The sequence below is a fragment of the Amia ocellicauda genome, chromosome 9 (assembly GCF_036373705.1).
Source record: "Amia ocellicauda isolate fAmiCal2 chromosome 9, fAmiCal2.hap1, whole genome shotgun sequence".
In the NCBI taxonomy this organism is placed as follows: Eukaryota; Metazoa; Chordata; class Actinopteri; order Amiiformes; family Amiidae; genus Amia; species Amia ocellicauda.
Genome location: NC_089858.1, coordinates 30398909 through 31552341, shown reverse-complemented (window position 1 = coordinate 31552341; position 1153433 = coordinate 30398909). Strand labels below are relative to the sequence as shown.

The 1153433-nt window shown below is 37.1% G+C and overlaps 12 protein-coding genes across 23 annotated transcripts in view; 4 read left to right on the top strand and 8 right to left on the bottom strand.

Moving 5' to 3' along the window:
- gse1b (Gse1 coiled-coil protein b) overlaps nt 1-74397 on the bottom strand; it is a 298511-nt gene extending 224114 nt beyond the window's left edge. For all 6 annotated transcript variants that reach the window (XM_066714073.1, XM_066714074.1, XM_066714078.1 and 3 more), the window contains exon 1: nt 71549-74397. In XM_066714073.1, the coding sequence (XP_066570170.1) occupies nt 71549-73999 (2451 nt within the window). In that variant the 5' untranslated portion in view covers nt 74000-74397. The remainder of the gene's footprint in view (nt 1-71548) is intronic.
- A 25839-nt stretch (nt 74398-100236) lies between these two features.
- Nucleotides 100237-107959, top strand: LOC136759185 (CBY1-interacting BAR domain-containing protein 2-like). Of its 2 annotated transcripts, XM_066714072.1 has the most exons (9): nt 100237-100339; nt 102722-102956; nt 104277-104345; nt 104725-104826; nt 105302-105307; nt 105583-105687; nt 105992-106105; nt 106988-107128; nt 107384-107959. In XM_066714072.1, the coding sequence occupies exons 1-9, from the start codon at nt 100320-100322 to the stop codon at nt 107540-107542; spliced, it is 951 nt and encodes a 316-aa protein (XP_066570169.1). In that variant the 5' UTR covers nt 100237-100319; the 3' UTR covers nt 107543-107959. The 2 variants fall into 2 exon arrangements, with proteins under 2 accessions (XP_066570169.1, XP_066570168.1); XM_066714071.1 differs by lacking the exon at nt 105302-105307 and having other exon boundaries at nt 104725-104858; nt 107384-107511.
- Nucleotides 107960-108675: 716 nt separating this feature from the next.
- Nucleotides 108676-130688, bottom strand: LOC136759184 (meckelin). 2 transcript variants are annotated; one of them, XM_066714069.1, is made up of 28 exons: nt 129902-130688; nt 129534-129607; nt 127571-127655; nt 127286-127361; nt 126559-126625; nt 125763-125807; nt 125427-125492; nt 124488-124603; nt 123966-124062; nt 123677-123754; nt 123213-123278; nt 122984-123128; nt 122159-122270; nt 121777-121873; nt 120995-121051; nt 119421-119519; nt 118073-118171; nt 117350-117445; nt 116854-116938; nt 115748-115878; nt 114474-114614; nt 114190-114270; nt 113855-113971; nt 113101-113217; nt 111618-111722; nt 111418-111520; nt 110084-110229; nt 108676-108986 (listed from the first exon to the last, which is right to left on the bottom strand). In XM_066714069.1, exons 1-28 carry the CDS (start codon nt 130083-130085, stop codon nt 108906-108908), a joined length of 2766 nt encoding a protein of 921 aa, XP_066570166.1. In that variant the 5' UTR covers nt 130086-130688; the 3' UTR covers nt 108676-108905. The 2 variants fall into 2 exon arrangements, with proteins under 2 accessions (XP_066570166.1, XP_066570167.1); XM_066714070.1 differs by having other exon boundaries at nt 123966-124059.
- Nucleotides 130689-137784: 7096 nt separating this feature from the next.
- Nucleotides 137785-147146, bottom strand: LOC136759183 (protein phosphatase 1 regulatory subunit 3E). The gene has a single exon (XM_066714068.1). The coding sequence runs from the start codon at nt 146744-146746 to the stop codon at nt 145826-145828; it is 921 nt and encodes a 306-aa protein (XP_066570165.1). The 5' UTR covers nt 146747-147146; the 3' UTR covers nt 137785-145825.
- A 316-nt stretch (nt 147147-147462) lies between these two features.
- Nucleotides 147463-151891, top strand: LOC136759181 (uncharacterized). 2 transcript variants are annotated; one of them, XM_066714066.1, is made up of 3 exons: nt 147463-148503; nt 148849-149062; nt 149566-151891. In XM_066714066.1, the coding sequence occupies exons 2-3, from the start codon at nt 148862-148864 to the stop codon at nt 150565-150567; spliced, it is 1203 nt and encodes a 400-aa protein (XP_066570163.1). In that variant the 5' UTR covers nt 147463-148503; nt 148849-148861; the 3' UTR covers nt 150568-151891. The 2 variants fall into 2 exon arrangements, with proteins under 2 accessions (XP_066570163.1, XP_066570162.1); XM_066714065.1 differs by having other exon boundaries at nt 148774-149062.
- A 294-nt stretch (nt 151892-152185) lies between these two features.
- Nucleotides 152186-160941, bottom strand: atmin (ATM interactor). The gene is given in 5 exon segments (XM_066714064.1): nt 152186-154587; nt 154589-156331; nt 156440-156639; nt 157190-157315; nt 160573-160941. Coding segments are annotated over 5 exon segments (2337 nt in total). The 5' UTR covers nt 160807-160941; the 3' UTR covers nt 152186-154553.
- A 391-nt stretch (nt 160942-161332) lies between these two features.
- Nucleotides 161333-168625, bottom strand: cenpn (centromere protein N). The gene is made up of 11 exons (XM_066714067.1): nt 168457-168625; nt 168047-168224; nt 167885-167930; nt 166084-166143; nt 165439-165512; nt 163976-164149; nt 163596-163697; nt 163439-163496; nt 163118-163227; nt 162465-162588; nt 161333-162217 (listed from the first exon to the last, which is right to left on the bottom strand). The coding sequence occupies exons 2-11, from the start codon at nt 168215-168217 to the stop codon at nt 162096-162098; spliced, it is 1041 nt and encodes a 346-aa protein (XP_066570164.1). The 5' UTR covers nt 168218-168224; nt 168457-168625; the 3' UTR covers nt 161333-162095.
- A 660-nt stretch (nt 168626-169285) lies between these two features.
- Nucleotides 169286-176431, top strand: cmc2 (C-x(9)-C motif containing 2). Of its 4 annotated transcripts, none has more exons than XM_066714060.1 (6): nt 169286-169373; nt 169801-169870; nt 170793-170877; nt 171088-171158; nt 175243-175314; nt 175925-176431. In XM_066714060.1, the coding sequence occupies exons 3-6, from the start codon at nt 170841-170843 to the stop codon at nt 176009-176011; spliced, it is 267 nt and encodes an 88-aa protein (XP_066570157.1). In that variant the 5' UTR covers nt 169286-169373; nt 169801-169870; nt 170793-170840; the 3' UTR covers nt 176012-176431. The 4 variants fall into 4 exon arrangements, with proteins under 4 accessions (XP_066570157.1, XP_066570159.1, XP_066570158.1 ...); XM_066714061.1 differs by lacking the exon at nt 169286-169373 and adding an exon at nt 169380-169515; XM_066714062.1 differs by lacking the exon at nt 170793-170877 and having other exon boundaries at nt 171060-171158.
- Nucleotides 176432-207099: 30668 nt separating this feature from the next.
- Nucleotides 207100-301821, bottom strand: LOC136759178 (chromodomain Y-like protein 2). Its single transcript, XM_066714059.1, has 7 exons — nt 301660-301821; nt 257207-257744; nt 232324-232541; nt 218407-218579; nt 212735-212945; nt 211918-212061; nt 207100-211015 (listed from the first exon to the last, which is right to left on the bottom strand). Exons 1-7 carry the CDS (start codon nt 301681-301683, stop codon nt 210857-210859), a joined length of 1467 nt encoding a protein of 488 aa, XP_066570156.1. The 5' UTR covers nt 301684-301821; the 3' UTR covers nt 207100-210856.
- A 64605-nt stretch (nt 301822-366426) lies between these two features.
- On the bottom strand, nt 366427-369781 carry LOC136759177 (dynein light chain roadblock-type 2). Its single transcript, XM_066714058.1, has 4 exons — nt 369640-369781; nt 367638-367713; nt 367197-367364; nt 366427-366718 (listed from the first exon to the last, which is right to left on the bottom strand). The coding sequence occupies exons 1-4, from the start codon at nt 369640-369642 to the stop codon at nt 366675-366677; spliced, it is 291 nt and encodes a 96-aa protein (XP_066570155.1). The 5' UTR covers nt 369643-369781; the 3' UTR covers nt 366427-366674.
- A 2250-nt stretch (nt 369782-372031) lies between these two features.
- Nucleotides 372032-781718, top strand: wwox (WW domain containing oxidoreductase). Its single transcript, XM_066714056.1, has 9 exons — nt 372032-372280; nt 373058-373122; nt 373664-373721; nt 379926-380101; nt 407929-408035; nt 493691-493779; nt 507408-507593; nt 514429-514693; nt 779730-781718. Exons 1-9 carry the CDS (start codon nt 372174-372176, stop codon nt 779916-779918), a joined length of 1242 nt encoding a protein of 413 aa, XP_066570153.1. The 5' UTR covers nt 372032-372173; the 3' UTR covers nt 779919-781718.
- LOC136759176 (transcription factor Maf) lies at nt 770684-923496 on the bottom strand. The gene is made up of 3 exons (XM_066714057.1): nt 922125-923496; nt 905338-905406; nt 770684-781665 (listed from the first exon to the last, which is right to left on the bottom strand). The coding sequence occupies exons 1-2, from the start codon at nt 923084-923086 to the stop codon at nt 905379-905381; spliced, it is 990 nt and encodes a 329-aa protein (XP_066570154.1). The 5' UTR covers nt 923087-923496; the 3' UTR covers nt 770684-781665; nt 905338-905378.
- Between the last annotated feature and the right edge of the window lie 229937 nt (nt 923497-1153433).

The following is a 1153433-nucleotide window of genomic DNA, read 5'->3' as shown; positions in this document are numbered from 1 at the left end:
TGTGCTGTTATTACCAGGGAGTAGTTGGATAAGTTATTGTTTTATTGCATAAAATCAGGAGATGGTAAACCTGCCATTTTCTGAACTGGGTTATTAAAAAGAAAGAATTGTATTGTTTCTGTTTGGCTTGAAAATGAAAATGTTTTAGTATTTAAATGATTAGCCTAAAACTTTACTGTACTACAAGGACTACATCTACAGTCCTTAGTCCTACACTGCAATAATGCAGTGCAGGATTTACACTTATGTTCAATATTTTGGCAAGTATTTTAGAATGACATGCATGGAAGTGGGATATGTTGCTCCAATGAGAATATTTCATGCTATTTTAACAGTTTAGTTAAAAAGGTAGGCACCATTTTCACACAATCCTGTCTACTTTATCATTTAAAAACGGAGTATGATGGAAAATATTCAAACAGAAGACTTATGCAGCCAGGATTACACAAGCAGTGCGAGTTAATATCGGCAGGCATGTGCTTTAACCAGTTGCAGTGCAGTCCAACCTTTGGTTATTTTGCTATAAATCATAGCGGTAACTACGCTCTATGCTTATTTGTCCCAATTTAATGCACTTTAGCTGCACTTAAAAATTGCAGTTGCCTTTCATACGGATTGCCCCAAGGCCCATTAAATTCGCCGCCGACTCCAATCCCTCTTAAGCTTTACATTAGCCTTTTCCGCTCTACAGCAATAAATCAAGGCCTGCTTTGTCATGCAGAAACGGAGGAGCTGTCTTCTGAGCCGCTTACAGAGAACTTCGGAAATTGGAACTGCCACCTATCCTAAATGAAGCAGCAACGCAGGAGCCCTCAAGATTAGTGACAATGGGCTCGCTGAACGGCTGCTGATCTTGGCAATGGGATGCGGAGCGTTTCGCATCAGTGTTACTGTTTGGTTCCAGAGCGTTTTGGCAGGGCCTGAAAGTCATTACTTTTGCAATTACATCATCTGTTCACGGGAGCCTGCCCCGCACCGTACAATGAGTTCTGCACTCGTCAACTCCTCACCTTGGGGGAACGACGCTTAATCCTCCAACTGTCGCCATCGAGTTAGGCAACAAAGCCACTGGAGACTGATACAGTACATGCCGTGCACCTGCTGTGCCCTGCCATCTCCTGCTGGACAGTGCTACAATGTGACTCGTCTGCGTTCCCTTTGTGCACAGCTGTTAACTTAGCCCTCGGTGCTGTTAATGCTACCAAAAGGGCAGGAATGTCTCCCAATTAAATTAGCTGACAATAACTGTCTAGTAAGCTTGCATTTGTGTGCCGGACATATAGGCAAGTCATTTTCAAAAGTGGCTTTTTCATTAATCTGGGATCAGAAGGGACGGGTTAAATATCTGACACCGGACCAACATAATGCGTTTCGAATGGCTGTAGCCTAGCAACGCACAAGGAAAGCAACTGTCAGTGAGCAGCTGGCAAGAGCACGTTACTGCCCGGGTCCAAGCCATTGATTTATGAATGTGTAATCAATGATCGTATAATGAAAGCCACTGCTATCAATAATCAGCAAGTCTTTTGTCACCGTCTGGGTGTCCCTTGCTAATAAAATATCACAGCAGTTTTGTTGCTTTTCCACGGACAACAAAGCCTCTTTGGAAGCCGGCTATTGCAAAATGGCCAACTGCCCCATAATCACATGGAGAGCATTCAGTTAACGACACCTTTTTCATGTCAATAACACAGAAAAGGACTTGTAGTGGTAGGTTTAAAGAACACACCAGACGCCACCTTCTGGGCTCTGTATGGGCCGATTACACTGGGTGGTCTTGTTTGCTGTGAGCTAACAGGACATTCACAACAACTGAGACAAAGGGGGAACTGGAGGCTGAAAGGACGGCAGGATTACGGAGCAGACAGAATGAACTGCCTATCGACCCCCGAAAAACAAGAGTTCACCCGTCCTTTGTTACTTCTCGCACAACACCAGTTATGCGAGAAGAGTCAAGCACTTCCCTATGCTGAGTCCATTTGTCAAAGAGTTCCTTTCCGAATTCCTCCTTCTTCGGTTCTCTCAACTAAAATAGGAGACTGGTAATGTATAGCAGGGTGAGTAACATACCAGTACTTCTGCTCATTGGTGCAGACTAATACTTCACGACAGAACTGAATTCATTATCACCTTTAAAATAAAATAATTATACAATGAGAAAGCTGGTGGTTGTGCAATTCAATCAATTGGCACTTGAATACCACTGATCTATTCAGTTAGTCAATTTGATTATCAGCATCTGTAAACACTACAAACATTGATGAATAATCATATTAACAGGACTCCCTGTGAGTCAACTCTGAGCAAACTACCCATGGAATCCATTTAGTATGGAGATGGCCTACAAATTGAAACACAGGGCAAATACGATTATGCTGTCTCACTACATCACTTCCTCAACAGTCCAATGCCTACATAATCCATTTTGCTAACAACAAATCACAACGTTTATCTATCAGTGACTGACACGTTTTAGTGCTGTATTGCAATGATATGTTTATTCATTTCCCACAGGAAAAAACATCAGACAAAGATGCGGTCACTGGTGTCCCAACTAGCAAAAGGCAGTGGGTGTACAGGTTGCACCCTATAGTCCAAACAGTAAGGGTTTGGATCTTGTCGACCCATCTCTGTCCAGGGTTTCCCATGCAGTGGCACAATTTTCCTAGCTACTGCCGGGGCTAAGAGGGCTGTTGTCAGCCTAATTTTTTTTCATTTGTTGCACAACAGATCCTATAGTTCAAAAGCTGGTGAGAGCCCATGCTTTTATCAGATGGAGCTGCATTAGTCAACTCGACAATAGCTTGACTGGAGTTGTTGAATCTCAGAGCGAAAAGACAAAGATGGCAGCAAATTGTTTTGGAGGAATTGAGTTACCTGCCTGTATCCTTACCATGTTGAAGGCAGTGAGCTGACATCATACAAAATGGGCATTTCCAAACCAGAAGGGTAAAAGTACAGTAACAAATCATTATAAATATATAATATAAATATAAAAAATTACATACAATTACCTCTGTGCAACTCTAAAGGAAACAAATGATTTACAGTTGGTAATTAAGGTTATTCAAGGATAGTGCATATTGTGTAATAATGAAAAACATGCAGATGTTGGAATCTCACACATAATACACCACAGTCCTTAATGAAGTTGACTCTTCCGGGACTTTTAAGTTCAAAATTAACAGCATCTGAGAGCAGTGTATATATATATATATATATATATATATATATATATATATATATATATATATATATATATATATATATATATATTCTGAGTGTAAAATAGGCTTTCGGGAGGGCTTTAATGAGATTATTATTTTTATAACTCAACTACATATCTGCGAAAATTCACTGGTGATTGCCCACAACCTTACACCCTGATAGTCAGTCCAAAAAATCCCATTTTTAATCAAACCAGCCCAAAGAAAGGCTAGTTAAAGTCATTTTTTATTTCCCCAATGTGAGCAGTTATGAAAAAAAGACCGTGTTATATATATATATATATATATATATATATATATATATATATATATATATATGAAGTTTCATTTTCATATAATTTAGGGAATGTATTCCACTGATATCTGCATCACTGGCAGACAATACAAATGTCAGCATTTTAGAAAAATGTAGACAAATGATTTTCTTTCCTTTTTTTCCTATTTTCTTTTATAAAGCAAACACACAAATACAACAGTCCTCAGGCAAATTACAGCAATTAAATCATTTAAAATGAAACTGGAAAAAAATGTTTTTGTGATATCATGAAAATAACATACTTCATTTTCAAATTCCAGATGTACGCAGTATGATGTCTGGGTCTGAGTTTGATGTCCTGGCATTTTCCAGACCCAAGCCACTCATTCGCTGTTCCCAGGGAATATTATACAGATATATAGCATAGGAATGTGATATTCACATTTAGGCAGTTGAATTTGAAAGTCAGATTTTGACATTAGTTGTTCTCAAAGTAATCAGCACATCAGCTACTGTCTAAATACAGAATATCACCTAAGAATGGACCATCATGACTATTACCTTATCCTTTCATTATAATGAAGATAAAGCTAATGTAATATTCCCCAAAAAACCAAAAGACTGAAGCTTGTTCTCCATAAATAGAAACCTAAATAAATGAATAACAGGGAGAGCAAAATATAAAAGGTATGGTAGAGCAGCCTAACTGTTAATTCCCAAATGTCCACAAAAAGTGACGTTGCCCTTTTAGGTTGGAATTGGCAGATTTAGAACAGAAAAACACTAGACTACCATCTGTTCACTTTAATTAGTGAGTTATTAACACCTTTACCAAGAAAATGACATTTTCTTTTTGGTGTCAGTTGCGGTTATACTTTAATTGTCCATCGTTATCAGAGGGAGTTTCATTATAAGCCTGTGTTTTGAAAACTAGATATTTTTGGTCCATTTCTGTAAAGGTCCTTTATTGTTCACATATATTCTGAGGTAATGGGAAAGCAGCACAACTGCACACTCGATGCAAAGACATACACCTTGTGGGATGGATGGGAGTTTTCGATTGACAACATTTAAGAAAACTAAAACAAGATTGTGTAATTCTGTATTCTCAATTGTTTGCAGTGTTGCCACAAACTTATTTTGTTAGCCAGTAAACCCGGTTTATGTATAACAAGTCATGTAAAGTATCTGAGCCACATGTGGATAACATGCAAATAACACGTAAATGTTGGGCTTGTATTGATAAACAAATTCAGCAAATGCAGTTTCCAAGAAATCTCTTTGAGTAGCTATAAAAGGTGAGCTTGTATCGTCCCTGCTGTTAACACAAAGCGGAGGCCTGTTTGTTTATCAGCCAAGAGGGAGGCAGTAGGACTGACACCACTGTTTTAAGGATCAATAATTGTAAGGCAGATCGGCGGGCGACAGATGAGGGGTTGTTGGAGATGTGACAGGAGGCAGCCTCCCTTGTTAAGTGGCATAATAACAGGTGACGCTCATGTCTCTGTTTTTTATGCTAATACCGCCTGGCCTCCCTCAACCTACTGCAGCTGCATTAGTTGCCCACTTCCTTGACGGTTCCCATACTGGCTGTGTTACTGGGGTCATATTCTGTCTACCAGTGAGAGAGGGAGTGTGTGTGAGAGAGAGAGAGAGAGAGAGAAAGATGCACTCAGCTCTGGGGAATGAAAGAGAAAAGCCACAGTTGAAGGAGGACCTTTGACTTGCTGATGCCTGTATGAAAGGTTCAGTCACACTTGAAACATTTTAACAAAGCCAGCTAGCAGCAGCATTCTCCCCCATCATAGCAAGGGACTGTTTTTCTCACTCTTTGATGTTGCTGCAGACAAACAGCCCGTGCCACCTTCGACTAATTGGAAAACAAATTTGCTTGTAAATCATTTCATAATTTAAAAAAACACCAAAAAACAGAGCAGACTTCCTTCTTAAAGACAAGAAAGCAAGAAACAACACCACCTACATAGTGAGCAGAAAGGCCTTCGTAGCTTGGTTGGAAAGTGTGTGTTAACAGATTTCAATATCTTGGCATTAAAGCACAGTTATCCCCTGTTGTAAGATTATTTATAGCTGTGCTGCCTATTCGCAGGCATACGTACACAGGGGCACATCATTATTGTAATCCGTAGATTAAGCACACACCATCTGTACTCTGAGAATATAATACAGGATAATACCTGGGGCATACTTCCTCATTTATAATTTATAATATTATATACACAGTACAGAGCACAGATGCAATATTGGCGGCAATATAATGAGGACCCTAGGGCTAGGCAGCCAAATGTGTCAGTCTGAAAGTGCGGCATCGTTGCTGGTACCTGTAATCTTAATTTATATTTAATGTTGTCAGCACAGGTCACGCGCCTCCTCCACAAGTGACACAGACTGTGTTTGCCAGTAAGTTTTGTATTACAGAATCTCAAGGTGCTTTCCTTCTGTTTTCACATGAATATTGTTGTTTTTCCCCTCTTACTCCTCAGGACTTTCTGTGGAACAAACAAAAACTCAAAAAAAAAGCGGGTTCTCTCGTAAAATAACTAAACAAACATTGCATGTGTATTTCATTTTTCGAGTGTCGTGTTTAAAAGTTCATACTTCCAGTGAATTTCGCATCAAGATCTTGGAATTAGTCGTGCTGCATGAGGATTGTTCTACAGAGGGTTAATCACAACTTTAAGACTAACAATGAGAGAATAATTCAGAAGAAGAAAATTGTCTCCCGGCATCTCTGTTCGTGCCAACTAACTAACACGATTTCTGCAAAAACAACATACTAATGCAATCAGTGGTTTTGTTTTGTGCAAGTCTTGTGCTCGTGCCCGATCCCACACACACACACAAACACACACAGACACCCTGTAACGCCACAGTGCCCCACAAATTCCTCTTGCGTCTGATCTCATTGGATTTGTCTGGAGCGCAACTTGGAATCAACAATGCTTTGAGGATAATAATAGCAATCTACGGTACTGCTGGGCAATTGTACAGCAAAAGCATGATAAAACGCCGAACAGATCTGTTCTACACATAATATTCAGCTGCAGGCCCCTGTGGTGATCTTTTCATAAATCCAATAATGTAACGAAGTACGCTAGTGCTTCACTACCTGCCCTGCGTGCGAGGTGAATATTTGGTTTGGTTCTCCTGCTGCATCACCTGGGTGTATTCCTCCTTCCTTCCAGTAGAGGGCAATCAAATCAGACCCCAAAATCTACCTTTATATAGGCTTATAATATTAAAAAACATTGTACAGGACCGTTCCATTAGAAACCCTGTCGCTGAATTTCCACTAACATTTCTCATATCTTTACTATACTTTTTCCATGTTAAACAACCACACATTTCACAGTGTCTCACGGGATTCGGGATTCATTATTTATAGAAGAGTAAGGGATAAGATTTGAGCCTAGAAACAATGCAGGTATGCTGATGCAATTTCACAACACTAAGATACAGCCAGTTGAGCTACGGAAAAAGGGATTACGGAGGTTATGAGACCCTGCTGGATTCTTATAATCCATTTTGTCTTTCTAATCCTGTCACATCATTTCTGAACAAGAACGAACGAAGGAAAGAAAGAAAAAGAAACAAGTGAAAAAGACAGAAAGGCAAGGACACAACAGATTAGGCTGCGTCTCTCGCCCTCACAGTGCATCTGTTGTGCAAAGACAGTTCCGGACGAGCCAAGAGGAAGGGAAAGATGTCTCAGGATTTCTGGAGTTGATCGTTAAGCAATTACCAGAGCCGCAGAATGTCGTACACATACAGTGAGCTACTATCTGGCCCTGTCACCCAATCACTTACTGATTGAATGTAATTACACCTGGCAGAGGCTCTGACCCCACTGTTCCCTTCATGACCCACCTTCACTAAATATACTCCTTCAGTAAAGATGTGGTGAGGGATTCCCTACCCTAAGCAAATGGAAAACTGTCCCTATGTCATAGTAAACTAACCACAATGCATTAATCAAAATAAAAGATAAGCATTGATAAATAAAGGAAGGGGCTGCACAGAAAGAGAGACAATATCACTTGATTAATTGGTTGTGTTTACTCGTTTGGGGTTACTTTGAAACCCTAGTCTGTGGCCGGATCTAAACTGGAACCGGGAAAATTGATGCACTTTTAAACGTCAAGCCCGACACGTTTAATGTGTTCTCGTAAAGCAGCTCCTACCCCCCTCCCAATACATTACGGCTCATGGGAATCGCATATTGCTCTGACAGAAAGTGACAAGTGGTAAGAGAGAGAAGAAAAAAAAAATCCAGTGCGGAATAAAACTGCCATCCCATCTGTAAGGTAGTTTCACACACAGATGTCACACTGTCACGTCTGTCTCTTCACAGAGCGCTTGGCACCCTTCTCATTAGTCAGCATCAAATGTAAACTTTGCAGAGGGGTGCAAACAGGATGCGAGATGGGCCGACTCCGACTCCAGCAGGGAAGATAAATTCATAAACAGCTTGCAAAGAGGAGGGACGGCCCCTCGAAATTGAAACAGGCCTCATTTACCTGGCTGTGGAAGGCAATCCCCCCGCCTTCATACGAACGTATCGATATGATATTTAATTCCTTTGCTTTCTTGTCAAGCAGCCTCAGCCACAGAGATCCAGTTCCTCATAGCAATACATGACATTATTTCCCATCTCAAGGAAATAAATATCTTCAGCCTTTACACAAACAGGTGTGGAGGTCTACAAGCCGACTCTCCAGATTTTTTAACACGTGTGGACGAATATTTGGGGCTAATTATCTACTAAAAACCAAAGTATCAAATTGGGCCAACTGAGACATTTATTTATAATCTGTTATTAATTATGTAATTGACAGCAGATAACGACCCTGTCTTGCTGAACTTCACAACTCTGGTCTGAATATCTTCATATACACAGACACCAGCAGTACAGTGGATTGCATTAGTATTCACCTCCCAAGGATTTTGCCACATTTTGTTATGCTACAATCTGGAATGAGAATGGATTTAATTGGGATTCTCTTCCTTTGATTAACACCACATACACAACACCTTGAAGGTGCAAAATTTTTTATTATTGATTATTGATAATTAAATATATAAAAACTGAAATGTGTTAGTTCCATAAGTATTCACCCCCCTCAGTCAGTTCTAATCTTTTTGGATAAGTCTACCAGCTGGTTCCTGTAATGTTGGCCCATTCTTCTTGGCAAAATTGCTCAAGTTCTCTCAAGTTGTATGGCCACTGTTGGTTAACAGCAATCTCAAGTCCTGCCACAGATTCTCAATATTCAATATTTGGCTTCATTGCCCTCAATCCTGACAAGTTTCCCAGTCCCTGCCGGTCATCTTCTCAACTTCAATTTCAAGTTCAATTTTGGTCTCAACAGGATTTGATGGGATGGATTTTCAGCAATGTCTTTCTCTGGTCCACTCTTCCATATAGCCCAGCTTTTTGGAGAGCCCGGGTAATAGTTGACATGTGGACAGTTTCTCCCATCCTGGTCATGGAACACTGTAGCTCCTTCAGAGCTACTGAAGGCCTCTTGGTGGTTTCTCTCAACACCGACCTCCTTGCCCAATAATTGGTTTCGGTGGACGGCCTGCTCTAGGCAGAGTCATGGTTGTGCCATATTCTTTCCATTTTTTTTAATTATGGATTTAATTGTGCTGCAGGGGATGTTCAAACTTTGGGATAATTTTTTATTGTCCAACCCTGACTGCTGCTTTTACACAACTTTCTCTATGACTTGTTTTGAAAGCTCCTTGGTCTTCATGGTGTGGTTGTTTCCGTTTTTTATTTGTAGTTAATAAAAAAAAAAGATACCGGTAATCATTTATTTTCCATAATCAACCAGTGAAAATCCCAATTAAATTAATTTTAGATCCAGATTGTAACACTAAAAAATGTCCAAAGGTTCTTGGGGGGCGAATATAATCCAATGTATATAAGAACTTTCTGATCTTCACACTGTCTGTTTCTGATGCATTGCCTGGAGGGGAGGCATCCGTTAAGGCTAGACCTCAAATCATGGACCCCCAGAGAGTTATTATCTCTTATATCTCCTATAGGGTTTTTTGTTTTTCTCTCCTCTAAGCCTAATGGTTTATTTTTTTTTATTTTGTGACGCGCCCTGTGGCAACTTTGAGAAGGGCGCTATATAAAATACAAACGGATTGATTAATTGATTGATTGATATCCTCCTCAGGGTTACTCTACAAGATCAATTCAGAGAGTATGGTCCAAGGATAGGGTAAAAGAGTTGTTTAACTCAAGTACAAATACCCATTCTTCATTCTGGAAGGGTATTTTATGACATACATGGAAAAGGTCTTCATAAGTTTTGTTCCATGCACTATGAAAAAACATGGTTAAACCCTGCTTTAAAACAGCATGGATCAACATTTCTATGGACAGGACCAAACTGTTTACTCTATCTTAATTTCATGTATGTGTCATGCTTCACAAGAGGTTTAGCAGTTCTGCTCTACTATTTATGATTTGAAATGCTTACCTCAATGTTGTTTGCCTCTAGCTACCAAATAATGGGCTCACACAAAATGCAACTGACATCCTACCGGCTTGTACCCGCTCACACTGTGTAACTCACAACCTGATCCCAGTGCCTGCAGACTACCTACAGCTGTTTCTCATATACAGGCAGTGGAGCCAGGCCACAGCAAAGCTTCTTCCACTTACTTCACCATCTACACCTGTTAGCAATCTCTAACTGGCATGGATCCTTGTTCAATTTAAGGGACTATTGAAAAACACATAAAGTTACCGCATGGCCTGTTATAAGTTTAAGAGTTTGTGTGTGTGTGTGTGTGTGTGTGTGTGTGTTGCTTGGCTCAATGTATTCTGGGTCATAGGGATTTTGCTTTGAAAAACGTGTTTATGACTAATATATCCTGGATGATCTAACAATCTGACCATAAATCAGTCCCTATAAGTTCTTTAATGCATGGTTTAGAATATGTGTTTGGTATCATACTGCTTGCTTTCTCAGTGCTTCCCTGCTACTGTTATTTACTACTCAGAGGTAGACAAGGATATAGGCCACCAATTAGCTTTAGAGCATTGTTTCCAATGTATTTGTTTTCCCTTCTCCCTTCCTCATAAACAGATTTGGAAACTGTTTTCCTGGAATAGATAATGAGCCTCACAAATAGCAATAAACACACAAACACAGAGTATATATAGCTTAATAACAAAACATGCCAACTACTTTACCTTGACAACTTTGCTTTGAATTAACTTTCAAATATGAATTGGCTGAGCAGAAAATCAATGTACTTGGCAGAGTCATGTTTAAAGCTTGTTTGTGTTTATTCTTTACAATACATGCATGCACACATACCAGTGTATGTGTATAAGACAATTTGTTACAATATAATGTTGAATTCCACAATCAAGCTTTTAAAAGGGCTCAAATAAATTAATGCATATCAATTTAATATTAAATACCTTTGCTTACTTGTCGGGATACCTAAATAACGCAATTGTAAGCTTTTTTTCCTAAATTTACATTCTGGAGAGCACCATTAATCTACCTGAAAGTTCTGAAAGTGTCATTTAAAGCGATCTTATAGCTTCACATTTCCCTCAACTTCAGGTATAATAATAGTAATATTTTCCTTGGGTGGTTCCATCCGCACATGTTGACATCAAAATCATTTAGTCTCCAGGATACAAATTTTTGTCAAAAATGTAAAATCATATTCAATTAATTGAGGATCCTTACTTATAAGCAAGAGTTTTGAATATTATATTTATAGGTTTGTGACATCATTGAAAGAGTGAAAATATAAAAATGTACACATTGCGAGAAGAACAGATCAACGATGAACAGAGGAAGCTACTGAATGGATCCCAAAAGATTTAAAAAGACCTAGAAGAAAACAACGTACAAGATAGAAGGATGAAATAATAAACTTTGCAGCCGTGACATGGAAAAGAGAAACCAAAAATCAAAACAAGTGGCAACACCTTGGGGAAGCCTTCATCCAGCAGTGGATTTACATATATATATACATACACCACATATCATTATCAGTCTTCAGTCTCACCTCTATTCTCACTGGCAGCAGCTTAGAAGAGTGATTAAAACATTTAAATCAGCGAATCAATGTATGCAGTGGTTTCACAGTCTTTTCTATTGCCTTCTGTCATGTCCAGGCTGAATAGTGCTCTCTCCACGTGATTAAAATAATAAAACGCAGTTGACCTGAGCTGTGCACTTTTAATAATTGCAATGTGTAAATTAACAAATGATTTAGGTAAATGAGGGCTTGCTTTGGGACAGTCAACTTCTTAATGACTTTAAAACCTGCACGCTTATGGAGATATTAAATGCTTCATTGCGGTTTAATGCTAAATGTGACTTTCTGTCATTATTGCGGTTTCTGATTACACTACAGTAATGAACCAAGATTCAATTTTGAGATTTTAAGCAACTTTGTAATAACTGTCATATCCCTGCTCGGTAAGACCACTGGATGATGGAGTGGCTCAGTGATCGGGATGCTTTCCATTCAAAGCCTGGGTGAATAACATTATGTTTAACTGCAATTTTTGTCTCTGAATCAGCTTACGGCCATTGCGGTGGATAGTATCTCATACACAACACGGGAGCTGGAGCAAGAGGGCATCATTTAAAGCAGGGTCTGTCCCTCCAGTGATTTGTTTTTTCCAGATCTTTCTTACGGTTCGACTAGAATGCTTTGACTGTGAACTGCAGCACGATTTGTGTCCGCAAGATTGCCACAATACAGGCAGTGTAACGAAGAAGCAAAGGCCTTTTGCTGTCCTGCTGCATAGCTTAATCAAAAACATTATTTTTTTTTTATTTTAAACGATGATCATACATCCAGAGCCAAACCTCAACAGAGAGTGCTTCATAATATCTGACTTGGAGAAACAAAAAAAAGACATAAAACAATATGAAACAGACTAACTCCCAAGCGGCCGTAGAGCTGCACTAATAGTCCTGGCTCTGTGTGAACAGCATGATAATACAGTAAGTTCCTGCAAGAGCAAAGACAGAGAGCCGACCACACACTGTGCCTAATGCAAGCAGGCTCAGACACATCACCCTCCCAGAGACGCCGCTTAGCCAAACAATCCGGTCCAGCTATGCACAGATAGTGAGAGCGTGCCAGGAAAGTAAACTCAGACTGTCACCTTTCACGGTACCCCCTCACCTACCCCCTACCGGACCCCTGAGCTCGCCAGGAGGGGGTTTACATTGTGTATGCTTTTGGCTTAAGCATTCTCTGATCATTTGCAGTTGGAGGGCTGGCAAAACAAGATAAGTTTCCATATGGCTTAAAAAGAAGGAAAAATAATATATTTTGTGGCGTGACATCTTTAAAATGGCATTATTTTATCAGTGTTTTGGTTCCCATACAAAGGCTGGATGGTGTAAAAGCAATGCTGTAAGGCAAAAAATAACACAACAGTGTAAGGAGAAATCTCTTAAAAACCTGTTCCAGAAAGGAAAGGAAAAGATGCAGCAAAAGAATGCAAGTATAAAATACATTCAGTAGACAATTGAACTTATAAGGTTTGCTGTAATATAACTAGGCAAAATAATACATACAGTGAGGGAAAAAAGTATATGATCTGCAAAGAGGAGTGGGACAAAATCCCTCCTGAGATGTGTGCAAACCTGGTGGCCAACTACAAGAAACGTCTGACCTCTGTGATTGCCAACAAGGGTTTTGCCACCAAGTACTAAGTCGAAGGGGTCAAATACTTATTTCCCTCATTAACATGCAAATCGATGTATAACTTTTTTGAAATGCGTTTTTCTGGATTTTTTGGTTGTTATTCTGTCTCTCACTGATAAAAAACACCTACCATTAAAATTATAGACTGATCATTTCTTTGTCAGTGGGCAAACGTACAAAATCAGCAGGGGATCAAATACTTTTTTCCCTCACTGTAAATAGCTTATCTTCAAGGTTCTGTCTATTAGGGTAGACTTGATTATAGGTCAAGGGTTGCCCAAGCCATCATTCCCTGTGGGACCTGTGCAACTTTCACAGCCCTACTTCTCCTTCACTTGTGTCTGCACTGGGAAGCAAGGCTTTCACTGCTAATCACACTAATTACCAAATAATTTATTTAGTCCCGAATTTCCCCTTCCTTTAACACTGACAGCCATTTAGAAGACATAATCGGAGCCAGTTTATTCCAATGAATTTGAGCAGTTTCTTTTGTCCTGCCTGGATAATCTGCCAGTTGGCAGCAGAGTCCAGTAGGCTGTGTCAGGCTTCTGGCTTCGGTTTGATTAGCTCTGCACCTTGACTACAACTGTATGGAAACTGAGCTAGGGTCTTCACCTGGTAAGCACAGCATGCCTGGCCAAAACAGTATTCCCTTCAAGAGAGTGTTGGATTAATGGCAGTTCAGATTGTACATTCTGGCTGGTTATGGAACTGGAGCAGGCAGTTCTGTAACCAGAACAGAGGAGACTATGTGAGGACTTGATCCAAGTCTTCAAAATCATGAAAGGCATCGACCACATCAGACCAGAGGAGCTTTTCCAGATCAGCAGGGACACACGCACCCGGGGACACAAATGGAAATCGGGCTTCAGGGCTTTCGAGACGGAAAACAGGAGACACTCCTTCACACGGAGGGGCGTCACAGTCTGAACAAACTCCCCGGCGATGGGGTGCAAGCTGAACATTTGGGGACATTTAAAATCAGACTGGATAGGATCCTTGGATCACCAAACGAGCACGATGGCTCGAATGGCCTCCTCTCGTTTGTAAACTTTATGTTCTTAATTTGAAAGCAGAGCTAGAGAATTGCACGGGGGTGGAAATGATGGGTGTTTAAAAGGGATCTGTCAAACTAGAAGGGCTCATTTGTACTCAAACACGCAACAGTCACGGAGGCTCTTCCCTCCAGGCTGTGCAGCGCAACCCGCACACTCCCGCCGCGCAGCTGCCTGGGTTATCCACAGAGCTCTCACCGCAGAGAGAGAGAGAGAGAGGGTTGGTGTCGTGTTAATTGCTGTGTGCAGTGTCTGGGGCAGCACCTGTTGTGATGAGCTCTGACAGGGCTGCGCGCAGTGACGGCGGCGCTTTGTAATGCAAAAAACGACGGGCTGAAATCGCTCCTGCAAAATTGCAAAGTAGCCTTGTTCTCTCTCTCTCTCTCTACCAAATGCAAATGAAAGACTTATCTCGCCCGACCTTGCTGCCTCTGTGCGCCAAACACAGCTGCGGACACATGCAAATGACAGGCCGGCCGCGGACACGCACTGTGGGCAACCAGCCGCCATACACCGTGATGAACAACAGACAAACACCACCAATTGTTTATTTATTTATTTATTTATTTATTTATTTATTTATTTATTTCAAGATTTTATTCATACGGGTATAATTGGAAGACTTGAAATAAATCAAATCATTTGTTTAAACTCATTTTCTCCTTTCAAGCGTTTTGCACCAGGTAAATCAATAAGTAAATATCTGTCCCTGACTCAGTTTAGACCTTTGTGAAATACCTGTGTCACTCCTTAAATAGACTTGCAATTGTATTACCACTATTGCATATAATATACATATTTATATCTTTAAAAAGGTGAAAATCTATTCAAAGCATTACAAAAATGACCCTAGACCTTACAGTAGGTCCTATTCAGTGTTACCTATTTAGTAAATCAGTTGCAGAATTATATAAAAGTACATTTTGCAATGCAATATTATATTTCTCTCTGCAATGACCTGTGAGCTGGTCAGACTACCACCATCAATTTAGTTTTAATATACATACATTTTCATGAAGGAGGATGCGTGTGCACCCTTGATTTTCCCTGTTCACTCTGCCGGCTTCATTAAACAAGCAAGGACTTTTGAGTTAACTTAGCACTGACCGAAGCTTTGACAATTCAGCAGAGCATGAAGTCACAATACCCCAGGGGGAAAGGGTTAGGGAATTCAAAAAACAAAGCGCAAGTGAACACAAAATGTTAAACTAATGAAAAGAACCGAATAAAGCCACAGAACCTCAGACTTAAAATATGAAATTAGAAAAGAGGAATAAAAGAAATGAAAGCGAGAGAGCGAGAGCATGGTTGCACTTGAAACAAACTCCCTATTTACTCTGGAGAATTCTATTTTGCGGCAACAAGTAGGAACCAAAAAAGAAATGACATTATCTCTGTCACTGCGAGAGAGAGAGAGAGAGAGAGAGAGCAAAGAAAGCCATTCATCCTTCATTACCCCCTCTCCCAACAAAAGAGCCCAGCTCCCTAAAGGCAACACTGAGAACAAACCCAAGGCACACAACCACCTCTGTCACAAGACATCCATGCAGCCAGCACTGAGAAAAAAAAAGCAGAAAGAGAGGGAGAGACAGAAAGAGAGCAAAGAAAAAAAAACAGAATACACTATAGCCTCTGTCTCACCTGAAAAATCAAACTGACCGATTCAGCTCTATCCACTGGGTTCCCCTAGTACCACAGGCAATTAAAAACACACACCACACACACACACACACACACACACCTTTGGATCGTAATCAATAGAGGCGAGAGAGGGTGGGAGGGAGTGGGGGGCTGGAGAGGAGGCTGAAGTCTTACATGTGAGTCTCAAGGGGGTTTTCCTGCCAGGGCATCCACTGTGGGGCTTTTCTTTGAGTCAGAGGCAAATCAGGGATGGCAAGCCAAAGCTGACACAACAAAGAACGAGTGAAAACAAAAGAAACATATGGCTTGAGCGGCAAAAGCCTGTAAATTAAACATAAAGAGGAGATTAGATAATGAATGTGTATTCACATGCAGAGTTCTGCCTGAGGTGGGCTGTACCATTGCGAGGCACGGGGGGTGGGCGAGTGTTTCCAGCGCCACTTTTTCTTCTTTTAGTGGTGTGGACCTGAGGCTTCAAAAGAACCCAGGAAAAGCTTTGCCCGGGTCCTGTTTGGCTAAAAGAGGAGATTTTCGGCGGATAATGAAGAGCTCAGGGGTGTTCTCGATGAAAAGGAGGAATTGGTGACTGCCCCTCTGTAGAATGAGCCGTCCCATTTCAAATTCACCAGCTGCTGTGGGGCATATGCATAGCTGGATTCCTAATGCTTAATAGGATTATCATCTCCCACTTCTAACTGCAGCCGTCCTCTCTGACAGCTACTTGTAGGAGTGCTGATGCTAACTGGGTCTGTTTCGAAGTGTTAAAGCATATTTGTCAGAAAAGTCAAATAATTTCACAGCACTGAGGGATCTAATAGTGCAGGAACACACAGAAGCCAGAGTGTGATCATCACAAGGCATCAGAGATACTGATTTATTTGATATTTCTGTACACAAGACATCATTTGCGGTGTTTCCTTTCTTGTTGCTGTCGTCACACGGGGCGAGAATTAAAGTTGTGTGTGTGATGGATTCATGTACGAAAAAACTTTAAAGTTTTCCATGTGTCAGAGTTGCAAGCCTGTCACTCTGAAAAGCGTTCGCTGGTAAATAGGATATGCCACTAATAAAGCTCTGGAAGATCAATGGGAAATGTATGCAAAATCTGAAACATGCCGATGCGGTTTAGACCAGGTTGCAATCACTGCTCCCTGAATTGATGTGTGGTACTTGTTGATGTTGCTCCGTCTGCCAGGCTTCAGTTCTTTATGTTGGGGCTGTTTGTGGCTAAGGATGACTGCAGCATTCTTCTCTGGTTAGGGCATCCTTGGTAATGCAATACAGGATGCAATTTCTGTGATGGATACGGCTGCATTAAGCAAACATTTAACTCCAAATCTTGCTGAGAATTGCTGGATTTTGTTTGCTGGGGGAGGCAGTAAACAAAAATGAACACCCCTATTGGTCTGACAGTCAGCATGACGATCTTAATCTGTGACCATTTTACAGATGGTTTCACAGACCTTTCACCTTTCAGAGACCCGGATTAGCACCAGTCTTGCACTACTCCACCTACAAAAACATTGGGTAGTCCAGGAGTAGTGCTAATCTGGGTCTGCGAAACCAGTCCTCAGGGTCATTGATGTATAGCTCTTCATTTTGTAGGCAAAAAAAAGAAAGCATACAACCCCCCACCCTTCAAACAATATTGATGGTGCTTCAGTATGTGAACGTATGTGAATTTTTGACTGTTTAGCAGACGATAGCATTTCTAAAATATGTATAAGCCCTGCTCTGCAGAAGCAGTCGAACTGCAAGGTACTACAAAGAATCAGACGCATTTTTAATGATTTAACTTGATAATTTTGATTTTATGTAAGGACGATTCTCCTTTCTGTAGTAGTAAGACGGTGTTTAATAATCTACTATTTTTACAGAACCATATGAGATATCAGACTGAATTTCTTTAATGTACTTTCCCCCCCTTTCCATGCTTTTTCTGCACGTCCTTCAGCTAAAAAACTAACAGTTGTGCCAATCAATTTTGGCACTTATTTTTTTCCTCAGCACATGCTTTTGTCAGAGCACACAATGCGCGCTGACAGTTTTGGCAACACAAACAACTTCCGCGCAGATCAAGAGAATGTCCTCAAGCTCACCGTGAGACAACAACGCTCGACAAGATGCAGAAATATAAAACACTGCTCTCGAGTCTTTTGTGATATTACACAAAGCAAAAAAACTCCTTTCCCCCAGCAAAGCAGGAATCATCAAACCTTAATGCTGACAGCCAGCTGACAAGTTCAAAGACGAAGTGGGCAACATTTGCATTTCTCTTTCATCGCAAAACGTCCAGACCGATCTACTTGAAAATCAATCCGTTTCTTACTTGAATCAAGCAGAGATTACCATTGTGTGACAGTGCTTTTCTTTCATGAGGATTGAAATGCTGCTATCATACTCGAACCTGACGCACGCATCCAGAGCCCAGTGACAAGGCAGAGGCGGCCTAAAGTCCACCCAAGTGACATTTCACAGCTTTGACACTTCTTGTCATTTTCATTGCTCTGCATTAGATAGCTGGCCTTCAATCTTCAAGCTTTTTCAAAACCTGACACACCACAGCATTCCAGACATATTTGAACAATACAAAAAAAATTATAGATGCCATACAAATTATTTTTAATTATATATATTGATTGAGTAAAAGCAACAAGGGTGCTTCTTTAAAATTCAACACTTTTTCATGTTTGTATCCCAGGCACGGCTTGCAATATATATAGTGATCCACTGTACAGAGAATCAGAAAAAGACCCTGCCTTCTAAAATGTAATTTCCTGTTTAATGAAGTCAATTTTAAGATCTGAAACAAAGGAATCAGATAATATAAGCTTTGAAGTGTCTTGTAGTGTTTGGAAAAAGCTCCCATCATTCTTTCTGTCTAGAATTCAAGGAAGATTACACCAATATGTAATATGATAAATACATTGTAAGAACATGCAATTTCAATGACCATAACATTAAAACTATAATGGTAATATGTATTGGATATGTAACATATAAGGAAATCAGTTTGGAGTTGCATTATCTTAACTTTTGCAATGACTGACTGACAATGACACTGATAATATTTGACCTATAGGATCAATCTCTGCACCTACTTTACAATTGCATGACCTTTTTGTTAAAATTGATGAAAAATAATGGCTGTACCGCTTTGTACCTAAAGTCACACTTTCATTTCATTTGAACAGAATGCGGCCCGCTGTCACTATCTTTGCGTCACTCGATCCCTTTTCTTGTTCGCTTGCCGGGCCTCAACAGGTGAGCTCCTCAATGACACACATGAATTACAGCCCATCTCCAGTGAAACTGAAGCCTGTGGGCATCACCTTAATGGCAAAATATCAGGCAAACCAAATCGGACACAAAGGACGGTACTGTTTTGAAAGCAGTGGTTTCATGTGACACACACCCAGTGTGTATAAAGGGACCCATAATGATGCCAGATCATGCAGCTGCTTCATCCCAAATTGCTATCAGGTGTCCTTTTCGATAAAATTGTAGTTTCAATAGCTGGTGTCCGCTAAAGCATATTTTTCCTCTTTTATTGGTGGAAAAAAATATCAAAGAATAAATAGCTACATTTAGATCAAATAGGATACTGTGTTACGGATAAATGAAGCATAAAATTCACAGCTCCTCTCATACGGACAATTTTACATAAACAAAGATGCAATATTCTTCTCTGTTACGTCCTGAATGTCAATGAGGCTTATGTGGCTCAGAGTAACACTTTTACTTGTATATTTTTGGGACTGGAGAATGAACACCTCCACAGTGGCCCAGTGCTGAGACCCGGTCAGCAACTGGAGGACATGTTGGTCAGCCAATAGAAACCCTGCCCAACCCAAACCATGCATGACATTCTTGTTGACAACCTCACTGGGGAATTCCCAGTCACAGCCAACCAGATGGACAGTTTGGATTTGAACCACAAGTTTCCGCTTGGCAAAAGAAGATCATCTGTATCTAGGGTGACCCTGGCATAGGCACCAGGGATTAAGCAACAAAACAAACGCATGTTTTTTTCTGTTATCAGTACATTCAGTAATGTCACTTGTAAAATGATTGCCTCCATTATCAGCGATTCAATCCAAGTTATAAACAAGCTTTACTGGGATGTTACGAATGTTTTGACAAAGCCTTTACAGTTATGTAGTGGTGCGTATTACCCATTAGTGTCTAATAGTAGTTTACCCAACTACAACTGGAATTAATTTGAGAGAAGGCAATCAGTACTTGTGTTACTGTAAATTGCAAAGCCATAAACAGTATAAATACCCATCATCATAATAAAATGGTGGTAACCCTAAAATAACTTTCCTTGAATGCTTTGCTGCAATGTTTCCGGCAATAAGCACAGAGAAAAGATCAATCTAAGTACATACATAAGTAAGCAAATAAATAAATAAAACACTGTGGGGTGTCAGGAGACAGGCTTAAATACTTGTAATGTTGACTTAGGAAAAATGTGCTCGTTAGAAAAAGCCATGTACCCAAGCAGAAAAAGGTTGAGAAGAAAAACAAAAACGAGTCAGGATAAGGGATAATGCTTAACATGCACTGCTTAGCACCTGATCCCTTCATTTGCTGCAGAACGAATGAAAGCTATAGGATTCTTTGAAATAGTTTGGGGTATTAAATTCCCAAACCTTTAGCACCTGCTGTGTGCTGTTGGCAGGTGTGTGTAAAATAAGCTAGCCTCATTAACACAGAGTAATCTGTCACTGTCTCATTATTGGGCTTGAAGATGTAAATATTACTTCAAAGGAATTGGGAGGAGTTGTGGTTCAGGAGACGGAGAGATACTCTTTCTGGGATTGCTGTAATTGCTGTCCCAGCTGATACAGGGCACAACACAAGTCCAGTGTGTTTATCCCTGCAAGCATACCTTTATAATATTACCGCATTTGGGACAGATACCTCTGTAGAGTAGTCTCAGGGCATAGCAACACAGATATTTTTTTCTCTGTAAACAAATCTGTCAGATATTCAAAGGTACAATATGCCTCAAAGTATGCAGGCTGTGATACGATATTAAAATAATTACAATATAGGTGATGTTCCAAATGGTCTTCTTTGAATGAGAGGAAATTATAGTATTTTATAGTACTAGAAGAGGATAAAGAAATCAACACATTCCATCTACATTTGGTCATCTGTTTGAGAGTCAGTCAGTCCATTTAATTATCTTTACTAATTAACCTTTATTTGACATCATGCCTTGAATGTTATTACGGGTCCTGTCATACATGACAAGTAGCAAAACATATTGGGCTATGATTCTCCATGTACTCTCTTTCAGCTGTGGTGCGTGTTTCAGTTATTTCCTATCACTCTCGCTTTACTAAATGGATCATATAAAGCATGTCAATAATTTACTGGGTGCTTTCTATTTAAGTGAGAAAAAGATGAATAATTTGGATATACTGCAGCCAGATTCAGTTTCAGATTTTGAGATCAATTTTGCAGATTGTAAGAAAATAAGACATCATAGAGGAATAAACTAAAACATCTGTTTACAAATCCTCCTAAATTCGACTATTTTTCGGCTGTTAAACTGTCACTGACAACCTGATGACATGGTGAATATTACAGGAATATACTTGTTTTTATCATATAAAAAGTATGAAAATATATGTTTTTCATCACATTATACAACAATGCCATCTACTGCTAGCTTGATCAGGCGATAAAAGTGATAATATATGAACATATAAACAAAGGAACATCAGAAGAAACTCAAGACACCTTGTAGTTTTTTTAGTAGCTATACAACCCATCATTTTATCATGGCATATCTTGATAGAAGCCAAAAATGCTTCTTCCACACTCCCACATCTGTGTGTGTAAAGACGTGATTCATGTTTTTTTGTACCTAATCCTAATTAAATTGTTTGAGTGTGAATTAACCCTTGGGCTTAGCATTATCCATTCAGGTGTTTGAACAGTTTAATAAAGGTAAACCGCATAATCACCACTAATCAAGAATAGAGATTCATAGCCTTTAAAATGCCTAAAAAGCCTAAAACCTTTGTGGTATTGTGAACTAAATAGATCTTCTAAACACATACTCATAGTAGATATAATGCAACCATATTAATTTAATCATTAATCAGGTTTGACTGAAAGAAGTGTTCTTGCAAAAAGGGCTTCTGGCTCCCCCAGCCCACTATATCAACCCATAACCTCTGCACACCAGCCCTCAGTCAGAGCCGCGAAGCTGCCCCGCACCCTGGGGGCTGGAGCTAACAACCTACAGCAGCTGGAGGACAGCACAGCAGATTGAATTAAGATCCTCTTAACATCAGGCTGCAGGCAGACTTGGTCTTGCAATTCCAAGCTGCACGGTGCACTGATGCTCTTAATCTAATTAACAGCAGCGCTAAGTGGAAACCAACAAAATAAAAAAGGAAAGGAAATAAAAGAGGGGGAAAGCATGGTGTATTAACAAGCACAGTGGTCAAGAACCTCTGCAGGATCCGGTTCAGAGCATTTCTCTGAGAGATGCAGCTGCCTCGGCTAATTATCGTGAACAGAGCAAGTGTGTCTTTCCAGAAAAAACCTAACTGTTTTTCCAACCATCAAAAGTGTCATAAAACAGAACTCAGGATCAATAAATAAAGCAAAAGCAATACTTTGTGAAAATGGCGCCAAAGCTGCCAAGAAAGTACTAGTCCATTAGTTAATTGATTTTGTTTCTTTTTGTACACTTCATGCTGTAGATTTACCAATAAGCAGCAATACACAAATACCCCCAATGGCACGTCAAGACTATTGAATAAAGAGGGCCTTGGGGATGTTCCATTTTATTGTAATTTAAGCACTAGTGAGTTTTTCTTTTTTCTTCTTTGCAGAACATTTACTACGTGGAGGAAAAACTGTTCTGGGCACAGGGGGAAGTGAATCCTCTACAGGAAAAGCAAATAATCAACAGTCATCTATTTGTAGATTGCTATGCCTGCACTGTTCTGTGTCTGGAGTACAAGTCTGACACAGCAGTACAGCAAGGTCTTGTAGACTGAGGTTGCAGATTTTTGGAGTGATGGTAAAGTACAGAGAGGGTGGTGCATTACTGCTGTGTTGATTCTCATCTGATAAAGGACAAACTAAAAGTACCTGAGCTCTCAAAAAGGGCTTGTTTACGTAATTAGATGAATGATTGTAATTATCATTTTGTTGAAACTCAATGTTAGTCTATAAAAAAGAAAAACATTACATATAATACTACATGTGATCACCGACTCAATTCTGCTGCAATTAAGAACAGTCACTCAGAACAGTAATTAGCGTAATTATCAGATTTGAAACCCTTTACCTGAACCCCTGTGTTTCAACGTGCATTTGGTAGATGTTAAAAACAATACAGAAAATAACAATTGTCCAGTCAAGAGAAGTTATTTTTCTGTTAGCATTTTATTATTTTCATATTTGATTTTTAACATTGTGCACTTCATTATTCAAGCTATGAAAGCTTAAAAGGTAAGTTCCAAATATGCAATTCCTGGAGTTACACGAGAGCAATATGTGCCACATGTCTGGTACCCTGCAGAATCATATAAATGGCTGCAGCCAAGGTGTACCACAGAACCATGTTTCTCTATCCAAAACCCAAAAGGTAATAAACCCACATCTGTAAAATGACTCTATTGTATTGATTCCAGAGCTGTGACACATCATAATTCTTCTTCCAAAGCTGGTTTCGTCAATGTCTTTACAAAGACAGCAGCACTTATTCACAGTGCTAATGATCACATCGAAGACCATCGAGTGGGGGGCAAAGGCAGACGTGGACATGAGTGATACAAGCCAAGACACGCGGTGATAAATCTGAGAGCGGGCTTATTTCTGCTGGCTCATAAGATCCGATTGCTTACAGTTGACATCATCAGGTTTATCCACTAAAAAGAAAAAAGGAAGGGATAGCGCACGTCTCCTGGGATCCGGTGTAGCGGCAGGGGGGACGCCATTCTGAGATTATACTACCATTACAACCCACACATTAGGGAGAGGAAACCTGATTTGTGGGATATTGCACCACTCGCTGTGGAAAATGAAATTTTTGTGAGCGGGATTATCCAGCTTTATAAGAGAAAATCAATTTTCTGCCTTAGAAGGAAAAGCAATCCGCTGGCAGGACCGAGTTTTATATACTGTCACTGCTGTGCTTTGCCTTTGTGAGGGGGTGAGAAGAGCTCGACTTCAGCTTTTTGCACTGTCCTGGCCAATCGTTTACCCCTTATCTTTTCAGCGCAACACACTTTCATTCACACTGATCACCACCCCCAAGAAAGTAAAATAAATACACTTTGTTCATGCATGCATTTTCATGTATCCAAAACATAAAGCAGCAGGAACTGGAGGTAAACACATCATAACAATTTGGTGTCGTGCATTTTCCCTTCTTCATGAATCTTTTTGATGTTCCTCCTCCGTTAATTTTAAATTCAAGTATTTTACGCAATCGTCCATACGGTAATCAAAAACTGCAACTGCCTGAGAGGAAATCACATGTAGCCTGAACTACATGCATAGCCACATGTTCTAAGTGGTAAGATTATATTATCTTAGATGAAAGGATTTTGCATTGAAAAGATGCAGCAGTGTATGGCCTTTTACGGGAGAAGGTGACACGTACACACTAGGAAACACAGTAGGAAACTGCACAGCGGCCCAGCTCTCCGCATTACAGTCTCAAAGTCGCTTACCCATTAAACAGTGCACACTGATGTTCACACCTCTTCAAAGGAGGATTAAGTCATTCAGGAACAAGATGCTTTACAGAGGACTGCTGTTTATTATGGCAGGGCATTTTTAAATTACAGCACAGGACTGCAATCGAGCTCAGTTACATCTGTATTGTAGGATCGTGACACCTAGTTGGGATGTAGGCAGGGATTAGGAAACAGGCGCAGGGTCCGGAGCAGAAGTGATTATTAAACAGTGCTTGTGATCCCCTTTTCTAATCTAATGTAAATGTGAAATGAATCCCTCTCTAAACATGCAGCTAATGAAAGACACAAACACCAGACAAAAAGGAACCTGTGTAACACATCCAGTGCCAGATGTGTCCTTCAGCCTGAATTCAGCTGGTGTCCAATCTATGCTATGTTACTGTGGGCTTCAACCAGAAGCCCCCAGGAGGCGGTGCACAATTGTGTGAACGCTGCCAGAGCAGGGTGGGTATAAGACAGCTAGGGCTCCTTGGATCATCACACACCAGAGCCTCCCTGTGGCTTTTCCGGTGCCTGCAATTTCACACTGTTAGCAGTTCCGTCTGCAAAAAGTCTCCCAAAAGCCATAATAGCTGCAGGCATTCTGGTCTCCCACCCAAAAAAACAGGAAGGCTATGACAACACCCTTTTTAGGAGATGTAAGCTGTCTCAGCTCTCCTGCATACGCACGGGGGAGTATCACTGGGTTAAACTGCAGATTCCAAACTGGGTGAAAGGGAGGGAAAATGAGAAAGAAGAATAATGCAAACAAAGCAAGTCTTGAAACAGCTGATTCAAATGGCAGACAGCTCCAAGACTGTTGCTGGGAGCCAGGGGACAGGGATGCAAATGTGCCACGCTCTTAATGTGTCAGAGCGGCGTGTTAGGTCGCAGGAGAGCCTCTGTTTACTGAACGGAGGTTGTTTGCACAGCTGTTCTCATCACATCGGAGGTGGCGGTGGCAGCCAGTTAGGTTAGCATCCTTGACGTTCACAGCTTAGAAAACACTACAAGTGCACACAAATCTGCAGGAATGACTGTCAAGCCAGCTATACATTGAATACCAGTGGTGCGGCAAGCTTCACAAAGCAAACTCGCGAACCGTAATGAATAATTCAGAAGCCCGACCTAATTCCCACCTTGTTTATAAATTGTTTGGATTTATACGGCTTGATCATTCTTGCAGAGTAAAATGCTGAGTAAATCTAAGTAAGTACTCAAAGGCATATGGCACAGACTAACTAAGCACACAAACTTTCCTTCAAACTGAAATGTATGTCAAAACAAGCTTTCCTAGCTTCAATAGTAGCAATAATTGTCTTCAAAATAAAGATACGTCTTTAAAGTATACACCGATCAGCCATAACATTATGACCACTGACAGGTGAAGTGAATAACACTGATAATCTCGTTATCATGGCACCTGTCAGTGGGTGGGATATATTCAGCAAGTGAACATTTTGTCCTCAAAGTTGATGTGTTAGAAGCAGGAAAAATGGGCAGCGTAAGGATCTGAGCGACTTTGTCAAGGGCCAAATTGTGATGGCTAGACGACTGGGTCAGAGCATCTCCAAAACTGCAGCTCTTGTGGGGTGTTCCCGGTCTGCAGTGGTCAGTACCTGTCAAAAGTGATCCAAGGAAGGAAAAGCGGTGAACCGGCGACAGGATCATGGGTGGCCAAGGCTCACTGATGCACGTGGGGAGCGAAGGCTGGCCCGTGTGGTCCGATCCAACAGACGAGCTACTGTAGCTCAAATTGCTGAACACACAGTGCATCGCAGTTGCGTATGGGGCTGCGTAACCACAGGCCAGTCAGGGTGGCCATGCTGACCCCTGTCCACTGCCGAAAGCGCCTACAATGGGCACGTGAGCATCAGAACTGGACCACGGAGCAATGGAAGAAGGTGGCCTGGTCTGATGAATCACGAGATCAAGGTGTTGACTTGGCCTCCAAATTCCCCAGATCTCAATCCAATTGAGCATCTGTGGGAAGTACTGGACAAACAAGTCCAATCCATGGAGGCCCCACCTCGCAACTTACAGGACTTAAAGGATCTGCTGCTAACGTCTTGGTGCCAGATACCACAGCACACCTTCAGAGGTCTAGTGGAGTCCATGCCTCGACGGGTCAGGGCTGTTTTGGCGGCAAAAGGGGGACCTACACAATATTAGGCAGGTGGTCATAATGTTATGGCTGATCAGTATATCTTAGACATATAAAACAACAGTATTCTCCTGTCAGTAAATGTTGGGATTTAAGCTCCACTGCTGCAGAGACACAGTAATGGTTTGTTACGCACCGAGGTCTGAGTTTCGATTTCCGTTTAGCGAGTTCTGTCCAAGAGCGCTCGAGATGGGAGGGGAATAAAAGGTCACTCGCACAAGGACCCATCCCAAGCAGGCACACCGTCTCCACGGCAACCAGGCTGGTGTCAGGGGCGGCTGTCGGGAATGTGTGCGGGATAAATGGGCTGTGCCCCCTCACATTACGAAGAGTGGCGAGGGTCATCTTTTCAAGCAGGCAACGTCCTTAGCAAAAACATCCTTGCTGAAAAGGAGCTGACAAAGGCCACAACAGCCTCCGGTGGGAAATAAAACAGAGGTTACAATCAAACTGAAGGCAGAGCAGATTCGCAGAGTGTGATAAAGATGTAACCCCTGTGACATCCAACCTGCGCATCCCCCCTCTGAATAAAGGATGCACGGGGAGATGGAGAGGTTTAATGGCTTCGAAGGAATTGCAGCGCTTTGTTTCCCAGATCTCTTTCTCTACAGCTACACAAACCGTGTGCTCCCTGTGTCGATGAGCAGATCTCACCTAGAGATTGAGACTACCGTGTTTACAAGACAAAGGGAAATACTGAACCGCAATAGTGGTATATTTTAATTGGCAAGTACAGATTTGAATGTACCAGGAGAAATACAAAGATAAAGTTATGTAAAACATACATAATATTCCATGAGATAGTTTCAAACACATTCTAGAGATTCCAGATTCCAGATCAACAACTGGCCCTCAGCTCATTTCTCCTTCAATAGACCCCATAAGGAACCCAATGATCTTAAGTTAGGTTTACCTTATACTCCCACTTGGTGATCGCCAATTTATACATAACTCAAGATACTGACACCTGTGCTAATGTGACAAGACTCATTGTGTTATGGTGACATCGCTCCCCTAAACTTCAAAGAGTGATCCTTTGGCAGAATGCGATTGTAACTTGTATGGGCCCATGTGGATCAGGTGCTTGGAGGTGTTCAAGAGATGAAGAGTGTCAGGAAGTGAATCCTAATGATGTCTGACTGCCCACCCTACATTGATGAGGTGGAACATTCTCAGTAAATATGTGTGACTGGTTCTTTTCACAGCGAAAATAATTAGGAATTATAAATCGTACAATGTCTGAATTCTTTAGCTTCTAGTACTCTATAGAAGGTGTCCATGTGACCTCAAACCCTTCCCCCTGAAACAACCCTCTCTTCCTGCAGGTCAAGATGGGGTGGGGCAGCTTCTGAGAGTGAATGACAGATCCTTTGCTAGACTACTAGAAGAACGAAGGCAGCCTCAGATATCAGACACTGTTAGGCATTATGTTTCGCCAAGATGTTTACCGAGAGGCCACGATTAATTATCATAAGCAGGAACAGCAGTACTTCCATGTCGTCGAGGTTATGCATAAGTGGGCTTTGCTGGAGCTGCAGTCGCATTTCTCCTGTGCCGAGGGAGGCAGGCTTCCTGCTCTCGCTGGAGGTGTGCGAGACTCCTACACTTCCTTTCTGTCTCAGATCGCTCAAGCTGGCAATGTGATAATAGGATTAGACAAGGTGAGGCACACAGAGGGCCCAGATGACTCACCCACCGAGCCACCGCCGAGTCTGAATTAATAAACCGCCGACTTCACTCCTTAAGGTGGAATCTTGCGTTCGCCACAGACCCCGTGGATCTCCGTGAAGCAAGGGGGCTACCAGTGGCATAAGGGAAGAGCGAGGGAAGGTGTGGACATGAAAATCAACTTATCTAAAAGCTCCCACTTCATGTCCCCCTGACTCAACACTGGAATGTCTTTTCAATGACCCGGCACTGACATGCATACACTTGTGCAGCATAGACAAATAAAAATGATTTCCCCATTACTTTTTATGTAGAGCCAAGCTGCTTTCTTGATGTCCTGAAATGCTCACACTTTACATACAGAATGAAACCAGAAATGCGATAAAGTAAGCCATAATCCTGTCTGAAGCAGTTATTGTGTGAGCACTTTGGAGCAGTGGGAAGGATACGTTTTAAAACTGTCCACTCCATAGGTTTTATAGAATGTGCAAAATGATGCCCAGAAGCAAACGTCTCTATCAGTACATTGCAATTTAATACGGCTCTGTCTTTAGTCTTCTTCTGATTTGAGTTTAAGGTGAAGAGTTGCATATGTCTAAGACAGAGTAACTATTTCAGTTTCAAAAGCTTTTTACTTATTGAGAGCTGCATTTCTAGTATGAGAGATCAAACTACAAAAGTAAAAGCGCTCCTTGTTCAAACAAGAAAACATCGCAAACATTAAACACTGCGGAAGACATGGCAAACCGTAACCTCATGAAAACTTGGGTTGTGAAAACTCATCTGTTGGATCGCAGCCAAAAGCACCACGTGGTTTTGGCCAAAAGGACTCCTTAAGCATTCCAGTTCACATGCTGCCTTTTACCCCACATGGTTTCTGGGAAAGATGGTAGAGAAGCTGGCTGCTGATTTCGAGGAAGGTTCACTTTTGTTTAAGATAAATTCTCAGAACTGTTTGTTGTTCACTCTTTTATCATTTCTAAAATGATGGCAGAACAAATCTCAGATGCAACAAGTGGCCACAAAATTAGCATATATTTGTGGTGTACCATGATTGGATCTCAGCTGCTCATCTCTGATCTACACCTCAGCCTCAGACTACTATGCAAAAAGAGCAGGGGAGTGCGCTACAGTGGTGTAAGTGATGTAACCTTAGCACACTGATCTAACACAATGAGTTAGGCCCACTGGCCCATGTTCTCTGGGGAAATAACGCTTGGATTTCAATCAGAAAAAACTACAAGCTACACAGATGAAACTATCTCAGCTAGTTCACCTCAATAACATTCTTTGGGTGTAGCGGGCTTGTGACTGTGATGGTGGTTTCCATAGGTGAGGTCTGGCTAAATTCACTACATAACCTTTGGTCAAGTAATTAGCACCTTTAAGAATGGAAATGACAAACAAGGAAAGAGGAATTTTGTAGGCAATTAATGATGGGATTGGTGAGGGGGTGGGCAGAGAAAGAGCAGAGCTCAGAGACTATTCACGACAATACGGAATGCTAATGGCATATTTGCCTTCAACAGAGGCAAAAATCCTCCGACGAGCCCCTGAGACTCTATTTGTAAATTGTTAATTATACATTAACATGATTTGTCACACACTAATATGTGTGATGCCGAATTACAGCTTTCTTGTTGCAGACCACCTTAATTCAAAGGGCAGTACCTAATATCACATAATGGAGAGTACTAATAATACACAAACCTATTCTACTCTGTTTTCTTCATCTTCTTTTCATAACCGCAAGCAGGGACAAGGTGGGTGGAAAAAAATAACAGCATAACAGGATACAATGGGCTGCCTAATTATCAGAGGAGCTGTAAAGGATTGCTTGAGAGCCACATTACAGAAGGAATAAAGGGTCTCTGGTTTTCCATACCCAAGTTAATTAACCCCACACACACACCTTTCTCCTCCTCAATCTTGTCTCTTGGAATAAATGAGAAAGAAAGTAAGGAGAAGGGCGATTGTATCCCCCCACCTCTGAGATGCAATCGATGCAAATGTGTCTTGAAGAAAAGAAAATGCCCACGACAACAGGTTAATGGTGGGTATATTTGTGAGGGGAATGTTCTGCCACAGCTGATGTGAAAGGCACAAGGTGTGTTTGGGGACATTCTTACAGTCCCTCGAGCTTCCCCATGTGGACACATTGAGAGCAAGAGACACTGGGGCGGCACATAATGGAAGAGTGTTTCTTGTTTCCTGCAATCGGCAGTTAATCAGCTCAGCTCACCACTACACCCAGAGTGCTCCACACGGGAGGGATGTTGGCAGCTAACAGACACGAGTGTCCTCTGAACACAAAGAGCGTTCTCTTAAATCCTGAGGGAAGTGGGACGTTTTTAACTGACACACTACCACAACAGGGATGTTGACACTCTCAGTCTCAGATTTGCAGATAAATATTTGTATACATTTCAGTCCCAAGAAGTAGGAAAATGACACTTTCTTGCTTTTCAATTCCCTTGAAAAGTGGATGCTTATTATAAAGACTGTATTATGTTTTAAACAAATGTTTCAATTTGGGGTTTTAATCATGCCAAAGCCATTGCTATTTGTAGAATGACGCCTATGAATGGCACCTTTGTTTTTCTCTCTATTTTTTTGTATAGATTTTTAGGTTCAGGTCACTACAATGAAAATGGGTCTGATTGAGGCTATTAAGCTGACTGCTGGTTAAAACTTAAACCAGAAAGAAAGGGTGTGAAAATCCAGAAATTTATAAAGCAGTGCATCTTAATATTAGATTCAGCTCTCTCCAGAAACCCAAATGCAATGCCTCAGGTGGGAAGAATCTGGAACAAAAGAACATACAAAAAAATAACAAAAAGGTAGAAAAAAGAAAGCAAGAGAAAGAAAGGAAAAACACCAAGCGTTACCTTATCTCACACCTGATAAATAGCAGTGAGTTTTTATAAATATGCATTGCCATCACATTTTAAAAAATAACCCAGAGAAGGTAACAGATTACCTTTAAAAGAAATAACAACATAAGCAATTTAAATATAGAACCAAGATATTTTCCCATCAATTAAAGTGTTGAAACTGCATTTAGAAAAACAGACAAGAGCTCTCCGGGCCTGCTCCTGTTTTTTGCTGGCTAAGCACTGCCAGGCTCTCTGGAGGCCTGGGTTGAGCTGCGCATCTCTGGTACTTCATTTTCCACTGAGACCAATTACAAAAAAAAAAATTCCCCACTATTTCCCCGGGGGGTCCACAGTCACATTCTTACCTGATCAGCGATTTCCCCCAGCTTTCCATTTAAGAAGTACTGTCCCTTTTCTAACACTTTATTAAAAAAAAAACAGAAAAAAAAGAACTTTGTGCTATAATCTTGGGAAGCTGATTCCCCAAGAGACAGGCAAAGCAGGCATCTTTGAATTCTCTCGCAAGTCACATTTTTCCTTCCCATTTTTTTATTTTTTTGTAAAGTGCTAGTTAAAAAAAAATGCTGCCACAAGAGCACAGCTCTTTTTATCATCAGACCCAGATCATCATCTGTAGTGCATCCTGTGCAATACTATAGGTCAACCCAATTATATATATATATATATATTATTTTTTTCAAATGTACAAAACTGCATGCTGTTCTGTTAGTGTCAACAATTCTACCAATTGGAATTGTTTGCAAGGGGGACGAAAGGCCCTCAAATGGAGGAGAAAAAAAAACAAACTCTCCTACCAATCATATCTTCGCAGCTTTCACTGGACTGCTTTCAAAACTGTAATTTTGAGGAGAGAAAACTACCACACTTTCAAAGGGTCTACTTCCATTAGCTCTCACAAATGTCATCAATATAAACTTGTTTTTGTTTTTGGCTTGGCAACAAAAAAGAAAGAGAAAATGGATCTGCCACACATACTGTACCATGAAGTGTTTGGGATCGCCCAGCTGGTAATGATAGCAGAAGGTGGTTTCACAAAATGTAAATCATGGCCAACCACACGCAGTTTGTGTCAGACACAGGCCTGGCGCTTTCAGTTTTAGGGGGAAACTATGACTTCTGAGGCACAGATGTTGCAACGACTCCAGATTTCAAAACTGAAGATGTGAAATCCATGTGAAGTAATGCCAACCTGAGTTATGTAGAGCCTTGGGGTTAAAAAGCTTGTGGGCTCCCAAGTGGCCCCGCTGGTTAAGGCCCTCCACTCAGAGCAGGGTGGGCCCTGTAGACAGACACCACTGGCTTGCATCTGGGCTATGACATAGCTGAACGTGACCGGGAATCCCCTGGAGGGCGATGTGAAATTGGCCGAGCACAGTTGGGTGGGCTTCAGCCAAACCAGAGCTTCCTTTTCATGCAGTGCGACAGCAAGCCCTGTGGCTCACTGGGCGCCTGTGATCTCCGCAGTGCTATCATTGAGCGCTGCATCGGTCCTCCCTACAGCGATACAGCACGTCTGTTTGTGCTGCGAACTCGGTGTGAAAAAGAAGAGAATGTCTTCACAGCAAACGTTTGTGCGTCTCCGTGTCTCCCATGCTGGAACAAGAGTTGATTTGATTAACAATTGCCCTTTCCAAATTGGCAACGTATCGAATGAAAACTAATATTTGGCCAGGAAGAAGCATAGAAACTAACAGAAGAACTGAAGAACAAAAGTCACTTTAGTCACTAGATAAAATGGAGGGGTTATAATAAATATTTCAGAGATGGGATTGTGGCACAAAGCAATTGGCAAAGGCTCTTTATGTGAATTTCTAATTGATACAGTCAACATAACCCTTTAAATGTATGGCCAGCAGCATTTGTGTAACAAAGAACATCTGTTTCCATTATTGTGGAGTTTTATGTCTAAGGTTGAAGCGGCTCTTGTTGTGTTTGCTTTTGATAAATAAGTCAGGCTCGACTACAGTGGCCGGCTGTTTTCAGCTCCTGTAACAGACAATCTCACGTATAAGATTCAAATAACATCTTTTTAAAGAGACCTCTTTCAGTCACATTATCATCTAATAGATACTACATTAAACATAAATGATAAAATCTACCTATGGTGTAAAGCAAATAATTCAATAATCAATCCGAGCAAAGGAGAAACTGATTAATTTTTTTAAATGACATGTAAGATCCTGCCCCGGCCTGTGACTGGGCTCATTGTCTGCCTGGATTTTAGCAAAGTCAGCTTTACAAACAAACCTTAAACACAGGCTGCCAACACCCCAATCATTTATATGTTACTGAAGATTACTTCAAATGTAATGTGTTATTTTGCAGAAAGCAGAAAGGGCGGTGTGATCTAAAACATTTCCAACCACAGATAATTCAGTGTGTTGCATTTTGGGGGTTATGTGTATAATGTTGGAGGTGTCAGATACAAAATCTAATGAAGAGTTATGGGCTTTGAAGTCACTTTTAAATCACATTGCACTGTGCAAAACATAATTTCCCATACTATGTCTGCATAACAGCTCTTGCCGTGTGTGTATTTATTACACAGAGTAATACTTCTCATGCAGATATGGAACTGCAAATTACATCTGACCCAGCACGGCGTGATTTTGATGTGATCTTTCCCTATTTAACATTTCCTGGATATGTTGATTCAAGTCAGCTAATGAGGGTTCACAGTTCAATGAGATAATTAAACCAAGTCTTAATTGTTTTGTTTGTTTGATTTTTTTTTATGTTTCTGCTTGTTAAGCTTGAACTCACGGTAGCTGCTCTTTTAAATCCACATAGAGTGCTAGCACCACCTAATGGTAAATTGCAGGCCACGAGAAAATATTATTTTCAAAGGAAGGTATGTTCAGTCTTCTTTAACTGTAAAAGTAACATGCAAACTACATCAAGTGGCTACATTTAGCAGATTTCTAATGTGAACTGATATACTGTAGAAAGCAAATCAAATGCATTAAAGACACAGAAACAAACAATATTGCGGATTTCAAATTATGCCGACTAGATTTAGAAGTACAGGAAATCAGAAGACAGTATCTATAAACAAGATAATACACAACTCAGTGCAGTCTGATAGTGATAAAAGACCATGTCATCTGGAAATGCAGCATTTGAGCAATCCAGGCATAGTCATATACTAGATTCAATTAATTGGTTTTGGTATGATTCTATATGAGGACAGTGACTATTTTCATATGTGTGTACCGAAATGTAAGGCTACAAAAAGTCATATACTGAAACAAAAAAAAAGTCACAGTCTTATTTAAAATCTTAAATTAAATCAACTATTTTCATCTTGTGTATGATGCAAAAGTAAGCATAGGCAAAACAAATATTTATTTTGTGTTAAAAAAACAATTTAAAAAATATGTTTCAACACATTGCTGTTGCATTATAATAATTGCATTATTTGACATTATGACAAATGTATGACAGTTTGGTAGTAATTGCAATCATAAAAAAATCAATCATGTTTTGAGGTATTCTGTACATCAGGGTTGTGCAGATTTTACATTAGTTCATAACCTTTTAAAGTAGGGCTGGCCAACAATATTCCCACAGAGCCGCAATCCTGGCTTTACAGGTCTCTGTAAATCACCAATCACTGGAACCTTGAACACAGGGACATTTAGCCTAATTAAGACCCAATATGGACTCAATTAAGCAGTTAATGATCTGGATAAAATAAAACCCTGTTGGCCCTGTGGTTCTCCAAGACCAGGGTTGGCCACCCCTGAGCTAAATAGTAATGATAGAGTAAATAATTTAGTCAATTAATTAGTTAAATGGTATAGTATATTCTCCTGATTGGCTCAGTTATTAAAAGCCTCCAGTCAGAGAGCAGGTCAAGCTATATAGTCTAACACTGACCCCATTGGGTTGTGCTTCCTCAGCTTGTTAAACAGCGACCCCTGTAGCTTTCCGAGAGCCTGGGACCTTGCAATGGAGTGGGTGAGGAGATACTTGTTTGCACAGAGACGTTTGGAGATCTGGAACCAGCTACCCAGCCATTCACTCCAAACCTAGTGTCTGGGGTCCTGAGTTTGATTATTTATTAAAAAACAGAGGTCCCTAGGATTTCAAAATGGAAGGGATAACACATGTTGAATTTCATACAGAAACAAAGTACTTATAGCACTGGCACACGTTATGTAGTGACCACAAAAAAAAAAAAAAAAAAAAAAATATATATATATATATATATATATATATATATATATACACACACAATAATTGAAAACAAATATATTTGTTTTCAATTCTTGTTCATTCTAGTTTATCAAAATCAAATCCCCCTCGAAATAACCCAAATGCTCTTATTAGTTATTCAAGCAGTGGGGCCATCGTGTGGTACTATCCAGTACTACAAGCAATGTAAAGCGGGAATTACACAATGCATTGTAAGTAAAGAAGAGTTAATCAATTATCAATTAAGGCTCTATTCAGCCTTCATTCAAGAATGTGATTCAGATGTCTGTTTTTGTGGATAATATTCAAATGAAAAGTCTTGGAAACAACTCTACATGACATTCTACACTTACAGACATACAGAGCAGTGTACGCTGTCTTAAAAACTACAATCTGGGTATTATTAAACATGCACTTTGGTAAAAAAAAAAAAAGTCACTTTGAAAAAGGAACATAAGAATGGACAAAATATTGACTGCTATACAGCGTGGGCGAGGGGTCTATTTCAATTAAACATGTAATAAGAATATTGTTCTGTTCAGACTGCTACATTAACCAAAAGACAAGGGGTAGACAAAGTCTGTGACCAAATTATATCCCCATCTGTTTCTCATGGGTTTATAACTTTAATATAAATAGAGAAAGGTCTGTGGTATTCAGGCATTTTTCCTTTGACTATAACACATCAGAATGAAAGCCCCCCCCACCCCACCCCTTCCCACACTATATTAACACAGTGTCATAAACTATCCACCTATGCAATATGTGTGAATTAGCCATCAGTATAATATTCTCCACCCCCCCCCCCATTCCTGTGGGAATGAACCCTGGTGAGTCACAGCAGAGGCCTGTGGGCTGTGAGTCAGGGCTGCGGTTCTATGGTCAGTGTTGCTGAGCTCTCAGAGACCGAGTTCAAATCATTACTGCCAATTTATTCACTTAGTTTAACCTTCAGATATTTTATGTGGAACTAGGAGTCAGTCATCTCAGCCCAGCACTACAACTCTGTGCTTCTACAGGAGGGCTAAGGCAAAGCATGTGTCCTCCTGAACACAACTGGGCAAAAATGAACATCTGTAAACACCCAAAGCCCAGCTATTACACCAATCTGAGCATTAGGTGTACGTGGGACTGCTAACACTAGGCGCTTTTACACTGCCATTTCTGATCCGGTTCAAATGCATCAGTATGTTTGATCCAGATCGGTGGTGTCGTGTTTACACTGCCATTTGATCAGGATCATCTTCCAGCCGCCCCATGCGCACTAGCACGTAAGTCCAAATGTTTACAGTTTGTGTTTAAATGGAAAGCTTTAATCTGCAGTGTTTTCTATAAGTCATATTAACAGTTTATATTTGTGTACTTGCCTAGACTAATTTGGTTAATGAATAAACCTCTATTTATTAACTTATTACACATGCCCAGAAAAGCCTTAACAACATTTCTATCAACTATACATCTTTCTTAGAGGAGCATCTTCAATTACTTGAATTCTTAATAAAGTGGTACACGGCCAAGTAAACGTCTGAACCTACGCATTACTTTAACACATGGTTGCACATCAGCTTGTGGATTCAGACAAACTACCTTGATATGTAAAGCATTTCAAAACGCTTTAACAAAATAAGATGAAAAAATTTCCCGGCCTTCACCATAGAAACACAAAATAAAAACCTTGAAAGGTAATTTAAATTTCAAGAACAAACTGTCATTCTATCTCGTTACAAATTATTAAGTAAAACCAACGCACTTCGCAACCGAAGCATTTAAAATGAAAATACAATTATTATTATTTGTATGGGGTTGAATGCATTGAGAATAATTTTCTGGGAAAGCAGAATAAACCTAATATTTTGTCCTTTTCTCACTGCAGACAGCTTTCCGTGCCTATTTCTCCGTCACCTGTCAGCTACCCACTGAACTGAAATTTCTCAAATTGAATGTAATTTGTCAGTAAACGTGGTGGTTAAAGCGTATTACTTTTTCATGGCGCCAACAGAAACCAAAAACCCTTTCACGCTGAAACACAGAATATTTGTCATCATTACTACAATATTTTTTCCCCCTAAATTGCTGCTAAATGAAAAGCACACAGGAGAGAGCGCCAAGCTTTTACACATGCCAATAACTGGTAAAAGGAACTGGCAAAGAACTACATAAATGAATAAATTCTAAATAATGTCAAGCTTACACTTTACATGAATTATTCCCTTTGAGTTGTGTGTCTGACACTTAACCTCTGTTGTAACCTATGAACTACTTGGGATTATTGTGCAGGGCCTAGTTATGCTGTTGCACTTGGAGAAAAGGGTTAAAGCTGGCCTAACAGCCACAGCTCCTGGCAGACTTCTGACAAGGCATTAAAAATCGTGGTGCCGCCACTGTGCCCCAGCCCCCGTCAGGGTGTCACGGCACTGCTAATGAAATCAATGTGTGGCCTGCGCTGGGAGCAGCTGCTACTGCAGGGAGGGCCGGGGGGCTGCGGCGCACACCTTATCAGCCGGTCACATCACTGCCCCTGGGGAGGCCAGGAAATTTACACTGAGGCCCGACGGCTACTCAGAACGGGGAACTGGGTGTCTCTTTCATGCGGAGGAGGACAACAGGAAGTGATTGTGGAAGCAGGAAGCCGAGTTGTTTTTCTTGCCTGGGATGTCAAGATTAGAGATTGTATTCCGTACTGAGTTGGGTAGAGGCTGTGGATGTGAAATTATGTATTATTATTATTACTAAACATCCATCCATTTTCAATAACTGCTGAATTCAGTGATGTTCACGGTGAGCTGAAGTCAAGGCAATGGTTTACAGGGCCTAGAAGCCTGTGGTAAAAGCTTCCTCCATTTGTTTGTGCAGTTCTGCCATTGAGTCACAGTGTGAGAAGTAGACATGCAGTCGTACAGATTTATACAGATGTTTTGGATGACGTGTGTATGTTGTCATCATTTCTCCCCTGCTGGTATGAGGATTGTAGAGGTGACGCAAGTTGATTAATAGCTTGGGAGGGTTTTTGTTGTTGTTTAAAAAGGGTATACAAAAAAAGACTGTTACAAAGCCTTCATGTTCCTTTTAAGATGGAGAAGGACAATGATGGATATCATTGTATTACATATTCACCCTCAAGCCTCCAAAGTTTATTGGCGGGGGGGTCCTCATTAAACTAGACTGTTCTTCTGAAATGTACATTCACCGCTTTATTGCAGTGTAACACATAAGCACTTCTCTGGGACCTTTTCACACTATGGAGCTATTTGTGGCTCATTATTAATCTATTAATCTCCATATTTATCCAAGCAGCATAATGATCCTTCCAGGGAGCCCCTGTAAATGGTGAGGTGGGCTTACCCTCCGTCGAAGTACTTCGCAGATCAGCACGCAGGAAAGTAAACAGGCAGGTTCAATACATGAGGGGAAGTGCAGAGGGGACGAGGGCAATGGGTTCCAATCTGACCAGGCAGTGACATATGCAATTGTTTCCCAATAAATCATTTCAGTAACTTTAAACAATAAATGGAGACAGGGGGTGGTGCTGGGTTGGAAATCCGACACAGGGAAGAGATTGGCTTTGCAAGTGTGTGTGTGTGTGTGTGTGTGTGTGTGTGTGTGTGTGTGTGTGTCCTACCCCTCCCAACACTCCCTCGGGATGGCTGGAATTCCTGGACTTCCCATGGAGCTCTCCTGCTGAGTAAGAAAACAGCACCCAGCCACAACAAAGACACAGGCTGGCTGCTACATTGACAGCCTCCGGGCACAGTCAGAAAAGCTGCTGCTGGGAGTGTGTGTGTGTGTGTGGTTGTACAAACCGTGGGAGTGCGAGTGAAGTGCAGCATGTTTGTGCGTCTGTATGTGTGTGTGTGCGTGTGTGTGTGTGTATATATGTATTTTCTTTTTCTCAGCTCCTTCTTTAACCAGCGGTGGAGCCACATACAAATTAACAATATTGATGTTATAATGTGCAGAAAAACAAAAGGACATGGTACACCTTACTTGTTTTTTTTTTTTTTTGCACCTGCCAAAGAAATACAAACCTCTTTGAGACTGAGGGCACAGTGCATTGAAAGTCTTGTGTCCTTATCATAAGTCTAGGCTTTGAAAGCTGCCTGTTTTTCTACAGCCAACAGATTTATTGTCTGTCTGTTTTGCAGTCAATTGAAGCAAAGTACCAGTAAAAATCAAGCTGCATTACTTGTATTCTAGAATAAGCCCTGATGCATGTAGCAATTTCAGAGGAACATCTGTGGAAAAGCAGAGCTATTATCAGCCTATGAATTCACTCCTTGCGATTAGATTGAGCTCTTGACGCGTGCAACTACTCGAAAAATGTTCAAAGTTATACATTGAAATAAAACATTCATGTTTGTGTAAACAGAATACCTTAAAAGTAAACTTGTATTGATGGATTTTGTTTACAAGACCCAGTAGTGTCCTTTAAAAGATTTGAACATGGGTAGTCCCCTATCTTAAATGATATCCAGTCACCCCAACAGAATTCAGCCACAATAATCAGGGACAAAATGATGAAACATGACTGGATGTCACCACCTCTTGAGGTTCAACTAGAGCTGGAAATTTGAAGTTTCGAGGTCCTGACCTGACGTGCCAGCGGTTGACACTTTTATCTTTTGTGACGTGGAACCCGTGATTAAAGAAACACCATTAATCTCCGTTTCCATTGGGACTAATCCTAAAAATCTGCCAGGGTCAGCAGGGTCAAGACAGCCATGTCTAGGGCACGGGGAAGTCTGAGGCATGAGGGAAATTCGGTGGGGACTCATTCTTAACCCTCTCTCTCGTCCTGCTCCATTTGAGAACTGGGTGAATTACCCTCAACTGTGAATCGCCTCAAGCAGGGTTAAAAGCACCCAGAGAGTCAATTTTCACAGACAGAGGTCCAACACCAGCAGAGGAATACTGTAGGTGTCTTACAAAAAAGTTTCCCATTACTCCTTGTCCCAGACATACCTCACACATCACCCTGCTACCTAATCTTGGGTTTTCCAAGACTTAGCCTCTGTATTTCCCAAGCCATTACTCAAAAGAAATGTTTCCTGCGCTTGAGTTACACATACAAGATGAGTGAACAGGGGCTCTTTATATTTTATTGAGGAATTATCACCACTCTAAATGCAATTTATTTCATTTGAAAAAATAAATCACCTCAAAAATATTATCCCCATGGTCTCAGAACAGGACTGCAAAGAGACGCGCGGAAGAAAAGTTGAAAGTATGCAACAAACACCATACCACTCTTTCTTATTCGTTTGTGTTTGTAATTGTAATAAATGTTGACCAGCTCCTGATGTATCAAAAAAACATTTAAAATATAATTAAGTGGAAATCAATAGCTATAATCGATAAGAATTCTCAAATCTAAACAGCATAGCTAGTGTCTTGGACCGATATTCATCTGACAAGGGAAATGAGACAAATTTCAAACAGGCAAAATGAAGGAAGGTCAGCGACAAACAGGGCCACGGGCAAAAGGCCAGAGTTCTCACATCCAGGACCGTCCCAGCCAGACCCAACACAAACAATTCCACGTAAATATGATAAATTAGCAAGCGCACACACACAAACATAATGGAGTCCCTCGAGTATAAGGAAACACAATAAGCCCTTTAATTAGAAATGAAGATTGTTCCACTCTCAGGACTTAAGGACATGAACAGGTCGGCAAAGTCTCCCCAGCGACACATCCTGGAAAATGATCTGCCGGATGTGTCCTATAGCCTGGATCAAGCCTGCCTGCAATGTGAGCTATTGGTGGCTTATCATTATTATTATATGAAGTATTATCATTATTAGTTAATATTATTTCTTTCTGCGTTGTCAGACTTGTCAAATTCCAAACAGGGAGAAAAAGGAAGGAAGTAATTGAATAATCCAATAAAATAAATAAATAAATAAATAACACAGATACATTCCAGTGTATCACCCACATATCACTGGCGCATATCTGTCATCGCTTAGCAGACACATCTAAGCACAGCACCCACTGGTCCCATTGCAGGCTCTGGTGTAGTTTCCCAAGGGTTTTAATGTCCTTAAGGACTGCATACTTGACATCTACTGCTATGGTCGACTGCAAATGGCTTTATACTATTCTTTGTGAAAAGCTCCCAAAACCCTGGAGAGCTTGACCTAACGTGTTCATGCCACACAGAGCCCCCATGACAATGGCCCGCATACCCATTGCTCACCATACTGCAGAAAGTGCCTCATTTAACTTTCCTGAAATAGTGAGTGACAGTCCACCATGTTGACATAGAATATAGATTTCGTAAAATGAGACTTGTGCATTGCAGTTTAACCTTAGTTTTTTTTATATGTCCATTACAATTGTATCAATAGTAGAGTCAGTTTTGAAAACTATGGTCAACAAAGTTTTATTATAGCCCATCCGATTTGAGTTTTGCATGGCGTACACATACAGTCAATAACATGGTGTTTCTCCGAGGCTTCCTCCTGACTCTCATTGTATAAACGGCTGTTTGTGCTTCAGCTGTTCAGACGAGTCTATTAAGGGAGATGTTTAACTTAAATTAAATTGTTTAAAAAACGAAAAATGGTTATATAAACACTTCAGCGCATGACAGCATCATTTTTTGCTATTTATTTTTTAATTCCTCTCGGCGATGACACATTTGTTTTATAAATTGTCCCAGTAGACTGCAAAGGCAGGCACTCTCTAGCTGCACATAAAAGTGAAAAAATAAATATCACGTCCACGCTCGGGAGGAAAATCCACATTTCACAGGCAGAGAATTTGACAAGCTTCAGGAAGAGCGCACAACAAAAGGACATCGAATAACATGAGGGGATGCTTTGATAGTCAATTCGGAAAATAAGATTAGAGACGGCCAACAGCTTGATGAAAGTCTTGCTGGAAAAGCTCGCCAGCTGAAGATACTGTACTGTATTTGAACTGTGGAGGGCTTACATTTATCAAAAGCTTTCAGTTGCTCAAGAGGGTTGAAATTAAGAATTATCTGCCCTGCTACAGCTTAACCGTGACCTGAGCTCAATCCACATTTACCCCAATCCGGGGAAGTTAATAATACAGTTTCTGTAAAAATACTAGATTAAACTACCACAGTAAAAAATGTGATGTCAATAAAATGATCTACCATCTTAAATATGATATTTCTTAAATGCTGTAACTTACCTTCTGTACAATTTATATAACACACATACACTTGATTGATAGACACAGATTAGCACTAGTTGAATAAAATTTGGTAATCCAAGACTAGTACTAATCTGTGTAAGTGAAACTAGCCGATAGTTCAAAATTTGCTCATTTCAAGCTATACTGCATTTTACATATAATATGCAAGTAATAATTATAGCATTACAAGACATAATCCTAAATTATAGTCTGTATCTACAACATATCCCTCCCACTAGTGTCAAATCAATGCATTTATTGCTCACTTAATGTGGGCAGTATTTCACAAGCGATACATTTTCTACATAGCATGGTTGCAGTTTATTGGTATGGATTTACAGGTGGTGAAGTGTGTTTAGATTTTATTTTTAAAACTAGAAATTCAAATGTTCATGTTGAACGACTACTGCCCTCAATATGATTTCCTTGTCTTGGCAAAATGAGCATCTGTCAATATTTCGCTGTCAAGAGACTAAATAAACAATGCTTCCTTCCACCACAGAGCGCTGTTTATTTTCATACTGCAAACGGCTCCTTGCTGCAATTATCCCTGATGAAGGAGTCGTTAGGAAAAACAGGGAACCACATACCCCTGCATAGATTAGAAGTGATTTTCAGTGAGTGCCAGTTGAAAATAAATATATGCAACTAGCCCTGTTCCCCAAACAAATAAACCAGTGTTTGCCTGAAAAATAAACTGAAGAAACCCTTTAGTTATTGCAGCCCAGGGAATCAGACCAAAATCGTACAGTTCTGTCAAGACCCTGGAAGAGGTTACTGTAGCGTAACCATTGATTCAATTTAGAATCTGCGATTTATGTTTTTCTCTTATAGACTCGCACTTTGGATTATACAACTGTTGATCAGCTTGGCTCCCTACTATGACTCCTGTACCAACACAGCAGAGATGTGGGCAGATAACATGCATAATTTTGCTGCCAAGCCACCAGTTTCTTTACACACTGAGTCCACAGCCCAAACCGCCGAGCTCCAGCACACTAGCCAGGACTAACGCCGATCCCACTGATTGCTCTGTGAGCTCACAGCAGTCACTGTCACTGCAGTAAGCTGAGGAAACCCAGTCTAACTTTGAACCCAACCTATCCAGAAGTGCTGGGCCCATGGGAAAGCCTGGTCCAAGTCAGCCATGACATTTCCCAGATCCTAACCAGTGCTATCTGGATGTCTGTTCATATTTTAATGCAGCAAAGTCAAGCAATCATTCTCTTTTCACAAGCTCTGACTCTACATAAAATGTTCATATTTATTAAGAATGAATGTCAGGAACTCCAAAATGAATTATATAGCTGTACAGTATCTAATACAAATAAAATAAAACTTGCCTAAAATACATACCAGGTTTTAGAAAGACAGTGCTTTTAAGAGCTTGTTGTCAGATGAAGTATTTGTTATCATGTCACTGATGGATTCATCTTCCTTCTCTGTCAGCTGGGGTTACAGGCTAGTGTTTTTCACCCACAATACATTTCTATTTCTTAGCAGCGAGAAAAGGACACAGTGACATTTCTGCTCATAGTGCACTGGTCTGCATTCAACGGAAAGCCAAAGGGACCAAACCACAATTGCACACCTCTGTGCCAGAAATGACACCGATTCGCAAGCCTCACTTACACATAAAGGTAACAAACAATATTTTTTATCTTGGCACTTAGATGTCTGAAATCTCCTTTTTATTTAGCTATAAACCTCCCCACCACTCGCGTTTCCAGATGTGAGGTTTCTCCCCAGCCTCCCGTAGCTGTCAGGGTCTGATATCCCCCGGCTGACGATCTCCTTCGACACACAGATGGCCAAGGAATACATAAAATGATTTAGTCTGTTTATCTGGACTGCGAGTGGCCGACTGCTGCTCAGCTGGTGGTTTTGGAAGCCCCCTCTGGCCGTGACTTTCCTCGCATTCGAAATCACCACGCCACCCAAGTCAGATTGAAACCGCCGGTAGGGAAAACAGCACCAGCAGTATGTCCGGGTCATAGACAATCTCATTCTGTCGACACAAAAGCACATTTTATGGGCATTTTTTGCAGCAGCTTATCTTTTATACAGAATGTGATGCGATAGCTCTTTATTGTGTGCACACCACCTGCACTGTCACATTAACCATTACAGACTGCAACTGAATGGACTATTCCTCTAAATGTTAAGGTTCAGAGTAGATAAAGAAGTGTTATTGCCTAGAATGAAACTGGTGCTTACTTTCTCTATTAACAAGGAAAAGTCAGCTAGAATTTGTGTGTGGGCTCAAACTGAATGAAGAGTGTGAGTGAATCTTCAGTAGCATCTCAGTTAAGATCACTACATTCTCTCCTTGATCATTCACCTCCTTTTGATTATTTTTGACCAAAAAATACAAATAAACATGATTGTAAAGACAAGCAAAATGATAATAAATGTACGACACCTTTGTGAACGAACAATATTAACTAGCTTAACTACAACACTTGCATGTGTATCAATATAACATTACTAACTGTAAATCATAATACATTAAGATGTGTTCACCTCTGCAGTCAGTCATTAATTGACATTTTCATTTCACTGCCTAATTTGTATTTGTAGGTGTGTGGTTTCTGCCAAAAACGGCATTTATCTCCAAAGTTCTGAGTAATACACAAATAAAACAAATTGCTTACGTCCTGCATAATAATGCAAGTATAACTTTGATAGATGTTGTTTTTGCTGCTTATTTAATCCTGTAATTCTGTATCCCAAGCTGTGAAAAAAAGCCTCAAACTGAAGCAATGGTAACATTTTTGACTTTCTTTAATGCATTATAGCTTGTTAATCGGGCTTTAACCTATAGCCATTCATGTCTATCAGTAGGTTATTGGTACTTATTGATTGCTTTACAACATAGGATTTAATTAAAAAACAAACTAACTCGCTTGTATTATAATTATGGAAATAAATTAAACCACTGACTTAGCTGGGGACGTTATGCACAGTTTAAAGCAAACAATTTTAAAACTGTCTAGAATTCACACACAGACACACACAAAATAAACACACCAAATGGCATTGGACACTGAGGGAGGAGGCAGTGAAAAAGGGAAAAAAACAGAAAGGAAAGAAAACACACACACACATATATATACACACACACACACACACACACACACTCCAGCATCAAGGTCCCACTGAGCTACCGTTCAGGCGCCAGTGAATAAGACAGCGAGAAAAAACCCACAGAAATTCTCAACAGATGCGTGAAGCCCTTGTCAGCATTCCTGCAAGGTAACGCAAGGTCAGAAGCAAGCAGGAAGACAATATAAGGACTATTTGGGCTCCCCCTCCGCCAGATGTGTTTTAATAAGGCGGCTGCCCTCCAAGCTAATAAGGTCAGGCTCTGGCTCCAGTAAGACGAGCAAACAAGTAGACTCTTGGCAGGAATTCAGGTCTGACTTGGCACTCGCTACTTCCCAGCTTCCTGAAACCTTCCAGCCTCTAAAACAACCAGGGAAATCGGGCTACAGTCATCCCCCTACATCAGACTTTTATTAGACATTTCCCTTTTCTTCAGAAGAAAAAAAAAAAAAGAAAATAGAAATGAGAGAAAAGCTACAGAAATTGAACCTTGAACTCATGTCAGCTCTTCCTCCCACCCGAGCTGCGACTCCACTAGCAGGTTTACTAAAGCAGAGCGGTCAGCGTGTAGGGGACAGGAAAACGTCCAAACACTGTAACGCTGTTTGACATTTTGCAGGTAGACAATGTAATTTTAGGCTGGCATTATTTTTTTTGAAAACACAAACTGGCTGGAAATACTGATTTACCATAAATGGTGAGCTTCCAATTAAAAACAAACTGAATGTTCCTTTGCAAACTATTTGTTACTGAGTTTTGTTTTCCTTTTTATTTTTTTCTGATAAAATGCCAACATCTGATTTGAAGCAAAGTAGATTTTGTTTTCTCTAAAGGAATTAAACTACTAAAATAGGAAGAATGCCAGTTTCTAAAATTCAGAATAAGAATTAGAATGCACACTTATTTAAACTCTGACCAATCAGCGGACCTCAATTAATAATTTCAGAAAAGAAAATGTACCCTTTTACTAAGAAGCAATATCTGAGAATTTTCTGGAATTATATCCAAAGTTTTGTTGTTTTTTTTCCCAGTTTTCTTTAATCAGTTTTGTTTCCCAAAAAAGTTATGGCTGTTATAAATAATGTCTGACGCCAACTGTTAAACAAACTCGACAACAAAACGAACAAAAAAACTACTGAAAACAAGACATGTGAGTAAGCCTGGCTGACACATACGACATAGTACAGTGAAATTCAGGGTTCAGCTGATCGACAGATACGCTGGGTACAGGCAGTAAGACAACATAAAGTAGAGGGAGACACCAATGCATTTACAGACACAGTTTGTTTAGGAAAACACAACTATAAAACCAAATACAAAAAATCACTGACACATCACACATCGACCTCAACATTACGCCTGTCATAGCACACCATTGTCCCAGACTAATGGCATTGAAGTGTTAAGCTTTCAAACTATCAGGGCAATTTACAGATTAGCAGGAGGTGGGCGGCAGCCTGCGACTTCGGTTAAAAGCTTCCCAGGCAAGGTGATGGGGTTCCTGCAGTCTCGTCTTACATGCAACTACACTATAAAGTCCCATCAGAGCACACTGGCTTCAAATCATACTTTTTCAAAACATCCTTCCTGTGTCATACGAACCAGACCCGAGACATGTAAGTCATCATACACCAGAGTCTGTTTTAACTTCCAGTAAGTTGACTTTGTTTTGTGATGCAAACACTAAAAAAAAAAAAAAAAAAGTTTCAACACTGTTGTTTTCGGATGAGAAATGAGGGGAAAGGCTACCTATTTGGGAAACTGCAAAATGACTAAGAAAGCAGAACTACATTTGGGGGAGCTGGGTCACATAGCAAAGGTCTCTGGTGAGCATGGGTGTCCTGAGAAAGAAACAGTGGGAGGATGAGAAGCACAAACTTGGGCCAGCTGACAGAGGCCTGATGATCCGGGCAAGAAATAAATGTCAAGTTTTTACAGCACTTCAATCTGCGCGATGAAGAGGGAAAAAAAAAACGAAACGAAAAACGAAACACTATTCTCTTGGATGGATTGATTCCATATTGAAAAAGCGGAGAGGAAAATCGGCCAGCGTTCAATTTTTCGGCTCCTGCTATTCCAATACAAACCACTGGCAATCTGAAGCTTTTTCCCCCTGTATTACACAACTATCATGTTCTGTTTTACCTGCATCTTTCTACAACTTTTGTTTCCATTTCTTGATCAGTTCATCTCCAAAATAAAAAATGAAATGCTATTTTATTTCACTTGATTGTATTTCAAGAGTGGCCCCTTGAGGAATAACTAAATGTCCACCTCGGGGTATTTACATTCGGAGAGAGTGGACCGTTTAGGAAATCAGGAGTAGATGACAGTAATCTGATGCTGGAGACAACCATTTAATATAGTCAAAACACAGAAACCTTTTCCATTTAGTTTTCCAGTAAAACTTGCCTTGCTTCTGTTCTCTTTTGAACCACAGTCAGCAAAATACATTTGTGCTTAAGGACCAATTATCAGGTAAACATATCCATGTACTTTAAGCCTATCATGCTTGAAAGCTTATTAATCCTCTTTCAGACAAAGGCTCGAAAATTCGATTAACCTGGGATGTCAGCAGTGTGTACGCGTTCGTCTCTCTCAAGCAGATGTCCTATAAAGCTCTCGTAGAGGAAGGGTGTCTAATAAGAACGCTCTCCCACTCTGGGACGGCTCCCATCTGAAGCACTGCAGTATGTAGGTTCCCTGCCAAATTGCAGTGTGGTTTAGCAATTCTGAAAGCAGGCCAATTATGGGATTGCGCTGAGACCACCAAACACATTTCAGCTCCTTCCAAAAGCCAGACGTCCTTCTGTGACTCAAACAACAGGAGACATCAGAGTAGACCACTCTGCACTGCACAGACCTTGCAAGTCATGGCCTCCGAAGAGACTTCCCAAAACTCCCCCAAAATATTTTGAAGAAAACAGACATGAGAGATTGGGCTGAAAACAGGAATTAGTCGTTTTTAATTCTGCATGTGGTGACCTTAAGTTGAAAGACAAAGTAGCAGGATCCTGCAAAATCTTAACATCTTAATCCCAAACACATTTTCTAACAGGAGAAATAAAGTCAGAAAAGAAGAGACATTAAAAACATTGGCATTTAAAGAATAAGATTGAACAAAACACAGTCTTTCAATATAGTAGGAGACTTGGTCCAGAACTCCTGGGTGCCCCAATTCTGACTCCTTTTCTCCTGCAACTGAAATGGTATTTGCACATAATGAATCCTTTTAACAATGGAAATGAATAATTAAATCACAAAAAAAAAAACAGACTCAAAATCAAGTGTCTGTGGAGTAACGCTACACAGGATAAAAATTATTTATTTTCTCGACGCAGGTGGAAACAATTTACGTCAAGTTCCTCGCATGCAATATTTACTTTGAACGCTAATAAGAAATATGGATATGAGGTCATTGTTACAATTTACATCGTGCTACTTTCCTGGTTTTCCCAGCTCTAATTATTGCCATCCAGGGGAAGTCTGCCGGGCTTTCAAAACTCAAAGAAACATTTTATTGACATTACATGAGTGGTAACAAAGTTCCAGTTTCCACCGTTAAGCCAAATCTGCACAGGTCAGTTTATCTGTTGATTCATTCGGTGAAGTTGGTATTAGTCACAGAGCATGATTTCATTTATTGAATGAAACTCGTGTGTGTAGAAAAGGTCTGTGAGATAGAAAAGAGAAAGAAAAATGAGAGAGATCTTGTTTAAGTGTTGGAACTTTCACCTCCTGCTATTGATACAGACCACAGAGCACTGCTGAGGTCTCTAATCAGCAATCTCTTAGCCCTCATAATCTCTCTACTTCTATTTGCCTCCTTCCCCTCTCAAGGCGTGAGTTTTCTTGTGAATGGATCTGCCCAAACCTCCTAAAGTCAACCCCCTGTGAAAGAGCTGTGAGCTAGAGTTCTACACTACATCTATCACATCCTCTTACGTAATGTATAGTGTATTTAATATCAATTTGGTACCTTCAGTCCCCTTGTTCTTGCGCTTACTGGGTCTTTTCGATACCCACTAACCAACTTAATAATGTGGAGTGTTTTATTTCTTTATTTGGATAAAACGATCTTCCAAAGTGGCTTACCCAGTTATGCGTTTACCAGAGTATTCCGAGTAAATTGCTCAAGGGGACAATACCAGATATAAACCCATGACCCTCCGTTTCTACGTCCAGAGTCCTAACCACTGCTTAGAAGTATGACTGGAGGGGGTGGTTACACTGAGGTATGTCAAGATGAATTGCTAGGCATAGGCTCTGGGAAGATGTCAGTAGTAGGCTCAGTCTCCCACACAACTTCACAGATATGAAACATTGCATTTTACTCTGCGTTCAGAGAAAGAGAGCCCACAACAAGACACTATTGTTTGGGAAAACAGTCACTCCTGAATTATAGAGACAGCTCTCACCTCTAAAGATCATTCATCACTCTTTTTTTTTTTTTTTTTTTTTTTACCCATAAGCTATATATTACAAAGGCTTTTCCATGCTGTTCTTCCCAAATCCTATCATAATTCATCTAGGCCCTTCTTTTAATTCAATGTAACACAACACAAATATAAGACTGCCCTCAGTATGTAAGAGCAGACCATAAATCCATGGACAAGGGCAGCAGTGAATCTTGCGAGTCAGGCGAAATATTGGAGCTGAAATAGAAGCCACAGAATTAGACGCAGTCTTCAGTTTGATTTTGAATTATTTCCTGAAACTACAAGTATCGAAGCTTTACAGAAATACATCAAATAAATTAAAGCTCCAATGGATTGTGGTCTAGATTCGATGACATGTTTGGAGCACATCAATTAAAACCTTTCAAATGTGTCAAATCAAGTAATAAAATGTGATTTTCATCTGTTCTGTTTTGGATTACTGATCTTCAAGGATTGTTTTTTCATCTTAGATTTTTTCTCATGTCCCTTCAAACCCAACTGAATGTTATCTTGCTGCTTCTTTTACCATACATACAAACTTATTTTGAGTTTTGCAACTGGAGATTCATCATGTCTGCAAACTAAATCAGTCCATTACATAAACACTAGACAATCATACCAGAATGGAGGGACTTTGAAAATATGCAAGAAATATGAATATTTTTACCAAAAACCATGACGTACAGTGATACATCACTCCTTCAGACATTTCCTGGTGTTAAAGGAGTGGGAACAATTTAAAGGAGAGTCATTCATGCTTTTTAAGAATTCCTTGATTAGACCTCTTCAATCATTCTAATTTATGGCACAGGAAGAACAGCACTTTGGGTTTTCAGAAAACGGGGGAGAATAGTTCTAATCCAAATTATTGTTATTAAGAATATAAAGGGGACGGGATGAGTGTGACCACAACTTTCTATGAGGCAGATGTTGTTAGGTCAACTCTAATGACTTCCAATCTTCACAAACAGACTAAGTTCTGTCCATTGGTCCATTGCTGAGGTCTGTTTAACTGCTGCTTTGCCAAAACAATTGTTTCACATTGTTTGTGCGAGTCATGGATGTGTCTGTGTGTTTAGCACAGGAGAGGAAAAGACTGGAACTGAGGTGGTGGTGTGGGGAGGGGGGAGTAAGTAAGGGGGAGGGGGTGTTGGGGGGGTGGGAGAAAGGGAAGAGAGGGAGGGAGGGAGGGGATGAGGATAGGCGTCCAAAGTCACTGAACATTTTTTTGGCAGCCCCGCTCTCGGATTCTGGCCGCTAGCCCGGCTCTGAACCGAACTTAAACAAACTCCTGTTGCAGCCATCTGCTCGGCTTTAAAATAAATCAAACAATCTGTTGAGCCGTGGGTGATCAAGTTTCCATCTGCGCGGCCGCTCGCTCGCCTGCCTGGAGCCGTTACTTGCCTCCACCAGCCAAAAGGGGCCTGGCAACATGTGGCCTTGCTAATTCCTAAAGGAAAGAAACAGGACCCCTGGCTCCTAACTCAAACCAAGTGCTATTTTTACAGCGGCCCACAAAAAAACATTAAAAAAAAAAAAAAAGGTTTTTATTCTTAGTGGTCCATATAACTGCACGGTTTCAGGAGAAAATCAGTCTCAGTAGGAAACACAACCATAACATCAATGTGTTTCATTGTCATTCCTAGTATTTTCTGTGCCTCTTCTTTGTTTCGTTATTGCAGCATTATTGCTTCAGACAAGGCTATTTTGTTTTGTTTTTACCGTGATCACAACTCCTACTAGTTGAAAAGCAGCCTCATTCACTGTAGATATAACACACTTTGACAGTAAGATCTTCAGCTACTGCCGTAACATGACATCTCTCTAAAACTCACCCCATCTTCTCACTTTCCTGTGCATCAAGCATCTAATGTTCGATTTAGAAAAAGTACCACACATCTGCTTTGTGTATCCACATCACCAACACTTACACAAAATAAAAAACAAATTAAAACAAATAAAACATTGGGGCTCCCAAGCGGCTTAGCTGGTAAAAGCCTCAACTCAGAGGTTCTACAGTCCAGACAGTACTGGTTTCAATCTGGACTGTGTAATAGCAGACTGTGACAAGGAATCCCCACAGGGGCGGAGCGCAACTGGCCCAGCGTTTCCCGCTTTGGGTGGACTTGAGTTGGTCAGATTCTTAGGGTTGCTGCATTACAGAAACTCTTGTAGCTCACCGGGCGCCTGCGGACCTGCCGTGTTGTCAACGAGAGCGCTCTCTCTCTTCCGGGGCTGTAACAGCTGTGCCATTTGTGCAGAGGACTCTCAACGTGCAAATGAGCACATAGCTTGGCAGCTCACTCTTAGGAGGACACGCGTTAGCTGCCTACATCCCCCTTGGCTTAATTAGTACTGGGGTCATAGCGGTGAGCTGCGATGATGAAAAGTCTGGTCATTCCAAATTGGAAAGATATCAAAGGAAAAAGAATCATATTGTTTTATTAAAGAAGGAGGTTTCAAAGAGGCTAGATAACATTCTGTCGTTTGTCAGCTTGCATTTGTGTAGATGTGTACTCCATGATACTGTCTGTCTGCAAGCTTTCTGCTGGAGCATTGCCAGTTACACACTCTTGCATTAGGCCTACATCAGTGCGGAGAAAGGTGTTTCTCACAGACACAGACATTGTACCTAAGGAGGCACCATCAGGATAGAAGCAAACTGACAAACAATCTTCTGAAGGGACTGACTTACTTTAAAACTTTACTTCATAAATAAATCAACAAGACATGGAATAAGGAAATAAATGGCATGTAGATTAACTGAAAAAAATAAAAAAACAAGGAGATGTTCAACAATAAACTTGTTTGGGGTTTGTATTACTGGGAGGGCTTTAAATGTATTCAGCATTTCAGACTTTTTGCTAGGGATTTCACCACTGACAATAGAAATAATCAGAGGGAGTCTGGGTTCCTGCAATTGAATGTGAAAAAGTGTAATACACATGGTAGTACGAATGACGTGGAAGATGGATAGAAAGGTGGAGAGGGACAGAGAGATAACTGGAGTGAGAGAGAGCGGGGAGAGATTTAGGTTAGATGAAAGTGCACAAGCCTGTGGGCCACACATTCCTTCAATTACTGCTGACTTAACTTGAAATGTAACACTACATTGAACAAGTACATGCTACAGGAAGTGGACAAGTTCCTTCTGGGATAACAGGGGTTAAGACTTCCCTTGTAATGGTGCTAGTGCTAATAGGAACAATAATAACTACAACCTAATTGCATGTGAACATTTGTAAAGCCAAGCATTTGTCGTCAGTCAGTCCGCAGGCCTCACAGGTATTTACGCCTCTGTGCAAGTGCAACGATGTCAACACAGTTCACTCGTTCTCTCGGAAACTATTCTCCAGGTCCCATTTCAGTGTCCCTCTTCCTGTGGTTACAAATGTTACAGGGCTGATGTCAACCCTGTAGGCAGACTGCCACAAAAAAAATGCCTAGCTTACTCTGTGAGAATTTGTAGAAGAAAAAAAAAACACTTCTATTCCCGGATGGAAATTCTGAACACTTCTGTCTGCAGGCACTGTCCAATCTATTTATATTACACACTTGCTTAATCTTATAGCTGCTGTTATTTTCCTTTTGTTTTACAACACATAGTCATCATAACTGTGTCTGAATTTCAAAACTGAAAAATAAATTAATAATAAAAAATAATTACACTGAAGTATTACTCAGAGTTCTTGCATAAAGTAAATATTTCCATAGGCTGAGAACATGTCTAATGCTCAATTTAAATGGAGAAAATGGTTTTCAATTCTGTTAGTACAAGACTTTGCTGAATCTAAAGTCAATATGCTTTCTTTATATAGATGCCACCCTACATCGGATATTTAAGAGAATCTTCCATTAATTCAAGTTAAAAACACATCATTACACATCAAAAACATAATCATCATTAGCCATTATCATTTGAATACCAGTTCACAACATGCATACTGATGTTTAAAATAAATAAATGTTATGTGAACAGTAGGCCTACTTTTGATGATATGGTCAGAAGAGAGCCACATCTTCAGCTGCCAAGCTGACAACACTCGGGCAAAAACATGCAAACCAATGGCAAAACATGTTCTTGAAGGCTATGACAGCTGTTTGAATCAAAATTGTATGTGACGAAAATGAGGCGAGTAGGGAGTGGAAAAAAGGTGTTTGGGGTTTTGCTACGGATAATGAGACATAGAAAACCATTGGAGCAAAATGTGTGAACTTCAGCAAAAGCACATAGCAAGCTTTCATAGATGGTGGCAAACTGATCCCACTTCTTTAAATGAGCTGCAAGAGAAAGTTTTGCCCCTCAGTAGAAACGCAGACACCAAGGATGCGAAAAGCTATCCCAGCTGCAAAATGATACATTTATTTAAGTTCTCTACTGTGCATCTGTCACCATGCTTTCTTCAACCATATGACACTCCTATTAAACACGATTGGCTGAAATTCTACAGGGTAGAAGGAAAATAGAGGTGTGTCCAAAAGGGGGCAACACTTCTATGGTAAGCAGTAAACAGCTGTGGCCCCCTCATTACTAGGAACTAAAGTGCCTGTACGACCAAGCCTTTATTAATTTTAAAGTAGAACATGAGTTTGTGAAAATGTTAATTATTATTTTTTAAATAAATAATAGGCCTATATTTAGTATATTTTACATCACACAAACTAATGGGAGCAGATCAGTAATCTCATGCAAAGTTTAGCTGAAAAAAGTTATAGCAATCATTTACAAAGCTATTCTACAGCTCAAAACTTATAAAGGAACCTATATTTATTTGTATTGCCACTGTATTTATTTGTGTCCAGGTGAATTTTAACCGCTTTATCACTCTAATATCTGAAGCATGTAACTAACCATTCCAAAATATCTGTTCAAAATAACAATTCAACACATCAGCTAATGGCTTAAAATAAAATGTTGCCTTATTATGTAACACAGTTATCAAGGGGCTTCTACAGCTGATGATTTAATGGCTGAAATTGTCAATTGCTTTTTAACTTTCTCCATTTCCCACTTATAATGAGTGGAAGAGTTGAACAATATTCTGATTTATTGTGCTACTATCTCACATTCATTAATCGATATAATATGCATTATATGAATATTAGTGTGGTTAAAAAGTAAGTTAAACTCACTAACTAGCCTAATAAGTAAATAAGTAAAATGTCAAAACAATATTATTAAAATGGAAAATCAAAACAAAAATGGATTGTAATTGAACAAAATACACTGAAATAAAGCCACATCTGAAAGAACACTAGTGCAAATTGTTTTTTTCCAGCAAAGGTTTATCATTATGAATTGACAATTAAGAAGAAAAAAAAAAAAAGAACAACAACACTGCAGCCCACCATACTCAGGAACGTGCTGATCTCTCCACTTGCTTCCTTCATTGGAATGCTGACTTGATCCTCTCCATCATGTTATCAAGTTATTCAACAACTAATGAGATTTTGTAAACCAGGAAGTCTGCTGACAAGCCCTCATTAGATCATGAAATCATAAGCTGTTGTGGGACACACACACACACCAAAGCAAGAGAGTCCTGCTTCCCAGCTTCGATTCAGTTGCTCCGTGTGCTTTATTTTGCATAAGCTCAGTCAAAATCTTCAAATGTTTTGAATACAGAATCAAATCCAGAAAAGACCATGCTTAAGGTCAGGTTTAAATGTACTTTTATCAATTTTCAAAGAACTAATAAGCAGATGGTTTGATAGCTTTTTTGAGGGAGTTCAACTGGGTTCTGATTTCCAGCACTAGTAGTAAACACAAGGACATAAGAAAAGTAAACCACATAGAAAAAAATTAATTGACCCCGTGAACTGCTAATTACAAAAACGCAATTGGTTTTATTTATTGTGAAGCCATTTTCTACTGCTTATCAATAAAAATGCATTGAGCCCGTTTAGGATTGTATTTGGGGCAGTGGACAGGTCAAGGTTTTGATTTGGTTTAGCCTAAAAAGGCAGCAACTTGTTTTTTGCCATGACTGCCATTTCAGAGAGAATTAGCCCATGGACTGGTCAGCTAACAGCCTGCACGGCCACTGCTGCTCACAATCTGTTTTGTAAATACGTTTTTCTTTTCACAACTGTCACAGTTCAGCATGTACAGTTCGTGTCATCCGAGGCTATTAAAGTCTAGCACAGTGAGTGGCTGGATTAAGAAGAGAAGCGTCTCACTTTCAGGAAGACAAAGAGTCACGGTACTCTGAGGTACACAATCCATGCCAAAGCAAACAGAATGTGTTTTTTTCTTCCAATGTTCCAAATCTGTGAAATTCACAGGGATCCTTAAGATGACTTATTTATTTCCTCTTTCCAAAGCATGCATTTGCATCTTCAAACAATGATAAAGTATTGTATTTCTGGAAGGAGGGGGGGTGACTGCATCATCCTACTGCTATGTGGCCTGGTGCTATGATGAATAATCCGGGTATTTGTTTTATTTTATCAGAGCCTTATATTTAGCTGGCTCAGTTTATTTTTGGCCTATTTTCCTGCACTATTTTTAGAAAGCCCTGTTCATTGCATTGTCATAGCAAATAATCCCAGATGGGCACTAGAAGCAAACTGATGAGCACACACAAATGTCACCATATGGACACTTTTCACCTGTTCAGCTGTAGGAGAGTTTTTGGAGGTAAAACAAAACAAAGAAACAGAATAGCCAAGCCAAGCCAAGCCTAAGCCTAGCCTAGCTCTCCCTACCCTCACAAAGTCCTGCTGCTCAAGGGGGGGACGGGGACGATACCGCATTCAAAACAATGTAAAAACCCTCTATATGACCTATACTTATTATAATTTTTGTCCAATACAGATTGTACCGTCCTGAATTTGTTGGCACTGAATAAATTGAAGGACTCGTAATTTGTGTATTTTTGCCCAAACTCTAGATCACCTCGAGTACAGTCAAAAACTGTTATAAACACAGATCGAGCTTAACAACAAACTGTTTTGACCATAGTCTTTAAACTGCTGTGTAGCTGTCATTCCTACATGCATTCATTCTGCAATGGCGTTGTTTTTAAACGTTGCATTATGTAGTACATACCTCCATGGTGAATTAGGCCTATTTCCTATTTTTCATGAGTTTTACAAACTCCACAGGAATGATAATCAGACTCAGTAGAAAATACCCACCCACCCAGGCCGGGGTGGCACTGCTCTGAGCCAAAATGTGCCCCGATACTAAGGGACCCTTCTAAACACCCTGAAGGAGGGGAATACATGTTTTATTTATCATTCCTTCTCTCATTATGGTTTATTCTAACAACATTAAAAGCGCAGGATGTTTCTGGAGGGTTCTTTGTACTGGCACATGAAGGATTGCAAACCATTTTCTCCTCTTCTCTTTCCCTGCATGTGTTTACCACACACATTCCCTGGCCACAGAAGTGCACCACCACATATGCTAATGCTTCAACTCACCTTCGGGACATCCTCCACTTTACACTGCAGCAGATATAAATTTCTCTTTTTCACACTCCTTCCCTAATCCAATATATTTTCCACAACAATACTGGCTCGCGCTTTGGGTGATCTAACCAAACGCCAACAAAAACCATGAAGGCTTCCCTGAAAAAAAAAAAAAAAAAAAAAACGAATACAACAAAATGACTATTATCAGGTATTGCCCAGTACCATACGTGAAATTCTTGACAAAGGTCATGGTTTGCAAGGCAATTTTGTCTGGTGGGGGGAAAGTAAAATATTATAATCAGTACATTGTTTATTTGTTCCTAATGTCGTCTTTAACAAAACAGCAATAGCAAAAAGTATATTATCGAAGACATTGGTCCTAAGATAATGGATACAATGTATGGTACACAGGTATTGAAAGGAAGGGCAAATACTGTGGATTTGATTTTAAATGCCATAGAGTCATTTTGGGTTTTGTGCCAACTTACTTTTAAAAATTCTGCCTTTGGTGTAATCTCTCCTGAGCCTTATTGTGCCTTTAAAATCAGTTAAGTGTAGATTACAAAACTGAAATGGAACAAAAACAAAAGAAAATCGAGAGTCCAAATATCAACACTAAAAATAAGGACAAGTGTATCTCTCTCAAAGAGGACAAAAAAATACCAAAACAATAAAGCAAGATGGCTTGTGCCCCAGTGAGGGGGTGCGGTACATGAAATAAGCCAAGATAAGCAAGATGCCAGTCTGAGGAGGAGACAGAAAGCATGCTGGGAGGTAGGACTGGGCTGGTGATCTCATGGAATGTTTGGGTCATTTTTGTTGCAGTGGATCATTTTGGGAAATTTTTCTGCAATAAAGTCAGGAGGCTTCGACTAAACCCAAAACTTCAATGAACTCCAGATGACAGCAGTGTGACACGCAGAGGGACAATAAACCCAGTTGCTGCCAATGGGAAATCAGCTTCAGGTTTTGGATTTAGCATGAAGTGGGGGTGAAATCCTGAATGAATGTTTGGAAATACACTGAATCCTGATGCAACACCAATATCTCCAGTAAGGGATGTGAAGCCGTAGAGGGGGTATTACACACATATACACCGATCAGCCATAACATTATGACCACTGACAGGTGAAGTGAATACACTGATAATCTCGTTATCATGGCACCTGTCAGTGGGTGGGATATACACTCACCTAAAGGATTATTAGGAACACCTGTTCAATTTCTCATTAATGCAATTATCTAACCAACCAATCACATGGCAGTTGCTTCAATGCATTTAGGGGTGTGGTCCTGGTCAAGACAATCTCCTGAACTCCAAACTGAATGTCTGAATGGGAAAGAAAGGTGATTTAAGCAATTTTGAGCGTGGCATGGTTGTTGGTGCCAGACGGGCCGGTCTGAGTATTTCACAATCTGCTCAGTTACTGGGATTTTCACGCACAACCATTTCTAGGGTTTACAAAGAATGGTGTGAAAAGGGAAAAACATCCAGTATGCGGCAGTCCTGTGGGCGAAAATGCCTTGTTGATGCTAGAGGTCAGAGGAGAATGGGCCGACTGATTCAAGCTGATAGAAGAGCAACTTTGACTGAAATAACCACTCGTTACAACCGAGGTATGCAGCAAAGCATTTGTGAAGCCACAACACGTACAACCTTGAGGCGGATGGGCTACAACAGCAGAAGACCCCACCGGGTACCACTCATCTCCACTACAAATAGGAAAAAGAGGCTACAATTTGCACAAGCTCACCAAAATTGGACAGTTGAAGACTGGAAACATGTTGCCTGGTCTGATGAGTCTCGATTTCCGTCGAGACATTCAGATGGTAGAGTCAGAATTTGGCGTAAACAGAATGAGAACATGGATCCATCATGCCTTGTTACCACTGTGCAGGCTGGTGGTGGTGGTGTAATGGTGTGGGGGATCTTTTCTTGGCACACTTTAGGCCCCTTAGTGCCAATTGGGCATCGTTTAAATGCCACGGCCTACCTGAGCATTGTTTCTGACCATGTCCATCCCTTTATGACCACCATGTACCCATCCTCTGATGGCTACTTCCAGCAGGATAATGCACCATGTCACAAAGGTCGAATCATTTCAAATTGGTTTCTTGAACATGACAATGAGTTCACTGTACTAAACTGGCCCCCACAGTCACCAGATCTCAACCCAATAGAGCATCTTTGGGATGTGGTGGAACGGGAGCTTCGTGCCCTGGATGTGCATCCCACAAATCTCCATCAACTGCAAGATGCAATCCTATCAATATGGGCCAACATTTCTAAAGAATGCTTTCAGCACCTTGTTGAATCAATGCCACGTAGAATTAAGGCAGTTCTGAAGGCGAAAGGGGGTCAAACACAGTATTAGTATGGTGTTCCTAATAATCCTTTAGGTGAGTGTATTAGGCAGCAAGTGAACATTTTGTCCTCAAAGTTGATGCGTTAGAAGCATGAAAAATGGGCAAGCGTAAGGATCTGAGCGACTTTGACAAGGGCCAAATTGTGATGGCTAGACGACTGGGTCAGAGCATCTCCAAAACTGCAGCTCTTGTGGGGTGTTCCCGGTCTGCAGTGGTCAGTACCTATCAAAAGTGGTCCAAGGAAGGAAAAGCGGTGAACCGGCGACAGGGTCATGGGCGGCCAAGGCTCATTGATGCACGTGGGGAGCGAAGGCTGGCCCGTGTGGTCCGATCCAACAGACGAGCTACTGTAGCTCAAATTGCTGAAAACGTGAATGCTGGTTCTGATAGAAAGGTGTCAGAACACACAGTGCATCGCAGGGGACCTACACAATATTAGGCAGATGGTCATAATGTTATGTCTGATCGGTGTATAGGGTATACAAGACATTTCAAGACAGCATGGGTATAAACATTGATATCAACTTGCACAACTTGGAATATACATTCATGGGGAAAATGTCATTCCATGAAATGGGTGTGATACAATCCGTTTCTAGCAAATAATTCTGCTTCACTTCACCATCCGGGACCATACAGATCAATAGAATAAACTTAATTGTATCCGAGTAAAAATAAATAGAGTCCTGTACTTTTTAAATCATTTCAATCAAAAAACATGCAAACGTAATACATGAGTTAGTAAGGCCTGTGTATTTTAAATGTTTAATGTTTGTTTCTCTCCAAATAAAATACAATCATCAAACAATTTCCTATAAAATAATTTTGATTAAATCAGAAACCAAGATATTCATCATAATTGTTATGCTTGCTGATGCCTGGTTAACAATGTGCGACTATTCGGCTATTACAACTCCTCTTTGCTCTGTCAATGGTGTGGTCAGCTACCGCCATGGTCAAGTTCTGTTGAGGTGATGAAAGCAGATGTGTGGAGGACCTTCTCTGACACCTGTTCCCTGGCAAACCTCGATACCATCATCACATCAGTGTTTGAATCTCCACAGCTCTTTGAGGAAAAATAAAACAAACTCTTTGCTCTGAACGGAAACCATCTCTGTTTTTCTATCCTACCACAAAAACACACAGAGTTATTCTAAGCGGTCTTCTGAATTTCAAGCCTGTTTCAGAGAACTTCTCACCTCAATTCCTTTAAAAGAATGGGGACGGACCCGTATATCACTATGAGCAGCTCTTCAAAAGATAGAAAGTGTTGCTATCGCTACCTCTTATGCTGAATAAAAGACAAAATCCTCAAAGGTAAGACGCTATGTTTTTAGATTGCTTTTGTAGTTGTTCTCTACTGCAAAACTGAAAACGTAGAACAAATAAAAACACAATTATGCTTAGAATAAAATTGGAAGAAAATAAATGGTTTGTGGAAATATAACCCTGAGATAGTCTACAAATCTTTTGATTTACAGAGCAGTAAGCACTATGAACTATGATTACGGGATAAAACGATTAGTGAAGCATGGCCATCTTGGAATTCTCCCTCTGATTTGCATGGGAACTGAACTACCCTCCCAGAGCCAATCCCAAAGCACAGAGGGGAAAATGACCGGACAGAGAAAGAGAACAAAAGGGGATATATCCCACATTCAACCTAGATGGGCCATAACAGCAGGCATGTTATCACACAGCTCTCGGCAGGGAAGCACAAAAAAGCTTGCGTCATCTATTTCTTTATTGTTTTCCTCTCCATGAAAAGTGTGAGAGAGGAAAAATAAACAATGTTTTATAGCCGCCGCCCTGTCCAGTCATTAAAAGCCTTTTAGTCCGTGGTGCCAGACCTCTCAACAGGCCAAAAACAGGAATAAACACCTCACACTGTGAAACTCCTTTCTGGGCCTGCGTCTCTGACACGCTGGCCGTCTGTAAACAATATGTGTTCCATTTCCACTGGGTCCATTCATTCAGCCCTGCTCTGAATTAACAGTTTGTGTATAATAAAAGCAAAAAAAAACTGGGGGATGGGACGGGACAGAGACTTGGCCCCAGACCAAATTAGGAGAGCAGAGCTGTGTTTGTAGACCAGGAACCTCGCAGTGAGATGCTGCCAAGTCTCAAGCTCTGGATGAGAGACTCCTGCATTGGGTTCACTGGCCCATAGTTTTCTTCCCTCCCATTTCCAGCAAAAAGCAAAACCTACGTCTCCCTCAGTCAGTTCCTCGGGTCAATAGATCATTTTTTAATTCACTGGGAGGTTCACATGGATTCACAAGTTCCCCAAAATACAAGATGCACATACTTGTGTGTGCCTCTCAGCCCAAAATACCACAGGCGGCAAAACGATGCCAAGTGGGCCTACTGGAGAATCACACAGCCAAAAGGTTAAGTAGCTATTGCATTCTCTGGCTCCTCGCAAACAGAATCTACAGAAGCTTCAATAGGACATCCAGTTAATCCAAACACAAAACTAAAACGAAACATGTGTGCATTACTGTATGACTATTTTAAAAGAATTATGGCAAAAAATAAGTCTACATTTCATTTTCCACTGGTACAGTAGATTGTGGTTTTACTTGTCTCTCTACAGTTCTAACTCTGACTTGTGTAACATGCGCAGCTGTATAAATCCTTTTACGATTAACTAATCCTCCATTTACCCCGATTAAACAAGATATTTCCCCTGTAACTTGTCCTGAAATAAAATAATATGGTTTAATTCCTTCCTCAGTAAGTTTACTGTGGAACCGTAACTGTGGCAAGGAACCATGCACAACTCATGCTTTATAAATCTGATCCCTACTTCCCCATGCAAAATAGTATAATTTCAAAAAATAGTAGCATTAAGATTCGATACACAATTATGTCAAATCGAGTAGCTTCGTACCATTTGTGTCTGTGGGACTAATAATGGAGATGGAGTTTTTGTTGTGTTGTCAGTGCTAACTTGACCCTTGACCCTGCTATGACGTTTATTGTATGTTTGTTTGTTGCCATAGACAACAATGCACACACACAAAAAATAAAAAATATTCATTTAGATTGTTTCTTTGTTTCGTTTTAAATTATTTTATTTTTTATGCCCTCCCAATTTGGAATCACTGCCGATAACCTCAGGGCAAACAATGCCACTTGAATATTGTAAGAAGGACAATTGCAGCTACAACTGATAACATTTTTGACAGTCTGGACTGCAGGGCACAACCTCGGCTCAGAGCAAGGGCTTCAAATGGTGAATGGAAAGCGGGGCCCGTGACATGCCACCTGTCCGGCCGGCCCTGAAGTCGACACATACAGCTGACCACACGGAGATAAGGCCTGTGCAGAAATGTGTGAACCAGATGGTCTGCGGGAGAATGAAGTGCGAACCGCTTGTACACTAAAGACCTTTCACAGCCTCTGGCATTCTGAAGCACTTCTGTCTCAATCTCTAATATCTCCAAGCGGTGTCAGTTTCCCCACTGCCATTCAGCCCTCTTCAGCCGCAAGATTTAAACTTGGACCTCCCAGCCCCAAAATTCCAGAGGCGCTGAAATTGACACCGATTTGGGATATCCCTCTAAAAGTGGAAAATGGACTTGTCATAACTTGTGGCTCCGAATATCACATTAAATAAGATCCATTCACACTTTTCATTCAATAACTTTCTTCAAGTGTTACAGAAAGCCTTTTTTATTTTTATTTTCCTTTTTATTCTTTTGTGAGGTTCTCACTTTATTCATAAGACCTTAACATCAAGTACACAAGTTGAAGACTCAAAATACAGTATAATTACCAGGTAGACAGCTAAACAATTACTTCCATAAATCATACATATCCTGTGGTAAAACTTAGCCCCAGAGAGATTAGAGGTATCCATTCATTTTGTGGACATGCACATTTTCCTTTATTTGCAGTACGTTGATTGTGTTTTCACTGAACAGGTTTTCCTTTCACTGTTGCAAAGGCTGTTTAGGTTTAAAGTAAGATGCAAGTCTGAATTCCTACGCAAACAAAAGGGAGGTAACCCGAGTGAAAGCTCAGAAATACTAATGAATAGAAAGTTAATTCTTCTGATACTAACTGCCTAAGAAGACAAAGCAAAACAGGAGGTGTCTGTCAGCCAAGCAGTCTGGACATGTCCACCACTAAGCAATTATAACAGAGACAGCTGGCGTTGTGTGGGGGGAAAAAAATGAAAATGAGAAAATGAAAAAGCCTTAAGGCGATGAATATATCTTTCTGTGGGTATACCATGAATTTCCATTAGACCGAAGAGGCTCTCACAAGTACTACAAACCAGCTTTGTCTGTAAAGTATTTCCTTCATGTTAAATAGCCATGTAATGAAACGGTCAATTGCACTGAACATAATTTCATTAATGAAATGCGGCCTTGTGGTATTCATTTGTCTCCGAATCTCTTTACCTTACCTGGCGCAGACAAACGGCATTGCTCCAGGCTTGACAATATTAATAGATCATCATTAGTGGGCTTTGACAGTCATCGTTTCTTAACAAGGGAGGAGATGGGCTCCTGTACCCAATTACCTCAGTCACTCTGCAGCAGCAGCGCGAGAGCCAGAGGTAGATTAAAGTATTTATTTTACAGCTCCTTTTTCAGGTTATTCCTTTGCAGATAAATTATGCTGTGCTGCCATTAGATCGTGTGCAATGATCCACCATTAAACAATCATTAAAGTTTCTGAAGTCTCTTTTAAAAGTTATAAATAATAATAATACAATACTAGATATTGCACTCAAGATTGTTTCTCCTGTAATGTGAATACTTATTACTGATAATAATTCGATTTTAAATGCAATGATCCTTACAGTGAATAACTCTTCATAGACTATTCTTCTTTGCTTTAATATATACCCTTATTTTATATACCATTTATTTAAATGATGACCAGTAAATGATGGGCCAAGATTGACATCCATTAACCTGGAGTTCTATATAGCTGTACGTGTTCCACCAAATGAAAGGATGTTCGTTTTCTAACTTGGCGACCAGCTAAAAAACATCTTGGCAACCCTCAGATATTAAAATTGTACCATCTGTCTTAAATTTTCAATTGCAGCTCACAGTCAACCACACACTGTAAAGCAAATAAGCACCAGCCCACCCTGGAATTATATTTTGCTTAATTTACATGGCGAAGATAACTCAGGGCAGACACTCAGACCTCTGCAATTGTACCCCTACAGCATTTCATCACTTGATTAACTTAAGTTGACTGAATTCTTATAATTCTGCAGCGACACTAGGGAAATAGAGAAACCGATAATGAGAAGCTGAAGAAAAAGAACAAGGAGATACCAGTATAGCCTTAGAAATAAAATCACTGTAATAATTGTATCTAACAGCATTAGTGCAACGCCAAGTCCTTGAGCTACGAGCAAAGGCCTCCTACAGTTGGAGCCTAGCCAAAATATTTCCCAGAAGGAAGTGCAGCCCCCCTGTAGAAGGCAGTCACTGTGCCTGTTGGCAGCGCTGCCTGGGACCGTCTGTGCTGGGGCCCTGGTGTTACCGCACAGACAATGAGCGATGACCAAATCAGGAAGCACTTCCGCTTTCCCCGCTGACCTCTCATCTCCTCTTGCGACTTCTTCTCGTAAATGAGTCTGTGAGCACTGCCTTCGGAGCTCCCGTTTTGTTTTGCACCATTACTCTTATTATTTTCCTAATCAAACCCCTTGCCACGGCTAGATCTCTGAAAAGATTAATTTGTCTGAATTGCATTTGCGTTTACAGGCCATATGGTTGATGGATTCTTGATTTTATTTCAAACAAACAGGACACAAACAGCTCTGACGGCACACGCCCACATTTTCAACAACACAAATAAACAAAATAAATCTTGAGAACTACTTTACCAAAGCAAAAACATCAGCAATAGGACTAACCTTCAAATAAAGATGGGCTGTTGCTTTTGGAAGACATGAATTAAGGATTTCCTAGCAAAATCACAGCTACTTCAAGTTCAACAATAATAATGATTTGCTCAAAAAGGGCCTCTTGTTTTTAAACTGTTCCTGTCATTCAGACATTTGAATGAAAAAACTGTACTCCTATCTATTTTAATGGTAATTTCTGATTGTTTTTGAATTACTCCCATTGACTAAAAAGTGAAACAATTTAGCTAAACACCAAAAGCCGCCTTTTTGAAGCATACTGTTGGGATTTTGGCTGTGCCCCATATACATCAAACATCTTCATTAAAAGAGGATTTTATTTCACTGTGGCTTGACTCTGGCCAAAACATTCAAACATCAGCAAACTGAAAATGTGTCAAGTAACCCCAGTTTTCCTGTGAATGGTAAGTGCTGCCTTATTTGAACTACTCCAAGACGTAGTCATCTCCAGCTGACTCAAATACACATTACACAAGAGCAAGTATACCTAAACTAGTTATATTACACACACTGGGGCCTGAGCAAAAATCTGCACAATAAATAACAATAAGCAAATACAATACAGAGCAAATTTGATAACCATTACTTGGTTTCTCTCCTGGGAAAATCTGATTTTGCTCTTTCTTGTTAGGGGAGAAATTAGGAGGCATTTATAAAATGTATTTCTTTGTTTAGGTATAAAACACACCATTATAATCATAGCGTTAAAGAACTATGTGCAACACTAGTTTTTAAACCCTTTTGCAGGAAAAAGAACAGTGTGCCTCCTAATGTGGAACAATGTACCCATTTTCTAAAATGAATGGTGTTCAGTTGGAGTTAAGTACCCCATGTACACTAGCACTTGTTTCAATAGCACTCAGCGATCAGTAGGACATTCATCAGTGCAGGGGATTGTTTAATGGAGGGGCAACTTTTGCTTGTGAACAACTAGCTCTTCGAAAGAGATCTTGTATTAAGTAAGAATGCTTCTGCATCCCGATGCTCTTTGATACCAAACAACACTACTGATTGCACTCCGGTTTAGCAGCTTGCCCCCGATTTTCATCTCAAGGTTCAGCAGCAATCATTAACCCGCAAATTGAGTTCATCAGTCTGCCGTAAAGGTACAATTACTCTCTCTTTTAGATGTTCGAACCACCGCCCCTAAGGCCCAAGCACCTTAGCTTTAACCTGTCTAAGTGCATGTAAATTACTAGGGACATACCAACAGAGGCATTTCGACTGGGTCCGTTTTCTTCAGCATTAATGAGATAGTCTAGCTTTAACAAAATTGAACCATTTGAACCATTAAAATAATATTTTTATGTTGTGAATCAGAAGTATCTTCTCACGATTTCTAAATCTGAACCTCCTGAATCTGAATTGTATTCAAATGCTCAACATATTTATTTTATGATTGTGTGCTCCTTCAATTTCTCCATTCCAGGTTTGAGTTTTGTTTAGACCTGCTTTTTGGGTTTTACCTGCTTAACTATGAAATTGCTTTGTGTGTTGTAACAGGAATCCATACAGTGACATTACAGTGCAATCAGACAATGGTCTTCAAGGGCTTTTAAATTCAATCAAAGGACACCAGTGCACAGACGAGTTGGCGATAGCACAAAATGCTACCACCTTAAAGCAGGTGGACATATTTTAATACAGTTCTCTACTGAGTTGACTAATAGGGCGCTAGCTTGATTGCCCTTTGAAAATAGTTAATTACAATCAAGGCAGAGAGCAAATCTAAATCTAAACTCACCAACATGTAATTATGAATATGCTTTAGACGTGCTATACACTCACCTAAAGGATTATTAGGAACACCTGTTCAACTTCTCATTAATGCAATTATCTAACCAACCAATCACATGGCAGTTGCTTCAATGCATTTAGGGGTGTGGTCCTGGTCAAGACAATCTCCTGAACTCCAAACTGAATGTCTGAATGGGAAAGAAAGGTGATTTAAGCAATTTGGAGCGTGGCATGGTTGTTGGTGCCAGACGGGCCGGTCTGAGTATTTCACAATCTGCTCAGTTACTGGGAATTTCACGCACAACCATTTCTAGGGTTTACAAAGAATGGTGTGAAAAGGGAAAAACATCCAGTATGCGGCAGTCCTGTGGGCGAAAATGCCTTGTTGATGCTAGAGGTCAGAGGAGAATGGGCCGACTGATTCAAGCTGATAGGAGAGCAACTTTGACTGAAATAACCACTCGTTACAACCGAGGTATGCAGCAAAGCATTTGTGAAGCCACAACACGCACAACCTTGAGGCGGATGGGCTACAACAGCACAAGACCCCACCGGGTACCACTCATCTCCACTACAAATAGGAAAAAGAGGCTACAATTTGCACAAGCTCACCAAAATTGGACAGTTGAAGACTGGAAAAATGTTGCCTGGTCTGATGAGTCTCGATTTCCGTCGAGACATTCAGATGGTAGAGTCAGAATTTGGCGTAAACAGAATGAGAACATGGATCCATCATGCCTTGTTACCACTGTGCAGGCTGGTGGTGGTGGTGTAATGGTGTGGGGGATGTTTTCTTGGCACACTTTAGGCCCCTTAGTGCCAATTGGGCATCATTTAAATGCCACGGCCTACCTGAGCATTGTTTCTGACCATGTCCATCCCTTTATGACCACCATGTACCCATCCTCCGATGGCTACTTCCAGCAGGATAATGCACCATGTCACAAAGGTCGAATAATTTCAAATTGGTTTCTTGAAGATGACAATGACTTCACTGTACTAAACTGGCCCCCACAGTCACCAGATCTCAACCCAATAGAGCATCTTTGGGATGTGGTGGAACGGGAGCTTCGTGCCCTGTATGAAATCTCTACAAATTCACAAGCTCTCCACAAATCTCTATCAACTGCAAGATGCTATCCTATCAATATGGGCCAACATTTCTAAAGAATGCTTTCAGCACCTTGTTGAATCAATGCCACGTAGAATTAAGGCAGTTCTGAAGGCGAAAGGGGGTCAAACACAGTATTAGTATGGTGTTCCTAATAATCCTTTAGGTGAGTGTATATAAAGAGTCTTTAGTTTATTTTTAAGGACTTCTGGACACTGGTCATGTGTAAGATCTCATTTCATTCCCATCCTCCCATCTTAATTAGTGTTGGAAACAAACTAAAAGAGAGACACAGACACGCTTCAACTTATCACAATAGTCAACAATTTACTACCTGAATATGGTGCACCTATACCAGAGTCTTGGTTCAGTATATAAGCTGTATTACATTATTTCTAATAGGAAAACGAATATTGAAAGTTGAATCTAAAGAACACATGGGATAATATAAGTTGATCCAACAGTACCACACTGGTATCTGTACAAATAAAAGAATGCCCTGGAAATGTGAGCATCACGTCTCATTTATTCTATGAACTGAATGTCATGCTCCCACTGGACATCAGATTGATCATTTCTCTATGAATGGTCAAACAGAGCAATGAAAGCAAACTCTAAAAGGTAAATACTGTCATCGTAACTTGAGTCTCAATCCATATTGGTCAATAAAAGAGACTTATCAGATCAGGAATACAAATCAGGCTTCAGTTAATTATTATTATTATCATGATTATTAGTATTATCTATGTCATAAAAGCTTGTTTCATGTGATGCTAATTATGCTTGCTTACATGTGCCAGAATGTAATCCTTCACCTTGGAAATAGATGTGAAATGAATTGGAAAGGTCAGTGACTGCAATATTGAACTGCAGTCTCTGTGTGCTTTTATTCCTCTCTCTCTCTCATTTTCTCACTCACTCTCTCCCCTCTCCCCCTCCCCCAACCATTTTTTTTTTTTTTTTAACAGATAACAAATGTGCCAGGAAACAGAGGAAGCAGATGTGTGCCTTCTATTGACATGAAAGCGATGACAGGGGAGCTCTGGAGCTGATCACATGTCATTGGAAGACCGAGCACCTGTTTCCCAGTCCCTTAACATTTCCAGCACTATGAAGTCATCTGTTTGCTAAGGCCAAAATGGCTTAATCTCCAGTGCGCCGTCAGCCCAACACTGAACAACTACACTTCGAATCTTCTTTTTTTTTCTTTTTCTTTTTTAATTCATTGACAGTATGACAGAATTATTTTGTTTTGTTAAGACTGTTTCTATGTACCTTGTATTAATGATTTACAGTTTGAACTAACCAGAACATAAAACCCTTGGCCAAAGCTGGAACTTTAGTAGTGTGACTTGAATGACATCCACAGATGTTCAGACTTCTGTTTTATTGAGTTATGTTGGCAGAAGTCAAAGCATTAGGAGGACCCATGTAGGTTCTTTAAAGTGCTGCATATAAATTATGTCAGGATTAAAGGTGTCTACCTGCTGCTAACAGCATAACGTCAAGTCGGCGTGAAAAAAAAAAAAACATATGCAGTGTATGGTTTGTCATGTTTTCGACTAGGCCTGTCTTGGTCTTGAACCTGTGTCTTGGTACACTGAGAAAATAAATATCCACACATTTCCCAAAAAAACAATCAAGCAATTTAACACTCAAGCCAAGATTTTGGCATTTTAAATACACTTTCAGGCTCATTTGGATAGCATCTGTTTTCTGTAACCTGCAGTCTTTGCAAAAGTGGAAAAGGTTAATATCAAAGTCATTGATGACTTTCAGGACTTGTTTTATTTGTTGCACTCATGTTGCCTTTCCCTATCAGATTAATTCCTGTTTAATAAGATATTACACTACAATATGAATATATTTCTCCTTGCTCCTGGTTTATAATTGACTAACTCTCCTGTGCTCCATTTTGGTAAGCTTTCTACTGCAGCATATGACACTACACTGTTTCATAGAAGCCTTTCACAAGACTTTTGACAGCCCTTGGCTCAACAGCAAAAACTAAACACCATTGCCAGAAAAGCGCTGGAAACAGGGGGGAAAGGTGGACAACCATGGGTCAGTCCACAAAGCCAAAAGAAAACTTCTCAACCTACTTAACAGATTGTCAAAGAATAAATACAAACTAGTTTGCAACACACAGCAACAATAATAAACACAGTACTGATACTCAAAACATAGTGCTTTCCCTTTTTAAAAACAAAATCTCAATCAGAAATCACATGAAAGCATAAATATTTTGTATAGATGATTGTCTACAAGCTCTGGCTAACCCCTGCCGCTTTTCATTTACATTCTGCCGGGAAAGTATGCCAAACATCAACAACAAAAAAGAAAACGCACTTCGGCATCAATGCTCTCAACCCAAATCAGAACTGCTTATCGCTGGGGCGCACTTTCAAAGGTATTTGCCACGTTGCACTATCTTTGCACTATATTGGACCAAACAATAACAATGAAAATTGTATAATGAGTAGAAAAGTGAACTGGAGAAACATGGAACAAAGCCATCACTGAAGGCTTGTCAACAAACAAAAAGGCCAATGCAGTACAGCTTTCTATTTATGTTGGAAAAGACATTAACATATTAACATATATTTCTGTTGACTATGACAGCCAAATAAATACTACTAGTTATACATACACACACATATATACAAACATATTGATTTACACACACACGTATACATTTACAATTACTCAGCTACATGACAGGATGTGTGATTGTAGGTAGAGCGTGACTTACCTTGTGTTTACTGGGGGGCGAGGCGCTGTCCAATAAGCTGTTTTGCTTCATGTTCTGGCCAGCCAATACCATAGCCTTACATTCCACACAAGATCCAATGGTCAACTTTTTCCCATCATCCACAACCAGAGTGTTACTGACTCTGGGGGCGTACAAAAACACTGGCAGTCTGGCCACGTGAACCATTTTTAAACCCAGACAGCGCTTCTTCTCCTGTCTGCAGAAGAAACACACAAAGCTTTCACAGTTGTACTGCCTGGACCAGGGACTGCTAGTGGGCTGGCTGGCTCTGCTCTCATGCTGAACCCACTGGCCCAGGAGGTCGTGGTAACACAGCACACAGGTGGACACCAGGCCGGTGGAGTCGGCTGGCTTGGCCCGGGGAGCAGGCGGGTGAACAGTCAGGAAGGGGAAAAAGGGCTCTCTCTCCCCACAGCGGCCGGGGGGGTTCACGTTGAGCTGGAACTCCACTCCGGCCACCAGCTCTGCCCCACACAGGTAGCATACTGATGTGTGGCCCATTCGGGAGCTGGGGAGGCCCAGGCAGCTGGTCTGAGTGGTGGCCCCAGTCACCGTTTGGTGGTATCTCCCCAGGAAAGTGTTGACTGATGTGATGAGCTCCTCACTGAGGCACAACCTATATGCTGCCCACATATCCTCTAAAATGCTATAGCAGGTCAGACAGCAGTGCACCTTTCCATTCTTGACCCCTCTGGCATTGGGAGGGCAGGGGAGCAAATTAATGAAGGGGAAGTGCATGGTACTCTTGGGATTGCCCACTGCTTTGGTGCAGGCCACTTTCACGTCTTTGCAGCAATCCTGGCCACACAGAAAGCAGGCCTCCCGGGCGGGCTCGGGCTCGGGCACGGGCTCCTGGCTCTCAGCTGGGGGGGGCTCGTGACCTGAGACGCCAGCATTTAAAGGCACCACATACAGGCGCTGCAGAACCGGCACGCTGGCCAGCTCAAACCCTTGCCACTGCTGCATGAGGGAGGAATGACAACACGAACAGACTAGCGTGCACCCTCCCGGGCTGAGAGGCACGGCCCCGGGGGGTGGGCTGTGCAGCCACAGGAAAGGGAAAAAGGGCTCGTTTGAGGTTCTCTCCTGCTTCTGCACACACACTGTATACTGGTTACTTTGGGACAGTCTGGTGCCACATATGTAGCAGGCACACTCCTCCACAGCACTTGGGGGCTTTGTGATGACACTTCCAGGCTCCCTTTGCTGCCTGTTCAGGGCTAAAACACGCTCCCTGCTGCCACTGACATCAAACACCTCGGGGTCGTCGTCACTCGTTATGTTGATCTCATTGTCGTCGGAGTCCGAGTCCTCGCCAAAGTGGTTACTGTCGTTGCTGTGGTTTGACTTGCACGGATGGGTCCCACGCAGCATGTCTGAAGCCTCCCGCTCAGAAGCGCTCAGGGCTCGGACAGGTGACAGCCCGCCGACGGCATCGGCAACATCTGCGGCTTTATGACTTCTGTGTCGCAGGACTAGAGGATGCCTGGGATTACAGCTGCTGTCGGCAGAGTGTTGGCGCGGCTCCGCATGGTTGGCATTCTCCTCTGGTAGCCACTGCTTGTTGCGTATAATGATCCCGTTGTCTTGCACAGGTGTCTCGGCAGAAGGGGTGCCATAGCCCCGCTGCGGGAGAAACTCCTGGAACTGGGCCAGGGATTTGGATCTGTGATTGAGGATCTGCGCCGGACGCCTCGGCTGCAGAGCGGGATCCGATTTCGGCGCGTCCTGCGCGGAGTGGCCGCCCACAGTGTACCGGCCTCCCGGCGGGGCGTCCGGGCTGCTCTTCAGACTGGCCTCGCTTCGTTTCGCGGCGCCTTCTTTGGAAGTTTTACTGCTGGTGGGCATTCCCGAACACGCTTCTTTATTCGGGCCGGGTCTGCCCGCTAGATCCAGCTCCTGATCCGACAGGTTTTCATTGTCAGAAAGGGATGACAGGTCGGATTCAGGTGCGTCGAAATTCTGGCTACTCACGCTGATGCGCCTCTCCAGGTCGTAGGAGATGTTCCACTCCTGCGGGATCCGCCTGGAGTCGCACTGGTACGGCCGCTTCAGCCAGTACATGCGCTTCTCTATCGGGGTCCTGGACCTCTCGAAGGAGTTCCACTGCTCCCCCAGGAAACACTGGCAAACCGCGCACACCAGCACGCATCCCTCTGGGGTAACTTCGTCAGCCCCCGGCGCCGGCTCCTGGTGTTGCAGAAACGGGAAAAAGGGGTAGTTTTCCCTCTGATATTTAACCTGTAGTTTGACTTCTTTCCCGGTCGAAACCCCCCCTCCGCATATAAAACAATACATCACTCCGATGCCATTGCGCTCCGCTCTGCTGCCGTTGCCGGACAAGGCGCTCTCTTCCCCGGGTAGAACCGCAGCCATGAGTCGGTGCTTCCTGGACATCGGTGTCAGGTCCTTGTCTCGGGGGTCGTTCATGGTTTTATAAATATCCAAAGGAAATCCTCAGCCGATGTTTCATTCTAACTTAAATAACTGTATCTATAAGCGAAAACTCTGCAGGACGATATTGATATTATGTATCGCGTTTACTTACAATGACTACAGAATCCCATTGAGCCGAGATGCGGCGCTTCGCAGCAGCAGCAGTGTAGCCTGGCAGTTTAGGGATTTAACACACCAAAACCGTCCCAAAAACAGACTCGCAATGTAGAAAAGTGGCTTCTGTGTTGTATTTCGGATCATGTCCTCTTATTAGCGGTATCCCAGCTGCATTTCTGCCAGGAGAGATCGCATTTGAAGCGCAGTTCGCCTCTCCTGCAGCTAACTTTCCTGTGTTCTCCAAACTTTGGCTGTTAACTGGCTCACACTGTACACAGCGCCATCTCCAATTTACTGGATCCGTTTCAGGGACCCACAATGCAACTGTCCGTAGCCTGAAACAGCGCTGATCAGAAAGTCAGCAGGCTCTGCTCCAGCCGGGATCACAGTCCTCTCCTCACACTGCGAAATTATCACCAGCTGTTCCCTCGCCACGAAACGCTACGACACCCATACCCCCTCCAGCTTCGGTGTAGTTTATTTCTCATTCGGTTGACAACGTCTAGAACAGAATATCTGTAAGTACAGTGATTGAAAAAAGGTTAGTGTTTGAACTTTAAAAAGAAAAGAGTGCCTAATTAAACATTTCAATTCTTTCATGTATACTCCTTGTGTATGCATGCTATAAAACATACATCAGATCTTATGCATCTTCATTATTGTAAGTAAATACAAGTGTTCAGCATGAATAACTAAATCAGTTTCCCCTCACTTTTAGAAAGTGCAGTGGGAGAACCCCTATACTGACATCAAAGGCGTTGTAAAACCATTTGCAGAATGATGAACTGTGTTTTCAAAGGGAGCAGTGCTGTCTCTAACTAGTGGAGAAGAAAGCTGTGGACGTGCCAGAAAACACTTACCCCAAACGCCAGTGAGCAACAACTAGTACAAACAACAGCCATTCCCACGATGAAGTCATGCTTGAAACCTCAGTATCTAAAACCATCTGACGGGCCCACAGACAAGGAACATTAATTTTACAAAAACCTTGGACACTCTTTTACTCTGTTCCAGCAATCGGGATCAACAAAAAATCAAACCGTTACAATTTATTTCAGCATCTGTGACACCCCGACTTTTCAAAGGCTTTCACCATGAAATACCATACAAGTACTTCTATAGTAGAGACAGTGGTGGAGTCCATCTTTGCTTGAGCTTCCACTTCAGTATTAAAGTGTCCACATCAGTATTTCATTGGAATTGCAAGTGAGTAGATTAAAATAAGTTGCTTTAAAGACAACAAATGGATGTTCAGGCCTGTTTTAGTTGTATCTCAGGGTAATCTCCTTACCACCTGTATCTGTAACTGTAACTCTAGCTGTCTCTGTCTTTAATAAGTGTGAAGGCATGTCCCCACACAGGGACCACACAACATGGCTCATCATTAACTGCTTGCCACTGAGTGGGGACTGTGGTGTCTCCGCACTCTAGTTGACCAAGGAGGTCAGCAGTGACCGCAGCTGCCACTGTGTTTCATGGAATCACAATATGTGTACTGACCTCAAGACACAACATCCAATAATGAGGGGAACTGATATTACTAAAAATATACATGACGGTTTCTCACTCATAACTACATCATCCTTTCATTGGTATATGAATACAGAAGGAGGCTTACTGATTGACTGACTGACTGATACACTGTCTGACTGACTGACTGACACACTGGCTGACTGAGTGAGTTCTTGCTCTACTCTTGTAGAATGTGAGAATGTTAAAATCTCCAGTATTGCACTGAGACGTGATTTGCTACAAGCTTTAATTAGGAAGATGTGAGAGGATAGACAATTATGTTTGCCATGTACTACATTTTGAGGTAGAAATTAGGAAAAGAATGTACAAAATGAATACATTTTCTTCAGTTCTTTGGTCCATATAGTAGAGTTTGTCCTGCAGTTACCCACGTATAGCCCAGCAGATGCAAATGCACTCCTTTAAACTGATACGGAATTAGAACAGCTATGCAATACAACTCAAATGCTGTGTTTTTAGTGATTTCAACAAATTATCCTAGATATTGTATGTGGAGATTCTGTTCTGTTCACATACAATCCGACCCACATTCTACACAACCCAGAACATTGTATCAATTAAGTTGTCTCCAGTTGCTGTTGAATTTACACAAACCATCATAACTTGAAAAGCCAAAGTCATCTAAACACTTACTAAAGCAGTCTAGCTGGTGCCTTGCATTCAATTAGTACAGCGTGAAACAAGCTGACATCATGTGACTTGATGCTTTTGATCCTTTGGGTTTTATTTTTAGTGAAACAGAGGGATAAGGAGAACATTTTTCCATACTGCTATAGACTTAATGCACTTTTCCTTCTACATTTTGCGCTCTGACAGCTAAAGAGAATATAAGTACATTGCAAGCCGACATGAAGAGTGGTGAGTAGGGAATAATCCTTGCTTGTATAAAATATTAACATGGCGACTCATGGGCATAGGGATATTGGGAGGGGTTGAGGGGTCTAGCAGGCTTTATGATTCATATCCTGATAAGCATGTAATTCACAGCCTGTGATATTGCCAGGAGCAGATTGATATGAGAAAATGTCACAGGAAAGGAATTGACCCCTCCACGGGACCTCCTGGAAATAGCTGGTTAGCACAAACACTACTGAAACCATATGTTGAAGTCGCAGAACAATAACACACATAAACAGTTACGATTATAAGCTGCATACTGTATAATAAATAGCTTTCCTCCGAGTTAAATGCTGTTAAGGGCTGATTAGTATCTGCTCTGCAATAAATCTTAATGACACCAAAGTGACTCACAGCAATCCAGACCTGGCTTCATTAGTTACATTGTGCTCATATTTCACAGTTTTAGATTACTGCATAAAGTTTGTTTTAGTTAGAAGTTTAACTATTGTTCTGGGTTTTCTTCTTTAACCAAACTAAATGGTATGGACGTACTCTAACTCCAGGAGTGCCGATGGATTAGAATCAAATACAATTTAACACAGTTATAATCGCTACATGCTGGGTTGTGTAGCAAAGCGAGACTTTCAATGCAGTGTATGGTGGTTTTAATTTGCCACAGTACTTAAATGCAGTGTATCGTCAAAATGATCAAAGAATGAAGTCAGAATGGGTTAGAAAGTACACTATAAGTTACTTTAAATAAACCACATTATTATTTTTAATTATTAAGTTGCAAGAACACAGTAAAAGAAGTGGTCAGTTGTTGGTGTTGAAAGTATTCATGAACTTCAATTGAATCAATGTTATTCGGTCATTGATTTAGTTTAATAAATATTGTTTAAGCTATATTTATTAATGATATCTTTTCAGAGTTTGTTCAGCCTAGAGAAAACATTAAAAATCCCATCCCATTGATTGAACTCTGGGGCATGTATCAACTTTTAATAGTCACCCCATTGATCTATTTAACAAAATTGATTTTTTTCTTTTCTTTTTCATTAAAGTAATTAATACAACTGTGTCTTTATTTAACATTAACATCCCCTGATTTCACAGAGAAAACTGCAAAGTCCTTTATGCAACTTGCCCCAAAACATTGGTCATAACCAATTCAAGTCACTTTCAGGAAGCTTATAGCATGTGTACAGGTAGCTTTCCTTTTTTTCTTCCCCTAAAAGTTCAAAATCACAACCCACAACCATCTGGCAAGATATCTACTAAAGGAGAACGCTTTGAAGAAGTGAAGCCGCCCCACTCCAAAAGAGTCACACTCTACCCCTCTTGACTGCAGGACCCTGCAATGGGATACCTATGTTCGCTTTATGGAAATTAATTCTCTGCAGGGCGTTCGTTTTTTTCTTTCCACCAGAATGTTTTGAATTAAGTACAATGTGTTGGGAAGGTAAAATAGGAACTCCACGTTGGACAGGTCTGCTCAGCACTCAGAGCTGCTGATGAAAAAAACAGGGGCCTGTGCCAACGAATAATCCCGTATCTGAGAGCTGGATCTTGGAATGGCTTGTAAACCTTCAGCTCTGACTGGGTCTGTATCGGTGTTACCTGCGATAGCTGTAATCACAGACTTGGAGGGAGCCGACAGGATGTACAATGCAGGTCTTGTGTGAACAGCTGTGACGCATTAAAAAGATAACTTGTTCTGTGATGCTGCTCTTGTTCTTCACTGAAAAGTTTTTTTCCCCCTTTGCTGTCATGTAAACTCAGAGACTCACTGCCAATGAAAACTAATTTAACATGCTTCTCTTTAAGATAAGAAGAAAATGAGTTAAGTCTGTCTGTTGATGGTTTCTGAAGCATGCTTTTACTTACTAAACTTACTTACTGGAGGCTGTTTGTAAAGTCATTTTAATGTGTGTTATTTAATTACTTATATTCAGTGTAAAACACAGTCTACAGTGTTTCAAAACTACCTAGGGGATCATATCGCTTATTGTATTACATTTTAAATAGAATTTAAGCCATAATTTACATATTTATGATTTAAATTTAATAAAGTGAATAAGTCAGCCAAGCCAAACCATGGAGGGATTCGCCAGAGTTTACAGACAAATTCTGGGCCCCAACATGATCTTAATCTCTGTTATTTCTAATGTAAGAGATGTCTGATGAGTCAGAAGAACATTTCTACCATTCTCTGTTAATATAGACATCTATATTTAATTAAGCACACACACCCTGTTAGTTTGTTACATTCTCTCTTAATTTCTTGTAATTAATAAGTATTTAAAAAATAATTCCTGAGGGGATATCTTGCAGCTACATGTTAACAATAGCTGCAGATGCTTAGTATTATCTTACATGAATATCTTACATGAATCTTACTTATATGAAACAAAACATTAGTTTCTCATTTCAATCATAGGTAAAACAGCAAATTAAAAAAGTAGTTTATTGTTATTGTTCTCTCTGAATATTAAATCAAAATACATTGAATTTTGAATAGAAGGATCACTTATTTTCTTACTTGGGCTTCCAAACTAAAAGTCAGATTTTCTGTTAATTTCTTGCTTATAATAATGCACAAATTATGCAGATTATGCATGTTTATCTTTTGTTATGCAAATAAGCATTGTGCTCTTTATTACGCTCTGTATGGTGCATTTTCTCAAAAGATTATTTTGTGTAAAACTTTGAAATGGTGATACAGTTGGGCACCTTGTAGCTACTTTGAACTAGACTTCACTGCGTTGAATATGTTATCCAAATCTCAACTCATGCCAATTAAAAAAACTCCCAACAAATCATAACATATTATATTGAGTTGCCCAGTACTTTATGTGTTAGTTATAAATGTCAAATTAAAAAAATAAGCAAGGTAACTTGCAACTCATGACTGTGGTGTACTTTATTTAAGGGCTCTGTGGGGCACTACATTTAGAAATGAATAGTTGGTACAATCAAGCATTATTTATTTCAGAAAGAATGGGGGGAAATACATTTGGCAGGCTGTCCTTGACAGATCAATCCCATAGAGGCTATAACTACCATGTAAGACCCCTAAGGCAAATGTATGAAGTCAGATTGATCAAAACTGAAGCCAAGACTCAACCAAGGGATCTTAAAAGGCTTGCCCCCAAACTCTGACAGTGCGTGTATCCACACAATGATTAGGCCCCATCTGTGATGTATTAAATGACACTTCTTTTTCATCACAGGATCAAGAATATTCTCATCAAGATGTTGAGTGACCACAACATTCTTCAGAAATTGCTCGATGGGTACACACATTAGCGTCTGAGGCGATGTAACAGAAAGCTGATGTCTGCGGGACTAGTATCAAAGACACACAATAATGTGAACATTAAACACACATTGATATCCCCCAAAAAGGGAATAATAATAATAATAATAATAATAATAATAATAATAATAATAATTTCATCCTATATAGGAAAAGTATAAGCAACTATAGTTAAAGCTGCACTATATATAGGCCGCAACCTAAGTAATCTAATTATGCTGGCATACAATGTTTAAAACATATCTTTGGTATAATGCAAAGTAAACTGTGTATTCTTTTAAGATACATTTCCCCTGTAATTGATTGCTTAACCACAAGGTACTGAATAATGTGATCGGTTTCTTTTACGGTGCTCTGAAAAATTACTGGAACGATCCATTTGAAAAGCTCCCTTTATGTGCACAGGGGCAATTCAGTGTGAACAGCTGCAAAGGCACCATCCTCAGACTGCAGCTCACACCTCATGCTTAGCTTCTGACTCAGGGAGTGTGCTGGTAGTTCAGCGTCCCTGGCCTCCATGCTCAGCCCAGCTGTGCTCAACAGTGGAGTGCTGTTGCAGAGAAGCAGCTACAAATAGCTTCGTAGCAAATGTGTGTATCATGTGCCTGGCGTTTACAAGAATGTGCAGAAAAACAGATATCAACAAAACAATGGAGCTTTCCTATGGAATAAATGTCACAATTTAGACCCCGGGTGCCAAGCTTCGTGTTTGCACAGTGTATCCTGGATTTAGTTCCAGTCCAGCTACTTAATTGGTGTAATTAACACAATTAACTAAATTAATTGAATACTCCTTTCCAGGCTGCAAAACATTCTGTGAGTATGGTACTGTGTCCTGAGTCAACTACATATTTTAAATATTAATGTATACTGTAAATATATATATATATATATATATATATATATATATATATAAAGTAAATATATATTTAATCTCAAATTTGCCTAATTGAGAATAATAATGACATTAATCCAACTGAATTGAAAAACAGAACAAAACAGATTTAGTGGTGACACCAAGCTCTAAGGTATAAGACTGTATATGTAGAATGGTTATTAAAGCACACTTCTTCCCTAGTTAGGACATTGGTCTGTAATGTCAGCAGAAAGATGCACCCTTTTACAGCGGTGTGGTACATGTAGCCTCTCTGAAGCCCTTCATCCTAATATCTGGTGAAGATAGAAAAAGAATCCAACTCAGTAGTCCACCGACACCCTTCCCTACAGTCTGTGTAATCCTTCAGAGATCTCTGACACAAATGCAATCCAGACCTCGGCCTATTGAATATCTGAGATCTGACTCCAAGGTGTTATGGCTACAGGCCAACCGCAATGTATAATGTGTGTGGCTGGATTCCAGCTACCTCCAAAAGAGGTATCACAGAGCAACAAAGCACATTGGAAAATAATAAAGGTGTCAAATTTAATATGTCCTGGGTTTTTTTCCCCCAAGAAAATAAAGATAAATATATATAAATAAATAAATATTTGTTTTATGTATTCTTTAAAAAGTTTTGATGACCCTGAGGCATGGATTCTGTACCAGAGAACGCTGTTTCTGTGTATGTATTTATTTTAACTGCATGGCTATTACTGAAATTGCTAATTATGTTTTAATTCCCTCACAATGTGGAATCAGTCATTATTAATCAATTCAGTTCACTGACTCGGCTCTCGAACAAACATGGAAGAGATGTAAACACTGTAGTTTCAGAGCATAAAAAGCACAACTCGTAGCATTGCAGTTATAGCGGTGCAGCGAAGAATGATGCCGCTCTCACCGATAGCAATGCCGACTCTCTCAGCCCACAGGACTCTCTGTTTAACAGCAACTCAGTGGATCCCTGTCTGACTGCAAAATGGTCTCTTGGGGAACACAAATTCTGAATGGATTCTTTAACTGGTTGAGCTGTTTGGGAGCCCACCAATAAATATGGTTTAAATTGCACATAACGATGCCACAAAGAAATTACCCATTGTTCTCTGGACTGGGCTAGTTTTCACTGGAGATTAGATTAAACGAAACCCCATTATCTTCAGTAGGTGTGTTTTTGCTCATTTAACCATCTGTAGGAGCAGCTGAAGAACTGATTGTCCTAGGAGGCATGACGTGGAGCGACACTGTACTGATTTGTGCCCTGTCCCATTACTGTTAGTTTATAAAGCAACTGACGACTGCTTATTCATTCCAGCTGTTGAATGGAGACGTAAAACATTTCGGAAGGCGATATCAGAGAGGAGTGCATCAAGTTGAGCACATGTTTAATTTAAAACATTCCTGCTCTGTCCTGGAATGTAAAGAAGCAATTAGATTAAACAATGAGACAATCAAACAGTAGATCTTCTTCACAGTCCAGGGGTGGAGAGGGACGAGGTGGGGAGGGATTGTACCACCAAGGTTTTCTAGCAGATTCCACTCTTGCAAAGCTTTGATTAGTTTCCCGATGATTTACGTACTGTGTAGTTGATGCTGCTTTTCCTGTTAAGACTTGTGAATGGAATTAAATAACTGGAATGACTGTAATTGGAATCATTGTTGTTTAACAATGCAGCACCGTGGAAACCAGAGAGTTTTGTGGATTCGTTCCTTTGTTGAAGGGGAAATATGTAAATATGTTACATGGGTCAACAAAAAGAAGAAAACAAACTTTATTTGTCAAGGAAATGGATGCCTTTTGCCCTGTAAGGTAAAGGGTTGATGTAAAGAATGTACTAGCTTTGACAACATAAACAAAGCCCAGATGATGTTGTTGTTTTTTTTAATAGCTGTCAAATCCACAGATATCTTATCCATGAATCCTTCCAAATGATCCCTTTCCTGCACAGTGCTAATCAGAAACAGAATGTGCTGGATAATGATTCAATTATTAAGTATCCAAGACTTTTCATACCTATCAGTAGTCAGCCTAAAGCTTAAACCAAATTGTTCTGTGGATCCTAAAAGCTCTACAGGACTCATCAGACATTTCCCAACAAGGCCTATACAACATTGGGAACATTTCACAGTTTTGCTGTTTTATGTTCAGCGATCCGAATCTTAAGTGGTCTTTTAGTCTGTCCCACATAGACTAATCCACAGGGACACGTCAACATATAGATAACCCCAGTAGTATTACAATTGATAAAACCAATTATCTTAATTTTTCTACCAGAACGAGGATGAGCAATATATTTCGTGTTTGGGGTATTGGAGCAATGAATACAATGACCACATTTAAAGTTACCACTTGGGGGGTTTGGCAACCAGGTACTGCTGAGTTTGCTGTTACAGAGCTGAGAGCCTGGGAATACAGCCTGACCATTAGAAAAACGTCATGCTGCTTCATGTCCATGTCACCTTGATATCCCTGAAGAAGAAACCAAAATCTCAATCCTCTCCTCAAAGGTCGCCAGAGATGTCAGTGAAAAAGAGTAACAGCATCCAGACAGCTGGTAATTTGCAAATCATCTAAGAAAGTTCCCTTTGTCAGATTTATTTTTAAAAAACGCCAATAAAATAGGTCATCCCAACTAAGACTTCTAGTTAGAATCTATTGCACTGCTGCTTTGAAAGGTCTATGCCATGTTTTGTCTCATCTTCAGTAGTGAGTCACAAACAAGGTTTCATGATAGTATTCTTAACAACAACCATGTTTAAGGTGTTGAACAGGAATGACATGAACCTTTTCCTCAACTAATAATTGGAAGCGCTGTGTAACTTTCCCTCAAAGTTGACTTAAGATAACTGGATCTGTAGTGACGAGAGAGAATGTAATTATTTATCTTTGTGAATGCTTATTTTATGTTTAGCAGTTAAAGCTCTTAAGCCAATCCAAATAGACCACATAATTAGTACACTAAAGTGTAATCAAATACACTCATGTTTTCAAAGCACAGAAAGGTGTAGGACTCTGGGAATATTTTCATGGTGGCCTCATTGAGTTCTCATATTATGTTGAAATCTGGAAGTGCAGTTTCTATTTAGAAAAAGGGCCTTCCCTCCCCAAGTTTGTACTTACAGGACTAAAGACAAGTTAACCTTGAAGACGACGTCTTTTGGATCAGCCTCAAAGAGTGGAGCTCCACAAGCATAGTATAGCCGAACTGAGGAGCTGCTGTTTTGCCAGCGCAATGGTGCTCTTCTGATTTAAAAGGGCACATTCCTGCAGGGCTTCACCTTTGAGCTCAGGCAAGCTCAGAAAGAAGAATCCTGTCACACCAGGGATCTGGCTGTATGTTTCTTTTTTACACAAAACAGTTCAGCATTCTGAGAGGGGAAGAAAAAAAAAATCTCAAATCAAGTTCCTCATAAAAGGACTTAAGAAATAACGTGAATGGAATGTGCCTTTTTGAAGCTTTATGGGTCTCTTGAGGCCTGCTCAAATAAAGGCATTCTGGCGCAGAAATGGGAGACTTACAAATCAGTTTCCAGCCTCTCTCTTCCTGTGCCGACCTACTGGAGTCGGCTGTTATTGTTGGCAGGCCGCCCTCGGAAGAAATTTCCCTCCCTGAGTGGTGCTGGGGAAATACTGATGACATGACACCTTCTGAAAGGTCCTTGGAAAAGATGATCCAGGCCCAGGTTCTATACCTCGCAAGTACACAGCTTAACATCTGGCCCTTATCGCAGGTTATCATGTGTGAGATGTACTGTTTCCACACCAAAGCCCTTGTTTTCTACATCCACAGTAACTCGATACTCCCCTCCAGAGCTCAGCTATCGGTGTGTGTTTAATGTCACAATAGTCGACAGACATCATGGGCCAAATGCTTATTAATGTGCTAAACAAGAAAGGAAATGCTTCAATCACCCTGAAACTGGCACACTACACAGGACTAAAGCAGTGTATGAATCCCTTCATTCATAATCTTCTAAAGAAAAGCTGCATTACAGTCCGTAAACACATTTTCACTGGAGCTTTGAATACCATCCCGTGAGAGAATTATAACAGGCGATATGAAAAAAAAATGATATGTTTTCTGCATCTGCCTACCGCAAAAATGGTCTTATCTTTTTAAGCCTCCCCAAGGTACCAATAATAAAAACTGATTTAAGAAACATCTTTTTGAGGTTGTATGTTGATAGCGTGCGGTTTGTTAGATTTGAAATGGACCTCTTTTCCACAGCTACATACATTACAAAAAACAAACAATAATAAAAAAGATATAACGTATTTAAGTTTACTATAGTGTAACATATAGCAAGGTCTTTCAACTCTGGGGCAGTATTAATTCATTTAAAAATGGAAGCATTTAACTCTGATTAGCTAAGCAGGTGTTTTGGTAAACTGAGTAATTTAGAGACCATTTGTAACAAACACCTAAATACCCTGCAGGTCTTAATGACCAGAGTTCCCTTAATTGAATAAGTGACTTGCTTAATTGATCAATAACTACCATGTGTTACCAGTCTTTGGAAATTAGTGATTAAAGGTGACTTATAAAACTGTCTGGATTTGGATCCTCTAGGATCAGAGTATATATTATTAATGACTTGTATAGTATTGTTGCATACCACCACTTTCCATACAGCAGATTCCTGTTTATTATATACATATATACTGTTCTATTATCTGGCAACATTTGCTAATATAATGTATTGGTGCTTATCCTGAAATCAGAATATCTGGGAGACATTATTTTTTCCTTGACTGACTAGTAAACTACAAGTACCACCTCATCAGCCTGCCAGCCAGGAACTGATTTAAATCTTTCAAAGCTTTTAGTGGAAACAGCTGACAACTTGTCACCAGCAAAGTGAACGCAAGATATATTAATGTGTCTTGAAAACAGGCGAAAGGACTCCATTAGCGAGCTAAAATACAGGGACAAATGAAGGGCAAGACATCCCCAAAGGAGTCAAAACCACTAAACCCCTTTTATGGGGGAAGTTAATACGAGTCCTATTAGTGTTCACTTTGCCACCTACATCATATTTGAAATATTGAAAATGTCATTATTTTTACAGACATTGCGTATCAAACTGAAGTCTGTGATCATGTTCCATACTGATAGACAATACTGATAGACATATATACCTTCCCAACATGATGTTATGCATTGCGTATCACATCAGTACACACAACCTAGTGGATTGTGCTTTTTGTAATATTCTTTATGCATCCATTACTGTTTTATCTAGTTTTGGTATTAATGTAGTTCAATAAATTCTGATTAGTCCCTTTGGTATTGCACAATCAAATTCATGTTTTTAGTTGATGGTATGTTATTTACTTGACTGTATACACTCCATCTGTGTTTTTATTTTTATTTTCTCAGTTCTAATAAAATTCAGAGTAAAAAGGCACACTGCAGTTTACAGCATCCCACTGTTTTAGCTTCATATGTTTTCAATTGGGGATTCATATGATTTAAATTTGTGAACAGGGCCCTTAAGTGATAAAGGCAGCTGAAAGTTTTGAAAGTGCTCAGACTCACCCGGCACATTGGAGCAGAAATCATGGGCTCTTCTTGTGAGATACAGCACAGGAGCCCTCTGGGGTTGTTTTTTTCCTAAGGCCACAGCTTTCTAAAGTAAAATACGTCTGAACTGGTTTATTAATGTTGTTACCAACTAGCACAGTTGTTTGCCAATTAATCAATTCAGTCAGCCCAAGGAAGACCCAGTGACAACCATTCAAAAGTTTGTCAGGACTCACTCATCATATAAGGAGCATTTTACTAGGTTATCTTTCAAGTCGGAAGCACTGCCCAAGGTGGAGGGGTTTCTGTGCACTGCCGTAGGGACCCGATCGAAAATGTCACTCTATCAAAGCTGCCATTGGCCCCTGCGCACGTCACTCAAAACAGGTCCCTTCCCACTTCCTGTTCTATAAAATGTGATGTCTGCGCAGGTTCGTCCTCTTTTGTCATTTCGCTGGACCCGAGAACTTGAGCTTTCTGTGTCTGTGTGTTGCATTAGACTTTAAAAACTGCATATTTTGGCTGGCTGGCTTCACAAATAGTGTTGTTCACCACCGTTTTGTGTGTCTTATTAGTTGTATTTACAGTTAATTTCAATCTTGTCCATCCACACACCAGAGCTCCGACTGCACTTTTGGTTTCAGTTGTCTCCTTTACGCTTTCCCACCATTCCCCCTTCTCCCAGTGGTCCTGGAGAAGATCAGGAGAGAATGAATGACAGTTCTGCTGATAGCCCCACGGTGGCCACACAGATTCTGGTTCGCAGACCTGATCGCCCTCCTCCACGGAGAGCCTTGGCAGCTCCCAGTGAGAGCGGACTTGTTGTCCCAGGTGCAGGGCACGCTTTGGCACCCTAATCCGGGCCTCCTCCAGCTCTGGGCCTGGCCCCTGAGCGGGAGCGATTCATTGTCTGGGGTCTCTCAGACGTGGTAGTAGCCACTATTCTGCAGGCATCCTTTTTCGCAACCTATCTTTTCCTAGGCTGTGATGAGGGATGGAAGATACAAGGAATTAGGGAGAAGTTACTGATGCAACAGAGGGATCTGAAAACTAATGAAACACACATGCCAGTTCGAATGGTCTGCAAACTTTGAATTGCATGCTTGCTTGAATCTGGAGAGTAAGATCAGAATAACCAGTCTGTTCAAATTGGAGACGGGCAAGAGGAGAAACCTGCTTTAGCTTCCCGAAAGGTTGGATTTGAAATAATGGAATGATTGAATAAGGAACTGTTTGTTTTCATTATTATATCTTCCTTCAGTAGCCTTGGTCATTCCACTCTTAATTTAAACTGATATTTGTGTGATGTGGTTATAGCAACTCTTTCAAGTTGAGCTTTGTGTCGAGACTAACTTCTTTGAGCAAACTATTTCATTTTAATGATTTATACATTGTATATTGGAGAAGTTTCTTGTTTTCCTCTGAATAAAGTATGTAATAGGTTCCCCCCTACCCTTGAAACCCAACTAATTTTGGCGACTGGACGACTACACAATAAACGTGGAAAAAGCTTAACAAATCGTTTTCATTTTGTTCACCCTTTGATGTGATGGCTGCTGGCAGACGAACCAAATTCTGCTGTGTGAAGTGCTGAAATAATGGCTGTCAGGGGCTCTTTCTGGCTCTCGCTGGGAAGACCCTTAGTGCCTGGCAAGCGTCCAAAAGATGCCTCCCTGATAAACAGCTTGATGACTGTAAAAGCTCCACTGTGGATCAGTTGGCCATTAAAAGATTGAGCTTGTCACAGCCTGTATGCTTGCACGGCTCCACTATGACACACAGTGCTTTTAAACACACAATCCAACCTGCCGCAAATAATTATTTGTAACATTAAATACTACACTATCTGATATACCCATTAATAATCAAATACAATACTTTTGGGGTGGAATTAACTTTATATATTTGTATTACAACTTGTTTATAACTCATTTAAAAAGCTTCAAGATTAAAATAGTTATATTTCAGCACAGAATTATCAGTTTTGTATATTTTATTTTAACAGAAAGCTCATTTTGTTTGAACATATAGGATTTTACCACATTAAATAACATTAGAAAAAGGAAAAAGGAAAATATTACTCAAGAAACAGATTCCCTCTGGTCGCTCTCTCAAAAACCTACAGTAAATCCTATTGCCTATCTGTAACTTTTTTTAACTTGCATAAATGTCTCTGACAGGACTATGTTTTACAGTCTTCCCCAGGTTCAAAAGCCACATTGTACTTGTAAGGCAAAGTAATAGAAAAAAGAAAAGAAAACGAAAACAGCAGGATCACAATGGGGTATTTCCTTTCTTGTTTCGGTGATTTAAAGTGTAAATAGTTTTTTATCTTTTGAAAGATTTGATCTCATCCTGTCATATAACTTTAACTGGCAGCCCACCACTCCCCAAAGCTCCCAAAACCCCTCTCTACAGTGTCAGATGGGTGATGTAAATTTAATTCAAACCTACTTACCAGAGTTGTGATCAGATTGGACTTGGGTTGATCAGAACCAGCAGGTATTAATTGATGATTTTATTTTGTCATCCCTAGAAATATGAAATCACCAAAAGTTAAACAACTCGATTCAATGCTAGGAACCTCAAACTAGGGAGAGCTGTAGACAGACACAAGTATCTTCCCAAATGGGCACTGCCAAGCTATCTGCTGCCTTTCACACTGCCACTCCACAGCATTCAAAGACACAGTACAAGAAAGCCAATCGCGTGGAACATAAACATAAACATCAACCATTTTCTTTCAAACAACAGTAGTGTTAATCCCTCACATGTTCACTGTGCATTCATCTAATCTTGATTCACACACTTCAGTTAGCAGTCCCTCATGCTTTGTCACAGATCTTCAAAGAAAACAGGGATTAACTTGGGACCTTCTGGAGGAATGGCTGCAAATATATACATTTAGTAAGGCAGATACAGTATATGCAAAACAATATATAAAGAAGGCTTTATAACAGAAGTATTTCCAAGTCGCCACAGACAGACACAGCACAGTTCAGGTGAGAGGCAGCCATCTTGGTGTTTTCCTAGTTTCAGACCAGTCTTAGCATTCCTCATTTTGTTTTAACTTTGCCTTAATTGAAGTTAATCTTGTCTATAGTTTGCATTAATTGAAGTCAGTTCAGTTTAGCTGCTGAGTTGGTGAAAGTAAATAGGCTGTAGAAAGGTGATTTAGTCAAGGACTAGCAGGAATTATGTGAATTGGAGGCAGGTAGACAAAAGCTACTTAAAGCAGCTGTTGAGAAAGAGCTGCTCTGTTTCTCGGTCACAAAAGTTAAGCAGTTGACTAGGGAACAGGAACCAAGAGCCAGAAAAAACTATAACATTTAGAAGCATGTGGCCCCTACAGTGTCAGGTTTGCAGAATGATTGCCTTCCTGGATTAACTCATCCAAGAAGATTTAAACTGTGAATGTTGTCAGCATGTTGAAGTCCTAGAGATCAAAGTCTGTGATCTTGAGGCTTAGTTTGTTGATCTGTGCCATATTAGTGATATTGAAGAATTAGTCAATCAGCCCATGAGAGAGATGGTGTGCAGCCACAACCTAGGAGAGTTGAGACCTTAGAGCAGGACAGCGTAGAGAACTATATAGTTATAGTAGGTCATAACCACAGAAAAGGGTGCACACATCCCTTAGAGACACCCCAAGAGCTAGAAATGCCCAACAGGTTCCAACTGCTGGACACCGAGTTGGACAGCAACTGCTCAGAGGGTGATAGGGGCGCAGTTGAGCACCATGGTGCCGACTCCCCCCAGAACAGGGAGGCAGTTATAGTAGGAGACTCAATTCTTAGAGGCTTAGATCACACAGTGTGCTCTAGTGATAAGGAGTCCCGCATGGTATCTTGCCTGCCTGGTGCAGATCTCCCTAAACTAGTAGATGGGCTACTGGCCAAAGCCGGGGGGAATCCACTGGTCATGGTCCACATTGGACCAATGACATAGGAAAAGGTAGGGCAGAGGTTCTGCAAGACAAATGTAAAGAGTTAGGAAAGAAACTAAAGAGCAGAACCTCCATGATAGTTTTCTCAGAAATACGTATGGTACCATGTGCATGGCCAGGGAGACAGGCAGAGATTAGAAAGTTTAACACATGGTTGAAATCTTGGTGTAGGGAAGAGGGTTTTAGATGTATGGAGCATTGGTCTTTCTTCTGGGATAGATGGGACCTGCACAAACCAGACAGTCTACATCTAAACAGAAGGGGGGCTAATGTATTGGAGAGCGTATGCGCAGAGAAATTGAGAATCATTTAAACTAGGGACCAGGGGGCAGGGAGCTCTGACAATGGGAGATGTTCCACTAAGGAAATAAAACCAAGGGAAATTGCTAGTAGGAAAGTCCTGAAATGTTTGTACAAATGCCAGGAGTATAAGGAACAAGATGTTAGACCTAGGATCCACAGTGCTGGTGTGTGACTATGATGTTGTAGGGGTCACAGAAACATGGTTTACAGAAAATGATGGGGATGAATACAAGTAGAAAGGATACACACAGTTTAGGAGACACCGGCAAAATCGAAGAGGGGGTGGGGTAGCATTATATGTGAAAAACGACATTGAGGCAGAAGAACTCAAATTAGATCCCAGTAACGAAACAAAATCTTTGTGGGATAAACTTTTGAATAAAAGATCTGGATGATTAGTGGTAGGAGTGTGTTACAGACCTCCCAACTCCCAACAACAAAGATTATACAGTGTAATCAGGACTGCATGTAGCAAGGATGTGGTTGTTATAATGGGGGATTTCAATTTCCCAAACATAGACTGGGAAACCCAGTTGGGACTACAGAAGCAGAAATAGAAATGGTTGAGATGGTAAATGACTGCTTTCTAACTCAATTTGTCAGGGAACCAACCAGAGAGAGCGCATGTATTTGATCTTTGACTTGATCTTTTCAAATGACCAAGATAGAGTCAGAGGGACACTAGTTAGAGAACCAATGGCAAACTGTGATCACAATATGGTTAGCTTTGAGGCATACTATCAAATAACAAGGACCAAGTCTAAAACAATGATCTACAATTTTAGAAAAGCAAACCTTAAAGGTATGAGGTGACACTGAGAAGAGTTGGACTGGAACACACTGGATACAAAACACATTGGCCAAAATGGTTTAATAGAAGTATGCAAAAAAATATCAAGAGAAATAAAATGTTGTATAGCGCATACAAAACAGATAGAGATGAAAAAAAATACAAAGAATATGTTCAACTGCAAAGAGATCTTAAAAAAGGGATCAGGAAAGCAAAGAGGGAAATAGAAAGAAACATTGCTCTTGGAGCTAAAACTTATGCAAATAGCTTTTTTTGAATACTACAACAGCAAGAGGTCAATAAAGGAGGAAGTGAAACAGATAAAGGGCAAAAACTGAAGTATCTTGGAAAACAAACAATATGTGATAAATGTTCTAAATGAGTATTTCAGAGGTTTTTACAAAAGTAAAAACAGATAACATGCCACAGGTTAACAACCAGTCCAGTCAAACCCTAAGAGAGATCAGGATAAATGAGGAGGAGGTATTAAAGGGACTAGCAGAATTAAAAACAAACAAATCACCTGGGCCAGATGGTATATTTCCAACAGTACTTAAAGAAATGAGGGAAATTATTTATAGGCCGCTAACTCAAATATTCCAAATAACACTTAAAACAGGGGATGTGCCAACTGACTGGAAGACAGCAAATGTCATACCAATCCACAAGAAAGAGGACAAAACTGAGCCAGGAAATTACAGACAATTAGACAATTATAATGAGTCTCACCTGCATCACCTGTAAAATGTTGGAAACAATGAAAATAGGAGCATCATAATGAAAACCATATTCTTGGAGATAGTCAACATGGGTTTAGATGAGGCAGATCATGTTTTACTAATCTATTCTGTGAATATGCAACTGCAGCTGTAGATCACGTGAAAGCATATGATATACTTTTTTAGATTTTCAAAAAGCCTTTGATAAGGTTCCACACCAAAGACTGATCCTCAAATTGGAAGCTGTAGGCATTCAGGGTAATGTAAGTAGATGGATTTTGAACTGGTTGATGTATAGGAAACAGAGGGTGTCGATTAGAGGAGTCGCTTCTAACTGGAGTGAGGTTGTTAGTGGAGTTCCACAGGGATCAGTACTAGGGCCTTTGCTTTTTCTAATCTATATTCATGATCTGGACTCTGGGATAGTTTGCAAACTTGTCAAATTTGCAGATGATACTAAAATAGGTGGCTCAGCAGATACAATCTCGGCAGCACAGGTTATTCAAAGGGACTTAGATAATATTCAGTTGTGGACCAACACCTGGCAGATGAAATTCAATGTGGACAAGTGCAAGGTATTACATGCAGGTAACAACAATGTCCACTATAATTACACTATGGGAGGAATAGAACTAGATGAAGTAACGCATGAGAAAGACCTAGGAATCTACATGGACTCCTCACTTTCTCCATCCAAACAATGTGGGGAAGCAATAAAAAAGGCAAACAAAATGTTAACTGAACTTTTTCACCCTGGAACAGAGGAGACTACGTGGGGACTTGATCCAAGTCTTCAAAATCATGAAAGGCATTGACCACATCAAACCAGAGAAGCTTTTCCAGATCAGCAGGGATACACGCACCCGGGGACACACATGGAAATTGGGCTTCAAGGCTTTCGAGACAGAAAACAGGAGACACTTCTTTACAAAGAGAGGCGTCACAATCTGAACAAACTCCACAGCGATGTGGTAGAAGCAACAATTTGGGAACATTTAAAAATAGACTGGATAGGATTCTTGGATCACTTAGTTATTAATGGACACCAAACGAGCATGATGGGTCGAATGGCCTCTTCTCGATTGTAAGCTTTTTGATGTCCTTATGTTCTTTTGTAGCCAAACTTAGTAGAGGTTGTGTAGTCAGGAGTCGGTAACGAAGGTAATGAATTGTCTGTGTTCATATTTGACGTATGGCTCCTGCGTCAGTCAGTTAACAGATAAAGAGACAGATGAGTTGATTTCCTGTGAACTATGTGTAATTCATGAGTGCTTATGATATACAAAAGGAACAATGACCTTGAGGTCACTTTGACGCAGAACTGTACTTGGAAGAAAAGATTGATTTCAAAGAAATTGTGATCACAAGAACATGGACATACACTACTTTTTTTTTTAGTTCCAGGAAGAGATTTGAAATGCTTAAAAAAATAGTTTCATACATTTTTAAGGCCATGTTTTTAAAAATGAAACTGCTGGTTCCCAACTGCGTCCTTTCATAAGTCTCCAGCTGTTTTGAACAGGTGTTCGAGTGATTTGTCCTGGACATGTTTAACTAAACACCAAGGAGGCAATCCAAGATTCAGACCAAAAAAAATAGAATATATGCTCTTGCATTGGTTGTTCTTATTTAACAAAAAAACATTCGAAACTTCAGCCGCTGTTGAAAATCACACAACACTCCTGTTTGAGACGGGTCCGGTGACCCGGGGGAGAAGGGAAATAAGTACATGACATGGATTTATGAATGGAAACACGTTTCACCTCAGCTCTTGAAGAGCCTCCCTGAGATGAAGTCAATGAAAATCTAAGAGTTATGGGGCTCCAAGGCCAATTAGGAGTGTTTATTTTGTGCGTACGAACTTTGGGAAAGTTTCCGTCAGTATAATGTGGAAAGTGCTGTTATAAGATTTACAGGATCCTGCTTCACAAAATGCTCAATGAAATAATTTATAATAGGGTCGACTCCCTTTCTCTTCTTTTGCTTGTAATAACAACAGTCTTAGGTATGCACGGATTACCCATGACAACATTAGTCCTGATCCAATTAAACTCTTTGCACTGTGGCCCACAACTATTGAAACATTAGCTACACTCATCACTCTCCAGAAAGGTCCTGTTTTCTGGACAAACACTCTTGGATGAGAGCCAACAGGCAAACCATTTACAAGTACAGTGGAATTTACGGTCTCTAACAAAATAAATTATATCCAGTTTATGCCACATAGCCGACATATATGGACTGGAGCAGGCTTATTGAACAGAAAAGGCCCCATTAGTAATCCTCTGTTTCTATCCGAAGTCAAACATACAACTTTACTGAAACACAGAAGAAAAGATTGTGACTGCACAGTGAAATGATACAGACACTGTGTCAATTAGTGGTCTGGGATTTTCTGGAGGTATACATTTTCTGGACAGGACACTGTTCTCCCACACATAAGGCCTTGCATATACAAAATCCAGGCCTCCCTCCTCCACTATGTAGTAAAACAGTTACTCTGTCAGTATAGTTACAGCAGCTTAATTACACTCCAGTGGGGACTAGGTCAGTCTTTAAAAGCATATCAATACTGAACAAAAGCCCTCACACAGTCACAATCTTTGGACAAGCAACATATCCCTGAAGGACTCCACGATCCACACACAATAGGAGTTTCACACATAATCCTGTGGAATGCTTCACCCATGCATTTCTGTCACACTCTAAAGCTAAAACTGATTATCTTCCCATGCAAACAAATACATCAGATTTTTTGTAAAGCTCTTTTATATTCTTGCCCTTTGTTTTCTTTATGAAAGAGCAGATAACTGTGAAAAAAGTTAGCTGGTGATTGGGATTCTCCATTAATTATTATGATCTGAATTGTAATGAGGGGAGGCAAAACATGTTTTCCATATTTAGATTACATATTAATAATACTCATCACATGCTTTTTTAAGTAAACAAATTTAATTCCATCTCCTTCTTGTCTGTAGGATGTCATTGACTGTTTTTCTTGTGCTCTTAGAATAATTCATATCAAACTAGAATTGTCTTGGATTATTAATACAGCAATCCTTCATTATACAGCCAAGCTTGGGACAGACATTGTAATTATTGGCTTAATAAAAGGTTGAAATAGAGAGAAACATGTATACATTGGAGCAAAACCAATCAAAAGGTAAACTAGCAACGTGCATGGCATCACAGGGATAGGAAAATAACTTGTTGAAGTTGTATTTTAAACTTTATTCTGGAAAGGGACAAAGAAATATGATAGGAATACAAAACAAAAATAGGATAGGAAAAGAAACTACCAAGTGGGCACAGTTAGTTAGAAATAACGTTGCATTGACGTCAGAATCCAACATCAGATTTTGGTCATATAATGGTTGTATATGATAGTTGGATTGACATTAGAATAATGTCGTTGTTACAACGTCAAAATCTGACGTCATTCCAACTTTCACATACAGCCATTATATGACCACAATCTGACGTCAGATGCTGACATCTATACAACGTTATACAGAAGTCAATTGTAACACAAACAAGTCACTGACTTATAATATTCAACATTATTAAATGTCACCTGTATGAACTCTACATTTCTTCCTATAACTATATATGTTTACTATTTATATGTGCTCCGTCTTAATATATATATATATATATATATATATATATATATATATATTTATTTATTTATTTATTGCAATACCCCCCATAACCACAAAATATTAATGTTCGATACAACGTAAAAATCACAATTAAATTCCTGTCACTAATTTTAATAGTTCAGTTTTTTTATTTTGCACTTTTGTAGGTAATTTATCAAATTACTTACCTATTTTCCTTTTTTGCCTTCTGTGACTAGTTCAACCGTCTTGATAGACTTGAAACCGCCAAGTTCTGATTGGCTAATTTTCCAATAATAAACTGACAACTTAGCCAATCAGAAACAAGAAAAGTATTAGCAATTGGTAAATAATTATAACATTTAGGATGTTTAACTGTGAAATAATGTCAGAATTGTTTTTATTCCCCATAACACTATGCCTGATTGAACTGGCTTAGCTGTGCTGTCCTACAGTAATGCACGATGAGTGCGGGGGTGTCCTAAAAACACATAGACATCTCCAAGATTGTGTATGGGTTATTTAATCGAAGTATCGATTAAAATATAATCAATAAATTATGTCTAAGACAGACGTTGGTTATATTTTGGTTGCCAGACGTTGTGACTCAAATACAACCACTAAAAGACGTCACTATAACGTTGTGTGCCCAGTGGGTACAGGTATGCCATTCAGGTAAAATTAATTTAAAAAATTGATGTGTACATAATGCAATACCATTGGGTGTTCTAGAAACATCAATTAATGTATAAAAGCCACCCAGATCTACGTTCTCCTTTCCCTCTCTCTTTTAGACCCTGCATTTTTTAATTTTATGAAATACATCCCCTCTTTCACTCCTTCCAGCCTGTGTATACTGTACATTGTGCAGCAGCAAACACCCAGAGCAGTTTACAGCAGCGTCACAGAGGAGGCAAGCTGTCATGGTGGCTGGGATTTCACCCGACGGTGGGAGACGCTGGCACCAAAGCTAATTACGGTGATTGATTTATAGCTTGTCAGACTCGTCGTGGTGGGGAGCTGCCTGGCAATGTCCATGGTCAGCAACAAGGGGGCAAAGGTTTGAAAACGAACACTGCCGTGAGCAGTGAGCTTCCTTCCCTGGCCCAGGGCTGCACGGCCTTTGTAGACAGAAATAAATAACTTTTTTTTCCCTTAACCTGTGAAAAGCCCTCTTTCAGAAACCCTTTGCAGTTGTTACTATTGGCAAAGCTACGACAACCACAGCCTCTGCCTGAAGCCAACTCCTCAGTTCAGCAGAAGGCAGTGATTGTGATGGCTGACCTTTCCCTTCCAGTCGTGCTGGCTACAGCCGCTGTAATGACAGGCTCCAGGGGACTGGGAATTGTTTTTTGTGTTCACTTTCCAAGTAAAAATCCGCCCCCCCATGCACACACCCTCCTGCGCTCTTAACTGTAATAACAATAGGACAGTTATCGTGGGGATTGAACAGATTAATAATAATAAAAAAACGGAAAGCATCATAAAAGAGTCTTAAACTCCTGTGTCTAATAAAACAGTCTGCTAAAGCTGTGTGCATTCCTTTTGTGTTATTGCTGTTCATGTCAGTTGTCTGGTTTAAATATCTTAACTAGGGTTCTGGTGTAAAATCACCCCCTCAGTTTATTATGGACTGCTGTGATTTATTTTTGATGCTGGTACCTTGTTCTTCTCCCTGCATGGGAACTGGTCAAATTTAATAAACGTTATTAAAAGGACAGAAAGAGGCACTAGGGAAACCTTTTATTGAATGATTGAAATTTAAAGACAACTAAATGACAGTCTTATTACTCCTCTTGCTTCCAATCCTCATACAAATACCAGCCAGTGCCTTCAGTCTGGAAGCCGGACCAGTAAATCAGTCATATTAGGATGCAATTTTCCCAGACACTCCTCAACGATTAGAGACGCAATCCAATGCCGTTATCTGCGTCATTTTTAAACATTCGTAACACTTTTCATTTTAGTTTCCTGTTTTCTGTAGCTTAAATGCCCTCCTCCCCCAAGGATCAAGACTACCCTGCAGATTTCAGTCAACGCCATTGATCACCATTAAGACTCCCTTACTCCCTTTTGAAATAACAACCTTGGGGTTTCCTGAGAGAGAGAAATCACAAGAAAATACACATTTGTCTGTAAATCACCAATGACTTCAGTGTAGTGGAGAAGTCAGCTTGAAGTTTTAATAGTCTATGCGAAACTGAAGGCTTATCATACAGCGTTCCCTAACTAAGTCAATTCCCACAGCTGTCAGAGTCATGGTTCTCCAAATCTCAAACACAGAGTCCTCCATAAATACCTTCACTGCTGTTTCTGTGAGGTTTTTGGGAAACTTGTTGCTTTGTTCATATATTCTCACAAAATTATGAGAGAGCACCGCAGAGATTATTTATTTCAACTGGAGGTGAGCATCTAAAAAGAAGTAATATAATCTTGCGGTTGCTTTTGTTTTATACTACATTTGTAGGCTTAATAGACACTTAATTACCTCATTTGTCAATACTCAGACGAGATACAGAATTAGCCATTTTGTTCTGGGGAGTTTTTCTCCAGACAATTGAAAGGATCTTTGTCCTTCTTTTGCTCAACTTGGAAAGCTCTCAAAGCCGAGGTTAAAAGAGAAAGAAAGAAAAACTGTAGGCTGCTGTTTTCCTGCCAACACACTGTGAGGACTGACAGCTCGGAGGTGGACCTGATCTGTGGTGTTGAGTGAGGCCGTGTCAGCCCCGCGGTACAGGCCCCCTCAGACCCTGCCCGGTCTAGCGACAGCCTCACAGTCGGGGGTTATATCCTCACAGGGGGCAGATGGGAAAAACAGATGCTGGCGGTATGTGCTAAAGCTGTTAACCTTCTCTGGGTGAAGAGATACAGACAGAGGGAAAGAGAGAGAGAATGAGCAAGAGGGAAGTCATAGGCAATCAGAAAAGGAACTCATACATACAGTAGCAACTCTGCGATAAAACCAGCCCCGGTCAGGTTCTCAAAAGAGGCTCTGTGTCATATCACATGTATCACTTTTACAAGTGCCTTTCCCACGAACAGATGACATGTTGCCCATGTCAATGGCAACATTTATACATAGCCTCATATCTGGAATAGGAGGCTAATTCATTTTCTGCTTACTGGGACTTAGTAGGAAAACATTATATAACCTCCATATATTCCCCTCATCTTTCTGTCTGTGTCTGTAAGATTTTCTACTTAAAGTCTGTCACAATGAAGACTAAAGTCAAGTACAACAGAAATTGTTTCTGTCGGCAAATGACACACATGAATAACAATGCAGCAAAATAACAAAAATAAATGTTGACTACTGGGGGCTCCGGATTGGCTATAACTATCTCAGGGTGCAGGTTGGGCTCTGTAGATCAGACACTGGTTCTAATGTAAGTTATGTCTTTGCTGACTGTGAATGGGATTCCTCCAAGGGGGTAACTGCCAGCGTTGCTGAGCAAGTCAGCCCTGGTTTTCTCAGCTTCCTGCACTACCATGACCCCTGTGGTTTAACATGCACCTGTGAGCCCACAGAGACATCAGTCAGACCTGTATCTGACCTCCCTACAAAGCTCAAACACGTAGACTCAGTCTCAGAGTGAAAGCACATCAAAAGCTAGACTGCACATGCTGCTCACATGTAACCCAGGTAAGGTTGAACTGCTGACTTGAGGTTGTTAATAGGTTGTTAAATATTGGCAAATCAGCCATTCCTAGTTACTTTAAAAGTGAGTAAATAGTTAATCTTCATCTGTGATATTGCAGGTCTCTATCTGCTCTTCAGGTTCAGTAAAGTGAAGTAAAGGGAACTGATATCAAATCATTTTGGTGACCACAGGTAATTTTAATTTTGGTGCCAGGCCCAAAAATAGAAAACTATAATAAGCATATTTGCATTGATTCCATTAAAATATCTTAATGGGAAGAATACAGTGAGGTGATAAGGGCAGAAAAAAGAAACCAAGTGTCTCACAAACAGCAAAATTAAATTGCCATTGCAAAATTAAATGGAATGTTTGCATTCTCTGACAACAGACCTTACTGCATTTCAATGAACTTGCTTAGGCTCTGCCTATCACATTGTAGGGAGACTGAGTTTACACATTCGAGCTATTGCATCGTAGGGAGGTCAGTGTGTGTGTGTGTGCGTGCGTGTGTGTGCATGTTTGCCATTCTAGATTCCCTCCCTTGCACAAATACTGCCAATGAACATCCTTCTGTGGGATCCAGGCTTGGCTGGAACATTGTTGTGAAGGATTTGTGCCTGCAGTTCTGAGCATGCAAGCATTAAAAAACACATAACATTCAATACAATTACCCTGCCTCACAGCATTGAAGAAAACTTGATAAATATGATAACCTGCAGAATTTATTTCTTATTAAAAAGTTCCAACAACTGCAAGAATGACAAACTTTCTAGATCCTAAGCTGCTCCTAATTTACTCTTTTACCTGAGTATTGAGTCTGAAACAGTGAGCTCATTTTGCTGGCTTTACAAATATGAGAAAAGGACATATATATTTAAAGAGTTATTCGAAAAATGTTAACTGTATGAGTCTGCTGCCCTCTTGAGGTTCATAAAAGAAAACTAAACTTCAGTTGCAGCGGGGACAGTGTTTTAATTTCCATAGCAACAGCTGGCAGCATTACCTGTTGCAGGTGAGAAACAACAACACCGAACTGCTTGTGCCAGAGAAAACCACCTGTGTTGTAGATCCAAAAGAAGAAAACATGAATAGCATAATTTCCAGGTAAGTCATTCTTTTAATAGAGATTTTGTGCTTTATAACCCTATTAGACAAGTTTAGAAGAGACAGCACCCTATATATTTGTTTTGTGGGTATCTTTTAGATCTGTGCAGGGATTTTACACTGTAAACAGCTTGAGATGTAAAGCTCAGTTTCGGTCAAGGCCTTGTCTGAAATGACATGAATCCAGTCCAGAAACCACGCACAGGTTTATTTTCAGATTTTTATTTATTGTATCATTTGATCTATTTTAAATTAAGTAATGGTTGAACTTATACACAACTGAATACAAATAGATACATAAAACAGTTCTGAAAGGCAATAATATTGTAAAGCAAGTCATCATGTTTGGTGGATTAGTATTCCATTAGGTAGGAACTGAAGAAATACTCTGCTGTGATTAGCAGTTTTCCTTTGGATCTTATTTTGTTTCCTTGTCCATATTGAATCTGTTAAGAGGGCATAGACATGCAAGTAAGGTTCAAATGCAGTCGATTTGTGTTATTAGTTAGTTAGTTAGTTAGTGTTATATTTTCTTTAAAGCATGTCATTTTATCTACATCTGATCACCTGTAGAGATAATATTCCACGATGCAGATGGCTTGAGTTTATCCATCTACTGACCCTAATAGTGACAAAAATAATTTAAACTCCAGATAACTTATGAAAATACAATTATTCGGTGCTTTAAAAGTCACTGTATTTTTCCAGCTGCATTTCTTGAATCTTGAAGTCCTCCTCTAAACAGTAGATGCAAGGGCTGCTGGGACTTGTATAGACAAACACTGCGGCCACACCTTGTGTAGAAGGGCTTAGCTGTCCTGGTCTCAGTGACACTGCCTTGCTCTGTCCCATGAGAGACACACATAAGCAGCTTACATTTGGAACGTGGCCACCGTGATTGTGCTCCTATTTGATGTAAATTATCATCTGAAGGCGTTCAATTCTGGTTTTGCACCACAGTATTGCAAATGTATTATTTATTTATTATTGTGTCAATATTTTTCTAGATTGAAGTGTATATCTTGTCATACTGCTTCCCTTGTTTACACAGTCATGTCTGACATAAAGTCATAAATAAAGACATAAATAAACACAACAATGAGATTAGAAAGGCACTCAGTGACACCCTTTACGCAAACAAGCCAGCTGAGTAACATAGTAGTGAACAGTCAAATAAACTGTCTCGCTTGCTGGATAACCTATATTTCCCAGGAAACGAATTACTAAAGTGGTTTAACAAGATATTTTTATAGATATACTAATGGCATATTGCACAATAGACTGCATGTAACACCATAGTACAATTCATGTTTATATTCATATAAGTGTCACATCTAATGTCTTTTTGTTTTGATTTTTCTATTGAATTCACTGTAGTTTCCATGTTACACAAATTACCAGTTTTCATATAGTTCTTTTCAGGATTTACAGGCTCAAAATGAAATGATTTACATTAATCTGGACAAAGAATTCTTAAATTTAACTGTAGAAACTGTACTTTAATATTATATGTGTTTATTTATGGGCAGCCAAAATGTAACAATGCATGGTGTCTTTAACTAAAAATGTAATATTACATGTATTTAATATACTACTTGATTTCTTAGCAGACACCCTTATCCAGGGTGACTTACAATTGTTACAAGTTTTTACATTATTTTTTACATTTACCCATTCATACAGCTGGGTTTTTACTGGAGCAATCTAGGTAAAGTACCTTGCTCAAGGGTACAACAGCTGTGCCCACACCAGGGATTGAGCCCATGACCCTGTGCTCCAGAGTCCTAACCGCTACTCCACCCTACTGCCTATATTTCATATAGGCATGAAATAGACATTTCACTTAAATCTCGAACTCACAAATAAAATATTTAGCTTTGTAATAAATATTTAATTTACATCTTGGATTCACAGGTTACACATTTGAGTCCAAGTAAAACATTTATTTAAAAGCTAAATTGTTAGCAAAACCCAGATCTAGGATTTATTTAAATATTTAGTCAAACAGCAACTATTCATTTTTGTAAAATGTGGATGTGAAAATAGACTTACTTATTTTTTAAATCTGGAAAAACATAGCGGATTTTAGTTCAATCTGTGAAAAACAATATGTGTCGTTATTTGTTGCCGCATATTTACTGGGCTTATTGCACATTTACAGACAATATGGAACTTCTAAGCATAATTGGAAAATATATATATAGGTACATTGTTGGAACTGCTTTTCAGATTAGCAATTTGTACATTTCTGACTCAAAGTTTTAGAGAAACTGGTTCAAAATTAATTTCTTGTGAATGTACTTGTAAGCTCAGTCTTGGAACAGAATCATATGCTCTCTAATTATATTAGAGTTCAAACTCAGTGTAAAGTGACTTTTGCAGAGAAACACAGATAAAGATCATGGAGTCCACAGTGACCGATGCAGAGAAATACCTGGGCCAGTTCTGCACTGTGCTGGCGTCCTACACTCGCAAGACGGCCAAACTGAGGGACAAGGCTGACCTCCTGGTCAAGCAGCTCATAGACTTTGCCAACACAGAGAACCCAGAGCTCAGGACCTGTCTCAAGAGCTTCGCCGAAGACTTAGCCATGGTGCAGGACTACAGGCAAGCAGAGGTAGGAAATCACATTATGTAGAATTGACATATATAGTTTCATTTAACACACATTTATCTGAATACTAATTACAATTCCATAATACAGTTGAGATGAAGTTCAAAGTTTGTTAAAATGACTTATATAGACAATTTACTGCCTGCAATTAAAGTTGTTTTGCTTACAAATTATATGCGCTCAACAACAACCGACAACATTCAAAGGAAACATAAGAAACATAAGAAAGTTTAGGCCATTCGACCCATCGTGCTCGTTTGGTGTCCAGTATATTTTTAAATGTTCCCAAATTTTCAGCTTCAACCACATCGCTGGGTAGTTTGTTCAGATTGTGACAAGTCTCTGTGTGAAGAAGTGTCTCCTATTTTCCGTCTTGAATGTCTTGAAGCCCAATTTCCATGTGTGTCCCCGGGTGCGTGTGTCCCTGCTGATCTGGAAAAGCTCCTCTGGTTTGATGTGGTCGATGCCTTTCATGATTTTGAAGACTTGAATCAAGTCCTCACATAGTCTCCTCTGTTCCAGGGTGAAAAGGTTCAGTTCCCTCAGTCTCTCAGTAGGACATTCCCTTCAGACCTGGAATAAGTCTGGTTGCTCTCCTCTGAACTGCCTCTAGAGCAGCGATATCTTTCTTGAAGTGTGGAGCCCAGAACTGTACACAGTATCCAGATGAGCTCTAACTAGTGCATTGTACAGTCTGAACATCACTGCCCTTGTTCTCAATTCTACACTTTTGACAATATACCCTAACATTGTTTGCCTTTTTTATTGCTTCCCCACATTGCTTGGATGGAGAAAGTGAGGAGTCCACATAGACTCCTAGGTCTTTCTCATGCGTTACTTCTTCTAGTTCTATTCCTCCCATAGTGTAATTATAGTGGACATTGTTGTTATTCTTTCATTTAATTTATGGTAAAATGCATATTTAGTGTTATCATACAGTGTTTTGTGTTTAATAATAAACCATTTTCATTTTCAAAATATTTTTTTTACAAAAGGTGCATAGTCTTCTGTGTTTGTGTATATATGTTCTCGTTATAAATATAGTATAACGCAAAGAACTGTGAACAACTGACCATGTAGAACACACGCTATTGTGATGAAAAACACATTTAAAATGCTCAACTCTCATTACTGTACCTCAGTGCTAAATATAAACACGGCTGGGTTTCTCTCTCTCTCTCTCTCTCTCTCTCTCTCTCTCTCTCTCTCTCTCTCTCTCTCTCTCTCTCTCTCTCTCTCTCTCTCTCTCTCTCTCTCTCTCTCTCTCTCTCTCTCTCTCTCTCTCTCTCTCTCTCTCTCTCTCTCTCTCTCTCTCTCTCTCAGGTGGAACGGTTAGAAACCAGAGTGGTGGCTCCTCTGAAAGCTTACGGAGATATCATCAAGCACAAACGAGTAAGGCCCACACAGAATCATGGGAAAAGGAAGTGCTGTAATGAAACTATTACAAATTGGTATTTGAAGTTATGAATAAACAATGCAAGGTTGGCCCCAGATAAGAAGCAAGTACTTGCATGTCAATTGGCTTGACTGACCATTTTCAAACTCAGATCTGACAATCTTTTTTTTTTCCTGAATATTGGACAACTATCATATTGCTTTAGCCGTCCCAATCTTATATATTTTAACTGAAGCAAGGTATACTTGCCATCAGTTGTGTTTCATCCTCTGAAATGAACTACAATGTGACATAAAGCTATATATTTGTCCTTGTGGATTTTCCTTTGCTGACTTCCTGTTTATCATCTCATCTTCCACACGCTGGGATTGCTAGGCAGACCTGAAGAAGTTCAGCACCGATCGCAACCGTGAGATTAAAGAAGTGGAGAAGCTGGAGAAAATGAGACAGAAAAACCCCTCAGACAGACAGGGCATTGTATCCTTCCAAACAGACATCTCTCAGTCTCGGTCTGGATTGTCAACTACATATTCTAGTTCAGAAACTAAGCCTCCAAATTTCCAGCAGAGATACTCATTGTTATTTGAACTGTACAGATCTATGATGGATATTTTGAATCCAAAATGTATTGCATGAGCTGTGCAGTTAGGTTTACATTATATTAATAAACCAAAATGAACTCTTGTACCCATGTATATAGCTTCCCAATATACACGAATGTAGAATGACAGTAAATAAAGAACAGTAATTAGCAGTGTAGACACTAATTCGACTTGTTGAGTGTGTTCTGTCAATGTCTCATTAGTCCCATCATTTTTAAACTATAATTAGAATAGCATTCAAGACTACGGTTTTAAGGACAAAGAGGTGAATGAATGTGTTACTGTGACAACTAGAGCTTATTGCACTGATATCTTTTAATATGTTAATCTCCTTAACTGCTACACTTCAGTCCCAGGTACCTTCCACAAGCACAAACCTTACTGGTGCAAGGATGTTAAAGGCAGATATGTCTTTACTCTGAATCTGAAAAGCAATGCCAAAGAAAAGCTGCTCACTGGTTCTTTATTATTGAATGTATACAATACTGAACTTAATCATCAGCAAATACCAATCCTTCAGTTACATTAATACTACTACTACACAGGGGGACAAAACACATATCCCACTGTAAAGAAAATGCCTTGTTCTTCTGCTTGGCCTCCTTTTAATGTAGAGAATTTTGTTTAACAGGCAGAAACCAACGCCCAGAAAGCAGCTGCAGACGTCAACCGAAGTACACGACAGCTTGAAGAAATCATTAATGATTTCCAGAAACAAAAAATGGAAGACATCAAGGTACTGCTTCATAAGATACTAATTGAGCAAATTACTGTGTTCATAGTATAGGATAGACTATACAAATAAGTAAAAGCAAGTGTTTTTTTTGCAAGCTAACAACCTTTTCGCAATTGTCTTTGAAATGTGTACATAATTGAAATTATTTTGAAAACTAACATATTAAACAACAGCAGATCCGTATCATGGATTGGTCATTTGTAGTGCAGCATTGAAGTAAAAAATGAAATGTGAGCCGGGTTCTGTTTCATGCATTTACTGTGACGTGTTTTGGTAACTTCTTGGCCTGCGTGTTTTGTTTCAGAAAATCTTCACCGAGTTTATCATGGTGGAGATGCTTTTCCATTCAAAAGCCTTGGAGGTTTATTCCAATACTTTCCAAAACCTGGAAAATTTCGATATTGAGAAAGATCTGGAGGTAAGACAAAATCAATCATTGTCACAAAAGTTGGTGTATAGTATTTTGGTTGGGTCCTGCACTACTGAATGATGAATGTCTAATTACAGTTGTGCCTTATAAATCTCTTCTCTTCAGCAGTAAAATACAAATTAAGTGTTAAAAGGGGGGCAGTTTTTCAAGTTATAAGTGCAGTGATGCTTAATAGATGTTTTAAACATTTATCCACCAATATTTATTTTTATTCTACAAATTTCTTCTGCGTATTTTGAATTGTATTACTTTACAAACTGCAGGAACTTCTTACTTTCTTCTGGATTACTGGATTACTTGTGTAATTTGCATCTCATTATGTCATTGTAAATATATATATATATAATTTTAACAAAACTTTTAAAAAAAGTATGAAGGATATTGAAAGTAAAGCAATGAGATATTCAGCATAAACAAATTAATTAAACCTGAGGTAAGATTAGATGTGACAATGCCAAGTCATGTATGTTACTAGTCAGCACACAATATTTTACTTTATTTTTTCTAATTGTATACATTAGTAACTCATTCCGGTACTTTTAAGCACTGACTCACTGTATTTACAGTACATTATTCAGAATACTGAAGGAATTGAGAGACATGTTAACAGCATATGCGAGAGGTTTAAGGAAGAGCAGCTACTTTTGGTTGGATGACAAAATATTGGTTTTGTAAAGGATTTTAGTGGCAAAGGCATAAATATGCCACACTTACCACTTAAAGAGCACTCCGAATATTCCAACATCTTACATTGCAAATACTTAAAATTTGGAAAATACTTGTGCCATGTACATATATTGACTGTTAATGTTTGAATACCCCAGACATGGTAACACAGTTTTATTCAGGCAATATCAACCTTTTCATTAGATATACAGGTCAAGAGTCCAGATGTATGATGGGACAATGGATCCTCATGCTTTACAAACTGCCGGAATGTTGTCTACCATGCAGAGATACCCCAGCCCGACCCCATCCTCTATGAAACAGCTACCCAATTTATCCAGAAGGGTGAGTGATGCCTGAATGAATTCTGTACTAAGGTGCTGAGCCATACAAAACACTGTGTGGAACAGATAATAGATGTGTTGCAAGACATTCATTCAATTTTTAACAAGGAAGTAAAGTTGTGTGCCTCATCCCACCAGTTTAATAATCTTACTCAGTCAGCATTAGATGTATCGAGGCCCACTGCCATTCTCTCTGCTCTACATACATCCAGGATATATGCTTTAGTGCCACGAGCCCATTGCTGTGTTTCTACAGGCTCATCAAAGCAAACTGCGCAGGCAAAAGGAGATGGAGGAGGAGGAGGAGGAGGAGGAGGAAGAGGAGGAATCAGAAGAGGAGGACGATCTAGAGGATATAAGGAAGGCATATGATTATCAATATGCTAAAAACAGACGACAAAAGTTCATCAGTTGATAAAAGTCACACTGTGTCAGCAGAGTTCAAATAATCATTCTGGTTTACAGAGAGGATTTAGATTCAGATGGTGAAATAAGATTCTTTTAGTAAAAACACGTCTCTTGCTATAACTGCTTACGTTAACACTGCTTCATAGAAAAGGAATGCATGCATTCAATTGTACAGTGAATACATAAATTAAGCAATCCTGAAGGTATATTCATCAATTGTGAAACATAGTAGTCAATGGTAATGTGGATTATTTTCAATATCTTTTATTTTCTGAAAATATATTGCAAAGACACAAAAATAGATCAGTCAAATCAAAACGGCAATATGTGGCCTACCTCCTTCACGACCAGCACAAAAAAAAAGAAAAATGTACACTGAGTTCTAAACTATTTTAAAAGAAATAAAGGCTGCATTTATGTTAGATTCCTATTGATTTTCTTGGGTAAAACTCATACCTCTCACAATGAAGCTTTGGAAATGTCTGACTGTGTCAAAGGTTGATTAGGATGTCGATATTTAAAGGTGGGCTGATCCGCTGCGGGACGATGGGTTGCACAGAAACTGCATGTTCCAGAGAAGATGAAGCTTTTCAAAATGCTTCAGTATTGATTTTACATCTTCAGAGAGTGCGATATTATCTGCCAAGGACTGCTTTCACAGCAAGATTACAAGACATAAAGGGTATAAGATGCTGATATATCTCAACCCCATCGAAAATTACTAACTGTACAAGACCACTGTTCTGCTGCGCGGCTGAATTTGCAAACCGATTTTGGTGTTTAATGCCTGTTTATTTTCTATTTTGATAGCCTCTATTCTTTCAACTGTCTCTTTTAATCTGCAGGACCAATAATTTATTCTAACACCACTTCCTGTGTCTTATTACTACACATCAGAGGGTTTATATGTGACAAACAGCCGCACCATGTAAATACCATTCTAATCATCTGGATCATTTATCACATCTTTATAACAACATAATACCCGATATTATAACTACCTTCGAGGTAACAAATAAGAAGGAGCGAGTGTGGTTGTCAGAAGGCTAAGGTTCTTTCAGTAATCCAAGAAATATCTGCTCCCTTGATGACAATGATATAATATTAGCATTTAAAAGAAAGTAATGAATAACAAAGGCATTTTCATTGCATCTTCTGGTGTTTATTGATTTTTATAGACGAAAAATTAAAGTATGATTAAACAAATATTTTTTTAACAAAATAAAGATACACAAATATACAAATATAGGTATAAAAATGTAAACAAAATATTGACTCCTTATTAAGCTTCTAATTTTAACATCACTTTTCTTTGTGTTGAGCTGTGTACTGTTCAGATGTTATCTTTCAGCATGAGGAGTGAATCCAATTTAGATCAGAAAGCACTCATCCACTAGTGTCTTACTGGCAAGATTCCATCTGGAAATTAAATAACGAACCCACTGCAAACCCTGTGACAAGAAAGTACAAAACATCAGGCAAGCCTGGGCATGAGAACTGAGAACAAATTGAGAAAAACATAAAAACATCTTTATATACACACAATACAAGACACATACACCAAGCAGCCATAACATTATGACCACTGACAGGTGAAGTGAATAACACTGATAATCTCGTTATCATGGCACCTGTCAGTGGGTGGGATATATTAGGCAGCAAGTGAACATTTTGTCCTCAAAGTTGATGTGTTAGAAGCAGGAAAAATGGGCAAGCGTAAGGATCTGAGCGACTTTGACAAGGGCCAAATTGTGATGGCTAGACGACAGGGGTCAGGGCATCTCCAAAACTGCAGCTCTTGTGGGGTGTTCCCGGTCTGCAGTGGTCAGTACCTGTCAAATGTGGGCCAAGGAAAAGCGGTGAACCGGCGACAGGGTCATGGGCGGCCAAGGCTCATTGATGCACGTGGGGAGCGAAGGCTGGCCCGTGTGGTCCGATCCAACAGACGAGCTAATGTAGCTCAAATTGCTGAAAAAGTGAATGCTGGTTCTGATAGAAAGGTGTCAGAACACGCAGGCATCGCAGTTTGTTGCGTATGGAGCTGCGCAGCCGCAGACCGGTCAGGGTGCCCATGCTGACCCCTGTCCACTGCCGAAAGCGCCTACAATGGGCACGTGAGCATCAGAACTGGACCACGGAGCAATGGATGAAGGTGGCCTGGTCTGATGAATCACGAGATCAAGGCTTCCTAATTCCCCAGATCTCAATCCAATCTAGTATCTGTGGGATGTGCTGGACAAACAAGTCCGATCCATGGAGGCCCCACCTCACAACTTACAGGACTTAAAGGATCTGCTGCTAACGTCTTGGTGCCGGATACCACAGCACACCTTCAGAGGTCTAGTGGAGTCCATGCCTCGACGGGTCAGGGCTGTTTTGGTGGCAAAAGGGGGACCTACACAATATTAGGCAGGTGGTCATAATGTTATGACTGATCGGTGTATATTAAAAAACATGAAAAATTAAATATAGAACCCAATGGGAAATGTTAGGAGTATAGGCATATTCATGGCAAATGCCTCTTCAGAAATGATATATTAGGACTTACCTGTTGTATAACATATGTGAGGATTGCAGCCAATACTAAGTTCTGGGTCCCCAGGTTGATAATACAGAAAAGCAGTGTGTCAAAGAGCAGGAGAGTCATCTCTTTACTGTAGTACAGGACTTCACTGAAGACAGTGCCATCGTGATCTGAGAGAGAGAGAGAAAGAGAGAGAGAGAGAGAGAGAGAGAGAGAGAGAGAGAGAGAGAGAGAAGAGAAAGAGAGAGAGAGAGAGAGAGAGAGAGAGAGGAGAGAAAATCAGCAGTTATTACTACAAGGCCCTACTTAATGCAAGGGCTTACCAGGGCTAGAGCCCCAGGCCCGAGCCAGCAAAGGGGCCCATGCAGCTTGGGGAAAATGTGTTACGAAGTATTCTGTATCGATCTCGTCTTTGCTAGTGGTTGGATTTGCTCTTGTGTACGCAGCCCTGTGTCTGTGCCGCCTGCCAGCCTGCAATGCCTTGGGGGAGGGGCAGGGGCAGAGAGATGTAGATGTTTGATCTGGGCAGGATGATTTCCTACTGTGCAGGGTTAAAAAAATAATAAAAAAATCTATGATTGTGATTGGTGCATGGACCACGGAAGCGGGGGAGCCACTGGGCCTGGGCTACTATTGGCTATACATGGAAATTCATGGAGAAAAAATTCTAAAAAAAAGAATTAACGTATTAATGACAACAAGTGATAATATATATATCAGTACAATGCCTAACAATGATATACAGTATATGTTTGTTTAGTATATTTCACATTGCCTAATTATGCTCCTTGCGCTGTCACTGTGCTTAGTCCTTCCTTCAAGAAGTAAATTACCCAATCAGGCGTGTCATATATGTCCTGCCTCCAAAAGGCATGTAACCAATCAGAGCTTGTGACAGGTTAGAATTATTTTAAACACAAAACCGGGAAAATATAATACTGGAGTTTGGAATTTGCAAGCTGTAAGATCTTCATTGTGAAATGGAAGTAAGACAGTTTTATATATTTTATATGTTTACATTTTGCATTTAATAAATTCTGGCATTAACAACCGTACATATTGCATTTCCATCCTTTTTGTTTTTCCAATGTACACTTCTCAGCATTCATTTTGATCATTAACACTAACAGTAGGCTATAGGCTACAGTATAGATTCACTATAAAACATGATCAGGTGTCTTTGTTGGTAGGCTTACAGAAATGTTGTCTATGCTATGGGGGACGGGGGGTGCTTAGAAGGGGGGGTCTAGAAAAATGTCATAGCCCCGGGGCCAAATGTGGTTTAATGTGGGCCTGCTTACTACAACAGACAACCAAAAGGTGTTGACTACTGGAATAAGATAGTGTTCTATACTTACCATTGTAAAATATGCTCCTCTCAATAGGCTGCTGAAATTCATAGTTCATCACCCTCTCGAGCAACAGTTTGTCCTTCACTATGTAATCCATGTCTTTATGGACCTGAATATGAAACGAACAAACATGATCTCTGTCAGGAACAAATATGGAGTATAAGTGACAGCCATACTATTGCTCAGCTAGAACAGAATGCACTGACATGCTCAAAGAAGGAAGAGAGAAATCTGTTCATGGTGTGAAAGGCCTTCATGGTTTGCTCCTGCAGTCCCTCAGCACCAGCTCTTCGGTTCATTATTCCTGAAGCCTTTGAAAACAAGTTAATATAAAAAGCTGGTTAATATACACAGTGATCTATCAGGGCTGGGCAATTCCTTCCCAATTGACTTCAATAAAGTAACCGATGTAGAATGAAAAGCAGGTTCCTCAAGGACTACAACTACCCAGCCATATCTTAAACCACTTTGTTATGAACTAAAGAAACATGTGAACTGGAAGTGTTTTCTAAAACTCTTAATTTTAAGTACACTTGTGTTTTTGTATACAGCTTTTTTTTTACAGAAGAATGGCTGAAAGTGCCCAGTAGGCATTTGACAATATTAATGACATTTTATGGTGAAGCTACACAGACCTACCCACACGATACTGTCTCGGCACAAAGCTAGGCATGTAACACAGCAGTTCAAAGAGATAGCATTAACACAATTCAGTGCCTTCATGATTAAGGTTTGACCTCTGTCCTGAGAAATACGTCTGGGATGAACTGGTGAATGGGATGGATCGAATCGAATCATGTCTTTCAGGAATACAATGACAGATATCATTTCTGAGGTCACTCTTCAAGGTATCCTGATGGGATACAGTCTAAGATGCCTGCAGATTGTCAGTGTAAGATGATTGTTTTATCAGGCGTGTAAGAAATGCCTGTCATAACAGAGAGATCCACTCTGGCTTGCTAGAACTGCTTATTTGTATAACCTGATTCACAGTGGTCATGATAACCCAAGACCTCTCTTCAGTGCTGTAAATTGTCTGTTCCAGCCTGCTCAGAATTCTGACACTTCTATATAAGCTTCAGGAAAGACGTGATTATTTAATAGATTTTTTGGTTCTGGGTAAAATTACTGATATTAGATCTAACATTCTAGAGACTGAAACTAAAGACTAGGAAAAAAGATACCAATTTATTCACAAGGAATTCTAGTTACTTCATCTGGAGAGGCTACGGTGATGGCAAAAGTGAATCTCACCACTTACGCCCTCAAATCGCTACCTATGCCTTTGCTTCTTTAATATTTTCCAGCCATTTATACTTTTGTGACCAAAATGATATGTCTGTGGATACGGGTGTAACATACGCAGACTATTCCTGCACCACCACTGAAGAAAACGGCTTTGGATCAGGATATCATCAGCCATTATGGAAGCATCTCCAAGTTGTCTTTTTGTTTCTTTGCTATTGTTATTAAATGTGTGTTCAAGTCTCTTAGATGCAGCAGTACAGGTCCAATATTAAACTGTCTGCGATTCTTCAGCCATCATTCCTCATTCCTTCCTGCCTAGCTCTTAACAGTGCATTCATGTTTTTGACTCACTAAACACTATGCAGTTTAAAAGCAAAGCCAGTTCAGTGGTTGAAAGGAAAAGCGTGTTCTGTCCAAGATAGCACCAATGCACTGCTGTACCTCGGTGAGTGGCAGCATAATCCTGTCCAGTTGGTACCTGACTTTCTCTGTCAGGAGAAACTCAAAGGTCTGAATGTCAGAGTTTGCTTCCAAGCCCCGTAAAGCACAAAGGTTCTCCTAATGCAAACACAAAGAAGGAAAGGTTACCATTACTATTTTTTAATAGAAAATAATCATTAAATTAGAAAATAATAATCATTAAAAAAGGAAATATTACGAATAAGTAATATTTCATGTATCATTTCTCTCTTTCCAATAATGTGTATACCATTTGCCAACCATTTATATTAACTGCAGCTGTTCAGTGTAATGGAGCGATCGTTTTACTGTACTCCATGAACGATGCCAACTGAAATGACAGTGCTTAGCATTTGCCCAGAGTTCAAATCAAAAGGATTAGGGCAAATGTCAGGGTTAAAATGGGACATGCTAAAATTATTTCCAACAACCAAAAAAATCCTTAAGAATTATTATTATAATTGTACAATATCTATATCCATGCAAGCAACACCAACTCAACAGTAAGTAATCAAAATAGAACTTTGATCCAACGGCCAATTGCAATGTACAAATCTGCACCCTATTGTTGTTAATTTATTGTTAGAAGCCACTTTATACTATTTATAAACCAAATCCTGATAGAATACAACTTCGTAATTTGTGATTCGCGGGCGGGTCAAAGTATTGATTTGGTTTAGCTAGTAACGTCCTCGTAGTGCAAGTGTAAGAACTGAAATGTTTGCCAATTGCTTACCTCCTCTTTCCTCAAATTTGCACGTATGGCATCGATGCCAACATCAGCATGGCCATGCACTGAGCGACCATGGATGTAGAAGCCATAACAGCGATGCATGAGAATGAACACAGACACCTTGTGGAAACAGAAAATGTAGGATGAGGGAATAGGGTCCATGTAGCAAACAACATGAGTCCCTTTGTGGTATTTTAAGGGACTAACTTAGGTTGTACATTATATATTTTTTTATTTAAAGCATGAATACACTAGTTAAAAGTTGGTTAGTTTTTGATAATTCATGCATGCATTGGTTTTTAAAATGAGAAAGGGAGACAAATTGATAAAAATCTTACATTGCTCATTGCACAAAGGTCCACAAACTGACGGATTTTGTCTTCCAGAACGCGCTCATAGATAACGACAAAAAACAGGACCTAAAATATAAATGCATTCATGAAACATACATTGTCATCCAAAATCAACAACTATACAAAGGATATTCTGTTCTTGTTATTGCTGAAGCTTTTTTGCTCTTGTTTTTATTGAACCTAATCCCGCCTAATGCATTATTAAAGCAATCATGAGAAACCATCAAATGAGGCATTTTTTCCTACAAAAAAATTGAAAATAAAATTACTTGAACCAAGCCAACTGCCAGCCAGACCGATGCAGTGATCCCGTATCTGAGGATGGGGCTCCAGGGAGAAAGGTAATTGTCGACTCCGGGCTGCACGGCTAGATTCAGGTCTCGGGCTGCAATGTTCTCGACCCCAATAACCTGTGGTGATATGAGAGACCCAGAGGCAATAATTCCTTCCTCTTATGCTGTTAGACTCTTCAAATGTCATCATGATTTCGCACAACCTCTAGTATGATGATTTGCACACTGTAAAATCTGCTCTTCGTTGCTTTATCTTAGCCTTCAATTCTCCATCTCTGTTATATGTCTAATATATACAGACGGGTGACAAATTAAAGAAAAACCTGAATAAATGAGTAGAGGAACATAACGAATGCAGATTCCTCCAAACAGGTGTACTGCATGATACAATAAAGCAATTAGCATCCTATCATGCTCTGTGGCATGTACACAAATGCTGAGCAGGCCCAACTGACCTCAATTTTGGATCAAGATGGCAAGAGGAAAGGATCTAAGTGACTTTGAAAGAGGGGTAATTATTGGGGCACGAATGGCAGGAGCTTCAGTCACAAAGAACTCAACTGGCTAGTGACCTCGACAAGTGGGCGAGGGCATGTGTGGGACACCAAGAGAATGGCGCAGGCCTGACTGCTTGACCCCTACAGTGAGGGGGTCCGGAGTCTCTGTTATGCTGTGGGGGGCATCTCCTGACATGGTTTTGGTCCACTTGTCCCCTTAGAGGGAAGGGTCACTGTAATCATTACAAAGTTATTCCAGGATGACAATGTCCCCATCCACAGGGCACGCGGGCTCACTGAATGGTTTGATGAGTATGAAAATTATGTGTATCATAGGCAGTCACCAGATCTCAACCCAATTGAACACCTATAGGAGATTGTGGACCGACGTGTTAGATATAGCTCTCCACCACCATCATCAAAACCCCAAATGAGGGAATATCTTTTGGAAGAATGGTGTTCATCCCTCCAGTAGAGTCCAGAGACTCGTAGAATCTGTGCCAAGAGCATTGAATCTGTTCTGGTAGCTCGTGGTGCCCAACACCTTACTGAAATAATTAAATTAAATGAGAAAGACATCCATTGCTTCTTATCCCTCCAGGAATCAGCATATCAGGATATCAGAACCATTTGGACATAAGCAACATGTCTTATATATAACTGATATGCAAAATCACTTTCTAGAACAAGCAGCTCTTAAACAGTATTGAATCAGCTAGTTTTCAGAGGAGTTCATGGCCCTGTGTCTCTCACCTGAAGAATGAGCAGGACTGCAAAGAGCTGAAGCAAAGGGTTCAGTTTCCTCATCGTCTGGATCTCATTCCACTCGTTGGCCACAAAGAACATCCTCCACGCACTGACCGATGAGCCCTGACTCCGACCCCCTACAGGCAAGAGTTTGATGACATCCAGTTTAATCGGTTGATGAATTGAAGGAACAGAAATAATTACAGATAAAAGTAGAAGCAAAGTTCCAAAATATTGATTAATGTGTTCTGCTTTGCTATGTTTGTTTTAATGTTCCACCTGTCTGAAGTAAGCAGGCACTTACACGGAGCTACAGTTTTTTGCAGGGTTGTGTCAGGTTGGTGCTGTCTGTCTGATCTCACTGGGACAAACAGAGGCAGCATGGTAGACTGTATGATTCATCATCGCCCCTCTGCTCTTCAGCCTACAAACTGCCATCACCAGTACAGTGCTACCTCAGGTCACAGACTTGTCAGATTAGTTTAATCTTTACTTCCAGTTGTTCAGTTTTGAGGTATCCCATTGTCTTGCAATTAACTTTATAGCTGTACTGTATTTTGGGTATCATAACTTTTTTTTTTTTTACGGTATTCTATTTATTGCTAAAATACTATAATGTTAAAAATACAAAACATATTGGAATAATAACAGTAATGTTAATATTGTTAATAGTAATGATAATGGTATTTGTGGTGGTTATTATTAATAACACCAACAATAACAATAATATTGGGTCCTTTAATTTATTGGGTCCTTTATGCAGATCAGTTGGGATAGAGGCTCAGACTAAAAATAAATACAAATAAAGAAGACTAGACGCATGTTGTGTCTGTTTTTTAGTTTCAGATGATACTAGCAAAATAAATTCAAATTGACAGTTCCTTGTTGAATGTGAGTCACATTTCCAAAGGCAAAAAAACTGAATAAAACTTGCATATCTCAGTGTGTCTGAGATACACAACTGAAGGAAGATTTTCTATAAATAAATAAATAAATAAATAAATAAATAAATAAATAACTAAATAAATAGAGAATTTGTCTGGGACATGAATATTGTTAGATCAAGCAATATTGTATGTGCTCTTATGCACTACATTTTCAGCCTTTCAGACCTGTAGTATTCTTTGGTTTCTCCCAGTCAATGAAGAAGATGGAGATGGTCACCTGGACCACAAGAACATGAATCACCTGCAAAGCCTGGAAGAAAAACCCACAAAAATGACTGGGTAAACTGCCAAAGGGTATAGTAGAGAGCAATGTGAATACTATTGTCACAAAGGTACAAAAAACAACAGTTCTCAAAGGTTATATTAGGATTTAGGATCCTGATTATTTCCTATCTAAGGCTAAGTTACAAGAGACCATGGTTCAATAAATAAAATGTCAAGGTCAGTCAGCCCAGATTAGATCTAGTCAGAGCCCTGTCATTTATGTTTACGTCTATATGCTATGAAACGGAGCATTAACTGTACATGGTTATGTAAATAAGGACAAGCTATAGTTTTATATGTAATGGAAAACAGGACTGGCAGAGATCAGGTGAAACAGGTTTGAAAAACACTCATAGAGAGGATATCCTGGCCTTGAGCAAAATGGGGCTTATCATACCTTAAAGGCAAATGCCAAGTAGAGGTAGATTTTAAAGTCCATTTCCACTGTGCCGCCAGCAGAGGGCAGCGCGATATCAACAGTAGTGCGCTGGCCCTGCAAAACAGACAAGGGTGACAGCTACCATTACACACAGCCGATACTCCCAAGATCACGCTCGCTGGCCTAGCAGATGAATCCGATTTTCAACATTTACATATTCACACAAACATACACGGGATCGCTGTCAGAAGAAACACTATGATTCGACAAAACTCTGTGAAGGCCACCAGATTGTGGAAAACTCATCGTCTCTGACATCTGATGAAGAGGATGCTGCAGATAATTTTGGAAAACATCACATCAAGTGCAAAGGAGAAGCAACAGTTTATTTGAAGGAAATGCTGGTTCTGTGACGGAGGAATCACAGTTTTAATACAAACAGCACATGTCCTTTGCAGCTTGGTTACTTATCCTGCAATACCTGAACATTTTTGAGGTGAATATTCTTTGGCACTTTCCTATTTTTAGTTTTTATACAAACATGAATACATTGATTCGTATTAAACCGCTTATGTACAGGAAAGGGAAAGGGAAAAACACAACTTTGGAGGCAGTATCTAGTTTATTAGCCTTTTACACGTGCAAAGCCATTTACTATTAGATGCAACTAAAGTCTCAATGTCAGATGTATCCCTTGACGAAGCCTATAAATAAATAGAATCCCATCAATAAAGTGCAAACCTTGAATGCAATAAGCCAATATATGCCAGTGCCAAAGGTGACCAAGAAGAACGTGTTTCCCAGATTGCCAATCAGGAAGGCGATGAACTTGACAATGGTCTGTAAAAATAACAACAACAATAAAAGGACAGTTTGCTCATGAAGCTTTTTTGAAAGCCTTTGTTTTTCACATTCGTCACAGCAGACGCTGGCAGACATGTTTTCAATGTAGTCAATCAATTTCCACATAATACATTTTCTGGTCAATACTCTCTTAAAGTGCTTCAGAGAACACAGTGAAAGTTCATTAAAAGCCTGGCAAAGAAAGGTAATACTCGTCTATTATGAACATTGAGCCAAGGCCCTTTTAAGTATATTACAAAATAAAATTAAGAATGCATGTCGTTATTCCAGTTTCTGAATTTAGAGACTTTCCTAATTTCGGTTGCAGTTCTTATTGTACCTTTCACAAATATTTAGTTCATTGAAGCAAAGGCAGTTGCATGTGTGTTTTCTGAAGGCATGTGTGCTCTGATCTCGGCAAACAGATGAGAGGGGAGTTTAGTCTTTCAGGCCATGATGCATTACTGCTGCTTTATCACAGCGTTGCTCCTTGTGGCCCAGTGGAGGGGAGATTGCACAGCTCCTTGATGCAAATCTTAACCTGTGACATCAGATCAGTGGCTGCTGACTTGCACTGGTGCTCCAGCGCCAAAGGGCCGGGGTTCATTTAACAGTGAACAACATACTGAGGGAAGCATGTAATGCAGAAATGGTGCCCGTGGGAATCATTTAAATTGTGTATGTGGATCAAATATAATCAAATGATAATAATAAAATAAATAAAAAAAAGGGTTGTAAAAATGCATTTCGTCATCTTCCGTTTTTAAAATGCAAAATAATGCCTGAAAGGAACCTAACATGCATTCATGATGTTATGCAATTGAGCATACTTTCTTTGGGTTTTATTTTCACTCCAGTCACTGTATGTTCGTGGAAATCTTTCAAATGGGAGACAGACTGCAGCTAAATTTTATTCTATTAGTTCAGTCGCTTACCGTGCAATTTTACCATTCATTACATTATATTAACTGCTTTGGATTTGATAGCAATTTCTGCTGTACCTTTTCATTTTCAGCATACCAACAGCAAACCCAATTAATCATCTTAATTAAACCCGGCATACAGTACTTGTTATGTTGGCACTGCCTGAATCAATGCCCGCCATCTTATACCCGACTGACAAAGTAATTAAGAAGATAATTTGATCTATTAACCTTCACAGACTGATGGGAGTGAATTGAGCTCCAACAGAAAGTTTTGGGCGAACCGATCAGAGCTATAGTCTTTGCCAGCTGGCAGGACTCACAGATAAGGTAATGTACTGCTGTCCCGCCCTGCGACTCCAGCTGCTCGTCTCCAGCATGGCCAGCAACACCGACAGGGCCCCCAGCACCCCCATGGCAATCTGCAAAACACACTGGCACCTTCACATTGACAGTCCTGTCAATGCTCAAGGTAAGGTATCACTTAGAAATGGTGAAAGAGCCGGTCGGTGTCAGCTCACCTTTCCCTCATATATTTTTTACATAAATAAATGAAATATTAATCTAGTTTCCAATTGAGGGTGATAAAACTTTCAAGTACAACTGTATCTAATTGAAGGCCTTTGCAGAGCATCAGGAGTTATGGTGTGCTCCAATTTGAAGGTGTTTTTCCATAATTGTTTATGTTGGGAGAATAATGCTTTATGGTTATGTGGTTCTGCAAGCATGGAGGATTTCATGTCTGTGACACACACAGAAGATGAGGGTGAGAATAATCTCTAGCACAACATACTGTGTAAAAGTGAATCAGAAAAAGAATTCACACAATTTGGACATGTTTTGTTTTATAATTATGCTTTCCGCTCTTCAACATTTATATTTTAGAAGCTTACACACATTACAATTATCAAATATCTCGCCTTTAAAGATTTTCTTCTAAAACTGACACCTGTTACCTGCATATTGTTCTGGGTGCTAGACATGGAATTAATTCACTTAATGTATTAATTCTCAGATAATACATATCTATATGTATTTGTTTGTTTAAAAAGGTTTCAATGATCCCAAATCTAATACATACTCACATCGCTTTATAAAGTCAGATAAGGATATATATTTGTTTTACTGATATTCTGTTACATTAGCACAAACGGGGTGACAATTACTAAAGCTGATGGCCTCCTTGCGGGAATATATTTAATTTCCCAGGCCTTAACTTATTGTATTGATGCTATCACATCTTCAGTCGCTGAAGAAAATTGTTCTCAGATGTATTGGTTAATAGGTTTAAAACAAGTTTAGAGAATTAGAAATGTCAAAAGGTAAGTGTTTTATTTCAGGGATTTCTAAACTTTGCAGAATCACTTCCATTTGTTATTAAAGCCTGTCTCAATGATATCTTATTCACTGGAGTGAGCTGACATTATTGGCGACAAAGTTTATTAGCTTCCCTCAAGGCAGCTGAGGCTACCGAGAGAGAGAAACAGCTTCTGTCTCGCAACAAATAGCTTTGCGTTACAGTCCAGCTGCACACAAAACATGCATTGTCATGATGGTGCATTCAGCTTCAGGCCTGCATGAATTAAATATTTTTTTCATCTGACAGTACTGCCTTTGAAACAGTGGTGTCGCTAGGCCCTATTTAGGGGGGGCTTCAAAAATAACACGATTATGAAGTAGAAAACAATCCGTCACCTTCAATCTTCCTTAAACTCATACCTAAGCATAAGAATATCAAGCAGTCTCTGCTTTTGTGTACTTTAATCATATCTCCCAGATGGAAAAAAACTAAACTCAGGTCTGATTAAATATTGATCTAATTTAAGCCAAATACATTAGTGATTCTCATTTGTATTTCAACCACCATTCCCATATATAAAATAGCAAATGTACTTACTGTGGTATCTCTTTTCATGGTGGCTTCATTCATGCTGTAAGTCACAGCAAACAATATCTAAATAAAGAATAAACAGGGCATTAAAAAATGAAATGAAATTTTGTTATTACCTAATGCAGGTTGTACAAAACATACTTTCAGTACACCAGCACAAATATTAATAAAGAATTAAAGTAATTTCACCTTGAAGTATCACATTTCTTACCCTTAAATGTATGCCAATTAATTTTGACTGCATTCATTTACTTTGTACTGTACAGTCCACACATTTTCTCATTACTCAACATAAAGAATCTAGACTATGTAGTCCATCCTTCATTACAAACTCATGCACTCCCGTTTACAAATGTTTTTCCCAATAACAATTTAACATTATGAACAAATATTATTTTTATGTGAAATTACTTTGGGCACTGTCAATCTGTAGATGTGCAGATATATCAGTGCAGTGTTGTGACACTGTTAACAAATTACAAAATCTATGTTGTTAAATAATGTGCCAGGTGATACTGGTTGATTACACAATGAAGAATAGGTACTTATGATGTGTTTGTATTACAAAAAGTACAATTAAAATACTAATGTTCATATAACATGTATATAACATCCTCCAGTAGCAATGTCATTGAAAGTATAACTAAAATCTCTTACACTTCTGTAAAATGTATTACATGATATCTGACAGGAACAAATCACCATCATTTCTGAAATGTTGTCACAGTTACCCGCACTTTACTTAAGAAACCTGTAACAGATGTGACACTGACAAAGACTGAGTGTACCTGAGCTGGGGAAAGTGACGGGTCATTGACTTTGCTGTACTCTACAGTCAGCTGGAAAGGAGGCAAAGTACCTGGAGTGCCAGTTGGCATATTAATGCTGTTAGACAATGGAGAAAAGATAGACAGAAAAAAAGGATTAGAGCAGCCATGTAACCATTTAAAAAAACAAGTAGAATGGTAGAGAAATATCTGTTGAGAAAATATTGAGTGATTCATTTAATTCCATTAAACTGGCAAGTTTGTTCCAGATACCGTGAATTCCTTTTGATGTAATTGTTTCTTTGTAAAGAATAAAACTACCAACATCATGTTAGTCGATTCATGTTGTGGACATTAAAGCAAACGCCTTTTATGGAACATGTAACAAACAGAAACGCATTACCTCAGTGCCAGACTGCTGAGGTAGGTGACGTATTGTGGCTGGTCAGTCAGGCTGCCAGATCTTCCCGTCAGCCCATCAACCAAAAAGAACCGGCGCAGATCTCTGGAGAACCCTGTGAGTGTATTACAGATAGTCGAATATTAATATTAAACACATCTTGTCCATATAAGGCATATTTCTTGTTCAATTAGTTGTTAACGTGCATACATGCAAATAATGGCATACAGTGATGAATACTTAATTCATATGCAAAAAACAAAAACAATGCCATGCAGTTGTGTGTGTGTTACCTTGCGATGGAGTGGTGGATTGAAATTACCCTTAAGAGTGATTTATTTGGTTAAATCTGACACTGACACTTCTTAATTACACTATTAGCCAAGGCCACATCTATTAAAAAAAAACGAATATGATATCAATGAAATGGTGTTCAGTGCTACAGCTACCATACGTGCATTACTTTATATAATCAAATCTGAAGAGACAAAAAGGTTTGTAAAAAAAAAAAATGTTAGTGCCATAACTCAAATTGTCAAGTCAAGCTTTTAGTTAACAGATTGAAATTAAACACTCTAGAGTTTTATTTTGGAAAAAGCTACTTATAAGGACAGAACAAAGAGCAAGCCTACTTAAGCTGTATCATAGCAGCAGGACTGACGTGTTTTAATAAAGGCAGGTCGCTTGGTGAGGCATGGGTCTGGGAGCAGGTAATAAAGTATTGTCTTCATCTCTCCCTGGGCAGCAAATAAGCACCCTGTTCCAGAGTTAATAAAGGGAATAATATCTGCAATTCAAAACATATAAAAATATAATGCAGAAGCTAACCTGGGGTGTCTGTTTGCTGATTGAGGGTTCTGACAGGGACAGGCCACACCATTGCCTTCCCCTGACTGTCCTGGTACTGGAGAAAGAGCTCATAAAACACCGGCTCGGGAAAGCGCCTCAAGAGCTCCGTCACCTGCACTGAACACTGAAAGAACATTAAATAATTCAACCTGGAGGCTTTTTAACCATGGTATATATCCTTAAATCAGATTTTCCAATCAGCACTCACAGACTGCTGGTAAGTCGTGCCAAAAAGGTATGCGGCGTTCAGTCTTTTCTGAGTGTCTGGACACAGCTGAAAACATAAAAATTGATTTTTATTTAATGTTATAATACAGAGTTCCTGCTTTCCTTCTTTGCTTGTTTTCAGGTTTATATCACATAGGCCATGTCATTTATTTGTGGCTATTATTATAATGCAGAAATAGATACATTTGTTTGGCTACCTACAGAAGTGAATGGTTTCATTTCAGTTTGGACAAAACCTGATAAGCAATAATATCTACAAGTAATAATTATGATCATTATGGTCATAAAAAAAATATATTTTTGGCTTACGGGCTACTCAGCTGTGTATTTCACATTTTACAAATGCTATTTGGACATAACAAAACCATCACATTGCTGTCATCTTATAATACCATTGCAGACTGAGATCAGATCAGAAAATACTCATGGAAAAAAATTGTTTACCTGTAGAGTTCCACCTGTTACATCTTCCCAACCCAGAAAATGTCCACTGGCATCAAACTTCACAACCTTGAAATTAATCTAGAGAAATATAAAAAAAAAAGGCAATCAATATTATTCCCCTGCATAAACTGCCTTATGTTCTTTATGAAATATGTACCCAGAGCCTGTCAGGTCATAAATTGTAAAGATAAGAGCAAACTGATTTTAATTTAAAGCCATTAACTCTGATTCAATTTCCCTCACCTTCTCTGACTGTGTAGAATACAAATACAATCAAGACCATGCCAACCTTGGTATTCCTCTGGAAAGTTAGTCCTCTGGGGGCTGTCTGTCCCAGTGGCAGAGCTGCATCACTGCTATAAAACAGCTGGGGAAGGAAGGGACTGCTGCAAAGGCAAAGACATAAACACTTCATAAATACCACTGCTGCAATTGCCTTTTTTAACTCCCATAACAGGCACACAAAGTGGGTCGATAGCAGACTCCATCGTATACAATCATTTTGAGTTACTCTTCAGAATTAATGAATGTACCCTGTGGTACTCAGAAGTCATTAGTTCTCATTTGTTCTTGCAAGAGCTGAGCACATCCTGACCAGCCGATTGTGCATCACAGGCAGGCTTTTTTGTTCTTAAGAAATCAGCACACCACTGTAATAAATCATTCTTTCCATTTGAAGGAGTTATTTCATTTCTGGGTGTAGTAGTTAAGGGTGATTGTGAAATCAGAAGAATAAGCAGTGTGGTTTGAAGAGAGCTGTGAGACTATCGTAACAGGGATTCTCAATCTTTACATTAGTAATTGAACTTACAGAGGTGTAGTTTGGGATGCTTTTTTGTACAAATTGTATGCTTTAGAGTTCATTCCACCTGGGCTCAGTATAACCATGTTGGTTAGAAGCTGGCATGCAGTTTGATTGTTGTAAATCTGTAAAAGAAGTTGCAGCATATCTGAAGATCTGGGCAGAAATGCATGAGTTAACATAAAACCATTTAAATATTCATATACAGTCGTTGCAAATAGCCTGAGATCGCAATGTTTTATTTATTACGCTCCAAACTTCAAACTCCATTGCATTACCGGAACAAAACAAAGTTAAATATTATGCAATAAAAATTTAATTCTTCAAGTAATGCTAATGACAAATCAGTACTTTACAGGGCCATTTAGTACCTGAATACTTTGTCCACATCCCCCAGTATATGTGTGATAGGTTTGAGCTCTGGGGATTGGGCTACATAGGGATATTTGTCTGCTGACCCTGTTTTTCATGAAAACCAACTAATATTGAGACTTCCTGGGATCCTTCATGACAGCATATTGTGCTTGAGTCATCTTTCATTGATTTGTATACTTTAAAGATGGCCTTTTACTGTACAACTGACTCTGTGTCTGACCCATTTATAAATGACTTTGACTAGACAATTATTTTATATATCTCAGTACAAAATTGCTTTCATGTTTGAGTGAATACTGTTACCCCAAAGTGAAGGTAGAAGCATCACTGAATGTAGATATGGGAGAAATAATTTCAGCTGTAGGGAAATTCTAATTTCTAATTCTTAACACAGAATATCGTCTTAGTCCAAAACAATATTCACTAATGTTCCTGAATAAAAGCAACTTAAAAAAAACAGACTTCAATAACCTGAACATAAAAGCAAAATATTTGAAGTGCTTAGTCCGTGTCAGCATTTTGGTGACTCACTTATTCCTGAGATTATCACATCCTGCCATGTGTGACACTTACTGTGCAAGCGAGGAAGCCAGATTCCAGATACGACTGAAACCAAATTGAGTTTCTTGGTTCAGTGTCCTATAATCAAAATATAATGTTAGTGCAAAGCAGGTTCTGAATCATTGCATTGATACAGATGGGAATAAACATTGCTCTGTTGAATAAGCCTTTGAGAGGGTTTAATCATGATATATGATACATGATAGTTAAACCTGCTTGCATAGTCAAATTACACAAAATAAGCCCTCAATATATGCAGTATTGTTATAGTGGCATCTGTGGACTATAATTAAAAAATATAACAGACAAATTGATGTTTCAGAGTTAATTACAGAGAGAAACACTTACCGAGGAAGAAGAACTACTAGTATCACTGAAGCACAGTCCTCCTCTCTGAAAGAAATATCAGGTGTTTTCAAAATCCTTCAGCTGTTTTGTGCTTTAAGTACAAGCTGACATTTAAGCTCTCAAACCAAATGCACTTTAATGTGACATAAGCATCATTAAACGCCTTTTAGTGTGATATCCTACAAAACTTTACGATATAGTGTTTTATAGATGAGTACCTCAAAGGAGTAGTTAAGGAATTCTGGCAGTAAAAAGGATAATAAAAGCAGCTATGTTGTTGTATATTCTCAAGCCTGGATATGACGGTAAAGGTGGAGTCGTTGAACAGGGCTTTCTAAGAGCAATGTCCTGAATGGATTTAACATTCAGCACAGACTACCAGTTAAAATGGATTGAAAGATCAAACTCATAATGAAAGGGCTTCAAAATAATCTATTTTCTGCCATCACACAATGCATAAAATGGAATAGGAAGGCAGTGTTTACAAAATTGGATGGATTTGGAGGCTATGGAAAAAACATGCATATCTTAATGCAAAGTTGGTTGATAAATATATTGATTGCTATATTAATTGTACTTTTTTCGCTGTGTTTCTGATGTCCAGGAAGTTATGACACACGCTGGCTTCTGACAATCTATTATTTGGTGAGTTTTAATTATTAAAGTGTTTACAAATTACTTATACGATAGAATCAAACTGGCAAAATGACATACAACTTACATCTTTACTAATTACTACACATGAAGATGCATACAACCATTATCCCAGTGCTAGTTCCCCTTTAAACACTCTTACCAGCTGTGTTGGTAGACAAGAGCAGTTTCCAGTCACATAATAAAATGTTTCCTGACAAAGTACACATCTAGAAAAAAAAACATTTCATATAACTGTAAATTAACAAAATATTCACAAACATTAATGATAAGTCAAATTATTATTCCAAAATAGCTCAGTTAGCTTTGTAAGATATTTATAAAACCTTTTTAGATCTTCAGATTAATACAATTATAAATGTATCAGCACAGCAGTCTCATATACCCTGGGTGACCTGTTGCACTGAGAGACAGCTGTGTATTCTAGTTCTGTGTCTCAAGAGAAAGCACAAAAGGTAAACGTGAGAGAAAGATATTGTTTTGTCAGTGACAGAATAATAGTATGGGTGATAATATTTCAGATGAAGGGGTCAGCTTGATATTGTCCATGCTAATCTCACTCCACAGTATTATGCTGAGCAAACTTGTGGCGCTGTGGCTCCACCCATTGTTACAGCTACACCAATATCAATGTAATGCTTTAATATTTCATCACGCAATGGTAACCCAAGATTTTCTGCTTCAGTCGTCTTGGATGCCAATTACTGTTACTCCTTGGCTCTGCTGGAACAGTTAGAATTTCAGGTACATTGGGTTTTTATAATGTGGAAATGTAAATAATTAAATAGGGATAATTTCAAATGTTGTAAAGTTCATGAGCTTTGGAACGGTTCGTGTCAGCCAAGTAAGTAATCCAGTGAAGTACTTACGTGGCTCCAGACGGGTTTCCGACTGTGGTCTGGGGACAAGTCGTGCATGTAACTGTGAGATCTACCATATTTCCAACTGTAAGAGGAAAACAAGTTTCTGTCACACTTACTCCTATTTACATTATTGCCAGATTAATGAATATTATATTTTAATCAGGCACATTTCACAATGTCAAAATTATTAGATAAGTCAATTGTAGATACTGACTTTGAGCATAGAAAACACTGAAAAAAAAAATTATAATAATTAAAAAAAAATATATATATATATATATATATATTTACCCTGAATTTGTCCAGCTCCAGTACAAGCACAATTTTCATTTGTGCACTGCAGACATCTCCTTTGGTCAAGAGAAACTACCCCAGTCTGTCAATCAAAAGCCTTTTTAATGATATGTTATTTCCATTTTATTTGTGTATTGTATTCTTGTTGTCATTTTCCCCCAGTATGCTCAAGTTATGACAACACCAAAGTGCTGTACAATGTAAATTCAGCAATTGCTAATTGTGTTGCTGATTGTCTCAATATTGTTTAAAGGAACATGAAGTCATAATGAAACAGTATACAGCATTGGGTTTTAACCAAAAATGGAAATAATCAATTTCCTTGAACTTACAGATACAAAATCACAATGTAAATCACTGTTATGCATTATTGATGACTTTCTTGTTTTCATCCATCATTGCAATTTCAACTAAACCCTCTTAATTGATTTTAAGCTCAACAACTGTTTTAAATGCAGAGAAGATGTAATAATGGGCAGCGTATTCCTTCAGCATTGTCTCTATTCTTGTCATTATGCTATTATTTTTCTCCATTACGATACTGTTTCGGCAGAACAAATCAGAGGTTTCAATTATTATTTTCCCTTGTGTTAAGTTAGTGCTTGTATGTGAGCAGGGTGGATAATTCAGTTTGAGCACAAGCACAATGCGACTTATAAAACAATAGCCTGTTACATTTGCATCACTTTAACACTGAACAATTAAGCAGTGTAATACATTTGAGAAGTCTATCAGCTTGCTCTCTTCAATAACAGCTCAATTGTATCTGACACAGACAGCAATCATGACAGCAGATAAAGTGACAGAACAGTGATCATAAACATTGATTGTATAAACATCAGAGCATCATTTATGCCTATTGGGTTTTCCATAGCCAGGGTTGCCAACCATACATATGAGGCTTTATTGACATGACTGACTTAGTTGGACTATTTTTACTGACATGCCATATTTTTAACTGACACCCCTATTATGGTCTTAAAAAATTGTGAAAATAAAATCTGTATACACACCCTATGGTGCAGAGCTGCCCTGTTGGCTTTTGTATGGAAACTAGCTATTCCTGACTAGCTTTATAAAATGCATAATGCTTCATGCTGCTAGCATGGCTCCGCACATCCCTAACACCACCAGAAGCAATAGAAAATTACTTTTTGCACCACAAGCAGTATGCATTTCTACAGTTATTTTTATCCAAATATTGGGGGTTTGCTGTGTCCAGAGGGGCAATTGGTAAAGGTGTGTTATTGTTTGCCTGTGATCCAGTGCACTGTGAGTCTTTGTTTGGTCCAGTTGCACCCCAGGGGGGCTGACAGAGGTAAATCTTGGCAGAATGGGTGACCAATCTGGAAATCTGGATCAGATTCTGTTTTCCATTGCCGGACTGCACATTTTCCACTTATAATATATAATATAATATATATATTATTGCATTATACGTAAGTACATAATACATGCACACATACATAGCAAACGTTGTTCTAAATCCATAGATACCACATACATAGCAATAGCATTATAGCTGAATTATAAATGCCTACTTTGTCCTCAGATTGCTTAACACGTTTGATTGTCAGGAACATTGACCTATCTACGCTCTTCTTTAAACGTTTGTTGAAATAAAGTTCATAACTACGAGGAAAGTTAGAGGCAATCAGAAATTTAGCGATGAAGGAAGTAGTAGTAATGGGACATTTTTAAGGACAGTCAAACTTTTTTACAGATTTACGGACAAGATGAAATTAAGATAATTTTTGAATTTACGGACGGTTGGCAACTCTGTCCATAGCACAAATACATGCTTTGGATTATATGCCCCACTGTTCAGATTTTATCTCAATCTTCATATTTTATAAGCACAATTGTGTTTTATTTTACAATGATCAGTGGGATTTTTCTTGGATGGCAGCATCCAAAAAATGTTTCAAATTGTAAATAATGTTCCTCTTAATATACTCACACAATAAGAACACTTTACTATGGGTGAGCCAAGATCTGTCACATTGAAGCCAGGATTACAAATACACTGAAGACCTAAGATGGAAAAACAGAGACAGAACTGGTTGATGATATAAATAGAACAATTACTAAACTTTAAACTTTCTCAAATTATTTTAGACAGTAGAGTTTAATGCCTCCTGTTGCAAAAGAATACAAAATAAACTTCTGAACTGATTTAGCATTGTAATGTTATAACATGATAACAATTCACTTTTTTAAATATAAATTATAAAAATATATATCAATTGGAGAGACCCATTAAAAAAAGCAATTCTTAAATACATAATAGTGCATAGTACTATTAATGTATGTATATTTAAATCTTACCACTTTGACTTCTGTGTTGATTTCCCCCACAAACATTACATTGAAAAGATGCAGAGTTAAAGAATGCAGTCTGGTTACAACTTGTTGGTTGCACAAAAGGAAAATAGGTGCCAGTATTTTGGGAAACACAGTAGACAGGGAAAAAACTAATGAAAGCCAAATAGAAGAGACTTTTTGAAGCCATTGTAGAGCAGAGTATCCTAATGCATTGGTTTCCTAAGCAGCCAGTGGTCAAAGTCCATCAGCACTGTTAAGGGGGTGTATATCAAACAGTATCCATGGTTTCAGAATTGCAATAACCAATGCGGACAAGGCTGTTAGAAACATCAGTTACCAGTCCTGAAACAGCAAACATATGACCCACCAATGTCATGCAAAGGAAATATAAGATATGACAAAGTATCAGAGTGAAGAGGTTAGACTGACCAAATCATTCTATTACAAGTCCGTCAAGGAACCTTCTCAAGTACAGAAAAGTTCACACAGTGATGGATGACTATTATTTATAGAGACTGAAGAAGTCCAAACAACAATCAGAAGACAGAACTAGCTCTCCATGAAGCTGTCTAATAAGATGACTTTATCTGGTGCTCATAGGAACCCTAACAAAATCAGGAAAGCTAATCCTCTTGCCCCTATGCCACTTTCACAAACAAATCCAAAGTACGAAAACAACAAACACTAACATTTACAGTTACGATTACAAGAGACACTCCACAAACCAACTAGTATACACAGCCTCTCTGATGTATTCTCCCAGGTAGTCTCCTCTAAGACTGTTCTGATAGCCCAGCCTTTGTGTCATAATGAGACACACCGGAGTGCTTGTTTGGAAACTGGCCTCCATGCCAGTTGCCCCTGACATGGCAACCAGCAAACTGCTTACCAGGGTCCTAGTGCCCTACAGAGTCTATCTGAATCATACGCTGCATCACAAGGGCTTTGATTTAACTAAATGTATATGAAAAAACAAATCAACTAAAATGTAAACAATATTGGTAATCCTATAAGGGATCTTTGTCACCTCTTGGAAACTATCCATTTGCCGATTATCAAATTATTTGGAATTTTGTTAACTAAAGGCAGAACAATTATTTAATTCTGCTGATGGCCTAGGCCTTTGATATTTATTTGTCACATCGATTAAGAGATTTTGTTGCGTTCAGCTTCCTAATTTAATTGAACACTTAGAAACAATCAAAATATTACAGAGCTGAAGTCCAGGGTTGGCACTAAAAAAGTCTACCAATCCCTCAGGAACAGTCTCTTCAACAAAAGAGATAATCTAATGCTGATGCAATCTCAGCTTCTCAAAGGCACCTTAATGTCGCTGCTCATTACATGTCTGACATTGATAAAGAATGGCACATTATTAGCAGGGCTGCTAGCTTTCTTATCTTTTTCTGTGCCTTCTGAAATAATGAATGGCTTCTGATTAAATTAATACAATGTGAGTCACACCCACTATGTATAATCAACTGGGGTTATTTTCAAATGAGAATACAATACATCTACAGAAAACAATCCTTAGACACACTGGTGTATAACACAATACTCTGGTAAACCTGCATTGACAATGCAATCCTATTCAATCTTTTCTTGTTGATGGATTTACATGCATTTGATGTTCTTAAGTGGCCCATCTTCAATGTTTTACTAATTATTTCCCTGCTGCCACAAACTCCACATTTGTGGAGAGAAAGAGACAGATAAGGTCTAGTGCTTTTTCACAAAGATGTCAGAAAAGAACCCTGTTATTTCCTTAGAGGCAAACAGGCCTCCCTGATGGTTGGGTTGTTCAGGAGTAATGACAGTGCACTGTTTATTTGGTTAGCTGCCAGTTGCGAATGACCTAGATTAACATATCAGTCTTGATTTTCCTCAGGATACCTTAAAATGCTAAAAACTGCTGCCATTTCTAAAATCACGGTTATGTGTCTTTAGGTGTGACTATAGTGTAAGTAAGATACATACCACTCTTGAGATTAATGGTATCATATAAAGAACTTTGAAAAATGTTACATGCTAAATGTACCCAATAATGTCAATCTCAGACATGTATGTCCTCTCCGTGTCATAACATCCTGAATAGCAGAAAAACTACAGAGTCACCAGATTTGTCTTCCCCATGGCAACTTTTATCAAGTCAACCGTGTGTTAGCATTTCATGATCTTTCCCCTTGATAGTAATTATAGTTTCCATAGACAACGTTAAGTGTTACGGTGCCCACAGCTGTGAGAAAAACAGTGAAGACAGTGTTATCTGCTGGGGATATTGTCTGTGCAATAAGCAATCCAACATTCAAAAAAAGAGGAGAAAAAAAATGGCAATAGCAGCGATCACTGCTTTCCAACATTTACATCGCTTGATCTTGCCACTCGCCTGCACTGGTTTATTTGAATTGGTTAATAACGCAAGGTAAATAGTAACTTTCTTATTCCAGTACAATCTGCACAACGTATTTTGTTTTGTAATTTGCAATAGCAAGGCTAATATACAGTGAGGGAAAAAAGTATTTGATCCCCTGCTGATTTTGTACGTTTGCCCACTGACAAAGAAATGATCAGTCTATAATTTTAATGGTAGGTGTATTTTAACAGTGAGAGACAGAATAACAACAAAAAAATCCAGAAAAATGCATTTCAAAAAAGTTATAAATTGATTTGCATGTTAATGAGGGAAATAAGTATTTGACCCCTGCGACTTAGTACTTGGTGGCAAAACCCTTGTTGGCAATCACAGAGGTCAGACGTTTCTTGTAATTGGCCACCAGGTTTGCACACATCTCAGGAGGGATTTTGTCCCACTCCTCTTTGCAGATCCTCTCCAAGTCATTAAGGTTTCGAGTCTGACGTTTGGCAACTTGAACCTTCAGCTCCCTCCACAGATTTTCTATGGGATTAAGGTCTGGAGACTGGCTAGGCCACTCCAGGACCTTAATGTGCTTCTTCTTGAGCCACTCCTTTATTGCCTTGGCTGTGTGTTTTGGGTCATTGTCATGCTGGAATACCCATCCACGACCCATTTTCAATGCCCTGGCTGAGGGAAGGAGGTTCTCACCCAAGATTTGACGGTACATGGCCTCGTCCATTGTCCCTTTGTTGCGGTGCAGTTGGCCTGTCCCCTTAGCAGAAAAACACCCCCAAAGCATAATGTTTCCACCTCCATGTTTGACGGTGGGGATGGTGTTCTTGGGGTCATTCCTCCTCCTCCAAACACGGCGAGTTGAGTTGATGCCAAAGAGCTCGATTTTGGTCTCATCTGACCACAACACTTTCACCCAGTTCTCCTCTGAATCATTCAGATGTTGGCAAACTTCAGACGAGCCTGTACATGTGCTTTCTTGAGCAGGGGGACTTTGTGGGCTCTGCAGGATTTCAGACCTTCACGGCGTAGTGTGTTACCAATAGTTTTCTTGGTGACTATGGTCCCAGCTGCCTTGAGATCATTAACAAGATCCTCCCGTGTAGTTCTGGGCTGATTCCTCACCGTTCTCATGATTATTATTAGTTATTTTGTGTTTCTTCCATTTGCGAATAATCGCACCAACTGTTGTCACCTTCTCACCAAGCTGCTTGGCGATGGTCTTGTAGCCCATTCCAGCCTTGTGTAGGTCTACAATCTTGTCCCTGACATCCTTGGACAGCTCTTTGGTCTTGGCCATGGTGGAGAGTTTGGAATCTGATTGATTGATTGCTTCTGTGGACAGGTGTCTTTTATACAGGTAGAGTGTGCTCCTAATCTCAGCTCGTTACCTGTATAAAAGACACCTGGGAGCCAGAAATCTTGCTGATTGATAGGGGATCAAATACTTATTTCCCTCATTAACATGCAAATCAATTTATAACTTTTTTGAAATGCGTTTTTCTGGATTTTTTTGTTGTTATTCTGTCTCTCACTGTTAAAATACACCTACCATTAAAATTATAGACTGATCATTTCTTTGTCAGTGGGCAAACGTACAAAATCAGCAGGGGATCAAATACTTTTTTCCCTCACTGTAAACCTCAAAACAAGAAAGCAGGAGAGCAATACTGTGTCATAAATGCAATACTATAAAATGCGTATTGGCTGCATCAAACCCTATAATCTGTAACATTCCTAATGAAACTTGATTCTTCAAAGCCCCCAGAATCTGAGTTCAATTAAATAGCATAGTAAACTGTGCCAGGTGTTACATTTTTCTTTTCTTTTTTTTAACTGAATGCATATTTGCGGGGTTCCCTGAATGACTGACTCAGAGAAGAGGTTTTCCCTATAGTCCACAAATCAGCATTAGACAACTTTGACCAGGTATACCCAAGGGACAATCAGACACTTGACATTCCTTGGCACCATGTGTACTTGTTCTATCATCCTCAAACTCCCATTGGACCAGCACTCTCCTTCACTGCCCTCTGCTCCTCTCTGCTACACATAGAAACCCTTCTGTGACTTCCATTCACTGTTAAGTCTTGTCTTCTGTCCCGTCGCATTTCTAAGTATTCCCCTTTGTTATTGATTGCCTGTTTATGACCTCCACGTGTATCTCAATCAGCGATTCCAGGATTCTCCCTAACAGCCTGTTCGCTTGATCATTGACCCCCTGCTTGCCTTATGAACCACGACTTCTGGATTCTCCTGGACATTACTGTTTGCTGGCATTGACCCCAGCTAGTTCCTGACTATCTCTCACTCTGCACCTGGGTTCCCCTCCAAGGCAGTGCTATGTTATATATATAACACATTTTAAATACTGAAGATTTTGATACAATTATTGAGCAATAAATGAAACTCTTGCACTGTAACAATGGATGGTTTTAAATTTAAAGGAAATGTGTTTGGTTATGCGCTCATTTCAAATGTGTGGATAGAGAATTCCGTAAGCTAGGAACTGTAAGAAAATAAGAGTTGCATCGGTAATATTTTCGATTTAGATGAGCCAAGAGCTCTTCAGTAATGCTCAAGCTCACCTAACCAAAACGTTAGTTTATTTACAGAAACAACAAAAACAAGAAAAGTTTCAAAACATCCCTTCTGCCCTTCAGGGGACAGATTTTACACAGTGATTCAGAATATCTCACTCCATGGCTGTGTGCTGAAGAGAAGGCAGTCTAGGTATCTCCATGTTGTACTGTTCTCATTTTTTTAAATTAAGTGAATTAAGATTTGTTAACCAGAGAGTACTATACAGCCATTAACATAAACATATCTTTCTTTGTACAAGATTTTTCTTTGGTCTATATATATATATATATATATATATATATATATATATATATATATATACACACTCACCTAAAGGATTATTAGGAACACCTGTTCAATTTCTCATTAATGCAATTATCTAACCAACCAATCACATGGCAGTTGCTTCAATGCATTTAGGGGTGTGGTCCTGGTCAAGGCAATCTCCTGAACTCCAAACTGAATGTCTGAATGGGAAAGAAAGGTGATTTAAGCAATTTTGAGCGTGGCATGGTTGTTGGTGCCAGACGGGCCGGTCTGAGTATTTCACAATCTGCTCAGTTACTGGGATTTTCACGCACAACCAATTCTAGGGTTTACAAAGAATGGTGTGAAAAGAGAAAAACATCCAGTATGCGGCAGTCCTGTGGGCGAAAATGCCTTGTTGATGCTAGAGGTCAGAGGAGAATGGGCCGACTGATTCAAGCTGATAGAAGAACAATTTTGTCTGAAATAACCACTCGTTACAACCGAGGTATGCAGCAAAGCATTTGTGAAGCCACAACACGCACAACCTTGAGGCGGATGGGCTACAACAGCAGAAGACCCCACCGGGTACCACTCATCTCCACTACAAATAGGAAAAAGAGGCTACAATTTGCACAAGCTCACCAAAATTGGACAGTTGAAGACTGGAAAAATGTTGCCTGGTCTGATGAGTCTCGATTTCTGTTGAGACATTCAGATGGTAGAGTCAGAATTTGGCGTAAACAGAATGAGAACATGGATCCATCATGCCTTGTTACCACTGTGCAGGCTGGTGGTGGTGGTGTAATGGTGTGGGGGATGTTTTCTTGGCACACTTTAGGCCCCTTAGTGCCAATTGGGCATCGTTTAAATGCCACGGCCTACCTGAGCATTGTTTCTGACCATGTCCATCCCTTTATGACCACCATGTACCCATCCTCTGATGGCTACTTCCAGCAGGATAATGCACCATGTCACAAAGGTCGAATAATTTCAAATTGGTTTCTTGAACATGACAATGAGTTCACTGTACTAAACTGGCCCCCACAGTCACCAGATCTCAACCCAATAGAGCATCTTTGGGATGTGGTAGAACGGGAGCTTCGTGCCCTGGATGTGCATCCCACAAATCTCCATCAACTGCAAGATGCTATCCTATCAATATGGGCCAACATTTCTAAAGAATGCTTTCAGCACCTTGTTGAATCAATGCCACGTAGAATTAAGGCAGTTCTGAAGGCGAAAGGGGGTCAAACACAGTATTAGTATGGTGTTCCTAATAATCCTTTAGGTGATTGTATATATATGTGTGTGTGTGTGTGTATGTATGTATGTATGTATGTATGTATACATGCTGTATATATATATAGAAAGATATCCTTATTTCGTCTTCCAAGAATCCATAACAGCAAATTCTTCAGTGATAATATCTTGAAAACAGAAAAGACTTTAGGGGTTTTTATCTCATGCTTGAAGGTAAAGCAATACTCAGCCTCTCAAGGGAGAATGCTGACAGAATCAATCGATTAACAGGCTATTTTTACCTCCAGTCATTTACACTCTTTGACAGACACAGATGCACCAAGCAAATCCAGCCACTTCTTAGAGATTTATGTCACCAGGAATTCAGAGAATTACATTTTAGATTTTTACATTTAGGTTAAATTAATACAATGATATTAACTATTAGATTTTCACAACTCACAAACATTCTCTAACCTTGCATGCAACTATTAAGATAAAGACTAGCCTCTTCTATGTGAGGTCTACTGCATGGAAATGGCTTCAATCCCAGAGCTGGATGCAGTGAAACTGTACACCATTGATTAATTATTTCTAATATCCCAGTTGTCAGTGATACATTTAATGGATCATTAAGTTTGCGGTTGACGTCAGCTATGTTGTCAAAGGGGTGAGGATAGATAAAGGATAGGTGAGGATACACTGAAGGAGGTATTTAGAAGAACACTAAGCACATAAATGGCCGATGAAATACATGTCAGTTACGTACTCAATCATAAAAGATTTAATTTTGCTATTTTGACATCAGATGTGCAATCCAGTTAGCAAACTGCGGACACTTTGCATAGGAGTTGATATTATATATTTCTATTTAATGTCGACTGCTGAGGTGCAAAATATCCTTCACTAAAATTTGTATAGAAATTTCAATTATGTAATTGTTTAAGAACACATTCTACCATATAGAATTTTGAGTTTCATTGTTGTGGTACGAAATCCAGTAATTTGAACTTGAACAACAAATGCATGAGAAGAATGAGCTGAAATAAAAGCCTCTCCTGTGTGTTGCCGATGGGTGACTGGGAGACTGCCAGAGCACACAGTAAATGACAGAACCCCATGGTGTCAACACTAGTTTAAAATGTATTTCACATGGTGCAAAGGCACCTTTATTAATAGAAAGACAGGCTCTGGGTTTAGTTCTAATGAAGAGATGACACGAATCAAGATTATTCTGGACATTATTGTTTCAAAAGGTTCTCTTTCCATGGGGTTCATTAATCATTATGAACACTGAATTAGTGGAGAGATGTAATTAAATTGGTAATGTACTGCAGAATTAACAATAGATAATGTACACATTTCCATTGGTTCAATCACAAACACTTTTAATACATAAATATTTTATATATATATATATATATATATATATATATACATACACATAAATAAATAAATAAAATATACATTACAAATCCACCATAAAAATATTTTGTAACATATTGCACAGTGTGCATGCCAACAGCACAAAGACATTGCTTTACATTCAGACACCATGGGTAGACGCTGTGTTGCATTGCATGAAATACCACCAACAGGATAATTACAAATACTGACAAATCAGGTTTTTTAGGTTTGCATAGATAAAAACTACGATTACAACCTTATGTTATAATGCATTCAAATTACAAATGCATATTTTCACATAAAATAATGGAAAGTAAAAGTAACAATAAGATATGTGCAGGACTGCACTGGAGAAATTATATTAAAAAAAAAAAAAAAAACAGCTTCCCTTGTACACTATATTAACAAAAGTAAGGTGACGTGCCTCCCTCCACCAGTAATGGAATAAACCATCCCATATGTCACATGCACTGTGGAGGATGGGTTCTGTGAATAACTGCACTCCCATTTCTACATTGTAATTGTGGACAAGTGTATACTTTGAGTATTGATGGAAATGTCTGGTGAGGGTTTATACATCTACCAAAGAAAGTGGTGTGGTGTATTTTTTGTGGTGTGTTATATTGAAGAACACTATAGATGTTAGTCTAAAAAGGCATCAGTTAAATGACTTAATAATAGATGGTTACAAAGGACAAAGTTACAAAGACCATAGCTCAGAAAACATTTCTGACCTGTTCCAAGCGCTGACCTCAATCTAATAAAATATCCCTGGGAAAAACTTGACTTAAACAGGAAGAGACTACAGAGAACAAACTCTTGCTGCCCTACCAACTGTCCTGCAGTAGAACTGGCACCATATTTCTCTGGCCACCCATCAGATGAACTGCAGCAGGAATGGTCAAATGTGGGCCGTAACCCTGTCTATGGGATTGTATCTATTGGTAGAATACTATATGTCTAAGAAAGAAACGTTAATTCTGTTTGATAGAAAGCTGAGGAGAAATAGGGTCAAGTTAACATTGTTGTTTTTCTATGTCCCAGTGCCTTATTTTAAAATGCAAGACTCAGGTATTCAATCTCATCTGGCATGTCTGTCTTACACTGAGTTTGGGTGATCTTTGGTTATTTTCTGGTAGAGCAACAGCAAACTGGGTCCTGCAATCAGAAGATTTTACATTTATAAAACCAAAATGTGAAAGTGTAATTTTCTTATCAGACATATGATAAGAAACTTTATGATTATATTTCTCTGGACAATTCTTGAAATTTAAATTCTAAGTTGTTGTGCATGTACCTTGTAATACAGACTACATCAAGAACAAGAACAATCGAAGGGGTTTTACATAGAGCTATCTGATTTTAAAGAGAATAGACTGAGTTCCCATGTGTAATTTCCTGCTGGAGAGGTATGGATGCACAAATCAGTTTTGTAAAAACCACTCGACAAATGCCACAGAAATAGATAGGGTCAATATCAAGTACTAGTGTCTATATCAAATAATTCACCCCAATTCCACATGGCAACCTGTTCCTCATTCAAATATTAAAAAGCACAAGCTATGTCCTTCATGAGTCGTACTACAAAAACAGCAATGAGATGGATTGGTTACTGTTTACTAGAAAGAAAGAAAAAAGTATCTGGGATGTGGTTTTATGTTGGGTAATGGTGCGTGGTATTGTAATGCAAAGGTGGTAAGCTTGTTTACTTATTATTAAGCTTGTTTACTTGTTATTATTATTACTAATATAACAGTTGGGAAAGGAATTAATCGAAGCATGATTTGCTTCTACTGGTACGTCTCCGCTCCAGACCATTCATATTTGAAGGAGACTTTGGGAAAACATGAAAAACTAATTATTAAACCACCAGCATGCATCAATAATTTAACATAAGATGTAATCTAAAAACTTCAAAAGAGAGCCCACAAACCTGCAAAATGCTCAGGTATCTGCACACCAGCTGATGCAAAAGCTAAAGCAATGTAAGCCTGGGCAAAATACCAGCATCAATTGTGACTTGTCCTTTTCAGGCACCCGGGCCTGAGACAACTGACACCTGGCTACAACCAAAGCCACCAGTGAACGCCCCATTGCATGTGAAGTGTGTTGCTTGAGTTCCACCACTGAATCAACAGTGGCAGGGAGCTCACGAATTGTCTCGGGGGTTGAGTGGTTACCAACTAGTTCTGCTGCATACATCTGCAGGAGACTTGAGGTGGTTTGTAGTCTGGCTACCTATGCCCCCGCCATGCAAGATTTCAACATGTTGTGTTGGCTCTCCATGAAATCCATAAATTCTGTCTTCTGGTCCATCTGGGCCAAGATCACGGAGGCATCGCTGTGAGGATGGTGACAAGGAGGAGAACAGGAATGATCATGAGACTGGGAGTAGGAATGGCACTATGCGAATGTGCATTGTGGGGGGAGGGTGCACAGAGCCAACAGCGGATGTGCTGGTGGACAGGTGCAACAAGGGCGCTGAATCACGGTACGCCGAGGCAGCTGTAGCAGTGCTCCAACATCTGGCTGACGCAGGCTGTTGACCCCTAGCCCTTTCAAGCCTGTCATGCAGGGCCTTGTCCTTGAAGGATGTGAACAGGAGGAAGGGTTACGCAGAGCGTATTCTGTTGGCGCGGGCCCCAAGCACGTCATGCAGAACTCATGAGGATCCCACACTGGCAGCTTGGCAGGGCATCCCCCACAGCGATGGAATCCGACCAAGGTCACTGAAGATGAAAAGTTATTGGAGCTATCGACGTTGAGGGCCTCTATGGCCTTGAGCACCATGAAGTCAACCGAAGCAAATTTCGTCAAGAAACATTGAGATGTTCAGGTAATCTTGAGGAAACAAATCAAGTTTCACAACAAAACTTGACAAGAGAACAAATCTCGAGGAAACCCTTCAGTTCTTGGGAACCGGCAAGGATTTTGCAAGAACCATCAAGCACCCAGCTTGTTTCTCGACAAAAAGTCTCTATTCTCCAGACTTACTGTGTGTCACAGCTCGCAGGAGCCTATCGGCAGCTTTGTTATAAGGCTTCTCACTGTTCATAGGTCATGACCCATAATCCCTGGTTGAACTGTTTCAAAATTGAAAGATAACCCACGTTCATGACATTTCAGGGAAGACAGCTCACGACCTACATGCATGGCTAAATTGCATATTAAACAGCACCTTTAACAATTTTAATATGATATTGTCTGGAAAGAAAAGCTTTACCAGGGACGAGATGTGAAAACCAGTATGGATTGGGATATTTTTTAGCTGAATGTCTCGAGTAAATTCAAACAACATATGGAAACTCAGCAACAGTATTAGAAAAATAGTGGTTATGTGTTCTCTCTGTATTAATTATATAAATATGGTATACAGTACAGTACAGGTTTACAGTAAGAGGTAAATCAGATCTGATATAGGAAAAATATGAGATGTAATCATTACTTTTATTTATCCATGGTCCATTTCTTAGGGCTGTAAGATGTTTTATTTCAAATTTTAGTGACCACAAAGTCAAAATTTCAATAATAACTGCATTTATGTGTTCTGGGAAAATCCATATACAGCAACCAAAATCCATATTCAGTTTTCATTCTGGCTCCACCCTGAGAAGGACCAGGTGCTTGAAATAGCTGGTAAATCAGAAACATAACTGAGCTGTGTGACCAGTTCTACTGCTTAATTCTCACAGTTTACAGAGCAAATAGCAGGGTCCAAAATATATAGTATTAGCCGTATTGTACATTGTACATGCAATGATATAACTCATACTCACTTACTAATATCTGTTCCTGATTGGGCAGCAGGTTAAAATACTAGGTGACTGGAGTAAGGTTAACAGCACAGAATACCTGCAGAACTAGCCTAAATCTTACATGCATAGATATATGAAATGCATAACTTTACTATTACCAAAATCAATTAAATGGACAAACAAAATACCAGATTCCTTGTAATACTATTATTATTATTATTATTATTATTATTATTAATAGCAACAGCAAATACAACATATTAAAGCTTTATGTTATTATGTTATTAAATGTTATTAATTTTGGATCCTTTCATGATACCCATTTAAAAGAAGGTGTGAAGTCTAACACCATTAACCTGAAATACTTCATCATTCACTGAAAAGACAGGACACTGAGCTACAAACAGGGTGTAATGGACATTTTGTGCAGCATGGTACAGGATCTGGATAAATAACTGTTGAGCATTTGTGATGGGAATATATATATCAAATATAAAATGTGCACTGTAAAAAAATATATATAGATACATTGTCACTTCCAACAAGGGTTATCAGACCACATAAACACAGTCATTTTCATTTAGCGGTGCGAACATTAACAGGAAGGCAAATCAACCATGTTTGCTTTTCAGCTGCACCCCATCAAAACAAGTATGCTAAATGACATATTTTACCATACACTCATAAAGCAAAACCCATTTGTCATTACTATTCAAGAATTTACAAATATTTTGATTACAGTTGCTAAACAATTCCTATCGTGTTCCCTCTATTTTTCAGTTTTTCCTAATATAGTCTACAGAAACGTTAAGATATATAGTAGTAGCTGTACAGAAATTGCCCTTCAGTGATATCAGAATATTTTCTATTCTTTAAAATGTTAATGTGAAGTTAAAATGATTAATTTATTAATGCATCATGCTCTTTAATAATATGTATTAATCTACATCATCTAGAATGTATGTAAATCGTGTGTAAAAAATCTGTATTCATGTCTACATATAGCATATTCTTTTCTTTTTTTTCCCAGTAATGAGCTATGCCCAATTTTAATAAATTGGGTGTAAATAAAAAACAAAATGAATTGCCAGGAAGGCAATTCCATGTTTCATTGGAATAGTCTCTGTACTGAAGAAAGTATAGCTGAAACAAAATGTGTTGCAGGTGAAGGTTGAACTGCACTATGAAGCTCTTCTCTATCAAGTTTTCATGTTACATATCACTTATGTACAATTATAACTGCACCAATATGTATTGCACTAACAGTAACTTACAAATATAGACAGTCCTTTAATGCAGTGGTTCCCCATGCTGGTCCTGAGTACCCACTGTCTTTCTGTTTTTTTGTTCCAAACAAGCTCTCGCTTACTTAATTGAAACTTTAATTGAACTAGTAATTTGCTTAACTGAATTTAGTTCAACTTCCAAAATGTTGAAGAATTCAAGTGCCTTATATAATCTTATACTTAACTTGAAATCTCCAACAGATTATAATAATTGAAAAGCTAGGCATATTATTAGTTGAATTATTTGTTCCATTTAATATTTGAGATCTTGGATGGAACAAAAATCAGCAGGGTAGTGTGTCCCTAGGATCAAGGTTGAGAACCTATATGGTAGTTTATTTTAATGAGATATGAACACAGGAAAAGTATATTCTTGAAAACCAACAATGGGATTTTCACTCACATTAAACAACCACTTACTTTACAAATACAATGACATACGGTTTATCACATTTAAAACCACACAGCTTCCATAAATAAAAGTTTTCATTTGAGGAGCAATCTATTATTATTCACTGACCTTCATATAATATAAATACATTACCTTAAACATCTGTCATTTCATAGTTGCCAAAGTACTAGTGGAAGCCTCAAGGTGAAATGCAATAACATTCAAATCAATACTTTTCCTTTCAGATCAATATTGGTTGCACATATCATACCCATATTGTCATGAAAGACAACATTTTCAAACTGGTCATAACAGACTCAAATGCCTAATTAATTAGTCCAGCTTTCCTCTATATTGCTAATTTTACTCATCAATGTTTAATTCAACTGTATATATTTTGTCTTCACTAAGGCTCCCCACCCCCACATTTCTAGATGCTGTGTTGAAGACCAAAATGTAATGGTTTAAAAACTTTAGACAAATGCAACAATGACACCTTTCTGGTTGTTTTGGAAATATTGTTTAGCACACGATGTCACTTCCACTATTTAGCACTCCCTGATGGTCTTACTTTACTGTCTGCTGTTACTGTAGAAGTGACATCAAAAAAAGGGAAACAAGCAGCACAGCATCTAAAAACAATGAAACAGAGTAACAATAATGACATTTAATGATTTCTAGATGCAACTGTAAGATTTTTAATGACTAACTGTAGCTTTATCCCACAGATAGTCCTTATGTTCATTGATGTATTTATTTTACTGTTTAAAATCAAAACTATATCCCACAGATACATGTTTTCCAATCCTGGTCCACTGACTCATCTGGCTTTAATTCAAAACAAATCAATAGTTGATTAGAATAATTGATAATTATATTGTATACAGAATCTCAAAATTGACTTAATTCTGTATGGGCCAAATAACTTGACTAATTAGGGGATTTCTCAAATCTAGTACCTCCCACAGGGTTAGTGCTATTCTCTAATGCAAAATTTAGAGCTAGGGTTAGTTTTCAGGAATGTCTTAACAAGCAAACTATTCAATTAAAATTTAATTAACCTAGATCAAGACCTGAAAAAGGACACAAATATATATATATATATATATAGAAAACAATGAAGCTTGAGGACTAGGATGGAGAAACACTGATGTAGAGGATAGCTGCTTTGTGTGTTTCTTTTAATTTCCTGGGGTGTAGCCTACATATTGCTCTAAATCCTAACCCTTTGGTTTTCTTCACTGACCACTTAAGAAACAGGAGCTGACGCTGATCCCACTAATACAAAAAATGAGTCATGTATTTCTCTTGAGGACCAGCACACACTATCAGTTCTCACATAATCCTTCACAATATATAAAATACTCTCTCCCCTTCTTATGTACATATTGAAATTGTTTTGGGGATGCATTTCATTATGCTAATTATTTTGGTACAATCCTTGGCATACCTTAATCTGATTTATAGTTCTGTTTCCCAAAAAATATCCTAAGTATTAAAATATATAGGCTATATTTAAAAAGGAAGAAGCAAGCCTGCATGAGGTAGCTTATTTTGATAAAAATGATATCATTTTCTTACCAGTTCAAATATATATACGGTATATATACCTGTGGTGTCTCGATCGCATTTCAAATTGTAATATTTAGGTGGTATTTGATATATCCATGTGGCTACTCTGCACTCTAATGTATAAAATCTGCCACAAAGAAACTTGCAGTGAACAGGTCTTAAAATTATTTTCTTGTAGGTAAGGCATGGGTAATCAAATACTGGCCGTTCCAATTGATTAAAAGTGCAAGACATGAGAATAGATTGGAAGTATTTACTGCTCCTAAACTAAGGCATGTTCAAGAATACTGTGGTAGTAAATATGTATTTAACAACCACAAGGCCCAGTTAAACTAAAGTGTATGTATTTTGTAAAGGTAACACAGTAATTAAAGTATTCTGAAAAGATGTCTATGAAAAGGCAGACTTATGCATTTCACAGAAAGAGAAGTAATTCCTCTCATTTTTGCACTACCTTTCCCCCCACAATACCAACTAGTTACAGGTCCCAATATGTTTTTAGGTTTTGTTTTGTTTTTTCCCCTAAGCTTCCCTACTTTCAAATACAGGGGGTCCTTATATGGCGTTTTTATGAGTGGAGCTCAAAGATAATCCAGTGATTTGAAAGGAAATGCCTTCTTAAATTCAGAAATAACATTTTCTCTTCAATGTTCCCTTGATTTATAATAGTGATATAATATATAGCCTAAATATATATAACACAAATCAGAATTAATAAAAAAAGTGCTGCAAGTAGCTGAAAGCACAGTAAAATGTTGCTGTATTTTAAAGCAGTTGCACTATATTATAATAAAAAATATAAATACTTAGCAACACACATCTTCCTTTAAAATTAAATAAAAGAATACAAAAGGCATCCCCCAGAGCTGTTAACACTATCATGTAGCCGACACAATACTGTTAAAAACGGTGTATTGTGAGGTTATGCGGTTGGTACTGCACAGGGAAACACGACTGCATACAGTATTGTCCGATATCTCTAGGACCAGAGGAGGCAGAAAAGTATTGAGAAAACAGTGAGAAAACGTCATAACAAAGAAAGAGTTGGTTGTCAAATAAAGGAAACCATAACGCATGCTATATGAAGTGAATCCAGCCATTTTCCCACTCCTTTGGGGGCGAGATCTTAAACCTGTGGCTTCGCACCTTATAGTTAATGCCGTTATTGTTGTCCCAGTACTCCTGGCACCCCACGCAGTACTTCACGGCGAACTGCAGGGTGCCGCCGCTCTCCAGAAAGCTCGGCGGGATCAGTTTGAAGGAGAACTTGTCAGTCAACCCGTCACTGGAGTTGGGGACGTACGAGGCCGGCACGTCCGAGAAAGTGAGCCAGTTGTTCAGGCTGTACCTCAGAAACACCCTCTTCTCGAAAGCCACGTTCAAAACGCGCACGACGCCGCTCAAGCTGAACTCGTCCGTTTCCACGACCTCCAGCGACACTTTGGCCTGCCGGACGCGCTCCAGGAAGCCGGCCGTGTGGCCCGGACTGATGAACTGGGTTTCCATGAACACGGACTGGGTAGGCACTCTGGGGAACATGTCGAAATTGTTAAAATGGTTAGGCGTGCGTCCTTTCTTGAACTTGTCTAGGACATGCTGCGGGACCTCGGGCATGTCGGCGTTGCAGAAGTGCTTCACCGAGGTGAGCTCCAACCCGAGCGAGTCGGCGAATCTTACCTTCTTCTGGCTGGCCGGGCTGCGGTCCCTCCCCACCTCCAGCTTGGCTCTCTCGGACGGGGCTGGCAGGGACTTGGCTCTCCTGCGCAAAGTGGGACTCTGAGGGGGCTTGAAGACGGACTCCCTGCCTCTCGGTCTCTCCTCCACGACGTGGTTCTCCAGCGAGTCGCAGGAGCCGTCTTTATCCTCCTCCCCATCTTCTTTCCTCTGGCTCGCCGACGCCAAGCTCCCGAACAGCCCGGCCATGCAGCTGTAATTCCTGGGCATGCAGTTTCTCGGAGGCAACATGATCACGGCAGAGTGAGCCGTGGCGTTCTCCATAGAAAGGACCGACCTACTGAATTAGCCCAGTCGTCTCAACAGATGATGATGATGATGATGATGATGATGACGACGGTGATGAAGAAACAAGTAATAAATAGAGGCAAGGAGAAAGCCAGCCGGCCGGTTCCTGCTCTTAATGCATGTTGACGGGGGCTGTAGCCGTGTATGACACTGCGGATTTCTGAGCCAATGTTAGTTCAAGCCTTGGCAAATGCGGCTGACGCATCACGGAGCGATGGGGATACCGTAAATCAAACCTGCTCCTTCCGAGGAGCCGTGTGGTTGTGGGGATGCTTTTTTATGTAGGCACGACGAAAGTGCAAACGTGATCCGCTGGTCCTGCGGCGTGAGCCACGACCCTGTCCCAGTACAGCACATGTATGTGATGCAGTGCAGTTTAACCCCTTAGCACACTACACACGCAACCGTGTCACAGCTGCACCTGCAACAGATCTGAAACGACAATAGGTTAAAATGAATAGTTTGCAATATAGTTGCAACATAATATTCAGCTTGCTTTAGTGCACTGTCGAATATGTTGAGCACTGTGCAGAAGTGCAGTTAATTGCACTTAATTAATACTCACAATCACGTTTACTAGTCGACACAGATAGCATGCGCACACTTCACTATATTTTTAGTTACAAGGTATTTAGATTTAAACGGATTCCCTCCATTTCTCACCAGCCTATCATAGTCTGGAGGCTTGATCCCCGTTATCTCCCAGGCTAAGCCCATATCATATGGCTAATTTTACTTTCAGATCGTCTTGGCTTTCCTTGTGTTGTTGCATGGTGATTATGTTGATTTGGTAATCAAGTCACACTTCCCGTTTATCTGTCCTGCACTGCCCAGCTGACCTACACGGGGCCTACTTCTGTAATATTGCAATCATGCAAGGACATTTGCTTCAGCACTTCAATGAGCAGTCACTGCTCTTTCAAGCCAGTCGTGCTCGGTCATGTCTAAGGTTGCTTCCGAAACGAAATGTGTCAAAACACTTATAAAAATGATATTATCATGTGTCAGCTGCATCGAGGTTACAGTGTTTAAGGCCACTGCACATGTTTAACAAGTGACAACAAACAAGAGGAAGGAGTTAAGGTATGGAGGTCTATCCATGCCAAAATGAACCATAAATACAGAGACAATGATAAATACATACATAAGCCTACATACATATGCAGCGAAATAAATACACTAATAAATAGATACTTAAATAATAAATAAGGTTGAAATAAATGACTACATGGACATTTATTTATTTAAAAAGTAATAGTCGTGTATTTATTGATTGATTATTTTCTCAGTCTGTGTAGGCTATTCATTTTAAATGTTGGCATGTCAGGAACATATAATATAACCTGCATAGGAGAAAATACTATTATATATATATGCATATGTAGATCACAATATGAACGCTAAAAAAAAGACTCACAAATATAACTATTATTATTATTATTATTATTATTATTAGTTTCGCTACTACAACGTCACTTCCGGCCCCACGCTCGTCTCCCGCGGCGTGGTTGCTGTGGTAACGGACTTCCATCTAAACATCTGAGCGCCGCGCGAACAGCCGCATTAATATATAAAACAGCGACATTAATATATAAAATAGCCGCATTACTATATAAAACAGCCACATTCATTTTGTATCTCCATTCATCCGGCGTGCCTCTCAGATGAGCCGTGACGGGAGCGCAGGACGCGTGTGCGAGTGCGCCTGCGTGAACCAGCGCTGAGAGCTGCGGGTGAGTGTCCCTTTCTCGCTTCTCATGGGATTTAATGCAGCCTCAATGTGCACACTAACGCCTTTTACACACCTTCCGCCTAATCAGTATATCACTTGTGTGTATAGCGTTTCATTATCTGAAGTTTTCTTATTCGTCAGTTAAAAAAAAAAAGCGTCTGCAGTTCAACGGTTTGACTTTCATCAGACCAAACACTCATCCGCATCTCAGTGTTACCAGGGGAGCACCAACTTTGTGCTTTTCATTGTGTGTGTGTCTGTGACTTTGCAGCGATATAAAAACACATGGTGTGACGTGTTTTTATCACCGTCTCTGTGCTCCTTCGATACCACTGCACGAACATAGATGACAAGTGGCGATGGATCTCCCGAAGGACCTCGATTCGCATCCAGCTGAAACAGACGTGGGAACCCGGACAGAAGAGGATTCGGAATGGAACGCACCCGTCAGTCTGACACCCGACCGAAACGTGGCTGAAGCGCTTCTAGAGATGAGCGAGGAGGACAGCAGGAAAGACGGGGAACCCTACGAGCTTCACCCGCCAACCTGGGACGAAGCAGTGAGTCTATACCTTTGTGTCCAGTAGCCTACATTTTGTGTAAGATGCATGAAGGTATCAGGAAAGTGTAAATGCATATATAAAGTCAGTGTTGTGATTTAACTGATGTCAGTAGAAGTGCATTGTAAAATCGGACATATTGCATCTTATCGTGCAGAAGTATATTCATATTGAAATAATGGGATCTTCACTATGCTAATTTTGTTAGATAAAAACGGGGGAAAAAAAAGACTCCTCTATTTTCAAGGATTTAATGTATGGTACAGTGAGTTTACAAAACAATGTGTTGGAACTCCTGACTCATTTTACTGCAAGAGGGTAGCTGGAGGGGACAGCTGAGATTATGACAGTACAATAATCTTCCTAACGCATTTTAAAAAATAAATGTGCAATTAGAAACACATCTTTGTGAAACTCTGGTGGAACAAATCACATGGAGGCACCACATAGTTACCAATTTTGTAACGGTATAAAATTATTTATTGTGTTTTATATTTTGACAGATATGTGGCTGGGGGAGGTCTTCTCCATTTGACTGTTTATTTCAGGTTCATAAGAAAGGTAAGAAATCCAAGCAAGTAGATGCTGAGTACCACTGCCTGCTTTGCATCGACTCAGTGCAGTTTTCCCTGCCCAGTTGTGTCAACCAATCTCCAGACTCTCCCAAAATAGACTCCAGTTTGGTTGAAGACAATCTGGGTGAAAGCCTGCCCGCTCCTGTAATTCTCCAAAACAGACCTGCAAGCCATCCCGGTGTCACTTCCGCTCAAAACAAACAAAGCTACGCCATCAAAGATCATGACAAATATTATCTTCAGTCACAGTACAGACGAGACAAGAAGCCAGTCTTGTTTAGTGACAAACCCTCAGAAGATGCTAAGCTGCTTGTAGAAACACCACACAGACTGAACTACTTGCAGCTCAGGGCTGAGCACTGGCCACCGACAAAAGACAGTATCAGAGACAAAGCGCCAGCTATCAATAGCTTTGCGGTCTTACCACCTGTGACATCAGGAAATCAGAGAAATCCAAGGCACCCCTTCTCAGCAAAGAGAAGTGAGGTCCTGCTCATCTCCAGGATTGTGCCCAATGAAGACTCGCTTGACAAACCTGAAGCAGAGCCAAGTGGCATTGAAAAGGATCAGGACAGTGCACCTAAAACACAAAAGGACATTGATAATGTACAGGAGGATGTTTCGCTTACCTCTGTGCCTCCCGAACCTGCCATTTGGCATTGGCAGTCTCATTTCCTCCACAGAGATCATTTCCCGATGCCTTTCAAGAAAAGTTACAGCTCCTTAACGGCCATTGGGAATGTGCCATCTCGTGTAACGAACAATTCTGGGAGGAACTTTAAGCAGGATGATGTCAGTAAGAATGGCCTTAGCCAAAAGGTTTACATTGGACTGAAACCTAAACATATGATCCCCAGAGCAGACCCTGAGTTGCCTATACTGTTAGGAACCAGGGTTCCAATACCTGCATCTGCTCAAAGGCTTCTGTGAATATTCAGTTTTAACTAGCATTATTGTAGCCTGTCTAATCATAGGCCCTTTATAATTAATTAAATCAAGAGGATGGAGAGGATGTCACCAAATAAAATTTCAATTAATATGAATACTACCTATCAATGTTTATTGTTCCACTGAACTGTATTTAACATGCCTCATGTGAATTTTTCTTTTTTGGTGCTATAACTAAAAATAACTATTAATTAGAGAAAAATACACATTAAATCAATCTCCTTTTAATAGTAAAGGAATTGGAAAGCCATTTTGATCCTCTGTGGTCAATTTGTCATTTAAATTATTCTGAATATCTGCTATATCTCTTCTAATTAAAGAATATCTCCATATAGTTGCATAAATTCATATTTTTATTGTTTAAGTTTCAAATTGTGGCCTGAGTTTAATCAAAACCTACCAATTGAAAAGCTCTGATTTGCATGACTGCATATAGACTTACCAGTATGAGTTTCAGTTATTATTCCATCTGCAAGTACATGTAAAAGTATGAAAACCAATTCAGCAAGTGACTAATACAAACACTACTACTGCCAAATCAACATGAATCTATTTAAAGATACTTACTGTTCACAAGACACTTGGCTAATGCTGGCATTTTGCTTTTCTCTCCATTTATGGAAGAAACACAGAAATACAAAGTGGTATATAAAGTGTAATACCTATGACTAAACTCTTAAACCTAGGACTTTATGTAACTCTTAATCTTTTTGTAAATAGTATACTATTCAATTTAAATTGTAAAAACTCTGTAGATACTAATATAATATTTAAAAATAAAGGTGCAATAAAAACAATTAAATGTTTACATACATTTGTCATATACACTTTTTAATGTTATTTCCTAAAACTATAATACTAATATGGGAAACATATAGGCCTAATACATACATGTATAAGGATATAATTGTAGTTAATGGTTTAGTCATGATATAAAATTTAGCATAGTCTTCTGGCACTTTATTTTTTTAGACTGGGGAAAAATTATAAAATGGATCCTTAAAATACGGTTGCTACATTGACTATAGATTGGAGACTTAAGTATTTTTAAAACTTCTATCCAAAAAGGAATATCTTGCTCTTAAAATTATATAGACCTATAACTTCAAAAACATAAGCATTCTTAAAACGTTTTGTTTGTTAAATCCAGCAATTTTAATGTATGTTAATTATCATAGTTAAAAAAACAAATCTGTTACACATATAAACAATACAACTTGAAGAATAAGGACTACCTCATAAACAAGTTTTATCATATTTCTAAACCTTGAGTCCTTTTAAATGTACTACTGTTGTAATAAAATGAATTCAAATAAATACAAAAAGCTAAAGATGTATGAAGTTGTTTATAATTTTGTTGCTTTATCAGTTAGAACAATTTTGAAACATTTAACAAACTTTTAGGGTTCAAATACACATAAACACATTATATATGTACCTGTTTAAAGTTGGTCTCTCACACTTTTTCCAAGATAGAATTCTCCCATATGTGAAGACTGAATAACGAAGTTTACATCTTAGAATGTAATTTACTGTAATGCAGTAACATCTCCCTTTGAATCCTAAATAATACCAAGCATAGTAAAAACGAACACAAAAATTCTCAACAAAATGCATGGTTTTATTTTGTGCAACTACTGCATAGCTTTGACACTGGACATACATTAAGGGGTCAGAAATAAAAAATAAAATAAAAAAGGTACGAAACAAATCCAACATTGAGGCAATGTATATATAAAGTACTCAAAATCCATTTGAAAAACTGAATTGCAACTAAAGAAACTGATTTTGGCACAAAAAAAAAAAAAAGATAGCATGCATTTCTCTACAGAGGAAAAAGTACTATTAATCTACAAACATCCTTTCAGTTTCTGTACATTTTCTGTATAAGAACTACTGTAATTAAATAAAGGAATCAAAGCACAATGGAAGTGTCATTTTCAGGACTACAATACATTGCTCTTTGTTTATGTTGTGAATATACAGTCCGTATTTTTTTTGTTTGATGGTTTCCTTAGTTATATACATCTTATTTACACAGTGGAAACAATCTCGTTTCAGTTTCTTTTGGTTTAAGTACAAAAAAACAAAACAAAAAACACCACGGGGCTCCATGCGGTTAATGGCCACAGTACCAAACATTCTAGAACTGAGAAGTAACATTTGAACTGAAGATACTAATTATAACGATGCCGTAGTGGCACTAATGGAATCCTAACATTCAACATCTGTGAAACGTATTTCTAAACAAAATAGAATAAATGGAAAGCGTTATACATCAGTTCCATTTCTGTGATAAACCAGGTACAACAATGTAAATTTGTTAAAAAATAAACATTAACAGGCAAGTCATGTATCTTGCTATTAGTTTTGAACTTAAGTCACATCTTTTAACCCCCAAATACATTTAAAAACAAAACATGTAAACATAGTGTTATCAATTAAAGAAAGCAGCACAGTTCAAATGTTTGAAAAATAAAACACTTTATATAATATTACCACCACAAATAGTATCAACTTAAATCCTTGACTCATAAGGCACCCACAAAAATAATTCCACATGGTAAAATCCTTAAATGTAGACACATACCGTTCATTAAGACACTGCAACACCTTTCAATATCAGAAGTTCAGAAAATGATTTCAGACCATACTTTTGAAAAGGAACATTGCTTTAGAACATGTTAAAATTAGCTTGTTTGAGTCTATGGCCTATTGAGTAAGTGCATTTTTAGATAAATAACTATGCTAAGAAAATGAGCTCTAGTGTTTTCATGGCTTTATGTTACATTTCCTACAAAAATAGTGGTATGCTATCTTTTTATTGTTTTTATTTATTGAAGGAACATTTTTTCAAATTAGAGAAAACCATCTTTGGAATATGGTTAAGAAAAAAAAATGTGTAGCGTTAGAAATAAAGTGCAGATTCTCAATCTTAATAATGGACTTTGAAAAGCATGACATGCAGGTTTATGCAGAGGGATGCTCAATCTTTAGGACAGCCTATTTCAAATGTATTTTTCACATTCGGAAGCCTGCAATGTGCATACATGAAGATCAGAGTGGATTCGATGACAAGATCACAGCTGACACCAAGTCATCTCACTAAAATAACTCAGCAGACCAGATCATGCATTATTTCTATCCGGTTGAACTCATTAATAAACCACGCCAAGTACCGTTAATGTTTTCAAAACCCACCTGGGTAAATGGCAAAAAATGAAACGTAAACTTCAACAGAAATCATTTACTCAAGACATAACTTAGTATGCAAAAATCATGCAATTTCTCCCATACATGAAGAAAAAAAAACACATCCTATCTTTGGGCTGAGTGGCAACAGGATTAACAAGATAAAATGTGGCCAAACTAGGATGAAGATGCTCTACCAGGACTTTGCGATCTCCTTTGTTAAACTTTTAAGTTACAAAATACACCACAGTCACAGAGATCAGTCCCGGGAGGTATCAAGGTAAAGTTAGATGCTGCCAGATCAGGAGACAACATTTAAGAGTCAGATATGAGGGGTGATTTATCCCTGTAGATTTGAAATAATTGTTTCGGGTTCCAAGTTGTGGAATGTGAATTTAAATAAGAAAACACTATCTGGATCAGTACTGATCAGATTAAGGAGGTTACTTTTTCTAAATACATAAATAAGGGAGCAAAAAACATCCAATAGTCTAGATGTAGTAGGGGAGGAGGTCAAAGAAAGGAAATGCACTAAACTGTAATCTGTGTAATGCAAATACTGTAGAACATAGAAGATGATTATGATGATATTAATAACGTGATCAAAATGCTGTCACATCATCAAAAATACTTTAGCCCTTTGCTAACAGGTACCATTCTGGTTCTGTGCATTCATTACGAGCAATCGTTGAAATAACGGATTGTTAACTTAAGCTCTCCAGAAGATCACACCTTTTCGGTTGAGTCACAGCAACAGAGGTATACTATTAAAAGAGTCACCTGTTGGGTTTCTTATAGTGTTGAAAGAGAATAGAGCTCTTCACACGTCTGGGTTTCTACGGAGCTAAAATGGGACTCCATGGTATTCCAGGCCATATCAGCTGTAAGGAAGTCATCCATAACAGTTTGTGTCTCATTACTGGTTAAGAACAAGTTTCCCAGACTCTCAAAGGAGCTCGTCACGGTCTGGGTCTCTGTACTGTTGAGCTTCACCTGGCTGTCATGGGCACTGCACTGCAGTACAGGGTGAACTTCGGTCTGGGTTTCAGTATCAGAGGACTCGGTGCTCATAGAAAAACTAGCCTGTTTCAGGAAATTCCCCAGTGGTATGTGATTACTTGTGTCCAGCAGAAAATTGAGATCTGTTTGTGTCTGTGTGTCAAACATCTCAAGTCCTATATCATTTGACTGAGCCCTGCTGTTACTGTAATTTGGTGCCGGGTTGTCGAGGAACAAGAAATCGGTTTGAGTTTCAATGTCCAGCGACTCCAAAGCAGGCTCAGAGTTCAAAGTGCCCAGTTCGCTTTCCTCCGTCTGCGTCTGTATATGAGCAGCGTTGAGGAACTCTTCGAAATCAAAGTCAATTCCCGCGTTTTGTTCCTGGACAGACGCCAAGCCCGCTTCACAGCCGGCCGTGGCCTCCGACAAAGTACCGCGGTTGTCCAGAGGGTGACTTGCAATGCTATCCGATAGGATGTTTTCCAGATCGCTGAATAAGTTCATTGTCTGAGTCTGATTGTCTGCCATAGGGTTCTGCGGAAGCATATCGGTCTGAGGTCTGAAACACATGACACCTTCAGGCTTCTCATCGTAAAGGCTGGAAGCCCCCCTGGCGTTCAGGTGCTGGTCAACATCGTCTGTTCTTAAACCGTTCGTCTTTAACACGGTTTGTGTCGACACGTTGAAAGATGGCAAGGAATCGCTATCAAAAAGGTCTGCACACATTATAGCTTGGTCCATCTGCTCCCTGTCTGTAGCTGAGCTTAAACTGCCATTAGTTTGTGTTTCTCTGGTGACATTGTATGAAGGGAAGTACACCTGGCCTAGAGTGTCTGTCTGGGCACCAATGGAAGAAGTCATCTTAGACAGAGAGGAAAACGTCTGAGTCTCTACATTTACCGGTAGCAACACTTGAGCACTAACACTGATGTCTGTCTGGGAACAGGATGACACTGAGGACTCTGTGACTGAACAAGATGCCACTGGTGTCGACCCCTTGGCAAGGTAAGATATATCGGTCTGAATGTTGGTGGAAGTACTCTTCCCCCTATGGCCCATATCACTTAAAATGTTACGAGAAGAGGTCAGGGTTTCCAAATTCACTTGTACTCCAGTGCTAACCGGTTCTAAGCCCAACTGTGACATAGGCATTGTGTCTCTAAAGGTCAAAGTCTTGGTGTCCAGAGTTGGGAACACAGTTCCCATGGACTGGGACAGCAGATGAACCGTGTTCATTAGAGACCCCTGATTGTCAACGGTCAAAACAACCGGCTTGACCGAGTTATCACCGTGGGAAACGAGAATTGGCAAGTGGGCAAACTGCATCACAGGAACTTTCACCAAGGCCACCTTTGGCAAAAGGAGTTTTTGAATGTTTTTAGTCGGTTTATGGTTTGTACTGCTCAGGTTCGATTGACAGGGTCCGTCAGCTGACACAAATACATCGGACAGCTCTTTTTCCATATTAACAATCTGAAAAACCTGATCGTTGGGTCTTACTTTTGATGTGTCACTTAAGGAACATTGCATCTTTCTTTTTTTAACTGGAGGATATCTGCAATAGAGAGAAAAATGCAGATGAAGTATGCACCCTATGATACCCATGTACTCTTCAGCTTTTTACATTTATTTTAAAGGTAGTTAAATGCATGTTTGGAGGTACCTGTGCTCGGCAGGGATTTCATGTCCTGTCCTGTAAATATGGGACAGTAATGCTGCTCTACTGGCATAAGGGCAGCCACAGGTACAGCGGTAGGTCTTCCCACAGTCTTCAGAGTGCCGCCTCAGGTCCCACTCTGTACTGTAACAGTTACTGCATTTGACACATTTGTGTTTCTTTTCAGCGTGCATTTTCATAAAGTGCTACCAAAAGAGAGAAATTGATGCTTAGCAAGACTGAAGAAAAGCACACGGTCAAATGTGTTAATCATTAAGTAATACAAACATAATATAGTAATACAAAGCATAACATTATAATACACCTAGCCGGCAATATGTACCTCAAATTCAGACTTTTTGATGGATACATTTCTGGTGGTAGCAAACACTTGCCTGTACACTACAGACGGTTCCAGAGATATAAAGTACTGCAAGTCTCTTTCAAATGCAGTGGACAGTATTAACACAAACTGAAGACACAGGAAATTACATTCTAAATAATTTGTATATTTAAAACTCATTACATTGCATGTGTTATACATCAAAGTCCAAATCAGGAAGTATGTCCTTAAGAAGAATCCACATACTTTGGACTTACAAGATTCAGTCTGTCTCAATATGTCTATCCCCCTAACTGGGCAATGTGGAAATACAGAGGTGAGTTGGGTTGCACCAAAACTAAACAGGTTGCAAGTCAGCAACCCTGGATAAGGGCGTATGCTAATAAATAAGTAATAATAGTATGTGTTGTTACCTGTTTAACCAAAGAAAACTGTGAGAAAGGTCTGTTCGGTCCTCTTGGGCAACCTTCTATCGGACAGCAGTAAAGCTTTTGTGATCCTTTCATATCCTTCCTTACTGTTGGATTGATCAGGCCATCCTGAAACATAATACGTGCACAGGTGAGAAATGAGCAGAAAAAGGCACATCACATCAGGGTAGTTCAACTACACTAGTCATTACCTTGCAAGACTGAATTTTTATTACACATAACATGCATCTTCCGTAGTCTTAGTAAGACCTTCTCACTGCTAGCATTCTCTGGATAAAAGACATTTTGGAAATGTATCAAGTTTATAACCAGATTACACTACTTTTCTGATTATCTGTTCATTTATTAAGCTGCAGATTAAAATAACTGTGATAGTGATATTATTACTTTGACAAACACTGGAAGGCAATACTTTAATGTGCTCGCCCAGGGAACCTACATTGTGATTTTTTGCATGAGCACATTTAGTCTCTAGTGGCTGAATTTCAGGTCAAATGGATTTTGCAGGCAGGCAGCTACTGTAGAATAATAATGATGTTTAAATGATTGGCCCATTTTGTTTGTTTCAACAGCACCATTTGCTATTAATTTTAAAATAGTATGGTATTACACAGCAAATTACCCTATGTGAAACTTAATAAATCAAAAATCATATAAAAGAAACAACAATAATGCAGCAGTAGTGGGAAGAACGCTGCTGAAACCGATACCAGAGCTACTAATGGGGTTCAAAGAAATATACCACTATTCTTCCCTTCATTATCCTCAATCTGTTTCCATAACATACCATTTGTTTAAACCCTCCAAGCACAAATAACCTGTGAGGCAGCTTGCATAGCAGATTTGCTGGAACTTGTTGGAGGTATGATAATCACAGTTACTCCAACTTTGTTTCAAGCGAACTACTGAAAGAAAGATTCAATTGTTTTATGTGTGACTGTTTCGATGCCATTAAAATCTATTCTGACACATAATTTGGAAATGTAAGATGTGTAAAGTGTGAAGCTTGTCTCTAGAGAGCATGAATAAGCAAACTAATCTAAAAATCTAAATTCAGTGAGATGTGTTCCTGAAGACTGACAGTTTAAATATTCTCAAACTTTCTGCTTGCACAGCTTCACTCTGCTATATCCCAAACCTTTGCCAGGATGAATCACTCAATTTTCCTCTCCTCTCTCCTATACCCTGGAATATCTGGCCCTACTCTCACCTGGTTTTCATTTACCTCTGAAGTTTCCTTTCAGGTTTTCTCCCCTACAAGTGCTCCCCAAGTATCAGTGCCTGCAAACCTCACTCTCACTCTCTCCACCCACTCACTGCGTTCTGCTAACTTCTCTCACGGATTCTGGTAACATTTCTATGCTATTGATGCCGACAATATTGACAATCATAAAATGCCTTATTTTGTACTGAAATATGTGATAAATCAAAGTTCCTCAAGGCTTGGTATAAATGTGGAAGCTACTGTATCTTTCTGGGCTGTCTCTTTCCACCCCTCTTCCATAGGTTAGTCGTTCCTTCCATGAGTGTCCAAACGCTCTGATTAGGGTTACACAGTGTCTTACCTCCTTTAGACACATCTTAAAGACATACGTTTATATTACACCTCAAGACCACTGTGATCTTCTATTATTCCTTAGTAATATTTCAGTGTAATATACTTTTTATGTTGTGTACATGTACAACAATGTATGTTAGTTGTCTTGGATTGATGCGTCTCTTAAATTATTAATAATAAGGCTCCATGTTAAGTTACCTCTTTATCTGTGATCCTGCAGTTTTCAACGGAATACGGATAATGCAGTACTGACACCGTCAGAGGAGTTCAAGCTACAAAACTGCATCCACAGATCAGAGCTGCTGCATAAAGCACATCTGCACAGACACCGTTCTGCCCACCATTAAAAACTGAAATTACATCTCATTCAGCACTGATTAACAATACATAAACACAGTGAGGGGGAGGACAGAGCTGTGCATCCCTCTCTTCAATTGGATTGTATTTCTCTGGCTGCCAGATCTTCTAGCAGGCGTGAAAATGTCATGTCATTGTTTCCAGAGGTTGGAGTTCTTTACCCTTCACAGACCGCTGAACAAAGTCATTTTCTGCCACTCCTGATGTACCATGTATTTAAATGATCCATTAATTTACTACATTCTCCAGAAAGGGAGTTTGCATCCTTAATGTTTTCTGCAGTATGACGATACATTAAAGACTGAAACATTCCTTTATCAACTTGCCTTTTGTTCTAGTTACTCAGTGGTCACAGTATACAAGGACAAAGGGGAATTATTTCAGTACTGGACCACATTCATCTGTAGAAGCATTGAAAAACAAGAAGTCTGCCCACGGGGTTGTGGATAAGTCCAAGATTGTCTGTATCCGCTGTTAAAGGAATCATGGGCTATTTGTTGGTGAATATTTAAAACAAACACAATACAAAAACTTTAATTCTATATGAACACACTGCAGACACTTCTCTTGAATCTCCCAACTTGTGTCAAACGTAATTAAGCAGGTCCCCATGCAGAAAAAGCTAAATCACCTTATTTTTCTCTCCCTCTTGATCTGCATTATTGGTATCACCACAAATCAGAGGGAAGCAGCAAGCAATACCAGCATTACATAACTTTTGACATAACTCGAATAATGCACTACAGTTTGCCAGATGTTAAAAATAGATGTATGCCAATTACTGAAAAATAACTAAAGGTCAATGTAAAGCACAACAATAATAATACGTTTGGGGGTGAAATTGAGAAATACCATTAGTATTATGGGACAAAACACCATACTGTACCGACAGATACATGGATAATCTGAAAACAAACATTTGATTTATTCTGGTTCAGACATTATGGGGGGCGACAATATAACATGTTGGTGACAGTAAGCTACATGAATATGCTTTTCAGTACTGCTCATAACAAATGATGTAACAATGAGCAGGTTTTGTTTTAACTCCACACACAGCGTTTTTATGGAGTTTTGTGGTAGACAATGTCAAACCAGAACTTACTGTAGAAATGCGACAGGAATGTATGCATTTTAAACACTTAGTAAACTACAATGTAGCCTAATGATTTCTGTTGTTAAGAAACACTTTGAATAACGTCAGAGATGGGGATTGCGGGATCAGGTTAGGTATATATATATATATATATATATATATAGTCTCCGGTTAATTATGAATGTAAAACAAACACAAACAAGCAATCGATTATGGCACAATAAATACAACTATTCGATAACTTGCACGTGTAGACGATTTGCGGCAGTACGTAGACGATTTAAACGTTTCTTTTCAAAGCCTTGTCAATGAGCATAATGAAATAACGTTTGCAGTGCTTTAACCCACCGGTACCTGGATTCGGTGCGACTTGACGAGATGCATGTTGAGTGCAGGCGTGTTGGGCAGGATCTTGCCACATCCCTCCACGGTGCACAGGATATTCGTGCGCACCTCTTTGCTGAGCTCCGTGATGGAGGGCTTGATGATTTCCCGTGGTTGTGAGGACGGGTCCTCGCCGGGGCTGGAGGGGGTGTTTGTGCCGTGGCGTGGATGTGCTGCCCTGCTCCCTGGCGCAGAGGCGGCCATGTTTGTGTTGTCAGGCGAGCCGGCCCTCACAGCAACCGCGCAGCCCAGACGCGCACTTCCGGGTCCGCCCCTCCTTACGTCACGCCGTGCAGAGCCGCCTGCGGGCACAAGCCTGTAGCTTCCCGATTCAAATGTGAAAAGTGATTAGTTTAAAATCATAATAATCAATGCATCCATTTATTTACCGGCTATCACAAAGGCTTCCCATTCCAAGTTCTGTAGCAAAAATATAATTTCAAACTATCATAACATTGTCTAAGGATTAAATCTAAACATGCATGTATGGAGTACTGCTAACTAGTGTATTATTCTATATGCTCTGACTGTTTAACTCTTATTTGTACAGCAGCACTACATTTGTCACACAATACTTACTGTTACGTCTATGTAAATATTGTTTTTATGGTAACCCCTTGAAACGTTATGTATGCCACTTTCAATAAAGAAATCAGCTACATGATTTACAAATTACATTCAAATTGAATGTTTACTTTTTAATCCCTTCAAAGCAAGATCTGGCGAGAGATTTTAAGATGTAACAATTTATTAAGACAGGAATAAACAAAATACATACAAGTCACCTTGGATAGACATCTGCTAAATGCCTTGATATATTAAAAATAGTTAAATACATGAAAACTTGCAGTTTGATGTGATTTATTACTAACTACAAAGTCTTTATAAAACGTGATGTTTGTAAGATGACAATATTAAAATACTATTTATATACAGAAATATTTTCAAAAGCAAGGAACAACAGTGTGCAATTTAAAAACTGCATTACAAGCCTATAGATGTATATATTGGGTGCTATCAATGGACAACCCAGCTGAAACTGGAGTGTTATTGATCTTTGGTCAGTTAATGTTAAGGGATAAATTTAGTTGATATATTTAAATGTGAAGAGTCAACACAAGATGATTCAAAATATACAAAAATATACAAAGTATACAAGTCATTGCAGTGGAAGAGTAGCTTTCTATATTCCTTTACATCAGGGGTTTTCAAACCGGTCCTGGAGTACCCCCTGCGCTGCAGGTTTTTGTTTCAACTGAGGTCTTAATTGCTTAAGTGAATCCTTAATTGACCTAACAAAGCAATATACCATTCAATTAAGTAATTAAGATCTAGGTTGGAACAAAAACAAGCAGGGCAGGGGGTACTCCAGGACTGGTATAAAAACCCCTGCTTTACATTAAGATATACAAGTGCAAAACACTTTTTAGAAAGCAGTCATACTTTTTCTTACAGCTTTTCATTAGTCAAGCTAAGGTACAGTATTTACTACTTTAACGTTTGGGTCCAGGTGTATTAGAGGAGATTCCAGCCCCTTTATCTGTAATTACAAAGTAATTTCTTCCTTTTTGGGTAATGGATGAAAGCAGAGGTGTAACCGGAGCACTTGCAATCCCTACAAGTCAAAAAACAGTAAAAAAAAAAACAATGTTATTTTCAATAAAATATATGTGGTTAAAATAAGGATTTTTGTAAAGGGAAAATTATGCACTTGGATATTGCCCCCTTGTGGCAACAGTATGCACTAGACTGTGCTAATATAATCTGCAGGTGTGTGTGTGGTAGGTATAGTTTGTGAACATGAATGACATTATTAGCAATATAAAACACTCAAAACTAGGACAAGAGACATCAATCCATACCTGTAGCCACAGAGTATTTTAAGGACTCCAATAGACTGCTGCTGGAAAACTTGACCACTCCTTTAAAAGGTTCTTGCCTGTCACTCAATATTCCATTCTCAGTGTCTTTGAACTTTGTTTCCAGCTGAAAGAAAAGGAAAGAGAACGGAGGTTGTTCTGGGGCATTGCTATCTCCTTATTTAGAGTTTCACATGCAATATACTGTATTATGCTTGAAAATATAATTTACAAGACCTATTCCTTATATTTATTGAAGAATGTATACATATTATAATGGTTTCATTATTTTCTCCACTTTAGGTCAGTAGAGAACACTTGGGGGTTTAATATCTGGTTCCCCTAGAGAACTGTCCCCATGCCAGGGCAAGGCTTGACACACTTCCACATTCTAAGTGGGAAGAAAACAGAGTTTAGATAAACTCAGAGGGAAGTTTGGAAATGTTACATTTCACAACCAGCATCTTCAAGATGAAAACTCTTGTCTCATGATTAAGCTTAGTCGCATTTTTAGATCATACTGTTATAGATTACGTATCTTTAGACTGCATGGCTGACAGACCCAATACCTAGTTTTACAGTGCATTGTTATTGATCACATTTCATTGCAGTGCACAGAAGACAGACCATCTTTACTCGGGTGAAACACAACCGACCTTGTAAATAGCAGTTTCTAATTTTGGCAAAGGACCATCGCCAAATGCTTCTTTGGCCATCTGGAATACATTTTCCATGTCTTTTGCGTGTTCATTTTCAATGTTAGGATCTGAAATAGAGAAGAAAAGGGTTAGCACAAGCACACATTTAATCACATGAAAGCATAAGTCCAAACAGGGTATATTAAGCATCAGTGAATTCCACCACAGGATCACTTCTCAGGCAAAAAAAAATCACTGTGGCTTTAAAATTTTAGCTTTTAACGATCACCATTAAACCCAATGTCTCGAATGAACTTTTTCATCCATTTTAAACCATACCTTCTGATGGAAGGGGATTTCTTTCATGTAATGGCCTTGGCTGATTTGTTGGAAAAGCCTAGAAAATACATGTAAAATAATCAAAACAAGCACATATTTAAAATGGTTATTTATCACACGCTTAAAGTGCAGAGCTTTGCATAAAGGACCTGCCTACCTGTTTGTATTGTCTCATCACTAGATCTCTCAGAGAAGTCAAGTACCGCCCACTGAGGTGAATGTCCTTGAGAGAATCATACTTTGCAGCGAGAACTAATGCCTGTAAAATACAGAACACTTCAATACTATGCACAATACAACATACCTGAACATCTCAACTGGGAAGAGTTGAGTAACAAAACAAATGCTTTAGATTAAAAATTATACTGGATGGTAACAATACTGAACTATAGAATTTTGTAGAAGTGAATTGGTTTAACTCTTGCATGTTCAGCATCATAATTATATGAAAAAAGACAATACAGTACTGGCTTTATTATCATGATCACAGACAGAAAGGCAACCTGCCAATCACGGTCAAACCTCAGAAGAGATTACCTGATGCAATAATGGCTTGTGCTTCACATTCAGATTAGATATGAACACATAAGGTGTCTGAAGATAATGCACTACGTATGTTGGTTTGAAGTGGTTTGGCTTAGTAAAATTGTCGCCCCAGGCAATACGAATCCATACGGCCTCATCCTCGTGCTTCTTTATTTTGATTGAGACCTACAGGATAAAAATCGGATGCCTTCATTATTTATTCAAAGACATAAAGTGATATTGCTCATACAACAACCTTACAGACTGAAATTAAAATGCAGTTGTATTTTTAATCTATACACCGATCAGCCATAACATTATGACCACCTGCCTAATATTGTGGAGGTCCCAAAACAGCCCTGACCCGTTGAGGCATGGACTCCACTAGACCTCTGAAGGTGTGCTGTGGTATCTGGCACCAAGACGTTAGCAGCAGATCCTTTAAGTCCTGTAAGTTGCGAGGTGGGGTCTCCATGGATCGGACTTGTTTGTCCAGCACATCCCACAGATGCTCGATTGGATTGAGATCTGGGGAATTAGGAAGGCTTGAACTCGTGATTCATCAGACCAGGCCACCTTCTTCCATTGCTCCGTGGTCCAGTTCTGATGCTCACGTGCCCATTGTAGGCGCTTTCGGCAGTGGACAGGGGTCAGCATGGGCACCCTGACTGGTCTGCAGCTGCGCAGCTCCATACGCAACAAACTGCGATGCCTGCGTGTTCTGACACCTTTCTATCAGAACCAGCATTCACTTTTTCAGCAATTTGAGCTACAGTAGCTCGTCTGTTGGATCGGACCACACGGGCCAGCCTTCGCTCCCCACGTGCATCAATGAGCCTTGGCCGCCCATGACCCTGTCGCCGGTTCACCGCTTTTCCTTCCTTGGACCACTTTTGATAGGTACCGACCACTGCAGACCGGGAACACCCCACAAGAGCTGCAGTTTTGGAGATGCTCTGACCCAGTCGTCTAGCCATCACAATTTGGCCCTTGTCAAAGTCGCTCAGATCCTTACGCTTGCCCATTTTTCGTGCTTCTAATGCATCAACTTTGAGGACAAAATGTTTCCTTGCTGTCTAATATATCCAACCCACTGACAGGTGCCATGATAAGATGATCAGCGTTATTCATTCACCTGTCAGTGGTCATAATGTTTTGGCTGATCAGTGTATATTCTCCTACTAAGACATTTTCCCCCCTGATCAGTGTGGAGTATGGTGTATGGCTCATTTAAATACATGAAGGCACTGACAAGAAAATGTGAAAAGTTCCAGGGGGTCCAAGAGTTTCTATAGGTACAGTTTATCTATCGATCTATAGATGTACCAGGCCCCTGTGGCATATCATTCTGTCTGTAAGGGTTGTTTCAATGTATGAGTGGTGCAAACTCCAGAGATTCAAAGAAGCACGTGAAGCTTCGGTGTTCTTTTGTGATGTTAAAACAGATAATTAAAAAAATAAAATGTCATAATTACATGATCGATTAGGTCTTTCAGGTGTGCTTTGAACTGGTCCCTAAACTCCATCAAACAAGAACTCAAGGCTTCATCTGTGGGAATAGAAACACAAAACATACCACAAAGATATTAAGAGGCTGTAGATTGTAATACAATTTGTACATTGCCACAAGAAGCAATCTCATTGCAGTTATAAAATACACATTTCTAATAATGAGAATAACTCAGGAACAGTTACTATTTTAGTAAAAACTGATGTTTTTGTTTTTCTTTTTGGGAACAAAATTATCACATTCCACACAAAATTTGTATCAGCAAATTTCGAGGAATGTGTGTCATATATTTGTGTCATTCAACACCAGCTGAAGCAGGGACATCTGGTTGCCTGACCATATCCAATTTATTTCTACAGAATTGTCTGACTCAAAGAATAACCTTGTGTAGAAGAGGACTCTGGTAAACTTGACATAAGTTACATATAAGAATCAATGCAAAACAAATTCCACCAGGTTAATATTTCAATCAAAGTCGGGGCAGTGGTTCCGTTTGAGTGAGCATGGAATAGCCTAGAACCTGAAGAGATAATCAAAGGATTCACCTTAAGTGTCAACCAAAAAACTGCCTACGAAACAGTATGTCCCTGAAGACTTAATCATGATTTACCTTGAGGCTCACAGAGCTGAAACACCTGCCAGCTTCCTTGATTGGGATATTCAATGTGATCTGTAACACATGTAAAAAAAATTTTTTCAAAAACAGAATCCTTTATTAAATGCATCCAGTAAGATTCATTGTTATAGTACTTTCTAACTATGTTGTACTATCTAACTTTTCCAGCAATATTAGCTTCTAATTATATTTGACCAAGCAAATTGACTGGAAACGTGAAATAATAGCTTTGTTCACACGATAGTCTAATCAACACATTTGCATGCTGTCTAGTACCTCAGACTCCCATACAGTGGGGGAAAAAAGTATTTGATCCCCTGCTGATTTTGTATGTTTGCCCACTGACAAAGAAATGATCAGTCTATAATTTTAATGGTAGGTGTATTTTAGCAGTGAGAGACAGAATAACAACAACAAAAATCCAGAAAAACGCATTTCAAAAAAGTTATAAATTGATTTGCATGTTAATGAGGGAAATAAGTATTTGATCCCCTATCAATCAGCAAGATTTCTGGCTCCCAGGTGTCTTTTATACAGGTAACGAGCTGAGATTAGGAGCACTCTCTTAAAGGGGGTGCTCCTAATCTCAGCTCGTTACCTGTATAAAGACACCTGTCCACAGAAGCAATCAATCAATCAGATTCCAAACTCTCCACCATGGCCAAGACCAAAGAGCTGTCCAAGGATGTCAGGGACAAGATTGTAGACCTACACAAGGCTGGAATGGGCTACAAGACCATCGCCAAGCAGCTTGGTGAGAAGGTGACAACAGTTGGTGCGATTATTCGCAAATGGAAGAAACACAAAATAACTAATAATAATCATAAGAACGGTGAGGAATCAGCCCAGAACTACACGGGAGGATCTTGTTAATGATCTCAAGGCAGCTGGGACCATAGTCACCAAGAAAACAATTGGTAACACACTACGCCGTGAAGGACTGAAATCCTGCAGCGCCCGCAAGGTCCCCCTGCTCAAGAAAGCACATGTACAGGCCCATCTGAAGTTTGCCAGTGAACATCTGAATGATTCAGAGGAGAACTGGGTGAAAGTGTTGTGGTCAGATGAGACCAAAATCGAGCTCTTTGGCATCAACTCAACTCGCCGTGTTGTGAGGAGGAGGAATGACCCCAAGAACACCATCCCCACCGTCAAACATGGAGGTGGAAACATTATGCTTTGGGGTGTTTATCTGCTAAGGGGACAGGACAACTGCACCGCATCAAAGGGACGATGGACGGGGCCATGTACCATCAAATCTTGGGTGAGAACCTCCTTCCCTCAGCCAGGGCATTGAAAATGGGTCGTGGATGGGTATTCCAGCATGACAATGACCCAAAACACACAGCCAAGGCAACAAAGGAGTGGCTCAAGAAGAAGCACATTAAGGTCCTGGAGTGGCCTAGCCACTAACTATATAACAGAAAATACAGATGTTAAATGTTTTCCTATTTCAAAACGTATTGTGTGGTTTATACCCTGAAATGTAAGGTAAACATATGTAGGTCTATTGCTAGAGTTGTCACAAGTATAGTGACATTAATTTTACCTCTTTCCCAATATTAATACACAGTAGAACATTTATATCTAAACATGTGGTTTGGCATTAAAAATACCATGTGACAATTGTCCTGAAATTGGGTTTTCACAGGAGTGTACATTAAAAGTTAAAGCTTTATCTGAGTATATATTGAGTGAATGGCAACGTGCCTAATAATACAGAAACACGCAAACAAATAACCAAAAGCATCATTCTTAAACGTCATAAACTGATCAAACGCAGTACAGTACTTACAAATCATCTCCAGTTCTGTTACATGTTTCATTGTCATGCCATTTTCCTGAAAGAGAGAGAAAATAGTTTCTATAATAAGTGCAAAGCAAGAAACAGTGCAGTGTAAGAGCACCAGCTCGGCGCAGCAGCGGCAGCCCGGCGCGGCGACTCCGCAGCCCGTACCTCGCACAGGCGCAGCACGGTGTCGCACAGCGGCGCCCGGGCCTGGCTGAAGGGCAGACACTGCAGCTGGCGGGCCGAGAGAGCACCCCACTTATTGAGCACCGGCTTCAGCTTGGAAGCGGGGATCCTCCGCAAAATCCTCCGCAAAAGCTGTCCGGCTGACTCGTCCATCACCAGACTTTGAAAAGACAAATACAATGTGTATCGTAAGTCATCAGTATATATGGAGGTTGTACTTTACACTTTTAATGAATTCACCCCCAAACACACTAATCATCCTCCGTGTTGTAAACGCGTGTGTGCGTCGCACGTTTTACACTGTCTCGCATACAAATATAGTAATTATAAATAAAGCATTACGTATGTACACGAATAACAGTGCCCAATCAAGTGCAGTAGAGCTAACTCACCTTCTTCGGTTCAAACTAAACACGCATTACATACTAATAGTTACCAACAGCGGTTAAAAATATGAATGAAAACTTGATATCTTCGCTTTATAATGACAACTTATAAATCAAACCGTATCCATTAAAACCGGCTCAAACTAAGCGCCAACACAGATGGAACTCAAATGAGCCAATGAGTGACATTTAAAACACACTTCCGGGTCAAACCTCGATTTGGCTTCTGGGAAGTGTAGTCACAACCGGTCACATTTTATTTTAAAACAATTCTCTAGTCCACAGCTGGTATATCTTCGAGTTGCGTATTACTTGCACTTTAATAACATTAATTATTTATAGCGGTAATTAAAAGCTAGAGGGAGTGTGATGAAAAAAGAAAGGCTTCATTTGCAGTGTTTTTTAGCACACATTTCTAGTCTCAGCTTTGTCGCCGTCTGCTGGAAGGAGGGCCACACTGTTAATAAATTACACAATACTGAAGTACTACATTGTGATGTATATATTATATTTGTAACCTGTTGCAGAAGAACGTAAAGCTTTCCTCCCCGAAGGAAACATCATGTAGCCTAACATTTACAGAAAAGTAAATTAGACCTATCTATCTATCTATCTATCTATCTATCTATCTATCTATCTATCTATCTATCTATCTATCTATATTAAAAAATGTATATTAAAATACACAGGCAATAAACAATTGTAAAATTCAGTTGGATTAATTCAATTCAGTGTCGGTTGAGTAAGAACTTATATTCCATTACAACCAGAATCAGTGGAATTTACTTTATACTTGTATAAAGTGGTGATTATCTGATTGGTCTTCCATGAAACGGAAGCCGCAATGCCAGTGGCTAATCGGACTGTCAATCATCCGCGGTGTGCCCGCACTTCCGGCTTTGCGCACCGCAGTGCAGGGTGAAGTAAGTTACAGTGTTGCTAAAATGTTTACAGTCGACCTATTTACTAGTGCGACATGTGCAACGACATAGTTCCGCATTTACGGTTAACATTCAAAATGACCAGAATGTAAAATTGTAACTTTCAGTGCAACAACAGAGTGAGGTACTAGCATAATCATTTCTTAGCTGAAGTCACGTTTCGTCCTCTAGCGTTGACCTGTGCGTGGGGTATTGCTTTAAAAGACAGCTGGTCCTGACATTGCAAACGGATGATGGTCATTAATATTGTATTCTTGAACCAAAGTGCATACACGAGCAGGTTGTCCTTGACCTGAATGTCGTGCACACACACTGTTATGGTTGTCCCCAAAATGAGGTCTTCTAACGTTATTATTTGCACAGTTAAATATCAATATGAAATGCATGCATGTCGACACATTTCTTTCAGGTCCTGCAACAGAGCGGGTGGTTGTCAGTCAAAGATCAACTCAAATTGACAAACCTACACAAACAGAGCGGTAAGTCAGCTTGAATACACTTGACATGAATGATTATTCAACTGTATGTCGTGTTTGATTGTCTAATTCTGTTGCTGCGTGATGTGAATGCTTTGTATGACAATGATTGCATGCTTCAACAAAGTGAAAGGAAAATGATAATAATAATACAGGGATATTTTGTGATTGTCATGATTCACAGCAGTTGGCCACAACTTTTATAACTTGGATTGTGAGAAACTGTCTCTTGGAAGGAATGTGCTTTGCTTTAATTTTGACTTTGAAGATGAAAAAAAAAGGTACAGTTCTTGGTGGTATTCTTTCTTTCCATTCAGGAAACCCAACCGTAATTAAGTGCTCACTTGTAAAAGGTCTGTTATTGTACACATGCATAGAAAGTCAGATGGGGTTTTGTGCTTGCATACATTTAAAAATCCAGCATTGAGTTTGCAGTTTTCTGAGTGAGATTTCATGTCCACTGGTTTAGATCTTCTCCTCCTTCTCCTCCTCCTCGTTTTGAGCTTTCTAAAATGTAGGGAGCAGTGGTAGATATACGTTTCATATAGCATCATCATGTTGAGTCGAAACCTCCATTTCAGTTCTTTAGCTTATTACAATGTCAAATTCAAAGACTTGTAAGTGATTTACCAATAATAATTCTTATTTTTAAATGGATATAATCTGGTTTGAAGTGCCAGTGGATAAATGCAATTCTCAATCTTCACAACTAAATCAAAGTTTTGGAGACAGAAGTTTATTTCAGATATAACTGCTATCATACGAAATAACTGAAAAATATAGGACAGATATTAGTCAAGAAAGAAGTAATTTATTTAGACTACACAGTACGTATTGAAGATATAATTAGTCTATTTGCAAAAAGACTATTACTTGATGTTCTTCTCTTCTTTCGAAATGGATGTGATTCCTTTTCCCTTTACAGGTAGTTGCTGTAGATGGAACCAGGAATACATCCGTGATTATTATCAATATGAACTCTGATGATGCGATGTCATGGGGTGGTGCTAGTATCCTTTAGTGTAGGACTTGATCAAAATTAAAGAAAAGATGAGAAATACACTGATCATACTGTACTGTAAAGCTGCACTTAGTAACCTTGTATTAAATTATACATTGTGTTCATGATTGTTACTACAAATGTATTACATGCAAGGGGGTACTTGTTCTTCTTCTCTCTGCTACTGGACAGATCAAACCTTAACTCAGGATGCATTCAGACCTGTCTCCTCACTTGCACACAGAGGAATGCAATGTGCTGATTGCTCAGCTCAAGCAGTGCCACAAGGAGGTAAGAAAATACTGTTGATGACATGAAGATACACATTACTATTACTATTTAAAAAAACAACAACTATTAATTGATTTGGCTGATTCTTTTATCCTACACTACTTACAGTGGCTCTCAAATGTATTCACCCCCCTTGGACCTTTCCACATACCATTGTGTTACAACATGAAATCAGAATGGATTTAATCAGGAGTTTTTGCCACTGATCAACACAGAAAATGTCCATAATGTCAAAGCGAAAATATAATCTGCAAATTGTTCTAAATGAATTACAAATACAAAACAGAAAATTCTTGAATGCATAAGTAACCACCCCCTTTGCTATGACACACCTGATTGAGCTGTGGTGAAACCAATTGACTTTAGAAGTCACGTAATTAGTAGAGTCCACCTCTGTGCAATTAAGGTGTGTCGAATGAGTTCACAAATTACTAATACTAACATTTTGGTAATTTAAAGAGACATGTATAACCATCTTTGCAGGGCATCAGTCTACAGAAATTCAAATTGTCAGGAGATACATGGGAAACAAATATAAATTGTATATATCACTATCAGCCTGTATTGATCCACTGCTGGATGAAGGCCTCCCCAAGATGTTTCCACTTGCTTCAGTCTACAGCTTCTCTTTTCCATGTCACGCCTGCAAAGTGTATGATTTCATCTTCCATTTCTATGTGATTGTCTTCTAGCTATTTTTTCATCTCTTGGGATCCATTCTAAAGCTTCCTTTGTCCATCTTTGATCTGTTCTTCTCGCAGTCGGTCTGGCCCATTGCCATTTTAACATTTTCAGTCTTTCAATTATGTCACATATTTTGGTTTGTTCTTGAATCCATTTGTTTCTTTTTCTATCTCTTCTTGTTATTCCAAGCAGACATCTTTACATGCTCCTTTGTGTTCACAGTTTCTGTATAATTTTTGGGAGTAGATTTCACAGCCATAAATGAGCACTGGTAGTGTGAATTGATCAAATACTTTTCTCTTGAGGCAAGTGGATAGATTTCCTTTCCTTTCCTATCCTATCCGTTGATCTACTTATTTTTTTTTAGATTTAAAAAGCTGTTAAACATGTAATTTGTTTTACTCAGGTTCAAATTAGGTCTGTCAAATGATTTTTTTTTTTAATCACTATTAATCTAAAATCTTCACAAATTAATCGTGATTAATCACATATTTAATTGCATGTTACAATGACATAAAACATTTACATATATGAGTGTAATTCAAGCAGAATGGGTATAAAATAATCCCAATTGTCCAAAAAACGAAAACTGTCACAATAGATTGCCATAGTTTCAAGAGTTTTCTGCTTATTCATTATAAATGTATAGGTCAGTGTAGGTTTCAGAACAACTCCGTTAAATAATTAAGAAACAAATCACAGCATGGTCAAGTATTGTTTATGGTAAATTTAAATTACACAATTTCTTTATTATTAATTAATTTATTACATACATTATATATAAGGCTAATACATTAAATTTTTCTCATTTCCTATACTTATTTACCATTATTTATTTTTTGCTGGCTTCCATTGGAACTCATCTTTTCATTTTATAAAATGTCTTCCTATGGAGAAATGGGTTTCGCTTTACACGGTTTCAGCTTCATGGTCATTTTCAGGAACACAAAATATTAACATGTTATTATTTTTTAAATTACTCCCATGCTTTAATGCTGACAGCCCTTATATATGTTTCTTGGACAACTACAAATGTTATGCATTTACAGCTAAGTAGTGTGAAACTCAGGTTTGCCACCAGAGGGCGTCTTTTTGTTCTGAACATGAGGAAGTTATATGACAATACGAAAAAGGGACAGTTTGGACATATTTAACTATATTCAGCTTCAAATATTAATACAAACAATCTTTAAAACATAAAAAGGCGGATTTTGACTAATATGCCCATGAGTTGTAATGACAATAAAATACATCCTAGCTTTAAATCTGAGATGAGATGCCATTTAATATTCTATATCACAATGACTGATTATACATGGGTCACTGCAGTTTTTACAGCTAAAATGTGATTTTACTGTGACGTTTTGCACTGCCATATTCATCTGAAGTCAATGTTTGTTTAAGCACAATTCACATTCAGTATTGGAAGTCGAGCAGTGAATGCTGTAGGGTGAGATGGAATTGTCCCTCAGGTTTTATTCCTTGTAGTTAAAATCTAGTGTTAAGTAAGTTCATACAAAATTCAGTAACTGGCAGAAAATATCATAAATGTCATATATCATACATGTTCCAGCTGTATTAAACATGTATGGACTATTCAACCTGTTTTTATTTGCACCTTTGACATTTGATGTCATCCTCAAATGTCTGAACAGAATTTAGTCTGACTCTACAAGCTTTATGGCATACATACCTGGTTAGATTTGTTTATGAAGTTATAATTTGGAAAACATTTTACAGGTAATCCTTAGGCAAGTTGCTTATTGCACTCAATATTAATTCATATTCCTATTATAACAAATGCAAATGTTCAAACACAGAAATTAGAATAGACAGATCTGAGATGTTCCCATTTCCTGGATAGAGCTGCTGTCTGTTGTGCAGATGTCAAGACTTGTGGGTGAGGGCCCTGTCTAACTTGAATAAATCATTGACAGACAATGAACTAGGAACATATAAAGCCTTTAATGCTGCACACTAAATGACCTTTGATGTGGCACAGCTATTCTGTGCACCCGGGCTCTGTGGTGTGGCTGCTAACTTTCAAAACAAGAATAGATCAATTGTTAAGACTCGAATAAGAATCGGTTTGAAATTTCTGAAATTCTCAACTCTATTCATTGGTACAACCATTGTGCTATAAGGGTACACAGCACTAACACTTCCCCTAAATATGTGCACTGACAGACTATCTTCTCCTTTAGTCCATACAACAAACAGCAGAGCTAGAGCATAGTAAGGAGCTTGCATTGCATATCTGACGGATCACACTGCAGGATCACATTCAAATGGTAAATCACAGGGATTGCTGTTAATCGTAGAGACAAGGAAACCCTGGTAGACTTAAGCCAACCCCAGAAGCACTCAGCTAGTTGTGTGCAACAATGTGGGGAATCCCAATCACAGCTGGCTATGAGATTTCACTTTCACTGGTTGAAAAATACAACATAATAGAATACCCTATTATTTCCCTTCCTTTCTGTTCAATTTGGAATTGCCAGTTTTTTCAGGAGGGATGGGACAAAGCATGTGTCCTCCCAAACACACATGTGCTAAGCCATGTGGTATTTTTCACGTTGCAAGTTATGCAGCCCCACAGCCCAACTCCTACATCAGCCTGAAGAGTTTATGTAGCTGGCTCTGCTAACAATCTGAATCTGCAGGCACCTGGTAGCTAGAGGAAGTTGGTGGTGTGTGATGATCCGTGGTGACTGCTGCCCCCCCAATCCCACTGACACCTGCTCAGATACTCACAACCCCCAAGGAACTCTGCTTTAAAGCTGTCAATAGAATAGCTGGACCAATTAATCCTTAACCATACAAGTCAATGCAATCTCTTTCAAGGTGTGAGCATTTAGCAAATCATTGTCATCATCATGTAAAAAAAAAAACAGATAAACAATTAGTAGGAGAAAAACTTTGCAGGAGAAAATTGGCCAGTTTTTCATCACATTATTTTATATTGTACACAATAATTTGCCAGCAACGCTATTATTACTCCATTATCAGTGGGGAAAAAATGGCTAACCTATGTAGACCAAAGCGTGAGTTTGCACATGTGCAGAGGGGTGACTGTGTAGGTTTCATGACTTCACAGCTGTGTGTTTGTTTGTACATAATATCTTAAAAATATATATAAAGGAGTTTAAGGATATTTTTTTCACCTTTCTGAAAAATAAAACAATCACAAATCCCACAAAATCAATAGACAGACAGATTGGTTTACATGCTAGCAGTGTTTTGAGGAGAGCTCTTAAAGTGGCAAAACTGCCCCCAGCAATGAAAACCTGATTTGTTCTACCTCTCTTTTTACGAACACATTAGATGGCATGAGAACCACCTCTTAACAGAACACTCTGTTTTTCTCTATATAATTATAATTTCTTATTTTAATCAACAGCACAACGTCCTTAAGTTTTTTGGCACTTGTAATGATTTTGATCGGGCCATGCGCGGTTGCTTGAAGAAGGAGGTAAGGACAAATATTCTTATTTTATTGTGTCCTCTGAAGCGTTTGTTGTTTAGAGTCAGGATACCTTATGAGCAAGTAAAGATCGATCATGACTGTATAGACCGAGTTCTGACATAGTCTTATAGTAGATAAACTACATGTCATTGAGTACCTCAGCTGTTTTCTTTGACTTTTGTTTGGTGTAGTAGACACAAGAAAAATGTAGTTTAGTCTAGTTAACTTAAATTTAGTTTAGTTAAATGCGATTTTAAGATTAATTTAAGATGATTTGTAATCAGATAAGCTGAAACAAGACAACACAGAGATTTGATTCACATAGAGTCCTTGCTTTTTTGTTATATATTTACCTTTAATCTATAATATCACTATAATTGTCTTCAGGGAGTTATGATTAAGCTTAAGGCTAATAATAATCATCCACAGTGTTCTTGAAGTTGAATCCTTATTCACTTACTTAGTCCTCTTCTCATGAGTCTGCATAATATTTCCATTGATCTTTGATCCCTTCCAGCTAGATCCTGCTGAGCAAAACTATACAAAAAAGGAACATTTGGTATTTTAGATAAGTTCTCACTTACAATGCCGTTCCCTGTTTTGATCTTACTTCCAGTACCAAGAAAAGAGAACCAAGAGCAGAATACACGCACAAGAGATGCAACAAAAACTGAGCCATCCACCCAAACCTATAGAAAGCTAAAGTGTGACTTTCCTTGGGGCTGGTTCTGTCATCAATGGCAGAATTGTTAACATCGATCATAAAGACTCTTGACACACCGTGGAAGCACTGGGCAGTTGGCTGACAGCTGTGGTTGAAAGACTGATTTCTTGTGAAAAGCAGTGTTTAATATCAGGAACAAAACAAAAAAAAGAACACTGAGCATTTACTGAAGAAATGAGAGCAGGTGCCATTCTTTTTCTTGAAGGTCTTTTACTGACAGTTGTCTTTAACAACACAGTTTAAGAATATTTGAGAATTATGAAGTTTTGCTTTGAAAGAATGTACCTGAAGGAAGAAAGAACATGTGCTGTAGTTCTGGGAAACTTACATTTTGGGGGATATGTTTCTGTTCCTCTTCATTTAATTTGTTTGTAATAAAGTGATTGACAAAGTTATAAAGCTTCACTGTCTTTTGATTAATTTATAAATACCCAGGAATATTGATGAAACATTCTGTATAGTATTTGAAATGATCAGGTAACTGTGTCACATAAATCCAGTATGTGTAATGTGTAAATATTCAGTTGATTTAACTGTGTTTAGACAGTTTCTGCCAATATGTATGTATAAAGATATATAAAGTATGAAGTCCAAAAGTAGGAAAATAAATAAAGAAAAAAACTAAAAACTGTACTGGGTAAGAGCCAAGAACTTGCCAGGGGTTCTTTTCTTTTATCTCTGCCTGAACTTACGACTGACTGTTCTTCAAAAATACATTACAAACTAGGCATGTTAATCAAACCCCGATGTTGACATTCCTTTTTTGTCAGTTCTTTTTCTATATAAAATGTAGTGTAAAAACACAAATTTCCACAAATCCTGGTGTTTCAAGACATACGATAGATATATTGACATTGAATTGCACTCTTTAATTTTCATTTTGCTTTATATAAATCCTGCTGAGTTTCCTGTGTAAACATAGTTAAATTAAAAAAGAAAATCAACCCACCATCTAAAGGAGAAAGAAACCTTTTATAAAAGTACATTAACACTATTGCCTATTCACATGGGAAACACCCTCTCTATTATTTTTATTTTATTTTAATTTGCTGTCAAAGTTATAGTGTAAGAGTTAGTCCCAAGACCTTGACTACAGAGATTCATTTCACTTTTTGCTGTCAAATGTAATCAAAATGTCACATTACGTTGCACAGCCAGTTTAACTGCATTCCAGGGAGCATATTATAGGTAACCTATCTTTCTTTGCAATGACACCACTAGTGTTGCAACCTGATGAGCTCAAAACTAAGGAAGATGAATGTGGTCGGTGGGGAAATTTGAATTTCTACAATCACACACTGTCCATTATTTAAATATTCAAATTAGAATACATAAGGGACATTACATATTTTGTTCAAACTGAATAACAAATTACTATCAACTATCTTCTTGAATATGAATATGGACAATATCTCTCTTTCATACATGTATCGGCCTCATTAATCTGCATACAATGTCAAAATAAAAAATGTCATATACTGGAGTGCCCAGATTGATTTATTTACATATAAATTACCCCCATATATATATATATATATATATATATATATATATATATATATATATATATATATATATATATATAGCTGGAATAAAATTGAACATGCACTGAACAGAAGAGTTACAAAATAATTTGGGGAGTTTGTAATTTATTTATTTATGTTGCAATCCCTGATCAATTTAAAAAAGTGTACAATCAAGAGGAGGCCATCCGACCCATCATTCTCGTTTGGTGTCCGTTAATAACTAAGTGATCCAAGTTTCCTATCCAGTCTATTTTTAAATGTTCCCAGAGTTCGCTGTGGAGTTTAAGTGAGTCAATGCAAGCATAAAAAATATTAAATGTATACATTTTTTCATTACAGAAAAGCAAATTTGGTTAAACAACATTAAAGCTAAAGAAATACCACAACATTATCACACTATGTGTCCTATTACAGTGCAGACAAATAGCACTTGCCATATACAGCACAGTGCCGTCACTGTGACAAATTTCAAAGGCACTGAATATCCCATGGAGCACAGTCCCTCCTCCCAGACTGACCAATGCCCTTTTACCAATGAAAACTCTGAAAGGCCTACAGCTTTCCATGGCTGAGATGCAAGAAATTGTCCATGTGTCAACAATAGCTCAGGTACTCCACAAATCTGGTGATTTGTAGCCAGAAAAATCCTACAATATTCTGCGGTCCTATGAAACAAAAACTGAAATGTTTGGCCTAAATCAAAAACATTAAGTCTGGAATAACCCAGCACAGCACATCACCTAGGTAACACCATCCCTGCTGTGAAGCACAGCGGTGGCAGCATCATGTTACAGGGATGCTTTACATCGGCATGGACTGGGAAGCTTGTGTCGGTAGAGGGCAAAATGGATGAGCTAAATACAGGCAAACCCTTGAGAAAAACCAGCTTCAGTCTGCAAAAGACCTAAGACTGGGACTGTCACACACACAGATATAGAAATACTGGTGTGGCTTAAAAACAAGAAAGTTAATGTGAATCTGTAGCAAGACTTGAAGATTGCTGTCCACTAATAATCTGCATTTGAACAATTCTGCAAAGAAGACAATATTAGACAATCAAGATGTGCAAACCTTGTAGAGACTTACCCCAAAAGTAATTGCTTCCAAAGGTGTTTCTAACAAATATTGACTCGGGGTAAAAGAGTAAAAGTCTGTAGGTTTGCTTTGAACATTATCAGTGGGGTGGAGTTGGTTTCACTAGGTAGGTCCCAGGTCATGCTCCCCCGGGAGACAGAAGACAGCTGTTAAATGGTCACTTCTGGTGAATTTAAATGAATGCTGGACATGAATGGAGGGCAATGATTGACATGTTGGCTGGTATACACTCAAAACACTAAGATGAAGTGGCCCTCCTGGAAGCAGGTTTGACATCCTTGCTACAGAATTACTAATAACCTGAATTATAATCCAACCCAGCCTTACTGTAAGCAACCAATACCCCCCTCCACTACAAGCATGAGCACATGCACTTACTATGTGAGTGCACACACACACGCACACACACACACACATATGATACTGCATTCTAGAGGGCACACATTTCAAAAACTGAACAGTAGAGTTAACAGTCTTGCTTTTATGTCTGTAGTCATCTGACAAACATTTATCTCTACATGATCAAAAAAATATCAAGTTACAAAGGGAGGAAGGAGGATAGAAATATTGTGACAACAATTAAACAACAAACACTAAATATAAAATGAATCTGATTATATTAATTTTTAATTTTAAAGTAAGTGTGAAAATGGTGGCACAATATATACTGTTTAAGAATGATTAGTTTTATTTTTATTTTAAACACGGAGAATTACCTTTTACTCCTCTGTGAAAACAAGACAGACTCTGCTTGGTCCCTAACATCAACCATTGTATTCCACCAAACACCTACAAATCCCAGGTTGCCATTATTTTTTAAGATACCTTCTTTTAGACTCAATGGGTGAAATTGGGAGTAATACATAATTATTCAAATGTTCACTGAGCCCCCTGAATGGGAAGAGAGTAAACTCTTTATGGAGTGGATAAAATTACTTGACAAAACATGTTTCAGAATTATCAAAATGATTGGAAGGGACAATTCAATGGTCCTTTGATATGGTAGGGACGTATCAGGCTAGCTAAATGTACACTGGTGGATGAATACATATCAATCAAACAGGCAGCACTGTGGAGTAGTAGTTAGGGCTCTGGACTCATAGCTGGAAGCTTGTGGGTTCAAATCCTGCAAACTCTTCTCCACCTTCTCCCTCTTTGCCCCTCCTCCCTTGTCTTTTACTGCTGATGATTTTGCCTCCTTCTTCTCCTCCAAGATTACAGACCTCCACAAGCTCTTCAACAGTCCCCCCTCCTCACACCCAAGCCTCCCACCGACCAAGCTTCCTTTTCTTCATTCTCACCTCTATCGGACTCTGAAGTTTCCTCTCTCCTCCTACGTCACAAACCTACAACGTGTGCCCTGGACCCTCTCCCTTGTCGCCTCCTCCAAGCGACCGATCCTGATCTACTCCCCTTCATCTCCTCCCTCCTCAACTCCTCACTCCTCTCTGGCTGTTTCCCCTCTGCATTTAAGCTGCTGTGATCCCACTCCTCAAGAAACCTACCCTTGACCCCACCTCTCCTCAGACACTGCAATCCGGCTTCCGTACAGCTCACTCCACTGAGACGGCTCTCCCTACAGTCACTGACTCTCTCAGCTGTGCTCGGATGGCCTCCCTCTCCTCAGTCCTCATCCTCCTCGATCTCTCTGCAGCATTTGACACTGTCGATCACTCCACCCTCCTCTCCTGCTTCGCTGACCTTGGAATCTCTGGAACTGCTCTCACCTCATTCTCCTCCTACCTCAGCGACCGGACCTACCAAGTGACATGGTGAGGCTCCTCATCCACCGCCCACCCTCTCCTCACAGGCGTTCCCCAAGGCTCCGTCCTGGGCCCCCTCCTGTTCTCTCTCTACACTCGCTCCCTGGACCCCCTCATTGCATCCCATGGTCTCTCCTACCACTTCTACGCAGATGATGCCCAGATCTTCCTGTCTTTTCCTTCTTCTGACCCTCTCATCCTCTCGCATCTCTTCTTGTTTGTCTGCTATCTCCACCTGGATGCACTCACACCACCTCAATCTCAACCTCTCCAAATTGGATCTCCTCTTTTTTCCTGACTCTTCCTCACCTTCTGCTGATCTCTCCATCTCAATCCCCTTGGAATCCACCACACTCTCTCCTTCTTCTTCCGCTTAAAATCTAGGAGTCACCCTCGATCCTGACCTCTCCTACACCCAGCACATCACCACGCTGACACTCACCTGCCGATTCTTCCCGAGCAACATACGCCGAATCCATCCCTTCCTCACCGACTACTCGAATCAGCTGCTCGTCCAGTCACTGGTCCTCTCCCGCCTGGATACTGCAACTCCCTTCTGGCCGGCCTGCCTGCATCCACTACCCGCCGCTCCAGCTCATCCAGAACTCTGCGGCTCGTCTGGTTTTCTCTCTGCCCCGATTCATACACGCTACTCCACTGCTCTGACTCTCCACTGGCTCCCGACATTGACCCTCACCTACCGCTGTCTCAACCACACTGCACCAGGCTACCTTCAGACACTCGTCTCTCCATACATCCCCTCCAGACCACTGCGCTCTTCCAATGCCAGAAGACTAACTCTGCCTCCTCTCCACTCTCCTTCCTCCAGAGCCGCTGCTTCTCATCCCTGGCCCCCAAATGGTGGAATGGCCTTCCCACTGAAGTCAAAACTGTAGAGTCCTTGACCTCCTTACGGCGCTTACTCAATCTTTTCAGACAGAACTTGTAATATTAGTCCCTTACTCTCCTGTAAGGTAGCACTTTACAACATTTTATCATGCTTCTTGCATTACTAGTACTTGTATTATTAACTATTAAAAAATATTTTCCTTTTCATCTGTGCTGTATTGTTTGCACTTGTCATTAGGAAGCCAAATCTACCACGAACACTGAAATAAGGAAGGGGAAGCACCAGCCAAAATAATAATAAAAATAAAAGACGTGCAAGATTGTGATTGAGTATAAAAGAAGCAAAACACACAGTGACGCATAAAATACAATGGCTACTCTGACAGGGACACTAGGACATGTCGATGATACTGTTGAAAACTGGAGTTCACACACTCAACAGTTTGAGTTTTTTGTCCTGGCAAATGGAATAGAAGATGATAGGAAGGTAGAAACTAAGACTGAGGGAATTGTTCAGTTGTTACGGTCTCCCAGAACAACTTGTGAGTGACAACGAACCACAGTTTGTCTCTCAGGAATTTGATTTTTTTCTAAAGCTTAATGGCATTCATCATATAATATCTGCACCATACTACTGAGCCACCAATGGGTTAGCTGAGGCATTCTTTCAGACCATGAAGCAATCATTAAGGTCTGCACAGGGGCATTCTTTTATCCAAAACCGCCTAGGCATATTCTTATTGTCCTACCTAAATACACCTCATGCTACAACCCAAGCATCCCAAGATTTTCTAATGATGGGAAGAAAACTACTTATTTGCTGTGAAAAATGTAAGCAATACATGCTTAGCTACCTATGTGTCAATTTTATCACAACATAGAAACAATAGCTTTGATACACAATCAGGGGTGGAATTGCTGAGAATGAGTGAATTCCACTCAAATTATTTTTTGTTTTTAGGTATGTCAGATAGAGACATGTAGGTAGTTTTACGTGACCTGCGTTCTTTGGCTGCACGTCATTCTTCCCACCGCAAGGTGGTCATGTAGTCTGCTTAATTAAACAATTTATTGATTAATATATCTTCCTTTAATCGTCTCAATTAGTCATTCTATTAATGCACATTGATGCATTGATTAAGCAGCAACTGCTATGGAAATTTATTTAAAGGGACATGCATCCCTTAATTACTAATATGTCTTATTCAATATTATTTCTTAGAAGGTGTAAATTAATTCAAATGTTCCAATTTAATAGGAAGAACACATAATCTGTCAACAAGCGTGAAAACATAGTATTGATTCCCAAAACAAATTATATAAAATGCTCAATGCTGTAATATATATTACAAAGATAATATAATAATAATAATGCAAGGTTGTTCACAAGCAGCACAATAAGTTATCATGAAATAAAGCATCTCATGCATTACATTCTGCTATTAAATTTAAGCATCACCAGCTGGTTAACCCTGCTTTCTTTTAAAGATAGACGTTTGTTGGAAATCATTATTTTGGAAGGGAGTTTTCAGTCAATCGACTTTTTCGAATTAATTCACAATTTTGCTGGTTAAGCAGGGGGAGAGCACCTGTCTTCTGGGGTTTCTTCCTCTTTTTGAGAAGCCTCAGTTAGCCTTTGCAGTTGCTATAACATGCAGAATGATAAATGTGTATAAAGGTTGCGAGTTGCAAAATGCACAAATTTATTTAACCGCAGCTGTAGTCACTCGCCACACTCAGTTCCACCTCCCCTTGTCTCATTGGCTGCTGAGACTCACCTATTGGAAGAGAAGGGAACCAGGTGTTGGTGTCTTTTTTCTGGAGTGTAGTTGGCAGAGAAGGCAGAGAGTACAGCAAGTTGAAGAGAGGGCATTGGCTGTTTGATTGTACATGCATATGTCTTGTTCGCCAATACTTGTGCTCTGGATGATTTGAGTCTTTTTTTGTGTGGATTCTTTGATGGGATTTTGATTCTGGTGGATGCTTGTTTTTAATGCATATTTTAAATCTGGTAACTAATTTTAGCAGTTGTTTTTTGGGTCATTTTCTTTTTGTATTGTTTTGTGGAGGATGTATTACCCTGCTGAAGAAACAGTTTTTGGTTTGCCTGCATTGTTGCTTAGGGTTGAGATCGCAGTGAAGGAGCTGTACACTGGAGCTATAAGAGGGAGAGACTTTGCCTTGAGCCTTTGGGTCACTCTCTGTCTCTCAGCTGGCGCCCCCGCTATTGCAGAGGGACTGGAGGCGGGGAGACAGTCCCAGGAGCAGCTCTACCCCGACAGCGGTGAAGGCGGCTGCTTCACTCTGGGAGGAAAGGAAACCAGGTCCTAGTCCACAAGGACCATGGTTGGATGGTTGTGAACATTAGTGCTTTGGTTGGCATAATCCTGGACTTTTCTATTTATTATTTTTAAAATGTTTCCATTTGTGTGTATTCCATTTGGGGCTGGAAGTATTTTTGTGTATTGATCTGTATTTTTCTTTTTATAGCCTTTTATATAAATGGCTTTAGAAAATACAGCTACTGAAATAGATCCTCTTTATTCAAGTAGAATATTGTGAATAAAACTTGTTATTGATTCCACTATTTGTTAGCCAAAACCAGACATCAAGAGAACCTGTTAGAAGCAGGAGTGTTAATTGTTGAGGTCCTTTAAACTGCTAGGTGGTATAGAGGCTACAACTGTGACATTCATTCATAATAATAATTTAAATAATAATCAATAATAATTATAGGCATAATTAAAATACAAGATAAATAAATTTAAACCACTCAGCCTTCCTGGTTCCACATCTAAACAGTGATATGAATGCAGCACCTGGGACCTCAGCAGGGGTGCTATGGGATGGGAATGAGGTGAGCGGCGTTGTGGGAGAGAGCAGCTAGATGGAGAGACACGAACACAAAAATAACAGTGAGCAGTGCAGGCGAGAGGAGACAGCGGATAAATATAAAGGATAAGTATACATTGTAATTGTAATTGTATTCAAAAATAGTGTGATATATTGTAACAATTGAAAGAGAAGCTGTATATAGAAGCACATGGAAACATCTTGGAGAGGCCTTCATCCCTCGATGGATCGTTATAGAGTGATGGTGATATAGTTTTGCCTTAGAAATCAAAACAAACCAATCAGAGAGATAGCAAAAACATTAGGTATGGCCAAATCAACTATTTGGTACATTATTCAAAAGAAAGAATGCACTGGTGAGCTCAGTAACACCAAAAGGCCCGGAAGACCACGAAAAACAAGGTGGTGGATGACAGAAGAATTCTTTCCCTGGTGAAGAAAAACACAGATGAGAAGACCAGATTAGAGTTTGATGAAAAACGTCTAAAGAACCCTGTACAGCAGGGTTGGGGTCAATTCCACTAATTCAATTCCAATTCAATTCTTTATCCCTTTAAATTCCATCAAATCTATTCATTATCCAAAACACTTTCCTAAATTCCTTTTCAATTAAATTTATCTCAATTCCAAATTCAGATCAATTCTGCAAACTCAATTCCAATTCGAGATTTCTCACACACCAATTCCTAAATCCTTAACAGTTTCCTTCTTTGTTACCATCAATTAAGTTTTCAAAGTGATCAAACACCGGAGGCTTCTCTGACATTGTGAAAGTGTTTGTCCAAATCAGTAGGTAGTGGGTCCTCAGCCAGTCCACGTTCAATAACTAAATCAAGGTTCTCAGTTACAGTCCATGTCAAAAACACAAGCAATCCCTAAAAGAATTATATGTTAACACATAAAATCTCCACAATCCTTCTACCCAACAAACAAGGAGAGCGAGGTAGGTCCTTATATAGTATGTTTTAGAACAGTGGGTAATTGAAAATAATTGAGATGGTTCTTGTGATAAATCCTTCCCAACAAGAGGGCAGGACTAGGACACTGTCTTGTCTTGAGGTGGATGAGGAAAGTAATTGTCTGAGATTCAGATAATAGAAATACCTCAGTTGCTAGGAGGGCAGTTAAAATTGACCTGAGAAGCTGCTGAGAAGCATTTGCCTGCAATTTTAATAATAAAACATTGTAAACATTGTATTGTCTAAATCATTGAAGAATGTGATGAAAACACAATTATTACAAAATAAAATAGTTTAAGAACAGATAATACATCATTATAGAGGATTCATAATGGATTAAAAAGGGAAAAATGGTAAAATGATTAAAACAAGGCACATAAAAAGCATTTCCAAATCAAATTCTGAAGTATCAGATATTGACAATTACAAATTCAATTCCAACTTAAAATGTCTAAAATCCAATTCAATTCCAGTTCCAAAGACTGAAACATTCACAATTCCAATTCAATTCCAATTAGAAGAATCACAATTCCAATGAATGAATTTGAATTAAAATAATCATTAAGAAATCAAATTAGAATTGATCAATTCAAAAATGTATAAGATTTGAGTTGGAATTAGCCCATGAATTTCAATTTAAATTGAATTGACCCCAAGCCTGCTGTACAGTTCTGGAACAACATCCTATGGACAGATGAGACAAAGATCAAGTTGTACCAGAATGATGGAAAGAGAAGAGTATGGAGAAGGGAAGGAACTGCTCATGATCCGAAGCATACACCTCATCTGTGAAGCATGTTATGGCATGGGCATGTATAGCTGCCCAGGGAACTGGTTCCCTTGTATTTATTGATGACGTGCCTGCTAACAAAAGCAACAGGATGGATTCTGAAATGTGTTGGGCTTTATTATCTACTCAGATTCAGCAAAATGCTTAGAAACTCATTGGATGGCACTTCACAGTGCAGATGGACAATGACCTGAAGCATACTGTGAAAGCAACAAAATACTTTTTTAAGGTGAAGAAGTGGAATGTTCTGCAATGGTCAAGTCAATCACCTGACCTGAATCCTGCGTCTGTGTTTTGTGGCCGGTTAACTATCTGCTGCCAGACGTGGCCGTAAGTGTCCGTCACGCCCACTAAGGAAATACTTTGCTTTCAGAAGCGAGGTGTGAGCTTCACTTGTAGACAGACAGGGAAGAGATCAGATACATTGTGTCGGAAGATATAATCTCAAGTGCCGTGTGGGATCACGAATAAATTACAGTTTTATTAGCAGCATGGAGTGAAATGCACGTGCAGAAACGACTGCTTACAGTTAATATCCGAGTGCATTAAAAACGTGGATTACACAGGACCGGTGCAGTGCCATGACTAGTTAAAAATAAACTGAAGGATAATAATCGGATCGTAGCAGACGATTTTATTACTATTTTATGAACAGCTGGACGGTGTTTCAGGCTCTCGTTTAGTGAATGGTGTGCAGGACAATCCGCAGAGTTAATCAGTATGAAGGCGAACACGATTCAGTTAACGTGTGCCCATTTACAAGTTAAATTAATTAATAAATAAATACAGCAGATCTATCTGGGTTTCCCTCTTAAACATTAAGGACTGGTAAAATAAATGCGTCTATAAACGCCATGAGTGAAATGTGCACTTTAGTTAAATTAAACCTTGCTATATTGTATCTGGATGATTAATCGTGAAACGTGTGTATTTTGTTTAAACTGTAACTTGCCCTGGTTAAGGACGTCTGCTAAGTAAATTATCAATAATATGGCAAAAATTATTGTTTGCAAAACTGCAGAAAGAGTAATAAGTTAAGGGAGTCACGCTGTGCCATTTAAAATACATATATACTAGCACAAATGATGATGATAATAACAATAATAAATGTTCCATCCCTCCAGTAGAGTTCCAGAGGCTTCGAGAATCTGTGGCAAGAGCATTGAAGCTGTTCTGGTGGCTCTTGCTGCCCCAACACCTTACTGAGACACTATGCTGGCCTTTCCTTTATTTTTTCACCAGTCTGTATGTGTATGCATGATTGGACTAATGAGAATAGATAAAATAAAAAATAAATAGATCAGAAAATAAAGATCTGTTGACTGTGGAAATGTTTAAATGGTAATGGGTGGGACACACTGCAAGAAGAACAGATCACAAATGGACTAAAGAAGTTCAAATGAATTGTTCCCAAGAGAGGAAAAAGGACCAAGTAATGATATAGAAGAAATATGATGTAGATCAAAACTTTATCCAGTAGTAAATCACCAAAAGCTGAGGTTGATTTACATTGTATACATAATGTAAAATGATGGAGGTCTTGGGTTGTATAGTGTGGAAAGAGAGTTGGGAACTTGCACTATACACTTTCACAGAAGGAGAGAGCAGTTCAAATAAACTGTAGGATTCTTTTTTTCATGGTTACACAAGCCCAGTCACTGTGGTAGTGACTTTTAAAATATAAATATACCAAACGCCCAGCTCTTGTTTCAAGCACTAAGCTGAGTTTTCCTAAAATAACCAACTGGACAGTGAATCTGTTTACTGCCATAAGAAATCGCAGACAATCAAAACAAAGGCAAATACTTTATTGGTCAGGTCAGGCCAATCAGAGGACTTTACCAGGTTCAAGGTTCTCTTCCAGTCCAAAGTCAGTATCATCCATTGTATTCAGAAAGCCAGAAAATCCTTGAATTGATTAATTTTTCTCTCTTTCTCTTCTCTGGTTCCCACCACCATATCATTTCTCTTTTGGGATTCTAAGACAAATATAAAGGAAAATAAGCTTATTTTTATTTAGCCAACTTAATGACATGCCACTGGGGCTTCTGGGAAGATGATTCATAATCCTGGTGACAAAAAAAACATGAAACATACTGGCAGGCATGCAGCGATCTTACAGCACTCTACCACACATGGTGTTACAATTGAATTACTGAAGTTCTAGCTAGTCTATTCCTTTTGAAGAACACTACTATACCAGTTAATTAAATAATGTTGTGGCAACATTATAATTAAGTGAAAATGGAACAATACAATAAAATACAAATGTGTACAGATTAGGGAATATTATCACAACATTGTAAAATAACTTTATGAAATTACATTTATTAATCTACATTCCAGAGAAACAATATTGACAAATAACAAAATGGAGAGAATGACAAGTTTATGCAAGAACATTTAACAGAATATAGTGTATTCATACATAAAATGCGTGGGTGATACGGATTAAAATGCCAGACATGCATCTATGAAATGCGCAAACATTGTTACTGTGCAACAATCAGAAATATGAACAATTGTCTGAAAATCTGAAAACAACCAAACGACAGCCTCATACAGCATTGCCAGAATGTAATATGCTACTTGGGATTTCATCAATATAGATCAGCGCACTAGGAAAACCTGCCACCCAAATAGCATGTCACTAGGATCTGGATTATCCCATACTCCTAAAGGCCTGTTCACTTCAAAAAGGCCCGGCTGAGCTATAAGAGCCACAAGTCGAAGCCAGTTTGAAGAAGTGGTTGACCGGTCCCAGAACCCCCGTAATCAACACAGATCTGGAGAGACCAATCTATTTTTAATACTGTCATGTGAATTGACTATTGCAGGCATGACTCACGTCTGCTGTGGCCATTTCAGCTCTCTGCTTTTGAACTTTCACGTTGCACCATCTGAGTTCTCCCATAATTAAGGAGGAGCTTTGAGAAGACATGATAATTTCTTACCAGCAAAGTCCTCCTCTGCTGTAGCTGCTTTGCACTATTTACAGCCATTAGTTACATTCAGCTGGGGGTTTCATGACTCTGTCAAGTTCCACAGCAGAACAGACGAGAAGAATTTCTCAATAAGTAGAACAGTCTGGCGGTAAGTAAGGTATGCATTTGATTAAATTGTAATTAGATTTATAAACAAATTACACACTCTAAACTAATTGTAACATGTTCTCACTACACATGACTTCCCAACAACTAGACCCTTGGGCATCTTCAATGATTACTGTCCTTCAATCAGTGTGGTCCACCAGGGCTCTTTGGCTTCATTCTCCTGCAAGAACATTGTGTTTTCTGGAATGTTTCTTGATATAAGCCAAGCAACTGTGATCTGTCGATTTTTTTTTTTTTTTTTTTTTTTAATGTTATGAGTTTCAGGATTTTATTTTTAAATCCTAACAATGCATTTCCTTACTTTTGACACTTTAATTTCAACCATGTAACCCTGCCACTATGTAACCAAAATGCCTGCAATAAATAGTAATATCAATAATTAATCATAATAATTATAAAAACCACAATTGTTTTTATTATTTTTATTATTTATAAATGAAAGGGAGAATATAAAGGTGACAGACATGTCTTTCTTGAAAGAAAATATTCTACAGAAGCCTACTGCTGCCACACAGGAAAAAAAAACCCAACTAGATTCTGCCAGGAAAGAAATCCCAACAACAGGATGAAAAAGCCATAGCGGATTTAATTACATAAGTCAGGACACTCGACTTTACAAAAATTACAAATAATACTGGCGACATTTAGCAGGGGTTGGGAGGAAAACAAGTTCAGCCATATGGCACCAATGAAGCCTGGGCTTTTGTTTAATTTGTAATGCTATAGATGCATTTCATTTTCATCCAAATCATGACTTATCCAGAACCCACATTCTCTTTAGTGACTATTTTAGTGCATGATAAACACATTAATTCCACAGAAATTTTATAAGGGAGATCTTTAGTTATGTATGCTATTTGAAAGTCATCTATTGGTAATGTAAATTCTGTCAATATCTTTCCATACTGCTTTGCGTCATCTGCCATTGTTGCAGTTAGTGACTTGGTTTCATATCCATAAGAGCACTGGTAATGTGCATTGATCAAATACTTTACTCGTCAGGCAGATGGGTAGATTTCCTTTCAACAGCATGCTGTTTTTTCCCCAAATGCACTCCCATTTACACTTTTTTTTTTTTTTTATCTCTTCCATAATACTTCCATCCACGCTGATCTGTTGTCCAAGGTAGATATAACTTTTCACGTCTTTGAGTATCTGAAAATTCACTTTCGTTAGATTTAACAAAACTGTTAAACATGACTTTGCTTTCATTTTAAGTCGAGTTTTCTTTCATCTGAGAGTTCGTGAAATTGAATCTGCAGGTCTTCAGGGGTTTGCTAATATGATGTCATCAGCAAATCATAAGTTAAAATAAGCGGTTTATATAACTATAGTGTGAAAGAGTATATGTAGAGTGAAAGCAGCTATACACAGAAATATTAGCAATTTCAATGCACTTCTAATATACTATATATGTTTTTTAAACTTTTGTTTGAATTCTGTAAGATTACATATAAACTGAAGTAGTCCATATTACTAAGCAAACTAGACTAGCAAGTCAATTCGTAGGTGTAAATGTCTTTTTGAAGAATAACATAGCCACCAGGCATTCCTACTTGTACAGGAGTTTTTATTTAGCTATAAATAAAGTCTTTGTTAGGAGAGAGAGCCCTGTTGTTCAACTATTCATCATATCCATCAAAATAGTTTGGGGAAATATGACTGTACTTCCAGGAAGTTTTGATGCAACAGAATGTGCTCTATTATATGTAAAACATTAAAACACTACAAAGCTTGTTTTGTGTCATCAAGCGTTTTGTTTTTTTTGGTATGGTTTTGTTATTGGGTTACTTGTGAATATCTGTCACAGCTGAGGGGGTTCAGTGTGAACACACAACCACTACACCACCTCAATTGAGCAGCGAGAGGAACTCGCAACCCTCTTCAAATTCTCTCCCCAGGCAGGCTCGATCGGACCCCAAGACACAACAGCAGGAGGTTTAAGTAATTTTACTTAAACCGGTTTGGTTCGACACACAGAGCATGAAGGCTGTGCAAAACTGGCAAATAAACACAATCAGGGAAGATAGAAACAATAAATACACTAGATAAACTAATACTTTCATAAATTGGGGTACATAGAAATCTATTATGGTATTAATCACGCCACACACAGGAAAACAAGGTACTTATCCATGCAGGGCAGGTCTGTCTTTCCCCCACAGTCTCCAAAAGTCATGTCTCTGGTTCACTAACACTCCAGGTCCAATCCAGGTCCAATCCAGGTCCAATCCAGGTCCAATCCAGGTCCAATCCAGGTCCAATCCAGGTCCAATCCAGGTGCCCTACGTGTCCTCCCAAAGACACAGAGCTCCCTGCTTTTATAGGCAGGACAATAGAGTCAGGGGTACAGGTGACGTTAATTAAGGAGGTAATCTGGGGAAGTCCATGTGGGAATGCGTCCGGGAGGCATATAATTGACTAATAACTTAAATAAGCAATTAAGCAATTCAAAACAATCAAAGAAATTAAGAATAAAGGCAACCAAAACAAGGTTATTAATAAGTTAAAAGAGCAACAGTAAAATAAGATAATTTAGTACACACAATAATAATAGGCCAGTCACGTCCTGCTCGTGATATATTCTCAAGATTATTGGGTTGTATTTTAACTTTTAAAAAATTATATCTCAAAAGAATATTAATGAGTAACTTACTGTATGTGTCTTTCAGATCTGTACAATGCATTTGTTAGTTTTGGAAACAGAATCCAGAAACAGCTAACCGCCTTTTTCTGTTTGAATGCCCTTTTGGTTCCAGAGGAAGCCAAGAAAACCAAGCCAACAAGACAGATTGTTTTCATGCAGCCTCCAGCAACCCTAATATGTGTCTGATGTTCTTTATTATGGCGATAAAACAATGACAACTGTGCAGTTCATTGCGTACCGTCAACATTATCCCACCACAGATGTCAAAACACGTTTGTAGACATTGCAGCTGGTATGATTTGTGATGAGCACTGGAACTGCTGTTGTAGCAGGGAAAATTACTTGTTTTTGTCAAGTTAAATATAATTTGCCAGGCTTGTGTATTTACCAGAACAAATTTGAAATTGACAGTCCATAGGAAAGCCTTTATTGTAGCTCTATTGGAAAGTAAATGTAAATTAAATGTGCATATGCTTAACAATTTCTATACATAATTAAAAAGAATGAATCTACAGTATGCATGACTTTCTGTATGAGTAAACGATCTGCTGACATTTGCAAAGAAGTCAAAATATGTATGTATCACAAAAGATCCATTCACATTGTTTTCATCCATCTGTGCTATTAATCTGTATTGTGAGAAACATGGGAATCTAATCATTGCTCTCAGTAAATGTAACACCGTTTAACACGTACATTTTCTACAACTGAGAACTTAAACACGGTAGTTCATATTCAGTGGAAAAACGGCTTGAATACAACTGAGTTTTGCATCCAGTTGGAGGTGACCAGTGTATTTTTTTAACTTGAAGATCCGCCAGTAAACATTAAAAAGAAAATATGCAACAAACAGTGAATTTCAGTAGTGATAAAATAGGGCTGTTCTTTTGGGTCAATTATCTGTCCTTATAAATGCTCTTTTAATGTTTTTTAGGCCTGCTTTTGTCTCAAACTCTAAGCTGTTGAATTACTGCTTTCATAGTAAGTTTACAACCCCCATTACCTAATTTTAACTTAAATTTAACCTAAGTTTATTATAGGGGGCAAGGCATGTTAACTATAACTGCAAGATAAAAGGACTAAGAATGTAATTTTTAGAGTTTATTGCATTTGTAGAAATTTGGAAATTTAAACACAGCATTCTGTCTTCTTTTAAATGCAAGTATGTCAAATGAGATTTTTGTTTTCTACATGTATCCAGCCCTGGTCCCCTGCAGTACCAACAGGTAATTTTGAGTTTTTAATAATAAAAAAAACTCTTTCAATAGTTTAATGGAAAATATTTTTTGTGCCAATTTGTCTATGGAAGAGAGATGTGTAACTCTACCTACTGTCACCTTCTAAAACTATAAAGACAAAAGTATTGACATCCCTTATTGTTAACAATGTTATTCACTGTTATTCAAATATAATTAATTATTTAACAATCACATATTTCTGAAGTTCATTGACCATTCATAGCCCATATTGATTACTAGTAAAGAGCCCAGGTAAATGTTCAGAGTTAAAATAGAGGGTGCCGATACATAGTTCTGCAACTTAACAGGTATCTGAAGACATAAAGACATACAACTATAAGTGAATGTTTTTGCACCCCTCAACTGAATCATTGTAATTTGGGATTTCATTAATGTATTCCTTTCTTTTCATATATCAATTATATCCTTCCAGAATTTGTTGAACACTGAATCAGTTTCGAATACACTAATAAGGAATAAGGAAAGATTAATAAATGATACGCATACCTAGCATGAGGTGCCCATATCTGTGTACAGGCCATGGTCCGGAATATCTCCAACTCCTCCCTGAGAAACCTGGGAAAGCATTATCCCATTAAATTATTAAAGATAATCAGCTAAGGCTCCTGCAATAACAGTACAGTGAATTAACTTATTCTGCCAAAATTGTATTGGACACAAAAAGGCCCATATAAGATTTTTAGATATGAATTTATTTGTATAATGCTTCCGAATGTGATTATTAAAAAACAATCTGCACCAAAAACTGTTCTATTGAGCATTGTAAAACTGTAATGAACTCTTTCCCTGATCCTTTTTTGCTTTAAACAAAGGATCTCCATTCTCCATTGTGCAATTCACATTATCCTGATGGAAAAAAGTAAAAGGTAGAAAACTATTATCTACAACAATAAATATATACAGTGCTAGCTACTGTTACTAAAATGATAATGAAGCAATTATATTGTCCTTAAGAAACTATTATTTAAATAGGCTAGTTTGGATGCTACTTTACACACTGCTGTGAGCATTTTTGTAATTTTAGCACACTATTTCAATAGCTTATAGTGCTCCTGTTTATTACTTACTCAATTCCTTTATTCAGTTCACAACCCCTATTTATTTCTGACTGCTATGTAATGATAATGCTTGCATTGCTTATAGTGCTGGGAAAACCAAAAGCTGTAGTAATCTCTCTGGGCATTGTGCGTTTCCTTCTAATTACAGAAGCCTGGCCTCTCCTTGAGAAATTGTCCCCAAAGGCAGCAGAGAGAGTAACTGTACACAGTTTACTGAAGGTTACTCCTGCCAAACTCAATGACTCCTTGTCTCAAAATGCCACTGGGTTTCCAGGGTATTGATTGAATGTAAATGTGCTGCAAAAGGAGGACAAGAATACAGGACAGTGTGGTGAAAATAATCTAAATCCTGACCTATTGCTGTCCTGCTATCGATAGTCTATTTCAGTCAGTGTGCTTGTTTAATTGGGCATTTGTGTAGATGTGGCCTATGAACTTCCATGGACATTATTACGACTGGAGTGTAATCCTTAATGGCAGGTAAAAGAAAGAAAGCAGTAAATTTAACAAAGGGGGTATTGTCTTTATTTCACTCTTTATTTGTACCCTTCTCATTGACACTGCCTTTGCATTTTTCTGTAGTTTCTTATTCTTTGTCACTGACATTATTCACTTCAGACCCGGGCTGTAGAAAGGCTAACTGAAAGTGTGCAGGTGAAACCAAGTGTCACAAAAGCACAGATACTGTGATGTACTTCCCCATGTCATTTCCTCTCTCCCCTTTAGGAAAGTAAACACTGCAGCCCAAAAACAACGCCCACGATTTCTGTGCAGCACACACAATAGGACATAATGCAGGGGATGAAATAAAAAACCAACATAAGGCCTAATCAAACTCTCATTCAGCTATATTGCAATGTATTTCTTCATAAGCCCCCAGCTGGAAATAAATTAAAAGAGAAAAACTAGTTTATGTTCACAATAATGTAATCTATGTTAAAACTGTTTATTTCACTTGTTTTTAGAAAGCTATTACCTTTAGCACTGGGTTCTAAATATTATTCAGTCAGATGTAAGGAGAAATAAATTAAATTAAATAAGTTTCCTTCTATTCCTTTAAGCTCTTTAACAGGTAACGTTAGGAATTTTCACTTGGGAAGCCTATTATAAACTGTACACCGATCAGCCATAACATTATGACCACTGACAGGTGAAGTGAATAACACTGATAATCTCGTTATCATGGCACCTGTCAGTGGGTGGGATATATTAGGCAGCAAGTGAACATTTTGTCCACAAAGTTGATGTGTTAGAAGCAGGAAAAATGGGCAAGAGTAAGGATCTGAGCGACTTTGACAAGGGCCACATTTTGATGGCTAGACGACTGGGTCAGAGCATCTCCAAAACTGCAGCTCTTGTGGGGTGTTCCCGGTCTGCAGTGGTCAGTACCTGTCAAAAGTGGTCCAAGGAAGGAAAAGCGGTGAACCGGCGACAGGGTCATGGGCGGCCAAGGCTCATTGATGCACGTGGGGAGCGAAGGCTGGCCCGTGTGGTCTGATCCAACAGACGAGCTACTGTAGCTCAAATTGCTGAAAAAGTGAATGCTGGTTCTGATAGAAAGGTGTCAGAACACACAGTGCATCGCAGTTTGTTGCGTATGGGGCTGCGTAGCCGCAGACCAGTCAGGGTGCCCATGCTGACCCCTGTCCACTGCCAAAAGCGCCTACAATGGGCATGTGAGCATCAGAACTGGACCACGGAGCAATGGAAGAAGGTGGCCTGGTCTGATGAATCACGAGTTCAAGGTGTTGACTTCGCAACTTACAGGACTTAAAGGATCTGCTGCTAACGTCTTGGTGCCGGATACCACAGCACACCTTCAGAGGTCTAGTGGAGTCCATGCCTCGACAGGTCAGGGCTGTTTTGGTGGCAAAAGGGGGACCTACACAATATTAGGCAGGTGGTCATAATATTATGGCTGATTGTTGTATATATGTATATAAGGGAGAAAGAGTAAGAGATAAATAAATACATAAGTAATATTAATGACAATAATAGTAGTAGTAATAATATTGATTATAATAAAACAGTTAAAACTTGACAAAATGCAATACTTCAAGATGAATATAAATGTATTAATCTAAGAGCTGAAGCAAATTATGTTTACTTAAATAATGCTATGGTTTCTAATGTCACACATAAGTGAGTAGAAAACATTGTTTAATATGATGACAACAAATTAATAAAAATAAAACCTAAATATCTGCCTCAGAACCACTTAGACCACAATAAGACTAGGTTGCTAGGTTGCATATGTAGTCCTGGTTATATAAAAAAGAAAATAGCTCCCAAAGGGACTATGGGATATTGTTGGGATAAGCTGCCGATAAGTCTGTTTGCTGTGACTTAGATGAGACTTCCCCCCTTGACTCTACACATCTAGACAGCACACAGCTTCTCCCGTAGCCAGAAGGCCTATGCGCGACTTTGCAAATTTGCGAGCCATTTTCATTATTTTCTGTTTTTTTTTACTTGTGTCTCGTCAAGTCGATTTTCAAGTCGAAAATAGATCCCAAAGGGATTATGAGATACTGTGTATCCAAGCAAGACAATCGACAGAAGTTCAGTGATGTCACATTTAAGGTCAGCGGCCTGCAAGACAGAAAGAACATAATCAAGAGCAGGTCTGAGCTCAGCTGAGAACAAATATATAATCAAGAGAAGGGGCCTTGCAGAGGGCCTGAGCTCAGCTGAGACAAGGGTTTCAGCTAAGAGCAGGTGGCCTACAGAGGACCCCAGTTCAACTGGAACAAAAATGGTTATTATTTATTATTAGGCTATTTTACTTCCTCCTTCGGCGTGTCCAGGGTTACATTATATCCTTGTCCCTGACAGACATTTCATCGCAGTCACTCCTGGGTTTTCTTACTCAGCTGTAGCTTTGACTGTTTTATGCTGAAGCATTTTGTTTTTTACATTGGGTTAAGTCTTTTCTTTGCCTTTTATAATCAGCACCATGCATTAATGGCGAAAGAGGAAGTTCAGTCTGTGTGCTGTTTAGCTGAGTAGAGCCAAGGGGGAGGGCTCATAGGAGTTACAGCACACATTGGCCTATCGGCAGCTTTGTTATGAGTTTTCAATGTTCCCATTGCACGCAGCAATGTCACATAGTTCCTTTGGGAGCTATTTTTGACTCGAAAGATAACCTCCGTTATTGTAATAAAAATCTACCAATGTCATAATCTTACAATAGCATTTTCAATTTCACTTACAATTGTACTTTTTATTTTTTTAACAATAGCGGATACATTTGTAACCATTAATGCAAATGCAAAGTAATCACTAGCCAGATAAACAACAACAATAGTGGGTAAAAATGTAACCCCTATTGTAACCATTACAAGAGTTTGTTTAGGACCTCAGATTAATCCTTGCATTTTCATTTCTCTAGGCACAATGACGGCATCATTTTGAATTGTTCAATGTTTTTTTTATACACATTTCCTGTAAATGTGTTTGTTGCTGAATGTGAGTCACCATGGATAAGTAATCCACTCTGATACCGTAACACATCATGCTTTACATTCAATAACTTGAAAAGGGCAAGTAAGACAGCTGAAATAATTTAGTACTCTACACACAATGAAAGGGCAAATGTTTCATAAAAGTAATTCATCATTACCTTCTAACCCATTATTGTGTCACATTAAATCTACTGGCTGCAATAATGGAAAACATTGTTATTATAATCATTTCTGCATTATCATATTACTACTGTCAAATGGTTCAAGCTCATTTTTGACCAATTCCATGTTCTATATTATCAGAAACATTGATGTGGTTTTCAATAAATAATTGTTCCACTTTCTATTAAGAAGCCACCATACAATCAAATCATTGTTTCATTACCCAACTATTTAAACACACACATATATATAGTGTAGTATTTGACCTTGAGGATATTGTCAAGATTTGATTGAACTATTGATGCACACACACCAAAACATGCATGAGGCTGGGATTAGATTAAAACCTTGACCCCTCTGCTAATCACAATTCATTAAACCCGTAGTGATGGCAGCTTTTTTTGCTTGACTGAGGGTACTTAGTTCTAACTGAAAGATCCAAACAAAATGCATTGTGTTTGTAATTTGTGATTAATGGGTGGGTTGAAGTTTTGCTTTAATCTAATTTCAAAGCCCTTTGTTCTTCATTATAATTAAAGTAATTTCTGTTTATTCCAGGCATGTATTTCGAGTCATTACCATTTTGATAACCAAATCTTTTGCCAGTGAGTCACCTTCCTGAGGGTATTGAATACAATATAGTAAAGGCACAATTTATGCTGTTCTAGAGTATCATCTTGTCCACTTCCAGGTTTTACTTTAGAAAAGAAAAAACACTCTCCTCTTTCTCTAAGTACATGTGGTTTGCACTGGGAAATGAGAAAATAAACCCTTGACAAAATGACCATGTTGACTTATCCACAAATAGCATGTACTCTTTTGTGTTTTTATATATAAATAGTAGAAAGTGCCCTCTGACAATAAACTAATCTGCAAACAGGGGTGAAAAGTAACGAATTACAACTACTCTGTAATTGAGTAGCTTTTTCGTGTACTTGTACTTTTTTGAGTATTTTTCAAATCTGGTAATTTTACTTTTACTTAAGTATGTTTTGAGGTAAGTATTGTACTTCGCTACTTTTAAAAGCCACTCGTTATAGAGTACACATTTTGTAGGCTGTCACGGAAAAACAAATGTGGATAACAGACAGAAAGACCAATCAATGAAGGAGCAATACATTCAAATATCCAGCATCCCGCCCACAGCACTCAGCGGGCCAATCACAGTGTGTGTGTGATGTGACGGCTGGTCAGTCAATTAAAGATTGACATCTCCAGTGTTGGTCAGTAGGGTGGACATTTAATCCAAATCGAAGATCGATCGAAACCAGCGTTCCATTTCGATCATGGGATTTAAAGACGGGGTTATGATTTATTGATTTATTTGACTTCGCCTAACCAATAATATAATAATTAAGGTATCAGAAAAAACCAAACGACAGCGGACACTAAATATCTCTGCGTGTGTGCATTTATACAAGTCATATATTCATCTTATTGTCATTATTTATTTTATTTGCAGATTTCTGTGATCGGCTCAGCAAGTTTCTGTCTTTCCTGTGCAATTCAGTCTCATCTCGTTGCAAAGCCAGGTCTCTGGATCAGTGTTTGATCATTACCTGTTTGATGCTAATTATTTTATATTATAGGCACTGTAGTACTAGAGACAGCTCATTTTCAAAGCGCTTTCACATTGCATAATACTATATTTCAGTTTAATGCTACTTTTTTAACTAGTTTATTTTATAATTGTATATGTAACATGCAACATTGCAAAATTGTATATGTAACATGCAAATCAATTTATAACTTTTTTGAAATGCATTTTTCTGGATTTTTTTGTTCTTATTCTGTCTCTCACTGTTAAAATACACCTACCATTAAAATTATAGACTGATCATTTCTTTGTCAGTGGGCAAATGTACAAAATCAGCAGGGGATCCTCACTGTATATAGGCAGTCAAACCTATTCGTGCTATGTTTTCAGTGTGTTTTCCATATTCAAGGCCAATTTTATGTTTTACATGAGGTTATTTTAAAGAAAGTGTATTCAGGATTTTAGGATTCCTGTGCTTCTGTTTCTATGGGCATTCCTCTCACCATTATAGTCAATGGATATTCCGTTTTGTCATTCATTTTAGTCTGTCCCAAATATGGCCTCCTGTCCTGACCAGTGATGTTCCCCACAATAACCTAACAATAAAGTTATATCAACATTTCTTTGTGTTCTAGGTAAGTTGGCATTGTGACTTTATTTGTATTTATTTATTTAAATAATTTAAATATCAGCTACAGCCATTTTAAAAGTTTTTTTAAATTTGCTATTCACCTACCAGACACAGTTTTGATTTGGTTATGTGTCCAAAATTCTTTCATTCAATCTTCAGGTTTTAAAACTGTGCTTTACTGTGATTTGCAAGATCAGTGCTGGTTAGTATGTGATACGTTTCAAAGATGCCATTCTTTTAGTTGTTTTCCTCTTTCTACCTTTTTTGTTTGCATGGTTACTAGATCTGTTGATTATGTTATTTACTCCATTGAGAGACATTGATTTTCCTTTACATTCCCCATATACAATACAATGGTGAAGGGTGTATATTCATAAAACATGGTTTTATTTATATTTTTTATAATTGTAATACAAAAAGTCTTAGGAAGGACAATGTTATGCTATTAGCTGAGGTAACAAAATATTTGAATAAGCTAATTATTTTATTTTCTAAGAAGGATTTCAGTATATTAAACCAGATGGCAATGCAAAACAAATGTATATGACAACCTCCCGGATCATGGATCAGAATAAATCAAGATCTGCTTACTTGTCTAAGCAATACTATGCATAAAACAATTAGAATAAGTAAGAAATCAAGTATTTTTCACAGCAGTGATACAACCAATGCAAATAAAATGAGAACCTAATTCAATTTTAGCCTAATAATCCACCTATTAATTGTATTCAGTTAATTTAATACATTCTATATCTTTCCATGGTGAAAGGAACAGAGAGAATAGTTCACTAATACACCATACAATTGTAATATTCCTGCTAAACATTTGCTTAGCAACTGACACAAAAAATGATCACTCAGTCATGCATAAAATGACTACATAACACTTTACACTGAATTTGAAACCATCTCACTGGTGTGAAGATTGTTTAAAATTCTGCTTTACATATATATGTAAACTCCACAGAAGTGTAGGTTTAAAATGCTATACGACTTCCAGACAAACAGCTTCTACAAATGTAGAGCTAAGCTGACTAGTTTGGATGATTATAGTGATTACACAGGGTGTGATTGAATTAATCAGGTTTTGGGCCATTAAAAAGGTATGTTTCTAAATTATGCATTTCTATTCAGCGACTTTTAAACACATTCAGGTAAAACTGAATCAAGAATATTAAAGAAGATGCTTCAAAGTTATGGAGAATAGATGATAATGGGGAAACACTGACCTAGAGCAAGAAGAAGAAGAAAAAAAAAGGATAACAAACAGCATCATTTTGATACTGCTATTGAAACATTCAGTGACATTTGGGAAATATTTTATACATTCACTATTTCATTGTGTGAATAATTGTAAACTTAATAAGAAAAGACCTGAGCAATCTTAGTAAAGGGCCTGAGGTGCAGTGGAGATTTGGTTAACTAGTAAAACCTTTCCGGAAAAGTAGAACTACAAAACAAGTTATACACCTGAGAATTTGTATTAACTACAGTGAATAATAATGCAGCAATCTGGGACCCTTCAGGACTGCTGTTATGATAATTAGGGGGACAGCAATATTGTTGCTGTGTGTGTCTGTCCGTGTCTGTCCCCGCCCCCGATATTGAAGGGAATTGTGGCCACTCACGAGGGCTAAAGAGATACACTGGGGTGCCCTGGTCCCTGTGCAGTAGACAGCAGTGCAGCAGCCATGTCAGGGATGAGGGTGCTTAGAAGAGTAGTGCCAGAAAGCTGGGGGTAGCAATCTTACCTGATAGAGGACTGGGAGGTTGCTGTGGAATGATTGAGGGAGTGAGTGATATCCTCAGGCCGGTTTTATGCTTTTCTTTGCTGGCGTGGGCTTGGCCGACAGAGCCCTGAGGCTGTTGTTTCTATAAGAAATAAACTTGGTAGCCTTTTGCATCAGAAAATCTCTGTCGTTTTTATTATTTTTCTCCAGCGTACTGAGTGCAGCTCGCTACCGCCAACGCCACAACATAAAAATGACGTATTATTAGACCACCGCTCAGCCATTCCAATTAATTCCCAATTAAATGTCGGAAAGGGTGTTAATAAATGTCAGATCCAGTCTTTCAGTGCCCTAATGCTGCGATTGAAGTAATACAATTAAGCGAAGACTTTCAATTACAGTTACATTTTCCTCTTTACTGTTGCAGAACTTTGGCTCACCATCCCATATAATTAATTTCACTGATTTATCAGTCACAGCTGGCTTTTTAGGTTTAACTTTCTCCCTCTCCACATTTCAGACGAAAATGGGTGAGTGCACATCAGGATTATTTTACTAACTAAATAAATAAATGTACACTGCTAAACATGAGCACATAAGATTCACAAATCATTGAACAAACAATGTGCAGTCTCATATTCTCATACTTCAGGCAGCTCATTATTCAAAAAGACACAATACCCTTGTCACAAAAAACACCAGTTCTTCTTCTCCAGCTTCCCCGACAGATAAGAGGTTTTTTCCTGGAGACTCCATGTGGCTCAACCGGCAGAAATCTCCGCCCACGGGGCAGCGCACTATTGGCCAATCACCTCTGTGGTTTGGAAGGCTTGAGCTGGCCTTGGACACTTTGCCTTGTTGCACAACAGGAGCCCAGTAGCTGCTGCCAATGCCTGTGAGATCTGCCATGTTATCAGTAAAAGCTGCATGAGTTCTCCCCTCGATGCTACTGTTTTTGTGTTGTGCTATGTCAAAAAAGTTTGATTTACAATGATCCGCAATAACAACCGAGCAATACGGGCTTGGAGCACTACAAAGTCCACTTAACGCCTCACTGTAAGTTAAATATTTGATGATGCTGTCAGGTGGTCATACAGTGGTTGGGTTTTGCCATAATTCCCATGGTGCACTTCCCAAAAGTATGTCTCACAAGCAAAAGATACAAGGGTTGTGTCATGATTTCCTTCCATGGCAGTCTATAGGAAACGTACCTTCCTCCACCCCAATTAAATAAATGTAAATGTGAAATTCTCAAGTCACATTGCCAGTAGTGTGATCTTAAATCTATAAAGGCTGTGTGTGTCATGTGGGGAACAAATGAGGAGCAATCAAAAGGAAAATCAGGGAAATCCTAAGGGGATGTCACAGCGTAATCCTAAATGCTAAAATATGTTCAAAAGCATTAGAAGAAAGCTCAGTCCTTGATAATCATGCAAACTCTTTCACACCAGTTAAAATTTGTACAGAAATTAAGTGGGAGTAATAGGCTGTTCTCTCATCACCATTAAGGTAGACATTATACAAGACAGTTACAATCCAACACACATGTACTTCCACAAAGCAAACGGAGGCTTTGAAACCCGTGGAGGTACACCAATCTGTGAGCAAGCAGAGGCGAAGATCAAATAATAACATCCTGCAAATGAGGGTTTCTTTTTTAAATTAATTCCATAGTTTTATTCAAAGCAGCTTTCGTCACAAGGTATAAATACTGCATCTTTTTTTTTTCTTTTCTTTTTTTAACACACATGAAAAATACAACTTCTAAGGCACCCAGAAATGTGTTCATAGACTAGTTACAGGAGCATCAACTAACATACTGTACACACTTTGATTGAGACAGTGTTCATCACAGAGGGGAAAAAAAAGGTTGGTTTAAATATCACAAAAATATATACAACACTGTGATACAGGGTGCCTCTACCCTTAGATTATTAAATAAAAACCCTCCACAGAGGTACTTTATATCAGATATAACTTTTTACTCTTCGCGTTTTGTGTTTTTTGTTTCTTCCCCACACATTGCGATCCTAGATTACCGATGATTGACACCTTCATTAACAAACCAACAGGTCAGGAGTATGTACAGGTGAGCAGAATGAAAACTGACGTTCAGCCAACATAGACAGTGTTATGTAACACTCATGTTATTGGTATCAATTTTTTTTTTTTTTTGGTACTTTGCTTCATCTTTTTTTATAATAAGCCTTTACATATTTGGAAAAAGAAAAGAGTTAAGCTAAAAACTATTTCAAAATGGGAAAAAAAAAAAAAAATCAATGCACAACGTTTTCTGAATACGTTCCTCGAAAAATGCCAAAAAGTGACTTATAACTGCTTAGCCAATCTAAAAGAACAGCAGCAGAGGGACAAACAAGCTCTGCTCTTAGTGTCTACCCGTCTCCTGTCTACTCCAGATACTTTTTCACATCAGCATGCCAAAGGAAGTGTAACCAGGGGGAAAATTAAGGGAAAAAACTAAGAACAAACACAACGAAATACAGGGCCTATTATTCCTATTCAACTGTAAATTATTTTAAATGTATTGTATTTCATGAAATTAAAATCCTTGCTTGCGACATTCAGTCAAAGTGCTTGTCCAAAATGAAAAATAAAACATCCTTCACAAAATAATTAAGCTGTGAAAGCTGTTTGTAGAACTGGTGCTGCTATTGTTTACATATAGAGTTACATATAAGACACGCACTGTTCTTTATTGATTCAGACTAAGGCTGGGATCAAATCAAAACTTTGACGCTCCCACACAACTGCAACTCAGTGTGTAATGGCAGGATTTTGGTACGTACAAAAAAATAAAAAGTCTCTGACAAAAACCTGCAGCTGAGTACAGGTTTGGAATTAGCTATTAGCAGGTGGGTCAAACTTTTGATTTAATCCCAGCCCAAGTGTAACACAAACTGTTTACATGTTTTTCAACCTTCTGAAATTAGAGATGCACTTTGACACACACACATAGACTGCTTGAGTCAAATCTGAATTGAATTAATAATCTGAGACCTTGTGTTGATGAAGTGATCTATCAATTTAATCTCTTGTAAGCATTGTCGGGAAAAATTTATCACAACAAAATGAATCAGAAAGAATATGACTGGGCTTATTACAAAAAAAAAAGTCAGTTCAAAAGAAAGCGTGCCAATGTACTCAGAGACATGTCAGTCATAATATTTGCCAATACTAAAGCAAACTTTTTTTTCCTTTTTATTTCCTGAAAGTGAAAACTATTGGCACAGACACCAGCTTACATACTAATTGAAAATTAATTTTGAATCAAATAAAAAAATAAATTGTGCAAGGATTCTAACATTACTATGGCAATACAAAAATGTATATCCTGAAAATATAATGTTTTAACAGGCAACACATGTATCTACAACAAAAATATTTACATGCATAATTGCACAGGAATAAACAACCCACTATATATATATATATATATATATATATATATATATATAGTGTGTGTGTGTGTGTGTACATTTGCGAAGTTGCTGTTTACTTTTATTAAGATTATACAAAACCATTTACACAACTTAAAGAAAAGCTTGACTACCAACCGACAATATTATTATTAAATACTGTATTACCAATATAGGTACCCATACTAATATGTACAGCTATATTCTGAATCCATCAACATGCACTTCAATATTGTCTCCACCTAGGCTGCAATATGAGTTTAACAATACATGCAGCATACAAAATAAAAAAAGACAAGAAAAAGAAAAAAGTGCACTGAAAAAAGTAGGGAGTGAAACATTTACAAAAATACACCTTAAATGTCTAACAACTTATTGTAATAAAGTATTATTAAAATAAACTTTTTGTATACATTTAGAAAGTTCTTATAAGTTACGTATTGTTTTTGTATTTAATATATTCTATATTTTAGTTTACCATAAAGGCAACACGTACATTTCAAACACCTTAATCTGTGAGGTTATCCTCTAGAAGTGACTAAACATATCCTGAAGATATGTCAGTAGGGCATTCTGTATTTCCCTTAAAGGATAACAAACTGGACCATAACAAAAAATGAACAACAGTGATACTATTAAGTGTCCAAGGCTCTTGTTTCAGGACTATTTTGTACTTTTGAAAATAATTTTGGCTGATTTAAGTGGTTCAGGCAAATTCAGGCACTAGAAAGGATCTGGTGGTCATTTCTAAACAAGGGCCTTGAGGCTAAACAAGTGATTCCAAAAATGGTACTTAATTTTTTCTTCAAGTGTCAGTTTATCCATTGACTGTCATGTGAGTGTAAACTGGGGGGTCGACTGGTATTGATCCAAAACAGTTTCCTACATGGGATTGAATGATACTGAGTAAAAACTACAATAAAAATGAAACACCCACAAAAAACAACTTAGGAAATAAGTGTGAGAATGGCAGATCACTATTTAACAAGGTAATTACTGATGTAATGCTGATGAAAGAGAAAAACTACTATCAGATAATTTGTAATTCCGATTCCACTCTCTAGAATTCAAGTTTTTACACAAACCAGATCACAAAAAGGTACATTGTTACATAATAAATAACAACTGAAACCTCAAGCACTTCCAGTCAAAACTCCCAATGACGGTGTAGTCGGCTATGTGTAGTCATAGAATGTCAGCTCAACATGTTAGAAACGTCTAAGGCCATGTTTTTCTGATCAGTGAAGCTGAACACACATGTAAGGTGATGTCTGATACATTTTGAATTACAGCCTGTAACTGAACAGACTCAGATTAACAGCTTTGCTACTGGACTTCAAACTTTGACTTATCTGGACTGGACAATTATTCCTAATATATTCACATCACTCCTCTTGAATTAATTTTTAAATCCTGCAAACTGTTGCCCAAAAAAAAAATTAAGTTGGAAATACATTGACAAATCATATTATTTTGTTTAGGACAGGAATGTAACTGGTGGTAGAGAAGACTCACTGAAATTCAAAATTAAGGTTCGAACATTGCTGAAAAACTAAATAATAAACACATCTGGTTGTGTTGTTAAAAACAATTGTTGTTTTTAAGTAGAGTAACTTACTGCTCTGAAATTATCCAAAGTGGTGTGAAAGCCTCAATATTGTCTTTTTGCATATGTACAGATATTTGTGACAAAATTAATAAATACTTAAAATTTAAAATAAGGAAATACACTTTTTTCTCACCCTTTTCAATAATTAACCCTATGTTTTCTTGAATTTTTTGTGTGTAATTTCACTATTTCCAAATGATAATTTCTGTACTAGTTATGGAGTCAAAAAGGTCAGTTTTGCATGGGAGTTTGATTATACAGTTGTTGTTGAAAGAATTCACTGTATTCCTTGAAACAATGCTTTCTGGTAATTCATTTAAATAAATATATATTCTCTCATTAAACTACACTTGGGGATTAATGAGACATTTTCAGAGCCTGTGAAGAGAGAGAACGGTAAAGATTCCAGTTGACTGGACTGACTTAAGACAGGGGGTGTGTAAACAATTGAAGGTCTCTCCATCCATTTTTATTTAATGAATCACAGAACAACATGCTTTCAGATGAAAGGTGTGAATACTTTCAACTATAACCAGACAACATATAGTGATATATTCCAATTGATGACACTTCATGAGCAAAAAGTGTGAAGATACTGGTTTATTTTCCAGAACAAAAGGTGCATCAAAGACCCGGTTGAACAGAGAGACAGTCTGTAGCCTGCATTTCAACCCTCTTCTGCACCATCGTATACTGTTGTATGCTGGACACAATGACAAGTTTAAAATGTAGACACCTTCCCAAGTCTACAGACTACAAGCAGATGGTTCAACAGCAGTTCAGCCAATTCCCTTGTCTTTCCACAGTTATTCACACTGAAATCAGCCTGGTGAATGTGATCTTAATCATTTCTGTTTCCTTTTACAATTTCTCTTCATACCTAAAATGCACTTGTTTTCATTTTTGAATTGTAGGCAGCTTGTAATAATGCCAACAAGTATACAAGCTGAAATGTATTTGAACTAAATGTCCACGAATTCCACTCTAGTCCGGCCTCTTAAGTCAAAGGAGTCGGTTTAGGACTTAAATCTGTTGTTGTTTAAATGCGCAGTACTGTAATTTGAATGCCCCCAATTGCATAGATTCCACCTTTCAAGATACAGAAACCAGTTTGGATTCAGAATAAATTTTTTTTGTGGGGGGGGGGGATTCTTAACTGAGAGAAGCTCTTTCCACAATGATTTAGAGCAGATTAACAGGCACAATTAGAGCCATGTGCTCAGACTCCATGACCTAATGCCTCAGTCTCTAAAGTGCGACTGCATTATCACAGAGATTTTAAATGAATTACCTCGGGCCAATGAACGGTTTTCCAAGACAGTCATAAAAAGGTAACTCCGGAGAAATGTAATCCCTATCACTTCTGTAAAGATTTACCCTCCGTACATTTCCAGATGTTTCACACAAAAAGAAAACAAACAAGCTGGCGAATACCTCTGCTGTCCAGAAGCCAAATAGCAGAGTGTAAAATCCATCACTGTGCAGGTTTTTGGTTCAGCCTCTGACTTCATTATAAAACTCTTTCAATTATGAATGTTTCAAATAGGCAAAGATGCATCTGTGCCAAAATCCTGCAATGGAGTAGATTGGAAGAACTGGTGTCTGAATACCTTTGCACTAGAATTCATTATATGGACAGTTCATACCTGGCTTACAAAAAGTTTGTAATGAGAGGAATACTAAATAAAAAGAAAACTGTTCTTTTAAACTTTTTAACTGATGGACCCCTGTAAATATTGTAGGTGTAGTATACAATAATACATAGGGTTATTGACTGCACTTACACTGACAAATCTTCATTAAAACATGCTTTACTATTTCAGTAATTGGTGTGTGGGTAGGGTGAACTAGGCAGGTTTCTGTGTGTATCCATACAGATCTTCAAAAGGCATGTGTATTTTTGTAAGCTCAAGCTGATAAAAGCTTGCCCAATGCATTGTTTGTTGTTTTATTGGATTTTGTTGATAAAGTCTCATCTTTAAATCATTGCTCACTCATATTAAGGCTAAATGTAATTATTGGTCTGTTGCATAGTAGCTGATAATTACATTTTTTGTAGTCAGTATTGAATGATAGTCAATTCAAAACATCTTGTTCCGAAATATTCAGAAACTAATGGTTGTAAATATCCCCTGACAGTAAATGATTTGAAATCCAAACAAAATCACAGACAAATTAAGTTATATTTGTGTTAGTATGGGCATCAGACCAAAAACAGTTGAGTCAGACTCCAGCTACTACCACTCCCTTCATTTTAAGAACATGTTCAATTGAACGAATCAGGACTTGCATACAATACTGTATGTACTATTGGGATTTCTGCCCTGAAGACTGTTACGGGGTACCCATTTTACCCTACCCAGCCCTCCAACAGTGTTAGTCGGACATGATTGGAATGAATTGGCATGTTTGCTTCTTTAATTTTGCACAAAGCTCAACAATTATAGTTTAGGCCATTATTTTAACCTACTGCTGAGCGAAACCATAAAGAGTACTGCAAAACTCTTCACCATTTCCCAGGAGTGTAAACTCCCTGCAGCGATTTAGGGAATTTTGGGATTCTTTTTAGGTTTCTGTAGTCAGAATTCTTACCTAACAATCTACAGAGAACAAATGCTTTTTTGATTATTATTTGCTATGAAGGGTTAGGGTTAGGGTGCCAACTAAAGACACACAGATGCACATACGCAGGCACGCACACACGCACACTCACAAAAAAAGCTACACTCAGTCCGTAAAATGGTTACGACCACTTAAACTGAGAAGAATTTACTTTGATTGACAATGACATTTGCTGGGAAGGCTAAACAGATTCTTGAACCAGATGTGTCTCGAATGTGACCCCCCTCCACCTCTTCATTTGAAATCAGGGGTTTGTCAATAGCCCCAGTGTTGATAGACTCTTTTGTTTCCTAGCTTCTTATGACCCAAAAACTAGTAAGGAACCCATGGCCTTTCCTCATCTTTGACAGCTTCTGTGTGCTCAGACTGCTACTTTCACAATCCAGGATGCATGTTGTTCAAGCTGCTAAACGTAACCTGGTGGTTATAATCACTTAATAACTAAACCTTATTCCTCCCTTCCTCTTCTCACCTCCACTAACCTCAACGATTTACCTGTAACGTCCGTGACACAAGACATTTTTCATGTAAGATAAACAGAGAGCGCTGTAAACAGCCTTCAGATAAGTTATGATCCTGTTTCACAATCACAATAAAGGACAGATAAAGCTTTACAGGTTTGTAAATAGAGGGCTCCTGTGTGTGATCACATTTTTCATTGTCAGACAATGGAAGCCAAACAGTGACACTGGGATTAAAGCAAATTGTATGAGCCCTTGCCACCATTCAAAAAAATAAATAATATTAAAATAAATAATAATACCAGCAGTTTGGATAATATTTAAATTACAAACAAAAAAAAATATCAAGTGGGAAAGGAATTAGACTGAAGATTACTTAACCACAAATTTCTATCTTCTTCTTCTTCTTCGGCAGAAATCCAAAATATATAAAGGTCTCTCCTCAACACAACTCACTGGGACATTTAATTGCACCTGGAATCCTACTACCAGGTCTGCTGGATCATCTTGGTTTCCATCTCCCCCAACTCCTATACATACAGAGAGTGCTGTAGGTCCTCTAAAGTGTACAAAAACAGGTCAACACTACCATAAATAGTATATAAATAAATTATTCTTCAGATCTGAGGACAAGGCTCCAGTATGGTTTTGCTGTTAAATAATAGCGAGGAATGTTTCTGTAATAAGCAGATTAAGATGCCAGAAAAAAGCTTTGGTTTCCAAAAAACCTATGAAAAACACATAGTTTCTATGTGACAGAAAAAGAAAACACAGTAAATGTGAAGAATCAAAAATCATATTGTAACTTTAGAAAAAAAAATATATACATTTTTTTGTTGTAATTTATGGTTTACCTTGTCTTGATACATTTACAAATAAATAAAAAATATTTCATATTCTTCTAAAGGGCTCTTGTTTTCCAACGTTGTGTGCAGGTCTGTGGAATGCATCATCAGGACATTGCGATTGGTTGCAGTATCCGCGTATTCATCTGACCAAGGATACAGAAACAACATAATCCACAAAAGGGTTCTGTGGAAATATAATTAGAGTGAGGCCTCCTTATGATAACCAGTCAAAGGCCTCCCCAGTACAACTCCTGCATAGCCTGTGTCTGCCTCCTAGGCATGCAGCCGCTGAATGAGAGTGACTCGACAGCCGAAGATCTGATGAGGTCGGTCGATGGAGTATTGCCACAGTAATGCCCAACAGGCAGGAAGTCCCAGCATTCAGCAAGTAACTCTTCGTCGAGAGGGCGCTCAGACTTCATAGATTTTGTCCTGCAGGTAGCTGAAGAGTGAATCCAGTCCCTTGGAGGAACTCCACAGCTGTTTCAACATCTGGCACTCTTTCTCATTGACCTCCTCCAGCACTGACTTCAAGAAACTGCGTACCAGACATTTGGATTCTTCCAAAACCTTAGGAGGAGAAGAATAAGAGCGAGGGTAAATGATGATTTAATGGAAGAATAATGCTCATGTGTCAGATAGGTCAGAAAGCAAATCACTTTTCAAATCCATATGACGAGTAATAGACAATGACTGGTTCTACAGGAATAGTTGGTTAACATGCCAATGACGTGAAGTAAAAACAGAAAATAAACTATTATAAACAATGTATGTAGAATAGTAAAACTTTTCTTTTTATTTCACTGCCTACAGGCCACACTCTCAAAGCCTCATTGAAGGATTGCCGCCTGCTACATGGTTCCCAGAAGCCTGATCTGTAAAACTTGATTTTCCACTTAAAGAATTGTCAGCCAGGCCCCACATTTCCACCTTGATGTCACAAAGTATGCAAATACCTTAAAACAGATCAATGTGGTCTAAGCCAAATGGTAGGCATGCTTAATTAAAAATAAAAAAAATCGGTTGTGTCCTACCAAGATGCTGAAGTGGCAGGAGAAGAATGAAAAATATCCATTTATTGTCTTCTAATAAATCCCCAAGAAAATCCACTGACACAAAAATAAAGCATATTCTAACCTGAGGGGAAATTTATTACAGCTACGTTTGGCTCACCAAGTAGAATCCTTTGATAAAAGGTTTACACTCCTCAATTTGAATTTTACGTGGGTGTTCAATAACACCAACACTATTCACTCTAGTCGGAGTGAGTGAACGGCTTCAGTGTTAGTTCAAAATGCAGTCCTTTTTGGTACTCTGAATGCTGAAATAATGTCCTTGTCAATAAGACCAAATAAATGATGATGGTTACACAATTATAAAGGAAGACCTACTGTTTGGAAAAACTGACAATCCAAGAATTTCTTGGATCAAACAGGAAGTATTAATTTGAGGATTAACAAAAATAATCCTACCACCGCGCTGCAGGTAGCCATTTCTTTCACTCGAAGCATCACTTCTTGGCTAAAAGTTGTTGGCCAAAACACCTGGGAAACTAGTCCTCGACTGCAGGCTTCTTGTGCTGTGAGCTTCCTCCCACAGAAAAGCATTTCATTAGCCTGAAAATGGAAGAGGGTGTGGGGAGAGACACACATTGCAATGAGCAGAGCAATTCTGGATTCCAGTCTGCTGTAGCACCTGAACCCTTCATCTTTGAGGAACAGATTGCTTTTTCTTTGAACTGGCATGTGTCAGGTTCCATTAAAAACGCAAAAAGATAATCTTTCAAAATCGAGTAAGCATGAAAACGGAGGTCACCTTTTGTGTGCGCTGCCGCCAGACCTGATTGTGTGAGATCTTCTGCAACCCGTGTGACATTGAGGTGTAAGAGGTTTGCAACAGACATAAAAAGCAAGGCCTGATGAATTTTCATGGCACCGTCACTTCATCTTCTATTTTATCTGGCTGATGAATACCTTGAGAGCTACACTTAAGAATAATAGTTGTAATAATAATAACAATAATAATAAGTTACTTCACCTGTTGGCTGATGGAAGTCCTTTTATTTTGATTTATGGATGTATAGATTGGTCTTAAGGGGAATGAGACATCATTTTACACGTAAAGGACCAGAAACCAAATGAACTCTGTATAAACTATCAAGAGACCTTCACGGACAAGCTAGTGCTGCAAAAGTGTGCAAACAGTATTCCAGATCCAGGAATGTAAATATAACCAACCAAAAAAAAACACCTAGACATGCTATAACAATGTTCATTAATATGGACTTACCAGAGCTACTCCTAGTATTTGAGGAAAGGTATATGAAGAGCATCCAGCTGGGGTCAGTCTGATAGTAGCGTAGGGTGTCTGAAACCAGGCCTTCTCACTGGCCCACACTATATCACACAAAGGAAGGATGGATGCTCCGAGTCCAAGGGCAGGCCCATTGATTGCCACCACAATGGGCTTCTTGAACTGAATGAAAGCTTTCACAAAATCCCTGCAATCAGAGACAATCCACATATGCATTGGGTTTCTTCAGTAGTCAGATGTACAAATGAACTGCTCGATCACCCAGCATCCACTAGGCTAGCCTACTTTATACACAAATCATATATTATTATTAATTATTATTAATAATAGCTATGTCTTTTTATTAAAGGGTTTATTGCATCTTTGAGTCATGTTTTACTTGTTACCTATAGCTGGACTCTCAACACTTGTGTTTTCAGCCTCCTCTCCCACTATATCCCCCAAGGCTCTGTGGTGGTGTAGATTTACTAGATCTAATAAAACAGTAGTTCAGCTGCATTATCCTTGATTTCATGTTATCATACAAATTGTGCTCTCTATTAAAGTTCCTATTAGGCCTAATAATTGTGTGTGTATTTTTGTCCCTTACGTATTAAAAAAGGTGAAACTGCATCGAATCACTAAATGTATTAGATGTAAACGATAAGCGGTTTCAAATATCCTATCAATGAAAACAGCTTCTGAGGAGATTTAGTGCAAGGGGATGCAAATCAGGGAAGCGAATGGCACAATCTTCCAACACTAAATATTTAGATTTCTCTCCTAATTTCCAAACATTTGGGATTTGGAGAAGAAAACATAGGGAGACCCTTACATATACAGTGGCCTCCAAAGTTTATTAATGCCCTTGACTAATTGTAACATAACGATGATTTAACAGTAGGAATACAAGTGTGCAAACTATTTTTCTCAAATAAAGGAAAATATATAACAATTTAAATATTAACAACACTGCACTGAGCATCATCAGTTTAACAGTAATGGCGTAGATTAAAAGGTACTTGAAAAATGCAAAGTGTACCTTGGACAGCAAATTGAGGCAGATGGAGATCTTACAGAAGATATCAATAGAAGAGTCAAAAATGGGATGGAGTACATTTGGAAGAAACGGCAAGCTATTAAAAGGATATCTACACATTTGCCTGAAGAGGAAAGTATTGGATCAGTACATCTTAGCAGTACTGCTTTATGGCTCTGAAACCTGATCACTAAAGGTAGGGATTATACAGAAACTGGAGACAACACAAAGAGGCATTGAAAGATGCATGCTTGGAATAACAAGAGTGAAAAACAAATAAATTGAGTGAAAATGTTAAAATGGCAAAGAGACGGACACATTTAAAGAAGGAGAACAAAGATGGACAAAATGAGCTATAGAATGGATCCCAAGAGATGACCAGGTGTGACACAAGTAGATACATCTTAGGGAGACCTTCATCCAGCAGTGGATCAATAAAGGCTGATAATGATGAAGATGATGATGATATACACACACACACACATATATAAATAGTGTCCATAGACAGTCTATACTCCTTTAAAATGTTTAAACTTTTGTTGCCTTATAGCCTGGAATTCTTCTTTCTGCATTTATCTACACATCCTACCCCACAACTTCCAAAATTATATTATATCATATTATATTACATTAAAAATAAATATAAAAAAGGATAAATTCCCTCTGCTGGGTAGTGCAAGACTCAACCATGAGCACCAATGGGCTTTCAAAAGAATTCCAAGACAAAGTTGTTGAAAGGCACAGATCAGGGGATGGGTATATAAACACCGATCAGCCATAACATTATGACCACTGACAGGTGAAGTGAATAACACTGATAATCTCGTTATCATGGCACCTGTCAGTGGGTGGGATATATTAGACAGCAAGTGAACATTTTGTCCTCAAAGTTGATGTGTTAGAAGCAGGAAAAATGGGCAGCGTAAGGATCTGAGCGACTTTGACAAGGGCCAAATTGTGATGGCTAGACGACTGGGTCAGAGCATCTCCAAAACTGCAGCTCTTGTGGGGTGTTCCCGGTCTGCAGTGGTCAGTACCTATCAAAAGTGGTCCAAGGAAGGAAAGTGGACCACGGAGCAATGGAAGAAGGTGGCCTGGTCTGATGAATCACGAGTTCAAGGTGTTGACTTGGCCTCCAAATTCCCCAGATCTCAATCCAATCGAGCATGTCTGTCATTGCCTCGACGGGTCAGGGCTGTTTTGGTGGCAAAAGGGAGACCTACACAATATTAGGCAGGTGTTCATAATGTTATGGCTGATCGATGTATATTTTTTATCAAAGGCCTTCAATATCCCAGTGAAGACAATGGAGCAAAGTATAGAAAATACCTTGTGGAAAGCCTGCTGCCCTCTTCAAGAAAACTAAAACTGGGACGGTTCAGCGCCCAGTCAGAGTCCTGACCTAAATCTAACTGAAAATGTTTGGCATTGCTGTCCATCAACACTCCCCAAGGAACCTAACATAGCGCTTTTCCACCAATATGGTGCCGGTGCTGGAGCCAGAGCTGGTGCTCGGCCTGGGAACCAGCTAAACTTTTTGCGAACTGGCCTGCATTTCCACCGGTTGGGAACCGAACGGTTACGTCACTGGATGTGGGCGTTCCCAAGCACGGAATAGAAGTCGAGAAACACACGGCAGTAATAATCACCACTATGGCGGACTACGTCCTTAATTTGCAAGCTTTACTACTGTCTTTGAAACCCTATTTAACCATCAAAATTAAACTCATTCAGCGTCTTCACACAGCACAAATACATTGTAAAAAACAAAATAAAAACACGCAAGATGACATGTAGACAAGCAGAAACGAAAAATATAACTATATGAATATGCTAAGATAATTCAGCTTTTTAATTGTTTATAAGTTAAGTTATAAGTTTATAAACACAAAATAATGTGTGCTTTCCCCCTCATTCCTTCATTACAAGGATGTTAAGATGCTACATGGAATTCAAATGCTAGATTAATTTCACATTCATAATCACAATCATAAAATAAAGCCTATATAAAACATATTAAATTGAACACTATTTATCCTTCCCTTGTTCATAGGAAATTGTCCACAGGTGGAAACACTGAGGTTTATGCATTAAGGGATTTACACCGATTCGCTATGTCAGACACTTTTACTGTATTGAATAAAATACAAGTTGCCGCACACACAGTTCATTATGAATATACTTTGTATGAGTGGATACATTTTCATTCATTTTGTGGCGTATTTTTACTTTTATTCTTGTTTAAAAAACAATGACTATAGGCTAGCCTATTGATTATGGATGCGGCTGTTTTGGGGGTGTTTGCGGTTGTGGGCAGATCAATAACCTGTCGGAGATCTCAGGTGATGTTAATGGTTTGATGGGAAATTGTGCTTATTGATGAAGTCTGTGATGATGGTCCCCAATCATTGTTGCATTGTCCCTGTTGCCAGACACGCATTAATGCTCCTATGTGTTGAAAGTCACCCTGGATAAGAGCATCTGCTAACAAATACACAATAATAATAATCCATTGTCAGCACTGGTGGCGTGTGATCACAAAGCGCATCAGTGTAACAGCTCTTACTGTGTATTTGATCTTCTCTTACTGTAAAATATGTATGTTTTGTGTAATTCGCCCTGTGCTAAGAAAATTAATGTATTCATAAATTATTAATCATGCACAAACCAACCCAGGACACGTGATTCGTAGGGGCACTGGATTCGGCGTAACACCGCATTTCTGCCAGTGGCAGAAGAAACTGCCCGCAATGACCAGTTAATGACCAGTTCATTAACAAACAATATTTCTATCCAATCTATATCGTAGCATTAAGTGCTAACAGAGCTTGAACAGTTTTGTAGAGAAGAATGGTCTAATATTGCCATATCTAGGTGTGCAAAGTTGTACAGACCCATCCCAACAGACTCACAGCTGTAATTGCTACCAAAGGTGCTTCAACAAAGTATTAACTCGTGGAGACTTATCTAATTATGATTTCAGTTTTGTATTATATATATATATTAATTTAAATCCTTTAAACTGTGAGGCACTGACACAACAAAATGTGTAAAAGTTGTAGATTTTCTATAGGCACTGTATATACATAAATATAGCCAACGTAGTAGGTAATCTCCAGCAGCACCCATAATAGGATGTATATCAAGTAACAAAATAACACTGGGAAATATTTAGTTAATAACCTTTTTATTTCCAATAATATTTCTCCTCTTGCTTTGCTTGACATAATTCTACTCATGCTTCTGGTGCACATTCTATTCAGAAATCTTAATACAAATTAAGGCCTAATCCTAGGAAATAAATTCCTGTTTATCAATTTAATTCCATGTCCAAAATAACATTTTGTGTTGTCAAGCCTGGGGACTGGGGATCTACCATGATGAAATGGTAGAATAGAATACAAGAGAAACACTGATCTCAAATAACTTTAATTAAGAGAGGAGTAATCAATGTTTAAAACTATTAAGGCTTCTTTAATAGTAGGGTGAGAGCTGACAATGTGCTTTCTGTTTGTCTGGAACCTCAGCTGGTTTAGCAGCATGGGAATCTTTCATGAGGGAGGGGGTCCCTGACCTCAATGGAAAAAATAATACACAAAGTTGACGCAGAATGTCTTTTTTTAGTCAATACAATTAATATACAAACTCCCTTTCCCTGCTTTTGAAATGGATGGATTGTACTTGTTTCAATAAAAGGAAAATGTCAGATTTGATTACTAAGCAATTGCGCAATTGTGGTTTTCTGCTTACCCAGGCCTCTATCTAGCAGTATCTTACTCAGCACTGATAAGTGTGCTATCACACAGTACTCAGCATTACATGATATAAAAAATACATTATTATTATGTTGCTGCTCTATTGCATGGTACTTACTTTCAGTCAGAAACACAGCATAAGTTTGATTTTGAAAGCCGGATTGGATCTGTTGAGGCACTGTTTACTATATATTTCAACCAATCCTTTTGTAACCTAAAGTGTGGTGTTGATTTTTGTCTTGCAATTCCAAAGCTCATTTGAATGGCATAAATACCTAGAATACTGCCCTGCCAGAAATATCACTGAATTCAGTCCATGCAAATTAAATGCATATGAATGAAATGCTGTGCAAATATATACCATGCACATGAAAAAGAGCTGATAATGACCTATTTAACACCCAGTGGTTTAAACAAATGCTTGTTATTGAACTCATGTCATATGGATAGGAAGAGGAGGATTATTTTCTCCTAGTAAGAAGAAACATAGTTACCTGTGAAGTAAGAGCACATGTGCCAGAAATGTGCTTGTTATCCCTTTTTTTTCACATCTAACATTTTCCAGGTTTCAGTGCACACTGAACAGGTTGGGGTAATAACATAGGACAATAACATGCCAAATGTCAACAAGATCACAGGGATGTTTTCATTTGAGATGTGCCAGAAAACCTCAAACATGGCCTGTATCTGTTTTTTTTTACTGTGAAATAATATCCACTGAAAGGTATCTGGAAACCAAAATCACTGTCACCTTTCAGCATGGATCTTGAGGGGTTGAAAACCAACAGAAAGACCTTATTCACCCCCCGACCACCTACACAACAGCTTGTGATGTTACCAGGGGTCTGTAATTGAGGACCAGCAGGTTACCGTACCGTATGGCTTCTGCGATCCTCGTGCTCTCTTTCCTCCGGTCACTGGACAGCCTGCCAATGAGGTAAGAGTAATCCAAGCCGCTGCAGAACACACTGCCCACCGCACTGAGGAGCAGGAGCTTGCTGTCGTCAGCTGACGCATTACCCAGTGCCCGTCTCACTTCCTTCATGATCTACAAAAGCGAGAGCAAAAACTGGGTCAGAAACCAAAGGGCTTGGGGTAATTGTCTCTTCTCTGCTGCCAAGTGTGAGCAGAATGTTTCTCTCCTTGTAACTGCCATTAAGAACAAACAAACATATAATGTCAAGTTTTTAAAGATAATTACTGTAAGTTTTTGTCACTTTGCTGCCTGTACAATTTATAGTTGTCTTTTTCCCTCCCCTGTGACTGAATAAACTAGATTAATATGAATCAGTATTAAACTTTTTAAAAGACTGCAATAAAAGACAAGTTTTAGTTTCTTTTATTGCAAAACTTTTCTCATATCCCAGTGAGCAATCTGCCACACAACTTCAGCAGTGCATTGCCATTTATTTTATGCTAATCGATGACTGCTAACCATCACCCCAGACATATTCATGCTGCGTGCACGACTACATGTTGTTTTGCGTCTTTTGTTCAGTTCATTCTCTAACATTTAAAAATGGAGAGACCAGTCTATCAAACCTAACTCTGATGGTTTATCTGTATGTTTGATGAGTCTGGTGATACAAACCATACTAATAAATGTGCTTTTGTATGATCATATGTTCCATTTGATTCTTTAAAGAACAATCAATTCTTGTAAGTATACAATGCCTGCCATACATGTGTAGGCATGCCCGAACCACAGAAATTAGTAGGAGTGGTTTTCAAGTTTTAGGGGATTTCATTATGAAGTGCTCTTTGTAATATATCTTGTAGAAGCACAAAGGGATTGAGGTCAGTGGAATAAGCTGTCTGAGGCAGTATATCAGGATAATAACAGTAGCTACTCAGACATGCAAGGCCAGGTGTATTATTATGGGGGAATTAAGGTTGAAAGCACCACCCGCAATTCCTGACACTTTCATTGGCTTTGAACAGGCTTCACTGCTGTATTCAGAGCTTCTAAAATAATACAAACATCCCCTTCAAATCCGTTTCATCTATCTGCTTTGCATCAAAGGTTGAAACGATATGTGTTGCCAAATACACAACCACAATTACAATATCTATGATTTATGAGGTTAAACTTAGCCTGTTTATTGGTTTGGTTTAACTGCATGGAACACAGTTCAGAAAATCTGTACCAACTGAAAAGAGATCAGACGGTAGATAAGAACTGATGATAAAGCTAGAGGATTTGTAGGTAATCGGAGTTGTAGGTTTTAGTAGCAACTCTTACTTCATCAGACTAACAGTAAAGTGGTATCCCCTTTCACTGTCTATTGCTTGGTTTCCAGGACTGTCTGATCGGTATGATTAACATGACTAGTGTTGATTTACAGACACCATAATAATCTACCAGCTGCTAAACTCAGCAAAGAGAGAAACAGGAAGTGAACACTGAAAACAGCCAACATTAGACTATATAAAGGAAATGACTACAGTTTCAGAGACTCAAGATGGATTTGTATTGATGTTTTGGGAATGCTCTTGATTACTTTCTTGTTTTTTGAATATACAGTGTGCAAAGGCTGCACAATGATGAATAAATGATTGCCGATGGCTTAAGAATCTAATTTGGGCTCACTGCACCAAGAGCCGTGTCTGTTTCTTCCAGTACCCACACATCACATCAAACAACACTGTCCATGTGTTCCCCAGCATCCTATACTAATGAGTGGTTTAAAAGTTATTAATTGAAGCTAGGTTACCTTTTTTATATATAACCACATTAAGTATTTTGCCAATCCTGTAAATAAGAATAGACACATTCTCTCTCATAATGTTGAATTGTAGTGACAGTTAAACGCCCCTACCCTTGCCTTGTTATACAAGTAAGTAGCGAGAGGTCTTTTTGATCTTTTTGATGCCCAGTTATAGGAACCAAAAGACATGACTTATGCTTTTAATGAATGAATTGCAAAACCTTCTTTCCACACTTTACTTGTAAGTCCATTCACAGATCTCTGAACAGTGTTCAGGTCTATGTTAAATTGTACAGCTTCATTGGCTCACACTGGCACATAGTTTGTGCAATCACAAATACATTATGAACCAAAATGAAGACCCAATTTATTTGAATGCCCAATCAATAACCATAATGAAAAAGAAAGAAGCCAGAACACCACCGTGAAGGATTTCTGTGAGCAAAGGAAATTACCCAGTGGGTGCACCATTACCCATCACAGTGGGCTGAATCTCTCATACACCATCCTTACTACCGTGACAGCGATATCCAAAGGCCTGTAATCAACTGATAGAGGCAAATGCTTTGGAAAACAAATTGAAAACCATAACTCCTGGCAGTTGCCTATTTCTAACTCACTCGATTAAGTGTCCTAGGTGGGGTACAAGTTCAAGCTGGCTTCGGTTCTTCAAAACCCTGTTTGGTAGGTTTGTATCAAAGGAATAATGATCAGCTGTATTCTGTTCAACCGCATCCTGTTGTAGACATTGAAAGTTTGTGATAGCAATGCAGTTCCACAATAAGTACTGATGCTTGGTTTGTGCACCGCCGCTTATGATCTCTTCTGTAAAGCAGAATATCCCTGCAGACAGATAGAAGGAAGCTTATTCGTTTGCAGTCTCTACACTGTAGATCTTCAACAACTATGCTTGTGTCTATGCCAGGTGACTCTTCAATTCCCAGCTATTGCGGTTGGTTTTACAATTTCATTTGTGGTGCATGGGTTGTCGCCGAGGGGCTGATCAGATGATATTATAAGTGGGTTTGCATAGACACCAAGTCTAGGCTTGGCCTTCTCTGCTCCACTGCACAATGTATGTCATTTTCCAAGAATTTTAGTTCTGACATTGTCAGAGAATATATACGGCTCCCGATCCAAAAATATATGACCTTGACTGGTACCATCAATTTCCTGACCTCTATAGATCTGGCTTTGACCAGAGAAGGTTGTGCCGGGCCAGAGAGTGTTGGCTGTGGGTACTATCGAGAAAAATGTTTCTTCTATCCCTTGTTCCTTTCTGCAGTTCAAAGGAATGTTGATGTAACGTAAACCTGGGTACTTGTACTATATTATTTGTACCATGGTGCACACATAAGTACTATAATACACTTTAGCACAAGTCTGCCCAGAATGTTTATGCCCAGGTGTGTGTAATGGATAAAATCATGTCAATTCTCTAAGCCTGATTCCACTGACAGAGGGAAACACGTAAGAAAATAGAAGCCTATGTACTCTGATCGTTATTGCAAGATCTAATCCATATGTTATTAATTCAAGGATGATTGCAATCTTTCTTCATGTTTTACATTACAATGTCTATTTGACTTCTAAAATGATAGTGTTTGATGGACTGAATATTAAAGTATGGTGGAGTGCAGCGAATACTGTGAGTTGATAATGGAGGGGGCTGTGTTATAATACTGTGGAGGTGAACTCTACAGTGAGTAATGCTAAGTCTGCAGATATTCCAGAGGGTTTTGCACATAATTATACATTGAAGACTCTGTAATGAGGGCACCATATCTAGTATGAGTGTGACTCACTGATTGTATGGCTTAGAAATCAAATTTCCTGGTTGTGAGAAAAATGGGAAAGCAAGGATAAAGCCACAGGGACTTGATGGCCAAGAGAACCTGACAATTTCTATTGTAATTCATTGGGATTTTAGAATCCAAAGTGTTGCATCAAGGGCAAATAAAGCCTTGTAGGTTGATCGGATCAGTGAATTCCTCCAATTACAGAAAACGTCCCCTGTGTGATCTTCACTGACCACATATGAAACAAAGCACCAGCTAAATGCTGCTTTAGGTATATATAACATTTAAATGTGTACTTAATTAAAAAATGAGACGTTTGAGACTTGAATTTTCTGATTCAGTTTTCTGATGATGTTTTGACTTAAAAAGCCCTTTTACTCTGTTTGTTTTTCCAACTGGATTGTGAAAAGCTCCTCTCCAAAGGATCAATAATAATGCAGTTAGAAACCCATCATTAAAAAACAGATGGGCTCTGTCATTTCATAACTTGGATCTACTTAAATATTACATCCTGACTAATGTCTTGAAGATTGCATGGTTCTGCTTTTCCAATTCTGGAGGAGCACCTTTAACAAGGATGAGAAGAACTCATGTGAGGCTCACATGACTAGAGACCTTGTCAAATTCAGTAGTTTTTTGTGGGAAATAGATTAACACTGTCATGAAATCCAGGCTCCAGATGTCTGCTATACCTTTGGTATCATCTACAAAATATGCAGTGCATACTTGCCCAGATTTGGACACATGAAAAGACAGAAACTGCGGCTGGAGAACCGCACATTTGTTTTGCCAACAGATGGATGGAGAGGGGGAATTAGAGAAAGGAGTATGACCAGTATGGCAGTTCCATAAGAGGATGTAAACTCAATATGATGTGGTGCAATTTCTTATAAAAGATCAAAACCCAAAGAAGAACAATCTTATAGCAAATGTTATCAATTGATGTGAATGTGAAAGTGTTATACAAATAATAGTCAGCATCCCAGACAGCAATTTTGTGAAACTTAATGTGAAAATGAACAGGTACCCTGGTCTCCTGAAAGTGGTCCAGTACTTGTCATTAAACATGGTTTTCATGGTTTTCACACCTATGTCTTTGAGGCTGGTGAGATGCCACCATCACCGTATATGCTTTTGTGGCTCAAAGAAGGCAATGATATATACCCCATTATACATTTATCCCCTCTGCTTTCTTTCTTTTTATGCCCTCCCAATGTGTTAATCTTGACCTGGAACAAACATGAAAGAGATCAAAAGATCATTCTCAGAATTATTCATCAGTCTATCCACTTCTCTTCAAACTGCAAGTCCACAGCCCTAACCACAGATAGGGAGAAATAATGAAGCTCACCGATAAACCATGTTCCCTCTTAGCTTTTTAGGGACAGATACAAATCAAATATTGGCTGAAAAATGGTCAATGGAAGGTTTTTACACAGTTTAGTTATTGCGGTGTCTGTGCTATCTACCACTTATGCCATTGCTCGGTATGAATTTATTAATTCTGCAACATTATCATATGTTTGATAGACACTCTCTTCATTTTCAAATCACTGAATCAGATCCACCAGTCCCTTGCCATGCATCGCTATCAGAGAGTGTTGAAATTTTAAAAACCTGCACATCTGGAGGTCCTTTGACACTAGTGTTTGGTGAAATATACAGTTCCTTCTCCACAAAGTCTGCGTAAAAAGGGATGTATCTGTGATGATACTCAACAGCAGAATACTAAGTGCTCCATCATGTTATGCCTGGCTCAGGTGCAACTTTATGGGTAAAGGACAGCTTTCTTGTTAAATTGCTTCTGTCAGGTGGTCTTTAAAATGTAGTTTTCTGCTTGGGCAAGAATTAAAAGTTTTTTAATTGTTGCAACCAGCTTGTCTGCTTTCAGAAAATGCCTTGATCATGTAACTGGCATTATAAGAGACAAATCCAGTCACATGGATGGTTGAACTTCAAATGCGTTTAAACATTTCTCAATGCCCTGTGCCACTAATGTGTAATTCTGAGTGGAGATTAACCATCGGCTAAAATTGCTTCATTTCTGAGGTATTTGATAGTCCTTGGAGAACAAAATATGCAAAACATACTGATCTTTTGCATCTGTAGACTCATCAATAACTATAGATACAATGTCAAACATCTTTATCAGTTGTACACTTTTCAGCTTGTGCAAATCAGCAATTTGGGGTAGGTATTCCCTTTTACGTTGACCTGCTAAAGAAATTGCTTGATTTATTATGTTTGTTCAGAAATGAACATAGTTTGGGATCATCACATTTCTCCAGGGGAATATTAGCACTAACACATGCCTGTGCCAAATAGAAAATAAGATCTTGTCAGCATTCATACCTTTCTTTCCTCTTATGATTTTAATGGAGATCTCATAGCTGTAACTGCCTTTCGTTTTCTGTGATTTTCTGATGATAAATGTTGGTCTATTGTTAACTTTTGAATATAACCCAAAGATACATTGCAAGATAAATTATACCCATCCGTATACACCAGAACATGAGGTGTTGAGTGCATTCACTCTATGAAATGCTTTTTGATTTTGATGCCTTTGACTCCATGCCTCGGTATCTCAAAGTTTCTTTTTGTGCATCAATTTATTCAATTACCATTTATACTGACCACAATTAGTTTTAAATGTTCTCAATTGTTAAAACAATGTGCTGATTTCTTAATTATGAATTTGCAGTGACTGCAGGGATATCCAGGGGAAAGCAGTTAAATTGCAATTGAATAAAACAAGTCACATAAAACGCAGAGGCTTTTATATAACAAATCTAGTAGAAGGAAACCTAATCGGTTTATGACAACCATATCTTTGCATATGATTTCCGTATTAAGGCTAATGGTTATTATTACTTCCATGTTCATAATTTTGATGAAACTGGTGAATTTAATGCATCCACAAACTGCTTTCCATCAACTTACATACACAAAGTGTTCATGCTTGAGTATTGAATTATTGCTAACTGTAGAATAAACAATCAAAGTCCTGGATTACACTGTATTAAAAAAAAGATCACAAAACATGCTTAAAGTTGTTTTAAAAGTGATGGACTGGGGAAGGAAGTGCTGTTGGATTTAGAAACACCTTCATGACACTCGTGGTTGACAAAAGTAGATGCAGGTTTTCTAGAAAGCTGCATATGTTAATACCTTGCTTATCTAATTTACATATAATTATGTCAATTGGTTGCCTTTATCAAGTGTAGCTTACACAATCTGAGGTAACCGCTTCAATACAGACTAAAATAGAATTAGATTAATAATTTCCAGGAATGCTTTAACAGTGTTGTTCATGTGTTGCAAATGTGCTGACATTTGTATTGAAATGTGTTGCTAATTGTGAGAATACATTGTGAAACTTTGTAAACTATGTGTGAAGGAAGTTAGCAGTCACTGCAAGAGGTGCAGGCATTTCAACCTTACAGGGAATGCTGCTGATAACACGGTTATCTGGAAAGCCACAGGGGTTGCTGTTATGCTGCGAGTTTAGGAGGCCTCGGAGGACTTCAGATTTATCTAGTGCTAACTGTACAATACCCCATGGGAAATAATGCTTAGATAATTTCTACATTAAAGGACTTGTCCTGCATTTATAACCAGTTATCCCCCTATATTATTTAAGAGACTGACTTTCCACTGATTAGCACATTCCAATAATTCCATTATTTATGTAGAATCAAAGGGATATAAGCCAATTCAGACAATGCCATCCCAGCACTAGCCCATATATCAGTAGTTCTGAATAGTCAGTGTTTCACAAAACTAATTCTGGAAAGCAATGCTCGGGTTACAAATGGATCATCATATACCATATCTGGAATGTGCATTATGAGAGAAACAGACAAGCTATAAACCCAGATGACAGGAATCTGAAGCACAATGCAAAACATACCTGTATCCTTTGGGAAAATAAACGCAGTACTTTGGAACATGGTAAGTCACAATCAATTTTTCAAGCTAGAAACTGTATTCAATACTTCGGCGCAACTCAAATGTTTCTCTAAACTAAAAACAGCAATGTGGGAATTCTCCAGAATCTAACATTTGTTATAATCTAGCTGGTATGTGTACAGCAGCTGATTCATCACTGTGATGACTAAGTATAACTGCTTCTGTATCATTATACAGTGTTATAATATATCAGAGTGCTTGAAGACTGACTACAGTGTATTTTTACAGCATCCAGCAGATGATGTCACACTCCCAGCAGCCTTAGTGGCTGGTTCAAATCACTCGCCATTTTGGCAGGCAAGCTAATCGCGTTACTTGGAAGGCAGTATGACAAAGTTAATCTACAATGCTAGAAAGTTGTTGTGCACTGGGTCGTCACAACAGGCGGGGGCAAGGGAAAGGATATGTGAAAGGGAGATCTTTGTATACGCTAACTTCTAATACAATCAGATGGATTTCAGACATAAAACGAGCATAGAGTATAAGCCAAAAGACTGAGCAAGACCATGACCGGAATCCTACTAGGATGCATTGGCATTTGTGTAGTGATCATTTCATTTTGGGGTACTTTTTTTTTTTTTTTTACAATTGTCAAAACTCTTACATTGTATTGAAAGACTTTCCTCGATAATTTAATTTAAGGAGGTTTTCAGTGGCCACAAATCTTGTCATATTGAATACAATCGAATTCCAATTAAAAGGTTTTTGTTTGTGTGCTTATTTTATTTTTGTTGTGATGGTGTCTGTGTTACAATACAGATCTCAAGCATCATACTTAGTTAACAAATTCACTTTCACTCACTTTCACTGTTCACTCTTTTACTGTGACAACTTTTTGTGAAAGTCTACAGCAGCAAAATATCAGAAAGAAATTATAAATAACCCAAACGGGTAGAAGAATGTTGCCGCAGCAAGCACCTTTTTAAATATGTAACATCCATGTTGGGTGCATTATTAGGATCAGTGATACCGAGTCTCTGTAGCTTAGACATATATCTAATTATACCTGTCTGATCAAGGTGAACTGTGTAATCACACAGTCTGAAAATCAGCTAAATATTGTTGTTGTTTGTCAAATCCCACTGTATCGCAGCAAGCGGGTTGCCTGGCAAGATGGTGGTGTTTTGATCCGCGGTGCTTCGAGGTCATGTGACTGCAGGAGCTCTATAGGCACAGTAATGCATGATTTACTGTTTACCAATGAAAAGGAAAAAAAGTGATATGAAAATGGTTGGATAAACCTATTGAAGAAAAAACAAAATAACTTAGTGACAAATAACAAGTTTGACTGAGCTCTAATGTGAGAAAAGTATATTTTGATAAGCCTAGCAAACTCACTACAAGGCACATTCCAGAAAACACCACGGATGAGAGGGCCTGTCAAATGACGAATGGCTGAACTGGAAGATCTATCCAGTTATACAGCTCTGGAAAAAATTAAGTGACCACTGCAATTGCTTCTTAAATCAGCATCTCTACATGTATGGCAGCCATTCCATTCCATTCATATTTTTATTTGGAATTTGGGAGAAATGTTGTCAGTAGTTTATAGAATAAAACAAAAATGTTAATTTTATGCAAACACATACCTATAAATAGTAAAACCAGAGAAACTGATAATTTTGCAGTGGTCTCTTAATTTTTTCCAGAGATCAACCTCTAAAATAAAATGGTGACCATATATGGCACCAAACTGCTACTTTGGTCGATAGTTTATTCAGTTGCTTTGTGGGAGTTGTCTCAAGCATAATGATCAACAAAAGACTATGCACATGCATGAATGTTGTCTACTATTTAATAGAACCATTCCATACATTGGCTTGCCTTATTTACATATACAGAGTGAACTAGACGTTTATTACCATATAACTGTGTTTACCTGTATCAGTCAATCAAAGCTGTCCTGATAAAAAATATTTAATGCAAATGAGTGTAGTTATTGTAATAAACAATATATAACAGTTACAATGTGAAATTACTATTGTGTTTAGCCTCGGGGTTCAAGGCCTGCTTTTCATGAAACCAGTTTGTGAGGAACAGGCTCAGGTTCGTTAAATGTACGAGGGAAGATAAAACTTAGTAGTGTGGGGCCTAAAACAGATATGATAGCAATGAACAGCCAAAACTGGAGCTGATCTATAAGCAGTATCATGCCTAACATGAACTACTTTGAGGCACTCAGAGGGTAATATGAATCGTGTGAAATTATAACGGTTACCAGACATGCAAAAACAGTTACAATGGCCTCTATTTTGACATTTTGGCCTTTGGGGAGAGGACTTGGGTTAAATGTAATGGAAGAAAACAATTTCCACACTTAGTTATGACAGCAAAACACACTCTTTACACTGCTAATTACATCATATAGCCTAATATTCAATAGTTTAAAAAGCATTTCTATGTAACTTTGTGAAACCTAAAACAACCCTTATGAAAATTAGATTTTATATTGGACAACATGGCATTAGTTATATATTTTTATAAGATGTAATGCAAAATACATTTTAAAACCAACTAAATACATAATATATTCAATCATGTAGTAGTGCTGACCACAGGTAGAAAACATCTCAGACCATAAAACTGAATTTGAATGGTCAATATGCAAAGCAATACACTGAGCCAGGCTTGACAGCCCCAGAATGTGACAGAGCCGGAGGCTGAGCTCGAGACTTGCTCACGCCTTCAATAGTGCTCTTATATTGAGTGAGCACAGCTGGCCAATTTGACACTGACACCCACACACAAGCAGTTTTCAATCAAGTAAGTATGGAATAGGTTATATGTGCAGAAAAAAAGTATGCTCTCAAAAAGTCCAACTACATACAGGGGGCTGTCGGCAGCATTCTACAATAATATGTGCTATTCCTCGTGAATTCTGACAGAATAGCACATGAACAACACAGTAATTCATCATGCCTCTCATATGAGTCCTGATTAAAGTTATAATCAATTCCCCCCTCTGATGTCACAGTGAGTTTACAATCCATATGGATTTGAAATTCCTTTGTAACAACTGGTGTTGAACACTCACACAAATAATGTGTTCAGGAAGTCATAGTCTTCATGAACCAGTGACTGAGGAACAGGGTATATGAATTCATAATATGTTACATTTCTAATTAATTTGTTGATAATTTTTCATCAGTAATAGATGTATTTATAAATATGAATTTGCCTCTTGCACGTAACGATTTATTTTTAAGTCATACTTTACAGTAATGGGCACCAATTCTTCATGAATTGACATATGAATACAATAGGAATAACACATGAACACCTTATGCACGTCACCCGAGGATATTTTTTTCCACACGGTAACTGAGCAACAAGGTCTCTATTGCCTCTGTACAACGTATTCCAAATTGTGAAGAAAAAGAAGAGGTAAGCAGAAATGTGAACATTTGAAATCAGTTTTGTATGAACAAATCATGGACAGTTCATTAGAAAATACAGTGAATAGAGTCTGACAATAATAGTTTCTTCACATGATGTACACAGGGTAACATGAATACTACATTTCTTCATGAAGTTAACATATTAAGAAGAAAATCTAGTCATACACAGGTCAAATACTGTGAAAAGTGTCTTTTCATGGCTAACGGACAATAATAGCTTCTTCACATGACATACACATGATAAGCAGATAAGCAGTATGAATAAGCAATACTGTGATCAATACAAATGCACTTACTGTTGCATATGGATGCCGAGTACAATGGGCCATAATATCAGGGTGTTTGCACTGGTGTCAAAAGTAACCGAGAAACAACACCTTAGTATTCATATTATAGAGATCTAGATTTTTCTATAGCACTTTTATGACCTTGGTTTAACATCCTAATTGAAAAACTAGAACAAATATACACTTAGACATTTTGTTTCTTCATGAGAAATTAATAATAATGAACAACAGGCAACATTAAAAACACCAAACACATGTGTCTTGTGCACAAGGAATTCATAGTTAGGAGTGTAGGGGGGAAATTATAATCTTTTAAAACAATCACATACAAACATAACTTTACCAACTATTGATTGATTCCATGATACAGATATTACATGTAAAGCCTAGTAACAATTGCAAAGGAGCCCACCAGCATTGCTGTAGTACAAATCAGTTTGTTTACCTGAACCTTCAGGAAGAACATTGACACTCTCTACAATGGAGCGTCAGAGTGGATAGGAAGGTCTTCATGATGAATATGTTTCTCCAATTGAACATATAACATTTGATTCACATTTGATCTCAAGTCACCAGTCACTGCCCAGGTACACCTAAGTCACCACTCAAGTAAACATTGAATGTTAAGTATTCTTTTACACTTAATCAAAGGCTGAGATGGATGCTTCATTCATTGAGTTAATATACATGAAATGATCACACTAATTTCTTGATCATGTGCATCCACAACTATTGTTATTACAGACAGCTCCAGACAAAAGAGGTTCATACCCAATCACCAGAGAACAATGATCATTTGATTTCTGATCAGGGCTGGGCGATATGGTCAAAAATGTTATCACAATAAAAAAAAATCATATCAGTTGATATCGATAATTATCACAATAAATGTCAAATCATTATATCTTTCAAGTTTAAAGGCTGGTTTTTGCTCCTGAGTGAAAGTTGAAGAAACAAGATGGTTAATTGTGGTTTTAAACTATTCTTTATGGTCAGAACATGACAAACACTGGCCAAACAGTGGATCATTTCAGGTAGAACATTCAAAACAATTATAATGATACAATATTTTTTCAACATAAAAATATGCATGAGTAAAACTAAGTAAAATCCCTTTTCAGTCCTTTTCCCTCAACAAAATAAATATCTGCAGTCTGATGTATAACAGCCCCACAGACACAATCAGCATGAAGGTGAACATGATTTAGTTAACGTGTGTCCATTTACAAGTTAAATGAAACTTGTGTATTTTGTTTCAACTGTAACTTGCCCTGGTTAAGGGTGTGTGCTAAGTAAATTAAAAATAAGATGGCAAATAGTGTAGTTTGCAGTTACACATCTGTAGTAAGAGTAATACGTTAAGGGAGTCAAGTTGTGCCATTTAAAATACATATCTACTAGCACATATCTTGATGATAATTGCAATAATAACAATAATAATTAATAGCAAATATTTTATTGTTGCACATGGAAAAGTTTTCTTACATTAACGTAATGCGTGTCTGAATATAATGCTGTCTATACACGTTTAGCTCTTCTTAATATCTCTTAACAGAAAAGTGTATTTATTACAAGTCTCCAATCATGTAAAGCAGAAAGAATAAAATAGACACAAAAGTCCTTTCCACGTCAGGTTCTATCACTCGTAGTGTTGTTTTCGGTCTTTGTTTTTAAAACTAAACAAACCAAACCCACAGTCGCTCTGCTCCTGCACAAAAAATTAACTTTTGACACGGCCCGGTTTCACGGACAGCTCTGGCGTGGTGCTGACGGCATGGACACTTAAGCCAGTGGTCTGAGGCGCGAGTGTGTTTAGTGGCGTGTACCTCTCCACGTGCATATTGTCACTTCTCTGCACGTTGCTGCTGCGTCACAGAGGTGAATTGGACTGTTGTACCGAATTATCGACATTATCGAAAATTAATCTATATCGTTTTTGAGGGAAGAAATTACCTCGATAATTATTGATATCGATTTATCACCCAGCCCTATTTCTGATAGTACCAGAACTATCAGAAACTGAACTGAAATAGGTTTGAACAGGCTTTCATGAGATTACATCACATAATGTCCAAGATATGTGTAGAAAATGTAATTTCATTTTCCTAACAAGAGAAATAGGCAAATTCATGTTTACAAATACATCTATTCCTACAAAGCAAATGGAAAAAACAACAACTTCAGTTCATTAAAAAAATGTAAGGAGGAGAAAGTAAACATTTTGATATTAGAAAAAAATATGAATTTATACCCCATTGTAAAAATATACAGTAATGTGATCCATAACTCCTGCGGCACAGTGCATGCACACTTCTTTCCAATTGAGGGTGCCTACTTTCAAAGTTTACAATGGAAAATAGTAATAGTAATAATAATCATATTCTTATAATTTAAATCTTCAGTTCTCTTAATATCAAATATGGAAAAAAATAAACGGGTGCAAAAAAATACACAATATTTTCAAAAGAGACACATTAGCTGCTATAGTTATGACTCTTATATTCACGATATTCAGTTGGAAGAAGCCAACGGACGTTTGTTGTGAATGCATTCAGAAACTCTAGTACTGCTATATCCTTAATTAGATAAAGAAAGCTACATCTGCCTGACACCAAAGACAAAGTACCTTACCTCGGGGGTTAGTGCATTGTTGTCAGATGTTTGGCTTGATAGCAGTATGTGTGTGAAACCGTCTTCTTTCCTAACCACAATGTCCCTGAATCGACAGTTGCTTTCATTCTGCCGAACGTTGTATCTGAGTCTCTTGTCAAACACATAGCCTTTCTCTTCCACCAGTTTCCGTTTCATTGAACTGTGCAAATTAATTCCACCATTAGAAAGTGTGGACCCTGTTTGAGAGAAGAAGGAGGGGGGATAAGATTAATTCATGGCTGCTGTCATAAAGTATAGTGTGGTGCTTATGAACAGTTGGATTTTAACAGCCACGCATCCAACTCATCCATTAAAACGCCAACCTGATCACAAACTATAATGGATTTCAACTTTGTATAGAATTGTTACAGGTTCTCAAGGGATTAAGCACATTTTTTAACTACCCTCAATTATTCAGTTTCTTTTTAGCAGGAGGTGCTACAATTAATACAGTGCTTTGAGGAGTTTACAAATTCTAAAAATAAAAGCAGAATTAATTTAAAAACAGATTTGGCTGGGTTTCAAGAATCCACTGAAGACGGATGCAGCCTTTCAGGAAATCTTCAGAGCCACCATTACCATAATCCTCCTTAATCAAAACTAGCTATTCCTCCCACATTATCTATATATAGGTTCAATAAATCTCGCAGTATGGTTGTAGTTCGATTTCTAATGTTATAATAATAACATTATAACATTATAATCATAACACTGGTTGAGAATAATGTTTTAAATAATGGGAATTCCTTAAAATATATCCCAATTGTCCCCGACACACCTAGTAAAAAAATAAATACATACAATACCAAATAACAAGGGTAATTTACCACAAAAAAAAAAGCTATAACAGGTCTTGGTTTAAGTCAACCAAAATAATAAATGTACACGCCTACACTTGTGTGAAGACGTGTAATCAGTATGTTGGGTATTCCTCCAAAACCTGCTTAACCAATTGAGAAGACTAAACTTCCCTGACAATACAAAGAAATATAATGGCTGCTTGAGTTGTTTGTGCAGCTTTTAACAATCCTTCTTAAATGGTTTTCAAAAAATGGCATCATCATGTAACTCATTGACAACTGTAGGGCCTTGAGGACCATTACATGACTTCCTCGAGTCGCCGTTCCTTTTTGGCAAAGAAGCAGGAGCATTCTCCACATACTGTGTGTCATTTCATCAAGGCGTTCTGCTGCAGTGTGTGTCTGTTCCCAGTATGTTATCACCGTCTCCAGTTGATTCAGGCAGTGTATGCCCAGTTCTGGTCAACTATTACTTCTGTCTGCACTGCAATTATACTTGTGTTTTAAACAGGATAAATCAAGCATATTTTATTAGCTTTTGCAGATTTAGAATGACATACACACAATCTGAGCACACATTACTGTCGTTATCAACTTTATTTTTCAGCTCAAAGAAAAGAAAATACATAGGAGGTATATACATGATTCATTTAATGTAATTTTTGTTCTGCTGGTAATAAAACCAATAACCACAACAATATACATTTAAGATAAAGTATGTGCTATGCACTCATTTTGGCTTTGTTCATTTCACCTGATAAAACAGTTGAAAAGAGGTCATAAATATTTCAAAATTAAGCCCATAAAGCTGTAACTGTTATCAAGGCTGTAAAATACAGTTATTGTTCTGGAAGAAAAAACAACTCAGTAATGGATTCTTATAGAATGAGGAAACTTGTTTTGTATTCATTATTTAATCAGTGTACCTTATCATACATTGTCAAGAAAAGAAGGGCTGGAAGGGCATTCCTGCTTGGTGTATGATTGATTCAGGAAAGTTTGACACATACTATAGTATTACTTTGACCCCATAAATTAGATAAGATAATTAGTTTTCAATTCAGGAGGGATGATCTCCTTAAAGGAAAACAGTACACCAAATCACACACAATCTCTAGTATATAATCTACTTAATACAGTATATTTTTTAAACATATTTATTTACTTAAATAATTTAGCCAGACAAATGTATAGATGTAAAATGTGTGTATATCTAGGGGCTGTTTACTGATCTTAGCTTGATCTCTCTACTCTCAGATTTGTAGTGGAAAAATTAAATACGTGTGAAAGCGTGGGGGTGTGTCCATGGTGCTTGGATTGATATACACTCACCTAAAGGATTATTAGGAACACCATACTAATACTGTGTTTGACCCCCTTTCGCCTTCAGAACTGCCTTAATTCTACGTGGCATTGATTCAACAAGGTGTTGAAAGCATTCTTTAGAAATGTTGGCCCATATTGATAGGATAGCATCTTGCAGTTGATGGAGATTTGTGGGATGCACATCCAGGGCACGAAGCTCCCGTTCCACCACATCCCAAAGATGCTCTATTGGGTTGAGATCTGGTGACTGTGGGGGCCAGTTTAGTACAGTGAACTCATTGTCATGTTCAAGAAACCAATTTGAAATGATTCGACCTTTGTGACATGGTGCATTATCCTGCTGGAAGTAGCCATCAGAGGATGGGTACATGGTGGTCATAAAGGGATGGACATGGTCAGAAACAATGCTCAGGTAGGCCGTGGCATTTAAACGATGCCCAATTGGCACTAAGGGGCCTAAAGTGTGCCAAGAAAACATCCCCCACACCATTACACCACCACCACCAGCCTGCACAGTGGTAACAAGGCATGATGGATCCATGTTCTCATTCTGTTTACGCCAAATTCTGACTCTACCATCTGAATGTCTCAACAGAAATCGAGACTCATCAGACCAGGCAACATTTTTCCAGTCTTCAACTGTCCAATTTTGGTGAGCTTGTGCAAATTGTAGCCTCTTTTTCCTATTTGTAGTGGAGATGAGTGGTTCCCGGTGGGGTCTTCTGCTGTTGTAGCCCATCCGCCTCAAGGTTGTACGTGTTGTGGCTTCACAAATGCTTTGCTGCATACCTCGGTTGTAACGAGTGGTTATTTCAGTCAAAGTTGCTCTTCTATCAGCTTGAATCAGTCGGCCCATTCTCCTCTGACCTCTAGCATCAACAAGGCATTTTCGCCCACAGGACTGCCGCATACTGGATGTTTTTCCCTTTTCACACCATTCTTTGTAAACCCTAGAAATGGTTGTGCGTGAAAATCCCAGTAACTGAGCAGATTGTGAAATACTCAGACCGGCCCGTCTGGCACCAACAACCATGCCACGCTCAAAATTGCTTAAATCACCTTTCTTTCCCATTCAGACATTCAGTTTGGAGTTCAGGAGATTGTCTTGACCAGGACCACACCCCTACATGCATTGAAGCAACTGCCATGTGATTGGTTGGTTAGATAATTGCATTAATGAGAAATTGAACAGGTGTTCCTAATAATCCTTTAGGTGAGTGTATAGGTGGGGTCTAGGAAGTAAGTGTAGACGAAGCAGGGGTATGGTGAATGGAAGTAATTTATTTACTATCCACAGTGTACTGTGACTCAAAGCAAAGAGACAGACAAAAAACATAAACATAACATAAAACATAACTCTTCTTTGAGTCTAATCTTAACTGCGATACTGATTCCTCTCTAAACAGATACACAGTAACACCACACCACTCAACAGATTGTTACACAAGTTTTACTAATCTGCTTTACATATTAACATGGGGGACACAATTCTGGGGTTTCAAAGACCACATTTTGGTGAAGGTAATAAAGTTGTATTAATGAAGCATTTATGACTGTCTTTTGGACTTATATAATAGCACTTCAGCCCACCATTTTCCCACATAACACACATTTCAAATTATTTAAAACAAGAAACACTAAATAATACATTTAAAAAAGCTATATATACAGTAATATTATTCTAACCTTAGACCTTGATGTATTGGGAATTTATACACTGAAAAAGAGACTTTGCTAGGTCTAGCAAATCTTTCACTTCTATCAGTGTTTCATACCTAGGATTTAGGCAAAATCTACTAGACATTTGTGGTTTCTATCTATGTGCACTGTGCCTATGGTTTCCATAAATTCAGGACACATTAAGACAGGAATCAATGGCCCTATATTAAAAGTAATGAATGCATAAGGGTCATTCCATATTAAATAAATGGAAAATGAGTGTAAATTTTAGGCCTGAATGACCTCTCATTAATATGTATAATGCACCCTCACCAAACCTATGGTCATGATTTCCTCCCTGATCGGCATAAAAAGGTGTTTTTGGCATGATGCTATTGCTCTCATACGGAAGCGTATTCCTGCCACACGAAAAAAAAAATCACGTAATTACATGATAACTATCACGTTGTTAAGTGATAGGGAATTATTACGTTTTTACGTGTTAGGGAATTATTACGTTTTTACGTGTTAGGGAATTATCACATTTTTACGTGTTAGGGAATTATCACGTTTTTACGTGATAGGGAATTATTATGTTATTACGTGATAGGGAATTGTCACATAATAACAGACTGAACTAGAATACTGGAGACAAAGCAATGATGTCAGACGTTAGGGATTTTGTACGAAATTACTTTAGGTTGGGATTTAGCCCCAGGGAAATGTTACAGTATTTGGCTCATGTATACCATGTCATAATAAACATTAGGACACTCAGGTGTATCCGAAACAACGATTATTTTGCAAAATGTTTATCTTAAATTAAGCAACACGTACATTTATTGTGCAAAGGTTGACATTTTAAATTAAGTTTTTCAACAAAGCTGTTTTATAAACTAAATCCCATAATACTGCAATTTCACTATGGTAAAATACTGATTATACTAGACATTTCAAGGAATGGAGAATATATTCAGAAAATACACATATTAAGTTCAGCATGTGCATAGGCATGTTTTGTGCGTGTGTCTATGTATGTTTGTTTTACTCAAGATAATAATAATGTGTGAATGTTACAAATAAGCTTGGGGAGTCATATATACTGCGTGTATGTATGTTTCCACCCAGGCTAAAACGATAGTCTGACAATATAAATACTGTGCATTTGTTCAGGATAATTCATATTGAGTAGTTTCTATTTTTAAGTTATTAGATTATTACTGTTGACTCAATAGAATGTGAGATGTCCCAGATTCAATTTGATCGACATGCTCTATTTGTCCATGATCACATACATATTCCTGATCTTCAAATAGTAATGGTTGTAGGAGCCAATTTATGTATTAATAAACATTTATAATAATATGTTTTGTTTAACTTGTATTTCTGTATGTTACATTGAGTATACATAATTCAATTATTTTTCAATTGAAAACTTGATAATTAACGTAATTGATAATTGGGTGAGAAAGGGGAAGGAGTGAAATAGTTCAGGAAATTGGATGGGGCGGGGTATAGATGGTGTATTGTTGGGTCACAGACCAGTTTTAAACTACCTGTACCTTGTTTTGAAGAAAATGTGTAAATAAAGATGATGTAAATAATATCTGGATGCATGGACATTGATTAAAGCGAAATGGTGAGTTGCTATTTTCACATATATTTTTAAGATTGATTGTGTTTGTGATTTAAAATGTCATTGGATAAGTACTGAGTTAGTAGCAACCTATAATAAGTTCGTACAAAATCCTCAACGTCTGACATCATTGCTTTGTCTCTGGTATTTTAGTTCAGTCTGTTATTATTTGACAATTCCCTATCATGTAATAACGTAATAATTCCCTAACACGTAAAAACGTGATAATTCCCTAACAAGTAAAAACGTGATAATTCCCTATCACGTAAAAACTTGATAGTTATCACGTAATTACGTGATATATATATTTTTTTTTTGTTCGTGTGGCAACAATACGCTTCCGTACTCTCAGATAGGGTTACCTTACTATTATTTTTTATGCGAAAGCGAAGTGAAAAGTTATGATTGTGACCTTTGAGCCCATCCCTGTGAAACTGCATAATTGTGGATATTTTTCAGCTTTAAATTGTTTATATTTTGTTTTAATTTATATATTCTAGCCTGCACCCTTATCTATATCTCCTGCAACCTTCAATTTATGCCCACTAATGATTGACACACAATACAGAGTTGAATATTGTGTCACTGGTTTGTAAAAGGTCAACTCCATGCCAACTCATGCAAAGTTCTGCCTGACCACCACAGATCATACTGGCAGTTATAAGGTAGAACACAAATGTCTACTTATTTTGTTTCCAAAATATTTTCCCTTTAAAAAAAATATATATTATATATATCTGTCATTTACACTGTCTTGGTAACTGCACGGCATGGAAACAAAGAGCCAAGTTCCACATGCAAGTCCATTAAGCCAAGATAATGACAACAGAAGCACATCCTATAATTAATTTGTAACACTGTTACCTCAGGCAATGCAGGAATTAAAGAAAAGGCTGGCTCAGGGAGCATGCAGAACTTTATACAATGTTAGACTGTAACTTCTACTTTAAAAATCATAAAATACATAACCACATGGAAAATAAATATGTTTGCTTTACACTGGGAAGATGTTGTCTACATCTATCCAAACATGTCAGAGTTTTGAGCCCTCACCCACCCAGCTCTTTAATGGTCTAATTACATGATTAACTAGATTATTTGAACAGGTTTCCAAACATTGTGGGAACTTCGATTATCACATGTCTTACCTAAATTAACATTGGGAAGTCCAAAATAGTTTTACTCAACATTACAGTGAAACAAGGACTGCGACAACATCCTATTGCAGCTCCATAACTGTGCCAATTATTACAGCTCGGACAAAAACAGCTCATGCCAAATACAGCGCAGGGCCATCACCACTCATGAATATTAGTGTGCAGACAAAAACAGCCCTTGACATACAATGCGCCCACAATAGGTGTCTGTCCTATTAAGAGCATCCCAGTAACGGGTACCTACAGTGAGGGAAAAAAGTATTTGATCCCCTGCTGATTTTGTACGTTTGCCGACTGACAAAGAGACAGAATAACAACACAAAAATCCAGAAAAACGCATTTCAAAAAAGTTATAAATTGATTTGCATGTTAATGAGGGAAATAAGTATTTGACCCCTTCGACTTAGTACTTGGTGGCAAAATCCTTGTTGGCAATCACAGAGGTCAGACGTTTCTTGTAGTTGGCCACCAGGTTTGCACACATCTCAGGAGGGATTTTGTCCCACTCCTCTTTGCAGATCCTTTCCAAGTCATTAAGGTTTCGAGGCTGACGTTTGGCAACTCGAACCTTCAGCTCCCTCCACAGATTTTCTATGGGATTAAGGTCTGGAGACTGGCTAGGCCACTCCAGGACCTTAATGTGCTTCTTCTTGAGCCACACCTTTGTTGCCTTGGCTGTGTGTTTTGGGTCCTTGCGGGCGCTGCAGGATTTCAGTCCTTCACGGCGTAGTGTGTTACGAATTGTTTTCTTGGTGACTATGGTGGCAGCTGCCTTGAGATCATTAACAAGATCCTCCCGTGTAGTTCTGGGCTGATTCCTCACCGTTCTCATGATCACTGAAACTCCACGAGGTGAGATCTTGCATGGAGCCCCAGACCGAGGGAGACTGACAGTTATTTTGTGTTTCTTCCATTTGCGAATAATCGCACCAACTGTTGTCACCTTCTCACAAGCTGCTTGGCGATGGTCTTGTAGCCCATTCCAGCCTTGTGTAGGTCTACAATCTTGTCCCTGACATCCTTGGACAGCTCTTTGGTCTTGGCCATGGTGGAGAGTTTGGAATCTGATTGATTGATTGCTTCTGTGGACAGGTGTCTTTTATACAGGTAACGAGCTGAGATTAGGAGCACTCCCTTTAAATAAATTTATAACTTTTTGAAATGCGTTTTTCTGGATTTTTTGGTTGTTATTCTGTCTCTCACTGTTAAAATACACCTACCATTAAAATTATAGACTGATCATTTCTTTGTCAGTGGGCAAACGTACAAAATCAGCAGGGGATCAAATACTTTTCTCTCACTGTATGCCTGACAAGACCCAAGAACTTTATTTCTTTTTTATTGACTAATAATAATAATTATACAACTGAATATAGAAAAATTGCATTGGTACATTTATTCTGCAAATAAAAAGTATGCTACAACTACTTGCATTCAGATAACAGAAGTTGAATTTACATTAGCCGAGAAATTATTATTTCATTTTTATTTTTATAAGTGCACATTTGTTATTAATAATAGAAGTAACAGCAGAGCTCTTGGCAACTTGATTTTCCATTTCATTGTTATATATACATAATCAATGTGTCAATTATCGAAGAGATTATAAAAAGCAATAATTTTGCCTGTGGAGTCCTTTATTGAAACACTAAATGGAAAATATGCCTTTCTCAATGAAGAGAAAATTATAGCCTAAGGGTAATGTAATGTAAGCAAACGCTCACATCCTATTATTTTAACAATAACATTTTTACTGAACTTGACCCTACATTCCTAGTTGATGTTGACAGTGAGTTTCCTAGCAATGCTCCTCTGCTATTTTGTATGACAAGCAGGTCAAAAGCAACTACTGTTAAACAAGACAGACTGTGGCTAATATGACACAAGCTTGGCAGGAATGTATAATTATTATTACTATTAGTGGTAGTAATATTCAATAATTACGATTAAATAAAGTTGTTAGGTCTTAGCAGAGTTAATGTTCTGTGACTGGGATACTCTTTACAGGACAGATGCTGTTAATGTTGGTGCGGAGTTGGCACTGCGCTCTTATGTGGCATGTGCTGTTTTTGTGTGAGCTGTAATAGTAATTGCAGTTACGGCACTGTGCTGTTCTCTGGTATTGCGGTATGTGTTTCGCTGTAATGTCATGATACAATCCAAGACTAGTGCTAAACTGACTCTCTGAAACCAGCCCCGTTTAATTTCAGGTTTTATATATAGCATTCCAAAATAATAAAATGGGATGCCTAACATAAGACCTAACATACAAAAATTAAGATCCTATATTCCAATGTTTTGTTTCACATTCTGCAGCGCAGTTTTGGAAGCATTAGAGATATGCAAATTCAATCTCTGTGAAGTCAGACTCTTCAGTCCTGTTTTGTGATATGTGCCAAGTTACATCACTGATTCAGGTTTCCAGTCTTCTAATTCTAACAGACGACTGATAAGGTTTCTGCTGTCTACTTTCTAGGTGTTTTTCCCACTGTCCCTAACTCCCTTTTAAGCTATAATTAACATTGTTAATCTGTGTCTGTTTCTTAATTAAATCAATCACAGCAATCTGTTGACAAATACCCACAGTTTTCCTGTAATCAGGTGATACAGAATAATTAACTAGTCAGTCAGTATGCTGTCTCAATTCTTTGAGTGACAAGACGTGTTGACAAAAATCTAATTTGTTGTTTTTGTATTTTTAAAAACAAATGTACCCTCAACGAGTCTTTCTTTTAACTAGAAGAAGCAGCAACAGCACTCTGACAGACTGACTAGTTAATGACTTGCAGGCATGTAGCACTGTATTACCCAATTGCAGTATAAAGTTCCTTGTAATGGCAAGCAATTATTTATAAATGTGTGATTTGTCAGATCTGTATGATTTCACTGTGATATAGACACGGATTAACAGTGCTAAATGTTGATTGTAGGCAACCCTGTTTATATATTCCTGGACTAACAAGAGGTTTTCCATGATAAGATTCTATTTGGTAAAACAAAACAAAACAAAACACATTATTTAACAGTTTTCATTCATCCTCTCCCTCCAATATCTATAAACAGTAACTGTCAGAGGAAAACAGGAATAAATAATCATGCATGCCTTACTGAAACTCAATAATAATCTATTTTGTTTTATATAATTGCTATTTTATTATTTGCAAATGTATTTTTAACCAACAAGATAATATAATTGTAACAGGCATGCCATTACAACATTAACCTGTTGTAGAGTTGTAATGATGATGTAATTACATGGCTTTTAGAGATATGTTGAAATATTAAAATAACTAATCAAGAGACAATATTATAATCAAATGGGCTACCTAATGCAAAGCAAATAAAACATATATTTGACTGATGTATCATCGTCTTTGTCTTTATTATACCTTCTCTTACAGATTGACAAAATTGACGATTTATCTTTTAATATGTGTACAGTGAGGGAAAAAAGTATTTGATCCCCTGCTGATTTTGTACGTTTGCCCACTGATAAAGAAATGATCAGTCTATAATTTTAATGGTAGGTGTATTTTAACAGTGAGAGACAGAATAACAACAAAAAAATCCAGAAAAACGCATTTCAAAAAAGTTATCAATTGATTTGCATGTTAATGAGGGAAATAAGTATTTGACCCCTTCGACTTAGTACTTGGTGGCAAAACCCTTGTTGGCAATCACAGAGGTCAGACGTTTCTTGTAGTTGGCCACCAGGTTTGCACACATCTCAGGAGGGATTTTGTCCCACTCCTCTTTGCAGATCCTCTCCAAGTCATTAAGGTTTCGAGGCTGACGTTTGGCAACTCGAACCTTCAGCTCCCTCCACAGATTTTCTATGGGATTAAGGTCTGGAGACTGGCTAGGCCACTCCAGGACCTTAATGTGCTTCTTCTTGAGCCACACCTTTGTTGCCTTGGCTGTGTGTTTTGGGTCATTGTCATGCTGGAATACCCATCCACAACCCATTTTCAATGCCCTGGCTGAGGGAAGGAGGTTCTCACCCAAGATTTGACGGTACATGGCCCCATCCATCGTCCCTTTGATGCGCTGCAGTTGTCCTGTCCCCTTAGCAGAAAAACACCCCCAAAGCATAATGTTTCCACCTCCATGTTTGACGGTGGGGATGGTGTTCTTGGGGTCATAGCAGCATTCCTCCTCCTCCAAACACAGCGAGTTGAGTTGATGCCAAAGAGCTTGATTTTGGTCTCATCTGACCACAACACTTTCACCCAGTTCTCCTCTGAATCATTCAGATGTTCATTGGCAAACTTCAGACGGGCCTGTACATGTGCTTTCTTGAGCAGGGGGACCTTGCGGGCACTGCAGGATTTCAGTCCTTCACGGTGTAGTGTGTTACCAATTATTTTCTTGGTGACTATGGTCCCAGCTGCCTTGAGATCATTAACAAGATCCTCCCGTGTAGTTCTGGGCTGATTCCTCACCGTTCTCATGATCATTGAAACTCCACGAGGTGAGATCTTGCATGGAGCCCCAGACCGATGGAGACTGACAGTTATTTTGTGTTTCTTCCATTTGCGAATAATCGCACCAACTGTTGTCACCTTCTCACCAAGCTGCTTGGTGATGGTCTTGTAGCCCATTCCAGCCTTGTGTAGGTCTACAATCTTGTCCCTGACATCCTTGGACAGCTCTTTGGTCTTGGCCGTGTTGGAGAGTTTGGAATCTGATTGATTGATTGCTTCTGTGGACAGGTGTCTTTTATACAGGTAACGATCTGTATAAAAGACACCTGGGATCCAGAAATCTTGCTGATTGATAGGGGATCAAATACTTATTTCCCTCATTAACATGCAAATCAATTTATAACTTTTTTGAAATGCGTTTTTCTGGATTTTTTTGCTGTTATTCTGTCTCTTACTGTTAAAATACACCTACCATTAAAATTATAGACTGATCATTTCTTTGTCAGTGGGCAAACGTACAAAATCAGCAGGGGATCAAATACCTTTTTCCCTCATTGTACACATATTAAAAGATAAATAGTCAATTTTGTCAATCTGTAAGAGAAGGTATAATAAAGACAAAGACGATGATACATCAGTCAAATATATGTTTTATTTGCTTTGCATTAGGTAGCCCATTTGATTATAATATTGTCTCTTGATTAGTTATTTTAATATTTCAACATATCTCTAAAAGCCATGTAATTACATCTTCATTACAACTCTACAACTTTTTTCCCTCACTGTATGTATTGTTGTTTTAAAATACTAATACAAATAAATTAAAATAAACTATTCACAGCCAGTGTGGTTCCTTGGAAGTCAACCTGATCTTTCCTGTAGGTGTTATCTTTCAGATTAGTTCTGCTGTCAATCCACATGTCAACATGGCACTTGCAGTCTTGTTCAGATCTACCTACAGAGTCACAAGATTATTTTCAGAAGTAAAAACATACTGACAGAGTGACATCATCGCTGAAAGTAAAATTAGCCAAGAAAATATTTTTCTCATAGCATAAATAATGTTATGTATACAAAGAAATACTATATGCAAAACCTACTGCCATTTATACATACAGAAATTGAATTATTGCAATGTCATTTACTGAGATAACTATCGCATTTTATTATCCAATTGCCATTCAAACCTTGTATTACAATCTCAGAATTTGATTGTTGCATCCGACTGCAGTAGAATCTGATTGTTTCATGCAAATACAGGTCAACTCACAGATATATTCACATTAAATTATATTTAAATAATCTTAACTATCTATTTTTCATGTATGTGTACCAAACAAATAATGGGAAGACTTATGGAACAATTTTTTTCTGGTTTCTTCATTTTTTTAATGCGCATTAGAGTGCATTGTTTGAGCTGATTCTAAACTAAATTGGTACAATAAACTAATAGAAATGTGGTTTATTGTGTGTGTAATTACATGGTAATAACATTTAATGTGAAGTAACCCTGTTGTATAACAGTGTAATTCTGAAGAATCATAAATTCACTTTTGCCAGTGACATGACAGAGATACTAAGTCTGGAACAATATCACAGGGTGTCCAATTTGAACACAGACCATTACAGTCCATAACCTTGCATTAAGTTACAGCAGCTTCCATTTACAGCGCCTCCCCCTCACCGCAGCATCTATTACACTGTGGATGCAGTGATGTCGTTGAGGTCTTGGTCTCACGGGATATGCTCATGCCTGGTGGTATTCATACACAGTGACAACTGCTTCAGTGCAGGCAAATGCTAAAATTAGTAGACTAAATTTAGATCTATGCTGTTTTTGTGACTGATTCTTTTTAATAGATTATTCATCAGCATAATCAGTACTGTAATTTAAAACAAATTAGGCTCCAACCTTAGCATCTGTTACCACAACACAAATACCTAGAAAATTGTAGGGATCTGAAACCATTATCAGTCAATTTAATTCATGCCTATGCCATTGGCAATACAATTATTATTATTATTATTATTATTATTATTATTATTATTATTATTATTATGCCTTTCTCCATTGTGACATTAATGATGAATACCACAAACTGCTGCATACAATAGTTTAAATAGATATAAAATATAATACCACATAATTTCAACACCTAAACAGTACAATATAATAAGTGAGATGCAGGACTGGTGGTGGCGATTTATATTTTTGCAAAGCAGAGTAATTAATTGCAGAATCTAAGGTTTAGCTGAGGTGGTCAGAGATGGTGCATTCACATCATTCTTATGTAACAGGTTCCACCATGTTACAGAGTGATGGAGAGCAGTAGAGGCTTGGATGATATGCTTCGATTTAAGATTAGAGAGTCTAGGCTGAAGCCAAGGGTCAGATCAGAAAGACAAGTGATAGAATCGAAAGAAAATTAGATGAAGAGATCAGAAGAGGGAGTGGAAGAAAAAGGGATACATTAGCTACAGATTTAGAAAGGCCAGGTTTGATGGGATGTGAATGCATCGGGGAGGGTAGGAAGGGCAGTAGGATCTGAGAACCATTAACCTGGAACTGAAAAAGACTGAAAAAAATTGAGAAACCAGGGCACAAGTATACAGATCGAAAATATGCAGTTCTCGCTCTGATCCTTTGGGGGAATCCTTCAGAGGCAAGTTGAAGAGAGTGTCACACTATGAAATGTGGAAGTGTTGAATGAGGTAGGATATGAATCACACCAGTCTAGTGACTAAATTACAAAGGAAAAGGGAGAGGAAGATGTTGTGATTTGCTGTGTTGAAAGGTGATTAAAGATAGAGGAGGGTTAAACAGAATGGGTACCGCAAGTAGAGAATAAGTGATATGGAGAAAAACAGGCATTTCTCATACTATTTTTCAGTCCATGCAAGATCAAAATTAATTCACAAACTATATTAAACCTTTGATACTGCCAACAATATTCCTCCTAATTGGGAAGTATTTTGTAATTCATCAGAATGTAATTAGTTTATTGCTAAATTATTGTTAGGGTCCATTTAAGGAGATTGTTTGATTAATGACTGAATTACAATAAAAATAAAAATAAACATTGAAAAGCTAGGATAAAACGTATGGACCTATATGTTAAACTTGCTTAGTGTCAATGTTATTATTAAATATATTTAATAATTCCCCTTTACCTCCACCTGTATAAATTGAGGCTGTTTTCAGGTCAAAAGGGTTGCAACCCAATATTAGCCAGGCGTTTCTAATATTTTGTGCATATAGAGCAGGGGATAAAATTAACTTTTTTGGCCACTAGCCACTGTGTCTGGTAGAAGGAATAAATTTACCAGCCACTTCGTATTTTTACCAGCCAAAGCAAACATCACCAGAAATGCACGAGGGTGTGTAAATGTGTCATGAACATGTTAAAACATTTATTCAGGTAATTAATCAATCACAATAACAAAAGCTAATCCTACACCTGCATAGACTATTAGACAGGTGCGTATGAGGGAAAAGGATCTGGATAGAAAAAACATGCTCCCACACACTGTTTGTCTTTGACCAAAACACTGCATTCTATTGAATTAGAACACCTGGTAGTAGAGACAGTGTGCGGGAGCATCGTTTTCAAATTAATCAATCACATATGCAATAACATGGCAGCTAATGGGGATCTGTATAAACACACTAAACTAACACATGAGAAGGGGTGTTATATGGTGACACACTGTCACTCTTCATAATCCTCTTCCTCTTCAGTGCTACTCCCTTCTCTGGGTTTCTGCACGGTCATTAAAAGTCATTACATTTCAAAGTATTTTCTTAAGGCCCTTAAAAGTCATTAAAATGAATGTTGTCATTAAAAGTCACTGTTTATAAACTACAATGTAAAAGTCTGTTTCTCTCTGTCATCTGCTCTCGCAGCAGCGCATAACCTGACACCTGTCTGATAACCTGAGAGTGCCAGGGCTGAGAGAGCTCCTTTGGATTGGGTAAAAAATATATCATCTCTAGGGATGATGACCGACAGGAACGTCCTTTTCATTGGTCACTACTATGCCTATGTTCTGCAGTTGCGCAAACGCCAGCAAAAATGCAATGTAATCAAACCGCACATGGTTCTCTTCACGTCTCTGTCGCAAATCGTTTCCCCATACATGAATACTTCATAATTGATGAATACGTATCTAACACAACAACTTTGTTAAATAAATATCTATGTAAAAATGCATTATTAGAAGACGTATGGACATGGCATAATAACAGAAGACCTGTCAACTCTTGTATTATTATTGTTGCCGACATTATCATAACTTTTAATTGTCACAATTTCAAATTAACTATAAAGGTTGTGACTATTTGTTTATAAAGGCATATTTTGCATTTACATCTGTAACTGACTGACTAATATGTTTTTCTTTTTCAACTTTTATGCATTTTCATTCAATTGCCAGTTTAGCAATGTGAGCTGCCTTTACATTAGCGTCCTTGTGGCAATGTTTTCTGGTCACAACAGCGAAATACAAAATGTATAAGACCTATCTAGCTATACAACCTACTTGACTAAACGATTGACTTGTCCACGTTTCCAAATCACACTCAACACACAGACAGACAGACAGACAGACAGACAGACAGACACACAGACAGACAGACACACAGACACACAGACAGACACACAGACAGACAGACACACAGACAGACACACAGACAGACACACAGACAGACAGACAGACACACAGACAGACAGACAGACAGACACACAGACAGACAGACAGCCTGCCGTCTACGTACGGAGACACACCTGTGTGCTCGAGCTCGCACAGCGAATCAAATATAAATAGTAACAGCTGGCTGTTATGTAGTATGAATGTGTTTGTTGCTCCTCATTTTCTGTCATTGCTAGTTTTGCAGAAGGGTGTTTTGCTTTTAGGTGGGTTAACATATCAGCTGTAGATTCGTGGTAGTTTAATTGCACTGCACATATTATACACATATGTGCTTCTCTGTAAGGAAGCCATGGGGTGTGTTTGTAGCGCAGATTTCCACAGATATGCGCAGATCTGCAGAATTCCACTGATTGTGCGTATATGAACTTTGTCAATGCAACTATTATAATTCTAAAACACTTTGATCCAGGTCATAAAAAAGTCAGTAATTATGACTATGAAAAGTCATTAAAAGTAATTATCTTTCCACATCCTTAACCTGCAGGAACCTTGCTTCTACTTCATTGCTCTCCATTAAATATGTCCTCCTGGACCGAAGGCTGTCCAAATGCCAAATATTTTCAAAAAACATGATATTGCAGTTTGCCAAATCAACTAAGATACCAACACTACAACGTCAACAAATGAATTCGTATTTTGAAATATCGACCAATACACTAGGAGAAATAAAAATGAGTTGAGTTCCCATACACTTGTTGGCTACCCGCCAAAGTGGCTGGTAAGATTGACAGATTTACCCACCACTGGCTAAATCTACCCGCATTTGGCGGGTGGCGGGTGTTAATTTTATTCCCTGATATAGAGGCCTTAAAGAAAGTTCAGGAGAAAACAACCCTCATTTTAGGTCTTAAGGAAATTACTTCAGAAGATTGACTAAAATTCAGTCACATTAAATGTTATTTTTTTTAATTTAGCAGATTCCCTTATCCTGGGCAACTTATGTCACTTTATGTATTGTGTGTACTGTTACTATAAATGGGTTAATGGAAGACATTTTGAAACCCTAAAAGTCAGATAAACTATATTAATGTGGTTATCATGCAAACTGAAGATTAATAAAATGATGATATAATTACACACACATAATAAGTTGAATTCTCAAATCATGAATACTCAATATAGTGAATATATCATAAGTTGTCCAGTGGTATGGGGTTCCAGGACATTTGAAAAGATTTAGAGAAATTATGCAATATTTTGAGAAAAGAATTTCCAGTTAGACATACATTTCCAGATTACTAACATATTTAGCTCATATGGCACTTGGCCATCACTCCTACAGATCAATGTTTATATTTGGGTTATTTTGAGCCAAATAAACTAATCTTCAATGTTAAAAGAAATCAAATGTACACACATATTCATATGTGCATGAATACAAAAAAATACATTACTGCTTTTCACCCCAGTGATTCTCTAAAAAACAAACAAAATGTCTTCAATGTTTACAACCAGAATATCTCTATACAATAATTATTCACTTTCTCTGAAGCCTGTTTTAGTACAAACTGAAATTGTATTATTATGTATTAAAAGAAATTTCAATAATCCGAAATTATATAGGATATTAAGGATACATACATTAAGACAGTTGTAACATGCTGAGAGATCTCAAAAACTGAGGAAACATAGTTCTATATTAAGCATCTGAACTGGCATCCAAGAAAGCCATGTAATAAGGGTCTTAATCACTGGGTCTTCTGGCTCTTGCAAACCACTCTTACCACTCAAACCACCATTCTAATTATTGCCATCTTTAATGTAATATTCCACCTGGCCATAACTGACCCCCCGTTTCCTCTTTTCTGTTGTTTTTGCAATTACTTATTCCTTTTTACAATTTAGTTTTAATTACAATTTATAATTTATTTGAATTGGCTGGACATTAAATTAATAATTGGCTAATCATTTGTAATGTGACTTGAGGGAACACTGAATCTCTTTCATGTTTTCAACATCAGGGAAAATAATATTTACATGTAAGATTCAGTTTTGTTTTGGAAGTATGAATGCATTCTCTTTCAGTAATTAAGTAAATAAAAAAAAACCTCTTCAGATCACATCAGAAACAATGATATGCTCGGCGGGGAATTTGGTTTGCGAAGAATACTGAGAGTCCCTGTTCATTAGTGCAGATCAGTAAAAGGAAAAATTAAACCTCTAAACAGAGTATTGGCAAATCATGGGCACAAATTATCTGAGCAATTATATTAAAGTGTCAATGAGAAATATCCCCATAACATGATGCTGCCACCACAAGGCATGACATTTTATCTTCACTTATCTGTATAATATCGGTATAAATTACAAATATTTGAGAGTTTAATATTTAAACAAACAAACAAAAACAATACAAATTATTTTATGTACTTGGCATGTCTGTCCAGGATGCTAGGATCCCATGACAGGATCTTACAAGATCTTGTAGGATCCTCCAAAATCTTGTGCAAGATCCTATTGCAGGATCCTGTAGTATCCATCAGGATCTTAAACAGCCTACTGTCCCAAGATTACCATAGAATAGTGTGTTATTTTATTTTTAACATTGTATTGTAAACAGTATGCTTTATGAGAGCATTGGAAATAAAACAGCACCAACAAAAACAGTTATATAAATTGCTCATGTATGGAATAACCCTTATGACATATTATTATTGATATTATAACAGGTTTTTCATGGTTGACAGGAATTTCACAAATCTATGCCCTTACAGTGTTCTGGTTGCTTAATTGTATTAAATTGAATACACAGTCAATCAAACGTCTGCAAGTTTAATCAAATAAAACTTAAAGAGTGTGTCACATCTAGCATATCACATTTCATTAACCCTGAGTTCATTTGAAAAAGAAACTTAGAGATACTCTCCTTTTCAAAAGTGATATTCAAACCAAAAATTCGAAGAACTGTATTTTTATTTATTTACTCTAAAGATTAAACTGCAGCTGACATGAAAGCTGATAATGAAGATAAATAATGCCTATTCCTGAAATGCAATTTTTTATTAAGAAAATTACATACATATACATATGTATATATATATATATACACTCACCTAAAGGATTATTAGGAACACCTGTTCAATTTCTCATTAATGCAATTATCTAACCAACCAATCACATGGCAGTTGCTTCAATGCATTTAGGGGTGTGGTCCTGGTCAAGACAATCTCCTGAACTCCAAACTGAATGTCTGAATGGGAAAGAAAGGTGATTTAAGCAATTTTGAGCGTGGCATGGTTGTTGGTGCCAGACGGGCCGGTCTGAGTATTTCACAATCTGCTCAGTTACTGGGATTTTCACGCACAACCATTTCTAGGGTTTACAAAGAATGGTGTGAAAAGGAAAAAACATCCAGTATGCGGCAGTCCTGTGGGCGAAAATGCCTTGTTGATGCTAGAGGTCAGAGGAGAATGGGCCGACTGATTCAAGCTGATAGAAGAGCAACTTTGACTGAAATAACCACTCGTTACAACCGAGGTATGCAGCAAAGCATTTGTGAAGCCACAACACGTACAACCTTGAGGCGGATGGGCTACAACAGCAGAAGACCCCACCAGGTACCACTCATCTCCACTACAAATAGGAAAAAGAGGCTACAATTTGCACAAGCTCACCAAAATTGGACAGTTGAAGACTGGAAAAATGTTGCCTGGTCTGATGAGTCTCGATTTCTGTTGAGACATTCAGATGGTAGAGTCAGAATTTGGCGTAAACAGAATGAGAACATGGATCCATCATGCCTTGTTACCACTGTGCAGGCTGGTGGTGGTGGTGTAATGGTGTGGGGGATGTTTTCTTGGCACACTTTAGGCCCCTTAGTGCCAATTGGGCATCGTTTAAATGCCACGGCCTACCTGAGCATTGTTTCTGACCATGTCCATCCCTTTATGACCACCATGTACCCATCCTCTGATGGCTACTTCCAGCAGGATAATGCACCATGTCACAAAGGTCGAATCATTTCAAATTGGTTTCTTGAACATGACAATGAGTTCACTGTACTAAACTGGCCCCCACAGTCACCAGATCTCAACCCAATAGAGCATCTTTGGGATGTGGTGGAACGGGAGCTTCGTGCCCTGGATGTGCATCCCACAAATCTCCATCAACTGCAAGATCCTATCCTATCAATATGGGCCAACATTTCTAAAGAATGCTTTCAGCACCTTGTTGAATCAATGCCACGTAGAATTAAGGCAGTTCTGAAGGCGAAAGGGGGTCAAACACAGTATTAGTATGGTGTTCCTAATAATCCTTTAGGTGAGTGTATATATATGCAATTGTTGTTAGAGACATATAGTTGCCATTTAGGATAAAGACCAGGAAGCACAGTGGCTTTGCTTCAATGAAAATAAACACATTACTCTATTAAGTGAAGCTTATTACAGTCCCTAAAATGATTGGTTTATATGTACTCATGTCTTTGTAGAAGTGTACAAGTGTAGAATATTAGGTATTCCTTTTCAAAACTATAGTTGTAGTAACTTTTAATACGTAAAAGTATAACCTTCATTACAATCATGACTGCTGTAAATATACCAAAGGAGAGCTCTGTGGTGTTTTAGGATGTGATGCTTCAAAACACTTATCGGGGAGCAGAAAGGACTACATCTACAAGGGCATAGGATTGTTCTTCCCTGCGGTAGCTCAAGTATTAATTAGTGGTAGTGAGACCAAAACCTAGGGCCCGATTAAATTAAAAATGTTCATGCTGCAAATAGCAGCATTTGTGAAAATGGAATCACATTGCTAAACTATTGTGGTATTAATTCTAAAATGATTTGTGATACCAAACAAACTTGTTTGGCAAAATAATACATTAGGAGTGGTCACATTCTAGCAAAATAAAATCAAGAATATACTTGCAGAATAACAACCTTCAAATGTGCTCGAGCTACTGTTATTTTAGACATCTTTCAAGTTATCTAAAAGCCTCTCACGTTTGTGTGCCAAAATGTAAGACAACATGTTTGGCAAACTTAAAAAGTATTACATAGACATATCTGCACAGCACCATCAGTGAAGGTTTACATTACACATAACAAATGAGATGTTGTGCTCAACAAATTTAATCCTTAGTGCACTAATAGACCTGTACATTAATATTGCATGGCATTCTGTATTGTTTTTGCATCAATGTGTCAAGTTAATGTATTTTTTTTAATTTTTTTATTGTCTGTTCGTTTTAGTGATTTGTGTATTTAACTCATTCAGTTATTCTACTCTTGCTCGTTCATTGTATTCTTTATTTTTTTATTATGTTTTCCTTCTTTACATGTCTATCAGTTATACTTTTGTGAGAGTTGTAAGTGGTGCTGGCGGAAAAGTTAGAGCAGGGGTGTAGGAGTATGCTATGGAATAAATATAAAGCCGACTAAAGTATTATTTTTTATTTTAAAAAGCTTCTTATCATATAATCAAACCATGTTTCCAGACACAATGCAGTACATGTTGGCATTATTTTAAAATTATTACATGTAAAACAAAAGGTGTTCCTTTCAATTTAAAATGAAAGAAATGCAGACATACCAGTGAACAATCTGAGCTTACTCCACACGAGTACATCCACAAGAATGACAGTTTTAATTAGGCCACTGTATCTGCTTATGTTAGGTACATATTCTTGTATAAAAACATAAACATAGCAGCATTTCTCAAGTTAGGACTTGATTGTTGTGTTAAATCCAGGTGCTGCCACGCAATTAATTTAAACATACAGTGAGGGAAAAAAGTATTTGATCCCCTGCTGATTTTGTACGTTTGCCCACTGACAAAGAAATGATCAGTCTATCATTTTAATGGTAGGTGTATTTTAACAGTGAGAGACAGAATAACAACAAAAAAATCCAGAAAAACGCATTTCAAAAAAGTTATACATTGATTTGCATGTTAATGAGGGAAATAAGTATTTGACCCCTTCGACTTAGTACTTGGTGGCAAAACCCTTGTTGGCAATCACAGAGGTCAGACGTTTCTTGAAGTTGGCCACCAGGTTTGCTCACATCTCAGGAGGGATTTTGTCCCACTCCTCTTTGCAGATCCTCTCCAAGTCATTAAGGTTTCGAGGCTGACGTTTGGCAACTCGAACCTTCAGCTCCCTCCACAGATTTTCTACGGGATTAAGGTCTGGAGACTGGCTAGGCCACTCCAGGACCTTAATGTGCTTCTTCTTGAGCCACTCCTTTGTTGCCTTGGCTGTGTGTTTTGGGTCAGTGTCATGCTGGAATACCCATCCACAACCCATTTTCAATGCCTTGGCTGAGGGAAGGAGGTTCTCACCCAAGATTTGATGGTACATGGCCCCGTCCATCGTCCCTTTGATGCGGTGCAGTTGTCCTGTCCCCTTAGCAGAAAAACACCCCCAAAGCATAATGTTTCCACCTCCATGTTTGACGGTGGGGATGGTGTTCTTGGGGTCATTCCTCCTCCTCCAAACACGGCGAGTTGAGTTGATGCCAAAGAGCTCGATTATGGTCTCATCTGACCACAATACTTTCACCCAGTTCTCCTCTGAATCATTCAGATGTTCATTGGCAAACTTCAGACGGGCCTGTACATGTGCTTTCTTGAGAAGGGGGACCTTGCGGGCGTTGCAGGATTTCAGTCCTTCACGGCGTAGTGTGTTACCAATTGTTTTCTTGGTGACTATGGTCCCAGCTGCATTGAGATCATTAACAAGATCCTCCCGTGTAGTTCTGGGCTGATTCCTCACCGTTCAAATGATCATTGAAACTCCACGAGGTGAGATCTTGCATGGAGCCCCAGACCAAGGGAGACTGACAGTTATTTTGTGTTTCTTCCATTTGCGAATAATCGCACCAACTGTTGTCACCTTCTCACCAAGCTGCTTGGCGATGGTCTTATAGCCCATTCCAGCCTTGTGTAGGTCTACAATCTTGTCCCTGACATCCTTGGACAGCTCTTTGGTCTTGGCCATGGTGGAGAGTTTGGAATCTGATTGATTGATTGCTTCTGTGGACAGGTGTCTTTTATACAGGTAACGAGCTGAGATTAGGAGCACTGCCTTTAAGAGAGTGCTCCTAATCTCAGCTCATTACCTGTATAAAAGACACCTGGGAGCCAGAAATCTTGCTGGTTGATAGGGGATCAAATACTTATTTCCCTCATTAACATGCAAATCAATTTATAACGTTTTTGTTATTCTGTCTCTCACTGTTAAAATACACCTACCATTAAAATTATAGACTGATCATTTCTTTGTCAGTGGGCAAACTTACAAAATCATCAGGGGATCAAGTACTTTTTTCCCTCACTGTACATACTTAAAGTTTATCTCAAGGATTTCATGTTTATACTATTTTGGAAGCAGCGAATCACCAGTTTGTAATTGAAGTTCAGATATGTAAGGATAGATTGTCAATAATTATGTATTGATTAATTACCTCTATCTCTCTCTCACACACACACACATATATTATTATAACGTACGTTGGGGTTACAGCCACGGTGAGACTCAAACCTCGTTCTCCCATACCACAGTGCAGCGACCATTCTACAACACTAAAAGGTCCAGGCACCTAAGTGAGGCATCAGAATTGCTGCACTCCCACCCCCCCCAGTAGTTATGGTGCATCCTCGTGCTGTTCCTACATCTCCTAACCCTGAGATGGACCAATGCAGCCTTGGCATCCCGAAATGGACCCCCCCCAGACCCCAGGGGAGGTAAATTACCTAGGGGAAACACCTGACCTGCTGTTCCCTCCGTGACTGTCTTTCCTCCTCAAAATAGCAGGAAGCAACAGGCTGAGGTGAGGCAGGAGGAGAGTCCATGAGAGTGGAGAGCAGCGAATGAAAGTCAGGGTGAGTGAACGAGCACAAAAGGATCATGGTACTGAACTTGGGTTATTGTATTTGGACTTGGATTAAGTATTGTAGATTTGACTTGGTTACTGTTTGTAATGTTTGTGGTTATCAGTTGCATATGTAGAGAAGGACCTGTTTAGCGTTTAGTTTAGGCAAAAAGAGGAACTAGGGTTTTGTTTATGGTTCTATTTAGTTTTGCTTCACTAGTGCATTGTACATAAATAAATGCACACATATTTCACTATACCCTGCCGTCTGTTTCCTGAGCTGATGGTCAACCTCCCGCTGTGTCACTATATATATATATATATATATATATATACACACACACACACACACAAAATTATATATATACATATAAATGATCTAAATAAATAGGCTACAGGTGAAGGCAACTGATAAGAGAAATAAAGATAAAGATTTGCACAGACTCTATAACATTACTTATAAATGCGATTATAAAGTTGAAACAATAGTAACACAAAATGCATTCCTGCAATCAAGCAATGTAAATAAAATACAATATATATATTTTTTTTTATTTCAAATGAACACAACAGGAGAAAAATGTTGCACTGGGACCTGGCAGGTGTGCTCTCACAATCGCAGGCACAGTGTTCAACTGTGAGATTGACTTTCTTCCAGGGGGGACAAGGACATTAAAATATCAAACTGCTTGAAAATGAGATTGGAAATTTCAACTCAGGCAGAAAAAGTGCAAGACCAATTGCTTACGATGAACAATACCATGGACACTGTCAAAAGCTGAAACCTTTCCATCTGCTATGCTTCATGTCAGCTGTTGGAAGAAATATTCTAAGGGCTTTAGAAAAAATAATAAAATGTGTATATCTATATCTATCAATCTATTAACTTCACAGAGCATACTTACTTGTATTCCAAGTTATTAAAAATAAAATTTCAAACAGAATTATATATAATTGTGTGTGTGTGTGTGGGTGTATTTTTCTGATTATATTACACATTGTTCCCAACTGAGAAATTGGAGAATTGACATTCTAAAATGACTATTCACTCACCAACTGCTGAAGCCTTCATTAGCAATATAAAATACTGGTAATACAAAAAGGATTTACACTTCATACATGAGTCATAATACAGATGGACCCTGCCTTAGCAAGCACTGTAATTCATATTACTGAAAATACAGGCACATAAAAAAAGATAGTGTTCTTGTGTTTACCCAGGAACATTTTTTAAACATTTTCACTTAATTTAGATGAGTGTTTCAAAGAGTCTAAACCAAAAACAGGAATTAAATCAATCAAATAAGACTTTCAATAACAAACAAAATACAAATCTTACCTATTTCGTTCATGATTGGTGTCTCGCTGACTTCCAAGTCTTCTAGTATTTCATCTTCTCCGTCGTTTGTAATTTTGTGCGGTCTGGCTGTATTTCCATAATGTAAAGAATCAGTATCCCCATTTTGTATTCCATTGTGTGATTTCCTGATTGGCATAATCTGTAATCCGCTGGGTGTTGTCCTGTATGTCACAGTCTTGGTTGCTCTGTCACCTGTCTGTTTTCCACCGTACCCTCGTTTTTGCTTTTGGGAGCCTGTGGTGTTAGTCCTTTTCTTTTTGCGGGGTTCCCCTCTGCCCCTCACTGCCTCGCCAGACACCCCTCGACTGAAGAACCTCGGGGCCCCGCTCTGTTTGCCTGCTTTGGAGCGTTTGTCCTTGTGAATGTGGAGTCCGTTAAACTCGTCAATAAACTCCTCACAGTGCAGTAGGTGGTGCTCCGGTTCCCAAGTGTCCTCATTGCTGCCATAGCCCTTCCATCGGATCAGATATTCCCATTTCCCCTTTTTGTTCTTTCTTTTATCTACTATTCTTTCCACCTGAGAAGAAGAAGGGAATGCAAAAGGTAAACTCAGTGCATTGTAGTACTGGTTCTGTAACAGCTCAATTCAAGGGCCAGTACAGTGTCAATAGGCATCATTATGAATGACAATAAAAAGAATTGCTGTTCTTTTAATTAACTTATTGATTTTATTCCTCCCATTCTTTAAAATAAGTTAAGCGAATATATGTTTCCCACATATAATTTTTAAATAAATAAAAATATTAACTTTTCCAACTAAAGAAATTATTAAGATTATTAAAGAGACTTGGAAGACCTAGTTAAAATTATCTTATAAAATATATATTTTTAACATGTTGTAAGTATTGGAAGTGGAAGAGGATGAAGAAAAAAAAGAAGAAAACAAATTTATGCTGCTGATCAGTCATGAGTAAACTGTTGTGATAAAAGCTCTGCATTAGAACACAGAAACCTGTAATTGAAGAGTTATCTACCCACAGTAAAAAACTATACAATAAAACAATAAGAGCTTCCAAAGGGTTGTATGTGAATCCCGCCAGCACAAACAACAATCAGTGCCAATTGTGACAGTTTTTAAGTGCTATGTTTACCAACCCGATCCTCTCAGGAAGATTACTCAAATATTAAAACATCTTCTCAAAGACCACAAAATTCTTTCATTCATTACTCCCAAGTACACTCGCATTCCATGAACAGAATAACAGCCACCTATCTGAGAAAAGAAAAAGTGCTTTTGTTTGTCATTACAGTCTCCAAAATGTCACAAAGTGTCCAAGCTCAGAAATGTCAGTTCTTTATTTCAAAGTCCTTGAAAAAAGATGCTGCAGATACCGAGGAAATAGGGATTGGCGATATGACCTAAAAATTAATATCTCAATATTTTTAGAATGTTTGGGCGATACACGATATATAGCTCGATATTTCTTGTTTTTCTCCAAACAAGCTAGAAAATAAGACCAAAGACATTATAATTCAAACAAGTCTTTCTTTAATCATTAAATATGCAAAACTAACAAATACCACTTGCCAGGCTGTCATGGTAAATATGATTTTTGTTTTACCTGCCTTTAAATGAATACATTAAATAAAAATAACAATGCACAAAATAACAAATACTTGCTGTCAAACTACATTTTAACGAAAAAGCACGGAATACACACTCAAGGCAGCAGAATAGACTTCATGAAGCCCACAGAAAATGTAAAAGTGTGTGTGTAAAAGGGAAAAAAGTATTTGATCCCCTGCTGATTTTGTATGTTTGCTCACTGACAAAGAAATGATCAGTATATAATTTTAATGGTAGGTGTTTTTTAACAGTGAGAGACAGAATAACAACAAAAAAATCCAGAAAAACGCATTTCAAAAAAGTTATACATTGATTTGCATGTTAATGAGGGAAATAAGTATTTGACCCCTTCGACTTAGTACTTGGTGGCAAAACCCTTGTTGGCAATCACAGAGGGCAGACGTTTCTTGTAGTTGGCCACCAGGTTTGTACACATCTCAGGAGGGATTTTGTCCCACTCCTCTTTGCAGATCCTCTCCAAGTCATTAAGGTTTCGAGGCTGACGTTTGGCAACTCGAACCTTCAGCTCCCTCCACAGATTTTCTATGGGATTAAGGTCTGGAGACTGGCTAGGCCACTCCAGGACCTTAATGTGCTTCTTCTTGAGCCACTCCTTTGTTGCCTTGGCTGTGTGTTTTGGGTCATTGTCATGCTGGAATACCCATCCACGACCCATTTTCAATGCCCTGGCTGAGGGAAGTAGGTTCTCACCCAAGATTTGACGGTACATGGCCCCGTCCATCGTCCCTTTGATGCGGTGCAGTTGTCCTGTCCCCTTAGCAGAAAAACACCCCCAAAGCATAATGTTTCCACCTCCATGTTTGATGGTGGGGATGGTGTTCTTGGAGTCATTCCTCCTTCTCCAAACACGGCGAGTTGAGTTGATGCCAAAGAGCTCGATTTTGGTCTCATCTGGCCACAACACTTTCACCCAGTTCTCCTCTGAATCATTCAGATGTTGGCAAACTTCAGACGGGCCTGTACATGTGCTTTCTTGAGCAGGGGGACCTTGCAGGCGATGCAGGATTTCAGTCCTTTACGGCGTAGTGTGTTACCAATTGTTTTCTTGGTGACTATGGTCCCAGCTGCCTTGAGATCATTAACAAGATCCTCCCGTGTAGTTCTGGGCTGATTCCTCACCGTTCTCATGATCATTGAAACTCCACGAGGTGAGATCTTGCATGGAGCCCCAGACTGAGGGAGACTGACAGTTATTTTGTGTTTCTTCCATTTGCGAATAATCGCACCAACTGTTGTCACCTTCTCACCAAGCTGCTTGGCGATGGTCTTGTAGCCCATTCCAGCCTTGTGTAGGTCTACAATCTTGTCCCTGACATCCTTGGACAGCTCTTTGGTCTTGGCCGTGTTGGAGAGTTTGGAATCTGATTGATTGATTGCTTCTGTGGACAGGTGTCTTTTATACAGGTAACGAGCTGAGATTAGGAGCACTCCCTTTAAGAGAGTGCTCCTAATCTCAGCTCGTTACCTGTATAAAAGACACCTGGGAGCCAGAAATCTTCCTGATTGATAGGGGATCAAATACTTATTTCCCTCATTAACATGCAAATCAATTTATAACTTTTTTGAAATGCGTTTTTCTGGATTTTTTTGCTGTTATTCTGTCTCTCACTGTTAAAATACACCTACCATTAAAATTATAGACTGATAATTTCTTTGTCAGTGGGCAAACGTACAAAATCAGCAGGGGATCAAATACTTTTTTCCTTCACTGTATATATATATATATATATAAGGACACTGGCACTGTTACAGAGAGGAAACAAAAGGTAAAACAGATGGAGGGAGGTTTGTGTGCTGGGCCACATTTGTGATTTTGAATTGATGAAACTCAGGTGAAAGCAACGTGAGCGAGCTACGAAGTCGCATAACTGATTGCCCAACATGGAAGACTTTTCACTGAAGGCGATTTTATAAAGGACTGCATTTGCAGAATAGTCAACACAATATGCCCAGAAAACAAACAGGAGTTTCTGGATGTCAGCTTGTCAAGGAACACAATATCTTGGAGGGGGGAGGATTTGACAAGTAAGAGAGGAACAGCTGTCTGAAAGAAAATGTTCTTTAGATTTTTAATCAGTTGGTTGTGATGAATGCATGGACACTGTGCAACAGTTAATTTTTCATACATGGTGTTGATGATGACTTCTGCGTCACCAAAGAGCTCCTTGATGTTGACAAAAAGGGGATCTGACCAGTTTGAAGCAGTATCTCTCATGCTTTAGAAGCTTGATTTTACGTGGGAGAAGTTATACAGTGTAACAACGGATAGCGCCATAGCAAAGTATGAGAAACCAGTGGCTATTACATTGCTTTTCACCAAGAAGTACTGTGTGTAAAAGTGATTAAATTGGAAAGTGTAATGAAGTGTGGTTGTGAAAATAATCAGTTTTATTAGGTTGAAAGCATTTACAGGCTAAAAGGGAAAAAGTCCATAATTTCAGGAATCATTCCAGGTGAAGCCACTAGTATGTTTTAAAGACGGAAGGTGGAAAGATCACCGAAACAATGACAAAATTCGTGTCGATTATATCATCCCTCATTTCAGAGTTCAGATATGGGTTCGAAGACTTTTCAGTGTTTGTCAAAGACATTCAAATACTCTCATGCCTCCATGTCCTTCCATACCCTTGATTGCACCTACCACTGGTACAGATGAAGAAGTGACAATGCACATAAACTCCTAGATCTTTGTTTTTGTGGTTCTGATTGATTCTTTTAGTTCTATATAACCTATTTGATATATACAGAAGTTGTACCCTATGATGTTTAAATGTATAAATAGAAAGTGTCTTTTGACAAATAATTAAAACCATGGAGTCGTAATACTGATCACTAAGGACTTCACTCCGGTCAAGTCACTGATTTTCTAACCATTATTCCACATATTTACAGTACTTTGTAGCTTCACTGACCTTGCTCAGAAAAATCAAATCAGTTGGAAAGCTATGTTGTACTTCGTCTAAACCCATGTTGACTGTCTCTAAGAAGTGCACTTACACTGAGATCATCTTCTGATTTTTCTGTTCTATTTTCCCACCATAATTTCACATGCAATTCAGGTAAGGCTGATTGGTCTGTAATTCCCTGGTTCAGTCTTATCCTCTTTCATATGAATAGATGTGATATTTGCAATGCTCCTATCAGCAGGCACAGGCCATGTTTTGAGAGTAAATCGGAACTGTTGAGTTTGTGGTCTATGAATAGCTCCCCACATGTATTTTAGTACATCTGATAAGATACCATCTGGCACAGGTGATATTTTTATTTGAGTTCTTCAATTCCCTTTAATACATCAACCTCTTTTATGCTGCAATCACTTAAAAACGATGTAAAATAATAATTTTGAACATTTACCACACCACCTATTTAATCTTCTTTCATTAAGCAATTTCTGTCTTTTGACTGATTTTATTTTCTTCCTTCCTTTATGGATGTTTTGCTACATATTTGTTTCTCTTCTACTTTTTGGATTTTCTCCTTGTAATTTTCTTCATATATTTTTGTATCTATTAAACTATTTAAGCCAGCTTTATTGGACCTTGTTTTGCTTATTTTTGCAATGCAATGCTCTAATATGTGTTCTGTAACTATCCATATTCTAGTCTCAGACTACCTCCCCTACACTCTCTCAGACATTCACATACATGCTTTGGATACTGGATGCTGCAGTATGAAACATTTGATTATAACTGTATACTTAAACAAGAAATCTGCAATTGTTGTCTACACTAGAAATTACTGGCAAAGCTTCTTGTTGTGACAAAACAAAATTTGAACTTGTAGTCTAAATATAAATATTGCAGCCACACTCCACAAAATACACGGCATATTATAATTAGTTCTTTAGAATAGATTAAACTGAGAAACAAACTAAAATAGATATGAAAAAAAAAAACATGTTTCAGGATAATAAATATATGTTGTTGATTGTTTTGTATGCTTCATAAAATCAGGAAGAAAAAACAACCTTGCTCACAATGCAATCTTCGCAAGCCTGAAACCTCATCCTTTATTAGGCAATAATATGAATAAAAAAGGATTTGGCCTGAGCCTAGAGAATTAAAAAAATACAAAGAATGTGGTTGAAAGGTCTGGATTTCCTGTTATCATAAAAACTCAAAATAAAAATAAATATATATTTAAAATAAAAATTGTTAACATGATTTCCTTCCGATTTGCATCCTCATACCTTTCTTGAAATGTGGTAGACCGTTTTACGAATTAATTCAGACAGGAGACGAGTTGGAAAACCGCTCAGTAAAGGAATATGTAGAAACAGATTATTTGATGACAAACAGAATGGAGTAAACATATTATACAAATTTATAATAATAAGTGAAAAAAAAACAGTTGGGGCTCCTACTTGGCTCAACCAGTAAAGCCTCTGCTTTGAGCCCTAAACAAATTATGTATGCTGTTGAAATGTATTGGGGATATGTGTGTGTTTAATTCTTTCTTGTTTAATACTTGTTTAAAACATAAAGAATAATATGTTTTAAACTGAATACAGTGTTACAGAATAAATCATTCTCTAACAGAGAATAGGGATTTCCTGAAGAAGCAGGACCCTTTCTGATAAAGATGTGGAATCACTGATGTGATTCGAATGTGGACTAGATTACAGTTGCTTGAATTTCAACACGGGCATGGCTGCATTTGGCTGGAGTTGAGATGCCCTGGGTTTCCTTGTCTTGTTGCACAACAGTGACTCCTGAGGCTTATCAGACACCTATTTGCCCGACATTTTATCAGTGAAAGCTGCATTAATCCCCCATAAAATGCTATACTAACTGTGGCCTCGCTGAGCTTACAGTTTATGTTGCAGAAGACACACATCCTGCCTTCATCAATCCCATGGTAGAAAAAGGCAAGCAGCAGTGGTCAATTAGAGATTCCAAATGGGAGAGATTATAGAAGAAAAAATAATATGATTGACTCCAAATATAAAAACAAAAACAAAACAATAATTAGAGCCCTGCTAACTTGTCCTGTGATGCTGTTCAGTTCAGATGTTTAGTCATCTTGTCAGAAATAGCTGAAATTCAGGGATTGATAACAATGAACAAACAATGAACAAGGGCCTCTTGTCAATCCTAACTCTTATTTCCTTTCCTAAATTCATCAGCATATAGATCAAATGCAACTTGATACAATCTGTTATTTTGCATTATTAAAGAAGGAGAGGTAAATTAACATTTTATAAATGGTTTGTTGCAAGGGCCATATGCATATTCGGAAGGAATAGGAAAAATAATACAGACATAATAGATCATTTGGCATTAATCTCAATTAGCATATGTTCAACTGAACATAGAAGTTAAGAAAATATTGAACTTACACAAAACAAAATAAACCAGACGATCTGGTACTCCCCAAGAAACCAAAACTGCGACATACGTAAATTCAGAGATATCTAAATTAACCATAAACGTGCAGTACCGCAACTTAATGCCTGGTCTAGACCCCCTGCTTCACGGAAGAATACATGCTTTCTATAGAGCTAAAGAATACTTCCCATACAGTACTCATACAGTATCTTCATGCATTTTGCATAGTTCAATTTCCGTATGCATTTATTATTATTTTATACTATTTGTATTATTAAGGGTGATTTGCACAAAACAGTGAAGACAGGTGCACGGCAGCAAAGCCACACAAATAAATGCAGAAGAATGCACATTTATAATCTTGTAGCGACCACCCTACTGTGTTGGTTATTTAATTAACAAGAAGATATACTAGAAGATAAGTGGTGAATTCTTAGTTTTTTCTCCCTCTCCAGGTTTTTGACCTTCCAGAAGCTGGCCATAACTAGCAGGCAATAAAATACATTACATTAAATTGTTTATGTCTTTTAAATCCACAGTTTAGGGGAGTGCAGAAAGCCTGCTAAATATCCATCATTTTACAGACGGAACATGCTCACACAATGGAGAGTTTCAACCTTGTGTCTGGAATGTGTCAATCTCCCCAAACATTCAACAAGCGAAGGTGATGTGAAATCATAAATCCACTGACGGCTACCTGGTTAACACCCAATCAGCACTCATCTAACTTCCCTAAAAAAAACTGATGCACAACTTTGAAAGTTCCACAGGTTCTCAGCTCCACAGGTGCACAGATTCAATTGATCCAACAGGCTTGGAACAGGATCTGAAGAGAAATTTGCTGAATTTGTTCTCGATCGAACCTCAGCTTCCAACATCACTCTTCCATCGTGTGCTGCACTCTGTATCTCCACAAAAATCCCAAGAAATCAAATCACTCTGGAAGCTGCTATGAATCATTCTTATCCAGAAATGAAGTCCAATATCATGGTGTCGCAAATTGTAATCTTTACGACAATATTTTTCGTCATTAGGACGCATTGTGTTCTTCCCGGTTCTTCCACACGTGTCGGATGCGGCAAGAAATGAGCATCAGAAACACAGACGGACATGGAGGAGATAACCAACCAACCAAAATAACCAACATAACCAAGAGATACTGTAATGCGCAAGCGCACACGGTCCGGCTCGCTCTCGTCGCCGGGCTGAACTCGATGTGCAGGCACCCCCACCCCCGCTAATTTAGACTGATATAATTTGTATGAAATTAATAATAACGTTTGTTTGCATTTTAATAAATTGGAAAGCAATGCAAACACATGCAGAAAGTATCGTTTTCTTTTTATTAAGATGGTGAAGTGGTTCAACAGTTGTATTATTATTACTATTATAACTATTTTGTATTAACAACGTGCTGTACTTGTACGTAGAATCGAGACACGACAGTCAGAGGAGAAATGTTAAATGCGCCACTATAAACCCGGCTGTGCTAAATCTTCCTGAATCTGTACCTTTACAGCTCATGTGTTGCTTGATTACTATTACTTGTGTTATTGTTGTTATGTGACAGTAAATCATGCTGTGTATGTATATTTGTGCTCTGAGTAAGATAAGTCGAAACGCGTAAGCATTATGATGTTCACTTTTTCTCTAATAAATAATTTTTGAGACCTCGGTGAATGTGTATATATACACATATACACACGTATATTATACACATAACAACATAACACACATAATAGTAATCACACACCACTTGCCCTGTAATGTGTTGCATTCTGCATATATTTACCATGACAGCCTGCATGTAGTATTTGTTAGTTTTGCTTATTGAAGGATTAACAAAATATTTGTAGTTTGAATGTCTTTGGTCTTATTTTGTGGCTTGATTGTATAAAAACAAGAAATATCGAGATATATATCGTGTATCGCCCAAACTCCTAAAAATATCGAGATATTATTTTTAAGTCATATCGCCCAGCCCTACTACACACAATTTTTTTTTCATGTCTGTGACTCAAATTAATTAACTGACTTAAATTTGTATTTTCTTCCCACTTATCTACATGCCATACTCTACTCTAAAAATTGTTTAGGCTGTATGCTTCGGGTTGTTATCATGCTGAAAGGTGATCTTTTGTCACCAAAATATTACAGAAATTTGTAGAAAAACTAAAAGGTGTGGACTATCTATAGGCACTGTATAAACTGTTGACATGCAATAATAATGATCAATATGTTTTTTTGTAGGTGGCTAACATGCAGTACCATGCATTAGTCTAAGCAGAGCAGACGAGTGACATGATCAAGTGATAAATATGTTAGAATGAACTGTGATCAAACTGATCGCTGCAGATTGGTGAATGTTTCTTCTGTTTGTATGTGGATTGGTTTATTATTATTATTATTATTTTTATTTCTTGGCAGACGCAGGGCGACTTACAACATAAGGGCAAAAATACCGAGAAGTACAAGGCATCAATCACTACAAATTCAACTTAGCTAAAACATAGCAATTCAAAATAATACATTTTACAAATTCCAATTTACAATTTACACAAGTACAGTAAGAGACTTCCTACATCCTGGACGGTGAAAGCTAAGTGCTGTCAAGATGTAGGGTTACAGACGAGGGCTACGGGAAAGGGAGCAAGGAGGAAAACAATCAAGAACGCGAGGAGCATAATAAGCTGAAGTGCTATCTAGCAGGGATAGAGGTTTACTTGCACATACGAGCTCCACTGTGTATTAGACTCCTCTTTGCTGGAGAGGAGAAAACTATCTTCGCTGTTTATACCCAAAGCTGTGGACACAACAACACTTTGTTATCTACAGAAACTAAAATTGCTATCAAGGAATAAGACTGTGAAGCGCTACCAGTTGATTGACTCAGTTAGTTATAATGACAGGGAAGACGATTCCAATGGTTCTGTAGTTTTCTTGCTGTGTTTCCACTATCCAGGAGGTATTGACATGGCACACTCTGAAACCCTGAAATAGCACACATGGCAGCTTCCACCATCATTTGGTGAACTTTACATATTAAACTGATAAAAAGTTGCTTTTATGTTGGAATACTTAATACTTAATTGTTTCTCTTTTTAACTTACTATAATAAAAATTGGGGTTTTGAAGTGTGTAGATTTCTTCATTGAGCAACAAGATTAAAAATAAATCAACTTTTGTTTAGTTTATTGTCCAAAAAAAACCCACCCCCATTTCCCCCCAATTTGAAACTTTGAATTACTAAAGTCACTGCTAAGAGCTCAGTTCCTCTTCAGGAGGGATGAGACAATGGGACATGTCCTCTGGCCTGCACACTGCCAAAGCCATTTGTTATTTTTCACACTGCAAGCCCAAAATGCTCACGGTCCATCTATCTTATAAATTGGAGGAGCTGACGTAGATCGAACAAATTAACACCCTGAATCTGGAGGCCAACGAGAAGCCATAGTGGTTGGTCGACCGTGGAAAGTGCAGTAATCCCCATCTCTGGCTTTCACCCTCTCTCTTATTTTCTCACTTTAACATAATTTTCCTCTGTACTGTAACATCATCTCTCAGATGTCTCTTAATTGTTTCCTTTTATACAAATATCTGAGGAATTGAAATCAGGAGGAAATGCAGATTAGTAAAGGATTAACCTTGGACTTTCACAGCTGGATTGACAGACCTCCATAAGCACTAGTCTTGGACTAACCTACATAAAATAACATCGGGTAACACATAACCTGCTAAGATGTGACTGAAACCAGCCCAAAGAGAATAAGTACTTTCTTTGCAATTCTTTTGTTGGAATAGCTACTTGTGTTTTCAGCATCTGTCGGATGTGGTCTATTCCAGATTCTCAATCATTGCAGAATATCTATCCTAGGGGATCCTGATTGTAATTAAATGGATAAAAGCCTCTACTTGCAACGCATGCAAGTATTCAGAGAGTGCTACTTCATACCTTGACTGGGAATGGGATTTCCAATATGGCAGCTTGCACTCGGCAGAGAGCTGCTGAGGTAGAGTAGGCTCATGTATGTTTAAGTATGGCTTCCTTGACTAGTCACACAGCAGATACTTCTTCTGTAACTTACCATATATGGGGGGGGGGTTCCCGACAGTCTTGTGAATTAAATGTTGCAGCTCCACACAATAACCGATTGCAGAGGTTTTGTCTAATTTTGTCAAGGGCATCTTCTTACAAGAATGAATAAATCCACACTCCAACTCCCTAACCTACACCCCAGCATGCACTGTCTGCACTCATCCACTAGCACACCTCCTACCTCTAGATTTTGTCCACTCGCTCAACCCTGGCTTGAAGGCCCATTTGCTACAATATCATATCTCTTTCTTCTGGTGTTATAGTATCTCAACATTTAGGTAAACTGAAACTACAGAATTCCGATGTTATCCTTTCATTTGACATGGATACACTTGTGTAAGGCAATGGTATATGTATATTTTCCTTTCTTTTTAGGAATCCAGTAAAATGTCCAGTTAAATCCATAACTTTGACCTCCAGTCACTATATATTTAAACTATGAGTACAGCACAATAATTCAAGGACAGTTAATATTTTAGAGTTGCTCTTTCATATCATGATGTAGTATTGTATTGCATTATGTTGGAGTATTGTTTTATTATTATTATGGAGTTACTAATACGCATTTTTTTTTAATTTAAGAAACACTTATCTAAACAAGACTATTATATAATATATAACATACACATTTCAGGATTAAAACATATTATCTTGAAAAATGCGAAGGAACTGATGTAGCGCAGAAATTCTTTAGTTTATTCATTTATTTACGGAAAATAACCATAGCCTCCAAAGACAAGCCTTCCAAATAGTGGAAGTGTGTATATATGGAAACAACCCATCAAACCATTTTCTAGCATATTTATTTGTTTCTCACAAATAACCCCAGCCTTGTTCAATCATTTGAACATGTCAAGAAGCTGTAAAACAATAATTAATATAAAGCCTTTTCTTGCTTTTAATGCACAAGAAATGCATGGAATATCAGACGTGATTCTATTTGTTTTCTGTTACACAGCCACTGTTTTGATATGTATTTGGTTTTCATCTATTTTATGAATCATGTAACTCTTATAAGTGATTGAGGAAGACGTGCATGTCAAGAAAGCTTCAATCTGGTCCAGACTCCTCAATAATCAGTCACTTTCTCTGTTTGTCTTGTATCTGTCAGCAAGTATTTACAATTAATTAAAATCTAATTCCTTCAAATGTTCTGTTTGCATCTGTATCCTAGAAACTGTGTGTTATGCCTACAGTAGACACATCTACACCAGAATGAGAGAAGCACGATTGAGCAGTGAACGCTTCTGTGCAGGACCATTTGCAGGGATATACTCTGAATTAATGCTTTGTATTAGTGCAGAGTTGCCCAATCCTTGCCTGAGGACAGAGGTTTCAGTTCCAACTAAGCTTTAGGTCAGTTGTATCCCCCTTTAACTAAAGTGGAGGCAAATTGTACTAGACACAACCTAGCCTAGAAGGTTGCATTTAATGTAACTGAAATGTGTATGTGTAAATCAAATGTACTTGACTGTTGCATAGCAAAGGCAATGCACCCTGACAATGTGATGTAATATGCAAAAAAAATACAATGGATGCCTCAATCTCTAAACAGGTTTGCGGTCCCAAACAGGCGATACAAAAAGAGGGAACATAACCTTGTTTGAACGGTTATCATTGCTTTTTATTATCAGTTTTCTTAAATCTCTCTTTTCTTAAAGCACACTGTGCCAATGTGTTGTGGAGGGTGCTATAGCAATTAAAATGGACTGAAAATTTATTCATTTTCAGTTGTTGGATATTACAGTAAATGCAGCTATGGCAGAATGAAATAATACCAGGCACTTTCTTTAATTTGTATAAATTGGAATATAAAATACATTGGAGCATCTTTTGGGTTGGGAGAAAACTCAGACAGGAAGCAATTGTGTGTAGGGAGACCTAAAATGGTGACGGTCTACTTAGCAGTATTTGATAAACATTTCCTTTCTGCCTGAATCGGTCTTATTTAGTTGCCTCCGTTAGTGTGTGCAAGGAATCTGGGTGACGTCGCTCTCAGCAGCCGACTCACAGCCCTCCCCCTGAAACGGTTATCTACAAACTGTTGGGAGTCAGAATTAGAATGCACCGAGTTAATTGGCGTTCCATATGTATGAAATGCATGCTTTAAAATGAATAAATGCATACAATGTTACAGAATATTAAATGTACAAAAATGTGTTTATATGAAATCTAGTCATGCTTTATTTGATGAGTCACGCAATGTTGGAAGCTGCATCACATTACCAGGACAATACGACTCTGCTTAGTTTAAATTGCTTAGCCTAAAAGACAGTACAAAGACCTATGAGGAGGAAAAGGTATCCAGACCATGCATCTGTGGAACTGAATTATCTGTGATTGACAACGCAAGCAGCCAAATGCCCACTGCAAGTGACATCACATGGACTCTTTCCATTGACTATTAGAGACAATTAACAAGACCACTCTAGATGTTAGGCATTTTATCATAACTATTAAAAATTGAGGAATCAAACTACACAATCTTAATACTAATATGTAAATAGAGTTATTGTTTTTAATTAAACTACTATTAAGAAGACCTTTAGGTGCTTGTTGTGTTTTAAAATGAATTATAAGATTAACAAGAGAGCAGAAAGGAAGGTAAAATAAGTTGTCACTATGCACTCATTGGTTTCCTGGGATACCAGAACCTTTCTTTTAAAGGTTACTGCGGGTGAAGTGTAAATATTGTAACAGATAAGACTTCATTAACATAGTTGTGCAGGACTTATGTATTGATATGAGTTTGATAAGAGATTATTTCAATCAAAATGTATATTGTTTGTGGCAAGACAATGTTATGACAGCAATTGTATTGACTTGTAAAATTCTAAACAAAATTGCAGGAAGGTGAATGGATTTTGTATTGATTAAATGTTCAGTTTAGACAATTATGCAGCTATATTTGCTTTCTCAGACCAATAGATCTAACTATCTAACTAGTTATAGGCCTTGAACATTTCATTTGGTGTGAAGATTCATCATCCCGATGTTCTATTTAAATTGTGGTCAAGAGCAATGCATGAAACTGACACATTAGAAACATAAGGAAGTTTACAAACAACAGGAGGTCATTCAACCCATCGTGCTCCTTTGGTGTCCATTAATAACTAAGTGATCCAAGGATCCTATCCAGTCTATTTTTGAATGTTCCCAAATTGTCGCTTCAACCACATCGCTGGGGAGTTTGTTCCAGATTGTGACAAAACTCTGTGAAGAAGTGTCTCCTGTTTTCTGTCTTGACTGCCTTTAAGCCTAATTTCCATTTGTGTCCATGGGTTGTGTCCCTTTCTATCTGACCTACACTCCTTCACACCCCTCTCTGATTCTGAGCTCTCCTCTCTGCTTCAAGGCCACAAACCCACCATGTGCACCCTTGATCCCACTGGCCTCCCCCCCCAGTGGCTATTCCTGTTCTACTCTCCTTCCTCCTCAACACCTCATTCCCCTCTGACTGTTTCTGCTTTGCTTTCAACCTACCTTCTGTGATTCCATTGCTAAAAAAACAAACAAGCAAACAAAAAACACCCTCAACTCTATCTCTCTTCAGATTTACTGTCCCATTTTCCTCCTCCCCTTGAGCAGTTCACTGCCAGGTCTCTTCATTTCTAATGTTCTCTTCTCTCCTCCTCAATCTCTCTGCAGCATTTAACACTATCGATCACTCCATTCTCTTCTCTCTTGCCAACTTTGACATTTCTGGCACTGCTATCCCCTGGTTCTCCTCCTACCTCACCGAACACACCTACCAGGTGACATGGCGTGGTTTTGTCCATACCCAAAATTCTCTAAAGTGTTGTGTCCCAAAGAACTGTCCTGGGCCCTCTCCTGTTCTCTGTCACAACCTGCTATGACGATGATGCCCAGATGTTCCTCTCTTTCCCTCTTCTGACCCTCTCATCCCCTCGCATCTCTTCTTGTCTCATCTCATCCTGGATGAACTTGCAAAAACTCAAACTTAACCATTTCAAATCTGATCTTCTCTCCGTTTCCTCATCATTCATGCCTTCTTCTGATCTCCCCATTTTACTTCCACTGAAATTGATTCTTCTTGAGGAACATACACAGAATCCATCCCTTCCTCATCCAACTACTAGACTGCATCTGCTACACACCTGCTCCAGCTCATCCAGATCTTTTCTGCTTGTCTGGTGTTCTTTTATACTTGATTCGCACACACTACACCACTATTCTGTACCCTCCACTGGCTCCCAATCTTGGCTTGCATCCAGTTCAAGACTTTGATTCTTGCCTACTGTTGCCTTGCATTGACTCAACTCTTATTACACACCCTCCAAGCTGCTTCGGTCTTCCGGAACCAGAAGACCCACTGTACTCCCTCTTTGCTCCTCTTCCATCTGAGCCCACTCCTTTTAACACCTTTGCCCCTTTGGAATGACCTACCCACTGAGGTCAGGACTGTCTAGTCCTTGACAACCTTCTAGTGATTACTCAAGACACTGTGCCTGTAATACAGCAGCCTAATCTCCTGAACTATTTAGCACTCTTGTTCTATATATATCTTTTTATTATTATTGTATTATTATACTATGCTCTGTCATGCTCCTGATTACTTTTTAATTATGTATTGTTAGCACTTTGATAATTTTACTGTAACTTGTCCTATGTCTACCTCACCAATTAGCACACACCTGGTATTTAAAAATTGTATCTTGTGGGGTGTTCCCGGTCTGCAGTGGTCAGTACCTATCAAAAGTGGTCCAAGGAAGGAAAAGCGGTGAACCGGCGACAGGGTCATGGGCAGCCAAGGCTCATTGATGCACGTGGGGAGTGAAGGCTGGCCCGTGTGGTCCGATCCAACAGACGAGCTACTGTAGCTCAAATTGCTGAAAAAGTGAATGCTGGTTCTGATAGAAAGGTGTTAGAACACACAGTGCGTCGCAGTTTGTTGCGTATGGGGCTGCGTAGCCGCAGACCAGTCAGGGTGCCCATGCTGACCCCTGTCCACTGCCTAATGTGCCTACAATGGGCACGTGAGCATCAGAACTGGACCACGGAGCAATGGAAGAAGATGGCCTGGTCTGATGAATCACGAGTTCAAGGTGTTGACTTGGCCTCCAAATTCCCCAGATCTCAATCCAATCAAGCATCTGTAGGATGTGCTGGACAAACAAGTCCGATCCATGAAGGCCCCAACTCGCAACTTACAGGACTTAAAGGATCTGCTGCTAACGTCTTGGTGCCAGATACCACAGCACACCTTCAGAGGTCTAGTGGAGTCCATGCCTCGACGGGTCAGGGCTGTTTTGGCGGCTAAAGGGGGACCTACACAATATTAGGCAGGTGGTCATAATGTTATGGCTGATTGGTATATATTCCAATATTTGAAAAAATATTCAGCCCCCAAAACATTTTTCCACATTTTGTTATCTCAGATTTAGAATTTGAAATAGATAATGTTTTCCCCCACTGATCTACAAAGCCTTGAGCACCATTTCAAATCAAAAGAAAAATTCCAACAGCTTTCAAAAATCTACTAAATATTTAATATGGAAATGATCAGATTAAAAAGTATTCATACCCATTATAATTACAAGCCTAAATTTGGTCAGATGCAATATATTACCTCAACAACTCACACAATTTGTTGATAGACTCCACCTATGTAAGAAATGAGTGGATCACCTACTTAATCTTTGAGAATAAATAGCGCTCTCTGTATGGTCCCACAGTATGGTAGAGACTTTCAAAACAAAGAATACAATTAATGGACGATGGCTATGATGGACGATGATGTTCATGTATCAACAAGGTATTCCACAAAAAAAGTATTTATTGGAGAGTGGCAAGGATGAAGCCCTGACTGGGAAAAAAGAAAAAAAAAAAAAAAAAAATATATATATATATATATATATATATATCCTTGCCCACAAAGATTTAACAAAACTTCACCTAGAAAATACTGCAGTTATGTGGCAGATGTCTTGTGGTTTGATGAGACTAAAGTGGAACTTTTGTCCTGAATGCTCATTGGTACACAAATCAAACACTGCACACCAGGCAGGTAATACCATAAAGTATGGCAGTGGTAGCATCATGTTATGGGGATGCTTTTCAACAGCAGGGACTATTAATATGGTCAGGATTGATGGGAGGATGAATGGTGCACAATACAGAGAAATCCTGGATAAAAACATGTGCCCCTCTGTCAAGAAACTCAAACTGCAAAGGCCGTTTGTCTTTCAACAGGACAATGATCCAAAGCACACTACCAGAACAACACTGGAGAGGCTTCGGAATGGCATGACCTCAAAATTGCTGTTCATCACCATTCCCCAAGTAACTTGACACAGCTTGAGCAATTTTGCAAGGAGTAACAGGCAGCGTTAATAGAGATCTATCCACAATAATAATAATAATAATAATAATAATAATAATAATAATAATAATACACAGCAAATTTTAATGTTCAAATTTAACACTTTTGAAGTGTATATATAGGAACCACCACAAAAGTGTTAAATCAACACTTTTAAAGTCGGAATTAATTTTTAACACTTTGAGTGTTCAGCATAAACACCACATCAGTGTTAATAGCACTGTGCTCAGTGTTGAAACAGCATTTTCCCAACACTATGTAGAGTCAAAAATGTACTCTGTACCAGTGTAAGCAACACTACACAGCAAAAAATCACAAAATTTAACAATGTAGGTGTTAAAATCAACCCTTTTATAGTGTCCATGCATGAACATCCAAAAAGTTTTAAATAAACACTTCTAGCAGTTCTTTATATATACATACATATAAATGTATTGTAATTTCATAGATTTTATACTGATCTTTTAAGTAAATACCCAGACCCAGTAAGACAAGCAAACTGGTCATGCATTTACAGGTCATGCTCACAAGCACCACCACAAGCAGAGAATAAACAATAGAAAAACAAAATGTGGTAGGTGTTGACTCAAAGACGTGACTTTAAATGTAGGGTAGAAACTCACAAATATAAATATATTGGTGGGTAAAGACACATTTTACACTCAAACGATAATTGCTTTACAATAATTAAAATTTACACGATAATTAAGTGCTTTAATAAAAAATAACAAAATAAAACATCAATTATTCTGGAAACTACCACAATGCATTGTGGGAAAGTTTAGTTATTTGGTTTTACACCAGTACAGTGTTAATTCAACACTCTTTCTTTTGACACCCAGTATTAACACTGACTCTCAAGATGGTTTAACTCTCAGAGTGTTAAATTCACCCAATGAGTGTTGAAACAACACTTATTTTTAACACTACATTTTAACACTGTAGATTTTGCTGTGTGATATTATTATTATTATTATTATTATTATTAATAGCTGTCAGAGGTAATTCAACCAAGTATTGCCCATGGGGGATGAATACTTAATAAATTATTACATTTCAATTTTTAAATTTGTATTATTTTATGGTTTACCATATCCTTTCTTTTGGTGGTGGACTCCCAAAAATTCTCAATCTAATGCATCCCAGGCTGCATACTTTGTCAAGTCACTGTATATAGTCCTCTTCCCTGTTTAGATTTTGGAAGTTACAAATCTCTTACACAAGTAAGGAAACTGATTCCATTATTAAACTATTTATCAGTATCCTTTGTCTTCAAACAGGCTGAAAAAGAAAACAGGCCCAGGTCTGTCTATTACTGAGGAGTGCTGGTGCTTCAGGATCAGTAATGTAATCTCTGTTAGTGATACATCACAACTTGGCCATTCCCTATATCAAACTGAAAACTGGCATCATTTTGTGCCAGAAGCACGAAGTGTTCCATGTCCTAAACTCATGCAGCTCAGTCCAGCATCACATTTAAAGGCTGCCGCAAAGCCTTCTGCTTACATTACGTACGGAAAATTACACTCCTAGTGTCATTTCAGTGGGTATGGTTCTGAGAAATGTTCATGTTGAATCAAATTTTGCTATCTTTGACTAATAAAAAAAAAAGTGCACGTATAAATAAAAAAAGTGTTGTTTGTTGACTGAAGACTGAATAATTGAATCACTGAATCAAATACACTCAGACTGTGCTTATAATACCCTGTATAATGCAGATTTGCTATAAAGTGGTTGCTTTGAAAAGATTGTTTTGTGTGTGTTTTAATTAAGACCCATAATGTCCCAGAAAAGGTCTGCAGGTATAAGTGTTTCAATGTAATAATTTAAGTTTTGAGGTGGGTGGAAGCTGGGGTGCGGTGCTATACACACATCACTTTCTTAGTGTGTACAGGTTGAATTATTGGGGATAGGTTAAGTACTAAAATAGATGTGCTGTTAACCAGAAAATTGTTTTGATAAATTAATAATAATAATAATTCAACAATACTCACCATATGTATTGGCATGGTTATTTTAATCTGCCAACATTCCTGGCTTTAACTTCATTGTAGATTCCTCCTTTTGGCATGTTTTTGGGCCCATTATAATTATACTTTTGTTCCTTTTTAACTTTCTCTCTCCCCATTTTTAGAACTAAAATAATGAAGCTAAATGAATCTACCAATGTCAACACTGTATTCAAGGGAAGGGGGAGGTAGTCTGACTGCAGGGAGTATGTGCTTTGTTTGATTTTTGACTCACTGTGGATATGAATAATGTTTTTTGCAGATATCTTATTTTCAAGTACATTCAAAGATATCTTGAAAAGACATCTGAAAATAGGTTGAATTCATTTATAAATATTTGAAGATATCCTAAAAATATTTGAGATATCTTGAAATAATTTGCAGATATCTTTAAATGTTAAATTGGCTTGCCATAGTCTGAGTGTAACATATGTGGTGCTGAAATGCCAACTTAGTGTAGAAGTACATTCTGCCTGCATTTGTATCAATTCATTGTTTTGTTTCCTTGTCAAGGCTTGGATACACTTTGTGAAGATCCATTCTAAGAGCTTTGCAATATTCTTCATGCTTCCTTGAAGCTGGCAGATCCAACACTCATTAAACATCTTTTTATAAAAAAAAAACATCTGATAATTCTGGAATCCTTCAGTAAGTCAGTTAATTTATTAAGAGTTTCCCACACTAACATTATGCAGGAATTACTGGATCTTCAAGACATTTTCTAATTGAAAGAAGTGTATACATTTAATGGCTTTGTTCTACTGAGGTTTTGAGTCTCTAAGGAAGGCAAAAGAGTCTAAAACGTCAGAGTATGCTCATTAATGAAAGAATTAGTCAAATGATGTTGTGTACATTGTGAGTCTTATGCTTTTTTCCTCAGTGGCTTAAGATCCATTTTCAGAACTTTCACATAATTTTTTCAAGGCCAGAATTTCCATTTGCAAACATGTCTGTGCTGAACTCGGCTTCAAGTCTGTTTTTTAGTAGGGAAAGCAGAGTACAAAACATAGCCACATATAGCTACTTCACATATACACAAAATAAAAAATAAAAACAGTGCACTTCCCTATTTTGTGTTTCTTTTTTCTTCCTTTTCCTCTTTTTTTCTGTCAAGTCTGAGGGATGTTACAAACTAAATTCATTTTAAACTTAAGTCAACTTTTCCATTCAATACATTTCATTTACAATATCTATCCATTCATCTAGTATTCCTGCCTCTTATAATAACCATTTCTGAAGTATTGCTTCTTGTATTAGCTGGTAAGTAGTCATACTACTTATCTTAGGATGGAAATAATTGATAATTACATACTTATCTGTCCTTATTTATTTACAAAAATACTGCTGCATTTGGAGATATTTACAAAAGTCATGACTTTCCAAATTATACTTGGAAACTCAAAGCTCTCCTTTATGTAGAAATGCAGTTAAACCTTTCAGTGCCCGACTTTTAAATCTGTAGTTTAATTTAACTCAGACCCAAAAGCACACCATCTTTGAATAGTTGTATCTTTTTCTAATTTATATTTTGTATAAATTTGAACCATAACGTCATTAGCAATGTTCTGTATCAATTACGACTGTTTTGCCAGCCCTGCCAGATCTGCTAGCACTGCTTGTATCAGAAATCCCTTATATATAATCTGCTATCTGTTATAATCTGCTAATAAATAAATAATATTGAACTTTCAATTTATTTCCATCTTTCAATGTAATGTGAATGACACCAGCAGACCAATGGTCTGATTTGGGCACATAATAGTTATCCTTCAGGCATGGTAAGGCCATTCCACCTGCTTCTTATGGTAACTGCAGTATTTTAAATCAAATGTTTGGCTTCTTTCCCTGCCATATAAATCTAAAAATCACCTTATCCCACTATACATTGTTCTATTGGTACTTCTACTACAGTGCACTGAGATAGATAAGTATTTGTAACAAATTCATCTTAATGGACTCAATTCTGGAGCTTAAATCCAAATAGGGTAACAGATTCCACCTTTAATTCTATCATTTAAAGGATCATAACTGATTTCAAATACTTTTGAGATGTCTTTAGGTAAATAGACCCATAAGTATTTAACTGATGTCAAATACCACTGCAAATTATATTTTCTGTTTATTACAGTTGGTTGATCAAAACAAGTCAACAGCTGTGTTTATTGTAGATTTAATTTATAACCTGAAAAAGATCCATATTCCTCTAGATGTAATTAATTCAGTGGGATTCTCTAAATATAACAAAACATAATCTGCATATAGGGCAATTCTATGTTCTTCTCCTTTTCTGGTACTGTTTTAAGTATTGTATTATGTATATAAATTCGACAAAAACAAATCTATTTAAAGCCACAGAAATGTCCAACATGAAGAATCAAAAGTATTTTTTGTCATTCAAATGATCTAGTACTGCACTGATTTTTCCTTCTGAAAATAGAAAAAATATGGCTTTCCTCCATGATGGGGGAATATCTCCATTGTGTACTGCGCAGTTGCAATCAAAATGCAATTTTGGAGTGCTATACCACCATGGTAAAACCATAAGTAGCAGGCAATTGAATTGATTTAAGCTTAGAAATTGTTAGAATTAATTTCTCAATTTTAATTAATTTTAGATTATTATTTTGATCCACATTGATAGTGGGTACATTTAAATAATTTTAAAAATATTCTATAATATTGTCCATTTGTAGTTTATAGTCGGGTATGCCAAGTCTTATAGTATTCTTCAAATGCTACTTGAATTTATTCCATTTTTTTTTTTGGTCTTCTTATTTTGTAAATAGTACTATCTGCTTGTTGCTTCTGTAATATTTGTCTAATTCTTTACTCACAAATTCTTGCTGCATATATTTCCAATTATAAAGAAATGAGGGAAGTTATTATTACAAAACAAGCTAAAATATTCAACTTAAAATATATATATATATTTGTAAGGAGATTGGCTTTAGTAATCCAGAATTTTTTCTTCATACTGGTCTTTTGGAGGATTATTTTCACTCGGTTGTTGTCCTCAGTTCTTTACTGTTTGCCAGGATAGATTTTGTATCTTTTCCTCCAGTGTTTCATGTTACTTTAATATGCTGATGTGGAATCCCCTCTGTGCCAGGTGTTTCACTGCATCCTCCACTGTGTGAAATAGCTGGATCCCGGTTTCATAAAAACTCTCAGTTTAGCTGGAAATTGTGTCTGAAACCTTATTTTCTATCGTTTCTAATACTTTCTTTGCTACAGAGTACTCTTTGCATTTCTTATGGACTTCAGAAGCACAATCGTGATCCAGATATTTTCTCCAGTCTCCCCACAAAAAAAAAATAAAAAATAAATGCAAGGCTTTTCAGAGTATCTGCTCTTTTGTTTTATATCCAAGGAATTTTATGTCAATGGACCCGGGATCAGCAGGTTTAGGAGTTAGTACTCTATAGGCCCTCTCAATTTGGGGATCTGTGTCAGCAGCCAGATCTAGGCCTAATTATTTTTTAACACTAAAATCACCAAAATTCTGGACTACATACAACCACCACACCCGCAAAATGTGCGTTTCCTTTATATGACAGCTTTGAGATGAAAATAAAAAACAAACAGTTGGATAAAACTTAATATTTTTACATATGAACATCACACATAACATTTTCACTGAATTTACATTGAAAATTGAATTATGTTTCTTATTTCTTTCAAAACGAGCACATTTTTAAACACAATTTAATTGTTTATACAATTATAAAACATAAATAACCAGTTATAAAAATAGCATAAAACAAAAATATAACATCTTATATAATGTGAAGGCGCTTTGAAATGGCTCAATCTGTCTATTACAGCTGTGTACAATCAATGCAGGAAACATGCTTTTCAACACTACCGGTGCATTTGCCACAAACAGCCTTTTTTAACAACGTGCACAGACATCAAAAGGTCTGTTTGTATTGCATTTAGCAACCTGGCAGTGTCTTTATTCCATGACCCCGTGTGCAGCACTGGCTGAAGGATGAGGGGCATCTTCTCAGTACTGTATAGATACTGATAGATAATCCAAAAGCAGTCTAATAAATGCTAACACCAACCAGCCTGTTGCCAGCCATATACCTAATTAAAAGTAATTAGCATACATGATCAAACAGGTGACTGATCATGGCATTAATCCAAAGACCTAGGTCTGCAATGTGATCAGGATTTAAATGATTCAATGTGATTCATTGTAGCCTACTGCATAAACTTGCAGGTCTGGGGGTTGATGAAGAAAGTATTTATTTTGGCGAGTTTGCAGCTGAAACACCAGGTATTTCATTCAAAAATTTAATAACACAAAGTTATACATGTGTGTGTGTGTGTGAAATTCACATAGGCACAAATATTTACATTTGAATTGCAAAAGTGTCTATGTTGGTGCTAGTGTTTAGCAGCCCATCAATACATTTCTTCCACTGAATTTCCTTCAGATTCTACAGGGATGGCATATATTCTAATAATTTCTCTCAATGGTTCATTTTAGCTTCAAGCTGTGACTGCTGCTTTAGTGCCTATCAGCACATTTTTCATATTCTGTATGCTGGCCTCCTCAATGTGATCTTCTGTTTCTTTTATTTTATTAGACAGTTAAATTAACCAGTTATCCGTTATCCTTTCTGAAATCTCGCAATTCTTCATAGATTGTTTCTCGTTTGACACTTGTGCGTCTCCATAATTTGCTTCCTGACATTATCTAGCAACGAATGTGACAGCCCACTACAAATACCATCATCTTCTACTAATTCCTGTCTTTCCATTGTGTTTGTGTTTATCTGCCCCAGTTTTTGAACGTTATCACTTTCATTGTGGATATTATTTTAAACGTATGAGAGATCAACTTCTTCAACCTGCCATGAGGTTGTTGACATCACCAGAAGTCCTGAAGTTGATTTTATTAACAAACATCCATCATTTCAATACCATTTCAGAAGAATAATACAGAAAGGGACCAGACCACATTTTCAAGACATGTTGGTATTATGATACTGGAAACAACATCTATTATTTCAACATCTCAGCCCCAACAAAGAGCATCAGTTGTACATACCACTGAGTATTTTTATTTAAATTTATTTAAATTTTATTAAATTTATTTACAATACAATATAGCAGGCTTGTTTATTTATTTTTTACCATAAATGCTTCTCCAAGAACAATACAACAATTTAATAACACGGTTACAACTTAATGAATAAGGTCAGACTTTATTTACGTTATATTCCAATTTCATGAGCAGTGAAACTCTGTTGGAAGTGATTAGAAAATATCTCTAAATGATTTGCAGATATCTCTAAATGATTTCAAGATATCTCTAAATCATTTAAAGATGTCTGCAAATCATTGAGAGATATCTCTAAATGTACTTTTAAATTGAATATCTTTACATTATTTGCCGATATCTCTAATTGATTTGCAGATATCTTTAAATGATTTAAAGATATCTTGAAATATTTTAAGATAGCTGGAATTATTTGAAGTTATCTTGAAATATTTGCAGATATCTTTAAATGAATTAAAGATCTCTCTTAAATGATAATTTGGTTTGCCATACAAATGACCATCATGCACAAATGCGCATTATTTGCCATATTCAAAACCCTGTTTTGCGTGGCGCAATCCATTCTGCGTCATTCACCAATTCATTGTATTGCGCATACAGCAATACAGCAATTTGTATGATTCAGTGTTTGTGTATTATCAGGCAGTAAGACGGCCTACATACATACAGACTAGGGGCAGGATTAAATCAACAATGTTCGCAAAGTGTGAACACAAAAAGTTGCGGAAGAGTCGCTGGAGGGAATCTCGCAGCTCAGCTCCTCGCTGAAATAAATCTAAAATATGAGGAGCTGCGAATGGGGAGGAGACGTGTTTTTAGGGCGTGGCTTCCAGGATGGGCAGGCAGCGTGAGAGGCACCGTGAGCCAATCACAGTGTCTGAAATTGAAGAGAAACCGGAGGCGAAAGAGCAGGACAGGCCTGCGAGAAGCAGCAATGGGTAAATAAAGCAGATAAGCACAGCGATCTCCATGCTCCGTGCTGTAAATCCACAGCATTAATCTCCCCGCTGACACAAAACTACAAGCCTGTACTTCAAAGCGGTTTCAAATGTGAGTAGAAGAAAAAATTATAAAATAAAAACCAAAGCCACCATTGATAATAACTGTGTAGTTATTATTATTATTATTGGCAGACCTAGGCATTATCTATTAGCGGGTGGATCAATGGTTGGGTGACTTACAGATCAATGTAAATTTTTTATTCAGCGTCCATGTTGAATTACGCTGCTACAACGTTGTGGAAACATTGTGTGTTAGCTGGGTTATGTGTAGTGGTGCAGATCAAAAACAAACTGTGTTGCACCGGCTACAAAACTCATAGTGGTTACATTTACCATTGGAAGAAACTAGCAACTAAAAATAAGCTGCAACTGTTCATTGGAAATTAACTGTTTCCGCCGCTGATGTTGGAGTTTCTATGTGAATGCAAGTGTCCTGTTCTGACTCCCAAATTCATCAATAACATCAATATACATTAGTGCAAGTCCTTAAGTACAGGTGCGTTGCCCATAAAGACTTTATTCTGTCGTAGTGGAGCGCAAATATGTTTTTGCTCACTGAATATAACTTGTAATATGAGCACATTACAATTTTTATTATCATCACTTGAAAATGAACAGTGATGTGTACATCAGTACAAAGTACATAATTTTAATATCACTTGATGCCATCTACTGTAAAAAGCAATAAGTACAAACTTTATGCTCGGTGTCTCTAGGTGCAGTACTGACAATAGACCCTGCGGTACAGCGCACCTGCACACTCGCCATATCTCTCCAAAGAATGTGCACACTGTGGCCACACTGTTCAATGTTTACACATACATGTTAAATATATGATCATGTTACACAGATATATTTACACTTGTACCATTGCCTAAATTGCATTTCCATACATAAATACTCTTAATAGTACACCTTTGTAATATGTCCGGCTATGTGTGTGTGTGTGTGTGTGCGCGCAATCCGACCACACTGAGCCTGCTTTGTGTAGTGTGTGTGTGTGTGTGTCAATGTAACATGTATAGTTATCACTTCCACTTCGTATAATGTGCCTGGGATAAAGGCAAAACGTTAACCATCACCTAGAAGATTCTGTTCAGATTATTTTAAGATTATATTTGTTTCCAATCTTAAATGTATCCACTGCATTGTGCAAGTTTGCCTTTAACAGATTATTTATTTATTTAATCCACCCAATGTGCAGTGCGAAAATCTCACACACTGGATGTGTACTGGCTTTCAAGTTCATTTATGCCTGTACATATTCCATATCATCCAGACATCTCCATGCTTTACCTATTCATGTAAATATCAATAATTGCAATTATACTGTATGTTTACGCTCCAGTTGCTTTGACAGCAGTGTCACTAGATGCAGTGTTCATCTCTTAAAAGTTGTGTTCAGTCCATATAGAGTCCATATGTCCGAACTTCGATTACAAAATGCACACAATAGATACACGTTAGATACACATTCAATCTCCGGTGAGTGCGTTACTGCACGTGCTTCTAGGGTACAGATACACTGTAAGAAAGGATACTTACATGGATTTCTAGGCTGTATCTGGATGTGAGTGACACTGAATGCTAGGGCTGCCCCTGACTAAAGATTTTCCTAGTCGACTAGTAGTCGTTATTTTAAGCCATTAGTCGACTAGCCATCGCACGTTTATGATATTAATTTAATTACTTAAATATACATTTTGGGGGGCATCAGAAAATGGTTTGAGTTCCAGGGCTGAGAAAGAATGTTATAAGTAACATTGCTAACACTGTTCTACATTACAGAGAAATACTAAACCATAATAATGAGGCTTTAAAATATAAAATTTACAAGCACACGCACGAAGCGAGCCGCAGCAACACCGGCAAAAGCAGTAATGATTCTGAATGTGTCAGAAAAACCAGCAAGGAGACAGTCTGAACATTTTGTTAATTTATTAATATGCAAAGTGTAACATCAGTTACATCATACAACTTATGAACTTGTAACACCAACCCAATTATTTTATAATATAAATAAAAAACAGCCATTTGTTAAAAAAACGAAATTGAAAAAAAAACATTGTTTCTTTTTAAAATGTAGGAAATAAATATAAATTATAAACAAACTAATAAATATACAGCAAACTGAAACACTTAAAGAGAAATATCAGTGCAAAAATAAACAGGACTACGGACCAAGTAGCCTCAACACTGAATGAAAACTCAGTTTTGTCTGAGGTCAGAACGCAAACAAAATAAATAGCCTAAAAATAATATAAAAAAATGAATAAATAAAATAAACAGCAGCAAACTGAAAAACTACAACAAGCCTACAGACAAGTAGCCTCAACATGGATGAAAAACTTTACATTTTTTCTGAGGTCACAGAATGCAAACAAAATGTAACATAATATAAATAAATAAATGTTTCGTTTATTTTTAAAATGTAGGAAATAAATATAAATTATAAACAAATGAATAAATAAATATACAGCAAACTGAAACACTTAAAAGAGAAGTATCAGTGCAAAAATAAACAGGCCTACGGACAAGTAGCCTCAACATTGAATAATGAAAAGTGAGGTCACAGAATGCAAACAAATTGTAACATAACACATTTCATTTTTAACAAAAGGCCAAATGAATTATCAATTATCCTATAGCCTATATTACCAACAAACTGAAAAAAGGTGTGTTTTATATTAGGCTAATTCCTGACTCTCCATCACTGTTTTTTTTTCCTCCGATCTCAGTCTTCTCATATTATAAGAAAGGAACACTAGTTTGTCCACATTGTTGGGGAGAAGTGAGCTCCGTGCCTTGCTCACAATGATGCCAGCCTTTGAGAAGATGCGCTCAGATGGCGTGGACGTGGAAGGGATGGAGTGCAGGTGCTTAGCTGCTCTGGCAAGCTTAGAATAGCGTTCCTCATTTTTTGGCTACCACGTCAGTGGCCCCAAATCAACCTCTGATCGGTCCTCCAAGTACATCTTAATTTCATTGTTCTCTCTTTCTGCCTCCTGCTCTTCATCAATAGCCATCATCATGGATATCTCCTCCTGCTTTTCTCTTTTCTTATTTGGTGTGGGCTCACTTTCCTCTGTAGGCCTACTGGTGCCACGATCCTCTCCCTGGGCAGCTTCTGCAGGAGATAAACTCTCAGCCAGATCCAACACCATAGTGTATGCCTCGTCCCGTTTCTCTGAATCGAGGAACGACAAGCTCTTAAAACGTGGGTCTAAGACAGCAGCTTGGATATATATGCTGGTCTCTAGACTCCCTGTCAGCTCCCATCTCTTGTCAACTTCTTCAGTTCGTTTTTTCTTCAGTGCTCTTGTGGTCGTGCTGTCATCATTGTGCAGCAACAAGTGGCGTCTCTTCATATTTATTAACATGGGCAGTGTGGCAGACAGAGATGCATTTACATCCTGCAACAGCAGCTCAGTGAGAGTGATCATAGGCTTCAGCACCGAGACTATGTCCTCCACTGTCCTCTATTGGGTGGTACCAGGGTCTGAAAGCACAGTGGGCGATCAGACAGTAGTTCAGCGCACAACACCATATCAGCGGCATTGTTGTGTACGACTGCGACCCTCTTTTCTCCAGGTATCTCAATACTTAATTGTGATTTTAAACTATTCTTTATTGTCAGAACATGACAAACACTTGCCAAACAGTGGATCATTTCACAAATTATGTGCCATGTGGGATCACGAAGAAATCAAAAACATAAGAAAGTTTACAAACGAGAGGAGGCCATTCGACCCATCATGCTCTTTGGGTTTCAATAATAACCAAGTGATCCAAGGATCCTATCCAGTCTGATTTTAAACGTTCCCAAACTTTCAGCTTCTACCACATCGCTGGGGAGTTTGTTCCAGATTGTGACGACTCTGTGTGAAGAAGTGTCTCCTGTTTTCTGTCTTGAATACCTTGAAGCCCAATTTCTATTTGTGTCCCCGGGTGCGTGTGTCCCTACTAATCTGCAAAAGCTCCTCTGGTTTGATGTGGTCGATGCCTTTCATGATTTTGAAGACTTGGATCAAGTCCCCACTTAGTCTCCTCTGTTCCAGGGTGAAAAGCTTCAGTTCCCTCAGTCTCTCAGTAGGACTTTCCCTTCAGACCTGGGATAAGTCTGGTTGAACTCCTCTGAACTGCCTCTAGAGCAGCGATATCTTTCTTGAAGTGTGGAGCCCAGAGCTGTACACAGTATCCAGATGAGCTCTAACTAGTGCATTGTACAGTCTGAACATCACTGCCCTTGTTCTAAATTATACACTTTTGACAATATACCCTAACATTCCATTTGCCTTTTTATTGCTTCCCCCCCAAAAATTAGTTTATTAGCAGCATGGAGTGAAATCCACGTACACAAACAATGACTGCTTACAGTCAATATCCGAGTGTATTGAAAATTGCCCGTACCCGCAGCAGTGCCGTGACTAGTTAAAAATAAACTAAAGGTTAATAATTGGATCGGTAGCAGCGGATTTTATTAATATTTTATGAACAGCTGGATGTTTCAGGCTGTTGTCCTGTGAATAGTTTGTAGGTCTGTTGTGTAACAGCCCTGCAGAGACAATCAGTATGAAGGCGAACACGATTTAGTTAACATGTGTCCATTTACAAGTTAAATTAATGAATGAATAAATAATATAAATAATAAATAAATACAGCCATAGGCGCCAAGTACACGGGGGCTCAAGGGCCTGAGCCCCCCCCCAACCCCCCCAACATAACAAAGCAGGGCTGATCATTCAATCATTCAAGGAAGAAGTAATTACCGCGATAACTATTGATATTGATTTATCGCCCAGCCCTACCTAATAGCGCATATTTATCTAGGCTATTTTTATTTATCTAACGTTAGAGCGAGCAGCCATGCAAAGTGGCTAACATTAGGCTACTTACATGTTTCAAATGATAAGCCATGTTTGAGGTCGATGAATGAACGTTTGCATGTCACCTTCTTGGAGTCATCCTTTACCCTCTCAAAATTATCCCAAACTTTGGATTTCCTGCCCGACATAATTAATTACTGCATGGACCAGCTGTGTAAACGATCATGTCTGTCACTGACCGTGTGACTTCACCACTTCCTGTGGATTTTTTTTTTTCGGCGACCAACCGACCAATCAAAACTTGGTCAACCAAGACTTTCCTCATTGACTAACGTTGGTCGACTATTAGGGGGCAGCCCTAGTGAATGCTCAACTCGTGAACTGCTGGCTGATATATTTTAACAACAATATGTACGCTAACCTAATATAAATGATACTGGATGGCATTACCTTTGCCCTTCTATTGGATATACCCGTCTGGAATAAGCTGTTTCTCACTGGTGAGTGCATTTTCTCATTTTAAAAATTAAAGGAACACAGCCCATCTTTCTGTTACGTGTAAAACTTTAAACTAATGCCAAATGTATCATGCATGGAAACACCCCCCTTATATATGATATAGGCTGAATATACATAACTTTGTAGTGAGTACGAGTAAGGATTAATATTTACTTGATAGTAGGCACTACTCCCACGAAAGATGTGTTAAGAAGGAAACCATTTTTAAGACATCAAATAGTTTTCAGAACAATGAACAAAGCAACAGCAGAATAAACGAACGAGTGAATTAAACAAACAAGTCATGAAAAAATACATAAAAAACATAAATCGAAACAGTAACACATTGCTGATCAAAATATAATATAAAATGACATTCAATAACAACATATTTTCTCTCTGTGCACGAACAATAGGCAACATTTCGTTTGTGTGGATGTTGGGCACAACATGTAAATTGTAACCCGCACTGTACACCTGTACTGAAGTTACTGTAGCAATAATCAGTTATTTCCACTGAACACACAGAGCCGCGGAGGCTGTGAATAAACCCGGAGCAGCGCCTGCGCAAACCTGTACCGAACGGGCTTCCTTTTACACTTAACCGCGAGAGGCTTTAGACAACTCTGGAGTTAAGGAGTCATTTGGAATATTTTAGTTAGCGGCCTATAAATAATTTCCCAAATTTCTTTAAGTACTGTTGGAAATGTATCATCTGGCCCAGGTGATTTGTTTGTTTTTAATTCTGCTAGTCCCTTTAGTACCTCCTCCTCATTTATCCTGATCTCTCTTAGGGTTTGACTGGACTGTCACTGCGGACAGTAAAAAAACTACCTGGGGCCACTTCAGCATATTGAAAAATATATAAAACTTATATGGATAAAGCTTTTTCTGTCAAATACACAAATTGAGACGTATAATTACGGTCAGCCATAAGCAAGTGCTGTGAGAATAAAGTGTCATTCTAAATTTGAGTCCTCGTAGCCCATTAAACAGGAAAATACATTTGGGCATTTTTTTCCTATCATTGTAATTTTATCATTGTAGGATATTTTTTAGGTTTGTAAAATGATTTAGTATTTTTATGATAGGACGCTTTGGGCTTCTACAGTTTGATAATATGATCATTTAAGATTTTTCAAACGAATAGCAAACTTTTAAAGCTGTTAACACATAATTCATTTAACCATCTGAAATGGGTGGATGCTCACAAAATTGGGGCATGTATTACTAAGTATTCATTTATGAGGTAACGACATATGGGTTTCCAGCTGCGTAGCCAAGATTCGTCTGAAAAGAACCATGTGCGGTATGTTTACATTGTGTCTTTCCTGGTGTTTGCAATCCAATGCGCAACTGCAGAACATGGGGATGGTATTGAGCAATGGAAAGGACGTTACTATGCTCTGTCATCAGCACTAGGGATCTTATATTTGTTTACCCAACCACAGACCTTGACTCTACAAATAACTAGACAATCTAAAGGAACCTCTGTCAGCCCTGGAACTCTCCGGTGATAAGGCAAGTTTCAGATTATGCACTAGAGTGCAGTAGACAGAAAGAGAGAGAGAGAGAGAGAGAGAGAGAGGGACTTTTACATGTAGCTTATAAACAATAAGTTCAAAATGCATATGTAAAATTATAGAAACATAAATTGTTTGATTATTTAAATAGTTAAATTACCAATTAACTGGGATTGAAACGTTTAGTCAATTAAACATAGATTTACAGCCCTAGTGGTCAGGATCCTGATGACAATCTTATGATCAAAACATTGACCGTTTTTGATAACCTTGAGGCATGGGCTAAACCTTTTATTTTTAATCTGGAGTAGTGGTCAGTGTATTCTCTTATTTATATTATAATAATAATCTAAAAAAATACACAATCTGGACATTGTAAAACAAATGTGAAATGTATAGCCTACCTGAAACAAGCTAACCAGAAACTCAATATCTTGTCACTCAATAATACCATTTTATATCTTCCCATTCATAAACATGAAACAACTTTTACTCAACGGCTTTGTTCCTGGATCTGCTGGTAATGTTTCAAAATCAGGCTGGTCAGCCAGAGATATATTTGCCATTCTTTACCAGCAAAACTCAATGAAGTTTGTTTTTCCGCAGAGCATCCAATAACTGGATGCACATAAACACTAGTTGATCTCCATCTATGAGATTACTGCATTAAGTGTGCAAGTTCATAATTCAGATGACACCTACACATATTCTTGATAGCTTCAAGTCAAAAGGCATTTATCCCCTTAACCTTAACCTGAACAGGATTTGTTTGCGAAGGGATGTGAAAGGCAGCCACTATCTTAAACATTTTCTAATCAATGTTCCAGACAAAGTCCCTGAGAAAGGTCCACCCCTCAATTACTGTGCCGTGTAGTTTGATTCCTGTAGAACTATTACAAACTATTAAAAACCTCTATTCCACCTACAATCTGGTCCTCCTGAGAAGAACTCATGTGAAGAAGAATGTCAAAAATGGCCCGTGAAAATGAGGAATGCAAGACCTTTCATCCAAATGTCAAAGATAAGAAAAAAGGAAAGAGAGAGATCCCCCTCAGACAGTGTAGACTAGAATGCTGGACAGTGGCCAGGAATGACTAGATGAAAAACTGAGATTCAGAAGTACCAACAGAAGGTGAAGAAGTTCCTAGCCTGTCATCCATGCCACCTGGAAAACATATTATAGTGGAGTCTAATCTAATCTAATATTCAGAAAAAAAACCATACTTTGCCAAAGTAACTGAAGAAGTAATTCAGGGTAAACTGAATGAGAGGAATGTCTGCTTTAGTTATTTGCCCTGAAGAGGAAGACAGAAAAACAGAGCAGATCCAAATTCTATAGTCCTCTCTGTTGGGATAACAGCTTGAACCATCAGTATAATCATATTTCCAATAGATTCGAGTGACTACAATGTGCAGTGAGAAAGTACAAATTATGTATGATGATAATAGAAGTCCGAGTAAGTTGCAGGCCATTCCTTTCACCCACCTCTGTTCCATGTTTTTGTTCAAAAATCTAAATTGTTTAGTTTCCTAATTATTGGTCTGTACTTGCTAATCACTGATTCCGCCCTACTTAATGGTGACCCAGCCCTCCTTTTGGTGACCTAATCTTAACAAATAACTATATACAATATTTTTCCTTTTGTGTTGAATCAATTTGTCTGCTACGTTATCAGTGTTTACGGCATGTTCACATAGTTACAATTACACTTTCTTTACTTCCATTACATTGGCAAAAAATTATAGACATGCACTATGTAACCAACAAACCCTGTGTGTCCCTAAATACTAGGATCACCAAGGCCACCTTTCTAACGGTTGTGAAACATATGTGGTTGACTGTTCTTGACTAAATAAGCATTTTAAATACCCTGACGTTGTTTGAAAGGCAGGATCGCAAAAATAGAAGTTGCCAGAAGCCGCCATTTGACTAAATAGGAAACCATAGTATTTTGCTTATACAGCATAGTGTTTATTTATTTGTATGCAACCAAGAAATTGCTGTCGACATATTTAAATTATTAGATCAATCTGCAGTCCTACTGTGAATGAAAGTTTAGCTATGATGAATAATGTATTTTAGACCAGGAAATATCCATTAATATTTCAGCCACAGAAATTTGATATTTTATTTTGAATTTAATACAGTTATTGCTATTATTGGTCGCACCACATGATGAGTGGTCACTCCAAATGACATGAAGACCTCACATAGTTAAAAAATCTATTTAACGAGATCAATACATGATAAATTCCATACAAATAGATACATTTAATAGATTTAATAGATAAATAGATTTAAACCAGATTTTATTAAAATTTCACAGAATTTTCATGAACACAAACATTTCATAAACATTTTTTTTTTCTAAAAATGTCATCACAAACATTTATAAGTGCAGCACACATTCATGGCTTTGTTTTGAACAAACATTTCATTTAACATGACAATCATCATGTTGCTGATTTTGGAATTTCCACGTGAAAGTGGGGTACGTGATGTTAACTGCAGGCATTTCTTTAACCCCAGTTATTTCTGAACTTTGTCCAATCTTGGCTGCTCAACTTAGAGTAGCATGAGGTTGCTAGCTCAGGTTCTGAGATGACAGCATGAACATCTTTCTTACAGTAGAAAATGACATCTGGAGTTTGTGGCCACATGAATAAGTTATTTTCACCTGACTGCCGCATGGAGCTAACCTTGACTTCCTCTTTGTTTTTAGGGTCACACACAATCATACTCACTAACTCTGAGATGCTGGTTGAATTTTTTTTGTATTTTTCTCATGATATTGTACAAAGATTAAACATAAACCATTGTGTCTTAAATATTTGAAAAAATTACTCAAATTGCATAAAAATCTATTCCAAATAAATCTAAAATAAAGTACTTTATGTATATAAATCATCAATTGAATATAAAAGCACAAAAACTGCCAATCTAGGACATATATCTATCATGGAAAACACTCTGCAATGGTCGCACCACATGATATTTTCAAGTGCAGTTCAAATTTACAGGCACAGAATTAGCCACCTAAACAAAAAGCTAGCTTCCCACAAAAGATCACTATGAAATGTATAATCAAAATACATATTTGTAGAAAAAACATAATATTCATTGTTTTTTTGAGGTCATACCACAATATCCAAATGTGGTAACTACATACCAGCCGTTAAAAAGGTTTTATTTTTCCAAATTTGAGAAAGTTACAAACCTGCATGCTACTTCCATGGGTCCTTGGCAAACTGGTATATGATGCAACTTCCTGTCTTTGAATGGATTTCAACATAAAAGTCCCAAAGTGGTCGTTTCTTGATGGTCGCACCACATGATATTTCATAAAATGGACATCATCGGACAAAGTTTGTTTGTATATTATGATGGAAATATAAATACTTATGCTTTGCAATTTTGTACAAGACTACAAAACACTTTGGAAATCATGCCAAATAGGGCAGAAAATAAATTTGAATAGATTTAGAGTAATTTCAAAGAAGTTTTCAAACCAGCAGTCATGGCCAGACGGTCGCACCACATGATATTTTGACACTTTAAATAACAGAAAAATGTGTACATATATTGTAGAGGTACTACACACATATGGTATCTTTTTATGCATTTAAACCTTTTTCTAACTGAAAAAAATGCAGTTGGACAGAAAATGTAGGCGTCACGTCATTGACCCATATACTGGTATGTGACATTAGTCATTGTGCTTGGTGTCACAGTACACAGTAGGATTGGGATAATGTGCTGCCCCTAGTGGTAACTTCATGAAAATGGTAATAAGCAACATGGAGTACACAACAGAGCATCATGAGCATATTCACGACTGAGTTTACTCTAATCGATTTCCTGCACGTTTTGGGAATGGATGGGCCTGTCCAACGTACTCTCCAGATCTCAACCTGTGTGACTTCTTTTGTGGGGTTTTCTTAAGGATACTGTTTACAGCAACAATCCACACACAGTTCAAGAACTGAAGCAAGACGTTTTAACAGCTGTGAACAGCATTAATGAAGAAACTCTGACTGTAGTAATGGAACATTTCCAAAGACGGCTGCAGAACATTTTGGATGCCTATGGTGCACATATTGAAAATGTTTTCACATGACTTCCACTCTCCCAAGACTGCTCGGTTCAGAGAAATCGAACACAATGATGTATCTCATATACCTTTCGATAATAACCTGCACCATTATACCAAGACATGAATAATGCTTTTAGTTTTTCAATGAATCCATACCCCTTTTCCTGTGGTAAAGCGCAATGTTTTAGTTTTTCAGTTCTGTATTTAAAGGTAGACTGAACAGCATTCCAGAGAAGAAAAATAGTGTGCTTCATTAATTTTCTGACTTAACCCACTCAGTACTCAGTCAGTGAGCTGTCTTAGAACTCTAGAACATGATATTCCAGGCAAAAGTAATGTTCTTAATACTAAAAAGGTTTGGATTTTGGAGTTTTACATGATTGAATCTGATTTTGCACAGTGAACAGAAGAAAAATCTACATCAAATCCATATTTGGTGTGACCACCCTTTGCCTTCAAAACAGCATCAATTTTTCTAGGTACACTTGCACACAGTTTTTGAAGGAACTCGGCAGGTAGGTTGGCCCAAACATCTTGAAGAACTAACCATAGTTCTTCTGTGGATTTAGGCAGCCTCAGTTGCTTCTGTCTCTTCATGTAATCCCAGACAAGGAACTTGCAAGGAACCTCCACCATGCTTCACTGTTGCCTGCAGACACTCATTCGTGTACTGCTCTCCAGCCCTTCGACAAACAAACCGCCTTCTGCTACAGCCAAATATTTCAAATTTTGACTCATCAGTCCAGAGCACCTGCTGCCATTTTTCTGCACCCCAGTTCCTGTGTTTTCGTGCAGTTGAGTCGCTTGGCCTTGTTGCCACATCGGAGGTATGGCTTTTCGACTACAAGTCTTCCATGAAGGCCACTTCTGACCAGACTTCTCCGGACAGTAGATGGGTGTACCAGGGTCCCACTATTTTCTGCCAATTCTGAGCTGATGGCACTGCTGGACATCTTCCGATTGTGAAGGGAAGTAAGCATGATGTATCTTTCATCTGCTGCAGTAAGTTTCCTTGGCTGACCACTGCATCTATGATCCTCAACGTTGCCCATTTCTTTGTGCTTCTTTAAAAGAGCTTGGAAAGCACATCTGGAAACCCCTGTCTGACTTGAAATGTCTGCCTGGGAGAGACCTTGCTGATGCAGTATAACTACCTGTCTTGATGCTGTGCTCAGTCTTGCCATGGTGTATGACTTTTGACCGTAAACTGTCTTCAGCAACCTCACCTTGTTAGCTGAGTTTGGCTGTTCCTCACCCAGTTTTATTCCTCCTACACGGCTGTTTCTGTTTCAGTTAATGATTGTGTTTCAACCTACATATTGAATTGATGATCATTAGCACCTGTTTGGTATAATTGTTTAATCATACACCTGACTACATGCCTACAAAATCCCTGACTTTGTGCAAGTGTACCTAGAAGAACTGATGCTATTTTGAAGGCAAAGGGTGGTCACACCAAATATGGATTTGATTTCGATTTTTCTTCTGTTCACTCACTTTGCATTTAGTTAATTGATAAATATAATCTATTAACATGTCTATTTTTGAAAGCATTCTTACTTTACAGCATTTTTTCACACCTGCCTAAAACTTTTGCACAGTACTGTAAATTTACTTTTTATAGAAGGAGTAAGGAGTAGGGATGTACCGATATATGGGCCAGCTATCGGTATTGGCCTGTTTGGGAAAAAAAACACTACACTAACTTTACATTATTAGCCAATTGCTTTAAAATGTCCAATATTTCTGACTGATGGTGCCTCTTTTATTGCATACAAATAAGCATCCAAATTGTTCTATTCATGTCCGTTTAACAAAATATGAATGATATGTACAAACTGTGAGAAGGATGCGAGATTGACAGCTGTGTGGACCTATTTCAAAGTGTTGAATCAGGACAGCAGAATGATCATTAGTAATGAGGTATCAATAGGATGAAGCTCAGGAAGGTATTTCGACACATCAAACTTGATAAATCATCTAAAAGTACAACACACTAAGGAAATGTAAGAGTTTCTCAAAATGAATCACTTGGGATCCCAAGTATTCGAGAATGCCAGAACATTCAGTCGGGAATTCATTGCCCTGAGTGACCAGCCTTTCTCTGTGGTGTAGGACGTTGGCTTTTGTAGGCTGATTGAGCATACTGAGCCCCATTATACACTGCCTAGTCTCAGAGCAGTCAGTGTTATTTCTCAGATGTGTTTTTATCAGAAATGTAAAATGTTGTAGCTACAGAAAAGCTCCTGGCCCATGACATTTCAGCCATCAGATTTAAAATGGAAATTTGGAGCTCCTATGTCAGCCCTGTGAGAAAACTGAAATCCCAATGGATAGACAAGGATTTCATGTTGAAAAAAGTATGCTGCATTCACAGGAGTTTTCAGGGTCACACACAGCAGACGCCATCTGATATTTGTAACACGGAACATTGAGAAATCACAAGTGCATGCGTTGTTGAGGGACAATGAGAGGAACATGGCTAAAGTGATGGAGGACAGTGGTCTAGCTAATTAACCGTGCATGACATTACACGCTTGCCTACTTGAGCCTACATGCTTTGCAGAAACGGTTATGAAGCCCAATAGAAAGGATCCAGCAAGACGTCACAACACGGTGGAATAGCACCTTTCACATGATGGAAAGCCTTCTGGAACAGTCCACTCACTGCATGTAGTATGTAGTAAAAAATTATCTGACCACAGCACCAGTGGGGACTAATCGAGAACATGCTCACTCTTCCCTTCCTGTTGAACAATTAACAAGAGACATAAGCACATCTGAGGCATCTGCTGCCGACATGATGCCTTCAGTGGCATCTATTAAGATGCCTATTAAGCAAGAAGGTTGACACAGACCATGGAGTTAAAACTACGAATAGCATGCTATTACAGGCTCTGAATAAATGCTTTGATAAAACTGAATCTGACCCACTGTACTGTATTGCAACCCTAGTGGACCTGAGATATAAGGACCATTACTTTGCTGTGATATGCTTGAAAAACATTTGGACATGATGGATAGGCCTGGTGGTGATGGAGACAAGGCACACAGCGCAGACACAGGTGACCGCAACCCACCACAGAAAAGGGCACAAAAAGACACAAGATGGGGCACGAGAACCCTCTCTGGTTGAGATTTTTTATGAGATTTTACAGGAAAACAGACCACATAGGCAGAGGACGAGCACAGCACAGCAAGTAGATGGATACCTTGAAGAAGTCTCCATCCATAGACACGAGAGCGCACTTGGATACTGGAGCACCAATCAAGGCCATTTCCCTGAGCTGACACACAAGTACTAATCTGACCCGTGCACCAGTATGTCTGTCTCATGTTATTGATGAAAACAGGAATAGACTGGCCTGTGGCAAACAGAGATGCTTCTGTTTGTAAAGAAGATCATGCCACATTTCCTAAAGACGTACGCTTGAAAATAAAGAGTAGCTGAGAAAACCCTTTGTTATAATAAAATTATATTATTATTATTTATTCATTGTTGCAGTTATAATTGCTTTTTCTATTCATTGTGCCATTTCCTGTTATTCAAATACATGGAAAAACAATGTTAGTTGTGGAAGTATATTACACACATGAATAATAAGTTTCATCACTTTGTCATTGTAATTTGTGTTAATTGAAAAGGATCATCAAAAGCAAAATATTTATTTATTTTATGTTAGGGTACAAATAGGAAAATACATAAGAAAATATCGGCATTGGCTAATTGTGTTATATAAATTCCGGCTATCAGTATCGATAACAATTATATATCGGTGCATCACTAGTACATCCCTAGTAAGGAGTACGTTTGTACGAGTATCTTTGTAAAGGCACATTCTACATGAAGCACGTTTACAATTTCTGTCCAGCCTTACAAAGGATGAACACGGTTTATACTAACAAGCATACAAACATATAGGCCTATGCTCATTTGGCTGCAAAGGATAGAATATTGTTGGTGACCAATTGCAAGATGCACTTCAGATTCTCTTAATCAACTTGAAACTAAATTATGAGCAGCTGGTACAGAAGAAGTGCCACTTCTCCCACTGAGTAGGTATTTTACCTTCTGCATATAATAGAAAGAGGATCCTTTAACATTCAATTGTGTGACCTTGTCCTTTGGAATTTGCACAGTAAGGCAACAGTGTTTGTGTTTGGGTATCCAAGTTGAGCCACATGTATGGTTTCACTTCTGCCTTTTTAACTGTTTCTTTCTGAACTGTCCTGCATCTGCAATCACAACATTTCAGATACAATTCATGGGTTCCTTGGTGATAAAGCCTTTACTAATGAACGATTGATGTTTTATTCCCATTCAAAATTCACCCATGTAGTTTTCTTTAAAGAAAAAAAAATTCAGTAGTATTAATCTGAATTAAGAGTAACTTTCTAGGTTGAAATAAATACTACTTAGGTAGCTCATGTCAAGCAATTTATTAAACTGATAGCCTTTTTAAAGTTCAGTATTTCAGTTCTTCCATCTTTCAAATTTGTATTGGCACATTCAAACTATTACAATATAGCATTTGTAGTGATAGTATGGAGTCTTGTTTTGGTTTCTGGACACTCACAAAGGAGTTTCACCATTGAAAGTGTACTGCGTGATATATCAACACCCTTTAAATGTCGTTGGCTTTAATCTATCTGATCTCCCCTCAAAATTGATCTTGCATTATAGAATTTCAGAACACAGGAGCTGCCTTGAGTACAGCTCAGCCAAATGTGAATTTGAAATGGCTGTACCACTATTTGATCTCTGAACTAAATACAATATATCTTCAAGAAATAATTATAAGTAAAATGATATCAATACCTTTGCTTTTGCTTGTTGTGGGAAAGGTGTAGAAGCATAAGATGATAAATAACTAACATGTTTTTGAAGTAGCTTAGCATTTTGCATTTTGCAAACTAGAAAATGTTATTGCAGAATAATGCCACCACCATATAATTTCTTGTTTTCAGGTAAATTGGTTTCTTAATCTACCAGAGATTAACTGATGTTGTTGTTGTTGTCTTGGCCTGTCTGTGGGACTATGATTTATTTCACAAATTAAAAATCAGGAATTGAAAAAAAGCTGGTGCTATTGCACAAAAGAGGATTAGAGATATTGGATGTCATTGTTTTTCTTTTTTACAGTAAGAAGCTAATTTAAATAAATCAAAGACCAATGGAACTCTTACATGTTCACTGCCAACAATATATTGATGTAATATTAAGGCATGGATTTCAACATCACTTCCACAGTACAAGAGACACCTATTGTTTTTGATAACTGGGTGTAACTTTGGATGTCATGTCTATTATCATGTCCTTAAAACAAAGTACTGTAATCAGATTTTCTTTAAATGACTGAGTGTCCTCTATTAATTCATCCTATATTTGTATTATAGTTTTATTTTATAAATTATCTTGTTCTGTAATATTGATCTTTATTGTACTAGCAATAATATCTATTATTAGAGCAAAATACTTCCTTTGTTGAAGTGATCTCCACAATTTGGGCTACTATTAAATTCTATTAACTATAAGTCAGAAAACATGCTTCATTTAAATCACAGAAACAAATTTCATAAAACAACTATTTTACCAGTATAGTTTGAAGGGCTGCAAATTCCAGCAAAATCAAGTTAAGAGTTATTAAATGGATAAAAGACAAAGACACACTTCACTGAACCTGCTATTCTTCGCTTATTTTTTGGAAAAAACATACATTCACATAGCAGGCCAATCTATTAATAGAAATGCAAAATTGTAAGTATTTCTCAAAATGCATTGTTAACACATAGCCAAAGTAATCACACCAAGCACCAAATACAGTTAGGTCCATACATATTTGGACAAGAACCCAAGGCAAAATGCTCCAAAAACAAGCAGGAACTAAAGACAGCTGCAGTGCAGGCCTGGCAGAGCATCACCAGAGAAGAAACCCAGCATCTGCTGATGTTTATGGGTTCCAGACTTCAGGCAGTCATTGACTGCAAAGGATTTGCAACCAAGTATTGAAACTCACAATTTAATTCATGATTATGTTAGTTTGTCCAAATACTTTTGAGCTCCTAAAATTGGGGGGACCACATATAAAAATGGGTGTAATTCCTACACCATTCCACCAAATTTGGATGTAACTACCCTCACATTAAAGATGAAAGTCTACACTTTAATCACATCTTAACTGTTTCCTTTAAAATCTATTGTGGTAGTGTACAGAGCCAAATGATGACAGTTGTGTCCTGTATATAATATACCTTTAATTTCTCAACATTTCCCAATTCTGAGTATTTTATTGGAATTGAACATCCATGTGAAGAAAAGAGAAATGACAGGATTTATTATGGAACAAATTTGAAAGCAGCAAAAGTGTTTGAACACGGATCAAGGTGTCCATTTCACAATATTAAGTTCAACCCTTAATACAGCTTATCAATAAACATCATATGGAAAGCCTTCCTAAAGAAATCACTGTGGAATCATACAGAAACATGACAGCATTTCTGTTCAATGTAGTATGTTTATATATCAATAATCCTGATAGATTATCATATTATTCAATTGCAAAAATGAAATCAAAAGCTCAGGACTTCTAAATATCATTCTAAATACAATGTTAAGATAATACAATTTAAATATCTTGTTCATAGCTCATAGTATCATTTGTATCTTAAATACTTAACCTGCAATATTGAGAGCACAGTGAACATTCTCAGGAAGTCAAGTCCTATCTCCTGGTTTGTTGTGGTTTCATAAATCGTTTAACTCAATCTACCACCTATAAACGGTTTCCAAACAAAGACACTTTCCATTGGGCACCATATTGAATCGATGGAAACCGTTTTAGATATGAAGATAGTAACAGGTAAAACACAATATTCATTAAAAACTAACATAAAACTTGGTAATGTTATATAAAAACAACAGGAATAACAACAACAAAAAACACACATGGTGTATGGTATCATCAGCCATACTCACACCAATGGCTTCCATAACATAAGAAGATGACACATGACAGATATTTATAGTAACAACATCCTTGCATACCTAGGTAAGACTGGGCACAACATGAGTTTCAACCTATCATTAATACACTTTGCCAGCACGCAATATTCCACAGTAAATAAGTTACAGTGCTTTATTACTTTTAAATGGAAGATGCATGCTTGTTAATCAAATCAGAAAGGGCAAGTCCACTGTTTTATAACTGTTCTCATTTACAGGGACAATTAGATGACATGCAGGTATTTGCACAACGTGCACATAAGAAAGAAACTGAAACATAGTCGCCATGACATCACTCTTCCATGACTGAGTTCAAGTCATTTCCATAGCACGACTAGTCAAAAAAGATCACCCACCGCAATACTAGCGTATGAGAAGCATGCTCTCGACTTGTTAATGCTACATTATTTTGTAAGTACAACATACTGATAAACCATGGGGTACACTGCGCCAGAGCATTAACTCACCATCAAATCCACCCATAATCTAAAGTATTAACTTTAAAAACAACTATTCTACTATATATTGTATAATAGCACACACAAAATAATTAAATAAATAAGCACGCGGAGATCGGGAAATATTTTGGTCACCTGTACCAAAATTGAAATCAATAAAATAAGATGCCACCCAACAGCAAAAAAAAAAACAACAACGATAATTTGAACTAATGGTCTCAATCGATGTCTTGTGGCATGCGCCCGTGCAAACGAGCCCCAGTCTGTCGCTATTCGCGATGCCCGTCCAGCCCATCTGTCATCTTTCCACTTTATCACGACTTTTCAAGACTGACGAAAGAGAGAGTTTACACCTTCAGATGCTGTCGCTAACTCTTATCTCGCCAGGCCTGCTTAGCATAAAACCCAATTCAAAGTAGCTGGAGATCCAGAAAGCTACAAGCTTCATCTTCTTATTCCTAAGGGTTGGCTGCTTTCGCCTCTTCTAAAGGTTTTAGGACACTGGCTTTTCAATAAACGGAGACCTCCTCCTACTTCCTAAAGCCATGATCTGTCAATATTAAGAAGTGTAGCCCTTGACAGGGTTTTACAGTACCTCGTAAAGGTCTCCTGAAGCCATGCTGGGTTGCGGAACTTGGGCTGTGCTTGTGCTGGGCTGTCTTGCTGGCTTTTTCAGCTCTGTATGTACAGGAGTGAAGCCCCAATAGACTGGTATTAGCGAGCTGCCTTGTTATTCTGAGCCAGCCGCAGCAGCAGATCAGCAGACAGCGTCAATCGAGCCCGGCTGCGATAGATCGCTCTTCGGTTTAAACAAACAAGTAGGGGGAGATTGGGGCGGTGCTGTTTATACTGTACGAATTGGTTTAGTGAAATTAGACAAACTCATCATCACTGGCATTTTATTTCCCTCCCCCATGACGTTTTTTGTGTAGGTAATTGATCCTAGTGAAGGTAGGCTAAGCACATTGTCACCATGTCCATTGCCATTGGAGTGACTTCAAAAGGCACTATTGGTTTCCATTTTATTGCTCTGGTTGAGTAGATAGGGTGTCATTTTAAGACTTTTATCGTCCTTTCTCTGCATTTGTCCTCTTCATCTGCATGATGTGTGGAGCGTGGCATGATGATTTGGTACAGGTGTGATAGGCTTCCTACATAATTGGTAACAAATGTACAGTCATTTAAAATTGTCTATATATTTCAGTCTCTTCTATTATTACACATGTATGTACAAATCTGTAGTAATCATATTAAAATTAGCACTTTAGATATACAAATTTGTAACTAGATTGTCTCTATTATTATTATTATTAGTAGTAGTAGTAGTAGTAGTAGTAGTAGTAGTAGTAGTAGTAGTAGTAGTAGTAGCCTAGTAGTAGTGGTGGTAGTTTTTTTTTTTTTAATACACTTTGGGGCTATTCTGAGAATCTGAAGAATCTTGAGCATTTTATGCATTCATCTTCTATTATAAAGAGTGAGTTGTGAAGAACTTGTTTTTTTACTTAATGTACATCACTGATTGTATGTAGCTACTTGGTACTATTATTTAACACCATCAATCAATGTCATATAATCCTGTCACTATAATTGAAATATATTCCATAGTCATGTTTAAAAAAAATAATAATCACATCATTGTCTAAATATGGTAACTGTATTTTTCAAGAACACATACTTTTCCTGTGATACTCTAGTAGTTTTAAACTCTTATTTAGTTTATTAACCCCCATTTCATTGCACACCCTGCATTGATATTTTGTGTGAATACATGTCATTTGCCTGGGGATTGTCAGTGGGAAATAGCATACTGGCTAAATTGAAAATGGGTAAAAGACAATTCAATTTCCACATCCTTGCAAAATAATCACTATTGTATGGACTGTTGTAAAAGACTATATACTATTGTGTTGATTAATCTGAAACAAAATTGAGGTATATCTGGAAACACACTTTTTTTGTCAGTTTTGACATCAGTACCCAATGCACATAGATCTAAGTAAATTAGTCTCTGATAAACATTGTCTAAATCACCATCTATGCCTCTCTGCAGGACATTTCCATTTGTATGTCCTTTGGTGTGACACTTGGAAGATAAATATTATACAAAACCATTAGTTAAATTACTTTAACAAGAAATCTACCATTGTGTAGAAATATAGATTAAATAATAGATTCTAGGTAATGGGGTGAAATAGGTGGCTTCATGATTGCCTGTTTGGAATTAGAAATAGAAAAAGTCCTATTATGGTGTGACAAAAATGTCCTCTTGAGCAACAGCTATCTGGAGATCACACCATAGGAAACAGACATTTCACTATTGATTTTTAGTCTCTTAAAATGTACTATGTCATGTATGATCTTTAAAGGTAGCATACATTCTTTAACACAAACTGATTTAGGATTTTAAGTTATAAGAACATTAAAACATAAGAAAGTTTACAAACAAAAGGAGGCCATTCGACCCATCATGCTTGTTTGGTGTCCATTAGTAACTAAGTGATCCAAGGATCCTATCCAGTGTCTTTTTAAATGTTCCCAAATTTTCAGCTTCAACCACATCGCTGGGGAGTTTGTTAAAGATTGTGACGACTCTCTGTGTGAAGCATCATCTCCTGTTTTCCATCTTGAATGCCTTGAAGCCCAATTTCTATGTGTGTCCCTGGGTGCGTGTGTCCCAGCCGATCTGGAAAAGTTCATCTGGTTTGAAGTGGTTGATGCCTTTCATGATTTTGAAGACTTGGACTCTGTTCCAGGGTGAAAAGGTTCAGTTCCCTCAGTCTCTCAGTAGGACATTCCCTTCAGACCTGGGATAAGTCTGGTTGCTCTCCTCTGAACTGCCTCTAGAGCAGCGATATCTTTCTTGAAGTGTGGAGCCCAGAACTGCACACAGTATCCAGATGAGCTCTAACTAGTGCATTGTACAGTCTGAACATCACTGCCCTTGTTCTCAATTCTACACTTTTGACAATATACCCTAACATCCTGTTTGCCTTTTTAATTGCATGGTCTTTCTCATGCTTTAGTTCTTCTAGTTTTATTCCTCCCATAGTGTAATTATAGTGGACATTTTTACCACATTGAATTTCATCTGCCAGGTGTTGGCCCACAACTGAATATTATCTAAGTCCCTTTGAATAACCTGTGCTGCCGAGATTGTATCTGCTGAGCCACCTATTTTAGTATCATCTGCAAATTTGACAAGTTTGCTAACTATCCCAGAGTCCAGATCATTAATATAGATTAGAAAAAGCAAAGGCCCTAGTACTGATCCCTGTGGAACTCCACTAACAACCTCCAGTTAGAAGCAACTCCTCTAATCGACACCCTCTGTTTCCTATACATCAACCAGTTCATAATCCATCTACTTACATTACCCTGAATGCCTACAGCTTCCAATTTGAGGATCAGTCTTTGGTGTGGAATCTTATCAAAAGCTTTCTGAAACTCTAAGTATATCATAACGTATGCTTTCATATGATCTACAGCTGCAGTTGCATGTTCAAAGAACTCTAAATTAGTAAGACATGATCTGCCTCATCTAAACTCATGTTGACTATCTCCAAGAATATGGTTTTCATTAAGATGCTCCTCGATTTTCTGTCTAATAATTTTTTCCAACATTTTGCAAGTAATGCAGGTGAGATTGATTGGTCTGTAATTTCCTGGCTCAGTTTTGTCCTCTTATGGATGGGTATGACATTTGCAGTTTTCTAGTCAGTTGGCACATCCCCTGTTTTAAGTGTCAATTGGAATATTTTAGTTAGCGGCCTATAAATAATTTCCTGTAAATAAGTACTGTTGCAAATATACCATCTGGCCGAGGTGATTTGTTTGTTTTTAGTAGTCCCTTTAGTACCTCCTCCTCATTTATCCTGATCTCTCTTAGGGTTTGACTGGACTGGTTGTTAACCTGTGGCATGTTATGCGTTTTTAGTTTTGTAAAAAACTCTGTGAAATACTCATTTAGAATATTTGACACATCTTGTTCATTTTCTAAGATACCTCCATTTTTGCCCTTTATCTGTTTCACGTCCTCTTTTATTGACCTCTTGCTGTTGGAGTATTGGAAAAAGCTATTTGCATTAGTTTTAGCTCCAATAGCTATTTTTCTTTTTATTTCCCTCTTTCCCTGCTTTCCTGATCACTTTCTTAAGATCGCTTTGGCGTTCTAGATATTCCTTGTATTTTGTTTAGTCTCTATCCCTTTTGTATGCGCTATACAACATTTCTTTCTCTTTATATTTTTGCATACTTCTATTAAACCATTTTGGCCAATGTTTTTTGGTCCTGAATTTGCTACGTTTTGGTACAAATTTGTCCTGAGCCTCAAGTAGTATATTCTTAAAATATAACCATCCACATCCTTGCTACATGCAGTCCTGATTACATTGTGCAATGCAACATCTTTCTGAACATTGGGTTGTCTGTAACACACTCCTACCTCTTTTATTCAAATGTTTAACTGACAAAGATCCTGTTTCATTACTAGGATCTAATTTGAGTTCTTCTGCCTCAATGTAATTTCTGACATATAATGCTAATTTCTATAGGTTAAATAATGTTATCCTATAGAAAGGTGAAATGGTTTCCTCGATGACAAGGCATAGCTGTTCACCGTTCACTGTTCATCTTGATCCACCACATACAATAGTTCAGGATCATCAAGAGAAACATTGTTCAATAACTCTCAATTAAGACTTTTCTGAAAAGTGTGACTAGTTAGCTGAGTTCAGAAATACAAGCATTTATCTTGAGGGTGGGCAGACAGCAAGCCTCAATACATTTGTAGTAGTCTAAATATCTGATGTGTGCTGGTCATATGCAAAAATCTTAAACATCATGCACAATGATAAGAGACCTGTACTGGCTCACATTGAGACATAACTCTGAGAAATAGAGACAGACATTTACGAAACCTTGGTGCTCTGCTCCATGTGTTGAGTTCACACAACAGTAAATAGTAAAACTGCTACCTCGTCAGCACTCAAATGATGACTGGAGAAAAAAGATTTCAGCTAGTATGATCAATGGCAATGGAGAGATACCAATTTTCTTCCAAAGGCATATGATCCCTCTCTATCAAAACACACATCTATCCTTGTATCATTATTCTGATCTTAGACCAACCTCACTCGAACACAGGCAAAATGTCTTTGTCAGAAATAATCTATTGAGCTATAAAGGACACATTTTCTTCCCAAATTTAATGTTACTTATTTGTTACTTATTCTAAGTAAATTAGAATGGAATAATGGAGTTCCAAAAATTATAGTTGTAAAATGGCTGATGCAGAACATATTTACTAATATGTCTTAATTTTGAAAACTAAAGCAAAAATGTAAAAAAAAAAATTCAGAATGATCCCTATCTTGTATTTCCTCATTTGTTGCATTACAGATGATTATTATATCATTCAAACCCATGGTGTTATATCACAGTACTATGGTGTGATATTTAACAATCTACCAATTGTAAAATCACGTGAAACACAGCCCAACACAGCATGACTCACCAGCTGTTTCAGTTCTGTACAGACTTTACAGTGTCTGGTGTGTTTCAATCACTATGAAATCATTAATAATTTTGTTGACTGAGATTCTCAGGAGAAGAGGCAGGCTGAGCAGGAGCAGGCGAGGGATCCAACACCACCGGCTTCAGGAGGGAGACGTGGAAAGTTGGGGCAATCTGGTAGTGTAGGGGCAACTGCAGGCGGTAGGTGACCGGATTGACCTGGCGCAGAACCCAGAAAGGACCAATGTACCAGGTGCTGAGTTTTTTGGAGGGGATCCCCATCTTGATGTCTCATGTGGACAGCCAAACCTCCTGTCCCGGCAGATATTGAGGTGCCGGGTGGCAATAACGGTCCGCTGCGGTCCTCTGGCGGCGGATCGCGCACTGCAGCCAGGTGTGCGCCACTTGCCAGACCGCAGCACTCCGGCAAAACCAATCATCCAGCACCGGGGAACAGGGGAACAGGGGAGGCTGGTAACCGAGGGTGCATTGGAAGGGAGTGAGGCCGGAGGAGGAGCTGGTGAGGGAGTTCTGCGCATTCTCGGCCCAGGGCAGATAGCGACTCCAGTCCATCTGCAACGAGCTGCAATAGGAGCGCAGAAACTTCCCGATCTCCTGGTTCAGGCGCTTGGTCTGTCCATTCGACTGGGGGTGATAGCTGGATGTGAGGCTCACATTTACGTTTAGTGCCTTGAAAAAGGAAGACCAGACACAGGAGGTGAACTAGGGACCCCGGTTGGAGATGATGTCCTCAGGCAGCCCGTAGATGCGGAAGACATGAGAGAAAAGCAACTCTGCAGTCTCCATTGCAGTGGGGAGACCCTTCAGAGGAATGAGCTGGCAGCCCAGGATGGCGGTGTAGCCCTGGGATTTGGGGAGGTCCGTTACAAAATCCACGGCAATGTGGGACCAAGGATGGTGTGGGACAGGGAGCGGCTGGAGCAGACTGGCAGGGAGGTGTCTGGAGGCTTTGGACCGCGCACAAGTGGAGCAGGTGCCGACGAACCTGGTGACATCACGCGCCAGACCGGGCCACCAGAACTTCCCCGAACCAGGGCGATGGTGCGGCTGACACCCGGGTGACCGGAGGCAGGAGTGGCGTGGATCCAGCACAGCAAGTGGGGGCACACGGATGACGGGACGTAGGTCCGGTTTGCTGGACAGGCGGAAGGAGCCGGATCAGCGGTGAGTCTGCGCTGGATCTGGTGCCAGATGTTTCACTGAATTGGAGCCAGAATGCAGGAGGAAGACAGAATGGATTCTGCGGACTAGAGTGCAGGAGAGGAGTCAAACTGCCGAGAGAGGGAGTCTGCCTTGATGTTCTTTGACCCTGGGCGGTAGGTCAGCATGAAGTGGAACCAGGTGAAGAAGAGCACCCAGCACGCCTGGTGGGTGTTGAGGCGCTTGGCTGACTGGATGTACTCCAGGTTCCCGTGGTCCATCAGAACCAGGAAGGGATGCGCGGCGCCCTCCAGCCAGTGCCTCCACTCCTTGAAAGCCAGCTTCACGGCAAGGAGCTGAGGTTCCCGATGTCATAGTTGTGCTCCGCCAGTGACAGCTTGCGGGAGAAGAGTCACGGGAACGGGGGACCCAGCTGCGGTGCGTAGTAGAGGTGGTCAGACAGGCGTGGGTCAGATAACGGCAGGACAGGGCAATCAGGGCAAGGCAGAGTCCAGAGAGAAGTCCAAAGTCATGGTCGGGAGGTCAGGCAAGGAATCCAGGGAACTAGGCAATAAAGGCATGGGGAGTAACGCTCGGAGATGTAGTACAATACTGACAAAACTTTGCAGTGACTAGGAGTGAGTGAAGGGTTTAAAGATGGAGCAGAGAAACAAGATGAGAGGTGCAGGGCGAATGGGAGCAGAGGGTGATCACAGGAGTTCACAAGGGTTCCAGGAATGTTGATTGATAAGGCAGGGTGATGGTGACATCTAGTGGGGGATAGTGGAAGTGCTAGATGGTAGCCATGACACTAAGCTTTCAGCCTTTAAATTATTTATAATTTGCCACAAAATAATAAGAGAATTCCTCTCATTCTTTCATTACAAGGATGTGAAGGTGCTAAATGGAATTAAAATGCTAGAATAATTTCACATTCATAATCATAATCATAAAATATACATACAAGATCTGAAAATGTATCCTTCTGTTGTACATACGAAATTGTCCACAGGTGGACACACTGGGGTACATTCATGAAGGGATTCATGACACTATTTCACGACTATTTCAGACACTTTAAAAAATATATATTTTTTTAAATAATTAAAGTTAACATCACATGCGCATACACTTTATTATGAATATGCTTTGTGGATAATTTATCATTCTTTTTGCGGATTTTTTTAAAAACTTTTATTCATGTTAAAAATGTTCAGATATAGAATCGATGTAATGTAAAACCCTTGATGAATATAGGCTAGTATTGATTATGAATTGATTAGGGTAGCATTGTTTATATAGGAATAATCACTGAATATGATTGCGGCTTGTTCTGGGGATATTTGCGAGCTGTTGTGGGGAAATCAATAAACTGTTGGAACATCTCGGGTACTGTTAATGCCATTATGGTTTAATAGAAAATTGCACTTATTGAAGGCTGTGATGATGGTCCCAAATCATCGCTGCTACATTGTTGCATTTTCCCTGTGGCCAGAAACTGCAACATTGTCACCACCTGTACTCTGCAATTTGTGGAGTTTATAACCCGAAAGATGGACAGCAGGAAAAACAGGCAACTGTGCTGAATTTGCCCCCTCTCACTCCATTTGATGTGCAATCAGACTCTGCTAGCATCAGAATACGTTGGATTAAATGGCAGTTTCAGACTTTATCTCGTTGTTGCACAGAAACGTGCTTTGTTGTTGCATTTGAGTGGCTCGGATGTACATTAGACGACATGGGGGAAGACAACAATTTTTAAGTAGCATTAAACAAGCTGAATGATTACTTCACCCCACATAAAAACAATCCATATGAGAGGCATGTTTTTTGGCAAGCTACACAGGCGCAAGGGGAATCGGTTGACACATTTGTGAGCAGGCTGAAACAAGTAGCTGCAACTTGTGATTTTGGTGATGATAAAGAGGACTTTATACATGACCAAGTGAGTAACAAGTGCATTTCAAATGCTTTGCGGAGATGACTGTTTACAAGACATCGCGAGGACGAAGGAGGTTGTTGATCAGGAAGCAGCTCAAATGAAGAAACTTACAGTTAACACAGTCGGTAAGCAGCTGCAACACTATACAAATACAACAAATACAACAAGCTAGCTCACACAAAGTGAAATGCAAAGATTCAAATCATCATGATATTGGTGTGGTCAAATTGGTCATTTTGGGTGAGATACATTGAGTTCCCTTCAGTGTTAGAAAGCTCATTGAAGCTAAGCTGAAGCAGCTAGAGGATATGGACATTATTGAGAAGGTTGATGGACCTATTCTGTGGGTCTCACCACTGGTTGAAATGTTGAGATGTCAGGATCTGTAATGACATGCGCAGAGTTAATGAGGCTATTATTCGTGAGCGACACCCTATTCCCACCATTGACGAGATACTAGAGGACATGTCTGGTGCAGAGGTGTTCTCGAAACTAGATTTAAAGTGGGGATATCACCAGATTGAGGTGAAGCCAGAGTCACGCTCACTCACCACATTTGTGACTCACACTGGTCTGTGGCGCTACAAAAGACTCATGTTTGATGTATCGTCTGCACCTGCGACTTACCAGTACATCATCTGACAAGTGCTCCAAGGCATCCAGGGGGTGCTCAACATATCAGATGACATTGAAGTCTTTGGGAGAAATGTGCAGGAGCACGATGCACGACTACACCAAGTACTCACGAGATTGCAAGAAAATCAATTGTCACTGAATTGTGACTAATGTGACTTCATGGGTCATGTTCTCAGAATGGCATCGGGGCAGCACAATCCAAAGTGGAAGCAGTTCAGAATACGCGGAGGCCCACAAATGCAGCCAGGAAGTCAGGACTTTCCTGGTTCTCGTTAATTACTGTGCTCGGTTCATTCCCAATCTGGCAACCACTGCAGAACTGCTTAATGCACTCAAATCAGCACTGGCAAGTTCCCACACATACTTCAATCAGGAAGCAGAGACACATGTCACTGTAGATGCCAGCCCAGTAGGGCTAGGAGGTATCAAGAGCCAAAAACAAAGTGAAGGTCTATTCAAGCCTGTTCATTATGCCCGCCGTGCACTCACAGATGTAGAAAGGTGCTACTCACAGACAGAGAGAGAAGCGTTGGCCATTGTCTGGGCCTGTGAAAAGTTTCATGTGTTTCTCTACAGTAAACAGTTTGTCATGATCACTGATCACAAGCCTCTGGAGACAATTTACTCGCCAAAGTCAAAAACTCCTGGATTGAGAGATGGGTACTCAGGTTGCAGCCGTACAGATTCAAAGTGATCTACAAGCCAGGACCACAGAACATGGCTGATTTACTGTCCCGGCTGACTGTGAACCCCCCACCATCTCTGGTATTTGGTGAGGAAGACATTTATTCTGTAGCTAAATATGCCGTTCCACAGGCATTCACACCAAGAGAGCTTGAAGAACCGTGTGCAGCTGATGCTACCATAGCCAGACTAAAACAGTGCATCACACAAGGTGACTGGAGCTCATGTGACACTCAGTTTCTGCACATCAAAGAGGAACTTTCATGCATTGGGCACATGGTTCAGCTAAGCCATGGCATATCGTTGCCAACGACATGTGTGGGCCGTATCCATCTGGAGAGCATGTCCTTGTCACAATAGACTATTACTCCAGATCGGTGGAGGTGAGTGTGCTTAACCGCATCAATGCTTCTAACATTGTCAGGTGTTTAACAGTGACATGTTCTACTCACAGACTCCCTGAAACTATTGTTTCTGACAACGGAACACAATTTACATCAAGTGAATTTAAAGATTTCTTGGGAGAGAATGGCATTCATCATCGACGCATCACACCATAGTAGCTTCAGATGAATGGTGAAGTTGAAAGGCAGAACCGAACACTGTGTAAGGCCATTAACACTGCTCATTCTAAGGGTAAAGACTGGCGCAAAGAGCTATACACATTTCAACTGGCCTACAGGACCACTCCACACTCTGTCACTGGCCATAGGTACCAGCCAGGTACTCACCAAACTGCCAGGAATACCACTCACATCGGAGCTGGTAGCTGAGCTGCAGGATGTTGCCGTTCGGCTCACTGATGCAGCTAGAAAGCAGCTTGTACTTCTCTGTATTTTTGCAGTTATGTTGTAAGTCACCCTGGATAAGGGCGTCTGCCAAGAAATAAAAATAATAATAATAATAGAAAGGAGAAAAGCAGGCTGCTGATAAAAGCAGGAAGGCTGTTGATAGTACTATCCAACAGGACGACAGAGTCCTACTACAACAACCTAAACACAACAAACTCTCTTCCATTTTTGAGCCAGAGTCGTACTTGGTGGTGGAGAGGAAAGGAAATTCAGCCATCCTTGAGAAAGATGGTAAGAGGATCATACGGCATGTTTCATCTATCAGAAGGTGGACTTCACCTGCAGGGACACAATCCACGAACAGCCTAGTGGATGCAGAGTTCTGGACTGAGCCAAGCAGACCACCTGAGCAAGCTGTTGAGGCTCAACAACTGGAGCCTAGGACTCAGCGTGAGAGAAAAGTTCTTGTCAGACTTATTGATTATGTTAGATCGACAGTAGCCTACTGGAGCAGAATAATCTCTGGCACTGTCTCGGTGGCAGGGCATTCTACCCCTAGCCATCAATGGTTTTAGTTACAGTGAGAACGTGTTTATGTTTTATACAGTGAACAAACAAAAGAAAGGAGTATTTAAGTTGTTATTTTTCTGAACAGATGTAATTTTATGTTTTGTTAACTAAGAGAGAAAAGCTAGTTAATTTTGGTTGACATTAAGAAAAGCAATTTGAAATATGTTACAAGGAACTGTAAGTTGTATTTTGTGTTCAGATTTGTGGAAGTACTTATTGTCTAAGAAGAGGAAGGATGTAGTGTAGTTACCTCTACGGGTGAATAAGATATATGTGGGTTAATATAGTTGCAATTGTAAGCCAGCAGGAAAAGTATGTTCCACTGCCTAACACGGAATTAAAAAGGTGTTTTCTTGAACCCTACTCGGTTGCATGCATGGGATCACTCACTGCTGGATCCCATAACTTACTCCTGGATCCTCTGCAATCTGGCTTCCGTACAGCTCACTCCACTGAGACGGCTCTCCTGGCAGTCACTTACTCCCTCAGCTCCTTCCTCTTCCTGCTTGTCTGCAATCTCTGCCTGGATGCACTCACACCACCTCAAGCTCAACCTCTCCAAATCGGATCTCCTCTTTTTTCCCCCCCTCTTCCTTACCTTCTGCTGATCTCTCCATCTCAATCCCCTTGGAATCTATGACACTCTCTCCTTCTGCTTCTGCTAAGAATCTAGGAGTCACCCTCCATCCTGCACTTTCCTACACGCAGCACATCACCACGCTGACACGCACCTGCAGCAACATATGCCGAATCCAACTTCCTCACCAACTACTCGACTCAGCTGCTCGTCCAGTCACTGGTCCTCTCCCGCCTGGACTACTGCAGCTCCCTCCTGGCCGGCCTGCCTGCAACTACTAGCCGCCCACTCCAGCTCATCCAGAGCTCTGCGGCTCATCTGGTATTCTCTCTACCACGATTCGCACACGCTACTTCACTGCTCCACTCCCTCCACTGGCTCGCATTCAGTTCAAGAACCTAGTAGCACCTAGCTACCTTCAGACCCTCGTCTCCCCACACATCCACTCCAGACCACTGTGGTGTTCCGGTGCCAGAAGACTAACTCTGCCTCCTCTCTACTGCCCTTCCTCCAGAGCCCCTCCTTCTCATCCCTGGCCCCTAAATGGTGGAACGACCTGCCCACCGAAGTCAAAACAGCAGAGTCCTTGACCTCCTTCCGGCGCTTACTCAAAACACATCTTTTCAGACAGTACTTAAAATTTAGACCTTTACTCTCCTGTAAGGTAACACTTTACAATGTTTTATCATGCTATTTGCCTTGTGTTACTAGTACTCGTATTATTTTGATTTCCCCTATGCTCCCTTTCCCTTGGCCCTTGACTGTGATCTGACATCTTGTCTGCACTCAGCTTTTACAATCCAGGATGTAAGACCTCAAATATGGTATATACTTGTGTAAATTGTAATTTGTAAAATGTATTATGCCTTGAACTGCACTGTATTTTTGCACTTTGTAAGTCATCTTGGATAAGGGCGTCTGCCAAGAAATAAATAATAATAAATAATAAATACAGTACTGTGCAAAAGTTTTAGGCAGGTGTGAAAAAATGCTGTAAAGTAAGAATGCTTTCAAAAATAGACATGTTAATAGATTATATTTATCAATTAACTAAATGCAAAGTGAGTGAACAGTGAACAGTGAAAAATCTAAATCAAATCCATACTTGGTGTGACCACCCTTTGCCTTCAAAACAGCATCAATTCTTCTAGGTACACTTGCACAAAGTCAGGGATTTTGTAGGCATATAGTCAGGCGTATGATTAAACAATTATACCAAACAGGTGCTAATGATCATCAATTCAATATGTAGGTTGAAACACAATCATTAACTGAAACAGAAACATCTGTGTAGGAGGAATGAAACTGGGTGAGGGATAGCCAAACTCAGCTAACAAGGTGAGGCTGCTGAAGACAGTTTACTGTCAAAAGTCATACACCATGGCAAGACTGAGCACAGCATCAAGACAGGTAGTTATACTGCATCAGCAAGGTCTCTCCCAGGCAGACATTTCAAGGCAGACAGGGGTTTCCAGATGTGCTGTCCAAGCTCTTTTGAAGAAGCACGAAGAAACGTAGGACCATAGACACAGTGGTCGGCCAAGTAAACTTACTGCAGCAGATGAAAGGCACAAAAAATGGCAGCAGGTGAAATATTTGGCAGTAGCAGAAGATTTGGTCAGAATTAATGGTCTGGGATTACATGAAGAGAGAAGCAACTGAGGCTGCCTAAATCCACAGAAGAACTGTGGTTAGTTCTCCAAGATGTTTGGGCCAACCTACCTGCCGAGTTCCTTCAAAAACTATATTTAACTATATATTTATATTTTTATATTTAATAGATTAAAAATAAACTGGATAAGATCCTTGGATTACTTCATTAATAATGGACAGCAACCGATCACGATGGGTCAAATGGCCTCCTCTTGTTTGTAAACTTTCTTATGTTTATTATGTGCTTCAGGTGTCTCCCCAAAAACAGTTACAGTTATTGGACTCCAGGCTGGTTTTGAGCATGGTTGACATCATCCTTTGAAAGCAACTGGGTGCTGAAGCGAGTCCATATGGCACATGTTTAAAACAAAACAGTCCATCATGTGTAATAAATGCAGTGAGGTCCCTGCTGTTTTCATGTAGTACCACATGCTGATAGGCACTCTGTAAATCCAGTGTGGAAAACAGTTTTGCCCCTCGAAGTTCAGCAAATACTTCTTCCATATGTGGAAGTGGGTGGCTGTCAATCACAACCTCTTTATTTGGCACGAATACCTCCCATTTTCTTAATTGTCATGACAATTGGTGAAACCCACTCCAAAGATTCAATGTGTTCAATCACACCCTGCCGAACTATTTAGTATTAATTCTTGCAATATGGCATCTTTCACTGCGAACAGCAGAGGGCACAGCTTCTGTTGTATGGGCACTACATTAGGTTAAATTTGTATTGCATGAATAAATCCCTTTGCACAGCCAATGTGTGCTCCTTGTGGTTACTTTTAACAGCTGAGATGGGTGTCTGTGTGTCAGTACTTGCCCTGGATGTAATGATTTGACCATTAAGCACTTGCATGTTTAGTGTGGTAAACAAATCTCTGCACAAGATGGGAGTACCGCTATGTACAATGTAAAATTCTGCAGGTATACAGCATGTTTCAAAAGTCACATCAACATGTAAGCAGCCATGCACAGGAATATGGTTTCTCAAGTAACTCGCAAGATGAAGTTTCGATTCAGTGAGTGGCACGATCCCAAAGTGCTGCAGGTAGAGTGAATCGGGCAAGATTGAGATTCCTGAGCCAGCGTCCAACATTAATGCAATAACCAGTGACTACATGTTATTTTAGCACTGATGCAAGGGCTAGTGTTTTCTACACTCAAAACTGTAGCGTCAGGCACAGTGACTTCACGTACCTGTTTAACCTGATTACTCCAACATACCTTGGTGAAATGTCCTTTCCTTTTGCATGTATTGCATTGTGTGTCTTTTGCAGGGTATCCGGTGTAGTTCACAGTGTGTTGTGATGATCCACATCTGTAGCACGATTTCCCCTGTGTGTTTTGAGGTCGCTGACTTTGCGTTGTCTCTTTTTGGGTGCTTTTGTAGGGTTTCTTTAAATGTGGTCTGTTCTGAGTCTGTAATTAGTTTATAGCTTGCACAGTGCTTGTGGTTCGTTGTCCTATGGTTTTAGCTTCAGCCATTGCCACTTCAATCTGGATAGCTATGGTAATAGCTTTCTGTAGTGTGAGATCTGTTTTAAGCAGCAAGTGTTCCCTAATGTGAGGAGAAGTTGTTTTCTCTATGAGCTGGTCATGAAACATTAAATCCACCGGGTTCCTAAACTCACATGTGACAATCATCTCTCTTAAAGAAGCAACGTACTGTTCAGCAGACTCGCCATTTTTCTGACTTGAGTTGGTGGAATTTATAGCGTTCAGCAACAACATTAACTCTTGGGACGAGAAAATCCTTCAATGCCTTGAGCACAGTATCATATTTGTCATTTTCCGCTAAAGGAAGTGTGTCGAATATTTGCTGGCCTTCTGCACGCATGCAATGAATGAGTAGAGCATGTTTTCTGGCTTCAGAGAGGTCAGTATCATTAATTGCAAGCAGGACATTTTTGAATACACAAATCCAGGTAGTAAGAAGAGACATCCTCATCGCCAATATGTTGTGTAGTCACAGGTAACAAGAGAAATAGTAAAGTTCAGCAACTTTATTTTAGAACACAGCAGATGAACGTGGATCATTGTACGATACCTTTCTTTGTCTACTTTCAACTTCTTTTCCTAACTAGTACTCAGTATTTGAAATGACATCACAAATTGTTAAACTGTATCTCCTTTATTTAATTACAATACTTATAAGCATTCTTAAAAGATACTGTAACGTATTCCCTCCTCGACTAGTACTCGTGCGGTGCTATAGGGCAAGCCGTACGTGATTAGTCCTGATGACTAATTCCTTTTTCATATTGGAGGTGGCATGTATATATAGAGGTTCAGCAGGAGCTTTGAGGAATCAGCGCCCCAGAGAATGGAGCTACCCGATCGCTGTTCCCCTCTGACTACAGCTGCAAATAAACACCTGCTTGCTTCAAGAAGACAGGTCAGAGTCCTTATTCAGAGCATGTTACAATACAGTGTATTAACAATATGGGTACAGAAATAAACACTGCTAAATATAACCGTGTGGGCTTGGTTTAATCATACATCAATCGTTTGGTCTGCTTGTAATGCTTAAGAAAATGCTAAATTCACATAAAATATCACAAAACACTTTAAATTACACATCCTTTCAAATTGTTGTTAAATAAAGGATTTGGGTATTTCAGCAAACAGAAGCATGGGATACTTTCTTATTTAGCCACCAATGTTATATGTAGATTGTTAATTAATGTGAACTCATTTTAAACGTTTTGAAAAAATTTTGGCAATGGCAAGTTTTAGAGATTGATAACATGGTAAATACTGTAACAAAAGATGGAACGACAGTCTCATTTCCAAACAAATAAGGAGATTTATTCCATGTTCACCCTACGTGATCACTTCAAATTAACCAATCAAACATCAACATAAACCCATGGGAGGGACTTAATTTAGCAGGGACCCTCCCACAATCACATGCACAGTGCCCTAGTACTCCTGTTGCATGCGACATACTCCTACACTGAATGCAAGAAGAACTAGTGGCCAACGGGACTAGTCACATACGATTTTCCCTACAACACCGGACGTAGTACAAGACAAAGGGTGTGCACCCCTGACACGCTACACTGCCCCCTTCTCTGTGAACACTCATCCTGAGTTTTTATAATTAAAGTGAAATAAAATCAAACTGGAGTCCTTTCGGAGGCAGTGTGAACCTTCCCCTCCCACGGGTGAACAGTACCCACTAACCTACCATCTACACATGCTCACATTCGCATGCAGAAAACAACAAACACAAACACATCCGCCCACACACTCTCACATTCATTTGCCCTTCGCTAACGTTTGGCCTCCCTCCGCAACACTTACCTTTACATGCCATTAACCCAGACAATTATGAACACAACAACACAACACAAAATCCTATCCATTAGAGGTGAAGAAGGTCCTGGGTCTATGGCAAGCCAAATTATCATTTAGAGATATCTCTAAATAATTTCAAGATATCTTCAAATATTTCAAGATATCTCTAAATCATTTAAAGTTATCTGCAAATCATTTAGAGATATCTTCAAATGACTTCCTGTTAATTTAGAGATATCTGCAAATTATTAATTAGATATCTTCAAATGACTTCCTGTATGTAGCCCAAGATTATCACTTCCTGTTAACTTGTTCATTCATTTCTATGTAACTGAATAAGGAAACAGGAAGAGATAATCTCAGCCAAAATACAGGACGTCATTTGAAGATATCTTGAAATGATTTTCAGATATCTCTAAATGAACAGGATGTCATTTGAAGATATCTCTAAATGATTTGCAGATATTTCTAAATGATTTGCAAATATCTTTAAATGATTTAGAGATATCTGCTAATCATTTAGAGATATCTTTAAAAAGCACCTTATTTAGATATCTCTAAATCGTTTGCAGATATCTCTAAATGATAATTTGGCTCCCTTTCCACTGCCTCAAACTCCTCACTCCCCACCTGTCCAACGTCCTGCAGCTGCAGACCTGTACTCTTCTCCCAGGCCATCCGCCTCACCGAAGCTCTTTTCCGCATTCTCTGGCCACAGCTCATCAACATAAACGCATAATAAGAACTCAATTGAGCAGGGACCCTCCTGCAATCACATGCACAGAGCCCTAGCACCCATGTTGCATAATGCGTATTCCTACGCCGATATGTAAGAGGAACTTGTCCCCAGCAGGACTAGTCATGTATGATTTGCCCTACAACACTGTACGTATTACTAGATGAAGGGTGTGCCTCCGTCACGCTACAATACCTTTCTTTAATATTCAAGCTGCTTCTTTATTTTTGTTTTTATGCAATGAAGATCGGAGTGAATGTTTAAAAATGCTGTAAATGTGTTTCAAATTTCAAAAACCTTATTTGTCTCTCACACATTGTACCATGTGTGTTATTTTTATGTAAGTCCCTGATAAATACATATTAAATCATACATTATACGTGCAGTTTCTACATTATTTCTACATAACAGTGATTCCAAATATAGCGGAGTAGAAAGTGAACCTGCTTTAAAGGTTTGACATTTTAAAGAAGTTCAAAATGGGCTTGGCTTATTGTACAATGCTGATATATACCGAACAGTCCCCTTTATAATGTGTTTGACATTAATCTGATTACAGCATATTGACTGAGATATTGCCCTTCAGTAAACGTATCCATAGTTTGTAAAGAGGCTCTGTTGCCTTGAGCCGGGTCCATGTATAGCAGCTGTTACACGCTCAAGGCTCTGGTTGCCAAGGAGACAATACAACATGGGAGGAGTGATTCATAAAAAGATGTTGCTGTGTATTACAGCATTGTTGTAAACCATTTATGCTGTGATGAAGCAGTCCCTCCTCCCTGCTGATGAGCACTTCGTAATGCGTTATCGATTACATTTATTGTTTATTTCATATACCTACAGACATGCACACAAATTGTTAAATTTAGGGGACATATTTATATGCAATATAATAAGAACACCTGCTGATGTTATGAAATAAATCTACTTTCTCAGCAACAATATTAATCTGAAATTGAAGTATTACTTAAACAATAATAATAAACAAGTCCACAGGTTTATTTTTATGCTTCTTGAATTTGTAGTAAGTATATTTCTATCTCAAAAGTGTTAACTATTTAGTTTACCTTCTACCTCTATTTTCTCAAATGTTATCTAAATAGTTAATTATGGATTTCACCAGGGCCTGAGACATAAGTTAATGTATGGGTGTTTTTAACTTGTTTAAATTAAACGTTTACACACAGGAAGGGGGGGTAATTATACGTTGAACAAAGACTTCAAGAACACAGGAAGAAAATATTGACTAGGGCCTGAAACTTAAGTTAAATTTATGTTTTATTTTTTTATTGTCTAATTTAAGCGTTTACACACGCTTAAGTTCAATCAATTGCAATCTTTAAAGTTTTCTCTAGGCCAAGTCAGTGTTCAGCAATGTGAAAATGTACTGTATCTTGGACAAATAAGTATAGCTTAATGGATAATATTGATTTGTAAAACCTGAGACCCCCTGGCCAGAACATGTTGGAAACAAAACATTTTCCCTAAGTAGTTGCTTACACCACTGGAGAAATTGCACCTCCAGAAATCATTTCAAATCAAATACTCACAGGTTGTTTCAAATCAGGATGACAGGCAGAAAGGAATACAGCGCACATGGCCTGAACTAAGGGCACAATTTTTTTAATTACACACAAACTCATATAAGGCTATAATATTCTTAAGCAGTATTTCAAAACAAAAATTCACATTAAATAAATAATGGTTTAAATAACAACAATAACATTGCGTTTTACTTAAATCATAATAAGGAACTAGGGAGACCGGTGAATTACAGATTAAAACTAGATGTATTTATTTCAGATTTTAATAATTTAGATGTAATGTGGCTATGTTAAAGATCCTTATTATGTTGATAAACAAACTTCTCACCCACAAGGTGCCTTCCTGATTGTACTCCATTATGCTGAAGAGTGGATTAAACCAGTGCCTTTTAAAGGTGTAAAGTGGGGAGGTAAAGCATAATGATTGTGAATGCATAATAACCTAGAGGGAAGTTGTAAGAAGTACCAATGTTTTGTATCAAAGGTACAGAAATACTGCTAGCTATACAAACTAAACTGGAAGAGTTAGAAAGAAGTGTACGGACAATCATGATTATTTAATTATTTATTATTGTTATTATTATTTGTAATTATTATTATAACAGCATATGCCATTATCCAGGCCAATTGTTACAATATATCACATTATATTATATAACATATAATTACCAATTTATACTGCTTAGTTTTTACTGGAGCCATCTAGGTGCAGTATCTTGCTCAACGGTACAACAGCAGTGTCCCCCACCTGGGATTGAACCAACAACACTCTGCTCAAGAGTCCAGAGACCATGTTTACCATTTTGTCATTGTTTGAACAACACTAACATATAATGTTCTACATATACACAATATTATAGGGATAACAGCACCACAATAAAACCTTACATTGTTTTTATAACCTTAAATAATAAATCATTAAATGCACTGAACAACTAAACAGGTTGGGACTGAACTGCAACTCAAAAACATTTTTGAGCCAGGATAAACAGTACTGGCACTAAGCTAGTAACTCAAAATAACATTGGATACATTGGTTTTAAATACACAAACCCATGTTTTAATTCCTCAGCCCCAGCTCTAGTTTATCAAAATGAAGCTTTGGGGTGTTTTACCGGTTCACAAACATTAGATATAGCAAAGACAGAATGCCACTTAATTCTGCAATATAATGCATTAAACTCAGGAAGGTAACTTACATGTAATTATGTGTTTATGGTACAATATAAATAACTCAGTGTGGCAGGGAGGGGGTTAAAGTTCCCTCCCTGCCTGCTCATGGACTGCAGGTGGTTGGGTGTTGATTGACACTAATTAATTAATCAATCAACCCTAGTCACCTGCTATAAAAAGAGGCCTCAGCATCTCATTAGGAGAGAGTGGAGGAAGCAAGCAGGTTGTGTGTTGCACATTGAAGTTCAGGACTAGCCTGTGTAATTTTGTTTGTGTTACTTTTGTTTGGCCCTCTTCCCTGTTTATTTAATGAAAGTATTGTTTTGTTTACCTGTGGGTGAATTCTGAGCCTCCATTCGTTGTTATCCTGCCACACTTGGACACAATGTAGTTATTTTTACATACTATTAACAAGCCTAAAACATAATAGAAGATTGCAGTGTCCTAAATCAATGTAATATTGGAAGCGACCACAGAATGGTTCAATGTAGGGTACATCTCAATATGAAAGTGGAAAGAAGAAAATTAATGAAGAAATAAGTGGACAAATAAGTCCATTGACATCCCAAATGTCAGAAATCATCAACTATAAATTAGACCTGGAGATTTGCTTTAGTGTACTTCATGACCATCAAAAAGACTGACATGGATCACAAATGTATGACAAAATCATAAGTAACACCATGGACCAGTGAACCTGCAGGAATCGTTATATCACAACAAAATAAAAGGATCTTAAGAAACCAGAGAATTTATGCAGAAAAGAAAATGAATGATGTACACTGAAGATCACAAATCAAAAGTTAATTTGAACAATGCAACTGTCTTCCTCCTTCACAAGAAAGGAATGCCCTTTAGTCCACTTCCCATTGCATAGAAAGTATTAACAAAAGTACTAACACATCACCTTCAACACACCCTGGACTTCACCCAACCAAGAGACTAAGTAGGACTCAGAAGTGGATATATCATATTGGATTATATTAAGGTAATCCAAAAAATGCTAAGAAGATGAACATCCCCTGTACATGAACTTTATAAACCATGAGCCAGCATTTCATTCAATCTTTACATGTTTGGTCATCAGTACAAAGAAATGAAAACATTGAAGAAACATAGCTAAATCTCACCCACAATAGACTGCAAGATTAAGATCTGCAAAATAATCCATCAAGGAGACACAATCACTGCAAAAGCCTTCACAGCACCACTTGAAGAGGAGTTCAAGACTTGGACTGGGAAGAAAGAGATTTAAGATAAAGGGAGCTTATCTGAGTAATGTATGACACCAACAACTGAAGAGCTGCAGCTCCATATTTAGGAACTCTTAGATACAAGTATGAAAACTGAACCTGAATTAACTTGAGTAAGGCCAAAGCCATGTTGAAGAAGATTGAAGTAGATTGAAGTGATGCTTGAAGAAGTCAACCTTGGCCAACAAATCAGCACAAACAGATCTTCCAGAACAAATTAAAATGAGTAAAAATGTGCTTGCATGTAACCATCACATTATATAAAGGAGATCTGTACATTTGCCCCAAGAAAAGTATTCATGCAATACTTCCTACCAGCAATCACATAAAAAACAAACAAACAAAAAACTCAAAGATACACTGCGGATCGAAACAAGGGGACACATCTTGGGGAGGCCTTCACTCATTGGTGGATCAACAAAGGCTGCTGATATATATCACATCATTATCAACAATATGTATATTAAAATTAAGACACCACTTAACATTGATTTCTGAACTTGGAGTGGTCTATTTTTTTCCAGAGCTGTATATATGGCTCCCATGCTTTTATATAATCACATTAAAAACAGCATCCTTTATAGTGTGCAAAATATGTTTTAAGATTGAAATGAAATTCTAATCAATGTATTAAAGTGTGGATGATTTTTATAGTGACAATAATAATAATAATAATAATAATAATAATAATAATAATAATAATAATAATAATAATAATAATTTAGTTTAAAATTCCATTACATTTACTGTGGTATATTTATATTAACACATATTTTCTCAATAAATACTGTTCAGTTCACCTTTAATATTAAGTCCACACAGTACCATATTGTTTTGTGCTCTTGATATCTACCGATACTCCATATGATAAGTGTTAATTTTCACCAATGCTGGATACATTTGAACATGCATCTTTAATATTCAATTGTGATTTTAAGGCATCTTATACACAATGAACATGATGCATGATTTTATGAGGGCTGATGACAAACAATGCATTGGATCCAGTGAGCAATGGCCTTTATATCTGTTAGCAAATATCCAACCTCTAATATAATTGGATTAAATTGCTTATTAGCTGTAATTAACAGCTTTAATTGCTTGTATGTTGTTGTTTTTTAACAATACCATCACCATCACAATATCCTTTAACAAATCCCTATAGATCCCAAAAATGCCCAATGTTGGTCTATGTATTTGTATCTCTCAAAACGTGAATTATAAATATGAAATTGTCAATAATGCAGCATAGTGTATTCATGATTTCAAAATCAATATGTTCAATATTTCATTAGTACATTCTTCCTGGTCTGCATTTTCCTACCCTTTATATTACATTTCTGTTGCAGTGTTCTGTGGTTGCAAAATAATCCTGAGCAAGGCTGGTGCAAACTTGTATTTGCTGAAGGGGGCACAGGTGATAATTTGAATGTTCTTTAATGAATTCATGAAGTGAAGCTTCTCAGGATATTTTTAGTGTAGTTGTAATTAACCTCAATTATACCTCAAAGTGTTTGGTTCATGACCACTTCCATTTTGAAAATATTCTAATTAAAACATTCTAGCTTGCTTTTAATTGCACAAAACTTGCATCCCAGAAAGGCATTTATTAGAATAGGAAAAATGTGATAATGGAGATTACAGTATGAAGGTAAAGGTACCCTCTGTCAAAAGCAGAGGATGAGTAACCAAAACAATTTAATATTATACTATTGCAATCTTTGAATTACAGGTATGGAAGGTCTTCAATAAAATCTAATATGTCTAAGTAACTAGAGCCTTTTAAACATGACACTTCTGTACAATCCTGTGAATTTGATATATGGCAGAATAAAATCACTGACAAGAAGATTTACAAACTGAAATTTTCAAGGTCCAACTCTGATAGTCTGAACCATGTGCATTATGAGAAATCACCTTTAAAGGTAAACAGATGTTGTTTGGGTGTCTGCTGTGGTACAGGGACACAGTAAAGTATGTTCATACTAAATGTAAAATTGATACCAAATACTGGGAAAGGCAAATTAAAGCCTTTTGTCCTTTGAAGTTTAGCATTGAGGGGAAAAACGAGCAAGGTAATTTGAGACTTTCAGGCAACAACTATCAGCATCAGACAAGCTCTGACTGTTGTCTGTTGTGACTTTCTTCTCTTTTGGATCTCATTATTGTATTGTTGAAATAACTAATGTGAAACTGGGCTGGGATTTAAAGCCTTTCTTGATTTTGGGTCTATAAACGAAACAGATTCAGAAACGGATTCCTTGAATATCTCTTGCACCATTTATACTCAAATATTATATGAGTATGGAGCATAATAATAGAAGCTTAGTACATTTTAAAGTGGTTTTGTTGACATGTTTCCCATACATTGACAAATGCAAAAAGAAGCCATTTAAACAGAGGAAATTAAAAATATTAAAGGCAGCAGAATAAAGACATCACATTGTGTTTAGTGATTTAATGTGTTTTCATTTTGTTTGACCTAAAATGCAAATTATATTTAAAATATAAGAAGTGTCAAAAATGATTATATATTTTCCCTTGTTCATCTTATTCCACAGTGGCAATAACTGTAGTGCTTGATTTTAATTTATTTTTCAATTGAGCATATCCAGTTCTCGTCAGAGGAGTCAAAAACATGGAGCAGTATAGTTTTGTTCCAAATTCACCTTATCTGCTTCTAATCTACTCTCAAAAAGTCATTTACCTATATGAATATATGGTTTGTCCAATATAACAATCATTATCCAGATAAAGGGTATAATTTGCAAAAAGAGAATCCAAGTATGTTCATGCTTCTAGTTTTGTTATGTGTTTTGTACTACTTTACCCTTTCTGTATTTCTATGATTGTGTGGTGTTTTCCAGTTTTCACCTGTCATACAGCTGTCTTAGTCACAACAGCAAGATCACTTATAATTTTCCTGTCAGAAACATTACCTGAGATATTCATGGCACACAGCCACCATTGTGTGTGATACATGTAATTACAGGGTAATAACTTAGTATTAACATACATACCAGCTGTAAAGATAGCACATTCTGGTGAAATGCAAATGTATTTACCATTAAATCATTCATATTAAGGGGTAAATGTATATTAAAGTCCATAGAGGTACAGTTATCGCTTAGAGTTCATTAGGCTGCCATTGGCTATGAGTCGCCAAGCAACAGGGAACACTGTCTATATTCATTTAAACTGGATGGTTCAGGGCATCCACTAATATTATTGTCGATATTCATATAAATATTTATATATGTTAAATACTTTGCACACTCTGAGACCTACAGTTTATGTGGGCAGTGGAATGCAAATGCACTGATTCAAAATGACTAGATCTTAAGAAACAAAATGCAAGGCAAATGTAGCCGGAGATCCCTGTAAATCCTTTTGTAGTATCCTGCTGATTCAGTTTAAATCCAAACATCTCTCATGAAATTTAAATATGTGACTATCTAACACATGTTCATGATACGGCCTGTCAATAACAAAAGTAACCTCCCTTTTTTCATGAAAATAAAAAAAAGATAAGCATAAGATCCAAAATGTTATTGAGTTTGCATTAAATTTGTTACAGTATTTCACTTTTCTTTATAGGATGAGTAGAATTCCTGCACATGGACCAGACAAATGCGTTTGTTTCTGATACACACAGATAAGTGTGGAGTCTGCTTTATGCTGTTGAAACCTGGGACACTGACCTTTTCATTTAAACAAACAGCAGCAGGCTACATCTAAATATAATCATGGAAAACACAGACCAACTTTATTAGTTATTTAAAATAGATATAGTTTGAGTTGTGGTTTACAACACCTTTATTTTGAGGCTGATAATGGTTCTGACAGAAATGTTAGTCACCTTGTCAACAGATGGTATATAAAGCTATTTCAATCTACCAAGAATTAGGATTTTTTTCTACCAGTCTTTCTGGTAAGCTGTTTGTTGTTAACCACAAACAGTCTGATCAACATATAGACTTGAAGCGGTAATTGAAAGTGCTAAAACAGACATTAAGTCAACATGGGAGTTATCAGAAAGATTCCACAACACCAGAATGGTTTAAACCTTACAAGCAATGAGTATACAGAACTGACCCCTGCACAAAATATGAAGAATGCACAATTTCCTCTGAAATAACTTGAAACTCACAAAAGTAATTGGCATCCACCATTGTTTATTCCATATTTAATAGAAACCAGACTTTGCTTTTGATTTTGTTTTTCAACATAATATTGTAAATAATAAAACAAATGAAAATGGCATGGACAAAAATGATGGGACCCTCAACCTAATATTTTGTTGCACAACCTTTAGAAGTAGTCACTGCAATCAGATGTTTTCTGTAGCTCTCAATAAGACTTCTGCACCTGTTAACAGGTAGTTTGGCCCACTCTTCCTGAGCAACCTGCTCCAGCTGTCCCAGGTTTGATGTGTGCCTTCTCCAGACTGCAAGTTTCAGCTCTTTCCATAGATGTTCGATAGGATTCAGATCAGGACTCATAGAAGCCACTTCAGAACAGTCCAATGTTTTATGTTTTGTTCTTATCCATTCTTGGGTGCTTTTAGCTGTGTGTTTTGGGTCATTATCTTGTTGGAGGACCCATGACCTGCGACTGAGACAGAGCTTTCTGACACTGGGCAGTATGTTTCACTCCAGAAAGCCAGATAGTCTTGAGATTTCATTGTGCCCTGCACAGATTCATGGCACCCTGTGCCAGGCGCAGCAAAGCAGCCCCAAAACATAACCGAGCCTCCTCCATGTTTCACTGTAGGTATGGTGTTCTTTTCTTTGAAAGGTTCATTTTTTCATCTGCGAACATAGAGCCGATGTGACTTGCCAAAAAGCTCCAGTTTTGACTCATCTGTCCAAAGGACATTCTCCCAGAAGGATTGTGGCTTGTCAATATGCATTTTATCAAATTCCAGTCTGGCTTTTTTATGTTTTTCTTTCAAAAGTGGGGTCCTCCTGGGTCTTCTTCCATGGAGGCCACTTTCACTCAAAAAGCAACAGATGGTGTTATCAGAAACTGACGTACCTTCACCTTGGAGTTCAGTTTGTATCTCTTTGGCAGTTATCCTTGGTTCTTTTTCTGCCATTCGCACTATCCTTCTGTTCAATCTGGGGTTGATTTTCCTCTTGTGGCCGCATCCAGGAAGGTTCTCTACAGTTCCATGGACCTTGACCTTCTTAATAATATTTGCAACTGTTGTCACAGGAACATCAAGCTGCTTGGAGATGGTCTTGTGGCCTTTACCTTTAACTTGCTTGTCTGTTATTTTATTTCTGATCTCTTCAGACACCTCTCTCCTTTGCTTTCTCTGGTCCATGTTCAGTGTGGTGCACACTGATGCCAAACGGCACAGTGACTACTTTTCTCCATTTAAATAGGCTGAATGACTGATTACAAGATTGGAGACATGTGTGATACTAAAGAAACTAATTAGTTTGGAATATCATTATAATACAATTATTTATTATCTTTTCTAAGGGGTACCAACAAATGTGTCGAGGCCATTTTTTAATATCTTTGTAGAATGAGCAATAATTCATCTCTTTTCACAGGTTCTTTGCTTTATTCTATGAAATACCAAAGGCATGCAAGTATACATGATGCAATAGCTTTTAATTTCATCACTTTTCAGGAGGAATTAAGCATTATTTCAATGAGCTGTTAGGGTACCAACAAATTTGAGCACGTCTGTATATATAGACAGATTACTGAAAATGTTTCTGGGTTTATTCGGTGCTGAATAACCCTGGTGCTGCTCAAATTACTGAAGCATGCGTATATCCAAGAATAGTTTCCTAGTATATAGTTTCTATATAGAGTTTTTATAGGTGGCCATTTTTATAGAAAATAGAAATCTCAGTTGATTTTAATGAGATTTAATAACCGCGAAACCCATTTGTTTTTTTTATTATAAAAAAAAAATGTACAGATGTTTATGTCAGGTCTTGGCCTTATTTGGGAAAGATCCAATTCATGCAGCTCTCAAAGGTTACTGGAACTCAAGGCATCGTAGGTTGATTGCTTAAAACTATGAGACACAAAGGAAAACAAATAACAACATGCTGATCCCAGAGACTCATCACCTAACAAATGTTTCAGTTTAAATTTCAATAGAGGTACATTCGAATGTCATTCACCAGCTGTTTCATACTCTAGACAGTCTGCAAACACTCCCGTGCAATATGTGTGCTTGTTCCCCGAGGTAAAATTAATCTTCTTCTCCACAAGTTGTTAGCTCCACCTGCAACTCAAGGTGATTAACTGTATCACCGTTTCATGTATTTCATGTTTTCATGTATAAGAAAGTGAGAGCAACATTTTGTGTCACAGGAGCAATGCTTGAGCGATCATTGTTTCCACTTTGATTTGCTTTGGAAATACTGGCAGAAAATCAGCTCTGGGGATTGGAGGATTATCACAGTGATTTTAAGCCTTAAACTGACAGTACTTTAGATACTTGATATTAAAAGGGAGAAGCAAGGGGAAAATGAAAGACGAAAACTAAGATCTGCTGGTCCCATGCTGAGTTCCTTAATTAATGGCTACATTACAAAACTGTTTACCAGTAGCATCGTTTTTGAAATGACAAATCTGATTAAAGGAAGACAGAACAGATGACCATAAAATAGGAAAAAAGAAACTTACAGGGAAACCTGAGGAAAGAGATGTGGCAAGGTCAGTTTATTACAGATTTTCTAGTCAAAGTTTTTTCTAAATATTTTCAAATCTAAGGTTTTCTAAAATGTCAGTAGTCATAATTGTATATTAAAAGTCCTGAGTGATTTTGTTGGCTACATTGTGACTGGGAGGGTTGGTGTGGTTAAAATATGGTGAATAAAAATTAAGATAATACTTTTGGATATTTAATTCATGTTCTGTTCAGATGTATTCTCTGTGTGCCTATCATAGTGCAGACGCTAAGTAGAGTACACTTTTACATTGTCATCATATGACTTACTAATGATAAGTAACAGCACATTAAGTGTGGATGCATTGCATATGCAAACATTGTTATGTAAATAATGAAGACTGCAGAAACCTGTATGGATACATAGGAAAATATGACAATAACACGCCATCATTACAAAATAAAATAAATATTTGAGCACCATCTTGCCCAATTACCATACCATATTATTTAGACTTAATAATTTGATGTAAAATTTCACATTAATCTCAAAATCATGACAGACTTTGGAAACCCTTAGGCATTTAGTGTTATAGTTTGTCAAATGTAACAGAATGGAATGCATTTGCATTCACAAGTAGATTTAAGTCAAATGCACTATGCACATAAAACCTAATAAGCTGAATTTATATACAAAAAAGAAAAAATGAAAGTAAACTCATTGCCTCAATTCAATTAAATTAAGAGTACTCATATATAGTGAACTGTATTTTAAGTAATTAACAGAAAAGCTTGAAAGTACAATAGTTTGATTCTTAAGCTGAAACTACTTAGACCAGTTTAAGCACTCTTCTCTGTACACAATCACCATTTAATGTGATACAGACCAAGTGAAATGGAAAAGAGATTGAATTTGGTGGGGGGGGGGCAGACAGGGCGCTGAAACAGTTGAGCAAACGCAGGGGAACTGGGTCACTATCATGAATTAGCACCCAATACCTATACAATGGATGAGTAAGTAAGTTTTACTAAGAATTAATTAAAAAGTAACTAACTTTCATTTAAAATGAGGTCATTTAAATGAGCAAGAACACCTTTTGAGTTTACAGTGTACACATGGCAGTGGATATTTTCTCAGTCTGCTGCTAGAGCAGTTGCCTATTACACATGCATTAACTCCATTCTCATGAGAAAATGATTAAGTTCTGCCCTGATAAGAGTTCTTTCCTTATAGTTCTCCAAGATAGCCCAAGTTTATATGATTAATCCACGACAGCGTAACAATTGCTGATGGACCCTACTCATTGTTAAGTGCATGTCAACCATTTTACATTTTTGTCCTCCTTCCGAACGCATTAGTAACCTGAAAATAGGATATTATGAATAACACCTCATTATCTCTACATGCTTTTCTTCGTAGGACAAATAATGAAAACCAGTCATTAGTCTCATGCCTGTAAGTGCGGCGCAATACATTCTCATTAAGTCTCCCGAGTGATTAATAATGAAACTGCAAAAATCAAATGTTTATTCTAAAATAACACATCCTCCTATGAATGTGATTTATTTTCTGTTTCAACATTTCGTCTGAGACACAAAATGCACAGCTGTGTCCAGTTTGGTCATTGTCCCTGAAGAGGAAATGTGGTAACAGTGTTTGTGAAAAATTCATAAAATAGTTTAATAAATAATGGATTGCAATCAATTTGGCTGCCAAAAATATATAATTTTACTGTCTCGGTTTGGCCATAACGTCACACAGCACAATTCGGTCATCTTCACTCATACGAATACCTTAAAGCTGCACTTTACGTTCAATCCAATTGTGAGTGTGCATGTTTCAATGTTCATTGTTCTGACTGGCTTATAACAGTAAGAAACAACTCAACAGATAGAGATTAGAGAACAGAAAAAAGAGGAAGAGAAAAAAGGTGGTCAACCTATAAATGACTCTTCCTGATTTGTGTTATAGTATAAATTAATCCAAACCAAAACAATGAAATGAATCGGGTCAATGAAGCAAAACATGGTAATTCAGATCCATGTTACAAACCGAATGAACAGCTGGATTAGAAACATGTTTCAAACACTAGCCACAGTCAAATCTCACTCCTTTAATAGGCTTAAGGCACAAACCAGATGTTTATCTTGATAAACCGAATGATGAAGGTTGTGCCACATGACTGCAGTTTTCTTTGTATAAAAACAGACATCAGTGGTATGGCAAGTCAAAAGTTTACACCCACATGTTTTAATTCAGTTCAGATATTTACAGTTTTCTCGAGGTTGAATTTGTGTTCAACAAACTCTGAGAACATTCATGATTGTTTTCTATAGTTTCATTAATAATATGTATTCATCACTAAATGAATCACTGAAGGACATTATTTATTATTTTAGTTGAAGGCTATGAAAATCTTAGACTGCAACTGTATTTTTAAATACGAAGTTAGTTGATTCCACAGAAAATAATTAATATTATAATTCAGTTAAAGACATGTCTGTTATATCTGAATTCACATTGGAGTAGAATCTTTATAATTGTACTTTACAAATCCAATTGATATGCTTGTATATGTGTTTATTATAAATTGTATTGTTTCCAACATTTTCACTACTTTTGTTTGCAATACAATTGCAATATATATAAGAAAAGCAGGGCCTCTAATACAGTTAAAAAAATAAAAAGAGAATTAAGTAAAGTAATTAAAGATAAAAGTAATGAAATGAACCTTCTAAAATGTTTAAATGATGGGTTCTGAACTATAGGATGCCGGATCCATTGGATGTGAAGTCTGAGTGAAAGATGATAACCATGTGTACCGAGTGATTGCAGCTTGTAAACTGTGAAGACTGTAAAGACACAACAATACTATCTAAAACAACAGAGCTGTTAATCTCATTTAAAAATTCAAGCATTCGGTTTACTGTACTCTTACGCTTATGTGCAGAGTGGATCATCTCTATGGTTACCTTGAGTTAGACGGCTGGAGTAAGTGCCAATTAGTGTACATTTCTGCGCTGACTTCACTGAGTCAATTGCAGCCCTTGGGAGTACAGGTAAATGGGAAACGCTGCCCTTAGTTTCCTCAAGTCACCCCAGTACACAAATATATTCTCACAACACATGCACACACATTTATAGTTTAAACAGAAATAATTATAATTTTATTAGGTAGAATAGTCAAATAATTAAATATAATTCACCTGATTATTTGGGGGACTGGGCACCATTTTGTATGGACTTGTTTTTGTAATACACTCAGTAAACATATTTTATTATGTTTAATACATTTAACATGTAGGAAAATCTGAATTGGTTATATACTGCCAGGATAGAAGCATGGAAAGACTTGTAATTTTGTCATTTACTCTCCTGTAAGATAGCACTTATACAATGTTTTGTCATACTACTTGCCTTGCTTTAATAGCACTGGTATTGTTTATTTTGATTTCCCCTATGCTCCCTTTCCCTTAGCTCTTAACTTTGACTTAACACCTTGTCTGCACTTATCAGCTTTTACAATCTAGGATGTAAGACCTCATATATTGTTTACTGTATATCTCGTATACACTTGTGTAAATTGGAATTTGTAAAATGTATTATGCCTTGCATTGCACTGTATTATTGCAATTTGTATTGCTCTTGTGTTTTGTAAGTCACATTGGATGTAACTACCCTTAAATTAAAAATGAAAGTCTACTCTTAAAGCACATCTTGATTATTTCCTTTCAAATTCATTTTGGTGGCGTACAGAGCCAAAATGATGACAAACGCATTTCAAAAAAGTTATAAATTGATTTGCATGTTAATGAGGGAAATAAGTATTTGACCCCTTCGACTTAGTACTTGGTGGCAAAACCCTTGTTGGCAATCACAGAGGTCAGACGTTTCTTGTAGTTGGCCACCAGGTTTGCACACATCTCAGGAGGGATTTTGTCCCACTCCTCTTTGCAGATCCTCTCCAAGTCATTAAGGTTTCGAGGCTGACGTTTGGCAACTCGAACCTTCAGCTCCCTCCACAGATTTTCTATGGGATTAAGGTCTGGAGACTGGCTAGGCCACTCCAGGACCTTAATGTGCTTCTTCTTGAGCCACTCCTTTGTTGCCTTGGCTGTGTGTTTTGGGTCATTGTCATGCTGGAATACCCATCCACGACCCATTTTCAATGCCCTGGCTGAGGGAAGGAGGTTCTCACCCAAGATTTGATGGTACATGGCCCTGTTCATCATCCCTTTGATGCGGTGCAGTTGTCTTGTCCCCTTAGCAGAAAAACACCCCCAAAGCATAATGTTTCCACCTCCATGTTTGACGGTGGGGATGGTGATTCTCACCAAGCTGCTTGGCGATGGTCTTGTAGCCCATTCCAGCCTTGTGTAGGTCTACAATCTTGTCCCTGACATCCTTGGACAGCTCTTTGGTCTTGGCCATGGTGAAGAGTTTGGAATCTGATTGATTGATTGCTTCTGTGGACATCTGTCTTTTATACAGGTAACGAGCTGAGATTAGGAGCACTCCCTTTAAGAGAGTGCTCCTAATCTCAGCTCATTACCTGTATAAGAGACACCTGGGAGCCAGAAATCTTGCTGATTGATAGGGGATCAAATACTTATTTCACTCATTAACATGCAAATCAATTTATAACTTTTTTGAAATGTGTTTTTCTGGATTTTTTTGTTGTTATTCTGTCTCTCCCTGTTAAAACACACCTACCATTAAAATTATAGACTGATCATTTCTTTGTCAGTGGGCAAACGTACAAAATCAGCAGGGGATCAAATACTTTTTTCCCTCACTGTATGTATATTGTGACAAACCAAGGGGCAGAGTTATACATGGCAGATATGTCAGGCCAGGTCTGCTGCAAGGTCTGTACCCTATGGTAGAATACCAACCATAGAAAACTATATTTCCCAGAAACCCTCAGGCAGCCATTTTACCACTTCATGAGTTCGCCTGGTGCTACTTTCCCAATTACCCACCAGGTATATAAGGTGTGCCTGAGCGAGAGAACAAAGGAGGGGGTGATCAGGAAAACAGAGCTAGGCCATAAGGACAAAGCCAAGATGTGTTAATTCCAGATTATGTTGAAAGTAGTATGATTTTGTGAGATTAGTTATGACTCCAGTGGGAGCTAGGTTTTGTGTTTTGTTTTGCTTTGAATTAAACAAACCACAGCCCTGTTTTGCAATCTCCCTGGGCCATGACTTGTTCCTACTCATAAAAGATCACGGAGAAAACCTGCACATGTGTACAGCCAAGGCTGTTTGTCACAAAATATATATATTCCTATGTACAATAATCTCTGAGGCAAGTAAACACTGTTGTATAATGAACAAACACAACTTTGTTTTAATGAATGGAACTGTTGTTGACAATGTACATACATTTGACACTTGTAGTCTCACAGCTGTAACATTATTTAGGGCTCAGAACCCAGACCCACAGTGTTTTAAAGTTTGGATTGATTACTGAGTCTTGTCTTTAATCAATTTAAAGTTAAAAATCCAAGGACACTGTGGTCATCCTAACCCTAACCCAACCACCTCCACACACACACACACACACACACACTCTGATCATTGTAAAAACAAATTAAACCATTAATTTAAGCTTCTGAAAACAACAACCTGTGATGTAAGGTAGAATGCATCGATACATACATTATCTTACCTGAAAGTGGTATGACAACATTCCTTGGGATTAGACTGTGCAAGTGTCATATTGCCGGCACGACTGGCAGATACACATAAAACTAGCAATGGAGCTGTGTGTTGGGCAGCTGTTTAAGGGATGTTACATTCCTAAACAGTGAGAAGTGAAAATATTAAAGAGGTTAAATAAAAAACATAGAAGGTCAGCAAATAATACACTGGACAGATTTGGGTAAATTATTGAAGAGACATTCTTAAAAAAAAGAATAAAGGAAAGCAGAGACTGGGGTCAGTTGAATCTGTCTGGTTGTGAAATGAGGTTGTTAATTGGAAATTGTGCAACCTGATGTTTTAGAGTACTTGTATAGAAAGTTGTGTTGTCCAGTTAGGTTATTGCTTTGCAGAATCATTCTGGGTTCCACAAAGAATTCGTTATTTATCTTGCAAAGGTTGTCTGTCTATAGGACCATTAAAGTATCTTAGGCTCATTGTTGGCATGTATAAGAGGCTAGGGCAGAATAATTTGTACGAACATTGATTTCTAAACAATTTCTCCTTTCATACTTATCCTGGCTGCACATATAGTTATTGATGAACTGTAGCCAGGGGCGGACTGGGTCGAAAAAATGGGGTGTTGGTGATGTGCAGCCCGGGTGTCTACACTGCATTTGCCAGAATTGCCAATGGCCAGTCCACCTATGACTGTAGCTATCTGACAACTTGACTGCCCAACAATGCCTGACAAATCAAAGTGAGTATGTGAGTACGGTATGTATCAGTTGCTGAGAATAAGATATTCAGTTTTATGTTTGCCCAAGCTCTGGATCTCTGGTTTCATAAACACTACTTGTTAAAGCCATGTCTGCAGCAGGAAAGAATGTAGGCACAGCAAAGAAGGCATTCAAGTCCAGAAAACCAGTGAAAGGGATTCAGAGATTGAAGAAAGCTTGTCTGATGAGCCGCACAGTGTGTCTTCAGCTATCACTATTAACCCTGGTTCTAATTCCACTCTTTCAAAACATGAAAAAGACAAGGTCTTCTATGTAGACTACAAGGAAACACACCACTGAGAACTGGTTTATAGTTGTGATATTCTGGTCTTAGGTTTTTATCTGGCAAAATATAATGCTTCATTATGGCTAAGAACCAATTCAGTTGCTTATGAGTCTTTTATAATTAGTTGAATGAAGATGTTAGGTATCTACATTTATTCTGCCTTTCCTCAAAAAACAGTCTATATAAAAACACTGGTATGCACAGCTTGATGTGCTACTTTCATGTAAAAAACAAATTGACAATCTTAGTCATCACTTAGTCACAACTAAAGGTCATACTTCCTATTCTACCATTGTCATCAACTTCAAGATCTTTAATCTAGTTTTTAATGTTAAAATGCAAATTGTAAATCTGACTTGTTTCCTCTTTGTGAAGCAAGTGCTATTTTCTTTCTTATGCAGATATAAAGGGCAACCTCAGACATTCAAACAATTCAATGCATGCTAACTTATTTTAGAATCAAAGTAGGTTTACAGTAACACTGCTCAGGAAACACCAACTAATAGTTTCTGTTAGATAAAAGATTACACATAAACCATTGCTTAAATTCTCTTGTTGACAGGTTTTAAAAAGTATATTGAACATTTTAATTTTGTCAAGAGCAAAAAGAAACTTCCATAGTTAACAAAAACCTATAGGAAAGTATTACACCTTTCAAATTTTACATATTTACTGTATATATACACCAACAGCTGCCTGGAAATTACTACCCATAACAAATCGTAATTAAAAGGTGTTTTATAAAGAAAATACAGTGACCTTTCAGTGACCCTGAAGTGCCAAATGAAAAAAAAGTGTACATATTTTAAAACTGCTGCATACAAGCCAAACACAAATGCAACAAAAAAAAGGTGTACATCATTTTAAACAGGTATTTTAAACTGTGCATAATTTACAAATCGTGGGGAGGAAGTGTGGTGCATAGTTGACATAATGGATAATTTAACAAAACAATGCATAATATGTTTAAACTGTGCAAATCTGTAAATTCATGTCAGAACAAATGTTTACTGGAAAAGAGACACAATACCTGCATAATGATAAACATGTGAAAAACTGAAATATCATCATTAAGGAGTTTGTTGTTATTGTATGTTGTGTCTAAAGCTGTGGCAATTAAGAAAATAAGAGGGTGCTCTATCAGAGTATTAGTATTCTTGTTTGTGTGCTTGTTTGGTTACCAACTTAAAATAAGAAATTACTCAAATGTGTGAGACTGGTTGGTTGGCAGTTATGCAAAGAAATTTAGGCTAATTACCTATTAACTCAGCACTTAATTACACCAAAGACTACACCACTCCCTGTTTATAAAGCGTTAGAACTTTTGGTTGTCACTAATTTAGAGGTTCCCTCACTTAAGCACCTTCATTTAAATTTAAGTCGGTAGTTAGAGTTAGAGTGTTGAATTGAAAAGAAGAATCACACAAAATCATTGGTATATCAAAAGTATTGTAATAAGAGACACCACAACACATATAGTATGTCAAAAGAGATAGTAACTAAACAAGGAAACAAATTCAACATATGCATAGTTTTGTACAAATCAAACACCTTTTCCTTGCAGCAGTTATGAATTATAAACAGCAAACAGTTCAGCAGGAAATACCATCCTAAATTGATTATATTTGTCCAGAGATTCCATAGCAAATGGTGCCTCCTCCATTTCTTTCACAATGGCAATATGTTGGACATTACTCACTGATTGAATCAGATCATTTTGAATCTAGTTTGATGTCCCAGAAGTGCTGCTTAAGTAGAGGATCAATCTCCCAGACTAGATGTAATGTTTCCAAATGATTGCCAGAATTAAGGTTGTCTTAGGACTTGTCGTGCCCATAAAATGCCAGCTCTTGTTCTCTGAGGTGACATAAAAAACACCAATTAATCTTTGCAAAAATCTAACAGCTCTGGCTAACTTGTTTTGTCTATCAACAAGTCTGCATTAACTGCAGATCAGTGTGAGCTAGTCCAAATGGCGGTATCTGTATACAGGCCGTGAGGTGATGCTGGCTTGTTTCCTGATGGTTGCAGGCATTGTGTAACTTGTTTAAACCTGGAATCCCATCTTATTGCACACTCTTCTCATTGGCAAAGTAAACAAGGCCGGGAGAAGAGCTTGTTTATCTTCACATCCACAGATCCATTCACATTTATAGACTGTTGCAGTCAAATATCTCAATTCTTTCTTTTGTATGTGCTCTCTAACTGCAGTTTCAGTATTAGTGCTCTATTCTTTATCATTTCATTTTTTGTGCATAATATCTGAATGGGTTCAATAGCATTTTTTGTACAGATTGTCCATCTTGTATGTATTGAAATCAATAAATAGCCTGATAATAATTATGATAATAATCTTCCTATTCTTCAGAAACATATGCTCTAGCTCTGTATGGTTTTTTCTGCTTTGTGCTTTCCTACTTTCTACATCTCCTACATATATTTACTTATGATATATTTCAAGGCACCCCCACAATACTAAGGGAGAGATATGGTACCTGGGTTTTTTCACTATTTATTTATTTATTTTATTTAGAGACTTCAGTGTGTAAATCTAAAAAATGCAGTTTTGTAAATTACTCATGAATGCAGGTTTTCTTCCTTTCTGTCTCATCTGTTTCTACGCCATTTGGTATCAAAGGAGGTCACTCACATTCTCAGACCAAGAATATTATTTAAACTTTTCATGAATGCCTCTTTTTCTATTTTTATTTACATTGATCTTCCACACCACTGTAGCGTTATGTTGAGTGTATTTTGATAAGAGCATTTTGGCTCTGAGCTGAAGCACTGATCTAAAGAAGACCTCTCCCCCCCAAAGTTATCAGATTTCCTTAGCTCATCAGCTTGGAACTGGTTTGCATCAGAGTGACAGTTTTGGGGAGGATGGCACAGAGAATGGGCCGAATGGTTTAGAGTCCTGCTGTAAAATGTCTGGAGAAAGGGGCCTGTAGGTGATAAAAACTCTTTGAAGTGGATGAGAGCCGAAATCCCGACATAGAGTTACGAACCCAGGCCAACCGGCATTTCCAAAAGATGGCATGGATTGACATCAGTCATAAATCAAGCCCCCCTCCAATAGGACACTGGGGGCTGAAACCGAAATCCAATCTCAAAAATTCAAGAACCAATCACCTATTGATCTGACAGACTATAAGGAACAGGGCACAGCCTTTCTTTCTCTCTCTCTCACCTGAACCAGAAACTCGCTGCCACAGCTCAACCTGTAGCTCTGTTGCCAGAACCGGAACCAGAAACCAACCAAGTCTTTGCCGGCAACAGAAGAGTTAAACTGGGAGAAGGAGATTGAGCCGTACGAAGAATTCTTTTAAAGGACTTTATTAAACAAAGAACTTTACAGACTGCGCTGCCCACCTGTGCCCACCTGATCAGTGGAGTTTTACAGCTGGACAATTGACTAAGTCGACTGTATACGAAAGTGTTCAGTCATTTAAATAGCTATTTGAGTCTTAAGAAACTTGACCCTTGGAACAAACAGGGCCCTGCTTTCCTCAAAGTAACTACGGTGGAACCCTGCTTACAAAGAAGATTTTGTGCACAACCTTGGAGCCTTCAAACCAGTGGAAAATCTGTTTGGAAAAGACTCTACTTTCGCGAAACCCCAACTTCCAGGTGCATCGACTGAGTGGAAGTTCTTGGACAAAGCCGAACCGGACTGCCTTTGTTCCAAACCACACGGACCTCGTGCCGTGTGCTGTTATCTGAGCCCGAAGCCAGAGAGGCCTCTCTGCGACGAAGTTCAGATAAGTTTAACAGTTTGGAGTTCATGATTCATGACATTTGAGAAATCAATTAGAAATGTTAATCTGTGATTCATAACTCTAGAATGTGTAATATCAATTAGTTTTCTTAAATATAAATGTGTGTTGCATTAAACTGTTTTGTTGATAATTTTAGAAATAAAATCTGTCAACGCCGAGAAATATCTTCTCATTCCTGTTTAACTGTTTAGTCTGAAATTGACACAAGTTAATAGACATTAGATTATTGGTGGCCCTGCCTATCCTTAATCATTGAATAATAATAAGTTAAGGGAAATTGTGGTAACAAGTAATGATAGGATCTTTCTCGGCACCTAAACGTAAATGAGACTGATATATATATAACGAGAAGTTACCTGACATAAATACTAACCTGCGTAGTTATTTAATGTCTGACTAACAATACTAATGAAAGACTCACCTTCGTCTTACTAACCAGTATTGTAGTCAATGTATTTATAACCTTTTTTGTTGAACGATTTGTGTGATATCATATGCGATCCCATGGTCTTTGATTTGGTCACGAAAGTGATTTGTCTTTGATTTGTTGATCTAGAGTGAATTTTAATTAGTTTTCCCTTTTGTATAATTAGTGTAGTGCTACATTTAGTCTTGTTTTTGAATAAATTTGACAATTTATATCTTTGGAATTGGTATCTGCGTCCAATTATTACAGAAATTGAGTTCTGCAAGATTCCAGGATTCGTGATAAGGTGATACTATAAATTCACTTCTTTAATTGAAATTTATAAAGTGTACCTTACGCTACACCACTCAGCCAGCAGCCTGCTCATTCCCTGTCCCTTGCTCTTCTCCTCTCTTGCTTTTTTCTATCCTGCTCTGCTCCACTCCCTCTCTATTTTTCCACACAGTCTTCTAATGGTTTTAGTTGCACACCCTAACACATCCTCCAAAGAGATACTCTCCAGTCCTGAGGGTACCTGATATATTTGAGCAATACACTTAGCAATCTCATTGTTTTATAAAACACATAGCTGTCTGATGGGTTTTGGGAAAATATATAATTTCTAGTGCCAACTCTCTGTTCCTGTGGCCAGTAAAAATAAAGAGATTACTCTGTTTTTTAAGTCTCAAAAGTACACGTAGCTGCCCAAGCCTGGCTTAACAAGGGGGTTATACTCATTCTCACAAAGAAACTTGATTTCCCCTGGAAGTCCCCATGCCCCCACCCAAAAAGATACATCTCTTAACAGCATGCTAGAAACTTGGCAATACAGTGATATAAACACTTTTATACTGTGCCTGAGTGTTGGGTACAAAAAGGTTAGTAAACATGTGTGATTTATTACAAAAAGCAACAAGACGTCTGTGTGCTATGTGTGACCACAGGCTTAATAGGCCTATTTTTCTCTGTGGGCTTCTTGCTGTGGAGTTTCAATCTAAAGTTCTCAATCAGGATCTACTCCAGGGTCTGGGAGCAGATCAGCTTCTTCAACAATAGGCTCAGTGATTTCATTTTCATTATCACAAGGCAGGTGATCACTGACTTCAGGCTCAGATCCAATTATTTCTGTTTCAGCTGGATCCAGGTTCAGCTTCTGGATTTAATGTCAATAGGTTTGAATCCTGAGTTCAAGGGTGTCAACAGCAGATATCCCATTTCATCTTCTGAACTAACTTTAGTGGAGCATCAGTGACAATATTGACCAAGGCTGCAGACGGAGTAAGCAACGTTTTCCATTGTAGACATCATGCACAAGATTTGCAATATCTCTCAATGTCATTAGCTATCAAGTGGGCATGGACCAAGTCTTGCATCCTCTCTCTTCCAAAATGCCCTATGTCATTGTGTATAGATTTCGTGACAATTTTACAATATTCCTTTGCCATGACAAGCTGTTTCTTTTTAAAAGACTTGAGTCTTTGGGAGTCTGGTACAACTCTCCATTTTCCAACGTAAGTTTGTCCCAGGATCTCAGCACAAAGGCTGCCTCAGAGTGAAGATTTTCTCCTGATTAAAGTTTCCTTCTGTACTTCATACCAGCAAACAACATTTGAAATCATACAGTGGGGGAAAAAAGTATTTGATCCCCTGTTGATTTTGTACGTTTGCCCATTGACAAAGAAATGATCAGTCTATAATTTTAATGGTAGGTGTATTTTAGCAGTGAGAGACAGAATAACAACAAAAAAATCCAGAAAAACGCATTTCAAAAAAGTTATAAATTGATTTGCATGTTAATGAGGGAAATAAGTATTTGACCCCTTCGACTTAGTACTTGGTGGCAAAATCCTTGTTGGCAATCACAGAGGTCAGATGTTTCTTGTAGTTAATGTGCTTAATGTGCTTCTTCTTGAGCCACTCCTTTGTTGCCTTGGCTGTGTGTTTTGGGTCATTGTCATGCTGGAATACCCATCCACGACCCATTTTCAATGCCCTGGCTGAGGGAAGGAGGTTCTCGCCCAAGATTTGACGGTACATGGCCCCGTCCATCGTCCCTTTGATGCGGTGCAGTTGTCCTGTCCCCTTAGCAGAAAAACACCCCCAAAGCATAATGTTTCCCCCTCCATGTTTGACGGTGGGGATGGTGTTCTTGGGGTCATTCCTCCTCCTCCAAACACGGCAAGTTGAGTTGATGCCTAAAAGCTCGATTTTGGTCTCATCTGACCACAACACTTTCACCCAGTTCTCCTCTGAATCATTCAGCTGTTCATTGGCAAACTTCAGACGGGCCTGTACATGTGCTTTCTTGAGCAGGGGGACTTTGCGGGCGCTGCAGGATTTCAGTCCTTCACGGCGTAGTGTGTTACCAATTGTTTTCTTGGTGACTATGGTCCCAGCTGCCTTGAGATCATTAACAAGATCCTCCCGTGTAGTTCTGGGCTGATTCCTCACCGTTCTCATGATCATTGAAACTCCAAGAGGTGAGATCTTGCATGGAGCCCCAGACCGAGGGAGACTGACAGTTATTTTGTGTTTCTTCCATTTGCGAATAATCGCACCAACTGTTGTCACCCTCTCACCAAGCTGCTTGGCGATGGTCTTGTAGCCCATTTCAGCCTTGTGTAGGTCTACAATCTTGTCCCCGACATCCTTGGACAGCTCTTTGGTCTTGGCCATGGTGGAGAGTTTGGAATCTGATTGATTGATTGCTTCTGTGGACAGGTGTCTTTTATACAGGTAACGAGCTGAGATTAGGAGCACTCCCTTTAAGAGAGTGCCCCTAATCTCAGCTCGTTACCTGTATAAAAGACACCTGGGAGCCAGAAATCTTGCTGATTGATAGGGGATCAAATACTTATTTCCCTCATTAACATGCAAATCAATTTATAACTTTTCTGAAATGCGTTTTTCTGGATTTTTTTGCTGTTATTCTGTCTCTCACTGTTCAAATACACCTACCATTAAAATTATAGACTGATCATTTCTTTGTCAGTGGGCAAACGTACAAAATCAGCAGGGGATCAAATACTTTTTTCCCTCACTGTAGGTATATTCTGTTGTGCTCTCTGGATATCTTCTTTGCTCAACTGGGGTAGACCAGTTACATCAAGGCCTATACAATTTACAAACAGCAGTTGGTAGGGCTTCAGGAGAGTTACCAAAGTCAATTCCTCCACAATCTTGGAGATCAGCTTTGCACTTTTCATCCCAGTCACTTTATTTAGAAAAGTGTGCACAAAGTGTACACAAAAAAGCACAAACAATATGATGGATTGTTTAAAAAATGTTAAACTCAGTCCATAGTTTAAAGAAACATATCAGTTTTCCCCTTTATCCTCTTCACTTCAGTGGAATATACATTTGCTGTTTCTGTTTCTTTTCCTGACAAACATCTTTGGTTTTAAAAAGCCAGATATTTTCAAAGAAGGTAACTCAAAGGTATTCTCAAACCAAGAATATTATTAAAACTTTTTATTTTTCGTTACATTGGTCTCCCACACCACTCAGCCAGCAGCCAGCTCTCACCCCCTCCTTCACTCCTCTTCTCTAATTTTGTCATCTCCTGCTCTACTCTCCCTCTCTTTCTTTTCCATGCTGTTTTATTTCCACACCCTAACAAAGAAACACAGTCCAGTCCCGAGGGTACCAGAAATATTTGAGCAAGACACTTAGCAATCTCTTTGTTTTATATGAACACATAGCTGTCTGATGGCTTCAGGGAACATATGTAATTTCTAGTGTCAACTCTCAGTTCCTATCGGCAGTAGAAATAAAGAGTTAACTCAATCTCAGAGAAAAGTATAGGTAATTTCCCTAGCCTGGCTTGACAGGGGACTTACATTTAAATATACTGTTAGTGTTATAATTACGATAATATTGTTTTGTTTTTTATTTTATTTTTGTGAATCATAGGCCATAAAATACATGTGTTGCATACATAGACAGCATACCATCAATGTGTAATAATTCATATTTAAAAAATAAGTGAACAAATCAATTAAATGTGCTATAAACAAAGGCAGCAATACACTAGACACAAAGACATGGGGAACTGTCACACAGATCTTTCAAGCTTCTTATCTAAAAGATAAGTACAGCAAATTGTATGTTTGTTTATTTTTTATATATTTTGCACGATTGGCAGATAAACTTAAGAGGATGGTAAAGTTTAATGAATATGGACCCTAAGCACAAGTTGCATTCAAAAGCAACTGAAGCAACACTCAGTATCACAGGGTCCTATAAAACAATACTATGATTTCCCACTTTGATTGGCAGTTTAAATGCAGCATTTCAAATTTGTATCATTGTACAGGATACAAAAATAATAGTATCATATCATTTGATATCATATAATGTCCTGCTAGTTTTCGTTCCAACCAAGTTAAGAGAAATGTATAATTTATAATTGTAATTTGCATAATCATAATTTTACTTTTTAATTGCTTAGCTAACAACACGTTGAAAAATTCAAGTGTCTGATCATTTAAATTTAACATGAAATGAATAAGCTCTGATTAGGCCAATAATGATTAATGGTTCAATTAAGTAATTTGGTTTGAACGAAAATCAGCAGGAAAGTGTACCTCCGGGACCAGGGTTCAGAATCACTGTTGTAGAGTATCTCACTGCATCAATAAAAGGTGTTGGGCCACCACGAGCCGCCAGAACAACTTCAATGTGCCTTGGCATAGATTCAGAGTCTCTGAACTCTACTAGAGGGATGGAACACCATTCTTCCAAAAGATATTCCCTCATTTGGTGTTTTGATGATGGTGGTGGAGAGCGCTGTCTAACACATTGGTCAAAAATCTGCCATAGGTGTTCAATTGGGTTGAGATCTGGTGACTGCGAAAGCCATAGCATATGATTCACATCATTTTCATACTCATCAAACCATTCAGTGCCCCCTTGTGCCCTGTGGAAGAGACCACTCCCATCAGGATAGAAATGTTTCACCATAGGATAAAGGTGATCACACTAGAAGTGATCACACTTTGTAATGATTACAGTGACCCTTCCCTCTAAGCGGACAAGTGGACCCAAACCATGCCAGGAAAATGCCCCCCACAGCATAACAGAGCCTCCGGACCCCCTCACTGTAGGGGTCAAGCAGTCAGGCCTGCGCCATTCTCTTGGTGTCGCCACACATGCACTCGCCCACTTGTCGAGAACACAAGCCAATTGAGCGTCTTTGTGACTGAAGCTCCTGCCATTCGTGCCCCAATAATGACCCCTCTTTCAGAGTTACTTTGATCCTTTCCTCTTGCTATCTTGATGCAAAGTCAACATCAGCTGGGCCTGCTTAGCATTTTTATACATGCCACAGAGCATGATAGGATGTTAATTGCTTAACTGTATCATGCAGTACACCTCTTTCAAGGAATCTGCATTCATTATGTTCCTCCTCTCATTTATTTGTGTTTTTCCTTTAATTTGTCACCCATCTGTATATGTCACTATTTTGACAGGTTTGCATTTGAAATTGATTAAACTAATGATCATACCTTTAGTTACTCTTTAAATATGGAATGTACACCCACATTTTCTTAACTTAATTAACCTTTAGATACACTCTGTGCTGTGGAAATAGAAAGCTTGATGGGCAAAAGACTGACCACCAACTGATATCTAGGAATGAGTCAATTTAAATGAATAACTGAACTGATTTAAAAAACAAATATTAGAAACCCCCTGGGTTCTTGTTTCATCTTCATGTGAAACACATTGGAGCTGTCCATAAAACTTTCTCATTTATTTTTGAAAATGCAGCCATCTCACATGTTTGACATGGAAAATTTAATTAAGTTTCAGATTACATATGAAAATAAGAGCATGAGAGAGGTTACAAACGAGAGGAGGTCATTCAACCCATCATGCTTACTTGTTAGCTAGTATCTTAATGATTTGAGCATTACATCCAGTGTATTATTTTGATTGATCTCAAAGAGTCATGGTCTGCAATATGGCTGAGGACTGTGATCCAGACATGATTCTCTACATGATGATGTGCCTCCTGTTTCCTGTTTTGAAAGCCTTTAAATTCAGCTTCCATTTGTGTCCCCAATTCCTTGTGTTGTTGTAGGTCCTGAAGATGTCCTCTGCTTTGGCATGGTTGATACTCTTCATAATTTTGAATACCTGAATTAGGTGCCCCTGAAGTCTACTTTCAATGCTAGAAAGCTTCAGATCTGTCTTAATACCACACTCTGCCAACACCTGAAATTGGTCATATGAAGTGTCTCCAGAGCAGCAATATCCTTCTTGTAGTGGGTTGACTAAATACATGATCACAATATTTCAGATGTGGTAAAATTGTTAAAAAAATAAAAAATAAAAAATAAAATTATATAATAATTATATATATATATATATACATACACCTCCCATTTTTAAAATTGTACAGTTTTCACAATATATCCAATATGCATTTGTTGGCCTTCTTCATTTCTTCCCCACACTGTCTAAATGTATCTCTAAACCTTTTATAGATTTGTCAATTTTTTGTACATGATTTTACAATTAATGGGAAATCGGATTGGTCTGTTCTTCAAAGGATTATGGCAAACCAAATTATAATTTAGAGATTGATTTGATTTGCAGATATCTTTAAATGATTTAAAGATATCTGGAATTATTTCAAGATATCTGGAATTATTTCAAGATATCTCTAAATCATTTAAAGATCTCATTTAAAAGTACATTTAGAGATCTCGTTAAATAATTTAGAGATATCTGCAAATTACTTCCTGTTTATTTGGAGATCTCTAAATCATTGAGATCTTCAAATCACTTCCTGTATGTATCTCAAGATTATCACTTCCTGTTGACGTTCTATGTAACTGAATGAGGAAACAGGAAGTCTCCCGGGCTAGAGGCCCCATTACTAACAGCAAGAATAACCAAAACCACCTTTAATAGGCAACTGCACTAGCAATCATTCAGAACAAAAAAAAAAAGTCAGGCAATAAAACAAATCCTAAAAATCCACAATAAAACTATACTAAAAGCGAAGCCTGTCCTGCCACCCCCTCACATTGAAGTACCTACAGATGTTAATCTTCTCATTCATGTCCCTCTGCCATCTTTACCCCCCTCCCCGTATCCAGTATCTATACTTAGATTATTTCTCTTTTCCTCAGGATACTAGATGCATGTTACAGAGAGACAGCCAAGAGCCAGAAAATGTGCCCAGCAATCAACCAAAATGCTCATTCAAAATGAGAGTTTTCCCATAGAACATCAGAGTACTTATCCTGCCGTGAACAATTCCCCTATCCCAATCAGCAGCTTCTCAGTTCCAGGTGTGACTGCCTTTGCCCTCTGCACTGGTCTTTTAAAGCAGGTTCTCCTTGTTATGGGTGAGGAGATAAATGAAACAGGTGTGCTAGTTGAAGGGGTGGGGGACACCGCCCAATCAGACGGGTGTGTCCTAAATTAGTGCCTGGAGCTTGAGAAAAATGCTGCCTTCATGTGAAGAAAAAGCAAACCAATAGTGAAAATTAACAGAAGTAATAAAACAAGTGAAGATATAAACCCACAACAAAACACTCCATAATAAAAAAAAACATATTAAATAAACACACCAATTATTAGGCAACACAAATCACCCCTCCCTGCACCTCTTGTAACAGATGCACTGGTGCAGCCCCAAAATAGGAGCTAAACTATTTTATTTTAATTTGTTAAAACGAGTTAAAATGTAAAAAGAAATACTTGCATGATTGACATCATGTTCAGATGAATGTCATAATTTGCTACAACTGTTATTTAATACACACAGGCACGTTTTTTGTTGTGGTTAAAATCAGTTTCTTGTGAAATTATTAAAATCATTCCTGATGTTAAACACAAGTAAGTTAGTCTAGATCCTACTGCAGTTTTTAAACAGAGAAGTTGTTTTGTGGCATCACAACCGTAGTTTTATTAATCTTAATGTTTATTGGTTATGGGCATGTTCATCCAGGGACAGCTTCTTGTTATTGCATAGTTACCATGTTTTCTGTATCCATGCATTGCAGCTATTTAGTATAACTATAAAAGACAAAACATACCTTGTCTCATTAAAATGGTTTTTGAAACGTTTTCCTGTAACTGTGAATGAATTGTAAAAAATACAAAAAGTTTTCCTGATTGCATGGCCAGTACAGGTGTCGTAGATTAACTTTGGCAAACAGTACAGCAAGAGTATATAGAATCTGTGACCCCTGGGAAGCTATGATAGTATTTGAGTGAGCAGCAAATTACAATTAAATTATTATTATTTTAATTTAAATACATTTTCAAGTTTAAACTAAAAGTAGTACTTACATTAAAACTAAAGTGCAATAAAAGGCACTGAGTTTTTCTTTTCCTGACATCAAAATCTCTTCTCCTCATTGCCATCATAACAAGAGTTTGTGAGCTGTGTGATCCCTGTTGCTGCTCCAAGCTTCCTCTCTCATGCAGGGGAATGCCCATTTCTAGCTTAATATTGTTCCTAAATTGAACTCAGTGATCCAATTAATTATGTAAATGATCCTTGCATTGCAGAGGGAGAAAGCTAATTAAAAAGTACACATTAAAAACAATGTAAATTAATCAGTTACAAATGTGTGCATTAAGGGTGGGCTGAAGACTGCTACATATATTGTATTAATTCATCTAATTAATGGTAAATCGGTTTATATATACTGAATTAAGAATGGTTTCCATCATCTGTTGAAACTGCAGATTGTGTAAATATTTGTTTAATGTACAGTTATAAGATCAAAGTTAATGGAATTATTTATTGCTTAAAATAAATAAATTATGTATAATTGTTAATGGATATAATCTTAATATATTACTGCAGAGTTTGAAATATGTTTGCTGTGAAAAAAAAATGTTTCTACAAATGTTTAGTCTATTTCCAACAAGATACATCCTGACCTTCCTTTTCAATTCATATTGGAATAATACATTTTAGAAATTTTATGACTGAGACATTTAACAGACACCTTTATTCAAGGCAACTTGCTTGTACAACACTAAGATATCACATTTGGCATATATACAACCTTAAAAGGGTAACAAATGAATCCCAATATTACAGAGAATATCATGCAGCTATAAGAGGCAATCAGAGGGCTCTACAACTGAAATATAAGCAGATACGGTTGAATAGGCACTGAAAGATGGTAATGCTTATGAGCAGCTGTGGGGTAAGAGATGAGAAAGAGGGAACCCAAGCAACTGGACACCGGAGTGCAGACATGACTAATCAACCTGCAGAAAAGAGGATAAGAGAATAAACTGAAGTCATGGCAGAACATGGGCTTGTATTGAGAGATTAGAAGAGTAAGCAGTGAGGAAAGAAAGCATTTTTTAGATGTTACTCAGTAAGAAATGCCAAGAGCATGCTGAAAATAGAAATGTTGTGAGTAGGAAAAGAGGGGTCATGTTGGAACTGCAAGGCGTTTGCTGAAGTGAGAGAGGGAGACTTGGAGTCACAGGAATGGAGAAGAGGTCACCAGAGAGAGAGACAAAATGCAGACCATTTTCTGGTAAGGCTTTCGAGGACACACTGGCATAGGTGCTAGGTAGAGTCTTCAGTTGACTTTGGTCATTTTTGTTTAACTTACCTTCCTTCAAAGCATAAGAGCCAACTTTAATTTTTCCCACAGGGGCCCCACAATTATGGACATTTTATAAATAGCTTGGATCCATCGTCCACTTTACATCTAGCTTAATATCACACCCCTCTCTAAAATCATGTTGTCATTCTCAAACAATTACACAGAACTAGAACAACTTGCGAATGTAACTGTTTATTCAACTCACTGTTGTGTGCAATTATAAAAGAGAACAAAAATGGCAAACAATTTGCTGTTCACAACATAAACATTTTAAATAGACAATAAAACTGCGAACACAGCAGAAAAGGGAAGTACATGTATTATCACATAAGCATAATAGGCCTACAACAGATGAAGCAATAAGCATTGGTATAATATTAAGGGCATAACAAATATTTACAATGCAATACAATATAAGTGGCATCATAAGTGTGTGGTAGCCTTAGCCCTTCTGTATAAGTATAGACATACAGCATTATACTCACTGTAGACACATGAAACAAAACATCAGGATAACATTATATAGTCAAGACCGACTAGGCTACATCACAATGCAAACAGAGTACATTTTGCATAAATAAAAATAAGCTTCTTTATAAAAAAAAAAACATAATTGTTGATTTGCGTATTTCACGGACGCTAAGGCTAGTGTATCTGTCCTGTTGCTGCCTCCCTCAGTGGTAACAACACATTCTCCTCTCCGCTTCAGATCTATAGTGTAGCTGTTTGCTTTCTCACAGTATTCCTCTCTGTAACAGTAGCCTGGCCTGCAACCCGTTTATTTATTCTTTTCATCCCTGCCAAATTGCTTTTCAGCAACATAATATTTTATGACACAATTAAATAAAATACTAATGTTGATAAACAGTCCTTTATCAATATTTTTTGTCTCGAATGCTTTACGTTGCTTAAAGCAGCGCAATGGTAGTGACTAAATTAAATGTAATACACACATTGCACAGCAATACGTCAGTGTTTTGTTTTGTGCCAAAATTACAATGTTGGGGTGGAAATTGGAAATTGGATCCGCTCAAAATCCTGAGGCTGGATAACCATCACAATTAGTTTATAAATACAATTTTATTATGATTTTTACCAATATTTACCATCTCCCCCTAACAATACTCTCCAGGAATTTCTTAAACCCTATTTCTTGCCAAGGACCAGTATTTCTCGGCCCCAGCACTTCGTATTCAAAAGGGAGCCCCGGCCCTTCGGCGCCTATGCTTCAAAGCATTTTCAGACTACAATATAGGGGTCATGAAGATAGATTGCCTCATCCAATTCAGAGCATACATAAGCTTGTAAAAATGTAAAACATGATTTATTGGTAAAAGATAATTGCAATCCCCTTCAATTTGCTTTTGCCCTGTACCCTGATTGAGCTACTTTATTTACAGGGATGCTTTTGTTCTGTTTAATTTTGTTGTATTTTATTATGGACACAAATGTTAACAACATTATCATGCTCCAATAACCCAGGGATATGTTTTTCATCTTTAATCAATATAGCTTATTTCACAGTATGTGACAAAGCTCAGTTCACTGAAATTGCACTGTTATTATTTAAAATATGATTTACTTAATTATTATTATCCATTGAATCATTTAAGATTTTTTTTTCACTTTACTGTCTGCTTAGGTTTGCCGTAATTGTTCTTTATACCTTTGCACATGTTTTGTTAATCAAATATCTGCACATTTTCTTTTGTTACTGCGCATTTGAGAACCAGAAGAGTGCTTCATGCTGTGACTGAGGCAGATCCATAACCTCCTGGGTTAAGTAAAGGAAGTCTGGTGACTGGCCATCGAGCAATTGAAGGGCTGGACCATTTTTTAGTTTGGTGGGCCGATCGACTCCTGTGTGGGCCGGTCGTCCCGTGTGTGCAATTCGCCGGCATCCTCCCCCTTCCTTCAGACTTTACTTTCTAAAAAGTAGCAGCAGCACCTCGCCAGCAGCAGCACCTCGCCAGCCGCCCCCCACAAGTCCAGGGTCGTTTTATGGTCCTAGTCGATGACCCAACTGAAGATATTGGGATTGATAAGACAAGACACATTGAATTGCATATAAAGTCTTTATTATACAACCACCACAACATGTTTGACGCCTCTTACGTGGGAGGCTCATACAGTAACAGTTGATAACGTTTCTGATTTACCAGGAGCTGACGAATTATGTTTCAATAGGCTGTACCACCAACTCAACAATTATTCTGAAAGCCCACATCAGTGGAATCACTTTGGAATAAAACAGCTATACTGTTTCCCTGAGAAACACTGAGGGAAGGCAGCAGTGTTCAAATATGCATTGCATACAAAAGGAAACAAACCTCTGGATTCTGTACTTTATTACTTGAAAAAGAACTAAGATCTTATGAAATTAATGTGTGAAGCTGAAGAAATAATGATTATGTATTGAACACACCAACAAGTACTGGCTTGTTATAAAATATCCTCTAATAATGAAGTACAATAACGATATTATTTCCAACAGCTGTATTGTATATGTAAAGCTTAAATGCGCCACTCCTTTCAAACCCCCTTATCTATCCCAATGGTCTCAGCTACTGTACAGTCTGTAGGCAGTATTCTACTCATCAAAATGTGAAAACAGTTCCTCTATTTGGGTGGAAATGAAGGTTATTCAGTGATTTATTTAAGTTTATATTTAGATATCTTTCCAGAGTTTGCTGAACACTGATTCATAAAATGGTAAACATTCCAGCTGACTGAACTGAGTTAATACCAAAGTTAATATTGTTCTTTAGTAATTTTCTTTAGGGGTTCTCATTATATTCTTTTACTTTCAAAGTCAGAAACTTCTAGAGCTCATACATATTCAGCAAGTGGCTTTGGATTTAGCTCTATTGACAGAAAGAGGTAGAATTCTCTTTATATGGACATGTGGGTGGATATGTGGGCTTTATATGGACAAGCTAGCTCAAAAAGCTATGGTAGGAATGCACATGTATTAAGGTAATTAGAAACTGCAAAGGCTACAGCAATACTTGTGCTTGCTGAGATGTTGTATATTGTCACAGCCATTATTTATACAATCATATATATTTATTTCTATGTATAATTTTCATTTTGGGATACCGAGTCAGTTTGTATGTGTTTATCCAATGGGTGAATACAAGTTTAGATTTATCTCACCTGTCTGTTGAGCCCAGAGCAGCCATGTACCAATAATGATAGTTTAATAAATAATGTTTAATAATCAAAATTAATCACAGAACAGGCTTTTCTTTATAGGCTGCTCTGTGATAGGTGATTTCTGTAATAATAATAGCCACAAAAGCTTTGAGATCTAAAAATAAAAAAACAGCAAGAAAAGCAGCTTGAACATGACACAGAAATATTAGGTGAGTTAAAGTTGAGACTATTTGCCTAGAAACATTGTTAGTTTAATTGTTGTTGTTGTTTTCATTGTATTTGTGAAAATCCAGATCAGCTTTGAAAAATGTTGGTATGTCAAACTGAAAGTCAGTATTTTCTGAATAGCAAACATTGTTTCTTCAGCAAAATGCATGCAAATCTGTTGGCCTTTCCAAGTGAAATATGCAAAGGAATGTGGGTTATGTGCATACTGCATTGAAGCCTAATAACATGAACCATAGGTGTTTCATTCTCTGGAATCAGTTTATTTAGTTTTGTATGGCATGTTTTAAAAGCTTTCAGACTAAAACATGTAGGAAAGCTAGCATTAAATAAATGCAGATTGTAATCAAAGCCAGACCTTAAATTACCTTAAACCTTAAATTACAGTATAAGCAGGGTTTCAAAATTTGTTAGCAAAGCATGGTCTCATAAAATAATGAAACCTGAGAAGACATACATCTATTATGAGGATGTATGCAGACAATATATCTAGGCTTCAAATAGCATATGAAGTAGTTGATCTGCATGTAATTGTAACAAGCTAAAGTACCATACGTTAACAAGAGTATTGGGAAATGTTTCAAAATGTAAACTTGGGAAAAATCTGTTTGCTTATGTGAGCAGTGAAATGAAAAGAAGTGAGATTGTTATTATGTTATTTGCAAAATACGTATTTTATCATGCTTGACTTCCAAATAAAATATTGTTTCAGATTATTTACTTTAGCATCAGCCACATTCTAATTCAATCATTTTTCAGCACTAACCAAATGTCTCATAATCCTAAGAGACAGCTGTTGTCAGACCAATATTCGCTGTATGATGATGTGGTTATTTGCTGGTTGCAAATGTAAAGCTACAGGAAGCTAAAGAATTCACATAACTAATGTTTTATCTTGTTTAATCAAAATTGCATTATGTAAATACCTGTATTAACTCACTCCAACCTAGCTAGTAAGAATATAATGTTCCAATTAACAGTTAAATACAAGACATAAATGACCTGAATGAATCTCTCTTTGAACTAAACATTTGGATTAGGTTATTAATATACTGTTTATTATTTGTATTCAGGGTTTTATTTTTTGGCTACAATTTTGTCCAAGGCGACTTACATTCACCAAGGAACTGGGCAAAACTAACACATTGAGTAAATATTAAGAAACAATATTAAGAACTGAAAGACTAAATATGACTGACTGGCATAAACCTACATAGGAATATTAGTATATTATAGCAGAGTATGGCTCAGCATTACATTGCCTGTTGAAATTATTTTTTCTTAATAACACCGATGCTCTGTATGAAGAAAAACAAATCTGCTGTCTGTATATGTACTGTTTAGATTTCTCAATGATGTCTCACTTCACTGTGCCCCGTAAGCTACAGGCATTTGATGCAAGAGCAAACATTGGAATATGTATCACTATTTGAAAGTCATTTGAATTATGTAAGTGTTAACACTGTGCATTTAAAACGCACTGCTTGAATTTCCACCTTCTTACTCCATGCTGAACATACTCCATGGATCCTTTGTCATGGCAAAAGGGAAGTGAAGCCAAGAAACCTAAGGACATATCTCATAAAACATTCAGGCAGTGGTGACTTTTTTGCCTCGATCTTTTGTTAATCTTCAAGGCAATTAATGCTTCATCAATAATTCATCAATGTTTTGCCTGCGTCTGCATGTCCCAGTTTGATAAGAAATCTCAGAGAGTTTCTGAGCATTAAACAACACAGGTGTGGTTTACACTGCTACCCACTCGACTTCATCTGAATGGAAAGACCTATGAAAAACATCACTAGTCAAACCTTAAATCTTTTACAAGTGAATAAATGTTGTGTAAAACATTTGAATATGTTTTCATAATTTTGTGGTTTCAGAGATAAAAAATACATAATTCAGATATTTATTTAAGGGAAGCTAAATAACTTTTACTTTTGACCATTACAGCTTTTAGATACTGTCAATAAAATTGCTGCATTGATGTATATATTATTTAAATATCATTCATTATTGTGTAATCCACAAGGAAGTCTTGTTGTGGCTAGGATTGGTTCATTTATGGAAGGGATTTATGTGGATTCTCAACCATTGTTTGATCTTATGTGACATCCCAAAAGTATCTGACAAAGTCTGGTTAATTCTCCTTGATCATCTTTGTAACCACATTTTCATTTATGAAATACATTAATATTAATTTTACTATTAATAAAAGTCAAAGTACAGTTCGTTTTAGAGATGTGGCAATTAATAACAAAAGTCTATTGAAAAACAAAATTAAATAAAGCCTTATTATGGGCATAAATTTGATCTGAAAAAAGGAATTCAAGTAAACCAAATGTATAGCTTTCAGAGGAGTTTAAAGACATTTTGTACATATGACACAACATGTTTGTTCTTGCAGAAAACAGAAAACTGTTGGAATCAGGCTTGGCATTAAGCTAGGCAAACTTGTGAAAACGAAAAAACAACAATTATATAGTCTATTGTCAATAAACATGGGGATATTTTGTCTTCTGGTACTGCCTTGTCTTAACCTCTGCATTACAAAATCCTCCCCACTGTACATCCAAAATCTGAGAATGAATGTGGTGAATGCAGAGTTTTATCTTTTACAATAGGCTTTTATGATTGCTTAAATTTCACTTCTTGCAATAATTTAAGTAGAGCCTTGACCAAATATGACTGGAGGGTAGGTCAACATTTTCATTTGGTCTAGGCCACATCCTCTGTGCATCAAACTACAGATAAACATTATACAATTAAATCGGGCAATCCATGTATTAGCACTAATGTTGTAATGTTGTGTACTTACTGGCATGTCAATTGGAGAAAGCATATATAAATAAAACAACACAATAATTACAAGTTTCTTACCTCAAGGTTGATTAGTTGAAAATATTAAATTTAATCTGTAACAAAACATTTCTTGGAAATGATTTACAATGGACATGCCTTAAAATAAATTGACATTGAAAAAATAGTTCTGAAATGCATAGATGAAGATCTAAATAAAAAGCATAAAAAATGTACTTCAAACACATTGTCAACAGCTGGAATGAAGCAGGATTTGATACTTTTTTATAATTTGACTGTTTTTTTAATTTAAAACAATCCATTTAATAAAGGATGATGAATGTAGAAGCAGTTATTGACAACCTAATTATATTTGCTATATGTTCTATTTAATCATTAATTGGTGGAGCTATTTATATTTTATTGACATAATTTAATTAGTTAAAAATAGTTTGTATGTTGTATGTTGGTCTCTAATTAACTTACCAATAAAAGGAAATGTGAATCATGTTAGAAAAGTTGTATTAATTGGTTTAATAAATAATTAATTTGAATAAATAATGAACTATCAAATTGATCTTAAGCTTTTTTGTGTCTGGTTAGAACAAAAGCTGATGGTGGTCATGTAGCCAAAACAAGCTCATTATTTGTAATGAACAAAGTAAGTTCATTCAGTAAGATAGAGAGTGTATTCTCAAATAAAAGAACAAGAGAATAACCTGAAAATGCTGAATGTAATGTTAACCGTTTTTCTGCAACTAATAAAAGAAAGGCAGTTGATACAAATCTATTACCACAAGGTGCTTTTTCGTCTGTCACACATACTGGCAGCATCTCAGGAAAAGTGAGATGCAGGGCAGGAAATCGGGTATGATTCATATTCATAACCGAACATTATCAATGTACGAGAACCACAGACATAGTTTCAAAATGAAAGGGAGACTTCAAATTGCAGAATCCATCACTAATTTAATTCTGGGAGTCAAAAGTGACACAGAATAGGTAGAAATCAAAATGAAACTGAACCTATGTTGTCTTATGGTTGTATATAAAAATACTTTCAGACAGTAATAATTATAAATCAAACAATTGTAGCCATCTAAAAATAAAGTTTCTCCTGGGATGGGAATGCTTTAGTCAAAGAGTATGCATTTCCTTGTGTTGTTTACTATTGATTAACCCAAGCTTACTTAACAGCTTGAGCACTTACTCAGTATGAGCACAATGTCTCATTTGAAAGCTTGCAGTGAAACTAAAACCTGAAATCTCAAAAACACGATTGCAGACAGTTTAACTTCATTCAACTGCAGTTAAAACTACCCCAAAGGCCCATCTTTCTTGTCAGATTTGATGAGAGACCTCCACAAGCTATACTACATGTTTTAGCTAAATGTGTCAGTATTCTCAGAACGAGGGGGATTTCCATCTAGTGAAATTAATTAATATAAATGCTATGAGATCCCTGGATTGAAAGGGATAGAATGGAATATTAACAAGCTGTTTTTGCACTTGTACTAAGTTGCATGCTTTTCCATTACAAACCTAAAAGTCAGCAGAGGGGGATTTTTTGCCATTCTTAAAGCAGTGAAAAAACGTCTCCTTCATCGCTATTGTCAACTGATTGTACAAAACCATCAGTTATCACATGACTTGTCACAATGCCTTTACCAACACTACAGAGCCCATCAGTTATGAATGTATGAGATCCCAGCATATGTAAAACTATTGCCAGTTGCTTCATTATGATTTTGACTTGTGCACTTGCCATCTAAATACAAAACGATTCTAATAGCATTGTGTGTCACCTATCATTGTTTTTCCTCCTTTTAAACACTCATCACTACTTAAGCCAACACCTGAATCAGAGTCTCTTTAGGGTTGTCAGCAAATGTGTGAAAGACAGGAGAATTCCACAAGGATGCAATCAACAGCTGCCTTTTCTTCTGTGTCTCTGAAAAACAGTTTAGGTGTCTCCAGCATCAAAGACTTCAGGACAGAACAGTCGTACAAAACAGATGGAGCCATTACACACAGGGAGAGAATCATACCATGAAAGGATTGCCAAATTAAGTCCACGGAGTCTGGTCCGTATCAGGGGAAAAGTCTGGAATAAATAAATGCAGTCACAGCAATGCACCTGGCTCATAGTCTAGAAGCAATATAGTTGGCTAATTGTTATATTTATCCACAAATGACACACATATATAGATATGTTTTTACATATATGATAAGAGTATGTGACATCAATAGGAAAGACATTAAAGATAACTGGGCACATTGTGAGAAGAATGGATGGTCGTTGGCTTAGGAATACACAGAGTTGAATTGCAAGAGACAAAACACAACCAAGGAGAAGAGCTGACTAGGTGAAATCAATACATTTGATGAGGATAGCTGAATATAAATGTTCATGAAGGAATCTTGGGAAGGCCTTTGTCTAGCAGTGGATTGACCAAGGTTGAAGATCATGATATACAGGTATATACAGGTACAACATTATGTGTATAATGTATTTCTTATTAATATTTATATACTTAAACCAAATATATGTTCTAGCAGGTTCGTAATCTTCTCGATACCCTATTAAGATAATACCCTAATCATATTATAGTCCTTTACTCTTTCTTTGATGCCCCTTTATAGGATTTACCCTAATTCTGTATTATTTTACTACAATTCATTTATAACATATTTACACACACAGATAAAATAAATATACTGTGATTATATAGTTAATGTATGATTCCTTTCATTGGTCTGTGGATTTGAGAAGCTGTTTAGGAAATTAAAATTATTAAAACCTGAATAAAACCATTGTTAAACGTGCCTGCACTGGCCATCATTTGCTGTAATTGTTATTTTGTTCTAGTTCACATATTAGAAAAACTACAACATGCTATTGCAGCAAAAGATTGTTGTGTAATTTCTTTGTACACTGCAGTGTGTTAAATACTGGTTAATGATATTCAATCTTTCTGTACTCTATTAATACAAGCTTGACTCTGTGAAGCACTATTTGGCAGTTCTTTATTAAGTAAGATTGACTGATTGATTGGTAGGATACTTAAAATACTTTAATAATGATGCAAATTCACAAACTATCGTTATCTTTTGAGTTGAGAATACCATTGAAAGGAAGATGGGGTACTGTATATCCAAGTCATCGTAAGAGAAGCCAATGGTGTCCAGGTAGGAAAGCCAGCCCAGAGGCTACAGCTTCCTAAAACCTGATTCATACTTCTGTGTCTGCATCTCTGCGTACATGCACAGGCTTTGTACGCAGACGGTCACATAGGTGTCTGCCAACATACTTGCACGTAATGTTGACACGTGGACAGGGGGCAGTGTCTCATTTACACATCACAATGTAAAGAAAACAAAACCCATTTTCTATGGTGCACCTAGGGATGTATGGATGTAAATGAACACATACTGTTAATGACATGTTACAGAAACTACATACACTCACACAAATTGCCATATTGCATCCTGTATGTGTAGATCTATATTGTCTTGCTATATAGTTGGCTAGAGACTTAACACTAGGACCACCATAGCCGCTTTTTCAATTCAAAAGTAAACATCTCTGTGTATGTGAATTTCTCCTGCATATCTGTTCTTATGTTACTAAATATGTTCAGCTGTGAACTCCTCAAACTTAAGATATTAATACTTACTTTTCCAAACGCCGACCCACAGTTTATGCAGGCTATACTGAATATGATATAGCCCACAATATGGTCTTTGCAATACAATTAGTAATTGTGAAAGATTTATAATCATGTTGATTGGTGAAACGTGAATTTCTACACATCAAATATTCATTGTAATCATTGTGTGCTGTATTAGATTTTCCTTTGGAATTCAATCTTGATCTCTTTGCAAACCCAGGTCTCTGGATCAATGCCTTGATCAGTCCCTGTTTGATCATTAATGCTAATTATTTTGTATACTCATTATGTGCACGAAATTATGAATGACACAAGCGGTGCTTCATAGTTTTATGAGACCTCTGCACATTTCCAGGCCAGTACAGCCTGTAAGTGTGACAAATGCATTTCGTGGATCAGGAGATGCATTTTAAATACTTTCTTATGTCACCACATATTTTTTCTGACCTGCTGCAGTGCCTACAGCCGCACATTGTACACCCGTCGACCCAGCACTGAGTGATTGGCCGAGGTTCTTAGAATCTCCCTGCTCCACCAATCAGCGCTTGCTTGACACACAGGACAGGTTAGACACACGACACGCTGCTGAGATTTCGGAGCAGTGCACATCGGCTCCTCTGCGAGCCTCTGCGGGCTACGTTTACCCAGAAACCCCTGGTCTGTGTCGCTACGCAGTGACACATACACATATCTATGCAGAAGTATAAATTGGGCTTAAGGGAGAAGGCCTAAACCCAAGTCAGTATAGGGGGCAGGGAACATGCAGGGACCCACACAGCGACAATCGAACAAACCAGGAGCCACAGGTCCCATCTCTACTGGGAAGTGAAAACAACAAACTGAATGGGAAGCAGGAACAAACAGTGACCTTTGCACCACCAATCAACAGAGCAGGAGTCATGGCAAAACCATACTCAACTGCATGAAAAAACAATTAAATCAGGTCAGGGCGACCAGTTCACAATGGAGACATCCGTGACTAATAGCCTACCCGGATGTACCATGATGGAGGTCTGTTGCTGCCAATTCTGATACCGGTGGGAGGGACAGCATGACTGCAGTGGAGGTGTCCACTAGAGGGAAGGCCAATAGGCCAGCCACTTGAACCCCTTGAACATGGCTGAAGGCCTCTACACTGCGTAACAGGGCTGCCAGGAAATCTGGAAGCATGGGGAGAGCCCAAGATGGACACTGAGTGTGGGGCTGACATTCAAATAGTGGTGATGCTGGATCCTCAGGCCTAATGAGGAGAGGACCTGGATGTGCCTGTGCACAGTGTATCCCCGAGGGGGTGGCTGTGCGGAAGGGATCAGACAAGGTATTGCAGCATTGAAAGGAGGGGGAGGTTCCATGCTCAATCATTGCAGTGAAGGAGACGTGGATTAAATAGATATAATATATTTTAGTAGGTGTTTTTATATATGTGTATATGTTTCGCTCACCGGTCAGTGTGGGTTTGCAGCACATTCATTTTTACCTACAGTGAGGGAAAAATTTATTTGATCCCCTTCTGATGTTGTACGTTTGCCCACTGACAAAGAAATGATCAGTCTATAATTTTAATGGTAGGTGTATTTTAACAGTGAGAGACAGAATAACAACAACAAAATCCAGAAAAAACGCATTTCAAAAAAGTTATAAATTGATTTGCATGTTAATGAGGGAAATAAGTATTTGACCCCTTCGACTTAGTACTTGGTGGCAAAACCCTTGTTGGCAATCACAGAGGTCAGACGTTTCTTGTAATTGGCCACCAGGTTTGCACACATCTCAGGAGGGATTTTGTCCCACTCCTCTTTGCAGATCCTCTCCAAGTCATTAAGGTTGCGAGGCTGACGTTTGGCAACTCGAACCTTCAGCTCCCTCCACAGATTTTCTATGGGATTAAGGTCTGGAGACTGGCTAGGCCACTCCAAGACCTTAATGTGCTTCTTCTAGAGCCACTCCTTTGTTGCCTTGGCTGTGTGTTTTGGGTCATTGTCATGCTGGAATCCCCATCCACGACCCATTTTCAATGCCCTGGCTGAGGGAAGGAGGTTCTCACCCAAGATTTGACGGTACATGGCCCCATCCATCGTCCCTTTGATGCGCTGCAGTTGTCTTGTCCCCTTAGCAGAAAAACACCCCCAAAGCATAATGTTTCCACCTCCATGTTTGACAGTGGGGATGGTGTTCTTGGGGTCATTCCTCCTCCTCCAAACACGGCGAGTTGAGTTGATGCCAAAGAGCTCGATTTTGGTCTCATCTGACCACAACACTTTCACCCAGTTCTCCTCTGAATCATTCAGATGTTCATTGGCAAACTTCAGACGGGCCTGTACATGTGCTTTCTTGAGCAGGGGGACCTTGTTGGCGCTGCAGGATTTCAGTGCTTCACGGCGTAGTGTGTTACCAATTGTTTTCTTGGTGACTATGGTCTCAGCTGCCTTGAGATCATTAACAAGATCCTCCCGTGTAGTTCTGGGCTGATTCCTCACCGTTCTCATGATCATTGAAACTCCACGAGGTGAGATCTTGCATGGAGCCCCAGACCGAGGGAGACTGACAGTTATTTTGTGTTTCTTCCATTTGCGAATAATCGCACCAATTGTTGTCACCTTCTCACCAAGCTGCTTGGCGATGGTCTTGTAGCCCATTCCAGCCTTGTGTAGGTCTACAATCTTGTCCCTGACATCCTTGGACAGCTCTTTGGTCTTGGCCATGGTGGAGAGTTTGGAATCTGATTGATTGCTTCTGTGGACAGGTGTCTTTTATACAGGTAACGAGCTGAGATTAGGAGCACTCCCTTTAAGAGAGTGCTCCTAATCTCAGCTCGTTATCTGTATAAAAGACACCTGGGAGCCAGAAATCTTGCTGATTGATAGGGGATCAAAAACTTCTTTCCCTCATTAACATGCAAATCAATTTATAACTTTTTTGAAATGTGTTTTTCTGGATTTTTTTTTTGTTATTCTGTCTCTCACTGTTAAAATACACCTACCATTACAATTATAGACTGATCATTTCTTTGCCAGTTGGCAAACGTACAAAATCAGCAGGGGATCAAATACTTTTTTCCCTCACTGTACTTTAAAAACAGTAATACATTTTAATACTTGCTTTAAGACAGAGCTTTAGTAGAGTCTCTTAAATATGAGTGTTTCAGATTGTTTCATTGCTTAAGTAAATCATTATCTTATTACCACCTTCAGCACACTTCCTTTAGTAGCATCCTCTCAACACTTTTACACTTCCTTGCTATCACTAAAACAAAAAGCCTGATTTGTCAGTCGTTAAAAGGAATTACTATGGGCAGTATATTCATTACAATTTGTGTTACATACACAGCTTATCTTATTACTCAAAATGGTTGCAGAAATCCCCATAAATTATCTTAGAGCTACAGAATATAAACAACATGAATAAATAATTTAGCAACGTTGGCAAGTGCTACGTGCTACAGTGACCTTTACATCCTTTGACAATGTGTGTATTCATAAATGTTATTAGGTATAAAGTAATGCAAGGCCACACATAAACTTAAACAAAATAAATGCAGTGGAAATCGTTTAGCTCCATTTGAACAGCACAATTAGTGATATATTAAAAACATTTACAGTTCCTCTTTTTCTTATTTTTAAGCCGATGCGTTTATCCAAGATGACCTACATGGTTTTACAAACACTAACATGCAATGTAATACATAGACACTACATAACATGGGTAACAAGACCTCTATTGAAAAAACTCATTTACATATTACAGTGAGTAACATGAGCTATTAGAGATGGTCACAGTGATCTACAGGTATAATCTAAACAGATGCCTAGAAGGGTGGTAAGACAATGTCTAGTCTAAATGCTTATGGGAATCTCATTCTCTCACATTGGGGCAAAGAAGAAAGAAGAGCTCAGGCAGTCAGACACCCAAGGGAAGGCATGACTAATCAACCTACAAAAGAGGAACAGAAAGAGCCATAGGGGATATGATGTTAAGGTATATGAGGAGTTCAGAATGGTCTAACAGATGTTTTAAGGAGCCACTGTCAGGTAGTAGCATTTAAAAATTGCGACATAATTACATGCAAACTTTATTTTACTTTATCATAATACAGTCCACTGCTAGCACTCACAATTGATTACCAAGTGGCCTCCCTAGCCCCCCAGTGGTGGAACCAACAACCAAGGAAAGCCAAGGTACCTCAGAGCTCACCTTTGCAATGTGCACCTGTAGACACTGAATCCCGTCTCTGCTTAGCAACCTATAAGCACCAGCATAGTGTTACAGAGCACACTAAAGATCAGATCACATGCAAATTTGCTGCATTCTTAGCTCTACATGCTTGCTACTTAAGCTTAGTAGATTGTAGTTGCTATATATTGTCCTGTCTTCCACTGTATCATTTATTGAATTATATTATATTGGATTTTTGTAAAGCACTCTGTAACCTTTTTATAAAATGTCAGCTTGTATAGTATTTTATTTAACGTGTGTTGCTTTGGGCAAAGATATCAGCCAAATAAATGAATTACATCAATAAGTTGAAGTAGGGCATCACCATCTACTGTTGTCCAAACAGTCTTAATAATCCCCAAAGTTATTTACCAGCTGCAGTCTTTTATTTAATCTCTTCTATGCTGTTCACCTTACACAATTTCAATGTGATTGGAGCTACTTGTTTTTCTTCTTTCAGATCTAAGTTAGATTAGATAGAGTTGAATAATGCTGATAAATCTACTGATTTTCTGCCTTTGTTATTGCTCAGAATAAATCAAAATATGAACGGACTTACTATTCACAAAATATAAAAGTGTCAGACTAAGGTAACTTCATTTTTGTGTCTATTCAATGAGAGACCAAAATCTGGATTTTGGGATTGCTAGGTGCATCACAATTGTGATTGAATGTCAGCTTCAATCTCCTAGAAAGACTGCCCCTGAAAATAGAAAAATATCTTTCATATTATACCTGTTTCACTGTAGGCACAATACATTATGACAATCTATTACCTGTTTTCCTTCTCACAAACAGTTTGCTCCGGAGGCAAGAAAGCTCTGTCCAGAAAACTATTATCCAAATGCATTTTGACCATTCTTAGTGAATTAATGTCCATTTTCTACTTCTCCACAAAGGCTTTCAAATGGAAATGTCCTGATCTCATCAAGTCTTTCATGTTTCCTTTGAAATGGTGAGTCTTGATATAGGTCGGAAATCAGCAGCAAGCTGCATAAGTGTTAGGAAATTATTGTTCTTTGACTTTTTTTTAGTTGTTCCTTAATAAATGTCCTCTTTCTGCCTCAGTCATTTTGTATTTACATGACTATCCATTGTTCTGCATCTACTGAAAAAGAATGTTCTCAATTATGTGAAACAGCTTTCTATGCAAAGGGTAAGTATGGATAAACGATTGCATTTTATCTCTTTCCTTGAATCTATGGCAACTCACTTACATAACTGTATAGCACCTACACAGGAGCGCTGTATTTCAATACGGAGAACAATTACTGGCTAATTACTAAGCAACACGTGGGGATTACATAATGACCATATGACTATATATTTTCAATTGCTTCTGTTTTCTCCTTCAGTATTAGGTGAAACCCTCAGGCAGATGAGATGGTAAGGATCCTAAACACACAGCCAGATATTAACATTAAATTACTTACATTTGGAAAGAAAAGAAAATCTAAACCAGTGGAAATATATGCTGTAACTACAATATCTGTGATTAGAACAGAACTGACTAATACATTACAAAACATATAGTATTGTGACAAAATGCTCATAACAGGTACAATAGCTTATGGTGACATATTCTGAGGACAGATGGTAGCAAAATTATTGGAAAACATCTTCCGTTACAATTTCTTTTAAGGTTATTTTACAACGAATCAATGGTTTATACAGATTTTTCCTTACTTGTATTTAGCAAGATGAACCACAAGTGGATATCTATCTGTCAATCAATCTATCTATACACCCAACATGTACACTAAAAATAAACCTTCATTGCTTAATATCCAGCATTAAAAGCTTAGCGGAAATGCAAAATGTTAAAAGGAAATCGATTCATCCATTCTATTTTACGGATTACTTGTAACTGCCACAAAACAGGCCACTAAATGCCTAAAAAATTGCTTCATTGGAAAAACAATTAAGAACAAAGCTGAAGTGAAATGCATTGCTTAGCACCTTTGTTTTGATTTAGACCTTTATATATTAGAGTGTCATCTAAATGATTTAGGTTTGAATAAGAAAGATAAGATGAATTAACATCCCAAATTAATGGAAGTGTAATCGCTCAATAAGAAAGTGCCATGACAAGTTTAGCTGTCCTTTACAAGATGCTGACCACACGGTCTGTGGGACCGATACATATGTTTTAATCAAAACGTTTGCAGCTACAACTGTTCAGTATAAGCCCCTAACAGATCAATAACAAAATCAAGATGCTATATTACAACTGCTGATTTGATCTTGGGCTGGATTAAATCAAAACTTTGACCCACCTGCTAATAGAAAACTACAGAACTGTACTCATTTTTAGTAAGATGACACTTTCTTCTAATCATAAATGTAACCGCTATGATGTACAGGTTTGTAGTTTGGAAATGGCAGCTATGATCTGTCAAATGTACTATGTTTGATTGTGGACAGAGATATCATATGGCTAGGTTATGCATCTCTTTAATCAGAAGTCTGCAAAGGAGACACAGCATTGGTACATACCGGATTGGTAAATTTTAGCATTTTGTTTTGTGGAGCCTTTTTTAGCAGATTCATGCAGATTCGCTGATTTTCATGCATAAAGATTAATTTAAGATATACTTAGTCACCTATGAGAGAGCATTAAAACAAATCAATCTCTGTTGAATAATTCATCACATATCCATTTTTATTAAAAAAAAAAAAAACAGAACAAACAGGTAACAGGTATACTTGTGGCAGATTGTAATACTGAATGCATCAAGATCAATTCGTTGAAATAATTGCAGCGGTGCCAAATGTAGTGACTTCGAAAATGTAACACTGAACTCTCCCATGGGTGCTGTACCAAGAGCGCTGCAAATATCTGCTAAAGCGTTGGTCCCTTGAGAAAGTCTGCTCAATGAGAGAGCTATTCACTGGGGTTCTGGACCACAATCAACAGGTATTCTTTGTCTGAAATGGGAAATAAAGAGAGGCACGCCTTATTATCTTCAGTACAAATTTGGTATTAAAAAGGTACATTTTCAGGTTTTTGTGCATTAGTTAGTAAACTGTACCAAGCTTATTAGCAGCAGCATTTGGATAATTTAGCTATATTGGACTAATACTCAGACCAAATTGAAAATAAAATCACAGAACCATTGAAGACTAGATTAATTCAAATTACATGTCGAATTCCAAATGTGTCATTTGATGATAGATTTTTATTCGTAAGATGATTCTTGCATTTATCTAATTAAATGCCACCGGAAAGTACAGGAATGGGTTTCAATTTGAATTGTCCCATTCCTTGTTGACTCAAAGTTCTTTTTTAATAAAAATCTGTTCCTAAATTTAATTGTAGATAAATACAACACATCAATACTGTACAATTGTTATAGATGACATAAAGAACACAGAACAGAACATGAAAGCATAGCATGGATCCTACCTGGCGCAACCATAATCTCATGTTTCTTTGATCTGATCCGGAGAAAGGTCAGATCATTCTGAGGATCCATGTCTCTCACTGTGCTTCTGGCTTTCATTGCGAGTTGATGTAACAGTCCGGCGTACTGCACAGTGGTGGAATTATCTAAAGTTGTTCTGATGGGGATTCCTGGGACACAATATAAAGTCAGTGTTACGTTGTTTTATCAGTCTTTAAAAGATCAAAACAACATCAGAGGAAAAACTAATAATGTGGCATAGACAAGTACATCGGACATTTTTGACTCATGAAGTTTTATTCTTTTATGTAATTTTAAATGGAACAAAAACTAATAAACATTAAGTATGAACAAGTACATATGCTAATTAGGCTATATTATTTGTCCAGATTATGCTACCTGTTCATAATGTCAAAGCATGGAATTAAAAGTCAACGGTTTACCTTCAGCATTTACTACTATTGTTCCAATTACTCCTTTGTGTGACTGGATTCTTTTTAGTGTTTCCTCTACTTCTGCCTGCAAAGAGATTTGGTAAAAAAAAAAAAAAATAGATACACTGAAGAATAGAGTAACCACAAACACCCACATATTTCTGTCAGATTGACATTTGATTAATTGTGTATGCACACACAAAGTATAAAACGAATTAATCTCCTTTTAAAACCCATCACATAGTAAGAAATGAATCATATCTGATAATACATGGCACTGGACACTGGTGAAATAGTTCATATTATACACACAGACTTACATCTTGGGGAGGCCTTCATACAGCAGTGGATTGACAAAAACAGCTGCTGCTGAATATATATATATATATATATATATACACACACACACAGCTCTGGAAAAAATTAAAAGACCACTGCAATTTTTTCTTAAATCAGCATCTCTACATGTATGGCAGCCATTCCATTCCATACATATTTTTAGTTGGAATTTGGGAGAAATGTTGTCAGTAGTTTATAGTTTACCCAAACAAATACCTATAAATAGTAAAACCAGAGAAACTGATCACTTTGCAGCGGTCTCATAATTTTTTCCAGAGCTGTGTATATATATATATACACACACATACACACACTACAAGATGCTGTTTGTCATGTGTCATGTGTATATCTTTCTGCAGTGCAACAAGACAAGTATCCCTAAACTGGTGTATTATAAAAAATAGTAAACTAATCGACAACAACCCCAAAACACAGAAAATATACTTAAATAATACCAAGTCAGCATGAGAGCTCCCCCACAACTTCCAAACAAAACATAAAAATAGAAACTAAGAGTACTGCATCATCTAGGGGCTGTAAAGAACAAGCCTTTTACCTTAAATAGATTTTGCTTACGGCGACAAAGTTATGCAGGTACCTCGTGTCACCTAGTGATATAGTGATACACATTTTTTTGTGTCTGATTTGATAATTTGGTTAGGGTTTGGCATAGGGTTAAAGTCCTTAATTTAAATCTGTTGTCTTTCATGAATCTGTTTGATCACATTATTATTATTAATAGTAGTAGTAGAGGTCATAGTAAAAGTAGTAGTAGTAGTGGATATAGTCATGTAATTCATGAATGAAAAATAAATAAATCAGACATACAAACAACCTGATATTTTCACAAAAGCTGTCATTAAGTCATAAAGTCATAAATGTCAGTTGGATGGATGCATATTAAACATTTCTGTAACTAAAGCATTGTGGATCACTTACACATTACACCTACATGTACATATATACATATGAATAGACACTGGTCTCTCCTGAAAATCATACTGAACCCCTATTAATTAAGGAAAACTATACTTATTGGTCAACACAGCAATTTAAATTAATGTTGTTGACACCCAAAATAAATGTCTGAAGAAACAGTAACATGGAGAGAGATATTGTGTAGTGTCTGCAGAAATAAAAATGCAGTAACCTGAGCTTGTTTGCCTGGTTAATAGCAAAGACAGCAAAAATAGTACAAGCATGTAAATAGATTAAAAATTAAAAAAAATCTCCATTCTTCAATACCATGCAATATCTTGAGGAATTGGACTTGTGGGTTTTCGTGCCCGTGGAAAACATACATTGCGGAACAGTGGCCTACAGCTTAATACAATTACTACAATTATCCGGCCCATGTATTGTCGGCCTAATGACCTGCTACATGTTTTGTCTGTTTATTTACGTCGTGTTACAAAAGATACACAATCAAACGTTGATGTCAGAAACGTCAGAATTGAAACACAAAACAAAAGAAAAACGTTGTATCTCGGCGTACCACTATGTATGTATTACGGTGTGCTTAAGAAACATTGTTTAGCTACCAGTCGAAATGTCAAGTACAGAAGATTATTAGATTATGTATTATAAGAAATACATCACAACGTCTGGTTGATAAAATAACATTTTAAGATAATGACTTGTAAATTAAATGAAAAACAATCGCCATAATTACCATATTTATCCGCTCTTGTACAAATGCTAACAATTGTTTAGCAACCGTCAAAGCCAGCGCTCTGTCCTCGGTGTTCGTGTTGCTAAGAGGAAACGGAAACCCTCGCTCCAGTGAGAGTCTCTGATTGGCTGCAGCCCCGCAATGGGGCGGGACGAGCTTTCCAATAATGCAGTGCAGTTCAGGTATAATACATTTTACAAATTTACCATTTACACAAGTGTATACGAGATACAGTAAGCAATACATAAGGTCTTACATCCTAGATTGTAAACGCTCATAAGTGCAGACAAGATGTTAAGTCAAACATCTGGAACATCTAAGTTAACCTCTGTCCACTTACTATTATGATTTTTTTCCAATTAACATTTTATTGTTTTAAAAGTTCATAAACTATTTTTTTAACAGTTACAGTTTATTTGCCAACTTATTAAATAGGCTACAAAAAACGTAAATACTTAACTGCTTATTGTAGACAACATACAGACCAATCAGTCTCACCTGCATTACTTGTAAAATGTTGGAAAAAATGATTAGACAGAAAATAAAGGAGCATCTTACTGATAACCATATTCTTGCAGATAGTCAACATGGGTTTAGACGAGGCAGATCATGTCTTGTTTTAACATGCAACTGCAGCTGTAGATCAGGTGAAAGCATATGATATGATATACTTAGATTTTCAAAAAGCTTTTGATAATGTTCCACACCAGAGACTGATCCTCAAAGGCATTTTAGGCATTCAGAATAATGTAAGTAGATGGATTATGAACTGGTTGATGTATAGGAAACAGAGGGTGTCAATTAGAGGAGTTGCTTCTAACTGGAGTGAGGCTGTTAGTGGAGTTCCACAGGGATCAGTACTAGGGCCTTTGCTTTTTTTAATCTATATTAATGATCTGGACTCTGGGATAGTTAGCAAACTTGTCAAATGTGCAGATGATACTAAAATAGGTGGCTCAGCAGATACAACCTCGGCAGCACAGGCTAATCAAAGGGACTTAGATAATATTAATTGGCCGATGAAATTCAATGTGGAAATGCAAGGTAATACATGCAGGTTTCAAAAATGTCCACTATAATTACACTATGGGAGGAATAGAACTAGATGAAGTAACGCATGAGAAAGACCTAGGAGTCTATGTGGACTCCTCACTTTCTCCATCCAAACAATGTGGGGAAGCAATAAAAATGGCAAACAATGTTAGGGTATATTGTCAAAAGTGTAGAATTGAGAACAAGGGCAGTGATGTTCAGACTGTACAATGCACTAGTTAGAGCTCATCTGGATACTGTGTGCAGTTCTGGGCTCCACACTTCAAGAAAGATATCGCTGCTCTAGAGGCAGTTCAGAGGAGAGCAACCAGACTTATTCCAGGTCTGAAGGGAATGTCCTACTGAGAGACTGAGGAACTGAACCTTTTCACCCTGGAACAGAGGAGACTACGTGGGGACTTAATTCAAGTCTTCAAAATCATGAAAGGCATTGACCACATCAGTTTACATCAGTTCAGTTTTCCAACTGAACATTTTTTAAACTGAACTGAATTAAATCTGGCATTGGGTGAGAGTTATTTTATGTTTTTATTAATGTATCCCAGGATGCTATACTTATTTTGTGGCTTAAAAATAATATGACTGTTTAACAAATATGATTTTAATAATTGATACAGTTTTCATACAAAACCAATGGAGCTGTATTTTTTCCTCATATTGTAATTATATATTTACATTTTTTTATTACACAGAAGCCTAACACATTATTATAATACTGTTATAATTATAATACTGTTATAATACTGATTAAGGGAATCTACGAGTAAATAATCCCTACTAATTGCCTTTGAAATGTCACAGAGCATGTCAATCTGGAAAACTAAATTGACATATATTAAATATCAATTCGTTTTTTTCTTCTCACTGCAGATGACTAAAGTATAATGTGGACTAGGCTTGTTGCTATAGTGTTGTGTATGTATTGTGTAGGCTTATGTTAATCATTAAAATTACTTTAAAGTACATTTGTACTTATAACATTCACAAGAAATAAAATAATAATTATAATAATAATAATGAAGAATTAATTGTTATCTTTGGGGGGTTGGGGTGTCAATATAAGAAAGAGTAAAAAAGCCAATGGAATCTATTTCCAGATTAATTAGTAAGAATTCCAATTAACAACAAAAGCAATATAATATTATAATATCACATCTCCAAAGCCCTTAACTACCATGCAAGCAACATACGTCTCTGTATGGTTTCAACGCACAACCGAGGGAAAGACTACACGTCGGTATAGAACACGCAATGCAACATTAAAATAGAACTTCATTTCCCAGTTTACCCTTCGCTAATCTTTCTGACGTCAGGTTTTAATCCCGGAAGTGTCGCTAAAACAGTGCACACAACATATCAGTGCAGAGTGAGTTTTGCATTGTGACAGTCCCGAACACGCCACATAAACATTAGCGCTCATTAAACTGCTTGCACATCTCAAAATTTACGCAAGGTTGCAGAAAACCCCACAATAAGGCACTATGGCAGCTTTAAAATACGCAGGTTTGGATGATACTGACAGTGAGGACGAGTTACCACCAGGCTGGGAAGAGAGATCTACAAAGGATGGATGGGTTTACTATGCAAAGTAAGGGAGGAATAAAAAGTGATTTTTTGAAGTTAATACTGGTTGTCAAACTGAATAATAGTGATACTCAGTGCAGAAAAGACCATGCAATCTCGCCATGTTAGTTGTGAGAATACTGTTGTTGTTTTTGAGGGGATATGCAAACACGCAAAAACTACTTTACGAAGATTGACTGCCAACTAGTATAATGCAAAGCAGGTGTCCAGAAGCAGTGTTCCCACATAGCGTAGAACTGTGTATATATCCATGGCACACTTACCATTTTATAGAGCTTATTTAATAATACACTTGAAATGAAATGTCTTGTTTTCAGAAATTCTATCTATATCACACATTTTAAGAGCCTCCTTCTACAAACACATACATATAATACTCGTTTGCAAACGTTTTTGCCACATTTCCCTTTAATGTTGCTTTTAAAACGATTATACGCGACTTAAAGGTTTGCATTGCATTGTGGGCGTGCTAAATATCGTAAAATGTGTTCTGTACTTTGTAGCATACTTAAAAATGTAAATGCATCACAAATGTTTTTAGGTTGCAGAGTATCTCCAATATTATGATTCGCTCTTGCATGTGGAGTTTTCAATACATACGTTACTTATGTATTAATACATAGATATAATGTAGCTAAAAGTGTCTTATTTTTCAGTGGGATATATCTATCACCCCTAATGTTTCCTACATCGTGCTACCCAAAAACGTGTACAGTAGTGTATTTTCAACAATTAATAGATGAAAATGTACATATATGCAACTTCTGACATGTTTACTCAGCCATGAAGAGATGAAGACCCAATGGGAGCATCCAAAGACTGGAAAGAGGAGGCGTGTGGCTGGAGGTTTGTGTATTGCCAACCATTCCTAACAAGTGCAAAGAATGAGAAAAGCATGATGAGTAACCAATATCGATTTACTTAAAGTATTATGTCTCAGCACTTTATGCCACATCACTGCTCTCCTTGCAAAATGACAAGCTATAATGATAATTGTTGTGTACATTTGAGATCATTATATTTAATGTCTTGATATATGAATATTTGAGGACTTGGTTTGAATGAAACCACTTAAGGTTAAACAACAATTGATGAGGTTTCATTATGATAGTGCTCTGTATTTTGTGATCTGTAAGACACTGGCAAGCCTCTGTTCCATACATGCAATTTATGACTGGAGTTAGTTTTTCGCCATAATCTAGGGACAAGAGAGATTTTTCTTATTGGCTTCTTATTACTGCCCGTATTAAATTCATGAGCCTTGTCCTTCCCCTCTGCTCTTTTCACCATGCTTGCCCACTCCATTCCTCTTACTGTAAGGTAAAAATGTTGCTCAAGAGGGTATATTTATTAATTTTTGCTATGAATCTGTCCTTATTTTCTGTAGATCTACCATATGGATGGGAACAAGAAACTGATGACAAAGGCCAGATTTTCTATGTAGAGTAAGTAACTGTTGTCTTACTACTTAAAGCAAAAAGGTGAACATTTTCTGGGGTTAATGTTGGACAGTGTTGGGATATGGGCACCTCTGCTGACTCTGATGACTAGGTATCTGGTCCAATGAGTCAGAATGTTTATTCATTTATTTTTAATTAAGTACGTATTTGAATGCAATGTGTGCCTACAGAAACATTTTGTTGGTGCTTTGATTTTCATGTCGTGAATGATGATCACACAGCTTTAAGATTTCAGTGAACTGGTCAATAAGGCTAAATCTGCCCCTGAGTGTTGGATATAATAATATGATTTCCTCCTGTGTCTTTGCATATTTAATTTGTAGCCTTTTAAGAGTTACTTAGACAGCCGCAATTTATTAAAGTTGGGAATGGGCTGTACTAAGCTCTGTTTGGGTGTTTTCCTGCCAAATAACACCTAAAGCAGTGCTATTTCAGAAGCCAAAGGCTGAACTCAGAAAAATAAGTTTAAAAGCACCAATTAAGAAAATAGTTGAATTAAGGATTCAATATGCTTAAGTAATTGTGACTTAACTTAAATGAAAACCCAGTTACCCAGGGGGGGGGTCAGGATCTTGATTGGGAAACCATGTTTTGTATTATGTCTGTACTCTCAACTCTACTGTGCTATGTAAATGTATTTAAAAGTAGTTAATGTAGGCTTCTTCTCATTGAAAATACTGTAGTAATAACCTGCTGTTTTCTGTTTATTCATTTAGTGGCATTGATGCATAGAGCCAGGGCTCTACAGTGCAAACATTTTACTCACATTTGCAAGTACATCTGTGGAAAGTCATGCAAGTCTTCTAAAGTATAGGAGCACTTAACATTGAATTGACATTGAAGACAGACACAGTAAAGACAGGTGATACAGCAGTACAGTACAGACAGAGGCAACAAAGCAAGCAAGAAAACAAACCGCTACATTGTGTATTAGCAGGGTAGGTTAACCAATAAACAGGAGCAAGCAGTAAAAGGGTTAGGAGGATTTAAAAAATTAAAACTACCAGATCCTTAAAAACCTTTTTCAAAAAGGTGATTTTAAAGACATTTCTTTAAACTATCACGTGTAGAGGCTATTCTCAGAACCTCTGGAAGTGCGTTGCACAGCCGTGGTGCAGTGCTGCAGAAGGCTGGCACTATATGATCAAATTAGTGCCATAAATATTGAATTCAAAATATAATTATATATTATAAATGAAAAAACAAATGGAAAACGTTTGAGTTTAGTTTTGAGTTTGCAGTGGTGCTGCTTTGTGTGCATATATTTACATGTCTTGTACATTGTTGCATTTGCTTTTCATTTGACCATTAAATATTAACTATTTATGATGTACCACTGATTTTTTTTTTTTTTTTTTAGTGAGCCCCTACATTTTGGACTGTGCCCCTAAATTGAAAAATGGAAAATAGTAAGCTTAGAGCCATGAGAGCATAGATGACCATGCTCAATAAAATAGGAAAATATAAGTTAATAGTTGTATATTATACATTTAAAAAAATAATTATTTTTAATTACACTGTGACGGACTGTGCTTGATATTATATTGTCTTGTTTTCCAAGGTCAGTTCAAATTTGTTTTAGCAGGCTGTAATTGCTTCACATGAGCTGAGTTGTGTAATGTAGTATGAAGCTATACAATGTCTTCTCTGTATTCCAGAAAGTCTGAAAGCAATTGCAGTATTTATAACGTAAGGCAAGGTCAGCAACTCTTTGTCACCATAAAGATATATATATATATTACATATACAGTGCCTATAGAAAGTCTACACCACCTTGAACGTTTTTTCACATTTTGCTTTGTCAGTGCCTCAGTTTCATGCATTTAAATCAAGATTTTTTTCCACTTATCACCACATTGTTAAGGGGAAGAAAGTTATATATTAAAAATTCAAAATTGAATGGGATGAGTTAATACTTGGTAGAAGCACATTTGGCAGAAATTACAGCTGTGAGTCTGTTGGGATAGGTCTGTACCAACTTTGCACACGCAGATTTAGCCATTTTTGACAATTCTTCTTTACAATACTGCTCAAGCTCTCTCATGTTCCTTTGGTATTGATGGACAGCAGTCTTCAAGTCATGTCACAGAGTTTGTATTGGATTTAGGTCGGGACTCTCACTGGGCCACTCAAGGACATTAACCTTTTTGTTCCTTAAGCAGTCAAGTGTAGCTTTGGCTGTGTGCTACGGTGAACTTCTGTCCCAGTTTCAGCTTTCATGCAGAGGCAGCACGTTTTCCTCAAGGGCTTTTCTATACTTTGCTCCATTCATTTTCCCTTCTGCCTGACAAGTGCCTTAGCCCCTGCTGATGAGAAACATCCCCATGTTATGATGCTGCCATTACCATGCTTCACAGTAGAGATGGTGTTCTATGGGTTATTCACTGTATTAGGGTGGTTGGCAAACATTACACTTTGCATTTAGGCCAAAAAGTTCAATTTAATTCCATCATATCACAAAACTTTGTGGGTTATTAGAATTATGGGAGTCTGGGAGAAAAAAAATACTGATACAACCGGATTAAAGGGATTATAAGGGTCAGCTGTTTGAGTACTAACTTTGTCTGTTACCATCAGAGTGAAGTTGTCAGCCATGATCAAAAGAAATTCCTGAAGACCTCTGAAAAAACTGTTAATGCCTATCAGTCTGGAAAGGGTTAAAAAGCCATGTCTAAGGCTCTGGTGCTCCACTGAACCACAGTCAGATTTATATTGTCCAAATGGAGAAAGTTTGGGACAGAAATTAATCTTCCCAGGAGTGGCCGTCCTGCCAAAATCTCTCCAAGGCGTACCTACTTGCACTTTAATGGAGTCACTTGGGCACAGAAGTACTTCATGGACATACACTCACCTAAAGGATTATTAGGAACACCTGTTCAATTTCTCATTAATGCAATTATCTAACCAACCAATCACATGGCAGTTGCTTCAATGCATTTAGGTGTGTGGTCCTGGTCAAGACAATCTCCTGAACTCCAAACTGAATGTCTGAATGGGAAAGAAAGGTGATTTAAGCAATTTTGAGCGTGGCATGGTTGTTGGTGCCAGACGGGCAGGTCTGAGTATTTCACAATCTGCTCAGTTACTGCGATTTTCACGCACAACCATTTCTAGGGTTTACAAAGAATGGTGTGAAAAGGGAAAAACATCCAGTATGCGGCAGTCCTGTGGGCGAAAATGCCTTGTTGATGCTAGAGGTCAGAGGAGAATGGGCCGACTGATTCAAGCTGATAGAAGAGCAACTTTGACTGAAATAACCACTCGTTACAACCGAGGTATGCAGCAAAGCATTTGTGAAGCCACAACACGTACAACCTTGAGGCGGATGGGCTACAACAGCAGAAGAGCCCACCGGGTACCACTCATCTCCACTACAAATAGGAAAAAGAGGCTACAATTTGCACAAGCTCACCAAAATTGGACAGTTGAAGACTGGAAAAATGTTGCCTGGTCTGATGAGTCTCGATTTCTGTTGAGACATTCAGATGGTAGAGTCAGAATTTGGTGTAAACAGAATGAGAACATGGATCCATCATGCCTTGTTACCACTGTGCAGGCTGGTGGTGGTGGTGTAATGGTGTGGGGGATGTTTTCTTGGCACACTTTAGGCCCCTTAGTGCCAATTGGGCATCGTTTAAATGCCACGGCCTACCTGAGCATTGTTTCTGACCATGTCCATCCCTTTATGACCACCATGTACCCATCCTCTGATGGCTACTTCCAGCAGGATAATGCACCATGTCACAAAGGTCGAATCATTTCAAATTGGTTTCTTGAACATGACAATGAGTTCACTGTACTAAACTGGCCCCCACAGTCACCAGATCTCAACCCAATAGAGCATCTTTGGGATGTGGTGGAACGGGAGCTTCATGCTCTGGATGTGCATCCCACAAATCTCCATCAACTGCAAGATGCTATCCTATCAATATGGGCCAACATTTCTAAAGAATGCTTTCAGCACCTTGTTGAATCAATGCCACGTAGAATTAAGGCAGTTCTGAAGGCGAAAGGGGGTCAAACACAGTATTAGTATGGTGTTCCTAATAATCCTTTAGGTGAGTGTATGTGATTGATTTTTTAAATTTTATATCACCTGTTTCCCATTTCTGATACTGGTAAAGACACTCATTTAGAGATTTCATTGTTTTAAAACCTTTTCCGTCAAACCTTTACAACATTTGTAATGCAACATTTGTGGTAACTGAGGTTTAGTTATGGCCAATATGGGAATAGGGAAGTAAATCCATGTGGTTGTCTTAGTTAATCTTAATAAAGACTTGGAAATACCAATACGACGTTATTAGGGTATGGGTGGACAGATATGTATTTACTGTCTTTTGTGAGTTTGCCTTTGGAAAAAGATTCACAGCCTTTATTTAAAATAAGACCTCTATTTTTCTCTCAGTCCCATGCCTCATTGTTGATTATTGAAAGGAAGGAAGGCAGTGGTTATTAATGCATTACTTTATTGTCCCACAACACTGACAATACAATCAAAGCAAAAGTAAAATGGGACAGAACAGGTATTGGCACTAAGTCTTGGAGTACTTCTGGAGTACCTTTGGAGTATATCTTCTGCTTTTAATTGAACTCTTAAATACTTTGACCCCACTTCCCTCCAGAACTTCGTGTCACCCTTCTGCTCTTCCCATCTTTACATTCCTTTCTAATCACTCTCTCCTTCATATCTCTACCTGTCTTTCTACTGTCTTCTGCATGCACTCTCATTATCTCAAACTAAATAATTCTAATTCTGAGTTCCTCTTCTTTCTCTCCTCCTGTTCCTGATCTTCGGTCCTCTCCCTTCCTCTGGGATCTACCATACTCTCTACCTCCTCTACAGCTAAGAAACTTGGAGTCACCCTTGACCCCTCTCTCCTACTCACATCTCTAACAAGCACCCACCACTTCTCTTGAGCAACATATGCAAAAAACTACTCCACACAGCTCCTCGTCCAGTCCTTGGTACTTTCTCACTTAGACTACTGCAACTCCTTCCTTACTGACTTCCCTGTGTCTGCCATCCTGTCCAGTCAAGCTCATCCAAAACTGCTGCTCACCTGGTGTTCTCTCCGCCCTGATTTGTCCAGACTGTGTCTTGTCTACTGTCGTCTTCATGAGACTGTGGCCAGCTATCTTCAGTCTCTCATCTCTTCTTACACCCCTTTCAGACCAATCTGGTCTTCCTCACCCCCTCTTCACTCCCCTTCTTCCATCTCGTGGCCTAAGTGGTGGAATAACCTATCCACTGAGGTCAGGACTACCGTATATGTTCCTTATCACCTTCTACAATATGGCACTTTAATGCAATTTCTAATTTGTTTGTCTTACTGTAACTGCTTTTGCTCTGACCCAACTGCATAAAGTAATTATATAATTAGTGCACTTTTCTTGTACTTGATTTTAAGTACGATTTAAATATTCTGTATACAGTTGTACATTCTATTTAATTTGCACTGATTGCAATGTATACATTTTGTGAAAAGTGTAACTTTATGTCAGCCTGGGTAGGGGCTTCTGCTAATAAATAAATAAATACTCAACCTTGTTTAACCCATTTAGAGTGGTTTACACTTTTCACAGACAAATGTTGTATGTCAGGTGCAGACACCCATAAAATGTGCTTAGTTGCGCTTCACTAGCATGCGACCATGTGACACTTTTCAACATTACATGACCTCATACACTTTTGGGTCTTAGACACATATACAAAGTATGTACGTCTATTCAAAAGCAACGCAGCGCTGAGGATGATGGAATTTCAACTATAGGAGACTACTGATTGAGACAAAAAATTGGGTCGCAGTAGCCAATACAAACCAGCTGATTTCAGAAAAATGCTGCTTTAAGTATAACATGGTCAAAAAGATGACCAATCAGAACTCTGCTCAGTTTGTTGAAAACAAATGTTGTTTATCCCTGCTCTGGTACCATGAAAAAAGTTACATTGACAGTACCATTGGGGTGGGGTCACAGAGACCCCATGTTACCACAGCAGGGTTAACTGTCTGAACGAGTTATAGTTCATGTCCATTTAATTAGATGCTAGTCACTCAAACCTGAAAGTGTATCAAATTTGTATAATTTGGAAACAAAACAGAGAAGTGTGTAATATTATGCATATTTAATGTTTAACTTTAAGATGAGAGCCATCAAAACCCCTCTCTGTCTCTCCCTCTGTGACAGTCACATTAACAAGCGAACCACGTACTTTGATCCACGACTTGCCTTCACTGTGGAGGAAGTGGAGAAGCCCAACAACAAGCAGAGGTACGATGGAAACACATCTGCCCTGGAGATCCTGCAGGGTCGCGACCTCTCGGGGAAGGTGATCGTCGTAACTGGAGCCAATTCTGGGATAGGTGAGCACTCCTTTAAAGCATGTCAGATCTTGAAAACTCCCAAAACAGCAGGTTGAAACTCTTGCTGAAGTACAAAGGAAGTGGTTGGTGGTTGTTTTCTTTGTCTGCTGCCTTGGTTGATTTTAGCTGTACATGTACAACTACAGAAATAACCTAGATTATGAATACATGTTTCAGCAATTTGTCTTTGACACACCTGCTACCTGAAAGGGAGCTACAGTCACACAACATTTATATTGCCCCTTCTATGTTAGTTGATGCCAAACCCCAGTATTCCCTGTATTCCCCAGTCATAGAGCAGGGATGTCCCTATCTGGTCCTGGAGAGCTACGGGGGAGTCTTGTTTTCATTGCAACCAAGCTTGAGAATATCCTCCATAGCAGTGAGCCAGTTGCTTAAGAATGACTGATTCCTGTTTTGACAGATACAAAAAGAACCCTAACAGAGAAAAAGGTTAACATCATCTTTAGTCATTTATTGAAGTCTACTGAACGGCTAAAGATGAGGATATGTTGAAACTTTTCAGGTAGTCAATTCAATAATGTGATGGCACACAAGAACAAATCCATATTTGGTGTGACCACCCTTTGCCTTCAAAACAGCATCAATTATTCTAGGTACACTTGCACAAAGTCAGGGATTTTGTAGGCATGTAGTCAGGTGTATGATTAAACAATTATACCAAACAGGTGCTAATGATCATCAATTCAATATGTAGGTTGAAACACAATCATTAACTGAAACAGAAACCGCTGTGTAGGAGGAATAAAACTGGGTGAGGAACAGCCAAACTCAGCTAACAAGGTGAGGCTGCTGAAGACAGTTTACTGTCAAAAGTCATACACCATGGCAAGACTGAGCACAGCAACAAGACACAAGGTAGTTATACTGCATCAGCAAGGTCTCTCCCAGGCAGACATTTCAAGGCAGACAGGGGTTTCCAGATGTGCTGTCCAAGCTCTTTTGAAGAAGCACAAAGAAACGGGCAACGTTGAGGACTGTAGACGCAGTGGTTGGCCAAGGAAACTTACTGCAGCAGATAAAAGATACATCATGCTTACTTCCCTTCACAATCGGAAGATGTCCAGCAGTGCCATCAGCTCAGAATTGGCAGAAAACAGTGGGACCCTGGAACACCCATCTACTGACCCCGAGAAGTCTGGTCAGAAGTGGCCTTCATGGAAGACAAAAAGCCATACCTCCAACGTGTCAACCAGGTTAAGCAGGTCAACTATGGACGAAATGACAGGGACTGGGCTGCAGAAAAATGGAAGCAGGTGCTCTGGACTGATGAGTCAAAATTTGAAATATTTGGCTGTAGCAGAAGGCAGTTTGTTTGCTGAAGGGCTGGAGAGCAATACACGAACGAGTGTCTGCAGGCAACAGTGAAGCATGGTGGAGGTTCCTTGCAAGTTTGGGGCTGCATTTCTGCAACTGGGGTTGGGGATTTGGTCAGAATGAATGGTCTCCGCAATGCTGAGAAGTAATACCATGCAATACCATCAGGGAGGCATCTGATTGGCCCCAAATTTATTCTGCAGCATGACAACAACCCCAAACATACAGCGACAGTCATGAAGAACTATCTTTAGCGTAATGAAGAACAAGGAGTCCTGGAAGTGATGGTATGGCCCCCACAGAGCCCTGATCTCAACATCATCGAGTCTGTCTGGGATTACATGAAGAGAGAGAAGCAACTGAGGCTGCCTAAATCCACAGAAGAACTGTGGTTAGTTCTCCAAGATGTTTGGGTCAACCTACCTGCCGAGTTCCTTCAAAAACTGTGTGCAAGTGTACCTAGAAGAATTGATGCTGTTTTGAAGGAAAAGGGTGTTCACACCAAATATTGATTTGATGTAGATTTTTCTTCTGTTCACTCACTTTGCATTTAGTTCATTGATAAATATAATCAATTAACATGTCTATTTTTGAAAGCATTCTTACTTTACAGCATTTTTTCACACCTGCCTAAAACTTTTGCACAGTACTGTACATTTACATGAATGCAGTTCTGGTGTTTGTCCACTAAGCGGTGCTGCTGCATTTCAGATGCCACTGCATTTTCAGTACACCTACATCTGTATCTTTTTCTATATCTGTTCTTTTTTTCGCTATGAATGGAAAACATTTGTCAGCGTAACCACTTAATAATCAACTGAATAATTCTAAATAGCACATTTAATGGAGTACATGGAATTAACAGAAATTCATTAGTGGTGCTGAATTGGGTGTCATTGTTAACTATAATGAATAACTCCTGTGTGGATACAGAGGATACATAGCTCATAATATAATTAGGCATGAGACACTGCAAGACAAATGTATTTCCTCTTTGCTATCAGTGGAAATTATTGGAAGTAGTGGGCATTAGTTTTAAATCACATTACAGCTTATTACAGTATACTGAGTAGAAATCATGGCACACTTTGAAGAAAATCAAATACACACTTAAACATTTCAAAGCCAGTAGTTTCCTCTGAGTAACTGTCATGGAAAAGACAAGATAAATACAGACTATTTTTTAACCCATTTTATTCCACGCAAGTTAATTGGTGCATATAGGAAGTTAATATAGAAGATGGGAAGATTAATAAAATACTTTGCAGGTGTGACATGGAAAACAGAAGCTGTAGATTGAAGCAAGTGGAAACATCCAGCACTTGATCGATATAGGCTGGAGGTTAATCATCATAATAATTTTGAAAAGTAAATATTTAAAAATATATTTTTAAGTGATATTTAAAAGCATTGACTGACTCATAACATTTTTTCATCTATTTCAACAGCGACAGAACAAAATATGCTATCTCAAAATGTGCATCGACAGCATTTGAAATAATAAAATGCATCAGAGGTCAAATTATAGTGACCCACTGAATATGCAAGATATTGAAGACATTAACAGTCTGCTTGCAATGTATTTACTGCGCTACACTAGAGATTAAAAAATATTGATATATTTGTACTCAAGTTAATACAGATCATTGAAATTATTATAGCATTATACAAATTAACTTTAAAAATATGGCAGAGTAGAACATTTGAAATATTTTATGTTCTCTTTATTAAAGGCCACACTCACACTTTGTATTTTTGTTATTGTTCATTACAGTGCTCCTGTTTCACATCCACCAGAGGGCAGACTCACTCTTTACATTAATTGTTACATCATTAGTTCATTAATTTTGCTGTGTTTAGCTGTACTGAAGTGTGTATACAGTGTATGTGTGTGTGTGTGTGTGTATGTGTATATATATATATATATATATATATATATATATATATAATGTATTTACTATATACAGTTGTTTAAGTATTTAAACTTACACATATATTTAATTGCTGCAAGCCTTTAGTTTATTCCAATGACCTCCAGTACCAGAGTTTTTCCTTGCCTGGTGCTTTAAGCAGTAAGCACTGACCGTATTCATGGATGGTGGTAATGGAGACCTGTAGTCTGGGGTTTATGAATTGTGGTCTTATATCTTCCATTGTGAGGAATTGTGAGTGGACTGTGGTTTATAATCTGCATAGTATGACTGGGTGTTTTCTTTGATGGGTCCTTAGGATTTGTTTGCAAGCCGTTCCTCAAAAGTCAGTTTTGTGCACATGTCTCCAGAGATCTTTCCAGAGTTTATGAGATTGAAAGTAAGAGTTCTCAAAACAGCGCTTGATAGACCCCCGTTATGTGTTCAGAGATGAGGTGCGGTTAGTTCAGTTTGTCATCCCTCGAGCAGCCCGGCCTTAATGTCGTCTGAGTGTTTGCCGTGTACTTTGCTGCTGGCGCTGAGGGTTTTAAAATGTCTGGGGCTCCATCTTGCGTTGTTTCAAAGTCCTGATCGCTTCCCCTCTATAGATGAGACAGTGGTGTGTGGTTACCACATTTGTGGTTATACCACACTATGTTGTTGTTCAAGTGGGACGAGGACCTTGGGTGAAGGGAAATGACTGAAGGGGTTTCAGTTTATATTTGAATCTCCTAATTTGGACATGTTATTTCTCCCACCATAAATGGATGTTTATTTTTAATGAACTACATATAGTTCACAAGCTATAGCATTGTAGATGTTTTCATCATAAAAAGAAGTCTGCAGAGTACAGATTTAGTTTTAGTTATTTTCTTTGCTGTAGGCACTTAATATTAATTATTCAGCAACAATTAACGAGATGTCAATAGAATTTGTTACCAGTTATGTGCTCTTTTGACATTTGATTGACCTTTTTAGTAAAAGCAGAAAAGATTAACTAAAAGAAGGTAACATTTTCCACAGTTGTAGAGTTCAAACAATGCTTGCAATTTTTTTTTTTTTTTTAAACAAGACTACATTTAAGTTTCCCTTTCACAATACACTTTTTTTTTTAATACTGTCACATTAGTTTCAGTGCTTCTTTCACAAAGGCAACAATTTTATCAACTGGTTTATATGTTTTAGAGCTTTAAATATGATGACTGCTAATTTAAACTTTTAAAATTAGGTGTTCTTGTGTACTTTTGAAGCTTCAATTATTTGCAATACCTGGGTTTATTACTGACACTGACTACCAGTTTTCCGACTACTGAGGATCACTTCTGATAAAATACTTTTTAACGATAAAATCCAATTTAAGCAGAGGTACAAGTAATATTACATAAAGAAAAAAAAACACATCAGATTATCGCTAAATAAAAGGCATTAATTTGGGTTTCAATGCAGCCAGACATGTATTCTTAATTGGAAAACGGCTCTCAGGATACTACATATATAACTTAGTAAAGTAATAGAGATTTATTTTTTCTATTCAGTTTTCTAGTACAGCAGATTGGAAAACATGCATGATGACTTATATCGACAGTAGACCTCAACCTTATAATGTTCACTGAAAGAGCAGTGTATGTCGCATTTGGAAATAGTCAGAAGATGAGAAATCGGAGTCAGTGATGTAATTTGTCTTGCACTGCAATGCATGTTGGAAGCGCTCTGTACTAGTTTACAGATCATCCGAAACTAAGATGTCTTTAGGACAGATACCTGATGTGGTACTGATTGTTTTTGAAAAGCTTAAAAACAAACTGCAGTATTTTAACACTAGTATCATAATCATATGTGTGTGTGACATGGTTGCAAAATGATATGTTATTCTTTTAGAACTCTGCATTCTGTCATATAACATACCAAGCAAAGCTTGCCAATTAGTTTTTTTTATATATATATAAACCCACCAGAAAATAATATATTTAATCACCTATTTATCATTAACTGAATTCTAATAATCAATCAAAAGGTTGTGTATGTTTGCAAAGTGATTAAAGCTCTAAGTAGATCCACAGTTTCATTAGTCTTACTTTTTTTCTCTTCCTTCTTAATTTGAAAACAAGTAAGTCCACGTTTTACATTTTTTAATTGTTTTAATTGAAATAAATGGGGACTTGCAGGCCCCGTTTGTTTTCTCTCTCTTTTTTTTTTTTTTTTTTAAGTACACCAGCTCTTTAACAGTAGTTGGGTACACCTGTTCTCAGGCATTGATTGCCCAAGTTCTTTTGACCCTCTTCACTGCTTCACATTTATTCCCATTAACAACCCTTCTTCTGTGCTTCCCTTAATTCTTTTGTATTGAACTAAAAAAAAGTTATTTACCATTCTGCAGTGCGCTCTGCTGTTCGCCCTTAACGTAATAACGTCACAGCTGCACCGCAGGCGGCTCTTCTGAATCCACTGAAAGTCTTTGTTGTTTTCAAGAAAGCAGCGTTTCAGTATGCCGCACAAGTGTGCTAATGATTCCAGCCTCTTTAGTCCTTTCAATGATATTATTATTGCAATGCGGTCTAAAGAAGTTAAGATGTTATATATAGCTTTTATAGTGTATGTGTATATTGCGGTTCCTCTTTGTGTACGGCATGCATGTGTATTAACAGGGCGAGGGAGAGGTCAGCATAAAATGCACAGCACATGTCGGTGATGGAATTTAAATGTGATTATCATACTATTGTTGAATGACATTATTTAAAATAAATCTCAATATTCAAATTGAATGGCATTCTGATAAGGGATAGGCAGTGGAAATCTTACAGTTACAGCAGTGATACAGACAATAGTGCCTAAGTATATTGTTGTAAAAGTGCTGCAAATTAGAAGTGGTATAACCTGTGGCTGGCTTTGAAAACAGGTTTCAATCAGTATAGTAATACTTGACTATTTAAAAATAATAAATAACAACCTGCGGTGTTTAATGGATCTTCTTAGTTTTTCTGATTTGGTAGGTCACGGGTTCCTAGATGTTTTTTATTTTTATTTTTTTTAACTGAATTCATTAAGAATGAATAGTATTTTAATGGAGCGAGTCTTGTTATTGGAATCTTGGTGCTAGACCTGATTTATTCCGTCTTTAATTGGAATTTTACTGGAAAATACCCCCACACTGCCCTGCGCTGCCGAAGCCTGGAAACGTTCCACAGCTATACTACATGATCAGAATTCAATGTTGTTTTTATATGTAGCGTAGGCTCAGTGTTGGGATAAGAAACAGAAGGTACTGGGCTGGCCTAAAAATGAATTACAAGGATTAAGGAGAGAAATTGAATGTATGCGTTTTCAACTACTCTAAAATTCTTGTGTTGTAAAACTATTTTATGTTTTGATTTATCTGAGAGCCACTGCCGAAGTGTTTCCAAGGCCGTTCTTTTCCCAATGAGTTCTTCATTTTCTCTCTGATTGTATCCTGAACTGGTTCAATATAGTATAAATTAATCTCTTATCCCTGCCTAGAACCCACATTTTTTTTTTTTTTGTTCATCATTATTTTAGGTCATACTCATGAAGCATAAGCATGCTCTTAAATGCATTGCAACCTGTCATTTACTGCTTTAGTGTTTATGAATAAGGATTGCTGATTGTTTAAATCTATGTGTACTGATGCGTTGAACAGGCGTGACTGGTAAGAAGTGCATTATGCATATAAGGATTTTTTAAAATAATATTATGTTCCCAGCTAGGAAAAGTGTTTAAATGTTAGATTTCTTTCTTTCATTCACTGGAGCCCATTTGAGCAAAGGGCTGTCCATGCATGTGGTAATTGTAACAGAGCAGGTCAGGAAATGGAATCAGATTTTTATAATGTGCTTTTCATGTCCTTTTTGATGAATCTATTTATCGGGTCTGTAATGAGTACCACACATGGTTGGTTAGTCAAATTATTGAACTTTATCAACCTTGGATGAAATTCACAATGCATGCCAAACCTGTTGTAACATGCAAGAAATTACATCTGGGCCCAAAGGTTCAATAATGATTACTGTTTTAATATAACTGCAATGGTAAAAGTGAATAAAATGCACATGCATACATAGACGCACACATACATGCATTACATTACCAAAACTAATCTCACAAGCCTCCCTCTGCTTGAAGTAAATTGTGCCAGAGGTCATGTGCTACAGTTTTTATTCCTATTCTTTTCTTCTTTCATAACAGTGCCATGCCTGCCAGAATCTGTTGTGATGTTGTGTCCAAAGTATACTGCCAGCATTCATGAAGTTTTATGATAAGGGTCTGTACGTCTACCAACATAATATCATTCATTGAAACAAAGAAAAGATGGGAGTATAACAATTGTTTTAAAAATAAAAAAAGAGAAACATTTGAGCAACATTTCTTTACTTACTCAAAATACTGGCTTAATCCCATAGAACTTCTCTGGACTGAACTGAATAAGTCATACAGATTGTAGAGGCTGCATTTTCTCAGTGCACTAGAAACTGAACTTCTTTGGCCATCTATCACAAAATGTTAGACTTAGTAGTAGTCAAGAACTGGCCTTCACTGTATTAAATAAATAAACCCAACAGCTGTATTTGACCACTTTGTCTCTTGTACCACGATGTATGTTAATATGTCTGCATATTATTAGTCAGACTTTTGAGTTATATGGGCAAAAAAAGGGAAATAACTTTTTTCTTTTTCAAAAGTTTATTATCAAATGAACTCCCCACAAATCCAAAACAATTAATATCATAATATTTCCATTATGACTTTCGTTTAGGCACTCATAAAACAACATTTGCCAAATCACCTTCATAATACACTTCAGTCGTTACGCGTGTATGGACATTCACACAAAATGGTATTTTGGTTGACAAGGTATAAAAGAAAATTCAATTTCTTACATTATGGTTCATGCCACAATCAACACACATAAGACCTATATAAGCAACAGTACATTTGGATGTGGAAGTCATAGCAGTAAGGCTTGTGGTGGTTTTGCTGGTGCACAAATAGAAAATCTAATTAAATAACAATAATTATATATTCTTCAGTGTCATTCAGTATGCTCAGGAAAGGTGGGTTGTAGGGTATGTTTTTCAATGTGATGATGACCCTAAACACACTGCTAAATCTAATGTATTTTTGAATAGCAAAAAAAAGAGCAACAGGTTTTTAAATTGAGGTTCTGGTGTCACCTGTTGTCTGACCTTAAAACCCATTGAAATGTTGTCAGAAGATATTGACACGTTACAAAAAGTAGATTGCCTGTATCAACACTTGGATTGAGAGTGAGTGAACAGCAATACATGGTGATAGACTACTAAATTTAAGTGACAGCAGTGATTATGTATGCATGTGCAGTGATAATTGCTAATAAGGAGAGGAGGAGGTTTTCTATTTGTAGAAAAATACCCCAACAATACACAGATATATCCTTTACAATAAAATTGCATACATATAAACTCACACATATATATATATATATATGTATACTCTATGTACATATATAAAGCTGAGGGCTTTGCCAAACAATTACAGTGTTATTATGTGAAGTCAAGTACTTTATTGATCTTTCCACTTTACAATCTTTGGAATTATAGTGGTATGAAAGGAAAAGCGGTGGTTTTGATGACAGTGATAAAAATAGCTTTCCCTAATCTAGGAAGGTAAGTGATAGTGTGGACATGGTGACCAGCTATCAAAGGGCAAGATGAAAAATTGTGGTGGGAGTTAGAATTGGTCACAGAGGGTCAAAGATAGAGACCATAAGGGCACTGCAGCCCTGCTTAAACGGAGCAGAACGGGAAGAGATGCAGTAATAGGAACAAGCCGGTCTGCTCAGGTGGAACAGTTTTCCCTGAAAGCCTGTAATTACAAACGATACATTTTACTTTTGGTTGACAACACCTTCCCAATACAAATGGAAGGAACTTCTTAGTTATTAATGTATCAAATTAGAGAGCCCCTTCAGGGTATGGAGTTAACTATCTCATCAAAATTGTTTAAGAATATACAGAAATAAAGCTGCTTTTTGGCGATTATGTACTTTTCCAAGCATTTGAAACTTCTGTTTTTTAATTAATTTTACCCAGTGAAACTTTCTTATTGGGATCGCTTTAATTATGAACTTTCATTACTCCCCTCCTCTTTTTACACCTGCAGTTGAAATAATGTTAATTTCAGCACTGTTTCCAATTACAAACGCTCATGTTCTACATACTTCTGTGATGCAGACATCCGGGGTGTGTGGAGGTTTAATTAAAAATAAGTTGCAGGGATGTTGTTTTTCTCCTTCTCCTATGGGAAAAGTTTCTACAAAACAGACAAATTCATATCTTAATAGGCCACATGTTTCTCACTTTACGTAAATTGTATTTCATTTTCAGTTCAGAGGTATTGCTACAGTTTATATTATCTGTCCCCACAAACCTATCCTTTGCATATGGAAAAGGCATCACTATGTAAAGTGGTTTGGAGAGCAATCGCAGTCTCTTTTTTTAATTAACTACAGTACAAGAGACCTTTGCTGTCACAGTAAGTGCTGCTCTCATTCCACCTCCGTAATATCCTTTATTGTTGTAAACCAAAATTAACATGAGTTATTTTTTAAATGTCCTTTAAATGCCAAGTTGTATGGGAGCTGTTGCAATACCTAAATAAACAAGTTTGCCAATATTGCAGTTAATGATCCAATTTACGCTACACAGTTAACCTCTGTATTAATGTGGTGCTGTGTTTAAATAATGTGGGCGACTGAGCTTTAAGAGAAAAAAGCAAATAAAAAATTAAGGTTGTCCAAGAAGTTTTATACAAATTGCTTTAATGCATTAATTAACTGCATGACCTAGCATACATAGTATTTCTTCATGGGAATTGTTAAATTTACTTTTCATAATATCATTTGTCTTTTGCATTTTAATGTACAAATCATTGCATCTTAATACATTTAAACTATTCTGTTTACCATGCATTTGTTAAACTGAATTTCCTTTATACAAGCCCAAGTGGTGGACATTTTTGCAAACAATTATTTGATCCTGCCATTGCTATGACGAGTTATGTTTACATGTTTCTGTGGGGAGGAGTACGTTTCTGAAGAGACTGCTTTGCTTTCTGTATTAGAAAATCTCAATCAAAAAGTCACCCTGCGAAACCAAATAAGTAACAGCATACTAGTAAATAATAGTAAAACAAAAACAAAAAACATCTTTGACGTATGCAACAGTGATAAAAGGACAAATACATACCTGTCCCACATTTTGAACTACAATACAGCAGATTTAAATTTACTTACACCTATTCTTTTGTGGCTTACACCTCTTCTTCTAATCTTAATTTTGCATGCACTTTTTGGATTCCCTTTCACTGGGACGTGATCCTATAGAACTGCACCGCAGTAAATCGCAGTGAGGGCTTCATACCTGACTGAGACCAGGGCTTTATTCTTAACTAATCCGTTAAGGCAGCTGAGGTTAAAGTAATAAAGAAATAATAATAAAAAAGAAAGAACCCAATTTACTACTTCAAGAGAGCATGTACTCTTGTACTTACAAAAAACAGTCACTTTTTATATTGATTTTGAAGTGACCTTCCTCCTTTTATACAGTATTCCTTGGGGTCACATTTTAAATAACTTAATCAGCATTGTGTTGTTTTGAAAAAAAACAATAGAGGTTGATTACAAGCAAGTCATATGTGCAATTACTATAAAATAATTTGAACTAAGTTTAAAATCTACAGCTGTGTGTAGCATATCTGAGAATTGAATTATTGTAATATGTTAACAACTTAAAGGAGCACTATCACAGTCCTTAAAATGATTGGTTAATATTTACTCATGCATTAGTAGGAGTGAATCCATTGAAATACAATGCCTGTGTTAATAAGGGAAATTACTTAAAGCTGTAATCAGTTCCTTGGGAAATAAAGTGTCAATTCTCTCAGATATTAGTGTTAGAGCAGTGTTCTTTAGTAGCACTTACTTAAAGGGGAATATCACAGTGCTTAAAATGATTGGTTTATATGTACTCATGTGTTAGTAGGAGTGTATAAGTAAAGTCTTTGATTTTTCTATTAAATTCTATTATTTTAGTTTTTAAATATTTAAAAGTATAACCTTCATCACAATCATTGGTGCTGTAAATACCCCAAAGGAAGCTCTTCAGTGTTATAGGATGTAACGTTTCAATACTTTAATGGAAAGCAGAAAAGACTAAAACAAGAGCACAGGATTAGTCTTCCCCGCGGCAGATCGTGTTATAATTAGGTTCAGTTGTAGGGTGACCATATGGCTCCGTGTTCACAAGAACTGTTTGAGACAGGATGGGATTTTAAAGTTGCCTTTAAACCAGAAGACATCTTTATCATGCATTAATTACAGTGCTAAATTGCTAAATTGAATCCCATTGCATTGCGATAAATACATAAAATGTGTTACAAGCCTTTATTCTTTCTCGTCATCTTTATGTATTTTCCATTATTAACATGATAATTGTGGTTTATCTCTTATTAATTCATAAATTGTAATTATAAATGCTAAATGAAATATTGATAACTGTTCTATACTGTATATTGATGTAAAAAAAAATTGCATTAATTATATTTAGTGTATTATGTTACGCTTTTGAGAAGCATATTTTATGACAAGTGTTGGATAAGAGCATCTCTGTGGTCACTCTATTCATTGATGCTAAAGTCTAACCCTATTATTATTAATAATAAAATAATATAGATTTTTGCCATGTTTTAATTAATTAATGTAAATTGACACATCAGTTGAACCCGGTTCTATTTTGTCGATAATCTCATGATTGCTTTTGATTAGATGGAAGAAAAAAAAAAAAGGACTTTTAACTATCGGCAGGTTCTCTGTTTTTTTTTTTTTTATGTGATAGCTACCCCAGATCTTCATTTTGGAAAATAAATACATAAAAGTGCCCCATATTCTTCCCATCATTAGCTGCAATTACCAATTTATTTTTTAAACGAGTTTAAAGTAGAACAAGGTGGGATGTGTGAAGTGACCATGATTGACCAGTAATTAGCCTTTTAGAAAGCACAAGACAATGGGCAGCGGAGCCCAGTTGTGTGATTTAAGAACTGAAAAGCATTAAAATTGTTATCGATAGGTTCAGATAAAGACTTAAAAGAAGATCAATTGGAAGAGCTGGAACTTCTGACATACCTAATATATATTTGCTCAATTTTATGACAGATATGTAAACAATAGGAATATAGACCTGGATTAACTGGAGCTGGAGAATTTATTATAAAGGTGTTCAGTTTGAATGATTGTATATTTTGAAGATAAAGAACTAGAAAACACTTATTATAATTATAACGCTCTCTGCTGGTAGTTCCTTGAGGCGCAGGGTGGGCAGTGGGGCAGCTGTAAATAGTTAATTTATGTACTTCTATGTGTTGACTTGCTGTCAAGTGCTCCCTTTTCCTCTGTGCGCACCTTTGTCTGTCACCCCAGCATTGCTGCCAAGCTCTGTTGTCTGAGTCCACACTTGCAATTGAAAATTGCTACATTGTTATTAGGGTAAAGTGTTAACGTTAAAGCATCAATGACTAGGGTGACTGCATGACTTGTTTTGGAACATTCTGAGACAGGATGAGATTTGAAAGTTGTCATTAAGCTGATAAGAATGAACATGAAAATTAGCCGTTACACTTCGAAATGAATTCCGGTGCTTCATTTCTGAGCGCTATAATACTATGATACTGATCAGGTGTTCCTGCCAACGAGCAAACAGCTGAGCAAAGCTTTACACACTGATTGTGATGCAGGTTACACTTTTAAGTGTTTAAAGTATCTAAAATGATTGAACTGAACAGAAAAATCACAGACACACTGCTAACACATGAGTACGTATAAAACAAACATTTTAAGGACTGCGATAGTTCCCCTTTAAGTAAGAGCTACTAAAGAACACTGTTCTAACACTGATGTCTGAGAGAATTGACACACTGTATTTCCCAAGGAACTGATTACAGCCTTTTAAGTCTTTTCCCTTATTCACACAGGCATTTTATTTAAATGGATTCAGTGTTAATTATGTATAGTTTGTACCAGTTTAATTATCTGGAATAATGCAATATTGCATTTGATGGCAGGGTAAATAATACAGAGCTTAAATACAAATAATTTATGTCTGTTTGTCTTAAAGATCTCATGTTTTCTGGGCTTCCTTTTTTTTTGCCTTCTTCTTCTTTGAAAGATGTATGCAGCAAAATCCTCTCTGGTGAATCGGCAACAAAGTGAGCAAAGTTGTGCGCACTTCAAAGGCCAGAGTCTGTTTGTGTTGTTCTGTAATATCTCGTACTTGTCATCAGAAACATTATTCTCTGTCTGAGCGCTGTGCCTTTCAAAAAGGGAGAATAAAAAACATCAAATCATATGAAAGTGGTTAACATATTAATGTTTGGTCAATGTTAAAACGGGGCCTGTACATCAGTCAGCTTCTTTCATTTTGCTTGGCGCCTTCTTGCTTGGTGGGTTCCAAGAACAACAGGGCTGTCAATTTTACACACAGCAAGGCAGGGACCAGGATGTGGCCTGAAACAAAATACAAAACCATTCAAAGAAACCAAAGCAGTTGCTATAGCTTTGACTACAAAATACATAGCTGGGACTGATTTGTAGCTTATTTTCTGACTTTTTTTTTATTACCAAAATCTCATGCTCGACTCTTTCATTCTCAGAGGTCTACATTGGGTTGTTTTTCTTTATAGAAGTGAGTTTCAAAACCGCCAACAGTGTACAAAACATCTCATTCCAGTCACTCTTCATAATAGACATTTCACCTTCTGTTACAGCGTGACATGATACTGAAATCTACTTTCAAAGACTTACATTTTACTTGTCTCAAATTGTACTTGTCTTGTACATTAAAATATAATAATAAAAATGGGTTTTTGTTTCATACTACACCAACATTGTTAATCTTTGTGGTATTCAACACAGTATCACGCAATATCAAAGCTCACAAATTGACAGAATAAATAAACACACGATTAACGCAAGAACTATGATGAAGTGCACTGCTATTGAGAGGTATTGGTAAAACACCTACAGTGAGGGAAAAAAGTATTTGATCCCCTGCTGATTTTGTACGTTTGCCCACTGACAAAGAAATGATCAGTCTATAATTTTAATGGTAGGTGTATTTTAACAGTGAGAGACATAATAACAACAAAAAAATCTAGAAAAATGCATTTCAAAAAGTTATAAATTGATTTTGCATGTTAATGAGGGAAATAAGTATTTGATCCCCTATCAATCAGCAAGATTTCTGGCTCCCAGGTGTCTTTTATACAGGTAACGAGCTGAGATTAGGAGCACTCTCTTAAAGGCAGTGCTCCTAATCTCAGTTTGTTACCTGTATAAAAGACGCATGTCCACAGAAGCAATCAATCAATCAGATTCCAAACTCTCCACCATGGCCAAGACCAAAGAGCTGTCCAAGGATGTCAGGGACAAGATTGTAGACCTACACAAGGCTGGAATGGGCTACAAGATCATCGCCAAGCAGCTTGGTGAGAAGGTGACAACAGTTGGTGCGATTATTCGCAAATGGAAGAAACACAAAATAACTGTCAGTCTCCCTCGGTCTGGGGCTCCATGCAAGATCTCACCTCGTGGAGTTTCAATGATCATGAGAACGGTGAGGAATCAGCCCAGAACTACACGGGAGGATCTTGTTAATGATCTCAAGGCAGCTGGGACCATAGTCACCAAGAAAACAATTGGTAACACACTACGCCGTGAAGGACTGAAATCCTGCAGCGCCCGCAAGGTCCCCCTGCTCAAGAAAGCACATGTACAGGCCCGTCTGAAGTTTGCCAATGAACATCTGAATGATTCAGAGGAGAACTGGGTGAAAGTGTTGTGGTCAGATGAGACCAAAATCGAGCTCTTTGGCATCAACTCAACTTTTCGTGTTTGGAGGAGGAGGAGGAATGACCCCAAGAACACCATCCCCACCGTCAAACATGGAGGTGGAAACATTATGCTTTGGGGGTGTTTTTCTGCTAAGGGGACAGGACAACTGCAGCGCATCAAAGGGACGATGGACGGGGCCATGTACCGTCAAATCTTGGGTGAGAACCTCCTTCCCTCAGCCAGGGCATTGAAAATGGGTCGTGGATGGGTATTCCAGCATGACAATGACCCAAAACACACAGCCAAGGCAACAAAGGAGTGGCTCTAGAAGAAGCACATTAAGGTCCTGGAGTGGCCTAGCCAGTCTCCAGACCTTAATCCCATAGAAAATCTGTGGAGGGAGCTGAAGGTTCGAGTTGCCAAACGTCAGCCTCGAAACCTTAATGACTTGGAGAGGATCTGCAAAGAGGAGTGGGACAAAATCCCTCCTGAGATGTGTGCAAACCTGGTGGCCAACTACAAGAAACGTCTGACCTCTGTGATTGCCAACATGGGTTTTGCCACCAAGTACTAAGTCGAAGGGGTCAAATACTTATTTCACTCATTAACATGCAAATCAATTTATAACTTTTTTGAAATGCGTTTTTCTGGATTTTTTTGTTGTTATTCTGTCTCTCACTGTTAAAATACACCTACCATTAAAATTATAGACTGATCATTTCTTTGTCAGTGGGCAAATGTACAAAATCAGCAGGGGATCAAATACTTCTTTCCCTCACTGTAGCTTAATTTCTGTTCTGGTTTGCATTGTGTTAATGAGGGTAATTCATTTCTGCTCTGGCACTCACTCAATGACAGTACAAAAGACAGCGCTAGTGTGACACTAAGTATTCTACAGATGTCTCTCACTAGCGATGAGCTTTTTTGTGGATCTGGAGGTTTCATTTGTAAAATACATTTTTCACAATTGCCACGAAATATGGCAGACTCGATGCAGGATATAATAAACTGCTGTGAGACTTTTATTATTGACTTTTAGGTTGCTGTAAGCTTATATAAGTAAATTACATATCCTTGACCATGATGTCTTCCTGGTTTCAGTGGCTTTAAAGTCTTCCACTATGTATGTCATTAATAGTCAGTTATTTAAGACTGGGACCCAGCTTCTCTTGATACTTTTGGGATTGTGAAGACTGCTGTTTAATTTTGAAGAAGTTTACCAATGCATGCGCTAAAACAATGTTGAGCAAATTTGTTTTGGTCAGTTCTGGACCTAATTTCTGGCTGTCCATCGTACTGAATCATTGTGTTACTCACACTGGGGAAAGTGAACGAGAACATGGCCATTGTGTTATCCAGAACAGAAATCCCTATCAGCAATTTGTTTGTGTCATGAACAATTCAGATAGTCCTGCACATGCAAGGTGTTAAAGGTATTTGTACTGTAGTGTCATTTATTGGTTTTTAATGATGGTGATGTTATTCCCCAGATTTCAAAAATGAAAACCTGAAAACAGGTCTTGGGGAAAAATGCAGACGACTAGATTGCTTAGGTATCCGATTAGAGACCTTTTGATCTTATTAGATCATAATGATGTTCATATTTTCTGTTAATCTTATGCAGGATACACTGTTTTAAGAAATGTAATGGAAGAGGGCACCCTTTCCTGTGCCTTGTACCACAGGTCATGAAGAGGTTGAATTTACTGAATAGCATGAACACCTAATTGCTTGCTTATAGTCCTGAATTAAATTCCATAGAACATCTGTGGGATTAACGGCAGTGGTAAGTCAGAAAGTGAGCACACCACTGCTCTTGCTGCTATAGAAACTATGCTTCAAGAGAAATAGCACAACATTTTTCTGACAATATGAAAAAGCACTGCAATAGCCATTCAGGCAAACGGTGCACGCTATTGAATATATGAATAGCTGGCTTTTGACATTTATTAATTGTCCCAATACTTAATTCATTGTCCTAAAACATAAGTAAGGACTAATTGAAAATAATGAATATATTTATACCATGTTTCATGTAAGAACATCTAGTTTAAGAAAAACCTTAATAGATTAATATTTCCCTCCTGGAACAGTGATCTTCTGAATATAAAATATTTGTATAACGTATCTCCTGGTGTATGTTAAGAATTCCTTCTACACCGCTTGGATGTATATCACTCAATCAATCTGAACTAAATTAAAAAAAATATTAAACACATAAATAATACATTCCTAAATCAATAAACAATGGTAACAATGCAATCCAACCAGACAGGCAAGATTCCCCTATTAAGAAAACATCTAGTTCAGGGAAATCCATAAGCATGGAAATTATAATAAGAAATTCTCCTGATATTTGGCTGCAAAGTTAAATCAATCACCCTTTACCAGAAAATTTGGATAGAATGGTGAAGAACGTTTATGATGTAAAAGAATGTTGAACTCTTCCCTTTGATTTTCTTCTATTAAAGTTCCTTTCAATTCTTGGAATAGACTGGAAAATGAAATAAAATCTAAATAAACAAGCGGGGAATTGCTGGAACTGTATTTGCTCTGAAACAGATCAGGAAGCAGGATTTCGTACTGAAGTCGAGAAAATGCAGGTCAGACTCAAGTTCTTATCCATGAAAACATTAAATCCTCATCATTCTAGACTTAATATATTAAAAAAACACTACAGTAGCAGAGTAAGTATTTTGTTGCTGTTCAGCCTGTGAAGTTTTAATATGCAGCTGGCACTTAGACAGCCCTCTGTTTTACCTGCAGCATGTGTTCCCAGCTTCCCAATTTTCCCCATGTGCCAATATTGGCATGTCTGCACTATTCTCAGGGGCTCGTCTTGCAACACTGCAGTCAACCAGATCAAGTGAACTTTAACTCTTTTTATGAAAGCACTTGGGATTTCGGTGGAAAGAGGGACAGGCGAGCAAATTGAGTTGAACGTGTATTTTGTTCTCGAGAGCACCTGTGAATCTGACTCTCTGAGATCAGCCTTTTAATCAAAACGAAATTCAAACCACATACAAAAAAGACACACAACATGCCAAATTAAATATGAAAATCGCAGTGCCAGACCAAATGACAGATTATATTTTAAAATCCTGAAGGTGGAAGTTTCCTATGATGAAAGCTCGTAATGTTGAGAGGTATGCCAGTAAATTAAAAAGACCTGTAATACTTAATTCATTTTCCCCCTATGCTTTAATGAGCAATGCTTTCCAAGTACAGCATATTATTACAGCACCGCACAACATCCTGCTAACATCCTACACAGTGGGCTGTGTGTAGCAATGTGCACTAGTTATAGAAAGTATCAGCTATAGTTAACTGTGCAGTTTTAATCATTCCAATAAATGTTAAGTCATTGTTTTTGAGGATTTGTAACATGGTAAATTAAATGTAAAATATTTACTTAGATATACATTTTATTATTTATTACCAAAGACTTTCTATGGCCTCCAAATTGGCTAATATTTTTAAACTCAAAGTAAAAGCAAACAAAACGCAAAATATTTACATTAAAAGGGTATTAAGGTTGATATTGTTCTATCCTAACACCACAGAGGATTTATATCATTCAAGTTTCTAATAAATAAGGCATTATTTAATATATTGACACTGTTTATCATATTTAATAAGCAAACCCTGACCGTTATAAACAGATGCAAAGATGATTTAATGTGTTATGCTATGTTTATCAGAAAAGTGATACAAATATTCTAAATATATACGAAAGTATCTCTATGATTGTGAATGAATATTTATTTCTGATTATGTGTCTAGATGGCGTGTAGATATTTACAGCGCTGGTGCCCCCCGTTGTAATCAGAATTGTAGTAGTTAATAGCCTTTGGCCCTGTTTCTACCCAGAACTGGAGAGTGACCCATTGCTGACCTTTTTTAATGTTCCACAGCTAGAACTCGTGAAAACAACCTTGTCCTGTTGTTCACCTTAAAAAAATTAATTTGAGCAGCGTCTCCATAACAAGCTACATAGGTGAAAGAGCACTGAGTGGCTTGTGTTGGAACATACAATCAGGTTACTTGAAAATTAATGTCAGGGCCTTATTATATTTATGAAACAATACATAGCTCAAATGCTGTTGTTGTTGTTAAATAAAAATATATACTGTTTATTTGGACTTCAGATGCAGTCTTGCATAAAACCTATTTTTCTAGTACAAGCACAATACTTCTCTGTGGTTTTATGGAAACAAGTGTGTGGGATTTAACATACAAAGTGAAGCATCCTTAAGTCATATTTGTTTTAATAGCAGACCGAGTGGTCTTATTTTTATTTTCAATCAGAAATTGATTAAATTCAAATAATTGGCATTGGCCATCTTCAGAAGTTTCGGTTCACTGAAGTAGCAAGCCTTAGAATAGTTCAATATATTTTCTTGAAATTCCACATTTATGACAATAATTAAATAAATTATGTTGATTATATAGTAGATTTATAAAATTCATAAATACATTTTACTGATGTCTCAAAGAGTCTGTGATTGCATCTTAAGATGACCTGGGAATTTTTTACCTGTTAAGATTCAAGGAGTTCTACCATTTGTGGTTTGATATCTAACCTTTTTGTGACCTTAATTCATTTTTCATTTTTTGGTCTATTTAAGGAACCTCAGGTCAAGCTCCCTTTCTGTGCTCCATGACCTCTGCCCAAGTGTTCAGTACTATATACTTTAAGTTCATGTCCTTTAAGAAAGCATTTACTTTTTCATGTTTAGTCTTATTTCAGTTATGGGTTGTTGTGATATTGACACACTGAAGTTTAGGCATAATTGGACATTTTGGAAGAATCCATGAATAAAACCACCATAAAAAAGCTGTATTTCATCATAAAAATAAATAAATCCTGACTTGCTGGAAGTCTAAACGTGTGATGACCCCAGTGTTACCCACGGAGTTTGAAAGGATGCAGACATGGTTTTGTATCCGGGAAATAAGTCTTAAGAGAAAGAAACAAAAAAGAAAAAGAAACCCAAAAAAAGAAAAAGAAAAACATACTTAAGTTGAACATAAGTTTCAGGAATAGTTTGATGTAGCAAGAATGTCTGACAACAACTTTTAAAATAAATTGTAAGGCATCAATAATGTGATAATTCTGCACCTGAACTGTTAAAAAAATCTGTGATTTTTAGAGACTTAAGTCTGATGCACAGTGTGATTTAAAGCTGTGATAGTGGAAAACAAATTAGCTGTTTCTTTCACGATGATAACCCTCACTCCTGTGGTGCACAGACATACCTGACATCTTCAGCATTTTCCAATATAAAAAAAAAAAAAAATCCCTAGGTTTCAAGTTAGGAGTTTGGGAAGCATCTTGCATCTTTGTCTTTTAAACATCTAAATTGAAATTTAGAAAATTCAGGAGGAATAGATCTGTTTCATCTTTGGCCTTACAAGTTTATGGAAATGCTGTGACAGATTATGTGTTCTGTTGGATAAATACTGGCTAAAGTGGGGTGTTACTTCAAGACTTCAAGAGTTGGTAAACTTGTAAACCTTTGAAAGAGGGAGCTGTGAGCTGTGGGAATTAGGTTTAATATAATTGTCGATCTTCACTTTGATTACCTGGAAATAATTGCATAAAGGACAGGAATTCATGCATGAAATGGCTGTAAAGATTCTCTCAACCAAACATTTTAACAACAATACATTTTACATCAATGTTGTCATTCTTTAATTCTAAATAGTTGTTCATTGAAATATAAAACAGAAACATAATCAGCCTTGTTTACCCTTTACAAATTTAAGGTTCAGTGTGACTGAGTTTTTTTGTATTTCGAATGTATAAATGGCTTGTGGAGAGTGACAGTGTGTGAGAGAGAGAGAAAGCGTAGAGAACAGGATTTCAATAATGGTACGGACTTGGACTTGGTTTTTGATAACGATTTCGGATTGGATTGTTTGCTGCTGTGTTTATTATTAGTTACATGTTTAGAGAGGAACCTGTTTAATGTTTAGGTAGGCTCGGCAAGGACCTAGGGGTTTATTTGGGTTTTGTATATCTATTTGTTTTGAGTACTCACACACTGTATTTAAATAAACCTTCACTTTTACACTATACGTCTTGCTGTTGTCCTGAGCCCTGGCTTTCAGAGTGCCAGCAGTACGTGCACTACCCCGACACTGCCACACCACAAACATTTGTTGAATACAATGGGACAGTATGCTAATACATACAATTCAACTCACACATTGTTTTGGTTTGTTTTCAAATTAAATGAACCATAACAATAGTTGCCTTGTTTTGGTTGTCGCATCTAAGTAAAAGCAGGATACAGGGGACACTTGACACTCATGCATGCATAACAACAATAGGTTGCAAATGCAACCCCTGTTATCTGAAAAAGGAAGCACTGCCCAAGGGGGAGGGGTTTCTGCACACTTCTGTAGGCACCCGATTGAAGACGTCATTCTATCAAAGCTGCCATTGGCCCCTGTGCTTGTCACTCAGAACAGGTCCCTTCCCACTTCCTGTTCTATAAAACGTGACGTCAGCGCAGGTTCGTCCTCTTTTGCCGGGAGCAGGACTCCCATGTGACCTTGGAACCCTTGGGTAACCCAAGGGGGAGGGGTTACTGTTTAACAAAACCGTCGCAAGGGAGGAGGCAGCGAGCTGATGAGGGAGCCTGCCCTGAGGTGTACCGCTAGGGGTCCTCAGCATCACAACTCCAGACATTAATCTCAGGGGCCCGGTAGGGCCGCACCTGAGCCGCCCAGGTGCTCTTACTGGGAACTGTCTAGAATCAGCATATACAAAGTGGGGCTACAGAGGTTAACTCTTACGTTCTCATCTTACAATAGCAAGGCCCGACTACTCGAGTAGTGCAGCTAGGAGCAAGGCCGTATCTACTTGCGCAATATCTGGTGCAGGCAATCAAGCAACTTGTGCGGCCTCCGTGCATTATAATGGCGGTGGATCCCTGATCCAATAGACGTAGGGCCACAGACCCAGTAAAAAAACACAGCATAATAAATAACCGGCTAGTCAACAGAGTAGCTGAGCTGAACAATAATATTCAATATATACTGTGTATATTGGCGACAGCAAGACCTTCATGCTGTTGGCGCGGCAGCACAGGACCATCCTTCTCAAGTGAATAGTACAGAGTGGAAGAGCTCCACTGTGCTGACAACTTTTTGTACTTTTTGATTTTGTACAAACAAACTATATACACCACGGGGTGCGGAAACAAATTCATGCGCCACCCATGGAACACAGGAGCAGTTTGACGGCTGCTGGTTAGATCGGCTAACGCAGGGCATCATGAGCTCTACTCTCCGACAAAGCCGACTCTCCTGCCCTGAAGAGAAAGGAGGAGGATGGACAGCCATCAACTCAATAGGCCTGTTGACCTGGAGACAGCACTTTCGGGAGGAATGCAGTGTTAGGCTGTAGCGTGACCCTGGTGCCATCTCCCGCAAAACGGACACACAATGGGTGTACAGACAGAGCGTGTAACTCGCTCACGCGTTTTGCGGAGGTGATAGCCAGCAAAAATGCAGTCTTAAGTGACACCAGCTTCAGCTCAGCTGAGTTCAGTGGCTCAAATGGGAAAGTGCATCCAACACTTCATCAAGGCGCCATGCGGGCAGTGAAGGGGTGCGAGGAGGCCGCAGCCGTCGTGCTCCCTTTAAAAACTGCACAGCCAGGAAATGAGACCCAGGGGGCTCGCCATCTATCCGGACATGATATGCAGAAATGGCCGCCAGATACAATTTGAGCGTGGCACTATATTAACAATTATTATTTTTTAAATGCTCTATTTGTAGCCAAAACTGAAACCAAAAGTGCAACCGGAGCCCCAGGGCATGGACAGAACAGAAGAGTCGGATTAGCTATCAATAATAACTAATACAGTACAAATAGAGACACAGACACATTAAACGGTGCTGAACAACATAGCTGTGAAGCCAACCAACAGATTCATAATTGTTAATAATAACAAAGGGTCTACTGCACAGAAGAAAGCTCACGTTCTCGGGTCCAGGGGAAATGGCAAAAGAGGACGAACCTGGATGTCACGTTTTATAGAACAGGAAGTGGGAAGGCACCTGTTCTGAGTGATGAGTGCAGGGGCCAATGGCAGCTTTGATAGAGTGACGTCTTCAATTGGGTTCCTACAGAAGTGTGTAGAAACCCCTCGCCCTTGGGAAGTGCTTCCGATTTGAAAGATAACACCTTTTACTTTTAATATTGCTAGGTATTCAAAAACTACATTTTGTTTGTTTTTTTAGCACTTGTAAAATGAACTGGTTATGCAAACGACTAGTGTACTCTTTGCATTACACCTAATAAGGTGTCATATAATATAATTCCATGCTTCACTTGTCAGAAAGTGCTTGAAATCCCACTTCAATTTGGAGTTTTAATGGATCTTACTCTTTAGTACTTGCCTTACAATTAGAGTTCACAGTTTTCATTTTAATGAAAATCAGATTAAAAATATAATCTAATTAAAGTTATTTTTAATCCATGCTATCACATCCTAACTGTCTCACGTTATGTGTCTTAGTTCCTTGGTGTCAGACTATAGCTTTACAGATGAGTGGCAGTATATGCAGACTATCAATCAGGGTTTTTTATTTTATTTTATTTTATTCGGTTTGTACAAATACAGTCGATTCAAGTATATCATGTATCATGTATCACATGTATCACATGTATCACAACCCTTCCAATGATGCAAGTCCCTATTGGGAAAAGAGAACTCCAGTATATTCCAGCTGCTTCCTCACTTTGCGTTAACTGTTGGTAGTATTCCATCTAGGTTGTACTTTTTAATTACCTTCAAGATCCATAAATGTGTAACCCGCAATGCTGAACTGTAAGGGCAAAATCCAGAACTTGAGGCTGTTAATTTGAATTTGTAATCAATATGCGTATCAGGAGCTTCGGGAATAACATAACTAGTCTGATATGTACTTGACCTTTACTTAAGTCAGAGAAAGACAACATAGGTTTCATAACAAAGACCATTTGAGGACAAGGTGCTCTTGGTGCAGTAGAATCCACAAAACCCCAAACCGAGAAAATAGTATTTTCTAGTTTTTTGCTAGGGTCATATGTGAGTCACTGTTAAGCAATATTGTTTGTATTTATTTTGCATATGATGGTAGGGACTGCAAAAAAGATCTATGAAACATACCCCTTTTTTTGGAGTGGGACACTTTTTTTGTTTTACAAGCAATAAGCACAATGTGACCTTTCTAGTTCTGAGTCCTGGGTTCAGTTGTGGTGCAGGGAAAGGAGACAAAATCCATGCTGTTTTGACAGCTGTGCAGGCTTCGTTCATGCTCCGTCCAAGTGGTCAGGTGTGTAAGCATCACAAAATTGCGAAGGCACTAGTGATCGCTTTTGTCATTCTGTGGTCTCTTTGGTTTAAAATAGAAACAGGACTGAACAAGCATAATGTGTAATTACTCTGACTGAGGGAGATGTAAGTCTTTCAGGTCATCTGTAGGCCAAGATAATATATTGCTATGGAAAGGTAACAAAAAAACAACATCTGCAGATATTATTTTCAAATGTACATTTGCACAAAGAGGAAATGAACATATTATAACTATATATTTTTATATATATAGGAGTGTGTGTGTCTATCTATGTATAATTAATGTATATGTATACACCGATCAACCATAACATTATGACCACTGACAGGTGAAGTGAATAACACTGATAATCTCGTTATCATGGCACCTGTCAGTGGGTGGGATATATTAGACAGCAAGTGAACATTTTGTCCTCAAAGTTGATGCGTTAGAAGCAGGAAAAATGGGCAAGCGTAAGGATCTGAGCGACTTTGACGAGGGCCAAATTGTGATGGCTAGACGACTGGGTCAGAGCATCTCCAAAACTGCAGCTCTTGTGGGGTGTTCCCGGTCTGCAGTGGTCAGTACCTATCAAAAGTGGTCCAAGGAAGGAAAAGCGGTGAACCGGCGACAGGGTCATGGGCGGCCAAGGCTCACTGATGCACGTGGGGAGCGAAGGCTGGCCCGTGTGGTCCGATCCAACAGAGGAGCTACTGTAGCTCAAATTGCTGAAAAAGTGAATGCTGGTTCTGATTGAAAGGTGTCAGAACACACTGTGCATCGCAGTTTGTTGCGTATGGGGCTGCATAGCCGCAGACCAGTCAGGGTGCCCATGCTGACCCCTGTCCACTGCCGAAAGCACCTACAATGGGCACGTGAGCATCAGAACTGGACCACGGAGCAATGGAAGAAGGTGGCCTGGTCTGATGAATCACGAGTTCAAGGTGTTGACTTGGCCTCCAAATTCCCCAGATCTCAATCCAATCAAGCATCTGTGGGATGTGCTGGACAAACAAGTCCGATCCATGGAGGCCCCACCTCGCAACTTACAGGACTTAAAGAATCTGCTGCTAACGTCTTTGTGCCAGATACCACAGCACACCTTCAGAGGTCTAGTGGAGTCCATGCCTCGACGGGCCATCTGGTTGCAGCCGTTGATAGATTCCTTTTTTCTGCCCCGTCCAGGTAGTGAAACCACTGTTCCTTTCACTTTGAACTTGCGAACTATGCTTCCAATGGTGTCTCTAGGAACATTCAGTGGCTTTGCTATCTTTTTGTATCCTGTTCCTTGTTTGTGAAGGTCGATAATCTCTTCTCTTAGCTTTTTGGACCATTCTTTTGAATTGATATTTCTAACATGCAGTCAAACGTGACACTCAACAAACCCCTAGCCAGTTCAGGTATTTCATGTGTTCTAGCTCAAGTACACCTGGTGCAACTAATGAAGCCCTTGATTAGTTGCATCAGGTGTGATTGAGACAACACCTGTTTTGCATATTTGTACTGTTGTGAGGGATTCTGTTTAGGGGGTTGAATAATTTTGAGACTGGAGAAGTCATTATAAATTGCATTTTCATTTGAATTTGTGGAAACCACTTTAAGCATTCGTTGTGTTGAGCTATTTCAATTGCTTTTGTTTGATTTGTTCATTGCAAACAGATGACAGTCTACATTTTGACAATAAATCTGATTTGCAATGGGGGTTGAATAATTTTGCTCACACCTGTACAGTGCCTTGCAACACTATTCAGACCCTCTCATAGTTTTCACATTTTGTTTCTTTAAAGCTTGCAGTCATGATGCTTTGAATTAGGAATTAATATATGTTACATACACAGCTTGCTCAAAGCTAACATTCAAAGCAGAACCAAAATGAAAGAAGTAAATAAGATAATTAAAATGAAAATTAAAGGACAACTTATGAGGTGAGTCTCTGTGAGGTTTCTTGGTCAGGACGAGCCCCATTATTTTCTTCAGCTGGAACTGGAAAGCTTGATAGAATTGAAGGAAAAATGTATGGAACAAAGTACAGGCAAATACTTGAGGAATACCGTGTATCGGTCTGCTAAAGACTTAAAACTCGGGTGAATCACTTTTCAGCACAACAGTGGTCCAAATCTACACTGTAGTGGCTAAATAATGATTATGAATGTCCTTAAGTTGCCCAATCAAAGTCCTGACTTGAAAACTGCTGCCCATAAGCAATCCCCATGCAAACCCAGTGTGGATTAATCTGTTTTTATTTATTCAGAGGATGTCCAATAAAAAACAATATTTAAAATGATTCTGAGAAAACCACAAGATTTCTACAGATTACTGATCCTTGGCAATGGCAGAATTAGACACTGAAGATAATAAACATTTGAAAATGGAATTTAAGGCGATTGAGGTAAACTTTAAAATAACTTAGGGTTCCTTTCAGTAAGTTATTGCTCTTTAAAAATCAATCATCTGTCGCCCATTCACCCCCCCCCCGAAAAAAAAAAAAAAAAAAAAAAAGGAATACTGCCAAACATCCAATAAATCTTGCTTGTAAATTAAGGTGGCTTTTGTAATAATGTACTTGATGAACCCATTTTCTGCCGGAAGAGCCTTGGTAGCAAGCCAGCTCTGAGATATATTTAAATATAGCTTTCAACAATATTTCAAATCCTTTTCCACAGACTGTAGCTTATCACTTTGTCATTGTTGTGGGGTCAAATGCTGACAGCATTAGAAGGACACAGACCTTTATTAATAACATCAATCATAGAGTCCATAAAAATAGAAAATAATCTTCAGTTTTACACGGTACATTTTGTGTGTTATGATCAAAATTACTTTTCTTATATTAATTTGACATCACTTAAATTTTCCCCAGACAGACTAATGTATAGCATTAGTATGACAATATGGACAATATGTTGTTGGAAACAACAGAAAACCATCCATAGAAAAGGATACAATTTCAATTCTGTAATTGAAACTTTTATATGTTAAGAAACTACATCATCAAGAGTCTCTTCCACTTTGAATTTACTGATTTCCAGCATTACCTTCTCAACATTACTTTTAGTTTATCTAAGTAGTTTAATCAGTTTCAAGCCTTTTTAATGTAATCGGTATCACTATTTATTTATTTTTGTATACAATTTCATTTTTACGTCACAGCCTATAGCTTTTTATGCATTTTATGAATACTACAGTAATATCTCAAATGTACATATGGATGCTAACTCAATCTCCTAGCTCCCTCCCTTCATCTTTTGTGTTTATGGTCTCAACAAGTATGTGAATATATATATATATATATAATTTTTTTTTTAACAAAAACAATCTTATAATTAATCATTTTAAAACGTTGCTCTTCTTTTCTGTTTTCCTTGCAGGTTATGAGACCGCAAAGTCTTTTGCTCTCCACGGAGCCCATGTTATCCTGGCCTGTAGGAACAGCACTCGAGCCACTGAAGCGGTCAGCTCGATCACGGCAGAATGGGTGAGTCTGGAATACTGTTCGGTGAAACACAGAGCCATGCGTTTTATGCAACATGCTTTTTAAGGCTGCGCTTCATTCCTCCCTGCTCAAGGTGGCCATGTAACCTGCTTAATTAAACCACTGATTGATTAATAATCTCAGGATTCATTTAATCATCTCAATTACTCTTTCTATTAAAGCATATTGACACATTGATTAAGCATCATCAGCTGACGACATTTATTTAAAGGGACATGCATCAATTAACAACAACTTCAAAAATATGTATGTCACTGATTTTATAACATCAATGCTGTAAACATATTACAATGATATCAATAATAATAATACAAGGCATGAAAGAAATATCGTCAGTTGGTTAACCCTGCGTTCTGACGTTGTTCTGTAAAATCTTGGCCATAACAAACACTTCTTTCAGCGTGTACATCATTGTCAAAACTGACAAATATATCTTAGCCTTTTTAATGTTAACTTGTGAAATAATTCTTCAGATTTTATGCAAACTAATTTTAAACTTTGCACATCTGTAAGCAATTTCTGGAGGTCCTTCAACACTGCAGTGTTTGGTGAAAATTGCATTTCTTTTTCCACGAAGCCTGCGTAAAACAGGATGTATTTGGATTGATCTTCAGGAGCAGAATTCCAAGTGCTCTATTGTGTTGTGCACGGCTCGGGGAGAAACTTTGATCTTATGTGCTGCCAGTGTGAGCACAGGTCGGGGGGCATTTTATGTGTAAAATACATACTTGTTGGATTTGCTTGTGTTAGGTGGTCTTTAAAAAACTTTGTTCTACCCGGGCAATGCACAATATTTTGAACGGTTGCAAGCAGCTTGTCTACTTTCAGAAAATGATTTGCCCAGATATTCCTAGGAGTATTAAGTGTGCATTACAAGCCAAATACCGAAACATTTCCAATACTTGCCAGGTCTCAAATATCAGCCGGTCTCCAATAGTCGCTGGGTTGATTTGCATAATCATGTAATCAAAAGCCGGTGTCTAATAAATGCCGGGTTACGCATCTTTCTTGTTTTCAGTAAATATACACTCACCTAAAGGATTATTAGGAACACCTGTTCAATTTCTCATTAATGCAATTATCTAACCAACCAATCACATGGCAGTTGCTTCAATGCATTTAGGGGTGTGGTCCTGGTCAAGACAATCTCCTGAACTCCAAACTGAATGTCTGAATGGGAAAGAAAGGTGATTTAAGCAATTTTGAGCGTGGCATGGTTGTTGGTGCCAGACGGGCCGGTCTGAGTATTTCACAATCTGCTCAGTTACTGGGATTTTCACGCACAACCATTTCTAGGGTTTACAAAGAATGGTGTGAAAAGGGAAAAACATCCAGTATGCGGCAGTCCTGTGGGCGAAAATGCCTTGTTGATGCTAGAGGTCAGAGGAGAATGGGCCGACTGATTCAAGCTGATAGAAGAGCAACTTTGACTGAAATAACCACTCGTTACAACCGAGGTATGCAGCAAAGCATTTGTGAAGCCACAACACGTACGACCTTGAGGCGGATGGGCTACAACAGCAGAAGACCCCACCGGGTACCACTCATCTCCACTACAAATAGGAAAAAGAGGCTACAATTTGCACAAGCTCACCAAAATTGGACAGTTGAAGACTGGAAAAATGTTGCCTGGTCTGATGAGTCTCGATTTCTGTTGAGACATTCAGATGGTAGAGTCAGAATTTGGCGTAAACAGAATGAGAACATGGATCCATCATGCCTTGTTACCACTGTGCAGGCTGGTGGTGGTGGTGTAATAGTGTGGGGGATGTTTTCTTGGCACACTTTAGGCCCCCTAGTGCCAATTGGGCATCGTTTAAATGCCACGGCCTACCTGAGCATTGTTTCTGACCATGTCCATCCCTTTATGACCACCATGTACCCATCCTCTGATGGCTACTTCCAGCAGGATAATGCACCATGTCACAAAGGTTGAATCATTTCAAATTGGTTTCTTGAACATGACAATGAGTTCACTGTACTAAACTGGCCCCCACAGTCACCAGATCTCAACCCAATAGAGCATCTTTGGGATGTGGTGGAACGGGAGCTTCGTGCCCTGGATGTGCATCCCACAAATCTCCATCAACTGCAAGATGCTATCCTATCAATATGGGCCAACATTTCTAAAGAATGCTTTCAGCACCTTGTTGAATCAATGCCACGTAGAATTAAGGCAGTTCTGAAGGCGAAAGGGGGTCAAACACAGTATTAGTATGGTGTTCCTAATAATCCTTTAGGTGAGTGTATATATATATATATATATATATATATATATATATATATATATATACACCAATCAGCCATAACATTATGACCATGTGCCTAATATTGTGTAGGTCCCCCTTTTGCCTCTAAAACAGGCATGGACTCCACTAGACCTCTGAAGGTGTGCAATGGTATCTGGCACAAAGACGTTAGCAGCAGATCCTTTATGTCCTGTAAGTTGCAAAATTATTCAACCCCCATTGCAAATCAGATTTATTGTCAAAATGTAGACTGTCATCTGTTTGCAATGAACAAATCAAACAAAAGCAATTGAAATAGCTCAACACAACGAATGCTTAAAGTGGTTTCCACAAATTCAAATGAAAATGCAATTTATAATGACTTCTCCAGTCTCAAAATTATTCAACCCCCTAAACAGAATCCCTCACAACAGTACAAATATGCAAAACAGGTGTTGTCTCAATCACACCTGATGCAACTAATCAAGGGCTTCATTAGTTGCACCAGGTGTACTTGAGCTAGAACACATGAAATACCTGAACTGGCTAGGGGTTTGTTGAGTGTCACGTTTGACTGCATGTTAGAAATATCAATTCAAAAGAATGGTCCAAAAAGCTAAGAGAAGAGATTATCGACCTTCACAAACAAGGAACAGGATACAAAAAGATAGCAAAGCCACTGAATGTTCCTAGAGACACCATTGGAAGCATAGTTCGCAAGTTCAAAGTGAAAGGAACAGTGGTTTCACTACCTGGACGGGGCAGAAAAAAGGAATCTATCAACGGCTGCAACCAGATGGCCCGTCGAGGCATGGACTCCACTAGACCTCTGAAGGTGTGCTGTGGTATCTGGCACAAAGACGTTAGCAGCAGATTCTTTAAGTCCTGTAAGTTGCGAGGTGGGGCCTCCATGGATCGGACTTGTTTGTCCAGCACATCCCACAGATGCTTGATTGGATTGAGATCTGGGGAATTTGGAGGCCAAGTCAACACCTTGAACTCGTGATTCATCAGACCAGGCCACCTTCTTCCATTGCTCCGTGGTCCAGTTCTGATGCTCACGTGCCCATTGTAGGTGCTTTCGGCAGTGGACAGGGGTCAGCATGGGCACCCTGACTGGTCTGCGGCTACGCAGCCCCATACGCAACAAACTGCGATGCACAGTGTGTTCTGACACCTTTCAATCAGAACCAGCATTTACTTTTTCAGCAATTTGAGCTACAGTAGCTCGTCTGTTGGATCGGACCACAAGGGCCAGCCTTCGCTCCCCACGTGCATCAGTGAGCCTTGGCCGCCCATGACCCTGTCGCCGGTTCACCGCTTTTCCTTCCTTGGACCACTTTTGACAGGTACTGACCACTGCAGACCGGGAACACCCCACAAGAGCTGCAGTTTTGGAGATGCTCTGACCCAGTCGTCTAGCCATCACAATTTGGCCCTTGTCAAAGTCGCTCAGATCCTTACGCTGCCCATTTTTCCTGCTTCTAACACATCAACTTTGCGGACAAAATGTTCACTTGCTGTCTAATATATCCAACCCACTCATAACTCATAATGTTATGGCTGATCGGTGTATATAGGTGTATATTTGTATTGCTGTTAATTGTAGTGATTGAACTAACTGTCAATTGTGCATTAGCAATGCATTAATTAAGTATAATGTTGATGGTTTTGTTTAAAGCGTATTTCCACAGTTTTGTTGAAGTGTTTATTTAGCGAGAGTTCAAAGTATATCGAATCTTAGACTGCTTAGAATTACCAGTATCTTGTTTTCAATTCAGGGTGTAGTTCACCATACATTTAATGTTGTTTGTTTGCATCTTTGGAAAGCAAATTATTAAAAAATAATAATAGTAATAAATAATAATAATAAAAGCCAGGCCTGTTAGCTTACTTGTTCAATGAAGCAATGTTTCCAGGTTCTTCTTACCCTGCATGAGTCTGCAATATCTTTTTAATTATGAATGTTTAATACAATCGCCGGTCTCCTACAATCGCTGGTCTCCAATTGACGTGGGGGCTTCTTGCAGTTATTTGAAAGAAACGCCAGGGGGCGTTTAATTGAAGTTTTACGGTATATAGATTTTAAACCTTGAAGCATGTCATTGTATGCATTGATCATGTAACTAGGATTATTGGAGACAAATCCAGTCATGTTATTAAAATGCATAAGATTTGATAACGCCGCCGTGTCACAGATGAGAAATTCACAGAGTGCAGATTAAGTGTATCAGCAAATATTACTTTCAGTTTAGAGATATTCAGTAGTCCTTTTCCATCTGCAGGTACACTTTCAGATATCTTTACCATTTGTACAATTTACATCTTGGGGTAGATATTCCTTTATCAATTCTCCTGGTGTAGAAATTGCTCCCGCATTTATTGGATGTTTGTTCAGAAAAACAAAATTGTCAGTGTTCAAAACTTTCTTACCCTTGTGTTTTGGAGATCATTTAATTTCAGCCTTTTGTTTTCTTTTTTTTTTTTTTTTCCTCTGATGATAAATGTTGGTCTGTGGTTGATTTTTGAGTGTGATCTAAAGACAAATGATAGGTTGTGCAAAATAAATCATATCCATCGTTGTAGAGAATACCAAATGTATATTGTTGCATGAGTTAGCTCAATGAAATGCTTTTTGATTGCGATGTTTTTGACTACATGTTTAAGTCTCTCGCTCTTTCTTTTAATGCATCAATTTATTACACTACCATTTGTACTAATCGTGATTAGTCTTTTTTTTTCCTAATTAGTGAAAGCACAATTGCATATTTAATTGTTAATTAAATTACTTTTTAGGAGGCTTAGGGGACAGGGCATTACAATTAAATTACTACTGAAAAATATGACACATCATGATATTGTCATAATTCTTTTCTCAACTGTATGTGAAGAAATAGTACTCAACTCAAAACCAGGGCGTTGCACTTTTCTCGACTTTGTAACCAGTATTTCCGGCCTGCAGCGCCAAAAGGACGATATAGGCTCCTCTTTAAACCACTTCTTGAGAAATGAGCAGTTCCTCTTGAGGAAGGAGCTTCCTACTCAAGTCACTCCTGCCCTTCCTCACCTTGTAAAAGCATAGGGCTTAGCCCCACAGCAGAACACCCACACCAAGAACAGCATGTTAAACTGTGGCCTTTTTAGAATGAGAGCAAAGACAATTTGTCAGTAACAAAAAGCCTTCTCACATCCCCCCATCCCATTTAACTATACAGACATATAAAAGGAACATGTCTACCTGTATGTAATACACTGTATTATTCATTTAAACTAACAATGCTCTGGGGCTTGACGCATGCACAGCTTGTAGGGAATTTCAGGTTTTAAGGTGTCTGCATCCCTGGGAGCCCCATCTGTTTTTTTTTTTTGTGGCCACAGATTCTCCTTCTTTATAAAATGCTGCCAATAGTACGACTATTTCATGTGAGTGTAAGCGCCTCAATGTTTACATGCTTGTACTTGGATTTCTAGTTTAGTTGGTGGAAAAGTGGAAAACAGGTGGAGAGAGTCCTGACCGATAGTAATTGTATCAGGGATTTCACAAGATGCAGTGCATAACCAGCTGAGTACTGCCCACGGATTGGATGGTCATGAAGTTGACCAGGTGTTCTTCATCTACAGTAGCCCCTATGTCTTAACGTGAGCCTCCAGTGTTATAAGTGAGAGCTGCAATAGTCCTTCCTGCACTGATAGGTCACTGGTGTTTGCACTGTGGACATGGAGTTCGTGAGGTTTGCTTTTGTGAATTCTGATTCTATGCCTTTTGTTTAAGGTTGGCAGACAATAATTGTGGTATGTATGATTGGTTCTCTTGATAGTTTACACACCCTCCCTGTCTTTACTCACTTAAAATGTTCTCGATACTGAATCACTGTTCAGCTAATTATAACATCAAATTTGATTATCGATTGAAAATTTATAAATTAGAATAGTTTTATGATCAATATTAATTAAACTAAACAAATCACAATGAAGGATTTGGATACCTTCATCTACAACTGTTTCTTATGTTTCCCATAGCATGTTTGTTATAGCCATTTTGGTGTTTGTTCCTACAATTGTCCCTCTTCCTGATGAGCAGAGCTATACATGTGATTTGTTAGCATAATGAAAATGATTATTTAATTATCATTAAATGCTGCATTATATTTTCCTCTTCTATGGTTCTTTGACTGTCTCATGAAATGACTTGGTACAGTACAAAAATGCTTTGAGTGGTCACTGTGAATCATCCTGTATTAAAGTAAAAGGAAAGATCGATTGAAAATGAATAATCTTAATTAGCTTTAATTGATTTGTATTATGGGATGTCTTGCCCACCCGTAGTGTGGAAGGTGGTTTTCTGTCACATATATCCCATCAGTGAAGATAACAGTGCCAGCCTTTAGCAATGGAAAAAAACGATAAATGATCATTTAAAAGTGTGTCTTAATAAACTGAAAACTAAGCATTGTTTCATTGAAAATTATAGAACAATAATAATATAAAGGGTTTGTAAATAGAAATGGGAATATCTTACATCCTTTTGACTAGCTGGCTGTAGTAGTCTATATTGTTTTTTCTTAATATTGAATTACTTAAGTGTGTCAAGTTTTATTATATATACTATAGATTATTATTAATACTAATATCTTATTATCAGTAGTAGTAGCATGAATAATAATTGAAATACATATTATTTACGTATTTGACTGATTCCTTAATGTATTTAGCATACAAGGCATATAGTAGAAAACAACATGTCATGTTTTTGTTTTCTTTCTTTCTCACAAATGGTCAAAAGAGCACCTGCATACAGTGGCGTGAAATAATTTATTGAATAAACATCATCATACTTGCAGCCACAACCCTGGTATCCCTAGAAATAATGAAAAAAAGTTGCTTCTGCCTATGTGCAGGCATCATGGTTGATGACCGTTAATGTCTATTAATCACAAGTTTGAGTTTGAGCAGCAGGTATGAACCCGGACTTTCTCTTTACCCAGTCCTGTCTGTCCACATAGTTTATTTTACACTGTGGTGATCGAGTCGTGTAACATACCTCTTGTGAGGGCAAGGGGAAAGTGATCTTAGTAATAGCTATTGTTATTGGGAAGTGTAGGAGTAGGGGGGTGCTAATTAACTTTGATTATTGCACTAATATTATGGCACTTTGACACTCACACAGATTTATGACTCTGGGAAAATAAACAAATGAAATGCAGGTGCTGGAGCAGAAAGAATAAGCTATTACAGAACTTTAATTACAAGGAACCTGGGGCTGAGAGAGAATTAGTTGATTAATTACAGGATGCTTACAGATTACAGTGAATCGTAAGCATTTTAACCAACAAAAATATATATAATAAAAGAAAGCTGGTGCCAGTTTGACTAATTTACCATCGCTGACAATACTACAATCCATCTTGGCATGTTTAACAAATGTTCTGGTCGCTGTTAGGTATTTTATAGGGACCTGAGCCCTCTGGTTTAAATAATGAATTTCAGATACCATGACAGCTGTTTATTTCTGCCTTATGCCTCTAAAGGAGCTGTAATCCGGCTTTCAATATTCTTTCCCTGGCAATTATGGTAGTTTAAATCATTTTAAGTGAAATAGGAGCAATCCCTTACATCCATCATTTCCATTTCACCTAATAAATAAGTGAACTCGTATGAAATAATAAAATAAATATGACATGGTTGACAGTGTTTTGGGAGAACCTTAACCAAACCTATTCAAAAGCTGTGAGGCAAAAGCATTTGGAAGATAGGGATGCTATTGAAGTGTATTTGCTGTATATTTTGTCAAATAAAAATGCATTTAAAGTGAAAAGGGAACAGAATCTATGCATTCTAAGTACATGATTGAATGTAAAGATACATATTCTGATATGCACAATAGATGTACATGCTTAAAAATGTGCTTGTTACAGGAGATTTCAAGTGAAAGTCCTTCCTCAGCTGATGTGACAGAAAGCACAGCTTAAAATATTTATTTTATCTTTTCAATCCTATATTTTTATACACTGCAATTAGACACCCACTCTGACTCATGTGTTTATGTGTGTTTTATTACATCCATCTTCATTTTCAATTAATCTGACAATGCATCACAAAGATTCTCTGATACAATACATTTTACTGGAAAGAGATTGTAAATCTAAACAGGAGCTCCAGGAGAAGACAAAGAATCGGACATGAAACTTTCACATCCATTAAGGACATTTCCTTGCCTTTTGAGCTCCTGCAGCTAGAGTGTTTTTTATATTTTTTTTAAAGAAAGAAAGTGTCATTTAAAACATGATGGATGTATTATTATTTTTTTCTTTCCTCCCACATTTAAATAAAGGTTAAAAGGACATAAGCAATTATTATTATTTTGGAACGCTTTGTACAAAACAGCCTCATATCTACTTCCAGGATGTGTTTCTAAATCCCATGCTTGATGCCAACAGAACAGTTGTTATCATGATAGTGTTGAACCTTTGCTCTTCAGTGAACACAACACTCAGTTTAAAGTTAGGGGAACCCAATGTGTAAATAAATGATTTGCAGGAAGACTTTTTTAATTATTATTTTTGTACCACATTTCAGAGTCTGCTGCACCTTTACTAACTCTGGATAAACTCTGAATTACTGTTTTGTACAAAATACAAATCTAATAAAACTATACTTTTTTTTTTCTATGCTTAGTGTAGTTTTTTTTTACTTGAAATCAATGCAGATCATATTTGTTACTGGGGTCAGTTTCTGAATTGCTATCTAGTCCTGCTAATGCACATTGTTAAACCTGCACTGTACCGATGTAGTGCAATAGTCACAGAGTGGATACGTTTCACAATCTGCCTAATGCATCTGTTTGTGTACTCAGTAGCCTACAATTTGGTTCACACAGTAGTGCCATTTTCCCTCAGTGTGAAAAGTTTAGAAAACATATGAGGAGCCATTTCCTCTCCATAAGTATATTTAGCTTCTTTGGCGGAGATCTAAAAGCATCTTTGCTGGTTTCTGGTGTAGAATTTTTGGAACGACTTTCACCTCTCAGTTTTCACTCTCTGTTGAATTTAGGAATGGTCGGCTATCTGTGATATCTGCGGAAAAGACAGATATTGCTGGGCATAGCGCTGCCTGTGCCCTGAAGGATGTAGGAGCCATGGTTATCAGTGAACATGTATCCTGCGTGTGCAACTAAGAAATGTGCATTCTGTTCCTCGGCCATGTCAACAAGGAAATAAGAATTTCCTGAAGCTCGTGATCTGTTGCTAGGGTGCACTGGAGTCTGCCAGGACAGAATCTCAACACCACATGGTGTAGTACAGCCACTTTCAGTGTGTTTTCTATGTCACACACTAAAACTGACCAGACCAACCACTGTCTCCCCCAAGAACATGAGTCTCTGAAATGACACTTCACTTCTGTGACATGTGGGTCTTTAAATTATCGTCCTAGTGTTTTATCTGGATTAGTGAATAATCTTGTGGATGTCAGAAGTTTTAAATACCTCTTTCTAGTCATTACATGAACTGCAATTCATTATTTTGTATTTTCTTAAAAATACACATCCATTAAAGCACATTTTGATTCAATTGTATACATGTTGTCTGAAGTTACATATCCTGTTTAAAGTAGCCTACCACCCTAGCACAGCCACAGACTACACTATAATCAGTCAAGTACTAAGATGGATAACACTAAAGCTCATCATCTTCTAAAGTTTGATAAATAATGTAATGCTGTTTAATGGTTTTATTTTATTTATCTTTCATGATGACTCACACATTTTACATACACGCATTTGCCATTTCAAGTCTTATTTCTAAGGTCACCGTTCAAAATGGTCACTATGAAAACTGGAATTCAGAATTTGCTGCAAATGATCAGAACCGACTGTCTGTCTAAAGCGCACAGATTCATATCCTGCGTAGTTTGTGCTCTAGGTGGAGGTGCTTGCCTGCCAACACAATTTTGTGCTGTAGTATAAACTGCCAACAGTATCGTATCAGATGGCAGCGGATGGTTTCTGGTGATTACACAAAATTCAAGGTGGTCCTGCAGGATATTAATGTATTTAGTTTTGTTTGTTAATTTTCCTTCCACACCAATGAAGACTGAGTAACCTTTTCTGTAGTTTAAATTCACTGATTTTTATTGATGCATGTTTTATGTTATTTAAGCCACCCCTCACAATTGAGTTGTTTCAGAATGGATAGCATTTCTGCCTCAAATATATTTTTGAATGTGGCTTTAACATTCCCCCCCATCAACAACTATAACATGTTTTTAATTTTTTGTACTTGTAGCAGGCTATAGCAAGATGCATACTATATCTCACACAGTAGCAGAATTTTTACAAATTGTACACAGCTCTTTAAAAACAGTTTAAACAAATATATTGATTCTGATCTTTTTAAAGTATTATCCTTTTCTTCCAGACACAATTGCTTTAAAGACTTAAATACATGGACCAGTTCATGCTATATTGTAGGTATTTTAGGCCATGCCTAGAGACCATAGTTCACTAGTAAGGCAGTGGTAGAAGTACAGTTTTGTTAATTACATTCTCCCTAACATTAGCTTTAACTGTAGGTCAGCTTTGTAAAAACGGAAGACCTATGAAGTACAGATTTAAGATTTAAAGGGTTAAAAGTTCGCTTTCCTTTTTTTTTGACTAGCCTTGAGTGGAGGAAATGAGAAATTTGGAGTCCTGATTTATTTTAATCAGGAAGGAATTATCGAACATAAATCTCTTCTGGAGTAGAGAAATGGCCTTTAAGCAGCCAAAAAAAAATAAAAAAATTATCAATACCAAAGAAAAGAGGAATGATTGTTCCAATTCACTGCTTAATTGACTTAAAAGCCTAATGAAAAAGTAGTGTAGGGCTGTTTGTACACACTGATTCTAAGCAACACTGCACAATTTGAGTATCCCCTCTTGTTTTATACCATCCAGTTAGGTATAAAATTACATTATTTGAAAATGATTAACTTCTCCAATATGCATGGCCATTTGTTTTTAGGAAAATCATAGTCTTTCACGTTACAGAAATAATTTTCTTCTCAGTAGAGCAATCTTTGGGATTTAATTTGGTATCTTGCTAGGATAAGAGAGATGCAGCTATATAAAGTTTAATTAAACCGTTTTAATTACTGACATGTTACATGCATCCTGAAACAGATATATAGGCTAACTGATAGATAAACAAAAAGGACATATCAATTAAATTGTGGAGTGTGTTTTAAAATACAGCACAAACACATTAGTATTTAACTATAGCAATTTTTATTTTGATAAGTATCTCACTTTCTTATTTACTATGTTTTTGTATTCTTCATTGTATTTGAAATCAGAGTTTTTGGTTGGATACTATTAGAAAGCAAAACAAACGCATATCTCTGTCACTACTATTTGTCAAAACTAATTGGAAGCTTTCCTAGTTGTTGTAGTCCATGCTATGTGATCTCATTCCAGCACAGCAAGAAAATGAGCAAACATTCGAGGAAGAGACAGCTAGTTTGGTTAGGAACTCCCACCCAGCAGGGCAACTGGGAGCCTTTTCTTTATGATGTCAGCATTTGATCATCTGTCCTTTTTGTTTATCAAGTGGTTGCAATGGTGAGCTGTATTTTGAAAAAGAACATTCCAAGTAAAAGAGATAGAACTGGGAAAATAAATCAGCTAAGAGCAAAAGGTCAGTCCTCTACCCAGACCCCACTTTAGATGTGACGATCAGTTTCAGTTGGGCTTTCATTTCAAAATATTTTTAAAATCAACATAGGTGTTTTTTGTCACTCAAAGTATTATCAACAAACATTATACTCCCAAATTCAATTTCTTTTCTTTTCTTCACATTTGTTGGCATTTGATCATAGAAAACACAATTTAAACCCATATTTTTGCATACAGTCGTAGCCTGCTGCTTTTCTACGCACTTCATATTGAGTTGAAAACAAGATATCTTTTATATCAGACTTAGTAGTGTTTGTATGACAAAGATTTATAGAGGATTTGTAAATGCTGATACCTTCCAGATGGAGAACATACCACTATTAGGGATATTTGTGTATAAATGACATTCTCTTTATATATTAAAAATCATATCATTGCCTGGGTCATCATAGAAGGAAACAAAACAACTGCAGCTGTGCAGATATTCTGAATGTGAAGTCCCATCAGTGTGAAAATCACACTCACAATTTAACCTCTTCTAACAGCTTTTCAGCACAGTGCAACAGAAGCCATGTTCACATGCTAAGTTATAAAAGTTACAGGAGGAGGACCCCTTATACATACATTTTTAAAGTAGAGTGGAGTAGAGTTTCTTGTAATATATTTATTCAAGAAATATGGTTTGTAGGAGTGAGTTAACAAATGTTGTTCACACTTAAGTACTATTTTTTTCATTATTTTTTTTTTTAGCTGGAGCCACTGTGACAAAGCACAACACTTCTGCTTTAGTGTCTGTAACAGTTCAAATGAAGAATAAACACTTCAACCTCTAATGATTATTTTTTCTCTTTCTTAAAACAGCTGTCATGGGACATAAGATTTTACCTTGTGATGAGTTGTTGAAACTCTTGGCTGAATAGGCATTTTTTCATTAGAAATGTTGTGTTGGAATGGTGATGGTAGTAATGCAAACGGTTATTAGTCTTTTGCAGCTTGGGGAGTTGAGAGCAGATTTTGGCATCAGCTGTGGTTGGAGCTAGTCTTGGCAATAGGTTTGGGCCTATTTACGGCTTTTAACAGAAATCTGATTAACGAAGACATTTTAAGCAGAATGACCTGAAAGAGAGAGAAATGGGAAATAGACTGAAAGCCAAAAGGAACAGAAGCTTTCATTAAATCAGCAATCAATGCCAAAGCCCCTCAGCGTTAAAGTAAATAAATACATTACAAAGCAGCTCCTTTATTTGTTGAAAATACATTTGGCTGAGATTCATGAACAGGGTACATGATAAAAACATATTCACTTGTGTCTTAACCTTCAATTTTGATTGCAATATTTAGAGTAACTATAAGCTGTGGAATAGAAATGAAATTTGAGATTTTCATTAAGAGTTCACTAAATGTGTGTGTGTGTGCTTATTGAATATTAAAAAGAAAACATACCAGCATGCCCTATTTTGAAATCTATAAAAAAGGTACCTTTGGTATCAGTAAGGAATAAAAGGACTATAAAAACATGCCAGATATATTAAAACTTAATTCATTAGTGACTTACAATATTATGTGAACATATCCATTTTATCAAAATTTGTAAAAGATCATGTGTCAGATTGGTCTTGATGTGACCTATAAAGATATTAACATTCAAAGTAGTATGTTCCATTGTTTTCTTCATAATAGATGGTATCTTCTAGTTAAAATACCATATCCTGTTTCACAGTGATTTTTCTTCACCCTCACTCTTAGCAATAATACCAGACAGGTCAAAGTTTATTTATTTATTTTTTTATCCCCCATATAGTTCATGCGCCTGAATTCTTTAATGTCCGCAGTCATGTTTTAAAATTGATTTCATAATAACAAATGAAATTCCATTTTTTAAATGTTCGTCTCTTCAGCCTTATTCTTGAAACAATCTGAAGTATACTTCTCATTTATAAAATGTGTATGACCTTTAAATTGACACCTAATTTATGTTATATTCCACACAGGATTATGGAGATGTTGGTATTGCATAGTACCCTGAAATTTGAAAAATTTTCTTCCGACATATTTTTTTATTTTACTTTTATTGCTTTTAAGTACTTTGACAATAGATTTGTATCCATTTGCAATGCATCGGTAGGTGTATCTTCTTATACAAGTAGTATTACATAATTTTAAATTATAACTTTGCCTTACAGGTAAGATAGTGTTGTTAAAATTTTATTTTGCATGATTTGTTTTTGCAACTTAGCTTCGTGTAACTTTTTAACCTCTCTGGTCTAATAAATTATACCTGTCAAATGCTCCCGCCCCCCCAATTTCCGAAATTGAGAGAATCTGCAATATTTTTTGCTTACACACTTAATATGCTCTATTGCAATTTTATGCATTGCATGCATAAATATTATACTTTTCACTTGCACATAAAGGACTGTACTGTAGCTCTATAAAGAACTAGTGAGCAGCCTTTCAGAGCTCAGTAACAGTGCTGCGAAGTGTGACTCTTTATAATCTGTTCCTATGGCCTGAATGCATTCATTGGGTCCAAGGGGAGTGACATCAAACATCATTGAACATCACTGTCTTACACAGCTGGGTGATCAAAACACACTTTAAAAAAAAACAGAAAAAAACAGTGGAATACAAAAAATAAATTAACAAACACTTAACGATATCAGCAAGAAAAAAAGAAAGCTATTGACAATAGGGATGGTAATAAGCAGGTAGAGCCATTCCAGACCTTATTATGAGCTTAATTAGACATGCCTGAGCTTGTTACTGATAAGTCTACCTATAAATTGTTTCTTATTAAGCACACACTAAAACCTAGGATTCTATGAAATGGCAGCCTTGAGTTCCTTTACTCTGATGTCACAAAAATAAACCCTCTTATGTTGCTGTTGTTACAAGGTACATCTAGTTTAAATGGGTAAGATTTCGAATTAACTCATTGAACAGAGAAGTAATTTGCAGTACAATATTATTCAGGTGCATGACAGTAATTTCCTTGGTTCAATACTTCATAATAAAGGGTGGGGGAGATGAGGATTGGAGGTTTAGTTGGTTTATTATGACATTTAGAAATTATATCCTGAAACAGTAAAGATCGATTCAAGTTTTACTGAACTATCATCACATTAGGTGGTTGGTTGGGATATTGGAACTATATTGCAACTAATTAAACTCATTTTAGTTAAAGCCGTGTTTTTTCTAAAAATGTAAAAAAAAGATAAATCACAAATTTAATGAATGCTGAAAAGTTCTTATACCATAACAGTTTTAAAAATAAATACACAGTACATACAGATAGTGTATATTATGGGATTTTCAATTTAAAATCATAGTGGTAGTAAGCCAGATTAACAGGTAGTCCACAGTTGTAACAGGTGTAACAGTAGCAGTAACACCTGCCATTCAGAAGTGGTTTAAATGTTAGCAGGGTTTTCCATCAGCACTGTTCAGACCTGGCCGAAAAAAACAAAATTAATCAAGAAAAAAAAACTTGCACATGCTTTGACCCCTGCTCTCGTTTGCAATTGCTAATCCCCCCCTCGCTCAAATTTAGTTAACACCCCCCCCAGACTGCCATGCCTCTGCTAATTTCTGGAGGAAACCCTGATAAGTATATGTATATTTTAATTTTCCAAAAGGGAAATATTTGTTATTGAAACAGCTTGATTTCTTCATCCTTCAATGGGAATTTTTGGATATTTAGACAATTCTGTATGAATAACAGATTGAGCATAAAAGTGTGTAGGTGGGGAACAACCCCAAGCCACCTGTGGTTGACATTTATAATACTAGGCTAAGATGGATTTTGTGGGTTATTTTAATGGCTATTCAGCTCAGCCTGCTGTGAAAGAGCTGGGACTTTCCTGAACGGAAGAAGCCTCATTGTGGTGTTTGAAACCAGTCTGGCCTTAATTACCAACTCAGTGCTGGGTGGTATTTCCACAGCCCCATCCTGATCCTTGGTTTTCCCCTTCTTAACAATTTAGACTTGCCAGAAACAAATGGATAGTGTCTAAATCCGATGCCCAGGTTATGGAAACCCATAGTTTAGAATTAAATTAATTCATGAAATTAGGTTGATTTGTGCTCATTTATTAGTTTTTCCCTTAATGTAAGTATTTGTAAAATCATGAACTAAATAAATATAGATAAAACACCACAAAATAGGATACATGCATGTATATTGGTGACTCCAGGCCCTTGTGAACTATAACTAGCTTGATCCCTTAAACAACAGTAATAGTCCAGAATGTATTTATTTATTTATAGTTTTTAGTTCATCAAGGGAAACACAGTGAAGGACAAGATAAATGTATGTAGTTTTGGGAAAGTAAATTATGTTACTTGGGAACTTGCAAATTTCTCACTATTGAATGCCTACAAAAAAATGCTAAAAACTATATATAATAATGTTGATGTGCACTATACAGTGAGGGAAAAAAGTATTTGATCCCCTGCTGATTTTGTACGTTTGCCCACTGACAAAGAAATGATCAGTCTATAATTTTAATGGTAGGTGTATTTTAACAGTGAGAGACAGAATAACAACAAAAAAATCCAGAAACAAAAACGCATTTCAAAAAAGTTATAAATTGATTTGCATGTTAATGAGGGAAATAAGTATTTGACCCCTTCGACTTAGTACTTGGAGGCAAAACCCTTGTTGGCAATCACAGAGGGCAGACGTTTCTTGTAGTTGGCCACCAGGTTTGCACACATCTCAGGAGGGATTTAGTCCCACTCCTCTTTGCAGATCCTCTCCAAGTCATTAAGGTTTCGAGGCTGACGTTTGGCAACTCGAACCTTCAGCTCCCTCCACAGATTTTCTATGGGATTAAGGTCTGGAGACTGGCTAGGCCACTCCAGGACCTTAATGTGTTTCTTCTTGAGCCACTCCTTTGTTGCCTTGGCTGTGTGTTTTGGGTCATTGTCATGCTGGAATACCCATCCACGACCCATTTTCAACGCCCTGGCTGAGGGAAGGAGGTTCTCACCCAAGATTTGACGGTACATGGCCCCGTCCATCGTCCCTTTGATGCGGTGCAGTTGTCCTGTCCCCTTAGCAGAAAAAGGCCCCCAAAGCATAATGTTTCCACCTCCATGTTTGACGGTGGGGATGGTGTTCTTGGAGTCATTCCTCCTCCTCCAAACACGGCGAGTTGAGTTGATGCCAAAGAGCTCGATTTTGGTCTCATCTGACCACAACACTTTCACCCAGTTCTCCCCTGAATCATTCAGATGTTCATTGGCAAACTTCAGACGGGCCTGTACATGTGCTTTCTTGAGCAGGGGGACCTTGCGGGCGCTGCAGGATTTCAGTCCTTCACGGCGTAGTGTGTTACCAATAGTTTTCTTGGTGACTATGGTCCCAGCTGCCTTGAGATCATTAACAAGATCCTCCCGTGTAGTTCTGGGCTGATTCCTCACCGTTGTCATGATCATTGAAACTCCACGAGGTGAGATCTTGCATGGAGCCCCAGACCGAGGGAGACTGACAGTTATTTTGTGTTTCTTCCATTTGCGAATAATCGCACCAACTGTTGTCACCTTCTCACCAAGCTGCTTGGCGATGGTCTTGTAGCCCATTCCAGCCTTGTGTAGATCTACAATCTTGCCCCTGACCTCCTTGGACAGCTCTTTGGTCTTGGCCATGGTGGAGAGTTTGGAATCTGATTGATTGATTGCTTCTGTGGACAGGTGTCTTTTATACAGGTAACGAGCTGAGATTAGGAGCACCCCCTTTAAGAGAGTGCTCCTAATCTCAGCTCGTTATCTGTATAAAAGACACCTGGGAGCCAGAAATCTTGCTGATTGATAGGGGATCAAATACTTATTTCCCTCATTAACATGCAAATCAATGTATAACTTTTTTGAAATGCGTTTTTCTGGATTTTTTTGTTGTTATTCTGTCTCTCACTGTTAAAATACACCTACCATTAAAATTATAGACTGATCATTTCTTTGTCAGTAGGCAAACATACAAAATCAGCAGGGGATCAAATACTTTTTTCCCCCTCACTGTACAAGCTTCAGTCGTTCAAACCTAGTGATAATTGAATGAAGCATCATCTACCATGGACTGCCTTGAACAATGACTTTGCAGAATGACGTGACATTGAGAATGTAATGTAAGGAGGCTTTGGGATTTGACCTGGTGACCATGGAAACCAATGCACTCCTGATAGTATCGGACAGATTGAAGGACAGAAGGCTTTCATTGAGAAAGGCCTCATCTGCCAATTATGAACCTTACCTCAATTTCACCCTGGTTAGAAGATGATATATATGTTGATGGTTGTTCTGTCCTGGAATTGCACCGCAGTAAGAAAGAAAGAAAAAAATTTTTTTCAGGTTTTTCACATTTACCAGAGCTCGCACTATTAAGAGCAAATATCCATTACAGTACGTCTACTGTATCTCACATTTTACTGGTCCACTTCAGGCCCCAGTGTTCCCAACTCTGAACTTTTTTTTGGAATGTAATAGGTCTTCTTTCACAACTCTGCATTGGAAACATGTGGTATAGATTTGTCAGATTCATTACTGGAGTTTAGAGTTAAGAAAAGACAAATATTTACATTACGACCATGTTTTACAATAAGAACACTGTTCATCTTGTTTATACGGTTCCGCTGGTGTAGCTTTTATGGTCTGTAATGAAGCCACTATAAACCACAGCAGAAAATTAAATAGCAGATGTGCTCTACAGACAAACATTGCAGTGAGGGCCCCTAAATGCACTTGCCAGTGAGTGTCCTGAATTATATTGAAAAGTAGATATTGATACAGGACTGTTTTAACTTCTTAAATGACTGGCTGTCATGTATGTCAGTGCTTTATTATTATAAAAATTCACACCTAACATTAGAGTCAGTCCTTTTTGAAATTTGACTCTCCTAATATTTCTAAGGTGTTTTGTGACTGTTGTTTAAAAAAAAATGTACAACTATTATAGCTTGACTTTTTTTTCAAGATATGTATTTCATACATTTAAAAAGTTTTACTATGCATCAATTGACAAAATGTGACCACTTGTAGTGGTTACATACCAGATGTTATGTACTCGGCCATCTTGTTTTTTTTACAGGAAGTAACTATTCTGCTCTCATAGTATTAGTATGTCCTTTTGTGTTGGATTTAAATAATTACTACATATGATTTTTTACATTTCATACGTAAATACCCTGACTAAAGAAAATGTAATAGGTCCCAAAGTGGCACAAGAAAAGCAAACTTAAAAGAGCAGCAGTGAACATAACATAACATATGTAAAAAATAATAAAAGTATTGCATTAAAACAAAGAATCATCTGCCCTCCTGGTATTTCAAGTCTTCGCTGTTACAGATCTTATGTTTTTCCTTTACAAATAGTGCAAACCTCTAGTACTTTAGGGTTGCGGTCCAGCAGACTTTATTGGTCTCTTTAAGTCATCAACAGCAAAAGACATGGGAAAACATGTTAAACTGGTACAATCAAGCACATAATTACTTCAATTAGGCAATTAAGAGCTTAGGTTAGAGGAAAAACAGAAGATTGTGTGGCCCTGGAGGCCTGGAGTTGTGTGCTGCTGGCTTGTGCTCTTATTTACTATGCTAATTAAGAATCCAACAAGTAAGAACCTCTGAAGAATACCTTAAAGCTGACTGCCAGGGAGAGTACAGGGAAAAGTAGCCACTGTTGCATGATGACTTGGTCCCCAGTTTGTGAACATTAAGACACAACCCATGTGTCCTTCCTAGTGAAACTTCCACAAGTCTGCTGGCCAGCTGTTCATTCTGCAATAGCAGTGATAGTGTGGAGTGATGAGCAGAGAGAGTTGGGACACGCATAGTAAGGCTTGAAACATGGAATAAAATAAGTTCGATTGACGGGTTATCCAAGGCTGATGAGTTATCTTAAATATATTGGCACAAACTGATGCTGATGCCCTTTTTAACACATGGCTGAATTTAAAATAATATTAATACTGTACTTGGTTATTAATAAACTGACTATCCCACCAAAGTAAATGTTGTTGAATCTGCTGTTAATGTTACTTGAATCTGCTAGGAAAATGTGTGTGCATGTTTTTAAGACTTAACAGTACACAAGGAAGTAAGTAAATGAGAAATGCAAGCATGCTCTGGCTACCGTACAGCACACAATCTCGAGGCAAAATAAAATGGAGCGTGAAATGCTAATCTTGAACAAGTTTTTATTTATTGGGCATCATTTGTCAGAATAAACATCATAAATATGCCAGGTAATGTTAGCTTTTAGATCTGCAGCAAAAGTATTGAAGTAATATCGGTTTGCAGAGCTGCAAGCAAAAGTTTCACAATGAAAATGACAGACTATTTTCTAACAGTCTGTCACACAAGTCTGATTAGTGTGTATAATATTCTAATCAGAATTACTATTGCATGCACTTACTGTAAAATCCTGCAGTATAACCCACAGTTTCAAGACAGCAATGTGCAGTATGGGTGTATGCTAATTAACAGCCTTGGTATTAAGACAATTATATTTTCATGGCTTTGAAAAGTCCTTTATATCATAGTAATGTCAAAAGATTGAGCTATTAGAGGTATCTTCCACTGAAAGACTCAAAAGACTTAAACTTTACAATCTTGTTAATTTCAAGTTGTCCAGGGTGATTATTGGTCAGGATCATAATTGACATTGCTTAATGGAATCTGTTAGAATAGTGTGTGAGTGACGTATTACAGGCGGGTTGACAACTTATCCCTTGGGCCAATTATACGAGTTACACTACACCTCAAAAACGCAGATGATGCGGACTGCTGTTTCACGAAAGCACTGTCAGAAACACTGTACACCGTCCAAAGGAAAATCAATTGGCAAACAATGCAACACTATCCATGGACACAATACATTTTCATTTTCTTAATCAAATATTTTTGTGTCTTGAAGTTCTTGAACGCCTTTTATTTTAAACTCTGAGCTGGAAACATTGAATCGCTGGGAGATTTCAGGCAGGTCCGTCCCTGGCTGTTTGGAGCAGGTTGATGTACATTAAACAGCTCCTGTGCACCTGAAGGAGCTTTTATATTCACAATAAAGGCAGGTTAAGCTAACGGTTAACAACTAAAGCGATGGCGGGATGTGTGTTTTATTTTCCTTGATTCCCTTTAAAATTCTGCTTATCTTTTCATTCCCGCTCCCTGGAGTAGGGTATAATGGAACCCCTAAAGAGTATAATTACTGATCGGAGCTGCAACCAAGGCTGCGCTCCGCTAAAAGAAAATCTGAGCTGCTTTTTACAAAAAAGGCTGGTGTTTTTTTTTGAATAAAAATGCAAATGAGCCGCTTTGTAACCACATTAATTACCCACCTAGCCTCTTATTACCGTGTTTGTGTTGTTTGCAAAACACTATTTACAATCTAGTGGAAATTAACATTACCAGTCACCGCAAAAGATTGTTGTGTTAGGGTGTGCTTTGGAACCAATTAGGGTAAACCTCCTCTCCTTTGAGACCCATGAAAAAAAGCATAGCCTTGCAATGTCAAATAATAACATTAACTCAGGCTAGATAGGCAGAGCGCTGTAATTACATTACTGGCTATATTTTGCTTTCTCAATGAGTTTTGCTGTCTGCATCTTAGAACAAATGGGCACCAAAGTTTTTCTCCTGTCATTTTATCTGCGCTGTGATCCCCTCGTATACGTGTCTTCCACCAAGACAAGCACCAGGGCGCTTCATTATCAGGCTACACTTTTTTGATCTTTATGAAAAATTGTGAAAATCAAACTGAAATCGCTGTGTATTTATTATGTTTGACACTTTTATTTCTCCTCTGCCAATTGTGTGAAATACCTTTTGTCTCAGATGTTCGCCTGCACAAAGCAACAACTGTCATGCTCCAAAAGGAAAAGTAGCACCCGTTTTAAATACTGCAATAAAAAAAGATTTCTAGCACACTGGAGCAAAATGATTAAACCACAAAAGCCAGTACTTTTGACATGTTTGGTGCTTCATAAGAATGTGCTTTTCTGTTTATTTAGATGGATTTCCCGTATCGCTGAAATGGACATGACTTGCTTTCTCTGTTGCAGGCAAACCAGTTGTTGCTTTAATGTTTTGTATTGACTGGATAGGTAATATTGAACATAGACCAAGTGCTTAACATGGATGAATAGTTTATGTATATATTTCAAATTTGTCTTTCTAATTCTGTGGTTATGATTATTCCAAATGATCTAGATGAAAAAACTTGAAATTAAGCTTTAGAATAATAACGTGATATTTATGTTTACCCTTTTACTAAAGAGATATTTAGTCTTGCCATGCCATGCACGAATATAATTCTTATTTTGTATGCGATCCTACAGAAAAGGGAAAAAAAAGTATAAATGCTATTAAGGAGATGCATTGTAAAAACCTGATTGTACTGTGGATCCATACCGAATTAAGTAATTTGATAAAACATGTAGTCCTAATTGCCAGTTGGGTCTGAGCTCCTAATTGTAGTAGCATCTTTCCCATCTGCACTGATGGAAAAGTGACACTGTACTATAATTTAATATGAGCAACAACTGCTGGTATAATTTTATGAATCATTTTTTCAAGAGCCATAAAGGCACACTAAATCATATCTTTACAACCAATGTATTATATAGAATTTATTGTGTTACCCATGGATGCTTTTTTGTTTTTTCCAACAGCAATATCATGAACCTAATACAGTTTCCTCTAATCAGTCTGAAAACATTAGCAGCTTCTTTTTTAATGCACTTTTATGATGAAAAGCAATGTTCATATTTATATTTTGGGAAAGAGATCAGACACTGTTTAAGTTTGTCATTTATCAATGACTTCTTCAAAACTCCCATAAGAGTAACAATACAAATGCAGGCCTACTATCTTTTTAACCTGAAACATGTTGTTTGTTACATAATGATAAGCCTCCTCTACAGAAGAGATTATAAAACAACGTAGATAACCACTTTTGTCAAATTATTGTAAGTAAAGGTGTAGTAAAAGTAAAGTTGCTCATTTAACATGCAATCCATCAACACTGGTTGAAATCAAGAGGACTCCATCATAATAATGCTATTTTAGCTTAGAAAATATCTTTGTGTTTCAAAGATCTCATTACAATTTGTATTTTTCTTAGTAAAACTGAATAGGGAGGCTGTTCTCCTTTCTGTAGGATTCATGCAATGTTAATCGAAGTGTAAGAGATTATATTTAATGTTTCACAATATGTTTTCCTTCGGTTTTAAAAACAATATGCTTGAGTAACAAATCTAAGGGGACAGAACTGTCCTACCATATCACTGTTTTGATCCCAGCTGTGTGTACCTTATAGCAGTCATTGGCTTAAATGACTGTATGCTGTATGTTTGTTTCCAATTGGGAATTATATTATTCAACCTGGATGAATCTTCTCCATGGATATCTTTTACATCAGCTTGAGAATCTGTAAAGGTTTCTATAGCAAGGTCTGGAGTAGTGGGGGTACATTTCTATGTATCAGAGACCCCTGGGACTTGAGATATTAGCTTTGCCCAGCTCAAACACTTGTTAGGAAATGTATTTCTTGATTTTCACCAGAAACTTGGAGCTGTCCATAACCCTGTAGTACTGGAGTGTTTGTGAAACCGCACTTAAACCACAATAAAGTGCAGAGCAGCAGTAATTACATTAACTGTCCATTATAGGAGAAACGTTTACTTTTGGTGCTTTGCAGAGAGCTCAGCTCATCTCAGCGTTCCTGTATTCTCACAGAGGCATTTATCAGGGAAATTGAATTGGAAAATATTATCTAAATGCAGTTACTTTTGCATTAAATTCCTATTAATTTAGGCCAGATAGAATTTTAAGTTGCTGCATCAATTTTGCAGGGAGCAGCTTTATTGCCCGATATATTACTTTAAAAGGCGGTAAATGTAAGTTACACTGAGCGCGTTTATAGTCCTGCTTTAGTTCATTTAATTCTGCTGCGAGTCCCAGTGGCTAGGACTAAGCTTCTGGTACAAAAAGCACTTTGAAAATTGTACATATAAATACCCAAATTGCAGTTGTTTTCCTGAGGCTTGTTTTGTGTGTTCATTAATTTATATTTTTAGCCTAAATAGTTTTCTATAGTGTTTTAACTTTCAACAATAATTTAGATTTTTGTTAGAATCTTCTATTGAATTCTTCCAGAAACAAATAACAATTATTAATTAGTCTTGTATATTTACTGGATTAAATTTAAAATCTGCACTTTTAATAAAAAAATAAAAAAAGTGTAATTGATCTTTAAGTTATAAAATATATAAAACTACATACATGGACAGACTTGTGAATTTGATGAATTTGTAAATAATCCTGTATTATATAGAAACATCTGATTTCTGTCTAAAATTTAAGATGACTGGAGATAAGACTGACAGAAATGTTTTAAGATGATGGGTGGAAAAAAACATTTTGTCCAAATACTGTAGGATCATTTTTGTGTGTATGATCTGCTTGCAACAAAAGTTTCCTTAGGGAACGTGCACTAAGAAGAGAGAGAAACAATACGTGAAATATTTTAGATTAAAATATGCATAGAAACCTAGGCACTCAGGATAACACTCCTCACGAACACCCTTGTTTCAAATGGAAAATAAATAAATATAGACCCAGCTGAGAGCGGATCTCATTGAACACTCCATTTTGAAAGCAAGGCTTTAGATGAAGATGAAAGAAAAATGTAATTGTATATTGAAGATCTGTTAATTGAGCTGCACTGCGTTTAACATGGGGAGCATCGGCTCCGGGCGCTCCTCAGTACAGAGCATTTTAATGTAGCAGATCACGAGCCTGTCTGATCGTATCACAGAATTCAAATGGACAGCTTGCGCTCCTGAGTGAATCTTGAACAGGAGAGAAAGGGGGTTAGGACTCTTCTGGGAAGGGGCGTTGTTTTCCCTGTCCCACACACAGATGATGCTGCGTGCCTTTCAATCTCTTTGTTCTACAGCTGCTCCAGTGCTTTTCTTTTAGGCCAGCTGAAGAGGTTTTGTTTCTCATTCTAGCCTTTCTTTAAATAAAATATTGACAGATGTCTGGCCCCCAAATCATGTGTGAAGATCAAAACATAATATATGTCTTTGGGAAATACTGCATTTAAGTTTTCAACGATTTCCCAGGAAATGTGCTTCATATCCCCTTTTGAGCTTTCTTCAATATCAAGCATTGTTTGATATGCTGCTGAAAAGCATAACAGACTAAAGCCCTTCAGCATTTAACCATTTATTTGGTGGTCTCATTGTTGTCCAATGCTTTTACATCCTTAAATTAGATATGAGAGATTATTTAAAAGTGAGATGTCTTAAAGTGTTAAAAGTTGGCAGTGTGGCATGTGTAAAGTGTAGCTTTAGTACTACATCACAAACTGAGTACAGTACTACAAGTCTTACTGCTGAGCTGAACATGATTGTATTCCAGTGTTTTTTTTTTTATAAAACATTTAAGTGACAATTAACACTAACTAATGTGCTACTATAGAAACTTGCAAATCACACTTGTCAGAGATTATAAAAAGAATAGGTGTCTGTGAGACTGATACAACAAAGCGCCTCCTCCATTACACTTACTTAGTTGAACAGAAATGGCCCAGCAAGAATTAGCTTAATTTGTCTTATATGCTTTATATGCAGAACATCTTAGAAGGCCTGCAGGGCTGTGTGGGTAACTAAAACACACCGATAATCATAATAAAATGTTTTTTTCAGTATAGTATTATTTCAGGATCTGTAACGACCCCTGGTTGTCTGTCTTGAATTGGTAGATTTTTCTGGGTTGATGAAGATTGACAAGGAAAAGCCAAACATTTGCCCAGGGGCAAGCGGCCATGACAAGAACAAGCTACTGGCCTATGATTTGACAAGTTGTTTTTGCCTCACTGTCTGATTCCATGTGGACCAAACAAGCTGAAATCTAGGACTGATCTAGTACCAGCATAATTCTCACCATATCAAAACAGATGAAGAGCAAATGCAAGCAGTTTTGTGTTTGAACTAATACAGATTCTGAAAACCTGTTTTACTTTAATCTCTCCCCTCTGTATATTGCTACAACAGATTAATCTGATTACAGCAAAAAGGGGGTGGGACACACACATACACAACAGCATCCTTTTTTATTTTAGATATGCATGAATTAATCCCATTTGCTTTGACTATGGTAATAGGCATCCCAATGTGGTTATGTCTCTTTCTCCCCCTCTCTCTCTCTAGTACTTGTATCTGTTTGAGAGAGCTCCCAATCTCCGGGCAATCAGGAGGATAGCTTCTCATTTGTGTAAGCCTCTGCCGCATGTAGGCAGTTGCGATGTGGAATGGCAATATATTTAAAATGTAGAAAAGCAAAGAAGAGGGGGGAAAAAAGAAAAAAAACTAAAGCACTCTTCCTGATGCCAACAACAAATCTAATTTAAAGTGACAACACAGAGACTTGTGCCGACATTTTTCTCTTTAATGTAACACGACTTTAAATTGATGCGGCCCCAGAGTGATTGAAAAACTCTCACAGCTTGTCTCTCACCATTACATTTCTGATCAGTACAACTTAATTCGGAAATGCAGTGAGTCTTAGTTTTACGAATGAGCAAATTTCAACAACCCACACCGCCACCCCCGCCCCTTCTTAAGCAAGCAGTTCATTAGACGCTGAAGAAAATGGAAACCTACTGTAGAAGTCCCTTGACTGTGGCAATGAGACTATCTTGTTTGGTCTGATGAAGAATTCAGCCCATAGAAGTGAATCTGGGGAAAAATAAAGTTTTCCATCAATTTGATTCCTCCGACATGGGCACTGAGTAGAGAATATTACAGTTTTGCTTTACTTCTGTTTTCTACTATTATACTATTTTGTGTAATACCCCGTCATTAAAAAGCTGTTATACATACATGCATGCATTTCTTTATCTATGTCTATATTTATTAATATATGGATGTTTGTATGTGTGTGTATATATATGGATGCTTGTGTGTAGTAAACTTACAGACATGTCAAATGTAATAATTTACGATGTGCTAAATATCTTTGCATGCGATTATATAGTCTGTAGAATAATGTAACAAATTCAAGTGTTTCCTTGTTTGGTAATTGGTGTATATAATTTTTGATAACCCAGGACTTTTGTAAACTAAAGGTCTATAATGTTACTATTCAGGGCTCCCAATCACAGTGTTTGTGCCAAAGCCAGCTAGTCTGTGCCTGGTACCCTCTGATTGCGACTGTGGTTCTACTTCTTGAAGTGTTCTTGATGTAAATCAATTCTGATTGCTTTGACATCTCTGCCTGAGAGGTAACTAGAAACTGCACAGGCTAGTTATAGTTTGCTTCCCCCCAAAAAGGAAGCATTTTAGAGGATGTTTTCACTATCCGGTCCACATATCAGTTTCCTCCAATACAGTAGCTTATAGCAGCTGTAACAGAAGATGTTCTGAATAACTACAGTAAATGAGTCAACACTCGACGAGGCCACAGTGCAGTCCTGCATGTTTAATAATGTAAGAATCATGCAAAAAATGCCCCTATAGTTCAGTGTACTCCACAGGGACCCTTGCTAGCCTTTATGGGAGCAACCAAAGTCTTTCCTGCTTTTATCACAGAGCCAGCCCCTGGACTACATCCACTAACCTCACGACTGATCTCCATCTGCAGACACTCTCCACTCCTCCATCCAAAGAGGTATACTGTTACCGCTCCAGAAACCTAAACCACTGCCCTTAAACGCTTCATTACCAAGTCAGAAAGCATATTTCAAGTTTATTTTTAGGAGCCAGTAATCTATTCTTTCGTCCCTCGCCATTCCCTATTTTGATAAGGTAATTTAAGAATGCGTTACTCTCTGCTTCCATTCACAATTCTTTTTCTATGCTTCTATTTTTGTTAGGCAGCCGGCCTTTTTTAATCCTGAATGTCGTGCGATGTGAGGTATGGATCACAGTGGATAGGAGTAAGGACTTCCGTGCGTCTGACAGCACAGAGGGGGAAATGATGGTGAAAGTAATCTATAATTATGCTTCTGTCTCAGTTACAGAGGCTACCAATCATATTAATATATAACATTTTTAAGCATTTTTTTAATTGATTGGTTAATTTAAACAGGATAGTAACCCAGTGAGTCCAAGACAGTGTTTGCAAGGTACTCCTTGACGCTGTGTATGTAATGTTCATTTTTTTTTCTGTCATGTTGGCTTCAGTTCACTAGTAGTTACGCTAAGGAGACTAAACTTATTTGAACCTAAGTCACTCGAAATGAAAAGCCCCAGAGGGCTGTGCATTAACCTCTGGTGTCACCTAGACAACCAGTACGGTTTGTGCCTCTGACGGCTAGTGGAAGTCTCTGGAATGTGAGTACGAGTGACATCTGTGTATTGCTGACCTCGTGTATCCCAGTAAGCCCTGCAGCTTATTCTGGGCTGTTCTTTTTGTCGTTATTGAAAAGCACACAGCACTCCTTTCCCAGAGACAGAGAGGAAACCGTACTGCATCTCAGGTCAATGATCAAGACCTATTAGTTTCCTTAGGATTTGAATTAATAGTGTATTGTTACTACCTCCTGTTTACCAAATGTATTGTATTTGCACATTTACAGTTGTTTTTATCATCACAATTGATAGCATCATTTATCAAACGAAGAAAAGCGTGTTTCCTCGTTCTACCAACGCACTATTGCCAAAAAAATTGACCTGATCTTATAACAAATATACTCATATCATATTCTCACGGTGCTGCGCTGTCCATTTTAGTCATTGTTCATAATTGCAATGCATATACTTACACACCCCGTATCATGGTGCTGTCTGCTAAAAAATATATTTGTATACAGACAATTGGATAAGTGAACAATTTAATTACTTTAAGTCATATCATTGGTAAACTGTCCAAAGTAAGTGTATAATTAAGTCAGAATACATGCAGTTGTTCTGGACTAGAACCTTGAAATTATTTGAAGAACACAGCACTCACCACATATGAATGTAAAGGGTGTTCTTACGGGGTTAGTGATTGTCACTTCGTACAAAATACAGGTTACCGCTGCAAACAATATTAGCAGATACATTCATAATTGGGCTCATTTAGCAAGATATTGAGATGAGGGGGATAAAATATCTTATTTTCTATTATGATTTCAGCAATTAAATATTAAACTGTAAAGATGTGTTAAAGGATAATTTGAGAATGTCTTATGGTCATGGGAACAGGAGAGTGTCAACATTTGGAATTACACCTACAATAAAACATGTGGGTTGTGATTTCAGTGTTATGGGATCCCAAAAAACTATAAATATAGGAAAGGTAGAATGTCTGTCAATCAATTCCTTACCATCTAACAGTACAGTACTCTCAGGACGGTTGGTAAAAGGTTTTACAAAATTATTTAAAAGATCCAAAAGCTAAAACAAGACTACACATAATTCACTTAAATCGGAAAGAAAAACATTTTTTGATTTGATGAGGTTGTCTCATCTGTTGCTGAAACTTAACCTAATTGAAATGATGTGGGGTGAACTTGACAAGGGTAAAAAGAAAATTGCAGCTAGTAAACACATGGGAGATAATTAGGAGCTGACCAAAACAGACAGCAATAGACTCCTAAAGATGTATGACAATGTCTAGGTATCATACATAACAAGGTGGTGTTTTGATTTTGCAGTTAAGTGATAGTAAAACAAGCACTTCATTGCATTTTCCTTTGAGAAGGTTAATACATTTTCATACAAATCCATACATTTTGCTGAGTCTTCCACTCTTATTTGTATTTCAGTAAGATTTTCCATGAGATCCCATAATTCTCACCACCACTGTGTGTATGAGGGCTGCTTTTAGATTAAAAAAAAAATATGTATGAATAAAATAAGCCCCCTCAAGCTTCCAATTCAGAGAAAAGCTGGTTCTTTTGTATTTATGTATATCATTTTATAGGCACATTAGCCTTCACTTGTTCACGATCCATAGCTTCATTTTTTGGTTGGGTGAACTGGTTGCAGATTGCATCAGAGCAGTGTTGTGTTGTGGATCAGGGATCCAATTCCTTTTTAATTTGTATATTTTAATGTTCGGGGCCATGGTGAGCTTTTGGAGAGAACAATACCCTTTGAATTCAGATTAAACCTTTTGTTTACAATACTTAATTTTTTATTTAATTATATTTCTTAAGCTAAATCAGTTAAGAATAGGCTATTTCAAATTGCATTCATGTATGCATATCTATCTATCCATCAATCTATCTATATATACTACAATATGAATATACAAAATACATTTTAAAGTATATACATAGTTGTTTAAGTAAAGAAAAGTATGAAATAAGCCGATTATTGATTCACAAGTGTCGGCTATTGAACCAGCCATTGAAACACCACATCAATTCATAGAACCCTTTCTTCTGTTCTGAGACCCATGTCAAATAAACCTCAAAGCTAATTGTTCTGATTTTCTCTCGTTCTATATTATATGGGAACTTTCTTCACATCTCAGAAATGGAATCCTTTTTTTTTTCCTGGGGATTTTTAACATTTTGCTATTTCTTTAACTTACTTGTAACACAGCTTGTTCTTGTTTTTTCCACAGCTATAAATTGCCTGTGTTTCAAAGCCTCCACTCTATTATTCTTCTGAAGACAAATGTTCTGGTAGCTTGATTTAAATTGACTGGGAGAGATCTCTGTTAGTCCCTCTAGCTTCCTCCCATTGATTCCTCCAAGACATCGACACACAAACCTATTATCTGTAAATCCTACGGCAGGCTTTACTGTAATATCACACAGAGGTATATGCTTCTCTGACGGATTAAGAGGCTCTTTATTATTCTCATAATACATTTGAGAACTATATATGCTTTCTGAGAGAAAAGGAATAAAACATGAATTTCAAAGCCTGCATGAAATAATTTCACCTTGTGTGGAGCCGCTACTGTTTAAAAGCTTGATTATGCATTTTGTATAGCTTGGGACATACATCACTCTTTCTAGAATTTTAATAAACTGACAGGGGAGAGAAGAAGTCAAAATTATTTCACTCAGATTTCACTGGAACAAAAAGGTTGAGAACCCAGTATGTTAACATTTCCACTCACTTTCAACCCCTATCTGTGGTGTAGAACACACATGCACAGTAAGAATATTTTAGCTGGTTGAACATTAGATATACCTTTAAAAATTGAAAAATGTTCCACTGTGTAAAACCATAAGTGACAAACTACTTGTATTCAATGGATGAGAATACCTGATTTATGATACGAATGCCTGAAATTAATTATTGAAAATTGACTATAGACAATGTTGGTCTCTGTAAAGTAAAACCATTCAAAATTGGCTTGGTCATTAGTGAAAAATATACTGTTTACAATAAATGTTAACTAACACATTTTCCCACCAAGAAACTTGGGGTGTTCAAGTAACAGTTTTTGGTTTCCTTATCTCTCAGTAACAACTGTCTCTTCAGTTGATGATGGCCAGAGTTTTAAATGGTATAGTTCGATCTTTTTTTTTTTTTTCTATTTTCATTGCTTGAACTCCATTAGAACTTGCTATCATGGCACTCTGTCAAAGAGTGAGTATAGTCCTTCGACAGAACTTCTTAATGATGGGGACAGGGTTAAAAGGCCTAGAGATGTATGCTTTTAAGATCTGTAGTGCTTTTTAGCTTGGCTTTCTTTCATTATTTTTGTGTGCCAAAAGGGTCTTCATCTTCTTTTATTAAAAAAAAAAAACAAGGCCTCGATACTGCTGACCAAATGATAATGGATTTGCTGTTATGGTACAAAATAATAGGAAGCACATGCCCACACCTGCTCATTTTCTATTGTTTATGCGACACTTACAGATGTAATAAAGGGCAGGATTAAGACCTGTTTATTTTAATTTCTAGGCAAATGTGCTGATTGTGACACTCACCGTGGTTATGCCCATATGCTATTCAAATTAAACTTACTTCTAAATCGAATACTAATAATCCATCATGCTACATATGCAGACTTTGTGGTTTAAATGAAAACCATTAATATCTTTATACCTTTGTAGGCACTTTTTAAAAGAAAAAAATGAAAATCACGAGGACTAGTTATTGTATTAATGAGAGTATTTTCATTGAAGAGGAAAATGCTAGAAGAAAATCATTTCAGGCCTAAACCAAGCTATTCACACTAACTTTTTTGTGACATCAAGGCTTATACTTGGACGTGAGTGCCTAGATCTGAACATATCATATAAATCAGATAATAAATAAGATGAATAGAAGATAGTAAAGCATTTTAAGACCTGTGAGACCTAGAGGTAACTTCTGTCTTTCCTGTCCACACATCATCTAATGCTCCTTGACGTCCACAGGAAACATTATATTTTGGGCACTGTAACTAATGAGGGCAGTGTAGATAAAATCTTCCTTTACTGAGCCGCAAAGCACCAACTTGACTGAGTTCCATCCCTCTTAGGTGGATGAGATGATGAGTAACCAGCTAGCTGTGAGATAAGGTCACTGGATGGTTATTACTTCGTGCTTGTAGCTCATGATGGCTGTGGCAGCAAGGTCAAACACAACCATTCAAACTGGAGTAGAAAGGTGAAGTTTGTATACTGGATATTGCTGTCAATGCATTTATATACCAACTGTCAGGTTCTGAGTTTCATCATGTATTCTCTTTCAAACCTTTATGTGTAAATCTCCCATATTTGTATGTGCAGAATGTCATCTGTCTCTGGGGGCGGAAGGTTTTGAGTCCTAAAAAGTTGACTTGTTGTCTGTTTTTGTTATACAAAAGCTACCTAACTTTAATCTACTTCCATAACATAGAGTGATTTTTAGTTCTCCCCTGTTCCCAGCTTTTAATGGGTTGGGGTGTGCTTTTAAAAAGCACTACGAAGTGTAAATAGAGGGAATGCCATTTCCATCCTAATATATTAATTACTAACCAACAGAATCAAATTGCACTTCTGCAGTAAATAAATATCAAATGAAATAAGGTTTAAAGAATAGTAAAGGCTAGGTTTGAATAGTTTCAGTTGGGGTGTTCTCAGTGATTAATATTCTCCTAAAGCATGTTGAGCCGATAGTCCATAAAACAATATCAAGTTAATTCATGCAGATTTTCCACAGAATTTACAGAAAAAGCTCTGCAGAATTTGTACTAAACTTCCGCAGATTCCGTGTGGGCCTGGTCATCGGCATTTCAAAAGTGTGCCGCCTGTGAGTCACATCCAACGTGGAGCAGAAACCACTCCTCTGTGCTGTGCTGAAATCTGCAGTGGTGCACTTTTACTCAGGGTGTGGGTGAGGGCTGGCTTACATGGACCCAGGACGTCAAAACATCTCCCTTTAACCGTTTTGACGTAAGATAAGAAGAGCCTGGCAGATGAGTAGCAGCAGTCAAAAAGTCATCTGTCCCTCTCAGACCCAGGGAACTAATATCGAGAGTCAGATGTAGCTACAGTCACAGTCCTGTCGGATAAGTGATTGTAATTAGACTTAGTAGAAAATGTCACTTTTATTGTGGTGTGCCTGGAGAGGGTGGTATTATGATATTGAGGTATTGTTGGTAGGAAGAATCTAAAATGGTTCAATTTAATTTAATAAATGTACAATGGCAGCAATAGCTTTACCTCTTAAAAAAACATTTGGTGTCTCTTCTAACTGGGGCAAAAGTCCCTCAATACCAAAATTATTGTTTTTACATTGTCAGAGACTATATGCAAAGCAATAATTTAGCAAAGCAATAACTTAATGAAAGAAAATAATAAACAACAACACTTGTGCCTCATTTAATTCAAGGAAAGCCTTTTATGACATTTTCTGGCAGGCTTGCATACAGATTCAGCATAGTGTAAATACTGTGCCCAAGAATCAGTAAAACTCTATATATCATGGGGCTTACAAGTTAATCCACATTTCATTATAATAGCAGAGCTCACAAGTAGATTAAAAACAACTTGTATTTGTACAGGTTCATGAATCAAGCATATTATGGAAGAGATTAATTTAAGAAAACGTTAGGCTTGTTGCTTCGCGATAATATTTGGTGAGACTGCTCCTTAACAAAAGTCCTTTAAAGTGCATGCTGTAATGCCTTTACTCTGACTTCAAACCTTGAGCAGATAAGTAATACCAAAATTACCTTATTTTTTTGTATTTTTTCATTATATAAGCATGTTTCTAGTGCTTTAGACTATACTATTTTGGGGTTATTTCATGGTGGGTGTGGTTGCGAGCAGACAGTTCTTGAATGCTGATTTCCTGCCACACACTGTCGGGTGAAATGCAGGGCTTGTTTATTTTTCAGTGTAATGACATTAACACCTGTCTTGAGTGCCCAAGGCAAAGATTTTTTCTTTTCTTTTCTGTTTTTAAATTTGTTTTACTAACTTACAAACCCTCCTCAGTTAGTGTAAGACATGCCTCTAGGCTGTTTAGAGTTAAAACAGTTATAGCTGGCCTACAATAATAAGCCGCCACTTTTATCCATATTATTGGTAGAAGCCTGGCCAGGGCATCCAATATTTAAGATAACATTCCCTTTCTGGGCACAGACTGTACTGTCTAAACACCCTCAGCTTTAATCTTCATCCGTGTTAAGTTGAGGTTTATATTTATATACCAGTTGAAGAACATCTTGATAAAATTCCCTCCCCATGGATAAAACCCTTTTTTTTAAAACCATGCGCACACATGGTATTAATTCATCATTGCCTTCAGAAGGGCAAAATCTTTAGGTTAAATGACTCTGCCCATGTTGTATGAAACACCCTTCTCTATGCACATCATTAATCAATGATATTGCGAACACACACCCCCACTCACCCCCCTATTCCCCCTCCCTACCCTACACCCCCACCCCAGTATAATAGAAGGCTGAAGAAATTTGATCTTTACGGTGCAAAAATATAATTTAATATTCATAAAAACATAACCTTGAAGAATAAAATGCCAAACTCATTTAAATGCTAATTTGTTTGTTAACATAACATCTAGATTTCCGCAGTCCAGGTGTCACAACTTTCCAGCTTGCCTGATGTGTAGATTTTATACTTGTTCATTATTATTATTATTATTTTATTATTATTTGTAGTACTAGTAGTTGTAGTTGTAGAAGCAGCAGTTGCAGATGTATGTGAATTATGGAAGTGTACTTAATATACAATAGATTAATTCATGAAGAACTATTATTTGTTATTGTAACCATAGAAAGAGAAACATCAGTGCTAGCATACCTGTAGTGAAATGGTGCATTTAAATGCTGGTGTATAATACATCTAAGGTTATGCTTATCTAACATTAATTAACATTTCTTGCAATTTTTTCCGTGTGGCCTATCTATCCATCTTTACAATTGTAATGGGGCATTTTGTTTTGTGTGATTTGATATCTTTGAATATTTGTTAATAAAGATTATTTTAATTATCAAAAGAAAAATCAATCCAGTGACAAGATGTTGACATCCCATGCATTGTAAAGGTTTGTACTGTAGCAGCAAATTCATATTTTCTGCATGGAATAAAATAAATAAATAAAACAGGTAAAACCAAGAGGTAAATAAATCAGATACCAGCTAGGGTTCCAATTTTCTGGTAGCATATGACATTGTAAATGATCTTGCATGATCACTTCATTAATCGCCGTTAATTATGTCCTCCTAAAGTATTTGTATAGCTTGTGTAAGCCTTTACATTATAGAATCAGCCTTCACATGATACGATTACCAGTTGATTATATTTGACATTCGAAGGCAAAAAGTGTCCATTAGCAATGTTAGAAATTAGCAGAAGAATGACAGACTACTCTAAAAACTACATTAAATTAAAAGGTTTATGCATATTCTTTTTCTTTACCTTTTCTTTGCATTAATAATAAGCAATTACTAGTGCTAACAGTGCTGCTTTGAAGGAATCACTGTAAATAATATTCCACTTTTTTTTTAATCAGTTCACATTTTTATGATCCTTTTTCTGTTGTAAATATTTCTCTTTTCTTCTCTCTTTTAGGATGAGACTGGTACATTAAGAAAATTAAACACAATTTGCAATGTTAAACAAGAATAATTTTAACTGATGTGAAAATTTGCTCAGTGGCAACATTTATTTGATCCATAAAACAGAAACTTGACAACATGGTGGGCTGTTGACAGTATTTCTGTGATTTTGTGGTACTGTTTGACATTTATTTCAAGAACAGGCCACTTTTATACTCTATAAGTTAGTCATAATACATTAGACACATTTAGAATACATGAGATAGAGACTTATTATGGAAAATAACAAACAATATAGCAAGTTCGGTTTTGGTTGTACTTGTAATTGGTAATTGTAGTTATTCTACAGTGTTCATTACAGGATTTACCATGCAGAAAGTATGTATATATGTGTGTGTAATATAAAGCAGAACTTGCGGGTGTTTGGTGGTATTGTGCAGTACTTTCATTGCTCGCTGGGTTAGCTGTTTCTCTCACGTTGAGTGGCTGCAATGTAAGGAAACCTAATCCCACTACACTGTTGGTTCAGGTGTTTGTTAAATAAAATAAAATAGAATCATTCACTGCCATGGGATGGATGGAGGGATATATATATATATATATATATATATATATATATATATATATATATATATATATATATAAATCTAAAACACTTAGCAATAGAAAGCCTGGAAAATTCTGCAGTGCTAGTAATATGAAATTACATTGTCGAAGAAAACTAGTAAAATACTATGTGAAAGAAACTTTAAAGGGAAATCTTGTTAACTAATACAATTTAAATTAATTTTAATGTGAAATCTTGATAAGAATCTGTCAGTAATGCGACTTTATTACTGTAATGCCATATTGTTGCTCTTTAAGAGATCGGAGTTATTTTGCTTAAATTCCCCCTAGGGTGTAACACTGGCGCTGATGTGAAAAAAACACACACAAAAATACACTGTGATTATTATATCACTTAGCAGTGGTCATCAAAGGGACTTTTCTTTTGAAAGATAAGAAACTGTAACCAGGGAACGAAAATATAAAATACATTTCAGTTAGTGAAAGTTGATACTGTACCTTGTGAGGGGTATGTGTATGTATTTTGGCATATGCCAGTGACCCGCTGTGTGTGGTCTAAATTAAAAGCTCTCATGTAAAGACATTCGTCCCAAGCCCATCCTGGCTAACTTGGTTTCTTACCAAATGTAGGTCAACTTTCTTTTTAAGAATGATTATTTTTTGTTATGGTGCAGGCGTACATAAACAGCCTCTATACATACTCAGATTGATTTACATTTTTCTTATTATTATTCTCAGATTTTACGTGTTCTGGCATATCAGCTGTATGATGCTCATGGAATAATTACCATGGTATTTTCTTTATTTAATTATTGTAAGAACAAAGGTCACAATTGGATCCTAACTTCTAATACACATATTGTGGAAGGTGTTTCTAAATTTCCTAACCCATTAAAAGATAAAAACAAGAACATACAGAGCAAATCTGAAAAAATCAATGTGAAGTGGTCTCTTAATTTTTTCCAGAGCTGTATATGCATGGTCTGGGGATACTATTAATAATATCCCAGATCACAGTAGAACACAATCATATGGCCATACCTTTATTAATACATTTATTATATTTATTTTGTACTTTCTCATTGTAATATTTAGCATGCAACATGAAGGGTTTAATGTGAAATGCATATGAAGTCGGAAACCATAAATATGCAGTATACAATAAACAGGTGGTTTACCAGCCCTTGAAGTGTCATAATCAATCTGACATACCTATGAGACAGGATTGAGATGCACTCAAACCTATATGGACTGACTCCTGTAATGTTGTTGCTGTTACACTGTCTGGCCACCTGGTGCTGCTGCTTCTCAAGTTTAGTAATCTCCAAACACTTAATTGGGATGAAGTCTGCTCTAGTATTTATTCTATTCTATTCTAGTATTTGCCTTTTCACATAATAATATTATATTACTCCATAACATTTATGGCAGTTTCTTAAAGATATTTTAAACATGAACAATACAATTCACAACAGAAGGGGTGATAAATTCAAATGCACACAATCTAATGCAGGTTTGAATCTCAGTGTTGCCTTCTGTGCTTTAAGGTCTCATTTGCTTTCAATGTAAATGCCTGTATAAATTAAAGAAAATCACACTTAGGCTGAGTCCCAGGTGTATTTAATGGAGCTGAAGATCCGTGTTGTAATAGCATGTGGTGTTATGAGAGTTATCATTTGGAGAAGGATACTTCAGTACCGTGTGGGGGTTTGGCTCTATTTCCAGTGCGTGGGCACACTCCAGTGCTGAGACAGAGCTCTGATTGTGAGGTGCTCCAAACACACTTTCAGCCACAACTACACTTTAGCGTTGCAGTCATGCCTCTGTCACCAGCCACATCGCTGCCAACTGAAAGGTTGTGTCAGGCAACATTAGACACACAGTCTCCCTCAGCCCTGATCGGCACTGCTATAGTGGTCAGGATGTGAAGGCCTGTTGTGCTGTTTATATATTCCAAACAGCCCCTGTTAATGTCATTGCCACATCTTGCTAGTAGATTGATGTTTTTGTCCTTATGGCTCAGGTTTTCAAAGGGCCTTTACAGTTGTTGTCTATTTAACAGGATAGAGGGTTGATGTTAGGAGCCATTAGGAAAGACAAGCACAAAACATGGCTTCACATTCTTGTTAAAGACCTAGGAAGTGCAGTAAATACTACACTATGTTCCACTGGATCTTTTCTGTTATACAGTGTTCTTGTATAGAACCAGGTCTTGAATATTTTTTTTTATGAGGTATGGGGACCCCCCCTCCATTGTAGTAAATATGCATATGCTAGAACGTCACCAGAAAAACTGCATTTACCCTATTCTTTCTATCTGGTAGATTTTAAGCAAGGACCACTGCTTACAAAACACCTAGTTTTTCAAAACTTCACTTTAGTTTCTATAATGCATTACAAATGGTGAGTGATAGTCATGTAACAGCATGGAAATCTGGTCACTTAAGTACTCGATTTTATATGAACCAAATTTATATAAAAGTATTTTTATGAAACATTATTATGTTTCCACATTGAAAAGTTTTCTTCTCTTCTTCTCTCTACAATGTATCCATTGTATTTACTTATATCAAATTCCAAAAATCATCTTTTTGCATAATTATATTTACTTTATGAATACATGTATCAATCTATAACTTTTATATAAGTAATTTTGTTCTTATATGTATTAATTTAACTTCATATAGTGACAATCTAAATGTGTATAGACAGCATATTATTCAAACAAGTGAATTTACCGTTAAAAAATATAAACATTTGCTTAATAATGAAAAAAGGATAAAAAATACAATGTTCATATTTATAATAATGTTTTCATAAGTTAGGCTGTTTAAAAGAACAGGGCCTCCTAAATGATGGCAGCGTTTTTCCTGAACCTATTATTATTATTATTATTAAGAAAATATTTGGTCACTACTTTATTTTTCCACATGGATGAGGTTTCTTGTTTTGACGTTGTAAAATGTCTGTAGGCGTACGCTTATAGCTCTTGTTAACAGTGCATGAACATTAATTAATACATACATGACAAATACAATACTGTTCCACAATCCCCCTAGGGCCTGACATCATTTTTAAATTCTAGTTGCCCAGGAGGACAGGTGCCTTGAAATTTTCCTTGCCCCCCAAAAACATACCTGCCCGACTTTTCGTGTGAAAGTTATGCACGTGGTGTCGTGGTAGAAAAAAGTTACTGTAGCCAAATATCGTAATTGGAAAAGAACACTTTGGTTGTATGTTCATTTCATTTCATAAATCAGCCAGAATGACATAAGGTAAATTGATCCCTTGCCCCATTGAGTATTCAATCTAGTGAAGAATCCTGCCCCACAGAACCTGGCAACTGCGTCGAGCAGTTTAGTGGTCCCTTATGTCAAACCATGCCTCCTACACCAGGCGAATAACTTCCAAATGTGGCCTGCTTTTGCAAAAAGTTCTGAAACCAGGGCTGGCCTGCAGTGGACATGGCCTGATGCTTCAGCAGTGGAGATGGAGCATTAGTTGCTTTCTTCTCCATTGTTGTGTGACATGATTCTCTTCGCAGCAAGGTTTAGATAAGGTGTTTCTGTAGTGGCTGCAGTTGACATCACATACAGAGCAGCAGGCACATCAAACACTACACGATACAAGAACACAACCAATATATTCACTTTCTTTTCTTCAAATATCGGCAAGATTTTTCCACACTACAGTTTGCAGTCATACAGAAGCAAGATGGAGTACATGCGATTCTCCCAATACTGCGCAGAAATTCAGGCATTGTTAATTCCATGATTCCTTACCTCTGTTGTCATTAAAACCACATTTCAATGTGGTTTAACTTTAGTGAAGCCTTTTAAGGTGAGCGAATATGTTTGGGAGATTTTTTTTAATTGGTTTTGCTGTCTAACTGGTACATGAATAAACAAGTGAACAAACAGTGAAATAAATCCCACATGCTGTATAGATGGTTCACCTTTGTTAACTTTACAGAGTCATAGCCAGGGTTTCCAAATCATAGAACGACCCAGAGTTGTATTCCAGATATCTAACACAGAGAGGGCAAGCACAACTCTAATTTTAAGGCACTAAAACCAGAACAGCTACCAGGGGACCTGTAGAGTATATTATAGGTTAAGCCCTCATTTTGTCTCCGGGACCAAAAAGAAAACCAACAAACTTTTCATTGACCTGTGATCAGATCTGTTTCCAGGGACCACCTAAAAATGCCCAGAGGTGTCAAAATTGCTTCAGTTTGTTTTCTTCATAGTTAAAACATTTATTGCATTCCAGGCCTGCTGGGGATGGCAAGCAATATTGTTTTATGTTTGTGAACAGAGAAGGGAATTGATAGATTAGAGCTGGCCAAAAAATAAATTTCCAACTATGCAGGTGGAGAAATCTAAAGTAGTGCTGTGTGTTGGATTGTCCTTTTTCTAAACGCAGCGGTCTTTACACCAGAACACATAACGGCCGTTTTATCTTTTTGTGTGTGTGCCGTTTTCAAGCTACAAGTCCTCAAAACACTCTCTTGTATTCCATTATGATATATGTTTTATAGTCTATTGCCACTTTCCCAACCATAAATATGATCTCTAATGTATCAGCTATTTTAGATGAGTGGTGATGGTGTATTCTTTTGTACCTTTGCACAATCTGAGGCTTAGTTTTGGATTGTGTCTGCGGTTTCTTGAAGGGAGCCTGGGAATCTGGTTCAAAAATATGACAGGGCACATTCTTCCAGATGCCCACACCCCTTTGTCTCAAAAACTGCCTCGTTTTCTGTCATAAAAAACACATCCCCTACTTTCCACTTTGTTCCAGAATAATATTTATAATGAATTAAAACAATATATGATATCCCTAGCTAAATGAGTCAGGCAAATATGTACCTTTTTCTCAGGAGGGAAAACACCTGGCAGTGTGATTCATATCATCCTATAACCCAGACTGTGATGGAGGATTCTTTCTTTTAAGTTTTAGTCTAAATCTGAATGGAAGTGTTATATAACTGAAGAGCAGAATGTATCCATACACCAACCTTTCACTTGAATTGATATTGTCTAAAGGGAAGAGAGATTTCTATCAGAAAAGTGAGAAAGCAGGAGGTCAGTGACAGAGATGCTTTCCAGCTCAGGCTGCAAGATGATTTAAATGTTCTGGTCAAAACACACATTTGCATTTATAGATCATGCAAAATTGAGTTTCAGAAAGTGAACTAAAATAGAATAGAATCTTAAATACTATTAAGCTAGGCAACGTGGCAGTGAGGACATGATACCTTTAACATGTCTTTTTCATTTTCAGTGATATAACTGAAGTATGTGGTTTATGTTTGACTGTTCAATTAAAATGTATCCACTTCACTGTTCTGCATCACTTATTGCTTTAGTTTCATAATGATGAAATCAAGAAAGAAAAAAAGAAAGTCTGGTACCAAGTATTGATTATGCAGGATTCATATAGTTCCGGTTGAATAAGACTGTTATTTTCTAGTCTTGTTATTGGAATTAGAGAAAACCATTAACAGATAGACACATTTTTATTTTATTTGTTGAAATAATATATTTACATAATGTTTCATCAGTTACCCATTATATTAAAACTAAATGAACAATATGCTTTCCTGTGGCTTACTTTATGTAATTTAGACATTTTATTTATGTAACTTGTCTGTTTTTCCACATTCCCCCTTTTTAATTTGACCTAAGCTATTGTAAAGATTTTCTTCCCTTAGAAGTACTGCTGACCAATAATCACATGTCGTTATGTTATTGTGCCACATTGCTGTCTGGTATATACATAAGATATATAAGCTACATTATGACTGTCCTTATTCATTAGAATTAAATTAATTAGAATTGGATTAAGCATCATGTAATCAATTAAATATTTTCATCAAACGTTGTCTTAGCTACAAATGTATATATATTCAATAAAGATGACTCGACTTCTTATGTCTATGAAGGAGGGTTACAGTAAAGGTTAAATCCAAATTTTCCTGATCCGGTTCCATTATTACATTCCATTTAAATTGTTTTCGCAAAGTGCGAGAAAGAAGCATGCTTTTATCAGCACAGCCCTTCATAACTCTCCAGCAGTTCCAAGCTGCTGGCCTTTATTAGCAGCTCTAACCATGTTTCCACCCAAAACAGTGGCAAGTACAGCAGAGATATCTTCAATAAACTGGAGTGTTAAGGGAAATTTAGGCTCATAAAAGCAGGAGATTGGGGAACTTCCAGTAATAAAGACGCCACTAAATCACAGAGCTCCTGCTCCACGCTGACCTGCCTTGTCCCCACTCCCTCTCCAGATACGTGGTGACATTCATGATTAGTTGCTTATTACTGCAGTGGGCCAAAGATAGGCCCCTGGAGTGGCTGTCTTATGTGGCCTATAATGGTGTTGTGCATTTATATTTCACCTCTTCCTTCTAATCAAAAAACACCCAGATATGTTGTCTATGTGGCTGCATGAACTCGAGAGTCAATGGAGAGAGAGGTTGCGTTGGCTGTTTCCCCTTGATCCTTAACAGCATCTTAGGCATCTTAGACGGAAGTATTTTAAGAACTTACATTGTCTTACACCTGGCTTAATTTCTGTGTGTGAACTATGCAAATCTCACTATTGCTTGATTTTCCATGACTTGAAATATGTTATAAAAAAAAAAAAAAACTGCATGTGTTGGATCTTATTTGTACGAATGCCTTATTTAGTCACAATCACACCTGCTTTGAACATTCAGACTTCGTTGCAGCTGTTTCTGTGATGATATTCAGGAATTAAATTGGAATGGAATTTAGATTGATACAGTATTAATTGTGTTGAGTGCAAAGTTAAACCACAAACTGCGACTGACATAAGGACATTATGCACCAATTCCCCCTGGTTCTCCGCATTTATAAATATCCCATTTCCTTGATGGGATAATTAAGTTATACGGGTGTAGCTGTTACACATTCCTGCTTTCAAGTAACGAAACTCATTTTTTAATAACAGACCATCATGAGATGTAATGCAGAATTCAAACTTCATAGGATAGTAGAGCAAATAAAGGCAGTGAAAATAATAACAGCTAAGGGCTATTTTAACAGAAGGTTTTCAATATTGTTTTGTGTAAGGTGATTGCTTGTCACCCTTTTTACATAAAAATGACCACATGGCTAAATTGTTACTCTCCATAACAGCGCAGCAAATTTGTGGTGTATTTTATAAACTAACAATGAATTGAAACAGATTTATTTATGGTTATGGTTATTATTAACATTTTGCTTTCATTTACGAATACAGTAATAGTAGAACAATCCCTGTTGTTTGTTTTTACTGTAGTCATATTATTTACCTTCAACATACACTTCAATTCAAAGTGTGTGAATATTAAAGTACATATTTATAATGGTACTTTAAAGTATTTTGTTTCTGTCTGGTTGTCATGTTTCTATAGTATTCCATAGGTGTCTATACCATTTTTGACTGGGGTGCTCAAATCATTATCAGAGAATAGATTATGAAGGATTGTTGTACTAGATGAGACAAGCTGTTTTTGATTTAAAAGGCTTTATAAATAATGTTATTAGAATTTTAGTTTTGTTATGTATGTATAAGTATACACTCACCTAAAGGATTATTAGGAACACCATACTAATACTGTGTTTGACTTTTTTCATCTCTTGGTATCCATTCAGTAGCTTCCTTTGTCCATCTTTGATCTGCTGTTCATATAATGTGTCCAGCCCATTGCCATTTTAACATTTTTACCGACATGATGTCACACATCTCTTCTTGTTATTTCAAGCAGACATCTTTGTGAATGTGACCAGATTTCACAGCCTTAAATCTGCACTGATTTCTTATTCAAGGTAGACATACATTTTGACAAAGTATCTGTTGCTCTACTTCAGTTTTTGTTTTGTTTTACTCCGCTTCATTTTCAGTCCAGTATTCTTCCTGGAATCTGAGAGGTCTTTGAAGCTGCAGCTAAAATATGATGATCGGTAAATTGTAAGTTGTTCAAATAAGCTCTGTTTAACTAGATTCCCTTTTCCTCCCAGTCCAAAGTCTTGAACATTTCTTCAAGATTTGCCATGAAGCATTTTGGAGAGATTGTGTCTCCTTTAAAATATATATTTAATAAGAGTTATAAAGGTGTCCTCAATGTGTTGATTTCTTACAGCTCTGATGATTGAGTTTGTATTGAATCAAATGCTCTCTCATAGACAACAAAGCCCAGGCACAGAGGAAGCTCATATTCTCTGAAATATTCCAGTATTTTTCGTACAACTTGTATGATCCATGGTGTTATATCCACTTCTGAATCATGCTTGTTCTCTTGGTTTGGAAAAGCCCAGTGTATCTTGAAGGTGATGTATTAATATATTTTTAAATACATTGTAATAGATGGGAAGAAGACTATTGGGCCTATAGTTCTTCAGATCTCCTTTGCCCCCCTTTCTTGTGAAGGAGAATGACAGTTGCATTTTTTCACTCATCTGGTGTGTGTTTATTTCTGAGACACTTTGTGAAACGTTTTCCCAGAATCTCCATTTCTTCTCCAGGTTTTTTTAGGATCTCAAGTGTGATTCCATCATCTCCAGGTGCTTTTCCGTTTTTCATCTTCTCTATGGCATAGCCTGCTTCTTCTGAAATTACATCTGGTGTTTCACTTCAGTTCCTTGAGACCTCTTTTTCTTTCTTGCTGTCATCACTACTATATAGGTTTTTGTAGAATTAATCCACTCTTCTGATATTCGCATCTCTGTTTTTGATTGTTGTACCATCATGATTTTACACGGCAATTATTTGATTATTTCATATTTGAACATCACAAATGCAAAACAACTGAATAGGAAAAAATCTTCTAATATATATGTGTGTGTGTGTGTTTGTGTAAGTTTTTTTAGGTGTATCTAAAGAATGTTGGATCATTAGAATTAAACTTGCATTCCCCCCCCCCCTTCTTTTCACTTATATATAATAAATATCTAAATTTAAATAAAGACAAAATATAATAAAGAAGACTTTCCTAGCAAACTGATGAACTTTCTGACCCACTTCTTAAAATAAAACATAATAATTTGTCCTCACCCGTTGGCTACTAAAGCTTTAGCAGCGTCTGTGAGCTCTCATTAATTTTTCACAGGCGTGTGATGGATAGTTTGTATTTATTCACTGCTGGGGTTCTGTTATGTGAATATGACTCATTTTAAAGCATTACATATTCATGGCTTGGGATAGGCTGTATACGGAACTTATAATTAATGTGTCACAGTAGGGAAGCTGACTCTGGGTTCGTTTGCAGACCTTGTTAAACGCAGCGCGATCTACAAACCGCTCTGAAGATGTTTGTCTAAGTTCCAAAATAGTGCAGGGCTTCTCTCATACATCTTCAAGTTTTGTTTTTCTTATGTCCAACTGTTTAAAGTCACTAAATCTCCTACAGTTAATTCTGCCTTTTACAGAAATCATATACAATACATACTGACTTCTCTATGCCCTATGATTGGAGTGTATTTGGGTCTTTCTAAAATAAAATGCTACATCACTGGTTTATTTTCTAACTTTATTCTGTATATGCTAAAAGTGTTATAGAGCACTTACTGATAAACTTATATTTTGAAGAGTTGATCAGATAATAATAACCTGTTGTGAGTTATCCTATGGACAATACATGCAATTAAATTAAACATGCCATAGCACTGCAAATCAGTTGTTGCATTGTTGTAGTTTTTCTTGTAAATGTGGAATTCTTGCACTATATGTATATTGACTATATTTCAAGAAACATTGTGTTAATAGGTGTATTCAGTGGACATATTCTCTTTCATGTTGCACTTCCATTTGGAGTGAACATGCACAATAGAAAAGTCACAGACATTCACTTTCTAGGTACAGCCCATGTAGTTTGAGCTCCTGGCAAAGCGTGTGCTATGTAAGTTGAGCCCTGTGTCTGGTGGAAGCCCCAGCCATGCAGAGTTTCCGATCTATGATCGGAACCTTTAGTATTGTAAGGATTTCAGTGGAAAAATGTAATTGCCCATAGGGGAGGAAACACATAATGGAGCACAGTAAATTTAGTTTGGTGTTTTATTAAAAAAGAAAAAAAAAGAAAAAAGGTGTTCATTGTGTCCTGATAAAATAAAATGTCTGGAAAGAAGCAGTAGCAATTTCATATCACATGTGGTTTTAAGTAGAGGGTGGAGGTTTTTCAGGGCTTAAATTTGGATCTTTTTATTTTTCAGAGCAGTGAATTTAATCTGACCAAAATTTCTACGTCGGTTTCCACCCTCATGTCTGCATGGAGGTGCTGAGTCTGAGCAACAGTGTGCAGCTAATATAGCAATCAGGGACAATCTGCCACTGATCATTTCTGCTCTTGTCACACTTATCTAAACTTTGGAATATATTATTCTTCCTATTTTGTACTTCTGAAAAAAGAGCTGGAATGCATTTAAAAACCTGTCTGTCTGTTTTTCGGCCTTTTAAATGACGATCCAAAATTAAAAGTACATTGTCTCATTCTGTCACTCAAATCCAGGTCATCTATACAGCTTGTAAACGTCAACAATGTCTTGGAAATCCTGTATAGAATTCCAATATAACTAAATACCCCTCTGTGTTGAGAATTTACCCAGTTAAAATCATAACCATGAGACCCCACCAGATCTATATGAGAGAAGCAGTGTACAATTTATATCTGGACCCCACAGCAATATCCAAATTTCTTTTGTTTCATAGCAATCGAGGCACTAACTTGTTTTTTGTGTCTGGTCTATTTTAGCTTATAACTATAGCTGTATACACTATGTATACACTTGTTGTTGTTGTTGTTGTTGTTGTTGTAAATTATACATCAGTTACATGGACTGCACATTTAATCTATTTATTTTTTTAATTATACCAGATATTTACCTTTTTTCAGTTAGGAATTAGTCATTGCTTTTCTCATTTATAATCTTGAATTTTGAGTTCTCTATTAATCAGCTCAGAGCACCACAATGTGGCATGGGTGAGATCTAGACAACCAACCTCAGTAACTTTCACTTTCAGATGATAATATTGTGAACCCCAGTTGCATTTAATGTCAAACTGTCCCAGTGTAAACATACTAATACATGAAGTCAGATGTGTTGGATAGTTAAAAGGTTTATACGACATTACAAGTCATAATTACAATACATTTAAGTTCAGAAGGCTGATGTTTCATATACGATATATGTTCAAAATAATTGTTAAATCTTAATTGTATTCACTGTAATATTTAGGTGAATTTGTAGTATTGTGTAAATATAGATCATTTTGTGTTAGTGATGGTCCTTTGCAGATCCTTCCTTGATTTGAGGCACAAAGCACAAATAATGGCCACTCTTAATCGCCGTTCATTTGTTTGCATTACTACTCTGACCACTTACAAGGAGTGACCCCATTTCCAAGCAGAGTCGGTGGTCCAATATTACCATGCGTCTATTTATCATGTCACTGCAGGAGCAGAGAGAGATCTGTAGTCCATTAAGAAAGTGTTGTGTATACATTGAAATAATATCTTGTGTAATGCGAAGTGACAGTCAAAATTATGGCCACTCTCTTGCTGCAAGGGTACTTCTCTGCCAAGTTCAGTAATATCACTGTAGCACCGTTCAAGGCTGTCAGCAGTTCTGGGCAGCTCTGCAGAGACCCATAACCACGCATGGAAGAGGAAGTTTCCTGCCAAGGGAAATACTATAACTCTGATATATATTTGTTAATGGTAAACGGCAATTAAATAGGAGATTGAAGAGTCGAGGGCGGCCGTATATTAACCCTTTCCCACTTAAGCCTGTGTGCTTATTAGAAGAAGAAGAAAAAAAAATCAAGCCCTTTCCATTTAAATAAACCAAACACTGCTTTGAACAGAGGGGTACTTTCTGCTGTACCTTTTGACATTATTTGTACAGCGTCTCAACTCCTCCATTCCTCTGTAGAACTGTGTCTCCATTAAACTCAGGCCGCTCCAGTTTCTAGCAGGCGAAGCAACGGAAAGCTTCAGTAGGCCATACTTTACCATCGTTTTTCTATCATAGGACCTATCAATTACAATATATAGACATGCAGGGCTTTTGTCATCTCATTTTGAACATCCTTTCTATACTAAGTATATAGGCTGAACTCTACAGAGAATACTCTTGTGATTGGGTTTCAGTATTTTTCAATTTCATTCTGAATTTCTAGGTTTCTGATTTTATACTGTAAATAATTGTTGATATTCTCAAAAAGAGGATGCATTCTGTTTATCTGAATCCCTTGCAGTGAATGAAATAAAGTTGACATAGCACGTCATAGTGAATTTCGGTGAAACACCTCTATCTAGCAAGTTGCACTATATATAAAAAAAGACCAAATAATACAAAAAGTCTCCAAACGAACTGGGCTGCACTATTTCATTGACAACTACATTGTCATTATTTGTAAAGATTACACATTACTACTGTCTTTAAATACAGATCTATTGCATGGTTGTTTTAGAGAAGAACTTAACAAATGTATGTATTCATTATTTTCATTATACTAGAAAATTGTTATTGTGTGTTTAACAGTATGTAAGTGCAGTTTTCTGTCCTTACAGATGAACTTATTTAAAAGATAAGATGACATACCATAATGATGCAGTTGATTGTTTTATAGGGTTACATTTCTTTATCAGTAACAAAACAAGGCTGTGGATCTGAATGGGTTCTTTGTTGCAATTTTAAAAACCTTGGCTTGTTCTACACCACTTTTTGTGAAGCGCTGACTGGCTCTGGTCTTTTTCTTTCAATGATTGGACTGCCGTTAATTATTTAACATGATTGTGGAACCGTAGACTTCAGTTCTGTTTGTTTGACACAAGTAAGATATCATATGGGTCAGGTCTTCGTGGTTTTTTACATTTTTCAATTACAGAATGTCAGTGGGTCATATTAAATTACTGAAATACAGTAGTACTGAAATAATACTTTATATATAACATTTACACAATAGATACAATGTATTTTTTTTTTTACATACATTGTATTTATGTCTGTGGTTATCGTATTTTATAAATACATCAGGTTTATATAAAACAACATATGCACATTACAGACAGCAAATGTGTGTCATTTTGTTTTATATTCAATATAAACATCTTGTCAAGAATGTCTGGCGGAGGGCCCTTTTTTCCCCAACAACATTTTAACTTTTTATTTTTATTTTTGTATGTTATCACAAGCAACTGGTCACATTTAACAGCACATTTGTTTTTAATTAAAACAATCAATTACAGATCATGCATACTCTAGATTAGCCATTGATTTTGAAGATGTGAAACGACTGTAAATGTATATTGTGTGTAAATGTACATCAATATTGCTTACTCATGTAAATTGCAATAAGTTGTTTTTACTGGATTTTAGGGTTTTACAGTTTTAAATAAAGCACAAATGAATTGAAACAAGTTAATGATATACAATTACATTTGTATGCAATAATCTATCTATCTATCTATATATATATATATATATATATATATATGTATGTATTTAAAAAAAACTAAAGTCAGTTTAGTGGATCTTCAAAACTCAAAATAATACTTTTTATTATGAAGAACATTTTAACATTCTGAACCACATACAATTCAAGGACTGTTTCTCTTAAAAATGCAAAACAGCTTGTTATTTCTTTAACTGGGTGTGTTAATGTACTATACTCTCCTTAAACCTCTATCGTTGTCTTTTCCTTTAACCATTTCTTTAGTGTTTATGTGTGTGTTAAATACACAATTGGAAAGTTTACAAATGTGGTAAGTAGATTTAATTTAATTCTAACACATTTTGGAGGCTTCTCAAAACTCAAATTTAAATTTAATGTGAAAACCAGATGCTTCAATGAACCCAAGTGGTGTTGGTTTGCGTTACAGGAGAGGGCAGTTCTGTTGTGGTCCAACACTTTGATTATTGCTCGAGTCAAACACACTCAAGGCACAGTAACTTTAAACAAAATGTGTACAGGGTTCTAATTAAATCGAAAATTCAGAAATTCTGTATGTTGTGGTAATTATCCCCATTTAAGTTGTATAAACTTCAGCTGTGCATAGCAGAACAGTTGAAAGCTCAGTGTTTCCCACCTTTTTTATTTTCTGTGCCAGAGGTAAAATTAACTATTCCGTTTTAAAATAATATATATTTATTTATATATTTCAAACACAAGTCTTTTGATTTAGAGTCAGAGAGAGAGAGCTAAGCATGGAATTCACTAACATTTTTATTCCAATTATTATAAATCATTTAATCTAAAAATAATACTAAAAAAAACCATGCATTGAATATTTTATTTTTCTCTATATTTTCTTAGTAAAAACAAGTGGATGCTTTCAGATTTTAGAAAATCATCTTTATCTGACTAGAACATTGTGTTAACACCTCTTCTGGAATTTTTATAAAAATAGTTTGGCTACTTATAATTATATGTATAATTCTCACTATAATATACACTAATTGTTTAGTCATTTTTTAATTCTCCTGTTTTGCTTTCTCTTATATCCATGAGAAAATGAATGCAAAGCTAATAATGGAATACAATCATTTTTAGAATAATTTATTTTAATATCTACATGTATTAGCTTCACTTATTATTTGTTTTCAAAAATAGATTTAGGGGAATATGTTTTTGTATGAAGCATCCCTTGTTCACTTTCTTAATTTACATTGTTGTTCCCAATTACACCAACAATGCATCATCTGTAAACATCTGGTTACAATGGTAAATACTTGGCACAATCAAATCCAACCCAAAATCAGATAGCTGAGCACCTGTTTTGGCTTGTGCTTCAGGATTATTGAATGCTAAGATTCAATCAGAACATTCACTCTGGGTGCTGTCACGCATTTATGTTATTATTATTTTTTTTTAATCTCACTTGTTTTCCCTTTAAACTACAATGCAGGCAAGAAGTCAACAAAATACCATTTCTCTTAAAATGTATTATTTTGGACAGACGCTTTGCAAAGTATTTTTCTAAAACTTAGAAAGTTTTTCTAATAACTATTCAACCTATATTCTCATCTCACACAGTGTGCATAAATGTTTACGAAGTAAGTTTATGTGCTGTTTAATTGTTTTTTGTTTTTTGTTTGCCTTTATGGCATGCATGCTCTTGGCTGACATACGTGGTCTTAAAAAAACAGCTGATAGGATACAAGTTACTTATGGTGTGTTTTCATTCTTCAGTATTGATTATGATTTTCTTTCTGCTGAGTTGCCTCACAGTGTATTTAAAAGAAAAATTGGACTAACAAAAGGTATAAACATTGTAATTATGTCTGTTTCAACCTATATTTGCATCAGTCTGTGGGCCATCTGGAGGACCGTCGTGGACCACTGATGATTTAAAACATAGAGTAGTAAACACACTGCCATACCCTCTGATATACCAGCTCAGTAGACTGGATTTTCTCTGTACTTGGATGTGAGACCTTCATGTTGCTGTTAAAATATGGTGTTGGTGGACTAAAAACACTAAAACAAGGAATGTGTGATTACAGGGACTGAGAACACTGCATTGTTGGAGATGCCATCTTTCGAATGAGACATTAAACTGAGGTCCTGACTCCATGTGGTCATTAAAGATCCCACTGAGCTTTTAGAAAGAATGGGGGAGCTAACCCCAGTGTCCTGGCTAAATTCCAGAGCAGGCTTCCTCAATCTGGGCTGCCTAATTATCCCCCTGTCGTCTAGCAGGTTAAATAAACCCTCAGTGCTTCACCTTATCTGCAGTGTGGTGAGCTACTGGTGCAAAATGGCTGCTGTGTATCCAGCTGGGGGCTATTATTTCAGCGGTGGATGAAGTGAGTGCCTCCCCATTGTAAAGTGCTTTGGGATCCCTTGAGATGCAAGATGCTATATAAATACAAGATATTATTATTTATTATTATTATCTTTCTCATGTTTTACTTAATGGAGTACAGAGCACAATCAATAGATACTATAAAAAATCTGGTAGCTTTGCAAACAAATGTGGCTCAGGAGAGTTGCAGCTTGCAAAGCTTGTTTAGAAGAGATGTGAAAAAATGCAATGCATTGACACTAAACTATGAGGGTCGATCAAAACCGCATTGGATACATGTTATAGACATGCCAGACATTGGCAGAGTTTATATGGAAAAGTCGTGATTCTGTTGGTCATTGTAAAGCCAGCCCATGGCTTCTGCCTCATGCAAACCTGCCATCAAGTTTTCTGCATTTGGTTTGAAAATAGTGGGGAGACTGAAGTTCTGATGTGTTATTTGTCAAGACATTGCTGATTGTAGCAAATCAGAATAGTTCTAGTTTAAAAGGCACAACATTAAATTAAGTATTGCTATAAAATAAAAATGACAATGCACGCACATAGTGAATATAATTTATATATATATATATATATATATATATATATATATATATATATTAGTAAACAATAGGCAGCAGTTTGTACGTTTCGTTACCAGAATTTGACCGAACTGAGAATAACCCTATACATTTCTGCAGCTGATAGTAAAATATATAAATACATATTTTAAACTTACCAATTCCACAAAAGTTGACAAATGAAACAGTTTATTTTTGTGTTCCCTCTTATATAATAAAAGGAATACATCTTTGGAATTGCAATGCATTTATATATTTAAAGTTCTTATTTTTCCAATACACTTTAAATGTAAGAAATCACTGACGTAGATATTGCCTATGAATATATCAGATTCTATGTTCTTGTGTACTTTTTCATGCTCTGAAGCTCAGTTTTGAATAATTTATCAATATGCAAAATGCCTGTCTCTGAATTGGGGCGCTTCTCACGTGCCTTGCATTATTATTATTTTTTTATTACATCTGTGTAAGTTTGATTTTAATGCTGAAGGAGGAGGGGGGGCTTTGTATTAGAAATGCCTGTGGCCTGAGGGAATCAAGATGCCAGTGATGGAAAGCAGGTGAAAAGTGCTGGTGATCAAAGACAAATTTATCTGTACTTAGAAATTGTCCACAACTGAGCTTTTGAAGCATAGAATTAAAAAAGGACACAAGCTCTTAGACTCTCAAACAATCATAGATAGCTCAAGTCACTTAGAAAGGGGACAAATATTAACCCCTAACAGCCCAATCTGAGGTATACATCACCAACGTTTAAAGGGCTTGACAACAAATATTTTTTCCCAATTTACCAGGCCTCTGCATGTGGCAAGTCAGACTGGCTTCCAAAGGGTTACAATTAGTTTTAAAGAGCTTAACAGGAAGTCCAATCTCTGCATTCTTCTTAATAACATATATTGGCAAGCTGCTTCTTTGAGAAAAATAAGAATTTCTGAGGAAATCCAGTCACCTAAAGTAGCTAACAATATATTATGCTGTGACATCACTTGGTAGAGAAGAGCACTGTTAAGTCAGAGAAGCACTATAAAAATGGATAGATTGCTCTGTAAGCCTCTCTTTATTGGATATTGTAATTGACATATACTTGTCATTTATAATCATCTGTCCATTGCTGTGAAGGGGGAGCAGTAAAGTTAATTGCAACTGCTCATTTGCATTAATCTCACCTCTGAAGGGTAAAGTAACCCATTAATATTGTGTCATGATGAATTATCACAAATAAAATTGAACATATTGATTAATGATCTCAGCGATTCGCACCCAGTTAAAAAACATTTTGTTAGCTCTTTAAACTTTTAATCAGATCAAATTGTGTATGGAAATGAGGGAAAGTTTTGACTAGACCTGGGAGAAGGGTAATCCTGGAGGTCCCTTTTGTGCAGTTTAACCTTTTCTTTTATATATATATGTATATATATATATATATATATATATATATATATGTATATATATGTATATATATATATATATTTATTAATTTTTTCCCCCAGATAAGACCAATTAGATGTAGTGTTGCAGAAACTCCCATTTCACTTTGAGGGGCTTTAGACAAATGGCCAAGAATAGCAACTCATCAATTAGCTAGTAGAGACAGCTCCTCTTAGCAGTGATATCTCCTGTTTCAGAGTGAGATTCAATGCATTCACCAGCCAATTCTGATATAAAGATTGTAGAAAATAGATGTATTTAATGGATGCTGCCAAACCAATGTGTTCTAAATAATGCTATCAGGAATACTGGAAGCTCTACTGTTTTAATCATAAAGTTTTTACATAGCACTTTTTCTTATTCATATACATTTACTGAACTACTTAGCTGTGTTTTCTCCAGGTATTGAAAATTAGGACCATGTAAAATAAAAAGCTTACACATATCTGACCTTGATAGTAAGGGGCCGAGCGAATGTGGTCAGATCCAAAGAGGAATAATAATTTAAAATTCTATTACCGCAATTAACTGTTAACTGAGTTAAATATTCCGTCAGCATTTCTTGCTTTAACAGGAATCTGACCCAGTGAACGAATTTTATCTGAAAAGACTGATACCATGCGAGGTGAAGATTTATTTCATACTGAATTCTCCACTACCCCTGAAGCTTATTCACATATCAGTTCAGAACAATTTAACAGAACAATCTAATGTGAGGCATCTGTTACATAACACTCAACAAAATAAAAACTCCAACTTCCTCTTTTAAAAACTGTGCATTTTGCAAGTTATTCAGGAAATCTTCAAAACAAAAGACCTTCATCTTAAAATGGCTTCTAAACTTAAAAAAAAAAAAGTGAAAACAATGGAAATTTATAATCAAAAGTATTTTTAAGTTCTAAGAGAAATTGCTCTCAATATTATTTTCATTAGTTTAATCACCTCTGACTAACAAAAATATGATTTCAAAAAATGTAATTAAGGAAATAGTCCTATGAAGTATTTTAAAATGGCTTCTTATGTGGAATAAAGAAGAAGATTACAGAACTATCTAATTGAAGCTAATTTGCGAAATAAAATATTCTGGGTCAATGCAGAATTCATGCTTCATTAAAAATATAAAAAACCTTTAATTTTGCATGACGAAAAGAAAAAAGCATGTATTGACATGAATTGATAAGCTGGTTATATACAAGCACAGCTGCTATGCAAATGGCAGTGAGATATGGATTTAGCAGAGTGTACAGTTAGGTGATTCCTGACATCCTTTCACATACCCACAGTATGTCCAGTGGGTACTTTGCTGCTGCCCACCCCCACCAGCCCACCTCCCTAAAGCCCTTTGGCATCCCTACACAATCTCTTTCCAAATCTGCTAATGGAAACATTTCCATTCGCCTCATTTATCAAGTGCATTTTGATTCCCTTGTTTTGAGTGAAAAAGGTGCTGTAATAAATACTTTCTTCCTTAAACACCAGGCTGAGGATCTTAAGAGATGGATGCAGCCAGCGTAATTAATTGCACCCAGTTACTGAAGATCAGCAAGTTTGCGCAATTCACATGCTGTTCCACCATATGGCTGCCCAGTAGGTGAAGAGTTTGATTAATGTTTCGGAGAGTATATTTTTTCAGCTAATATTCGATCACAATACCAGAAATTCTACCTTTCTTTCATTTTCCTCTGCAGCTTATAGTAACTTTATAAGAAACTTTGGTTTGTAAACAGCAAAGTTATTATTTTCATCTTATCTTTAGAGTAAACCTTTAATCAATCTATCTATCTATATTGCAATATTATGCAATCTTTTGGATGTGCTTTTACCATTCATTCTTTGTTGAGTATTTTTAGATTAATAGTACCACAAATGAGAGCAATAACACAATCTGATTTTCATTGCCGTATCTCTGTGTACTAATCTTTGGATATATGAGTGAGGGTTTTAAAATAACCCCTTTTCTTGAACATATATACGTTTGAGTAACCATTTCCTTTTATGCCTCTGCTTTAATAGTATAATGAATGTTAAATATAATACAATGCCAATGGACTAGAGTGTATATAAGCTCAAAAACAAAACTAAAAAAGTCTGGAGAGAATGGGAAGTGTATTGATTAATTTACAAGAATATCCATCAATCAAAAATCTCCGTTTATCAGTGTCAAATTTTGCTCTGAACCCCAAACCCTCACAGCCCTGCCGGTGTGACACAAAGTCAAGTGTCAATGCATTTGCATTACAAGTTAAGGAAAGGTGACATTCGGGAAACTGTAAGAGGTACAAGTTTTGTAACACCCTCTATGCTGGCAGACTTGTGCTCTACTGTGTTTTAACATTGCCGCACTGCTTCACTTCACATTTGTCCTTTTCTCTCAGCTTGTATTAATTTCTCTGTTGCTTCTTGTCACCTGGTCCATTATTTAAGCTCCTTGAGTCATCTCTTTCATGTGATCACAGTGCCCCCGGGGTCCGCACTGCCATTCTGATGTGTTAACTGATCACTCATGAAGGTTGCTTAACAGTTAACATAACAAGTGGGAGAACAAAAGCAATTGTCACAACTTCAATACCGCAGAGACCGCAAAATGATTTCCTATGGGGGGACACAACAGAGACAGATAATAGCAGGGTGCGCTAAGGTAAATATGTACATTTTGCTAATAACAGAATGGAAGCTAAATGTGTGAAAATGCTGCAAGATCAAGCAATAAAGTTCTTACATTAAAAATATGTATTAATATTATTTCTAGTACTAGTAGTATCATTATTATGGTTTAGTAATAATTTAATTTGACTATGCTCATGTTATTCTCAATAATTTAATTAAAATGCCAGCAAACCACGTTTTTTACATTTGTATTTGAGCCTTATTTTGTTGTGTGTCTGGTCAACAATATTTAGAAAGATCACGTAAATAAAATGTAGTCTTCAACTAATAGGTTTGAATGTCTGCCAGTAGTAGTTGCTATCTGAAACTGTATATTTCAAATCTTGAATATACTGACAACGAATCTGGTTTATTGACCTCTGGGTAGCTCAAGGCTGGGTGTAACCAAAAACATTGAGAGATGAATGTGTATTTTGAGCAATGCAGTGTGTGGCACAAAACCCCTTGAATATAATCAGCCCAGAGAGGGGCACATGGACAGCACACTGATTTACCTGCGATGTTACAATTCTTGACCACCTACTGTACTGAATACTCCACAGCCATGTTTACTGGTTTAAAAAAAGTGTTTACTCCATAGATTAAAATAAATAAATAATATGCATCCAAGGAGCTCGCACCATTCGATGTTGTTGAGTGTTATCATGCAAAACTAATACACAGCAGGAAGTGAGTGCTTTTCCCACAAATTTCTCACTCAATTCAAGAAGCTTCAGCAGCTGGTGAAGAGCAAAATCAAGGTGCTGAGCCGAAATGGAGCGGAGTGCAGCTTTGAACAGAAGTCTTGCTGAGCTACTGTAGTACAGGAAGGTAAAAAAAAGAAAAGGCAGATTTACGTATTGTGTTTGCCTTCTGTTGGTATTAGTGGGGCTTTTTAAAATAATATACAGGCAAAAAGTGGAACACCTACTGTAACTGGGGCAGTGTAGAAGTTGTCAGGTAATGTCTGGGTCAGATGGGATAGAGGTGGTTGCTTTGCAAAACTAAAAGGTGATGAAAGGAGCAGGCTAAGCTCTGGATTTGATGACTAAGGTCACGCTTATAGGTGCTTTCAAAGAATGATACAAGAATAATGAATTATTAGAGTACTGTAGCAGTGTGCTCTTTATGTACATATATATATATATATATAATCAGACTGATCTTTTTGTGTTTTTGCTTGTGGGACTGTTGTCGTGCTTTCAGGATTTCAGGATTTTAGAGTTGTTTTGATAGTATTGAGTCTATGGACAAGCAGGCCACCTTGAAAGCTGCCTAACCTTTTCATTTTCCACACTGAGTGCTGAAGCTGCACAGTTTTGATGAGTCTGCCATTAGTCAGTTCAGTTATAAACAGGTATAGCATATTCTCAAGGCATCAATATGAATTTGTAATGTTTGATGCATTGTATTTATCTGTATTCTTGCACTTTGTATTGCACTTATGTTGTAAGTCGCCCTGGATAAGGGCGTCTGCCAAGAAATAAAAATAATAGTAATAATAATTTGACGTTTTGTAAGCTTTTAGGTTTGCAAGAGTCACAGGTATTTTTCTGTGCAACAAGAAAGTATTACTCATTATTTAATCTGTAATACTGATTAATTGTATTTATTTTTTGATGTATTTAATGTGTGTCTGTGGGCTGAGCTGGCTTCTGTGTGCTCACTAATTGGAATCATAAACTAATCAAAGGTTAAACAGGAGTTTGGAGGAGGAGGAAGAGATCAAGTCACCGCAGACACTAGGGAGGAGCAGCAACATAAATAATGTTTGGTTCTTTGGGCTTTAACTATCAGAGTGTGCAAACTGTGTCCATGCTTTCAAATCTATGTTCTGAACTTGCTGGCTGTATCTGTCCATTCTAATTGTAGTTTTATAAACTAGTTTTCAACCTGTTTCAGTTTTAGTTTGATTTACAAATAAATATTCTGCTATCAGGCAGAAGGGGAACAAGTTTTGCCTAATAATTGCTTGCAAGGAAAAATAAACTACAATAGCCCTTAAAATGGAATTTCCATGTTTGTGCTAATTTACCTTTTTAAACAAATATTTTGTATATATCTTTTTGCATTCCTCCGGCCTATTGTTTGTTTTCCCTACTGTTCTAGTGCTTCTGCTCTTTGTTTCTGTCCATATACACAATGGCTCTTACATGCATTACCTCAAATGGGGGGCTGCAAATAGCCCCTTACCTCCCCGTTTAAATGGATTTCGATGCAGTGCACCTCCGTAAATCTGTATGATTGGCCTGTATGGGATAGTCATTATGGAGGTGTTACCAAGGTGGTCAGCTCTCCAAAGAAGCACTTTGAATTGCAAATGATCCCCATTACTCAAAAGTAATGCAACACTTAGCATTGATCCCCGTCATTTTTCTCCATTTGGGCAGATGGGACCATCACTGAGAGGAGGCGGTTATTATTTTTGTCCGAAGTTTGATATTTTTCTTTATTGGAGAGAGCGAGGTTGAAAGGGACTGCCTAATGTGTCAGAAGACTTTTGAGCGATAAAATGCCATCCCAAACTGTTGTTCTGAGCCCCAGTAAAGAGCCGAGGGTTGATTATGGAGCTATATATTTAAATGCCCCCCCAACCACTGTCTAACTTAAAGATACAGAGTAAAGCGGCCCCATATGCAGTAAAAGGCAATTTTGTGCATAATGACTGCTTGGATAACACATCAATATTGGAGAAAACCCAAAGATTCAGTTATTTAAAGGCTTGTAAATTGGCGTGAAGGGTTTGATTCATTGAAACATTCTGCATGATGTAAGATAAGTTTCAGAAGAAGGAGTAATGTTGAATAGTATCACCATTGTTTCAATGGAGAAGTACTTTAGTCCTCAGGTTAGCATGATTTCTTGATGTTAGTTACAGGATTAAAAAAATTAAAAAATGTTTACTGTATGAACAAGAAGGTCCATATTCCACCAAGGGTAAATTAGCATATTTTTTAGGTTGATGGAAGTAGATTCATAACTTGTGAAAACTACTGTAATATGAAAGGCTTAGTATCCTGTTATTATTAAAAAAAAAAACAAAAAAAAAACCTGCCACTTGTTCATGCAGTCACTGATGATTTTTGCCTTTCTATTTTTAGCTTCCAGTATCTACAGTTTTGACAGTAGTGCTTTATGCAGTTTGAGATCATTCTCAGAGGAACACTTTATTGAAGGTTCATGATATAGTGTCCCCAAGCTGCCCATAAAGATATCTGCAAAAGTTAAAAAGTAACGTTTGATTGATCTGTTGAATGTTGAAGGGTAGTTTTTTTTTTCCTTTTCTTTTTTCTACAGTTCATATTAATACACCTATTGTATTTAGAATGGTCAGGAGAGAGATATTGATTTAAGCTGAAGTTGACACTCAATGCAAGTGGCTAATATTTATTTGGAAAGCTTATGAATATCAGAATCGCTGCACTAAACCCACTATTTTATTTTATTTAGTACTTCTATGTAATAAGACGAAATAAGATGTTTTTGTAAATGTTATATTTATCAAACAAAACATTATTTTTTACAGAACACAGGTTTTTTAACTTGACAAATTGAATCCTGAAAAAAACATAATATTACCTAAAATACAAAAATGACGTTTGAACAGCAGTTACTAAAATCTTTTTTTTTTCTTGAATACAAAATACAAGAAAGTCTTGAGGGAAGGGGAAGCTAGTTAATGCTGTTGTGTTGTTCTTCGATTGAAATAAATATAGGAGTAATTGTGCACTGTATGCTGAACAGTTTTGGAACCTGGAAATGCAAATTTAAATCCCTCCTATTATTTTAATAATCTGCATTTTACTGCTTTGCATGGATCATTCGTTTGCAAACCAGGTTATTTCGAGATGAAGGCTCAGAGGTAATTTCATGGTTTACAGCATTTATACCTATAACTTAATGAGGAAAATGTGTGTTGTTTTCTGTTATATACTATTAGGCATCTAACTTTTTATTTCCCATTTTAAGCTCTTTATTCTCTTGATGTTTCCACCCACCCCATTTTCGATAGCCTAGAGTAAGAAAATAACAATATCCAAAATGTTTTCTTTGTAACACACTTCTACTTCCTTTTTATGTTGTTTATTGCCATCTTATAAGGCAAACTCCCTGATTGTTTAAAGGGACATCTTTTTTAATAGCACTGACATTTTGCAGTGGAGAAATGGATCCTGTATCAATAACAATTTTATAATCTTGAATATATATATATATATGTATATATATATATATATATTACCATGGGCTGGATTAAATTAAAAAATGTTCAGGCTTCATATCATCCACAGATGTATCAGCGGTTTTAAATCAAACAATTATTGCACTGCTCAACTTTCTTGGTATCAACCCAAAAAACATTCGCATTGCGGAATGAGCTTCTCGCAGAAATAAAAATGGTTTGAACGCCAAACATGGACTAATTTTTATCTTGTTTAATAAGGTAGATATGGGTGTATGTTTTCTTCACATAACATTTAGGTAGATGCCCCTATATCATAATGAAGTCCTAGTATACCTTAATATAAAAATATAAGTATATAACATTGCAATTTTAATTATGGATGATTTCAACCATGATCTTTGAGGGGGTCCTTAAACAAATCTTATTGCTGCCACTGATAAAAACTCTTGTGGATGAAAGGAACAGTTGAGAACAGTCTCACTGCATTTATAGTAAAATAAAATATATCTTAAAAGGCAAGCAACCATAAATACCAGGACGGGGCAATATTTAACATGACATGTTTAATACACAATTACCCTACAAAATACAATGATTTAAACTATAACCAGTATAGTATTAGGTAACTAGTATTACAGTCAAATTGTTGATGATCCATTTATTTATTTAGTTATTGTTCAAATTGTCAAAGCTTTACTAAAAATGCCTCCTCTAATATCTCAGAAGCCCTGCATATTGGGAATAGTTGATCTTGGCTCAAAGTGATCATTTTAAATAATTCATTAGTTAATAATAGCTCGAGCTGAGGTCTGTGGGGCCTTTAGTTTTGGGCCCTATGCTGGTGACAACATGTACAGGACAAAGAGCTCTATTTTGCCTGTGGGCAAACTGTGGGGAAATTACCCATCTAATTCATTTACTATGGAGTGGGCAGTTTACCCACAGGGAAAATAAGGACCCTAATGAGGATATATGATATTTGAAAACTGGAAAAATTCTGAGAACTGTCACCTTACTGGATGGTAACATTAACCACTGGTATAGATTTGGAAACCAGAGCTGTTCCAAGTAGGGAAGTGAATAGTTTGTTGTAAATGCTTTGCTTTACTTGCTCTGAGTATGCTGGTTCTAAATATATTTGGCGGGCAGGACAGGAAAAGTCAAATCTCACCCCTGCAAACTTAATTATAAATGGTTATTCAATTTATTTGCCGAATGAAAGAAAATGTTGATGAACTTTGGAGCAAAACTTATTACCCAGAGCTATAATACAGTCTTTTAATCTCATTACAGGTACAGTATAGATAGAAAGATCAGACATCCATGTCTAAACAGATTTATTTATTGAGTTTCAGTGTCCGATGGTTTGCTTTAGCCGCGATTTGTCTTTCGGTTCCTGCGGAAGGTCTCTTTCATGACAAATCGGATTAAGCTGCATGAATTAAAGCAATAATACAATTTGTTTACAACGCATCATTTATTTCCTGTCAAGCGGTGTTCCATTGACAGCCCTTGATTTTCTGAACTCTGACCTCTCTATGGTTCAACACATCTTAGATTTATTACATTGTTATATTAACTCTTTCATTCCTATTACTAATATTATTAAAAGTGCATGATCAGAGTGCATGACAGTAAGTTAGCCTCTTATGGCAGAGAGCTTGTTTCACCATGTAGTATAGTCCTGAGGGAATTGTGGAATACATTTTTATTTATTTATATTTTATTCTGCAGTATAAAATAAATGGTAGCTTTTCTTAAATATCACCTATCCCTGTTTTCAGTACCTGAAATGTTGTACGTTGTATTAAAAATGTGACAGATAATGTTACAGTCAATATCAGTGCAATGCAATTCTTCAATTAAAATGTTTATGGCTACACAAGATTTTTAAATTAATTTATCTCAGAAAATAACATGTGCGTGATGATGAATCTTTCTGAACAGAAATTGTTTAGGGAGCTTTCTCCTATTGTTGTAACCATAGAACAAGAAGAATATTTAACATTTATTTCTCAAAGTATTACAGTAAAATAAAAAAGCACTGAGTCATGGTTATTGTTTGCAAATAACAAAATACAACTAAAGAGACTAAAGCAAAAAGTGCAGGGATTGATTATGATTTGTACAGAAACCGATGTCCTTACACGTTTTCTTTTATCTTTAGAAAAAGAGCAAGTACTTTCTGTGTCAGTATGCCCAAGCTTTATGTTTAGCAGCAGACACTGACATAGTAAAAGTGCCTTACCATCCGTGTGCATTGCTCCACTATGGATTGAGCCACAAACCAGGCTTTATTTATCTGTAAAGCAGCGTAGTTAGTTATTGCTCTGGTTAAACATTGAGAATAACAGCTTCTATCTGCAGTAGTACAAATGTTCCTTTTAATGAGCACAATTAAATGGGGAAAAAATTACCTTTTATACCCATGATAATCCATTAGTGCCTCTTCCCATTCGGAAAGGTTTCAAAAGTGAGTTATTAGAATGATGAATGAATGAAAGTTCCAGCAGTGATGGAAACGTGCGATTCCTCCCCCCTTCAAACTCATAATCCTTAATTAGTGATCTTACTAAGAGGATGTTTTTCAAAAAGGGTAATGGAGAAGTAATGAGACCAGAAAGAGGTCAACCCCCGGCCTTCTTCATTTGGCAGTTTGATTAATTTATTTCTCCTTCCCTCAGATTGCTTTAAGGCCCTTTTGTCACTGGGTGTTTTTTTTTTTTTTTTTTTTTCCTCTCCCTGTTCTCTCATGTAACTCCATAGCAAGTGTCTTTTATATTATTAGCATATAGCCATGCATTGTTGCACACCTATTTTTGAGTTTCATTTTCTGAGTCGTTACCAGTTGTAGGTCTGTTGGAAAAAGAACAGAAAAAAAAGGTGCACTGTTTGTGTTGTATGTCCTTCAGATGTGGACACTGGGATGATAATTACTCATGGGTTTGCTGCACTTTCACAAAGGGAAAAAAACATGTTCTGAAATTAGTTTATAACTGAATTTTTAACAAAATTGTTAAGTGTTGTTCATTAAAGCCTCAGCCTATTTATGCACTTTTAACGAGAATCATTTGACTAGTTGTGTATTTAGTGTAAGTGGATGTCATAGTGGATTCTCTCACCATTTTGGACAAATTCAAAAAGGCCTTTCTCATATAACAAAAACACAAAGAACAACTGTTATGATGTAATTGATTGCCAGCAGTTGTGTTTTCTGTTGTTATTCATCATTCCCTTGCTATTCTGCATTAGTCTTCAGGTAGCATAAGGACCCAAGACTTGGCTAGTCACTCACAGTGCTAACGGACTCTGCAACGGCTCCTCTGTTCTGACCTGAATATCTCACTGTTCAGGACTGGCAATTCCCTTGGAGAGATGTTTGAATCATGTCGTATTATAGGAAACTGTGCCCAATTGTGATGATGTACAGAAATGCCCCCTAGGAGAAAAACTGTCCAACAAACTCCTATCACTTCTGAAGTTAGGTGACTATAAATCCCAGACTCCAGGGATCAAATGAATGAACCTCCGGAGCCTATAGTGCAATATTATATTTTATTATTATTTCTTAGCAAACACCCTTATCCAGGGTAACTTATAATTGATCACATTGTTTTTTACATACAATTACCCATTTATACAGCTGTTTTTTTTACTGGAGCAATCTAGGTACAGTGTCTTGCTCAAGGGTACAACAGCCTGGGATTGAACCCACAACTCTCTGCTCAGAGCCCTGACCCCTACTCCACACTGCTGGGCTTCCTAATTCAGGGTACCTCATATTGCTTATTGGAACTTAACCGTTTTAATAATTTAAACTGGAAGTATACAGCACATTTCATATACTTATTTTAATATATCATTAGTTGTAGGAAGAGCATTCATAAGCTTTTGTGAAGATCACTGTTATTAGGATACTGTATTAAATATGTTTTATTAATAACAATTTAATATTATTTTGTAGATTGAGAAGCATACTAATATTGCTTCATTTCTGTATATGGACTGTTATTATTTTTTTAATAAGTAGGACTATTCTGTTACCTGACCACTAGGTGGCCTGAAGGATTAACTGTTGTTCAATAAAAAATATAATCTATAATTTATTACGTAAAGTTATTAACATTTAAATTGAGGACAGGTACATCTATAATTATATGTGTATGTATGTGTGTGCATGTGTGTGTTTCAGAAAAACGTATGTAAATTAATGTTACCCTCTAGCTAAAAGTATATGTTTTGTAAAAGCAAAGTCAAAGTACATTGTGTATGTATTTACATTTTGTATAATGACTTAAAACTTGATTATTTTTATTTGTATTTTAAATAAATACAAGAATCAGTGAAGGTTTATGAACTATGCATGATGAATTAGCAGGTATTAGAATGATTACATTTTCCTAAAACCAATAGTTAATGTAATGCAATAGTGATATAATAGGGATGATATTTAAGCTGGATAAACAAAAATAATTTATAAAATACTGAATTATTGAAAGTAAATCTATATTGTTAATAATATACTTTTTCCCTCTATTTTGACATCTTTTGAAATAACAGGGCTGAAGTAATATGTAATATGTAACAAATCTGTGGACCCTTTATAATTCCAAAGAGGTTAGGCAGGAATATTGAATAACCAGGAAAATGAAATATATACACATTTAACTCTTTGAAAATAACTAGTTATCCATACATTTCTAAAGTATATTAATATTTGTATAATATTTTTAGTCTGTTGATACATCATTTAAACCTACAATGAAATATTAATTTAAAGCAGAACATACTTTGATATTGCATATTGTCCCAAAATATAATATATTCATTTTGTAGCCTAATCCTTATTTAATTACAACGTATGGGAATGCAATTTTATAAAATGCAGGTTGAATACTTAAATAACTTTCAGCACATAAGCATGAGTGATTGCTTCAAACAAGAACAAAAAGAAACAACAATTTGAAATCTCACAATTACTTAAGGGGTAAAGTAAATTTCAGTGTCATTTCAATTTTTTAAAGGTTTTCTTGAAAATGTAAATAATACATTGTAACATTGTGAAGGTAGGAGTGATCAGACAGTGTGACATTACCTCAAAAGATTGGCGTTAAATTGAGGAAATCATTCATGTAGGAAATGAGGTAATGTTTTTCACCTTAAAAAAAAAGAAAGAAAAGATTCATGTATAGATTTTCTTTATTATTATTCTGTTTTTTAACACCTACCTGACCCTGTGACTCTGTGATTTGGAAGGTGTTACAAAAAAAAAATAAAAAAAAAAAATATATATATATATATATATATATATATCCACACACATACACTTTTAAGAATTAATCAGAGTGATTATAGAAGGTCCAATAAAATATCTGTTTTCATTACTTTCTACTACTTTTCTTTTGTCACCTTGGAAGCTTCTCCTTTATACTGAATATTACAGATTCCCAGATTGCAGCCACATTTGTCTAGATATGAAACCAGTGACCAAAACTTTGTAAAGTCATCATTCTAACGATGACTTAAAAAATCTGTTTATGGATACATTTTGAGAGCAATTCAGTCTTTGCATTACAAAGAAAATATAATAGATTATTTTCTCTTTTTGAAAAGTAAAAACATCCCCATTTGTTATATTAAACATTGGGATAGTAGAACGTGGGTATTTTATTAATGTTCTGTTTTTCCTATGCATACTTGATTCAGAGAATAAAATATTTGCTTATCAGACAGACAATTTAAAAGATCAAAGACCTTCATGCCACTTAATTGAATCAGCCTTTCTTTCTTCATTTGATCTAATTCTTGTACACCAAGAGAAAAGTTTGGATCTGTGCGGTACTATTTATAATGCAGATGTATTCAGAAACATTAATCAAATATCAAAGGGAAAAACGTGTGATCAGGTATCCTGTTTTTTCCCCCTCCATAGTTACAGAGGCTGAATACCAAAGAGGGAGGTATAAATCTCTTCTTTTAGGCGGAAGGAATAACTAGGCTTATTTGGAGAAAAGTAATCATGAGTAAAGGCACTTGAAAGAATACATTACCCCATTTTTCAGAAAGTATTCTCTTGCTGACAGTTAAAACAAACTTTTTGTTAAGCAGGACTTCAGTGTTCTTTTATTTTCATCACACCTAAAAAAAAAAAAAAAAATCTGCATTAAATGTAGATTTTACAGAATAGCAAAACCCTTATGCTGAATTGCAGAATGAGCCCCATGTAAATATGTAATTGTTAGAGCTTATTTGTAGCTCTGAAATATTAGAAAGTAATATGAAATTGTATTAAAATACTGCCATTAGGGTATTGGTAAAATGGCACATATCTTAAGAAATTTTGCACAGTGTGCAAACCTGCTTGAGTGGCGAGGCAAATTGGTAGTAAATCTCTCAATACCTCACACGATAAAGATGCATTATTTCAATCTACATCACATCTGGATGCAAATGTAATTTCCCCTCCTTGTACTGTTGTGAGGGGGAAAAAAGAAAATAAGAAAAAGAAAAGTTTAAGGAATATTAAATCCACCCAGGGATATAGATAGTCTTAGTGACATTCTTCAGAGAAATAACTCCTAATTACAGAAGCATCTTACACCTATATCTCTATCTATATGAGTGTCCGTGTATTCATATTATTTCATATCTTACATGCAGCTCATCTCAAGCAGACATCTGCCTCCGTGCATACATAATCTCAATAAAATTTTACATTCATCATTTTAATAGAGGAGGTCCCCGAAGTCAGTTCTTAAATTACAAATTGTTGGAACAGAATACAATAAACAACCGTCAGTCCAATTTGAACTTTTGATGAACTGAGGATAGAAATCCTGCTGGGTTTAAACATAAATAAATAAATAAGTAATAAAAAGGAAATAAATGTAAAAAAGAGATAGTGTATAATCAAATGAATAACTGATCTCCAGTACCGTTTAAGGCTGAAACAGAGTAGCATGTAACACTGCCATTTCATTCGGGAGACTACTTTTGCACACGTTAAACGTAATTGAATTGTAAGTTAAAATCAGCTAGGAGTGTGAATATAGGTGAAGCAGTCAAATAGCAAACAGATTTGAATTAATATGTTCTGTACATGATTTAAAGTATAAAACTATAAAATGGCCTAAAGGGCTAGTCATTGGGGTGTGAACGTGAACACTCTTCTCTGATCATATTTTATTTTCTCTACATCTCTGTTTGATTGAATTTCTTTGGGAAGCTATTTTTGATAATTGTTTGAAAGGGTAATGGTGTTATATGTTAAAGTGACAACATCTCTCTGATTGTATGAGGATGTTGGTCCTCTGTAATACTTTTCAGGACTGTCTTGAGGACAATTTTAGAAACCATTTGATTTCCCAGCCACAACAACATCAACAACATACTATATAAAACTTGGGACTAGAATTGATATTGCCTTACACTGGATCTAGAAACTGATATTTCATCATTTTAATCTGAATATCATGCTAGTCTACCTCTTTGTCCTATTAATACAACTAATTGTTTTACTTTGAATTAACACAATTTTGCTTATATATTATTAAATGAAGAAAAAAAGGAAGTAGTGTGATGATAGTTGTACATGAAATGGTTTACAGGAACATGAACATGTTTATTTGTATTCCTATGTATGTATTTATTTGTATTGATGTATTTGTTTTATAAATCAAAGCAGGAGAGTTTAATAGACAGTATATCTTCCTTTGACATTTGTGATTCTGATCCAGCTACTGAACACTTTACAAAAGGTTAAGTACTTAATCTGTATTGTGCACACTGTTATTATCTTAGTCCGCTTTTAAACAGTCATACTTTAAAATGTCTCTTCGTTGTTGATGGTCTGCAACTGTATTTGTGAACTTTGCTTTATGAATTCAGTCTACAGTCTGCTGATGTAATCACTCGTCATTTAGACCCTGTGGTCTCGCCTAACCCTGTTTTTAGTTAAAAAGCAAACACTCTGCAATTATGATGAGGGGCTTGTTCATTTCTTTTTAAATATTGAAACATCTAAACAACATTGTAGCAGTGTCAAAACCACAGGAGCTTGAAGCAAAACAAGCATTAAATCATTTAGCACGGCATGACCCCAGCTGTTTAATATGCTGGATACACTTGCCGGTTGCAAAACAATGCCGGTGTTGTTGTTAGTGCAGCGCTGAACACAATAAGTAGTTGAAGAAACTGCAGCCTCGGTGAATCAGGTTAAAAGATGTTCTTTGAGGCAGCTGTGTACAATTGCAGAAATTTAAAAACATAAAACATGCGTCTTTGTGGAACGTTGGTTTTCTTTTATTAGTTTTTTCTTATATTTTTAAATACTAATTGAGCAAATGCCACCTTGCGAGTTTGGACAGGATGATGTTCAGAAGTACATATAGTTGAATTGATATTTGAAATATTATACCTGATTTAGCATTTACTTTTTGTTTTTAGAGATGCAGTTCATTACATCATTGCTATCTGTGCTGTTCTATAGACCTATTTTCAGTGGGGTTTTTTTTATATATAAATCTGGAAATTTATTTTTTGCTGTTATTGAAAGAAATACCCTCATAATCCGTTTACATGCTTACCCTCAAATACGACATAACATTAATGTGCTAATATTTCAAGCCCTTGAATCAATCACAAAGCAAAAGGAAGTAATTATTCATTTGAAAGTTCCAGAACCCTATACACTTTATCAGATAAATGTAGTATAGTAACAATAATTAATGTCCTTTTCCCTGACAAAAATGAAGAGTAGTTTTTCTTGCTGTCTCGTAGATTTCTTTACACTAAACACATTTTAAATCATTCTGTGCAAGGTTTTTGGTGAAGTACTTTTACTTTTGTGTTTCAGTGTGATTAATGAAACCTGTTTTATATACACAGAGTGCCTGACTATAATATAAAGCACTTTTAAGTATTGGGAAATTGTTTCACCAGCAATTACACAGTTGTTTAAAGTAATATGTGTTTATATTATTACTTTTAGAGTTCTTATTCAGTTTTCCTCGTCTCCGATTTGAATTACAACAGGACATTAAAGATTTTCTTTGCTCTGTCCTGCAGAATCATGCTCGTGTATTGGTATACATCTTCTGACACACTAGATAAATAGCATGACAGCTGTCACATCAGCCACATTTTCCAGAGCAATCGGAGGCAAACCCTCTCCTACTCTTACGTCACCTGTTCCATATCTTCCAACACCCATGACTTGATTTGCAACTTGATTTCCTGAAAACCTGTAGATTATCTAGCTTTCATTAAGAGGACTGTGTCAGAGAAACCAGAAATCAATTTATTATAGACTTAACTTGAGAAAATTGCATATTCTCCCTTCATGTGCTGAACAGGCACTTTCCCTTTTCCTCAGGAGAGCCCCGACTCTTTATTAATTGCGGTGTGTATATATGTATGAAAGTTTAAGGGTCCCTGCCCGGTCTCCTGCGCTCCATCATTACTCTTTTTCGGAGAGAGAGAGAGATAGCGTGGTGGAGCTCGTGCAGGGCGGACCGTGCTGGGGGCAGGGGGAGAAAGGGTGTAATTAGTGAGTTACACGGGGGCTGAATAGAAGACTCAGCCAGGTGTAGAGGAGATTGGTTGGTATTTATGAACGGATGTCATAATTGTGACAGGATGATGAATGAGCCTTACACTTAGCCATTTTTTTTTTCTTTTCCTTAAAAAAAAAAAATATATATATATATATATATATATATATATATATATATATATATATATATATATATATATATATGATAAAATACAGACTTAAAGTTGATGAGCAATTTTTTGTGTGGTCTGGTCAAGGGAAGGTCATGTCCGTTTTTTTTCTTTTCCTGGCCTTCATAGGCATTCCCCCAGCTTGTGTTCAGAGATGAGTTTGTGGAAGTCATTTGGATTAATTTCCTCCTGACAAATCATTCTAAAGGTGACCTTTTCTGTTAAAGATCTAACATACTCTTAACAACTCTTTTTTTTTCTTCTTTCATTTACTTAGTGTTTTGTTGTGAGTTTAGATTTTTCTATTATTTTAAGCGATTAAAAAATATTTGTTTTGTGAAATTGATTTGGCTCCTGTAGAATTGTTTGGCGTTTACACTTTTTATAACTGCTGTTTGAATTAAACAACACAAATAGATATTTTATCTATTTATTACATAGACATACTCCCGTTCAGTAATAGGGCTGAATTGTGCTAGTACCTGGAGCCAGTTAAGACAACATATCCTCTTATTTTTTAGCTCCCCTGTGTTTAAATAGAGCTCAATGAATGTTATATCATATTAAATCTTCATTCTCCACCATTGAGTATTATTTTTGTGTTTTTTGAAATACTATTCCAGCTCTTTCGTTTTGTAACTTAATAATAACTTTCTCAGAAAGTGATTTAATATGACATCAAATTCATTAGTTGGTACATGTTTTATACTTTACAGCTAAGCTGAGTGTTGATCAACTTCTCCACTCTATCAGATTGTATTTCTAAATAGTCCCAGTACTCTTGGTAGCATCGAGCAGAATTAAACTCATTGGGTGTTTTGTGACTTCCACATTATTACACTGGGAATTGGGCTGAAACCACCTTGATCGGCTAGGGGCCCTGTGCAGCCATCAGATCAGAGTGATTTTTGATCACTTAAGTGAGGTCTCCTTTCAGGCCCGATGGAAGAGGTGAGAGGCCAGGGCATTAAAGCACTGCATTATTTTGCTGTTCCACGCAGGTGGTTCCATTAAAGGCTATTCTATAACTATTAAATGGGTCAGTAGAATGTCTTGCCATCATATTGAACAGGAAGGGGCTCAGTTCATCTCATATCTCTTAATTTTATTGGATTGGAAAGCAAGATTTATAATTGCATTACTTCTGCTCTTTGGTGAAGCTGACAGTAAGAGAGGAAAATGCAGTAACTTTCCGTCCATCTACCATGTTCCCTCTCTCTGTCATTTTATCTACCAACAACTGGCTTAATCAACCAGTCCATGCATAGTTTTTCTGTATTTAGTTTTTGATCCATATGTTTGTTTCTTAAAAATAGGAATATTTCAGTTCCACATGGAACTCCTGTCTTAAGGCTTAAGAATATCCGATGATGCTTTAAGAATGTCATGTTATTTTGTCATGTTAATCATTGGATCAACAGAAACTGTCCAGTGTTCATGTCCATCAGAAAATGATGTGATACTATAAAACATAGTAGATAAGTTATCATTATTAGTGTTTTTAAGATATCACATTATCGCATCAAGAGGACGAAGTAGAAAAAAATAAAATAAACACTACGTACATATATTATCTTCCTGAAGTGATCCATTACAATGGAACACTTCATAAAATATACATCCTACATATTAGAAGGATGTCTGTGCTTTGTAGAGTTACTCAGTGGGGAGAATAGCAATCAGGGGCGATGTGTGGGGTGGGGGCGGTGGATAGGGTGGCGCAAACCTGGCCCCCAGATTTCTGCCAGAAGTTATTTAAAGAAAATTAAAAATATATGTATTTAAATGTTTTTTGTAAGTGGGTAGAGAATACATGAGTGCGTAGTACTTTGATTAAAACTTTCAAACCTTAATACAACCATTTGTGTTGTGGTTAGTTCAACATTATATTTGCTTTTTCAGTCAGTGTGGCATTCAAAAATAAAATTAAAATAAATAACAAAAAATCTAAACAAACCAAACCCACAGCAGCCAGTGATCGATTTTCCTGCCAGTGCCTGTGGGATCAAAACCATACAATTCTGGCAAGTGTGGTACAATGAGTATAAATGGCTTGAATACAGTTTATGTGATGACAGAGCTTTCTGCTTTTACTGTCGAGCATTTGGCAATGAGCCAAACAGTGACCCGGCATTTTGAAATACTGATTTTAAACTATGGAAGAAAGCAAACGACAGATTGTATTCTATAACACTGAAGTATTTTGATCATTGATCATATAGTACGCTATGTAAAAAATGCTTTGTCCACTACTGACCCAGAACATCACATATTACCAGTATGTTAAATTGTGCCCCCCCCACCATAAACAGTTTCGTCTCGCCTATGATTGCTGTAAAAAGTAGTGTATGATGATGTAAAAGTAAAATTTCTAAATACATTTTTGGTCAAAATAATGAGATTTGTTAATTCTACTAAGTGCCTAATAAGAAGAGAATGTTATACCTGCTTATGCAAAAGCTCATTGTCCAGCAGAACAGGACAGGAAGCATATTTACCCCATTCACTGCCATTTAAACAACCCAAATATTAAAGAAGGCATACATAGTTGGGAATTGAGCTGGTTCCCCTAAGAATGAGTTAGTGATTATGCAGTACATTCAAGCAGGCAACTTATGGTTTGAAGGCTTTGTTTTTCTAATACGATAATGCCCCTAAACACACAGCCAGACTACAGTTATTTTAGAACAGTTATTTTAAACCCTGCTCTGAACCCGTGCATTAGGCCAAAGGAACAGGATTTCAAAGCAAGTAATAGGATAACATTTACATTAGCACATGTTGAATAAACTACCTAAGTAGCTGTGCTTTTTCTTTCCATTGTTCATATCTGCACACAGAAAACAAAACTTAAGTTATGATTCTAGATGTCAGCTTGCATTTATGCAGGTGTTGTGTCCTTGAGGCTGCTGTCTGTCAGACATAACTCACAGCTGCTAGAGAAATTCCAATTCACCAAACTGTGATTTGAAGGAAGCATCTGTACTTCTAGTTTGCCCAGAAGCTGCATGAAGCTTCAAATGGACAGTACCCCCCCACAAATGCAAGCTAATGTCTTCAAAGTAGTTAGCATTAGACTTACAAGTTTAAAAATTGGTCAGGAAAAATTGCTTTAAAAACTGAAGCAACATGTGGTGATGCATTACGGTATATATATCTGTAGCACATGTGATTTGCTACAAGTATACAAGGACAATTTATGTGATGTTTGCAAAATACTTCAGACTAGATGCAGTGGATGAGCACACACTGTTTTCCATGAGACTGAAGGGCGAATAAAGTGCATTACCTGTGAAGGCGATGTGTACTGTTCCAGCACTATCAGGGGAATTAGAAGGGTAGGAGATTTATCAACTATTGTGGTATTTGCAGTATGACACGCAAGGTCTGTGAATGGAGCTACAAAGATGTGAATTGGTGCATTGTTGACTCATGAGATGTGCAATAGTCCATAAATCATTTTAAAAGAAAATGTTACCACTGTTTGTTTGTTTGTTTGTTTGTTTTTGTTTATTCCATTTACTTTTTTTGTCAAATGGTTGAGGAATCAGAAGCCAAATAAATAAATATGTAAAGTATGACTGGTAATAAAACACACACACACACACACACACACACACAAATAAATAAATAAATATTAGCCATTGCTTTATCCTCAGGAAAGGTCTTGTGCATGGAAATAGCTCCTGCTGGCTGTACCACATACCTCGGCCTTTCTCTGGAGAAACAATCCCAGAAGAGAGTTACCATTCTCATTCTGACCCCGGCTCTCCCTCCACAATGAATGTCACAGAGGTCACTCACATGTTATGGACAGCTGTTCTTTTGAGGAGATGGGCTGAGACCAACATTTATTTCACAGAGGCTTTGAACAGTCACTATACAGTTAGCAAGCCGGTGACCTTGTCGAAAAAAAAGTATTTGCCATGTGCTACTTCAGTTTGCTGGCCAGACCTCCTTAATTATGAACTGAATAAACTTGTTCAGAACATGTCACATTAATACGTCACATAGTATATTGTAGGGTATGTTATTTATTTTTTAGTGGTTTTCTCTCTGTGCTTTTAAATTGCAAATTTAGAATTCTCTTTTCTGTTTTGTATATGTATTTAATGGATGCAATTTGAGATTTTATTGACATCATTGTTACTCAGTAATTACTAGAGTTTGTATTACAGCAATGCTGCATGGATAGATTTATATATAATATATATATATATATATATATACACTCACCTAAAGGATTATTAGGAACACCTGTTCAATTTCTCATTAATGCAATTATCTAACCAACCAAAAACATGGCAGTTGCTTCAATGCATTTAGGGGTGTGGTCCTGGTCAAGACAATCTCCTGAACTCCAAACTGAATGTCTGAATGGGAAAGAAAGGTGATTTAAGCAATTTTGAGCGTGGCATGTTTGTTGGTGCCAGACGGGCCAGTCTGAGTATTTCACAATCTGCTCAGTTACTGGGATTTTCACGCACAACCATTTCTAGGGTTTACAAAGAATGGTGTGAAAAGGGAAAAACATCCAGTATGCGGCAGTCCTGTGGGCGAAAATGCCTTGTTGATGCTAGAGGTCAGAGGAGAATGGGCCGACTGATTCAAGCTGATAGAAGAGCAACTTTGACTGAAATAACCACTCGTTACAACCGAGGTATGCAGCAAAGCATTTGTGAAGCCACAACACGTACAACCTTTAGGTGGATGGGCTACAACAGCAGAAGACCCCACCGGGTACCACTCATCTCCACTACAAATAGGAAAAAGAGGCTACAATTTGCACAAGCTCACCAAAATTGGACAGTTGAAGACTGGAAAAATGTTGCCTGGTCTGATGAGTCTCGATTTCTGTTGAGACATTCAAATGGTAGAGTCAGAATTTGGCGTAAACAGAATGAGAACATGGATCCATCATGCCTTGTTACCACTGTGCAGGCTGGTGGTGGTGGTGGTGTAATGGTGTGGGGGATGTTTTCTTTGCACACTTTAGGCCCCTTAGTGCCAATTGGGCATCGTTTAAATGCCATGGCCTACCTGAGCATTGTTTCTGACCATGTCCATCCCTTTATGACCACCATGTACCCATCCTCTGATGGCTACTTCCAGCAGGATAATGCACCATGTCACAAAGGTCAAATCATTTCAAATTGGTTTCTTGAACATGACAATGAGTTCACTGTACTAAACTGGCCCCCACAGTCACCAGATCTCAACCCAATAGAGCATCTTTGGGATGTGGTGGAACGGGAGCTTCGTGCCCTGGATGTGCATCCCACAAATCTCCATCAACTGCAAGATGCTATCCTATCAATATGGGCCAACATTTCTAAAGAATGCTTTCAGCACCTTGTTGAATCAATGCCACGTAGAATTAAGGCAGTTCTGAAGGCGAAAGGCGGTCAAACACAGTATTAGTATGGTGTTCCTAATAATCCTTTAGGTGAGTGTATATATATATATATATATATATATATATATATATATATATATTAATATGTATTTAATACATAAAATATTACAAAGTTTTCATGAAAATATGTAACCTTTTGCATTTATAGTCCTTCTGCCAATTAAACATATGAATCATCATAGGACACTATACCTGGGGTTGGTTTTCTATATATTTTTTTAATCATGAGGATATTTCTTTGTTAGGGGAAAAAAAAGTCATTAAAACCAAAGGCAGAAATGTTATTTTGCTACAAGCAGTTAGCATCGTCACCTGCACAGTGCGTATTGCGTGCTCAGCAATTATTCCAAAGTTAAACAGAGATGGCTCCAGTGGTTTTAACTTTTCCAACGCCCTTGAAGAGCCGCGGAGTTGTCATCGTTCTCATAAAATTCCTGAACGATTGCGTCTGTGCGTTCCTCTCCCTTTTTCCCCGAAACCTGGCCATCTGTCTAATTGTTCACCTCCATTGCTTTAGTGCTTTTTACATGCTTTTTTCCCCTCTTTCCAGGCAATAAACTTTATTTTCTTCGCAAGACTTCAATCTGCAGGGGGATAGCAGGCGGCCAGGTTGCACCTCTTCTTTTTGGACATGCTCCAGTTTTTTTTCCTTTCCTTCCTTTTTCATGAAGATGTTGTCTGTTAGCACATCATTCAAATCCTAGGTCTCAGAAGCTTAGGCCATTTTTACTTTAACAAATGCCATGAATGTGTTTGCTAATAAAAGTTGGCTTTATAAATGGAATATGTAAATAGCACACAGAGGAGTTATAAAAGCAGAAACATAAGAATTACTTATAAAATAGAAGCCTTAAATTATAGACATTAAATGGTATTATAATGTATAAGGTAATTTTTTCAGTTATCTTTATACAAAGGCAGTAAAGTACATGAGAGCTTTACATGAGTATTTCTGTGGGTATTTTATAAGTTGTTATAACTACCTGTTCCTTGTCTTTTTTCACAGTAAATTGCTAGTTATAGTAATTTAATATACACATTAATTACATGTATTCATCTTCAGTCTGATTAAATTACATGTGATATATATTATATCATATGATATATTGACATTTGAAATATCACAAATAAAAGCATTCTAAGCTGTTTTGCAAGCCATTAATGAGGTACCAATCAATACATACATAAGTAAGTAAATAAATGAATACATAAATGAGCACACCCGGTTCTTCGAGTAATATTGAATTATTATTTTTTTATAGCCCTTTATGGATTAGCCAGTGAAACATTAAAATATTCACAGTATCTAGAGGGAGGAAATTACTTTTATATTACAATATCCTTGAAAATATGTGACACTCAAATATGGAAGAGGCTTGTAATCGTAGTGTTTGACTGTTTAATTCTGTACATATTGCACCCTTGCATTTCTCAGTTTGGGCCCCAGTCCAGCCACAGCCGTTCAGTGTCTGTTAAGCGGCTGCATTCAGAGCAGAGAACTCTTCGTATTGTTATCAAAGCAAGACGTACAATTAGACTTACACTGGTAATTAACTGAAGCTGAAACTGGATTCATTTAATCCAGTGCCCAAAGGTCACTGCTTGGGTGGGAAATCCTCTTTTTGTAGGCCATGGCTGTTCCACTCAGATTAGTCTGTATTACAAAATGTCCGAGTCCAGGAAATAATTCCCTGCAGACATGAGTCTTCAGAAATAAAGCTGCTCTTTGATTGTGTCCTTTGATAAATTATATTTGCGGCCTGTGTCAGCCATGGTTAATACACACACTATAGTGTTCGTAGAAGATCAGTTTTCACATCTTCACATTCTAGATTTAGATCAAGTTGCTTGACTAGTGAATTCAGTTTTATAAAAAAATATAAAATCAAACAAATAAAATATTGGTGATACTGGCATGGTGCAATATACATAATTTGGTAAAACTGTAGGAGCTTCTAAAACCTGTAATATTTGTTAAGGTTGATTGCAGTGTGCAGTTTCCGTGATTATACGTGTATCTAGCAGACCAAGGGTCAATTATAATTATAATGCAAACTGTCATTTACAGCAGCAGAGTAAGTGGAGATTATAAGTACAATAACAGATAGATATTTTTCCAGTTAGCATTACAGTGTCTTGCAGTACTTGCAATTAAAGTTAGAATCACACTTACATTGACACACATCAGAGTGTTTACTTGTGCTTACATTTTCACAGGTTATGGCAGTTATACAAACAGGCTGTGTACATTCTTTCTGTGTAATAAGATTCGTCCAATTCAAAATGTGTATTGCATCTGAGAAACATGAGCTTCTCAAGCCAGGCATCTCCGAGGCCTGGAGAAATCTAACACAGATATTCAACTGGGGCAGATGAAAATGGCAGATGGCCGAAACTGATGCCAGATACACGGTGGCTAGGTGGGCAAGCAGGGTAAGGGTCACTTGGTACTGTTTTTTGAAGCATAGTGGGTCAGCATCTTTTTGGAATTTGGGCTAACTGGAGTAACATTCGGCTATAAATATGAAAGTGTGACCATCTAATGCTTGCTCAATGCGATGGACAACAGGGACTTTTGAATGACTAAGCCGAGTTAATTGTGTCCTCCTCATTTAGAGCTCATTATTGTCAAGTCAAATTGATTCAAATTCAAGTGTAAGTAGTGTGGATCGTCAGTCTCAGATCAAGGTATAATTCTTCCTTTGTTCACTAAATTCATTCAGGTGTGATTTCCAGGAGCTAATTTAAATTTAAAAATGCTGCTATAATTGTCATTCGGCACAGTCATTCGGACAAGCTCTGAGTCACACATCCGATTGTGAACATTTCCAAAAAGAAAAACATGGTAAAAGAGTAATTTACAAGATATAATTAAAATGACGGTTTTGACAGTGGTTCGGCAACAATTAAAATGACAATAACAATTAATCTGCAACAGCTCCATAGTTTTAATTTGTAATTGCAAATTAAATTATTAATAGTGTAGATGACCCTTGGTTTTCAAAAGAATAAACAAAAACAAAAAACGATATTGAAATGGCATTGTAAAAACGAATGTATAATTTTCCTATATTAAATGATATACCACATTTTGTATGGATTACAGAACCTTTTTCTCTTTTCCTATACATGTCAGAGTAGTGTTGTACCACTGCTTTCATCTGTGTTGTTAAGCTGTGTCCTTCAGCTCTCCTTGTTTTCTGACGGGTCCACCTAGTTTAACCACACACCTCTATTTACTCTTGTGTCAAGATGCTAGCTACAGGACTACAGAGCTGGGGAGGAATGGAACGGAGTTGCTCTGACACAGCCCTGATATCTAGCTGTTTATTTTGATTGTTACAAAAGAGGTCTCATAGTTAATGATAGTATACTTTTGTCTTGGGGTCAGTTCACTCTGGGGAGTACGTGCTACCTAAAATACAGCGTACTATGGCCTGTCAGACACAATGCTACTTTTTCATGAAACAGATAATAAATCTTATGGTCCTCCTTGGGAACAAAAAAAAATTGCTGTTATATTTGTAATAAAAATAAACCAGTTTGTTGTGCTTCCATCTTACATTTATCAAACTATTTGAGTGAGCTGTTTCTGCTGGCATGTAGTGGGAAACCTAATTTGTCACTTTGTAAATACAGTCAAGGCTGCAACTCCTATCCCTCCCTTTCCCTCTCTAGAAGGATAGATGTTTTAAATGCAGCACAGGTCTGCACTTTTAAGAAACAAATTGTTAGGGAGATTATGATATTCTGTGTTCTTGGGAGAGCTGGGCAAATATCAAATTTAAGACATGGGATGAAAAAAATAAAAATGGCACCCCACACTCTGTCTATCTCAGATATCCTGTTATACAAACTCAAGGTTAAGATTGACTTTATTTGTATATTTTCAGTTAGGAATATTAAGTTGCTTTAAGGGAGAATTGCCAGTTTACAAAGAAAATGTGTTTCATTGATTAAAAACATGATAGACAGATTGCATTGACCTTTCTAGGAATTTTGTGTAATTCTTCCAGTTCAATAAAATGAAATCCATGTTTTATTATTATTAATAATAATAATAATAATAATAATAATAATATCATGGGGTTATTTTCTTTTCGCAAAATAACTACAACACAAAACAGTTTAAAATACTGCTTCGAAAGACTTTTATTGTGTGACAAAGAACAGTGTCTCTCGCTGGGTGATAAATGAAGCGCAGGTAATGGCTGAGTTCTCGAATGTCCCTCTCGTTGCTCTTCTTATATAAAGTAGGATCTTAAAACCGCTTTTCTGCATGTAATGCCCATTGTTTAATGTTTGGGTTTCATCAGGTTTATATTTAGTAAATGGCACCCCATATTTCCAGTAAGCCAAGCCATTTTTGAATAGATTTCTTCTACATTGTGTCATCGGACGGCTCCTTTTTAAAACTGTAGATGGTGCCTATTTTTCAAATGCAAGTCCATGACATTGTAGCACATGTTATGGTATCAGTTCATTTACATTCACCAAAAGAGAAAGGTTGAGATTTTTTGTTTTATTCTTTACATTGAAGAATCATGTGCTGTCCATTCCCAGAGAAAATAAAAAGTATTTTACTGTCTATATATTTCCGAAATGTAAATGGTTGACAGAGCAGGAAGGGGACGAGTCGGGATCATGCTTCTTTGGTAACACACAGTGACAGGCTACCTGGGGGAGATGAGACATACCGCATCGTCACTGGCATGATTTTTCTCCAAACCAGTAGGTAATCAGAAACCCAGTAACAATATTCTCCTTTATGAGAAATGATTTAAATGTCCAATTTGTCTGAGATACAGTCCCTGGTTCACAGCCTGCAAGTATATGTGAATATACTCTGCGTACATATATATCTCCTGAAGATGGCTTCTGCATTTTAGAATGATTTAGCCTTTATGAGAGGGCTTACACTGACAAGGTCCCTATCATACTTGTTCACTGGATGAATGGTGTTGGGGACTCTGGTTGTATCTGGCACTTTTCACTGCGTGGTAATATATCTCTGACAGGCCCAGCAAGTCATGCTCCATCCCTGTTGATTGCTTGTACCACTCTTCTGTTAAGTGGCCTCAGTCTATGTGCTGTTAATCATTTGTACTAATGGCTACCAGTGGATTATTAATGCCATTGGGAGAGGAAGTGTGGTACATAAGATAAGTACTTGTCATCTTCCAGGTTTGTCACTCAGGGATTGAGGGCCTGGAGAAAAAAGGTGTGATTCATAAAAAAAGAAGTACGTTTATTCCTGTAATATAATACACTGCCAAAATTGTACTTTCCTAAAGAGCAATAAAAAACTTAAACTCAAACTTAAATTGATTTAGATAAGCTTTTAACAGTGGACTATTGTTGATTAACAATTGGTAATTATTGGCTTAAAATAAATGAAAGTACAAATAACAACATACAATTTAAAAAAATTGGTTTATACACTCACCTAAAGGATTATTAGGAACACCTGTTCAATTTTTCATTAATGCAATTATCTAACCAACCAATCACATGGCAGTTGCTTCAATGCATGTAGGGGTGTGGTCCTGGTCAAGACAATCTCCTGAACTCCAAACTGAATGTCTGAATGGGAAAGAAAGGTGATTTAAGCAATTTTGAGCGTGGCATGGTTGTTGGTGCCAGACGGGCCGGTCTGAGTATTTCACAATCTGCTCAGTTACTGGGATTTTCACGCACAACCATTTCTAGGGTTTACAAAGAATGGTGTGAAAAGGGAAAAACATCCAGTATGCGGCAGTCCTGTGGGCGAAAATGCCTTGTTGATGCTAGAGGTCAGAGGAGAATGGGCCGACTGATTCAAGCTGATAGAAGAGCAACTTTGACTGAAATAACCACTCGTTACAACCGAGGTATGCAGCAAAGCATTTGTGAAGCCACAACACGTACAACCTTGAGGTGGATGGGCTACAACAGCAGAAGACCCCACTGGGTACCACTCATCTCCACTACAAATAGGAAAAAGAGGCTACAATTTGCACAAGCTCACCAAAATTGTACAGTTGAAGACTGGAAAAATGTTGCCTGGTGTGATGAGTCTCGATTTCTGTTGAGACATTCAGATGGTAGAGTCAGAATTTGGCGTAAACAGAATGAGAACATGGATCCATCATGCCTTGTTACCACTGTGCAGGCTGGTGGTGGTGGTGTAATGGTGTGGGGGATGTTTTCTTGGCACACTTTAGGCCCCTTAGTGCCAATTGGGCATCGTTTAAATGCCACGGCCTACCTGAGCATTGTTTCTGACCATGTCCATCCCTTTATGACCACCATGTACCCATCCTCCGATGGCTACTTCCAGCAGGATAATGCACCATGTCACAAAGGTCGAATCATTTCAAATTGGTTTCTTGAACATGACAATGAGTTCACTGTACTAAACTGGCCCCCACAGTCACCAGATCTCAACCCAATAGAGCATCTTTGGGATGTGGTGGAACGGGAGCTTCGTGCCCTGGATGTGCATCCCACAAATCTCCATCAACTGCAAGATGCTATCCTATCAATATGGGCCAACATTTCTAAAGAATGCTTTCAGCACCTTGTTGAATCAATGCCACGTAGAATTAAGGCAGTTCTGAAGGCGAAAGGGGGTCAAACACAGTATTAGTATGGTGTTCCTAATAATCCTTTAGGTGAGTGTATGTATTGTGGCACAGGGGAGGGGTGATATTGCGTGTCTGCCAGGGTCAGGGTTAATGACTACTGGATGATTGGGTCTGTGCTGCAACGGGAGACGGAAACTCAATGTAGGTTTTACAAAGGCCGTAAAACAGTAAATGAGAACCTAGCCCCGGTGCAGGGCGCTGACTGTACTTAATACAGAAGTCCCCAAATACCTTCTGGCCACTTAAGGGTTTCCCGATAATAAATTAGTTCTCCCGGGTCAAGTTGATTTGCAAGTCCAAGGTTGATGTCCAAAGCTTGATGCGGGTTGTCGGTCAGAAAACAGTTGGAAAAGCTGGTATATGTCACCATATTCTCCTTGTCTCACCATCACTAACTTAGTAAATCACAGGATTGACCCATCTCGCCTAGCCAGTCCCTAGCAGTACAGGCATAAACCGCATGAATGGAATCAAACTGCTGCTTTACACTCATTCTGACATCAATTAACAGCATTAACATACCCAGCTAAGTTTCAGATAACATGCCAGAAAAGTGTGAAAGGACCCGAGGCCGGTGCATGACTTGATGTTATCAGATAATAATTTTTCCAAGTTGAAGAAACCCTGGAGGCAAAAGTTAATTTCCTGAAATTAGACTTATTAGGTAGAGTTTTTTACTTCAGTGACAGGTATATCTCAGTGAATAATTGTACAATGTCAAAGCCAGCTGAAAGCACTGTTGTTCAGGATTTTGTATGTATTTTTTTTAATCCAAGTTACTGAGCCTAGGGTTTACCAGTGGCGAGTGTGCCATCAGACAAGAGTAATGCCCCCTGAAAGACCTCCAGAGATGGAGTTCCGATACCGTGAACGGGAACAATTCACTGTTGTATTACTTCATATGTTGTTATTTTAGACCTTCCTTTAATTTATTAACCAGTATCCTTTCTCCTTCTGTTGGTAAGCAAATTCTCGCACCAGCAGTTACTGCAGGCGGACTTTCTGAAGTAGGATGATATAAACAACATTTTTAAGAAACCTACTTCAGAAAGTCCCCCACTAAATCCTTCAATCTTTGAAACCGATATTTTCAAAAGCTCTTTGATTTTTCCATAAACAGTCTTTTATTATTAGAGGTTGCATTAGGCCGGGCAGTACTATAACTGCTATTGAATTTAGCCCACACTGATGTAGGGTATTGTTAAACCTGTATAAGGAGCTTATATGTTCCCTTGTTGTTGCTGACCTCCTGCTCACTTTTCAAACGAGTGGGGGGTCTAGGGGGGAGGTACTCCGGCACTTTTCATCTTATCTTGATAGAAGAAGAAAACAATTACTCTAATATTATTATACATTATATAAATAACATTATTCTTTACATTTGTTTTGATGTAGTGAGCCTAAATTCAAACTGAACTACGCCAGTAATTATATGAAGACTGTTCCTGTCCTAAACACAACTCATGTGAAGTTCTTGAATCACTACTTTCTGAATCAAATTGAAAAACTAACAAAAGAAATGGCTTTCTGGGATAAATCTACTGTTTGAACAAAATTGTACTCATCACTTTTAAGGAAACGGGAATTTGCCACGAAGGGATGACTGTTGAACATGCACTTGTACAAGAGATATGATTTCTTCAATATCTTTAAAGGATTCATAACAGCTTATGAGGCAATTGCTCTTAAACATAAAAGCAAATGCTAAAAGGCCCTTTATCATATGGATTTTGCTTTAGTCATCCATAATTTATTTTAGCTATTTTATGTGCCATTATAGACATTATGACAGAGAAGGCTTTTTATATTTCTCTCTGTTCACTTACTGGCAGTAATCCTCCTACGAGGTATCTTTTCCAATATTATATGTAAACCACGGGACAATAAAAAACGTAACTCTCACATCCAGATACTTGGCTGTGTAAAAGTTAGCACCACTCTGCCTGTATTTGGTAGACAAAGCATTCTTTTTATTTACTGTGCATAGCGATGGGGAAATTCATCAGGACTTATTTACAGTGTATTACAGCTAGCCTTCAGTATGTTTCAATGGTGAATGACTGAGCACTGTCACTGTCTTTTACTAGAGTTGGTGTGATTGTGCGGGTTGGAGTCAGGGTTCCTCTCCATTTGGAAAAATGTCATGTTAAAATAGTGTGTATTTGTTCTTACTTTGTAATTCAGTATTTGATTTGACTTGACAATGTTTTAAATGTTATTTTTCTTGTGATTTCAATACTATGGCTTGTTTAACTGTCTCCATGTGGTTTTCATTTCAGTGTATACCAGATCTGTATTTTTCACATCAACAGAAATCTCAGTCACACTATGATTGATTGGGGGTTTCTTAGGAAAAAAAAATTCAGGGTGGAAAAATATTTACATACTACCAACAGAACAGCAGAAGTGCCTAACCACCACTTAGATATTACAAACACGAATACTATCAAAATGAATGTGAAATTATACAAGTTTGGATAGGTACTCTATGTGACTAGGGGGTCGAAAGACAGAGAACGTTTAAAATTTGATCATGATATTAAAAGCTGCAATTTCTAATGTTGTCTTGGTTCTTCAAAGCATTTTAATTATGGATATTAATGCTATTATTGATCCCAGCTGAACCTAATGAAGTCTGCAGTGTATTCTGTATACTTAAGGATACCATTTGTTGAAGAAAATACTGTAGAACTGAGGTCTGTCTTTTGACTGCAATTGCCATTGCCTCAGAGGTTTGCAAAGGGCCCAGTGCGTTCGGGATGTATTCTACACTCAAGTTAATGAAAAGTGATCTCCCCTGAGCTCAGTCTTCAGACAGTAATTCTTGTGTGCTTGATTTGTTTTCTCGTAGCACAAAGCCAAGGTGGAAGCCATGACCCTTGATCTTGCTTCGCTACACAGTGTGAAGGAGTTCACGGAGGCTTTCAAAGCGAAAAACCTGTAAGTGACAACGTTCTTTCTGGATTTTATGTATGTTTTCTATTTCAATTTCCCTTCTGCTCTTCTGATAATATCTCCTTGTTCTTTTGTAATTTGTATGTTTTTAATTAGTAGAGAACATCAGAAATTCTCAAACACTACCACTACTGGGTTTCCCTGTTATGTGATGCAGTTTTATCCTCAGAGAGGTCATAAGGGATTGCATGCCTTATTTTTATTTTTTTAGCTACTTACCTTAGACTTTTTACCTGCTATTCCATAAAGGTCACACTGACCCTGAACATAGCATACATCCTAACGTGAAAATAAGTACTTCCTAAAGTGGCTGCTTGGCAGGGTTATCTGGTGTTAGACATAATGTTTATTTGTCAGACTGATAAGACTGGTTTAATAATTACTGATGTCCTATCAGTCATTAGTATGAACATAATACATCGCTCAGCCGTCTGATCTGTAGGACGCATATCATCAATCTCAAATGTAACTAATTAAAAGTGTTTCCTGCTATCTCGTTATTTTCACACTTTGGTCGTGAGTTGCAATAATGCACTTTCTCAAGTTATCGGTTACAATTAGGAATATTAATTTCCAGAGGTTTTTTTTTTAATAAAAGCATTGACATACAAAATGTACAGTAGGTCACTCTAATTCTAATTCCACACAATATGACAAAGACTGCATTGAGCTGGAGTTGTTTTAATAGTTAATTATTTGTATTTGTTGGCCCTATAGTTTCTGTGCTAGCTTTATTTGCCCCTAGCTCCCGTTATATCAGTTTTGTTGTGCATGTTGCAATAAATATTAATTTTGAAACTAATGAGACTTTTGTGCTTTGGTAATAAAGCTGTATAATTAAACTTAGAACCCAGGAGGTTGCAAGCAAGATGTTTGCATCCCACAGTATTAGTCTGCTTGGATAATATTTACCTCCCTCTGTGTTTTCATTGCAAAATTGTCTTTATTTTTTTTTCCTAAAAAATAATGATAATAAATCAACAGTCTTTCGGATACATTATAAACTCTGTCCATGCTTTTAAAATTGCATTTACTTTGTCACTATCGTCCAGAGAAGGTCCCTGACCCACCCCATGCTCGCACCAGAGAGCTATTAAATTAGAGAGAGGGCGCTGGGCCAAGCTTTCAAATAACAACAGTCATGTTGCTGTGTTATTTGCCTCTTTCAGAAGTCAATAAGCAACTGACCCAGTCAACAAAATAATTATATCAAACTGATTTCTAGAGAGTAATAAGTCCTTCACAGTCTTCTAGTTAAACCAATTACAGTCAAGCCCTGATGAAGTTACATTTCATAGAGGGGCAAGAAAATATGTCATTCACAAAAGCTAGGGGTTACCATATGGCCCATAATCCCCTGGACACATGGAGGCAGGACAGATTTTTTAAATTGTCCCTTAACTGAAGGAAACAAATGTGTATATTGTGGGTTCCTATCTAAAAAATATCATACTATTTGAATATATAAATCCTTTCTTTTTCCTATTGTGTCATAATGATAATATATTAATTGCTAAAGCGGAGTGATAACTAATTCAGTCTGACCACAAAGGTGTCAGGTTTCTTTTTGCCTCATCAGACAATGCTAACAGCTGATTAGTATTATTTGATTGGAGAGTCTGGAAACTAGGACGACATATTAACTCAAGATCAATTGCATGACAATAAATAAATAAAGGTGACTGAAACAATTAAATACTTTCAAGATGAATTTCTTATTCTTCACAAGAAGATAATTGCATCGTAATATTGCATTGCAGTATTTTACAGTTTCAATTTAGCAAAGATTTAATGCTCTCTAATCAGCATACGCTTCTCCAAGTTAAGAGGTAACTTTTAAAATCTTTTCTGTCTCAAAGTATGAGATTATTATGGTAAACCTATGAAAGCTTCTGAACAACAAAATTGCTGGCTTCTGAAGAATGTAGCACTGAATACATCAGTGTGTGCTGCTTCCAATTCCTACGTTCAGATCCTTTCATTGTTCACATCCTGATAAGTTTTACGGTTGTAAGTAACAAGTCTGAGGGAATCACTTTCAAGATAGCAGCTTGCAATCATGCAGGGTGTGTCCCCTCAAGACTCCTATCTGTCTGATGTCTCCTGTAGCTGCTAGAGAAATGTCTTGCTTCAAATCTTGGAAAAAAAAAAGGTGCCATAGACTTCAGAAATAAAGGAGCCTCTTGTACGCACTCCCTTCACTGGTAGTGGCAAACCTCTTGTGATTGCATTAGTGGACACCAAAATAAAATGTTACTTAAAGAAGAAATATTATGTTTTTTCACATTTAAAATACCCTAAATATATATTCCAAACTATATTCAATGACAAATAACTCCATGATATTGCAAATCTCATAAAATATAATTGTAATGCCTGTTTACAATTGTTAACTGAATAAAATGTCATTCATCCTTCTTTCACTATATATATATTTAAAGCTCAGCTTCAGGAATTGTACAAATATGATGTCATATGCAATTGAATTTGAGATCTCAAATAGGACAGGAATTTTAAAGATCCATTTCAGGTTATCTCAAACTGGAGCTTTAAATTAGATATCTCAAATGCATTTCAAGATATCTCAAATTAACCCCCATTTCAAGATATCTTGAATTTGAATTTGATCTCATATATTGATTTCCTGTCCTATCTGAAATATTTTGAAATAGACAGGAAGTCCATACCAAACATACACCATTTTCACAGGAAGTAAATTTGAGATGTCTCAAATTGAATCTTAAATAGGACAGGTATACAGTCAGATATACAGTCATATTAGGCTTGCAATGTAATTGTTACATAATCGTGCATAACATATACTAATTATTACATTTGAAACCGATAATGATACTGCATTTTGTCCTGTTCATTTTCGTTTGATGCTTGCACAACACAATCCCCCTGATGACTATTATTACTATGTATATAAATATAAAATATATATATATATATATATATATTTTTTACAAATCTTTAACATTCAGGTTATATGTTTGAGATTTGTCAATTAAGAGTTAATTACAGATGCAAATTAAGGGAGATTTGGTTGCATTTGACAGAATTAAAGTAAACAAAATAAATTGGCTGTAATATATGACTTGCAAAGTCTGGCAGTATTTACTCAGCTGTATTTAATGTGTGCCTACAGGATGGTTGTGTTAGTGAGTTCCTGAGGTATGCTTTTGCCAGGGACTTTGAAGAGACTGTTTTGACAGAAATGTGTGGGAAATTTTAATGGTGGATAAAAGAGAAAATCCTGTCCAAACATTTTACTTCTCAAGCAAAGCCCTCTATTTTTCCTTGCTCCCAATGTTTCTTTTCCCTCTGAACGTTGACGGGCTTGAACTGCAGACAAATGAAGGGAAAAATTAAATGTAATGGCTTGAGTTGGAGGAATATTTTGGAAGAATGTGGAGATTTACACTGCAAGTATTTCTGGTGCTTCACAAAAGAAAAACTGCAAAATCTATGAGATCGTTTTCAACCCTGTCTACAGTGGGAGCAGGGCTGTAGAGGCCTTGCTTGTGAAGGTTACATTGGAAATGTATGGAGATCTTACTCTTTACTTAGCAAAAGTGTTTCCCAACATAGGCAACAACTTTACATGACTAAAGTTTTACTCAGGTATTGTTATGTAAATTGTTTATGGTAAAGAAGTTGAGTGGAATGAGACTTTTTCAATGAACAGGTTAAACACAATGTGAAAGAGCCCAAAGTAACTGATTTGCATGTTTTATCCACAGTGTGGCTTAAATTAAAACTTTTCACTAACCACCAATTGCAATTTTTTATTTTTATTTGAGTTGTAATTTGGCCCGTAAATTGTGAGGGTCAAAGGTTTAAACCCTAACCTCATTGTATGTAACTTAGAAATGCAAATGTAAGGGTATGTTGTGCTTCTGTTCCAGAACTGGGCCTGGGCAGTTTATGTGGGATAGGCCATTTCCAGATTGGTTGTTACACTGGATGTATGGATTGGTATTGGGCCTTTACCTGGTGTATTTTTCTGAGACGAGATGCTCGTTATGCACATTTGCCCTGTACGAAATATAAAATGGTACAAATAATAAAAACAGAACCGTATAATATATAAGCATTTTACTACAGTTGGTAAAGTTATTAAAAATGAATAAAAATGGACCCCCTCTCAAGCTTTTCCCCCAAGTAATAATGAGTGGTAATGAGTAGTAATGTTGACGCCACAGGTTCATAAACTCTTAACAAGAGTTTATTCTTGGTTGACTTTATATGTGGTTTGTATATTTTTCTGTGTCCTTGCGTTTTCAAGTTATTCTTCTGGCAGACGTCCCTCTGTCCTCAGTCAGGGTCCTTGCTTGGCCTTCTGGGAGCCCCAGGGCTCAAATAGCCGCAGGCTGCCCTCAGGCAGGGCATGGTGTGCCAAGACCTGCTTCTTGGTCAGCAGCCAGCCATACACTTGATGGTGAAGAATTGGTAATGAATCCTTATTTCCTATCTTTCCCGATTAAAACCTTTCACCGCTTCACTGGTGAAAGTGACCTTCCTGCCAAAGACAGTTGAGCTGTGGAAACTTGATGTACTGTACTGTGTTTATGGAAACGCCCCAAACGCTGCAGACATAAGAAATAGAAAGAAAAACTAAGCAGGGCTGCTTGGAGGGTGCAGCCCTTGAAGATTTCTTTCCCTGCCATGGCTCAATAGGCTGCAGAAAGACAGGGTCAAGCGTTTGCAAATCCACACCGTTTATATACCACTGACTCTGAAATAGATCTTCTCATAAGGTTCATAATAGAGTCTGATAGCATTTAATAGGAAAAAAGATTAACCCATTAGCGAGAAATCATTTGGGACCCAAATCATTTATTTGGCCCAGTGACCCAAATTGAACATAGAGTTTGCAGAGGAGCGAGAAACTGGGCCCAGTGGCTGCCCATTAATGAGCACCTCACTTCAGGACAGGCAGGGGGGCTGACCCCAGCAGGCCTCCTCATTTGCACCTCAGGACAACTGATTCTTTTTCATCAGCTCGACACAGGAATGGCACAGGTTAGAGAAGTGTATCCATGCTTGAATGTGTCTGCCATTAAGTGTCCGAATAATGACATTCCTTTTCTGATTTTAAATGAAAGGTGGGGACTAGATCTACATGTTGATGGATTGCATTGTTAGGGTGTCTGAAGGGAAACTCTGTACACAACCTTCTCAACAACTCTGGCTCGACCCTTATTAGGTCTTAACAGAGTTAGTAATGAAACAATTTACAAAATAAAAAAACAAAATCTATTTATATTTGATCAGTTTGACCCATTTCCAATACTCAATGCCCCTTCCTCGGTCAACAGACAAACTATAAAATCATTTTTGCACAATCCTGATTCACTTACTGGTTACTTAGTGGGTGCTTTACTGTTTCTAAACCAACATCCTTTGCCATTTACCACAGTAAAAATCCTGTGGCATGTTTTTGTAGAAGGTCTGGTTTACAGAACCTGGAGCCCTGTCCATATTCCAATACAGGTCAGAGGTCTTATCTGGCTTGTTGGCTCCAGGTTAAATGATTTTAAAATAGTTTGATTCCCTGATAGCTGCAAAATGAAGATAAATGTGCTGCTGCATTGCAATGGATATCATTTTCACAATTTCATCCATTGACATAAATAACACACATGCTGTACAGCTGAAACTTGCATGTGGAGTCACACTTTTTTCAAAACATGTTACAAGAACTGATATTTAAGTAAGCTAGTATGTGTGCATGGGGAGGGGGTGTCACATGAGACTGAACAAAATCGTTAGCTTGATTACACTGAATGTATAATTTGTTTTCCCCCACACACGTCTCTTAATTCTTCATTTACAGTTTGTAAGCATCCACAATTTAAGTGAAAACACCCCCGCCCCTTTTCCCTAAACCAAACTTTAATGCAACATTGAAAGTAGTTGACCTGGAGGTTCACACACACAGGAACTTGATTGGGAGATTGGAATTTCAGATCCTTGGCATTGTGCTCCACACGGGAACTCTCCGGGATAAAGCTGGCATTAGACAAGCCACACATGTGCCACACGTGTTTCCAACTATTCCTGCAATTGAAAGAAGCTCTTCCACATGTGCCTCTCTCTGGCAAGGTTGTATTTCTTCATTAGCTATTCCCGGGGCTCAGGGAGTCCCGGAGGACGTCAGAGTACATTAATTTTCATCAGAACATCGAACCTTTCAGGTGTGAATGGCAGCGAGCAGCTGTCGAGGGGGCTTTCTCAACTCTATTACAGCTCATATATCTTCAGGCATAAATGCAGAAAATCATTGTCATTGGCAGGTGAAATGTAATCAGATTTTTTCCCCCCTTCCTCCTCTTCTTTTGAATGACTTGACCACCAGCTCACAGATGTCTTGTTTTGGAAATATTCTATTAACCCTTTTATGGTTTTAATCACTTCAGGTTATCCATGGAAACGAACCATAAATCCGCTGTATTATGTATTTTATGCTATTGTTACACAAGGGCGATTCAGAGCATTATAATTATAACAATAATAATATATACTTCTGCTTACATTCCAAAGGGTTTTTGTATGTATAAGCAAGGAAGTAAGTTTGTTTTTGTCATGTGAGCCAGGAATAAACTACTGAAAAAAACTAATAAACCACAGACAACCCGTGGACCACAAGGGGAGCCATTTCATAACACAGCTTTTGTTTTAATAATTAGGGCAAGTAGGGTCTGAATATATATCTTCAATATTATGGTACATTTGCATAATGTATTATATTGTTCTCATTTAAACTTGCAGCATCTAATGGGGAAATCCAGTCTAACACAAGAGATCTCTTAGATATTTACATGCACTCATTCCAGGGTCAACTTTTCATTAATATGATAGTTTTAACTCCCAAGAACTGTCTTGAGGTTAGCAAAATCCAATATATACTTGCTTTAAAAAAATACTTTGAACAATATGTTTATTGTAGTACTGTGTTTCAGACAGAGCAATAGCCCCATTGACAATTTATAGCCCGTCTTAATGACTAAAGTCCGAGATATAAAGCAATCGTTTTCTTTGTGGAGAGATTATTATTTGGTCAGAGGTTGTCCCCCCAGGGGTTTTTAAAGTAAATATATTGTGTAATTCCTCCCTTCATGGTAGTTACCACTCCCTGCTGACATCTCTACAAATTGCACATCTTTGGATGATAGTTTTCACTTAGAGAAACCACTGTGTTAATGTGGTAGAAGGGATTTTAAAATAATTTGGGCCACAGTATTAAAAACATTTGTTACGTTTTGCTTATGAGAAAACCACTCTCAGGGACAAGCAATAAGGACAAGCATTAAAAACATGTTGTTAAAATTACACTTTTTTTGTTTCTTGGGAATTAGCACTCATTTATGGGACAGCAACCAAATCTAGATCCAGCCTCTCAAATTAATCCTATTTCAATACATGCAAGACTGAAAGCAGCTTCTTTCTATCCTTCAGAAAATTCGAATTTTAAGATTTAAAATATGTAATGGCACTCAATAGCAACTTGAGAAGTGTTTTGATTCAAATAGCATTAGAATAGACTAATTTTTTTTAGAATCAGTATCTTTGTTTTATTTTTGTTGTTTTCTTATTACGTAATTTATTATTATTATTTCTGTTTCTGATTGTGCCACAGCTGTTTTGCGTGTCATTTATTTCATTTCTAATTTATAGCATTAATGGACCTCAGTTATCTGTTTCAAGTGGCTAATTTTACAGTGACTTCAATACATGTTTTTACAAGCATACACCTCATTTAGTGGAAGTGGAAAAAGTAAGAGTTTCCATTTATTTAGTAAGATCTTTATAGCCCACTTGGAGTTTTGAGGTTTTCTCTCCAGTTCTCTATGTCCTCTTTGCAGTGGCTTCATAAGTTGTTTTACTCCAGTTGTGAAATGTATTATTGGAGTCACTTGATATTTCAGATTACTCAATTTGTTTTAAAAGTGCAATCCTTGACCTAAAACAAAGGTTTCCTAACTAGATACAATGATACAAAAAAATCGGAGTTCTGCCAATGTTATCATGTGATTGTCATATTGTCTGCATATGTCTTGAAACTATTCTTAGAGAAAGTGTTCAAATAAAAGTCCACCATTGACCCAGGTTTAGGAAAAATAAATAAAGTAGAAAAACAATGTGCCAGAATTGTGCCTTCTATCATAAAACAGTCCTTGAACCTGGAGTAACAATCTGTAAATGCCAGTGTTTCAGAGAGGCAGGGGAATCGGGGCCCGCCACTCCCTTAAGCCAAGGTTTTCTCTAACTTAGGCACGGATGAAAAGCTAATTGTTAATGAAAAAGAAAGTCCAAGGTAATGATTTATTTAGTTAAAACCCTGAGAGCCCAGTGGAATTGAAATACATTAAGTACACGAGAGAGCATGTCAACAACCAGTTCAGGCTCTGTTATTGTTCTTTAATTTTAAGACTCTGCCTTTTGGGATTGCATCTGGCAGTCAAGTGAGAAATCCCAGTTTGGCGTGTCTCTTTCTCCCCCCACCATCGTTCCTTCTATTTCTTTCTTTTTCCCCCCTCTTTTCAAATGCATGTCCTGCCAGGAGGCCCCCGCTGTATAGCATTACTGTACTTACAAGAATTACGACCTGATGTGTTTATTTAAGCAGTCAACCTGCCAGCTATGCTTAGGTACTGAACTTTACATTTCTTCACCACGAGAATGCTCGGATCAGATTTGGGGAATTGAGAGGTGGGGTCCTGCCATAAAGTACACACAGCTTTTGGATTTACACTGGGATTTTCAAGGTTTTTGTTGCTTTTTTTGGTGCGGCGTGTTTGTTACTCTTTATCGTGAATGGTGTTTCTGTGTGAAGCATTTGTTTTAAGCGTTAAGCACTCACTGGGATTCCAGAGTTCATTGCGGTTGAAATGTAATGCTGCTGAGCTGAGATTTCAATTGGGTTTTGTTAGTGTTTGTTTTTTAATGTAGAGAGTGTTGATAGAAAAACCTCATGGCAGCTTTAGTGAATTCAACAACATGTCATATTTTTCTTTCCTCCCTGCATTATCCCAGACCTTCTCACATTATTAACTGGATCTGTTGAAACTGGGAAAAGTTAATAAACCAAGTAAGGGTGTGGCAGGGTATTTTTCATTCCGTCTCTATTGCCCTTGGATAGATCCTGTGCCTCTGCCCTTTAGCAGTGAGATTTTATTTTAGTGCACACCTTGGGAAACCATTAGAGACCAATTTCTTTAAATCAATGTTTTCATTTTCTCACTGGTTCAAAAGAGATGTATGAGAAGTGAATAGGAATACAAAACTATGACATGATCTCCATTTTAAACATGGCATCAAAATGGTCATTTGACACCAGTGGGGATGACTTTTATAAGTTTGCTTTAAAGCATACTAAAAAAACTTATTTTCAGTTTTCTCCCTATAGTCCTATGATTGATTTTATCATTCTTGGAAAGCATCTCCAATGGTATTGTCACGAAGCTCGCCAGAAATATAAATTAATAGATAAAATTATAAAGCAATCATTGCCCCATTTCTATAAAGACAAAATCAAAGAGCTCTGCGAAATGAGTAACTGGCACTGTCTGATTTGCTTTCTTAAAAGACATCTCATGTCTTCATTCCTTAGTTAAAAAAAAAAAAAAAAAAAAAAAAAAATGCAGTTGCTCTCTCCGAGTTCAGACCTTGCGGTTAAAAGAAAGTGCTATCGCTGTACGTTTAGTTCTGAAGAAATATTTGTCTTGACACAGTTGGCATCCAAGTGTGATCTTTGTGTCATGCTGTCTTGAGAGGTGGTTCATGCAGGAGAATGCTTAGAGACTTGCCCAAGGTCACTGTGTAAATCAGTGGCTGATCTTGGAATTAAACCCAGGATTTCTTGGCTCCCAGCTCTTGGCTATGAATGCAGGCTTATTATACACTACAGTGCAGCTTCCATGCTTACTGTATTAGAAATAATTAAAAAAAAAAAACAGCTTTGGGTTACAAATTACCTTTAATGTGTTAACTAGTTTAACTCACTTTCTCTTTTTTAATTGTATATATTGCTTTAAATATTTGTTTTAGTAGCCGGTGGACTTTTTTTTTCTTTGCAATCCATTACATTTGCTAGATATGGGAATAACTGTGGTCTGGCTACCGCCATTCCTTTGGAGGGTATGCGATGTATCCATCAAAAGTATCTGCTGAGGAAAGTAATAGTTATGCTCCCAACGCCCTTCCCTCTTTATTAGAATCTGTACACAGAGAGCTGTGCATTATGAGAGCAGTTACCAATGTAACCTTAAGGTGAATGTACAATTCCCTTTAATAGCACAAGATGGCTCATTATAGTTAGGCATAACAATTTATAGATTCATTTTCCAGCATCCAGTTTTTAATTAATTGTACAGGCAGTCTTAAACACAGAGTACACAAATTGCCTGTGGTCTTCATAATTAATTTTAATGAAAGAAATTAAAAATTGGTGGGGTGTATTTAGATTGTTCTGCGGCACGGGTATGGTTTCTAGCCCACTGGAGTGCTGCTGTCACCACCTTGGATCTCTTTGCAATTTGGACTATGGACTATACTTTTACGAGCACTTTTCAGAAGCCTGTTGCGTTGTAGTGTCCAAAACAAAGGCATTAATCACTGAAATATCTATATCTGTGATTTAACTTATTTTCACTAATGTGCCGTATATATATATCTAACCACTGCAGTGGTTAGATATTTATATATGGCACATTACTGAAAATAATGGTGTGCCACTAATACTGGTTTCCCTGGCAATGGGTCATTTGTTTATGTTTTTATCCACCCAGACACATTACATGCTAAGATTGTGGACTAGATAATTGCCTGCTACAAACTTGTATTGGTATGAGTTGGACTTTTGCCCAGATATCGTGTGACGTGGCAGGCCATTAAGGTTTTCTAATCAACTTCACTTCTGCAGCCTCCACACTTAAATAACCAAGTATTATTTGAATGGTTATGACTATTCAAGGTGTATTTTTCTTGGCATATGGTCAACTCTCCTTAGTATTTACCTATTTAAGTCTAAATTCAAAGCATACCAGCAGGTAAATATTTAAATGAACAATAATACAATCTACACTAGCCTCCAGCTTTAGTTAGACGCTTGGTGAAGAGTAAGTAATTTATGATCTAGAAGGATAATACAGATGTATTTTGTAGATACATAAATTAAAAGGAAAATAATATAATTGTGTGATTATAAATATTACGCGCATCAATAGCTTATCTTGGAGAATATTATTCTGGATATTCAGTGCACTGGTATATTTTGCACAAAAAAGTGAATCTTATTCCGAAAAGAATCTAAACACGCTATGAAGCATGGAGATAGATCTGTTTTTGCTTTGGGACTGATTTTCATCCTCCAGTCCTGCTGCACTTAAATATTGAGAGAGACTAATGGTTCCAAAAGTAAACCAGGATATTTTAGCCAATAAACCCTATGCCCTCTGTCAAGAAACCCAAGCTTGGTCATAAATGGTCTTCCCAGCTTAATAATGATGCGAAACACTCATCCAAGTCCAAGACCAAATTGTAAGGGGAAATCAAAATCAATGTGACACTTCATCAACGGTCTAAATCTGTTTGTAGAATGGCATGTATGCATTTATGTATGTGTGCATGTGTGCATATATATATACACACACACATACAGCTCAGCACAAAATTAAGACCACTGCAAATTTTTCTTAAATCAGCATCTCTACATGTATGGCAGCCATTCCATTCCATTCATATTTTTATTTGGAATTTGGGAGAAATGTTGTCAGTAGTTTACAGAATTAAACAAAAATGTTCATTATACCCAAAGCCAGGGTATGTGTGTGTGTGTGTGTATATATATATATATATATATATATATATACACACCGATCAGCCATAACATCATGACCACCTGCCTAAATTGTGTAGGTCCCCCTTTTGCCGCCAAAACAGTCCTAACCCGTCGAGGCATGGACTCCACTAGACCTCTGAAGGTGTGCTGTGGTATCTGGCACCAAGACGTTAGCAGCAGATCCTTTAAGACCTGTAAATTGCGAGGTGGGGCCTCCATGGATCTGACTTGTTTGTCCAGCACATCCCACAGATGCTCGATTGGATTGAGATCTGGGGAATTTGGAGGCCAAGTCAACACCTTGAACTCATGATTCATCAGACCAGGCCATCTTCTTCCATTGCTCCGTGGTCCAGTTCTGATGCTCACGTGCCCATTGTAGGTGCTTTCAGCAGTGGACAGGGGTCAGCATGGGCACCCTGACTGGTCTGCGGCTACGCAGCCTCATACGCAATAAACTGCGATGCACTGTGTGTTCTGACACCTTTCTATCAGAACCAGCATTCACTTTTTCAGCAATTTGAGCTACGGTAGCTCGTCTGTTGGATCGGACCACACGGGCCAGCCTTCGCTGCCCACGTGCATCAATGAGCCTTGGCCGCCCATGACCCTGTCGCCAGTTCACCGCTTTTCCTTCCTTGGAACACTTTTGATAGGTACTGACCACAGCAGACCGGGAACACCCCACAAGAGCTGCAGTTTTGGAGATGCTCTGACCCAGTCGTCTAGCCATCACAATTTGGCCCTCGTCAAAGTCGCTCAGATCCTTACACTGCCCATTTTTCCCCACTTCTAACACATCAACTTTGAGGACAAAATGTTCACTTGCTGCCTAATATATCCCACCCACTGACAGGTGCCATGATAACGAGATTATCAGTGTTATTCACTTCACCTGTCAGTGGTCATAATGTTATGGCTGATCGGTATATCAGTATATGTATATATGTGCATGTATATGTATGTATGTATGTGTGTGTGTGTGTGTGTGTGTGTATATATATATATTATATATACACACACACACACACAAATACTTATGTCATGCCTTCATCATGAAACTCAAAATGAAAATTGTAAACATTTTGCTTTGATAATTATGACTCAAAATCTTAATCTTTAATGATTTGTTAAAGCTTCAGTTAAGCATGGCTGTGATTCTTCATCAGCTTGTCACTCTTCTTTGAATATTGTTGCAAGGGAGTCCTGGTGTGGTACATTACACTCCCTAATTCCATAGTGAAGCAGCTGACTGGAAACAAAACCAGCTATCTTCTTCTTCGGAGGCAGATGGTGCTGTCAAGTTAGTCAAAGAAGCCAGGCTCTGTCAACCTAGCCATTACACCAGCATACAGTGCATGTTCAGCTCAGCTGACAATTCATCACAGTCTCAATTACTGAAACAATTGGTGACCCTTTTCGGCAGTGGCTTATATAATCTGTAGCATACTGTTAATAATTATGAGACTATGAATGTGCAAATAATAATCATGATCACAAAATTGGTTCATTGACATGCAGTCTTTGTGCTCAACTCTCCTAACGGCTGTCTTACAAAGCCAAATACAAACTATTGAAAGTACAATATCAACTAACCATTCTTCTCTTGCTTGTTTTATCTACATGTAAAGTATATCTTTAAAAAGAGATTAACAGATGCCATAATCTGTAGTGCTGTAGTCATGATTGTAGTACATTGTAATTTGTTTTTCATTGGCAGAGACATTGTTTTTTACAGCATGCTGTACTCTGTGCTATCTTGCAGGCCGCTGCAGATCCTCGTCTGCAATGCTGCTGTGTTCGCTCAGCCCTGGAAGCTGACAGAAGACGGCCTGGAATCCACCTTCCAGGTTTGTCACCTGGGACACTTCTACCTGGTCCAGGGGCTGCAGGATGTTCTCCGGCGCTCTGCTCCAGCCAGGGTGGTTGTGGTGTCCTCAGAGTCCCACAGGTCAGTGGATGTCTTGGGCTAGTGTGTACTCCATCTCTCACACTTTTACAAATAAGACTATAAAAGCACTAGGTCAAGGTGGCCAACAATCACTGCTGTCTTTTACTGAAGCAAATTGTGTCAGGGAAGTTTATTTAGCAAATTAGGAAGATATTTTCAAGATAGAAGTTTTAAGAAAGAGTGGTGGGAAATACATAATTGGCTTTGTAGTTAAATAATTCTACTGCGTGCAGATTTTCAGTTCCATTTTTGCGTTTTTTTATGTTATTCCTTTGTTTTGTAACTTTCTGCATTGCAGTGGCCAGTATGAGGTTGAACTGTTCTCTTGTCATTCCCCATGATTCCAAGCTGGTCACTTTGGAAGTGAGGAATTGATTTTGGCTAGAGATGGAATAAAGATTGATTAAATCAGAATGGAACGACCTCGATAGATTTGCCATGCAGTAACCCCCAATGCTTTGCCAAGAATGTACTTGGAGTTATTCTAGCAGAAGAAGCAATGCAATTAAAGTCTTGCTCGATGAATTCCAACTGCTGCACACAGAGAAAGCAGAATATATTTTGCAGATATTACACACATAATCACAAGAGTGTGGGTACTACAATCAGGGCAAAGAGCTGATCATCAAGACGCTTTTATATTTTATGAAAATCGCCCCTGTGAAGCCTAGTAGCATAGCAGAATAATACTCGTCTGATTCAGCATTAACATATGTATCCATATAATTATCTTCTAGCGCATTACAAGTTGGAAAAACAAGACTTGTATGTTTACAGTTACTTGTCAGTTTCTTTTCCTTGTTTTTAGTTTATTTTTAATAGCTCAGTTTATTACAAAAAAGGAGGTAGGGACTGTGATCTGAATGCAGTCATTCTTATTTTAAAAGATGCACACATTGCAGATCATCAATCACGCTGTTGCCGACTCTGTAGCAACGTGCAACAGGGTTTCAACCAATTGCACGTAACCCAGAGCTCTCTGGTTATTTCTTTGCAATCACAAGTGATGATAGTGACAGGAAAGAAAAAATAGTTCTACGTATTTTTGTTCCCTCATCAAAATGCCATTAGAAATCCTTTCAGTAGGTTTAAGGTCATGGAACTGGGGAGAGAGCAGCAGAGCAAATTTAACACCTGTTTTTATTGTTTCTGTCTTTCATGCTTTCTTTCCCTTCTAGTTTAAATGTTGTGTTGCTGTGTGTTTAGGTTCATTATCAAATACAAGATCAAACTCTTCACCCTCCATTCACCATCCTGTGGCTATTTTGAATAATATAAATAATTTCCCAGATGCTACCTCCTCCATGTTTTACAATCTGTTTTGTCTTATTGTCCATTTTTATCAGATTTAAAGTAAGATTTATTTAAATTTTATGTTTGAATTAACTTTTCCTTTACATTCATGTTTTCCTTTTTGGTTGGAATTGAGATTTCTAGATGACCCAAACATCTAGTAACTACATTTAGCAGGACAAAGGAAATATAAAATATAGGAGAGATACCTTGCAACAATTGTGAACTTTGGGAAGTTCATTATTAGGATGTATTACGATTAAGTTTAGTTGGGGAATGCTGCATTAAGTAATCATTTTTGTTAACAACTATTGCGTAATTGACAGGATAAAGTAAAAACATCCATTGATGTCTTTTATTGGCTTTTATTTTCACCCTCCCTGTGAGAACCATGCTGGTAGAATTGTCCTCAATTGCATCGCACTTGGTTGCACAATATTTTATCTCAGGCAAGTGGCTATAGCTGCATGCCAGTGATGGGGTGCCATCAAACGATTGCAAATGCATGGAGTTGAATGGTAATCTCGTAGTGTATCACGGCCATTACACAAATTTAAAATGTCCAGATTTTAATAAGGCAGGTTTATGCAATGTTTTTTCAGAAGGGAAAACAACAATCGTCATTGTAATCCCCGTCTTGTTTGCAGTTACACACATAAGTGTCAGTGTCTATCCATCTAACACATTTAGATCCAGCAACATGATGTGAGAGAAATATGGCAGAAATGTATTACCCTGATCACTTGGTGTCATTGAAATGGTTCCCGCAATGTGCTAATGTAATGCATTCTGATTGCTGCACAGCAACATTGTATGCACATTTTCTAGGACCTTACTTGTCAAGCATTTATATTATTTGTATCAGTATTTTTTGTTAGGTTTTGTAATTTGACAATATTTGTATACTCTTAAATGTAGTTCTGTAATTGTGGTGTTATAACATTATTTTATAATGTTTTGACAGCATCTCCTGGAGTCCTTACATTTGTGTTACTCTGTCGTAATCCTCTCTGTTGATCTGTTAACAATCTACATCATTTCAATATTGTGTTATCGGCCAAGATTGGTAACTGTTCTGGCTGGAAAAAGGAAATCATGATGGCAATCCTTCTGTCTAGTTCTGCTCATTACTGCTTTCATTGTGTAGAATGCACCTACAATTGTAAAATATTATGCCTTACATAAAATAAAAATCTATATATGTTACTTAATACTGATGATACTTAAAATTAAATTACAAATTAAAAAAAATATTAAAATGTGCATGCTGCATTATACTGTATGTAATCCTCACATTGTCAACTATTGTAGTTTTCTTTACCTTAAAACATATATGTACACCGATCAGCCATAACATTATGACCACTGACAGGTGAAGTGAAAAACACTGATAATCTCGTTATCATGGCACCTGTCAGTGGGTGGGATATATTAGGCAGCAAGTGAACATTTTGTCCACAAAGTTGATATGTTAGAAGCAGGAAAAATGGGCAAGCGTAAGGATCTGAGCGACTTTGACGAGGGCCAAATTGTGATGGCTAGATGACTGGGTCAGAGCATCTCCAAAACTGCAGCTCTTGTGGGGTGTTCCCGGTCTGCAGTGGTCAGTACCTATCAAAAGTGGTCCAAGGAAGAAAAAGCGGTGAACCGGCGACAGGGTCACGGGCGGCCAAGGCTCATTGATGCACGTGGGGAGCGAAGGCTGGCCCGTGTGGTCCGATCCAACAGACGAGCTACCGTAGCTCAAATTGCTGATAAAGTGAATGCTGGTTCGGATAGAAAGGTGTCAGAACACACAGTACATCGCAGTTTGTTGCGTATGGGGCTGCGTAGCCGCAGACCAGTCAGCGTGCCCATGCTGACCCCCCCTGTCCACTGCCGAAAGCGCCTACAATGGGCACGTGAGCATCAGAACTGGACCACGGAGCAATGGAAGAAGGTGGCCTGGTCTGATGAATCACGAGTTCAAGTTGTTGACTTGTCCTCCAATTCCCCAGATCTCAATCCAATCTAGCATCTGTGGGATGTGCTGGACAAACAAGTCCGATCCATGGAGGCCCGCCTCACAATTTACAGGACTTAAAGGATCTGCTGCTAACGTCTTGGTGCCAGATACCTCAGCACACCTTCAGAGGTCTAGTGGAGTCCATGCCTCGACGGGTCAGGGCTGTTTTGGTGGCCAAAGTGGGACCTACACAATATTAGGCAGGTGGTCATAATGTTATGGCTGATCGGTATATAGTACTGTGCAAATGTTTTAGGCAGGTGTGAAAAAATGCTGTAAAGTAAGAATGCTTTCAAAAATAGACATATTAATAGATTATATTTTTCAGTTAACTAAAAACAAAGTGAGTGAACAGAAGAAAAATCTTAATCAAGTCCATATTTGGTGTGACCACCCTTTGCCTTCAAGACAGCATCAATTCTTCTAGGTACACTTGCACAAAGTCTGGGATTTTGTAGGCATATAGTCAGGTGTGTGATTAAACAATATTATACCAAACAGGTGCTAATGATTATCAATTCAATATGTTGGTTGAAACACAATTATTAACTGAAACAGAAACAGGAATAAAACTGGGTGAGGAACAGACAAACTCAGCTAACAAGGTGAGGCTGCTGAAGACAGTTTACTGTCAAAAGTCAAACACCATGGCAAGACTGAGCACAGCAACAAGACACAAGCTAGTTATACTGTATCAGCAAGGTCTCTCCCAGGCAGACATTTCAAGGCAGACAGGGGTTTCCAGATGTGCTGTCCAAGCTCTTTTGAAGAAGCACAAAGAAACGGTCAACGTTGAGGATAGTAGACGCGGTGGTCGGCCAAGGAAATTTCCTGCAGCAGATGAAAGTCACATAGGAAGATGTCCAGCAGTGCCATCAGCTCAGAATTGGCAGAAAACAGGGGGACCCTGGTACACCCATCTACTGTCCGGAGAAGTCTGGTCAGAAGTGGCCTTCATGGAAGACTTGCGGCCAAAAAGCCATACCTCCAACGTGGCAACAAGGCCAAGCGACTCAACTATGCACGAAAACACAGGAACTGGGGTGCAGAAAAATGGCAGCAGGTGCTCTGGACTGATGAGTCAAATATTTGGCTGTAGCAGATGGCAGTTTGTTCGCCAAAGGGCCGGAGAGCAGTACACGAATGAGTGTCTGCAGGCAACAGTGAAGCATGGTGGAGGTTTCTTGCAAGTTTGGGGCTCCATTGAGTTGGGTATTTGGTCAGAATTAATGGTCTCCTCAATGCTGAGAAGTACAGGCAGATACTTATCCATCAGGGAGGCATGACAATGACCCCAAACATAAAGCGACAGTCATTAAGAACTATCTTCAGCGTAATGAAGAGCAAGGAGTCCTGGAAGTGATGGTATGGACCCCACAGAGCCCTGATCTCAATATCATCGAGTCTGTCTGGGATTACATGAAGAGAGAGAAGCAACTGAGGCTGCCTAAATCCACAGAAGAACTGTGGTTAGTTCTCCAAGATGTTTGGATCAACCTACCTGCCGAGTTCCTTCAAAAACTGTGTGCAAGTGTACCTAGAAGAACTGATGCTGTTTTGAAGGCAAAGGGTGGTCACACTCACTTTGCATTTAGTTAATTGATAAATATAATCTATTAACGTCTATTTTTGAAAGCATTCTTATTTTACAGTATTTTTTCACACCTGCCTAAAACGTTTGCACAGGACTGTATATATAAAAGAGAGAGAGAGAGAGAGAGAGAGAGAGAGAGAGAGAGAGAAAAATGGGAGCTGGAACATTATGTCCAGGTGGGGAACATTGCTTTCCAGTGGATAAACGGCGTGTGAGATTAAATCGGTCCCCCGAGTCATTGCAGTGTCCTGCGGCTGGATCAGGAACGCTTCAATAGAAGCCAACTGTAGGAAATCCTGTGGTCACTTCAGCCTCCATCTTCCAACAGGAGCTGCTGCACAGCCAGAAATTCCTCAAAGGGAGGATTAGAGATTAAAGGGGGGAGAAATAAAAAAGGCACTGTACTGCAGGTTTTAGAAATGACTAACTTTCTTTAAAAAAAAAAAGAAAAACTATTAATATATAATATTACGGCTCCACAACTGATACTCCATTTCAGGATTATATTTTCCGAATTACACTGATTGAAGGCACTAAGGTTTTTTTATTTTTTTCTTATTTTATTTTATTTCATTTTCGAAAGCTAAGATGCTGACATTTGACCCAAGTGAAGATTATTTTTCTAAGCCCCTTGCCATAGAATAAAACCTTGACCCTGTGGGACAGGTGAGCGAGACTGAGATGGAGAGAGAATAGAAGGGAAGGCCAGCCGCAGTTTCGAATGAAAACTTTATCACTGCCAAACACCAGGGCTTACATTGTAACTGACACAATGCAGATAGACTTACTTCTCTTTCTTACATTAGCACCAGACTAAATGAAAGGAGAAAGCCATAAAAACTATCAGTGGGGGAAAAAATCATATTTCCCCCCTCTCCCCAACACTGTTAGAAGACTTGAAACATTATCTAGTAATTAGATGGCAACTAAAATCTACACAGCCTGATCTTTCTAGATGGAGAGGAAATATTGGAGTAGAGCTCCACACTGAACATAGGTCACTGCAGTGTTAAAACAGCCACACAACCAACATCGCCTGTCTGTAGACAGTAGAAACCCTATGTGTGTATAGTTTGTGCGTTTGCTGTATTTATATCAATGTATATGTCTGTATGACAGCTTCCAATACAAAATATGACATTTCCATGCCTATATACTGTAAAGTATATTCACATCAAAATGTATATGTTTAAAGCAGTCATCCAGACATGCTGTTTTAAATGTTGTAATTGAAGCAAGTGCAAGCATACCTAAAGCCTTAATGAAACTAAGCTTAATCATCATTATTATGAAATCTAATCCAGGTAAGCTTATTAAAATGAGATGACATTTTGACTTTCTGTTTTAATTCTTATAATTAAAAGATGTGACTGGAGTGTTTATAACATTGCTTCTGGGTGCAAAGAAACCAAGAAATACTTTCTTCATATTTGCATTTTGTAATAATTATTACCAAAAAAACTAAACAAAAATGTGGTAGTGCTTGTGTTTTGTATAGGGAACACGTCAAACATCTGGTGTTTAAAAGCTCCGTCAGAGACAATTACAAGGACATCATGTTGGTTCTTTGATTTGTGTTCAACCATGACATTAGTATACTGTGAAAATATTGCAGTCTGCCAGGGCTGACTTCAACTCTGTTTACATTCATGTGTTTCAAGTTCAGAGTTCTTGCTTCTTTTGGAAGTTAAACCTAATGATTTAGCACAGTCCCATGGGAAAGATCTCCCATTCAGAGTGGCATCAAACTGACGTTAATACTAGCCAGGCCTTTCATGAGATTCCATGCTATTTGAAACAGATATTAATTAAAATACAATGCATTCAATGCCAGTATTCATTAGGGCTCATAACACAGGGGAAATAAATAATACAACAACAAAAATACTGCTTTGTTAGGACAATATCCAAATGATTGTTGTTTTTGTCTTAATGTATTTTAGGTTCACTGACCTTGTGGATTCTACTGGAAAGGTGGATCTTGCCCTCCTCTCTCCCCCAAAGAAATATTACTGGTCCATGTTGGCCTACAACCGTGCCAAACTCTGCAACATCCTCTTTTCCCTCGAGCTGAACCGCCGCCTGTCCCCGCACGGGATCACCTGCAATACACTCCACCCAGGGAACATGATGTACACCTCCCTCCACCGCAGCTGGTGGCTGATGACCTTGCTGTTCAATTTTGCACGGCCCTTTACAAAGTCCATGGTAAGCAAACAGATGTTTTATCTTCTCTGTTTTTCATAAGCTGCATTGGGTTACACACCACATCGTAAACCTTTTCAGAGATGTCAAGTGCCGACTGTTGGCTTTGTGTTAATTGTGTTAATTAGGCTATTTAGTTTTGTGATCCCTAGTTGTGTCTTCCTGTGCACATTGGTCTTATTTATTAATCATTGAATAGCTAATTGAACAGCTATTGTTTTCCCTTGCATATTTGAAGCCTGTTGTTTCAGTGCTCCTTGAGAGTGGGCTGCTGGTATCCATTATTTGTATTGTATAACTAAGAGAACATGATCCTTTGCTTTCACATGAGCTTCAATTTGCATTCCAAAAAAATGAAAAATTCTTCATGCATTTATCAGCTCTTCAGAAACGTACTTTCAAACTGTCCTTGTTAATCGAATTTCATTGATAACTGTGCTGTGAGCTGTGAAAATAGGCAAATGACACTAAGCATTTTATGATTGGGTATATAATCATTCAAGAACGAATTTTACCACCTTTTGATTAGGTCATCAGCATTATTAATGTTTCCTACATGAATGGGTGTTTTTGTTCACATGAGAATGCATTGTACAATATTTGTTTTATATAAAGTGTTTCGTAAATTTTTATCATTTTTTGGAGGTGTCATTAATATCACTGTTTTCACTTTTGACCCCACTTTGACACTGGTTATTGCCTTGTTATTATAGTAACTAACCTTTACCTAAATTTCTTTTAAACATTCCTTCATGGACGAATGTCACAGGTCCTTTATGACTAGCAGTTGGAGGTGGCACCATTATTTATACTACTGTTTTCAGATATCGACAGCCCTTTAGGATACATGTGAAATGTTTAAGTACTGATGTAATGTTGAAACAATCAAGTGCTTTATACAGTGATTGTGAATAAATGTTTTTAGTGGAGTCCTTTGTACACATGATGGTATAATTCGCATTGTGCAAACATGCATTTGTGCTGAATTGTCCTCTGAATGTTAGAAATATGGAAACTTAAATTCCATTTAAAGTCAAATCCATTAATTTGGTCCAGGAACGTGGGCAGGAACAGGTTTACTTCACCATCTATAATAAAACATGCGTGTCTTTCTTCTATAGTTACATTATCCATGTTACGAGTAGTCAAAACTGTTTGTCAATTTCCCTCTTAAAAGAAGTATCTGTATAACATATTCAGAGTACTTCAGTTTGAAATATGAGTTCAGTAATAAAGTTCAGAGCCTCATAAAAATGCCCTTTCAGAAAGTGAACAGCATATGCTATAGTATTTAATCTGAAAAGGCAGTCCTGAGGTCATGTGAGGGGTGTGATTGGCCTCCATTTCCAGGGATAGATGGGTTTGTCATTGATGTTGAAGCGAGGCTTTGTCAAGTACAGAAACCTGTTTTCATCGGTCAGCACGTGAGCAGATGTTGATATTCCATGTAAACAACTGTGGGGCCACTTCAGGCCGTGTTGCATTATGCGGCCCTGTTACAATGCTTCGTTCATACACAATATTATTTTTGGCAGTTCTCAGTGTAATGGAAGAAATATCATTTGTAGAGCATTGAGGGCTTAGCAGATTTCTCAGGGATACCTGATTATTTTTTTCTCTCCTTTTTTTCCCTCCTGCCTTTTTTCCCTGAATATTGTTGCACTTCTCAATAGGTCAGATTTTGTAGAAGCGATGAGACTATTCTGTTACTCTTTTCCGGCCTCTTGGCTGTGCCAGCCATTATGCTTCAGCCTCCACAGATGTGTTTCTCCTCTTGACTTTTTCCATGGGTAGAAATGAAGTGCTGCTCTTGTTTCAAGGACATAAATTAACTGGAGACAAGCCCTCCACTGTCCAATGGGGGACCTTTAAAGTCCGGCAGATAGCTCTTTAAACAGGCGCCCTGAGGCCTGGGCTTTATTTGCAGGGTTCCAGATTTATTCATGTTTTCCTCCTCTGCAGCATTATGGATGGGCAGTTTCGAAGACAAAGAGAATTCTGTCAGATTGGATTGACTTGTAGTGGTAAAGGCACTTAAGATACCCAGGTTGTTAAACTACATTTGGTACATCATTTCGTTGGGACAGGCAAAGTCTATCTTTGTACTGAACTGTACATATTACACTGTATTATTTCACCTAGGAGGAACCACTGACTTTCATGTGTTTTTGCCTGAAGTGACGAGCATACTTAGAGCGGAACTATAAAATTGAAATATTATAATTTATTACAAACCGTATATGGGATTCTTTACAATCAGGTGCTTTGGGCCACATCATGTATTTAATTCATGCACTCTTTTTTTTGTCCCCTTCCTATCTTTTTTATTTATTTTAAAGGACACTTAAATATTTCAAGAGTTATTGTAACAGATTATCCCACTGTCAGTGTTGCTTTGAGCACCGAGCGAAATGAGTTGATGAAGCTGTCCGTTTTGAAGACTTTGCTGACAGAATCAAAAAGGGCTCTTCAAAGTAGTTTTGTTTTTCATAAGGCATTTCACAACCGCTTGTGTTCTGTGTCATTTATGCTGTCTGTAAGGACAAGCTTAGTACAATTGTATCACAGTTTTTCCATAACAAAGGGACACAGACCTGCTTTCCGTCAACCCAGTGTAGCCGCTGCAAAACGAAAGCAGCGTACAAATGTCTTTGACTCTACGTTAGTGAACCTCACTCTGCCCCCATTAGGAGTAACATGGCCAGATGTTATCAAAACATTAAATCAAAACTAACTTAGCCATTGTGTGTCAATGAAGGATGTGGTTTGCTTGGAGCTGTGGAAGCACTGCTGAGTCCAAAGACATGGTGGCAGTGAAGTGAAACAATAGAGTGTGAATGGAGTGTCAAAGGGTACAGTGGAGTGAACTGAAGCCGGGGGGGGCTGTTATACCCACTTTTGTTCAGTACAATAGTTTAGTTTTTAGAACAATACATTTTCTAGATATCTACATTGGTTTTACAAGTCTCCAAAAATGAAGTGTTTTTGTGGGTTTATTAAGAGAGTTAATTAGTTTGAAAGAACAACAGTATCATTAGTATTAGTTTTACCATTACACTCTTGGTACTGTGAAGCATATTTGTGTGCCAGTGGTAATCAGTGTGTCGTCCCAAAGAACTGAAAACGTGTTGAGAAATGAACATATTTAAAAATACCTGTTTATTTCACAGAGTGAGCTAATAAAGCATCCAGGTGCTTCAGATTACCAGCAAATTCTCACTATGTACACTTTTAAAGTTTTTATTTTATTTTAAGCAAACTTGTATTTGAAGTGTAATTAGCAAAACCAATTACATGATCATGATCATACTAGAGACACCATAACATTTATCTATAGATAGATAGATCGATAGACAGACAGGAGGGAATCACTTATGCTCTGGATCCCAGAAACACAAAGGTACAGGCAGTCCAATATATTTAAATGACAGACTTATTATCTTTCTGTTTTGTTATTGCTTTTTTTAGGTCTATTTTTGAGGATTTGAATATAACACTATTGTTTGTCTGATTTTTAGTTCTAGTTTTGCGTGCTAATGTCTTTGCATTGTTAACTTACAGGGAACTAAAAATAATAGAGCAAAACCATTAGGTAGGGCGGAGTGATTTAACAAAATAGAGAATACAGCATAATGAAATAAGTACAAGATACAGCAGCTTTTGCAAATGGGGTGAAGGATTGCAGTACGGTTGAACAAGAGAGTATGTAGTAGAACCATGTATCCCTCAAAATTAAATTTATGATGGGTGAACAAGAGTTTCTCACTTTTTCCACCTCCATATGTAAATTATAAGCAGGAAACATGTAGCTTTTCTTGGCTGATTCCTCACTATGTTCAGGCTGGGCATCAGAATTATTTTTAAAAAGGCCTGTGTGACTTTGGATTCTTACCACTGACGATTTTAAAGGTCATTTCTTTGTCTGGCCACCTCCTGTCTTTGAATTACTTGGATTTATGAAACCTCCCCCGTGCAACCTGCTTAACCCAACCTCTGTAAAAGTGCCATACTACTTTAAGCTGCCTGGCCAGTTCACAGCACACTTCCCCCCCCCCACTTTAATGATCTCCAGCTCCACAACTCACCGTTTTGTAAAGGAGGCCAAATTAACCTAACAGAATGTGTAGTGTTTGTTCAGCTGGGGAGCTTATTTATTTGAGGTATCAAAAAAAAAAATCTCTTCAGACATTTAAAAAAAGAAAAAGAAGGGTAAACATAAGGGCTGTCCAAGTAATAGGAGACTTGAGGGTTCGACCTTCCTAAAAAGAGCGCAGCAACGGAGTCCAAAGAAAACATTGTTTCAAAAACCTGAAACTCGTACATAGCCTCTGCTTCCACTGGTAACTTGTGTCTTTGAAGGTGGCACAGGGCTGCCCTGTCGGGTTGAATGGGAGACCGTGAGTGTGTCCATGACCTCTCACATGTTGTATCTTTCCTTTTGAACTTTCTTTTTTCTTCTTTTTCTTTTTGGCAAGCATGCCTATGTTGGCTTGTATAACCACAGGAAGACACCTGCAGCACAGCACCGGCTGCAAAAGCATCTGAATCTAATACCTGTAGATCCTGCCCTGCCTTCTGAGTCAACAATGAAAGAGCTGAGATTGTGCCAAACCCCCCAAACACATCTGCAAACAATCCTATATCAAAATTATGTTAAAATGCTGTTGGTATGATGGACTTAAACCAATCACGTTGCCTATTATCTTTGATCTTCTAAGCGTAGTTAGAAAGAATATGGTGGTTAGTCGTAATATGCTTGAATATGCCCATGGTGCTTAAGCAAATATGTGCACCAGCTTTCTCCAAAGGGTTGAAGAAATCTAAGTGTTTTTCTTTCCTAACATCTGTTGAAGTCCCTATGGCTGATGTCTTCCACTTCTCTGTGGCAAAGTTGTTCTTGTGAATCATAGTTGAACACTAATATTGAGTTGGTGTGTTTGTGAAGTTCTAGGTTAATTTCTTACATTGTCCAATTGAGGGGGGCATTGTTTAAGATGCAGCCTTTTCCGGGACAGTGGTGTCTTTGAGACTTGAAAGGAGATGGAAAATATGAGGTGACAGAATTAGATCAGTGGAAGAGAAACCTCAAACCAGCTTTCATCTGTTTATGGTGCTTTCTCATCTGCACTTCACAAGTGAGGTCAGAGAGTGGAGGAAAGGACTCATGTTGCAGAATCATACCCATGAAAACCACAGGTTAAAATTTCCCTAGAAACCAACAAGGCGTTAGGTCAAAGCTTTCATAACAAGAAAAACGTCCCTCTGTTATGTAAGATCCGAGCTCGGTTTCTGAATGACTTGGTTTGTAGGGGGACGACTTAGAAGCTAAGTATTGCACACATCAAAGAATAGTAAAAAGTGCATACAGGGACATTAGAGCTTACATGTGTGTTAATGTGTGTTAATATGCAAATTAGCTATACGTACAGCTCTTGTGCTGTTTTTGTAAAGGGTGGTTTACATGCGCAGAGAACAATTCCATCGCTGCCATGTGACAACTTGTTCACATGAAACAGTGTACAGCTGTGGCTTGTGCCTTGTGTCTAGTTGTTTAATACTTTGTTTTACTGATCTTACCCTAGTGTTTTTTACATTGCGATGATTTAAGGATATACAATTATCTCAGTAGCACTTACACCTTAAATGCAGTTTTATATGTGTAAATGGGCATGTTTTTTGTGTGTTTTTGTCATTTTTACACCATGTACTCGATGTATTCTTATCACTTTATCTTATATCTATATTCATATTTCTCTAAAACTCATGTCATTTTTGTATATTTTCTTCAGCCCCCTTTTATTTTCTCTTCAAAGTTCAATGACCCCGTTTCATTTTGCGATTACAGTACTACTCCCATTGAAATTTGTGTTATAGGTGCGCATCAGCTCCCATCACATACACATGCTTTTAAGCTGTGTGGAAACGCTAGTCATTGTCAACAAGCTAGTCAATCATATGATGGAGCTGCATTTACGTCTGGCCAACTAAACAGCTTGCAGGCCAAGGTGAGGGAACAATATCCGTGTGCCAGTTTCGTTCATTGCTGTGAGCATATCCTGAATTTAGCATGCAGCACTGTCAAAGACTGTAATATATTTTTTCTATTTCTGCAAAACGCACCAAGGAAGGCTCTGCATGATATTGAGATGATTCCCAAGCTGCCCCTACAAGTTGAAATCACATGTCCCGTTTTGTGAACACATCTAAAGTTAAGAGCACTGTAAATCTCTAATCAAACTGTTCCATCATATCAAATGTAACCCGTTGGAATTGGAGGAAAAATCCAAATTCAAAAAGATTCCAAAATCCACTTTCTCTTGGAGCCACTTCTAAGTCATTGGATAATTTAATAGAAAAGATGAATTAACAAATAAAGGGTGGGAGGTTGGGGAGCTTTATAGCATAGCTTGTCCAGTTGTATTGTGTCTTGGTGCAGCAGGATTCTAGATGTAGCATTGTTGTAGTTCTGTTGAATAAGTTAAATAGGTTTCTTCAATGTTTTGATTTCTTAGAGCTCTGGTGCTTTCTCATAGTCAACAAAGCCCAGACACACAGGAAGGTCATATTCTCTGAATCGTTCCAATAGTTCTTGTACAACTTGTGTATGATCAATGGTGTTATATCCACTTCTGAATTCTGCTTGTTTTCTTGGTTTGGAAAAGCCCAATGTATCTTGAAGGTGATGTGTTAATATCTTTGTAAATACTATGTACACCGATCAGCCATAACATTATGACCACTGACAGGTGAAGTGAATAACACTGATAATCTCGTTATCATGGCACCTGTCAGTGGGTGGGATATATTAGGCAGCAAGTGAACATTTTGTCCTCAAAGTTGATGTGTTAGAAGCAGGAAAAATGGGCAAGCGTAAGGATCTGAGCGACTTTGACAAGGGCCAAATTGTGATGGCTAGACGACTGGGTCAGAGCATCTCCAAAACTGCAGCTCTTGTGGGGTGTTCCTGGTCTACAGTGGTCAGTACCTATCAAAAGTGGGCCAAGGAAGGAAAAGTGGTGAACCGGCGACAGGGTCACGGGCAGCCAAGGCTCATTGATGCACGTGGGGAGCGAAGGCTGGCCCGTGTGGTCTGATCCAACAGACGAGCTACTGTTGCTCAAATTGCTAAAAAGTGAATGCTGGTTCTGATAGAAAGGTGTCAGAACACACAGTGCATTGCAGTTTGTTGCGTATGGGGCTGCGTAGCCGCAGACCAGTCAGGGTGCCCATGCTGACCCCTGTCCACTGCCGAAAGCGCCTACAATGGGCACGTGAGCATCAGAACTGGACCACGGAGCAATGGAAGAAGGTGGCCTGGTCTGATGAATCACAAGTTCAAGGTGTTGACTTGGCCTCCAAATTCCCCAGATCTCAATCCAATCGAGCATCTGTGGGATGTGCTGAACAAACAAGTCCGATCCATGGAGGCCCACCTCACAACTTACAGGACTTGAAGGATCTGCTGCTAACGTCTTGGTGCCAGATACCACAGCACACCTTCAGAGGTCTAGTGGAGTCCATGCCTCGACGGGTCAGGGCTGTTTTGGCGACAAAAGGGGGACCTACACAATATTAGGCAGGTGGTCATAATGTTATGGCTGATCGGTGTATATGACTAAGGGACCTACAGTTCTTCAGTTGTGCCTTCATCATTTTTCTGGGATATGTATATGTAAGATAGCAGTAGATAATGAAGATTTGAAAAATAAAATAGTTTGAATTTACATGACTCATTGTTATCTTTTAGGCGAGAATCTTTCTATTGTAATTCACAAATTCACATCAGTTTTTGTTTTCATCTTTCTAAATACATTTCTGTATTCATCTCCCAATATATTATATCTAAAAAATAATGATTTATTAATTAAATGTAATAGGTTAAGTTGTTGACTCTGCTGTTTGCGTTTCAGATAAAGATTCCATGCAGAGTCCCTAAAGCTGAACAGGAACCCTATTTAAAAGTGGGAGATGATAACACATTAAAAGTACACCCCTTCATAAATTTTTGTCCTGCAATTGCTCCTGACATTAAGGCGCTTAATAAAACAGTGATATTATTTCATTTATTGGTTACAGGGGTGTGAAGATGGTATCATTTTAATTGCTTGTACACGCTACTAGGATCCACGGAGATTACATTAGGCTGCAAGCATAAGCATAATGTCGACAGGGGAGGACCAAAAACAATATCACACCAGAGTAAAAGCCAGCAAGCTGCTTTTTTCTTTAAATTAATCTGTTTTCATTTTAAATATTGGGAATGATTTATTATAGGCCTTTAAAAACGATCCTTAAACATATATGGAGTGGGGGAGATCTGGACTTCTTATATTGTGTGCAGATGTATTAATCTCTATTTATGGTGTCTCATCTGCCTGCATGCATTAAAAAAAAAAAATCTCTTGTGCAGTTATACAGTTATAGGTTTTATAATGGTGCTGTTTGATTGTATTGTTATTTTGTCTATAATTGGATTAGCATGTTGTCTTTTGAAATATTGTTTTAACCCTGAACAGCAGCTGATGCAGTAAAACATTACTTTTCACACTTTGCAAAATTGATAACCACAAACTTTATTGCAGGTTTTATTATTATTATTAGTTTATTATTATTATTATTATTATTATTATTATTATTATTAATAATAATAATAATAATAATAATAATAATAATAATAATAATAATAATAATAATAAACAAATAATAAACAACAATAATAATAATAATAATAATAATAATAATAATAATAATAATAATAATAATAATAATAATAAATTAAATAAACTGATGACTCATGACACATCAATGTTACTACTGTGGTTCCAGGACCTGAAGTATTCATTTAAATCAGTTTGGGCCCAAAGCTCTAGAATAGATCACCAGATTCCTGCTAATAATATGGTCATTAACAAGAACCTCTTGAGCTGTTATATAAAGGTGACTGACTGATAATGTTCTCTTTCCAGGAGGCTAGGTTCAGGACTAGAGAGTCAAACAGATACCTGAGATTAAATAAAGATTACAGGCATTTGAAATTGGGCATTTGGCACACCTTGCTTATTTGGTATTATTATTATTTCATCCAGATATTTCTGGAAGGAACCCAGGTAATCAGATTTTGTTTTGTTAAAAGAACGACCTGTTAATTTTCACTTGTTGTCTTTGGTCCTTGTTTAAAGTAATTTGTGAAATTTGTTAAAGGGACATTGCCCATCTCCTTCAATATTTAGTATATCTTATTCAAACTCTTGTGAAATTGCCTTGATGATGACAACTATCAGTTTTCAAATCTTTTGTCTCATATAAAAATGTAAAAGCTGTTAGTTTTTTCATTGTGTTACAAGACATATGACAGAAAATATTTCAGAAATCCTTCATTTCAATACAAACGTTTTTCCAATGAGCTGTGGCTGAAACACAACACCATTGGACAAAAAAGGAAACATCTACAATGCACCCTTGTGTTTTTATCTTAACCATCTTCCATTAACCGACTGCCCCGATTCCTTGATTTGCTCTTCTGATTAACACATTACTACCCTTCCCTGCTTGTTTTCCTATTTTCACTAATGTGTTTTTAACGTTGTTTTGTTGAATCTCAAGTAATGGCATTCACCTGGCCTTACACAATATGGAATATATATATATAGAAACACATTATTTTCCCTTCTGAAATGCATTGCAGTGATTAAAATGGCTGGTATTACTGCATCTATCACTGGTGTGACTGCAATGGCTTTATCTGGACCACATTGCTTACCACTGAAGGGCCTTTCATGGGTCTCTGTAACATGTGTACCTGTTTTTGTAACACAAGCCTGTCTTATGCAAAACTGTCCTTTGAGGTGTTGAAATCTGTCCTTTTTAAGTATGGAGTTTCTCCAGCGCTCAGCCGAGCCAGAGCCTTCATGCTGTCTGGGTAGAAGTTCAGCTGAATCACCTCTGATGGAAACTTTGTACAAAGCCTCCTGAGATTAAGGGCTTCTCAGTTTGAGAGTGTTTTCTGTTCCAGACTCCTGTGATGGTCTGCAGTGGTGTTTAAAGTGGTCAAAGCTGATCTTAAGGGTTATACACAATACACAACAGTGATTAAGGATTTTGAAAGAACGTTCACAAAATACACAGTTTTTAAAGAAAAAATAAATCTACAATGATGTAATATACTTTAATCAAGGTAAGTACAACAGCCTCAGACTCTACAAACAGCTCGTTTGAATCCATTTACTGCTGGCTTATTAACAATGACAATGAAGTTTGGGCTGCTGTTGAAAGAAGACAGGATATCTAAGGAGACTATGAAATATACAGTGTGTTCCTAGAAACAGGACAATGTGACCATTTTATTTGTAATTCATGTATTAATAGATTTTTAAAATGTACATGCATGATGTAGGTTTAGTTAGCTGTTTGTACTGTCAAATTAGCTTAAATCCATTTCAATAAATAAAGTCTAGACATATTTGGGTACCTTTGGTCAAACCTTGACCCCTTTCTTTTCACCAAAGTGTAATCTGCACGGTAAGAGTAAAATGAAGAACAATGAAACACCATTACTGCAGTAGTCTTCCAAAGAAGCACAATGTTAAACTGAAGTTGTTTGCTAATATTTGCATTAGCGCAGAAACAACAAAATACCTCTATTTCCTTATAGTGTGACCCTTTTAGCAATTTAATCTCTTTTGTTTATGCTGACAAATAGCTGGATTAACAGGTTGGGCTTGACATTTGGTGACTACACAGCAAAACCTTCCAGCTCCTGCTCTACAATGGTGTAATAGGAGGGAAAAGGAAAAATAGGATGCCTTTAAAGGCCTTCCGGGGCCGCACTGCTCCAATCAGTGAGGGTCCCAATGGGATGCCTTTCAAGGGGGGAACACGGCAGAGCATTTTCAGCATTTTGCCGCAATTATTTTCCTCCGGTTTCAGCCTCAGGCAGTCGGCTACCTTTTTACATATGCACATTATGAACTTTTGACCAAGGCCCAATAGTCATATATTAGCAGGCAGTTTCTTTAAAAGGGAGACTTTAACAAGTTCCTCTGAGCATTGACACTCGACTCTGTTGCCAGCAAGGTAATATTAGTAGCGTAACTTGCTGAGAGACTATTCAGAGCCATCCTGATGGGGCTTAGGTTTTTTTTTTTCCCCTCCTTCTTCTCCTCTTCCCCACTTCCCAATGTACCCAACCGGCCTCCTCTAGAAGCCAGGAAACTGAAGCACGTCTCTTAGTATGTGATTGATCTTTTTCACACCGGCTAACGAGGGCTCTGTTTCTATTAGTGCCCTACAAGATGAAGCAACTGCGATTTAATGAAGTGTCTAGTGAGTCTGCCACAGATTTATCCCAGTGCTTCTTAATTTCCCCTCTGTTTTGCACTTGCCGAAGAAGCTTCATGTGGGCTGCCATTAAGCAAGTATTTCCTCAGTAAACGGTTGTAAGGTCAGGTGTTGTTATCTGAAGGAACAAGGCACCATCGCCACTCCTCAATGTCTGCCGATGACAGCCGCTCTGCTGTGCACTCACTGAAGCAGAAAGCTGTAGACCAGAGGTCCGGATCCCCGTCCCCTTCAGCTGCCTCTGGAGCAAATGAGCTGCCAAGCTGGGCTAATAGAGTCATAATTGGTGATTAGGACCTAGAAAGGTGTGTGAACATCTTAATACAAACTGGCATTACATTAAAGCTACAGGCTGTGGCAGTTACTGAGATATAATACTCTCAAGCCATATTTTGTACACTTCTGTTCTAGCACAGTAAATAAAAGACTAATACTAATACATACATTTTCCCTTGTTCTACTGGTTCTTCTGACCTGGTTAGGAGGCTCATGCACTCTTGCTGATTGTGACAATGACTGGTGGGTCAGGTTAGTTTGAGTCTAGGCCTGATTGTTTAATTTCAGCATTAATCAGCTCAAGGAAGACCAATCTAGAGAAAGAAGACATAAAAAGTGTTTAGGAATTCCTCTGTCCATTCAGGTCATAGCTCCAGAGGAGAGCTTCAAGAAATTTGGCCCATTAACAGCATCTCAGGGTCAGTCTTCATTTGATGACAATACTCATTAAGTGTCACTTATTTTTAATATTTCATGTTTGAAGTGCATAGAGAGACAGATAGAGATTAATAGAGATCATATACAATGCTGTGTGAAATTGCATTTGTTTTAAAGGTTTAAAAGATGAACATGGAATTGTCTTTGATGATTAATGTCTTGTAATAATAATTATAAAATGTATTATATTATGGTAGTATAAAAGAACATAGGGAATGAAGCATTAAAATACCAGCTTCAGTGAAAGATTTTTCTTCCTTTTTTCTGAATGGAGTTGGTTTTGGGAAAAAAAAAAAGTCTTTAATGGCTACTCTGTTGGAAGAAATCTGTAGGGATTGTGAAAGAAGACTCCAGTCTGCTTTCCAGTGCTAATCCTGTACATTAGCCACATTTACCATACTATTTATAGGAGCCTGAGGATGTGAATAGAACTTTTAGTCTCAGTTTACAGTTGGACTGTAATCTTAGAAGTTTGTTTTAGCTTTTTTCAACCTACTGTACATTTATTAGGACACAAAAAGGGAAAGTGAGTAAAAACGTGAATCTCATTTTTTGCACCAATCTGTTTGCATTCACATTTGTCTAGAGTCGAGAGAAGACTTTTACTTGAATGTTGTGGTGGTGAAGTTTTAACCAAGGCATTTTCCTTCTCTTAAATTACTATTCACCTTTTATAGACAACCTCAGATTGAGTAGCTCAATAGTATTTACTGTATTTCATTGATAATAACCGTGAAATGCTACAGGCCTTAATATGTCACTCTGTTGAAGTGTTGAATGTTTGCATTTGCTCCATTTCTTTAATCCAAGAGAGTGCAACGGTAAAGAAACATGGATGGGTAAACTGAGCTCTTGCAGAGGGCATTATAATCTGCTGTAATGTACCTTTAGAGACATTTACAAAGTCAGCTAAATACACAGTATTCGAATGTCCAACTGAAATGTTATCAAATAACTAAAGCGTATGCAACTCCATTTTAAATCTGCTGAACATGGTCAAATAAATACAATAAAAAAAAATAGGATACAATTTTTTAAAAGCACTATGAAGAATAATTGATTTTAACAGCAGTGTCCTAAATTGCTCACAGTTTCCATGAGAGATTTACAAAACAACAGAAAAGATGGGTAATATTTCTGGTCCAGTTTAGTAATATTTGTGCCAATACAGTGACTCATTACCACCCTATACAATTCAAAGTTGGGTTTGTCCGCTGTGTATCAATTTTGACTTCCAAGTATCTTCGCTGGCTTTAATCTTTTAATAGGGTTGAATAGAAAAATTGATGTGATATCATTCTCAACCATTTTGCAGTACTACATATTAAACAGCTGGCAAGAGAATGTGAGACCTAAAAGCCAACAATCCCATTTACTTGTATCGACATGTGTGTCCCAGTGCAATCCTGTTACCGGGATTATTGTCTATGGAGATAGCATTTCATCAAAAAAACACACACACAATAGAACCCCAAAAATGGCCCAAACCTTTTAGCTTGTGGCTCATTGCACAGGGAAACTCTGTAAATGGCTTATTGTGGATCAGTTGATGTGGATGAGAGCACGTCTAAATCAATACAGAGCCAATCAGACTCTGGCAGACTGCTCTCAGCTCTGTCTTTCATGCTATGGATGCCTTTCAGTAGTACTGATATGCTTTGCTTTTAGAGGAAGGCATTTTAAAAGTGTAAAGGTGGCACTGTGCACATTGCCGGTGCAGTTGACCCTCACCGGTAGAGCACGCTCTTTTTCTTTCCTCTGAAACAGCATTTGTGACATGTTTTTTATGGGGTCAGAATTTCATTCAGTAGTTCTGATTCTGGTTTTATATCTTTAAACAACAATTATATAAATATATATTGTATACATACATATTTAATATAATTATTTGATTGTTGTAAATGAAAGAACTACCAGTCAAATCTATTACATGGATTTAAGTGTTTGCCATTCATACATTTATTAACATTAGTTAAGATCTGAAGCAATACATTTGTGATAATGTTATCCACATTATCTCAGACTAACCAATACCAATTTAAACAAGTGGCATCAGTCATGTGTGGAAGGACTACTTAATTATGAATAAAACATCAGTTGTTTGTAAACTTGATTATTATTATTATTATTATTATTATTATTATTATTATTATATAATATGAATAGTTTCATTGTTACTTTCACTTTTATTTTTCAGCCTGCATTCAGTTATAACCTTATTGTATTTTCTAACTATTATACATATTTCAAGTAATATGAAGAAGATTGCTTATAGCAGGGCTACATTTGATGAATGCATAGTCCAAGCAGAGGCTTTGTCGAGGACCACTAACCCTAAAGTGAGCGCATGTGATCTTATTTTGAAGTCTTTCAAGTGATCACGAGGAGCACAGTGAGCTTTACCCCAGAGTCTCTTCCTGCGCCACATCCCCTAAACAGAACTGACACTGTTGCCTGATATGTACTGCAGCTCAGAGAGGTCAAACTCAGAGATGAATTGTTCTCAGCCCTTTCAAACATCAAACCCACACCACTGCTTTGGGAAAAACCGGAGGGAAACCATTAGGAGATCCAACCTAAGGAACTCTGCTACCTGGGCAGCTGGACATTAACAAAAATGGACCTTAATGCTAAGCACCACTTAGAGTCTCCTTAAACTGGAGCCAAGATGCAGTCTGTATACATCGGGATGACCTATTCCTAATGAAGATATTATTTTTGTCAAACATTAAAAGTTATTAAACTGAAGTTATTAAACTGTGAGAAAGAGATTCAAATCAGTGCAAAAGCAGGATGCCTTTCATATTTCCTTTGACCAACCCTTTCATATTGTGTCGTCTTTCCTTGTCACGAAACTCAGGAATTCAAGTCAATAGTTAGACTCAGAGTTTTTTTGTTTAAACCTACAGTACTTAAAGTACAGTTTTGTGAATGTTTAAATGAACATAGTTTACAGACCTTGAAAAACATAACTTATAAACTTTATCTTTGTCTGTTGCATTTTAAACTAAATATAGCACTTATCTGCAACTGTTTTGTTTTTTTACCAAATAGACTTGTAAATATGGTAATTAATCAAAACATCCCTACTTCAAACAAATTAAAATTAAACTCTACTTTATGTATACCTTGTTTTAAAAGTGATATATATATATATATATATATATATATAGTATTACTAATAATATATGTATTTTGCTTGTTTTTATCCAAGGCAGCTTCCTAAATTTAATTATACTTGAAACACAAATTAATCTCACTTTATAAGACTCAAAGTTTTGTTTGTTGAAGAATAATGTTCCTTTTATTATTATGAAAAAAAAAAAGGGTCTTAGTCCCGGTGAACGCACCTGTGAGCTTGATACTGGGATATGCACATTCATACACACACAAACACCCACATTCATTGCAAATCCTATATAAATGAACTCAGCATGGGAGAAATCACTTTGTGGAACTGCTGCCCCTGGATAGATGGTTCCATAGAAATGATTTCGCTCTCTAATAGAGAGCAGCCGCAGTGTAAAGTCTCATATGTTAGGAAGATGAAAGCACTGCCTTAAAGCCCATGTCTTTTTGTTGCGTGACCTTTTTTTTCACTGTGAATTATTATTTTTTTGTAATACTTAACCTAACTACTACAATGCTTAAAATAAAAATACATACATACAACTGTGAATTCAAATTTTCCAGTTTTAAATCATGGAAATGTGTTTTTTTACAGTATACATTTCCACAAAATGCAATAGTGCAATCTATTGAACAAAGATTTGAACAACCAAAATTACATTACAATGATATTATCACAAGGGCCCATTTAGATCATACACTTATTTTATTAATGAACCTTTTAAATGGAATCATGGATTGGTAAGGATATTGTTCTGATTCTGTTTGATCAGATTATTCCTTCTTAATAAATAACAATGTTCTTTCTTAGAATGTTTCTTTAAATCAGAAATCATAGCTTTTGATTATATTGTGTGGCATCACCCTGTAGGTCCTAGGAGATGATATGGAACACTTCTGACATTACTACAATACTTCTCTTATACAATAAATAGAAGTGGGGGGGGAATAAACCTAAAATTAAGAAACTGCTGTCAATGCCGTCATCCCCAGTATAAGTCTAAGGAAATATATATGGATGTATAGCTTTTGAATGCGGGGTGCAGAATCTGAGAGATGGGTACCTTTTCGCCATTGACTCAGCGTTCTGAATTTACAGGGGGAACATTCGTAATTTCAGAAAAGCCGAGCTGTTATTAGTGGAAATGGCTGTCATAGATTGCTGATATGTGGAGAGAGTGGCTCTGTGCTGAGCTCTCAGTTGTGTGAAGGCTTTTGCAATGCCAACCCCACCCCCACCTCCCTCTCCACTCCAATCCACTGCCAATATTTTTTCCCTCTGACTGCAATAGAACAGAAGCCATCGAACTTTTGAATCAAAACACAGCGTACTTTACGAGCTCCAAGTGTTGTGACACCAAGGCTGATGGACTATTTTTCAAATTGATTTCAAAAATGTATATAAGGGGGCGATCTTCTACTCCAGATTACCTATTGATTTTTAATATGAAAAGCTCATTATATAAGCAGTAACTGCAACACAAAAAGCTAGCGAACCTTTGCATAAATCCTTTAATTGAATTTCCAGAGCCTGTGGTTCTACATTTTTTAATTAAATCCATTTCTTTTTTTTTTAAGTGTTGGTGTTTAATTTGCATGCTGTGAAGTGGGTCCTGTCCTAGATAAAGTGCCATTGATCCTTATTAAACCTCACCTCTGGGCTTGCTGAAAACTAACTGGGAAAATTAAATGTGTTCATGGTGCATACACTTATTGCCCGCATGATAGGATTAAGAAGAGAGAGAGAGAAAGAGGGAGAGAGAGAAAAATAATAAAATTAATTTGCAAAATGATTTCACTTCAGCTATATTGGGAACAGCATTTTGCATAAAATAATTGTTGGTAAAAACATTTTCTATGCCCACACAAGAAAAAGGATTTTCAGACCCCCCCCCCCCCCATCTCTCTTTGCTGTAAAAGGAAGCATGCATGAGCAGTACATGACTTGTGTCTTCATTGAAATATCAACACAAGTTGACTTTGGCCTCTTCAAAACAACTTTACAAGCGTCCCCAGGGAGTTGCCATCCTTTTACACAAAATGGTGCAGATTAACATGTTTGTACTATGTTGGCCTTGTAAAGAAAAACACTTAGCAAACAATGGGTTTTCACAGAAGAAAAAATAGCTCACAAAATGCAGTTTTGTGTCCATTAACTTTCATTATAACAGTATATTGTTTGGTTTGGAAGGTGGTAGGATGATTGTCCCCCAGTGGACTGTGGTCTTTATTTTCAGTCATCAATACTGTTGTACATGTTGCATGCATGGCTATGTTGTGGGGGCTGTATTTTTAGTGAATTCTCAAGTAATGAATCATAATTAATTAATTAATTAATCAATCAACTTTGATTTTGTATAGTGCCTGTAACACAATGGATCCCAAAGTGGTTTTTAGTTAGTAGTGGACTCACTTTGTCTACCACTAGAAGAATAGAGAAAATGCATATTTAATTAAAAAAAGATGGTGCAATTTACATAAGCATGATTTGTAATTAGGCCAGGAAACTGGGGATAGGACCTCTACTCTTACGAATAGTTCTCTAAGATCTTGAATGACCACGGGTAGTCTTGGCTTAATATCTCGTGCTGCAGAGGATTTAAAAATTTTCCATTGCGCAGTCCTGCAGTTTGGATGTGGTGGTATGTATTTCTCCACTCTTCCATTTAATTTGGAAAGAATGTATGGATTTTTGTCAGGCAGTCCTGGATGTAGCCTGTGGCAAAGGAGCAGACCTTCCAAAAACAGCCATTTTATGTGTTGTTCCTCATTAAGACTCAAATAAATACAGTCTAACTGTGTTAGTATTGTATTGGGAGAGAATAATCATTGATTGACTATTTCCTGACAAAATAAGGCTAATAATTTAATTTTAGATTGATTTCCTGATGGCTGTGCATTGATTAGCATTTCTCTTGTTGAGAAACCAAAAACATGAACAAAGCATCATATCTTTACTTTTGTATCTGTGTATATACAGGCACTCACACATATGTGTGAGTGCCTGTATATACACAGATACAAAAGTAGTTCATCAATTGAAATAAAACACTCAAAAAGTCTCAGTACAATGTGGCATTGTGCTGAAAGAGCTGCAGTAAAGATATGATGCTTTGTTCATGTTTTTGGTTTCTCAATGTATGCATTTAATAGAATATTAGTCCACCCTTAGCATTACTTTAATCTAGAACTCTACTATAAAGCAAAGGCATTTTGACGTGCAATTTCTCTTATCTCCAATTTGGAACATGAAAAGCACGTCTAATGTCCCCGCTGCAGCTCCCAGCAAGAGGATTAATGATGGAAGCACACTGTAGATCCCAGCAGGACAGGGCTCGCTCCGGCACGGGATCCCCGCTTCACAGGACTCGCTTCCTCTCAGTTGACGTTCCCAGCCCAGCCTATGGGACCTTGTCGTTTCTTGAATTTGAGATCACAGGTAATAATAAAAGAGTTGTGTAGCTGGTTACAGCTCCATCACAGCACTGAATTCTTCCTTGTATTCCTTTCCTGGTGATGGTTTATGCTCTAAAATAATGTATTACCATCTTAACATTTACCAGAGTTTATGCAAAACATAAATGTCACCGGCTGACATTGGCGCTGCATTATTAAAAGTCACAGAGTATATCTGAGTGGATTTGAGACTATTTCAGGCACAGATGATATCCATTAATGAAAGCGGTTGATTCTTTATCATGCTTGCCTGCCTGCTTGACTGGCGTTTCTGTTTAAAGCCCTAAACTCTCATGGATGCACATGACTGTAATTCGGTGTACCTTCTCTATTTTAGTTAGCCATTCACGCTGTGGCCGATTGCCAGAGGATTTGCTCTCGTTTCCTAATGGCCTTTAGCAGAGGGAGTAAGCGACAGTGATCAGGGCATGTGGACAGTAAGATTTATAATGTATTTGTGCTAGCTGATTGCCAACAGAACCGGCCTTTCCCAGCGGTGCTGTACGCAGACTCGGAAAATCAATGGGGATTAACCTGTGACCCCCTTCACATACTTATACTGTGGTCCTCGCTGCTTACCAATATTTCATCAGTTTCACTTAAACGCTGTGACTTACTCAATAAGGCGTGGGCTGCTAATTAATTTCAAAGATGTAGCGTCCCCTTTTGAAGAAAGAGAAGGCAAGAAATTATCAACAAGCACTATAGCAAAATATATCATCAAATCAGGGGCTGTCTGCTCGGGTCATAATGATCCCATTAATAGCTAGGCTGAGATTAATTTTGTCCTTTTTTTTATATTATTTATATTTTTTTCCACATATTTTTTTTTTTTTTCTGTGTGGGAAAATTAGTGGACTAATGATATGTTAGTGTTATTATTTGAATGGTCACAGTTTATTTTCTCATTAACGTGAAATACATTATGGAAACCCAGGATATAATCTGCTCCAGCCACATCAGGAGCAGCCATAGAGGGGGTTTTATTTAGTGTCTCCCCAATGCAATCAATACTGTGCAGAACACTGTCTTCTGCATAATCATCATCGACGGGCTCTTTGAATCGAAAGAACATATTTCCTTAAAATCATTGACCACTGCTCAGAAAGTTTGAAATGAAATCCTCAGCATTGGATATATCAGACAGGGCCTTTGTGATTGCATTCTTGTCTGAGGAAAATTGACATCAGTACAGTGGAACTGATCATACACGTATTCTGTTAATCCTCCTTGCATATACAGACATGGCCAAAAGTATTGGTACCCTTGCACTTTATTAATCCACCATTCGCCCTGAGAAGTTTTGAAATTAAAAGATTTTTTGTCATCCATACATGCATGTCTTTGGTTTGCAGTGGAACAAAGCAATAAAACTGTGAAAATAACTGAATTCTTGCTTATTCTATAAACACATTCTAAAATGCCCTGGACAATATTATTGATACCCTTTAGAAGTTATATGAAATAATTGTATTGTAGTGATACCTCAAGCAGACTATTTTTTAATTAGTATCACAGGTGTCTTCAATCGCATTATCACTCATTCAGCCAGTTTAAATGGAGAGAAGTACTCACCCTGCTGTTTTGTGTCACTGTGTGTATCACACTGAACATGGAAAAGAGAAGGAAAACCAGAGAGTTGTCTGAGGAGGTTAGAAAGAAGGTAATAGCCAAGCATGGTCCTACAAGACCATCTCTAAAGAGCTTGATGTTCCTGTGAGCTCTGTTGCCAATATTATTAAGAAGTTTAAGGCCCATGGGACTGTGGCCAACATCCCTGGACGTGGTCGCAAGGGGAAAATTTGCCCAAGTATGAAGAGAAGGATTGTTTGAATGGTGGAGAAAGAACCAAGCCGACGTTCAATCTCATGGTGCCATAGTCGCACCATTCGTCGCTGTCTGAATTTAAAATGGGCTCCATGGTAGAAGACCTCTCTCTAAGAGAGAAACACAAAAAAGCCTCACTGGAGTTTGCCAAAATACATGTGGATAAGCCACAGTCCTTCTGGGAGAATGTCCTTTGGACAGACGAAACAAAAGTAGAGCTTTGTGGTAAATCACTGTAATCAGCTGTAACTCGCAGTTGAGAAAAGGCACCCATCAACCCTGAGAGAACTGGAGTGGTTTGCTCAAGAAGAGTGCGCCAAACTACCAGTCTAGAAGTGTAGAAATCTAATTCAGAGCTAAAGACAGCGCTTTATTGCAGTTATTGTCTCTAAAGGCTGTGTTACGAAATATTAGGTCAAGGGTCCCAATATTTTTGTCTGTGCCATTTCCATTTGTTTTACTATTTAAAGTAATATGTTACATCATAAATCAAAAGAAAAGTTTCTGTTCTATTGAATGTGAAATAGAGAATGGTGGATTCTAAATACTATTGTCAATTTCTTTGTCAGATTTTTTTAATTTATTTTTTTACGTGCAAGGGTACCAATACTTTCGTCCACATCTGTACTAATGTCAATTCAGCAGTATCTTTAAAAAATACTGGCCTTTCTCTTTTCATCCTCTATGTTTGACTGTGTCTGGCTCCAGATTTAAACTTCTGATGCTGAAGTGGACAGTTACACATGTTAACTGGTTAATGTTAATCTTAGACCATTTATATAATATTTCAAAAATATGTCAGTTTGTTTTTAGGAAAGGTGTGTTGTAAATGTTGATGCTAATATGAGTGAAGTAATGAGGCAAACATGTAATGAAACATGTTCCATTTTGTTGAATTTGGTCTAATGTGACAGCAGCACTGCCTTTTGAACCAGGCAGTTCAAGGCATCCCTGCCTTTTCTTCCTTATTTTCTAAATAAATATTTAACAATTTACAATCAAGTACGTTTCCTGGGCAATTCAGCCTGTGTGTGGTGTCTCAAACCTTAACTGCTGTAGACATCTATAATTACATTTTAAAGAACAGAGTGTTTGTAAATTGTGTTTTGTTTACTTGAAGTTTTCATATACATTCAACTCCTGTCACTCGGCCTTCTCCCATCTGGGTGAATCAAATGACAGATGAATTCCAAATGTTCTTAAATCTGTGCTTATTATTCTTTCTGAGAAGAAAGGAAAAGGAAAAAAAAAACATGAACCAAAGCATAAGAAGCCACACTGTAAGCTATGTCCCAGTTGCACCTCAGTGAAAGTGTGTCTTGTTCTTCTGAAGTATTGTACTTTGGGTACTGTGCCTATTGGGGGCTTAAAACATTAGTTCCTGATTTAATTATTTTGAAACCCCTTCATGTGACTTTAGTCGGCCCAGATGTTGAACATTTCTGTGCCATTGCTAGACTGGAATGGATTTAATGATTAGACAAGTTTTCATTTAGTTTGTATGTAGATTTTTTTTGTTGTTTGTTTCATTTCTACAAAGCCATAGTTGCCCACATGTGAAGTGTTACCATACTTCAAACCTTTGAGCTTGAAATTCCTGGCTCTTACACCACAGGCTCATATAATGACGATTTGCACAGATGGTATTCCAACATTGGTAATTTGCTTCTGTCACAGATTTCCTCAGCATTACAGCCAGTTACAATGCATGGCCAGGCATTTTATTGCAGTGCAGAAGCATAACTTCAGCCAAACCATTTAATTGTTAGAAAACATACAGGACCCATAACCATGTGGTTTTTCCCATGCATTTAATTAACAGTCCTGCATACTCAAGAATCACAAAGGTTGAAAAATGCTTCTTGAATTGAGTATGTATGTCTACTTTCGATGCATGCATCTTAAGTACAGTGTTTAATTATAACACTTGTATTTGAAAGACTAACTGTGTGTGAAGCTGCTCAGTAATGCATCGTGCAATATATAAAAGGATTGAAAACCATTTGTGGCTTAAAATGATTAGAATTTGGGGGGGGGAAATCTGCGTCTTCACTTATTCTATTTAAAGGTAGCTTTTTGGAGAACTGTTAGAGCCTTATTCCTTTTTTTTATTCAATGGAATAAAACCATGGTCAATTTCTGAAGCTCTGGATCAGGGCAGAAAGAAATGAACAATCTCTCCTTCAGTGCTGTTGTTTGTAATGATTTCGTAAATTCCCTGGTTATAACCCACGTGTGTCCATTCCCCTGGAGTTTACTTACTGTATACTATTGATTCTGCTGCTGCTGATACATGTGCTGGTCAATCATTTATTCTATGCATCTTGTGCAAAGTACCCTACCTGTGCTATTAGTTTTAGTAATGTATTCATACATTGATTAATCATTACACTTTGGACTTATTAGCTGCATTTAAATCTGTGTTATCTGCGATTGACTTATTATCTGATAATTGCCAAAGACATAAATGCAAATTTAAACTGTAATTATAACAATATGAGATTTAAAATGCACTGGTACAGCAAGCAAGTGTGAATCAGTGTCACTTTTTGCAGGGTTTTTAAAATGTGGTACTGTTTGTCAGATTAGGTCTCACTTTCTCACAAGAATATTACATATATGTATTGACTTACTTTTGTACACCACATTTCAAACTCCTTTCTAACTCTATACATACGCAGTACTTTTGCAGGACTAGTAAAGACATTATTATTTGCTAAAAAGTGTCCCAAACCAATGTGAATTGATGGGTAATGACCTCCTACGTGTAGCCTTGAGTGGTGATGTAATGCTTTTGTTTCAGATTTTTGAGAACATCAATATTGCTTTTGGTCAGTGACTCCAAAACATGTCTAGAATACAGCGCAGCTTGGTATAGTACTTGCTCTGTTTCTGTTCCTGTTAAGTTCTGCTATAGATTTATCTATATTTATGTAATCTAGCATGAGGCCGTTTCTATGTATCTGAAGGAACCATGATGCAAATCTCAGGATAACCTGCCAGAATCCATACCAGAAGTACTTTCTGTTATGACATTGAACGCATGAACAAACTAAACCGAATAAGAAGCTGTAAAAGACAGAAAATGGGAGTGCTTGTTTAAATGATGTGTTTATATATGAGGGTGATGCACAGCTGGAATAGGACACTCTTTGTAATGAAAGTTCAAGAGGTACAATTGGAGTGAATTTGCATGCAATTACAATATGTCAATAATTACACTTGGCATAGTTTTGTTGCAGTTGGGTAGAAATAGAAAACTGAAAAATTAACCATTCTAAATTGAGGCAAATAATGCAAATGTGCTACATCAAAACCTATTAACATTAATTAAGTCATTTTCATGCTCTGTTGCGTGTCTTTCATCTGGCATGCTACATACGGTACGGATTTCCTGTTTTTCACATAAATGAGTCCAGTGTATTTTCCAGCAATGGTTTATTTAGGACCGTATGGGTGTTTCAATGTACTAAACTTTATCATATACCTGTACTATTGGTTTCTACAAAAACAATCTGCCACACCTGTCAAATGTCTTGAAAGGAGTTGTCCTTATGCTGAGGGTTCAGAATCTTTGCAGAGTGATTTACTGTGATATAAGTATCCCTAGGGAAGACCTAAACTCATCAGCTTTTATTTTAATAATTAACTTTCAAAACAAGTAATCCAACAATGAAACTGCAATTCTACCATATCAGCAAAAATGTCTTCCGTGTTTTCACTTATCAGCCCCCTGTTCCTCTTTAGGATTGACATGATTTGATGTAAAAAGTCAAATCTAAGTGTGAACTCTTTATCTTCTTTTGAAATATAAGGCACTGCACCTGATCATATATGTGTAATGCAAAACTATTGCTAGCAGGCCTACAGTACTGAAAACTGACAGTTATTAAAATTGTCGCCTTTATTATTTGAGGTGCATTTTCTAGTTTGTATCTCTTGGTCAAAAGCAACTATCTATTTCATATGGAGAGCTATTACTATATAAGAACATAAAACCCCCTTTTATTCCTGTAACCGCTTTCATAGGTTGCCTCTATAAATGTTTGCTGACAGGATTCCGATTTTTGTGTTTTCTTTAGGGACATGAAAGGTATGAAATAGCGGAAACACTAATGTCTCCTTCGGCTAGATTGTTAAAGGATTTGACAGAGTTAATCAGTGTTTTTTTTTTTGTCCATTTATTTTTCTTTTACACCATGTTTTACAAAAGTGTTTTATTATTACAGTTATGGTAGGGAAACAAACCAAAAAAACAGTATACAGGCTCTTCTGATCACATTCTTATTATCTTGAATTTGTGTCCCAAGTGAGATCATAATAAACATTAAAACATCTAAAGCATGCTTATAAGTGATAAGGTGTATACAAGTCTAGATAGTTATACAGTTTTAAAAATACGAAATTGGATTGCTTTTTAGGTTCATATTTAATAACATTTGGGGAATAAAGGTTCCGGTGGTGGGGTAAAATAAGTACATAAATAAACAAACAAACACAAAGAAAATAAGCCTACAGCGTTACAAATGAAATGAATAGCAATGGATGAGAAATACATTTTTAGCTGCTAAGTTACATACCTTCAAATGAAAATGAGACTTGTGACTGTTCAGTAATTATTTGTTGAGTTTGTGTATATATTTTTTTCACCCTTGAGCCTTTACATTATTCTATTCTCCTCTTTACTCCTTTGCCTTTAATTACATTAAACATGTTGTATTAACTTGGAGCTTAAGGGTCCCGAGACTGTGCAGTTGTGTTCGCTGGGAAGGCAGAGTCGAGAACAAGGCTGGAGTGTCCGGTCGCACAGCAGTGAATTTGTTCACCATTGTGTCGAGATGGAGAATGTCCGCGTGTTCCCCTGAAGGACATCTGCTCACAAAATGAGTGATTGTGCTTTTGATTCGGAGCAGCACCTCGCTTTTCTGACTTGGCCTGGGATGAAAGGGACGGACTTTAGAGGTGCCACTGTTGTTCGGGAGGATTCCATAGCGCAGCATGTGGCGTCATACATTATTGAGAGAAAATCCACTTTCCTAGACCCCTACTTCACCCCCCTTGGGCTCTATTTTGCCAACTTTGTGCAGGGTGCTGGAGCGGATCCTTTTTATATATGATGGCCCACAGATTAAGCTGCTAAATTATATACACTGTTTAATTAGAGTGGTACAGCTTTATTAAACTTTCCGTTACCAAGATACCAAGCTGGCTTTACACACATAATTCACTGGAGCTTTGATTTGAAGCCCCCTTTTTATTTTTTTTATTTTTTCCTTTTTTCCATTATTTTTAAAAAGTTAAATCCTTTTATACCCGGGCTTTTAGTCGTCACTGAAAATAGTTTGTCTTTAGGCCCAGAAAACAGCATGGAGTTGGAACCACCAGGTGTCAAGTTAACCATTTTAAGATCACTCTTCACAGCAGTATCACTAATAAAAAGATACATTACTATGCCCTACACAAACTGGCATAAATAAATGTACTATTAGTTGAGGAAATGTAATCTTGTCGTGCAAAATGTACAACACATTAAACCATGTACACTCACCTAAAGGATTATTAGGAACACCTGTTCAATTTCTCATTAATGCAATTATCTAACCAACCAATCACATGGCAGTTGCTTCAATGCATGTAGGGGTGTGGTCCTGGTCAAGACAATCTCCTGAACTCCAAACTGAATGTCTGAATGGGAAAGAAAGGTGATTTAAGCAATTTTGAGCGTGGCATGGTTGTTGGTGTCAGACGGGCCGGTCTGAGTATTTCACAATCTGCTCAGTTACTGGGATTTTCACGCACAACCATTTCTAGGGTTTACAAAGAATGGTGTGAAAAGGGAAAAACATCCAGTATGCGGCAGTCCTGTGGGCGAAAATGCCTTGTTGATGCTAGAGGTCAGAGGAGAATGGGCCGACTGATTCAAGCTGATAGAAGAGCAACTTTGACTGAAATAACCACTCGTTACAACCGAGGTATGCAGCAAAGCATTTGTGAAGCCACAACACGTACAACCTTGAGGCGGATGGGCTACAACAGCAGAAGACCCCACCGGGTACCACTCATCTCCACTACAAATAGGAAAAAGAGGCTACAATTTGCACAAGCTCACCAAAATTGGACAGTTGAAGACTGGAAAAATGTTGCCTGGTCTGATGAGTCTCGATTTCTGTTGAGACATTCTAGATGGTAGAGTCAGAATTTGGCATAAACAGAATGAGAACATGGATCCATCATGCCTTGTTACCACTGTGCAGGCTGGTGGTGGTGGTGTAATGGTGTGGGGGATGTTTTCTTGGCACACTTTAGGCCCCTTAGTGCCAATTGGGCATCGTTTAAATGCCACGGCCTACCTGAGCATTGTTTCTGACCATGTCCATCCCTTTATGACCACCATGTACCCATCCTCTGATGGCTACTTCCAGCAGGATAATGCACCATGTCACAAAGGTCGAATCATTTCAAATTGGTTTCTTGAACATGACAATGACTTCACTGTACTAAACTGGCCCCCACAGTCACCAGATCTCAACCCAATAGAGCATCTTTGGGATGTGGTGGAACGGGAGCTTCGTGCCCTGGATGTGCATCCCACAAATCTCCATCAACTGCAAGATGCTATCCTATCAATATGGGCCAACATTTCTAAAGAATGCTTTCAGCACCTTGTTGAATCAATGCCACGTAGAATTAAGGCAGTTCTGAAGGCGAAAGGGGGTCAAACACAGTATTAGTATGGTGTTCCTAATAATCCTTTAGGTGAGTGTATAATGCAGCTTCTTCATAAGACAATTTATCTTATATGTGTATCACATTCATATATAGTGTTTTTTCCTTTCTTTAAGTTTTGTTAATGATAAGGTGATGTCACATTTGTCATTACATTCTAGATGCCAGTTGTTTGCATAAATACAGTATATTGAGTATTGGCCAGTATTGACAGGTAATGAATGTAGACACAATACTCTGTAAGTTTTCTATAATTAATATACTATATACTAATATACTTAATATAAGTGTGATTACTGTTTTCCAACCTCATAGCAACTTTCTTATTTTTCCTTATTTTTTCCTATTCCTTAATTACCCCTGTACTCCCAGCCCTTTTGAAGAAGCCATCTAACTGTCCCCATGATCAAGCTGTTATGTATCAAGATGATTTGTGAGCAATGAACAACCCTAAATTAATAAGTTAATGGCAAATACTGCTGTGTATTGCTGGTGCTGTGAACACTTTAGCCTTTGCATTATTGTTAGTTAAAACTTCCACCACTGATTATCATTTAATTTAATGTATTATTTTTCACAGGAAGAGAAATGAAACGGCAAGAACCCAGCACTTATGTTAAATAGAACATCTTTTCTTTTCCCCTCAGAGTCAACTGCCAAAGTTCATTATGTATATGGTTATTACATTTTCCTATTTAGATAGAAACTGCTTTTCTTCCCTGAGAACAATTTGCATAGAGGAACTTGATTAATATTTTAGGGGAGATGGGTATTCATTCTGTTAAAAGAAAAACTGACAGCCCTTGAGAAATGTGTATTGTGTGTGTGTGTGTGTGTTTTGTATTCTTTATTTTTATTTTTAAATGAGGCAGGTAGCTCACTGCTTCCAGGATACAAAACCCAACTTCTTTAAGTGACCACTTACCACTTAAAGCATTAGTGAGAAGACTTTTCTCTGTATTACAGAATTACAACTTTTTAACTCAACTTTTACTTTTACGTCTGTTCTATGGTTAGAAGATCAAAGGCGTTGCAGATTGACTGGCTTTGAATTTTGGAAACTGTTTTAATTAAAATAAAAAAGGGGGAAAAAAGCTGGATTTTCTTTGAAGCATGTTCCAGGCGTGTCTTGTACTTTATGCGGTTATTATGCATGATTTTACTTTGGCTATTTTAAGAAGGAAAAAAAAAAATCTTTATTTTGTAGTGATCAGGCTACCTTCTGAACTGGGAGAAACTCTTAACAGTCATACATTCTATCCACTTACTTTCTTGAAATATTAATGTTAAAGTTCTAACGAGTTTATTTTTGTTCCAGTTGTTATATTGATTATATTTACTTCTTCAAAAAAAATAATGGAGTGAAATATTCTTGAAGGATATGGATACTCTAAGTATATTGTACAGCAATTACATTACCTTGAAATATAATCACACATGACCAAAGTCCTAATTAAGTTAATTTATGAATGTATGTATGAATATATTTATTTTTCTTTATGTATTTGTTTGATATTATTATTAGTTTATGTCCCTTGAATGAATTTCCATGCATGTTCACATGATTTAACTTCCTTTACAATTATTATTTGTATGCATTGCACATACATTATTGTTGTTGTTGTTATTATTGTTTGGTTCATCAAAAAAAAAAAAAGCAACCCGGAAGTTATAACAAATACTGAAAATTTTTCGGAGGGTTACATCTCCTGTTCCTTACCTTGTTTCTTTAAGACTCTGAAGGTTTCATTGCTAAATTCTGAAATAAAATAGTTATGATTTTTGTACTATCCATGCAAGTAAACTTTGCAAAACTTTTTTGTTTAGGTTTGTTTTGCTCAGTTACAATTGACAACCATTCCGACACAAACACCTAAAAAGTATAATCTGTGGAAGACACAACACATAGAGGAAAAAAAAATTTAGCCCTGCAATTTACCTTTTTATTCCTGTTTTGAGCAACAATACATGTGCATGCAAGATGTGGAAGAGGAATGTCTGCTTTTAAATTCTGAAGATATTTGCATCTAACATGAATATCCTCAGTTGAATTGGGATGCTGTTTGCTTTGAGCTCAGCCATCCTTAAAGGTGAGCGGTTTAAATAGTGCAGCCCGACAGACAAAAGCCTTTCATTAGACCGGCAACAATGCTGTCTGGGATAGCTGGTACTAATGTAAGGGGAGGCCTCTTCATTCTCTCCTGGCAGCCAGTGGTGCCAGCATGTTGTCAGATGGTACAGTGGTTTTGTGAGTCAGCTAAGGATGGTGCCAAGACCTCCAAACTTCTCACTGGAATCGAGTGAAGGAACGTGACCTGGACAGAGAATGTGTGTTGCTTTGCTGTGCACTGGAGGGCTTGGATTTAGAAGCACATGATTTAATTTAAGCTACAGTTTAATTTGTGCTGATACTCATTCGAACACACAGGATATGTAAGCATCGCTTTTTTTCAATACTGAAAATCGTGGGGGTGCTTTATACACATTTTAATTTGCAAAATAGTAGTCATCCGTCTTAGTGAAAAAGCATTTCACAACATGGTAAAGTTATCAAAAACTAACGTGAGACAATGATTCATAAATAAAATTGGAACTAATTTCATAATATCTTCATCCACAAAAAACAAAAATCAGTGCAGGAGCAGTTGAAAGTTAACACATTTCACTGAAGAGATGAGATATTGTTGTTAAATGAATGAATGAGTGTATATTAATATAACATTTTCAAACTCCTCCCTAACTAATATTGTGTGAAATGAAGGGTGTGAATAGATTCCTCCACACATATGTATATTTTTTGTAGTTAATCAATAATGTTTTTATTGTTACGGTAAAGTGTTTTATTATTACTTGGCCCAATAAATGCAACGGTAAGTCTAAGCATATAATAACAAAGATTTCCCTAATGGTTCACATCGCATTAACTGTAATCACTATGGGCTTTATCTGCGGTGCTTCTTTCTAATCACGCTGTTTTTTTGTTCCCTTTGTGTATCCTCCACTACCTCACACACTTTCACTTGGGTCAGCTACTGAGAGCAGCATTTCAAACCTGCAACACACGTTGTCACACTCATAACTGCTTACTAGCCTGCTGTGTTAGAAGGGCGGGCTGCATCGTCAGCTGCAAACCCAGGCCTGAGACAGAATGTATAGAATGGTGTTGATAAAGGAATCACATATTCAAAGTTCATGTTTTTAACTAGCAGCTAGTCTTGATAGCAATGTCCAGCAAAGATACTAGAAGAAAGTAGTAGAGCAAACAGCATCCCTTGCCAAATAATGAGACCTCTACACCACCCTGTCTGATTTCATGATGTCTTCTGGTCAGTGTAATTTTAGTTTTTCATAAATCACTCTATTTTGATCAATGTAAATGCATTATTGTATTCATTACGTTTTTAGAACCTAATAACAGTAATGTGTGTCAAATTGCAATCCCAGAATGATCTGTTTAGACATTTCTAATGTATAATAAGTCGGTCCTTATTGAATTTAGAGCACATTTTTTAACCACTGACACATTACTGGGGAAGAAAATGTTTGCAGTAATAGTAGTTGATACATGGTTAAAACTCTATTGTTATCTCATTTCGTTTATAGGGTGATGGTGGAGATGGTTTATTGTAATATTCTGTGCACATCTCCAGTGACTAAATTACCCAGAGTAAAACATATTTTTTAATGTACTTTTATCTACTGATCTTATTGAAAGCAAACAGTAATTCCCAAGGATGATTTATGTGTCAATGCCAAAAGGAACCAGTAGGGGGCATTGTGGTTTAACTGTCTTTCCTAGAGACTATGGAAGGCAGAAATTTATAAACAGAAATAAGGTTCTCTGTTTTCGTTATTCTTCTTTTCTTTTTTTCAATTCAATTCTTTCTCCTTTTATTGAATATATATATATATATATATATATATATATATATATATATGCATTTCATTTTGCATTGTTGTCTAATGGAAAGTGCAGTATTTTCTGTTTTCTGTATGTCGGCTCACACTATGGATGATATGGTTGACAAGTAGTGTTTTAAACTTATTATCTCTCATGAGTCTCTAGAAAACTAACAGAAATAATATGATCAAAAGACCATGGCAGGTGAAGCAAACTTGCACTCTTCTGATATATAATATTAAATAGAAAGGTTGCTTTTATCATTTGGCAGTGAGGGAGCCAAACTGAAAACGATGCGGTGCGGTACTACAACATCTGATGCAGGCACTTCCTACAGTGTTGTTTGTCAACGAGGTTAAAAAAAGTTTGTTCGGATTCATTTTAATTTTCAAAGTTCTTCTTTTTCCTTCTTTGAAAAATACAGATGGTTATAAAACAGCTGTTTTTTTTCTTTGTTCTCCTCAGGGCTTCTCTAGATAGAACTGCTTAGGGGTCTCAAGGGGGTTATCATGAAATACAGAGTAGTTTGTTGCCAATTGGCTTGAGGATTTTACTGTCATTGACATATCTAATAGGTTTATAAAAGCGGGATCAATTATTTTAAAAAGGACAGCTATGTTGGTGTTATCTCTTAACAGGTAAACTGTGTTACATTAGGGATTTCCCTACTCTGGCTCTTTTTATACAGATGCGGACGGATAAGAATAGGTATAGTATATAATAAAGCATTGACAGAATCAGTTATACGTTTCAACTAATAAATGATGAACCACAAGGATAAAAATGCTTGTAGACTTCATTATCATTGTGTATGTGATAACATCTACACATAATACAAGTTTATAATACAAATACAATTTTTGATTAAAAGTTTTCAGTAATCCAATGCATTGGTGGGATAATGTAAAAATAAATAAATAAATAAACTTTGATATTCAGCATTCTTAAGGCAGGATAGTATGGGCTGTTCTCAGAGAACTCTCCGTCTCCTAATATACACCAGAGAAGGGCTGCTATTTTCAAATTAAACATGCCGCTGTTGATCCAACTTGTAGTTGCTGCACACGGAATAATATTAAAAATTTAATTATACTCAGGATATTACAATCTAGAACTTAAGACCTGTTTTACCTCAATTCATGCAGAGAGCTGGGAATAAATTAACTTACTGTACTTCATTGTTATTATTTCCATATGTTTATTAATTTTATTGTCTTTTGATTTTTACTCAGTGGCATTATTGGGCTACTGCTGTCCCTTTGGTTTGTGCAGCATTTTAATGAGATATGTGTTTTCTTCATATAAACAAAGTATGTTTTTGTAGAGAATAGCCAATATACACGTTGTATACATTTGTATGTGTGTGTATATCCCTTATATATATGTACATGGAAGCTTGGATTTAAGTCTATTCATAGGTTTTAAACAAACATCTTTCACTACAGTTCCCAGAGAACAGAAACAGAGCTGGCAATTTCAGCACCCCGTTCCCCGCACTTCAGTGGAAATATGCTTATTTCTCAGTCTGTAAAAATAAACCCTCAAGGTAGTTCCGCAACCTTCCTTCTCACACAGGTCTGTGTCTCTTTATTCAACACACTGCCAGTCTTAGAAAATTGATTTAGCACATTGACTTATAATTTGTATCCCATATAAAGAAGATTTTCTTTTCCTACTCCACACAATAGAATTTGCCTTGTAGGTATTATGAGCTGCTGTGGTTCAGACAGTAATTGCAGTGGATGTGTTCCCTCTAATTTAAACAGTCCTCTGTGTTTTTGCATGCCTTTATCTTTTATTTGTATCTCCACAATAACACCAAAACGTGTCTATCATGTACAGTTACTCCCAGTGTTCATTTGAGATGCATGTGGCCATCCAAACCCAGAATGGTGTATTTAAAATAATATGTGATGTCTATATTATTTATGTTTGTTTATTTTAGTTGGTGTTCCTTCACCAGCTGGACGTGGTACTGAAGCAGTGTACATGCTGTTTTCCGTTATGTACGGATTTGGCTGTCCTTCATCATTGTACAGTCTTTAATCAGGCTTATTCCTGTCTGAACATCTCAGTGGGTCGGTGGTATTTCGTGTGTATTATGTGTCTGAAAAACACCAGTTTCCTCAACACTATTGTATATTAATTTTGTAATCATTGTGACAAAACTTGATTATGATGTAACTCTACAGTAACACACACACCTTTTTCTAATTTTTGTCTTACTTTTTCAGTTTTGTATCACAGATTATATGTACAGTAAAATCCCTCCAATTGAAGGTAGTCTGTCATCTGTATTTCTCAGCTATTCCTCTTCAGCTCTCCAGTCTGTGTCTAGGCATGAGAAAACGAAGCTTAAAAATACGTTTGTTAATTAATTTTTATGGCATTTACAATACTAGTGCAGAACACATTGAACCCACACCTCTATGTGCAATTGCAGAAAGGGTCATTGCATCTTGAAATGTATTTATCATCTGTGCTTTATTCAGTTCAGTTTATTTGATTTATTTTATTGCATGTTTAGTTTTTCACTCAGCTTTCTTCTTCCCTTTTTATATTTGTATTTGATTTTGATAGAATTATTCCATTAAAACATTTAAAATGACTGGATAAAGTAAAAAAAAAAAGATTTTTGTATACAATTAAATAAATAACAGTAATTTTATGACTATTGTATATCAATATCATATCTGTCAAAACATTGTAATGCATATTTCTAAATACACAATATTCAAATTTCAAATGTATTCCTACCCTGGCAATCATTATTGTGGGAATCCACTTTGGCAACATGGAGGAGGCACTTCCTATAGCCTTTTAATAGGTTAGTCAACTTCTCAGGAGGGTTATTTAACCTCTCCTCCTCTGTGTAAAAACTCTCCAGCTCCTCCACTTACAGCCTGCACTTCTGGGCTGCCTTGTTCAGTTCCTACCACTTTTGTTTTGTTTTCTTTGGATTGAGGTCTGGCGATTGAGATGTCCAATCATAAATGTTGATTTTGTGCTCCCTAAACCATTTGGCTGTACATTTGGAAGTGTGATTTGGGTCATTATCTTGCTGGAGAATTCACTCGGGCAAAAGCTTGAGCTTCTTGTGGGGGGTTTCCAGGTTTTGGGCTAAAATATCCTGGCATGTTTTGGAATCCATCCAGTCCTCAGTGGTAGTGCGGCCATCAGGACTGGAGGAGGAGAAAAAGCCCCAAAGCAAAACAGATCAGTGCTTCACATTGGCGATGACATTCTCTTCAACACGAGCGTCACTTTTTTATTTGGCACTAAATTTCAATTACACTCAAGTTAGTTTGGACCAAGTTTTGTGGTGCGGTGAACCAAAAAGTTTACTTTTTGGACATGCAGGTGAGTGCAATATTTGGCTCAGGGCAAAGTGTAATTTCTGTCAAAAAATAATGTCCTTTTCATTGTCAATCACAGAGCCTACTGTATGTGTAAGATTTTAAATTATTATTTTCATTGTCATGCAGTATTAATTCCAGTCTATTTTTTCACACAATAGCAGAACATTTAATCAAATAAATGTCAATACATTGATATTAGCAATTCAGAAAAGTACAGATTTTAATGGCAGCCAATAGTCATTACCAGTATATCTGAAAGCAGCAAATGACTGTCCATAGATCACAAATGGCAGGAAATCTATCAATCTATCTGTATCTATCTATCTATCTATCTATCAATCAATCAATCAATCTCTTTATCTTTGTTCCTGCCTCTCCACTTATTGCCATCATTGTTTTCTGTATCTGTATGAGTTTATTTTGTTTGCCACAATTTATCTTGTCTACTAATCTTTGTCGATGCTAATTAAATGAACCCTAAAATTTTTATTAAAGCTTTTAAAAAAATCAGTCAATTAAAGCTGAATCAAAAAAATCAAAGTTCAGCAGCACTTTATGGACTTAACTTCGCAGAAAGGCCTGACTTAGATACAGATACTGGAAGGCAATAAAAGTACTTCATCCCTAAAAGTCTTTGTTCTGAAAAGCTGCATCTCAGTTTATGCCGATTGTTGGGGAACATTATTATTGGCGTATGTGCAGGACTATAAGGTTTACAGTGCTGATCTCTTCACCGTGTGTATAATATACATTCACATATTCCTTGTTATTCTAGTTTAGTACTGCAATCAGACACGGCTTGCCAATAAAGTTTATTGTACGGAGCTAAGTGTCAATATCTTTAGCACCCCTGGCCCGGGGTGGCTGTAATTAAAATGCCACAGAGAGCGCGGGACAGGCATGAAAATTTGATGGTAAATTGATTTCAGGTTCATCTTGAAATTTGTCCTCAGCTGGACTCGATACTCCTGCCTGATGCTGGATGGCTTTTGTCAAGAGGGTCTGTCAAGAGCGAGACGGTGCGGCTGCACACTGAATAATAAACACCAGCCTTCTCATATATTTTCTTTTCTTTTCTTTTTTTTTTTTTTTGAATGTGCACTGTCATTATAGTATTATTCTAAATAGGCCTGAATGGCAGGGGTGAGCTCCTGTCTTGACCTCTGTGTTACCATTCAGCCAGGATCACAAGGTAATAGTCAAGTCACCTGGTCATTTGAACTGCCTCCTCTTCATATTTTTCGACATGTATATATGTTTATATCGCCTATATAAATATATGAACATTTAAGTTTATTTCATTTTCAGAATGCAGTGCAGTGAAGGAGGCTCAACAATTCTTGATGGTTGCACTGCAGTATGAGACGCTGTCAATGTCCACCTTTTGGCATTGATCTGAAACTGATCTAATATCATCTGGTCATTCTGAATGTGTTTTGAGCCCTGCTTATGTGATCATTCAGACATATTTTGTGCCAATACTGTATATAGATACGGGACACAGCTATAATATTGGCATGGCAGGTTTATTATTCTGCATTTTAGAATATTTAAATATTTGGTTCTTTGTTTTTAACTCTTTAGTAACTGCTACATGCAGTAGACTCTTTTAAATTATGCTGGAAATGTGGCCACTGACCTTGACTGATGTGAAAATAATACCCTATATCTTACATAACATCTCAATGCCATCATCTGTACGGAAGAACAGTACTAACCTACTTAGTGTGGGTCCAGAGCTTGACATTAAACTGTTATACAACCAGTCACCAGTGACTTAAATAGACACACACCTTCTGCACTCATTATTTTGCCAGCTTTTTACTATGTAGCTAGACAATTATTTAAAGGTGAAATAACACAAAATCTATACCATATAATATTATTTCCCTGTGAGTAAGGGTTATGGTATCTTAACAGACATCTTAACACCGTGTCCAATTCTATCAAAAGACACCCGTCTCATATGTGAAATCAGAATCAGTCCCGATTTTAAAATACATGTTTTAAATCAACCAATATCCTGTACATTTTTGTTTCTCAAGTCTGCTAGTAAATTTAGACTCAGCCTTTGTGTATGCCATCTGGCGAGGTGAGGGCAAAAACTGTGACGACGGCCTGTGTACTTTTGAATACACAGCAGGAAAAATAAGAAAATAACTGTACTCTGGGCTTCAGTAAGCATAGTCAACTTGCTGTGCATATCAAGTTACAGTATTTTGGTGGTTACAGTCAGAGTATTTTAGGCATTTCTTGTCCTGGGAATGTGTCACAGTGTTTTCATTGGAGGATTGCCAATGTAGTGTTATTTGAAGATATGTATTTCGTATTTCTTTTTGTATCTTAAAAAACTAAAAACTTGAAACAGTGTTGCTATTATTATTTAATTATCCCGATGTCTGTCTTTCCTTTTGAATAATAATGCTAAATAATAATAATAATAAACGTAATGCTGTGTGCAATATATTAACCCATAACCACACTCCCAAGACACAAAAGTATTGATGATCTAGATTGACTGGTTCCTTCTTTAATAATGGCAGGGCTGTAAAAATGCTTTTATGACAGATTTTTTATTTGCAACGTAAGCAAATGTCATTGAAAAATCATTTTTTTCATTTATATATATAAATACATTTCTTGCAGGTGACGTCCATAAATATGTGGTCAGTTAGAGAATTAGTGACTATTCTGCTACAAATGTTTGTTGCTTTATTATATATAAGTAAGTATTTCCAGAATATATACTGGTATGTATTGATGTAGGGGGGTCATTAATTTAATTTGCTTCGTCAAAACTCAAAACCTGGATTTCTTGTGTGTGTTTTTTCAGTGTATGGCAGTGTTTCCATAGAAAGTACTTATTTATTTAAAGATGCTATTAAAAGATGTTTTTAGCAAGGTGTGCATTGAAATGAAAACATCTCCCATTATAATGTGCACTGCACAAGGGCAGCTGCGAGGTTCAATCTAACGTAAAACACAAAACAATTTCAAATTACAATGGGAAGAGATTAAAATGAGATTAAACTGGTCGAAACAGTCATCGATGGAAACTGGAGATAGTGCATATTCATTATGACAGGATTCAGAAGCTACTACAGGCACGTTTTGAAAGCAGATGGGATGGTAATTTAAGTTTGAAGTCACAAACAGAGGAACATCACTGCATGTCAACTTGGAACGGTGTTTCCCTTTTTAAATGGAAGCAATTGTGTGCAGGTTGGAGAAATTTCGCATACAATAATTGAATATTACTGTCAACTCATTTTTAACACCCCTCTGCATGTCCCGTAGTTAACATTGAAAAAGGAAATGTCACAATTTTGTTTTTGTTTCCAGCAGGCCCCAATGCATATGCATACATATAGACAAATATACATTTATATATATTTGTGTGTGTGTATTGTAGGGATGGGAGTATTTTTTCTTTTTCTTTTTTAAGCTCAGGCAGATGATGAGAAAAAGAGGAATCTCATTTACATATTCTCTGTGGCTTTCATTGAATGTGTCCAGACGTGTGCTTGACACAAAACGTCCTGTGTGGATAGTGCGCCACTTTCTGAGGTAACCTCTTATCAGTTGCATCAGGCTTGTTTGAGCAGCATGACATAATCAATAATCAGAACTGTTAATCAATGATATTTTAAATAAGCATTGATTGAGCTTACAAGGTTAGTCAGGTTTATCGGTTTACATTAAGCAAAGTAACACAATGAATGAAGCGCTATAACTGAGATATTTTTCCTTTTTTTTATAAACTCTAAACAAATTTGTTTCTTCAAAAATCTGTAATATCATTTCTGTTGACGGCCCAATCTTTTATCTCCTGCTGCGAGTGGAAGTCTCACAGTGACCCTATGTTTATTCTGTTTTGGTCTTGTTATATTCCTGTATTAAATAATTATAAATAATAATAATTAAGAAAAGAATGCACACAAGGTCAGTCTTGCTCTCAGCGGAGCTCTCTGTTGATGAACAGTCAGTTACCTATTTTCCACACGTTGCAGAAAATAGTTTACGTTGTCGTTGTTGTTGTTTGTCATTTTTTTTTTTATGATTTCTCCCCCACATGTGATTGGACAGAATGCAATTATCTGGTTCAATTATACCCAGCCTCATTGCGTTCTTTTGAATTTAAATACGGCAGTGTAATAACCTGCCTCCTCAAGGGGACGGGGCCTCTGTAAAGCTGTATGCATGCCCTTGAGGGGCTGCCAACCTAGTGAGTTTATGCTCAGCTATTTCACACTGGCGTTGTATCCCCTGGAACCGTGGTGTCTTAATACCAAACCTGTAGCCAAGGAAGTGATTCAGGGGTTCAATATACGTGTGGGCTGATGGAAAGATTTAGCATTAAAAAAATTATGACCGCAACACACTCTGGAAGGGGGAAATATCCATTCATTACTGTAAGGGTTGCATTAACTATAACATGTATCACTTCCAGGTGCAATGAGAGTTGTGGTTGTTCGTACTAATGAGAAATAACTTTTATCCGTAGCTCTGTAGTGGCTGTGGCTTGGTATTTTGTAAAGTGAAGGACAGTTTAATGTTAAATCTAGCCAGTCGGTTGCAGGGTCATTTTATTAGCATCATGAACGTACTGCAGTGCCATTTCATAAGCATTGTTTTCACGTTCAGCTTATTTGCATAAGGTAAAGTATCCATTGCCTCCAATTACTGACGTAGCCCTGCAGTCAGAGGTCACAGGTGTGTGTTTGGTTTGTGGAATACTGTATTCTCTGCATGAACGGGGAGAATAGTGGCCTCCCAGCTCTCCACTTATTCACACACGTTTAATCACTCAATGCTTTTTAAAGTATTACATGCTTAAGAAGGATTTAGACAGATCATGTAATACTTCCTAGTTGTGTATTCTCAGAATGTGAGATAACTGAGTTTACTAAATAAATAAATAAAAATATGCAAAAATACTTAACGAGCCTGAGATCATGCGATCCTAAAATCAGCTCAAATAAAGTCTAGAAATTCTTAGATTTACGTTACTCTACATGACAAATGCATAACCTACTATGAGTATGTATGTATATATTTTATTATACCAAGTCTGTGATGGAATTTGTACTAGAAAGGTGTAGGTATAGACACATATGTTTGTGGGAAAACTCTTACCAGTGTCTGATTTGCCCCCTTATGTCCCTTTATGATCCTGAATAGTGTAGCTCTGGTACAACTCTGTAGCTACTGTCACAGTTGACATGCACACAGATGTCACCTGGTTGAGGTAGACTGAATTGACTAAACATGCCAAAATAACAATTGTTTGGTGCGTTTCAATGGTTTTTGCAGGTTAAATAGGAAACCGTATTTCACTTTACAAAGACATCCAGTTAACATCAGTAAAGGAGAAGGCAAGAACATGGATACACATGATAGGATAGTTCAGTCCACTGCCCATTCTTACTATTAATTATTGTTGGCCACCTATCTAGGAATGTTCTTACATAACTTTATGGCATGTGGCATCCCGATTAAACAATATATCTGTCATTTCACTTCAGAGACAATTGGAAGAAGTTGACCTGCTCCACCTGCTTACTAAGTACATTGTGAATTTATGAAAGTGGCTATTTTACTGTCTGTTGAGAGAACAAATACTGGCTAAATTATGAGTATATAATGCAGCAGAAATTAAAGTCGATACTCAACTTCAGTAGGCAAGCTGCCAGCTTGGCTCGGAAACAGAACTTATGTGAACTAGTATAAATACCATTCTTGTTCCTGTTGCTTAAATTGAACCGTAAGGTGACTGAGATTTTAACCACTCATCCCTTGATGGCAAAAAGATTAATTAACATCCCTGCACACAGCACCATGCCATGGCTGCACAGTGGCCAGAGGCCCGACAGCGAAAACTGAAGTTTTAAATCAATGTGAAGAGGGAGGGGGGGGTGGGGGGGTATCTTTGATTTCAGTCTCCTGGCGAAGGAAGCCTCTCTTCCCTGTGTGACAGATTCTGTCTCTCACACCCCCCTCCCCTCCCCTCTTTCACAAGCTATTAGACGACCTCCGCCTCCCACTCTCCGATCCCCATGTATTACCATTAGCAGACATCCACACTGGGAGAATCGCTCTGTTCCTGTGTTTTGATTAATATTTTATCAGCCGCGGGGAGGAAATGGTGTTCTTTAGCTACACTAATCAGTAATGGAGCGGATGCACTGCCCCTGCTGTTAGCTCAAGAGGGGCAGTTGGGGAGGGGTCGTCGAGGGGGCTTTGACGAGGCCCGGGTTAATGTCTACCCAAAAAGACTCTCCCAAGTAGGTTTTCAAGTGGCGAGATGCGAAACAAGTTGTAGTGTTTGAGAGGAACAGCTGTTTTGTTTTTGTTTTTCTTATTTATTTTGGCTTCATGTAGGAATGCTGAGGTCGAGCTAAAGACATAGAGATACATTTTTAGGGAACTGGGCTGATACACATTACATTAGGCTGACAATGATGGAAAGTTATGGAAAAAAAAATGTTGCATTGGATGATATGGATGAACCCTTTCACAATGGGCAAGGAAATTTTGCAGGGACGGACAGCACAACACATGATAGACATGCATACATGTAGAGCGATAGATGGGTAATTACTCTGGAGAGAGAGCTTTAATGCGGCTTTCTAATGCATTAATTAGAGGGCATAACTACAGTGTGTACCAGTGGTTTTAGATGTGATTTGTGGTCTTGCACCGTGATTTACCTTGGGAGTGTGAGGCCATGAAAGGAAGCAGCACATTGTCTTTGAGAATCATTACCACAGGGAGAGGGGCTGAGCCAGATACCTGTCTGACAGGTTCTCTGGAGACCATGCCTGAACTGCAGCTGTGCAGCACTCTGACTGTGCCTTATATGCAGGTACGCGGATCCAAGATATTACTGTGTTTCAGACACGCCTGCACTGCCGTGAGGATTATCGGTAGCAGAATAACCTTAAGTTCCTTCAACATTTAAAATGATTTGTTATGTCTCTTATTAATTTGCTCTAATTATGTTTATTATTCTTATGAACTGTATAATTCTTAGCAATACCTGTATCTATATCTGTTTACTATACTTCCCAACAAGCAAAAAGTTTATTTGTGTCAGAGGAAAACACATTTTATGCAGCAAATGATGTGAACTAATTACTGTGTTTTAATCACCATTTAACATGTCATCAATAGTATATAAATTGAGGTAATATTGCTCTATTTTCACCTGATTTCACACCATGCATGTGTGCAATTAAAAAAAAAATACTTCTATCTCATCAACACTAAGAAAGGAGTTAGATCCCAAACTGTCTTCCACAGACTTACATGAGTTACATTTATTATCTATCCCTCAAAACATTTGCTTAGAAAAGAAAACATATTGCCTTTTGTTTGGCCCGACTCATTCCTGTAATTTCAGTTTGTTCCTCATGTAGACTGAGGTAACCTCCAGTGGCCATTACAGAAAAGGATGAGTATTTTGTGACAGCTGTTGAAGAAAGCTCTCTGTCTGTTTTGTGGACTAGAGTCCCCATTATGACTGTAAGTCTTTTATTGTGTCCTTTCTAAAATTCGTCAAAGTCAGTTCTCTGGAAATGAGCCATGTCTGTGCTGCCAGATCGTGACTTTTTGTTACATTTCAGATGTTGAAATTACCAGCAAGTCTCCTTAAAGACACAGAATGCTGATTCATTTTAAAGCCAAGTTCAGTCTTTTGTTTCACGCTAACAAAACAGCCTGGAATTACTTCTCTTGGCTTCACTTGTTTGGCAGAAGAGACCCCCTCAGTAATACTGTATCTTAAACTCAAGAGTACAGCTTTAGAGGCTTTGACTTAGAATTGCAAAATCATTCTAAAACTGTATGTAATGCATCTAACAGACAAATAAATATAACCGGCATGAAAAATAAATAAGAACGCTGTATTTCTTAATCTAAAAGGATTCAAGAACCATCATGAAACTCTGTACAGCTTTGGGATTCTTTGGTTATTTTAAGCTGAAATACATTTATAACTATGAATGTCTTCATCCAAACATTTCAATCTGCACATAGTGTTTACAACAAAAGACTAATTAAAAAGAAAACAAAAATGCTGAAGAAAAAAAACTACTTCAGAATGTATGCTAGGATAAGAAAAGGAAAAGTCAACTTTCCACTACATGGCTGCTGTAACTAACTGTACCACTTCTTCCAGAAGTGAAGACCCTTGCTTAATTAGGTATCATTCAAAAATTCAAATCAAACCTGACAGACCAGGAGCTGCTCTGTCAATATCAGTTTCTGAGAACTTTGCGTGGTTTAAGTTTAAGTCTGTCTGCTTTTATTACATCGAAAAAGTTGAACATTTCCTTGACAACTTTTGGATAAATATGCAATGTTAAACAGAGCCCAAGGTTCTCTCCCGATCAAACACGCACTTGAGTATTTCTGGTTTTAGAACTAGACACTTGCTAATTCCATATGTTACAGGTTTCTTCTGACATATTTCTTTGACAGTACCTCCAATTGTGAGTACCGTCTACTGACAGGAGAGTTGGGATGGCCAAGTAATGATTTCAGGTACTGCTACTCCAAGTCCAAGAGCAGCCATTGCCTAATTATAATTAGAGCTCAGCTTTTGGCAGATTGGTTTGAATTTCACCCTTCACCGAGATCTGACCTCTTATCTCCTGGGTGTATGACAGTAAGACAGGCTTCTTTCCTTAAACAGCCCTGCTTTAAACGCCGCTCTGCTCCGTCTCTGTCACAGTGTGTACGCTGCGGCCGGCGCTTGCATCCGCGGATCATATTTCACTTCAATCACACACCCTGCTTTGTTCCTTTCCCACTGTTGTGATCTATTAGGATTTTCAATCAGTGGCCTTTTATGGGCTCGCTCACTGACAGCTAAATTAGTCTCTCAGGTCGGATACGCTGGATAGAGACCTGTCCGGGAGGTACTTAAGGGGGCATGAAATATTAATGAGGACATTGTGAATGGTACAGTAAGCCTTCTCTTAAAGGCAAAATTTATAATTGCTGTCAGTCATACCTGTGAATAAGGAGTGGTAATGACCGTATTTCATCTTTACTATTTTTTTTTCTCTTCTTTTATCTTAAAAAAAAATCACAAAGGGACAACTGGGAACTGGGATAGAGCTTTACTATTGATAGTTATAAAAAGCATTTTACTTTATCACCTCACTATGTTTTATGCACATATCTTAATTAGTTCTGTTTAATCTTTCCAGGGTTGTATCAATCAATTAATTCACCATTTGATATTGGGCTGCGTGTCATTTCTCCACACTTGTGAACTTTCATACAGTTTGATTTAATGACAGAGAGCTTTATCACAATATATTTAGCTGATACAATGTAATGTTTAAATATTATGACTGAATATAAAAATTAGGTGTTGCATTAAAATCTTAACCAATAAGAATACATTTTTGGAAGTGAACCCAGAAATATAGTTTTGGCTTGAAAATGGTTTCCAGAATGGCAGTTATTCTGAAGTTAAAAGATGACCCTTTGTTTCTGTATTAATCAGTGCTGTCTTATATTCATAATGAGACTGAGGTGGTTATTCTTTTAACATCGGTGAAGATTCTCACATGAGAGAAGATGAGACACACAGTCCTTTGAAACAAAGTTTTATGGTGTCACTCAAAAAAAGTTCTGCGTTTCTTTATTTAAAAATGATCTGAAGGCTCGAGGGAAGGACAGAGAACAGAGATAAGTTTCCATCTATATCTACTCTCTGACTCACTTACTGTATAACTTTTTGTAAGTCACTTGACCAGACTAAAGTCCCTAAGATACAGCAAGAATACTGCTGCAACAAAATAACAAGAATATCAGCATATGGTGTGAATTACTATTTACTAGCTTATCTGTCTTTTTGTATTTGGATGCAAATGCTATGTATGATACACATGCTGCATTTGTGAAATACAAATGAAGATAACCCTTAATGTTGCCTGCATTATTCTTCCAGCCCTTCATGTGTCCTTGGGGCTCAGGGATTTTGTCTGCTTTAACAAGGTGCATGCTCTAATGAAGGTGGTTTTAATTTTATTAAATGCAGTTGGGAGCTAGGGTATAGTATTTGTATATTACAGATAATGTTACATAGGCGAAAGAAACCTATTGGCTTAGTGTGGCTGCAATCTTTCTATTAATAGAATGCTCTGACTTGTGCAGGAAGTCGGCGGAATTTTTGTAGGGGTTTAACACAAACAGTAAGCAGATACTTTCACCCATTGTAATTCTGCATCAGAAAGCTTTACGTTTTTCACATATGGAAGGGTACTGCAATGATTGTCAAAGTGAGGTGTGCTTTATACACTGAACATCCACACAGAGGTTTGAGGTCAGCTCCAAATGCATTTCACGGCTTGTACAAGGCTTCCGGCATAATCCACAAGAGTTCTCTAACACCCTTTGCTTTACATTTCGATTGTAAAGGTTAAAAGACACATTTCAAGAAAATACAATACCATTAAAGTGTAAAGTGTAATACATATCTTTATTTTACTTTGATCCACAGAACTCCCCCCTAAAATGTTTGTTTTTTTCTATATACTTTTTAGAATCAAGCTAACAACAAACCATGGTTGAGGGCTTGTGCTCAGAAATAAATAAGAACATTGATAAGAACAATTAATACCATCACCTGTCTAACAGAAATGGGTCATGATAAGACATGAGGAGTTGTCTTTGTAAAGAATAAGTGATGCATCTGTAAACAATGGTGTTTATTTTTTTAATTTTTTTATTGTTTTCATTGTCCTGGATTTTATTGCCAGATTGAGCTGGTCCTTAATGAGGGAAGAGTTTATTTCCTCGATTTCTTGAATGTTTCTCTTATTCTCATTGTCGCATCTAGCTCTTTGAACTTTGACTCATGCTCACTAAAAGCCTCTCTTCCTCCTGTTAGCGCAGGCCATCTGAATTATTAACCAGCGCCGCTACACAGATCATGGTGGAGGTCTCTCATCCTACACTCGGCTTTCACAGCTGGCTGAAGAGAGGTGAATGAGGGGGCCTCGCAGTTGGCGTGTAAGGGGAGCCGGGGGTTTTATTCTCAGGATCGTGGTGGAAGTAGGCATAGTAGTTACTGCGGACTTGAAGGCTTACAAGTCAAATCGAAGGGTTTGAACTTATTGTCCAGTAGGTGCTGATCATGTTGTCTCCTGCACAGATTCTGGGGATGGACTGGAATGCAGGATTTCTTTATCAGATCTCACTTGTACATGTTTAGTGCTGGAGGCCTGACCATATCAAAGCCTAGGACGCACATGAGCAGTACAGTATCATGCAGAAGAAACATCATTTTTCCACCCATATCAGTTGAATTTTGTATAATAACCAAAAATGTTGCAGCATTTTTTTAAATATATTTTTTAATCCTGCAGCAGCATCATATTGGAACAGAAAAGTATCTCTGTTGGATTAATATTTTTCCCTTGGACAGCGATATTTTACCACAGCATTTTGCATGCTGCGTCTACTCCAGACAGTATCTCCAGTCAATCAGATGCTGTGTTTAGCAGCCTGTGTATCCAATCACAGTGGAAACTTTAGAATCTGCATGGAGGATGAACTGCTAATAGTGCTGCATTAGTGCCCAGAAATGTTTCATCCAAGCAATAGGTCAAAGGACACTTAAAGTATATATCATCCAGGCTACAGTTACACAACCTGTAGGAATGTGTTAAACATGATCATATAAATATAATGTTATTTGCATTGTTATGATTTTTGAAGTCCTGTCCATCATTGTAGGCTATTTTTGTGATTGCCATCTTGCACGCTGACCATTTACACTGAATTTGTGTTGTTTATTTCTGTACTGACAGAAAGCACTAACTCCTAATAAACTTCCGGTGTATTGGGAATTAGAAAATGTAATATTTACTGGAGTAGCTGTAAATACTAAAAGTGAAAGTGAAGAATAAATTGAATTATAAAGAATCTTCTTCTTACCTTACCCAGGTCCTCAAGGTTTGTGCCCTTCAGTTTATCTGTGAGTCTTTGGCAATAGAAAGGTCTGTGATCTTTGGAACTGCTCACATTGTGCACCAGTCTCTTTGTAGAACTCCTCATTTATCATTGCTACATCTCCAATGTCAATTATTTCCTCTTCTTTGCAGAAAGGGTATGGGGATTTAAAGGAACATCCCTTCTTGGTGATTAAAAAATATTATTATTATTATTATTATTATTATTATTATTATTATTACTGGTTCTAGCAATTACTGTGTGATATGTTTTATTGATTGATGGAGAAGATTTGGATCAATGATGTGTTATATTCTGCCTTTTGAGGTAAAGGTAAGTTGCTGTAGTATAGCCTCCACTCCCTACTGACTTACTCTCTTTGTACCTGCCAGCCATAGTTTGATGTGGTGTAAGTTTGTGATGGTGTCGTGTATTGTGGATATCTGTCTGTAAGAGACAGGTCTAAAGCCAGAATGTATGATTTCAGATACTGTAGGCCCCACACATCCACAATGTGGTGAAGCAGACCTCCCAATAACACTCGATTCTTTCTTTAATCCCGTGATGACTCCTAGCTGGGGTTTAGGTGACTATATAGGTTGAGGGCTTCAAAGAAATGAGAAAGAAAAGAAAGCTTTTGAACTTAGTTAAAAAGAACAGGAGCATATATTTTTTTCCTCCAAAGATTTATCACTAAACTCAGAAAGTAGAGGTCATCTTTAAAAAGGGAACGACTTTGTTGGATGTTTTCTTTTGTACTCAGCCCTATGTTTCGGTGGAAATATTTTCCCAGGCTGAATACCCAAATTTCCTTTCATTTTGTTGAAGAAAGCAAAAAGGTCAGCAAGCTTTGGAAGTATCATATAACAGTCCTCTAAATGAGAAGACCATCCACAGTACCTGCAGGCAGAGTTATATAGTTGAGAGAATTATATGAATTTGGTGCTGACAATCAGTGAGCTTTATTTCAAAATGCTGTCTCTGTTTTCTTCTTCCTTTTGTCAATTTTTATTATTATTATGATTATTATTATTGTTATTATTATTAATAATAATCATGTTGGTGATTAATGGAATATAATTAGAGTTGACATAATGCCCTTTAAACACATGGATAATAACCAATTAGAAGTTTATACTTCAGATTCTGAACAGAAGGATCTCCCTATGTTCTTTGTATACAACTTGAAGGCCAGGGTTTGGATTTCTCTTTTTTTCAATCTACTCATGCACAATGATCCATAATAACAGAAATACTACATAGTGTGGAGAAATGGTTATTGAGTTATTCAGGAGTGAAGCCAAAAAAAAAAAAAAAGGCAAAGAGACAGAGATATTAGAATGTTAAAGAGAGATCTGTCATTATTTCCCTAAGGATAAACTTGTAATGATGGGATTTCACAAAAACAAGGTTCCTTTTATATTGTGTGCCAAACTTATGCATTCTCCTTTTGTGCTTACAATTTCAAAGATAAATTGCTATATTCTGTTTAATCTTTCTTAAACCAAGTTTAATTTTATATATATATATATATATATATATATATATATATATATATATATATATATATATATATATATATATATATATATATATACACACAGTGGGGGAAAAAAGTATTTGATCCCCTGCTGATTTTGTACGTTTGCCCACTGACAAAGAAATTATCAGTCTATAATTTTAATGGTTGGTGTATTTTAACAGTGAGAGACAGAATAACAACAAAAAAATCCAGAAAAACGCATTTCAAAAAAGTTATAAATTGATTTGCATGTTAATGAGGGAAATAAGTATTTGACCCCTTCGACTTAGTACTTGGTGGCAAAACCCTTGTTGGCAATCACAGAGGTCAGACGTTTCTTGTAGTTGGCCACCAGGTTTGCACACATCTCAGGAGGGATTTTGTCCCACTCCTCTTTGCAGATCCTCTCCAAGTCATTAAGGTTGCGAGGCTGACGTTTGGCAACTCGAACCTTCAGCTCCCTCCACAGATTTTCTATGGGATTAAGGTCTGGAGACTGGCTAGGCCACTCCAGGACCTTAATGTGCTTCTTCTTGAGCCACTCCTTTGTTGCCTTGGCTGTGTGTTTTGGGTCATTGTCATGCTGGAATACCCATCCACGACCCATTTTCAATGCCCTGGCTGAGGGAAGGAGGTTCTCACCCAAGATTTGACGGTACATGGCCCCGTCCATCGTCCCTTTGATGCGGTGCAATTGTCCTGTCCCCTTAGCAGAAAAACACCCCCAAAGCATAATGTTTCCACCTCCATGTTTGACGGTGGGGATGCTGTTCTTGGGGTCATTCCTCCTCCTCCAAACACGGCGAGTTGAGTTGATGCCAAAGAACTTAATTTTGGTCTCATCTGACCACAACACTTTCACCCAGTTCTCCTCTGAATCATTCAGATGTTCATTGGCAAACTTCAGACGCGTCTGTACATGTGCTTTCTTGAGCAGGGGGACCTTGCGGGCGCTGCAGGATTTCAGTCCTTCACGGCGTAGTGTGTTACCAATTGTTTTCTTGGTGACTATGGTCCCAGCTGCCTTGAGATCATTAACAAGATCCTCCCGTGTAGTTCTGGGCTGATTCCTCACCGTTCTCATGATCATTGAAACTCCACGAGGTGAGATCTTGCATGGAGCCCCAGACCGAGGGAGACTGACAGTTATTTTGTGTTTCTTCCATTTGTAAATAATCGCACCAACTGTTGTCACCTTCTCACCAAGCTGCTTGGCGATGGTCTTGTAGTCCATTCCAGCCTTGTGTAGGTCTACAATCTTGTCCCTGACATCCTTGGACAGCTCTTTGGTCTTGGCCATGGTGGAGAGTTTGGACTCTGATTGATTGATTGCTTCTGTGGACAGGTGTCTTTTATACAGGTAACGAGCTGAGATTAGGAGCACTCCCTTTAAGAGAGTGCTCCTAATCTCAGCTCGTTACCTGTATAAAAGACACCTGGGAGCCAGAAATCTTGCTGATTGATAGGGGATCAAATACTTATTTCCCTCATTAACATGCAAATCAATTTATAACTTTTTTGAAATGCGTTTTTCTGGATTTTTTTGCTGTTATTCTGTCTCTCACTGTTAAAATACAGCTACCATTAAAATTATAGACTGATCATTTCTTTGTCAGTAGGCAAACGTACAAAATCAGCAGGAGATCAAATACTTTTTTCCCTCACTGTGTGTGTATATATATATATATATATATATATAGCTGACGTACTTTCTGGACTTATAGGCTAACAACTTCATTAAACATTAGAAATGAGAAAAGGTGACCATAAGACAAACCACATGGGCAGTAAATCCACTGCATGGTTAGTACACAAAAAGTTAAATAAGTAATTTGTTTGATATACTAATCACTTAATCTTCTGTATGTTCTTATTTATATTAAATGATTTGCAATTGAAATGCTGCTGCAGGAGTCATACAGCAATGGTATAGTATTTAGATCCCCTGCCCATAGGCATATTGTAAACTGACAGTGCATACACCTTTATAGAACAGAAAAAAAATGCTATTGGGTAAATAAATACATAAGCCCTGTGGTGACAAGTATCTCAGTGTAAAATGAAAGGGAGTTACAACCATAAATAATTTGGAGGAAATGCTTGTGAAGTCAAATAAATGGCACAAAAATATCCTTTTGAATCTTATTGTGGAACAAAGCAGTCAAATGCTTTTCTCCTGACATAATACAAACGTTATTTCACTCACTCATTTTAACTACCAATTACTGATCTGGAGGCTTCATCACATTATTGTCTTTTTCCATTCTACTCATTTATTTCATTCATAGATCTTTTCATATTCATATGTATGTATGTATGTATGTATGTATGTGTGTCTGTGGAATATAAATTGTTTTGCAAATTGATTGTTTAAATATAATAGTTCTAATTAATTATTCAGTTTTTATATAATCCAGAAGGTGACTCTGATGGCTATGAAGGGTAGCTCCTCTTACACATGCTGGTTTAGGTTTACAAGGGGTAATGGACACCTGTTAGTAGGTATCTTTAAGGAAATTGGTCATTTAGTTTATTGGAGCACTAGAAAGATGAGCGGTAACTTTCAATGGTATCGGGGAGAAATCCCACCATTTTGTTAATTTATTTATTTATTTTGAAATACACATAAGGGCATTGAAGTGTATGTTTCTGTTGAAATATAAAGAAACACAGATCAGGCTTTTAATACATGTGTCGGCTTTAAAAAGAATTTGGACCCATGGCATTTAAAAACATGATAATGAAGAAAGAACACTTAATGAAATCATTTAGACAATAGTGTTTTTGCAAATAATGCATCACTCTTCAGCAGAAAAGGGATTCCAAATGTGTTCCTACTATTGCAATGTAATACCCCAGTAATTTGGAAGATGTTTCTGTTAATATGAACAGAGGGTCAGACTAACCTCTCTGGTACAGACGACTTAATAGAAATCTACATGCTAATAGCTTTGCTGGGAGCAGCACATGCGTTCTCTTTTGTAGGTTTTCTTAAATAAGTGACTAATTTAAATACAAATTCCAGATTACATTCAGACTGATTGAATCCACTTCTGTGCTCCGTGGTTCATGTATTTGTTCAAGTGATTTGCTTTTGAAATCTTTGAAATGGAAAAGGTTTTGTATTTTTTTTTAACTGGTACCCCTACTCCCCCTCTTTTTTATTTTTCTCTATTTTTAAATTCCTCATAGTAATGTATTTTTCCCCCCTTCCTAATCTCTTCATCAAGGCTTTTCGTTAAATCATGATGCATAGTTCAGTGCTGTTCTGGGGAGCTCCATTAATCATGGGATTCGCGTTCGACGTATCTACTTTTTATCCATCTCTTAAATCAGTCACCGGGGCTATTGGCAGGAATCTGGGCACGCTCCAAGAGCGTTGATTGAAGTGGCATTGTTTGGGAGACAAGCCTCTCTCAATCAATAGGCAGTCTTACTAAATTACAGTGTACATGAAAAATGAAGCCCTTCCCCAGGTTCAATTCAGACCGATATCTGTTAGAAGTGGTTGTTAGAAGGACCCTTTTGGAGGGTTTCTAGCCTGCAGACAAGACCTCAGGGCATTGGTGTGAGAGATCTCATTCAGCAGCCTTTAGTGCATTACAGTTCCTTTCCCAACCTGGGATTTGCCGTTAGATGCCCCTCAATGGCACAGAAACCTGTTTAATCTAGCGTTCCTCCTCCAGATATCACCACAGCGCTTCCATTCGTCAAGCCGTCAGGGGGGAAATTCAATTTTAGAATGAGGAATATGGCTTTACCAGAACAAAACAACTACACTGTAAGTTTAGGGACTGGAGAGGCAGTCCTCTGGCATTGAATTGGAATAAGGAAAAAGACTATCAAAGAAAAAAAACTAAAAACAATGGAAGTAAGTCTAAACTAAATGACTGTTCATAAAGCATGGAGGTTACTTGTGTGCTGATTAAAAATAAATGTATTTGGTGCATTCCTCTGTTATTCAGGATGATCCTGAATTAAAATAGAGCATAATGAGGATTCACTTTTCTGGTCTAATCATGTGTTATAATAAACTGAAACAAGTACAGCTTTATTCATCGAATCTCCAAAAACACACTTGAACTGAGACACTGTCTTGTCATCAGTGATTTTCAGTCAGAGTAGCAGACAGTATTTGCCAATGTTATATCACTTTCTGCCAGTGGAGGACTCTGATGGCACACAGGGCTCTTAACCCTTAGCAACGTGTCTGTGCTTCTCCTGCTAGCAGTGCACAACACCCAGAACAGACACTTTCAAATGACAAAACTGTTATTTATATTATATATATAATTTTAGTATTTTGTATTATGTCTATTACATGCACTTGCAGTTAATTGCTGCCTCTATTAAGTAAAACATTGGATGTATTTGAGGATAGTGATTACCATAACCACCTGGAGAACACACAATTCACTGAAAGTTTTCCAAACAATAACACTGAATAAAATGCTTAATTTAGATTGCAGGTACTTTGAAGATATTGTTGATTAACATAATACACAACTCTTTCATTTGTTTTTCTTTTTACAGTTACACATTAATGGTACCAGTAATTAATAATGAGAAGTTACATTTAGAAAATAGTCTTTGAACCTGCTTATCTGTTTTTGTATCTAACGTATCTATCTAGATATTTCCAGAAACTTCCAGTTTGATTCAGACCTTTGATTCACTTCATCTGCTAACAGGCGAGCAGGAGTGTTTTCTAATGCTCTGTGATTGAAGCTGTATAATCAACTCTGATCTGCACGGGCGGCCCGGTTCATTACACTACAGCCGCGCTCTTCATTTCCAGATTCCAGGGACCAGTGCGTTCTGATAAAAACAGCAGCTCCACTCCAGGCCTGCTAGTGATCTGCCCTAACCCCTAGCTATTAATCATTGGTCTCTATTATTTACTGAGGGTTCATTCATTGTTCCACAAAGGTACCTAGAGGGTCAATTAGAGACTACAGGCTAGATTTTTTTTTTTTGTATTTCCAAAGACACAAGAGGGTCAATTAGGAACTGTTGTAATTTCAGTCTGAGCACACTGAGCCCATGGATCATCAACGGGTGTAACTTGCTGAGAGACTAGGGGAGGGGGAGCTGGGTAGGATGGGTTAGTGGGGGGATGGAGACATGTGGAGGTGGGGGTTTAAACAGGTATCGGTCTCTATTCTCTCCCAACATGTGCCCTCAGAGATGTGGCAGTTGTTTTTTGTAATGCTTGAATTGGTCTTCTCTGCCAAAGAAGTGGTTATCTGATTTTGCTGTGGTGCTCTTTTTCCAGGGAGAACTTGTCCCTGGAGGAACATCCAATAAACATTAAGATTACTAAATCCACAGTTCTGATGTCACAAAACGACACCTCCTTTTTGTTTTTAAAAAAAACAGTGTCAGTTTGCAGAGAAAGATGCGGTAGCCCTATAATTAGTGTTAAACTAACTTATTTACATTTGGTAAAATAAATTAGGCATGTACTTTTTTATTTAAGGTTTATTATAAATTTGGCAGGCACAGGATGCAAGGCAGGGTACAACCTGGATTGGACACCAGTCCATCTCAGGGCAGCACACACACACCACGGTCACATGACCACAGGGCAGCACACACACACACACACACACCACAGTTGCATGATTAAAGGGCACCACTGTCACGTGACTACAGGGCAGTATACACACATCACAGTCACATGACTACAGGGTAGTTTAGAGAGGCCAATCAACCTAAGCAGCCTGTCTTTGGGATGTGGGAGAAACCGGAGCACCCCGGAATAAAAACCTTGTTTGAACCTAGGAGCTGTGAGTCAGCAGCATTTACCACTATGTCACTTTACCAGCCTATAATATTTTATGTTTAAAAATGTTTCACAAAAAGCACAGTAAATTCATATTAATATACATTATCGGTATATTGTATGCCTTATTAGCAGTACATCAGTCGCACAATACACACACAGAAAAGGGTAAGCATAAAATTATTCTCAATGTATAATGTATACTGAATCACTACTTTGTTTGCTATACAAATATATACTTGTATTCCAATATTTATTTGTATATCAACCCAACATACAAATCTCAATTAAGATCTAAAACCAATCTAAAATCAGTAATATATTATATATGATATATGGAATGTAGACCCTGGAACAAAATTATATTTTAAAAATCTATAATATAGCATAGACCCTAGACACAAACACAGAGTAATTTTCCAAGCATAGATGTATGTAAAATTTGCATAGCATGTAGTTTGATGGACAAAAGGAACAATGTGAAATAATTAATAAGAAACTGATTTTAACCACAACACAAATAATGTGCCTATGTGTATTACATCACAGTTGCAGGAAAGTAGGGCATTACTATTTGTATTATGTGAATATTACGTTAGTTTGTGTGAATGTGGTGTAGAGGCCTTGTGGCAGGGCGTGGGGCATGAGCCGTGTCGGGTCGAGCCTTCGGGTTGCTGTGGTACGCGGTCTGATGTTTGCCATATGATCAATCAGTCTCTTTCTCTTCTCTCCCTTCATCTACTAATCTTTATCACCGATTCGCCCTCTGTGCTTTTCTGTACCAGTACCTTGCATTGGATGTTGGTTTTGGGGTGTTTTTATGTGCTTAACGCAGCACAAGTGTGTGTAATTTCACTGGCTTGACAGGACCGTGACAGGGCATTTTCACCGTCACATCGTCTGACACAAGGTGAATGGGGAAACTATGTGGTCCTGAAGTACCTCCCCTTGTACACTACTCCTCTCATGCTGTCATAGCCTATATGTTCAATATTGGACAATAGTAAAGTTGCAATATAATTTCAATTGTAGTATCAATCAAGATTTCTTGTTTACTTTATATGAAACAAGAAGATTTTGTTTGTCCCTGGATCAAAAGCAACAGAGCAAAATCAGGTAGTGCAGTGGTAATATCACACAAATGGTGTCATGACTAGGTTAGTGTGCATAGATAACCTTTCCAGCATAGATAGGGATGTATTTATTGAAAATTAGAGTCTGGACAGAACTAATTAATTCGGTAAGAATGGATTTGGCTGCATGGGTTGCAATGCTGGTTAGTTTTAGTTTTCTTTAGTCAGATGTATTCCGTACTTTGATTGGCATGTACATTAAATGCCATTTTCAAATCGGTTAAATAACAAGTGATTTAAAAAAACAGATCACTTAATACACAAACATGTAGAATTAATGTACAGTATAGGCCTACATATATTTGAAATTGATGTTGCATTATTCTGTTGGTCTAGATTCCTGTTGCCAGAGACATTACACTTTCATGGGCAACTAATAGACACAGGCGTTCTTCTTCTATTCGTTTCCGTCAAAGCCACTTTACTGGTGCTAATACAGTAGTAGTCCTGGTACTAACTGGTATTAAATTGACTCTATTATTATTAAATTGACCCTATCCTCAACTATTCATATTCCAGCTTAGCTTTTAAGTTTGATTCATATGCCAAAATGCAATTACTGTGGGTTGGAAAGGGAAAGATGGAAAGGGAAGTTACCGACGGTAAATACTTTGTAGGCATGCCATTATTCAGAACACTGCTGAAAAGAAACTTTTTTTAATTCTTTTTTATATATTTAATAAATCTGATGATTCACTGTTTGGCAGGTTTGGCTTCCCTTACACTTTATTTGTTAAGTCTGCTGCCAAGAAAGGGTCATAGTTGCCCACTGGCGCTCCATTGTGTTAATTACAGTAATGATAGATAGCCAGCAAGATAGTGTAGATGCATCTAGAACCACAGAGGCTCGCCTGAGAGCTGGAGGGATGAGCCTTTTATTTACAGTACAAGTTCACTTTATTAAAAAAAAACTGCTTTTATTATATATTCTCAATGCACCTTCCTATTGTGCCTTGTTGACTTTTAAGTAATTATTTATTTTTACTCACCGCTGAAGCATTTGGGCATAAACCTTGTAGTTACTTTTTTGTACTGATGTAATAATGCAAAGTCCTGTATGTAAAGAGGATGCTTGCAGTCACTATTACAGACTCTCTCTTTCTATCACTCATCTGAACTCCTGACAACATGTGAATTACAGCAGATTCCCTACATCTTTTTAAACATCAAAACATCATCCATATTTAAGAAAGAAGCAATTTCATGCTCTTGAAGTGTGTGATTGCCACTACAACACTACATAAGTACAAAGTACACATTTTGGAGGCACACGCAAGCGATTGAAATAAATCAGATGTTTCACCTCTTAGTCCCTTGGTTCGTGTCCAAAACTCTGTCTTACTCTTTAATTACACCTCTGTGTATATTAACATAATGGTTAAGCAAAGCCCACCAAATCAACTACTCTAAAGTCTTCTATATATTTTGTTTGAGTAATAGCATATTGTGGATATCTGTCCTGATTATTTCAAGTAGTGATATGGTGGAACTTTAATTAGAAAATATGTTCAGAAAAACTTTAGTTAATCTTGAAATTGCCCATCTCTGGAAATAATCATTTTTTTAAAATATAAGGTCAAAAAGATTTTTATTTATGCTTAGTTTAGTTCACAGTTATTTCAAAAATACTGTGTGGAATTAAGGGCGACACTAATCTTTGCAATAACAGCACTAAGTAAGAGTGCTTAGACTGGGAACCATCAAAATAAATGAATACATTAATTGAGACAGCCGAACTGTTTTATACTGTCAAGTAATGTACATATCATCTTAAAATCATTGTTGTTTAATGCTGAGCAGATCTTTGTTACAAATTGCTACCTCAACCCCCTTCATTTTAATTAATGTTGCACATAATTGTAGATTCAGTACAGGTAAAGCAGTGACCTTCTCCCTGACCCAGCTGGCAAAAGCAGAGCTTGTTTCCGATTTCTGTAAATGTGTGAAGATTTTCCTAATTTGTCCCTTCCTGTAGCAGCAGTTTTAATGCCCTTGTTTCCAGCAATGTAGCTCTGAAAAATAAACATCTTGCTTGTGCCTGTACTGGAAAACTTGTCTATCATTTATTCATGTTTTCCTTTTATTTAAAAGGCTTTTACATTAATCTGTTATGCTAAAAACATCACTTAGTACTCAGTCACTAAAACACAATATAAATAAAAAAATATTTAAAATAAGGATAGGTATAAGGAAGAATAATAATTTTATCTTGTGAACAAATTGGTGTGCAACTTTAAAATAACTGTCAAATAACACATGCTGATCCTTTTTAGGGGATTTGGACCTCATTGGAGGGTTTTGATTAGGTTTTAACAGCTTCGGTAGTGGACAAGACATTCTTCAGAATTGATTCCATCCTTACAACAGCAGAAGTGAAGAATATAATCCAGCAAACATTAACTTCACCAATAATGAGAATTGTAGTCGTAATGTGAAATCTATTGTGTTTTCATAGTTGTAATTGATCAGAGGCCTGCCAATGTCTGCTGTTTATCAGCTGATTTCTTTTTTAAACGTCCTCTCCATCACGATGTACCTTGTTTCAGTTCAGCTGGGAAAAATTAGCTAATGCAGTAATTACAGTGGGCGAATGCCAATACCATAACATTTTATTTTCTGACATGAGTATTTCTCCATTTGTTTTTTCAGTTGCCCCCTGTTAACCTTCAGTTCTCCCCACACTTAAATTATATGAATACTAACCTGCATGCACATGCCATTTCCATTGGACTTCTACTTTTCTTTTTGTAATCTATGTTAAACTGATCTCATGCACAAAGCTTGTATACTTCATATATTTTGTATGTTTCATAAATGTTTTTTTTTCTTTCTTTTCCACATTTTATACATTATAATGAAAAGGCTGAATTGAAGATGAGCTAGTGTGGGACTTCTTCCAAAACAATTTACAAGAAATGGCTTTGATTCAGAACAAACCAAATTCTACTCAGAGTGCCAGTTGCTTGTTGTTTGGGTTCTCCAACGCAGGCAGTTGACATACTGCTGTTTTTCACTGATTCCTCTTAAGTTTCGATATCAAAGAGTGTGCCTTCAGTGTTCCTCAGATTGAACTGTGAATCCTTCCACCCATTGGAAGCAGCTATTACAACAAACAGAGTGGTTTGCATATTCATAAGTTAAACACATCCATCGGCCTCCAAGCTCCTTATGCAACGTATTGATGGATCAGCCTAGAAGAAGTGTCACTGTGGCTTGGTACCTATCGAGGCAAGACGGAGTTAATCTTGCCAACTGCCATTTTTAAGTTAGTGTATGTTTTCTTCTCGCTCAACTGTATTTAATGTAACCTATAAAGGAAACAAAATAATAAAACAAAGCTTCAGCTGTGTGACCGATGTTTCACTGAGGGAAATAAATGGATATCATAAACCTGTCGGCTCTGCCTCACTCTGTAACGCTGTACACCCCCCCTCTCCCTTGTCTTCCGTCTACACTAAAACCTTCTTACGTTCTTCCCTGGCAGTGGGGCCTAATGACACGATTTCTGTCACACACTCGAGGGCTTGTTATTCTGTCTTTCCCCCGCAACGCCACCCTTTTAAACTATGTAAACAGATGAATAACCTGATCCTGGAGTGGAGGCTGGGTCCCTTGTACGAGGCTGCGTGTCCAATGAGATTGTCAAGCCCCGTTTGTCAGGCTTTACGGCTCATTACAGCTAGCAAGATCTCAGAGCAGATAGGGCCATCGCAGTTATGGGGTGTGTGTGTGTGTGTGTGTGTGTGTGTGTGTGTGTATATCCGGTGGGGGGGTGGTCACTAGGGGGTTATCAATGGGTTACTGTTGCTATGTTTGTGTGATGCCATTATTACCAGGACATGAATGAATAATGTGATGTGATTATGGATGCTGGGGGATCCTGTTATATTTCCTAAGTTGACGGAAAGTGTAAAGTGACAAGGAACAGGGGAAGATAGAGCTTTTTTTTTTTTCTTTCTTCCTTTCTTTCCTTACTATGTTACTACATTTTACACAGCTTTAATAGCTACAAGAGGACACTGACATTGAAAGCAGTGTTGTGGAAAAGGCATGCTTGTCAGCTAAATTTTCAGTGATCGTGTGAAGGCATCCTCAGACACTGGACTTAAACACAAAGAAGCAGGGATCATTAAGTGTATTCAAGTATAGTCACTAATGTACCTGCTAAGAAGGGGGTGGGGGTAGTACTGGAAACCACAAAAGTACAATGACATTGAGAATCACTCACAGGAACTTAATTTTTGACATTTGTTGTTGGCTGCCTGTGCGAGAATTCTGCATAACACACCTAAAACAGGAAACATTGCTGAAAGAGATGTCAGCAATATCACACCTTTCTCATGGGGATTGTTCCTTTTAGATTACCTGTGAGGGTACTGAAAAAAGAGCACTATACTGCAGCTTCATCTTTGTTGGGATCAGTTGTTGATATAATGGCAACATTGTTTCTTTGTTGTGTGCTATGTGTATATATATATATATATATATATATATATATATATATATATATATATATATATATATATATATATTAAACAGATTCAGCTTTTAAGCATACTGTCGAAATGTGATGCCAGTGAATGTTAATTTGAATTAAACAAACAGAAGCAATCACATTATAATTAATCAGATATTGAGCACTTTCCATCCCCTTTACATGGACATATTGCTCTAAGCTTTTAACCAGCAAATATGCTTTAACAGTTCTGTGGTTTGTAAGAAGTCAAGTGTGGAGGTCTTTTTAAAGCGAAGAGGGTTCTCCTATGATCTATAGTGCGGTCAAAGCTGTACTTAATGCACGCAAAATGAATGTATTTGTAGTAGTGTACATAAAAAAGTGACTTTGCCCACAAAATCATTAAACTTAAAGCCATTTTACACCTGCATATCTTCTGTTTTCCACTGTTTTGCTTTGCAGAAGGTAATTTGACACAGGGTGGGACATGTTTGTAATTATTATTTGAACAATTACAGATCTAAATGTCTTCTAATGGAAGGCAGCATTGAACAGATGAAACTAACATTGTTACCCCTCCACATAGACAATAACTAGAGACTGGAAAATATGTATTTTTGTTTCACAGATATTTGGTTCAGTTCCATTATGTCTGGAAGTTGTGAAAAGGTATTGCAGTCACTTTCATTATAATAATGATATGTATGTCAAAATATGTCTCTTGAAAAGTAATATTTGTTCTTGTGATTCAAGAATGATCGCTAACTTTCTAACTAGCATATTTTAGGGACTTGTGAAGGGGGTGAATGAATACATGAAGCCTGTCAGAAGCGATTGAAAGCAGTACATGACAACATGTGTGCATCTTACACAGTTCTGATCATGTTTAGGTGGTGTGGTGAGGCCACAGTAAGACCATATAAACCATTCTTATAATGTGCTTCAAACACCTTGAGATCATACAAAGCAATTACTCTTTGTATTTATTTAACCAATACTAATGGGGCTGGGGGTGTCTAGCAGAGTTTGAGGTACAATAGTAGGAATCTTGAAATGACTAACAGTATAGTTAAGCGACACATACAGTGAGGGAAAAAAAGTATTTGATCCCCTGCTGATTTTGTACGTTTTCCCACTGACAAAGAAATGATCAGTCTATAATTTTAATGGTAGGTGTATTTTAACAGTGAGAGACAGAATAACAGCAAAAAAATCCAGAAAAACGCATTTCAAAAAAGTTATAAATTGATTTGCATGTTAATGAGGGAAATAAGTATTTGATCCCCTATCAATCAGCAAGATTTCTGGCTCCCAGGTGTCTTTTATACAGGTAACGAGCTGAGATTAGGAGCACTCTCTTAAAGGGAGTGCTCCTAATCTCAGATCGTTACCTGTATAAAAGACACCTGTCCACAGAAGCAATCAATCAATCAGATTCCAAACTCTCCACCATGGCCAAGACCAAAGAGCTGTCCAAGGATGTCAGGGACAAGACTGTAGACCTACACAAGGCTGGAATGGGCTACAAGACCATCGCCAAGCAGCTTAGTGAGAAGGTGACAACAGTTGGTGCGATTATTCAAAAATGGAAGATACACAAAATAACTGTCAGTCTCCCTCGGTCTGGGGCTCCATGCAAGATCTCACCTCGTGGAGTTTCAATGATCATGAGAACGGTGAGGAATCAGCCCAGAACTACACGGGAGGATCTTGTTAATGATCTCAAGGCAGCTGGGACCATAGTCACCAAGAAAACAATTGGTAACACACTACGCCGTGAAGGACTGAAACCCTGCAGCGCCCGCAAGGTCCCCCTGCTCAAGAAAGCACATGTAAAGGCCCGTCTGAAGTTTGCCAATGAACATCTGAATGATTCAGAGGAGAACTGCGTGAAAGTGTTGTGGTCAGATGAGACCAAAATCAAGCTCTTTGGCATCAGCTCAACTCGCCGTGTTTGGAGGAGGAGGAATGACCCCAAGAACACCATCCCCACCGTCAAACATAGAGGTGGAAACATTATGCTTTGGGGGTGTTTTTCTGCTAAGGGGACAGGACAACTGCACCGCATCAAAGGGACGATGGACGGGGCCATGTACCATCAAATCTTGGGTGAGAACCTCCTTCCCTCAGCCAGGGCATTGAAAATGGGTCGTGGATGGGTATTCCAGCATGACAATGACCCAAAACACACAGCCAAGGCAACAAAGGAGTGGCTCAAGAAGAAGCACATTAAGGTCCTGGAGTGGCCTAGCCAGTCTCCAGACCTTAATCCCATAGAAAATCTGTGGAGGGAGCTGAAGGTTCGAGTTGCCAAACGTCAGCCTCGAAACCTTAATGACTTGGAGAGGATCTGCAAAGAGGAGTGGGACAAAATCCCTCCTGAGATGTGTGCAAACCTGGTGGCCAACTACAAGAAACGTCTGACCTCTTTGATTGCCAACAAGGGCAAACGTACAAAATCAGCAGGGGATCAAATACTTTTTTCCCCCACTGTATATCAGACACACAAAGCAGTTTGTGTGCTGTTTTTTTTTGTGCAGTGCAGGGCCAACAGTTCCCAACTCCCTACTGATGCAATCTGGCATCTCAGTTGCTACAATACCTTAACCATACTACAGGGGCCAGATAAAAGATTTTAGCATATCTGTGTGTGTGTATGTGCATGTGTCAAGATATGATTTGGAATAAAGAAACAAAATCATGCACAATGAGAAGAGTGAGTGTAATTCTATGAAATTGAGATTATTTACATAGTTAACACGCACAGATGAGACATTCAGACTTTGAGGGAAGAAACCATTCAGTTGACATTTTCAGTTCCTTTCCCCAAGTCATAGCTGTCCCAAGAATATGTTTCTTCGATTTCTCAGAAGCTTCTTAGACTATATAAATAAGGCTGGCTTTGGATGTACTATGAGCACATCTGTTGCTGAGTCAGATGACAGGTTCTAAGAAATAAAACTATCCATTAGCTCATTTTTCTCTGGTTTAATCCATCTTTTGTTTTGTAAACTCCCCGAAGGAACACTACATGCAGTAATGAAAGATAATAAATCTCTGATATCTTAAACAGAGGGCATTGTTCCAGGAAGTTCCGTGGCCTGAGGAAGCAAGTATTATACCAAGTAAACCATAGAAAAATCAAGATAAATATATAAATACATTCATGGAAAGGGCCTGAAGAAATGTAGCCTGTCATCCTTAAAAATCAATTTGTTGTCAGGTCAATCCTGTTTCATTGGCCATATCATGAAAACAGTCTGTTTATTAATATAAATACATTTACAAAATATCCCTGACAATGAACTGTAACTCATAACTGTTCAAAGTTATGACAATTCAATACAACCATGGCAGACAGGACCTGATCTGTTTTTTGTCTCATCATGACTACACTCTTTTTGACACCATACAATCTTACTGTGCACATGTTTCAGAACTCGAACAATGAACACAGTATTTGTATGTTAAGACAACAACAACAAAAAAGATTAAAAAGTATAGATTATATTCAAATTATGTATGAATGTAAGACGATCTGGAAGTCTACATATATGCATTACATTCCTGTTTAATAATGACCTACTGTACCAAAGATAAAACTTACTTAATGTGTGGTACCTCCTTACTGATCAAGAAAAAAAGAGATTTACATTTAGGAGCATAAAAATTGTCCTTCCATGAGATAGCTTTGCACAGTGTTGGTAAATGATGGCCATTTAAAATCCATAAAACTGTTATTGTGCATAATACCTTATTAATATATCTGTATATAGGAAGCAGTAAAACAGCAAATGCGTGAATTTGCTGAATGAATGTGTTCATCATCTTTATATGTATGTTTTTCTTTCTAGCAGTTACCTCAAAAATGTTGTTATTTGTATGGAATTTATTTGAGCGATGGTTTTTTTGTAATCCGTGGAATTTTTCACAGATGACACTTGAATATATACATTATAATTACTTTTATACACAACTATGTCTTCCTACCCAAATATGATCACATAAAATTAAATTATATATGAACATTATCATTTAACAGATATTTACTGAATATGGTTTTAATAACAACAAGCTATGTCCAATGTGGGAGTCACGGCTACCAGTAATATGATAATAGTTGAGGATATGTGTGTATATCTATCTATCTATATATATATATATATATATATATATAAATAAAACAGATTATAAAACAGTGTATTTGATGTGAAATAACAGTGGTCTTGTTCATGAATGTGCGTATGTTTTAGTCTTGTATAGTTTACTGCTTCATCTTAATACATATACATTATACCACATAATGTAAAGCTTAATGCTTCCTCTTTTACATAAAAGGGACAAAAGAAAAAATATATAAACCTTTACTTGGTATTTATGTGCAGTCACTGTTGCAGCGCTTACAGTTGCATAAATAAATAAACTCTGAAGATAATATTTTTCAACGCAAAATCGATTTTCATAAGGTTACATTCTTAATGTTTATTCCACCACCCTCCCCTGTTTATACAATCCAGAGTATTAAAAGAGAGATTAAATTTTACGCAGCTGAATAAAATGCAAACACAAAATTATATTTCATTTTCCAGAGCAGACTATGCATTGTCATTTATTTATGAGATTTTTTTTTCTCCACGAGGAAATATGGAAATTCTTCCTGGGAGTATATAATATTGAATTCAGGACATTGTCTGACAGGACTTGTGCTCTTATTGCTGTTCCATATTGGTTAGAATGGCATCAATATTTTGTGGGAGGGTAGCTCCATTGTAAAACTACATTTGTACTAAGTTCTATCACTGAAAAGCTCCCTATTGTACTGAAAACAAATCTGCTCCTCACTTGCTTTCCAATTTACCATCCATAGTTGTTTTACTGTTACTGTTTCAGTTGTCCTTCGTTATTTCTGACACAATTGGTCATCATCTGAATACATTATGAAGGGAAAGAAAACACACACACACACACACACAAAATATTAGCTTCACAGCTGCAAAGTCTTGCATCTAAAGACAGCAATCAGAAGACTTGTCAGGATGCACATATATAAATGTAGTTAGATATCTTTGCATTTAATGGATTTTGTAGCACACAAAGACCACAGACTCTTAAAGGTTATTGTAACAACAACAAAAAAAGTCTTAAGTGTGCTTCAGATAACTGTAATGAAGCTGCAATCTCTTGGCAAATCTGTGGCAGTGAGGACTGGACCCATCATTAGGCCCAGTTCAAATATAGGACATCTGTTACAATCTAGTGAATCCTAAGGAAATCCAATCCCAAGAATGAACTAATCTGGTCTATCTTCTCTAGAAGGTGTCTGAAGCCTAAAGAGCCCCAATCTAGCAGCTTTAATATGTCACCCATAAACCCTCAATGTATCATCTAAGACTTTGAAATAATATAGACTACTTCTTGATTACTAAAGCAGTTTTAAAGATCATTCTAAAAAAATACCTTCATATTCTTCAGCTCTAAATGACCACGGGTCCATCAAATGAACATATGACTTGCTTATTGATCAGGAATTTGCATGGGTCCCCAGTCTTTGGAAAGGTGTGATCTAGGGTGACTTGTATACAATGAAGTGGACTGGAACTCTCCAGGACCAGGGTTTGACACTACTTAATACTGTCTCACATTTACATATGTTTTTATTTTTTAATTTTTATAGATGAGACCAGCATTTGAATGTGGGATATATATAATACACTAAATAAGCATTTCTAGATCACTAGAAAGCTAAAACATAAAAACCCTTACTCAAATTACTCAATAAAAACATAGGACTAATACACATATTCTGTATATCCCATTAATAACAGTAGAGTAAACTAAGTAATGCAGAAAGGCAAAGCATTGCCATCCAAGTTCATTACATGTAAATAGATAATCCAAAACACGTATTATAGTGTTACACTGATACAGTGAAATTACTGATAAAAGCATGACTTACCGTTCTTACCGTCAAAGCTGATTTCTTAGTAAACATTGTGGTTGCCGAAGAGTCAGACACTGGATGTTAAAATGACATAAACAAAACACAATGGAAGAATGTTCCTGCCACTTTGAAACTTCGTTTGCTTGTTTATATTAATCTGTTGGAACACAAATTTGAAATGTTGAAATTCAGAACAAATTGCAGTAAAGAGCGTCCTTTCTGAGCAATGAATTACTGATAACATTTCATCACACTCGGGGCTCACCCTAACTTCATGCCCAGGTTTTTTTCTCACTTTTAAACCGGGATGTGTCCAGTTATTATTATTTTTGTGGTCTTGGTTTGAATAAGTATGGAATCGTATGTAAAAGGATGGCATATGGTATTCTTCTCAGCACGGTTGTGCTAAAGGAGAATTGGTATGAGAAAACAAGACAACTGAAACATTAGCTGACCGAAGCAGAATGAGAAAAAGATTACGGGAATCCATCCAGGAGTAGCACAGCTTTAAGTGTTTTTACCTATGTTTAAATCTGCCGTTTTTTAAGTGCATTCAGTAAGATATTATCCCTTTCAAATCTGTGCTTGTGTTTACCCAGAAAGGTACTGCTACTCAGTGTTACCTTTAAAGTACTGGGGAAACAGAGATGTCATATCAGAAGACAGGGGTATCGCATAATTCTTTTAGGGTACGTTCCTAAAAGGAAAAAGGACATTAAAAACTGCATGTATGTTGGTCTGTTCATTTAAAAAGTGCGAACTATCCAAAATTGCAACAAAACTACAAATGAAGATCGTGTAAGAGATGTTCCTATCTTTACTGCAGTGTTTACACAGTTATATCTGGGACATCCTACCTATGGATTGCACTTGGGTTTGGAATGGCATGTGTCACTAACCATAGCGGTGGAGACAGAGACAGACTGAGAGGGAGATTACAGTGGTGCTGACATTTTGTACTGAGATCTTTATACTCTCAAATGCATAGACACTGAGCTGGTCGTAGAATTATCTGTACATAATGTAGAAATCTGTATAGTCTTCTATTTACATTCCGAGTGTGGTAGCATACATATTATAGTCAACCTCAGACCCCATACAAGAAGAATTAGATATATTAAAAAACAAAATTGGTTAGTTTATGCAAATGAATCTCTTTGAAATTGTATTTTACAGTGTTCTGTCAAAAATGAATCCCAATATATGGTTTCTAGTTCTTTTAATAATAAATATGCATCTGTTTACAATCTCATCATTGTGTTTCATGTACCAAGTTGTAGCTGAGGCATGCCTTCCCAAGTTTTTTAAGAGGCGTAGCTCTCAATCATAAAATCTCAAGTTAGGCAAAATGATTGCACAGTTTTACCTCATATACTCATAAAATCCAGGTTACTTTATAGAGAAGCATTCATCTTGATGTGATCTATTGTATTGATTTTAAAATACAGACTTTGTCCTTATAGATCTGAGAGAGAGTTTTTTTTTTTCCTTTCTTTTTTCCTCAAAGGGCTCTTACATTCCGTTTAACAGCTTGCATTTTAAGTGCTACATTAGGGATGACAATGCTGTAATTTCTAATAGAATCTGTACCAAAATCTGAACCAAATTCCTTAGCAAGCAAACTGATTGATTGACTTTGCAATAGCAGGCTTTTGGAATGGGATTGTATTAATACTGAAGACCACTGTTCCTCATTAAAACATTAAAAAATGACATTGATCATTTTTATAATAAATATTTTGTATTTTGTTTCAGAGAATTGCATTTCTCCATTTGCACAGTATCTTTGGGATGTTCTTCAGTCTCTGAATTATGACTCTAGCCTGTCTGAAACATAGCCATTTCAAGCAGTGGTAAATCTATAGTATCAGATATTTCTTTCAAATACAGAATTTGTTTTATAGGCTTTCCCCAGGCAGGCTAGACCTGGAGATCCCATTGGTTTTTAAGTATTAAACTTGGACATCAACACGTCAAATATTTTCTAGGCATCCTGAGTCCTGGATCCAAGAGAGATCCTTGTCGCTTTAAATTTTATATTCATACCTCTTTGTTCAGTCTGCCAAAAATATTCCATGTATGCCTGCAGTTTATAGCTCCTTTGTTTGCAAACCTCATTTTAAAGCTGTCAGAACGATGCGCAACATCAACCCTATAAGGAATACTTCAGAAATTATTCTACATAATTTACATTATTAATCAGGTAAATATCAGCTTTTTGGTAGGGATTTGAAATCCGTCAAGGGATTTCGGTTGACACTGATGAGGGTAGAGTACATTCAGATGCAGGAAATGATAAGGACACAATTGCACAATGTACGCTGGGAGTGTCCCTGCTGGAAGAAAGAGAGACGTGTGAGCAATTAGAGCAGGATGGTTTAGTGAATGTAAGAAAAGTGTAGTACTGAGGTGTGCAGTTTTACAGAAAACTGAGCACCTTTATTTCGTGTTGAATGTCAAATAAAAGACAACGGAGAATCTCTTTTCAAAGTCATTCCAAAGACACACGTTATTCATGTAGTCTCTGCTGTCTCTGTATTGCTCTGGATATATCTGTCTGTCTGTCTTCTTGCGTCTGTATCTGTCTCTTTATTATTCTGCTTTTAAGTCTCTTTCTTTCATGTTAAACATGTTTGGTGCCAAAAGAGAGAGAGGAAAAAAAAAGATGCAAACAATATTTCAATTGAAAGACAGCAACTTATTTAAATGCCTTTGACTTTGTATATATAACACTGACTTTTGGCTGAATTCTGTGTCATTTTTAATATATTCATACTATCAACATACCACCTTCTTAGTGATAAGTGTTTCATATTTCCCGCAAGGCTGGTGTCACGTCTGTAATATTGTCAGTTCTCCGAAATCTATAGTCAGAACCTTCGGTATGTTACATTTTCATCTCCCCTGTGTTGCAGAAAAGGTTGACGGTGTACTTCCAAATGACTGAATATGCTAACATGATATTTCTGATATCGTAATTAGGAAGAATGAAAAAGGCATTCTTTGCTCTGCTCACTTTGTTCAAAAGGTTACTGTCTCAGATTAAAAACAGCTGACACAAGTTACATATGCTCATCTTAGCTAATTGCCAAACCGACACTGCGTTAATTAAATAATGAAGTGCACAAGGCATGATACTATTGTCTTCTTTGGGCCACTAGCCAACACTGAGGAAGGGAAGTTTCTTCACGTCATTTAAACACAATTACAACCCTTTTCTACTGTGAGTAAATATTGCAGGAAACGCAGTGGGTGAGATGGCTGATGTTCAACTGAGAGTGAATTCCAGATGTTCTTTGAAGTGTTTGAAAAATATTTAATGTATGTGCTGTACCCAGAGACAGCTGACTGATAGTGAGTGATAACCCTTTGTTTAAATAAGTGCATTTTATATATTTTTTCCAGGCCCTTGCTATTCTGTCAGTCCTGTCTTCGTAATAAATATATTAAGGTTTTCTTACTTGCTACTGCCGACGTCAGGAAGTTAAAGGACAGTTGGCAAAATTGTCAAAAAACAGCTCTTTGGGGCAGATATGTTTTCTGTCTGCAGAATTTGATGCAAGCCCAAAGCCACGTTATGTGAGTTGCAACATGGGGATGAGATTGTCTAGATGTAGTGTTGTAAAACTTCAAACTGAAATGGTGTAAACATTTGATATTATTTTGTTGGTGCACATAAAAGTAAAAGCATAACAATCCATTGTTGTGTGTGATGTGACACAACACCCTCAGTAAGGTGGCAGGTTTGTTGATCTCAAATGTACAGCCACACTGTAAATAAGATTTAAATGCAGGGGGAAAAAAATGTCGAAACTGATGTGCTGGTTTCTCCAGGCACCTGATGTTAACCCCATTGAAATATGTTGTATGATATTTTGATGACAACAATAGAGTAACTCTATTGTTTGTTTTTCAGAGAAAGTTAATACTTCTCCACACAAATAAATTATGATCCTTCCTTTGTTATTTTTCAGATAAACTAACACTTATTACTTTTAATGTGTTTGTGTGTGTATACAGACACAAACACACCCTATGACTTAATATGAGAGAGGATTTGATGACTTATTGAGTACTCCATATATAGATATGTATAAATGTCAGTTCATATGATCTATATTAAAACAAATTAAAGTTTGTGCTTCTTATGGAAAAATACACACTTTTCACATTCTGTAGTTCCAGCCAGAGTTTATCTTTAAAAGTAGTGTACCTCAGAAAGCATCACACAATTCAATGCATCTTACCATGATTGGACATTCTCCAGGGTCAAGCAGCAGGTGTTTCTTCGTGTAAAAGGTTTCTCAGAATTGACACTGCTGTGTTACACTATAGTGCAGAGCAAATTCAGAACCACTAAAGGTACACAAAAATAGTTCACAAAAACAAAACACTTAAAGCTCATCTACGTACAAACTCTGACTTGTTGAACACAACCCCGTGCCTCCCTCTCCCCTGATCTGGAGGTCTTTTTTTCTTTTTTTTTTTTTTCCCCATTGTTGGGAACTAACGATTGCTAATTTGGCAGCTTTAAGCGTTCTTATCCTGTGGTGACACAAGCAGTAATTGGACCTTTTTCTTCCCCCCTTCTTCTTTTTTTCAATCTTCACTCTGAAAAGCAGCAAATAAAAGGTTCATCAGGGGGAATTGGAATGAAATGAGAATGAAACCAAGGAGAGGGAGAAATTTCCAGGCCATTGCCTATTGATTCTCCTTGATTGTGTGCGTAAGGAAAAGCGACACTCGGCGCACCTAATTGTGATTTTATTGACTGTCATTTCTGCCTTGTTTATGCTGCCAAGGGCCGTAGCTCATCAAGACAGATGGGCTTCCTTCACCAGGAGTCTCGTTGTATAATCTGTGTGTCTTCTCTTTCTATTTTTAGCTGTTTTTGAGACGTCCCCTCAGTAATAATTTCTACTGTGTTTAGTAGTCCCAATTTCAAAAGACCAACAACCTAGAGGACAAGAGGTCTCTAAAAATAAAAAAAAGAATTCTATTTTCATAGCTTTTATTCAGGTGTGAAAAAATGATCTATAATTAGAAGAATTTAACTTAAAAACCTCAAAGCACCAAATCAGGATTGTGGAGGTTTATTAAACTGGTTACCTTTAAGTCAATAACAAAAATATGTACACATATGGTGTGGATACATTGAAGAGTAAAATTAATATTTTGGAGAAAGAAAAAAAAAAAGATAATATATAAACATAACCAGGTACACACAGTAAAACAAATCTTGCTTCTCATCATAGTCTGAGCTGATCATGTGTGCCTATGAAATGTGTCAGGTTTAAAGAGCCTCCTTCTAAATTTTCACATTCACAGTGACATATTGTTGCTACAGTCTTCACCCTCCACCCTTCAGAGCTATGGCGACCGCTGATCCGCCCTGTCTCCATTGCTTTTCGGCTATTTACTGTATCACCCTGGTCTGATTTGCTATCCATCATTAAGGAGCAGGGAACGAGACTGATCTGAATTGCAAGTACCTCATCTAAATCACTGTTTATCCTCGCCAGGAGAGATTCTATGTCAACCTGCAGTGTGCTTTAGAAAACAAAATACAGATTTGTGGCGTCAGACTTCGGCACCAACCTCCAAACAATCAGCCGACAAACATGGAACGGTGGAAATGATTTAGGCCTCCAAAGTGTGAAAACCATTATCATCCACTGCATGACACAGTCCACTAGACCTGCCTGAGAGGTTACAACTGTGTAATACTTAATTACCATCAAATAATATGTAGATATACAAAATTATCATTCTGTAAAGATGCATGTAGTTAGGACACAAACTGCACCTCTGAAGATGTACAGTGAGGGAAAAAAGTATTTGATCCCCTGCTGATTTTGTACGTTTGCCCACTGACAAAGAAATGATCAGTCTATAATTTTAATGGTAGGTGTATTTTAACAGTGAGAGACAGAATAACAGCAAAAAAATCCAGAAAAACGCATTTCAAAAAAGTTATAAATTGATTTGCATGTTAATGAGGGAAATAAGTATTTGATCCCCTATCAATCAGCAAGATTTCTGGCTCCCAGGTGTCTTTTATACAGATAACGAGCTGAGATTAGGAGCACTCTCTTAAAGGGAGAGCTCCTAATCTCAGCTCGTTACCTGTATAAAAGACACCTGTCCACAGAAGCAATCAATCAATCAGATTCCAAACTCTCCAACATGGCCAAGACCAAAGAGCTGTCCAAGGATGTCAGGGACAAGATTGTAGACCTACACAACACTGGAATGGGCTACAAGACCATCGCCAAGCAGCTTGGTGAGAAGGTGACAACAGTTGGTGCGATTATTCGCAAATGGAAGAAACACAAAATAACTGTCAGTCTCCCTCGGTCTGGGGCTCCATGCAAGATCTCACCTCGTCGACTTTCAATGATCATGAGAACGGTGAGGAATCAGCCTAGAACTACACGGGAGGATCTTGTTAATGGTCTCAAGGCAGCTGGGACCATAGTCACCAAGAAAACAATTGGTAACACACTACGCCATGAAGGACTGAAATCCTGCAGCGCCCGCAAGGTCCCCCTGCTCAAGAAAGCACATGTACAGGCCCGTCTGAAGTTTGCCAATGAACATCTGAATGATTCAGAGGAGAACTGGGTGAAAGTGTTGTGGTCAGATGAGACCAAAATCGAGCTCTTTGGCATCAGCTCAACTCGCCGTGTTTGGAGGAGGAGGAATGACCCCAAGAACACCATCCCCACCGTCAAACATAGAGGTGGAAACATTATGCTTTGGGGGTGTTTTTCTGCTAAGGGGACAGGACAACTGCACCGCATCAAAGGGACAATGGACGGGGCCATGTACCATCAAATCTTAGGTGAGAACCTCCTTCCCTCCTTCCTTGAAAATGGGTCATGGATGGGTATTCCAGCATGACAATGACCTAAAACACACAGCCAAGGCAACAAAGGAGTGTCTCAAGAAGAAGCACATTAAGGTCTTGGAGTGGCCTAGCCAGTCTCCAGACCTTAATCCCATAGAAAATCTGTGGAGGGAGCTGAAGGTTCGAGTTGCCAAACGTCTGCCTCGAAACCTTAATGACTTGGAGAGGATCTGCAAAGAGGAGTGGGACAAAATCCCTCCTGAGATGTGTGCAAACCTGGTGGCCAACTACAAGAAACGTCAGACCTCTGTGATTGCCAACAAGGGTTTTGCCACCAAGTACTAAGTCGAAGGGGTCAAATACTTATTTCCCTCATTAACATGCAAATCAATTGATAACTTTTTTGAAATGCGTTTTTCTGGATTTTTTTGTTGTTATTCTGTCCCTCACTGACTGATCATTTCTTTGTCAGTGGGCAAACGTACAAAATCAGCAGGGGATCAAATACTTTTTTCCCCCACTGTATGTAGTTGCCATGATAAGAACACTGTGTTTTTTGGGCCACCAGATGACTGTATTTATGCACAATATACTGCACCCTGACAAGTGAAATGTGGCTGTATGCCAGCTCAGAGATAAATACATTAAATTATAAACTTGTCCAAAACGTACATGACTGCACATGCTCTTACAATGACAAAAGAGGAAAAATGATATACACACACAATGCAGCGCTTCCTGTAGTGGAATATTTATTTAGTACTTAGTGAGGCATCATTCAAATGCTTCAAGTTTCTGTCTCGATTTTTTAAACCAGACAGAAGATCAAGCTGGGCATTAGGTAGTTCTGGCTTTGATGTCTTTTGTGTCACTTCTCATCATTAAAATTACTCAGTGTCAAACACAAGAGAAACCAGGAAAGATACCTCCTTCATACTCTAATGGAGGACTACACAAGAGCATATGGATAAATGAATTAACCCCTGGTTTTCTCTGGGTCTCTGAGGGTTGACAAACAGGAAGCATTAGAAGCTCTCAGAGACTGCAACTCTGACAGATTAATATATATTTAAGCAGCCAGACTAAGGTGGTATTGTTTAAAGATAGATTGTAAAAGTCAGTTTGTCAGGGTGAGTGATTTCTAATATAATGTTCAGTTGATAATTATTTGTGTGTTTGATGGATTATTAAAAGAAATCGGCCTAACCTCAAATCAGAGTTGGCCAGGGATTTATCTGTGGCTTAATAATAAAATAAAATAAGTTAATGAGTTAATGTTATTGAATGCAGGAGTGCAGAGCATCTAATTACAATATAAGCCTATAATATGGTCGCTGCTCCCTCCCCTCTTCAGCTGTTTTGTGTGTTGTGCCAGAATCCATTAGCAGTGATCCAGAACTGAACATAAAGTCCCACCTTCACATTTACTTAAGCTTTAACACCAGTACTCACGGTGCAGAGTGGCACATTACGTTGCTGTAATGTCTCTATCTCGTAAATGACGAGCAACCTACAGGACTGGGCTCCCTGTATGGATGTGTGTGACAGCTCATGATCAATTCAGCTCAGGCAGAGCTTGGTTCTCAGCCCACAGGAGCTGCCCTCGCTGATACTCGAGAAGACAAGCTCATTGGGTTCCATGGCTAAAAGCTTTTAATCAGATATATTGTGCATTATGGGCTAGGATAATGCAACGGTGTGTGTGCACTGCAGTAAAAACCTGCACCTTACACCGTGAATGCACATTACTGTATATTGCTGTCATTCTAAATCTGAGAGGGTTCAAACCATCTTATTTTGATTACAGTGGTGCACACTGGTAGAGAAGTGTGATTAAAAGATGTAGCCAGATGACATTACTAAATTTGCTTTGTTCTACAGGTGTGTACAATCAGATTTGTAGTGACTGATTAGCTGCATTGTTAATTCAAATGTCTTCTGCAGGTGTTTCAGCTTAGATCATACTTTCCTTAGTTATTTCGTCCCCATTACTTGGCAGACTTATTATCTTATGTCTGCTGATCATAATGTGTGCATCACCCTGACAATCTGTTACAGAGAGCTATGATATTATGTCATTAATGTTGCTAAATGTATGTTTTGTAAAACAGTGGTTTACCAATGTAATGTGTGTATGTATTATATTGTATGGTTGTTTTTTAACACCTCGGATGAGTGTGTCTGCTAATTGACTGAATAGATCATAATATTTACAAGACATCAATGTAATAAAGATTTTCTATAGTGAACTTTCCCCAAATGACACATTTTAAATTGGCTTGAACACAAACATTAAGCTTGAGAGCTATTGTACATTTCTCTGAAGGGCTGCTAACTGCTGCTGATCAAAGTTTTGGTATCATTTTGTTCATATGGGTTTAAGTTGGATGACCTCTCAACTCTCATCAGTGACCTTATTGCTGCTTGTTCTTTTTGAACCAGCTGTTTATAAAAAAAAAAAAAATGTTTAGCTTACAGAACCAATGACATACTGTTTCATTATTTTGATTTATTATGTTTTTAGTCAGCTCCTTTTTCTCCCATTTTTACAGTCCAAGCCAGTTTATTCTTCACTGTCTATTTATAAAAGCCTTCTACATAATTCTGCTTATTCACTAATGATGACTGCATTTTTGTGAGTGTGACTGTATGTTGAGATGATGCAGAACACCACAACATGTATTCCATACTTAAGTCTCTAAAACACTAAAAAGTAAAAAGCAGGCTTTTATGTGGCACATTTTATTCTCTCTCTTTTTTAATAAAGATTTCAGTTGGTTATTTTATTGCTGTCGTCAGCAGACTTTTATCATAATCAAAGTCTTGCTTTTTCCAGACGGCACAGGAATAGTGAGCTATGTTTAGGTCATGTTTTGCGGAATGCCCTTTAATACTGGAGCTTTAGAAATGCAATTTTCACTCTTCCGCTTATTAGAATATGAAAGTATTGCTAGTGCCTGTCCAGCAACACTAATCTCCAGACTGCACTTCATGAATTAGGCATGAAGCCTCCAGTCAATGTGCTTTAAAAGACCTATGTTTAGGGACTCATGGATTTTCCCTGAGCAAAGAGAGAAACAAATCCATAATAAGGGGGATTTGATTTTTCAAACATCATATTCATCGGGAAGGAAATTATTTTTTCTTTTCCTTTTTTCTTTTTTTTTTTTTTGTTTCTGAAGAGAATGCTTTTCCTTACTGTAAGTGAGTAATCAAGGGCATCTTATATAAAGATCTCGAATGACATTTTTTTCATGTAAATAGGGGGAAATAAAGGGGCTCCAGAGAAATAAACTGAAATCTTTCAGATCACCGGTGCCAGTGTGTTGCGGTCTTAAAGCTCGCTTTAGTTCTCTGTCAATGAATTACATCTTGTTGAAAAGAGCATCTCTAAATACAGCCACAGCCATCCGTTTTCACCTGGAAACTTCTTTCTATGCATGCCCTGTTATTTATTTTCATTGTATGTACTAGTCAAGCTTATTTAAGCACACATTTTGGTAATATGTCAATGAAATACAGAAATAGTAGGTTTGTTATGTATTGGTTTTTTGTATGGATCAGCCTGGATGTCGTCTGTTGGAATCCCTGAATCCCAGAACATCATTATTAACATACATGTTATTTATTTATGTAGTTATTTGTATTATTTGTTCATCAAATAGCCATGCTTCCATTCAAATTGAATCTTGTACCAATGTGAAATTATTGTGTTTTCTTTCTATTTCCTGAAATATGTATTTGATCATTTTTTGGCTTCACCAATCTTGTACACCCACCATATTCACTAGCACTACCACCATAGATAAACAACATGCAGAACCTACCATAAACAATACTACTTGGGTGTTACTTAGATATCACGCATATTGATAAAACATTGAAAGAGAGCTGCCAAATATTACTAATGAGATGTTTAATATGCTTACATTATTGACAGCATTTCTATGTATGTGCTACAACGTACGGCAATAAAAGGGAGGAGTGTCTGTCGTGTCATATAACGCATCTTCTCGCCGGGCTCGTCTGGTCTTCAGTGAAGAAGCTCATAACCTTCTATGAAAGAAAGATGGTTGCACATGGTGGGAAATAAAATGATGATCCTCAGGTACAGAACAGTTATACATGAAGGCATAGGATCAGAGAGAGGATATTTTGGACCAGGAAGGCATTAAGTCTTGAATGGAGCCTATTGTATTGATTTGGGTCTCTGTGTGGCTGTGATGCACAGCAAGCCAACTCATCAAGTGTTAAAATATTATTGCAGTGTTTCAGAGATATGTCAGATTGCTAGTGTCACCAGTACAGCACCAGTACTACTGCTCCATTGTACTGGTGAGATGTGCTTATATGTTGTGTCAACGTCCTGGTTATGTTGACTAAAGGAGGAGTAACTTAGTGGCTTCTAGGCACCTTTCATAGATTCAACAGCATTATTACATAGATTCCCTTATTTAGTTATTTGGTTAGTTAATTAGGTGCTCAATTGTTAGTTATCTGACTGTTTCTGCTAATACGCTCAGCTCCTTTTGCCAAATCTGTGCTGCTGGCCTGCTGTAGCTGAGGTACAGGCTGAGGTTGATGCTGATTGGCTTTAGCCGTGCCTCCTGACACTAAATCATGTGCCAGGGTTATGCCACTGTGTTCAACACGACTAAATTGTCAGTCACCAAATGGCTGCATGTGGTTCGGCATACTTGGCACTCCTTCTGGTCTTGCACTATCAGTTCATGACAGAGGCCCTTTGTATCATGTTTTAATCTTGCTAATGTTTGTTGTCTTTTTGTGTAGTAAAAGTGAGTCTAGATTCAGTTCTCTCTGTGGTAGCTGTTAAATGGACAGATGGAGACTGCAGTACCAGAACAATTGTGTCATTACAGTGACAGTGGGTGATGATTTCCCAAGTTTCACCCCTTTCTAGGATTTTTCTTTTGTTTTCTCAGTTCTTCTGCTTTTCTTCTCATATTAGAGATGAGGTAACCCTAATATGAATACTTACAGCTAAATCTTTCCAAATCCAGGACCTGGGTCTCTGTAGCCAGAATGCTGCAGGGCACACTTTGTATCCCTTAAGCCAGTAATGCATTTGTATTATCAGGACTTTGCTATGTCTCCATCTTCCACTTCCAATAATGAGCACTGATGTACACACCATTGCCTTTGCAGCTGGAAAATTCGGGGGAGAAGAAAAAAAAAATCAGTCACCCTCTAATTGCAATATAAATTGGTTTACATTTTGCTGTTATTTATGCTCATTGATTAAGCTGGGGCTGCATAATTTTTCACTTGAAGCAAACTGTTTCTATTTAATCAGGCAATAATAGATTCATCTGCTCTGTCGTTGTCAGTTTTTCGAGGTGTTACTGTGTTTTAATATGACAGTGTATCTGTAGCCTGTAATAAATGTAAAACAAGTAGTTTTTGGTCCCTGTCTTTTGACTTTCAAATGAGGCAGAGCAAATCCATGCAGAGCCGCAATCAAAGATGAAAGATTAATATGGTAATAAATATGAGAACCCAATCCACACAAGGAAGGTGTCAGAGTAACGTATGCTCTGGCATTTCTCAAAGGCACATTTGCCAACTCTTTATGTGTTTTTTTTATTTATTTTTTATTTTTTTACCTTTAGGGTTGTTTTTTGTATTTTTATTTTTTTGCCAAAAGCCATATTTTTTATATTAAGAAGCTGAGCAAAAGACATCATTCCACTGATCTTATAAGTGTGGTTATTTAAGGAAAATATAATGGGCCTTATTGTTTTTTCCCATTTCTTTTATTTTGTGAATCAAAGGCAGGCTATATTGTTAATAGTGTTTTGTTGTTGTCGTTTAGACATTTTTGTTTATTTTATTTATTTAAGATAAATGACTGAACTCATATTTAAATTTAATATTATTTTAATTTTCCATATGAACTTAGGGTCTTACTAACATTAACATGGCAGCTGAATAAGTCATTCATATTTACAAAGACATACGTCTGTACTTTTACCATACTGTTTATATTGATATCAATGGATTTCTGTAACCCAATTGCAAACATTAATTTAATTGGTTTATCCGTACCGCAGTATTATCAACTCATTTCTAATTATGACAAAGTGTTAGTTTTCGTGCTCTTTCAAAGTAAAAGATAAAATTACTACCGGAGAGAATTCTACATTTCCACAGCGCAGGATAATTTAAACCACACTGCCATGTTAAAGTAACTGAAAACCACTCAACTACTGTTGATTGTAGATAGTTGTTAAGTGATATGCTGTGAACTGGAGAAGTCTTTGCCAAGGCACTAATGCATATGACCACACATTGTTAAAACACCCTGCACTGGCGCCCATTCATCAGGGTTGGTATGGAAGATTGAAGCAGGGAGAAGAAATAAAACTCCCCTTGCATAGCACTTTGAGTCACTCCAGATTTTATTTCAGTTTAAACTGTCCCTTCTGGGTGTAATCAGACAATGTGTTGTAGCCGCAATCTCAGGTGGGTTTACTCGAACTCTTAGTAAAACCTGAAACGACTTCCCATTGGTGTCGATGGCCTCAGAAACTTACTAAGTTCAGAGATTGACAGAAGCAGTGTTGCTGTGTTCCTTGTATGTTCTCCAATATGCTTAAATCTTTAAAGATTCATTTTTTTCTTCGTAATTGTAATTTCCGGAAAAAAGAAAGATAACAATCAAGACATACAGAAAAAGTAAGTTACATGTTTCCTTCCATAAAGGACATTTATTGGTCCAGAACAGGTCATCCACCAGAGTATTGTGATCTGTATTTCTGATAGTCTGATTCATCATAGTCAAGTGTCAGTTCTTACAGTCAATGTAAACTTAAAGCATTCATGGAACTCAGGAAAATACCCAGTAAATGGTAGAGATTTTGTTTCTATTTTTTGCTAAACTTAAAGATAGAAAATAACATGCAATGTCCTTTAATTCCATGCCATTTTGTATGTATTTATTTTTAAGTTGAGAGAAAGATGTCCCTCCATCCATCAGTGAAATATAGCTCCCTCTGGGCTGGAATGCCGCAGCCATTTTATGCTCAATGTTCAGATGAAGAACGGAGGAACATCTACAATATTCCAATTTCAGGGCAAAATGTATGTAGGCCAGGTTGAATTAATTAGAATATAGTTAGCTTTCCTACTCTTTTGAATAATGACATGGGATCATTAATGACCACGAGGTGTCAGGACCTCAGGTTAAGGTTTCATCAGAAAGTGCACATCCTGTGATTCTGCTCTTACAGCTTGGCCAGTGTCACCTCGTGATACTTAATACATTTGGCCGGGTCATCATCATTGAAGAAGTCTGTTGAAGCCAAATAGTTCATTCAAGATCTTTTGACTGATGATTTTTTCTGAGATTTGTGGTGTCCATTTAAATATCTGTGAACTGTAATTCCTGGTAACTAAATGAAGATATTGCATACCTTAATTTCACTGCTTTTGATGGGCAGGTTTTTTGGGTGGAGAAGATGTGCATTGATAATCTTCCCATTCGAAGCACATTAGCTCTTTTCAATGCAAGGATGACTGCCTTTCCTTATGTTTTGTCAGAAAGTACATCATGTTTTGCTATGGTAGCTTGTCCTTTTTTGCCCGTCCTGATTGTCTGCAATCTACAGAATAAAGCCTCGTCTTAGAAAGCCTCTCAACAGCAGGAGAAAAAAAAAAGAACTCTTTGGAATACAGTCCCCAATTCTCAGAGCCCTGGGTTAATTGGAAAAGAAGAGGCCTTAGCAATCAATAGTCCACTTGTTGAGAACAAGTGAATTGCTCTTGTGTTGAGTGTAACTGAGCACTTGTATACTCTAGCGAGCAGCCTTTGTGTCTGAGAGAGAGGTGAGCGCTATATAAGGGGCCTGTCTATTGAGAGCCACAATAATAACAGGCTGTGAGTTCATTTTCTTGTGTGGAGGAGGGACAGAGGGTGTCCTTGTTTGGGGAAAAAATAAAGGAGTTTCTGCAAAAAGCTAAAGGGAGGGAGTACTGACTAAGTGAGTGACGCAAAGATATTCCTTTCAGTTCCAGCAACGCTGTGGGTGAAGTGAGCATTGAATACCAGTTGACACTCGGATAAATTTTAGGTGGAGCTCCTTTAGAACTAATTGCTCACAGCGCTTACAAAAGGACATCTTCTACACTTCAGTCATAACCTTTGAGTGTTACTGTGTTGAAAAGTTTGATACATTAAAATTAGATTGCCTTACATAGGACAAAGAATTAAAAAGGGGTTTGTTTCACTCTCACTCTCACAATTTCTCTCACTGTTTTATGTTACTCATCTATTATTATGTTATATATGTATTTATATATTTATTTATATTTATATTATGTTATATATTATGTTTTATATATATGTATTTGCTAGTTCAGCCAAAATATAATGGTAAACAGTAAGCGATGCTATGTTGACTTAACACCTCAAACTTCTAAGCTAAATCAATTGCTGTCCATCTTCCTGTATATAACTGTATTTTTACAGCAAAATACCACGTTACTTTTTTTTATGGTATGTTATATGTAAATTGCCCAAATTTCTAGTACACCTATTGTATGTTAAGAAGCATGTAATTAGCAGCAATGTGAACATTTTTTATTATGGAAATCCAGTTGATTTCCACGTATATATAGATGTTGGTTAGTGTCAAAACTAAAATTATTACTGCACTGTTGACTGACATTTTGTACATTTTGTGTATAATTTTGTGTATAATCATGTCAAATCAAGTTTGAAAACATTGGAGCCAGATCAATCGTTGATATGTATACCGATCAGCCATAACATTATGACCACTGACAGGTGAAGTGAATAACACTGATAATCTCGTTATCATGGCACCTGTCAGTGGGTGGGATATATTAGGCAGCAAGTGAACATTTTGTCCTCAAAGTTGATGTGTTAGAAGCAGGAAAAATGTAGAAGCGTAAGGATCTGAGCGACTTTGACGAGGGCCAAATTGTGATGGCTAGACGACTGGGTCAGAGCATCTCCAAAACTGCAGCTCTTGTGGGGTGTTCCCGGTCTGCAGTGGTCAGTACCTATCAAAAGTGGTCCAAGCGGTGAACCGGCAACAGGGTCATGGGCGGCCAAGGCTCATTGATGCACGTGGGGAGCGAAGGCTGGCCCGTGTGGTCCGATCCAACAGACGAGCTACTGTAGCTCAAATTGCTGAAAAAGTTAATGCTGGTTCTGATAGAAAGGTGTCAGAACACACAGTGCATCGCAGTTTGTTGCGTATGGGGCTGCGTAGCCGCAGACCAGTCAGGGTGCCCATGCTGACCCCTGTCCACTGCCGAAAGCGCCTACAATGGGAACGTGGACAATGGCAATGGAAGAAGGTGGCCTGGTCTGATGAATCACAAGTTCAAGGTGTTGACTCCAATCGAGCATCTGTGGGATGTGCTGTACAAACAAGTCTGATCCGTGGAGGCCCCACCTCGAAACTTTCAGGACTTAAAGGATCTGCTGCTAACGTCTTGGTGCCAGATACCACAGCACACCTTCAGAGGTCTAGTGGAGTCCATGACTCGATGGGTCAGGGCTGTTTTGCTGGCAAAAGGGGGACCTACACAATATTAGGCAGGTGGTCATAATGTTATGGCTGATCGGTGTATATATATATATATATATATATATATATATATAAACACACTCCAATGATATTTCATAGCTGTGAAGTAGATGAAACGTCTGTTGCCCGAAACAGATTAATAAGAATAATATGCAAGGAAAAGCACACCAGTGTATTGATAAGTAAAGCTAGGGATTGCAGGAGGTTGTAAAGCATTTATTTTCCGCTACCCCCACCTCCATCCCCATCAATTTCTCTGTCTGCCTTTGAGACAGCACCCCCTTGGCCAAGGGGTTAGTGCAGGTCAGAGATGCAGGGAGCGATGTGTTATATCTTCCTGTCAGGGTGACTTTTGAATCCTGACAAACAGCAGCCTCTCTGACACCACAAAGCCTCTCCTGGTTCTCAATTTAGGCCCCCACTCTGGCCTCAGAGACAAGGGAGATGATCCGTGCTGCCTGGTTTGGCTGATGTGGCCTGGTCTAATGGTGCTGGAGGCCCAGCCAAAAGGGTCACAGTCCTCAACCTCCGTCTGCCCTCACCTGTGCAGCCCCAGTGATTAAATTGTGTACTAGAAGATTAATGGAGCACACAGCTGGAAAATCTTGTGTTTGTTTCTCAGAGCTAATAGAAACCTTGTGTTGCATTCCACATTTCTTACAAAGGCAATCCTAAGATTGACACAGTAGGATTCATCTTTTTATTTTATTTTGTATTGTAATGTAAATAAGTAGGGGTTTTGTGTCATTTAATTTTACCCTTAATGTGCATGGATGTGGTGTTTACAAGGCTACTGATTACTAATGACGGATTACTTATTAAAAAGTGAAGACACCTGAATAGAAATGTTTGTTCTTCCTATTGTCTTACAACTCATAATATGAAAAAAGCATGAACCGAGCTTTATTTATTTAAGGTTTAGTTTGACAGTCATTTTCAGCACACACTTGATCCTGTAGTCAGTTGGATATTAGCTCTTAGAACATAGAAAAAGTTCATAGATATGAAATCTTGCAGAGATGGTTGTCTAATTCTGGGAAAGTTAGAATCATCCAGGGAGATCCCCCCGTAGACTTTACCACAGAGTTAAAGAACAGTAACACACACACACATGACGTAACGTTTCAGTGATGCATGGTGCTCAGCTGGGCAGTAAAAGACATTACCGATCTCCTTTAGTATGCAGTCGGGCTTGGAAAGGGCGTCCAACAAATCAAAATCATAATGAATAAACAAATAAATAAGTAATTGTTTTACAATGCAAAATAATATGATTCCAGAGGATGAGCAGCTTCTATTTCCTAGTATGTACCATTACAATAAATAGGACCTTTTTTCCACCTCTCTTTGCAAGAGTGACGCAAACGACCTTTATTTAGCAGAAGGTAATTGTGCAGACCCTGGCGAATGTCCGATTGCGATCTTTCTCTCCAAAGAGTGCTGTTTCAGCAAGGTTTCTTACCGCTCCATGGCAAGGTCCTCTCTTCATTTTCAAGGTGTCCTCATGCGGTGCCTTTTTGAAGGCTTTTTTTTTATGGATTCGCTTGATATACCTTCCAAATGGAGTAGTTTGAGCGTTAATTCAGTTTCTGATAAAGATCCCTTTACCCTTCTTTTCATAATTCTTCTCTGAGATATGAAGTACACAAGAAGGTTAGATGTGGCATTTTCCCCCCCATAAAAATCCTCACTCTGTAGACTTTATAAAAAAAAAAAGGAAAAAAGAATCAATTTAATTACTATTCAAGTGGGGGGGAATGTGAAGGGTTGTACATGCCAGAATGGAAGATAACTGTTTCTTCTTCCATGTACAAAAGAATGAATCTGTCTTTTTAAAGAGAAAATTTAACTCTATTCAGAAAGCTTTATCAAGACAGAAGGTCATCTCTTATATCTTAAAACCATCGGGACAATGATATATTTGTCAGTTATACCTTTTTTTTTTTTTTTTTTTTTGAAGAAGTTATTTAAAATCATTTTGAGAGAAAAAAGTTAATCTAATTTCCCAAATACAGTTGTCTGAATAGATACAATGTGTGTGTTTACTTTGTACATTATAATGAAGTGTGTGTCATGAGAGAGGTGATTTAAATAGGATCCCGTGTAACTTCAGCTGCATGGCAAACTCTTTTAACCCTCAGGGTCTCTCAAGTAGGTCTCATCACAAGGTTATTGTTACCCTTTTACACACCCGGGCATCTGCTATCTGCTATTTTTCTAACAATTGTTTGGTTTCCTTTTTGTGTACTCACACATACAACGATGGTGACTTTGAAGGACTTTTCATAATATTTTAGATTTGATTCACAAATGCACAAACCAGTTCGCCGTTATGATTGAATACTAGCAAAGATCCATAAAATGTGGAGAAATGACGTACACCACCTTCACATATGCATTAAATATGATAGTAATGCTGATTGTTTGTATTTTTGTAGCCTTTGAAGTTGCAGAGATAGAATCTTTTCTTAACAGTGTGCTTGCGTAACTCAGTATTTCTTTTAAGTTACCTGTTTTTAAACTTTTAATGTGTAAAGTTTTCCTATTTTGATTTTGTTTTTCCAGAACAAAATGTACCATTGCATCTAAAGAAATCTGTTGCCCCATTACCGTTGACCTTCCATATCTTTTTCGAATTTGATTTAAGGGGCTTCCCCAGTGTAGTGCGTGAGGTTGGCAGCTGCTTTCTGTATCACTGACCACCTTTTTCAGAACTGCTTTTGATGAGAGACAGAAAAGAGTACAGGCCACCTACAGGTTTAGAGCTGCACAATTTGTAGTGGGAGGATTTTCAGCTAATGCTGTAACACTAGTCTTTGACTCATTGTGAGATAAAAATACACCTACCAGATTTAGTATACCATGTCACTGCAGATAATTTGCATGTGCACTGTACATGATGCTACAAAAGGTTTTGTTGTAAATGTAACAAAATATAAAACACAAGGGACAATTCTTGTTGCAGGTACAGTTTTTATTGTGTGTGCATTTGTTACAATGATATTACATTTATTTATGTATTTAAAATAATAAATATGTTTATTTTTATGTGATGTTTGCACAGTAAATTGTGCATTCTGGTTAAATTTTAAATATATAATTTCACCCACCTTCTAACTTGTCTGAAGACTGCTATGTTTTCTAATGAATAAAACTGAAGTGTCAAAAGTCAATTATTTTGATATTTTCAATAAGGCCTTTTTTAAGTACACTCCATTTAAACAATGTAGCTCCCTGATGTTCAATGAAATACATGTAATGTCTTTCACAAGAGTTTCACTGCCTTTAGAACTAGCAAGCTATACATTGATTATAATTATTTTTGTATTATTTGTTTTGTTTTTAATGTGCAGTTAGATCATCTCAACCCTTGCCCTGTACTGTTCTTGTGGGGAGGGCTTTAAGTAATTTGCTGGTTAATCTAGGCAGTGAAAAGACATTTCTGTCTTTTCAGTTATGAACAGACATTCTGTCAATCTTCCCATAAGAATTTCAATTAGCTCTATAGAAGTAGCTGCTATAGCTGTTAGAGCAGGGTGAGAGATTTACATAGCTTAGTAAATTTCAGTAATGTGTACAGTGTATACCGATAGCTTGTCATGTGATTTCTGTGCATTCCTTTATTATATTACTGCTTTATTTTATTTTAAATCCTCTGTGTCTCTGATCCATATACAGATGAAAATCACACTAACTATCTCTGCAGTGCAATTCAAAATAGTATTTTATAAAATATATATATGGTTATACAATAGTCAACATCTTGCAGGATATCCTATGCATTTTAAATTGCAAATCATATAAACAATATAATATTTATTATGTTTAATGAAACCGTTAACTCAAAAATGAGTTAAGTCCAAGCATTGTACATTTTATTATCTAACTTTAGCTTTACCTAGTACATATGCAGATATAGTATTTGAAAAACACAGCTTAAAGCGTATGAGTGACTTTGACTTTGCACTAGTTTCTTAATCAAATTAGAATAAATGAAATGTAATCCGTCTAAAGACAGCATTTCTTCGATAATGTAATTACAAGCTGGTGAAGAGCTATACATTATCATTGAACAATCCGTTCATTCCTAAAGTATGCTTAATGTTTTATCTTACTCTCAGTATTTATTTATATCTTTGCTACTGCTTATATATTTACGTATGTGTGTTTCTACATATATTCTACACATATTCACCCACAAAAAATAAGTTTGTGCTGATATATTTTGTCCTATATATTCATATTTCTGGTATTAGTGATGTGAAAAATGTTATCTTCCTAAATACATAATTAATTTAATTGCACCCTTGTCACATATTCAGCTACTCATTGTGTTGACACAAGGTATAATATTTTGTAATGTAAACTTATTTGAATCACCACAAATTTAAGAAAGTTGCAAGATCTCTCCAGGCACAGGAGTAAGCAAATTTTTCAGATAACCTGGTCTGATCTACTTTGATCCTAGCTTGCTATTTTTCCCTCTGTTTTTGCTGGAGTCGGTATTTGTAATTTTTACAGTTGCAGACTCAAGAATATAAGGTCCGATAATCACCTACATGATTAACTACCAGTGGAACACAAATTGACAGGTCAGTCTGACAGGTGACTCTTAGTTCACTACTATAAAACCCTTTTTCAGGTGTCTACACTGGTGTTTGGACCTCGAATGGGTGAAAATATATTTTCCTCAAACCAGAATCAAAGTATTTTTCTCCAATCCACAAGGACATGTTTGAGGATGTGGCGTAACCTTTATTCACGCCATGAACTCAAAACAGTAGAAGAAACTTGACAGAGGGCAGATAGCTACTGTCTTATTGACTTACAGTAGGCACATAAAAGTGGCCTCAATAAGCTATTTTTCACAAAGAGTTTGTTTTTCATTTTCAGTCATAATAAAAGAAATCCCAAATTGTACTATTCATAAACATTTTTTTAATTTTGTTTGAAAAGCAAATAAACTTGATTTACCAGTGTAGTAAATCTGAAATAAAGTACAGTCATCATGCAAAAGGTAGGTAAACATTATAGTGTCAGATATGTAATACCTAACCCTCCACAAACACCTACTATAATACATCTTTTCAGTTCAATGTTTAGCATCTATTTGGGGCATTGCACAGAACACCTGTACTTCACAGAATGAATAATCTTACATTTCTGATGTATTGAAATAGGTGCCTGAAAGGGTGAATACAATGAGGACATTATTAGTAGTACTATATATTGTGTCTTTTGTTTGAAAATAAATAAAAGGGGCATGAACACGCACTGTGCAACAAATATTTACAGTGGTTTCCCTACGGACCGCTAGCCTCTGTTGTTCATCCTAATTATGAGAGTGGAAATTAAAATAGCCCAAAACAAATGCAAAATAAAATCTCCAGAGGAGACGGTAATCTGCACATCTTCAGGACCCTTTGGGCTCTCGTTTGGTCCCGCTGTGAGTATCGCAATTAGCTGTTGTCTCACGCACACTGTATTTTAGCCTTATTGAGTTTGGATAAGATTAAAACAAAAAATAAAATTGTACTGTAACTTAGTGTCAGCTGGCCATGGACAAGAGATTAACTGTATCCTATGTTTTGTTAGTTTGTTTTTTAAATTATGTATTATGAATCAAAAATAAACATTCTGCAGAAATAAAAGCAGGTAAATTAAATGTATAACCCACTTTACAACACATAAAAATGTCCAAAGCTAACTATGTATATATATTTTTTTATAAATTACTCATCATGACTTGGGTGCAGCTGTGCTTTCAGTGTGAATTAGTTCTGTGTACACATCCGTGCTGTCTCGTTACATAATTTTTGCTGGCACCTCTCCCTGTGTTTTAAGAAGAAATATTACACACTCTATAAAAGCCTGGCATTTTTAACAAGGCATAGCCAGATGGCACTCTGTGGCACAGCACAATTACTTTACCATGTCACAGTCTGTATAATCATTTATTACAATAAAATAAAATGAAGAGGTGTATAAAGATATAGCAAATTCAATGTGTATAATGCTATTGTTTTACAAATTTTAGCAAATATAATTTTCGAGAATGAATCGTTTAAATATAACTTACTCTGAAATACATATTAGTTATTAGTTAGTTGTTTCTGAGGAGACTTTCATACAAAAGTATAATCAAGTATCTTTAAAAAAAGATGCACAGAGCAGTGGTTTAAGAAGTACAAAATGTACAATCTTGTAATACTTTATGTAAAATACCCATAAAGCAAAGCAACTGAAACACATTAGGTCGTGGATTACACAACTTTGTATATTAAATATTTTAACTTTCTTTATTTAAACAGTAATAAGGAGTAATACTATTCCCCAGCTGTATATACTTACAGCAATCCAAAGTAGTTCATATTGAGTAAACAGAAAACATGTGGCCAGGAAATTACAAAAAATAAAATAAATATTTAATTACAATTAAAAAATATAAAATCAAACATATACATTTTTAGTATTTAGTTATTATTTGGATTGTGATTGTGGTATTAACGTATTTGGTCATTATTATGTTAATGTAACATCCAGCAAGACAGTTACATAAGTAGCAAAATCTATTCAAAACTTATTGTACCATCCCTCAGTTAATCAATTTTGTTATTTATTGTGATAAAACAAAAAATGTTCTGCTATTGTTACTATGGAATTACCAAAGCAGGTCACTGACAGCAATGCATGCAAAGAAAAATAAGTGCTTTAAAACGTCTGCCTCCCCTGGCCTCCTACAAACTTCTCTCTCTGTTTCTGAAAGGAAAAAACAAACAAACAATAGAATTACAAGAACACAACTGCTTTTTTACAGGAAGCGTTGTATCCCTGGTAGTGGTAAAGGCGGGCATTTCTGAAATGTGCATACATGTGATTCCTTGTATCATCTTTTATCTGAAATCAGTGACTCAGCTTGGGCTGCTTGCCTGCCACTTCCACAGCTCCTCTCTCTGACCCATCTCTCAGTGCCCATCGGTCCTCAGTTACTGTGGGGTGTTTTTTTGTTTGTTTGTTCTTCTGCCCTTTTTCACATAGTCTAATTTTGCAAAACACAGCCCTTTTCTTCTGAAATTAATATTTATCAGCGTGCCACGTCTACTTGATACTGTGCAGAAAAATTGATTTTCTTGAAATGTGTTTTAAATTTTATTCACCTAGTGTTTTTTTTTTCTTCTCCGAATTGGAGCATTTGCATAGAAATAATCTTTGGCGAAGAAAATTTAGAGGGCATCCAACTTGTGGGTAATAGTACTCTAAGGACATTTTTACATGTAAGGTTTAAGTATACTGCCGAGAGAGGTGGGATGGCTTAAAGCTGCGGTGTGCCTCTTGCATTCAATCCATCTTCTTTTATTTCCTTCCTTTTCATTTGTGTTTTCATTTTCTTTACTTCATTATAAAAGCTTTCTTCTTGCCTTTCACACATTCATTCTTTTGTGTATGTGTGTGGATAAGTTATTTTATCATGTCCTTTTTTTTTTTTTTTTTGGTCTCTTTGTCTTCCGGCATTATTCCTGATGTCTTGAACAAGTTCTGTATTCTCCTAAAATGTATCAATTTTCTGAGTGGCCACCTCTCTCTAAATTGTTACTTAATGGCACAAAGTCAGAAAACAAGATCAGACATTAATTTGGGAACAGAAGGTCAGTTTAGCATCAGATTGAGCTTTTTAAAATTTGGGAAGGCCTTATGTCTTATTGAAGAAGATTGTTCTAATTTTAGGCTGCATAAAAAGTTTATTTTGTCTAATGTACAACCTAAAATTAAGGATGGGATATTGCCTGATTTTAAACAAACTCTCAGAGCATGTAATTCACATTTAAGGTGATGCAGAAAATCATGTCAGAACTGTTTAATTTCTATGCATGGTACAGTAAGTTATTATATATCACATCTTTCTTTTAAGGCCTTGAGCTAACTTCTAAAGAAGGCCTGTATTTGAAAAACACAAATTCCCTTATTTTCATAATATGGGTACTTCTGTCTTGTCATGCAGGATATCTTGTATTCATTCGAGTATCCTATATTGAACCTTCAATTCTTCTTACACTATTCAGTCGTTTATGATTCAGGCCTTGCTGTTGTAAGAGACAATCACACATGGGCGCACACTTCACTAAATTGAATACCTTATTATGTGTATAATGGTTTGGTGGCGAGACTCTTTTTTTTTTTTTTTTTTTTCAAAATAAATTATTCAGTAATATTAATGGTGATAATAACCATCAGCATCAAAATAGAATAATAAAAGTACCAGTAGTAAAAAGTATTTCTTCACTGTATTGTTATGCTGTCATTAATATAGTGCATCTAGCTACTGGAAGTGTTAGTTAACATTATTAACAGTGGAAAACAGTCCTATATTTTTTTTAAATATCTGAAGAACCTTAAAGGTCAAAATAATTTGTGTTGCCGGAAATAAAAATAAAACATGGTGGCTCTTTAGAAATCTGAAACTACAAATGCTACGCCGAAGAGCTGTACTCTGCTAAGTGGTATGGAAATATGTATAGATCGACATATTGATAGACAGAAAGATTCAGTAGGGTGCTGTTTATAATATTCCCTGTACATTTATGCATGCAAAAATAATCTTTGGTAACAATGGATGGCAGTTTTGATTTATGTAGGTCATTGAGACACCCCAAAGATAGCAAATTTCATTATTCATTGACTTGGGACTTCAAGTTTGTGGGTATTGTGTATGCATATGCCTGTGTGTTTTGTATATGTGTGCACGTGTGCATTTGGGTGTGTGCCTCTTTGTAAATTTATGCATGGATCTATTTTTACCAAAATTGCATATACCAGAAAAATGTATATGTATGTATATATACTAAAATTACCCCTACCCTAAATGACCCTGTAATATCCCTATAGACCTATGATCAAAAATGCAATACATTTTTGGGATGCCTTAATTCATTATAAACCAAAATATACAAGTAAAACTTCACTTTTCCTGTAGATTTGATTATATATTAAAACAAATGTCTTCTTCCATTCTGTTTTTGAAGCTTGTGAATGTGAATTTTCTTCATCACCTTCTGTAATTCTTATATACAGCAGAAAGCTTTCTCTTTTTTTGGAGAAGCTGCTGTTACAATAGCTGCCCATGAGAAGGCACTATGCAGTAAAGGAAAAACTACATGAGGGGAAGAGAGTTTATCCACAAACAAGGAACTTCGAATCTTTAATTCAGAGTTAAAGCCAGAACTTCTAACGTTCCTCTGTCAGAAAAAAAGACTACACTCTTTGCTTCTGTTTTGGAAAGAAAATAATGACTTTAAAAACTGCTGCCTGCTGTGTGCTTCCATCAGGCATCCAGTCCTTCTTTCCACCAGGGAGAGTGTTTGTTCTCAGAGCACACGTTATTCTTTTATCATACCAGTCCCACCTCATATCTTATTTCCCAGTCACAGCAACAGAATCATTCAAAACTACTCGCTCGCAGGACAATAACTCTAATAGCTTCTTTGAGTTTCCTATTTTTGGTGGGTTTTTGTATAAACAGGCTAATCTAATGGCTGGCTGAACTTGTCTTCATTGGCACAATTTCAGAAAGTCACTCATTTCTAATGTGTGGGGAAATGCGTGCCAAGAAAAATAAAATCGCAAAAATAGTTACAGCTTTCTTGATACAAAACTGCTGTTGATGTTACATAATACATTTAAATAATAATCAACAAGCAAACTCAAATGTGAATGGAACTCTGTGGTATGGAATACCTTTTTTAAAAAACTCTCTGGAGTAAAAACTACAATTTCAGATAAATGTTTTCAAGTTGTATACTTCTCATTCTTTTTTGCATTTTCAATATTCAATGCAAAACATATTATTAGTGTTCCTACTTTTTCTGTATATTCTATATAAAGGGTTAACTTGATGTTTTAAGCAAATAGACGTGCAGCGATACTTTATCTTGCTTACATAGAGCATATGTATGTATTTAACAATGAGAATTCCTGCTTATATAAATTTTTATATTTCAATGTCATAGCAAAACAATAAATCACCAATTAAATGTAATTTGCAGCTCTCGGAAAAAAGCATTGGATATTCCTTAACACCTCATCTGACATTACCAGCAATGGCTGCTGCAATAAAGCAGGACGATACCTTAATTATAGGTTACATTTACCTGCTAGTACTTCCTGGCAAACATAGAATATGGATAAAATACTCAGAATATTAAAGCATTACAGGTTTAAGCTACAGACTACAACCGCCTGCTGGCTGTCATTCTTTTGTGAACTGAAATTTAATGTCTGAGCTTTTCTAAGTGCCTTGTTTTGTTCAGCTGGGTGGGAAGCTCATCTCTAAGTGCCTTATTGTGTCACTTATATGATTATAATCACACAAAAATATCAAAGAAACCTGATATTGAAAGCCAGTTCTACCACTAAATGGAAAGCAGGGCTATTCTTGAGAGCAATAGAACTAGCCTATTCATTCAATGTCATTTATTTTGCTTAAGGTCTGGAATGTTGAAACATTTATTTCAGCTTGTGCGTCAAAATAAAATCCAGGTATAGAGGGGGGGAAAAAATCATTGCATTTTTTTAGGTGATAAACAAACATGTTTTATATTATAGCTAGGCATGTGCTTTCTTAACACACTAGTGGAAAATCAAACAAATGTGCACAGTGCTAATGACATTCAAGTTTTGATGACTAATTTGTAAAAGAAGTCCACTAACACGCAAAACAGTAACAACCCCTTCTGCAGCTTCTAAAGCTAGAAAGTACTGATTTGTGTGTTTGAAGCCTCCATCGTTCTTCATAGATGCAGGAAATAATTAATTTACTTGGAAATAAGCCAAACTTTTCATTTTTTATTACCTCGATCAATTAAAACACACGATATTAGATAATTAGGCAGTCACACTAAATACAGCATGTTGCTTTATTTAGTAGAGTTTTCTCTGTCAAAGATTTGGTTTGTGACCATCTTTAAAGAATATTTCTTAATAAAATTTTAATATATAACCTGTGGTATGGCTTACGGACAAATAAAGCCCCTGGAAATATTAGGAACAAAAGATTGTATGTGTTAGTTGGTAATCTTTATTTTTGGATTCTGTTCAGTCTGTCAAAGTGTTGGAACAAATGTTTACTGAAATACTTTTGCAATGAGTGGTCAAACAGCCACATTACACAGTAATTAACAATGCAATTGTAAACGACAGATACCAACAATGGAACAGCAGATGCATATGCAACAATGTCTCTAATCTTCTATCACCCCAAAATAATTTACCACACATAAACTTGTGCTAGTCATATCCTCAATCATTATTAAGCTGTCTGTTTTCTTATACACTACACATTGGCTGCTGTGGAAATGTCTGGGCCTAAAGAGGTCCCAATGTTTTGGAACATCCATCTGTTGTTAACATACTTCTAAACTGAGAAACATGCTACATTTGAGACATCTGTCAGTTAGCTTCAAACACGCTGTTTCCCTCAATTCTGTTTGTGAGAACCAGATATCACAATTTAACATACACTGTTTTTAATCAATTGAATGTACCTACTGCTTTTTCTGTAATATCCCACATGGAGATTTCTTTTTCAGGTCACTGTTACTGAAATGGAGATTAAGGGAACAAAATCCTACTAATAATACAGTACCGCTCTGTGCTTCATTTCTCACAGAACCATAAAACATTGCAGAACAGTAACCTTTCCATTGTAATAGATATTGCAAACCTCTTGTTGAAATTTACAGCCATATCCAGACTGCAAAGACACAAAGCTGGACAGAGGAGAGTCAAGCCCAGAAATTCTGTACATAATTCTCTCTGAGCTTCTCTGTAACATGTGTGATTTCCATAACCTTCCCCCGCCCCCCCATGAGTACTGTGTTTTGAAAGGTGGACTAGTGGATTATACTGAGGAATTACTGTTTTTACATTTTCAGAGTTTTTTTTTTCTTTCTAGTACAATACTTTCTTAGTTGAATAAAATTATATGTTCTGCCTTTTGCAATCCACTGCTGGATAAAGTTTTCTGATTCTTCCATAAACATCTGCCTGCGTTGGTCTGTGATTTTCCACATCTGGCTTGTTCTTGCGAAAGTCTAGATTTAGTCTTGACAGCTTCAAGGGTATCTTCTTAGCCTTGTTTTGTGTCTCAAAATATTTATTTGGACCAACGATTAGTCATTCAAGCCCCTGCTTTGGATTCAAACCACCATCTCAATCACACCTCTGGGCGCCCAATCTGCACAGCTCAACAAACAGTGTGACACACTGCTAAGCCAATGACAGGTTCCCTGAGAGTTTACAGAGGGTTTTCTAAATGTGGTGGGTTTGAGCCCCATTACATCAGAATGTTGTACATTTCCAACACAGCTGTGGCGTCTCTGTACAGACACTTTCCTGATTTTGGTTTCTTTGCTGTCCATATGTAGCCTTGTTGTTGAAGTTGTCTTGTGTAAAATAGGTCGATGTAGTTCTTTTCAGTGCCTTGGTCCTTGGTCTTGGAGTCCAAAAGCAAGACAAATGCTTTCTTGTAATTGATTTTTCCCATCTTGTATAGCATCTTGTACTCACTGGAAGTTTGAATGACTTGTCCTATTACTTGTAGACGGTCCACATTATTGAATCTACTTCTGAGCCTTGCTTGTTGTTTTGGCTGGACAGAATCCAGTGCTCCTCGGTGAAAATCGTGTAGATAACAGAGAGGAAGCTAATTGGTCTGTAGTTCTTTAGGTCTTCTTTCTCTCCTTTCTTCTGCAGGAGTAATGCTGTCTCCAGGGACATGCTTTGTTAATTTTCAGTTTTTGTAATTTTTCTATGCCATCTTGGACAATAAAGAGGTTAGGTGTTTCTGTGTTGCACACATCAACACTGGGGCCTGATATTCCCTGTGGGCAAACTGCCCACTGCAGAGTGAACAAATACGTTTACCCGTGGTTTGCCACCAGGGAGAATCGGGCCAAAAGACTTCTGCTCTTTGAAGCAGAGAGTATCTAATTCTGAGCTGAAAAACAATACTGCGTGTCAGGAACAGGATCTGAATTAATTAATTTAATGGAAAAAAAACACAGAGATAACCACATACAAAGCCAATTTGACATTGAACCATGAACTGATCAATAGGGGAAGCAACACATGGATAATTATCAATATTCAGATACATTTAAGGTACATTTAATATACATTTGTATATTAAAGCGATACAGCACTGATTAGTATCTTCAGGAAATTAACTGACAGTTTCATTCAGTTTACAAATGTGTGTGTGTGTGTGTGTGTGTGTGTGTATATATATATATATATATATATATACACGTTTTGCATCACTTGCTCCTGTCACTCTCTTAACTGTGATCATAACCCATTCATAATTCAAAGTTTTGTTCTAATGAGCTGGGATATGTTCAGTCAGATGTAAGATATCCTCGTTAGAACCATAATGTCACTGGTTATTCAGACTGCCCAGATTTATCACTCCTTAAGCTAAAACTCCCAAGACATGAGCATGACTTCAGTTGAAAAAAAGCCAAAGTAATCAAGGGATTTAGAAATCTGATTTAAAACACTGCCATTCTAGACATACAGCAGTTCAAATACAATTAAAACATGTTGTGGTTACTGAGCATAATTTGATACAAGAAAGCCACCTGAGGAAAAAACAATACCTAGCTGTATACACAAGTATAAATAACTACATTGGAACATGTATAGTTAACTGGAACATGTATAGATAACCAAATTTACTAATCCAGTTTTACAACTTGACTGAGACAATATCAGGTTAACAAATAGTTATACCCTCTCCCTGATTTACATAAATAAGAGTAAGGAAGTGTCTTCCTTGCAGGCTGAGGTCATTGCTAGCCCTGGCACTGGGTAAAACGTACCTCTGTCTGTCGTTTTAAGGCGATGCATTGGCAATGTAATACCCCACTGCTCTTTTCAGGCGTGTTGAAGCTCAGCCTGACTTTTCCAAATGGCTATGGTAATTACCATTGACTGTAATGGAATGTGGCTATTAGGGCCACTTGACACTATGCTAATGGTTCTGACTTTTTGTTGGTGTCTGAAAGAGTGGAGGCTTGATGGTATGGGTGCATGCACAGGGTACTGTCACACCATTTTATTTATCAGAAAACGGGGTTTGCTCTCTTTCAAGAGGGATTGGAAGGCAGTTATCCAAATGCAAAATCTTTGTTTTAAATGTCAGCTTCCACCATTCCCAACTCTGTGATTCGGTTAATTTCTTTGAAACTGCATAGTAGATGGAATTTAGTTGTAGCCTATGAAATATGACTTTGTGGAGTTATGTCCGTTGTTGGATTGCCCGGTTTTGATGTGGAAAAGCTCCTGCCACTCCATTTGATTAGCGTGTAAAACGATATAATAAAAGCAATATAATCTGATGGACTATAGTATAATGTAATACATGGAGCGAAGTGCACTTTAAAATTGTAGGACAACATTCAAACATTCAAAAGCAGGTGACAGGAAGAAATGTACAATTTTGTGATTTTTTTCTGGGTTTAATGTAATTTTTTGAAGTGGTTATATTACAGTATTTTACTTTCTAACATATAAAAACAACTCCATGCTAAAGGAAGAGATAGCTTAACACATACTTTTTTGGTATTCCATATAGGCAGCCTGAAATAAAAAATATAAATAAATGAATATGATATATTTTTTCAGACAAAGAATGATACTGTCTGCCTGACTTGGAATTGAAGATTGACCATGATGGGGAAAGGCGTTTGAACATTATTATTTTTTATCAGCACACATCACTGCAAGGGGTCCCAGATTCCAGTCCACAATGCTAGTGTATCTTCCCGTTTGCAGACTTTTCTTATGTAATTGGAGTTTGTTTAATTAGAGGAGTACTGTTTTTCTAGGTCTGTTGACAAAACATGTAGGACTTTACCCCTGGAGATTTACTTGCCTTATGGTTATGTAAAGTGTTAGGTAAATTGTTCAGTTAACATAAAATGATACAGCTCTGGAACACAGTTTGTTTAGGGAAAGGGAACCCCAGACCAAAGTGCCCCAGGACACATTTTTTGTCTTTTCCCCACTAGTCCTCAATAAGGCACCCTGTTGGGACTGTAAACTATAAAGATGCCATTAACCAAAATGTCTTTACACTTTTAATTAAAATTAACTGCAAGACAATCAGACTAAAACAATCTTTCTCACAGGAGCTTATGAAAGTCATGTTGTTCATTTAATTGGAGCTGTAATTTCATTGCTGCATGACTTTAAGCTTAGTAAATTTCAGTCTTGTAGAGCTCCCTGTACATCCAGCAGAACAAATTGAATCAAAATTGGAGGTTTCAATAAATACAAAACACTTAAAATCAAGTTCAAATCCAAAGTCCTTAAAAAAAAGTGTGTGTGTGTATATATATATATATACACTCACCTAAAGGATTATTAGGAACACCTGTTCAATTTCTCATTAATGCAATTATCTAACCAACCAATCACATGGCAGTTGCTTCAATGCATTTAGGGGTGTGGTCCTGGTCAAGACAATCTCCTGAACTCCAAACTGAATGTCTGAATGGGAAAGAAAGGTGATTTAAGCAATTTTGAGCGTGGCATGGTTGTTGGTGCCAGACGGGCCGGTCTGAGTATTTCACAATCTGCTCAGTTACTGGGATTTTCACGCACAACCATTTCTAGGGTTTACAAAGAATGGTGTGAAAAGGGAAAAACATCCAGTATGCGGCAGTCCTGTGGGCGAAAATGCCTTGTTGATGCTAGAGGTCAGAGGAGAATGGGCCGACTGATTCAAGCTGATAGAAGAGCAACTTTGACTGAAATAACCACTCGTTACAACCGAGGTATGCAGCAAAGCATTTGTGAAGCCACAACACGTACAACCTTGAGGCGGATGGGCTACAACAGCAGAAGACCCCACCGGGTACCACTCATCTCCACTACAAATAGGAAAAAGAGGCTACAATTTGCACAAGCTCACCAAAATTGGACAGTTGAAGACTGGAAAAATGTTGCCTGGTCTGATGAGTCTCGATTTCTGTTGAGACATTCAGATGGTAGAGTCAGAATTTGGCGTAAACAGAATGAGAACATGGATCCATCATGCCTTGTTACCACTGTGCAGGCTGGTGGTGGTGGTGTAATGGTCTGGGGGATGTTTTCTTGGCACACTTTAGGCCCCTTAGTGCCAATTGGGCATCGTTTAAATGCCACGGCCTACCTGAGCATTGTTTCTGACCATGTCCATCCCTTTATGACCACCATGTACCCATCCTCTGATGGCTACTTCCAGCAGGATAATGCACCATGTCACAAAGGTCGAATCATTTCAAATTGGTTTCTTGAACATGACAATGAGTTCACTGTACTAAACTGGCCCCCACAGTCACCAGATCTCAACCCAATAGAGCATCTTTGGGATGTGGTGGAACGGGAGCTTCGTGCCCTGGATGTGCATCCCACAAATCTCCATCAACTGCAAGATGCTATCCTATCAATATGGGCCAACATTTCTAAAGAATGCTTTCAGCACCTGCTGAATCAATGCCACGTAGAATTAAGGCAGTTCTGAAGGCGAAAGGGGGTCAAACACAGTATTAGTATGGTGTTCCTAATAATCCTTTAGGTGAGTGTATATATATATATATATATATATATATATATATATATATATATATATATATATTACTGTATTGTAATTGTAAAATAAAGCCTTTTGTGTGGCCACACAGTGGTATATTTTGGCTAAGGGTGTTGTTTACAGCTGTTTTCCAATTGTAACTCATGATGAAACTTTAGCCCCAGTAGTAACTATGTAGTTTGTTAAACACTGCAAGAAAAACATAGATATGTTTAATACATATTTTAAACTATAGATTTTATTGATTATGTTGACTTCATGTTTATGTATACATACACACACACCAATCCTAGTCCTGGAAGGCCTGGTCCAGTAGGTTTCCCCTCTCTTAAGCTCTCTTAAGACTCTTAGGCCTGGGAATAGTATCTACATTGGATCCATTAAGACAATAATTTGTTGAATTAAGCATGCCTGGAATTGAAATGTGTGGCCCTCCAGGACCACAGACCCCTACTGAACATAAATTATCCCCCTGAGTTCCCATGGGGAAGTCAAATACCATGCTCTTGTACCTAGTCTATTTTACTATTCGACAAGATGAAACAACACATCCCTGAACATCGAGAGCACTCTTTGGTCCTCAGACAGTTGCCATGGTTTTGGAAAAAATCACTTAAATGTCTTAAGTGTTGCAAGTTGCTAATATGATCAAATTTCGCAGTCATTTTAGGAACTGCAATAGTTCTCTTCTAAACAAATCAAAACATTGAACTTTCCAAAGTGTTTTATATTTCATGTGTTGTGATATTAACACTTTTGTGAAACACATTCTTTTTACAAGAGAATTAAACAGTCTGACATTGTATGAATGCTTTGACAATCTTTCAAAGCTTCAAAACTGCCTTCCATACGGCCTGCCTTCCTTTTCAGTTTCCCTGGTGTAGCTCTTTCTTCACCTTGTCTTCTCTCTGCAACTGTACACCAAGATGCTGGGACCCTCCTATCTCTCTAGAGCTGGGCTTCAGGTTTTTTTACCTCCTCGCATGGATTCTCTTTCCATTTCTATGCTGAAGATGCCCAGATCTTTCTCTTTGTCCTCCTCCGATTCTCACATTTCCTGTAGTTTCTCTGTCAGCATTTCTACCATCTCCTCCTGGATGGATTTGCAGCACCTGAAACTCCAACTCTCTAAATCTTGCCTGCTGTATATCCCTTCTTCCTCATGCTACACAAACCATCCTCATTGAATTGACCACCCTTCCACACAACAACGTTGGTGTTACCTTGGATCCTACTTGTTCCTACTCATATATAGCGCTCTTGCTTTTTCTTTCTGAGAGACATCTTAAGAATACACATTTTTCTTACTTTCTGACTTACTCTACCAAGCTTTTACTCCGGGCCCCTGTTCTATCAACACAGGACTACTGCAAGTATATACCCCCCAATTTCACACACATATTTCCTATCGCTTCTCCTGTTCAATTAAAGACCCTTGTCCTTACCCAGCACTGCTCCTTGCTACCTTCAATTCTTCTTATACATCCCCTCTCACCCTCTAGATTCCTGCTCGTCAAGGTGATTAGTCATGGCTGGTCTTAGCTGCCCAACTGCCATGGCTCTTTTTTCTGCTCTGGAACTGCAGTGTCTAACCACCTCTCAACACCTCCTTAAGACACATCTGTTTTGATTGCATTTGTCGAGCATTCTAATCTTGTGTTATACCTTAATTGTATTCACTATATTTATAGGATGCAATAGTGATGTTGGTCGCTGTGTGTGCACAGTAGTGATTGTTGATCCAGGCATTGTACTGTTTATGTGAGTAAGCTTTGTGTTTGATGACGCATGTTCTATGCTGGACGGAGTTGTGTGTGCTGAGGGGCAGAGGATAGAGTTTGTGTTATTTGGGATGAAGGCAATAGTGGGAAAAGCCCTGGAGGTTGTTCGTTCCCTGTAACACCATTGAGCTTCACATGGAAATAAATAAATACATACCTATACACAGAACCATATATAAGATTTGATTAGTCCCCGTTTCAGCCAATAAACCTGCTTGTGTGCATCTGTCATGTCTGAATACAAGAGAAGTGGGGAATTAAATACATTTTTTTTTTTCTTCAAAGCTAATTCAGGCCCTCAGTTCTGCAGACATTATTATGCTTTGGTTCTCAGTTTTTTTTGTGAGTTGTTTCTTCTTTGCCACGTTCTTATTTTCTTTGCTTTTTCAACAACTTCCCTACGGCAGTTTCTCCTGGAATGAATCTTATATTCACAATAGGGAGTCCAGCCTTTTTTTCTTCTCTTCTTTACATGCTTCACTTAATCAGAAGAAGGTTCTATCAAACAAAACAATGAGAGGCAAATGCTAATGCATTTAATGGATACTTAAAAAAAATGAAAAGGAATAGTGCTGATATGCTTTGGCAGATTGTAAAGGAAGGACAGGTGACAACTTGATATTTTAAGTGGATTGTAAGTTACCCCGGTCTCTATTTATTAATCATTATATGAACATTTTAGATAACATTTAGAAATAATAGCAGCAATGGACTTGACATGTGTAATGTAGAGAATCAGTGTGTTTGCATCAGCATGGATAGTCCAAATTATAGAATTAGTTTTCAGAAAATGAATTCCAGTATACATTTCACTGGCCAGTGTAGTAAACCAGAGCAAAATAATATTTGAATGTGAATATTGCCATATTAATGTTAGTATCAAGCCATTCTATGTTTGCAAACTAAAATGCTTGCCTGTTGGTAGCTGGTCAGTTGTATATGTCTTTTTATTGTCCTGCCTGCAAGCTCTATGTGGATGTCTTTAAGCTTAAACCTCCTAGAATGCTGGTAAGTAAAGGAGGCATTCATTGTTGAATGCTCCCGGTAGTGTGTCACAGTTACTTTCATACTGATATTTATTGTTGTACCAATACAGGTTCTACCTATCTGTATAACCAGAAGACACTTAACTTATGGGCTGGTGAATTCACTGGTAGTAGTATTAAACACAGATGATGAGACATCAAGTGTGTTTTAGTGAACCTGTGTAGTGCCAGTAGGAGATAATGGCTCCTGGTGGGCAATAACTGAGTTCTGCCTGGGTAAAGTAAGAATACAGAATCATGTGTATTAGCCTCAAAACAGGGACCAACCCCTTTACATTAGGGATAAAGTGCTCACTTGCAATGCTAGGATGGAGTTTTGCATTAGTGCTACTTAGACTTTCCACTGCACTTTGCAAACCTCTTGACCACAGCTAAACTAACACTCAGGACAAGAGGGGGAAAAACTGCACTGTTATGCCATCACTTCCTAGTTAAAGAGCACCATTGTAAAACTCGTCATTATTAACTTCTCCTGTCCAATTTGACGACAAAGTCAAAGTCAAAGTGGGCCTGGAATACAGTTATTTAATATGTGTCAAAACAATTGTCCTTTTTTGTCCACAGGCCCTCGTCTGTGTCATTGTTCAGAAATTGTAGCTCTGTATTTCTTGCTGCTGCCTATAAGGGAGAATGAAAGAATTAAACCAAATCATAACTGTTGTCCCTCACGCCCTCCACTGTTAATTAAATTGGGAACTGCTTCTAGCCATTTCCTATTTGTATTCAGTTTGCATCAAAACATCATAATTGATGCATGGGAAAGTCTCAATAGCAGTCCCTCACAGCCACATTTCTTTGTGTTTTAGCAACAGCAGTATGACGTATGTATGGCAATTTGGAGATTTCTCCAAAGACACTTTCAGTGAAATTACTTCTGCAACAATCGTCCAGGTGATGAATGGTTCAGTCCACATGGATGAAGTCTTTCCAACAGTTGTAGGACACTTTACTGAAATGAGTCTCTGTCCAGTCCCAATAATAAGACAATAATTCCTTCTATTTGACGGGTATGGTTCCTTACATTTTATAGCAGTGATAATGTATGATTTGCACTTTTTGAATCTGCAGTTTTCACTTTATATTAAGAGTGTGAATTGAAAAAACACATACATTAACACATTATTATTATTATTATTATTATTATTATTATTATTATTATTATTATTATTATTATTATTATTATTTTACTTCTTGACTCATGCCTTTGTCCAAGGAAAATGATGTAGTCAGTATGGTATAGAAATCCCAGTAAACAATGTGGTTAAGCTTCATAGAGGTGCTCCATGACACACTTCAAGGATTTTGCCTGTGCTTAATGCACTTAATGCTTAATAGCACAACATGCTGTAAAGTGCTGGATGTAACAGGATGTCGCTTTCAGGAAATGAGGTCTCATTTCAAAACGTTCTGTCTGATGACAACATTGCTATAAATCAACATTCAGCATGTCAGAGGGAAAGCATTAGTCCATTTCTATGATGTAGAGAGCAATTGGTAAGAGTGAGAAAGGCCACTGAAATATCTCTGGAGGTCGATCTTGATGCAAGTCACTGATGTTCTTAGGGAGAAATGAATCACCAGTTTGAGTTGGCCTGTGTGTTGCCTGATGTCATCAACCCAACAGCACAATATAGGTTAGTATTCCCACCAGAACTGATAACCCAGATTATATCTTGTCATTTTAGAGCTCGTGGTGACTGTATAAAATATCAGACTGTGTTCTTGGATTCTTATGGTCAACCAGAAAGCAGAACGCATCGTCTGTAATTGGGCAGGATATACATTTTGTGAAACAAGTTAGTCATTGTGTTGCTGCCACAACCTTGATTTGTTTACTTAACCATTTACTTAATTCAGGCGAGATGTATGATGGTCTTTGATTGTATGTATTTATTTATATGGGTGCAAAAATAAATACATATTAAAGAAGGAAACGCAAACCACAGAAATCAATCAAACTGTTCTCCTTGAAACAATGCTGGCCTTTTATAATAAAAATGCAATAACTACTAATAATAATCATAATAATACTACACACATTGCTATGCTAGGACTGTAAGCAGTGATTAGAGAAACCTAAATGAGACTGTATGGTAATATTCTACCTAAAGCATACCATTCAGGGTTTTTTATTATTATTGCTGCGGTGTTTAATCTACAAGTGATTAGTATTCCTTTGAGCCAATTCTGAGCGACAGAGAATGGGAATGGGAACCCCTTCACCCCTTCTTAAGGTCTGTGCGACATTCCAAGTGACTTGGGCAGGGAGCTGGGGCTCTGAGTATGGATTAACATAGTGATAGGCCCTGAGTAGCTAAAGGCTGATGACTAATTACCTGACAGAGCAGCACTCCATTCGACTTGGTCACTGAAATTAATTTTGCTTTTCAGCAAAGCGGCATGAAGCAGCTGCACGATTTTGGTTCGATACTCAAATTAACTGGGAGTCTAAATTATTCCTCTTCATGAGTTAGAGTAGTTTTCATTAAGAGCCAGTGTATATTTTATCAGTTTGCATTAATACAAAAAATAGAAATATGACCCCCTTTAAATTCTTTGGCATTGTGAAATAACCAAAAGAGCCGACTGAATTAATTTAGGATTTTGTATTTTTTTTATTATTATTTCTTTATGTTTTTATTTCTTTGTAGCTTTATCTCTTTCTGTACTTTGGATCCTTGTCTTTCCATTAGAAGCGATGCAAGATAGAACATAGGACTACTTTCAATTTAAATTGTTGCAGCTTCCTGCTTTATGAAAGACAACATATCATTAACAGTCATATCTAGTCTCTTATTAATATTTATACAAAATTAGGACCATTTTATATGCTATATTTTCTATGCTATGTTCCAATGTGGGTACCGAATGGAAACTGCCTTTATATATTGTTTGTGCACTGTTTTTGTTCAGACAAATGAAATGAAAGTATGAGATTTGGATTTCAGTGCCACTTATGCCAGCACCCAGTTGGAGTCTGAGCTTCTGTAAGCTGTACCACATCAGAGTGTGCTTTACTGTGAAAGATTGCAAAATAAAACGCCACTCACAACATTTGCAACATAAAGGCAAGAACCATGAATTGTGTTTGTCTTAAGCAAAAGGAAACAGACTCTCTGTCTATGTGTTTTCAAACCTCTTTGTCATGATCTTAAATGTCATCTTTACCAAATACCACACAGAACCAGTGCCTCTGAATTCAGATTAATTTGTGTTTTTTTAATAGAAATATTTGACTAGATATACTTACAAGGGGTTAGAAAATATGAAACTAGTTCTGCCACAATTTTATGGTTGAATATTTTGAAGTCTTAAATGTAAACAATTTAGAGGCAGTAACATGTCTGTTGTTTACTAAATAACAATACATCAACTGCCAGAGGTGTTAAACGTATCCAAGCTAGCTCATAGTTACGTTGGACACACCATTCAGAAGTGTGTTAAAAACGATTTAAAGCAGGTATTTATGTGTGTTACTTGCTGCACTTTCCCTTGTTGTACTTCTGTTCCACTCCCCTTATAAATGAGAATCAACAGCTGGTTAAATTAAAATGGCTCAACTGGCAGCCAGCTTCATTTGGACATTTGCGCTGTGCTTGCTGTGTGCTCGGAGCTTCCTGCCAACATTATACCTCTTGACAGGATAATGAAGACCAGCCATATAATATTGATTAAAATAAACATTAAAATAATCTTTATTAATCACTCTCTGTCCTGTCCTTATTAACAATTGATGTACGTACATTTCTTTTAACTACAAGAGACTGGGAGTGCCTGCGCGGTGATAATTGGTGCTCGCAATGCTCCAGTCATTTCTATCAACAGGGCCCCGACTGAGAGGCTGCTGAATTATTAAACATTTCCTACCACTGTGGCTCCTGAAATAGAATATTATAACACATGATAGTGTGAACAATTAGCGGAGTGAGGGAAGGTAAGCAGACCCACAACGTGAATTCTTTGTGCCGAAATTACATGGTATGGACTGTCTTCTTAAAGGGGCAAAAAGCTGTTCCTTTAAAAAGCCTGAAAAAACAAATAAAAATGCATACATTACACAATATGTGCAGTGATGTGGATGCGGAGCTATAACATATAATATTTATACTCTTCATATACACAGCTAGTTTGCAAAAATGTATCAATAGATTCTATTTTGTGTTTGTTTTGTTGAAAAGTCAAGTTACAGGTGTTCACCTCTCTCTTCAGAGAGAACGTCAAAGTGTGTTTTTAGTCCATGTGGGCAGCTACTTTTCAGTACGGAATGCCTTATGATTTATTTGACCTTTATTAAGGTGTTGACTTGTCATTGCACTTCATTGGCTAATGGTTGCCTCAGGTTTTTGAAAGTTCGCACTGGTTGTCTTTAAGCTGAGCGCAGTTGACGAAGTGTTTAACACTTAAATGAGCGTCTGAGGTGTATGCCACTAAAGCAAAACTAACTTCCAATGCACAGCTAATGATTGCAAGGCTTTTTCTAGTCGAAATCAAAGCACAGACATGGACATTTTTAATCTTTCAAAGGATGTCCGCAGATCTATTGGTTCCTCTTAGATTAGGACTGTGATTTTTCCTGTTCATTGGATTTAAATGAGTGTACCTATTTATTGCACATTCATACACAACATACAGTCGAGGGCCCTGTTGAAAACAATAGGACATCACTGCACTTGGGTTAAATACAAGCACACCATTTTTTTTTACACCTCATTAGAAAGTCTTTCTTTAGCCACACTAATTTATAACACTGCATATCCCGATCCCCGGGCAGGGCATTTTTTTTCTCTTTCGATACTGCATTGATTTCCTGTATGACTTCATCTGCCTAATACAGACTTGGGCTGTGCACTTATTTGACTGAGTTTAGACTCCCCTTATCAAACATTCATGATACCCACGATATAGCTCGGGGATCTGTCGGAATACATTGCCTTTCACTCAGTAATGCTCGTTGCAGTTATGGTTTAGGTCAAGCTCCAACTTCATAGAGGGTATTTCATTACAGGTCAGCCTTATTCAGTAATGCCAAAGCATAACCATTCTGGCGCATGAATTAGATTGCTTAGCGCATACGTTCTGGCGCTTGCTGAAGTGATTTTATAAACAGACATGCAAAAGCCTGGTTTAATGAATTATGTAAATCTCTTATTGCCCCTAAGATCTTGTCTCTGCCCCATATTTTATGTACTTATTATCCAGATTTTACTGGCTCTTTCCCCTCCTGTTCGTCAGCTCCCCTTCTTTATAGACCACAACCTGAACCCAAACTGTATCCAGTGCCATCTAAAATAGGGGGCGTTTCTTTAACATCAAGTCGGCAAAAAGCTAAATGTGTTATTGTTGTGCATTTCACACGTGTTGTCACATTTCACATGATTGGGTCTCATACTACACTGGATTTTTTTTTTTTAATAACTCATGGGAAGATTCCTGACAGAACTAAGAAAAGTAGAGTTGTAAACTATTGAATTTGTACATTTAATTAGTATATCAATATATACCGTATATACACACACGTGCATCACAAACAAGAGTGATACAATTGCAGGAGGAAAGAAACTTCAAATGGAAATGGCCTGGTCACATAGCAGAGAGTATGGATTATTGTTGAAACAAGGACAAACTGGGCTTAATCCCAAAAGACCAAATACAACCAGAAGCAAACGATGAAATCTGAGTTTTTTAAGGCTTACGTTGGGTGACGACAGTCCAAGGCAACAGTTTGTCAAAGAATCTTATGGAGTCATTCATCCAGCAGTGGATCAATGCTGAAGATGATCAATTTATATCATAACTGATTGATATACAGTACTGCATGTATGCTTAATTTCTTAAATTAGGATATGTCAAGCACTGTTGTATCCATGTAAATATAAAAGTTGCAAAACAAAATACATTTTAACATAGAACAAAGCTATACCTTTACTATCTGTAAGGAGAGAAGCATACACATTTAGTAGTAAGGAAAAGTAAAATAAGTGTGCATATGCTTGCTTATTTATTTATTTATTTATTTGTTTGTTTGTTTGTTTGTTTGATCATTTAAAATAATTCAAAGGGGCTTTTATATTGAAAAGCCTGCATTCTATTCACTGAAGTATCTTGCTGCTTGTGATGCTGTAGATAAATCATGTTAAATTGTGGCGATAGATATTCCCTGACAAAAAAGATTAACAGTCAAAGCAACTTGCAGAAAATGAAACTCAGAAATCTGGAGATAAAAATGATTTGGGGGGGGGGTCCTTCTTTTCTTTTTCTTTTTCTCTTTTTTTAAAGATGGCTTAAGATAAATATTCACTTATTAAAGCGTAACTGGAATTGACTGTGTCATGCATCAGCCTAATAGCCAAAGCCCTGGTTCAATACAGTGGACTTGGGGAAGGTTTTCTTAATGAAAGAACTGACGTTTTCTGTGCTCTGGCTACATTCATCAGACTATATAGTGTTCATTATATACTACAAAGGGCTGCCAATGTGAATGCTTAGGCCCATCTATTAGCCTACATGATTGGGAGTAGTGGATTATGGAAATAACACGTTTAGGGAAATAGTGCACCAATAATCCATCCATATGGAAAATATCTATATCAGGAGTACGTTTTCAAATGCATTTGACACAGAGAGGTGATGTGCCCTTTTTTCATGTAGTATCTGCAAACAAAAAGGGACTCTCTATGGAATGTTGCACCATGCTTTAGTCAGATATAGATGGGTCCAATTAGTCCTAGCAATTACAATTTTGAGCAGCAATTCTAAACCGGCAATTTTTTTTTTTTCTGCTGATGTCCTAAATATATAATTAACATCTGAAAATATTTTAGTCTTGGGTTTGGCACAGTCCCCTGATATCCTGTGTCTGTACCACTCTGCCACCCCTAAAAATGGAACAACAGAATTGAGGATTTTTCTTTTGACTAAGGAGCTGCAAAAGTAAAGCAAACACATAAAGAAAATAATTGATTTAGTTTCTGAAGTAACAGAGCCTATCATTTCATTGTTTCATCCTATCCATCACAAATGAAGCTCTTCGTTTCCACCGCTTAAGTCACAGTAATATGTTTTAAGTCTGTTTCCTTCAGTGACCCATGGTTACATTTTTACATTTCTTCTTTTTTTTTTGTAAGTAATTGTAGATTTCCATTTTGTCATTGTACATTACTTTTCATCTTAACCATTATAGGTGAAAGTAGCAAGAAAACACTCCACCGCATTGTATCGTTAAAATTGCAAATCAAAATGTAAGCTTTGTTCACCAACTTTGTATTTCATTACATCCTTACATTCCTCAGCAATAGGAATGCACATGCATTGTATTGCTGGTACTGCTTTACCTAACTTACCTATCAGAGGATCACATTCGCTGTCTGTGTTTGTCCTTGCACCACAGAATTTTGTATAGCCTGAGGGAAAATCATGTTATTGCATCAGATGTGGAAAAGGTCCCTTTTAGGCAAATCAAAGTATGGTTTAGCTTGAACTTTTTGAGTTGCCTTTTTTTTTTAACGGATGAGTTTTCCATTTAATTATTCTAATAACACTCCGTTTGCTAGCTCTGTCCAAATCCACGCTTTCTGACTCAATCAGCCATTAAATTGTTTTTGGATTGAACATATGTATCAAGCAACCCAAAATATGGAACAGTGAAATTTCACAATAGTCCCTTTGGTCATCGTTTGTCCTGCATTTAAAATCATGATATATATATATATATATATATATATGCCCAAACTGTAGCCCTTGTCATCCGTTGCACTGAATTACCTTCGGTTCTGAGCTGTGATCGCAGTTTTGGGTAATAGGATTATTCTGATCCAGGCCTGGGGCCTATATTTACTGGACATAATATACTTCACCTTCCATGGCGCCTGCTGTACAGTAGCGGCAGTCTCTAAAGCTTGGACTTCTGTATGTTAAAGCCGGCCTGCCCATTTCATGTGAAGCAAAGGTCAACCCCTTGCCATCAGCCCTCAGAACCAGCCTTGAAGGCCTGAATTACTTCATTCTGCCTGCGATAATTAGATAATTGGAAGCTTATTGTTGCATGCACTACTTCATGCTGATAGAATGCAATCAAAAATAAATTAAGGACAAAACAATGAGGCAGAGTTATAGTCTGCGGTACATCAGAACGTTCGCGGGATCTGTCGATACAAAGAGATTTATTCTTTTCTAGATCCTGCTCAGCCCTTTGTGTGACGCAATGCCATGAGCACCCCCAGAACAAAGACAATGTTTAATCAGCAGTTAGACATGCGGCCATGAAGCCCCAGCACCGATACTACAATACGTGGAAAGCCAAGTGATGTTATGAGGCTGACTTCATTTATTCTCTTTACAAGGCTTTTGATATGGTTAACTAAATCTTTAAAAGAGAAAAAGAAACCCGAAAAAAAAAACAGCCTCCCCACATAGAGCCATTCCTAACTCCCACAACATCCACTCTCAAGCCGTTCCTACACAAGTATATAATATCTGAATATATATTGCGGCTTTGCAGTGTTAAATAGTTGCAGACTTACTGAAGAACTCAATCTTAAATGGCACTTAGTACACATCAGTTATCACAGATACTATGTGTGTGCGTGTGTGTTTTATCTTTAAACTTACTGAACCACCCCCATAGTACATACTTTATTGGTTTATTGGAAACTGTCTCACACCTACAGAAGCAAAAGCAGAATCACCTCCATAGAAAGTGAGGTTTGAGAGCTCTAAGGATCTGTGTACAATCAGGTCACTGCAGATGCATGTATTTTCCTAGAAGCTAGTTAAAGTGGGCTGACCGCTTTAAAAACTGTTTTTCTGAATCTGGTATGCCACCATATTTTACATAACCATTTGGTAATTTATTTTTAAAATGTAATGTTTAACACATGTTTTTGTGGAAATGAATACATTTCACTGTCGCTTGATGGACATTTATTGCCTGTTGTCTCTTTTATATGGAACATTTTGTCAGGCACAGCTTTTTGCCAGAGCTGAACAAGATTATACATGTTCACGCTCCACCCTCATGAATCAAGAATACAAAATTGTTCCATCCTGTTTGGATAGTGGAAATAAGACCCCAATTAACACTGGTAAGTATTAAAGGTACAGTTGTTGTACTTGAACAGAACAATAATAATCATGAAGTGTGAAGTATGAATGGAGCTGGCTATTGAGAAAAACATTTACCCCTTGGGAAGTACTTACTGACTATAAGAAATAAACAAAATGGGCCAAATTCACTGAAACTTATCATTGTAATTGTAATTTGCAACTCAGTTATGACAATATGACTCTAAACTTTTTAATAGACAAAAGTATAGACAATATGTAACTCTCTCGTGCTAAGTTAACAACTGTTTTCCTAATAATGAAAAGTGTCACATAAACTCCCAGAATGCTACTTTATCAAAAATGTTTGTATTTTTGTATTTTGTACAATTGGTTGTTATTCTTAATTTTTACTATGGGGTTGGTAGATTTAACATTTTATGATTATGGGTCCCAGTATTATAACTGGAATCTTTACAAGTGTTCAAAAAATGGAACTATATAATTGATAAATACTTAACAATATTTTTCAAGCCAGATAACATTTTGTAAATACTTTGACATATATGTATAGTTCATATATATGTATGTGTGTGTGTGTGTGTGTGTGTGTGTGTGTGTATGTGTATATATATATATATGTATGTATATATATATATATATATATATATATAATTCTTGGCCTTTGCTATCTATATTGGGTGCAAAAGTCATTCCTTCGCTATGACAGTATTGTGATTTTCCATTGCACTTTACCCTGTCGATCTTCACAGATGTAGTGAAATAAGTTGATTTACAGAAAATAAACTGGATAGAAGTGGATTTAGCTGATGAAGTCTAACGTAGGTTGAGGTCACCAGGGGGCACTGTGTGCCATTAAAGAAACCAGAGCAGTACTGGAGCTTTGACAAAATAACCATCAAGTAATATATATATATATATATATATATATATATATATATAATAATCACTGGTCAAGTGATGGTTGGTTTTTACATTGGGGCCATCAGGTTCAATCTGGATGCTTTTCTAAAAATACAATATGCACACAGTTTTTACTTGGCAATCTTTCTGTTGACCCCCTGGTGGGGCATCTCATCTTGCCCACATCTAGACATGTGTGTCATCTCTTCAGTGTTGTAATGGGTGATGCAATTAAGAAAAAAGAAAGTTTGGCAAAAAAAGAAGCCTGCCCTGGAGATTTGAGATCATGAACTCACACATTTGAGGTGATCCATCTTCTTTGTTTCCTTCCATTTCCAATAGGCCCTTTCTGGCACTATAGCATCAGCACTAGGCCTAGGTCTGGCTGCAGCCTTGAAAGCTGAACATGGCCTTAAGGGAGAGCTCCACATTTTGACCTTCAGGTTAGACTGTTTCCTCTTGAGCCCTCTAAGCATGAACCATTGCTTTTCTCAGACCATTCTCCATTTGAACACCCCCTCCCACCCTTTCTTCCATTGATGGATTTCAGAGCTACTTAAATTTCAAAGTCCTGATGCATTTCAACAGTGTCTAAGACTGCCGTTGCCTGTGCACATATAGATCGGACAAGGTCACCGCAGGAAGAGGGAGGGGAAAGAGAGAAAAAAAAAAAAAAGGTCCAGTCTCGTGTATATCAGGATGTATTGCTTTACTTTTCTCTATCCATCACAAAAGGCGATAATTCTATTTTAGTGAGAATCATTGAACTCAGATCAAGTCCGATGGCTGTTATCATTGGGAACTCAAGAGCTGTCACTGTGTAATCAGTACAAATGACAGGCATTATATTAAAAAAAAAAAAAAAAAAGAGTGGCCTTTTGATTTCTTTTGCAAAGACCGCTGCAGCTTTTATTTCTTTTTTCCAGTGTAGTTGAAACATATAAGTTATCTGGCAAATAGGAAACATTTGTGAAATCCAGGACCTCTAGACTTTACTGTTCTCTACTGGTCTTAGGATAAACACCAGACTGCATACTAAATTGTGTGCTTGTGTGGCTATACTGTGAATAGGTGCTGTTTCAATTCAGACACCTGTATTTAATGATATCTTTCTTGCTTGGTCTTTTTTATAAATACATGGAATTGGAAGTTTTCACTTTTTTTTTTCTTTCTCCATTGATCACTATGATCCTCATTAGACAGCGTACTTGCACCACTGAAACTTGGTTATTTTAGGGATATGTACACAACTGTGTCAGAGAACATGGCAACATATGATGGAATTTTTCATATCGTATCTGCCAGAATGGGTTGTGCAGGTAGCCTGGCCCAGTATTATGAATGGTGAAGGGGCTGGAGTACTGGATAAATGGGGTAAAGTGGATGTCTGCACTCCCAACATCTTAGTTATTTATCTTTATTACTTCTGCTCATGCTTGTATTCATGAAGGCTGTACAGAGCTATATATAGACATATTTCTAGAAGGCATAGTTATATTTGAAACCAACAACTCATATCTACTTATTAAAGAGTGCAGTATAAACTAAGTTGCACCATCCAGTAAAGGTGTAGTTCAAGATGGCTACCTGTGTTTCCATGCCTTTTCTCAATTCCATATAACTGTGGTAAAAAGTTGCTCTTCATCAATAATGAAACAGAAGTCTGATGTACCTGATATTCAAATTAGTATTTTTTCAAAACAGTTGACGAATCCTGGTTAATGTAATAGTTTTATACTTTTCATAAGAAGGTGTATCTAGCGTTACACCTTTTTTCCTTTTGTTTAAAAACGCCATTTATTCAAAGGTTTGTCTTATATTATGACTCGTGGTTTCATAAAAGAAAACGTAAGTCATTAGTAGTCTTTGATTTTGTTTGCTTTCACTCCGTAGCCTGAATAAATAATAAATAAAGGCACCCTATTGAGAATAAGAACGCATGTTAATGAGTGGAATGTTTTGCATTATAATTCTAAATATTCTCCCTATATCTTATTTTTATTTCAAATTGTTGTGTGTCTGCAAATGTGCTCTTGTACTAATAGTGGACTGTAACGCATTACATTATTTTTGATTGTGGAATTTTCCCAAAAGTAAAATTAGGAATCACTAAAAGCAAGCAATGTGGCTACAGTGTCCCGGGAATAAGGCAGACTGACTGTTGTGCTGCTGAGGTGCAGACTGGAGGTGGTACTCAAGCAAGGAGAGCAAATTACAAAAGCAGGATGGTTAGTTAAGGCATACTTTGCACCTAGCATACATTTCTGGGGGTCTATATAGCAAGGCTGTCACAATATTAAGACTGATTATGGGTTTCATATTGGCTTTATATGGAATTATTTGTAGTGTGGCATTGCAGCTTTTTGTCTGTTTATTGTATGATAACTAATGTCTAGTGCAGTTGTTAAAACTATGCATGTGTCATTTGGAGGATATAACTGGTATTATTGGATAGGAGTAGGACATTGAATATTCTATAAGTATGATATATGTAGAGTGAGTATCCAGCCTATGCTCTACATATCATACTTATAGAATTACACTATTACATTATTATGACATCTGATTCTGTTTTTCAGAAGTTATTCAGCTGGTCTTTTCTCTTTAATGACCACCTCTATATATACTGAATGTGTACATACAGCTTGCTACATATCATACCCTATGCCACATGTAAATCAGGTATTTAACACTCGTTAATTATGTATGACATTATCTTAGTGAATGGTACATGGTACAGCATCTTCTTTCCATACAGAAACTCTGATATTTCAGGGCTGGTTAGTAAAAGAGACCCAAAGAGTCTTGTCAAAGAGTGTAGCAAAACAAGTGGGTTTTTATTCTCCACTTTGTGTGACACAGCTTTGACATCTTCGCTTTCTGAACAATGTTTTTTCACAAATTAATTATGCTGCTCACAACTGTTGTTGACTTCATGAAGCAGTATTGTGCATATGAAACATTATTTATTTGGTCAAAGCTGACCTTCAAAAATCATTCATAAAAAGAAAATGTCTGAGTTCCTTGTTTTGGAATAGGGTTTTACACTGTCTGAAATTTTGAATGCCATAGCTATAATTAAAGAGTAATATCCAGCACAGTGGAAATTACATGGGATTGTGGACCCATTTTTGGCAGTAATAAACACTGCTAAGCCAAACTGGCCTGGTTTACTATGCATTTTATTTTGGCTTTGTTTATATTTGTATGTATTGTTTCTTTAGTGGACATAATATACTGCTGAACACCATACTGCTTACCATACTATCCTAACTGGTAGGTATTTTGGTCCTGTGGACTGAACTGACTGAATTAAATTATTCTAGTTGGCCAGATGTGAATGGAGGATTAAAAGAACAACATGTATTGTTTGGTCTTCTTTTCATTATTGTAACAACTTTATAAATGTTGAATGCATCATTTTAAATAACTTCCCAACATCTGCCCCAAAACCATTAAATATGTCAAACATTCCCATTTGTGAATAAAACTTAAAACGTGCTTGCATTGTCTAAGTGATTCAGCAGTATTCAACTGTTTTATGATACCAGTGTCAGTATAATAGCGTGTAAAAGTTTATTCTCCTTTTCAGTTTAACAACTTTTATGTAATCTTGTAAATTGGCATTAAACATGTAATGGAATCTCTACTCGCATACACCATACTTTACAACTTCTCATCCAATTAAACACTGCCAACGTAGGGAGGTTTGGTTGGTAGAGTACCAGGTTTGTTATTACTGTGCTTGCTTCTGTATTCTCCAGCATCTCCTTACTGTGCTGCATTAGGCAGAGCCAAATAGACACAAGGAAACTGTTCTGTGAATGACCATGGTAGCCAAGAGATTAATTAACATTTTATGTAAATCCTGTATTTCTACTCCTTTTTCCTTTCCTAATTATTTCTGTTATTTCAATATCAGGCATGCTTTGATGTCCCAATTCTGTATTTAAATAGTGTAAGATTTCTATCATATCCTCCCACAGAGGTTTCTTCATGCAAAATACATGGAAAGTGTAGATATTACAAGGACTACTGGGAAATTGTTAAATTGGGTAATCCCTCTGAGGCACATGAACAGATTTCTGAGTATGTAGATTTGTAATGTGTAAATGTACTTTGTAAGAGATCTGAAAACCACTCAGTGGAAGACCCACATTCCCCAGACAACTGTACCTGCTACTTGTTGAAGGAGATGACACTGATCCAAGGCCGTCATTCAGTATAGAATGACTCCAGCCACTAATAACACAGTTAATAATACAGTTACATCACTGTAATTCAATAGGCGCTACCTAAATGATCAACACGTGTGGAGTTCCACAACAGAGTTAGTTTTCCGTTTTGTACAGTCATTATTTAAATGTTTTAGACAGAAATCTTCATGCGATTAATGTTGTTGGTCATCTGCTTCAAAATATAAAATAACTGCATTAAACTTCAGAAGACAGGGGGTATCATGCAGATCATTGGGAATAGGTGGTTTACAACGGGTGACTGTAGTCTTGAACTTTACATTTAACTATCTATGACAGCTATGTGGTAAAGAAAAACTGAAAAAAATTCAGGAGATTCATTTGGATGGTTAACCATGGCAATGTAAAATATAATTATGGAGCATGTTAAGTATAATGTTTAGGGCCTTAACATAATGGCTTAACAGAATTACAAATCTGTGAAACAAATATCCACTGTTGTTTAGTAAATAAATTCTTAAAGACATTAGATAATATCAAACCGACTATTAAAGCCGTTCTAGAGTGAATGAGAAACATGCTGGACTGATATTATTGTCATACAAATAATATTTTAATTCATTATGTCATGCACAATTTTTATGAATATAATAAATCTGTCTGCTGTTAAACAAGAGTAAAATCTTCTAAGTGTTTCTATCTGTTGTAGCACATATTTTCTTCAGAATGTTCTGTTGGTCTTACATGTGCTTCACACTAAAGCATCCCTGTCTCAAGCCATAGGGTTTCAAACATGTTATTAATCTTGGTGACGTTAACAATTGTTCTCTCTACACATGCGTGTGTGCATGTGTACCATATATATGTATATATGCAGTGGCTCTCAAAAGTATTCACTCCCCTTGGACTTTTCCACATACCTTTGTGTTACAACATGACATCAGAATGGATTTAATCAGGAGTTTTTGCCACTGATCAACACAGAAAATGTCCACAATCCCAAAAATGTGAACTACACTCAAAAAGTAGTCCGCTAGTTCTGGAGAGGTTACGCATGGAGGTGCACTTAAATATCCTTCCTCAGAGGCTGATGAAAGTATCTAAAGGTTACAGGAAATGGCCTCCTCCACGATAAGGCAGCTCACAAAGCATTGCCGGGGTCTCAATATATTTTAGCGTTTTACATTTAGTAAGAAATGTAATTTTAGAATGCTATTGACACATAATATTGATGGTCATACAATTATTTAGTTTCCATTTATTTGTATCAATTTTGTACACCTGTATTAAATTAAGTTTGAGTGACGCATCATCAAGGGTCTGAATAAATAACTGTATATTGTATAACTGTGTGTGTGTGCATTTATATATATATATATATATATATATATATGTATATATGTATATATATATATATATGTATTTTTAATATAGCATATATGCAAATTCTTTTTACACATCAAATCAAAGGACCACTGGTCTACTTCAGGTTACAGAAAATTAAAAAAAGGAAAGCATTGGCTGATTCTGGTTTGAGTTATGAGTGTGTGTATTACAGGGTATCAGTACTGTACTGGCACATTGGTACAACTTTAAAAATTATACAGTGTAAAACCATCATCATGTATTTTCATAAAGATGAAATATTGGTATCTCTGCTCAGTTACAAGGTTTTATTAATGACATGCTGTCAGGAGCTAGATGCTCTGCATATTCGCATATTAAACAGCCGAGAACAGAAATGCTCCTTTTATTACTGCGAGGCATAAATCAGTTTAAAGCATCTCCTCATCATTTATACTCCTTTCAGCTAAGTCTTCTTTTATTTAAATGAATTGTCGTGCCATTCCGTTCGGTCTTTGAATCCCTGGCAGATTTAGGCAAAGTAATCCTTTGACACATGAGCTGTTGAATTGATATACTGTTTTTCTATTAAAATTATAGAGGCACCCCTTCTGTCTCCTTTTTTCCTAAAATCATAGCGAGAGAGAGAAAAAAAAAGCAGAGAATGGAAAATAAATCCTTATATTTTATTATAGGCTACACAATATAATCTTCTAAAATAATAGATTCAATTTATCTGAAGAGTCTTACCTGCGTTTTACTGATGTGTGTCTGTCTGGTCGCTTTTGTACCTTCATTATGTTTCCCAGTATTTTATTTACACTGTTTTGTAAGGCACTGTGCTGTATCCTGTATCGAATAATGTTGATAACAGTAAGATCTGTATTACTGTTGATGCTAAAATAATATTATTTGCCTCATTATCCACCTATTAATTTTTAGAAATCTATCTTATGAATCTCAGATTCCCCATTATGCTGATTAAGATTTTAACTGCCTTGTTTCCTTCCTAAGACAAAATTATCAGAAATTTCCAATAAGTAACTACACCATCTATTCAAATCAATAGTTGAAGAATCAACTTGTTTTTTTCAGGGCACCATTTTCTAGGAATAAAAACGATGTACTGAAATGGACGAGATCAAGGACCTGAAGTTATCTGAAATTCTAGACTTCTGTTTCCTGTTTTCTATTAAAAAACATCGGATTATTGTAAATAATGTAGGCCAATAATGCTTCATATGTACAGTAATGGATTGTTCCTGTTTAATGTTGTCAGTCTTTAGGAACAGAACATAAGAGTGATCAATTGCGGGTGTTTAGTTTTTTTTAACCCCTTCAGTTTTAATATGTTACAGCTCACCAGCAGTACCACTGTTAGTGCTATATTTTACAGCATGACCCTGAAGTTAGATGTATTATTGTTGTTTTTATTATTATAAAGGCATCTTTATCAATAATCATAAATATGTTTTATTGATAATCTGTAGCCCTATTTAAGCTATACTTTTGCAGCAGCATGCAAAATTGAAATAACTCTATTACAATCAGAATCCCCAGAAATCTGGTCTTTACATTACAGTGTAATCAAAAGGCAACAAAACGAGATTCTATTAATTCATAAAGTGCAGGTGTTACCTAGCTGTATGAGAAAATATTTAATAAAACATAATACATTCTGGGTGAAATAGTGTGAAACAGTCTCATAATAAAAAATATACCACATATGTTCTTACCAGAAAAGGAACAGTTTCAGTTTATTTTGATTAAAAAAAAAAAAAGCAAGATTCATGTAGCATTGTGGTGTCATGTACCTAAAGTGACAAAACAGGAAATCAAGAAGAGCAGCTATGATCCTGCAACACTAAGGTCCAATGTCAGCATCACCCTTACAGATTCCTCTGTTATTATCTCTGCGAGAACCTCTTTTCTGGAACATGAACAACCTTGTTGTGCACTGTACCAGACAAGATTGCAGAACAGTGTTTTTTATTTTATTTTACCCTATACCTTGTGTGGATTTAAAGACAGACCTGTACAAGGATAGTGAATTGGTCAGAAAGGCAAGGTCTGGGGCATTGCGTGTGAAGCCTCCACGCGGCATGCATGCCACACTATTACAGGTCACAGCAAGCTGATCTCCATCCAGGCTTGCGTTTGGCTGGGAGGTCCCAAAAGGCCGAGCACACTTATCTGAGAAACACTGAGGGAGGGTGAGTGAAAGCCAGCAGGGGATAACTCAGCTCTCAATACTCCATTGACCCCTGTGGATTATAAGGCGCCTACAGGTTCAGGGTGTTGGCTGTTCAAGCTATATCAAACCCTGTGGTTGGTGTGAGAGATTCTGGGATTGCTACTGGTTTTGATGGCATGCAAGTTGGAGGACACGTGCTTTGTCTCGAAGGCCGTTAGTGGCAAGCCGAATTCAGTAGCTGCTGATTCCAAATTTAGGTGAAGAAGGAGGAACAATAAATGAAGATTGTAAAATGACCAAACTTTTTTTTTTTTTTTTATGAACATTAAAGTTTAAGAATTTGGAAGCATCCATAACTGGCCTAGTTAGTTTCACATTTAAAATGAAGCTTTTGCGTTTCTTAGAGACAACTGGAGATGTTACAGTCAGTGTTTCAATTTCAAAGCTGACAAATGGCTTATTTGTAGATGTTACAGATGAGAACCAAAAGGAGCCCTGTTCCCAGCCGAGAGTTCACACGCCAGGACCAAAGAGCCGGGAAGGTTTGCTGGAGGAGTTTCAAAGCTTCCCTCGCCTTGGCCTGCCTACTGTATCCCACATCCATCATATTAATGCACCACATCATAGGGCACAGCTCTGTTCCTGAGTGTCAGAAATCATTATTGTGTCCCTGGCTGAAGCCTTCAAAAAACTTGAAAGGGTTAAAGCATTTGGGAGAGATGTGAAGGTTGGCTGAATTGATTTTGCCGGGCCTGTGCTCTGCCATCCTGTATTCTGAACATGTGTTGACTCACCTTTAAAGCAACACTTGGGCTGAAGAGCAAAAAGAGTTGAAACATCCCAGCGTCCTGGACTGTCATCCTTCACCTTGATGAGTGCTTGTACAATATAACCGAATCCTACAGACAGCGGCGGCCTGATTTATATTGGAACAAGCATTTACAACAGGAACCACTGACATCCACAGAGTTTTCATGAACCTCTGCCTGGTATTTCTGAGCGTGTTACTTATGCAACATGATAGCCGCCTCGATTCTACATAAATTAATAAAGCCCCTCTGAATATTTTTAAACTGGCCTTAGAAGCTGCAGTCTGTTCCCATCCAAGTCCTGTAGAGTCAAAAGACAGATGAAGCGAACGGCCTTTTCTTTAAATTTCACTTCCAATAGGAGGCAAAATAATATTAATCTCGACTGCCTGCTACTTTCATTTACAATGGGGGCAGCTCTGGGGACTACAGGCACTGAGGTTTCATAAATTTCAAATGAAATATGAACATTTCTTGTCAAAATACTTTTATGCCGTAAAAGCTACACTGGTAGTTTTCTGTTTATTTTTAATAAAGCGCAAACGTTGATTTCTCACGGCAGCAGGCAAAATTCCAGCGCTCGGAGAGGCTGTGCGTTTGAAGAGGGGAATAGGGAAGCAGGGTCTGTGACTTGGTTCCCAGTGCAGTGGACTCTCAATGAGGACTGTTACCTCTGTGTCTCCAAGGCCTCATGGGTTCGAATCCGCTTACTCCAGCCGTGGCCCCCTGAGCTGGGCTGGGGCACTCAGAGCAGCAGTCCTGCCCTGCTGTAACCCCTCTCATAATGAAAAAAGCTATTTGGATACAGCGGGGGGATGCGGCAGCGCAGAAGTGGTAGTGCTGGAGATAATTCACTTCCATTCCTCAGCAGGAGGGTTTCATTTTTGTTTTTATCCCACTCTTTCATTACTCTAGGATTCTGTCTCTCAGAAAGAGTTTTAAAGGAGCGTGAGGTTTAGGAGGTGAGGCTCTGGCTTTGAAATCCAAGTCTCTTTGGCACTGACCCCAAAGGTGAGATACTGTTGTTCATTAATCTTTCACCGAGTATGAATCCATGTGCCTGTATAACTGGTGGCAAGTACTGTGTATTTACAGTATACCTCACAAATAAAGGGTAATGCATGTTGAAAAGTAGAAGTTCTATTTTTTTGTATTATTATTAACATCAAAAAGCTAATTATAAAGTGTTTTTTTTATTTCCATCCTTAAAAACATCAAAGTGAAGAGGTGTATGCATTATCCACATGTTGCTGCCATGCAGAAATGTAATATCCAGAAAAGATTGGTTGTACAAAAATATGACTTGTCTGTTTTCATACAGTTCAGTCTCTTTATAACCTCAGTAGTACTCCTTTCATATACCATTTTGGGGCAGTGTTGTAATGAATGTCTATTGCAAATGCGCAGTAACATGCACTGCAAGAAGAACAAAAAAGAAAGAAAAAAAACAATCTACTTTGAGCAATGAACTGGCAATGAATGCCTTCAGAAACAAATCCTCTTGGTGACTGATGAGCTGGGAGATACAGAGACGGGCCTCCACTAGTTCACAGAGGTCAGGACATGTACTGAAAATAAATAAATAAAGGTTGCAAATGCCGAAAGAGAATGATTAGGCTCAAAGTGTTCCAGTGTCTGTAGGGTTCAAGCAAAGAGCTGTTGTTCTTATCATTTAAACTATGATCACAATACTAACAACCAGCCAAATAAATAAATTGGATTTTAGGGCCGGTGGGTCATTTTTCTTTTGTCCATGTGGCTGTGATATGCCAAGGAACATGAGATATAGCTTGGTTTATTTTTTATTGATTTACTGATTGTCTTGGTTACTTTTCTAGACTGGCACGAACCTCATGCTGCTGTTAATGTGTGTACTTTTAAGATGTAACTATTCCCAGATATCATCGTGCTCTGCATTATAAATCCAAAATTAACAAGGTAGAATTAGTAGTAGTAGTAAATAATAAGATCAGCAGTTAACAGATGTGACCAGATGTAACAGATCATCCACTTGCTGGAATAGCACACAGGAGAAGGAACAGGCCTGTTGTGTAGTACTTTATGTGAAGGGAGTGATAGATAGATTACTGGTGACATTTGCAATGTTTTTTGTAAGATCTGTGGTATTTCTTGAATTATTCTAATTTGGAGTTTGAGTTTATTGTGACGGATATAAGAACTGATGGACTATCCAGTCTGGCCCGTGTTAGTACAGAAATATGTGTGCCGGGGTTACCCACTGTACATCTGTGTCATATTCCTGCCATCTGGAAAATAGGATATCATTTGACAGTCTGTAGTCATATCGCTTCAGATATTTTGCTTGATATGCTAAAGCTCACTACAAGTCCCTTTGTTTCCTTTTAACCTGTTCATTCAAAAAACACTTCAGAGTAAACTGCATAAAATCAAACAACAATAATGTATGCCAGTACTTCAAATAAAAAAGCGGGCATTTGCTATTAGATTGTTATAGTCCATCTACAGTGGTGCTGTAACTGGTACACATCTCTTTACAAACTGTAGCATTTACAGTCTGGTATGTGGAGTGTTAAATTTCCCTTGGCTCAGCCCCAGAGATCAGTACTCTAAGCTCCCTTCAAAAAAAAAAAAAAAAAAAAAATCATTTATATAAAGAAATAGCAGCCATGGTGCTGTTTTAATCATATCTTTAGCACTGATAATGATTCTGACATGTTTTGTTATTGTTCCGATACAGAGAGTTGTTCAACCCTGCGGGGCAGATTCTGAAAACACTTTGTTCATTTTCTTTCTATTGACTATCTGCAGTCAGCCAGGACTGCTTGTGCAATGAGCAGGAAAACAGCAGAGATTTAACAGTCGCAGGCCAATGAAACCAAACCGCTTCATTTCTGAGTCTGACATATTCCATATGCCACTGTTAGTCCTGTAGCTTTTTTTTTATGTAGGAGAGAGAAGAAATTGATTTGAGTTATTTTGTTATACAAACAATGCACTATTAGGATTACTACTACTACTATTAATACTACAACAACTGCTGATAATAATAATAATAATAATAATACGTAGAACGGATGCAACTAGAACAATTTATTTAAGTTACATGTCAAACTCAATTACATTTTTCAGCTGGTCTAACAATATAACTTAAGTCAAACATACCTGAATTATTTAATGCAGATAACGTAGCTTTTTTCAGCTTCAAATTGCCCTGCCTAATCAAAAGGTAACTACAAAAAATCTAAAGCAGCAGAAGAACAAAGATAACTTTTTTTTTTTTAATTCAGCCTCAAGAGAAAGTTAAACACAGGGATTATCCTGGACTCTTGCTGTCTGTCATTGGAAGAATACGGGGGAGATGTCAGTGCAGATCTGTTTGTGGTTGAGTAAGAGACCTGGCGACTCTGGGGGCATTTTCATGTCTTCCCCTTTCGGCTCTATGCTTTTGGCTCTTATCTAATTTTTTTGCTTCAATTCACCGTAGTGTGCTGGAGTTTTCATTTATCAAAGTAATTAAAACAATAAATGTGCATAACCATGATTCCATCTACTCCACACACAATGACCATACGTTCTACCAACTGTGGCTGTTTTCTACGCTTCTGTAGGATTGTTCCTGACACTGGTGTGATTTGATTAACAAGAGTGCAGAAGCCACGGGCTGTCCTAATATACATCTGCACCATGTCTGTCTTAGAAGGTGTGCCAATACACTGGTTTACACACAAAACCTTCAGCTCATGAAGACAGAGAGAGAGAGAGAGAGAGATCACAGACCCCCCTGGTCCCTGTTAACATAATATCTTTATTCCTAATCACAGCCTGCGGGAAACAAAGCATAATTCATCTGGAAAACAAGATTAACTCATTTAGGCAATGCCCTGATCACAGGCAAGCATGGCAGCCTTATCTGTCTGGAAGTTGAAATCGCTTAGATTTAAGGCTGTTCCGGGTCATAGGGCCCCTGTTAAGGCCCAGGCCTACAAGTTCGATAAGCGTATGGCTCTTGCTAGATACGAGTACAACAACAATAGCCCATAAATCATTGACAACTTCCTGTCCCTCTGTCTAATAGGGACTTTACTGTACACCATGAACACAAGTGGCCCTGTTTTTAGGACAGCTTCCCAGAACTATTATTAATTGTATTTGTAAGCCAAAAGGTTGAGGTTCTCATTTTTTGTTCCATTGCACTCAGGGCCTTTCTCCCCTGCTTTTTTTTTTCTTTTTTGCCCCTCATTGCACTAGAAACTGATAGCATAAAACATAGTTTTTAAAGGAGCACTTCTGTCTGTTTGCTTTCTCTGGTATTCCAAAGCATGGGCAAATGAATTGTATGATGAATCTGAAGCTTCGCAAACCTCTCCCTGCAACTTACTTCAGTATGAATGTTATTTTGGGAGGAAACTGGTCATAACGTACTACATTGTCTGGCCACCACTGGATTTCATGGTATCGGCAGAAAGGGCAGCCAAATAGAATTTTGTGAAATTGGCGAGACGTGCATTGAGAGAATGAGGAAATGTATAACACAAACTACCTTTGTTATGTTTCCTAAGAAAAGCAATATGTAATTGTGTATTTTGTTTTGTTTCGTTCTTTTCAAATACAGTGTAGTCTTTAAACTCTAATATATATAAATGTACCATCTGCACATAGCTTTGATTTCCATTACAATTAGTGTCTCATTTATTTTATTTTGTATTATTTTATATTTAGATCAATGCAAAGAAACCATGTTAACTTAAAGTGTAAATGCCTATACATACACTCACCTAAAGGATTATTAGGAACACCTGTTCAATTTCTCATGAATGCAATTATCTAACCAACCAATCACATGGCAGTTGCTTCAATGCATTTAGGGGTGTGGTCCTGGTCAAGGCAATCTCCTGAACTCCAAACTGAATGTCTGAATGGGAAAGAAAGGTGATTTAAGCAATTTGGAGCGTGGCATGGTTGTTGGTGCCAGACGGGCCGGTCTGAGTATTTCACAATCTGCTCAGTTACTGGGATTTTCACGCACAACCATTTCTAGGGTTTACAAAGAATGGTGTGAAAAGGGAAAAACATCCAGTATGCGGCAGTCCTGTGGGCGAAAATGCCTTGTTGGTGCTAGAGGTCAGAGGAGAATGGGCCGACTGATTCAAGCTGATAGAAGAGCAACTTTGACTGAAATAACCACTTGTTACAACCGAGGTATGCAGCAAAGCATTTGTGAAGCCACAACACGCACAACCTTGAGGCGGATGGGCTACAACAGCAGAAGACCCAACCGGGTACCACTCATCTCCACTACAAATAGGAAAAAGAGGCTACAATTTGCACAAGCTCACCAAAATTGGACAGTTGAAGACTGGAGAAATGTTGCCTGGTCTGATGAGTCTCGATTTCTGTTGAGACATTCAGATGGTAGAGTCAGAATTTGGCGTAAACAGAATGAGAACATGGATCCATCATGCCTTGTTACCACTGTGCAGGCTGGTGGTGGTGGTGTAATGGTGTGGGGGATGTTTTCTTGGCACACTTTAGGCCCCTTAGTGCCAATTGGGCATCGTTTAAATGCCACGGCCTACCTGAGTATTGTTTCTGACCATGTCCATTCCTTTATGACCACCATGTACCCATCCTCTGATGGCTACTTCCAGCAGGATAATGCACCATGTCACAAAGGTCGAATCATTTCAAATTGGTTTCTTGAACATGACAATGAGTTCACTGTACTAAACTGGCCCCCACAGTCACCAGATCTCAACCCAATAGAGCATCTTTGGGATGTGGTGGAACGGGAGCTTCGTGCCCTGGATGTGCATCCCACAAATCTCCATCAACTGCAAGATGCTATCCTATCAATATGGGCCAACATTTCTAAAGAATGCTTTCAGCACCTTGTTGAATCAATGCCACGTAGAATTAAGGCAGTTCTGAAGGCGAAAGGGGGTCAAACACAGTATTAGTATGGTGTTCCTAATAATCCTTTAGGTGAGTGTATATCATCCCCATCATACACACATTGAAATTTGAATATATACAATGAAACTCGATATAAACAGAACTGTTTCTAGTGAAGTAAACCGTCAAGAATTTGAAGAAGAAATTGGACATTATAGGAATTGAAAATAACCAATTGAACTGAAGAGTGGACATATTTTATTTATCATGGCACAGAAATGGTTGCAAAAGTGGTGTTGGATTCATTATACACAGGAGACTGAAGAATAACATCATCACATGTGTCAGCACTTCTGACAGAGCAGCAAGGATAGTCATCCAGAGATATCACAAAGAGATATGAACTTCAGACTGCCGAAGCCTATGCACCTGCGTCAAGTCACTATGTAGAGGAAATAGAAGAGTTTTATGAAGAAATAGGACAACTGCATGGAAAAGAAAGATGTTCAATGGAGGTAAAAGTTAAATAGATTTCATCTTAAATATGTATAATGTCTTAAAATAGAAGACTGCACGGTTCTAAACAGATTAAATACTAGAAACTACCACAGATGGTTTGGTGCAGAATTAAGTACAATGCCAAAGTGGAAAGAAGTACTAAAAAGCCAATCGACATCATGAACCTCAGAAATCGTCAAGTGGAGTACAAATTAAAATTGAAGAACAGATTTAGTGTACTTTATGACCAACAAGAAGACCTAGATGCATGAGCTTCCTCTATGCCTGGGCTTTGCTGACTACGAGATAGTATTTCATTAAATATACAGACGCAGTCTAAGAATTCAAAATCTTGAGTAAACCTATATAACTCTTATTAAATATAAACCTAAATTATAATCAATGCTACATCCACAATCCGACTCCACCATGACACTGATAAGATCAAGATTTGTAAAGGAGTACATCAGGGAGACGCAATCTCTCCAAAACTCTTCGCAGCAACTATTGAAGAAGTGTTCAAAACTTTGGACTGGGAAGAAAAAGGAAATATCATGAACTCTCAAATGCAAACACGAAAACTGGGCTTAAAACGAACCTGAGTGAAACCAACGTTATGTTTAACAGCTTTGTTTAATCTAAGCAAATTTTAATATATCAACGGATACTTAAAGAAGTCAAAAGTTATGTCTATTTTTTTTCCTGAAGAGAGAAGTATTTTATCGATGCACACTACCAGTGACTATGAAACCTGTTCACTTAATGCAAAAATTATGCAGAAACCTCAGATTTCACAAAGAAGCATGGAAAGATGTCTGCTTGGAATAACAAAAAGAAATGAATGGATACGCGAACCAAAATATGAAAGAGTGAAAATGTTAAAATGGCAATGGGACGGACACAATGCAAGATCAAAGATGGACAAAGGAAGCTTTTGAATGGATACCAATATAAACATACTGTCAACCTATTGTTAGTCAGTAGAGTGTGTTTCTTCTGTAACACAGATGAAGAAAACTGAAATATATATATATATATATATATATATATATATATATATATATATTAAAATGTAATTTTTATTTTAATATAAAATTGTGTATTTAAATGTGTATGTGTTTATATTGTATATGTGATCTATACTAGGAACAACACTATTTGAGAGAAGAAGAAGAGGAAAAAAAATGTAATGCAACAAGCCTCCATCTGGTGTTAATGGATTGAATCAGGGTCTGTACATCTACCAACACAAGAATGCTATGCCATGAACTGGGTGTGTTACACAGTAGATCCATTAAAAATCGAAAGCATATCATGGTCCTGGTGCATATACTGCAGACTGAAGATACCAAGTGTGGAGGGAGTGGCACAGTAATTCCTCAGTCATCTATTACAGGATTTCCAGTGGTGATTTAGACCAAATGTTGGGTCTACACCTTACATATGATACAGTGAGGGGAAAAAGTATTTGATCCCCTGCTGATTTTGTACGTTTGCCCACTGACAAAGAAATGATCAGTCAGTGAGGGACAGAATAACAACAAAAAAATCCAGAAAAACGCATTTCAAAAAAGTTATAAATTGATTTGCATGTTAATGAGGGAAATAAGTATTTGACCCCTTCGACTTAGTACTTGGTGGCAAAACCCTTGTTGGCAATCACAGAGGTCAGACGTTTCTTGCAGTTGGCCACCAGGTTTGCACACATCTCAGGAGGGATTTTGTCCCACTCCTCTTTGCAGATCCTCTCCAAGTCATTAAGGTTTCGAGGCTGACGTTTGGCAACTCGAACCTTCAGCTCCCTCCACAGATTTTCTATGGGATTAAGGTCTGGAGACTGGCTAGGCCACTCCAGGACCTTAATGTGCTTCTTCTTGAGCCACTCCTTTGTTGCCTTGGCTGTGTGTTTTGGGTCATTGTCATGCTGGAATACCCATCCACGACCCATTTTCAAGGAAGGAGGGAAGGAGGTTCTCACCCAAGATTTGACGGTACATGGCCCTGTCCATCGTCCCTTTGATGCGGTGCAGTTGTCCTGTCCCCTTAGCAGAAAAAACACCCCCAAAGCATAATGTTTCCACCTCCATGTTTGACGGTGGGGATGGTGTTCTTGAGTGCTCCTAATCTCAGCTTGTTACCTGTATAAAAGACACCTGGGAGCCAGAAATCTTGCTGATTGATAGGGGATCAAATACTTATTTCCCTCATTAACATGCAAATCAATTTATAACTTTTTTGAAATGTGTTTTTCTGGATTTTTTTGTTGTTATTCTGTCTCTCACTGTTAAAATACACCTACCATTAAAATTATAGACTGATCATTTCTTTGTCAGTGGGCAAACGTACAAAATCAGCAGGGGATCAAATACTTTTTTCCCTCACTGTACATCCAAATACTGTTCTATATTGGCCCAATATTATTGGTACAATTCTGCATTTCCTTTCTACCTGTAAAGTGTTTCTATGTATTATTTATGCCAAAAGAAAAGTACCATCCATTTTGATTTCCATTGGTGTATTATTGTAGATTCTATGTCCCATTTTGGCCTCTAAAGGCACTTCTACACCATTTAAGCAATTTGAAAGCTTTGTATGATGTGATATATAATTCAGTTTATACATGTTTAATATTGTTCAACATGAATGCACAGTCAGCTGGTCATAAAAAGAGCAGCTGGGGGAAATAAAAGGGAATAAAACTGTCAGTGAAATAAGACTGGTGTGTCGATTGGTGCAGCTTAAACTTGCCAATTTACCTTGAGAGCACCTGCTTTGTGAAAGAGGCTTACCTCAGATGCCTGGAACGGGTACTTGGTGGTGAATTCATAGCATAAATACCAGGTTATTGCATGCATTATTGTATATATATATAGGTGCCTTATTCGCATTCAGCACATTCTCTGCACTAAATATTTAAATGCCGCCCTTAATGTTTTTTAATCTAGAGCTCTCTGAGATGAGGGACATTATATAAGTGCAAGTTGTACTGACAACTATTTGATGCAATTGTCTGATATGGTTTTGGGTGTATCAAAGAGTTTTTTTACTTGTGTTCTCTGTTGTTACGATCTCTGGTTGTATTTTTGCCTTCTAATTAGTAACTTTCAGACTCTAAACAGCAGTTAATGAAAAAGAACTTAGAACAGTAGGTGGCTACATACTTGTCTTGCACTTTATCACACATTTTATCACTCAGCATCATTTGCTGAGAAATGTATTGTCGTGCAGGAAGTATTGAGTTTGCTAATATGTTTGCATGGTACTGCCTCTCGCCCAATACAGTTTTGCAGTGGAGCAATGCCCAACAAGGAATAGCTGGCAGTGTTGCAAGTGGATTTGCCTGCGTTGAAGAGTGTGAGATATTCATGAACCAAGCCAAAGAGAGTTAGTACTGAGGAGCCCCCCCTTAGCAATGCACAGCCACGCTACTTTGCAGGAAGGGATCCAACACTTTTGATGTATTATTTATTATTTAATATATTATAACATAGGCTTGTAGGTAAGATATTGAAACAGTAAAAAAACAAACATTTTATATTATTTTCCTCAATACCATATACATGTTTGCATAAAATATAAAATAATACAGTAGAGGCAGGAAATGATAGCTATTTGAAATAAATACATTAAGGGGATGTACAGATAGGTTGCATGATTATATTAAGGGATAGTTCAAGTAAAAGCAGATGTGGTAATAGTTACTGGAGTGCTATATGCACTGGAGTCAAACTAAATTACCAATAGTAGAGGCATTGCAGTTACAATTATGGCAATTTATAGTGCAGGAATCGCTAGATATAATAAGCAGCAATGGTAGGGAGTATCATGGTAAGCAGATTCAACTCATGTTGGACTTATTAAAATCATCCTGCTTGACTTGCATTTCTTGTACATTTGAGATGTAGTACAATTTTGGATCACCTTGCAATTGTAAATAAAATTGATAATTAACAATACAATAGCTACCCAGAGGCCCTGAGAGTGACAGATTTTCGTTGACGCCCTTAACCAACCAAAACATCTACAGACTTGCCAATAGCAAATTTAAAACATGTAACTTGATTGTGGGTTTGCATTAGATTGAAAAAAGTATCCTCTATCAAACGAAAATCTGACCATAAGTATTGGATTTGTAATTTCCAGTTGGGTTGGCCATCAAGGTTCACATATGGTCTAAGCTTAACTATGCAGAAAAAACTTGAGGGTGGATTCACTTAAAGGCCTTCTCTAATGGGAACACTGAATTAAATAAAAAACATACCCACATTCAGATTACAAGATTGTTCTTCTTTATTAACTGAACAACCCTACTGATCAAGAAGGAAAAAAATAAGAGCAATGAAGTAATTAATGACGCCATTTTGGAGTCATAGCCCCGGAAACCAGCCAACCGGAAAAAACCCCGCTTGTGTAAATATAAATGTAAATGCGTTTTATTTCATGAATAGTGCAGTAGGTGGCAGCACTAGGAGCAAGCATCTGGATACTCAAATATGGTGAGACAAATAATATAATGACAGGAAACATATATATATATATATATATATATATATATATATATATATATATATATATATATATATATATATGCTTATTTAAAAAATCTAAAATTGTTTGTTCTTAACATGAGTGTAAGTGAGTATGATGTCTAACAGTCATATGGTGTGTACAGGTGTGGTGTAATCTCGTATGCAGTGGGGTTTGGGATAAGTATGGTAGTGTAAGCAAGAAAGGCTTTGCTGATAGTCCACTCCCTTTTTTGAAAACCTATCAGTCAGGTAGAAATTAAAAGGCAAAGGATTATTCAAAAATATTTTAAAAGGAAAATGTCTTTGAATTCTAGAAAGCAGGACCGTTTATTGTCTTGCAACTATCTTTACCCCTACCATAGACTGCCCAGGGTAATTTTATTTTTTATGTTTATAATACAAATTGTACCCCTTAATGATTTTGTTTTACCTTGTTTTATTTCATTGGGTAAGAGTTTTTCTTTTATATCACCTACAGATTTTTTTTGTTTGTTTCTCTTTGAAATGCATTTTTAACATAATTGTATCTATGTATTTCTATTAATATCACATCTGTCCTTAAATCTCTGAATTGGCTTTTAATTGATTTGAAGGGTAATAACTGTATGAACCTTCATGGTTTTGGACAATGGATCTGCATACTTGAAAAAGCTCTGCATTAATAATTGTCTGTTTATTGTGTTGTATTGCATATGATTGATATTGTGCAGGATGTGGGCATTTAATGGTTTGAGAGTTCCTCGCCTCTGCTTGCAAGATCACAGTTTAGATTTTCAACATCAGATTAAACAAAAACACGTTTATCTGCAAATAAGTTTATATATTTTATATTCAAATGTTTTTCTATACCTATTGCCAAATTATTTGTAATTCAATGTTTAAATGTATGCCTTACTGATGTATTAACCACTTTTAGGCATTTCTATTAGTTATACTGCCCAGATGTCCAATCATTTGCTCGTTAGCAAAATGAAAGTGAACAAAAATGTAAGTTTCTAAAATATTTTGTGTTAATTTGTTGAAATACAGTTAATAGAAGCCATAGTAATAACGTGAGTGACATATTAAACAGTCAGTTAACTTTCTGAATTGGCTTTAAACCCTCTAAGGCAGAAACAGAGTTTTAAATAAGCACAGGAAAAGATAACCCTAAATATTCTTATTTAAGCTCCCACCCCCCCCCCCTCCCCACTCTCCAGTGTATCTGAGAGGGTTTGCTAAAGTAAAGTCATTTCAAAACTGAGGGGGTGGAAAACTTACTCCCTTGAGACTATCTTGGGTTCAACCTCTGTTTTTCTTTTTTAAACGTAGGAGTCCAAAACTTTGTTGCAGGGGAGTAAATTGCTTTGGCACAGGCTATTGTCAGTTTTTTTGGAGGCTGACAATTGTTAGGAGATGAATTTTGTTTTTGTTTTTCCCCTGCATAACTGCCTTGTTGTCCCCCTCCATAAACTTGGGTCAAAGGAAATCTAATGACTTATGATTTGTTTCTTGCTTTTGTCAAGTATAGAGATAGAGAGAGAGAAAGAAAGAGAAAGAAAAATAATTTTATAAAAAAAATGTAATGCATTTACCGTTCATTGTGAATTACTCCCACTGAATGGGGTTTAAACATGCTCTCAGTTTGTCTCTATGTTGTAGGTGATAATCACACATGCTATGGTTTCTGGAAATTAAATACATAAACAGCTGGTTGCATAGGTTAAGGTCAGCCGGGTCACTGTATTGAGACTTCAAGCCAACTGAGAAAAAGCTTTGCTCTTATTTGTATCTTGTGCTAGGACACTGAGGCTGCTGTTTGAAGCTGCTTTCAGGGTAATATTAAGGAGCTTGAATTGTGTTTATCTGGCCCTGCAAATGAGTTCCAAAACGCAACATCAATGTGGGTGTTGTTTTAAAATGTATTAAAAAAAAAATATATATATATATTTTACAGATTTAACAAAAACAACAGAAACATGTTAAGCATTTACATTTATAAAAATTAAAAATAATTATTTCCCCTATGACCTTTTCTGTATGAAGAAGGACACTCTGGATTCCATATGTATACAGCATCATTAATAATAATCTTATCAGTTGGATTTGGGTATTTCATCCAGTTGACTTGGCTATGTGAAGATCTTGCCTAAATGCCCCCGAGTCCTTTTCCCCTAATCTTGCTGTACATCTCCCAATCTAATTAGCATAGCTTTTAATGATATAAAGTTGAAGAAAACATGTAGAAGTCTTTTAAATGTGTCATAAGCTGGAGAGGATAATTCAAGATTAATCATTCTCTCTGTTTTCTTTTTTTCTTTTTTCAGTAAGCCACTATTGAAAGCATAACTGTGTTTTGAACTTGGCTTTAAATATTGACAACAATATATTTGGCTCTAAAATTGCAAACTAACACGATCAAAGCAAGTAAATTGTCTTTTTGTCTGGTATATTTTACTCACCTTTGATGTCCATGCTATTCAGAAAATGCACAGGAAATTGCGAAATAAAATAAATCCTATGTCTGATTATTTCAAACTTTCCATACGTTAGACCAGTGATTGCACTAAGGAAGTAGCAGTGTTTGAACGTAAAGGTCAAAAACGTGTTAGATGTCACTAATATACAATACCTTTATCCACTTTTAACTGAAGATCACAGTTCACCAATCAAAATAAATTAGGTTTGTGACTTTTTGTACAGCTGTGTTTATTACGTTGTCAAGATAAATATTGCTGTTGAATTGGAAGACTTGCAGTAAGTTTCTCAAGAGCTGTGTGTGGCTATTTCAAATAAAGTGGACTACACATAATTGCAAAATGATTTATTTATTTAGTTTATTTTTCTCGTCATTCTAAATATTAGTGATTGGGAACAGCTTCAAAGTTGAAAGAAATCCCAGTTTGTTTTGTATTTTGCTGACTGCTTATTATAATATCAGTTTCTGTGTTATAATTCCTATTTAGCATTTCATGTTTAGATTCATTTCATTTAAATGTCCTTCTTCCAAATAGTGATGTGAGCTTGTCTTCTTCAGTCAATGTATTTATGTTGTTGTTGTTCTTTTTTTAATTATATATATATACATATATATATATATATATATATATATATATATATATATATGTATGTATATATAAAACTTGTCCTTTTCTACAGCATATCTTGCATATACAAAAAAGTGTTTCATGACAGAATGTAATACGTTTGTTTTATTATTATTACTATTGTTTTTGTTATTTTTGATTTTTTCTTATGACAAATTTTACATTTCCAGAAGGAACTGCTTTTTGTGTCTGAGTACTCCTAAGCATCTTGGTGTTTTTTTCTACTGCTGTAGCTCAGGTGCAGTGGCCACATCTGTCTATAGTTGGAGGCCTGGAAAGAGTAGGCGTCTTCTTGCTGGTACTGTACATCTGTGTGACCCGAGGAGCTTCAGCATTGACCGGTTTGTGGTCTTCTTGCATCTGCTCTCACACAGCTCTGGCAAGCAGGCTATTTTCGTGTGGTTTGTGGTAGACAAACAACTTCTGACCTCAGAAGTTTTCTCGATCGAGTGAAGGGGTTTTGATTGAGTTCTTGACATGCCTTTGCTGCTCTTTGTAGCAGAGCCTCTGGCTGTATTTAAGTTTAATTATTGACCAGCTTCCCTCGATCTCTATAACTTAGTGTGTCCTTCACCCCGGAACCAGATAACTGTAGAACAACAAACTGGTCGACAGATAAGATGTCCTGTTCATCTTAATCTGTAGGTTTTTTGATTGACATTTGAAATATTAAGATTAAGGCTATTTAATTTGTGATTTCAAGAGATTCAAACATATATTACATTTGTAATGCATAGGTTCCTCTTATAATATCTTAAAGACTTTTCGCCACTGAAAGTAATGCCAAAAACATGAAATACCAGGTTTCGCAATCTTCACATTCATATAAATGTTCCCTAAAACAGAATGGAAATTACATCCATACGTTTGCCTGTGAACTGAAAAAAAAAAAAAAAAAAAAGAGATTTATGACATGCTAGGTTGAATTCGAAAATCGTGCTGTAAGTATCCAAGAAAACTTTTCAACACATGGGTCAATTGCTTGCAGGTTAAATGACAATGATATCGCAAGGCCATTAATCCCAGATCAGATCCATATGTTCAACTGTGGCAAAATATGCTCAGATTTCTTCCGCATGTGCCTAAATGGCATGCCCGGGATCCAGTAACCTTCTATAAGTGCTTTCCATTAGAAAATAAGTTAGTGGTATTTGGAAGGGAAACACTACTGTCAAGGAACACTGCTGTCTAAGAATAGGCAGAATAATTAACTGTGCTTATGTTAAATCATTTTGTGTTACTGGGCAAGAATATAGAAAATCTGTTTATGAAGATGGTGTATTGACTAAGCAATGTGTCTTCAGAGTCACCCACAAAGCTATGTATTTTCTCCCTACAGACAGAGATCCAGTTCTTTTTCTAAAAATGTAAATACGACTTTATCCAATTTAGCTTGTTTATTATATTTTTCAAGGATCAGCATAATTTGACTATATCCAGTGTTGCTTCTTTTCTTTCTGTCTGCATTTGGCATCCTCTTCTTCCAAACATTGTAGAAGCTCTGGACTGTATTTTAGTGATAGGGGGAAGAATTTGCTCCAGACATTGTAGAGGCTCTGGACTGTATTTTAGTGATATGGGGAAGAATTTCCTCAGTTGTAAATCTGAAATGCTTAAAATTCTTCCTGCATGTACTTGACCTTAATGCTGCAATGATAGCACTGCTCAGAAATTGGTCTCTTTTATCTATGCAGGTTAATGTATATACAGTTTTCCTTCAGTACAAAGTTGTGTACGGTTGGTCAGGCACTTATCTTCCAATAAGCAGAGAAATCTGGTGAATTTACTGTAATAGAGTCTCAGTTGATGGTTACTTATTTAATATAGATCACTTAGTTAATTTTGAATTACTTTTTAAGTGTTTCTGATCATTGGTTGCATTTTTTCTTGCCAAATTCAAGTGGGCAATATTGAATTACATCAGACAGTTACATAGACAAGTTCTTATCATATTTGTCCAGATATGCTGGCCGTATTACTCTGAATACGGCCCACCTTCCTTGGGGAAACATGATGTGCTTTGAACAGCGCCTACTTCCATAATACTTACATTTCAAAACATGGAATAAGAACATAAAGAAACAAAAATATTATGCTTTTTTTCATTTCCTCTTCAGTCCACGTGTATGTCTTAAGCACTGCATTGTTTTATGTGGTTTTGTAATGACATTTTAGTCGTGCCACTTGAAGCACGTTCTAAGCATCTGCATAGCAACTGTGGAGCTTGGTTAGCAACGCAGTACCTAAAAAATACAGCAAGCCCATTTGGACAAAACTGGTAAGGACTCTATATAATGTTGTGGTTTTAATTAAGCCATACCCATTTAAATTAGTGACTTAATGCAGGGGTCCAAAAATCTAAATTGGCAGCAGCAGTTGCCCTCGTCCCCGGTTGACACCTTGACTTGATGGGGTTGAGGGATTACCATGGATCGCTGCAGGGGGTGCGATCCTGAAAAAAGGTTAACAACCACTGACTTAAAGCATAGCATTTGTCAAACTGAAACTCACATGAGAACGCAGCTCTAAGGGCCACACGCATAATCCGTCATCTGTCTCAAATGTATTAAATAATTTAGCTATCTTCTACAAATTAATGTATAGTGTTATAAACTTTATAAAGTAAAGAGAATACAAAAATACATACTTTTTACCCCTGAGTACTATGTCCCTAGAGGAAACACATTGTCTTTCGTAATCAACAAGATAGATGAAGAATATAACACTTTCCTTAGCTTTATATTAGACTTACCCACAATTAATTTAATTAAGGATTTTCCCTCTCTGACTTTTATTTTCAGATCCCTAACACATTTTACTCTTTGTTTTTCCAAATGCTTTCCGTGCCATAATTGAACAGAGAGTTCCCATATCTTGGTGAATGATGACATACTGATTTGTTGCCCAAATCTTAAAAAAATGTTTTAATCAACTGCCCAGCTTGTTAACAGAGCTATTAAATATTCACAACAGAAGAGAAAAGAAATTGCGGGATCAATTGTGCATGTCTGTTTCTGTGGGTTCACTGGTGAAATGTAGTGGCAAGACATTAAGCACTCTGTCATTTCATACATGCTATTGCTGACTGCAAGGTGTCTGCCAAAAATCATTTGTTGTCTTTTGGACTCTACAGAATGAATGAAATATATAAAGGTTATACAAGATACTCCCGGTCTTAAATAAACTTGCTTATTGCATTCTAAACCTTATTGGGATCCTGTCACAATGGTCTGAACAAGAATGAAATTAGTCACATAAATTATCTCAATCCTAAAGAACCATTAGTTGAGAAAGCTTCTACACAAGTGAATCGGAGTCTGAAGAAGACTGGTGATTCATAGGTTTAGAAAGTGCTTGCATCGACCCACATTTTCCTATTCTCCGACTAATAGGTTTCAAAACTCCTAATTGGCTTACTGAAATTAATAGGGTGAATGTGTGTTTGTTCTTATGAAGTTGTTTTCTGAGTAATTTCAGAATGTACTCAATGGTACAGTAGTTTGTCATTCTACAGCAGTGCTTTCCATTTTTGGAGGCTTTACAAAAAGCATAGATGCAGTGCAAAAACACCTAAATGGCCACCGTGCCAACCATAACAACGGCCAATATTTCAACAGCTTTGCTGCAGATGGGCCAGAAATACCTCAAAGGGGGTGCCCTTGCCACCCTTTCGATTTCATTGCCAGAGCGAACCTCCCTGCTCTGTGACAGTTTTTGGCACACACACACATACATGCACTGAAAGCCATTTCTGTTCCTTTTTTTTCTTCTGCATATAAGCAACAGTGTGAAAGTATTAATATTCACATGTGACAAACACAATTCTTGGCGGTGTTTTAACAGTTTCACACAATAATTGCTGTCTGTTGACCACGGACATGTTATAAACACTGTGCCCTGGGAACACAGGCTCGATGATCACTGGGCCATTGCTGAAGTCACTTGTATGCTGTCCTTCAGCCAGGCCGCGAGTGGGCGGCTGTGAAATGAAGATATTATGCAGATAGCGGTCTCTGCACATTGTGTAGTGTAGTGAAAACAAAACCTGCGGGGGGAAAAATAAAATCGAATTGTTGAGCCAGGCAGTGGGAAGTGAAGATGTTTGATAGGTCAGTCTGCACGTCTTAAAGAGGAGAGACGCACAGTCTTTAAAGGAGGGACAGGTGCCAGTCATCACTGCACGGCATAGATACAGTAGCATCTCCATTGAAATGACACTTCCGCTTATCACTTAACCCTTTAAACTCCTAATGCCCCATTTATCAAAAATGATCAATCCTGTCGATATTCCACAATTTAAAAATAGTATAATGAAAGAAGTAATAATGTACTTAAGAATCCAGCTGTTGATTGGCTCTGCAGGTCTCTGCTTCTCATCTGATGACAATATCCTCGGCACTGTCAGATTCTTGAAATAACATCTCTTCTACTTGTTTAGCTGAAAATTATGCTAATGGACTTGCTCCAGACTTCTTTTGTGTCTTTTTATGAGATAATTATATATTTCCAAAACAATTCAAGTTATAAAATGTTTATTTGCAAGGTTATAGCTTGTTTGAAGTGTTACTACAACTCGGCTATGCTCAATAAATTGCACAAAGCCTCACTGAGCAAACAAGGCAAGTCATGTCCATGTTCCTACACTAAATTATTAAACATCAGTCCATAGTGTCAAACAAATTATGGAGTTATGGGAGGTGGAGTATAAATTGTTAAAGCTAACACTACTGTCATTACGATTGAGAGATATTGTTCGATTGTGATATGTATTTCTGTTTCTTTTTTCTCATGAATTCGATCCATATTCAGTCCTTTATTAAAGATCAGCAGTTTTATCTTTAATCACACTCAGGTGTGGCACGTTTTTCAAAGGTTTATACTTGGTTGCCACCAGTACGTGATCGAGAATGGCTTAGCGAGATGTTGCGCGGATTCTAATCTCTGAGATGCAGTAGAAGACAACTACGCGGACTTAAGAACAGTGTATCCCTTTCTCTCGCCGATCTGATTTTCAGCTACACTGTGTCATGGCTCTAGAGTTTGACAATTAAATTGGTTTATACAATAATTTAGATTCAGAGTGAAATTGGGCCTTTTCCACTTCACATTAGGGACAAAATATATTGGCTGTTTCTTTAAAAGGACAAAACCAGTATGTCTTATTAATAATTATATTTCGAGCCATGCTGTATCTGCACTACAGACTGATCAGACTCCTAATGACTTTACAGCTAAACAGCCTCTTCTCCACATTATTCAAAAGCTGCTTAGCAGTGCGTCTTTATCCTCTAGTTATCTCGCTGTCATTTTCAAACATACCGTGAGCTAAGTACTCCGTTTTACTTGCAAATGTTATTGTTTTTAAATTACGTTATTAGCCTAAATCTCCTTTTAGCTTGGAGGCTGTGAAAGCATTGCAGCCACCCCCACGAACCACATACACACACATGCACACTCTCTCTAAATTAGTTGCTTAATGCTAACTAAGGACTTAGACCTTAAGGGAAGATTTGTCACACAGGATGATTCCCTGGACACTTAGAGTAAACACATTATAAAATGAAATGTGTAGTCAATAACAAAATGTGGATCCAATTTGGGTCCTGTTCGCATTGTGTTACACAGAGCTGGTGACAGGGTCTGTTGACAGAGAGAAAAGTCTGTGTTTTCGTCAGGTGGTTTTGAAATTGAGAAAAGACTAGCATGTCACTTTGCCAAACCATAGGACTGCTGAAGACACACTTCAAAGATCTGTAGAGCAGCCTTTAATGTAACCTGATATATTAATGCAGCAGCTAATCAAATCAGGTACATTTAAATATCCAAATTATTAATTGTTTAACTGACTGCACTTGCATAGAGACCGCATTGTAGTGTGTCACACTTATGCAATGAATGCTACATGTGTTAAATGCACAATTTAGTAAAACTGAAAGTGCACCACCTTCATCAAGAAAATGAAGTGCTGCTTATTTTAGAATTATATATATATATATATATATATATATATATATATATATATATTTTTTTTTTTTTTTTTTTAAACCTAACAAAATATAAACTAGGTATTAAGGACTAGGTGCTAGAATAAAACACATAGTATGAGCCAGTGTATTAAGCTATGAACATTACACTTTCACACTCAGAATTGTATTTTAGTTTAAATGATTGCTTTTTGGTTGAGGTTTTAAGTGTTGCTCTAGGCTCCTGTTAAGTGTTTCATGGTAAACAGTCGCTGGCACCAGTGTGCACACATTTACAAATAGTGAGTGTGAATGTGATAATGCTGGCAAGCACTGTACTGTATGCAGATATCTTGATAGGCTAACCTTTCATACAGCCATAAAACGTGTAAATTGCTGCTGTTTAAGAGGCTCTGAAGTATAAGCTTTAATGCCGTTAATTATTATTGTCATTTAAAAGGATGAGTAAAATAGTCAGTGGGGAGGCAAGTTCCATTTGGATTTTACAACACTGTCCTGAATTTATGATATTTCCCTCCTCTATCCGTGTGTGTTGAGCTGATGGGTGGTGAACAGACCCTAGGCTTTGTGTTGTATTTGAATGCCAATTTAGTTCGGCAAGTGACATGTCATGGCACAGAAAAGAAAATGTAGAAATGTAGAAAGTGTAGGCCTTTATAACTTATAAAAATCCAGGATATTGCCTGTTTGCAATTAACATATGCGGTCAGGTTCAATCTGCTGTATATAAAAATGTAGTGATGGAGTGTTCATTAGGTCATTTGTAATTGTTTGTGTCACAGGGTAGAAACAATTTGAAATAAATCAGAGACACATACATTAGCAACACATGCATATTTATAAATACAATGCAGATATTTGAACCTTCAGAAAAAGCTATACATTGGGAGAGGACTTTTTTGTAAAGAATTTACAGTAGTAGTTTCACCTCCAAGTTTCGAGGGATGTGTTTTATCTTCTGTTTTCATCATTTGGGAAATTTTGGCATGATTCATCGTGCTGCAGATACAGGTTGGCGAGTTACTCCACACACTTACTGTGGGTATCTTGCAAAACCTTTAGAAGCATGAATCTGTTGGTTCCAATGTCCTTCTTCCTGAACAACTATCATAACCCTCCACGTCAAGATTGTGGCATTAGGGCACGTGGAATAATACATTACCAAGTGCAATGGGACAAGCTGCCCTCTACAGGCAGTGGTACCACAGGTCATGGGCTATGCAGAACTTTGCAGAAGTGTTCATTTTTTATTTATGTGTTTGTTTGTTCAATTTGTGAAGGGTTCCATGTAGCAACTATTGTAATATTCTGGACAGTTTACGGCCAGCATTGATAGATTCTTAAGTTGATAATACACCATCTCACACAGATAGAAATGAAACAGTGTGTCATGTAGGAACTGTGCTGCTCTTGTCTTGTCTCTTGTCATTTGCAAAGGATTATAGCAATCATTACAGAGCAGGCTTACACTGTTAAATACATTGCATTGTAATTGTGTGCTGTCCCAATACTTTGTTACACAGTGTATTCAATCTTTTATGAATGTGTGGGTGTGTGTGTGGGGGGGGTGGTCACATATTGTGGATGTAATCCATAGAACCCTCTAATAGGAGAAACAAAATCTCTCTTCTGTTTGTAGTTGTTAGGTAAACCACTGGAGGCATTTACAGAAATCGCTACATTCATGGCAGCTGGTGCAGGGCTGCAGGCCTTTCTTTAAAAGCAAAAATGTATTTTGTACACTGCCTGTCAACAGCTGTTAACTTATTAAATGTATGATGTTTCAAGTCTAAAAAAACCTTGACGCCACATGCTGCTTCAATGGGGACTTCATAAACTGTCTTCTGTGATGGCAAAAGAAGTTGACTATATGTTGACTGGTAATTTGGTCAAATGCTCAGTGCGGTTTTGTATTAAGTTTGAATGAAATATGTATAGATAAAATATATTGTTGATGATTATTTTGTTTATTATTTGTAATTTCCATGGGTTTTCTGCTAGTTAAGTAGTGGTGAAATTACACAAGTTTAAGTGTGACCTACGATGCAAGGACTACAAACCAAAAGCTTGAAGAAAACAGAGCCAGTGGAAAAAGACACTGAACCTAATTAGGTGTGGGAAAATTGATGTTAAAATGGAGTTTCTACACATTTGGGCCTTGTAACTTACCTACTGAAAATCTGATACTGATATTGATCTCACCCTCAAACAGACTCAAATTTGTTCTTCTAATAAATGATTCAGATCTTTCACAATCACCACAATCCAGTCCTTATTTAAGTCAACATCACCCAGCACAGAAGCATTTTTAAATCATATAATTTGGTTATACAAGAACTTACTGGATCTGTTAATTCTGAAATATGTGTAGTGTACTTGAATATAGAGCTTAAAGCATTCCTGTGTGCATTTCTAAAACATGTCTCACAGTGTAAGTTAAAGGAAAAGTTATGGGAGACATCCACTGTACTGTAGAATACACTTTAAACACTTTGATAGGTCTTTTCCTATTACTATGTGAATGTTTTTTGTAATGAATTAAAACCTAACATCAGTGCATATCGTATTCCCTTCTCTAAATTCCCGAGGAAATAATTACAAATTAAATCCAATTAACACGCTAGGATTCACAGTTGTAAGACTATTACAACATGTTGTAGTGGAGAATAAATACTTAATTTGACTGAGGACAATTAACACAATTAATCCCTTCAGAATTTCCATGGTACTATTTGATTCAGCTAATATTCCCCCAGTACATTCGATGGAAATCCCTAGAATGTTTATAAATAAATATTTCAGAACTCCACAACAGCCACCAATGTAATGACTGTAAAGCTTTTTTTCCCATTATTCCTCATATTTTATTAACAGAAACATCTTCATCAGTAAACTCACTAATAAATCCTCTGCAAATGTTTTTTTTTTAATAATCTATTTTAGTTTTATTTCTTCTGCAGTTTTGTTTTGTTTTAATTCTCCCCGTGATTTTGCAGACAGTCTGTCTTGCATTCCAGCTCAGGACCTTGAACTTTTGCCTAGAGCTGAAGGAATACAGATTTTGTTGTATTCTAAGGAGATTACTGGCTTCTGTTCTGCAGTCAATAAACAGATTTATTGACCATAACAGGGGTCAGTATTTGATTTCCAAATGTCTGTGCTAAATACCTTTGGTACAGATTCAGGAAACAAAGGTTAAGCAGAATGGCAGTTATTTCAGCCACATCTGACATTCAAATTGGAACCTGAGGATGCAAGTCTTTCCTGTTGACAAAAGTCAAACCCTGTTTGGGTTCACACTTTGTTGTCAATGGAGTCATATCAGAGGTACACCTCAGTTCCTCTGGCTGGTTTACTTCAGGTTACATACTGAAGATGAAAGGATTATGACTAATCAGGGGTCTATTGGTGGTTAGCAAGCATTTAGCTATTAGAATTACAAGGTTTATGTTGAGAACCCTGTGATTCAGTGTTTACAAATATCACACAAGTATGGGTAGAGACAGAGGGGAAAAAATAATGTTTTTCAACTTGAAACACTGTTTTTCACTTTTGTTCTTAACTTAACATATTTGATTCTTTAATGTGTTTTTCTATGTCCTCTTCTTTATGACTCACTGAGCAGTTTTTATTTCATTCAAAGCAATGAAAGTCTCGTACAGAATGTTCTTCAATTGATGTTGTTCAATCTCTGTTTACTTAAGGTATTATATGCTTACAGCTATTTGAATAACCGTTTCTATTACATGGATTATACAAGTTAACTGTTGGGTACACATGGTTGAGTGACCTCACACACCCAAACATAGTGCATCTAAATATGCAGTCATTTAATTAAAGAATTCCAAAGTCAGTTTTATATTATTATTATATAAATTAATAGAAGCCTTCTAGCATCATGTAGTACTACTTACTTTAGATGTAATACACTGATATTGCTTGCCTATGAATGAAGAGATTCTGTTACCGCCGCTTTATTATATATATTATATATATTATATTATATTATATTATATATATATATATATATTATATATTGTGTATATAATGCATATAGAATAGAATTAAGTAGCAAGAACTCAGCTAGTTTTGTGCTGTAAAAGCCTACATTGCACTTGTATGTAATGTTGTTTATTTTATTTAAGGTGGAGTTTTACGCCTCTGTTTTCTACATGGTCACTTCTTGCTGTCATAAAAACAGCTCTGGCTTGGAGTGGGAGCACAGCCTTTGTCAAGGCTTGGAGAGCACAAAGTAAAAATTGAACAAAATGTTGCGGTGGGGTGGTGGGAGTGGACAAAAACCCAGAAAGATTTGAAACCTCCCCCTAGCTTTACCTTCCTCTCAGCGGTAAATAAATGCATTTAAATCAGGTGCGGGGAGCTCCGGTAACAATGACAAACGATGTTGTATGTAATTTTTTTCTATTAACATAAAGTAATATAAACTGAAGGACACTAGTCTATAGAGAGAGTTAGTAGCTAATGTTCCATATCAGATGTGGACAATGTCAGGACTGAATACAGATTAGGCAGTGTCCTTCTCTCCCTGGGGGAATTAAGGTTCGACACAGAATTGGCTGCCAAGTGTATTATTATATCTTGTTGGTGCCAGTCCTGCCTTTCCTGGACTATTAACCCTTTTGCGCTTTCTGACACTCCTCTGCGCTGCTCAGGAATTTCAGAGCAGAGCCCTCTCCTGAACTCTTCCCTGGAACATGATTAACTGTATTACATAGTTCACTTGATTAATAACAGATCGGGGGAGGAGAACAAAAGTATTACTGAGTTATAAGGTCACAATTTCTTCCTACGGGCTCCATTACTATTATAGCACCGTATAATGGGATAGTTTTAGTACGTAGATTGTTGGCTCATCTTGGTAGGACGTGCAACTCTGTTCTGTTTATTTGTGAGCAGTACTTCCTTTTCGCAAGCCACCTTTTTCTCTTCAATACTCCACAGTTTTTCAGTACGTGTCCCTTCCTTTTTAATTTCTAATGTCTGAGAGATACATAATATAACATCATCTGTTTCAAGAGATTGGGGAAATGTTCCTCCCTAATATAAATTAATTAAGAGGCATTTTCCTTACAGTTTTGAAATAGCAAACAAAATAAAGTGTTGTATTGTCACCCTTGGCTTTAATGGCAGTTGCAGTGTATTTCATAGATAACTGGTGGAGTGTTGGGCCTGGACTCCAGCAGTAGCCAGAGAACTTGCTCTCTCTGGAAGCTGTTCTTGTTGGTGTGCTCTTTGTATTGAGATCAAACCTCTGATCAGGTCATACCATGCCTTCAATGTCATTCTCCTTAAACCACTTTGTTACACTCCCAGCACTCTGGCAAGGTATATGATTGTGCTGGTAGATATACACGCCTTCACCACACAATCTCACAATGCATAATGGGGGTCATGGCGTCCTTCAAACAGCTGACCTCTCTGAGTGGGTCAGAACTTAAACAGTCTGTTTGAGATACTATGCCATAGCACACATTGTCACAACAGATACTGTAAAATATCAAATCGAGCTAATCAATATACAATTCGATATTTTTTAACAGCGGCTAATATAAAGTAATTATTATTTAGTATTATTTTCTACTTTAATGTTTCATTCAAGGCACTGTAGAGTAGCTCAGAAATGATACTCCCACTTATTCATTAATGTTTGTTTATTTGTATTCAATATGTTATGCTGCATGGCTTACATTTTATGTATGTTTATGTATAATAAAAAATACATTAAATATAATCTGGAGCTATTTAAAGAACCTATATCATTCATTTTAATTATTTAATTTATTAATTGAAATACTACTAGTCATAATAATGATGTTGAGGATTTGTTAATAAGCTCAATATTATTTAGAACATCATTTGAAAACAAGGGCTTATTTATATTTAAGGTGAGGGGGAAAATGTGAATTGCTGCATATGCACACATCAGAAGGTAATCTATGACAACATGGTTTTGGAGTCACTACTCCTTTCATTAATGCACAGTAACGGTGGCCGCAAATACAACTGGGAAAAAGATAGAAGTGAATTTACCCACAGAGTTTGTTAGCATACCAATGTCACAAACTCAGAATTTTAACACATTTTAAAGGCTGTTTTTTTTGTTATTGCTTTCAGTCTTCGTAAACCCCCCCCCCCCCCCAAAAAAAAAAGTGCTTCACTGACAAACAAGTATGATGATATTGCTCTGTCTAAAATGAGAATTTGTCCACGTATACTCCTTTTTCTCTGGGTTATATGATGAATTTAGTGCATATAAAAGTTGACAGATTGACAGCTCTGGATCCGGAAGCCCTCAGTCTAATCGCGGATCAGATGGAGCATGGGTTAATGTAGCAGTGAGTTCCCCACAGAAGCTTTGCCAGCACTTTTAAACCCTTACCTGTTGGGACTCCCCTCGGCAAGAAAGTAGAGCTGTTTCAAGGCACAGGCTGCACCTTAATCACTCTTCTTGACTGTTCGGTGCATGACCTGGTGTCAATGGTCCTGACTTTGGAGTTCTGTCTAGGGCTGTCTTGGATTATGAGATGCAAGCTGTTGTACTTACCTTTCTAAACAGAGAGCTGGAATTGCCTTTACCAAACGGCATTAGAAATGGGTTAGCAGTAGTTGGAGTAGCATTCCACTAGTGTCTTTTAAACAGGCCCCTTTTTACCAGTTAGGCTGCTGCTTAATAATAATAAGAAGAATACAAGTTATATTTCAATTGCACACTCTTGATTTACATTTTATAACTTATGTTTTCCTTTACTTTGCAAAATAAGAAGCTGATGCTTTGTCGATGTGTCCAATAACAGTGTCCACATGGTCCTAAAGCCTGCATGTTAGTTCTTTTGCTTATCGATGGATTAGAAAATTCTGTGATTGTAACATTTTCAGGGGGACTGGGAGAAAATTAATAGAGACACCACTGAGTCTAGAGACACCCCTGAGGCATGAAATAGAGACAAGAGAGATGCTGTCAATATTGTGGGGAACGCATCCCCTACTATGGAGCCAGGCATACATCATTGGGTGGCACAATTTAACATTCTCTAAACCTAAGTCTATGTATATGTATAGCCTTGTATAACTCTGGGGGGTAAATCAGAGATGGAACTCTGTGTGTGAGCAATTAGACTTGGCTCGAAATCTCACGAGTGTGGTTTTGATTTTGAAAGAAAATCGCAATTTAAGAAAGCGATACACAGACATCTTCAGATACAGATGGGAGTTGAAGTCTTGCTCCTGTGCTGTAGCCTATGTGCTGGTGAGCAGAAGAGTGGGGCTCTGAGCTCTTTAACCTCCAGCTCTGTTCATTAGCTCATTAAGTCGGCAGGCTATTTGTTTTGTTTCGTCTCCGTTTTGTCACTGGATCTGGAGTGACATCGATAAATGCAGTGCACTGTTACCTGTTTTTGTTGACAATTAATTGGTGGATTAAAGTTCCTAAATTAATCATTCTCGCGCACGATTAAGCAATAGAATCGAACAAAAGCAAAACGAATTGCAGACCGTGAAAGTACCTAATGACTTAAAATCAAAAACTGTGAGTTCAGGTTTTTAAGTTGGACTTTTTCATTCCTTGAAGTGTTTTAAACTGACAGACTGGAAAACCGTATTTTTTTTCTTTCTGGTGTTTTTTGGATTGGCCATGATCTGAAAGAGAAAGGGAAGCAAGCTTCATTTCACTGTTTTCAGATATTTTTCATTAGGCGAGTCCCAGCTTTGCCTGTTATACCTTACACATAATATTAAGGCCAGTCCCTCAGTGCTTTCCCCAGCTCTTAATGGGCTTCCTGAGAGTCTCCCAAAAAGATCTGCAATTCACATCAAACTGATGACCCCACCAATGCATGTCTCTCTCGATTACCATGAAGTCCACTTGACTGATCTAATTGTTGAGATATCCCTGTTTTTTTCTTATTATTTTGAAGTTCTCCTAGTGTGGAAAAACTAGAGAGCATAATTAAGCCAGTTAAAAAGACCTTTCAAAATATAGCAAAAACCCATTGTTTTATGTTTGCTTTTTTTCCCAACAGTCTAATTCTGTATCTTTGTTTTGACCTTCATTCTCTGCTCAGTCTTTAACCAGTATTTACCCTTTAACTTAACTTTGCTTCTGCTTTTTTGGGGGGAATATAAGATTATATTTTTTGTGTGTAATTTCTCTTAAAATGTGTCACTGCTTTTTTGTTTTAATGCACCACTTTAAAAAGAGGGGGGAAAGAAATCATTAGTTTTATTGCTGGGAACAAAAGTCAAAGTCAAGAGACTAAACAGGCTGTAATGAGTTTGTAGTGACCCATCTGAGAGAAATTGAGGGCAAAGGAGCACTCTGTTCAGACGCAGATTTATTATCCCACGGCAACATCTTCACAGGGAGGGAAAGCAGCCCAGGAGATGCATTCACACTCCAACAAAACACCATAGAGGAGCACCAACAGTCTGCCAGTGTTTTCCCACTCACAAGTAAAGCTGTAAAATATAGCTAGCTGGTTTTTCATTATCTATTGCCTATATTTTGTGTTCTAAGCACAAAAACTACCAACCCCCTAATTTATTTCCTCCTTCTTGTCTGAAGTCTGAAAATCTACTCAGTTTACATTCATATATTTCACATTCAAACATACACACACACACACACATATATCTGTGTGTGTGTATGTTTGAATGTGAAATATAGAGAGCGAGAGAGATATCGATATAGATGAATGTGTTTTATTTTTGGATTGAACTGATCAATTCTTGCGTTAGCTTGTTTATTCATTGAATGCTTTTAGAAATATCTACAATGTAAAAGAAAAGTAGGGAGTTGGTAAAAAAGTTCCAAGGTTGGTACCACTAACAATCATTATCACCATCCTCATACTTTTTAATCTTGACTTTTACCTATCTCAAACCACAGACATGAATTTCCAAGTTGATTATTACTCATATAATGTAATTTCGTTACTTCATTCCTTTCACCCCCAAAGTTCTGTCACGTTAGCAATGCATTTTGCAATTGTACAAGGCTAGGTTGTAAACAAATGCACAGCCATGATGTCCAAACATTGTAAAACTGTTTACAGTGTGGGCTGACACACTGGGGAATTTATGAGTCCAATGGACCGTATCTAAACCTGCCACCACTAGCCTGCCAAACTGGAAAATGTGGGCCCACTTCTTGAGGAATGTTGCAGGCTTTTCTCTAGTTCACAGTTACCAGCACATGATTATGAACTAAAGATATTTTTGCATCTGCTTTTTTTTCTTTTGTATATTTTCTCTTGTCTTGCAATGGTGTGTCTTTGACTGCAAAGTCCTTTTAAGAGGTTACAAGTCCATCCATTCATTATATTCTATGATTACACAGAAATCACAATATCTATTTACCTTGTCCTTACATTCCCCCTCTCTTCTCATATTATAAAGTTAATTTGCAGAAAAAAAATCTTATTTTTTTAATAATTAACTGTTTTATATGTAAGTAGTTGCTACATTAGAAATCTCTTCAACATATACTCCTCTTCATTTTTTAGCTTGAGTTCAAGAAAACGTCCCATCAACTGTTTCCAGAGTAAAGTGTGTGTGTGTGTGTTACATTGAAGCATATAAATCTGTCCACTTGCAGTCTAAATTAAAGGTTTTGAAAATGTGATTCAATAAAGGGAAAATGCCCACTTCCTGAAGAATGGAGCTGGTGGAATTTGTTACGCAAGGATGTAAATTAGCAGTGCCACCTTCCTGTTCTCCTGGAAGGCCTGGTATAGAGGGCCTCTTGAGCGCTCTACCCTGGTTGTTGGTTGTAGTCAGATTACAGCTGAGTGCTTAGCTTTAAGTGTGACTGTTCATGTAAACATATTGCACTTTAATGCTGGTATTTGAAACGGCCACATAATTGTACCCGTAGGTGCTGGCACCATATGGGTGCTGAATACAATGTGGGCAGAGGTTTCTTTTGTGTGTGTGTGCCCTCATTGAATTTTAGTAGAGAGTAAAAACTATTCTGCGGCTGGTATTTTGAGTGTTATCAACGATCTGAGACATTCTACCCCATTCCTCTGTTGCTACATTCAGTTATGTTGTAGTTCCACGTACAACTGTGGGATGGATATTAAAATAAAAGGCAACTGTTAATATACAGTTGTTAAGTTCGCTCCACATTGATCCATCCAAAATAATTTAGACATCTATAACTTAGATTCCTCTTTTAGGTTTGGTTTCAAATAGCCTTATCTTCACTGCAATTAAGCGGAGGAAAGGAAATTTAAATGCATCGAGTGTGACTTGGAGATTAACTGTGGAGACAGTTATTGACGTCATGGCATGAAACGAACCCCACAAACCTCAGTCTGTTCTTTCTGTTGTTGTTTTTTTCAGAATTGTGTGCAGGCATCTTTTGTTTCATAATCGTTTTCATTTGGAGGAGGAAAATAGGGGTTGAGATTCCGAGATGGTGCAGAATTATTAGTGGCCAGATCATGGAATTTTCCTTTTTTTACATTTTATGTAATCCTGAACTTAACTGAACGAAATCTGAGGTGTGTAATGCAAAAGAAACACATTTTAGACTGCCTGTGGTTAGTGTGAAGCAATGCTTATAGAAATGTAATTGTTTGCAATGTATACGACTCATTTGCTGTAAGTAAACTCAAAGCAACCACTACACACACAGACCCAAACCTTATGTAAGACATTTCTTGGTAGCACACATACGTTTTTCTGTATGTAGACTTAAGACACACCAAACGTGTTACATGAAGTAGGGCGTCACCAAGGTTGTTGTTGGCAGTATGATTCTCAAGAATGCACTAAACTGTAGAGATGTTCTGATTCTGGTCGATTTACTTTTACAGATGGAACAAAGTCACTAAAAATGCACTATAATAACATTTGTTTAAAATTTTAATTAAGTAAGTCATATATTTCTTTGATGCAAAGTTCTTAAAAAGTTTAGTAAACCTTAGGCTATATCTACATTGACGCACACACATGTATATAAACACATGCAACAGCATTTATCATATCTCAAATAATACTACTACTACTAATGATAATAATGAGTGGTAAAGTTACTTCTAAAATGTTGTTTAATTGGCTTAGATATAGTTGCACTGACTTTAATCTTTCTACATTTTCACAGATTGATTTTAAACTCAGATCTTCCTGTCTTGAATATTAGTGCATAAAAAGGCATTTCATTATCTGACACAAAGACTGAATACAAATGAATTTAAATAGACCAGTTTGAAAAATAATGACACTATCTTTTGCATTAACGGACTGCAGAATTCCCAGTGGTGTTGCTCAATGTACATATTCTCAATTTGTGTTGACCAAGCTGAACATATTCCTAAAGTACAGTGTCTGAGATTATTACAGTTGGTTTGATAGTTGACATATGTTAGATCATTAATCGTCTTGGGAATGCTAAGGATATGGAATCACAAGTACTTTCTGCTAAGACCTGAAAACCATAACAAATCCAGAAATGTTTTCAAACTTTATGATTTTTTTACCATAACCCCCCCAATCCATTTGCAGTTACATCAACAATGTCATGATCTAGTTAATCTATATCTTAGGAACATCAGGATTATTATGTGTAAGCTTAGTTATAGCACACATTTATGAAAATACTGTAAACCTGTAATGCAGCACTTGCCTTGTATATCTATCTGTAATATATCATTTAAAAGCAAAAGGATTAAAATAATGAGTCAAAAGCGCTTGTTTCCTGCAGTCAGACTAACTCCCCAGGCCTCAAATACATTGTTTACAATGGTAGATTTGTTTAGCTTCATTACTTTAGTTAAAAAGACAAATAAGAACAAATTAAAAAAACAAATTATTATAATGGACCCAAAACATGCAGGAAGTGAAAATTGTCTTTATTTTATTTTTTTAAGTTCATACATTTTCTGATTAACAGCACATTTTATATTAGTGACTCATTTGCATGTTCGTTCTCACATTTATGAAACCTATCCACATCAATTAATTAATTGATGACCCTGTTTAGCATACACTTAAATTAATACAAATTGTTCTGGAATCTTTCTCTCATTCAAAGTGAGGTATACCTGTCTGGCTTGTGGTTACAGACCCTCACTGGTCTTTTACTGCTTTTCATTTTCTCTTAGTATCTAGATCTATTTAGAGCCAATGTATATAGCAATCCCCTCATGATCAGGCACTTCTACTTTCACTTCTCCTAATTTGCTGTTAGGTAATATGACTTTTCACAAACGTAGTGCCTGAAACACAACACCCCAACATAGAGTTCACCCGCTAAAAGCGCAGGTTGAGTCCTATAGTCAGCCAATTGCAATATGAGCCAAACACAGTGGCGAGCTTTGAGAGCAGTATTGCCCATAAAACATGTCACGGACTGCTTAGAGAGAGCATACAAGTCTTAACAGAAAGTACCAGTGATTTGTTATTGCAGGGGACCGATTAAAACATGATATAATGGTAGTACAAACAGGGCAGTGGGCAGTAGTGTTTAGAAATATTTTACCAAAACCACAGGGTGTCCTCTATCCATTTATGGTAATTAATATATGCATGAATTTGGGGACCCCATAACATGCTTTTGACATAGCCTAAAAGGTTTGGCAGCATACCCTGTGTCAGCAAGCTGGATTGGAACTGTTGATTGTCTTAGGATTTGGTTTTGAATATTTGACGCTATAAAGCCTGAGTCCTATGTAAGCAATTACCAAGGCAGTGGGCAGTAATAATGAGGTTTTGCCCTCAGAGATTGTGTACAAATGTTTTCAGTGGGCTAAGGATAGCCACCTACTTGCTATAGTAATTGCTGCCTGAGATTGTTGTCTTTCAACATTAAACATTATTTAATTGTTGCTTTAAATTTAACCCTCACTTTCTTCATAAATCTAGATTTTCTACAAATACTGACATGTATGTCAGCAAGCTGATCACTCTGAAACCCGTTTTCGAAGCAGTCAGGGACTATTGAAATTATATATTTTTTTGTTAGTATGCCTCAATTTGTTTCTATGGTATGCAGGGATGTATTGATTTTTCTTTAGTACTGGAAAATAATTACTATCTATATCAAGTCTTATCTGATATATTCCATTTTAATTGTATCAAATTATTAAAAGAGAAGGGTTATGATGTTTGACATTTTGCCCTGCCTTTTAAATATATGAACCTATGCACATTTGAAGAATCCATGTGTATGTTTCCTTCCTACAAAATAAAATATTGATTTATTTTAAAAATATTGAAAATGGTAATTAAAATGAATAACTAAAATTCATACTGAACTGGAAATAAGAACTACTGTATTTTAAGAGTTAAATTGTCTTTGTATATAGGCCTAAAAATAGTTTAAAAATGTCGTATAATAAACTAGACACTGGGATTTGAAAGTTATAATTTCTTTATCTTATGTAATTATTTATATTTCTTTTGTAATGATACAATATTCATTATTTTTCTGGTGACCAGTGCACTTCAGGCAGCACGACCTGCATGTATTCCCTCTTGCCCAATGAAAAACAGTGCAGGGTTGCCAACAGGAAGATGTCAGCATTCTTTGAACGTTCTGGCAGGAAGCTGGGCTCCTAAAGACCCTGTTTGGAAACATTCCCCTTTTTGCACGGGGCTTGAAGCTTGTGAAGACAAATAGTGATAAAATGACCCTAAACGCTCCTCTTAGACTGGCAGATAAGATGTTATTATGCAAGTTTCAAATGTGTTCGTTGATATATGTAATGGTAGACCTCAGTATTTATAGATTTCATATCAGATATGTCTAATTTGGAAGCACAATACCAGAACCATTTTTCTTTGGCCATGTGATTCCCTTTTACATTCAGAACAATTGTATTTACTTTTCCAAGTTAATATATTATGGATTCAAATATGGAACTGGACAGCCACAGGCATTGGCAAATGATTCAGAAATCTAAACCAGACAGTGGTCCCATATTGCTCTTATTTCTGATCTACAAATTCAATTTTAGAGGATTTCCTGTTATTTTAGTATATTAAAGCAGTCATTAAATCCTTGCAGATGAGTTGGTTAATTTCTTTGCCTTTCAGCAGTGAGGTTCTAAAGACTTGGAAGCAGCCACGTGTGTTTGTAAAAATGTAAATACATGTTCAAAGGTTTAAAATCATGTATTAATCAAATGTATCATACATTCAATATTTCCTTCTTTTGACTTTCAATTTATTAATCTTCACCATCCACAGCTGCTGGTGATCTTGAGATTTGTTTTTAATTATACAAATATTCATATTTGTATCTACACTCACCTAAAGGATTATTAGGAACACCATACTAATACTGTGTTTGACCCCCTTTCGCCTTCAGAACTGCCTTAATTCTACGTGGCATTGATTCAACAAGGTGCTGAAAGCATTCTTTAGAAATGTTGGCCCATATTGATAGGATAGCATCTTGCAGTTGATGGAGATTTGTGGGATGCACATCCAGGGCACGAAGCTCCCGTTCCACCACATCCCAAAGATGCTCTATTGGGTTGAGATCTGGTGACTGTGGGGGCCAGTTTAGTACAGTGAACTCATTGTCATGTTCAAGAAACCAATTTGAAATGATTCGACCTTTGTGACATGGTGCATTATCCTGCTGGAAGTAGCCATCAGAGGATGGGTACATGGTGGTCATAAAGGGATGGACATGGTCAGAAACAATGCTCAGGTAGGCCGTGGCATTTAAACAATGCCCAATTGGCACTAAGGGACCTAAAGTGTGCCGAGAAAACATCCCCCACACCATTACACCACCACCACCAGCCTGCACAGTGGTAACAAGGCATGATGGATCCATGTTCTCATTCTGTTTACACCAAATTCTGACTCTACCATCTGAATGTCTCAACAGAAATCGAGACTCATCAGACCAGGCAACATTTTTCCAGTCTTCAACTGTCCAATTTTGGTGAGCTTGTGCAAATTGTAGCCTCTTTTTCCTATTTGTAGTGGAGATGAGTGGTACCCGGTGGGGTCTTCTGCTGTTGTAGCCCATCCGCCTCAAGGTTGTACGTGTTGTGGCTTCACAAATGCTTTGCTGCATACCTTGGTTGTAACGAGTGGTTATTTCAGTCAAAGTTGCTCTTCTATCAGCTTGAATCAGTCGGCCCATTCTCCTCTGACCTCTAGCATCAACAAGGCATTTTTGCCCACAGGACTGCCGCATACTGGATGTTTTTCCCTTTTCACACCATTCTTTGTAAACCCTAGAAATGGTTGTGCGTGAAAATCCCAGTAACTGAGCAGATTGTGAAATACTCAGACCGGCCCGTCTGGCACCAACAACCATGCCACGCTCAAAATTGCTTAAATCACCTTTCTTTCCCATTCAGACATTCAGTTTGGAGTTCAGGAGATTGTCTTGACCAGGACCTCACCCCTAAATGCATTGAAGCAACTGCCATGTGATTGGTTGGTTAGATAATTGCATTAATGAGAAATTGAACAGGTGTTCCTTATAATCCTTTAGGTGAGTGTATAGACATGTCACATATGAAGGTGAAGTAATACTTGCATCACTTGCATACAGTACATTTAACTGTGCACACATCATTGCTCAATTCACATTAATTAAAAGACATATAGGATTAATAAGACGATTTACAAATGATAAAAAGGAATTGTAGAGCCAGAGAAATTGGATGGAGCTAATAAATGGGGGAAAAAATGTCTCTCAGCGAGCGCTGAAATGGTCAATTGCACTTCACGTTTCCCTTGTAAGAGAGTCACTGCAGGCTGCTTAGCACACGCCGTGGTGAATTCAGTCTCCACTGTGCCCCCAGCAGTAGTTTATCTTCGGCTCGGAGGCTGCGCTCCAGTCTCCTGCTGATGGGAGTTTATCTGAGATGCTGAGTGGCCTAGGGCCCCTGGCAGCTGCCTGCTGCAGCACCACTCCATTAGAGGGTGTGCTAACCTTGCAACAACTGGGCGACATCCTCATTTTTCACCTTGCTTCTCCCTCACTGGGTGCACCTTCCCAGTTGTGCCAAAGGTGAAAAGGTTCCCTTCGGCTGCCTGTGAAAAAGACAAATGCTCCGCCGAAGTCAAGGAATTTTTAACCTGCAACACCTTTGTTTCTTAATATGGTCACTTTATATTTTCTGTTTTTTTTTTGGTTGATATTCCATAAACACTACATCACACACACATTCTCTCTCTCTCGCTCTCTCTCACACACACACGTGTGTATGTAGTATATGTAGCATAGGACACCCATCAAAACAATGTAATGTATTGTTACCTTTAAAAATAAAACCCCAAACCCAAAGAATTTACCCAGTATTTCAGTCAAAGTTAAATAAACTTTTTATGAATTAAATCTTTGAATTGGAAATCTTGGGAATATTATTTGCACTGCTATCACTATTCTATAACTAGCTCTTGCTATTTCTTTCCAATAAAATCAGAAGACTGAAAGCAGGATAACCCTCAGCATAGATATATTCAGCATTAAATCATCAATTTATCTCTTAACATTATAAATGGTCAACTTTTCTTGTTGGCTTTGTGTTTTTCTTACCAGTCATATGACACTCAAGTAGATAGGTACTAATTCCTTGTGGCTACAATTTGCACAAGCTCACCAAAATTGGACAGTTGAAGACTGGAAAAATGTTGCCTGGTCTGATGAGTCTCGATTTCTGTTGAGACATTCAGATGGTAGAGTCAGAATTTGGCGTAAACAGAATGAGAACATGGATCCATCATGCCTTGTTACCACTGTGCAGGCTGGTGGTGGTGGTGTAATGGTGTGGGGGATGTTTTCTTGGCACACTTTAGGCCCCTTAGTGCCAATTGGGCATCGTTTAAATGCCACGGCCTACCTGAGCATTGTTTCTGACCATGTCCATCCCTTTATGACCACCATGTACCCATCCTCTGATGGCTACTTCCAGCAGGATAATGCACCATGTCACAAAGGTCGAATCATTTCAAATTGGTTTCTTGAACATGACAATGAGTTCACTGTACTAAACTGGCCCCCACAGTCACCAGATCTCAACCCAATAGAGCATCTTTGGGATGTGGTGGAACAGGAGCTTCGTGCCCTGGATGTGCATCCCACAAATCTCCATCAACTGCAAGATGCTATCCTATCAATATGGGCCAACATTTCTAAAGAATGCTTTCAGCACCTTGTTGAATCAATGCCACGTAGAATTAAGGCAGTTCTGAAGGCGAAAGGGGGTCAAACACAGTATTAGTATGGTGTTCCTAATAATCCTTTAGGTGAGTGTATATATATATATATTAGGGCTGGGCGATAAGACTTTAAAATAATATCTCGATATTGGGCGATACACGATATATATCTCTATTTCTTGTTTTTATCCAATCAAGCCACACAAAAAGACCAAAGACATTCAAACTACAAGTATTTTGTTATTCCTTCAATAAATAAAACTAACAAATACTACATCCAGGCTGTCGTGGTAATTATATGCAGAATGCATCACATTACAAGGCAAGTGGTATCTGATTACTATTACGTGTGTTATATTGTTATGTGTATAATATACACGTGTGTGTGTGTGTGTGTGTGTGTATATATATTTATATATATATACACACACACACACACACACGTTTTAAAATAGCTGGCGTTACACTAGTTTTAATAAATCTTAAATGCGGGGTGCCTTATCCCAGGGATTTTATATAGAACAATTATCCGGTCAAGGAAGGATGGACAGCAGCTCATGTCTAAAAACAGTCCACATTCACCGAGGTCTCAAAAATTATTTATTAGAGAAAAAGTGAACATCACAATGCTTACGCGTTTCGACTTATCTTCCTCAGAGCACATATATACATATACACAACATGATTTACTGTCACATAACAACAATAATACAAGTAATAGTGATCACGCAACACATGCGCTGTAGAGGTACAGATTCAGGAAGATTTAGCACAGCCGGGTTTATAGTGGCGCATTAACATCTGCTACACAGAGACATTTCTCCTGTGACTGTCGCGTTTCGATTCAACGTACAAGTACAGCATGCTGTTAATACAAAATAGTTATAATAATAATAATAATACTACTGTTGAACCACTTCACCATCTTAATAAAAAGAAAACGATACTTTCTGCATGTGTTCATTGCTTTCCAATTTATTAAAATGCAAACAAACGTTATTATTAATTTTATACAAATTATATCAATCTAAATTAGCGGGGGTGGGGGTGCTTGCACATCGAGTTTAGCCCGGCGACGATAGCGGGGCGCAGCATGTGCGCTTGCGCATTGAAGTATCTCTTGGTTGTGTTGGTTATTGTGTGTCAGGTCTCTCTCCTCATGTCTGTCTGTGTTTCTGATGCACATTTCTTGCCACATCTGACACGTGTGAAAGAACCGGAAAGTACGCAAAGCGTCCTAATGACGAAAAATACTGCCGTAAAGATTGCAATTTGCGACACCTCGATATAAACGATATAGCATAATATGAAACGATAGACGATATATCGTCATATCGCACAGCCCTATATACACACACACACACCGATCAGCCATAACATTATGACCACCTGCCTAATATTGTGTAGGTCCCCCTTTTGCCACCAAAACAGCCCTGACCCGTCGAGGCATTGACTCCACTAGACCTCTGAAGGTGTGCTGTGGTATCTGGCACCAAGACGTTAGCAGCAGATCCTTTAAGTCCTGTAAGTTGCGAGGTGGGCCTCCATGGATCGGACTTGTTTGTCCAGCACATCCCACAGATGCTTGATTGGATTGAGATCTGGGGAATTTGGAGGCCAAGTCAACACCTTGAACTCGTGATTCATCAGACCAGGCCACCTTCTTCCATTGCTCCGTGGTCCAGTTCTGATGCTCACGTGCACATTGTAGGCGCTTTCGGCAGTGGACAGGGGTCAGCATGGGCACCCTGACTGGTCTGCGGCTACGCAGCCCCATACGCAACAAACTGCGATGCACTGTGTGTTCTGACACCTTTCTATCAGAACCAGCATTCACTTTTTCAGCAATTTGAGCTACAGTAGATCGTCTGTTGGATCGGACCACACGGGCCAGCCTTCGCTCCCCACGTGCATCAATGAGCCTTGGCCGCCCATGACCCTGTCACCGGTTTACCGCTTTTTCTTCCTTGGATCACTTTTGATAGGTACTGACCACTGCAGACCGGGAACACCCCACAAGAGCTGCAGTTTTGGAGATGCTCTGACCCAGTCATCTAGCCATCACAATTTGGCCCTTGTCAAAGTCGCTCAGATCCTTACGCTTGCCCATTTTTCCTGCTTCTAACACATCAACTTTGAGGACAAAATGTTCACTTGCTGCCTAATATATCCCACTCACTGACAGGTGCCATGATAACGAGATTATCAGTGTTATTCACTTCACCTGTCAGTGGTCATAATGTTATGGCTGATCGGTGTATATATATATATGTATGTTTGCTTAGCTTTATTTCTGTTTATTTGTTAAGCATGTGTTAACAATTATGCATGTATGTAATTATACATGTGTGTTTACTACAGTGCAGTTTCCTGGATTGACACAATCATTATGGCTTTTTACAGAGGAATCCTAGATGTTTAAAATAGTTTAAATTTAAAAAAAAAAACCTTCAGAGCCACATAAAAAAAGCATTATTCCACATTTTAGCAATATTATTGTTTTCTCAGTTCAACCAATGACTCATATGTTAAGTAGTAATAATAATAATAATAATAATAATAATAATATAAATAAATTAAATTATACAGAGATGCAGAAGTCTACTGTAGCAAATAAAGCCTTCTAAGCCTCACCTAAATGTAACTTTAATACAGAAAACACAAGCGAAACAGAGCAATAGAAAATACAGTTAACATATAGCCCATGTATATTTATAATAGCCCAGCTTTATTGAATCCTCAAAATACTCTGAAATAACCATGTTTATTAAAATTTGAGATGCACAGTACTCTGCATGATTTTGTTTAAAGATTTGCTCATGAAAGAAACATAAAAGTGTGCTGCTTTGCACTTCTTTATTAAAAGTATATTCTCATAAACCCAACTCTCGGCCACCTTTTCCCCCCTTCTTCTGATGTACCCTTGTCTCCTTTCACCTCCAGCAGTGTAAACCTTGGCGAGGTCGGCAAATTAAAACTTAAAACTATCTGTAAATTGAATAGAAATGTATCCCTTTTTCCTAATGCAATTCCCTTCATGGTGAGTGGCTGTGACACTAGTGTCTGCGGTGGTGCATTGGGCTGTTCACTTTGATTTGGCAGTATGGGTTGGCAACTGAGCCAATTGGAAGTAGCATGTGAGTGTCTCGGCCTGCCCTCGTGGGACAGAGCCGCTGCCATGGCTGGCCACAGTTATACCTCCGGCGTAACACCTCTCCAGAGCAGGCAGAGCAGTTTTAACAAATAAGAAATCATCCGTTGCCAGCCTCATTGTCACTGACTACTTCGCTAGTGTTTGTTCGACTCCTTTCATGAGATCCCAACATCTTGCTGCTGCTTTTCTGACCTACAGGTGCAGAATGCCTGTTTAATGCATTTCTCATATTTCTCCTGTCACTTTCTTTTGGCTGGCTATCAATGTACTGGACTATGTACTCTTTCATGTTCATTTTCACACGCACACAACTTCCACCTGTGGGTTTTGCAGTGCTGCATTGGAAGCTAACGTTTCTTCTGCTCAGTCACACTCCACCTCTCTGTCTTAATCACATATCTGTATCCAGGAGACATTTATTTACAAAGTTGTATTCAAGCGAACTGCAGTCCTTCTGTCCTGGGTCCTGTGACGGTCCCTTTTGTATTTGTAATATACCCACATCTAGCCTTATTTACACGGGTCTGATGGATTAAATTAATGTGAAGGGTGTATGGAGAACACAAGAACATACTGGTGTGTCCTGATATTCGTATGTTTGTAATTAATGAAGGCTAGTATCTTGGGCTGGGGGTTGACTGATAACAGTTTCCTAGGCCACAGAGAATGTTTTTTTCAGATTTAACTTTTCTATGTAACATATAAAAGTCCTAGACAAGATCAACCACAAAAACAATAACAATAATAATGATAATAATAAGGTTCTTGTATTTTATGCACAGACAAATATAAACTAAATTAATATTTTCTTCCTGCTATATCCAGCATTCAGTTAAAAAAGGGATTTGCTATTGTGTTATATGAAAGCGTACACTGAGCATTGCCATGTCACTTGTGATCATGTTCTTGGTGATTTGTGTTGAGAAAATCGGTGCCTAAACAATCAACTTTAAAGACCACATGATGGCAGGTATCTTGAGAAAACGGCAGGTATCCTCTCAAAGTAAGATTAACATCATCTTTTTTGGCTCAACATAAATCTGCCTTATTCACCAGGCTGTCTGGAAGAGTGGAGTTAGGGAGAATCACTGCAATAGTTCATAAGACAGAGAGATTCAGCCAGCAGAGCAAAATTAAAATGAGCAAAATAGGAAAAGGAAGATGACAAGGCAGTTGGAGGAGAACCAAAAGATCTTAACAAGGAAATGATGGTGCTGGATATCACTAGTGAAGTAGCTGTGACTATCATAATTTGTTGAACATCTAAAAAACATATGTGTTAATAGAAATATTTAGGATTTCCTAGCAGTGTTAATATGTGATAATTATCACTTATAACCAGAAACCCCTATTACAACTAAAATATTCTAAGCAGAAGCTGCCTGCTGTATTGATTGTGCTACTGAACTATTTAGTTATGTTTACAGCTGTGACAGAAACAAAGGGTATGTGTTTGCATGATATACACTCAAACATGACATGTGTGTTAACATGAACACAACAGGTTTGAAACAAAGGTATCAAAATAATCATTAATTAATTAATTGATTAATTATGTTTTTTTTTTCTCTCTAAGCTTTTCCCACAAGCCATGAGATATTCTCAGGAATATACTCATGAATGATTTTTCTAACGCCGCTGTGTGCTGTCACTCGGGCAAACTCCCTCTGCCTTCTTTAACTACTACAGCACACAGACATCCTGCATCTTTTTTGCCATTCACCTAGGACGCCCGTCTGATGCGTAAGGGGGCCAAGGCATTCCCGCTCAGATCTGTGCAGCTGAGGGGGCTCCTTTCCTGCCTTAAACATTGGCTCTAGCAAAGTGGCTACATCTACAGCCAGGGATCTTGCTTCCCCATGTCTTCCAGGACTCTGGGACATTTGGGTGGCTGCTGTCTCGTGCTGCACTCTGCTCGCGCAGTGGCTTCATCTTGGGCCCTTTTTCAAGGTGCCTCCCTGACTGACACGTGTGCGGCTGCAAGCTGGTCTTCACCGCACACTTTCATTAGGCTCTACAGGCTGGATGGGTCCGGCTCCCTCTACTGGGAATCCAGTATTGGCTGCAGTTTTCATTGGCCTGTGTGGCACATGCTTCTGGCCTCTGCTGTTGTGTATCGGCAGTTGAGACGTTTTTCCCCATCCCCCACACCTGTTATTACATTTATATCTGTCTGCCAGCCTTTGTTGGCACATCCTGGTAGGCCATTGGTCCCAGAAGTCGCTCCCAAGAACTTTGAACTTTGTTTTCAGTGGTCAGTTGGGCATGGCCTTGTAGCCCCTGCTCCTGCTTTAGTCTGTTTAGTGGTATGCTGGTTGATGCCACCTATTCAGTTTTTGTGTCCCCTGCTCCTGTTTTTTTCCCTGTCCCTGTCCCTTTTGGTTCCCTGCCCCCTCTTATTGTTTATTATGCTTTAGTCAAGACCTAATCTCTAAGCAGGCTGTTACATTGGAGATGTCTTCCTCAAGCTTTGCTGTTGTCCTCCCTTGCAATATCTCGAGTACACTGTATCCCACCCCCTTTGGGTAGTATTCTCCACTTGAAATATAAGTTGAGAATGCAAAAGAAAAAAAGAGAATGCTACCCAAAAGCTTTGAGGTTGCAGTTGAGCCTATTGTCAGGCAAAAACACGCAAGATGTCTGCGCTTTACTACTTAAAGCAGGCAGAAGAGGGGTCTGCCTGAGTGACAGCGCACAGCGGCCTATAAGCAGCTGTTACAAAAAACTTTCATGAGTTCCATGGTAACGTGCAATGTCACCTCCCTCTTTGGGTAATATTCTATTTTTCAGAAACCTGTGGATGCATTCACTACCTATAGTTTTCATTTACTATAGGATAGCAGTCTGTCCTATCCTATGGTAGTTTGTTCTGCCTTTTTTTCATTGATACCTTCACTCCATTCTCAGAACCCCATTCTTCTTAAATGTCCCAAGATTCATATCTGTTTATTACTTTTGTTTACATAATCAATCTATTAAAGGGATTATACATTGGATGAAAGAAAGGAAAGAGATACTGTAGATGTATAAAAATGCTCTGGATGATTAAATGGATGTAATATATATTCCTAGCATTTGGCTTCCATATGTTTTGTGTTGCATTCCTTTTCATACCAAATGTCTGTGTTATCCATCATACCATGCTGTGATGAATTGTTGTGTCCTTCATAAGATGTCCTGGACATGTACTTATTGTATCCTTTTACCAGTGAAGACTGACATGCACGGCAGTAGCTTAGCAAATTCTCAATAAGTGAATGAGAAAGCAGAGTTATAAAAAGCCGAATTACAGTGCATGATATCCATTCCATGTGTAATCTCTTTGAACCAGCTTTAGAAAGGAGACAGAAATATCACATAAAGTACTACATATTTAAAAAGAAATCCATAACAGCCCAGTAATTGTATATAGTCTTTTAAATTAACGTGATGAATAAATTACGAATGAATCCATCCCCTGCACCGAAGAAATTCTCTGTGTTGAATTATTTTCATCTCAAATGCTGTTATTTTTAGGAATATTACTATAATGTGTAGGGCATGAAGAACTGAGTATTCAAATTTCATTATCGATTTTAAAATTCAATGTCCTTGTATGAATCATGAAACGCAAGAGAGCACGTGGCTTGCTCCCATTCATCTTTTTATAGAAAAAAAGGAAGACGATAACATATTTCAGATGCCACAAAAATAACATTATTTGGAACATAAGAACATAATTATTTTGCTACAATATGTTCATATTTATTTACAAGGTATATGCTTGCTTATGTAAACAAAATCCCTTGAAATGTTTTTTTAACCCACAGAAAAATATCATATAGTTACAAAGTGTTTCCAAGAAAACTTAATTCCTATGACTCAGTGAAATAATGTAGAGAATAAAAATAAAGTAATTTTTGTCTATAAAAAAAAAAATCAGCCACTAAGAAAATAACACTTTTTGGTTCAGGTTGTGTTGCCTGTGTCTAAAGAGTAGAAATGTTTGACTTATATTATAATTATCTTTGTAATACTATAGTTTTAAATCCACTCATTTTGTACTCAATCATCCAAAGTGTGTTTTTCAAGGATAACTATTTTGTGGTTAATGTTTAACCTTGCTATTAGCAATTGGAACAAATTAACTGTACACTGACCAGTTCTAGCCCACAAGCCGCAGTTCTCTGTGAAATTCATGTAGTAAAATGAATGCATACCCTACCTCAACAAGATAGGACTCTGAAAGTAATACACAGGATCTATCTGTGAGGTGGTTATACTGCAAGCTCAGCACCTATTAAAACATTTCCAAACAGAGACAGTCATTGAATAAGCGAAAAGGGGCTTTAAATGTCCTCGAATTGTTTTAGGCCACAAGATGAGTCCAAACAAAAGGTGCCATGTAAGCAGAATCATTTTAAATCTTAGAAAAGTGCCAGTTATCTCCTTTGTCATAATAAGAATATAAATTGAGGCAGAATTTTATTATAAAAAATGGACCTTATCAGGCCTTCATAATCCTCTTATCTGGAGACCAGACTCCTTTGATAAGGTTGCATCAGTTAATGTAACAGATCGGATAAAATCCTTTTATTTATTTTTTAAAACTTTGTTGTGTTGAAATAATACAAATAACAATCCATATCCCCTCACTGCTATGATTTCTACTCTTCTGACACACCCTTTTCACATAAACATGTTTTTAATGGGATTTGAAGTATGAAAAGCCACAGAAATACGTTTTTTTTTTTCTTCTTTTTTAATCAGTTGAAGTTGTAAAAGTAAGCCTTTTAATAAGGGGCTTAGTGTACAATGTGTAAGGTCTACAAAATGGATAATCTCTTGATTATTCACTATCATGGCAACATAATCTTTAAAGCAGCCTTGATGCTAGGTTTCACCCTATTCACTTGTGAACCCATAATTAAATATATTCCCTTTCATGTAAGAGCTGACACAGGCAGAGAATACAAGAAAAGTACAATTTGTTGTGTTTTATTAAAAGGTTTTCTTCAATCCCCATCCTTGTGCTTCAATCCCAATGACATGCTATTCCACGCCACGCTGCCGTGCCTTTAGACCTAATTGTTCTGAAAGACCTGATCTGTCGTGAAGGGGGTGCCTTTGCCCTCAGCCCCAGCAGTTACTTAAAACAAAGAGAGGATTAAACCTACTCACTAGAACGATGCTTACCCTTGAAAGGTTACCATGCTGTACGGAGGACAGGTCACGACACCAACATCTAATGGGATTGTTGTTGGTTTTTAATAGGAAATGTGGATGTGAATGGGTTAAGATATCTGTATTATTGCACTGACTACAACACTTTCCATGGGTTTGTGCAGCAGAATCCAGTATAGCTAGTTTAACTACATGCAGATATGTAAAATAATAAATATAATATATAATAATAATCTCTAGTATTTACCTGCAGTCTGTGCGTATTGGCTTTTGTATTGTTTTTTTTTAAATATTACATTGTCTAAGTATTTATATTCTTTTTTTCCGTTTTACCTTCAGGAATGTTTTTTATACAGCTTCTATCTGTAATGCCTGCCAGTAGTACATAAGCAAAAAGTAATGGGACAAGTCTCCTCTGACTGATAAAGAATTGTGCCAGAGGTGATTTTTTTTTTTTTTTGAAGGGCACCGTGATTTCCAGTCACCCCGTGATATTTTCCACAGCCATGTCCTGCCAGCATTGATGGAAATTTCTAGCGAGAACCCGTTCATCTACCAAAACTATAAGGGAATAAATCACAGATCTGTGAGTCTAGCCATGAAAACATGTCACTGCCCACTAAGAGTGCTGACCTCAATCCCACAGAATACCTGTGAAATGAACTGAAATGACAAATCAGGAAGAGAAGTCGACACAGAATTGATGCACTGAAGTATTTTGTCAACCATCTATTAAAGCCATTGCAGCAATAATTATAATTGGTCTTACACACACAAATATATATGACCATCATCATCAACGTATATCAATCCACTGCTGGATGAAGGCCTCCCCAAGATGTTTTCACATCTTTCAATCTATATTCTCTTTTCCATGGCACACCTGCAAAGTTTATAATTTAATCTTCCCATCTTTTATGTGGTCTTCTTTCTCCCCATCCCCCATTCAGTACCTTCCTTTGTCTGTCTGTTCTTGCAGTGTGTCTGGCCCACTGCCATTTTAACATTTTCTGTCTTTCAATGATGTCACATATTTTGGTTTGTTCTCAGATCCAATCATTTATTTTTCTCTCTTCTTGTTTGTTCCAAATAGACATCTTTCCATGCTCCTTCGTGCCGTCCACAGTTTCTGTATCATTCTTGCATTAAGTGACCGGGTTTTGCAGCCGTAAGTGAGCACTGGTAGTGTGCATTGATCAAATACTTTTCTCTTCTAGGCAACTATATACTGTAAGTACACACACACACATGTATATTTATCTTTTCATCAAACTTAAATGATTTACACAATGTAATATTATCTCATTACGTGTCCGGTCTCAAGTGGAAATCATTTATTGGTGAAGGTGTGAATTATATAGGAAATATCTCAACGACAGGGTGCTTCTGGGGTCCCTTATCTGCATATCCTGACCTCTTTGCTCTATATCAGATTTCTCGTTGCTCTGAGGCAGAGTGGGTGTTGAGAGGCAGATGTGTCAGACGCTGTGACACTGTGTGCCAGTATGTTGTGTGCGACTACACAAGGTGGTGTCAGCCTAGGAGCTCTGGCACGTCCTCTTCTCTCAACATATTGGCCTGATTGATCTCTGTTTCTTTTATAAACTCCTTCACACGCAATCGTCACCCTTTTTCAAGTGTAACATCCCCTCTGCAAAAAGACACTGGTAAATTGAAAGTATTTACACATTCCATTTGAAACAGTTATTTGCTGATTAATTTATTTTAATACATATTTATCAGTATTTATCAGATTTGTTTTAATTCTAAAGATTCTGGAAAGTGTAAAACTTTGAATGCCATGTGAAAACGTACTGTATAGTAAATTACTACGATGGCTTGATTTGTTTTACCCTGAGCAGTATGATCTTGGCTTTCACTTTTGGAAAACGATTGTATCACTGTGGCAGGGAGAGATAAATTAAATATGACTAATTCAAATTAGACATGAGACAAATCAAATCATTATTTTGTCTTGTTTTTTTTTGGTAGGGGTCAGACTAATCCACGAGAGAGAGGAAATATACAAAGCCACACACACACACACACACACATACACATACTCACACACAGTCACACATGGAAACAAGCACACATGCATGCACACCATATGCTGTACATAACCGAGGCCAGCTGACTTCTTCATTCAATAATTACTCTGGCACATTTTTTGAGTATCTCTGTCCATAGGTTTGTTTTATGTGTGAATGAGATTTATATTATTGAAATGTGAGATGTGTGGCGTGGATGGAGATGTGTGGCATTTATAATGTAACACTTGTTCAAAAATTAATATATATATATATATTGTAAAATTGTAAAATTGAATGTTTTCATTGGATTCTGTCTGAAGTAAGAACACAAAAGCACAGACATTTTGAAATAAGTGTCATTAAAGGGATTTGATTGCCCACTCTCCAGTCATCTATATCTCAGTAGCCATATTTAATGTAATGTATTTACATAATCTGAATCTGAATATATGAATATAGACCTATAGCTAGCAGGACAGGGGAGTGTTGGAGGGTGTGTATGGGTGTATATATATATATATATATATACATATATACATATATATATATATATATACATATATATATATATATATATATATATATATATATACACTCACCTAAAGGATTATTAGGAACACCATACTAATACTGTGTTTGACCCCCTTTCGCCTTCAGAACTGCCTTAATTCTACGTGGCATTGATTCAACAAGGTGCTGAAAGCATTCTTTAGAAATGTTGGCCCATATTGATAGGATAGCATCTTGCAGTTGATGGAGATTTGTGGGATGCACATCCAGGGCACGAAGCTCCCGTTCCACCACATCCCAAAGATGCTCTATTGGGTTGAGATCTGGTGACTGTGGGGGCCAGTTTAGTACAGTGAACTCATTGTCATGTTCAAGAAACCAATTTGAAATGATTTGACCTTTGTGACATGGTGCATTATCCTGCTGGAAGTAGCCATCAGAGGATGGGTACATGGTGGTCATAAAGGGATGGACATGGTCAGAAACAATGCTCAGGTAGGCCGTGGCATTTAAACGATGCCCAATTGGCACTAAGGGGCCTAAAGTGTGCCAAGAAAACATCCCCCACACCATTACACCACCACCACCAGCCTGCACAGTGGTAACAAGGCATGATGGATCCATGTTCTCATTCTGTTTACGCCAAATTCTGACTCTACCATCTGAATGTCTCAACAGAAATCGAGACTCATCAGGCCAGGCAACATTTTTCCAGTCTTCAACTGTCCAATTTTGGTGAGCTTGTGCAAATTGTAGCCTCTTTTTCCTATTTGTAGTGGAGATGAGTGGTACCCGGTGGGGTCTTCTGCTGTTGTAGCCCATCCGCCTCAAGGTTGTACGTGTTGTGGCTTCACAAATGCTTTGCTGCATACCTCAGTTGTAATGAGTGGTTATTTCAGTCAAAGTTGCTCTTCTATCAGCTTGAATCAGTCGGCCCATTCTCCTCTGACCTCTAGCATCAACAAGGCATTTTCGCCCACAGGACTGCCGCATACTGGACGTTTTTCCCTTTTCACACCATTCTTTGTAAACCCTAGAAATGGTTGTGCGTGAAAATCCCAGTAACTGAGCAGATTGTGAAATACTCAGACCGGCCCGTCTGGCACCAACAACCATGCCACGCTCAAAATTGCTTAAATCACCTTTCTTTCCCATTCAGACATTCAGTTTGGAGTTCAGGAGATTGTCTTGACCAGGACCACACCCCTAAATGCATTGAAGCAACTGCCATGTGATTGGTTGGTTAGATAATTGCATTAATGAGAAATTGAACAGGTGTTCCTAATAATCCTTTAGGTGAGTGTATATATATATCATGCTCTCTAGTCTTTCTACAAATGTGGTTTAAAAAAGTTAGCTGGAATTGTTAAATGTCCAGGGGGATGTTGTTTTTTTCTTTAACCATACCTTGTGTTAAAAAAAAATGTCAAGGACATACTTTAATTAAAAAATATCTTATAATTGATATAATTAATGTAATGATTGTGAATATTTTGAAACTCTTAATGAATTATGTGCACCATTAATAGGTTCTTGTTTTCGCAGATATTGCATACTTGCTGTTTGATAAAACTGTATATACATAGACATTGGACAGTGTCTTGTATCAGTTGTATTTTGACATTTGATTTATGTAGTATGAAACCATTTTCATGCAAGCCATTATGCAATCTATAAAAATGTGTGGGTTTTCAGAGAGCCTCGAATTGATGCTGCATTGGTTGCATACAAAGTGGGTCTTCTTCATAAATCCCATTATGTTATACATTGCCTAGCTCCCTGCCTTGAGCAAAAGGTGCCATTGGCTAATAAAGTAACAAGGTACAGCTGTGAAACCTATTAACGCAAGGAGCTCAAATGTGCCGAACAGATGCTAGGACCCAGCGATACTGTTGGGCCACAACTGACATGTTTTACAAAACAGTAAATAAAAGAGAGAAATTAGTGCAGTTGTACCGGTCACTTAGCCAGGTAAAGCGTGAAACAGTGCTGACAAGCTAAAGTGTAATTGTTTCTATTTCATATCACTTCTCAGTGACTAGTGCCTTAATTCTTGACTTGTATTTCCTCGTGCATGGAAAATGCTTGCTTTCTGTGTAGTTGTATCTCATGTTTTAGATCTAGTTTGAAATAAACTAATCAATAAATAAATAAATACAAGTCTGTTTGGTTTCTTATTAGTAACCAGATTGGCAAAATAACATGTTAATGTGTCGGGGGGGTGGCGTTCAGTTGAAAGGTCACTATAATGAAAACATTTGATATTATGGATAGATCTTCAAGATGTAAATATGTAATACTCACATTGTTGAGCCATAAGGTATCAATCATTTAGTAGTTCATAATGTTATTTTATTTTGGTTTTCATACTGCTGTTATATAAGCATTAGGTTGTGTGATTATTGTAGTGGTTTCTCTGTTTTATGCATGGCAGGCATATTTTTTTTTCTGTAAATGAGAGACTGAGAGTGGATACAAACAATTTGTATAAATGATTTGGTCATTTTGTTAATTCTTTTTGGTTGTGAATCTGTATAGTATTAGAACTGCATACATTTTGACTGATTAACCATAAAATGTAATTCTTTTTTAATTCAGACATTGTTGTGTGCACTCAAATTATAAAGCTTGCTTATAGATGATTTGTAAATATTAGGACTGACAATCACAATAAACATTGTTTTCATTCTTTTAGTTTTTCTTTAGGGGGGTGCTTGCACTAAATATAAACAATTGAGAATACACCTCTACAATAGACTTGCACATTCAAACTTTATATTTCTTAAAACATATATGGTATTGCAGACCTGAAGTACTTTGGTAATACTGGAATTCAGTTTGACAGTAGTTACAAATAAAATAAGGCCTATAAAGCTTTGACACATTATTTGAGCACTTGATCAGAAATTATGAAATAATCAGAAATATACCTGCTGATTCCAAGGAATTTTCTTTCATTCTTCATTCTCTTTATATCTTTGTTTTATTTCAATACACATATACACACATCAGAAAGGCCCGGAGCCATGGAACACCCCTTTGTCAGAGTACATTTATGTATGTTAGGTATACATTGTTAAAAATAGATCCGTGCATTTATTAATACAGGTTTGACCTACAAAGGCTATACAAGCACTTTAATGATTAAAATCCAAAGTACTAAATAATAAATTATAAGAATTTGTAAGAGTCATCTTCCTGAAATTAGCTTAGTGAATTTTCTCCTTATCATAATTAATCTGAGTGGCTGTCTAATATGGACTGAGCTGACTAAAATTATGCAGTGCAGGTGGAGATAAGAAAAGAAGGTCTTTTTTTCATATTCCAGGACAATTACATTTAATTTTAATCACGAGTAACCTGATAGGTAACCTAGTATTATGCTCAAAGGAATTTGCATATAGCAGCCTTTAATGGAAACTGAGTGGTGTGGCCGGGGCCGGTTTCCTTGCTGAGGTCATATGATGCATTGGTAGTTGTAATGGAACTTGCGCAAACTTTCTCAGCGGCACCGCCTGGCTTACTATTCTTCCATGAAGTGACGTGTCTGTGCATTAGCATCCGAGGAAATTATGCCTCTGTAGGGTGGAGTCCTGCAATAGTGGCAAATGCTTCCACTTTCTCTGAATTTATTGTTACGGACATAAAAAAATGCATTAATTTACATAGGGTTTACATATTTTGTGCTTTTCCAATACACCAATACTCATCTTACTGGTATCCTAGAATGGAAAACTGTCTCAAAACCACTAGATTACATAGAAAAGCATTCCCAATTTCAAAAGTGAATGTAATAGTTTGACTGGCATTTTACATCAGTAACTCCCATGAAACTGTTATCCCAAATAGGACAGTATGGTTTGATGCCTTCTATTCTGTGAGGTCTTTTCCAAGAAAAGTCAAGGTTTCACTTCATGTACAGAGTAGAGAGCACAGGCGACTGAAACATATAGACTTGTAGCTTTGCAGACAAAAGTGACTGAGACAGAAGGAAGAAAGCAGCTGAAAGGCAAGACAGATTTTGCTGCTGATAAATAACACGTCAGATGTCTTCCTTTCAATGTACACACTAAAGACACACTTTGAAGAAGATTTTATGATAGGTGGAGGTGCAGCTCAAAAATGCCTAACCTGAGTGAGGACCATAAAGAACCATATGTTCAAAGATTAAGCATTTGTCAAAATACTGGGGAAGTAAAACAAGGAAATGGTAATATGAAGGTTTGGGTTAATGTTGCGTGTGTACAAAGAGGAGATATAGTCAAAGCACAATATTATTCCATTCTTCAGTGTCATGCAAGGAAGATGAATGGTGGTTGTGTTTTTTTGTTTTGTTTATTTTTAATTATTATTCACATTAGTGACCCTACATCTAAATTTGAAGGAAGACAGGAAAAATAACATAAAGTGTAGAAATTGATATGAACCCCAATTAAATGTGTTGGTCTGTTAATAATGCAGTAAAATACTGATAAGGAATAAGCTCTGTTTAATTTTCTTTAGAGAGAGTAAATATAGTGGTTTCACACCCATCATTCAGTGATGATAATATATATAATTAATTAAACTCTTTATTTATCAGTGGTGTATGTTCAGGTTTTGAACTTGAGTTAATATCAGGGCTAGGGGGTGTAAACCATTGACTACCACTCCATAGAAATCTAAGTCCAGACCTTTCTCTAACCTTTGAAAGGAAGCAGTTGTATGCAAACCCTCATGATATGCAATATATTGTATTGAATTACCCAATAACGTGTCATATCTCAACCCTCTTTTTGATATCACTTTTTAAGAGGGGCAGATGACATCTGAACATATGTCCAGTTAAAACCCGGCTCTATAAATGGGCAATTGTATGTAAAAATAATGTGATATATTGTAATAATTGTAAGTTGCCCTGTATAAGGCCCTCTGCTAAGAAATGTAACAATGTAATGTAATATGGGAACTCACCACCTCGATGTCACTTCCTGTCTATTTCCTGAAGCAGAGATAGAAGTCTGGGCTGACTGAATTTTCTCTGCCCCAGCATATTCATTCAAGTGTCTTCAGTTACCACTGTCTATTATTAGGGACAACCAGTGGTAATATAGGATTGTATTCCAGAAAATGAACTCTATAAATACATTCAGATTACACCCACAATCATCAGCCATACCTTCTGAAAAGAAAGCACACAAGCGACTTGCATTAATAGAGAAATATTGCATGTTCTGAAGAGAGCCTAAATTAAACCATATAATCTCAGTAGTAGGATTTAGGACTGGGATGGCAAATGTATACATTTTTCATAACCTGAAAAAATTATCATTATTATTAACTGTAGCACTGAAGTTGCTACCTTATAAATCTACTTAAAAAAGGAAAAAAAAAACAGTCCGGGTTAAATCATTACTTATTTATAGGACAGTGTGACTGAAGGATGCAGGACGCCACATGATAACACTAAACAACATAGCAATGCAAAAATTGTATTGATTTTATGTGTTCTCCTTTTTTTTTTTTCTTTCATTCACTGCTAACCCCTGCATCTCAAATGCACTACGTTCATAAGAGATATAATAAAAGGACGGCTGTCCATGCTCTTCACCCTCCCCTCTAACCCCATGGCTTTTCTTTTTATTAATAATGTTTTAAGGTGCCACACAAGGAAGAGGATAGCTTTTAAAATAAATGAAAACGAGGACTGCGGAAGACTTGCATGACTTGCGCACACCCCTTTCAGAGGAGCCATTGAAATCACTGAATAACTTTATGGCCTCATAGTACAGCTCAATACCATCTGAAACCTTTTAACTCACTCAAATTAAGTTTAGGTGTCCTTCAGAAGACGAGACACTATTCATCTCCACATTGTTGCTATTGAAAAGAGCAGTCTTTTAGTTTACTGCTGCGAGCAATACAATATATATTAGATTACACTCCCAGCACTTGGTTCAGAATAAGGTTTGTTGAGCTCAATCATTTTGTAAAACTGCCATTGTAGCTATAGTGGGATGTGAAAGGAGTCAAACTCAAGTGCCGGGTGGAAGCCTTCCTTTGTTATTAAAGTTGCTTTTATGTTTATTTTTTTGTTGTGTTTTGACTTTGAATATCAACATTTTTACAGTAAATGTACTGCACATTGAGGTTACTGTATAAATAGTAGTTAAATCCCCATCTGAAAGTAGAGGCGAGAGCTTGTTTTGCTGTAACAGTCACTGTGTCTGTCAGCGTGGGGGCTTGTTTGCATGATCTCAGTGGGCTTTTACTGCTCAAACTGCCCAGATCATCTCCAGTAGGGCAGCTACAAATGATTAATCATCTCTGCTTCCCATATGTTCTGGAAATCTGTGTTTTACCAGGAATTATATTTCTGCTAAAACCACATGCAATATAAATGTATCTTGTATAACAATCATGTCCTTCTGGTTCGATGTATTTATTTTATTTTGGGGTTTTGAATTACAGGAAATCTGTATATATCCATTGTGTAAATATGGAGGTAATATATACATCATGATCATTTTGAAACTTGATTGGTTTGCTGACATAGATTATATATTGGAAGTACCAGAAAGACCTTACTGAAAACAGTGATGTCAACTTAATGTCTAAGTTAATTAGAATTGTCTGAAGGAATAGGGTACAATAGGGTATTATTATAAATCAGTGGTTCTCCATTCCAAATTGTAGTCTTTTATTATTATTATTATTATTATTATTATTATTATTATTATTATTATTACTACAGTAAATTCAAACCAGTTTGTGTTCTGCAGCTTTCCCAGAATCACACTGTACAGTGTGTGCACTATTCATACCTACTTGTCATGTGAACAAAAGATGCTGTCAAAGCACTGAAACATTTATAGGCAGCAGATTTTAAATAAACAATCAGTTGCATTCAGTACAAATATGTTTCATGCATTTGAGACTTTCTAAAACAAAACAAAAAAGTATGTGCCTTGAAGCTTGTTTTTTAAACGAAAAGAGAAAAATCTAGCAGATCTTTATTTATTAACAGAAAAAAAAACTTCTCTGTACCTTGAACTAGGTTATAAAAACTCATTTTGGAAGGAGATGGTATTGTAGTCTGTGTGTGTCTGTTCAGGGCAACTGCATTTCGAGCAGTAATTGGTTCATGTCTTCTGCTCATTAAAATCCTAACATTTCTTGTAAAAAATATTCCTAATGAGGGGGATGAATTTTTCATTTACATGAGAAGGCTTCCTCCACCAAACAGCTGCTAAATAAAACTTTGGTGACATGACATTCCCGATTGGATTTGACAAAGAGGACAGGTGCATTAGAATAAAACCTGGATGGCGATCCTTCAATCTGTCAGCCATGAATATTTTATTTTTTAATGAATCATCTTTGTGAAATGAACTTTTCCCGTTTGGTTTTGGTGCCATTTACAACCTAGGTAATGTTTGCTCCTCAAGCTGCGCATTGTAAACTGACTTTGATCTGTTTAGTGGCAGAATTGCTTAACCCCAGTTGTTTTGCATTAAGAGCTCTTCTTTCTGACAATGTGCTTCTTTTCACCATTCACAGACTGACGAATTGCTGCTTTGGATGCAGTAGATCAACTGGGGTAATTCCTTTAGCTTGAAGTTGAAACGTACCTTTTGTGTTTTACTGTGGCAGTACTGTACGTAGTCTGGCGATCTATGTCCAGACTTCTGAGGGGACTTGTATTTTTTCAGGTCTACTTTGAAAAATGTCATCAGTGTGTTTGAGCTTTTTTGAAGTTCAAAACCGAAACCAAACAAAGCCCCACATTTAAAGTGAAACTATACTGTCTCAATGTATTGTGAATGAGTGATAGCACACATTTTTGTTTCTTGGTTTGTTTGTTTGTTTGTTTCTTAGCAGAAAACATGCTTGACTGGTATAAGTTATTGTGTCTTAATCAGTGTCGATATGATAATACCCATGTGGCCATTGTAAACTATTTAAAACAGAGCCCCAGGTTAGTGACTTGTTGCCTTCAAATTAAATTATCTGTCAATAATTGATGCAAATAATTAATCTGAGAACACCTTCAGATGTGGAAACTTTGCTCTGTTCAATATTGACCTGAAGCCAGTGATTCTTTGGCCTTTCCCCATCTCTGGGATGACAATGGCCTTGAATGGTCAGTGTCTTGAATCCCCAGGAGACTGAGCATTGGATAATGGTGTGAAATGTGCAGAAAAACATCCCGCCATTTCATAATAGAAAATAAAAATATATCAGACCTTGGTTCAGAACTCTGTGAACCCTTTGGAAGTTTACGGAGTTATTGAAAACATGTCCGTACTTTCAGAGTGATGTTGTTTTTTAACTAATTATGTGTATATTTTAAATTCAAGTTAGAAGTGTGTTGGTTTGTAGTAGTGTTGTTTTGTTTAGAGAGAGTTAAGGTTATATATTGTGACACTGCTGATAATACTTTTCTTCAGTTTCCCTATCTGTGTTCGGGCCACTGCTTGGTTTCTTGAATAAAACCCCTAACATACACTCCAGTCAGGTAGGCAGTCTCATAGTTGTTCTTTGCAAACGGGATCATTTTCACTAAAGCACTCCTTACATCCTCCTGCACTCCCCCCCAGGTACCATACAAAGAATGACTAGGGGGTGTTTCCCTTATACAGAGTAGATGTGATGAACTTCAGGTGCTTCTGCCAGTTACCTGACAGACAGGTACTTTTCCATGCTGGCTATATCCATCAACAGTAGCAATTCTCTACAAAGCCCTGTGGGGTGTCAGAATATATATATGTATGTATATGTATGTATATGTATATATATATATATATATATATATATATGTATGTATGTATGTATATATATATATGTATGTATATATATATATGTATGTATGTATGTATGTATGTATATATATATATATATATAGGCCTATATATTTTTTTATTATATGTACGTGTGTGTGTGTGTGTGTGTGTGTGTATGCGCGCCTTGGAAGAATTCAACCATCTTAGTGCAATAATAAGATTAAACACACTATAATAAATTTAATAGTAATGGGTTTTAGACTTTCAATTATTATGGATTATTTTTAGGGTTTCATGAGCAAGGTTATACATTTCAAAACTGCGGATACATCTCTCATAAGCAAGCTGGTCCGATTTCTCCCATGTGATTAGGCTCACGTGTGGTTCAAGGCTTTAAAATTTGTTTCAGTGATAAGCTGCTGACAGCAAGAGAAACGGCAGATAACATTTTTGAAACATCCTGGAGTCGGCCACCTTTGACAGTATGCCAAAATCCCTTCTTGAATTGAGTGTAGAAGAATCTTTAGCTGCTGTTCAGTAAAGAGCACTAAAACAATACATAATCTGGAACATACTTTTTTTACCGCATTTATAAAATGTAAGAAAAATCTGGAGCAATCTCTGATTTAATATCTCCCTAAATAAGCACATTTTGTTTCCCTTTTTTGCCTGCCTTATAACAGTAATTGCAAAGCATAAGGAAATAAGGAGCAAAATAAACTAACGGAAACAGATAGTTTATTAAATTGCAGAGACATGATTTATTGCTCCTTAAACTTGTAGACGAAAATTTAATTCAATTGAAATCCAATTTGTACTGTGTTGCATGCAGTTAAAGAGTATCCTCTTTCCGTGGTGTTTTATCACTCATTGTTAAAGTGAAACTTAATTATTTGTGAGCCACAGGGTTCAAAGACTTAGACCAGCAAGCCTGGATGAAGTTGAGTAAGCATCATCATGATGTAGTATTGACCATGGTAGATAATCATATTATATGTATACATATATACTGTATATCCTGGTAGCAAATACATAGCAGTTTATTATGATTATGATTATTATTATTATTCACATGATTGAGGGTTAAGTTAGAACCATCTGTACAGTTAGAAATTAATTTGCACATCTGTTTTTGAATTAATTATGGAAAAGTAAATGATTTTTAGCATTTGCTGCATATGGGGTTATGTTTCTATTAAATACAGTGTTGGGAAAGCATAAAAAATAGTGCAGTATGGATCCTAAAGTACTGCATCAAAAATATTTGATTTTCTTTTCTGGTGGATAGCCAGAATCTGAAGCCAAAAAATGCTATGCAACAATTTCAGATATTTTTGGAGATAGGTGTGGATTTAGGAATGCAAATATTTTTTTTGTAGTCCATTATAAATATTGAATAACTTTATATTTGTGTAGTATATTGGAATAATAATAAATCAATTCATTCCTGGAAAAAAATAAAATGTTTTTCCTCCAGCAGCTCCTATCCATTGACTTAAAATCACTGCTATGTATATTAGTTTCACAACTATATTGCTAAGTGCTAATTTATATTTAAAGTATTTATATTGATATAAATATAATTTTATTTAAATGACAAATATAGGCCCGACATTACACTTATAGCTAAAAACATATGTTGGCTTTAGTTTGCTTGGCAATTTATTTTTAATTTTTTAATTTTTAATTTTCGAAACAATCTTATTTCCAAATTAAATGTATCAGAAGATAACTTTATTATAGAAGTCTCTTTTAGATCAATATAATAATAATTATAATTCCATGTAAGGACAATAAAAAGCACAATTTTAAAAATACACTTGCTTTAGTCAGGGCAAGGAAAAATATAAGCTTGTAAAAGTTGTATTTTATACATGATTTTATAGGAGCCAGTGGCCTACTTAAAAAAAAAAGTATGAGCTATTCTGAAACATGCTTCACTCTCTTTAATTTAACAAAATAAACATCTGTTGTATGTTTTTATTTGCTAACCACTCAGAGCTGTTTTATTTTTTACATTTCTCTTCCTGCTTTTCACTGTACTTTAAACAATGCATACCTATACGAGTGTAAAAGCGATGTGATGGTTAGTTGAGGTTTTTTTCCCCCCATAATTTCATACTCAGCATAACTGATCCCCTCTAAAAGCAGACATAAAAGAGAGGAATAAAGAAAACAGAGCAAGAATTATTGAATTTGAAGTCATAGAATCTCTGTGCTGCTGTACGTGTGTCCTGTCAAGAACTGACACCGATACAAAACTTCGAACAGCGTGTTATTTCACAAAATGCAGTTTCTAGCACAACAGCATTAGCAGCTGCCAGACACACAAGTAAGCCACCCTCATTACTAGTGCTTCCAAAAATGATTGTTCGACAATTGGGACAGTGTTTTCTGGGAGGGGTATGGAATGGCACCAACTGAGATGATTGACACTTCAAATTGATGAACAGCTGCTAGATTAATTAATTTTGATTAATGAATGTGTTCAATCATGGATGGATTAAATGTGGGAGAGAAACTGATTCACCTGGTCAGAGAGCCAACTAAGCCAGGAAAACATGGTCATGAGAAAGAGTCATCCTCTCTCTGCAGGTGAGTCAGTTTCCCTCATTTCTTCCTGCTGTTCTGATGAATCAATACAAACCCTTGCAGCTGAGCTTTCATCTGGAGTGTCAATCACATCAGTCAGAACCCTTCCCAGGAAACCCCATTGCAGTAGTCGAATAGTTGTTTTGTACTTAACTTCCTGTCACTGTGCACAGCCAGATGGAAATACTCTTCACGTTCAGATTAGGTTCAAGCCCACTGCCCCAAGATATAGTAGTGCATCTATATATCCAGAGCTAGGCTTCTGTTTGGGTTACCATTATTACCCTGCACTGGCCTGTGACCTAAAACCCACACACAAATAAACACAAAATTAATATGTGAAGCACCGACACAACAAAATATACAAACGATGGATCATAGATGCTACTAAAAAGTAGACTCACCTTAGGGGCTTGCTCTGACAAGTCAAGGATACCGAAACACATCGCCTGCAACCCAATCCTGCCATTTTCATTGATACACGGGGTTACCCATCCACATGAGTGAAGGAGTATGATTCTCACCATGAACTGCAAAGATGTATAACTCACTATGAAAAGATTAGCTCAGAAACCAGTCTTATTTGGTTGTTTCTTACTGTTTCTGAATGAGAGTGTCATTGTTCTGAAGAATGGCTTCCCTCTGTTCTGAATGAAACACCTTCTGCGACATGGAAGTTCCACCTGGCAAAGTCAAAGTAAACTGTAGAGTTTAGCTATTCTCAGAAATAATGCCCCCTACTATCAGCTAGCCACCTTTCCCATAGCAATGTGTGGGGAGTATGTCTCCATGAAGGAGAGGCCTAATCTTACTTGCTATCATTTCCTGGATGACCTCTGCTTTCACAGGATGATGGATTAACACAGGCATATGAACATTAATTTTCCTGAGGAAGAAAAAAAAAAAAGAAAAATCTTTACTCACAAAGAAGTAGGAGGTGCTGGTGGCAGGGAATAATAATAATAATAATAATAATAATAATAATAATAATAATAATAATAATAATAATAATAATAATAATCTGAATATATTTTAAATAACAGCAAACAGAAACCTGCTATAACAGCAGGTTATAGCAGGTTTGTTTCTGTCGTATTATTGTTTGGTTAGTAACTGAAGTCCAGTCATAACTTTCCGTGTGTTAAAAAAGGTGTTAAAACCCATTGAAATGATCTTGTGCTAAAGTTTGTGCAACGTGGAAATAATTTGGCAGCACTTGAATCATGGTGTATTGCATACTACTGTTTAGAAAAATGGCTTGAGGTTAAGGCTTGTGTTATAGTGCTAGCAAATACAAGTTCCTGTGGAGTCAATGCCCATGTCTGAGAAATCACCCATCAAATGTTGCTGTTTTGTTTTGTGTGTGTTTGTTTTTGTTTTGTTTTTATGTAACTAAATTACCTCATAGTTCTGTGCCTTTTAGAGAAAATGTGATACCAGCTTTATAATCCAACAAACAAAATACATTTGTGTTGTTTATGCTAAATTCTGATTCCAAAATATAAAGTAGATTGTTTTTGATCTGTTGTCTATACATGTTCAATTAAAGTAATAAAGTACTTGTGAAATAGCAGTGACATTTCTCCCATTAATATACTATATTGAAATCTTGCAGTTCTATGATACTACTTATGCAAATAAGCCTACTGTTTTGTTTGTTTGTTTCCACTGTTGGTAACTGCATTCCCTTGTTTGTTAATTGTGTGAAATACTATGAAAATTGAATGGTTCATAAAGATCACATGTACTGAATTTCACCCACTGGATACCTTTCAAATTTTCCAATTGCTCGCCATATTTTGCCATTTCTTCACATTTTAATCACGCCTACTTTTATTCTGATTCTTCTGCCAACTGTGTAAATTAGTACAGTAGTAGTGCCTGTCAATGTGCCCGTAATTGTCAACATCTACCCACTAATTCATACTAAATGTCAGTTCTGCACCTTCCTGGGCTTTGTCCCAGCAGAATTTGATATCTGAAATCTTGTGTGTATTAATACTAATGCTAGATCTGTTGTTTTTTGTTTGTTGTTTATAAATATATAGTTTCAATATTGCTTTGTTCCCTAAACTTTGTGCATCTCCAGTGTTCAGTGACTCTGAATCACATGCCCATAACAAACTGCTTGGTTTAGAGTTGTACAAACTGTTCACTAATTTTATAAGCAAGCAAGCCTGTGTGTGTTTGATTGCTTGTGTGTCTTGATTAATTTAATTCTAGGTCCATATACTTATATCATGTAATAGGAATAGTTGCTGTTTTGTGTGTGTGTAGATTGCAGTTGTTGAAGTATCCTCCTGACCTCAGTGTGGGGTAGGCTTTTGGTTTCTTACTTTAAAAACTAATTCCTGAGATTAACAGCAATGCTACTAACTTCCATCCCGTCTCCTCAAACATACCCACGGGTTCCACAAGTTTCATACAGAGGTTAACATATTAAATATGTTTCAATTGCATATCAGTAAAGCCCCAATTGTAGGTCTAATTTGCCTCAGTGATTTGCTGAGCAAAAACTGAAAGTCTAAAATGTTCTAAAACCCTTTCAACTCCAAAGGGCCCTTGTCGTTCCCCACAAGTTGAACTGTTGTGAAAGCGGAGCTCACAGCTACCTACACACATGTTCTCTCCACCCGGGTTTAGCACAGTGGGCGTACTGCGAGAGGCCACAATTAGAATGAAAGGGTGAGAATTTCTTCAAAGTATTACTAATGTGCGCATCACTCTTTTAAAGCTAGAACAGAAAATTGAAGTTGCTTGGAAGTGTGTAGCCTAATTCTAATGACCTTTCAAATCTAATGACAACACCTTGCGCTGGTTGATTTTTCAATGAGATGACTAAATTGTTATAAATCTTATTAATAATTTCTGGGAAGACATGGGTTGCTTCTGTGTGGTAATTGCATTATTTCCGCATGCTTGTTTCAATTGATGGCACATTCTCCATGTGCTTCCGCTAACACATGTAAATGTACCATATTCTCCCGCATGTAGGCTAATTCACAGCGGAAGTGTGGCAGTGTTCTACTCAGTGTTTACCGTAAGCCGACACCATGCCTGGTTTCAACCCGGAAACCTTAATTTTGGGTTACTATAATATCATTTTTAATTCAGTGATAGTAACATTAGTAACTTGTCATATAACTTCTCCTAAGGAAGTAAGTGTTCACATTAAACTGGGAGTAGTTTTCTGGCTTGTGTTAATGAGGGCACAATAATTAAACTGATAAAATAACTGTTTGTGATTCTACTGCTACTAATATTTCTAAATGTCATTCTTTAAAGCTTCTGTGGTGTTCTTAATGTATTCCCTTTGAAAGATGGATGATCACCATGTTGAGTATACTAGCCAATGACTTCACATATATGCTTTTTATTATAATAGAAAGGAAATTCTTAACATCTAGGATGCTTTTTGGGAGATATACAAAACCACATACATACACACACTTTTAGTTTTCCTTAACATGTTGCATAACAAAAATCTTTCAAAGGAAGCCTCTGTCAGTGTTTTGATTGTTGTTTGTACACAGACTGATGTCTACTTCTCTGTAAAGTTGCCAATATTGTACTTGACTCATTCAGGGACATTGTGTCAAATCTAAATACGTCAGAAAGTTGTTCAAATTGTAGAAACATAGATAAATGGTATATTTCTATAATCACGTGTCTTTTGTAAAACACAATTGGTGGGTGTATGATAACTTTTACTTATAAGAAGAGTGGGCAGTTTTCCATGTGATTAAAATCTGTCCGTTATCATCTCCATGGTGCTCCTTTTCCTCAACAGTATTGCGATGATTTAATAGAGCTGCCATGATCCTAGTTCATGTTGATGCAATAACAGGGTTTCCGATGATAGAGACGCAGACAGAAAGCATGTCACGTAAAGAGCCCCAAGTTTCCACCATGCTGTAATTAGGCTACCTGGTTCACGTTTCCAGGGCTATTATTAAAGTTTCAGTTAACCCATTTTGCTAAACTACAGACATTGACCCAGCAGCAATGTCAGCATGTGCTTCGATTTCAACAGTACAGCACTTCTGTCCTGTGAGTAATAGGTCCACTGTTTTGTCCTATTTCTTGAGTGTTGCAACATTTAAATTATAACCACATAACACTTAGTTAAGAAAATAAGTATTTTGTCAAAATGGTGGTTTTTGTCTTTTGAAAGTACAAAATGCTTACCAACAAAAGGCTTCAGCATTACTTAAATTACTCTATTACTGTAATGTCTATTTCATTATGTTGTATGGAACATATATACGTATATATATATATATTTTATTTTATTTTATTTATTTTTTTTTAATTGCAAAAGATCCCTTTGCGGAATATCCCTTAACATTTACATTTCCTCACTTATTCCTTTTAATTACCCAAAGCTTTCCCTTTTAATGTATTGTGTTGGTAGCGAGGTGAGCTTCCTCAGGTTCATTTTTCGCACTTTTGGGTATTATCATAAATACAGCACATTAACACTTGTTCTTCTCTGTCAGGATATAAATTAAGTCTGCAGGTGTCCCATAGAGCTTTACCCTTGGTACTAATTAAGCCATGATAATTAGGTTTGTTAAATTCAGTCCTTTAAGCTCAATTCCCCCTTCGGAATCCAGCAATCACAGATTGCCGACAAGAAAGGGCTTTTAAGATATACCCCAACATCACAGACACAGTCTAGATAATAAAGCCATTGCCTTGTACTGGAAAGAAAAAAAAAAAAAACTATATAATAATTTCATACATGTCAAGTCTCATTCATCTGGATTGAATCTCACTCATTTTTGTGTAGGAGAAGAAAAAACACATTTTGATGAGTATTTTTTATCTCCGTGATTCACAGTGTATTTAAATGGAAAATGTAGTCATCTTATTCATTTTCATCTGATTCTTTCCTCCATATTCTGACCTTGGAGGCTCTGTAATGTATGTTACCTTTACTCTGATGTTTCTTTCTTCCTGGAAAGTAAAATATATATATATATATATATATATATATATATATCAGAAATAAAACAGCGGAAATTATAACCAAGGTGTTTGTGGGTCTGTATATGAGCTATTGGATTTGATGGACTGGAATGCTTTTGGATTCAGGTTATCTACCATTTGAGGTCTACTTTAAGGATATAATAATCTATGGATTTATTGTGTAAAGACTATTAACACAAGGTCCTGTCACTCTGTAAAGCACAAACCTGGCAAAGTGTAAACACTGAATGTGACGGCCACAGTGGTGGCCACAGTGAAGGGTACACTGGGTATGCCTGTTTAGATTATATCAAGGTTATTATGCCTTAATCCTTAGGTGACAATATACAAATCATGTGTAGAGAGTCCACGTCCACATCCTTTATGTATGCACATATTTATTTTTATAAAGGACATTTGTTTATCATTACAAACAAAATGAAAGCAACATATGTTTCATAAGTCTCAGATGGTTATCAGAAAAATAAATTACAGGTGCTACCACATTATTTTAGGTTTCAAAATAACCACAAAGTGCTAATATTGAGTGAATCAACACAATATTCATCATGAAAGTAAGAATGGAAAGTACTTTTCAATAGCAAAATGTTATGTTTGAAATGTGTATATTATTTTTCCCCAAGATCATCTTATACATATGCTATGAATGTTTATATTTATCCATGATTGTTTAGCATAAACTAGGTTCCTTACAACCTCACAGTGTAGGAAAAAAACACTTCTCTCTGTAGCTTTGTGTTCTGATAACCATGGCATGCAATCTCGAAAATTAATAAAACAATCCGTTTTGGTGGTTATTGCTTTGGTACACTTGAATCCGGCAGAAGCTCTGAGATTAAGTGTCTAAATCTAGTCACAAAGGAGTCGTTTATTCTGTCTGGACAGGTGCCCAGGCTGTCCCAACACACTCATTAAAGTCACATTCAGGTGGAGAGACCTACATCCTTGCTCATCAAAGAGGTTTCTACAAACGCATTGCAATGGCTAATGAAAGCCATGAGTACAACTGGGCAATGGATTAAGAGTGGGACATAGATGTTTGCATGTTTGGCTAGTACGGGAAATGTACTGGGCAAATCTCTCCAGTCCACTGGAAGGTGCCTTGCCATTGATCTTCAAGCTGCTTTAATCAATTACCTCTCCCTTTGTGACCGAGAAAGGAAAGCTGTGTGTTTCACTTAGACACGCACAACATATTTTTGATCTAATTGGTGGTAAACAGCAGCTGATAAAACTGAATGACTAAGGGATGTTGGTCAGTATTCAAGGTCTTGTTTTGCATTTTCCTTCTAGATTTGTTTTTGCATTTTGTTTTCCAGTAGATTCGGACCGGTAAATTAAATGTTATTGCATTTGCCGGAAATGAACATTGTTTTTTACACACAGTAGCAACCTCCGTGCAGACTCAGCCTGATTAATTACCTCAAGGACGTGGTGGCGGTCACTCCTACACTTAGACTCGAGCTTCCACCCTACAAATACTACCCCAACCCCCACTGCTTTTGTCTTCTCACCGGAGGGCTTTTTGAATAAAGGTAGGGGTTGTGATGGTGGTGGAAAGGGAGGGGTGTTCTCCAAAACTCTTGCCAAGTTTAGTCAGAAGCAGGCATGGCAAAGTCAGAGGCGGTGTGGGGCTGCCAAAAAGTCAGCTGGCTTCCTTGTAGAGCTGTTCATCATCCCATCCCCAGTGACTGTCGCCATGGTCTGGCTCCGCTGCTGAGCACCACGAAGGAGCAGCAGAGACTGACACAGGCCCGCAAAATTTCTCTAGGGCTCTCTCTCTAACACAACCCAGATGCCACGGCTAAACCATCAAGCCCTCATCCACTGAGACTCGGGGACAAACAAGGCTCACTGCTTCTTTTATTTCAATAATAACAAACTGGTAAAAAAAAAACAAAAAAAACATATGCCTGCCCATTTCAATGTTTTAAGATTTTCTCGCAGGTGAATGAGAGACATTCAGGGCAGGATTAAATCAATAATGTTCGCGCTGTGAGTCTCTCTTGGAAGCATTAGCAGCATGTCTGCGAATGGATATTGCGCTGCTAAACTATCGTGGTATTAAATCTAACATTATAAAATCTAAATGACCTTCTCGCAGTTCCTTTCTTGCACAACGCGAGGGAATAAAACAACTTTCACACAGCGGCTACTAGAAAACTACACAACTGTACTCAGTCACACTTTCATGTTTAGTTGGATAATACTTTCTTCAAATTTTTTATGTAAACCCCATGATGTACACTTTTGTAGTCTGCTATTAGCGGCTGGTTAAATTTGTATTTAATCCCGCCCAACAATACAGTGGGAGTGATTACATTTTTACTCTATTAAATCAAGAAAACAACAAATGCTCTCGCAGGTCCTCTCGTTTTAGACAACTTCAAAATTGTCTAAAGTCTCTCGCGGTTAAGGCAAAATGTAAAGAAATCCTGTTTGACACAGGTTTGCACAGGCGCTGTTCCGTTGGTTTATTCATGCGCCTCCGCAGTCCTGTGTGTCCAGTGGAAATAACTGCTTATCCCTACAATAACTACAATACGGGTGTACAGTGCGGATAACATGTTTCGCCCAACATCCATACAAATGAAATGTTGCCTATTGTTCATGCACAGAGAAAATATTGTTGATATTGAATGTCATTTTATATTATGTTTTGTTCAGTAATGTGTCAGTGTTCGTTTGGGTTATGTTTTTTTATGTATTTCTTCATAAAAGTTTTAAAGTTCTTGCAGGACCATCTTGCTCTTCCGCCCTCCGGTTTCTCTTCAGTTTCAGACACTGTGATTGGCTCCCGGTGTCCCTTGTGCTGCCTGCCCATCTTGGAAGCCACACCAGCAAGACATGTCTCCTCCCCGTTCGTAGGTCCTCATATTTTAGATTTAATTCAGCGAGGAGCTGAGCTGTGAGATTCCCTCCTGCGACTCTTCTGCAATTTTTTGCGTTCACACCTTGCAAGCATTTTTGATTTAATCCTGCCCTTTGTTTCTTTAATTTGCCATGGTTGGTTTAATTTATTAAAATTTGTATTTGCTGTTGTGTATCCATAATCTGCCTGTATTTTCCAAGATGTAGTAGATGTACATTTTCAACTCATAATCATTCACATATGTGCTATGTCATGTAATGTGGTGTCTCTCTTGAATCCAGTTCTCATCATGAGAAGTTTATATTTTTCAAGGAGACAATTTGATCTTGAATGCTAGTATGGGTCACTGCACCACACTTTTTGGCATGTTTCCCATCTCCTGAGCTTAATGTATGCTTAAAAAAACTAAATCCCATAGGCTTACTTTAAGTCAAAATGTCTCACCATTTCTTATTGTATATTATGAATAGTTTTATTATCTTCTTTTCCAAAAAGGGTTTTTTGTTTGAACTGTGGGAATATTTGTGATAAGAGACTGAAGAGCAACTCCTAAGCCAAAGATCTGAACTAAAGAATAACATCAGGTTTCCCATTTTGTTCGCTGGACTCTTTAGTTTCACACTGAATGTAAACAAAGCTCAACCAGAGGTGCTGAAGTAAAGTTTGATACAGTAAAATGAAGGGCACAGATTTTCCCATCTATTGTTCTAATTCTGCTACACAGAGGCCAGGAGTGAGAGTGACGAGGGCTAAGGTATTGTGGCGGCTAATTATCCCTTTACAAGCCTGTATTATCGCTGTGTGCGCAGGACCTCTTAGGTTCCTGGCAGCTTCGTGATGATAACCCAAGCCAGCCAAGATAAGGCAGGGGTCTCTTGGAGACAAAGAGTTCTGGAGAAGAGAGGGACCTATACCCCCTGGAATGGGGAAGTAACAAGTGAACAAACAAAGGCAACCAAGCCAGGAAGTGTTACTCGCAGCAATCCCATTAAAGCAATTAGGCTTGATAGACAGATATTTTGGAAGACTTTCCTCTTAGATAGAATTGATAATAACAGTGCACTCTCACGAAGAAAATAAGGGGTGAAAGGTTTGGTTGTGTTAAGTGATGAAGGTATTGTTCAAAAGATTAGAATATTGTTTTAAGAAGACTAGACAGGGCTAGCTCTTGGTGTCCTTTTAATGATGATTTATTACAACTTTCCCTTGTTGATGCTGTGCTCACCTTTTTAACCCAAGGCCCATTTTCAGGGTTATCTTACTGACTATTAAGAATACGAGACACTGGAAAATAACTTCATGCAACATTTATTTTTGTCTTTTGTAATGTTTCATTGTGACATAACGAGGTTCACCGTTTACTTTAATTTAAAATGTGTGAAACCATTGGATCTCCAGCATTCGAGTAATTCGAATGCATCTCTACACACCTCAGTTAGCTGAAGCGTCTGAGGATAGCAATTATACTTTGGTCAGGACCAATCAAAACTTTGATCTGTCTACCAAACACAGATTAAAACACAGTTTTTGGTGGGTGTTTACATCAGGTAGGCTTATTTCAATGGAATGCCACCTTCAAGTACTGGACTTTGTGTTTGGTGGGTGGGTCACAGTTTTGATCTGATCCAGACCTTTGTGGCATATGTTTAATGTGAAACACATTGATAGTAAGTGTGCCATAAGAATAATGTCACTACGACCACAATAAATACAAAATTATGTCCCCTGCTACAGATATTTAGGGACCGCCATATGTGGCCACAACAAGTGGTCATCCATGATGTTCCTCATGACACTTTTATGAGTCTCTTTATGAGTGTAGATTGTCAACAGTGACCACAGTTTTCTACATGCACATATTCATCTCTAGGAGCCTTGCAGATGCTACCATTTACACATCAGTGAAGATGTGAACAAACGCCTAATTGTTTTTGTTGAAATATAGCTTTCAGTGACTGATCTGTGGTGTTTACCTTGTGGTTTCACATAACTGGAAGGACCACATAATGGTCATCTTCTGCTGTGGTTGAATGTAAATGACCGTGCTTTTGATTCTCATTTTTGTTGGTTTCTCATCTCCTGGAAATGCTCCCAAAGACTTTCAGCTGATCCTCGCACATGCTTTTGAGTGTCTCCGTTGCTCTCCATGTTGCAGAAATTAAGTGTCTTTCTGACATTTGAGTTGATAGATTATTGAAAAGACTGTTTCTTTATATTACATAGTTGAAGTTTAAACCACATATACTACCATCCTCTTATATCCAGTGCTTTAGCATTATGGTCCAGTGTTAGCAAGCTAATTAAAAGCACTCTGGATGTTATCTGGCAGTATACATAAGTATTCCATCTTATACTGTTATATGTTTTATCACATAGTTCATAGGAATTGTGTGGATGTTACTGATTTGTAGTGTCTGTATTATAAAACAATGCCAATGTTACCTTTTCTGGTGTTTATGTTAAATGCAATTACATAAGGTGGACATTTAATATTATCTTCAGGGGTAAAATTAAATATTAAAAATTGAAACCTTTACAAAAGTTTCTCCTTTTTTTAGACCTGTACCTTTTTTAAGACAATCTAAACAAATTGTCATAAATCTTTTACTGAATGGCTATAGAATCTAAAAAACATAGCCCTCCTTTTCATTAATTAATTCATTAAGGTTGGAATTTGCAGTTCAGCCATAAATTGTATAAATTATAGCCTCCTGCTACACAAATAGATTTTTGTAAAGCAATTTATAAGTTCAATCTATTTGTGTAACTACAAAAGGAACCTTTTTTTCCCCCCCATCTAATTTTTCTAGCAGGTTCTAGTTTTAAAGCACTCCAGTGGGCCATAAAACAAGTACTTGGGGTTTCTTTTGGTTCCTTTTATTTTCTGAATATTTTCCCTTCTGCCCTCTGTCATTTTAAATCTGTGATTTATGCTAAGCATAGGCAAGGAGGAGAAGACGAGATTTCAAAGGAAGTCATAAAAAACAAGAGCCTGAGAGCAGATAAAACCTTGCTTTGTGAATGTGGCTATTATTCAAGACAGGTTTTGCTCCAGTGAGCGTGGAGGCTGGGGCTTCTACTACCTGCCTTTTTTTTTTTTTTTTGGCAAATCAACTTTGAACTTTGTATTCAGGGTATTCATTCCAAGCATTTTCCTCTAATTAGAGGCACGCTACCAACGTGATGCCAGTGTCACTCAGCACACTTTTCAGTGAAATGAAACACCATGTAGAAAATTTAGAGCCAAGGACTAGAGTCTACCTCAAAACCCCCAGAGTAATTTGTATCTCAGTCCCTGGGTATAATTTATATATTTTACGATACTGCGGCTGACAAAATATATTTTTTAGTTGATACTGTTGTACCTTGGCATTTAGCTTAACTTTCTAAATACCCTATATCGCTTACAGTACACAATTCTGCAGGACATAAGTTCCATCGTTCAAGAGAAAAAGAAGGGTAGACTGCACTCAATCCATCCACAGATTGTGACTCCTGAACTGATGGTAAGCAGTGAGGAAAGAAAGTGTGATTATTTCCTCATCTTTAGCCTTGGCTTCATGCTTCCTTTTTTTCTGCACGGTTCATTTTTTTTCCACACTTCATAACCAACAGTATACCTAGTCCCACTGTATTATTAATGTGTGTGCTCAAGAACGTGGGATTATTAATGCTGGTAGCAAGGAAGGACAGTGGGGAATTGAGTGTTTGTTGATTATTTCTTCGTTTTGTTTATACAAGTTCCCTTGTTCGCAGCTGCACTCTGTTTGCCAGGGAAGAGTGGGAGGAAGGGGAGGGGGGACGGGGGGACGGGGGGAGGGGGCAGCCCTTGAGAGCACAGCTTTAGCCGTGGCTCCCGTGTAACTGCATCATTACCTCGCTCCAAACAAAGTCCCGTTGTTTTCGTGTCAATAGCGGATGAAAACGTTATTGGGCTTCCAAGTGCTCCGAGTCCCATATTCAGCAGGGGGAAACTGGAGGGTTGGAATAGATTTATGAAATGAACCATTTCAAATGGCATTATCTTCCCACGGTGAGGTACACCTTTCATAAATCATGGCAAGGCAGCAGAAAATAGAACATTTGTTATTACTGTTGTGTGTGTATGGACGAGGGGGTAAGTATGTGAGTGTGTGTGTGTTTGTGTGTGTGTGTGTGTTTATGTGTGTTGTGTAATTCATCCCCTTTTGGTGAACCTAGAGAAAATTCACAGTTCTCTTTTTTCCTCTATTATATTTTTCCATACCTTCTGATATTTGCACAAATTGGGATAAACACCACAAACTTTCGTGCTGCTCTGCTTTGTCATTATCATAAGCTTTGCCTGTAAAATCCTAACATAAATATTTTATTCAATTACAAATACACGCACAATCTACTTTTAGAGCCAAACCTCTCTGGTGTTGCAGTTAGGACTAATTCAGTTCCATCTCAATTTGTTATTTATTAAATTTAAGTACATTTTTAAGCAGTGTCAGTCAAACAATAATAGAAGTCAGTCTGAAGTGGCAACACTTTCAGCTGCAAAAATGTCTTCCCTTCAGTGACAGTTAAACCCATGAATGCTTGGAAAATAAGACCTATACACTCAATGTCACAGAAAAGGAATGGTCATATGAATGTCACTGAATGTTGACCTCAGTATGGTAGCTGGTCCAATTCAAGTTTAATTCATTCTACTAACTTCATGCATCTTGCAAATGTTGCCAGATAAGGTTGAAGTATAGGTGCTTTTGCAAGTATGCATCATTTTTAAGCTGTTCACAAGTTAAATTTAGTTCACAGTTTGTATATTGCTTTGAACACTGCTGAGCCCACACTGGATATGAGCCATTGTTCTTTCTGAGGAGGAAACACTCGATAAGGTCTTCATCTTAGTTAATCAAGTACAGCAATGAGATCGGGCAACCAGCAGTACCTTTGAGGGTGACCTTGAAGAATGCGTAAGCCAGCCTTAGGGTGCCAGCCCAGTGCCTCCTCATATGGTTATACTGGATCCCAGCAGGAAGCTCGATGTCTTAATGAGAATTTTCTCTGATTTTCCAATGGAATTCGCCTTGCCTAAGGCACTGGCCTTCAACTCTGGCATCTGGTTCAAATGATGGCTTTTCACCTGTTTTGTACAGTAGCACTGAGTAAAAAGGCTCAATTTGTCCATTTGATTCATGGTGGAATCCAAGCATGTTGGTTTAGTGATGGATATAGGTTGAGTTTCATCTTGAAGTGGGCATATTTTAGATGACAGTATGATCACTTTTTATATTCTCAACTGAACCGAGAAGAAATCTATGCCATCTTCCCTGGGATTTCTTCAGGAGATGATCAGTAAAGGATAAAGTAAAGTGCCTAAGAATTATGTATGGACTAATTCCAGAGGATGAAGGGAAAAAACAAATTTACCAATCATTTTATTTTTCACAGACATTAATTTAAGAAGAAACTAATTATCATGCGTAACTCAGTTTATATAAGGTCTCTGCGCAATGTTGGATAATATAAACCTCAAATAGATTCAAGTTTTATAACGACTATGAGGGTAAAACCACCAGGGTTTTATGTTTGCATTTTTTCAATTGTTCTCAAAGAGATTGGGGGGGCGGGGGGTGTCATAAATAAACCATTGGCTTCATGTTAAATCAAATTTTTTATCTTCTTAATGTGGAGAATCAAGGGAAGTGATGTTGAAAAATATAGTGATACAAGTATATAGGGACACAGATGGATTTAAGGCTTGGAAAACGTATAATATCAGAAAATATAAGAGAGACTTATGCAGTCTGGAACAAACTCCCCAGCCATATTGTTGAAGGTGACTATTAGGATCATTTGAAAATAGAGCTTTTTCATTTCTTAGGATGCACTCTATAGCTTCTTTTGATTATGCAGAATTACGCAGTTCTTTACAGAAAGAGTTGTGGTATCTGGTGTTAAAAAACTGAAAATGTCTTCTGAAAATGGTCACATGTCAGACTGTAATTGATTAACTACAAGCAAAACAATTTAATAAATAAATAAGCATGATGAGGTGGGTAGCCTGTTCTCGGATGAATTGCGGGACACATGTTTCACTTCACAGAACTGCCTTTTCAACTGTAGTTTGTAAAGATTCAAATGCGTGTTGGAAAATTACAAATTAAGGTCAAGTTCCTCAGACAAGCAGACAGTCTGTGCACCTGCAGGTAGGTCTGCTCTTCTTGTTTGTATTCGCAGTGAAAGAGGAATTCTCAGATTACTGATTGAGCCCTTTTGTTAATGGCCTGAAAATAGTTCTTCCAGCAGTGTCTGAGTGAGAGAGCGCACTACATCGGGACGGAAATAGAACCTGCAATCAGATAACCCCTTATCATAATGAAGGCAGAGGGTAATGCTTTACAATGTTCAATAAAGTAATTGCTCTGCCCCACTCATTTAGCCTCCCAAATCCCACAAAGAATAATGTTGCACCTAACCAGTATTTATAAGGACATTATCCATCTTTGGAGTGCAAAGAATTTAACCATATTGTCTGTTTAAAAAATAAATATGAAGTAAATAAATACAGTTATATATGTATAATATTATGGGTGCAGGGGTAAATGGAAAATAGGATGTGTTGGCAGGGGACTTTAAACATTGTACATTATTGTTTTGTTTTGTTTTTTAGTTGCTGTGGCTCATCTACTATTACTTAGCTGAAATCAGCCAATATTAAAATATTGAGTATTTTATTTTGTTGTGTCTGAGGACTGAAGGGTTCCTTTGAGGGGCCTACACTCCATGCCTCGCAGGCAGTGTGACTTTGAATGAAAATCTGCCTTTTTTTTTTCTCCATTGTCAGATTATTCTCATTTATCGAGGAAGTGACTTTACATGGAATTAATTTATTCTCCAGAATATGACCCCATAAAATTTTAATAGTGCAATCACGAATACTGGAATAATGATTTTCTAAATTATATTTCCAGAATTTAGAGTAAAAAAAATGCCACTTTACAGTAGTTCAGAGGTCTATAACATTTTTTTTTTTTTTCCCGAAGCACTGTTACAAAAATGTTTAATCTTCACTGCCTCTCCATACAGGTTGTCAAGAAAGTGTAAGTAGCTTCCAATTAAGTTTCAGAAGGCTCATATTATCTCTTTTTTTATTTTACCAGGACAACTTCAACATCCTGGTCCAGAGAGCTCCTTTGTCTTCTGGTTTCTACTCTATTCAGATTCTTATATGCCTCTAATTACACAGCTTTTAATTGAACTATTTTCTGAATTAGCGGTTTCTCATTTATTTTGTTTCTGCTCTCAGTCCTCAGTTTTGGAAATACTACACTCTAGGTGGGTTGTTGCATTGAGCAAACATAATTCTCTCCAGTCTGCTCTCAGCTTGTTTAATATACTGTCGCTCTCTTAAACCTAAGCTACCATGTTACCAATTAATAATGAACTGACACAGGTGGTAATTATATTGTTCCAGACTCTCCTATAATAAGCAGTGTCAATTCTGTAGGGGCTTGGATGGTTAAATACAGCTCACCCAAATGAGTTTAGTTGGGAGACCCAGAACATGGTACAGGGCTATTGCTATTTTCTGATGCCAAATTGTCTTATTATTAGCTGTAATTAGTTTTAATAAAGATCTTATCTAGAGAATAGTTGAATAAAGTGGGTTTGATTAGTGTAAGTGATTAAGATTTCCGATGGAACAGAAACAAGGTCACCGTACCTCTCCTAAATAATACTTTTAATGCTATGTGCTGGTTATAAAGGTCTTAATATAATTTATTTAATTATAGTGTTTATTATTGTACATCCAATACTTCCTTCACAAGTACACATTGCCTGTTTTCTCCCAAGGATGGCAGTCGAGTTTTTACTGTATATGAACATCTGTCATTCAGGATTTTAGATGGATTTCAAAAAATGATAAATAAACATAATAACAAGCTTCTTCAAATACTAAAATCAAATTACTAATATTCACCTTCGGGGCCCTCTTTATTTCCCAACATAAATAACAATCATTTTCAAAATGCTCTGCTGCCTTTGGTATTCTAGGAACTTGGCTCTGGAACTGAAAGACGGGTTGAAAGATAATAACATCTCAGTTTTATCTTGTTCTTACACTGTGACCTTATGGCTTATATGAGCCAAAAAGGTGTAACATACGCTGTGCCCTTTTTTTTAAAATATAAATTCTGCGACAGTGCAGCATTCACCTAGACATGAACTGGAAAGAGCAGTTGTTTGATGACTCTCCCACAGGGCACCTTAAAAAAAAAAAAGAGAAAACTACCTTGGAGCAGCTCGCAGGTCAGAGGACCAAAAGGAAGCGTGCCGCGAAAGATTTTCCGTAGGTGAACAACACTTGTAAGCGAGCGCCAACCTGCCCTGATCCTGTCAGCTCGCAGAGACCGGGGCCGGCCGCGTGGAGAATAGAAATGTCACCTTTCTGGCTGACGGAGGCAGTGCCGCTGGCTCTCTGTCTTTGAGTACAATGAGCCCCGGCGGCGTGTACATCTGCAGTGTTGTCTCTGGCAGTACAGCCCCGTGATCCATAACTCAGGGACACTGTGTCTGGCTTTGCTGGCTCTGTTTTAGTGTTGCCCCTAACATTGTGGGATTTATTTATTTTTGAGCTTGTCCCCCCATTTCTTTTTTAGATGTTGTCTGCTCACAGAGTCCTCCTACCCTGGTTGATGAGGCATTAGAGAGAGAGAGAGGGAGGGAGAGAGATGGCTACATCCTGAAAACATAGAATTTGTAAAGTGCAAGGATTTATCTCTCTCTGGACATGTTTTCCAATTCAGTGTCAATGTTCTCATTGTGCCCAGGGCATGTCTGTAGCAGTTTTACTCACTATATGATACCAATTCAAAAAAGGAAATTGTACATCATCCTTTTTTATTATTAAACGTGACTTTTTGGGAATTTGGTTTTATTTTCAAGAAAGTTGCTATACATCAAAATTGTCTTTTAAGGAAAATACATTTTTCAACTTACGCTCTTCTCAGCAAGTACAAGATGTAGGTGTTCTGTAGGTGTGCATGGCCCTGTGTAGTCTTGCAAATGATGTCGTAAGTAGGTTTAAGTTCATTGCAAAGGTTGAGTGCAACACTCTGAGAGTAGAAGTAGAAGAAAAGACACAGAAAGAGAAGTATGGTTGTACTTCAAAGGCAGACAAGTTGATCTCGACACAGAGAAAGAAGCATTCAACTTTAACTGTAGGAGTAAATGATTCACCTGCCAATTACACAAAGCCAGGTTTAATTTACACTCTTTCAAACCATACAGGGCAAAAAAGTCAGTTCTTGTTCACGACACAAGTGCTGGCCAATTTGGTTCCTCAAGGATCATTCTACTTTAGCAATAAAAGGCAAAAAAGGGGATCCAATTAACCACTTAACAGCTCTGATGGGTGCGTAATTGGGCCGGGAAAACAATGAGATAGTTCAGCAATTTGGGGAAGATTTAGCAAGAACTAAAATAAAGAGCTGTAATGAATTTGCAACAAGGGACTGTTATTCTCAATTTCTCTCTGCTGTGCACAAAGGTCAGGCTGCTTGAACTTGAATTTAAATATGATCATGTATTTAGGCTGACATATTCTACAATATATCTTATTATTTCCAATATTCCTGCTTTTCTTAATTTCCTATAAATTCCCCTTTACCTCCTGGTGTATTGCACTTTTAAAATAGGTAAGCAGGGGTTTAAACTCAAAGAGACCACTCTAGTAAGATGAAGTTGTCACTTTTAGATCTGTCAAAATGACTTTTTACAATTCTTTGCCCATACTGACAAAGCAAATTTTCATTCATAAATTACTTCCCAGATATCCTTCTTTCTTTCTTTCTTTCTTTATTTATTTGGCGAGGCTCAACAAATTCACGACAGAGTAATTACAAATCCGAATCCCTCTGCCTGTGACTAGTATTCTAATTATACTCAAAATCACTTCCCTTACTCTTGAGTAAAGCATTAAATCTCAGTTGTGCTAAAAATGTGTGTGATTCCTTAATTCATTTTCTTAGGGATAATCACTACAGTACAAGTCAAGCACTGTTAAAATTATTGATTGCTAAAGGCAGTCTGACGATTACTTTACTCAAGGGTGTTGTATGAATTGCGTTTTGTTTGTACTTTTCATCAAATTTTAGTTTATACTTTTGAAATTATTTCAAAATTGTGATCCTAATGTTTGAAATATTATATACAAATTAATATGCACATTAGGTTATACATAGTTAATAAGTTAGTGTGTGTGTGTATATATATATTAATTCCAGAGCTGTATATATATATTATGATCTTCAGTAATGGCAAGAGTAATTCTGTTTCTCCCTGTCCTCCTCTCTCACTTCAGAAATGTTGTGCTCTTTGTAACAAATACCGAGATATAAACCTGACAGATTATGTAGCTAGTTGAAATAAACAAGAAGTTTAAAACATCAAAAATAAAATGATTAAAACAATTTCATTTGCAGTTTTGGCATGACTCTGTATCAGAAGAATTTACTGAGCTCTATTGTACAATAATGTTTCACTGTGTTTTCTTTACAATCATTTGGCATTATCAAACAAGAGTAAGAAGTTGAACATTAGATGTAAGAACATTCAGCTGAAATGAAGTTTGGCAAGTGTAGAAAGTATAATGAACTGTACATCAATTGAGTAACGCATACTATTGTCTCTGCTGCTTAGCTGACGGGACTCAGATTGTTCTTGTTCTGCAGACTTCTAAGTACTTGATAATCCAGGTTTGATTCTCACTCTCACTTCAATAACAGGCAAGGTACCTTACTTGTCCAAATAATAAAGATTCAAACTTTTTGCCTGTAAAATATTACAATTTTTATTTCCTTTCTCCAAGGAGAATTCTGTGTTGGTACAGGATCGTGACTAGTTACATGCTAACATAAAGACAAGGACTCGTAGGACACGTTAGATAGCCATTTTGAGATAAGGAAGACAATGGTGACCTTTACGCGACCGAGACTAACCGGAGTGTTTTCAAAACCAACAAAAAGATGCAGAGCAGGTGGAATTTTCTGTCTTTTTTCCCTCAGTTGTTGGTTTTAGCATCATGTCATCACTCGTTCTGTTTCGGTATCAAAGCCACAATTGTGTTCCTTTTTTGTTTGTTTTTTGTAGCATGTGTAACACCTGAATGCTTTCATAAACTGCAGCCTCTGTTCTCTGATCCTTAACTGTCTGGAGGTTTGTTGAATATTTATTTTATCCTGCTGTGAGGACAAGAGCTCCTCTGATGTTAACATTGCTGGCTTCTTCCTAAGCAATGCATATGCTTGTCCATAGTAAGGGAAGATGCTGTTAGTTATTAGTCCACCAGGGGAAATGCTCCAACATCTAACAGTATTTCAAAGAGATACCTAGATTTTTACTTGTAGACACCATACAAAGGGTTACTAATCAAGTGGCTAAATATGCAGTAACTTATTTTATTGATTATATTGGTTTGTGGATCAGAGCAAGTTATTTTAATGGCATGAGGTGACGTTTTAAAAACAACTAAAATGCATTAAACATTAGTATTCAATAATTAATGTTATAAACATTTGTTCAAGGTCCAAAGTCTTTCAGTCTGTGTGGACAGCAGGACAACTGGACAATTGAACACTTTGAGGTTTCAAAAGCAATTGATCTTCTACTCTCAAGTCACTGAATTATAATAGTGAATACATAAAGCACATTTATTATGGTAAGGCTTGTTTGTTTTCTTTTATCCTTCAGTTTTTTGTGTATGTTGTTATCTTAATTGACATTGTTCACTTGAATTTCCAGTTGACTCATGTTGTAAATGCTGTTTCTACACTCTGAAAGAAAGCCCAGTTTGTTTCCAGAGGGGGATAGAAAAATCCCATTGTAAATAAATGCAAGCCTTCTGTGAAATAGCTTTAGGATGGTTTATCTGCAAGGTTAAGGAAGCTTGTGATACTTCAAGAGATAAAGACAGTAAGATTGGGGTAGTACACCTCATACTGAGACAAAGCCTTAGTCATAATGAATGGATGACAAAAATAATTAATCCTACCATTATCCAGAACATGTTGTTATTCATCTTAACACCGCTGCCTCTGATAGCTACGACATTGGCAGGTGTAGCCACATCCCTGTGACCAACTCACCATTCATATGGCATGGATATTTTGTGTATCTGAGCAAAATGCAAAGATGTCTTCATACTAAACTATGTAAAACTATGATAATGGTGTTACAGTGTATAATATTTTTTGATTTCATTGAAGACGTGACTAAACCATCATAACCTTTTTACTACAGCATCTAAAACTATCAAATATGATAACAAATGTTAAGTACAGCAGGATAATATTATTTTTAGTATTATTTGGTAGGTGCATTAATAGTCTCTCTTAATCATGTGGTTCATACATTGTATTTTGTACATGGGTTACTGTATATGAAAGACAAAGCTCGAAGCTCTGTGTACAGGGTACTTCAACAAAACGAGTTTGTAGCTTAATTGTCAGACACAGACGGCCCATACATCACCATATTCTTTAAAGTGTTGCCTGTGTGAGTAATTTGCATGTCACACGCAGCTTTGTTTTATAAGGGAACGTCTATTAAGAAGACTGCTCTATAAAAAGCTTGTTAAAAATGGGAGTACGTGGCGAGCAGCTTAAAAAAGCAAGGCTTCCGTCGCACGTGTGACTTCTGCTCCCGCACATACGAGAGATCTGAACGTGTTAAGGGAGGGAGGTTTATGCACAGTTGGGACCCAGCTGTCATTTCCTCTGGGTTCATACAGCTGTCAGGGTTGTTAATGACAGTAAATTCATGCATTAAATTTCTCCCCATCTCCCCCTCGCTCTTTTTCCACATCTGGAAGCTAAGCTCAAAAGCCCTGCCACATCCCCATCTGCGAGGGAACACAGAAGCGACGGGAACACTAAAGCTCTTCATACTAAATGGCAGAGTGGGGGCTTCTGTTGATGGAATCGCTTAATGAGTAATTAAGCAGCTTCGCAGAAGTGCTGTCACGTTAGTGTCGGGGGGGGAGGGATGCGCTCAGATTTACGGAGGGGGGGAAAAAAGTTGGTAAATAAAAGAAGTACAACAGATGTTATAAAACACAACCTACAAGACAACAGGGTCAATATGGGGTCTTGGAAAGAGTGCAGCTATATGTTGTGGGACCTTGTTTCAACAAGACTAATCTCAATAGTCATCCTCGTAAATTACGTGATGCTTCTGTATTAAAAGGACGTATGAAAAAATTACTTTGTTTGGCCATGGATTTTGTAGGTAAGCATCTGACACGGTTTGGTTAATTGAAGCCCCAGTGTCTGATAAGGCATGATGAACTTCCCGCTGTCTGAGTGGGAGGAACTGAATATTTGTTTTTCTTCTTTATACTAATTGAGTTTTCTATTAGAGACATCCCTGATTCTCAGTTTCCAGCCAAATTAAATCAACACTATCAGCTATGTGTTTGTTCAGATATGCATTAAAGCATGTTCAAGTTTCTATTAAGTGCTCTGTTTGGGATGAAGATGGAATATTTTCATCGAGAAAATCTAACCATACACTACTTGATTATTGGCAACATGACAAGACATTTGTTTAAACTGAACACAACCTAGACCAAAATATACCCACTCGGTTGTGTAGATAAAAAGGTAAATAGGTCTAGAAAGCTGATTGTGCCACTGAAGTGCAGTTCAGGATAAAAAAACAAATCACTCACACAGATCACTGCTTTAACTATGCCTGTCCTGTGACTTTTAAAAGGCTACCCTTTTTAACACTCGACTGAGTTAACTACACAGGATCACTCTATTTTGATTATCATTTCAGTGTGAGGATGATATAAGGCAATTTGCACAGTGTGTGTTTATATGTAACTGACAGGTAACTCGTGAAAACAGGCTTGGAAGCTATCAATTCTGAGTTTGGCAGAGCCAGCCTGGACTGATGACACGTAGGTTAGGTATAATGAAAGTAAGCAACAACAGAAGATTAAAAACACGTCTGACATCTGTAATGGCTTCCCAGTACGAGGGTGCAGTGTTGACACTGCTGGGCATGTGGCAGCCTGTACACAAACAGGGAGCAGGAGAGCTTCAAAATCCCCTATGAAAAAATACAAACACAAAATAATGTCAATTTAACATTGAAACGCTTTATATCTTATGCATATAAGCATGTAATGAATATTACTGAGACCCATGAGCATTTCTCTAATCATTATCAATGGTAGCAAACATTTACTTCTAAACTTCCAACTTTCAAGGAACCACTGGCAACAAATACTCAAACAGAAAGACTTGTGAACTCAAAAGCTTGGATACAGGAAGTAAAGTACAAACTTTTATCTGGGGAAATTAGGGAATTCCTAAACAACAGTGTACGGTGCTACTACATTCTTTATTTTTCTGTGCACAAGAAAGTAAATAAATAAATAGTGCATTAAAATGAACGTCCACATCCTCCTTCCGCACTAACTTACAGTAGGCCTTGTCAACTCTCCAGTCTGCTTCCAGAGCAGTTTTACCACGACTAGTGAGCACCTCGCTGGAGCCCAGGCTCCTACTGGTTCTTATGTTAAACACAAAGGCGAGTTTGTCAGTCCAAGCTGTATTTTTAAGATTAGATTCCTCCCACTTCCACTCTTCCAAGTTATTAAAAAAAAGGGGAAAGAAAGAAAAAGAAGTGCCTGCCGATTTAGTGAGTTTTTCTTGAATATCTAAAATTATAATTCCACTTCAGTAGCTTGTCAGAGGGGTAACGTGTCATTATGGAGAGCACTTGGCTTACAAACCCCCTCCACCCCCCTCTCTCTGCCTCTCTAACTCTCTCCTTCCCTCGCTCGCTCGCTCTCTCTCTCTCTCGGACATGACAGTGCAGAAGGATAAGGGAAGAGTAATTATGGTTCAGTGGGGCTGCCAGGTGTGATAAATGAGTAATCAGGACGTAGGAGCCCTGGGTCCTCAAAGGAGGACTATTAGAGTGTTATCAGCTGCAGGCCGCGATATTGTGCCGAGACCAAGACAGGGGCCCTTGTAGCACTCCAAGCTCTCCCCTGTCTGCCCGACCCGAGACGAGGGCGTATCATTAACCCTTCGGCTGCAGCTGACAAGCACACATGTCCTTGGTGGTCTCTCTCTTCTTTGCTTTTCCCTTTTCCCTGGGGTAAGAGTGCAGGTTCAGTGGAAGAAGGTTGTGGTGTATAGTGTATCTTGTTCTTATTTTAGATCCTGCATTGTTTTCCATTGCATTTGCACAACCACCAAGATCTAGACAAAATAACCCATAAGGCTGCATTTAAAATATATATGTTCAGGTTATGAATTTAATGCTTGTTTGTTTGACTTAGAAAATTAAAGCATTTAATAGACAGATGTACCCAGTTGTTCATCAGACACTGGGTACCTTTAACCTCTGACAACTTCTACAGCTGACATTAATGGACCCCTTCACCATTAGCTACTACTACCAATGTTTTTTTTATTATTATTATTTTATTTTACACCTGCTGTACCATTACTATGTGAGACACAGAATTGGGATTCAATAGAAAATAATCAAGTTTGTGGGTCTTCCATGGTAATGAAGATGGTTAGCAGCCATGAGTATGGATTTAGTGAAATCCTCTGTCAAGGGAGAACCACTGACTCCTGTTATAAGTCTGTAGGACAAGGTAGGCCATGTCTGGGCCGATCACAGGTTCTTTGTGGTGGTTGTTATTACTGCAAGTTTTTTTTTTTTTTTTTTTTTATGGTGGATGGACAGATCCTGAATGCTGTAGTGTGGAGGTGTGCAATCTGTTGTAATGAGTGGCCCCCAATGACCAACGATGCTTCTACAAAACTCTTAGAATATGAAGTCTTTCTAATATATTACGTTCAAGAAAGCATTTTTAGTCTATTTTACTATAAGCCGCAGTAAGCATACAATGTTGTCATTGCTCATCAGTGGAAGCCACATGTCTCTGAAGACAAATTATGAAACATTTCTTGGATGAACAAATGGACTCCACACTGCACCCCAGCCGGCTGCACACCACTGCTTTAGTGACTGCTCTATGTGCCTCGGCATCACAAATTTCCTGCCAGCAACGGAGACGGCTACCCTCTCTGTGTCACTGAGCCGTGGCATTGATGCAGTGTGATTAAACATAACCTTTGCACATGCAAACACAAGTTTATGTTTTGCAACACTAGTCTTCACACTTTTCTATGCTTTTATACTCCGAAAATAATTATTTTCTAAAGGCATATTGCAACTTCTTATAATAGCCTGCCCAAACAGATTAATTGATAAGTTTTGAACAACTAATAACTAGGGGTAAAAATGTGTTGAGTTTCTACCTTTCTATATTTTGTCTTCCATTCTACTTTTTCAGCAATGTAGCTTAGATTCACCGAAGACACTATAATGTCTCAAAAAAGCCTTCAATCATCTCCCGGCAAGCAGATTTACACTTTATTCAGATAGTGTGGAAGCCCATCAACTTCATACTTGCTTTCTGTCTGTGTGTGACTTTGATCAAGTTGTGTACAAAGTGACATTTTAAAAACTGATGAACCAGAAATGTTTAAATCATGCAATGCAGATGAAAAAGAATGTGCTGACCATCATATCACCTTACTGAATTTATGAAGTACATAAAGATATCTAAACAAAAAGTCAGAAAAACAGGCAAAAGAGAGAGTAGTTTCCCATAGTAATCTTTTTATATTTTGAATAGATCTTAGTCTGTATTCAGAGGTACTGTAGATTACTGAATTGTTTACAGTGAAGTTGCAAATACTTCAGTAATCTATATGACCGTACCTGTTAATTACAGTTGTTATCACTGCAACTGCAATTCACAAATTAGTATGGCATATGTTTAATGCAGTTGCTTAGTCTCTTTTATTCTACAGGTATAAGACAAAATCAGTATGGAACCTATATATAGGAGAAGACATGATCAATGTTTTGTTGAAATGTGTTGGTTCAGAGTAAGACTTTAAAGGAAAATAATTTGAAACAGCTGTGTTAGGGAAAGCCCTGAAACACATTGATTAGCATTTGCAGTGAACCCTTGAACAGTACTGGATAATGAAAATGTAGCTATAATAATATTAATAATATATCATATAATAAATGCATTTCCCTTACCCAGTGAAACAGACAATACAGTTAACAAATGCGACAATCAGCTTCAACAAAGAAATATCGATTCATTTTATTTAAAAACAAAACAAAATAAAAATAGTTTTTTAAGGACTATAAAGAGTGGTCAGCTGTAAAACCTGGTCACTAAAAGCAAAAATTACACAGAAACTGTGAAAAAAAAAAAAAATGTTAAAATGGCAATGGGCCGAACACATTGCAAGAAGAACAGACCAAAGGTGGACAAACAAAGCTATAGAATGGATCCCAAGAAATAAAATAAAAAAAGAAAATAAGACAACATAAAATATGGGAAGACAAAATAAAAACTTTGTACGTGTGTGATATGTAAAAGTGATGCTTTACATTTAAACAAGCAGAAATATCTTGGGGAGGCCTTCTTACTGGGGTGGATATAGGCTGATGATGATGTTGATATATTGTGACACCACGGGGGGTTATACCCAGTGTCCGGTCTCTGAAGGCAGGGCTCAGAGTGCAAAAGTGTAGTCTTTTATTTAAAGAGGTGCTCAAATAACTAGACCTACAGAAAACGAAACCAAAGCTTGACTCTTATTTGAGACTTTCTAAACATATAGTATTGGTCCCTCTCTAAACACACAACTAATCAGAAACACAAGCAGTCTGTATCTGAAGCCGAAGTTAAAGTTCCAATTCCAAGTCTGTTACCAAGTTAAAATATAGGCTATAACTTGTGACCCTGTCAAATGGCATCCGAATGTTATTTTACATTTAGTTTTTTCTCAATATGCGATGTTTAATCTGATGACTTGGATGAGCGCTGTACATGTTTAAGATCTTGTTTGGTTTGACAATAAGCATTAATAGCAGTTTCATTCATTATTGCTGTCACTTTTTCCGATTGCAAGAAAAAAGACTCCCTTTCTTATGGCATCATTGGAATATCATCCTATGACGTTCAGCCCCTCCTCTCTTATTTCTAGACTGAAGTATATACTGAATGAAATGCGGGGACATTTCAGTGAGTGTGAAATTGTTATGCATATTAAGAGAATTGCTTAACCCTTCAGTAATATTAATTCATTCCCCCAACTGAAGTACTGGAATGTAATAATTTGTCAAACTAAGAAATCTTTCAATAGAGCTGGTCTGTGTCTCTGAGAGATTATTTCCAGGCCTCAGTTTATATAGCTTCTGTCACTGGATGTAAAACTTAATTTATTCTGTTACGTTTTTATCACTTTTGATTGAAAAAATAACCGACCGTGCAGAACAAGAAGAAAAAATAAAAAGTTAAAAAGGGCAGAAACAAAGTGTAATCAAGCCAGAGAAGTTGCTTAAATGGCTGGTCTAGCAGAACGACAAGCTTTAAATCAATCAGCTCGACATTAAATGGGTATTTGCTAGATAAAAAATGAGCACCACAGTGCCGAATGAGGATAAAACATGTAGAAACATTGCCATTTTAAACGTGTTGCCTCGAAGGCACCACAGATCTTTATAGAACATTACAACAGAAGAGAAAATGAGTGGCATGGGATTATCTTCAGGTTGGATTTCACTGGTGCACATGAGGAATTTTGCCACTGGAGCCGATAGCCTTGCAGGCGAGCGCTTTCCCCATTCGAGCAAGTGAAAGGGAGCAGAAAAGCTTTGACAAAACTATCAGCTCTGCCGGAACACAGGGTTAAGCCGCGACAAGCTGAAGAAGGTGTGTGAGTCTGAGGTGAAGTGAGGGGAGGGGGTTCTCATTTTATCATAGTTAATGGTGAGGAAAGGAAGGCAAAGAGGGACTTTCTTATCAACCTCAGAGAAGTGAAAAGGGGGGAGGGGGAGAGGCGTTTCGGAGCAAGACATGCTCCATTTACTGTTCCACTAACATTCTTCAAAAGCTCAGAACCCATTCCGCAATGAGAGACGGCGAAGGAGAGAGAGAGAGAGAGAGAGAGAGAGAGAGAGAGAGGGTGGAACGCCAAGTAGTTTTATTTTTTCCTCCAAGAAGGACAGACAAGGTGCAATTTCTATCCTTTGTGTCCTCTGTTAACAGAGTCCCCAAGGTAAACTGAGGTTCCCTTGGGCTTCTCCTCATGTCCCACATTGGACTGACCTTTTTGATGTAGCCTCAAAGGTTTGTTTACTCTGTGCTGCACCGTCTGAGGGGCTGATGACTTTTCCACAGCCCGGATGAAAGATAGGGGCTGGTTCAAGCTCAAAGTTCCAGATGGTAATATAGCATTAATTTTAAATGCACTCCAGCCACAGCTGGTATAGGTTCAAATTAACCTATAAGCACAGAGTATGTTAGCGTGTACATTAAATAGAGCAAAGTATATATGAAAACTAGGCTGCATATTTTCCCATGGTTCTCTTGGTATCATCAGCATCATTCATATTCTCAAAAACACTACACTTCCAACATATCTTCTAAGCAAGACGTTTTCAATGAACACAGAACATCTCTGCCGATTTTCCCCATGCTCTATAATAAACAATCATCACTATCTTATATGACATATGATCTATGTTGCAAACCATCTTCAGTAGAGTTCTGACAGCTGACAGTAGTTTTCCCAATGTTCCCACAGAGTCACTGTTGCACTGGTATTTGAAAACCTCTGTATCATGTACCAATTACTACACTTTGGCAATACCATAGAGGAACGTAACTCACAATGAGAGTTTGAAGATTTAAACAGATAGCCGTCTTTTCATTAGTTACCACATCAGTGAAGAATTAAACTGTGTTTTTAAGGTACAATACAAAGCCTGTGGTTATGAAGCAAGTGCACAGAATACGTCTAATATCTTCATGTATTGTGAAATATGTCAACAGTCTATGGCTAAGCTATGGGAATGGGAAGAAAAAAGACAAGATGCTTTCAGTAAACCATCCCCAAACAATGAATTACTATGTTCTATCTAGAAAGAGAGTTTCATTATATTTTAGGATTAGAGCTTAACCTATAGAGTGTGGTCCCTTAGTAATCACACAGTAGCTACTATTTCCCTCAGTACAGTTGAACATAATGCTGATAAATTGTTAGATTTCCATCTTTGGCATAAGTACTTTGACAAAGCATTTATAGCATTATTTCCCCATGTAAATGCAAAGTGTAATCTACTTCTTCTGTTTCATAAAAGTGACCCATGTTGATTAAAAGGATAGTAATAATACATACTATTAATATTCTGGAAATTACCAAGTAAAATAGCATCAATTTGCCTTTTTTGTGCACAGTAAATGAAAAGTATATTTAAAAATGACAGTGTGGCTTTTGTTTTAAAATGTATAGATCTGAGCATTAACAAGCATGCATACATAGTTTAAGAACTTTTATTTACAATATGTTCAATACTTTGTTTTCTATTTTTTTCATTTCACAAATGAACAAAATAGAAGCAGTGAATAATTAAAATAACACTTGACATTGTAATACGTTTGGAATGCCGATATTACAAGTTTAATTTGCTAGGTATTAAAATATCTATACAAAGAATACAATGATATGCAGCAAAGACAGAAAATGACATCCGGGAGGTAAAGGTAAGAACAATATGTGGCAGAAATGGAATATTTAAATCTTGTCTATTTGCAGGCCTGAATGTCTGTATCTGTAGTCCTGTGTCGTTTTTCCCTGTGATGGTTAAGTGTGATCAGTTAAGCTTTACATGCAAATTAAGAGAAAATGTGATGTTTTAAAACACCAAAAACTGTGAAATGATACCATGTCTTGTTACATGAAAACTGGAATATGATAGATAATTATCTTGTTTCACCTTTCCCTTGGAAATGAAAATGCTGTTAATTGGTGCTGTTTAGAGATTCCAGTATTTTAATAATAATCTATAACTGGGCAAATATGTAACTGCTAGTCTCTCACGGTCTTTCAAAGCAGCTTTCACATTTCTTAATTTAAATTAAAGTGTGTACCCCCCTCCGTTTGACACATGGATGAAAAGACTTTATTGCAGTAGAAGAAGAAAAAAAAAGGAATGAGCTGTACGACCTAAAGTTTTATCCCAGGGAGCTGCCTAGTATCATCCAGTACATTTCTGTCTTTATATTTTTTGAAGGACATGTTCTGTAGATTGCAGCTGATGAGAAGTAGGGAAAACTGTGTTGTCCCTATGTATTTGGGCTTCATAGATAAGTTGACTCATTGGATTATCCGATCCTTTGAAAAAATCTTGACTGGCTGTATGCAGTTGGGATGCAAATGCAGCCTAAAGAACTGGGTTTTGTAGACCTTGATCATTCTTGGCAGGGTGGTGTTGGTGTGAGAGTCTGAAGAAGTCATATATTGCTGAAAGACTTTTAGCGCTGTATTTGAACTGAAGTCATTAAAGTGGTTGAAAGTACTGTATCCATATGACAATTTAAAAAAAATAAAGTGAATATAAATGATTAAAACAACGTTCACATTTCCTGGGTAACTTAATTTATTTGTTAAACTACACTTGGCAGAACGATTTACTATAAATGTGTGTGTATATATATATTTAAAAATGTACTTCAAGCTTCATAACCATACTTGTGCGTAATGTCTGCTAAAGGCCGATTTGAGAAAAACCGCCAAGCTTTCTTACACAGTAACAAGATATGTCTTACTGCGTGAGATCTTTATTCTGAATGTTAAATACAATCTACTTTGTAAAACAGTTACTGGTAATTGTATTTGTTTATTAATTTATCTATGTACATTTGTTTCCCCTACGGATCAGTGTAAAAGGTACTCCGAGGATTGATCTTGACCACATTGTTGTAAATGAAACTAGTAATTTCAGTAGTGAATTTTGATATAAGTAACCTACACTTCTTGAAACCCCAACTTTTCTCTTTTTTTATTACTGCCAAAAATAGAAACTTATATTTAATGCAATTTTTATATATAAGGTACCTTTGAAACATGCAAAGAAGACAGAACTGAGAATGATAACCTCAAAAGCATGGAATTTGCTGGCAGGCCTATAAAATAGGGAACATTTGTAAATCTGCACTGATTTACTTTATTTAGTTATCCTTACTTACTTGTTAAACAAGGACTAAAAAGATTACCTACTGAAAATCTATTTGATGATGAAGAGGTATGCATTCATAATGAGACACCATGGCTGACTCCCACCCTGGGCCTTCCATTGACTACTATTACAGCTCGGTGGTTTTGCCAGATACGAGTTTAAGTTGCAAACTACCCCAGATCACAGTGGATTCCTGAAGAATGGCAGGGGGGTTAAGGGAGCTGCATCCTGCGACATCTATTAATCTGCGTAAAAAGTTGCCTTTCAGAGAGGGCCTTTAAAAAACATATGGGAGTTCTCCGAAGCAAAGCAATTGCAAGTTCATTTGTTATTTTTAAGAGCTCATTCTTTATGATTTCAGCAGGTCGGCGTAATAAATGTGGCTCCGTTTTGAAGCAGTTTGTAGTCATATATTTTTCATTTGGCTGGCCGAGTCAGTGATACGAAAGACTGAAATGCATCATCCCCTCAGAGGGGGAATGCAAGATGTTACATGACACTGCCTTTCTCTCTCTCCCTCGCTCTCTCTTCCCATTGTCTTTTGTCAGATGACATGCTGCATGCGCGCTCGTACACTTACAAGATGTCAATTCGGCAAAGGCCACCAGGGGCTAGAAGAAAGAAAAAAAAAAGTTTAATCCTCTTGAACTAGCCTTTCTGAAGAGGAAAAAAACAACAAGAAAAAGGCAGTGAATACAGTGCACATGAGTGGGGATGAAGTAATGACAATGGTGCCTGTCACCGGCAGCTTATCCATAGGCTACAGAAATCGCCAAGCAATTAATGTAGAATATCCACTGTAAACTAGTTGTACAATTAAATCTAATTGTATAATATAGCTTTCCTGGATTTACATGCTATTGTATGTGTACATTTATACATACTTAACACAATATGTTAGTGTTTCTAAAAGTATAAAAGGGTAAAGGTGTCTATTAAATGAATTAATAATTCAAATAATAATATTAATAATAATTTGTAATTTGTAACAGTTGTAGTAGTAATGGTATTATTATTAGTAGTAGTGTGTATTCCATAACTTGATTTGTTATATATATATATATATATATATATATATATATATATATATATATATATATATATATATATATGTGTGTGTGTGTGTGTGTATGTGCATGCAAATATAACTTGAATAATGTCTTTCTTATTTTTTTTTATTTAAATTAAATGTGATTGATTGCATGACATGCCAGATTCGTAATTGGACACATTATGATTATTATTATTATTATTATTATTATTATTATTATTATTATGATGATGATGTCAATTTGTACCTTAGTGCTTAGAGCTGTCGTAAAGGCAGACAGAATCTCAGGTGAGCAATGCTTTCTATGGAAGTTCTTGAAATCCTTACAGAGATCCCTGCTGCTGCAGAATACTCAGCATCTGTGTTACCTACACATTATTGGTTTCAAGGGTCAAGTAAGAATCGATCCCAAGGTAGCTAAGTGTATAAATTCAACTTTTGCAGTAAAACTGTCATTGCAGGGAATTTTGTAAATTCGTAAAATCTCCAGATTTAGCTGTCACAAGAGGTTTGAGGTTCTTGAAGCTTTCCAGGATATTAAGTAGTATTTCCCATAGTGTTCAAATGAATGGCATGTAAATAATCGTCCCCCAATATACACTCTTGAATGGTGATGTAATAAAATAATGAATTGAGAATGCTTGCTATCAGTATTAGCTATTATTATTGTGTTGCTGTTGGGCAATCTCAAGAATCGGCGATGTGGTGCATGGCCTCTGCAAAAGTCCCTACATCAAGTTGTGCAGGGTGGCCCTTTTAAGTGGGCGGTTCAGGAAAACCGAACAGTGCAGAAATGTGCGTGGGCAGGAGACTCGCAGTGGCCTCCTCACCACAGCCTGCGGAAGCTGCAGCGTGCAGCCCTCGTCAGCCTGGCCTAGTCAACTCTATACAAGATCTGGTCTTTGTTATACCAGCTCTGGAAGTTTCCTATTTCCTCTTCTCGGAGTTGTCTGGACGGCTGGAAGAAAGCCACTTGCTTACTGTGAACTGGAGCTTGAGCAGTCTTAATCTGTGATTAATGCAGGGAAAACATATATGCAAGGAAATTCTTAATGCATAGGGGTGACCATGGTCTGTTTTAAACTCCACTGTTTTCATATAAGGGAGAAGTGTGCCAGCTGTTCTTGTTTGTTTGCTTGTTTTGTTATTGGATTCTAAGGAAATTGTTTTATTTATTTCAATTATTATACTTGCAGTTTTGTGCCGAATATGCAATACAACAAATGACTGTACTGATGACTGTCAGAAGGGTAGAGGAGAGTAACGAGAAATGTAACTAATTAAATTTCACACCAAATGGCAAGCTTTACAATTGCAGCTCAATGTACATCCAAAAATAATTGGGAAAACAGCAAGAAACCAGCATTATTGACTTACAACATTGCAACAGTTGTTGACATTTCTGGAAGAGGGTTTTGTTCTTCTCACTCTTTGTCAGAAAGCTTTTATGAAAGTATATCACACTACTGATAGTAACATTTACCAATCAAAGGATTTAAGGACAGTTAAAATTAGTCAATGTATATACTTACTTAGGTGTTGCCTTCTGTGTATTTCTGCAACGGAAAAGGATATAACCCAATTTCAATGTGCTTGCTGCTGCAGCACCATCATCACACTTGTCTTTTAACTGTCTGTCTCCGTGCCTGAATGGCTTTATTATCCCCTTGGGCTGACATCCCAAGCCTGACTGGTTTAGCCTTGTTCATGTGACAAAATCATTTTCAACATTGTGTCAAATGCACTGACAGGCATTTAACCTTTGGCTCATGAACATGGAAGGATATTCAGTGTTTATTTACTGGCTATGGGTTGTGGTAGCCCTTTTGTGGACCCAGATCTGATTGAGTTGAGATGGGTGCCAGTACATTTTATGAGCTCTCCACTGTTGAGATGCGAGCAAGAAGTGAAAACGCTGAGAGGTCACTCTTGTAGACGCCAAGTGCAGCCTTCTAAGTTAAATATGGTTTTCCACAAATGGAGAACACCACAGCCATAAGTCATGCTAAATAAATCTTGCTTTGTTCTGTTGGGACAAGGTTGTTTTCAGTGTGAAACAATGCCTATTACATTTTAAGTGCAGGTCCTCTCTTAAACCCCAAGCTATTTTTGAATCTCAGTGGCTCCCCGGAGATCATTTTATCTCCCCATTTCCTTCCTGAAAAGCACCTGGGACAATTTAATGGGCCAATTTTCATTGTCTATCAGATATTCAAATGGAAACCGAGCATGAAGCAGTGGCTGCGTTTGGCTGACATGCCACTATGTCCTTGCAAATTATAAGTGAACCCTTAATATATTGGCTCAGGGTTCAGAGAGATTGGCTGTTGAATTTGTTTCTTCTTCTTTAAACTCAATGTATAGTAAAAATAATCTTTGCATAAAATTTGTTTTGAAAAAAATGAGAAACGCATAAAGCCAGAGATACCAAAGTGTTTTGTCACTTCCATTTGACAACAAGAAAAAAAGACAACCACATGGCTGTAACTAAATATGCTACGTGCACAGAGGAGAGTAAAGGATTATTTGAAGGCGCTGCATGTTTGGTGAAAACGTTGAGATTCACTACCTCTTGTAATAGTCATCACCAAAATGTATTCGCTGAGTCTGTGTATTCATCATTCTTACTGCCGTCTGTATTGTGAACATCTTGCATAAAACTTCAAATCTTTCTGTGTGTCCACTTGCCTGTGGCATTATCTCCTACTTAGCGAAACCGTGTGACTTTGATGGTGCACTGTGATTCAATGAGCACGTACAGACTTGGAGAAAATCGCCAAGTGAATTGATGAAAACAGAGTAGGGGTCTATTACAGCAATTTCGTTGACATCTCACATTTTCAGTTTAGTGAAACACTGTCATTATTTGCCAGAAAATAAGTTCAGGAAGTGCATATCTGTCTGTGGCCAAAGACTGACTTGAGGTTTCAGTGTAGAAAACTGAGATACACAGCTCTTTGTCAGAATTATTGAGTCACAGATCCTCTGAATTATGATGGTATCTGGTGCTAAATTATACCTGGTATAACATGTCCTTTTTAATGTTGTGGAAAATATGCCAATGAACAAAGATGTGTGTATTAATGGCCATGGAGATATCATCCGCCTATCTTTCCAAAGCAGCAGAAAACATGTTGAATGAAAAAGATGTATCTAGAACTTTTTTAAGAAAACAGAAAGAGGGTACAATTTAGCATATTATGTTGTCCCACACAGCTACCTGCAGTCAGTCAGATCAAATATTTGTTAAGTTCATCACAACAGGTCTTACCTACACTCAGGAACCAGCTTCTGTCCTTTAGTTGGATGACCAGAAAGGCTTAGATGAGTTCAAGGCATGAAATAAGAACATTGAAAGATCCAGATGTGGGGCAACATTGAATTGGTGATATGTGGTGCAGAAGCAATGTTCATGGTTTTCATCTCAGGCTTTGGTGTGCATGTTTCACATTCACTTGTTATAGACTCTCAAAAACACAACCTTAAATGTTGTAATGTACCATCCTTTTCAGCACCAACACCCTCCCCCACCCCCTTTTTTAATACATATGCTTGCACACCTGGTCGACATCGTTACCTGTTTACAAATGACCAGCAATTTTCTGCTTGGTTCAGCAGCAACTGTTTTCCCTCCCTGGTGTCATAATTAGGCCTTCGGAGTTCACGTTTGGTTATTGCACCCGTCTCTTGTGTTTTGTCCCTCTTGTTTTGTAGACGTAATCATATCTTCCCTCAATTTTTCGGCACCTTTTCTGCTAAATTATGCACAGTGGGCCACACTAACCCTACATTAGCATGACTTATGCTAAACACTGAATGTGTGTATATGTGTGCATGCTTTTTTTTTTTTTTTTTAACTTAATAATTATGCATTTTTGTTGTTGTTGCTCATAATTATTTTCACACACAGTACCTGCTTATCTCAGTATTTTATTTATTATTTTATTTCCACTGCCTTTGACCCAAGTGTTGCTTTTGTTGTTGAATATATCATGCTAATTGCTTAATGAACTTGCTTAAGGAGAGGAAGGAGGGAATCCTTTTTTGCATCTCCCTGATTAGTCTCAAAGTTCCAACTATCAAATTAAATATTGAGACAGGGGTCTGCTTTTGGTTCAAAGTTCCTGTTCCTAGTAAACTAATACTAGGATACTACTACTGGAATAATCTGATGTTCAGTACTTCATTGACTCATGTTGTAAAAGGATGAAAGATAGAAACCAAACAGGGTGCTTATGCTTCAATTAATAAGCTAAAACTTGTGTTTCCAGGTTTACACTGCTCAGTGCTAGAGTAAGAGTAAGAGTTGGGCAGACTTTGCTTCTGGTGTTTTTTTTTTTTTTTAGCTTTTGGCATAAGCATACATCCACTCAAAAACTCATCAGTGTGTTCTGAATACTCTTTTTTTATCACACAAAAATTATGAAGAAAGAAAAAGCTTTAAAAAGTCTCTAAAGTCACTATCAAGTAAGAGACATAAAAGTGAACCATTTTCTTAGTTTTTTCCTGAGCCATAGAAACAAATCTGATCATTACAATGCATTTCCACCAGATGGTGCTATGTGATATGCAAAATACAATGCAAATCACACAAATTTGGGAAAACAAATTATACATTGTGTGCACACATCTCTGTCAGGTAGCAATGTTTTTCATTTTTATGTTGCATTTAAACTGACGGGACCCCAATCCCGTTTGTCTGTAACTAGCATACAGTACATCCTGTGTTAAAAATGTGTTGGATAAGGGAAGGGTTTTCTAATAATTCAGTATTAGTTAGTTGGCAAGATTGAGAGATGTCTTTGCTGTATTCACCCAAAGTCTATTGTAATTAAGATAATTTAATACAATTAAACTGTGTTGTATACATGGTACCAGATTATGTAAAAACTTTACAAAATTCCTGAAAACTTTTTTTTAAAAATAGAATTAAGGTCATTCATTGTAACATTTAGACTTTTGTTGGCTTTGGATTTTTTCTTAAAAACATACATTTATGTACAATTATTAATAGCTTCCTTTGTTATTTTTGAAATGTGTTGGTATTTTTTCAAGTACTAGTTTTAATATGCTTACTGCTTCAAGCCCTTAGCTAGTTATGAAAATTCTAATAAAGAAGAGTAGAATAACACAATGGTTATGAAAAGAATAATGGATTTATTTATGCGGGCTGAATTTAATCATCATTTAATTTAAATCTTTTATTTAAACATGTGAAGAAAAAACATACAGGCTGCATACATCCCCACTTAATTTCACAGCAATTATTAATTTCACCTCTTACTCTCTTCAACCTCCCAAGCCTCTCTGTTCACCTTGTCAATTTCCTAAACAATACTGTATTAATTAACTGAATTTTTGGAGAGTTAGATTGACAGACAAATTGATTAAGTTGCAATTTCCTCTTTGAGAGTGCATGATATGAAGAAAGGGGAAATCTCTTAAGATAAATAGAATGCTCTTTAATATCACAATAAATGGTTCTCTGGCGTTACAGCCTTGGACATATTATTACCCACAAATTGCCAGTGGAAATATCTCAACGGCATGCACTGAGGTACATTTTCAAGCTGCAGCTGATGCATTCTTTTTTATGAATGTGAGTGTCCTTTAAAAGGCATAATATATCAGCATGCTCAAAATAAGACTAAAAGTGCAGATCGGCTTCTAGTTGGTTCATTCTGTGACAAAGCTCGCCCTCCTGGCCTTAACAATGCAGAGCACTCCTTCTTCAAACAGACAGACAGGCAGACACTGTTTTTATTTGCCTTTGTGCTCTCCTTTAATTCTGACATTCACACTTAACTTCCCCCACATCACATTTAAGATTCCTGTCCAAGCTTTCGTCTCTCCGTAGGTCCTTATGATGAATCTAGTTTTGCGGCCTATTCACTGTCAGCAGCTCTAGCTTCTGACACTGAAAGCTATATAAGACCAGTTTACAGGTCCCTTTTCTATGCTCAATACTTAAGCATATTGCATTGTAAAACTCCACTTCATTTGCTGAAGTTATGATTTATATTGTATCATTTCTTAAATGTAGAATTGATTTTACATTGTCTGTACTCTACGCTGTGTATCACACAACCCTACTATTCTACACAACGCTACACCCTGTCTTTTGAAATGACGTTACTTGGTAGTTAATTTAGTTTAATACATGTTTGTTCACTAACTATACTAACAGCCTTTATTGATTATATATTTTCAGTATTTATTGGTCACTGACTAGATAAAAAACTAAAGTTTGCAGTTCCTTTGATTTAAAATGTGTGTAAGCATGAGAACATCTGTAGCAGTCCCACTCTTCTAGGCATCTAATACCTTACAAATGCTAGAAAGCAAATAAATGACACATAATTATAATATTCATATGGAAAAATGTTGAAGTCATACAACTTTAAGCCAGCTCTGAGTCACTTCTGGAGGTATTCAAAATCAAGGTAACAAGTTGCATTTACACTTGTATGCACATTTGTAAAACAGTGTGAATGTTGTACAAGTGACCTTTTCAAGGGACCAGTTTACCTACCAACTTTAATTTGGAGGTCTCTACATTTTTTCTTTCAACTGCTCATTAATTGGTTTCACACTGCCATGCTCTCTGAATAAGCCATTTGTGGCTCTTTGTTTCCTCATGTATAACATCAACCTAAACATGTCTGTTGTCTTTCCAAATTCACTCAAGTATAAGCAAAGTAATGATATCAGACATTGTAATCACACTACCGTGGTAATCCACCAGGGTGATGCAGTAATGTAAATCTGATTCTGTAATCCAGAAACACTGCCTAAATTAGCTTCTACATAAAGTGGCACTGTACTGCCCTAATTGCTTTGTAAGGGGAGTCATCTGATTTTATTGAAGTGATCAAAACAGTTGTGCCTGAGAAGATTGTGTTGCCATCTAAATCTGTCATTCACAAAAGATTTGCACCAGTGCTGTTTGTGCGTGCGTGTGATTGTGTGTGTGTGTATAATTAAAAATAGAGTGTGTTTGCACCCAGTGAACCCTACATGAAACCAAGTAGACGTCATGAAAACACAACACATCTCACCAGAGGTGGCTCTTCTGCAGACTGTGAAACTTACAAGGAAACATTAGCAGTTAGTCATAGTCATGCTTGTCTATAGTAGTTAAAACTTTCAGTTTCTCCCCTTCTCAGGCATTAGTCCCAAAATATGCAAATTATATTATCTTCTTGCGTTGGAGAGTTGAAAAAAGAGCAATAAATCAGATTGAATTCTAAACACTTCAGCTATATGATGCCTCTGTCTTATTTAAAATGTATATCCAATTAGTTCATAATGCAAATTTCAACTAATTAGTTTTCTAATTCCTTTCATGGGTAATGGAAAAACATCGGTGTTATTTAAATGTATGCCTAATCCTTTCGGGGGTACCTTTAATCTTTTTATATTAAAAGCTAAATTGTAAAATGTGAATATTAATCTAATTACATGTAGATCATTCCTGTGCTGGAGATGTATTAGTGTACATTCCCAAACCCTCTTAGCAAGGGTTTAAGATAAGTCACTGAATCCATTTGAAGAGGTTTTAGAACCCCTGCTTTTGAAAATATTTGTGCGTTTTATTAAAAAAAAAAAAAATTGAAACTGGATTACATTGATCTTGCATAATGGCTGTATCTTTATTTAATGTATGTAAATTAATCGAAGGCATCTACCAAGCTAGGCTATACGGCAGCATTCATCATTGTGCAGGTAGCATCAAGACGTGTCCCATCCTCAGCCATTGCCACCTGCCTCCGTTTGCCCACACAGGACACTGAGCCCTTGAGAGGTGAAAGGCAATGTCTGCTTAGCCAAGCCCACCCGCTCCTGTGATTATTCTCTCAGCCTTACGTCTCATGGCTTTCTTATGTTATTTGCTAAACGGAATGAATAATACATACCAGGGTGTCCAACAGCCCTCATTTTGGTTTTGTACACATTGGTTATGATGAGTTGAATCTCTTCCAGAATTAAGCTTTCTGCATACATCATTCTTTTGCCTGTTTACCTAGTTAGGGCAATAAGGAAAAGCCTAATTCAGGTGAGTGATATCAATCAAAAATGATGGGCAGGCAAATGCTAAACATGTTTTTTAATTTATTAATGATTTCTGCACCCCCAGCAAACTGTAAACACCCGAATCATTTTTGCTTGTCCACTGTGACTAATGGTATGATTCATTTTAGAGGAAACAGGGGTCAGGATTTAGGATGGAAGTTTAGACAACATTCATTTCAAAAGAAATGAAATGAAAAAAATGGCTGTTTTTTAGAGACTCATCCTTTAATGCTTAATTAAATCAACCTAGTCATAACATTCCTGCAATGCATATGTTTATAATTTAAGAAAGAAAACGTTATGACTAAACAGCTTGGAAAATGTTAGCGTCCTCGGGTCATTGTGACAATAGAAGAAGAGTACCTCGCTCTGGATGCGTGGCAGAATTAGGAACCACTTTTGTTTACAACAGCTGCAAGAAGCACTGTTACCCCTGTTAAAAATGAATAATATTTTTGGTCCGTGCACTTCCAAGTGGCCTTTGGGCTAAACTAAACAATTAATTCCCAAACTGATAGCTAGGGTAGTTGTCTGCCTACTAAAGAGCTGTAGTGTGGGCTAAATGTTCTCTCTCACTTGAATGTTTTTAAGTTGGCAAAAATGAAAATAAGTGATCTTCACAGATTCGCCTTCTACTGCAAACATCTTCCCCTAAAGGATTTTGTTTAACTTTTAATTTTGTAGTGCTGTATAATACTCTATTGATGCAATATAACATAGTGCTTAACAAAGTTTATTTTAAAATACTGAATCCTGTTTTCACTGCAGTATTATTTTTTTAAATTCAGGTTAAACATGGATAGAGAGAAACTATGTGTAATTTCTCTCATTCTATCCATGTACATTTTACTAAAGAGGTTCTTAGGATACCACTGCCGAACAATTTAACATTTCATATGGATGTTGAAAGACAGAGTGCTCTTTGTCTGGTCTCATTTATGCGTTAACATTGGACCTTTGGAAGTAGATTTTTCTCACAGGATAAAATAAAACATACTACTCAAGAATTTCTAACATACGAAGCATCTTTAGTACGTTATTAACATCCTTTAGAGCCTGCACTGGCCTGGTAAAGATTTATGCAAGAAATTAGTCAAATGCGATCATATTTTGGCCAAGTTAATCTTCTTCAGCTGAGTTTTTTCCAACATTATCTGCAGGCATAATTAAAGACAACTGTTTCTCTGACAAGCAGTTCAAGCCCCAATGGAGTAATATTGGGGGCCTACCCCTGGCACTGTCACGTTGATAAATGTTTACGGCACGACACGAAGAAAAGGAAGATTGTTTTAAACAGGTACAGATTCAAGACCCCCTCCTGATTTGTGAGAACGATTTGACTGATTGAATGTAAACCTTGCTTTGAAAAACTGATATTGCCTCATTTGTTAAACTTGACTTGCTAAAACGGCTCCAATCACTCATTCGTCCTGAATTTCCTTCCGTGTCCAGTAAGGCATGAATCCAAGGCCTTTTCTTGCTCCGTTATTCTAGGCCATCCTGAGCTCCCAGTAGATCTGCAGTAGGGCAACCTGGCCTGATTAGAGTGGACTAATTTTTGGCATCCTTTTTGACAGCTAATTGAAACAGTCATTTATTTAACCTTTTTATTTAAAAAATAAAAAGGTTTCCTTTTTTATTCAGCCTTGGAATTACTAGCTTCCATCTCTTTCGCATGACAGAATCAGGTAATTATGTCCACATAAAAATGTGCAAGCTGTTTGCTATGTGAAAAATTATAATGGTGTGATTTTTAAGTGGAATATCTCCCCAGAGCATAATGAAAAGTACTTTTAATACAATTTTGAGGAATGAAAGCAATTGAAGCCACTTTGGCATTTGCGATGTAGGCCTCTCATTTCTTCAGAGTTCACCATCCATATGCTAGCATGATTTTATCTGCTTTACAGATCTATTTACTGTTGCATGGTATTGCAGCTTTATGTTAATTTATTTTAATGATAAGCTGGTTGTCTCCCTTGGTATTATGGAATTTACTGCAAGTAAATGTTCTGCAATTAAGAAAGTGTTACCTGAAGACCACTTCAGTGCCTCAGAAATTGTAATACATACATTTGAATTTTGTGTCCAGGTATTTTATGTTTAACCCTTTCCATTCTTTAATTTATTGAAGATGTAAGCTTCTATACAGCCATAGCCTTATTACAACACTGATATGTACTCTAATTTGCTTATTTATCTATCAGACTATTAGTGTTAAAGAAAACACATAGATCTAAACGATAACTACGGTACATTAACATGGCATTAAGGACTGGATCAAATCAAAACTTAAATTCCTCCACTAATAGCAAACTGCAAACCTGTACTTCATAGCCTTTATATTCATGAGTGGAGGAAATAAACATCTGACAAAATACAAAGCCGCCACATGGTACAGGTTGGTAGATTTCGATTAGCAAGTGGATTTTGATTTAATCCCAGTCTTCTGAAAATGAAACTTTCCCCTGTCAAGCCAGTTACAATTCGTAGAGTTGAGTTCCACAGATCGTTGTTGTAAAGCATAGGGCACATAGGTAGGCAGGAGTAGAAATTTAGGACAGTTTCCACATGTGTAATAAACAATTAGGAAAATGTTTTCATAAAAGTCTGCTAACATTTTATGAATTGTGTTTGTTTTTGGAATAAAATCTGAAATTTCTCTGTGATGTTTTCCGTATAAATGGTAACATCACTTGGATTTAACATTCAGGAAAGCTTTTAAAAAAGTATGCTTATGCTTAAGTAAACACACTGAAAGAGAGATTATTCAGTATTTTTGTCTCCAGATGGGACATATTTGGAAACAGTTTTTGTTTGTTTGTTTGTTTTTCTTTTGTTTTGCTTTGTTTATTTACCCAAACAATCTTCAAACTGCTTTGATGCCAAGGAATTTGGAATCAGTGGAAGTTTACAATTGTTCAATACCGCTAATCAACAGCTGATGTTCTATTCTTTCCAAACCTTTGTTACAATGCCATGTTAACATGTATCCCTTACCTGAAACCAAGGAGCAAACATTTATCAACACTTAGAGGTCATGGAGGCAGGTCAAAATCTCATCTTTTTGATATAAAGTTGACACAATGCATATTTTATTTTAATAATTTAACTATAGACTACAGCAAATCACAAATTACAAGCCTCAATCTTATTTAGTTTTTGTAATTGAAGTGTATCAAAGTTTTGATTTGGTGGTTCTTAGTTTGTGGTTGTTGGTCCTCCAGGTTGTCTGCTGCTGCAAATGCAGCGGCGGTTCTAGACAATTGCAGCTGGGGGGGCCGGGCTGGGGCCAGTAGTAATATTAAGGTAGCCATCAATTTCCCCGCGGTGGTAATAGGAGGGTAGGGCGGGGGGTGCAGATGGTGTTTCGTTAACGCTAGTGGTGGGGGTGCTGTCGGTGTTCATAGGAGGAGCCGCTGTGCGGGCCAGCCTCAATTCAGGGGGGGCTTAGCGGCGCCCCTGGCAGGTTGATCCGAATATAGTTTTTATATTTTTTTGATTCAGACATGGATTGATATTTTATTTAATAATGAAGCTAGGTAAACCACCCTGATTAAATAAAAGTAACATTTTCTGTTTAATATTTTCAGTAACACTATTTCATGTCTTAATGTCTGTTCCCACTGAGCTGCCACCCTCTGTCAGACACAGCCCATTGCAGCGCAGCACCACACGTCCCATTAGGATGGCAACTGGGAGAGATTGAAGAACAGTGAGCATTTGGGTTAAGACGTAAATGTCCACCCTAAAAAATAAAACGGGGTAGTGAGGCTGGGTGGTCTGCAGACATGTTTGTATCGGCTAAGTGGTCCATGGGTGATCATTTATTTATTTATTATTTCTTATCATGTAATAAAACAAGGACTTCCAGTTTAATTATTTGTTCAGTTGCATTGTTCTTGAGATACCGGAGAGGATTGAAGGGAATTGTGTCTAAACACGGCACGTACACCATTTGTTTGCTTTGAAAAAGGTTTATGTTTGCACCCATGTGGTTGTTGATCCCCCATGTAAGTCAGCCTGTCCATTCTATCTAAGGGTTAAGATCGAGCTCTGCATGTTGCAAGCAATTGCGAGTAAGTATGATGAATTTTAGTAGGATTTGCCAGTGCTTTTACTGACTCTGTTCAGGCAGTGTAAACTTGGCATTAATCATAACTGAAATCTGGTGTGACCGGCTTGCACAAGAGCTGAGTGATTGGGAACAGATTCACAACAGCTCTATTTCACTGACAGGTTCAACTAAAAAGCTTCTGAAATGGGAATATTTTTTGATACAGGTTTTTACCCATGTGTTGCTGTTCTCTCTTGATGATACGCTGCAACACCGAAAGGTCTTTTCAGACTGGCAAACACTGAAATTTGTGCAGCATAAAAATAAAAAAGTCTGTTTTAGCTTTTCTTGAGAAAGGGCATGAAATTCCCCTCTTTGTGTACCTGGCTTCAAGGCATATAGTCCACAAGTCTCTTTGCCTTCAAGTTAAAGAAATAAATGGAACTGATAGACCGGGTGAACTGTAATTGAGTAACATTTGTCTATTTAAACAACCCTAGAAATTGTCTGCAGGCAAATACTGCAGTGTGACAGATATCCAGATGCCAGGATTTGCAACAAATGTATCTATCACAGTTTCATCCCCAGGTTAGTTAAAGCTGTAAGAGCTGGTATGAAAAGATTTTAAAAATGACATGACTAACCCATCATAGCTAGATCTATAGACTGAACCCAAAGCAAATTCCTCCTGCAAAATAATTTGTTCCTTCTCTATGTGCCTCTCTCTTTATTTTGTATGTACATCTGAAGGGGTCCTTCAAATGTAACCTTACATGATCTTTTTTTGTATCAATTTCTTTATTCAAATGTATTTATTTTAAATTATTTCTCAGCATATGCAAAATTCGAATAGCTTTCTTGAAAAGCTATTGTGATCAGTTAGACGTTTCGGCAATCTTTGTAATGTAACATAACGTCAGGTAATTTCTTAATCATCTTTACAAGGAACTAAAAATAATGTTATGAAAGCATCTATTGTGTTGATTCTCTCAATCCTGTAAGTTCATGTACTGCTTCCTCAAGCTGAGAAACATTATGCTTTTTCACTCTGGTGCAATTAGTGTACAGTGCACTGGCGCTAAGATGTCCAACTACAGCACCCTGTTATTTTAAAGTACATTGTAAGCCCCTCTTGTTACTTAAAACTCGGAAAATAGGATTAGGAAGACTACTAATTTGCCCTGTGCCTTGCAAAGGTTGGTGAAGGAGAAATCTAATCATCTTTGTTCTGCGAAGTGAGAGCAACAAGCCAGATCCATCCCCTACCTTTCCTTCACTGGTAGTCTTATAAGAAAATAAAGATATTAAGGCATGAAAAATGTCACAGGAGTAAAGACAAGGTTGTGTGTGATATGTATAATTTCATGCACTGACAGAAATCCTTTTAACTGCTGAGTGGCTGTATGCTCTCATACCACTGGCCAAACCATTGACACCTGCTCTTGTTTCACATTGTACCTGTGGAATCCCCCATTTACTGAATGTTTTCATTGCATTGTAATTTGTCTTACAGTGTGGTTGTTCTTCAAGCAAAGGTAAAACAATTTTCCTTTTGAACATACATTTAGCATTGGGTGGGAGAAAGCAAGCCTCACACAGAAGTGCATTATCAGATTGAGCAGATAAAGATTACTCTGACACAGACGCCCACTTTTGAGTTTTTGGTGGGATTCAGGTTAACCGCAGGGAAGGTTCTGAGTCACGAAAAGGAGTCTCCACATTTCAGTATTGTAAGATGCAGAAATCTGGTGAGGTTTTCAACTCTGCATACTACATTAAACATATTTATTTCCTGCCAGGATTTTAATTTTACTGATCACAGTATTTTCTTGTATCACTTAAAATGGTTGCTTTTAAATAAATAAGATGTAGCCTTTCTTAAAGGCTATAATTTCATTGAAGAAAAAAAAAGTAAAAAATGAAATTTGTCTTTTGTAGGAACAGCAAAAAAAAAAAAAAGTTAAGCATATTGATAAATGTATCCTTTGAATACATGTTCTTAATATCATCATTTCCACTATTGTCACAATATCATCAATTTGCAATCCTTACATAGATATACTGCACAAGCTAAATTTAAACCTTCAGAATTCACACTGTCTAAGCAGGCGCTTCTTGATAAAGATGGTTCATGCTACTTACATAATGACGCATAAACTTACATCAATCTGCAAAATAAACATTTGATGTTGAGTTTACACAAGCAATATCTGCTTATAAACGTCCGGTAAAAAAAATTAAAATACAAAATTACTATTGGGTGACATTACTATTATTATGGCATTACAAGCCTTAGGACTGCAGTATTGCTATTGAATTTGCAAAGTTTAAGTGTTTTTGCAAGAATGAAAGATGCAGCAAACATACAGATTCAGTGTTTTGACATTATCTCCTGGCACCTGTATTATAGTTAAGGAAAACAACCTGAAACTTAGACTACCACTTATCAAATAATAGAGCCTGAATTAAATATTCCCAGAAACTAGATCTTAACCAAGAAGTAAACTTCAATGTAATAATGTAAGACAAAATAACATCTGTTCAGTACAGAACATTAAATATGTCTAGAAGCATAACTGACATTTATATATGTTCATTTAATACTTCAAAAGTAAAATCGAAAGTACTTCTGGTACCATTAAAATTAAACTATTAATCTGCCTAGAAATATCATTTTTATTTGCATAGAATTCCAGTTGCACTGTCTGCTGATGTGCAATCCCACTGCTGACACCTCTGAGTGTAGAAGGGATACTATGCAGGTAGGTATCTTTTTGCTTTCTTTGTGTCTTTCCTCTTGATTTATAGCTCATCTATTGAAACAAAAACATAAATTAAAATGTTCAAAACATAAATGATTTCATCCTGAACTGTGAAAAAGAAACATGACAGTGACAGGAAGTGGTATAACACTGTTTTCAGAGAGCTCGTGGGGAGAGAAAGAGAAAGAGACAGAGAGATTGCTCTAAACTGGAAAGTGCTGTGGTAACTGCACGGAAAAAGGGGGTTTTATTCAAACTATTAATAACATACGTTTCTTTGAAGTTTTATCGGTGAAGATTTATGTTACTGGAAATCTCATAAAAGTTTAATATTTAATAACTTAATGTGGCCACATAGTTGTGTGATAAGAGTGCTATCGTGTTGTTCCTGGGGTTTGGCAGAGGTCGAGGTTCTGTAACCTTTTTTGCAGCTGTGGGGAGCTTGGGTTTCAGCCTCCAATAAACATGTATTTGGGTTGAAATCGATTCTAAAACCTCTTAAGATGATTTCTGGCTACATGTTTCTTCTGATAATGCTGGCAAAACTGCCAGAGGTAATGGAAGTATTATTACCTGATCTCCATAGTTCATTCTATGTCAACATGCGCTCTTGCCAAAGACAGTCAATATATCCCGCTATGAAGCCATAGACCTCACCACCAGGAATCTGTAGGAACTTCCTGATCAGATGCAAGTGGAAAAGTGAATTCAGTCCCTGTCGTTTACTTTGTTATTTTTGGTAGGATGATTTTCATGTCACGCAAGCTTTGGCCATTGACATTTAGACTGACATACTAAGAAAATAACGGTATTGGTTTGGAAGGAGGCAGCTTTTATTAATGAAAGGTTGTGTGTGGGAGAGATCTGAAAGGACGCTTGGTTAAAACTCAGCTGTGCCTCGGGCCTAGTGCATAACTGGGGAGAGACTTAGCCATGGCTCTTTTTATTGTAACATATTGTAATCATACTTTAAAGATCAGCAGCCCTAACCGTGCTTTTTACAGAGTATATTTTATCTTAATTTTATCTTTATTTTTCCTTAACGGAAACAGAGGGGCATTCATTCAGAATTCTACATTTCACAATGAATTGATGTAAAATCTTAAACACTGTCACCAAACATACAGAAACAAGGTTTATACTGGTAGTCAAGGATAAATTGGGCTAATTAAAATGACTTCATACAACTTTGTAGATTAGATATAAAAACTGAATATCAGGCTTTGTTTCATAGTGGGGGGTTACCCCCATTTTAGCTTAATTCACTTTCAATGTATTTATATTTCTGTGAAACAAAAATCCGGACACAAAAGAATGTGTCTGTACTCAATATACGTCCAGAGAAAGAATTGAAAAGAAAAGTTGTGCAGCTCAAATACAACAATGTGCTTTACAACCTCTGGCATGTAACTGGTTAACCGAGAGCTGGGTTAGAAGCAAATCTTGGTTAAGCCCAGTGTTGCATAAGGTATAACCTATCAAAACCCAAGCAGACCCAGGCTGATTTCAGAAATCTTAAATGCACTCTGCAGAATTAAAACGTCAATAGCTTTAATGAGATACTTCAAGCGCTGAGTCCTCCTAGCATATTTGAGACAATCTGAAGGGAAGACTTTGTTTGGTGATGTTCCCAGCACTTTCAAACAGGGTTCCCTTTGAGGGAGAAAGAAAGTTTCACTTCCAAGACACAAATAGGCTAATTTTATTCTAGCTGAAAAGGGGTCTGAATCAATGATGCATTTGAGAAGTTTTATAAAGAAATGTCTATGGGTGGAACTTAGAGCACCTTCATATTAGACCACATTAAAAAAACAAAAAAAAAAACCAAGAAAACAGCCAACTTACTGGTACTGACACAGGTTGTGTTTTTGATTTTGCCCTTTTGACCATTTGACCTTCCTTTTTTCCTTTCCCGCTCCTGTTCTTGACTCTTCTGTTTCCTTAGCATTCAGTTTTCACCTTCCTTATTGGAACTTTTCCCCCTCCTCCCCCATGCTGAACTGCTACTACAACTCATGTTTTTTTTTTCATACACGTTCAACTGTTCATTTCTTTTGCTTTCCAACCTCTCACTGTACTTGAATATGATACTGTATAGCAATTGCATGATAAATTAAAAATGCAAAAAGGTGAATCATAATGAGAAAAAAAAATAGAAATGTGGATACCAGTGTTACTTGTGAAATGATGAGTTTTGAGACTTGAAACTGTTTATGGAAGGCGGTGTGTGTCGATGTGTATAAAAGCACTGCAAATCATTCTATCAGTTAAAACTGCCACTGTTACCGTAGTTAGACTTTCTTTTCCTTACATATTGTAATTCAATTTAACTAATCTAATTCTAATCATCATGTGGTCAAACAGGAAGAAGAACTAAAGTATTAATAGCACTTTAATAACAACACTTTGGCTAACACCTTATTGGGTGTGTACACAGTTTGCAGCATTTCTTATAATTGAATTCCAACCACCAACAATATGGTTAAGGTTTCATTGACGAGAATTTTGTGCCACACAGCATCATAAAGAAACTGACTAAACCTGTTGCACGCACTCTGTTTAAAAGGGTGTTTTTACCTCCCGCATGAAGGACAATCAAAGCGGTAGTGCTTTTTAGTTCTCCCTGACCAGCAGGATGCCTTAGCAATTACATAACAGTCTCACCACACTGCTCTCACCAGCACCACTAAAAAGCACCCGGTTCTCACTCTCTCTCTCTCGCTCTTTCCTGCCTTCTTTTTCATGTTAAACGTTGGGTTCACCCGCTGCCTCCTTATGAAATATTGTTGACAGGTACCTTGCAGCACCATCACGTGTTGACAGATTAATCTGAGCATCGCCACTGCCTCCTGGCAAGACATCCAAAGCCTGCAGGGGTAATTCTTAGCCTTGGCATGAGCCCTGCAATTAAAATAATTAAGGGAGGCTGGACAGGCTTTTAGAGTGCCACTTCAGGGCTTTCTCTCAGACACACTCAGAAACCTACACGCGCACACATACATAGAAGACAGTATACATTAACCCCCACAGCCCATCTGGGTTGCTAATCTAACTTGCCCCCCTAACCCCCTCCATTGTCTTTCTGTTAACCCCAGAAGAGCTCTGGCATCCCGTGAGGAATTCAGCATCTTAATTACATTTTTGACTACTGATGTTTTCATATACAGTAACAGTGTGTGTTTTCTGTCCTGGAATAACTCCCTTATTTTTGAAGACTGATCTGCAGTGTAAATGTTTATGTATTGAAACCTAACTGAAACCAGATGTGAGAATGGTATATGTTATTAGGCCTGCGGGGAGATCATATATACATATGCAGTTAGCTGTCTAAAGGTTAATCAGATTACATGTAGGATATTAGACAGTTCAGAGTCCACAGACAGAGAATAGAAAATAATAACAAGAACAGTATACGCTCCTCTGAAACCCAAACATTTTTAATCGCAGAGCATGTATGCATCTGTTATCACTAATTAATTCATTTCAGAAGAGGGATGTGTTTTGTTAACAAGCTATCAGGGTGCAAATAGAGTTTTATATTTTTAATTGCTACTTCAGGTTATCTTAGTGGATTTCAGTGAGGGAGCGAGCAGAATTTATTTATTTATTTGTAATTATATATATGTTTTAATTACTGGAATCTGTGCCGGAATGTTTCCAAGATTCAGGCAGCTTTATATTTTATTTGGTTATTTCTTGATTAGGTATATGGACAAAACACCCAATATTATTTTAAATTATAAGGCCAATACATATTATACCAGTTATAAGTAGCTAACATATATATATATATATATATATATATATATATATATATATATATATATATATATATATACACATTTGCTTTAACTTGGAATATTAAGTTTGCTATATGCAGTACAAAATCTCATACTGCAGGATATGTCTAATGTATATTAGGATACAGAGTGTTTTGAGAAGCTCATGGTTGTATTTCAGGTTATTATTTGTATGCATCTGTTTTTCCTATGCTTTCTTCTCTCTATCTTTCTTTATTTCTATCTTTCCCTTTTTATTATAATTTAATTGACCTTACACAGAAGTAAGAATCCTTTATCATCCAAAACACTGTCATGAAGTGTTAGCAAACAAATCTGTAGTCAGTAGAGAGGTCAATGCTTTGATTTCATCCTGGCCTTAGTTGATGTATGTATTTTACATGTATTATAATGTTGAAAAACAAACAAAGGCATCTGCAATGTTGACCCCTGTCCAGTAAGTGACCTTCTGCCATGATTCCCTCTCCAGTGGAACACTGTGTAGTCTAGTAATGTCCTATGTCTGCGCAATGGTCGCTCCTATTTTCAGACATCAACAATTAAGCCATTGTAGAAGTTGAGACCTGTGTGGTGTTCGCGCTCCTATTAACAGGTAATCGTATTACCTGTGTGGCATACCAGCTGCACATAACTGCAATGTTACTTCACAAGTCTGAGAAATGCAGAGAACCATTTACTGACACACTGCCTATTTCATATGTGTATCTGTATATATCATCAGCATCATCATTGTCAACCTTTGAAACCTCTCCAACCTTCTTCCGCAAACTTCATTCAGCCTCTACTTACACTATATGTGTAAGTATGCTGAGAGAGAGGAGATGTATACAGCATGTATACAGAAGTGAGCCATCAAAGAGAAATATATAAATCTTTCTGACATGCACAAAGGGTTGGAATTATAAGACGCTTCAGGCCGTTATAAAAGTCCTTCAGTTGTGTATATACACATTATGTTACACGTTATTTTAAGTAGAGTTAAACATTGAAACCAGTAATACCACACAAAGGAAGCCAGGTTATGACTTGTCTTTTCTATTGTTTTTTTGTACAAGCTTTTGATGATGTGTAACGCTTACTTACTTTCTGCTCTACCCATCAGCTTCACTGCATGCCCATTCTCTCATGCTCTGGGCATTACATAACACCTCACAGACATGGAAAACATCTAGCACAGTCATTCCGATATGGCAGTGTTCTTCAAATTGGGTACTTGAGGGCCATTGATGTTCATTTCAACTGAGCTCTTAAGCAGTCACTTGAACTAAACATTCACTTAATATAACTAATTAAACCCCTCTTTGAAATCTAATGTGTGCTCATTTAAAGAGGACAGATTTGAGGAACACTGCTATATAGAAGAATGCATACAGTGGGGGCTGCCCTCCCCCTTGCACTAGCATGAGGAGACACTGACTGCCTTCAGTCCCAGCTGTGCTATAAACCCAGATCCCAAAACGAGACTAGTACGAAAACTCTCCCCAGCTGGTCATGTGTTCAGGCAAGGTAAGATTCGTCCCGCTCTTTGAAAGTGACCGGAGATGGCCTCCAGCTGTCCTGCTGCCTGTATGGAAATCCAGGGGCTATACAGGTGCTGACAAGGCCCCTCTCACAGCAGTGCACATGCACACCAAGCACAGCTGTTTGTCAAATGATGTGCCAGCTCCTTAAAACACATCAATTAAAGGTTACGGAGCCTCCGGGAAAAAGTTCTCAAGCCGGAGTTTGTTACTCGAGGTGTTGAGGCCAGCTACTCTGAAAATGAAACTGTTTTTCTGGTTTGTTTGTTGGTCGGGCCTATTACGTCAAGCACAATAAAAAAAAGTTTCACATAGTCTGTTACAGGAACTGCTGAGACACTGCCTGAGCAAGTAAAACAGAAAGCAACAAATTCAGTTGGATACCTTTTTTTATTAGGTTTTTCCCTCCCACAATATCGGGTGCTAAATTGTCACAGTATAATTATTATTTTGTTGAAGATGTATTTATGGTGCCGCCTATGCCTGCTGGGATCGGCTCCGGCTTCCCCACGACCCTCACCAGGATAAGCGGTTTCGAAGATGGATGGATGGATGGATGGATGGATGTATTTATGGTACTAAGCTGTTGTATGCTCCCTATCCATCCTGGTGCCCAGTGCTTCCAGGATATCCTCTGGCTGCACTGCCACCGCCATTGGGAACTCTCTGTCCTCTGGTATAATTAATTTTACCAAGCAATACTAAAATTACTAGATGCTTCCCTCTGCAGTAGGGCTGTATTTTTGCTGTTGCTTTATTATTGTTGGCCTTTATCCTCTAGAATGGTCAACCCCTCGGTTGCCCTGTCCTGCGCTGAAGACTTTTGTGTACATTAGGACTTTACACCTGGATTTGTACTTGTTGGCATTTGATTGATTCTCTGATTCTGGGGACCTGCTATCTGCATCTTCATTGCTGTACGTCAGGCTTGGATCGAGGTTTCTCAGAAAGATTTTCAATGGTGTTGCATTGTTAGAACAGCCCCCGGTAACTAAAAAGGAAAGGTGCAATATGCAAAATTACATTTCTGGGAGGAGGTTCCCCCCTTTGCCCTATCTTAGGTCCACTCCCTCTATTCTTACATCTGTTTATGAGTGAGGCTGATTTTCTGTGGACAGCTGCCAAAACCAGTGCCTTCCCCTGGCCTTTGCATATCTGACTGTTTATATATATATATATATATATATATATATATATGTATATGTATGTGCTTTCTCAAACACGTCACTATGTCAGTGAGAAAGACATTAACGGTACGGTCTTGAGGGCCAAGAATACCTCTTTGCTTAATAGCAGTCGATGATGACTACTGTTCATTTGTTTGTCGGGTTCCAGTTCTGAAGCAGCAGGTTTGAGTCTCATTATTGCTTTCAGTAAATGGGTCTTTAATTAGATGCTGGCTGCAGGTTTAATTTTAAAGGGTAATTTGAGATTCCTACCAACATAAGGGGCATTTTGAAGTCTGTGTTTATAAATATCATAATCTGCCGAGTCAATCTCAGTGTGTCAGTAGCTGTAGCGTCAAGAATTAGCCTCCTTTCATCTGTAGTTGGCGTTTACTACCAATTTTGGTTTAGTATGCAAACTTGTAATCCTAATTTGTCGTTCTTTTTCCAAGTAGGTGGACCCTTTTGAAAACAGATTCTTCATTAGACAAAAAGCCGACATATTTTTAATGAGCCCAAAGGAAAGAGAAAGAGGGAGAGAGAGGCATAATACTAATGACTTCACATCCCATTACCCACTTTGCATGATACGTCACACCTCATTATGTGCTCAAAGCAGCAGTGCGTGAAAGTGTAAAACATTTCATTTGGGAAAGCCTTCAGGTTCACTCCAAACTTTTTGATTCTTGCCCCCCCTGAAGTATGAGAAAATGGCATTCAAAATGGTGTCCCCCTTTTGTGTTGCCTAAGAAATCTACATGCTTTTCAAACGATGAGCAAATTGCTCCGCAGCGGCCCACTTCTGCACTGGGACATAATTTAACAACTGAGTTATGATTAGGAAGAGCTGATATCCCTGCTGTGCAGTCATCATGAGAGAGTGTTTTGTTTAACACATCAGCACGTCTCTGGACCACCGTCTAAAATCTTCAATTACGGGGTTGTGGAACAGCACTGGTGTAACTAGGACAGTCCTGTTAACCTACAATATTGACCCACATTCCTTTACAACTCACAACTCAACACACAAAAAAAGTTCCCATTTCTGCTCAATTCTTGTATTTGGACTTACAAGGCAATTTGAGTGTCATTGTTTGACTGTCTGGTTGTGCTTTGCGTTGTATGGTGTTTATTTTTTAGTATTTTTATTACAAAGCTGAGAAACAACTGTGCCTTCACTTCAAGTCAAGATGTGTTTTAATGGAAGTGTGGAATCAATCAGCACAGCATGTTGATGTCCGTCTGTATTTTGTGTACTTACTCTGCAGTATGAAAGTTGAACTGTGTATTAGTGTGTGTATTTTTCTCCTTTTTAATCACTTGGCAGGTTGAGGTTGCTTCTGCCTGTCTCCTCCCAACTACACCACATTGTGTTCTGTAATCTTGTAGCTTGGGGTCACAAAGGGATATTGTTAAGAAGGGCACTGATTTCAGGCAAAGGTCAAGATGACATTGCCGTATAGATTGGAGCTGGTGCTTTTCAAGGCTTTTTACACTGAAACAAACAACACTTCCTTTGATGGGGAGAGGGGGTGGGGGAACCTACTGCTAACCAGATGCAGCTTTCTCTGTAACCTTGGAGTACATTAAAAAAATATATATTTTTTTTACTTTCAGCTCAAAACATATCTAATTGTGTTTTCGCAAGTTATCTTATGTTGTGCATGCATGCCTACGGTGAAATATCACTCCCATTTTCAGGTTTTCTTTTCTTAGTTGGAAAAACATAAGACAGCCTGTCCAACTGTAATCCAATTATATATATATATATATATATATATATTTTTTTTTTTTATACATTTTTACAGAGCAGTTGTAATTGCTTAGTGCTGTGAACTGTATTAGTCAGAAGAGATGAATTTTCTTAACAAATATTTTAAGAAGTCTGCAATGGAAATGTATTGTATGTATTGCTTTTCCAATTCAGTTCCAACGCATCTGTGCGTATCAGGGATGTGCGAATGTGAATGGATGAGCTGGTTTGGTCGTTCCTGAGAAAACGTATACTTCGATCTGAACTTCAGCCCTCAAAAGAGATAACATTTCTTTAAAGAGCTTCTTATCCTTTAAAAATAGCATAATCAAATGGGGGCCATATAGCTAAGCAGAAAATTAGGTAATCACATTCAGAAAATATGTATTGTTACGGGAGAAAAGGGCTTACAGAGGCACATAAATCATCTGCTAGGTGTTAGTATATTAAGTGATAACCTTGTCATATTTAATGTCGAGGAGGCTGAGGAGAGTGCTGGCCCACAATGGGATCAGAGTGGCTGGATTAAATGGCCCAGTCGAATCTCTGAAAGAAGACAATGATGTGGTAATGGATTAGAGTCACCTAAATCCCCAAATCTGTTTCTGCCTCTCTTAGAAGATTTTTTCCTCCTCCTTTTATGAAAAAAAAGAAAAAAACCTTAACGGCTCAGCACCCCTTATCCAATTTAGATTTTTTTTTTTTTGGGTCGGTGGGTTGAAGATGAAAGTATTCTATTTATACTTCACTGCAAAAGGTGAATTTAGCATTTGTTGCTGAACTCTATGTTTGAAATGAACTCTTGTTGCCTTGCATTGTAATGTAGTTTAGGCCCCAAGTTGGTATTGTTTGCTTACATTTTTCAGTTTTAATTTTGTGTCTACATTTCCCGTGCTTGAATTCCTCCTCTGGCAAAACTTTCTATTCAGCTCTTTGATAAATAAGGTTTAAAACTTTATAGATGCATTGGTTTGCAATGGAAATTAACAATGTATGTTTTTTTTTTCTGAAACTCTTCAACAAAAAGAAACCAAGAAGTAGGATTGACACTGAAATGACATCCATTAGTTTGTTATTGTCATTATTTGATATTTGCTATCCCTTGCTTTACTGTATAAACACAGACCTCTCCTGGGCATTGTTTCCCTGGCTGTTACCTTTGCTTTTTTAAATATGATATTTTCACTGTGGTTTTGTCTGACCTTCGGTAGCACATCAGGATAATGGAAACCTGGGTAAAGGAGTGAAGCTGTCTCAAGCCAGCATTTATATGGTAATAAATGCATACGGCATTTACATGGCAGCAAGCAAACACAGAAACACACTCACAAAATTGGTTATTATTGTCATTATGAGGACTATCATCTGCAAGTACAGCTCTGATGATGGCTTTTCTGTTATTTGTTTTAAAAAATTGCATAGTATTAACAGAATTTGGAAAAACAATATTGTGAGCAGTGTAATGGGGTAGAGTTAGTAGTGTTATATTATTTTCAGGAAGGTACTGCAAGGGATACATACATTATATTTACATGTGTGTAGCATGTGGGGAAGTTCTTAAAATGTACAACTTTTTATTATTTTGTTTCTTAAAATATAAATGTAAGTGATTAATTTGCATAATAAGCCAATAAACAACTCCAACAATGACTGAGAAGAAACTAGTTGTTAAAGACATCTCAGTGACAGCTTGCACAGGTCTTGTTGTTGGTCATGTATACGATCATTGTTCACATTGTGTCCAGTAAATGGAAAAATGCAGGTATTTAAATAATAATAATTCCATCCACAATTGAGTACATAGATTCCTGTCAGTGCATTTCCAGTAAGAGTATAATACATATTCATTTGTTTTATAAAAAAAAAATGTGAAACTGCTTAGCTTTACAAATGTAAACACAGTTTGTGGTGTGGTTTACATGTGAAACTTGAAAAAATAAAACATGAAACAAGACTACTTTTCCAATATGTGTAGATGCAAGCAAATTCACTATATTCAGCGATTCCAATGATTTATTGCATTTTAAAATCGTTGTACATTGTAATTATATGCCTGCCATTATATCAGTTAGCACTAAAGCATGGAGTATTTAAGAATTTCTTAATGAGCAAAGTCCACATATTGAAAGTAAAGCAAAGCTAGCCCTCTATTTAGTTTGTGTAAGAAGGTTAAATGGTTTCTATAGCCTTTATATTCAAAATCTGCATTGCTGTGTGGACATTTACTGCCTAATACTGGAAGGGGTCAGTTGGAGAGCAGCCCCCTACTTTTAAAGCTGAAGTTTAACCTCTGGCCCAATGGGACCACTCTGTGGAAAGTGACAGCCCATTCTGAAGCACAATGCCCTTTCGCAATAGAGGATGTGCTGGGATGTGTGCAGCTTTCTGACCTCAAACAGATCAAGCAGAGAGAAGAAGGAAGCCTTGACAGCTCCTGGAACCCTTTATTGCTGTGGACAAACACTCTGACCTTTGACCCGCAGCTAAAGCAGGCCCAGACAGTAAATAGCCAACTGCCAAGTGAAAAACATGTCCTTGCCCTGACCAGATGTACTCGGCAAGCTCCCTCCTTGTGAACAAACAAAAGCAACTGGCCAGATAGGGGCTGATTGGGAGGGGGAAGGGGGGGAAGAAGACAGGAAAACAAACAACAAGAAAACATTCACTCTTTTCCAATACTGCCGTCAATATTTTCAATCTTTTAAAACAGTGCAGCCACAACAGGAATAACTCAACATATTTAATTGTGTAATCAGACGTTCGTGTTTATAATAGTGTTATCATAAACTGTGAGGCATATGTGTCAGGTGCAACAATAGAAAATAAAGAGTGCCTATGTCACTGAACACATTAGAGTTAGAAACAATTCATTTGAAGTCAACAAATATAACAACTTATTCACTGATGTTTGTTTGCACGTGTGTACAGTTTTAACTCATATTACCTCATTTCCCCTAGAGGGTTACAATTACATTTTAAATAATAATTCTAGATAAACATAAGATTTATTAAGAAATCCACCCATTTTCTCTAATGCTAAGAATTTGATGGAGATTTATACTCATCTATTCCAGCAGCTTTACTTTTTTTAAATATTAAAGAATTGAAAAAAACCAAAAAAAAAAAAAAACAATTTTGACATCTCACAATAATTTATTGCACTTTCTAACTGTAAGGCAGAACTCGAGCATTGACAGCAATTAAGCCAGTTAATTGGAGGTAAGGACCAGGAGGCACACTCCTAGCTAAGGTATATTTTAATGAGTTTGTGTTTTACAGTAACTTGGACTCAAAACATAGGCAGGTTGTCACTGCCCTGTTAAGAGAACATGTGACATCTGGAAGCATGCTGCGTTCAGCGGCAGAGCACAGCCGCCCTTCCAGTCGCAGTTGTTCAGCCTTTTTTCTTTCTCTTTCTGTTTTTCTTACATTATTTCAATTTGTGAAAGTGTGAAAGACTTTAAAAAATAGGAAAACATACAACAAATGGTCAAATAATAAATAACGAACTAAACTGTGTAATCTGTGGAAAACTATCTTGCCACCTTTTGCAGAATCTCCTTCAACGCTGAGAGCTTTTCCATCTCTGCGTACCTCAGATTGACATATATGACCTTTGACCCACCTTAAAGGGAGAGCAGCAGCACCCTACAGAGCCTCACTGAGTGTTTGTTTGTAATTTAACAGCGAGGGCTTCATTGCCTCAGCTCAAGGTTATTTTAATGGGGAAAGAGGTGTTGAAGGCGGGGCTGCAGCATTTTTACAGCACAGTGCAAAACACAGGTCCTAATAGCTTCCAGGTGTACACCAATGTGCAGATATACTTTGGCTGTAGATTTGTGGAGATTGGGACCATGCCTCGATACACTTGCGAGGGGCAGCTTTGAAGTGAGAGGTTTTCAAAGCAAAATCTTCGAAACCTGGCCTGCTAATAACATTTTCCAAGAAGTGATTATTTATATACTGGGTTTCATCCAGATATACAATGAAGTATAAATGCTCTGTCGGTTCACAGAGATATAACAGGAAAAGAGGGAGTATCTTTCCATATCTTTTTCAAGAATCAATCTCCCAGTATCCCACCAAATGTACCACAAGCCCCTCCACCATTTCCTTCATATTTCTCTTGAAGAGCTCAGCTTTGAAACACTCTAAGTTGTTTTGAAGGAGAAGATTAAAAGAAAGTAAATTTATATTTCTCTGAGAAACGCTCAAGGCATTTATTGAAAATAAATTATTTTCAAATGTTCCTGGGGTTTTGGTTTTATAACACATATCCTTTGTTTATTTTTTAAGACATTTTACAGTAGAAGTGAAAGTTTGTTTGTCTGATTATTAACCCCTCATGTACCCCCTATATACATATTGAATGTATTGATGTATTATGTTTGAATTAAACTGTCACCTATATCTTCAGAAGTACAGAGAAATAATATCAGTAGCACATTGACATGGATCAAATGAAATAAACAATACTTGTTGTTTGTAAAGGTACACCATTTTAATTAAGGCTAATGAACAGCAAAAAACTCTTGTTGTTAACCTTCCTGTATAATTTGTATGTAGATCCTTTATCAGTTTTGCTGAGTAAATTGTTTATTTTTAACCAGAATGTAAAAAGGCCCTTTTTATGAATTCATATAAATATTTTTTTCTCATGTAACCAATAACTTAAGGAAGGCTTTGATCAGAGAACGATGTCTTGATTTAATGCATTGACAGATATAATTCAATAAGAAGTTATTGGCTTTTTGCCCCCTGTAGTACTTGCACCCCCAAACAAACCCCCCCTCCCCTTCCCCCAACACACACACACACACGCACACGCACACACGCATGCACTCCCACCAGTATTATGGTTAAAACACAAAGGAGTTAAACTCCAATTCAGCTGGACATGTGAGAAGGCAAGATGTTCTGCTCTGAGATGTCAAGATTGTCAGTGTCTGTGGGACAGGAGCGCTCTGGGTGACAAGCGACAGGAGCTCTTTCACAGGTGTGTTAAAAAAAGAAAAGCTTCCAGCTGCCAGCCAAACAAGGCACTGGATCTGAAGAAAACAAACACAAATCAGCCAAATGAAAGCAAGCATAAAGGACATTAAATATGTATTCTTAAAATGCATTTTGGCTTGAACAAATCACTCCATTTTACGAAGTCGCTAGATTGAGTGATTGCTTTTCACCACTTACCCATTGTTAAATATTCTGGATATTAGTTTCCATAAGAAATTAAAGACAACAAAATAGCGTTGATTTCCCTGTACATTTATCCTTGGCATGAAACAGTGTTGGGTGTAAGAGACACGTTGATCTATGTTACTGCAGTGCCAAGTCATTTTCATAGAAAATAATTTACCAAGTTAATTATATCAATCTAACAAGAAAAGACTTGCTACAGTCCAGGGAGTGAAATATTTCTCATTAACTGAGAACTGGGTGTTTTAGTCTTTTTTCTGTGTTTTTTGGAATTATATCAATTTGAGAATAATGAGTTACACCAATGTTCAACCTAAACACATGTTTACTAGAGGCTACATAAGACTGCATAACTAAGCTTAACCAAAACATTCATGCAACAATAACAGAAGTTTGATTTGATCGCAATTTCTAGTTAAAATGTGTTTTTCTTGTGGGGAAACGCCTCTATTTTTATTACACTGTGTTTAACCCGATAAGCACAATAAACAGAGTAAAGACGCAGCCGAGAACTACATGAATGAAAGTAAATGTTGCGAACCTTCCATGGTACAAAACGCAAGGTTGCTCAGAGGACTTCCCGTTCAAATGTGGCTTCTGAAATTTCCAACAATGCCGGTCAAGGGAGTGTTTAAATTCTATAATATGTACATTGTAAGGCTGCAGTGACCCTGATCAAAATGGGTCATTAATACTAATGTGTGAAGTTAAGAGAATAGAGAGAGGGTAAGCCAGGGAGAGAGGTCACTCACTGCCTTGGGGCACTGCAGCAGGAGGATTAGAAGTAAAACTAATGGGGTTTTGGTGGGGTCTGAAACAACTCCAAAGAGCTTAGCATGTTGGGGCCAAGACATGCACCTTCTTTGTATACTTTGGGCTTCCTTTTGTTCATAGTTTACTGTTGACACCAGGATGTACGCATTGACTTCATAGCATTTTAAGGGAACAGTCTGTGTTATATAGTTACTATAAATAGTGCCTGTGACCCAAAGCAATAGCAAGTTTATTGATACATGCTCTTTTATTAAAATGATTAATTAGCTTTGTAGTATTTGTGTAATGCCTTACAGTGTTAGTATATATTCACTGGAACTGGAATTCATTTTCCTGTGCCTGAAACTTTGTTCAACAAACTGTAAAAAGATCCACATTTATAAATATTGATCACACCCCATGCATCACAGTGGATATGGTGTCCTTCTTGACAAGTGCTGAATATACCAGTGTCCTTGCATAAAAGGAAGATTACAATTTACAATTTAAAAAAATCTGAATTTTTCTCAGGTTACTTGGGAAACAAAATGTGAACTTTTTTAACATGTGGCCCAGTGGTGTATATGGTACAAAAGAAGAATCTGGAGCAATCTTGCCTTGGTCAAGGGTACAACAGCTCTGCCCCACCCAGGATTTAAACCCACAACCTTCCAGTTATGAGTCCAGAGCCCTTAACCACTACTCCATAGTGCTACCAGGATTTGTCATGTTATGCATACAATATTGATAGACACCATTCTTTACTTTGTATTTATTTGCATAGAAACCTACTCAATGCACACTTGCATTTTCTTGCAAAATCATATTTTATTTAGACTGGTGGATCCCAATACATTTATATCCATCCATTCATGATCTTTAACTGCTTCATCCAGTACAGAGCCACAGTGAGCCGGATCCAAACCTGGTGTGCAAGGCCGAGTACACCCTGGACAGGATGGCAGTCCTTCAGAGGGCCACACGCACACGCACACGCACACGCACACGCACACCACACTCCCATGCCTGCAGGGCAATTTATAGTATTCAATCAGCCTATGCAGGATGTCTTTAGGATATGGAAGGAAACTGGAGACACCAGAGAAACCCTTACAGTCACGGGGAGAACGTGCAAATTCCACACAGTCAGACACCCAAGGCCAGAATCGAACCTGCATCCCTGGAGCTGTGAGGCAGGAGTTACAATAAATAAAATTAAACAATAAATACTATAATAAACTAGTGTACATCATACATACATTTTTTTTTCTGTATATACACATATGTATCTAAGTATTTAATGACTGTCTAAACTGATACAGGGGGTCAATTTGAAGAGTTCGCCTCACTTCCAATATTGAAATATTCTTATTTGTTCAGTTGGTGTGTAAATCTTTCTTTACTGAACAGTTTTAACAATGGATGTATACTAGAACAACTTTCCAGAGTAGTTTAATCTGCAGTGTGTGCTTTTGTAAACTTACAAACCCCTCTAGTTGATTAACTTTTTTAGTTTTTACTTTTATTCAAATTTGAGGTTTTTTTTCAATTGATATTCATTAACAGCTTTGAAAAAGTGTTTTAATTCAGTTTGAAGTCAGAAAATGACAGTGTTTACCCAGAATCCCTTGAGCCTGCCTTATTAGTGGGACAGGGATATCACACAGGTCAGATCTCACAGCAACTTACAAGAACATAACTGCCATAGATTTCTTGGTCAATATTGTATCTGTGCATTGTCAAACTATTTTATGAGTTTAAAACTTGTGAATATATTTTTGGCAAGGGCTGCAATATTTGCGAGGATTTTTTTTTGTTTTCGGTTTTTATTGTATAATCTGAACACCTACGAGCTTTCAGTCAGTATCCGTTGTGGTCGTCACTTTCTGGCAGATTTGCGCTTGCAAGCTAATGGTGAAAATTGTGAATGTACATCTAAAGCACTTCCGATAAAAGCTTCTGCTGACAAGATATTTTAGCTTCTTTCAGTTTATTAAGGTTAATTCTCTTGCACGTCTTTATAATACTCATTCTGCCCAGCAAATGGCCTACTTCAGAGCAGTGTCATGATTAGATAATACAGAAGGGATTGTGGTAGTCACGTTCTATGACAATAAATCATGTGACATTTCTTGTTAAGAATAAAAAGTTAAACATAAAACGTGTAAAAAAAAAAAAAGTGTGTGTACATATATGTATTGACAAAGGATATATTTTTTATTGTTTCTTATTAAAGTGTTTTATCCTTACTGTTTGTTTAGGCTTACTTATTAAATAGTTATCAGGTAAGTTTCAGTGTGTAGACTAACAGTTTTTGATGAATGCCCTTCTATTGGTATGGCTGTGCAGTAAAAGTTGAACTTAAGAGTTTCAATAAAGAACACTTAATTAAATCCTTTATACAAAATTAATGTCTGTGGTTTTTAGAGCCTTATCAACAGTCATACCCGCCTGAAATATAACCTTCAATACCAATTCTCACCAGTCTCTGTGTTTAACATCTAATTTTCCAGTTTTTCTTTTTCCATTAAATAAACTTAAAACAAAATCTGAGCTTTTTTACGCTGTGGTTTAAAACATTTGAGAGGGGGGAAAAAAAATAGCAATTGCCCCAGTGAAAGAGATTCTCCTAGCGGGCTGGGAACAACTGACTTCACAGAACTGAATTCACAAAATGTAAAACAAAGCAGTCGTTGAGTTAACTTCAACTCAGTATTGCCCCACCAGCACACACTCACCTCCACCCTCTCAACTTCCACTCTCTGTTTATGTACCAAGTCAGTAGTTTATTTCTTTCTAACGTACATCAAGTTCATTGTAATCAGTGGCATTCCCATATAGAAGTGTCTTATTTAAAAACGCTGGAGTTGTTCAATCAATGTTTGAAATAAAGACCCACTTGTTATACAACAGGACACTAAATAGTTTGGCATTAATAATGCAGTGTATTTTTTAATGAAATAATACATTTTCCCTTCAGTGTTTTTGCTCAGGAACTCTCCTAAATCATTGCATTCATTTTTTTTTTTCTTCTTCTAATGGGGGATATAAAAGTGGAAAAAGGTCATGGTGGTAATAGACTAATCTCAATTATCAGGGGCAGTCCTCAAAACCCTTAACACCCACCTCATCTTATTCAGTGCACACGCATACTGCACCATGTGATTTCAAACACAGCCAAATGAAATTATAAAGCGGTGTTAAATTTATTAATCATTTAATTAGCTAAATGTTCCTGCAACTACGCCCGAGATGAATGGCATGTCATTTTCTAATGCAATTTGCCTCTCAGTCAGGCGAGGGTCGAAAGAGAAGCTAACGGCATCTCAAATGATCCCTTTTTTTCCCTTTTAAATTCTGCACCTTCTTTAGGAGGGGACAATGTGTTACTATTGATTACACTTGAATACCTTACAAAGCAATCAGGCTCCCTCTGGACACATAACCAATGCAGTCAATGTGAAGAGCTGACTTCTCAGGGATTTTGCATTATTTATATATTTACTTAGGCCTGTCCCCCCCACACCCCCTTGAGTTTATGTTAGACCCTCAACATAGATTGAATATACCTTTGTGTAAAGTGTCTTGTTGCTTTACATCAAGTCATACCAACACTTTCACTTTCTCTATCCCTCCACCTGTTTCATTGTATGTATTCTTGGCATTGCATATCTATAACTTTTAACAGTAATAGTTATTCATCGTGTCCTCTTTGTTGTCTGTGCTGAATACATATCCAGATAAAAATAAATATGGAGAAAAATGTAAATGTAATGAGTATTGGTCACAATTTGAAATGCAACAAGTATTTATTAAAAACAAATATGCCACAGATACACCATCACTGTTTTTCTATGCAGTGCTTGAGGATGGAGGTTATTGGCATGTATTTTAAGCATAATAGCAGTCAAATGATTCAGCTGGAATCTTTGTTCTGCAGACTGATATAGCAGTTTAATGAATAATATGTCTGGTAAATAAAAACATTTGATTCAGTACAACCGTATGTATGTATATATATGTGTGTGTGTGTGTCAGTGGAAAAAGGTGTGGGTTTGGATACTTCAAATTGGAAAATATTCATATTATTAATTCATTTGTTTGTTTATTTATGTAGTTATTATTATTATTATTATTATTATTATTATTATTATTTTATTTTATTTTTTAACCACACTTCCCTTTTTATACTGTCTATAGGATTGTGAATTAGTAGAGTATACTTCTTATACTTTATTGGTTGAATTTTTAATTGATTCCTTGTTTAGTTTTTTTTTTTGGAAACATTTCCAGTATATTGAACCTTTCTGTCTCCTTACCATTCACGTTGTATTGAATGAAAAGTAAAGAAACAGATTTTCAGTCAATATATGTGGGCCTTTTTAGGACAAGCAGAGTGAAGTAAAAAAAAATAAAAACCGTGGAAGACATTGAAGGTACAGTCAAGCAGTCAGTGAAATACAGAATGTTTTTACATGAAGCTAACAATCTGAGACAGGGTTCAATTAAAAGTAAAATGCAATTCAATATTTTACAATAAGGGAATAAGTTTACAACAGACTTAAACATCTATGCAGCATTATAATGCAAAAGCACAAGATGCATTGTGTGAACGCTGTGTAGTCCAGAACTGTATAAGTGTGAACATCGACCAGCACGTCAAACTGTGTGATAACTGTGGTTTGATAAGCATGGCTTTCTTTTTAGCACTGAATTTTTTTTCTCATTTTACAAAGTTGTTATAGTATCTGTTTAATTATCTGCTTCATCCCCTTCATCATAATGTGAAATACACAAAAAACTCTGAGCACTTTGTGGGACAATCTCCTGCGGGTCTTTATACCATCGTAATTAATCAACACACCTGAACTTAATGAGATCTGTCCAGACAGAGGCTATAGGCATTTTTAGGTGTAGCTAGTTAACTTAATTGAACAACTCAAACCTACTTGTACATAATGCAGAATTTACTATATTGCGGTCTTTTGAATTTCAATAGATATTTATTTGTCTAATATTTATGTACTTTAGCTGGCCTTCTCTAAAGTTTGGCACGTTTTATGTTACAGCATTTTGGAAGAAATTTTACATTTAAATAATTGTATAATCTTTCTAACAGGATACACTGGGTCTGGGGCAACTGTATTAGTTATTTTGAAAAGGAAACTAATACTTGAAAATCAATTATGTCTGGCATAAATACCAATTTGTTTATGTAAGTAGTTACTGATCAATAAGTTACTGATTTCAATGTGAATAAGGTCAATGTCATTGTGCAACAATCAAAGGGGCCCTTCTTTCACATTCTGACTTCTTGGAGATTTTCACACAGGAATCATGAAATGAAAACAGGAAGGCCTTCACACTCCAGAAACTAAACAAAGCTGTACCAGAATCCGTCCCCATTAAACTTACTCTTTATATATAAAACATTATATATGTGTGTGTGTGTGTGTGTGAGAGAATTCCTTGTTGTTTCTTGAGATTTTCACTAGTGGCATTAAAAGTTGATCATGTACCTGCAAGCTTTCTCCACAGCCTGAGTGTGTCTTTAGGTAAACTGCCCATCTTCTTCAGGGCTACAGATAATGTTATGCAAAAGAGGGTTTTTCTTGTAAAAACCTCTCACCTGTCTTTCCGTGGAATTTGTGTTTCAAGTGAGGTTGCACCTCTAAGGCAGGCGGGGCAGGGCAATGGTTTGTGGTGGGGGGTTAGCGATGCTGTTGGCCTGTGTGCATCAATAGCTCTTATCAAGTCCTCCCATCAGCCCCGCTGACAGATAGGCTGTGTAGCGGAAGAATGCAGTGTTGTGCAGGAGCCCTCTGGGCTGACACCGAAGGTGACTCCTGAGGCTGTAACCTTGAAAAGAAAGAAAGAGAGAGAGAGAAAAAAAGTTCCACTTTATTAAAATGAATTTCGAAAGGGGGGCCACTCTGACAGCGGCATAATTAAATATCGGAGTGTCAGCGCTAATTTATTCCACTCGCATTCCGGTGGTCAGAGCTGCTGGCGGCGGGGTCAGTAGGCACGGCAGAGCAGTTAAGGACAAAGTGGAGTCTGTAGCCATGGTACAGTGGGGTATCTCTGCCCTGGTGAGATGATGTAGCTTCATGAGGTTAGGTTCTGGCAAAACGTGTGTGTGTGTATATATATATATATATATATATATATATATATATATATATATATATATATATATATATATATATATATATAAACATTACTACTACAAGCGAAAATGTCTAAAAATGGCTTGTGGGTTGCAAGAGCTGTGACAAGCTTCATAACGTGAAGCATTAAATCCAGTTAGTCTCTGGATGTCCAAAATGCTTCCACTATGGTACAGGTATAAGGTATTAACATGTTCATAACACATTAAGGAAATCAAGTGAATTGAATCAAGAGAAAAAAACAAAAACTGTACTTGCTCATTGTTGTTCCCAACAGGAAGCCAATTAATAGCTCTGACTCAGATGAGACTCACTAGTACATATGTTGCAACATTCTTTTCCACACCCGTTTAATTAATGTACGCAAATGAAGGTAGATTTAAAACCCAGGTGTTGGACCACTTCTAATTTCAAACCCTGCATGTGATTAATGTTTTAATCAAATTAAATCCCTAATTTGAATCTGTGTCTCAAGAGATAATTGAACAGTTTATTTCCTCCGGGGAGAAGCTTTGAGTAAAACCTTTTCCACACCAGTTTTGAGTGTGGTTCCTTTAATCTTTAGTTTTAACAAAAGGCTATTCAATTATATAAAAGTCAAGTCTCCTTTAGAGGATAAAAAGTTGTAACCTTAAACCGGGAGACTATATATATATATATATATATATATATTAAAGGTGATTCCCCATAGTTTAAATCTGATTTATATAAAATTAACAGTAACAAATAAAATGTATAACGGTAGACATGAGAAATCAATGTATGTAATATATAATGTTATTTTTCAATACCCATACTGTGATTAAACTGCCATCTGTAACCAGTGAAGAAAGTGGAGTATACTTCTATACTGTAAAGAAAATGGCTACCTCCTACTTCCCTCATGAAGTTAATTGATCTTTTGAGAGCCTCACTCATCCGTTATGCCTGGCTGCCATATTTTTGTTTGTTAATGAACCGGCAGAGCTCTTGCAGAGAGTTTATCTTGGGAAACTAGTACAGTATATCATCTCATTTGGAAAAGCAATGTAAATATATTACTGAAAACTTATTCTGCTTTTAACTAATCAAAGGTCATGAAAAAATCTTCTTGCTTACCATTGCACATCTTTTACTGTGCTGTTTGATTTTTCAGTCAGTATCTAGGCTAATGGGAAGTGACTCACACTGTATGTAATGCAGCTAAGTGAAGAACCCTTTTAATAAAGATTGGAAGTGCTGGACACGGGCTTATTAGTTTCATAGCATGATAAAACAAATAAAACGAAAAACTGCCGTTAGGATGCTTGACATCAAAAGCATTACATAAATATATTGGGCTTGATGCTCTAATGAAATGCAGCATAAATATTAGTATATACAGTGTGTGGAGGGAGGGGGTGGGGTGTTAGATAGAAAAAAAATGTTGAAAAGGATTTATATGAAAATTTGCCTTGAGGGGCTTTGCTTCGAACATTTATTTCAGCACCTATGCATGCCCTACTCTAAATGCAAAGCTTTTTTGCTTCGAATTGGTTAATCCCATTGCTGCCCTCCTTGCACCCCTTTATTGCACGCAGAGCCTCAGTCCCAGCACCCTCATTACTCGGTGGAAAAAAACACTAAGTAGCTAGACAAGCTCGGCTAGTCACAGAGTATTACTCTGTCATAGCAGGAGAGCACGGCTCATAGGCACCCCCAACAAATTGCACCGTGCCCATACTCCAGCGAGGAGGGGAGAGGGGCTATAACTCAGTCGACGCTCCACTCGCTCTCCTATTACCTTCATAACCAAGGTCACACTAATCAACTCAATTACCAGTCCTCTTGGACATTTTCATAATGTTTTCTGCTAGTCGCTCTCCTGTGAAAATGACACAGTCTTGGCAAATTAATATCATTACTATCGGCGTTTAATGGTGCAGCAATACTTTTTATTTAAAATAGTGCTCGGTGAACGACCTCCGTAACTAGAGTACGACTGAAAGAGAGAGAGAGAGAGAGTTAGAGATAGTACAAGAGTCATAATCAGATTTCACACATTGCAAGGTAGAAACGCTAGCCTAAAATACCAAACACAACGGGCAAAATTTCAATGGAGGCCTTCTGCGTTTAAATATACTCTCCCATATATATTTATTTAAAACTAAAATCAATTTCATCATTGAACACAAGTCCAATATTATATGTGTTCTAATTTGAGGTCAAACAAAGTACACTTTTTTATGTTATTAATTAAAATAAATTATAAATAATACCAATAATTCCATTACTTACTCAAGTATACCTATAAAATGCATAATATAAATTTTACATATATATTATATATATATATATATATATATATATATATATATATATATATATATATATATATATATATATATATATATAATTTAAAATTAAATCCCAGGGCATTACATTTGGTATATTTTATGTACATTATTTTTAAATGTTACGATTTGTTTAAAACATATTGCTCCAGATATCTAATTAGTACAATCCTAAATGCACATATATATATATATATATAATGAAAATTTATAAAAGGTTACATATTTCCCCCCTCCTATCATGTGGCTTTGAATGTTTTCCAAGTTTGTTTGTTCTCCATCTTACAAGCAATATGGTTTAAAATACATATTCAACAGAAGACTACAAGCAACAAACAAGGGAAAATGAGAAACATGACATTCCCATTTTTGTCAGCAATCCTCCCTTTAGCAGAACTCTACCTGCAGGCGTATCCCAGGTAAAAATCAAACACTGTCAATATATCATTTAACTCCGAACATCATCTTCAGTAATGCCTAGGGGAAGATGTTCATGCATTTAATTTGAATTTGGCAGGTTATTTCTTTTAACAACATGTATAGTTTTGCAATCTCCCCTGTATGCTGCTGTTATTTTATTGTTCAGTGTTTATATCAATAGAGAATATTCAGTACATATATACATACTCATGATAGGTCCCATACCCAGGTTAATATGAATCGGTTTAGAGCCCACTTTCTATGGATGCGTGAATTGGTTTGCAAATTTTGAAGTAGTTTACAACAACAATGTGCCATGAAATGACAATAACTCCTTGGGTTTTCTATCAAAATTGGAAAGAAAAATTTGGTTAGATTATTTTATTTTGAAAGCTCAAGCATCTTCACTCTTAATAAGATGTGTGCAATCTCCTGATAATTACAGGCCCATTCCCTGTAAGTTTATTAGCCGACCGCGATAACCTGCCCATACAATTTGTCTACGTGGTTTTCCCGACTTACTTACAATAGGACTCTAATGAATGCCACAGTCAGCCTTTCATAATCTTGGAAACACCACTTATTCCTTTCCAAATGGTTTGGGCTCAACAATTAGACTCCCTCAATGTCATTCAACATGTTTGTTTCTTCTACCAGTCTGGTTGAAGAGAGCAGTTGTTGAACAAATAAGGACAGGGTCTGAAAGTAAGGTGGAATCTATAGGTCCATTGGGCTCAAACTGAAATCAAGTAAGTGAATTAAGTTTGTGACAAAATTGCAATTAATAAAAACAATCCATTCCCCCTTTAAGCCAGCCAAAAAAATCACTGCTCCTTACAATACTTCTTTCTAAAGTATTGTTTAAAATATTGCCAGCAAATTCCAGTTGCTGATGAAGTCTAAGCAAAAGTACCTGCTTTAGTCACTTTTGGTTGACATGATGCTAATTTCAAATTCCTGTATAAAATGTGTGATGTCAGAATACCTAAAGGCGAGAGAAACTAATCTGATTTGTTAATTTTGATGGGCACTGCAGTGACACTCTTAATCAGACCATCTACAGCTGCAAATAAGGGTCACATATGGTCAGATGCATTTCCTCATGCAGGCTGAAGGCTAAGATTCAGACCGTAGGAGTTGTTTTTCAGAATGCCTTCAGAGACCAATTAATTAGTGTCTCCACAGCAAAGATTGAAAACTGTATGTGGCCTTTTTGAACATGTGTTACATTATCTCCTATGATTCCAGCACAGCTAATATATTTAATATATGTATGAAATTATCTTTGTGAGGTTACATTTTTGCAAGTCAAAGTTCTGTAAATTAAAAGATTGTTTTCACTCGTTTTCCTCGTGGGGACTGTGCTGTTGTACTTGGCGCTACTAAAAAATGAATTGAATATCAGAAGTTCAGCCCTTCAACCACCTATTTCCATCAGTCCTCAAGATTATTCCACAACCTGCAGGAAGAAAGCTCAGCACCTGGATGATTCCTCTTGAAAACCCAGTTTATTTCCACAACCTACAGAGAAAAGCCATAGATTACAGCAGTAAGTAATATGCTTTGTCCATGAACTTGACAGTTTGATCCGTATGCCTTTAACAGTGTACTCTTTGTCAAGATATAGGCTACTACTTGTGTTGGGTGTACTTGAACTTCCTATGTAGGGCTACTACTGTACATTGAAAGATTAATAAGTAAAGAGGGTTAAATGGTCAGAATTTGTCCTGCTGCAGAGATCATTCAAAGAGCAACCATATTCTCAATAAACCTATACCTTCTCATCTACTATTCACCCATTTAATATTAATACACGGGGTAGATACTGCAGCTTTAAAAGAAGTCTAAGCCGATTTTCAAATTCAGAAAAGCCCTTTTAAATCTAATCCCCATGCAAGATTTTTTTCTCTCTCTCTCTCTTTTTTTTTTTTTACAACCAATTTTAATGAATAGATGTCCAATAAGAGCTTTTATTGTCTTAGCATATGTTGCTTTTATTAGGTGAAAATAATTACGTTCTACGGATCACCTCGGAAGTCCTTTTCAAAGATAAAAATGAGATAGTTTCACAGTGGCTGCACAAGTCCTTCTGAGTTGGGTCGTTTTCCCCTCGGGTGCTTCTTGTCCGCCAGCACCCCCCTTCCTCTCCTCTCCTCTCCCCTTCTCCCCACAAAAGGCATCTTCACACACACACATGCACACACACACACACACACACACACACACGCACCTCTCAGTTAAGTTCACATTCAATTGTGACAGACACTTGACAACTGACACACACTTGATCTTATCAGTAGCCAGCAAAAATTTCCAGCCCTTGACTGATGAGTGATTGTCACTTGAACATTGTTTATTCCCCCCTGAGCTTCATCATTCACTTCATGTCTGTTTTCTTGAAACCCTGTTTGCTTTGTTTTGAGTTATTTCATAAGCACCGCAAACCGTAGGCACTGACTGTTCTGACAATGGCAGCCCATTACTTAGTGGCGGAATGGCATCAAAAGTGGCTTTTAATTAACCTTGCTATTTGGGGAATAAGTTTCAGTTCGCCCACGGAAAACCATATTCTATCTTGTATACTTTATGTCCATGCAGAAATATAGATACTTGAGCTCAACAGAGTTTGCCAGACTTCTGCAGATGGGTAGTTTCTGTCATTTCTGTCTGTGAGATCTTTTTGAGGAAATAAGTCAATCCTTTCTTGTTTGCAAGCCACCACCGAAAAAAAAAGACAAAAGATATGTGATTCTTACGGAGATAACCCTGTGAAAAAGGCAGTCTTTACAACGTATAATGATAATTATATCAGCAGGAGCTGGCTCCCGTCCACTGCTTCTGTTATTCCTGCCACATGCAGGACTGAGCCTGCTGCCGGTTCCACTGAAGTCTCTTTGGTGCCCTTTTGTAATTTGCCATTTGCTGGAAAAGCACTGGCATTCAGTAGAAACTTTCTAGATAGTCTGCAGTGAGGACATCATGAAGGCCGTCTATTGTGTTAGGAACATAATGAGGTGAATTAACCCTAGCAGTGATAGTCTGGTTCGGTTATCCTTGCTGTTCTTGTAAAATTTCAATAATCCACCGTTTAGGAAGATAGACAAGCAAAGCTGTATTTTTATGTGTACTTCCTGACTTTGATAAAAAAAAATTAATAAAGCAAAAAATAAATAAGTATTAATACATAAAACTGCTTCATATGTGTGTATTTGAGTGTTTGATTTACTAGTATATTTTCTGAGATTCAACTTTTGTATATCCCACAATTTCTTGTTAGGCTCTATATTCTGGTTGTGACATCCTGTACAACCATGCAAGTGTGTGAGTTTATTGCTTTTTAAAGTGTTTGGAGATCTCCCTGTTGATGTTGCACATTTAGGATGAAAGATCTCAGGATCTCTAAGCTTGGGTCTGTGTTCATTTCAGGACAAATATTGAACCTTGGGGCTCTGTATTGCAGTCAGATCTAAAGAGTAAACCATTTTAGTAAAGTATAACATATATTATTTACATTAATGAACTATTTACACAAATTAGCATACTTTGGTAATATTTTATATTTTTTGACAACTTACAAAAATGTGTTCTTAGTAAAATGCCTATACAAGCATAGTTTGATAAAATTATTTGAAAAAAGTCCTTTGTACTCCATTGCTTTTCCTGTTTCCTTCCTTTTCCCTGATTTCTCTACCATTAAATACGTGTTGGGCCCACCAGAGCTACAGTCTTGCCTTGCTTTTGAAGACAAAGGGATGCTAGTTTTCCATCATTTGGAAAAACATAGATGAGAATTAGCTGACAGGTTTGTTGACTTTGTAATTGAGTGTCTGCAAATTGATTATACCTAGGGGTATAATGAAATAAGTAATTGAATAGTTCTGTGTGTACTTCTTTAAATGATTGTGTCAAATTTACAGAAACATCCAGGTTTGCATTACAATTAACAGTGTTCTCTGCGTTATAATTAACGGTAGCAGTTGTGCTGATAACCTCCAAACAGAGACATAAAGGAAGAAGGGTAATCAAAAATAGAAGAAATAAACACACAGCTCTCAGATATATCTTCGACGGTGTGGTCTTGTCTGTGTTTCAGTGAAGTGTCTTGAAATAAACAAATGGAAGAGTTTAATTGAATTCAGTTTTCGGTTGTCACAGGATTTGGGTTATGTCTCTCACTGCTTTAGCGGACACTTGCAATAAAAAATGAGCTCTATTATGACACACATGCTTGTGATTACTGGCTGAAGACAACTGAGTCACTTTTTTTTTTTTAATGGCATACTGCACATCCTCCAGAATACAGCGGAAGGATTCCAGTAGTTGTGATAGACTGAGAATACCGAGGGAAAAGATGGGTGGCTGGAAATGTTGGTCTTTTTTGTAGTTTAAAGCTGGGTGCTACAATACTGAACATATCATTATTACTCACCCTTGAAAATATGAAAATGGTTTTGTGGAAATCGGGAACTGTGTGCTCCACCATCACCTTAATGCCACTCTTGGGAGCTAGCTGCCTTTTTGTGACTATTACAAGGTAGTGCACGATATAATGAAGGCAATTTTAATAGGATTTAATGCATATGGAGGGGCAAGGTCCTGCAGCCTTATGGCAGAGACTGTGGAATAAGAGAGTCTAATCATAAGGGTTCATTTACTGCTTGTCCTGAACAGAAATTGATCATCTTTCATCTCTCCTGTTCCGTTCACTCCTCCGCTGGTGCTGGCGGGCTCGGGAGTGAATGGAAAACTCAACCCCTCGCCTCCGACGGAGCAATAGGCAGGCAGGCAGTCTGACAGGGGAGACCTAATGGCTTGTTCTAGGCAGCCATGTTTATCCCTAGGGGCGAAGGGAAATTATATATATATATTTTTTTTTTTTTTACTGCTTGCTTGAGTACTCTTTCTGTCTGCTTTGTGTGAGGTACAATGGTGTTGTGATGGTATCAAGCATGTTGTCTGCTGCTGTCAACAGTTGTATACTGTAATAAGAACAGGATGTGCTCAGAAATCCAGGACCTGATTTGGAGACTGTGCGCCAGTTATATATTTTTCCGTCATCCAGTCTTTGAATTCTACCCGACTCCACTTTGATCACACAGTCTCAAGTGCTTTAGATGAGGGGGTTTCAAAATACCGGTACGGCTTTCAGAGCAGACACACTAACAAGACCATTTTCAGACACAGTACCTTGCCGCACGTTTATCCGTTCGTGTTTTCACTTAAGTGGATAAACACAGACTACATTCTCTCGACTGGTTTTGTTGAGTGTTCGGCAAGAAGACAAGCTTCCTGTGTGAACATATCGGCACCAATAACTGCCATTACTAGAATGAAAATAGTGATAAATGGTTATGGGAGTTTCAGGTCATCAGCATAGTTTGTTTCATTGCTTATTACTACTACTACTCTTATTACAATAACACGATAATAGAGTTATCTGTGATGTTTGTTTTTATTTTGTTTTCAACTGTCATATTTTCTGTTTTTCAGAATGAACTTAAACCGTACAGCTTACCTTATTTTGGGGTTTAATTAGGGCACCTTCATATTGTATATTGAAGCATTGTGGTTTTGTTTGTTTACGGTGAAATCCTGACGCGTACTACAGGGAAACATCGAACAAAATAAAGTGTATATAATGCATATGAAGATCCCTTTATAAGATAACCCAGACAATTGAGTCAGTTAAAAGTTAGTGACATTAGACTTTACACTGATGAAATGATCGTCACTGATAAGACTTAAGTTCTGTACCATCAGCAATGGATGATAACATTGATTATAGCTCATATCACTCTTCTATCTAGGCCTCAACACCTCCTTGTCTATTTTGAATATTGGCATATGTACATGCTTTCCATTCTCCTTCCACCCTGTCACTAAGCCAAGGCACAGTCAAGCCACAGAAAAAGTGCTATCACCTTTGCTGGTAGGACATTTTACACCTTGGGGACATGTAGGCGCTCTCGTTGAATGTAAATTGTCATCAGCCCTATTTCCCGTAAATGCATGGTTATGCTTCTAATCATTGCTTTATCCACCCTAAAACAGTTTTCTTTTTTTAAACACACAGCTGACTGCCTATACGGAAAGCGTGGGTTGTGGAATGGAGCAATCTAACAAAGGAAAGATTAATATGAAATTGTCAAAGTGTCTTTTTTTCTCTCTCTCTCGGCGTGGCAGTGGCATTGTACTGGGGGTGCACTTCGAGATTAAGATAACACGCCGTGACGGTACTCTAACAAAGACCCCCCCCTCGCCCGCCCCCCCCCCCCCCCCCAGAAATGTAATTTGACAGAAACACTGATAATCTCCACAAAATCTCACCCATCTCTTGCGGCTGTCAGAAGAGTTGTGTGTGCCGGTGCTGTGGACTGATAATCTAACACTGGTGCAGAGGTGGAGGGAGGCCAGCAGTTGGCATCCAGAGACTTGTGTAAACAGTCAGGGTTTGGGGTTTTCTTTCTTTCTATCGTGCAAAGTCATCTTTCCTGAAGTTAATACATTATTTTTCAGTGATGTATAAGTATATGCCTGTCTTTATGTAAGTAGAGTGTGTAGTGAGTAAATGTGTACATTACTTGACACACACACACCTATGTGTAATAATGATACAAGATAGAGATGGAGTGAGAGATTGATAAACAAACATCTGTAATTTTCCCAGAATAGGCAAGACTATTCCATCTTCAAACTGATGTTGAAAAGCTATAGAAACTCAGACAGAATCAGGTGTTTTATTGTTTCCATAATTCATGCTTAACCTGCGCTGTGGACCAGGAAGCATCCCCTGCTGTAGACCCTCTTTCTCTAACCGCCGAACATTCTGCATAGCCTGAAAACAAGTGCTGAAAACACAGAGTTTCCATATTGTTTGCTGCCTAATTCTCATATGGCCCTGTTTACTTAGTGACAGTTTACATTATCATTGTCTGCCTCTGGAGAGCAAGAAGCAGGAGGCCTCTCTCTGAAAGGCCATTGATTCCAGCCATTATTCATCTGTTTTGCAGGCTTCCACTTGCTTGCAGCTTTCTGGTTGAACAAATTAGCCTGAAGTGGAGTGTGTTTTGTTGCTTAAATCCTTTCCCGCCTGGTTCATTGGGCACACTGAATGGCGGTGCTGTTGAACTGTCTGTCATTCGAGGTGTTTATCTGGCTGGAGCTGTCACTCAAGCCTCTCCACACAGCTGTGCAGAGCACGCTCAAATGGCCTGTCGACTTGTTGAAGTAAAGGCCGATGAGTGCTAAGGTAAACAAAACCTGAGTAAATGGCACTCATAGGATCGCCTCTTCACACCATTATGTGGCTTCAGAAGGCAGAGGCCTCGGCCGTGTTCTTGTTCAGATGAGCTGCTGCCCAAGTGTTAACTCCAGGCCGGCCCGGCCCAGGCGCTTCTGGCGACCCGGGAATGTGGGAGCTGTGTCAGGAATGAGGGCATGTCCGCTGGCATGTGGGAGGGAGGGAGGAGTGATGAAGTCTTTTGAATAACAAAATACATTCAGGTTGAAGGTGACTCATGAGGGATGAACTGGAATCATTCTGGTAGTTGTGACTCTGGGTTTAAGCCCCTATTTTGATAGAAATATATCCAGTATGCAATTGCAAATCATTATAAGTTTTAATTTGGGTTGGAACAGTTAAAAAAAAAAAAAAAAATGCAGTTGGTCAGTGTGCATATCATTTTGATGTGTTTCACATTTTTGACATACAATGTTTGTTCCTGTTTCTTTTAAATATAGATTTCAAGTTTATCAAATACATTGAAACATTCTGAATAGTTTTAATTTGTGTGGTTGAAAGAGATATATTTCAATGTTTTATTTGTGACATGAATATGCAATTTAAAACAGCATGGGCTTCTGTTGATTAAGACTTTCTTTCTTTTGATTCTTTTTGAGATTGTGATTAATCTCATGTTTTAAGACTGCTGCATTTGATGCTATGAGAGCAAAATCAGAGTAAACATAAGTATGAACAACAAGGAAGGCAGTGATTCTTGTTACAATGATTATTTATTAAATTTAAAATATCTTTAGCACAGATTAAAAATTAGACACTTCCATCTATCATGATTGTTATGGATCTTGCATGATTGAAAATAAACATTCCTGTAAAACAGTCCCTGTTAATTCCAACATCATACTTTCTTAGCATAATTACCAATGCCTAGTCCATCCTTCAATACCTCTGTACAGTTCAGTCTATAGGGCTGAGGCAAATCACATGGCATTTCCATAAAGGTTCCAAATAAAGGACACTATCTGAAACCTTGTATAAGCTTTCATGAACATTTGAAGATGAAAGAAGCCCTTTATTTAAAAACTACTGTCTTACATATAAACAGTGCCCTGCAATTTACTTATGTTTCCTTAGGAAAACTTAATTTTGTTACACAAATAAACATAAAAGCCTTTTTTGTGATGTTTTATTTTTGTGTGTCAGTAACATATACCAGTTGAAAAATAAAATTCAGTTCATAGCTGGTGAAACTTGTTTTTTTGGTTATATACATCGCAACATATTTGAACCTGTATTTTAAACCTAAAAAAATAATCTAAAAAATCACCTGTTGTTTTTAGGAATACAGATTAAATCGCTGTACATTACAGTAACAAACTGTGACAGATATGGAAACATAGCAATTTCTTTTTTGTAAGCATATGGGTTTAAAATGACTTGTTTTGAAGAACTACAGGGCAATGGTTAAAATGATCAGACTGTGCAGCCCCCCCCATTACTCAATACAGTTACTTTCTCAAAGGTTGGAGTCATTTTACACTTTGCCTCAACCCTATCTTTACAAATGCGTAGACAAGTAACAAGTAATATGAGAAGATAATACACAGTGGAAATGACAGGCAAAGTAACCATCTAGTAAGAAAACATTAATTGCTAATACAGTTGTATCATGATCTTAATTTTAACAAACCGTTTCCTTTTTTTTTCCCTTTTTTTGTTCCTTTTTATTTTTTTTGTTTATTTTTTTCAGTTTATTTTTTTTATTTGATCTCTTTTTTCATTACATGCCATATGAGAATTCTGGATTATAAAAGTACCTGAAAGAATTGCTAGAATATCAGCATGCATAGCAGTTTGTTATTTACAACCTATATACAGAGATGGGCTGAGAACAGATTGATCTACATTTCTTGTTTTATTTACAGTCTAGTCAGGAAAAGAAAAGGCAGCTTTATCATTTCTTCCTAAAGTACAGTAGTTTGAATAGTCATCACATGCATACAAAGAGAACGTTTGCATGATAGAATGCAACCTTTGTTTTTTTTGTTTTTTTTAAGACATAACCTTTTCCACTGATTTTTAAAATTATTTTTGCAATGCTAAGATTTAGCATATTAACGGTACTATTTATATTCTTGATCTACTATACTCTATGAGAATCGAGGGCTTGAAAACGTTCATTAACAGTGTGGCGACATTTAGTGCTGCGACTAAAGCAACAGTACGTACTATAGAGCACTACGGACTAGTGGGAAGGTGCTGGTGAAAGATATTAATCTATTTCTCTCTCGTCAGAGGAACTGTCAGCCAATAGACACAGATCTCTCCTTATAAAGGCAGTGCCTATGCTATTGTCATTAATTATGGAAACAGTATAAATGAGACTCTATGTACTAATGAAATATTAACAAACTGGTTGGCGATAAGAGCCCTCTTACTCATAGAGACTTTAGTTTGTTCCTACGGTTGGCCTAAGGTTCTAAACAAAATATTCACACAGAACATGTAAACACAACACACGAGTGGCTGTCTTTACAAGGATCTCTTAGAAACAGTCTTCTCCAGCCTCCAAGGCCTCTTCTCCCAACCTCTCATTACTTTAAGTTAGTATTATTATTGTAATTTGTTATTTATTGCAAAAATACATTTCCTTTTTTATTGATCCTTTCTCTTTTATTTTGTGGTGTATTTGGAAGACATGATATGAAAGCCACGCCAGTTCCACACAGCTTCTCTCCTATGGCTGAGAAGATTGCAGTTAAAGCTATTTCTCTCGAAGCACGTACCGGTCTTGCTGCGGTCTTTCCCCCTTCAGCGCTGCCGTCGTGTTGCCAAAGAGCTCTTTTGCCGTCAGTGGCGCGGTTTTTGTTTTTGTTTTTCTTCACCAGGCTGAGTTCTATCCGAAAGACCTTCGCTGATAGGTTTCTATGTGATTGGAGGTGTTTGGTGTGATGCTTTGGTGTTTCCACCTTAGATATTGCTGCAGATATGGCCCGATAGACCAGAAAGCTTCTTTGTATATCATCCTTGAGCAAAAAGAACGGCTTGAAAATCCCACCTTCCTGCTTGGGGTGGTAGTCAAGATGCTTGGTTACATATACGTCGGTGAAAGCTGCTGTTTTTCCAGTACTCAGTCCTTTAACACACAAACTCAGTCCCCACTTAAGGCTAACATACCTATATCTAATTTTCAAGAGCAACTATTTTCATCAGGCTGAAGGAATCCAATTCTTGAATTTCCAAATAACAACAAGATCTTAATTACCACTGATAGTGTCACAGCCACCTTATGCTAGGGCTCTCTCTCTCTAATTTGGTAGCTACAGATCTAATAGATAACATGGCAATCTGAAGATACAGTTAAATAGACAGACGGGTTTGTTGGTAGACAGAGAAAGTACATCTAGATGTACAAATACACACGATGTACACATGTTACTTATACATAGTTACAGTAAACTCTGTTTAATTGCAGCTGTCACTGATAAAGAAAACCTTTGTGTTCCCTTCACTATATACAGCAGCAATTAGAAACGCTTGAATTTCATACTGGGTATATACACAGTTGATTTCACAGCTTCTCCTTTGATAAATGACAGTGGTGGGTGGCTCAGCATGTTAGTATGTTATCTAATAAAGCTTATCGCCTATAGGGGTCACCAGGTCTAAGTGTCCAGGGGTCAAGCCTGGGGAATAGCAGTTGTTATTTAGTCTAGGTTATACTCTTTTTTTATGCTAAAAGTAAATCTTAGTTTTTCAAAGGTGAACAACTAATATTAGTAACAATAATAAGAATAAAAGAACACCAAAACTATTTTATACTATATTACTTATAGATGATAATATTCTTATTTTTTAAACATTTTTGTTTAATATAAAGTAACACTAAAAGAGCAGCATCAGTTAATATGGCATATGGTATATTAAAAATGGACAATATAAGAGGTTACATAAAGCACATTTCTTGACTGTTATAATTTCAGGAACCGTAATGACACCTTGATCCACCAAGAGATTTATAATCAGCTACCTTCAAGAAAGCATACTGTACATATTTTGCCAATTACCCACTCTTTTGCCAGGGGAACTCTGTTTATTTCAACTGTCTAAACAGGGAATGGTGTATAATTAGAAGATACTGTATTCAAATGTAGAAGATTGCCAGGATGGCTCTGAGAAATACTTTCTTTCAGCGCCCCCACTTTCCTATTAGAATGACATTTGGATTAAAGAACAGAAAGGGTATAGCTTTCATAGTGGGGGGGTGGTCTGTATTTATCTAATGTTCTTTCTCACTGATTTAAGACAGAAGGATTACATCCCTTTCTCAGCACTAATTATTCAAACTCCCCTCTGCTATTGGTGTTATTCGGTCCCTGATCGTCCCTTTCACAGAGGCTAGATGACTCAGAGACGGTCACTGTTACTATTTTGGGGGATTAGTAATACACTGTACAGGTGGTGGAATGATTCAATCCCTGCGCATGAACTAGAAACTCAAAACTATGAATTTATACAGCAAGAACAGCAAAAGCCAAACAGCATTAACTCCTTGTGACTCTTTTTAAAGCAGTCCTCTCTTTGGGACTTTGAATGCTTTTATGTCTCTTACCTATTTAGGAAAACAGACACAATTACAATCATTTAGTTATACTTTTTTTTAAAAACCAGTTTGGGAAGTTAAATCAAATTGTCAGCAAACAGATTGTGCACCTAAAGAGCACAAGCTGAAAAACCACCTGCTCAAAGTCTGTAGGTAATTAATTCTTCTCTTCTTATTTATTTATTTGTTGAAGAGTGGAGATATAACATTAGATATCCATGACTAGCTACATCAAAAATCAAGGAATTTTCTGTAGATATTCAATGGAGAGTTAGCTGCTGCATTGTAAAGACATGCTGGTAAAAGACATGTTTCTCTACAGAGGTGGACTTTGGGTTATTCCTTGCAAAGATCCCTAAAGCTTTTAAAATCTCAAATCCACAAAGCAACTAACCCATGTCCATGCCCTCAGTGTTAATGCAATAAGAAAGCATGCAGTCGTACAATATGATTCCTGTGTTCAGCGTAATCAGACAAATGAGCTGATCAGCTGCCATCGAATCTCCATGCCAGAGAGTTCTAGCATCACCAGGGTTAAATAGCTTAAGGACAGCATCCTCTCCATTGGAATCCATTGGTTGGCTAGGGGGCAGCAGCTTTACAATTAAATTATTCACTAGATCCATTAGCTCTGTATAATCTAAGCCATGCTACTTTTTTTTTCCCTCTGATGATTAGACCATTATTATTTTTTCACCCTGTTCCTGGCATAGTAAAGTGTATTTCTCTGGAGCATAGCATTATCTGCAGCAGATGTTGTAGTGCACTTTGTTATTGCTATGTCACTTAACTTCATTTAAATAAATAAATACATGCATACATAAATGAATAAAATACCAATGCATTTTTTTTTCTTCGTCCTTATCCGATATCTTAAGATCTTGCTTATTTTGTGACCAAGAAGTTTCGATTTTTACGTCTCCCTTCTGGTGCTCTGCACTAATGCCTGCCAGAGGTGTTAAACTATGGGCAGACGTTTACATATCAAATCAAATCAATCTGACCTCCTTCCCCCTCAATATGGACAAGTGCAAATGAGCTATTCTAATAAGCAGTGGCTCTGATTTAGTGATTGATCTTAAGCCCATGATTCCAGAGAACGGCTCAGTGTGTATTGATGTGGTGAATGTTGTAAACGGTGGTAATTAATTTGTGTATTAAAAAGGGGGGGGTAGTTGGCAAAATGTATATTACATATTGGTCCCTTGTACTTCATGGTTTTTGGTTTACACAGAAGAACATGTTCATCCAGATTTTGCCCTTAGTCATATTGGAATCAGTGTCCATGTTCCCCCACGGGGATAGATGCCACCTACGAAGCTGCCAGCTGTGACAGCGTGCTGCGGTAGGGATCGGTTTTTAATACACAGCACACCCAGCCAGGGCGGTGACAGTCAAAAATCTTTTGTTTCTCCTGGCGGAGCTGTGTAATTTTAACTCCAGAGCCTGAGCATTATCACCAGACGGTGTAAGATGGAGAGGGCGTGGAGATCACCATTTATTCCATGGTGTGAACTGCTTTCTTATTACCTCATCTCCCACACCGCTGTGTAATGAATTACTGCTCTCTGTGTGGCATACACACAATGCCACTCTATTAGTCTGCTGTTTCCCTCAATCCTAGTACTGTTTGCTTTGCCTAATAGACCCAAGATGCAGTTAAAAGACAAAAATAAATTGACCTTAAAGGGGCCACCATCCAATAATAAGAAGAAATGAAGAAAAAGTAATGATGTATGTTGCTTCTGCCATAATTCATGTTGTAGGTATTTGGTTGTTTTAAGGCCCAGGGGCAAAGGTACAGAATCAGCTTTCATCATTTGAAATAATGAATCAGATCTTACAAAGACAGTGTGTGTATAGCCAGGGCCGTGCCTTCATGTTCTGCTTTTGTCACAATATAAGTTTGAAGGCTGCACTTGCAGGAGAGCAGGCAAGACATCTCTAATAAAGAAGGACACCAGCTCTCTCAATAAGGGAGCTGTAATTTATTAACAGTCACTAACCTTTCCCTGCTCAGGAGGTACTGTACGGGCTGACAAATGGTTTGTGAAGCAGCATGATGGTCCCTTATTACCCAGACCCTCTTTGCTTAATCCAAAAACAAGATTCCGAGGTAATTTCACATACACTAAAAAGATTGATGAAGCGGTTTGCCTCGACAGCTTGCAAATGTTTGGGCGGATAGGGGATGGCGTTGAAACCTGATTAAATGGAAAGTCTGTGTATGCGTGCGTGCATGAGCGTGTGTGTCTGAGCTGAGGGAGTTCTGTAACAAGAAAGTGTTTCATTCAGTATATCTATCATTTTAATCTGCCCCTGTCTGGTCCTTTAGGTTACAGAATTTTGACCTGTGATTACATTTCAATTATCAGAGTCTGCATGCAGCAGAGACACAGTAATTTCTTATTGCACGTACTGTAAGCTTTCTTTATGGTTTTGTTTTTAGGCGCCTTTTTTTTTTTTTACCTGAGCCACCCACCATTTATCTGCACCTTGTGAATCAGTCTAGCTTTACTGAAAGGTCAAATGCAGGGTCAATGAGTGATTGATCACTATCTATGAGATCTTATCGCTTTGGCGTTCCATGATATGAGTGTTATGTATAATGCCAAATGGCCCAATAACATAAATTATTTTTGCTGTTTAGTAAATGTGCAATTCCTTGACTTTGGGGGGAAATCTGATAAAAACACAACCAAAAATAAAAAACCCAGTCCTTATTTATAAAAAGATATATAAGAATTCAGTGTTATTTCATCCTTTAATATTTTATCTCACTTGTTATTTACATTTCACAGCCCAATGAGTTGATACACTGTGTGAGAACAAAACTTTCTCCTTTGATGGGACCTTCAGTGACACACTAAGCAGTTGTTGCAAAGAGATGGATTTATTGCACACTTCAAAACATTTTTTTTTAAATCTGGTTACAAGGGTTTCTATTTTGGAAAGGGTTATAAGATGTTCTGTGCACTAAAATGTTTATGTTATGGACACAAATTTTCTAAACAAAATGCCCGTATACCAAATCAGAGCTGCAGTATTTGTTTTTCTCTTCACAGTATATTTTTTCTAAAAACATCTAACTTACTGCCTCTCGCGCTTCAGCAGGCGGAGGCAGCTTGCGTTGCATCTGCTTTTTACTTCTCAAATGAGACTATAGCTTTGTACTATAATGTTAAAAGACTTCCATCAGCATGACTCTCTTAACGTTTGCCAAAAGATTCAGCCATCAGCCTTTATGGACTGACGATTACTATAAATACTGGCCCTGCAGTTTTAGATCAGTGCTCTGCCCATGTTATTTGAAGATAAAGAACAAGCTTATTTCATGTATATCCTATAGAAGTCAACTTTATCCTGGAAGTTCTTGTGAAGATGTCTTAGCATTTATTTATTTATTTATTTATTTATTTATTTATTTAAGCATAAGAACATGAAAGACGCTTCATGCATTTGAGCTTTCAGCTTAATTCTGCCAGTTATATTTATTTTTCCTAAAAAGTATTTTAAATTCTCAAATATCTATTGCAAATTTGCTTTCCCTTTTTTCCTACTGATATGTGGCAGTGAACCAAGTGACCAGTCTGAGAGTGTTTGAGAGGTTAATTGTTTTAATGCTGTAACATTAAAAACGTGTACTAAGTCAGGTCTTTAAGAGCTGTTTGCTGTTCTTAATTTCCCAAATGTGAAAAACACACATTTATGATTTACTTCTGGATTGGAAAAGAAAAACTGCATCAGAGAGGATTGGTGCAAAAGCTGATAAAGTGTGTGACTGAAATTTTGGCATTAACTGTGATATTAGGGAATCCAAAGGTCACTACATCTGTTAAGGTGGGGGGACGCAGATATTAAACTGTTGCAATATCTGTTTCAGCTTATATCACAATTTAAATCATACACAGTCTACTAAGAGGAAACGGTTAAACATTTCCATGCAACATCATTGAAATATGAATTACAGTATGGTTTGCCCTGAAACAGTGTGTGGTTCACAGTTCAAAGAGCTCCAGAGCAGTTGCTTTGCTCAGTGAGGTACATAAATTTTGAAGAATAAGTTAATATGCAAAACCAGCACTTGAGAGCAGTCAGCTTTCCATGAGCTTAAAACAAGCTGCAGAACTGTAATAATAATGCAACCAGCATTTCTCTGTTTTCTTTATTGTCTTCTGCAGAATGCTCACAATAATGTTTGCCTACACTGGTGTAAACTTTGAACTTAATTTCTCATCAATTCAACCTTGTCATGATGTCTGTTCTTCTCCTCAGCTGAGCAGTCCTTTACAACATTGGCAGCCGCCATTGACTCACTCAGATGTGTAAATCCCTTTGACACAAGATGAATAGACAGTTTTGGCACAGTGCCCCGCTGCACTTTATATGGCGGTGCTTAATTGGAGCACCCAAGTTCATTTTTGGCAGGGTTTTGTAAAACATCAAAGATGCCAGATTACACCTCTCATCAAATTACTTATGAGGCATTTTACCCTGCATTTTACATTTAAGCTTTCAGCTAAAACTCTTACTTGAGCAAAATCAGAAGAAGAAAAAAAACAACCTTTGCTTTCACTTAGTGGGACAACCTCCCTGAAGTTACTCAAAAAGCATCAGAGAAGTTCAAAAGTGGGTGATACTGAAATATCAACATCAAAAGAACAGCTCTTGTCGAACCCTTGCACTGTATGTCCTTTCAGAATGAGACTGGAGCCCGTGCACCCATCTTCGCGGAAACCAATAGCGACCTCTTTGTTTTAGGAATTATTGAGTTTTCTGCTTGCTTATCTATATGTCAGCTGTGCAGATCGGTGAGAGCTGGATCTCCTGTACATACTGTATATACAAAGCCATTTCCCATGGTATTTTCTTTGTGTTACAAAAAAAAAAGTTTGTTTTCCATTACCAGGGGTTGGCGAGAAACATTTTGAGGGTGCTTTCCCCTCTCGAAGCTCTTGTCATGCAGGTTGGGCTGTCCGTCTGTGGATGTCCACTCCACAGTGGTCTTTCTTGAAGGGATGCACCGAAGGGTTACACAGGAGGATGTAGATGCTGTTTGGGTTTCATTCATGCACATGGTCCTTAGAGAAGCTCTACAGTTTCAGCATTGACTGCCTCCCTGTTTTGCCCCCTCACACCAGCAGTGCAGTACAGGTCTCCCAGGTTCACTGAAACGTTGCTGTTTTTGTCTTCACAGCAACAAGGGGCCGCCACCACGGTGTACTGCGCAGTTGCGGACGAACTGGAAGGCCTGGGAGGGATGTACTTCAACAACTGTTTTCGCTGCCTGCCTTCACAGGAAGCTCAGAGCGAGACCACGGCCGCGTCCTTGTGGCAACTGAGTGAGCGGCTGATCCAGGAGAGAGTTGGCAGACAGTCCCTCTAACACGAGGTGCTTGGTGGGGGGTTGGGAAGAAGCAATACTCGGGAGACAGATGGTTCAGACGTTCAAAAATAAATAAATAATAGATAAAAATATTGCAAGAAAAAAAAAGAAACTTGACCTTAGACTGTACTCTATCTGTACAAGCTGCCAACTCTGGATCCCATCCAGCCACATCATCCAGAGGTTTCTTCATACACCTCGGATACGGATTAAATAGTGTGAAGTGAAATAATTGCAGTCCCTCCAGATAAAATGTTAAGTGCCGATGGGAAATGTGAAATACATCGGTTTAAAAGGGGTAGGATCTCTGTTTATCTAAATCTTTTTTCTCTCCTTTTACTGTATCTTAAACCTCTATGGGCTTGAGAATCTGCAATTTCTATATTTTTTCAGTTTTGGGAGGATTTTATTTTAATAATAACCTGACTTTATTAAGCGGTAGTATCCAATAAACCACTGGGTGTGCTTTTTGCTGTATGTCTGTGTAAAGGGATACCTGGGATAATCACTGAATTGAGGCATTCCACCCTTATAGAGTAAACCTGCCCACAACATGACACCTGGAGAATACAGTAAAACAAATCTTCCAACCTGCGTCTGTTCTACTTGTCTATATCTGTGTTCATCTGTATTTAGATACACTCAGATATAAACAAATAGAAGCCTATATATAGGGTTATAGATATAACTGTAATCAGTAATCACACCCTTCATTGGAAACCATAATTTAGTATTTTTATGGAGTCGCAGTCAAACATTAGTTTTGAATGAAGTGTGTGAATACTTTTGACTGCAGTTGTACAGGTGTGTGTTTGTTTGTGCATTAGTTTCCCCTTCAACTTGGCACCTATTGTTCAGTAGTAGAGGATTAAATATCCCTTATTGCTTAAACTGCTCTATGCTGTTTTAAATGTAACATGCCATGTTTTACAAAAGGTAGGAAAGTTTCTATTTCAGTTTTTACCTAAAATATCTAAGCATTCCAGATAATTGTGATCTCTCCTGTACACGTGTGCTGTATGTGAGCGGTTTAATCCACAAGGGTATTAAGAGAATATTATTTATATCTTATAGGTTGAATAAATGTTGTGATGTATTTCCTACATGTGCTATACCTAATAAAACAAAACAATGTTGGGGAGGAGAAAGGCTGTTGTTTGTATTTCCATCATGGATTTTGGATTTCAGATTTCTTGTTACATTTCCTTAAAACCTTTTTTAAGTGAAGATTTTCCTTTACATCACTGTTGTCAAACGGTTAAGGGTTATTACAAGAAAAGAAGAAAAAAAAACAGTGATGGTAATTACTTGGAAAAGGTGTGGACTAGTCTCTGTAGCCATACACAAGTTGCGCAGAGAGATTTCAAGTCATTGTCTTGCTTGTTTTACATTTGTAGCCACTGTGGCACAGAGCAGATTTTTCTTCTTTTCATTTGTGTTTTCTTAAGGTATCTTATTCAAACAACATGCGTTGATATTTCTCACCTTACAAGAAAAATATTGTCTGTGTTTTTGTCATTTCATTGTTGGCCTTGTTACTGTGTTGCTTCGTTTGTTTTGGAGAAGGAAAAACAGATGAAGAAAAACAAAAACGACAGCATAGGAAGAGGCTGGGAAGAAATGTCGCTGTGATAATGTGGTCTTTCCTTGCTTCTTCTTTAGTGATTTTATTTCTAAATGTTGTGCTTTGTGGCAGTCTTCATGCCATAGGTCGTTCTAAGCCATCAGCATTCCATGATCATGTTTTCTGTAAAGACAGAAGAGGAAAAAAATGCGTATTAAAAGAGATTACTCACCATGTCCCCGTTTCTCTCATTCTGCACTGAAAAGGTTTTGTGAAGAACATATTGGTCACAGTCAAAACTTCAACTGAAGCTGACCTCGCTCTTTATGATACAATAATGATGCACCATGAGTAACTCTTGCCCTTATTTACTCAACATTAGAACAGTTACTGTATTCACAGACAGCACATAGAGATTTACACTGAAAGAGATCTGCAAATGTTTAGTGTACTGAAACTAGTGTAGGGTGAATGAACATGGCCATAGTATGAGGGTTTCAATCAATTTACACTTAGTTTAGTTATTCTGAAATAAGAAATTCAATCTCTAATATTTGTTTTCAATATAGTAACACAAACAAAGCAAGTAAAACTGGCTGCAAATGATTATTACAAATTTAATTAGGAGGCTACATTGTTGAAAGCACTGGAATAAGCATTTATTCTCTTTCAATTTTTTTCTATTTCTTTATCAGAAGCACCATAGTATGTTGTTATATAATTGTATTATTTACAAACAACAAGAATTGATTCAAGCTCTCCCTAAAACAATGGTAATTACAGATCTGTGTAAATATATAAAGGTCATGAAACATTTTGTTTTGCAATGTCGGCTCCATCTCTTACAGGTCCAAACTAAACAAGTGAACAGGCTGGAAAGAAAATACTAGCACTACTTTTCATAATGAGCTAAATAAATAAATACAATTTAATCAATTACAATTTCACCAATCAGACACCCAGCTCTGAAAGATATTTTTAAGAAAGACCTGTTTTGTTTTTTAATTGGTTAGTCTTTGCTAGGTTTGTGTATTAACCCAACCCCTTTACATTGTAACACAAAGCAAGGTGTGCTCTCGGGTAAAGAACTCAATAAATCAATACAAAGAATGTATAGTGCCACAAATCTGCACAGAGGCAAACCATATTTATACATAAGCCTGATTTCTCTGATCCTGGCCGCCGTGCCTCTTTAAAGGCTCTGGGATATTGAGCTTGCTCTTAGGTAATAATTATTCCACTGTCCCCTCCCACCGTCTCTAATCTCATCTTTTAAAGTGCGATGTTTTAAGCAGGCCGGTCCGCACTGACCTCAGCTGCCACTGAGACACTGTAAATTGGCTTCTCAGTTACCAGGGCTGCATGGTCTTGTTCGTCCATTGTGCTCTCATTTAATGTGCCTCTATGATTTAAAATGATGTTTTGACAGAGGGCCTGCATCTTTAAAAGCAGGGATGACAAAGTGCTGCAGTCGCCATCCTGTCGTTTAGCAGGAGTGGAGTGAGAGGCTGTACATTTGCGGTGAGGGAGATATAGCATCAGGATAAGGCACGGTTTCATGGGGCAACTGCACACATCAACGGTGTTAACTTAGGTTGGTTAGGTTTTATTTTTTTTAAGTGCAACTTATTTTGCAAATATATATTTATGGAATATACTTTGTGTTACTGGATGAAGAATACTTTTTGATTATAGTGGTTTATCAGGGTCCTTGCTGTTAACCACACAATCTGAAGCAATTATGTGAAAAACAGTCTAGCACCTTTAGCCTAGAAAACATATGGAGAGTAGAGAGAGAGAAAAAAAAAAGTATATATATATTTTTTATATCTTGTTAACATCATGAATCCAATACATTTTTGTAACATTTGACCTGTGTTCCCTACATTTATTGATTGATTGATTTATTGAAATCAGTGCCACATCTCAGAAATCCTTTTCACTGGATTGTGATTTTGAATGTGTCATTGATATAGGGTCTGTGTTCTGGTGAAGCATTTCCAGGTTACAGTGGAAGGCTGGGGGGGCACATTCTTCATTTAATCTGTAAATGGCATGCTAGGCATAAGGTTCTTACACTGTTATATATATATTTATAATTGAGTATAAACAGAGTCCAGATCTTCTGTGAGGTTCTTTTGGAGGGGGGGTGTTCTCACAGTCCTGCTCTGGATCCCCTTTCTAACCCCCCAAATTAGCTCTATCCCTCAGTGAGGGAAGCGTCTCTGCGAGCCGAGCCGCAGTAAAAGTGTCAGGCAGTAATGGATGTCCTGGTGATAGAGAGCTCTGGTTGTTATTTGCTGGATATTGAGGGAGGATAGCTAATGATGTGCAGCGTGTAAACCTGTTGTGGCTCTAATCCATCTGTGTGGAGGGGTTGGGGGAGGTGGGGGTAAGATCCAGAGAAAATGATTTGGACAAGTGGAGATAAAGTGAGAGCACTGATGGAGTCGTTCAGGGGGAGATGTCAGCAGCAGCATTGTTTGCAAATAGCATGACTGGCAATATAAAATATCCAGGTCCCACGATCCAGTGAGCCTGGAATTTCAATGTGCCATATGCTTTTTTATGTGCAGGTCTCTATCAGGCGCTAACATCATTCAGGTTTAAAGCTTAAAGTGTAGCACCTTTATCTGACCTTTATCTCTCTCTCTCTTTCCTTCTCTACCTCTTTTTCTTTCTCCTGGCTGGTTCAATATATTTGAATTTGGCCTCTGAATTAGCAATTGTGCAGCAGAGAAATGTAGAAATGGGTGGGAGTGCTTATATAACTCGCCACTCCTGGACACAAGGGTTAGTGAGTATATGAGAGCAGATAGGGATTGAACTCTGACCCCTGAGGATATCAGTACCATGGCCAACCCAGTTGTATATTTACTTCCAATACCTCAATTGATGTTTAAGCTATCTTGACTAGTAACATTTAAAAGACATTATAGTAAATATAGGTACTGCAGGGTAGTTAAGTACACAGTCTGAACATTACATGACATGTATAAGAGGTCGGATAAGGTTATTCTCCATAAATCAGAAATAAGCAACCAAAACATGTACAATGTTGGGAAAAAAAACTAAGTAGTGTTGTCTATCCCTGTAGTGTTATTATTATTATTATTATTATTATTATTATTTTATAATATGTGTTTATCTGGTTGAGTTCTTGCATGTCTACAGTGTCTCTACCCAAAGGCATGGAGGGGATATGGGGTGCCTGCGTGCCTCCCAGGCCAATTTTCCGCCAGTTGCCAGCTGTGTTCCTACACTGGGAAGTTTTCTGTGTACTTAAAAGGTCACTCTCTGCTAGGAGTGAAATAAGTGTGTCTTGCAAATAAAAAATAATCATCATTAAGGGGAAAAGGACTTGAAATCAAGTAGTGATCAGTCAACTCTACTGATTAATTACAAGCTGGTCATGATTTTTAAAATGAATTATTTCACAAATCAGACTCAGACTCCAAAGCAATATACAGTGTGTAGGATTGTGCCAAACTGCCAGCGCCTTTCTTTGCATCTTTGAGACCCCAGTTAACGTTGGTGAGAATTGCATATGCAGACATGCTTAGTTGTTGTTTTTGTCCAGTTTCCAGATTAGAAACAGGTGTTGATAAGCAGGAGCCTTGCTGGCTGTTAACTAATCCCCTTGTATGAGTATCTCTAAAGATCGGGATCATTTACATGAGGGCAACACTGCTCAGACACAGAAAAAAAACCTTTTTGTTTTTGAAGCTAGAAGATCCATGAGTGTTGTTTGTGAGACAAATCAAAATCCTCTGAGGCTTTGCTACAAAGCTTCATTGATCTTCTTATTGAAATTGTTTGATAGTTAATCAATATATTTTTTTAAGCTCTTTTAGTTCACGTTGCAGACACTATTTTTCAAAATGAAACCTCGATCTTTCCACCAGCCCAACTACCATTTCACATGTACTGACAATACATTGGAAAATACGTTATGGTAGCACTAACGGACAATACGGTTGTATGCTATTGTTTTGAATGTTTTCCAGACATGAAAACATGTTTTTGACTCATTCCTCAATTTAAGGGAGAATTAGGGGACGTCATAATTATAGTAATTTACTGAGACCACATTAAACCTTAAGACTTTTTCTTGAATTTCTGAAATAATGCCACTGTTTGATTTCAGATTTCTTAAATTTATATTAACTATAGGTGAACCAACAAATATTTTTCTGTCTAACCTTATGGGTAAAGAAGGTTAATAACATTAATTATGGTCTCCTCCATCTTTATAAATAATCCCCAAGGGCCACTACCCTTCCATGGTGTGCAGAAATCAAGAACCTCCTATTCAAAAGAGAATTGGGCTAACCACTAAACTCTCTGCCGACCACTCTCTGTACAGCAGTAGCCCGAAGAGTCCTGTCAGCTCTGAATATCCCAGAAGTCCTAACCCTCTTCTTCCTAGGCACATCATTGGACAGGGTGATCACTGGTATCACTTGTTTTCCTTACAACAACACATTCTCTTTCCTTACGGCATCTGAAGTGTGGCATGCAGCCGCCCACCCAAAAATGAACGTGTCAACGCACACCCTGTTATCTGGCTAGTCAATATCCCACCTGTCAACTTCAAACAGGTGAGAAACTGAAGGCAGGTGAGCAGTGACACACCAGGGCGCTCTACCTTTGGAGCTAAGGAGGACTGTGAAGACTTGTTGCTGGCTGTGTAATGTGAGGCACAGGAGCCAGTGAGTTCAGTGCAGCAGTGGAGGAGCCGCCGGCGCTCAAAGGCTCTCTGCTGTCAGCGCAAGCCGCAGCCGACCAGTGCAGCACCTGTGATTAGCGCTTGTTTACCATTCACTAAAGAGGCCTGCCACACGGCTGCCATGTTGACATCATGTGTTGTTTTAGTCTTAGCTGAAGGCTCAGGGAGTAATCCTCTGCTCTTTGTGTCCTAATGCCGCTTGCAGCCAGAGCTGAGGGGACCTTTCTGCAAACTCGCATTGCGTTCCACACCACTGACCTGTCACCTCTGTGTGCTTATATATATATATATATATATATATATATATATATATATATATATCTTCTGGAATACAACCCTTAACAAACTATCTAATCCATCAGTTGTTCTATATGGGAAGGGGGAAATACATATAGAAATGTATATTTGTAAAGTAGCAATCTAATCAACTTAGTGCAGCTTAAGTTTAAATTAAGAGAGTTTTTTTTTAAATCTACATGAACACACACATATAGGTATTATATATATATATATATACACTCACCTAAAGGATTATTAGGAACACCTGTCCAATTTCACATTAATGCAATTATCTAACCAACCAATCACATGGCAGTTGCTTCAATGCATTTAGGGGTGTGGTCCTGGTCAAGACAATCTCCTGAACTCCAAACTGAATGTCTGAATGGGAAAGAAAGGTGATTTAAGCAATTTTGAGCGTGGCATGGTTGTTGGTGCCAGACGGGCCGGTCTGAGTATTTCACAATCTGCTCAGTTACTGGGATTTTCACGCACAACCATTTCTAGGGTTTACAAAGAATGGTGTGAAAAGGGAAAAACATCCAGTATGCGGCAGTCCTGTGGGCGAAAATGCCTTGTTGGTGCTAGAGGTCAGAGGAGAATGGGCCGACTGATTCAAGCTGATAGAAGAGCAACTTTGACTGAAATAACCACTCGTTACAACCGAGGTATGCAGCAAAGCATTTGTGAAGCCACAACACGTACAACCTTGAGGCGGATGGGCTACAACAGCAGAAGACCCCACCGGGTACCACTCATCTCCACTACAAATAGGAAAAAGAGGCTACAATTTGCACAAGCTCACCAAAATTGGACAGTTGAAGACTGGAAAAATGTTGCCTGGTCTGATGAGTCTCGATTTCTGTTGAGACATTCAGATGGTAGAGTCAGAATTTGGCGTAAACAGAATGAGAACATGGATCCATCATGCCTTGTTACCACTGTGCAGGCTGGTGGTGGTGGTGTAATGGTGTGGGGGATGTTTTCTTGGCACACTTTAGGCCCCTTAGTGCCAATTGGGCATCGTTTAAATGCCACGGCCTACCTGAGCATTGTTTCTGACCATGTCCATCCCTTTATGACCACCATGTACCCATCCTCTGATGGCTACTTCCAGCAGGATAATGCACCATGTCACAAAGGTCCAATCATTTCAAATTGGTTTCTTGAACATGACAATGAGTTCACTGTACTAAACTGGCCCCCACAGTCACCAGATCTCAACCCAATAGAGCATCTTTGGGATGTGGTGGAACGGGAGCTTCGTGCCCTGGATGTGCATCCCACAAATCTCCATCAACTGCAAGATGCTATCCTATCAATATGGGCCAACATTTCTAAAGAATGCTTTCAGCACCTTGTTGAATCAATGCCACGTAGAATTAAGGCAGTTCTGAAGGCGAAAGGGGGTCAAACACAGTATTAGTATGGTGTTCCTAATAATCCTTTAGGTGAGTGTATATATATACTGCAAAAATGCCATAAGGAGATAGATATTTGAAGTATTACATTAATGCAACAAAGATTGAATGTATACCAGTGATCATTCCTGCATTTTGGAAATGATCTGTGTCTGGCTTAAAAGTTAATTGCTCATAATTCCAGACATCTTCATATGAATGTGTACCTTGCACATGGTGGGCTGCAGAGCCAAAGCCAGGTGCCTTTTATTATTTCTCCATTGCACATATAACAATTATGGCTTAGGAATGAGTTTTTAATTTTATTTTATAGGGCTAATATCACTTCTGGTGTTTAGATATTAACACAGCTTTATTAGTTTTTAATAGATTGGTTGACCTCAATTTGATTATTGCAATACCCTATAGTTTAAAACAATTTGGAACAGCCTGCGTTTCCTAAATGTGGTACAGCACAGACCACAGTAGCCAGGTTAATACTTAAATGCAATTATTGTGAACATTAACACATTCAGAATAAATATTCCCCTGTGACTTTTCTCCTCAGTTATTTTATGCAATCTACCTACAGCTTCCCACACTTTAAAACAAATTAAATGTAAACAACTAAATGAAGATGATGCATTTAGCACACAGCAAAACTCCAAAGCAGTGAAATAAACCATACTGTATGTATTTGTTTTCTTATACTTTAACCCATAAAGCCATGAGGTAAGAGTTGAGAGAAAATATAAGTACCTTGGAAATTACATTATTTTGCTAATTATTTTACCTAAATAAACTATGCAATGTAACTATCATAATACATTGAGAAAATGTTCCAGACCTTATATCATCCCTTGTTGGGATGCATGTAATTATGAATAGTGCTGCTATAAACTTTCACTAGTAATGCTAACATTCTTGTTAGGAAGTAGTGCCTGCTATTATTTATTAACTGAACACGAACACTCTGCCGTATATCGTAAAAAGGATATACAAATATTTACACATAATAAGCTAAAGGAAGCAGGAAGATTCTGTTTTGTTTTAAAGACAGTAATAAGGACAGTACAAAAGCAAATCGAGTTTTCCAAAGTGCAAAGCTGACAGTTTAAAATTAAAACATGACAGTCATACTTTCACACACCATAAACATATAATTATATCAAATACAAAATTATTGTTTAAACTATAAATCATGAAAAGGACAGACTACAAATACATAGATGCATACATGCATCCATACCAAAATACTACTAGGCTACTACTTTGTATAATAATAATAATAATAATAATAATAATAATACCATCAAATAGCATTACATACCACAAACAACTTGAACTAAAACTACAAAGTATCTTTATTTGATTATAAATGACATTTCACAAAAGTTCTTCTATGTCACCACTTTCTTTGAAAATGTTGACTGGTGAGATGCTATTTTGTAGAGATATGTTTAATGATCAAAATCTATTTTATAGCTCTCACTAGACCGGATAAACTCAATAAATATTTGCTATAAGGAAATTTACCATCAGACTTCAGTAAGCCGTAAAGCAGATATCTATGTGTTTTGAGATTAGCATGTAATTAAAATTGTAAATCAATATTTATTAAGTGCTATTGCAAAATCAATGAAAAATGTAGCGAAGTTTCATGAAATCCCATAGCAGTATTTGGAGATGAAATGTACACGTCGGTCTTTTCTCTTCACTAGTTTGCATATAGATAATTTTTATATTGACTTTGGTATTTATTGATATATTGCAATTTAATCATTACATTTAATATAAAAGGAATGGCAGACTACAGAGTGTAGACAGTCTGCATGTAATTCTGTCTCTTGTGTAGCTGTTCAAAAGAACAAATGCTAGAAGAACATATACAGCTCTGGAAAAAATTAAGAGACCACTTAACATTGATTTCTGAACTTGGAGTAGTCTCAAGTTTTTCCAGAGCTGTATATATACATACATTCAAATATGTAAATAAATAAATGCAATTTACTGAACACAGTTGTGTATCATTCTGCTACTGTGTATCAATAGCAAACATTAAAGAAAGCTAGCATAAAATTCAGAAATGTTCTCAGTGCAAATGTTCAGCGTTATGCTCTGCGCATTGTGAGATGTATTCTTGTCTTGGTATATGTAATGGAGTCCTCATCATTAAATTCAACCAATGTTGCACAATTGTGGATAATGACATAATACACTATGGTCATGATGCCCTTTACAGAGAACAACCGCTACCAAGAACATAATCATTAGTACAATCCATCTTAAAATGGCAGAAAATACTGTACAAAATTACACACACACACTATATATGTGTGTGTGTGTGTGTGTTTATGCTCAAACAATATGTTTACAGTAATTGCATCTTGTTTTGGGTTTGTTCTTTCTTTGCTTCAGACAGATTTTACCTGTTTTTCCTTTGCAGCACCAAGCCACACCTGCTGACTACATGAAGGTGAAGTCAGCTGTCCTTGAGTCATTTTGTAAATGGCAGGCTCAGACTAACTACGATCGCATTACAGTTCATGATGCAAAAATGTGCTTTCAATGCTCTTCAAAAACATTTTGAATAACAATGTCTGTGATGTCAGCATCTACTCGTGTTTCTCCGTTAGAACAAATCAGAGCCTACAAAACGATTTCATAGGTCACACCCCCCATAACACTTAGAACTTAGATAACCTCAACAGTAGTTTCCCATTTGCCTAATGCAAAGCCTTGCCTTAGGTTTAAACTTGTGAAGCCCCCTTCTAGCCCTCTTCCTCTTCAAACCACAGTGCAAAAAATATACCCACACCTCCCCTCACCGCAGCTTCCCTCTTAAAAACCTATAAATATTTATTATTTTTACAACGAGGCATCACCACGGTGCCAGTATAGTTAAGGTATGGTCTTAATAGTTTAAGACACTGCATTTGAAGTTCTGGTTACTGGTTCACAAAATATAAAGGCAAAAAAAGTGACATGTTCAGTCAAGTGAGGGTCATGCAAATTACAGGCCTCGAGAAAGTTTTATTGAGCCATATGGCTCACCCATTTGTGTTACAAATGTTTAACATTGTTTTTATATAAATTACTTGAAATATCTTGACTAATCTTCTATTTCACAGAGTGGGGGGTGGGTGGGTGGTACATTCATGAGCTTCAAACTAAATTATTGATACTGGCAAAGGAAATCACGAAGCTGCCTAAACCAATGTATCACTCCTTTTTGCTGATGTTTCTGCTTGTATCAATAATTTCATCCCGTGCTCATAAAGCTCATAAATTTATAACATAAGCCAAACAGCATATTGACATGATACCCGAACAAGCCATTTAAAACAAATAAATAAATAATATAGGTGTATATATTAACCATATATATTAAAAAATAAAAAGTATACAGATTATTTATGTACTAGAACAAACACGCTTGCGTAAAATACACCATAAAGATATGTTCATCAAATAAAGTATATTTGAAATATACACACACAATCATATCGCCTTTATATAATACATGTTCATTTTAAAGGATGAAAGTGATTAATTATATTTGTTCTATTATATTATTCTTGGGTTTGTTTCTTTTACATCAAATGCTATACTTTGAAAACAAATCTACCAAAAAGGAAACTATAAACCTGTTTTAAAAGGACACATTTTAACAACTTTTTATCTTTCTTTACCTAATATAAGTGTTTCTTTCAGTGCCTTTGATTCTACTGGTCATCTGTAAATTGTTGTATAATTGTATGATGAGGGATAAAGTTTCAATCCATATGTTAATAATATAGGCAGGGCATATTATATTAAAACTTTCCTTTTCAGTCACCACTTCCCCTAATATAGGTCATTAATATTACCTGCTGATTGGGCTCTGTGAAGGGAGACGTACACAATTCAAAAGTAACTTTTAAAGGGTCTCTTAATGTTCCAAACTGACACTCTAATACATTAACATATCTTATAATATGTTCATTATTCACAGTATATTTGCCTTGAAGCTCGTTTCTCACATGCATGTATCTGTAAATCGTAAAACTCTTGCATCAGTTCTATTCCATGTGGGTGAGGGCACATTATGAAAATATTATTTTATGTGCAATTACTCGCTGCTGCAACTCTCACAGCCGTGCCTGTATATTCAGGAGGCGTTGACGGTCACTACAGTAGGGACTGTCCCTGCCATAGGCAAGGATGTGAAACTTCCTGGAATGCAAATGTTTGTGGTTTAGCAACGTAACATCACTTTGAGCTCCAGATCTAACTGTTGCAGCAGCAGCAGAAGAAAAAAGAACACAGAAAATATGTTTTGGTGTAGAAGTTTCCACACCAAGACACAATAACAAATCCTCAGTTGCTGGACAGGAAAGCGAAACGTATTTGTTTGTTTGCAGAGCCTCCTGCTTATCATTTGAGATCATTCCAATGGGTCTGTTGCACCACCGCCCAATGACGCTTACTGATAGATCACACTTGCAGGTTTGATTGCAATGTAATCATCTTACATATATCTGTTATCAGTCACCAGTAATAAGGAGCAACTTTTCTGATTTGCATTTCCATACTCCGCTACCATGTCTATATCATAAAAACACATCTCCCACAAGAACTGTGTTGAATTGCATCATTATAATTTGCTCGCCTACATTTGCATATGGCGGTATTAATTATATAAATAAAAACATATAAAGATTTACAAAAACCTTCACAATGCCTTGCAATTATATTGCAGTAGAGAAGTCAAGGCTCATTCTCGATTCAACGTTTGGCCATATTGCCTCTCTACCCCAATGAATGCACTACACCTCTCAACTTAATATTTTCAAAGGTATAATTCAGAAACCAAAAGCCTTCTCCATTTGCTTCATCCATGAAATATGTGATCAATGCATACGTAAAAAAGCAACATCCCTTCCCCTTTCTTTTGCACAAGAAAACATTTAAAGCAGTGCTGCGCAAGGAAATGTGGATGGAATAGGATAACAGTGCCGCTGGACTTTGCTCTCCTGAAATCTTCAAGCTGTCTTGTTGACACTAATATTCAGTAGCTAAAATGGGAAGAGGTACATCAAAAACAAACTGATAAGCAGCCGCACGACTCTCCACAAAGTAATTTGCAGTAATCGTGCTGGGGACAAAAATTACATTGCCTGGAAAATTGGTAAGCTTCTATCACAACAAGTGCCAGCATACAGAAAATATATAACCTCTGATAAACCGGCCTTGGGTTTATAAAATGCAACTTCTTTTATTAGCACAACTCCCCTCCTGTTCACTATTCATTTAAATCACAGGGCTTAATATTTAAAGTCAGTGCATCTCACCTGAAAACCAACTACTGAAAGATCCATCTAGCGAGAGGCTGTCACCACAGTTGTCTTCGTTGGACTTAAATATATAAGAAGAAGACATAGTAGAAGTATTCCACTTAATGCAGCAGGGTAATTAAATCATCCAGATTCTGAAACTTTATTTGATTTTATTTAATTTTTAATCAACCTTAGTTTAGTAATAATGATATGCACACACATTCCAGCAACTCCCTTTTCATTTTCATTTCATAGCCTTATTATTAGGATTACCTTTGCCAGTATAGTAAAATTATCAAGAAGTCAAACTACACTTTTTTAATGTTTGGATTTGCATAGGATTAAACCTATTATTTTAAATACCCTAAACTCTCTAATTAATACACGAAAAAATAAACTGAACCAGCTTTTACATCTCACGCTATAAGACACCGTGCTATCAGAGCTACTGGCAAGTAACAGGAGTGTGTTGGGTTACACATCTACAGCCAGGTTGTAATCTATTTCAGATACTTTCAGCAGGGACTGGTATATAAATCTGAACTGGCCTTTGGTCAAAAGTAACAGTCCAGATGTGGCACGGAGTCTGACTGCGAGCGACTTGCTTGTGCTCCCTAGTTCCACAAGCACACTGATAGTGACAGTGTGTACGGTGTTTGGCAATCAAAGGCAATATATTTCAATTCTCTGTGGGAGTATAAGTATCTAGTGTTTTGACAAGGATTCGTGTGTGCCAGATCAGGATTCCAATGTAGCCCCTCTGCAGACCTATTGAACATCCATTTATCATGCTTCTTTCTGGGACCGTCTGTTCTTCTTCTGTGGGGAATCTAGCATGCTTTGTGACAGGATTGTAACACATTTAGGAATGGGGACATGGCGACATATATGAAACTACAGGGCTCGAAAATACCTATCACAGCCATTCATACCTGCTTATAGCCCAGCTTTATATATTGGGTTATCTAGAAGCTGATGTTTTCTTAAATTCAAACAAGCCATTTACAGGAAAACATTCTTGTAATGTGAAAGTCTACTTGGATTAAAGCAAAGTACCTTATTTTAAAGAGATTCGTTTGAAATATTTTAAAGGCATTACAATAATGTTAATGAATGAAGGTACAGTGGAATTAAATTGTATTTATGTGAAAGGATCTGCCAATTATTGCTAAGGAAGTGCTGAGCAGTTTTGGCCAAAATACAATATGTGAATAGAAAATTAGGGACAATACCTTTGCTTTAAGTTCCTTAATTCTGGGATATTTTGAAAGTGTTTTTTGGGAAGTCTGTTGCTTTCTGGTGATGCAACACAGACCACAAAAAGACACTGATTTCTCAATCAAAAATGTATTTATAGAATAGGTCAAAATAAGTACAGTTCAGATACTAAGTTACATTTTAAATTAAGCATAGATGAAAACATCCATCCATGAATTTGCTGTCTGCATTAGGGATATGCTACAGTATTTAGTATTTAGTTTACATTTAGTATTTTCAGAAGTTAAATAAGCAATGTTATACAAATGTAACCTATCCAAATAATTCTACATAGTGCTGTGTATGCTGTATATCTATAATATACAGTGATGCGGTTATATATATCTTAGTATATACAATTAAGTTAAACAGCAGTGTGCAAATGATATATGGCCTACCTGTTATGTTTAAAATGACTACAAGATCTATGCTAGTTTTCTGATCTGTTTTGATGTTTGTTTTTATTTCTAGTAACATATATTAAAACTTTAATTATTATGACCATTATCTTTCTTAACTCACAGGAAACTGTAACCATTTCACACAGGATGTTAGCATTAGTTTCTATATCACTGGGTGTATTTAATTTAGACACTTTATTTTTCCTTTCTAAATACATCTTTAAATTGTTAATCCTCCCTTCTCTGGCAACCTTGTAGAAAGTTGAAAACTAGCTGGAGACTTGCCTATAAAAGGCGTTATAGTGGATAATATCTTTATCTAAGATTGTCTGGCAGATTCTCAGTTTTGTTTGATTAAGGCAGTAAACACAACTGGTTTATGGACGGTTATTGACAAAAAATATCTTGTCTATTTTTAAACGATTACTGGTCTTACATCCACTTCTGTCTAGACAGGATTCATGCAAAAAGCCTGACATTTTTGTTTTATCTATTTAACAACGTATAAACGTATTAACCATACATGTAAAAGTTACGTTTCTCTTTTAGATTACGTGTACTGAAATCCCCAAACTCCTGACTTAAATATAAGAAAAACAATATGGAAAATGTTTCTGCATAATATATAATTAATAAGTATATATGATCATTATTTTGTTTTAAGGATAATTGTCATCACTGAGAATGAGATGGTTCTTCCATTTGAAACTATTCTGGTTTTCATGTAATTAAATAATAAGAATTGCGCTAAGGGAAAAACACATTAGTCTTCCCATTGGCCTGTTTTGGTGGAAACACTATCATTTTGGATTTTAGATAATGTGGTGTTTGCAGTGGAACTTAAAACAGTCCTAAAAAAAGAAGAGAACACAAATTATCTACCTATTGCTCAATCAAATGTTTCAAATCTCAGGAAGTCTACTGTTTAAACTGCAGTACATCATCAATATATTTTTGAAAGCTCTATCAAGTATATCAGCCTCCGTCAATATGCTAGCGTATATTTTAGTTTACGTTTAGTTTTTTTCTCATAAATTCTTTAAAATCAAAGTAATATTAAACTGTTTAATTTCACTACGTATCTAACAATCTATCTCTGTCTATATCTGTATCTCTCTCTCTCTCTCTCTCTCTCTCTCTCTCTCTCTCTCTCTCTATATATATATATATATACAGCTCTGGAAAAAATTAAGAGACCACTCCAAGTTCAGAAATCAATGTTAAGTGGTCTCTTCATTTTTTCCAGAGCTGTATATGCACATACTGCACACATTATTAATTTAATCAAAAACCGGCTTAGAGAAGTACAAGTATTATACAGCTACAGATAATACTACATAGCAAGTGTGCTAAACAACATTTCAAGGTTTCATTTCATGTCTGCTTTAAATATCACCCAAATAAGAATATTATAAAAAGGGGACTAAGCTAGGCTTAGCTAAGAGTTTTCACTACAGACTCCTGACCTCTCTTAACTGGTAGCCAAAACGACCTTGTAAACTTGGAGTTATTCTTTTCCTTGCCTAGTCTTTGTAAGAAAGGGAGAAGACAGAGCAAGAGAGCGAGAGAGAGAAAGCTCCTGCCTGTCACAGCTTTCAAACACAAAGAAAAATGAGCACTCTGGCTGAAGTACAATCATTTGCCGCTGCCAGGAGATTCATCACATAGTCGAAGAGGGGAGGTAAAGGAAAGGAGAGAGTCAGAGAGAAGGGAAAAAAAAAAGAGGATTTGTATAACCCGCCGGTGAGAGTCTTAGCGAGCCGGAGCCAGGGCGCACGGTAATGAAACATTCATAATCTGTCTGAGCACGCTTGGCTGCACGCGCTGACGGGTTGTTATACCATCGGGGGTGGCTCCAAGGTCAAAGATACCTTGGTATTAGTGGGAATTGAGGTGTCCATGTACGACACAGCTGCTCCGAGGTACCGCCGTGTGAGACAAGTGCAGGTCAAGAGGGAAATGTTGTCTAACATGCTTTTTTGTGTGAGTGTGTGTGTAAAACTGTGTCGTCTGCTGCAGTCTGTAGCCTGCAGAAACACAGCAAGGAGCACAATAGTCCTTTTCTTCAGGTAAGGGAATGGTGTTGTTTCATAGAAAACAAAGTCAGCTGGCTTAGAAATGAACTGGCTGCGGAGATGGGGAATCTTTTTTCCAAGAATAACTGGAGCACACATCAATGACCACTGTTTAGGCAGGCCACGTGCGCACAATTAAAACTAAGTTAATTAAGGACTATTAAATTAAGTAAAACTATTTAAATTAAGGACACGTTTTGACACCCTAAAGTACCAAACCAAACCCACCAAATAAAAGAGCTATATCCATAGCTATGTTATTTTGCCAGTGTAAGAATGTGAACCTCAGCTATTGACATGTCTTAAGAAGATACATATATTTGTATTAAGTAAGAAATAAAGAAAAAATAAAACATAACGAGATACCTCCACTGAAGGAAGTGGTCTTCACAATTAAGGAAAATGTACACAAATATACAATATAAAATATAAACAATATACTTTAGTATAAAATAGATTTGAACTTTGTCTCCAAAGTCAGTACTCAATAACAAACACAAATGAACAAATACAGATATTATTTAATTAATACTTTTAATGGATTTTTTTTTTTTTTTTTTAAGTATACTGAAAGAGTTGTACACTAATTAAGATTCAGATAGGGGGTTGTATTTTTGATGACTATTCAAGAACAAAACTGATCTAACCTTTTTTTTCCCTCTATAAACTGCTGTTTTTTTATTTTGTTCTTATGTTGCATTTTTTAATGGCTCAGGTCACCATGACAGTTTTAACCTTTCCGTATCTCCCCCTGCATAGCAATCTGTCTTCATGTAACATGTCATCTTATTAACTGCACTGTTAAGGCAGACTTGCAAGGGCTGTGTTGGGTTTAAAAGCTCATTTTTATTTTGCTTTTAAGAGGAATTGCTGTATAAATCAATATCTTTCAAAACTATTAAATAAATATATTTGTCATTCTCTGATAAAGGGCTACCGATTTTATTCACCTTGTTAAGGCTGCCTACAAAAACAGATTTTCACATATTCGTACTGACAAGAAATATAATTTAGTCTGACCAAGTTCTGCAATAAATATATTTATTATTGAGCTACATTAAATGATATGTAACATTCTATATGACTTTGTTTGGCACTGGATCCTGCTTTGAGGGGCATGGCATTGTGAAACGTGTGGATTATTGGCAAAGCTCAGCTGGTGTTAAATAACAACCAGAAAACCAGAATAACAGGAGCAACCCTCCTTGCTTTCTCTCCTTCGTAAAGGTTTACAGGAGGTAAATTTGAACGGAAAGGAAAAACTTTACAAACTGCTTTTTTCATGCACATTTTTATCTTTAGGACATACCCACTGTATACTTGTTCAGGTACAACATGACCAGCCTTCAAACAACACACCATAGGCACATAAAATGCCTGAAATCATTGCCTTGAGTTTAAATTAGAGGCTGAACAAACATGCTGATGCCTATATAAACAAACCCGGAAAACCTTTACAAAAAGGTTCTTTCTCTGCACCAATTAAACCAGGCTTTAAAACGAGGGCACAGTGGCTGTCTGGTCTTAGGTTTGCTACATCAACTTTTTTTTTTTTTAAACCTGATATTCTTTTCGAAAGATTACTTCCACAAAGAATCACAGTTTAATCTAAATGTCATATACTATTACAAATAGTTATACAGATGAAGAGATTCACAGTAAATTAGTCAAGACATTTGCACTAATGATTATTGAGTGATTTCACACAATACTATTCATCTCTATATATTCTATACTATATAGTCTTTCCAGGGTTTTTAGAGATCTCTGAGGATATACAAGGGTCCTTTGAACCCAGTTCCACATAATGACTGACCTAAAAATGAAATAGCATAAAACGACACTTCATTTTAACTTTGTAAAGATTTAATGGCAAACTTGATTCGGTAGAACAATTTGAGATATTTTTGCAAAACAAGTGCTGCTTCATCCTCAGTGAAACAGACACAGGCTTCCTCCTGTATACTCTCTAGTGAGCTTGCTGCTGTCCTGCATCCTTAAACTATGGCACCGGTACCTATAGCTGTTCCTTAAGTTGAGCAGAAGCCAGGTTTGTTTATCGTTTTTGGAGGACATTTGGACATTCAGGTCCTTTTTCAAAAATAATTAAGAATGGGTAGCACAGTAATGGAATCACCAAATAACACTCTATATTTTGTTGCCATAAAGTCATATAACACACTATGGATTTGAATATGTCACATACAAGAAGGATCTAAATTCCTCACACCCTGCCCCTCACTGGGACCATATGGAATTAGATTTTCTTCTTCTTTTTTAAAAATCAGACATCACTCATCTCACAAACTTACACAGACATAGCCCAGATTGTATTTCTTTTCTCTAAAGAAGTGTTTCACTGACACCATGCAGTCACAATGTTAGTCTTCTTTACTAGAAAATATCCTGCTTGTCTCATAAGACTTTTTTGTTCAATGGTGTTTATTTTTTAAATTTTTGTGAATTTTGAAACTAAGTTACATATTTAACTTTAACCTTCCAAAGGTTTTCAGAAATGTCATCATCCATTACAAAGAAAAGTTTATGACTAGCAGTGACCGATTCGATACAAAACACTGTATCATCAATTCCAGTTGACGATCAAAAATCAAAGCTGGATTCTTACCAGGTCTTTTATGGTTTGGCGATACTCCAATATGTGTACTTAAATTTCTTGTACAGTCATTTAAAAGTAGATTGTAAACTTTTCAGATTACATCTAGACTGACCCTGTAGAATCTCTGTGATTGTAATGGAGCAAGAATGAGTTTAAAAGCTGGTAAAAAGCAATAACTGAGAGACAATGCCAATCTACTGCATGCCAATAGCACTTACCACTGGCCTTGAGTTTGGAACAAAACAACACTTTAAGATGACTGTTTATTGAATTCTTGACCTAACAAGTGAGGAGAACAGTTTTACTTTCTGTAGATATTTTCATGTGTAAAAAAACAACCCCCCCCCCCACCAACTTAGTTTCTGTCGGGTTTACATGTTTATATCAATACTTGACAAATAATTTGCTCCTCTTCATTAACATTAAATACATATTTTTTATTTTTAATGACATTTTAAAAAATACAAAGATTTTTTTTACATTTCTGGTAAATTAATTTGGAACAGCAAAGATAAGGTTAAAGTAAAATCTTGTAATAAATCTGTACATGTGTAATTTACAGATAGATTAATACACTGATTATTAGACACATGTATATCATGATTGTTCAGTAAATGTAATGCTAGAATAGCATAAATAACCGCTGAGGTTGCCCTTTTGGGTGAAACACGTTAGTTGCTTTTTAAGACCAGTCTTTAAATGTCTACATATATAATTAATAAATTACTACGTTTTGAAAATTTGTGTTGACTCACTTGAGTACAGCATAAATAAACATATGTACTATGAAATGTTGCTGCATATTGCATGCTCAATAAATGTATCTGTTTCTCAATTAATTAATGTATCTATGGAAAATAGATAAACAATACTTAAAGGATACATATGTCATGGATGTAAAAAAGACATGTAAAATAATTTAGCCAACATCAAGCAAAATAAGAATTTGCATAACCTATTAGCAAGCCACTAAGTCGCCTTATGTAATCCCAAAATGTCTATGCCATGCCCTGAACAGAGCGAGTTCAGTGTGCCAGTATTCCTTGGCTGGTGCAGAGACTGAACAGCAAACAGCTGTGCATCGTTTGTTCTCCATCCCCATTCACTGGGGCAAGAGCAGTGTCTCTTTGGTGATTGAGTAGCCGGGCATTTCAGTCTATCTGTCACTGCTTGACTGTTTTACTGTGCACACAATGTGCTGATGGGCAACATCACTCAACTGCAGTAAGCCCAACCACCAAAAAAAAAAAAAAAAAAAAACATGTAGTAGTAATATGTAGCCATTCATTCCCTCAGAAACTACCCATCCTTCAGCACTAGTCTGAGGAAGAACACAGCTTTCTTTCTTGCATATATATATATATATATATATATATATATATATATATATATATATATATATATATATATATAGCCTATATCGATCCACTGCTGGATGAAGACCCCAAGATGTTTCCACTTCTTTCGATCTATAGCTTCTCTTTTCCATGTCATGCCTGCAAAGTTTAATATTTCATCTTCTCATCTTTTATGTGGTCATCTTCTAGGTCTTTTTTTAATCAATTGGGATCCATTTGATAGCTGTCATTAGCCATCTGTGATTTGTTCTTCTTGCAGTATGTCCAGCTCATATATATTGTGTAGGCCTATATTATATACACAGACACACACACAAACTACATATATATATATGTGCATATTAAGTACCATATTTCTTTCTGGTTGTCATTAAGGCTATACTGTATCTCTTGCTGTGTGACTTGTAAAACAAATCCCCTGCTGACAGACGGACAACATTCTGTTTCCCCAGGTAAAGGGTCTTCTTGTCAGCTGATGAAAAGGACATTATTTTCTTTATTATTTCATTCAAAATTAACCCCCAAATAGTATGTAATAAATGACCATAAGTACTGGAAGTGTTGTGTTTTTAATACATTTCATATAGCGCCAAAGTACTACAGGTTCAGGTGGTACTAACAAAAAAAAACTCCCATTTTACTAACAGTACAGGCGAAACAGTTTGATTACGCTTTACTACACAGACACATAAAAAAGACCCATAAATGATAATGCCAGAATCAGCGAGGCTGCCCCTGTGTGTTCCCCTGTTGACAGGTTGGCTGTTTGATTAGCGTGATCAGCCTAATGCATTACTTGGTGCAACCAAATGTACAACATCAGATTATGTTTTATGGAAGGTGATTGCTCTGAGTTTTTCGACTTTAAATTGCTTTCTGTGTGTCATGACTGTATTGTTACTTAAATGAACAAACTACATAAATTATATTTCACTTATAAAGACATTCTTGTGTTTTTAATAAAACATCAAAAATAAATCCACCACAATTTTTGTGCATCAAACTAAGTTCCTTACTGAATTCAATATACACACTGTGTGTGTGTATATATATATATATATATATATATATATATATATATAGAGAGAGAGAGAGAGATTTTAATTACATTTTTTTAATGACTTGCTATTATTCAGTATAGCCAGGTTTGGACCTGTATTTTGCCTTAAAACACTTGTATCAAATCGTTTTTTAGAAAAATCTTTATACTGAGTTTTGATAGAGGCTCTTTTCCTCCTCTGTTTTACATGTCTTCACCTGTTTCAAGTCTGAAATTTCAGCAACAAATTTCCCAGAAGAATGGGTATTCAATGGAATAGACAGCATGGACAAACAGTTTCTCTTTATTATTATTATTATTATTATTTCTCCCAGATGACAAAAGAAGAAAAGAAAATCATCACTGGATACTGTGATGAAGCAAACACATCAGAGAAAACTCTTGACATATGATGTGTCTGTGTTCACGCAAGAGAGTTCAATTATGCCAAGCATTTAAAGCCACATCAGACTTGGCAGTTGTTCTCAGACAGAACAGCATTTTATATTCAATCAGTCTGTCCAGGCATGTTGATTGGCAGGCAGTTATTAGACTTTCAATATTCAAACAGCCTTGAATACCCTAAACCACTGTGTAATAGTAAGAGGAAATATATTTTGCTGAATGTGGTGCTATCATACAATTAATTGAAACTTGCACCGTATCTGCGGAAAGGCCTCTGGAGAATCTTTATGATACCTCAGTGGTCTGTCTGCCAGATGAATTTGGGGTGCTTGCGTAGTCCAAGCTGATGGCCTCTCCTGACCTCTTCTGAGCTTTTAAACTCTAACCTGGTATCAAGAGTATTGGATTGTCTGTCTATTTCAGAAGGACTATCATTTCCCCTTTAGCTGCTTGTCGATTGCTGCAGCTAACAGCCAGAAGATCACCGCTTTGGCAACACAGAACAAATCAGAAGGAGCTTAACTGAAGAGTTTCTGTTAGCCTATGTAGATTTGTATAGTTAAGAGTTCCTTTATTTATCATCCATAGAACATACTATTGTTTTTCTCAAGATTATAAACTAAACGTGTATGCCGCAAAAGTGAAAAGCACTTCAAATAATTTCATGGGTATGTCTGTATGTGTTCCTTTGATCGAGTGAAGCACAAATTAAGCTAAAATAATGCAAATATGTATCATTTAAAAATATCCACTTTTTCAAAACAAACTCTGATTGAAAGTGGCTGCAAAGTTGTGGTGAGTACAGGTATAAAGATCCTAAAGTTCTCTGCCCTCCAGAAACTCCACTGAAACATATTCTGGCACAATGTTAAGGCTCTTAAATGTCAGTTGTTTTGATTTCATTATAGAAAAATAATATCCAGCATTAATCTGAATTATGACCAACTGAAGTCAGCTTTGTATAGTAAAGAAGCAATCTGGCATGCAGAGTTGCATATAACGCTCAAATAATAAAAAATAATAATCACCTATTGTGTACCATATACCATGTGATTAATATGGCAAGCCAGCAAGCATTTATTTCTGGAAACAGGTTTCTGAAACTAAAAACGTACCTCCGTTAAAACTCCGGGAGGGCTGTGAAAACTACAGCGACGGCTAAGCATTACCCAGCCCTAGACAAGCTGTTGCCAAACGAGAAATGCAAACGAGACAATCTGTTTGTCTATTTACTGGAACCAGGAACAGAAGCTGGCGGAAAAAGCTGCCATCCTGCACTGTCAGATGGGAGCTGCTCTCCAACAAACGGATGCCTAATGACTCGATTTATTCAAATGCTCCGGAGTTCCTCCTAATGGTGTTTTCCATATGCACTTCAACACGCTTCTCCTTTTTTTTTTTAATCTCCAGAAGCCAAATGCCTCTATTTTCTCTCCAGCATGAGCATGTCATTTGCGCAGCTTATGTCCCTGATGCTCTGAAGGAACGCTGCCTCTCTCCAAGGCTACTTCAGGAGATTTGTGTGCATATTGTTTAAGCATCTGATGCTCATCGCGTTTTTACACCTGTCACCGAACCGCATCAGCACTCCCAAAAACGCTCATCATTAACCATGATAGATATGTTTTTGATAACAATGTGTTGTGCCCTACTAGGCAGATAAATGGAAATCTTACATGCTCTTCAGGGCATGGTGTATGGAAAAGATGGAGTATTAATAAATGGGGGCACTGGAAATGTTCTTAGTGTATGAATGGCACAGCTGTTTATTATAAGAGAGCTATAGTGGTTCTCCTAAGGATCCATGATTTGAGAATATATTTAGAAAAAAGCCTCAAAGTCTCATGATACAAGCAAGCTTCAACACCAGGAGAGCCCGGCTGCACCTGTTTCTTTTTCTTTTTTTTTTAAAGCAAAAATCTTATGCTGTTTCTCAAGTCACTCAACCTAATCTAATTTCAAGAATTGCTCCCCTGTGGAGATCAGAGGCTTAAGTGATGATGATGGGTCAACTTACTAAGCAGGGGGTCCATCAACATGTTTGTTCATTGCACCCATTTACCGGGAAGATAAAGTCATCTTGACTAACAGGACGGTATGGGTTTTAAGCCTTCGCTTGGTAACAAGCTTGTTGTTGTCATTTACCTGATTTCACTTCAACTTAAAAAAGAGCAAGAGGTTTGTGCACAATGTCCTGCAAACAATGTAACTCTGGGCTATGGATGTGGGCACTACTTGTCGACATCACTGCAGTGCAAGTAGCAGGATTACAACATATGTATGTTTATATATTTATACTTCCTGGTCTAATTCTAAAAGTTTTAAGTAACCTGCCATGAGTGTCTTATGTTGATTTTATATTGATCATACTCTAACAAATATATATATTTTCAGACCACTGCACTCTTCAAACCATTAAGTGATTTTACTTCCTGTAGCTGCTGGGCAGCAGAATACATAGCCAGTGACCTTACTAAAGGTAGCTGTCAGTGATGTCAGGTAGCAGTCTTGAGGACATAAACCTGCACCCAACTACAGCCCCATGGGAGGTTGCAATCTTGAAAATTAGAGTCTATAAAAATGTTTACAATATCAGAAGAACTAAACTTAGAGATATGGGAGAAGATATTAATGTTATGTATCATGCTCCTTTCTCTACACATGAAGTAGGCAAAATGTAAAATGAATACTAAGGCATAATAAATACAATAATAATTAAGAATAATAATAATGAACTTGATATGCTGTGTAATGCTTTTTTGAAACAAATGTCATTAAACATATATCAAATTGTGAAGTAAAAGGTATTGTGACAATTAGTAAAAAAATAGACATGTTTACAGGAACTTGAAAGAAGCCCTGCACAGTCAACTGAATCCTCATGGCAGACTGGCAGGTAATAACTTCTGCACTACTCCAATAACTTTATCACTCTCAAAAGTAGCACAACTGCTTAATTTTTATTTTTTCAGAAGCGTAAGCAGAAATCCTGATTGACTTTCAATGAACTAGCGTTCGCGCATCTCTTTTAAAATCAAGATCTATGGACACTCAGGTTTCGAGCACTTGATCTTTTCACTAATGCACGTCAACAAGGTCTCCTGAAAACAGGTCAAATAATTGATCACATTCCAGTCAAGTGCTGGGGCCATGACTACTCTGCCAGGAACATTTTATTGCTCTGTTTTGACATTCGTTATCATCACAAGAAAGAAAAGGGAAAGATATGTATCTCTATGATGTAATCAATTAAACTACAAGAAAACTAAATTTCTATCCCACCAAACAAAAGCTGTCCGGCATTTAGAAAAATACATAGATTATATAAATGTATATTCTTTCCATGAACCCTTCTTATTTAAAAAAGTGGTTGTTGCAGCAGCTTACACAATATTTAATAGTATTCAGCTGAAGAAATGGCCTGGGAATTATGTTTATTGTTTGATTTCTCAAAAAGTACCTTTTTATCACCATGTCATCACAAAATAAACATATAACTGGGCCAGATGTTCTGGAGACATTACGAACAGTTCCTATGTGTGTCTATAAGTGATTCTCTCTCAGTGTGTAGTTTCTCTTTAGGAATTAATATGTTTAATTTCAAGTGTTTAAATACTTGAAGTGAACAACAATAATAATAATAATAATTATTATTATTAAATATCAAAACTATTTGCTACCACATTAATTATGGATGAAACTTTGCATACAAATAAAACCCTAAATGAACAGCATCCATTTGAAGCTGCTTTAATTAATTGTTTCCATGCGTTGTATCACTATAATACTGTTGAACATTTTGTTAAGTCCGTGTTTACATAATATTGACATTTTGTAAAGCAGGTTGGGAGAAGGGAGATCAGAGGGATCTCAGATTGAGGGTCAGTGTGGCTTTTCAAATGCCCAGCCCAGCATGGAGCTCCTTATTCACATAAGGAAAAAATAAAAAAATAAAAAAATAAATCCACTTTCTATATAAAATGTTGGACAAAATGGATGCAATGGCAAAGCACATAGCTATCATCAGGGATAAGTGACTTCAATGTAATGTGTGTTCAACTCAAAAGGGTCCTGTTTCTGAATGCATCTGGACTCTGTAAATGACACATTGTAATCCCTGAGGGGAGTAATTTGTTCTGTTGAAGATGGTAAGTTCAGCACACGCTAAAATTCAAAAAGGCAAAAATATATTTAAACATCCATCTACCCTTGAAGCTGAATAAAGAACTTGATCTTACTGATCAAACACACTATTAGAATACACTCCATCTGTTTGTTTCTCTTCCATTTCCCCACAATTAGAATAATGTCCAAATACCTTGTTTTTTGCAAATATATCTATTTCTGATGGAATGTCATTAGCCCTTGACGCAGAAAGTAGGGCCAAAACACATGTAAACTGTCTTAAGATGTCAGGTGTCTCATTTGTCTACTAAATTGAGAGATGCATAAAACTTGGCAAAGTTGGGTTCAACCTGCTTTTGAATTGCAGGTTGGATTTGATTTATTGTACTAAAAAGGCTAATATAACAGAAGCTTAAGATAATTACCTCATTCAAAGAAATCTTGCATTTGTAGTTTTACAATTATTATTGTGTATTTTATTGCATAATGAGTCTGAACAATGCAGTTAATGGTATTATTGGCTGGCCACCAGGACTTCCTTGTAAATAAGCTTGATAGCACTTTTTCCTAATAAATTACTCCAAAAGCTCAAGACAATATAAAACGTTGCTACAACAATGTAAGATTTATGTTTTTATAGATTTGTCATTATTGCTGATCCAGATGTTGTTTCTTTCTTTCCTTTCTTTCTAATTTATTTTAATTACATTACATTTTAAATAATCTAGCAAGCTATATTTAAGTTGTATGAAATTGGTTTAATTAGCTTCTGTATCTGCTAAAACAACAAATACACCACTTAATTACACTGGAAAACAATGCAACCATAAATACTTTTGATTTTAAAGTTCCAAGTTTTAGTTTTATTTATTTTTTCCCAGAGGCATATTAGCTATGCATAAAATAGGTGTCAGTTATAGAAAACAAGATCTTGATCACCTCAGCAACATGACTCTATCTTCACTGTGTTACTCTCTATGAAAAATCATAGAGGAAAATCAACACAATTTAATTTAAAAATACTGGAAGAAAAAAAAAAAAGAAACATAACTGTCTTTTAATTTAGAGAAAATCAGGCCTATACTCAGAACATATATTACATTTGTGTTATTTAAAGAATCTATTCCAACATAGTGTAAATCATTATATGAGAAAGAAGAAAAGGAGAAGAAGGGGAATAAAGGCCTGAGACTGAACCATCAGAAGTGGTATTTCCTCCTTTCAGAGCACTGCTGCCTAGCAATCTCCCAGATAGTCTTGTAGAATTACTACCTCTCTGTGTTGTGACAGTATTGAGATTACAATTGAGTTTTCCTCCTCTCTGTAGAACTGACTGTTCAATAACAGGTGCCGGGTAAAAGAGCTGTTACGGCCTCGGCTGAGTGGTTGTGTCAGCACTGCTGCCGGGGTGAGCACTTCAACCTGCGAACTTGGCAAAAACATCATTCCCCAAATGATGCCCACAGGGAGTCTTTAAAGTTAAATTTCACTCTGTGTTTTTTTCTAATTCTGCCTCTCAGCCTCTAGCATCTGATTGAGCTCCAGAGCCATATTGGGCCTTTCTGCTTGGTGGGGTCCCGGCAGCTGTATTCAGCAAAAAAAAAAAAAAAAAAAAAAAAAAAAGCACTTTTTTTTTTTTTAATCGTTTGCTTAACTACTCTGGTGATAAGGGTTTGTTTTCAGGGATCTTTGCAAAATCAGCCAAAGTTGGCAGAATCCTGGCCTAACAGCCGAGGCCCTGGCTTGCTTTTTAGTGAACATGATTGGCAGAAACAATTCACAAACTAGCAATTTGATTGGTCAGCACATGTGAACCTTTCAGTTAAGAAAAAATAAAAAAATAATTATAGGGTTCTGATAAACAATGCTGTTTTATGGCTCTCCGCAATTCTTTAGGAAGAGGCAAAGATCCTTTTTCTGTAATGCTACTTTATTTAAAGCTGTAAATATGTTGTAATTAGCAGACCACGATTTATTTTCACACTTATGTATATATACATTAGAGGTGATATGGCAATCATATTGAATTTGCTGCAATTCTTTCAGTGCTTGATATGTCAGCAAGTCTCCCAATTTTAGTAAGGTGTGTTTAACCGTAACTGCTATACATTATTTATGTAGTGTCTGTGTGCTTCTGTAATTATACGAATCTCAATTCTGCAGGAGAACATTTCAGCTACGCAGCTTTTTCATTGTGACAGACTGTGAAAACTAGCTGATTTTTTGTTTGTTTGTTTAATAATGTAGTACGGGAGAATTAATTTCAGCTTCTAGACTTCTGAAACATACAAGACAAAATTTATGCATAATCAAAATGATTGTACGGTGAAATTAGTTACTTAAACATGTATTCAAAGACTTCTATAACTCATGCATGCTTTGTAATTACCCACTACTTTAAATTCAACCTATGGCAAAAGCACCTTCTCCTACAGAAAATGTATCAGTAACAGAGTGAAAATGCAGGATCTTGCATTGTTATGGTTTCATTTTGAACACAGAAGTAGGATTTTGGTAGGGTGAATGCAATAGGGTTAAAAGTTGTTTTTCCAATTTAAGTCCCACAAATTTGGGGAAAAGAACATATTTTTACATCAGGTTCCTCAGAGCAGGCACAATGAGTGCTTATTTTCATTGTATAAGTATTCTTATGATATCAAGACTTCTTATGCTTATTAGGACCCTATACTTAATACATTTCCAGGTGATGTATTAAACTGTGGAATAACTTTTTTTGTACTTTTAACAATATTTTATTGAAAGTAATTAATTGTTATTTTTTTTTTACATTTTTGCCTAACTTTTAAAAATACAAATGACAAATAGGGATGTATGATAAGGACCTGACATAGAATATTAAATTAATATTGACATTAACTGATGGGCACCTCAGCGAATTTCAGTGACACGTTGCATTTTTTTTTTTTTTTTTAGAGATATGTTAACATATATCTAAATATAGAACAGTTTCCATCATCTTAGTTTCACTTTACAAAAAAAAAATGGAGAAATTATGAAGGTGACCGGATGGATTTTATTTCAGTAGATTGATCGGCATAGGTAGCGGCGACATCGCAGTAGCTACGCCTTCCTGCGTGCTCGATTTGACCAATGTACAGATTCCATACGAAAACGCCTCTCTTTCTAGGCTATCCGCCTCTGTCCGCATTAATATTTAAAGCGCCCGAGAGTTTAATTTTGTCAAAATTATAAACTTTTCGGAATACTTTAGAATGGTACAATATATATGTATAAGTGAAATCAACAACATCATTAAATAACATTCTATTTGCCTTAATTCAGTACTCAATAAAGTTACTAAAGGCCGACTTTACAAGAAAACAGATTATGTTCCAAGATGTCACATTTGTGGAGTGCTCATAAAATACAACTCACTTCATTAAAACATAAATTAATGTACGGTAACCTTTTTTATTTTTTAGACATTGGGAAGAAGCAAGGATAGATACTAATCCCTCCCCAAATATATAAATAAACAGACTGCTATTCGCTGCTGCTTCGAAGATCCTGCTCGTATCGTAAATGCCACCGACAGGATAGCCTTATCTCCTCAGAAATATTTACATAACACCCTGCAGTTTGAACATCTTCAAAGGCGCTCAGACTTAGGACTATAAGTGTGTATAAAATGAAAGGGTGAAACAAAAAGAAATAAGCCTCAATGACAAATCACTAAGGCTGTAAGTGGAAGGCCGGAAACGCCTAATTGAAATGAACTTTAAAGGGGAAAATTCCTAATTAATGTGAACTTTACATCTGCCTTTTTTTCTAATTGATGTAAACTTTAACACATCTTTGCTTGGGTGAATATGGTAATATGGACGAATTGGGTTGTTTGGGGGCCCGGGGGGTGGGTATCATGGGGTGCACAAACAGGAAACAAAATAATGTGTTATTTGATTTGTTTTGCCCATAGAATCTGTTGGATGTCGTATCTCTGGAAGAGAGCATGAAGGAAAATCAGTGGCTTTGAGCCAAACAAATTCAGGCACATGTCTTTGGGATCACCAGTTCTTTAAAAATATAATCCATAAATTAACAAGCTGCTGTTGCACAATAAATTAAAACAAATAATAATAATCTGGCTCTGGAGTAGAGTTGAAAAGCTTGTATTGGCCTATGCCTGCTTTAAGACAACAGGCCATCTCTAAACGCACGGCGCAACTCTCAACTAAAACAAATGGTGGTTAAATCTACTTTGATGGGAGAAGAAACAGCCACCTGCACTCTTTAATATCTGTATTGCCCCCATCATACATGTCTAAGAAAGGAAAGTTTAGATGGCAGCATCCTATAAGCATGTTGAAGTTCACAATAAAATATAATTCCTTGGTGACTGTTTATGGCTTTCCAGCACAGTTTAGCATTCAGTGCACTCTGCTTTATCAGAAAACAGACCCTATTTATACAGTTTGTTTACATTCCCCAGAGATAGCTTTAGCTGTAGCTACACAGGCAACCTCTATGGAATCCTGGATTCAGTGACAGTATCTGCCACTTTGAGCCAAACAGGCAGGTTGCTACTACTTCCAATTATAGGCTGTCATATATGATTTCTCAAAATCTTTTTTAGATTGCATATTAAATATGTAAATACTAAGTTACAAGAAGTAGGATTAACCTTCTTTTTAACAGTTAATGTCAAAGTGGCAGACCACCTTAACCAAAAGTGTCCTGTTACATGAGACATTCAAAGCATTTTGCACAGCTGGAAGGAAAGCTACATTGATTCAAATGATTTTGTTAATTTATTAATTATAGTCTATTTAATATAAAAATAAAAATAAACTCACATTGTAGTTAAATTCAATGTTATTATTGTATTAAAAAGAAGGATAGTAAAATAAATCAACTACTGACCACTACAAAGTGACATACATTGCTTATTTTGCTGCAACAGTGTTTCAATATAAAAGTGCTTGGTTACATATAGATTCCATGTTTCAGTATAATGTGTACATGCAGAGAAGAACTATTTAGATTAGTTTGGTTTTGTCAGTTTTCACGACAGGACAAATAAATAGGTGGATTAATCTAAATGTGCCAGATTGTCACCCTGTGGGTTTGGAAACGTCCACTGTTTCTAACTGAATCTTATTTAACAAACAGGTAGCACTAGGAACTAATGCCACAATAGTCATCTTAAAGTGACAACACCCAGAAAGTGTCCATTAACACTGAGCCCAGATATGCAATCACATACATCTGTAGGTAAGCAGACTTCCTTGGTCTTCAGAAGACTTGGTAATGGTCAGTGACCACTCACTAATATTTTGAAGGTGATGGAACCATTTTCCAGGAATTATCAAGTTCTACACACCTTCCCACACGATCATGCACGTTCTTATATGAAGCACAGTTTTATGCACAGCACCTCCAATGTCAGGACACAGTGCTACAATGGCCAGTCTTCATACCTGATCTGGCACCAATCGAACACCTTTGGGACAAACTTGGATGTCGGCAGAAATGCCATCTGTCACTGAAGAATTTTCAGGAACTAGAAGCTCGTCTTGTTCGGTATTAGAATAGGATACCCCAGGCATCCATTCAGACTCTCACTGGATCAATGACGAGGCGCTGTATGGCCTGTATAGCCTGTAACGGGCGTCACACATGATACTGATTTCTAGAAACAAGCCCCGATACTTTTGAAACTATCCCCAGTAATGAGTCACAGCTGATCACCCTATGTGTCATTCATTTTACAAGAGGGCAAAAGTTAAATTGAAGACAGGACAGGTACGAATCATAACGCAGAAGATAGCTTCATCGTAATGTGGTGCGCTGTTAAAGCTGGCCATTCTGTTTCAAGATCATTCTCACTCTTGGAATCCAATGGAAAACATACAATTTCATTAATTTCCTTACTTTTAATTTACGTGGTGTTTACATTGAAAATATATCTTATGATTTTACAAATGTGTCAGTAGCTATGTCTAATGGAAGAACCTAGCAGATCCATATGCAATTTAAGAGGAATGCCATAATAGTGAAAGAGGCTTAACAGACCCCACCCCTGACTTTTGTGTATAGAATTTATACATATATGTATATATTTTGAAATATAATCAAATGTATAAATCTTACATTTAACAATAAAAAATACTTGTATTTGTTTGTCACATTCTGTCAATAATTATTGTTTTCTGCTTTCTGCTATCCTAGCAAAAAACTAAAATACCAAAGGAAAAAGAAAAACGGTTTTGCAGTATACTTATACATATTCTAGCAAAAATTTAAAAGCTTTCTACATTTCAGATTCAGTCTTAACAGAGGCCCATCGCCTTCTCTGCAGCTACTCTGACGTCAATGTGCAAAGGCCATAGCTAAGTTCCCTGCAGTATATACAGTACTAGTAGTAGTACCAGTGTTAAAAAGCAACACATATTGTGTTGGCTGTTGTGGATTTAAAAACTGATCACCACTACAGCATATCCCCCAGTATACCCTTTCTCATGTTTTTTGGTTACATTGAAGGTAGGGGTGCTTTTCTGTGCATGTTAAAAAAAATATACATATACATTATTTATTGCAAGTGGTCCAAATCACTGTGCAATTAATTTAATCATTTTCCATAATTACTGTCTTCTTGAAGGGCTTGCATAATTTATGTCACAAACAGCCCTGTATTTCTTGACCTTTTGCCCTCTGCCTCCTCTAATTACAAATTCCTATTAGAATGCAGTTTCTGTACAAGTGTAAGCTAACAGGGTTATGGGCTCATCCATATGCAGCACCGAACAAATTACCCAATCATCCAGACACTCACTGTGGTAATATTTACACTGGACTCGCTGTTTATGGTCCTGTAGGTTAACACTCATGCACTGTGACAAAAAATAAGGACGTACAGTAATTTAATGTTCAGTTTAAGTAGTCTTGCCAGTGTACGAAACTGCCTTTGCAACCTTCAGAAGGGAGACTAATGCTATAAATTGTATAGTTAGGTCTGCCACTTGCTACTAGAAAGGTCAGACCTTGAAATGGACAGGATTATTTGCTACATTATGTGTATGTGTGCTGTTGGTATTTATTGCAGACCTTCAAAGTATTAACTATATATCATAATTTATTTATTGGACAAGATCAAATTCAAAATGAAAAAATAGGTTAACATTACTATATATACACTCACCTAAGGGATTATTAGGAACACCTGTTCAATTTCTCATTAATGCAGTTATCTAACCAACCAATCACATGGCAGTTGCTTCAATGCATTTAGGGGTGTGGTCCTGGTCAAGACAATCTCCTGAACTCCAAACTGAATGTCTGAATGGGAAAGAAAGGTGATTTAAGCAATTTTGAGCGTGGCATGGTTGTTGGTGCCAGACCGGCCGGTCTGAGTATTTCACAATCTGCTCAATTACTGGGATTTTCACGCACAACCATTTCTAGGGTTTACAAAGAATGGTGTGAAAAGGGAAAAACATCCAGTATGCGGCAGTCCTGTGGGCGAAAATGCCTTGTTGATGCTAGAGGTCAGAGGAGAATGGGCCGATTGATTCAAGCTGATAGAAGAGCAACTTTGACTGAAATAACCACTTGTTACAACCGAGGTATGCAGCAAAGCATTTGTGAAGCCACAACACGTACAACCTTGAGGCGGATGGGCTACAACAGCAGAAGACCCCACCGGGTACCACTCATCTCCACTACAAATAGGAAAAAGAGGCTACAATTTGCACAAGCTCACCAAAATTGGACAGTTGAAGACTGGAAAAATGTTGCCTGGTCTGATGAGTCTCGATTTCTGTTGAGACATTCAGATGGTAGAGTCAGAATTTGGCGTAAACAGAATGAGAACATGGATCCATCATGTCTTGTTACCACTGTGCAGGCTGGTGGTGGTGGTGTAATGGTGTGGGGGATGTTTTCTTGGCACACTTTAGGCCCCTTAGTGCCAATTGGGCATTGTTTAAATGCCACGGCCTACCTGAGCATTGTTTCTGACCATGTCCATCCCTTTATGACCACCATGTACCCATCCTCTGATGGCTACTTCCAGCAGGATAATGCACCATGTCACAAAGGTCGAATCATTTCAAATTGGTTTCTTGAACATGACAATGAGTTCACTGTACTAAACTGGCCCCCACAGTCACCAGATCTCAACCCAATAGAGCATCTTTGGGATGTGGTGGAACGGGAGCTTCGTGCCCTGGATGTGCATCCCACAAATCTCCATCAACTGCAAGATGCTATCCTATCAATATGGGCCAACATTTCTAAAGAATGCTTTCAGCACCTTGTTGAATCAATGCCACGTAGAATTAAGGCAGTTCTGAAGGCGAAAGGGGGTCAAACACAGTATTAGTATGGTGTTCCTAATAATCCTTTAGGTGAGTGTATATATATATATATATATATATATATATATATATATATATATTTTTTTTATAATACTACTACTACTAATAATAATAATAATAAAACATGAGCCTACATGTACATTTACCCATAACATACAGTGAGGGAAAAAAGTATTTGATCCCCTGCTGATTTTGTACGTTTGCCCACTGACAAAGAAATGATCAGTCTATAATTTTAATGGTAGGTGTATTTTAACAGTGAGAGAAAGAATAACAACAAAAAAACACATTTCAAAAAAGTTATAAATTGATTTGCATGTTAATGAGGGAAATAAGTATTTGATCCCCTATCAATCAGCAAGATTTCTGGCTCCCAGGTGTCTTTTATACAGGTAACGAGCTGAGATTAGGAGCACTCTCTTAAAGGGAGTGCTCCTAATCTCAGCTCGTTACCTGTATAAAAGACACCTGTCCACAGAAGCAATCAATCAGATTCCAAACTCTCCACCATGGCCAAGACCAAAGAGCTGTCCAAGGATGTCAGGGACAAGATTGTAGACCTACACAAGGCTGGAATGGGCTACAAGACCATCACCAAGCAGCTTGGTGAGAAGGTGACAACAGTTGGTGTGATTATTCGCAAATGGAAGAAACACAAAATAACTGTCAATCTCCCTCGGTCTGGGGCTCCATGCAAGATCTCACCTCGTGGAGTTTCAATGATCATGAGAACGGTGAGGAATCAGCCCAGAACTACACGGGAGGATCTTGTTAATGATCTCAAGGCAGCTGGGACCATAGTCACCAAGAAAACAATTGGTAACACACTACGCCGTGAAGGACTGAAATCCTGCAGCGCCCGCAAGGCCCCCCTGCTCAAGAAAGCACATGTACAGGCCCGTCTGAAGTTGCCAATGAACATCTGAATGATTCAGAGGAGAACTGGGTGAAAGTGTTGTGGTCAGAATAGACCAAAATCGAGCTCTTTGGCATCAACTCAACTTGCCGTGTTTGGAGGAGGAGGAATGACTCCAAGAACACCATCCCCACCGTCAAACATGGAGGTGGAAACATTATGCTTTGGGGGTGTTTTTCTGCTAAGGGGACAGGACAACTGCACCACATCAAAGGGACAATGTACAGGGCCATGTACCGTCAAATCTTGAGTAAGAACCTCCTTCCCTCAGCCAGGGCATTGAAAATGGGTCGTGAAATGGGTATTCCAGCATGACAATGACCCAAAACACACAGCCAAGGCAACAAACGAGTGGCTCAAGAAGAAGCACATTAAGGTCCTGGAGTGGCCTAGCCAGTCTCCAGACCTTAATCGCATAGAAAATCTGTGGAGGGAGCTGAAGGTTCGAGTTGCCAAACGTCAGCCTCGAAACCAAAATCCCTCCTGAGATGTGTGCAAACCTGGTGGCCAACTACAAGAAACGTCTGACCTCTGTGATTGCCAACAAGGAATTTGCCACCAAGTACTAAGTCGAAGGGGTCAAATACTTATTTCCCTCATTAACATGCAAATCAATGTATAACTTTTTTGAAATGCGTTTTTCTGGATTTTTTTGTTGTTATTCTGTCTCTCACTGTTAAAATACACCTACCATTAAAATTATAGACTGATCATTTCTTTGTCAGTGGGCAAACGTACAAAATCAGCAGGGGATCAAATACTTTTTTCCCTCACTGTAAGTGGCATCTAGAAAGACGAACCTACTTGATTCCTGGTTTATTTGTAATACATTCATTCAATTAAAAGGTCTGTATTAAGCGTGTACAGTCTTGTGCTAAATAGAGACAGTTATGCAACAAGTTTGCGTTGATTTGATTGTGAATATTTTTGTTCAGTATTTTTTCTTAATGCTTGATCAAATCTAAGAGGTACGAGTTACAAAATTAAGAATCTCGTAGAAAAGAAGTTCAGTTAGTTGACTGAATGACATATTGTAAGCAGCTACTTCACAAAATGACTAAAGCACATTCGGTCTATTTGAATCTCAGCTGATGAGTTCGAAGTGGCCACTCCAAGTCACTGGGAGCCCTACTTCAGTGATGCAGTTTTCGGCGGTTGAAAAGCAGCAATCATGTCTGTGATCATCCCAGAGTCAGGCAGCCTAATCAGTGAGTGAGAAGCCTGCTGTGGCATTGCTCCAATGTGCAATACATCAGTCTGGAAAGATTTATAGCGTGGTGACTTCGTTACTGAATTAAAGCTTCTCCACTTTGTTTTGGTCCAAAGCAAATAGAGGCCTGGGAATATTTATCTGTGAAAATATATTGTCCATGAACACATTTTCTTAAATTTACTACTTATATTTGTAAGTGTGGTTATTACAATGTTTAAACAGAGAGAGATGTATATAGGCAGGTGCGATATGGACAGTCATTTTTCCATTTAATTAATTTTTTGACAAAATTATCAGCTTTCTTGCATGTGACAAGTAAGTATTTTTACTACTTTCTGAAACTTTCGCACTGTCGAATTGGGAACTCCTTGTGCCTTTTACAACCACTGCTGTTTGTGTGTCTTGAAAAGACTTTGACCTTTTTCTGACCTATTGCTAACAGCGTTTACAACTTAAAAGCTCATCTCACTCACAGGGTCAGATTTGTTTGTAACAATTGCTGTCACACCAAATATATGACGGCTGTGCAGCTTGTCACTAGCAAGAGAAATGGTTTTGTGTTGAACATGGAACCTCTTCTTGAGGATAAAAAAGACATTTGTTCAGTATCTGAGTTCAGCATGTAGGTGGTTGATGAATATTAATTACACCTCTGCAGTATGTTTTGATGTAAGTACAGCATATTACTAAGCCAGACTGGTTTAATTTTGTATGTTGTGCCAATTCCCAAAACAAATGTTTGGTGTTTGTGCTTAGTTTGATATAGCCCATAGCTTCAGTGCAAAAAACAATGACTCTTATTGAAAATGAATAAGATCCTTTACAACTGCTCTCTTAAAACAGCCGAAAAATAAATGTGGGCATTCCTTTTTTTGTTCTTGTCTTCCAAGCATTTGACTTGGCTGTTTAAAATTCCTGTGTTCTCCTGCCTTCATTCTCGTCTACCCTTCCCCCAAACGCAGTGTGACAACCCACCACCCCCCCTTCACAACCAGGGAAATGGAGATGGCTAGTGTAAGATTTTTGGGGGGATACCAATGGATACTGTAAAAAGGTCTTTTTTTGTTTTTTTAATGTCTTTGGTTAATGAATAAGACAGCTTTGGTTGATATTAAATCCTTAATTTTGTCAACAAATTGGGTGTCTGAGGCTACTTTGCATAATCCTGCCCCCAGAAAGATTGGAAGCCAATACTTTGTTTTCAGTCAAGTTCTCTAAGGCCTGAGAAATCCATGGATCCCTGTTCAAACAGGGCATTAGGCTTGTTTTGATCTGGAGCCAGAACCTTAATGATGTGGAAGGGCAAGGGGAGGCTAAAGCTGCCCGGCATCTGAAGGCAAGCCCTCACGTCAATAAGCTTTTTACAGCACTCTCTCAAGCCGCTTAGGGAAGAGTTTAAGAAGTTGAGTCAGTGTGTGTGATACAGCAGCTCTCATCCAGATATCAAGCTCAGAGTATCGGCTACCTTGGTTGCAATAACAAAGGAATGGGGCAAAGGGAAAGTTACAGAGTCCTGGGAGACACCGGTGAGGTTCACAACATTACAACATTAGAAGGGTCTGCTTTTTAACTGAGATCCATAGCTAGCTTAAACACGCATTAGGACTCTCAATTTTATTGTTTACAATAGGTGATGATGGGGACTGGGGGCATGACCAGTGTCTTTGAAGTCTTCAATGTTCTCTTTTTGCCTGACCAAAAAAAAAAAAAAATCCTATATCATTCTTACATTCCTCAAGGTTACAGGGAAAATGCCAGCCTGCCAGGTTGTATGGTGCTCGTTTTATTACCTTTTCAATGCGAGTGATCGTTTGTGTAAATACACAGCCATATATAATCTAAAGGAACAGTATTCAACTGCAAAGCCACTCCAGCAAGTCAGTGGACTCTAAGTATGCAATTTTTGCATATTTGCTGGCTATTCATAGAGCTTAAAAATAATAATATTAGTGATAAGCAACATGAAAAAGCAGTGTAGTATATAGTTCTTTGTTCCGTGCATGAATGAAACACTTCATAAATCATGCTGCCATCTGGCCCAGTGAAATTTGGAATATACCTGTGCATACCTATGCTATACATCACTTAGTAACAGCCCCTTTGCACTAAACTAGGGATCACTGGGACATAAGATAACAGATTTACGTTTTATCATTCAGTGACATTCCATGACATTTAAAAGCTATTAAAGCTGTGTGAACTGAGATTCTCATACATTTCTTAGGGGAACATTTATCCTCAAACACACGTAGCTTTTTGTCTGTTATGGATAATGAAATAATGTTCTTTAAGGGCTGGCTGAACTGATTATGCTGATAACTTTAAATTAAATTTCAGTGTGACTCGTAAACCCCTTCTGTAATCAGATTACTATACATCCCTTATTAATACTTGCATCTATTTCACAGCAGCAGAAAGTTACACGTTCTGCCTTGGCTGACTTTAAAGGAGCAACAGCTGTAACATAAAGGAAGTCACTTTGATCTTTATCTCACTCAAAATGGCGTATTTTGTAATAATATTATATATAATATTGAAAACTGGTTGGAGATTGAGACACAATGTTTCATGAAGATGTTTTCGAGTTTGCAAAGAAAGCGTCTCTGAAATGTATTTACTAACTACCAGCTACGGATTGTGTATCTTTTATGTTTTTATGTTATTAGGGCAAAGAAGCCCTTAATGGTGAGATACCTGAGGCGTTTGTTCTGACACATACACAGGGTATTAGCAAGAGGCCGTTCCTCTGTGAGGAGACTCCCAATTTTATTGGTTCTCTCCCTATGAACATCCATATCATGTGGTTCGAACTGGCTCCTGGGCTCTTCCCAGAGAGCTAATGTCCTGCTATTTGTCTGTCTCCAGCATTTGTCTTCATAAACCTCAAGTAATAAAGCGGCCGTGGCCTGGGCAATTAGTGACTGACCCATGTTTATGATGGCAAATGTTTGTTTTCAGTCATTTTCAATTCATGGCAACAATTATCCTCCACTGGAATGAGGAGGTTCTTTCTTTCTTTCTTTCATTTTTGAGTACAGCATACAAAGGCTCAAACAAAGAAAGCTGTCAGATTCAATAATAAAATGAGTAAAGAGAGATTATAAAGCTTGAAGTCTGTGTACCAAGGGAAAAGAAGTTAGTTTTCAGTCCTCAATATTATGACATCTCATGATATATTTATCAAAATATGGAATTTTCCAGTTTTTGTGTTTTGTCTTGCTTTAGAGGTTTTAGACTATTTGTTTATAATGTATTTATGTTGATATGAACTTTGATATGAAATAGTTCCTTTGACTTTCTTCCATTTCCAAAATAGGGACATTTTTTTGGGAACTTTTTATGCCTTTAATTTGTTTCTTTTGATTTCCTTTGTGTGTTGTATTTCTCTCAGTTCATTAAAGTTTATGTATCATCTACAGTCTCATACTGATTTCCAGTGACACACACCTTCCCACTGTATTTCAGACTCTGTATCATTGTTGTTTTTAAAGTCCTAACTGCAAAGCAAACACCATTAAGACTTTACTGCCAAAGCTCACTCAATGTACTCTATGAGCTCCTATTTACTGAACAGTTTCTGAGCCTCCCTCTAATCGCCCGTTCTGTTTTAATTGCCATCTTCCTAAAGAGAACACAAGCTCATGATGGCAGGTATCTGTGACAGCCACCAATAGGAATTTCACACAGAAATAACAGAACAGCTGATGTCCACACAGTGATGCCAGGATGACTTGGCTTCTTTTTGCAGATTGTTGTACTGCGCAAGGCCTCATATAAAATGGATGTCGCTGTTGACTTGTGTGTTTTCGTTTGAGCAACGCTTACATAAAGGGAGTCTGAAGCAGCTTGCGCTTGGACACTAGGTTATGCAGGGAGTGTGGGAGACCGCATTTCTGATCAACTTTGATTGGGAGGCATAATGAAAGTCCTGCGCAATGAGAGCACTTACAATACACGTGCACACACACACACACACACACATACACACACACCACTACTGCACCAAATCATTATAGTTTCTGTTCTCTCAGAAGAACTGTATAAAATAAACAAATTACTTAATGAGCTCTTCAAGCATCAAAAACAAATACATGTCATAAAATGACCACAAAGAGTTGCTGCCTGAAGTTTGAATACATATTATCTTATACCATAATAATGTTAAACACAGGGTGTGCTCATTACGGTCTTCAGTATCAAATACACAGTTTATGTTCCAGTTTTGAGCAGCATTCCTTTTAATTTCCCTTCTTTCCATTTACATCTGAATTCACAGTAGCATTGCTGGCTGAAGACTTTCCTCCTCACAGGATAATTCAGGAAAGTGAAGTCGACCTCTCTCCACTTCGTTCAAACCTAGGGACAATTTAGGTTGTTTCTCAAAAGAAATGCATCTTCACTTTCCAAAGTGTGTGAATCCTATATGCCTGCCAAGCCCTCTCTAGCTTTGCCTAGTTTCTGCACCAGTAATTACAGCATAATTATATGACACACTGCAGTAGAGGCGCACAGTGGACTCGGCCCATGCCAAAAACAATACAGTTTCCCACAGTTCAGTACTATCCTGGGTAATATGTAATTTTAAAAAAATCCATTACAGAAAGATACTCAAGTACATGATCAGTGAGACTGACTTTACCTTAAACGCCATATGTGTTTGTGTGTGTGCATGATATGTATTTTTTTTTTAAATAGAAAAGATGAAGAGTAGTAAGTAAGTAGAAAGTAGCAAATACAATTAGCGGTGTAAACTTTACTACTTGAAACAAAAATCTTTAAAACTATAATGCACTAAAGCAACTGGGGGGAAGAAAAAAAAACAACAACACAAAAGATCAAACACTCTGTCTCCGCTGGGACGCAGTGAATCCATAGTCAATACAATAGAAATCTAAACTCTGACATAAATTTAGACCACTAGGCTTGTAAATTATTAAGTGGACAGTGTCATTATCACTAACAGTGGTCAGTTTGGGGAGGTTTCTCAACCTCTCACTCTGTGCTCTCAGTTCCCCTTGTACTAAATGGCGCTGATTGCCCTTTCATTGTTCTGTCAGTTTGTATTTCCATTAGCTGGTCCCGTGGTGCTATATATCCTGGACTGGACTGTGGTGAGGCGTCCATTTGCTGCCCTGTATAATGGACATGTTTTAATGTGCAGGCATGAGCTCGGACACTGAATTACTGCAGTCCTTCCTGGCAATGAAGGGCATGTTAGGGTTACTTCTGCCGACACGTCTTAAAGAGATAATAGTCCTTTTATGATGTTGGAGGCTGTACTGCATTCCTTTCTGAGATAGATATTATTTTACAACAGATACTAGTTGGTGATCAAGAGAAGCAATTATTTACCGTTTGGTTAGATGAAAACATATTTGTATTCCCAGATATCAATAATGAACATTGTCGGACGTATCATGTTCTCTACACAGAGTAATTAAAAAACAATGCGATTGCAGACACCACTTTACTCATTACAGGGAATAATATTAGTTCGCATTGCAACTGAAAACGGTATAACATTAAATTAAAGAGCAAAATGAATAATTTCAGAGCAGACCTTTGTATTTGAAGCATTGTGATACTAACAGACATGAATAAGTTACAACAGTGTGATTTAAGGAACTATTAGAAAAACAAGTTAACACAACAGCTAAATCAGTTTTCAAATTTTCGATAAATATTTGCATTTACCATTGTAAATCACATCATAAAATAAAGCATATAAGCCCTTCATAATATAATGGATAGTTTCTAATTGTCCATAATGGACCATTATTAATTATTAGTCTCTGACATTATGACACACTGCTACAACCTTTTAACTGTCCCTTGGCTAACTCTGTATATGTAAGGTAATAATGAAAATTATTTTAAATTAGCATAATTACTATGAAATTTAAATACACAGAGCTGTAAAAGAGAGTATTATGAAAAGCTCAGTGTAACCATGTTTGTTTAATAGAAAAACTCCTCTAATTTAAAATAAATCACCTTAAAGGATAATCCTACCTTTCAGAAAATTACTCACAACGATATAATTTACTGAAAGATGGACTTTTATGCTGATGCTCAAAATAGCCCGAAATAACTGTTCTAGGATATCTAATGTTGTTATTATTATCTTAACTTGATCAAAAGTATGTTAGGAATTTAGACTGCTCTTAATGACTACACTTTGATTTTATGATAAATGGCTCATGCAGAGACATTGAATTAATGTAGTGATATGTCACATGTGACTAGAATACATTTTGTTTTCCAAGTGCATTTTTAGAAACATCTTTTGACCAGTACATCAAAGCCAGAATGGGTTTTAACACATCATTTTTATCAATCCATGGTTGAACCTGACATTTGCCACAAAAAGAAAACTGCTGCATATAAGGTTGGAGAAGTTATACTTTTGTTAAACCAAACAATAAGTAGACATTATTTATAAATAACCACAGTTCCATATTTTTAATGCAGAAACAGCAGTGACCATTTTCAGGTAGACAGTTTTGTGCTGTTTACAGCTGATTGTAGTAATCATTTATGATACACTGTTGTAAAGCAATTAATCACTGCTGATAAGTTAGGACATAAAAAGGCTGAACATTTCTGCAGGTAAGAAAAAATGTTTTCAAGTGAACAAAATATCTGGTTTATTTATAGAGTGTATGCTACTCTTAACACTTACCTGCACTATAATTCATTCATACATAATTATTAAAAGGCTTCCAAAAATAAAACTGCTTACAAATGACAAATACTGGTGCAGAAAAATTAAATAAAACCAAGAGTTCATCTTTACTGTTTTACTATACTTTATGGATACATCAGTTTAGCTCATATAACATTGTTATCAACCCTACTTTCCAGCATTGCATTGTACAGAATTCTGTCTCTGTGGTTTTAATAAGTTATTGAAAATAGTCTAACAACAAATGTCACACAAATGTATAAAATAAAATGTTTATTTTAAAATATTAAACACTACTCTTGTCAAGCTGTTGTCTAAAGTGATTGCATTTGGCATAATAACACTATGCTTTTTGAAACACTGTACAACAGGGATATACTCAAAGCAATCTGCCAGCAACTTCTTTTAATATTCAGGCAAAAGTAATTTAATCCCAATTATATAACCTTTTGTACATCACTCAGGAAACATTAATTTTATACACACTAACATATTGTTTTTAAATTTATTACATGTTTTACATGTTAAGTACATAATTCTCCTGGGTGCAATTTATGTAGATGGAAACTATCAACAAATCTTTTTTGTTGTTGTTTTCTTTCTGTAGAGTGCTCCGGCAGAGTGATACAAGCCTTTCAAAAGAAAAATGTTGTAACAATCGCCTGGAAATGCACTTCAAGTTGTTTCCTGTAATGCTTTAAGTTTTCAATAGCTTAGGGTTTAGCATTACTCACCAAAATAAAAGCAGGCCCTCCTTTTGGTAGACACAGAAAACAGTGATTTGGAAGACAGACAAAACATATACTATTAATTTGGTCACACTTATTTATGATTGAATGTGGCAATGTTTTTTATTATTATTATTATTATTATTATTATTATAATTATTATATGACAATCTTATTCATGCCCCATTTCCAAAACATTTTACAACTTTCTTACTGTTCAAGAACATCACTAACTAAAGCTGACTAAAAATATTTTTTTAAACTAAAAAGGACACAGTATGTAAAACAATACATAACATATACAAACATGTATTTATATGTTTAGACTTTGTTTTTTCTCTTTGATATTTAAAAATGGGAAAAAACACTATTTTAGGTCTTCGATTTGACTTGATTTTGTGATATATTTATTTTATTAAATGTATAATTTAACTTAACCTCAAAAACTGCAAGGCCTGTTATGCTGCCAGAATTGTTTAATTATCAAACAAAACGCTTTTAAAGAAGGTTAATCTCAACCAATGTATCCCAAGTGCAATTCTCTGCCTACAGAAAAAGCGACCTTAAAGTCTCAGAATCAACATCTGAACGGAACCACAGAATTGAAAGAATCAGTGAGTAAATTGATTCACATCCAAAAGTGCTGTCAATGTACAGTCACTTTCCACGGCAGCCAAAACAAAAAATCTTTAGAAATTATTGTAGGTGTAATTTGTACAAGTACTGAAGCTTCACATACAATTGGCTTTATTCTTTATGTCAATATGATTTCATATATTTATTTCAGGTTTTAAGTCAAGGCATCGTAAAATGTCATTCTTTCAGATATGCTTTGACATTTTCCAATTAATTTGAAACTTATCAATGGCACAGCATTGTGTGAATATTGAAAACTGGTACAAAAATGGACAAGAGAAACTCAATAAAGCACAAACAATAGTCAAGTAAGATCCTTTCATGTGTCTTGCAATGAGAACTTGCTTCCCTTCTGCTAACAGTAATTGACAGGCAAATCCCTCTTGTCCATTTTTGAGCCATTCATGGGGCAACAGTTCAAACAATATAATGCAGCATGTGACCACAGTTGCACCTATTAGATAGATGGGATCAAAACTAACAAAGACATGTACATTTTATATATAGATGAATGGAAAGAAAGAGTACACGGGGGCGACAAAGTGCTATGGCTGAAACTGATATTTCTGTTTTGTTGATTTAAGCCCAAAATGCTCAAAGATCCTCTCAGTTGTGGAAGCTTCCAGAATGCAGTGAAATGTCTGTAATTTGTGGTCCACCTCATTGATGAAAGAGGGAGACAGCTTTTATCTTCTGCTGTCTTCCCTGCAGGTTTATCAACCTTAGTAATGGTCCCTGTCTGAGCCTTCCTAGAATCATTTCTTCCAAATAGCATTTTACAGAAGTAAGTTATTCAGATTTAAATGCATTTCACAACATCACTCGAGTATGTATGAGCATGCTGAAGTGTTATTCATCATTCTCCAAGTGTTTTTTCTTTTTTTTATCAATAATTATTTAAGGGGAAACTGCTTGTTTGGCTTTAATACAATGTTTATCTTATGGACAAATTAGATTGGGATAAAGATCATCATTGTTTGGGTTGTTTAACAATTATCAGATACTGACATAAATGTAATAAGGTCAAATAAAAATATTTGAATTGTTTCTGATTCACAAATGTAAAATACTACATATTCATGCAGGAATTACTAACAGTAATAATACAGCAGTTATCAATATATCGCCTACATAGGTGACAATGCCATGAAGCTCTGATTTAAGAAGATGAAATAATGTTGATTATTCTTGTTTAGAATTGTAGCCTGTGATGAGTACAAATTATATTTGGTTTTAAACCTTAATGTATGAATCCTTTTAAATTGTAATGGTGTTTAATGGTGTCTTTATCAAAGCATACTGCACTCATTGGCATCAAATAGCTCTCATGCCCAAGAAAAAATTGAAAAGAGGAAAATCCCGATAAATTTAGATCGTACTCGTGCAAACTGTTGCCATCTTGGGCAAAGTGTGGTTCTGTGGAGGTTTAATCTAAACTAATGCTTACTAAATCTGTGAGAACGGAAATTTATTTGTTCCAGCCAAGCAACTGAAATGAATCATAAGGCACCTGGTAAACAAATATGAATTAGAAGTATGACGTTTATATAAAGTCACAACTATATGCATATATATAAGCAGCACACCTACATTTATCCATCTAAAGAAAAGCAAAGACGTAGACACAAACACCGTAACCTTTGACTTCACATACATGCAACAGGCCCATGTTAACAATGGAATGACCTTTATTTGCTAATTAGAAAACATAACAGAAATAAACACTGACAGAATGCTAGCCCATAACTCCCCTTCCGTACACCAAACGACCTCGCAGGGAGGGAGAAGTTACTGAGCCCACCACCTTCTGCATACACTGCAAATTCTTTATTGCTTCGGAGAGTCCCTTGAACATGGTAATGCCCCGATCAGTGTAAAGAGTGGTGAATAAATTCCAGGTTATGGCCATTTTGGAGTAAGAGTCGACCGAGTTTGCACTCACAGGGGAAAAATTTAGGAGTGGATAATGAAGAGAAGAGGAATATGAGGGTGTTTACTGTTTCCTATGTCTCTTTATTACCTTCCTGTCTTTTACATTTTTCAAGGTCCCTTGCATCTGAGAGAGCAATTTTTCTTTTCTTAAAAAAAAAAATATATATATATATATATATATATATATTTTCAGTGTTTTAACATCACTTTGCATGGCTCATCTAGATGCTCTCTGTTAAAAAATAAAGAAAATGGTGGATGCTCACTCGCTGAATTCAGCAAGAGCACTGTGTAGATCTTGTAGCAGCTACCTCTTATACCACACAGCTGAGATGCCCAGCTTTAATTGCCACAACTTTTTTTGTCGTATTGTAAAGGTGTTCAAATCACAGCATATACAAAAAGACACAAAAGCTCTTTTTGAATTAATCAGTAACCTATGAAATCATGGCAATGCCACAAACTGTACTGATTACACAATAAGTAAAAATCAAAACATAAAGGATATTTTCAAAAAAGTTCAGTGAAATTACTTTTGCGTTGTTTTCATTAATAGGACAACTTTTTAAATAATCAACCCCAGTAATCCACCAATCCAGCTGGCTGCAGTATCACTCTACAGGAAAATAAAAACGGCACACACCTATTCCTACAGACTGCTGCATTGCCCTGCGGTAGACTGCTTCCTACAGTATGCAATGTACGTATAGAGCATTTTATAAGTGTAAGGTGCATTCCACAGCAATCGATACCTGAACGGACTGGTGCGATAAAGCAGCAAAGCACAACAGTAATACTATCCAGGTTCAGGATGGAGGCGGGAAGTCTGAACGGTAATGTCAAGCAGACTTGCATACCTCAGTAGGCACAGTAAGACCTTTGAAGGAAATTATAAAATATTAAGAGGTACATGATACTTTGTCTCCGTATCTTAAATAATTAAGACAGAAGAACCCCATGCTGAGAACACCTGTAAACTGCCGATCCCTCGCAGAACTCTTATTAGTGCCCTGCATCGGATGAAAGGTTATCACGGCTCCTAACTTCACGAAAACCTGAGAGAAAACACACTTTGTCTCTCACACAAAGTGAAAAGGCAGGCACATTTCCGGGGACACAAATGGAAATTGGGCTTCAAGGCATTCAAGATGGAAAACAGGAGACACTTCTTCACACAGAGAGGTGTCACAATCTGGTTCAAACTCCCCAGCGATGTGGTTGAAGCCGACAATTTGGGAACATTTAAAAATAGACTGGATAGGATCCTTGGATCACTTTGTAAACTTTTTTATGTTCTTATGTTCACTGCAGTCAAACTAGGAGGAAATTCTCATAACTGTGCAGCTCCTCACAAAATGATTCACCTCCAGACTCCCTGGGCAAACGGAGGCTTTGTGTTTCCTGCTGAATAATGAGTCAAGCTGAACTTAAGTAATTTAATGTATGCATTTATGTATGTATTTGTTTATTTATTCAGCTACTTATGTATTTATTTTTTAACACTCTATCATCATTACATTTTCTCAAACAGCACAAATTAACCTGGGCCAAAAAAAAAACACTTTTCTTTAAACATTAACATTAGCACAAATAAGCAAATTTAATATATCAGGAACAAAAATAAACTGCTTGGCTCCAAAACATTCACCGACGAATAGATCAGCAGCTGATAAATGTGTGAGGTGCCTCCTTTATCACATGCTAAAGTGTATTTGAAAAGAGAAGTGACCTGATCAGAGAAACCCAGATATATAGGAACTGGGTTAAGGGTAAATGCCACTCAATTACTACCTAATCCCACACACAGACACACATACTCGACTACAGACACATGTACACAGTTACAATCAAGGCTTATATCGACATGATATTGGTGTAATTGCTTTTATAAGAGGAATCAAAGAAATACAAATTGAAGTTGTATACATTTCTATTTATACAGTTTTCAAATGTATTTATGTTTCCCCCCAGTCAATATGAAAGGGAGAATGTGAGAACACAATGCAGAGTACTTTTCACTGGTCCCCTTTTGCTGCAAGTGCAATACATTCAGCATCGAAGGCACTCGACTCTAAACTGCACTTAACACTCATTTTTGTGCCTACTTAGAACATGAACTTAAATTACAAAGCTGCTCAGTTAAGCATGGCCACCACTTCAATAAACTCCTTTAAATTCCCGACTACTTACTGTATATTAAACACTGTGATACAGAAGATTATTTAGTTTCATTTAAAATACTTCATTAAGGGCTTGGTGTTAGACACTGCAAACTTTAAATGTGTTTCTGCGGTTTAGGCAGTGATGCGTAGAAGCCAGCTAGTTGGTGTGGTGGTTAGGAGAGGTTCAATTCCCAGCCCTGTTTGACTCAGCCTATGTGTGAGCAGTACTTTTGAAATGAGTTACCTAAGCAGCTTGACCGATTTCTTTGAATGGAAAGGAATAAAAGATTCCGTTTTTCAAAATCATCCTCATGCGTGTGAGACGTGCTCACGAAATCCCTCACAAAAGATAATCGGTGCCTCCTTCAGTATATGCAAATCTTGGGAACTCAAAAAAAAAAAAAAAAAAAAGCCATCTTTTCCAGAGCTGTGATACCTGCAAGACTGCATCCCTTCTTGGGGAATGACAAATAAATGCTCATTTATGTGTAATCACCCCCCTCGTTAGCTAGATATCTTGCTATCCATGAATAGATAATCATCCGCTTTTCAGAAAGAAAGCAAACCATTTAAATAAGACAGGCAGCGCTACAAGTGCAGGTGTACTTTACTGCTGAGCCATTTATTACCTAAGTGTAATATCCTTGAAGGAATCACAGTTCTTCAATTTAAAGCTGCATTCAATGCATTTGTGCCTTCTGAAAAATGATTAAGACTTATTTGTGTTTGGGAAAATATGTTGCAAAGAACAGCATTGTGCCTTGTCATTGCCTTTTCATTTATAACCTCGCCTAGCTGTGCACTGTCACAAACACTTTATTACGGAAACTGTTTCTTCCTGGCTTCTTCCTGTTCTGGCTAATAGTATAACCACTGTTTTTTTTAGTTTCTTTTTTTTTTTCCTTTTCATAAGACCAGTCTGTAGACTACACGCAGCAGGAAGCAACTTAAAGAAAGGCAAAGGGCTCTTCAGACACAGATGCAAGTGTCATCACTGTGGTAGTATTCACAACAAAACTCACAAGACCTACATTCCACAGCTTTTGCACTTTCAATGTAAGCATTTTTTTTTCCTAATTTTTGTAAGCAAAATTAATGACTTTTGGTATTTATTAAGAAAGTTGTTTCCAGTTTCTCCAGAAATGATTCTTAACACATACACATTAATAAGAAATGCCTTTTATCGTGTTGTTAAAGGTCCATTGACTATGTGTCTGTCAGGGTATTTTTGAGGCAAGCATGTCCCATGAACTCCAAAAACAATTTGCACGTGTCCTTCTAAGGCAGTGGTCAATGTATGGTCCCCACCGACCCTCCAGGTTGGTAAGCCGATGCAAATGCAAGTTGATCCAAAAATAATTACAATGTCGATACCTTTATTTTGGACAGTAATTCATATTTTATTTATCATATTTTATTTAAAAATTAGGTTAGATAAACCATCCTGATTAAATAAAAGCAACATTTGCTGTTTAATGATTTTCATGAACAATATATAATTTCTTACTGGCTGGTGGAAGCCCTTTCCACGTTGCTGCTGCACACTGTTAGACACAGCCCATTGCAGCGTAGAACCACTCATCCCATTAGGATGGCAAATGGGAGAGTTTGAGGTCCAATAGCAGTTTTAGGGTTATACATAATGGTGGAATAAGATCTAAAGGACCCCCCTAAACACACACAAAAATGTATAGCTGGATGAATAAAAAAAAAAAAAATGGTATGCATAAAATAAACAAATCTCTAAGTAAGTGGTATTTCTCCAGGGGTGGGGAGCTGGGTGGTGCCGTGAAAATGTTTGCATCGACTGATTTGTCCATGGGCCAAGAAAATTTGAGAAACACTGTTCTAAGGTTTAATGTATAGCTCACAATACCTAACATTTATAGAACAGAGTATTAGGATCTGATTAATTGCACACTGACCACTATCCTTGTTTCTGTTGTTTGAGGTCAAAGTTCACTGATTTACATGTCTTTCACAAAAAGCAAAGTGGATCCAAATGCATTCAAAAACTGGATTAGCATTTTACTTGTCAGGGATATTATCACAAAGCTTGCAGTGGTACAAACACTGTGCTGCTTTTTTTTTAATTTATTTTAATAATAATCCAGAGATTGACTTCTAGATCCTTATAGATGAAGATTATATTGAAACATTCCCATGAATAGCCCACTAAATTAAAAAGCAGTTATAAATAACACTCAGTAGAACTCTAGACTAAATTAATGCCTCAATTAGATTGGGAACATTAAAGGTAGTAATGATTTCCATCCATTCAGTATTATCATTAACATCATGTGCTTTTGTTAGAAAAAAAAATCATAATAAAATGTATTAGGCTGGATTAATGAAGGGTGTCATAAAAGGTAATCTGTATTATTTATTTTATTATAGGATTATAAACAGTCATTGATTCATTAATTTTATCCACATTTTATCAATACTGAAATGAATTTACAAAGACATCAAATGCTTGGATAACTGGTAAACAGTTTAAATTTAAAGGAGATAATCATGAAACAATATAATACAGTAGCGTTACCTCATCTACCATTATCTGGAATTGATTCTACTGTTGGGCAGATTTACCTTAATTAAGTTACAGCACTTAAGCATTAATTTACAAAAGGATAGAACCTGTCACGCATATACTTTATTTCTTTTTTTACAATGATGCCCTTAAAATGCTCTTCAAGTATTCCATCAAGTCATCATTCCATCAACTAGAAAACCATCCCAACCACTGCTTTGAACAAACAACAAAAAAACAAACAACAAAAAGCTCACATCCTAAATTCACACCAAAGAACGCTGTTTTGGTCTGTGAAAATAACTGAGTCCACATGAGGGAACTGCAGATTGTCAATTTGTTGACAGTGTCATGTTCCTGCTACCAGCTTCAACTAGTTCTTTGGAAAGAGCTCAAGCCCGTCTGTTTCTCCGGCTCATCTTGCTCATGTTACAGCCTTGGCCTGCACAAAAAAGGGAGGGGGAACGTTGGGAGCTGTTTTTAACTTTAACGCATACTATTTTCCCGGGATTGTCACCACTTCATTTGAAAGCGATATCAGGAACACTTTTATTATTGCAATATAGCAGCTTAATAAACACCATTCTACAGGCCTAATAAATCCTTTATTATATAGTCAATATTTATTAGTATGCCACAGGCCCTGCCCTTGCTTAGCAAATATTGACCTGTAGCACCGGGGATATCAAAACCTTTTTATAATCTTGTCTTCTGAATGTCTACCTTTTACTGCTTTTTATTATAATCTAAACAACAATAATGTTAGGCTGTGTACAAGGTGAAAGCAGGGATGCTCAATCCTGGTGCTTGGTGACCCATGATGGTACTGGTTTTTGATCAGGCATCTGATAATTTAAATTTAAAACTGACACTACCGTATTGCAAATAAGACTAAAACACATCCTAGATTGGTGTTTTATACATAATGTTAAGTACTGTAGATTTTAAAATCAGTGATTAAATGCTGGTTGGATCAAAAACATGCACTTTAGGGCCCCCAGTGAACCACAATTGAGACCCCCTGATGTAATATCAAGCAAGTACTCATTATCAGATATGCATTTCTATAGATTATGAAAATTTCACATTCAATATCTTGTTGGTTTGCTGACATTACAGAGATTAATTTTGATGTAGTGGGTAGCATGTTTGGTGTAATCGAGTGAGTGTGGCTGTAGTTTGTAAGACTTCACACCTAGGAATTGTATAATGAGAAAGAGATTATAAGAATTTTACATTGATAAATTCCAGGAATTTACTGATTGAGTGTAGGGAAAACACATTTTGATGTGGAGATATGCGATTCTTAAACTGCACTTTTTTATTACCTGTTCGCTACTATAACTACCCAACTTCACCCTTTGATACCAGGAAAGAAGAGCAATTTTCTGGATAAATTCATAATCAATCTTTTGACAAATAATCACATTTCATGAGTCTTTTATGTATTTTTATTTTTTTCTAATATTAGAAGTGGAAAAACAATTCAATTAATTACTGTATTTCATTTTTTCATTGATTTGTATCTCTTAACCTTGCATTAATGGCATGGTGCTCAAGTTATTATTGGTCTCCTAAAGGGCTATTTTTTAAGGACACTCTGCATCCTCTTAATGAGAGATAAAATGATCTTAAAGTTATATGTGCTAATAGCAGGGTTTTGCATAACTAGTGCAAAGAGGTAGGACCATAACGATTTATGAGAGAAACTGATCCACCCTGAATTGATTTAAACTGTCAGCATTAACTCGACTTCAACACTAAGCTTGAATATCAAATTAAGGTTTCATAATTCAAGGGACTGCAGTCTCATCTTGCTGATCACCACTATCCAAAACTACTTCACATAGAACTATAACAAACATTTTTCATACTTGCTGCCATTAGATTTTTTTCTTTACTTTGATAAGGTCACCAGTTCTGAAGTAAAACCTTCTATGTAGCCAACTTACAATAATCTCTTTAACAGGTAAGTTATAATAAAACCTTAAACAACAACAACAACAACAACAACAACAACAACAACAAAATCAAACAACAAGCTGGGTAATAGAAAGTCCCAAACAATGTCAAGGATTAGTTAATGGTTATCGGGATTATCTGAGGATAAAATAAAGACATGGTGTGCAACATGCAAATGAGCTTTAGGCTATAGCAATCAATCAGTTGGAAAACTAAACAGAGATCATGCCGTTCATACCGCATAAAAACAGATTATAAAAACAGCAATTGAGATTCACTCCATGGTTCTATAATTTACAGGGCTGTGTATTACTTATTACCTAACATGATTAAGTTTGCCAAAATGACATGCTTTTTTGGTGGGAAGGAAACTGTGCCAAAGGCAAGAGCTTCATTTCCAAATGAATCCTTTTTTTTTAACATACATATTATTCAAAAAGTACATTTCTGTGAAAGCTAGAGTCCCTCAATAATTGAGTATTTCAAATGTTTGACCTTTTTCTTGTTCTTCTGAGTAAACAATACAAGTGTTTCATTATCTTTCACACTTTTCTCCCAGTTTAATGTAATTGTGCCCAGTGGAAGAATGACAAAATTAATTCTCAATTTGAGTCTTTTTTGCAGATAAATACAATTACCTTACATTAGTTGTGTCAGGATAAATACTGGTGCACAGGAATTATGTATTAATTAAATTCTGTCATTGATGATGATACAGACTGGATTAGGATGAACAGAGAATTCTGCTTACAGAGTGTTCTGCAAGCACATTTGATTGTGAATGGTGCAGCATAAAGGGAAGCATGCAGTTAAAAAGTAGTGATGGCTAGATCAGACATGCCCGTTGTAAAGTGTTCATAGCTATATGCTAGTGGGATGGGCCCATCACCATACAGAAATATGATCCTTGTAAAATAGAAGTAGCAGACTGCAGATTAAAATAACATATTTCATTATACTGTAATTTATTGAAAATATTGTAATTTGTCAATGGTATGTTAAAGTTATCTTAATCGTAGGTCAAATATTTATTTCCAAATGGATGTTTTGTTTTAATTTAAACAAAAGAGCAGAATTAAGGATGGTAATATTAGACGTGGCAAAGATGGACACTCTCGCCTAACTGGACTTTATGAATTATTTAATTAATGCTGATATTATCAATTATAAGCGTTCTGCAGAGATTCTTCCTCTTATCTGTGGTATCTATTTACACTACACTACTACTACCATAAATACCTTCATGTTAAATGATAAAAGATAATGTGTGAAAAAGAATGAAACATACTTTTGAAAATAAAACTTTGTAGTATATATAATTAACTGCTTCTTATCAGTTAATACAACAGTCATAGCAAGTTGTGTATTACTTATCCATCACTATCACTATCTACAAAGGTAGATAAATATTAAACCTTGTAAATCTGCTTTACAAAAATATAAGCAATGTACAGAATATACTTTGTAAAAATGCACTTTATTATCTGTTTCTGATTAAATGTGTATCAAGCAATAAAGAAAGTTGGCTTCTATCACAAAAATAAAGTGTAAAAATAATTGTACTGATACAATATTTACTATAATTATATATAAAGAAAGCAAAATTTAAAATATGGCTGCTAACTGAAACAAATGTTTTTAAAACGCCCTTTCACATGTATTCCTTCATGATTACAAACACCATCCAATATCTAAAACTGTATTTCTTAATTGTATTGATAAGATATGAAAGCTAACTAAACTATATATAAATACACTAAACTACTACACTAAAGTGCTACATGATTCTGAAGGGGACAAGCTATGAGAAAGTACATAATGTTAAGATAACATTAAAAACAGCTTACAAACTGTTAAATGCCTTTGTATTCCTAACTCATAACTTGTAAATGTGAACTAGAAAATAAAGTCGTATGACAGAAATGTAAAACTTAAAAACAAAAATACTGCAGATATGGGCCTATTCCTAAAATGGCATCAATATTGTTTAGTGTTGGTATGTCCAATCTTGTGTTTGTGGTGCATGTTTATGGGGACAACATGTTCATATAGCTCAATCTGAGGACTTGGTATTTGCAAATGAAAGCTTCTTGAAACCCAAACTGAGTCTTTGCTGAGACCAGAGACCCAGGAAAGGGGGACTGATGCACTTTTCATTTCCTCTTTTGCGGTCTTCTGATAAGGAAAACATACAAGCTGTTTACATGAGGCATTCAAAAAAATGAAATTCCTACAGGAACACTGATGCATATCAAAAAAGGGGATTATTTTAGAAATAATCGTCATTTTCCAAACTGCCACCAGCTAATCTGTACTTTGTTAGAATTCAAATTGCTTTCCCATGTTAACATTTTCATTAAAAGAAGTTTGGGGACTAGTCTTATGATGCTATGTTCAGGATTGGTCTGAAACAGTGTTAAACCAGTAAAAATACTAAACACTGCAAATGAAGCCAAACAAAGCCATGCAATAAAGCAGTATACTACCCTATTAATATTTTATGATTTACTTGAAGGGGGCTTACATTGCTTACATGGAGGTGCATTAAGTTTGTTTGCTGCAAAGAACAAAGATGTCTCAGCCTCTAACTTTTATCCTGGTTCTGTATTAAATTACTGATGTTTATCACATCTAGCTGTGCTGGCATTGAAGGTTGATATATTATACCTTTTAGAAAGCTGTCAATCACTGTCAATGACTTTTCACACTTAGTGCAGGACACTAAGGGATTCTGCTGTAATACAAAAATAAAGTACACGACAAAAAACAAACAAACAAAAAAAAAACATTAAATGCACAACACTGTCCTTAGTCCTTTAAACAATCTGCATTGTTTCCTGATTGAAATATTTACTTTCTTAATTGACTTTGTGTTGAATGTTCATGCATTACTATATTATGTGATCATGAATGATCTTCATGTAGTTCACAAAATAAACTATTTTAAGGTTGTGAAATTCACTCAGTGGGTGGTACCTACTCAATTCATCTGTAGGAGATCACTGAGTGGGAGGAGCCTTTTATAATAATTTTTTATTTTGTGTAATGTTTGTACCATTTATAACCATCAAATCTTGATAAAAAGTGGTCCTTGTGGTTTCTAAGTTCTTTTTACCAATGGGGTCATGCAAGAGACTAAAGTAAAATAAAAATAAAACTACCAAACAGAACAGGCTTTTCAGTGATTGTGTTGCAATTGTAAACAAGTCAAATGATAAATGCGGTTTTAAGAAGCAGCTCTGACAAAGACATCCGATTCAGAGGTGTGAACAGCATGCGGCCTATGTGCACAGGGAGTTCACATAGAGCAGTTTTCAAAAGATCAATCAATGATATTATTTTATTGTATATTCCTCACAAAAATAACATGAATTCATTTTTCTAAAATCTAAACGAAAACAGATCTCAATTATTGTTATTTTTCTTATATTGGGATAAGTAAGTATTTGCACTTCTTACTTGTACATCTTAGAGTTACTGTGCCTGGCCAATTTGAAACTAGGCTACAGAATGAGATAAAGTGGAAGACTTAATGGGAAAATTAAAAAGCAGCGCACATACACAAATAGACACGAGGAACAGGTCAGGAGCTACGAAGTGTTTCATATTACCAGCACTATGTACACGCATAAAGTCTGGTATGTTCCCATGTCCTGTATTGAGTTGAGTCAATGCTAATTTTGGCACATACACTCCTGAATCAGGGGAATTATTAAATATACTGTCTTAAATATAACTATTCAACAAGGCATCTGCATACACTTAACTGTGGCATAAGGAAAGGCTGCATCAGTACATCTGGATTTTCAAAACACACTCATCGCTGCTGCAAATAGGGGGTTTGGGTTCTTCTCATAATGTAGCACTGAACGACGGTGTTTGCTGTATTGTTTCCTTGCTAATTAATTGGGGTATAAAGGCAGACCCCTGGTGTGAGAGAGACTGCCGAAATGCCGCATGTTGTCTGAGGGCTTCATCAGGCGCCGCATCATAAAGCGCTATTCCCTATTTGTAATTAAATTGCAGTACCAAACTTGACTTCATTCCCTATTTTCAGACCTTGCCTGAGGCACCAGAGTGGCTTCGTCCAGGGGAAGAAGGAGCTCAGATTAACTTGGAAATAGACAACGCTTTGTAAGACCTATTTGAAGATTTATTTTCCAAACACATCTAATATCACGCTAAGTGTCTTTCTATTAGTTTAACCGAGAAAGAAATGTACTTGACTTTAAGACGGATATGAGATTAGCCCTCATACCTTACTGAGGGTGTATCCCTTTTGCAGACTGATGTGTTTAAATTGCTGGATTGCCCCCTTAGGTTCATGTTGTGTGCCAGCTTTAACACTGATAATAGTCCCAATGCACAGTACCATTAATGTATACTTCACATATCTGTTACATTTGAGTACTATATGGTACAAACTAAAATATTCTGTAGCCATTTGAATGTACCTGCACACGTACCTAACAATTTATTTATATTTACATTGCCTTGCATTGTATAAAAACTTGAATGCGCTCATTTATACTAAAATCAGGCTTCACAGCAGTTGATCCCTGAAACTTCTCTCACAATAACCTGTTCTTTGCAAATGCTCTTAACTCTCCCTACCCTTTCCTAAATGAGAAGTATGTGCCTAAATTATTACAATTATTATTTACAAAAAGTTTGTGAGCTGTAGTCTATGATACAGAATGAAACCTCTGAGCAGCGAGTTACACAGGTTTCAGAAAGATGATCTAAACTCCATACCAGTTACAAACATATTCTTCTGCCCTGCATTATATACCATTATTTTTGCAATAGCACTTTATAACCAATGCATCTCAGCCCACACACTGTAGAAGTCCAAGCAAGTTTCATACTTCTTAAATGTAAAAGCACTGGTTCAGAAGACTTTAACTGAGCTCAGAAGACTTCTTTAATTATTTTACTAAAATACGTAGATTACATGTTATGTGTTAAGTTAACCTTTGGTATTTACTATCTATCTATACCCTCAATGCACATACAAAACAATAGCACGTACACATTTACATTGCCTTACAGTTTCATTTATTCAAATTGAGCCTTGAGAACACAGGACATTTCTAATTTAGGATTATACTGCTTGGAAGTTGATAGGTATGTAAGATTTATAGCAGAAATCTTGCTTTACTTTAACCATATTTTAGCAGCCCAAACCATGCTCTTCTGTATTTAATTCAAGAACATGATTACACTTATTACTTCCTATGAAGAGTTGTTTTTTTTTGTGGTTTCAATGGCAAAAGGTCACCCTGCTCAGATAGGTAAATGAATGAGAAAGGTTGTCAAAGTCAGAAGGCCAGTCTGGAGGGGAAAATCTATACTCATAATCTTTGAAATTGATAGAAAACAAAGATAATTATTTCATGGAGACATAGGAAGGATTTGGGGTAATGTATCACTGGTTGAGAAGCACTTAGAAGACGAAGGGAGGAGGAGCAATAGAAACAAATGCTTTGCCAATAATAGCTCAGTTAATGAGGACAAACAATGTTTTTATATTTCTAATTTACAGTCACTGGAAGCAACTTATGGATTTGGTAGTGCAGGCACCAGAATAGCATAATACAACTAATTTATATATATATATACACAATTGAAAGAGTGAAAATGTTAAAATGGCAATGGACCGTACATATTTCAACATGAACAGATCAAATATGGACAAAAGAAGAAGAATGGACCCAGAGAGGTGAAAAAATAAACTATGCAGGTGTGGAAAAGAGAAGCTGTGGATCGAAATGAGTGGAAACATCGTGGGGAGACCTTCATCCAGCAGTGGATAGATATAGGCTGATGGTGATGATGATGCTAATGATATATATATATATAGGCATACTGTATACACTACTATATGTTTTCCTGTATTGAACAATTATCACATAATACTAAATAATAATAACCACACATATCAAAAGAGAGAGAATACAAAGTTACTTCCAGCGATTTAATATTTTATTGTAAGCAATGCAACTATATCTGATATCAGTACTACATATCCCGCAATACAAAATCATAATTTGCAGCATGCCAATTATGAACAGATAAAATTAAAATATGCAATTATCATTACTTTATTAGTGACACAAACAGTTAATTGTATAATGTATACATGCACATTACATGGTTGTGTTGCCAGTAAGAGGCAATGTCAGAAGTGATTCTTCTCTATTGATTCCTCTCAGACAGGTTCCTCAATTTCTTTAAACATGAGCTAAATCTGTAAGTGCGCTTCCCTCTAGACAAAAAAGAAAAAGAATTAAAATCCAATATAAGCCCCTAGATAGTACTTAATATTTACGCTCTGGTTTCTGCTTCACTCCCTTGAGAATACCATATCACAGAAGTTTTTTTTTTCTTTGCCACTGTGTGGACCCAAGTTGATACGAGTCAAGCGTACTCATCACTTGCAGAAGAGCCTGTAATTACTGTCTTATCTAATTGTCCCTGCACCAACCCCACATGGGGTATAAGAGCAGCCCTTATGCTTTTATTATTATTATTATTATGCAACATAATTTATCACACTTTGTGTTATCTTTCTGTACCAAGTACTGGTTTCACATAAATAACACATAATATTAGCCGCATCCCCTCTGGCTAAAACTTCATGTAGGACAATTTCAGTGGCACATTTTTGTGTTTTATATATTTATATGCAAAAACAAATGTATATACACAAGGAATACATGGTACAAGCAAACAAACAACAACAAAAAAAGCAGTTGTTGAAACACTTATGAAAAATACCCTTTCCATGTTCTACTGCAGATAATTTGTGCTGGACAACACTTCTAGACAGCCCTTGCACACAGTGCTTGATAAACCCACCAGTTTCAATTCAGAATGAATGAACGTGCCCTCATCATGCTACCACCAGTTATTTTACAATTATGCCTTTCCAGATTACACACAGCTGTGTAGGGCAGTTATGCTCATTATGGGGAAACTTGATGCAGAAAAATCGAAATATGCATCACTATGCATAAAGCAGAGCACAAGACTGTAAGTGGAGTTTTAGTAGTTATTTATTTATTTTCTGTTTTGACCTAGGCTGCACAACAAGTCAATCCTCACACAGTTTAAACATTACAGCTGAGGTTGCGCTACATCAATTGACCTTAAAGAACACATACTATTGGGTAGCTCAAGTTTTTTTTCTCAAGTCAAAACAAACTAATTAAAAAAGATTCCAACCAGTAGATATTCAGATTACTTGTATAAGATTGTTTACAAACAGAAGTACCCTACCGATCTGGAGAAAATAGACAATCAAATCAAATAATTTAAATATATAATTTTCTTGCCATGGACAGGAAATATCTGTTCTATCTTTCGCAGTACAACAACCGTTTCCTTAAAAACGCAGGACTATGAACAAGCTCAATAAGAATTGGAAAACCAATGCACGTCCCTACAATTATATATATAATGATAAGAGACAAGTCATCTCTGCTTTATGACGAACAAATCAAAAGAAAAAACTGCATGGAACAAATCAGTCATGATACTTTAGGGGTTTGTTTGTTTATGGCTATTTACTTTCCATTATAAACATGTCATGATGCACTGCTTATATGCACCATTGTGCAGAGAATAGAGTCGAGTCATGTAGAGTCAGACTTCATGTTATAATGGATCAATACAATCATCAACACTTCAGGAACGATAGCACCAAAAAAGAATAATACAAAACTTTTGCTTGTAATAGTTACTATGGCATATTTACTATAGTACAATGTGAATTATGGTACAATTCACATTGTACTTTTAATATGTTAAATTTGGTTTCTGTGGGGCAGAATCTGGGTTTTATCATAATTTTTTTAATATGAAACAGAGTCTGGTTGGCTTGGATAACTGTATTACAGATGCTCCTGCTCACACCTTGCAAAATTAATATTTTGAATAACCTTTAAATATGAACAAGTATCCCCATACACCAATGATGTACAATCTCATGGTCTACCTAGGGAAAGCACGTGTTTCTAATGGGAACATCATAACTTGCGGAACACAGTTTTGAATTACGCTATCACCAAGACATCTGGCTGTTCAAAGTACTGTATTTTGTTATATCGATATTACTGTGTTGGAGAGGCTCTGACATAAACCAAAGGTGTGATTTGGATGTTTAAAGATCATGGTAATGTAAAGCATTTATCTTTGTTTTTTTAAGATAGAGAAAGAAAATGTAGTAAAATATATCAGTTAGTTAAATATTAAAGGTATCCTGCGAGTGCCCCATTCAAATGCTGCTTGTGTCAGAAGAGACAGTATATATATATATATATATATATATATATATATATATATATATATATATATATATATATATATATATATATATATATTCTACAACAGTAAATGTTCCATTATTAATACTGTATTTGTGATTCTGAAAGTGTTTTCAATCTATTGGGTGTGAATTAACAATCATAAAGAACATCAGGGTCAACAGGATACTGTAGTAGCTGTTCAATTATCTATCAGCTGCCTGAAAATATAACAAAACCTTTGTTGCTGGGCAGTACAGTGATTTTCAAATTTTAACAACATGTTACACCAAAGTCATGTATTAACTGTAAGCAAGGGTTATTGTTTGACCACATACCATCCATTATGGCAGATGCCTAAACTTATCAATTAATTTAAGTCAGACAATGGCCATATCTTTAACCTTTACTTTATTTCCAGTCTTAGTTTGAATTCCACCCCAATAGAAAAAAGTACTTTTCTAGACAGTTATTCGTATTTCTGATGTGAAGGGGTCAAGTTGCCTGGCCCTAGGTCGCATTGGGAGTCAGTAACTGTTCTGTCGGGAATCTTGAGCAAGTTCGTGTCGCCAGAATTTCCTTGGCTCTAAAAAGATGTGTCCATGACAGAATGCCATCAAATGTTTCAACACATTGAGAGCAGAAGGGGGCTTTCAGCTCCTATAATTTAACATATAATTTTTCCCCAAAAGAGGATTGTGTTGTGCATTGGCTTTACATTTATTTACATCAGGGGCTCAAACTCAATTCCTGGAGTCCTCAATTACTTAAATTGTCTAATTAATTATTCAATTTGATATATTAAAACAATATACTGCAAGGTATTTTACAGTTGATGGTCTAAAGGTACATTTGATTCAAGGTACAGTATCTTATAAAATATCCTGGGCCTGGATGGGTGTTTAAATGTATGTAGCTAATTAAACAATTCGATCAATTATGTCATTGAGGACTCGGTTGGAACGAAAACCAGCATGCACACAGCCCTCTAGGAATTGAGTTTGATACTAGAAGTAATACATGTCAAGGTAGCTTGTTCCTGCTATCATCATGTAGTACTGTGAAGCACAGGCTTATACTTATGTAATTCTTTTTTTTTTTGGGGGGGGGGGGGGGCGACGACAGTGTTTAATCTAACCTTAAAATACTGATTGTTCATCACAACTGAATAGCAATCCAACCATACAGCATCAGTAATGATACAAAATATATTGTATATGATGTAGATGGATTTTAGACTTCTGTATTGGAAGACCTGAAAAATTATAATAATTGATTAAATAACATTGTCTGTTCATCAGGCTGGTGTCAAGCTCAGTAAGAAAAAGCATTCACAGTAATTTTCCAAATGTTTGACGTTATAGCAAGAGAGCAAAAGGTAGTATTGATATTTGTTGTGGGAAAGACAAAAAGAACACAAAACACACAACACCAGTGTGCAATGGCAACTTAAACCTTAGTATCAATAACTTTGTGCTATGGGACTGTGTGCATATGGCTGAAAACACAAAAGAAAAAGAAAAAAACAAGCAATCAACACCGCACAAAGGCTCTATGACTAAGGCATCGAAGTTCAAGAGAACCGCTCATCAAAGAGGTTTCAGTTTTCTTTGAGAAGGTCAATGAAGCAGTGTTTCAAATGTCTTAATGTCATTGGCTTGTGATTTCACACATTTAAATTTAAACCCTAGAAAAAAGGAAAAAGAAAAAAAAAAACACCTTAAAATGAAGGAGGTGTTCTGTGCAGCGACCAGTGCAGTCATTTTAATAACCGTTACCAAACAGCCCTCACTGGCTGAGTGGAGGAGTAGGTTTCAATACTCCCACAGATTACTAGAATACAGCCCTGGTAATGGGTACACACTTAGTCCACAAAGAAAACTCACAGATGACAAATGTATGCTTGAATCATGTTCAACTAGTAATTTTGTGCTTGTGATTAATATAAAAAATGGTGACGGCCTTGGATTGAGGTTAGAGAGGAAAGATAAGCAAAACATGAACTGTTCAGGGCATGTGACTCCCATTGGTTTCCAGGTGGCAGGTATTTTGGTAACTTGACTGTGTTGATTCACCAAATAGAAACAAATAAGAGATTTGAGGGAAAAAAAAAAAGTTCCCTAAATTTTCAAAATTAGACTGATTAACAGATTTTTTTTTTTCATTTCACAACCTGGATTAAGCAGAAGTGACTTCATAGACAGAAACCATTATGTTTTTGTTTTTTAATTCTAGATTAATTCTCAAAGGAGGATTTGGGATGCCACACTCCATCAAAGTTCAATCACTTTTATCCTGACACAACATGGTGCAAAGTATACATTTGGTACCCTATTTTTCAGCACAACCTTCTTCCTGCAGATGTACACTGGCTCTCAGTGCTCTAATTGTGTCTTTAGCTATTTTCATTACACTGCCACACTCTGTTCTCATTAATTCATTATTTTTAAAAGGCTCTGTAAATTAAAATAAAAGAATGTTCAATCTAGTTCAATCTGGATGGTCTTTGACATTTCTAATTTACAGGTCTATTGTACATAATGTTACCTATGCAAACCATAGTCTACCAGACAAAAATGTCTACTGTCTACTGTCCATCTCACTTGTGCCAAGTGAAGCTTTCCACTCTGTGGGTTAGGAGTAACTGTTTACTGCTTTCCACAATATCCATTTCACATGCTTCCCCCTATGAATTCAAATTATTCCACTATTAAAACAAACATCACAATCTGTCACTTCTCATCTCTTAACTGAAGCGAATGTATTAGAGATTGCCTTGGGACACTAGTATAACCAGGCAGTCTATCTGTTTGCCAGGAAATAATGTTCCTCATCTTTGAATCTGAAGGGCTGCTGCTAGTTTCCAGTTACACAAAGGTACCTGTCAGGGTATGTAGAGGGATGGAAGTAGCTATTTGAGGGAGTTTCCTCTTCCTGTGGTAGAGTAATCGTTGTCCTGTGGTTTATCTAAGCTGTCCACACAGCACTGTGTGAGGACCCAGCTCCTGATAAAGCAGGACCTTCAGCCTGCCTAGCTTCCTGTCCTGAGATTCAGAAGCCTACTGGCCAGCCAGACACTGTCAATGCATTTTGTTTATGGTCTTCAAGTAATAACAAAGAGACAGGATGCAGAGGTCTCTCGAAGACAGTTTCTCAGATTGCTTGTGCCAAAAACACTTCTGTACAGACAATTAAAGTCAAGGTGCTAGGTCTTTGATGCAGTTTTAATGTTAAACACTGTTTACAGAGATAGCCAGAGGACCGTTTTCCCTTGCAGCCTCCCTGTCTCAAAACGGAAGCAATTTATTTTAAATAATCCTTTCACTAGAAGAAATGTAATTTCCCTCATTGTGAGAGGCAATAATCCCTTTCAGGTTTTATTTTTTTTAAATTGGGGGTCTTGAAACGTTTTGGCTACTCCAGCCACACAAAACTCTCCATCAATCCTGGTAGACACAATTCCTCTACAGACAGGTTCTCATAAAACCCAAGAATGGCAAAGGCCATGGCCCTGTTCACTTCAGCACTTATACAAGAACTGGGGCTTCTTTTCCCATGCCTGTCACTGTAATAATTTAACATACAGAAATACACAAAAAAAGCTATCTTCAAGTGGGAAATGTTGAATAAGACAATGCAATACTGATAAAATAATGACTGCATTGTAAACAGACTCATTGTGACACAAAGCTATCCACTCATCCCCCCTGAAGCACAGGGACAAGCTGATGCATGTACGAGTTGGGAAATGAAACACCTTTCAGACACATTACATATGAAACTAAACAAAGAGTCAGACCCCTTAATCTACAGTGACCCTAGCAGATGTCAGCAGCAGTAGAGATTGATAGTCTATTGTGGTTGTACTTAACAAATTAAAATCAGTCTTAAAATCTGCTGTCTCTCAGTTTTTACTTTTCTGTGAATCTGGACACATGGCTTACAATGATCATTTTGATCATTCAATATGTGTGGACTCCTCTCTTTGACTTATATACACCCCTGTGAATGCCAGTGTTTTGTACATCTGCCTATTTTCAACCTGAACCTTTACTATAACTTTGTTTGAACGTTTATGTTCATGGTTTATTCCTACCACATGTCCTAATGACATATAACATTTCCCAGTTTGTGTTTTAGTTAATAAAATCATAGAATTGCCATTAGTAATATGGGAATACCTATAAAACCGAATTCCAATTGTACAACATATTTTGAATTGCAACAGGCCATCGGCTGTGTTACTTGCATGAAAATGCACTTTTTTTTTTGCAGTGATTAAAATGGAAAAATAATTCAAAACAAAATGCAAAAGTGTAAGGCTTTTTGGAATAAAAATGTAATGTGTGACATACTATATAAACAACAGACCACAAAAAACATGTCCACAGTTTCATACTGAACTGGGCATTAGAAATAATCTGTAGAAAATTAATTAATTTTTCTGTTCCCTAAATGAAAAGCATAGCTCACTGTATCAGCTGGGAAAATCAGCTTTAGCAAAGCGTATCGCTTTGGCATTCATATGTAGTTTGCAAGTTGTACACCCTCTTGCGAAAGTGCAGCTTTAATAGAGTTACTATTTATAGGCATTTTATACTGTGTTACACTCTGGAATTAGACATACTGTATAAATGCTTAAAATGCCATTGGCAACTCTAAATCTAGACTTTCCAGCAGTATGGGAGTTAGTATTCGATACAGTTGTAATTAAGACAAAGTTTGATTTATAGCGCAGTAAATTATCTTAGCAAGCCACTGCAACTGCTGCCACTCTTCCAAAGTTGTGTCATAAACAAAGCCAGCCAGTGCAGTTTACTGGTAAGAAGCAAACAGTTATTTTTCTCTGTCTGCTTGTACATAAGCTGATGTCGTATCACAGTTTACATGTGTAATGATGATGCAATATCCTTTACACTATCCACCAGCAAATTAGAAGGAAAAATAAAATAAAAAAACTCTCGGAAATAAACCAGTGTATTTTGAGATGGATATTGGCAGGGAGATAGATCAATATAAATAGCACCAAATGGGTTGTTATAAAAATGTTGAGAATTGTAAATGATCCCCACGGACACAAACACAGAGATGTAACAACACTCACATACCAGAAACACAAACACACAGAGAAAGAAAGTAGCCTGCAGTTTCTTTACTCAAACTTCACCAGAGGCAATTTGCTCAATTTCTGGTGCATATGGCTCCTGTAGCATGCTTGTACGCTGCTGCCATATGTAACATCTTTTTTTTTCTTCTTTTTTTGTGGCTGTGTGATTTATGGAGATGATATACGATCTGCAATATTTCATCATCCATAAATCTTGGAATGCTGAGAATGTGTGGCAGGGGGCCTAACTGTAATACAATGTTATAAGGCCTGGATGAGCAGCACTGAGTAAGTGAGTCAGGTGGCTAGTACCCTGGCTTTTAGGAAAGTGTCAATTCATTCTTCCTTTCAAAGAGTAACCTGAGTGGTTAGTCTGTACGGTACTATGAATCATCAGCTCACGCAATTTTCTCCGTATCTCCATGATTCCACCATGATGTCTGTGTTATTTGGTTGCTTTAAATGCCAGTCTAGTTAACAGCGGAAAAGATTTCTGACAAAACACATATGACCACTGGAAGAGATTCCAATAATCATTACCTTACTATCAGTATTACCATTCCAACTTTAGAAATGGTTGAGCTAACTTAAAAAAGCTGAAGATATTACCAAACAAGTAGTAGAATAATGAAAACTGAATATGGTTATTCATAAATAATGCTTATAATTGTTACAGCACATTAATACAGCACTATAATGTTTTTTACTATGCTGTACTTTTGTCCTGAGGGAGTGCTTTTCTTTCTGAAAAAAAGACTATAATCCCAACCATGTTTTTCTCTTTTCTACCCCTTGCAATTAACACACTCATTGAATATTGAATGATTTAAGAAAGATGGGTCTTTTTAGGCGATTCTCTTCCGCTGAAACCATTAGTTAATTTAGGGAAGCTGAAGGCATTAAGAATGAACCAGGAAGTTAAGCTAACACTTTTAAAGCACACATATAATTGAAAGTTTTTAGTCATAGTTGGTTTTGTTCAGTTTAGTCTCTATATTTACATTCACAAATATTTTTGCAAAAGCTGATACTAACTGAATTCTGTACATAATGATTTATATTTGTTAAGGTTATGCATGTCTTTACAAACAGTAAAGAGCTCACCTTCTCTTAGCTTAAAAACAGTAGGCCTACTGTCGAGTACTGTTCTAGTTTTACAGTCTATTACAGATCACGTCCACAGTCTTCTTGCTCAGGTTCTTGTTTGACCAATTACTTCTACACATTTCACTATTATAGCAGGCACTTTTTATTGCATGCCACAGTGCATTGTAAATTCTGTTCTTCAAATTTAGATAATTTGTTTTGCTGCTGTCTTCTTTTTATAAATATTACCGGCCAGACTAGAAAGACAATAAATTTACCGCCAACTGTCGTAATATGGAGGCTGCGATTGATTCAAACGCTAGGTCTGTTTTGTCAGTTAAAGTTGCAGTGAAGTATTTCAGCAGTGAGAGTGAGAAGCTGACAGTGTGATACAGGGGACTACCTTAAGATTGTGCTGCTACGAGAATCTCCCTTTGATTAAATTCCCACTTAAGTTGAAAATTGTACTTCTAGGGAACCTCAGCATGCCCCGTGGCAAATCACTTGTAATGATACTGATTAAAATAAGCCAGTTGCAATGCATAAACAAAAGCATAGATATGGATTATATGTGTTCTCTAACATTACTTATGCAGTCACTGATCGTATTACATTCTATAAATATATTTACAACTCTATTTTAACTCCAATTGGCATTGCACTACTTCAGGTCTACAGTTAAAGCCTACCACATTTCAATTTTTGACTTGGCCAAAGTATACATTCCACTGACTGATTGCATTTGGAATTGTACAATTCACTTTGTTATTGTTTGCCTGGAAATACCTAGTTACTCATTGGGTTCTTTACTGTGCAATGTTCTGCATATTTGATTTATAATGTGTTCAATTCATAACAGGGATCAAGGGTAATTTTGACAATTACTTTGCTTACTGATCATTTCCCTTGATGGACAACAGACCAACCAAGTCATGGTCTGCTGAATCTGGAGGGTATTTGCATGTAATCTGCAGTAAGAGACAAATATTTGAGAAAACATAAACACAGATCCCAGTGCTGAGGTATTTAGTGTCTCAAATGTGTATCTTTCGGTGCTTTATCTTAATGTCCAAAAACATTTGTGATTGAACTTAAAACATTAAACACCTGTTAGAAAACTGTCTTTATCATTCCAGTGCATTTTTTCTCCATGTAATATTTGAATTCAGAATGAAAGAAAAAAAGTAAAGGTAAAAAAAAAATGTAATGCACACATTTTTTAAACTGAGCTTATAATTAGTACTATTATCAGCCTGGAAATCTGAAACAAAGTAGTCTCCCAACTTCTCAAACTTTCCACATATCTCTTTTTTTCACCTTGTTTCTGTAGTATGATTTATGGAGATATTTTAAGTTTGAATGAAAAAGCAATTATCATCTGTTTTAGGAAAATACAAACTGAGGTTCCCTGGGCCTCCCTAGAAGGATGTCAGGTCTGGGCCTAAGGGAGTTTCCTCTACCTCAGAGAAAGTCGAGAGCTATTGAGGGCAATAGCCTTAAAAAGATGAGACAGCATTGTCCATGGGAATCACTGGTAGCTGGGGGAGAGGTGAAAGATATTAAATACAGGTTCCTGTAATCAGAAAGACGTCTTCCTTAAAGAAGGAGGGAGGTACTCATTTTACTAGGTTATTCGTGACGGGTCTTGTCAGCAATGAAATCCCTAAGTATCAGGCACAGGGGGTATGGAAAAATCAGAGCAATTCCCCCAAAACCACTGATTGATGAGTGGTGTGGTGCAGAGAGGTTATTATAGCTCACAGGCTCACAGTACACAGACATGGGGGGGGGGCATGCTTCAAATGGTGGATTTAAATCTCGAAAAAACATCCCAGATCTAGAGAAAGTTGAAATTGCACTAATGTAAATAGTTATTTAGCCATAGCCATATTGATAACAAGTAAATAAATATGTTTCAAGCAGAAAGGTCTTACTTGTCAACAAACTGTGGGAGGAATATTCATATTATATGTAGATTTCTGAAACAGTTCCTATTCATGACTATCCATGGTGCAGGAACCAATAATAATAGTAATATTAATAATTATTAGTACTATCATGATTATTACAATTATTATACATAAACAAATATTTTACTCACTGACTTGATAAGACCAGAAAGATAGAGACAAAGATATCTGCTCAGTTTATGCTTGTGCTGGGATTGTTGTTAAAACTACTTAATTTGGTTATTGACTGCATGACATTGATGGTTTCAGACTAACAATATAGTATCTTACACTCATACTGACTATTTGAAGCTGAAAAATGAAGATGCACAGTCCCAAGCACTGAAGAGACAGAAATGTTGCTCTATAAAAATAAATGCATCCTGGCTCATGTAACAGCTCGGCGGGCCATTATTGATACGAAGCATGTTTCACTCAATAAATTATTCTTCTACAAGTAGCACTAATTATGAAAACACTTAATACAGCAAAAATCAAAGATCCTCATCATTATACAGAATGAGTAACTGCACTGTAGTTTACCGTGTTATTTCCATGTGTTGGAAGAAAGGAAGGAGAAGAAAAGAAACCGACTTTAATGTTGCAAGGTTATTTATCTTTAACTCTGGAGATGAACAATCCTCTTTGGAAATAATAAATGCATAAGAAGAAACAAAGATCTGTGAGCTTGAGATATGACTCCTCCATAGCTAATACCCTTATGTAAACCTGCAGCAATCAATTGAAACAAGCTATGGTGCATCGTAACCACAGACAAAATATATATTCTTAGAATCTCAGACAAAGCCGCGGATCTGATTGGCTGTTTCCCCAAATGCACAGCCACAGTATGCATTGCAATTTTGTGAAGAGGGGGTTGGGGTTGGGGGTTTAGCATTGAACTCCTGGGCCAGTCCTGATATCTCATTCATTCTCACCAGATAGCTTACCCTGCTCCTTCTCCCCAGATGTACAGTATCTGGTTTCAGATTTTCCTAAGCAGAGTCACTGTTATATATTTTAAAGCTGGTAGTTTGGTAAACAACACACAGCACTTAAGGCCCAAGGAACTAAAGGAAAAAAGCAAGCACACAAAAACAAACAATACAATAAATTAACCTAAATAAATAAGTAAAGCTAAATTATCAGCACAAAAAGTTAAAAGCTTTGAGAAAATGTACCCAGCATGAAAAAAAAAAATATCAAACCTATCTTAAACAGGGATCTTATTTAAGAACACATCTGAGATCTAAATTACAAACACAATGCTTTAATTTACCATTGCTGTAGTAGAGATACCATTCCCCACTACAGAATTAGAAAAATAAAAAACTCCCTTAGTCAGAATGTTATCTCTTTTTTCACTCATAAGTTCCACTCTTTCATTAAATTACATTAATTGTCCAGTCGTTCTACTTGAAATAAATTGTGATCTATGCAATTATGCCAGGTGGAAAAAACATTACTACTGTATACCATGCACTAAATAGCAGTACTGCATCCATATTGATGAAATTAAAAGACAATCATAAGAGTGTACAAGGGTAGAGTACTGTAATTTTTCATTAGCTATATTAACGTAAACCACAGAATTTCTAAAAATGCTTAGAGACTTATCTGCTAATAAGAAATACTGCTTGTTTTGTTTTGTGATTTCCATTCTTATTATTAGGATGGTGACACATTTGTAATGAAAAATTAATAATATCTCTAAAGGAATGCAGCTGTTATATGCACATTGCACATCAGTGAATGGCTTTATCTCACACCACATCCTTTCACATCTGCTCTGTCTAACACAACCGCATGTTCAAAAGGTTTTCAGCTGCTCCTTAATAATAGCACATAGCACCATCTGAACTGGGTTACAATGAGCACTTTTCTTTTGATCCCGTCGGTATATGTCGGGTGACTAGCACAAACTGATTTTTTACAAACATGATCTGCCTTTTCTTTTGAATTTCCTGTCACACATTGCTCGAGATGCAAATGTCTAAATGACACTTGTATTTCACCTTAGCATTAGCTCACCACTTGCATACATCCAGTTTTAATATTATGTGGAGCAATGAAATAACAAAATGCATTAAAAACCAATGCATTTTAAGAAACTATTTGATTTCAATATGGCAGGTTGGAATCCTTTTTAACCAATAGAAATATTTGAGGACGCAAATTATGAGCAGAGGGACATTGCATCCTTAATGAACTAGTTTTGGTTCCTCATTATAAAGTGGCATGAATGTCAGTTCCCTTAATCCCTGGTAAAAAGCAGCTCTTATTATATTGCTTTGTGTCTGTGTTCTACCTCCCCTTACTTAATGACCCAACCAAGGGGAACTTGTGGTGCACGGCTTGGGGAATTGCTTTTACAAGGTCCTCCTGCTCTTACAAGAGAGACATTACAAACCTTAATCCCCTCTGCGCATCCTTTCCTTGTATCCCCTTTAATTGTCGAAACCTTAGGGAGGGAGGGGGGTGAGAAAGGAGAAAGCTGTACACGGAGGTAAATACGGTTCTGCTTTGGCGACAGAGGATACTCGCTTTTTGCACCATGAATTTTTAATGCTCAGGGACTGCAGAGGGCACTCGGGGACTACAACTGTGCCGGCTATCTGATGGAGAAGGTCAGTGTTTGAACGGAAGGAGCGTCGGGGACGTGGGAGTGGAGATGACAGGGGCTTTTCAAGAGAGAATTCAAAGCTGTCATATAGTACAGCACAGCTTTGCTTTAAACACAGCTACACGCTCCTGAGTACGAGTCCAAGAGGTCTTTCTATGCTGGAAAAGTTAGGCTCACAACTCATGGAGATGGCAGCTCAGGGGAACCCTAAACAACTTCCATTTACCCCGGTGATGAAGCCTTTTTGTGTTACCTAAATTACATTGAAACAGGTATGACAGCTTGAATCTCGATGTTATTCAATCAACAGAGATAGATGGCTGCACACGGGTGAATTAAAAGCACTACAGGAAAGACTTTTCTGCCTTTTCCTCCACTGACCTCAAAACTGTGTTACTGAAATAAGGAAAAACAAATCAAACAAAAACCTAACACGATCAGTGTCTTTAGTGACAGTTTACAGGAGAGAAGAGAGAATGTCTTTAAATTACTGTGAAGTCAATTTTAAATCGGTAGTGAGTATTTAAACTTGGTATAAAGTATACTTAGGATATAGCTTGTTCATAGGAATCACACTGATACGCTGGGTTTATCACGTTACGTAGTAGTGTGAAGAAAGCAAGCATACACACAATCTATCTTTATACAGAGGTGCCGACTAGATGGATTAGAATCAGTCAGAAGCATCTTAAATTAGCTTATTCTGTACCTTAAAAAAAAATCAGACAGCCATTCGGCTTTTCATAATATGATGACAAATGGCTGATAGTACTTGAAAGTGTCCCTATATTAATTTGAATACATTACTGTATAAACTGTAAAACAAAAGATGGTGAATATCCGAATCAACATAAAAGGTGTTTAATTTTAAAGTGGACATTGAAAGACACTGGAACAAAAAAGACGGATAGGGGTGTGTTAATATAGAAGGGGGAAAAACTAAAATATGCAGTTTAATAATATTCACACCACAATATCTCAAATTCAAACCCAAAACATATATTTGATATTTTTTAGTACGTACTTGATAACACTATAAATGTATTCTTCAAATGAGATATAAATAAGATTAAACAATTGAACATACCCCTATAATAAAATCTAAAAAATGAACGGAAAATGAATCCCATTGTTAAAAAGGTATTAAAAATGCTTTAAAAAATCCAGACTGTTTTCTGAAGCTGCACAACTGCTGTAGCTCAGAGTGTACCACGAAGTGCTTGCATTTGCAAGCAGAATGGTAACCCCTGCCAGATGCTGTATTTTAGTTTAAATAATGTTGGACACATTTATCAACGCAGACAATATTATCTGCATACAAAGCTGCTCAATTCATTGTTCCCAGCTACAGAAGAGAAAGATTTTGCATTGAGGCTTTTATGCCAGGTGCTTGTCTTATTGCAGGAACCAGATTTTTTCAGTGCCTGAGAGACATTTCCTACTGAAGGTACTCACAGCAGCATCACAATTGCATATTCTATTTTATGAGAAATAATGCAGCTTCATGTCCATTGATTACTCCATGATTGAAATGTGTCTTGTTATGAAATAAATCCTAAAAATCCTACTTCAATTTCACGATTATTTTTGCTTTTCTTTCCACAAGCGGTTTTGGTCAGAGAAGTCTAATTTACAGAAGGATGATTTATTTTGTGCACTAGTGTTGCTTTCAATTGAATCCCATTTGACTCAAAAATCCCAAATGAAGTCATAACCTCATTATGCTGATACATCTATTCAAATTCAAATGTATCCAAATACATCTATTCAAATTCAAGCCACTGTTTTGAATATGCAAATAAAAGAGTTAATATGATATGTTAAACTCAATTCCATACTTTTCTATTTTTAATCTGACCCCTTCTCAATTAGTAAAACTGGGCAGAGTGTAAACTACTCTACAATTACTCATTAACACTTAGCATCACTGTAGGCTTTAATGTTATTCAAAACTGGGAACACTTAAAATTAACTGCCCTTCATATATTACTGGCACTGTTATGTGGTGGAATTTGATGTTCTATTAATTATATGTCTTATTTACTCAGTTCATAACTTACCACTGTGAAAAATAAACTATAGTGGCATGAGAGCTGATAACAGTTTAGTTTTTAAGCAATATCAAATCATCTCATTATTATATTCAAACAAATGTTATTGTATTATGCATAAATATATGTCTGTTATGGCTTTTAATGAATGAATGAATATATATATATATATATATATATATATATATGTGTGTGTGTGTGTGTACATTCAAGTCCAAGCATATTTAATTATATTTCATTCTAAAATACACAATTTTGTCTTTGATGACATACATTGATTTCCCCTTTTAGAAAAAAATTACATTAAAGCAGATTCACCGCATGTCCCCTCCATGGCCCGTTACTATAAATGGTACAATTGCAAGTCATTTTTGTAGGTTATGCAAATGCATGAGTGATGATTCACAGAAGCCAGGGCAGGCCTGACTGCTCCAGACCATCATATAAAAAAAATCCCTGTAAACATGTCAGTGTCCCGTCTCATCTCTCAATCTCTCTCACGCTGTAGTGACAAACCAACAGGTGACGAGGCTGTGACGGCATCAGAGCAGCCACACGATAGAAAGGTCACTGACATAGCTTTCTTGAAAACAAGTAGGCCTAATTCCACACACATTCCTCAACCCCTGCTACATACCATCTCCATGGGCTATTGAAAAAAATCTAAAACACAAATCAAGTCACCACACTTCGTATTCCCAGCAATCATAATCAGCCCAAATCTTTCTATTATCTAATATTTTCAATTTGAGTTTTAAAAAATACAATCAAAATCCTTCAAATGCAAACCTGCAACACAAATATCTGTTCATTAAACATCATCAGTTGATGAAAACAATACGAACACTATTTTAGGTAAACCTATTGGTAAATGAAAATGTTAGTGCAGTGTCACTGGCGGTGTATAAAATATGTTGACAACAGTGCTAAAAGGCCCAGGACAATAACTGTCATCAAAATGGGAAAGGGTCTTGCTCCTGGAGTCCATTCTCCCCCTATGATTTACACATACTTCATCACAGACATAGCAGCACATGCTGTGTCCACAGCGGCACAGAGCCTACAGCCAACATATGACACAAAGAATGAACCTGCTTGAAGTCCCATGATTTATGAAGAACAATCTAATTATTTGAACTCAACACTGCTCGCCATGCGGTTACTGCTCCTATTTAAAGCCACTGCAGAAAAGGCCATTCGTCTCAAGGGACAGACCCTGTCATAAGCACAGCCCCTCAAGACATCAAAACCTACCTTATTTTGAGCTCCCCAGTGCCTGAAGCCAACAGGCCCAGGGGCTTTTAGTTTGTACACCTGCCTTGTGCAACCTAGGCTTGTGCAAGATAAGCCAGGGGAACTCAGCCTTGTATAAAGTTGGCTAGGCCCAGAGGAGAGATGTGTCTGACAAATAAAAAGCTGAAAGTAAACAATTTAGACAACTCAAGTGGATGAAATAACCTGGAGAGACTAGGTCAAACCTCTGCTCCCATGCAAGTGCTCAGTGGGTTGTATTGGGCACCACACCGCAGCACCTGACAGAAGCTGTCACATTATTTATAATCTCACAGAATGAAAAACATCAGAAGAGCCATTTTAACTTGACAGGCCCCTACATGCTTAAGGTTGGCACGTTTTAACTGCACATATAAAATAAAACCGCGGCTGTGTTTAATGTATTTAGTTAGTTAGTTATTCTTACTTAATTGAAGTTGTTCTGTTTTTAGTGTGTGTATGTTATTGTGAATTATAATCTGATTCTTCCTCTCTAGGTTTAATCTAGAATTTAAAGAATTGCTAAAAAATTGCATTTTAAAATAAAAACACTACAGTCAACTAGATGTATTGTGGGTATACATTTACAAACACATATTCATTTATATTTTATTTGTGGTTAAATGGTGTTGTATATTGGCACTGGGAAGTTACACACAAATCTCTAGAAATGGTCTGATGATAATTTTGTAAAAACCTGTATCCATTAAGGATTTGTGAAGCTGAGGAGCATTTATACTTTAAACAAAACCTTATAAAGATTGTAATGTGTAACATGATTTGTTCATAAGGAACCTGTATATTCTGTACACAATATTATCAAAACATCAGCAGTTTTATATTTTATAAGGGTGCTTTTCAAACACCAATGCAGATACACAGACACACACACACACATATATATATATATATATATATATATATATATATATGAAGGAGAGAGCATACAAATGTCGCGATACATTCTAAATATGTTCCATTGTTCACTTTAAAATTAATGAATTCATCTCAAAATAATACACATCCAGAATTGTTGTTGGAAGCACATTTTTTCTTCACATGTACACTGTATCAGAGTGAGACACTGCTTTTAGATTTCTAACGCAGGTGCAGAGATATTCCTTCTCGTACAGAAAATGATGCATGTGCCTTTTCTATATAGCCTTTACAGCTATCTTCTGTTGATTAGGAAGAAAAAAAAACACAAATTAATTAATGATGTTATTTCAAAGTTTGAACAAGAAAAATGGATTCATTACAGGGGACTGTCATGTTGCATGATAAAAATAACCCAGTCTGAAAGTAAAGCAACCTGGATTGTGAATTCAGTGTTTTATAATCACGTTTAGGTTATGTATTTGTATCACACTTTCATTAAATTGTACATTAAATTATTGCTGATTTTGCAGACAAACTAATAATCTAAGGTATTTTATGTAGCATACCTAAATTTGTAGAAATTCCATGCATATGATTTTCATTTTTTTAAGCAATCAATTAATTCTTCTACAAATAGTACAGTCTGAGCTGTCTATTCAAGAGAGCAGTCATATAAGCCAGTTGTATTACAGTAAAACACACACCATAATCATATTACACTATTACTGTATTTTCAGGCCACATGTATATTAAAAATATTAAATAAAATGTACATTATTAAACACCATAAAATAAAAAATACAGGTTAAAGTATTGTGTCGGTAAACTATAACACTGACTATTTACATTTTTGTACTTTAAAAAAAAATGTTAAATGCTTAACTAAAAATAAAATAGTTGTTTCCAGTTCTTCAATCAGTCAGATTTCTGTTCAATAAAATATTTGTATTTAAGCACAAATGCAATTACTCAGTACATTAGACATTTTAGTCTTATATTTTTCTGTTTCCGAATTTACAAAAGCAAACTAAAGCACAGATAGACAGAAATAACTAGAAAATAATTAATCCAATAACTGATTAGTCAAAACTAAAAGCTAAAATTATTAAATATATATATATATATATATATATATATTTAATAATTTTAGCTTTGTACTACCACATGCCTCTACAGTTAAAGGTATTTTTTGCGTAATATATACCTATATATATATACCTATATATATATATATATATATATATATATATATATAAAGGTATATATTACGCAAAAAATACCTTTAACTGTAGAGGCATGTGGCATGATAGCCGCATTAGTAACACATCTGCATTAAGCTTTGAAGCACTCAACATATTTCAACTGAAGCTTCCTTCCGTTTGCACCCCCTTCAATATTACATGTGATTTACTGAGGGGTCACAAAAGGAAGACACTCATAAAGCCAGACTAGATAAACACACCGCACAACTGACCTGCCTACTACAGGAAAAAGGAAGAAATGAATGGTTTCATCCTACAGTGCCATGGTGGGTTAACAGCTGGTTTAAGGAGACTAACTACAACATCATAACACAAAAGGTGGAGAACACCAAACCGATTATTTCGCTGGTAGTTAATTTATGTACAGTGCACCATTTTAATAGAAACAAACAAAAACAGGTTAGGCTCAGACTAACATGCAGATAATGGTGACACCATCAACAGCTCTAGTGACACTCACTTGTGTAATTGCACCTCCCACTTCAAAGACATATGACCCCTACCTTCCATAGAATATCTAGTATAAATTTGCTGATGTCTCCACAAGACCAGTGAGTCTCCTTATCGACATACATTTATATATCATAATTTGTAGAAGGCCCTTTTCCAAGTCCAGAAGCTACACAACCAAGCCAAGGTAGCCATTCATTTCAATAACTAAATCTCATTATTGGGGATGCATTTGCTGACAACCGATCAATCTGATCAGTAAAACATACATTCGTAAAATTTGTGGACAGACTTTAACGTTACTTTAAAAACTTTTAGAAGGGGGAAGAATGCTGAGGCTTGTGGTGCTTGAAAGAATAAGTGTATTCAGTTTTCTGACACATAAATTGTTAATATATAAATAAACCATACCTATTAGCACAATTAGAAGTATCACAAGCATATTTTGTTAGGTGCATCAAACCCAAGACACTGCTAGCTAAGGAAAATGCTGACATTAACTTCTCACTGGTAGATCCAATTAGCTTCTTTTAACTTCCACTAAAAGGGCTGTCAGGGGGCCACTTCTGAGAGCCTGCGAGGCTGAGCGTGGCCCCAAGGCAGCAGGCAGCAGAAAGCCAATTTTTTTTCCTTCTTCTCAAATTAAGCTGCCCACCTGGCATCTTTTGTGCATAGATAAACAGAGCGATAGATCAATTGAATGACTGATTAATTGATTGATGGGTGGATTGAGAAATGTATACACACTTTACTTTGTATAAATATTTTTCTTACAATTGTGATGAAATCAAAACACTTGCTGTTTTCTGTTACATAACTTGCTGTAAAATAACAATGTTAGCTTGTTAACAAAGTGGTCACCTGGTAGTTATGGAACAAATATGATTTATGCAAACACTTTTCCAGTTTAACTGTGAGACATTCTTGTAGAATAAGTGCAAAGCTATTGTTCATATCTATAGTGTGTTACATTTAATTCATTAGTAAGAAACATGACTTAACTATATATTTGTCCATTAATAATTACATTCCATGTCTATGGAATTTACAAATATTCTGCAAATGTATTATATGCTGAAGAAGGGTATGGATAATATTTTTGTTAGATTATAAATTGTAGTTATTTCCCACTCGTGTATGATTTGTGCAGGATTTGGCAAGATATGTTTGCACAGATTACATGCCACAACTGAATTCCTTATGGCGACAGAAAAGATGGTAAAAAGTCAATATAGTAAATGTAATCTCTAATTACCCAGCTGTAGAAATAATATATTTTAGATTTCTGGAAAAAGTTGTATAGAATGAATGAACAATAAAAAAAAAGGTACTACTTTATTTAGGGCAGCAGTGTGTAGTAGCGGTCAGGGCTGTGGACTCTGGAGTGGAGGGTTGTGCGTTGAATCCTGGTGGGGGAGGCACTGCTGTTGTACCCTTGAGCAAGGTACTTTATCTAGATTGCTCTAGTAAAAACCCAGCTGTACAAATGGGTAATGATATGTAAAACTAATGTGATAAATTTTAACAATTATAAGTTGCCTTGGATAACGGAGTCTGCTAAGAAATATAATAATAATAATAATAATAATAATAATAATAATAATAATAATAATAATACTTCAGGAACTTGATTTCCTTGTAAAACAGATGAACAGTGTCTTTCATTTAGTTTGCATAAAATCAACCATGTACACTCACCTAAAGGATTATTAGGAACACCTGTTCAATTTCTCATTAATGCAATTATCTAACCAACCAATCACATGGCAGTTGCTTCAATGCATTTAGGGGTGTGGTCCTGGTCAAGACAATCTCCTGAACTCCAAACTGAATGTCTGAATGGGAAAGAAAGGTGATTTAAGCAATTTTGAGCGTGGCATGGTTGTTGGTGCCAGACCGGCCGGTCTGAGTATTTCACAATCTGCTCAGTTACTGGGATTTTCACGCACAACCATTTCTAGGGTTTACAAAGAATGGTGTGAAAAGGGAAAAACATCCAGTATGCGGCAGTCCTGTGGGCGAAAATGCCTTGTTGATGCTAGAGGTCAGAGGAGAATGGGCCGACTGATTCAAGCTGATAGAAGAGCAACTTTGACTGAAATAACCACTCGTTACAACCGAGGTATGCAGCAAAGCATTTGTGAAGCCACAACACGTACAACCTTGAGGCGGATGGGCTACAACAGCAGAAGACCCCACCGGGTACCACTCATCTCCACTACAAATAGGAAAAAGAGGCTACAATTTGCACAAGCTCACCAAAATTGGACAGTTGAAGACTGGAAAAATGTTGCCTGGTGTGATGAGTCTCGATTTCTGTTGAGACATTCAGATGGTAGAGTCAGAATTTGGCGTAAACAGAATGAGAACATGGATCCATCATGCCTTGTTACCACTGTGCAGGCTGGTGGTGGTGGTGTAATGGTGTGGGGGATGTTTTCTTGGCACACTTTAGGCCCCTTAGTGCCAATTGGGCATCGTTTAAATGCCACGGCCAACCTGAGCATTGTTTCTGACCATGTCCATCCCTTTATGACCACCATGTACCCATCCTCTGATGGCTACTTCCAGCAGGATAATGCACCATGTCACAAAGGTCGAATCATTTCAAATTGGTTTCTTGAACATGACAATGAGTTCACTGTACTAAACTGGCCCCCACAGTCACCAGATCTCAACCCAATAGAGCATCTTTGGGATGTGGTGGAACGGGAGCTTCGTGCCCTGGATGTGCATCCCACAAATCTCCATCAACTGCAAGATGCTATCCTATCAATATGGGCCAACATTTGTAAAGAATGCTTTCAGCACCTTGTTGAATCAATGCCACGTAGAATTAAGGCAGTTCTGAAGGTGAAAGGGGGTCAAACACAGTATTAGTATGGTGTTCCTAATAATCCTTTAGGTGAGTGTATATTGAATGTAATACAGTACACAGACTGAAACTAGCTACTATGGATGTTAGTACCTAGACTAATTTTATAAAAACAGTACTGTGTTGTGAAGTACTCTTTCCCAGGGAATATACAGATCTGAGTTATGCCATGATGCATTTGCAATGTGCCTTTATCCATGTCCTTGAGGTACCACATGCTGGGCTCTTAGCAGGAAAGCCTGTATTCACTAAGCTTTCTTAAGACTATAACAGGTGTCTCAAATTTAAGTGAAAATGGAAGGCTCAAACTGTAACAGGGAAAATCATAAAGAGTCACTGTAAGGTGGGTGTTTCCTCCTAGCTTTCTATGAAAAATTATACATAATTTTAAATGGCAGTTCGGCAGTTCCTAAGTAATGATACATCTTGACTCAAATAGTAGATAGGTGTAATAATAAAAGGGTAAAAAATTACTTGCTTTCAAAGACTCACATAGTATTTCAGTGCAGTGCAACGACACATTTTAGCAATTTCAGCTTCTTAATTTTATATATATATAGTAGTGATATGGTACTGTTATGTTAAATGGAGGGACTGCAGTGTGTCTGCAGGGTCTGTGTAATGGGGGGTGGGGAAGATCATTTGGGGATCTGATTTATTGGGAATTATTGTGGCTGTCGGGGTCAAAGGCTGGCCCAGTGTGAAAAGGGGAGAGAGCAGTGATTGGGCAGAGGGGATACACAGTGGTGCCCTGGTCACACGGGGAGACTCGAGAATAATTCAGAGAATAATTTTTGTTCGTGCTGATGAATCCCGTACCAAATGCCTAAAAATGCTACTGTATATCTATATATATATATATATCTATATATATATATATATATATATATATATATATATATAGTGCCTATAGAAAGCCTACTCCCCATTGAACTTTTCTTCACATTTTGCTGTGTCAGTACCTCAGAGTTTTATGCATTTAAATGAGGATTTTCACCACTTATCTACACACCATACTTCACACTTTTAAGGGGAACATATATATATATATATATTCTTAAAAAAGTTATATGTTAAAAATGTAACTTCATAAGTTTTCACCCCCTGAGTTAATACTTGGTGGTAGCAACTTTGGCAATTACAACTGTGAGTCTGTTGGGACATGCCTCTACCAATTTTGCATACCTAGATCTGGCAATATTTTATCATTTTCTGTATTGTTCAAGCTCTGTGAAGTTCCTTGGGGAGTGTAGATGGACAGCAATCTTCAAGTCATGCCACAGATTGGATTTAGGTCAGGACTCTGATTGGGCCATTCAAGCACATTTACCTTTTTGTTCCAATGTAGTAGTGTGCTTCAGGGTCGTTGGGTCATGCTGAAAGGTAAACTTTTGTCCCAGTTTCAGCTTTCTTGCAGAAGCCAGCAGGTTTTCCTTAAGGACTTTTCTGTACTTTGCTCTGTTGATTTGCCCTTCTATGCTGACAAGTGCCACAGTCCCTGCCGATAAGAAACATGTCCATAACATGATGCTGCCACCACCATGCTTCACTGTAGGGATGGTGTTCTTTGGGTGATGCGCTGGGTTGGGTTTGTGCCAAACATTTAGATGCATTTATAGACCAATATATTTAATCAGAAGTAGTGGCTTCCTTCTTGCCACCCTACCATACAGGCCAGATGGAGTGCTTGGGATAATGTTGTCAAATACACATTTTGCCCAGTCTTGGTCATAAAAGCCTGTAGGTCTTGCAAAGTTGCCATTGGCCTCTTGGTAGCCTCTTTGATCCGTCTACTTCTTGCTCGGTCATCCAGTTTGGAGGGACAGCCTGATATAGGCTGGGTCTTGATGGTGCCATACACCTTCTCCTCCTTAATACTCGTCTTGACCATGATCTAAGGGATACTCAGGGCTGTGATATTTTTGTATACCCATACATTGATCTGTGCTTTTAAAGAACTTTGTCCCAGAGTTAATTTGAAAGTTCCTTTGCGCTCATGGTTGAGTCTTTGCTCTGAAATGAACGACCCAGCAGAGGAAACCTACAGGAACAGTTTAATTTATCCCAAAATAATTTGAATCACTACCACAGGAGGAGACCGCTAAACTTGTTGTGCGATTTTGAAGGCGATCGGTTACACGTGACCTAATTTAGGATTGCTATTATAAGGGGAGTGGACACCTATCCAACCAAGCTATTTAAGTTTTAATATATTTTCTACAAATGTCTAGAATATTTTTTCACTTGGAAGTTGTGGGGTAGGATGTAGATACATTTAAAAGTTCCAGGCTACAAGGCAACAAAAGGTGAAACATTTGAAAGGGGGTGTGTAGACTTTCTATAGGCACTGTATATCATCATCACCACCATCAGCCTATATCGATCCACTGCCGGATGTTTCCACTTGCTTCGATCTATAGCATCTCTTTTACATGTCACTCCTGCAAAGTTTATGATTTAATCTTTCCATCTTTTATATGGTCATCTTCTAGGTCTACATTTTCACTCTTTCAATTATGTCACATTTTTGTTTGTTCTCGAAGGCACTGTATATTATACCCATGTGACCCTAATAATTAAGTGTGCAGTCTTTGTATGTGTGTGTATCTATCAATCTGTACAGATATCTACAGATAGATATAGATAAACATGATATATTTTATATTACATCTCCAACTGTATTGGTATTAGGACAAAAATATCAAACTCAAATATTTTCAGCATACAGTATACATTAAGGTATAGCCCCACACTAGGCCTCGATGTTCCAGTTCATCCCAGAGAAACTCTTTGAAATTACATTCACAACATGAATGGTTTTGCAATCATTTACTAATTTAACCACTGCCTTACACTTCATGTTTCATGACAAGATGAATTACTAGGGTGGTAGATGGCCCTCATTATACAATTTAATCAAAGTGTCGGCATTACACTATTGTCCACAATACAACAATACACACTGGCTGTCCTTCACATCAGCCACATTTTATATAGAACTTGACCACCAGTGGATGGAGGCTTGCCCCATTACTTTGTATAATAGTGTGTGTGTGTGTGTGTGTGTGTTTCATTCTATCCATTTCTATATCTTGCTCTTCCTATCATCCAAACACCACTGCAGTTTTTACAATGTTAAATAGTAACTAGTGCAGTGATTAACTGGAGTACATGTTCGCTGTGTACCATCTGTGAAATGGATTACAGTAGATACAAGGGAGCAGCAGCAGCGTGGCACACTGCACACAGAGGCTGCTGAACAATGTCCCTTTAGAAAGGGCACAGGGTGAGGGTGGCTTTTATGACACTATTGATTTATTTAGTGCTTGCAGTAAAAACTATACCCAGACAGACAATAAAAATAACTGTAACTATATAACAGCTTCCTGCTTTAGGAATGGATTTTCAGCTTCAGCCATGGGATTGGAGATGTCACTAGTGTTGTGGCCCTCTGAGGGTCAATGCCATACCCTATATAGCAGCGTGACGTGGCACCATGGGCCCAGCGCACACCACAGATTTCCTACCCCAGTGAGCTGTGATCTTGGAGGTCATTTTCCATCAAATGAAACAATAAGACATGAAGTAAAGAAACTAAACCTTGGGAAAAAAATTATTTAAAAATCAGTATCCTATATTTTATAAAGCAATCTTAAACGTGTGCTCACAGAGTTAGGAATTATTTTTCCTGCACTATATGGTGCACTTCACTTTTAATCTATGTGCTGCAAAAGCCTTAGTCTTACAGATTGCATGTATTAAATATAATCTGAAAAAGTATAATACTTTAACTACAATAAAATACAATTATCTCTGGGGTGAACCATGCCTTTTCATTGTGCTTGTTTCTACAGACAGTGGAAACATTGGTTTTCATTGCTCAAGTTACCTTGTGGTGACAACAGACAAGATTAGTACATTTTTTTCAGACAGAACAATTTTGTTCCCAATGGAGAGCGATAGGAATTATAGTTATAAAGCCCTCTTTGGTTTACTGCCATATTTTAAATTGTTCATACTGAATCAGACTAAAGTACCACTCAGTTACAAAAAGAGGTATAAAGAGGCAGTGAGTAAAAGGGGTTATTTTGACCTTGTAAAACATAAGAAGACAGGAAAGGTTATGAATATAACAGGCTGCTTAGACTAAACCAGGGCATGCTTGTTTATCAAAGAATTGGTGTTCTTTTGAGTGGAGGCTGCACTTAAAAATATACATACATATATAAAATGAACAAATAAACACTTAAAGTTCTTAAAAAAAAGAAAAAAAAAAGAATCCAGTAGTCTGTTTTTTGTTTCCAATGCCTGCTAGAGTATGAGTGCATGACTGTAAGTCACCCTGGGTAAAGTCATATAATAATAATAATAATAATAATAATAATAATAATAATAATAATAATAATAATAATGTGTCATCTCCCTTTTCTGTAACAGAGAGTAATAGACATTTAATTACCCATTCATTTGCAGGCAAACTAGTGTTTATAATATTTGGATTTTTAATGTAAATAACCTCAGGACACCAATCACCAATGTCAAAAAATGCTGAAAGAAACACTATGGGCAGCAAGAATATTGTGGTCTAAATAGCACAAATCACCATCCAAACAAAAACAAGAAACATTAACTCATTAAATAATTATTGTCTGACTAATGGACCTTGCAAAGAGTAAGTAAGTTATTTTTTAATGTCTTTTTTGCTTTAATTTCGCATGAATAAAAAAAAAAGCCATGCCAGAAACATTACTTAATATTTTATATGACATACAGTAACACTGTGAATGCAAAAGCTATACAAATACAAAGGAATTTTCTTTTAGGTTTCAGCATTTATTCATACATAAAATACCTAAGATACACAGACTTTTCTTATCTTGAATTGCAGAAATCCAAAAATCTTAGTCTCTCTCTCAAATACACACACACGATATTTAGATAGATAAATATATATATATATATAGATGACGTGTGTGAATACAAAGGGATTACAAGTCAGTGCTTAATTAAGTATGCCATTAAACTGCTGTTTCCTCTAGAAATAAGTGAGACTGAGGAGTTACATATTATAGGACACACATAATACTGTTACAAAGACTAGTATTTAGGGCATATGATCTTTGTTCCCACAAATACTGTAAAAGATTACAGAAGCTATGTTCAGAAGCTCTCTGTAATCGACAAGACTAACTTTTTCTTTGATGAAGTACACCACACTTAATAACCCACACAATTAAGCAGGCCACTATATATTGTATTAAACAGCAGAAGAGTATAACATAGTACAATCATGACCATGTTTTATAGTCCCACAGGATTTTTGTTTTTAATTTAAGGGTTGACTGGTCACTTGTCCAGACAGTCTCTCAGTCTTTTCAATCTGACCCGAATACAAACATTTGCATTGTTTTTTATTTCTTAATATTTTAAGGTGAACAAATACCCTTGAACAGGAATGCATGCCACTGTACTTATGTGTATCATGAGACCAAATAAGAGGAGCACATTGTATTTCCAAGAGTTAGATGCTGTCCCCGTAGACTACCCATGTGTTAAATTGTGACACACACACACTTTATTAGTTAATTGTGTATTATAATACAGTAATTGAGAAGAGCTGTAAAACACTGGCTGGTACATATCAATTATGAAGAAGATTAGAGAAAAAAAAAGTGCATCCCATTTTGAAACAATACTATCGCATGCTGTCGTGCTGCCAAAAAACATCCTAATGTTACTTTTTTACATGGTACTGCAAGGCCTGTGGATGTCCAGCTCATCAAACACAGCAGCTAGCTTTTGTTTTTGTTTAGTTTTTATGGGAAATCTTACATTAAAAAAACTAGGCTTAGTGATTTAAGATAAAGTAGTCCTACATTTCCAAAGTGTTACAGGAAGCCAATTCAGCCAATACCTTAAGGAGCATATAGAACAAATATGTTATTATAGACATTATCTTCAGATTTGATTTTGGCTATACCAGTAGCTGGCTGTTTTGAATTAGTGACACTTTAATGTCGTGTTATATAATACAATTACATGAATCAAGCACCAACTATTTTTTGTTGCTGAGCATATAAGAAAACAATGTATACAAAGATGTGTAGTTTATTATTATATTATTATTTATTATTATATTCTTGGCCAAAGTCCTTCTCTAATCTGTCTCTCACTTATAAACCATGAAGTGACCCCCAGTCAAAGACATATTAGTATTTAACATGGCCAAAGTGGTTGTTTTAAGAGGAGAAAATACATTTGCAAGGTCTGTAATAATGATTTACGCTCCTTTTCAATTAGCTGTTTGGAGCCTTTTTAAGTTGTATGTAGGCTACTTTGATTTTTTCAGTTGAGTAAGGAGGATTAAAATAGCAAAGAAATAAAACAGACAACGGTTCAGATATGCGCTAACGGGATACTGAACAGATTCATACAAATATGTATTTTGAGCACTAAGGTCAAATAATGAACTGTACCCTTTTTAATGTTTACATCTAAAAGAGAAAGAGTGTGTGAGAGAGAGCAAGAGAGAGATCATAGAATCAAATGAAAAGCCCTCAGCTCTAAAGAGAAATGTCTGAGTGCCTGGGATAAAGTCAGTGACCGGGTGTCTTGAAGGGACTAGTTCAGTAGAGCTGCCTGTACTGATAGTGATCAGTTGATTAAACACAGAGGCTGCCAGCTTCCTGGCTGATAACCTCACAGTTTAATCTGATTGCTGCTCCTCCACATGAAGTCTATTATATAGCTGTGCCCTGCTTGGATCTTTAAATTCACCCGATACAAAGTAAAGTGCATGTACACACACCCTATTAAATCCCGTATTAGGTGAGCAAGAGATTAAATTCACAATACAGTGATCATCTTTGTATTATTATGTGTGGCAAAAAAATAAATCTTTTACAGCACATTTTGTGGAACTTATGTAAATAAAAGAAAGAAAAATTGAAAATGTTCTGCCTAAAAGTATAACTTCCTCACAAAAGAAAACTTAATATGGCTTATAACAAAGGGTAATTAATATATATATATAAAGAATATAATTTCATAGCTGAATAAAAGTATTTTTCTGATGTGGTAAGAATCATGTAACACTACATGGTTGAATTTCCATATTAAATTTGTTTGGCAGGATGATTCTGGACAGTGACAAAAATAATAACAAAATTAAAGCTCTCCTATAGGTTAGTATTGGGCATGAGGTGAAGGCAGACTGAAATGCACTTCTAGTATTTTTGCCAGCTGAGATTAATGTATTCAATTGGAGGCAGTGTCTTTTGAAGGACATTCACAGCAGTTACAACAGATAATATTTAAAGACAACGTTAAAACAAAGTGAACATTGCAGTAGATTTCAAAGGTAATTTAAATACTATGTCATGTACACTGCAGTCAAAGCAATTCCTACAGCTAATCAGTATTTCAAAAGTTAATTGTTAATACTGTATTTATGGTCAACAAACATGTATAAGAAACAAATTCAGACAACACGAAAAAATAAAATGGCAACAAATGCTGTATGTTTAGGATCACATTTATTTATGTATCTCTCTATCTGTTTATGTATGGTATTAATGTATTGTTTATTTTTATGTTATATATTTTTTGCACATTTCTACATATAATTTTGTGTGATTATTTGAATTACACTATTTTGTGTGTTTGCTTTACAGATGCACAGAGCAGGGAGATGGGAAGGCATTAGGATCCAAGCTCTGAGTTATTACTGGGAAACAAGTAATTGAGTGGCAAAGCAGTACATAAAAAAGGCTCCTCTGCAAACTTACTGCTCAGGGCTGACTCACAGGAACAGCTCATTTGTAAATATTGCCTTCCCAACTGGCAGGTTCGCAAGCAAGCTATGCTTCGATTCACAACTCATAACATCCCAGACCTCTATGCTTTCACTCTTTGCTTTAAACTGTAACCACATTTGAGTTCAAATAGGTTTGGTTCCATATGTTTGGTTATATGTATGTATTTATCCATGCTGTATTTGCAAACATGTAGATGTATTGAACTTCTCAAAAGAAACTTAGACATTTCTTGCTGACATTTGTTCTGCAAACATTTCTAATAAAAATACCAATTGTAAGCAACTGCACAGCTGTATACTTTCGCTGCATATACTATGTGTATGTATGTGTATACATTCTGGCTCTTTTTCCCAGTTTTTATCCAGTTCATCCTATAATATTTCTATGGGGTTAAATCCAAGGGACTAGCGAGACCAGTTCATCAATTTCTGAACCAGTTGTTATTCATTCTGAATTAAGTAATTTAGGTTTAATCTTGCAGTTGGTTTAGAGCCATTATCATGCAGAGCCATTACGGCATGTTGTAGATGAATCGAATGATATGTAGAGGATATAACCTATTTGTTAAACAGCAAAATTATCCCAGAAATACATGTTAACACCTCTGTCTGTTTCCATTGTGAAGGGAATACTGATTACATGATCTACCTATTTGATCTCCTTCCTTGAGGCCAGTAGTAACTCACTCCTGAGTACTATATACAGGTCAACACGTAAGTGATAACACCAATGGTTTCAAGTTCACTTCAAGTGAACAAACAGGGGATACAGTAAAACCAAAAGATAAATCACACCAATAACTCTGGTTATCAATGTTATGAAAGGCTTGCAAATGAATAAATATAAGTTTAGAATATGGAATATAGGCTAGTCAGAAGTTAGTTTAGAATGAATCTAGACATACATCCAGACTGCACAGATTTGAACACTGATGTCCTGGTCCCAACAGCTAATCTGACCGTTAATCTAATTGAAATGTTATAGGATGATCTTGTCAGGAGAGTGCAACTAGCATTAGTATGCTGTTGGATTTGATTTAGACAGAAATAAGAAAAATAGGCATTTGAAACACTGCTACAAATGTCTGGCTGCATGGCTGGAGTAATATTCAGGTAGGATAGCTAATGAGTGCAGTTTGCAGTAAAATTATGGGAAAATATCAATTCTGCAGCATTTATTTGAGAATGTTAATACATTTGCATATGAATTATTATGTTGATTATTTATTTTCAAGGATTATAATTCAATAGGATTGATCATGTAACCCTATAATATTGACCACCTGTTGATATGTTAATATATGCAATATATGGAAATTGTAGATAATACATTCTTTAGTAGGATAATATTTCTTAGCAGGATGACTTATATCACATTATTTTTACATTCAATTACCCATTCATGCCGCTGGGATTTTACTGGAGCAATCAAGGTACATTCCCTTGCTCAAGAGTACAACAGCAGCATCCCCCACCTGGGATAAAACCTACGACCCTCCGCTTCAGAGTCCAGAGTCTTAATCGCTAGTACACAGTGTTGCCCAGTCTAAAAATACATTCTACTGCTATATTAATTTTGTTGCAATCTGTTTAAATAATATAATTAAACTGATCTTGTAAGGAAGCCACAGCCCTTTTAAATCTTTTTAGTATTGGGACACATTTGTCCTAAAACTTTCCTTCGGTATGTATGTAAGTGAATTACTCCATGTAAAGTACCAGATAGATAAATCATACTGAAATTGGATTAAATACGTACAAATAGTATAAAATACTTAGTTAGAAATGTAAGCATCTAGTGAAACTGGTGTTTTGATTTCTGTTTGGTAGTAATTTTAGCTTCTACTATCAGTATAAACAATCAATGGAGAAAAAAAAGAAAATGTGATTCAGTGGGCAAATTTGCATGTTTCTTTGAACTGTGAAAGGCAAACCTTTTCCTTGGGCAGTCCCCGCCTCTCAGTGCTATTATATTATAGCAGCCCCCCTTCCACACTCTCACACTGCTTCTACAGTACCAAACGTGGCACATGGCACAGCGCTAGGCAAGTGCAACGCCTGCTTCCAGTGAATCATGTATCAAACCATGCGCATTGTCAGGCACCAAAGTGATGCAATCAAATACTAATCTACCAGCGTGATCTGCTAAACCTTTTTAATAGGGGTGTTAAGTATTTGTCAGTCCAGTGTGGTATGCTGTGTTGAGCAACAGGGGGAATGAGGAAGCATGGGTTGAACAGGGGAGCCCTGTGTTGGGGCTGTGCAGTTTGCTCAGCTGCTAATCACGGCTGGCACAGAGGCACTGGATCGGACTGAGACTCACTCGTTCTGGTTGCGTAAGAGCGTGGGGAGCCTGGGAGCTGCTGTAGGGCAGAGGGGCTGTCGCTGGGAGTCTGTGAGATTACCAACTCAAGTGCTTCCTCTTGTGAGTGATGCCTGTGGTGGCTAAGGGCTCCTTTCTACACGTTCCCCCGAGGAGTGTCACTCAGATTTTTCATTGTGTGTACTCCCTCACTCAATAGGCAGCTAAACTCAGCTCAGAGGCCAGCTATTAGCACATATAAAGGGGGTCCAGAGGCAATTTAACACCATAGGACCTCAAAAACTATTCTGAAATAAGTAAAATCCCCAATTTGTAGTGGAAGTTACTCAAAAGTAAGTCAGAGCATGTTACAGTGAACCAGTTTGCCATCAAGGCACGGACCTAAAACATCAGAAAGGTTTATGAGTGTGTTTCCTGACTCCCCGTAGAGTCTTTGTGCCTACTGCTACTTTGAGTTAAAAAAGACTGTAGAACAAAAGGATATTAGTATTGGTACTAGAACAGAACATGTCATGGGGAACAAAATGGCTGGTAAAACATCTTCACAGGGAAGCATCTGTCATAGAAATCCTGACAGACAAGCCAGATACTCCAAAGTGTGGGGTCAAATCAATGAAAGATAGAAATATTCACCTACAGCCAAAGATTAACTGTGACTGAAAGTGGACTGGTGTTTAAATAAAGAAAACTTAAATGTAAATAAAAAACATGTAAAGATGCATTTGGTTAGACGTTTTGAACACTGAATGAGTGATGTCTGTCAATTCAATACGCATTATAAAAAATACATAGAAGACCAACCTGGATTAACTGGTTTAAAAGTCAACCAAGTGATGCATTTCCTCCTGTAAAATTAATCTCCACAGTGTGGTGTACAGTTCAGAGTGTGCTTTTGGGGTTAGGTGGGCCAGGGTTTCCTCAACTGATCACACAATAGCAAATTCTGGGGCTAACTGGGTGCATGTAAACTGCAGTGTTATCAGCAAGAGTGGCTTTAGTCTTTTCTAATATGTTATGGCTCTGCTGTTCACATTGCTGACTTGAAAGGTGAAAATAAGGAGGAGGCAGCACACATTTCAGAGGACACATGTCAGATGCCTACATCTCTTCTGCATCAGTACAGCAATGCAGTGGGGAGCCAAGTTGATTAAACCTAAATGCCCGCGATATAAAACTCAAATGCTTTATTCATATTTGTATTAATTTCCTTATTTATAAGCATATGGAAAGAAATAAAGTATTAAAATCTGAAATGCAGGGCCAAAATGGCCCAAAAACAAATGTGTTCTATTCAGTTTCATGTTTCTACCCTTCTGCCAAAAAACATTACAAGTCCTCTAAATGTGGCTCTTTTTTCACAGTGTTTAGGAACACTTGTCTTGATGTTATCAACATATGTACACAGATAGAAGCTGTTCTGGAGTGTTTGAGCTAGCAGCAATTGTCAACACATGATCCTCCTAAATTTTCAAATGAAAGGTTTCATGAAAAGGGTGATAATGATATTCTGCTGCAGAGTACTTGTTTGAGATGAAAAAACTGTCAGTCAGTAATAAACTGAGAGAACACCCTGTTTAAATGAAAAGCAGTAGTCAGGAACTAGTTTGTGCAAACAACAGACCAAATCAGATTTCAAATCTCTTTTAAAAAGACAAGCCATTAAAGCCTGTGAGTGATTGCAAAAAAGAACGTTGTCAAACTACGACCACTGTAGCCCTTCACTTTCCATTGGTATGCAAATCATTTGGAATACAAGCTCATACTGTCTGTGTTTTACTTACATTATAGCTGTAGCATTGTGTGGGTAGTAATAACAGAAACCTGAAATAGTCTGAAAAAAAAGATAAAAAGAACTGTGTAATTTTTTTAACAACTTATGAGCCATAACCATATATTTAGAAGTTCTGATATTACACTGTCAGGCTTAATATAAAGGAACAATAGAGACTTTATACTGCGTGTATATACATGACGAACACTCGAAGTTGTAACCCTGTCAGGGATACTTAAGATAAGTCAACTAGCATGGGGCTTCAATGGATTTTTGTTAGAAAATTATATATATATATATATATATATATATATATATATATATTATTCTCTGAGAGGTATAGCAGAGATTCAGGTACACATACATGAATATATCTTTGCTATGAATATATAAATAGCACAGGGTCACACTTTACAATAATGGGCACCAATTCTACATAATTGATTTGTGAATACCACAGGAATAAGAAAGAATACTTCATGCACTTCGTCTGAGTTCTGCTGTTAATCACATGTATAACAAGGTGGGGGTCATGTTTAGGGATAGGGTTACAGGCTAGGTTTGGGGTTTGGGGATACATGTGATCAACATCAGAACTCAGTGGAATAGCATGAGGCATTCATGTTATTCCTGTGGGATTCAGACATTAATTCATTACGAATTGGTGCCCTTTACTGTAAAGTGTTAACTTGTAAAATGTGACCTAATAATCATTATAATAACAATTCATATTCATACAATTCACAGGTATTCATTATGTCAATTCCTGTGAAATACACAAATCTGATATATAATGTTTCAATATATTTACAAAGATCAGAAAATCAGGTCCCTAACACAATTTCAGATTGTGGAGAAGAAATGCTTTATTAATTCAGGTTTATTGCTAGGAGAAATGGTTTGTAATTCCTTCCATAAATCCATCTATGCAGGGGTTTAGTGCTTAATTATGCCAAATTGTCACTGCTTCTAAGCCCTTATTAAATAATTTACTTTCTTACAAAGCAAAATAACCATATAAGATATAAGTTCCCAGTCTTATAGATTAAGATAAGTGCTAATCAAGAACTGACACATACCAGTAAAAATAAGCAAACAAAATGCAGTAGGATACAGGACTTGATTACATATTATTTAAAGACACATTGTACATGAAAATGCCAAGAGTCATTAGTATTGGAAGATTCGCAATTTCTTCTTCTTCCATGAACATTTACTGTTCATCAGGATGTGAAATACATTTAACAGCCTTTTTGCATCCTTCATGCACTTTAACTGCATGTAGCAGCAACAACAAATAGTAAGGGGCGAACGTATTGAACCAGTGATGGGGACCCCTCAGTTCTATTGTAATATATGAGTAATAGGGTTGCTTTTAGACTATCAAAGGAAAATTCCACTAGAGACACTAAATTGTGCAGAGTCTGCAAATGTGCTGCTAATTTCTGGAGGCACAGTGCTTTGCTGGAGGATATTATTGAGAGATGGTGAAGCAACATCTAGAACTCCATGATTCTGAATTTGCTGGCAGCACGTTGTAGGTAATCTGTTTAAATAAAGCCTAATGCGGGTGTGCAGATTTCTGTAAAGGAAAATACACACACACAAAAATACACTTGGCACTAGGCTGTTACCAGAGATGGGCATTTGAAATGTTTTCACTATTCGAATAATATCCTTATATTTTTTTTGGAGTATTCAAATATTCGGAAAAAAAAAATGCCATGCCAGAGTGGGGTGGGGGCGGTGCTAGCAGTACCATGTGAGAGCGGGCGGGGTGGGGCACAGGGGAGGTGCTAGCGGATATGGATAGCTCATATTAAATATTTAATGTAGACAAAGGTTTATTAAAATATGCCTACACTTTTTTTTTTCTCCCAGAATTCAAATACTCTCACAAGTTATTCGAATACTAACCTCCTTTCGAATAGTCGTGTCCATGCATAGCTGTAACCATACAGACTTATCGTTGCACACTTTCAGGCAGGGTTACAGTTCATGTCTTCGTGATAAGACATTTTCTCCAGAAGTGCCTTTTGTGATACATTCACATTTATAAGAAGATAACTAGAAACAAGATGTAGGCTACTTCATACACTACTTTAAAAAAAGCCTTACATGGACATAATAAGGAGTATCAACAGATGTTAAGATTTTTTTTTAAATATCTACCTTTCTCCTGTACAGCTGGAAAGGTTTTGATACACAAATTATTCCTACAAGCCAACACATCAGCAAACATCTGGAATTTTAAAACATAATGCAAGGTGAGGGCAGACGGATTAAATCAGAAATCAACAGCCCACTGATAAACATATTTTCCTGATTATTTATTTTTTATTGTTATTATCATCATCATCATATAGGCCTATACATATTCTGGCATATGTGAATGATAGACATAATGTGACTTCCAAGTCAGAAATAACCAAGTGGGAGACCTTACTAAGGTATAATGGGTTGCAGTAAAAGTGTTTATCCATTGCCAAGAAAAATTAAATCTGATGGCACAAAACTCTGCCAACTACTTTGAAGCCTGCAAATGGGCGGGTACCGGTCTGGTTCAGTTTTCTTAATATAGAAAATACTCAAAAGGAGCCAAACTGCATTTTTACTGCACCTCTGCTTAAAGAATGGGCTTTGAGTCAAAGATTTTATAGAAATATCTGTGCTGAAAGTTCTTCAGTTATTCAAAGTAGTGATAAAGGTCCTCCCTTGCCTTTCTACAGTATCTTGAGTAGGACTAAATGTATACAAGTATATGTGTTGGAAATGCAATGATCTGTTCTCAAAAATCTTTCAGAAAACCTTCTCAGAAAGTATGGAAGCATGGACTATTAAAACATTACCCAATGAAAAGTAGAAAGAGTAGAGTTGTCAGTTTGTTTAAGTAATCAATTTTCAAATGTACAGTCAATTATAAATAGAACTCTAGAGCATTCTGCACATAGACAGATACTTTATTTTCCTTCTTATTATTTTTTATTAAAAGTAACAAAAACATTTAATGCTGTTGAGTTGATGTATGTCTGTCTCACTCACCTACAGAGCCTCTAAAGTAACATTATATAAAATTAAAAAATTTAAAAAATTACCTTGCATACACAATATAGTGTTTCCTCTAATAGGGACTTTACACAAAACACAAGGCTAATTGCTGTCTACAACTGTGTTATTAGTAAATTAGCACAACAGTAGGATTAGGTGAAACAACAATGTGTTTAACTGGAATTACTCAGTAACATGGTCAGGGTATGCTCCACATAATATTAAATAAGTAAATACATACAATCCACTTTTCACCTTTCAGTTTATCTTGATAGGAACTATGTATGCAGACCAATGCATACCTTACACCCTATTATGCCCTATTAGCATTTTCACATTCTGCACTACAATATCAGAAAAATAAATACAAAAAAATGTACTTTCAGGTGAGAGGTTTGAATAAAGCTGCCTTGATTTGTGATATTTATCCATCCTGAGCAGACTCAGGCCATGGATTTTAGTAGCCTTCCTTTGAGTTTTAATAGCCTCCAAGTGGTTATTTCACATGCAGTTTGCTCCCTTTATCAAGCTTTTCTCTGCATTTAGAGGACTGTGCTTCTCAACGCTAGACTTCACTTTACCACAGTTATTCATAATTACCGTCTTCTTACAGCACAGCATGCATTTGCCTTTTTTTTATATCACATGATAAAAATGTACAAGGGGTAAATGATTATAACCCCGAAAGGACAAAGCAAGTTGAGGGTTATTAATGCCATTTATACAATGGGAAGTTTTGTTTGCATGTTTTCTCACATAAGCACTGTTTGCTATTAATACAAAATAATTACAGTTTTGCATTTTGGAATGCAGCTGTCAGACACAGATGGTGTGGTGCTAATAACATTCAGAGTTTTTACAGCACAGTTTATTTTCTAATAATAAAACTGTTAACACCTACTAATTGTCAAACAACTGCCTGCCAAATGACTATTTTTAGTGAAAGGTACTTTATGCTTTTGTGTTTTATAGATTATGTTATGGCATTGGATATATTTATGAGGGTTGTTTTTTTCCCGAACATTATTTCTTTAACTTCCAACATTTTGTATCTGACCTGCATCATTTAAGCTTCATATAAGAGGCCGGTTTTATAATATGGGCTTGTGTCTTGTAAACTATTACAAAATCATTTAGGTCTCTCAAGATAGTTCACTAATGAACCAGACATGCACACAAAATAAGAGACTGAAAACGATGTAGAATATGCAAATGTGGGTTATAGACACAAAACAATATTTTTTAACATTGCATGTGTTCAGTTAATTCAGTTAAATAAACTTTAATATTAAATTATCACATAATATAATTGAAACAATCCTACGGTTTGGCATAAGACAAAGGAAATCAAAGCTTTTTCTTTTCAGGCCTATCAAATAGAACACGTTGTTTGGCAGTATTCCAATAAACTTCACTGTATCACAGCTGATACAGATACAAATATTCCTAGCTGTGTCCCTGTGAGGTTTCGTGCAGACCCAGTCCCAAGGAGACAGAAGACCAGTTATCATTCAAGAAACAAAAAGATGGCAACAACTGCACGCCTGCAGGCATCAGAGCTATACACACATTGCAATCATCTGACAACTGAGCCCTTTGACTCCAGGCACAGACACCAAAGCCTAGTTTAATTTGGAGCCAGACCATTCAATTATTATAGCGCTTTATTACTATTAATTCAACATGTTTAAAACATACATATTTTCATATGTTATAGTACTCGTCAGATGGACATGTCAGCAAATGTTATGTTGTTTTCTGATTCAGATCAGATAGTTATCTGAAATTACATTTCAATGTCTCACCTGTTTCTGAGCAACAACTCAAAGGTATAGAAGTAACAGTAACTTTCATAATTCCAATATGCCAATTAAAAAGTAGACAGGGATTTTGACTGAAAAGAAAACAGACAAAAGAGGGTCACACTGAATGGACAAAACAATGGTGTTTTGTTTTCTGTTTAATTAGATTGCTGACACATGTGGTTTCTGAACTGACAAAGGGGAGCCGTGTATGGCGTGACTTTGCTTGTGTCATGTACACAAAACATGTCTTTATTTGTTCTCTCTAAAAATAAATCATTAAAAAACTAAAGGTTCAAAGATAATTTTTCTCTTCATTTTACTTACTATTGCATAGGCCTAGATCTTTCTTACTCTTATTTTCTGTCTGGCCTCTTCCATATAGCCTGCATCCTGATCTTATTATTAGTTTTCATAGAAAACACCAGTTAAAATCACCAATCAAATTAGTGACAAACACAAATGTGCATCCACACATTTCATTTATTACAGATTTCATGGGAAGCAATTTACCAGTAAGTGCCATTATAATGTGATACATCTGCAAATGCAGTACAATTAATTGTTGTTCTTTTTTCGAAAATAACTTCACACTGTTAAACAGCATGTAAAAACACATCACTGCGTGTGTAATTAGAGAGAGAGGAAAACTACTGATACAAATCCATCTTCAGTTCAAGTTTCAAGGCTAGAAAACACAGGGGCCTTCCTAACTTTATTTCCCTGTGAAGAGTCATTTATTTCAAAATGTTAACTTCCCCAGATGAACAAGCAATTGTATGTTATTTGCTTATGAATGAGCTCATTTATGCTGATTGAAAGTTAATGCAGAACAACACATTAATACATGTCTAGCATGTAACAATTAACAACACACATTACTTTGCAGCTGTGAATAAAGACATAAAGAATGAAGAAATACATCCAAGTAATGTTTACAAAGGGAATATATTTAACATGTGTGACGTTATTCTTGGCTGTTGAAGGGTCAAAGACAAAGCCTACGTAACATTTTCCCTCAACAGACAAGAGGCAAGTAGGCACAAGCTTTTTCATGTTTCCTCTTTGGTTATATTGCTGTTTTGTTTTTGCTATAGACATCTCCCAGCACACTAGAGGGCCTGCACTTGGTTTTGAATGGAGTTGTTAAACATGTTCAAAACATCTGTGCTTTTCTGACAAGCTGTTTACTTTTGAGGTATTATACTGTGCATTCATACTCTTAGATTTGCCTGACACTTCTCAAAAAGGTTGTGCACAGATTTGGTGCATTGTGTATTTTATCAGGAAAGCATCTGTACCTATTGTTCCTGTCATAAAATAGTCATATGTGGGCTTCCATCCTGTCACTGTAGAAATTATGTCTTGCAAACAAACAAACAATATAGTTGATTCAGTGGTCAAGGAAAAAAGGATTGAGAGATAGTAATAAAAACATTACATGACAGGTAACATAATAGGAATTTCACTTTAGGTGTTCTAGTTCATTGCTTTTTCTAGGATTTGTGCAGTAAAAGCCCAATATATATATGCAGGCTTAGATGTTTCTCTAGCAGTCACAAAAATAGTCTAAACATATTTAGGGAATGAAAATAATACATTAAAAATTACAAACGCAATTTTAAAATACATTTATATTTTTATTAATGGTCTTTTTTTTTTTTTTTTTTACCCTGTATGGTTTTATATTTTATACTACTCTTCCATTCAAGTCAAGGTCAAAGATTCCAAAGCAAAATAAAAACACAATTTCCAAAATGCAATATTCTTGATCGTCCAGTAAATTCGTTTATAGCCAATATTCTCATATGCTAACAACATTTTTTGCAGTGGAACAGAATGTTCTAATTGAAACACTGTACAAATTTAAATTTGATATTTGACTGGAGTCACATTTGAAAATCTGACAATAAAACCCATTTTATTGGTGGCTAAGTTTCCTGAGCACAGGAGTGCAAAATACATATAATACCATAAAATAAATTAATACAGATTTTTTTGCTGATGTAAAAAAGAGAGAGAGAAAGGCAAAAACATATTTTTTGCAGATATGCGGGGATGAGAAATGATAATAAACTAATAAAAAAAACACCCCCTTTGCAATGTTAAATTTTTAACAACCCCACAAGCAGGGATGGATGTGGGAGACCCAGGAGTGAATATGTGATCCCAAATCTCCCAGCAGGTGTTCTGTTGTCAGGGTCCTTGGAGGGGTCCTTTGATGAGAACGGAAAATAGAAAACGGGATGGTGGTATTACTAAAAAAGAAATAACTTTTTAAACCGTGTAAAGACTGCGCTTACAGCTTTTTTATTTAATGTTTCCTGATGCCCCGGGCAAGTCAGTGTTTTCCTGTGTTTCAAGTGAGACTGACGGCACACATGGCTTTTCTCTAGGTGTTTATTAGTTTTGAGCTGCCAGGCTTACTATTATTTTAATTGGCTTTTTTAATGCATGAAGCCAAAATTAAAAGAGACAGTGAGTCTTAAAGAAGCATTAACCTTCCTTAACTTTGGGTCCCGAAACCAAAAGTCAAGCATGTCCAATTGTTCTGTCTGCCTTGCTCATTGTGCGTGGTGACTCTGGCACACATTGGGCCTGGAAAGACTGTCTTACAGGCCTCCGCATATTAAAGTTAATATCTGTGGTGAGGACAGTGAGATAATTTTGTTCACAGCTAATGACAGCATCCATAAGATGCGTCTCATTAGTTATTAGTAAATTCCAATACAGATGTAAAAATGCAGCAGGTAAAAGCACACGCTTGGTGGCTCAGGATATACAAAGCAAGCTTTTTCATTATTGTTCTGGTGATCAAATCTTACTATTTGGAATATATGTGTTTCTTTCATTTTTTACTATATCTTTTTCTGATTGTCTCTGACGAAGATGTATTTCAGTCTAATGTGCTTTTACACAGTTGATATGCTTTTCTATTGTAAGGATTAATAGACTAGGTTGCTGATTGTTGTTTAAAATAGTTTCTGCCCAGGTGAAGGAATGGCAGCAGTGTCTATTTGCAGACCAGGCACAGCATGTGCCAGAGTCGCCTACACCTCTTTATGTACTGTATGTGTGTCAACCTTGACCTAGAGTAAGTAGTACTGTGAAAGGGGGATGGTAGTGTGGACGGCTTATGTAATACATAGTGACTTAGTTACCAAATTTATATGTATAAGGTCATTGACCTCTAGGTGTCCATGACAAGGCACAGTTGACTGAATAATTGTTGAATTAACCTGGGGTAAAGCATGCTCATTCAAAACTTAACCTTGAAAACTGTATATCCCTCCACAAAAAAGCCAAAGAAAACAAAAGTGTACATACAATGTTTCTCACACACCTACTGTAAGGGAACCTTGAAACAAAAGACACACAATAAAGTGATTATTGTCTTTCATGTATCTATCACTGGAAATCAGATTAATTACAGATGCATAAAACCTGACACTTTTCCAATTCAATATCCCATCCAAATGTTTGACTAATATTACAAAGTAATGTAGATTATTAAATATTATGGTCCTATGAATTCATAGTGATAGAAAAAAACACCTCTACATTAAAATATATTGAGATAGAAAGTTTCAGTAAGATTGAAATGTATACTTCAGTTTGTAGACAAAACACCTACTGCACCTCCAATCCTTTACTGTATTTTCAGTAAAACCTCCTGATGATATTAAAAACTTTTCACCATTCAACTCTAGTATTCTATGCTTCATTGTTGAGTATGGCTGAAGGGCAAAATAAAAAAGTTAAATTGTAAGAAAGCTGTGGCACCCGCAAAGCCACGAGTAGCAGACACACTAGAAACTTGCAGCTGGGAGTTGGGAGCGAGGCAAAACAGCTGACTCATTCAAATAATGCAATACAAAATATTTAACAGATATGTTCCTTTGCCGCATTGTTGCGTGCCCAAGAAATGATATATGAAACGCTTTATTTAGATTCTAACATATTAATATTGTGCATTCCAGAATATAAAGACAGCATCAATATTTTCATACAGGTAAAAAGGAAAATTAAAAACACACACCTAAAGGGTCAATTGTAAATGATACCAGGATCAGTGCTTTTCATCATGGTAAAATCACTTAAATCATTGTTCAAAGTTAAAGACAGCATCCTACATCACCCCTCCTCCTCTGAATCTTATTGTCATTAATAAGATAGATACTCTATTGCTGTGCTGACAGGGGAAACAAAATCCGCAAAAAAGGACAAACCCAACATACATTTAGTAACCAACTTTAGGATTAAAATGTAATGCTCAATGAAACATTCCAGTCAGTAACTTGGATTCACAGTCTGAGGTTTCTTGTTCACTGGGGATACTGTACAAATCATACGTTGCCAGTATTATCAAGTGTTGCAATGATTTACAAATGAACTTGAAATTAAACAAACAATAAAAGCATGCTAAGCCAAGCTAACAACGACCTTGCCTCCTCCCAAAAACAAGTTAAAAGCACCACGTGTGCTCCATCACCTTGTGCCAAACCAACAATACCACCCAGGTACAATATGCGGCTTTTGAAAGGATAATTATTAAAACACTAATCCCAATGAGGGGAACAGCCAGTTTCAATTTGAAATAAATGAACTGAATAGCCTCACCCCTTGAGCAGAAATTAAGAGGATTCCTTGGTGGCCTTCGCGTTAATCCATTTGTTTCTTCTTTTTGATTCCCTCCCATAAGTTAAAATTGACATCATTATAATAGAAATTGAAGGTAGAAAGGAAAATGTGAGCACAGGACTTCAGGGATTCCGAAGCCAATCATTAAAAACCCTCTTTTATCCCTTGAATTTTCTCACTGCTAAACATGGTAAATGTAGTGTGTATTAAAGGATTTTAGTTTCCCTTTTGGGAAATCTCACCATGTGTGTCAGGCTTGTAGTCTCCTTTTTTACATAGAAGATGCTTTGATATGTTTGCTCCCATGTATACAACAAACACCGAAGGCTTTGTTATGTTCTATTCTATGTATTGAACTTGAACTAAACATCCTTATTCGTATTATTAATTATAATATTAATATAAGGACATTTATGTAACTAAAACATTTTACATTACATTATATTTTACATTAAGGTAATTACAAGTTTGTGATTAGGTGCAAGGGCAGGGCTCTACAGTGCGAGCATTTTACTCGCATTTGCAGTAAAAATAATGTGTGAATGTGAAATACAATTTGGGCGCACAGTGCGAATACAATTTTTGAACTCTATAAGGAAATACTACATTGAAATGATTATGATAATGACATTTTATACAAATCATTATGGTATCAGATGTGGGAAATGTAGTTCGGTCGTGGAATATCCCAATTAACCGAGAAGGCAATGAAAACTACAAGTCCCGTGAATTACGTTTATGGCCCAGTGTTGCAGCGGTTCATTTGGCATGATATCCAATCACTAATAACTGGAGTCGGCCATCTCATCATTAAAACAAACTTACACATACAATAGTACTCAGCTACAGTAGGGCTGCAACAACTAATCAACAACGTTGAAATATTAAAATCTACTAAAATCTTCAAATGTAATTCATCGTCGATTATTTGGGTCTATCTGGCGCGCAGCTACTACTAAAAAGCTAGTAAACAAACTGAACACATTTGAGTTTGCAACGGGGCTGCTGTGTGTGCATTTATTTACACTGGGACATGCAGCGCGGAGGGGAGTTTTCCCCTGACCTGTATTTTCACCTATTCCCCTAAGTGCCCCATATGCCACGACTGAGCCCCCCCTGGAACCCGACTTCGCTAGCTGCCCCCCCGGAACTAATTGCCCCTTTTTTGATTTGAGCCACTACCCCCCTACAAGGCTGTATTTACATGTCTTGTACATTGTTGCATTTGTTTTTAATTGGAGCATTAAATATGAACCATTTATGATGTGCTACTATTTTTTTGTGTCCCTAAATTTTGGACTGTGCCACTAAATTAAAGATGTAGGGGCAAAATGCTCCCAAGGAAAAAAGTAAGCATACAGCCCTGAAGGGGAAGCGGTATGCTTCTATATACTAGTATACATGTTTATTTTTCAGCTATGAATCCTGAGAATGAGAAGTTGAAATTATACTGTGAACTTTAAAGATAATATTCTAATCAGCCAAGTACAGCTCAGATCAATCGAGCAGTGAGAGAGAGAGAGAAAAAAAAACGTAATAGCTTTTTTGTTATAATTCCTAATCATTAATAGCAATTTAGAAAATAGCTTATTTCGCAGAAGACAAAATCAAGACAACCTCTGTCACTTGTAAATTCAAGACCAGGACATCGTCCGGATTTCTGAGTTCAGCTCTTTTGCTTTGGGCTCTTTTTGTGTTATCTGTTAACCCCTATGAACCTAGCATGACAGACATGACATGTAAAGTGGCCCAGATAATTTGGGAAAATATATTTTTGTCCAGCCTGTTTGTGACATAGACTGCTCTGGGTTTTCAAGAGTAAAATTTATACCATCTGCACATCTCATCAAATTCCAACAAGTGTGTAAAAGAGAAAGGATAGCAAAGAAAAACTAAGTATTGAAAATGCACTATATTTTAAGAATATAAAATAAAGCATAATATAGCAAATAACAGAAAACTGAAACATCTTTACATATTGTAATGGGTGAACACTGTAGAAAATACAAAAGGTTTGTTCCCCATTTTTTATTTTTTTTAAAAGGCAGCTTTTATTCAGTATGGGGGGAGGTTGAAAAATGTTATCTTTATTTTTTTTTTGCATTAAACAGTAACCCTGATCTTTCAGCCAAAACTTTTGCCTGGACTTGCTTGACTTGATTATATACAGCAGTATTAAAATCAGTTGCTTCTGTATTCAGCAAATGCAACTTCACTTGCATTTTGATTGAAGCAAAAGCCTTCCCAGTTCCAGATAAGCATGGACTGGCTTTTTCATATTAATTAGAAATTATTCTAATTGTGGCCGAGGCAGTGACTGTGCCTGCTTTAATGGAGACTGTACTCTTTGTATTAATTTCTTAAGAGGAGCACTGTGAGAGCAGCTCAGTGAAGACAGCCTGCAGGGAGAGGGGTTTTGCGTGGATTTCTCAGGCATTACTGACATACCTTTTGGCAGCATTTGGAAAGCTAATGTGGGATAGAGAAGACTTTGTACAGTATTGTCTACACATGCCTGGATTTTCAAAGGTTAAAAGCAAAACCTATGCCACCCATTATTAGTGTGACAAATCTAAGTTGCACAGCCTTTGCTTGTATTAACTGTACTTTACAAGTACATATAGTGGTGTGGTTATAAATGTGAGCAATTTAAACTGCTGTGTGTTTGCAAAATACTGAAAAGTTGAGAAGTTTCAAAAAGGTTCTAATTCAATAGTTCTATGACACCTGGTTCAATTATGCCTGTGAGTAGAAAGATGAAAATCTATATCTTCTCACAAAGCATTTTTTCCTATTGACACCTGTCATAGTTATGTAATTTTAGAAACATGTGCAACCTCTGAGCTCAGGCTGCATTAAAAGAAAGAAAGAATGCCAGCCACATGTGTGGCATAGTTTTATATATATATATATATATATATATATATATATATATATATATATATATATATATATCTTTTATAATTATGAAAGTGTGTGCAAGTCCCTCAATATGCTAAACATCTGTAGCAATAACAAAAGGTATGCAGTCTCTAATATATATATAAAGTAAAAAATAAAAGGCTTTAGAAAAATAAACTATTTCTGTCTAGCTTGACTTAAAAAAAGCCTTGGTATTATAATATTACAGATGGGTTAAGGGACTGCTGTAACATATGTGTTTTGTCCACTGTCCCCTGTCATTTACTACATGCATAGAGTCTCTCTTATAGAGAATTGAACGTAATGATTTTTTTCTTCATGAGCTTCACAAATTATGCTTGCTACACGTGCTGGCTGTCACTTCCAATCATTGAAACTATTTCACTATAGCCACCGAATCTGTCAAACATATATAGCATTTGACTTCAGCTGAACAATGGCACGAATTCAACAGAGTTTAATATGACTCTTTCATTTTACTCCTACACAGTATCATAAATTGTAATTGGGGCTTTGTGGTACTCAGCACAGGATTTTGTTCTGAAGCCCTGGAGAGCAGACTCTGAACTCCAAACATAAGAGGTGTATACTTGTAATAAGGCAGTGATGTGTTCTTTGAACACTCTGCAGTTGGATCAAGGAGTGTTTGCTGTCATTGGGTATAGGTTTATTCAACTTTCAATCCATTTGTCCCCTCTATCAGCTTGTTTGAGGAGTGAAATGCATGTGCTTACACATAACGGTACCTAGGTTGCATTCAAGAAGAAGAGTAATGAGTTACTTCTACTAAATATCCTGGCAGTTGAGAGCATGTAAGATGGTGGCCAACAGTCTAAGAAACTACCTTGCTGAGCTTCTCAATAACAGTGAACACACACTGTCAACAAATGTATTTCTAAATGTGCAGAAACAGTGCTTGAGCATCTTTCTCAGCCATTTTGACACAACACAACATAATGATCAAATACAAACTAGTCATCAAGTAAGGTATTTAAAATTGTAAACAACCAGATGGGTTAGTATTTCGGTTTAAGACACTGCTTTGTTGGGAGCACTTGACAAACACAGTAAGCCAAGTTCTGTTGTACCTTGTTAAAATGTTTTGTTACAAAATAAATATACAAATACACAAATAAATTCAAGGCTATAGAAAAGGACCTTCATCAGGGACTCTCGTAATGACACACTATACCAGTTAAGAAATAAAAACATGAATGTCTCAGATGCCACACAATGCATAAAACCAGCACATAATGCTTTTACAATGTACAAAGCTCCAGATCTCATCTCTCTTCAATTCTGTATTTTTTTCCCTTCCTGTCATCATGCATTTTTAATCAGGCACATAAAAACAAAAAGCCATTGCTCAGGATCTATACCTTATGCAATGCAAGGTATGGATGGTTGAGGAAAGTGATAGTCCAGCATCAAGCCAGCTTTAGGTCAAGTATGAAGCACTGGAATGCCCAACCATTCCTTTTATCTGTTCCTTGTGTTCTTTTAATCATTATCAAGAGCCTGATTCCTTATGCATACATTCCTCACATACTTTATATCATATCCTATGTGAGATTCCAGAAACGATTGCCAGATATCAACATATTATTAACATTCAGAAAGGCTCAGTTTCAAAATAATCAGCTTGACAAAATGTTATTTGTTTTCTTAATGTATTTTCAAAAGATAACAGTTCATTAATGTGTACGGAATAAATAAATAAAATAGAAATGAATATGCCAGATAAGAACATGACCATAAACTGATAAAATTGGGCTGGGTTGAATCTGCATAGGAAATGAAATATTAAATGGCATTGCTTTATTTATGAGGTCATAAATGGTATGGCCCCTTTCTTATTTTGACAACCTACTTATAGAAGGAAGCTTGTCCAATTCATTAAGCTGATGCTGGAATAGAAAAAAAAAAGTATGCATTCAAGGTGAAATCTTTGTATGCCATAGCAGTATTTGCATATTCAGTAGCAAACACTTTGGGTGGATGAATAAATGTGAAATTTGCATGTCATGGAGGTTCTGATGAACAGTAAGCAAAGAACAACTCTCAAAATGTGAAGAAAAAAAATGCTTAGGTTATCCTTCATCTGTAATGTAACATCTGTAAATAAATGATTGATTGGCTTCTCTCTTTTAAGAATTTGACTGCGGTATTGTCGCTGCATGATATTTCCAAACAAAAGAAATCTGTCCTAAAGCCAGTAAACAAATAAATTATGTGTAAGTTATAAAAAGCAATTTCTTTAGTAAATTTCCTACCAGCATCCTCTCTTAAAATCCCTTTGCTGAACATCTGTCACTGTCAAGCAAGTTTTCTTTTCAACATCTGTTTTTAGACTGAAGAAACAGACACTATTCTGTGCTATTGGAGTTTGATTGTCAATCAAATAGTACATTCATGCTGTTACTGTAAGTTAGGACATATGAGGTTGGAGAGTGAGTGGGGCCTGTTAAGTATGGAAACAGAAAATTAAAGACACAATATTGTACACAGTCACGCACAGACATAGCATAGCAAGTGAGAACTGTACTGTAAATTCACAATTTAATAAAGTATATTAATACAATTGGTATTCTTAAGACTTTTCAAAAATCTCATTCACACACATAGTATATAAATACACGCATTTTAATTGTATGTCCTTATTCCCAAAAAAATAAATAAATAATGTATTAAAAAAATGCCAGAATTTGAATAAGTAGAAACAATTCCCTCCGTCAACTTCAGCTGCAAACTGTGTTAAACTAGCATAGCTTTACCTTTAGCAATCAAGCTTCAAATGTGCTTGACTCAGAACAACACTTATATTTATTTTATCCCCAAACCCCCAATGAATAGTTAACTTTGCACCTCAATTTTCAAGTTCTAGCCTAACATATTTAATTTTAGCTCTCCTGTAAAATCTGGCATTCAATCTAGAGTAACACATTAACCATATCACAACATGCATCTGTAATGCACACACACAAAAAAAAAAGTTGTTTACATATTTCTATTCCAATGCCAGAATTACAGATTAGAGACGGTAAGCCATATAAACTAGATTACTATTTATTTCCCATTTCCCCACTTTAAGGCCCTAGAATACCAAGGAAGCCATTGACATTGGAAAGCTTGAGTGATGCTATTAATCATGAAACTGCTATCGTTTAGTGTAACAATGTTCTGTACAGCTGTGGTGAATGCTATTCTTTGCCCTGAGGGTGTCATGAAAACTATGGATATCTATATTTACCAACATCAACCATGTGGTGCTGTGTAAAGTACTTGGTAGCAAAATACAAATGTATATATAATTTGTATCTATGTATTTATTGCAAGGGAATAATACCAGCATTGTTCAGGATGAGCAATTAATTTGAACCTGTCTTCTCCTCAAAGATTTGAAAGATCCCATACAATCCCCAACAGACAGAAGGGTTACTAAGGTGGAATAACTGTATTACAGATTTTGCGTGTAAAAGTCATGTCAAGAACTGGAGAATATAATGAGGGATAGCAGAGGTCCACTATCCAAGATCTGGATATTGTTTCCTTGCCTTAAAGCGAATGACATAGTGCAGGCCTGGGATTTGAGCAAGGCAGACTGGGCAGAGCATGGTAAATTGCCTTACATGAACAGTAGGGATTTGTTTTTTGGAGCAACAAGCTTTTTTCTATTTAAAAGCCATACATGTGGAGCTTCTTTTCTGCTAGTGTAAATCCATGAAGGTGCTGACTATCACTGTACCATAACCATCAAGCTAGTCTGTGTTAAACATTTAAAAAACACAGTCTAGTTTTTATGTTTTATTTGTTGGGGGGTGTTATATGCCTTTGCAGGCTACTGACCCCTTTGTTGAGTTAATGTCAAGCATTAGAAATCAAATCATAATTATGAGTGTGAACAAATTATACTGATATAATAATGGAGCAACAGCCTGCTTAGTATCAGAGTAACTGGCATGGCTATAATGTGTATTGTATCTATTTGTTAGACATATATCCTGTTTTTTGACTACTTATGTTTATAACCAAAGGGCTAATATTTGGTTAAATAGTCCTTTCCCTGAAATTACGTTGGCACGATTAATCTTTTTGTAACATATTCCAAATTAATTTGATCAAACTGACCTGTTTATAGCGACAATCCATGCTGGCATATTATTTTAATGTACCAATATATATTTGTTCTATATGTTTAACTGCAGGAAGACAGTTTAGTCTAGACTCCTTAAGCATGAAGCAGACGTGCTAAATCCCTGACACTGCGTTTGCAATATATTTATTTGAACTATTCTTACTACTCCCTTAAATACACAGTGCTGGCTTTGCCCAGTGAGAAGCTCCCTTCCAAATGCAGCCGTCATAAATTGAGGAAAATTACATATGTAAAGACACGCTCGTTATTGCCCATATGGAGAATCCATTGAGCATTGAAGCCAGAGGAGATTTTATCTGTTGTGCTCACAAAGAAGATAAAGATCAGTGTTCAGAAGACCCAATTTATCATTATTACTACAATAAGTGTCACAGATACTATATACATGATACTTGAGCATTTCACTGAATCTAGGAAGGTATTAATCTTGTTTTGTTTTCATTTTTAAAAGTTTTTTATATATATTTTCCTGTTTTCAACATTCTGGTTTCATATTATCTTTGGAGAAATCATCTATTTATTACTTTTGATTCATAATTGAATTCTGTTTTCTTATTTTAGAGAATACAAAGTCTCACTCTTGATGGAATCAGTTTAATATGATCTTCATTACTGATTAATAGTGGGTGTTCTGCCCATTGTGGAAATAAATGTATAGTAGTTCAGGAAATTATCAAAAGTAATTTGCTAAACTCATATTTAGTTTCACTAGAGAAATACAATATGTTCAAGACATAATTAAAGAATATTGTGAGTATTTTGGTAAACAATGCAGATGTATACACATCATAATCCATCTTTTGACTTCTGTTGATAAGGCAAGCTAGACGTATAAAACAAAAATAATATACTTTTTGTAAAAGTGATTCTTTTAAAAATAGAATTCATTAACAGAAGTCGCTTATTTAAATTCTTAACACATTTAGAATACTCAGTTATACTCAGATGTATTTTCTCTTAGAATTGATATTGATTCTAAACAACTTCAGTTCTGCTACAAATATATAAAACTAATAATAAAAATCTACAACATTATTTTCACATTTATTGTAAAATAATGTATAAAATGTATTTTTTTTATTGTATAAAGTTTATACCACTTTTGCTGCTTGATACCTAATTTATTTTCTACCAAGTCTTGACAGTGCTAGGAATCCCTATCATCTGGAATCAGAAAGCACCCGGGATAGTGGAAACAGAAGCAGTGTCTGATTTAGCCCAAACCACAGTCTATCCATGCCTGCTGCCTGGCTGTGCATGCATAGCCCTCTTCCAGGGCATGTCAAAACTAAGGCTTTTGTCAAAGTAGGTGTGATTTTGAAGTCAGACGCACTCTAACCATCCATCCAGATACTGCATGCTTTTTTCACCACAAAAGCACCTTCACCTCATGCTGCCCTCTTTCCTGTCTCTACAGAAAGCAGAAACTCTCTTGTTCACTGCAGACTTAGGTTTTTATTTGAGATGACCAATAGAAAAAACATAAAGATTAAAATCAATACATTTTAGTAAAAAAAAAGCAGGTCCTAAAAGCCTTAATAAAAGAAGTGTTATTATAGTAATGAAGACCATTTGAGATCATTGTTTCTTGTCTTTCTTTACGAGAGGATATCTTCATAAGCAGGTGATTTACAAAGCTTAAAATCTCAAAAGGACAAAACAATTGGTAGATGAGATGTATTGCTGCCATTTTAATGCAGATTTTTCCCATCCACATATCTGCCCTTTGTAAGCAGTCATAACAGCACATACTCTAGGCATGCTGCTTCACAACGTATAAAGTGCATCGGTATGTAGTTGTGTTTGTTCTGTTCAAATCATCTCCCAGAGATGATTTATGCTAGATACACTCCTCTTTAAAGCTCGTCCCATAGCATTTAAATGGAACAGGAAATGTGAGTGGCCATAGCAATGGCTGTTGTTCATCTTTTAGATGTTTTTTGTTTTGTTTTACTGTAGGCAATACACAATCTTTCTTTTATTCTCACGGTCTTTATCCTCTTGGGCCTGCAAAAATCAAACATTGTTACCCATTCAAGGTATTTGAGATGGTATCCTAATTCTGCAAGACATCTCTTTTGTGCTTCCTTTAAAATTTAGAGATTTTATTTAAAACTGAATTCAGCAGCAAATTCAGTGCTGGATTAGAGTGTAATAGCCTTGCTTTCCATTTAAGTTGTCTTCCTCTTTCTGCCTTGGACACTTGTATTTGTGTAGATCAGATATTTACATGGCTCTATTGTACCACATAGTTTTGCTATGTGTCTTCAGCCTTCTGACTGAAATTTAATATTTTCTACAAGTAGTAAACATTTTTAATCTTACCAAGTCAACGGTTTAGAAACACACCCTCTATTACATTTCAGCAATTTAGAAATGGATAGTAAACTGGTTAAGTATAGATGTGCCTTCTTTTTAGTTGTGTAATTTTTTTCTCTAAACTTCTATACATTTTAAACTTTCCTTCCAACAAAAAAATTAAAGACTGAAATCTACTGCATTGTTCATGTTATCAAAAGGCCTTGAGCTTCTTTTAGTGCATATTGCCAACATGTGTTGTTTTCACTGGGATTGCTGAAAGCATGGCAATTACTGACTGCGTCCATTCGTTCATTAGTGAAATTATTGCTGAAACTACCTCACACAATTTCTGTAGGCTTCTACTATTCAAAGCCATAGGAAGTGCTCAAATGGGGAAAGGGGTGAGGGGAAATATTTAAAATATGGATTTGATAGTTGTGACTAAAGGGACTTGGAATGGGTAAGCATCTGGTAAATTGTCAAATAGTCACTGGCAGCTTTGTTAAGCTCTAACATTTGACCACAATATTATTGTTTAATTAAGGTCAGTCTATTTCAATACTTGTGGCTCTGTGCAGCAGATGTAAACCAAGACTGCTATGGCAAAGGCAAAGAGCTTTGGAGGGAGGGTTGTTCTGTGAGTGAGTGTAAATCCTTCTTCTTAGTACTCTGGTTTGGACCCAGACTGAAGAACAGCTCAACAGATCAGGGGCTCTGTGTTGTGGTTTGGGGCTCCAATTGAAGTCAGAAGAGGGCTTTGGAGTGGAGAGAAGGTTTTGTCATGTCACAGCTATGCACCCTTAAAAAACACATGCAGAGAATTTACTCCTCTGGCTCTGCATCCTTTCTTCTGTGCCCATGCAAATAAGAGATAAGTTTTTACCTCCATTAGCTAAATTATTCATGATATGTATGTATATATATTTACTAATAAATAAAATATTTAATTTAAGTGGGTCTTACTTAGTTTTGGCGGAGTCTCTCATTGTACTAATGAGATTTGGATTTCAGCAGCTTATTCAGCTTTTTAATTTACTTAAAGTGTATTGTTGCTGGTATTAATAGAGGAAACTATAGCTTAATACTGAAATTGTAGTACAGGAGTGAAACTGTAATACTAGTAGCTATACCCAAAAGTAATGTCAATAAATGGTCACATTAAAAAATATTCACACAACTGCAAAACAGCATCAGCAGAATATAAGAAGTAATTTTTAAAATCTCATTGGGTCACTAAATATTTTCAAAGGTTTTATGTAAAATGTATCATATACCACTCTGCACTTTCAAGAATATAAATTAAGGTATTTGGTTGCACACATCTGGTTGTAGAAATTACTTGGTGACAAACCTCTTGTTGTGCCTCATGCTGATTATTTTAATTTAAAATAAATTAATGCGATTAGCTCTTTGGACGGACATACACAAAAATAATCTACATAAGCAAGATACATATTAAATAGAGGTATATACATTGAAATGGAACTTTGAAATATTAATTGGAAAAAATACATGTTTCGGCTTTGGAAACAAGAGTTGCTTTATATTTATCCCTTTGTTTATAAAGATATGAGAAGAAACATTTAACAAGACATTCATTTCTACATTGGGAACAACAAAAAGATAGACAGAGCTACTAGAAACAAATGAGTCAACAGACTAAAGAACAGTTTAACCCAAAGACACAATCCACTGTACAGCAGACGAAGGTGTATTTTAATGCAAAGGACCATTATGCATTTGAGTTATTAAAAATATATATGAGTGTGCACAGAACATTAACTATAGGCTATATGTAACATGCACTTAGACATAAAGCTGGAGATGGTGTGGAAATAATCCTTTAATGTACAACAATAACTCTACATACTTCATTCTTCAAACCCCTAGAGTGTTTATAAATTGCTATAACATACAGTATGATACATATAGGTAATCTCATGGTCTTTGTTCATACTGTAGTATGAAAGACAAATAACCCCCTGAAAATATAAAGGCCTGTTCGATATTCATGGTTCACACATTTCATTGCCCATGCTTTCTGTCTGTAACATGCATCAGTAACACAATAATATCACTGAGCGAATCAAAACAAAAAATATCTAAACAGCAGCAAACACAAACATGTAATTCTATGAGCAGGGAAATAAGATAGTGGTGAAATACCATGTGCTCATTTTTTATTTATTTTTTAGTTCCCTCAGAGAACTAAAAATTAATGTCAGCAAGCAGAAAATAGACAGCAAACCTAAAATTCAGCACATTCCTGGTAGTGAAGTTATTTATCAAGCTAACAAGGAAGGGAATCTTCTAGTTACAACAAGGAGCCCAGGAAATATGTGCCATTAAATTCTAGCTTTAGGTTTCCATGCTGGTAAATAAAACTGCGACTGTCAGGCTTCACGTATAAATATTTGTGCCTCTGTGAGATGGATGCAATGCTCTTTTCAGAACCATTTATTTACCAGATTGCCTGCTGTAGATTAACTGGTGCTGTATAGTTATGGGTACACTGGCTGTGTTTGGGCTTTCTTTAAACTCTCCAAGACATTTGGAAAATTGATAGTCTGACCAGGTTGCACATAGTTTCCCTAGGTATTGAAGGTATTTTCATGAACTGTTTTTTTTACATTATTAAGGAAATGCATATGTGTGTGTGTACGTGTGCATGAATCCGTGTGTGTGAGTGTATATATACAATAGTTGTTACAGCTCAACAACTATTTTGGTTGATTTAAGGTTTTGAAAGACTACTTTAGTTAATAGCTAAGTTTGTGTCTTTAATGGATTCAAATTTCCTTTTACTTTAAGTGGTGCTAAGTATACTTTGGCGCAGAGTGCTTGTTAAATCTGCAAATTATGCATTCACTTTGGAAAAGGTGGTTTGCCTGCAGTCCATTTTCTGTTCGCAGGCTAGTCATTGCAATGGTCATCTCATGCTATGTCATAGGACTGAAATATAATAAAAGGCAAACAGTATACCCAAAAGCTTCAGCATACAGTTTGGCTTGATTATTTAATTGCAATGCTGGTGGCATGTGCCAATGGCAATTATCCCTTTGGCTAAGCCAGTCAATGTATTGACTTTGTTGTTTGGCATAACACCTTAGGAATATAAAGACTTTTACTGTTAGGTAAAATACTTTAATTTAGGTTTAAGTTTAATTAGACACACAGAATAATAGTAATAAGCAAATCACATAGGCAGTGGTGGTAGTGAGAAGCACCTAGACTACAGGATAGGCCTTTGGCAAAACGCAAGGTATTTCTGGGAGAATAAATTATTCCAAATTGTTGCTAATCAGCAAGGCACATTTAAATATCCAGCCTAGCATTTGTGCGGAGATTTAAAAATAAAGAATACATTTAAAAAAATCACCTGGAGTCGTTTTTTTCACAGAATGTAATAGACTCTGTGATAACCTGTATTCAATGCCTGTGTCACGGGTATCACCCTCCAGTACAGGGATAGTATAAATCTAAATATCAAGCAGTACAATTATGATGACAAAGCATTCAGACAATAACTATTTTTTCACAGTGGCAAAGGCCATGCAGATTGTGAGGACTGAAAGAAATATGGGTCATTTGAGTTCTTAAATATCTATTTGGTGAATTAATTAGTATGTTCCAAAAATGTTCCAAAGATATTTCCATCTGTTATAACTTTAACAGCCAACACAGGGGCCTTCCTATTTCAGGCAGTTTAAACCTTGGTGCTTCCCATTACAGACTATAATATCATCAACAGCTATTGGGAGATCTGATACAAGCACCCTTCTTAAACAACATGGCCCACACACTTATTTTACACATCAACAACAAAGACCTTAGACCTAAATGATTCACTACTCAGTTACTGCCTGAATCCTAAGCTTTCAAGCCCAGAAAAAAAAAGCTAATGCTTAAATTTCTGTAACATCAAAATAATTAGTAAAGCGGAATGACTGGTTCTCTAAACTCATATGCCGAAGGCTGAATTAGAGAATCCTTGAGGACTGAATTCAAACCTAATTTCAAAAGCTCATTATTTTCAATGCCTTGGAGAAACAGCAGAAAAAAAGCCCCTGTACTCAACCTCCTCCTCTCTACCCCACAGTCCCCCACACTGTATTTAAATAATTACATAAACTTTGATAGCATTATTACTGTTCTTTGAACATTCCCATGGAGAGATACACAGAATAGACACAAGTGAAGATTTTTTCTCCTTTTACTCACAAAAGGTTAGCGCTAACTGAAAACTACAGGTGCAGGCCTGAGCAAACATGATCATCCTTTTAATTCTCTGCCTTTGCTAACAGGGAATAAATAAATAAAAAAAATTATAATTTCATTATTTTGAACTCAATTCCTAAAATTACTTACCTTAGCATATTAAATTTAGCATTTAATTGTGAAAAAACTACAAATTTGAATTTCCTAATATCACGTCAAAACCTCTTCATGTCTTTCCCCACCTCGCCTCACTCTTTTCCTTCATCTTTTCACTTGTTCTGATAAAGTTGCAGGACATTCTGGCAGAGTATTAATGAGATATGAATGCTTATGCTCATTGGCAGGAACAAGGGACTGCACCTAGGGCTAATCCTGCAATTTAACAAATATATGAAAGTGGGGTGCTAGGTCTTCTACCTCATACCAGAGCATGAGTCAACTGATACTGGAGTAGATGTTCTAGAAACAGAAAAAGCCTTTGGATGCAAAATCCTTTAATCTCTGATTTCTGGCAACTAACCCTACTTCTGTAGCAACACCCTTATTTTGAATAAAGGCCTGTTGATTAAGACCGGGTTTTATATCTTATTGGCTTGGAGTGGCTGTTAATTTAACCCATGTGTTTGGTCCCTTTTAATTTTCTTCCTCTTTTAATTTACAATACATAATCGAGCAAGGGCGCAAATGTTGCATAGAGAATTCAGTAAGCCTGTGGTTTATGTAAGTCGAATTTATGAGGAGTATGCTTCGCCCAATGCGAAAAGAAGGGCTTGCAAAATGTTGATGGAATGTCTGCGTGTTTGATTAAGCCTTAGCAGAGCTGTTTCAATTGAGAGAAGGCATTTCATTAATTTACTCACTGCTTGAAATACACTCACACACACACACAACTGCAGGTTGAAGAAAGCTCTTGTGTGTAATGAGGAGGCTAACATCAGTGTCTCTTTGTTATTTCTCTTGCTGGAGCCTTACATCAAGCCTGAAAGCACAAATTGGTCTCTTTAAAGAAAACAGCAGTCATCGTGCTGTTAATTGAGTAAATGAACAGAATTCCACTTGCTAGTGGGTCTTCAACTAGGACAGTGAATTTAATTTATGGAAATGGTGTACTGTATGCTGTAAATGGGTATTTATATTTTTAACCTTACAGCTACACAAGTGTATCTCGAATCTGGCATTTCCCTCACACTAAATATAATGTACTCCAATGTATCTCCGATTCCTGGCTTCCAAGAAGGTTAATGGAAAATAACTAAATAAAGACCAAAATCAAGACTCCCCTGTAAACCAAGGGCCTGGTTAAAACAAAAAAATGTTCTCTCTGTGAAATGTTTGTAGAAGCACTAGCAGCATTACTGCACATGGATTTTGTAGAGCTAAACATTTGTGGTATGAAATCTAAAAAGATCTGCGATGCCAAAGGAGCTTCTCGCAGATCTCATTTCACACAACGATGCCGTGGGAGTGGTCATATTCCAGAAAACATCTTGCAAATGCATTCGCAGCTCCTCTTGTTTTAGACAACTTCAAAGTAGAAAAAAAAGCACTTCTAGCAAATACAAATTTTACATAGGCATATATGCACATACACCTGTGCCTTGTGTGTGCAGTGAAAACATAGAATGCTTATAGTAACTGAAGTTAATTTGTACACTACACCTAACAAATTAGATGTGGCTCTCAACATCCATACACACTAAATGTACCCTGCACAGGGAATAAATGGCATGGCATTTGATATGAATTTAGTTTTGGAAACAATTTTCCAATTTAATGTATTAATTGTTTCATTTATTCTTTTGCTTTGTTTTTATGCTATCAATTTATCTGTTTCTTTTACCGATTAATTTGTGTATTCAACTCATTTATTCACTTAGCCTATACTTTTGTTAATTTTACTGCTACTGTGCTACTATGATTTATTACAGTGATGTTTTTGTTTGATTGCTTCTTTTAAGAAAGATTATCATATAATCAAGAACCATTTTTGAAACAAAAGACAGCAGATTTAATTTTGTATTTATATTTAAAGTATGTAACAGAATATGTGGGCTGTGTTCCTTCAGTTTTAAACAGAATAAATGCAGACTCACCAGTGAACAAACTCTGCTTATTTCAGACAATGTATATCCAACAGAATGACAATTTTAATTCACACCCATGTGTATCAGTTTATTAGGTGCATGTTACATCCAGGTACCACTCAGCAATTCATCTAAGCAATTAATGCTCATAGTTTAATACCATACAACCACGTAAAGTAATGCAGTCACCCACACTCAACAATCTAATGTAAACCAGCAAAAGTGTATTCTAATTTGATGCATTGATATACATACAGGAGGTTTGCCCCATATTCTAAAACAAATCCATTCCTACAGAGAGAAAAGTGGGGCATTACTTTCTTGGAGACCAGCTGTGAGTGAAGGCAACATCTAAGAAAAACAGTAATAGAAGATTTGTAGTGACACATTATTTATAAATGCAACTATTGAAACAACAGTAATCAATCGCATACATTTCAACCTGTTCAATACCGCAAATGAGCAGTGTAAATCAAATACAAAACATGGTTTTACATCACAATACCATAGTTTGACTTTCTTCCAGGGTGGCAAAGACATTTTAATATTAATTGATATTCATATTAATGCCACATCTGGCTCTCCACAGGTAAAATAAAAACCTTTGACCTCTCAACACAAAATTAAATAAATGTATTCAATTATTATTAGACTGAGCATTTCCAATCAAATGGGATGCAAAAATGCTAAAAAGTTCTATAAAAATATAGGTCATTGCAGGATAATCCTTTTTAAAATTATTTTATTGTGAATTACTGTATTTTATAATATCCTCAAAACAAAAACCATGGATAGTGGACTCAAGTGTTTTTTGCATAGCTTGGTGTGCACAGCTTGTTGATTGGCTTGACTGTGGTAAACTCTGGCAACACTTCACCACTCTGCATAACCAGAGTACATACACACTGCAGATTGCCCATAGGTCGCATATATTAACACACCCTCACATTTGTAAAAAAACAGAGCTGAGAAGTGCCATACATAATGCAACCAATAAAGCCATTAACCATTTCTGAAAAGCGTAGCTAAGCAACACATGCTGGAATACGTGTTTCTATTTAGTACGGTCATCTAAAAATATATGTACAGAGTTACATATTATACTTACAGTAATTTGAAACCATGTTATTCTGTAATTCAATTAAATAAATATTGTTTACTTAACTGCACTTATATCAAGTGATTGATTTCTGTGGGTTGGCAGTCAAAAGTTTGCACTGCCCCTATCTTTAATCAGGTATAAGCATTGTTTTTTTCTAGGTTGAATCAGCATTTGAAAAACTGTCAAAATATATGAATGCTAAATAAATAGTATTAAATATTAATAAACAATATTTATTAAACTTAAATGATATGTAGATATATATATACACACACACACATTATAATGTGTGTGTGTGTATATATACCCCTACATATATAGGCAAAAGCATTTACACCCTTCATTTAAGTTTAATAAATATTGTTTATTACTATTTAATACTATTTATTTATCATACGTGTTTGGAATACGAGAAACGTTTGGTTTATATATATATATATAAACCAAACGTTTCTCTTATCAATGATAAGCAGTTTCTTTGCCATCCCCTGCTGCTTTTTAAACAAATTTGACCTGCAGTTAGATTGCCTCATAGGCAGTGCTGCCTCCAAGGCAATTCAACAAGGAGGAAGACAGGCTTTTGTTGCTATAACATGCCTTGAAGCCTGATTTCAGTGTACTTATAAAACCCTACTTAGAAAATCTCAGTTGATAAATATGTCGATAACAATTGCACTTTCCATACTAAAACATTTATGTACAGTACTGTGCAAAAGTTTTAAGCAGGTGTGAAAAAATGCTGTAAAGTAAGAATACTTAGACACAGACATGTTAATAGATTATATTTATCAATTAACAAAATGCAAAGTGAGTGAACAGAAGAAAAATCTACATCAAATCAAATCAAAACACCCTTTTCCTTCAAAACAGCATCAATTCTTCTAGGTACACTTGCACACAGTTTTTGAAGGAACTTGTCAGGTAGGTTGGCCCAAACATCTTGGAGAACTAACCACAGTTCTTCTGTGGATTTAGGCAGCCTCAGTTGCTGCTCTCTCTTCATGTAATCCCAGACAGACTCGATGATGTTAAGATAAGGGCTCTGTGGGGGCCATACCATCACTTCCAGGACTCCTTGTCCTTCTTTACACTGAAGATTGTTCTTAATGAGTTTCGCTGTATATTTGGGGTCGTTGTCATGCTGCAGAATAAATTTGGAGCCAATCAGATGCCTCCCTGATGGTACTGCATGATGGATAAGTATCTGACTGTACTTCTCAGCATTGAGGAGACCATTAATTCTGACCAAATCCTCAACTCCAGTAGCAGAAATGCAGCCCCAAACTTGCAAGGAACCTCCACCATGCTTCACTGTTGCCTGCAGACACTCATTCGTGTACCGCTCTCCGGCCCTTCGGTGAACAAACTGCTTTCCGTTACAGCCAAATATTTCAAATTTTGACTCATCAGTCCATTTTTCTGCACCCCAGTTCCTGTGTTTTCGTGCATAGTTGAGTCGCTTGGCCTTGTTGCCACGTTGGAGGTATGGCTTTTTGGCCGCAAGTCTTCCATGAAGGCCACTTCTGACCAGACTTCTCTGGACAGTAGATGGGTGTACCAGGGTCCCACTGTTTTCTGCCAATTCTGAGCTCATGGCACTGCTGACATCTTCCTATGTGTCTTTCATCTGCTGCAGTAAATTTCCTTGGACGACCACCGCGTCTACTGTCCTCAACGTTGCCCGTTTCTTTGTGCTTCACAAAAAGACCTTGCACAGCACATCTGGAAACCCCTGTCTGCCTGGGAGAGACCTTGCTGATGCAGTATAACTAGCTTGTGTCTTGTTGCTGTGCTCAGTCTTGCCATGGTGTATGACTTTTGACAGTAAACTGTCTTCAGCAGCCTCACCTTGTTAGCTGAGTTTGGCTGTTCCTCACCCAGTTTTATTCCTCCTACACAGCTGTTTCTGTTTCAGTTAATGATTGTGTTTCAACCTACATATTGAATTGATGATCATTAGCACCTGTTTGGTATAATATTGTTTAATTATACACCTGACTATATGCCTACAAAATCCCTGACTTTGTGCAAGTGTACCTAGAAGAACTGATGCTGTTTTGAAGGCAAAGGGTGGTCACACCAAATATGGATTTGATTTAGATTTTTCCTGTTTTGAGTTCAGAAGTTAGAGTGACTGATTTGTAGTGCTCAAAAGTGTACTGTACCTTAGCTTAAAAACTTCAGCACTGTTGTACTCTAATCTGAACCATGATGCACAAGTTTTAAGAATTGCATTTAATATGGAGAGCAGGTTTTTTGGGAGGTACTATTCTAAGTATGCAGTGTTTTAATCTACTTTACATCTCACTAACCAAAGCCTTTAAATCAACTGAAGCCTTTATTCGATCTGTGAAGATCGCTCTGTACCATTAGCAAGGGCTCACCCATTCCTCCCCTCACGTCCCTTCCGTCATATCTGTCAATCATTTCTAAAAGTGCAATTTGATGTTCAGTCCCTGTAGAAACCCGAGATCAAATACTGAAATCCAGCATAAACCGATGTGGACTGCACAGGGCAAGTTCAGGACACAGTTTCCCACAAGGGCAGTGAGATAAAATTGGGTACTTAGCATTTTTCATTTCAATCTCTTCACAGAGTATATCTTGTATGTGACAGGACTGCTTAACACTAAGGTATATCGCATGCATGTATTTGCATAAAATACAGGGTCTACATACGTATACATACATATTTCATTCAAATTATTGTGCAAAAACAAATGTGCAAATCACTGCAAATTATTCACTGTAAATGACATCTTCATTAGCAAACAACGAAGAGTGCTAAAATGTACAATAATGTATTATTTTGCTTCGTTATAAGCATGATTTAACATTTCCTGATACTTCCTTCCATATTACTCCCATTTTAATCTCAAGTGTAATGGAAAGGACTTCTATGTTAATGGAATAAAGTCTGACAAAAATAGCAACATTAAAAAAAAGAATCTCAAGAGATTGTGTTAAGGGCTTAAGCTTTTGACTTCTCTCATTTGGCTGGGTATTGTAAGCTTTATTTCGTACCAATGATTTGGTCAAATTCAAAAACAAATACAAATCAGAAAACATTCAGATATCCACTTACGTGAAACAAAAAGTCAGGATATATTAGTGTCTCCTTTTAATGTAGCAGATCTGCTTCCAGAGCAACAATAGGCCGGTTGGGTACAAACTAATAGACAACAGCTGTTTCTCATAGAAATAAGAAAAACAGAACAAGGCCTTGAAAAGCCCTGAAATAGAGGATAAAGTTATTTCCTTTTTTTGTAACTTCTGATGTGAAGCAGCTGTATGTTCACAGCCCAGGAATCTGAGCAGTTAAAGCACAGGGATGCACTGCAGAAGGTCACAGGCTAATGTAACTGAAAGTCTGCCCCGACCACGAGTGATTCTGCAGTACACAATAGAAGAAACATACAGCACTGGGATGTGGCACTGTCTGAGCGCACAGTCCCTGTGAGTGCTGAGGCTGCAGCAGCCAGCACCTGCAAAGCCACTTGTTACTCCTAAATACAGTAACATTTTAAATCCAAACACATCTTCTATACGGGATAGATTTAATATTATTATTATTATTATTATTATTATTATTATTATTATTAATACATTTAAGCAAAGTATACTCTGGAAAATTACCCATCACGAGTGTAATACTGCATCCACTGTCTCTAATATTTCATAAGCATGTCCAGCATTGAAGACATTTCTGATTTTCAAGTATTTTTGTTATATTTGGCTGTCATCTGCTTATCTATATGAAAATGTCAATTCTCTAAAAAAATATAAAAACGTTTTCTTTTTCTAGTCTTCTTCAAAACCATGATAGTGAGTGAACATGTATTATTATTACTACTACTACTAAGTTAATGCCTGTATCTAAAGCAACTGAAATAATTTAGTTTGTATGTTTTTAACACCAACACACAACTTACTCAACTGTACATACACAACACTTCACATTATGTTATTGAAAATAAAACTGCAATGCAGTTCACCAAACCACATTCATTATTTTTGCTTTACCAATGTTACCCTTTATGAAATGTGTTATAATCTGTTAAAGTAAATCCAAATAGTACTAGTGAATACCAGTAAAGGCTAGCATGATTGAGATATTATTGGCAGAGCTCACATATATGCCATACAATATAAAGACACATTAGATCATTTTAAAAGTCTCATTAAGGCTTTGCAAAAATTACCATAAGAGAGCACCCTCAGGGTAAGTTATACTACCTGTTAATTTTCAAGTACCAACTAAAACATTCTAATTCTTGATGCAAACCATGTACAACATTTTGAGCTTGGATATCTGAAAAATATATTTTAATTAAATGTATATTTTCTATCTTGAATGCTGTTTTATATCTGCCAAGTTAAATGTGTGATAACACTCTAATCTATTTAAACGTAAAAATTAATTTATAACATAAAAAAAAATCATTAAAAATAAAATACTCTCTTCACCACCGAATATGGTGATTTAAGACCCCATTCATGCTTAAGGCCCATATATATCTCACACCACACTTATATAACTCTGGAGTTTCTTATTCCCATACAGCAACATGGGAATCATCAAATTATATATTTTGTTAAAACAAGTAATGTTCTTAAAACATGCAAGGTGTCACGGAATCAATAAGAAAAGAGTATGAGCTTGCTTAGTAACACCCACTGTTAAGGTTTGCTGGAGTTTAATGACTAATTAATCACACACCAATGATACTCATGTGCATTAACTTAAATATTCTTTGCAAAGGGCATCATAAATTAAGCAAAAATACACTGCATATTCCTAAATTAGACTGAATAAACAACCTTTTATAATTGGATAATCTGGATTATTGTCTTTGGTATAGTTAGTGTAATATAAAGGACATGGCACAGTTTATGAAGTTGGCATTTCCAAAAGCAGTCACCCAAACATCTCAGGGAAAACTGCATTCTTATACTTTATATCAGTGATCAATTTAGAAACTTTATTTCGATTTTCCTGTACATAGCCGACCTGTTCAGAACTGACCGCATCAATGGATCACTGAGATGGAGAAAAATCTTCCTATAAAAAGGTATTTCTATTGCACACAGAAAATGAGCAAACATTTAAATGGAAAGATCTCCATGAGAATGGCTTGTTTTGCATTGCAGTTTTCATGCATTCCTCAGAAAAACAGTATTTATCAGAATAGCTGTAGCTATATTACCTACTGGTCAAGCAACAATCAAAGTACATACCTTTGTATATGAAATAGGTGGAGTACATACTATTTACATTTTAAGAGACAAAAAATAGTTGCAAACTGAATAATATTGTTTGCATATATGGCATCTTAGGTATAGCACATTCATTGTACAAATCACAGCATTTAATGAAGTATTGCTTCATTCTACCAAAATGAATCAGATTGCAGGCAGGCAAGATTATGTGTTCTTGTAAAAGTATGGCTTTATTCCTGCAGTACCATTTAAATATACTTGAAAATATACAATTATATGAATCTATCTCTCTCTGCATATACATACACACAAGCATATATAATCATTATACATTAATTCCAAGTGTAAATACTTACTTATCATGTATAAATAAATAAATCATCTTTCCACTACAAACAATATGTCAGATTAAAGTTTGATTTAATACAACATAAAAGATCTATGTAATGCAATTTAGTAATGTGCTGAAAAATGTATAAATTTACCTCAGACTTCAAGGCCAAGGGCACTGGGTCATACATATCGGTCACAGATGTAGAAATTTTCTTGATGACCTAACATGGTAGATAATAAGGGCATAATCAAAACAAAACAAAGAGATAGCAGGTTATATTTGTGAACACACAAGACATGTATAAAATTAAGTATATAAGAAATGCACAAATTAGAAAAAAAATAAAACAATAGTAACAAAAAACATTAAACCAACAATGTGTGTCGGTATGTTCACCAACAACTGTGACAATGAAAACATTTGCTTGCAATAGTAAGATCCCATAAAGATGGTGGAATGTAAAATGATTATAAATCCATGTACAAATAAAGAATATACACATGTATCCTATTCATTATGAAAATGTAACATAAGTGTTGACATGAATTAAATATAGCACACCGCCAAAATACAGACATCTGCATATTCAAGAAAGAAGATTAAGAAGAGGATGGTATTCTTTGACAAGAAATTACACATATGAGGTAAGTTACTTTCTAAAACTGAAATTCTGTAGTACTTTAAAGGTTTTAACATTCACAAGCACAGTCTAATCTAACTTGTTTTGTAATGCAAAATTGTACGATTTGTTATGTACCATGCCATCTTTCCCAGTTCAGTAGTTATTTTATTTCATAAGTAGGCCTAATTATAAAATGGGGCCATACATTATATGAATACATTTTTTTTTTTAAAGCGTGTTAATTTACAAAATACATGTGCAAACTGAATAAATATTAGTGTGTGGTTAAAACTATATGTAAAGTTGTAGTCTTCTACAAACAAATCTACAAATATATTTTCAGAGGTTTAAACACTGTTTCACTTCCACACATTCCAGGTGACTGAAGTTAACAGGGATGTGTAAACTTGTAACGATATGAATTTGTTGTGCTGTAGGGTTACTAATGTATATTTCCAGATTTTTCCAGACCCATATTCAATATAAACCATTAAAACACCCAAATGGTACAAAATACTTTTGTTAAAAGGAAAGTGAGTGGTGTGTATATATATATGTTATATAAATATTATTGAAGCTTAAATATAACGATAAATAAAATAACAGGCCTCTAACCACATTCGTATTTCTTCCCCTAATCGTATTTCAGAAGAGACACGCCCTCGTAATGATTGGGCCGTTACTTTGCAACTGAGACTCAGCTCTGATTGGATAGTACAAGCTGAGTGACAGGCTGAGCAAGACAAGTGTATCGAGTAACTTAGCACGTTTGTTTTGATTTTTACATATTCAAATATTAATAATACTAGATCAGATTTTGAGAAAATGCACAATTGAGTGTGTTGGGATTTATTTGGATGCTTTATTGTATTTCTATTAAAGTTTTGAAATGGATTTGTTAAAATGTGTGCTTTTGTTTTCATTCTTTGCTTATCACATCATCATTTGCTGTGTGAGGTACTCAAATACTACGACAAGATTTGCCCTGGTGCATCGTTCTTGTATTTCTAAGTTCTGTAATTTAGAAAAGAAGTTGAACGTTAGAAGGGTGCAGTGCAGCCTTGAACCAGCTTTAGACGCTAGGAAATTGGCAATGATTGCATTAATGAAAGATACTGGGTACGTATTTTATATATTTGAATGGTTGAGTTTCCAAAAATATCACTAGCCTATATGAACTGCAACAAATACAGAACATTGTATATGATTATATAATAATTATATATGTATTGGATTCATATTTCAGTCTATGATTCATCATACACGCTGTAATGGAATTCTCATCTTTAATTGAAACTCCAGAAGCCAGAATACATAAACGGTAGGTGATCTTAATCCTTATCAATTTACAAATGTTGTATTTGACTAAAAACCGGTGTTAACTGATCACCACTGTGGAAGGAATATGTGTGTCACAGATTGTGATCATAGGGAACATTGGATCTGTAAGAATTCAGTGAACTGGTCAACCTACACGCCTAGGAAGCTTATCTTCAAATAAAAGACACCCTGCTCTGCAAAACAGGCAACACACATCATATTTCAATGGTCAACTTGACAACGTGGTAGTTTTAAAGGATGAAGAATCAAACCAAGTCAGGTCAAACACAAATCTGCTATTGAGGGACTGGAACTGTAATTTACGATTCGTAGGTCAAAGTGTTGATTTGGTCAAGGCCTATGATGATTTCTTCTGTCCATAATGAAAAGGAAAAAAAAAAAAGTATTTTGATGACTTTTTGTTTATGGGCTTCTGTGCCATTTTTCAGAGTGACAGAACTGTAACATCTCAACATTAATTATTACATTATTAGTAACACTCTTCTGCAGCATTGATTTTTCTGGCAATCTGTATTTTTTGGTTTCCCTCAGCATACAGGGGTAACAAGAGTTTTTACAATGCACGGTTAACGTTAATGCTCATCTGCAGGTATGCATGCAATCTACGTATCTGCAAAGAACTGTGCGTTTTCTACTAACCTTTAACAGTTACATGATACAGTTTGGTTTTTACACATTAGTCAGTGCTGTGACATATTAAGTAGGGTATAACTCTTCCTTGCACAATGTTACAAAGGTAAACAAACTGCAGCAGCAATAGAACAGCTTATGCCATGTGGTAGGCAAAGGCCTCGACTAGTATCTGAGCAATCCAGTTAATGCTATGGTTAAAAAATAAGGGGATGTTAAAGCACCCTTTTAATACCATCATTTTTTGTTTTTGTAGTTATTACAAAATGTATTGTTCACAACTGAAACATTTTCAACATGTTAAATAAACATAGAACTGTTTTCCACTCAAAGGTATAATCTGCTCCTCTTAAAATTTGTTTATTTGTATTATTGTTATTTTAATATTTCAAGATAGGGAGGACTGGAGATTATCTTTAGGCAACATACGATAACACTGGTTATGAAAAGGTTAATGCATACAAAATTACAAAGTGCCGAGTTCCTGCAATTCCATCTGTTTACAGGGGTGTGATGCGCTCTTCAACAGTCTATCCAGCAAACCAAATAATGTTGTGGTACCATTATAAACAAAGTTGCACTTCCATTGTAATAGACCAATATGATGATGTGGCAAACACAGATTTTCTCAAAATAATTGATAATGCATCTTATGCAACCACATGGCCACATTTAAAGTTAATGCTGTGGAAACATTGCAAAACATTAGATGTCTGTTTTAACAACAGAAATATATATGCCCTGATGTCCAATGCAGAGTCCAGGGAATGCTTTTAAAGCATTGTAAAATAATGTTTAAAAATTATACTAACAACCACATGGTTTATGTTTTTGAATTGAATGAAATAATATTATATTTGTATATTTTGATTGATTAACCACACAAAGGATACATATCCCCAGGACTGTAAAAATGGAACAGTTCACAAAATAATGGGACCGTATCAATATGTCTATTTGGATTTTTAATTCTGAAAATGGACGAATGAAATGTACACACACTGTTACTATGCAGCAGTCAGTTACCATTAGAACATTTAGGAGGTGTTTAAATATTCAATATTCAACCTTTATATGTGTATGATGTTTCTGCAATGGTGTTATAACACAATACTTTGCAGAACCAAAATGCAACCTAAAACAAAACATTGCCAGAATCTACCATAGTGTGTTAGTTGGATGGCTCCTTCCCTGCCTCTTGCTATTATAATTGTTTGGCACTCATATACCCTGGTTACACAGATTTTAAGATGGCTGTAAGCAGGCTGAGGTCTGTGTTCAGCAGTGTAAACGCAACCAGTCAACCTTGAGCTGTCCTCTGGTTTAACCACCTCCAGAGATGGCTCAGAGCAGTCCTCACTGCAATGTGAACTGCAAACTGACCTTAGGAAGGCTAATCTAAGAGACCTGTAAATAGGCAACACAACCATTGTCATACACTCACATAAGAAAAAGGAATTGGCATCAATAACAAATGAGTAATATTTCATTCTATATTCACACTCATGCTTTCTAAACCAATAAAATATTAAATGTATTTGTGCAGTTTTAACATCCATATAGTTCTGTACAAATACTATTTGAAAAGCTATGTGTCTATAAAAAAAAGCTAAGTGTCTTACTGTTGTTTCTTACTACAATCGACTAACTTGTTAATTGTTTTCACACTTTACATTAATTCCAGTACCAACATATTAATGTTCAATAACAGAGGAAATATTAATATAGCTCATTATTATTTTACCATAACAATGACCACATCATTTCTATCCTTGATTGTTTTTTTTTATGTGATGCTGTTAATAAACAAATCTTTGAAATAAAAGGTTCTGGTAATGTATATATTTTTAATTAGCTTTGACCAGCTAGAAAAAAGGGAAGGGAAAAACCTCTCCTCCGTGGGCTGACATCACATAGCACGTATTACAATTTTGTGAGAATGTGCATGGATTCTGGAGATAAACTGGCACAGGACCCCAGCAGTGTACACGTGATATGAAAATGATCAGGAACTTCGCTATCAGTGGGACCTAAATTGGCACACGTCCATTTTTTCTGTGTAGAGGGGGCATTAACCTTGTGTATTAGCTGAACTGTAGCATCCAGCTCTATCAGTAGTACCTATACTTAATGGCTCATTTCTATAAACCTAAAACTAAACTGAATCATAATTTTTAAAAAAATATTAAATTGAACTTGACTCTCAACTATTCCACACCACTGAGAAGTACTAAACTCTTTCTGAACAGGCTCCTTATATAGCCTCAGTATTTTCTGAGAAATATCCACGAATATTGTGATGTGCACATATGCTGTATGTGGTATGATGTGAAGATGATACATAGCTGGGATGGTTATTTAATAGTCATGAAAAGTGCATCATCTTTCCAGGAAGTCCGATACACTAGAATTCTAGAAAGCTCCATTCACCAAGTATTGCACTATACTCAAACTCCTACAATCTTCAATTCAATAGCATACAGTAACATGTGTATGACGAATATTTCGTATTTTGTTAACCTATATAAAGTAATGTACAACATGTATTTGAAAGACGTGTACCATATATAGCTCATTTTTATCTCTCTATGTCTTGAACAAAATATTAACATGTAAAGGACTTATGAAGGTTTTTAAGATACAAAGCAAATGCTTGCAATTACCAAATGATACCATTGTAAATACAAAACCAGAGAAACACAACTTCATGCATGTTTACTTAAATGAGGTCTTAATACTTTTCTTTATTGTGCATGGTTTCCTCTGTCAATGTATTGTGGTTTCTAAAAGGAAGTAATCAATATAACAACCAGGACCTTTGAAAAACATCTTTTGACTCCCTCTTTCTCAATGATCTGGGTATAAGATGGGGTTAAACTGAACAAAAAGAAAAAAGAAAGCGATGTAGAATATAGTGAAAGTGAAGGATGCAAGCCTGCTAGGCCATTTCCCTTCAATTCCAGTGAAGACGTTAAAACCTTGCATATTACAAAACTGCTTCATGATAAACCTGTTTCTCATCCTGTCCATCTGTTTTATCCATTTGTACAAAGTGAGCTGGTTAAAAAAGGTTAACACTCGGACGTACTTTTATGATGCATCTTTACAATGCTGTCTGTGAAAGGCCATTCTGTAGCTGGTTAAAACCAGACAGGCTTACTTAAACTAGTAGCAACCATTTAACCTGAGTATGCCCTGTGTTTTTCTGAGCATAAGAATAAAGAAAACAATCTGTAATCCCAAGATCTATTTTTTTAAACAACAATGTGGGCAATTCATCCGTTCCTTAATCTGATTTAAAGGAGAGAAAATGGACTCTGACCTGTTCAGCAAAGATTTCCTATAAGTAAACTGTAAATCTATAAAGGTATCACGTTATTCTGAAGAGGTGGAAATATTTAAAGTATGTGAAACAACATACTGCTGGTGAATATCTGGAACTGAACAAACCTGATGCAGAAAATTAAGAGGTAGAGGGGGAGGAGGAGCTTGAGAAGGTTAACTTTTGTAAATATAATAGTTTGGTAATCTTTTCCTTAGTCAACCACTAAGATTCACAAAAAATCAAAATAAATCATCTAAATTGTCACATGCTGGAACAGTCAAAGCAGCGTTTTACTAATTTAACAAGAATTGTGTTTATTAACAAGTAAGTTTATCATCTTTTGCAAGCCATCATTTTATCACGTTATATTTATATCCTGCACTTACAATGCATTATTTTTTATCTTTAAGTAGTAGATAGGTCATTTTATCTTCCACATTCAGAATGACAAAATCTGTACATGCTTGTCAAACTATATCTAGGCCAACACTGAAAGGTATAACTACTTTTTTTTTTTTTTTTTTAAGGTACAGCAGCTTTTTATAGCAGGAAACAGGGGGAGTTGCCAGCAGATGGAAAGTTTGTCTGACAGAAACAATTTGTCAGTTTCCAAAGATTTAATCACTTGCCATTGTTTCACTAAGCATTAGGAAAAGATGGCGGATTTAAACAGCCCCTTTTTAATGTCCACAAATGTTACAGAAAGGGCACTGTGAAAGACAGGAAGCACCAATTACATGTCACCCACTGATTTTACTATTAGTGAAGAACAGTCTAGTTTGAACCACATGTAAAACCCATGTTCATCTTGTCTGAAAGAGATTTTAGTTGTTTTTGATTTTTAATTGTTATTGTATGTCAAAGAACAGCTTATGCAGGTGCTTGTCTTTCTTCTGTAAATGGGCAGCTTCTGTAATTCAATGTACAAAATGCACAAACTGATTTGCCAGCCATCTTCCTTATGGGAAATCATATCAAAGGCCTTTCCAGTACTAAACAACTGCAAATGATTGACTTCATCAAAGAAACACAAGATTAGTATTACCAGAATAAACAAACTTAAACAAATATATATATATATATATATAAATATTCTCTATTGTATACAGGCAGTGGATATGCCATCATTTTGAGAGGTCAAGGCCCTACCATGAGCAGAACACTCTATAGAAATCTTCTGGGTCACCTTCCCTGGTTGAGAGATCAATGCCTCTTTGGCTGGTAAACTGGGAACAGTGTCACCAAAAGGGTGAGAATGTTGTTATTCTAAAACAGTAAGTCACGTGCAGAGCGTAATTGACAATGAGGTAAAACACAGCCGCATCCGAACCTCTGCCATCTTAACGTGGCCCTGTATCTTCCCGAGTAGTACAAAATGTTCAATTATAAAATGTTTAAATTATAAATCTATAGAATTCTATCTGTTATTGTAGTAACATCTGAGATGTAAAAGCATGACACAAAAAGTATAGAGGTACATTCTGCCTTGTTGTTTGCAATAAGGAAACACTTTTTCAAATCATGTTAATGTAAAAATTACATCTATACATTTGGGTTAAAAATATCAAAATTAAATACTTATGGAATAAACCTGCAATACAGTTGTAAAAGGTTTTGCATCCAGCTGAGCTTTGTTCACCTTCAACTGCTCACTAAAATGTAAAGGGTAGGTAGTCTTAATCATGGAAATTAATATACAAATATAGGTTTTCTTCTTGTATGCAATAATAGCTATTTGTAAATTGAATATCTTCTTAAAATGAGCTTTGCACAAATAATAATAATAAAATCCCATGATTTTTGCCAGGGTTTAATTATTAGAGATTTAATCTCAAATAAGTAACATTTCAAACCTTTATTAATACATTAGGTAATAGCACGGTTAATATGTACATTGCGATCTATAGCATGCATTCCATAGTATTTTTAAAAAGTATTATAAAATATAGATTGCTAACTGGCTCTTTGAGTAATGTGAAAATCATCACCGTTCTGCAGAAAATATTGCATTCACATAGTCAGCCAGAGGAAAAATAAGGTAAATTATTAGGTTTTCAAATAAATGCCACATAACTCAGTTTTACTGAGCTACGCCAAACTCAGGGGAAACAGCAATGTTGCTCTGAAATGATAGACGAACTACACTAGGACATAAACTTACTTGATTTAAATCACTTTAAATGTAAATGTTTATCTGATAGATGCAGATACTCTATGCGTAAAGCGATTAAAATTATGTCTTCATGAAACTGTAGATAGTTTAACCCTTTTCTACACAGTGGTTATTTAAATGTATGTTTCTTTAACACACTTCAAAAGAAAACATAACCTGTTTTAAGTAATAAATAAGGATTTTAATTATCTCTAATATATATATATATATATATATATATAATAAAAATAATAAAGTATCTAGCTAGTGTGTAAACAACCTAGAATGATTCATTTAAAAAAAGTTTCTGCACTACCAAGAACTACACAAGAACATGAAGTAAGCATAATATGAAATATCATGCATGATGTATGTTATGTGTATACACACACGTGTATAATAAATTATTAAGTATATTGCTGGGTATTTTGTTGTTTTTTGCCTTGGGGTATGCTCTATTAATTACATTAAAATAAACAAGTAATCAATCATAGAGATCTCATGTAAAGGGTTGTATTGAAGTCACTATAGTGAAAAAAAAAATGTGTCGGATTAATAAACTTTAGGAACTTTCTATTATTTAATAACTGAATAATGCATTACTTAAAAGTTTCCTCTTAATAGCAAAGTGGGGCTGTTTAAGATTAATTTAATTTAGTGTATCTTTACTTTCAGTGCATTTTTAGGAGTGCACAATTAATCCTCGGCATATCATTCACCTCATTATCAGTATAACATAAAGCATGGTAGCCTCCCAAGGACAACAAAGAGGGTACAGTGTACTTCCTATAAAAATCTGTTTGAAGCAGCAGACTTGATTCTCTGCTGTAAAGAAAAAAGTACTTCCTAATAAAATAATCGGAATTGATCCCTAATTATAAACATTCCCTCAAGAAAAAGGCATTTCTTTTCATACTTGGTTTCAGTAATTTCTTCTCTCAGGCCATGACCTTCTTTTTTCCGAATAGATCCGTAAGGTTTAGGATGTAAGACAATGGCTTACTGCCTCCAGTATACCTCAAGTGCAGGAGGTTTAGAAAACAATATACAATTTAATGTATGTGTGTATACATACACACATACTCATAAAAAAAACATAAGCTTACATTACATGGATGACAGCAAACAACACTAGACTCTATTCACAAAGTATATCATGATACCGATTAGCCTGCTCTGAAAGAACAATTAGGCCTGCAATGCAAAGCATCACCTGTCTTACGCAGACACTGTCATATTAGTTTAAGGACATTTAAGCATAATAAATGCTGAAGATTAAAATGTCAATATGTATGAATTTAAATGTGATTTCCTATATATATATATATATATATATATATATATATATATATATATATATATATATATAGAACTCAAAGGAAAATGACCAGAATAATGACATAGAGACAGCTGTTTCATATTAAAGCCTACACATAACTCCTGATGAGCAGGATTTTGTTTTTCAGGTGTCAGTTGTTTTGTGTAGTGGAGCATGAATAAGGAATCATTCATTTTAAATAAATTAGAAATTATGTCAAACACTGTAATATATTAAAGAAAAAAAAGATGGTACACTTGGCTGACCAAAGCAAATAACAGCATCAAGTATGGTTCGTTCATTGCTTTTTTTGCAATAAATCAACAATGTGAAGCACAGATGTTATTACATTCAGTCGGTAATTATATATTGGGGAAACAGGCTGCGGTCTATAGGTGTGAACTACAAATACAGAATTTTGTGTTTCTTGCTATGGATATGCCATTTGCATCAGTATCTTCTAACCCTGATTGTTTTGCACAGGAAATTAATCTGGCCGCGCTACCTTGCTTTCTAGGCCTCCTCTGAGAGGGATTATTTTTAATGAATTTGTGACGGACTGTACACTTTTTATTGACTTCCAGTTTTATATGATCACCTCTCCTAATGCATTATCTCTTCCCGGCCAGCTGTACATTGTATTTCATACATTCCTTAGCAAGGGTTTAACACAAGCAAACCATATCTTTAAACCTGTTAAGAATATTCTCCTCCATCAAAAACTCCAAAATGTACATCTCAAGAACCAAAATTATTTCCTTCAAAATAAATGCACTAATATGTTTTGACCCCGGGTGAGATATTCTTCGTTTTGTACAGTACAACAGCTATGATCAGCTATAGGATACGGGAGATATTTTTCCATGGGTCAGTAATCAAAACAAAACATATAATCGATTCAGTAGTTTTTGTACAATTACAACTGATAGCTCCTATATATGTATATATATTTATAATATTGTCCCTGTAACAAAAAGAGTTTTGATCAGCAGGCATATTGCAAAACACATACAAGTGTGACAGAGATACTGCATTAGAGACAGATAAATAATATGTACTCAATAGACTTCAATAGGGCCTTTTGGCTATCTTGTGTTGTTTCTTTTCTTCCAAGTTAAAAACAAACAGAAACAAAACAAAGCAAAACAATAAATACACACACACACAAAAAAAAAGTCTATTGTACTGCAGTAAACAAGGACTCCAAGTGGACCTCTCCTGACATGACACTCTGTAATTCAGATTATTTGTGACAGAGGAAGGGATTAAATTTAGTTACTTTATGGAGGCACAGTTGCATTCTTGCTGACCAAAGAAGGGGGAAGTCTTCCTTGATGCAAAATATAATGTTTTTAGCAATACATAGAGCAAAGCAGTTTATATTCAGTGCAGAAATTGAAACCAGATCTGAAATACCGCTGCTGCATTTCCGTTCTACTTTGATTAATAAAACAGTCCTGACAAAATGTAATTTTAATAATATATTTTAACTATTCTAATCATGATTTACTTTTTTTAATGCTATTTTGTTTGCATTACTCAAAACAAGTAGATGATTAAAAGTGTTGTCATTTATTATGTTAGAAAGGAACAACAAACACCAAGAATAAAAATTAAATTATTTCCTGAAGAGAGAGTTTAATCAAATGTATGCATTTATTTACTAGGTTTGAAGATAGTTAATTATATTTTCTAATGAATTAAAACTATCTCTCCTTACACAAAGCATTAAAACAAATGCCATAAATTGCTGGTTGAATGTATACTAAAACGTATTCTTTACACAGCTGCAGAATATCACCAATGATTTATCATTTGTATGTAGCAGAAACAGGTCCTTTCTTAGCTATTAATCATAATGAAAATCATTTAATTTTGCAGAAAGTGGACTATTATTTCATGCTTTTTCTGTGTGTGTGTAAATTGGTAACTAAACCTGTGCTACGACAGCAGCCACTGCGCTACAATATAGAGAAAGCACTAGGAGATTAGAGTCGGATTTAACCATGCAATCCAAGCTAGGTCAATACATCAATTTTCCTCTTAGATTCTGTACATTTATTAATGTTGCTTGCCCTAGCATTCATACAACAACTGAACTTATTCCTCTCCCTATAGTAAGTCCAAAGCATTGACCACTCTAATTCATTTACTCTGCAATATATACTTTAAGCTGCTGATAGTAAATCACTTTCATGCAATAAGGGCAGACAAGATTGAGAAATGATACACGGTCAAGGTAGTTAGGGCTTACAGCAAAACCTGGACATAACACACCAAAAAGGAAAATGCAATTGACCTTGACTAGAACACATCCATACATAGAGGATACAACAAGAAAGAAAATATATATACATTTGCTTCAATTGATTTAATTCCAATTAATCTTTACCAGATATCCCCTAATATAGTTTTTGAAACACAAAGTAACATTTTATTTTAAAGTTATAGCTTCTGTCTGAACGTACATTTCTGTACTCTATATGTTAGTGTGGAATAAGAGACATAAGCATTATAAAGCAGTTCAATCTATCAATAGATCAACTACAACTGCCCCATTACCATGCTATACACACACACAACAGATCTGATTCAAAATTCAAACAATTCCAAATGAGATCATAAGCTTATGTTTTGCATTAAGTATGACTTTTCATGTATTCTTTGTGGATTTTTTATGTCATCTTATCCCTATTATACATTTAAGATTAATGTGAAAAGGAAGAATAACTTTTAGCAGGTATTCAAGCACAATATGCATGTTATTTAAAATCTGACGAACAAGAAATACGAAGGTCGAGAACATTCTTGAGAAAAGCAGAGTTTATCACTGTATTGCCTTTTGCACAGCACCTTTAGCAGATGCTAGGTTATAGACAGCTTTGGAAGTGGTGGGTTTTAGATGATTATTTTTACCAAAAAAATGAATACTGATCCCAAGATTAGTGTGCAAACAGAAGAATATATAGCTAGGTAGATAAATAGATTTACAGATAAGGATTACATTTTAATTTAATACAAGGATGTCAAATTGTATCTAATTTGGAAGTCACCTGCAACTTTGAATAAACTGATTGCTACTGAATAAATATATGCATATTTCAAATTATATATTTACAAAGCAGAATGTTTCCTTCCATTATACCTCACAGTGTGCATACTGCACCAATACCACATCTTAATTCTGTCAGATGTTTAATAAATATACATGCAAAGTTACATCTCAGTAAACCAACTGCACACGCACGCGCACACACACACACATATGCATGTGTGTATGTATAGCTATTCTATAAAATGGAACTACTCTTTGTAAATTAAAAGAAACTATACAGCTTTATACAGTTGCCCAAAATACTAATTATGTACATTTAGCTCAATTCAGTACTAATAGTATCAAGATCAACCTAACACCTAGGTGTTTAAGATGATACACATCATGGTTTTATATTGCTCATTAAACTTTTAAACAAATATGGTTATTATGCAGACTGACATGATCAAACATTACAAACTTACCTGTCATACAAGTGTGGAATATGTTAATATAAATAGAACATGTATGCATCTAGAAACACATACATACACTAGATAGATACATGCATACACACATTTTGGTTAACACTATTGTGCATTCATATACCTTTCCACAAACAAAGTACATTAGTTTAATCTCTTATAACACTGATTATTTGTCAATGTATTTAAAAAATCTCACACTACACAACTACAGTCCCCTTTGTATCATTTGGAATTATCCAAATAGTCCATTGGAAATCCACATATACCTAATAGTATTTAGTATTTGGTTGTGTTTTTAAACTTATCCTTTCACATTCCCTAATAATAAGAACAATAATGCTATATCATTTGAGATATTATTTTAATAGCATAGATGAATTGTTTGAAAACGCAAAACTTATTCTTTGCCTAAGTTCCCTTCATTTTATTTGCGGCAGCATCGCAGTATAAAACAGTTTATTTTTACCAAAAAAAGTTAGCAATTAAAGAATTGTCTTAATGATTTATGAAATTAAAATGCATAGCCTAAATACATAAACGCATTCAGACGCAACCCTATATTGTTACCAGCTAAATACAACATAAGCTTCCTTAAACTCATTTGAGACATGAATTTCTAACTGGATTTGCACATTGAAAACATCTTAAAACGTTACGATTCACGTGAGTAAAGGTTTAGATTTGCTACAGATATGTTTGTGATATAACAGAAAAGAGGATATAATCTTATTTACAAGTTAATAAATGACATCTAAACTTTTAAGGTTCAGTGAGTCGTACTTATAGAAAACTACTTGGACGGTCCAAAGCACCACAGTTTGCATTGATATTAATCATTAACTTTGACATAAAGCCAGCACGAACGATTCCTATTGAAAGTTGTGCAATGCAGGTCAAAAGCCAAACAGCAATGGCTGCATCAACAGAAAGGAAATGCTTGTCTTTTTTTTTTTTTTTTCCTCCAGTTATTTATTTGATGTCTTATTTCTAATTTTACCTGAACACATTCCTGCAACCGGTAAATATTAGAATCCACAGGGAAAGGTAGGAAATGAGTTATATCCGTTTCCTGCGTTTTGGCTATGGACACTTTGCTCCAAACTCAACTGGTTTGACCTAAAATAACAGGTTGATTTCCAGGTGCAAGACATATCTGTCTCCCCCAGTTTTTCCCTGTCACGTTATAATAACAGTAATAAAAAATACTATTATTATTCACTTAACTACATTTCCCATAGAACAAACTTGGAAAACTTGTATTCTAGGGTGCAATTTTGACCTAAATTAAAATGAATTGCCATTTAGGAGCAGACTCCCATTTACTTTGCCAACCATATTTCACAGATGTATTTGTGCTAATGCTCCGTGCTTGCATTATTTCTACAACATACTTTAAGCAGTAGCTTCATATGGGAAAACATTAGTTCACTCCAAAGTTACCGGACACATTTATCTGTGAAAGTTACAAAACAACAACACATCCCCCAAATAGCCCAGGTTATACGTTTGTCTGATACATCAAATGTATCGTTTCACTTAACTGGAACACAAGAACACTTTGTATCGATGTAGTTCAAAAAGTTAACATCAGTTTTTAAACCGAATTCGGTTTAAGAACCTCTGCCTACCACTATTAAAAAAAAAAAAACCTGATTGTTTGGCAGATAAAGTATCATTGTTGATGCTAAATTAACACAGCAGTGACTTTCATTATTTAACCCTTTGCTTTGAGCATACTTATTTCATTTAAACTTTATATACAAATATGTATCTAAAAAACACATACACACAATGGAACTGTAATATGTCTGGCGTTAACCTAAAATAAATGTAGTATGTCTGCTTGAATTAGAGAAGTGTTAACAGAAGACTGAAAAACTGGATAAACCCAAAATTGCAATGTATTATTTATTGCATATTTTTCATTCTGTTTTTTTTTATCCAGAAGATGAAAAAAAAAGAAAAGAAGCACATATATGAACATCACATATGGTTAGTAAAGTCGAAAGAATAAAATAATTTTGCACAGCAAAATATATAAAAAGAAGAGAATTTTAATTGACATGTTTTGTAAATTTATTGTTGAATGGTGTCTTCCCCATTTTGCACAAGCAGGGTATCAATCCCTGACGATTTAGAAATGTCCAGACATTACTGATTATTATACGTAATAATATTAATATTATTGCCTTGGAAATTGTGAATTCGGTTTAAGAACCTCTAATTCTGCATGATAATACAACTGTTCAAACTGCATCACTTCAAATTCTGCAGCAATGCCAAGAAAAACTGCATGTTTCTTATTAGCGTTCTAAACAGTTCTGAATTTTGTAATATATGCTTGCAAGAAATATTTTAGTGCAATTCAGTCCAATATACTTCAATTCTTTGAGAAGAATACATATTCAAATGTTTAGTTATCCCCATTGTGTGAGCAGGAGTCCCTGCCCATTTAATACTTTGGTTTAAAATACAGTCAGTGGTATAACAAGGGCTACATTTGTCCAGCTTCTTTTTAATTGCAAGCACATGCTGCAAAAAAGCTCTGTTTTTGTAATAAAACAATCCCATTTAATTTTACAAATTAAGAGCCCCCCTCCCCCCTTACATCAACAACAGAAAAACAATTTAGTGCATCAGACCTTATAAAACCTACATCTAGGTAAACCTAATTTATCTACAACATTCCGTTTTAATAACAACCTGTAGAATAACCATATTAACTTTAGGGCTTACAGATTAAAAAAAAACAATAACAAAACTATATACTTAAATTATATACTAGGAACCCATAGCATTCCAGAGTTATAAAATGCATAAGGATGGGATACTTATTAAATAAAACAAACTGCTTTAAGCCATAAACAGTTTTAGTCCCAAAGAGGGATTGATTCCTTTTAGAAATTTCGAAGTCCTTTTCCCCACACAATATGGAATCCAGTCTGACAACTTTCAACGGGAATGCTTCAGTGCATAAATTGTATAAAAAATGGGAGTCTGACGATGTCGTACAACTCAAAATCAAGCAGTCTAGATTAGCAGATGCAATTTCATGGGAGGGGGTGGGAGAGGATGTCCCTCGCACTTTTTTGTTGCAAACTCAAAAAAGTGATGAGGCAATAAAAGAAAGTTATGAATGCCATGCCGTTAAAGTCATCCAAGAAAGTTCATTTTCAAGCACAAAAAAGGAAAAGAAAAAAAAAAAACCGTACATGTCCAGCATGCAGGGTTGTTTATTAATATATTGTCTCTCTTTAATAATGTATTTGTTTCTAAACAGTTACAGTTTCTGTTGCTAAACACACAATAGTAAGCATAATGCATGAGATGAGAATGGGGTAAAAATGGCAGGCTCAGAGTCTTTTTTCATGTTTGGCAGATTTCAAAAAACAAAGCCAAAACTCACATGAAAATTTAAGGTAGTTGCAGTTGATTTTTGGCAGGTGAGTTTTTTCTTTCTTTTTTAGATTTTAAGCATAACAATGCCAAAAGAAACTCAGTTTCTGGACTATATATATATAGATATAAATCATATATATATATATATATATATACATATATATATATATATATATATATATATATATATAAGTTCATAACTGCAATGAAAATAAAACGAAGATCGGTCTATAAAAAAACACAGCAAGCCAAAAAAACTAACAAACAAAAAAAACCTCACATGAGCTAAACAAAAGTAAAAACAGTAATACTTATTATAATAATAAAAACGAAGTTGATGGCAGGTTTCAAAGAGCAAGCTCCAAAATGAAGAACATTTTATTTGATGACAAGTTCAATCTTTCTATTGCAAGCCCCCAAAAAACTCATGAAGAACGTAAGTTGACAAGCTTGAGCAAACCCCGATTCTCATAAAAAATTCAAATAAAAAATGACAAAAGATGAAAATAAAAAAGTTGGCAAACTTGTTTCTTGTTTTAACAAGCCCCAGACAAAAATAATTCACATGGAGAACTTTTATGAAGGGGTTGACAAGCTTGATTTTTTTTCTTTTTTATGCTGAGACTCACATGAAAAATTCTGGAGAGGAAGGGTTGTCACTGCTGGAGCCGTTTTCTCTGAAGCCATTGCTGATAAGCTTCTCATATTTTTCCTTGTAGGCATCCCTCTCCCGGACCAGCCTGGAGATCTCTTGTTTGAGATGTTCAACTTGCTGCATGAGCTGGGTCTTCTCGCCTTCCAGGACGTGCCTTTGCTGGACCCTCTTGTAGCGACAGGACTGAGCATAGCCTCTGTTTTTGAGGGTCCTCCTCTTTTGTTTAAGCCTGATCACCTCTTCTTTGCTGACCCCCCGTAGCTGCCTATTGAGCTCTCTCACTGACATGGTCACCAGCTGCTCGTCCGAAAACCGGTCATCCAAATGCATGTGTTGGTGGTTTCCTCCTGAGTTAACGCTGGAGGCGACCCCGGGTGCTTGGTGATGTCCCCCGGCGTGGTGGTGGTGGTGGTGGTGATGGGGACCCCCGTTCTGAGCTGCAGCTGCGGCGATAACTGCGGACACCACCGCGGCTGCGGAGCCCATCTCCTCCCCGGCCATGGTGCCTCCTGATCCGGCTGCGCCGGCAAACTGCTGCCCTCTAGCATAGCCATCGAAGCTCTGAAGCTGATGACTGCTGTTGATCAGCGCCTCTACGGCGTCTTCGGGGCTGAAGCCCAAAGCCTCCGGGTTCAACTGCTGTTGGTAGCCGGTCATCCAGTAGAAATCCTCCAAGTGTGCCTTCTGGTCGCTCCCCGAGCCCGGGCTGGGCGCCGAGAAGCTTGGAGAAGGGGGTACCGAGCTGCAAGGCGTGCTCATCGGGGTGGAAGACAGGGATCCCCCGGCGATCAGGCGGCTGCACTGGCTGATGCTGCGATCGGGCTCCACCGGCTCCTTTTTCACTTCAAACTTCATCAGATCGAAGTCATTAACATATTCCATGGCCAGGGGACTGGTGGGCAGGTCGGAGTTGCTCATTGCCAGTTCTGATGCCATCCTTTTGCTGTTGACAGTCCTCCAAAGGGGGTGAAGAGCAGCTGTCAAACTGTTCTGGTTTGAAAGAGTGTGAGCCAGCTTGATTTATTTATTTATTTTTCTACCAAGAAAAGGGCTTTGAATTTGCAGCAACGGTTTAAAAAAAGATTACAGTTTTCCTTTGCAGAGTCTATTGCACAGACGCATCAGAGCAGTGCGCGTTTTCCTCCGTCCTCTCTTTGCATGAAGCAGCTTTTTATCTCTAGCATTTAACACTTCATGACTTCTTTAAAAATAGATATTGTTTAACGTGGAGAAGGTAAAAGTGTGCAAGTTAGAGGCAAATTGTAGTCTTGTAGAAAAAATAACCCGGGCTTGTTGGAGAATTTTTTAAAGGATCACCCAGCAGATGAGTTTAAAAGCATTGCTGAGTTTTATAGCTGCCCTGACGTCAGTTTTGAAATGGGAAATTGAGTCAGACTCGGAGCCAATGGGCTTGTTCAATCTGAAAGCTAATTAACATAATAGTATAGAAACAAAACTTTTCTCAACTGTCAGGGACTATCAGCTGACTGTCAGCTGGGACTCAAACCCTTAACTCTTTCGTGCCTCCGTTTGAAGGGAATTGGTACATTGTGCATTTTATTAAATGGATATGTTTGCGTTTCCTTGTGCGAGACTCGGTTCAGTCACAGCTGTCTCTGAATTGTGTTGCGGACTGAATAATGATAATGGTAATAATAATAATAATACAAAAAGCTGTTAGATTAGATGAAATAAGAGTTAAATATTAATATAACGTTAGAAGTAGCGTTATAAATTACCAGTGACTTAAAAAAATACGTTTTAATACCCAAAATATATCCATGTATATAACAAAAAGATCGTCCATATTGTGTTATAATAGCAAGTGCATTTAATGTTTAATTGTTGTACTTAATAAGTAGTTTCCCTTTCTTACATATTACGTATGATAGTTTCATTTTAATAATTAGTTTATTATGCTTATACTGTTGGGTTATATATCCTTGCACTCTACGGGACTTTTGGTCGCATTCCAGAGAAGTTATTTACATGCTTTTACCAGTTTTTCGTAACTTTCATGTAAAAACTGCACTAAAATACACATAGGCTGTGACTTTAAGGTTTATGCATGAAACACGTCCTTCGTGCTTTCATGTAAAGCATTTTTTCTATAATTCAAAAATAATATAAAATTAAATTGTATAGTTCCTGGTCACCTTTTTAAATATTTCTCACTGAGCATACTCTGTTAACACGAGTCTGTGTCCCACCGTCAGTAAATGGAAGGGGTGCATTTAAGGAAACAAATCTAAAGCTATTAGAGCTTCATACTTACAAAACTCAACAGTGCCACCTTTTGGATTAAGTGGAGTACGATTGAAAACAAGCATGTTTAAAGAAACATTAATTCAATTATTGCAATTATCTTTCTTTTTAATGGCCCATGTTTATTAGAAACAAAAATCAGTTTTACATATGCTATTCTGTACCATAATCGTTTTAATCACTTTAACCTTAGGTCATTCTATATATATATATATATATATATATATATATACAAAAAACTATTCTATGTGTTTATCTATCTAAATATGTGTCTAGCTATCAGTCATATATTTAGTTTTTAGACGTACAACCAAAGAATAATAATAAGCATTTTGAGGAATGGCAGAAATATACAAGATCATTGACGGGGGATTAATACAATGCACGAATATCAACCCTTACATACATTTGAGCAAAATTCATCAATGTGACTGTGTGCTAAAGTAAGTTAGTAGTCCCAGACCCTTTTAAAATAACCTTAACAGATTAAATTTGATTCTAATGCTAAAAACCTGTCCAATTCGGTTTTCTTAACGTACAAACAGCTAAACAGTTTAAGCCTGTTTATGAAGTGAATGCATTAATTCAGACAAATTAATACATAATACATTGTACATATCAGCAGAGAATGGCTTTCCATGAGCTCTTGGAACAAAACAAATGCAGGCCTTTTGCGTGTAACGACTAGGCTATTTGTAATTGAGCTAAAGTTGTAAGATGGTTCATGTTTAAGAATGGTAAAAAGACGGTGATTTTAATTGTTAAACGTTCAGCGCAAATCGTAATCACATGCATTTACAGAAGTGATAGTGCACGTTGGATTTATTAAAACAAGAAGAAAAACCGCCTTTTTAAAATGCCTTCTTCATTTTTAACACTCTTTATTGCTATATCAATAGAATTAAAGTTAGCTGTAATTCAGTGATAAACGAGATGTTCCCAGTAAGTAAGATTAAGTGCACTACTATAAAGTTGTTTATCTGAAAAGTAATTCTAAGAAACCTGACTTCTGACATTTAGTCATATATTAAACCACTTTCTTGTACATTGCACTTTATCTGGGGGTTCAGAGGGCAGTTATCTCTGCTTTTTATTCCTTATATGTTTTTCAGGTTCTGTACCAGGCTTATGTAGTGTAGTGTGTATTATCTGTATGAACTGTACATTTCTATGTAAGAAAAACAATGCCATTGTCTAACACAAAACATATTAAGGCACTTAAATTAGAATATATGCACAAATAATTTATTATTTTTGAATTCCTGCTGTGTCCCAATAATAAGGAAAACAAGGTGGTTTTGATCAAATGCTTTGACAAGGGGGTGGAAACATTCAAATTGTTGGTCCAAAGCCCAGATTTCAGCCCTGCAATGCTTCATTGAGTTTTAAAGTCTGGTAAATTTATACAGAATATAATTATTATTATTATTATTATTATTATTATTATTATTATTATTATTATTATTATTATTATTATTATTAATAATAATAATAATAGTAACAATAGAAATCAATTCAGTTTTAATATATATCATGTATGAATCAGCATATTTGACTCCATTAATGTATTTTTTATATCTGTTTCTCAAGATTGTATGCATGTGTTTGTACACAAAATATGTATATAACTGTTAAACTGATTCATTAAATTTAAAATAAATCATATGCATGATTACTTGTGTTTAAAAAACAAACAAAAACATATCCAATATCTGTTTTGTCAGTAGGTTAATGCACTGTTACTGATTTTGCCATTGTGCTGACAATTGAACATTTTATGCTTTTCAAGAAAGCCTATAATCATATACTTGAATGTCTCTCTTGTAAAACCTGTGATCTCATCCAAAGCATGCAGAGTATTTTAAGAGCCTATAGCAATCGTAGTTAATAATAGGCAAAATCAATACATTTTCACTGATGGTTAAATATATATATGCTTTTTAAAAGCAATTAACAACTTCAGAGCCACCCAATTCAAATTTAAAATTTGAATAATTTACATTTTGAATAATCTTTTGACAATATTTTGAATGATTTGGACGTCATGTCATGATAACTTGTTTATCCTTCCTTGTTTAATGTGAATCACACATGTTTCTGCGCTGTGATAAGTGTCTGTGATTCTTCTAGTCATGCTCAATTTAAATATTGCAAAGAAAATAGTAGGGCAAGTAATAATTCATTGTCAGTTTTGGTTACAAAAATACACCAAAATGTTAAATTATGTTCTTCAGTGGTCTAGATTGCCAAGAATATAAAGAAGTGATCACATTATATATAGGATTTTTGACTTCACACGAAGCTGTGTTGTGTTCATTTGGTAGTAGATTAAACCTGATAATACCTTATTCTTGATATATATATATACACACACACACACACACTACTTGCAGGAGTACAGAAAATAAATGGCTCTCCTGAATGAATGAATAAATAGTGAATTGGATAGTGCTCTGAGGGAGCCAGTATATAAATCCTTTTAATAGTTGTCAGATCTCTTAATTGGATAAGTAAAAGCATGAATCACTGCCCTGGTTTCAAGAAAGACATTTATTGAGAGAATCAAAAAAGATAATCAGATAATGATAAAAAATGAAGAAATTATCCTGATTATTGCGAAAAAAGGTGACACTTCCTCTTTGTTACGAGGAAATAATGGCACTGCTCATCAGAATATCTTGCTTTTGAAGTTTTACCTAGGTATAGTTTTGTTTTTTTAAACAAATAAGTAAAGCATATAGACTATAACATCTAGCTCTAGACTTGGATTACATGACCTAAAATAACATCGGGCAATTCAAGACTAGTGCTAATCTGGGTCTGTGAAACCAGCCCTAAATGTATTTTAATCTTACCAATTTAGTTTGTCTCCTCTGAATTACAATATTATTTATACTAAACAATCTAAAGGTAAAGTATTTCCTTTAATATCCATATTAAAATTAATAAGATACTACTATAAGATGCTCTGTTATGTCATTTAGTTTTTTTTCATGTCATTTGTCTCTTATCATTAGAGTGAAATAGACTTCATAGCAAGTAATATGTAATTCCAAGTGTATCTGTTTTTAATATCAATTTGGCTTTATTTTGAATTGAATTCATGTAAATGTACAGTACTGTGCAAAAGTTTTAGGCAGGTGTGAAAAATGCTATAAAATAAGAATGCTGTAAGAAATGTAAGAAAACAGCATCAGTTCTTCTGGGTACACTTGCACAAAGTCTGGGATTTTGTAGGCATATAGTCAGGTGTATAATTAAACAATTATACCAAACAGGTGCTAATGATCATCAATTCAATATGTAGGTTGAAACACAATCATTAACTGAAACAGAAACAGCTGTGTAGGAGGAATAAAACTGGGTGAGGAACAGCCAAACTCAGCTAACAAGGTGAGGCTGCTGAAGACAGTTTACTGTCAAAAGTCATACACCATGGCAAGACTGAGCACAGCATCAAGACAGGTAGTTATACTGCATCAGCAAGGTCTCTCCCAGGCAGACAGGGGTTTCCAGATGTGCTGTGCAAGGTCTTTTTGTGAAGCACAAAGAAACGGGCAACGTTGAGGACAGTAGACGCGGTGGTCGTCCAAGGAAATTTACTGCAGCAGATGAAAGACACATAGGAAGATGTCAGCAGTGCCATGAGCTCAGAATTGGCAGAAAACAGTGGGACCCTGGTACACCCATCTACTGTCCAGAGAAGTCAGGTCAGAAGTGGCCTTCATGGAAGACTTGCGGCCAAAAAGCCATACCTCCGACGTGGCAACAAGGCCAAGCGACTCAACTATGCATGAAAACACAGGAACTGGAGTGCAGAAAAATGGACTGATGAGTCAAAATTTGAAATATTTAGCTGTAGCAGAAAGCAGTTTGTTTGCCGAAGGGAACAGGCAGGCAACAGTGAAGCATGGTGGAGGTTCCTTGCAAGTTTGGGGCTGCATTTCTGCAAATTGAGTTGAGGATTTGGTCAGAATTAATGGTCTCCTCAATGCTGAGAAGTACAGTCAGATACTTATCCATCATGCAGTACCATCAGGGAGGCATCTGATTGGCTCCAAATTTATTCTGCAGCATGACAACGACCCCAAACATACAGCGACAGTCATTAAGAACTATCTTCAGCGTAATGAAGAACAAGGAGTCCTGGACGTGATGGTATGGACCCCACAGAGCCCTGATAACATCATTGAGTCTGTCTGGGATTACATGAAGAGAGAGAATCAACTGAGGCTGCCTAAATCCACAGAAGAACTGTGGTTAGTTCTTCAAGATGTTTGGGTCAACCTACCTGCCGAGTTCCTTCACAAACTGTGTGCAAGTGTACCTAGAAGAATTGATGCTGTTTTGAAGGAAAAGGGTGGTCACACCAAATATTGATTTGATGTAGATTTTTCTTCTGTTCACTCACCTGGGATTTCCCAGGGGCAGGTACACAACTATCACTTCTAGGAACAGTTATTGTAGTAACTGTTCCTAGAAGCAATAGTGACCCCTCTGGCTTACTGGGTGCTTGTGAACTGTCAGTATTACAAATCTAATGGTTCTTCTCTACGATGCTATAGCTTGGCTATTTGAGCTGAGGACTTACCGAGTGAAGAGAAATGCATGGCTTGATAGTGCATACATCAGAGTATGCATGCATCTTTCAACATTGTCATCATCATCCTCATTCTAGTAGTGTCAAAATGGTGAGCTGGGTTTGGTTAACAAATTAGGATGGTGTAAATGGAAACATTAAAAAATGGTGCTTGTAAATGTATATACAAACTTAAATGACGTGATATCAAAATATCACAAATGGCATTAAATTGTATTTATTTATCTTTCTCTTTCTCTATCTCTCTCTATATATATGTACCATTCCTGGACAATCCTAGCCTTGTGGCATGGGGCATTATCCTGCTGAAACCATCCATTAGCAGATGGATAGCAATCCTCCAGTGTCCAGTGTGTGCTTTCTATAGCCCTACAACTGGAGTTTCTTGTATTTTGCTGAAAGAGGTGGAACTCTGTTAGGTCGTCGGCAGCCATACCACATTTATGTCAAGATACAATGAGTTGTATGTTCTTTTATGGGTCCTTCAGCACCAAAGTGTAGTGGATGGTAGGTTGACTAACTGTAGCCCATCTGTTGCTCTGCACATTTAGTTTTAGCCTCCTTTGGCCTCTTTCATCAATGAGCCATTTTCGACCACTTTGGGTGGTGGACCATCCTTGATACAAACAGGAAACTGTTGACCATGAAAAACCCAGCAGCATTGCAGTTCTTCACACATTCAAACCAGCGCACCTGACACCTACCTCTATACCCCGTTCAAAGGCACTTCAATCTCTTGTCTTGCCCATTTTCCCTCTGAATGGCACACATACACAATCCATGACTCAATTGTGTCAAGGGTTAAAACTCCTTCAGTAACCTGTCTCCTACCCTTCATCTACACTGACTGAAGTAGATCTAACAGGTTACATAAGTATTGGAGCATAGCTTTCACCTGGATTCACCTTGTTGGTCTATTTCATGGAAAGAGCAGGTGGTCCTAATGTCTTGTACGCTCAGTGTATATATAATTGGTATCAAGAGTTTCACACATGATACACTTTTTTGGATAACCATGTAGGCCTACATGTTTTTAGAAATAATATGTATCAATAAGTAGAACCCAACAGTGTATATATAAAAGGGACTAATACTATGAGAGAAATAAGATGTAATAAAATATAAAAATGTTATCACCTGCATCTGATATAAAGCAACTGAGTTTTACATTTCCCTTTTAATATAATGTGCATCTCCAGCCAATAGTCCTCTGACAATCTGACTTTTTCAACAAGTATCCTATCCTATCAGGATTGCGATAATCAAATCGGTTTAGGATGCAAAACCAGAGATGTGCTGCAGCTTGTTTTTCAAAAGAGCTTTAAAGTTGATTTCTTCGAACCATCGTTTGATTCTTGGAAACCAAGTGTCAGGAGAGAACATTTCAAAGTTGCAATAACGGAAAGAATGGGATATCAGAGTGTGTTATATACGTGAGAAAAGGCATGATAGAGAAAAACAAAAACCTTTGTGGTTTACATTTGTTCGCCTCATGTGAAAAGGATGTCAGTGTATTCACTTAGAAACGATTGTGGTTGATTGTGATATGCCATTTCCATCTGACCTCTCAAAAGCATTACAAAAAATAGCCTTGTGCTCACATCACAGTTTTTGTAAAGCTTATATTACATTACAAGTAATTACCGGTGTCTTTATCTCAATATAGTTTGATGTTAAGAAGTCTTGGTAAATTTTGTGTACTATGACATGGGAACATTTTTGTTGTAAAACATCCCTTGTGGCTACAGATGTGTTGCAACTAAGAATAAGTAAAGCGCTGAGACTGTTTATTTTCTTAAATTGCATTGGCATTGATTCCCTATTTCTTTGGTTATGGACTTGGAGAAGTTCAAGATTTTTACTTCATCTTCTTTTTATACATCATCTTCTTCCTATTCTTCACACTATCAGCATGTCCATAGTTAAATGCAACTCAGTATTTATTTTAATAATTAATATTGTTCTATGAAGGTTTTAGTAGAATTGAGTAAATATAAAACATGTAAAACAACAACCACAATAATAACACAAGACAATTCTATCCTCCTAAGATGGCAAAAGTAAAGTTATATGTTTCTCACTCATCAAAATCAGAGACCGCACACATTCACACAAACAACAAAACAAAAATCTAAATGAAAATTGCCAGTTATCCTGAATATGTCTCCATGTATTGGAAAATGGTGCTGAGTTGTGATGTTATTTTCACATACATATTGATGCCACACAATAAGTATGAGAATTGACTACAATAAGAATAGACATGTTTCCCCATTAGTAGATTTTTGTATTTTATTGTCACCACTTGTTTTCATTCATATGGTATAAATCCATTTGCAACTAGATACAAACAACAGGCACTTATGAAGAATTGCTTTCCATGAATTATATATTTAACTGACAGGTCAGGGGTCTCTCATTGCTTAGACGTTTGAGAAATTCCAGGATTTATGAGCTACAGGTTTTTCTATATAAGACAACCCCAGGTACAGGTTTATTACCTTATTTTGTGCACAGGGCTCTTTGGGTACATGGGCTAGTTACAGTGAAGTGTATAAAAGTCCTGTGTCTGGAGACAAGTCTTTTGGTGTAGCGGTTTTGTCACTACTGGGAGGACTTGTGTGGTGCCTTTTTCCATGGTGGTAGATGCTGGTACCATCTGATTGGGCATTTTTACTTTTCATAAACAGTGTTTTGTTGTATTCTTAGTTGCTTTTCATGAGCGTAGCCAGAATGATCAAAACCCTCGATTTTCCCTTATTTGTTTATACTCAAACTCATTTATAAAACAATATGCTGATCTCAAATGCTTTTTACCAGCATAAAAAATAGCATAGCCCTAAATTTTACCAGTAGAGGTTTGTCAATGGAACAAGTACAGTGTTATTTTATTTTTTATTGGTTCATTCTGTTTGCATGATTTCTGACATGGTCATTCTGTCATATGATTGGTAATGCAAAGTTTATTTGTATTGTTGTGGCAGTGATGCATTATAGGGAAAAGTGAAGGAAATTGCTTTTTCTGACGGTAATCTGTGGCAATAGCTTTTCTTTTCAGCCTGCCACCTCTCAATTTCCAAGGTGTTACATTTTATAGCAGACACAGCACTGACATGCTCAGTTTTCTGTTCCCAAATGATTTTTTCTCTTTTCCTTCACCACATCCCCTTTTCCTCGAATAATACGTTTTGGAGTGAAGAATATTAGCCTTCTTTTTCTTTCTTTTATATTTCTTTGAATTTCATAAGTCGTCACCAAAGCACAAACTACACCGTCAGCGCTGTCATCAGAAGTGGCTCATTTAATTGGAATACTGACTTTTATTTGTTGCTTGACACATGCAAGTAGCTTAGTATCATGTACAACATGCCAGTAGAACCTGACCCCCATTTAGTTATCCTCATAGAAGTTTTATTAACTTTGAAATAACTTGCAATGTTTAAACTCTGGAAATACTGTCACATTTATATGAGTAAGCTTAAAAATAAACCTGTAAAACCTGAAATGGATCAGACTACTATGCATATCTTTACCGCATAGAGTTAGGATGAGTATAATGCATACATATATATACACACACATGATCATCAATTCAATATGTAGGTTGAAACACAATAATTAACTGAAACAGAAACAGCTGTGTAGGAGGAATAAAACTGGGTGAGGAACAGCCAAACTCAGCTAACAAGGTGAGGCTGCTGAAGACAGTTTACTGTCAAAAGTCAAACACCATGGCAAGACTGAGCACAGCAACAAGACACAAGCTAGTTATACTGCATCAACAAGGTCTCTCCCAGGCAGACATTTCAAGGCAGACAGGGGTTTCCAGATGTGCTGTCCAAGCTCTTTTTTGGGCTGCATTTCTGCAAATGGAGTTGGGGATTCGGTCAATGCTGAGATATACAGGCAGATACTTATCCATCATGCAGTACCATCAGGGAGGCATCTGATTGGTCATGACAATGACCCCAAACATACAGTGACAGTCATTAAGAACTATCTTCAGCGTAAAGAAGAACAAGGAGTCCTGGAAGTGATGGTATGGACCCCACAGAGCCCTGATCTCAACATCATCGAGTCTGTCTGGGATGACATGGAGAGAAAGAAGCAACTGAGGCTGCCTAAATCCACAGAAGAACTGTGGTTAGTTCTCCAAGATGTTTGGGCCAACCTACCTGCCGAGTTCCTTCAAAAACTGTATGCAAGTGTACCTAGAAGAATTGATGCTGTTTTGAAGGCAAAGGGTGGTCACACCAAATATGGATTTGATGTAGATTTTGATGTAGATCTTCTGTTCACTCACTTTGTATTTTGTTAATTGATAAATATAATCTATTAACACCAGGTATTCTTACTTTACAGCATTTTTTCACACCTGCTTAAAACTTTTGCACAGTACTGTATATATATATATATATATATATATCTTGCTCATCAGCCTTTATTGATCCACTGACGGATGAAGGTCCCAACAAGATATTTCCATTTGTTTTGATGTAGCGTCTGTTTTATAGGTCACACCATAAAATCTTCTTATTTCATCTTCCCATCTTTAATGTGGTCACCCTCTATGTTTTTACACTATGGAGATCTATCCAATAGCTTATTTTGTAAATTGCTGATCTGTTTTTCTTGCAACATGTCCCAACGATTGCCAATTTAACATTCTCACACTTTCAATGATGTCACATACTTTTGTTTCTTCTCTGATCCAGTTATTTTTCTATCTCTTCTTGTTATTCCAAGCATACATCTTTACCATGCTTCTTTGTCATTTACAGGATCACTTTTGAGTTTAGTGACCAGGTTTCATATATATATATAATCTCATCACCCCATATCGATCCACTGCTCAGATGTTTCTGGCTTTGATCTACAGCTTTTCTTTTCCATTTTACACCTGCAAAGTTTATTTTAACTTCCCATCTTTAATGTGGTAATCTTCTAGGTGTTAAACATTGATTTTACTCATTTACTTGACTCATTATAAGTCCAGTTTTCTTGGATCTGAGAGTTCTTGAAATTGAAGCTGCAGGTCTTCAGGTGTTTTTGCAAATATGTTCAAATAATCTCTATTTAACTTGATTCCCTTTTTTTTCCCAGTCCAAAGTCTTTAACATGGATGGATGTATATATAATACATATGGTGGTGAAAAAAACAAAAATCAGGATGATATACACATTTCATAAAATAATACATGGGTCTGGACTCAGTCAAAACTTTTACCTACCAATGAATATCAAAGTACACACCTGTACCCTATCACAGTTAAATTCATTGTCAGACTGTCTATTTGTAAGTCAAAAAGTGATAAGGTACAAATGTATAATTGCTAGGCTAAAGTTTCGGTTTGGTCTGGCCACAGTCACATATTGAATAATGTGAGGTTCAGGCAAATTTGCTGTATCTGATACAAACTGAAATTTGAGTTAATACAAAACACATATGACCAAAAAGGAAAGCGCTTTGGTAGACCACCCACCCCCTTAAAAGGATCTCTACATTCAGAATTAGTGACAATGAGCACAGAAAATCTACTGGGGACATGCTTACATAAATATAACCTCTACTGTTCCATCTTTGTTTACTAATAACTATGTATATATGAAAGCATCTACTTTTTATAGTAAGATAAATATTTTTACATAAATAGGAAAGGTACATAGTGATCTTTTTTCTTTTTTTATTTAAAACTAAATTCTGAGTAACTTTTGAACATCTTTTTAAAAACCATAAGGAAACCTGCTGAATTTTGCCGTGTAAACACATCACTAGAAATTTCCAAATGAACACAAATTGAGATTATTAAGTGAACAATTGGAATGGCTTTGCTAATTCAGTTTAGAGCCTTGACGTTATTTCTGGTTTTGCATGTGCAACCTTGTTATATTTAGGTGAAAGTTTCTAGTTTGAAGCTCAGTGAAAACTAAGTGGAGAAACAATGGAGGAAAACTAAAGATTAATGCAAGGATTAAGTAATTGAACAGAAAACAAATACAGAACTGCATTCTAGAACAAGGAACCACAAAACACATGACTAAGAAATTGAAAGATTAGTATGTCAATTTAAGCTTGAAAAAATTAAAGGAATGATAGAGTCTCTCTTCTAATAATCATAAAAAGTAAAAAAAAAAAAAAAAAAAAACTTAAAAGAGCTTTAAACAAGGTTTCTGATATTGATATAAAGGAAGAGTTTGACATGATCAGCAAAATCTCATGACATACGGGTACACTGTGAACTTTTCAAGGCTACTTGTACAATTTCATGACAGTATCAATAATTTTAATCAAAGGAGTAAGCTTTTTTCTCCATTAAGACATTTTTAATGAAAAAAAAATCCACTTTAGGAATACATTCCCTGCAGTGCGGTGGTTAATAAGTACAATAAATAAAGAGGTGTATTCTCTCAGGAGATGGTGAAATATGGATGTTCTCTCTGGAATGTGTGAGGGAAACTAAGGAAGGTTCAAGGCTACGAACACAGAACATACAATTCAATCCATTCAGTTGGAGATAAAGATTATTTTGGTTTCAACAACTGTTTATTTTGACAAAGCAATAAAATTCACTTATTTTATTATTTAGGATCACTAAGAAAAAAATATTCTTAAAAATAAGACTTTTAGATCCTATAAGATAATACGTAACACCCAGTTTGAATTTGTATACTGTTAGCAGAAATATTGGAATGGGCAAAATCTTGAGAATATTTTGCAGTAGGATAAGCACCCACCTATTACACACATAGCAAAATGTGCAAAAACATTGTATTTTTCATAATTTGTTATAAAGAAAAAAATATATACACGTTTGAACAGGATAGCCTATTAAAAGTATAGTTAGTTAACATATTCAGAATCCTTTAAAATAAACACTTTAAACAACATAAAAGCAAAAGCTGAAGATAAAGAATTGCCATTTATCTAAATATACAGTTAACATTGGATTAGCACTGAAATATCAGTAAAGAAACTGAGAGTAGTGCATTGCCCAATCCTGTTGTTTTTGAAATAATTATTTGTATTTGGAGATATTATTGTGCTGGTAAATGTCACATTTCTGTTTGATATATGATTTTCAAGATACATTGTACTTTACATATTATGGTTTAACATTTCTTAATACATGATAAGGTAAATGGTTGCAGACCAATGAACAACTTAAATTACCTTCTTATAAGCTTGCACAATTGAATGTGTATTTTAAACTGTTATCTGTTTCCTTTTTGACTATTTGTTTAGCGATACAGTAGTGAGAAACTAGTGTTAAATATCTCATATGCCCGTAGACATTTCACAAGTTAGCAGTTGGATAAAGAGCAACACAAAATAAAGCCTTGAATTGAAAGGGCAACATCTTGTTGTGCATTGGATAAAAGATTTACGATTATTCAAGAGTATTTAAGCTTCAAAATGTTTCAGAAGGCGTAAACAATTGACTCCCCGCAAATTAACTGAAGTTTAATCAACAGTATAGTGAGAAGGCAAAGGAGGAATTGTACAATTTTCACCCAGGCACCAGAATGCAGACAGTGTAATATTTTAATTAGATTAATTAATTTCTCATCCTTGCATGAGAAGCAATCAAGAAACAACAGAATGATGTCATGGGGCACAAGTTCCACTCTCTTGTACTAAGTTTCTATTCTGTTCTCTCTGATTCACACAGGCAGTCTCAATGTTTTTTTTTTATATTAACTTATGTAGCAAAATGCAACAGCAACAAACTGGTGAAAAAACTAGCAAACGTGTGTTAAGACATTTTTGACAGAAATATTAGAATTGAAATTATTTTCAAGTAAAATATAAAAGGAGTATGAGATACTACTTCATGATCAGGTAATGCTGAAGACTCATAACAAAGCTGCTGATAGGTGTCTATGACAAAACGTGGCCCCACACCCAGCCAGTTCACTGCACAAGGGCAGCACCTGATTTGCCACAAGCACAGGAGGAGCCTTTCACTGTGAGTCTTCTCTGGATTGATTAGAAAACAATTAGAAACCACAACATTTGTTCTCATTACAACCCTCTGTCTTACTGATCTGAAAACTGGCGACTGCTCTTTTGAAAAAAAATGTGCCGGTTTCACTTTTCTTTTTCTCGCAGACTCTGGAGCTCCAGTTTTCAGCAGACTTCTTTGAGTGTTCCATGCTTCCATCTACAGTTTCTTTTCTGGGGCTCCAGGAGGCCTAGCAGCACCACACTAGCTGTAGCCCTTGCTTTTTCCACCCATGGCTCTAGTGTGGAGCTCGAGTGTTTTGGCTTCAGCTCTTAACTTCAGGTGTCAGAGGCTTTTGGGGTTGATAGCGACAGCATCATAGGCTCTCCCTTTCAGCCTGCTTTATCTTTGGCCTCTCCAGACCTTGTTTATGTCTGTGCATGTGCAAATGCGCTGTTGAGGATGAACAACAGTTCCATGATCAGCATTTCCTGATCATGAGGTAATATCCAATATTTTCTGAATTATTTTCTCTTTCTGATTACCAGGGTTGCATCTGCCACCTAGCATTATTATTGGAATAATAATTATTTTTTGAAAAGTTATTATTGGAAAGGTATAAATGGATTGGCCAGAGAGTAGATTTATTTCACAGAAAACACACAAAAGTAAATTGTGTAATTCATTTTTCACTTTTAATGCACACTCTAATCTCTGTATAATACAATATATAGATTTTAATGAATGTATGATGTTTTTTCTCTCCTTAATTGTATTAGATGTAAAACAATGAACTTCCCAGCTGGTATACTAATGTGCATTCTCATTCAACAGACTTTTGGAAAACTCTGCTTTTGTTATGTGCTGAGTTCATAAATATGCTCCAGTGAGTGCACATAAAAGGTCAGCTGAACCCATTGATCCCATGAATGTCTATCAGCCTCTGTCTCCCCAATGCCATCGTAACCCCTTATCACCAGCAATCGAAGGCTTGACATGACAACATCAAAACAAACTAATGAACAAACAAAAATGTTATTGGTCCATTTATTTAGAAAGTTGTGAAGTTACATGAATGCAATTATTAAATTGAGATCCATGATATTATTATATTATAATTCCCTACCTAATTCACATAGCCTAAACACTCACAAATATATAAGGGGATAGCAACTGAATGTTGGTAAAACAAGTGGGGGACAGCTATTCATCACGAATACCCCCAATGAGGATATAAATATGCATTTGAGGTGCATCAAACATGCAGCCAAAGAATGGAGATCGCTCATTGTCTTAAATCAGAACAAACAAGTGACATGTCTCTGTTGTAAATGCAGCCAATGTGACTTAAAATCAGTGACAACTGCATCTTTGCCAAAATATTTGCAAGGTTTAAAACTCCATGCATCCTACACTGCAGATGTTTAATTTAATTATCTGCAAGCCCTAAAACAAAATTGATTAAAATGTAAAATTCTTATGTTTACAAAAGCTACCATGCACGTGGCTTTTTGTTAAGGGTTCCTCAAAGTGGCATCATACTTCTACTCAAGGGAGACACCATCTAGAATTGGGCACATAATTTACAAGGGATGGTGAAGGCAAACTTTTAATCTAATTAAGACCAAAACTATAAGTGGTTGCGTACATACCTTTCACACACACAGTCTGCTGGTTACTTAGCTGATGTATCCATAGCACTAGTTATTAGTGTCACTGAACAGGATTATTCAGTAATTTAGCAATCAGTGGATAACCTTCTTTAACTGAAATTACCTTTATACTGGAGAGGGTTTACTGATGTATAGGTTTCAAGGGTTGATGTACAGAAAAAAACATTACCACTTTCACTGAGGTTATTCAATGCTTCAATATTCCTGCTTTACATTTTACTTATTTATACTTTTCACTTGTGTTTGTGAGAGTGAGCCAGACTAACAGGGATTACGTTTGACAATAACCAAATCTGCTAGCATACACATATATCTCCCATGTTCCATGACTTCTAGTTATATTATAAACATGTAAGAATGCATCAAAATTGAATATGTATAGAATATGGAAAACAGAGAAGCAGGGATTGTGTTTCCACTTGTTAAAGCAGACCATTATGTTTCGTGTTATACTGTTAAATCCAGATCATACTTTTAGCATGGGAATCAGTGGGAAAGTTTCACATGAATTCCAGTTTTAAAGACAAATTATGAGTAGTACTGTCTGTACTGTTTATCAGTCTTTCACTTATGCATGTTATGTATCTATATAGACACAAATGCACACATACAGTATGTACCAGAAAATACTGCACTGAAAACAGTTGATATGTTTTTAGTTTTTTTTAAAGACACTTCATTATTTTTAATAAAAACTCAAAACAAACAAAAAACTATAATTTTCTTGGAGATCCAAATAATAAAAACTTGACCAGACAGAGAGCAAAGCCATTTAGAAACAGTTTTGGATTTAACAATTTGCCAAGAAACATGTTATTTAAAAATAGAAGCAACTGACATTAACATGATCTGGGATATGATTAGAAGTTAATGCACAACAATAGACTGATAGACAGTATGTGCATTTCTGATTGCTTACAAAGGAGGCTATCCTAATAATAAAGTATACAATAACGTTCTCTCATGAGAACACATTTATTTTTTTGCTCAGTTAAATTGTGTCTTCACCATTTTAAGCACCATGAATGAATGTCACTCACTGTGAGATATTAATTAGTTACATAAATATAAAAATATACATTTGTGGCCAAATAAGACAGGTGAACTAAACATTTGTATTCAATGAGAGCAAGAAGGACAAATATATGGGGAAAAGTTTGAAGATTTACTGAACTTCCATTTAACAATCTCTAAAGGCTGCAATTGTGCCATATCTGTGCAATAGGTTAACTTGATCATTTATTTAATATGGTTTCACTACATAAAATAAGTTTCCTTCCTCTGTGTTTGATAATTGTTCTGCTTTGTTTGTGCACCACACTAATGTTGTTGGGTTTAAGTATTGCTTGATTTCCAACACGTTTGGCACATCTAATCGATCTTAAAGAATTGTAAAATGCCACCTAAAAGTCTCTACGGTGCACTGTATTATGAAACAGCTGAAACTGATTGCATCTCTTTTAAGGTGAATAGGATATTCATTTATGTTACACCTACACAGACCTGCCAGCTGCAATGACTGAAGTGACTCAGCTTATTTTAAGAGGTATTAAAAATATGAAGATGCATTTATTCATGTTGCTTAGCTAGTTAATTTAATCATATTGTAATATTGCATATTTTAATCATACATTAAATTAATATAAATGGACAGAAACTGTTATTTTTACTTAATTTGTAACACGGTACAAATTGGTACAGTCTTAAGCTATGTGCATGAAATGGTTTTCAAGTGGGCCCATAAAGTTTTATAACCAATGAGTTATCAACATTACAAATCACATTTTAACAGCATAATACACACGTGCTTGTGATTATATGATACATGGTTGTGTTTAATATAGTTATTGATAACAATCTTGTAAATGATCCCGGCCTAATGAGGTCTGTAAAATAACTTCATAATCTCTGAACAATGTGCAATACATAACATTTTTTTCGCAGTTTTGTTTTTACTCATGCTGTCTTTTTTTATATACTGCATCAGAGCATTTTTTTGTTGTGGTCATTATACATTTCAAAGCACTGGAATATAACAAACACACTCCTCCTTCAGCAACCTTGCTTTTCTGAAATATACAGTAGATCAAAAACAAACAAACAAATTCCTTAGAACAAATTTCAAGCCAACCCAAAACTATCCCCTGAACTCTGGTGAACAATGTTGTGATGGAGCAAGGCCAATCCCTTCATTAAACATGTTTGTTTGAGAACATTCTCCTAGAACCAACAAAGACTTACCTGGGGTGTGGTTGAAGAGCAGCCATATTGGTGAAGGAAAAAGGAGGTTACAGAGGCCATCTTGCAAAGGGGTTTTATAGACATGGAGATACCTTACTCCTGCTATGAGGAAGGGTTTACTCTTACTTTGTCTAGGGTGGATTATTTATTTTGTTATTTATAGTCATTTTTATATTATTCTATAGTTTTTAGTAAAACCATTGGAATTGCCAATCATTTAAGTTACAGCTTTATTGTGCAGCATAGATTTACATTATATTTCTTAAAATAATGTAATTATTTAATAAAGCATTGAAAATGCTAAAGCTTCGATCTAGAATTCTGTATCTATGGTGTTCACAATGTTATTCATAGCTTCATTGTGTGATAAGTTGTCGTTCACATCATCTATCTAGGGGGCAGCAGTAGTTTTAATTCAGCTTAACATGCCCCTCTTGAGCTCTGTATTGTCTCTTTTGTCTCACAGCCACAGCTAGCCTTGTGAAACTTTTCTGAGATGCGCGGAGCTGCAGAGATTCTGCACAGATTTCTGCGGGTGGGGCTTAGTGGCACTTCAAGAACGTGCAACTCTGAATTTCTGTGCAGAACTGCGCAGAACCTGCAGAATTGAACTTCACGAATCCGACCTATAATAATGGGGATCAAGGAGGTCAGTAGAGAGAGCTGGGTTGAAGGTTAACACCTGCACTGGTTTCCATCTTGTTACAAGGATTAGTTTTCATGTTTCCCCTCCTTTTTGTTTTGAACTAATGGACTGAGAGTGCTGGTAATGCCATTATCACCCTTGTTTGTTCCTGAGTTGATCTGTTTGTCCAAAACACAACAAATGTCATTTTTGCTTGTCTAACTCCTCCCAGCGACTGATAGTCATCAGTCTTAATGATCCGGGTCATGGTACCATTGTAGCCGATGTGGGTCGGAGCTCCTCACCCGGGATTCGAGCCGTGCACCAGCGCACCGCAGCGGCTCCAGCGCAGTACAGTGTTAAGCCTCTACAATAAAAGGCCGGACACCCTACCACGGGAGGCTTAACACTGTGCTACTTTTACCGAGGGGTTACGTCATTTTGTAACGGCTCATTATACACGGATGAGCCCCGTTACACTTGGACAATAGTTCCACCACAAATGTAAAATATAAAAAACTGGTCGAACTGGTGACCAGCATAGGAATCACAGTAGTATGGTATGGCACAATACCACAATAGCATCCCTTTTTAAATCCCTTTTCTAATCAATGCTTTTCTCATGTTGTCACTTTCAAAATAATTCTGTATTTTCAGCTGTACACACTAAAGGCTACTGGAGGCCCTTAAATTGCCAAAAAGTAATAAAGGCATATAAAGGTCTTTTTAGCCTGTTTATGTTAAATAAATCAAAATGAAAGGCATTGTGTTTCTCAACCTGTTTAAATATAGTTTGTTTATTTTGTTTCTTAATTATTATTCTGCGACAAGTGTTCCTGGGAGAAGAAGGCTGGCTGTATCTGGGGTTCCCTTTGAAGAACATGAGGAGATCATTTTAGGTTATGAAACACCTTATACTTATTCCATTGCATATAAAATGCTAAAATATCTTGAATATATTGCAGTTTTGATATAATCAACATTTGAGCATTTCCTCAAAATGTCCTCCTATACACTAGGAGTTTCATATTAAAACTGATTGCAGGTTAACACTATCAATGCTTGAAACATTTATTATGCCAGGTTCCATGTAATCAGTCAGTCATTATAAGGAAGTGCCACGCTGCCCAATGTTGTGGCAATTCATACATGTCAGGCCACAGTGTCATTCTACTGATGTTTCTGGATCTACTTTGTGAGAGAGTTAATGTATTGATGTGGTCAGACTCTGAGCACCTGATCCACACAGCCCCAAAGGAGCAACAAAAAAGTCATGCCAAAACACTCTCCTCTGAGTCTGAGGGGGTTACCATACTTTAACAGGCTTCTATACACAATGGGCCTATATACTGTCATAGAAGGTGATAGCCCAACAAGCTTCAATTCGAATATGGATAATTTATATGAGAGTCTGTGAAAGAAGACACGATAGAAGTGAGGATATATAGTTTGAAGAACTCTTTATTGTACTGCCTCCTCCGGTTGGGCTGATAGTGTGCTGCACTGTATTTAGTATCTAGTTTCCTGAGCATCCAGAGAAGCAGGCCCAGGTCCTGGAAGAAGAACAGACACTTGGGGAGGACTTTTATTCACCTGGTGTTTTAATAAAGACAATTTTAGTTTAATGATTTGCTTTAGATATAGCTAGACATTGTACAATTGGTGCAGACTTCATGGCCTGTGTTTCATTGATTTTCTGAAGAAAATAAACCAAGTCATTATTGATGGTTATCTGTATCCATGGTAGGGTGTCCTAAGGTCCTGGTCCAAGCCTGCATGGATGAGCCGTAATTGGATGGTGCAATTATTTATCTCCTCCTCCATAAATAATTGGGGTGGCGTAGTCTTTCGAAGATTTAAGTGTCACATACCACCACTGACACTACACTAATAGATTTCCATCTTGATTAAAAACAACAGTGAAAAGTTGATATTAAGCTTCTTAGTATGAATGGATGGCAGCCTACATGGATTGTAAGAATTTTTATTTTTATGAAAAGTAAAACAAAATACTTTTTGAAACTGCTCATAGTCAAACAATATGTAGCCAATACATTCCAAACTTGGCAGGTGTCATTCTAGGGACAGGACAATTCAAATTTGAATCAATTTGCTGCTGCAACAAGATGGCAGCTTGATTCATTAGAAAAAAAAATCTTCTTGGGAACGGATGAAGCTGCTGCATCACATTTTGATGACAAAATGGCTCCAACTAAATTTGTTGAAATGATTGATGGCCCAAACTTCAAACTGCTTCTGTTCAAGAATTGCTTTGCCAACTACCTCCAAACTTGGTACCAGCAGGTTTATTCCAGTGACAATGCAACTCACATATGGAAAAACGGTGTTCCTTTGTAGATTGAGATGGATGGCTGACATTTCTCAAATTTCAAACCACTTGTAATGAAAAACATTTTATGCAATAGGTTCCAAACTTGGCAGGCATGATGCTTGAATAAAAAATGTAACAATTTTTAAAAGTGGTGTTCCTGGATTAAATAATATGGACACCTGGCCTACTCTTCTCAAATTCTCTTCACTTCACAAAAATGCAAATAAGTCTTAACTTGACAGGCATCCTCCTTGGAATTCAAACTTTGAAAAATATTTGACCTGTTTAAACCAAAATGGCTATCTGACACTCATTTTGCTCAAAGATCCTTTTGCTGTGTATGGAAACATGGCTATCAGCTAATCAATCAGTCAGTGTGTTAGTCTGACATATGTTTTCTTTTCATAGAAACCTTTCTTACATGTTGCATTGCCAGACTATGTCAGAAGAAACATATTAGTGTGGAAACCATACATTTTGCTAACAGTTATGGTTGTTGTAGTTTTTATCATTATTGTATTAACTGAAGCTGTTTACATCTCAGATGTAAACAACACATCCATATTTTATTCATTGATAAATGAGCTGAACAGTTCTGATTGAGTGCCCTAATATACAGGGAGCATAGCTTTCATTCTAAATAATATTCTGACATAAAGTTAGGCAGATTATGTTAAATAGTGTGTTTGAGACCCTGTGTCCAGGGAGTCAGTGCAATCAAAATTATTAAGAAGTTTAATGAAACACAGAGAGTGAACATTTTGTTTGAGAAATGCACATAACTAGGCCTTGATCTGTACTCACCAGATCCTGATGAAAGACAAGGAGTTTTCATTTTCAGGGTGCCTACAACTTGTCACATCAGACATTCCTAAACTTTTTATATTATTCAGTGCCAAATGCTCATCTACAGTAAAACACAGCAAATAACTAATAAGCAACCATTAGAGACTTAGTCCAAATGACAATTGAATGTATTTGCAAGTATTATTGAAAATAATAACCTAAAAGACTAAAATCTCTCCTTGTGCTTTGTGCATGTTAATTACTGTGCTATAAAAGTAGTTTGCTGGACACATTAACTGAAATAGTAGCTCCCTAAGTTAAAATTATCTTTTTCAAGTGCATTAATATGATCTTGTTGAAAGAACTAAATTTGACATCAATCTCAACATGAGGAAACAGATGTCGTATGTGTCCTTTAAAACCCAGTATTACTTATATTCTTATATCCATTCAGGACTCATCCCGAACTTGCCCTATACTGCCCAAATAAATTTCTCATGCAGAGGATTCTTAATGAAATATTTTGTGACCTTTCTGTACTTCCCCTTGAGAATATTGATAAATCTTGCTTAAAAATAACTTTCCTTATGGGGTTCTTTAATGATTTACAGTTATTTCAAACAAAGATTTCATTATTGCATTGTAGTGTCCTTTGTTATAGGTTGCATTATTTGCTTTAAGGTATGCAAAAAATATGTATCTATTTATTTATTCCAGTATCTGTATGTATTTCCTACTATATTATCTGTATTATATTTCATATACTGTTTCAAAACTGTTTTTAATCTTCCTGAGGTTCAGAATTGCAAGACATCACATGAGGATTGAGATTTTGTATGGAGTAAAATTAAAGTAAAAGCACAATAATCCTATACAACACCACATAAACACATCCAATTGAGGCAATCTATTGAACAAACATAATACATTTTCTGTTGGTTTATGCTGCTTTCCTTCAAGGCATTCCATTTCATATTTTATTCCCAATCAAATGAGTTAAATGGCTAGCCTTATCACTTCTGCAAATGAGAAAGGCCATTATATTGCTGTATCCTAATCCAAAAATATCAGTTCAATACCAGTACAAAATTCTTTTGATCTGGTACCAGGACAGCTTACCCACCAACTAGGTTTAGCCCTTAGTGTGTCTTAAGATTTGTTAAGGACTTAAAACTTTAGTTTTGTTAAAGTGAAACTGAATTCAAGACCAGTAAAACATGGTGCAACTGAACTCAAGGGAATATGCAAACCATTTGTAAATTCTTTGAACTAATTAAACTGTTATTTAATTAACAGAGATAGATTTAGAGACCCTTTAATGGGATCCATCAAACGTGATTAAAATATGACATACTTAACAAGCACATGAAATTCCCCCAAATGTATTGCTTTAGATATGGTAAAACCCTGTTTACTACCCCATTGAACACTATTTCCAGTCTTGTGTTTACCCCTTTGTCATACTTAGTCTATCTAAATCTAGGCTTTCCAACACCAACGATGTGAATCTGCTAAGCTCAATGAATCTAGTATTATAGTAATTATGAATCTAATCATTCAAATATTCCCAATGGGTGACTGCCTTATTCATTTGGATTCTGTATTTAATACAGTATATTAAATCCAGGGCTAAATCCAAATGAAGAAGATGATTTAAATGAACCCATTTAAGAATCATTTAATTACTGGTATAAGATAATTAAATGTTTCTCCAATGGTTCTAGTTAAATGTTGTATCTTTTGTAATAAAACGAAGGAGCATGAAAGGCTATTACGAGATTGAATATAAAGACTCGAAACATTCTTTTCAATAAGACGCCTTTATGAAGGGAATAAAGAGACTGCATACTAAGATAATAAGCTTCCAGTTCACAGAAACAGTGCCACAGAATTAAGTAGCTAAACTACTCATCTTACTCTGTTAAATCTTTTTCTAACCGCCATCCCGGGACTTTCATTTTGAACACTGTTTAAAGCATGTGGCCTAATTTTTTTTTTATATATATTCACAAAATGTAAAATGAGTCTTTAAAAGGCAGTACTTCCATTTCAAATCAGCTTTGTATGAAACGTACATAATCAGTTAATATTCATAATTGTCATTTGGACACTTTTGCAACGCTATGTATTTCCCATTGTATTACACCACATAAGAAGAGGATGTATTCAAATCACTTTAAAAAAAATGAGTTCTCATTTTTTAATCTGTATTTCCTTCTGTTCTACAACTAGGCTAAAAGGTATACTTTAAAAGCAGTATCAATATGTTTATTGAATGTTTCTGATGGTTACATTTCACAAAATGGACACATAAGAAGCCACATGGAGTTAAATGAGTTTAAATAGTTTACTGGTGATCTTTCTGGCACATCCAAACTAGTGATATCTTCAAGGTATGAATCCAGCTGCTGAGCTCTATGTGGTTGTGCGTTATCAACCATGAAAATGAAATCAGCACCAACAGTACATCTGAAAACACAAACTTACTGTCAGAGGATCTCCTCCCTGTATCCCAGTCCAGTCGAGGTCCTTCAGAGATATGGTGTGGCTGTGGCCCAGGAGAACTGACTGATCCCTCCGAACCAATCTCCAGGCAGAATCTTGATTCTTCTGTGAAGAAGGCTTGGCACCAGTCGTCCCAGTGTTTTGTTGACAGCAGGTCAAATGGGCCTGACTCTGGGAGGATGTTAGAAGGACAAATCATCAGATGGCTGCCATACCCACATACCCTTCTTGATGTGGTCCACCTTGTTACAGAACTTATTGTAGCTGTAGATAGTTCTTGGAAAGCAGTTATGGCTCTGTTGCATCTGGCAGTAAAAGTAAAAGATAATAGTAGTCTTGAGATGTTGTGGTTCTAAGAAGGGCTTGGACACATCTCCAAGCAACATCTCTTTTTGGCTCATATTGTCTCCAGAGCGTGGATACCATGTGTCTTGAAAAGAGCAAAAAAAGTAGAGCAGGATCTAAGTGCCACTTTCGTAAATATCATGTTTTGCAGCGGGGCCTAAATATATTCATGTGCTTGAACATTTGCTGATTGCAATCAAGCAGTAACTCTGGCTCAAAAACTGTTCCTTAAACTTTGGACATCACTGTATTAGAGGGTTGTTTTGTAGCATATTTTGCATGCTATCAGTGATGATTGATCATGATTACATTTTATCTTGATGAAGACAAAGAACCAGGCTTTGACCTCTGTCCTAAATTGAAACTTAACAGATAACCTTATGGTTGATATTTATAGGTTAAAGCTAGTAAAGACAGGCTTTTCTGAGCTGCTGTGCAATCTACTGAAATTCATCCTACACAAATATTCACCCTGTTGTGTACATATCACATGGACAACAAGACAAAATAAATAAACCACCAGAGGTCTTTACGAATTACTAAATCTTTGTGGAGTGAAAGCATAACGTATTCATCTCCTGAAACTGATGTGAAGTCTCATGAAGTGACAGATCTATGTAGTACTGTAGAATAATTTCTTGCATAACAAAGTGTTTCCTGTGTTTCCTGTATGTCTTGAGATATTTAACAAATATTTCTACTGAGATTTTCATGCATATTAATTTTTAGTGTGTCAGTTACTCTAAAAGGGTTGGCAAACTGGCTAACACTCACAGCTGCCTCACAGCTCCCAGGACCCTGGTTTTGTGTCCATGTGGGTTTCTGATGGATGCTTCAGTTTCCTCCTATGTCTCAAAGACTGCTTAGGTTGATTAGCCACTCTAAATTGCCCTGTGTGTGTGTCCTGCCCTGCGATGGGTTGGCGTCACATCCAGGGTGCACCCTGCCTTGGGCCCTGAGCCTGCTGGGTTTGGCTCCAGCTCGCCATGACCCTGTGCTGGATGAAGTGGTTATTGATAATGAATGAATGAGATACTGTAAAATGGCAATTGTGGGTACAGCCTTGAATTAGGTTAAACAGGATTGTGGGAATAGTGACAGCTTCTTTATTCTGCCATTAATCATACAGAGACTAACTCAATAAACATCAGTGCCACATTATTCTTATTTGTGATTATGTGTGTGTGTGTGTTTGTAAGTCAGTCGGTGTTTATCCTGCATTTTAAAAACATAACTGTCATCACCCTTTAAGCGTTCATCTGTTAGGTCATTAATGTAGCAGCATGCAGTTCGCCGATCTACAAAAATCTGATGCCTTTTATGTGTTTTCCAATTTACAATCCTCACTTGATGTACCTGCAGCTCAGGACAGAAATCTTACCTGCAGAAGGGAGAGACAGAAAAAGCAAGTGTTGGTGATTATTACTTATATGAAGAGATCATTGAACTATATTGCTAACAAAGGCACCTAGACTGATGCTTTTTATCAAATACATAAATAAACAAAATAAGCAATGTGCTTATCTTTCAACTACAGATACATATTATTCTTTGAGCAACCGAGCCATTCTGGTGGTATTACGGTAGCAGTGCAATCTGTATTTCCATCATGATAGTCTAATGACTTTCCTGCTGATAACAAACAGATGCCTTTGTCTTTCAGGGGACCAGCAGACTTAAATAAAAAGCCCCTATACTATACTATATTGGTAATCATTGTGCTCCATGATTACTGCAGTTACCACCAGGTACACTTTAAAGCATTTGTGTACAGACAATGAATTGGGAAGGTGTTAAGGGATTGCTGTGAAGCTCACATTTACTGTAAATTGGACTCAGGTCTCTTTTTCTGATCAAATGAAAGTAATTAAAGAAGATCCACAAAAAGCATAGCAAAGCAAGTCTCAGCTCATACAATTACGTTTTAGTTTTAATTTAGTTTTAGTCTCACTTCAGTCCTGAATCCTTTGCAGTCTGTTAGGGAACACCAGCAGCAGACCAATACACATGGGAAGTGATGGATTGTGATATTTTACTGATATAGACAAGAGAATATCCAAAATGACTGTTATGCAGTGGAAATACACATGCGTCTGTAATAATTGTCCAAGCTAAAAACACTGACCATGGCATATGGACCTCTCACCGCAGGCAACTGAGAACCATAAACTATGTTCTCATATATTTGCTTTTGTGTCTCTGTGCCAGCAGAGTAAGCAGGGGAACTCCTCTCCTACTCATACTGCTGGTCATGGGTTGTGCACTGACAGCTGGTCACCACACCTATATAACTCTGCGGTTACTGAAATTTAATGCACACAAGTTCCTTCTTGCTTCTTGGCATTCTTCTGGAGGTTTCAGAATTTCATGCTTGTTGTGTTGTGTGGGTCTATACTTGTTTGTTTAAGACACCCTTGCATGTATGTGTGCAATTAACTCCTTGGGAAAGTGCTATCTTTGGCAGGTTCCAGAACAGCAACATTGTCACGTTCCTCTGGAGCTATTCTAAAGCTCCCCGCTACATTTGTTTGATTAAAAATGGGGCTTGCCAACAGAATCTCCTCCTATTCGTTGGACATGCCCTGTCCTACCTGTCGATTCAGTGTCATGCTTTTGAATGTATTATTTATGTTGGGCATGAAAAACATCAGTGTCTTCTTAGTGTTAAGGTGTCCTCCATCCAAAACAACAGGCATCCATACTCATCCCTAGGACGCTGTTGTCAGTATGGTTATAGTGTGGCTGAGGTACTCTGAGGCTTAAAAGATTTTAATCAACATTCAAAACTCAAAGGGTTTCATTCATTAAATATATAATATGCATATGAACACCATCCCATAAGACACCCCTTAGTCCTGGAAAAATTATATAAAATTGTAATTGGTTTGTATTGTTTTAATTATATTATTCATTGTAAATTAATATATAGCATATACATTGTACATACATTTTAAACAATACATATTGTAAATGCATGTATATAGGATTGAAATGTACTACTAATTTAATTAATTTCAATAATTAATACATTTACTAATTTAATAATTTTACTATTTTTACAATTTAATGATATTAAAAAAGTATTCAAAAACAAGATATTTACTTAATATACATGTATTTAAATATATATATATATATATATATATATATATATTCATGACTGACATATTTTCAACTGTAATCATTATTATATTTCTAAATATATCACAATACACTACAATTATTATTATTATTATTATTATTATTATTATTATTATTATTATTATTATTATTATTATTATTATTATTATTATTTCAGGGAGAGTTAAAAGATTTCTTGTTTGGAGGTTCAGTCTGCAGAAACACACTTTTTCCAATCTGGTCATGGCAGTATACATTGAACAGCCTCTCTCAAACAAGATGTGACCTGACCACAGTGAATATCCTGGCAGGATGTTCTGTTTGAAATGCTCTCTGTGTATGGAAACCACACTCTTAAGCCGTTTCTGTGAAAACAGCATGTGACCACAATGCATGGCTAATTTACATATCAACCCCCATATCTCCCCTTCAGAGGCACGATATCAGGTTGAGAAGGGGTAAAATAAATTGATTCTAAGGAAACACAAACAGGTAAATAGGGTTACATTTAATTGTCTGGAGTACTCAAACACACACACACAAACTCTGCTGAAGTTGTCACAAAAGTCAGTTAAAAAGTATTTCTTCCACATAAGATTTTTACATCATACATCATAGTTTTTCAGTGCTCACGACTTGACCCTGTAAATATTCCATCACAATCTCAACTTGACCCATGTCTGGAATACATCGTCAGTCTCGATATCATTGAAGTGATCCACTATTTCATCACAACATCTTCGGCCTTTTCAGGAAGAACAGTAGAACAGTAGAACAATATGGCTTTCCCTCTGTATAAATAATCCTGTGCCATCTGATGCTTTTCCAGCATTGTAAACTTGGAATATCATTGCTAATGTACTGATGAAACCCCCTTTGCACTGTTATAGATGGCGGTAGTCCAAATATTGATAGTGAAGCACATTTATTTCAAGAGAACAAGTTACATTTGTATCACAGGTGGCAAAAATGAAGCATTACATTAAACCTTACATTAACAATAATTGCTAGGGTCACCAATTTGAAGTGGACCACATGTATTTACATTCGGATCAAGAATTGAGACAGCAGAACTGAAAAAGGACCAGAATTTAAAGTCCCCCCAAAAAGGCCTAAAAAATGTAAATGCAACAGCACTTCAAAAGTTTGAGAGTTGATGGTCATATTAAATCTATTGGTTTAAAATATAGCTTAGATTGGAATGAAAACCAGATATCTCTGTTTGTCAGGATTTACAAGCATGCTATTACATTTTCATATGGCAATAAGGGCAGCACACATTAAACACACTGTATGCACAGTTGAAAACATTGTGTTTACATGGCAGTAGAGTTGTGTCTAATTCAATGTTATTTTAATTAAAGTATACAGTGAAAACTGTTTTAGAAATGGAAATATGTGAAGTTCACAAATGTCAAGTGTTGGGATATCAGTTTCACAAACATTGCATTCTTTCATCTGATTGTGAATGGAGACCACCCCCAAAAAGTCAGCTATAAACTCATATTCATATATTCATGATTTAGCGACATTAAACTGGATAGCCCCAGCTTTCTTGGAACCCAGTTAGTGTTTCTTGGACTGCAATGCTTGAGCGACGTTTAATTTGTGCAAGCTGTTAATTAGGCCAGGCTTTCAGAAGCAGTTATTCAGATAAGAAAAAGAGGCCAGTGTGATAGGTATCTCAGAGTGAACTTGACCAAATTTCTCCAATAACAGATTACAGAATTTGAGGCAAACCAAAATCTAAAAAGGTCAAAATCGTCTGGAAACAGATTGGCAGATACAAATGAGCAAACAACCAAAAAATAGAAAAAATAACAACAACACAGAAGCATCATTAGCTTTCATTAATGCACACAAATGTCAAATGTCAGATCTATCTATGGCTAATCACCAATAAATGGCACCTTACAAGAGTGAAGCAGTACTCTCTAGCTATCATGCCCAGTCTGATATCATTTCTGGGGGGTTTTCCGACTCAGCGTAATCATAAGCAGAATGACAAGACAACTTTTATTTCCAATGATCCATCTATAATGCAAAACTCATATATGATGTATACAGTGTGTCCCATAAGTCTGGAATCACAGGGAAAATTATTAATTCATATTTGACACCATTACTGCTGACATCATTCATTGTGTGCTTGCTGACAGGGTATCTCGTCTGGATTGCGTATCAGGAACAATGGTGGACACATTGAACACATTCTGTGAATAAAGGCATTTGTATTGCCACTTTTATATGGTGTTTTGTGATTCCGGACACATGGGACACCCTGTATAATGTTGTTCTTCGACCTCCAATTGGAAATCAACCAGAATGGATACTTTCTATATTTGATTGTTTAAATTGAAATGTTGGAAATCCAAGATTCAGTTCTATTACCATGTCTGTAGGTCTTGACAAACAAGAAGGTTTCTATCTGCATGTTGTTAATCTTTCATAAGGGAAATGGTGAAGCAATTGCAAAAACTAAATCAATTCATCAGCATTTGAGCTTTACATTGCATATACTGATTACATGCTTGCATTAGATGCATGCAGAGTGAAACTCCTTAGTAGCATTCGATTCGTTTTAAGGCTTGCTTGTATGCAGAAACCCTCATGTAAGCAGATTCTGCGGTCGTAGTGATTGTTGATAATGATGTTGAAAAGGACTTGAAACTATAACCTACAAATGTGCCATTTAAAAGCCTGTCATGAACACAAGGCTTTGAAATGAGCCTGGACAGTATGCAGTGATTCACAGCCCATGTGAACTGCTATGGTTTTGGTGTTGACCTGTGTTACTAATATACAGGATATCCACAGCCAGGTCCTGCTGCTCTTCAGAGGAAACTACAATGAACTAAAGGAGCTGTTGACACTGTAGCCACTAGCACAGTGTATCAAAGCTATAGTGAGCCTTCTGAGATATTTACTTTGTTGCAAAGAATGAGATAGCTTCTGTGTTTACGATGATGCTTACAATGAGAATAAACAGAGCAGTTTTCTTTCTGATGCTTCTATTTGTGGTTTCCTTTACTGACCCCAGCCACAACTAGTGATTTAAGCCTTCAGCCTTCAGATCTCTGGACTGCTGATGTTTGTACCACAATCACACACTGGGTAACGGCTGTTCCTTTTGAAGGGCACAAGGACTGTCAGAACATACTGACAACCAAATACTGCCAGCATTGATCAAACTGAATGGTGAGAACCCATCCACCTCTAATTATATTAGTGCAACTTATCACAAAGGTTGATTAAAGGAATTTGAAATATTAGTCAAATATTCCAGTCAAAGAAGGGTGACCAGACTGCTTCCAGCTACCTCTACTTTCTCATCTCTTCTTCCACTCTGAATAGACCACTCAGGTCTTCCTGCACCAGAAGACTCTCTGTACCCCCTCCACTCCCTTTCCAGAGCCCACTCCTTATATACCCTCACCCCTAAGTGGTGGATTAATCTATCTACTGAATTCAGGACTACACAGTCCCTGACCACTTTTTGGCATCTGCTCAAGACACACCTGTTCAGACTGTACTTGTAATGTCCTAGACAGCTCAGCACTCTTGCTTTTAGGTGCTTTCTTTTTGAACTGATATGCTCCCTCCTGCTACTGATTAACAGAGAACAGAGAAGACCATGAGGGGAGCCCAGTCAGCCCAGTTGACTTATTCATGTACAGAGACTAGAAGAGAGTGGAAATTAAAAGAGAATGGAGGCTGAAAAGCATTTCTGGAAGCACTTCTTTATATAATGGGTTGTGGGAGTCTGGAACAAATTACCCAACCATGGTGCTGAAGCAGACAATCCTAGGATCTTCAAGAACAGCTGGATGAAATCCTTGGATCAATAGGTTATTACTATGTAGCCAAATGAGCCAGATGGGCCAAGTAGCCTCCACTCATTTGTAACTGTTCGGATGTTCTTATATAAATTAATAAGTCGTGTGAAGGGTGTGTCTTATTGTATAAGTGATGTTATCTTGTGCAGTTTGGGTGAAAGGACCGTGAAGCGAAGCTGAGCAAACTGGCTGCACAAACTGTGTGAAATTACTTCTCTACAATAAAGGGCTGTGCACACAAGAACAATGCGAGAGAGTGAATTTGAAGTGAATAGGTAATGCACACCAGCATAGCAGAGTGTGCTGAAAGAATAGAGCAATCTTATGTGTTAGGAAAAAAAAAAATCTTGCTGGAGAAAGGACTGCATCGGACTGCAATACAGTGCCATGACAAAATAAAGAAACTTAAAATCCAGTACAAAAAGGTTAAAGATGCTAACAACCTAAGTGGTAACTGTAGAAGTAGTTTTAGATATTTTGAGGCAATGGACAATCTTGTGGGTTGCTACTATTGCCAGTAAATCCCAGAATGCTGTTTGACCTTTGGTGTCTCACATTCATTTCCTTGGGCAGCTGTACCTATTGAAAATGCAATGGAAATGCAGGCAGCCATGTTTAGGTGTATGGGTGCGGCATGGACAAGGTGCACCTAAGCATAGATAGTGGAAACAGTGTAAGAATCACACTTTGGACAAAGCCAGACATGTTTGGTATTAACTAATGATACGGTTATAGCCTTCATTTCATCACAATCAGGCCATAAACATTTGGATTTTGAAGACTACAAGTACAGGCCTTAGGCCCCCTCCAGATAAAGTAGGGTTTTGGGCATAAACTGATCAATCAATTAAATCAATGATTACTTTTTTTTTTTTTTTTGTGGACAGACAGGTAATCTCAAAAGTGATCGTTTTTAGGTGGTATTGCTTCAAAACTCTTTATGAACAATATTATCCAGTTGTTATATCACAAATTTTCATTTGTTAAACTCTCTCCTTTGCAATTACTGACAGTCCAATTCTTTGGTAAACACCTACTCTACAAAACAAGGGGCATCATTGTTCAACTGACAAAAGAGATCTCAATACAAATGTTGTATTTATTACTTTCTTTGATTTGGAAACGCTGTTGGCATAAATATACATTTAAAAAAATGGTGTGCTGGCACTCCTACCTGTTAAACATCAATGGACACTCTAAAACTAGAGCCTTTTGGTGAACTGACACTTATGTGACATATATATAAATGTCATATATATGTCACATTGATATATATTTATATATAGAAATGTCATATTGAGTGATATACTGTGATGCCTCTTGCTTTCAGAAAACAGTTTTGTATTTCTTGCTCCCAATGATGACACGTATACTGGTGTTATAACCGTTTTTGGTTTCAAATGCATATGCACTGCAAAAACAAACAGACTGCTTGTAAATATAACATTAAAATAAGACATTTGAATAACACTTCCCTTCGGTCTGCTAATTATATACATTTGCGTATGGCTCCTTTTAAATAGTCACCTTGGGGTTCAAATATTGCTTGCCAGCAGCAAAAGCCATGGAAAATGAGAAGTCTGAAACTCACCTTTTCTGTCATAAGACAGGCATCTGACATTCTTTACTGTCTAACATGTCAGGAAACAAGTCTTCTGTCTTTATTTATTTAAAATATGTCCTCCCAGGGATAATCCCCTGACATATTCCAATTTCTTTTGGCGGAGTCAGGCTGTTTATTTTCACCAAGTGAATACAACAAAAAGGACATGAAGAAAACAAAAATATATTCTGCTTTGAAGCATATGGATATTCTCACTGCTCATTATGTATTGCTTACAAATTCTGAATGTGTTATGGAAAACGGCTTATGTTTTAATTAACCATCAAGTTGTAAAATTCCAAGTACGAAAACAGCTAGTTTCTATCTTTTTGTTGTTGTTAAACACCATACTTTGCCATAGCTATTATATAAAATACAATATATATATATATATTTAATATATATTTTCCCATGTAACCTTACTAACGTAACTCAGTGTTTACCCTATTTATCATAGATTTTCTAAAATTGAGGAATTTCATATCATTAAAGGGGAAGAAACAGGTGAGTTTTTAGTTTTTTTTAAGTCCCTAGAACTCAAAGGGTTAATTGAGAAAAAAATGCATTTGCTGATTAATGCAGAATGTTAATTGTATATACACCCACAAAGTTTAGAAATGTTTAACACCAGTCCAAATATTTATTCTAAAATGTATTTTTCTTGTCTGCTTCTTTTTTGGGAATTCAGTTTATCTTGACTTTAAATATGAATATGATAGAATTCTGTATGATCTCTGAAATGCAATTAGTCTTCTACGTGAAATAATTAATTAACTAAAAATCTGTTTTCGAAACAGGAACACATCCATGTTGTGATAAAAGGAAAACACCCATTTTGTGTTGAAATAATAAATATATCTACCTATCATTCATATTTCAATAAACATGCTTTCTTGCCACTTTTGAGTTGTACTGTAGTAGAAATTACAATATTACCACTGTGAAATCATTACTTTTGTCATCTGTCATGTGCTGTAAAAAAAAAAAACTCCTTCAATTGCCAACTCAGATAGCAGAAATATCATCAGAAACATCCATGGCTTGCCACTGAAATATCCATGCTTGAAATCACAATAATAATTAACTTGTTACGCTGCGGAGTGTACTGGACAACAGTATGATGCTGCATTTTGTGATTTACACTGTTATTAAAGTGATGAGCAGTTTTAAATGAAAGATGTGTGACAAAAATCTTCAAACTGTATACATGCTATGTACATTTATAAGCTTTTTAAGCATGTATTTAATAAAAACAAATGCAATTAAAATTTTTTTTCATACTCATTTTCTATTTCATATATAAACAAATGCATTAGTTTATCAGCTTGGTTACAGTGCCAGGAATAAACAGATGATGACAAAACACCTACCTACAGACATCAGTCAGTCAGGATGAGAACAAGTTTGGTTCCTGGATATCTCCCGTTGCTCAAAGTTTTCACTTCTCAGAACACAATGTTTTCACATTATTATTATTATTATTATTATTATTATTATTATTATTATTATTATTATTATTATTATTATTATTATTATTTTAAATGACACAGGGGGGGATGTCCTCTTGAAAATATTAATGACTTGTGGATTTAGACCATATTGTGCTGTAAACGCCTTTTAAATCTTTGAGCTGAGATACCATATTTTAAAAAACCTGAATTAATTGGAATATGAAATGTTTCTTGGAAAAGTGGCCTTAAGATCTTCAAGTAAACAATGTAGTACATTCTCTGATTTCTATTAAAGTTAGATATCAGTAAATTCCAATCCATAAATTAAAGATTTTAAATCTTGGTCCCAAACAGTAAAAACTGAATTTGCTCGCCCACTTAGGAGTAATTTCAACATAAATTAATGCACATTTGAGCAGACAGGGCAGCCCTTGGTGACAGCTTTAGACATCCTTTTATCCTCCTATCCTAGTCTCAGTGGTGTTGGCTGTTAAAAACATTAGCTGATCTGAAAATGCTGCCTTTTGCCAGAAAAGTGTATTTGCTATTAGATGTTATGGTGTAATGTGATTCATACACAGTTTTCTGGAAAAAGAAGAAGAGAGAAATCAAATAAATATAAATCTGACAGAGTGGGGTTCTAGAATGCTGGGTAAATTACGTCCCAAAACTCCAGAGAGTTGAACTTTCTAGTCGTACACAGCTATTGGAAAACAACTCTTGTGCATCTTCATGTGGGTTGTGAGAATGTGGATTTAGAAGTGACTTTGAAAACATTTACTTAGCCAGAGAAATGCCACTGGTATTAACGTAATGTATGGTGTGGGGGGAAATTAACAGAATGAAAGGGGGAAACAGACCAAAGGTAAGGAGTGACAGTCAAGGCAGCACAGTTTCTAACTTCACTACTGTTTTCTCCATTTCATGACATAAACATATCAGGTTTAGCTTGGTTAATTCCAATGTCCTTTTTTTCTATCTTTTCATTATCTAGTGGGAGAGGGAGGCTTCACAACAGTACATTTTTTTTAAGGATCAGGCCAGGGGCAGGGGTGGGGTTTCTGAGGTGGGGAAATCTGATTGGTCAAAACAGCCTAGCAACTGCTTGGAAGAAGCCAATAGGAATGCCTGTACAGTCGGGCTACAGTCCAAGTGTAAGGCAAGCCAGAACACTTTAGCCCTGCTGCCAAAAAGGCAAACAAGGGCAGCTTTTCAAAGAACCCAGTTAAGTTTTTTTTTTTTCTGCACAAAAAGGTAAAAATTCAACTTATTAATGCTTTTAAACTATCAACATTTTTCACCACAAACAATTGTGTAGATTATGCAGTGTTTTTTTTTTTTTTTTTTGCCATACGTTTTGCTAACACTCGGTATGTCCTCCATTGTACATCACCCCGTGGATCGTGGCTTAAGCTTCCTAATCAACCTGACACCACTAGTTTACCAATGTCAACTGCTCAGCTGAACACCCACTGCCATGAAACAAGAACAAATCAAATCCTTATGCATCCTCAAGTTCAAAGCACTGAGGGACAGTACACATGTAGTTATGTGTGAGATTTTTACTTCCTTTGCATGTTTTCCATTTCATTTTTTAGTCATTCTTCTTTTCACAATGAAAATGAAGAAATCTAAAGAAAATGGGAATAGCCTTAATAATACATATCTTCAAGATGTCTCAGAGAAGGGATAAGATGGTCTACAAATTAGGATCCAATAATGTTAAAGAGGCTAGGAGTTAGTGTTATATAGTCTCTCTCCTGTGCTTTACGTGAATGAATTTGAAGGTTTTAGTTGCAGAACGCTGACCTGTAAGACTTTTGTCCTGTTTGTGAAGATGTTGCATAAGTACTTAACAGATTTAAAGTATGAGTAAACCTGGGAAACCCTGACTCCTTTTAATCAACAGGGTTTGATTTAATAGCTCCTGCTTTGATGTTAAAGTAGTAACCTTTCTGTTAGGTAGGCTACATTGAAAATCATCCCATAAATAATAGACAAGGTACTCTCTCTACACATAGTTTTGTATATATTACTTAAATACAAATATATTTCACCCATCAAATTACAGTCAATGAAAGTAATCAACAGCATGTGACAAGGTTGTGTAAACTGCAATGAAGACATAACAATAATGGCAAAATGTGTTGAAAATCCTGAGCTGTGCACATTGACCCCCAAGTGACAGACTTTCAACATTGTCGCTGGTGAATCTCTTGCTAACTGTCGAACATGTCAGCGTTCAGAGTAGGTTTCACATTTTGACCAGGCATATAGTGAAAGGGTAACTGTAGCTGCTTTTACAAGAGGTCATACAAGATTCAAGGTCTAGCCAGCTCACCTTTGGATAATATGTAAAATATATACCCTGAGGAGAAATACAAACTTGTCTTCAGGGAATGGGAACTCCAGATCAATTAGGGAAAAAATCCTGTCAATGGCTTTCAATGACTTCCCAAGGGATTTGCTTGTCTGCTACAAAATCACCTGGGAATACAAAACAGACATCCTTTTTAAAAGAACTGGGCTGACCACAAGGGATTGTCACCAATCCAGCATGAGCTATATAGATTTCTTGGAGGCCTACACATCAGTTATATGTAGACAGATTTAATTTGTTGAAGGTTTGCGCATTGTTGTATGAACAGTAAACATTTAATAAATACAATTTGGATATAATTACAAAAATAATATAATCTATCAACCTAATATTCTGCATATAAAATTATAGTGTAAGATTACCCTATTGAAACATGTTGCTAAATATCAATTAATTTATAAAATAAATAATACTAATTAATTGAGTTATTTACTTTGCAAACTGTGGTCTTGACTCCTTTACACTTGCTCTGACATTGTGTTGCTACGTTGCTAGTTGGTGATCTTACAAAGTGGAAACCAAACAGAATATTGGTATAAAATGCTAATGGTAAGTGATAAAATCTCATCTCGTCTGTAAAGGAAATGGTACCATGCTGCAGTCACATGTTGATATAATGTGTAATTAAGTGCTACACGTACATAAAGATTATAAAAGTAGGGACCACTGATACCATTGTAGGGTGGTGATTGTGTGGAAATTGCTATGGCTTATGGGAAGGGAATAACACAGTACACGCCTATATGTGTATAAAAATCTAAATCTAAGATAGTGAAGATTACTCCACATGAGAGACTATAGGCCGAATCCATGTTTCAGTGGAAGGTGCATGTACAACACTGAGGAGAGTATGTGAAACTTGTGCTGTTGATAATAGAAGTAGTGGCAACCCACACGTTTCAGAACTATGTTCATGCTATGGCATCTTTGTAAGTGTAAGTGTCATCAGCTTCTTTACCTTATATGCATTTTTCTGCACATCATCTGTTTGTTTGGGGTGGTGGTCATGCTGGAAAATGATTCCCTACTCAACGAGATAAGTTCTTGAGGGAATGGCTTGATAGACTGCCAGGACTTTGGGGCAGTCAATAATGTGACACAGTCCCACAATTGTGTTGAAACAGCTACACACTCATTGTCCCCACTTTGCACTAATGAGTATCTTATTGTTGCAGCAGTATCATTAACACCAAAGCATCAACTAGATTGGGAGCAAGAGCCCTATTAAATTGTTGTCTCATACTCTTAGGTACTTGATATCACTTCTGCTATGACCATCCTTGTGGCCTTACGAGGAAAGGCAAACAAACACCTCAGATAGATATTTGCAAACACATTCCACAGATGCTTTGATAAACTGTGTGGGTACTTGACCACAAGTTGACATTTCTCTTCATGTAGCAAAAGGGATCACAAACCAAATCCTATTGCACATTACAGCTTTTGTTTTTCTGTATAAAGCATTCTATAATGCATCCTTTTCACATACCTGATTAGAGACCCTGGTTGAAAGATTTGAGGTTTTGAACTGATACTGACTGCATGCATTTATAGCAAACCTTATTAGTTTGTCATTCTTTATCTATTAATTACGTCTGAAAAAGGCCATTTGCTAATGCTATATTGTTCTTACAGTCACATTTGCTGACCTTGGGGCTGTTGAGAAATATTTAGGATCTGAAAAAAGCCTTTGGGGTGACAATTGATCACTACTGAATAAGCTAATAGACGTGAATCTATTTTTCCAATCCAAAATTGTTCTTGTTTAGAAGAACAAACAATGTTGGCTGCAATTTGGAGAGCATCTCATGAGAAGATGAATCCTTAGTGAAGACATAATTAGTCCTACAACAAATATTATGAATCAGCTGCTTTAATTAAACTGTCTCTGTTGTGGCTGAAACCAGTGTGAGTGGATTTTAATCTTGAACCTGACGACACCTTAATAATTTATTACGCAGCATGTTATACTTCTTATCAAGGGATTAAATGAAAATTGGCCCATAGGGGAGTTGGAAAGTAATCAGTAACAGGATTTACAAACTACAGAGTATATCAAAGTGATTCTCCGTGTAAAGCACTCAGCACTTCCCAAAATTAAAAAAAATAACGAACAGGTGGGCTTTCTGTTTTTCATTTGGACCAAGCAGACACTGATTACATTTTAATTCTATTATGGGCATCATCAGCGTATACCTTCAATTAAGGAGAAGTAACTAAGGAACATTTCAGAAGGTAGGAAGATGTACATTAAGGTGCCTGCTGGTGTATAGGGAAGTTATTTATTTAACTACCGCTGGCTTGATGTAAACAAATTAGAATGAGATAACTGTTTTCTGCAAAGTTTGCTTAATACTTTAAAATGATATATGAAGATAATTTTTTTAAATGAAAACCTAATACTTCCTTTATTATAATTTCTATATTACATAGAATAATATTTTATTAAGCTATATATTGTTTTTCCGTATCTTCGTTTTTCTTACCACATATATATATATATATATATATATATATATATATATATATATATATATATACTATAATGTCATGGATAAGCTCAGCCACTATGTATATACAGCTCTGATTTCTGAACTTGGAGTGGTCTCTTACTTTTTTCCAGAGCTGTATATATATATATATATATATATATATACACTCACCTAAAGGATTATTAGGAACACCATACTATTACTGTGTTTGACCCCCTTTCGCCTTCAGAACTGCCTTAATTCTATGTGGCATTGATTCAACAAGGTGCTGAAAGCATTCTTTAGAAATGTTGGCCCATATTGATAGGATAGCATCTTGCAGTTGATGGAGATTTGTGGGATGCTCATCCAGGGCACGAAGCTCCCGTTCCACCACATCCCAAAGATGCTCTATTGGGTTGAGATCTGGTGACTGTGGGGGCCAGTTTAGTACAGTGAACTCATTGTCATGTTCAAGAAACCAATTTGAAATGATTCGACCTTTGTGACATGGTGCATTATCCTGCTGGAAGTAGCCATCAGAGGATGGGTACATGGTGGTCATAAAGGGATGGACATGGTCAGAAACAATGCTCAGGTAGGCCGTGGCATTTAAACGATGCCCAATTGGCACTAAGGGGCCTAAAGTGTGCCAAGAAAACATCCCCCACACCATTACACCACCACCACCAGCCTGCACAGTGGTAACAAGGCATGATGGATCCATGTTCTCATTCTGTTTTCGCCAAATTCTGACTCTACCATCTAGAATGTCTCAACAGAAATCGAGACTCATCAGACCAGGCAACATTTTTCCAGTCTTCAACTGTCCAATTTTGGTGAGCTTGTGCAATTTGTAGCCTCTTTTTCCTATTTGTAGTGGAGATGAGTGGTACCCGGTGGGGTCTTCTGCTGTTGTAGCCCATCCGCCTCAAGGTTGTACGTGTTGTGGCTTCACAAATGCTTTGCTGCATACCTCGGTTGTAACGAGTGGTTATTTCAGTCAAAGTTGCTCTTCTATCAGCTTGAATCAGTCGGCCCATTCTCCTCTGACCTCTAGCATCAACAAGGCATTTTCGCCCACAGGACTGCCGCATACTGGATGTTTTTCCCTTTTCACACCATTCTTTGTAAACCCTAGAAATGGTTGTGCGTGAAAATCCCAGTAACTGAGCAGATTGTGAAATACTCAGACCGGCCCGTCTGGCACCAACAACCATGCCACGCTCAAAATTGCTTAAATCACCTTTCTTTCCCATTCAGACATTCAGTTTGGAGTTCAGGAGATTGTCTTGACCAGGACCACACCCCTAAATGCATTGAAGCAACTGCCATGTGATTGGTTGGTTAGATAATTGCATTAATGAGAAATTGAACAGGTGTTCCTAATAATCCTTTAGGTGAGTGTATATATATATATATATATATATATATATATATCAATTGAAAAGGATGGTGGTCAATTGAAAGTGAGAGATGACAAAGAACAAAGATAGCCTTTTAGTTTTTATTGCACTGCTTACAGTACACACAATTTAATTCAGGGTTAAAAGAAGAATCTGAAAATCCCCATTTATGTGAAAAGGTCTTAGGCAAGCATATAAAAAAATGCCTAGAGAGCATGATGCAAAGATTTGTACAGTTGACAGAGGAAATAAAAAAAAAAAACACATAAACGAGAAAAGCAGGAAATCCATCTATAGCTGTATCGCTGTGACAATACAATTATGAATCAGCAAGACTAGGGATACAGAAAGTTTACCCTACATCTAGCCACACATGTGATTGAAAGAGAGGAAGTTGTGGACTGGCATGCTACAGAAATGCACTGAAGAAATGGTGAGGATATGATCTCATTACACTTAGTGGCTAAGTTACAATAATGAGCTTGGGATTCCCCACTATGCACCTATCCACAAAGCTAAACTCTTACTAACATAGGTTTGTGCTGTACAATCCTGACAACCAGTGCAGCTTCCTGCTTGACCTATTTTTTTAAACTGTACATACTGCGACACCGTGGGGGAATATCCACAGTGCCCGGACTCTTGAATAGGTATACATAAGGTAGGGATATGGTGCAACAAATTGAATTTATGATATACAGTGTACCGTGAGTCAAAATACACAGACATACAGAAACCAAATAAAACCCAAACTCTTTGTTGAGCCTAACTAAACATGAAACAGGTCCCTCTGTAAACACTCAATAATAAACAACAAACACGACAACACAACAGCCTGTCCAAATCTGTTATCCATAAGCAAAATCCAAGTTCAAAGCAAAGTTCTTTACCCATATCAAATTCTTCTCTCGTTCTCTTCTTCTCTCCAATTCTGGCACTCCCCCCTGCCTCCCTATACCAGGAGGCAGCCTGCTTCCTGCTTTATTGAGAAGGGGACCCACTTACGGAGGACGCAGCTCCCCCTCCACCAATTCACCTCCCCCAGGATCTGGAGAAGGGCCCTGTCTTCTGGGGTGGTCACTATGCGTCTCGCCCGGCACAGCATTACAATATATATATACATCAAGTCAAACAACTAAATCTTATTCTGCGGGCCACCTTTCTGTAAAGAAAGTGAAACAAGATATTTGATGCTGTGATTTTGTAGCAAGCACAGTTGCACATGCTCTAGGCCCTGTGTGATGTGTGATCTCACGCTTGACTTCCGACTATCCAAGCATAAGTATCTGGTAACAAACACACCTTCCCAGCATTTGTTAGTTTGCTCTCCCCAACCCCCACCCTAAACACCAGCAGCTCATGACACTCACTATTGGGGTTGTGATGGGCCCATCCTCATGGTCAGATCATCATTCCTAACATCATGTTTTAGACAATATCAACTCAATTGATCTATTGATTTCTGTTGGGGTTGTCCAAACTCTTGAAATGTTTTTTGCAGTTAACTTATGCCTGACATCAAACCAGCACTGCAGCCCAGTGCATTGCCTCAGTGCCACCAGACTGGACCATGTGGTTAGGAGTCAATCGACAGCTGTACCCTGCCATATTATGTACATTTCTACTGTCTTTATAAGAAGAAATGTTATGCTTTATCCTTTCTTCTGCTATTACAAGCTAACCCTTTTACCATTATTAACATTAGAACATTATTATAGCTGCAAAACACAGCTCTGTTTTAATATATATAATTAACCTATTAACCTTTTGTAACTAATATATATATATTTAAAACAAAATGGAACACCAGGCTACTTTGAAGATTTTAGGAGGATTGAACTTTTGTGTGCAGGTTCAATTTCCTCTGCGATTAAAAGGTGTTTTATGTGCATTTTCTAACAGTCATCATCAAAGGTACCTGTGTTGTATTATTCATCCTTCAAACAAAAGGTCTCCATTAGAAGTCAGCAAGAGGTTATTTCATTATGACATTATAACAGTTTGGTATTCTGATCCTTAGATCAATTATCTTATCAACATAACATAAAGAACATTTTGGTTATGACCTCAACAAGCCATCCTTCCTGTCACCATGTTACGCAAGTCTGAAAGGGAAATTAAGGTCATTATTAACCTTTTGTAATTAATTGCCTTTACATTGTTACTTTCATATCATTTAAGCATGCAAACATCGCATGAACAGAAGTAAGATACTACGAAATCTCTGCTCCAATGCCGAGAGGTGATTAAAAAAGGCCTCATACGCCTGCATAGGAAATCCTACTGCTTCTGTCTTTACTCAACAATCAGAACAGAGAAGCCAATAGAGTGCAATTGTAAGGACTGGGGACTTTAATGACAGTCTTTTTTTTTTTTGGCCAAAGACAAAGTGCCATATTCCCAGCTGGGGAATTCAAAAATAGCAGTCTCCTGTTTCATTCTCCAGTCAATGAATGCGATCCTGCCTGATTAATGTGACACTTACTGAAATTTTTTTACTGCAGATTCTTTGATAGCTACCATACAAATGCCTATTTAGTAGATCAAGCCACATTTGCAAAGGAAGTGTAGTCCGTGTTAGATCATTCTTTAAGTGGTTTCTGTATTTATGAAGTTAAATTACTGGAATACAGCAATTCTGTTTAGGCAGTATTTTCTGTCAGGGGGGAGGTCTGATTAAGGGAGTTTCCATGCCTGATGTACTTTGCTCAAGAAATTGAGTAGGAAACAAATACAAAACTGGTTCCACAGCATTTCTGATTTCCATGGTTAGACTGTATTGTATCTGAGAAGCATTACTTAAATTAATCTAAATTAAAGAATGTAATCTAAATTAAAGTTAATGATGGGTGTGCATATGCAAGTCAATAATGGGCATGGATTTCCCATCTTTATTTCACTACAATTTCCCCTGTCTGGTTCTGTGACAGTTTCTTTTCAGTAATACCCCAAACCTGTAGACACATCTCAGTTGCTGGGAATCCAGATTCATAGAAACCTGCTGATTGTTTCCTGTGGAGTTCAAAGTTTCCCAGTGTCAATTTTACATCCAAAGCTAATACATGCATCATATGAATACTGCTATAATTCAATTTGGAAAAATGTATCCTGTCGCTGTCCAAAATGTCTAGTAAACATTATTGAAGACTATCCCTGCCTGAAACTATTCACCCCGGATATTTTCTAAAAGAAAAAATACCGGGAAAAATCTACTGATCTTAAATGAGCATGTCTGAAATGTTCCTTCTGGGGCTTTGATAGTCCATCACGATCTGGCTGTCAGAGATTGCACATCAACTGAAAGCTTGGTCCTAATTATTTAAATATTGATATATCATATATTAGGAGCTTAGATTTGATGGTTTACTTTGTTCTCAGTTTTCCAATTCAAATATTATGTTAAAGAGACCCATATTGATACAAAACACACAAACAAACAATCATTTAAATGATAAATATACAAGTTTAATGAGCCATTTGTTTATTTAAAGTTCATATTTATATTTTAATTGTTTGTAGAAAAATGTGATGTATTGTGATGTGCCTCAATAAAATTCAATGTATTATATACAAGACAATTTTAGCCTAACAAAACGTTTTGCTAAATAAGTTAATAAACATTAATTATAACTGTAAGACTCAGTAAATTTCACAATTATGATTTTTGTTCCCAGTGGAGATAAAGTGAGCTTAAGTCAAATATTTCATTGCCAGACAATTAAAGTGTAACAGAAGTGTCTTCAAAATAAATATAGCAAAATTCTGTAAGTGAAGTTATTTTTTTTCTATATTGCCTCTAAAGACCTCTTAGATTTTATGATTTAATATGATGCATTCTAGTCAAGTACTAAACACCTACAATGTACATGATCACTGACTTGTGTTTTAACACCTATTCTAAACACAAACCTGTGACCAGTGTGACCAGCATGCACTCTCCAATCTGTAAATCAACAATCAACTCATCCCACGTGTTCCAGTGCTACAGAGGGCCACACCCTATGAACATCGAAGCAGAACATCTTGAGTGACCCTTGCATAGTGATAATGAACACAAATGTGATCAAAAAGTGATGGGAGAATGCCACAAAATGAACAACAAGCTGACTCCAAACCCTATACTTGTTTTGTAAAACTGCATGAAAAAAACATAAAAACCATCACCCTTTGGCAGTTCTCAGGAGATTGTCATCAAAGTTGATGGGCAAACCACAGTTGTTCCGCATGGTGACGCCGAGTCATGAAGTTACCATTGTTGGGGACGCCAACAGGTGCTGAGTCAGCTGATGACTGTATCTGAGTTATGGGTCTTCCATGACAACCTCTTGTGTTAGTCGTTAAGGTTGTTGCTGTGTGGAGGGGATCCTTCAGGTGGCATTCCCGACAGTCCTAAATAAGAGTCATAAAATGTGGTTGGGGGGCATCTGAGTTAATTGTAGTAGCACTGCTGGAGTCTCAGACAGCCATGACATTGTTGCAATGCAGTTAAAACCAGCCAACCTGAGAGCCTCTAATGCACACATACATCACAATGTGCATGAGTGAACACAGAATCACATAGTTCTACTAATACACATTGTTGCATAACCTATTTCTGCAAGAAAGAGGAGGATGGCTGCAGCTGATGATGTAGTTGACTACAATACTTTGGGGATGTTCTCAACTGCAAAATAAGTACTTTAATTTGGGCAGGAATGGCGATGGTGGGGGAGTAGTGTGAGAAGACAGCCAGCTGTCCTACAAGAGTCAAGGAAAAGTACAATAAAACAATGCTAACCAGAAGTCTCGGTGTCTCTGAGTTCCTGAATAAACAATAACCAACGAGGAGCAGGTGGGGCAGACACACCTGTGAGAATGAGTGAGTGCTGAACCCTGGCTTGATGTCAAACAGCCCGAGGGCTTGACCGCCCCTTCTGCACACCTCCTTCTTTGAAATCAGAACAGCTTTGAACCCTCTCTTCTCCTTGGCTTGGTCCATCTCTGAGCAACAGCTCGAGAGACTGAGAAAGGAGTCTTTGTCTTGAAGCACGACTCCCAGACTTTATATTCAGAGTCGGGAAGCTGTGCACACATTACTTCAGATGTAGTAAATGTTGATGTTGTACTGTTGAGGCTGCTTATCGCTTCAACTCTATGCTATTTTTTAAAAGAAAGGGGATAACTGCTAGGGGAACCCCTAAAATATAGTAAGGCAAAGGGTCATATGGTTCAGGCCCTAACTAAAATTTGTCTTCTGTGCATCCTTTGATTTGGTCTCTAACAGGTTTTTCTCACATAGATTTACTTTCCTGGAAGCATGATATACTTTTAAAGCGTGTGCACTGTGTATGTTCTTAGCTGATCTATGTTATGTGGAAGGGGTTTGAGCTGTAGCTCACTGGGGCTCATTCTACCAATTAACACTGAAGCTTGTACCAATTTTTTTCTCCGTGCTGCTTATGTGTAACATCTGTTTTTTTGAAGTGTTGCAATTTTAAAACATTTTTACAATGCCCAGGGGACTAGGATATCAACAAGCGTCTATTGCGGCACACCACGCGTCTGGAAAACCGAATTCTTAAATAAACAAAAAGCCCCTGTAACACATGATGCAACACATCATTTTCCCCTGAAAGAAAAAAGGGGGAAAAATCAATCTTTCTACCAGATGAAGGGCAATAAATATTTTACTAGGACTAACCATTCAATTTAAGTCATACAACTCTATAATTGTGGCTTCATTCCAAACAGAGTCACTTACATATTATTTATGGTATCTGGGTTACACACACTTTACTGTTGCATGCTTCCATTTTCTTATAACAGTCCAGTCAAACTGAAGATAATTGCAGTTATGTGATTTATGAAAGCTTTTAACTTAAATCCTTGTTAAGTGAGTCCTAACTACGTCATTCTTATAAAACAAAATATTAAAATGTTTTTTTAATGTATTAACGTTGTCATCCGAAACTCCTCTGTCTAAGGCTTTAGTAATTTTTGCATACAATCAGCAATAGTATCACCACACAGTATTATTCTTTAATTGAAATTAAATTAAAAGAATATAAATCATAAAAAACAGGTGCCAGGTATTTTGTATCTCTGAGCAGTGTCTGCAGGTGTTATACCTGTGAGGAGATTACTGTTATACAAAATCACCATGGTGATGGAACAAAATGTAACTGCAAATAATTTTCCAAGGAAGCAAAACTGCAACCACATGTTGCAGCTCCAGACTTCTGTGCTTTCCTCTGTGAACACCTTCTTTTGCATTGCAAAATATGCAAGGGAAAATCATTGTAAAAAGGTCTTATTTTGGTCTCTCGGTTCAAAAATGAACGGTTTGTTGCAAAGAGCAGGCCACTCTGACCAGCTGATGTTTCAGGGTGGCTCTGAGTGATAGCTGAACCACCCACACTCTCTTCGTATTGTTTGAGATGAAGTCACGCTTTACTCATGTGCCTGGCTCAGAAGTCAAACACAATAGAGCTTTGTGATTCTCCCCTGGTCTTTAAAGCTGGGAATCAACTGGTAACCAGTTACATTCTTCAAACAGAAGAGTGAAGTTGGTTCCAGACATCAAGTCTTGCCAGCCGAGTAACTGTAGAAATGCGTAACATATATCCATATTTACATATTATTTAGGCTTATTTACAAACAAAAGCAGCAAGAAGTTAACTTTGGGAATGTTTGATATAAATTTCCAACTACAATACTTAAATTACATAAATGGAATTCTGACATAGCGAAGGCCTAAAGACATTTCTGATAACTGTTCATTTGATTTTAGAGACAGAGAAAAAAACAGCAGCTTTTACGTTATATTGTCTCATTTATTTTTTCCTGCCAAAGTAGACTGCTTTTCTGTATGCTTTGTCTGGCACATTGCTATGGAAAAGTATACGACCTTGGTAGCTAATGATAGCTGGTTGAGTTAAAAGTTGTGGTATTCCATAGCCTTCATTCATGGCAGTTTGACTCTGCAGTAGACATTACAGTCGTGAATGATTATTATGGTAAAGAAGATCAATGGGATCCTAAAATCTGTGAGGCAGGAAAGCCTAGAGACTGGCATATGTGCTGCCGCCAAGCTATATTTAAATTGAAGGCTTGTTTTGTGTGTATTAGGAGGTCATGAAGTATCAAAACCTTTTATTGATCACAATTCTTCTCTGTGGCTAGCTATCCAAACATACCTGCTCTCTTTATTTGCTCAGTCAAACACTTAAAAAAATACTGCATGACACTGCTGTCATGTGTTTCTTTCACTCTCCATACAGATGTTTTCAATCTGTACAGTTTGTCTTTCATATTCATTTGAGCAGAAGCATGCTTGCCTTAGACTGGGACAGATGCCAATGAATAAAGTATCCCTCTTAACCATTTATTTGCTGAAAGTATGCTGGAGAAGAGGCTGAAGATTAAACACTTTTACTGATGTATTGTGAAGAAATGTGGGTCTGAATGTTTAGAAAAAAACAACATACTACAAATATACTGCTAAAAAAAATTAAGGGAACACTCCAAGTAAATTTTTTTGAGCAGTATATATTGGTAACACTTTACAATAATGGGCATTAATTCCTCATGAATTCTGATAGTACAACACAGGAAAAACACATGAATACATGATGTAATTCTGAAAATGTAGAAAACATGGCATAACGCTGATTATTGCAAGAAAAAATACATTTCAAAATTCAAAAATTTTGATGAATCCATACATTTTGTTTGCTTTTATTCATATAGCCAGTCCCGATTTGTACACGTGATTAACACCATTTGTTGCAAAGGAATTAGGCATGAATTCATGAGGAACATACTGGAGAAAAGAAGAGCCTTAATAACCATGAATCATAATGAATTCATGCCCTCTTACTCGCTCACCAAGGGTAACATGAATTAATGTGTGAAGACATGATATATATATATATATATATATATATATGATCAACTTCATTTATTAAAAATGAATTCCATATGAATAAGAGCCTTTAAAACATTATGAATTCACATACTTGAATTACAAATGAATTTAATCTGAGTTCACAAGAATTACATCATGTATTCATGTGTTTTTCCTGTGTTGTACTATCGGAATCCATGAGGAATTAATGCCCATTATTGTAAGTGTTATATTTTATATTGCATAAGGTGCAGGACCTGGAGAAACTCTTAGCAGACCACACACTAATTGTTACAAACATGAAATCCTTTATGTTTTATTTTTTTCTATCATAATACAAATATTTTACATTTACATTCAGAAAGCACCAGCATTAACATTTACAAGGTGTTGGTAAGAAGATGTCAAGAGTCTGAATGGATGTTTGTGTTTGTTTTTTAAGAAAATAATAACTGTACGAATTATGGATCTAGCAGTCCTAGTGGAGCAATAACCTTCAGAACAATGTGTAACACTTACATGATTTCCCATATTCTCTTTGAAGAACCATGTTTGTCCTGGAAAACATACAGTAAGCTTGCACAGGAAATATCAATGCAAGCAAAAAACGAAATGGAAATAAACCAAAATGTATGCAACAAATAAGGAATGAATTGGCTGTAAATTGCACACTACTTAAAATACTTCTGAAATAACTCTAGTGTAATAGATTTCAGATTGACATTTAGTGGTGTAGAGAACTATAATTATTCATTCCTGAAAGTGGGACCTTGTGGGTCTTTTTTTGTCCTGTGGATGTTAAATGGTGAACTTTAAAAATGAAAAGAACATGGAGATCTAGTAGTCACAAAGGAAAAGTAAGCTAACTATCTCTATATAATACTGTCTATACAAGGGCTCCTCTTGGTTTTGTAGCGCATTCAAGATCCACACCTCTTTGCTTATTTTGGAAATGTGGACCCACTTGGCTGTAATAAAGACACCTTGGCATTTACATAGCCCCAAATGATTAATTAACACAATCTACAGATGCGGAACAATATTATATTAGGAGTCATGTTTACCGGACAGCACTAAATTAATTAATCTGCTGCAGGAAAGAAATGGTGCTGTTGTGTAGCAACAATGTAGTTGTTCTGAGGAATCACATGCTAATTATGCTGTTGGATGTAACTGTTTGTAACCTTTCCATAACATGAGGGTGATTTCATACCTTGAATATTGAAAGTTCTGTTATAAATTGTTTTTTCAAAGATTCATACTGACACAACTCTGTATTTAGACTATAGGATGCTAAACTCAATTAATAGCTTTTTTTTCTACAAAACGTGTCCTGAAAAGATTTACTAATGAAAAAAAAATAAAAATAATAATAATATATATATATATATACACTCACCTAAAGGATTATTAGGAACACCTGTTCAATTTCTCATTAATGCAATTATCTAACCAACCAATCACATGGCAGTTGCTTCAATGCATTTAGGGGTGTGGTCCTGGTCAAGACAATCTCCTGAACTCCCAACTGAATGTCTGAATGGGAAAGAAAGGTGATTTAAGCAATTTTGAGCGTGGCATGGTTGTTGGTGCCAGACGGGCCGGTCTGAGTATTTCACAATCTGCTCAGTTACTGGGATTTTCACGCACAACCATTTCTAGGGTTTACAAAGAATGGTGTGAAAAGGGAAAAACATCCAGTATGCGGCAGTCCTGTGGGCGAAAATGCCTTGTTGATGCTAGAGGTCAGAGGAGAATGGGCCGACTGATTCAAGCTGATAGAAGAGCAACTTTGACTGAAATAACCACTCGTTACAACCGAGGTATGCAGCAAAGCATTTGTGAAGCCACAACACGTACAACCTTGAGGCGGATGGGCTACAACAGCAGAAGACCCCACCGGGTACCACTCATCTCCACTACAAATAGGAAAAAGAGGCTACAATTTGCAAAAGCTCACCAAAATTGGACAGTTGAAGACTGGAAAAATGTTGCCTGGTCTGATGAGTCTCGATTTCTGTCGAGACATTCAGATGGAGTCAGAATTTGGCGTAAACAGAATGAGAACATGGATCCATCATTCCTTGTTACCACTGTGCAGGCTGGTGGTGGTGGTGTAATGGTGTGGGGGATGTTTTCTTGGCACACTTTAGGCCCCTTAGTGCCAATTGGGCATCGTTTAAATGCCACGGCCTACCTGAGCATTGTTTCTGACCATGTCCATCCCTTTATGACCACCATGTACCCATCCTCTGATGGCTACTTCCAGCAGGATAATGCACCATGTCACAAAGGTCGAATCATTTCAAATTGGTTTCTTGAACATGACAATGAGTTCACTGTACTAAACTGGCCCCCACAGTCACCAGATCTCAACCCAATAGAGCATCTTTGGGATGTGGTGGAACGGGAGCTTCGTGCCCTGGATGTGCATCCCACAAATCTCCATCAACTGCAAGATGCTATCCTATCAATATGGGCCAACATTTCTAAAGAATGCTTTCAGCACCTTGTTGAATCAATGCCATGTAGAATTAAGGCAGTTCTGAAGGCGAAAGGGGGTCAAACACAGTATTAGTATGGTGTTCCTAATAATCCTTTAGGTGAGTGTATATATATATATATATATATATATATATATATATATATATATATATATATATATACATATGATTTAACTTTAGCATTTCCCCAAATATCTTTTAAAGCAGTCTTGTTTATTAATGCAGGTGGTTTTGAGACATTTACATACCTTGAGGCAAAACAAAATTGAATGTCAAAATAACTTAATTCACAGCATATTGAGATTAGAACTATGAAATCTAAATCTAGTCATAACATGGATAATCATAAGAAGTGTCTAACAATTAATTAAGTTATATGTCAAAAGGTTGTGAATTGTATTGTCTTCTCACCATGTCTTTCACACTGGGCTGAGGTCTGACACCATTAGCAAGCCAGAAAATCAATGTGACTCCACTGAAGTCATTTGCTAACAAATTCTTTATGAAACCAGCACCTATAATTTCATAACTTTTAAATATTGATTAATCTGAAAATGTATGTAATACATACAAAGATTAATGTAACATCTAAGTCCTTGGTGGTATAGATCTTCAATGGCAGCTGACCTGTTGTTGAGTCTCACCTTTGCAATAAAAATTATCTTTAAAATATTAGGACAATGACAGCTCAATCAATTCATCCATCACTTTTAAAAGTAATTGAATATGTTTTATGAACAATCTGACAATTAATTTCTACATAAGAAAACAGCTCTGTTGATTTAACTTTTTATCATTCAAACATTTTTATCACTATCTTTTCATGAGGGTAAATCTTCATGGGTCTTTTTTTAATGAAGCAGTGAAGGTTTAAATCTGTTTTAGCACAACAGTTTGCTTATGTCTATAATTACTCATAATTATTTAAAACTTCAAAATAAAGTAAGTTATTTGGTATCTGTTATAGAACATACCATTTATAATGCACACATTATTAACGAATAGACCCATTTAAAAGGCTTTGGTTATTAAAATTGTAATTATTTTGGAAGTTCCCTTATTATTAACCAATATATGCTGCTTGATTTTCTGTAACCAAAATGCAGTGTTCATCATTATTACTGGAAGTTCTTTTGACACATATTGAGTATCATAACACCAAATTTCCTGTCTGTGAAATAGGCTTGAATTACTGTAGAAGCAAGAAAAGGAAAAGCCCTTTCTGTACTCAACCTTTACACATACATTTTCCAAAGTCTGTGAGTGTATTCTAGCAAGAGCAGAGATTTTCATATTAAAATGTGATTTTTTTTTAACAGCAGTGTTTACACAACAGTCTTATTACTCACTCCATGTAGAATATATATATATCAATATATATATATATATATATATATATATATATATATATATATATATATGAATATACAGTTGTGTAGTGGGCAGCCTAGCATTACTATTCTTAGATCAATGTTTCCCAATCCTGGACCTTGGATTTATGTGTTCTGTTTCTTGTTCCAACCAAACTTTTGATTTGATTATTTTCTTAATTACCTCCTTTTAAGCAAATGTTCTGCCTTCAGGTTTTGGTTTCAAAACTACCCCCACTTTAGGTAAGTAGCTGCCAAGATATTGAGAAAACAGAATTATTGGAAAAAACTCTTGCTTTTTTAAACCCAGATTACCCATTAATGACACACAGGCACAGTTGGGAAATATTTGGTATTAAACACTCCCATAACAAGGGTTGTTCATTTCGTTTCAGCCCAACTGTTTAAACTGTAGAACACCTGCTCATTGAAAAAGCTCACGTCAGTGAAGGGAGTTGTGAAACAAAGCTCTCAGTATAGTGGTATACTGACTTCTAATGCCAAGCTGACCTCTTAAGAGCTGGAAATGTCTTATCAAGCAAATTGTTTAAATAAAGGGTTAGATTAGCATCTGTGAAACAAGTAAAAAAAAGAAAACAGACAACATCTTGGGACCTGAGGACCAGGATTGGGAAACATTGACTTGGACAATATATTGCTGGGTACATGAAGCAGAAGCAGAAGGAAAGCTCTTAGCATTTAATACAACTACATGAGCTCTATATGCTACAAACAAAAATAAACTGTTAAATATCTTCATCTCCAACCCAGGTGCTGATCACCTTAATTTAGTTTAAACAAACTAAAACAAAAAAAGATTTGAGCTTGGTTCTGTAGCAGTTTAAAATCAAGACAAATGCTGAAAACAAACTCATCTTTCAAAAATAAAAACCTGCATGAAAAGAAAATGGGAGCTATGTTAGTGTTGATGTTATGTCAACTGGTAGTATAATTACTCCATTCCTCATTGCTGTTCTGTCAACAGTATGGTACTAGTAGAACAAATACCGTTTCTTATACTGAAGCTATACAGCATATAAATATGGATACATATAAGCTTAAGTAAAACTGGTAAAAGCAAATTATATATGCAATACATATATATATGTCCAGCACATCCCACAGATGCTTGATTGGATTGAGATCTGGGGAATTTGGAGGCCAAGTCAACACCTTGAACTCGTGATTCATCAGACCAGGCCACCTTCTTCAATTGCTCCGTGGTCCAGTTCTGATGCTCACGTGCCCATTGTAGGCGCGTTCGGCAGTGGACAGGGGTCAGCATGGGCACCCTGACTGGTCTGCGGCTACGCAGCCCCATACGCAACAAACTGCGACGCACTGTGTGTTCTGACACCTTTCTATCAGAACCAGCATTAACTTTTTCAGCAATTTGAGCTACAGTAGCTCGTCTGTTGGATCGGACCACACGGGCCAGCCTTCACTCCCCACGTGCATCAATGAGCCTTGGCCGCCCATGACCCTGTCGCCGGTTCACCGCTTTTCCTTCCTTGGACCACTTTTGATAGGTACTGACCACAGCAGACCGGGAACACCCCACAAGAGCTGCAGTTTTGGAGATGCTCTGACCCAGTCGTCTAGCCATCACAATTTGGCCCTTGTCAAAGTCGCTCAGATCCTTACGCTGCCCATTTGTCCTGCTTCTAACGCATCAACTTTGAGGACAAAATGTTCACTTGCTGCCTAATATATCCCACCCACTGACAGGTGCCATGATAACGAGATTATCAGTGTTATTCACTTCACCTGTCAGTGGTCATAATGGCTGATCAGTGTATATATATATATATATATAAATAAAATGTTTCATAGAGAATATATTTAATGTGTAGGAAAATGGGTAAGGAAGCTTTTTTTTTCTTTTTTTTTGTAGGTAAAAGTGCAGATAGACTCACTTGTGGCCATGATTGTATTCACTTTAGTGTCACAATTGGGAATTATGTGCATTCATAAGAATGACAAAAACAGTTATGGACATTGAGGAGGTAGTAACTTAAGTATTATGAACATTTATGATATAAAAGTGACCAGAGATTACAATTCACATAAGCAATGCCTCAGTTTAATATTGTGATGACAATCCAAGTGATTTCTCCTTCAGATGACAGTCCTGAGGCCAATGATTCAGTTGGCTAATAGCCATTGAGAGTATTTTTGTATAATGTCAAGTCTTCTGGGAGAATATTTCAGTTTTAGTAAAGGCCTGCAGTTTACAATGAAAGAATAAATAAGTGGAGTGGCACACAGCTGGGACTTCACCATAAGTCATTCCTCCAATGCTCTGTCTTTAAATAAGTTTAGCCACTGACTCAGATGCTTAGTAAAGATTTGTTATACATTTCCTTTACACAAACATTTATTTATTTAAAAAAAAACAGAATGTAAGTTGCGAATTTGCTCAGTTCCCTCTGTCAAGGTCTTCGTATCGTTTTAAATATCAAGTGTGAAATATATTGGTAAAGATGACTTCCTGTGGTAGGAAATACATTTATCTCGAAAAACAGCAGCAGCATATGGAACCAGAAGTCTGATCTTGCCTGAAGATGACTTGCCTTCCTTTCTTCATGTGCACCATTCATTTCTGCCTAAACTTTATACATGCCATTATATTATATATATATATATATATATATATATATATATATATATATATATATATATATATATTATATAATTTATTTGTGTGATTTCATAACAAGGAAAAGCCAGTAGCACCAGTGCTTTCAGTAGTTAGAGAAGCTCTTATGTGTCATCAACACCTAAAATGTCACATTTCATAGATCTTTTCAATCTTCTGAACAATATATGTGATTGAATACCTTCCGAATTAAGTATTTGAAAATGTGCTGGCAATATACAGCACATAGATTCAGATATATCTTTGTATTACTATTTTGAATAATTCACATTAAAAGTGTGCGAAATTAAAATGAATACATACTTATTTAATGAAGGCAAGCTAAAAGGAATATGCTGAGGCATTAATAAATGAACATTTCAGTCAGTATGCCACCATTCACATTCCTTCAGTCGTTTTTTGTTTCTTACCTCACATCCTCATGAGTCTTTAACTTGTAATTAGGCTTGGTACTTTCCACAATTTGTTTCTGCTGCCCCTAACTGCCTTTAAAGCTGCAATTACCATTGCTAATACATGTCCATTTCTCAATTAAATCACAGAGATCTGAGGATGACTCAAACATGTATTAATATTTCCTTTCCATTAAAGGGACACTCTTGAAACTGCAATTAGGTGATACATAGCAGTGCACCTGTAAGTCAAATAAACTGGTTGGATAGAAAGCAACTTCAACTGACGTTTAGGAGGTGGCTGCCTTGGTGTTATAAATGTAACCTCTTTCCAGTATTTGAATGACAAAATTAATATGAAAGGCACGCAGCTTAATGAGATGAAGCAACAAGGTGATACATCACACCATCGTGGTGAATATCCTTATCAAGATGTGCCTTTACTGCAGCCAAGTGAATAAGTATTAGAATATGTTGGGTTTAAGTCGAAAGTATTACATTAAAGAAAAAAATAAATCCCTTTGATTCTTGCACCTTAGGGTTAAAGGTTAAAGAGGTTAAACATTGCATTAGAGCAGTCAGAAAATATGAGACAAAAAGGACTGTCTTCATAAACAAGCCCATGGTGGTGAAGCCAGACAGTTAATAATATGATCCTGGTTAATCATACTCACTAAATCAAGCCTGGCCTTCACCAGCTGCAGTGCCTCTCCCCCCTGACTTGTTGGCATGGCAGAGTGCCACCGCAGAGCTTAGGTTAATGGATTAGAGTAGTATGTGTGACGGGCTGAGGGAAAAAGCACCTGCAGAGCAACATGTTTACCCCAACTTCATTCAGTCCGAGTGCTGAAAGACTGCTGGCAGCGCTCTGTATGTGCGAGAGGAAGCCGTTTCTCATTCCTCACGCTTTCCTTAAGGGGAATGTTTTTGGCCCATCTCTTTTAAAGGTAAAGAAAGCTCAAGCCAGTAGAAAGAAACATAACACGACTGCATATAAATAGATTTAGATTTGAACTTTGGACTCATTTGTCATTTGTATTAATTTTGGGTAGGCTTGGCCGGATTCAAATCCTGAAGTTAAAAAAATGAAAGACATCAATACAGATGATAGTAATAGCTCAATAATCATGTGCAAATTTGGAAAACCATATCTCTCAGCCAATTGCAATTGAATGACTTGGCAATCCAGCAACTGAGTCTTCCTGGGATTTAATCATTGTAAACATGGAAGGGAAATAAATTGTAAACAGAAAACTGGAAAGGAAATAAGCTACTTTTCTAAATACTGGTCTCTGGTCACCTCTTTCCCTGAGAATTAGATCAATTAAACTTGTTGAGATTCCATAAAAACATTGATCCTTAGAAAGAAATCTCTGCAGCTGTGTTATGTCATATGTATTGTAAAATATTAGGTTACAATATTTTACATGAATGAATGGTTCTTCAGAACCAAGATGATGAAATCAAGGCCCCTTCTTTCTTGACAGTGAGAAAGGTCAATTTGAACCCATCATTGTTTGATTACAATTCAAACTGACACTTCCTCCATACCCACTTTTCATATGAAACAGGCAGCAGGTCCTGATCAGAAGCAGTTTATTCACGTTTGCATTTTTTGACAGAAATCTGAAATTGATACTAACGAAGTAGTATGAAGCTTAGAAAAGTGTGTATGTGTGTGTCTTTTTGTTTACATGATTTGTTTATTATTCAGTTTATGGACTGCATGTAATCCGGTTTAACAGATTACTCTTCACAGCTTGTCTGTGTTTGTGAAATTTCCTGTTTAAATTTACATATAACATTTTAATTTTAATGAATGCTGCTTTGTGAGTACTATAGATAAATTGACTATACTGTTTTTATGGCACATTCATTATGCATAATGTACACAGCATCTGTATTTATTTTTATGATCCTTCCAGGAATCCCTTTATACTTTGCAATGTGTCTTATTTGAGCCAGAAATTGAAATAAATGCCAAGTGACTGCGTCTTCTTCCTGTTATGCTGTATCTGCCCACCTCTTTGCTTGACCTTGATGTTTAAAAAAATGCACAGAAATAATTAATCCCATGTATTTAACTTAGATAAATAGATATACATAAACACACACTAACTAACACATACAAATAAGACAGAGGACTGTGAATAATTGAACCAGGCATAATGTTTGGCTTTTAATGACTGAAATTTGGGTTTTGTCCAAGATTGATATGAACAGCAGAGCCCCTGTGGGCTATGACAGCTCTCAGATTACTTTGCTTTGGTATCTGAGATCTTCACAATATATTTTTTTTAATTTCTGCATACAGCCAATTTGCTTTGGCAGTCAAACTTTACAGAGTTTAGCTCTTATGATGTATTTTTCAGCATGAATAGATGATTTGGGGTTTGATCCAAACCTGACACCAGAAGCAAAGAGATCCGTTTTTTTTTTTTTTTTGTTAGGACCCAAGAAAAATATATTTGGATAGCTGTCAATTAAACAAGCCTATCACAGTGGAAAAAAAATTAATCTTATGAGGAAAATAACATGTTATCAATGCTATTATGACATGTCCAACTTTATTAAATGATTTGTTAATCTATACATTGTTTGAGTGCCAATTAATTTTATCTCCACAACATTTTCTCACAATTTGATATCAATATTTAAGGAAGGTTAGCTTACTTATGGACAGAGTTTGTTTATTTATTTATTGGACTTACTATAAAGCAATACTTGAGTGCATTTCTAAAATGGTACACATTTGATGACATTAGCATACTCCATTTTATGATCAAATGAAATTATTTCACTTTCTTATTTACAAAGGGAATACTTTACAGTTGAAGGCCTGATTTACTAAATAGCAGTAGTGGACTTCCACTAAGTAAAGAAGATTGCCGTTCCCTATTCTGTGCCATCCTCTTTACTATTCCCATCACCGTGGGTTGAATGAGGATTCATCGGAAGGTAGTCAGGAGAGGCGTGAATACATCCACAGCCTAATTAGCATTGAATTGATTAAGTGTACATATGCATACCAGCATCTTAAACACCAGTAATGACCTCACATAAATTCATGAACTCTTCACCAAGGTCTCACAAGCTCTTCCTGCATGTAAAAAGTACCAAACAAATGCAGCGGATTGAAAGCAGACAAGAGACAGCTGCAAGCCAAGAGAAATGTTAATGCCACTACAACTGAGAAAATATATGTGCATTAAAGCAATTATTGAAGCCCAATGAAAGGCCCCATATGCAGAAGTAATTACAATTATTCTTGTTTATTGGCTTTCTGGCAGACACGGCGCCTTTTGTAAATAAACACGTTCAAATAGGGTGACTAGAGTGCTAGAGTAGGCCAGATAAAAAACAAAAAGTTTCAATATTACTAATACTAATAGTAACACTAATAGCAATACTTATACTGATATTAATAATATTAGCCCTACTGCTGCATTTACTGAGAACATGAATTATTGTAGAAAATTATTTGCAGCATGTTTCACTTAAAGCCCAGTACAAAGGAGTGGGTTATTCTATCATTATTTTTTTATTATTTACTTGCATTTTATTCAGTCAACAACATTAATCAAACTGCCCATAACTACTGTATAACTGTAACTATAACTACTGTATTAATGCACCTGTAACTACTGCATTACTGAAGCTCCCACATTGTAAATTGACTTCAGCTAGCTGTAAGTCTATGCACATTTTTTACATGTGGTAATTGTGCCAGAAATTACTTTAGTAAATAGAGTGGTGATCTCTGAAAAATACCACACAGAGTTTCTCCATTTTACAAAGAGTGATTTGTGCAATTAACCGCCGTTTAGCAAATCAGCCCCTTATTCCTCCTTCATGCTATCAGCATTAAATACATATTAATCAGACTGTTGAAAGATGCTGTCTCTTGATCCTTATTTGTAGTGCCACAAAATTGCATTGTTGGAAAATAAAGAAAACCATTTTATTATTTCTGTTTGAGCTCTCCACTTGATGGACACGCCTGCTGCTAATTCGGGTGTGGCCCAACTCCCTACCAGCAGCCTTCCACAATACCATTATACACATAAGACTGAAGAACAAGATCATAGCATTTAACAGCCCTTCTGACAAAGGAGCAAGAACAGCTTTTCAACTAACACAGAGACATCAACGTCAGATTGTCCAAGCTTATGCACCTACATCAAGCTTGTCAGGTGAAGAAATATAAGAATTTTATGAAGAAATAGGACAACTACATTAAAATGGCCATGATGAGACACCAGTAGGTAAATGGTGACAGATATGAAAGGGGTAATAGACCAGTGAAATTTGCAAAAAAGAGATATAATTTTGTCATAAATCCTCTCTTAAAGAAAAGTCCAATGAGAAAATGGACCTGGAGGAGTCCCGATGGAGGAAAAAGTTAAACTTACTGCATCTTAACAGAAAACATATAATAGAAGACTGCACTGGCCTGAATGGATTCAATACTGGAATGCTTCGGTGTATTTAATTCGAGTACGAAAGTAGGAAGAAGAAAACGAATGATTAAACCAAATCAATCAACATCCTGAACCTCCGAAATCATCAAGTGGAGTACAAATTAGAACTGAAGAATCGATTTAGAATAATTAATGACCAACAAGCAGACCTCGATGCATCAAGTTTGTGAGTGTCACCATTGAAACTACAAGGAAAAAAATGTGTGTGTGTGAAGTGCGTGAATATATATATAATATACATAAATTGTACATGACAGCATTGCAGAACTCAATATTTTCTTATTCATCATTGAATGAAAATGGAAAATATGAAAAACCTAACTGCACAGAGCATAACAAATGTACCTAAATCATAGTTTATGTATTGTTTAAAGCCGGTTATGTTTCCCTGCATAATAAGTTGACCAACCCACAAAGGTAAACAAAATAACTTGTTTTTATTATGCAGCTCTTTATGCTGTCTGTCTCTTTACAGGCTTATCTGAGTTAGGGAAAATGTTACCCTGTTCTTGAGACCTCCTGAGGTGTCTTCGATTTCTTCTTATGGGCTGTCCCTGTTCTGTTAGTATTTCATACGACTGAGTGTCTATTGGCTTCATCACCATTGCTTTCTGCCACCATTTGCTGTGTCCACCCCATGACTGTACTCTCACCTTGTCATTTCTTTGGAGTGGAGGTAGATCCTTCACTGAAGTGATGTAGTATTTTGCCTGCCTGTGTTGGTTCTCCACAATCCTCAGGCCTTAGTAACTGTTCACTCATTAACAACAGGGTTTTCGTTCTCCTGCCCATTAGGCTTTGTGCTGAACTACTGTCTAAACCCTAAGAGGGGGTGTTCCGGTGGTCCAGCATAGCCAGATATGGATCAGACCTTGCTTTTCTTGCTTTAGTCATTAGCCTCTTGGCTGTTTTCACTGCTGATTTGGCTTTTCCGTTTCTCTATGGATACCCAGGACATGATGTTTTATGTTTGAAGTTCCATCTTTTGCTGAACTCTTTGAACTCTTCTGCTGTGTATTGTGGTCCATTGTCAGAGTATAGTGTGTCCGGAATCCCATATCTTGCAAAATGTGCTTTAAGTTTCCGTACAATTGTCCTAGATTTCGTGTTCTCCAGGAAGTGCACTTCCCAAAAGTTGGAGTAATAATCTACGGTGATCATATAGTTCTTCTCATTGAGAGTAAACAGATCTGTTCCCACTATTTCCCATGGTCTACATGGATTCATGTGAGTGTAACGTTTCCTTTTGCAGTTTTGTTCCCCATTCCCTGCACACACTGCATTGCTCCATGTATGCTTTCAGCTGTGCATTTATGCCTGACCAATAGATACTCTCGCATGCTCTTCTCAAACATCCCTATACTCCAATGTGTGAGGAGTGGACTCTTTGCATGATTTCTGCTCTAAAAGATGTAGGTATATGCTCACCCCTGAAGACAATTCCATTTTGTACACTTAGTTCATCTCTGCTATGGAAAAACACTGCTGCTTCCACAGGTACATGTTCTTTAGTGTCCAGCCACTCATGTAGGATTTCTTTCTTTAATTCCTGCAAATCCTTGTCCTGCTCTGTTGCTTTTTGTATGGCCTTTAGCCTCTCGTTGGAGATGGGCAAGTAGCGCACCATGTTAATGGACTCAATTTCCGTCTCGACTGGATGTTTCAAAGTAGACTCTGGTAAGTATGCCCTGCTAAGCGTGTCATCCAGCAGTAAATGTCTTCCTGGGTAGTACTGGAGTTTAACTTCATACCTCTGCAGCCTCAGTAACATGCGCTGTAGTGAAAAATCTTTTGGGTGCACTGAGGAGGGGTTTCTTCATTATACTCTCCAATGGTTTGTGATCAGATTGTGCTTCTACTGTGTGTCCATATGTGAACTGATGAAACCTCTCTATTCCAAACAGTACTGCCAAGAGCTCTTTCTTTGTATCCGTCAGGGCTCTGCTTGCATATGCAATGGGTTGCCAACTGCATGAGTGCTGCCCCCAATCCAATTTCTGATGCATCACATTGCAAGATAAGCTGCTGTTCGGGGTTGTAATATTTTACTTGGGCTTTTGCAATTGCATCTTTAATTTTCTCAAAAGTCTCTTCATGTCCTTCAGTCCACTCCCACAACACATCTTTGTGTGTCAGTTGTCTCAGAGGATCACACATCTCTGACAGGTATTTACAAAATTTTGCCAAGTAGTTCACCATACCCAGGAATCGTTGCACTCCTTGAATATCTGTTGTTCTGGGCATCTGCCTAATAGCAGTGACCTTCTCTGGATCAACTTTCAGACCCTTTGATGTCAAAAGGTGTCCACTATATGGCACTTCTTTCAGCCTGAGCTGAAATTTCTCTGGGTTTAGCTTCATATTACATTCTCTCCATCTTTCCAGGAGCTTTCTCAATTTGTCATCATGGTCTTGTGTAGCTACTATATCATTGTTTCCTTCCTCCACAATGAGGATATCATCAGCTATGACTTTGATTTCTGGCACACCCTCTAATACTTGGTTGAGTTTTCTCTGAAAAAACTCAGGTGCAGGGCTGTTTCCCATCGGCATGCTCATCCAACGATAATGTCCAAATGGCGTTGCCAAAGTAGTGAGATAGCATGACTCTTCTTGATGTGCCAAAATCCATTCTTAACATCACATACAGAGAATACTCTTGCTTTTCCCAGGTCTGGTAAGACATCATCTATGGTTGGCAGATTGTCCTGAGGGTTTCTTCACAACAAGCAAACTGCTGATCCAGTCTTTGCTGTTCTCAAAAGCTATGATTTCCTGTTCTTGTAGCCTAGCTAGTTCCTTCTTCAGTGGTTTTGACAGTGCCACCGGTACTCTTCTCTTAGGTAACTTCACAGGCTCAACACTCTCATCTACTTCAAGCTTGAGTTTTCCTTCCAGTCGTCCTTCCCCCTGAAAGACATCTGCAAACTCCTGTCGGATTGTTTCCATGTTCCATGAGTTGCTGTCCCTGTTGTCACTGGTTTTATCAACTGCTAGGATGTTTTGGTGTTGCACGGTTATTAACTCCATAGCCTGTATGGCTTTGCTGCCTAGCAGTGGTCTCTGCACATTATTATTAACAATACATTCCAGCCTATATGCTTAGTTGTTGCGTGGATTTCTTATCTTATGTTTGCATTGTCCAACAGGCCTCAGTGTGCTTTCATTATACATTACTAACATTTGTTGGCAATTTTCAAGGTGTAAGTATCTTTTGGTAGGAGGTTTTTTGGAATGACATTACATGTGACCCCATGTTCAAGCTGAAATTTGACTGGCTGTTTTTTCAGTAACATGGTTGTAAACAGTGCTGCTTTTTTTTCTGCTCATGTCTCCTTCCACAGTAATTGCATTGTATTACATTGGCATCATTTGGTGTGGATCTTTTTTTGTCTCAGTGTTACTGCATGTATCTGTGTAGCCCCGCCTTCTTCAATTGTTTTTCTTCTTTCTTTGGATAGTTCTACAGCTCTTCCCAGATGTATACACTTTTCTAAATTCATGTCAACTTCCCTTAATAGGCGTTCTCTTAAGTTTCAGATTCAAGGCAATCTCCTTATTCGCCATTGTCAGGGCAATGTATAAATTAAACTCCTCTTTCCATCTTTTCCAGGCTAGCGATACGTTTTTTTCATCAAAGTCAATTTTCCCTGGGGGTTTTAGTGCATGTTCCATCTTATTGACAATGCGCTATTGGCATTTACTAGTGTTACAATACCCAGTCTTTAAACAGCGATGTATCGATTTACTGACGTTGAACTTAATCCCTTCCGTACTGTGCAGTTTTCTTTCTTCTTTATTTTCTTTAGCGTCTACGATAACTATGCCATGGTTCTTGAAAGCATACCGCTGCCACCATGTTTAAAGCCGGTTATGTTTCCCTGCATAATAAGTTGACCAACTCACAAAGGTAAACAAAATATATTAGGATACCAACAGACCTGTGATGTTTTCTAGGCAACACACAGTCCCATATGATGACATATCACAAAACATGGGCTTATTGAGTAGAATTATCTTTCTTTCCCAAAAGGAAATGTATGTAATGTATGGTATACTGGGAAAATGCAGTCCTCTGTTTTTGAGTAATGCAGATATTGCTTCATTAAGTTCTGTGAAAGACACGTTTTTATAAGACTAGATTATCTTGTCTCCTGTTTGTTTTGAGTTTAGTGGTGTCCGGTGATAACTATCAATTATCATCCGAGTGACTCTCCAGCTTTAACCTAATGAAAAAACATTATGAGTCATACTGCTTGCATGGCAATGCTAGTTTAGCTGGAGCATTTTGTTTTGTTTTGTATTTGTTATTATTGTATTGAATTCACAACAAAGCAAGACATTTTGGGTTAACTAATCAATCTAAGGATAACTACATCATGTAAACTATATGTATATATTATGTATTCATTATTTATATATATATATATATATATGATCTTGGGGAAAAATTGCACATTTTATTTTATGACTGAAAGCATGTTTCAGTTTGTCAAAATAATTTGGCATCAGTTTGAATTTTGAGCAAATCTGTTGATGAATCAAAACAGTATTTGCTGTAATGTGAAACAATTTATTCTATTTGCTAAATATAATTGAAATTGATTTTTTTTTACTTTTATTTCTTATTTTCCCCATAAGAAACAATGTGTATGGATAATGGAAACCAGTTCCCATGAATAACCTCATCACTTTACTTCTTTATTTGCACTATAGTTGTCCTCACAGTATGATGTGTGTGTAATTAGTAGATCTGAACAGAGGATATGAATTAAAGACATTAAGAATTATTTATAGATATTTAGGGCCAGTAATTGTGGGAAATACATTAAGATTCAATAGCAGCAAAAACAATGTCAAACAGAGCCCATAAATTTCCCATTGAGATGTGGGTTGCTAGAAAAAGCATCTTTAGAAAGTAAACAAATACATAATTGAGAAAATAAGGAAGAAGGAGATATTTCAAGAATGTGAATATTTGGGGAATGCTTGCTGGGTGAACAAAGAGGTCTGTTAGTGTTTGTAAGTTATATCAGCATGATTCATGATGCCAGAGCTACATAGAAGAAAAAAGAAAAGAATATAAAACAAAATACCCAAGTATTTTCCCATGGGTCAAAAGCAAAGCACATGAATTACTCTTACAGGCAAGCATTTTTGTTTTTGGGTGTTGCGTAGGCTGCCACGTCAATGTTGTCAAGTATTTCTTAAATATGAACTTTATCAAGATGAAACAGCAAGTTGCTGATCTGCATGCTAAATAGACTTAATTGTTGCATTGCACATTTTGCTGCATGGACATGTTTTAATTGAAGGTAATTATTTATTCCACAAATCATGTTTAAACAGTGTTAAAACACATTTTAAAATGGTGCTGTTGTAGTATGCCCTGTTTTCAAACTGGAAGGACTGACCAAGCACAAGATTGACAGGGAAATTAGGCTCACCATGGTGATTAAAAAACAACCCTTTTTTTAACAAAAGTTTATTCTAATGAAAATGCTGTGAATAATATTTAATTACATAGAGTGATATGATTGATTGGATTTTGATACCACATACACATCAAACTGAAAATAAGACATCTTGGAAGCGTACAATGTATATGTAACTGAAAACAAAACTGAATACAACAGCAACTTCAAAATACCCACAACTGCTAATAGCATTGACACAGATCAAGCTCAAATCATCTCTCTGTATATGTCAAACCAAAATAAAACAAAAAGGAGGTTCAAGCTCTGTTGATTTTTAGGCTACCCCTTGAAACAGTAGCCATTTCGACAGTCATATCAGCCAGTCAGTCTCTTTCAGTTCTTCACATGTAAGCAGTGATAGATTACTCCTACCAGGCATCTCCCTGTAGGCAAGAGGGCAGATTTCAGTATGGCTTCTGACTACCTAATCTCTTGTTGATGCAACTGAGATCAGCCATCTAGCATGGCTTTTAATAGATATCCAGTTCTTTCCTCACAGGGACTGGATGACAGTGTTTAACTGCCCAATGGGGTTTTGACCAGCTTATGTTCACAAACCACTGCTGAAAACTGGCTAGCTGACTCCTAAATGACTCTTTCCCCAGCTACTACAAAGAAGGCCAGATACAGTATAGTAGTCAGAACACTACTTTTTCCTAGCAACACAGAAGTAAGATTTTCAAGCAAGCCCAACACCATTACAGGGTTTAATTTACAGGGTTTTATTTTTTCCCCGATGTTCACGCATTTCTTTGGCCAAGCGGCACTGATTTTTGGTCAGGGGGGGTGTCTGGCCTCAATATGGCTGCAGTAAAAATTATGTTAATACTGTCTATAATCAGAACCCACATTGCTATGGAATACATTTTCAAAATACATCTATGTCTACTTTCTTGGAGGTAAAAATTCAACACCTGACTCCTGTTATCCACATAATCATTATACTGAAATGCACAATATGTGCAAAATGCCTACAGTACATAATGAGGCACACATGATATACTGGAATGACTCATAATATGCTCTATACAGAGATCAAATGTTATTCACATGGGTGTGAGGCTCTATGTACTTCTAGATTTTGAAGATTAGAGGGCATTTTGTTATCTCAGTTGGAATCCCAGGCTTTTATTTCCAGTACTGCCTTAAATGGGTTTGGATGTATCATACTAGTCATGGTCAGAATATTAGACATTGCTCCTCCTAGATCACTAGTCTAGTCTAGAATTCTCCAAGGAGTCGTTTCTTGGTTTACTCTTAATTTGCATTTTCAGACCTTTCAGAACTTATTCAATGTGTTGGCAAATTCCCTTTTCCACCTTGTAACCATTATTTCCATTTGTTTAAGTTCAAAATGTATATTCCCAAGTAAACAGTGTTCATGCCCATATATTCATATTTGAGCGATCTGCTTCAACAAAATTGTTTAACAGACAGCCACCACTCATTGTGTACAAATGTGCTTTGTGTTCTCAGTCTTAAAAGAAACTCCTCCTAATGTGAAATTGTGGAATTACTTCCCTAAGTTTTCCACAGGTGATTTTTCATATAGATGTTATCATGTTCAGCAATAAGAATTTTCTGCAAAACTGAGCATGTGAATTTGAAAACAAGAACATATAGTTTCAAGTTTCCCAACGTGGATAATATGTTACTAGCCAGATATAAGGTTTCAAGGAAAGTACATGAGAACAAGCTGATCCCTTTGAAAGAGAGGTGACCAGAGGACCTCTGAAATATGATGTTTCTTGTTGCAGAATACTATTTGGTACTGGATAAAAAATATCAAAAAATATCAAAACAATGTCATTTCATCAGCCATGTTCGTTAGCCAGTTACGCTTTACTTGAATAGACTAGTTGAAGGTGTTATCCTACCTACATGGTGCCATAAAGTGTTACTTTAAAATCTCTTACACCGCTATAGTGCATGTGTAAAACATTAGTCATAGTTCCGTGAAAAAAAAAAGGTACCTTTACAATAAATATATAATCATAATGATTACAAACAGACCTGTTTCTTGTCAAATACATTTCCAGGTGATGGATTAGACATCTGAAATCACAATTCGTGTTGTCCTCATCATTTTTAGACCAGAAATCGAGACAAGCATGAAAAGGAAATGTAAATTATAACAAAATGTGGGATCCAATTTAGTACGATTATAATCAATGCCATACAGTTTATTTATCAGATTGGCTCTTTTTGGCTCCTCGGCGCACAGTGGAAAAATAAAACACACGATGAAAAAGCATTCTTTGGAAATCGGGGCCTTGATTTTAAAAATGGGATTCATAGGGGCCTTAGGCAGGAGCTCTTAACCTGTTGAAGCATTACCAGGCTTCATCTGCTGTCTGAACACATTTTTCATTATGATTTGCAAGCCATCAAGGCATGTTGAAAGTTGCTTCCATAGTCAACACTAACATCTGTCTGACTGTAATGGCAAACACCTAGCCTCCTTTCAAATCTCATCCTTTGTAGTTAGTATCACAGCAGCTATTGATGTGCAACATTTCCACATGATATCTGGAATTTAAATGGTGAAAACACAAGTTGATCTTGATCTAACTGAAGGTTTTGTAAGACAAGCAGCTTCCCTGAAAGCAAGATTGAACTGCAGATGCTGTGAGACTTTCTTCCCCTGCTGTACAACCATTATACAGTGCATCCTGAAAGTATTCACAGCGCTTCACTTTTTCCACATTTTGTTATGTTACAGCCTTATTCCAAAATGGATTAAATTCATTATTTTCCTCAAAATTCTACAAACCATACCCCATAATGACAACATGAAAGAAGTTTGTTTGAAATCTTTGCAATTTTATTAAAAATAAAAAAACGAAAAAAAGCACATGTACATAAGTTTTCACAGCCTTTGCTCAATACTTTGTTGAAGCACCTTTGGCACCAATTACAGCCTCAAGTCTTTTTGAGTATGATGCTTCAAGCTTGGCACACCTATTTTTGGGCAATTTCTCCCATTCTTCTTTGCAGGACCTCTCAAGCTCCATCAGGTTGGATGGGGAGTGTCGGTGCACAGCCATTTTCTGATCTCTCCAGAGATGTTCAATCGGGTTCAAGTCTGGGGGTCCAGTCTGAGGTCCAGAGCGCTCTGGAGCAGGTTTTCATCAAGGATGTCTCTGTACATTGCTGCATTCATCTTTCCCTCAATCCTGACTAGTCTCCCAGTTCCTGCCGCTGAAAAACATCCCCACAGCATGATGCTGCCACCACCATGCTTCACTGTAGGGATGGTTTTGGCCAGGTGATGAGCGGTGCCTGGTTTCCTCCAGACATGAGTTCAATCTTTGTTTCATCAGACCAGAGAATTTTGTTTCTCATGGTCAGAGAGTCCCCTTCAGGTGCCTTTTGGCAAACTCCAGGTGGGCTGTCATGTGCCTTTTACTGAGGAGTGGCTTCCGTCTGGCCACTCTACCATACAGGCCTGATTGGTGGAGTGCTGCAGAGATGGTTGTTCTTCTGGAAGGTTCTCCTCTCTCCACAGAGACACGCTGGAGCTCCGTCAGAGTGACCATCGGGTTCTTGGTCACCTCCCTGACTAAGGCCCTTCTCCCCCGATCGCTCAGTTTGGCCGGGCGGCCAGCTCTAGGAAGAGTCCTGGTGGTTCCAAACTTCTCCCATTTACAGATGATGGAGGCCACTGTGCTCATTGGGACCTTCAATGCTGCAGAATTTTTTCTGTACCCTTCCCCAGATCTGTGCCTCCATACAATCCTGTCTCAGAGGTCTACAGACAATTCCTTGGACTTCATGTCTTGGTTTGTGCTCTGACATGCACTGTTAACTGTGGGACCTTATATAGACAGGTGTGTGCCTTTTCAAATCATGTCCAATCAACTGAATTTACCACAGGTGGACTCCAATCAAGTTGTAGAAACATCTCAAGGATCAGTGGAAACGGGATGCACCTGAGCTCAATTTTGAGTGTCATGGCAAAGGCTGTGAATACTTATGTACATGTGCTTTTTTTGTTTTTTATTTTTAATACATTTGCAAAGATTTCAAACAAACTGTAAATTATGTTTGATGCCTTTTACTTAACTGTATTTTTGCACTTTGTTTTGCACTTCCAAGAAATACTAAATAAATAAATAATAATAATAATAATAATAATAATAATAATAATAATAATAATAATAATGTGGAAAAAGTGAAGCGCTGTGAATACTTTCCAGATGCACTGTAACATATGGCTATTCTCTGTATCCTTCTTTTTGGACACTGAATACAGACATCATGGGTTTAGTTAACAGAGACCATAAGTAGATCCTTAACTACAGACACACATTCAATTCAAAGTTTATAGGGATAATGCAGTCCCAAAGTGGGTTAAAAATGTCACATCTCTACAACAATTCTTCATCCTTTTGTATAATATTTATAATTTTAAAGACAGCTTGGCATATTATCTAGCAGAAAGGCCATTTTTTTAATAGCTAAAAGTTAGAGAGTGAGGCTGAAGTAATGAAGAAAGCATTTTTAAACCCTGTAATTTAAACCTGGTACGCGTAAGGAATGCTCAAATGATAAACAGATTGTTTGTGATGTGTGACTGTTTAATGATGGCATTATTGAGTGGGGAAATTAGATCTATGTCAAATGTGGTTTTGAAGAAGATTCTGGGAGCAGGAGAGACTTTTAAAACACATTTTTCTTCTGTGTAAATGGATGCCTTATCATGTCACGATCTACTTCCATGATGTTTCAGAAAAGCCCCCACTTTTTCGGCTTCATATTAGTTTCCTCAACACACCCCTCACCACCAAACCTGAATTAATTTGAACATACTTACACTAATTACAGCTTTAATGGGGTAATACTTCTTTAATAATTTATTTGGTTATTTATTTATTCTGTACAGGAAGATAGAAATCAATCAGCATATTCATTTCAAATGTAAAGGGCTGCAATTACGACAGAAATTCATTACGGGAATTAATGCATTAAGGCATGACACATTATGCTTGGACTCCAACTTAGCCTTAAATGACACAATATTTAAGTACATTTCCATCTGTTAGGACTTGGAATATTGTGTCTGGGCAGTGCCCATTTGAAACCACTGATTCTGGGCATTACTGCCTCTACCTCAGCTTAGACTGTACATCGGCATAGTTGTGTGCCGGTGGTTACAAACTCCAATAACAGGCTGACACCAATGATTTGCTGTCCTGAAGCACACTTAGATGTATTGAAAACATCAGATTTGTTTTATCCTGTAAGTGTCCACTACTTTTCCCACTTTAGTAAAGCACCATAGTGGCCATGGTGTTTAAAGCTGATCCAGGAATTACAGAGACTGGCACACCATCAAACACACTAGCATCAGTTACAAGTACATGTACATTTTTTAAATCTCTACACTTGCTTGCTTAAAGACAATAATGCATGGATGACAAGTCTGGAATGTTTTATAATTACTATTATTGTTGTTGTTATTATTAACCACTTAAAAAATAACAACAGTTTACATAAACATGTGACCCGATAAGACTATTAAGTTGTTGATTAGGGAGGGGAAAAAAGCAAATTCAAAAAACTGAACAACACAGAGTAATACTTCTTCACCAGAAAAGAGATAAAGTAGACCTGAAAAATTACAAAGCAATTAACTCACTCCAGATTATCTACAAGCTTGTCTCCAAGGTACTGACAAAACAGACTGCAGAGAAAAACTGGATTCAATTCAGCAAAAACAATGAGCAGAGTTCAAAACCATGGACTCTCTGGAAGCAGTAGGACAAGGAATATCATCTTTCACTGAGTACAAAGTGCTATTGTGCATTGGGTTAGGTTAATATATGAAATCATGTATACAGAATATCTATTTTGGACACTTTAAGGTATCAAGGTATTGAAACATTGACCTAATAAGCTCACTTTATAAGATGACATCACCATCTTCAGACAAACAGCCATTAAATTGTACAATACTAATCTGTCTGAGAATTATATTATGAAAGGTTGAGAGGTTGTTGGGGTTTATAGACAATGTGAGAGTGCATGTCTCCTTTTCACAGGCCTCCTAATCTATTGATTCTGCACTGGTAAAAAGTGTGAAAAAAACATTAATGGAGTGAATTGCATATTTGTAACTTTGCAGAAATAGCAGTGGTTTGCATGCATATATGGTATATGGGTTAGTTGAATTTTAATCACACGTCAGTAATGCCATGATTTTGTGAAAGAAAGAGGAAACCCACCCCAAATATAGTGTTGGTAGGAATGTCACAGGGCATTCTGGATCCCTCCATCTTCCATCACTAGACTCATGTAGTCACACCCAGACCTCAGACAGTCATGGCCCACCCAATGGATCACTATGGCTATGAATACAAATTGGATGTTATTCTAGACCTCAAAACATAATTTCAGTCATTCTGAGCTGCCAGTGTCTGATACAGGCACTCATCACGCACCCGAAAAATTGTATGCAATCAGGGCGAATGGGGGACACCCCTGTAGCTCCTGGAAACAAAGGCTTATGCATTGAGCCTTCATGGTATAACTACCGCAGGTCCTGCTAGTAGCATACAAACGCTGCTTTAGCCTACGTTTTCCCAGCCCCCCAGACTCTGGCATTCACTTGCTTACATCTCGCAGCTTCCAGGTGCCGCCCAAGGGCTCCGCGCACACAGAAGCTGCTATTCATTTGCTTTAGTCTTATTCTCTCAACTCTGTGTGTTACAGCTCTCCAATTGTCACCTTTCATTTGATCCCATCGAGGGGCAAATTGATAGTCTACATTTTAAACATGTGTTGTCTTGAAAAAAGTCTTTATTTATATATTTCTGTATGTATTTCTGTATGTATATGTAGTGTATTTAAGACAACGTAATAGAATGAGGACAGGTTCATGTAGCCTGTTTTGCGCTCTGTATGGAAGCTAGGCGATGCCTCCAGAAGCCGCAATACACCTGCTTCAGCCTTACATCTCGCAGCTTCCAGGTGTTTAAGCCTCCGGCTCCGTGCCATCAGAAGCCTCACTGGTTTTGGTTTTGTGTGTTACAGCCTCCATTTCTCGCATTTTATGTGGGCCTATCGAGGGGGAAAATGGATAGGCTACATATTAAACGTGTTGTGTTTTGAAGGTGCCTTTATGTAGCCTATTTGTGTATATATTTATTTAAATCAACAGGAACGTGCAGAGACTCAAAACAATGTGTGTGTGTGTGTGTGGGTGGGCTTAGGTAGCAGACTATAGTGCGGGGCTGTGAATGAATTGTGGTGGGGGGGTGGACAAAACAGCAGTGGCTAGTTTACACCCCCTCCACCCCCTCCACGTCCGTTTTCCATCCAAAGTCTACCATTGATGCCCTATTGTGTCTTTCAAGAGTATATCAATAATACTATAACTATGCAAGTCGAATATTCTGCACCGATTGACGCATCAGGCATTGTTTCCATGACAACAAGGTGCGTCATCCATGTGGGTTTTGGGTCGGAACTGCAGAACAGCCTTGCGCTTTGATTGGGCATCTGTCAGGGATATATGACGTCACACCCTGTTTATAGTCAGAGAGCGAGAGATGCAGACACATGCAGCTATTCCAAAATTGCTGGCCTAAATCAATTAAATTAAATTAATACATACACGTGAAATAGATGTATACATACTGTAGGTATATAGATATATAGACATGAGACATTGAGAGAGAGAACCTCTACTACGGTGAAAAGGGGATGCACGAATGTAATTATTGGCTGATTGTAATGTTTTAATTATGCATTTGTAACAGTAATGATACAATGATAATGATAGGGAGTAGAGGACCAGAAATATGTGAAAGCTGATGGTTTTTCTTTTTTAACTATACTCTGCAGTCCCAAGAAAATAAAAGAACCTCCAATCGAGACTCCAATCCAGTCTCCTGTCCCTCATTGATCAAAGTTTCACCACACAACACAACACAACACAGAAGTATACAAGAGGGTTAGCCAGTGCAGGACAGACCAGCAGAGTGCAAGAGCACCCCGGCTACACATTCATGTTATTATTGGTATTTATAAAATAGCAATCTCAGGTGTTTCGTAAAACGGTCCAAAATCTGGGCTACTACTTAAATTACTACATAGCCTATGTACACTGTGGTTGCGATTGTGCCCCTTTAGAGTCCGTTTGTAAACCTGCCCCTGATTTGCCATTATGCCATTCAGTATGATCAGCAAATATGATATTTTTATTATTATGATGATGATGATTGGGGGGTGTTGGGGACACCTTTATTTTGTATTTTTTGCAACCTTTTTAAATGACCCAATATCTGGGCAAACTGTACAGTTTGTAACTTTCAATGGCTGAAATTCTGGGCAAACGCTGTGAAATGGATCATAGTTCTGGTTAGCAAGGTAGTACGTTCTCTTTTGAGTTGCTTTGTATAAGACCCTAAAACTATTTACATGGCCTAGTTTACAATGCATTTATATATTATTTAAATAAAGATCACTAATTGTATGCCTCTTTGTATATGACATTTAAGATCAAACACATTTGAAAGGTAATACAACCTACAGTAAGTAATCACATTTTACAAACTCCTCTTGAGGAGGGCAAATTGCCTCAGAGTCAATAAACCATGTATATGGCTATACAAAAAGAAAGTACAATGTAACTTGATAAACAAGTCTGTATGACAGAAAGTATGTTGTTGCACCACTCTATATTAAAATTAGTGGGTTTATTTAATAGGAAAATCCAATTACAGGTAATATTGTATGATTTTGGTATATTAATGGTTGTCGCACAACAATCACATCACAATAAAGTCTGTTTATACACTTATACACACACACACACACACACACACACACACACACACACACACACACACACACACACACACATATATTTACAGCAAAGACATACACATTGTGGGCCTGTAAATCATCAATAATCTAAGTAAGAAGACAAGAACTAAACAAGAAACTCTCTGATTTCAACCAGTAATATTACAGCTTTCTAAGAGTAGCACATTTGAGAGGCTTGAATCAGATATAGTTGATAGACAAGATGATTATCTGCCGTAGTCCCTGTGATCATACAGTGCGACCTGATACAACAGGTACTTTTTTATGTATTTGATGCAAGGGAAATCTGTTTTCCTTCTACCTACAATTAGTGTTTATTTCTTGGCAGATGTCCTTATCCAGGGCTACAAAATGCTTTTGTATTTAGGCATTATTTGCATGACTGTTTCTTTAAGAGAACAAGTGAACAAGTGACATCTCACAGAGTGGTTGGGGGGGGGGCGAATCAGCACCAGCTTTACAAACGGACTCTAAAGGGGCACAATCGAAACCACAGCTTATATAGTCTATGTAGTAATTTAAATAGTAGCCCAGATTTTGGACCGTTTCACAAAGATAGAATACCTTGTTATTTTAAAAATACCAATAATTACATGAATGCATAATTAAAACATTAAAATCAGCCAATAATTACATTAGTGAATCCACACCATAGTAGAGGTTCTCTCTCTCAATGTCTCATGTCTATATATCTATATACCTATGTATACATCTATTTCACATATATGTCTTAATTTAATTTAATTGATTTAGGCCAGCAATTTTGGAATAGCTGCATGTGTGACGTCATATATCCCTGACAGATGCGGCCCAATCAAAGCGCAAGGCTGTTCTGCGGTTCTGACCCAAAGGAGAGGGGAGCAGGGGAGGGCAGGGGCTGTTAGTACCCACTGCTGTTTTGTCCGACCCCCCAACAATCATCCACAGCCCTGCACTACAGTCTGCCACCTAATCACCCCCCCACCACCACACACACACACCCGTTGTGTTGAGTCCTTGCACGTTCCTGATGATTAAAATACATATATACACTAGTCTACATAAAGGCACTTTCAAAACACAACACGTTTAAAATGTAGCCTATCCATTTTCCCCCTCAATAGGCCCACATAAAATGCGAGAAATGGAGGCTGTAACACACAAAACTGAGACAAGTAAGGCTTCTGATGGCGTGGAACTGGAGGCATAAAACATGACGTGAGCAGCACCTGGAAGCTGTGAGATGTAAGGCTGAAACAAGGGCATATCAGCTTCTGGAGGCGCGGAGCTGGAGGGTTAAAACATGCCGTGTGCAGCACCTGGGAGCTGCGAGAAATAAGGCTAAAGCCGGTATATTGCGGCTTCTGGAGGCATTGCCTAGCTTCCATACAGAGTGCAATACAGGCTACATGAACCTGTCCTCATTCTATTATGTTGTCTTAAATACGGAAATATATATATATAAAGGCTCCTTCAAGACAACACATTTAAAATATAGCCTATCAATTTGCCCCTCGATGGGATCAAATGAAAGGCGAAAAATGTAGAGGTGTAACACACAGAGCTAAGAGAATAAGGCTAAAGCAAGTGAATAGCAGCTTCTGTGTGCGCAGAGCCCATATGCTGCACCTGGAAGCCTTTGTTTCTGGGAGCTACAGGGGCAGCCCCCACTCGCACCGATTGCATTCAAATTTCTTCTACTAGGCGCTTCGATGCATGTAGAATCGCAAGGATTGGGTGCACCACATCACAAAATGGTGACACTGTGACTCAACATCATCAGTTTACACGTTAAGGAGAATGAAGCCCCTCAAAGGGGTATTTGCTCTGATGACATCTGGTTGTAGGTCTTACTTGCTGAGGGTTAATTAAGTGTATGTAGGAGAAACCACAAAAAGCTTGCTTAGATCTGTCAAGAGGAATAGCATTGTGTTGTGGCAGTAGTTGTTAATGGGGGAGGCCATTATTGCTAACTGCAGGAGTAGGCTTGATATTGTTTGTGATTGCACTGCACAGCAAAGAACACCATCTCAATCCCTCTCATGCTGCAACAGCACCAGTATCAGTGTAATTTCCTTAATCATTCCACACAATCTATGCTCGTCCCCACATCACAAGGGCCAAGATGTTCACCTCCAGTCAGCGGCGGAACTAACTCTAAGCACAGGGGGCGTGGCGCTCTCGTAGGCCTCCCCTCCCCGCTCTATAAAGGCTACAACTGCGGGTCCTCCAGGTAGTCCGCTGCAGATATGTATAAAACGGGTTGCCAGTGTAACAGAGTTAAAAACACACTGTAAGCTCTCTCAACAAAGGACAATACTCTAAGTGCAGGGTCTCGTTCCTTACGTTTCAGAGCGCCTGATTTGTATTTTCTATCCGTTGTATTATGTATCTAACTTAACGATAGCTAGTTGGCTAGTTACTAGAGTCAAATCAGAGGTTACACATCAATCCAATTTTTTTGCTGTTTTGGTACAGTATGACGTAAAATACCGAAAGTTTTTTAAACAAATTACTAAATAAATGAATACTGATTTTGAAGACCCTGGCCCCGCCCCACCAGCAGCGCAGGTGCAAGTCCCAGGCAAAGGGGCCCCTCAAGGGGTTATAACGACAGACTCTGTACATTGCTATATACAATACTTTAAGATTTAATGAAATCATACAGTAACTTATGATATGATATATATACAGTGAGGGAAACAATTATTTGATCCCCTGCTGATTTTGTACGTTTGCCCACTGACAAAGAAATGATCAGTCTATAATTTTAATGGTAGGTGTATTTTAACAGTGAGAGACAGAATAACAACAAAATAATCCAGAAAAACGCATTTCAAAAAAGTTATAAATTGATTTGCATGTTAATGAGGGAAATATTTATTTGATCCCCTATCAATCAGCAAGATTTCTGGCTCCCAGGTGTCTTTTATACAGGTAACGAGCTGAGATTAAGAGCACTCTCTTAAAGGGAGTGCTCCTAATCTCAGCTCGTTACCTGTATAAAAGACACCTGTCCACAGAAGCAATCAATCAATCAGATTCCAAACTCTCCACCATGGCCAAGATCAAAGAGCTGTCCAAGTATGTCAGGGACAAGATTGTAGACCTACACAAGACTGGAATGGGCTACAAGACCATCGCCAAGCAGCTGGGTGGGAAGGTGACAACAGTTGGTGCGATTATTCGCAAATGGAAGAAACACAAAATAACTGTCAGTCTCCCTTGGTCTGGGGCTCCATGCAAGATCTCACCTCGTGGAGTTTCAATGATCATGAGAACGGTGAGGAATCAGCCCAGAACTACACGGGAGGATCTTGTTAATGATCTCAAGGCAGCTGGGACCATAGTCACCAAGAAAACAATTGGTAACACACTACGCCGTGAAGGACTGAAATCCTGCAGTGCCTGCAAGGTCCCCCTGCTCAAGAAAGCACATGTACAGGCCCATCTGAAGTTTGCCAATGAACATCTGAATGATTCAGAGGAGAACTGGGTGAAAGTGTTGTGGTCAGATGAGACCAAATTCGAGCTCTTTGGCATCAACTCAACTCGCCGTGTTTGGAGGAGGAGGAGGAATGACCCCAAGAACACCATCCCCACCGTCAAACATGGAGGTGGAAACATTATGCTTTGGGGGTGTTTTTCTGCTAAGGGGACAGGACAACTGCACCGCATCAAAGGGACGATGGATGGGGCCATGTACCGTCAAATCTTGGGTGAGAACCTCCTTCCCTCAGCCAGGGCATTGAAAATGGGTCGTGGGTGGGTATTCCAGCATGACAATGACCCATAACACACAGCCAAGGCAACAAAGGAGTGGCTCAAGAAGAAGCACATTAAGGTCCTGGAGTGGCCTAGTCAGTCTCCAGACCTTAATCCCATAGAAAATCTGTGGAGGGAGCTGAAGGTTCGAGTTGCCAAACGTCAGCCTCGCAACCTTAATGACTTGGAGAGGATCTGCAAAGAGGAGTGGGACAAAATCCCTCCTGAGATGTGTGTAAACCTGGTGGCCAACTACAAGAAACGTCTGACCTCTGTGATTGCCAACAAGGGTTTTGCCACCGAGTACTAAGTCGAAGTGGTCAAATACTTATTTCCCTCATTAACATGTGAATCAATTTATAACTTTTTTGAAATGCGTTTTTCTGGATTTTTTTGTTGTTATTCTGTCTCTCACTGTTAAAATACACCTACCATTAAAATTATAGACTGATGATTTTTTTTTCAGTGGGCAAATGTACAAAATCAGCAGGGGATCAAATACTTTTTTCCCTCACTATATATATATATATATATATATATATATATATATATATATATATATATATATATATAATTATTTTACTGTTAAATAATATTTGTTCTTTGGCATATCATTGTAAATATATATCTGGTGGAACGTGGATCCCCTTGCAGGGCCCCTAGATGCGGTGGGCCTGCTGTCTATGCCCCATCACTCCCGTGATATTTCCGCTTCTGCCTCCAGACTAGGATCCACATCATAGAGAAGCCAGCTGAATCACTTCATAAGCTGGTCAAGGACCTGTGAGACCAGACAGGTGGACAAATACGTCAATGTCAACATAAACCACTGCTAATACCATGACTGATCTGGCAGTTGCTATACAGATTAATGAAAAGCATTGCTTGTGTCCATGTGCTACCTCTGCTACATCGGCCACTCTGTATACTATATTTTACAGGTGTGTGTTTGAACTAAAGTGGAACACAGCAGGAATTACACAGCAAGTCCTGACATCAATACAGGGGGTTTATCCCAGTGCTTCTCAATCCTGGCCCTGGATCTGCTGTTTTTTGTTGCAAATTAAAGTTAATTAAACCATAAGTGCTTAACTGGACTTTTACAAATTTAAAACGTTAAAAATCGGGAGATCACTTAGAAAACAAACAAAATCAGAAAACCAGAAACCAAATCTTGGACCACGGTTGCAAACTACTGACTTGTTCATCATGACACATTCACATTTTAAAGCCAGAAAGTTGATTAAAATTAAAATTTCACAACCTTATAAAATACACTTTATTCCATCTGGGACCAGACCAAATATAACATATATTTATGAAATTGTACTAAGTTTAAATAGTGCTCTCTCTTTTAATTAGTAACTGGATAATTATGAAAGGATAATAAAAAAGGATCGTACATCACAAGCAAACCTGTGTATTTCAACACGGTGAAACCTCAGCAGGTCTAATCCTTTATTTGATTAACCTGAGTGTGGCAGACGCCTTATAGAAATGCATCTAGGCACTCAGGAATTGAATACTTGACTTTTCTTGCCAATGTTTCTATCCTAGGAAAGTGGCAAGTCGCTGCTTGTATTCATGTGGGATATGACTGCTTTGTTCAGGTTCAGTAGTTACAAAGCTTTAAGGAGCTCCATTTACTTTGTAGCACTTTAAACCAGGCAAGGAGATCTCCAGCACTGTCACCTTTTTAGCAGCGCTTGCTCTGAGATAAGTAGGAAAATGATTTGGACTGACAGAATAAACACTCAGAGCTGACAGCAGGAAACTAAAAGTAAAGGTTGAAACCTAGAGTAGTTTGGTGGATAAGCGTCAACAGATTACATTTCCTAAGGAAATGCATATGGGGACTTAGTCAAGACATATGTACTATATGCACGACACTGTGCAGTTAACCGTTTCTAGGTGAGATTGCTTATTGCATACATATATTTTCTAACATAACTAAGCCCAGTCTGACTAACACAAATTTAACAAAGCACAATCTCTTACATGTAACCTTTCATTTCTCATGTCTCATGTCATTGACCATTTCATGTTTGGTTCCCCAGGACCAAGGCTGCAGATTCCTCCACTAAGGAAATGTCTTTTAATATATTTTAAAGCACTGCTGTTTGACCCCAACTTTGCTAAATCAAACCACTAAGAAAATACAGACAGCTTTCAGTACAGAACAACCCATTTCTGGTAATACTAGACCTAAACCCCTGGAGACATGTGGTGGAGGCAGCCAGATAGTGTGCTACATCCTGTCATCATTGGACACCTCTTTATAAGACATGGAAAGACCTACCTCATTCCCTTTTTTTCCAGACTGAATGCTTTTCTGTACCTCTTCAAACAGCATAACACGCATATGACTAGAGTGTTATAACAGTTCCTACAGCATCAGAACATTGCAATGCTTCTCACACCAGTTTTGTCACATTTGAGATGAAGTCAAGTGACAACTTTAGTGACACCTGCAACCCCAGAAACCTCTGTATCTGGAAGCTTTCCTTATGCAAGAGTAGAACAAAATATATTGGGTATTAATTTTAGGAAGTAATAATACATTCAAAAACTTTAATCTGTAGTTATACTGTATATACCAAAGGCAGGAGAGTTAAATTGTAATCAGGATGGGTATTATATTAATAGTTTGCTTCTGGAAGTCAGAAACATTATCATATACACTTTATTAGATTTTCTATTTTGGGCACTCAAAAGTGTATATTGAAAGATGGCATCTGCAGGAGGTCAGCGTTAATGTTTTGTGTTGTTTTTCTCATTGGGTAATATTTGTAACCACTTTGAGATATTTTTCAGAAATACAATTTCTGTACATTGTTACATAAAAAAAGAGTAGGAAAGAAACTTGGCACTAAAGTGGTTAGAAGACATTTTGTTCAACCAGACTATTTACAAGCAGCAGCAGGGTATCTGTTTCCTGTCATCTCCATCATATATCTCAGGGCAGAGAGATCGGAGCCCAATTACAGGCTGATATCTAATCAATAGGCAGCTTATTCCTCGAGCAGGAAGTAAAGGAGTAGGCCCCTGGGAGCCGGAGTTCAAATTACTCCACTGTCAATTCTAGATAGCAACTAATGATAGGAATATACATATATCCTGTACGAAGGGCTGAGGGGCTAGAGGAGGTGGAGGGAGGCTTCCATTAAGAAAAATATACAAGGCCTGTTTGCCTGGAAAACCATGATGAACCACATCTTATGAAGTTAGCCCCATTATAACCTTTTTGATAGATAATTTCCTTTTCATATTTGTCACAACTATCCCCTTAAAGAGTTCAATTAGGTTACCTCATATAATACCATATTATTACATTTTAATCAAGCATTTAATTTTACCGTGGTGACCCTCACGTGTTAAAAGCTATTCAATCCCCTTTCATATAAAATTGGTTTATTTACTTCAGTGACAGCTGTTAAATGAATAATATTTTTATTTCAGTCTGTATGTTTACATTGAATTGTAAGCTACACATGTCTTTGACTGCCTACGATGTCTTTACTTTTGGCTGTTATCCCGCTCACTTTTAAATAAAATTGACAAAAACGACACACATTAAAACATGATGAAGAAACATGAAAACAAATACAATACAGTTATGGAGTTAGATGTGGTCCTTTAGGATTTCCCTGGAATAAAATATATTAATAGCCACAACCAATGAAGAACTGAAACTCTGTAACTATACTGATAGGATAGAAAATGCCTGTGAATTGAAGTGAATTGTCCAAGCTTGGAAGATCTTTTCAAATGCACACATAGATGCTTCAGATATTTTGCAGATGTGGTCTCCAGAAGTGATTCATTTTCATTTCATTTATGTGCTATCTGTAATACACTCACCTAAAGGATTATTAGGAACACCATACAAATACTGTGTTTGACCCCCTTTCGCCTTCAGAACTGCCTTAATTCTACGTGGCATTGATTCAACAAGGTGCTGAAAGCATTCTTTAGAAATGTTGGCCCATATTGATAGGATAGCATCTTGCAGTTGATGGAGATTTGTGGGATGCACATCCAGGGCACGAAGCTCCCGTTCCACCACATCCCAAAGATGCTCTATTGGGTTGAGATCTGGTGACTGTGGGGGCCAGTATAGTACAGTGAACTCATTGTCATGTTCAAGAAACCAATTTGAAATGATTCGACCTTTGTGACATGGTGCATTATCCTGCTGGAAGTAGCCATCAGAGGATGGGTACATGGTGGTCATAAAGGGATGGACATGGTCAGAAACAATGCTCAGGTAGGCCGTGGCATTTAAACGATGCCCAATTGGCACTAAGGGGCCTAAAGTGTGCCAAGAAAACATCCCCCACACCATTACACCACCACCACCAGCCTGCACAGTGGTAACAAGGCATGATTTATCCATGTTCTCATTCTGTTTACGCCAAATTCTGACTCTACCATCTGAATGTCTCAACAGAAATCGAGACTCATCAGACCAGGCAACATTTTTCCAGTCTTCAACTGTCCAATTTTGGTGAGCTTGTGCAAATTGTAGCCTCTTTTTCCTATTTGTAGTGGAGATGAGTGGTACCTGGTGGGGTCTTCTACTGTTGTAGCCCATCCGCCTCAAGGTTGTATGTGTTGTGGCTTCACAAATGCTTTGCTGCATACCTCGGGTGTAACGAGTGCTTATTTCAGTCAAAGTTGCTCTTCTATCAGCTTGAATCAGTCGGCCCATTCTCCTCTGACCTCTAGCATCAACAAGGCATTTTCGCCCACAGGACTGCCGCTTACTGGATGTTTTTCCCTTTTCACACCATTCTTTGTAAACCCTAGAAATGGTTGTGCGTGAAAATCCCCGTAACTGAGCAGATTGTGAAATACTCAGACCGGCCCGTCTGGCACCAACAACCATGCCACGCTCAAAATTGCTTAAATCACCTTTCTTTCCCATTCAGACATTCAGTTTGGAGTTCAGGAGATTGTCTTGACCAGGACCACACCCCTAAATGCATTGAAGCAACTGCCATGTGATTGGTTGGTTAGATAATTGCATTAATGAGAAATTGAACAGGTGTTCCTAATAATCCTTTAGGTGAGTGTATGTTTGCACCATTTTCCTAGCCTTACATAAAAACTGCAGTTTCTGTTCTGGGATCTTTTGCATTGATTGTGTGATGGGAATTATGTATATAATATTAGTTCCTCCACAAGTTCAGTGCTGATTTGGGTTGCTTTAATTAAAGGTATATTTACTTTAAAGAACTGTACAAATGGAAGTAATGATCGTTTCTCTCATTAGCTAATTTTATTTAAGAAGCCATTTGAAAAGCTTGTCCTGGATAAAATATGCACAGTATGCCTGTCTGTGGATAATCACTTTGGCATTTCAGTACTGAATTGATGTGGAATTCCTTGAAACTCTCAATGAAATTGAAACAGGAATGGTGGCCAGGGAAACCTGAACTTAATCAATGGCCATATGTCAACTTATGTTAACTCTAAGTGATAATAACAAGATAAAAAAAGTGTACCTTTGATCTGGATATATATATATATATATATATATATATATATATAATATATATATCTACAGATGTGGCAAGTATTGGTACCCTTCCACTTAAAAAAAAAACTCACAATTTTCTCTGAACTAAGTAGAAATTTACAAAAGTATTTGGTATCCACCATTCTTTATTTCACATTCAGTAGAAAAGAAAATTTGATTTTGATTTATGATGTAAAATATTACTTTCAATAGCAAAACATGAAAATAACATTGACAAAAATACTGGTACACTTAACCTAATATTTAGTTGCACAGCCTTTAGAGACAATAACTGCAATCAAGTGCTGTCTTTAGCTCTGAATTAGATTTCTACACTTCTTGACTGGTAGTTTGGCCCACTCTTCTTGAGCAAACCACAAAGGTTTGATGGGTGCCTTTTCCCAACTGCGAGTTACAGCTCTTTCCACAGATGTTCAATAGGATTTAGATCAGGACTCCTAGAAGACCACTTCGGAATGGTACGTTTTCTTCTCATGCATTCTTTTTTTTTTTTTTTTTTAGGTATGTTTCGGGTCATTATCCTGCTGGAGGACCCATGGCCTGTGACTGATACACAGCTTTCTGACACTGGGCTGTACGTTTCGCTCCAAAATGCCTTGATAGTCTTTTGATTTCATCGTGCCCTGCATAAATTCAAGGCACCCAGTGCCAGAGGCAGCAAAACAACCCCAAAACATCACTGAGCCTCCTCTGTGTTTCACGGTAGGGATGGTGTTCTTTTCTTTGAAAGCTTCATTCAACATGGAGTTGTTGTGATTTACCAAAAAGCTCTACTTTTGTTTAATCTGTCCAAAGGACATTCTCCTAGAAGGACTGTGGCTTGTCCACATGCATTTTGGCAAACTTCCAGTGAGGCTTTTTTGTGTTTCTCTTAGAGAGAGGTTATCTACCATGGAGCCCATTTTCATTCAGACAGCGACGGACGGTGTGACTTGAAACTGTTGCACCTTGAGCTTGAATGTCGACTTGGATCTGTTTTGAGGTCTTCCTTGGTTCTTTCTCCACCATTCAAACAATCCTTCTCTTCATACTTGGGCCTCTTTTCCTCTTGTGGCCATGTCCAGGAATGTTGGTTACAGTCCCATGGGCCTTAAACTTCTTAATAATATTGGCAACAGAGCTCACAGGAACATCAAGCTCTTTAGAGATGGTCTTGTAGGACCATGCTTGGCTATTACCTTCTTTCTAACCTCCTCAGACAACTCTCTGGTTTTCCTTCTCTTTTCCATGTTCAGTGTGATACACACAGTGACACAAAACAGCAGGGTGAGTACTTCTCTCCATTTAAACTGGCTGAATGAGTGATAATGCGGTTGAAGGCACCTGTGATCCTAATTAAAAGAGAATGGTCTGTTTGCGGTATCACTACAATACAATTATTTCATATAACTTCTAAAGGGTATCAATAATATTGTCCAGGGCATTTTAGAATGTCTTTATAGAATAAGCAAGAATTCAGTTATTTTCACATTTTGTTTGCTTTGTTCCACTGCAAACCAAAGACATGCATGTATGGATGACAAAAGATCTTTTAATTTCAACACTTTTCAGGGTGAATGGCGCGTTATTTGAATAAAATGCAAGGGTACCAATACTTTCGGCCACGTCTGTAGGTGATTACTTTTTTGTAGGTGTTTTATGGATGCAAATTACGTGTATTATACAACTTTATTATATAAAGCACCTTTAAAACTAAATGTCAAACCACAGTACAACTTTCAAACACAGATATACAGGGAAGGACACAAGATCAATATACCATACAGCATGATATAGGGCATGCTGCTGAACTGTGGAAGCTTAATGTCAGGAAGCTGAGATTTAAAAAGAAAAAGCCAAGTACGCTGAATAGTTTTGGTAGTAGTTGTTTGTGAGTAGGAATGAAAATTCATGATGCTTATTTTCTTTAATATAATGATCACTGAATGCTGCTGGGTGTCCTGTCAAATTAGCATAACTATTGACTCAGGTGTTATATTATGCATGTATAGTGAATATTTACTTTTTTATGATCTATAATCATAAAATAGATAGATGTCTATATAGATAGATAGATATATTTATATATTTTTTTCCTGAATATATTATTTGATATATTAAAAAAATATGTAATGCATTGCATTTGAACTATTTGTATGTGTATGATTTGCTGCAATATTTAATTATTTTCAAGATGAATGGCCTTCAGTTTTCTGAGTAGTTTGAATAATCAATGTTTTTTTTTAATTTTATATATATATATATATATATATATATATATATATAAAATAAAATAAAAACATTGATTATTCAAACTACTCAGACTCCACTTGTCAGACTCTGTGAGGTGCTGCCACACCCTGTGTGGGGGTGAATTGTCATGAGGAAAAATTGTCATGGGGATGAATTGACCCAGGGACCAACTGTCACAGGGATACATTTTCATAGGCAAGAATTGTCATGGGGACGAATTATTGCGGAAAAATTGTCACGAACTGACGTGCTCCTGTGTGTTGTCAGGTGTGCACAAAAAAAAATTCAAATACAATAAACACACATGAAAATAATCACTCCATAATATACATCAGAAAAACTAAATTAACCATGAATATGTGGTAAACAACCAATAAAGTTAGAAGTGAAACAGAAAATCAATTCAAACAGTGAAATTAGACTCTCATGATTCCCATATTTTATGTGGTTGTCTTCTGGGTCTTTTTTCATCTCTTGGGGTCCATTCAATAGCTTGAATATACTCTATATAATTATCCTTGTGCTGTCTTTAATAAGCATATTGTGCATACTTGTAAACATTGCCATTTTATATGCCTTAATTAGAACAATAAGAATTACCGTCCTGCTTGTTCTGTAGAAAATGAGACAGGTATCATAACTAAAGAGTATGACAAATGTTTTGTCTGTTGCTAATTCTAGGGGGTGGTCTTTGCTTAATCACTCTTTCATATCACTCTTCAACCAGTTATTTTGTAGTCCCTTTTGTATTTGTCATTCAAAAAGTCAAGGGTGATGGCATAAACATTTATTATAATGAGGAGTTATATTAACTTCCTCATCCACAGAAGTAAGTCATCAATAAATGATCTGTAAAGTTTTAGTATAAACTGAGTTAAGATGTGTACATTTTAGACTGCTATTTTATTGACTTCTATGAAGTGACAGTGCAAAGTTTATACACCAACTCTATTAACTTAGTTAAATCAATTAGCATTAGCTGAAATTAGTGTTCAATAAATTCTGAACATATCAAATTGATTAAAAAATGTATCTATCAATTTAATCCACTACAGCATTAGAGTGTGATAAATGAGTAAATATGTACAGATACAAAGTTATACAATATATATATATATATATATACATATATATGAAAAGCTGTTTTACTTAATTACATGGAGCACACACACACAAACATGTCAGTTAGCCTTCAAAAAGTTAAAGGGCAAAACTCCTTCCAATCTCAAGGGTACCTTTTAAGTTTTGCATATCAATATACTTGTATGCCAACCTTTTTTCTTGATTGCTTTATTTAACTAATCAATACTTTAAAGAATCATTCAATACAGTCACTATACAAGTCATGCATATTAGGAGTAAAATCATGGTCAACAAACATACTGTAGACATATTTTTGCTGTGTAATGTTTCACTCATTCATAGATAACAGAAAAGGGCACTGGACTGAGTGCAGAGGATGAATCAAAGGAATGGATTTCAAAGCTTCTCTTTGAAAATGTGCCATTCAAGCACGGAGTGGCTAATCAGGAGAAACGGGGACATTCCTGGTGGGCCGGGCTGGTTGTTGGGCCGCAAGGCCAGGCTGGGTGTTGGGCCGCAAGGGCCGGTGACAGGGTCGGTAAACACAATAATTTTAAAAATAAATAAATCATGTACTCATGTAGGCTACACTTGCAGAAGCATGGGCTCTGCGTCGCACGCTCGCACACACTGCTACTGATACACTTTTCCCCAAAAATTGGCTCAGAGGTCAGCTCAACAGAAACATCCAAACACTTGGATGATGATTTGGGGGTGAGAGTGGCCCCTACCAAATCCCAAACTGGTCGATCCCAGCCCAGGTCCCCAGGAGGTTATGATTGGCCACCTGATTGACGAAATTACACATTGGTTTAAGATGTGAGTAAGACATACACAAAGACAAGATAGAAAATAGAAAGAGAAAAGGGGGAGCTGAAAAAGCCAGAATTAAAAAAAGAAAAGCTTTACAAGATGTCGCGACCAAATGTACCAAACTCAGTGACTTGTTTAAGAGTAAAACAAGCTCGTAGCTTGAGACTGAGAGTGAAGGGACAGAACAAGCGCCAGAAGACGGTGACGATAAGACAAGTATGCTAGCTTAGGCTATAGTGCCAAGATATCTGGCCCTGGTGCCATTTACTGAATTTGACTACACTAATTTAGGTTATGTATGGCACATTTTAGAAGGTATAATTTTACTTTATGTGACTTTAATTGTTGGGAACTGGTCACACAATCTAAGATATTTCTATAATAGCCAATTAGACAATATGATTACATTAGCTGATTGACATATATATTGTCTTCCCCACTAGAGTCAATTTAAAAGGTTGAGTCAAGTGTCGCCATCAGGAAGTAAAAACAACATCAATGGAAATGCCCTCCGAATTATCCCTTAAACGATGTAGCATGTGCAGTCAGATCACTGCTTGGGTCTGGAGTGCTATCACCACCACACTTCTGACTGCTTGATTTGCACAGTCCCAACAGAGTGGCAAACTCACTGAGCTAAAAGGGGGATTGAACACTCTACCAGGGCTATAGGGAAGGATATCAACGTAAGAGGCTCATTTCACACTTCATGAGCTGCATCATACACTGACTCTTGATTTGACAAACTCCTGCAGGAAAAAGAGAAACCAGAGCTTTGATAAATGTTTTCTTCTCTCTCTCTCTCTCTCTGTACAGACTGATAGAATAATACAAATTCTATTGCTGTTTCCACTGGATTAAGAGGATGATTTACTGGCCAAGTGGATTATTAGAAGCTACAATGTGCTGTAGTCAGACTGGTACAGAATAATGGTTTGGGATGAAATAGCTGTCTTTTGCTTTTCATCATTGTTGGGTCAAAAAATTCAAAACTAAGAGGTAAAAGCATTTTAATTACCCCCCTTCAATCCCATATTATTGATATTTTTTGTCAGATTATGTTACTTCTTGAAATGACGATGCTCTAGCTTAAAGGTCTAAACGAAAAAGAGAAGATCAACAGTTAGTAAAGTGTGTTTAAGAAATGCCAACACAGGACAAACCCTAAACGGTAACACTTTACCCTTCTCCCTTATTCGATAGTAGGTACTCAGTAACTAAAAAGTTGGCCTTGCCCCGGAGAAGATTAGGTTTTCGATTCAGAACTGGAGGGGCACTGTCAATATTGGGAGGGGAGGGGATTGTCCTGCACACCTATGGAGCCTATTCAGTTTTGGAGGGGACAATTTAAGGTTCTTTCAAAATTGGGGTCCCCCCTAAACCTATGCCTATGATGCCCGGTATAGCTTCAAAGGCATCCTTACAAGATAAATGTGTACTTATATAACATTAATAATTTTTACACATTAAGTACATGTTAACAAATGCATAATAACACTGGTCATATGAGTAACTAACATGTAGTTACTGAGTACCTACTATGTTGATAAACTGTAGTTTGGGAGCCTTATTGTAAAGTGTTACCCATTAAACAAAGAGTTTAGGGGCTCTGCAACAAAATGCCAAACCATGTCATTGAAGCTGACTCTCTGGTTTCCTTTGAGATACAACTGGATGATTCTGGGATCAACTGGTTTCTCGAATATATGGGCTTTGTGACCTTTGTTTTGTTCTAAGTTTGCAGCTTTAAAGAGGAAACAATTCATTGAAGAAAACAGCATGTAATGCAATTCAATTTAACTGTGATTATTGAAAACAATAGACTTGAATCTTCCCTGCACTTCATACTAGAAATCGGTGTAACTCCATATTTCTACTGTACAACTAACTATCTTCTGAGACCAGCAACAACAACAACGTATGTTGTATATGCAATGCAGAATTCATGGAACCAATATGACAAACCATTACAGAGGATGTGGAGTCATGGCCTGGGCAGACATCAGGAGGTAGGCCACACTGATTTACTTCCTTGTCTTTTAAGTAGTTTTCTTGACTGGTCTATGATATAGAGATGAGATTAAGAGATTAACAACAATGTGTTAATTTCTTCAGGAGCAATGTTGGCCTTGATTTAATTTTGATAATTTAATAATGAACAATATCTTGAAAGTCAAGATGTTTCTTTGTACTGACATGGGCATTCCACATATCTGAAAGCCACATGGATTGCATGTACTTTTGCAGCATGCAGCTTGTGCCCTACTGAAAAGGGATTGAAAAATGATCCTTATCCGCCTTATCTTAATTTTAACATTTTATGCCATTGAGTTTGAACCTTTCCATTTTTAAACATGATGATATCAGACTAGCATTTCCAAAGCTGGGAAAAAATTCCAAGCCCGGGTTTTTGAAATTTAACATTTATAAACCCGGGGACCCCGGGGCACCCGGGCTTGATGACAAATTAGTTCATAGGCATATAAATAGGGAAAATAAGCAATATGGAAACATAAGTAAATAAAAAACACTAAGCTCACTCTAAACTTTACCAATGGCACGATACTGCATTATTATTATTATTATTATTATTATTATTATTATTATTATTACTATTATTATTATTATTATTATTATTTATGAATTCACATAGTTATGTATTGATCATTTTTATAAACTGAAGCAACCTTGTAGATCCCCCAGCTGTTTGCAATACCTTGTTTGGATACTTTTTACATTTGGCTTATTGGCCGTTTACTTCATGTATTAAGTAGAACCAAACCGAGCTTGGATCAGAACATTGTTCTTGAACTCCTCGTATTTTGCAATAGTGCTCAATTATATTGTAGGTTTTGTCGACACGTTACTGAATGAACATTCTCGCTTCAATCTTCTCACCGAATGAAAAAATACACGAAAGTATGCAAGTCGCTGTTGCGCTGTTCACGCAAGTATGATTTTTATTTTTATTTTTTTTGTCAACCCGGTTTAATACCTATGCAAAACCCGGACTTGCAGAGTTGAGAAATTGTCTGGGTTGCCCGGGTTTTCGGTGCCCTGTGTCCCCGGGCTGGAAACACTATATCAGACTTCACAATCAAGAAACAGAGAAAAGAAGAAGAGGAAAAGAGAAATCTGCACATGCATCTTCAGGGGATTTTAAAAATGCATTAATTTCCCCAAGAACCTGTTTATAAATACACAGTGTTAAAACAAATACCACAGATGGTTTATCCGTTAGGCAACAAGTGTGACTAACACAGGAGACTTAAAGCATTAGATTAGTGATGAGGAAAAAATTTGAGCAGCTCATGTGTTAATCTTTTAGATTACAAACAAACACATTTACATTACAGCTAAGAGACGTGTGACTGATTGGAATCCATAAGCATTCTGATCTATCACATTGCTGTATAGCCAAACACGTTTTGCAGTGTATTCATTGGGTAGATTGTACAATACTAACACTTGAACAAAACTGTGTACTGCTTTGACAAAGTAACCAAAACTCATGCTTACAATTTTTTTCTTAAATCTTATTACATAGGAATACTGGAACTATGGATACACAAGGCCTTTGTTATCAATACATTAGAGTGTATGCTTATTAATAATCCATGTCTTACTTTATAAACCAATGACAAAATAATGGAAATTTACTGGCTGTGTTTGAAACATTTCTAGTTATGGTGTATATATATATATATATATACAGTTCTGTGCACAAGTTTTAGGCAGGTGTGAAAAAATGCTGTAAAGTAAGAATGCTTTCAAAAATAGACATGTTAATAGATTATATTTATCAATTAACAAAATGGAAAGTGAGTGAACAGAAGAAAAATCTACATCGAATCAATATTTGGTGTGACCACCCTTTGCCTTCAAAACAGCAGTTCTTCTAGGTACACTTGTACACAGTTTTTGAAGGAACTTGTCAGGTAGGTTGGCCCAAACATCTTAGAGAACTAACCACAGTTCTTCTGTGGATTTAGGCAGCCTCAGTTGCTTCTCTCTCTTCATGTAATCCCAGACAGACTTGATGATGTTGAGATCAGGGCTCTGTGGGGGCCATACCATCACTTCCAGGACTCCTTGTTCTTCTTTACACTGAAGATAGTTCTTCATGACTGTCGCTGTATGTCTGGGGTCGTTGTCATGCTGCAGAATAAATTTGTGGCCAATCAGATGCCTCCCTGATGGTACTGCATGATGGATAAGTATCTGCCTGTATATCTCAGCATTGAGGAGACCATTAATTCTGACCAAATTCCCAACCCCAGTTGCAGAAATGCAGCCCCAAACTTGCAAGGAACCTCCACCATGCTTCACTGTTGCCTGCAGACACACATTCATGTACCGCTTTCCCTTCGGCAAACAAACTGCCTTCTGCTACAGCCAAATATTTCAAATTTTGACTCATCTGTCCAGAGCACCTGCTGCCATTTTTCTGCACCCCAGTTCCTGTGTTTCATGTATAGTTGAGTCGCTTGGCCTTGTTGCCACGTCGGAGGTATGGCTTTTTGGCCGCAAGTCTACCATGAAGGCCACTTCTGACCAGACTTCTCCGGACAGTAGATGAGTGTACCAGGGTCCCACTGTTTTCTGCCAATTCTGAGCTGATGGCACTGCTGGACATTTTCCGATTGCGAAGGGAAGTAAGCATGTTTCCTTGGCCGACTACTGCGTCTACGGTCCTCAACGTTGCTAGTTTCTTTGTGCTCCTTCAAAAGAGCTTGGACAGCACATCTGGAAACCCATGTCTGCCCTGAAATTTGTGCCTGGGAGAGACCTTGCTGATGCAGTATAACTACCTTCCTCACCCAGTTTTATTCCTCCTACACAGCTGTTTCTGTTTCAGTTAATGATTGTGTTTCAAGCTACATATTGAATTGATGATCATTAGCACCTGTTTGGTATAATTGTTTAATCATACACCTGACTATATGCCTACAAAATCCCTGACTTTGTGCAAGTGTACCTAGAAGAACTGATGCTGTTTCAAAGGCAAAGGGTGGTCACACCAAATATGGGTTTGATGTAGATTTTTCTTCTATTCACTCACTTTGCATTTAGTTAATTGATAAATATAATCTATTAACATGTCTATTTTTGAAAGCATTTTTACTTTACAGCATTGTTTCACACCTGCCTAATACTTTTGCACAGTACTGTATATATATTTAACTGTTCTGTGGTTTTTAGTTCATTACATTGGGTGGTTAATGAAAAAGGTCAATGGGATTCCAATTGCTTCTAGATTGTACATGTTGAGATCTTCTGAATGTACTGGAATTTTGACACTGATAGTAACCTAATGTAATTTTTGCCATTCCCAATGTAATGGCATAGGCACTGTGTTATCAACATCAGAAGAACCATAGGTTTATTTTAACCGATTATAAGTCTTCCCCCACTGTTGCTTAGTGTAGCTGCTTTTGTGTTTAAAAGTGAAAAAAATAAACACCTTTGACATTTGTCCAAGGACGTTTGTACACATTCTTTCAGATGGTTGTATAACAGGTCTTTTAAATACCTCTACATCAGAAGTCAGTAATGTTTCTCTCTTTAAAGCAGGGATACATCTTAATTGTTTAAGATTTTCATTGGAAGGGTCATGTTGTACATGTGTGGTACATCTTGCTTAGCATCTCACATGACATCCCATCATTGCAAGCCAAACCAAAATAATATGCATATGCAGGTGCTGTACCTCCCACTAACATGCCAGGCCCCCACCTAAACAACAATATTAATTGAATTTCTCTATTCCCATTTAACATTGGCATTAATTACAGCTGTAATTCAGTGTCACAATCCGAAACAAGAGATATATTTCCCATTCTAGTGAGAACACAGAGAAGATACTAGCTCCTTCAGAGATTAAGTTATTTTGCATGCTTAGATACATTTTCCATGCCTCCTCCGAGTATCTTCTCCTCATATGTCTCTGTGACAAATAAATCTGTTTTTAAACATAATAGAACCTTCCCCCCCAGCACAGGGGAGACTTTGTTTAGAAGGCCCCAGTTGTATCGGTTTGATGTGTCTGTGTCGTATATGATGATAAATTTCATACAGGTGTCACATTCTCTGCAGCAGGTGAGAATTGATGGGATGCAGGAGGGTGATCCATCATCGCAGGCAGGTGGCACGGTATTGGAATTTCGGAAATCTGTTCCCAATCACACCTACTGCTGGATGACTCAGTAACGACCCTGTTTGTGAGATGTTACTGGAAATCAATGTGAAGCACTCAAGGTCAATGTACTGTTAGAAAACTCCTTAAGCTCTGATGGATAGATAACGCTCATGGAGAATAAATGTGAGAAGAAACTGACAGTTCCCTATCCAGGCATTTTGGCCCAAGTTAAAGGAACAGCATGCTCCAGACAGATGTCATAGTGGCTGTCTGGAACAATTTGCAACACAACCCTTCTCAGGGTAGACCTACAAGTGCCAATCTGGGTACAAGCCTGTAGTATATCGGAGATCTAATAAAAGTGTGAGGCTCTTGTCTGTTCCTTATTCTTATAGATTACCTGTAAGTCACCTTGTCCTTATTACTGGCAGCATTTCAGTGGAATTGTAAAAAGCCTGTGAATTACACAATAGCTTTGTTCCTTTACCTTTTTAAAGTGAACCCTACTGCGCCATGGTTTTGTGATGCAAACCACAGACTTATACTGAATATAATGAGGCTCTGCACTTCAGTGTAAGTGTAAACACAGCTGTCTTTGACCCTCAGGCTCCTAAGCTTTAAGCAAAGCTTTCAGGCCTCCCAGTACTTTATGAGGTCTATTGCTTTTATTTGGCAATAGTCTCTGGGGCTATGAGTAGCACCTCTTGTAAAAAAAAGGTTATGGGTTTGATAGCAATAGGTTGTATCTGTCAAATGCTGCACTATAATAATACATCACAATTTAAGAGTTACAAATAAAAGTCAGGTATATATAACTATAAGACTGCCTATTGTATATATACAAAATAGCACACCTTAGGATTTGGGAGTAACAACATTGAAATATAGTGACAGTTCAGTTTACATACCTGCTGTTTTAACTCTTTTAGGTTTTCTCTGGGTTATTCACAAAACCAAAATAATGGCTTGTGAAATGAGCAAACTTAAATGTATTAGAACATAAGAAAGTTGACAAACGAGAGGAGGCCATTTGACCCATCGTGTTATTGAAGGTATAGATATTTTCATCTAAAACTGTCTGTGTATATGTATATACCTATATATATATATATATATATATAGATCTCTATTATAAAGTTATTTTTCTTATGTTTTATAAGTGAAACTGAAAGTAGCTTCAGAACATAATATGCAACCTGTAAAATCAGCCTAACTTCACAGTATCTGTAATTCCCCAGTACAATGGCTTTGGTAGTTGGGGGTGAGGGTCTCCATACTAAGCAAATGCAAAGTTCTGTTACTGTTCCATTGTAATATGGCAACAGATACATAGGGAAACAAGTTGATAAAATAGTTTTATTGGCAATGGTCAACAAAGACATCCAACTCACATTATTGTTTTCAAACACAGATATCTTATCAGTTGGAAACCCCAAAGATGCATCACTGTCATTTAAATTCTCTCCAGTCCCATGACTAATGAAAGAAACTCTGAACTTATCAATCATGGTAAGGGACTTCATTAGTTCTTATTACGGTCACTGTGTAGCAAGGTCACTAGCTTGAAAACATGCCCTCTATCGCCATTCTCCCCAGGACACTCAGCTGGATCTCAAGTTTCTTTCATTTCCTCATTTCATATTTTCCCCCTTAATAACCCCCCAAGGTGACCCAGCTGTACAATAACCACTATCGGTCACTGTGAAAAGCAAAGTCCATTAATCCTTCTTAATTTCCCTTGATTCCCCTTTCACTTTCTGCTGAATTTATTGCAGCACCTTAAATGCAAATGAAGTGATAGCTACAGTAGTCTTCCTTCACATGACTATTACGCTTACTATCCTTGTGAAACAGGAAAAAAACTTACAACTTTGCTAAAACCTGAAATATATATATTACATTACTTTAACTTTTAATTTTGATATTATTTACAATTAATGCTTTCATTTGATAGTGCTTAAATATCTAAAAACTTTTAACGTCAATTTAATTAGCAAGCAAAAACCATTGAAGCAATCTTTGCTACTGTTGATTATTGCTTCTGATCAGCTATTAGCCATGTGTTGAAGGGACAGGGAATGTTCTGCTTTAATTTCCTTTCTTATGGCAGAACTTTTTTGCAAGCCTAATCTGTTAGCAGCATGCAGAGTACAGGTTAAAAAGAGGGAGAAAAATGCTTTAAACACATCCTTTGAAAATAATTTTCAGTCTTGGCTTCAGCTGAAACTGTGGTTACTCACAAGAGCTGTGAGCCAAGGAGCAGCTTCAATAAGCTCCTCTTATGTTTTAAACATTTGATTGCCTCATATAAAACCGGGGGAAGGGGAAATTCATTAAACAGGCTACAACATTTTAGATGGCTGCAACAAATTAATTATTTAAAGCTTTACATTTTGTTTTATAATATTTTTGTAAGACTGTTTAAGTGTGCTCCCATTGGCTTTATTTTTGGAATTCTGTGTGAAGTGAATACATGGCACCAAGTCCTCAAGGCCCCAACTTTGTTAGGTTAACCAGCATATATATTATATTTTTGTTATAGTACTTGAAACAACAAAGCCCTTTATAGGGCGGTAGGTCTGCTAGATTTCATGTTATCATACCAAGAAAACACCTCCACAATAATTACTAGAGAAAATAGACAAGCTCACACTTAGACATCAGAGACCTTGGTATCAAAGGGAACATATTGTAGAGCACATTGGAAGAACGGCGAGAACTGATAAAACAGACGGGTTATAAAAGAGCAGTGTATTCAGTGCTGTGTGCTTAAGATAATGATGCTTTAATTGGGATGCTATTAGCCATTTTTAAACATATTCTGTATAATAGGTTTATCTTCTTTAATCCTAATAGGTGTGTAATTGCAAAAATACATCTTTATAGGAAGACCAATTAAGTTTTTTCTTGTAAGAAAAGGAAAGAATTCAAAATATTCACTTAAATGATAACAGATTTGGATATAAGTGTGAATGAGACTGTTTTCCTTTAAAGTGATGTACAGTATATGCCATAAAATATACATCTTGATATTAACGTCACTCATTTCCTAAATACATTTGTATTGCTTTAATATATTACTCTGGAAACCATGCAGAACTTGATTTCATCCTACTGTGTGCATCTCTACCTGTGATTTTCCCCTTTTCAGGTATCCCCGCTTTTTTCCTCTTTACATCCTAACTCTTGGGAACAAACCACTTAAAGTGCTTTAAAGAGGCCCAGTAATAATGAAGATTGTGTTTGTGTGTGTGTGCGTGTGTTGCTGTGGCGATATTCCCAGATATCAGACCAAGAGTGGACTTTGTGTTCTTGTGAACTCGTGCCAATGGTACCTTGAGTGGATTATTCCCCCTTTTTCAGGTCAAACCATTAAAGTGAGCAAAGAAAGTTGTGGTTTTCGTGTGGCCACTGTGGGTATTTCATTCATAACCCAGCATACAACCACAGTGTTTTACTTTATTGGTTTAACTGGAACCAGATGAAAACCATCATTTGAAATTATTACCACTTAAACCTAAAATATTATAATTGTTATCGCTCTGATGCAAAGGTTTCCACAGCAGTGGTTTATTCAAAAGATGTCATAAATCAGCTATAGTTGAACAGATCAGAAATAATATTGCAACGTGGATACATGAGAATGTCCAATACTACAAAAGCACAAGAACACTTCCAAATTAGTCTTACATCTTGTATATAACTTATTGATACATTGCTTAGCATTAAAGCAGATAATTATCTAAAAGAACATCTGGCCTGAATAACTTTAGATTATTTATCTTGACAAATTACACTGGCTATCAGTTTAGCATATGGTACGATGGCTTTACATTTCTATATTTTTTTTCACACCATTACACCAAACAAACAAACAAACAAACAAATAAACAAAACCAGTGTAGAAACAAAAGAGTCATCAAGTGGGATATAATTGTCAGGCCCAGGTATGTTTTAAGTCCACATCTCTTCCTGATTTATATCAGTGATATCAACTTTTATAAACACACTTCTTGCCCAATTTGAAGACTGAATAAGTATTTGATGAGCAGCAAACATTTTAAAACAGCACACTGGGGACAGGGCAGACACCTGACAAATTTAATTTATTTTTGATGAGCACAAAATACAATTTATAAAAAGAGCATTATACCTTATTATAACTGTCTAGTATATGTATGGATGCATGACAGGCTCTTGTTTAAACCTGAGTTTTAGGTTTATGTTATCTAGGCCATTTAAAATAGCATTGTGGTAGTATTATTTATTTCAGTGTTTTCACACTTTTGCAAACATCTGTTTTGTTTCTTTGAGATACAAGATCCTGGAAACGTTTTAGGTTTATTATTATAATAATAATAATAATAATAATAATAATTATTATTATTATTATTATTATTATTTTAAATTGCACAGAAATGGCTGCATATTAAAAGACAAAAAATGGCAGCTTGATTATGATCTCTGAACTGCATGGATTCTTAATTTTTCCCAAACACTGCCAGTAGGACTATACATGTCAGTCAACTGGACCAAAGTGGACGGTCAGATTCCTTGCACTGCATCAGATAGAATTCTTGCCAGGCAGAGCACTTGCATATTTTTGCATTGCACTTTGCTAAACAGGTTTTCATTATATGCCATGGAAGCTTGTTGACAACATTTTTAAATACACTAAAACACATTCTAACAAACATGTTTATGGAGGATGATTTACATAAGACAACACTTACTTTCAGTTAGTCTACAAATACATTATAATTATAATGTAGCTACATTGAATCAGATACACATAAACTACTTCAAACTATCCATTAAAACAAAGAGTAAAAAAATACCTAAATGACTAACCTATCATGATAAATATAATGCTATCCCATTCTGTCAGCATATTTTCAAAGATAAATCTTTCTGGAAAAACTGAAAAATAATCATCATCTTTGTTGCATCATTTCGAAACTATGTTATCTTCACATTTCTCAGTCCTGTGTTTATTCCCTACTCTGCTGAAATCCTGCACTTGTATGCAGATATCTCTTGCCACAAATAAGCCTTTTTAGTTCGTACTGTCTATTTAGGATGCTCTTTCGGAGTTTACATTTATTTTCATTGTCCTCAACTTAAATGTCACATAAGGAAGGAATAAAAAAAGGACAAACTGCCATTACATTACACCTGTTACACAAACATATTTGTCCACCATGATGATTTCACATAGGTCAAATAACGATATAATATACCGATCAGCCATAACATTATGACCACCTGCCTGATATTGTGTAGGTCCCAAAACAGCCTTGAGCTGTCGAGGCATGGACTCCACTAGACCTCTGAAGGTGTGCTGTGGTATCTGGCACCAAGACGTTAGCAGCAGATCCTTTAAGTCCTATAAGTTGTGATGTGGGGCCTCCATGGATTGGACTTTGTTTGTCCAGCACATCCTACAGATCCTCGATTGGATTGAGATCTGGGGAATTTGGAGGCCAAGTCAACACCTTGAACTCATGATTTATCAGACCAGGCCACCTTCTTCCATTGCTCCATGGTCCAGTTCTGATGCTCACGTGCCCATTGTAGGCGCTTTCGGCAGTGGACAGGGGTCAGCATGGGCACCCTGACTGGTCTGCGGCTATGCAGCCCCATACGCAACAAACTGCGATGCACTGTGTGTTCTGACACCTTTCTATCAGAACCAACATTAACTTTTTCAGCAATTTGAGCTACAGTAGCTTGTCTGTTGGATCGGACCAAACGGGCCAGCCTTCACTCCCCACGTGCATCAGTGAGCCTTGGCCGTCCTTGACCCTGTCGCCGGTTTACCGCTTTTCCTTCCTTGGACCACTTTTGATAGGTACTGACCACTGCAGACCGGGAACACCCCACAAGAGCTGCAGTTTTGGAGATGCTCTGACCCAGTCGTCTAGCCATCACAATTTGGCCCTTGTCAAAGTCGCTCAGATCCTTACGCTTGCCCATTTTTCCTGCTTCTAACACATCAATTTTGAGGACAAAATGTTCACTTGCTGCCTAATATATCCCACCCACTGACAGGTGCCATGATAACGAGATTATCAGTGTTTTTCACTTCACCTGTCAGTGGTCATAATGTTGTGGCTGATCGGTGTATCTAGTTCCTTGGAAATAAACAGAACACCCAAGAGGAAGCAAAATTAATTAACCACAATCCTATGCAATCCAATTTTCCCCCGTTGCAAAATGGTTAGAATACTGAATCTCCTGCTCTATTTGTAACAAATTCTGTTTTTACCTTACATTTGTGCCTCTCCTAAACCATCTCTGTCCCTGCCTACTTCAAGAGTAGCTTATAAGATTTACGTGCAGATACTATGAATTACTCACACAATGTTTTTGTGAATTACTAGGTTGCCTCTGCCCTGGCATCTACCATAAAGCCACAAATCTACACTGCCACCATTTCTTTCCAAGTTCCAAGTTGTTACTTGAACATAAAGTTTTCATCAAATTACCAGTACTTAAGTAAATTACAGTGTGATCTTTAGCTTAGTATATTTCACAGAGGTCAAAAAGAGGACATTCTGACTTCAGTGGCATACTCTCAATTGTGTGTGACATTTTGAGAAATATAACTTTTTCCATATTTATGTAATTATATTTCACCATACTTCAATTAATTCGTCCATTATTTAACTATGATCTCCATAGATGTTGAAGAAATTGGGAAATTTCTGCTTTCGTGGATGTGCGAAGAGTGATGGATTATACTTAAATTCTAAATAACAGGTCAACATCAAATAAAAAAGAATTCAATTCAGCAATTGGGGTTGGTTACAGCAACGTGTGTCTTTTTAAAGTAATAAACTGTGGGTGCACTAATTTTGAACCTGATCCATTTTTATTTGCCCTGCACTGGTTCTGACGCAGTGTTGGTCGCTGAAAAATGTAATGTCAGGGAAGGCAAATGACTAATTCCATGGAGTGCCCTCACTTCCAAGAAAAGCACAACACAGCAATGGATCTATATTGTAGTTAAATGACTTTTTTGTAGATGCCAGTTTCATCAGAACATTTAACAAACAATTGTCTTTCAAATGCATGTTTGTTTTAACTTCATGACAAACAACTTCCTGGAAACAGGGATTTTACATTTACTGGAAAAATATGGACAGAAGTGTTATTTACACATCCTTTTCAGCTCAAGTGATTTAATTAACCAATCGAAGGGTTCATATAAACATGTCGAAAGCTGTAGGAATACCCAGGGGATAAAGTGTTTGTGAGATCTCTTGATAACCAGGGCCCAGTTATTCAGAAGTAATCTGATCGGATTTCGGCTATCGGATTGGATCAAATCTTGAAAATGGGTTGTTCAAAAGAAAAAAAGGATTCTGAAATCGGATTAGATCACGTAATCCAGTCTTGGTTTTGATCTGGATCCAACCTTCAATATGTGTTGTTCAAAACTTTTTAGTAGGATTGGGATACCTTTGATCCAAAAAATCTGGATTATCTTGATTCCAGTAGAAGGGTTGATTCAGGGTGGATTTCAGGAACAAAATGCAATAAAACTTTAAAATGTGTAAAATAATACAACATTTGTATCATGTAGTATATATACATTTATTTATATTTTGCAATTGATTTGTTTAACTGTCACAGTGATAAAGTAGATAAAGTAGACATTAGGCTACCTATTAATCCTGTCAGTACAGTAAAGTTAAAAAAAAAAGATTTTGTCCCCATAAAATAATCCTCCAAACAGCTGTCAATATGTCAATTTAATTTTAACTGTCATTCATCACTGTATATTAATTGCAATGAGATGAACCAGTCGAAAGTAGTTATTTATTTGTTGTGTCAGATGCAAGTGGATGTTTGTTTCATTGTGCTGTTTTCTGTCTCTTCAAATAAAAACACTTAAACTGACCCCACACTGGCTATTCTACCTGTTGTTCTTTACATAGCTAGTAGCCTACGTTTTGATATGTAGTCCCATTTAGAACACTGGTAATCTGGATTTGGTAATCTTGAGAAGTTTGTATCTGGATCAGGGTGATCCAATCCAATGTTGCTTTGAAAATCTGGCACAAAAGTAAAATGGATTACCTGCTCCTGGATAGCAAAACATGGGATTTCCAAATCCGGATCATTCTGATCCAGATTACATTTTTTGAACAACTGGGCCCTGAGTTCTAGATCTTCCAAATTGACAGGCCCATGTCTGCCTTCCAGAATGCACATTTTTGAAAAACAATCATATTCAATAATTTGGAGATCCTAACAAATAAGCAATACAATTTAATGTTTCCTTCTTTACATCTTTAAGAGTATTTCTAAACTCAGAAGTGTTCTTGATATGCTATATTGTAAATTAATCAATTGCAGTTGTGTAAAAAACACAATTTAAAAACCAATAATCAGTGATGACTAAAAAATGGTCCTCTATATCATATTGTGAATTAATCTGTACTCGGTTATTCATTAACCATTAGAGGTTCCAGGAATTTAATCAAGATGTTGTTTTTTTTTCCTCTGAAAAGGTCATAGAAAGGTCATAATCCTTGTATACATTGACATTGCTTTGTCTAAGTACAACCATAATGACAATAATGAATTCCAATTAGTCAATTTACTGGAAATCCTTTAACATTGAAATATATGGTAAAAACATTCTGGTTCAAATGGAAAGTCACACTGTACATACTGTACATACAGGCCCCTGCTTAGTCAGTGGAGTCAGTGAAGATGCACTGTTACAAATTAACATTCAAATGTATTATTAGGTTTTATACATTATTCAGGTTTGAAATATAGTATCAGTGGCTGATAATTATTGGTATAAACCCTAATATTTGACAAGAACACATCCAACAGGTTAAATACATTTCTAATGCTGATGCATAATGAGGTATATGTTACCAGTCTGTCTGATTGCTTTGAACTACCACAAGGAGGAAAATTGTGTCACATTTATAGGCAGTATGGAGAACACCGCAAAGTAAAATAATTAACTTCAAATGAAAGAAAGGGGAAGTGAAACATGCTCTTTTGGTATTGTAGCATATAAAACAAAATTGTACCAACTGGTTCTCTCTACAGTATTTGCTTGTCACATTTTTTCATAGCAAAGTGTATTCTGCATGTTTCTAAGTGAGAACAAAAGCTGCTTTAAACGTTGAATTATGTGGTCATCCACACACCATACTGGTTTGGATGACTCTCTGCCTCTGTGTTTTTTTCTTATGAAAGCTCAATATCAATAGCCTCCTTGTTGTCTGTTTTGAGCCCCTGTGGGGGTTACATGAGTACTATCCCTCAATAGCCCTTCTCTGCCATTGTCTTTGTTATATAGGTTTATAGTCTCAAGGATATAGGCTGCATTACAATTAGTCATGATGTCCAGCAGTTAACCAGAGCTAATTTGCAACACAGAGTTTATTGCCCTTTGTGAAGCTGACAAAGAATTCCTTGTTCGGAACTGTGTATAAAAGGCGAACACGATGTATGAATCTGTGAATAAGTAAGGAGAGAAAATAAAAGTGGGTGCTTAAATAGCATCCGTATCGACAAAGAAACAGGATCTTTTTCTTCGTACTGCTACAGTCAATGCTTATGATTTTGTTCAGCACTGAATGTCAGAAAAGTCAGATACAAACATGTGTGGGGAAATTCTTTCTTCATAGGAGTTTCAAATTATTCAATGTGAATGGTCTGTATTTAGGGAAAACTAATGTAAGAACCATCTAGTCATTTAGTCAGATTTGGAATACATGCACTTACAACAATACAGGGATTCTCTCACCCATGCATAGCTGTCCAGTTTGTAAATAAGGAAACAGATTAGTGTATTCTGAAAGTAATCAAAAGACTGAAATGTATACAGCAATGGAAAAAAAATACAAAGAAAACTTACAAGAAACCAATTATGATCCTGAGCTATATACACTCACCTAAAGGATTATTAGGAACACCTGTTCAATTTCTCATTAATGCAATTATCTAACCAACCAATCACATGGCAGTTGCTTCAAGGCATTTAGGGGTGTGGTCCTGGTCAAGACAATCTCCTGAACTCCAAACTGAATGTCTGAATGGGAAAGAAAGGTGATTTAAGCAATTTTGAGCGTGGCATGGTTGTTGGTGCCAGACGGGCCGGTCTGAGTATTTCACAATCTGCTCAGTTACGGGGATTTTCACGCACAACCATTTCTAGGGTTTACAAAGAATGGTGTGAAAAGGGAAAAACATCCAGTATGCAGCAGTCCTGTGGGCGAAAATGCCTTGTTGATGCTAGAGGTCAGAGGAGAATGGGCCGACTGATTCAAGCTGATAGAAGAGCAACTTTGACTGAAATAACCACTCGTTACAACCGAGGTATGCAGCAAAGCATTTGTGAAGCCACAACACGTACAACCTTGAGGCGGATGGGCTACAACAGCAGAAGACCCCACCGGGTACCACTCATCTCCACTACAAATAGGAAAAAGAGGCTACAATTTGCACAAGCTCACCAAAATTGGACAGTTGAAGACTGGAAAAATGTTGCCTGGTCTGATGAGTCTCGATTTCTGTTGAGACATTCAGATGGTAGAGTCAGAATTTGGCGTAAACAGAATGAGAACATGGATCCATCATGCCTTGTTACCACTGTGCAGGCTGGTGGTGGTGGTGTAATGGTGTGGGGGATGTTTTCTTGGCACACTTTAGGCCCCTTAGTGCCAATTGGGCATCGTTTAAATGCCACGGCCTACCTGAGCATTGTTTCTGACCATGTCCATCCCTTTATGACCACCATGTACCCATCCTCTGATGGCTACTTCCAGCAGGATAATGCACCATGTCACAAAGGTCGAATCATTTCAAATTGGTTTCTTGAACATGACAATGAGTTCACTGTACTAAACTGGCCCCCACAGTCACCAGATCTCAACCCAATAGAGCATCTTTGGGATGTGGTGGAACGGGAGCTTCGTGCCCTGGATGTGCATCCCACAAATCTCCATCAACTGCAAGATGCTATCCTATCAATATGGGCCAACATTTCTAAAGAATGCTTTCAGCACCTTGTTGAATCAATGCCACGTAGAATTAAGGCAGTTCTGAAGGCGAAAGGGGGTCAAACACAGTATTAGTATGGTGTTCCTAATAATCCTTTAGGTGAGTGTATATATATATATATATATATATATATATATAAACACTGCCACCATAATATTTGTCACTTCAAATGTTTTTAGCTTGTCCTCTCGTGATTTGTATTCTTGGATAAAGTGTATGGATTTGTATATAATAAAGGGTATAAATGTGTGGACATGTCAGTCTATCTTGCTTATGTGGCTAATTGCATGCAATTGTTAAAAAATATAATCTGAGTTTCTACAGAAAATGAAACTGTGCTCCTCTCAAAAAAGTACACCACAATTACCTGTTAACATGTGTTTGATCACATCCCCTCAAATACACAGTACACAAACCACTAAAAATACATTTTCTTGTAACCGGCACTAATAAGAATGCACAAACAGTGAGGGAAAAAAGTATTTGATCCCCTGCTGATTTTGTACGTTTGCCCACTGACAAAGAAATGATCAGTCTATAATTTTAATGGTAGGTGTATTTTAACAGTGAGAGACAGAAAAACGCATTTCAAAAAAGTTATAAATTGATTTGCATGTTAATGAGGGAAATAAGTATTTGACCCCTTCGACTTAGTACTTGGTGGCAAAGCCCTCATTGGCAATCACAGAGGTCAGACGTTTCTTGTAGTTGGCCACCAGGTTTGCACACATCTCAGGAGGGATTTTGTCCCACTCCTCTTTGTAGATCCTCTCCAAGTCATTAAGGTTTTGAGGCTGACGTTTGGCAACTCGAACCTTCAGCTCCCTCCACAGCGTTTCTATGGGATTAAGGTCTGGAGACTGGCTAGGCCACTCCAGGACCTTAATGTGCTTCTTCTTGAGACACTCCTTTGTTGCCTTGGCTGTGTGTTTTGGGTCATTGTCATGCTGGAATACCCATCCACGACCCATTTTCAATGCTCTGGCTGAGGGAAGGAGGTTCTCACCCAAGATTTGATGGTACATGGCCCCGTCCATCATCCCTTTGATGCGGTGCAGTTGTCCTGTCCCCTTAGCAGAAAAACACCCCCAAAGTATAATGTTTCCACCTCCATGTTTGACGGTGGGGATGGTGTTCTTGGGGTCATTCCTCCTCCTCCAAACATGGCGAGTTGAGCTGATGCCAAAGAGCTCGATTTTGGTCTCATCTGACCACAACACTTTCACCCAGTTCTCCTCTGAATCATTCAGATGTTCATTGGCAAACTTCAGACGGGCCTGTACATGTGCTTTCTTGAGCAGGGGGACCTTGCGGGCGCTGCAGGATTTCAGTCCTTCACGGTGTAGTGTATTACCAATTGTTTTCTTGGTGACTATGGTCCAAGCTGCCTTGAGATCATTAACAAGATCCTCCCGTGTAGTTCTGGGCTGATTCCTCACCGTTCTCATGATCATTGAAACTCCACGAGGTGAGATCTTGCATGGACCCCCAGACCGAGGGAGACTGACAGTTATTTTGTGTTTCTTCCATTTGCGAATAATCGCACCAACTGTTGTCACCTTCTCACCAAGCTGCTTGGCGATGGTCTTGTAGCCCATTCCAGCCTTGTGTAGGTCTACAATCTTGTCCCTGACATCCTTGGACAGCTCTTTGGTCTTGGCCATGGTGGAGAGTTTGGAATCTGATTGATTGATTGCTTCTGTGGACAGGTGTCTTTTATACAGGTAACGAGCTGAGATTAGGAGCACCCCCTTTAAGAGAGTGCTCCTAATCTCAGCTCGTTACCTGTATAAAAGACACCTGGGAGCCAGAAATCTTACTGATTGATAGGGGATCAAATACTTATTTCCTTCATTAACATGCAAATCAATTTATAACTTTTTTGAAATGCGTTCTACTGGATTTTTTTGTTGTTATTATGTCTCTCACTGTTAAAATACACCTACCATTAAAATTATAGACTGATCATTTATTTGTCAGTGGGCAAACATACAAAATCAGCAGGGGATCAAATACTTTTTTCCCTCACTGTATAAGCATTGTACATTTCAAAGGTACATTCAGTCTAACCTCTAGGTTTTTTGGTGGAGTTTCTGTGGTAAAGATTTTAGTCAAAGTATAAATATACACACACAGTACTGTGCAAACATTTTAGACAGGTATGAAAAAATGCTGTAATGTAAGAATGCTTTCAAAAATAGATATGTTAATAGATTATATTTATCAATTAACTAAATGCAAAGTGAATAAACAGAAGAAAAATCTACATCAAATCAATATTTGGTGTGCCCACCCTTTGCCTTCAAAACAGCATCAATTCTTCTAGGTACACTTGCACACAGTTTTTGAAGGACCTCACCAGGTAGCTTGGCCCAAACATCTTGGAGAACTAACCACAGTTCTTCTGTGGATTTAGGCAGCCTCAGTTACTTCTCTCTTTCCATGTCATCCCAGACAGACTCAATGATGTTGAGATCAGGGCTCTGTGGGGGCCATACCATCACTTCCAGGACTCCTTTGGGGCCAATCAGATGCCTCTCTGATGGTACTGCATGATAGATAAGTATCTGCCTGTACTTCTCAGCATTGAGGCCTTACCTCCATATATTTAAAACTTCATCAAGTTTATCCATGCATAGTCTATTTAAACATGAATTCAGTAAATGGTATCCTTGCTGGAAAAAATCAATATGGGCAATGTTAATCAATCTTCCTGAAGAAACTTAAGTGTTACTGATACCTCAAGAACATAAGACTGGGCAAAGCCTTGGAATTTCAGTTCCAATTAGCCCATTTACGGAAACTCTCTCCCTCCATAAGCTACTACACAAGAATTACACATCTTGAATCATATAGAAATCCACACAGTTTACATGAAAGATACTGCTTAGTGGAGCCAGTGAAAATGTATTTTGTTGCAAATGAAATTTCAAACTTTGTATGCACTATTTAATTTGAAATACTCTACACATTAAGGGATAGATAAATTATTTGCTTGTTTTAAGCATTGCTCACCAGTCACAAACAAGTTGGACAAAACACATGTAATGTAATAAACATGTAATAAACACATGCAGTTACATCTGTTGCAGAGATATGTCTTGTGGTTAAGGTGTTGATTACAATTTAATTTGAGGTGTTTAATGCACAAATGGTGTGGAGATTGTGCAGATTAGGTGTACCATGAATTAAAAAGTAGATGCACTAAAGCTGCCAGTCTTAGTGAGTTCTAAACGGCAACATAAGCCATACAATTATTGAGCTACTGGATGATCTAAAAGATGACCTGGAGCCTGCCACCCAGAGAAGCAATGCTTTCCCTGCAGCAGTGAAACTATTATCCACCCTGCATTTTCTTGCCTCCATGTCTTTTCAGGGGAATGTGGCAGCCTTTGCTTACTTCTCCCAGACCATCAAAACTCAACTCTTCATTTAGAGATAACTTGAAATGCATTTTAAGATCTCTAAATCATTGACATGAAAATTAATTTGAGATCTCATTTAACTCAATTTGAAGATATCTAAAATTATTTACAGATATCTACAATCCATTTAGAGATTTTGACATTCGACTTCCTGTCTATTGTAAGATATCTGAAATTGTGATCAAATTTAAATCAAGAAAACAATAAAAAGACACCTTCCACTTTTTAATAAATGTCTTGACCGTGCTCCAAGGGATATTCAAGGCTTTGATATTTTTTTTTTATACCCATCCACTGAGCCTTTTATTTTAAGTTTCTTTGTGCTTGTGGTTGAGTCTTCGCTTTTGAATTTTTTATTTGGAAGTTGTGAGGTAGGATGTGTAGATGAAAAACCTGCAAGATAGAAACTGCAAGAATCTGTAGTGGTGCACATTGTTTTGCAACATTGTTTTTATTGACATGTAGCCTTGCTAGAGAGAGCATGATTCATTACTGTTGTGTAAGCAGGTATAAATGCAGGGTGCTAGGAACTCCACTTTCATCGCATGAAGGTACAGACTTCATTATTTTAAAAGAAGAGAATCAAACATGTCACAATCAACTTAAAAAAAAACATCTATGTGATATATACTTTACAGACATGTTTTATTTTATCACAAGGGGCAGTAAGTGGCGGTGTTTTTTTATTTATGAATGAAAGAAGGGGAAAATATAAAAAAGGAAGACATGTCTTTCACAGGATTAAAAGCTTTCTATATATGCCCATTGCTATCACACAGAAGATGAAAAAAAAATATTGCCGCAACAAGATGATTTGGAGGGAGAAAGGTCAGGTCTGTATCAGGGAAGAAGCCCAGGCTTTTGTTGTGTTTGTAATGTTTTAATTTTACTTTGTTTTACTTTTACTATCATTTTACTTTTTTTCTATTTACAATTTAAGCTTTAACTTGAGATGTGAAATGTATGTATGCACAGTTTAAAAGTCAGCTATTGGTAATTCAGGATTCTCCCAAGTAATTGTTATTGCATGGTGGCAAAACTTTAGTAGGAAAGTTGGATTATTGTCTGATTTTGTTCAACATTTTCCCTAAAATCAATCAGTTCTTATTAGGGTGGCTCTATTTCTACTTTTTCTTAGAAGGACATACATCATGTAATAAAATATTTTATATCAATTGTGTTATCAAAGCAGTTATTTGTGTTTAGTAGTGGTAGTTGTTGTTTGTTTTTATTTCCTCAGAGATCTTCATCATAATCTCATCTAATTTTATGGGTTTATTTAAACAATGGGAAACATAAATACAAATCTCTGTGGCAACAAGAAACTGCTGTAGAGCATTTTTTTTTTAGGAATACTGAAATAGATGGCAGAGAAGCATAGACAAATATCCAAACAACTTTGCAACAAAATCTAAGATGAATGAATGTGAAATGAAAAATCAATTAAGGACAAATGGAGTGTGTGTGCACACTATTTATGAAACAGGCTGTTTACTGGGTGGGAGTCTGTCATGATTTTTTGTCTTCCTGGAGACCTGGTGAATATCTTGCACGAGAAAGTGTGCCAATCATCGTACTCTGAATAATGCAAGACTCTGCATGACTTTTATATGAAACTCACCACAAAAAAAACTCAGCTGAGTCTTCCATATTAAAATTGGTTTTACATTAAATATTGAAGATATTTACATATTGTTTTACTTGAATTCAACTTCTGTTGTTGAGTTTGTTCCCCTCATTTTTAATAAAGTATTCCAAAAGTAATTTAAAAGTAAATCAGACTAAGTTACTGATTTGGAATATTGTATCGGATTACATTATATATTATTTTATAAACAAGGTGAAGTAACTCTACCAACACTTAAAGTCTCCTAAGAAAGATAATTGTTCACCATTAATTTCCACTTTTTTTTTTTTTTTAATAACAAATGCAAAATCATGTAGTAATTTCTATGAAAATAATGGAGATGGAGTTAGCATGGGTATGTACAGATTTCCAGTTTATGGTCATTCACATTACAAAATGTATTATACTATTTTGGCTTTCGTTGTCTGACTGTGTTCTGCTTTACGCTTGAATACAAAATATCACACTTAATTATTTTATCCATGGTGGTGTATCTCAGTGCTTATGCACAATCTTTGGCTTAGAACCAGCATTTCAGAATCTATAGAACCTGGTTATTTTGCCTATTTATAAATCATATCGCCATTTCTCTCTGGGTAAGAAGATGATTAAGGAGGCTATATTGATATAAATATGATATAAATAAATATAAATACATATATTTACTATCATACTGTATATGAGGCAGACCATGTATTCTGTGTAGACTTCATTAGAAAATTAAACATCTGGCACACAGTAGGATATTGAATTATTTTATTTTATTTGTATTTTAAGTAATACAGCCGAGTATTGGGTATCATGTGTTTTTGAAAGATTGGCAGAAGATATCATAATAGGAGAGATGGTCCTTCATGTCGGGTCCATATTTCCTGTTTGAGATTTATGTTCTACTATGGGGAAAATAGAAGTGGAGGATAAAACCAAAAACTGACTACATAAAAATAAAAGCTGTCTACCTTTGAAGCTTGTACTGCACACTGATCGTCCTTGTACCACATTTCCTGCGTGCTGTTCCTGATATTAGGCACTAAGTGCCAGCTGTCACGCAGCAAGTGCCAGCTCTGTGCTCACTTTGCTACCTGCCCATTTATCACACTCTCCTTGCATGCAGATCCATTCATACTGCTGTGGCAGTGCCGCTGCCCTGCTTAAAGTGATGGAATAGGTATCACACCGCATGTTTGTTCTCACAAGGAGGACTGTCATACAGTGCTTAGTAAAGTGGAAACTCAGAAGTGATAAAGAGAAGGAAAGCCCAGAGTACATTTCCCTACAGTTTTAACCTTTGCCGGTACAAAATTTTGAACTGCCACTGCGTCATTTTTTCTTGATGCGAAGGGTGATTGTCCTGTAGATGCAGAGGCGTACGCGAGAGGCAACGTGATGAGAGAGCATTGTTAATGGGAAATACGACACTTGCAAAAGGCAAAGCAGTTCTCATAATAACCTGCTAGATAATGGATTATATAGGTCACTTGAAAGGTGGTATATTTTTCATACTCAGCTATATCTAAGTGGCTTATTCTTTTTATACCACCAAATAATTAGAAACCAAGGCTGAAATTTACAACTGTGTTTGCTGATCCCTCCAAGTAACCTATTTAAACTTTAGGTTAACTCACTTATGTTTGTAAGCAAATCTATCTTGACCAAAACTCTAACATTGTGTTATAATGAAACAAACAAACAGACAGATGTTGCTTTAGTCAAATCCTTAACCAATTTTCTATTATGGCATTGCACTTTCAAAATTGAATAAATAAAATGTAATCAGTATTTTGATTTAAAACCTTAAATTAAAGGAAAAAAAAAGGACAAGAGTCACCAATATATAACTTTCCAAATATGTACAAAAATAAGAGATAAATGTTACTTAGTATTCTGTAAAATAAACTTTTGTTTTCTACAAAGGCAGATTTCAGAATATAAACAATGGCATGAAAAATAACATCTTAATGGTTCAAAAATAGGGGGGGGGGGAAACTAAGAATGACTCTTACAGAGTCTCTTATTTGTATTCTTACAGCATGTATCGCTATATTTACCTTATGGAATTGGGCATCCTAATGCTTTCACAAAAAAATAGGAAATACTATTATATTTACTTTGATTTCTATAGGATCTTAAACTCTACAAAATTACATTTCTCATATAGTGTGCTAGAGGCAAACCTTAATAAGTAAAGTCCATAAACCATGGTAAGACACAATAACATTGTTTAACATTGGTCAGCCTAAACCACAATATTTCAAGCTGGATTTGTGGTATTGGAATTTTTCCACAGAGATGTCAGGTATTAACGCTATAGAAACCAACAAAACAGAAAGATCAAGGACTACCACCAGAAACATAAAATAAATTGGATGTCATTCTGAGATGTTGCAGATACTCTTGACAAAATAACCACAGTCCTCAGAAATATGTTAATAAAGAAGGTATCATTCTTTTTTCCTTTTTATTAACTATTTCAGAAATTTCAGAATGGGCAATAGGCAAAACAATTTGGGTCTGGTGAAGTAAATACCGCATCAGTTTTTTTTTTTTTTTTTTATGAGTTACTTTTATTTTATTTTGATGTCAGACTTAATGGGACAGTTACATAAAATAAAGAATAGAGCCACCAGTTTTCTGCAGTCATGTTGTTGTTTACCTACCCGTCTATATAATATGTGAAATATTAAAACAAAAGCCTAAAGCAGCCACTGTTTACAGGTTTGGAGTTTTCTTTTATCAGGTGGGTCAAAGTTTTGTTTTAATACAGCCCTAGATGTGAGTGCTATTGCTCCCTGCATCACTTTCAATTAAAGGGCCCACTCTATGTATTGAGCACAAGCAAATTGAACTACAACTGCCTTTTATCAGAGTTAATGTGGTTTTATCAGGCTTGTTTAAGCTCTGAATTGAATAACAGTGTATTTCAAAGTGAGTTTAATAAAACACTGCCATCTGAACATGTTTTAAAGTTAGCCTGGTAGACCCAGAATGACTTAAACTTAAACCTAGAGATTCTAAAAGACTAACATTTTGACAGCATATCTAGAAACCAAAAGGAAGAAAATCATTTTATTTTATGATGTGATTAAAATGTTTAAGGTTCTTTAAAAATGCTGTCACAAAGGTATTCTATTTTAATTCAAGTCAAGGATCAAGGGCCAGAACAGTCAGACCCCAGGATTGTAAGAATAGCCTTTAGGCTATTTTTCAGTTCTGCTCCATTTGCTCTCAATTTGCCAGTACTAAAGAGAAATCCATTAAAACAGCAGAGTATTACTTTACAGGTTGTTCTATTTAGTGGTAAAATTGTCCTGTTTTACTCAGTATTTTCTTGATAATATAATTTAAGCTCATAGGTTATGATAAACACCTCAATAACTACTTTTTTTACATATTTGTTTTACCACAGGAAGACAGCTGACCTAGGTGTCTATTCATGTATTAAAAATCACTGACAAGTACCATATGGTTATCTTTCAAGTGTAATTGCACGCAAAACCTATGTGCTAGATGTACTAAGAAAGGCCAATCACAGTGCAAACATACTGCAATCAGTGTAACAAAATGTAAAGAAAATCCAATTTACTGGAAAAAAATATGATAATGAAGACAGCCACAAAATACAAATATAAATTTAATTACCGACATCTTAGCATGCATAACATTTGATGAGCTTTGATGCATTTTAAGAAATGATTAACAGCAGCTGAATTGTGCTTAGCCTGATGTGCATATCCCACTCCATGACTCCAGCCTGGCCATGAGCACATCAACTGTAATCAGTACCAGTGTCCGTATACATGGATTTAAAGGATAGCCGCTGTCTCCTTACAACAAATATAATAATACATTAATCTCATATCACCTTTAATAAAACACAATTACATAAAAGATAATGGTATTGAGAAATTAAAAAAAAGCCCAATTAAAAAACAAATGTTCACATGCCACTAACGTGAGAAGCAGCAGGAGAGTCACAGGTTCAAATATTGCATCAACACTTATGGCTGTATTAAATCTTAGGGAGGAGACTAAATGTGCAGGAAACGAGAATGGCACTGTGAGATAATCATATCAGTTGTTATTCAAGTTAAAATGAAGGGTGAAAGACGCAAGAAACTACACAGACGTAAATACAAATATTTACCAATCCCCCAATATTAAACTACAGACATTAACTTGATAGCAGTTATATTTAAAAATAGAAGAAAGAAAACGAATGCTAAATAAAGCCGTCAATGTATTGTTATACACTGCTTAGAAAACCTTTTTGGCTTATCTCCAATAGGACTCCAATATGACAGGATTGAATAATGATCATTTTAATTTCACCCCTAAGGAGATGGCACAGAACTTGGGTGTCATCTGCGACCCAAATCATTTGAGTCACACATTCAGAATGTGTTGAGACCTTCCTTACTCCAGCTTAGAAATATAGACAAACTAAGATTAAATAATTAATTACATGACACTGCGAAGTTGATGTTACACACATTGGTAACATCTAGATTGGATTACTGTAATGCCATTCTGTCAGATAGCACAGATAAAGCAATTAACTGAAGTGCAGAAATAGAAAATGCTACTAGAATCCCAAAACAAAGAAACATGAAAATATCATCCCAGTATTAGATTCTCTTCACTGTAGTGGCAGCTCATGGGTTTTTTGTAAGATGGGGCAGAAACCTGACAACCCCTGCTCCCACTCTGCCTTCCCCCCAACAAACAGATACACTGCCAGGGGTAAAAAAATAAAAATAAACAAACAAAAAAATAATATTGAAACTATTGTTTACATTTAACATCATAAAGAACAGCAGAAGACACACACCCAAATCAATTTAACTTATCAACATTCACATTATATATATATATATATATATATATATATATATATATACATAGGCTATATCATGATGATCAAAATTTTATCTTGAAACTATAAAAAACAAATAACTGAAATAAATAAATATTGACAGTGAGTGTGTGTGTAAATTACACCCCTTATTGTGCTTATTGATGAAGTCTGTGATGATGGTCCCCAATCATTGTTGCATTGTCCCTGTTGCCAGACACGCATTAATGCTCCTATGTGTTGGAAGTCACCCTGGATAAGAGCATCTGCTAACAAATACACAATAATAATAATCCATTGTCAGCACTGGTGGCGTGTGAGCACAAAGCGTATCACTGTAACAGATCTTACTGTGTATTTGATCTTCTCTTACTGTAAAATATGTATGTTTTGTGTAATTCGCACTGTGCTAAGAAAATGAATGTATTCATGAATTATGAATCATGCGCAAACCAACCCGGGACACATGACTCGTAGGGGCACTGGATTCGGCGTCACACCGGACCAGTTAATAACCAGTTCATTAACAAACAACATTTCTGTCCAATCTATATCCGCATTAACTCTCATCATCATCATAATATCGCTGTAACACGGCTTTCCTGTCACAGAAGCTTCGCTCAGTCGTCTCTCATCGCTGCCATTTGCCAACTCCTAACTAGTTATTGACTTGTGAGCCCATATTGTCACTGTAGTGTCTCTATCTGACAGACATCTGTTTGCTGCTGATTTTGCTCATTTTTAATCAAAACTCTCCTCACTGCTCGCGTCTCTGCTGGCATTTTAAACATGGCGGTTGCACTCCGGCAAATCACTTTTGGTGGAGATGACTTTACCCCGCCCCCTGGCCCCTGGCGTCACGGGTTCTTTGGTTCCAGACCAGCAAGTGTTTGGTGCCAGAAAAAGCGGCTCTGTGCCGGAGCCAGTTCTTTTGCGGTGGAAAAGCCAGGAACGATTCCAAATTAGGCACCGGCTCCGAACTAGCACCGGCTGCTTGTCGGTGGAAAAGTGCTATTAAACACAGGTGTAGTCTCTAGGTGTTGCTTTAAAGCACTGTGCAACGATTACATAAAATCCAATAAACCAAAAAAGACTCCTGGGTTTGTGAGACTTCCCTCTCATCATGACCTTGCAAAGCTAGCTCAAAGGCCCCACAACATTTGACGCAGTCAATTTTTTTTTTATAAAATTTGACTGTTCTTGTACCTCACTGTGCTTTCGGATTCCATTTCTAAAGCCCTCATCCAGTAGGGAAGCTATGTTAACTTTGCCCAACATCGCTAGCTTTACCACATTCTGCATCGGTTTTACTGTGTTCGTGCTTTTTGGTCTTTTCTGAGATGTGCTTTATGTCGCTCACCTCTCAGTCAGTCCAGACCAAATCCTCCGAAACAGCTGCCATGGAAAGCAAAACAGCGCATTTTGCATGTTGTGCCCACATTCAGCCAGGGCTTTTTCTCATACCATGTTCTACACAATGTCCACTTGTACAATTTTCCCCCGTTATTGCTTTGTTGATGTACGGTAATATTTGACTAATCTGGGCCCAACTCCTTGATCTTTAATTTGTCAGGGAGAGTTCTCTGTTCAATTGGACTTTGCTGTAGTGACAGCATGGTGTTCAACTGCATTTCTTGTCTGGTCATTGCTTACTATAACATGGGGAAGGGCAGTGTTACTTATCGGGGTAGGCTGCCATACAACGGGAGTCGTATTAGTTAAACAAACTAAACAAAACCCAAAACAAAACCAAAACACCTTGTTGAGGCTACCGACACAGTGTAAACAGATCCCTCTCTAAACATCGACTGATAATCAAAATGACAGACACAAGACAAAATAGAAAACATGTCCAAATTGCAAATCCAAAAGAATAGCCATAGTCCATTAGCCAAAATCGATTTACGGGTCCTATTTATGGTCAGGGGTTGTTGCCAAAGCCGGATTCATAAGCCGGTGTATTCGTCTAATATATTTTGCTCTCTTTCACCCTCCTTGTCCTTTCTCCAGCAGATACCGAGACGCTCTGCTGGCTGGGGTTGCATGGAGGTTTATATAAATATAGCAATATTTTGTACACTGCCATCTAGTGTGTCCCAGTGGTAAGTGCCATGGGGTGCTGGGGTGCTGGAATTAATAGGAGCAGTTTAAACCTAGGCTACAATTCTGGCCTAAATCATAACTATGCATGTAGTCAACTATGCATGTAGTCTACTTCCGGAAGCAGAAGAGGCATACAATTAGCATAACAAACATTTCTATAGAATACAAGTTTTCTGTGGAAAATAACAACTAAGAACGTGAATAAATGTCAGAATTAAACACTGAAATGTTCATAGATGTTTTTATGCTTTTTATTTGTTTCTTGTGTGCTGCTATGGGGGGGTGGTACCCTTCTGCCCCTAGTGGATGAAGACCACTAGAGGGAAGGCCACAGATAGCAGCATCATTTACTGACATATGCTTCATCAAAATGACTGTCGAAGATTGTCACAACCGAGTGTGTGTATATATATATATATATATATATATACACTCACCTAAAGGATTATTAGGAACACCATACTAATACTGTGTTTGACCCCCTTTCGCCTTCAGAACTGCCTTAATTCTACGTGGCATTGATTCAACAAGGTGCTGAAAGCATTCTTTAGAAATGTTGGCCCATATTGATAGGATAGCATCTTGCAGTTGATGGAGATTTGTGGGATGCACATCCAGGGCACGAAGCTCCCGTTCCACCACATCCCAAAGATGCTCTATTGGGTTGAGATCTGGTGACTGTGGGGGCCAGTTTAGTACAGTGAACTCATTGTCATGTTCAAGAAACCAATTTGAAATGATTCGACCTTTGTGACATGGTGCATTATCCTGCTGGAAGTAGCCATCAGAGGATGGGTACATGGTGGTCATAAAGGGATGGACATGGTCAGAAACAATGCTCAGGTAGGCCGTGGCATTTAAACGATGCCCAATTGGCACTAAGGGGCCTAAAGTGTGCCAAGAAAACATCCCCCACACCATTACACCACCACCACCAGCCTGCACAGTGGTAACAAGGCATGATGGATCCATGTTCTCATTCTGTTTACGCCAAATTCTGACTCTACCATCTGAATGTCTCAACAGAAATCGAGACTCATCAGACCAGGCAACATTTTTCCAGTCTTCAACTGTCCAATTTTGGTGAGCTTGTGCAAATTGTAGCCTCTTTTTCCTATTTGTAGTGGAGATGAGTGGTACCCGGTGGGGTCTTCTGCTGTTGTAGCCCATCCGCCTCAAGGTTGTACGTGTTGTGGCTTCACAAATGCTTTGCTGCATACCTCGGTTGTAACGAGTGGTTATTTCAGTCAAAGTTGCTCTTCTATCAGCTTGAATCAGTCGGCCCATTCTCCTCTGACCTCTAGCATCAACAAGGCATTTTCGCCCACAGGACTGCCGCATACTGGATGTTTTTCCCTTTTCACACCATTCTTTGTAAACCCTAGAAATGGTTGTGCGTGAAAATCCCAGTAACTGAGCAGATTGTGAAATACTCAGACCGGCCCGTCTGGCACCAACAACCATGCCACGCTCAAAATTGCTTAAATCACCTTTCTTTCCCATTCAGACATTCAGTTTGGAGTTCAGGAGATTGTCTTGACCAGGACCACACCCCTAAATGCATTGAAGCAACTGCCATGTGATTGGTTGGTTAGATAATTGCATTAATGAGAAATTGAACAGGTGTTCCTAATAATCCTTTAGGTGAGTGTATATATATAAAATTGCAAATCTTATCATCCTGATTTGTATATTTAGAATATAGTGCATATAAGAAAACCGGTGGTGGGTACCGTACAGTTTTAGGAACACAATTTATTGAGGTTCGAACTGAATTTAGTGTTTGCATTTATAGGCAACATCATCATTATAATTGAAGATTTCATTCCGATACAGTTACATTGACCCTTTTAAGCAGAAATCAGTAACTATCAGTACTACTAATAATACTAATAATATTAACATGTACAAAAAATAATGGACTTTCTGTATGTAATGTGTATGTAATGTGTGTATATATATATATATATATATATATATATATATATATATATATATATATATATATATATATATACACACATTAATCAGAAACATTTATAATATGATATAATACAATATTAAACATTGAAATATGCTGCAAAAACACTAGGACAATGCTGCAGGGAAAAAGGTAACCAATTCTATTAGGAAATGATGACAAATAATAAGTTGATAGTACAAAATAAATAAACGTATAAATAAATAAGTAGTTTGAAATGTGATTATTTACCTGTTTCAGAAAAGAAACATTATTTCACAATATTTAGCTGGAAATAGATAGGCATGTGATTTAAGTACATTTAATTACATTTGAAATCCTGGCCTAATTTGTCTCAAATAAATGTAATTATAGCACAACTGTAACATTTTTAAAATTCTATTGTGTGAATCAGTAATCCCGGTTGTTATACTAACAATAATGCTAATCATTTTTAAAGGCCTATGCAATTATGCTTGTGTCACATTTTAACATGATACACAAACAACAGGCAAATGGAGCACACTATATATTTAAATTTCCTAATGAATCAGGTGAATGAAAGTATACATACAACGTTGAAGTAAATTCCATTCTACCTGAAAATTCTACACTAAAAACTCAAAGCAGATCTTCTTTCAGGGTAATTGTTTGCCACATGACTCCCCAGCACATGACAAGGCGGTGTAGATCACAAAATAAAATGTGTGTGATTAACAATGTGATTCAAATGTCAGATAAAGGTATATTGTTATGTTAAATACATTAGTTATTAGTTTTAAAACTTATTTTTAATTATGCTAGTTAAAGTTTTTTGGTGCACAAACACCATCTTTGTCAGGGGTAAAACCTCAAGTGAAGGTTTCTTTTTGTACTGTACATGTCTTAAGTTTAATGAATTGTGCCTTAACTACGATTAATTATTATTTTGTTTATAAAATAGTAAAACACTTGAAATTCCCCTGCCATGTAGCTCAATAATTGTGTGGTTGCAGAATCTGTACCTATTCCTGATTTCTTCTTTGAGTTTTCTCCACATCCTTTTAGCGGATTGCTGATTGTGACTTATTTCCACAGCTCTTTACTAACTGACACGTTTGTAAACGTCACTTAGCTGGCAGTTTCGTAGATCTTTTTAAATAAATGGTACTCCTTATTTGCGCAATATCCACCTCTTTATTGCAGAAATGCAGAATTAAATGTTCATCAAAGACTTTACCACAAAGACAATGTATTTCTACTGAACAGTTCTTTAAACCATGCAAAAGTCATTGAACTTGTTAAGTACGTTACCCGTTATTTCCGGCTTGTGTGACAGGTTTACTACTCTTAAATCATATGCAATCCTACAGTTTTTCTCAACTCCCAGTCCGCGGCATACCGCTGACCAGTCCGTCACACAATTGAATCAATGAAGTTAAAACAAAAGTAATTGTTCAGCATAATATATATAGGCCTATGTTATGCTGAAACTGAGTAATCTATGAAAGAATTTGAAATATTTGCGGTATTTTAATAATCCGAAATCAATGCTTTTTTCTTTTTTTTTTGCAGTTTGTTTGAGCAAAAAAAAAAAAAAAAAACACGAAAACAAAATAGAGAAAGAGTGACTGCTGAGAAGACTCTGCACATTTCCCTTTCCTACCTTCAACCCCATCACATTAAGATAGTGGCGGCTGTGAGTTGGTAGTTAAAACGGTGTTAAACACCACTGGTCTTTGCGACACCTTGATAACGTTATTATGTCAGCAATGAAAATTATCAATAACAGTATTGCTGTCACTGAAACTTTCATGGACAATTTTACTAATACTGTATCACATTTTATAACTAAATAGCAATATGCATTTCACCATGGAGGCACTACCAGAGACAGCTAGTGTAGGTGAATTTGATGTTTTTTCTTCCATTGTTTTATTGTTAGCTAAGTGGTCCTCAAAGGAGAAAAACTACAGAGAGCCAGTCCCAGTAGAAATGAAGGTACAAATATGTTTTCTCAAGTAGATTTTTAAAGATTTTGTCACTTTCTTAGCTTGGACTACACTATATTTACAAGCATATCATGGCAAAGGAAACTCTACAGTAAATAATGTCTGGTTTAACTGATTGCACTATGGAATCAATGGTAACAATGTTTTAACATGAAAAATTAGTCAGACTTTCAGACACTAGTATTTAAGTGGTTTCAGCAAGGCTTTCGGAACATTAACAAGCTGACTGGCATACTCACCAACCAGATATTACTCTTCAGCCCAGAGAAGTAAAGTAATGGTTATTCAGGACAAATTCTGTTCAACCATGGTCACTGTGGAGAAAGTAATATGTAATTTACATTGGGCAAGTGAGTTTTCACATAAAAACTGGTTGGAATCTGGATTAGACACAAGTTTCTTGTAGGGATCAGTTGGCACAGAAAGGAAAGGCTATAAAAAGTCTAACCAAAATGACTTTACGCAGTTAAAATATATTTAATGAATGGCTAGAAAATTGAGTTACAATGCCGCTTACATTTTTCCATCGATAATGCTTCTAAAGACTGCAAGCTCGGCGCTCGTAGCTCCTAATATATTTTCAGTTATCATCCAATGATGATATAAACTATTTTATGTAAAATGTAGACCGGTCGGGAAAAAGGCTTCTGCAGCAGAAACTACATGCAACTGAAAAGAGTCCTGTAAATCGTAAGAAATCTGTTTAAACCAAATGACTATAGGCTCCATTGCAATATTGCCTGAGAAGGGCTGTAACTCACAAAATGCCTAATGAAGCTTATTGACCATCCAGCGGCCTCTCTCTGTATCTAGAATCACCCTTTATTCGATCAGTTATAAATCTATCAAAATTCAGGAACTGAAAAGAATGAGCCTTAATAATGCAAAGGAGTTCTGTCATATAGACAAACCCAATGGATGCCTAAATAATACACCATATTTAAGCTAATAAAAACCTGTAAAGTGTTGAGTGAAATGTTAAACTTTACGGAAATCATATGAAAAACAAACATTGAATTTCAAGATTCAAAATAGTAATATAATAAATAAATGAGTAATGACATTTAGTAAAGTAGTATTTTCATATGTTTATTATTTTAAATAAACAGTTTAAAGTGTTGTCTGCTTTTCATCTAGTTAGAGAAAACAATTATATTAAATACATGGCAAATAATTACCTTATGTAAGCCATTTCTACAACAGCTTACAAATGATAATAATATTAGTTAATATTACTTCTGATCTACAAAAGTCTGATGTATATATTACTTAGTTCTTAACTGGTACACAGCACCAATGGGTCAAACACTTCTCACTGTCATGCAGAAATCCCAATAGCCTACTGAAGACTTCTGGACTTTAGATTATACCCTAAACCTATTTTTATTTCTACATCATTCTGATAGAATCAGTGCTCAGATTGAGGTCAACTTGGGGGGAAGCTGACCTGGTTCTCTAAAAGATAAAAAATCACACTGTTTTAGTGCAACAAAATGTGTAAGACAATTAAATACTTTGGTTTAACCACACATCTAAATACATTCAATTTGTATAACTGTGTCAAGAAATAAATACATTACTTTAAATCTTTATTTTGTTTGGTCTAACATATCCTACCTTTTTATGCAGTATTTTCGCAAAACCTAGGTGCTGCCTGTTCCCATTTTAAGGCAACCTTAAATAGCTCATGATGATGTGTTTAAGGCCTAAGTCTCTGGAGTTCGACCCCTGCTGTACGGCAGTGGAAAGCTTTATTAAAAACTTCCAGCTGAATATGTCACAAGCTCATCACTTAGTCGAAAGGTTTTAATCAGATTTGGCTATATATATATATATATATATATATATACACACACACACAACATATATAGCCAAATATCTATACATATATGATGATTTGTTTTTAAAGGGGAAAATATAATGATTTGTTCCTGTTTGAGAAGAGAAAACTGCAAGTTACTGCAAGAGATAAATAAGAAAGCGTGAGAGAGAATTGTTCTTGATGTTTCTTCCAAGCTTAAAGGGGTTAAAAAATAAGTGTTGAGGAAAAAAGATGCTCTTTTCTTTGACCTCTCTGTGCAATCACTCAATTTCAAATGTGTAAGCATGTTGACTGGTCTCCACAAGCAGACAACTGATGTGTCTCAAAAAGTCCCACAAAGACATGTCTATTTTCAGTCAGGTATTATAATTCTTCTGATTTACTTCATTTTTGTACACTTGCAACATCTGCAGCTATGCCTTGTACAGGATTCACTTGTGTCAGTCAGACAAAAGGCAACAAAGCAAGATTGGAAAAGGGCCAAACCTGCAGATTTTCTGCTGAACTCTGTAAATTATGATCTGAGACAAAAATAAAGGGTAGGAAACAATATTACAGGTTTTAAATATTAACTTTAAATGTGATAAACTTTTGATATATGCTATAGTTTTTGTATGAATTAGTTTATTTATATCATAAACAGGTTTTAAATAAGTACACAATTTGAATTTAATATACATTTTGTGGTTTATGTGATCTGTAGGCAATCATTACTTGCACTGTTTTAGTTTTCTCTGGTGCTGCAAATCTGTTTGTTTGCCCAGTTTTTTCTTATTGTATTTTTTCAATGCCAAGGGCTGGCCACTGTTTATAAGCCTGTACACTAAATCAATTGTACAGAGATTTGTATGAAAAACCTATAACTTACAATTAACTAAAAATATCAAATTGTATCTGCATTCAAACCCATAGTTTAAATGAACATGATGATTGTGATGATTGCATTATACACACAGTTTTATTGTGTGTGTACTTTTTCTTTTTGCCAAATACTAAATATGCTATTCTGATCAAATATACCATACATAGTGAAACTAAGTAAGACAAAAATCCAGTGTGAGTCATAGTATAGTATAGTATAGTATAGTATAGTATAGTTCCTTGACCATTTAGAAGAGTTAATAGAGTTGGATTGCATTTTTTCAAGTCGAATTCAGGCCTTGTATCAATCAGTGCCAGGGGCGTTTCTAGACTTTTAGGGGGGTTTAGAAGTGGTGTCCAGGACCGGGGGGGGGTTGTGGTGACAGTGTTTTTTTCTGGTGTAAGTGTAAAATCGGTGTAAATAGGGTCAAACGATGCCCCTGGTCAGTGTATTACATAAAATAAAAAAGGCATAGAATGTACAATTTACACTCAACGAATTGTCAACTATTAAGAAGAAAGATCAGAGTTTTGTTGTTGTTTGTTTGTTTTTTTAAGGATTTTGCAGATTAATAATGTATCAACATGCTATTCCGATGAACGCCTTATTCCCAAACTTCCCAAACCTCATCCTCGCCCTCCCAATGATGGGGAAGACTTCCTGCTGAGTTTTACAAACCCCTGATCTGACCGCACTGAATGCTTACACTTAAACCAGAGCTGGGCTTGCCCTCCAGATTATAGGGTTGGAAACAGAGGAGTTTTGGCCAAAGGACATGACCCCACAGGTTTGGTTAAACTAAAACATTTGAAAACATGATATCCTGTCTAATGGAAAGCTCACTTAATTGTTCTGTATCTAAGTTAGGATAAGAAGATTTTACAAAGACATGACTTTATTTTAAAAATGTATTATATTTGTATTTAAAGTATGGTGAAATATAATGTAAATTATTTAAAACAAAAAATATGTAAGGGGGCAACCAGCTAATGATTGTACAGTTTATATTTGACGATTCATGTGGCTGGGTTTGGTTCACTTTTGAATTAAGAATTTATTGGGCAGAAGTAAAATGTGCCATTAAAGAGGCCTGTTTCTCACAGGCACATCTTGAACAATGGTGTTCAAAACCTTTTTTGTATTATTTCTTACTGAAACCATTTAATAAAACACTTTTTTACTGAATCACCTGACCTATACTGATGAAGGATCTCTTTTGTTTGATGCCTAATTTCAACCTCTTAAAAATTTAATAGAAGGCAGTAAAATATTGATAACTAATATCATCTGGGATTTCATTGTTTTTGGCTGTACTTCAACACAGAGTAATAATCCATAACAATTTGCTGGCTGTCTTCCAGGAGAATCTGGGTGACCACACACCAGGAATGGCTCATATTGTGTCTGTTACTGTTTTCTAACAGAACAGTAAACTGTGCCATTATATGAAGCGTATACATGCTTCTTGTAAATGTTCAATATTCTGAGGGTATTCTGTCCTTAATAAAGAAAATGTGTGCTTCTCCAGTCTAAACTTCCATCTTATTTTAATTTCGAAAGTCTGCTTCAGTCTGTCCAATGGATTACATTTGAGAAATGAAGCAATTGAAGCTAACCTGATTACCTTTTCATTTAGATTGAATAAGATTAAGGGAAGAAATACTAAGATTGGACAGTCACGAAAGTAATGCAATGTGTGTTTTCATTATGAGAGTTTTCATATGCAGAGAAAATATAGGTTTTTGTCATCTTCTAACTTAATGAAGCTGTATGCTCTGTACCATGGAGCGGTACAATTCATTTCCTATTCACAATCTTTTTCTCATCATTACATAGGCAGGTATCATGGCCTTATTTAGATTTCCTTTGAATTAAGCACTGGTATATATTTGTGTATAAAGTTATTATTGGTAAACTCTTAACTTAGCTGAACCAGTGCATTCCAGTTTAGATCCCAGGCCATATTAGGCTGTTAGGTGTTTCGCTCCTTAGTCATGAAACAATCTACAGAAAGACTCTGAAAGATTTTAGATTTTTAGATCTTATATTTGCTAACAACACTCTCAATGTGAAAGTGTAATTTGATTTATGTGTGATGTATTTTTGTATTGCTACCTTCTTGGCCAGGTCTCCATGAAAAAGAGACTTTCTGGAAATATTAACGAACTGAGGATTTTCAAGGATCTTTAGTATTGAGAGAATTGTGGGACATTTGTTTTTAATACAATTAGAGAGCTGCTTTGCAGTTTCCAGCAGAATACGATGCTAGGTTGCTAAGTAAATGCACCAACTAAAATATGTTGCAGGGTTTGACAATAATATGCCCACTGTTCTAGGTTACAGACTTTTGGATGCCTTTAAAATCCACTGCTACTCTCTATATATATTTTTGGATTGTGTGCATTTGTGCATCTATAAACATATTAAACAATAAAAAGTAGCAATGGAGGACTCCCTTGTATTATTATTAAGCTTCCAAAATGTACTATCTAGAAACCTATTGTGGTAAGGATTTTTAAACGATAATAACCATTCAACTTTGGATTTAGAATTGTATTTTCTTTTTGTGTTTTATACATTGTTGTTGTTGTTTTGCTACATTGGTTTGTTCTAGGGGAGGGGTCATATAGATCTAGGGTATATAACTAGATGGTGCAGGAGTTAGGTGGTGGTGTGCTAGAGTGGAAGTCATGTGAGTGCATATATGCAGAATGTATAAACTACTGCAAACCTGAGAGTAGGTAGCTCTGTGGTTTTAGGTGTCCTGCTATGGGAGTTTCTCTTCTCTTGTTTGTTGGTTCTTTTCTGAATTGAGTTTTATTTTGAAACCTCTTGATTCTTTTTGACATCCAATAAATCATGTATTTGTTGGAAACCATATTTTTCTGTCTACAACTGTTCATGTTTTTTTTTTTAATACCTGACCCTTGGTCACAAGACCTTGCTTTTATATTTATTATAATTGGACACACTTTACAATATTGGACACAAATTCCAAAGAATATTTCATACACTTCCTCTGAGTCAATTGTAAATTTTGTGTCCCTGAAATAATGATAATAATAGAGCTGCTCAGAAAGTTCAGCTGTGAGGTTAAATCAGGGAGAAAAGTAATCTGGCAGTCCTTCATTCATTAAATTTCCATTACTTTAACCTCACTGTATGAGCTCAATGACATCATTTTGGAAGCTGCAATCCAGGTTGTAATTAGGTGTATTAAAAGGTGTTTATATATATATTATACATATTATAATGTCAACTATAACATCCCTGAAATTTAGTACCTTTACATGCTATATGTAAATATCAAATTGATTTTCAATTTACTACTTCAAAAAATACTGCATTAAAATCTTTCTCTAAACATTTTCTAAAACATCGTAAATAATAATAGCATTGCACTTGTTTGGTATATTTCAGCTCAAGTGTTCTGTCTTAATTGCAATTATTGTGACAGTTGCAATAGTACATGTTGTGCTTTAGTACATGTGTCCCTTAATATTTTTTGAGGTTAAATTAGACCGAGAATTTGCTGATCAGTGTACAATTAGTTTACTATTTATCCGTGTTGCAATCATGGCTTTTCACTCTTGTTTATGTCTTGTCCCACATGATCTCCTACAAAAATAAATGCAAGGAGCCAATAGACACCTTTTGATGTTTACTCATTGTTCATTGACAGCAAAGTGCCGTTTAAGTAAATGGCATCTTCTGGAGCCCAGAGGGTGAATGCTTACCTCAACAAACAGAAAAGTGACAACCTAGCAGAGCAAAATTAAATATTTTGCCCAAGGCACAGAAATGCGGGTCAGTCCTCACTTACTATTAGCTTCATTTAAAAAGAACTGCATTTTGATACAACATTTTGTTGCTTAAATTAATGTTAGCATTAACACACTGTACATTTAAAAGCTCGCAATATTTACACTACAGATTGATACAGAACGGGTATGCATTTCAGGGGATATGATCTACCTTATAATCCGAAATATTGTTCATTATTTGAATAAGAAGGCATACCTATTTAGGGGGTGTAAATATGTTTTTAGGGTAGAGTAGGTCATGGCCAATCAAGGGAAGACTCAACGAGTATTGTTTTATTATTATTATTATTATTATTATTATTATTATTATTATTATTATTTATTTTGTGGCAGATGCATGGTGACTTACAGTTTACAGTCCTAAGATTCCTACATTAATAATATACTTCAAGTAATCCTAAAAAAAGTTTATTTCAAATAAGTGCTCGTTTAGCTGTTTCCTTGAGAAATACAGAGAGAGAGATTCCTTTTCATGAAAATGGCATATCAGCATTTTCTTACTTCTTTCCATTTAATGTTGGTGCTTCTCTCAGGATCAAATACGTTACAAAGTTAGGAGATAAGTTAATCCCTTATTTGCTTGCCGAACAAATTTGTTTACTCCAGGGTGCCAACATGTAAGCTTAATTACATATTCATATCTCATTTTGCAATAAACAGGGATTTTTCCACCCTAATGTAGAACTATCAAGGTTTAAAGTGTAAGAATATTGTTTATCTATTGGGGTGAAATTGGTAAATAAATAAATAACTGAATGAATACACACATACATAAATGTTTGTAAAATATCACAATAATTTCCTCCCTCTGTGCATGAAACAGTTTCTTGAAGGAATCAGTGATTTGAAGGGATCCCTATTATTAAGCCATAATTTCATGCTTACTCTAAACTAGGGATTCATTGTTGGACATTTGTGTCACGTTTTCCTAATCACTTAATTGTACAGATTACAAATCAGTCCGAAGGCATTTCCACCATTATCTTGCAGTGCAAAGGTAAGCAAAAAAGTTTGAAGCCATGTAAAAAAAAAAAAAAAAATACAGTAATATGCATACAGTATATGAAATGTATTTATATCTATGATTATTATTAAAGAATAATTTTACATTCCCAAAATGAAGCAAGTAAGCCCCCAAAGAAGCCACTGAATGGCTTTCAAATGGCTTCCACAAATTCAGGAGTAAATACTGAGTGATGCATCCCCTCTCGACACCTTTTGTTTTTAATCTGTATAAAGCTGTTGCACACATGCGTTTTAACACCCTGGTAGGAGATTTACTTTGAACCCATGCCATGCAGTAAACAAGGGTTTTTGCACAGGCTGCAAACTTAATTGCATCCAGACAACATTTGCTACACTATTACAACATACTCTCTGGCCTATTGGGGACTGTTTTAGACTATTTGGAAGGATCAATGCAGATTTAACCTGTTGTAGACATAAATACATGATTTATGAACTACATGTTCTCTTGATAATAAACTGGATAAAAGTCAAATTTAGAAATATAATGCCACAGGAAAAAAAAAACAAGTCCACCAAACATGAAAAATACTATGTCATGTGTTACCCAAGGGTTTTGATTTCTCTGAATTATATACTTTTACACTATATTTATATCCCTTTTAATCAGCTATTATTTCCAATAGATATGCTTAAATCCTTGTTGACTTGACTTAAGTGCTTGCCTACATAAATATAAGGAATATTTACAGGAGACAATATTTGACCCATTATATTTCACATATTTTACACATCTATATTATCATTAGTAGTACTATTATTATTACTATGTTGGTTTGATTAGTCTGGCACATTAAAATGGAATTTAATAATTGTCTAAAACTGCTTGTTTGCCCTGACTGAATTTGTGTTTGGTAATTGTTTAGACAAATATTTTCCAGAAGTCTGTTCATATTTTTGGAGGGGCTGTGGGGGGCAGTGAAACAATGTATAGATAAATAGTCATCTACTTATATGCAGTAACATGGTCCATCCTTAAAGCATGTAATGTAGGTAAGGTTTTTGGTGTGGCTCATGCATGCATTAAGGCTTTTCACCATTGTCATCCAGACATATCAGTTCAGCACCACACTTTCCTAATGAAATCCTCACCTAGCATCAGAATAGGAAACACACTGCGAAGCCACATCACTGAGGTACAAGACATTGTGTGAAATGGAAATAAGCCTCTCAAGTAATGGAAATGTTGATAATATAAGCAAATGCTTTAGATAAACACAGGCCTAGACCAAATCAAAATGTTGACTTGCCTGCAAATCACAAAATTCATATTTTTATTTATAAATAGTAGAATGTGGCACCTGACAATAAACAAAGTCCAGTTTTGATTTGGTGCAGGCCTCAGTATGTGTCCTCTCACATGTAGGGAGGGCAGGGTGTTTGTGTGGGGTGAAAACTATGTGTTCTCTATGCTATCATCATTTTAGTGCAGTGTACATACTTTTATGATGTTTGGGTAATTCAAATAGGATGGAAATTATAATTCAATGCAGACTCTTACACTAAAAGAATAAACTCAAGATAAAAAACATGGAATTTTATGTTGTATACTACCCGCTGCACTTTTTGTAATAAATCTTACAAAACATTTTTCTTTGTGGTTTTGTTCTCTCCACAAAAAACGATTTAGTTGTGAATTGCATTGTGGTTTTTTATATTGTATTATGTGCCAATGATGCCTGTTGTAGGGGGTGTTTACATTTTTTTAAATATTTGTTTTGTTATTAAATTAATTAGTAAAACCCCACAAACATATCTGTGTGTGAGTTTATTATATATTTATAGTCACTTGTTTGTTTATTTTCTTGCATAATTGTTTCTGAATCTGGTCTCATTTCACTGTTAGATTATTTTTTCTAATCCTCCTCTACAACCCTTCAGCCAATTCATCACCTAGACCTGAAAGTGCTAATTGGCTGCAGACAGGCACTGCCTATATCTTTAACAGTCCTGAAAAACACAGAGAGGGAAAAAGGAGAACAAGAGATAAGACCTCAGCCTGAGCGCAAACAAAACAAAAAAGAATCTCCAAACTGAACTCCTTGAGGAAACCAAGGGAACAGCCATGGTGAAGGGAAGTCAGCTACTGGAGAAAAGAAACCTGCCAGTGCAGGCCGACTGAGAGCACAGCTGAGTGAGGCCAGCTGTGGACTAATTTCAAAGTGGTTTTCAGCTGCAAGGGGGAAGCAAGAGGGGAGATTTGATCCCCTGCAAAGTTAAGCACTATCTGTCTGTTTGGTTTTACTTTGTAAGGCAATATCAGCTCCTCCTGGTTATGTTTTGACTGCCTCCCTTGTGATTTGTTTAGTTGCCCACTCTTAATATTACATTTTTTGGTAATACCTTTGTGTGGGAGAGGGACCTGAGACTGTGAATATTACAGTTACCAGTGGGAATATCCATCTTGGAAACATACTGATGTCATGAGCAGGGCGTGACTGGCCATAATCACTTATTTAATTATTGTTTGTTGGTTCCTTCTTCACTAATTACTACATTATCTTATTTTATGGTTTCACTTTGCTATTTCCACTTATTAATAACCTTGTTTTGGTTTCCTTTATTCTTTATTCCTTAATTGTTTTTTAATTGGTTTATTGCTTCACTTGTGTTATTTAAGTTAACAGCCAACCATACGTCGCCCGGCTGCCTTCCCACATGGACTTCCCCACATCACCTCCTTGATTACCATCACCTGCACCCCTGACCCTATTGTTCTGCCTATAAAAGAAGGAAGTGCCGTTCATTAGAGAGCCAGAGACACACTAGCAGCAGAGCCAGTAAGTGCACTGCACTTTGAGATGCAAGCATGCGCTGGAGGAAGGAGCGGGGGATTGGACAGTGAAGCAACAGACGCCGGGGGCCTGTATTGAAGGAAGAGCCGTGGAAACCGGCTAGCAGTGGACCAGAGACGTGGCGTTCAGAGGCCCGTGGGAGAAAGATGGACCTGCCCAGTGTGGATAAGTACTTTGTTTCCCTGTAGATGGAAAAGAGATTGAGACAATAATAGATTTAAATATGGCACTTAGTGCACTCTATTTTGAACACCAAGGAAAGTGGTAAAAGATGGCAGGAGTCCTTTTGGAAACAGGACTGAAACTGCAATTGCATTGTTTAAGTGTTGCTGTCCTCCCTCCTGGGATTTATAACTTACAATAGAAAAGGAAAGGGACTGTTTTCCAAACACAGCTGACCTGTATCTCTCCTAGAATCTGGGATTGGTGCCAAGCCGGTCTGAGCTTCTGCCTGGCCCAAAACGGCTACCGGCCCTGCAGGCACCGACGAGAAATTGCGTCCCAGAGCAGGCATCTCGCTTATTTGTAGGTGGTTCGAGGGGTGGCTGCTACCTGATGAGACAGAAGTAAATTAACAGTATCCCTGGTTTTGAACTCCTTTTGCTGTATTTGAGCATCTCTGGAATGCCTCTAGGGGTGCCTCTAAATCTGTTGCTGCTTAGTGTGAATGTTTACAGTACGGGAAGATTAGTTGTATATCATGTTTTATTAGGTTCTTTGTTCTTTAGGTTAGGGTATTGTATGCCCAGTTTCCACTGGCTGAGCGTCCGGACACGTCCGTGTTTTGTGGAGGTTAAATATCTGCTGCCAAACGTGGCCATAAGCGTCCGTCACCCCACTAAGGAAATATCTCCGCTTCTGAAAGTGAAGATGTGCGCTTGATTTGCATACAGACAGGGAAGAGATCCGCTACATTGTGTCGGAAGATATAATCTCGAGTGCTGTGTGCGATCACGAAGAAATTAGTTTTATTAGCAGCATGGAGTGAAATCCACATACAGAAACAATGACTGCTTACAGTTAATAACCGAGTGTATTAAAAATTTGGATTTCACAGGACCGGTGCAGTGTGTGACTAGTTAACAATAAACTGAAGGATAATAATCGGATCGTAGCAGCTGATGTTATTAATATTTTATGAACAGCTGGCCAGTGTTTCAGGCTGTGTTGTGTGAATGGTGTTCAGGACAATCTGCAGACAATCAGTATGAAGGTGAACACGATTCAATTAATGAATAAATAAATACAGAGGAGTTTCCCTCTGGGTTTCCCTCTAAAACATTAAGGACTGGTTTAATAACTATGTCCATAAACTGACCATGACCATGACTGAGACGTGCACACTTTAGTTAAATTATAACCTGCTATATTGTAGCTGGATGATTAATCGTGAAACATGTGTATTTTGTTTCAACTGTAACTTGCCCTGGTTACGTCTGATAAGTACATTATAAATACGGCAAAAAGTGTTGTTTGCAGTTACAAATCTGCAGAAAGAGTAATAAGTTAAGGGAGTCATGTTGTGCTGTTTAAAATGCATATATACTACTAGCACAAATGATGACAATAACGATACATATTCGCTATTTAGTATTATTGTTGCACATGGAAACGTATTCTTATGGGAACATGCTTGTCTGAATATAATGTCTATACACGTTTAGCTCTTCCTAATATCTCTTAACAGAAACGTGTATTTATTACGCTGTTTACAATCATGTAAAGCAGAAAGAATAAAACAGACACAAAAGTCCTCTCCATGGCACGACACGGACGCTTAAGCCAGTGGAACCGAGGCACTAGTGTTTTATGCACCCTGAATATTAAAGGTGGGTTTTAGTTATCTGGTGTATTTATTGCTTGTTATCTTCCCTGATTGTGTGCAATTTGTCATTTTGTCTTGCAGTCTTTGTGCCCTATGCATGTTACATCAAACCTACTTAAATTAAATATTACTTCCCTCCTGCTGTTGTCTTGGGGTGCAATAGAGCCTGCCCAGGGAGAGAATTCGAAGGGGGTTGCGAGTTCCTCTCCCATTCAACAATTGAGGTGGTGTAGTTGGTCACGTGTTTCACACTGAGCTCCCTCAGCTGTGACACTGACTGAAGGCCTTTGCAGGAACCCATACCACTAACTTCAGTTCTCATACATGGCCTGCATGGATATTCTTATGTCTTATTCTTCTTTGACTATCATTATTCTCACAGCTGGCCTCACAGTGTTTTACAATGTTTGCCAGTGTGCTGAAAAAGGTGGGAGGTGTGTGCTTATCTCGCTCATCCAGGACTAAGCAGATGGTAAGGTAATAGGGGTCCCTTTCTAGCTGTTAATGTTATGTTATTTTGTGTAGCTTTGATATTTGCCCCCTTTTAAAAACACAATAAATGAATAACACTTGTCCTGCTAACATGCTGTTAATCATTCCCATCAAAATAATTACAAGTGCATATACTAAGGAACTTCTACTGTATAAAGATGACCTGCATGAGGTGTAGTTGAATCCCATTATTACATCACTGCTATTTACACTTTAAATCTGTTCGGTTTTTGTGCATGTTTTTATTATTTGACACTTAATCCTTGGCTTTTTTTGTTAAATACTTAATTGTTGCTTCTCCACATGATATCTGGTAATGTTGCCTGGTATAAAATGAGTGTAGTAAAAGGGGTTGGCATCTCTGTATGTTTTGTCTCTGCAGGAGAGGGGACTCGGCATGAGATATTGGGGAGAAGAGAACTGGACCTTTAAGTGGACATTGTTAAAATGCATAACCTTTTCTTAGAATTTCTTTCCCCCGCATAGATTTTTCTTAATTGGCACAATTTCTAGTTTTACTGTCCTTGCACAAAGCACTTATGTCTTAACACAAAATGATACATTTGTGAACAAGTTATTGCACCTGAAACTGTTTATTGTTATGATTCACCTATAGTGTTGAATTGGCATAGGTGGACTACAATAAACCCATTTAGTTTTAGTTAAGGGGGGGGTTCTTATATGCCAATAGTGGTGTTTAAAAAAGACTGGTTATAAATGCACAAAGCTCCTCTGCTCTTTCTTCCTGACACCATTCAAAAAGTCAAATTACTCCTCCAGATAAGCTACCACAACATCATAAAAGGTTGCTAAAGTCCATAGGAAGAGCTTTGGAAGATAAAGGAAGCATTCTGGTGAATGCATTCTTGACTTTACAACCATTCAATTGGTCTTGCTTTCGTTGCTGTAGCTTCATCCACAAAAATCCGAGGTGGAACACACTTCACATACAGTCCCACTTCTCCAGGCAGAGCAAGATATTTAGCTGAACACTTGAAGCACATTCTGGAGAAAGTACAAATAAATCTCTACATTGCTATTACCTTCTTTGGCATTTTCACTTTCGTCAAATGGATGCCACAAACCCAGTGGAAATCCATCACTACCCAGAGACTCAAAGTAGCTTTTGTCAGCATGCCAAGTGTTAATCAGTCTGTTCACAGCTGGGAAGAGACTCATCCAACATGGTGTGATGTGCCGTAACAAAGCAGCATATTCAATGTCGACCAAATCAAACACGTCCTTCAAGGCAGTCACTCTATTTGTAGAACTGCTATAGTGATTGCAGGTTTTAATCACTAGTGATTCAATGTCCACTTTCAGAGCATCGCTTGCATGTTTAACAGTATTGTGTTAGATATGGGCTGTGCAGGTGGCCCATAAAATATTCCTTTGCCCTTTTAAGATTCTAATATACAGATTTAATATTTCCATTATCGGCACAGAAAGAAGAGAATTTACCTACATCTAGTTGTTAAGTTGCACATTTCTTGAAGGAGAGTGTTGGTTATTGACAAAGAACAGCAGAAAACTCAGTTGACAGTGGAGATAGTACACGTTTAGTAAGGGCTTCAGATTTTCTTTGGCCACAGCTGATGTTTCCTGCGATCCTTGAATCTAGGTTCAATGTAGGTGCAAGCTTCATTTTGCAGTCACAGGAGTGATACGATTATTTTTGCTCTACTTTGTACATTCTGTGGTACACATATAGCCCTACTAGTGCCTCCACCCAACTTTAAACTCATGTCTAAGGTTACTGTGTGACCATACCATGCGATTACAATCCTTATGGGAATTACACTGATTAATAAAGATACATTTCTCTATACAACTGAAAACAACTGACTACCTCTTGTTGCTTGCTGCAGTAGTCAAATAGAAATGGATATATGAGGCTATGGTCGGTACTTGCAAATTCCCTAAATGTATAAAGCAGGTGAAAAGAGGATATGTCATTTAAATAACATTCATTTCAGTTGTATGCTTAGTGAGTTGTGTGTATGTAGGGGGCTACTTTAAGGATCCTGACAACCAGTTTATTATTAGGGAAGTTTTATCTCCAGATTCATAGAAACAGAAGAAAAGTGCTGTTGTCAGCAGAGGATTTGCTTAAAGGATATAATTTGGGTTACACGTTAAACAAGGCCACTTAGTATCTTGACCTAAAAAGGACAAACAAAACCCAGGACTATGGAAGCTGATCTTTTGGCAGAATCAAATTGGGTATTTGAGGTTTTGAAATACAAGCCTCAAGAAGTTTCTTCTTTAAAAAAGTATTTATTCTCAGAAACATTAAATGAAAATTCCTGGTAAGGCTTGTATCATGATCACGTTGAATTGCAAAGCCATCTTTCTATATTTATTTTCTCTTCTGAAAACAAAACAAAAACAAAATAACAAAAAAGCAGCATGGTCAAGGCATTGGAAGAATCCATCTTCTTGTCAACCTATTATTATTATTCAACCAATTATAATCCATAATGTATTCCAGTTGAACATCATAACAATGGCCCCATTTCCTTGGGAGCTTAATTTTACACAATTGTGATGAGCGAGCACATTTGGGGGGAAAGCCTGAGCGAATGCTGTTTTTAGCCAAAATCTAATAATTTAAAATTCCAGAGGACAACAGGGTGAATGACTCTTTCACAAAAAATGTGCAATCTTTCATGGAAACATTTAGATGTGAATATCTGTATTAGCTTTAGCTGTATTTGTTTAGGAAGAAAATTCACTAGTGAGTAGTGAAAGACATTATTTAAAAAAATACTTTATACACCCTTCCATAACAACTACATATGTACAATACATATTTTGAATTTATGTATGTACTATGCATTCAGAATCAACTGCCCTGCATTAAGGTTTGAACCATTGCCTCACCGGAAGACCACAGGAAAAACTGACTGCTACATATTTCTTGGAACCGATCCAAGATTGGTCATCTTACTGCATGATCTCCATTTTTTTCAGTTTAACCCCCTAGACCTCAGAGACATTTTAGAATCTTATTGTGGATTCTTGCCTCTGTTGATTTGAGATTTCGCCCATGTTTTATTAAAAAAATTATAACTCATAAACCAAGGACATTTACAGTTTTTGTAAAGAAGAAATGTTTACTTTCACTAATGTAATGTTTGCATATTCTACAGTACTTTTCACACATATTATACATACTATTATATACTTAACAGAAAGGAAGACCACACACAACATGCAATACGATCCTAAGTTATTCAATTATTTATTAAAATCTGACATTTCGGCACTTGCGTGCCGTCATCAGGGTGGCAGTAAGCAAACACAACACATGCTTTAAAAGATGCAGATGGAAAGCAATTACGTGAGAATATATAATTAAAACAACCAATTAGATAATTGCAATACATGAAGAATTTTTAGGCTTCATTCATGTTAATGTTTGATAGTAATTTCTAAACTACATTGCAATGTAACTCACAACTGGTACATAGCTTACATTCACAGATTCAAGTTGTCAATCACAAAAAAGTAATTACATTCACAATAAACAAACACTTTGGCTGATAGCTTCAAAGCTACATCATTTTCAGTTCCAGGTCAAAACTCTGCTGTATTTGGGGGAAATGTCATTGGACAATGTTCATGCAATGCTGATTACTGTAACACCTACAGTAAGAACCATAACCATAAAGAAACCCTAACCCTAACTAAAAAGCAAATTTGTACCCAAATAAAGAAAACTATTCTAAGCTAAAATCCCAAAATAGATCTCTTCCCTGCTTTCGTAGTAAGCTCTTACGTAACCCGTAGTATGTTCATCAACTCATTTGTAAGACACACTGCAGCCACTATTCTGCCAGGAAAGAGGCTGCTACCAACACCAACTCAGTGGAGCCATTGGGGGGGGGCTGGACTTTTTTCTTTGGAAAAAATAAATATTGCGAGTATTACACAATGTCTTGTATAACATGCTACTTTGCCCCTCCCAAGGTTTTGCTGAATTGGCACCACTGCACCAACTTCCCAGAAGTATAGGCCGTGGCCTGTAAAAAGCAAGTAAAAAGAGAAAAGCTTAATACATTAGAATTTCATTAACAAATTGGTAAAGAAAAAAATGTTATTAGGATACACCCACAAACACATGGTTTAACTTATTACATCAAATATTACATCCACACCATGAAGGTAATTAAAAATATAAAGTGATAAAATTAAGTTTAAGCATCACCTTTTACTCCCTAAAACATCAGAAGAGATTCTCCTTCTCTGCCATGGAACCCAGGATCATGCAAACTGATGTTGATAGTGTTTCAGATTAATCCAAGTGATGGCAGGAGTTTCCCAACAAACCCCAGATGTTGCCTTTTCATTTGTTTTAGATCAAATCTTCTTGCATCTTTGTCCTGATAATCTTACAAGCCTTAAATATCTTTATAATGGAGTGCATTTGTGAAACTGGGATTTCAAAATATCAAATATTAAAAGCGGACATTTTTGGATACTTTTCTGGCTTTGCCCATGAAGATAAATGAGGTTAAATACTTGGTTTCGGTGCACATCTTCCATTCAAACCCAACAATAATCAAGATAAATTGAGAGGTTTAACAAAACTACCATGTGACCATAAAGTGGTGATTACATTTACAGAATTAATTCCTGACATATTTACATATGAATGTTGTACATGTGAGCATTGTGTAATTATAAATATATGTAGTTATTTTTTGCAGTTGTATTTAGTCAATTCTTAGTGCAGAAGAGTCTATAAAAATAGGAAATAACAAAGGGCACAGAACATATATATAAACAGAACATATATATCTTACAATATATATGGTCAGTATTTTGGCACTGACAGCAACTTATGCTTGATTGTGTGCCAACATTTATATATTATAAAATATACACAAAATAAATAAAACAGTAAATACTAGTACACAAGGATAGCAATCTATTTTAACATATATTTAAACTCAGAATCAAAAGTGCATTGCCAAATTTGTTTCTAGCAATTATAGCTAGAAACAGAAATATATGTAGATGATATGAAATCGAGAATCAAACTTCATGTGCTGTTGTGCATGTAATTTTACTACTATTATTATTAGTTGATTCTAGGGTGAAGTACATTCACATGACAACAGATATTGCAATGATGAACTGAGGTTTATTTTTAGGATGGCAGGATGAAAAATTACAGCACCTTTTAATAAGCGAACGGCGTGTAGCTCTTGCTGCAGCGCAGAACATGTGTATCACTGTGTGAGCTTTGAGCATGCGAGCAATCAGCTAATTCAAAGCAGGACCAGCATCCCCCTATATTGCTTCCCTTTTTTGGGTGTATAACACAATCTGCTATTGGATAATAGCCAGGAATGGAAGGAGCAAGAACCTGTAACAATATACAGTATTTTGTTTTAATGTACAAATGTTTTTATTTGTGGCTGATACTTTATAAATTGTAACCAAATATACATGTTTGCACATACATAGACACTTAATGCACAACCCCCCCTCCTCAATTAACTGAAAACCTCCAAGATGCAGAAGGCTATGAAATGCACTATCATGTTTAAGCCTTGAGCTGTTATGAAATACAGTATCAACCAATCTAAACTCCTATCAAATTACTCCCACCCTCCAGCACTTACTGTACTCAATTATTTGGCGTACTTATGTGGAAGCCTATGACATTGCAATTAAGTTCGATTAATGAAGTGACGCCTCATCAGACGATCTCTAATGTTCATACCCTTGACTATTCAACTGCATGCATAATAATAACAAAAATATAAGTAAAATAAATATAATGCAAGGTGTTATTGTAGTCACTTGCATAAAATAAATTACAAATATACGTAAGGCATGTTTTATGATATATATAGATATATACATATATATAAAGATACATTTACCGGAAGACAAAAGTATTTGATCAATGCATACCACCAGTGCTCACTTATGGCTCTGAAACTTGGTCACTACAGGCAAAAATGTTAGAGAAACTGCAGATGACACAAAGAAGCATTGGAGAGATATATGCTTGGAATAACAAGAAGAGATAGAAAAAGAAATGAATGGATCCGAGAACAAACATCATTGAAATATATATATATATTTTAAATGGCAATGGTTTAGACACATTGCAAGAAGAACAGATCAAAGATGGACAAAGGAAGCTATTGAATGGATCCCAAGAGATGAAAAAAACTAGAAGACCACATAAAAGATGGGGAGATGAAATAATGAACTTTGCAGACTTGACATAGAAAAGGGAAACTAGTTAGAAGCAAGTTGAAACATCTTGGGGAGGCCTTCATCCAGCAGTGGATCAATATAGGCTGATGATGATGATGATAAATATATATATATTCACACATACTTTTTGTGGGTGACTTTTCTCCACAATAAATAATAGCAAAACCTGTAGTGCTGGTTCAGTCATTGTTTGCTTCAAAATATTATTGATGATGAAAGATTTTTCTTAGCAAATTTGAATATTTTTCATATTTGAATTTGGACATAACCTGCAAAGTCCACTTTAAGTGTATGCTCCCGCACAGCTTTCATACCAGAACTAGAACTTCTGATCTAAAGCTGATCCCCAGGAAGAATTCCTGAAGGTGACTGGTGCACAAAAATATCAGAGCAATACGGGTTAATATGTGTAGACTAAATCCAACTGCACTGCTGAGAGTGCAATAATTAGTTAACCCCTGAGAAATCATTACCTTCCATATTCTGGAACATAATTTACCAAGGGACACATGAGCTTGTTGTTTGTCATTTTCTCCCTTTATATAAGTAATTTAATGAAAAACAGTGCTGGAATAATGGCAAAATAACTCCTGTATTAGAGAAGTAGTCCTTGGTGTCTCTTACAGAAATTTGATTTGGTTCAAAATCAGAATGGTCCTTAGGAATGCATCAAGCGTGCTTTGATTTGAAGATGGACGATCCCTCCTACCTTCATCTGGTAGACCAAAAACAACAATTTTCATGTAAATCATTGTATTAAGAAAATCAAATATCCACATATAAGGCACAGATTAAATTTATAACATTTCCAGAGTGCTGAAGAATATGGTTTATAGATAAAGCTGATGTATTAAAATGATAGTGTCAACGTTAATAAAGCAGGATACAGTCCATTGCCACAATCGACATGCACATTCTTCCTTGTGTGCTTTATATTAATTTCCAATACTGTACTCTGGTCTGGAAATTAAAAATAACAAATGAAGCAGGTTATTTTTCTCAGGGATGTGTTCCCGGGGTGGGCGGGGAAAAGGGAGTCTTGTCTGGTCATGCAGAACACCATTTAAATAAAGCGCTTGTAAAGAGGACACTGAGGAGAGCAATTACTAGACTTAGACCCCTATGTTTAATCATTAATGATTAGTCCACGATCCACTTGGTTATTGTTTGATAGGGCTATCAGGTGATAAGCAAAATAGGAAAGAATAACTACCTGAAAATATATTGCCGCAAGTTAACAGCTACTGTTATAATACTCTTTCCAAGGCACCACACAGCCTGTCACCTTAAAAATTAACAAACACTATAGAATAGTGTACTGAAAGAAGCGCAGTGTGGGTAGAAAAGGTCATTCTGCCATCATGCCCATTCAACCTTGAACCCTCTGGTAAACAAGCAGACAATTAGTTATAGCTTGATGGAAACTATTTCATATGTCTCTAGTCAATGAAACAGGTGACATTCAGTTGCCTGCCTGCATAGAAAAATAGCTGTAAATGGCTGTGTTGAGATGAGGCCCCTGATATATACAGTGTTACACCCATAAAAATGGAAAATACCCCTGCTTAATTTAATTGAGCTCATTTGCCTTAAATGAGCACGAGGACTATGTATTTATTTGGTTGTCTATTTTGCTGTTTTAGTGAATTAGTGAAAAATGTAGTTTAACCTTCCGGTCCTATTTAGCATTTAGATATCAGAACAGAAACATTTTTTGCATACCATTATCTAATTATTGAAATGACTACTATTACTGCTAATAATAATTATTATAATAATAAAACACACTTTTATCAGGATTATCTGAATTCAATCTAAAATTCTACAAATAACATTTAAAGTGCAGGATTGAATGTTATATAAAGCTTACTTAAAATCTTTAGTTTAGTTTAGATTTAATTAGGGGTTTAGTTTTCCTTCTCATAGGCTTCATGTTGCTTTAAGTATCTTTTCATTGTGGAAATATAAAAGACAAGTAAAAAAATAAATAATATAGTGAAAATAAGTAATATGCTTAGTGCGGCCTGCATGTGGTAAGCTCTCAATCTGAAATTTTGGAGGGTCACGAATAAAAGGATGATGTAATTTCAGAAACTGCCAAAAGCAGGCCATTTTCCATAGATCATCTTCATGCAAGTTCTGTGTTGCTTGACATCTGGCTGTGAAAAAGCATAAATCATTAATACCATCCTTACAGAACGAAGAGGAAATGAAGGATCAAAGTGTTTGTAAACTGAACTCATGAAGCCCTAATCCTTACTGGTAACGTTTCTTATTCAGATTCAGATCTATGCTGAAGAATGACATATTGTAGCACCAAACCAAAAGATGTTTTGGAAGTGAAGTAATATGCGTTTTCTGTGTATGCTTAGAACTGTAATGTTTTTTCAGAAATGTGAATGACAGAATTCTTTGGTTATTTGTATTTCACTCTCTGGTAACAGACTTCTCCCCAGACATTTTTTAATTCATATTTGTTAATCACAATGACTCCATGTGCATTATTTTTCCATACACACTCGTTCTCACACACAAATAAAAGAACATGTTTAAAACTTCCATTCAGATTTTTTTTGTTTTAATCTTAAGCCCATATTTGTATGTATACATGTTTAAAATTATAGTAAATGCAATATTGTATTTGTGTTGTTCCCATAAAAACACCTGTAGGAACTGTAGTTGATTAAACCAAATCCAAACAGGGATGTACAACTTTGTCCCATTATAGCATAGAAATCAATGAAGTTCAAACAATACCACACCTGTCTTAGCACAGTGTAATAAACTGCAATCTTTACAATTAACTCTAGGTTGAATCAGTGTGTCCACAAACTGAAAATATAATTAATAAATATAAAATGATCAACATTGTAATTAATCACTTAATGTAATCACTTACTCACTTTAAAATGAAGGATTCAAACACTTGCAACTACAGCTGTATTTGAAATAAAAGAGCAGGCATTCTAATGCATATTTTCATATATTATACATATATTGGTGTTCCATATAGGATTTAAATCTGATTAATATGTAAAATATTCATTTCAAATACATATAATTATTCCTCAGTGGACTTCTTTAATGGTAGTGATGCACCCCCCCTTTTTTTCCATTGCTTCTTCATCACTGATTATTTGGAATTGGTCTTCATATATACACTCACCTAAAGGATTATTAGGAACACCATACTAATACTGTGTTTGACCCCCTTTCGCCTTCAGAACTGCCTTAATTCTACGTGGCATTGATTCAACAAGGTGCTGAAAGCATTCTTTAGAAATGTTGGCCCATATTGATAGGATAGCATCTTGCAGTTGATGGAGATTTGTGGGATGCACATCCAGGGCACGAAGCTCCCGTTCCACCACATCCCAAAGATGCTCTATTGGGTTGAGATCTGGTGACTGTGGGGGCCAGTTTACAGTGAACTCATTGTCATGTTCAAGAAACCAAATTGAAATGATTCGACCTTTGTGACATGGTGCATTATCCTGCTGGAAGTAGCCATCAAAGGATGGGTACATGGTGGTCATAAAGGGATGGACATGGTCAGAAACAATGCTCAGGTAGGCCGTGGCATTTAAACGATGCCCAATTGGCACTAAGGGGCCTAAAGTGTGCCAAGAAAACATCCCCCACACCATTACACCACCACCACCAGCCTGCACAGTGGTAACAAGGCATGATGGATCCATGTTCTCATCCTGTTTACGCCAAATTCTGACTCTACCATCTGAATGTCTCAACAGAAATCGAGACTCATCAGACCAGGCAACATTTTTCCAGTCTTCAACTGTCCAATTTTGGTGAGCTTGTGCAAATTGTAGCCTCTTTTTCCTATTTGTAGTGGAGATGAGTGGTACCCGGTGGGGTCTTCTGCTGTTGTAGCCCATCCGCCTCAAGGTTGTACGTGTTGTGGCTTCACAAATGCTTTGCTGCATACCTCGGTTGTAACGAGCGGTTATTTCAGTCAAAGTTGCTCTTCTATCAGCTTGAATCAGTCGGCCCATTCTCCTCTGACCTCTAGCATCAACAAGGCATTTTCGCCCACAGGACTGCCGCATACTGGATGTTTTTCCCTTTTCACACCATTCTTTGTAAACCCTAGAAATGGTTGTGCGTGAAAATCCCAGTAACTGAGCAGATTGTGAAATACTCAGACCGGCCCGTCTGGCACCAACAACCATGCCACGCTCAAAATTGCTTAAATCACCTTTCTTTCCCATTCAGACATTCAGTTTGGAGTTCAGGAGATTGTCTAGACCAGGACCACACCCCTAAATGCATTGAAGCAACTGCCATGTGATTGGTTGGTTAGATAATTGCATTAATGAGAAATTGAACAGGTGTTCCTAATAATCCTTTAGGTGAGTGTATGTAAACTATGTAAAATTGAGCTTGCTTGCTTTAAAAAAAACAAAAAAACATTATTATGCCTTTTTGTATTGATTTGTATTGGTTTCACAGACTTTGACAGCAAGGGTCAGGCATGGCCTCAGGATCTTGTTGAGGACTCAATCCATTCACTATGGACCCTTTCCCACAAGCTCCCGAAAGCTGCAATGCTTTCACGTCAAGATTTAAACTAAGAATCTCTGTCAGTGACCCTCTATTAAGAAAAATCCCATTCTAATAGCAGGCAACATATGTAATTATGCAAAAAATTCATGAATGTCAAAGGCTGCAGCATCTGCAACTCACACGTTGGTTCTCCTTTAAATGAATCACCTGCCTGCTTTAATTATTTAAACATCTGAGAGCCTTTCCCCCTTCATTCTGTCTTGCTAGCATCTACCAGGGCTCATTATTAAACTAGGGCACTTTTCAGAGCGGTCCTATTTCTTCTCGATGGCTTATTTAAATAAGACTGATGATAGCCAATAAAACATGGAGAACGTGCAGTATAAATGATCATGGATAAATTAAACATCTGAAAATCTAAACACGAGGTGGTAATGCCTCAAACAGTTGAACCCATAGGCACTGAATTAAATTATGCACTTGATGGCAGGAGTAAAATAATCTTCGGGTATTGAATTATTCTTGAATGAAGTGTGGTTTTTATTACTGAAGAATCCCATCTGTAATCTTGTTTTTTTTTTCTTGTGTGCGTGTGTTTTGTTGTCCTGTCTGTTTAATCTAAGTGTTTATGGTTTTATGATGTTATGGTGCCCATAAGATCGCTTTTGTATAAATAATCAAGCAGATTCACATGAAAAATGTATGCTATATATTCTAAATAAAGGGAGTATTTTGTGCAATACTTAATTAATCTACATATCCTCTTATGACAGAATTTAAAAGGATTCTGTATTTTTTTCTAATGAACATGGGTACACAAATACACTGCATATTACAAATAATACCGTACATTGTGCTGAGACTGTGAATGAATATTGGATTTGTAGCATTTTTTCTGTTTTACTGTTTTCCCACAGCAGTGGATTCTTCTTGTTATCATTGGAAAATATAATTACTATCAAGGATTAAGAATATGGAGTAAGAAATACTAACACTTGATTTACTTGATAATAATTACTTGAGTTGCCGTGGGGGAGGCAAACCCGGTGGTTTTGTAGTTGTTCCGCTATAAAGGAAGATATGACACAACATATCCTGAAACCCTGAAGGAGCGTACATGCTGGTTTTTTGACACCTGTAAGTTTGTAAATTTGTAAGTTTTAAAAGTTGCTTATACAATATAATTGATCTGGAACAGTAATATACATCTTAGCTATACACTACAGCAACAACTACAGATAAAAACCATAAAACATAAGCATAAAACCATAATTTTAGGAGTTGTGCCAGTTTCCCTTTAACTGGTTCTATTTAGGATATAGTATTAAAGCATTTATTCCCATTTTTTGTAAGGATCTGCCACTCAAAAAGGTGTGTGAACATGGTTAGAAAAGCAACTACAAATGTGATGTTATATATGCATTACTATGTAAAATCAGATTAGAATAGTAGAATGTTCATGTGATAATATCATGCTGACATTTTATTTAAAAAAGTTACTTAAAATAATTGATCAGACATATAAATGTGAAATGTATGTTTATTTTTTTAATATTCTTTTTAAGTGTTTGATACCCCACATATTTCAAATTTAAGAAAACTCATCAAATTGTTTGTTTGCTTAAACCTACTCAAAATTAATTTTAAAACACAAAAGATGAGATTTCTGCCATTATAAAAATGATTTATTACCATGCACACATCATAACCCTTAATATATAAAATATTTAATATGTTTCTCATTTATGATAGAGTTTAGAGTGCTCACTAAGCCCCTGTGAATGCATTATGGTTTAAAACTTCAAGTATGTATGTTTTTAATATCATTAAAATATACATTTTGCTCCAGGGATAGAACATGAAGGGGAATATTGCACATCTTCTAGGTTCATCATAAAAAGTTATTACTATATTAAATCTAAAGCGTTTGCTTCCGCTGATAGACTCCTGAGTTTAATTACCCAAACCTGACAATATGATATTAGTTTAGTAAAATCAGCCAAGACCTGATTTTCTTTTTTTTTTCTTAACATAATTTATACTGGTTGGTCACTGCTATTATTTTTTAGATGGAATTTTATTGTGAGATCTAGATTATATATTTTCCAAGATATGGGTATTAGCTAATTTAAAAACTGGAGTAAGTGTCATCGCATAAATAATAAAATATTTAATAAGTGGGACAGTAGTTGGTACTCTAACACCTTTATGATCTACAAATAACTGAGTGAAACATCTTCAAATTTAGCAATTCAATTTTCACTGTCAGTATTCAGTTTAAAGATATTCTGAATATATTTGAATACATATATTTTTCAAAATACATTTTGAAAAGGCTAATTTAATTTAGTGGGTTTAAAGTGGAGAACATAAATATGGCTATATAATGATTGTATTATACAGTAAATCATGAAATTAGCAGACTGACAATAACTTGAGCTCAGACAGGAGAGTTGTCATAATTTTTGCAGCAATATTTTCAGAACAGTTGGCACTATTAATTGACGGTATTGCCAGTAAATTGGCAACAATGAAAAGACAAATTATGAACTAGGGAGCAGTACAGAGAGGATTTACTGTATTTGAATAATTTAGACCCCCATGGTTAATTTGACAGGATTGTTATTCTCTCACAAGGCCCTGCTGCTCGAGAAATTAAAACCGCCGGATGGGCCAGTGTCTGTGAGTGGGTTTACTAATAAGGTTTCCCAGTCGATAAATGACTCCATGCAGCAAATTAAACTGTAAATTTGGTTAAGGGTGGTAAATATTTAGAGTATGAAGAAATGTGCCTAATGAATCAGGCTTGTTGGAAAGAAAAATTAATTGAAATGTCAGCCTTTTAAATCTTGGGTAGTCAGCTTCGTTTTAGACTAAGGTTATTCACACTTTAAGCAATTCAGATTGAGTTTAACCTATTATCAGCTCTGGAATCATTAACTGTTGTTACATACTCACTATGGGGCTGAGTTAGTATGGAACCAAGGGACATTTAAGTGTAAATTATAATTAGAAAATTCAATCCTATACAGTCCTGTGCAAAAGTTTTAGGCAGGTGTGAAAAAATGCTGTAAAGTAAGAATGCTTTCAAAAATAGACATGTTAATAGATTATATTTATTAATTAACTAAATGCAAAGTGAGTGAACAGAAGAAAAATCTACATCAAATCAATGTTTTAGTGTGACCACCCTTTGCCATCAATTCTTCTAGGTACACTTGCACACGGATTTTGAAGGAACTCGGCAGGTAGGTTGGCCCAAACATTTAATGTGGATTTAGGCAGCCTCAGTTGCTTCTCTCTCTTCATGTAATCCCAGACAGAATTGTTGATGTTAAGATCAGGGCTCTGTGGGGGCCATACCATCACTTCCAGGACTCTGTCATGCTGCAGAATAAATTTGGGGCCAATCAGATGCCTCCCTGATGGTATTGCATGATGGATAAGTATCTGCCTGTATTTCTCAGCATTGAGGGGACCATTAATTCTGACCAAATCCCCAACTCCATTTGCAGAAATGCAGCCCCAAACTTGCAAGGAACCTCCACCATGCTTCACTGTTGTCTGCAGACACTCATTCGTGTACCGCTCCCCAGCCCTTTGGCAGACAAACTGTAGTCTGCTACAGCCAAATATATTCAAATTTTGCCTCATCAGTCCAGAGCACCTGCTGCCATTTTTCTGCATCCCAGTTCCTGTGTTTTTGTGTATAGTTGTGTTGCTTGGCCTTGTTGCCACGTCAAAGGTATGGCTTTTTGGCCGCAAGTCTTCCATGAAGGCCACTTCTGACCAGACTTCTCCGGACAGTAGATGGGTGTATCAGGGTCCCACTGTTTTCTGCCAATTCTGAGCTGATGGCACTGCTGGACATCTTCCGATTGCGAAGGGAAGTAAGCATGATGTATCTTTCATCTGCTACAGTAAGTTTCCTTGGCCGACCACTGCGTCTACGGTCCTCAACGTTGCCTGTTTCTTTGTGCTTCTTCAAAAGAGCTTGGACAGCACATCTGGAAACCCCTGTCTGCCTTGAAATGTCTGCCTGGGAGAGACCTTGCTGATGCAGTATAACTAGATTGTGTCTTGTTGCTGTGCTCAGTCTTGCTATGGTGTACGACTTTTGACAGTAAACTGTCTTCAGTAACCTCACCTTGTTAGCTGAGTTTGGCTGTTCCTCACCCAGTTTTATTCTTCCTACACAGCTGGTGGTCACACCAAATATTGATTTGCTGGAAGACTTCATTAGAATACGATGAATTGTTAATTTAACTATATTTGTTTAACAATGGTATATTTTCAGAGAATCTGTGAACCTGAGAAAACTTAACGATTCATCTTAATTTAAATTAGTTAAGACAGGGTGTTTGTAAACATTTAATTGCTAACTACATTGATAGTTATCTTTATTATTGTAAAATAACAACAACAGGGGGTAAAAATAATGCATTCTAGATTTTTACATCTAGGTAAAGATAAAGGAGGAAGGCACATCCCCAAGCCAGGCCCGACCCCAAGCTAATATGTTCCATTAATAATATTTTTTGCATCTTATCAGTAGATGTTTACAGCACTGCCTAGTCAGCCATTTTTGTTTGTTATTGACTGGTGCCTGTCATGTTTTAATTATTTAGATATCCACTTCAGACGTTGTACACATATAGGCAAAACTAATGTGTAACATCTTCATCTTTCTTCCAAAAACATGAAGTGAAACCAGGCTTAATTTATGATAAAACTAATTGGTCAGTACAAATCTGACAATAACATTAAAATGTAAAGCACCATGCATAAGCATTGTTACATTTGTAAGGCCTTTTTTCTACAGAAACTAAATATTTTATTTTACAAATAATGCCACTGAAATAAGAAAAGTTTCCTGTGGCTTGGCTTTGGCAAGGCTTTTATAGCCAAGATGGGTCAAAGAGTGCATTTGACAACAATATCCCAAGCACTCCACAAATCTGGCCTATATGGAACTCAAGAAAGCCCACATTGATTCATGTTTGAAGTATGCAAAAAAAATATTCTTTAACCATGTGGCAAAAATTGTGTGGTTTGATGAAACTAAAATGTACATTTTTATCCTAAATGCAGAGTGTTATGTGTGGTGCAAACCCAGCACAGTGCATCACCCAACTAACGCCATCCCTACTGTGAAGCATGGTGGTGGCAGCATCATGTTACGGGTATGTTTCTCGTCAGCAGGGACTGGGGCATTTTTGAGGATAGGAGGGAAAATGAATGGAGAAAAGTACAGAAAAGTCCTTGAGGAAAACCTGCTGCCTTCTGCAAGAAAGCTGAAACTGGGACAGAAGTTCACCTTTCAGCATGACAATGACCTGAACCAGACAGCCAAAACTACACTGGAGTGGCTAAGGTACAAAACGCAAAATGTAATTCAGTGGCCCATTCAGAGCCCCAATCTAAATCCAATGGTTAATTTGTAGCATGACTTGAAGATTGCTGTCCATTAATGTTCCACAAGGAACTTGACAGAGCTTGAAAAATAAAGAAGAACGGTAAAATATTGCCATATCTATTTGTAAAAAATTGATAGAGATCTATCCCAACAGACTGTAATCGCTGCCAAAGGTGCTTCAACCAAGTATTAACTCAGAGGGGTGAAGACTTATCCAGTTATGATATTTCAGTTTTGTATTTTTAATATATATACATCCCTTTAACAGTGTGGAGTTTCAAGGGTGTGTAGGCTTTCTTTAGGCACTGTAGCTACTGCACTTCAAGACACATTTTATGCAATTAGCATGTTTATAATTTTCTCTAATGAATCCATTCCTTTTATTTCCTGCACATATGAGTTCCAACAAAACACAACGCAGCTCCAACACAAGAAGAGGCACACCTCCATGAATCATTAGGGAACCCATTCTGTCATAGCCCAAAGTAATGTGCCAACAACTATATTACAAGTGGGTGTGTGTGTGCTCCGGAGTCATTTATCCTTGCTAATTTCCAGGTGGCAGCTGTGCTTCAGTGGGATGCCAGTCTGAGAGGTTGGCAATGGGACAATGGTTATCCACTGAAGTGATTGCTAATGACACTGCTGCTCAACCCCACAGTCTTTTCTGAAAAAAGTTATAACTATATTTGAATGTGCTCCTGCTTTAATCTAATCACTATGACTTCATTAAATTAATTTATTGAACAATATAATACACGTGTCACAATTTGGGCTTACTTCAAATTGTATATCTGTTACTTGTGTTTTAGGATCATTTGTGTTAACCATACTCCACCCACTCCATTTTGATTGGCTGGGCAGTGTTATATGCGTCTTAATCCACACCTGATACCAAACTTCCAAGCTGCATTTTCATGCACTCAGTGTCAGTTTTTGTGTACAGCAGCAACACACAAGTTTGGCTAAATAGGGCCCCAATTGTTAGATAATTGGAAAAGTATGACAGTTTGGTCAGGTTACTTTTCAGTGGAAACACCTTATAGGTGACCAAGAACAAAATCATAAAACGTTGACATATATTCAAACAGAACAAAACAACCCTCAGACATTTCTTTATATTAATGCAATTTTCATCTTTCATTACAGGAGCCAATAAAGACAATACAGAAGTTGCTTTGGCCCCGATTTCTTAAAAAAAAATTACTAGTGTGCTTGATTATATCAGTGCCTGTCTTTGGCAGCTGCTGTCTTCCACTGGATTTTAAACTTTTTCTTGTTTTTCTGTTATAATCGCATATCCCCTTCCTGTTTTTTCAAACACTGCATGACAATGCTTACCTAATGAGATGGCAGTCATTCAGCATCTGGAAAGCAAGGGTGACATCACTGGAATCTCCCCACACAACGTGCCTTGTCATAGTTAGAGTGATGGTGCTACTTAATCGCTGTGTTTTTGGTCCTTGTCATTTTTGGAGAACCCTTTGAAAGCTTAAGTCCTCCTGCTTCGTATGAGTCATGTCTTGGTTTGTCACAGTGCAGAGCTGGCTATACTTGTAAGCAATTTAAAAACCACTTGCTTATTCACGGGGTAATACAAGCACGAAGAAGGCCAGACATGATCCCATTTGTCCTGAATGAATTTTGCCTGTTACTTGGTCTCTACTTTTCAAGGTTGCCGTATTTAAAAGCCATATTTTATAGACTCTTCTGAGATGGTTTTCTTCTCTTTTACAAAAGGAAATATCCCATCTTAAAAAAAAAAGAAATAAAAAACATCTTTGCTGCTACAATTAGTACATCCTCAATTTTCGTTAATCTTATTGTAAAGGCCATTTGTGCCTTTATCTGTTATTCCCTATGATAAGTGCTCCATTTAAGTAATAGTATTAATTTACAACTCTGCCCCACACAACTACGATATATAAATATATTTTAATTCAGTACCATAATCTGATAATCTAAAAGGAAGTTTGTGACAACTTTGTTTGACTTTCATAATCGTACAGTAAACCTTTTCAACTAACACAAAGCAATCACTTCTGAGTGCTCAGATATGATTTGAAAAAAACACTACATTCTAACACACATTTGAAAATCGTTCCAGCGAGATTTAAGTTACTGTACAATAATGGTAGATATTTGGAATGGACTTTTCTCAGTTGCTTTTATAAATGTAGGTTGAAAGAACAATGGTCCTTGTACTTATCGTTGGGGAACACCTGTATTGAGAGGGCAAGGTAAAGACAATAAAATCTGGAGGGAGTGTTGTATGTTAGCCCCCTTAGTCTTATTTAAAATAGCTTCAATTGGCAAACTTAAACAAATGTTGTTGATTTTATTGCAGTTTTTATTCTATTCCATTTATTCCCTATGTTTCCCATTTTTTCATTTATAGATGTGCTTTTTTCTACTCTCTGGTGACTTACTCTGTAATAAAAGCTATACTTGTTATTATATAGTCAGGATAGACAATCACCATTCATATTATGGTACTATCACTGATACTGCTCATGTTTAAGCTGCTGAGATACTGAAGAGTAGCCTTTGAAATAGTGAATCAGTTTCATGCTGACTATACAGCATACCTCAAAAGCAGAGAGGCAGGGGGGAAGAGCTGGAATCCGAGCTGGAAGGGTTCAATGATTAAATGAAGGTACACTATTATAATCTCCTTACCAAAATCAACCAGGTTCATTGAGAACATTAGATTGCCTTATCTTTTTAACTCCATTTTCCTGGACATGCTTGGTTTGTCAAGCAGAAACGAAGGGGCCATGGGGGTAGTGGTCACCTTTTGATTCATGTCATTTGGTGCTATGAAAGATGTTGTGAAGAGTTCTGCTGTCTGTTGAGCACCAGGTGCCCCTGTTAATCAGTTCGTTTCTACAACAGAATCAGACTGAATGGTCTCATGTCATTGGTTGTTGCAGTTTTTTGTAATGTGGATACAGTAGTATTGCTGTAATGAGGTAGTTTTAATTATCTATTCACTTCAGCAAGCAAAGTGCTTTTAAAGCTGCATACCACAGCACTGTCTAGACTAGGGATGAAACAATAGTAAATTTCCACAATGCAAATAGCTGTGAGCCAACAATTCAATGAAACATCAGTTAACACAACAGTAGGGGGTTCTTTTTTTAAACTACTGAAAAAAAACTAAAAATATAACTCAAGTATTTCTTAGAGGGGTATGCTCTGCATCACAAGGAAGTGTGTTTAAATATTAGAGTTCAAGCAAGACTAAAAATGCATATCAGCCTGGACCTCCTCGGCCTTTTCCTGCCCCTGTAACTCAATGTAAAATGAAAAACAATGCATAACATTAAGTTGCAACCCTGGTCACCTGAAAGAGAAAATAGTTTACAAAATGGAGTTTGTGATAGTACCTTACAATCAAGAAATACTGAAGCCTCATAAAAAAGCTCCCAATGGTCATTTGTGTGCATTTTGCCCATATAGGCCTGCAGAGAGACCTTGCAAAGTTACAAACTATTTTCTCTATTAGAAAACCATGGTTACATCCACAACCTAACGTTATTTTTCAGTTTTCAAATAGTTCCTAAAATGGTGTATGAGATACTGTGTATGCAATGCTATTATGAGGGAGGGCTAACAGGAGACACACTCACAGAAAAGTAACTGCCACAGTCAGAATACTGAGGACTACGCCACCTAGTGGTTTTGTATTGAGGGACTAGGACCTCCCCAATCAGTTTCTTTTCTTTGTAGCAGGTTCTTTTGAATCTCTAAATTCTCAGCACACAAGCTACAAACAAAGGTAATTTTAAAACTGCTTTAGTTAAATTTTACATTTGTTAGTGTGATCCCATGTATGGCTGGACTAGAGGTTCCGAGTTATCTACTAGTGCATATAAATAGAATGTAAATAAGGTTAACTTTTAGTCCCCAAATCACCAAAAAAAACCATACAATAAAGGTTCAAAAGTAAAACATGTAAAGGAAACAGTCCAACTCCTCATGTGTACAAATGTGAAATTAGCTAAAACCCAGTCCCAGCAGTCCGCTCTGATTTCTCTTCAAAGTCACACAGTTCGGCAGCAGAGTACGAAGTGTCTTTGATCCATCCCCTCTCTACACAGGCACACTCGCAGTCCTGGCGCTGCACTCTGCCCGGCTCCCACCTTTAAGACGGAGAGAGAAAATCCAACAATCCGGCTGGCAGCACTCATAATCCCTCTTCTACAAGAGAAAAGAAAATCACCCCCTTCGTCTCATCTCGCTCTCCCCTAAGTATCCAAACGAGGAGAGACATCGGCACCTGTGAATGTGCAGAAAACAGACTTGGTCACATCTGTGACACAACCACTGAGTATGTCAAACACGACGCAGAAGAGACAGAGAAAATTCATTGCTTGTGGACACAAGGCCTCAAGGACAGATGCAATCACAGGTCAGAAATATTGCACAGAGCCAAAACCTCATAGCGGCACCAACAGCTCACTAGAACTGGTGCTCCAACAGAAGGAGTAGAACTAGATGTTCAGTCTGTAAAATCACATAAAAGTGTGCAGCATAGCCCAGCTATTCAGTCTGGCAAATACCCACAGTCCTGTTAATATAGCATAGCAATGCCAGCACAGGACAAAGCAAATGCAGTTGACATTTACCCTCTAAATTCAAGGGAGAAGGATGGAAAGCCATCAACTCCATCAGCCTGTTTACATGGAATGGGGAGATCACGCCAAAAAAGCAAGGTTTATATGCAGGGTGGCCCTAGAGCCATCATCTGTGAAACATGGGGAAGAAGGATGCATAGTCAGTGCATGCAACTCCCCTACACATTTAGCTGACAACAATTGGCTTTGCAGAAATGCCATCATTTTAAAGAAATAAAACTTCAACTGGATCAGCACTGGGTTGGGGTACCTGGGCCCGTGACGAAAGGTCCACCCTGAGTGAAATCTGCCATGGCTTGCCATTGAGCAGCCATACAAGAGCCAAGAACTACATTCTCTAAAGCCACTGTGGAGCAACTTGCAGCACAGTCACCTTCTCCCACCTGATCTTCTCCACTAGGCCAGGGGAAGCAAGATTGGCAGGAAAGTATACAGGAGGCCAGTGCATTGGCTCCCTTTTGTTGCATTGTATTTGGTTTGCATTGAATAGCACATATGTAATGGAATTACCTTATAACCTCCTTTTTACAGCACTTATTATATCTGTGGGTCATCAATTTATATATACTGTATGTATTAGAGTTGCATGGTATACCGAAAATTCTATACTTTTTCAATACTAAAGAAAATAAAATGTTTTGAAATGTAGTAAGTGTTATTTCATAATTGCTTATGCCTCAAAAGTATAGAAAATGGCTATTATTCCCCACAAACTTTGCTTTGGTGACCAGGACAGTGACATTTTGAAATGTACCTATTTCCAATGAGAAAACGGGCGAATTTGTGTCTTTTTGTTCACATAAAGTCAGAAAAAAAAACATATGAATCCAAATTAACATGTATTTATACTAAAGTAATACAAAAATGACTACAAAAGATTTAGAAGTGAGTAGTTTTTCGAGATTTATGATTATACTGTAAATCACTTTCACGAATCAGCCCCCAAATGTAGTCTCCCATCATGTTCTCATTATACTGTCCTTGGTAGCGGGGTTCAAAGTCCTGGTGGAAACGCTTGCCTTGCTCCTCCGAGTACCATCCCATGTTCTCCTTGAATTTATCAAGGATATGGACTTTGAGGGACATCCTACAGCCCATTGTGCCGTAGTTCTTCACCAGAGTCTCAACCAGCTCAACATAGTTTTCGGCCTTGTGATTGCCCAGGAAGCCCCGAATAAAGCTGTTCCAAGCCGCTTTCTCCTTACTAGTGAGCTTCTTGGGGAATTCATTGCACTCCAGGATCTTCATTATCTGTGGTCCGACGAAGACACCGGCTTTGACCTTTGCCTCAGACAGCTTAGGGAAGAAGTCTTGAAGGTACTGCCGACTCCTTATCTAGAGCTCTGACAAATTGTTTCATAAGGCCCAATTTGATGTGCAGTGGTGGCATCAGCACCTGCCGGGGGTCCACCAGTGGCTCCTACTTGACGTTGTTCCTCTCCACAGAGAACTCAGTCCGCTGTGGCCAATCCCGCCTGTGGTAGTGCGCCTTGGTGTCCCTGCTGTCCCAAAGGCAAAGATAGCGGGGAGACTTGGTAAAACTGCCTTGGAGACCCATCAGGAATGCCACTATTTTTAAGTCTCCAATGACCTCCCAACCATACCCATCATACTTCAAGGCGTCCAGCAAGGTCTTGATGCTGTTGTAATCCTCTTTGAGGTGCACCGAGTGAGCCAGGGGAAGAGACGGGTACTTGTTACCATTATGGAGCAGCACGGCTTTGAGGCTCCTGCATGAGCTGTCAATGAAGAGGCGCCACTCATTCTAGTTACAGGCGATTCCGATTACCTCGAACAGACTGGTCACGTTGTGGCAGAAGCAGATCCCATCTTAATGGGTGATGAAGCTGGAAAAAGGTTACTGACGCTTCCTCTGATCTGCGACTTGCACACTTTCATCCAACAAGTTCCACTGCTTGAGCCTAGACATCAAAAGCTCGGCATTGGACTTGGTGAGACCAAGATCTCTAATCAAGTCATTGTGGTCTTTTTGGTTGGGGTATGGGTAGTATGGGTTTCTCTCCTCAACTCCACCTTTGAAATTGTCATCTGGATCTACAATGTCAACCTCGCTCTCTGACGTGCTGCACTCTTCTAAAGACGGCTGCTCTCTCTCCGGAGGAGTGGGTACGGGGAGCTCATGGCAGTGTGGCACCGGGGCGATGGATGAAGGAAGGTCCGGATATGTGATAGCAAGTGCATTCTTGCCAGTCCGATGTTTGGAAGGGTCCACCATGCAGAAGTAGCAGTTGCTTGAGTGGTCAGTGGGTTCCTGCCAAATTCTTGGGATAGTGAACTTCATGGCTCTCTTTTCCCCTCTGTCCTTTATTTCACCCATGACTAATGTGTAAGAGATTCTCGCAACATTTTTCCTATATAAACACTGCAGTAAAACATCCATAAGCAAGAGAGAAAGATACACGGATACCTTCATTCAAAAACAAAAGCATGAAACCAAAACACACAAACACACACACACAAACACTGAGCTTCTGAATTGAGGTAATTAAACCTCACCAAAACAATCTGTCTACTAAAAAGTATTTGCAAAATGTTATTCAGATTGGACAGGACACAGAAGGAGTGACCGTTTTCAGTAATGCTTCAGTGTTTGAAATTCCTTAGTATGGAATTTAAAAGGTATCTTTTTCATTTATATTCAAACATGATGAAGGTTGTGTTTCATATTCAATTATTATAATGTGTAATTCCTTAAAAAATGATGATGCTGTTCTCTAACAAATTATTATATTATATTATACAGCATATTATATTCTGTTATTTATTATGGTGTTGTAGTTTTATAAAATTATATATATATATATATATATATATATATATATATATATATATATTGTGGTATCAAGTATTGTGATACTAAACCTGGCATTGGTATCGAAGTCAAAGTTCTAGTATCATGACAACACTATTTGTATATGTTTGGGTGATATTAAAAAACTAAAACAATTTCTCAAAAACGGGTCATTAATCTGTCTCTTAAATTGTTATCTCCCAGGATTTGTATAGATTTATGGGCTTCTCCCAATATTGCTGCTACCATGTACCATGCGGACTATGCATGAAAACAATATGCAAGGTGTTCCAAACTGTATTGGTAATTACCATTATTTCTTATTATGTTAACTTTATATATTGATTAATTCTTACAAATACACAGATACATTTTTTACCTACAATAGCTCAATAAACACTGTACAGACATTTCAGTTTTCCAGTTGTTTTTCCAGTTATTCCTGTATACATTCAACACAAGTTGTAGATTTTTTTAAGGTTTCCATTCCATTAGATCAAGAAGAGAAATCAATTGTGGATTTCATGTTCGTCTCTCTTACAATATATTCATTATAACTTGTAAAATGTGTCAGAAACATGTCACATACAATGGAAAGACTTTTGCTAGGTAAACTTTTTTTTTTTTTTTACCAAGTAAACTTTAAAACTGTTTGCAATCAAATTTCACTACTGGGTTTCAAACCTTGACAAGCCAGTCATCCTTGTGAACATACAGCAGTGAAATAACTGCACAATTCACCTGGTGAAAGTTGGACTTCATTTTGAAGGGAAAGTTGTTTCAGGTTTTCTGGCCTCCTTTTCCCAATCTGAAGTTCACCTGTTTTAGCAATCATGCTTGACAGCATGGGTAACAAAATCTGTCCCCTGCAGCACTGTCTAAGGACCTTACAGTCAAACGATGATAGCGAACTTGATATATAGTTGTTTATAGATAGATAGATACAGATACAGATATAGATACACACACGCAAACACATACACATATATATATATATATATATATATATATATATATATATATATATATATGTGTATGTGTGTGTGTGTGTGTGTGTGTGTGTGTGTGTGTGTCTGTATGTGAATGTTAACCTAATAATGTTTGAAGGTTCTTGTCACGTGGTAAAAGCAAGAAGCCTGCTCCAGCGCCTGGCACCTTTAATTATTTTATGCCTAGAAGACAAGTTTTAAATAGAAGTGGCAGGTCATAATATTTTTGACAGGTGAGGATGATTAAAAAGGGAGATGTTGTAACAGGTCTTCTTAGAATACCCTTGGGTTTCTGTGGGACCTTGTTGTATGTGGCAACAATTCCAAGTCTTAATTTACTGCCTGAAAAATTCATCAAGGTTCTGGTGATTCTTTGCTGTACAGACACCCAATGAAAGGGGGTTCAAAAATAATGGAGACAGGACAGCTATCAACTGAGAGTACAATAATACTCTTCCACTTTTGCTTTCCTACAATAGGAATAAGTTTATATATATATACTATAGTTTCATGAAAATATCAGGTATTTATTGACAAATACATAAATAATATAAATAACAACATCAATAATCATTTATTGTAGAACACCTCAAAGTGCTTGATAATATAACATATACAGTTATGGATTAAAAAGCATTAAGAATGAATATCATTATTAAATTTGTACATGGGTCATACACTTGAATAAAATAGACTTAGTGTAGTTTAAATACATTTGCATATATATATATATATATATATATATATATATATATATATATATATATATACCTCTTCTTTAAAATAACATATTTATTTTGTCAATTCACAACACTATTTTATTAAATAAAAATAAACAGTTCACACCAGGCGATTTGAATTGGTCTTTGTCAAATTTTCTGCAAAACAAAAAGCATATTTTAACCAATCTGCACACAAATCATATCCTACAATGTATAAAGGAAAATATATGCAATATATGCAAAGATATATGCAATTCACAGGCAGGTCAATGTTTGATTTGGTCTAGCCCTTTGCATCTTTTAACCAATCTGCACACAAATCATATCCTACAATGTATAAAGGAACATATAAGTTGAGTAGCTAACGAATTTAAAGCACTTGCATTGACATATTAAGCTTTCTGTATGTGTGAAGCAAACTTCAAAATCATATATTTTAATAATGAAACAGACCAACACAATAAGACATTAAAGGGAGGATCACCACCAACAAAACTTGTCTTTCAACAATTCCCATTAACCTTTTTTAAGACTCTAATAAGACTAAAATAGCCAAGCACAAGCTAAGGGGACAACCTTCAAATCCACTCCATCTCACCTTTTTTGTTTATTTGTTTATTTTCTGAAATCAAGCATTAAATGTTATCCCTCAACCACATAAGGGGAGTTGCAATCATTTTTCAGAATTTGTAATGATATCCCTCACTTAACATATACATGCTCTCCAGCTTATAGTTAATAGCCTGTGTATGTCATGTCAGAGACCTCTTATTGGAGTATAAGTGAAAAATCTGATTTGGTCCTTATCCCCTCTGATTCTGCATGACCACATCTTGAAACAATATAACTCACAAGCAATACACTTTAGATCTTAATAAGAGCAATCCGTTACATTACAGTAATGCATTCTAACAGTAATCACATCAATGAGAGTGCTACTAAAAGTATCTGCCATGTTTAATATGACATTATGCCTGTTCCTATTACCATGGAATGACAGCGGTTAAAGCTGTAATTTTCCTGCTTAAAAAAGGATGACGATGGGAAATTCCAGGCTCTCTAGTCAAACCCTGAGACTGTATTGTCTGGTGGTAAATACTTAATTAATATGAAATACAATATGAAATGAAAGCTATCCTTGAAACTAGTGCCATTGAATTGTGAATGGAGATCTATGCATTTAGCTTTGCTCCCATATTTAATTTAATAGGATATGATTAGTCCCTGGTTTATGACAGTGGGTCTTAATATTATTCATGGCAAAATAAGATATAAAATAAAGATTAACTGAATCGTAGACTGAAATCATTTGAAACACACCTTCTTATACAGTGAATCTTAACATAAGGGCCAATCTTGCTACAGCGTTTATTTGCTGCATTTTCTCTGATCAGACTGTATCAGCGGCAGCTCCACTTTTAACATGCAGTGTTATATGATATATTATGAGAAAACATTGAATTGCATAATAAATAAATGGAAAATAATTTGTAGGATATTCACACATATTTGTGTAGGTCTTTACTACACACACGCGCACACATAGGTAATTCCAAACAATACAATACACCTCAGGCACATAGTATTTTGTTGTATCAAATATTTATACTCCTTATAATGGTTGTATTAGCATGATTGACAGCCATTCTGCCATACTGCAGCCCAGACTTGATTTTTGCCCGCCTCCTCTGCAGTGGACTGATTGATTGACAGGAATTCTGCACTTTTGTAGCCCAGAACTGCATTTCGTGCTCCTCCTTTTCAGGGGATTGTTTATATCCTGTTGCAGCCAAGCAATGTCAGATTGTAATTTACACACATAAAATATGATATTATGATTGTGTTACTAATTTCTTACTCATTAATGGCAGTGATACTTATTGATACTGAGCTGAGTAATTGGCACACCCCTATTATAATACTATCTATTATAAGGACCTGTGTATGGCCAAGTTTACTGGCAACTATCAGTTTCTCCAAGGCTTGGCTCAGGTCCCAGCAAACAAACAGGATCAACTTCAGGACAATCTGAACAGGACTCGAAAGGGGCACAGCAACAGGTTGACGACTTTGTGAAAAAGAGTGCAGAATGGATTTTGTGTACAAGTAATCGGGTGAGAAACATTTTTAATTATCTTGTATAATTTGTGCCAAGAGATAAACAATCACACCACTATCTTAATAATAACGTAAGGTAGCCCTGTTATTTTTTTTATTATCCATAATAAGAACAACATACAAATGCACTGCTTAAACACCATCAGCAACATATATACCAAGTTTTTTCACAGATGACGGCAGTGTTAATTATCACACATTGTTTATTATTTATTTTCTTATTGTGCTTTTTCTCCAAGGCATTTATTTATTAATATTGTTTTGTTTAATTTATTAACTATGTTTTTTTAAACTATATATTTTTAAATGTATTCTCCACTTTGGGCTAGACCAAATCAAAACTTTAACCCACCCGCAAATCGCAAAATATGCAAAATTGTACCCTATCATGTTTTGATTTATAAATGCTATAAGGTGGCTTCTAACAATAAATGAAAATGCGATAGGCTACAGATTTGTACGTTGCAATTCACAGGCAGGTCAACGCCCTTTGCATTTTTATTCCACTAAACACTTATCTCCTGCAAGCCACACCTGCTGCAAATAAGGGAAGTCCCTTTAATATCCCACCTATTAGCTGTATTCTTCTCCTGCTGGAGGACGAGATACAGCGGTTGTGACCTTTTAGTTCAGGATACGTTATGGAGCCAGAAGTACAGACAATGGGGAGAACGTCAATTCATCCCCGGCGACAATTTGCCCCCATGTCAATTCACCCCCATCATTATATGTTCTCTACTTCAGATCTGACAATATCCACACATTTTGCATACCAACTACGCAATTCTCTGTCCATGTCCCAGGTATGGGATCTAAGTTAAAAGTACACAGAAATTAATAGGGCCTGATTTTTTTTATTTTTATTATTTTAATAAAAAATAAATCCACTGAGTAAATTTAACATCCCAATTCTCAAGCTGCAACACGCAGATGTGTATGGAGTTTGTGCCAACGGACATAGAGATTAATACATCATTATTCAATGCAGCTACCCCATGTCTGCCCCTCCTCCTGTTTGTTGTGATGCTGAGTTTGCCGACTGTCAGCTGTATGTAAACACATGGACAAATCCCTTTTCGACTCTGTGTGTTGTGGAAAAAGTTAAACACTATTTGTTTCAAGCTAACGTTAGCGAACATAAGATGGACATTCACAAAAAGCATTACAAAAGTATAATCAAAAATAAATATAAACATCTTGGCATTAAATGGATTCGGTAGTTTAGAAGACTGCGTGATGAAGAATGAATGAGTGTCTGGTATTAGCTATAATGGCAAGGCTTCTAAAATGCCTTTGCACTACGTTTGAGAAAATCTGAAATGATGTATGAGCTGCAAAGAAATACAATTGGGACCTTTTCAAAATGATTTTACTTTTAGTGTTGATTAGGAACCGTGTCTAAAAAGCCTGTACTTGTGAGCTGGTCCTAGTTATTGAGCCCTGTTTGAGAAGTGTCAAGCGTTCCTCTACTATAGAGACTAAACTTAGGGGCATGTGCTAAGAAAAATGTTATAGATAATTATCTCCATTCTACACTGTACATGTAATGGAATAAACATACAGACAATCTGTGCTAATTCCACAAAACATATATCTATGTTATATGTTCTGTACTTATCAGTATGGATCTTTTATTTATGTTTTGTAAATACCTTTTCAGAGGACTGAACTGAACCAGATGTGATCCATAATGTTTGTCTAAACACATGTACTCATGAAAAAAAGTAAGTGTAGGTCCCATACAATAACAAAATTAGCAATCTTTTTCCACCAAGCCAGTGATCTGAAACCTATCTGGGCTGAAACTCTCTTTACTACATATATTGTTGTACCTGCCATTGGCTGTGGCAGACCATGCAGGGCCACTTTTTCAAAATATGTTTCCCGACAGTGACATCACAAAGCAGTACAGCTGTGCCAGGATGAAGACTGCAAACATCATCAAAACACTCACCCTTGATGATGAGCAAGGAATCACATAGGCAATGAAGAGGCGTCCTTTCAGCCTGGCTACCGATGGCAGTACCGACATGGAGGATTTCAAATTCTATCTGATTGTAGTACGGCTCTTCGATGTAAGTATCGGCAAGGTAGTAGTGTTATAGCTTAAGCTATTTGAATCGAGAGAGTCTACAGGAAGTGCTATATTTGACATAATTGACACTGAAATGAAGAAGAGGAGCATTCTGTGGTCCAATTGTGTGAGTTTTGCAGCGGATAATGCTGCTGTCATACAAGGTCTGGGAAAAGGGGTAGCAGCATTTCTGAAATGAAAATGTGTACATGGTTGGTTGTGCCTGCCATTTGATACTCATAGCTGCAGAGAGGGTGTCGAGGCAGCTCAGTTTTAATACTGAATACTTTCTCGTAACCATATTTTACCATCTCAACAAGAGTAGCAAGAGGAAGGCTTCTCTGCATGACCTACAGATCCTGTGTGACACTGATGTCAGGAAGATTTTGAAGCTGGTATCTACAAGATGGTTGTCCTTTGGCCAGTGTATCAACCGCCTTCTGCAGCAATGGGATCCTCTCACAGTGTTCTTTGCCGATGAGGTATCAGGAAAGAAGACCACTGTTCCCCCAAGCTTCACCACAACAGCCACATCCTCCTCCTCGTCCTCACTTGAGCCCTCTGCTAGGCAGCCCGAGAGTTTTTCCTCCTCCACCACCACATTGCCAATGTCACTGCTCAAGCCCCCACCTGGCTCTAAGAAGCCCAAACCTGGCTCTACAAAGCCCCCACCTGGCTCTAAGAAGACTCAACCTGGCTCCTCCAAACCCCCACCTGGTACCTCCAAGCATCCACAGGGCTACTCCAAGCCCTCACCTGGCTCATCTGGAAGCAAAGTCACGCCATCCTCCATCAAATGTGGACCTACTGACAAAACCTTCGACCTGACTCAGTATCTATTCAAGCAAAGGGATATCAGGGACAAAGGGGCAAAACAAAAGGCAGAAAAGAAAGAAAAAGAAGGACTAAAAGATCTTGTAAAAAACCTGAGAAAGTCCAAAAACTTCTCACAGATCCGGTATCAAAAATCTACGCATACTTTTTACAGAAAGCCATACTAATTTTTCCATATAAAAAAAATTCTGATTCTACAATGAGAGGAGCCGTGCATTGAAATTTTACTGTGAACTTTAGAGATGCAACTGCATGCCAGACACTGTCACTACCATGATTGCAGAAACGAGTAGTGGTGTCAAGCCTACACTCTACATGGAGAGACAAAACCAGCTTCCTGATGAGGAGCTGTCCATTGGCCAGGACACCCGCACCTACATAAGAAGCCAAGGCAAGCTGGATCTGAAGACCTTCTATGCAGATGTCAGAAACTTCTTTTCTTCTGGAGTAGACTACATGTTGCTGAAATTTCCATTTGGAGATGTGCTCCTCCAGCATGCAGTAGTCGCTGACATTGCCACCAGGCAGATTGCCAAGTTCTCATCCCTCAACTTTTTCATGGCACGCTTTCCCTGCATTATTCCTAAGGGAGCCTCTGTTGATCTGGTGGAAGATGAGTTTAGACTATCAGACAACAACCTTTGAGCAGAGTTTGGTCAACATGCACACGGATCACGCCTTGAGAGGAATGGGCACAATGAAAAGAGGGGGCAGCCTGGTCTACTCCCACCTTTCGGCTGTGATGCTGGGGATATTGGTCAAATTCCACAGCCATGCCGACTGCGAACTAATATTTAGTCTCGTTTCCAAGAACAAAACCCAGTACAGAGCCTCCCTCAGTACAGACACGCTTTCATGTTCTTCCTTCCTTTTAACTCCAGGGAATTGTATATATATATAAACACAGTAATAATGTACACATCAGAAAACAAGAACTGATCAGGAATTGAACCTAGATCACCAGGTTCACGGTGCTGTTCCCTAACCACTGCACCAACTGGTTTGTAAACTAAGTTTTTGTATAAAACTTATAACATTATTGGGGTTATAATCTCAAATTAATGTATCAATTCAAAACATACATTATAATAAATAATACAAAATAGTTGTCTCTGTGTGTGTATTTATATATATGTGTATTCTATGGCTCTATAGTAAGATAATGCACTCATGGTTACAAATTCTCAAGTGGAGAACGTATAATCATTGGGGCGAATCGTTGTCGGGGACGAATTGTTATAAGGACGAATTGGCGCAGGGACGGACTGTCGCAGGGACCAATTATCGCAAGGACGAATTGTCGTGGGGACCAATTATCGCGGGGGCGAATTGTCACGGGGACCAATTATCGTGGGGACGAAATGTCATGGGGACCAATTATCGCAGGGATGAATTGCCACGTAGACCAATTATAGCGGGGGTGAATTGTCGGGAACAAACTGTCATGGACCCCAGACAAGGTGGTGGCATGGAGACTCACACCTGGACCTTGGAAAGACAGTATTCATATCTGGACGGACTTAATACTGCAAGGCAAACCCATGTAGCACACTAGTTCAAATTCAAATTCAAATCCATGGCATAATCTGTAATGAGTATTGTGTCAAATTTTAGGAATGAAAAGTATGTGGGTTATCTGCTAAATATCTGCTCCTGAATAAAATAACAACAAGAAGAGCACAGAAATTACTTACTTTTACAACCGTCTGTGAACTACCTAACTCAGTTGTCCACCTCAGATAGCTTTTTAAAAATAAATAAATAACAAACCTAGTGGTCCTAATGCTGTCTGGGTGATGAAGTCAGGATCATTTCCATTGATAGATTTCATAAGGTTGTCTAACAGTGTATTTCCTCCTGTGGTACAAGTAGATTTTAAATCTTACCAGTACACCAGCTTCCACCCACCTCCCCAGGTTGCAGCATTGACCCTTCTGTGACATTGTAGTTTATCTGTATTTTAGCTCAACTCACTGCACATTTGTCTTTTCCTTAACACATGAACATTTGGCACTAACAATTCAACAGCCTCTAGGTTTTTTGTGCCATCCAACAGCATTGATATGTTACCATGGCAATTGGGATTCTAACAAGTGTAACCTACCACATCACCGGTTGGGACATGCATATTATTTCTTAATGTGTATTGTTAGTGCAAATGTATTTATTTAATATATTTGATCTTAAGATGTATATCTGTAAAAATAAATGATAAGCAACATAGCAACACATTATTAACTCTTCATATGGTCTCTTACCGGTACAGCATACCAGCAACGTATGTTCTACAGGTAAAGAGTAACGGACAGTACCGGCTGGCACTACTGATAGCCTCTCTGTCTTATATTGCTTTCATTCCATTAGACTTAGAAACCCAAATAAACACCTCTAGGACTCTGAGCTGTCAATTATCTTTATGAGTTTAGACATACCGACCCTCTATGTTACAATGTTACACTTCATATATGTATTTGTTTCTGCACAGACACAAACAATAAGGTGGCTGTTCACCAGAGAACTGGAGGTCAGCTTGTTTTCTGCCACAAATTGAGTTAGTGATGTAACATAAACGTCAGTGCATCGCATGGAAACAAAAAAAAAAGGTATGGCATTATCTTTTGAAAAATATCTAATGCAAATCATTGAATTGAAAGTGGATTCAAATTCAGTTCGAAATTTAGAATTGAATGTATTTAATATTATTGTAGTACTATGCCATGACAGGTTATGCCATGAGTTATGGTAAGTAGAAAGTGCTGGAGTTCCATGCATCTTATACAACTGGTATTATACAATTTGTTTTTGATTTTCACTGTGTAAATTCTCACTCACATATTGATAGAACAAATACATCTAGTCAACTGAGTCAGACCACAATAAAACCACATGGTTTAACGGCCTTTCTAGAACTGTAAAACAATGAGGAAGTGATAAATCTAAAGCAAGCACATTTAAAAGGGAGACTTGGCTAGTAAATCCTTTTTGTTAGATGATCAGTTTACTTCTCCATTGGTCTTGCCTTACTGTCACTGTTTCAGTAAACCGCAAGAAATGTAAGACTATAAGAACTTAAAGTTACAAGCGAGAGGAGGCCACTTGCATGTTTGGGAGCTAGTAGCTTAATAATTCATTAATCATATCCAGTCTGTTTTGATTATCTTAGGCCCCTTTCACACTAGCACACCACCCAATATTTTAACCAACTTTTTAGCAATCCTATGATTTTTGTTAGCATGTACATTGGTAGGAATTGGGTTGACCAGGTCACTTCAGGCCATGTTTCAATCAGTACTGACCTGGGTAGAGCAAGACGAAAGACACTATGTTCTTCCTTCAGTAGCTGCATAATGCTCTTGGTCCATCTCCATTCCTCTTTTTTAATATTATCCCAGTTATTTTTCGCTTCTACCTCGATTCTGCCAATAAGCTATTTACTCCACAATGTTGCAGACTGTTGGGATTGTGCTATCTGCACTTTCTGATCATTCAGACAGTAATATTATATTAACTGATACCCCGACTGGAGACACTCGGTAGCACCAATAGTATTCTTTTTGAAAAATTTAATCTGAGTTTCTTGCTTTCAACGGTGGTTCTGTGGATGATCCATGTATATTGTGGGACTCTTTTGATAAAGAGAAGTGTATACGCTTTCCTCTAGGCCTTAGTCTTCCTCATCTTTTCCAGAGGAAGCCACTTCACTAAATGCACCCCTATCTCTAGACAAGTTTGAATATGAGAAAATAAATCCCCTTGCTATGATGTTATACTCCCTGAATTCTGCCTTAATTTTGGGGATAAATTAGGACCCCTTTACTGGAAAGGATTCAAACTGCCATTGAAATGGGCTTATTTCTTAGAGATGTTAATTCTGGTTTTATACTGTTAAAGAAAGACAAGGACCCCGTTAATTATGCAAGTTATTGCCCTATTTCTTCTAAATTGTGATGCCAAGCTGTTTGCAAAGGTCTTCTCACGATGAATTGAAACTTGACATGAAATATGACTAAACTTGTCCATCATGATCAGACATGTTTCATTAAAACCCGCCTTGCTTCCGACAATGTCCGTCACCTCCTGCAGGTCATTCATACTGTTATGGATATTAACACCCCATGTGCAGTTCTTTCATTAGACGCTGAAAAAGCCTTTGACTGCCTAGGAATGGGGATACCTCTGGTTGGTTTTAGATCATTTGAGTTCAGATTATATTAATATGATTAAGGTCTTGTATGCCAATCCTTTTGCGATGGTACTGACAGGTAGTAAGTGCCTTTCTCAGTACGGTATCTCCACAGGCACTTGGCAGGGTTGTCCACTCTCTCCACTTCCGTTTGCCCTCTCCCTGTCATTCAAGTTATGGGACAATCTTAGTCTTTTACTCATATTCGCATTAATAATACTCAACATCATATCTCCCTATATGCTGATGATATACTGTTATTGCTGATAATGCTCCTAAAATGATCCTCCATTTATTATCTACATTTAATGACATCAGTTTACTCTCAGGCTATAAGATCAGTTTGTCTAAATCTATTTTAATATTTTTAAATAATTCTGTGAGGGATTTTGTCTTGCCTTCAAATATACCAGTGTTAACTATTTCAAGTGTCTCAGTAAAGATATTTACCCCTCTCTACACTTTAAACAGTTTACAAAAATGTTCAAACAAATAGAATCTGATTTAATGAAGTAGGCTCATCTTTCAAACTTGTTGCAATGCATGTATCTCCATTATTAAAATGTACTATTTTTGCTTTTTTTTTTTTGTTCAGTAATTCCTCGTTCCCCTCCCTACAGAGCTTAATCTCTAGATTTGTATTGAAAAGTAGATGTCCATGCATTAAGCTTTCCACTCTCCGCTGTGAGAAATCCACAGGAGGCCTGTCCTAGACCTTTTGTGCTACTTCCGATTTCAACTTGACTTGATCTTAATGCTGTAGTATGGTGGTGACCAATTCAGGAAAATGGTATCCCCACATAAACTCTAAGATTTGATTAATTATTTTATACCTCTTAAACATGTCAAAATATACTTTGGCCCTATAATCACTCATCTAATTACAGTATGGTGCACAGTGGAAAGTATACTAAAATTAATCTCAAATGGCATCTTCATTCTCCTGTCTTTCACAATTTAGAAACCCTTAGCGGTTCACAATATTTGAATTACAAATGTATCTTTTGTCACTGATGATATTTCCTGGGATACTCTGTAGAATAACATAAAATGTGCCTCCAAAACCCCATATCCATCAGCTTATTCATTTTAATTGTATTCATAGGACATACTTAACCCCTCGTAAAAGATATTTGATGAAGCCACTAGCCTTGTCTGTGAGCGTTGTCCCTTGGGTACTGTCAGCACATTTTGCCCTTATGATATGTGAGTGATGTGGCATCATTTTGGAATCGGTCTCTTAAACATTATCTTCTATTCTTAAGAATGAAATACCTCATTCTCATAGAGTATTATTGTTAGATGATGACTCTTCTCTTGATCTCTCAACAGACTGGGTTGTGTGGCCCAACAACGGCAACCTCCACACTCTTTCCTGGCCCCGTTAGATCCATACTTTTGTTGACATTCATTTGGAGCTCTCTGCTGTACGGATTCATGGGGCCAGGGGGTTTACTATACAAGCCTCAGTGGTGGCTACACATTCTGTGATGGCATAGCTTTGATTCGTTTTTTTGGGATGGGGGATCCTTCTTAGGGAGGGAACTATTTGATCGGGGGAGTGACACCAAGGAGATGGGAGGGGATTAAAAATATAAAAAGGGGGCATAATTGTTGTATCAGTGTATTGCTACGATGTATTCTATTCCTCCAATAAAAATATATGATTAAGAAAAGATAATCTGTACCGAAGATGCTGACAAACATATTTTATATCATATCAGGTGTTAATCGAATTCTTTTGAGAAGCCTCTGTAGCATGTGCTGAGTCCAAGGGAAATCATTCTTGTGGATTTACTCCCTGCTAGGCAGCCAGTCTATGACCACACAGACTGTCGCAGCAGGATTTTGACACCTCACTTTTGCCTTTTTATGGTACATGCTAGATGAGAGTCTAATTTGCTTCTAGTTCTTTTTTTGTGCTTATTGTGGCAACACTAATATTAGATCATCCCACCCAATTGGGAATATAGTTCAATAATAAATAGGTTTATGCATGTTAAAAAATTGCCATCAGTTTCCCTCACCATAATATGCATTTGTAGTTCAGAGAGCTGTGCTTTGGTGACTAATGCATCACTTGAAGCAATCTAGGCTGCAATCATTCAGAGCTGGGCAACAGCAAAGTTTTTAATTAGTAGCATTGGATTTCCAGTTAAATGAATCTTAAACATGCACAGAGCAGTAATTGTTGGGTAATAGTCTTATTAATTCAAATATATTTAGCGTTGTACAACAAGTCTGCAGTCCCACTCTTTGGGGTAATTTAAGCATTCCAACATAATAGAATTCCAATCCAGTGACTGTGTGGCCAATCATTTTACATGAATGTTCTCTATGGAGTGAAGAAACATGACTGATTGCACCAGGTTTCCTGCAGTTTTATTAATAATGGCTCAGTCTTCTTTATTCCTTATTAATTTTCTGAAGTGCTACTGGGCAGCCAAACCGTGTTGGTAGCCCAAGAGTGTTTTCAGAAATGGGCCCCTTTCCCTTGTAATCACTTAATCCTGCTGACCAGGGGTTGCATAAATTGAATAAAGTAAAGCATTAGGTTTTAATTAAGGAAGGGGAACAGCCTTGACTAAAAGATGACTTTCCTTTTCATGGAAATAAGAAAGTGAATTCTTTTGTTACTTGTCGCGACTCCTTGACACACTTGGTTATGTACATGGAAATCTTTTTGTCCTCAATAAGTTATTTCATGAGCTTGGGTGGTCAAGTGCATTATTTTTACTACTAGTATTCATTTGTTTTAAGATTACTCTTTCAAGGTCGGTTAGTGTCTGAAGGAAGCCTATCTTTTTTATGTCTGTTCATTCAAAAACTGGGGTGTTTGTAATTAACAGTGTGGCATAGCCACAGGCTAACCTAGAGGTCTTAACAGTCTTAATCCCCAGAGGAAGCCAAGTAGCCCATTTTATCTTTAGGTTCAGAGTAGGTCACTGACAGTTTAGTTTGAAAAGGAAGCAATATTGTGCAATCTCCATCAGCAAATTCTTGTATATGGAAAATCAGGAAAATATAGCTTTCCTTGGAGACACATAGTAATGAATTGAAGAAGGTTTGTTGGAATCTTAACAGAAACAACTTCTAAATTGCTGTGACTTCTTAACAATGGCAATATTTATAAAAATGTATCAGTTAAGCATCATTTGCCAGTAAAATATAGATCAAATATTTGAAGATCTCCAGTTTCCAAAAAAACTAGACTTTAATTTTTCATCCCAGTTTCGATACTAATTGAAGCTATAAAAAAACAATAATTCTGCGTTTTCTTAACACTATTTTAAAGGAGTATTTAGATTTTCTTTCTTATCTTTGCATTTAAAAGAGAATATATATGTATGTTTTAAGTTGCTTCTTTTACTGATCTCAAGTGTTATTAGATGAAATAGATTTTAGTGTTATAGACTTATATTCAATAGGCCTCCATCTATTCTTAATGAAATGTCATTACTCCAATACAAATTCCTTTATTTCCAAGCCCCACTCCCCCTCATATCACTATATTACATTTCCTGCAGTTAGGTGATATTATTGCTTCCATTCCCTGGCTATTGATTTAGGTGTATATGGTTATTACAATGCAAAATAAAACAGTTCCCATCCATTCATTCTACCTTGTGCTGTTGAACATTAACCTAATTTGTTTCAAATCTGCATTCAATTTGGCAGGGAAACATTCATCTCTATGAAGAAAGCCCCCATGATGTAGGATCTTTTAGGAGATCATGGTTTTAAAATTTCATAGGGATGTGCCTCATACAAAAGGAATAAATTAAATCCCCTGTGTTGTTGTTGGGATGATTATGCACACGTATCATATACTGTGCATTATACCCATGTGTGTTTTCTAGTTGATGGCAACACAGTGAAATTCACTCAAATTAAATCAAAGTAAGTAACTGAAAATTATTGACTTTCTCAAAAGGAAATGCAAGGAAATGGAATTTCTTTCCTGCCATTTCACAGCAATTTTTGGAATCAAAATCCCCTGAATTGGCAACTATCACACATTGCACATAAACTGCATATTCTGCCTCACAAATGGTGTTGTGCCTTGTAAATTATTTTTGTCAGTCCTGACTTAATCATCAACATGAGCAGTTTCACTCTACTATCAAGCTAACACTACTGGGGTTCAGTGGGGTTAATTCAGGGCAAGGATGAGGAGACATATCTAATAATTTGTATGTAAGCATCATTCATGACAAATGTGAATATGTCATGGTGCCCCTTACCTGACCCATTTTCTAACAAGTCTTTCCAGCCCACATTGCTGTACGTCACAGGACAAAGGTGACATAAACCAAAATGTGCTGTACAGGCTGACTGAAGGATACTTAAAAACGTATTATTTGTAATACCTTCCTTTTCCCAAACAGATAACTGACACCTCTTCATAAATACACAATAGACACAGGGAGTCCCATGCGTTCCTTTTTTTCTGTAGGCAATAAAACTTAACACAAGCTGTCAAACTCATTAACAAATGACAGCATATTTAACATAAAGCATCTGTGTATTTCAACCTTAGTTTGTATTGCATTCCTGTCAGTAATGCCGAATTTGTGCTAAATCCAAGTGCACAGCATGGTGTCTGCAGGTTGTTGATTGTACAATATTCCATAGACAAAGCATATAGTTTTTGTGTGAACATGATTTTAGTTACACAGAATCTACATCAGTACCTTATATACTTGTGTAATTTGTCTGAATATTTTTTTCCCTTTAACTATATATGTAATGGAGGTAATACTGGTTGCCCCAATTTTAACTGTAGGTAAAAAAACAATTAAAAAAACGGACCTAAAAGTCAATTGAAATATTCTAGGTCTATAAATAACTTAAATCATTAGTGACAATTTGTTTGTTTTAACCCCTTCAAACACTTCATCCTTCATCTGCTAGTGGTACACAGGACAACTGTAGGTGATATATTCTCATGAAGCTTTAAAAGAAAATAACTTGCTATTAATACTGTTACGCTAATATATTTTTGTAGATTTTATCTTGTGATTGATCTTAAATAGTGTATCAGCAATAGAAGCAATACATACTTGATTCAAGAAAATACATACCTAACATCGTATTCTTTGATGGCAGGATTACTTAGCTCCCTTGACCTGTTGGCCAGGATTCAGGAAGCACCTGTAGTTTTTTAGGAAGAAGTCCTAAAGCGTTAATCACAAGTGAATAGAAAGTGAGCCTAATTCCTACTGACATTTATTGCTCTTGTCAACACTTTAAAAATGGCAACCAATTGTCCTCCACATTAAAAGTCAACTATTTTCTTCAAGTTCACATAGGGTTAAATGTGCAGTCCCCTGAGATTTTCTTAATGGCTCCTTTCTGCATCCCACTTTGATTCATAATGGTAGCTCTGTATTATGTTTTCAATTCACATTCCCTTGATGTATTAGGCCGTGAAGGCAACTTGACAGAGAAGAGGATATTTTCTTTCCCCTCTATGCAGCCTCCCAAGGGGTTTGCTGAAGTGACCTCTTCAGACCTTGGTTTTGCATTAGAGTTATTGTCCTAAACAAAGATTTAGTTAGCAGAACTGATTCATTTAATATAGTGCTCTCAAAGTTTACTCTTGGCTGCAGCTAACTTGTAAAATTTTATTATAAAAGCATTTTTGTTCTCTTTTATATAGTGATGGAAACCCATCAGTCCATCAACAGTTTTAAATTCAGCCAGATGAAGTCCTCACCTCACCACCATAAAATGATGTCTGTCTTGGCTGGCAAACTGTGAGTAACCTAGATTTCAAATGATACAGAGACTGTAAAGCAGATATTAATTTCACTATGGGACTTACATATTTTATATGAGGATATGTACTAGTAATAATAATAATAATCATAATTCAGTACCATAACACATGCACTTTTGTTTTAAGCTTTAAATGTATTATACAATATTTGATAGATTGGGTTGATGCCATCTTATATGAGAAATAATTATGATCATACAGAAAACTGTAGAAATAATGAAGAAGGACTACGACTAATAGCAAAATGTCAGCAAAGCAGACAAAAGAGTTTCTCTGCTGCCATAGCATTTCTGCTGGAAAAAAACAATAAAACAATACATACAACAAAAAGAATCAAGATGTCAGGAAAAATAAGACTGTGACCAATAGAAGGATATTGACACAACTCAGTTGTAACAGCAAAAACTGAACAGTATTTCCTGAAAATTAATTATTAACAAAATACATTCTATTTACAAGTATTGTTCCCTGTTGCCTGCAGGCAACAAAATATAGCTTTGTGACAAACTGTCCCCTAGATGAAAATGTTAAAGTTTTAAGGCATGATGTTGCCCACTGGTATACTGCCTACACATTTTACAATCCAATTAGAACCAGGGATCATTATTATGCAATTTGATGAGGTGGGAACCCCTTTTGGAAAGCTGGACTGCTGAAATATATTTTTTGTCAACTTGGCATTTTACTTAAAAAAATGTGATAGCTTGATAATAAAAAAGATATATGTTGTTAGAAACAACAAGTTCTGCAATAGAGGGTTAAGATTAGACTTGCAAAATGATTCTCTGAAATATTTTGTACATGTCAGAATAATCCCTCCATTGGAAACTCTGTCAGAAGTTTGAGGAAATACTTAAGAATGTGTGTCATCAGTGCTGGCGATTAATAAACCAGTAATTAGCTTAATATTTAGCCCTGTTATCATTACCCTCTGTGATATGTGCTTTGTACGAAAACAGCTTTTAAGTCTTATTACAGTTATTGACTCCACTCATCACATAAAAAATAGGTTTGTTGCTGTGTACAACAGAAAATTCACCAGTAAAATACACCACTGTAAGGTCTTCACAGCCATGCACTAGGTGAGGCCCTGCACAGACATATGTATATAAGTGTGAAGGGGATTCCCCGGGGGGGTAGAGAGAAGTCCCCCAATAGGACCACACCCATGTCACCAACCCTCCCATGTGACTATGTCACCTTGTCTTTACTAGTCGTGAGAAAAAGGACCTCACTAACACCCCCTCTTTTCCTTAGCTTTCCCCTGCAGGTTCGATGCATTTGGCACTAAACACGGAGATGACAACTAATTATATGTTCAGAAATATTAATTACATCATATATGAGGTAGAACACAGAATGACCAAAGATCAATCATTATGGAAGTAATTTATAAATCCATTTAAAACTACTTAAACAGGCCTAAAATCTCTGAAACGAATCCCTAAAATCTACAAAAGCTAAAACCTATTGTGCGATTTGAATTTCGCTTATCTGTTACATTCACGTGCAGTTGTCCTTTCTGGGCACTCATTTCTTCAGACCCGCTTTTCTCCATCCCCCCGGGAGCACCACAGCAACCAGGACTTGGGATTGGGGGATCACAGTACTGCAGAGTGAGATGGTGCTATGGGCTGACGTGAGAGAATGCCCTCATAGGGCAGAACAGTGTGTGTTACTAGTCGAGGCATTAGATGGGGATCATGAGTGACAAGTGGTGAGGTCAGTAGCCTGCGTTCACCAGGGCCATGTACCTCTTCGAGTGTTAAACCTGTGTCCCTACCCTGTAGATGTGCCCCAGCAACAGCCCCTTGCACAGGTGACTTGGATTTCCCAACAAGAAGTCTTTGCGAAAGGAGAAGTCCTGTTTCAATAACAGTATCCAGACACCGTGGATGACACTGCAAGAGTCAAATAGAAAGATGGAACCTGGCGTTTCTGCTTTGACTCTAGGAAGCTCAACTCCATGACACACAAGGATGCCTATGCGTTGCCACGCATCAAGGTGTCCTTGACCAGCCTGATCGGGGCCAAATGGTACTCGACCCTGGACCTGGCCAGTGGATACTCGAAGATTGCGGCCCCGCTCCACGGCCTGCTGGTGGGTTCTGCATCCACTAAAATGAAAGCCCCTGTGTCCTGGACAGCATAGTGTCAGTCAGCGTTTGAGACCCTGAAGACTAATTTGGTGAGTGCCCCCATTTTGGCTTATGCCAATTTCACTCAGCTATTCCGTATATATATGGACGCCAACTTAGAGGGATTAGGGGCTGTATTATCAGGTGCAAAAACGGCAAGAACGAGTAATAGCATATGCCAGCCACAGCTTACATCTGCCCGAAAGTCACAATTAAAGCTTGTTTAAGTTGGAGTTAGTGGGCTATAACTGACAAAATGTAAGACTATTTTGGGGAATGGACGTCACGGTTTATACTGACAACAACCCCTTAGTGCATTTGGGCACTGCCTGGTTGGGTGCGACAGAACAGCGGTGGGTAGCTCAACTATCAAATTATACGTTTGACATTAAACATTCTTTCCCGGCTACCAGGAGAGCAAGTGGAGGGCACCACCAGTCTGGTCCAGGCCGTGGAGGGGGCAGCGAAGGAGCCCACTGGGTCATCATAAGACGAAGTCTTTCCCTGGATTAAATGGCAGGAAGAGGACCCAGATGGGTCAAATACCTCCACCAGAAATACAGAGTGGAAGCCCAGTGGGCTTTGAAACAATGGCCCCAGCTGCAGCTGGGAGATAATCTACTAGTCTGCCAGAGATTGGTTTCTGGAGAGTGGGATCTTGCTACAAAGTCTGTAACCTTCAAAAACTAGAAGGGACTTATACACAGCAGCTTAAAAACACTAGCCTTCAGGGGCTCTTTTGAGATGTTCGGGGGGCCTGGGTGGCTGCCTAGGTGAGGAGAAATGCAAGGCATGGAGAAAGTGTTCATATGGCAATGGGCAGCCGGCTCCAAACTGCCAGATCTCTCTCCTACCCCACCGTCTCACCTCCCTGCCTCCTTCCCCAACCTGTTGCCTGGCCACTCACTCGCTCTCAGGTCAACCACTGTGCACACATTGTGCATGTTGACCCACGCCCACTTCTATCTCGTGTTCTCACGTTCCCGACTCTCCTTGAATGTAGGGGACAATCGGTGACTCCCTTACAGGAGTGGGGTAACCACTCCAACAACTTGACTTACACACGTGCATTGATAAATCATTAGTGGAAAACAGCAAAAAAAAAAAAAAAAAAAGAAAACCATGAAAAATAATAACATTAATAAGAGACAAAATAAGTGTAAGAAACAACAAATTAGATATTTAAACAATCAAATAAACAATCAGTGATTAATTAGTATACATATTGTGTCATGAGGCTATGAGGTACACAAAATGAACCTACACTACAGCTCCCAGCAGACCACAGAGAGGGATTTTCCAGGAGACCAGGAGAGCTCACCTGATTGGGCAGGTGACAACATAAAAGCAGGAAGCAGGCACAGATTGGTGGGGGGTTGGAGAAAGAGAGACAGAGAGAGAAGAAGTGAAGGGCCACTTAAGAGAATATGTGCTGCCTGTTTGGATTTGTTTGTTTTTCTTCACCCCCTCACTGTAAATATAACTGAATTGCAATATGTTTAATCTGTTTCTCTAAGACCCTACTTATTTCAGGAGCCCAGCACCGTATAAACCCCCACAGTGTTACTATGTTACTACAACCCTGGTCTGGACTGTAAACAAGGGTTTTATTGCATGGGATAAAAGTTGTTAATGTGTTTTACTTAGTTTTATTGTGTGTTCCCCAGTGGTGAAAATAGTAGCTGTCTGACTGGGGTTGGCCAATCAGGAGGAGGCATACAGTTGTCATTTGACATGCATGCTACTGGTTGGCAAGTTTCTGAAAACATTGCCAGTACAGCAGCACAAAGAAACATGTCTAATACATAAAACAATAGCAGTGGCGTTGGAAGGAGAATGATAATGTGTGCAATACAATTACCAACTGCTGAAATTGTTATTACTTGTTTTTGCCATTTACTTTAAAACTGATTCCCTCATTATCCTACCAAAAAACAGAGATAGCTACAATGTATTCCATTTATTTAGTCAGTCAAAAAGTCTTAGCTGTATTAAACAGTATAGCTTCCTTGATTCCCATACTGTATACAGATATGCAGAAGAGTACTACTATATAAACAAGTATTGTTTAATTTAAATAACAATGCAAGATATTATTTCAAAACAGAAACATAATCTGAACCTCTTATAACCCTTGAATGGACATTCAGCAGACATTTACACATATTGCAAATATTGTATCCCTGGCACACTCCTAATATGAACAGCGATTGATTGACTATGAAAAAGTACTTGATTCAATCTATACAGTAATATAAAAAATGAAAGAGAACTGAGAATACACTCATACATCAAATCAAATATATCAACAATCTGAACTCTACCAAGACACTGTCAAAATCAAGATGAGCGTCAAGGAGACAATCCTTCCAAAACACATCACAACAACACTTAAAGATGATGTTGGAATAGGAGACTTTAAGACTTTTTGCAGTTTGAAGCAAACACTAGTTTTATCCTGTGAACAGAACAAGAGTTAAAAGCATTGTGTTATCCATTTACTTTTCTCCTTTATATACCTTGTGTTTAATGATGTAATTGAAAGCTTTAAATGCAGACTTTCAGTTTCAAACATGATTAATACACAACAAAGATCACTGCTTAAATATTTATACTAAAATGCTTGTGAAAAGTTCATGAGAGCCAGTGCCAAAGCTTGTATTATTTACACCCAGTTTTGGTTGGGAAAAGTACAAGATGGATACAGAAGCATAAGCCTAATTGAATGATTACATTTTTAAGCAGAATATTTTGTTACTAGTTTGGTTTACTGTGCCGAAGAAGGCAGACAAAATAAATACAATTTTATTGCCTGGAATTCCACCATGAAATATTTATAAAACCTTTTGCTCACAAAAAGTGCATTGTGTTATGGTGCTGAGATGTTCCTGGCAATTATGGGATTTGAGAACAGTGAAGTTACAGTAATGGCAAGGCAGAGTCTTTTGAGAAGAGGGCTGTCTGATGACTGTCCCCAGAGCTGTCTGGCCCTTCACTGTTCAGCTAACATATTCGCATTTCTACCTACCAACAGTCATGTGTTAAAAGCTATATGTCTGTAGTGTGAATGCAAAGCAATGTAACACTGTCCAATTACATTTAATTGTTATCAGCAGGAGAGCATTTGCTTCATTTCTGTTTTCCACATGATTTCCTTTCTTTGCTGACAGGATTGCTTATCTCTCAGCACTGCTGTCATGTCCGCTTTCCCCTAGTCCCCCCAAAACCCAGGCTCACCCCAGCACAAGTACCAGGGTGGTGTGGAAAACAGGTCTAATTGAAGAGCTTTAATAATTCAGCTCAGGCTTCCCTGCATGGTAAAGGATTGAAAGCTCCATTATAGTTTGTATGTATCTGTCTTAGATATTATGCATGTTGTTGCTGGATTTTTTTAAGGGGGGATAAAAACTCTCCAACTGATCCCCCTATAATTTTTTTTTTTAAGTTAACCAGTACAAATTTCAGTACCTGTCTGAATATATAATTTAATACATTCATGTTAATGGAAAGAAAAAATGCACTGAAAACTTGATCTATATATGAAGCAAACACTAATTAATTCCAAGTTTACTTTAATTTGGAAACAGCCTCAACCCTTAAAATGAGTTTGTTTGGTTTATATTTTCAATATATATGATTTTCAGATTTTCGCCGGAAGTTAATGTTAAAATATTGTTTAGAATCAAAACGTATTTTTCAACGTAAAAAAAAAAGACAAAGAGCTTGAAGATCATTTCTGTCATGTCAAGTGAAAATATTTAAAGAATCCAATTTATATCAACATGCACATCGAGTAATACTGTTGGAAACATTAAAATGGAAGACATGATTTTAAGATAAGATTGTATCATGGGAGGTAATATATTGCTAAATAAACAGTTTTCTTTTGCACTTATCATTATTATGAATAGGAAAAGGATTATTTGTTTTTCTCATTTGTGTTTTCTTTTTGTTTTGCACAAATTGAAAAACTGTTTGGAGCACCTTGCAATCTGGAACTGATTGAGCCACTTGCTGTGGTCACATCAGTGGTCACAACTCTCTCCCATACCTGTGTTCTAATCCAGAGTCCTGGTTGGTTGGTTGCCTGGGGCTTAAAAAGGGAACATCTGCAAGACAAAGGAGAGAGAGAGAGTAGTAGAGAGGCCTGGTGAGCAGAACCAGTGGCAAATGGCAGAGTGTGGTGTCTCCCTCCTTGGGTAGGGAAGGGCAGAGGATGGGGAACAAATGAATTCTGTGCCTCTGACTGCCAGCCATAGGCCCAGGAACAGATAGGGTGGGTATGCCATCCCCTCTTGATATGCTTTGTTGCTGCTTTAGAGCTGAACCAGAGAGATGGTTGTGGCTGGTATGCTTGTATTACCCTGCTTTCTACAGTTGCCATTTCCCTGTGTACACACCCCCTGCAATCACTCCCTGGAACGAGAAACTGGGGGTCGTAAGGGGCTGTAAGAGAGAAGCAAGAATTAAATCAAGACCAGTTCCAATTCTAAAACCATGAGCCCTCTATGAGTGGGCTGGAATTGGAAAGCACTGATTGCTTTGGAGAATAATACAGACAAGAAAGTATTTCATTTTAGAATGACAACAAGATATAGTGTGATTTTTGTGGAGCCCCTTTGCTTTACTGACCCAGTCCATAATCATCTTGGGCTAACCTGAAAAATAATAGAAGAAACGCAGTTAATAGAAACAACAGACTTGCAAATGTGTTGCACTTGACTCTAGATCAGGTGGTGCATTTCCTGCATCTGTGTCAGAGGTCATAACGGTGTTCCTGACTCCAGGGGACATACCTGTGTGAAGAGCCATACCTTGTATAATCAAATTCCTCATAAGACCTGCTATTATACTCCCCGAGGTTTATTGGCTTGCATCACATCAATGGAGGAGACATGGACCTCGGACAGGACTACCAAAAAGGGACAAGAACACCACTTAGGATTATAGAAGAAATAAGGCACTCCCTACTGCAGAGATTGCGTTTACCAGGGGACTGAGTCAAGTGGTGGTTTGTCTAGAGGGGGGGACGCTAGAAAGAGAATGGAGGCTGGGATAAGTATATTTTCATATTCATGGTTACACAATTGACAGCTGTCAAGAATGGTTTAATGAACCAGCAGTCAAGTGTCTTACATTCATCAATAATTTTTGTAGCAAAAGAAGACTAGGCCTGTTTGTATTCTCTGTATATATATTTATTTACGTTAGTGGTGTTTAAATCTATTATCCCTCTTTGAAGCATGTTTAGCTCTGGAGATGTTTTGCCTTCTTTGTTCTTAGTCCTTTGTACAATTCAGGGATGGATGAATTTCAAAAGGATACCAAAACATTTTGGCCAAAGCTCTGGTACCCTCTGTCACAAAGTGGGCAAAACCTAGGTTGAGAATGGCCTTTCCAGCAGGATAACAATGTGCAGCAAACATTGAAGTCTACAACCAAATGGTTACAGGAGCACAAAGTGTATATTCTTTATTGGCATAATCTGTAGACCTCAATCTCATACAACAGAATCTGTTATAAACCGTAGAAAGCACTTAACAAGTGCAATCACTGTAACCCAGAGCAGATGGAGAGGCTCTGCATGGAGAAGTGGTCAGAAAGCCATCCTGAGAAGTGTCTGAGTGTAATAAAAGGCTACATAAAGAGTCTTCTGATGTAGGAACCATGAAATACTGATTGCACGGCTGTGAATAAATGTATGTATTTAGAAATATATGTGCCTGTAAAATAACCATACTTCTGAATATTTAAAATATAACGTAAATGTGATTGTGTGTGTATATATAATGATTGTGTATACAGTCACCTCCAAAATTATTGTCAACCTTGATGAAGATGAGCAAAAAAGGCTGTATAAAATAAATGACACAGGTAATGAGCTATATTGTAATGGGATATATGTGGAACAACATGTGGAATATATTTTACTTTATTAAATTATTCTAGGGAATCAACCAAAATTTCACATCTCAAATTTTAAATTTCTTAAAAAGAAAATCACAATTACACAATTATTGTCACCCTTGTTTTCAGTACATTGTACACCCTTCCCTTGCAAGGATAATGGCACTGAGCCATTTTCTATACTTTTTTGATGAGCTTTGAGAACACATTGGAAATGGATTTAGACCATTCCTCCAATATCCTTCGGTCTGTGCCTATGGACTGCCCTCTTCAATCCAAACCACATTTTTTCAATGGGATCCGGAAACTGAGATTTTGTGGTCAATTAACCATTTCTTTGTGGATTTAGATGTGTGCTTTGGGTTAATAGACTTTCTGGAAGATGCACTTGTGGCCAAGTTTCAGCAAACCAGGTTTTTGGCTAAAATGTCATGGTCCTTGGTAGAGTTCATGATGCTGTTGACCTTAACAAGAAGATCCAGCACTCTATTTTGCAGTAGGGATGAGGCTATTTTCTCCATACACATATTTCTTTCAATGACAAACCCACCACTACTGTGTGAGGCCAAATAGCTCTATTTTCACCTCCTCTGACCATAACACCTGGTTCCAATCCAAGTGCCAATACCGTTTAGCTAAGTCCTGGTACTTACATGTATTGGTTGCTCTGAAAGGCTTTTTTTCTGGCAACCTTTCAAAATAGGATTTTTGCATGGAGGGTGCATCTAATTGTAGATTTGGAGACTTGGTGACCCCAACCAAGTTCTGTCATTATTCAGCTGTATCCCTTGGTTCTTATTTGCCTCCAGAACCTTTTTCACTGTTCATGGGGGCAAGATGCACTTGCATCTTCTACAAGGCAGGTTTACCACTGTTCCACTGGCTTTGAACTTCTTAATTAGTGCCCTAATAATGGTTAGAGGTATATTCAGGTTTTTAGCAATTTTTTGTAGCCATTGCCTGATTTATGAAGGTCAACAACCATTTCTCTTTCCATTTATGAGTTTTAACTCAGTTTTATACACTAATAAAACAGGAAGCCATGGAAGGGCACAGTACAGTTCCTTAAGCATGAGATGTACTTAAAAGTAGAATATTAATGCAGATTTAATTTAGTTTGATTTTATTTAAAAGAATCTTTAGGGTTGCCAATCATTTTGACATCTATCTTTTTGAAGAAAAAAAAGTATTACTTAATATAGTTTACCCATATTTCTGAGCATAACATATTTTATATAGTCTATTTTGCTCAAATAAATGTTTAGATATAAATACACAATTAACAGTATCCATACTTTGAATTCAATATTTTATCTAGTTGAGTAAATACAGGCATTTGTTTCAAGGGTAATTACAACTGCAAAAACTCTCTCTCTCTCTCTCTCTCTCTCTCTCTCTCTCTCTCTCTCTCTCTCTCTCTCTCTATATATATATATATATATATATATATATATATATATGTGATGAGGTAATACCTGAAAGAGTTGATGTCACATTCCAAAAGCCATTTGGACTGAATTCCAAAACCAAACTACATTTTTCCACATTTAACCACTGTAAGTGTGGCCTTATCTCATTTCAATATCAAGATAGGTGCTATTATCAGATCTCACAAATGGCTCTCTATAACAAAGGATTTACAAGGAGATAAATTCTTGTGTAAAGAAACCATTTATTTAATAGGATCTCAAAGGTTAAATGCAGTTTATGACTCAAGGGAACTCTCAGAGAGTGTTATACACGTGAAAAACCGTAATGAAACTGTCTTCTATCTCTTGACTATGGAGCACATATTGAACATTCCCACGGATAGCCATAAAACCCAGGGCAGCAAGTCAGTGTCAAGTAACCTGATACACATGTAAAAGAAATTAAAGGTGTTTGGATTAAATATACACTGTTGGCTCGATGCTAGTACCTCATTCATATTTAAAATTTGGACTACAATATAGTATATAGAATGCAAAAATGAAATCTCATATAATATAATCATCAGGCGTGTAGATTTGTTCTTCTCAAAATACATTTAATCCTGTTATATCATATGTAGCAAAGGAAGAAGCAATCTCAAGTTACTAGAAGAAAAAAAAAGTACCATCTCTGCTGGGAAAAGCAGTATGCATGTTACTATATAATGAGTTTCCCACATTGTTATTACCTGGCATAAGAGGACCCTAGTTGTTCTTAATATCTTCTAACAAATTAATCAGTTGTAATAATTAAATACCGCATACAACATTAAGGTGTGTATATCAAGAAATGAAATTAATTACCAAAACTATGAACATATCAATTAAAGGTTTGCAGATGAACTCCCAAAAGCTCCTAGAGGATTACACATTTAATCTAGACTGTCACTTCCAATGATGGCACGAATCTCATAGATCTCAGAGGGGTGTTCAATCTGTCAATTCAAATCAGCAAAGCTACCTTAGAGGAAGACATCTAGACATACACAAAGGGGCTACATGGTTTCCCATCTATAATACCATGAAGGTATCCACCTGTTTTTTATGGACACCACTGTTTTGTTTTGTGAGCTAAATGCTTTTAAGATCATACCTATATGCAACTGTTCAGTTTAATGATCTGTATACTATTCATGGTAGGGAGAGATTTTTCACTGAATTTGTCCCCTAAACTCAGCACCATGAGGCTCTTGTTGTTTAAATAATAAAATTATGTAAAGAACAGTAAGTAGGGCACTAAAGGAGCACCTGCCATAAAAACACTTCTAAACTTCCTCAGGGCATAAGATACCATGTTATTCTCAGTTTACTTTAACAAGGTTGATTGCTTATGTCTTGCAGTGATTTCTTTTCACAATTATTTTTTACAAGAGGAAAAATATATATCCCATGTTAAAAATGTATGAATAATTTACTTGCACATTAATTTTATCTACAGTTTTCTCTCAACACATACAAAAATATACTTTCTCAAAACAACAGGCTTGCCGAATCATTTCCTATGTTTGAAAATCTTGGATGATGTAAAAATATCATAGAGTTGTAGCCAAAAGCATTCAAAATATTCCAGCAGACTCTGAAACGATAAAAAATGTAAATGAGTATAGATTAATGAAAAATATTTATTAAAGCTAATGAATCGCCAAATTATATTGTTTTAAATCAGGGGTCTCAAACTCAGTTCCTGGAGGGCTGTGTGTATGCTGGTTTTCATTCCAACCGAGTCCTTAATGACTTAATTGGTCTAATTGTTTAATTAGCTAGATACATTTAAATACCAATCCAGGCCCCAAGATATTTTATAAGCAACTGTACCTTGAATCAAATGCAGTTTTAGACCATCAAGTAAAATACCTCGCAATACAATTTTTAAATATGTCAAATTGAAAAATTAATTAAACTAATTAAGTCATTGAGGACTCGGTTGAAACGAAAACCAGCATACACATGGCCCTCCAGGAATTGAGTTTGAGAACCCTGTTTTAAATAAAGGATATGAGTACTTTCAGCTACAACTGCATGTTCTGTTGTAGTTGAAAGTATTCATACCCTTCATTTGAAAATTGTCTGTTTCAAATCAAAACAGTTTTCACAATCATATACAACAGCATCAGTGTTATTAAATCAAATAAATTCCAGGCCTCTAAACATCTGTGGTACTAAAACACTTATTATTTGAACATAGTGAATGTCTACCCCACGGGTAAGTAACGGGTCAGCAGGGGGCTTCTTCATCTTAACTGTGAATAATACAGTTGAAAAGTTTGTCAACATTTCAAATGTTCTGCTTTTCATTTATGTTATTATTATTATTATTATTATTATCATTATTATTATTATTATTATTATTAGTAGTAGTAGTAGTAGTATTTGCTTTTTCTTATATCTTCCATTTATTCTAAGGTAATCCAGAAAAATATGTATATTGTGAAATTTTAGCACCAATATCCAATATGTCCTCATTTTTGGGGGGGTTGATTCAATTGGCTGTTTGGCTGTTAGGGGTCATTTTCAATATTTTAAACAGATACACATAATATCTCGCTTCATATTAATCATATTCTGTTAAAATGTAATAGACAGATACAATAATTCTATACTGACATTTGGGGAGCAACTCTTTTTTCTCAGTCAGCTGGAGTTTTTCTGTTAAACTGTATGGGTTAACATTTACATTCACATAAACATATGGTCACATCACCCCTATATTGTTTTATTACTTTTTTTAATCTGAAAAAAAAAATACAAGATTTAATCTAAATTTGTGGGGGGGAATGTTAAAATATAAATGCTATTTTATTTACACTTTGGCACTCCACAGTAAGACTAATGGATACAAGGGATTTTAACATACATTCTTAAGTAAATAAATAAGTTGGTCAAGGCTTTCCAGAACAATTTAGCTATTTCAAGTTTCTTGTTTTGTTTTGATTTGTTTTTCAAGGAAAGGCAAGACTTCCTATTATGGCTGCCCCCATGTTATCATATGAATCATTTTATTCTAACAGGTTTAAAAGGCGACAAGGTAAATATCACAATCACAAAAGCCAAGGACATAGAACCCTTTTCCTCTCTTTCATTCTTGCCTAGTTTCAAATGCACTGTGTTTTACTTTGTTTAATAGAACAACATGGACCTATGTTCCTGAGAGCAAAAGCAATCCAGTTAATGTCCGTAGTCACTCTGTACTCGTTTTAGTCTGCATATATATCTTAGTGCATCAACACCGTCTTTTAAGGAGAGGTATTGATTCCTGTGCTTCCTCCTAAATTGATATGAAAAACCACCACCTCTGTTATACACGTTCAATATCTGTTTGCTACAAATATGTGTGTCATGTGTATTGTTTGTTTATTTATTTCAGTATTTGACTTTCTATTATTTATTTCACATTTAGGATGTTTGTAGCCAAACAGATGTAACTATGTGAAATGTTGGGGTTTACCAAAAGCACTATCTTGTTATATCTAACTGTATTTGGACTGAAACTTTAGTATGCATAGAAATCAGAGGAATAGAAAAGTTTAATCATAACTCAATCAACTGAAATCTTGCACTTAGGTAGCATCAGTGTTAAGCAAATTCTAAACAGATATCATTTAAATAAGTGTAGTTTATTTAATATCAATTCAACAAAAACAATTACTGAATATAACTTTCAAATGAAGGGTGTGTCAACTACAATTGTATACACACTCACACACACATATAATTTTAGGACCTAAATGTTGTTTAACTTATGTGACACATTTCTTAGCTTGAGTGAAAGGAATTTGTGTGTCCTCCTCTTTTTTGTTACCATTCATTTTCTAAATTTCTGGTTTCTTTTAACCATGTGTTATATGGCAAATACGTACAATTTTTGCAAGGCTTTCATTATATTTAAGTACTGTTTTGCCTTATTTAAGCCTTGATAAAGATGTAAACTGTGTAACAGTTTACATCTTGTTGAACAATTATACATAATAGAGTTTATTTACAAGTTCCCTCGTATTTCTTAAGTCTTAAATTGTGTGCAATGCACTTGAGTTAAAGAGTCCTATGCATTACTGCTGTTGCTGATACTATTATTTTTTTAAACCTTTTTTTTTTGTGTGTGAAATGATTTTCATTTAACTGTGGTATTTACTTTGCCATAAAAAGCAGTTCAGTCAATGTTTCAGCCTGAAATCAATTACTTCCCCCAAGCTATTTTCCAAACATTCCTCCTGGCAGTGAACAAAGTCTCCTATGAAGTTATACAAAAATGTATTTTCCTCATTTTTTCTGGTTGAAAACAGGCTGGCTGTCAAGAAAAATAAATCCACTATGTGTTAAGCATACTAAGGGTATATTCATTCTATAAAAAATACTATATAATACACTACTAGTAGTACTACTATTACTATCTACTACTAAGCAGAAGGAGAATCCTAAACTTTTTCAAGTTGTTTGCAGAATGTATGTATGTATGCATGTATATAATAATTCAGTTAGCTATCCATGTTAATGTTAGGGTACTATAGGGTGGGGCAATATGTTCCAGTTTTATGCAGCAGTGAAATTTGCATTTGATAGCCTTTTTCATCTATTTAAGAGGTCATCTGCCTTTAAATTATTACATATTGGTGTAGGTATGTGAAATGCAATTAAAAGCAGGGGAACAGTTTAGATGTGGAACACTGTACATCAGCCTGACTATAAATCATGCAATCCAATATCATTAGGTCCTAAAGGATCTTTGGTTGAAGTTTGAGTACAGAATATATATATATATATATATATATATATACATATTTAATTGTTTTATTTTTTCTTAACCAATATTTTCCCCAAAATCAATGCTAAAAGATAAATGATTACTGCAAAAACAGATGTTCACAAGTAAGCAATGTTTATTGAAAGTGCCCCCTTCGTCATCATGAAAAATTAGAAATAAATGTAAATGTATTTTACTCTTCTTTCTACACATCATTTCACCATTATGAAACTGGTTTGATGTTATTGTGACTGGATCTGTATGGACAAAGAAAACGGATAGTTACGGCAAAGCTCTAAACTGCCGGTAAAGCTTGCTTCCGTATATAGAAACGTGGATTATCATTATCCATTCTAAATGTGTCTCTTGTTTAAACATGACCATGTCAAATACTAAGCTAGATGCAATCAGTCTAGTGTTTTTGGATCAAATATCAACCATGGAAACGAGTCTGTGGCTGATTTTGTATGACATCAGAGTATGGTATATTTGCTGCATTTTACCAGCAGCTACTATATAGCTTTAAACACATATTTTTACTTTCAGCTCTTTCAGTTGGAATGTGTAAATATTAATAAGGTGTTAATAAGTACAATAACCTATTTACAGTTTCACAAAGCCTATTCCATCCTGTATAAAACTTCTCTGCTGCCAGAAAGAATGATATCAATCATACACAATTTTAATGCTGTCCCCACAAAATTAGTGTCTGGTGGTTTTGGCTATAAACAAACAAGCGAAAGGCTGCCAAAACTGCTTACCCTACCGAGTATCTATTACCTCAATTATAGAGGATGCTGCTCCCCCAAGACACCCCCTCACATTCCCTTTTGGCTTCTGGAATCTCAGGGTAATGAAAAATGTATTACCAAACTTATGAAATGCTCTGAAAGATGGATTGAAATTGTTTCTGAGGCTTCCTTTCATCAATTTAGACTCTGTGGCTTAATGTTAATTTCATCTTGGAGCAGACGGAAGTGGCTATGGGTGGAGTGTCTTTCGGAAGAGCAGAGATCTTCTTGAGGAAGGTTTAGGATAATGATTCACTTTGCAGAAGAAACTGATTGAGCTTTTTCCTCTAGACTTACATAGCATAAATTACACTCCATTAATTAAACCTAACCCTTTTCATTTTTAGTACATTTCTTTACTAGCCACATACTTTCACAGGAAGTTATATGATACACATACATTTCCATAAATTCTATTGATTTTTGTAACCACTTGATTTAAAAATGTAATTAAAAAGAGACTCTCATAAGAGCCTAAGAATGTAAGAAAGACTACAAATGATAGGACCCCTCTTGGCCTATCTAGGTCATTTGGATACACGCTAGTAACGAATTGATCCAAGGATTTCATCTGGCTGTTTCTTGAAAGATCCTAGGCTGTGTTCCAATCGAAATCTTCCTCTCTACTCTCCTTAGTGATCACTTCGAACGGGAGTAGGGCAAACATTTTCACACATTTCAGCATCATCATTCACAGACAAGAACATGTTGTCAAAGCTAGAAATTAGTAGTAGTAGTAGCCAGAAGACAAATATTTTTGGGGAACTCGTTCATATTTTTATTTGTAGGCCCTATATGAAAAAGTATTCTGCTGAAAATCGGAGGACAGGAAGTTCTTGAATATGCGAATTAACAAAACAATGTCTCAAACAATTATTTATATATTTATCTGTCAGGGGCAAGTGCAATAAACACTTGGGTGTTTATATAATTAAGTCCTCATAATAATACGTAATATTGTAACATGCTTAACTAGTCTTCTCACCCCTCCCCTAGGTCAGGGGTTTTCAAACTGGTCCTGGAGTACCCCCTGCCCTGCTGATTTTTGTTCCAGCCTAGGTCTTAATTACTTAATTGAATGGTATATTGCTTTGTTATGTCAATTAAGGATTCAATTAAGCAATTCAATCCTCGGTTGGAACAAAAACCAGCAGGGCAGGGGGTACTCCAGGAACGGTTTGAAAACCACTGCCCTAGTGCATGATATATAATTCAAATGTCAAAACAACACAACCAAGAAAGGATTATGTATTCGGGAGAGACCAAGCCCACATGCACAGAGGAAAACATTGGCTGAATAAAATCAAATTTCACATGATTCAGTGTTTAAATTAAGTAAATTAAGAAAAACGGTAACAATCACAAATATTGACTCTCTGCTTAATTACTCATTACTTTACTGATATGTGCTATTAGTTTCAAGAACACTAACTGAAGATGACGTTAAAAGACCAATATGATCAGAAAAAAAATATGTTCACATATGAAAATAAATATAATCATCATCATTACTTTATATTAATTAAGTTTAGTTGTTTTAAAATGTATTATACAAATTAGAAAATGTTATAATAATGATACAATTTGTATAAAAGTAGTATTTTATCACCCCCAAATCTGTATTGTATATTTTTTTATAATATCCATATTATTTCCCTTGTTCAACATAAATTAGTTATGGACAGCGACTGATTATAAACTAGTCGAGGTAAGTTTGTCACCTAATGGAAAAAATGAAGAATTGTATTTTTATTTTTATTTTGTCATATCTACATTTAAATGAATATTGTAATTACTTTGTATTCATGTGAAATTCATTCATTACTTATTTTTCCTCTTCTCAGTATTTGGTTATGTGAACTATTAGAATGATAGAAGACAGATAGAAGAAGTGTCATAATTTTTACACTGAAATGAGCAGTATCAAATTTTTCTGTGTATTTTTCTACGCAAGAGATTTCTTGTTCATCCAGGTTTTTGAATAATTACTACAGTAGCAGGGAGATAGCCCCGTTTTGTATGGTGGAAATAAGAGGAAGACATTTCAGAAAACAAGGACAATCTATATAATCAAGTAATAAATATCAAATGCAAAAATAATGGTGTATTATTCACTACATCGGATTTAGAAGGAGGGAATCAAGTTCAAGAACTAAGCCTCTCTCTGATATAGGTCTTGTTGAATGAAGAACAGGGTAGGGGGGGTGAGCCACCTCTCCAATAGAAACTGATAAGATGACATAGGGTTCTTGTCAGAAACAAATGTTATGTTGGTTGGCTCTCAAGCACTTCAAGATCTTATCAACACAAGTCTGAAACTGGGTGGAAAATGAGTCCCAAAGCAGTGAGCTTAAACGGATCCCTGGCAGATCATTTATTTATCTCAGGCTAAATTCAATAACAAGAACCATATATAAGAGGGGGAAAAGAACACGGCTGCTGGCGATTTATCATTGGTTGGAAAGTCATTGTTATCCTTATCTTTGCAATGATGTTCTATTTTCAACTGGTAATGAATTATGGTTCTTTCCACTTCGTTACAATGTGGCAGGTCACTGCTACCTCACAAGCAAGGTACTGTAGTTGAGAAATCAATAGAGCACTTACAAAGGGTAAACTAGTAGCAGTATGGTGTAAGAGACACTCTGCCAAGTTTGTGCGTCTAGTGGGCACTATATAATACTTGCAATTACTTCTTTGGAGATAGTGTCATAGTGTCAACCTGTTGCTCAATTTCTCACTTTTGTTTGACTTGAATTGGCATTCAATAATATTTCATTGAGGTCAAAGGTTAGGTATACACACATAACTTTAATTTAATTTTGACTGTATATACTGTTTTATGAGAGGTAAAATTACAAAATGGATAAAGTCAAGTAGTGATATCTGACATTAAGTAATGAAAAGTAATTAAAAAGTGTCAATATATCCATGTGTGCATATTTATTAGAACATATATTAGCACTGATTTGTTGTGTCATATCAAGTGAATCTGCTGTTACAAAAGATAATGAACAATTATCAAAACAATCTGATAAACTAATCATATTGATATCTTAAACATGCCACATGTGCTGTTAATTTAAAATAGTATCTCAAAAGGAAAGTGTGGACAAGAAATTATAAAATGCATGGAAATTCATAGACTTTGCATTTGATGATCTAAAAGCAGTCATAGATTAACATAGTTTGCACCAGAGTAGCCTTACTAATGTATTAAACTGTGATAAAGTATATTTGGCAGAAAATTATATTCCAGGAAGGTAATGACCGGAAACACGCTTTCAGACAATGTGTAACATTGTTTTTTGTTTTTGATATATGTGATGTGAGGATAATACATATTTGTATGTAGTAATTAAGTATTCATTCAGTGTGCCTTTGTTTAATTCCTTGCGTGTAAATAGTCCTTGAGAGCAAATATCATTAGTTTAGTTGTTTTTGTGTTTTTAGAAACTTCTCAACTAATGAGATTTGCTCTCAATGACTTTCTTTCAATCTAAGAATCAGGTGCCAGCACAATGACTAGTTAATTTCTCTAACAGGTGCACTGCTGTGTATCACCTGCTTGCAGTTTGAAGCATGTGCCTTAAATGGAAAGCAGTTATGCATGAATTAATGCATAATTCGTCATCAGATCTGTGATTTATTTATTCATTTATATTTATCATCAAAGTTGTTTACGTTTTCTGTGCAAGTTTCAGTGCAATTTATATATACACAAAATAGGTGACATGCCAGCTCTGGCTGTCTCAGGGTAGGAAGATGCCCAATGTATACTTGACGTGTTTCATCAATGCATTGATCTTCCCTGACTGTACACCATGTTTGATCTGAAGGACGTGTATTTCCATGTCCCCATCGTGCCAGTATATAGGAAGTTCCTACAGTTTTCCTTTGAAGGCATAGCATACGACTATGCTGTCCTTTTCTTCAGCCTGTCTCTAGCTCCTCACACTTTTTCCAGGTGCATGGATGCCATGCTGGTCCGTCTTCACAGTCAGGGGGTCTACATCCTCAATTACCTAGATGACTGTTTAGTGTGTTCACACTTCTGGGAAAAGGTATGGCTCTGGTCCTCAAGACTGCAAATTGCAACCATGGTTATCTGCAAAAGAGGATACTACCCAAAGGCTTCACGGTCATGTTGGAGTCTCTGGCTTCTGGCGAAAGAGGCTGTTCCACAGTGCATCACAAGTGGTCTTTACACAAGCAGGGGAGCCAAGTTGTAGATTTGAGGGTCCCTCTGCTTCATTAATAAAATGGGTGGCATAGTCTTGCCATTGAGAATGTAAAGACTCTAATGCCATGACATTTATTGGGTCGTAAATCCACTTCTGACATTTTGTAAATCTTGCCTATAGTGAAAACAATGTAGCTGACCTTGTCTCCATGCTCATATAGAACATGACATAATCTAAGCAACATCTCCTTTGCCTAATAGGTGGAATAAACAAAGGGAAGAGGTTTAATATTTTAAAAAATGATAGAATGGTTGATGGACATGTGAAAATAATAGTATTCTTTTGCTTTGGGATTACAAAGAAACAATTAGTGTCACAAACTGTATAGGCATGAAGGAGAGGTTAAATTGTGACACTGTGCCAATGCAGCAGCCATTTGAGTTGAGCTGTTTTTAAGTGCACCAAAATGTACAGATCTGTGGATCAAAATGGCAGCTCCTCTTTTATGAAATCTGTATTAAAGTAGCTTTGCCATACATTTTTTGTATTCAGAAGTGATCTGATATGCAGAGGAGGTTTTCCTGAAATACAGTGTATTTAGCCCTGCTGGAGATTACATATAACATTTGATTACGTTTAACATGGCTTGTTGAGACAAAACAAATATCAAACCAATACCCCAAAAGCACTACCCCCAGAAATGTGCATATAACCCCAGCTAACAGTGTTCACACAATGCATATTACAAAACAGCAGTTCGACTGTACTTAAACACCAAAGTCGTCAAAGCCTGGACAAATATACAGTGATATAGGTGTGATGGAGTGAGGTGGAGTAGTGGATGGTGATGAGGTAAAAGCTCAGAGAACAGACTAAGATGCTATGAAGAGGTCAGGTCTCATTGTGGTCCATTGTGATAAGAAAACCTCAGGAAGCTAAATAATTAAATATATAATCTATCCCTTCGGCAAATATTTAAAAAATACAACTATACCAAAATAAGTAACATATTCAGTCAGGACAATAATTGAGACCTGTACTCATCTTTGTCTGTCTACCCCAACATACCAGTACCAGTGCCTGTCACAGCCTGTCCCCCTTCCCCCCTTTGTGTCTCAGATACTGCCTGTCAGTCCTTGTAAAGATAGACGTAAGTGCATAAGTTTTGGATAAAGAGGACCCTGCTTTGGATAAATTCCTGTCTTTTTGCGTGTGCGAGCTCATATTTTCCTGTTTTTAACTCCACCCTGGAGTAAACCATTCATTAAACAGCACATAAAAACTATTTTCATAATTTACACTTTTATTCTACGGTTATAAAACATACCCATATGCATATTCTAGAAAACTACTAATTGTACCAATATGTTCATCAGCTGTAATACTTAGCATGCGCTGAGATTATGGCTATGCATTCCCTCTTTGAAAACCACGTGTGTTTTCAAAGGTATAAGAGTGTTTGTGTAGGTAATTAGGACTGACAAAACACGATCTTGGAAAAATTATCTTTAACCTACATGCTCTTGTGGATCATTCTGCGCAGACGCAGACCAATGGAGCCACATGTTTACAGACATCTTTCTGCGATCATTGGTGACATTGGTCAGAGGCATTGTTCAGTACAATGTTGCCGACATAAGTGCGGAACAATGTCAGACAAGACGTTAAGTCGGGGGATGACTGTAAGATGAGATGTTGTATTTTATTCATTTTTCTGTTCATGTGCTCGAATTTAGTGCCTTTTTATGGTGCAGTAATAAATTTTTTATCATGAAATCGAAAGTGCTTTCTAAGGGCAGCTGGCATAGAAATGGCTTTTATAGTTTTTGCTGCAGATTGAGACTGGCTGGTAAGAACTGGTTTATCCTTTAAGTTGAATACCTTCTGGAACAGCTAGGCAACATGTTCAGTGGGGAGAGAACCCTCCACACCTTCCTAATTGCCAGTATTATGTTGTTGGTTCTCGATCTGCTTTCCAAATTCTTACATTGCAATGTCTGAACCTGAAGGTTCAATGTAGCAAGTCCTCAGGTTCTTTTTGATACAATCTGGATGTGGCAACTCTTCGGGAGAATTAGCGTCTCTATGAAGACCATTTGCAAATCTTCTCACACATATCAAGGTAGCTGCAGTAAGACAGTACTGCTTGACTCACCTGTACTGCAGATTTGATTGACTGGTAAAGCCACAGTACTTTTGGCTTCCGTGATGTTTGGTTTTGTTTTTTTAAGTGTGTGGTGTAGGTTTTTCAGAGTTTTTTTGTTAAGAATAGATGAGAGTAGTTGAAATGTTTCAATTTGTAATTGAAACATAATTTCAATATAACTTTCTGAAGCTTGGAGGAGACGCGTCATACATGTTTTGTGCTGTGCCCACTTCTTTTCTAAATTTAAGGTTGATCATACAATTACAGTCACTAGTTACAATCACAGTTGCTATGCTTTTAAGGCAATGGAATGTACTACAAAATCCCGTTTGACCTAAACCAATTGGTCTTTTGGAAACAGCAAGTCTGTGTCAAATAATTGTAAAAAATATCTGTTGACGTCATACATGATATGCACTTTATTATCTATACATATCTATATATTGCCCCATTTCTCCTTTGTGGCTGATAACGTTAACTCAAGTTTGGTGTAATCAGATTTATATGTAGTACATCTAAACAGTTGCTGTTGATCCTTCCCAAGCAGTCCTTACAAAAGAGCTTAAATATAATTGGACAAATATTTACTATGGTTTCAACTGATAGTGTGTTATTCTGTATGAACTTCAAACACAAGCTTCTATAATTAATCTCTGATGAAAAAAAAAAAAACTCACAGTCTGTGGTTAAAATAAATCTGGCACATTTAATAAAAGTTGACTTTTAATAAACAACATGATCATGATATTCACAATTCATGTATATGTATTGTTGCAAGCCCAGCTGATTTGAATCATTTATTAGGTTTCATAAATTATATTTATGTATTTATTTGCACAATTGAAAAAGGGTGCTTTACAAGATCACCTTTGGAAATACTTTTTCTGTGAAAGAGCAGTAGTTCTAGCAGGAAAGCTACTACTTCAAAAATCCACCATGACTCAGTGTGAAGAGTAGCTGGCGATCTGTTCCTGGATGGCTATATGCACAGTTCCTGGATATGCAACCTACTGATTCTGGGTTATTCAGTAAACACTATCTGGCAAGATTTCAAAAGAATGATTAACAAATACAATTAAGAATTACAAGGAGATTAATGTCATTAATATTGTACAAGTAGAAAAAGGCATGGGAGGTCACCGAAATGAAACCTTACTTCCAGAAAGCCTGGCTAGGGTAGATGAGGGAAAGGCAGCAGACCAGAAAAATCAGCAGACAAAAGGCCAGGATTGTCCCATTTAATGAAAACATCATTCCAGTGGCACTGCTAGTTTTAAATAACAAAAGTCCTACTTTATGTATTTGTCTCCTTTCATACATAAGTATCACAGTACTATTATTACTATTATGCCAGTCACTATGTCCTATAATGAATAGCCTGTGTTAAGAATATCAACTTTTAAAAATTATGCATATCAGGAAGTATATGGCAAAAAACTTGAACGTCAAATTAGTTTTAGAAATGTGAATACTTATACCTATTTATCAATTGAACGATTCATTGATTAATCATTGTTGTATGTGTTATTCTGAGATAAGTTTAATAAAGATTATTAATTAAATGTATGTTTCAGTTGTATCGTTTGGAACAGTGGTTCAGTCTAGTGAAGACTATAATTATCCCATTTAGATTAAGACATTGGCCATTCCAATAGTAAACAATGGCCTCAGAAAATTGCTTAAATCAGTATATTGTTTTCCAGATTCTCACCATATGTACTGCCATACATGCCCGTCCTTAAAACCAGCCTCCACACAGCATGTTGGTGTAATGCATTTACCTGCAAATACAGGCTGAATGGATAGATATGTTTTGCAGCCAATGACTAGTGGGCCACATTGTGAACTGAGACATTTTTCCAATGACATAATTCCATGCTCTTCAGCGATTGGGCCAATGTGTTTGGCACATTAAACATTACCTCACTGAAAAGCTCACAGTGCTCCCTGACACGTAGACTTTCTGCACATTTATAACATGCCTGGATTTCCAGGGATTAAAGGTCCACTCTCAGCGTTATCAATAGACCATCTACCATTGTTCCTAATCAGTGAACTGAACTGATTACACTGCAATAGGGTCCACTGATAAAGAGGTATGCTACATGGAGTTATGGTGACAGCAATGCTGCTAATTTCTGTCACATTTCCTTTAATTTTATGCTTATTTTTTGTTTAAATTATCTCATATGTTTTGTTTTATCGCAGTGATTTAAAATCAGTGATACATTTTATTTACTTAATTCACTTTTTAAATGATCAGTATATGAATATTTATTCATGATTCCTTTTTATGTTTCAGAAGTGTATTTTTCATTATTTTTCTTTGAACTGTAAAACAATTTGATTATGGAAATAGCAACTTTTAAACACTTTATTACTTTTAAATTCACAAAATTACTTTTGTATGCCATTTTTCATAGCTCTTTCAAAATCCTTTTTTCAGGTGGCACATAAATATTAGGGTATTGTGTATTTCTTGAATGTGCTGGCCATACCATTAACTTCATCTATTTTATATGTGTACATTTGTATTTGCTGGAGAGAACACATTCCTGGGGCATGTGGGTGGTTGTGGCAGGGGGCCCAGTTGCCACACCTTTGCAACTCAATTGATTGTCAATCAGTTAATTGGCCTGTCCAGATTATGTAAAGGACCCTGAGCTTTTGTAGAATAGCCCTCCCAAGTGCTCTGAAATGGGTTAGTACTTTGGTTAGACTGTTTTGTCCTGTTTTTCTTTTGTTTTAACATTGAAGGACCAATACCCTTATGTCAAATTTTCACTAACCAAGATGTGTATATGTGGCTTCACAGACTCCTACGTTACCTGCCTGTCCACAGGTGATTATAAGACTATTTCCTTATGGAAAATTGTATTTTAAAATAAAATGCATTTTACATCAGTTCGATATTCTCTGGACCTTATTCTATGTGGTTCTGTTTCAGTATGTCATTCAGTAAGTTATGTATGGTTGTAACTCATACAGTGAGGGAAAAAGTATTTGATCCCCTGCTGATTTTGTACGTTTGCCCACTGACAAAGAAATGATCAGTCTATAATTTTAATGGTAGGTGTATTTTAACAGTGAGAGACAGAATAACAACAAAAAAATCCAGAAAAACGCATTTCAAAAAAGTTATAAATTGATTTGCATGTTAATGAGTGAAATACGTATTTGATCCCCTATCAATCAGCAAGATTTCTGGCTCCCAGGTGTCTTTTATACAGGTAACGAGCTGAGATTAGGAGCTCTTAGCTCGTTACCTGTATAAAAGACACCTGTCCACAGAAGCAATCAATCAATCAGATTCCAAACTCTCCACCATGGCCAAGACCAAAGAGCTTTCCAAGGATGTCAGGGACAAGATTGTAGACCTACACAAGGAATGGGCTACAAGACCATCGCCAAGCAGCTTGGTGAGAAGGTGACAACAGTTGGTGCGATTATTCCCAAATGGAAAAAACACAAAATAACTGTCAGTCTCCCTCGATCTGGGGCTCCATGCAAGATCTCACCTCGTGGAGTTTCAATGATCATGAGAACGGTGAGGAATCAGCCCAGAACTACACGGGAGGATCTTGTTAATGATCTCAAGGCAGCTGGGACCATAGTCACCAAGAAAACAATTGGTAACACACTACGCCGTGAAGGATTGAAATCCTGCAGCGCCCGCAAGGTCCCCCTGCTCAAGAAAGCACATGTACAGGCCCGTCTGAAGTTTGCCAATGAACATCTGAATGATTCAAAGGAGAACTGGGTGAAAGTGTTGTGGTCAGATGAGACCAAAATCGAGCTCTTTGGCATCAACTCAACTCGCGTGTTTGGAGGAGGAGGAATGCTGCCTATGACCCCAAGAACACCATCCCCACCGTCAAACATGGAGGTGGAAACATTATGCTTTGGTGGTGTTTTTCTGCTAAGGGGACAGGACAACTGCACCGCATCAAAGGGACGATGGACAGGGCCATGTACTGTCAAATCTTGGGTGAGAACCTCCTTCCCTCAGCCAGGGCATTGAAAATGGGTCGTGGATGGGTATTCCAGCATGACAATGACCCAAAACACACAGCCAAGGCAACAAAGGAGTGGCTCAAGAAGAAGTACATTAAGATCCTGGAGTGGCCTAGCCAGTCTCCAGACCTTAATCCCATAGAAAATCTGTGGAGGGAGCTGAAGGTTCGAGTTGCCAAATGTGAGCCTCGAAACCTTAATGACTTGGAGAGGATCTGCAAAGAGGAGTGGGACAAAATCCCTCCTGAGATGTGTGCAAACCTGGTGGCCAACTACAAGAAACGTCTGACCTCTGTGATTGCCAACAAGGGTTTTTCCACCAAGTACTAAGTCGAAGGGGTCAAATACTTATTTCCCTCATTAACATGCAAATCAATTTATAACTTTTTTGAAATGCGTTTTTCTGGATTTTTTTGTTGTTATTATGTATCTCACTGTTAAAATACACCTACCATTAAAATTATAGACTGATCATTTCCTTGTCAGTGGGCAAACGTACAAAATCAGCAGGGGATCAAATACTTTTTTCCCTCACTGTGTATATATATATATATATATATATATATATATATATAAACACTTTGGTCTAGAGGTTGAACCTATATACTCAGATGGCCCAAATGGCCAGAATTGTGGATCATGGCTGTTTCCCCCAGTGTTGGGAATACCTCAATTCAACTGACAGTGGTTGGATATGTATGCATTTATGTATCCAGCCATATGTGTATATATAGTCATTTAATTTTATGCCTTCCAAAGTGTGCAGTTTTTTTCTTCTATCAGTTTCTGGTTGCAAGGAGGGAGTAATTTCTCTCCAGTATCTATCCTATGTTATGCCATTTTATGTTTGACAGACTACAGAATGACTGAGTGACAACCAATCCATTGCTATAACTACCAGCAGTCATTAGGTTTAACGACCTTTTATTAGGTGGGGAAAGAAATGTGTTGCAGTACACCATAATCTATAAAGAATTTGCCAAGTATAACTTGACCTATACCACTTTACAGAAAATGAATGACATATAAGAGAGCTCTATATATATCTGTAATTCTTAATGTCTTATTAACAAAATTATATTACATTAGCTTGTTTCTCTGATGGTCATGGATATATATAATAGGTGCCGTGTGACACAATTGATTTGCCCTTCCACATAGCTCACTGCAACATTGTGTTATTGCACCTGAGTAAATAAAACAATTGTATGAGAGTTGAGAGGTGTAAAATAAGTTGGGATGTCATTATAAAAAACAAGTTTTTATTCTCTACAGTGTTCAAATTAATATGTTTTTTAGAATATGTCTACATATCTCTAATATTCATAGTTTTGGAATAGGTCCAAGGAATGCACTTAGCAGCTGATTACAGTAACAATTGGGATACAAGCAATTACCACCTTGCATTAACTTTTTTTCCTATGCCAATGGTGAAGGGGGTTTGATCCCTGGTGCAGCCAGCCTGCCCGTCCCCTCCAGTGATATATGTTGATCTATGCTTTATAAATTACAGGCAACAGCAACAGAGAAAGGAAGAATCAAAATCAACTAGTGATTTGCACAAACATGTATTAACTTTCTCAAAAGGAAATTCAATGGAGAGTGTATTTTCATTGGATTTTAGTGAAAACTGTAGTTCTTTTTGTTTCTAATTAAGATTTAATCTGGCATGATGGAAAAAACAAACCCACCACCCCCAAGTCACTTGAGGGCACTGCATAATATTAATATTTGTGCTTCACCAAGACAATCTCAAATCTATGTGTTACTGCTTCTACCTTTAATATAGGCTCCATGATGCAATATGTTTGACAAACTCTTGCCTGTTTTCTTTCCCCACACTCCCTGCTTTTGGGAATTTTAAAAAATCAAACATTGGTTCATGTGTCTATAACACTCTTATCGAATGTTCTTTAGTCTAATCTTTGTTCAGTTCCCATTCTAAGCATTCTTAATGTTTTCCTCATGTGAACAAAAGGTTCCTTTGATATGGCTATGGAGAGATTTGGGGACTGGTATAAAGGATAGGTAAGGAGCAGAAGCAAAATCAAAATTGCCACAGGGTGAGGCAATTTCATTGCAAGGATTTCTGCTGGCTCAGACCACAATCCAACAGAAAATGAAGAAGTCCATAAGCATAAACCATATAACCTGGAGGAGCTAGAGAGGTTCTGCATTAATGAGTGATCAAATATGCCTCCTTGAAATATGATTAAACTATTTACAGACTTGTAAAGTATTGGTACCCTTGCACTTTATTCAAATAATGCACCATTTGCCCTGAACAGTGTTGAAATTAAAAGATATTTTGTCATCCATACAATGCATGTCTTTGGTTTGCAGTGGAACAAAGCAAAAAAAACCTGTGAAAATAACTGAATTCTTGCTCATTCTATAAAGTCATTCTAAAATGGCCTGGACAATATTATTGATACCCTTTAGAAGTTATATGAAATAATTGTATTGTAGTGATACCGCAAACAGACCATTCTCTTTTAATTAGTATCACAGGTGTCTTCAATCACATTATCACTCATTCACAGCCAGTTTAAATGGATAGAAGTACTCACTCTGCTGTTTTGTGTCACTGTGTGTGTCACACTGAACATGGAAAAGAGAAGGAAAAGAGAGTTATCCCTAAAAGGTCACTAACAGCATTGCATTTATTCAATAAATATCACCATAAACTCCCAAGTATTTTGCAAGTAGTTTGCACTTATCAAGATGGCTGCAATACTTTAGGACATCTGCTTTTACGTTTACATATTTTTAATTACTTCAACTTCAAACTAACCTACACCACAGCTTTTATTTTTAATGTAATCGGTCCTGTTTGATGTTCTGTATCTAAGTACATACATAGTGCATGTAATTTTGAGCTGGACTGTACAGCAACTGTCAAACCTATTTTTTATCACCCCTGACAGTAAAGTGAATCTGTAAATGTATATAAATATGATTTCATTTCATTAGTATTCTTGCACTGAAAATGGGAAAAAAGCACCACGTCTTCTCTAGAATGATGGTTTCTATTAGTTCCTCAAAATACCTGCATGATTTCTTTTTTCATATTTGTCAAACAAATAGTAAGAAATAAAGGTTTTTCACATGCAGAATGCAGAAGTCAATGGCAGCAAAACATCTGCTAACAGAAAATGGCCTTTGCTTGTTTGAGATATCAATACTTTATGTGTATATATATTTATAAATATGACACAGGATGTTGGAGAGTAACAGAATACAAGTATTGCTTTTACATATTCATATTACAAAAGATTGGTCATATTTGTCAAGAAAACTCATCACAAATTGATTGCCATTCAGTAAAAAAAAGTCTGTTAGGAACTTGTTCTGGTGCAGCACACATACAACCATATATAAAAACAGAGACAGTTCTACACTGCCTATTGTTGATTGTCCACTGGAATGGTACTGTTCGTGGAGTTAATGCCATCCTTTTATAAGCCTTATTTTATGCATTGTATCAAAAACCTTGGGTGGCGCAAACCTTTGAAAAAAGCAGGATCACGCAAGTATGTTCAGCCATTCCCCGATATTGCGCCATGCATACAATTAATTGGTGAACGGCGCATTGTGCCATGCTAAACGAGGTTTTGAATTTGTCAAATAATGTGCATTTATGCATAATAGCCATTTATGATGCACATACAATCCGTTGAATATTAGAACCACAAACATTGCTAGGGAAAATTACAAAAAACAAAAAGCATAACCCACATGTAAAATGCAAACAGCCCTCTCCCCTACTTAGCCTTCTCCTAAGCACTGGATCTTACTTTTACAGCAGAAAATAATTTTGTAATGTGTGTAATTTATTAAAGTGAAAGTCTCATCATAGCACATGATAGAAACTAAAATAAAAAATACAGGTAATTTGAGGACATGTACACTTTTTAGAAAGTTTCATTTTGAAACCTACAATAGTTGTCCTTTAAAATGTAAAGTTTAAATTAAATATGTAAAAGAAAATCTAATTTGCCGGCTAATCATGGCAAATGTCTCAGAATGCCATCTGAAATGATTATTTTCATTCAGTGGGCAGGTATTTATAATGATAGGTTGCGAATGCATCCCAGGTTATCTGAAAAAAGAAACACTGCCCAAGGGGGAAGAGTTTCTACGCACTTCCATAGGAAACCGATCAAAATGTCATTCTATCAAAGCTGCCATTGGCCACTGTGCTTGTCACTCAGAACAGGTCCCTTCCCACTTCCTGTTCTATAAAACGTGATGTCAGTGCAGGTTAGTCCTCTTTTGCCAGGAGCAGGACTCCCACGCAACCTTGCAACCCTTGGACAGTGCTTCCTTTCTCAGATAACTGGGGTTGCATACGCAACCTATCATTATCTTTCAAGTCGGAAGTACTGCCCAAGGGGGATGGGTTACTGTATAACAAAACTGTCGCAAGGGAGGAGGCAGCGAGCTGATAAGGGAGCCTGCCCTGAGGTGTACCGCTCCAGACTCCATTACTCCAGACAGTAATCTCAGGGGTCCGGTTGGGCCACACCTGAGCCGTCCAGGAGCGAGGACCGTAGTCACACTCTTACTGGGAACTATCTAGAATCACCATATACAAAGCGGATCTACAGTGGTTAACTCTTACACCCTCCGTTTACAATAGCAAGGCCGGCTGCTCTTCTAGCATAGTTAGGAGCAAGGCCACACCAGCTCGACTGTGTCGTGACAAACTAACTATATACATCACAGGGAACACACACGTGGAACACAGGAGCAGTTGACAACTACAGCTGTTACCGTGTGAATAAATGAACTATGTACACAGCGGAGCACTGGAGAAGCTCAAGTGCCCTCTGCTGGAGGACAACAGCAGCGATCCCCTGCTCCATGGCATACACAGCCAGAGCGGGCCACAGACCTGGTGACCAAGGAACTATGTACACAGCAAGGTATCGAAACTCAAGCGCCAACAGCTGTGAACAGCAGCGAACAGCAGCAGTGAGCTCCATTCTACACCTTTTCAAAACGGAGCCACAGTCCTGCTGTTTTAAAACATATATATATATATATACAGAGTGGGGTATAGGCTAGACGCATGTACCACCGCAACACAATGCATATGTGGCAACGCCTTGAGTCGAGTGGGCCACCAGGTGTTCAGGCAGCGGGGTCCCAGTGGATTCATAGGCCATGGTAATGGTGTCCAAAATCTAATGCGAGAGGCGCTGCTTTGAAAGTACCTAGCCCTGTGTCCACACTCCTAAGACACAAACAAATGTCTTTAGTGCGCTCCAAATAGCACCTGAGTGCCCGCACAGGGCAGAGCAGGTGAAGCTGACTCTCTTGCTCTGAAGCGAAGGGAGGAGGATGAAAAGCCATCAACTCAATAGGCCTGTTGACATGGAATGGAGACAGCACATTCGGGAGGAAAGTAGGGTTAGGCCGTATGGTGACCCTGGAGCCATCTCCCGCAAAACAGACACACAATGGGTGTACAGATAGGGCATGTAACTCGCTCACGCGTTTTGCAGAGGTGATTGCCAACAAAAATGAAGTCTTAAGTGACACCAGCTTCAGCTCAGCTGAGTTCAGTGGCTCAAATGGGGCTTGGGAAAGTGCGTCCAGCAAGGAGCCATGCGGGCAGTGAAGGGGTGCGAGGAGGCTGCAGCCAGTGAGCTCCCTTTAGAAACTGCAGAGCCAAGAAATGAGACCCAGGGGGCTTGCCATCAATTCGGACATGACATGCGGAGATGGCTGCCAGATACACTTTATGTGTGGACTTGCCCTGGTCCAACAGCTCTTGTAGAAATTGTAATATGACCCCAATGGGGCAATGACTGCCGTCTTGGCACCAGGTGCTAAACGTCTGCCAGCGGTAGGAATACTGCGACCTCGTAGAGGGAGCTCTCGCCGACTGAATAGTGGCTACTACCGCGTCTGACAGACCCCAGGCAATCAATCGCTCCCACTCAGGGGCCAGGCCCAGAGCTGGAGGAGGCCTTGACTGGGGTACCAAAGCGTGCCCTGCACCTGGGACAACAAGTCCGCTCTCACTGGGAGCTGCCAAGGCTCTCTGTGGAGGAGGACGATCAGGTCTGCAAACCAGAATCTGCAAGGCCACCGTTGGGGCTATCAGCAGAACTGTCGCTTGTTCTCTCCTGACCTTCTCCAGGACCACCGGGAGAAGAGGGAACGGTGGAAACACGTAAAGGAGACAGCGCGGCCATGTGTGGGCTAGCGCATCAATACCTAGGGTTCCTGAGCGGTCTCAGATGGAGAACCATAGTGGGCAGTGTGTGGACTCTGCAGAGGCAAAGAGATCCACGCCTGCCCTTCCGAACTGGCTCCACACTTGCTGTATCACAAATGTGTGTCCGCCGCCGTGTTGGACAGGCCTGGGAGGTGAACTGCTCTGATGGAGCAGAACCGTGGCTATGCCCACAGAAGCAGACGGCGTGGTAGACAGTACAGTCTGCGCAACCGGAGACCTCCTTGCCTGTTGATATAGGCAACCACCGCTGTGTTGTCCGTCTGAACCAGCACATGTATGTCCCGTAGGACTGCCAGGAAATGAGACAGTCCAAGGAGTACTGCTTGTAACTCCAGGACATTGATATGGAGGGCCCGTGCTGGCTCCGTCCACCTGCCATGGACTTCAAGTCCATCGCAGACTGCTCCCCAACCCTGCTTGGAGGCGTCTATTGTCGGTGATAGACTAGCCTCAGGGGCACACCGAGGGTCAGATTGTGAGGGCTCCAATTGGAGGAGGCCAAGGTGAAGGGTCTGTGATGCAGAAGCTAGGAGGCCCAGCAGCCTCTAGCAAAGGGACACCCTGACATGAGCTATCAGTCGGAAGAGGGAGAGACACGTGCGTATTGAGGCAACTCTCTCTGGCGCCAGTGTGGCGAGCATGGCAACGGAATCGAGGCGCAGTCCGAGGAACTGTGCCTGCTGAGTTGGCATCAGGCAGCTCTTCTCTCGCACATGCTGTGCGCCTGTGCAATGGGGATGTGAAAGTAAGCATCTTTCAGATTCAGTGGTGAACCAGTCGCCGGGCTTGATGGCCTCGGACAATGGTGCCCAGGTTGAGCATCTTGAAGCACAACACCTTGAGGTGGCAGGGCACACATCAACTGAAACACATCCGCGACAAGTGGACCACCAAGCGGACTGCCAAGCGGGCTCGCAGCTTTAAGTGCGTCTCCAACCGACATCGGGTGACGCGGAGTCCGGGGTCCAAGGGGGCCGAGGGTAGTAGACCACCAGCTGTAGCGGGAACTAAAACTGAGGCCTACATGCATGGACAGGGAGAGCTAGCAGTGCTCATTCTCAGCAAACTGAGAGAGAGAGAGAGATCTCCTACAGCCCTAGCTGTGGGCTGCAGTGCAGGCGCAAGCCGGCAGAGGAGCACCTCACGCGGGCGAGACCTCTTACGACATATCAGGGTGGGCAGCCGGGCCTCGGATTTTACTGCCGCTGCTAGCGCTCCTGCTGTGGAGGAAAAAGCCCTGTGGACAAAAAGCCAACACAGCAAGCAGTCGGAATATATAAGGCACTATATAAACATGACGATTATTTTTAAAGTGTGCTATTTGTAGCCGAAACTGAAACCGAAGCGCGTCAGAGCCCCAGAGTTGGATTAGCTATCAATAATAATTAATGCAAAACAAATAGGCATAGGCAATAATAAACAGTGGTGAACAACACAGCCATGAAGCCAACCAACCGAATAATAAATAACAATAAGGGTTTAATGCAAGAGAAGACGCAGAGAGCTCACGTTCTTGAGTCAGGCAAAGAGGCAAAAGAGAACAAAACAGGCAAAACAGGAAGTGGGAAGGGAGATGTTCTGAATGACGAGCGCAGGGGCCAGTGGCAGCTTTGATAGAGTGACATTTAGATCGGGTTCCTACAGAAGTGCACAGAAACCCCTCCCCCTTGGGCAGTGCTTCCGACTTGAACGATAATATGTATGTAAATTTGTATGGGACCCAATTTGCCAGCTTTCACTAGTGTTTGACTGGTAGACAAGTGGAGAGGTTGAACTATCCAGTTCCTTTGTTGCCCTGTGTTGGGTTAGAATGCATAATCACTAGTAGGAGACTCACCCAGAAAGCTTTTCAAAGCTTTTTTGTTTAGTTTTTTTTCCTTGGCAAGTTATGCTTTTTTAAGATTTTATTGATAATATCTCTTTTGAATATTTCTGGAATTTCCATCTTAAACCAACATATCATCATCATCATCATCATAATAAAAGTAGTATTTATTTTATGTATGTATTATTCATTTGGTGGATATCTTTGTTTAATGTGAATTAGGGCAAATTATTTATTTTTTTATTTATTCTTTTAAGTTATTGACTATTTATCCTATCTCTCCTAAATATGTCACTGTGTAACATCTTCCATTAATATATATTCAGCCTGCTAATGCTGTAAGTATGTTAATAGTACATAGCATTTAACAAATCAAACATTTTGGAACAATTGTAAGGGCACTAAATATCTTCCCTTTTCATATATAATTTACTAAATGTAGCATATATTGCTTAAAGCATATTAAACCTTATTTATGGTGCTCTAAACAAAAAATAACTTATTGTAAGAAACAAGAAGGATGGCTTTTTTAAATTCAAAGATAAATGATAAAACACATATTTTTAATTATTATTATCAATTGCAGTAATAGTAGTCATAGTAGTATTTTTTATTCTTCACTGTGAAGTAACTTAAGGCCTTTATTTTCGGAAAGGGACTATTACTTTTTAAAGTGAAACATTGCAATAACTGTATTGTCCTCAAGGAAATATATAAGATCTATATCTGCTTCTCTAACATGGTTCAGCTCTGAACAAGACATTTTCTTTAATAGAAAAGTTATTTTTCCTCTTCTTTCCCCTTCTCTTCTTTCATCTGAAGTAGAACAATAGTAACTATATATATATATATATATATATATATATATATATATATAAAATATTTCACTTTTAACCCATAGGGGAGTACATATACAGAGAAATGTTCAAGAAACTACAATTTATATACATTCAAGCTTAAATTTTATTTTTATTGTAATTCTTTCTAGGATATCCAGCCTGAAATGTCCAGTCGCCTCACATACACATACACTTAAACATCCCTGCATCCATCACCACTATTTCTTAGCAAAGTTTTTACCTAAATGTATATTTTTATGACTGTCAGATTGAAATGATTACATAAAGACATATTTATAATACAGAATACATAATACCATAGAATATAGTTATATCTCCCTAGTTGAACAATTATTGTTGCTGTTCTATTTTTTAATGAATAATGTTTAACTGGAATTCTTTCTATTCTGTATGTGCATGAACACTGGAAAATAAAAAGTCAAAGTTCAAGGCAGAACTCCTTCTGTTCTATATCATTCTTTTAAAATGGTTCAAACTGTTAAGTGAAAATAGCTTGAGAATCATAATTATCATAAAAAAATCAATAATTTACATACTGGTGCTTTTGACAAAAGCACACTGCAGTGGTGGTGCCACAGGGAGGCATTTCCCCCTATAGGATCCCCCTATAGGATCCCACTATATATACACTCACCTAAAGGATTATTAGGAACACCATACTAATACTGTGTTTGACCCCCTTTCGCCTTCAGAACTGCCTTAATTCTACGTGGCATTGATTCAACAAGGTGCTGAAAGCATTCTTTAGAAATGTTGGCCCATATTGATAGGATAGCATCTTGCAGTTGATGGAGATTTGTGGGATGCACATCCAGGGCACGAAGCTCCCGTTCCACCACATCCCAAAGATGCTCTATTGGATTGAGATCTGGTGACTGTGGGGACCAGTTTAGTACAGTGAACTCATTGTCATGTTCAAGAAACCAATTTGAAATGATTCCACCTTTGTGACATGGTGCATTATCCTGCTGGAAGTAGCCATCGGAGGATGGGTACATGGTGGTCATAAAGGGATGGACATGGTCAGAAACAATGCTCAGGTTGGCCGTGGCATTTAAACGATGCCCAATTGGCACTAAGGGGCCTAAAGTGTGCCAAGAAAACATCCCCCACACCATTACACCACCACCACCAGCCTGCACAGTGGTAACAAGGCATGATGGATCCATGTTCTCATTCTGTTTATGCCAAATTCTGACTCTACCATCTGAATGTCTCAACAGAAATCGAGACTCATCAGACCAGGCAACATTTTTCCAGTCTTCAACTGTCCAATTTTGGTGAGCTTGTGCAAATTGTAGCCTCTTTTTCCTATTTGTAGTGGAGATGAGTGGTACCCGGTGGGGTCTTCTGCTGTTGTAGCCCATCCGCCTCAAGGTTGTACGTGTTGTGGCTTCACAAATGCTTTGCTGCATACCTCGGTTGTAACGAGTGGTTATTTCAGTCAAAGTTGCTCTCCTATCAGCTTGAATCAGTCGGCCCATTCTCCTCTGACCTCTAGCATCAACAAGGCATTTTCGCCCACAGGACTGCCGCATACTGGATGTTTTTCCCTTTTCACACCATTCTTTGTAAACCCTAGAAATGGTTGTGCGTGAAAATCCCAGTAACTGAGCAGATTGTGAAATACTCCGACCGGCCCGTCTGGCACCAACAACCATGCCACGCTCAAAATTGATTAAATCACCTTTCTTTCCCATTCAGACATTCAGTTTGGAGTTCAGGAGATTGTCTTGACCAGGACCACACCCCTAAATGCATTGAAGCAACTGCCATGTGATTGGTTGGTTAGATAATTGCATTAATGAGAAATTGAACAGGTGTTCCTAATAATCCTTTAGGTGAGTGTAGGCCCCCCACTCAACCCACCATGGAACAATGTTGGCATGGTGCACATGGGCTTTCAGGGGTTTATAGTACATATATCAAGTGAAAAACATACTGCTGTATGATGCGTTAACATGCATTCACATAAAGTCAGAAAAAAACAACATATGAATCCAAATTAACATGTATTTACACTAAAGTACTAAAGTAATTCAGTAAATACAGTATAATAGTAAATCTCAAAAAACTACTCGCTTCTAAATCTTTTGTAGTCATTTTTTATTACTTTAGTATAAATACATCTTACATATGTTGTTTTTTTCTGACTTTATGTGAATGAAAAAACACAAATTCGCCTGTTTTCTCATTGGAAATAGGTACATTTCAAAATATCACTGTCCTGGTCACAAAAGCAAAATTTGTGGGGAATAATAGTGATTTTCTATACTTTTGAGGCATCAACAATTAGGAAATAACACTTACTACCCAGGAACAAAAATTGTGTTACATAGTGATATCAAGTACTTAAATTCTACTCTCCAAAATGTTACATTTTAAATATTACTACATTTATCATGCTGTTATCTGAATCTAACAGAGTATGTGGAGTAGTGCGAGGACAAAGTCTTTCAGTCCAGGTGAATAAGGTACAAAGTAGAAATGACGTTGTTTATCTCAGTAACATGAACAGAATGAAGATATATGATTCTCTTCCTGGGTCTGGCTTTTTCTGATCTTTTTATTATTTAACAGCTTGTTTGCTTCACTGAGCTATCTGGGCTGCTATAAATGGGTGTAGGGAACATTTAGCAATTTTTAACTAGAGGCTGTGCTTGTAATTAGTAATAAGCACCTCCTTGTTCATTACATTCACATATAATAAATAACTTGTTTCTGAATTAATTATTAAGAAGAAAAAAAAGGGGGGTAGACTCATCACATGGGATTTGTGTTAAATTATATACCTGAAATGATTAATATACATTTCTCTTCCTGTCCATGGAGCTAAACAAATCCTGAATCTGCGTTGTGCAAAAAATAAACTGTCTCAACACAACATTCAGCTGCAATCACACATATAAACGGGTAGTCTAAAGTATTTATATTTATCTTTGGGGAACACTGTCCAGAGTTAAGACTGGAGGTATGCAGACATTCGACTCTTAAGCATATCTGAACCTCAAAATGTGTACAAACTGGTAAAAAGAAAATCACCAAATAATCAAAACTGAAAACTTTAAACTTTAAACTAAAACTAGATAGATACTTCAGCTAATAAGATTCAGATATTACAGACACATGCTACTTCAAAATGTTGTTGATGTTGTTTCCTTGAATTGCCAGATATTTTCATGAATTCAAGGGAGGGAGAGCAACAGCACTGAATAAACATGCCATTTCCATTAAGAGCAGTCAGTAAGCTATTCAACGGACTTCATAGGGAAGGGTTAATATTTGAAGGAATAAAAAATAAAGAAGAAATATATATATATATATATATATATATATATATATATATATATATATATATATATATATAAACATATATATTAATGGCACGTAGGTTGAAATGTTGCCTGTTATTTAGGTAATACTGTTGGGATATAAAAGCTAGGTGAAATGGGAAAAATAACTCAGATAAAGAGAAAAATGCATTTGTTCTGGATTAATAAAGCACAGTGCAGTGTGAAAGTAATAAAATGTACCTCCAAACCTAGATCAAGCAAAGGGCCACAGTGCCTTATGGAAAAATGAACCAGAACTACAAAAGAAAATAATATACAGTATGTAATACAAGTACATACTCTACCCACAGCAAATGGAAATTCACAACACTATGTATTGGAGCCAATGCTGAAGTAAAAAAATATCTTAGAGAAAGTTATTTCTCTTCATTAAAGGTAATGCAGGAGGAATAATTAACACAGATCCATGAACAGTTCATTTTGTTATGTGAAGACCTCTGCCTGGCCACAATGTGTACACACTCTTTCCCAGCACTAGAAAATAGTGCCCTCTCTCTTTCCACTCATTTCCTCCAGTTGGTATTGGAATTCCAGTCACTTCACCATCATCATCGGTAAAAGAGACCCTGAGCTGTTGTATACACCACCATCATCTAATATCATATAAATTGACCAACTCAATCAATACTGCAGAGCTCCTGTACATGCACTACCTTCAGCATACCTCTTCATGGTGTTGTCCATAAATGTAGAAGAGAATCCTGTGACAAATATTCCCACATCTGTCTGCATTACAGTTTAATTTATTAGCACAATCAGGATTTATAATGCCCTGTAGCATGATTAAAATAGTTTAAGCCGTAACCCCCAATTTAAAGTAATTCCACATATAAATATGACACTAATTTAATTTAATTCAAAACAGAAAATGATTAAATTAAATCATAATTAACTAACACAAATCATATCACAGGCAATTATTTCAATTTATCTTTTTATTGTATTGGAAACATACCCATTTAGTTTAAAACTATTCAATTCTTGGATACTGCTCAAAATATACATATATTTAGAAATAATGTGCTCTCTATTATGCTTTCAGTGGTTTCCATTTGCTAATATTGATTATAGGTTTGGTAAAGCATATATCTTGACATAAGTATATGGATAGCTATTATATTATGGAGAGACAATTATCAGCAACACAGATTGATAAAGGTATCTATCTAGCCACAATTACATTTCTCAGTGTAAGATGCCTAATAAGTATATACTAGTGAAATTATAGTGTGTCTAGTAAAGGTTTACTGTAAAACACATCCTGTTACTCAATACCAACTTTCCACTTTTACTTGAATCGCAAACTTTTAATCACAGATTGTTATTTTTTTACGGCATTACTTTTGTAAGAAGCCACTTCCTGTTGCTTAAAAATAAATATGTGATATTAACTTGGGATTCTTCAGTTGGTCTAAGTTTTGATTTGGCTTAGGCCTTTGTTTCCTTTAGGCATTAGACCAACAGCCTGAGATTGTAGGACAATTATACACCACTGAAATCAACCACAAAGATACAGCTCTGGAAAAAAATAAGAGACCACTGCAAATGTTTCTTAAATCAGCATCTCTACATGTATGGCAGCCATTCCATTCCATTCATATTTTTATTTGGAATTTGGGAGAAATGTTGTCAGTAGTTTATAGAATAAAACAAAAATGTTCATTTTACCCAAACACATACCTATAAATAGTAAAACCAGGGAAACTGATAATTTTGCAGTGGTGTTTTGATTTTTTCCAGTCTAGTGATCAAAACATGATCACTAGATTAAACTATACCTTCAGCTACTTCCATACCCAGGTCAGGACATTTTACAACATATTATAAAAGAAATTAACATTTACAAAAGTCTATGATGCAACATTTACCTGGACTGGTAGTCAAATGTTTAATAAATGTCAGGTTGACATGAAAAGTGTTGATCTCTCCAGAATGAATAACAGGCATTTTCTACATAAAACACTATAGGCCATATTCATAAAATTTTTATTGTCTAGCTAGTTAGCAATTGTTTTTTTTTTTTTTTTTCAAATTAGAGAAAAACACAAAGAATTGAGGAAGTGTCACATAAATCATTCATGGTGATTATCTATGAAATAACTAAAGTCTGTGAAATATTTAATTGGTATATTCTTTACTACTGGATGTTGTTTTTAAACTTTTAAAAAAGGGGTAGTGAACTCAATATGACATTAAAGCTTTATAGATATGGCCCTTAAAATTACATAAATGAAAGTATTATTCAATATGATGGAAAATTATGAAAAATTAATTTCTTTGTAAGATGTCCATCAAAAATATGCTACAATTTTAGCCAGGAAAGGGATTTTATTGCTGTTTCATGTCATCCTAGGTCACAGCAGTTAACAACCCCTTCAAATATCCCTGTGCCAAACCACTCGCCTGCCGTTCCCATTAATACCATCAATGCAGATAAGTTATATAATTAAATGAAAAAAAAACGAAAACATGTTATTTGATTTTAATACCCCTGTAACTATATTATGCCTCATGTGGAGGAATTAAGTTATGTAACGTGTTTTTGAATTCTGTTGTACTCCTTCATATCTATGAAGTAAAAGCTCTAGAGACATAAATCAATAAAATACTATGTTTATGGGACTGTCCTTATCAAAATCACAGAGTACATTATAGAGGGTAAAAGACTTAGAGGTCATTTTAAGGTACACACCTATTATAGAGAACACAAAAATACTACTAATGATACAACTCCAGTTCTATCACATTGTTAATATAGTTTTCATAGTTTACAGGTAGAATAATAATTACAAATTAAATATAATATTTAGAAGTAAGATTTCTTAAATACCTAAAATGTACTTCTATACAGTTAAATTATAATTAACATCAACTAACATCTAAAGGAGCTGGCAATGCTAAAGTTAGTAGCTACTTTATATCCAGCGGTTACCTATAGAAATGCAATGTGTTCTTTTTTTTTTAATATGAACTTCCGACCAGGCTTTTAATATAGAGTTTATACAGCATCCATTTACTTCTTAATTGATGCATTAAATCATTACTAAAAATAAACAATTGCTGAAACTTTCCAAAACTTTCCAAACAGTCCTGTTTGGAACTTGCTTATCCTCCGGTTGTATGGCTTCAGGCCAGCTATTATCCATGCAATTATAAATAAATATGAAATACTGATATAGATAAAGATTGTTTTGATAGAGAGGTACCTTGAAAATTCAAAACATGTTTTCATTAAGATTGTTACTACCTTAAAAATGTAATGGTACTACATCTGAGCTGGATTGAAATGAAATATCTAATCTAATTGACCTGTTCTCAAATGAGTTGTTCACTCTAAAATGTACCATTAGAAGGAAGCTTATCAGCAGGGCTGGTAAATTTAAGAGAAAACAAGTCACAGAGCACTGCTCATTTTAAGGGTGTAAAAGGTATTGTTCATTACTTTACACTATCTGATAAGTCACATTCTTTTTTTTGTTAAGCTGTTAAAGCTTGGATCCACAATACTACAAAAACACTGCTCTAAGAGAATGTTGAGCATTATTTGAGGGGGCATAATGTATAATTTAAAATAATACCTGTTTGAAACATTAACCCAGCAATTGAAGCTTCTGGGATTGTAGCAATATACAAGTGCATCGGGATGGTGGATTGTTACCAGTTTTGTACAGATGATTCCCAGATAGTTCCTGATTACTTATAAAACATAATGCATTACCACCATTATAATCGACTTTCGTCAGTTTTCCTGCCTCTACAAATAACTAACACAATGTCATCATACCAGAAATATAAAAGATAAATTGACTCAAATTAAACTTTTAATCAATTTTTAATAATAGACCGTCCACATTTCCGAGCACTTCTACTTATTGCTTTACACGCTTTGTTGGTTTGACATCATTTTACAGTTTTATATCCCATGCTACTCCATCTGAATTGTAATTAATGTTTTTTAATATAAATCCATAGTGAGGGTTCAAATCTTAATGTTGTTTATATTAATTTTATTTAGTTGGAAGGGCAAGTTTAAAAAAATCTATGAAACAATATGTTTGTTGTGAAGTTATGCTTCACCTGGCCTAAACGTTCTTTAAATTTAAACATTTAAGTATAATCAAATGTGGGTAGACATTTTCTTATGAACAATATATAGTTGTAGTATAAATGTTTCATTTGTATTTTACTTACTTAAAATAAAAGAATGAAATGGTATATATTTTTGTTTTTACATTTGACACAATTAAACCAATTGAACCAATCTGCAAATCTAATAATTACAAAAAATACATTGATAATAATTATTTAACATGTATTTAGTTGTCATTTCTTGTGGATACTATGTATGTAAATATTGAGATTATAGTTGAGATACTGAGATTCATTGATTATAGTTTAATTTCACTTCTCTTCTTTTTTTTTTTTTTTTTTTTTTTTAATAAATCAACGACCACTGAAAGTTTAACCTGACTGTCATTCACACTGAATAAGGTTGAAGGGTAAGGAAGAGACAACTAACCGGGTAATCATTTTGTAATCAAACATCTCAAAAACTGTTTATCTGATCAGCGCCGTGCACTGTCAGAGGGTTGACATGTGCGTTTCTAACTAATTTCAGCATGTCAGCCCGAATAGACAACACTGACTTAGAGAGTTAATTATCTCTGACAACGTTGCCAGCTAATTTCCTATTTATATGTACCAAAGCAATGGGGCCTCTTTTATTCTCACTTGTCACTGAGGATTTATCAATCAAATCAAGGCCTAAAATTGGCTGCCAGTGCGTTCTGGCATCCCAAAGGAAAGGGGGGAGTTTATCTGTTTGAGATCTTTCCGACTACATAATGACAGCAAACGTTGACATGAAACATAATAGGCATTCTTTCTTTTCCTTTTTTTTTATAAAGAGGACTTTTTTTGCCTCCCCGGCCTAATGAGAGGAAGAGAGCAGGGGGTTTGAATGTCTGTCTGCATGTCTCTGTCTTCCGTTTCCCTGCACTCTCACACTCTCTCTTACAAACATACACACACACACGCACACACACACAAACACACACACATACATGCACTCTCTCTTGTCGACATCTCAACACAGCTGTCGGGACCTGCTTCTGAAAGCACAATTCTCGCCCCTGTATTTTAGCTGACAGGTCCTGCCATTGCCAGCTCTGTCACTGTCTGTGCCAATCCCTGCCTCCTTGCTCAGGTCTCGAGACAATGTTCAGTTGCACTATCCACCTGACAGTGTATTTGATGAAGGAATCTGCATCCTATTTGTTTCAGTGACATTTTGCACCCTGTGACAGGTGGTTGCATATTTTACTGGAAGAGATTCAAAAATAAACAAACAAACACATATACATACATACAGATATAGACAGATATAGTTATAAGGTATCCATCAGTGGTTCCTTGACTAATATGCAGAAATAAACTCAGGTTTTCAAACAAATACACTAGATATTTATAGAAAATAAAATAATAACTAGAATTATTAGATACAAAAAAAGTAATAGAAAAAGTAATGAGAAATGTCATCATATGTAGGCTATGCAGTACCTTTCCTGATAAGTATGAAGTGTAGTGTTTTACTGATATTACCCTAAACACATCTTTCTGCAAAGGTTATTTTATGCATTGAGGCAGGATATAGGTGCATGTTTTATTTCACTTTTAACATCGCTTACCATTAATGATATCAGTTTCAGTGTCAGTTTCACATGATATTCAGCAGCTATGGCAACAGCGGCTTTGCAATAACCAGAGAAACAACTGAAGACATTTTTACCACTTGAGGTATTTATATACTACTTTACTGTGTAATTGAAAATACTGAAAAGTTTAGTAAAAACATGCATTGTAATAATTGTGGACTTTCCCAGTAATACATCTTTATGAATGATGTTATACTTTTATCTCCGCGACCTTCACCAGGATAAGCGGTTTTGAAGATGGATGGATGGATGGTTATACTTTTATCATGTATAATAGCCCTTATGTTTCATAATTTACCTCTATCCTTTCCTTTACTTGAGCTCTCTTTTGTAAACACTTATACAGAATACTCAAATATAAACCTATGTACACCTATTTCTAGACTACAATAGACTGAATGTCAGTGACCATACTACTTTTAGAGATTCAGATGAAAAAAAAAATATATTTTATAGAGAATAAGAAAATGGAAAGACCTAATTTGTTAACAAGAACATTTTCTTGCAGATACGGATATCAAAAATTTTATTTGAGTCTCCACAATCATTAAAATAAAAGGGCAATCTACATTCTTAATTAGGCAGCTCTTCAATTTATTTCTAAAGTCAACTCACAAAAGAAGTAAGAAACATTTATATTGAATAATTAATGTTTTGTATGAATATAATGTGTATGTATATATGCATTTATTTTTTGTTACAAATACATTTTTATAGCACTGTGTCATTTCATACTAAGACAATAAGGAAGCTTAGGAATAAAGTTGCAAGTATCCTATCTTAAATTTGATAAAATAATATACTATATCACAAAATATATCAGTGGGGAGTTAAATCCCCATAAAATCAGTTTGTGTTAAAATACTGTTACAAAGGCCCAACACGTTTGCAATATAACGTATCTCATTTCTAACGGAAGTTCTAAATTGTTGATCCTTTTATTTATATGTTTTTAGAAACTTCATTTCAGCCTCTCTACCTCTAACTAAATAATAGATTCCTATATATTGCTTGTAAGGTTTTTTAAAGGTTGCTTTAATAATAATAATAATAATAATAATAATAATAATAATAATAATAATAATAATAATAATAATAATAATAATTGAGCCTGTTATTCCTGCTTCAAGAACATTACATTTGCACCTTTGTCCCCTCTCACACAATGTTCACACAAAACAATGTTTTACTAGTTTATGGGTTATTCCTTGTGTTGTATTCGTTGTACACTTCCAATGGACTACGGTACTTTTATAAATTCCGTTATTACTTTAGTATTATATCCACATATTTAAATACATGCGTTTATCTATTGAACTGTGCAGGACCTTTCTGCAGTAGTTAATGTGCTGAAGTAGAGTCAGGCCTCTGGAGCCTTCAGAGTTAACTGCTTTAAGAGGCAAATTGGCTGTTCATCATTGAGAATTTGTAGTTTGATTATATACAGCCAGACAGCTGTGTAGAAAGTAGAAAGGGCAGGCACTGTGGCATCCCTAAATAAGTAAGTTGGTCGGGTCTCTCTGGTTATGTCAGTAAAAGGTCTTGTGGTTTGTGTTGTGTTATTGGTTTTGAGGAAGCTGTCACATAGCTTAATAATAAAAGTATGTTTCAGTTCCAGCTATATCTTGTTTACAGTAGCTTACCAGTGAGACATTGCACACATCTAATCGTTGCATTTACACAAATCACGTATTCTACAGGTATTCATAGTATTCAACCAAGTGCCATGCATGCATAAACTGGACATTTTTTGTAACAGAGACTCTGAAAATACATATAATGCCTTCACAGGCATGACTGTAGGATAACATTATATAGTGATGCACATTTTGTGAAAATAAAAATAATAATCATTAGTCATTATTTATACCAATTCTTCATCAGTCTAATTGTGTTAAAGACCATGCTAGGTATACTAGCTATACTGGTATATTGTTGTTGTTGTTTATTTTAATAGGAATGATTAATTATGTTTCTTCATTGCAAGTGATAGTAACTAATATTTCTTCAATATAATTATTAAAATGTATAACAGCAGAAGTAATTTACCATATTTCATTTTAATTGCATATTAGCTTTTATAATTTGCATTTGTTATGCCAGACTAAAGAGATGAGAGTTATTTAATAATAATAATAATAATAATAATAATAATAATAATAATAGTAAATACTTTAACTACAGTATGACTCTATACACTTGTGATATTATTGGTTCTTCAGCCTATAGAAATACAACAAGTCATATTTAAATGCTGTTATTCTTTCCAGACCCTGTAGCTGTCAACATAGGGAGGACATATTTTTCACATCCCAAAACAAACATACAAACAAGTACTGTGTGATGGAGACAAGGGTTATTCTTTTGGTTTGGTATCTTTTGTGATTATTTCGACAGCTTCTTAAAAGAAAGATTAGGCAGGTGTTTTTTGTCTGCAAATTCTTCATTTGGTCTGTCAATATTTTATCTCAGCCCCTTACTTCCCTTTTGATTCTGAACCTGTGACTATGTTGTTTGGTGACGCAAAGAGGGGTTGATTTAATCCCTACTTTGTCACTTTTTGTTTGTTTGCTTGCTTTTTGTTTTGGTGCTGTGTACACCATGAGAGAAACAATAACAGCATAGTCATTTTAGGTAAATGGTAAATAATCACATTACAATTCTGCATTATTATTATTGATTGATCAAAATGGTTTTGCAAGTTTGGACCACAGCCTTATGTAGTGGCAACAGATCAAATAAGATTTAATGATTAGCCTTTAAAATGTATAGAACAATGTAGTATAAAATAATGAACACCAGAATGCATGTAAACCATTTTTTCTTTATAAACATATTGTTTAATAAATTACTATTTAACAAATATAACCATGTTACACATGAAACAGTTTTTGCTACTGCAACCAATAATAAAAAGTGACATGTTTCTGACACACAAGTTAGCCAAAAAAAAACAGCCACCCACCAGCTAATGACGAGTTTCAGTGAAACTTAAAAAAATACTATTTTGCAGTCAAAATGAATATGTCTCCCATAATGGAACATGGAGTGGCAGGGATCAGCAGAGAGGCACGCACATGTCTTGGCTTTAACAAACTGAACAACATAGTGTCACGGCTGCTTCTGTGTTTCAAGTGACAGGTTCTCCCATTGCCTGCCTCTATCACTATCACTGACATGCCTGGCTCTGCGAACGACCATAAACTACAAGCCCCTGCTGACAGACAACTTTAACAAAGTGACTGAGCAAGAGTGTCAACATGAATCGCTCTTGACAACATTCATATTGTCAGCTCTGCTACATTCCACCTGAGCGACCCAATGCTGCCACTTGCAGCCACCCATGGCAACAGGAGAAACTGGCGCTAGTTACCATAGAATCTTTATAGACCATGGGTTCTCCCACTGGGCCTAGTTTAGGCATTACAATACATTGGACAATCTGATCATGATACCTGAATGTATTAACAGCCTGCTTAAAGGGGCAGAGCTCATTTGTACGTTAACTCCAATACATTCTTATTTGGGAAAATTCTATTTTCAAGTGGGAAGGATTTAACACGTTAGCTACATCAGGATTTAAAAAATGTTTAAATGTTGATAGCTTCTTAAATATTTAGCTTTACATTCAAAACATATTTCTGAAAGTTGCAATTCTTTGAATGTATTTCTTTACCACAATAATTATATATTCAGGTACATCTAGGGAAAAAATAGTCCTTCATTTGTTTTAAATTCTAAACTACACCTCAACATAAAACATTCTAATAAGCTAGCAACAAAAACATGTCTCGATAATTAGTTATACATCTATTACTTTTTTAGTAAACTTACCAAATTGTCTGTTTGGATGTGTATTTTATATTGTACCTTTCATTATAAAAACAGTTCTTCACAATAATAATAATAATAATAATAATAATAATAATAATAATTAGGCATTCAATTATGTATTCAATCTATAAACCTACACCAATGAAGGGCAAAAGCACAGAAGGTCAGATTTCCCATAGGGCATATCTTTGTCTGTGGTACAGATAGAAGGTAATTTCTTACCAAAACGTGGGTTTTGTTGTGTTACATTATAATTAAACAGAGGATTTTAGAGGTTCATACCATTACTATGTTTTAGTAGGTTTCTTTTTTTAATCTAGAAAAATTATTGGCTAAATTTAGATTAACAATTTCAGGAAAATATATCATTCATTTCTATTCTTATATGTGGCAGCCACATCCTTTGAGTATGATGTTAATTGATATTAGTTTTGATTATTATTGTATTTATTTTTAAATAGCATGCCCTTTCAAACCCAGCAACTGTCTCCAAACACATTCAAAGTTTTGAGATAATTAAAATATCATGAACCCTGAAGCTTCTAGCAACTTAATAACAAGCTGTTCAATGTCCCTGTTGTTGTGCTAACAGAAGTAATCTGAAATCTTTAAATTGAAATATCTCATCATTACAGCTAGGCCAACCACTTATTACAATATATGTATATGTATATATTAGGACAAAAACTAAGTTAAAAGGAGAAAATGGCTTTCAAAGACTAGAGCAGATGTGTGTTTGTTTTGTTAATGCTCTTTAATTAGCAAGGTTATTGGATCAATTTCCTAGCAACTGGGGGGACCAATTGTCCTGAAGAGACAGGCTGTCACCAAATGTTTACTCAAGAGTATGTTGCTGGAGGTTATGAGAGGGTAGATACCTATTGTGACTAAATAGTTCTGATAATTATAGATGTCTGTCTCAAGGGGAAGTTATAATTGATTGTCCTAAAAAAATAGTCAAATCATGTTAACACCACAGTAATTGTAACAAAATGATAATAAAATACTAATTTGCAGTAAAAAACAATTTTCATTTTGTTAATTAAACCGATTAAAAATGCATTGCTTCATCATCATTCCATTCTCACAAAGCAACACAATAGGTGATTTATTCTCAGTATTAATATAGTGTTGCCAGATGTACAGTAATGTTTTTCTGTGATAATTTAAGCCTCTTTACGATGTACGATCAATTAAATAGGGTTCAAATGTACAAAAATGTTACCAGCACACTGGACAGTCAGGAAAAGGTCTGCCCCCCTCCCCCCTGGAATGCAGCATCTGGAAGAGTCTGGAAGCGGTAATTTGAATGTCTAAATATGATATAATATTTTACACCTGGCAATGCTCTCATAATATGTACACAGATTCTGGATTTTAATTTTCTATAAACATATTAAGAATACATCCAATACTATCTTATATCAACATTTTAGTTTGTAATTTAATAATTTACCATGTCTTTGCTCTCACATGAGAGAGATTTGGTCCAGGCCTTGGTATGAGAGTGCTTTGTGAATTGCCATGAAACTTCCAGCCCTCAAAAACAGAAATGAATATTAGTTGCTGCCCACATTTTTAATTATCATGGTTACTTTTTTGTTTGTTGTTACATTTTGTAAGATGAACAGGAGAAATGGAGGACTGGATTAAATCAAAAGCACTGGTGCTGAAAATATTTAATATTAGCAGCACTAAATCAAATAATCCTTGTAATGCAAAACGTTCATGCTGTTTTGAACAACAATGCAAGTGGTTATGGTCATGTGTTTACTGTATTAAAACTAAAAAGAACCTGTGAGAATTAACACAATAATGGTAATAATGTGCAAAGTAACCAGTGTTAAGTTATATTCAGGACCATAAAACATTAAGCAATTAAGAAAAATATGACCTGAACATTTCTATAGATTGGTTGTTATTGTATTGTTTATTATTATATGTGTTTGTATTTTATTGTAGGTTGTGCCATACTAATGAAACAGTTATGGACAATAAAATACCCACAAAGATTAGAAATGTAGGTGTACTTATCTCCAATTAGCAACCAAGTGTATTGGGTATGGATCCCATGTGAGCATTATAACTACACAATGGAAACAGAAACTTTGAGTGATTTTATAGACACTTATTTATTTATAACTAAGATGCACGCAAGTAACTACTGAATTATTAGTATAGTAGTACTTTTTTTGTATCCATATTTTAGTGTAGATTTCAACTGGCTTCACTAGCCAGCTTTATCAGCTTCTTGATGAAGCACATCACACCTTGCCAACCATATTCCTCTCTCATTAAAAATATGTTGCATTTTATTTCCCAGACAAAAATCTAAATACTGCATAAACTCAAATGTGCTCTCAGAGGACACTATTAATGCAGAGGCATCGGTTGGTAGTAACATGGTATGTTTAAATATTTCTCAATGTTTTGATGCTTTGCTGAAGCTTTGCTGGCAATGGGCACTTAATATTTTACGTACTCCTTGTGTTGCGAAAATAACATCACTTCAAATGAGTGACTAATGATGTCAATGACCAAGCCCTGTTGGCAGAGTCCAAGAGTCTTTCTATTTTAAGGTCCTTAAAGTAACTCAATACCCAGAAACATACGAACGGTCAGTTGAATCTGCACCAATTTATTATTATTATTATCATTATTTATTTCAAAGCAGACACCCTTGTCCGGAAGTAGATTAAAACAAACAATCATAGCTGAACTACTGTACATACGGGACTGAAACTTAGATACTAGGGGCAACATTGCTTTAATACATTATGGGTATGTGTATGAATTGACAAAAATGTACAAAATATCAAAATGTGAAAAACATATATGATAGAAAGAGCTCATAGTCTGTACTCCTGATCTGCCAGCCCATCCCATTTTTCTAAAATCATAATTATGTCTGCGACCTAAACCACTCCCTTACTCCCTACTCCAGGAGTAGGGAACAGGAAGGAGTGACAAAGGTTCAGTTGTTGCATACAGGATACACTGGATAAGCTTTGTAGTATATTCCTCTCTCCCTGTATTTTGTAATATATATATTGCTCACTTATATAATGAATCTAGATAACTTCTTTATTAATTTATTCAATGAAAGCTATATTTTAATTCTAATCCCTGACAGCTATTGATAGCTACTGGAAATGCTTTGTTGGTGTACTAACCATATATTGAAATCATTAAATAGATTAATTTTATTAGTTAACCAAGTCCCTATGATGAACATTTCCCAAATGATTTGTTAAATAACTTATTTATAAGTGTGTCTGCTATAATTGCTTATTTTCCCACTTGTTTCTGCCTTTTAATGCAAATTGTTCTGGGAATTCAGCACAAAATGCTTCCACAGTACTCTTGTGTATACACTCCATTTGAAGGGTGCAATGGAGGAACATGATGCTCCCTTCACTTGTTCCCTAAGGAATTAGGACATCCCTTCAGGTAACAAGGGAGAAAGGAAGCGGTTTGGAGTACAATCTATGTATATGATATGGGAAGGGGGTGGCTTGTGTTATTTTCTGTTTCTAAGCGTGCTCAAATCTCTGCCGGGGGAGAAATTCACTTTTAAATCGGATGGATATTTATATACATTTCTACTATTAAAAGCTCAGTAAAGTACATATGTTTACACTCTTAAGCAGCAGGTCTAGTTTAGTCCACCTGTTTAAATCTTGTAAATGAATAATTAATTTCTTAAGCGATAGCTATTAGCCTACAAATTGGGGGGAAAAACTCATATGGAACAAATATATATTTTTAATATATGGTAAAAAGGTGTGATACTGTATTTTTATATGCCAACTCTGGCTCATATTGTGTGATATGATGGGGATATATTTAATCCATATATTTATTTTATATGTTGTAAATATATTGTAGAAATTAAGACCACCGATTACAAGCTAAAATATATTTAAAATATATTCAAATATACAAAAATGTAGGTTCCATATGGGAATCTAGTTTACCTAACGCTTCCAGAATATTGAAGAGAGTAATCCAGTTTTCCACCTTTCTCAGCAAGTGACATGAAGCTGTTAATATTAACTAAAGACTTTTGAACTGGAAATATTGTTAACATATAGAGCATTGGATTTTTTTTTTTTTATAAAAGTGTCATGTACCTTACAATATCTTTAATATAAGTTGAATTCCCTGGCTCTTTAACAAATGAAATAGCCCTGAGTAGGCAAACTGTTAGTTCAGCTGGAAGTTCAATGAACTGAGAGCTTAGTTGGAACAAAAAGCATAAGACACTGACCAGGGGGTTGGGCAAGACCAGCACTGGCAATCACTCTATTATTGTAAAGATTTTAATTCATATGAAACCTATAGATATTATAGGACTTTTTAGTAACTTTAAGATGAAATATATACTATATATTAAGTATATATATATAAGGCTGCACATCTACATATCTGAAGGGACTGAATGTAAGAGTATTACAGTATGTAAATTTGTATTATTATTATTATTATTATTATTATTATTTCTTGGCAGATGCCCTTATCCAGGGCGACTTACAACATAAGTGCAAAGTGCAAAAATACATAGAAGTACAAGGCATCAATCATTACAAATTCAATTTGGCTAAAACAGCAATTCAAAATACATTTTACAAATTCCAATTTACAATTTACACAAGTTGTATCATGCACGTAAAACAGTAATATTTGTGTGTGTATTTCAATAAATGCAGTACTTATATTATTACCATTATCCATTATCCCCCACAGTGGCTAACTATATGTGTGTGTGTCTGAGCATGTATATACCAAACAGAGGACAGAATTCTGACCTCAGTCAGAAATATATGCCTATATAAAGAACAGCACTATTGCAAAGCAGACAATGGAAAACTGTGTGGCGGTGCAATACTGTCTTCCCCAGCAGATGTCATGATTGAATAGGTATGTGCATGAACCCCAACCCTTTGTATTGAACATACATATTAAGTATTGTATGATCTAACCTGTACAATGCAGTTGCATTATCTGCATTCTCCAAACTACACATTTCTCAAATACTATTTGTATTTGTGATCATTCCTTTTAACATTTATTCTTGTCACATTCCCCACACACATCCTCTTTTTATAATAGTTTTTATCATTATCAGATTTAGTTAAAAACAGGTACAAAGCTTACAGGATGGTATGATATGAACTTAAAATTGTAGACAGTCTTTATTCATAACCCTTCCACAGAATAAAATGCTGAATGTCCACCACCTTTAAAAATAAGGAAGAATGAGCAAGTCATTATGAGAAAGACAGTTCATCGATGTTTTATATTATTATATATTATTTTAATGGTATCATTCAGAATATTAAACAGGACTATTGTGCCTTTAAATGTTACTCTCTATGTGAAATATGTGTGGAGGGCGAAAGTGAAGCGAGCGTTTTTATTTCTTGCAATCAATCTGGGTGAAATTCTGAGCTTTTATTGAATAAGTGTTAATTCATTTTAAAGATACTCTGTGCTCTTTGGGGTTTTCTGATTGGTGCTGATAGGTACTCACTTCATGATTGAGCACCTGAGCGCGAAGCAGCTTTATAGTGCACTTAATTTAAAATTAAAACTGCTGCCACTGACGCTCCATCTGTGAATCAAAAGGGCAAAACTGGCCACTTCAAGCTGTCAGGGGAAAAGATGGATGGTCCGTCGCTGCCATCCCACACTTTGCAGAGTTCAAACAGTCTCCCTCATTGTCTATAATGTGTGTGTGCGCATATGTGTGTGGATTTGGTGTGTGTATGTTTGTGTTCACACATTAGGAGAATACAGATGAACACAGAACCCAATGCTTTCTTGACTTTTTCCAGGTAAACCCCTCAAAAGTGGGGACAGCAAAACTGGGAAATGTACTTACATACAGTGACAGAAAAACATGCAATAATAAAGGCAATCTATCCAAAGTGTCAATGCTGCCTTGTGTATAGTATGGAGCAGTTCTCCACATTTGAAGATTTGATTCTGAATTGTCCACATATGCTTGGAACCCATATTTAATTTGCACTACACAAGTAGTCAGGTATTTTATATATCTGGGGGAGCAGCTATATACTTTGGATTGGATTGAGATATAACATACTTAGCAGTAATCATACTTAATGCATATTTACTGCAATGTTTTGTCCCTTTGCTAACCCTTCAGAATACAACTTGGAAAAATAATGATTTAGATTAAGTAAGTTGCAATGTTTGATATTAATTGAAAATTGATTACGGGTAGTATTTAGTATTTATACATTAAGTAGTTGTGGACATTTTGGGCAATTAAAATCTGAAGTTTGATTGGCATGGAAACCAAGAGAAGGCATTAGATACAACAACTACAGACAAAGATGATAAACTGAAATTGTTCTGAAGCTTTGTTTTCATCCTAAATAACACATTTCCTAACTCACTCACTGTCTTTCCAAACAAGATGCAAATGGTTAATTTATTTTGAAAGACAAGGGCTATCTGTTTAAACATCATTTGTACGGTAAATGTTAGAAATAAGCATTGATCTTATTGAATATCGTATTTGAAGATTCCCTTAAGACTAATCAAACTCTGTAGACAGAGTAAGACATGCTTATAGAAGAGTAATTATTACTTTGAATCATTAGAAATTTCAGAACATAAGCCTAATATAATTGAGAAAAATGTTTTTTTACAATAACCACAGCATTTACATCTGTTTTATTTCAGTGACATAAACTATAATTTCTCAATGCAGACACCTACATGTCAAACCACTGTAGATTGATATTAATGCTAACTGGAGATCACATATAATTTGCTGTTTAAATAGTAATATTTTTTAGTGAATGATCAAACATTAAAGACTTCAGTGTGAGATTCTTGAACCCCATAAACCTACTCTAGCAACAGCCCTGATTACATGCACAAGTCCTGTTCTAAGTTATTAATACCTATCACATTGCTATCTTATCTCAGAGTATGATTGAAGTAGAGTAACAAAGTAGATTGCCTTACAGTGGCACCAGGAAAATACACAGTAGTTATGTCAAATTTATGATGTAGTTCATGTGATAGTGAATTTCTTTTGAACAGTTAGTCACACTTTTCTGAAAACACCTTAAGGACAATTCTGAAATTACATGTACATAAGAATATGTGCAAACTACATATTAATTTTTAGTGCAGGCAGATGTAACAATTTCCCATTTATCTAGAAGAATAATGTCAGACTTGATTAGACAAATTACCCATGTACTCATAGCAATAAGCTTGTGTATTGAGGACTAATAAAGAGACCAAACAAATAATACTTGTTGTACGATCACAATGTATGATATCACAATGAATATCACTCCCATCAAAAATGAAAATTATATATACAGTGAGGGAAAAAAGTATTTGATCCCCTGCTGATTTTGTACGTTTGCCCACTGACAAAGAAATGATCAGTCTATAATTTTAATGGTAGGTGTATTTTAACAGTGAGAGACAGAATAACAGCAAAAAAATCCAGAAAAACGCATTTCAAAAAAGTTATACATTGATTTGCATGTTAATGAGGGAAATAAGTATTTGATCCCCTATCAATCAGCAAGATTTCTGGCTCCCAGTTGTCTTTTATACAGGTAACGAGCTGAGATTAGGAGCACTCTCTTAAAGGGACCTTTATAAAAGACACCTGTCCACAGAAGCAATCAATCAATCAGATTCAAAACTCTCCACCATGGCCAAGACCAAAGAGCTGTTCAAGGATGTCAGGGACAAGATTGTAGACCTACACAAGGCTGGAATGGGCTACAAGACCATCGCCAAGCAGCTTGGTGAGGTGACAACAGTTGGTGCGATTATTCGCAAATGGAAGAAACACAAAATAACTGTCAGTCTCCCTCGGTCTGGGGCTCCATGCAAGATCTCACCTCGTGGAGTTTCAATGATCATGAGAACGGTGAGGAATCAGCCCAGAACTACACGGGAGGATCTTGTTAATGATCTCAAGGCAGCTGGGACCATAGTCACCAAGAAAACAATTGGTAACACACTACGCCGTGAAGGACTGAAATCCTGCAGCGCCCGCAAGGTCCCCCTGCTCAAAAAAGCACATGTACAGGCCCATCTGAAGTTTGCCAATGAACATCTGAATGATTCAGAGGAGAACTGGGTGAAAGTGTTGTGGTCAGATGAGACCAAAATCGAGCTCTTTGGCATCAACTCAACTCGCCGTGTTTGGAGGAGGAGGAATGCTGCCTATGACCCCAAGAACACCATCCCCACCGTCAGACATGGAGGTGGAAACATTATGCTTTGGGGGTGTTTTTCTGCTAAGGGTGCAGGACAACTGCACCGCATCAAAGAGACGATGGACGGGGCCATGTACCGACAAATCTTGGGTGAGAATCTCCTTCCCTCAGCCAGGACATTGAAAATGGGTCGTGGATGGGTATTCCAGCATGACAATGACCCAAAACACACAGCCAAGGCAACAAAGGAGTGTCTCAAGAAGAAGCACATTAAGGTCCTGGAGTGGCCTAGCCAGTCTCCAGACCTTAATCCCATAGAAAATCTGTGGAGGGAGCTGAAGGTTCAAGTTGCCAAACGTCAGCCTCAAAACCTTAATGACTTGGAGAGGATCTGCAAAGAGTAGTGGGACAAAATTCCTCCTGAGATGTGTGCAAACCTGGTGGCCAACTACAAGAAACGTCTGACCTCTGTGATTGCCAACAAGGGTTTTTCCACCAAGTACTAAGTCGAAGGGGTCAAATACTTATTTCCCTCTTTAACATGCAAATCAATTTATAACTTTTTTTAAATGCGTTTTTCTGGACTTTTTTGTTGTTATTCTGTCTTTCACTGTTAAAATACACCTACCATTAAAATCATAGACTGATCATTTCTTTGTCAGTGGGCAAACATACAAAATCAGCAGGGGATCAAATACTTTTTTCCCTCACTGTATATGAGATTAATCTGATGATATTGCTAATGCCTCTTGCCCAAAGAACAACAGATGCACTCCTTTCTATTCATTGTTCCAGTCTTTGCAATATCCCTGCAATAAATGTCCAGCTGTTCCCAGGATAGAACCAAAATGTCCAAAGGCAATTTCCACTGAAGGAACTCCACCAGAAGATCAGAAGATTTGTTTGTGAATCCACAAGAAAAATAGGAATCAAAAATAATCTTCCCAAGCAACCAAAAAAGCAAAAGAAATCTTAAAAACCACCAAACGGAATCAAGATTACTTTTCCACAGACTACACACAACTGTGTTTTGGGATATCAGAGATGATAAACATTTGGATTTGGATCTCTTTCACCTTTACAATAAGCAAACCTTATTTTTAAAGGTGTAATGCTATGAGGGACTGT

What these genes read in the sequence shown, in the direction of transcription:
- LOC136759181 (XM_066714066.1), top strand. Translation starts at nt 148,862, where the DNA reads ATGGATCTCCCGAAGGACCTCGATTCGCATCCAGCTGAAACAGACGTG. An exon ending in CGCCAACCTGGGACGAAGCA is followed by an intron (nt 149,063 to 149,565) that starts GTGAGTCTATAC and finishes ATATTTTGACAG; the next exon opens with ATATGTGGCTGGGGGAGGTC.
- cenpn (XM_066714067.1), bottom strand. Translation starts at nt 168,217, where the DNA reads ATGGACGAGTCAGCCGGACAGCTTTTGCGGAGGATTTTGCGGAGGATC. An exon ending in TAGAAACTGCTATTTACAAG is followed by an intron (nt 162,589 to 163,117) that starts GTCGGTTGTGTT and finishes CTTTTCTTTCAG; the next exon opens with CTGGAAACAAAGTTCAAAGA. An exon ending in AAAATACTCTGTGGCTACAG is followed by an intron (nt 162,218 to 162,464) that starts GTATGGATTGAT and finishes TTTGACTTGTAG; the next exon opens with GGATTGCAAGTGCTCCGGTT.
- LOC136759184 (XM_066714069.1), bottom strand. Translation starts at nt 130,085, where the DNA reads ATGGCTTCAAAAAGTCTCTTCTATTTGGCTTTCATTAGTTTTTTCCCT. An exon ending in TAGTAAAGTGTTCTTATTGT is followed by an intron (nt 127,656 to 129,533) that starts GTGAGTATATTA and finishes TTTGATTGACAG; the next exon opens with ACTGGGGTAGTTTCTCTTGA. An exon ending in TCTCTTCCTTCTTTGAGCAT is followed by an intron (nt 111,521 to 111,617) that starts GTCAGTGCATTC and finishes TTTCATATTCAG; the next exon opens with GTCCATAAAGACATGGATTA.
- wwox (XM_066714056.1), top strand. Translation starts at nt 372,174, where the DNA reads ATGGCAGCTTTAAAATACGCAGGTTTGGATGATACTGACAGTGAGGAC. An exon ending in GGATGGGTTTACTATGCAAA is followed by an intron (nt 372,281 to 373,057) that starts GTAAGGGAGGAA and finishes ATGTTTACTCAG; the next exon opens with CCATGAAGAGATGAAGACCC. An exon ending in GGCCAGATTTTCTATGTAGA is followed by an intron (nt 373,722 to 379,925) that starts GTAAGTAACTGT and finishes CCTCTGTGACAG; the next exon opens with TCACATTAACAAGCGAACCA.
- cmc2 (XM_066714060.1), top strand. Translation starts at nt 170,841, where the DNA reads ATGAACTCTGATGATGCGATGTCATGGGGTGGTGCTA. An exon ending in GATGTCATGGGGTGGTGCTA is followed by an intron (nt 170,878 to 171,087) that starts GTATCCTTTAGT and finishes GGATGCATTCAG; the next exon opens with ACCTGTCTCCTCACTTGCAC. An exon ending in TCAAGCAGTGCCACAAGGAG is followed by an intron (nt 171,159 to 175,242) that starts GTAAGAAAATAC and finishes TTTAATCAACAG; the next exon opens with CACAACGTCCTTAAGTTTTT.
- LOC136759183 (XM_066714068.1), bottom strand. Translation starts at nt 146,746, where the DNA reads ATGGAGAACGCCACGGCTCACTCTGCCGTGATCATGTTGCCTCCGAGA.
- LOC136759176 (XM_066714057.1), bottom strand. Translation starts at nt 923,086, where the DNA reads ATGGCATCAGAACTGGCAATGAGCAACTCCGACCTGCCCACCAGTCCC. An exon ending in TCCTCTCCAGAATTTTTCAT is followed by an intron (nt 905,407 to 922,124) that starts GTGAGTCTCAGC and finishes CTACCATGTTAG; the next exon opens with GTCATCAAGAAAATTTCTAC.
- LOC136759177 (XM_066714058.1), bottom strand. An exon ending in AATAGTAGTAAATGCTGAAG is followed by an intron (nt 367,365 to 367,637) that starts GTAAACCGTTGA and finishes ATTGTGTCCCAG; the next exon opens with GAATCCCCATCAGAACAACT. An exon ending in TGAGATTATGGTTGCGCCAG is followed by an intron (nt 366,719 to 367,196) that starts GTAGGATCCATG and finishes TTCCCATTTCAG; the next exon opens with ACAAAGAATACCTGTTGATT.
- LOC136759178 (XM_066714059.1), bottom strand. Translation starts at nt 301,683, where the DNA reads ATGGCTTCAGGAGACCTTTACGAG. An exon ending in AGGATCGCAGAAGCCATACG is followed by an intron (nt 212,946 to 218,406) that starts GTACGGTAACCT and finishes CTCTGATTGCAG; the next exon opens with GGATTTTGTGAAAGCTTTCA. An exon ending in AAATACTAGGAGTAGCTCTG is followed by an intron (nt 212,062 to 212,734) that starts GTAAGTCCATAT and finishes TTCCATTTTCAG; the next exon opens with GCTAATGAAATGCTTTTCTG.
- LOC136759185 (XM_066714072.1), top strand. Translation starts at nt 100,320, where the DNA reads ATGAATAGCATAATTTCCAG. An exon ending in ATGAATAGCATAATTTCCAG is followed by an intron (nt 100,340 to 102,721) that starts GTAAGTCATTCT and finishes TGACTTTTGCAG; the next exon opens with AGAAACACAGATAAAGATCA. An exon ending in AAAAAATGGAAGACATCAAG is followed by an intron (nt 105,688 to 105,991) that starts GTACTGCTTCAT and finishes GTTTTGTTTCAG; the next exon opens with AAAATCTTCACCGAGTTTAT.